This window comes from Lactuca virosa, chromosome 3, assembly GCF_052849685.1.
Source record: "Lactuca virosa cultivar CGN04683 chromosome 3, Lactuca_virosa_CGN04683_v6, whole genome shotgun sequence".
Lineage (NCBI taxonomy): Eukaryota > Viridiplantae > Streptophyta > Magnoliopsida > Asterales > Asteraceae > Lactuca > Lactuca virosa.
The window spans coordinates 323,153,346-324,306,778 of record NC_136428.1 but is presented as its reverse complement, the minus strand read 5'-3'; the positions used below and the strand labels follow the sequence as shown (position 1 = coordinate 324,306,778).

Below are 1,153,433 nucleotides of genomic sequence, written 5' to 3'. Positions count from 1 at the left end.
AGAATAAAACAAATTTAGTATGCTGAATTTAAGCTATATATTTCGTCATTTGCCGCTTAAGCATACCGGTGCAATGCGAGATCTAATGTTCATAAATGAATATAAAATTAAGTATATACATATATGAATATGATATGATATATGATGGATTTTGAGCACTACATCAATCATATGGTGTACATACAAACCCTAATAGCTTTGAATCTAGTTTGTCTAATGAACATGCAATTGATAATCCAAAGCCATAAACCCTAGATCTAATAATCTATAATTGAAATTAGGGTTTAGATCTTACCTTTGATTGTTATATAGCAATAACAATCAATCATTGGCTTCAGAAAGCTTAGTGCCTCAAGTGTTGCACCTATAATGGAGTCACAAACACCACTAAGCAACTTGGATGAAGAGGGAAGAGAGGGGAAGCACCAAAAACGGCTGGAAACCCTAAAGGAACCCTTAGCCACGTTTTTGGGGCATAAGGGTCCTTTATATACATGTAGGCTATTAGGGTTTTCAACTAGGAAACCCTAATCTGACTGCTTAAGCCCTAAGCAGCCCATAGACTCATTTAACATATCCCTTGGACGAATTCCTTATGGGCTTCCCATAGAATTCGTCCAACCTATATTATTTAGGTAATCCATAGCCCAATTGCAATTATCTTATAATTACAAATCCAGTCCCCTAAGTTTAATTAATCTCTTTTAGCCACAAAATTAATTCTTAATTAATTCTTGACTAATATTAATTAAACATTATGATTTCTCCTTTAATATATTATTCTCATAATATATTAATAAATCATAATTAATCCTTTCTCTCCTTAATTCATCCTACATATTGCTATGGTGAAGGCAACCCAAAAGGACCATGCTCATAATCGGGTCAAGTACATACCAAAATAGTTATGGATTAGACACTAATCCAACAGTCTCCCACTTGGATAAGTCTAATAACTATTTTGCATAACTTCATAACCTGATTAGCAATCGTAGCTTTCAAAAGCCGCTGTCAACTCTGATCTTATAAGATACGCGTATCCTTTAGATAAGGGATCATATATTCCTCCATTCTCAAGATATCGTATAGACATAAGACATGAATTTTAATCATTCTCTCTATACTGTTTCTCGACATCCGATTTATGACGACTGACAACAGACTACAATTGAACACATCAACTTAGTCCTGGCTTGGCCAAGCGCTTAGGGTGTCATCACTAAATCATCGAGGGGTCCACATATATCGCTTTTATCCCACTTTGGGTAAAAGGAATGGATAAACTTCGACTCAAATGCTCGCTTGCATTTACTGATCGAATCACACACAACAATAAGTTTTATAACACCAAGTTACTGGTGCGTTTTCTTAATATCAATGCGCAACCGACCAACAAATAACAACTCACACGTCTCGGTTTCAAGAATATACAATGTTATCGTCTCACAATTACTCATGATAAAAAACATGAAGTGATTCAAGTGAGCGTGGGTTTGATCCAATACTCTAATCTTATTAAAGCACTCATGAACTCTGTAGCAAACTTGTGCTATGTCTAAACACTTAGACAATCTACAGACAGATTCATGACAGTCTTCCTTCATACCTACTTCCAACGTATGACCGACTGTGGAGGTTCGAATAACCCAGTTATTCTGGAAGTCAAAACATGCAAACTGAAACACAACAATAATACTTAATCCTATATGGCCCCAAAACTTTTGAGCGTAAATGAAACATTTTATTTAAACACCATATTGATTACTCATTATTCATTGTTTAATGTTTCGGAAAATCAACTTTATTACTCGATTTATAACCACAATTGTCCCATGCTCCAAGCATGCACACTTTGGTTTCCTATGGTCCATATTTTGTGAAATAGATCAATTGAAAAACTTTTCCAATGAAACTCATTTCACAATCCCCAATCCTTATCATTAGTGTAAGAATACCAAATTCTTGCCACTTTTAGAATATGTCAGATTCTAACATTTTATGCAACGATCCTTTCGTAAAGTCATAGCACAAAAGTCACCAAGACTTGGCCAATGAAATCACAATGTACTCTATCAGAAATTGTCATGAAATGTGATGCCTCTTACTCAAAGTACATTCCTTTGAACATCCTTTTGCATAAAAAGTTTCTAATCTATATAGATTCTTAATTTCCAACTCCCATTTATGGAAACATTTCCATATTTGCTATATGACAACTCATTCTTAAAAGAATCTTATCTATTCATAATAATGTCAATATAGTCCATCCAATACTATACTTCCAACTACTCATAAGTGACCAATCCTTGGCGAACCTTAGATCATCCTTTGATAGTTGTTTAATTATTTTAGTCAAATCCACTTCTAGTCCTTTTTCCCTCTTAATGCCCTAGGCATTTGGAAAATTTAAGAATGGTCAAATATTATGGCATTTGCAATTGATCCTATACCCGAAGCGTATGGGACACGATGCATAATGTCTTACATGAAGATACGATACTTTATCAATCTTCTGCCATAATATTTTATGTGTCACGTTCTCACAATTCGAACTATGAAGAGGGATGCCGTAATCATAATCTAAATTTGAGAACACACTATGTATCCTTTGACTATATTTATTAAAATTTCTCAATCTAAGCTTTATATTTTGAAACGAAGTATAATATTCTCTCCCTTAATTATAGCAAAACAACTTTTTAACCCATGCAACTTTGCAAATTGAATCTTTGTTTTTCTATAATTAATATTGCTAACTTGCAATACTTACCAAAATAATCATGCTCCCACTAACACAATGATTATTTCCTTACAAGCATAACATTTATGCTCCCACTAGCTTTGACATGTATTTAGAAAACAACTGAACTACCAGAAAACAATGCTTATTGAATTCCCTAAGTTCATATTTCTAATACTTGATGCTTTGATAAGCCTTTATCTAAGCGTCTTAAACTCATACACCTTTGCCTTAGAAAGCTCACATGTGTGTCTAAACAAATTCATAACTTATGTTACTAAGTCCCAGATGTTCAGACCAATTGCCAAATCTCACAATTCGAACTATGAAGAGGGATGCCGTAATCATAATCAAATCTGAGAATACAATTTTCACAATTGCTATCTTCTTAAAATCTTTCTTAGTGAAAGCATTTCCTTACAATCATTTTCATGAAGGAGGGAAACCTTATGACACTTAGATTTTAAAGTGTATGTGTTCCTATCCTTGCAAATTTGTCAAAACTAAGGTTTGCGACAAATCCAAACTTATATGGACTGAACTTGTTCAATCTTGATTTCTTGCCTTATGGTAACACAAATGCCCACCATGTCTTCCAAGTTGTTTAGCAACTCACCCCTACATATCAATGTACTTTCCATTGATCAAGGTGCTTGCCTTTATGCATTCAAATGAGAACTCATAGAACTCACATACATAGTTAACTCAATCTAGAATGGCACAGAAACAAAATTATGTCAACACGAAAGGTTGCCAACCTCAAGTCGTGTGCTAGTGATTAACTATTGGTTTATTCTTGAATTTGTTCTTGAAACGTTTCAAGAAATTTAAGACTCCCACTGACTCCTTGACATATAAGGTTCTCTTGTCAAGAAACATTTCTTGACAAAACAAAGATTCAAGAGTTAGTGTAGCTTCTTATCAAGTTTAACACTTCACTCAATTGGTCCTAGTTGGTCTTTGTCTTGTCCAAAACATCACAACTTACCAATTTCAAATGTACAAGAATAAGAAACTTTCTTATTCTACATTTGATAAGTGTTACAAACCTACTTAAGACTTGTCACTCATGTCACAATCTTGACTCTAAGACTTGATATTGGAACGAAGTATGATTGACTTCTTGATTTAACCATTTCTACAATTCTCGATTCCTCTTCTTAGACATGCAATTGCACTAAGACTCACTAAGAGGATCAGTTGAGACATGGTTCTTAATCATTAAGACCTATCATAAAACACAATAAAAGTTACTCTCCCTTCTTCTTAGAATAGAGAAACTTTTATCTTTCTGTCTACTAGATTCTTCTTATTCGTTTTGCTATTGATTGAAACTCTTTCAATCAATTCAGAATTATACTCAATCTTATAAGTATAACCATATTTACTAAACTTTAGTAAATCATGACGAATATCTTTATTACTCTTGTGGTGGACTTGATCGACGCACAACCTAGTGTATTCGATCTCTTAGTCCTTCACTTAACACTTTGTCAAAGAATTAGTCTAATTTTCAAATATGAAGTTTCTCATTCATCACACAATGCAGGTTGCATGATTCCAAGTTTCTGTCCAATTGAAACTTGGGTGATGAGAAACTCTCCCTATTTGGTAAATTGTCGACATTTCCACAAATAACACAATTAAGAATCAAATCCATTATTGCTAATAGAAGAAACATTCAAACATCAATTTTTCATACATGCCATTGCAAGGATAAATAAATAATACCAAAAACAAATTTTATTTTATTGCGGAAAAACTTTGTCCTTACAATGCGATTCAACTGAAAAACTATGCTATTACATATTTCTTAGAAATCTACCCTAACTCTAAAGTAGCAGCTCAAAAAAAATCCGATCTTTGAATCTATGCGATCGAAATCCATTTTTTCGTGATCAGATTCAGCACGCTTCTTCCTTAAGTTTCCTTTCTTTTCTTCGATCCTGCAAAACATCAAAATGTAATCTTATCACATTATGTATTAAGAATCAAAAATAGGAATTTATAGAGTTAGTTAATGGATTTTACCTGAAGTAGAGCCATACGTCTTGACTCTCCCATCTCTTAGATCTCTCAGGTAGCTAGGGCAGCTTCGTCTCCAATGCCCCTTCTCTTGGCAATGAAAGCAAATGGACTACTTTGGTACATAGTAAGGGACAATCTCAGCCTTTTCTGGACTTCCAATGTAGCCAGTGTCCAATGAAGTATGGGAGTATGTTCGACCAATCAAGTTTGCTTGACCAGTGCGCCAAATCATCGCTGATTCAGCAGCAATAAGCAAATAGGTCAAATCAATGAGGGTCACGTCGTGAACCATCACATAGTACTCTCTTACGAACTCACTATACGAATCAGGAAGTGATTGAAGAACCCAGTCAACAGCCAACATCTCTGAGATATCGACACCCAACATCCTTAACCTATCAATGCGTGACTTCATCTCTAAGACGTGTGCACACACAGGTTTCCCATCTTCGTGCTTACTTGCCAATAGGGATTGAGTGAGCTTGAACTTTTCAAGCCTTCGAACTTGTGGGTCAGGGAGAACAATTGGAGGAGGTGGAGGAAGTGAAGTATGACTCTCATTTCCTTGATCGTATCTTGGAACGCCATATACATTTGGAAAGCTTGTTCCAATGGATTTAGGAAGACCATTATTAGATTCAGACATCTACAAAACGGGAGAAAATTCAAGTTAAGTTGATTAGAATCCTTGATGTAACACCCAAACGAAACATCAAGGCTAGGATCCAACACAATACTCTACAACCTAGAAGAGGGATGTCGTAATCTAGTTGCAGAATATTTGAAGGTAGGTAAATGACGATTTACCAATTTCCACCATGAAAAACGAAAAAGAAATTTAAGTTTTAAATGAATTGAAACTCCTAGATCTTTTGAGATTCATTGAACTTTTCAATGGCGTGTTTAATATCGATTATGCCCTTCAAGTTTGCGACTGGGATGCCGAGGATCACAAACAAGGTGTGAATAACCATACGAATCTACGTGGTGCACTTAATGCTACTATCACCTAATCAATGTGCCGGTTAGCCACACACGCTCCATTGATCTATGATAAACATCGAGCCACCCTTCACCACCAATGTCAATCCCAAATTTGTGTGCCGGTTAACCACACACGCTCCACTAACGTTTGACAAGGGTACGAAGTGTAATTCCATGGATTAGCATACAATTTCACATTTTGCCTAAAGTAACTAGAATTTGGGAATTTGTAAAAGCATGTAGTTACTTTGTACTTCATTATACTTATAATGGAAGGTTTCGTCCTATCCTACCCGTTCGGCTAACGACCCTCCACTAGTCAAGAGTGCGGTGGGTAAGAGTGGATACCCATTCAATCGCCATTTTATAGGCAATTTCCTTAAACACCCCTTATAGACCAGCTTCGTGAATGAGGCCTACTAACGGTAAGACTGACTGTTTACTCATATATATAATATTAGACTTTTAATGTTACATATATATAGTATAGGGTGTATTTCACACTTTTAAAATACTAGGTGGTCTAATTTAATTAATTATACTTTTAATTTAATTAAATGTAAACCAAAACTTTATGGATTTATTAACTCTCTTTTAATTATACACTTTAATTAATTAACAAAACCATAAGGGTGTAATTTGAATTTTTCAAAAATACGAGGGTTTTAGAATTTAACATTTCAAAATCAAACTTTTAATCAACTTTTAAATTCCAAAACTTGAGGGCAAGTTTTGAAACTTTTCAAAACATTTTGGATTAGAATTTAAATATTTCAAAATTAACTTTTAATCAAAAATTTAAATTCCAAAACTTGAGGGCATGTTTTGAAACTTTTCAAAACATTAGGGTTTAACTATTCAAATTTCAAAAACAAAACTTTTAAGTTCAAATTTAAACTATAAAAGCTAAAGGGGAAAATTGAAACTTTTTCACAAGATAATTCAAATCTAAATTACAAATAATCAATCTTTATCTAATAAAACAAAAGATTATCTAAATTTTGACAATTATCTTCTATTTTGGCAAGGATAATCTCCAAATATTGATAAAAATCAGATTTTATTAATAAAAAACGTTTTAGGTAATTATCCACAGCCAAAACAGGTCAAAATCCCGAAATCTGCTCCATCTGCGACTCTGACTCGTCGAGTCTAGCTTGGACTCGTCGAGTTCACTATGGACTAGTTGAGTTCAGCTATGGACTCGGCGAGTCCAGCCCCCAGAAACCAAAAATTTTCGATTTTAAGCATGAATAATCAACTATAGCATCAAATACATCAAACAAACAGCCCCAAGCTCTGATACCACTGATGGGTTTTGAGCACTACATCAATCCTATAGTGTACATGCAAACCCTAATAGCTTTGGATCTAGTTTGTCTAATGAACATGCAATTGATAATCCAAATCCATAAACCCTAGATCTAATAATCTATAATTGAAATTAGGGTTTAGATCTTACCTTTGATTGTTATATAGCAATAACAATCAATCCTTGGCTTCAGAAAGCTTAGTGCCTCAAGTGTTACACCTCTAATGGAGTCACAAACACCACTAAGCAACTTGGATGAAGAGGGAAGATAGGGGAGGCACCAAAAACGGTTGGAAACCCTAAAGGAACCCTTAGCCACGTTTTTGGGGCATAGGGGTCCTTTATATACATGTAGGCTATTAGGGTTTTCAACTAGGAAACCCTAATCTGACTGCTTAAGCCCTAAGCAGCCCATGGACTCCTTTAACATATCCCTTGGACGAATTCCTTATGGGCTTCCCATAGAATTCGTCCAACCTATATTATTTAGGTAATCCATAGCCCAATTGCAATTATCTTATAATTACAAATCCAGTCCCCTAAGTTTAATTAATCTCTTTTAGCCTTAAAATTAATTCTTGACTAATATTAATTAAACATTATGATTTCTCCTTTAATATATTATTCTCATAATATATTAAAAAATCATAATTAATCATTTCTCTCCTTAATCCATCCTACATATTGCTATGGTGAAGGCAACCCAAAAGGACCATGCTCATAATCGGGTCAAGTACATACCAAAATAGTTATGGACTTAGACACTAATCCAACAATATATTCATATATGATTATTCATATATGATTTATTCACATATAATTATTCATATATTGTCTATTTACAAGGGATAATTCCTATATGATTATGGTGGTGGAAGTGACAGTAGTGGTGTAGATGGCGGTGGTAGAGGATGAGGAGGTGGTCGTGGTGCGGTGGAAATTATGGATATGGGGGTAGGTTGTGGAGGAAACGAGATGCAGTAGTCCTACATATTCATATTTAAATATGACATTTCTCGTCGTGTAGGCATGCCAGAACGTTTAAGCAGCAACGAAAAAATGAAACGTCCTAAATTTCAAACCAAAATTTTGATTAAGAATAATTTAATCATTTAAAATCTTTTCATTGAAAAGATAAATTAACGTTTGATTGTTTGAAAACCCTAAGGATAAACAGAGTTCAATTGAAAAACAGCGGAAACCAAATATCATTAATGCGAGAGTACAATCATGATGCACCCTTCCAACAAACAACCTGAAAAACATTAAATCCACAATGTTAAGCATAAATCTTAGTGAGTTCCTAGTATACCATATATTTCACCATATATACAATGCATATAAGCAAAAATTTTGGCTCTAACGTCGATCGCATATCCTTCGTGTTAACAAGCATAACAATATACCATAATGTGGATCCATGATAGGGGTATATTTTAACCTATGTGAATGATATAGTCCACCCATAGTCTTACAATCACTTTCGTTGTCACAATCCCCATGCAGTCTTTCCTTATACGCCCTTGTAGTCTTTCAAACAATTCCTAGATCCATACTGAGGCCAAAGATAATACTGACAGGCGCCTTATGAATACATAGTCATACATAGTTGGGAATAAGATATAGAGATGAATAGATGATCCTACACAATACTACTATTACCTTATCCAGTCATGACACCTAACTGTATCATACAATAAAAAATCAAGACCTACTAGTGTAGCATACATGTACTCTAACAATACCTATATCCTAAAATAGAAAGGATATACAATGTTACATGAAGTATAGTGAGAAAACTCACATGAGCCAACAACGGAATCCTCAACAACCCTCAGCAACTAACAAAACTCACCTAATACCAACCGGAGACAAATCCCTAGTCTACATTCCAAAACCATCAATTTGACAAAATGTCAATGGTCACCTCACGATCACTAAAAAACAAAGGAGTCATGATCCAAACACAACACCACGTCATCGACCCTTTATGGTTGCGTCGCGATTGCTCTTACATAATCCAAGTACATTAAGTCCTTATTCCTTACAGATCGATCCTTGTCTCTTGATATCCAAATCTCTCCAACAACTTACAACTATATCCATTAAAAGGTCTTAAGCTAACAAAAATTACAATCCTAACTCAATCTAAGGCCCCAAATACTAAAATTTTCTTGCATAAGTAAAAAGGAAGTCCAATGTGTATTCAACACATCACAATGGGTCCAGGAAATCAACCAAAACCACCTTTGAACCTGGAGTTTTCCAAAATCCATAGAAATTAAGATAAAAGGGATTGAACCACTAAAATGCTAGATATAACAATGAACATTCATAAAAGCTTGAAACTTGATCACTTACAAAGCTTAAGGAGGATACAAGGGGGTAAAAAATCTTTGGAGTTTACTTCTCTTGACATAAAGTAGCATTCAACTTCTTCCAATCTAACGTCAAGGTATGAAAACACAAGGAGATAGGAAAAAGAGGCTAGGGTTTCATTATCTTAGGTTTTTAGAAGTAGTGGTTGGAGAGTGGGATGAAACCCTAGAAGTTAGCACCATTAAGTAGGGTGCACAGACCGAGACCTAGGTTTTGGGTTGTGGAGTCCACCGTGTCGTCACTTAAACATGTGGTCGTGTCGTGACATCCTTACTCTTGTATTGTGTCCTCAAGGTTTTTCCTGAAAAACTTATTCTCCAACTCCAACAGTCTTAAGTCAATTAACCCATAAAATGTGTGTTACAAAAAAAATATGTGGCCTAAATTCATTCTTGCGTTTTCAACCTTTTTTTTTCTCTCAACTTAACTTACCTCTCCAAATTATATATATATATATATATATATATATATATATATATATATATACATACTAGGTGTGAGATCTGTGTATTACACGAGTTGATTTAAAAAAAGATTAAACATTAAAGTGTAAACATAAAATATTTTTTAATGTATAACTTCAAAATAAGAAAAGAAAAAACGTATTTATTGCAATTTAATATCATATATATGATATTTAATACTTTACATATATAACTATATGACTTTAATTGACAAGTAGATAATATTTATTTCAAAAATACCATAAAATAACAAGTGTCAAAACTTATGAAAGATTGACATGTGGCAAAAAAACCTTTATTTATTAAGGAATATATATATATATATATATATATATATATATATATATATATATATATATATATATAGTAAAACCTTTATAAATTAATAATGCTTGGACTGAGTATTTTATTAATTTAGCAAGATATTATTATATCGATAAGTTAATAAATTCTTAATTTAAAGAGTTGGCTTATATTCGTTAGCAACTCTCAAATTAATGCATCGACCTTCAAAATTTCCATGTCCGTTTACTTTACCTATTTGAATAAAACAGAAAAAATGACCTTCAAATTCTCATGTACATTTACACATTAATGAACTTGTCAAAGTTCAATGTACATAGATCTAGATTGATCACTATATAATGTCTAATGATAAATTTTAAAATCACATCAACTATGGCTTCTAAACTAAAAGGTATTAAAAATCAACAATGACCAATCAACAACGAACACTATTATGCAAGTATCAAAAGGATGCACTCAACAAGATTTGGTAAAGTAGGTTGACAAAACTTTCGATTTGAAAATTAGTCAAAGAACAATATCAAACACTCTTAAGAAGCATTGCAAGCGACAACAAATTCTTCACAACTTTTTGTTGCAATATGAGAATAAAAGCCTCAACTCTTAAGTGCAATTGAGAGATTTAAATATGAACTCAATATAGATTTGAAGATCACAAAAAAACAAGTGACTATAGATTCATTTTTTACTAGACAATTCTAGAATTTTGGAATATTTTAGTAATTATTAAATTTATAGTTTCGCTGGGACCAATATATTTACACTGGGATTTCAAAAAAAATTATTATTTTATTATTTTATCGATTGGGGTCCAATTTTGTACTGGTTTCAAGTTGGAACCGGATAAATTATTATCGATGTTATTAATTTATTGAGTATTAAATTATAGAGGTTCTATTGTGTGTGTGTGTGTCTATATATATATATATATATATATATATATATATATATATATATATATATATATATATATATATATATATATATATATAACATCCCATTTTTGCATATATAGATTATATAATGAATAATCGTTCCATCATCTCCCACGATCAATTCTAAAACTTAACTATTGACTAAAAACTATAAGAGAAGCAATAAAAATAAAATAATGTCTTCAATCGAAGAGCTTCGAGTGTTACATCTTTGCGGAACTCCTTTATCTTCTTCTTGATCAATCATTTTCTTTGGCCTTTCACTTGTTAAATAGTTTCTTGGGTTACACACTTTTAAAAATTCTAAGTGGGTAAGTCTACGGCTTAGTGAGTTCGTGTTGCACATATATGTCCATCACTTAAAAAAATAAATAGTTTTATCATATATATTCAATAGATCATACAGCAAAACGTTTCACCTGATGACATAATTTAAGAGAACGATTACTTATTCAAAAAAAGAACAAGTTCGCTTCCCTTCCCCTTGAGACAACCCATCATCTATTGTACGTAGGTATTTTAAATATCCAACGAAGTTAGTATAATTCTCAATTCTCATCCCCACTGATCAAGCACATCCGCCATGTTCATGGCGAATAAATACCTCAACCGTTCCCACTAAACATGTCATACCAAAAAAAATCACACAATAAATAAACAAATCAAAATAATATTTACACGCAACCATAGTTATCATAAAACATACTTTGAATAAATAATTGAAAACCGCATATAAATTACATGATAACCATTTATGTACAAGCAACCATATCACAAGGAAAAACTCACATGTTATTTGAGATTTTTGTGAATTATAATCCATATTTTAGTTTATATATTGTTTTAGTATTTTGCACCAACTCAATTTACTCTATATTTAATACAAATATTCAGATTATAATTAGAAATAACATTACTTATAAACTAATTATTATTGTTAATCCGTTTAAAATTATATCGTTTCAGGAACTTTAATTATAATTATAAAAAATATATTTTTGTCATATTTTTAGTTAATTAGGTATTTCGATTGTAATTTTAATTTTACGTTTTACATTTTACATTATATTTATATTTTCTTAATTATCTATAAAAACAGTCTTTCGACGTAATATTAAGTTTAGTTTGATAACTCTATTTAATAATATTAAGTTTAGTTTGATAACTATTTATGTTTTTGAATTTAACATTGTATTGTATTTAAAGTAACAAATATTTATTAATACTTTGAAAGTATTAGCATAAAAATAACGGTTGATATAAAACCATATTTATATAAATAATTTAGGCATACTAGTTTGAAAAGTAATATTTTTAAAAGCTATCTAATGACTTTATTTTCATTATATGTTTTTATAATATAAGTTATTAAGTTGAGTTCTTTTCAGAGAATTAAAAAGAATAAGTTATACAAAATACGAATAATATTTTTTTGATGTTTCTTGAATTTATTGTCATACAAAACACTATAACAATATAATTTTTTTTACAAATTATAATATTTTTGTTACAGATTATAACACTTTTTGTAATTGTAACTTCCTAGACAAAGTAAATAAATTTATCTAAATATTTTAAATGAACAATTTTATACATAAAATATATTTAAAGTAAAAGTAAATGTATAACAAAATTGGAATTTTATGTAACTGCAATTTCCTTGACATAGTAGATAAATTTTACTTTTTCTAGTTTGAAATACATAATCTATATATATATATATATATATATATATATATATATATATATATATATATATATATATATATTCGTTTTGATATTACATGTTAATGTGTTGTTACATAATTTTATAATTTTCAATTGTTTGATAGTTCATAGAAATATGGATAATTTTATGGGCAAATTTTCTTATAATACCACAAAAAAAATAGGCAATTGCAACGATATTTAGCATTGCTAATAGTGCACAATGTTACAGTACTTTTTACTAGGTCATTTTATAATAGTTTATAAAATGAGTAATTTCTGTCACTAACATAATTTATTAAAATGTTATATTAACATTTTTAATATACGTTGAACACAGATTTATTGACGTCAATTAAAAATGAAATATTATATAATTATTAGAAAATATTTCTAACGATAAGGCGTGAAACTATATACTATTATTTTTGTTATTTATACTAGGTTAAACATATATTACAAAAAAAAAAAAACTGTAATAAAAAACGGATATTTAAAAAAAAATTGGACGAAAAAAACTTATAAAATCAAATAATAATAGTAAAAAAACTGTAAAATAAAAGAACAATGAGAAAAACACTAGTTTTGTAAATATTTTTGAAACTATACTAGATTGGTAAATATTTTTTCCGATAGCCTATTTTGGTTAAAAACTCCTCAAACAAGACTTAACCACCAGAGTACCAAAAAGGGATAATGACTTAAAAGGGTAATTTATTTCTTGATTTGTACAAATTTAGTCATTGAGTTTTTTTTTTGTTCATATTTTCCCATTGAACTTGTTGAACCGTTTAAAAAAATACCCTTATGACCTGCTATAGGAGGTATAGCCGGTTTCCGACATATCTGACAACTTCGGAGATGCTCCGTTCATCTTCTCCGGCGAAATATTATTTTTCCGGCTACAAGTGAAAACTCATTTTCTCCCTTTAAGTCATTCTTCATCTGCATCTTTTTTTGTAAGTTATTTCTTCAAATATCATTTTGAATCAGATAAACACAAAAACCCCAGATCAGATCAACACAAGAACCCCATATTAGTTGTTTCTTCAAACTCAAGAACACTAGGTCAGATGAACACACACACGATCTTCAACACAAACATAAAACCATACTTATTGTTCTGTGTGTGTTTTCCAGAAACACAAAGACCAAAAATCGAACTCAAGAACAACCTTAAGTCGAGTTGGTGTTTTCAAACCCAGAAATCGATTTCCAAGAACAAAGAAGAAATCGATTTGGTGTGTTTTGAGTTCCTTGAAGATGAACACACTCAAATCGAGCTTGAAGGTATGACGAGTTCTTGAACACACTCAAACCCAGAAATCGATTTTCAAGATCTGTGCTCAAAACCCTCGAGTTCGTGTTTAAACAGATCGAAGGTATGTGTATGTGTGTTCATCGTGTGTATGTGTATTCATTTTCATCTATGTTAGAATTTAAAAACTAGTAAATCGATTTCCACATCTGAAAGTGAACTCGAAATCTAGGGTTTCAGGTGGGTTTTTTTTAAAAAAAAATCGATTTCTGAAAAATAACTTACCTGAAGGGCTGAGTTTGTGAGCATAATCCGGAAAGAATTCGACTTTCAGGTGGGTTCTTCATATATAAACTCTAAATCTAGGCTTTTTCTGGTGAGTTTGTTCATGATGTTCTTCAAATCTTTGTCTGGTTCATTAAGGTTTGTTCATCGTGTTCTTGAGAGCTTCTTCAGATTCAAGTTTGTGTGTGTGTGTGTGTGTTAGATCAGAAATTGCAACCCCTGTTTTCAGAAATTAAAAATCATTACATTGATTTTGTGTTTTGCTAGATCTGTCATGGATGGACTTGTTTTACAAATATATATATATATATATATATATATATATATATATATATATATATATATATATATATGTATTAGATAAACACGAATCCAGAATTTCATGTGTGTGATTTCAGGAAAAAAAATGGGTTTTTACTTGTCGCCGGAAAAATAATGTTTCGCTGGAGAAGATGAACAGTGCATCGCCGGAGTTGTCAAAGACGCCGGAAACCGGCTATACCTCTAATAGTAGGTCATAAGGATGCTTTTTGAACAGTTCAACAAGTTCAATGGGAAAATGTGGACAAAAAAAACTCAATGACTAAATTTGTACAAATCCAGAAATAAGTTACCCTTTTGAGTCATTATCCCTACCAAAAAATTTTAGTTGTTGACTTTGCATATTATATTTATAAAGTTGAACCCACTCAACATTAGACTCGCCTAAAAACAAATTCGAGCTACCTCCTTTTTAATTCGAACATCCCTTTTCTATTATGCTAATTTTATATTTTTTACAGCTCCAATTTAACCCGAACATCCATTAAATAGTTATGTAAAAATCATCATAGGTCATCTCCAGAACTTACTAACATAAACCTACATTTAAATTTTTGAAGGAAACATCACAATACTATCAACTTTTTTTTTCAACTACTCATTATTCGTCATATATTTTTAAATCCCAAATCCTTGAATCATATTCTTCTCTTTATTTTTTCTCCATTATAAACCACAAACCAAAGGAAAAATCAAGCATTTTATCAAACTAAAAGATTACAAACCTCAAGGCTAACAAAAAATTATATCACTAAGTTTTGAAGAAATATATATGTTCTGTTCTGAGTATGTTTATAGATAAACATATGTACATTTATAAATATATAGATAAACATATGTACATTTATAAACATATATGTTGAAGCTATAATCATTTGAAGGAACAATACACAATGATGTTATAATCAAGTCAAGTAACAATATATGTTTATTCAATAATTCAAATCATGGATACAACAATCGAAGTAGTTTAAAAAAAACATTAACAAATTTTAGGTTTTTAAACTTGAATCTAAAATTGATTATCTTAACTGTATGTTCACCTTTGATGTGCTCAAGCGAAACCAAACTCAACCACCGCCAAAAGCCATATGTAGCTGTGTCCGTCTTTCTACATTCGTGTTTTCTATCAGAACAAAACCCAACCAGAAATATTACCACATCATGATTGTGGTGGTGAAAAAGAGATATTTGAGGCGGACATAATGCTGAAAGCACTAGAGCAATAGATGAAAAATATGTGGCTGAGTTGAATATCAAAATCTCTATTTTTTTCAAAATTTAAAAGATATATATATATATATATATATATATATATATATATATATATATATATATATATATATATATATATATATATAAGTAAAGGCTCATTTTAGATACTGGACTTTTTTTTATAACATAGAGACATAATCTTAGCCACTTATTTTGAAGATTAAAAATAAAAAAGAAATTCTAAAATGAAAAATAATGAAAATTTTTAAAAGAGTTATTAAATATTAATTTCGTCATTTTTTATATCCAAAAAAATTTACTTTTTTTTTAAATATATGTTAAATATTCTAAAAGATTTTTACATATAGTATTTCGATAAATATAATATATTCTAATATTTCTAGAATCTTATTATAATATTCTAACAATTCTAACAATTTTAGTAGAATATTAGAATATTATTATAATTTTACTTGAATATGTTAGTGTAATATTTAAAAGAATATTATAGTATTCTAACAATTAAAAAAAAATTGATATCATTTTTTTATTTTTTTAATAAAAAGTGACAAAAATAGTATTTTAATTTTTTTTCCTTAAAATTTTCCATTTAATTTGCATTTTAGAATTTTTTTTTTTGGATCTTCAAAATGAATAGATAAGATTGCATCATAATGATACACAAAATTTAATTATCTCATCTGAAATCAAACATATATATATATATATATATATATATATATATATATATATATATATATATATATATAGGAAACACACATGTTAGGAAATACATGTTCGCTCATATATTCCTAAGGACATCTAAAATTCTGAACTCTATGAACTCTATTGAGATAAATAGATTACCATAGCATCCATTAAAAACTTATGTAACACCTACCACTCATTAAACACCAATTTAATCCTAATTATAATTTTTGTTCCTTTTATTTAACCATTTAATGATCATTTAATTCTTTTATTCAATTGTACTCGATGTCACCGGTTATACTTTCAACTTTTATTTAATTCTAGTCATCGTTCTATTCAACTCTTATACTACTTCTTTTGTGGATACTCTAAGTATAACACTAATCTATGAAAAAAAAATTGTTTATTATTCAATTGTAGGACTTTATTTAAACCAATTGAATAAATCTCAACTCATACATTTTATACTCTACAAATAAACATTTATATCAGTAAATGAAATCTTTTTATTTTTTGAAAAAATTATGTTGAAATTTTTATTAAGTTTTTAAAATTTTTAAGTTCTCATTATATCTTGAAAAAAAATTCATAATTGGTCCGTATGGTTTATAAAATATCACATTTTAAGGTCTTTTATAGAAAATGTCACGCTACAGGACTTGTGGTTTGCAAAATTTCATGAACGGTGCTTCTGGTATTAAAAGTAATTTTCCGGTTGTTATTTTTCTATGAAAAGACTTTTTTGCCCTTGGACCAATTTTGAAATAAACAACAAACCTTAAGGACCGTTTGTGTACTCTTAAAAATTTATATTATATATATATATATATATATATATATATATATATATATATATATATATATATATATATATATATATATAGGTTTAGGTTCTATGAAAAACAAAAAACCCTAAAAATCATAAAAATGCATAAAAAAATACTTACAGATCATAAAGCTTTTTTTTTAAATTTTTTTATGAAAAAATCGCATGGTTTTAAATAAATTCGCTGATTCTTTTTTAGAAATTTTTTTTAAAAAAAAATTGATTTTTTTCCAGCGAATTTATTAAAAACCTGCGATTTTTTATAAAAAAATTAAAAAAAAAGTATTGTAATCTCTAAGTATTTTTTTTATGCATTTTGAATTCTAGGGTTTTTTTTAGGGTTTTTTTGTTTTCCAATCAACCTTCCCTATATATATATATATATATATATATATATATATATATATATATATATATATATATATATATATATATATATATATATATATATATACATACACACTTTATTTTTTTATGTTATTTTTTAACAATATGTTAACTTTTTTTTTTCTTTTTAAACTTTTATTTTCTATTTTTTTTTAAATTTAGCTATTTATTGTTTTTCTAATGTTTTTTTATTCAAGTAAATGAACTTAAGGTCAATAAACAATGTCAAAACCATTTTTTTTTATTTTTTCTTATTTGTGAATGTAACCGGTAATATTTCTTCTAAAATTATGTTGTTACGTTTCATGTTTTTTACTTGGATCCACAAACTAACTGGAGTTATTATGTTCATTTACTGAAAATAACAATTATGTTTATGTTTATATTGAATTATGTGTGTTAAAATTATCCAAAGTTATTATCGTTAGCAATTTTAAGTTTCAAGTTATCATTATCAGTAGTTCACAATTTGTTTTTTGTGTTTCTTTTTTTTTAACTTTAGTTATTTAGGTTTTTCTAATGTTTTTATTTATTTTCATTCAAGTAATGAAAAATAGAAAAAAAAAAACTCAAACACCAAAATTGTAATACACACTAATATATTCATAAATTTTACAAATTTAGTCTTTTTTTTGTAATTTTATAACCTTTTGTATTATTTTTTCTTTTTTTAGTTTTTTAACTTTTTTTTTTGTTTTATTTTTACTCAATTTGATATGTTTTTATTGACAATTTTCAAAAAGTGTTAAATGTATCTATCTCTCTCTCTTTCTCTCTCTCTCTCTCTATATATATATATATATATATATATATATATATATATATATATATATATATATATATATATATAAATTTGTAAAATTACACTAATGGTCCATGAGGTTTGTTGTATATCTTAGAATTGATATAAGCGAAACATAGTCTTTTTATAAAAAAACAAATAACTGAAAAGTTAGTTTTAATGTCAAAATAACCATTCATGAAATTTTACAAACCACATGGTGGAATGAGATATTCGATAGAAATCTTCAAAACGTGATATTTTGTAAACCACAGGGACCAATTATGAAATTTTGTATTATATATATATATATATATATATATATATATATATATATATATATATATATATATATATATATATATAGTTCACAATGTTACTGTATTTTTTTAATAGGTCATTTTATAATAGTTTATAAAATGAGTAATTGCGGTCACTAACATAATTTATTAAAATGTTATCTTAACATTTTTAATATACATTCAACACAAATGTATTGACATCAATTAAAAATGAAATATTATATAATTATTAGAAAATATTTCTAACGGAATTAGAAAACTTTACTTTTTATGGTGTTTATTTTTGTGATAGGTGGCGATATCAATTATAATAGTGCAATTTATTAAAACATTTTATTTTTAATTGACGATAAGGCGTGAAACTATATATTATTTTTGTTTTTTATACTATGTTAAACATATATTACAAAAAAAAACTGTAATAAAAAACGGATATTTAAAAAAAAGTTGGGCGAAAAAAACTTATATTTAAAATCAAATAAAAAGAATAAAAAAACTGAAAAATACAAGAAAAATGAGAAGAACGCTAGTTTTGTAAATATTTTTGAAACTATACTAGGTTGGTAAATATTTTTTTCCAATAACTCTATTTTGGTTAAAAACTCCTCAAACAAGACCCAACCACCACAGTACCAATAAATTTTAGGTGTTGAGTTTGCATATTATATTTTTAAAGTTGAACCCACTATGCATTAGACTCGCCCAAAAACAGATCCGAATTGCCTCCTTTTTAACCCAAACATCCCTTTTCTTTTCTGCCAATTTTATATTTTTTACAGCTCCAATTTAACCCGAACAACCATTAAATAGTTATGTAAAAATCATCATAGGTCATCTCCACAACTTACAAACATAAACCTACATTTAAATTTTTGAAGGAAACATCACAATACTATGAACTTTTTTTTTTTTTTCAAATACTTATTATTCGTTTTCTTTTAAATTAACCATTTCATAGGCCAAAACAGAGACATAGAATCAACCCTACCGTCAAACACATAATCTTAGGCTACTTATACTACTAATTAGAACTTAAGTTAAAGAAACATACCTTCATTTTCTAGAACTTCGAAAAAACTTCACAACCTTACTTAATCGATTTCTACCTTGATTCCTAATGTTTTGTAGCAATTCCAGTGAGCATTCTGCACCATTTTTTGGGCGCTTAATAATACCCAAGTTTGTAACTTTCCTAGCTCACTCAAAAGTCCGAATTTATGACTCTAGTCAAAGTGATGGGTTTTGGAATTAAAATTCCAGAATTTCTCTACTTACTCCTAATTAATTCCTAAATCATAATTAATAATATATTTAGACTATATATGAATATATTTATTTTAATTTGAGTTATCACTATATATATATATATATATATATATATATATATATATATATATATATATATATATATATATATATATATATATACTAGTGGTGTACCCGCGCGATGCGGCGGTGCAAGATAGTTTTTTTTGACAGATAGTTTTAATGCTGCGATTAGTTTCCTTTTAGCTTATGTAGTTCATTTCGGTCTTTTGGTGGACAACTTTGTGTCAGATAGTTCCATTTGACGGATAGTTTTTAGCTAGATATGTAGTCGCACAAAGCGACGGACGGCAAAGTCGGGTTGGCCACTATCTCAAAATATAATAAAAATTTGGTTAATGACAGCGCGTGCTACATGTTCAACCATATTATTATTATTCGTGGTAAATATCTCTATTAGATTATCTACATATTTTCTCTCTTTTGTCATGGGTGTAAGTTTAACACCGTTTCCTTATGCAATAACGGTGAATGGTTTAAAGATTTGCAAAATAGTTGTCATCAAAATATTGGGTGTTATACGTGATTGTGTCTCTAATTAGTTCTAGAAGTTCTAGAAAAAAGTTACAAAAATTTGAAACCAGTTTATTAATTGTTTACGAGAATTAAATACCTAAAAATGATATTTTTATTAGAAACTTCTAAACTTACAAAAATTTATGTCCACTCCACGCTTTGAGAGTGTTATACATGTTGTGATATTTTCAAAAGCAGCTCTTCAGCCAAAACAGTTTAATTTAACATTTAATGGGCTTGCCTAATTGTTCCAATTAGAAACATAAGAATTCGTAAGGCATGTTTTTAATTGTTTAGCTTTTCTCATTGAGTTCGATAAGAAACCATCCAGATATTTTGACCTTATTAGTTATACCCAAGGTTCTAAATACGTGAGACGTGACTTGACGACAAGGTCAAAGTTAAGACATGACAAGCCTTGGCGAGCCATGACATTTTTCAATGCATGACTATTTTATATAAATTAAAAGAGATAAATCATATAATTATTGAATTTTATCAAGTATATCAAGTTTTTCGAAGTGTTATATTAGTATTTAATATATAAAAGTTAACGAAAACTCAATTATTTTAGGCCTGATAAAAAAAAAACACGCCTTGAAAAAAACTCGCGCTATAATGCAATAAGACACGCCATGACACGTTATTTGGGCGTCACGCTCAACAGACCCGTCTTTTTACTAATGTCTAAATTGGTAAAGGCTTGAAACAAAAGAATACAATCACTGATGTCTAAATTGGTAAAGGCTTGAAACATATTCAACACCTTCCATATGCTTGTGTTTTTTACTTTGTCTCCATTGGATTACTGTTTTCGTGGTTCGTGCTTGACCGGGTCCCGCTTTCTGCATCAGTTAGGTATATTGCACGTCTTGCTTCTTTGTAATATTTTACTAAAAGGTTCACTATATTCGCCTGTTAATCATATCAGATTAATGAGAATGAGATTATATTATGGAATAAGTTAATTCACATAACAATAATAAAAATGATATAAATTAAGATTGTTGAACGGCACCGAGGTGGTACAAAAAAAATTAAGAAAACACTCCAGCCTTGTAAATGCTCTTAGGAATGATGAAACCAAAGCCATGGAATCTCGGATTCCAATTCCATGGAGTTGAATTCCATCCATTTACAAATTACATTTGTAAATGCTCTTAGAATGGTGAAAGTAAAACCAAAGCCATTGAACCTCCATTCATGGAGTTTGAAAGATTCATACATAATTGAACTCCATCAATTTGGAAACTAAAACCTTGGAATGGAATCTTGGATTCCAATTCCACCGCTATTATCCACGAACCAAACAAGCCCTTAAAGATAAGAGAGGAACCCATGACTACTACCAAAAAATAAGTAATGGTTAGAGTTATACTAACCGAGGGATCTCCAAGCCATTGGGTACAATATTCACAATATAAAGAGGATCAAGATTACCAACAGTATGCTCTAACAAAATACCAACCTGCAAACCAAAAAAACATAATAAAAACACATGTAAATTTCTTCAAAAAGATTATTGATTATGGTATTTAAAAAAAACAAATAATTACCATTTCAGGTTTATCAAGACAATGTCTAATAAGTTCTTCCCACAGGTCTTCATCATGCTGCATACTGACAAATTCTATAGCCTGTAAAATATTATGTTAGAAACAAAGCCATTTAAAAACATAAAGATAGAAACTTCTTTTTCTTTTTTTTTCTTGGGATTCTATGCCTCCTTGTTTGTCGATAATAATAGCAAGGGCTTGTTTTGCATTTCCCATCCTTCCAAGGACAAAAACTTGCTCTCTTAGTAAATCTTTCTTAAGACAAACTTCATAGGCCTAATTGGAGAAGATGATGTCAGCATAAAAAACATGAAAATTTCGATATTCAGAGTTATAGTTTTGCAAACCTTTTCAAGCATGTAATGTTGACTACTCCGAAAGAAAGGAAACAACATTTTTTTTATCATATTTCGTATAAAGCTCAACCTGTTTGCCAAAATATGTTTGACCATGAGTAAATAATAAATTTGGTCCCCGATTTTAGCACATTTTTCCGGTTTTAGTCTCAAAAGGAATCCATTTGCAATTTCGGTCCTTAAATTGATTTTCCATACCCTGTTCCAATTAAAATGACTAAAAATTGCCCTTTATCTGATATTTTTATAAACGTTTCTTGACCTACTTTTCATTACTGAAAGTGCATCATTTTAGTCTCAGCAAAACATTTCAAGCATAGATTAAAATAATCAAAGACATCGAATGAATAAGAATGCCTTATGTAAGTGAATATACATTTATTAGGAGCTTCTTATCTCACAAACTAACAGTATAGATTCAGCATTCAAATGAACCAGAATCCATAAGTAATACAATCTGATTGAGGCACCTACAACCACAAGTGATTGAGGCACCTACAACCACAGATCAATATTAGTTATCTGTTCATTTGTCCTGGTGAGTTTTGAGTGGCAAAAAATAGATTTTGAGTATAGAAAGAAGAAGAAAACCACCTGGAAGGAGTGAAGTTAGTTGCAACACTAAGTGAAATTTAAAAATTAAAATGGTATAAACGGTTGTTATTTAAATAGACAACCATAAGCAAAACAAACTATGAAACAAATTTCAAAATTTCTTGTTATGTTTTGGTTTGTTGCTTCTTAATCTTTTTATCTTTTAAGCGGAAACAGGTTCCCACCCAATTTTCAAGTTCATGAAAATGCAATTTCAAGCACGATTTACTTACTCTTGAGAGATTTTGAGTAACATAGAACTAAATGAACCATCTTAGAATGTTTGATTTTAGAACAAAACCTACACTTAAAAATAAAAAAACTTAGATCCTAAGATTATGAGTAACGAAAACACAACATTTTAATCGGAAAAAAAGAGTATAAGAGAATCAAGATTGTTGCATGGGAAATCATAAAAAGGTGCCTGATGGTGAATCTGATAACCGAAGCCAAAGAAGACTATGACCATGGCCATGATGAAATTGAAAATCTCGTCATAACTTGTACCTGCGATGCAAGTTAAAAACGAAATCAGAAAAGAAAAGAAAAAGGAGAAAAACGATGATGGTGGTGTCCGGATCTAGATCAGATCCACGAATCAACACAGTGGAGAAGAGTGGTGGTGTTTTTAAAATTAAGCACCATATTTTTTGTGTTCCAGGTCTGTTTCTTGCACTTACATTCATTCACGTTCCTGTAATCTTCATCCCATATTCAAAAAGACTCTGCAGCTAGGAAGTGTGTGCGTGTGTGTGTGTGTGTGAGAGAGAGAGAGAGAGAGAAAGAGTTCCTGTGTTTAGTGATGAAAACAGTGTAGGATTTTGTGAGTGATTCAAAATTTATGAACAGGAAAATGTTGCCCAAAATTTTCAGCTATTTCTCATCTGATCCAGTGCCTCACATCTAATGATATTAGATTTAGGGCTTTTAGAAATAAGATGTGATTGATGGTGATGATAGCTAGGTTTACTAAAGAGTGATGACCGGAACATACCTTGACAACGACAATGAGAAGTTGGCGCGGTGGCGGTACATGGTGGAGGACAGTGAAAATGGCGGTGACCGATGGCTTTCTTGAGAGTGTTTGCAAGAGGGGAGCGTGTGTTTCTATTTTCAAAATTTGAAATCAATATTGATGAGACAGCAGACGGTGCGCATACAGATCCGATCCGTGTGAAAGATGGTATATGTTAGTGTTAGTTTGGCTTTAGGAGGGGTACATAATTGCATAAAACTTGTACATTGAAGAAAGAAGGTTTGTGATTGGTTCTAAGCATTTCACTTGGATTGCCATCAGTTTAATCCACACCATACAAATTAGATCAAATGGTCCAAATTCCATTTCCTTGTTTTTTAAGACATTATCTTAATTTTTTTGGGCCCACAAATATGAATGTATTATAAAGTAGTATATATATATATATATATATATATATATATATATATATATATATATATATATATATATATATATGGGTCGGTTCAACATATAACCAAAAAATATTTCTAACCACATAATCATTTGCATCACTATTAGATTAAACCGAAGCCAAAATGGTATGATGGTAAAAAAAACCTTGATTTTATATATGTTCATAGATATAAACATATATTCATGTTTACGATAAGCTAACCACATCACCAAATATGGATTATAATTCACAAAAATCTCAAAAAATTGAAACACTTTGTAAGAAATTATCCGAACTAAAATCAATGAAATGCAATTGCAAAACAAAAAAAGTTATATAACCACATGAAGTAGACCCATGACATCATGTATACATGTTCGTTACATGTTCATTTAATTTATGAACATATGTTTATAAATAAACAATGTTGTTATACGAACATATTAAAATGTAGTATTGTATATGTGTTCATATATTTTTAAATCCGAAATCCTTGAATCATATTCTTATCTTTATTTTTTCTCCATTATAAACCACAAACCAAAGGAAAAATCAACCATTTCATCAAATTAAAAGATTACAAACGTCAAGGCTAACAAAAAATTATATCACTAAGTTTTGAAGAAATATATATGTTCAGTTCTGAGTATGTTCATAGATAAACATATGTACATTTATAAACATATATGTTGAAGCTATAATCATTTGAAGGAAGAATACACAATGATGTTATAATCAAGTCAAGTAACAATATGTGTTTATTCAATAATCCAAATCATGGATACGACAATCGAACTACTTCAAAAAAAAAACATTAACAAATTTTAGGTGTTTAAAATTGAATCTAAAATTGATTATATTAAGTGTATGTTCACCTTTGATGTGCTCAAGCGGAACCAAACTCAACCACCGCCAAAATCCATATATAGTCGTGTCCATTTTTCTACATTCGTGTGTTCATCAGAACAAAACTCAACCACAAACATTACCACATCATGATTGTGGTGGTGAAAAAGAGATATCTAAGGGGACGGTATGCTGAAAGCACTAGAGGGATAGATGAAAAATATGTGGCTGAGTTGAATCTCAAGATCTCAATTTTTTTCAAAATTTTAAAGCAATATATATATATATATATATATATATATATATATATATATATATATATATATATATATGAGTAAAGGTTAGATACTGAATTTTTTTATAAAACAGAGAAATAATCCTAGTCATTCATTTTGAAAATTAAAAAAATAAAAAAGAAATTCTAAAATGAAAAATAATGAAAATTTTTAAAAAAATTATTAAATATTAAATTTGTCTTTTTGTATATCCAAAAACATTTACCGTTTTTTGTAAATATATGTTAAAATTTTAAAAGATTTTTACATATAGTATTTCGATAAATATATAATATAGTCTAACATTTCTAGAATATTATTATAATATTCTAATAATTCTAACAATTTTAGTAGAATATTAGAATATTATAATAATTTTACTTGAATATGTTAGTGTAATATTTAAAAGAATATTAGAGTATTCTAACGATTCAAAAAAAATTCATATCATTTTTTCATTTTTTTAATAAAAGGTGACAAAATTAATATTTTAATTTTTTTCCTCAAAATTTTCCATTTAGTTTGCATTTTAGAATATATATTTTTTTGATATTCAAAATGAATAGATAGATTGCATCATAATGATTCACAAAATTTAATTATCTCAATTGAACTCAATCACACACACAAATATATATATATATATATATATATATATATATATATATATATATATATATATATATATATATATATATATATATGATAAATTCTAATATATGTTTTATGTTTTTTGAAAAACTAAAATATTAAAATTAAAAAACAAAAATGTTCATTAATTAGATTCAACAAGGAACCTAAAAATTAATATACGAGCCCAATTTTTATTGTTGAACATATAAATTACCAAAGTATATAAAGGTTGTAAAATGTTATTTGGACACATGTATAAAACATTATAGGAAACACACATTTTAGGAAATACATGTTCCCTCATATATTCCTAAGGACATCTAAAATTCACTGAACTCTATGGAAATAAATAAATTACCATATCATCAATTAAAAACTTATATCACACCCATCACTTATTAAACACCAATTTAATCCAAATTATAATTTTGTTCCTTTTATTGAACCATTTATTGATCATTTAATTCTTTTATTCAATTGTACTCCATTTCAACTCTTATTTAATTCTAATCATCATTATATTCAACTCTTATGCTACTTTGTTTGTGGATGCCCTAAGTATAACATTAATCTATAAAAAAATTGTTTATTTTTCAATTGTAGGACATTATTTTAACCAATTGAATAATCTCAACTCATACATTTTATACTCTACAAATAAACATTTATATTAGTAAATGAAATCTTTTTATTTTTTGAAAAATTATATTGTAAATTTTATTAAGTTTTTAAAGTTTTTAAGTTTTCATTATATCTTGAAAAAAATTTCATAATTGGTCCATATGGTTTATAAAATATCACATTCTAAGGTCTTCTATAGAAAATGTCACGCTACAGGATAGAAAATGTCATGTTACAGGACCTGTGACTTGCAAAATTTCATGAATGGTACCTCTGGAATTAAAGGTAATTTTCCAGTTGTTATTTTTCTTTGAAAAGACTTTTATTTGCCCTTGGACCAATTCTGAAATAAACAACAAACATTAAGGACCGTTTGTGTACTCTTAAAAATTTTAAATTATATATATATATATATATATATATATATATATATATATATATATATATATATATATATATATATATATATATATACACACACTTTATTTTTTTATTTTAGTTTTCAACAATTTGATAACTTTTTTTTACCTTTTTAAACTTTTAGTTTCTATTTTTCTAAATTTAGTTATTTATTGTTTTTCTAATGTTTTTTTTATTTTGATTCAAGTAAATGAACTTAAATTCGATAAACTATGTCAAAACCATTTTTTTAGTTTTCTTATTTGTGAATGTAACCGGTAATATTTCTTCTAATTTTATGTCGTTACGTTTCATGTCTTTTACTTGGATAATCCATCAAATAACCGGAGTTGTTATTTTCATTTACTGAAAATAACAATTATGTTTATGTTTATATTGAATTATGTGTTTTAAAATTATCCAAAGTTATTTTCGTTAGCAATTTTAAGTCTCCTGTTATCATTATCAGTATTTCAGCTTTTGTTTTTTGTATTTTTTTTTGTTTTTTTTAGTTATTTAGGTTTTTGTAATGTTTTTATTTATTTTCATTTAAGTAATGAAAAATAGAAAACCAAAAAAGCTCAAACACCAAAATTGTAATACACACTAATATATCCATAAATTTTACAAATTTAGTCCTTTTTTTTTGTAATTTTGTAACTTTTGTTTTTTGTTTTTTTTTAAAATTTTAAATTTTTTAACTTTTTTGTTTTTTCTTTATATATATACATATATATATATATATATATATATATATATATATATATATATATATATATATATATATATATAATATAAAATTTTTAAAATTACACGAATGGTCCTTGAGGTTTGTTGTATATTTTAGAATTGATATAGCGGCAACATAGTCTTTCCATAAAAAAACAAATAACCAAAAAGTTAGTTTTAATGTCAAAATAACCATTCATGAATTTTTACCAACCACATGGGCGGGTGGCATGACATTTTTGATAGGAGTACTCAAAACATGATATTTTGTAAACCACATGTACCAATTATGAAATTTTGTATTATATATATATATATATATATATATATATATATATATATATATATATATATATATATTACGGTTTCTTTGAGATTTTTGAAAAAATAGAGATTTTGAAATTTAATCTCAGCAACACATTTCTCATCTCAACATGCCGATGGGTATATACCAAATCAAAAATATTATACATGTTTATACATATATAACTAATTATAGATGATTATATATATATATATATATACATATATATATATATATATATATATATATATATATATATATATATTTCTGATTAAAAAGTGATTAATAATATGATTATGGTGGGTGGTGGTGGTAGAGATGACGACGGTAGAGGTTGAAGTAGTGGGGTCGGTTAGTGGCGGTGGCGGTGGAGGTTTTGGTGGTAAGGAAGGTGCTCAGAGAAAAAGAAATGGACAACGCTGAATAATCGTTTATGAATATAACCTTTCTATCGTGACAATACTTTAGTATTCTAGAACGTTAGAGCGACAAATGAGAATTTGTCTATGAGGTTGAATCTGAAGCTCCTTATTTTTTTTTTTCAGAATCTCAATAGAGCCACCCACACCGTACCACACTGCACCACATTATGCGGTTCTGAATGTCCATGGTGCGTTTTGTGGTTTATAATTACAAAATTGTGGCTCAAAGTGCACCGTATTTCATTATAAGATTGAATTCTCAAACTCTCTAGCTTAAAATACACCACTTCGAATGAAAATATCATCTGTCCCTTCCCTGCCTTATCTCCTTGAAAGTCTCATTTTGCACAATTCCCGCATCAAAATGGCCCAATATTCTCTCATGGAGTTTAGAATTCTCATAGTCCTTTAGTTCAACATGATTTGAATACTCAAGATTGAAAGGATGTCAATCTTCCACTCTTAGGGCGTGTTCGGCAAAACTAGCTGGTAGCGGGTAGCTTGTAGCAGGTAGCAGATAGCTTGTAGCTTGTAGCGTTTTGTTAAACGCTACATGAAGTAGCATTTGGATTTGGAACGTTTTGATTAAACTAAACGCTAGAAGCTTGTAGTGCCAAACGAGACTTTCTATTTTAAATGGATCGTTTTGTCAAATACTAAAAGCTAGAAGCTCTCAAACGTTCCAAAACGCTCTGTGCCGAACACGTCCTTAGTCTGGTATTCGTATGTCTATTCATATGTAAAAATGTTATGTGCTCGCATATATAAAGGATTGTAGCAAGGATAGCTACATTTTTTGAAATACACGGTTCCTTATATATTCTTAAGTATAACCTAAATGCATGCAAATACATTGTTTATTTTTCAATTGTGGGACTTTATTTAAAAATGTTATGTGCTCGCATATATAAAGGATTGTAGCAAGGATAGCTACATTTTTTGAAATACACGGTTCCTTATATATTCTTAAGTATAACCTAAATGCATGCAAATACATTGTTTATTTTTCAATTGTGGGACTTTATTTAAAAAGCCAAATATATTTGAATTCATACTTAAAATAGAAAGTCTTGACAAATATTTAAGTGACACTACCCTGTTGGGTAAGTTATCTTCATTACAACTCCTTAATATATGTATCGGTGTTGCTTCTGCATTGGACTATCTTCAAAACCATGTGTCTGAAAAACATAGAATAATACACCGCGATGTGAAAAGCGCGAATATTTTGTTGGATGAGAAATGGAATGCAAAATTGTCCGATTTTGGGTTGGCTAGAATAGGTTTAGCAAATCAACATAACACTTTTGTGATCACTAACCCTGCCGGCACATATGGGTATACAGACCCACAATATGAAAGAACAGGATTATTAACAAAAGAGTCAGACGTTTATTCGTTTGGTGTGGTTTTGTTTGAAGTTTTGTGTGGAAGGCTAGCGTGTGTTGGTAGTTACCAGGATGAACGACGATTCCTACATCATTTGGCTCGAACACACTATAGAAATGGAGAATTAGATAAGATTATTGATCACAACATAAAGAAAGATATGAAAAAAGGAACATTGAGCAAGATTTCAGCTATTGCATATCAATGCTTGCAGGAAACTAGGGAAGAACGACCTACAATTACTGAGGTTCTATCCCAACTTAAGGAAGCCTGGAAATCAATGTAAGTTTGCATAATGTTTTTATCAATTACTTCAATATGGACATCCATTTAAGGGAATAAGGATTTCTACATAAAAGAATATGAATTGCCAACACAACATTTGTTTTATGTTGATCATCATTAAGTTACACCACTTTACCGCATATGAATATGAAGAAAAAAAATTAGTAGCTTCATAAAAAGAATATTTGGTGATTTTATGGTTGTGTAGTTAAACAATGCTACATCATAAAACCAATGTTGATCTTCTACATAAAGATAAAAACTTTGTAAAACTATGATATTTCTATATGTAAATATATATTTTGTGCAATATATTAATTAATCGAGCTACAGTTTGAATTATTTAAAGATAAATGATATTTAGTATGCATTGAACTGATTAAATGCATATAAACTCGTAGCTAAAAAGAATATGGAGATAAGGCAAAAAAGGATTTTTCTGAGTCTTTATTAAACAATGGGGACATGTATGAAAAAAAAGTCAAATCTAAAACATGGATTTAATTGGTGTCCATTGAAACAATGCGCCAACATAAAACCACAATTGATCTTCTTTTTTTTGGAACCGGCAAATAGATATATTTAACTATATATTTCGTGCAAGTAATTAATTGAGGTATAGTTTGAATTATTTATATATAAATGATATTTATTACGCATTGAACTGATTAAATGCAGATAAGGTCGTAGCTAAGAAGAATAAGGAAGCTAATATTGACCAAAAAAAGATAAGGAAAAAAAATTAGAAAACACAATGCATTCTCCTTATGTACGTGGCACCTTTTTGCTGTGGAATACGACTACATTATAGATAAATATCAACATACTTGAATGATACGCGAAGTCCTTGGCAACACAATGCGCTCTCACAAGTTACACGACGTGATTTTCAAGAATTCTATAAATATGTTCCTTCTCAACCATAAAAAAATATCCACCGTATACCACCAAGTCAAAAGTCGTTTTATCATCCATAAACCTTTCTAGGGTGATGATCAAAAGCTAAGAGCATTAGGACTTCACTTCAGTTTACTTTATGATGGTGTTTATTAATTCGTTTGTGATGTTTTTCTGTTCTTATTTAATGTTTATGTGGTAAAATCCTTTTGCTTTCTCTGGATTAGATGAAAACTTAAAATTTGGTGTGATTTCCTTTAATTGGTTATTTATCTTTATTTAATTATCATGTTTTTTTGGTTAAATATTGATAAGTGTTTTTCTTGATATCTTTAATGCCTATTGCCCGAGTTAATAAAGTTTAGAGGACCAATCTTAATTTGTTAAGTTAAATCATAGTTATTAATGACCATTGACAATTATAAATGGAGATCCACCAAAAACCTAAGGTTAGGCTAATAAAGTAATTAACTTTAATGTGTACGCTTTAATTGGAAAGACATCTACACATTAAATTGATTACCATGATCATTGTGATTAATTATCCAAATCTCTAATGATATAAACTTAATAATAGTTGTTTTGATAGTCAATTGCATGATCATCGTGTTATTTGTCTAAATAATTATAAACTTATTTAATCGAACCAAGATAAATGACTAATATAGAAACTAATGTATAATTTCTAATATCCATTACACTGTCATGGAATCCACCACCATAATCGATAGGTGTAATCGAATTTATGTGAAAAATACTTTATTAGTTTTCATTGCATTTAATTGAGTATAAAAAGCTCTGGTGTGAATCATACTCGTTCCCCTAGTGTTTAACAATCTGGTCTTACCATATCTATGCTATTATTCGATTGGGTATACTTTCTCTGTTAATGTGTATGGTTATTGTTAACGATTTTACTCATTGTCCTGAGTACTCTTTCCGGCTCAAGGCATCTGCCACCACGTTTGCCTTGCCCGGATGGTAATGAATATCGAATTCATAATCTCTTAACAACTCAACCCATCTTTGTTGCCTCATGTTAAGCTCTTTCTTGTTGAGGATATGATGCAGACTCTTGTGATCAGTAAATACTATACACTTGGTACCGTACAAATAATGTCTCTAACTCTTTAGTGCGAACACTACGAACCCAAGTTCAAGATCATGGGTGGCGTAGTTGATTTCATGGGCTTTGATTTGCCTAGAAGCATAGGCGATGACCTTTCCTTTCTGAATGAGTATGCATCCCAACCCTTGTTTTGAAGCGTCATAATACACAACGAAGTCCTCCGTTCCATCCGGAAGGGATAGGGTCGGTGCACTGCACAATGCTTGCTTCAACGTCTGAAAGGCATTCTCTTGTTTATCCCCCAGTCAAAACTCATCCCTTTTTGGGTTAACGTTGAAAGGGGTTTAGCTATTTTGTAGAAGTTCTGGATGAATCTCTGATAGTAGCCAGCAAGACCCAAGAACTGGCGTATCTCTGTTGGCGTCCTTGGTGTTTCTGTGACAACTAGTAAATTTAGGGTCGAGTAAAGTCTAGATTGTAACCATATACATATGAATTTACAAGTAACCTTGTTGCAATAAAATTTTGAAAGCCATTAGGGCATGGTTATTATAAGCTAACATATATATACACACCCTAAGAAACCATGATGGGATAACATTGACAAATCAACACCAAACAAAACACCTAAGCCAAATTTATCTTTTAAAAAAAGTGTAGGACCGAAAACACCCTTAGTGGGTGGTACCAAAAATCGAAAACACCCCCAAGAACCACCATAAGGCCGAAAACCCCCTTCCTTGGCTAGATGGATTCGGTTGGGTGCATGAGTCAAGGAATTGACTTATGACTTGACCTACTAGCTTTACCTTCTTTTGCCCACCATATTTCCATACTACACCTACAATTACACAACGAGTCTCCATGTATGACACCAAAATAACCACCAAACATCCACATCACCTTTACATCTCTTTACCCACCAAACTTCCATACCCTACATGAAAATATACATCATACCTCCATGAAAGACACGTAAATACCCTCCAAACATCCATACTACACATACTAATGTCTCCCATACAACCAAGCATCAACTTCTCTCTTTTCTTTAAAAACTTCGGCCGAAGATCACCAAGGCATCACCAAAAATCTTTCCTCTCATCCTTCTCTCATTTTTCTCTCATCTCCCCTCTCCAAGAACGTGTAAACTCTCTCAAGGGTCAATTTTGCTTCAAGAGGTCACTAGAAGTTGGATTATCACACCACCAAGAAGCTCATCAACTTCATACAAGAAGCTAGACTCGAAATCCTCACCTCTTTCCTTCAAACCATCCACGAAATTTGCCCAAGGTGAGTTCATACCCCTTCATTTTCGAGTTTTTCCAAGTTTTTAGGGGGGGGGGAGGGGAATACAAGTAAACAAATCTTATTTGGATAATCTAAAGGCTTTGCAAACTAAAAATACAAGTTATGTCACTAAAACATATCTAAGCTTAAAAATCAGCTTTCTACAGAAAAGTTGTGGTATGTTCACCGACTGTTTTGCCCTACTTAAACTTCTTATATTTCAAAACTGTTCAATATGCAAATAGGTAAGGTCTATACCATTTTAAGGATTACTCGCACGCATTCATACGATTTTTCTACAATTTATGGTGATTTTTACAAAACTGCCTATCATTTCAGAACATTTTTAGACCAATCTATAAAAATGAACGTTTTCACTATGTTTAGGAACCATTTAAGGCCAGGGAAAAATATTATGGACAAAGTAGACTCATTTTCTAAGCTCTGAGAGTTTACGGATCCAAATTTTGACTTACGATGATTTTTCTATAATTTTTCTAAAAACATGGACACAAAAGTCAAAAACTAGAAATTGTCTTTATCATACTAAATGTTTTATACTTGTGTTTAGATGTAAGTTTATATGTTATAATATTTTAAAACATCTAGACATGATAACTTACATGTGTTTATATATTTGATTATATAAATGGACTTGACCAAACATTCATAATAAACTATAATTGGTATAGTTTATGGGTCACAAATACTACACTATCATTTCTGAAGAAACATATAATTATTTAAAGGTATAAATATTTCACTTACAAGAAAAAGGAGTCACAGTTCACGTAAATTTGTTAATGCTCTAGTGAGACATTCTCTTCAACGTACCTACCTAGCGTACACTCTAAGTCCTACTTTATAACCAGAGTCTCGTGGAGGGAGAGCGAGATAGTTGTGTATAGATCTATACGAGATTGACAACCCTAGACCTCAGATGTTCGCTACAGCTAGACGGGCCAGTCTAGGGTGACAAATATCTACCGAATCCGACCCTTAAAGAACATCGTACAGGCATAACAGTCATATCAAGCATGGTTATAGTAACTCAAATAGGGATTAACGATACAATCTTTGTTTAAGGGAAGCTTACATTTCATTATTTTTATAAAAATATAAAGCTACATACTACCTTTCAGTACATTATTGCTTACATTTCTGGTCTTAGGGTTTTAAGACTACAGTTCATATTTAAGAAAATATTGGATTTTCTGGAAACATACATTATCATTTTACAAGGAAAAGATACAAAATAGATACTTACACTTTTCGTCTTGGGCATAAGACTTATAGCTCGTTTTTATTTTGCCTTGTGACAGTTCCCAGTTCTCTATTGCCTTTATTTTGGAATACATAGTTGAAGATTCATCTTGTTCTTGTTCTTCTTCTTTAAAAACAAGCTGTAAGTATTATGCCCAAGACGAAAAGTGTAAGTATCTTTTTTGTATCTTTTCCTTGTAAAATGATAATGTATGTTTCCAGAAAATCCAATATTTTCTTAAATATGAACTGTAGTCTTAAAACCCTAAGACCAGAAATGTAAGCAATAATGTACTGAAAGGTAGTATGTAGCTTTATATTTTTATAAAAGTAATGAAGCGTAAGCTTCCCTAAAACCAAGATAGTATCGTTAATCCCTATTTGAGTTATTATAACCATGCTTGATATGACTGTTATGCCTGTACGACGTTCTTCAGGAATTGGATTCGGTAGATATTTGTCACCCTAGACTGGCCCGTCTAGCTGTAGCGAACATCTGAGGTGTAGGGTTGTCAATCCCGTATAGATCTATACAGAACTAGCTAATAAAAGCAACTAGATTTAGCTGGACATACTAGCAAAATAAATCAAATAAATCATAGTCTTAATCATGTTTACATGTACCAAATTATTAAGCTAATATGAACTCTTCCTTCTTCCTTGGTATTGAAAGCCAATTCCAGACCTCTTCTCCTTCTGAAAATCATCTCCAGGAACTCTCTCAATCAGCCAAAAGTCTCTACAATTGTAATGATCAAGGGTTTATATAATTATCATGAAATTCGCTCTCACGTCGTGAACAACTATGTCTCACGACGTGAATACAGTAGATATCCGTGTTGGACAAGGTCTCCGCTTCGCGATATTTATCTTCTGGAAGATCCGTACTCACGTCGTGAATCTTAAGGTCTCACGACGTGAATGTAGCAAATTACGTGGATTTCCTTCTCTTTTACCCTCCAAGCCTCTAAAGTTCCATGTTTTGTCATTTTTAGTCCTTTTCTCCGAAAATGCTTCTATTTGGCTGCAAAGAACAATTAAATCTTTTAAGTACCATTATTCGATGCAAATAACCAAAATATTAATAAAAATGTAAATAAATATTGCCTAAAAACATGTATAAATATGGCAATATCAGGCTGCCATTAGCATTAACGTGTTTTAGAGAGAGAAACAAGAGAGAACGTGTGTGCGTGTGTGAATCTTGTGTACTAGACGATTATTGAATATTATTGTGTGCATTGAAGATTCATCTTGTTCTTGTTCTTCTTCTTTTTCTATATTCTATCTTGCATCATCCACTTGATTGGGATTCCGTACCATCAAGTGGATTAGGTTGATACATCAAAGCTGAATTTGGGACTTAATGCAAAGTTTTCTAAGTGCGATTTCTGGTTGCGGAAGGTAGATTTCCTAGTGCATGTGGTCAGTAAGGATGGAATACATGTTGACCCGTCCAAAATAAAGTGGATGATGATGTATGTTTCCAAGACATAGTTGTTCACGACGTGAGACATAGTTGTTCACGACGTGAGAGCGAATTTCATGATAATTATATAAACCCTTGATCATTACGATTGTAGAGACTTTTGGCTGATTGAGAGAGTTCCTGGAGACGATTTTCAGAAGGAGAAGAGGTCTGGAATTGGCTTTCAACACCAAGGAAGAAGGAAGAGTTCATATTAGCTTAATAATTTGGTACATGTAAACATGATTAAGACTATAATTTATTTGAGTTATTTTGGTAGTATGTCCAGCTAAATCTAGCTGCTTCTGTTAGCTAGATGAAGCTGGAACTCATGGTTTTTAAACATTAGAGTTGAATTTGCTTGTTGGTTATGACTTGTGTTGATTGATTTTACCTAGCATGTTTGATTTGATATTTGATTGCTTAAACTTCTTATTCTGTGTAGATAGTGATTATTAATCTGCATGAATTAGAATACCTGGTAATTTAGTGAACATTATATTATTATAGCTAGGATCAAACCAATCCTAGATAAGTAGTTGATTTATTGAATTAGGCTGTGCTAGAGAACTCAAATTATGAATATAATTGTGTTTGTCAAATCAATCTTACATAGCTCCAATATTATTTAATAATTGATTATGTGTTAACTTATGTGTGAACATACATTGATCTACATGAATTGATTGAATATTAGTAAATTTGGAATTGAATTGCTAATACTTTATTAATTGGTAACCAACAGTAATTGTCATAACTAGTTTATAAACCATTGAGGGAAAGTGGATTCGAACTCATAGAAGTGTTCGCTAATTGATTGAATTTTATGTTAAGAGTTAAGTTCATCTAAACTTGAAAAATTAGATAAAACCCCCTCTTTGCTAGAAAATTAGGTTAATTTAATAGTAGGTAGATTAATTTGTCAAAGCCGTTCCCTGTGATCGACACCCTACTTACCCGACTATTCTATAATTTGACTAGGTACACTGCCTAGGTGCAATTTAGTTAGTTAAGTTAGTTAGGTTATTAATATAAAATTAGGTGTAGCTATTTGCACGCATCAAGTTTTTGACCCGGGGAACGGCTTATTTGTTAGTTGATTTATTTGCGTTAGGTTGATCGATCCTTTTTGTGGGGTAAAACCTGCAAAAAGTTACTTTTTCAGCTTAGGTTTTTGTTTCAGTACCAGACTCACGACGTGAGCCTTAAGCTCACGACGTGAGCCTTAAGCTCACGACGCGAGTTCAGTAGTTTTACGTTTTTCTTCGTTTTTCTTTTTTGTTAGTTTTTCTGCGACAACACGAGGTGGTGACCTTTACCACGTCGTGGTGGCCAGACAATAGGCAATTTTTATTTAGTTTTTGTTCAGTTTTACGTTTTTATTTTTGTTTATTCGCAGAAGTTAATGACCAGAGGTTCCAACACACCTTTGGTGCCACCACTTGAAGATCTAGAGTCGGCCCTTCACAAAAAGACTGATAAGAGCGCAGAAGTGAACCAAACACCAAAGAAGACACCTTTCCAAGAAATCAAATCGGTCTATTCAAAGAAGTCAGGAAAGAAAACGAGAGAGTCAAGCACATCTTTAAAGGACAAGAGCAAGGTTGAAAGTTTCGATCAAATACCTAATCCACAAGAGTCTGAGTACGAATCCGAACTAGAGTTTGGAATATATAAGAGTGCACCCGAAGACGAGCCAGAAAACGAGATGGCGAACATTGAAGAGATGTCCATGGGAGCCTACAAGAAGCGTATTAGAGACTATGTTGGTCCGGGTTTAGTACAACCCGCAATTCCTGCTACTGCCACATTCGAGCTGAAGGGGCACATCCTTACTGCACTTAAGGATATTCCATTTTATGGAAAGGATCATGAGGATGATTTTAAGCATATAGATGAGGTAAATGACATTGCATACTATTTCAATGTCCCTAATGTTCCTAGAGAGACAGCTTTGTTGAGGATGCTACCAGTCACTTTTAAAGGAGCTGCATAAGACTGGCTGAAGGCAATACCACCTGGTGCAATCACTACTTGGGCCCAAATGCGTGAGCAGTTTCTAGAACAATTCTGTCCACCATCCAAGATAGCTAAACTCAAAAAGGCGATAACCAATTTTGAACAACAACCAGGGGAGTCACTTTACGAGGCATGGGAGTGCTACAAAACTAAGAAATTGTCCTCAACATGACCTTAATATTCAACAAGAGATGTCTATATTCTATGATGGGGTCAATGTCATGACAAGGCAACTCCTTGATTCGCAAGGACCTCTTACGAAGAAAAATCTGAATCAGATTAAGGTCTTGCTTAAAGAGTTCGCGAAGCATTCTCGTGAGTACCACAACCCAAGACACGATGGAGGAAAAGGCTGTGAGGGTGCACATTCAGAAGAGATGGCTGCTATGATGGCAATGCTAAATAATATGGATCAGAGGTTGACCCAGATGGACCAATCAATTCATTCAATTAGAGTTGGTTGTGAGAGATGCAGTGGTCCACACTTGACTAAGGACTGCCACTTGGATGAATATGGGAACAAGAAGGCTCAAGTTTGCTACTCGAGTGGGGATAAGTATGATCAAGACTGGAGAAAATCAAAGAAGGAGTGACTGCCATACGATGAATACAAGAAGCAGAAGGAGGAAAAATACAGGCAGACTGGCCGAGGTTTCTACCAAAAAGAGCAACCACCAGCTGAGAAGAAAGTTGACTTAGAAAATATGTTAGCTCGTTTTATGGAAGCTTCAGAGAAAAGACATGATGATACTGATGCAGCACTGAAGGATCAAAGAATAATGATGAAGGAACAACAATCTATGATGAAAAATCATCAGGCAATGATGATTGACCAGCAAACTGTTGGGTTTTGAGCATTCTAACACTCCTATGGTGTACATGCAACCCTATAAACCTTGGATCTATGTTTTCTCTATTATACATGCAAATATTAACTATTCCAAGGTTTCATCCTAACTAGCATATTATGAAGCACCTATACTACAAAGTTCTAGTTAGATGACATACCTTTTGATGTAGCTTGATGTCTTCAAGCTTTAGGAGCTTAGCCCCAATAGTGTGGAAGCCTCAAATGGAATCACAAATCACCAAAACACCTTGGAAGAACTTGAGAGAATATGTATGCACACTAAAATCGGCCCACTCTTATTTTCACACACTTGTTCCAATTTTGTGAGCCAAGGACCCCTTTATATATTATGGAGGATTAGGGTTACATCCATGTAAACCCTAATACCCATGACCTTTCATTTACATAGGATCCATGGGTTAAAAGCTCCATGGACCATCCATGAAAGCTTAGCCCAACCTAAATGAACTTGGCCCATTCCATATATATAAGAGTCCATATTTAATTAGTTCTTTTTGATCACTTAATTAATTCTAAATTAATTCTTGATCAATACTAATTAAATAATATGATTCCATATTAATATATTAGAACTTATAATATATTAATATAAATCATAAATATACTATTCTCAAAAGACTATCCATATAAATTGTGCCGGTGAAGTGCAACCCAAATGGACCATGCCGGGTCGGGTCAAGTACATACCAAATATAGTTATGGACTTAGACATTAATCCAACACAAACATCATTAAGAAATCAGCAAACATCCATCCACAATCTCGAAGCTCAGCTTGGTCAACTAACGACTTTGGTGAATGAGAAACTATCTCCATAATTTCCTGAAAAGAAGGCTCAATCCCATGTCATGGTGATTGATACTGAAGAAGAGGCAATCTCTGAGTTCTTAGAAGCACTAGAAGTGGAGCCGAAGCAGTCCGATCCAAAGCCGAAGAAGCCAAAGCTCGAAAATAAAAGTGCTGCTGAAACACCGAACTCACGACGTGAGCCATCTATGCTCACGACGTGGGACCGGTCTGAACAGAAAATTTCTGAAACTGTTCCGGCTTATCGTCCGCCTTTACCATTTCCATCTCGAGCTAATCTTAGTCCACTGGAAAGGGAGCATCTGGAGTTTATTCAGCAAGTAAAGGGTATTCCAATTAATACTCCTTTTATCGAGTCATTATCGAAAATTCCCGAGTATGCGAAGTTTTTACAAGACTTGATAGATACTCGTCAGCAATTGAAGAAGACTTCCACAGTTATTTTTAGTGAGCAAAGCTCAAAAGTTGTATTGGGAGATATACCTCAGAAGATGGGAGATCCTGGACGCTTCACTCTTCCATGTGAGTTTGGAAATAATCTGAAGACTTATGCTTTAGCTGATTCTGGGGCTAGCATGTCACACCCCAAAACCGGAACGGCGGAAACGTTCGGGGGTGGAGGGCGCCATGTTTAGTATCACAAGACATGCATCATAGTAATCAAAGTTAAAAACAACCATTTCATTAGAAAGAAAGTGTTTACAAAGTATGTGGTTCACATAACATAGACTACAAAGTAAATAACAAAAAGATATGAAGTTGTACTGTCTACTGGTCTCCTGAGAATACAAGTTATTTGAAAGCGTAGATCAGCATTTAAGCTGGTGAGCTCATAAGATTTTAGTGATGTAAGTAAGTTGTAGAGAGTTGTAGTAAGTTGTAAGTTCTTTTAGAAAAGTTCGTCTGTTCCTCCAGAAAATCCTATATTTCCTGCTTTGATGAAAGATAAGTAAAAATGACTCTACAATCCTTTCTATGAGTACTAAATGGATACAAGTTATATAAAACCCAGAGTAAACAAACAATCGATTGTGTGTATCTGCCCTAAGCCCACAACATAACAAGGAACAGGAAGTAAGGCGGAAAGCACACATCCCATTGTTTGTTAGATCATCGTTGTATATAACCCTGGCGTATTCACTTGGTACTCATGGAGTTAACTGTAATAGTTCCTTTATATTTGTTGAAAAGATTCTTTAAGAAAACCCTTATTTCTTTTAGTAAAAATCGTAACCATAGTGGTTCCTTCTATAATCACTTAGTTTATACTAGCGTATAATCTAATATCCAATAGATAGTTAATTGTGTGAATCTGCCCTAAGCCCACAACCAAACAAGGAACATGAAATGAGGCGGAAAGCACACATCCAACTACCTATCAGATATTAATTATATATAACCCTGATGTATAAAATAAGGTATTATAGAGTTAACCACCTAAGGTCCTTTAAGTTTATACTGGTTTTATAAAATGGATTAAACCCTTTACTGGTAAGTTTCTAGTTTCGTATATCAAATGTTAATTAAAAAGTATGTTTTGTACTAGAAAACGGTGCATTGAATTAGTGTCCTATGACCTGGTCCATACCTGGTACTCCTTATGATTACTTGGTGTATACGAAATATATATAAAGCTAAGATCGAATAGATAGTAGACTGGGTGAATCTGCTCTAAGCCCACAACCAAACAAGGAACAGGAAATGAAGCGGAAAGCACACATCCTACTACCTGTCGGATCCGATTAATATATATCCTGGATGTATACACTAAGGAATCATAAAGTTAGCATTATAGGCCCCCTTTCTACTGAATGTACTAGACTCGACTGTTCTGTTTGTCGTTTGTAAAATGTAAGTTTTCCCTAGTTTATAACTATCTTAACTCGAAAATAGTTTGCATTAACTTTCAAGTGGAACTGTCACAATATGAAAGTAATGGAAAAATGTAAGTACACATTTGTCTTTTAAATTGACATCCTGATGTACTGATTACCTTAAAACATGTTTGTTTATTAAGGTCATAATGTGGTGGATAGTACCGATACTATACGCTCTCCCTGCAAGAGAATCTGGGGACCAAACCCGACTTCCGCAAACAAATTGCTAGGCCGTGTAAATTCACATTAATGTTATATGATCATGTATACCCAATTTACTATCACCTTTTGTTTAGAACAATGTCACAACTAGGAATTCTAATGCTTTGTAAACGTTAAACAAGGATAACATTGGAACTAAAACTTAAAAGCATGTATGATGCTTATTCAATGACAACAAAATTCCATCAAACACTCTATACAAACACTCAAATAGTCAACAAAAGGTTGGAAACCCTAGAAATCCCGGTCTAAGTCCAATATGGACTAGGATTTCCTTATTGGGCCTATTGGACCAATAATCTTCCAATTTGACTATTTTGGGCTTAGAACTCTCAAATGGGCTCTCATTGGACCCACTCTCATGAGACTTAACCTTTTTGGGCCTTATAAGTCTAAAATGGACTAGTTTACCTTTAATGGGCCTTTTTGGGCCATGACAAATCCAATTAGCCTTAATGGACTCAAATCCATTCTTTTATGCAAGATTTGGGCCGTGAACTACTCTAAAGGCCCAATGGGCCGAAAACCATCAAATTGGGCCTCATATCATGGGACTCAAGCACTAAAGGCCCAAGCCATTTCTTTCCCTTCTCTCTCTCGGCCCAAGTAAAAAAAAAAGAGAAAGATGTAAATGGTGGAGGGTTGACTTTGGGAGTTGCCACCTCCTTATTGCACACCATGTACCCATGCATGGACCAACATGCATCCATAATGGTCACCTCACCCTCTCTCTCTTCTCCTTCTTCTACTCTCGGCCGAGAGCATCAACACACACACACACACTTAATTCACTTCCAAATCCTCTCAAGAACACCTTCATTCCTCCTTCAAAATTTTCGAGAATTAGGGCATTTCAAGAAGGTTTTCATACAAGAATCACTCCAAGATACATACTTGTGGTAAGATCTTGTCAACATACTTTCTTTCTACAACTTAATCACTCTTCTTACCACCTTAAATTCTTGATCATACTCCCTAGAACTCTTCAAATTCGAAGGTCTCTTCAAGAAGATTGTTAGGGCCGAGAATTTCATCAATCTTTTCCATTTCTTCTACAAAACCGTGAGCAACTAAGCAAGGTGAGTTCATACCCCCTTGTTTTCGGTTTTTACTTGTTTTTTGGGAGGGAGAATACAAGTATTATGTGATGATCTATGTGTGTTTGCATGCTATATGTGATTTCTTTAGTTTTTGGTTGTGATAATATGTAATATTTGTTATATTTCGAGATCTATAGCAAATAGGGTGAAAGAATCACAAACAAAAACATAATAAACAACATACATCATGGATCTAAGGGTCCTTAAGTTTAAAAAGTGAAAAACAAAACCAAAAGAACCTTACAAGTGTCATTTTTGCAAAAAATAACAAAGATTGGGTATAAATTATAAATTGTCGGTTTTATGAGGGTTATAAGTTGTTTATTTGTATAAAAGCTGATTTTTATGAAAATAACACTTTTCAAAGGGTCAAAAACATAAATTTTAGCTTAATGGGCTTAAAAGTGGGCCTAATGGGTTTTGGGCCCAAGGTTGCGAAAAAATGAGATTTTGAGGGGCTGAATTGGAAAACTTAACAAACTATGGGTTTAAAATGTAAATAAACTTTTTCAGGGGTTAAAAATGAGTTTATTACCAAATTTGGACTACAAATGCAAAGTTTTTGATATTGGGGTCAAAATTGTAAAACTTACGGAATTTGGGCCAAAAATGTAAGCTTTTTATAAATAAAGGCTGGAAATGACAAATGCAAAAGTTTTGGGCAAAAATTTCTATTCAAATAAAGTTTGGGTGGAAAATGTCAATAAAAATGGTTTAAGGACAAAAAATGTCAATTTTCATAAAAAGGGACTAAAACTGTCATTTTGATAGAAAAAAGGTGTCACAATGGTTAATCTAAATGTTTTTGGTCCAATTAAAACGACTATAACTTTTGAGGTTAAAAATAGCAAAATTTATAACGCATAGTTTTAAAAATATACATATATATATATATAATAAAAACTTCGTTATAAATCAAACGTTAAAATATTTCGTTATTGCGAATAAAAATTTAACATACCATGAATACCAACAATACGAACTCAAACTCGATAAAACATACGCGATTCAAAAGTTGCGCTCAAATACCTTCTATACGTGCTATTGGGCATTTGTGGCCCAATATCATGTTTATTGGGCCCGATATATTCACACATGTTTATTGGGCCTCCTGTGACCCAACTTCATGCCTAAGGGACCCTCAATGGCTTCTACATGCTATTGGGCCTCAGTGGCCCATTGACATTGCTAGTAAGGTCCAAATAAATCATATGCGTAATGGGCTAACGCATCCTTCGTATACTCGACAACCTTAAATAACATACTTGATTAGTAGGGCCCCCGTAGTCCTCTTCTCTTCGTCTGTTAGGCTTACCTTCTATTCAAGTAAACAAAAATCAGGTCGTTAATCAAGGTTATTCAATTTCATTTGGATTAGTGAGTCATAACGGGCGACACCAATAAGTGTCGGTCGTAGTCTGTAGTTATAATCAAAGTCTCCTGGAGGGAGAGCGAGAGTTTGTGTATAGATCTATACGGGGGTGACTCCCCCACACCTAAGCTGTTCGCTACAGTTAGACTCGGCCAGTCTAGGGTGACAAAATCTTAAATCAATTCCGGCGTTCGCTAGAATGCCAAGACAGACGAACTAGTCATTATTATGCATGGTTATAACGACTCAAATAGAGATCCAATACCATCTAAGTAATCATGGGAAATCATATTCATTCATTGTGACGATACAATAACACAAAACGATCATACTATTTTATCGGAAAACATCGGATTTTCCGGGGAAACAACATTATTCACTTGTACTTTCAATAACTATAATGCAAGAATTTATCATGAGAAACATATCATTTTTACACGTTTTGAAATCATTCACGCATATACTATGGATCATCACACCTATTGTATAAACAATTGCCGTTTCAGAAAATATCGGATTTTATGGGTTTTACAAACTATACAAAATATTTTCATATCAAACCTGCTTATGAACTCACCAACATTATATATGTTGATGTTTTCAAAATAACTTGTATTCTCAGGTAACAGATAAGCTGAAGAACAATACCAAGTTTGTTAGAATGTTATGTTTTAAAAACTCTCAAACAATTTATGCTATGTAATATTTAGACAATGTACTTGATGTGAACAAGGCAATTGTAATGTATTAATGCATGGTGATGTTCATGTTATGTTTCATGTATATTCATTGTGATGATATTTCAATTTAAGTCACGCGAGCCCTCAGACGTTTCCACCGTCTGGTTCGGGGGTGTGACAGGTTGGTATCAGAGCTCTGTTTATAGTGAACTGGCATATCTAACCACACATTGATATGCAACTATAAACCCAACGAGGGACTAAATAACTCTGAACAAAAAAAACAGAACCAGAAGCAGGGAAACAACAACAACAATAACTGCAACTACAACGACAACAACAACAACACTAACAACAACGACAACAACACTGGGGCTAGCCACACCTGTTATGGATGTGGAAAGGCTGGGTATTTCCGTCGAAACTGCCCCAATGTCAACAACCAATGGAATGGAGGAGCAGGGAGAGTGCTGACCATGGGTCAAGGAGAAGCGGTTCAAGATCCCGCTGTTGTCACTGGTACGTTTCTCCTTAACCACTCATATGCATGCATCCTGTTTGATACCTGGCCAGAGCGAAGCTTTGTGAGTAATAAATTCAAACATTTGCTAAAACAACAACCCCAAAAGCTTAATGAAACCTTTACGGTGGAAATGGCTAATGGGAAAACAGAATCAACTGGGGAAATCTACGTAGGATGTACCCTAACCTTAAATCACCACGCCTTTCAAATAAACTTGATGCCTGTAACTATTAGGAGTTTTGATGTGATTATCGGCATGGACTGGTTGAGCCCCATCATGCCGAAATTATGTGTTGTGAGAAGGCCGTTCGCCTTCATCTCCCTAACCACGAAACCCTAATTATATATGGGGACAAACCCAGTACGAACCTCGTCTTATCTCGTGCATTAAGGCACATAAGTATCTACAAAAGAAGGACTTGGCGTTTCTGGCTCACATAGTGGATAAGTCCAAGGAAGAGGTCAATATTCGAGACATCCCAGTTGCTTGCGATTTCACGGATGTCTTTCCTCAAGATCTTCCGGGGATACCCCCAGAAAGACAAGTCGAGTTCCGAATTGACCTTGTGCCGGGAGCTACACCCATTGCCAAATCACCCTATAGGTTGGCTCCTGCGGAGATAAAAGAACTGTCAAGCCAACTTAGCGAACTCTTGAGCAAAGGATTCATCCGACCTAGCTTCTCACCCTGGGGAGCTCCGGTCCTCTTTTTTAAGAAAAAGGACGGATCCTTTAGGATGTGTATTGATTACAGAGAACTGAATAAGCTCACTATCAAAAATCGCTACCCACTTCCGCAAATCGACGATCTATTCGACCAGCTTCAAGGAGCAAGTTACTTCTCTAAGATAGATCTGCGATCCGGATACCACCAACTCAAGGTCCGGGAAGAGGATATCCCCAAAACCGCTTTCCGAACTCGCTATGGACATTATGAATTTGTTGTAATGCCCTTCGGTCTAACGAATGCCCCTGCCGCATTCATGGACCTGATGAATCGAGTCTGCCGACCATTCCTCGACAATTTTGTCATTGTTTTCATCGACGATATCCTAGTCTATTCTCGAAGCGAAGAGGAGCATAGCCGACATCTCCGGCAAATCTTGGAAACCCTACGAACCGAAAAGTTATACGCAAAACTCTCTAAGTGTGAGTTCTGGCTCCATAGCGTGAACGTTTTAGATCATGTTGTCAGTCAAGAAGGGATACATGTGGACCCTTCTAAGATCAAAGCCATTGAAGGATGGGCAGTCCCAACGACACCCACTGAAATTCGTCAATTTTTAGGTCTCGCAGGCTATTAAAGGAGATTCATTTAGAACTTCTCCAAAACAGCCAAGCCACTTACCATGCTTACACAAAAGGGCGTGCCATTTGAATGGACAGAAAAGCAGGAGGTTGCCTTCCGAACTCTGAAGTGAGCTCTCTGTAGTGCACCAGTACTATCATTACCAGAGGGAACAGAGGACTTTGTAGTTTACTGCGATGCTTCGAATCAGGGTTTAGGATGTGTACTCATGCAGCGTGGAAAGGTGATAGCTTATGCATCCCGACAACTAAAGACACATGAGGTGAATTATACCACCCATGATATCGAATTGGGAGTTGTGGTCTTCGCCTTGAAGATTTGGAGGCACTACCTTTATGGTACAAAGTGCACCATTTTCACCGACCACAAGCGTCTCCAACACATTTAAAATAAAAAAGAGTTAAACATGAAGCAGCGAAGATGGGTTGAGCTTATAAACGATTATGAGTGCGAAATCAAGTACCACCCAGGCAAGGCTAACGTGGTAGCTGATGCCTTGAGTCGGAAAGAATACTCAAATCGTCGTGTGAAGACTCTTTCAATAACCATTCAATCCCATCTGTCCTCACAAATCAAAGCAGCCCAGTTCGATGCCATGAAGATAGAAAACAGAACAAGTGAAGCGTTACGTGGAATGGAAAAGAACTTCGAAGTCAAGGAGGACGGAGCATATTATTTCATGAACCGAATTTGGATCCCTAAACTTGGGGGATTCAGAGAGGTAGTCATGAATGAAGCCCATAAGACACGATACTCCATCCATCCGGGTTCAGATAAGATGTACTTGGATATCAAGCAACAATATTGGTGGCCTAACATAAAGGCAGAAATTGCCACTTACGTTAGCAAGTGCCTCACTTGTGCTAAAGTGAAGGTAGAATATCAGAAGCCCTCGGGACTATTACAACAACCGGTAATACCCGAGTGGAAATGGGAAAGGATTACTATGGACTTTGTGACCAAATTACCCAAGACAACAGATGGATTGGATACCATATGGGTAATAGTCGACATGTTGACAAATCCGCTCATTTCCTGCCAATAAAGGAGTCATATAAGATGGAACGATTGACGAGAATCTACATCAAGGAAATCGTGAGACTCCATGGAGTACCAATATCTATCATCTCAGATCGAGATAGTAGATCCACTTCACGCTTTTGGCAATCGCTTCAGAAAGCTATGGGAACACAACTCGACATGAGAACTGCCTACCACCCACAAACCGATGGTCAAAGTGAGCGAACCATTCAAACGCTTGAAGATATGCTTCGCGCATATGTGATAGACTTTGGAAGGTCGTGGGATGCCCACTTGCATTTAATTGAGTTTTCGTACAACAACAGTTATCACTCAAGCATCAAAGTTGCTCCTTTTGAAGCATTATATGGGCGTAAATGTAGATCACTGTTGTCTTGGACTGAGGTAGGTGACACTCAGCTAGCAAGAGGACAGACACCAAACAATGCGTTAACAGGACCAGAAATCATACGTGAAATGACAGAGAAGATAATTCAAATCAGAGCTCGACTTCAAGCATCACGAGACCGACAGAAGAGCTACGCTGATAAACGACGAAAGCCCTTGGAATTTCGAGTCGGGGATCGGGTGTTGTTAAAAGTCTCTCCCTGGAAAGGGGTAAATCGTTTTGGGAAACGGGGAAAACTAAACCCACGGTACATTGGATCATTCGAGATTCTTGCCCGAATCGGTCCAGTGGCTTATAGACTACAACTACCTGCTGAACTCAGCAGTGTACACCCCGTGTTCCATGTTTCCAATTTGAAGAAGTGCTTATCCGACGAAACTCTCGTCATCCCATTGGAAGAAATCGAAATCAACGAGAATCTCCTGTTCATCGAGGAACCAGTTGAAATCATGGACAGGGAAGTGAAGCGTACTAAGCAAAGTTGCATTCCGATTGTGAAAGTTCGGTGGAACGCAAAACGTGGACCGGAATTCACATGGGAACGCGAAGACCAGATGAAGCAAAAGTACCCTCACCTATTCTCGCATTCTCAAATCTAACTTCAAAAAGAATTTCGGGACGAAATTCCCTCTAACGGGGGGATGATGTCACAACTAGGAATTCTAATGCTTTGTAAACATTAAACAAGGATAACATTGTAACTAAAACTTGAAAGCATGTATGATGCTTATTTAATGACAACAAAATTCCATCAAACACTCTATACAAACACTCAAATAGTCAACAAAAGGTTGGAAACCCTAAAAATCTCGGTTTAAGTCCAATATGGACTAGGATTTCCTTATTGGGCCTATTGGACCAATAAGCTTCCAATTTGACTATTTTGGGCTTAGAACTCTCAAATGGGCTCTCATTGGACCCACTCTCATGAGACTTAACCTTTTTGGGCCTTATAAGTCTAAAATGGACTAGTTTACCTTTAATGGGCCTTGTTGGGCCATGACAAATCCAATTAGCCTTAATGGACTCAAATCCATTCTTTTATGCAAGATTTGGACCGTAAACTACTCTAAAGGCCCAATGGGTCGAAAATCATCAAATTGGGCCTCATATCATGGGACTCAAGCACTAAAGGCCCAAGCCATTTCTTTCCATTCTCTCTCTCGGCCCAAGTAAAAAAAAAGAGAAAGATGTAAATGGGGGAGGGTTGACTTTGGGAGTTGCCACCTCCTTATTGCACACCATGTACCCATGCATGGACCAACATGCATCTATAATGGTCACCTCACCCTCTCTCTTTTCTCGTTCTTCTACTCTCGGCCGAGAGCATCAACACACACACACACACACACTTAATTCACTTCCAAATCCTCTCCAGAACACCTTCATTCCTCCTTCAAAATTTTCGAGATTTAGGGCATTTCAAGAAGGTTTTCATCCAAGAATCACTCCAAGATACATACTTGTGGTAAGATCTTGTCAACATACTTCCTTTCTACAACTAAATTACTCTTCTTACCACCTTAAATTCTTGATCATACTCCCTAGAACTCTTCAAATTCGAAGGTCTCTTCAAGAAGATTGTTAGGGCCGAGAATTTCATCAATCTTTTCCATTTCTTCTACAAAACCGTGAGCAACTAAGCAAGATGAGTTCATACCCCCTTGTTTTTGGTTTTTACTTGTTTTTTTTTTGGGGGGGGGGGGGAATACAAGTATTATGTGATACTCTATGTGTGTTTGCTTGCTATATGTGATTTCTTTAGTTTTTGGTTGTGATAATATGTAATATTTGTTATATTTCGAGATCTATAGCAAATAGGGTGAAAGAATCATAAACAAAAACATAATAAACAACATACATCATGGATCTAAGGGTCCTTAAGTTTAAAAAGTGAAAAACAAAACCAAAAGAACCTTACAAGTGTCATTTTTGCAAAAATAACAAAGATTGGGTATAAATTGTAAATTGTCGGTTTTATGAGGGTTATAAGTTGTTTATTTGTATAAAAGCTGATTTTTATGAAAATAACACTTTTCAAAGGGTCAAAAACATAAATTTTAGCTTAATGGGCTTAAAAGTGGGCCTAATGGGTTTTGGGCCCAAGGTTGCGAAAAAATGAGATTTTGAGGGGCTGAATTGGAAAACTTAACAAACTATGGGTCTAAAATGTAAATAAACTTTTTCAGGGGTTAAAAATGAGTTTATTACCAAATTTGGACTACAAATGCAAAGTTTTTTATTTTGGGGTCAAAATTGTAAAACTTACGGAATTTGGGCCAAAAATGTAGACTTTTTACAAATAAAGGCTGGAAATGACAAATGCAAAAGTTTTGGGCAAAAATTTCTATTCAAATAAAGTTTGGGTGGAAAATGTCAATAAAAATGGTTTAAGGACAAAAAATGTCAATTTTCATAAAAAGGGACTAAAACTGTCATTTTGATAGAAAAAAAGGTGTCACAATGGTTAATCTAAATGTTTTTGGTCCAATTAAAACGACTATAACTTTTGAGGTTAAAAATAGCAAAATTTATAACGCATAGTTTTAAAAATATACATATATATATATAATAAAAACTTCGTTATAAATCAAACGTTAAAATATTTCGTTATTGCGAATAAACATTTAACATACCACGAATACCAACAATACGAACTCAAACTCGATAAAACATACGCGATTCAAAAGTTGCGCTCAAATACCTTCTATACGTGCTATTGGGCATTTGTGGCCCAATATCATGTTTATTGGGCCCGATATATTCACACATGTTTATTGGGCCTCCTGTGACCCAACTTCATGCCTAAGGGACCCTCAATGGCTTCTACATGCTATTGGGCCTCAGTGGCCCATTGGCATTGCTAGTAAGGTCCAAATAAATCATATGCGTAATGGGCTAACGCGTCCTTCGTATACTCGACAACCTTAAATAACATACGTGATTAGTATGGCCCCCGTAGTCCTCTTCTCTTCGTCTGTTAGGCTTACCTTCTATTCAAGTAAACAAAAATCAGGTCGTTAATCAAGGTTATTCAATTTCATTTGGATTAGTGAGTCATAACGGGCGACACCAATAAGTGTCAGTCGTAGTCTGTAGTTATAATCAAAGTCTCCTGGAGGGAGAGCGAGAGTTTGTGTATAGATCTATACGGGGGTGACTCCCCCACACCTAAGCTGTTCGCTACAGTTAGACTCGGCCAGTCTAGGGTGACAAAATCTTAAATCAATTCCGGCGTTCGCTAGAATGCCAAGACAGACGAACTAGTCATTATTATGCATGGATATAACGACTCACATAGAGATCCAATACCATCTAAGTAATCATGGGAAATCATATTCATTCGTTGTAACGATACAATAACACAAAACGATCATACTATATTATCGGAAAACATCGGGTTTTCCGGGGAAACAACATTATTCACTTGTACTTTCAATAACTATATTGCAAGAATTTATCATGAGAAACATATCATTTTTACACGTTTTGAAATCATTCACACATATACTATGGATCATCACACCTATTGTATAAACAATTGTCATTTCAGAAAATATCGGATTTTATGGGTTTTACAAACTATACAAAATATTTTCATATCAAACCTGCTTATGAACTCACCAACATTATATATGTTGACTTTTTCAAAATAACTTGTATTCTCAGGTAACAGATAAGCTAAAGAACAATACCAAGTGTGTTAGGATGTTATGTTTTGAAAACTCTCAAACAATTTATGCTATGTAATATTTAGACAATGTACTTGATGTGAACAAGGTCAGTTGTAATGTATTAATTCATGGTGATGTTTATGTTATGTTTCATGTATATTCATTGTGATGATATTTCAATTTAAGTCACGCGAGCCCTCGGACGTTTCCGCCGTCTGGTTTGGGGGTGTGACAAACAATGAGTTAGTGATTATTGGTATAGTTAGATCCTGTATTGTTCTCCTGCTATAGCATTTAGTATGTTCGTTCTGTTATAGTATCTTTGTATCTTCTTTATGTTATCGCGTATTGTATCTTCCTCCCTGTTTCTCTTTATAGAATGATCTAGTATCTAGTATGAACTGAACCCCTAAACTATACCCCTTATAGTTTACTAGTATCTTTACTTGAACTGTTACTGAAAAGACTCATTTATCCACTAAGTTATGATTGTACTTTAAAAACGGAGTTTTATAAACTATAAAGTAACACAACTTAAAAAGAGTTTTTGAAATATTTTGATCACTTATAAAAGACATAAGTAATCTTTTGAAAGATGTTTATAACAAACATTTACACAATTATCATTGTGTTCAACTTGTATTCCCCCCCTTAAAAGCATTTAAAATAGTTTAAAAGATTGATTATAGGGGTATGAACTCACCTTATGTGGGTGATTCAAACGAATATGCGCGTAAGGATGAGAAGTTCCACGAATGAAGTCCCGAGACACAACGAGTCCTAAATGACATATAATGGCATATATTGGCATAAATATAGGGCTTAGAAGCAACCACATGCAAGGAAACACCTTTAGGGACTAGGAAACACTTGGACCAAGTGTTAGAATAACATGTGATTCATCTAAGGGATGTTTAAGGCAACTAAATGGTGTTTACGAACATGGGTTTACGGCCATGTAGTTTAGAGCCGTAAACTCATGATAAATGGTGCACAAGAGGGTGTTTGAATGGTAGGGAAGCTTGTGGGACTATTGCTCTACAAGAGGATGAGCAAAACTAACGTTTTAGGAGGTGTTGAGGTGTTTACGGCCACACTAAAAGTGTATGGCCGTAAACTCTCCAAATGGTGCCTTTTTGGGTCTTAAAGGAAAGGGTTCTCAAAGGTTCATGGGTTCCAAAGGATAGCTAGTGTCTAGAAGTGTTTACGGCTCAATACTTGACCAAAACTAGGGTTTACGGCCAAGGGAGATTCCATGGCCGTAAACTCTTGGTATTTATGCCTAGATGGTTGATTCAAGACTATGATCCAATGATTAACATGCCTAACTAGATGGTAGATGGAATACTCACACTTTTGAGGGCCTTTGAAGAGTTTACGGCTACCAAGAACAAGTGTGTGTTCTTGGTGAAAGTTGAAGATCTAGCCAAAAGTTGATTTCCATGGATGAAATCAAAGGGTGATTCATGAGTAAGAAGGATAATCAACAACTAGAGGGAATAATCACTTACATTTTGAAGATCGGGAATGAAAATCTCGATGATACTTGAGAGAGAAGTCAAGTGTTCTTGAGGTGAAAGTGTAAGAATGAAGGAAAAGTGAAGGGAATGAGACTTTAAGGGGGAGTTTACGGCCAACCTTGAGTTTACGGCCGTAAACTCAAGTGTTGTGGTCGTGAACTCCTTTTGGTGGTGTTTAAGGCTTGAATGTTGTACAATGACTCTAGCAGGTACTTCCTAACACTCATTCCTTGAATGTACTAGGCTTAGAACACTCAAACAAACTCTAAACAATGCTAAAAGACAACAGAAACGATTCAGACACACAGTTGGATTGAACGGCTGAACTTACAAGGAAAATATTTCCGGGTTGTCATAGCATCCCCCCATTAGATGGAATTTCGTCCCGAAATTAGCTTTCTAAGCAGTACCACCGGGGTTGCGCTCCTCTGATTGGCAGAATACCCACTCGTAGACCTGGCAATTTTGCCCCATTGTTCATGATAGGATTCATACTTGGTCCATCTATCATTACCTCGTGTATACAAGTCGTATATAATTAAGATTAGTTAGACGGTCGGATGTGCGACTCTGCCCCAGGTCCACAACCAAACAAGGAACAGGAGATAGGGCGGAAGCACACATACTAATTCTACGTAATCATAATCATATACCACCCTCGCGTATACACTGAATAATGATAGGTGGGCTTTATTCGTCCTTAGCCTCTGTGCTTGAACTTGGTCTGCTGGATGAGTGGTATTTCGTGAAGGTCTGCGGAACATACGGCGACAAGGCTTCGGAGGGAAAAGTACTCTTCGCATGAGTACTTCGGGGTTTAGAATATGAAGGACAAAACTGAGGTCTGGGTCGGACTGTCGTTACGAATGACGAAGGTTTCGTGAATTTGATGGTCGAGGCGATAGAAACATATGAACTTAGTATGGTGAGGACCACGCCCATTCATGATGAATGATAGCAACATACTCTTTACTGAACAAAGGTTTGGCCGATTTGAAAGAAACGCTTGTTACACGAGGATGTATCCCTAGTGTGTTCGAAAATGTACTCTTTGTAAACGTTCTAGTGCTTCCTGTGCTCTCCTTGATGTTAACACTCTTACGTATCGTACCGCGATGAGCGAGTATATACTATGAAAGTACTTTGATAACTAGTGTCGATACTTTATACTACGATCCTCCTTGGTACCACTATGATCGCCTGTCATATACACGTAATGAATAATTAAGATGAATAAGACAGTCGACTGAGTAACTCTGCCTCAAATCCACAACCCAACAAGGAACATGAATTAAGGCGGAATCACTCACTCTAAGTCTGCAAAATCTTAGCTATGCACAATCCTGATGTACATGCTAAACCATCATAGCTTCTCTGAACGGATCTTTTAGTTCTCTTGAATACTGTGACTTATTTCGATAAGTGATTTAGTATAATTACTTTTAAGTGTTTTCCCCATTTTTTAATCTTATATCTATATATAAATTAATATTTAAAGTAATTCATAGATCGAAGACGTACCGCTGCTCGCTGACGACTCCGGGGTTGATTCTCCTGCGGTGATCATCAGAATTCGTCCATCCGCTCCTGAGTTCTTTGTTATCGTGCAGTCCCTATGGTAGTGTCCAGTCTCACCACAGCCATAGCAGGCTTGGTTTTCTTTAGCTCCGGGGACTTGGGAGATCGGTTAAGCCGGTGCCCTGCAGAAACGGACTGTGTGTCCCTTTTTGTGGCAGTTCAGGCACTAAATTTCCCGGCAGACTCTGGTGTGGTGATAGTTGCACTGTCCACACTTCGGGAGGGTTCCAACATATCGACTGGCAGGTGCTGGAGTAGCAGGTGTTGTGGCGGCGTACATAGCACTCGTTTGTTGATCTTTCGAGGTTTTTTTTGTTGTTCGCTTCTTCTTCCTCTTATTCTCCGACTTCCGTTTATAGTCCTCTCCCTTTGATGGTTCGGGAACGGGGACTTCTACACTATGGCGGACTCCATGGTCAATGAGTCGTTGGGCCAGGCATTTGGCATTATCGAATGTGGCTGGGTTAGAAGACAACACATCTCCTTGGATCGGGGCAGTTAGACCCCAGATGTATCTTTCTATCTTTTTGCTCTCTGGGGTAACCATCCCGGAGCATAGTGCTGCTAGGTCGCTGAACCTGTCAGTGTAGGCCATTATGTCTGAACCGACCATCGTGAGCTCCCATAGTTCTTGTTCCAGCTTTTGAGCTTCGCCCAAAGGGCAGTATTCTTCCAGCATTAACTCATTTAGGTTCTCCCAACCTATTGAGTTAGCCACTGATAGGGTCAGTGACTTAACATGGCCGTTCCACCATGTCAGGGCTCTGTCGGAGAAGGTGCAGGCAACAAACTTTACTTTGCTCCCTTCTGGGCACGAACAGATTTTGAAGACCAAATCTGTTTTCTCAAACCATCGCATCAGAGCGATGACTCCACCATTTATATTAAAGGATTTGGGTTTGCAGTTCATGAAGTCCTTGTACGAACGCTCCCTGGGGTGTACGTGAGTAACTCTGGGGTTTGATAAGTGGGTACCGCTACCAGATCCGAAGGTACCACTTTCGCCGAAGTGAGCTAGAGCAGTTGCCACTGCGGAGGATATCGCTGCTTGGAGAGCAGCATGATCGAATTGTGGGGGAGGTGCTAGTGGTTGAGTTGGAGTTATCGGAGTAGTGCGTCTGTTTGATCTGCGAGGAGGCATCTTTGCTAAAAGAATACAAAGATGAGATGGGATAAGTCTATAGCAGTGGATATAAGCTGAAAGCTGAAAGACAAGGTTATCCTGGTTCTGAGGGTATCTGGTTCCGGAAACAATTCATAAAGGAAGTCTATACCAAATAAACTTTATGAATTAGAAATGGCTATCCTCGAATGAATATCTGTGACCTGAATAACTGTTACTAATTGCATGTAACGAAAATAATCCTAACACATAATGGGAGCAGTGTTTCCACGTACTCATTAAGTTAACCAAGATTATTATTTATTAGTGTAACACATAAGACGTTTTGGTTACTTCCGTTGCTCCTTCTTTGAAAGCTTCTCATGAACTTGCTCTTGTTCCTCCTTGACTCTTCTGTTGACCGCTATGAGGAAGTGGTTACATATATCTGGGTTTGTCCTGCGAGAATGGAAGTGTCTAAAGAATCTATGAGATTTAAGTGAAACATTATGAGGTGATGCTTACAGAGTCCTCCTATAATTGTACAATGTATACAAGTTGTATATAATTTAAGATTAAATAGACCTTAGAATAAGTGATCCTACTCCAAAACCACAACCAAACAAGGAACATGTAGTGAAGCGTAGATCACAAATTCTAAGTCTATAGAATCTCAATTATATAAAACCTTGGAAGTATACACTCCAAAATTATAGATCTATCCGTAAGGGTCTCTTAAGTTATCACATAAGTTATTTATATAGTGCCTAAAATACTCCTATAGTATTTTAATGTAATGAACTTGGTATGTTTTAAACTTGTTATTGTGTTATAGTATCATAAAATACTCCCATAGTATCTTATCCTTATGTTATGATCTAGAATTCCCTTGAATAGAATTAGGTGAGTTTTAAGACTGTTGCAACACCACATCACTCGCAAACACATGTCAGTCACATCTCGAATGAATATAGTTGATCAGGCTATATTGATCCTAGCTGTTATTACATAACTGTCCAAGTTTGACTGCAGTGTTTAACCTTTAAATACTTCTGTTCTGTTCTTCCGATGATACTTGTTCTAGTATGTATATATGTATAAGCACGTATGTATACTTTTATAAAGTATTGTTATATCCTTAAAATATAATATTATCCAGAGAACTTCGGCCCCATTGTATTTATAGTTGTATATCTTTTATCGGTTGATATACTTAGTTCACTATAAACAATGCTCTGATACCAATCTATCACACCCCAAAACCGGAACGGCGGAAACGTTTGGGGGTGGAGGACGTCATGTTTAGTATCACAAGAAATTCATCATAGTAATCAAAGTAACAAACAACCATTTCATTAGAAAGAAAGTGTTTACAAAGTATGTAGTTCACATAACATAGACTACAAAGTAAATAACAAAAAGACATGAAGTTGTACTGCTCCATCTTCTGAATCCCAGTGCGCGTACCTGTCTACTGGTCTCCTGAGAATACAAGTTATTTGAAAGTGTAGATCAGCATTTAAGCTGGTGAGTTCATAAGATTTTAGTGATGTAAGTAAGTTGTAGAGAGTTGTAGTAAGTTGTAAGTTCTTTTAGAAAAGTTTTCCTATTCCTCCAGAAAATCCCATACTTCCTGCTTTGATGAAAGATAAGTAAAAATGACTCTACAATCCTTTCTATGATACTAAATGGATACAAGTTATATAAAACCCAGAGTAAACAAACAATCGATTGTGTGTATCTGCCCTAAGCCCACAACAGAACAAGGAACAGGAAGTAAGGCGGAAAGCACACATCCCATTGTTTGTTAGATCATCGTTGTATATAACCCTAGCGTATTCACTTGGTACTCATGGAGTTAACTGTAATAGTTCCTTTATATTTGTTGAAAAGATTCTTTAAGAAAACCCTTATTTCTTTTAGTAAAAATCGTAACCATAGTGGTTCCTTCTATAATCACTTAGTTTATACTAGCTATATATAATCTAATATCGAATAGATAGTTAATTGTGTGAATCTGCCCTAAGCCCACAACCAAACAAGGAACATGAAATGAGGCGGAAAGCTCACATCCAACTACCTATCAGGTATTAATTATATATAACCCTGATGTATAAAATAAGGTATTATAGAGTTAACCACCTAAGGTCCTTTAAGTTTATACTGGTTTTATAAAATGGATTAAACCCTTTACTGGTAAGTTTCTAGTTTCGTATATCAAATGTTAATTAAAAAGTATGTTTTGTACTAGAAAACGGTGCATTGAATTAGTGTCCTATGACGTGGTCCATACCTGGTACTCCTTATGATTACTTGGTGTATACGAAATATATATAAAGCTAAGATCGAATAGATAGTAGACTGGGTGAATCTGCTCTAAGCCCACAACCAAACAAGGAACAGGAAATGAAGCGGAAAGCACACATCCTACTACCTGTCGGATCCGATTAATATATATTCTGGATGTATACACTAAGGAATCATAAAGTTAGCATTATAGGCCCCCTTTCTACTGAATGTACTAGACTCGACTGTTCTGTTTGTCGTTTGTAAAATGTAAGTTTTCCCTAGTTTATAACTATCTTAACTCGAAAATAGTTTGCATTAACTTTCAAGTGGAACTGTCACAATATGAAAGTAATGGAAAAATGTAAGTACACATTTGTCTTTTAAATTGACATCCTGATGTACTGATTACCTTAAAACATGTTTGTTTATTAAGGTCATAATGTGGTGGATAGTACCGATACTATACGCTCTCCCTGCAAGAGAATCTGGGGACCAAACACGACTTCCGCAAACAAATTGCTAGGCCGTGTAAATTCACATTAATGTTATATGATCATGTATACCCAATTTACTATCACCTTTTGTTTAGAACAATGTCACAACTAGGAATTCTAATGCTTTGTAAACGTTAAACAAGGATAACATTGGAACTAAAACTTAAAAGCATGTATGATGCTTATTCAATGACAACAAAATTCCATCAAACACTCTATACAAACACTCAAATAGTCAACAAAAGGTTGGAAACCCTAGAAATCCCGGTCTAAGTCCAATATGGACTAGGATTTCCCTATTGGGCCTATTGGACCAATAAGCTTCCAATTTGACTATTTTGGGCTTAGAACTCTCAAATGGGCTCTCATTGGACCCACTCTCATGAGACTTAACCTTTTTGGGCCTTATAAGTCTAAAATGGACTAGTTTACCTTTAATGGGCCTTTTTGGGCCATGACAAATCCAATTAGCCTTAATGGACTCAAATCCATTCTTTTATGCAAGATTTGGGCCGTGAACTACTCTAAAGGCCCAATGGGCCGAAAACCATCAAATTGGGCCTCATATCATGGGACTCAAGCACTAAAGGCCCAAGCCATTTCTTTCCCTTCTCTCTCTCGGCCCAAGTAAAAAAAAAGAGAAAGATGTAAATGGTGGAGGGTTGACTTTGGGAGTTGCCACCTCCTTATTGCATACCATGTACCCATGCATGGACCAACATGCATCTATAATGGTCACCTCACCCTCTCTCTCTTCTTATTCTTCTACTCTCGGCCGAGAGCATCAACACACACACACACACTTAATTCACTTCCAAATCCTCTCAAGAACACCTTCATTCCTCCTTCAAAATTTTCGAGAATTAGGGCATTTCAAGAAGGTTTTCATACAAGAATCACTCCAAGATACATACTTGTGGTAAGATCTTGTCAACATACTTTCTTTCTACAACTTAATCACTCTTCTTACCACCTTAAATTCTTGATCATACTCCCTAGAACTCTTCAAATTCGAAGGTCTCTTCAAGAAGATTGTTAGGGCCGAGAATTTCATCAATCTTTTCCATTTCTTCTACAAAACCGTGAGCAACTAAGCAAGGTGAGTTCATACCCCCTTGTTTTCGGTTTTTACTTGTTTTTTTTTTTGGGGGGGGGGGGGGGGGGAGAATACAAGTATTATGTGATGATCTATGTGTGTTTGCATGCTATATGTGATTTCTTTAGTTTTTGGTTGTGATAATATGTAATATTTGTTATATTTCGAGATCTATAGCAAATAGGGTGAAAGAATCATAAACAAAAACATAATAAACAACATACATCATGGATCTAAGGGTCCTTAAGTTTAAAAAGTGAAAAACAAAACCAAAAGAACCTTACAAGTGTCATTTTTGCAAAAAATAACAAAGATTGGGTATAAATTGTAAATTGTCGGTTTTATGAGGGTTATAAGTTGTTTATTTGTATAAAAGCTGATTTTTATGAAAATAACACTTTTCAAAGGGTCAAAAACATAAATTTTAGCTTAATGGGCTTAAAAGTGGGCCTAATGGGTTTTGGGCCAAGGTTGCGAAAAAATGAGATTTTGAGGGGCTGAATTGGAAAACTTAACAAACTATGGGTTTAAAATGTAAATAAACTTTTTCAGGGGTTAAAAATGAGTTTATTACCAAATTTGGACTACAAATGCAAAGTTTTTGATTTTGGGGTCAAAATTGTAAAACTTACGGAATTTGGGCCAAAAATGTAAGCTTTTTACAAATAAAGGCTGGAAATGACAAATGCAAAAGTTTTGGGCAAAAATTTCTATTCAAATAAAGTTTGGGTGGAATTTCTATTCAAATAAAGGCTATAGCATTTAGTATGTTCGTTCTGGTATAGTATCTTTGTATGTTCTTTATGTTATCGTGTATTGTATCTTCCTCCCTGTTTCTCTTTTTAGAATGATCTAGTATCTAGTATGAACTGAACCCATAAACTATACCCCTTATAGTCTACTAGTATCTTTACTTGAACTGTTACTGAAAAGACTTATTTATCCACTAAGTTATGATTGTACTTTAAAAACGGAGTTTTATAAACTATAAAGTAACACAACTTAAAAAGAGTTTTTGAAATGTTTTGATCACTTATAAAAGACATAAGTAATCTTTTGAAAGATGTTTATAACAAACATTCACACAATTATCATTGTGTTCAACTTGTATTCCCCCCCCTTAAAAGCATTTAAAACAATTTAAAAGATTGATTATAGGGGTATGAACTCACCTTATGTGGGTGATTCAAACGAATATGCGCGTAAGGATGAGAAGTTCCACGAATGAAGTCCCGAGACACAACGAGTCCTAAATGACATATAATGGCATATATTGGCATAAATATAGGGCTTAGAAGCAACCACATGCAAGGAAACACCTTTAGGGACCAGGAAACACTTGGACCAAGTGTTAGAATAACATGTGATTCATCTAAGGGATGTTTAAGGCAACTAAATGGTGTTTACGGACATGGGTTTACGGCTATGGAGTTTAGAGCCGTAAACTCATGATAAAAGGTGCACAAGAGGGTGTTTGAATGGTAGGGAAGCTTGTGGGACTATTGCTCTACAAGAGGATGAGCAAAACTAACGTTTTAGGAGGTGTTGAGGTGTTTACGACCACACTAAAAGTGTATGGCCGTAAACTCTCCAAATGGTGCCTTTTTGGGTCTTAAAGGAAAGGGTTCTCAAAGCTTCATGGGTTCCAAAGGATAGCTAGTGTCTAGAAGTGTTTACGGCTCAATACTTGACCAAAACTAGGGTTTACGGTCACGGGAGATTCCATGGCCGTAAACTCTTGGTATTTATGCCTAGATGGTTGATTTAAGACTATGATCCAATGATTAACATGCCTAACTAGATGGTAGATGGAATACTCACACTTTTGAGGGCCTTTGAGGAGTTTACGGCTACCAAGAACAAGTGTGTGTTCTTGGTGAAAGTTGAAGATCTAGCCAAAAGTTGATTTCCATGGATGAAATCAAAGGGTGATTCATGAGTAAGAAGGATAATCAACAACTAGAGGGAATAATTGTTGGATTAATGTCTAAGTCCATAACTATAATTGGTAAGACTTGACCCGACCCGGCATGGTCCATTTGGGTTGCATGGCATCATGCATTTGGATAGACTATAATGAGAGAAATAACACTTAAGGTTGGTTAATATATTATAAGTTCTAATATATTAATAAGGTTATTTAATTAGTATTGATCAAGAATTAATTTGGAATTAATTAAGTGATCAAAAGGAGACTAATTAAATATATGGGTTGATTGTGTAAATCATTCATTCTTATATATGTGGGCTTGTGATCCAAGATTCCTTATGTTGGACTAAGTCCATGGGGTGACCCATGGATACTCCATGGAGGTTAAAATCCATGGAGCATAAGGAATGGGTAAAGTTATGAGTTACATGGTGTAACCCTAATAGCCACCATATAAAAGAATCCCATGACTCAAGAAATCGTGCACTAATGTGTGAATATGAGGGCTAGACGATTTCAAGGAGTGTTCCATTTCTCTCAAGTCATTCCATGTGCATTTGGTGTTGTGTGAACCATTTGAGGTGTCACACTTGGGGCACTAGGCACTCAAGCTTCATGGAGACAAGCTACATCAAACAAATGTATGTATTCTATCCATTTGATTACCCAAGTATCAAGTATTGTATGCTAGATAGGGTAATACCTTGGAAAGTTCATAATTGCATGTATAATAGAGAAAACATAGATCCAAGGTATTTCGGGTTGCATGTACACTTAGGAGTGTTAGAATGCTCAAAACTCATCAGTGGTATCAGAGCCAAGGCTTGTTTTCTTGTTATACTTGCAAAATTAACTGAAAAATCGAATTTTGGAACCCCTGACAGCATATATTCGACTGTTTTGGCTAGAAATGGACTAGGAACATTACCCTTAGATGTTTTTGGACTTATAAACTTGTTTTTGATGTGGTAATGTTCATGCTAATCCAATTTCAAAGATAATTGTCAATAGATTCATGTTTTGTATTAGTTTAAAAGTTATGCTAATTACTTGAAAAAAATTTGATGTGAATTATCTTTGTTCATATGAGTTTCTTAGATTAATAGAAAAGTTAATTGATGATGTGTTTTCAATCCATTTTAATCTAAGTGTTGATTCTAAAATGTGTTTTTGTAACTTGTCCTCAAGTTATATGAAAAGTCACATTTAAGTTTCATAAAACTCATAAAAAGTTGGCAATGGTTACAAAAATGAAGAGTCTTGTCCTCATTAAATGGTTTTATGACTCCATAACTTGTCCTCAAGTTATGGAGGTTCAAGAGTCACTTCATTAAATGATAAAATGTGTAACCTTAATTAGTTCCATAAGTTACCAAAATAAAGAAAAGTTACATTCTTTTATTAGTTTAAAGTCTTTCATAACTTGTCCTCAAGTTATGGAACTTGAATAGTTTTTTTAATTAAAACTACTTTAAACACATAAGTTATCGAATTAATTAGTTTTGAATATTTTCAAAACTTGCCCTCAAGTTTTGGAATTTGTAAAGTTTTCCCCATGAATACTTTAATTCCAAGTTAGCCCTTAGAATTTTAAAAGTTAAAATTCAACCCTTATACTTTATAGTATTATAAGTTAATAATAAATATATGTATAAGAGCAAGTCAGTCTTACCGTTAGTAGGCCTCATTCACGAAGCCGGTCTATAAGGGGGGTATAAGGTTACTGCCTATAAAATGGCAGTTTAATGGGTGTCCACTCTCACCCACCGCTTCCTTGACTGGTGGAGGGTCGTTAGCCGAACGGCTAGGACAAGGACTATAATTCTCCCTTCATTAAAAGTATTAATGATAAATACTAAGTAACTAAACACTTATAAATTCCCAATCTTAGTTACTTAGGAAAATGTGAATAAGGTGCTAATCCATGAAATTACACTTTGCACTTTGTTTAAACCGTTAGTGGAGCGTGTGTGGTTAACCGACACACTAACCTGGATTTAACAAAGTAAGCGAAGGGTAACTTAATATTTATCATAGTATCGGTGGAGCTCGTGTGGTTAACCGGCACATCGATTGAGGGGTAAATATTAAGGGTACCAAGTATATTTGCATGGTTATTTCACACCTTGTTTTGTGATCCTCGGCATCCCAGTCACAAAACCTGAAGGGCACACTCGAGATTGAAACATGCCATTGAAAAGTTCAATGAATCTCAAAAGATCTAGGAGTTTCAAATCCAATTAAAAACCTAATTACATTATTTTGTTTTTCATGGTGGAAATTGGTAAATCGTCATTTACCTACCTTCAACTATTTTATAACTCGGATTACGGCATCCCTCTTCCAGTTATAAATAGGTTGTTGGATCCTAGCCTTAATATTTCATATTGGGTGTCATATTAAGGACTTTAGATCAACTATCTTGAATATCTCCCAAAAGATGTCTAGTTCAGACATCTATGATCTTCCCAAATCTCTTGGAACTTTACTTCCTCCACCTCCTCCAATTATTCTCCCTAACCCACAAGTTCAAGGTCACTCAAGCCCTAATGGCAAGAAAGGTCTATGTGTGATCACATCTTAGAGATGAAGTCACATATTGACAAGCCGGGAGAGTTGGGTGTCAAAGTCTTGAGAAAGTTGGATGTTCAATCACTTTCTAAGTCACATAGTGAGTTCCTTTGGGACTACTATGAAACAGACTATGACATGAACCTTAATGATCATATCTATTTGCTTGGTGCTGCTGAATCAGCAATGATTTGGAACGATAGTAAAGCAAATTTGATTAGAAGATCAACTACCCAAAAACTTTATGGACAGTGACAATGGTGACACTGGAAATCCAGAAAAAGCATTCTCTTCCCAATGGAAATGGATTGGCCATAGTCAACCCGGTTGACCAAATGGTAAAGAGAAAGGCTAAGTCTGAGATAGTCCCATTACCAAAGGGTCCATATGTTTATTTTGCCAAAGGAAGGGGCGTTGATTGCAAAGCTGCCAAATTTACCTAAGGATGTTAAAGTCAATAAGTTTGACTCTACATCAGGTAGAGCCCATTATCTAACTCTGTTAAGTTCTATTCTGAGATCCTCATTACATGATGTGACTGGGTCACATGTTGATGTTTTAAGAATCAAAGAACAGAGAGAAATCTTAAAGGAAGTATATGCTGATTCTGATCGCGAAGGTGGATTTCGATCGCATCAGAATTTTGAGCAGTTGCTTAAGAAGTTATGATATATTGCTAAGGAATAGATAATAACAATTTTCCATGTGGATTGTAAGGATAAGTTTTTCCGCAAAGTTTTAAAATAAAAGAAAATTGTTTAATTTTATTTATTTGAAATATCCTTACAATGGCATTTGTGGAAAATTGTTGCTTATATGATTCCACTGACAACAATATTGGAAAATGGATTTGATTCTTTCATTTGTGGTAGTGTCTAAATTTACCAAATCAGGAAAGTTCCTCATCGCCCAAGTTTCAATTGGACCAAAACTTGGAATCATGCAAGTTGAATAGTATGATGAATGAGAACTTTCAAGCATTGGAAAATCAAGACTAATTACTTGTTGACATGGATGTGTGAGTCAAGTGAAGGACTAAAGGGATCGAGTACACATTCTTGTGCACTGGTCATGTCCACCACAAACCTCGTTAAGACTATCTGATTTACTAAAGTTTAGTAAATATGGTTATACTAACAAGTTTAAGTATAATCCTGAAACATTGGAAAAGTCTCAATGTATAGCAAAACGAATGGGAAGAATCAAATTAGGCAGAAAGATAAAAGTTTCTCAAATCTGAAAAGATGGGAGAGTACTTTAGTATCATGTTTTGTGATCATCTTAATGATTTAAGAACCACATCACAATTGGTCTTCTAAGGTCATCTTAGTGCATTCTTATGACTAAGAAGAGGAGTCATGAATTGTTGAAATGGTTAGATCAGGAAGATGAGTCATACTTCGTTCCAAAACAATTCTTAGAGTCATACTCCAAGATTGTAACTTGAGTGACATATCTGAGGACAATCTGAGGTTTACCAAAGATTGGTTGCTCAGGGACAGTTGGAAGTATAGTGCTAATTTTGGAAGGACCATATTGACATATTCTGAAAAGAGGCATCTCTTATTCAGAAGTGATAGTCAAAATGAGAATATGGAGTTGTCTCCATAGGTGGAAGTTATCTGTGTAAGATTAGAAAACTTAATGCAAGAAGCATGTTCAGAGCAATGTACTTTGAATATGAGACTTAGTTTCCATGGAGTGGATCTCCATTGGAATACCTTATAATGATTGTTGACAAGTCTTTGTGACTTTGTACATATTCATTACAAGAGGTCAGTGCATATTAGTTTAAAATCTAAACAAATTTCGATAAATGATAGGAATTTGGAATTCTTACATTTTTTGATAAGGATTTGGGAGTGTGAAAAGAGAATCATTGAAAGTATGTTCAATCGATATAGTTCACAAAGTAAGGATCATAGACAAACATAGAGTGCATACTTGGTGTATGGCAAAGCTATTGTTTAAAAAAAAACATAGTGTACATGCTTGGAGCATGGGACAACTAGTGTTTTTAATTCAAGTATAAAGTTGATAAAACCGAAACAATGAATAATGAGTAATCAGTATGGTGATAAATAAAAGTGTTTATTTATATTCATAGGGTTTGATACCATATTTGATTCATTTATTCTTGTGTTTCTCTTTGCATGTTTTGACTTCCAGAATAACTAAGTCGCTCTTCCTGAATGATTAAGTTATTCAAACCATCCACAATCGCTCATATGTTGGAAGTAGATATGAATCAAGACTGTCATGGGTTAGCTTGTAGAGGTCCAAGTTGGCGGAAAAAGTTGTGCTACAACACTCATGAGTGCTCATAAGTTCTGAGTACTGGATTCAACCCGCGCTCATTTGAATCACTTCATGGATTTTATCACGAGTGATCATGAGACGATAATATCTTATATTCTTCAAACCTAGAGATATGAGTTGTTACTATGAGTTGGTTGTACATTGATTGCACGAAAACGCATTCGGTAACTCGATGTTATAAAACGTGCCTTTGTGTATGATTCAACAAGTAGTAGAACAAGCCATATGAGTCGAAGTTTATCCATTCCTTTTACCTTCGGGATAAAAGCGATATCTGTGGGCCCCTCGATGATTTAAAGATGATACATGTGAGTGCTTGGCCAAGCCAGGACTGATTTGATTTGTTCAATCAGTCAGTCATCATGAATCGGAAATCGGGAAACAACAAATGGACAGAGAGAATGATTGATAATCCATGTCTCAGTCCATATGATATCTAGAATGGAGGAATATATGATCCCTTATCTAATGGACAAGTCATTGACAAAGGTCAGAGTTCATTGACAAGGTCAGAGTTTGACAGAAGCTTTTGACAGCTACGATTGCTGATCGGTTCCTGAAGTCATACACAATAATAGTTTTAGACTTATCCAAGTGGGAGACTGTTGGATTAATGTCTAAGTCCATAACTATAATTGGTAAGACTTGACCCGACCCGGCATGGTCCATTTGGGTTGCATGGCATCATGCATTTGGATAGACTATAATGAGAGAAATAACACTTAAGGTTGGTTAATATATTATAAGTTCTAATATATTAATAAGGTTATTTAATTAGTATTGATCAAGAATTAATTTGGAATTAATTAAGTGATCAAAAGGAGACTAATTAAATATATGGGTTGATTGTGTAAATCATTCATTCTTATATATGTGGGCTTGTGATCCAAGATTCCTTATGTTGGACTAAGTCCATGGGGTGACCCATGGATACTCCATGGAGGTTAAAATCCATGGAGCATAAGGAATGGGTAAAGTTATGAGTTACATGGTGTAACCCTAATAGCCACCATATAAAAGAATCCCATGGCTCAAGAAATCGTGCACTAATGTGTGAATATGAGGGCTAGACGATTTCAAGGAGTGTTCCATTTTTCTCAAGTCATTCCATGTGCATTTGGTGTTGTGTGAACCATTTGAGGTGTCACACTTGGGGCACTAGGCACTCAAGCTTCATGGAGACAAGCTACATCAAACAAAGGTATGTATTCTATCCATTTGATTACCCAAGTATCAAGTATTGTATGCTAGATAGGGTAATACCTTGGAAAGTTCATAATTGCATGTATAATAGAGAAAACATAGATCCAAGGTATTTAGGGTTGCATGTACACTTAGGAGTGTTAGAATGCTCAAAACTCATCAATAATCACTTACATTTTGAAGATCGGGAATGAAAATCTCGATGATACTTGAGAGAGAAGTCAAGTGTTCTTGAGGTGAAAGTGTAAGAATGAAGGAAAACTGAAGGGAATGAGACTTTAAGGGGGAGTTTACGGCCAACCTTGAGTTTACGGCCGTAAACTCAAGTGTTGTGGCCGTGAACTCCTTTTGGTGGTGTTTAAGGCTTGAATGTTGTACAGTGACTCTAGCAGGTACTTCCTAACACTCATTACTTGAATGTACTAGGCTTAGAACACTCAAATAGGCTCTAAACAGTGCTAAAAGACAGCAGAAACGAGTCTAACACACGGTTGGATTGAATGGCTGAACTTACAAGGCAAAGATTTTCGGGTTGTCACATATCATAAATTTGATGCCTTATTCATTTTATCAGAAGCTGAATATTCAGAAGATGAAGGCTACAAAAATGACCATTCACATGGCCAATCGTTCAGTGACTCATCCTAGGGTTATTGTAGATGACATCCTAGTGAAAATTGAGAAGTTTGTTTTCCCAGTTGATTTTGTGGTTATGGATATGAAAGAGGATGTCAATGTCCCAATCATTTTTGGTCGCCCTCTACTTAACACTGCTAGAGCCTTGGTTGATGTTCGTGAATCCAAGCTCACTTTGAGGGTTGGAGAAGAAGAAGAAACTTTTAGAGTACAAGATGGATTCAAAGGAAGTGATGTTTAATGTGAGGTCTTTAACATTGATGAAGAAAATGAACTTGAAGAATTAGAGAAGCTCATGGAAGAAGAAATTCAGACAATTCAACAAGTTAAACGCACCAAACCAAGAGCATCTATTCCACTTGTTTTTGAAGTATTTGCTTATAAGACTCCAACATCTTTGGTGAGTGAAGAAAGTGATGATTTATCAAGTGATGAACACGAGGTTACTTCTAAGGAGACGAGTCCAGTGGTGAAAGAAGAAAAGATTCTTATGGAGCTTAAGAGAATGAAGAAAAATTGGAGACTAAAGGGATCAAAAGAAACCTTGATGTAGATGAGGTGAAAGCTAAAAAATTGAATTCGAAGAAGGCGTATATTAGACGAGTTCAACCTTACAAGAGACGATGGAAGGAGCAGAAGGTTCAGGTTGTGATGGAAAGCTCAACGTAAGGAGGCACGGAGTCCGACTCACGACTCCATAAAAAAGAAGCGCTTCTCGGGAGGCAACCCGAGCTCGGTTTGAATTTTCTTTTCTTTTCATTTTAGTTTTTGAATTTTTAGTTTTTAGGAAAATCAATCGTCTCATCATCTAAAATGGTAATTAATTAAGAATTATAGTTAAGGGTCCTCAATAAAATGGTAATTAATTAAGAGTTATAGTTACTAAAAAATTTGGATTTATTAAGAAATTATTATACCAGTCATTCTTCATGACGTGAGGGCGTATGCCTCACGACGTGAGTCCAAGAGGACTTACAGATCACTTTTCTGTTAGCCCAATCAGTATCTAAGTCCAATTGCTGATTAATTAAATGGCCCAGCTGCACAACCCAAGACTCCTCACGACGTGGGCCATAAACGCTCACGACGTGAACTTTGAAAAACACGAGACCACAGTTAAAGGACAGTTCTGGGACTGACGAACTCACGACGTGAATTCCTAGAAATTCACGACGTGAATTCTAGGGGTGATGAAACTCTATTCTGTTTAATTCTAATCTACTGGATCTTTCTTGTTTGGTTGTTGTTGTTTCTTGCTTTGCAGGAAATGGCTCCTAGGCCCGAGATTCCAGCAAGGGTGGCTAGTTTGCACCCATTTTATGTCTCCCCAACGACTTTATCGCGAAATCTTCTTACTCGTTGTAACAACCGGTTAGGATGGTTGTACCTCCGGGAAATCGCTGTAAAACCCACTGTTTATTGGTCAAGGTTGAGGGAGGTTGGCATTGTCGACCGGTTGTCCCCGTTTCTTACGAAATTATTTGTGGGGTACGGATACTCTTTTACATGCAAGGGGTGGAACAATTTGTTTGCTATCCAGGAACGGGTCTATAAGGAGTTATGAGTGGAGTTCTTCTCGACTGTGGAATTCCATGAGAATGTCCAAGATCCTACCTATCAACAGGCTTTAGTTTTCCGTCTAGGCGGAGAATACCGGGAATGTAGTTTGGTTGAGTTCTCATGGAGAATAGGGTTGTATGAGGCCCAAGAGGTTATGACTCCCGAGTTCGTGATGTTTTTTTGAGAGGCTGCCTGTGGTTACGAGGGTGGAGCATCGGGGATCGAGTTTTGGAGTAACATTGCATCTGGAGTGTTCAATTCCGGGGTGTCGCCGGAAAGCAGCATCAAATCACCAATTCACCGCCTTATCCACCGACTCATCACATTTTCTATCCACCACAAACGCCATGTGGATAAGGTTACCAAGATGAACTTGTTCTTTTTATGGTCCGTTTTACAGCCGGGAGTGTGTTGCAACATCCCGTACTTTTTGGCCCGCTACTTGGCGGAGTATGCCGCGAGTTCCCGCCCTGGGAGCCTTATTTGTGGAGGACACTTTATCACCCGTTTGGCCTGGTCCTACGGTGTGATAATTCCCGACATCACAAGGTCCTTGACTTGCATGGAAGGGAATGAAATTACTTTGGGATATTTGGAGACTATGAGGGTGGTGAGGAATTATGGGTCACATTGGGGGATTGTGCATTCCGATGATGATAGTGATGAGCAACCGAGTGACCAACCCAAGCAAAAGCCGCAACTAAGACCTCGCCGACGAAATGTGCGAGCACGTGGAGATACGGGAAGAGTTCAAAAGTTTGAAGGAGGAATGCCCACCGACCCATTCCAAAGTCGGGTGGGTACGTATTTGGACAACCTTCGTGGAGGTGTTACATATAATACCCAACTTATCGAGGCTATTTATTCCCACATGGGGGTGATTCGACCACCCACCGTGCCACCACATTTCCCGTATATCCCGACATGGGAAGAACTATGGATGCCACGAGGAGATGGAGCCGGTACAAGTGGAGTTCAAGAGGATGAAGATGATGATTGATTTTAGTTTTAGTTTGGTTTATTTTAGTTTGATTTCGTTTGTTTTGGTTTTATTTTGTTTTTGGAATTTGGATGGATTGTAAATCTATTTAAGTTATTATGTTACTTTTTGTTTCCTTTGGTTGTTAATTTTCAGATTTGCTAGAGGAGTCATGGGAAAGGAAAGTCGAGATGGGAGTTTTTACGTCTAGCCACGTGTCGTCTAGAGTCGAGAGTCGAGACCCATGAATAGAAATAAGTGTGGGGTGAGTCGAGAGAGGGTAGAGTTAGAGAAGAGCCATTAAAATAGAGTTTTGGAAGAGTCTTAATCCATTAAGACAATGGTGAAAGTTCCAAGTTGAAAGAAGAATTGGAAGATTTTTTGTTTCCTATCCGCCTAGTTTTCACGTCGTGACATAATTGTTGACGTCGTGAACTAGAAATCGATGGTTTTTCAGAACACGCTTTTTAGCGACTTCACGTCGTGGTATTTAGCTTCACGGCGTGAGTCTTGCATTTTCACAAAAATGAAGACCATTGATGCATTTTACTTCTTGGTTCACCACTTTTCTTCTTGGAATTATTATGAAGATTATTATGGCTCGATTCCTCTACCATACAATGTGGCGTATGCTTTCCGACATTGTTCTTCACGCCTTGGAGATTTGCACCACCTCTATTGAAGATTGAAGTTTCGATTCCATGTTTTGTTGGCACATTTGTATATCTCGAGCATTTCAAGATCCAAGTTCCTTATTTAGCAGAAGTCCATATTCAAGATGCACATTTCCACACGATTGGAGTTCGATCACGCCACTACTATTCCAGGGGAGTCTGTTCCTTTTTCTCCCTTTTATTGTTTTTAATTTATTTTATGCATACAATGAGGGCATTGTATGTAATAAGTGTGGGGTAGGGGGTCGAAAAAGTAATTGCTAGAAAATTTAGGTAAATTTTAAAATTTTAATAGGTTTGAAATAATAATCTAATAATTTAATCTAGTAATAATAATTTGAACTTAAGTTGCTAGTATTGTATGGGGTGATTTGATAAGAACTCAAATGTTTAGTTGAGCCAATATACGTTGTAATGCATTTGTGGCCCCCTTTATTCTAGTGAAATCATGGGACAAAAACACAACCTTGCTTAGTTTGAGGATCGCAATATGTTTAGCAGCCTGTACCTGAAATGTATCCAGGAAAGCTTATGTAGTCATTGCATTTAGACTAATGCCTTAACCAATAAAGGTTGAAGTGGAGCGCCCTTGCTTAAGCATGTAGGTTTTTGAGTGAAAAAAGTGAGATACATGTAAAAAAAGAGAGAGAAATTACCGAAAAGTTGACGAATTTTTGGAGCAACCAAAGTATAAAGTGTGAAGATCAAAGATCAAAAATTCTAAAGATTCAAAAAGATGAAGATACCAAAAACCACACAAAAAGGTGATGAATTCAAATAAATTGAAGATTAAATATCAGGGAAGTGAAGAATTCAAGAGCTCTATATTATGGTATCTAAAAGTTGTAATTTCTAGATTATGTATGCTTGGGTAGCTTTACAAAAATACCTTGAGGTTAGAAAGTTTTATGAGGATGGATTCGGAGGGATGCATAAAATGAGCGTTGTTCAAAAGAAGTGGGCGCGTGTTTATGAGGATTGTGAGTATTTACAATTAGGGGGGTCCTTAGGAAAATTTTAGACACAAATGCATGCGTTGAGGTCTTGGCATAATGGCTGAGCTTGAGTTGGATTGTTCTGTGCGATGTTGGTGATGAAGGTTTGAGTTTAAAAATAATTAGATTTGATTGAGGGCAAGCAAAGCATAAGTGTGGGGTATTTTGATATTGCCATATTTATGCATGTTTTTAGGCAATATTTATTTACATTTTTATTAATATTTTGGTTATTTGCCTCGAATAATGGTACTTAAAAGCTTTAATTGTTCTTTGCAGCCAAATAAAAGCATTTTCGGAGAAAAGGACTAAAAATGAAAAAACATGGAACTTTGGAGACTTGGAGGGTAAAAGAGAAGGAAATCCACGTAATTTGCTACATTCACGTCGTGAGATCTTAAGATTCACGACGTGAGTACGGATCTTCCAGAAGATAAACATCGCGAAACGGAGTCCTTGTCCAACACGGATATCTACTGTATTCACGTCGTGAGACATAGTTGTTCACGACGTGAGAGCGAATTTCATGATAATTATATAAACGCTTGATCATTACGATTGTAGAGACTTTTGGCTGATTGAGAGAGTTCCTGGTGACGATTTTCAGAAGGAGAAGAGGTCTGGAATTGGCTTTCAACACCAAGGAAGAAGGAAGAGTTCATATTAGCTTAATAATTTGGTACATGTAAACATGATTAAGACTATGATTTATTTGAATTATTTTGCTAGTATGTCCAGCTAAATCTAGCTGCTTCTGTTAGCTAGTTGAAGCTGGAACTCATGGTTTTAATACATTAGATTTGACTTTGCTTGTTGGTTACGACTTGTGTTGATTGATTTTATCTAGCATGTTTGATTTGATATTTGATTGCTTAAACTTCTTATTCTGTGTAGTTAGTGATTATTAATCTGCATGAATTAGAATACCTGGTAATTTAGTGAACATTATATTATTAGAGCTAGTGATTATTATTCTGTGTAGTTAGTGATTATTAAACTGTATTTTTATAAGAAGTATACTAACACTCACAAGTAAAGTATCACAGTCATAAGAGCACACTCATACTTACAAGTACAATATCTCAATCATAAGAACTTAAAAGTATTTGGATGTTGAGCACTATAGTCAAACCTGAGCAGTTATGTAATCATATCTGGAATTAATATAGCCTGATCAACTATATTGATTTGAGATATGACCAACATGTGTTTGGGAGTGATAGTAGTGTTGAGACATGTCTAAAACTTACCATACATATTCAGAAGAACTATAGAACAGAATACAAAGATTAAAATACTATGGAGAGTATTTTACTAATCTTATTTCTAATACAGAACCTATGGCTGCACCCAATTTACCGGGAGACCCCTACAATCCACAGAATGCAGGCTGGATCACAGACTCAGACGAAGAACCCTTTGAGGACAGCAAGTCAAGTGGTACGGATACAGAGCCACAAGTCTGCAACCCTGGGGAGCGTCCCTAGAGGCAAGAGGACGCATAACCAATACCTGAGTGGGGCCAATACATAAAACATTGGAGTCGACAAGACGGACAACGCCCTCCATACGGAATGGCATGAGGTTTCTATAACGTATCTAGAGGAGGAACTGCTGACAGAGCTCTTCCAGTTATAGTAAACTGAATAGCCCGACAGTTCGATCAATCAAGGATGTCAATCAATCGATTCCTAGAGGTAAATGCGGTTGCGCAGACAAACACTGCAAATATCCTTCATCTTGACGAGATGCAAGATGACACCCAGCACCATACTGAAGCCCTTCAAAGGCAACTTAATGCTGCTGAATCAGAGATCAGAGAACTGAGGGAGCACCAAGCTGCCCAAGAAAGGCGTTGGAAAGCGCAAGACGAAGCAGAACCTAGCAATCATCGTAGAAACCGTCGCAAGTAGTGTTCGCACTACTTCTACTTTCTACTTTCTATATCGAATGTGTATACTACTTTCTACGTTATGTACAAATCAAGTATCAATGAAACGATAAGCACTTTACTTCAACAAGAGTTATTACAGTTTTCATAATCATCTTATTCCAAAGTTTTGGATCGCAGAAATGTTCCAGTGTTATTTTTCATACTTTCAATACAACCGCGGAAATTTTATTTTTCCGGTAGGTTGGTTTAATGTCGACACTTACTCAGTATTGGGGTATATTATAATCCTGTTTTAAGGTCAAGCTTTTTGGACCTTATATACTTAATATACCGATACAATTGACATGTACATTCATACTTTTTGAAAAATAACCATTCAATTTCATATTATCCTGTTGCAAGTTGTACTTGCACTGGATTTCTATTTCCAATTCTTTGTAAGATTCATGTTGAATTAAGTGTTTAGTTCAGAGATATCAAATTCATATTCATTCTTGATATCTCACTATCTTTTTATCTATTTGAATTTTATAGGAAGAGATGCCTCCTCTTAGAAATCCAAGACGTGTCAACACCAATGAAGCACCGATGCCACCCCCACCACCACCTCCTCAATTCGACCCCGCTATGTTTCAAGCGCCGGTCACGGCGGCTGTAGCGGCTGCCATGTCTCACGTTCATACTCCTGGTGTTAGTGGGTCGGGAGTCGGTGCACACCCTTCTAACCATGGCGAAAGTCATGGGCATTCGAGAGAATGCACCTATAAGGATTTCTCTAATGCCAAACCCAGGACCTTTAATGGGACTGGGGGAGTTATGGCACTAAGGCAGTGGATAGAAAAGACGGAAGCAATCTTTGAAATTTGCTCCTGTCCTGAGGGTAGCAAAGTTAAATTTACTGCCTGTACTTTTTCTGATAGGGCTCTAACGTGGTGGAATGGCCACATTAAGTCACTTACTCTAGTTGTGGCTAACTCCATCAGCTGGGAGAGCCTAAAAGCCATGTTAATGCGGGAATACTGCCTGCGAGGGGAGATACAGAAACTGGAGCAAGAACTATGGGCTCTTACAATGGTTGGTTCTGATATATCAACCTATACCAATAGGTTCTGTGATCTGGCAATTCTTTGCCCGGATATGGTTCCTATCGAGAGCAAAAAGATTGAGAGATATATTTGGGGTATGTTGCCCCAAATTCAGTCAAGTGTTTTAGCTTCAAAGCCTATTACTTTTGACAGTGCCAAAGAACTGGCACAATCTCTCATCGACCACGGAGCCCGTCAAAACTCTGTGGTCTCTACTCCAGAACAATCCAAGGAGAACAACAACAACAGCATGAAGAGGGTTTGGAACAAGGGGAAGGGAAAATCTCCTCTGGAACCTGCAAAGAAGCAACAAGTAGTGGCAGTCCATGCTACTACTGTACATGCTACCATACCCGCTGCTATACCTGCTGCTGTCCCTAATAACCTTGCACCAGCTAAGCCCTATGCTGGTATCCTCCCTAAATGCAACAAGTGTAATTTTGATCACAATGGAAATTGCCGAGACATACAGTGCCGTAACTGCAACAGGAAAGGGCATACTACCCGATTCTGTAGAATGCCACCCCAACCACTTAACCAAGCACCTGCCGCTGGAGTAGGCCGAGCATGCTACCAATGCGGTGATGTGGGGCACTTCATGAAGGATTTCCCAAAAGCTGGAAATGCCAGTGGAATTGGGAGAATACTAGCCCTGGGTCATGAAGAAGCAGTGGCAGACCCTGCTGTGGTTACGGGTACGTTCCTTCTCAATAATACTTATGCATGCATTCTATTTGATTGTGGTGCTGAGAGGAGCTTCGTGAGCCATAATTTTACACACCTACTAAATCAAAACTCCCAACCACTAAACGAAACTTTTACAGTAGAAATGGCTAACGGGAAATCTGAATCCACCAATGATATATACATAGGATGTATCCTTACCTTGAATGACTTATCTTTTACAATAGACCTTATGCCGGTCTCTATCAAAAGTTTTGACATCATAATAGGTATGGATTGGTTGTGCCCCAACCATGCCGACATCCTATGTTATGAAAGAGCTTTTCGTTTGAACTTGCCAACTAACGAAACTCTTATTATCTATGGCGACAAACCCGGAACAAATCTTCAGATCATTTCTTGCATCAAAGCACATAAATATCTTCGCAAGGAGTACTGTGCTTTCTTAGCTCACGTGGTAGACAAAATGCAAGAAGTGAAAGATATCACGAGCAATCCAGAGGTCTGCAACTTTCCCGATATTTTTCCTGATGATCTTCCAGGAATACCCCCCGAACGGAAAGTTGAATTCCGAATCGACTTAATCCCTGGAGCTACCCCCGTAGCCAAATCCCCCTATCGTCTTGCACCTTCTGAAATGCAAGAATTGTCCAGCCAGCTTAACGAACTCCTTAACAAAGGTTTCATAAGACCAAGCTTCTCACCTTGGGGAGCACCGGTTTTGTTCGTAAAGAAGAAGGATGGATCATTCCGCATGTGCATAGACTACCGCGAGCTGAATAAACTTACCATCAAGAACCGATACCCTCTACCTCGCATTGATGATCTGTTCGACCAACTTCAAGGTGCGAGCTACTTCTCGAAGATAGACTTAAGATCCGGGTATCACCAATTACGTATTTTGGAGGAAGACGTTCCCAAGACCGCATTTAGAACTCGTTATGGTCATTACGAGTTTATTGTGATGCCATTCGGATTGACGAATGCACCTGCTGTGTTCATGGATCTAATGAACAGAGTGTGTCGTCCATTCCTGGACAAATTCGTCATAGTCTTCATCGACGACATCCTTGTCTATTCAAGAAGCAAAGAAGAACATGGCCAACATCTTCGTCAAATATTACAAACCCTTAGGACCGAAAAACTTTATGCGAAGTTTTCAAAGTGCGAGTTTTGGATTAGGAAGGTTGAATTCCTAGGTCACGTGGTCAGTTCAGAAGGAATACATGTGGACCCTTCCAAAATCAAAGCAATTGAAAACTGGCCAGCACCCACAACTCCTACAGAAATCCGACAATTCTTAGGTCTTGCTGGCTACTATCGCAGGTTCATTCAAAATTTCTCCCGAATCACTAAACCTCTTACCACCCTGACGCAAAAGGGTGTAACCTATAACTGGGGAGAGAAGCAAGAAACCGCATTCCAAACGCTCAAACAAGCCTTGTGCAGTGCACCGATCCTGTCCCTACCCGAAGGGACAGAGGACTTTGTAGTGTACGGTGATGCTTCAAATCATGGGCTTGGGTGTGTACTTATGCAAAGAGGAAAGGTTATCTCTTACGCCTCCAGACAACTTAAGACGCATGAAGTCAACTACACAACACACGACCTTGAGCTAGGAGCGGTAGTGTTTGCTCTGAAGATCTAGAGACATTACCTATATGGCACAAAATGCACAATATTCACGGACCATAAAAGTCTCCAGCATATCTTCAATCAAAAAGAGCTAAACATGAGACAACGACGATGGGTAGAGCTACTGAACGACTACGAATGTGAAATTCTTTATCACCCTGGTAAAGCAAACGTAGTAGCTGATGCCCTTAGCAGAAAAGAATACTCGAGTCACCGAGTAAAGTCGTTGACCATGACAATCCATTCACATCTGTCCACACAAATCAAAGAAGGTCAACTAGAAGCCTTGAAACCCGAAAACGTGGCAGGTGAAACCCTGAGAGGAATGGATAAAAACTTCGAAGTCAGGGATAATGGAGTCTATTATTTCATGAACCGGATCTGGACACCAAAGTTCGATGGTTAGAGAGACGTGGTTATGAACGAAGCGCACAAAACACGATACTCCATTCACCTAGGTTCAGACAAGATGTATCTAGACCTTAAGAAACTATATTGGTGGCCTAACATGAAGGCCGAAATCGCTACCTTTGTGTCCAAGTGCCTTACTTGTGCCAAAGTCAAGGTAGAATACCAGAAACCTTCAGGTTTATTACAACAACCTGAAATCCCTGAATGGAAGTGGGAGCGGATTACAATGGATTTCATAACCAAATTACCCAAGACTTCGGGTGGTTATGATACTATTTGGGTAATCGTCGACAGATTAACCAAATCCGCACACTTCTTACCAATAAAAGAAACCGACAAGATGGAGAAACTAACCCGAACTTACCTCAGGGATATTGTTAGACTGCATGGTGTACCAATATCTATTATTTCAGATCGAGATAGTAGATTCACCTCTTGTTTCTGGCAGTCTTTACAAAACTCTTTGGGAACTAGGCTGGACATGAGTACAACCTACCATCCATAAACTGACGGACAAAGTGAGAGGACGATTCAAACACTAGAAGACATGTTGCGAGCTTGCGTGATAGACTTTGGAAAAGCATGGGATATTCACTTACCCCTTGTTGAATTCTCTTATAACAATAGTTATCACACTAGCATTAAAGCTGCTCCATTCGAAGCCCTCTATGGCCGCAAGTGCAGATCCCCTCTGTGTTGGGCTGAAGTAGGTGACACGCAGCTAGCTAGAGGTCAAACTCCTGACAGTGCTCTCACTAGTCCGGAAATCATTCGAGAAACCACCGAGAAAATCATACAAATTCGGGAGCGACTTAAAGCTTCCAGAGATAGACAGAAAAGCTACGCTGACAAATGAAGAAAACCCTTGGAATTCCAGGTTGGTGACTGCGTCTTGTTAAAGGTCTCCCCCTGGAAGGGCATGATACGCTTTGGAAAGCGTGACAAATTGAGTCCAAGGTACATAGGACCCTTCGAAATTCTTGCTAGAATTGGTCCTGTAGCTTACAAACTTCGACTACCCCAAGAACTAAATAACATTCATCCTACCTTCCACGTTTCAAACTTGAAAAAGTGTTTATCTGATGAGACTCTTGTGATCCCACTCGAGGATATCGAGTTAAACGAGAACCTCAACTTTGTGGAAGAACCCGTAGAGATTCTAGACAGGGAAGTTAAGAAAACCAAACAAAGCCGTATCCCGATAGTGAAGGTTCGCTGGAATGCAAAACGGGGACCTGAATTCACTTGGGAGCGGGAGGATCAAATGAAACAGAAGTATCCACATCTTTTTCCCTAGTCTACCTGAAATACTAATTTCGGGACGAAATTCTCTCTAACGGGGGGATAATGTAACAAATCGTAATTTCAAACCTATGTAATAGTTTAGGTCAATGTACAGTTCTTTTTATAATAATAAAGAGAAATTTTAGCATAATGTGCATATTTACATTATTGAACCTCAAAAATAAATTATTTAGCAATCTCGATTGGGATGAACCAAGTGATAGAGATTGTAACAAGGTTTCCAAAAACATAAAGAACACTAAAATTGGAGTTATAACGAAGAAGTTATAACCAATCGAAAATCCGCGTCAAAACCGGCAAAACACTGTTCAGTGTAAAAACTAAATTTTCGATAAAAGGCTTTTTAGCCTTAGCAATCTAAATGAAAGTTGTAGTTTATGTTAAACCGAGAAATTTCAAAAAAAGAGCGGAAAAATCTGACTTCGTATGAGGAAGTTATGATTTTTCTAAGTTCCAGTATAGCAGTGTACAGCTAAAAACTCGAAATTTAGATCGAGCGATTTTTAGCCGACACAACCTAAACGAGAATTGAAGATCTCGTCGGTAGTAGTACAACGGTAAAAAGACAGACGAAAACAGACTTCGTATGAAGAAGTTATGAATTTTTAATGGATTCCCGTCCCGGTCTGTTTAAAATAATAATATTAAAATAAATTCAAAATTAGCCGACGAAGTCTAAACGAAAGTCATAGAGTATGATTTTACCTACGCGTGCATATAAAGAACGCCAAAAACGGAGCTCGTATGCGAAAGTTATGATTTTCGCAAGTTTGGCACAAAAATAAAGAAAAAAAATGGGAAAAACCGGGCAATTTCGCATGCCACGTCACCCTCGCACGTGGCAGCTGCTGAGTGGACCAAACCTATGCGTGGCACCTCCTGATTGGACCGCAGCCGAGGTCCACTTAGAAGCGAACAGCTTCGCATGAGATGCCCCAGAGACACCTCTCGCACACACCTCGGACACCCTCCTTCGCACGTGGCCTCTTCCCATTGGACCGAGGTTTGGTCCAATCCTAGCCAGCCAGCAGCGAGCCTCCGGTCCGAAGAAGCCTCCTCCCCTCGCCACCTGTCCGACGCGTGTCACCTTCACACAGCTTCGGGTCCGAACCTTCATACTATATATAGCATTCGAGGGCTTCCGAAATTTTACACTTTTTCACCCTAGTTTTCATTCTCTTTCACTTTTTCCACTTTCATAAACTTATACACAAATCCTAAAGCCCCGGTATCAAGTCTCGAACCCTAAGCAAGCCTCGAAGCCCCGAGATTCCCGAGAAGTAACCTCTCTCCTGTCGAAACTCTGCCCATTTTGAGCCGGTTTCTCGACAAATAAACTCCTTTTCGTGAAACGAAACTCTGTCCGGTTCACCACCTATCAAGTGAGTACATACCCCCGTATTTTCATAATTTCTACTGTTTTAAGGGGGGGGGGGAATACAAGCATAACACAAGAACTTTGTGTTATAAAATCATGATTCAAATCATGATAAAATAACATTAAATTATCCAAAAATACTCAAAACATCAAACTCTTTTATAATCTTATATTTTTCCCCGAAAATTCATATTTGTATATATATATATATATATATATATATATATATATATATATATATATATATATATATATATATATATATATATATATATATATAAATAAGATATAAAAGGCTTAGGACTGATAACTCATTCTGGGTCGTTTTCCTTGTTTGGATGTGGGCTTATACTTCCGGTTATTTGTCCGAGTGCCCTTTAAATTTTACTTGTATATGAAATTGTCGATGTATATAAATATAATAGTTATTTCATCAGTTTTACTACCTTTGTAACATGTTGAGCGAGGGATTACATGCAAACATGGTTAAATACACATTCAGAAAGTACATATAAATTATAATAGGTATAATTTATACATAGAACAATAATTCGTGATACAAGTATACTAGAATACACAGTCTTACCAGAAACTAGGGTTTTGATACAGAACAAATCAAGGTTTACACTTATCAAATACATGTTTGGAATACTAATTCAAGAACATACTGTCAATCATTATTTCAGGATGATTGGGTTTTCAAAACTAATATACATGTAACGTTTATATGCTTTTTATGAGACACTCTATTCAGGTTGTTTAATTCATTTTAGACAACATAGGAAAAGTCCTAACATTATAACCAGAATCTCCAGCCAGGGATCGAAACAAGTGTGTGTAGATCTATATCAGGATTGACAAACCCGCACCCAGGCTGCTAGCTACAGTTAGATGAGTGGCAATTGTTATCACCAGTTTAAACGCCCACAAAACATTTGTTTCAGGCCATCAGTCATAGTATGGTTATAATAACTCATTAAAAAGATATTAACAATACATTAGTGTATAAATAACTAAACGAAAGTACACCTTCAAAGTACCAGTTTACAGAATACAAAATACAAGGATTCAATACAGTTTTGAATAACAGCTAGTGGAGCCAGGCACACTCTCAGTTACAAGTTTTCATAAGTAATACAAATACAAAACATTCATACACACAGAACGGTTTTATGGGAATAAAACTACTTTTCATATACAACAGAAAATATAGGATTTTCTGGAACAAGTTACATATACAAGATACAGAGACATCCTTTAAACATAAACACTTATGCACTCACTCAACTTTATGTTGATACTATCTTTTCAAATTACTTGTATTCTCAGGGAAATAATACACAGGTACTCCCCGAGCTTTTGAGAAGATGGAGCTTTGTTGAGTCATATCTTCTTTTGTATAACTATAATTTGGTTCAATATACAATGATTGAACACATGTAAATACTTATACTTTTTAAATACAATGGTTGGTTGTACTTTGATTACTATGATGCATGTGTTGTGATACTACAATTGAAGTCCTCCACCCCCAGACGTTTCCGCCGTCTGGTTTGGGGGTGTGACATATTTGCACACGTCACACTATTTTAAAATTAAAAGTTTAAAATACACCCTTATACTATTATAATATTAAAACTTTATTAATTATATATATGTATACGACAAGCCAGTCTTACCGTTAGTAGGCCTCATTCACGAAGCCAATCTATAAGGGGGTATAAGGATACTGCCTATAAAATGGTGGTTTAATGGGTGTCCACTCTCACCCACCGCTTCCTTGATTGGTGGAGGGTCGTTAGCTGAACAGGTAGGACAGGACATTCTCATTAAAAGTATAATGAATATTATAAAGTAACTAAATTTTTTATAAGTTCTCAATCTTAGTAACTTTAGGAAAATGTGAATTTGATGCTAATCCATGAAATTGCACTTTGCACCTTGCCAAGTCATTAGTGGAGCGTGTGTGGTTAACCAGCACACTAACTTGGACTAACAAGGGTGGAAAAGGGTAGCTCAATGTTTGTCATAGATTAATGGAGCGTGTGTGGTTAACCGGCACATTGATTAGGTGATAAATGACATCGAGAGTACCAAGCTAATTTTCATGGTTATTCACACCTTGTTTGTGATCCTCGGTATCCCAGTCACAAACTTGAAGGGCATAATGGATATTAAACATGCCATTGAAAAGTTCAATGAATCTTAAAGAATCTAGGAATTTCCATTCATTTAAGACCTAAAGTTCATTTTCGTTTTTCATGGTGGAAATTGGTAAATCGTCATTTACCTACCTTCAAATATTTTGCAATTGGATTACGGAATCCCTCTTCGCAATTGTGAAATATTGTGTTGGGTCCTAGCCTTAATATTTCGTTTTGTAAAATATTGTGTTGGGTCCTAGACTTAATATTTCATTTGGGTGTTATATTAATGACTTAAATCAACAAAACATGAATTTCTCCCTTGTAGATGTCTAGTCCAGACTACTATGGTCTTCCCGAATCTTTTGGAAAAAGCTTTATTTATAAAGATGATATTCCACAAGACGATCAAGGTGAAAGATTAATCCCTTTTTCGTGCTGCAGTGGAAATTCACTTCGTCCACCTCCTCCAATAACTCTCCATAACCCACAAGTTCAAAGACTTGAAAAGTTCAAGGTCACTCAAACCCTATTGACTAGCAAACACCAAGATGGAAGGTCTGTGTGTGCACATGTCTTGGAGATTAAGTCACACATTGATAGGCTGGGAATGTTAGGAGTCGATGTCTCGAGGAAGTTGGCTGTTGACTGGGTTCTTCAGTCACTCCCTGAGTTGTATAGTGAGTTCATTAAGGACTACTATATGACAGATCACGACATGATGCTTATCGATCTTACCTATTTGCTTGTTGCTGCCGAATCAGCAATGATTTGGCGCACTGGTAAAGCGAATTTGATTGGAAGATCTACTCCCCAAACTTCCATGGATATTGACAATGGTAACATTGGAAGTCTAGAAAAGCTTTCTCTTCCCAATGGAAAGGGATCGGCCATAGTCAAGTCATTTGACCAAATGGTAAAGAGAAAGGCTAAGTCTGAGATAGTCCCGTGTATCATTCCCAAAGAGTCCATATGTTTCTATTGCTAAAAGAAGGGGCATTGGTTGCGAAACTGCCATATTTACCTGAAAGATGGTAAAGTCAAAAAGTTTGACTCTAATTCAGGTAAAGTCCACTGCCTAACTCTATTAAGTTCCTATTTGGAGATTCTTAATACATGATGTAATGTAATTACATTTTTATGTTTTGTAGAATCGAAGAAAAGAAAGGAAGCTTAAAGGAACAGTAAGTTGATTCTGATCGTGAAGAGATGGATTTCGATTGCATGGTTCGATGATCGGAATCTTGAGCTGCTGCTTAAGAGTTATGATAGATTGCTTAGGAATAGATAACAACATAGTTTTCATATGTATTTGCATTGTAAGGAAAACGTTTTTCCGCAATTTTATAAATAAAGAAAATTTTGATTTTTATCTTATTTTAAGTTTCCTTACAAAGGCATTTGTGAAAATTATTGCTTATATGTTTCCATTGATAGCAATATTGGAAAATGGATTTGATTCTTTTGTTTGTGGTAGTGTCAAGATTTATCAAATAAGGAAAGACTCTCTTCATCCAAGTTTCAGTTGGATAGAAACTTGGAATCATGCAACTTCTATTGTGTGATGAATGAGAACTTCATCTTTGGGAAATTAAGACTAATTCTTTGTTCACATGTATATGTGAGTCAAATGAAGGATTAGGGGATCGAGTACACTTGGTTATGCGCTGATCAGGTCCACCACAAAGAACGATAAGCCTATTCGTTATGATTTACTAAAGTTTAGTAAATATGGTTATACTTACAGTAAGTGTAATTCTGAACCATTGGAAAAGTTTCAATGTATAGCAGAACGAATAAGAAGAATCAAATTAGGCAGAAAGATAAAAGTTTCTCCAATCTAAAAAGAAGGGAGAGTACTTGATAATCGTGTTTTATGATTATCTTAGTGATTATGAAACCATATCAGAATTGATCCTCTAAGGACATCTTAGTGCATTCGTATGGCTAAGAAGAGGAGTCGTGAATTGTTGAAATGGTAAAATCAAGAAGATGAATCATACTTCGTTCTAAAATCGAGCCTTAGAGTCATTCTACAAGATCGAGCCTTTTGTGATATAATATTAAGAAATGTTTATAACACTTATCAAATGTAGAGTAAAATGTTTTCTGACTCTTGTACATTTGAAATTGGTAAGTTGTGATGCTTTGGATAAAACAAAGACCAACTAAGACCAATTGTGTGAAGTGTTTGTCTTGATAAGAAACCGTACTAACTCTTGAATATTTGTTTGTCAAGTAATGTTTCTTGACAGAGAGAGTCATATATGTCAGGAGGTCAGTGGGAGTCTTAAAGATCTTGAAACGTTTCAAGAACTAATCAAGAGTAAACCTATTGTTAATCACTAGCACACGACTTGAGGTTTGTAACCTATTGTGTTGACATATTCTTGTTTATGTGCCCATTCCAATTGAAATTGACTATGCATGTGAGTTCTATGAGTTCTCAATTGTTTGCATGACAACCTGGAAGCAATGGTAGGCCCTTGTGCTGCCAGATGGCAAGAAATTGAGATTGAACAAGTTCAGTCCTTATGAGTTTGGATTTGTCACTAACCTTGTCTTGTGATTATGGTTTTGACAAATTCACATGGATAGGAACACATACACCATAAAAATCTAAGTCTCATAAGGTTTCTCTCCAATTCATGAAAATGATTGTGAGGAAACGCTTTCACTAAGTAGATTTTAAGGAGATAGCATTTGTGATATTTGCATTCTCTAATTCGATTATGATTACGGCATCCCTTTTCATAGTTCGAATTATGAGAAATGGCAAAGGTCTAAACATTTGAGACTTATTGCTGTAAGTTCTAAAATTGTTTAGACACACATGTGAGCTATCTAAGGAAAGGTGTATGAGTTTGAGAAGCCTATATAAAGTCTTATCGAAGCATCTCGTATCATAAATCTGAACTTTGGTAAGAAATTCAATAAGTATTGATTTCTAGAAGTCTAGCTGATTTCTGGGTGCATGTCACAGCTAGTGGGAGCATAAGTTTTATGCTAATAAGAATGTAATTATTATGCTGGTGGGAGCACAATTATTACGTTAACTGTTACGACTTAGCAATGTTAATTATAGAAAACAAATGTTTCAAATCGTAAAGTTTCAAGGTTTGAAAAGTTGTTTTGCCATAATTAAGGGAGAGAAATCCATACTTCATTTCAAATCTAAAAGCTTAGATTGAGATTTTAATCGAATTTAGTCAAGAACATATATGAATGTTATGTTGAAATGATTCAACATAAGGAAATTCTATATGTGGAAATATTATAGCAAGAGACTGGTAAAGTATCATGTCTTTATGTGAAACATTATGTATCGTATCCCATATGCTTCGGGTATAGGATTGATTACATATGCTATAATATTAATCTGTTCTAATTTTCCAAATGCCTAGGGCATTAAGAGGGAAAATGGACTAGAACGAGAGATGACTAAAATGGTTAAGCAATTGTCGAGGACAATCTGAGGTTTACCAAAGATTGGTTGCTTATGGACAGTTGGGAGTATAGTATAAATTTTGGAAGGACCATATTGACATATTCTGAAAAGAGGCAACTCTTGTTCGGAAGTGATACTCAAAATGGGAATATGGAAGTGTTTCCATAAGTGGTAGTTATTCTTTAAATCTGTGTAAGATTAGAAAACTTAATGTAAGAAGGATGTTCAAAAGAATGTACTTTGAATATGAGACTTCGTTTCCATGGAATTGCTCTCCATTGGAATAGTTCGTAATGTCTGTTGACAAGTCTCTGTGACTTTTGTGCATAGTCATTACAAGAGGATCATTGCATGTAAGTTTAGAATCTAACAGATTATAGTAAATGGAAAGAATTTGGTATTCTTACATTTACGGTAAGGATTTGGAATTATGAAATTAGTTTCATTGAATATGTGTTCAATTGATTTATTTCACAAAGAAAGGACCATAGGTAAACATAGTGTGCATGCTTGGAGCATGGAATAACTATTGTTTTAATTCAAGTATTAAGTTGATTAATCGAAACATTATACAATAAATAATGTGTAATCAATATGGTTATTAAATAAAAGGTGTTTTATTTATATTAATAAGTTTTGAGACCATATTGGATTTAATTATTCTTGTGTTTCACTTTGCATGTTTTGAATTCCCGAATAACTAGGTTATTCAAAACATCCACAGTCGATCATACTTTGGAAGTAGGTATTGAAGCTAGACTGTCATGAATGGGTCTGTAGATTGTCTAAAGGCGTTTAGACATAGCACAAGTTTGCTGCAGTGTTCATGAGTACTCCTGCAATAAAATTTGAGTATTGGATTAAACCCACGCTCATCTGAATCACTTCATGGATTTTATCGCGAGTGATCATGAGACGATAATATCTAATATTCTTGAAACCAATACATGTGAGTTGTAATTTACTAGTCGGTTGCACATTGACCTATATAAATGCACTAGTAACTTGGTGTTTTAAAACATATTGTTTTGTGTGATTTGATGAGTAAGTACAAGCAAGCATTTGAGACGAAGTTTATCCATTCCTTTTACCCTTAGAGGGATAAAAGCGATATCTGTGGGCCTCTCGATGATTTATTGATGACAACCCTAAGCGCTTGGCCAAGCCTGGACTGATTTGATTTGTTCAATTAGTCAATCGTCTTAAATTGGAAATCGGGAAACAACAGATGGACAGAGATAATGATTATAATATGTGTCTCAGTCCATATGATTTCTTGTAGAATGGAGGAATATATGATCCCTTACCTAATGGACGTGTCATTGAATATGTCAGAGCTCAACATCGGCTTTTAAGAGCTACGATTGCTAGTCGGGTTGTGGAGTCGTACTTGAAATAATAGTTATTAGACTTATCCTAGTGGGAGTTTGTTGGATTAGGTGTCTAAGCCCATAACTATAATTGGTATGTACTTGACCTGAGAGTAGCATGGTCCATTTGGGTTGCCTTCACCAGAGCAATTTGATAGGATGGACTTTTGAGAAGAGGTTATTTATGATTTATTAATATATTATAAGTTCTAATATATTAATATGAAATCATGTTATTTAATTAGTATTGATCAAGAATTAATTTGGAATTAATTTAGTGATCAAAAGAGACTAATTAAATTAATGGGGACTGATTATGTAAATCAGTGATATATATATATATATATATATATATATATATATATATATATATATATATATATATATATATATATTGTTTGGGCTACTGATCCATGATGGGTTAAGTTTATGTAAGTATCCGTGAAGAGTTAGCCCACATGAAACATGGATCACAACCCAAGTGTATGGATTAGGGTTTACCCATGACCCTTGGATTCCTACACTATATATAACACCCTATAGCCTAAAATCGGTTGAACATGCATTCTTGGAGAAGCATAGCTGAATTTTAGTGCTCTATATTCTCTCTCAAAAGTCCTTCATTTGTTCATGGTGTTTGTGAACCATTTGAGGCATCACATTTGAGGTGCTAAGTTCTTAAAGGCCAAAACTACAAGCTACAACAAAGAGGTAATTCTATAAATCAATTCTATGTTGTTTATGTCAATTGTATGCTAATTGTAGGCTTCATGCTTTGGAAACAATATTGCATGTATAATTAGAGAAAACATAGATCCAAAGCATTTAGGGTTGTATGTGTACCATAGGATGTTGTAGTATACAAAAACCTAACATAACTCCCCCTAGGTTTGTAGCTTGCTTTTCTTTTTAATCTTCGCTTTGAGCTTGGCTTCAGCGTTTATCTTCGATTTCTTCACAACTTCAAGATGAGGAAATGAATTTCTGCATGAATGACTTCATCTTGAACAGTTGGACTTTCTTCAAAAAAATTGACTTTGAACGCACATTGGGAGTGGAGACTTCATCTAAAGATGCTTGAAAATCAGTACTTGCAGCTTTGAGAATCTTCAGAGAGACTAACAGAGAGACCGAATCTTTTGGATCACTTTAGCAGGTTCATAGATAGCAGCAAGTTGATTGAGGAGGCTTCAATGCAATCTGTCACATAATCTTCAAGTACAACTTCACCTTGCTTCTGGGGTTGAAAGATTAAATATTGAAAAATAATCTTCACTTCTTGTTCCTTTGAATGAGAATTCTTTAATGATCACAGATGTTCCATGAAAAATAAGAAATGACTAAAAAGTCCCTGTGGATCACAGAGTTATAAAAACCCTTCTCACCACAGTTGTTCAAGGACCCACCCTTGGCTCAGATGAAGACTCTCGCAGAATCTGTGTGAAAGTATAGCCTCCTTGAGTCTCTTCTTCCTTTGAGTTGCTTTTTAAGACAAACGAAACTTTGAGATAAAAACAAAACTAAAAATAAACTTAGCACGCAAAAGAAATAACTAAGAAATAAAAATAAAAGGTAAAATACTCAAAAACAATATTTTTGGATTTTTCATATTTTTCTGATAAAGAAATAAAAATAGACAAAAATATTTTTGTATTTTTTAATTTTATGATTTTTGTTTGATTTTTTTAATTTTAATTCCCCCCCCCCCCTAAATTTGTGCATAGAGGAAAACTATGAACAATTTAACAAAACAAAAATAATAACTAAATTTAAGACTTCTTGGGATCAAGGTTGTCAAGCAATTCAATATCGATTATCAGCACACACCTGCATGTTTAGATCTGGTCAATCACCGGTATTGTGATCCACTTAAATGCAAAGGATATTGAAAAGTTGGACATATTATAAGTGACAAGACATTGCACCTATATTCCTAAATGGACCATTTAGCTGACGACGACCAAGGATATTGTTGTCCAGTTAAACTCAGCAGCGAGATCTACAAACAACCTATTAAATGGCTCAATTTAGATACACTAGAACGTGTTCCCTACTTCCCGACATACCCTGGCAGTCAAGAACTTCGAAAGAACTCTTTACTTCAGGTGAGTAGACAATTATTAAGATAGAAGTCAGATTTAGAAATGCATATGATGTATACCCAGGTCGGTTCTCTTCCAATCACGTAGAGGGATAACATATGACCAACTAGAAAAGAGGGATTAAGAAGTAGAATGTTTCATATGCTGTGTTCCTGGTCGGATTTATTCCCATCACGCAGAGGAGACAACATATGGCTAACAGATAGAAAGAATTTCATAGAGAAGGAGATGCATAGAGATAGAGTTTCATATGTTGCATTCCAGGTCGGATCTCTTCCAATCACACAGAGGAGGCAACATATGACTGACAGATAGAAAGCAAGAAAATAATTTCCTACAGACCTACTTTATCAGAACCCCCCAGTCGCCCTATCAGTGCCGGAATTAAGGACATGAGTCCATACATCGAGGAAATGTTAAGCCATAATTCTAGATACATATGACTTTAATGTATCCCGCAGGTTCCCATGTTTATCTCACCGCTCAATGTACCCAAGCGTCGTATTGTCAGTCCAAATGAAACTATCTAAGTCCACACTGTCAAGTCCTTTTATTGTCAATCTATGTCTAGTCCTTTTGAATCCTTCGTGCCTACCAGCGCATTAAGCACAAAGTCTAGACAATTCAGTTTCAGTACCTTACACTTGTTTAAACTGCCCGTTATCACTCATACTTGGTATTACTTCCCAAATGATCACCTACAAACGAACAACCATAAGAACATATTTTTGGATTTTTGTTTTATAATTTTTTTTTGTATTTTGGTTTTTATATTTTTTTTATTTTTCCTCTAAATTTGTGCATATGATAGAAAAGAAAGGAAAAATGCGCAAAATTTAAACTGACTAAAACAAATCAGTTTTAGAAAGCCCACAAGCACATCAAATCAAGCTTTACTGAATGGTTTGGTAAACAGGTCCGCCACATTATTATCAGTGTGGATCCGCTCCAAACCGATAAGCTTACGCTCATAACAGTTGTTTCTGCCTGTCCCTGGTAGCATGCCCATTCCTTGTCTCTGATTGTTCCCACAAGCACACTTACAACAAGCAGTCTGTTTCGCTTGTTTTGGTGGCATGTATCTACCAACAGCAGGTTGATTAGAAACAACAGAATTAGAAGCAACATATTCAGAGTTCAAGGAGACATTGGTTTCACAATCAACAAAATCAATAGAAGTAGAATTAATTCTCTTCTCCTTGTCCTCATCTTCCACTACTTTACCTGCACATGAAGTAGAGGCATTAGCGTCGTTCATCTCAATATTCTCAGTTGGACCTGATTGTTCAGTCTTAACTGAAGCTGGTACAGGGGGCGGACCAAACTGATCAGGCATCTCTACATCATTGGTTTCAAGGGGTGGGTGTGACAACTGTCAAATTCAGGTCATTCTCGGACTTATGCATCTTTTCATAAACCATATATACACATCATGCCATGGCCTAGTAGTAGATATTAGGTCATAATATTGTAGAAATTTGGATCCAACTAAAATCTAGGACTAATATACTTGACTCTTACAATTCAAGTGAATTGTTCAAATACTGTAGAGAATGCCAATACCCGAATTAGAACAAAATACAAACATTGCTATAATTGAAAAAGGGTATGAAACCCTAAAATAAATTAAAATCTTCTAATTTCACTTCATTATATTTTTAAATAGCTAACAAGGTCCCAAAACCCTAAAAAGCCCTAAAAACCGAAATTTTATAAAATTTAACACCTAAACTCCATAAAATTTATTATGAACCTTATAAGATCAATTTAAGTTAAAAAAATAGTAAATACAATCAAGGAAAGAAAATTTAATTATTAACATTTAACCCTAATCTACAAGTTAAATGTCAAGATTTTATGAAAATAAAACTAGGTTAATGCATAGTTTATAAAAATATGGAAAAATTTATAAAAATAGGAGAGAATATAACTAGAAGAAATAAGTGAGAGGGGGACTCTCTAATACCCTAAAAAAAACTCGGCCTCCCCTCTCCCAATACACCCTTCCCCTTTCCAACACACCTAATCATTTTTCACCTCACTTGCACTCTAACTTTTTTCTCACTCTCTCTCATTTTCTATCACTTCCACCACTCAACACTCTCTTTCTCCCTCTCTAACTCACAAAATTTAGCAGCCAAGAAGTTCTTCCAACACCAAAAATCATCTTCTTCAAGTGTTTTTCAAGGTAATCACGAAAATCCTTCATCTTCCTTCACTTTCTTTCTTGTTTTAAAAGTTTTTCTTGCACTTCTCCTTCTTCTACACCATTCTTTATGAACATACATGACAATATCCATGAATTTCGAGTTTGATGATGATGGTGGTAGGGTTTCACCCAAAAACAACATGCATGTTGTTTAATGGTGAAACCCAAGGACCAAAACCTATGTTAAACCCTAAAATACGAATTTTTACAAGTTTTAAAGGTTCATATACCTTATGCATTCAAGTTTTTCCTTTGAAAACATCACTATTAACAAAATATGTCCATGCATGGTCTTCAAACCGTGATGCATGTGATGAACATCAAGTTAAAGAGCTTGATGATCAAAGTACATTGTTAATAGTGCATGTAAATGATTTTATTCATAAAAAAATCAAGATATCCTTTTCTGTTCGAAATAAAATTTCCTCAGAAATTTTAATTTATTAAAATTGTTACAATAAAACAAGGCCATAAATCATTTAAAATACTTTCTGAGGTCTATAAATCCTAGGTAAATTCGTGGATGACCCCTAAAGTAAATGATGACATCTCAGTGAGTTTCATCGATTTTGGTTACTGTTTGGTATGATTTTGAATTTTCTTTTTGTTTAATTGAAATAAATCATAAAACCACTTTAAGGAATTTGAAAAGGCTATCTAAGATTTTTCGCAGGTCCTAATTCATGTTTAATACTCAGAAAAATATTTTGAGATATGTTCATAATGCATACCTATTTTTTCCCGATTTTTGTATTTATAATGGACTAATAATGGGAAAAATAGTTCTACTCATAAAAAATTCATGAAAATTTAGCAGAATACCTTATAATATATTATAACTCTAAATAAAAATTTGGATAATTTTTCTATTAAGTATGCTATTTTTCTTCTATTTTCTAAGATTAAATACACTTAAATCCACAAAATCGAATTACATTATATAAAAATCACCATTGGTATTTTTCCCGGATTATGTACACTGTAAATGAAGTTTAAATTATTTTTGGTAATTTACTTTAACTTTTTGATAATTATTCACCAATTAATGATTATTCAAGAGAATAAAACAACAAAAAATAGCAAACCTAATTGAAAATATCTTTTAAATTTTTCACAGCTTCTATATGTATAACAACAGTGTTAAAAAAAGTTTGGGCAATTTTGGAGACTGTCTTCTATTTATTTCTATTTTTGTTAGAATAAATGCACAAAAATCTTAAAATCGGGTTAAACTATTTAGAAACCCACTTTTATATTTTTCCCAGCTTAAGTATGTTTAATGTCAGTACTATAAAAAGTTTGGGAATTTGTATCATCTGGATACTATTTTTCACGAATTTATATTGTTATGAAGGCTTAAAAATTTGAAAAAAATAGTTAATCACATCAAAAATTCAAGGGAAAATTTCTGGAAGAGTTGTATTGTATTTGGAATGAAAATGTAAAATTTGATGAATGTTGGAATTTGTTTGATAATATTTTTGGATATTTAGGAGTTTAAAACACCTTTAAATGTGTTAAAATACCCTCAATTAATGTTACACAAATCTGAAAAATAATATAAAAAATTGTCTTAATCACATGAGTTACAAAATTTCACAATTTCAGAAAAATTGTTACCAATTAATATAAAACCAATATTAGAACAAAATTTGGCATTTCTCTATATGTAGAATTTAGTATATTAGTGTTAGATTTCGACATAGAAACTCACTAGCGTGTGTTTGTTATCATAGAATCCCGGTTGTAAGACGTGTTGGTGTATCCCGAGGAATCACTTGTAACTTTAGAAGCATTGTGAGTATTCACACCTCCCCCTATTTTCGGTTCTAAATGTTTTGGGGTGGAAAAGCATGTCCTAAACTATTTATGTTCGTTGTATTTATTTTGACTCGTATCAAACTTGGTTGCTATATTTTGCATGTATGTGTATGTTAATTTATTTCATGAGGACTGTATCGCGGTTAAGTCCCTGTAATCATTTGACATAACTCATTAACTCATTTGAGCCCATGGTCATTATGGATAGTGCTATCAGGAGGTAGACAAGTCCTCACTCGCACGATTCGCTTGAGTGCATTTTACCATTTTATTTACTATGTTTGCGATACACAGAGTAGTCAATAGGGAACGATTCGGTCATTAGGCTTGGGTTGTGAACTCATGGATGGAATCTTTATGTACATACAAAACTTGTTTACTCGTTTTAGTAACGAACTTTATTTCTCATGAGAATATGAACTTGACATCTCATTTTGGCAATGTACTCTTTTTCTCATGACGATAACAAAGTTTGTTTATGCAAACTTACTTACTCATTTTAGCAATGTACTTTTATTTATGGAAACTTCCATCAAAACATTGATTATGATTTATGAAACCATTATTTTTGGAAACCTGTGAACTCACCAACTATTTCTATAGTTGACGCTCGTTTTACATGATTTTTCAGGAAATAATTAGTAAGTGGTCGAAAGATTCATCATCATAAGTATGCTGCGTCAAGTAGGAAAATGCTTTTGTGGTTTTAGTTTTTGAACAATTATGTTTATTTTGAGACTTGTCTTGGATGTGTTTTCTTTAAATATGCATTGTAAACTATAAATGTTTTTATGATGGTGATGTATCTTTAACTTTTGCTATGAAACCGTTATCGTTGTCATGATTTGTGTTTCCGCTTTAGCGGAGTGTGACAGCGGGGTATAGTTGTCATTGAAGGGAGGTGGAACACTGTGATACCCTAGACCCTTATTTTGATTATCTTTAAATTTTAATTGTTTTTCAATCATTGTTTCAACCTTTTTACTTAACACATCAAATTTCTTAAAATTAAATTCAACATTTTCAAACTTATTTTTCAATGTGTCAAGCTCAGCAGTTAGGCTGACAAGCTGTCTCTTAACATAGTTATAGTTCTCACATTTGTTACTATATTCTTCTTGAAGTTTTCTAAAGTCCTTGGTTTTGGCCTCTAGTTGTTCTTTTAAGGGTTTTTGGGCCTTCCTAAGAGTATATCCTTCATATCTAAGGTCCTCATTGTCTCTACGTAATATATCAATTTGATCACGATAAAGTTTAATTTTAGCTTCATAAGACTGAGAACATGAAGCTTCATTGACCTTGGTGATTGAGGAACTCATTGATTATCAAAAATTAGATCTAATTGCGTAGCCAAGAGAAGTGCCCTTTGTCTTGAAACCTCGAAAGTCAAACTTGGAAGTCAGACTTGAAAATTCAAAATTCAAAGATCAAATTTGAAGTCAAAAGTCAAGCTTGAAAGTAAAAAATCGAAAGTCAAAACTTTAGGCCAAAAACGAAAATTTTAACATCAGACCGAGAGTATTTGACCAAAAATGAGAGTATTTGACAAAAAATGAGCCTTTTTGACCAAACGTTAAGCTTTAAAACGGAAAACGAAGCTTAGGGATCGAAAATGTGGTTTTTGGGTTGAAAATAAGTCAAAAACTTGAAAATCCGAATTTTAAGCCGAAAACACGAGGCTTCTCATCCTAACCGAGAAGTCTCACACCGAAAACAACTTCTGACCGAGAATGCGAAGACCGAAATCGGAACCGAGAACATGTTGACCGAAAACCTGCGAGACCGAGAACCTTCGGAACCGAAAACCTTCGCACCACGCTCCACCGAGAACCCTCGTAGACGCTCAACCACAAACTGGAGACCGCAAACACGCTTTCGGCCGCAAACTCCTCGGAAACCCTAGACCGAGACCGAGATTAGCCGCCGGGGTCTCGCAAATTACGACCAAAAACATGATTTTTTTCAACTTTTTAACGCCAAACACGATCAAAAAGTCAAAATTATGAAGAACACGATGAACAAACAGCCAATACTTCGTCCAAAACAAATCAAAAACGCCAAAACCTTCAAGAAAATGTCCAAAAACGTTCAATATCTTGCCAAATTGATTGATACGATCCAAGCTCTGATACCACTTTGATGTCCCAAATTCAGCTTTGATGTATCAATCTAATCCACTTGATGGTACGGAATCCCAATCAAGTGGATGATGCAAGATAGAATATAGAAGAATAAGAAGAACACGATGAATGTTCAATGCACAGAATAATATTCAATAATCTTCTAGTACACATGATTCACACTCGCACACATGTTCTCTCTCTAAAACACTTTAATGAAAATGGCAGCCCCTTAGCATGTTCCCTCCTCTCTTCTCACTTATGTCACGCCTATATTAGTACAATATATATATATATATATATATATATATATATATATATATATATATTAGTACAATATATATATATATATATATATATATATATATATATATATATATATATATACCTGGACTAAAATACAAGGCCCAAACCCAATAGCCTGACCGAAATCACATGTGATTTCGGTCCAAACTACAACTAAACCCAATACTAATTTCGGCCCTAGACCGAAAACCATAAAAGCCTAGAAAAGAAAAGTATAAACCATAAATTTAGACCCAACAGCGTACAATTTCTCTTTTTGTAACAACTCCAGTATCGATCTCAAGTGCTGACCATGCTCCTCTTCATTTCGTAAGTATATCAATATATCATCGATGAATACAATCACAAACTTGTCCTGATACGGTCTACATATGAGGTTCATAAGGTCCATGAACACCGCTGGAGCATTAGTTAGTCCGAATGGCATTACTACAAACTCGTAATGACCATATCGATTTCTGAACGATGTCTTCGGAATATCTTCTTCCCGAACTCTAAGTTGGTGGTACCCCGATCTCAAATCGATCTTTGAGAAGTAGCTGGATCCTTGTAATTGGTCGAACAAGTCTTTAATTATAGGGAATGGGTACCGGTTTTTGATGGTTAGCTTTTTCAGTTCCTGGTAGTCAATACACGTTCTAAAGGATCCATATTTCTTCTTTACAAAAAGAACCGGTGCTCCCCAAGGTAAGAAGCTCGGTCTGATAAATCCTTTAGCTAACAACTCGTGCAGCTGAGTAGACAATTCTCGCATCTCTTCTGGAGCTAGTCTGTATGGAGACTTTGCTATAGGGGCTGCTCCTGGGGTTATATCGATTATGAATTTGACTTGTCGAACTGGTGGTAACCCTGGGAGGTCTTCTCGAAATACATCAGGAAAGTCACAGACTTCTGGTATGTCCATTATTTCCTTCACCTCTTTCTTCTGTTCTACTATGTGTGCTAGAAACACATAACACTTCTTGTGTAAGTGCTTCCGTGCCTTGATGCACGAGATGATTCAGAGGCCCTTGCTTTGTTTGTTACCGTATACCATGAGGGCTATGCTGTTTGGTAGATTAAGTCGAACGACTTTCTCATGACACATGATGCCGGTGCGCTGAGTGGTTAACCAATCCATGCCGACTATTACATCGAAGCTCCCAATAGTCATAGGCATGAGATTGATATGGAAGGCGTGGTCGTTTAGTGTTAGGGTGCAGTTTAGGTAAATTTCTTTGGTGTTTTCAGTTCTCCCGTTATCCATCTCTACCGTATTGACTTCCTTAAGTGTTTGTGGGTTCTGATTTAGTAGTTGTTTGAACTTATGACTAACAAAGCCTTTCTCGACACCATTGTTGAAAAGTACATATACATAGGAGTTATTGACAGGGAACGTACCAGTTACATCGGTAGGCTCTTGCATTGCTTCCCTTATTCCCATGGCCAATGCTCTGCCTTGTCCACCTCCACTTGAACTTTTTGCCTTTGGAGAATCCCTCTTGAAATGTCCCGTTTCCCCACATCCATAACAAGCATGAGTCATCTTGAAGTTAGTTGCCTGATTGTTACCTTGGGTCGGGGCCTTACAGGATTTGGCAGTGTGCCCCTTTTGTTTGCAATTGGAGCAATATATCTCCCTACAGGCGCCAGTATAGTGATAGGGACACTTGTCACATTTTGGGAGGTTCCCAGAGTAATGCTTCATTTGGTTGGTGGATGCAGGTGTGATAGCGGCGACAACTGCCGTTGTCCCTTGTTTCTTATGGGGACCCTCTTGGGGTCTTTCCTTCTTTTTATCCCAAAATTTCCTCTTGCTATCTCTCCCTTTGGGGGGGTCGGCTTTTTGAACCATGGTTCCCTAGCGGATGTCTTGGTCAGTCAATTGATGAGCGATATGCTTTTCACTGTTAAAGGTGGTTGGTCGAGAAGAAATGACCATCCCTTGGATTTGTAGGGTAAGACCCCAGATGTTGTTGGATTAGGTGTCTAAGCCCATAACTATAATTAGTATTTACTTGACCCGAGAGTAGCATGGTCCATTTGGGTTACATATCACTAGGACAAATTGATAGGATGGACTTTTGAGAAGAGGTTATTTACGATTTATTAATATATTATAAGTTCTAATATATTAATATGAAATCATATGATTTAATTAGTATTGATCAAGAATTAGTTTGGAATTAATTTAGTCATCAAACTCGACGAGTCCATATATGAACTCGACGAGTTCATGAAGAAAATCAACCAACTCGACGATCAGAATTTTGAGCTCTTGCTTAAGAGTTATGATAGATTGCTTAGGAATAGATAACAACATAGTTTTCATATGTACTTGCATTGTAAGGATAAGTTTTTTCCGTAATTGTTTTTAAATAAAAAGAAAAATCTTGATTTTATTTTATTTGAAGTATCTTTGCAATGGCATTTGTGAAAATTGTTGTTTATATGTTTCCATTGATAGCAATATTGGAAAATGGATTTGATTTTTTCATTTGTGGTAGTGTCATTATTTACTAAATAAGGGAAGATTCTCATCACCCAAGTTCCAGTTGGATAGAAACTTGGAATCATGCAACTTCTATTGTTTGATGAATGAGAACTTCGTCTTTGGGAAATTAAGACTAATTCCTTGTTCTCATGCACATGTGAGTCAAGTGAAGGACTAGGTGATCGGGTACACTTGGTTGTGCGCTGGTCAGGTCCACCACAAAGAACGATAAGACTATTCGTTATGATTTACTAAAGTTATACTTACAAGATTAAGTGTAATTCTGAATCATTGAAAAGGTCTCAATGTATGGCAGAACGAATAAGAAGAATGAAATTAGGTAGAAAGATAAAAGTTTCTCCAATCTGAAGAGATGGGAGAGTACTTGAGTATCTTGTTTTATGATTATCTTCGTGATTATGAAATCATATCACAATTGATCCTCTAAGGACATCTTAGTGCATTTGTATGGATAAGAAGAGGAATCGTGAATTGTTGAAATGGTTAAATCAAAAGATAAATCATACTTCGTTCCAAAGTCAAGTCTTAGAGTCATACTCCAAGATTGAGCCTTGAGTGACATAATCTTAAGAAAGGTTTATACGACTTATCAAATGTAGAGTAAAATGTTGCTTATTTTTGTACATTTGAAATTGGTAAGTTGTGATGTTTTGGATAAAACAAAGACAAACTAAGACCAATTGTGTGAAGTGCTTATCTTGATAAGAATCCACACTAATTCTTGAATATTTGTTTGTCAAGAAAAATGGTTCTTGACATAGAGAATCTTATATGTCAAGAGGTCAGTGAGAGTCTTAAATGGTCTTGAAAAGTTTCAAGAACTAATCAAGAGTAAACCTATTGGTTACCACTAGCACACGACCTGAGGTTTATAACCTATTGTGTTGACATATTCTTGTTTCTGTGCCTATTCCCATTAAAGTTGACTATGCTTTTGAGTTCTATGAGTTCTCAATTGTTTGCATAACTACCTGGAAGCAATGGTAGGCCATGTGCTGCCAGGTGGCAAGAAATTAAGTATTGATTTCTAGAAGTCCAACTAATTTCTGGATACATGTCAAAGTTAGTGGGAGCATAAGTGTTATGCTAATAAGGTAATAATTATGATGTTAGTGGGAGCATGATTATTATGTTAAGTGTTGCAACTTAGCAATGTATATTATAGAAAACAAAAGTTTCAATTTGCAAAGTTGTAGGGTTTGAAAAGTTGTTTTGCTGTAATTAAGGGAGAGGAAATTATACTTCATTCCAATTCTAAAAGCTTAGATTGAGATTTTAATCAAATTTATTCAATTAAATATATGAATTTTATGTTGGAATGTTTCAACATAAGAAAATTCTATATATGGAAATGTTAATTGCGTTCTCAAAATTCGATTATGATTACGGCATCCCTCTTCATAGTCTGAATTGTGAGAACATGGCAAATAAAAACATTATAGCAAAAGACTGGTCCAGTATCATGTCTTTATGTGAGACATCATGAATCGTGTCTCATATGCTTCAGATATAGGATCGATTATATGTGCTATAATATTCATCAGTTATAAATTTTCCAAATGCCTAGGGCATTAAGAGGGAAAAAGACCAGAACAGGATATGACTAAAATGATTAAGCAATTGTCGAGGACAATCTGAGGTTTACCAAAGCTTGGTTGCTCATGGACTGTTGGAGGTATAGTGTAAATTTTGGAAGGAACACATTGACATATTCTGAAAAGAGGCAACTCTTGTTCAGAAGTGATAGTCAAATGGGAATATGGAAATCTTCTCATAGGTGGAAGTTATTCTTTAAACCTGTTTAAGATTAGAAAACTTTATGCAAGAAGGATGTTCAAAGGAATGTACTTTGAATTTGAGACTTTGTTTCTATGGAATTACTCTCCATTGGAATACTTTGTAATATATGTTGCCAAGTCCTTGTGACTTTTGTGCATAGTAATTACAAGAGGATCATTGCATATAAGTTTAGAATCTAACAGATTATATAAATGGCAAGAATTTGGTATTCTTACATTTACGGTAAGGATTTGGAATTGTGAAATGAGCATCATTGAAATGTTGTCAATTGATCTATTTCACAAAGAAAGGACCATATGCAAACCTAGTGTGCATGCTTGGAGTATGGAATAACTATTGTTTTAATTCAAGTATTAAGTTGATTATTCTAAACATTATACGATGAATAATGAGTAATCAATATGGCGATTAAATAAAAGCTGTTTTATTTACACTCAAAAGTTTTGGGGCCATATATGATTAGTATTTTCTTGTGTTTCATTTTGCATGTTTTGACTTCCCGAATAACTAGGTTATTCAAACTGTCCACAGTCGATCATACTTTGGAAGTAGGTATTGAGGCAAGACTGTCATGAATGGGTCTGAAGTTTGTCTAGGTGTTTTAGACATAGCTGCAGTATTCCTGAGTGCTCCTGGAATAAGATTCGAGTATTGGATTAAACCCACGCTCATTTGAATCACTTCATGGATTTTATCACGAGTGATCATGAGACGATAATATTTTATATTCTTGAAACTAAGAGATATGAGTTTCACTTTGCAAGTCGGTTATACATTGATGATGTGAAAACGCACCAGTAACTTGGCGTTATAAAACACATCATTGTGTGTGATTTAATGAGTAAATCGAGCAAGAATATGAGTTAAAGTTTATCCATTACTTTTACCCTTACAGGGATAAAAGCGATATCTGTGGGCCCCTTGATGATTTAGTGATGACAACCCTAAGCGCTTGGCCGAGCCTGGACTGATTTGATTTGTTCAATTAGTTGGTCGTCATAAATCGGAAATCGGGAAACAACATATGGACAGAGTGAATGATTATAATCCATGTCTCAGTCCATATGATATCTAGAATGGAGGAATATATGATCCCTTATCTAATGGACGCGTCATTGACAAGGTCAAAGTTAGACAGCGGCTTTTAAGAGCTACGATTGCTAGTTGGGTTTTAGAGTCGTACTTTCAATAATAGTTATTAGACTTATCCAAGTGGGAGACTGTTGGATTAGGTGTCTAAGCCCATAACTATAATTGGTATGTACTTGACCCGAGAGTAGGATGGTCCATTTGGGTTGCATATCACTAGGACAATTTGATAGGATGGACTTTTGAGAAGAGGTTATTTATGATTTATTAATATATTATAAGTTCGAAAATATTAATATGAAATCATATGATTTAATTAGTATTGATCAAGAATTAGTTTGGAATTAATTTAGTGATCAAAACAGACTAATTAAATCTATGGGGACTAATTATGGTAATTAGTGAAACATATGGATTAATTGGGCTATTGATCCATGTTGGACTAAGAGCTAGCCCACATGAAACATGGATCATAAACCCATGGGTATGGGTTAGGGTTAACCCTTGACCTTTGGAATACCACATATAAATATGTTGCTTCATAGCCAAAATTGCCATTATGTGTTCTTGGAGTTCATATGGACGATTTTATGTGGCTAGTATTCTCTCTCAAATGTCATCCTTTGTCCTAGGTGTGTTGTGATTCCATTTGAGGCATTCATACTATTGGTGCTAAGTTCTTAAAGGCCAAATACAACAAGTTCTACAAGCTACGTAAAGAGGTAAACTCCTAACTAGTATTTTATATTGTTTATGTCAATTGCATGCTATTTATAGGCTTAATGCTTTGAAACATAATTGCATGGATAATTAGAGAGAACATAGATTCAAGGCATTTAGGGTTGTATGTACACCATAGGATGTTGTAGTATACAAAACCCAACAGATGTATCTCTCTATCTTTTTGTACTCAGGAGTAACAATTCTTGGGCATAAGACAGCCAGATCATTGAAGCGGATGGTGTAAGCCGCTATCTCGGAATCCTTCATGGTGAGATTCTAGAGTTTTTGTTATAAGCCTCGCATTTCAATCCTTGGACAATATTCCTCTATCATCATGACCTTTAATGTCACACCCCAAAACCGGAATAGCGGAAACGTTCTGGGGTGGAGGACGTCATGTCAAGTATGACAACATAATCAGTATAGTAATCAAAGTACAACAACCATTGCATTAATAGTATAAGTTTTTACGTAGGTTACATTTAGCAACAACATCAAAAGAGAATAACATAAGGTGCAGCTCGGTACAAGGCTGACTTCGCAAAAGCTCCCGGAGTGTACCTATCTACTGGCGACCTGAGAATACAAGTTATTTTGAAAGAGAGGATCAACATTTTAATGCTGGTGAGTTCATAAGTATTTTAATGACATTGATATAAATACATGTTTTTCCTCAAAATAATCTCATTAGATGATGGTGATAAAAGTTTACAGGGTATTTGAATTCCCTCCAGAAAATCCTATATTTTCTATTAAAAGCAGTCTTCTACCAAGACTCGACTGTTTCATGTTTTAAAAGAATGAGTTTCTTTACTAAAAGTAGTCTTCTACCAAGACTTGACTGTTTTATGTTTTAAGAGAATGAGTTTCTTTACTAAAAGCAGTCTTCTACCAAGACTTGACTGTTTTATGTTTAAAGAGAATGAGTTTCTTTACTAAAAGCAGTCTTCTACCAAGACTTGACTGTTTTATGTTTAAAGAGAATGAGTTTCTTTACTAAAAACAATCTTCTACTAAGACCCGACTGTTTTATGTTAAAAGAGCATTTTTCCCAAATGTTACTATCATTATCATAATAAAGTTTTACATTATCGTTTTATATCAAAACGTTCTAAGTTAATGTATTAGGGAAAATATCATAGTACCTTAGTTTTATATGTAGAACTACCGTGGTACTACTTACCTTAAGGCCATGAATTATAAGGTAAATGTGGAATTACTCGTAACCATACTGATTGACAGATGTAAACACGACGACCTGCTGGCGTCGAAGTAAATGTGACATTTCTCACCCCTTGGCTTGGTCGGCCGGGACTATAGCTAGCAGTCAGGATGTGGGATGGTCTGTCCCATATAGATCTATACACACAATGCCCGCTCTCCCTCCAGGAGACTCTGGTTACCAACTCGACAACGGTGAAATCCGCGTCATGAGGATGTATCTCGTGTTTTGATTGTTATATACGTTTCTTTTTACTAAAAGTACATGTTTTAGAATATTGATATAGCTAGTTTCTCCTCATAAAATTTATTGTTGATCTCTAAACTATACCTATTATAGTTTACTTGAGACGTTATCTAGGTACCTTTGCTACCCCAAAGGCGCTGAACTGGAGTAAGAGTTTTAATATCTAAACAGATATACATAATATATAACTAGGACTGCAACGACACTCGGACAAATAACCAGATACTCTAAGTCCACACCGAAACAAGGAACAGGAAATAAAGCGGGCTATCAGTCCTAAGTCCTTCAAACCCTACTTATATAACTATATCTATATAGACATGAATCTAACAAGAATATAAGTTTAAAAGACTTTGATAAAAGTTTAGTAATTTAAAAAGAGATTATAGTACTTTAAAAGAGATTTGAAAGTAATATATGAAAACCTTTAGCGGAATAAAACAGTTTAACATGCAAAAATCTATTTGATTGACAGTTATTAATCACATGTGATTGATATAATAACTTAATAGTTTAACTTGTATTCACCCCATAAAAGCATTTAAAATCATTTCAAAGGTTGATTAAGGGGTATAAACTCACCTGTAGTGAGTGGTTTGGATGGAAGTGCCGGACAGGATGCTAAGTGTCAAGTGAAGACTTGAACACACACACGGATACTATTTATCATGTAATGACACATATATGTATCTAATTAGTCATTTAATAACTAATTAATCAAGTAAGGACACCCTAAAACATGGATAACACTTTGATTCAAGTGCTAGGAGTATTACGGGGTTGCATCTAAAGAGAGTATGGCCTCACATTGGAGTTTACTGCCCATATGGTAACACCACATGAGTTTACGGTTTATGGTCATTTCCCCCATGAGTTTACGGCCGTAAACTCATGGTAATTAGTACAATTGTGTGTTTTAGGGTCTTACAAGTCAAGGTTAAGCATCCTATGATCAAGTCCAAGCCTTAGGAAGTAATAGTGGCACAATTTGCACCAACTTTTAGAGTTTACGGCCCATGGTCATAACCCCGTGAGTTTACGGCCGTAAACTCATGTGTGCTTGCTTCTTTTGCTCGTTTAAGGTGCTATACCCCTCAAAGAAGTGATCTAGACTTGGTTCCAATGCTTTAGAAGGGACTAGGGTGTTGGATTAATGTCTAAGTCCATAAGTATAATTGGTAAGACTTGACCCGACCCGGCATGGTCCATTTGGGTTGCATGGCATCATGCATTCGGATAGACTATAATGAGAGAAATAACACTTAAGGTTGGTTAATATATTATAAGTTCTAATATATTAATAAGGTTATTTAATTAGTATTGATCAAGAATTAATTTGGAATTAATTAAGTGATCAAAAGGAGACTAATTAAATATTTGGCTTGATTGTGTAAATCATTCATTCTTATATATGTGGGCTTGTGATCCAAGATTCCTTATGTTGGACTAAGTCCATGGGGTGACCCATGGATATGTTGGATTAATGTCTAAGTCCATAACTATAATTGGTAAGACTTGACCCGACCCGGCATGGTCCATTTGGGTTGCATGGCATCATGCATTTGGATAGACTATAATGAGAGAAATAACACTTAAGGTTGGTTAATATATTATAAGTTCTAATATATTAATAAGGTTATTTAATTAGTATTGATCAAGAATTAATTTGGAATTAATTAAGTGATCAAAAGGAGACTAATTAAATATATGGGTTGATTGTGTAAATCATTCATTCTTATATATGTGGGCTTGTGATCCAAGATTCCTTATGTTGGACTAAGTCCATGGGGTGACCCATGGATACTCCATGGAGGTTAAAATCCATGGAGCATAAGGAATGGGTAAAGTTATGAGTTACATGGTGTAACCCTAATAGCCACCATATAAAAGAATCCCATGGCTCAAGAAATCGTGCACTAATGTGTGAGTGTGAGGGCTAGACAATTTCAAGGAGTGTTCAAGTTTTTCTCACGTTATTCCAAGTGTATTTGGTGTTGTGTGAACCATTTGAGGTGTCACACTTGGGGCACTAGGCACTCAAGCTTCATGAAGACATTCTACATCAAAGAGATATGTATTCTATCTTGTTATATTTATTATTTTGTATGCTAGATTAGGATAATACCTTGGATGTTCATAATTGTATGTATAATAGAGAAAACATAGATCCAAGGTATTTAGGGTTGCATGTACACTTAGGAGTGTTAGAATGCTCATAACCCAACAGTGGTATCAGAGCCTAGGCTTCTTTTCTTGTTATACTTGCAAAAGTAGCTGAAAAATCGAGTTGGATGCATATATTCGATTGTTTTGGTTGGAATTGGACTAGGAACATTACCCTAAGATGTTTTTGGACTTATAAACTTGTTTTTGATGTGGTAATGTTCATGCTAATCCAATTTCTAAGATAATTGTCATAATTTCAAGATTTGTATTAGTTTGTATGTTCATGCTAATTTCTTGAAGATTGATGATTTGAATTATCTTGTTCTTATGAGGTTCTTAGATTAATAGAAAAGTTGTGTGAAATAGTTGTTTTCAATCCATTTTAATCTAAGAGTTGATTCCAAAGTGTGTTTTTGTAACTTGTCCTCAAGTTATATGAAAAGTCACATATAAGAATCATAAAACTCATAAAAGTTGGCAAAGGTTACAAAATGAAGAGTCTAGTTCTAATTAAATGGTTTTATGACTCCATAACTTGTCCTCAAGTTATGGAGGTTCAAGAGTCTCTTCATTAAATTAAAAAAAAAAGTGTAACCTTAATTAGTTCCATAAGTTACAATAAAAAAAAAGTTATTTTTTTTTATTAATTAGTTTAAAGTCTTCCATAACTTGTCCTCAAGATATGGAACTTGAAGAGTTTTTTTTTTTAATTAAAACTACTTTAAACTCATAAGTTATGGAATTAATTAGTTTTGAATAGTTTTAAAACTTGCCCTCAAGTTTTGGAATTTGAAAAGTTTTCACTTATGAATACTTTAATTCCAAGTTAGCCCTTAGAATTTTAAAAGTTAAAATTCAACCCTTATACTTTATAATATTATAAGTTAATAATATTTATATATATGTATAAGAGTAAAGTCAGTCTTACCGTTAATAGGTCTCATTCACGAAGCCGGTCTATAAGGGGGGTATAAGGTTACTGCCTATAAAATGGCAGTTTAATGGGTGTCCACTCTCACCCACCGCTTCCTTGACTGGTGGAGGGTCGTTAGCCGAACGGGTAGGACAAGGACTATAATTCTCCTTTCATTAAAAGTATTAATGATAACTACTAAGTAACTAAACTCTTATTAATACCCAATCTTAGTTACTTAGGAAAATGTGAATTTGGTGCTAACCCATGAAATTACACTTTGCACTTCGCTTAAGTCGTTAGTGGAGCGTGTGTGGTTAACCGGCACACTAACCTGGACTTAACAAGGTAGGCAAAGGGTAACTTAATATTTATCATAGTATCGGTGGAGCGTGTGTGGTTAACCGGCACACTGATTAAGGGGTAAATATTAAGGGTACCAAGTATATTTGCATGGTTATTCACACCTTGTTTTGTGATCCTCGGCATCCCAGTCACAAAACCTAAAGGGCACACTCGAGATTGAAACATGCCTTTGAACAGTTCAATGAATCTCAAAGATCTAGGACTTTCAAATCCAATTAAAACCTAATAAATTATTTCATTTTTCATGGTGGAAATTGGTGAATCGTCATTCACCTATCTTCAAATATTTTATAGCTTGGATTACGGCATCCCTCTTCTAAGTTATAAAATAGTTTGTTGGGTCCTAGCCTTAATATTTCATATTGGGTGTCATATTAAGGACTTTAAATCAACTATCTTGAATATCTCCCAAAAAGATGTCTGGTCTAGACATTTATGATCTTCCCAAATCTCTTGAAACAAGCTTTCCTAAATGAAGATGATGTCCCATGGATATCATACTTCTTTCACCTCCTCCAATTATTCTCCCTAACCCACAAGTTCCTAAAAAGTTTAAGGTCACTCAAGCCCTATTGGCAAGGCAAGGTCTAGGTGTGATCACATCTTGGAGATGTAGTCACATATTGACAAGCCGGGAGAGTTGGGTGTCAAAGTCTTGAGAAAGTTGGTGGCTCAACTACTTTCTAAGTCACATAGTGAGTTCTTTTGGGAATCCTATGAAACAGACTAAGACAAGACCCTTAATGATCTTATCTATTTGCTAATATCAACTTCCTAAAACGCTATGGACATTGACAATGATGACATTGGATATCCAGTAAAGCTCTCTCTTCCCAATGGAAAGGGATCGGCCATAGTCAACTCGGTTGACCCAATGGTAAAGAGAGAGGCGAAGTCTGAGATAGTCCCATTATCAAGGGTCCATAGGTAACTATTGCCAAAGGAAGGCGCATTGGTTACGAAGCTGCCTAAGGATGTTAAAGTCAATAAGTTTGGCTCTACTTCAGGTAAAGTCCATTGTCTAACTCTATTAAGTACATGCTGATTCTGATCGCGAAGATGGATTTCAATCGCATGGTTCGTTGATCAGAATTTTGGGCTATTACTTAAGAAGTTATGATATATTGCTAAGGAATAGATAACAACAATTTTCCATGTGGATTGTAAGGATATGTTTTTCCGCAAAGTTTTAAAATAAAAGAAAATTGTTTAATTTTATTTATTTGAAGTATCCTTACAATGGCATTTGTGGAAAATTGTTGCTTATATGATTCCACTGACAACAATATTGGAAAATGGATTTGATTCTTTCATTTGTGGTAGTGTCTAAATTTACCAAATCAGGAAAGTTCCTCATCACCCAAGTTTCAATTGGACCGAAACTTGGAATCATGCAAGTTGAATAGTATGATGAATGAGAACTTTCAAGCATTGGAAAAATCAAGACTAATTACTTGTTCACATGGATGTGTGAGTCAAGTGAAGGACTAAAGGGATCGAGTACACATTCTTGTGCACTGGTCATGTCCACCACAAAGCTCGTTAAGACTATTTGATTTACTAAAGTTTAGTAAATATGGTTATACTTACAAGTTTAAGTATAATTCTGAAACATTGGAAAAGTCTCAATGTATGGCAGAACGAATGGGAAGAATCAAATTAGGCAGAAAGATAAAAGTTTCTCAAATCTGAAAAGATGGGAGAGTACTTTAGTATCATGTTTGTGATCATCTTAATGATTTAGAAATCATATCACAATTAGTCCTCTAAAGGTCATCTTAGTGCATTCTTATGACTAAGAAGAGGAGTCATGAATTGTTGAAATGGTTAAATCAAAAAGATGAGTCATACTTCGTTCCAAAACAATTCTTAGAGTCATACTCCAAGATTGTAACTTGAGTGACATATCTTAAAGAGGGTTTGTTAACACTAGTCAAATGTAAGAGTAAAAGGTTATCTACTCTTGTACATTTGAAATTGGTAAGTTGTGATGTTTTGGATAAAACAGAGACCAACTTAGGCCAATTGTGTAAAGTGTTAGTCTTGATAAAGAATCTGCACTATCTCTTGAATATTTGACAAGGGAGTCTTATATGTCAAGAGGACAGTGGGAGTCTTAAAGCTCTTGAAAGTTTCAAGACTTAATCAAGAATAAAACCTAAAGTCCTTCACTAGCACACGACTTGAGGTTTATAACCTATCGTGTTGAAATTTTTGTGCCTATTCAAGTTGGCTTTGCATAGGAGTTCTGAGAGTTCTCAATTGGTTGCACAACTACTTGGAAGCAATGGCAGGCACCTGAGCTGCCAAATGGCAAGAATTTAAGATTGCACAAGTTTAATCAATATGAGTTTGGATTTGTCACTAACCTTGTCTTGTGATTATGGTTTTGACAAATTCACATGGATAAGAACACATACACTATTAAATCTAAGTGTCATAAGGTTTCTCTCCGATTCATGAAAATGATGGTGAGGAAACACTTTCACTAAGTAGATTTTAGCTAGATAGCAATTGTGATATTTGCATTCTCAAAGTCGTTAGTGGAGCGTGTGTGGTTTACCGGCACACTAACATGGACTTGTGAGAAGTGGCAAAGGTCTAAACAATTGAGACTATGATTACGGCATCCCTTTTCATAGTTCTAAAATTGTTTAGACACACATGTGAGCTATCTAAGAGAGGTGTATGATTTTGATAAAGTTTTATCAAAACAATCTAGTATCAGAAATCTGAACTTTGGGCAGAAAGTCAGCTGATTTCTAAGTACAAGTCAAAGCTAGTGGGAGCATAAGTGTTATGCTAATAATCATCATGTTAGTGGGAGCATGATAATTATGACAAAGGTTGCAAGTTAGCAATGTTAATTATAGAAAACAAAAGTTTCAATTCGTGAGGGTGCAGGGGTTGAAAAAGTTGTTTTGCTATAATTAAGGGAGAGGAAATTATACTTCATTTCAATTCTAAAAGCTTAGATTGAGATTTTAATCGTATTTAATCAAGGATATATATATATATATATATATATATATATATATATATATATATATATATATATATATATATATATATATATGAATTTCCTGTTGGAATAGCTCAACATAAGGAAATTCTATATATGGGTCCATTATTTGCGTTCTAAAATTCGATTATGATTACGGCATCCCTTTTCATAATCTGAATTTTGAGAACTTGGCAAATTGAAATGGAAATATTATAGCAAAAGACTGGTTTAGTCTTTATGTGAGACATCATGAATCGTGTCCCATATGCTTCGGATATAGGATTGATTACATGTGCTATATTCATCCTTTCTAAAATTTTCCAAATGCCTGGGGCATTATGAAGGGAAAAGGTCTAGAATTGGATATGACTAAAATGATTAAGCAATTGTCGAGGACAATCTAAGGTTTACCAAAGATTGGTTGCTCAAGGACAGTTGGAAGTATAATGTTAATTCTGGAAGGACCATATTGACATAATCTGTAAGGAGGCAACTCTTGTTCAGAAGTGATAGTCAAAATGGAATATGGAAATGTTTCAAAGTTAGAAATTATTCAATCTGTGTAAGATTAGGAAACTTAATGAAAGAAGGATGCTTCCAAGGAGCTGGTCTCCTTTGGAATGCTCTGTAATGATTGTTGTCAAGTCTTTCTGACTTCGTGCATAATCATTAAGAGGATCAATGCATATAAGTTTAGAATTTAACAGATTTCAGTAAATGGCATGAATTTGGAATTCTTGCATTTGCAGTAAGGATTTGGGACTGTGAAAAGAGGATCATTGGAGTGATGTTCAATTGATCTATTTTACAAAGTAAAGATCATAGACAAACATAGTATGCACACTTGGTGTGTGGCATGACTAGTGTTTAGAAAACATAGTGTACATGCTTGGAGCATGGGACAACTATTGTTTTAAATTCAAGTATAAAGTTGATAAAACCGAAACAATGAATAATGAGAAATCAGTATGGTGATAAATAAAAGTGTTTATTTATATTCATAGGGTTTGATACCATATTTGATTCATTTATTCTTGTGTTTCACTTTGCATGTTTTGACTTCCAGAATAACTAAGTCGCTCTTCCTGAATGATTAAGTTATTCAAACCATCCACAGTCGGTCATATGTTGGAAGTAGATATGAATCAAGACTGTCATGGGTTGGTTTGTAGAGGTCCAAGTTGGTGGACAAAGTGGTGCTACAACACTCATGAGTGCTCATTAGTTCTGAGTATTGGATTCAACCCGCGCTCATTTGAATCACTTCATGGATTTTATCACGAGTGATCATGAGACGATAATATCTTATATTCTTCAAACCTAGAGATATGAGTTGTTACTATGAGTTGGTTATACATTGATTGCACGAAAATGCATTGGTAAATCGATGTTATAAAACGTGCCTTTGTGTATGATTCAACAAGTAGTAGAACAAGCCATATGAGTCGAAGTTTATCCATTCCTTTTACCTTCGGGATAAAAGCGATATATGTGGGCCCCTCGATGATTTAAAGATGATACATGTGAGTGCTTGGCCAAGCCAGGACTGATTTGATTTGTTCAATCAATCAGTCATCATGAATCGGAAATCGAGAAACAACAAATGGACAGAGAGAATGATTGATAATCCATGTCTCAGTCCATATGATATCTAGAATGGAGGAATATATGATCCCTTATCTAATGGACAAGTCATTGACAAAGGTCAGAGTTCATCGACAAGGGCAGAGTTCGACAGAAGCTTTTGAGAGCTACGATTGCTGATCGGTTCCTGAAGTCATACGCAATAATAGTTTTAGACTTATCCAAGTGGGAGACTGTTGGATTAATGTCTAAGTCCATAACTATAATTGGTAAGACTTGACCCGACCCGGCATGGTCCATTTGGTTGCATGGCATCATGCATTTGGATAGACTATAATGAGAGAAATAACACTTAAGGTTGGTTAATATATTATAAGTTCTAATATATTAATAAGGTTATTTAATTAGTATTGATCAAGAATTAATTTGGAATTAATTAAGTGATCAAAAGGAGACTAATTAAATATATGGGTTGATTGTGTAAATCATTTATTCTTATATATGTGGGCTTGTGATCTAAGATTCCTTATGTTGGACTAAGTCCATGGGGTAACCCATGGATACTCCATGGAGGTTAAAATCCATGGAGCATAAGGAATGGGTAAAGTTATGAGTTACATGGTGTAACCCTAATAGCCACCATATAAAAGAATCCCATGGATCAAGAAATCGTGCACTAATGTGTGAGTGTGAGGGCTAGACGATTTCAAGGAGTGTTCAAGTTTCTCTCAAGTTATTCCAAGTGTATTTCGTGTTATGTGAACCATTTGAGGTGTCACACTTGGGGCACTAGGCACTCAAGCTTCATTAAGACATTCTACATCAAAGAGGTATGTATTCTATCTTGTTATATTTATTATTTTGTATGCTAGATTAGGATAATACCTTGGATGTTCATAATTGTATGTATAATAGAGAAAACATAGATCCAAGGTATTTAGGGTTGCATGTACACTTAGGAGTGTTAGAATGCTCATAACCCAACATATGGCTCATAATGGCCCCCTTATTAGGGTTTACGGTTTATGGACCAACTCCCATGGAGTATACGGTTTAGGGTTTACGGTCCTAGTGGGTTTACGGCCGTAAACCCATGGTAACTCCTACCATTTCGTGGTTTAAGGTCCTTAGCTCATGCATGCAAGGTTCTAGTCCAATATCCAAGCCCTAGAAGGTAATGGTGGCACATATGTACCACCTTATGGTGTTTACGGTCCAAGGAGATTGCCTTGGCCGTAAACCCATGTGTTCTTGGGTATTATTGATGTTTTTCGATGGTTTAACAAGCATTCTAAGTAAATAACTAGTTAGGAGGAGTGTACTTACTTATAGGAAGCTTGTAAGAGTGTTTAAGGTCCAAGAACACTAGTATGTGTTCTTGGTGTTCTTGGTGTTTTGAAGAACACTTGAATATCTATGAAAAAGACAAGATTTCATGGATGAAATCATGTATAACTACTAGATGAAGTGTTATAACAACAAATCAAGAGAAGAAACACTTACATTTTTGGAAGATTGGAAGAAATATGTTATGATACTTGAGAGAGAAATGTGGGTGTTCTTGAGCTTGGAAGGTGAAGAATGAGCCAAAAATGACTAAGTGTCATATTTATACTCTTTAGAGTTTACGGCCGTAAACTCCATGTTTGGGGCCGTAAACTCCAAACTCTTGGAGTTTTGAGACATAAATGATGCACAACAAACTCTAAGGTATACTTCCTATAATTACCTCTTGAAGTATTAGGCTTTAGAACACTCAAACTGACTCCAAACAGCTTAAAAGTTAGCAAAAACAAATCTGACTTCTAATGAGGTGAATGGTTGTACTAGATAGAAATTTCGAGTTGTCACATCATCCCCTCGTTAGAGGGAATTTCGTCCCGAAATTAGAGTTTAAGTAAATAAGTAGTTACAATTAACTAAGCAAAAGATGAGGATATTTCAGTTTCATCTGATCCTCTCGCTCCCAAGTGAATTCAGGTCCTCGCTTGGCGTTCCAGAAAACCTTCACTATCGGGATATGGATTTGCTTTGATCTCTTGACCTCTCGGTCCATGATCTCTACAGGTTCTTCCACAAAGTTGAGGCTCTCATTGATTTCGATCTCGTCGAGTGGAATTACAAGAGTCTCGTCGGACAAGCACTTTTTCAAGATTGAGACGTGGATAGATTAGGGTGGAATTTATGGAATCCCTAAAGTAGTTGAGGTCTGATGGATGCTGGACCAATTCTTATCAAGAATCTCTGATGGTCCTAAGTTCTTGGGAAGATAGAACGTTTCAGTGCCTAGAACATAATGTACTTCCATGGTGAGATCATCACTTGGCGTGATCGCCATTCTGAAGTTCCAAAAGTTTTCTCTTACTGGAGGTGTAGTCCTCCTGATTGGTTCTTAGGGGGCTCAAGCCGTCTTCAGATTCGTATTTCCTACTAGTTGGCTTTCAGAGGTTTTCTGGATCATTGAAGGTGCTGACTATATGCTGGCATCTATTGGTTGCATGGCATCTACCTCAGCCCAGTGCAGAAAGGACCTGCACTTCCGACTTACGAGGTGTTTCTAACGGAATATCTCAACGTCATGATGATAGAGGGTTTTACCAGATAATGCTTAGATAATTCCAATTTTTATCATCGTCTAATAGATGCTTTCACAGTATGGTCCCTAATCGGAAAGAATCATTCTCTCACTCGGTTCGCTGTTTCATGGATAACAGTCTCTGATCAGGGCTAGCTTCACCCTTAGAGATTTTCTGAAGTGACTGACTATCTTGGGAGGTGGTTCTACTATCTCTTAGAGATAATGTTCCTTGGAACACCTAGTAGTCTAACAAATCTCTAAGACCTGCTCCATTAGTTTCCCCATTGTGTCTGTTTCCTCTAGTTTCTAGGAAACGCGTGATCTTGTCTAGCCCGTCGACTAACACCTAGACTGGTGTCGAGTCCAAAATCTCTTTATGACCTGGGTTATAAAGCTTAACGCAACTTGCTGCCTACTTTACTCAAGTATTCTTGGTCGCGGAGGTAATCATATGGTTCTTAGCATCCTAGTATTTACCTTGGTGAATGCAGACTACCATCTATAGGGCGACGGTAACTTTCTCGCATGACGAGGCACTATCACAACTATTTCCGACCTAGGCACTTCTCGTCTGTATCTGGATGAACGAAGTGCTTGAGTAGTGCGAGCATCCCTTGCAACTACTCTTTCGATGTTACCGAGTTCTCTATCTAGATTAAATCTAGATGGCATAAGACTCTGCCACTCAGAACCTCAAATTTCCCCATCCATTCTTCTGAGAGTTTAACCTGTCACAACTTTCCAGGTTTCTTGGCTCACTACTGAGATGCTTAATTTGTGGGATTAGGCGTGAATGGATGGTCGTAGTCAATGTTTTTGACTCTTACGACTTGAGTTACTTTTCCTAACTGAGGGTGTCAGCTACCATGTTGGTCTGACCCGGGATGACAACAAATTTCGAATTTGTAGTCATTTTAGTAGCTCAACCCACAATTGTTTTATTGACTTCAGCTCCTTCCCTATGGATATACGATGAAGGGCTTTATTTTAAGGTTCATGGTAGACCTCATACTCGGCTCAATCACTATTACTCAGTGTATACAAGTCGTATATAATTGAGATTGACAGGATGTTCAGATGTGTGGCCCCACCCTAAACCCACAACCAAACAAGGGACAGAGAGTAGGGCGGAAGCACACATCTTAAATCTTATCGACCTAAATTATATACCACGCTAATGCATATACCCAGTAGTAGTAAGTTAATCCCATTAGTTCTTTCTCTTGATTCACGAACTAGATCGTGCGGTGCAAGTGGTCTTTCTGGGGGATCTACTGAGTAGGCCGCGGGCGGTTATTGTCTTTCGGAATATCTGCAGTGCCTTTCGCTTCTGGTTTTAATGTCTAAGGGGGTCTGGTTAACAGCGCGTGGTACCCCTCTCATGGGTACTTCTAAAGGTCGGACGAGAGAGACGACAAATGGTTCGCATTAGGTTTTCTTATTAGGTTCGAAAGAACCTTTATTTGACGCTTAGGGTAAGGTGAAAGTTCTTTTTACACAGTACTAGGAATTCTTGCATGGTCGAACTAAGTCGAACCATGGCTGACAGTAGTGTCGAAATTAACGAACATTGACACGATATGGAATGGAGATTGATAGGACCATGTGCTGAACAGAGCACACAAGTTCTTAGCGTTTCGGGTTCGTCCATGGTATTACTACCGCGAATACTTGGACCGACATGACTGACTCTTGACGCTAGGGGTCCTGATACTTTGGAAAGATGTACTTTTCATGAATAGATTTCTCAAGAGGCCTCTCTATAATCGCCTAGTATATACTAGTCATGTATAATTAAGATTAAAAGGATTGTTGACTGAGCGACTCCGCCCTAAATCCACAACCAAACAAGGAACAGGAGATAAGGCCGCATCACTCACTCGAGGTCTATCAATCCCATTTATAAATGGCCTTAACGTATATACTAAGCCATCATAGCTTTACCTGATGGGTTTTTAAGTTTTACAACAGTGCTGCGACTTTTGCCTTAACGAGGGAGTAATTACAATTAGAATTGATTATTTAAAGTTTTCGATTAGCTACTTAAGGTTGAGAAGGGTACCAAAATTCTACCGGGTTCCTTGATGTTCCTCTAGGCATTAGGGTTAAACTCCTCCTGCGTCCTTGTCATTTCTTTCAGTTGGGCAGTCCCTCTTGAGATGCCCAATTTCGCCACATAGGTGGCGTATTGGACTGGTCCCAACATTGGTGGTTGATGTAATGAACTCAACCGGAGTCCTGCAGTTGCGAGCAATATGCCCCTTCATGTTGCACCAAACGCAAAAGGGTTCTCGACAGACTCCATAATGATGGTAGTCACACTTGCTGCAGTGGGGGAAGTTTCCTAGGTATGGTCTTCTTGGTGTCGAGACTGGCGGGTTGACAGGGGTATTGACTACCTCAGCTTGCTGCCCTTCGGAAGGTCCTTGAGTCGACGTACTTCCCTCCTCATTCCCAAACTTTCTTTTCAGTGGATTAGGTTGGATTTCTTGGGTGGTTTTACACACCGGTGCTGGTTGCGGCTATCCATTGCTATGTTCGGGATTCCCGATAGTGCTCCTGTTAACATTTGTGTTGTTAGCATTTAAGTGAACCATGACAACTGCTACGGCTGCTGAAACTGCAGCTTGGAACATAGCTTCATCGATCTGAAGAGTCGGTGTCTTGCTAGCGGGTTGGTTACGTTTCTTCGGAGGCATGGTTTTTCCTACACGATGAGGAACACAAGTTGATGAGAAACAATGGTTACCCCTAGACGTATCTTTCTTTATTATAATAGGCATAAAATTTTCCCCGCGCTTTGAGTTATGGTTCTCTAAGTGTCGACCTACATCCCTATGATGCAGTCCTGGTAACAGGGTAGAAGTAAGTGTATCGGAAAGCCATAAAATGGGTGTCGTTCCAACTGAGTTATCTTTATACTGGAGAGGTTCACTCTCCGGCTTTGAAAAGATTTGAAAGAACTTCAGAACGAAGTTTACACAAGAAAAGACTCATTAAAGTTTAGGGCTAAACACTCTCAATCGAGATTTTGTGATCCGATCTATTTATCTTAGTCGCGACGGGAAAGACGATTTGCCTAACACAGAGTGTGAGTAGTGTAACCACTAACTCACTAAGTTGTATTAATTTAGGGGTTATTAGTGTGACTTTATAGGGATAGAACACTTCTCGGGTTTCATACATTGGCTCCTTCTGTTCTTCGTTTACTCTTGACTGGAATAAACGTTGGTTTTCTTTGGGTACTTATATAGGGTTCTCTTCTCCTGTGTACATATTGAATTTCCGCTCCACTTTACTTCCAATTCTGACTCTAATCGTCATCAATTCATAATGGATGACTGGAATCTCGGAAGTTTAGGCGAATTTCCCACCGATGCCCCTAAAAGGTATAGGCACATGGTGATTTCAATAGTCCCATCACTGTTCATTTATTTCCTAAGTGGAAATCTTCTCAATGAAACTCTTCTCGGTCTTCGTCGACTCCTCTGCCGATTACTGAAGTGGATAAGGTTTTCTAAAGGGGTTTATGCGAGAATGGGGGTGTCTAAAGAATCTTAAGAGATTATTAAAACATTTTACTGGGTGATCCATATCGAGTCCTGCTACAATTACATAGTGTACACAAATCATATATAACTTAGATCTAATAGGCCTTCGAATATGTGGTACTACCCTATCCAAACAAGGAAAAGGAAGTAGAGAGAGACCACGTATTCTTAGCCTATGAGATCCTCACTATATACAACCTTGGGGGCATACACTCTGAAATCATAGACTGATCCATAAGGGTCTTTTTAGTTTTCACGCAAGGTTATTTATGGTTCCTAAAATACTCCTATAGTATTTTAATTACATGTTTGATTTTAGAACTTTTGAACATGCTTTTGTTTTTATTGTTAGTCTTTTAGTATCATAAAATACTCCTATAGTATTTTAAACTTTATGTTCGGCTCTAGCATTCCTATATGGTAAGTTTCAGATTCATTGCAACACCACCATCACTCCCAAACACACGTTCGTCGCATCTTGAATAAATATAGTTGATCAGGCTATATTTATTCCAGCTACGATTACATAAATGCCCAGGTTTGACGGTAATGCTCAACATCCAAAGACTTTTATTCTTGTTCTTCTTGTGATACTTGTTCGGGCTTTTATATTCTGGATGTATTTATACTTCTGTAAAATATGGTTATATTTTAAAGTATAACTCTTGGTCAGAGTGTTTTTATCCCATTGTATTTATAGTTGTATATCTTTTATGATTTAATATACTGAGTTCACTATAAACAATGCTCTGATACCAATCTGTCACACCCCAAAACCAGAATGGCGGAAACGTTCTGGGGTGGAGGACGTCATGTCAAGTATCACAACACATGCAGTATAGTAATCAAAGTACAACAACCATTGCGTTAATAGTATAAGTTTTTACATAGGTTACATTTAGCAACAACATCAAAAGAGAATAACATAAGGTGCAGCTCGGTACAAGGCTGACTTCGCAAAAGCACCCGGAGTGTACCTATCTACTGGCGACCTGAGAATACAAGTTATTTAGAAAGAGAGGATCAGCATTTTAATGCTGGTGAGTTCATAAGTATTTTAATGACATTGATATAAATACATGTTTTTCCTCAAAATAATCTCATTAGATGATGGTGATAAAAGTTTACAGAGTATTTGAATTCCCTCCAGAAAATCCTATATTTTCTATTAAAAGCAGTCTTCTACCAAGACTCGACTGTTTCATGTTTTAAAAGAATGAGTTTCTTTACTAAAAGCAGTCTTCTACCAAGACTTGACTGTTTTATGTTTAAAGAGAATGAGTTTCTTTACTAAAAGCAGTCTTCTACTAAGACTTGACTGTTTTATGTTTAAAGAGAATGAGTTTCTTTACTAAAAGCAGTCTTCTACCAAGACTTGACTGTTTTATGTTTAAAGAGAATGAGTTTCTTTACTAAAAACAGTCTTCTACCACGACCCGACTGTTTTATGTTAAAAGAGCATTTTTCCCAAATGTTACTATCATTATCATAATAAAGTTTTAAATTATCGTTTTATATCAAAACGTTCTAAGTTAATGTACTAGGGAAAATATTATAGTACCTTAGTTTTATATGTAGAACTACCGTGGTACTACTTACCTTAAGGCCATGAATTATAAGGTAAATGTGGAATTACTCGTAACCATACTGATTGACGGATGTAAACACGACGACCTGCTGGCTTCGAAGTAAATGTGACATTTGTCACCCCTTGGCTTGGTCGGTCGGGACTGTAGCTAGCAGTTAGGATGTGGGATGGTCTGTCCCGTATAGATCTATACACACAATGCCCGCTCTCCCTCCAGGAGACTCTGGTTACCAACTCGACAACGGTGAAATTCGCGTCATGAGGATGTATCTCGTGTTTTGATTGCTATATACGTTTCTTTTTACTAAAAGTACATGTTTTAGAATATTGATATAGCTAGTTTCTCCTCATAAAAGTTATTGTTGATTTCTAAACTATACCTATTATAGTTTACTTGAGAGGTTATCTAGGTACCTTTGCTACCCCAAAGGCGTTGAACTGGGGTAAGAGTTTTAATATCTAAACAGATATAGATAATATATAACTAGGACTTCAACGACACTCGGACAAATAACCGGATACTCTAAGTCCACAACCAAACAAGGAACAGGAAATAAAGTGGGCTATCAGTCCTAAGTCCTTCAAACCCTACTTATATAACTATATCTATATAGACATGAATCTAACATGAATATAAGTTTAAAAGACTTTGATAAAAGTTTAGTAATTTAAAAAGATATTATAGTACTTTAAAAGAGATTTGAAAGTAATATATGAAAACCTTTAGCTGAATAAAATAGTTTAACATGCAAAAATCTATTTGATTGACAGTTATTAATCACATGTGATTGATATAATAACTTAATAGTTCAACTTGTATTCCCCCCATAAAAGCATTTAATATCATTTCAAAGGTTGATTAAGGGGTATGAACTCACCTCTAGTGAGTGGTTTGGATGGAAGTGTCGGACAGGATGCTAAGTGTCAAGTGAAGACTTGAACACACACACGGATATTTAACATGTAATGACACATATATGTATCTAATTAGTCATTTAACAACTAATTAATCAAGTAAGGACACCCTAAAACATGGATAACACTTTGCTTCAAGTGCTAGGAGTATTAAGGGGTTGCATCTAAAGAGTGTATGGCCTCACATTGGAGTTTACTGCCCATATGGTAACACCACATGAGTTTACGGTTTATGGTCATTTCCCCCATGAGTTTACGGCTGTAAACTCATGGAAATTAGTACCATTGTGTGTTTTAGGGTCTTACAAGTCAAGGTTAAGCATCCTATGATCAAGTCCAAGCCTTAGGAAGTAATAGTGGCACAATTTGCACCAACTTTTAGAGTTTACGGCCCATGGTCATAACCCCATGAGTTTACGGCCGTAAACTCATGTGTGCTTGCTTCTTTTGCTTGTTTAAGGTGCTATACCCCTCAAAGAAGTGATCTAGACTTGGTTCCAATGCTTTAGAAGGGACTAGGGCTCATAATGGCCCCCTTATTAGGGTTTACGGTTCATGGACCAACTCCCATGGAGTTTACGGTTTAGGGTTTACGGTGCTAGTGGGTTTACGACCGTAAACCCATGGTAACTCCTACCATTTCGTGGTTTAAGGTCCTTAGCTCATGCATGCAAGGTTCTAGTCCAATATCCAAGCCCTAGAAGGTAATTGTGGCACATATGTACCACCTTATGGTGTTTACGGTCCAAGGAGATTGCCTTGGCCGTAAATCCATGTGTTCTTGGGTATTTTTGATGTTTTTCGATGGTTTAACAAGCATTCTAAGTAAATAACTAGTTAGGAGGAGTGTACTTACTTATAGGAAGCTTGTAAGAGTGTTTAAGGTCCAAGAACACTAGTGTGTGTTCTTGGTGTTCTTGGTGTTTTGAAGAACACTTGAAGATCTATGAAAAAGACAAGATTTCATGGATGAAATCATGTATAACTACTAGATGAAGTGTTATAACAACAAATCAAGAGAAGAAACACTTACATTTTTGGAAGATTGGAAGAAATATGTTATGATACTTGAGAGAGAAATGTGGGTGTTCTTGAGCTTGGAAGGTGAAGAATGAGCCAAGAATGACTAAGTGTCATATTTATACTCTTTAGAGTTTGCTTTCGTAAACTCCATGTTTGGGGCCATAAACTCCAAACTCTTGGAGTTTTGAGACATAAATGATGCACAACAAACTCTAAAGTATACTTCCTATAATTACCTCTTGAAGTATTAGGCTTTAGAACACTCAAACTGACTCCAAACAGCTTAAAAGTTAGCAAAAACAAATCTGACTTCTAATGAGGTGAATGGTTGTACTAGATAGAAATTTAGAGTTGTCACATCTAACTCATCCCAACTCATGGAGTTCATAGTAGTGAGACCCATAGTCTTTACATGGCCATTCCACCATTACAGGACGGAGTCCATGAATGTGCAGGCAACGGATTTCACCTTGCACTCGTTCGTGCAGGAGCTGATCTCAAACACTGATTCAATCTTCTTGAACCAGTGTGTTAGATCGATCACTCCCTCATTTCCATAGAAGTTTTTGGGTTTATAGTTGGAAAAGTCCTTGTATGAGCAAACCTGGGAGTTTCCTCGGCTGTCACTGTGAGAGTTGTGGTTATTGTGTCCTGATCTTTCATTCCTTTCGGTATTAAAGTTTTCTACGGCAGTCGCTACCCTTTGTGCAATCATTTCCTTGATTGCAGCCGCGTCCATTGATGTTGGTATTTGTGTTCGTGTTTGTGGTGGTGTTGGGGTTGGGGTTGGTCCTGAACAGAATCTTGTGCTTCACGTGGGTGACATGAATCTGTTCCAAGTATAAAGGTTTGAAAAAATTTGTAAGTAACAAAAATTGTTACTAGTCGTATGCCATAAGTATGCCGTGTTATTGTTGTTGTATGATTCCCAAGGTCTTGACCAACATTGTCATAAATGTACTTAGGTTAGTATGTAGTAGTAGTAGTAAGTATCTTATACACAATGCACAATCGTCACATAAGCAATAAAATAGGAATATTCCATTGACTTGAATTTCAATATTCTTGGAAAGCATACATAGGTTTTGTTTCACTACTACTAGATGCAAGGAAGTACAATAAGCCTAATATGAGATGTGGGTAGTGTAATCACTTACTCACAAGGCTATACTAGTCTATCATATACCAAAATGATGCACAAGGTGCCTCTCCATCTCGCTCATCGCGCGAGTGGCCTCCTCCGCTCTCTGTTCTGCTGTGACTGCCCGAGCTTCAGCTGCATGGATTTGTCGTCTCATGGCGGCCATCTCCTCCTGTAAGGAGTGTTGGCGGTCCGTAATGTTCTCTTGCTCCGCTTGTACGTTCAGCATGACATCCGTATGGTGTTCTTTTTCCTCATGGATGTGTAAAATTTGCATCGTCGTCTTCCGGGCTTCGCTACCGATCTCCATTACCTTGTGATGGAGAGCCTAAACCCGAGTTTTCAAGCGGGCCACTCGTGGTACAATCAGAGGTAGTGATCGATATGCAGGGGTGCTAGGGCCCGGGGCATGGTGTAGTGGGTGCATGTCGAATGCAAACCGTCGGCCGTCCTCTCTAGCCCATGCATGTAGTTGGGTTGCCCATTGTGGGGGCACATCCTGGATAGAGGCAGATGTCAGCAACGAAGTTTGCCTTTGAATGGGCAAAACTCTCTTACGAGGAGTGTTTCTCCAAAAGGGGACCCCTATTGGGGTGTCGATATACCTGGAAAGAGGGCGGTGGAAGCGGCTTATGCCTGCCCCTAACGGGATAAGGCTCATTAATGATCTCTCCAACGTCTTCCTCCTCATCCGATCCCTCCTCTAAATCCTCCTCCTCGTAATCCACCTCTTGGTCCTCTTCGGGATCCTCTTCCAGATCCTCCTCATGAACCTCTTTTGGCTCCTCCTTGATCCATCCGTTGGCTGCCATGGCAGGGTAGTAGGGGTCTCCATGGTGAAATCTTGCCATGACGGAGAAGAACGGGTGTGTAAGGGCGCAATCTATGTGACTCTTAGTAACTAATTAGTGCAACTAAGTTGTTAGTGTGGATATTTGATGAGGTTGTGAAGTATTGATATGTATATTACTTAAGTTTTACATGGTCGTCCCCTATGTCTACGCCTAGTTACATGTTGGTCAACCTTTGGTCAAGTGTAGTTGATCAGGCTACACCTCCCCACGACTTGACAACATGTTATACTAAATCTAGTCATAGAGTTCAACCTAAACTCTGATGTTCTTGATTTGTTTCATTGTGATACTGACTTTGTTTTGTATGTGTATAGTTTCATATAATAATAATTATTATATTTTAAAGTATAATTGTAAGTTAGAGTTTTTAGTCAGAAGTATTAGTCCCCGTATCTATAGTTTTATTTCTTATATGGAAGAATATACTTAGTTCACTATAGACAATTGCTCTGATACCAATCTGTCACACCCCCAGACCGGATGGCGGAAACGTCCGAGGGTGTAACGATGATCACAATATCACAATAATTGAATATACTGAAACATAAGTACATAGACAACCATCATATCATATGGTTATATCAGTTACATGACCTAGATATTACTTAGTATCAAAATACATTACAAGGTTTGCATATTATCTAATAAAGTAGTTCTCGCAATGATATTTGGTGTCCTGTCTTCAAAAGTAGCTCCACTTATTTGAGCTTAGTTGTTTCCTGAGATTACATGTCGTTATAAAAGTCAACATAAACTTGGTGAGTTCATAAGAGTTCAGTTATAGAAAAATCTGATATTTTTCCTTGTGTAAAAATCATATCCTTGTAAAATGTTTTGTATTTGTACGCCTTTAGCGTAAAAGAAGAATGTATGTGTGTAGTATATATCCAAAAGCATTTATAAAATAAAAGTTCCCATAACTTCTAAACTTATAAAAGTGTGACTTGTCATGCGATTATTATCCAAAAATCGAGTGATAAGTAAATAACTGTACTAATAAATGTAGTATATAAGTAAATAACCATACTTATAAATGTTGTGCATAAGTAAATTAAACATACTTATAAATGTTGTGTATAAGTAAATAACCATATTATAAATGTTGTGTATAAGTAAATAATCATACTTATAAATGTTGTGTATAAGTAAATAATCATACTTATAAATGTTGTGTATAAGTAAATAACCATACTTATGAATGTTGTGTATAAGTAAATAACCATACTTATACTGTATCTTGCACTAGAATTTACTATTCAATGTTATATTGAGCCCTTATAATCAAGCTATCGACTGTAATGTTGCCCGCCACGATGCTTATTCGAACGTCATGAAATGTTAAGACAATTGTCACCCCAGACCTGCCGGTCTAGCTATAGCTAGCAGCTTAGGTGCGGGTTGTCAAACCCATATAGATCTATACACAATTCTCCCGCTCAGTTAAGATTTAACTATTATAATGTCCGAGACTTAGCGTAACGGTTGAAGAAATATCTCACATAACCCGTCGAAATTATGTAATTCTTGTTGCAACTAAAATAAGAGCTTTTCCATGTTCAATGTATAGTTCCAAATGCGTGCTTTTTACCCAGTGCGTAATAGCATTTCCCAATGGATAATGGTACTATCCAAGGGGTAATAATATTATCCAATGTGTAAAAATAAAGTTTTAATCTTTCAAAACTAGACTTTCTGTAAAAATGTTGGTTTGCGGTTATCCAGTGTGTAATAGTATTAACCAATGGATAAAAATAGTATCCACCATACAATATCTCCAATATGAGAAACTTGTGCATATGAAAGAATAAAACTTGTGTACTTTCTTTGAAAACATGAATATATGTATATATCTTCATAAAAAGAACATAAACATGCATGTAGTAGTATTACCCAAAGATTAAAAGTTTTATCGAACACATATTAGATTTAGGACCTTTGTGTAAAGTTATTGTCCAAAATGTATTTTGTTTGCATGGCATGTAACCTCCCCTGAAAGTATAAAATGAGTGAAAAGTAGTAGAAAAGGGGGTATGAGCTCACCTTTGTGCTTTCCCTAGAAGATGGCAAGAAATGGTAGGAAGATGAGGTAAGAATCGAGTGACACCTACTTGAAACTCCAAGATGTTGCCTAGGGTTTTTGTTTCAAGAGTGAAAATGAGACAACCAAAAGATGACGATAGAATGTAGTAGGATCTAGAAAATATGAAGAAAAACTTACAAAAATGTCTTGCAAAACACTTGCCAAAGAGTATTGAATTAGCTAGAGTGTTTCTTGGAGAGTTTAGAGAGAATGAGAGTGAGGTTGAAGGTGTAAAGAGAGAGGGGGAAGGGCCTCTTGGCCGAGTTTATAGGAGGAATAGGTGGTGTCTTTTGATTAAAATAATCAAGGTAAGTTTCCTTGATTATTAAAATGAAGTATGGTGTATTGAATATAAAAATCCATGGTAAGGCTTTTTCGTTAAAATAATGAAGCATGGTCTTGCGATTATTTAATTGAAGGCATGGCCTTTTTCATTTTTTTATAAGAAGATACATAATTTGTCCTCTTATAGTTTTTATAAAAATCTAGCCCCATTTTATAAAAGTTTGTCATTTTTATAAAAGTGTGGTGTGATTTGAGAAATTGGTAAGGTTTAATAAATTAATAAACATATTGTTATTTAATATTATTAATAATAATATTAAAACCTTATAATTTGTCTATTTCTCAATTCAAAAATGTGAGCGTTAAACACGATAACATTTCATTTTCTTGATGTATAACCTTTTTCCAGAATAACCACCAGGGTATCAACAAAATACTAGGTCATACGATGTTTAAAATGTGTTTATGGATTTGTGAACACGTAAACCTCGTGTTATTAACATTACCCAATTCTCGGTAATAATTGTGTGTTTTATCGAATTACTACATTACTGTAGTTTATTGATCGCAATAAAAGCGTTTACTCGATAATGGAATTCAAAATAGCGTGCGTAGCATTATAATATTTGATAATACATTAAGGATGTTACGGGAATCACATTTCACCTTTTTGACCTAATATACGCACAATTGACTTTTGTTGACCGTTGTTAACTTTTGTTGACCAAAATTTGACGGATGTCACATCATAGCCAACATGACACAGTTGGCTTAATGAAATGAGATTATTGTGAAGACGTTTCACATAAGAGACATTCTTGAAAACAACATAATTGCACTTGACAGATCCATATCCCTTTTTAGCTGCCTTGCCATTATCTCCATATATAACAGTCAGACCATCCTTGTTTATGAAATCTTCTAGAAGAGAGTTGAATCCTTTCATATGTCTTGAGAAACCGCAATCTAAATACCAAATATGTTCCTTACCCTAAAACTAAAATATACAATAAGCCCAAAAAGAATATACACACAATATACACTGACATATTTTGTGATGGGTCACTCAAGATAAGATATTATAACAATCATCAGGGTGACAATTCAACAAGTTTCCCTTTTTGATCTACTTATCATTATGAGTCATGATGTTGTCAGGACGAATGGTGTTCTTTTCAAAAGTTCACCCATTGACTTTGTGAGAGGTATCGTCCAATCGATAACAAACTTTGATTCCGTGAGTCTTTCCTTTAACAATGGATTTTGATTTTTTTTTCAACTGTTGAATCCAAAGAACTTTGGCAATTTGATTTAAGAGTTCTTGTTTTAGTTCTAGAACAAAGTATGTCATTGATGGTATGCTCAGATGATACCTTGTCATGAGTCTCATGATTCATTGAAGAGTCATCACAAGTAGAGGACTTTGATTGATCTTTAGGTTCAGAATTGCTAATGGAGAACTGAGGAAAAATGCTAAGAATTTCATTTATAGAATAAACTTCACCATTACTTATAGGAAATTTTAGCAATATCTTAGTGCAGGGAAGAACATACTCCCAATGAGAAGGTTGATGAGAGGGATCAAGAGTAGATAATTAAGAAACACATTTGGTGATACTGTCAGAATCAGTGGAGCAGTGAGTATCAATTGAAGTTTGATTTATAAAATAAGAACTCACAAATCTATTCTTAATTTCTTCTTTTAAATAGTCAGCTTTATAGAAGGTTTGTTTAGTCTTAATAACTTTGGTTAAAGAAACAGCACATTCTATATTACCTCCAAGAATTTTTCTCATACTTATATGGAATCTGAGTATTAATAATTATTGTGACATAAAAGTGAGAAGAAGCCCAATTTTTTAAAATAAGTTGAATGTGACTAGCATGATCAACAGTTTTTTCATTTTCAGTGTGAAGAAAATTATTGGTCAGCGAGATACATGTGTTTTCCTTTTTTAATACAGAAAGAGATTTTTTGAAAAAAGAGAGTTTTTCTTTTAGTTTCTTTAACTTAAAACTAAGAGAAGATCTTTCTTTATTTGAGACCAATAAGTTGAAACGTAAGTGAATAATCATGTCATCTTTTTCGATGTTTTCAACAAAAGAATAGTTAACGAGATTTTTTACCTGATACACTGAGGCGGCGTCCCATTATGTCCTTAGGTCTACATTAACTTGAGAAGGATCAGCGCCAAGAGTCCCAACACTGACAATTAAAGTCCCAACATGAGATTCAACGATCTGGACCGTAAGACACTTACCTTCATCATTTTAGGAATTTTCTTTTTCAAAAGCAGATGATAATGCAATCATCATCTCTTGAGCGGTTGAACAGTTTTGAACCAAGTGATAGACAGAGTAAGGGAGTGAGTTTCAAATAGAAATTTTTGCCTTTATAGCGAGATTCAACACCCTTTTCTCTTCCTTGTTATATCCAGGTACATAATTCCCTTTCAACTTTCTACCAGATCAGCATCATTGGATGATTGATGCATAGCAAGGACGTGACCTTTGTTGATGATTTCAAGTATATCAAATTCCACGAGCTTAAGATATTCTATGCCCTTTGATTTATAAGAAGAGTAGTTGTGTTCATCAAACAGTGAGATCTTGTTGTAGACAGTTGATTTTGGATTGAAAGAGGTCGACATGATTACTTGAGTGTATCATAAACCCTCTGTGATACCAACTGAAGGTTTGTTTTGATCAAATACACTTCAAGTATAAAGAGCAAAAGTAATCTAATCTAAGCAAACAAAGAACATAAAGTCAATAACACAGGGAGTTCTCCAAATTGTCTTTCACCAAGAAAGGGTTTGTCTTCACCAAGAAGATGGTTTGTCAAAAAGACAGTTACGAAGAGGAACTCAACATTAGGGTTTACCCTTATGTTGATTATATATTAATCAATACAAGCATGTCCCTTTATTAAAGGGATTATATATAATCTATACTAGGAATCGATCCTTATCACAAGGATATCTGATCTACTATCTATTATATACTTATCTATATCATTACCTAATATAATAAATATTACATAGAATAACGATACTAAGCACTGACGTTGATGGACTTGATATGTTGGTGTTGGTGCTGATGTAGACGCTCATGCTGACAGATAGCGTGTAGAGTGTTTGACTCATTAGATCATAAATTGTGACCTTACATTCCTTCTAGAAGAATCACTTACTCTTTCTAGCATTGCTACATAGATAAAGTTCAATCAAGACCATACTTGAATATCATACATGGATTACATCTCATTTTCATGACTCAAAGTCATTTATTAGATTTGAGATCTGACATAGCATCTTGGTATTTGATGGATTTTCTAGAAACCATCAATAAAAGTTGATCAATGAGAGATTCCGCATTTCTCAAGTCATAGATAGTTACTACCAATAATGCAAACATTTGGTGTTTGTGAATAGATATTATTCAAATTTAACAATCCTTGTTAAAACATGTACCAACTATTACTACATCATATAATGGTTCTTGGGTTGCTTCTAGTTCCATGTATCACCCACTTGCTTTGTCATTACAAGCTTGCTTTTTACTAACTCAGCTATTAGAGGAATAAAAGAAGTTATTCTTGGTGGGTTTGCGCATAATAATCCAAGGCACATTTAGAGTATCATATATAAGTATATATTTAGTAGATTTTGGGTTTAGAAACTTTAGTCCAACATAGGCTTCATATCCATAAAACATTTAAGTAAGATAGGGATGGCGCCTTTCCATACAAAATCTTATGATGAAAATATTATATCTACTAGTTTGTTCATGTTTGTACTTAAGGTACAAATGATAGCATTCTAGGTGTTATCCCAAGGTAATAAAAGGAGGACATCTATGGATTACAAGGTAAATTATATCAAGTAAGATTTTATTTATCCTTTATTATCGTTAAGGCTTTAGATAGTCTTTACCAGTTTATATCTCAACTTTATATTTGAAAACTTAAGAAAAGGTTTTACAATTATATTTTACCATTTAAAATAAAATTTATAACTACTATATTTGTTAATAAAGTTGATTTGTGTCACACCCCCAAACCGAGATGGCGGAAACATTCGGGGGTGGAGGACGTCATGTATAGTATCATAACAATGCACAATAGTAAAACAAGCAACAACATCCATTGCATTAATAATATAGTTAATACATGTGTGTTCTTTGTAAAGTAGTATGACACCAAAAATGTATATATCAAAATAAAAGACGAGTCTTGATCCTGCTCCGTCTTCTCAAAACCTGTGCAAATGTACCTGCCTACTGGTTCCCTGAGAATACAAGTTATTTCAAAAGAGAGTATTAACATTTAAGTTGGTGAGTTCATAAGTATTTAGTGTCAATTGTTTGCATTTGATTCATGAATTTTTTGTATTTGTCTAGTAAAATGGTTTGTATTACTTCCCAGAAAATCCTATATTTTCTGCCTATATGAAAAGTAGTCTTCTACCCAAGACCCGACTGTTTGTATGTTTGGTCTCTTGTAATAGTGTAAAATGTATGTTTGTCCTTGAAATAGTATAAAATGTATGTTTTCCATATCAGTAACTATCTTTACTTAGAAAAATAGTATGCATTTCTCATGTGAGAATATCACTGTATGTGTGTAATGGAAAATGAAGATGTGTAGTTGTATTAATTTAAAATACACCACTGATGAGTTTACCACCTTGTAACCGTTTTGGTTAATTAAGGTTTTAATGTGATTAAAGTTATAACCATATTTGATTGACTAGTATAATACATGACGTTCTTCAGGCGTCGAAAATGATATGACATTTGTCACCCGTAGACCTACAGGTCCCATTGTAGCTAGTAGCAAGGTGTGGGATTGTCAGTCCCGTATAGATTTATACACAAACTCACGCTCTCCCTCCAGGAGACTCTGGTTACAAAACATGACTTGGTAAGAATGTTGCCAAGTCCATGAAATAGTATTTCACATTCTAGTATCTTGTGCACGTATAGTATGTAAGTTCCTTCTTGTTCTTGTAAATGAATAGTATACTTTCTAATGAAATGTAATAGTATGTATGTATTGTTTCATGTATTGTTTATCTGTTCTAGAAAATAGTATGACTGAGCTCTAAGCTATACCTATTATAGCTTACTAGCAAGTTTGTTTGAATTGTAAGTGATTTGTAGAAAAGACTCAATTGCCCAACATATGCAATTGAGTTAAGTATATCCTTGAATGTGAGATTTAATATTCATGTATGTATTTACTATGTACAATTATAATTAACCTACAGTCGGACTAGTGAATCCTACCCTAAGCCCACCATCAAACAAGGAATAGGAGTCAAGGTATTTAACAATGGTCCTAAGTCAATTAAAGCATACTTATACTTAAATATGAGAATGAATACGATTTTGAAAATAAACAGTAATCTAAAATTGTTTTAAAAGAGTTTTTAAATGGTTTTAACAAGTATTTAACATAAGTAATCCTTTTTGTTTGTTGTTTTCACATGTAAATGGTTAACACAATTCAATTGTGTTCTACTTGTATTCTCCCCCTAAAAGCATTTAAAACGGTAATTTGTAGGGGTATGAACTCACCTTGTGTGAGTGATAAGTATGAAAGTTCGATATAGGATGATAAATTCCCTGAGTTAGATCCCGAGACAAAACAAGTCCTAAAATGCATATCACATAGTATATAGGTACACAATTAGCGAATGTAACCTCAAAGGTGTAAAGGAAACAACCTATGATGTAAGCAACACTTACAAAAGAAGTGTTAGAACTGAAACTGGAAGGCCGCAAGGAGTTCACGGCCCAAGCTCTTGGTGTTCTTGGTGAAAGGGAGGAGATTCTAGTGTTCACGGGCATCCTAGGAGTTTACGGCCCAAGAAGATCTTGATGATCTTGAGTTCACGACTTGATGTTCTTGAGGAAGGATGATGATTCAAGGGTTCACGACCCAAGAATATTGATGAATGAAGAACACTTAAAGATCCTAAGCAATATCGTAAGAAGATTCAAAGGAAAGAGGATGATAGTTGAGAGAGAATGTCATTTGCGGTTGAAGATCTTGAGAGGAGAAGGGTATGTTTGCGGCTGAAAGTGAAGAAGTAAGGAGAAGTTCACAGTCCAGCCTCAATATAGGGTCCAAACCTGATGGGACATACTCGTTGGAAACCACACCAAAGGATAAGACCGAAGGTTCATGGTCGTGAACCTCGTTTGCGGTCGTGAACCTCGCATACAAACATGAACCTCGCATGCAAGGGTTTACGGCTCGGATGAAGTCCTCGGTTCGGATGGAGTCTTCGGTTCGGATGGAGTCAATTGCGAAGGGTCTCGGTTCCATTGATTCACTTCTTAAACATAAAACACCTTTAGTACAAGGTTTATACACTCAACACGTATTTAATCTAACTCAATAGAATAGTTAAAGAAATAGGTTTGACTTATTAAAGACATGGTTGACTTTTGTTGACTTTTACAAGCCTGAAAATTATGGGTTGTCACATCATCCCCTGTTAAGGGGAATTTCGTCCCGAAATTAAGTCTAAGAGATACACATGGGCTAAGGGAAAAGAAACATATACTTATGTTTCATTTGATCCTCTCGCTCCTAAGTGAATTCAGGTCCTCGCTTTGCATACCAACGAACCTTCACTATCGGGATACGACTTTGTTTGGTTTGCATGACTTCCCTATCCATGATCTCGACCGGTTCCTCCACGAAGTTGAGGCTCTCATTAATCTCGATTTCATCGAGTGGGATAACAAGAGTCTCATTAGATAGACACTTCTTTAGGTTCACCACGTTGAAAATAGGGTGTACGTTGCTGATTTCTTTAAGTAGTCAGAGTTTATAAGCTACCGGACCGATTCTAGAGAGGATCACGAAAGGTCCAATGTACCTTGGATTTAGTTTACCACGCTTTCCAAAGCGTATCATGCCCTTCCAGGGTGAGACCTTCAATAGAACAAGGTCAGCAACCTGAAATTCCAAGGGTTTTTGTCTTTTATCAGCGTAGCTTTTCTGTCGATCTCTAGAGGCTTTCAATCGTTCTCGAATTTGTATAATCTTTTCTGTCATTTCTCTGATGATCTCCAGACCAGTGAGAGTGTTGTCAGGAACTTGTCCTTTAGCTAGCTGTGTATCACGCACTTCAGCCGAGCATAGAGGTGATCTGCACTTCCGGCCACAAAGAGTTTCGAAAGGGGAAACTTTGATACTACTGTTATAACTGTTATTGTAAGAGAAATCGACAAGGGGTAAATGAGTATCCCATGCCTTTCCAAAGTCTATCACACAAGCTCTCAACATGTCTTCCAATGATTGAATTGTTCTCTCACTCTGTCCATCTGTTTGTGGGTGGTAGGCTGTACTCATGTCCAGCCTGGTTCCCAAAGACTTTTGTATTGACTGCCAAAATCTTGAGGTGAACCTACTATCTCTATCGGAGATAATAGATATTGGTACACCGTGCAGTCGTACAATCTCTCTAATGTAAGTTCTGGTTAGCTTCTCCATCTTGTCGGTTTCTTTAATTGGTAGGAAGTGTGCGGACTTGGTTAACCTGTCAACGATCACCCAAATGGTATCGAGACCACCCGATGTCTTGGGCAACTTGGTTATGAAATCCATTGTAATCCGCTCCCACTTCCACTCAGGTATCTCCGGCTGTTGTAGTAAACCTAAGGGCTTTTGGTATTCCACCTTAACCTTGGCACAAGTAAGACACTTTCCCATGAAGGTAACAATCTCTGCTTTCATGTTAGGCCACCAATATAGCTTTTGGAGGTCCAGGTACATCTTGTCTGAACCCGGATGAACAGAGTATCGAGTCTTGTGTGCGTCGTTCATGACCACGTCCCTGAAACCACCGTACCTCGATGTCCGGATCCGGTCCATGAAATATAAGACTCCGTTACCCTTGACTTCTAGATTCTTGTCCATTCCTCTTAAGGTTTCACCTGCCACATTTTCAGGTTTCAAGGCTTCCTGTTGAGCCTCCTTAATTTGTGTGGACAGATGTGAGTGGATTTTCATAGTTAATGATTTGACTCTACGACCTAAGTACTCCTTCTTACTTAGGGCGTCAGCTACCACATTGGCTTTACCAGGATGATAACGAATTTTTCATTTGTAGTCATTTAGTAGCTCGACCCACTGTCTTTGTCTCATGTTGAGGTCCTTCAGATCGAATATATGTTGAAGGCTCTTGTGATCCGTAAAGATAGTGCTTTTCGTTCCATACAGGTAGTGCCTCCAGATCTTCAGAGCAAATATCACAACTCCTAACTCGAGATCGTGCGTAGTGTAGTTGACTTCGTGTGTCTTCAGCTGTCTCGAGGCATAGGCAATGACCTTTCCCCATTGCATAAGAACACAGCCAAGCCCTTCTGGATGGGACAATACCGGTGCGCTGCGTAAAGCTTGTTTTAGCGTTTGGAATGCATTTTCTTGTTTTCCTTCCCAGCTAAAAGTCACACCCTTCTGAGTCAGGGTGGTAAGTGGCTTAGCTATCTTCGAGAAGTTTTGAATGAACCTATGATAGTAGCCAGCGAGGCCTAGAAATTGACGAATCTCAATAGGCATTGTAGGTGCTGACTAGTTCTCAATTGCCTTAATTTTGGAAGGGTCCACGTGAATTCCCTCTTGGCTAACCACGTAACCTAGGAATTCGACTCTTCGAATCCAAAATTCGCATTTGGAGAACTCTCATACAGCTTCTCTGCTCGTAGTGTTGTCAGGATCTGACGCAAGTGCTGACTATGTTCCTCTTCACAGCGGGAATAGATAAGTATATCTTCGATGAATACTATCACGAACTTATCTAAGTAAGGACGGCACACCCGGTTCATTAGGTCCATGAACACCACTAGTGCATTGGTTAATCCGAAAGGCATCACCACAAACTCGTAGTGACCATAACGAGTCCGGAAGGCTGTTTTGGGAACATCTTCCTCTGGAACTCGTAACTGATGGTACCCAGATCTTAAATCAATATTTGAGAAGTAGCTCGCTCCTTGGAGTTGGTCGAACAAGTCGTAGATGATATCGGTTCTTAATGGTCAGTTTGTTTAGTTCTCGGTAGTCGATGCACATATGGAATCCATCTTTCTTCTTCACGAACAAGACCGGTGCTCCCCAGGGTGAGAAGCTTGGTCTGATAAATCCTTTGCTTAGCAGTTCGTTCAGTTGACTGGATAGTTCCTGCATCTCGGCTGGTGCTAGATGGTAAGGTGATTTGGCCACATGAGTAGCTCCAGGAATTAAGTCGATTCTGAACTCGACTTGACGTTGCGGCGACACACCTGGAGGATCTTCGGGAAAGACGTCGGGAAATTCACAGACTTCTGGGATGTTCTTCTTGTCTTTCATTTCTTTGTTCGTGTCTACAACGTGCGCTAAGAATTCATGGTATTCCTTTCGTAAGTACTTCTGAGCTCGGATGCACGAAATGATTCGAAGGTTTGTGCCTGGTTTGTCGTCGTAGATAACTAGGGTTTCACTACTCGGTAGATTAAGACGAACGACTTTTTCAAAACACAGAATGTCAGCATGATGGAGACTCAACCAATCCATGTCGACGATGACGTCGAAACTTTTAATTGAGACACGCATGATATCAATTTGAAATGAATAGCTATCTAGTGTGAGCTTGCATGCTATGTATATATCATTAGTGCTCTTAGTCTTCCTATTAGCCATTTCTATGATGAATGTTTCTTTTACTGCTCGCAGTGGTTGATTAAGTAAGTGTTTAAATTCTTTGTTCACGAAACTCCTCTCCGCTCCACTATTAAATAGTATGCATGCATATGAGTTATTGAGGAGAAACGTACACGTGACCACGGTAGGGTCTACCACGGCTTCTTCATGACCGATAGCAAGTAGTCTCCCCGCTCCACCAGCGTTCCTTGTCTTTGGGCAGTTCCTTTTGAAGTGCCCCGTTTTGCCACACCCATAACAGGCCTGACTTGCTCCAATGCCAGGGACGTGGGTGATTGGCCTTGCTGGTGCTTTACAAAAACGGACAGTATGCCCCTTCCTATCACAGTTTACATAGTGCATCTCCTGGCAGGGTCCGTTGTGGTGGAAGTTGCACTTATTGCACTTAGGCCGGTTCCCGACATATTGCTTCACTGGTGCAGGGGTAGTTGGGTTGGTTGCAGCGTGGACAACCACAATCTGCTGCTTCTTGGCGTGGTTCTGTGTTGATTGGCTTTTCTTTCTGTCCCAAAACTTTCTCTTGTTGTCGATCGCTTTGGTTTGTTTTGAGACAGGGGTTGTTACAGGGGCGCAAACTCCATGACCGATGAGTCTCTGGTCCAACCGCTTGGCACTGTAGAATGTTGAGGGGTTCGAAGACAATACGTTCCCCTGAAATGGAGGTACTAGTCCCCAAATGTACCTCTCAATCTTCTTGTTCTCTGTGGGGACCATCCCTCAACATAGAGCCACCAGATCACTGAATCTAGTCGTGTAGGCCACTATGTCAGAACCTTTCATAGTAAGGCTCCAAAGTTCCTGTTCGAGCTTCTGAACTTCACCCCTCGGGCTGTATTCCCCTATCATAAGATCCTTCAGTGCCTCCCAGCCCATCACGTTTGCCACTATGAGAGTAAGTGACTTGACATGGCCATTCCACCATGTGAGAGCCTAGTCGTAGAAGGAACAGGCAACAAATTTAACCTTGCTCCCTTTAGGACAGGAGCAGATCTCAAAGATTGACTCCGTCTTTTCGAACCATTGGGACAAAACAATGATCCCACCATTACCGTTAAAGGCTTTGGGCTTGTAGTTGGTGAAGTCTTTGTACGAACACTCCCTAGGGTGCCCATGACTATCTCCTTAGGTAGAGTGAATACCCATTCCACCTCCACTAGCACCACTAGTGTTGATCTGAGTTAAGGCTGCCGTTACAGCCGCGGGCACTGCAGCTTGAAAAACTACAGGATCGAATTGAGGTGGAGGTGGTGGTTGTTGATTTGAAGTTATTGGTGGATTGCGTCTGTTTGATTTACGAGGAGGCATCTTTTAACTATAAGTTTATTAAAAGAAGATGATGATAAGATGCCAATAGTAATAAAAATGTGTGTGTTCCTTTGAACTAACAACCACTAGTTCAACAAGTATTAGTTTGAATATTTGCAAGAGAGATCAACCATTAAATAGTGAAAGAAATTTGATAGAAAACCTTTCAAGAGGTTTAGATGATTGTCAAATCCATTGGTATTATAAATGTTTAGTGTTCGGGAAAATTTGACCTTGAAGTAGGTCTACAACATACCAACGTAGAGAAAACTTTTGACAACATAATGACCTAGCGGAACTGTACTTGCGAGGTCGAATCCTAAGCATGAGATAGTACTTACTAGTGTATACATATAAACCTAAGTTATATCTAAAAGAGTATGTAAAGCATTCTCTACTTGCGACGGGAACCGCTTGGTTGGTCTTTTGGTGTGATCGAAGTTTTCTGACATACACCTCTCAAACATTGCTTTGCGTGATCGAAGTTTTCTGACCTCAGCTTGGGATGCAGTTAGTTCCCTCTGCAGAGCCTCAGTATGATTCCTGGTTCTTCCATGGGCTCCTTCTAACTGGCGAATACGAACCTTATTGACTCCTGTGTTCGCATCAATCTCCATGGTTCGATTGATGGCTGCTCTTCCCTGTTCATCTTTGCGAGCAACTCGGTGAACCAAAATAGGGAGAACTATGTCTGCTGAGCCTCCCTCGCTGAGGTTGTAGAAGCTTCGGTCTCCATTATAAGGAGGGGGTTGACCCTGTTCGTGGCTCCATCTTCTCAAGTTTACTGTCCACAGAGGTGTTGGGCCTTGAAACTCCTAACGAAGGTTAGGGTTTGGAGCTTGAGCCATTAAGGGTAGATCATGAACCTATGGTTCTGAGTGAGAGTCCTCTTGAACTTCTTCATCAAATTCCTCTTCAGAACTCTCTTTAGGGTCCTCTGCTATTGGCAGTGCAGGGTTGTCTTCTTCTGGTTCTGCTTCAAGCCATCCACCGTAACCTTGATTGGGGAAATACGGATCTCCCGGCAAATGGAATCCAGCGATGATATCTACGCGAGAATAGGGGTGTAAGAGACATAAAATAGACGTATTACCTACTGATATTTATAGGGGGTGATCCTTATCAGTTACTTTTATAATTACGTAGTGCATACCAGTTATATATAACTTCAAATAAAGTAGGACTTTGAATAAGTGATCCAACTCTAAGACCACAACCAAACAAGGAACAGGAAGCAAAGCGGAAATCAAAGATTCTAAGCCTATAGAATCCTTATTATATATAAACTTAGCGTACCCACTCAATAATTATAGACCTACTAATAAGGGTCTTTAGTTTTCACATAAGTTAGTTATAGTACCACAAAATACTCCTATACTATTTTAAGTTTGTGTTATCTTCTATTGTTTCGTTATAGTAAGAGTTGGTAAGTTTTTAGACTTGTTGCAACACCACAACCATTCCTAGGCATATGTTAATCACTTCTCGGATAAACATAGTTGATCAGACTATATCAATCCCATACCTGATTATATATCCCCAAGCCTACTTATGCTGTTCTACAATCACAATACTTTTGTTCTGTTCTTGAATGATACTGTTCTTACTATGAATGCATGTATGTATACTTTAGTAAAATATTTGTTATATTTAAAAAGTATAACTCTTGGTCAAAGTGTTTTAATCCCATTGTATTTATAGTTGTATATCTTTTATGGGTTGATATACTCAGTTCACTATAAACAATGCTCTGATACCAATCTGTCACACCCACAAACCGAGATGGCGGAAACATTCGGGGGTGGAGGACTTCATGTACAGTATCATAAGAATGCACAATAGTAAAACAAGAAACAACATCCATTGCATTAATAATATAGTTAATACATGTGTGTTCTTTGTAAAGTAGTATGACAGCAAAAATGTAGGGTCCAAACCTGATGGGACATACTCGTTGGAAATCACACCGAAGGATAACACCGAAGGTTCACGACCGTCAACTTTGTTTGCGGTCGTGAACTTCGCATGCAGCCATGAACCTCACATGCAAGGGTTTATGCCTTGGATGAAGTCCTCGGTTCGGATGGAGTCTTCGGTTCGGATGGAGTCTTTGGTTTCGATGGAGTCGATTGCGAAGGCTCTCAGTTCCATTGATTCACTTCTTAAACATACAACACCTTTAGTACAAGGTTTATACACTCAACACGTATTTAATCTAACTCAATAGAAAAGTTAAGAAATAGGTTTGACTTATTAAAGACATGGTTGACTTTTACAAGGCTGAAATTACGGGTTGTCACAATTTGGTATCTTGTGCGAAATCTTAGACATTCATTAGAAGGTAAGTCATACACCATAGTGTATAGTTCCATAGTATTTATTTTCTCTAACACTTAGTGAAAATATCATTAAGAATCTTTTATATATTAATAAGATTTACATATGTCAAATAAACTATATTATTTTCCTTCAAATATCCCTTTCTTGAATTTGGAATATGTGAGTGTCATTTATATAATAAAAATAACTATGTCAAAGATGAGTTTGATTTAAAACAAGTTTAAGTCAAAAGTATTTTGCATATAGAACATGTTATTTATAAAACATTGATATTAACTTTATAATTCTTATTAAGAGATCTTGTCTCGTAAGAAAATTTTAATCATTTCTGAATATGAAGGTGATCATTATGAAAAATGATTTAAGTAAATAGTCAATCATTCATAAGCTAAACTCAGACATATATTGAGGCAAGCTAAATTAAAATATACATTGTTCCAAAACAAACATTGTTTTATTTTACAAGTACATTATATTTCAAGCATAATAAACTGAACTCCGAGAATGTAGTTCCAACTTGATCGTTGTCACACCCCCGAACCAGACGGCGGAAACGTCCGAGGGCTCACGTGACTTAAATTGAATATCATCACAATGATTATACATGAAACACAACATAAACTTCACCATGCATTAATACATAACGATTGACATTGTTCACATCCAGTACATTGTTTAAATATTACATATCCCTAACATCAATTGTTCGAGTGTTTTCAAAACATAACATCCTAACATACTTGATATTACCCTTCAGCTTACCTGTTACCTGAGAATACAAGTTATTTTGAAAACGTCAACATATGAAATGTTGGTGAGTTCATAAGCAGGGTTGTGATAAAAATGATTTGTGTAGTTTATAAAACCCAGAAAATCCGATATTTTCTGAAAAGACAATTGTTTACCAAAGTGTGAAGATCCATAAGTTGGTGCATGAATGATTTCAAAACGTGTATAATTGGGAAGTATGTGATGGTGCATGGAAGACCAAAATGTAATAAGGAGGTGGCTAACCCTCCTTATTTCACTAGTTTCTATTTTTTCTTTGTTATCCTCTTGGGCCGAGAAAGGGAGAAGAAAAGAATAGTTTGGGCCTTTGTGTTCTTGAGTCCATATTATGGGCCCATTTTGATGATTTGCGGCCCAATATTAATCAAAGTATGAGTTTTATGGCCCTTTAGGGCTAATTAAATTTATTATGGCCCAATAAGAGTATTTTATTTCATTCTAGGCCCATTATGGCCCAAAATGTTAAAATAAAAGAAATTGGGTCCAATTAGAGCCCATATAAGAGTTCTAAGCCCAAAATAGTCAAATTGGAAGCTTATTGGTCCATTAGGCCCAATAAGAAAATCCTAGTCCAAAATGGACTTGAACCGGGATTTTTAAGGTTTCCAACATTTGTTGACTACTTGAATCTTTGTGTAGAGTATTTGATGGAATTTTGTGATCATTGAACAAGCATCACACATGTTTTCCAAGTTTTAACTACAATGTTATCTTTGTTAAGGGTTTTACAAGGTATCAAAATTCCTGGTTGTGACAATTGTGCTCAGCTGGTTACTCTTGTGTAAATATCTGCAAGTCATTTACAAATATTAGATTAACATTTAAGTAATAAGTACCTAAGTGTGTTATGAAAAGTACGAGTTCTATCTAGTAGATACCTAAAGTACCAGTCTCTTCTAGAGTTTCTTTCCAAATAAGAGAAGCAGATCCTCTTCCAATGTCAAGTTTCTCCATAAAAGAAACAAGATCAGTCTATGTGGGCCTTATTAGCTTTCTTGGGCTTAAAGGTGTTCAGTCTATAACACATGAGCCTCCTAGATTACACTAGGTGACTTTTTTTGGGACTTGAACTACTTCTAGTTTGATGATAGAAACATCTTTAGCATCACAGTGATGCCTTTACTAGGTATAATGTCCAGGTTTATTGCTGAAAGCAAATACTTGAGGACTAGGACTTTAAAGTGTATACAATTTCATATCTCTCAGAAGATTGTCTCTTAAGACATGAACCCATTCATTGAAGTTGTATCTATTGAATGTTATTGTTTCATTAGTTCATTAAAGAAAATGAAAATTTTATAGTAATAAGAATGGATTATGTAACTGCAAAATTTTAACAAAATTCATTTAGTATTTTCAATATTTAAACTCCTTAATAATTAATAACCTTTTAGTTTCTAAAAACATTAATTATCAAAGTATAGGATCCAAGTTTCAAAACAAATAAATTGTTAGGTATCCTTTAGCCCATCAACTTGAATTCAACACGACAGATATCGATTATCAATTATATCTTAATATATAATTACTAGATTATGTGATCGCTAATAACAAATTAATTAGACATGTTTGATCCCATCTATGCCTCGGAACTCTCTTGCTTAGGTATCCTTCATCACAAAAGATTTTCGATCAAATAATCCAATTTGAAAAACTTGTGTAATCGGCCTATAACTTGGTTATAGAAATTACAAAGACACCTCGGCCATCAAAATATAACACTAAGCGGTTAGGTGTTATTTATTCCACTAGTGCATACAAGATATGTACGAGTGTTTTTCAAAATGGATTGCATAGATTTGAAGTTTGTAAAAGGGTATTTTATATGTTTTATAATTCTAGTTTTAAAAACATATGATATCATGATTATTACATTTATATAATAAACTATGGTACCAATTTTCGAAAGAAAATCACTTTTAAAGGTTCTGTATAAAAAGCTAGTTTTTATATAATTTGACACGATTCAATTTTAATAACCGGTATTAAGTTTGAGTGCATTTGAACCTTTTATATCGTTAATAAAACTCCTTTTTATTACTTATATATTTGGAGTTGTTGTAAGTTATAAAAATCACCATTTTAAAACTTATATTTGAGTATTTCAAAATTTGACGTTATTATCGTTTTTGAAAACTGAGTTTTATTTTGAAACAATAACTTGTTGCATGTTATGTCCAGATTATAAATTTTTAAAACCAAACTCCATGTGATGCTTATTTTGTCAAAAAAAATTATTTTAGCCTGTAAAAAACTAATTTATCAACCACACATAATAATTGCATAAAATAGACAACACAAACTTGCATAAAATTATATGTGCATAAACATAATAACCTAATGACATTTTTGTGAGGCAACACAAAAATGCCAAGTCCATTCCTAAAGGGACATTTAAGGGACCAAAAATTCTTCTTGTAATGTTGTTGTAGAAGCTCTCACTTGAGAAAACATCTATTGCTGGTAAAAGATTGGAAAAACTTCTTTAAAGCAATATTTCAGCAATATGCAACATTTTTCAAAAAAGGCTGCATAAATGGTTATAGCAGATCCAACAGCTTCAAGGGAAGTTGCCAACAACAAAACATTTTGCAACAGGTTGCTGAATATATTGCCTTTGTCCCCACACTCCTCAAAACCTCGAAAATATCCTTCTTTTCTTAAAAAAAATGGCTCCAACTTCATTTCTTGTTACATTTTTGTACAAATAAATTGTTTCGAACACCTAATCTATAATTTACATAAATAAACCAAGAAAAATTATCTATTTAATTTATTACATACCATATGAATAAATAAATTAACACAACCATTGCATACATATCAACATACATGTCACACCCCCAAACCAAGGATGGCGGAAACGTCCGGGGGTGGAGGACTTCATGTATAGTATCATAACAACAATTGTAATAGTAATTGAAGCAAACACAACCAACATATATATAATTGAAAAAGTTACATCATTGTATGAATTACATGTTTACGAATCAATTACAATATGTTGACAAAATATGAAATAGTAGACGCCTTAGCGCCCCATCCTCAAAAGCACTTGGTTACCTGTTTAATGATTTCCTGAGAATAAAAAGTTGTTTGAAAAAGTGTCAACACAAAGGTTGGTGAGTTCATAAGCTTTTGTTTGGTATTATTAAAAGCCTTTCGTTTGTAAAAGTAGTATTTGTGTTAGAAAATCCAATATTTTCCTTAATGTGTAAATGTAGTCTTAAAACCCAAAGACCGAAATGTACAAGTAATTTGTCATATTTATAGTAAAACAATGCAAGTTTAAATCGACATAAACTCGTTAAATTTTAATGAAGTTCCCCTAAATTCCAATGTTTATTAATACTTTATGTGAGTTTATTATAACCATACTATGACCAAGGTTGCCTAAAACGACGTTCTTCAGGCGTCGGAAATGTTATGACATTTGTCACCCCAGACCTATCGGTCTAACTGTTGCATGCAGTTTAGGTGTGGGTTTGTCAAACCCAATATAGATCTATACACAACTATCACGCTCTCCCTCAAGGAGACTCTGGTTACAATACATGACTTAATGGTAATTTGAAGTAAATGTCTCACAAAGTCATTAACGGAATTACGTGTTATGAAAACTTGGTACCGTATGGCCGTACCTTGCTTAATGAAAATATCCTTTGTATAAATGTACCCTTTTTAAATGTATGTGTTATGTAATGTATCATAAACTATACCTATTATAGTTTATCAACCAAGGGTAGTACGTAGTAATGTATGCAAACTATATTCAAAATAGTTTATTAAATGTTTGAATGTATCGGTTGTACTTTGATTATAATCACTTGTTATTCTTTATATTTTATATGTCCAAATCCATTTGTAAACTGATGTGTATCTAAATATTAAGATAAAATGTCATATATTGCAATAACATATAATCACATAAAGATATACTCCTTGCTCAACATGTTACAAGGTGAAATGAAATTGACAGCAACTTTTCGTTGAATACAGTTTCTGTTACTGTTCTTAGAAAATTTATAGAAAAATCATCAAAGCTCCAAATCCAAATCCGCAAATTCTGAGAGTTTGGAATATGAGTCTAGTTTGTTCGTAAATTTTATCATGATTTTTAGTGATCTCTAACAGAGGTGAAAATGTTCATAATCACAGACTGGTCCGGGTTTGCCTCTGAAATGACAGGCAGTTTTGTAAAAATTACCATAAATTGTAGAAAAATCATATGGAGATGTGCAAGTAGCCATTTTAAAGCTAAGAGTTCGAACTACTTGCACCTGGAACAATTTTGAAAACTAAAATATTTAAGTTGACCAAAACAGTCCGTGATCGAAGTTCATCTTTTCTGATGTAATCTGATAGAAAAAGTTTAATTGTGTTCTTGATGATTTTACTTGTATTCCCCCCTTAAAACTTAAGAAAAACATGTAAATGTAGGGGTATGAACTCACCCTATGTGGTTTCAGTAGATGAAGGTGAGAGAGAGGAAGTGTTCAACCCAAGGACACTAAGAAGATGTCTTGATGATTCGAGAATCTAACATCGAATAAGATGGAATTTGTGTAAGATATCAATGATTTGAGTAGAATGGAGTGTAATAATTATATGAATGATGAAGATACTTACTAATTGAAGAAAGAAATCCCTGAAGAAAGCCTTGAAGTTGAGAGAAAAGATGAGAGAATTTTGGAGAGTGTCATTTGGTTGCTAAGTGTAGAATGAAAGAACTTTATGGAGAATGAGGAGAGAGGATCAATCCTCCAGCTCTTAGAACGTGGGAAGAGCTGGAGATTGGGTGTAAAGGTCCACTAAGGAGACAAGGGGTAGTAGGAAAGAGTGGCTGATCATAGAGTGAGGTGGTGGTGGTTTGCTTTTGCCATAAATTAAGGAAAAGCAAATATTCCCTCAATAATTAGTTCAACCACTAATTCTTTTAATATATTTTTATAAAAACCCTGGAGATTTATATATTTTGGGGCCTTAGTTTATAAAACAAAGTTTTGGGTGAAAATCCCACATTAAAATAATGAAAAACGAAGTTAAAACGAAGTCGTAGTCGAAAAACCGGTAAAAAGGGGCCGTCTGCGAGACCCCTCGCATGGAGGCCGGATTCGGACCTTCGCATGCGAGGCTGCTGTCTGATGGCTTCGGATTCGGTCCTGATGAGAGGCTTCGAATCCGAGGCCTCGGATGAGAGGCTTCGGTCCTGAAGCTTCAGTTCCAGGTCCTTAAGGCTATTTTACCCGTTTTTACCCCGTTTCAAGCGATTTTTGACCGGTTAAGGGTCGATATGACCCAAATGATTACAAAAAGTTAAAGTAACTTTTGAGAGAGGTTTGGGAGAGATTTGGGAGAGATTTCAAATAGAAAGAGATAGAGTGAAAACGATTTAGAGAGGTTTCGTTTGTGATTAATTTGAGTGTCCGGCTTCACAACGCAAGGTTCGTAAACCCCGTTAAACCGTGTTTTAGTGTCGCACACAATCCCGATGATTGTGCAATAGTGTTTTATCGCTTTGGTTCGTTGTTTAGCACTGTTAAGGCTAAGGAAAATCAAACACATGAACTTTCCAAATGATGATTTCTCATTAAAATAGCGAATTGTATAGTGATTACATAACGTAAACCCTAACATACAAGGGTTATTGGAGTTGACCGGTTTGACTTGTTGACTTTGTTTGACTTTCACTTGACCGAAATTTGACGGTTGTCACATCATCCCCCCGTTAGAAGGAATTTCGTCCCGAAATTTTCATTTTGACTGGGATTTCAAGAGTTTGGGAAGAGATGTGGATACTTTTGATTCATCTGATCCTGGCGTTCCCAGGTGAATTCGAGTCCTCGTTTAGCGTTCCAACGGACCTTCACGATGGGAATACGACTTTGTTTCGTTCGTTTGATTTCCCGATCCATGATTTCGACTGGTTCCTCCACGAAGTGGAGATTTTCGTTAACTTCGATTTCATCGAGTGGTATTACGAGTGTCTCATCAGACAAACACTTCTTTAGGTTCGACACGTGAAATGTGGGATGTACTTTGTCGAGTTCCTGAGGTAATCGAAGTTTGTATGCTACTGGCCCAATCCTAGCAAGGATTTCGAATGGCCCGATGTACCTTGGATTTAGTTTCCCGCGTTTGCCGAATCGTATCATTCCTTTCCAAGGGGAAACTTTTAGTAGTACACGATCACCCACCTGGAATTCCAAGGGTTTGCGTCGTTTGTCTGCGTAACTCTTTTGCCGATCGCGAGACGCTTTCAGTCTTTCTCGAATTTGAACGATCTTTTCTGTGGTTTCCCTTATGATTTCAGGGCCAGTGAGGGTGCTATTAGAGACTTGCCCTCTAGCTAGATGTGTATCCCCCACCTCAGCCCAACACAGGGGTGATCTGCATTTGCGACCGTAAAGAGCTTCGAATGGAGCGACTTTGATGCTAGTATGATAGCTGTTATTGTAGGAGAATTCGATAAGCGGTAGATGGGTATCCCATGCTTTACCGAAGTCTATCACACAAGCTCTTAACATGTCTTCCAACGTTTGAATGGTTCGTTCGCTCTGTCCGTCGGTTTGTGGGTGGTAGGCCGTACTCATGTCAAGCCTAGTTCCCAATGATTTTTGTAGAGACTGCCAAAACCGTGAGGTAAATCTACTATCTCTATCGGAGATAATGGATATCGGCACACCATGGAGTCGTACAATCTCTTTGATGTACGTTCTAGTCAGCTTCTCCATCTTGTCGGTTTCTTTTATCGGTAGGAAGTGTGCTGATTTAGTCAATCTGTCTACGATTACCCATATGGTGTCAAGCCCGCCCGATGTCTTAGGCAGCTTGGTTATGAAGTCCATGGTTATTCGTTCCCACTTCCACTCAGGTATATCCGGCTGTTGTAATAGCCCGGATGGTTTCTGGTATTCGATTTTGACCTTGGCGCAAGTCAGACACTTGCTCACATAGGTAGCAATCTCAGCTTTCATGTTCGGCCACCAGTATAATTTCTTGAGGTCCAGATACATCTTATCTGACCCGGGATGGATGGAGTATCGAGTCTTGTGTGCTTCATTCATGACGACGTCTCGGAGTCCACCGAACTTAGGTGTCCAGATTCGATTCATGAGATAACGTACTCCATCATCCTTGACTTCTAAGTTTTTATCCATTCCCCTTAACGTGTCTCCTGCCACCTTTTCTGGTTTCAAAGCTTCTAGTTGAGCTTCCTTGATTTGTATGGTCGTGTGGGAATGGATCGTCATTGTTAAGGATTTTACTCGGCGGCCCGAGTACTCCTTCCTGCTTAGAGCATCAGCCACTACATTGGCCTTGCCCGGATGATAACGAATTTCGCACTCGTAGTCATTCAGCAACTCTACCCATCTCCTCTGTCGCATGTTGAGCTCTTTCTGATTGAGGATATGCTGAAGACTTTTGTGATCAGTGAAGATAGTGCATTTCGTGTCGTAGAGGTAGTGTCTCCAGATCTTCAAAGCGAATACCACTGCTCCTAATTCCAGGTTGTGCGTAGTATAATTAACCTCGTGCGTCTTAAGCTGTCTTGATGCATACGCGATAACCTTCCCTCTCTGCATGAGCACACATCTGAGGCCTTGTTCGAAGAATCACAGTACACTACGAAGTCTTCGGTTCCCTCTGGGAGAGACAAGATCGGTGCGCTGCATAGGGCTTGTTTTAACGTTTGGAAAGCAGTTTCTTGTTTATTTTCCCACTTGAATATCACACCTTTCTGCGTCAAGGTGGTGAGTGGTTTCGCAATCTTGGAGAAGTTTTGTATAAATCTTCGGTAGTAGCCAGCAAGCCCAAGGAATTGTCGAATTTCGGTTGGCGTCTTGGGTGCTGACCAATTCTCGATTGCCTTGATCTTGGAGGGATCCACATGTATGCCTTTCTCACTTACCACATGGCCAAGGAAATCCACTTCTCTAATCCAGAATTCACACTTAGAGAACTTAGCATAAAGCTTCTCCGCTCTTAGTGTCTCAAGCACTTGGCGTAGATGTAGGTGATGCTCTTCTTCGCTTTGCGAGTAGATCAAGATATCGTCGATGAATACGATTACCAACTTGTCTAGGTAGGGTCGACACACTCTATTCATTAGGTCCATGAATACCGCAGGTGCGTTTGTTAAACCGAAGGACATCACCACAAACTCGTAGTGCCCATAGCGAGCTCTGAATGCAGTTTTGGGAATATCTTCTTCTTGAACTCGTAGTTGATGATAACCTGACCTTAGGTCGATCTTTGAGAAGAAATTTGCTCCTTGGAGTTGGTCGAAAAGGTCGTCGATTCGGGGTAGAGGATATCGGTTCTTGATGGTGAGTTTGTTTAGTTCCCGATAGTCGATGCACATGCGAAAGGATCCGTCCTTCTTCTTTACAAAAAGGACTGGTGCTCCCCAAGGTGAGAAGCTTGGTCTGATGAACCCTTTGCTCAAAAGCTCGTTCAACTGACTGGACAACTCTTGCATTTCTGTTGGTGCGAGGCGGTATGGAGCTCTGGCTACGGGGGTGGCTACGGGGGTAGCTCCGGGTATTAAGTCAATTCTGAAATCGACTTGTCGTGTGAGTGGTACACCAGGAAGATCTTCTGGGAACACATCCGGGAAGTTACACACTTCGGGGATGTCTTTGATGTCTTTCACGTCTTGTTTCTTGTCTACTACGTGGGCCAAGAAGGCGTGGTACTCCTTCCGGAGATACTTTTGGGCTTTGATGCATGAGATGATTTGTAAATTCGCACTAGGTTTGTCACCATAGATGAGAAGGGTTTCGTCATTTGGTAGATTGAGGCGAACGGCCCTTTCGTAACATAGAATGTCGGCAAGGTGAGGAACTAACCAATCCATCCCGATGATTACGTCAAAGCTTTTTATGGTGACCGGCATCAGGTCAATTTTAAATGTATGGTTGTCTAGAGTGAGAGTACACTCTGAGTATATATCGCTAGTGCGTTCTACTTTCCCATTTGCCATTTCTACTACATAAGTATCCTTTAGTGATTGGGGATTTTGTTCAAGTAATTGTTTATATTGGTGGCTCACGAAACTCCTCTCCGCTCCACTATCGAATAGTACGCATGCATAAGAGTTATTGAGGAGAAACGTACCGGTAACCACCGCGGGATCCTCAACTGCTTCCCCATGTCCTATTGCCAGGATTCTTCCTACTCTACCAGCATTAGGGGCTTGTGCTTTGGGGCAGTTTCTTTTGAAGTGACCTGCGTCTCCACAGTTGTAGCAGGTTCGGGTTGCCCCCGTACTGGCGACTTGGTTGATTGGTCGAGCCGGCGCTTTACAGAAACGAGCAGTGTGCCCCTTCCTGTCGCAGTTGTTACAGTGCATCTCCCTACAAGCACCATTGTGGTGAAAATTGCACTTGTTGCACTTGGGTAGGGTTCCAGCATATGGCTTCGGTGGTGCAGTAGTGGCAGTATTAGTGGCAGCATGGACAACAACAGTTTGTTGCTTCTTAGCGGGGTCCTGTGCTGGTTGGCTCTTCTTTTGGTTCCAAAACTTCCTTTTGTTGTTTCCCCCTTTTGATTGATCAGTGGTGGTGGTTGTAGTATTATGACCGGCTCGGTGGTCAACAAGTTGTTGTGCCAGCTCCCTGGCACTGTCAAAAGTAGTTGGCCTTGAAGCCAGGACACTACTTTGCACTTGGGGAGACAGTCCCCAAAGGTATCGCTCCACCTTTTTCTCCTCCGGAGTAACCATTGTTGGGCAGAGGAGAGCCAATTCATTGAATCGGGTGGTGTAGGTTTCAAGGTCGGAGCCCGTCATCCTGAGGTTCCAAAGTTCTTGTTCCAGCTTTTGAATTTCACCTCTCGGGCAGTACTCCTTCATCATCAAGGTTTTTAGTTCTGCCCAGGATATGGAGCTAGCCACTTCGAGAGTAAGTGAATTAATCTGACAGTTCCACCAAGTAAGGGCCCGGCCGGTGAAAGTGAAGGCTGCGAACTTAACTTTGCTCGCTTCGGGGCAAGAGCACACTTGAAAGACTACTTCAGTCTTTTCAAACCATTGCATTAAAGTGATGACTCCCCCGCTCCCATTGAAGTTGTCGGGTTTGCCATTGGTGAAGTCTTTGTAGGAACACTCTCTTGTACGCCACATACTGTCTCCGTGGTTAGAGTTTGTAGCACCCGATCCAGAACCACCACCTCCGTTTGTCCCTATCTGCGATATTGCTGCCGCTACGGCTGCTGTTACTGCAGCCTGAAACATCGCAGGATCAAACTGTGGAGGCAGCGGCGGAGGAGGTGTTGCTGTGTTGTCGGAAGGTCTTGGTCTTCTCCTTGGCGGCATGGTTCTGTCATAAGTCGTAAACCAATGTACTTTTAGTAAAAGTATATTTATAGAAAGAGAAATCTTTTATACATAAAGTATATTATTACGTTGTTTTCCGGTATGTTTACGATACATACGATTTTATACTTTTAATTGACCCAATACATTGGGTTATGAGGTAAAATGAAAGTATAAAATATTTTATTTGAGTTTCCTTGTTTCCAAGTATATGACTGTTTGTAAAAGTTTCACATATACTAATTTAGTCGGGACATAATTAATATATTATATTTTAAAATGATCTTTATCGGTTACTTAATTAGTTGCAAAGTGCATACCAGTCATATGTGATTAAGATATAATAGTCCTTCGAATAGATGACCCTAACTCCAAGACCACAACCAAACAAGGACAGGAAGTGAAACAAAGATACATAAATTCTAAGTCTATAGCATCTTAGTTACATATGACCTTAGCGCATCCACTTAGCAGCTATTGATCTATAAATAAAGACCTATTTAATTCTCAGATAATTTATTATAGTAACACAAAATACTCCTATAGTATTTGTAAATGTTTAGTTTTGAGTTCTTAAAGTATCCTTTGTAGTGTGTTATTAGGTTTGTTAGATTTGTTGCCCATCCTGACCATCCCCAGCATATGCAAGTCAATTCCCGGACAGATATAGTTGATCAGGCTATATCCTTCCCAGATTTAATCCACATATACTAAGGCATACTCAAAATGTTCAACTCTTCTTCTTTTGCTTTATGTTTTCGCTAGTTATGATACCATGCGAGCATGTAATGTATGTATGTATACTTTAATCAAGAAAATCATTTATTTTCTAAGAGTATATTTATTTGAAAAATGCACAAATCAGAGACTATTAGTCCCAATTGTGTTTATAGTTTGTATATCATATGTGGTTTGATATACTTAATTCACTATAAACTGTGCTCTGATACCAATCTGTCACACCCCCAAACCAAGGATGGCGGAAACGTCCGGGGGTGGAGGACTTCATGTATAGTATCATAACAACAATTGTAATAGTAATTGAAGCAAACACAACCAACATATATATAATTGAAAAAGTTACATCATTGTATGAATTACATGTTTACGAATCAATTACAATATGTTGACAAAATATGAAATAGTAGACGCCTTAGCGCCCCATCCTCAAAAGCACTTGGTTACCTGTTTAATGATTTCCTGAGAATAAAAAGTTGTTTGAAAAAGTGTCAACACAAAGGTTGGTGAGTTCATAAGCTTTTGTTTGGTATTATTAAAAGCCTTTCGTTTGTAAAAGTAGTATTTGTGTTAGAAAATCTAATATTTTCCTTAATGTGTAAATGTAGTCTTAAAACCCAAAGACCGAAATGTACAAGTAATTTGTCATATTTATAGTAAAACAATGCAAGTTTAAATCGACATAAACTCGTTAAATTTTAATGAAGTTCCCCTAAATTCCAATGTTTATTAATACTTTATGTGAGTTTATTATAACCATACTATGACCAAGGTTGCCTAAAACGACGTTCTTCAGGCGTCGGAAATGTTATGACATTTGTCACCCCAGACCTATCGGTCTAACTGTTGCATGCAGTTTAGGTGTGGGTTTGTCAAACCCAATATAGATCTATACACAACTATCACGCTCTCCCTCAAGGAGACTCTGGTTACAATACAGGACTTAATGGTAATTTGAAGTAAATGTCTCACAAAGTCATTAACGGAATTACGTGTTATGAAAACTTGGTACCGTATGGCCGTACCTTGCTTAATGAAAATATCCTTTGTATAAATGTACCCTTTTTAAATGTATGTGTTATGTAATGTATCATAAACTATACCTATTATACTTTATCAACCAAGGGTAGTACGTAGTAATGTATGCAAACTATATTCAAAATAGTTTATTAAATGTTTGAATGTATCGGTTGTACTTTGATTATAATCACTTGTTATTCTTTATATTTTATATGTCCAAATCCATTTGTAAACTGATGTGTATCTAAATATTAAGATAAAATGTCATATATTGCAATAACATATAATCACATAAAGATATACACCTTGCTCAACATGTTACAAGGTGAAATGAAATTGACAGCAACTTTTCGTTGAATACAGTTTCTGTTACTGTTCTTAGAAAATTTATAGAAAAATCATCAAAGCTCTAAATCCAAATCCGAAAATTCTGAGAGTTTGGAATATGAGTCTAGTTTGTTCGTAAATTTTATCATGATTTTTAGTGATCTCTAACAGAGGTGAAAATGTTCATAATCACAGACTGGTCCGGGTTTGCCTCTGAAATGACAGGCAGTTTTGTAAAAATCACCATAACTTGTAGAAAAATCATATGGAGATGTGCAAGTAGCCATTTTAAAGCTAAGAGTTCGAACTACTTGCACCTGGAACAGTTTTGAAAACTAAAATATTTAAGTTCACCAAAACAGTCCGTGATCGAAGTTCATCTTTTCTGATGTAATCTGATAGAAAAAGTTTAATTGTGTTCTTGATGATTTTACTTGTATTCCCCCCTTAAAACTTAAGAAAAACATGTAAATGTAGGGGTATGAACTCACCCTATGTGGTTTCAGTAGATGAAAGTGAGAGAGAGGAAGTGTTCAAGCCAAGGACACTAAGAAGATGTCTTGATGATTCGAGAATCTAACATCGAATAAGATGGAATTTGTGTAAGATATCAATGATTTGAGTAGAATGGAGTCTAATAATTATATGAATGATGAAGATACTTACTAATTGAAGAAAGAAATCCCTGAAGAAAGCCTTTAAGTTGAGAGAAAAGATGAGAGAATTTTGGAGAGTGTCCTTTGGTTGCTAATTGTAGAATGAAAGAACTTTATGGAGAATGAGGAGAGAGGATCAATCCTCCAGCTCTTAGAACGTGGGAAGAGCTGGAGATTGGGTGTAAAGGTCCACTAAGGAGACAAGGGGTAGTGGGAAAGAGTGGCTGATCATAGAGTGAGGTGGTGGTGGTTTGCTTTTGCCATAAATTAAGGAAAAGCAAATATTCCCTCAATAATTAGTTTAACCACTAATTCTTTTAATATATTTTTATAAAAACCCTGGAGATTTATATATTTTCGGGCCTTAGTTTATAAAATAAAGTTTTGGGTGAAAATCCCACATTAAAATAATGAAAAACGGAGTTAAAACGAAGTCGTAGTCGAAAAACCGGTAAAAAGGGACCGTCTGCGAGACCCCTCGCATGGAGGCCGGATTCGGACCCTCGCATGCGAGGCTGCTGTCTGATGGCTTCGGATTCGGTCCTGATGAGAGGCTTTGGATCCGAGGCCTCAGATGAGAGGCTTCGGTCCTGAAGCTTCAGTTCCAGGTCCTTAAGGCTATTTTACCCGTTTTTACCCCGTTTCAAGCGATTTTTGACCCGGTTAAGGGTCGATATGACCCAAATGATTACAAAAAGTTAAAGTAACTTTTGAGAGAGGTTTGGGAGAGATTTCAAATAGAAAGAGATAGAGTGAAAACGATTTAGAGAGGTTTCGTTTGTGATTAATTTGAGTGTCCGGCTTCACAACGCAAGGTTCGTAAACCCCGTTAAACCGTGTTTTAGTGTCGTACACAATCCCGATGATTGTGCAATAGTGTTTTATCGCTTTGGTTCGTTGTTTAGCACTGTTAAGGCTAAGGAAAATCAAACACATGAACTTTCCAAATGATGATTTCTCATTAAAATAGCGAATTGTATAGTGATTACATAACGTAAACCCTAACATACAAGGGTTATTGGAGTTGACCGGTTTGACTTGTTGACTTTGTTTGACTTTGACTTGACCGAAATTTGACGGTTGTCACAATACACATTAATCAACCTTTGTTTCTCTAAGACAACTTTAAATGACAAAATATGCATGAAAACTTTTGTTACATAAAATAACAATTATAAACTTGTCATAGAAAATATGTATGAGCTTGTTTTTATAGAAAACCAAGTTATCCATATTTTCCAAAAACTAAGATTTCCAAATATCAAAAAAATCTAACCAAACTTGCAAGGTGGCTCTGATACCAATTGTTGAGTTTTTATTCAAAAACTAGTTTAAAAAACAAACTTCTAGCAACTGAAGACTTGATCATTTTTGAATAACATAAACAAGTTAAACACACCAAGGATCATCTTGCAAGTTGTAGAAATATTAAACACCAAACAAATAAGAAGATGAAGAAATTAACCTTTGTAGTTCTTTGCATCGTCTTGTGAGGCTTGGAAGTTGATGAAGAATGATGAACTTAAGAGACACCATCAATGACTCAACTTGATCTCGAAAGCAACTTCTTTTGTATAAAACTGTTAAGACTCTTAAGCTTTATGTTCTTATTAAAATAAGAACATAAAGAGAGTATAAAGAATAAAGTAATTTCCAAAGGATGAACAAAGTGGAAAGAACATGTATCATAAGATGCATGTTATGGTTTTGATCGCATGCAAAAGGAAGGCATGAAAGCCTTTATAAAGTGATACCCTTACATATTAGTTCTTAACCTCTTAAGCCCTCATTTCCCAAAAGCTAGCTTGTCTCCCCGAGCCTTTAAGGAAAGCCATGCTTTTGATTAATTTAATCAAAAGGCCGTGCTTTTCTTTTACTCTTATATTTTCGAAAATATGAAGCCAAAAGAAGACAAAAACCTTCTATATTTTATAAACCAGGTTTATAAAATATAAACTTTAACTTTTTCATAAAAGCCAAAAGAATTTATCTAGTCCAAAATGTTGTGCATGACGTATTTATTCATAACATATGGATTATATAATGTTACTTGCTAATGAAAAGTATTACTTCTTAGAAATAAAAAATTTCAATTTAATTATAAGAGTTTATTGAATATTTATTAAAACTAATTTCCAATAAATAATCAATTATATCAAGTTGTTAGTGTAACCCATTAGCATCATATGTTAAATAGAAATATCACCTTAATATGATTCTTAGACTTACTAGATCTTTCAATATATATATATATATATATATATATATATATATATATATATATATATATATATATATATATATATAGTGATAATTATGGAAGAAAACGTAAGGATATGCAATGTACCTAACTATATAATAACCTATGAAGTAAAAAAAGATAAAACGATAAGTATACTTAAGATTAAGTAAACACGTGTTAGTGAGCTGTTATTATTCATCCTATAACCTGATTAAGTTCGGCTAAACCTCGAACCTATAATCGTTAATCCTATGAGAGCCAAAAAGACACGTATAGATCTATATAGCGCACACACCCCCACCTGTGATTGCTAGCTACAATCCCGTCATGATAACTTTCTTAAGTGCAAAAGTAATATTTTTCGACGTCCGATGAAGTATCCTGTTGGGGTTGTTATTTCTCGGTCCATAGCATGGATTATAGGAGCTCATGGTAATTTTGTTCAGAAAATCTTAATTTAAACTACCTAGAGGGAAGCCTTCAAGTAGTTGTATGATTCGATATAAAAGCATTTAATAAAAATTTAAGAGTGTAGGATAGGTATTAAGTCCTAAAAAGAAAGATTTTTCCTAGAAAAGGGAATCCAAATTAAATAAAAGTATAAAGTAGAAAAGTATAAAAGCCTGCGAACTCGCCAACTTTATGTTGACATTTTGAAAATCCAAGTATTCTCAGGAAGATGAGCGTGGAGAGTAGCTATGGAAGTAAGGAAGTCATCAAGGAAGTTGCGGGAAGTGGATTATGTTTTTCTTATGCTTAGTTATGAATAGGATGTATGCTTGAATTCCAAACAATGTAACCCTCAAATAATTTATAATAAAAAGGTAACGTTTGTGTTATACTTTTGTGTATTGTTCGATATACCTATCACCATGATCCAATTTCCCGACATCACACAGTCAGACATTTCCGCCACTGGCCTGGGGTGTAAAAGTATACTTAGCATGATGAATAGAAGTCTCAAATGAACTTAAAGCATATTAATAAACCTAACTTTAATAATAAGTAATTGATTATTGTTCTTGCAGTAATCTACTATATTGCAAACATTCCTTGAGTCGAAGTTCCACAGTAAGACTACTGTATAGGGTATTGAATTAACATTATTACAATACAAACCTATTATATCATTCGTTAAACAGATTCTTGATATATATTTAATACCATTTATTTAATCCTAATAGAAATAAACAACTATTACATGTATTCCCCCTCCCCCCCTCTCTCCCGCTAAAAAATGGTAAAAGAGTTTAAATAGGGTCGTGATACTCACTTATAAGGTTAGTAGTCGAGAAAGCAAAGAGTTTACAAAAATTTGGAAAATAGCAGTTTCGTCCTACGGTGAATAATAATCTTGACCTGTGAATAGTACTTTGACTGGCGATGAATAGTAACTTGACCGGAGCTTGGTTGGAATGTGGCCAGAAAAGTCACTAGTGGCGGCGATGATCGGCGGCTGACGGCGGCTACCGGCGCTCATTTGCTCGACAGAAGTTGTTGGTCAACAGTAGGTGGTCGGAATGGGTTATGCTGGTGGTTGGATCGGAGAAAAAAGGTTGTAGCCGATCTCTTGTGGTGATGCGCAAAATTTTTGGCACGGTGGGTTGTGACAGCCGGCGGTGGTTCACGGTGGTTCCGATGAGAGAGAGAGAGAGAGAGAGACAGAGAGAGAGAGAGTGAGTGAGAGAGAGAGAGAGAATGATCGTCTTAGGGGGAAAGATAGGGAGAGAGAGGTGTGAGAAATGAGAGAGACCCTCCCTCATTTGATATAGCTAATGCAATCTCGATCCAGCGGCTCACAACGAATACGATCCAACGATTGAGATCAAACCTAGCTTTTTAGCTATTATGCTACGTAGGCGAAAAATGTTCGCGGAATTTCAAGAGGCGTCATTTTCTTCAACTAAATAAAATACTATACGTTTACTAAGAAAAACAGTTCGATTTCTGGTCGTGAAGAAATAGTGTAGCTATCATCAATAAGCTTTTGAAAGTGTTTTTCGGACGCTTTTCGTTTATAGTTACGAACTTTCATTTTGTAAAAGAGTTGACACGATGTGAAACGGAAAAGTTAGCTTAATAATCAAATACTACATCATAACCTGATTTGTAATATTTATCTAACTTTTCATTCAGAGACCCGAAACTGACCCTACCCAACGTTTGAACTTGATTGTTGAAGAAGGCGAACTTTAGCCATCCAACCCTATCCTCAAGAGCTCGGGGTATTTTCTAGCGTAAAAAGTTAGGAACGTGATAATTTCCTAAACTGAATGAGACTCAAGGGAAAGTTAACTTGGAATAAAAGTTCATTTCCTAAGACGTCTCATTTTTCATTTGTAGTCGGGTTTTGACACCTATCAGGCGGTAGACTATTACTGGGTTGTTTATATTCTTAAAATGATCATATATTTTGCATACGAACTCCATTTTCAATGTTCATTATGTCTTGATTCTCCTATTTTCATGGACTAGGTGATGAGCCTATTTATTCCCTTATAGTAATTTCTAATACATATATCTCTTTCAATCATATGTATTAACCCATTCCTTATGTATACTGAAACTCTTCATTTATTAGGGATTCATATCAATCAATCTGAGACTTGATTGATATTCTAGATCTATTTTGTAGCATAATACCCCATGTTGGGTTTGAAATATTGCGTTATTGGGCTTTTAGCTTAGGTCCATTTTGATCACGGTATTGGGCCTGTCCAGCCGTGTGTTATTAATTAGGGTTTACTTTATATAGTGCATGCATGCACCGCATTTAGGAGTTGTCGTTCTTGTTATCGTATTGTAACCCATCCACACCTCTACAGTAGCAATTCTTCATAGAGTTCTTCTGAGGTTTTGGCCTTTTAATCATTCGACATCAGTTTGATTCATTGTGTGTTCTTGTTTTATTTACTTTCTTGATTTACTTGTTAATAATCTAATCGATCTTAAAGAGTTTTTGTCTCATCAGTTGGTATCAGAGCAGGAGACTGTGTAATCCATACACATCTCTTATGTTTGAAGAAAGTTTTTAGGATTTCCGCTATTATCGAATCTGTTGGAGCCGTCATCTATTTATTGACGATACTCCTTGATCACGATTTTACCCTAACTCAATCTTTACAAGTCTGATTCTTGACAGGAAGGTGAATCAAGTCATTATGTCTCACGACGAGTCTCAAAACAATCCAATCAACATCTCTAATAGCATTGGTGAAACCACGAGGATTCCGATCCTATATAATCATGAATATGAAGTCTGGGCTCTTCACTTCGAAGACTATGTTCTCGGCTCAGAGGACAATGAATATCTGATCTGGGAAGCTATCACTTTGGGTCCGTTTGTTCATTCTGGAAAAAATAGAACCATAAAGACACAGAAGGAGTACAATCAACTTATGATTGATGTGAAGGAAATCCCTCAAGACGAGAAGGACAAACTAATCAGCAACATTAAGGCAATGAGGATGATCAGATTCGCTCTGCAATCTAACACATTTCGTTTGGTGAGTTCTTGCACTACTGCAAATGAAATCTGGGATAAGTTGAAGGAGCTATATTCCACCGATGAGGATCTCGAACATTCTATCCAAACCCTTCTACTGTCGGAGTTTGGAGACTTCAACAAAAAGCTGGATGAAAGTATCATTCAAACATTCGATCGTTATAACCATCTTCTCAGTAAGATGATTAAGCATGGGATCGGCAGAGAATTGATCGAGCAGAAGGTCACTTTTATGAATGGCCAAAGGACCGAATGGATGGCGGTGGCGTCGACTGTTAAAGCTCATGAACAGTTTAAGTCCTATTCGTTAGCAAAGCTCATGAGAATTCTCAAGTCACATGAAAGTGTTGTGACAAAAGAAGAGAAAGTTGTGTCCGGAATGGGATCCTTGGCTCTTATCTCAAAGGGTAAAAATGTTGTGGAAGAAGAAGAAGAGTTAGATCTTTTAGAATGTGATTTGACCAGTGACGAGTGTATGAACTAATGGTGTCTAACCCCAAGTGATTTTCTAGAAAGAAGTTTCCCACCTCCAAGAACCGAAACTGGCAGGGAAGTTACAGCTCAGAAAAGGCGAAAGAGGAGATTAAGAGTACTCCTCTGAAAGAAGAAGAAAAAAAGGAAAGTAAACTTGTTGGTGACTCGGGATATGACTGCAATTATTGTCATGGCAAAACCCATCTGGGAAAGGAATGTATGTTGAGGAGGTTAAATGAGAAGAAGAAGGGTGAAGACGACGAAGCTTACTACATGCGCAAGCTTGAAGAGGTCAAGACGAAGAAATCTAACGATAAATCTATGCCTGTGTTAATTGTACAGGAAAATGTTGAAGAGAATGAGTTTGGATGAGTGGAAGTTTGGTCCACTGACTCCGAAGATGAAGAAGTTCGCAAGCCCACACATGGCAGGGCATATGTTGCGAATGAAGAAAGTGGTGAGTTTGCTGGAAGGTGTCTAATGGTGACAGCTGGTGTGTCACAGATGAGAGGATATACCACAGATGGCGGGTATGATGAAGCGAAGGAGAGGGAAGACAAATTGTCACACCCCAAAACCGGAACGGCGGAAACGTTCTGGGGTGGAGGACGTCATGTACAGTATCACAACAATGCATAATAGTAAAGACAAGCAACAACATCCATTGCATTAATATAATAATTATAATACAAGCGTGTTCTGTGTAGTTTGTAAGACACCAAAAGTATGATCAAAATAAAAGATGAGTCTTGTATGTGCTCCATCTCCTCAAAAAGGTTCATCGGTACCTGTCTACTGATGACCTGAGAATACAAGTTATTTTGAAAGAGTTTATCAGCATAAAGCAGGTGAGTTCATAAGTAATTAGTGTCATTGCTTGTATAAAAATGTTTGTAACAATGTAATGTAGTAACTGATTTCAAATGTTTGTAAATAGTATACTCCCTAGAAAATCCTATATTTTCCAGTAAAATGTAGTCTTCTACCAAGACCCGACTGTTTGTATATTTGTTCTTTTGTAAATGTAAGAGTTTTCCCCAGTGAAACTACCAGTATGAAAATATAGTTTTAGACTTTTCTCATGTAAGGTGGTTAAAAAATAAATGTAATAGGGGAAATTAATGTTTTACCCCAGCAGTATCACTGCTGACTAATAGTGATGAAAATGCAGAGTCCAGGTAGTATTAAATGTACAATACACCTCGGGGAGTCCGTTTTACCTTTAATTCTTAATTGGTTAATTAAAGGTTTGAATGTGAACTCGTATGTAACCATGCTGATCGACGGCTGAATAACTGATGACCCTCCAGGTCATATATAGTGAGGTAACATTCTGTCACCCCTTGGCATTTCGGCTGGGACTGTAGCTAGCAGTCGGGATGTGGGAGTGTCTGTCCCGTATAGATCTATACACACAATGCCCGCTCTCCCTCCAGGAGACTCTGGTTACAAAGTGATACCACGATTAAGTGTCGTATCGAGAAGTAGTATGTCACATTCTGTTATAGTAATCAAATGTTTGTGTAGTAATTCATAGTGTAGTGATGTTTTCTCCTTACTAGTATATAGTATGTTCCTTTGTATAGTGTATAGTGTGCATTGTTTCTCAATGTAGTACTTATGTAGTAACTCGTAAATGTACTGACTCTTGTATGGGCTGTTGTAATAGTAATAGTGAGTAGTAATCCCTTAACTATATCTATTATAGTTAAATAGTAATGTTGTTTGTATGCCTTTGTTACACAAAGGTACTATATGAAAGTGAAAGCTTTTATATCCAACACATATATATTTGATATATAACTAAGATTTCAACGACATTCGGACAAATAACAGGATACCCTAAGTCCACAACCAAACAAGGAACAGGAAATAAGGTGAGCTATCACTCCTAAGTCCTTCAAGTCTTACTTATAGAAATATATTAGTGTAGATATGAGTTTGAAAACAATGCAAGTTTACAAGAGTTTGGAAACATTTTTAGTATTTAAAAGTTTAATAAAAGGGTTTTGAAACGCTTGAAAACCATAAATTGGATAGTAATTTGAAAGTAGTAGTAAATCTTTCTGTTTGTTCTAGTCATTAATCACATGTGATTAAAGCAATAACTAGAATATTTCAACTTGTATTCCCCCCCCCCCCCATAAAAGCATTTAAAATCATTTCAAAGGTTGATTAAGGGGGTATGAACTCACCTGTAGTGAGTGGTTTGGATGGAAGTACCGGATAGGATGCTAAGTGTCAAGTGGAGACTTGAACACACACACGGATCCTATTTAACATCCAATGACACATATATGTATCTAATTAGTCATTTAACAACTAATTAATCAAGTAAGGACACTCTAAAACATGGATAACACTTTGATTCAAGTGTTAGGAGTATCTAGGGGTTGCATCTAAAGAGAGTATGGCCTCACATTGGAGTTTACTTCCCATATGGTAACACCACCTGTGTTTACAGTTTATGGTCATTTCCCCCATGATTTTACGGCTGTAAACTCATGGTAATTAGCACCATTGTGTGCTAAAAGGTCTTACAAGTCATGATTTAGCATCTTATAGTCATGTCCAAGCCTTAGGAAGTCATGGTGGCACAATGGCACCACTTTATAGAGTTTACGGCCCATGGACCATTCCTCATGAGTTTACCGCCGTAAACTCTATGTGTTGTTGATATTTTTGATGTTTAAGGTCCTAAACACTTCAAGGAAGTGATATAGATTAGTATCCAAGGCTAAGGAAGGGACTAGGGCTCATATGGCCCCTTTATTAGGGTTTACGGTTCATGGACCAACTCCCATGGAGTTTACGGTTTTGGGTTTACGGTCTAAGTGGTTTTACGGCCGTAAACCCATGGTAACTCCTACCATTTCGTGGTTTAAGGTCTTTAGCTCATGCATGCAAGGTTCTAGTCCAATATCCAAGCCCTAGAAGGTAATGGTGGTACATATGCACCACCTTATGGTGTTTACGGTCCAAGGAGATTGCCTTGGCCATAAACCCATGTGTTCTTAGGTATTCTTGATGTTTTTCAATGGTTTAACAAGCATTCTAAGTAAATAACTAGTTAGGAGGAGTGTACTTACTTATAGGAAGCTTGTAAGAGTGTTTAAGGTGCAAGAACACTAGTGTGTGTTCTTGGTGTTCTTGGTGTTTTGTAGAACACTTGAAGATCTATGAAAAAGACAAGATTTCATGGATGAAATCATGTATAACTACTAGATGAAGTGTTATAACAACAAATCAAGAGAAGAAATACTTACATTTTTGGAATATTGGAAGAACTATGTTATGATACTTGAGAGAGAAAGTTGGGTGTTCTTGAACTTGAAAGTGAGAAGTGGGGAAAATGAGGAGTAAACTCATGCCTTAAGCATGAGTTCATGGTCAAAGGGGAGTTTACGGCCCAAACTCCTCATGTTTGGCCGTAAACACCTAATTAAGGTGTTATTTGTTTATTTGTTACACATCACTCCTAGAAGATACTTCCTTTTATTTGTTCGTTTGACGAATTTAAAATAAAAACACCCAAACGGACTTTAAACCGGCTAAAATCAATAGAGATGGATTTGACTATTAATTGAAGTGCTTGACTTTAGAGTTTGTACAAATGAAAATTTCGGGTTGTCACATCATCCCCCCGTTAGAGGGAATTTCGTCCCGAAATTAGAGTTCAAGCAACTAGGTTATTACAAATAACTAAGTAAAAAGATGAGGATATTTAAGTTTCATTTGATCCTCGCGCTCCCATGTGAATTCCGGTCCTCGCTTGGCGTTCCAGCGAACCTTCAAGATTGGAATGCGGCTTTGTTTCGTTCGCTTGACCTCTCGGTCCATAATCTCTATAGGTTCTTCCACAAAGTTGAGGCTCTCGTTGATCTCGATCTCGTCGAGTGGGATTACAAGAGTCTCGTCGGATAGACACTTTTTCAAGTTCGAGACGTGGAAGGTAGGATGTACGTTACTAAGCTCGCGGGGTAAGTTGAGTTTGTAAGCTACGAGGCCGATTCTAGCGAGAATCTCGAAAGGCCCTATGTATCTTGGGTTTAGCTTTCCACGCTTTCCGAAGCGTATCAAGCCCTTCCATGGTGAGACTTTCAAAAGGACTCGGTCTCCCACCTGGAATTGCAAAGGTTTCCTCCGTTTGTCCGCATAGCTTTTCTGTCGGTCTCTAGAGGCTTTCAATCGTTCATGAATCTGAACGATTTTTCTCTGTCGTTTCCCGAATGATCTCCGGACCCGTGAGAGTGCTGTCAGGAACTCGTCCTTTAGCTAACGGGGTGTCACCCACCTAGGCCCAGCACAGAGGGGACCTGCACTTCCGGCTGTAGAGGGCTTCAAATGGAGCAGCCTTGATGCTCGTGTGATAACTGTTGTTGTAGGAAAATTCGACAAGGGATAAATGAGTATCCCATGTCCTTCCAAAGTCGATCACACAGGCTCGCAACATATCTTCTAAGGTTTGGATAGTTCTCTCACTTTGTCCGTCGGTCTGTGGATGGTAGGCTGTACTCATGTCCAGCCTCGTTCCTAAGGAGCTTTGTAGTGACTGCCAGAACCTCGAAGTGAATCTACTATCTCTATCTGAGATAATAGATATAGGAACACCATGCAATCGTACGATCTCCCTAATGTATGTTCTTGTGAGTTTTTCCATCTTGTCCGTTTCCTTGATGGGCAGGAAGTGTGCGGATTTGGTCAATCTGTCGACGATGACCCAAATGGTATCAAGCCCACCCGTTGTCTTGGGTAGCTTGGTTATGAAGTCCATAGTGATCCGCTCCTACTTCCATTCAGGTATCTCTGGTTGCTGAAGTAAACCTGATGGTTTCTGGTATTCGACCTTAACCTTTGCGCAAATAAGGCATTTACTCACGAAGGTAGCAATTTCTGCTTTCATGTTAGGCCACCAGTACGACTTTTTAAGATCCAGATACATCTAATCTGAACCCGGGTGGAAGGAGTATCGAGTGTTGTGCGCTTCCTTCTTGACCAAGTCTCTGAAGCCACCGTGTCTCGGTGTCCAGATTCGGTCCATGAGATATAAGGCTCCGTCACCCTTGACTTCTAAGTTCTTATCTATTCCTCGTAGAGATTCACCCGCCACATTTTCAGATCTGAAGGCTTCGAGCTCAGCCTCTTTAATTTGTGCGGATAGATGCGAACGGATAGTCATTGTTAATGACTTGACTCTTCGACCAGAATATTCTTTCCGACTTAGGGCGTCTGCTACTACGTTGGCTTTACCCGGATGATAACGAATTTCGCATTTGTAGTCATTGAGTAGTTCGACCCACCGTCGTTGTCTCATATTGAGCTCCTTCTGGTTGAATATGTGTTGTAGGCTTTTGTGGTCTGTGAAGATAGTGCTCTTTGTACCATACAGGTAGTGTCTCCAGATTTTTAAGGCAAACACAACCGCTCCTAATTCGAGATCGTGTGTGGTGTAGTTGACCTCGTGTGTCTTCAGCTGTCTTGAGGCGTAGGCGATGACCTTACCTCGTTGCATCAGAACACAGCCGAGTCCCTGGTTGGATGCATCACAGTATACTACGAAGTCTTCTATCCCTTCGGGGAGGGATAATATCGCTGCGGTGCATAACACTCGCTTCAGTGTTTGGAACGCCTTCTCTTGTTTCTCTTCCCAGTCAAAGGCCACGCCTCTCTGGGTCAATGTAGTGAGGGGTTTCGCAGATCGAGAGAAGTTCTGTATGAATCTGCGGTAGTAGCCAGCGAGGCCTAGAAATTGACGAATTTCTATAGGCGTCTTCGGTGCTGGCCAGTTCTCGATGGCTTTAATTTTGGAAGGGTCCGTGTGGATTCCTTCTTCGCTAATCACGTGTCCTAAGAATTCGACTCTTCGGATCCAAAATTCGCATTTAGAGAACTTCGCATAGAGCTTCTCTGATCGTAAGGTTCCTAGGACTTGTCGTAAATGATCGCTATGTTCCTCCTTACTTCGAGAGTAGATAAGTATGTCATCAATAAAAACGATGATGAACTGATCCAAGTAAGGACGGCATACCCTATTCATTAAGTCCATGAATACTGCAGGTGCATTGGTCAATCCGAATGGCATCACTACGAACTCGTAGTGTCCGTAACGAGTTCAGAAGGCTGTCTTCGGAACATCCTCCTCAAGCACTCGTAACTGGTGATACCCGGATCTTAGATCAATCTTAGAAAAGTAGCTCGCCCCTTGCAGCTGGTGAAATAAATCGTCTATGCAAGGAAGAGGGTAACGATTTTTGACTGTAAGCTTGTTGAGCTCCCTATAATCGATGCACATACGGAACGATCCGTCTTTCTTCTTCACGAATAAGACTGGTGCTCCCCAGGGTGAGAAGCTTGGTCTTATAAAGCCCTTGATGAGCAGTTCGTTAATTTGACCGGACAGTTCTTGCATCTCAGCAGGTTCTAGACGATAGGGCGATTTGGCTACGGGAGTCGCTCCTGGAATTAAGTCGATTCGGAACTCGACTTGACGTTGCGGGGGTAATCCTGGGAGTTCTTCTGGAAAGACGTCAGGAAAATCGCGTACTACAGGGAGGTCTTTTAGGTCTTTTGTTTTCCGGTTCGTATCGACAACATGCGCCAGGAATGCACGATATTCCATATGCAAGTACTTTTGGGCTTGAATACTTGAGATGATACGAAGGCTTGTACTGGGTTTGTCTCCGTAGATCAACAAGGTTTCGTTATTCGGTAGGTTCAGGCGGACTGCCTTTTCGAAGCACAGAATATCGGAACGATGGAGACTCAACCAGTCCATGCCCATAATGGCATCGAAACTCTTGATCGATACGTGTATGAGGTCGATTGGGAATGAATAGTTATCTAGCATGAGGGTACAACCTTTGTAAATCTTGTTAGAACTCTCTGCCTTGTCGTTAGCCATTTCTACGAAGAAGGTTTCTTTTTGTGTTTGTGGTGATTGTTTAAGTAAGTGTTTAAATTTTTGGTTTACGAAGCTCCTTTCTGCCCCACTATCGAATAGGATACAAGCATAAGAGTTATCGAGAAGGAACGTACCCGTGACTACTGCGGGGTCTACCACACCTTCATTGTGGCCAATAGCAAGTAGTCTTCCTGCTCCTCCCACATTCCCAGCTTTCGGACAGTTTCTTTTGAAGTGCCCTGTCTCGCCGCACCCGTAGCAGGCTTGATTCACTCCTGCACCGGGAACCTGGGTGATGGGTTTGGGTGGTGTTCTGCAAAACCGGGCGGTATGGCCCTTCCAGTCGCAATTTGTGCAGTGCATTTCACGGCAGGGGCCGTTATGATGGAAGGAGCACTTGGTGCACTTGGGTAGGCTCCCTGCATATGGTTTGGCTGGTACAGGGGCAGCAGGAGTAGTAGCAGCATGGACAGCCACAATCTGTTGGTTCTTGGAAGAGGGTTGAGCTGATTTGCCCTTCTTCCGGTCCCAACGCTTCCTCTTGTTGTCAACTCTTTTGGTTGATGCGGGGGCAGTCGTTGTAGTTGTTGATGGAATAGAAGGAGTCTCATGATCGATGAGCCTTTGGGCCAATTCCTTGGCACTATCAAAGGTCGCAGGGTGTGATGCTAGAACGTTCCCTCGATATGGGGGTACCAGACCCCAGATGTATCTTTCAATTTTCTTGCTTTCGGTGGGGACCATGTTGGGACATAGAGTCACCAGGTCGCAGAACCTGATTGTATAAGCCACTATGTCGGAACCCTTCATTTTGAGGTTCCACAACTGTTCCTCGAGTTTCTGAATTTCGCCCCTCGGGCAGTACTCCCTTGTCATAAGGTCCTTCAGTGTATCCCAGCCCATGACGTTAGCTGTTACCAGTGAGAGTGATTTGACATGGCCATTCCACCACGTCAGGGCCCTTTCGGTGAAGGTGCAAGCAGCGAACTTTATCTTGCTTCCTTCAGGACATGAGCACATCTCGAAGATTGCTTCTGTTCTCTCGATCCATTGGGACAGTGCAATGATCCCTCCGGTTCCGTTGAAGTATGTTGGTTTGCAGCTGATGAAATCTTTATAGGTGCACTCCCGTGTACGTGGATGGATTTCACCATGGCTGGAGTTGGTGCCAGTCCCCGTTCCACTAACACCACCAGAGTTTACTTGGGCCATGGCGGCGGTCACAGCTGCGGTCACAGCTGCCTGAAATATCACCGCATAGAACTGCGGAGGGGGTGGTGGTGGTGGAGTTTGATTTGCAGGTCTGCCCCTGGTCGGACGAGGACGAGGCGGCATCTTTTACTGAAAGTTGATAGAGATGATGATAAGAGTAAGAATCAATTGTAAGTATGATGAGAGTGTTTCATGGACTAAATCACCATGGTGCAATTATCAGATAGAGGCATAACAATAGAGTAGGGAATCACAAAGGTAAAGACTTTCCCATATATTAGATAACTGCCAATATTACTGGTATTAATGATGTAAAATGAGTTCGGGGAAAATGACCTAACAGTAGGTCTTACATCAAACCATAAGGGAAAATGTTGGCAGCTTAGAAGTCTAGTTAGAGTACTTTAAAAGTTAGGAATATTTTACAGACAACTGCTCCTTAGAGCACAGAAAAGAAAGGCTATTCCTTAACCAAAAGAGAAAGATGAGTCGACATCTTCTACCGGCGACGGGTATCCCTCGGGCGAACCCTCAGATCTGCCAGTTGACGTACAACTTCCTGAAGATGTCGTTCATGCGCCCTTTGACGCACTCGGAGTTCCATGACTTCGGCTCGGGATGCAGCTAGTTGTTGGTGCAGAGTCTCATTGGTCCTCCTAGTCCTATCCATAGCTTCTTCGATTTGGCGAATGCGGGCCGTGTTAAGGCCAGAGTTGGCGTCAATTTCCACTACTCGGTCAATGGCTGCATGACCTTGCTCGACGTTCCGAGCAATCCTACGGACCATGATGGGTAGGACTCGGTCAGCGGAACCTCCCTCGCTTATATTGTAAAAGCTTCGGTCTCCATTGAAAGGTAAAGGCTGACCCTGCTCACCACTCCATCGATTCAAGGTTGTTGCCCACAAGGGAGTGGGAGCTTGAAATGCCGGACGGGGGTTGAGGTTTGGAATTGGAACTTCTTGTGGCAAGTTGTTGACCTCTGGTTCGGAGTCAGAGTCATCCGAAAAGCCTTCTGCGAGGTGATCATCCAAAGGGATTGGGTGATCATCTTCTGGCTCATCATCAAGCCATCCACCAATGCCTTGGTTGGGGAAATACGGATCGCCGGGAAGATGGAAGCCAGCCATGCTATCTACGCGAGAATAGGGGAAAAGAATAGTTAATAGACGTACTAATGAAGATCCTTTTTAGTTTGCACATAAGTAATTATAGTAACACAAAACACTCCTATAGTATTTTAGGTTTATGTTCTGTTCTAATGTTCTCGTTGTAGTAGAGTTGGTAAGTTTTTAGACTTGTTGTAACACCACGATCATTCTTAGGCACATGCTAGTCACTCCTTGGAAAATATAGTTGATGAGGCTATATCCCCCTAGGTTTGACTATATGTCTCTAAGCCTAATTGTGTTGTTCAACAATCATAATACTTTTGTTCTGTTCTAGTATGATACTGACCCTGGTATGAATAGATGTATATATATATATATATACATATATATATATATATATATATATATATATATATATATATACTTAGTTAAATGTTTTATTATTTTAGAGTATATATTCTTGGTCAGAGTGTTTTAATCCCGTTGCGCTTATAGTTTGTATATCTTTTATGGGTTGATACACTCGATTCACTATAAACAATGCTCTGATACCAATCTGTCACACCCCAAAACCGGAATAGAGGAAACGTTCTGGGGTGGAGGACGTCATATATAGTATCACAACAATGCATAATAGTAAAGACAAGCAATAACATCCATTGCATTAATATAATAATTATAATACAAGCGTGTTCTGTATAGTTTGTAAGACACCAAAAGTATGATCAAAATAAAAGATGAGTCTTGTATGTGCTCCATCTTCTCAAAAAGCTTCATCGGTACCTGTCTACTGATGACCTGAGAATACAAGTTATTTTGAAAGAGTTTATCAGCATAAAGCAGGTGAGTTCATAAGTAATTAGTGTCATTGCTTGTATAAAAATGTTTGTAACAATGTAATGTAGTAACTGATTTCAAATGTTTGTAAATAGTATACTCCCTAGAAAATCCTATATTTTCCAGTAAAATGTAGTCTTCTACCAAGACCCGACTGTTTGTATATTTGTTCTTTTGTAAATGCAAGAGTTTTCCCCAGTGAAACTACCAGTATGAAAATATAGTTTTAGACTTTTCTCATGTAAGGTGGTTACAAAATAAATGTAATAGGGGAAATTAATGTTTTACCCCAGCAGTATCACTGCTGACTAATAGTGATGAAAATGCAGAGTCCAGGTAGTATTAAATGTACAATACACCTCGGGGAGTCCGTTTTACCTTTAATTCTTAATTGGTTAATTAAAGGTTTGAATGTGAACTCGTATGTAACCATGCTCATCGACGGCTGAATAACTGATGACCCTCTAGGTCATATATAGTGAGGTAACATTCTGTCACCCCTTGGCCTTTCGGCTGGGACTGTAGCTAGCAGTCGGGATGTGCGAGTGTCTGTCCCGTATAGATCTATACACACAATGCCCGCTCTCCCTCCAGGAGACTCTGGTTACAAAGTGATACCACGATTAAGTGTCGTATCGAGAAGTAGTATGTCACATTCTGTTATAGTAATCAAATGTTTGTGTAGTAATTCATAGTGTAGTGATGTTTTCTCCTTACTAGTATATAGTATGTTCCTTTGTATAGTGTATAGTGTGTATTGTTTCTCAATGTAGTACTTATGTAGTAACTCGTAAATGTACTGACTCTTGTATGCGCTGTTGTAATAGTAATAGTGAGTAGTAATCCCTTAACTATATCTATTATAGTTAAATAGTAATGTTGTTTGTATGCCTTTGTTACACAAAGGTACTATATGAAAGTGAAAGCTTTTATATCCAACACATATATATTTGATATATAACTAAGATTTCAACGACATTCGGACAAATAACAGGATACCCTAAGTCCACAACCAAACAAGGAACAGGAAATAAGGTGAGCTATCAGTCCTATGTCCTTCAAGTCTTACTTATATAAATATATTAGTGTAGATATGAGTTTGAAAACAGTGCAAGTTTACAAGAGTTTGGAAACATTTTTAGTATTTAAAAGTTTAATAAAAGGGTTTTGAAACGCTTGAAAACCATAAATTGGATAGTAATTTGAAAGTAGTAGTAAATCTTTCTGTTTGTTCTAGTCATTAATCACATGTGATTAAAGCAATAACTAGAATATTTCAACTTGTATTCCCCCCCCCCCCCCATAAAAGCATTTAAAATCATTTCAAAGGTTGATTAAGGGGGTATGAACTCACCTGTAGTGAGTGGTTTGGATGGAAGTGTCGGATAGGATGCTAAGTGTCAAGTGGAGACTTGAACACACACACGGATCCTATCTAACATGTAATGACACATATATGTATCTAATTAGTCATTTAACAACTAATTAATCAAGTAATGACACTCTAAAACATGGATAACGCTTTGATTCAAGTGTTAGGAGTATCTAAGGGTTGCATCTAAAGAGAGTATGGCCTCACATTGGAGTTTACTTCCCATATGGTAACACCACCTGTGTTTACGGTTTATGGTCATTTCCCCGATGAGTTTACGGCCATAAACTCATGGTAATTAGCACCATTGTGTGCTAAAAGGTCTTACAAGTCATGATTTAGCATCTTATAGTCAAGTCCAAGCCTTAGGAAGTCATGGTGGCACAATGGCACCACTTTATAGAGTTTACGGCCCATGGACCATTCCTCATGAGTTTACGGCCGTAAACTCTATGTGTTCTTGATCTTGTTGATGTTTAAGGTCCTAAACACTTCAAGGAAGTGATCTAGATTAGTATCCAAGGCTAAGGAAGGGACTAGGGCTCAAATGGCCCCTTATTAGGGTTTACAGTTCATGGACCAACTCCCATGGAGTTTACGGTTTTGGGTTTACGGTCCAAGTGGGTTTACGGCCATAAACCCATGGTAACTCCTACCATTTCGTGGTTTAAGGTCTTTAGCTCATGCATGCAAGGTTCTAGTCCAATATCCAAGCCCTAGAAGGTAATGGTGGTACATATGCACCACCTTATGGTGTTTACGGTCCAAGGAGATTGCCTTGGCCGTAAACCCATGTGTTCTTGGGTATTCTTGATGTTTTTCAATGGTTTAACAAGAATTCTAAGTAAATAACTAGTTAGGAGGAGTGTACTTACTTATAGGAAGCGTGTAAGAGTGTTTAAGGTCCAAGAACACTAGTGTGTGTTCTTGGTGTTCTTGGTGTTTTGTAGAACACTTGAAGATCTATGAAAAAGAAAAGATTTCATGGATGAAGTCATGTATAACTACTAGATGAAGTGTTATAACAACAAATCAAGAGAAGAAACACATACATTTTTGGAAGATTGGAAGAACTATGTTATGATACTTGAGAGAGAAAGTTGGGTGTTGTTGAGCTTGGAAGTGAGAAGTGGGGAAAATGAGGAGTAAACTCATGCCTTAAGCATGAGTTCATGGTCAAAGGGGAGTTTACGGCCCAAACTCCTCATGTTTGGCCGTAAACACCTAATTAAGGTGTTATTTGTTTATTTCTTACACATCACTCCTAGAAGATACTTCCTTTTATTTGTTCGTTTGAGAAATTTAAAATAAAAACACCCAAACGGACTTTAAACCGGCTAAAATCAATAGAGATGGATTTGACTATTAATTGAAGTGCTTGAATTTAGAGTTTGTACAAATGAAAATTTCAGGTTGTCACACAAATGCTTCGCTGCTAAACCGGTGGGAGAACAGATCAACGAATGTGATCAGTTGATCAAGAAGGTAAATTCCATCCTTGAATCACTTAAAATACCCATATCTAACTTTGAAAAAGGAATTAAATGAATTAAAATTCAAGTTTTCTAGTTTAAGTGGTAGCCTAAAACAAACTCGCCTCGCAAATTCTAACCTAACTGATCAAATTAGCAGGGTGTCTTCCAAGAGTGAGGAGCAAAGGATGTGGATAGAGAAGAAGGAGTTAGAGCTAGTTAGGGCTAGAGATGAACTAATTTACTTGCAACGTGACAATTTGAAGTTTTTGAAACAAAGGAATAGTTTTTGCTTGATTGCTAAACGTTTATATTCCGATATTACTCAGTTGCATTTAGATTGTGAAATTGGTAAAAAGATTCACAAAATGATTTTGCCTTTCCTTCAATTAAAGGAAGACGAAATCGACGCTGACTGCTATAACTGTGAATCGATCGTCTCTTCAGAAGAAATCTTTGATGCCTACAGGATTGGTCTGGAGAAAATCGAGTCCTTTATTAAGTCCAAAGACAACAATGACATGCTTAGAAACTTATTGGACGAAAATGATAAGTTGAAAATTAAGACCGAAATTGTACAAAAATTTGATTCATTGAGTACCAAGTTAAGTTCAGAAAACAAGATTAACGTTGAAAATACTTCTAAATTTGACGAGGACAGTGATATGAGTGAAATATCTGTAGAGGACGAGGTTGACTCTTCGGAGTATGTTAAAAATGAAACTGAACCTGTAAAAGGTCTCATATCCGAAAACTCTATTGAGTTCGCTCGTATGTCCAAAGACAAGTGCAAAGTCCTGAAAGAAAAGGTTGTTGTATATCAAAAGGTGCAAACAGTACCAAATCAAGTGTACACCACCACTGGAGTCACCAAGGTTGATGATGATAATGTTGATGGCTGTGATGAATACTTTTGGTCTGCCCCGATAGATAATGCTGATGAAACAAAAGGTTTATCGGAACGAACCTCGTGGAGAGAGAAAGGTAGATATGTGGTTGAACCAATAAATAAGCCATCAAGTTTCGAGAAATCTAGTACAAGTGGTACTAAGGATGTTCAAACAGAAACTAAAAGCATAAGCGAACCTCAATCAGTGAGAACCGAACCTCACACCAGGAAGGTGAAACCGAAAGTGAACATTCACAAATCTTCCAAGCAACTTGTTGAACAGAAACGTCAGAGGAACAGAAGATATCAGAAGAATCTCAACGAGAGAAAACAGTTTTGGCAATCCCAAAACTCTAACTATGTTCACAAGGAAAAGTTGTCTCATCAGAAGGCAAAAGCAAGCTCACAGGGAAATCCCAATCAATGCTCGAACTGTCACTCATGCAGTCAACATAACCGAAGGAGCAGTTTCGCTCCTAAATCCCATTCTCCTCATTCTCAACCAAAGCAAACTCCTATGAAGGATGTTAAAGGAAAGGGAAAACGCGTCTCAGACTCTGAAGTACAAATGAAGAAGACGACTGCTAACCTTAGGAAACAAAGGAAAGATTTCGTTAAGAATCAAAACAAAAATAAACAATATGATTCAAACAAAACGAAACCAATAGTAAATAAAATTAAAGTTTTCACTATCAAAAAGAAAGACGAAACCACCTTAATAAAAAGAACATATATGGTTGATCTTTCAATTGCTATACCCTGTTCTGTAAAAGGCTCACCAGGACCCAAGAAACTTTGGATTCCTAAATCTGCTTAATTTTTTGCAGGTTATTCGTGACGAGCAGTTTGACGAAGAATGATATATTGATAGTGGCTGCTCGCGTCACATGACAGGGAGGAAGGAAGAGTTGAGGGAATTTCGAGCGCTCATAGATGGTGGATGTGTAAAGTACGGAACCAATTCTTATGGCAAAATAAAAGGCTATGGGATGATTGTTGAGAAGAAGAAAAACTTTAGAGAATACACTTGAACAAACGTTAGTACAAGTATTATGTTGCGGAATAAAGTTTAACTCGAGGATCATAAAGCTCAGCAATAATAATATGTTAGATGTTAAGATTGTTAGAATGTTAGATGCAGAAATGTAAGGAAATATAAATGACAACAAGTATTATATCAAGTAAACACTTAAGTTGATTCTTAACAAGAATTGCACTCAATCCTTGTTAGTGAATGTGATCAAACTTAGTGATAAAGTCACGAATGACTTGCTCCGAAGAGAGATTGCGATCAGTTAAGTTTATGGAAGATATATGAAAGTAAGAAGTAAGTGAGACGAGATGAGAAATTCAAGATGCATGTTTTTCATTCAGAAAGAGAGCTCTATTTATAGAGTCTCGAGGATTACAAGTTTAATATGTTCTTCAGTGGCCGTGCAAGGCACACTGGATAATACATAGTAAAGACATAAAGACAATAGACTAAGACTAAAATGATAACGTCGGCTGTGGATGCACTGCGGTAAAGAAGATGGCTTTGGATCAGGAGATGACTTTGGATCTTGTTGATTTTAATATGGTTACTTTTATTTTTCAACAATTTCCCCCTAAGTGACCACTTTAACTCTTCACTTATCAAGCTTAATGAATTTGATCAGCAACCACCAAAATTTTCTTACTTCACCTAGCCACTGGATCCTTCTAGAGATTTCTAATTTGACTTCATCCATGGTGAATTTTGATCGTTGAACAGAGGCTAGAGTGATTTCAAGTTGTTTGTGGGCGAGTTTGTGCATAGATGAAGCAGGGATGACGTACTTGAGGTCATAGTTGGCCTTTTTGTAGAAAACTCCCAACTCTGGGAAGTTGGTTGCTCCTAAAGACATATCCTGATATCCTTCAGTATAGCTTGGTGCAGGCTCAAAAGAAGGGAAGGCAAACTTCGGGGCAAGAATGAGGTAGATCTCAGCGTCGATCTTTCCGAAGTCACACACTAAGGCTCTGAGAAAATCAGCAGCCTTTTCAAAGGCAATAGCCATCTTCGGGTGTTTCTTAGCTTTGATCTGAAAGAACCTCACAATTAAAAATATCTCTTCAGGGTTCATACGTGGAAAATCCTCTTGTGAACATACATACTCCATTCCTCTTCGCACAAGAGTGTATTGAACAAAGTCAGTCTTCATGAACTTCCTAACTTTGTAACTCGACACAGCCTTGGGTCTATCGTTAGACCAAATATTCTCCAATGTAGTTACATGGTTGGCATGAAACTGATTTAAGTGTTCAAACTCCATGGCAAGTCGTTGATCATCTGGGAGACTAAGATCGAACTGCTGAAAGACTGGGAAGTATACTGAGTTGGGTGAAATTGGGATATCCCAATATCCATCCGAAGGAGGCTCAGCATACGTCATATATGGCTTGTATTCATCATCCAACAGTCTTCGCATGGGATTCACCCAAGAATTGATCAGCGATTCATCAATAGTTGTGTCGAATCCGTGCTCTCTCCATATTTGTTCTGCAAATTTGGCAGAACGCCAATCCACCTTTCGTTGGATTGTAGCCGGAGAGTCAGTTGAGTGCTCAGATGACATCTATGGCTCTAAGTTCGTGAAGTGAGGAGGAGTTTCTTTATGAGGAGGAGATTGGTGAGTTGTCTGAACTGGAGACTTTTGATGTGGTGAAGGAGTTTGATGAGGTGACTAAACCGGAGTTGGTTCTTTGGCTGTTTTTGGAGAAGCTTGAGGGGAGAGAGGCTTAGAATGATCCGCATCCGCAGTAGCATGAATTGATATGATGGTGTTGGAGAAGGAGTTGGTTGATGAAATGGACTTTGATCACTTCCCCCTTTTGAGGAATCAGCCCCAGGTTGATCCTCAAACCATTGCTTAAGACCATCAATTTTCGAAAAAGCTTCAGTGAATTGGTTTTTGATCAACTCATAAATCTATTGATTGGAGGGAATTTCCGAGTTGAAGAGCAGTTAATGTATTTATTTTGTAAGCTTCAAGATCTGAGTGAGATGAGGCAGATGAGAGGTAGAGCGTCGGAGAGAATTGATTGTTGATTGAAGGGCCGCGATGGCAGACTCATAGGCATTATGAGTCTCATTCACCAATTGTAAGGAGTGAGCTGACTGCGTACTAAGAGATTGCTTGATTTCTTCTTTGAGGGCTGAGACTTGAGAAATGAGACTCTCAGCTGCAGATAAAAATCGTTTGTGATCAACAGTTCTGCGATTATCCAAGTCGCGAATGCCCAATTCGATTCTGATAAGAATTCGTTATGCTGCAAGTTTTTCTCGGGGTTCAAGCCTTTCAACCCGGTCGATCAGAGATTGCAGTGTTGAGACATCTGGATTTTGAGAGGAGGAGTTAGTGGTAACTGCAGTTAGAATTGCATCAACCTTGGATTGCAAGGACAGGAATTCCTTGCGAGTAACAACCGCTTTCTTTTTCTTTTTCTCCTTGGGCTTGGAGGTGGAATGTTGGGAGCCACTGGATTCCTCATCTTCATCAAAAATCATAACAAATTAATCGGATCTCACCGGTTGGTTGATCTCATCAACATTGAAATCATCAAAACCGAAGGTGGGGCCTGAACTGACAGCAATTGCGTTTCCGTCATCTTGAGAGTTTTGAACAGGTTGTGTTTGAGTGGGCTTGGATGGACCTTCACCACCTGATCGTAAGGTAAGCAGAGTAGGATTTCCTGAGCTTCCTTGGTCTCCTTGACTCGTAGTCAAGTTTGGCCGTGGCTCAGTTCCAGCTAGGGCTGAAGAATTGCCCTGCAGTTGGGAAGGTGTATCAAGTGTTTTGGTTACAGACAAAAGGATAGAGCTCAACTCTTCAGGGGTAAAGAAATGAAGGCGGGAAGCCCTGGAGACCTTAGGGCAGGAACTAGTTAAATCCTCTTGGAATTGAACTGGGGGTGTGTCTCCATGAGATGATGAATCGTGCACACTTATTGTGCCCGAGTAGCTGGATAGGGTTGTAGAAAATAGGCATGCGGGAGCCCCAAGGACTACCGGAGTCTGTTGAGAGACTTCGGTATCGGTCCGGTCGCGCATTTGGCTAGGACTAGGGTTTGTTCTTTGCTTCTTGAGGGTAGATATTAGTAACAAGTCATCATCAAAGTCATCAGGAGATTGATGGGAGTGGGACTCATCATCCGAAGACACGACATGTCTAAGCTTTCTTTTCTTGGAGGGTTCAGCCTGCTTGGGTTCAGGACTCTTAGAGGATGTACCACTGGTCTTGGACTTTCTCCAGGAAGTTTTTCTTGAGGACATCTTCTTGAGTCTCTGGGAGAGAGACATAAAAGATTGAGTGGTAGTGGTGGTTGGGGCTGCGATACTTTCTGGATTGCTGGGTGCTGTCGAGGCTAAGATGTTCTGACTGGGTAGAGGCGGGGTAGAAAGGTATGGGTCAATACCTTCCGTAGCCTCTATATGATCTGTGACGTCTTTGGTCTCAACTCCAACCGTAGTCAGGATGTGAATGGGTAATCGTCTAAGGGGTCCAAAGATAGATTGATCTTTAGAGGGTGCGTACCTTTTGAGATCCTTTGTGATGAAGAGATTGAGATTGTTACTCATGCTGTGATTGGCATCATTGTGGAGGTCTGAGATGCAAATAGACCAAAACCTTGCAAATGTGAGCTCTGTTGGGTTCTCTCTTGGATGCTCCTTAGGGATGTACTGAAGGAAATCGTCCCAAATAATTTGACCGTAGTTGACTTCGTGATCAGTGAAAATGCTCCACACCAGCTCGAGTAACTTGAGGCGCATGTTATCTGTGCCTCCGGTTCTTCCTGATAGACTGCAGATGACAAAATGACAAATTAACTGCCAGACCGCAGGGAGCTGATTCTTCTTGAACTCACCGATACCCTTGAGTTTCTTCTGGTAACCCATCTGATAGAGAGAAGTGATGATGTCCGTCACACTGGGAGAAAAGAACTTTGTCGTTGGATGCACCAACAAATTGATTGCATTCAGAAATTTATCTTTGGTCAAGATGACCAAAGAATCATCAACTAAGTTCAGATGAACTTCTTGCAAGTTGTTGAGGGAGCGAAAGGCGTAGAATTCACATTTGAACAGAGTGGAAATTGGAACCACGTCGGTGAATGCATCAAACGGTCCAGACAGGGGATGATTGGCAATGAATTTGATCATGAGACGGATGGATTCATTGTAGGCAGTGTGATCTTCAAATATAGCCCTAAAATTGCTTGAAGCAATTGATGGGGTAGGGTTCTTCATTGTCGTGTCTGACGCAGTTGGGTGTGCAGAGGCAGAAGCCTTGGATTGTTTCTTTGGTGCACCAGATTTCACCATTGTTGATTTTGAAAAACTTGAGAACTTGCAGAAAAAGTGTGATTGCAAGGAGAAAAGAAGTGAGAGATATCGCTTTGAGAGTTCAGAAAGCGTAAAGCTTTCTTGGGAGGGAAAAGAGGATTATATACATCCGGATTTGAAAGATTTATTGTATTTACCCTATTGACTACTGTGAATCGCAAAAACCCTTGGTTTTAGCAATTTACAGGCATAGATAAAATAAATAAAAAAAATGTTTATTATTTTATTTAATTTTTTTTTTTGAAAAGACGGACATTAAATGAATGTCTGCCCACGATGATGATCGTGTGGAGAGGGTTAAGAAACTGTTGGATAAAGGAGAAATGGAAACGGATTAGACCGCTTGGGTGGGGAGAAGTGACAGAAGAATGCCAAAGGATTTCTTAAAAGATTTCTTGTATGGGAAAAGCAAATTATTTGTCACGTAACCTAAAATAGGTCTGACATGATGAAAAAGGTCTTTTGTTGAAAAAGAGCTGAAAAGAAGTGTGCTATAAAGAGAATGTTTGAAAATTTAATGAAGGAATTTTTATTTAATGAAAAAAATTAAATAGCACATAACAATCAGGGAGGGATATAAAGAAAGTATTAAATGTGATTGCTGGAGAATTCTTGAATGCGGATGGATCCGATAACTGCAGGGACATCTAGTGAGACTGCGATGGAAGATACTGAAAGTAACACTTGATAAAAGGTTAGAGATAAAAGAAGGTAAAGACCCAAAGAATATACATATCATATATGGTTACGGTACACTAGGTATTCCGCAAGGATATGTGATAAGTATATTATTCTAGGACCGAACCAGAGATCAAAGACGATCTGCGGTACCTAAAAATTCAAGAAGAATTGTGGGTCATGATTCATCATTCCTAACATTTCCAAAAAGTGATTCAATTTAGTTTCATCGAGTGCCTTAGTGAAAACATCAGCAATAGATTGGTATACCTGAGTTCAATGTGCTTGGTATTTGAGTGATGAATAGGATTGTGTGAAATTGCTATAGCACTCTCAGAGTCACAATAGATTGGTATCCGCATCATTCTGTATCCGTAGTACATAAGTTGGGTTTTCATCCAAAGAACTTGAGAACAACAGCTGGATGCAGCCACATACTCAGCTTCTGCGGTAGACAGAGAAACGCAATTTTGTTTCCTTGAAGACCAGCTAACCAGTCTTCCTCCGAGAAATTGACAGCCACCAGAGGTGCTTTTTCTATCTAATCGACATCCTGTGTGATCCGCATCGGTGAATTCTTGGAGGCTGAAGTCGTTTCCTGTTGGATACCAGAGGCCAAGTGCTTTGGTTCCCTTAAGATTTATAAAGATTTGCTTCACTGCGGTGAGATGAGATACTTTGGGATCGGCTTGGTATCGAGCACATAAGCCTATGGCAAAGATAATATCTGGTCTGCTTGCGGTCAGATACATTAATGAACCAATCATTCAACGATACGTTTTATGATCCACTGACTCTCCGGTAGGATCAGTAGAGATCTTGTACTCGAAGGCCATAGGAACTTTGGCTAAGGAACTATTCTTCATTGAATATTTCTTTAACAGCTCTGAGGTGTATTTCTCTTGATGAATGAAGATGCCTTGCGGAACCTGTTTGACTTGAAGACCTAGAAAGAAGTTAATCTCTCTACTCATGCTCATTTGAAACTTGCTGGTCATGAGTTTAGCAAAATCATCTACCATTTTCTAGTCAGTTGAACCAAAAATAATGTCATCCACATAGATTTGAACAAGCATCGGGTGATTACCATTTGCTTTGCGAAATAAAGTGGGATCAATAACACCTCTTTTGTATCCAGATGATACAAGAAACTTAGAGAGAGTCTCATACCATGCCGTGGAGCTTGTTTAAGACCATAGAATGCCTTTTCAAGCTTGTAACAATAATCTGGAAATTCAAGATTTTCAAACCCTGGAGGTTGTTGAAGATAAACTTCCTCCTTCAATTCACCATTGAGAAAGGCACTTTTTACGTCTATTTGGAGAACCTTTACGTTATTGTGTGCCGCATACGCCAAGAAGATGTGTATGGCTTCCATTATTGCTACAGGGGCATAAGTTTCGTCATAGTCAACCCCTTCAAGTTGACTATACCCCTTAGCTACAATCTAGCCTTATTTTGGAAGAACGCACCGGATTCATCGAGTTTGTTCTTGTACACCCATCTAGTACCGACAAGAGAGTGACCTTTTGGTTTTGGTACTAGCTTCCAAACTTTGTTTCTTTCAAACTCAGCAAGCTCTTCTTACATAGCCGAGATCCAGTCAGGTTCCAAGAGTGCATCTTTAATCGTTATAGGCTCGACTGCGGACATGAATGCTGCATAGTGGCAGTGGTCCGTAACATCACTTGATGACCGAGTTTGAACTCCTGCGGATGGATTGCCAATGATTTGGCCCAGTGGGTGGTCTCTTGTCCAAACAATTAATCGAGGCTGTTGAGAATCAGTAGCTGTGGTAGAAGGAATGCCAACAACATCAGAGGAACCTTCGGTAGGAGAAGACAGTTCCCCCTCAACTTGTGAGCAGCCAGTTGAGGTGACTTGGACTGTAGGGATTGGGTTAGGATGAGGTTCCCCCTGGAATACTGATGGAGGTTCCCCCTAGGATACGGATGGAGGAATAGTGATAACCCTTGAATTAGTTCTTGTGTCAATGTTTTCAATCTCATCGTCAGTGTCTGATGAGACATTTGATTGCGGAAGGACTCTATGAGCAGGATCCGGAGCTGCATATTCAATTACTGGAACCTCGGTGGTTGTTAATCGATCAGGGTAGAACTTTCCCCTTCAATTGGCGAGGTGGAAGAGTCGAGTGACACATCTCTAGAAAGAGTTGGTCCTGAGACGTCCGCAGGTTGCTGATGAGCTTCAGGAGACACGAGAACTTCGGATAGTTGAGCAGTCTCTACCGGATCAAAGAGATCATCATATTTAACTTCTACTATGTTCAGAGGACGTGCAGAGGTTGGAATATCACTTTCCATGATAGCTTTAGTTTCATTCGAAGGAGTAGCGTTGCAGACATAACAGTCATTGAATTTCACATCAAAGCTTTCAACTATTAGTCTTGTACGTCATATGAGAATTCTGTAAGCCACCTTGTTTGTTGAGTAGCCTAGAAAAATCCCTTCATCTGAATTTGGTGCAAATTTGTTGAGATTATCTGCATTGTTGATCACAAAACATCTACAACCGAATATGTGGAAAAATCGGACATTTGGTTTTCGATTGTTCAAGCCCTCATAAGGAGTTTTGTTGAGGCGCTTGCACACAATGCTTCGATTTTGCACAAAGCACGTAGTCGCTACTGCTTCGGCCCAGAAATAGAGAGGAAGGTTTGCAAAGTTTAGCATGGATCTGGCAGCTTCAACCAGAGTATGATTCCTTCGCTCTACTACTCCGTTTTGCTGTCGTGTGTAGGGAGCTGAGAAGTTGTGACTGATTCCTTTAGAGACCAAAAAACTATTTAAGAGATGATTGGTAATTCGGTTCAATTGTAACTTCGGATTCTGCGGACTGGTAGCTTGATTTGTAGTTCAATTTCTTTGATGAAGTTTATCAGGACCTGCGGTGTTTCAGATTTGAGTTTTATGAAGAAGACCCAAGTGAAACGAGTGAAGTCATCCACTATAACCATTATGTATTTCTTGTGGCGAAGACTAGCTACAATAGAAGGACCGCAGAGATCAATATGCAACAGTTCTAGAGGTTTAGAAATTGATGAATCAATTACCAGTGGGTGGCTCCCTTTTGATTGTTTACCACACTCACATGCAGGGCAAAGCGTATCATTGTTGTATCTGAGAATAGGAAGACCACGAACACGCTTATTGGTTACTAAGTTGTTGATGTATCTGAAATTCAAATGAGCAAGCTTGCGGTGCCATAACCAGCTGACTTCGGATACAGCTTTGGATAGAAAGCATAGCTGCGGTTTGCCAATGATGAGAGAAACATCCAAAGGAAACATGTTGCCTTCGGATTTGGACTTAATTAGGCAGGTGCTTCTATCGCTCGTCATGATGTAGCAATACTCACTATAGAATTCAACTCTATGAACAGCCTTGCACAATTGACAGACGCTGATCAAGTTATGCTTAAGGCCTTCAACATAAGCAACCTTTTAAATGGAGAAGTTGCTCGTAGTTAAAACACCATAACCTCGAATTGATCCATTTGCATTGTTTCCAAAAGTCACGTATCCACCATTACATATAGGCCTGAAATCAAGAAGGTACTCCAACCTTCCTGTCATGTGTAAGGAGTAGGCACTGTCTATAAGCCATTCATCTTCTTGTTCCTCCTTGCACAATGCCTACAAAATTAGTGGGTTAGTTTGGGCACCCAAACTTGTTTGGGGCCCGAGGACACAATTGACTTTTTCAGATTAGGTGCATGCACGTGTGATTTTGGGACAGGTTGAGTATCAACCTTGAGACCTAATCCTGGGTGTTTGTGAGATTTTGATTGGACATGACCCCTTTTGGTAGTACGATGTTTCGGAAGTTGGTCCAGATTTGGTTTGTGACGATGATAAAATCCAAAGGTGAGATTTTTGTCGTTCATCCAGACACTGCTCTTTGTCAGCAGTTCAAAGGGTGTAGGAGATGACTTTTGTCCAGTCCGAGAATGTAAGTTGACTGGTATTGTTTTGTTGTTTTGAAAAGCTTGTGCACGTGAATTTTTTGAGGATTTAACTCTTTTGTCAGTTTGATGTGAGTGAAAAGTCTTTGGGGTTGGCAAAATGCCTTTCTATTTTGGATTATCTAAGGAATAGATTATAAAACCATTACTTCGAATAGACTTCACATGTTTTTGAACTTTGTAAGAGTTTTTTGAAAAGGTTTGAAGGACCGTACATTCCTTTTTGCTTGGTTTCTTGTTTTTCGTGATATTATAAAGATAGTTTGCGAAAACAGACTTTTCTGGACTCTTAGGATTGGAAATTTTGGCTTGCCTTTTTGTTGATTATTTGAGATATTGAAACTGATTTAGCATATTTGGTTATTTAGGGAAGCCTTTTTAGGGTTAATCATTTTATGATTACATACGATGCCTTTAAATTAGAAGTTCTTAATCGAGCTCTTCTAAGGCATTGGTTTTATATTAGGCATAGATTTTATATTTATGATATATATTTATTGTTCCCTATAAATAATCATTAGGTTATCTTTTGGTGTAAGCTTTTTACCAGATTAGGGTTTTCTCTGTACGTTCATCTCATAATCAATACATGAAAAACCTTTATCAGATTTCTTGTATATTGTGGTGATTGATTCTTGATTAATCTTGATATTCCGCATTCGTCATCTCGGATTTATTCCTAACAACTGGTATTAGAGCGGGTTCTTGTAGATCTCAGCGATTATTGCAAGAATCGATCTTGTTTATGGCGAAATTTGATCTTGAATCTCACCTTGTTCTTCAAGTTTTGTAAGTTTTCTAAAAAGAAAAAGTTTATTACTTCGTTTGATTGCCAAATCTTGTTCAGATCTGTTATCTTCTACCCATTCTATCATATGATTTGTTCTTAATTTGTGTTCTGGAAGAGAATTAGAAGAAAATTTCGAGTTTATTTGAATTTTCGTGTTCAGATCTGTTTTATCTCTCTGAAACCCTCTCAGATCCGTTTTCTCTCTCTAGAACTCTTATCTGATCTACTTTCTCTCTCTTCAAGCTCTATCATTTGTTGAAGATCTAATGGATAAAACGAATTTATTGTTTAACTCCATTTTAGAACTTGGATTAAAGGTTACTAAACCAATCTATGGTGTTAACAAAGTGACCATGTTTCAAATCAGTGGTCGATCTATGTTGAATGATATTCCTAAGTTGTATAATCTTCTTGTTGATAAGAAAATATCTAAATACTCATTTATTAATTACCGTGAGTTAAGAGAGAATGAGAGAATAGTAGAACAATTTCGTATTATCTATGAACATTTAGATCGAGAAAATAAACAGATGTTGAAGATGAAAAGGGATGAAAAAGAAAAAGAAGAAGTTCGTGTTGTTCTTCAAGTTTCTGAAGAAAAAGTGAGTCCAGATGTTCTTGTTGAGGGGGAGTCAAGTGGTTCATGTTTTTCAGAAGAGTTACATTCCGAATTTGGTACTTCAGAAGATGAATCTCAAAGAAATTCATCCGAAATCGTGAAAGTGAATGAGTTTTGTTCAATTGGAACAACAACAGATGATTTATTATGTACTGATGATATCTTTGAAGGAATGATTCCTTACAGAAAGCCAATTCTTCAAGAAATTCAGATTTACCAAACTCCAAAAATTTTTGTGTCAAAGTCTTCTAATGTTCAGATTCAGAATGATGAAAAAGTTGTTCAGATCCGAAATTTATTTCTGAAGCCTAGAAATCAGAAAAGAAGAAAGAAGAAGAGGAAGAACAAAAGTAAAATAAAGAAAGTTTGGATGCCCAAGGTACAAGTTCTCAATGCTTGTGAAAAAGTTGAGAAAGTTGAAGTCAAGCATGTTCAAAGAAACTTCAATTCTCATTTTTCTTCAGATAAAATGGTTAGAAGTTGGAAGGAAAAGAAAAGAGAATTTGGTTGGTTCAATGAAGTTTTTGGAAATTTTTGTTTTCCAACTAAAAGGCGAGTATTATTTTCAAAAGATGATAGATTTTCTTCAAATAAGTGGGTGTGCAAGAAGCCAACTTCTATCTTGAATCTTAAATGGCTACCAAAAGTCCCATAAAAAGTTATGTCATTTATAAATAAATAAATAAATAAACCGAAAAAGGGACAAAGTCTATGGGAAATCTGGTGGATTTGAGTCAAAGATATGATATTGTGTTGAAGAAATCAAATTTATTGATTTTTTAAGTGTTGGAATTGACAAACGGCTGAAAAAGTTGATTGTTGGGTGAAAAGTGACATTTTCTGCAAAAAAAGAAGCTGCTACCTGACGCATTTAAGCAAAAAGGGCACAAGTAGTCAGTTCACAGCATTCAGGAGGATCAAATTGGTTTTTATTGGAAAATAGGGGTTAGTTTCGCTTGATTGCTAGTTCCAGTGTTTCATTCCTTGAAGTGGAAAAATCAAGAAGTGAACCTATCTTCCAAAAGCCAAAGTCAGGAAAACTCACAAGCTAAACCCAAGTTATGAAGCGAATGTGGTTAAGCGAACTTGGGTTAGTGTCCAAAATTTGGAACCGAATGGAACCGCACCATTCGGTTTATTTCGCTTTAGGTATGTAATTGAAGCGAACCTGAGATTGCTTTCGGTCCTTGATTAACTGATTCGGAGCGAGAGTCACAGAGAGTCACAGTCGGCGTTGCAGGTCCCAATCGATTGGCAAATGGGTGTCGAAACTTTTGTGTATCGGCATCATCTGTAAACGAAGGCTCGCTCATAATCAAATCTGTAATCGATTTGGATTTGGTTTGAAAATTGGACTCGGATTCATCTCAAGAACCTATTAATTTGGATTCCTAGTCGCTTGTGTGATGCTCGAAATAAACGAAATTGGAATCGGCACTGTAATTGCTAAATTCGGAGCGAACTGTTTACTCGTAAATGGAAGTTTATTTGTTCGATTCAGGAACGAACGATTTGGTAATCGCTATCGCAGTTGAACAAAATCGAAATTATCACTATCAGAAACAAGAATCGGGAGTTCATCTGTAAAAGAAGGTTCGTATAATTTTGGATCCAAAATCGGATCTTGCAGCTTCAAAATCGAAATCGGAAATCGATTCTTTTGTGTTAACAGCTTTCGGAATTGAGGAATATCAAAACCGGATTTGAAATTATACAACGAAACTGAAATTGGAATGGGAGTTCAAATATTCCTGGTTCAAAGGTTCGCTGTCCTAATTTGCAACTACAGGTTCGCGTCTTCTTACAATTAATTCAGAATCGGAAAAGCAAAAATCGAAATTGTTGTTTGGAATTTTGGCAATCGTATCTTAATTAGAAATCGTTATTATTGCAATTGATTCGGGATTCTGGAATTTCCAGTTCTATGGATTGGAGTTGTTCGGTGATCTGAGACTCGCTTTCACGATCGTCGTTTGGAGGTCACTAAAATGAGAATTGATTTCAATCGCATATGTTACAAACGAAATTGAAGTCGAAATTAGCACTTAAAATCGAATCTTGATGGGGTGATGGGCATTACATGGGTACCTGATTACGTACCATTGCTACCGAAATTTGGTTTGAAGGACTTTGACTTTCGGAAGTCAAATAAGCGTCGTTCATTAGATTGAACGAGGAAGATGCCTTATGTTTCTATTCTAGTCCCTGAATATTTGCAAACTTTAAAGTTTAAGCACCTTTGGAAGATATTATTTCTTTTCAGCGTTCAAATGAAACAAATGGGATATATTTTCATCTTTAGCCCCCTAACTTTCAGAACTTCACAGATGTTACCCCCATATCCAAATATTTCACAATTTTTTTTGGGATTTTACCATTTTTACCCCTTCTTACCAAACTATTTTCAATTCTAATCCTTTTCTTTGGTCTTATTCTTTTTTAAACCCTTCTAAATAATTGTTTCTTTTCTATTCTTTTGTCTAAATTTTAAAATCGAAAAATACAAAATTATTTTTTGTTATTTTTCCGGTTTTAATTTTTGTGAATTGGGGATATTCCAAAAGAATTTGTTTCATCACATCTGACAAGTTTTGAAGACTGTTACTGATTCTTCTTAACTTTCTGGATTCTCTCCATGGTATTTGTTGAAGATTCAAGGGGGAGTTCGTATTTGAAAGATTATTTTTATTTCTCTCGCTTTGAAGACCCCATGTACTGATGATTCTCACAATTTAGGGGAGAAATGCCAAGAAGATCGGAAATCGTGATCTTCATCAGTTTCAACATCTAGGGGGAGATTGTTGAGTATTTCAGATATTGAAACTGATTTGGCATATTTGGTTATTTAGGGAATCCTTTTTAGGGTTAATCATTTTATGATTCCCTACGATGCCTTTACAGTAGAAGTTCTTAATCGAGCTCTTCTAAGGCATTGGTTTTATATTAGGCATAGATTTTATATTTATGATATATATTTATTGTTCTCTTTAAATAATCATTAGGTTATCTTTTGGTGTAAGCTTTTTGCCAGATTAGGGTTTTCTCTGTACGTTCATCTCATAATCAATACATGAAAAACCTTTATCAGATTTCTTGCATATTGTGGTGATTGATTCTTGATTGTTCTTGATATTCCGCATTCGTCGTCTCGGATTTATTCCTAACACTTTTGTTTTTTGAAAAATTTTCCAACTTTTTATTACGATTTTGAAAGCCTTTTTTGCAAGAGATTTTGGAGAACCGCAATCACTAAGATTGAGCTGCGGTTTCTTAGAATCCTTAGCTTGTCTTTGAAAACAGGGGCTTGACTCATCTGAACTAGATGATTCAGAATTCTTGGAACATTGACCATACTCGAAATTCTTTATGGGTAACTCATGATAGATTGGCTGTATGATTACAGAACTCTTAACAGTGGTCTGAGGTAAGAATGATTGGACTACTGCAGAGTAAGATTGAGTAGTGGGACATTTGATGAGAGGCAGTTAGTCAGACTGCGGTTCAGGACTACAACGAGTGAAACTGCGGTCTGAAGGCAATGAAGGAAAGTTTATAAGATCCTTGGATTCATCCATGAAAATTTCTTCATCACAAACTGATGAAGTCTGAGATTCAGGATCAATCGTGTCAATGATTGGTATTTGATCACTTGAAGATTCAGGAAGAATTTCTTCAATGACACAATTGTTGCTCAGATTATGAAGTCGACCAAAATAGGCTTTGATGTCCTCTGAAAAGTTTTGTCATTGACTGGGAAATGAAACTCTCGGTTCGGAGGGACATAGGGACGGTCTTTGTTAAATCGGGGTGATGAGTCCTTTGCGGTATTGTACCCATTGGACCAACCCCAATTGTATGTATTATCGACAGTTCCATTATTAACAAGATTTTCAATGGCCTCACTTTCATTAAACAGCTTTTCAATTAACAAGTTCAAACGTACAATCTCTTTTTGAGCTAAATCCCTCTAATCTAAAGCTATTCCTAATTGAGTTTCGCACAACATTTTTGCATCCTTTTCTAACACTAAGTCTTTCTCTAACACGGCCACTTTGAGTCTTTTGTCTTCTAGACGTCCTCTCACGTGAAACATTTCCTGGGACGCTATGTTCTTCTCGTCTAGGGCCTTGTTATAGTCTGTAAGGACGGCATCAAAAGTGTCATTTAGGTTGTCTATGAATGGTTGACAATCATGCATGCTATAATTAAGAGTTTGGATCATGAGTTTTACCTGCTCAACGATGCGTAGAGTTCCATCCTTAGCCATGTAGCAATAGTTCCTTTCAGGATTGACTAAAGAATCATCGTTCGCAGTTGCCAACATGCAATTTTTTCCTTTGTTTCTGATGTTGACATCTTCATCCTCATCCCTTGAATACCATACTTGGTGGTCTCTCTTTACATGTGCCACATATGCCCTTCCCTTTTCCTTATCATCCATCTCCTGTTCCATCAGGAGATAAAAGGCTTTGTCCTTTACAACGTTGGCTTTACAGTCCTTTGCAAAATGATTTTCTTTGTTGCATTTGTGACAAATTACAACATCATCTTTAACTTCGGTAGAGGGACCGGAGTCATTTGTCTTGATGGACTGCGGTAACTCCTTGGCTTGATGGGCATTTTGGGATTGCGGAGATTGGTAAGGATGTTTGGGGTATCGACTGTGAATGTTTTGTGGGTTGAGATTTCTGTGGAAAGAAGGCTTGGATAACTGTTGATTTTTACGAAAGGAAGTCGGAGGTAAACGATTGAATTGTTGACTGACAATATCAATGGCTTGTTGGAATTCTTCTTCATCATCATACTCGGAGTCAGCTTCATAAGATTGTGGTGGGTTGTCATAAGAAGGAGAGTAGGATTGCGGTATGTTCTGAGGAGATTGGGCAACAAGAGCTAGCGGACCTCCAAGGTCTGCATAGTCCTTGAGTACAGTTGATTCTTGGGCTTGAAGTTCTCCATCCTTTGAGACCAGTGATGATATTCACTTGCGACCAGTATTGGGGCCCGGTTTGAACCACCAACACTGTTGGAGACATTGAGAGATAATACTTGTGCCATATTTCCTTGTTTTTTTAAGAAGTTTTTTTTTTAATTTTAAGTTTTTTTATAAGAAATGAGCTTTTAGTGGTATAGAAGGCTTTTGAAATCAGAGTTCTTGTTCAAAAAGCAACCACTTTGGCTCTGATACCAATTGTTGAGAAAAAGAAAAACTTTAGAGAATCACACTTGAACAAACGTTAGTACACGTATTATGTTGCGGAATAAAGTTTAACTCGAGGATCATAAAGCTCAACAATAATAATATGTTAGATGTTAAGATTGTTAGAATGTTAGATGCGGAAATGTAAGGAAATATAAATGACAACAAGTATTATATCAAGTAAACACTTCAGTTGATTCTTAACAAGAATTGCACTCAATCCTTGTTAGTGAATGTGATCAAACTTCGTGATAAAGTCACGAATGACTTGCTCCAAAGAGAGATTGCGATCAGTTAAGTTTATGGAAGATATATGAAAGTAGAAATAAGCGAGACGAGATAAGAAATTCAAGATGCGTGTTTTTCATTCAGAAAGAGAGCTCTATTTATAGAGTCTCGAGGATTACATGTTTAATCCGTTCTTCAGTGGCCATGCAAGGCACACTGGATAACACATAGTAAAGACATAAAGACAACATACTAAGACTAAAATGATAACGTCGGCTGTGGATGCACTGCGGTAGAGAAGATGGCTTCGGATCAGGAGATGACTTCGGATCTTGTTGAGTTAAAGAGGGTCACTTTTATGTTTCAACAATGATCACGAATGGTGATTTCTCGATCCGAAAAGTTGCATACGTGGAAGGATTACAACACAACCTAATTAGTGTTTCGCAATTGGTTGTGGGGACTGGCCTGAAAGTTTCATTTGATGATGAGGGATCAGAGATCATAGAGAAGAAATCGAAAACGATTCTACTGAAGTCACAACGAAAAGTAGAGATGTATCCGTTAAATCTGAATCCGATACGAGGGAAGCCTGTTGTTTTCCTATTAACAAAGGCTCATTCTGACCCGAACGTTCGGTCCATTTCGGTTCCGGATTTTTCGGGAACCGAATTGACCCAAACGTTCGGTCTATTTCGCTTCATTCATCCAAAGGCGAACTTTCGGTTGTATCTTCTATATCCTTTTGTATACTATGTATTCTTACTTATTTCACTTATTATCTGTTTTTCTTTATTTTCAGAAAATCCAAAAAGATTTTTCTTTCTGTACTTATTTTTTTTTTAAAAAAAAAACTAAAACACAAAATATTTTTCTTTTGTCATTTAACAAAATCCAAAATTCCAGAAATATTTTCTTTAGTATTCTTTATTTTTCTCTATTTTCACTAATAATGCTCGATCACTGCTAAACTCACTATTGAATCATGGGGAAAGGTATACACTCTTCAACTTTGAATTAGCTAAGTGTCCCTACAAGCATGTTGCAGCATGTTGTCCAAAGCCTCGACGACTCTAAGTGAAGCCTTACTGATTCGATAAATACAAATCGTTTCTTCCCAATCAGGCTGCCAAATTCACTTAAGTCATGAGCTACCTTACTCTTCTCACATTGAGTTAAGAGTTATATGCTTGGTCACTTTCGTATAGCAGAGGTACTTTCGGTTCTTCAACCACCTCACCACTTTTCTCCATTACTTTCGGTTCATGAATGTAACCCTTGAGACTCTCAACATTTACCACTGAGGTTTACGGTTACACAACATCTGTATTAATGATCTTAGTTTCATTTCACCACGTACTAAGTGAAACCCAAAACCCAATACCTTAATTGAATTGACGGTGAACAATCAAACGTTCTAGTTTTTCACCCATGCATTATCGACACCACTTTTGTGGTATGTACCAAGGAATCTCTTTTATTTTTATTTGTGAGATTTTTATGAATGTGTCTAAACACCAAGACATTTCTACCCAAAAGATCCAATTTTGTTTTTGTTTTGAGGTTTCCAAATTATCACCAAGTCACTGAAAATGATCAAACCTACTTGTTTTTAGGCTACACTGGCCTCACAAGTACTTCATCCAACTTTCGGTCTTATATCAAGTTCTGTAGTTCGGTTGAAGCGATAGCCACCCTTATAGCCTAATATTGAAAGATGCCTTTCAATGCTTCTTAATAAGCAGTTGATCGAAACGGGAAACCACACAGATACTTCTAAGTCTTTCTTGACTTTGAAGGAAGAGATTCGTGACCGGGATCCACAGTTTCGTGTCTATCTTGACATCACATATATCCCACAAATAACTTGCTTTATTTATTTTTCTTTGGCACACTCTTGCACAAAGATCTTTATGATTTTCCAAAAAGTCTTGTTCGTGGTACTAATGAAATTTTTCAGATTTACAGTTTCGCTTCTAATTCACAATGGTGTTCTTATATGTTATGAAGCGAGAGGAAGATCTGTTTATTTGAAAAGGAATTTGAAATGGTGGATAATATGAAGAGGTGGTGCTAGAATAATATGAAGAGGCGGTGCTAGAATAATATGAAGAGGCGTGAATGGATAAGATTTTGGAAAAGGCGCGTGAATTTGAAACGTTTCACTATCATCAAGCCGCCTGACACGGTATTTTAGGGGTGACAGTTGTCACATCACACCTTTTTAGGCGTCGTTTCAGAATCTCACACTATCATCATTAAAAGATTTTCTCTCTCATGAAAATCGTATAAAGGATTTTGTTTTCATTACATTTTACTCTTTACCACTTACAAATCCTCTCGAGCATTCAAAGACGATTTCTCTTTTCTTACTATTCATCTTCCTCCTGAAGTACTCCCCACTGGTGATTGCTCTTTCCAAGGTCAACATCATTCCAATGTCACTACTATCGCAGGTCTACTCTTCTGCAAAGTATGTTAAGGCTGAGGAGAGGATTATGTTCGAGATTTTTGACAAGAAAACCTCAATCTCGAAAGTTAGGTTTTGCTCTCTTTTAGGGCTAACCTATGCCGACTCCATGGTGAACCCATACACGATTTCTACTGCTCAGATCTTCGAGATGTTCTATAACATGGGTTACACTGATGTTCTCACCACTATTACCAAGGTGAAGAAGTCGTGCCTTCCTCCACAGTGGAATGGGTTATTTAACCTTCTTTTTAAAGGGTTTTCTGAACAGGTTGATGGCTCCGACGGTGCGAGTAAAGCTTTTATGACCATCATATATGGTCTTTACCATGGGATCAACATGGATTATGGGTCTCCTCTCTGGGCTCAGTTGGTACAAAGCTTAAACTCATCTTCTCGTCATAGCGAGATTTATTGTGGGTGCTTCTGGACAATTGTCACCCATAGGGCAATGGAGAAATTTAATGTTCCAGTTATGGCAGACTCTTTGATGTCTTCTGTTGCCTCTTTCCACACAATAAAGATCATAGTGGCTGATTCCTCCAGATTTCCATTTATCGGTTCCAACCCTGAATGTCACACCCCCAAACCAGACGGCGGAGACGTCCGGGGGTGGAGGACTTCATTTGTAGTATCACAACACATGCATCATAGTAATCAAAGTACAAACAACCATTGTATTTAAAAGTATAAGTATTTACATGTGTTCAATTATTGTATATTGAAACCAAAATAGTTATACAAAAGAAGAAGATATGACTCGTAATGGCTCCATCTTCTCAAAAATCTCGGGGAGTACATGTTATTATTTCCCTGAGAATACAAGTAATTTGAAAAGAGAGTATCAACAATAAGTTGAGTGAGTACATAAGTCTTTATGTTTGAAAGGGTGTCTTTGTATCTTGAATATGAAAACTGTTCCAGAAAATCCCATATTTTCTGTTGTATATGAAAAGTAGTTTTATTCCCATAAAACCGTTCTATTTTGTAAACCAATGTTCTGTATTTGTAAAACTTGAAACTGAGGGTGTGCCTGGCTTCACCAGCTGTTATTGAAAACTGTAGTATACCATTGTACTTTGTATTTTGTAAACTGTTACTTTGAAGATGTACTTACGTTTAGTTGTTTATACACAAACGTGTTGTTAATATCTTTTTAATGAGTTATTATAACCATACTAAGACATGATCGTCTGAAACAAACGCTTTGTGGGCGTTTAAACTGTTGATAACAATTGCCACTCATTGGCGTGTATGCCTGACTGTAGCTAGCAGCCTGAGTGCAGGGTTGTCAATCCCGATATAGATCTACACACAACTTGTTTCGATCCCCGGGCTAGAGATTCTGGTTATAATGTCAGGGATTTACCTTGGTTGTCTAAAAGGAATTAAACAACCTGAATTGAATGTCTCATAAAAAGCATATAAACGTTACATGTATATTAGTTATGAAAACCCAATGATTCTGAAATAAATGATTCACAGTATGTTCTTGAATTAGTATTCCGAACGTGTATTTGACAAGTGTAATCCCTTGATTTTTTCTGAACCAAAACCCTTGTTTCGTGTAAAACAGTGTATTCTAGTATATTTGAATCATGAATTATTGTTCTATGTATCATAAATTATACCTATTATAATTTATATGTACTTTATGAATTCGTAATTAACTATTTTTGCATGTAATACTTTGCTCAACATGTTACAAAGGGTAATTAAACTAATGAAATAACTTTTATATTTATATACATATACAATTTTATATATAAGTAAAATTTAAATGACCTTCGGACAAATAACCGGTACTATAAGTCCACATCCAAACAAGGAAAATGACCTAGAATGAGTTATTAGTCCTAAGCCTTTTAAATCTTATTTATATTAATATATATATATATATATATATATATATATATATATATATATATATACAAATATGAATTCTTGGGAAAAATATAAGTTTATAAAAGAGTTCAATATTTGGAGTATCTTTGATGCTTTAAAATCGTTTTATCGTGATTTGAAATCATTTATTTGTAACACATAGTTCTTGTGTTATACTTTTATTCCCCCCCCCCCTTAAAACAGTAGAAATTATGAAAATACGGGGGTATGAACTCACTTGATAGGTGATGAATCGGACAGGGTTTCGTTTCCCAGAATGGAGTTTATTTGCAAAGAACCGGCCCAAACCGGGCAGAGTTCTGACTGGAGAGAGGTTAACTTCTCGGGAATCTCAGGACTTCGAGGCTTGCTTAGGGTTTGAGACTTGATACCGGGGCTTTAGGGGTTGTATATAAGCTTATGGGAGTGGAAAATATGAAAGAGGGTGAAATTTAGGGTGAAAAATGTAAAATAATTCGGAACCATCGCATGCCTTATATAGGCCGAAGCCTCGGATCCGAGGCTATGCGAGGTTGTGCGTGGCTGCCGCGTGTCTGACAGGTAGCGAGGGAAGGAGCTTCGGTTCGGAGGCTCGCAGGTGGCAGGTTCGGACTGGACCGGACTTCGGTCCAATAGGAGAAGGGTACGTGCGAAGGGGGTGTCCGAGGAGTGTCTCCGGTGTGTCTCATGCGAGGTTGTCCGAAGATGAGTGGACCGCGGAGTTGGTCGAATCAGAAGGTGCCACGCAAGGCTTCGGTCCAATCAGCAGGCGACACGTGGAGGCTCGCATGCGAGGGTGACGTGGTCGGGTACTGTTCATGCGAAATTGCCCGGTTTTCAATATTTTCTCGGTTTTTGAGCCAAAAACTTGTAAAATTCATAACTTTTGCATACGAACTCCGTTTTTGACGTTCTTTATATACACACGTAGGTAAAATTATACTCTACGACTTTCGTTTAGACTTCGTTGGCTAATTTTGAATTTATTTTTAATATTATTATTTTTAACAGACCGGGACAGGAAAATCTGTTAAAAATTCATAACTTCTTCATCCGACGTCCGTATTTGTCTGTCTTTTTACCGTTGTACTACTAATGACGAGACCTTCAATTCTCGTTTAGGTTGTGTCGGCTAAAAACCACTCGATCTTTATTTCGAGTTTTTAGCTGTATACTACTATACTGAAACTTAGAAAAATCATAACTTCCTCATACGAAGTCAGATTTTGGCGTTCTTTTTATGAAAGTTCTCGGTTTAACATAAATTACAACTTTCATTTAGATTGTTAAGGCTAAAAGGCCATTTATTGAAAATTCAGTTTTCACAATGAACAGTGTTTTGCCGGTTTTGTCGCGGATCTTCGATTGGTCATAACTTCTTCGTTATAACTCGGATTTTAGTATTCTTTATATTTTTGGAAACCTTGTTACAATCTCTACCAATTGGTTCATCCCAATCGAGATTGTTTAATAATTTATTTTTGAGGGTCAATTATGTAAATATACACAATATGCTAAAATTTCTCTTTATTATTTTGAAAAGAAGTACAAATTGACCTACACTATTACATAGGTTTGAAATAACGGTTTGTTACACTGAATCTATGTACCAATGTGTTTCGGGTGCCAACACAATCATCACTGAGTATAAGAAACAAGCCTTTTCGGGTCCAAGGGTACTTACTCCCGAGATGCAATGCTCGATTGATGATGCTGACAAACGGAAAAAAGAGGAAAGAAAGTGGACAAAAAGAAGGAAGTTCAAGAGGGCCCATCCTCTAAACCAGTCACGCCTAAGAAGCGAAAGGGTCCAACCACCGAACCTTTGACTCCTAAGAAGAAAAGGCTTCGAAAGATGACACTCAAGCCGAAAGCTCTATCAACCAGTGACAGCGACTACGTTCCATCCGATCACGAAGCTGAGGTCGAACTTGCGCAAGAGCGCGAACAGTCTGAGGATTCGGTCCACGAAGACTCACCTGAGGTAACATTTACTAAAACCGTTCCATCTCCACCTCCTTCTCCTCATGACACTACTATTCCCATATCTATTGCTCCTTGTCCTCCTCCCGTTTCATCTCAAGCACCTACTTTTATACCATTCCCACCACCACTATTCATAGAAACAACCACCACTACCACTACAACAGAACAACCAGTTAATGTCAATGCATCTAATACGGAGGCAGAAGCTTCTGGTTTTGAGATACCTGTTACTTCCAAACCACTTTCCCCCCACTCACTCCGATGAGTCTGACACCGTTCTCGGTGGTAAAGGAGTTGAGTTTGATAACTTTTATTATAACCCCTTCTCGGTTCAATCCGACAGTGACGATGATGCTCCTGTAAAAGCTCTGAATGAGAAACTTGATTCCTTAGTTGCATCTTCATCCCAATCCTCCACCTCTGCCTACTCAGACGCTGCTGTAAAAGCTCTTGTAGAGACCCTGGTCAAGAAACATGAGTCCTCAATTGAGAAAGCCACCAAGATCGTTGATGTCTCCACCCAATCATGCAAGAAGGCGACCGAAAATGTCGAAAAACTAATCTCTGATGCTACTGTCTTTCTGGAGTCAATGTCAATATCGCCAATGACACTGTGAAGAAGCTCGCAACATCGCTCCAAGCTGAAAAGGAGCATTTCGAAAAAGTACGCCAAAGCCTCCAGTTCGACAACAACGAGCTCCAAACATCGTCTTGATAAAATCCAGGCTGACTTAGCCTAGGAAAACAAGATAATGGATAATTTGGCACTTCACACCTCTCAGCTCAAGACACATACTTTAAAGCTCAACCAGGCGAATAAAGAAATTGATGAATTAAAGTCTGAGAAGGTCGTCATGAAGACGTGTGTGGGTGATGTCAGGTCCCTCCTCACCAATCTGATTAATGCTCATGATTCGGTCCTAACTCTTAGTGTCCGTCAACACTTAGCTGAAAAACTTCGCCCCACACTTGAGATTCTACACCGTCTTGAAGGTGTTTCAGAGGCCGGTGCACCTCCAAAACAAGGGGGAGAAACAAGTAAAGATCCTCGAGAGCAAGATCCATAACAACCACCAACAAGCGAATCTCAAGATCCTCCCAAACTGAAAGTCGCTAACGAACCGAAGGGTAATGAAGCGTCAGGTTCAAGTGTGAAAGATAAAGGGAAGAAGATTATTGGGGAAAGCGAAGAAGAAGAAGAAGAAACTGAAGAAGAGGCCTTGAAGCGAAAGCACCGTGATTGAGTTCTTGATGAAAATCTTAGAATCGCACGGGAAGCCGAGGAGAGGGAAAGAAGGGAAAAAGAAGCCCACGACACATTGGAAAGCAGAAAAACTCTGTTTCAATTCCTTTGTCGACGTTGGATAAACTGATAAAAGAAGCAATTGAATCTCTGAGCACGCATTGGCTGAAGCCGGTAATTTCTTTCGACTTGGAGAACTCGAAAGATTCTCAATTTGATATGCCAATTACTAGGCGGGCGTTTGTTTTTCATTGTTTTGATCCAATTGCAGCCATTCCCTCACCAGACCCGAAGGTTGATAAAGAATTACTTGATTACTATCTTGCTTTCTCGCAACCTCAATACCTGACCTGGAGCGCACAGAATATTACTACGGTCAAGGTGTTGAAACCAGGCTCTGCAGGGAACTTTATCAACGTGAAGTTCAGGCTGACCCGAGGTTCTGATAACTCGGTTTATATGATTTCTCTTGCTGATCTACCGAACCTGAACCCTCACGATTGGATCCTGCTAACGAACATCCTGCTGACTGATGAACAGAAATACGGACCCATCCTTGATCATATCAAGAGAATGTTGGTCTCGTATATAAATGAAGTTGTCAAGCTGGATCAAGAGATCACCTCTGCCTTGAGGAAGAAGCCCATTGTCAAGCCAATCGGGAAGGCAAGCGACATCAACAAGATGCGAATGGGCAAGATCGACTCAAAGTTTCATATGGTGATGTTCACTCGAGCAGAAAACCAAAAATGCCTTTTGCTCTGGCTGACAAACACCTGTTCTCTACTTCATGTTTGGAGCATATCTTGGATATCATACACAGGTGCAAACATAACGATGATGCTGATAAGAAGAACTTCACGGACATGCTTCGGTGGTACATCAATTTCCGTCATATGCTTCTTGCTATGATACCGAAGTTGTTCAAGACTGTTAAGAAGGTTCAGCCTGCAAAGCAGAAATAGTTCTCTCGCCTCAATTGACGCAAAGGGGGGAGAATGTTGGGTTTGAAAATTTGCGTCATTGGGCTTTTAGCTTAGGTCCATTTTGATCATGGTACTGGGACTGTCCAGCCGTGTGTTATTAATTAGGGTTTACTTTATATAGTGCATGCATGCACTGCATTTAGGAGTTGTCGTTCTTGTTATCGTATTGTAACCCAACCACACCTATACAGTAGCAATTCATGATAGAGTTCTTCTGAGGTGTTGGCCTTTTAATCATTCGACATCAGTTTGATTCATTGTGTGTTCTTGCTTATTTACTTTCTTGATTTACTTGTTAAGAATCTAATCGATCTTAAAGGGTTTTTGTCTCATCACCCTATAAGCAACAAAACCACAACTTAGTTACTTATTAGGTCTATTACAACAGTGATTACGTTAAGATTTATCGTTTAAGGATGACCTAATTTCTATAGTTGTCACATTCTCCCCTGTTAAGGGAATTTCGTCCCGAAATTTTAACTTGTATTGCTCTCTATCGCAACATTAGTAAAAAGTTGAGGGTACTTGATTTTCATTTGATCTTCCCTTTCCCATGTGAACTATGGTCCTCACCTCGATTTCCATCGTACCTTTACTATAAGGATATGACTTTGTTTTAGTCGTTTGACTTATCCATCCATGATTTCTATAGGTTCTTCCACCGAAATGGAGTTTTGAGTCTACCTAGATTTCATCTATAAGAATGCTAAGTGTGTCATCAGACAAGCACTTCTTAAGATTTTATACATGAAATGTGTCATGTATATTCTTGAGTTCCTGAGGCAACTTAAGTCTATACGTTAGAGGATCAATTCAAGTAAGAATTTCAATGGGTCCTATATATCGTGGATTTAGCTTGCCTCACTTTCCAAACCTTTTCACTCCTTTCCAAGGAGATACCTTTAACATCACCTGATCTCCTACATGAAATTCCAAAGGCTTGTGTTGACAGACGACGTAAATTTTCTGACGGTCACGAGCTGCCTTTATTATATCACAAATCTAGAAAAACTTTTTTGTCTCATGTATGATCTTAGGATTAGTAAGTAGCGAGTCTATTTTCCCTATCAGAGATAATAGATATGGATATACTATGCAACTTAAACAATCTCCTTAAGATAAGTTCTGGTCAACTTCTCCATTTTATCGGTATCATTGATCGGTAGAAGTGAGCTAACTTGGTCAATCTATCGACCACTGCCCATATGGTGTCATAACCACTTGAAGTTTTGCGTAAATTCTTTATTAAACCCATAGCTATTTGTTCCCATTTTGACTCGGGAATTTCTGGATTTTGAAGAAGTCCCAAAGGTTTTTGATATTTAACCTTGACTTTAGCGCAAGTCGTACATTTACCTACATAAGTGGCAATTTCTTCTTTTATATTGGGCCACTAATATAATCTTTTCGTATCCAGATACATCTTGTCTGAACTAGGATGGATGGAGTATCTTGATATGTGAGACTCATCCATGACTAATTTCCTTAGATCACTAAACTTCAGCATCCATATCCAGTTCATAAAGTATCGGGTTCCATCATCCTTAAGCTTGAACTGCTTATCCATACCCCGTAAGAATTCATTCACAACATTCTATAATGCTTGAGCTTTCAGTTGTGCGTCTCAAATTTTTATGGTAAGGTTTGACTGAATTATCATCGTTAGAGCTTGACCCCTTCTAGATTTGTGAAGGTTTGTATTGACCGGATACACTTCAAGTATAATTAATAAAGAAAAAATTAACTAAAGTAAATAAAGAATTGAAAAAGTAAAGAACGCGAATTACTCACAAAGATGTCTTTCACTAAGAAATGGGTTGTTCTAACCATGAGAACGAATGTCACAAAGATGGTCACCAAGACGTTAATGTTAGGATTTCACCCAAACGTTAAATATATACTAAACTATACTAGTATATCCCTTCAATCAAGGGATTGTATCTGATCTATAATAAGAAATGATCCCTATCACCAAGATATCGGATTTGCTATCTATTCTATACATATTAGTATAACTGCCTAATATACAAAGAATAGATAATATCACTGTCTAGACGCTGATGTTGATGTTGATAAGGTCTTGAGGCACTGGTGCTGATGTTGCTGCTGATGCTTGCAATGAAGATCAGCGTCTGAGGTGTTTCACTCATTAGATCATATGGTGTGACCTTACAATCTCCCCTATCTGATGATGTCAAAACTAATCTTTTTCAGAATCATCAAAAGAACCATTGTAGAATTTATCAACTTCAATGAATGTTCCTATACCCAAATTTTGGAAATCAGCAGTAGCAGTAGCAAACAACCAGTGTATCATGAGTCTTAGCGGATATTAGTAGAAAACAACCAGTTTATCATCATTGTATCATGAGTCTCAGCGGATATAATCTCCCCTTAGATTTAGCTTTTATCTGGATCATGTATATAGCTCTTCCCCTTTTGACATCAGCATCATATATGCTACTGGAGGAAGTCATCAGTGTATCAGAGTTGCAACTGGTAATTCAAAGCGTATGGTGTCCCATGACAGTATGGTTTTGAAACTATCATTCACTGACCTGGTATTGCGATATTTCATCAGTGTGTAGTTTCATATGCTTACTCATTAATCATTTTTATTATAAGAAAAGGGCAAGAGTGGAATAATGCATGTGATAAGCTGTTGAGTTTTAGTTTAACCATCAATATATATTATCAAACTCTCATCAACATATGGTACATTATGCTAAATCATAAAGCTTTAAAGAAGAAGAAAAGGAGAGAATAGAGTGTTGCAGTCATGTTGAGGTGGAATCAGTGTGAATCATAAACAATTTTAGCTCATCAATAAGAAGTGGTTCAACTTCTATATCATAGAGTTGAGTTGCAGTCTAGAACATTAAAATTCGTCGTCAATTCGTTCAATGGTACCATGCCATACCTCAGAGTAGGAGGTCAAGGAAATGAATAACCCTTTGTTATTTAAGGACCAAACAAGTATCTCTTATGCTGATGACTATGAAATCAAGGTAAACCACTGGGTTATGGTTAATGTTTCAGCAGAACATGAGACTTGATGCATACGACAAACATGCTTCCACGGACAGGGTCACATAAGAGATGATTAACCAAAAAATAAATACCCAAGCCGTTCTTTAATTTTCTGATTTGGACCAGGAATCTCACTTTGAAAGTTTAGACATTGCTAGACAATCAGCATAAGGGGATGATTCGACGTCGTCTCAAAATATGGTCTCGCTCATGAGATACTTAGAGAGATTTAGGAACATATAGCAACATACTTCTAGGAAAATGATTTGTCAATAGTTACATACTTAGCTTATGAAATTCCATTGTCAAATCATTTAAAATGGTACAAGACAAAATAATAAATAATAAGAATACAAACAAAAGAGTTAGTCAAACAAAGAAATATTCTAAAAGTGATATTTGTGCAGCCTTTTCAGAGGCTCTTTATGTAGGCTTTTCAGAAGAATCATAAAGGCGAAAAACCTTTTGAGGAAAACCACCAAAGAAAGATCTTTTGAAATAAATACTCATTAATAAATTTCCTTTCTTCTGGATATATGTCTTTCAAATTCGGATACACAAGAAAACACAATCATGAACAAAACACATTAATATAAAATAAAACTCACTACAAACAAAGAATGATGAAGCCATTTATCATTGAGATGTTGTTGATAGATTCCAAGCTTCACGTTCATCAAGAGAAAGAGAGGAACATGAACTAGTCTTTGTAACCAATGAGTTAATTGACTCTAATCCATGAAACCAATGTGTTGACAAGATCAAAACGACGGCACTCGAGGTTTTATTGGATTATAAGTCAGTATATGAAAGTAAGGCTCATTGTATTGATGGAGGCGTCTTGCATCCATGACGGTGAGTGGAGGAGAGAAAAAGTATTGTTAAGAAGAAGAAGACTTGATGCGAATATTATTCCCAACATCTAGAGCATTTAGAACATTATGAATGACTCTAACTCTTTCTAACTCTGGAAGGAAGAGGTGAAGATAAATAGTGGAGAGTCCTGAAAGATAGATAATATATGGAAAAGATAATACTCATAAACATTAGAAGAAAAGCTTAAGGAAAGTAGGTAATGTTCTAAAAACATAATAAATGTAGCACTTGTTTTTTTGTGTTTTGAGAAATCAAGTAGAAGCAAAGTTATTTCAAAAGATTAAGTCATTGAAAGCATGCCAAGATCTACAATCAATTTATTTAGAGTCTTCCTATCCAATGATTACTGGATGGAATGTAGCACATCTAGCTCAACTTTTCCTTTTTAAACAATGTCTCTGATGAAGTGATGATGGATGTCAATGTGTTTGGTTTTGAATGTTGCACTGGATTCTGTATCATTTGAATGGCACTGGTGTTGTCACATAACATAGGATTCATTGAGAAGTGTAGACCATAATTTAAGAGCTGATTTTGTATCCATAGAATTTGAGGACAACACCTTCCACCGACTACATATTCAGCTTCAGCAGTAGAGCAACCCACTTATGTCTGCTTCTTGCTAGCCATCTCACCAATCTATCTCCACTAATTTGAGCCCCTCCTCAAACACATTTATGATCAATGCCGCATCTACTATGATTGGAGTCAATGTATCCCACCAGCTTGAACTCGGAATCGCAACACCATAACCCAAGAGTAGGTGTATGCTTTAAGTAATGAAAGATCCTCTTTACAGAAAAAAGATAATATTCCTTAGGACTGGCTTGATAACATGCACATAATATAGTAGCAAACAAAATGTTAGGAAAATTGGTAGTAAGATAGAGTAGTGAATCTATCATTCCTCGGTATAGGTTTGCATTCACATCAGCGCCAATTGGATTAGCTGCAATAGACGTTGATGGGGTCAAAGGAGTCTTTGTTGGCTTGCTATCATAAAAACCAAACTTCTTCAGCATGTCTACAATGTATTTAGCTTGAAAAACCAAAATTCCATCAATTAGTTGTTTAACCTACAAACCTAAAAAGAAAGTTTGTTCACCCATCATGCTCATCTCAAACTTCTTAGCAATGATCTCAGCGAATTCAGAATTTAGTTTCCCATTAGTGCATCAAAAAATGACATCATCGACATACACTTGAGCAATAATGACGTGAGCCATTGAATGCTTGATGAACAAAGTTTTGTTAATTTTTCCTCGTTTGTATCCACTTACAAGAAGATAACTCGCCAATGTGTCATACCATGCCCTAGGTGCTTGCTTCAAACCATAGACAGCTTTATCAAGACGATATACATGATTTGGAAAATTCTTCATTTTCAAACCTTGTAGGTTACTTTATAAAGACTTCTTATTGGAGATCCTCATGTAAGAAGGCATACTTCATATCCATTTGATAGACTTTGATCTTGTTGAATAAATCAAAAGCAAGAAGCAGACGAATTGCTTCAATTCTAGCAAAAGGGGCAAATGTTTCGTTATAGTCTAATCCTTCCAATTGACAGAATCCTTGACCCACAAGTCTTTCTTTGTTTCTAATGACGATCCCATCTTCATCAATCTTTTTTCTAAACACCCAATAAGTGTTAATGATAGATTTTCCTTGAGGCTTGGGAACAACAATCCACACACGATGTCGTTTAAATTCATTCAGCTCATCCTACAAAGTCGTGATCCAATCAGCTTCTTTCAAGGAATGAGGGATGATCTTTGGTTCAATCATTAAGACAAAATTTATAAACATGTAGAAGTTTCTGTTGAATCTGCTACGAGTGAGAATCCCATAATTTACATCTCTAATGATTTGAGATTTAGTATGATCTCGAAGAAATCTAGCATTAGAACATTCATTCGTATTATTTGAAACAAAATCTTCCTGGTTAGATATCTCAACTTCTTCAAAAGCTATAGGCTAATCTCAGAAGTTAGATTAAACATTGAAAATTTGATAAACATTGGGAACAACAAGCTCAGTGTCATTTGGCAAGAAATTAAGAATAGGGTCTGAAGGACTGAAAGTGAGTTCATTCAGAATGGATGAAGGATGATCAATCCGATCATGAATGAATGAGTCTTCATCAAAAGTGATATGCACAGTTTCCTTAATTGTTTGACTTGAAATATTGAATACGGTAAAAGCCTTGGACACACTAGAGTAACATAGAAACACTCCTTGAAAGATTCAAAATGTAAAAAGCACACCCAAACACATGAAAGTAATAAATTTCAGGTTTCCTCCCCTTAAGTAGCTCATATGCACTTTTCCCATGACGCTTAATAATGATGGAATGGTTTTAGGTATAACACGTTGCATTGAAAGCTTCAACCCAAAATAACAGAGGAAGACTAGCTTCAACGACGATAGTTCTTCCATCTTCAACGAGAGTTCTATTTCTTCTTTCAGCAATGCAATTTTGTTAGGGAGTTTTAACAGCAAAGAAGTTTTGAGAGATTCCCAAGTTTGAGCAAATGTAGTCTGGGGAGGAATTTCTACATTCAGTTCCATGATCACTACGTAATTGCCATAGTTTATGAACATAAAGAACTTCCCAGAGTGAAATGGTTTCATCATCAACATGACTCTTATTCCTTAATAAGACTACCCAGGTGAATCTTGAAAATTCATCCACAATAACAAGAGTATACTTTTTTTCCATCCCTTGACTTATTTGGGACTGGTCCAAAAAGGTCCATGTGGAAAAGATGAACAAGTTTGATAATGGAAGATCATGACTTTGGCTTGAATGAGGACTTAATTTTCTTTCCCTTTTCACATGTTGAGCATAGTTTATCTTTGACAAATTATATCTTAGGAATTTCTCTCATAAGCTTATTCCCAGAAATCTTTGATATGTACTTGAAGTTCAAGTGAGATAACCTTTTGTTCCATGGCCAATTTAGATGAGACTGGGGATGAGGGAAGAAGTAGCGATGGAGAAAGTTGTCAATAGAGAACATATCCAAGACATAAATGTTATTATGTTGATTTGTGGTCAAAACAGTGACATTCTTTTAATCATCAACTTTTCCTTCTTTCTTAGTAAAGTGAACTTCATAACTAACATCACAAAGTAGGCTGATGGAAATGAGGTTGTGCTGAGGACCTATCATGTAAGATATATTCTTGAATGTAACAAAATTACACTTGATAGTTTCATACCCTTTGTAGATCCCTTGCCATTATCTCCAAATGTAACAGTAGGACCATCCTTCTTTATGAAATCTTCTAGCATGGACTCGAATCTGGTCATATGTCTTGAGAAACCGCTATCTAAATACCAAATATGTTTTTACCCTGAAACTAAAATATACAATTAATATACATTGACCCATTTTGCACTGGGTTAATTAAGAAAAAATATTATAACAATCGTCAGCGAGACAATTTAAAGATTTTCCCTTTTTGATCCACTTATCATGTCGAGTCATGATGTTTTTAGGGTGAGTGGATCTCTTCTCAAAAGTGTACATCTCTGACTTTGTGAGAAGCATCACCATATCGATAACAAATTCTGATTCCAGGATTCTTTCCTTTAGATTTTGGTTCCTTTTTAAATGTTGAGTCTGAAGAACTATAATCATTAGATTTAAAAACTTTTGATTTAGTTCTTGACCAAGGAATGTCATCGATGGTATGATTAGATGACAGTTTGTTACGAAGCTAAGGAGATATTGAAGAGTCATCTGAACTAGTAGACATTGATTCATCTCCAGATTTAAAGTTGATAACAGAGCATTGAGGAAAAATACTAAGAATATTGTTTATAGGATAGACTTCACCATTAGATATTGGAAATTTTATCAAAGTTTTAGTAGAGGGCAGAAGATACTCATGATGAGGAGGTTGGGGGAAGGATCAAAAGCAGATAATTGAGATACTTGCGAATGAAAGATCGGATCTCTATTCTTCCAGCAATATTCTTTTGATGATAAAAAAGAAAGAAGAGAAAGAACTCGGAGTTGGCGCCTACATACCTGCTTGCTTACCAAGCCATCTTGGCAAGCTCCTCCAGTTCGATTATGATTCTTGAGTTGACTTATTATAAAAACAACTATGACCATGTTGCCTTCATACATTCCATCTTTTGGCAACTAAGAGGTAGGACCCTATTTGAGCCTGTTATAACAGGGGTTCTAACGCTCAAATAGGCCCTTATAATAGGTGCATCTATAGCATTGTTGTCCCAGCTCCGGAACACCAACCCATACAGGAATTACATTTGGTCTTATCATTAGATTCAGTAACGCAAAGAGTATCAATCAAAGTTACATTTACAAAATAAGTACTTACAAATCTACTTTTAAAGTCTTTCTATAGACAACCAGCGTTATAAAAGGTTCGTTTAGTCTCTACCTTTTTTTATTAAGGAGACAACATCTTTTATATCTCCTCCAAGAGTTTTTTTCACACTGATCAAGAATCTGATCATTAATAATTCTCATGACATTACAGTGAGAAGAGGCCCAAATTTTTAAAATAAGTTGAGTGCATCTAGCATGATCAACAACTTTTTCCTTTTCAGAGTGAATAAAATTGTTGGTTTTTGAGATACAAGTGTTTTTTATTTTCTAAAAGAGAAAGAGATTTTTAGAAAAAATAGAGTTTTTCTTTGAGATTTTTTAACTCAATTTTGAGAGAAGATCTTTCTTCTTTTGAAACATATGAATCGAAACGCAAGTGATCAGTTATGTCAGCTTTTTTAATGTTTTTGATGGAATAATAGTTAACAAGATTTTTCACCTGATAGGCTGATGTTGAGTACGAGTTAGACTTAAGGTCTATAGCAGCTAAAGAAAGATCAGTGTCAAGAGTGACAACATTGTCATTCGATTTATCAGCATGAGATTCAACAATTTGAGCCATGAGATACTTACCGTTTGAAACTTCGTCATCTGAGATATTCTCTTTATCAAAAGCATATAATAGTGTGATCATCATCCCTTCTGCAGTTGAGCCATTTTGAACTAGAAGATTGAGAAAATATGGGAATGAGTTTCCAATAGTCACTCTCACCTTTACATCGAGATTTAGTGCCCTTTTCTCTTCCTTGTTGTAACCTAGCACATATTTCTTTCTTAGCTTACTATTAGATGCACCATCATTGGATAATTGGTGCATAACGACGATAGGACCCTTGTTGATGATATCGAGCATGTCATAGTTCCTGATCTCGAGAGCGTACAAGGCTTTTGATTTCCAAACAATAAAGTTGACTTCATCAAAAGGAGGGATCTTGTTGCAAGTAGATAATTTGGGATTGTAAGTGCTCGACATAATTACTTGAGTTTATCAAAAACCTACTCTGATGCCAATTAAAGGTTTGTATCGATCGGGTACACTTCAAGTATAAACAATAGAGAACAAACAAACTAAACAAAATAAATAATAGAAAAAGTAAAGAACACGAATTAATCACACAAATGTCTTTCACCAAGAAAGGGGTTATTCTCACAAAGAGAACGAATGTCACAAAGACATTAACGTTAGGGTTTCACCCTAACGTTAAATATATACTAATCTATACTAGTATTTCTTTTCAATCAAGGGATTGTATCTAATCTGTAATAAGAACTTATCATTATGACCAAGATACCGGATCTGCTATCTATTCCTTACAAATCAGTGTAACTGCCTAATATAAAAAGATTACATAAGATCACTATCTAGATGCTGACGCTGATAAGGTCTTGAGGTGTTGGCGCTAATGCCGATGTTGGCATTGGCGCTGGCGGTCAGCATCTACGGTGTTTGACTCATTGGATCATAAGGTGTGACCTTATAGTTTAGTTCATTCCTTCTGGCTAAAAGCATATGCTTCTACATTTACCTTGACAATATGATTACGAATTTCACATGCGTACTCATTCAACAACTCTGTCTATGTTCATGCCTCGTGTTGAGCTCCTTCTGGTCGAGGATGCGCTGAAGATTCTTGTGATTTATGAATATGGTGCACTTTCTACCGTACATGTAATGCCTCCATATATTTAGTGAAAAAACTACTGCTCCCAACTCAAGATCATTAGTGGTGTAGTTATTTTCATGCACTTTGAGTTGCCTTGAAGCATAAGCAACATCTTTATTCGTTCGCATTTATGCACATCCCAATCCTTAATATGAAGCATCACAGTACATAGCAAAATCCATGTTCCTTCTGGGAGGGATAGGATCGTTACAGTACAAATCATTAGGTTTCGTTCTTGAGACATAGACTCCTGTTTCTCTACCTAGTCAAATATTGAATCTTTTTGGATTAATGATGTGAGAGGCTTGGCTATTTTAGAGAAATTCTCGATGAATCTCCAATAATAACTTGCGAGCCCTAAGAATTGGCGCACGTCCGTTAGAGTCTTTAGTGCTTCCAAATCCTTAATTGCCTTTATCTTAGAGTGATTTACGTGAATTCCTTTGTTACTGACTACATGCCCTAGGAAATATACCTCTCAAATCCAAATTTGTACTTAGAAATTTTGGCGTACAATGTTTCCTTTCTTAGCAATTCTAAGATCAGCTATAGATGTTGAACATGTTCTTCCCTGGTTTATGATTATATTAGTATGTCATCGACGAATACTATCACAAATTTATCCAAGTATGGTTGGCAAACACAGTTCATAAGATCCATGAATACTGGTGGTGCATTGGTTAATCCAAAAGGCATAACAAGGAACTCGTATAGACCATATCGAGTCTGAAATGCAGTCATTAGGATATCTTCCTCAATCACTTTGAGTTGATGGTATCATGATCTAAGATCAATCTTGGAATAATAATTGGGTCCATGGAGTTGATGGAATAGATCATCAACTCTTGGGAGTGGATATCGATTCATGATGGTTAATTTGTTCAACTCCCTAAAATCGATACACATCCTGAATGATTCATCCTTCTTCTTTTCTAATAACACTAGTGCTCCCCAGGGTGAGAAGCCTGGTCTAATAAATCCTTTATCATGAAGCTCTTGAATTTAATTGGATAGTTCTTACATCTCAGATGGAACCAATCTATATGGAGATTTTTCCACTGGTGCTATTCCAGGAATCAAGTCAATACGGAACTTAACTTTTCTCACTAGAGGTAACTGTGGTAAATCTTCTGGGAAAACATTTGGAAAATCACATACACATGGTATTTCTTTGATCTCCTTTGTCTCACTACGCTTATCTACAATGTGGGGTAGAAAGGCGTGGAATTTCTTGTATAGATATCTTCGTGCCTTCATACATGATATGATTCTAAGGCTTTTCCCTGACTTATCTCCGTATATGATTAGGTTTCACCATTAAAAAGGGTAGTCGTACAACTTTCTCATAACATAATATCTCAGCTCTATGGATGTATAACTAGTCCATACCGATAATTATGTCAAAGCTTCCAATTGTTATTGGAATTAAGTTAATGTGAAAGGCATGGATATTTAGAGTTAGTATACAACTATATAATACTTCTTGGGTACTTTCAGGTGAGCATTGGCCATCTCTACTACAAAGGTTTCATTAATTCTATTCATTTATGACTTAATAGTTCTCTATGATGGGTTTTGAGCATTCTAACACTTCCTAAGTGTACATGCAACCCTAATAACCTTGGATCTATGTTTGTCTAATTATCATGCAAAGTTGAATTCCAAGGTTATATTCCTATCTAGCATACATGGGGAACAAATTTTAACTTGCATGAAAGATAGAATAACTTACCTTGTTGGTGCTTATGATCCTTGAAACCTTGTGAGCCTAGAACCCCAAGTGTGATGCCTCAAATGCTTCACACAACACCAAATGCTTTTGGAATGACTTTAGAGAGAATACACACTTCTAAAATCGGCCTAGCCCTCTTGTTTCTTATGTGTAGCCGATTTTGGTGGAGAATGGGTTTCTTATATAGTGTTGACACATCTAGGGTTACACCATGTAAACCCTAATGTGTCATAACTCTTCATTTCCATGACCCATGGGTTTGTAACTCCCATGGAGCATCCATAGAGCATCCTATGGGTGGAACCCAACTTGATAATCCATGGAGCCTCTTAGCCCACTATATAAGATATGGAAGATTTACATAATCTACCCATATATTTAATTAGTTATCTTTTGATCACTTAATTAATTCTTGATCAAACTAATTAAATAATATTATTAATATATTAGAACTTATAATATATTAATAAACCATAAGTGTTATTTCTCTCATTTTAGTTTATCCAATTGCATGGTGCCATGCAACCCAAATGGACCATGCCGGGTCGGGTCAAGTACATACCATAAATAGTTATGGACTTAGACACCTTATCCAACAGTCTCCCACTTGGATAAGTCTAATAACTATAACTGCAATACTTCAGGAACCGATCGGCAATCGTAGCTCTTTCAAGGTCTCTCGGAACTGAGAAGATGATGATACGCCATTTAAGATAAGTGATCATATAATCCTCTGTGCTATATATCAGCCGGACAAATACATGGAACAATGTCTTACTTGTTGTCCAGCAGTTTGTTTCCCGATTTCCGATTTGTTTGACAAAGAACTTAATTGAACACATCAACTTAGTTCTGACCGGGCCCGGTACATAGGTCAAAACAAAATCATCGAGGGGCCCAGATATCAGCTTCTAATCCAAGAAGGAACAGATAAACTTCGACTCATATGTTTGTTCTACCACTCATTGAATTATACACAAAAGCACGTTTTATAACATCGAGTTACCAATGCGTTAACGTACAATCAATGCATAACCAACTCATAAGTAACAAATCATATCTCTAGGTTTGAAGACTTATATGATATTACCGTCTCACGATCACTCGAGATAAATTCCATGAAGTGATTCCAGTGAGCGTGGGTTGAGTCCAATGCTCAGAACTTATGAGCACTCATGAGTGGTGTAGCCATGTCCAACAACTTAGACCTCTGCAACCAATCATGACAGTCTTGATTCATACCTACTTCCAACATATGACCGACTGTGGAGGTTCGAATAATATGATATACCAAATATAATTATTCTGGAAGTCAAAACATGCAAAAGAAATATAGTAAACGATCGACAAGAGATAGCAACACTTTACTCATAAATAAAACACCTTTTATTCATCATCTAATGTCAATTACACTTTACACATTTCAAGGTTATCTAACTACTAAATCTAATATCATCCTTCAGCCCTATGCTCCGAGCATGCTGGAGATGCTTAACCCGAGTCAGTCCCTTCGTGAGGGGATCTGCTGGATTCTCATCCGATGATACCCTCTTTGCCACGAGGAGTCCTTCTTCTATTCGATTTCTGATGAAATGGTATTTTCTGTCGATGTGTCTGGATCTCCCGTGATCCCTTGGTTCCTTGGCTAAGGCAACTGCACTTTCACTATCACAGAAAATTTCCATTGGCTCTTTAATAGCTGGTACAACTCCAAGGTCTCCAATGAAGTTCTTCAGCCATATCGCCTCCTTTGCTGCCTCGCTAGCTGCTATATACTCTGATTCGCAAGTTGAATCAGCCACTGTCTCTTGCATGGAACTCTTCCAAGAAATTGCTCCTCCATTTAAGGTAAAGACCCAGCCTGACTGAGAGCGGAAATTATCCCTATCAGTCTGAAAGCTAGCATCACTATACCCTACAACTCTCAAGTCTTCACTCCCACCGAGGGTAAGGACCCAGTCCTTAGTCCTCCGTAGGTACTTGAGGATATTCTTTACCGCAGTCCAGTGTGCCTTGCCAGGGTTCCCCTGATACCTGCTAACCATGCTCAAAGCAAAGGCTACATCAGGTCGAGTACACGTCATAGCATACATGATCGATCCTACAGCCGAAGCATAAGGTATTCGACTCATTTCTGCTATCTCAGCCTCAGTACTAGGGCTTTGTGTCTTACTCAATCTGGCATTACTCTGGATGGGTAACTCTCCTTTCTTGGAGTCCTGCATGCCGAATCTCTTCAACACCTTATCCAAGTAAGTACTCTGACTAAGTCCAATTAGTCTTTTACTCCGGTCTCTCAAGATCCTTATCCCTAGAATATAGGCAGCTTCTCCTAGGTCCTTCATAGAGAAACACTTCCCAAGCCAGGACTTAACTTCGTGCAGAGTTGGGATGTCATTTCCTATGAGTAGTATGTCATCCACATACAATACCAAAAAGCTAACTATACTACCACTAGCCTTGACATATACACAAGATTCATCTTCACTCCTAGAAAAGCCAAATTCCTTTACTTTCTCATCAAAGCAAAGATTCCATCTGCGAGGTGCTTGCTTTAACCCATAAATAGATTTCTCAAGCTTACACACTCTATTAGGGTACTCTGTGTTGACAAAACCCTCTGGCTGACTCATGTAAACATCCTCAGCCAAGTTTCCATTAAGGAAAGCGGTTTTGACATCTATTTTCCATATTTCATAGTCATGAAATGCGGCTATGGCTAACAGAACCCTAATAGACTTAATCTTGGCCACTGGAGAAAAGGTCTCATCATAATCAACTCCCGGAGTTTGTGAGAAACCCTTTGCAATCAGTCGTGCCTTATAAGTGTGTACATTACTATCCATGTCGGTCTTCTTCTTGAAGATCCATTTGCACCCTACAGTCTTACGACCTGGTACATTCTCAACCAAGTTCCAAACTTGATTGTCATACATGGACTGTATCTCGCTGTCCATTGCCTCTTTCCACTTGGCTGACTCAGGGCCTGCCATGGCTTCAGCGTAACTGTTAGGTTCATCCAGACCTATCAGTGTCTCATCGCTGATAAGTGTATCACCTTCCGCAGTAATATGGAATCCATAGTAATGCTCAGGTGCATTCCTAACCCTTGTGGAACGCCTCAGAGGTACAGACTTGTCAATTGGCTCAACAGAAGTTTCCTCCTCAAGTTGAGTGCTAGGGTTTGAAGTTCCTTCACCACTTGACTCTTGAATTTCTTCAAGGTCAACTTGCCTCCCACTGTCTCCTTGGCTTATGAACTCTCTCTCTCGAAAGAAAGCCCTCCTAGCTACAAAGACTACATTCTCACTAGGTCTGTAGAAGAGGTAACCAAAGGATTTCTGTGGGTAGCCGATGAAAATACACCTCTCACTTCGAGGTTCGAGCTTATCATGAGTCTCGCGTCTCACGAAAGCCTCGCAACCCCAAATCTTAATGTCGTCTAGTTTGGGTACTTTACCAGTCCACATCTCATGAGGAGTTTTGGCAACTTTCTTTGTGGGAACTAGATTAAGGATATGGGCGGCAGTCTCTAAGGCATACCCCCAAAATGAGATTGGTAGCGAAGCTCGACTCATCATGGAACGAACCATATCCAACAAGGTTCGATTACGCCTCTCAGCTACACCATTCAACTGCGGTGTCCTGGGAGGTGTCAATTGTGAGACAATCCCACATTCCCTAAGATAGTCGAGGAACTCTGAACTAAGATACTCACCACCTCGATCGGATCGAAGCATCTTAATGTTCCTGCCCAATTGATTCTCGACTTCCTGTTTAAACTCTTTAAACCTCTCAAAAGTCTCTGACTTATGCTTGATTAAGTAGACATATCCATATCTACTGTAATCATCAGTAAAAGTCAAATAATAACGATTAGCATCCCTTGTGGCATGTTTGAAGGGCCCACACACATCCGTGTGTATAAGATCCAACAAACCTTCACCCCTCTCACAAGAACCTGTGAAGGGTGACTTTGTCATTTTTCCAAGTAAGCATGATTCGCAACTATCATCTGACTTTAGGTCAAATGACTCCAATACTCCATCCTTTTGGAGTTGGCCTATGCGTTTCTTGCTTATATGTCCAAGACGACAATGCCATAATGATGCTTTATCCAAGTTATTATCATTAACAGAATCAATACACAATACATTATTTCCTAAGTTATCAACCACAGATACAGTTTCATACACACCATCACAAGGTAATGCTTTAAAATAAAGAACATTATTAAAGAAAGCATTAATCGAACCAACTTCATTATCAAATGAAAAGGTGAAACCTTGTTTATACAATGCATGAAAGGAAATAATATTTCTTGCCATTTCTAGCGAATAACAACATTTATTCAAATCTAAACTAAACCCACTACTTAGCGATAAAGTATAAACTCCAATCTTGGTGACAGGTAAAGCTTTCCTATTCCCCATGATTAAGTTTATTCTTCCATGCTCCACATTCTCACTTCTTCTTAGTCCCTGCAAATCAGAACAGATATGAATACTACAATCGGTATCAAGGACCCAAGAGTTAGAATGGGGTGAGTTATTAGATAAGATAGTGTAAATACCTGCATGGTTGGGTTTAACTTTCCCATCCGTCACATCTTGCTGGTACTTTGGGCAGTTCCGCTTCCAATGTGACTTTTCATGGCAATAGAAGCATTCAGCCTCTTTAGGGTCAGAAGAAGGAGTGACAAAACCTTTCTTGGTTCCACTTGAAGAAGATCCATCAAGGGTCCTAGCCTTGGTACCCTTCGAAGAGCTCTTCCTCTTCTTCCCTCTACATTTCCCGATTGCCAAAACCGGGGCGGAGTTTGGAGTAGGAGTGTTAACAACCGACTTACCCTTAAGACCTGTTTCTGCGGTCTTGAGGAGTCCCTGAAGTTTGCTGAGTGTGACCTCTTCCTTATTCATGTGACATGTCATGCGGAATTGATCATAGCACGACGGTAAGGAGTGCAAAATGATATCTATTGCAAGCTCCTCAGGGAATTTCACATTAAGCTTCAGCAACCGATCCACATACCTTTGCATTTTCTGCATGTGGCTCGTGACGGATTCCCCGTCCTTCATCATGTTTGTTATGATAGAGCATATGATTTCATACCTCTCTTGTCGTGCACTTTGATGGTATCTTTCCATCAGATCTTGGTGCATTTCAAAAGGGTAGAAGTCCTCATAGGACTTTTGGAGCTCCGCTGTCATGGTGGCCAACATGATGCATGCCACTTTTGTAGCATCCCTTTCATGTGCCCGGAAGTCAGCGATCTCCTGGGGAGTTGCAGTGGTCTCATCAATCTCCTTAAGCTCCTTGTCAAGGACATATTCTTTGTCCTCGTAGCGGGTAATCATCCTGATGTTTCTGATCCATTCATTGAAGCTGGATCCATCAAAAGTGACTTTCCCACACAAGTTCATAAGGGTAAAGGAGCCATTAGGATTAGAGCCAGAAGCAGCATTGTTTGAAGACATCTGAAAGAAGAGAACAAGATTAGTTTAGATATTAAGAGAGTCCTTAATAAAACACCCAAATGTAATATTAAGGCTAGGATCCAATCACAATATATTATAGCTTAGAAGAGGTATGCCGTAATCCAAGCTATAACATATTTGAAAGGTAGGTGAATGACGATTCACCAATTTCCACCATGAAAAACGAAATATAAATATTAGGTTTTTAATTGGTTCTTAGAAATTCCTAGATTCTTTTGAGACTCAATGAACTTTTCAAAGGCATGTTTCAATCTCGAGTGTGCCCTCCAAGTTTTGTGACTGGGATACCGAGGATCACAAAACGAGGTGTGAAGTAACCATGCAAATCACTTGGTACCCTCAAGGTTTATCACTCAATCGATGTGCCGGTAAACCACACATGCTCCACCGATGCTATGGTAAACCTTAAGTCACCCTTTACCTACCTTGTTAAGTCGAAGTTAGTGTGCCGGTTAACCACACACGCTCCACCAACGACTTAAACAAAGTGTAAAGTGTAATTTCATGGATTAGCACCTTATTCACATTTTCCTAAAGTAACTAGGATTGGGAATTTAATAAAAGCATTTAGTTACTTTATAATATTCATCATACTTTTAATGAGAATTTATAAGTCCTTGTCTTACCCGTTCGGCTAACGACCCTCCACCGATCAAGGAAGCGGTGGGTGAGAGTGGACACCCATTAAGTTGCCATTTTATAGGCAACAACCTTATACCCCCCTTATAGACCGACTTCGTGAATGAGGCGTACTAGCGGTAAGACGACTTGACGTTATACATATATATATTAGTAACTTATAATATTATAAAGTATAAGGGTTGAATTTTTAACTTTTAAAATTCTAAGGGTTGGAACTAAAGTTTTAATCAAGACTTTACATGTTCCAAAACTTGAGGGCAAGTTTTGTAAACTTCCAAAACTTTTCATTTTTTATAACTTATGAATTAATTGAGTAATAAAAATGAAGACTCTTCATTTTTATAACTCTTGTGTTCTTTTAATGGCTTTAATAAAAGTGAGACTTTTGGTTTTCCATAACTTGAGGACAAGTTATGGACTCCATTAAAACACATTATGATCATGAATTAAACTAACATGAAGGTTACAAACAATTCCTATGATCATCTAATCTTCATAAGTTCAAGAACATGAATATGAACACTTTCAAGAATCAAAAATTACACTTAAAAAAAACTTGTAATTTTAATAACTGTCATTGTAAATGGATTAGCATAAACATTACACCATCTAAAACAAGCTTTAAAACATCAAAACAGTTTAGGGTAATGTTTCTAGTCCATTTCCAGCAACAAATGTGCAAACTTTCATACGAGCAGAAAACAGAAAAACGATTTTTTTTTCAAGCTGTTTGCACACAAAAAAAAAACAACAAACGAACCAGGCTCTGATACCACTGATGGGTTTTGAGCATTCTAACACTTCCTAAGTGTACATGCAACCCTAATAACCTTGGATCTATGTTTGTCTAATTATCATGCAAAGTTGAATTCCAAGGTTATATTCCTATCTAGCATACATGGGGAACAAATTTTAACTTGCATGAAAGATAGAATAACTTACCTTGTTGTTGCTTATGATCCTTGAAACCTTGTGAGCCTAGCACCCCAAGTGTGATGCCTCAAATGCTTCACACAACACCAAATGCTTTTGGAATGACTTTAGAGAGAATACACACTTCTAAAATCGGCCTAGCCCTCTTGTTTCTTATGTGTAGCCGATTTTGGTGGAGAATGGGTTTCTTATATAGTGTTGACACATCTAGGGTTACACCATGTAAACCCTAATGTGTCATGACTCTTCATTTCCATGACCCATGGGTTTGTAACTCCCATGGAGCATCCTATGGGTGGAACCCAACTTGATAATCCATGGAGCCTCTTAGCCCACTATATAAGATATGGAAGATTTACATAATCTACCCATATATTTAATTAGTTATCTTTTGATCACTTAATTAATTCTAAATTAATTCTTGATCAAACTAATTAAATAATATTATTAATATATTAGAACTTATAATATATTAATAAACCATAAGTGTTATTTCTCTCATTTTAGTTTATCCAATTGCATGGTGCCATGCAACCCAAATGGACCATGCCGGGTTGGGTCAAGTACATACCAGAAATAGTTATGGACTTAGACACCTTATCCAACACTCTAAACGTACGGGTTATGAAGCTCTTATCAGCAACTAAATCGAAAAATACTAGTGCATATATATTATTAATAGGAAACATACCAGTTACCACATTTTGATCATTGATTGGATCTCTAGTGCCTACCATAAATGCCCTTCCCCTTTCATTTCGTAGTTAGTGCCTTAACTTGGGACATTCTCTTTTGAAATGACCTGCTTCTCCATATTCATAGCAACCACAGTTTCCACCAGAATTGTTTCCAGGACTGGTTACCGGAGTCAGATTCCAGTAGTACTTAGCAGTGTGACCCTTTCGGTTGCAATTGTTGTAGTGCATCTCTCAACATGCACCTGTATGGTGAAAAGTGATTTTCTTACACTTTGTTTCGTTTCAAGTGTATTGCCTTTGTGGAGTGGGTGTCGGTGAAAGAATTACGCTCACGTTTCTTAGTATTTATCTTTTCCTTGAGGATTGTGATCCTCCCGAGTTTCCATCAGACCGTTGCTTATTGTCTTCGGATCTGGTTGTGTCTTCCTTCCTCACTAGCATGCCTTGACGAATACACTAGTTAATCAAGTTGAAAGCAAGACGCTTGACATTTTCAAAAGTAGTTAGCCTTGAAGAAGTGATATGTCCTTGAATTTTTGGGATTAAACCCCAAATATACCTCTCAATATATTTATTTTTAGGGGTAAAAAATGTAGAACACAGGGTGGCTAGTTCATTGAATCTTGTGTTATAGGCAGTAATCTCTACACCATTCATAGTGAGATTCCATAGTTCTTGTTCTAACATGAGTCTTTCTTCTCTAGGGCAATATTCCTCTATGAGCATTTGTTTCAGCTCATACTAGGGAATAGAATATGTTTCATCCATTCCCCTAGTCTTGGAATGATCATTCCATCATGACAGTACCACATCCATGAACGTGTAAGCGGAAAACATCTCCTTCCAGTCCTAGGCACAAGAGCTGATATGGAATACATTTTCCATTCTTTCTATCTAGTGGGCCATTCCCACTACCCCTGCATTTCCATAGAAGAAGCGAGGTTTTCATTTCATAAAGTCTTTGTACATACAAGGCCTTGGGTTCCCTCTATTGTTATCATGTGAACTGCTACCAACCTACCTCTATTTCCACCATCACCACCACCTCCACCCAGTGTAGTACTCCTTATAATTACGTGTGACAACCCGTAATTTCTATCTTGTAATTGTCAAACCTATCTATAATAGGTCAACCTATTTCCTTAACAATTCTATTAAGATATATTAAATAAGTATGGAATGTCTAAACCTTGTACTAAAAGTTGTGAGAACCTGTCACACCCTAAAACCAAGAACGGCGGAAACGTTTAGGGGTGGAGGACGTTATGTAAAGTATCATAACAGTTCAAAGTAGTAAACAAACAACAACATCATCCATTGCATTAAAAGTAAAGTTTTAATATATGAGTGTTCTTTCATAGTAATAAGACACCAAAATATGTAATCAAAATAAAAGACGAGTTGTCTGTGCTCCGTCTTCTCAAAACCTGGTCGTCGTACCTGTCTACTGGTGACCTGAGAATACAAGTTATTTTGAAAGCGTAGATCAGCATAAAGCTGGTGAATTCATAAGTATTTTAGTGTCATTGATTTGAAAAGCTGTTATGAAAGACTTGTAAATGTTTAATGAAACATTTAGTATAAGTGTGAAAACCCTAGAAAATCCCATATTTCCTACTAGTAAAAAAAAGTAGTCTTCTACCAAGACCCGAATGCTTTGAAGGTTTGCATTTCTGTATCAATGAAGGTTTTTCCCATGTGCAACTATTATTATAAATATATAGTCTACCTCATCGTTTATGTGAATGTGTCACAAAATAAAAGTAATAGGGAAAATTATATAATCATTGAAATCATATCCTTTTGCCTTAGGATAATCACGTCGTGGAAACTCGCCGAACAGTACAACCGAGAACATCCGTCGATGAACAGGTCCCGCTGTAGCTAGCAGCCAGGTGTAGGATGGTCAGTCCCGTATAGTATATATAGTATCTCTTTCTGTATAGTATATAGTATTTCTCTCTGTATAACAAGTAATAGTATCTCTTCATATAGTATTTAGTATATTTGTATAGACTCATGAATGAACTGACTCTTGTGTAATTCCTTGTACTAGGAATAATATTTTGTATCTCCTAAACTATACCTATAATAGTTTACTGGAATGTAGATTGAATGTCCAAGTAGTTTTATACACCCTTGCTACACAAGAGTGTTGGAACTGAAGAAAGAATGAAAGCTCTCATATCAATACATATATTTATGAAACATAAGTGTATAGATATGGTTTTTAACAATAAGTTGAAAGAGGTTTTGTAATACATTTAAGAGTTTTGAACAATAAGTAATAATGACTTGATGTCAGTTTATAAAACGATTCAAAAGTAGTTCATTTGATAACAAAGAATAAAATAACTGAAAACCATTGTATTTAACACATTTTGAAGTATGTGAAATCAGTTGGTTGAAAACACAGTTATAAATCACATATGATTGATTCTATAACTTCCTGTTTTCTACTTGTAATCCCCCCAGGAAAGCATTTAAAATCATTTAAAAGGATTGATTAAGGGGTATGAACTCACCTGTAGTGAGTGGTTTGGATGAACGGATGATGTAGGATGCTAAGTGTCAAGTGAAGACTTGTACACACACAATGATCCTAGTTAACATATAATAACACATATATGTATCCAATTAGTCATAAAACAACTAATTAACCAAATTTAAGACATCCTAAGACATGTAAAACACTTGGTTTAAGTGCTATAAGTCCTAAGGATTGCATCTAAGGGTGGTAGGACCTTGTAATTGAGTTTAGGGTTCAAGGGTAAACTCCTTTGGAGTTTACGGTTTTGTGACCAACTCTTATTGAGTTTACGGTCGTAAACCCATGAGTTTACGGCCGTAAACTCATGGTACTTTTACCATGTTGATTTTTGAAGCCTAAAAGGTCATAAGAAGCATTCCTACTTCATATCTAAGCCTTTGGAAGTGATTAGGGCCCCATTTCACTCCTTTGTGGAGTTTACGGTCCTTGGACCACTTCTCCTTGGGTTTACGGTCGTAAACCCAAATGGTTTATGGTCTTTTTGATGTTTCAAGTCCTAAGCACTTTAAGGATATGATCTAGACTAGTATCCAAGGCTTGGTAAGGGACTAGGGCACATTTTGGCCCCTTTATTAGGGTTTACGGTCCAAGAACATCTTGGACCGTAAACACCTTTGATCTTGTGTTTCTTGGGTGTTTTCTTGATGATTAGAAGTGTAACAAGTCTTATAATACACTAGGGTAAGAGTACTTACTAGGTAGAAGCTTGAAAAGGTGCTAAAAGTCCAAGAACACTAGTGTGTGTTCTTGGTGTTCTTGGTGAAACTTGAAGATCTACACTTTTTGAATGATTTCACGGATGGAATCATGTAAGATCACTAGATTAAGTAAGATATCAACTTTTTAGGGATAGAAATACTTACAAAGTTGAAGATCAAGAAGAAAAGTTGGATGATACTTGAGAGGATTTGAGTTTGGATCTTGAAAATGTGAAAATGTGGTAAATAATGACTAAGTGTCATATTTATACCCCCTTTTAGGGTTTACGGCCGTAAACACCTTTGTTTAGGCCGTAAACTCCAAACTCTTGGAGTTTTGGGACATTATTGTTGCACAATAAACCCTAGGGCATCCTCTCTCCTGTTATCTCCTGAAGTACTAACTTCTAAACACTCAAACTTACTCCAGAAAGCTTGAAAGTTAGCAGAAACTGTTCTGACTTCTATTGAAGTGAATGGTTGTACAGAATAGAAATTTCGGGTTGTCACACAACCGTCACTTTCTGGTCAAGTCAAAGTCAAATAAAGTCAACAAGTCAAACCGGTCAACTCAATTAACCCTTGTATATTAGGGTTTACATTATGCTTACGATTGTACAACTCACTATCTTAATGCAAAGTATCACTTTAAGTTCTCACGTGTACAGAATATTTAAACCCTAATCATGGCAAATGATGTAACTTTTGGATAAGGTGTCTAAGTCCATAACTATTTTTTGGTATGTACTTGACCCGGTTTGGTATGGTCCATTTGGGTTGCATAGCATCATGCATTTGGATAGACTAAAATGAGAGAAATAACACTTATGGTTTATTAATATATTATAAGTTCTAATATATTAATAAAATTATTTAATTAGTACTGATCAAGAATTAATTTAGAATTAATCAAGTGATCAAAAAGGTGACTAATTAAATATATGGGTTGATTGTGTAAATCATCCATACTTGTATAGTGGGCTAAATGCTCCATGGATTATCAAGTTGGGCTAAGACCCGTAGGATGCTCCATGGATGCTCCATGGAGGTGTAAACCCATGGATCATGGAAATGAAGAGTCATGTCACATTAGGGTTTACATGGTGTAACCCTAATTGTAACACACTATATAAGCAACATAAAGTTCACCAAAATCGGCCACTAGAAAGGAAAGAGAGGGCAAGCCGATTTTAGAAGTGTTCTACATTTCTCTCAAGTCATTCCAATAGCATTTGGTGTTGTGTGAGACATTTGAGGCATCACACTTGGGGTGCTAGGCTCACAAGGTTTTCAAGGAATCCAAACTACTACAAGGTACGTTTTCTAGCTTACTTTTATGTTTAAAAGTTCCCCTTGTATGCTAGATAGGATTATGAACCTTGGAAAATCAATTTTGCATGTATCTTAGTCAAACATAGATCCAAGGTTTCTAGGGTTGCATGAACACCTTAGGAGTGTTAGAATGCTCAAAACCCTTCAGTGGTATCAGAGCCTAGGCTTGTTTGTTTGATACTTGATGCAAAATAGCTAAAAAATCGAAATTCTTGCTGTCTGCATAGGGGACTCGCCGAGTCCATGGGGGGGACTCGACGAGTCCAAGCGTATCTTCAACCAACTCGGTGAGTCAGTTTTTGCACTCGACGAGTTGGCCAGGCAGAGTGCAGATTTTCGATTTTTGTTGCTGGAAATGGACTAGAAACATTACCCTAAACTGTTTTGGTGTTATAAATCTTGTTTTAGGTGGTGTAATGGTTGTTCTAATCCATTTAAAATGGCTAATATCAAAATTCCATGTTTATATGTGTTCATATGTTCTTGAAATCTTGATATGAATATTCATGTTCTTATGAGTTCTTGCAAGATCATAGGAATTATGTGCTATTGATTGGTAGTTAATTCATGATCATGATGTGTTTTAATGGAGTCCATAACTTGTCCTCAAGTTATGGATAACCAAAAGTCACCTTGTAATAAATCCATTAAAAGAACACATAAGTTACAAAAAATGAAGAATCTTCATTTTTAATAAACAATAACTCATAAGTTATGAATTGAAAAGTTTTGTAAAATTACAAAACTTGCCCTCAAGTTTTGGAACATGTAAAGTCATCTAGTAAACTTTAGTTCCAACCCCTAGAATTTTAAAAGTTAAAATTCAACCCTTATACTTTATAATATTATAAGTTAATAATATATATATATATATATATATACATATATATATATACATATATATATATATATATATATATATATATATATATATATATATATATATGTATAAGATCAAGTCGTTTTACCGTTAGTACGCCTCATTCACGAAGTCGGTCTATAAGGGGGGTATAAGGTTGTTGCCTATAAAATGGCATCTTAATGGGTGTCCACTCTCACCCACCGCTTCCTTGATCGGTGGAGGGTCGTTAGCCGAACGGGTAGGACAATGACTTAAAAATTCTCACTAAAAGTATAATGATTATTACAAAGTAACTAAATGTTTTTATAAATTCTCAATCTTAGTTACTTTAGGAAAATGTGAATAAGGTGCTAACCCATGAAAGTACACTTTGCACTTTGATTAAGTCGTTAGTGGAGCGTGTGTGGTTAACCGACACACTAACTTGGACTTAACAAGGTAGGCAAAGGGTGACTTAAGGTTTTTCATAGGTCGATGGAGCGCATGTGGCTAACCGGCACATCGATTGAATGAAAAACATTAAGGGTACCAAGTAATTTGCATGGTTACTTTACACCTTGTTTTGTGATCCTCGGCATCCCAGTCACAAAACATGAAGGGCACACTCGAGATTAAAACATGCCATTGAAAAGTTCAATGAATCTCAAAAGAATCTAGGAGTTTCTAAAAACCAATTAAAACCTAATAATTTATATTTCATTTTTCATGGTGGAAACTGGTGAATCGTCATTCACCTACCTTTCAAATATGTTATAGCTTAGATTACGACATCACACTTCTAAGTTATAATATATTGTGATTGGATCCTAGCCTTAATATTACATTTGGGTGTTTTATTAAGGACTATCTTTATATCTAATCTAAACTTGTTTTCTTCTTTTTCATATGTCTTCCAACAATGTTGCTTCTGGCTCAAACCCTACCGACTCCTTCTCTCTCATGAACCTTTGTGGGAGAGTCATCTTTGATGGATCCAACTTTATGGATTGGATCAGAAACATCAGGATGGTCACTCGGTATGAGGACAATGAATACGTCCTTGACAAGGAGCTTAAGGTACCCGAGTCGTCTTCTTCTCCTGAGGAGGTCGCTGAATATGAGGCACATGAAAGAGATGCTACAAAAGTGGCATGCATCATGTTGGCCACTATGAGAACTACTATCCTTTTGAGATGCACCAAGATTTGATGGACCGCTACCATCAGAGTGCTCGTCAAGAGCGATATGAAATCATCTCCTCCATGATAACAACCTGGATGAAGGATGGTGAACCCATCACGGGCCACATGTAGAAAATGAAAAGGTATGTGGACTGTTTGCTGAAGCTAAATGTGAACTTCCCTGAGGAGTTAGCAATAGATATCATTTTGCACTCCTTACCATCGTGTTATGATCAATTCCGCATGACATACCACATGAACAAGGAGGAAGTTACTCTCAGGAAGCTTCAAGGACTCCTAAAGACCGCTGAAACAGGTCTTAAAGGTAAGACGGTTGTTACCACTCCTACTCCTACTCCAAGCTCCGCCCCTATCGTGGCAATTGGGAAAAGTAGAGGGAAAAAGAGGAAGAACCCTTCGAAGGGTACCAAGGGTAAGACCCTTGATGGCTCCTCTTCAAGTGGAACCAAGAAAGGTTTTGTCACTCCTTCTTCTGACCCAAAAGATGTTGAATGCTTCTATTTCCATGAAAAGTCACATTGGAAGCAGAATTGCCCAAAGTACCAGCAAGATATTAAGGATGGGAAAGTGAAACCCACCCATGCATGTATTTACACAATATTGTATAATAACTCACTCTATTCTAACTCTTGGGTCCTTGATATAGGATGTCGAATTCACATATGTTCTGATTTGTAGGGACTAAGAAGAAGTGAGAATGTGGAACATGGAAAGATAAACTTGATCATGGGGAATAGGAAAGCTTCACCTGTCACCAAGATTGGAGTTTATTCTTTGTTGCTAAGCAGTGGGTTTACATTAGATTTCAATAAATGTTGTTACTCACCTGAAATGGCAAGAAATATTATTTCCTTTCATGCTTTGTACAAACAAGGGTTTACATTTTCTTTTGATAATGAAGTTGGTGGAATAAACGCTTTCTTTAATAATGTTCTTTATTTTAAAGCATTACCTTATGATGGTGTGTATGAAGCTGTCTCTGTTGTAGATAACCTAGGAAATAATGTGTTGTGTATTGATTCTTCTAATAATAATAACTTGGATAAAGCATCATTATGGCATTGTCGTCTTGGACATGTAAGCAAGAATGGAGTCTTGGAGTCATTTGACCTAAAGTCAGATGATAGTTGTGAATCATGCTTACTTGGAAAAATGACAAAGTCACCCTTTACTGGTTCTTGTGCAAGGGGTGAAGGTTTGTTGGATCTAGTGCACACAGATGTGTGTGGACCCTTCAAAACTGCCACAAGGGATGCTAATCGTTATTATGTGACTTTTACATATGATTATAGTAGATATGGATATGTCTACTTAATCAAGCATAAGTCAAAGACTTTTGAAAGGTTTAAAGAGTTTAAACAAGGAGTCGAGAATCAATTGGGCAGGAACAATAAGATGCTTCGATCCGATCGTGGTGGTGAGTATCTTAGAATAGAGTTCCTCGACTATCTTAAGGAATGTGGGATTGTCTCACAATTGGCACCTCCTAGGACACCACAGTTGAATGGTGTGGCTGAGAGGCGTAATCGAACCTTGTTGGATATGGTTCGTTCCATGATGAGTCGAGCTTCGCTACCAATCTCATTCTGGGGATATGCCTTAGAGACTGCCGCCCATATCCTTAATCTAGTCCCTACAAAGAAAGTTGCCAAAACTCCTCATGAGATGTGGACTGGAAAAGTTCCTAATCTAGACCACGTCAATATTTGGGGTTGCGAGGCTTTCTTGAGGCGTGAGACCCACGATAAGCTCGAACCTCGAAGTGAGAGGTGTATTTTCATCGGCTACCCACACAAATCCTTTGGTTACCTCTTCTATAGACCCAGTGAGAATGTGGTCTTTGTAGCAAGGAGGGGTGTCTTTCGAGAGAGAGAGAGTTCATAAGCCAAGGAAACGGTGGGAGGAAAATTGACCTCGAAGAAATTCAAGAGTCAAGTGGTGAAGGAACTTCAAACCCTAGCAGTCAACCTGAGGAGGAAACTCCTGTTGATCCAATTGACGAGTCTATACCTCTGAGGCATTCCACAAGGGTTAAGAATGCACCTGAGCACTACTTTGGTTTCCATATTACTGCGGAAGGTGAGACACTTATCAGTGATGAGACAATGGTAAGTCTGGATGAACCTAACAACTATGCGGAAGCCATGGCAGGCCCCAAGTCTGCTAAATGGAAAGAGGCAATGGACAGCAAGATACAGTCCATGTATGACAATCAAGTTTGGAACTTGGTTGACAATGTATCAGGTCTTAAGACAGTTGGGTGCAAATGGATCTTCAAGAAGAAGACCGACATGGATGGTAATGTACACATGTATAAGGCGCGACTGCTTGCAAAGGGCTTTTCTCAAACTCCGGGAGTTGATTATGATGAGACCTTTTCACCAGTAGCAAAGATTAAGTCCATTAGGGTCCTGTTAGCCATTGCTGCATTTCATGATTATGAAATATGGAAAATGGATGTCAAAACCGCCTTCCTTAATGGAAATTTGGCTGAAGATGTTTACATGTGTCAGCCAGAGGGTTTTTTCAGTACAGAATACCCTAATAGAGTGTGTAAGCTTGAGAAATCCGTCTATGGATTGAAACAAGCACCTCGCAGATGGAATCTTTGTTTCGATGAGAAAGTCAAAGAGTTTGGCTTTTCGAGGAGTGAAGATGAATCTTGTGTATATGTCAAGGCTAGTAGGAGTATAGTTAGCTTTTTGGTACTGTATGTGGATGACATACTACTTATAGGAAATGACATCCCAACCTTGCAGGAAGTGAAGTCCTGGCTTGGGAAATGTTTCGCTATGAAAGACCTAGGAGAAGCTGCCTATATTCTAGGGATAAGGATTCTGAGAGACCGGAGTAAAAGACTAATTGGACTTAGTCAGAGTACCTACTTGGATAAGGTGCTAAAGAGGTTCAGCATGCAAGATTCCAAGAAAGGAGAGTTACCCATCCAGAGTAACGCCAGATTGAGTAAGACTCAGAGCCCGAGTACCAAGACTGAGATAGCATAAATGAGTCGAGTACCTTATGCTTCCGCTATAGGCTCGATCATGTATGTTGTGACTTGTACTCGTCCTGATGTAGCCTTTGCTTTGAGCATGGTCAGCAGATATCAGGGGAATCCTGGCAAGGCTCACTGGACCGCAGTAAAGAATATCCTCAAGTACCTGCGGAGGATTAAGGACTGGGTCCTTACCCTCGGTGGGAGTGATGACTTGAGAGTTGTAGGGTATAGTGATGCTAGCTTCCAGACTGATAGGGATAATTTCTGCTCTCAGTCAAGCTTGGTCTTTACCTTAAACGGAGGAGCAATTACTTGGAAAAGTTCCAAGTAGGAGACAATGGCTGATTCAACTTGCAAATCAGAGTATATAGCGGCAAGCGAGGCAGCAAAGGAGGCAATATGGCTGAAGAACTTCATTGGAGACCTTGGAGTTGTACCAGCTATAAAGGGGCCTATGGAAATTTTCTGTGATAGTGAAAGTGCAGTTGCCTTAGCGAAAGAACCAAGGGATCATGGGAGATCCAGACACATCGACAGAAAATACCATTTCATCAGACGTCGAATAGAATAAGGACTCCTCGTGGCAAAGAGGGTATCATCGGATGAGAACCCAACAGATCCCCTCACGAAGGGACTGGGTAGGGTTAAGCATCTCCAGCATGCGAGGCACATAGGGCTGAAGGATGATATTAGTTTTAGTAGTTAGATAGCTCTGACATTTGTAAAGTGTAATTGACATTTGATGATGAATAAAAGTTGTGTTTATTTATGAGTAAAGAGTTGCTATATTTTTTCAATCGTTTACTATTATCCCTTTTGCATGTTTTGACTTCCATAATATTTATGTTATGTTTTACATATTATTCAAATTCTCTACAGTCGGTCATATGTTGGAAGTAGGTATGAATTTAGACTGTCATGGGTTGGCTTGTAGAGGTCTAAGATGTTGGACATAGCTACAACACTCATGAGTGCTCATAAGTTATGAGTATTGGATTCAACCCACGCTCACTGGTATCACTTCATGGAATTTATCTCGAGTAATTGTGAGACGGTAATATCATATAAGTCTACAAACCTAGAGATATGACTTGTTGCATGTGAGTTGGTTATACATTGATTGTACGAAAACGCATTGGTAACTCGATGTTATAAAACGTGCTTTTGTGTGTGATTCAACAAGTAGTAGAACAAGCATATGAGTCGAAGTTTATCTGTTCCTTCTTGGATTAGAAGCGATATCTGGTACCCTCGATGATTTTTTTTGACCTATGTACCGGGCCCGGTCAGAACTAAATTGATGTTTTCAATTAAGTTCTTTGTCAAACAAATCGGAAATCGAGAAACAAACAGCTGGATAATAAGTAAGACATTGTTCCATGTATTTGTCCGGCTGATATCTAGAACATATGATTATATGATCACTTATCTTAAATGGCGTATCATCATCATCTCAGTTTCGAGAGACCTTGAAAGAGCTACGATTGTTGATCGGTTCCTGAAGTCATACTTGCAGTTATAGTTATTAGATTTATCCAAGTGGGAGACTGTTGGATAAGGTGTCTAAGTCCATAACTATTTCTGGTATGTACTTGACCCGGTTTGGCATGGTCCATTTGGGTTGCATGGCATCATGCATTTGGATAGACTATAATGAGAGAAATAACACTTATGGTTTATTAATATATTATAAGTTCTAATATATTAATAATATTATTTAATTAGTACTGATCAAGAATTAATTTAGAATTAATCAAGTGATAAAAAAGGTGACTAATTAAATATATGGGTTGATTGTGTAAATCATCCATACTTGTATAGTGGGCTAAATGCTCCATGGATTATCAAGTTGGGCTAAGACCCGTAGGATGCTCCATGGAGGTGTAAACCCATGGATCATGGAAATGAAGAGTCATGTCACATTAGGGTTTACATGGTGTAACCCTAATTGTAACACACTATATAAGCAACATAAAGCTCACCAAAATCAGCCACTAGAAAGGAAAGAGAGGGCAAGCCGATTTTAGAAGTGTTCTACATTTCTCTCCATTCATCCCAATAGAATTTGGTGTTGTGTGAGACATTTGAGGCATCACACTTGGGGTGCTAGGCTCACAAGGTTTTCAAGGAATCCAAACTACTACAAGGTATGTTTTCTAGCTTACTTTTATGTTTAAAAGTTCCCCTTGTATGCTAGATAGGATTATGAACCTTGGAAAATCAATTTTGCATGTATCTTACTCAAACATAGATCCAAGGTTTCTAGGGTTGCATGAATACCTTAGGAGTGTTAGAATGCTCAAAACCCTTCAGTAAATACTCGATAAAATAATAATACATACCCTTCGGGGGCGTATAACACTCATAACAAGGATTACCGGGTCTTGCAAACCTTGCATTTCGAGGCCAAACACGCACAAAGGTCACAAATAAAGTCTCTCTAAACCTCTCTCACACTATCTCTCTCTCTCCCAAATCTCTCTCAGGATCTCTTTCAACTTTTTATAATCATTCAGGGCATCCCGACCCTTAATTTAGTCGAAAACCACTCAAAGCGGGAAGATTAATAGAAAAACAGCTTAAAGGAGGCGAAGCCTCTTAGGACCCGAAGCTAGCCCTAAGGAGCCGAAATCAGCTATTTAGGCACAAAGCCGAAGATTTCCAAAGAGCCGAAGCCGAAGGTTCCCTTTCGGACCGAAAAATCTAAAGACCGAACCACCTAGGACCGAACTGCTGAGGAACCGAACCACTGAGATCGAAACCGAAACACTAAGCAAACCGAGAACAGCCTTCGGCCCGAAACCTACGCCTTCGCCTTCGCTTCTCGCACACTCTCGCCTGCCTTCACTCTCGGTTCTTATTGACCAGTTCTCCTGCGATGCTACTCGGACCGAACCCTCCCTCTCGGTTCTTAAGGACCAGACCTCGCAGCTTCGCCCCTATTTCCCGGTTTTCGACCATCTTCGAGTTTTAAGCTCGTTTTTCATGATTTTAGCGTGGGATTTTCACCCAAACTCATATTTTGGCATATAAGACCCTATATATTCATATTTTAATCACTTTTTGGGGAAAAATCTTAGTCTAAGAATAATATCTATTGTGTAAGCTTTTGAGTTGGAGTGTTGACTTTTCCATAAAACTATGACACAAGCTACCTCCCATACCACCCTATGACAACCTCCAGTCACTATTCATCCCTACCTAGTCAACTATTTGTCCTCTCACACACTCCCCTCTAGCAAGATATATTGAAAAGGGCTGGAAAACCCTTACCTCTCCTTCCATATTACTCACTCTCTCACCAAAAATCAAACCCATTTCTATCTCACTTTCTCTCTCTAAAAGCACGATTTCAAGGCTGTTCTTGAGCATTATCCTTTGCATTTGGTAAGTATTTTCATCCTACATTTGAACATTCTTCACACCTCCACTCAAATCATGAATCTCTTACACAAATATCGTTATATTTGTTCTTAGGACCTTCAAATCTTCAAGCATTTTCCAAGTGTTCTTGACTTGGAAACCCCTTCTCTTCATCATCCATCCTAAGAAATCAGTCAAGGTGAGTTCATACCCCCACATTTTCACGTTTTCCTCAAGTTTTAGGGGGGGGGGGGGGAATACCAGTTAAAACACCAAAAACTTAACTAAAATCAAACATCAGCTTTCAACAGAAAAGTTGAGTCCTATTCACGGACTGTTTTGACCATCTTAAACTTAATATCTTTCAAACCTGTTTAATATGCAATTATCTCAGGTTTATACCTTTCAAATGAGTACTTGCACATCTCCATACGATGTTTCTACAATTTATGGTGATTTTTACAAAACTGCCTATCATTTCAGAAATGAATTCGGACCAGTCTGTGAATATGGACATTTTCACACAAGTTAGAGACTTCTAAAAATCATAATAAGAATTTTTAATAAACGAAACACATTTTCTAAACTCTCAGAGTTTACGGATTAAGTTTTCGACTGCGTATGATTTTTCTATGAGTTTTCTAAAACAGTGCAGAAAAGGTTAAAAACTAGTTAACAGCTTACAACTTTCATAACACTTTGTAACATGTTGAGCAAAGTGTTTAGCTTTGATGACTTCATATTTTACATGTGTTTTCTGTGGAATTACATATAAATAACAGAAATTACTCACTAATTTGTAAAGATCCTTTATCATTACAAACATACAAGGTGAAGCATAAGAAGGATAGTTATACTTTGCTAAATATACTACTTACACAGAAAAGGTTTAGCTCTCAATACAAATGGGTTTCAATTACCACATGATAAATTATAATAGGTATAGTTTATGGATTTCACATTTCAAACATACTACACAGAAAGGGATTTCAATTCCACCATAAGAAAGGTTTTACACGCAAACTAGACGTAAACTCGTTATCGTAAATTGTGAGACACATCTTCATTGTACTCTTACAGTACGGATTAAAATTCCAGATTAGTTATAACTAGAGTCTCTTGTAGGGAGAGCGTGATAATTGTGTATAGATCTATATTGGGATTGACAACCCACACCTATGCTGCTTACGACAGCCCGATCTGCCGATCGGGGGTGACAAATGTCATCTCATTTCTGACGCCTGAAGAACGTCGCAGCAGGCATCTCTGTTATAGTATCGTTATAGCAACTCACATAGGGAGATAACGACACTTATAGTTTACGGGAATTTCTACTTTAAAAAGGGGTTTTATCTATTTAAAACTACATACATCGTTAAAGTACGAAACACACATACACTCGGTCTTGGGATTTAAGACTACATAACGTTTATTAAGGAAAATAATGGATTTTTCTTGGATATACATTACATTTGAAAACAAAGGATTTAAAACTCTACATCCAAAAGTTTATGAACTCACCAACTTAATTGCTGACACTTTTTCGAAATTACTTGTATTCTCAGGAAATCAGTGAAACAGGAAATCAACAGCTTTTGAGGATGGGACGTTAAATCGTCAAACATTTCATTTTTGTCATCATAGTGTAATTGAATTTGAAACATGTATACTCATACTATGGTGTAACTTTTTCGATTATATTTATGATGGTTGTGTTTACTTTGAGCACTATTATACTCTTGGTGTGATACTATACATGAAGTCCGCCACCCCCGGACGTTTCCGCCATCCTTGGTTTGGGGGTGTGACAGATTGGTATCAGACCATTGTTTATAGAGAACATAGTATATCAAACCACATAAGATATACAAACTATAAACACAAAGGGACTAATATTCTCTGATTAAATGTTTTCCTTACAATTATACTTTTAAAAATAAAACGTTATTCTTATGAAAAAGTATAAGTACATACATGCATACCAGTATAGTGTCATGTCTAAGGAAAACGTGAAAGTTAGAAATAGAGGAGTTGTGCACTGTGATTATGCCTTGGGATATGCAATCAAGTCTGGGAGTAATATAGCCTAATCAACTATATTCGTCCGAGAAGGGACTAGTATATGCCGAGGGATAGTCATAGTGGACAGCAAGTCTATCAACCTACCAACTCCCATACAAGAATATCTCTAAGAATAAAAGAAAACATTTAAAATACTATAGGAGCATTTTTTATGCATTAAAACAAAATATTTCTAGATTCATTATGTGCCTCTTACACCCCTATTCTCGTACAGACGTTATGGCAGGATTTCATTTACCAGGGGACCCTACTTTCCGAACCAAGGAAACGGTGGTTGGATCCCAAGGAAGTATTCGAGGAGGAGCCCGAGGAAGACCCCGAAGAGGAAGAAGAAATTGACGAAGAAGAACTCGAAGAAGAATTGGAGGACGAAGAAGAAGAGGAGGAAGTCATCAACCCTCCTTATATCGCCAGGGTGCCTGCGAACCGTTTCGGCTACAACGGGCCTAAGCCCCGTTGGGCAACAGTGATGGATAGGTGGAGCCGTCAACAACGACAACGATCACCATTTGGCGATCAACGGGGTTACTACGACATCAGTCATGGGGGATCGGCTGACAGAGCCCTCCCCGTCGTGGTCCAGCAAATCACGAACCTGGGGAACCAGAATAGGGAAATGGCAGAGCAAATTCGGGATCTCAACGATGTTGCAGAAGCCACCGATGCACGCACTAGGGATTTGGAAAGAGACTTCTATCCCATGGACCAACCATCGAGGACCTTACCGCCGCTCGGGCGGAGGTAAGAGAGTACCAGGAAAGGCACGCAGCTCTCGAGGAGAGAGTGATCGCGGCCGAACGTCGGATTGCAGAGCTTCAGGGAGCCTCGACCTCGTCTCAAGGCCACAATGGACCAGCTGATACCACCCGCCTCGAGTAGTGCTTGCACTACTTACATTTTGTTATAAACTAAGTTTACGAGTATGTGTTGGGACTACTCTTTCCTGCAAGTAAGTTTGACCCCGCGTCTAAGTGGCTACACTAGTCGAAGGGTCTATGTGCTGCCAAAAGTTTCCGTTACATTGATATAATGTAGACCTTCCATAAGGTCAAATTTTTCCTAAGAACATGTACTAAATTGTATTAATGAAAATTGGCATGCATTTTATTTCATTGGGAGTTCACCTCCAAATTCATAACATAGTATTACAAACGATTTGCTTATGGTAACTCTGAGATTATTTAATATATACCTCGAGATTATATGTAATTAAGAAGCGATCGACTTAGAAATGGTGAATCCGCACTGGGTCATGTTCCTTGTTTGGTTGTGGACTTAGGGCAGACTCATTAAGTTCGACGGTCTATTGAACCTTAGTTACACACAACTGGTATACATCGAGTGGTCTTATGAGTGGATCAGGCATGGAACAAAGATTACAAGACTACATTTGAGTCATTTCTACTAAATTCATAAGTTTATTTACATAGACTCCTGTTATGAATTGTTTGCAAACATTGGAAAGACGCGAAATACTATACTTGAAAACTAATAACCTAGTTCTACGACACCCGACTTATAACCATTACTAAAAGACTTACATACATTTCGTCTTTAAACTCTATGGCAAAAAGATGTCACCCCGTAGATCCGCTAGATGCGTTGGCAGAACACAAAAAAATCCACCACCACCGCCTCCCTAGTATGATCCTGCTATTTTCCAGGCTGCGGTTACGGCCGCAGTGGCAGCTGCTATGTCCCAAATCAGCACTGACAGTGCCAGGAGGACGGGGAGCGGTACTAATAACTCCACTCAAGGAGATAGACACGGGCGTTCGAGAGAATGTTCATATAAGGACTTCACAAATGGCAAACCCGATCCTTTCAATGGAAGCGGGGGCATCATCACTTTGATGCAATGGTTCGAGAAGACCGAATCCGTCTTCGAGATCTGTGCATGTCCCGAAGCAAGCAAAGTCAAATTTGCAGCTTGCACTTTCACCGGCAGGGCCCTTACATGGTGGAACGGCCACGTAAAATCACTGACACTCGCCGTGGCTAATTCGATAAGCTAGGAAGACTTGAAAACTATGATGTTGAAGGAGTATTGCCCATGGGGTGAAGTGAAAGAATTAGAGCAAGAACTGTGGAGTCTCAAAATGGCGGGCTCTGACCTTGCAGCTTACACTGCCCGATTTAATGATCTGGCACTCCTCTGTCCAGCGATGGTCACTCCAGAAAGTAAGAAGGTGGAGCGATACCTCTAGGGATTGTCTCCCCATATTCAAAATAGCGTGTTAGCCTCACGACTAACTACCTTTGACAGTGCCAAGGAGATTGCACAACAACTCATTGATCATCGGGCCAGCAATAGCATTGTGACAACCGCCTCCGATCAAGCAAAAGGAGGAAACAACAAGAGGAAGTTCTGGAACAATAAAAAGAAACAATCGGCACAGGACCCCACCAAGAAGCAACAAACTGTTACCATCCATGCTGCCACCACTCCTTCCACTCCAGCACCACTGAGGCAATATCCTGGAAACCTTCCCAAGTACAGCAAGTGCAACTTTCACCACAACGGTCCTTGTCGAGAAATGCACTGCAACAGCTGTAACAAAAAGGGGCATACCGCCCGTTTCTGCAGGGCGTCTGCCCAATAAGCCAACCTGTTCGCCAACACCGGAGCAAGCCGAGCCTGTTACGGCTGCGGGGAAACCGGGCACTATAAGAAGGACTGCCCAAAAGCTAAAAATGCAAACACCGGCGGTGTCAGAAGGATCCTGGCCTTAGGGCAGGGGGAGCGAGGGAAGATCCCACGGTGGTTACCGGTACGTTTCTCCTCAATAACTCATATGCATGCATATTATTTGATAGTGGAGCGGAGAGGAGTTTCGTTAGCCACAAATTTAAACAATTGTTAAAACAAAATCCCCAATCACTAAAAGATACATACGTCGTAGAAATGGCAAATGGAAAAACAGAAAGCACTAACGGCATATACTCATGGTGTACCCTCACTCTAGACAATCACTCATTCAAAATTGATTTATTGCCGGTTTCAATAAAAAGCTTTGACATCATCATCGGCATGGATTGGTCTGACATTTTGTGTTACGAAAGGGTCGTTCGCCTTAATCTACCGAGCGGCGAAACCCTCGTCATCTACGGCGACAAGCCTAGTGCAAACCTACAAATCATCTCTTGCGCTAAAGCCCAAAGGTATCTCCGAAAGGAATACCACGCCTTCTTAGCCCACGTAGTGGATAAGAAACAAGAGGTGAAGAACGTCAAGGACATCCCGGAGGTCTGTAATTTCCCCGACGTATTCCCAGAAGACCTTCCCAGAGTTCCACCCGCACGACAAGTCGAATTTCGAATCGACCTAATTCCCGGAGTTATCCCCGTACCCAAAGCACCTTACCTCCTAGCGCCAGCCGAGATGCAAGAACTATCCAGCCAACTAAACGAACTGCTGAGCAAGGGGTTCATTCGACCCAGCTTCTCGCCTTGGGGAGCACCAGTTCTATTTGTAAACAAGAAGGATGGATTGTTCCGCATGTGCATCGACTACCGCGAGTTAAATAAGCTTACCATCAAAAACTGATACCCTCTACCCCGAATCGACGACCTATTTGACCAACTCCAAGGAGCATCTTACTTCTCAAAGATCGATCTGAGATCGGGATACCATCAACTATGGGTCCAGGAGGAGGATGTTCCCAAGACGGCATTCAGGACTCGGTACGGTCACTACGAGTTTGTAGTGATGCCCTTCGGGTTAACGAACGCACCCGCGGTGTTCATGGATCTTACTCAAACATAGATCCAAGGTTTCTAGGGTTGCATGAATACCTTAGGAGTGTTAGAATGCTCAAAACCCTTCAGTAAATACTCGATAAAATACTAATACATACCCTTCGGGGGCGGATAACACTCATAACAAGGATTACCGGGTCTTGCGAACCTTGCATTTCGAGGCCAAACACTCACAAAGGTCACAAATAAAGTCTCTCTAAACCTCTCTCACACTATCTCTCTCTCTCCCAAATCTCTCTCAGGATCTCTTTCAACTTTTTATAATCATTCAGGGCATCCCGACCCTTAATTTAGTCGAAAACCACTCAAAGCGGGAAGATTAATAGAAAAACAGCTTAAAGGAGGCGAAGCCTCTTAGGACCCGAAGCTAGCCCTAAGGAGCCGAAATCAGCTATTTAGGGCCAAAGCCGAAGATTTCCAAAGAGCTGAAGCCGAAGGTTCCGTTTCAGACCGAAACATCTAAATACCGAACCACCTAGGACCGAACTGCTGAGGAACCGAACCACTGAGACCGAAACCGAAACCCTAAGCAAACCAAGAACAGCCTTCGGCCTGAAACCTACGCCTTCGCCTTCGCTTCTCGCACACTCTCTCCTGCCTTCACTCTCGGTTCTTCTTGACCAGTTCGCCTGCGATGCTGCTCGGACCGAACCCTCCCTCTCGGTTCTTAAGGACCGGACCTCGCAGCTTCGCCCCTATTTCCCGGTTTTCGACCATCTTCGAGTTTTAAGCTCGTTTTTCATGATTTTAGCGTGGGATTTTCACCCAAACTCATATTTTGGCATATAAGACCCTATATATTCATATTTTAATCACTTTTGGGGGAAAATCTTAATCTAAGAATAATATCTATTGTGTAAGCTTTTGAGTTGGAGTGTTGACTTTTCCATAAAACTATGACACAAGCTACCTCCCATACCACCCTATGACAACCTCCAGTCACTATTCATCCCTACCTAGTCAGCTATTTGTCCTCTCACACACTCCCCTCCAGCAAGATATATTGAAAAGGGCTGGAAAACCCTTACCTCTCCTTCCATATTACTCACTCTCTCACCAAAAATCAAACCCATTTCTATCTCACTTTCTCTCTCTAAACGCAAGATTTCAAGGCTGTTCTTGAGAATTCTCCTTCACATTTGGTAAGTATTTTCATCCTACATTTGAACATTCTTCACACCTCCACTCAAATCATGAATCTCTTACACAAATATCGTTATATTTGTTCTTAGGACCATCAAATCTTCAAGCATTTTCCAAGTGTTCTTGACTTGGAAACCCCTTCTCTTCATCATCCATCCCAATAAATCAGTCAAGGTGAGTTCATACCCCCACATTTTCTTGTTTTCCTCAAGTTTTAGGGGGGGAATACAAGTTAAAACACCAAAAACTTAACTAAAATCACACATCAGCTTTCAACAGAAAAGTTGAGTCCTATTCACGGACTGTTTTGACCATCTTAAACTTAATATCTTTCAAAACTGTTTAATATGCAATTATTTCAGGTTTATACCTTTCAAATGAGTACTTGCACATCTCCATACCATGTTTCTACAATTTATGGTGATTTTTACAAAACTGCCTATCATTTCAGAAACGAATTCGGAGCAGTCTGTGAATATGGACATTTTCACACAAGTTAGAGACTTCTAAAAATCATAATAACAATTTTTAATAAACAAGACACATTTTCTAAACTCTCAGAGTTTACGGATTAAGTTTTCGACTTCGTATGATTTTTCTATGAGTTTTCTAAAACAGTGCAGAAAAGGTTAAAAACTAGTTAACAGCTTACAACTTTCATAACACTTTGTAACATGTTGAGCAAAGTGTTTTGCTTTGATGACTTCATATTTTACATGTGTTTTCTGTGGAATTACATATAAATAACAGAAATTACTCACTAATTTGTAAAGATCCTTTATCATTACAAACATACAAGGTGAAGCATAAGAAGGATAGTTATACTTTGCTAAATATACTACTTATACAGAAAAGGTTTAGCTCTCAATACAAATGGGTTTCATTTACCACATGATAAATTATAATAGGTATAGTTTATGGATTTCACATTTCAAACATACTACACAAAAAGGGATTTCAATTCCACCATACGAAATGTTTTACACGCATACTACACGTAAAATCGTTATCGTAAATTGTGAGACACATCTTCATTGTACTCTTAGAGTACGAATTAAAATTCCTGATTAGTTATAACCAGAGTCTCTTATAGGGAGAGCTTGATAATTGTATATAGATCTATATTGGGATTGACAACCCACACCCATGTTGCTTACGACAGCCCGATCGGCCGATCGGGGGTAACAAATGTCATTTCATTTTCGACGCCTGAAGAACGTCGCAGCAGGCATCTCTGTTAGAGTATGGTTACACTCACATAGGGAGATAACGACACTTATAGTTTATGGGAATTTCTACTTTAAAAAGGGGTTTTATCTATTTAAAACCGCATACATCGTTATAAGTACGAAACACAGATACGCTCGGTCTTGGGATTTAAGACTACATAACGTTTATTAAGGAAAATAATAGATTTTTCTTGGATATATATTACATTTCCAAACAAAGGATTTCAAACTATACATCCAAAAGCTTATGAACTCACCAACTTAATTGTTGACGCTTTTTCAAAATTACTTGTATTCTCAGGAAATCAACAGCTTTTGAGGATGGGATGTTAAATCGTCAAACATTTCATTTTTGTCATCATAGTGTAATTGAATTTGAAACATGTAAACTCATACTATGGTGTAACTTTTTCAATTATATTTATGATGGTTGTGTTTACTTTGAGCACTATTATACTCTTGTTGTGATACTATACATGAAGTCTGCCACCCCCGAACGTTTCCGCCATCCTTGGTTTGGGGGTGTGACAAAGGTGTTGTACGTTAAAGAAGCAAACATGTTGAAACCGAGGACTTCATCCGAGAAGTCTCGCATGGGCAGTGAACTCTCGGACCGCAAACACCTCGCAACCGTGATCACTTCAGACCATGCTCATTTTGGACCGCAAACCGAACCCTCCATTAGGGCCGCATACGAGGTTCACGGATGTGAACCTCCGGCCTTATCTTCTCAGTGTAGTTCCCAACCGAAGTGTCCCATCAATTTTGGTACTATATAGAGGTGGAGCCGTGAACACTTCCTCATTTATTCACTTCCAGCCGAAAACACTCCCCATTCTCTCTCAAGTATCATCAACCATGAATCTCATCCTCTCTCCTCTATCATTCTTTTGCCTTTGTTTCTTCTTAAGATATTGCTTAGGCTCTTAAGGTGTTCTTCATCCTCAACCTTCCTGGAGCCGTGAACTCAAGAACACCAACTGTTCTTGGGCCGTGATCACTCAGATTGGGCCGTGAACACACAACCTGGTCGTGAACATCAGGCAACCCTCCATCTTTACTTCTAACACCCTTATTTGTAAGTTAAACTTGTAAATTAGTTCGATTCCCTATCATTTTGATGATCATATTCATTAATAAGTATACATATATGTTATGTGAATTGTGTTTAGGACTTGTTTCGGTCTCGGGATCTATCTAGTGGAGACAATCATCCTATATCAAACGGATATCGAACTTTCATGGCAAATCACTCACTAGCAGGTGAGTTCATACCCCTACAAATACTGTTTTAAATGCTTTTAAATGCTTTTAGGGGGAGAATACAAGTAGAACACAATTGAATTGTGTTAACCAGTTACATGTGAAAACAATAAACACAAAGGATTTCTTATGTTAAACACTTGTTAAAACCATTTTTCAAACTCTTTAAAACTCTTTCAAAAACTATTTTAGATTGTTGTTTATTATCAAAATCGTATTCATTTATGTATTTAAGTATAAGTATGCTTTAATGGACTTAGGACTAATGTTAAATACCCTGACTCCTGTTCCTTGTTTGGTTGTGGGCTTAGGGTAGGATTCACTAGTCCGACTGTCGGTTAAAATATAATTGTACATACTAAATATATACATTAATACTAAATCTCATTTTCAAAAGGATATACTTAACTCCTTTGCACATGTTAGGCAAATGAGTTGTTTCTACAAAACACTTACCATTCAAACAAACTTACTAGTAAGCTATAATAGGTATAGCTTAGGGTTTCAGTCATACTATTTCTAGAACAGATGAACAATACATGAAATAATACATGCATACTATTACAATTCATTACAAGTATACTATTCATTTACAAGAACAAGACAGAACTTACATACTATACGTGCACAAGATACTACAATGTGAGCCACTATTTCATGGACTTGGCAATATTCTTGCCAAGTCATGTTTTGTAACCAGAGCCTCCTGGAGGGAGAGCGTGAGTTTGTGTATAGATATATACGAGATTGAGAATCCCACACCTTGCTGCTAGCTACAGTGGGACCTGCAGGTCTACGGGTGACAAATGTCATATCATTTTTGACGCCTGAAAAACGTTGTGTTTTATACTAGTCAATCAAGTATGGTTATAACTTAATCACATTTTAAGCTTAATTAACCAACTCGGTTACGAGGCACAAATTTACCGGTAGAGTATTTTAAGTTAATACTACTACACATCTTCATTTTCCATTACCTTATACAATGATATTCTCACAAGAGCAATGCAAACTATTTTTCTATTAAAGGTAGTTAATGATATGGAAAACATACATTTTATACTATTTTAAGTATAAGCATACATTGAACACTATTTCAAACACAGACATACGTTTTATACTATTTCAAGTACAAACACTACATTTTACACTATTACAAGAGAACAAGCATACAAACAGTCGATTCTTGGGTAGAAGACTACATTCCATTTAAAAGGGGAAAATATAGGATTTTCTAGGATGTATTCAAACAAATTTACTAAACAAATATAAACATTTTCATGAAACAAATGCAAACAAATGACACTAAATACTTATGAACTCACCAACATAAATGTTGATACTCTCTTTCAAAATAACTTGTATTCTCAGGGAACCAGTAGGCAGGTACATTTGCACAGGTTTTGAGAAGACGGAGTAGGATCAAGACTTGTCTTTTATTTTGATATATACATTTTTGGTGTCATACTACTTTACAAAGAGCACACATGTATTAACTATATTATTAATGCAATGGATGTTGTTGCTTGTTTTACTATTGTGAATTGATATGCTACTGTACATGACGTCCTCCATCCCCGAATGTTTCCGCCATCTCGGTTTGGAGGTGTGACAGATTGGTATCAGAGCATTGTTTATAGTGACCTAAGTATATCAGCCCATAAAAGATATACAACTATAAATACATTGGGATTAAAACACTCTGACCAAGAGTTATACTTTTAAATTATAACTAATATTTTACTAAAGTATACATACATGCATTCATAACACAAACTTAAAATACTTTAGGAGTATTTTGTGGTACTATAATTAACATATGTGAAAACTAAAGTCCCTTATTAGTAGGTCTATAAATACTGAGTGGGTACGATAAGGTTATATATAATAAGGATTCTATAGGCTTAGAATCTGTGGTTTTCGCTTTACTTCCTATTCCTTGTTTGGTTGTGGTCTTAGAGTTGGATCACTTATTCGAAGGTCTATTCTATCTGCAATTATGTATATCTGGTATGCACTACGTAGTTATACACCCCTATTCTCGCGTAGATAATCATCGATGGATTTCATCCACCTGGAGATCCGTACTTCCCTAATCAAGGGAATGGAGGTTGGCTAGAAGCCAAACCAGAGGAAGACAACCATGTGCTACTAATAGCAGAAGACCCTGAAGAAGAATTTGAGGAGGAAATGTATGAAGACTCTAACTTAGAATCCGAAGTCAATAATCTACCCTTAGTGGCTCAAGCTCCAAATCCTAACCCTCGACCAGGATTTCAAGACCCAACACCTCTGTGGGCAGTGAACTTAGGTAGGTGCAGTCACGAACAGGGTCAACCCCCTCCGTACAATGGAGACTGAAGCTTCTATAATCTGAGCGAGGGAGGCTCAGCAGACAGAGTTCTTCCTATCTTGGTTCGGCGGCTTGCTCGTAATGATGAGCAGGGAAGGGCAGCCATTCACCGACCCATGGAGATCGATGCGAACACCGGGGTCAATACGGTTTGTATTCGCCAGTTAGAATCAGCTCATAGAGGAACCATGAATCATAATAAGGCTCGGCAGAGAGAGCTAACTGCAACCCAAGCTGAAGTCAGAGAACTTCGAGCACGCCAGGCAATGTTTGAAAGGAGTATGCTAGAAATGGAGCGTCAATTGGCAGAATCAAAGGCTCATCCGAGCGGTTCCCGTCGCAAGTAGAGGGCGCTCTACTCACCCTTTCTTTTGGATATAAGAATAGCCTTCGTATATGCTCTAAGTAGTACTCTTTCATGTAAATATTCCTATCTAACAAGTACTGTTTCACTAGATCTCTATGTTGTCAAGTTTTCCCCTATGTTGGTATATTGTAGACCTACTCCAAGGTCAAATTTTTCAAACTCTATGTAACTTCTATACCAACTGTTATGACAAAGATCTTGTTTCTTTAAAGATCTTCGTTATCAAATTCATGTTATGGCTATGAAGACAGTTCATGTTGTTAACTGTTATAGCAACTCGTTAAAAAAATCCTTATTGAACTGATTTATTCTAGTTCAATGTTATTCAACTTGGTAACTCTGTTGTAGTCTTATCACTATTTCATCTTTAAACATATAGTTGAAAGATGCCTCCTCGTAAATCTAATAGACGTTCGCTTCCCAGCAACAATCCACCGATAACTCCAACTCCTCTGCCACCTCCACCGCAGTTCGATGCTGTAGTTTTTCAAGCTGCGGTAACGGCAACTGTAACCGTAGCCCTAACCCAAATCAATGCTAGTGGTACTAGTGGGGCTGGGGTTGGTACTAACTCCAATCAAGGTGATAGCCACTCGCGTCCAAGGGAGTGTACCTACAAAGAATTCACCAACTGCAAACCCAGAGCCTTTAATGGCACTAGTGGAATCATTGCCTTATCGCAATGGATTGAGAAAACCAAGTCGATCTTCGAGATCTGCTCCTGCCCAGAAGGAAGCAAAGTAAAATTTGTTTCCTGTACCTTCTCCGATAGAGCCCTCACATAGTGGAATGGCCATGTTAAGTCACTTACTCTGGTAGTGGCTAACGCGATGGGCTGGGATACACTGAAGGACCTCATGTCAGCGGAGTACTGCCCGAGGGGCAAAGTTCAGAAGCTGGAACAAGAACTTTGGAGCCTTAAGAAGAAAGGTTCTGACATAGTAGCCTATACGACTAGGTTCAGTGATTTAGTGGCTTTATGTACAGGTATGGTCCCCACGGAGAACAAGAAGATTGAGAGATACATATGGGGGCTGGTACTTCCATTTCAGGGGAATGTATTGTCTTCGAACCCCTCGACCTTTGACAGTGCCAAGCGGCTGGCACAGAGACTTACCGACCATGGAGTCCATCCACAAGCAACCATTACTGCTGCCCCAGAACCAACCAAAGCAACCGATAACAAGAGGAAGTTTTGGGACAGGAAGAAGAATCAATCGGCGCAGAACCCTACCACGAAACATCAGGTTGTGGCTGTTCGTACCGCAACGACTCCTGCTGCCCCTACACCAGCGAAGCAATATGCTTGGAACTTGCCTAAGTGCAGTAAGTGCAACTTCCACCACAACGGACTCTTCCAGGAGATGCACTGCGTAAAATGCGACAGGAAGGGACATACAGTCCGCTTCTGTAAAGCATCGGCAAGGCCAATCACCCAGGTCCCTGGCACGGGAGCAAGTCAGGCCTGCTACGTGTGCGGCGAAACGGGGCACTTCAAACGAAATTTCCCCAGGGCAAGGAATGCTGGAGGAGCAGGGAGACTACTTGTTATTGGTCATGAAGAAGCCGTAGCAGACCCTACGGTGGTCACAGGTACGTTTCTCCTCAATAACTCATATGCATGCATACTATTTGATAGTGGAGCGGAGAGGAGTTTCGTGAACCAAAAATTTAAACACTTACTTAATCAAGTACCACAAGCACTAGAAGAAATGTTCATAGTAGAAATGGCTAATGGGAAGACTGAGAGCGCTAGTTATATATACATAGGATGCAACCTCACTCTAGATAACTATTCATTTCAACTCGACCTCATGCCCATCTCGATTAAAAGTTTTGACGTCATCGTCGGCATGGATTGGTTAAGTCTCCATCATGTTGACATTCTGTGCTTTGAGAAAGCCGTTTGTCTAAATCTACCGAATAGTGAAACCTTAGTTATCTACGGCGACAAACCAGGCACGAACCTTCGAATCATTTCGTGCATCCGAGCTCAAAAGTACTTATGAAAGGAATATCATGCATTCTTAGCTCACGTGGTAGACGCAAACATAGAAGTTAAAGACATGAAGAACATTCTAGAAGTCCGCGACTTTCCCGACATTTTTCCAGAAGATCTTCCCGGAGTGCCACCGCAGTGTCAAGTCGAGTTCAGAATCGACCTAATTCCTGGAGCTACCCCTGTAGCCAAATCGCCTTATCGTCTAGCACCAGCCGAGATGCAGGAACTATCTAGTCAACTAAACGAGCTGCTAAGCAAAGGATTTATCAGACCAAGCTTCTCACCCTGGGGAGCACCGGTCTTGTTCGTGAAGAAGAAAGATGGATCTTTCCGTATGTGCATCGACTACTGAGAGCTAAACAAACTGACCGTTAAGAACCGATATCCTCTACCGCACATCGAAGACCTATTCGACCAACTCCAAGGAGCGAGCTACTTCTCAAAGATTGATTTAAGATCCGGGTACCATCAGTTATAAGTTGTAGAGGAAGATGTTCCCAAAACAGCCTTCCGGACTCGTTATGGGCACTACGAGTTTGTAGTGATGCCTTTCGGATTAACCAATGCGCCCGCGGTGTTCATGGATTTTATGAACCGGGTGTGTCGTCCGTACTTAGATAAGTTCATGATAGTATTCATTGACGATATACTTATCTACTCCCGCAGTGAAGAGGAGCATACTCAGCACTTGCGTCAGATCCTGACAACACTACGAACAGAGAAACTGTATGCGAGGTTTTCCAAGTGCGAATTTTGGATTCGAAGAGTCGAATCCGTAGGTCACATGGTCAGCCAAGAGGGAATCCACGTGGAACCTTCCAAAATTAAGGCAATTAAGAACTGGTCAGTACCCAAAACGCCTACAGAGATTCGTCAATTTCTAGGCCTCGCTGGCTACTATCGCAGATTCATTCAAAGCTTCTCAAGGATAGTTAATCCACTTACCACGTTAACTCAGAAGGGTGTAACTTTTAGCTGGGAAGGAAAACAAGAGAAGGCATTTCAAACGCTGAAACAAGCTCTATGCAGCGCACCGATACTGTCCCTCCCAGAAGGGATAGAAGATTTTGTGGTGTACTATGATGCATCCAATCAAGGGCTTGGTTGTGTTCTTATGCAACGGGGAAAGGTCATCACCTATGCCTCGAGACAGATTAATACACACGAAGTCAACTACACTACACATGACCTTGAGTTAGGAGCAGTGATTTTTGCTCTGAAGATCTGGAGACATTACCTGTACGGAATGAAAAGCACCATCTTCACGGATCACAAAAGCCTTCAACGTATATTCGATCAGAAGGAGCTCAATATGAGACAACAACGGTGGGTCGAGCTGCTAAATGACTATGAATGTGAAATTCGTTATCATCCCGGTAAAGCCAATGTAGTACCTTAAGTCGGAAGGAGTACTCAGGTCGTAGAGTCAAATCATTGACTATGACAATCTATTCACATCTGTCCACGAAAATTAAGGAGGCTCAGCAGGAAGCCTTGAAACTTGAAAATGTGGCAGGTGAAACCTTATGAGGAATGGACAAGAACCTTGAAGTCAAGGGAAACGGAGTCTTATATTTCATGGACCGGATCTGGACATCGAAGTACGGTCGTTTCAGAGACGTGGTCATGAACGAAGCGCACAAGACTCGATACTCCATTCATCCTGGGTCAGATAAGATGTATCTGGACCTCAAAAAGTTATATTGGTGGCCTAACATGAAAGCAGAGATTGCTACCTTTGTAGGCAAGTGTCTTACTTGCACCAAGGTTAAGGTCGAATACCAAAAGCCCTCAGGTTTACTACAACAACCGGAGATACCTGAGTAGAAGTGGGAGCGGATTTAAATGGACTTTATAACCAAGTTGCCCAAGACATCGGGTGGTCTCGATACCATTTGGGTGATCGTTGACAGGTTAACCAAGTCCGCACACTTCCTGCCAATCAAAGAAACTGACAAAATGGAGAAGCTAACCAGAACTTACATTAGAGAGATTGTACGACTGCACGGGGTACCCATACATATCATCTCCGATAGAGATAGTAGATTCACCTCGAGATTCTGGCAGTCACTACAAAAGTCTTTGGGAACCAGGCTAGAAATGAGTACAGCCTACCACCCACAGACAGATGGGCAGAGTGAGAGAACTATTCAAACTCTAGAATATATGTTGCGAGCCTATGTAATTGACTTTGTGAAGGAATGGGATACTCATTTACCCCTTGTCGAGTTCTCTTATAATAACAGTTATCACACTAGCATAAAGACTGCTCCATATGAGGCCCTCTATGGCCGCAAGTGCAGATCACCTCTATGCTGGGCTGATGTGGGTGACACTCAGTTAGCTAAGGAGAAAGTCCCTGACAACACTCTCACCGGACATGAGATCATCAGAGAAACTACAGAAAAGATCGTACAAATTCGCGAGCGACTGAAAGCCTCTAGAGATCGACAGTAAAGCTACGCTGACAAAAGACGAAAACCCTTGGAGTTCCAGGTCGGTGACTTTGTTCTATTAAAAGTCTCACCCTGGAAGGGAATGATACGCTTTGGAAAGCGTGGTAAACTAAATCCAAGGTACATTGGGACTTTTGAGATCCTCGCTAGAATCGGCCCTGTAGATTACAAACTCCGACCACCTCTAGAACTCAGCAACATACACCCTACTTTCCACGTTTCGAACCTAAATAAGTGTCTGTCTGATGAGACTCTTGTTATCCCACTCGATAAAATCAAGATCAATGAGAGCCTCAACTTTGTGGAAGAACCGGTGGAGATCATGGATAGGGAAGTCAAGCAAACCAAACAAAGTCGTATCTCGATAGTGAAGGTTCGCTGGAATGTAAAGCGAGGACCTGAATTCACTTGGGAGCGGGAGGATCAAATGAAACATAAGTATCCGCATCTTTTCCCATAGTCCATGTGTATCTCTTAGACTTAGGTCCTGTTTGATATACGTCTGACCGAGTTGGGTCAGACGTTTTTTGCTAACTCGGTCAAACAAACTTGTTTGTTAAGCATATTTATTGATGTCTGACTCAGTAAGACATATTTGAATGAAAAAGATACGAGATATCTCCTGACTGAGAAAGATTCCAAACGTGCCCTTGCCCTATGTTCAAGTTGCAACACCTCCATCTCGTTTTTTTCTCTTTTAACTATTGACGATTTGAGACTCTCCCACCACCGATCGACGCTGCACCTCTATCGATCAAAGATCTCTTCTAATCAGGTTTGATTTCTATCTTCTTAGTTTCGTTTTTCCTGTATATATCCGATTTTTTCCTGTTGTGTTCTGATTTCTTGTTGTTTCTCTTCCGATTTGTTGTTCATTCTGATTTCTTGTTGTTTCTCTTCCGATTTGTTGTTTCTCTTTCGATGTGGTGTTAATTCCAATTTTTTGCCTATGCCTGCCCTTGCCATGTGTTCTGATTTGCTATTCAATTTGATTTTTCTGCTTGAGAAGTTATAAGTCTGATGCAGATTGTTAAATCTGATGTTGTATTATTTGCGTTTTTTTCTCTATTCACATTGATATTCTTAAATTTGATGCAATTTTTTTACATAGAAATCTAGTGCAAAAATTTTTTTTGAAAGAGAAATACTATGCAGAATTTGCATTTTGAGATTTATGAAGCTAATTGATTTGTTATCTTGCTTATTGACTTCTTTGATTTGCTAGTTAGTTGATTGATTTGCTAGTCATGCTTTGATTTGTTGGATTCAAACTTAGAATATCATAGCATTTGAAAGGATGTTTTTGTTGTTGAATTCTTAGATACATATTTGTTAAATGTTGATTTTGCTAATAAATGTTGATTTTTGTTGTTGAATGTTGATTTTGAAGTTCAGTTTTTATGGAATGATTTCTAATTGATGTTAAGATCTTCTATGTCTATAAACAAACAATTTCTGATTGATGTTAAGATACATATTTTTTCTGTTGAATGTTGATTTTTCTCACAAAAAAACGATTTCTTTTTTATTGATGTTAAGATCTTCAATGTCTTTTTGAATTCAGTTGATTTTTGGTGGCTGATATGGAGATAAGGGTGGAATGGTGGAGGTAAAGTGTTTTATGGATGGATGAGGTTATGGTGGAGGTTCAAGCTGGGTGATAATATAGGTTAAAGTAGGGTGAAGAAGATGATAATGCAGTGATAGTGGCGTGAAGAAGATGAGGGTAAAATGGTCAATTTTCATAAGTCAGCATATTCAGTCAGATGTACAATCAAACACCATGGTTTCTTACTGAGTCAGAATTTCTTAACCAGACAGACCTTTTCTAGTCAGCACTTTCTCATCCAACAACTATCAAACGGGACCTTAATTTCGGGACGAAATTCCCTTTAACATGGGGATGATGTGACAACCCGTAATTTCTATCTTGTAATTGCCAAACCTATCTATAATAGATCAACCTATTTCCTTAACCATTCTATTAAGATAGATTAAATAAGTATGGAATGTCTAAACCTTGTACTAAAAGTGTTGTACGTTAAAGAAGCAAACATGTTGAAACCGGGGACTTCATCCGAGAAGTCTCGCATGGGCAGTGAACTCTCGGACCGCAAACACCTCGTAGCCGTGATCACTTCGGACCATGCTCATTTAGGACCGCAAACTGAAGCCTCAATTAGGGCCGCATAAGAGGTTCACGGCCGTGAACCTCCGACCTTATCTTCTCGGTGTAGTTCCCAACCGAAGTGTCCCATCAATTTGGGCACTATATAGAGGTGGAGTCGTGAACACTTCCTCATTTATTCACTTCCAGCCGAAAACACTCCCCTTTCTCTCTCAAGTATCGTCAACCGTGAACCTCATCCTCTCTCCTCTACCATTCTTTTGCCTTTGTTTCTTCTTAAGATATTGCTTAGGCTCTTAAGGTGTTCTTCATCCTCAACCTTCCTGGAGCCATGAACTCAAGAACACCAACTGTTCTTGGGCCGTGATCACCGAGATTAGGCTGTGAACTCAATAACATCAACTGTTCTTGGGTCGTGAACACACAACCTGGCCGTGAACATCAGGCAATCCTCCATCTTTACTTCTAACACCCTTATTTGTAAGTTAAACTTGCAAATTAGCTCGATTCCCTATCATTCTGATGATCATATTCATTAATAAGTATACAAGTAGAATACAAGTAGAACACAATTGAATTGTGTTAACCAGTTACATGTGAAAACAATAAACACAAAGGGATTTCTTATGTTAAACACTTGCTAAAACCATTTTTCAAACTCTTTAAAACTCTTTCAAAAAAAAATTTAGATTGTTGTTTATTATCAAAATCGTATTCATTTATGTATTTAATTATAAGTATGCTTTAATGGACTTAGGACTAATGTTAAATACCCTGACTCCTGTTCCTTGTTTGGTTGTGGGCTTAGGGTAGGATTCATTAGTCCGACTGTCGGTTAAAATATAATTGTACATACTAAATATATACATTAATACTAAATCTCATTTTCAAAAGCATATACTTAACTCATTTGCACATGTGAGGCAAATGAGTCTTTTCTACAAAACACTTACCATTCAAACAAACTTAGTAGTAAGCTATAATAGGTATAGCTTAGGGTTTCAGTCATACTATTTCTAGAACAGATGAACAATACATGAAACAATACATACATACTATTACAATTTATTACAAGTATACTATTTATTTACAAGAACAAGACAAAACTTACATACTATACGTGCACAAGATACTACAATGTGAGCCACTATTTCATGGACTTGACAATATTCTTGCCAAGCCATGTTTTATAACCAGAGTCTCCTGGAGGGAGAGCATGAGTTTGTGTATAGATCTATACGGGACTGACAATCCCACACCTTGCTGCTAGCTACAGTGGGACCTGCAGGTCTACGGGTGACAAATGTCATATCATTTTCGACGCCTGAAGAACGTCGTGTTTTATACTAGTCAATCAAGTTTGTTTATAACTTAATCACATTTTAAGCTTAATTAACCAACTCGGTTACGAGGCAGTAATTTATCGGTAGAGTATTTTAAGTTAATACTACTACACATCTTCATTTTCCATTACCTTATACAGTGATATTCTCACAAGAGCAATGCAAACTATTTTTCTATTAAATATAGTTAATGATATGGAAAACAAACTTTTTATACTATTTTAAGTATAAGCATACATTGAACATTATTTCAAACACAGACATGCGTTTTATACTATTTCAAGTATAAACATTACATTTTACACTATTACAAGAGAACAAACATACAAACAATCGGGTCTTGGGTAGAAGACTACATTTCATTTAAATGGAGAAAATATAGGATTTTCTTGGATGTATTCAAACAAATTTACTAAAAAAATACAAACATTTTCATGAAACAAATGCAAACAAACGACACTAAATACTTATGAACTCACCAACTTAAATGTTGATACTCTCTTTCAAAATAACTTGTATTCAAAGGGAACCAGTAGGCAGGTACATTTGTACAGGTTTTGAGAAGACAGAGCAGGATCAAGACTCGTCTTTTATTTTGATATATACATTTTTGGTGTCATACTACTTTACAAAGAACACACATGTATTAACTATATTATTAATGCAATGGATGTTGTTGCTTGTTTTACTATTATGCATTGTTATTATACTGTACATGACGTCCTCCACCCCCGAATGTTTCCGCCATCTCGGTTTTGGGGTGTGACATTACATGGTTCACTATATCTTTAATGGCTTGTTGTGCAATTAATTGCTGAACTACCGATGAATTGAACGCAAACATTGCTTTTGATTCTACTGGTGGGGTTGGTTCTCTGGCGGGTCTACCTCTAGTTCCTGGAATGGACCTTGTTTGTGGTTTGTTTGCTTTCGATTCTACTGGTGGGGTTGGTTCTCTGGCGGGTCTACCTCTAGTTCCTGGAATGGACCTTGTTTGTGGTTTGGTCTCTGGTCTGGTTCTTAGATTTGCTTGTGTCACTCTAATCCTTGGAGACATGATTAACTCCTAATTTACTCAATTATGGAGAGTATAAGTGGTATGAATCATTGAATGAGTTACTATACCTAAGTACAAATGATGAAGTTGTTAGAGCAACTATTGTGAACTTTCTGATGTTTTTCAAAAGAAAATTCCTTATTTTAATGATAGGACAGATTACTCTAATATTTTCAAATACTTAGAGTTGTTTGTTATTTATTATCTCCTAGATCCCAATGTAATTACCTTGGGTAATATGCCTTGCTCAGTAAAATCCAGGTAAAATGCCTTGAGTAATTTGCCCTACTCAATAAAATCCAAGGAGAATGCCTTGAGTAATTTTCCCTACTCAAATAAAACCCAAATAGAATGCCCTTTACCTACTCAATAAAATCCAAATAGAATGTCCAGAGTAAATTGTCCTACTCAATAAAATCCAAGTATAAAGCAATTTAGAAGAGTGTAAATTGCAAATAGAAATGATTTTTCAAAACATATTATATATATGTATATTTCATTGATTTCGAATAACATTTCATATTTCCGTAACCAAAAGACTTCCCAAAAATGTGGGGGGGGGGGGGTCCACGGATGGAAAAGTTTATAATTACAAATTTACATTTGACTATACCAAAAAGAAGTCGACAAGGATGTATACACTTGTCTGCTTTTCCAAAAATCCCTAACCCGTCACTAATGGGCAACCCTACTCCTAACTAATCTACCATGGACAGACACCACTACCCAATAGATCAATAATGTCATCCACCTGAGACTATACATCATGTGACATCGCATAATTTAGGGCTAAAATTATAACCGGCTAATTCATTGTGAATCTCTTGATAATCTAACTTATTGAGTTTAGTGCATCTAAAGTAAAATTAATAAATTTATTTCAATTATTACATGATGTCTGATGATACCGTACTTCCAAATGTGTAAACCGTTAACCAAATAAAACCGCTTAAATGGCAATGCTATTTAATGCGTTTGAAAAACTGAAAATTTGCATTATGCAGTTTTGAGTAAAACAAACATTAGAATATTATAGTACATGTTCCCCTGTTTTCGAAAATACAAAGAACGTCCAAAACGGAGTTCGTATGCAAAAGATACGACCATTTTAAAAATCCAAAACTGGTATAATACTGATTTTCTTTAAACCACTAAAACCGTTTCTATCCGTTGAAGGAATTGCACACCTCAAATGGAAATTTCGAAAGCATTTCTGGACTTAGGCTATAGCCTAATATTTAATTTCATATTTTTGGTAAAAATATTTATAAAAGCTAAGAAATCAGACGTTTTTAGATTTATAAATCGTGAAACGTTAAACTATTTAATTCGACATATTTTTATTATTGGTTATGTATTTCAAAGAGGATTTAAAAGTCCAATACGACTGATGTGAATTTTAATACGACTGATGTGAATTTTAATACGACTGATGTGAATTTTAAAGGTAAAAATAACACAATATTTCTAAAATCGTGTACAACTATATATAGATATCCGGGACATATTTTATGGTCAAATACAAGTTGTATTATTAAGTTTTTGCAAAATATACAATGGTGTGTCAATCATGCAAACACAAAGCATGTTATATAAATTTATTATATACGTATGGATTGAATCATCAACACACATCTGCATTCATTCCCAGTCACGAACACAAGAAACAAACACCCATGGATTCCCCTGTCAAATACAAAAACCCAAACAACCCTGAGTTATATCTCGTTCATTATCATAATTTTTTTTCAGGAAAACCCAATCACCCAAGTTTCCATGGAGTCAAATCAAAATAAGAAGAAGAAGATCACCTGTTAACCATGGATGCTTCCGCTAACTTCCTCTTCCTTCGATCAGTCAAGAATCGATACCCTTGTCCCCCTCAAACTTGTTGTTTTGTTGCTTTCTTTGTCCCTTCTATGTCAATGGCCAACAGCCCCATTTTCCTGTTTTTTCCTTTCCTGACACACAAAGAAAACAAACACTTCCCAATTTCAGTCTTTTGTTGCCATTCTCTCCCCCTAGTTGTTGGATTACCGGACTAGAAGAAGAAGAACAGGAGGCTGCCGGAGCAGACCTCCGTCCACGTACCTGCAATCGCCGGGAGCGATGCCTTCCTCTTCCTCTTCCCCATCAACAGACACCGCCGAACACTGAGCATCACAAACACTACCGGATTTCCTCCACGTACGTCCCTCGCTTCTCACTCGCGTTCGCCGACCCCAGAGCAGCGCCACTGCTCCTCCACATCCCCTTCTTCAGCCTCATCGAACCCTAGAGGCCTTCATCGATTGCGAGACGACCGTTCGTGCTCCCTTTTGGATCTGTCGATTATTCTTTCACAGTTTCCATCGATCCGTGATCTCCATGTTTGACTGTTTTCATTTGCGTCTCATACCCGATACCTGATCAAAACAAATGAACACGGGGCTTATAAGCCCTAACCTTTTTAAACGGATTTTGGGTATGGAGCTTCAAAAGAAATGGGTATGGGTTTGACCCAGTTAAAGGTCAAAGCAAACTTGAATTTAAATTACACAAAAGTTGCCATTATTTGAAAGATACTTTACAAAATCAGTCCAAACTTCAATCCTTGAATTCATTTATCCACAAACAACCCCTTATTTCATAAATTCTTTACAAAAGCAGTACTATTTCATTAAATTAAATTACAAAAAAGCCCTTACACTTTAGCGAAGTTACAAATCAATTCCCAATAGCTCAAATTTGTTACAAAATGGTCCCGGAAATATTTCAAAGTTCAAGAAACGTGACTTTGCAATTTCTCACGACAAGCTTCCCAAAGAAACTGAATTCGAACGATTGGAACTCATGCTTCTAGGGTGAGTGTTACGACCCCATTTCTACTTATTTTCCCGAGGGGGGATACATGCACTACTTGTAATATATTTTATAAATGGCTTTGTTTATACAAACAACATCATCATTTTTATGCAATATAAATGACACAAAAATATTAATTACTACTCTACTAGTTACGGTATGGGGAATCTGGTTTGAAGGGCCGCTTGGATTGTTGGATTTCAGAATGGCTTAATTGCTAAAATGGTCATGCCCTCCGGTGTTTCATGTCCGTCCCTCGTCTTTACATGGTAGTACAAGTACTAAGTAATATTTATCTTACAAAATACAAATGAAATATCATTGTTTTGTGTATAGACATTACAAGTTGGTGAAATATTTGTTTAAACGCTTAAACGTTAAGTAAAGAAAATCGTTTTAAAACAACAATATTTACATATGTTATGTTGATAAAATAATACAAGTAATAAAAATAATATATACAATCTGACTATATATGTGCTATAATTGTAGAGACAGTTATCAACTTGGTAGTTTCAATTTATATATTTATACAAGTTTTAGAACTTGTATCTTAGGGGCATACATGTTCTTGTGTACACTATACTACGTATTAACAAATGTTTAAAACAAGTATCGTACATTTTTATGTGTACGCTTATCAAATATACTTGTTGCTTATCCATATCTGCGGTTGTTAAGTTCAACCTTTGCAGATAACTTTATCCGTATATCCGTATGTCTGTTTATTCGTATCTGCATAACGTTTTGGCTTTCAAAGATTCATTACAAATACAGTTTTATGTATGGAAATTACTTATCGAACATAACGTTTTGGCTTTCAAAGATTCATTACAGACACAATTTTAAGTATGGAATTACTTATGGAACATGATGTTTTGGCTTTCAAAGATTCATTACAAACACAGTTTTACGTATGGGTTTACTTATACAAACTATACATTTTGGATTTTAAAGACTCATTGCAAACACTGTTTTAACTGTTGTTATACATACAAAGAAAATACTTTTTGGAATTTTTAAGAAGTATTACTGAGATTAGCAGAAAACTTGTAACGCTCACCAACCTTTGTGTTGACCCTTAAACTTACATGTATTCTCAGGAAATTATTAGACAAGCGTTCGGACAGAAGATTGGTCATGGAATACAGACGACATAGCTATCTAGTTTTTGATATTTGCTTACCTGTTTAAGGAAACTACTGTACTATTATTATTTGTAAGAACCCTGTATTCAAACTTAATGATGGAATGCAAATGTTGTTTTGTTTATCGTTGTACTTGTGCTATATATTCAGTTTATCTATGATCCATGAACCTAGTCCCACTCTCGGCATGTTCCGCCTTGGTCGGGGGTGTGACAGAATGGTATCAGAGCTAAATTGGCTATAGAGAACTCGTATCCTCGAAAGAGGAATACAACTATTGCAGACTAGCTTCCAATAAAAGTATTATTAATAATGACACTACTTCTCAACTACTTACGGCATTTTATGTTTGGACGTCGTCTATGCTCGGTAGTCGGGAAGAACAAAACAAAATTTAATACTACTACAAACCTCACTAATCATAATATATAACAGTTTATATATACTCTGACCCGCGATGAGAACACTTAATAAAAATTTCACATCTCTTCAACTAAAACTACCAACTCAACCCTTTAGGTCAAACACCTCAATTAAAGGTTAGTATCTGACATAATCCATACCATAAATAAACCTAGAATGTGCGCCTATGTTATTTATGGTCGGGTCGGTGCACAACTAACCTTCATGATGCATGCAAATAGCTACACCTAATTTTAAATTTATAACCTAACTAACTTAACTAACTAAATTGTACCTAGGCAGTGTACCTAGTCAAATTATAGAATAGTTAAGGTAAGTCGGGTGTCAATCACAGGGAACGGTTTTGACTAATTAATCTATCTACTATTAAATTAACCTAAATTTTTAGCAAAGTAATGGTTTTATCTAATTTTTCAAGTTTAGATGAACTTAATTCCTAAACACATATTCAATCAATAAACAAAACACTTATGTTAGTTCGAATTCACTTTCCCTCAATGGTTTATATATTTATTATGACAATTCATGTTGGTTACCAATTAAAATAGTATTAGCAATTCAATTCCGAATTTACTAATATTCAGTTAGTTCATGTAGATCTATGTGTGTTCACACATAATTTAACACAGAATCAATTATTTAATGGATTGGAGCTATGTAAGATAGAGTTAACAAACACAATTATATTCATAATATGAGTTCTCTAGCACAGCTAAATTCAATAGTTCAATTACTTATCTAAGATTGGTTCGATCTTAGCTCTAATAATCTAATGTTCACTAAATTACTAGGTATTCAAATTCATGCAGATTCATGTTCACTAACTACACAGAAGAAGAACTTAAAGCAATCTAATATTAAATCAAGCATGCAAGGTATAATCAATCAAACACAAGTCATAAACAACAAGTAAAGTCTAAACTAATATATAATCAAACCATGAGTTCCAGCTTCATCTAGCTAACAGAAGCAGCTAGATTTAGATGGATATTCTAACAAATAAGCTAACACAAATCATAATCAAAAGCATGTTTAAAAGTACCAAACTAAGAATCAAATTATGAACTTCTTCTTCCTTGGTGTTAAAACCAATTCCATACCTTCTTTCTCTCTGATTTTCGACTTCTGGAACCTCTCCAAGTCAGCTAACCTTTTCAAATCGTAAGCATCAAGTCCTATTTATATTTTCTGAATTATCCGCACTCATGTCGTGAGCAAGTATGTCTCACGTCGTGAATTCAGAAGTTATCCGTGTTTGACAAGGATTCTTCTACGCGATGCTTATCTTCTGGAATGTTCCAACTCATGTCGTGAGCCTTTAATACTCACGTCATGAGAGCATGTTTTTGCTGGATTTTTATTCTTTCAAGTCTCCATCCTCCAAAGTTCCATTCTTTGACGGTTTTAGTCTCTTTTCTTCAAATGTCTTCTATTTGGATGCAAAGTACAATTTAACCTTATAAGTATCATTATTACATGCAAATAACCAAAATATGTATAAAAATGCACTTAAATATTACCTAAAAACATGTATAAATATGGCAATATCAAAATACCCCACACTTATTTTTTGCTTGCCCTCAAGCAAATCTAATTATTTTTAAACTCAAACCCTCATCATTAGCATCACATAAGACAATCAATTTTGAACTCAGCCATTATACCAAGACCTCAATGCGCATATTTGTGTCTAAGTCTCCTAATAACTTCCCAATCCTAAATTCTCACAATCCTTATGAACCTTCACCCCTTAGTTTATACGACATTCATTTCTGCAACCCTCCGAATCAATCCTTAGAAATCTTTCTTAACCTCAAGGTATTTTTTTAAGCTACCCAAGCATACATAATCTAGAAATTACAACTTTTGATACCACAATGGAGCTCTTGGAATTCTTCACTTCTTTGATATTTGATCTTTGATTGCTTTGAATTCACCACCTTTTGTGTGATTTTTTGTATCTTCAACTTTTTGAATTTCTTCAAAATTTTTGCTCTTTTGATCTTCATACTTTATACTTTGATTGCTCCAAAAATTCTTCACAACTTTTTCACTTTTTAGTAATTTCTCTCTCTTTTTTTTACATGTATAACTCACTTTTTTTCACTCAAAACCTACATACTTAAGCAGGGGTGCTTAACTTCAACCCTTATTGGTTAAAGACATTAGTCTATATGCAATGACTACATAACCTCTCCTAGATGGATTTTAGGTTTAGGCTGCAAAACTTTTTATGACATATAAACTACCAGATTACCTTTCATATCTCATGGCTTTTCACCAGAACTTGGGAAGCCACAAATATACTATAACATATATTGGCTCAGCTAAACATTTGAGCTCTCATTAGATCATCCCACACAACACTAGCAACTTAAGTTCAAATTATTATTACTAGATTCAATTTTTAGATTATTATTTCAAATCTATTAAAATTTATTTCTAAATTTTTTAATTTTCTAAATTTTCTAGCAATTTACTTTTTCTACCCCTATCCCACACTTATTACATACAATGCCCTCATTGTATGCATAAAATAATTTAAAAGCAATAAAAGGGAGAAAAAGGAACAGACTCCCTTGGGATAGTAGTGGCATGAACGAACTCCAAACGTGTGGATAAATTATGCATCTTGAATACGGACTCTTCTAATGTGGAACTTGGATCTTGAACACGCGAGATATGCAAATGTGCTGACAAAATATGGAATCGAGCCTTCAATCTTCAACAAATGTGGTGAAAATCTCCAAAGCGTAAGGAACAATGTGGGAAAGCATACGCCACATTGCATGGTTGAGAAAAAATGAGCCATAACTGTCTTCATAATAATTCCAAGAAGAAAGGTGGTGACCCATGGAATAATATGTATCAATGATCTTCTTTTTTTTTTGAATAATACTGATTCACGATGTGACATAAGGAAATTCACGACGTGAGGTCGCGATTACGTGTACGCTGGAAACCATTAAGAACTTGACTCACGACGTGAATAATAAGAGTTCACGACGTGAGTACTGGGGAAACAAAAAACAGTTCTGCCAATTCTTCTTTCAATTTGGAACTTCAACCCAATGTATTAATACATTAAGACTCTTCTGAATTCATTATTTTTGACTCTTTCTTCTAACTCTATCTTCTCTCTTGAGTCACCCCACACTTATTTTAAATTGTGGGTCTCGACTCTCGACTTTAAACGACACACAGCTAAACATAGACGCACTTATATCTCGACATTCCTTTCTCGCGATTCCTAGCAAATCTGAAAATAACAACCAAAGAAGTAAAAAGAACATAATATCTTAAGAGTTTTACAATCCAAAACACACCAAAAACAAACAAACAAAATAAACTAAACTAAAAATAAACTAAAAATCAATCATCGTCCTCATCTTTGTGCGCTCTGCTTGTCCTGGCCCTGTCTCTTCCACGATTTTGATACTCACTCCACGTTGAGCAAATTGGGTATTAACTTCCCAAATGAGGGGGTTGCTCTACATTTAAATGTCGCACCAAATTCTCTATCGTCCCACCAATCCAATTGACACTTAACGACAATTGATCAAAATATACCGACATTTCGCCTCCAAAGTTGGCTCCTCCCATGGGTGCATTTTGTTGCACCAGTTGTCCTCTATCTCCTCTTCCTCTTACATTCCTTCTTCGAGGCCTTGGCTGGGGTTCGGGTTGCTCGCGCGGTTGTTCAACATCATCATCATCAGTGTGCATGATACCCCAATGTGACCCATAATTGGCAACGACCCTCATCGTCTCAAGGTAGCCTAAAGAAAACTCATTTCCCTCGATATAAGTTAGTGACCTTGTAATGGCGGGAATGATCACACCATAGGATTGGGCCAGTCGGGTGATAAAATGACCACCACATATTGGGCTCCCGGGCTGGGAACTCACTGCATATTCTGCCAACTAGCGGGCCAAGAAGTTGGGGATATTGTAACACACCCTCGACTGTAAAATTGTCTATAAGAAGAATAAATTCAGCTTCGTGACCTTGTCTCCATGTTTCTTGTGGTGGATGGAAAAGGTGATTAGCCGGTGAATCAAACGGTGGATAGGTGATTTAATATTACTCTCCGGTGACACGCCGGAGTTGAAAACATCTGAAGCAATGTTGCTCCAAAATTCATGCCCCGATACTCCTCTCTCATAACCACGGGCCACCTCCCGTAAAAACAAAGTGAACTCGGGGGACATGGCCTCGTGAGCCTCGTATAAACCCATCCTCCACGAAAACTCCACTAAGCTGCACTCCCTATATTCCCCGCCCAAACGAAAGACCAATGCTTGTGGGAAGTTAGGGTCTTGGTAATTTTCGTGAAACGCTACGGTGGAAAAGAACTCAACATACAACTCTTTGTAAACTTTTGTCTTGGATGGCGAATAAATTATTCCATCCCTTGCATGTAAACAAATACCCGTTCCCCATAAAGATTTTTGTAAGAAATGGGTTTAGCCTATCAACAAGTCCAACTTCCCTTAGCTTTTGCCAATTTACTGTCGGAGCAACCGCGGATTCTCTGTTGTGCAGCCAACCCCCGTCGGTTGTTGTATCGGGTGAGCACGTCCCTCGATAAATTTGTCGGAAACACGTAAAACGGGTGCAAATTAGCGACCCCGTCTTGGACATTATGGACTTCGCGTCTCGGTGCCATTTTTCTGCAAAAACAGATAAACAACAAAAACCAAACAAGACATCCAACATATTAGGCAATTAAGCAGAAACAGTACTGCTGGAGCCCAGGATTCGCGTCGTGAATCTTTCGGATTCACGTCGTGATTTCGTGCATCACAAAAGAAACGATCACGGCAGTTATAAAATCGGACCAAAATACATGTTGGGGTTTACTCCTATGTCGATTCTAGGCACAATCTAGCAACATGTAGTTGACATATCACATTTTTAGGGCAAAATTTCGTCGTCTAAACTAATTACAAACCCTAGCCCTTAATTCAACAAATAAGTCAAAATTAACCACTAGAAATAAGAAGTATTTACCTTTAATTGTTGTTTACGTAAGAACAAAAGATACTTGTAGTGGAATTTGACCGAATTCGGGATGAGGGGGGACCAAAGAACCGGTTTCACTTCGTGAATATGAAAGTGGTTTTTGATCAAAGTGGATTCTGATTCTTTAATCCAGTGGTCCCGTGTCCTTTTAAAATTCACGTCGTGAGCTTTATGGCTCACGTCGTGAGTGTTGATGGGCTAATTAGTTGGGCCATTTAAGTAATCACTAGTGGGCTGGTATAATTATTAGACTAAAATATTCCGCCCCCGTATGTCCTTCTGGACTCACGTCGTGAGCCATACGTGCTCATGTCCTGAGTTCTGTATGATCGAAAAAAATCAACTTCATTAACAATTCTTTTTAAACTAAAAACCCTAATTTAATTACCACTTAATTTAGGGACCCCACACTTAATTTTTTCACCATTCATAAAACTACTAGATGTTGAGATGATTAATTTTCCTAAAACTAAAAATGCAAAAACTAAATAAAGGCGAAAAGAAAATTCAAACCGAGCTCGGTTTGCCTCCCGTGAAACGCTTCTTTTTTATGGAGTCGTGAGCTGGACTCCGTGCCTCCTCACATTGAGTTTTCTGGAGAGTCCATCACCAATTGAATCTTTTGTTCCTTCCATCGTCTTTTATAAGCTTGGACTCGTCTAATATACGCCTTTTTCGAGTTCTCCTTTTTAGCTTTTACCTCATTCACATCGAGCTTTCTTTTGGTCCCTTAATTTTCCAATTTTTATTCATTCTTTTTAAGCTCCATGGGAACCTTCTTTTCTTCAACAGCTGAATTTGTTTCTTTAGAAGTAACCTTGTCCTCGTCACTTGATAATTCGTCACTTTCCTTACTTACCCAAGAAGTTGGTTTTATGTAGGCAATTACTTCAACTAAAAATGGAACGAATGCTCTCGGTTTCGTGTGTTTGACTTGTTGAATTGTCTTTAGTTCTTCTTCCATTAGCTTCTCCAATTCTCCAAGTTCATCTTTTTCATTAATATTGAAAACCTCACCTTGAACATCACTCCCTTGAAAACCATCTTGGACTCCAAAAGTTTCCTCTTCATCTCCAACTCTCAAAGTGAGCTTGGACTCGCAAATCTCAACCAAGGCTCTAGCAGTATTAAGTAGAGGGCGATAAATAATAATCGGAACATTGGCATCTTCTTTCATGTCCATAACTATAAAGTCAATTGGAAAAACAAATTTCCCAATTTTTACTAAGATGTCTTCCAAAATGCCCCTGGGTTGTGTCACTGAACGATTGGCCATGTGAATGGTCATTCTTATGGTCTTCAACTTCTGAATATTAAGCTTCTAATAAAATGAATAAGGCATCAAATTTATGCTAGCCCCAGAATCAGCTAAAGCATAAGTCTTCAGATTATTCCCAAACTCACATGGAAGAGTGAAGCGTCCAGGATCTCCCATCTTCTTTGGTAATTCTCCCAATACTACTTTTGAACTCTGTTCACTTAGAATCACCTTGGAATTCCTCTTCAATTGTTGACGAGTGTCTATCAAGTCTTGTAGGAACTTCGCATATTCAAGAACCTTAGATAACGACTCGATAAAAGGAGTATTAATTGGGATACCCTTCACTTGGTTTATAAACTCCAAATGCTCTCATTCCAATGGATGAAGATTAGCTCGAGACGGAAATGGTAAAGGAGGATGATAAGCCAGAACAGTTGCTGAATTTTTCTGTTCAGACTGGACCCACGTCGTGAGCTTTGAAGGCTTACGTCGTGAACTCGGTGTTTCAGCAAAAATTTTATTTTCGATTTTTGACTTTTTCGGCTTTGGTTCGGATGGTTTTGTCTCCACTTCTAATGCTTCTAGGAACTCTGAAATAGTCTCTTTTCCTGTTTCAATCACCATGACATGAGATTGAGTCTTCTTTTCGGGAAATTGTTGAGATAATTTTTCGTTCACCAAAGTCGTTAGTTGCCAAGTTGGGCTTCGAGATTGTGGATCGATGCTTGATGATTTCTTAATGAAGTTTGCTGCTCAATCTGTTGGATAAGGTGTCTAAGTCCATAACTATATCTGCTATGTACTTGACCCGACCCGGCATGGTCCATTTGGGTTGCATGGCATCATGCATTTGGATAAGCTAAATGAGAGAAATTACACTTGTGGTTTATTAATATATTATAAGTTCTAATATATTAATAGTATTATTTAATTAGTATTGATCAAAGATTAATTTGGAATTAATTAAGTGATCAAAAGATAACTAATTAAATATATGGGTTGATTATGTAAATCATCCATAACTTATATAGTGGGCTAAAAGGCTCCATGGATTATCAAGTTGGGTAAAACCCATAAGATGCTCCATGGGAGTTACAAACCCATGGGTCATGAAAATGAAGAGTCATGTCACATTAGGGTTTACATGGTGTAACCCTATATGTGACACACTATATAAAGAACATGTCATATACCAAAAATCGGACACACACGAGGAAGAAAGAGGGCTAGGCCGATTTATACAAGTGTTATACATTCTCTAAAGTTATTCCAAAGCATTTGGTGTTGTGTGAAGCATTTGAGGCATCACACTTGGGGTGTTAGGCTCTCAAGGTTTTCAAGGAATCAAATCAACTACAAGGTATGTAATTCTAGCCATCTTTTAGAATAAAAGTTCCCCATGTATGCTAGATAGGATTATGAACCTTGGAAATCATATTTTGCATGTATTTTAGACAAACATAGATCTAAAGTTTTTCTAAGGTTGCATGTACACTTAGGAGTGTTAGAATGCTCAAAACCCATCAGTGGTATCAGAGCCTAGGCTTGTTTGTGAATACTTGATGCAAAATAGTGTTAAAAATCGAATTTTTAGCTGTCTGCACAGGGGACTCGACGAGTCCATGGAGAGGACTCGACGAGTCCAAGTGAAAATGAAACCAACTCGGCGAGTCAGTTCGTGCACTCGACGAGTTGGCCAGGCAGAATGCAGAAATTCGATTTGTGCTGCTGGAAATGGACTAGAAACATTACCCTAAACTGTTTTGGTGTTATAAAACTTATTTTAGATGGTGTAATGGTTGTTCTAATCCATTTACAATGGCAAATATCAAAATTACATGATTATATGTGTTCATATATTCTTGACATTTTGATATGGATATTCATGTTCTTATGAGTTCTTGATAGATCATAGGAATTACTTGTTTAATGATTAATTCATGATCTTTATGTGTTTTAATGGAGTCCATAACTTGTCCTCAAGTTATGGATAACCAAAAGTCCTTTGTATTAATTCCATTATAAGAACACATAAGTTACAAAAAAAATGAAGAGTCTTCATTTTAACAACTCATAAGTTATGAATTGAAAGGTTTTTGTAAAGTTACAAAACTTTCCCTCAAGTTTTGGAACATGTAAAGTCACCTAGTAAACTTTAGTTCCAATCCTTAGAATTTTAAAAGTTAAAATTCAACCCTTATACTTTATAATATTATAAGTTGAATAATATATATATATATATATATATATATATATATATATATATATATATATATATATATATATATATATATATATGTATGTATGTATAGGATCAAGTCGTTTTACCATTAGTAGTCCTCATTCACGAAGCCGGTCTATAAGGGGGGTATAAGGTTGTTGCCTATAAAATGGCAGCTTAATGGGTGTCCACTCTCACCCACCGCTTCCTTGACTGGTGGAGGGTCGTTAGCTGAACGGGTAGGACAATGACTTAAAATTCTCATTAAAAGTATAATGATTATTATAAAGTAACTAAATGTTTTTATAAATTCCTAATCTTACTTACTTTAGGAAAATGTGAATAAGGTGCTAACCCATTAAATTACACTTTGCACTTTGATTAAGTCGTTAGTGGAGTGTGTGTGGTTAACTGGCACACTAACGTGGACTTAACAAGGTAGGCAAAGGGTGACTTAAGGTTTTTCATAGGTCGGTGGAGCACGTGTGGTTAACCGGCACATCGATTAAGTGAAAAACATTAAGGGTATCAAGTAATTTGCATGGTTACTTCACACCTTGTTTTGTGATCCTCGGTATCCCAGTCACAAAACATGAAGGGCATACTCGAGATTGAAACATGCCATTAAAAAGTTCAATGAATCTCAAAAGAATCTAGGAGTTTCTAAAAACCAAATAAAACCTAATAAACCATATTTCGTTTTCACGGTGGAAATTGGTGAATCGTCATTCACCTACCTTTCAAATATGTTATAGCTTGGATTACGACATCCCTCTTATAAGTTATAATATATTGTGATTGGATCCTAGCCTTAATATTACATTTGGGTGTTTTATTAAGGACTATCTCTATATCTAAACTAAACTTGTTTTCTTCTTTTCAGATGTCTTCCAACAATGCTGCTTCTGGCTCAAACCCTACCGGCTCCTTCTATCTCATGAACCTTTGTGGGAGAGTCATCTTTGATGGATCCAACTTTACAGATTGGATCAGAAACATCAGGATGGTCACACGGTATGAGAACAAAGAATATGTTCTCGACAAGGAGCTTAAGGTACCCGAGCAAACTGCTACTCCTGAGGAGCTTGCTGAATATGAGGCACATGAAAGAGATGCTACCAAAGTGGCATGCATCATGATGGCCACCATGACAACCGAGCTCCAAAATTCCTATGAGGACTACTATCCTTTTGAGATGCACCAGGATTTGATGGACCGCTACCATCAAAGTGCTCGTCAAGAGCGATATGAAATCATCTCCTCCATGATAACAACCCGAATGAAGGATGGTGAACCCATCACGGGCCACATGCAGAAAATGAAAAGGTATGTGGACCGTTTAATGAAGCTGAATGTGAACTTCCCCGAGGAGTTAGCAATAGATATCATTTTGCACTCCTTACCATCGTGTTATGATCAATTCCGCATGACATATCACATGAACAAGGAAGAAGTCACCCTCAGCAAACTTCAAGGACTCTTGAAGACCGCCGAAAGTGGTATAAAGGGTAAGTCGGTTGTTACCACTCCTACTCCTACTCCAAACTCCGCACCTGTCCTGGCAATCGGGAAAGGTAGAGGGAAGAAGAGGAAGAACCCTTTGAAGGGTACCAAGGGTAAGACCCTTGATGGCTCCTCTTCAAGCGGAACCAAGAAAGGTTTTGTGACTCCTTCTTCTGATCCCAAGGAGGCTGAATGCTTCTATTGCCATGAAAAGGCGCACTGGAAGCGAAACTGCCCAAAGTACCAGCAAGATTTGAAGGATGGGAAAGCAAAACCCAACCATGTAGGTATTTACACTATATTATCTAGTAACTCACCCTATTCTAACTCTTGGGTCCTTGATACCGGTTGGGGTATTCATATCAGTTCTAATTTGCAGGGACTAAGAAGAAGTGAGAATGTAGAGCATGGAAAGATAAACTTGATCATGGGGAATACGAAAGCTTCACCTGTCACCAATATTGGAGTTTATACTTTGTTGCTAAGTAGTGGGTTTACTTTAGATTTGAATAAATGTTGTTATTCGCCTGAAATGGCAAGAAATATTGTGTTGTGTATTGATTCTACTATGACAACTGTCAATTTTTGGCCAAGTCAAAGTCAACTAAAGTCAACGAGTCAAACCGGTAAACTCATCTAACCCTTGTACATTAGGTTTTCCATTATGTTTCTTATTGAACAACTCGCAATCTTAATACAAAGTATCACTTAGAGTTTTCACGTGTTCGGAAATTCTAAACCCTAATCAGGGCAAGTGATGAAACTACTTGATAAAACATTATTCCTTAACCCTCAGGGGCATATAACAATCATAACGAGACTTAACGGGATGTACAAATTATAGACTGCTTACACAAATATCCTCATATTTGTTGTTAGATCTTCAAATCTTCAAAGCATCTCCGAAGTGTTCTTGAGTTGAACACTTCTTTTCTCCATCATCCACCTACTAAAATCACTCAAGGTGACTATTTGCACATCACCATACAATTTGTCTATGATTTATGGTGATTTGTAGAAAACTGCCTATCATTTCAGAAATGAATTCGGACCAGTCTGTGAATATGAACATTTTAACACAAGTTAAAGACTTATAAAAATCATAATAAAAATTACGAATAAACTAGACACATTTTGTGAACTCTCAGAATTTACGGATTTAGTTTTCGACTTCGTATGATTTTTCTTTAATTTTTTAAAACAGTGTAGAAAGATTAAAAACTAGTTAACAGCTTACAACTTTCATAACACTTTGTAGTATGTTGAGCAAAGTGTATAACCATAAGTTCTAAATATTGAATGTATTTTCTTGTTAGTTTATCATCATAAACTGAAATTTAGTCATTCATGATAAGGTTTACTCATTCATTTCGAACACATATAATAAACTTCAACAAACATAGTTTATGGATTTTTACTTCATGAAAAAGGTTTTACTTTCAAAACAAATGGGTTTTTCATATCCTACGTGATAAAATATAATAGTATTAGTTTAAGGATTTCATATCACTAGTTTACTCAGAAAAGGTGATTTTACTTCCTCCACGGAAGAGGTTTTAATATCAAACTATGTGTAAACTAGTTAACTTAGGTTGTGAGGCAATTCTCTCCCCGTACGTTCGAGTACGGGATCCCAATTCTTGTAAGTTATAACCAGAGTCTCTTGTAGGGAGAGCGTGATAATTGTGTATAGATCTATATTGGGTTTGACACCCCACACCTTGCTGCTAGCTACAGCGGGACCTGCAGGTCTACGGGTGACAAGAGTCATAGTATCTTAACGTCTGAAAAACGTTGTGCAGGTTATTTTCTCGTCATGGTATGGTTATAGCGACTCACATAGGTAGTTAACAATCTTTCAAGTTTACATGGAAACTTCTACTTTGAAAAGGGGTTTTACTTCTAAACTAAACGAGTTTATGTCGATTTAAACTTGCAAGAATTACTTTAAAGTATGGTAAAATACTTGTTTATTCCCGGTCCTGGGATTTAGGACTACCTAACTTTTATAAGGAAAATATTGGATTTTCTTTGGAACATATTTCTATTAAAACTACATAAAGATAGAATTGTTAGACTTCAACTATAATTGTTAAGTGTATATGATAGAGTTATATAAGAATCTAGTCACAATCGACTTAGAATTGGTGGGCCCGCCTCATCTCCTGTTCCTTGTTTGGTTGTGGACCTAGGGCAGACCCATTATATTCAACGGTTTATTTAACTTAAATTTTATATAACTTATATACGTTGGGCGATTATAGAAGGAATCTATGGGTCCTTATAGGGTTCATTATCGTATAACATAGAAGCATTCATTTCACTTAATAAAGAAAATATTGGATTTTCTGGAAACATACTTTGTCGCTTTTACAAGGAAAATGGTTTCTTTCTCAAACAAAACTCTTATGAACTCACCAACTTAATTGTTGACACTTTTTCAAAACTACTTGTATTCTCAGGAAATCAGTGAAACAAGAAAACCAACAGCATTTTGAGGATGGGACGATAAATCGTCAAACATTTCATTTTGTCATCATAATGTAATTGATTTGAATCATGTAAACATATACTTTGGTGTAAATTTTTCAATTATATTTATGATGGTTGTATTTACTTTGAGCACTATCATACTCGTTGTTGTGATACTATACATGAAGTCCTCCACCCCCGGACGTTTCCGCCATCCTTGGTTTGGGGGTGTGACAGATTGGTATCAGAGCATTGTTTATAGTGAACTAAGTATATCGAACCACATAAGATATACAAACTATAAATGCTTTGGGACTAAGGTCTCTGATTTAACATTTTCAAATAACTATACTTTTTGAAATAAATAGTTTCTTGTTAAAAGTACATACATGCATACCGGTTTAGTGTCGTGTCTAAGGAAAACGCAAAAGTTAAAAATAGAGGAGTTGTGCAATCTGAATATGCCCTGGGATATGCAATCAAGGCTGGGAGGGATATAGCCTGATCAACTATATTCGTCCGAGAAATGACTAGCATGTGCCGGGGGATAGTCATGGTGGACAACAAGTCTATCAACTTACCAACACCCATACAATAAAATCGTTAAGAACCAAACATAATATTAAAATACTATAGGAGTATTTGGTGATACCATGATCAACTTATGTGAAAACTAAAGACCCCTATTAGTAGGTCTATAATGACTGAGCGCATACGCCAAGGTTATACATAATTAAAGATATTATAGACTCGGAATCTATGGCTATTGCTCTACTTCCTGTTCCTTGTTTGGTTGTGGACTTAGAGTAGAGTCATTTATTCGAAGGTCTATTCTATCTCAGATTATGTATAACTGGTATGCACTATGTGATTATAGACGTGACTGATAAGGATCAGCCCCTATAAGTAATTATAGGATTAGACGTCTATTAATTATCTCTTCCACCCCTATTCTCGCACGGATATCACGACAAGATCTTACATACCAGGAGGCCCCTACTTTCCAAACCCGGAGAGTTAGTGAGTGATGAGGAAAAGAGTCGGAGGTGGAGTCAGAGGTCGACAACTCTCCTCATATAGCATGGGCTCTCGCGAACCGTCTCGACTCCATCAAACTTGTGCCCCGTTGGGCAGCATTGATCGAGGGATGGAGTCGCCATCAGCAACAGCAATTCGCCATTTGGGGACGTATTATCATAAGCAGAGTTCATTTTTACTCACAAGACCTTGTAGATTAGGTCTATGAGTATGCGTTGGTGTTACTCCCCTCCATGTGTAGGCCCGACCCCACGAGTTAGTGATTACACTAGTCGAGATATTTATTTGCGGTCCAAACTTTTCTTGCAATGATGTGGTGTGGACCTGCATCAGGCTCAAAACCTTCCTCTAAAAACTAAATATGCTAAAATCATACAAATAAAAGGGGCATGCGTATTATCTCTTTGGGAGCAATGCTACTAAAATTCATAAGTTTATCATATATAGACTCTCGTTATGAACTGTTTTCAGAACACCATAAACAACCGGAACACGATACACTCAGAACTAAGACAAATAACTCCCGACGTATAAACCTGTATTCAAGACTCACTATCATCGCACCTTTTTAAGCCTCAAAGTTAAAAGGTGCCCTTTTCGTAGACCTATGAGTGTGCGATCATACCAGTACTAATACACCGGATCCCATCAAAACTCCTCAGCTAAGTGTGTTTAGACAAACATGATCCTATGATGGGTAAAGCTTAGCGCCTGTGCAAAACCTAAATCCACCCACTACCATAACTCCGTCTTAGGGACGTTAGCAGAAACACCGAGAATAGTTCAGTAAAGTGAGAAATTTATATATGTGTATATAAATAGTAAGGATATAACTAGAGATAATCATCCCTACTCACGATATCGTTTCTCCTCATGCAATAGGATTATGTCTTCATGAGAAGGTAACCAACCGACAAGCAAGGCAGCAATCCTGCAGATAGATCCTGCTACTTTTCAAGCTGCAGTCACGGCAGCCGTGACAGCCGTCATGACGCAACTCAATGATAACAACGCCAGTCGAGATGGAAGCGGTACCGACAATACAAATTGTTGTAACAATCAGGAACACCGGCGGGTTTCTGCCAATGAAGGCGCCTCAGGCCACCAATCTACGAACAAGAAACGAGAGTTGTGGAACGAAAAGGAGTGTAACCTACCTCAAAAATTTGCTAGAAGACAGCAGTCAGTGGCTGCCCCTGCCATTACAACAGCAGTCGCGACACATGCCTCGACACTAGCCACAAGGTCTGTCACCCAAGCGCCGGTCAGACCATATATGGGAGCACTCCCAAAGTGTAAAAAGTGTAACTTCCATCACAATGGGGTTTGCCGAGTGATGCACTGTAAAAACTGCAACAAGAACGGACATACTGTCTGCTTCTGCAGAAACCAAACCCAGCACCTCCCTTCAATCACCAACACCAAGGTAGGCCCAGTATGCTACCTATGCGGTGAAACGGGACACTTCAAGAGGGAATGTCCAACTGAGAAGAATGACGGGGGAGCAGGAGGAGTGTGACGAACAAACCAGCAGGAGAAACAAGGAAACTTTTTTTAGGACTTTTGTAATGTTTCTAACGACAAAATGTTTAAGTACCATATGTTTGTAATGAATTTGGTATGCTTGCTAAAATTACCGTCTTTCTAAAAGTAGTTAAAATACTCTCTCGTTCAAATCAAATCAAAGACACTCATATATGACCTTAGAATCAATACCTGTAAGCTGTGATGACTTTGTGCATACATCGGGGTTAATTATAATCAAAATACTAAAGACTTAAAGCAAATAATTCCATCTTGACTCCTGTTCCATGTCTAGTAGTGGGATTAGAGTAGAGCCACTCCCTCGACGATTTCACCAATACCAAATTTCAAGCAACTTGCATATACCGCTCGATCATAGAGTGACCTGTCAGGGATCATGATATAAAATATCAGTATTAGCTATCAGAACCCACTCACTACCAATGCTAGTTGTTGTAGTATGAATCATCCGCAGTAATAATAACATCGAACAAAACAGAACACACTGAAAAGAAACACAAGATACTCTATCACTCTAATGAGCATTTCTTGCAAATACAGCTTAACACATGTTTTACCTAAAAAGATATTGTTGTCGTCATTCGATTTCAATTGATATAGTCCTCACTTTCCCGACTAAACGGCTACGAAAAGACCTTTCACCTAATCTCGAAAAACCTTCGTCTCTCATAAACACAAATCCAACACGGACCTCCGGGTCATCTCTCGCTGTGAAACCCCAAAACACTCACCAGAGGAGTATTATACCTTCCGAAACCTTACCACAAGTATTTCCAGGAGACCCTTCACGCAGCAGATAAGGTTCAAGTACAGAAGCTTGGGACGAATACGGTTAGTCTATCACCACTACGTGTATACGCGAGGATAATGTATAATTAAGATTCTACGGACATTAGATGTGTGCTTCCGCCCTATTTCATGTTCCTTGTCTGGTTGTGGACTTGGGGCAGATTCACCCATCCAACTGTCTTGCCAACCTTAAGTACATACGACCTATATGCGTAAGTTAATGATAGATGGACCAGGTACGAGTCCTGCCATGAACTTCAGGACCAGGTTACCCAGGAGTGCAAGTGAACGCCCTATCATCCGAATAAGTCTAGTCGTGTAAACCGAACCCATATGTTCCCTACCGATCTAATCAAACGAGAAATACTAAAGCAGGCCCTATGCGGCGCTCCAAAGAGAAGTTATCACTTATGACTTAGCACAAATTCGAGAAAGGCTGAAAGCATCTCGAGAACACGGCAAAACACAAATAAGTCTTATCATCTATATAAAAACGCAGGGTCTTTACTAGTAAATCTGTGATGGCTAGTGTAAACATTATGGTCGTATATCAATAAGATTCTATGGACTTAGGATGTGTGATTCTGCCTCATTTCCTGTCCTTGTTTGGTTGTGGGCTTAAGGCGGGGTCACCCATCCGAATGCCTTGCAATCTTAATGATATACGACTAGTTTACATCAAGCGATTATAAAAGAACTGGTAGGACTCATAATGCAAATCTCGTCACAATTTGTTGAAACATTCGTAATACTGGAACTCGCTAACTACATTATAAGATACTCATAGTGGTAATACCAAGTATAAAGCAGAGAGCATAAAGGCACACGTAGAATACACTATCATTCCAAAACAATAACTCCTTTAAATCGACCCAACTCAAGTTACAATAAGAAATTCCAGGGTCATCATTTAACATCAGGCGGGTTGTTTCCCCACCATATCAATTTCTTATACTACGAAAAGTTCCCCCATCTTTCCCCCAAATTCTTGAAGTCCCAGTCGAAACACTAATTTCGGGACGAAATTCTTTCTAACGGGGGGATGATGTGACAACCGTCAATTTTTGGCCAAGTCAAAGTCAACTAAAGTCAACGAGTCAAACCGGTCAACTCATCTAACCCTTGCACATTAGGGTTTCCATTATGTTTCTTATTGAACAACTCGCAATCTTAATACAAAGTATCACTTAGAGTTTTCACGTGTTCGGAAATTCTAAACCCTAATCAGGGCAAGTGATGAAACTACTCGATAAAACATTATTCCTTAACCCTCAGGGGCATATAACTATCATAACGAGACTAAACGGGATGTATAAACCTAGCGTTGCGAAGCCAAACACTCAAAAAGGTCACAAAAGAAGTCTCTCCCAATCTCTTTCACTCTAACTCTCCCAAAACTCTCTAAGTAGGAGAAATCGCTCCAAGTGTGTGAAATCTCTCCCAAATATCTCTCTGTATGAGAAATCTCTCCAAGTGTGTGAAATCTCTCCCCAATATCTCCACGTATGTGAAATCTCTCCCAAATCTCTCCAAGTATGTGAAATCTCTCCTAAATCTCTCTCTGTATGAGAAATCTTTCCAAGAATGTGAAATCTCTCCCAAATCTCTCTCTGTATGAGAAATCTCTCCAAGAATGTGAAATCTCTCCCAAATCTCTCTCTGTATGAGAAATCTCTCCAAGAATGTGAAATCTCTCCCAAATCTCTCTCTGTATGTCAAATCTCTCCAAGTATGTCAAATCTCTCCCAAATCTCTCTCAAAATCTCTCTCAACTCCTTATAATCACTCGGGGCATTCCGACCCTTAATTTAGTCGAAAACCGCTCGAAAACGGAAGTCTACGCGAAAAACAGCCTTAAGGAGCCGAAACTCCTCTTAGGAACCGAAACTCCTCTTAGGAGCCGAACCTCTTAGGAGCCGAACCTCCTGAGAACCGAAACCCTCTCAACCGAAATGGACCGAGCGCTCTGTCTATTTCGGTCCCCTGATCATTCCGAACCGAGCCTGACCTTCTGCTCTTCTCTTCTCACTTTCGGTCCGAGAGGACTACACCTTCGCTCCGAGGACCTGACCTTCGGTCCGAGGACTTGACCTTCGGTTCCGAGATGCGAGCCACGACCGAACCCTCGCACCTTCGGTCCACTCTTCTACTCTCGGTTCCTTCCTTCTCCACTCTCGGTTCTCACTCCCTTAGAGCCGAACCTCGCAGGTTCGGTCCAGATTGCCGGTTTTTGACCCAAACTTCGTTTTAAGCCCGTTTTTCGAGATTTTAACGAGGGATTTTCACCCAAACTCGTATTTTAACATAATAAACCCCAAATATTCATATTTTAATTATATTTTGGGGAAAATCCTTGCCTAAGAATAAAATCTACTTGGTGAGATATTTAAGTGGAGGGTTGACTTATCCTTTGGACAAGGACACAAGCAACCTCCCCATACCTTCATAGTACAACCCCTTGTCCTTCCACCATACCTAGTCATTCCATAGTACTTTTCCCACCATTTTTCAGCCATACACTTGGTCAAGAGCTGGAAAACCCTCCTCTCTCCTCATATTTCTCTCATTTTCCACCAAAGAACAAACACCTTTCTCTCTCACTTCTCTCTCTCTCAAATTCGAGATTCAAGGGCTGATCATCAAGTTTTCTTCCACTTTTGGTAAGTGATATTATCCTCCTTATGATTATTCTACTATCCTTCATCCAAATTATAGGCTGCTTACACAAATATCCTCATATTTGTTGTTAGATCTTCAAATCTTCAAAGCATCTCCGAAGTGTTCTTGAGTTGAACAATTCTTTTCTCCATCATCCACCTACTAAAATCACTCAAGGTGAGTTCATACCCCTATCTTTTCATGTTTTTCTTAAGTTTTAAGGGGGGGGGGATACAAGTTAAAACACCAAGAACACAACTAAACTCATTCAACAGCTTTCATCAGAAAAGTTTAACTCCATTCACAGACTGTTTTGGACAACTTAACCATTTTAGTTTTCAAAACTGTATTAGGTGCAAATAGTTTAGGTTCATACCTTTAAAATGACTATTTGCATATCACCATACAATTTGTCTATGATTTATGGTGATTTGTAGAAAACTGCCTATCATTTCAGAAATGACTTCGGACCAGTCTGTGAATATGAACATTTTAACACAAGTTAAAGACTTATAAAAATCATAATAAAAATTACGAATAAACTAGACACATTTTGTGAACTCTCAGAATTTACGGATTTAGTTTTTGACTTCGTATGATTTTTCTTTAATTTTTCTAAAACAGTGTAGAAAGATTAAAAACTAGTTAACAGCTTACAACTTTCATAACACTTTGTAGTATGTTGAGCAAAGTGTATAACCATAAGTTCTAAATATTGAATGTATTTTCTTGTTAGTTTATCATCATAAACTGAAATTTAGTCATTCATGATAAGGTTTACTCATTCATTTCGAACACATATAATAAACTTCAACAAACATAGTTTATGGATTTTTACTTCATGAAAAAGGTTTTACTCTAAAAACAAATGGGTTTTTCATATCCTACGTGATAAAATATAATAGTATTAGTTTAAGGATTTCATATCACTAATTTATTCAGAAAAGGTGATTTTACTTCCTCCACGGAAGAGGTTTTAATATCAAACTATGTGTAAACTAGTTAACTTAGGTTGTGAGGCAATTCTCTCCCCGTACGTTCGAGTACGGGATCCCAATTCTTGTAAGTTATAACCAGAGTCTCTTGTAGGGAGAGCGTGATAATTGTGTATAGATCTATATTGGGTTTCACACCCCACACCTTGCTGCTAGCTACAGCGGTACCTGCAGGTCTATGGGTGACAAGAGTCATAGTATCTTAACGTCTGAAAAACGTTGTGCAGATTATTTTCTCGTCATGGTATGGTTATAGCGACTCACATAGGTAGTTAACAATCTTTCAAGTTTAAATGGAAACTTCTACTTTGAAAAGGGGTTTTACTTCTAAACTAAACGAGTTTATGTCGATTTAAACTTGCAAGAATTACTTTAAGTATGGTAAAATACTTGTTTATTCCCGGTCCTGGGATTTAGGACTACCTAACTTTTATAAGGAAAATATTGGATTTTCTTTGGAACATATTTCTATTAAAACTACATAAAGATAGAATTGTTAGACTTCAGCTATAATTGTTAAGTGTATATGATAGAGTTATATAAGAATCTAGTCACAATCGACTTAGAATTGGTGGGCCCGCCTCATCTCCTGTTCCTTGTTTGGTTGTGGACCTAGGGCAGACCCATTATATTCAACGGTTTATTTAACTTAAATTTTATATAACTTATATACGTTGGGCGATTATAAAAGGAATCTATGGGTCCTTCTAGGGTTCATTATCGTATAACATAGAAGCATTCATTTCACTTAATAAAGAAAATATTGGATTTTCTGGAAACATACTTTGTCGCTTTTACAAGGAAAACGGTTTCTTTCTCAAACAAAACTCTTATGAACTCACCAACTTAATTGTTGACACTTTTTCAAAACTACTTGTATTCTCAGGAAATCAGTGAAACAAGAAAACCAACAGCATTTTGAGGATGGGACGATAAATCGTCAAACAGTTCATTTTGTCATCTTAATGTAATTGATTTGAATCATGTAAACATATACTTTGGTGTAAAATTTTCAATTATATTTATGATGGTTGTATTTACTTTGAGCACTATCATACTCGTTGTTGTGATACTATACATGAAGTCCTCCACCCCCGGACGTTTCCGCCATCCTTGGTTTGGGGGTGTGACATCTACTAATGATAATAACTTGGATAAAGCATCATTATGGCATTGTCGTCTTGGACATGTAAGCAAGAAACGCATAGGCCAACTCCAAAAGGATGGAGTCTTGGAGCCATTTGACCTAAACTCAGAATATAGTTGTGAATCATGCTTACTAGGTAAAATGAAAAAATCACCCTTCACAGGTTCTTGTGCTAGGGGTGAAGGTTTGTTGGATCTAGTACACACAGATGTGTGTGGACCCTTCAAAACTGCCACAAGGGATGCTAATCGTTATTATGTGACTTTTACAGATGATTATAGTAGATATGGATATGTCTACTTAATCAAGCATAAGTCAGAGACTTTCGAAAGGTTTAAAGAGTTTAAACAGGAAGTAGAGAATCAATTGGGCAGGAACATTAAGATCCTTCGATCCGATCGTGGTGGTGAGTATCTTAGTATAGAGTTCCTCGACTATCTTAGGGAATGTGGGGTTGTCTCACAATTGACACCTCCCAGGACACCACAACTGAATGGTGTGGCTGAGAGGCATAATCGAACCTTGTTGGACATGGTTCGTTCCATGATGAGTCGAGCTTCGCTACCAATCTCATTCTGGGGGTATGCTTTAGAGACTGCCACCCATATCCTTAATCTGGTCCCTACAAAGAAGGTTGCCAAAACACCTCACGAGATGTGGACTGAAAAAATTCCTAATCTAGCCCACATTAAGACTTGGGGTTGGGAAGCTTTCATGAGACGCGACACTCACGATAAGCTTGAACCTCGAAGTGAGAGGTGTATTTTCATCGGCTACACACAAAAATTCTTTGGTTACCTCTTCTACAGACCTAGTGAGAATGTGGTCTTTGTAGCAAGGAGGGTTGTCTTTCGAGAAAGAGAGTTCATAAGCCAAGGAAGCAATGGGAGGCAAATTGACCTTGAAGAAATTCAAGAGTCAAGTGGTGAAGGAACCTCAAACCTTAGCAATCAACTTGAGGAGGAAACTCATGTTGATCCAATTGACGAGTCTGTACCTCTGAGGCATTTCACAAGGGTTAGGAATGCACCTGAGCATTACTATGGTTTCCATATTACTGCGGAAGGTGAGACACTTATCAGTGATGAGACACTGGTGAGTCTGGATGAACCTAACAGTTATGCGGAAGCCATGGCAGGCCCCGAGTATGCTAAATGGAAAGAGGCAATGGACAGCGAGATACAGTCCATGTATGACAACCAGGTTTGGGACTTGGTTGACAATGTACCGGGTCGTAAGACAGTTGGGTGCAAATGGATCTTCAAGAAGAAGACCGACATGGATTGTAATGTACACACGTATAAGGCGCGACTGTTTGCAAAGGGCCTTTCTCAAACTCCAGGAGTTGATTATGATGAAACCTTTTCACCAGTAGCCAAGATTAAGTCTATTAGGGTCTTGTTAGCCATTGTTGCATTTCATGATTATGAAATATGGCAAATGGATGTCAAAACCGCTTTCCTTAATGGAAAGTTGGCTGAGGATGTTTACATGAATCAACCAGAGGGTTTTGTCAGCTCAGAATACCCTAATAGAGTGTGTAAGCTTGACAAATCCATCCATGGATTGAAACAAGCACCTCGCAGATGGAATCTTTGCTTCGATGAGAAAGTCAAAGAGTTTGGCTTTTCGAGGAGTGAAGATGAATCTTGTGTATATGTCAAGGCTAGTGGGAGTATAGTCAGCTTTTTGGTACTGTATGTGGATGACATACTACTCATAGGAAATGACATCCCAACCTTGCAGGAAGTGAAGTCCTGGCTTGGGAAGTGTTTCGCTATGAAGGACCTTGGAGAAGCTGCCTGTATCCTAGGGATAAGGATTTTGAGAGACCGGAGTAAAAGACTAATTGGACTTAGTCAGAGTACTTACTTGGATAAGGTGCTGAAGAAGTTCAGCATGCAAGATTCCAAGAAAGGAGAGTTACCCATCCAGAGTAACATCAGATTGAGTAAGACTCAGAGCCCGAGTACCGAGGCTGAGATAGCAGAAATGAGTCGAGTACCTTATGCTTTTGCAGTAGGCTCGATCATGTATGCTATGACTTGTACTCATCCTGATGTGGCCTTTGCATTGAGCATGGTCAACAGATATCAGGGGAACCCTGGTAAGGCTCACTGGACTGCGGTAAAACAAAAAAAATTTCAAAAAAAAAAAAAAATTTTTGATTTTTTATTTTTTTTTCAGCGAAATTGTAAAAAATGCTGCGATTTTTTGATAAAAAAAATTCAAAAAAAAGTTTTGTGATGTCTTGGTATTTTTTTATGCATTTTTATAATTTTTAGGGTTTTTTTAGGGTTTTTTTGTTTTCCAAATAACCCAAATATATATATATATATATATATATATATATATATATATATATATATATATATATATATATATATATATATATATATATATATATATATATATATATATATATACACAGGGGCGGCTCAACAAGTTTGGGGGCTTTAAGCGTGCCAAAAGTTTGGGGCCCTTTGGCTATTACTATACTTATGATTATAAAATTTTTAGGGATCTAACTCGCCTATACTTATGATTATAAAAATTTTAGGGATCTAACTCGTTCCAACCCTGGTTCTATAATAAAAACAAATATAAAAGTGAAAGGTTGTTTTTTTTTCTTTCTTTTTAACTAAAGTATGTACACAAGTAAACACATAAATCAATGAACAAGCCACATAGAAATCAACCAATAAGACAATAACCAACATTCTTTAGCTTCAGGTTACATTACATACTCTGCTTAGGTGTGATACTTGATGTAAAAACAGAGCAACTCAAGTTGTGTGATTTTATAATTAAAAAGGGAAACATAAAAATCAAGCAGCAAGCCAGCAACGCAAAAACTGTGTGGAAACACCAACTCAAAAAACAAAAATCAAACAGAAACAAAGAAATTGAGCATAAGTCAATGAACAAAGAACAATGAAAAATATCAGATAATGGAGAATAATAATAACCCTAATCGGCTATTAACCCTAATAGATAGTCTGATAATGAAAAAATCAAGTGAAAACACTGACAACACATACCTTGAATCAATTCAATGAACAATGGAGAGGCAGAGAAATTCATGATTTTTGAACAATGGAGAGGCAGAGAAATTCATTAGAGAATCCAAGAATGGAGAAGGAAGAAGAACATTGAGGGTATTTCAACAATCAACAGTTCAGGCAGCCTTACAATGTTCAAGAATCGAGATTGGAGAAGCCTAAATCGACAATTAGTCCATTCAATCAAGTCAATCAGGCAATCAACGACAACAAGAACTGAGAAGAAAGGAAGAAAAACAAAAGCCAGAACGTAGAACTGAGAAGAAAGGAAGAAAAACAAAATCCAGAACGTCGCATTTGATTTTTGAGGAGGCGTGTGTGTATCGGTAATCAAAGAATAGAGTTGGAGAAAGAAGAAATATCGACATTGAGGGGCCCTTTAAAAAATGGGGCCCTAAGCCCTAACTTAACTTAATAACACATAGGGCCGGCCCTGTATATATATAATACTATTAGACAACATCAAAACATCACATGTTTACCAACTTAAATTGATATCAATACCATAACCGAAAACAATTACATAAAATTTTTATGGGCTGTTTAATACGTTTAAAAAATTATTGATATAAACAGTAAAATGACAATATTAATGGCTAAACAATTATATAAATCCAAGACTTTTAAATTTGTTATTTCGGTCAAATACAATTCAAATAATAATATAAACTCGATGTCAAAATGAGAATTACATTATGGAAAGGGAAATTGAGTAATCTACCCCTTATAAATGACCTTTTTGAAAAAAATGACAATTTTTTTGTTTGTAAAGTAACAACATTCTCCGGACACATTGTTGCGGAGAGGTCTACGAAATTCCGGAATACGATTCCCAACCATGGTTCCGGAATACCTTTGGCATTTTTTTTGCGTGTAACATGTGGATTTTCGTTTTGTTTTGCTTTTATAAATAAAAAAAATTAATGTATAAGTTTTGCTTTCATAAAATGTATAACTTTTGGTTTTATAACATATAAAAAGCAATTAAAATCAACAAACAACTAATAATTACATAAAATAGATAAAAAATGTGTCTGTAGGTCATATTACAAATACATTGTTCAAATTATCTTTGTCGATTTCCCGATTACCAACGCATCCAGGAACCAACACAAAAATACCCCACAATCCCCTCTGTTGCCAATCTGTTGAGGGACGTCTGGGGCCTTTTCAAGGGTCATCTTGAAGCTCTCAAGTGGGATTGAATCAGTTGGTACGGTACCCCAGTAGTTGACTGCCACTAGCAGTTTGTGGATGTGGGCTCTCATGCGTATAAACCAATCCCCATTATCCGAACAGTAGTCGCGCCTTCCAATGACTATCGTATATAGTCATTTGGAATGTCTTCAAATCCAAAGCACCCAAAAACCAATGAGCATGTGGTATATTGAGTGGGATGTAAAGCTACAAGAAAAGGTTAGAAGTAATTAATTTTTGGAGGAATTAGGGTTTATGTTGGAGATATGGATACCCCTTGGATCGTGTGAACACTTTCCGAACTGAAATTTCTACCATATGCGTAGGTTGCAAGAAATTCACTTTAGGATAATCCAAGAGGACCTTTACGAATCTAGGCACAAAAATTGTAAACCAAATTGCTAGAAGGATTCTATGTTCGTTTGAAGAAAAGTGAGCTAATGATTTTCGTGTGTCTTCTCAAAGAGAAGAGTCGTTTATTTATAATAAACAAGATTAGGGTTTGCCTCTTAGGGTTGGCCGACATGGGTTACTTTGGAAGCAAGTTAGGGAAATCCAGATTTTAATGAGGATTTAGGGTTTCCAAAACTAACGAATTTCGTTAGTTTTACCCCATCCAAGGGCTCTTCCCCTTGGACCCCGCTAGGAGCGCTGCCCCTAGACCCCGCCAAAAGGGCGTTGCCCCTTTGGAACCCCGAGACCCAAGGGCGTTGCCCCCGGACCCCTGACTTTTCGTCGAACCGACTTCTAATTCGATCTTATACATGCATGCACTCCGCACAAACTCGTACATATATTAGAGTACAAATTATGAATCCCCTTAGCTCACATGTTGGTTCCAATTACAAAAAATGACATGATGACACTAAAATCACCAACATTAATTAGTATATAAATACTTAAGTAATGCAATCCAAACAAAATTATACCATATCACACTCTGCTCAAGCTGGGTAAACAGATCCATCAGCCATGTCTCTCTAGTCAAATGTATCAGTGTTGAAAGCTGACGGCACAACCGTCCACCGAGCATCATCCGCTCTACGCTCTACCAACAATGAGATCCACATCATGATGTGCTGCCAATTAATTTTTTTGCAGTAAAGTAAGTATTGTTATTAGAAACGTATTATGTAATAAACAAATAATTATATTACTTACATCACATGACAACCATCCTCCATGACTATCCGCATATAACCGTGTCCAAAACTCAAGCGTAGCAAAACCAGTCAAATAATTGTGACCAAACAACAACGAGCCATATCGTACTTTATAAACAGTGTGTACGGTAGGATCTAAAATATTGTCCAACAGTGCTGGTTGTTGCCGTGTAACACCTTTCCTATTCATTTGTGTCCATATCGACTTATTGTTGGATATAGTGTCTAAGTCCATAACTATATTTGGTATGTACTTGACCCGACCCGACATGGTCCATTTGGGTTGCACTTCACCCGAACAACTTATGGATAATCGTTTGAGAATAGTATAAGTTATGATTTATTAATATATTATAAGTCCTAATATATTAATATAAAATCATATTATTTAATTAGTATTGATCTATAATTAATCTAGAATTAATTTAGAGATCAAAAGTATGACTAATTAAATATGGGCTCTTGTATTTATATAGTGTGGGCTAATGCTTATTTGGAATGGGCTAGGCTTGCATGGAAAGTCCATGGATACTCCATGGAGCTTTAACCCATGGATCTCATGGAAATGAAAAGACATGGGTATTAGGGTTTACATGAATGTAACCCTAATCCACCACACTATATAAAGGAGGCTTTGGTTCTTGAAATCACACTAGTTGTGGTGAGTAAAGTAAGAGGGCCGATTTCAAGAAAGGTGATTACTATTCTCTCAAAATTCCAAGTTTGTGGTGATTTGTGATTTCCATTTGAGGCATCCACACTATTGGTGCTAGGCTCTAAAACTCCAAGCAATCAACTACAACTACAAGGTAAGTAATTCTACTAGCTTTATTTGATTCAAGTTCCCCATGCCATGCTAGATAGGATAAGAACCTTGGAAAAATAATTATTTGCATGTATCTTAGTCAAACATAGATCCAAGGTTTCTAGGGTTGCATGTACACCATAGGAGTGTTAGAATGCTGAAAACCGATCAGTGGTATCAGAGCCTGGTTTGTTTATTTGATACTTGATGCAAAAAAAAACTTGAAAATCGAATTTTTGTTCAAAAGCTCGTATCAAAATTTCAAGTTTTGTATATGTTCTTACGAATCTTGAAATTTTTGATATGAACATTCATAAACATATGAGTTTAGAAGATCATAGAAATTATGTGCTAATAATTGATTAGATTAATTCTTGATCTTTATGTGTTTTAATGGAGTCCATAACTAGTTCTTAAGTTATGGATAACCAAAAGTCACATTTATAAATAACCACGAAAAGAACACATAGGTTACAAAAAATGAAGAGTCTTCATTTTGAATAACCATTAACTCATAAGTTATGAGAAATGAAAAGTTTTGAAAGTTTAGAAAACTTGCCCTCAAGTTTTGAAACATGCAAAGTCATATTAAAAACTTTAGTTCCAACCCCTAGAATTTTAAAAGTTAAAATTCAACCCTTATACTTTATAATATTATAAGTTTAATAATATTTATATATGTATAAGATCAAGTCGTCTTACCGCTAGTACGCCTCATTCACGAAGCCGGTCTATAAGGGGGGGTATAAGGTTGTTGCCTATAAAATGGCAACTTAATGGGTGTCCACTCTCACCCACCGCTTCCTTGATCGGTGGAGGGTCGTTAGCCGAACGGGTAGGACAAGGACTTATAAATTCTCATTAAAAGTATAATGATAATACTAAAGTAACTAAACTTTATTGAATTCTCAATCTTAGTTATTTTAGGAAAATGTGAATAAGGTGCTAATCCATGAAATTACACTTTACACTTTGTTTAAGTCGTTAGTGGAGAGTGTGTGGTTAACCGGCACACTAACTTGAACTTAACAAGGTAGGTAAAGCGTGACTTAATGTTTATCATAGTATCGATGGAGCGTGTGTGGTTAACCGACACATCGATTGAGGGGTAATACATTAAGGGTACCAAGTAATTTGCATGGTTACTTCACACCTTGTTTTGTGATCCTCGGCATCCCAGTCACAAAACTTGAAGGGCACACTCGAGATTGAAACATGCCATTGAAGAAAGTGCAATGAATCTCAAAGAATCTAGGAGTTTCTAAACCAATTAAAACCTAATTAAATATTTCGTTTTTCATGGTGGAAATTGGTGAATCGTCATTCACCTACCTTCAAATATCTTATAGCTTAGATTACGGCATCCCTCTTCTAAGTTATAAAATATTGTGTTGGGTCCTAGCCTTAATATTACATTTGGGTGTTTTGTTAAGGACTATCTCTATATCTAATCTAATCTATTCCGTCTTCTTTTCAGATGTCTTCCAATAACAATGCTTCTGGCTCAAACCCTACTAGCTCCTTCTCTCTCATGAATCTTTGTGGGAGAGTCATCTTTGATGGGTCCAACTTTACAGATTGGATCAGAAACATCAGGATGGTCACTCGGTATGAGAACAAAGAATATGTTCTCGACAAGGAGCTGAAGGTACCCGAGCCAACTGCTACTCCTGAAGAGCTTGCTGAATATGAGGTACATAAAAGAGATGCTACAAAAGTGGCATGCATCATGATGGCCACCATGACAGCCGAGCTCCAAAAGTCCTATGAGGACTATTATCCTTTTGAGATGCACCAGGACTTGATGGACCGCTACCATCAAAGTGCTCGTCAAGAGCGATATGAAATAATCTCCTCCATGATAACAAACCGAATGAAGGATGGTGAACCCATCACGGGCCACATGCAGAAAATGCAAAGGTATGTGGACCGTTTACTGAAGCTGAATGTGAACTTCCCTGAGGAGTTAGCAATAGACATCATTTTGCACTCCTTGCCATCGTGTTATGATCAATTCCGCATGACATATCACATGAACAAGGAAGAAGTCACCCTCAGCAAACTTCAAGGACTCTTGAAGACCGCCGAAAGTGGTCTAAAGGGTAAGTCGGTTGTTACTACTCCTACTCCTACTCCAACTGCGGCCAATGTCTTGGCAATCGGGCATGGCAAAGGGAAGAAGAGAAAGAAACCTTCTAAGGGTACCAAGGGTAAGACCCTTGAAGGCTCCTCTTCAAGCAAAACCAAGAAAGGTTTTGTCACTCCTTCTGCTAACCCTGTGAGGCTGAATGCTTCTATTGCCATGAAAAGTCGCACTGGAAGCGAAACTGCCCAAAGTACCAGCAAGATTTGAAGGATGGGAAAGAAAAAGCCAACCATGCAGGTATATACACTATATTGTCTAATAACTCTACGAAATAATGTATTGTGTATTAACTCTTCCACTAGCTTAGATAAAGCATCCTTATGGCATTGTCGTCTTGGACATGTAAACAAGAAACGCATAGGCCAACTCCAAAAGGATGGAGTCTTGGAGTCATTTGACCTAAAGTCAGATGATAGTTGTGAATCTTGTTTGCTTGGTAAAATGACAAAGTCACCTTTTACTAGCACTTGTGTTAGGGGTGAAGGTTTGTTGGACCTCATACACACGGATGTGTGTGGACCCTTTAGAACCGCCACAAGAGATGCTAATCGGTTCTATGTGACTTTTACTGATGATTTTAGTAGATATGGATATGTCTACCTAATCAAGCATAAGTCAGAAACCTTTGAGAAATTCAAAGAGTTTAAGCAAGAAGTGGAGAATCAGTTGGGCAGGAACATTAAGATGCTTCGATCCGATCGTGGTGGTGAGTATCTTAGTACTGAGTTCCTTGACTATCTTAAGGAATGTGGGATTGTCTCACAATTGACACCTCCTAGGACACCACAGTTGAATGGTGTAGCTGAGAGGCGCAATCGGACCTTGTTGGACATGGTTCGTTCCATGATGAGTCGAGCTTCGCTACCAATCTCATTTTGGGGGTATGCCTTAGAGACTGCCGCCCATATCCTTAATCTAGTACCTACAAAGAAGGTTGCCAAAACACCTTACGAGTTGTGGACTGGAAAAGTTCCCAATCTAGACCACATCAAGATTTGGGGTTGCGAGGCTTTCATGAGACGCGAGACTCACGATAAGCTCGAACCCCGAAGCGAAAGGTGTATTTTCATCGGCTACCCACAGAAATCCTTTGGTTACATCTTCTACAGACCCAATGATAATGTGGTCTTTGTAGCAAGAAGAGGATTCTTTCAAGAGAGAGAATTCATGAGCCAAGGAGACAGTGGGAGGAAAATTGACCTTGAGGAAATTCAAGAGTCAAGTGGTGAAGGAACCTCAAACCCTAGCCCTCAACCTGAGGAGGAAACTCCTGTTGAGCCGACTGAAGAATCTATACCTTTGAGGCGTTCCACCAGAGTTAGGAATGCACCTGAGCATTATTATGGTTTTCATATTACTGCAGAAGATGAGACACTTATCAGTGATAACACACTGGTAAATCTGGATGAGCGTAACAGCTACACGGAAGCCATGGCAGGCCCTGAGGCTGCTAAATGGAAAGAAGTTATGGATAGCGAGATACAGTCCATGTATGACAATCAAGTTTGGAACTTGGTTGACAATGTACCTGATCGTAAGATAGTTGGGTGCAAATGGATCTTCAAGAAGAAGACCGACATGGATGGTAATGTACACACTTATAAGGCACGACTGGTTGCAAAGGGTTATTCTCAAACTCCGGGAGTTGATTATGATGAGACCTTTTCACCAGTGGCCAAGATTAAGTCTATTAGGGTTCTGTTAGCCATTGCTGCATTTCATGATTATGAAATATGGCAAATGGATGTCAAAACCGCTTTCCTTAATGGAAAGTTGGCTGAAGATGTTTACATGGTTTAGCCAGAGGGTTTTGTCAGTACAGAGTACCCCAGTAGAGTGTGTAAGCTCGAGAAATCCATTTATGGATTAAAACAGGCACCTCGCAGATGGAATCTTTGCTTTGATGAGAAAGTCAAAGAATTTGGCTTTTCAAGGAGTGAAGATGAATCTTGTGTCTATATCAAGGCTAGTGGGAGTATAGTAAGCTTTTTGGTACTGTATGTGGATGACATACTACTCATAGGAAATGACATCCCAACCCTGCAGGAAGTAAAGTCCTGGCTTGGGAAGTGTTTCGCTATGAAGGACCTTAGAGAAGCTGCCTATATCCTAGGGATAAGGATTTTGAGAAACAGGAGTAAAAGACTAATTGGACTTAGTCAAAGCACCTATGTGGACAAAGTGTTGAAAAGGTTCAACATGCATAACTCCAAGAAAGGAGAGTTACCCATCCAGAGTAACGCCAGATTGAGTAAGACACAAAGCCCTAGTACTGAGGCTGAGATAGCAGAAATGAGTCGAATACCTTATGCTTCAGCTGTAGGATCGATCATGTATGCTATGACGTGTACTCGACCTGATGTAGCCTTTGCTTTGAGCATGGTTAGCAGGTATCAGGGGAACCCTGGCAAGGCACATTGGACTGCGGTAAAGAATATCCTCAAGTACCTACGGAGGACTAAGGACTGGGTCCTTACCCTCGGTGGCAGTGAGGACTTGAGAGTTGTAGGGTACAGTGATGCTAGCTTTTAGACTGACAGGGATAATTTCCGCTCTCAGTCGGGCTGGGTCTTTACTCTAAACGGAGGGGCAATTACTTGGAAAAGTTCCAACCAGGAGACAGTGGCTGATTCCACTTGTGAATCAGAGTATATAGCAGCAAGCGAGGCAGCAAAGGAGGCTATATGGCTAAAGAACTTCATCGGAGACCTTGGAGTTGTACCAGCTATAAATGAGCCAATGGAGATTTTCTGTGACAGCAATAGTGCGGTTGCCTTAGCCAAGGAACCAAGAGATCATTGGAGATCCAGACACATTGACAGAAAATATCACTTCATTAGACATCAAATAGAAGAAGGAATCCTCGTGGCAAAGAGGGTATCATTGGATGAGAACCCAGCACATCCCCTCACGAAGGGACTGACTCGGGCTAAGCATCTCCAGCATGCTCGGAGCATAGGGCTGAAGGATGATATTACTTTTAGTAGTTAGATAATCTTGAAATTTGTAAAATGTAATTGACATTTGATGATAAATAAAAGTTGTTATTTATGAGTAAAGTGTTGCTATCTCTTGTCAATCGTTTACTATTATTTCTTTTTGCATGTTTTGACTTCCAGAATAATTATGTTATGGTTTATATCATATTATTCAAACTCTCCACAGTCGGTCATATGTTGGAAGTAGATATGAATCAAGACTGTCATGGGTTGGCGTGTAGAGGTCTAAGATGTTAGACAAAGCGGGGCTACAGCACTCATGAGTGCTATAAGTTCTGAGTATTGGATTCAACCCATGCTCACTTGTATCACTTCATGGAATTTATCTCGAGTGATCGTGAGATGCTAATATCATATAAGTCTTCAAACCTAGAGATATGATTTATTGCCTATGAGTTGGTTATGCATTGATTGCACGAAAACGCATTGGTAACTCGATGTTATAAACCGTGATTTTGTGTGTAATTCAACAAGTAGTAGAGTAAACATATGAGTCGAAGTTTATCTGTTCCTTCTAGGATTAGAAGCGATATCTGGGCCCCTCGATGATTTTGTTTTGACCTATGTACCGGGCCCGGTCAGAACTAAATTGATGTGTTCAGTTAAGTTCTATGTCAAACAAATCGGAAATCGGGAAACAAATGCTGGACAATAAGCAAGACCATGTTCCATGTATTTGTCCGGCTGATATCTAGAACAGAGGATTATATGATCACTTATCTAAAATGGCGCTTCATAGTTCAACAGAGTTTAAAGAGCTACGATTGCTGATCGGTTCCTGAAGTCATACTTGCAACTATAGTTATTAGACTTATCCAAGTGGGAGACTGTTGGATATAGTGTCTAGGTCCATAACTAAATTTGGTATGTACTTGACCCGACCCGGCATGGTCCATTTGGGTTGCACTTCACCCGAACAATTTATGGATAATCGTTTGAGAATAGTATAAGTTATGATTTATTAATATATTATAAGTCCTAATATATTAATATAAAATCATATTATTTAATTAGTATTGATCTATAATTAATTTAGAATTAATTTAGAGATCAAAAGTATAACTAATTAAATATGGGCTCTTGTATTTATATAGTGTGGGCTAATGCTTATTTGGAATGGGCTAGGCTTGCATGGAAAGTCCATGGATACTCCATGGAGCTTTAACCCATGGATCTCATGGAAATGAAAAGACATGGGTATTAGGGTTTACATGGATGTAACCCTAATCCACCACACTATATAAAGGAGGCTTTGGTTCTTGAAATTGGACTAGTTGATGTGTGTAAACTAAGAGGGCCGATTTCAAGAAGTTTGTGACTATTCTCTCAAGTTTCCAAGTTTGTGGTGATTTGTGACTTCCATTTGAGGCATCCACATTATTGGTGCTAGGCTCTCAAACTCCAAGCAATCAACTACTACTACAAGGTAAGTAATTTTACTAGTTTTATTTGATTCAAGTATCCCATGCCATGCTAGTTAGGATAAGAACCTTGGAAAAATAACTAGTTGCACGTATCTTAGTCAAACATAGATCCAAGGTTTCTAGGGTTGCATGTACACCATAGGAGTGTTAGAATGCTGAAAACCCATCAGACTAAGGACTGGGTCCTTACCCTCGGTGGGAGTGATGACTTGAGAGTTGTAGGGTATAGTGATGCTAGCTTCCAGACTGATAGGGATAATTTCCGCTCTCAGTCGGGCTGGGTCTTTACCTTAAACGGAGGAGCAATTACTTGGAAAAGTTCCAAGGAGGAGACAGTAGCTGATTCAACTTGCGAATCAGAGTATATAGCGGCAAGCGAGGCAGCAAAGGAGGCAATATGGCTGAAGAACTTCATTGGAAACCTTGGAGTTGTACCAGCTATAAAGGAGCCTATGGAAATCTTATGTGATAGTGAAAGTGCGGTTTCCTTAGCGAAGGAACCAAGGGATCACGGGAGATCCAAACACATTGACAGAAAATACCATTTCATCAAAAATCGAATAGAAGAAGGACTCCTCGTGGCAAAGAGGGTATCATCGGATGAGAACCCGACAGATCCCCTCACGAAGGGACTGGGCAGGGTTAAGCATCTCCAGCATGCAAGGAGCATAGGGCTGAAGGATGATATTAGTTTTAGTAGTTAGATAACTTTGAAATTTGTAAAGTGTAATTGACATTTGATGATGAATAAAAGTTGTGTTTATTTATGAGTAAAGTGTTGCTATCTTTTGTCAATCGTTTACTATTATTTCTTTTGCATGTTTTGACTTCCAGAATATTTATGTTGTGTTTTACATATTATTCAAATTATCCACAGTCAGTCATATGTCGGAAGTAGATATGAATTAAGACTGTCATGAGTTGGTTGTAGAGGTCTAAGATGTTGGACATGGCCTCAACACTCATGAGTGCTCTTAAGTTCTGAGTATTGGATTCAACCCACGCTCGCTGGTATCACTTCATGGAATTTATCTCGAGTGATCGCGAGACGGTAATATCATATAAGTCTTCAAACCTAGAGATATGTTTTCTTGCCTATGAGTTGGTTATGCATTGATCGTACGAAACCGCATTGGTAACTCGATGTTATAAAACGTACCTTTGTGTGTAATTTAACAAGTAGTAGAACAAGCATATGAGTCGAAGTTTATCTGTTCCTTCTTGGATTAGAAGCGATATCTGGTCCCCTCGATGATTTTGTTTTGACCCATGTACCGGGCCCGGTCAGAACTAAATTGATGTGTTCAATCAAGTTCTATGTCAAACAAATCGGAAATCGGGAAACAAACTGCTGGATAATAAGTAAGACATTGTTCCATGTATTTGTATGGCTGATATCTAGAACAGAGGATTATATGATCACTTATCTTAAATGGCGTATCATCATCTTCTCAGTTCCGAGAGACCTTGAAAAGAGCTACGATTGCTGGTCGGTTCCTGAAGTCATACTTGCAGTTATAGTTGTTAGACTTATCCTAGTGGGAGACTGTTGGATAAGGTGTCTAAGTCCGTAACTATATCTGGTATGTACTTGACCCGACCCGGCATGGTCCATTTGGGTTGCATGGCATCATGCATTTGGATAAACTAAATGAGAGAAATAACACTTGTGGTTTATTAATATATTATAAGTTCTAATATATTAATAGTATTATTTAATTAGTATTGATCAAAGATTAATTTGGAATTAATTAAGTGATCAAAAGATAACTAATTAAATATATGGGTTGATTATGTAAATCATCCATAACTTATATAGTGGGCTAAAAGGCTCCATGGATTATCAAGTTGGGTAAAACCCATAAGATGCTCCATGGATGCTCCATGGGAGTTACAAACCCATGGGTCATGGAAATGAAGAGTCATGTCCCATTAGGGTTTACATGGTGTAACCCTAGATGTGACATACTATATAAAGAACATGTTATCTACCAAAATCGGACACACACGAGGAAGAAAGAGGGCTAGGCCGATTTATACAAGTGTTATACATTCTCTAAAGTTATTCCAAAGCATTTGGTGTTGTGTGAAACATTTGAGGCATCACACTTGGGGTGCTAGGCTCTCAAGGTTTTCAAGGAATCAAATCAACTACAAGGTATGTAATTCTAGCCATATTTTAGAATAAAAGTTCCCCATGTATGCTAGATAGTATTATGAACCTTGGAAATCATATTTTGCATGTATTTTAGACAAACATAGATCCAAGGTTTTTCTAGGGTTACATGTACACTTAGGAGTGTTAGAATGCTCAAAACCCATCATAATCATCATTGCCTGTTGTTCTTTCATCATAGCTTGTTGTTCTTTAATCATCATTCTTTGATCCTTCAGTGATGCATCAATATCATCATGTCTTTTCTCGGAAGCTTCCATAAAACAAGCTAACATGTTTTCCAAGTCAACCTTCTTCTCGGCTGGTGGTTGCTCTTTTCGATAGAAGCCTCGGCCAGTCTGCCTATATTTTTCTTCTTTTTGCTTCTTATATTCATCATACGGCAACCACTCCTTCTTTGGTTTTCTCTAGTCTTCATCATATTTATCCCCACTAGAATAGCAAAATTGAGCCTTTTTGTTCCCATATTCATCCAAGTGGCAGTCGTTAGTCAATTGTGGACCATTGCATCTTTCACAACCAACTCTAATTACATGAATTGATTGGTCCATCTTTGTCATTCTCCTGTCCATATTGGTGAGCATGGCTAGCACATCAGCTATGTCTTCAGAACTTCCTCCCCCAATGCCTTTAACGCCTTCATTCCTTGGATTGTGGTACTCACGAGAATGATTTGCGAAATCTTCAATTAAGACCTTAATCTGAGCCATATTTTTTTTACTAAGTGGTCCTTCAGAATCAAGGAGTTGCCTTGTCATGACATTGACCCCATCATAAAATATGGACACTTCTTGTTGTATGTTAAGGTCATGATGAGGGCAATTTCTTAATAACCCTTTATAGCATTCACATGCCTCATAAAGTGACTCCCCTGGTTGTTGCTCAAAATTGGCTATTACCTTCTTGATTTTAGCTATCTTCGATGATGGCAGAATTGTTCTAAAAATTGCTCTCGCATCACGGCCCAAGTAGTGATTACACCATGTTGAAGTGCTTTTAACCAATCTTTTGCAGCTCCCTTAAAAGTAACGGGAAGCATCTTTAACAAGACTGTGTCTCTAGTTACATTCGGGACATTGAAATAATCTGCAATGTCATTGACCTCATCTAGATGCTTAAAAGCATCCTCATGATCCTTTCCATAAAATGGTATATCTTTAAGTGCAGTAAGGATGTGTCCTTTTAGCTCGAATGTGGCAGTGGCAGGAATTGCAGGTTGTACTAGACCCGAACCAACATCGTCTCTAATTCGCTTTTTGTAAGCTCCCATGGACATAACCGCAATGTCCGCCATCTCGTTTTCTGGCTCGTCTTCGAGTTCACTCCTATATAGTCCGAATTCTGGGTCGGATTCGTATTCAGATTCTTGTGGATTAGATATTGATCAAAACTTTCAACCTTGCTCTTGTCCTTTGAAGATGTGCTTGACTCTCCCGTTTTCTTCCCCGTCTTCTTTCCAAAAATATATTTGAGATCTTTGAAAGGCGACTTCTTTGGTGTTTGGTTCACTCCTACGTTCTAATCCGTCTTTTTGTGAAGGGCCGACTCTGGATCTTCAAGTGGTGGCACCAAAGGTGTGTTGGAACCTATGGTCAGTAACTAATGCAATAAAATAAAAATAAAAACATAAAACTGAACAAAAACTAAATAAAAATAGCCTACTGACTGGTCACCAGGACGTGGTAAAGGTCACCACCTTGTGTTGTCGCAGAAAATTTAACAAAAAAGAAAAACGAAGAAAAACGTAAAATTACTGAACTCACGTCGTGAGCTTAGTTAGTACTGAAAGAAAAATCTAGGCTGAAAAATTAACTTTTTGCAGGTTCTACCCCACAAAAAGGATCGATTAACCTAAAGCAAATAAATCAACAATCAAATAAGCCGTTCCCCGACAATGGCGCCAAAAACTTCATGCGTGCAAATAGCTACACCTAATTTTAAATTTATAACCTAACTAACTTAACTAACTAAATTGCACCTAGGCAGTGTACCTAGTCAAATTATAGAATAGTTTAGGTAAGTCGGGTGTTAAACACAGGGAACGGTTTTAACTAATTAATCTATCTACTATTAAATTAACCTAAATTTTTAGCGAAGTAATGGTTTTATCTAATTTCGCAAGTTTAGATGAACTTAATTCCTTAACACAATTCAATCAATAAACAAAACACTTCTGTTATTTTGAATCCACTTTCCCTCAATGGTTTATATATTTATTATGACAATTCATGTTGGTTACCAACTAAAATAGTATTAGCAATTCAATTCCGAATTTAGTAATATTCAATTAATTCATGTAGATCTATGTATGTTCACACATAATTTAACACATAATCAATTATTTAATGGATTGGAGCTATGTAAGATTGTGTTAACAAACACAATTAAGTATCATTATTCCATGCAAATAACCAAAATATGTATAAAAATGTACTTAAATACTGCCTAAAATATGTATAAATATGGCAATGTCACTTGAGCAAGGAGTTTGACAAACTACAACGGTAGAGAGTTTTAGAGATTGAAGGATGTTCTCCAGATTCGCTGCAGCAACCTAGTACCTTAGAATCCATAAATACATTTTAAAACACTAATAGATTTTAAAATCATTAGCAATTAAGATCCCCTTCTATCATTTGGAAATCTAGAGGATTTCTGAACCAGTCACCTTTCCATTGTAATTTGAAAACCGGTAGGATTTCAGGAATCAATCTCACTATATGACTTGGAAATCTATGGGATTATAGGAATAACTTATACTAATACACTATCATGCAATACAATTATTACATGCTTGTTATGATTAAGTAGTATAAAGAACTTAAGTGTGTCTTTTCTAAACGTTAAGGACAATGCCTCTACGAAAGAAACCATGAGTTCGTCCACTGCCAACTTCCCCAAGCAACTAGAGGAAATCCCCACAAGTAACTCAAACCTCGATAGAAACTCCAAACCGTGAAGAAAATCTTAACGCAAAGAATGTGAACCCAATATTCCAAATGGACCCCACTAGGATGCAGAACGTGCTTGCACAAGGAATTGCTACATTTTGGCATCATACGAAGCAACCCGAAATGGAAACGCTAGGAATAGTAGACATGGCACTCCCACCACTCATGAAAACAACCCTAGACATTGCTCCTATAAGGATTTCATGGGATGCAAACCTCGATCCCACTACGGCATTGAAAGAGTTGTTGGTCTATCCCGTTGGATAGAAAAGACTAAAGCAGATTTTCACATCAGTGCTTGCCCCGATGACTGCCGAGTCAAGTACGCTACCTGCACATTGATGGACTCCACCTTGACTTGGTGGAATAACCATGCAAAGTCCCTGGGAATTGTTGAAGCTTATTCCATATGTTAGGAATAAATTCCTTAATGATCGCTAAGATTCTTAAACAAAGTAAAAGAAAGAACACGACAATGGATCAAGCTTAGCTTAATGATTATAAGATCACGCCTCAGAAGCGCTCGATAAAGAACTTCTATTGTATAGGTGTGATTAGGGTTACAAAGAATAAAATGAGAAGCATACAAAATAAGATTCATGCATGCACCCTAAATACTCTAACCCTAATAATAATAATCGGTTGGACAGGCCCAATACTGAAATACAAACTATACATAAAACAGCCCAATAAGACGCAACACAATACCCAACAATCTCCCCATTTACGTCGATTGAGGCGAGAGTGGCTTCACTACTGAGTCTTCTTGATCGTCTTGAAGAGCTTCGGGATCATAACAAGTAAAGTACTGCGGAAGGCGATATACCATCTGATCATATCATTGTAGATCTTCTTCGTAGCAACGTCATTGATCTTACACTTGTTGATAATCTCCAAAATGTGTTCCAGGCAGGATGTGGAGAACAAGTGCTTGTCAGGTAAAGAGAAAAGGCACTTTTGAAAGGTACCAGGAGCACCTGAACCCCGCTGGAACATCATTGTCCAGTGTTCAGTGTCAATCTTGCCCATTCGCATCTTATTAATATCGCTTGCTCTTCCGATGGGATTTACAGTGGGCTTTCGCTTCATAGCAGTGGCGATTTCTTGATCAAGTTCCGCTACTTCATAAATGTACGAAACCAACATTCGCTTTAAGTGAGCAAGAATGGGTTCGTATTTTTGTTCTTCAATAAGCAGGAAGTTGAGTAGCAAAATCCAATCGTGTGGGTTAAGGTTGGGCAGATCAGCAAGAGTAAACTCATGCATAACATTTTCTGAGCCCCTTGTAACCTTGAATTTCGCATTCACAAAACTTCCAGTAGCGATTGGCCCAGTGACTTTAACTGATGTAATCTTTTGAGAGCTCCATGTGAGGTATTGAGGCTTGGAATAAGTGAGATAGAAGTCAATTAAGGTTCTATCCACTTTCACGTCTGGTGAGGGAACATAGACAGTAGAATCAAAACAGTGGAAGACAAAAGCTCTTCGTGTTATAGGAATATCAAATTGGGAGTCCCTCGTGTTTTCCAGATCAAACAAAATGACCAGTTCCAACCAGTGAACACTCGGGAAGTCAATCGCTTCATGTACCATTATCTCCAACGTCCACAATGGAAAGAGTGCTTTTCTACTTTTTAAGGTGTCGTGAGCTTCCTTTTCTTTTCTTTCCCTCTCCTCAACTTCTCTTGAAATCCGAGCATTTTCGTTTAGCTCATGATCACGAGCCTTTCGTTTCAGTTGAGCCTCTGCGGTTTCTTCTTCATCGCTTTCCACCATCGGTTCTTTGCCTTTCGAACCCGAAGCTACATTAACCTCCGGTTCGTTTTGTTTTGGTGTATCCCCTGCCTTTGAAGTTTGAACATTCTCAATTTCTACCCCTTGTTTCAGAGGGACAGGGCCCTAGAAACACCTTCGATTCGGTTTAGCAAATCGATTGCAGGACGAAGTTTGTCAGGAAGGTGCTTGCGAACAGTGAGGGTAAGAATGGAGTCATGCTCATTAAGAACGGTTTGGAGCATTTCATTGACGTCCGCCACACAGGTTTTGATGACTGCCTTTTCAGACTTGAGCTCATCGTTCTCCTTGTTCGCGTATTTAAGCTTAATAGATTGAGCTTTGAGTTGAGTCGTGCGGAGAGCAAGTTCATCCATAATCTTGCTTTCAATAGCCAAATCATCTTGAAGCTTGTCAAGTCTGGAAGAGATAGTGGTGTGAAGTTCTGTGTTATCTATATGAAGGCCCGCGTGAACCTTCTCAAGACTTTCCTTTTCAGCTCGAAGTGAAGAGCTGAGCTTTTCAATTGCAGCAGTGGCCTCAGAAACATTCTTCTCAGCCGCTGAATGAAGGCTTTCCATAAAAATCCGAGAATCTGAGATTTGTTTTTCGACTTTTTCGGTCGCTTCCTTGCAAGATTGAGTTGAATACTCAACAGTTGCGGTCACTTTCTCCATGGATACTGAGTGCTCCTTGACAAGAGTATCAAATAGAGCTTTGATTTCTGCCTCAGAATAGGCTTGGCTTGAGGAGGCGGTGGAGGAAGCGAGGATAGAATCCAGCTTGGCATTAATTTCTTTGAGCTGTCGATGAGTGATAGGAGCATCATCATCACTGTCTTATTGAACCGAGAATGGACTGTAGTGGAAAGTATCAAAATCTAGTCCATCCTCACCGACAGGAGGGTCAGAGTCTGTCTGTGTTTGAGGAGATATAGGAGGTGTTGTGGAGGTAGAAACAAAACCAAAAGATTTTTCCCCCGTATCAGATGCATTGACAGTCACTTGAGGTTCGGTTGTAGTGGTGGTGGTGGTTTCAGTAAAGATAGGTGGTGGGATAGGAATCGAAGTTTGTGGTTGAGTAGAAACTAGTGGTGGAAATGGTGCAATGGTGATAGGAATTGTAGATGAGAGAGGTGGAGATGGAACATGATCATCGAAAGTTACGTCTGGGTCGTTTCGGTTCATATCTTCCTTAGCTTCGCTTTGAGGAGCAGCGTCAGATTCGCTTTTTGATGACGATGAAGAGGAAGGAATGAGAACCTTGTGAACTGGCTTCTTGACCCTCTTTCGTTTTGGTGAGGAAGGAGCAGGCTTGGTTGATTCTCCTCTTGTCTTTCGCTTCTTGGGAGACTTAGCAGGAGCAGATGGACCTTCCTTGTGTTGTTTTGGCCTCCCCCCTTCTTTACCTTACCAGCTTCGTCAAGAGTAAGTTATATTTCTAGAGTAATCACTCGTGGCCCTGAAGCTGGAAGCTTCTTGTACTTTGTTATTATTTTTCTTGCCCCAGTCACACACCTGTACATCGACTCAGGAATAGAACTGATGAAAGAGAATTTGGAGGTGTCGGTGACGATGATTTTCGTGGTATGAAATGTAGCAATCGAGGACATGAGGGAGTCTTCCATGACTGGGATGTTGTACCTCTCGATAGCACGCTGTACAACGAGGATCCAAAAGAAACCTCGTTGTGTCTAGTGGTGGAGATTGTGCTTTGCACCAGTTGAGTCCAGATTACAGAATCGTAGTCCAGATTGATCCCATGGTAGAGGCCATAAAGAATAGTCATGAATGACTTACTTGCATAGTCTGACCCAGAGACTCTTTCTGAAAAGGCTTTGATTAGAAGAGTGAACAGACCGTTCCATTGGGGTGTGAGGTTTGATTCCTTGAACTTGGCGATGGTAGTGATTGGATCAGTGTAGACTATTTGGTAGAACATCTCGATGATCTGAGCAGTGAAGATGGATTCTGGGTTCACCATTGAATCGTCATAGGTAAGCCCTAGAAGAGAGCAAAACCTACCCTTTAAGATTAAAGTCTTGTGCTCAAAGAGCTCGAACAAGATCCTTTTCTCCGTCTGAACGTAGGATACTGAAGAGTTGGCCTTGGACAGCAACGACATAGGAACACATTCCACCTTGGTTAGGGCATAAATCAGAGGTGAATACTTCAAACACTTGACGATTGGCAACATGTAGGCGTCGTACTTGAACGGAGCCAAATCGAGAATCAAGTTTTTGATTCTGCTTGATGGTCAGAAGAGAGGTCTGAGCAGATTGTTCTTGAACGGATGAAGAGTCAGCCATTGTTGCAGGTTTGGTGAAGAAGATGAACAGTTGAGAGATTTTTCGCCTTTAGGGTTCGTAATTGCTTTGAGAGTGATAAAGTTTTAAATGTGGATTAAAAACCCCTTTTTATACGATTGATGTGAGAGAGAGAAACCCAAACGACGATTGCGTGAAAAACTCTTAAATGACACCTGAAAAGACGTGATTTGACAACTGTACCTCCGAGAAAGGTGTCAGGCGGCGTGATGATGAGAAACATTTCAAATTTCACGCGTCTTTAGTTTGAAATCTTATCCACTTGACTGTGTCACCATTATTTTCCCTAACGCTTCATTTTCCATTTAAATAATTAAATAGGCATTCCTCCTTTCGCCTTTGAGAGCCAATTGCATCTGGCATATAGAAGCGAATCTGAGAAACTGAACAGCGCCATAAATACCACGAACTAGACTTTTGGAAAATCATTAAGATCTTCGTGCAAGAATGTGCCAAAGATAAGGAAATAAATCAAATTATATCTGCGGAATTTTGTGATGTCATATAGACACAAAACTGATGATCTCGGGCACGAATCTCTTCCTTCAAAGTCAAGAGAGACTAAGAAGTGTCTGTGTGGTATCCCGTTGAATTACGATCAATTGCTTGTTAAGAAACAATGAAAGGCATCTTTTGATTTAGATTTAATGGGTGGTTTAACCTTCAATCCAAACTACGAAAGTTGATATAATTCCAAAAGTAGGATGAAGTACTCGTGTGACCAGTGTAGTCAGTTGAACGAGTAGGTTTGGAATTATGGGAGTGACTTGGTAAAGTTAAGAAATCTCAAAAAAAAAAAAAAAAAAAAAAAAAAAAAAAAAAAAACTAGATCTTATGGGTAGAAAAGTCTTGGAGTAAGAACCAATCATAAAGATCTCACAAAAAGAAAAAGAGATTTCATGGTACAATCCCCAAAGATGGATTTTCGTTAATTCCATGGTGAAAAACTAGAACTTTGAAATGTTCACCGTCAATTAATAAACATGTATTGGATTTTGGGTTTCACTCAATTCGTGGTGATAACGAAATTGAAGATGATTAACACAGATGTTGTGTAACCGTAAACCTCAGTGGCAAATGTTGAGAGTCTCAAGGGTTACGTTCATGAACACGAAAGTGATGGAGAAAAATTTGGAGATGGTTAAAGAAACAAATGTACCTCTGCTAAACGAATCATGACCAAGCAGACAACCCTTAACTCAATATTAGAAGAGTAAGGTAGCTCATGACTTATGTGAATTTAATAGCCTGATTGGGAAGAAACGATTTGTGTATATTGAATCAGTAAGGCTTCAGCATAGAGTCTTTGAGGCTTTGGACAACATGCTGCAGCATGCTTCTAGGGAAACTTAGCTAGTACATTGATGTAGAAAATATACTTGCCCCATCATTCATTTTGAAGATCGAACGTGTAATGTTATTGAAGGAAACAAAACAAAAAAATAAAAGAAAATATTTTTGTATTTTAAAATATTCTGAAAATAAATAAAAACAAAAATAAAATATTTTTAAGTTTTGGTTTTTCTTTAAACAAAAACAAATCAAATATTTTTGGATTTTAATTATAAGAAAATTAGCGAAGAAAACATAATTTACAAAGTATACAAAAAGTTCCAAACCATGAGAGAAGAGTTTGCCACAATCCAGAAAATAACATTCGCTTTTACTTCCAGCAACGGAAGTTGAGGTGAATTGGTGCGAACGTTCGTTCCAGTTCGTGTCCCTAAATAAATCGGAAACGAATTGAAGCGAGCCTTCGTGTGAGTTCGCGTGCCAAAGATTAATGAAAAGAATTGAAGCGAACGTTCGTTCTGATTCATTTCCTGGAAAAGTCGGAAACGAATTGAAGCGAGCATTCGTGTCAATTCGCTTCATAAAACAATTGAAACGAATTGAAGCGAGCGTTCACGTCCATTCGCTTACAGAAAAATCAAGAAGCGAATTAGAGCGAGCGTTCGTTTGAATTCGCTTGACACAAAGATTGAAAATAAAAACGAACGTTTAGCCTAAACTTAAAATTGATAATTAAAGAGAAGTGGGTTTTGGAACTGATTCAGCTTCCATCATTCCTAGGCCTTGAAGTATTCTATTAAAGGTTGCTTCAGGCAAGGCTTTCGTGAATATGTCAGCCAACTAATCAGCGAATCGAATGAAGTGTATTTAGACGTTACAATCTTCCACATGATCCTTGATGAAGTGATACCTCAGTTCTATATGTTTCGTCTTTGAGTGTTGCACTGGGTTGTGACAAATATGAATTGAGCTTTCACGGTCACAGTAGAGTGGGATTCGCTTCATATTTAGGCCATAGTCTCATAATTGACTTTGAATTCATATGACCGGTGAAGTGCATGATGCAGCAGCTATGTACTCAGCTTCTGCTGTTGAAAACGAGACACATGTTTGCTTCTTGGACTGTCAACTGACAAGTTTGCCATCTAAAAATTAACATCCACCTGTTGTGCTCTTTCTATCCAACCCGCATCCTCCAAGATCAGCATCTGAAAATGCTTGTACGAAGAAGCCTGAATTCGTTGGATACCATATGCCAAGAGATGAAGTTCGCTTCAAGTATCTGAAGATATTCTTGACTTCCACCATATGAGGTTTGCGTGGATTTCCTTGGAACTTAGCATAATAACAAACGGAAAACATAATATCTGGTCTGCTAGTTGTTAGATACATCAGTGAGCCTATCATTTGATGATATAGAGTCATATCAGCAGCAGGCCTTTCCAGAGAAGGAGTTAGTTTCGTTCCGAATTCCATTGGAACCTTCACTTTAGAATCTTCTATCATGCCAAACTTGGCCAACAAGGTCTTCGTGTATGCTTCCTGATTTATAAAAATGCCTTCTGTTCCCTGTCTTATATTCAGTCCAAGGAAAATGTTAATTGGACCCATTGAGCTCATCTCAAATTTAGTTTCCATCAACTTACGGAATTCAGCTGTTAAGCTTGGATTTGTAGAACCGAAGATATTTGGTCGATCATTAAGTGGTCACCCTCTTCCTTACGAAAGAAGTTTGGGTCAACCGAACCTTGTTTAAATTTAGACATTTTGAGAAAATGAGTGAGAGTTTCATACCATGCTCTTGGAGCTTGCTTCAGACCATAAACTGCCTTATCCAAGATGTAGCAGTGATCAGGATACTTTTCATTCACGAAACCAGGTGGTTGTTCCACATATACGGTCTCTTCTAGTTCTCCGTTCAAGAAGGCACACTTAACGTCTATTTGAAATACTTCAAAGTTCTTGTGTGCTGCGTATGCCAGAAAAATACGAACAGATTCTAGTCTTGCCACAGGCGCGAAAGTTTCTTCATAGTCAATGCCTTCTTCTTGACAATATCCCTTGACAATGAGTCTCGCTTTGTTTCTTATCACATTGCCTTCTTTATCCATCTTGTTGCGAAAAACCCATTTTAAGCCAACCACAGATGCATCCGGTGGAGTGGGAATCAGTCTCCAGACTTTATTTCTTTTGAACTCATTGAGTTGGTCTTGCATAGCCTGCACCCAATCAGAGTGATCAATATCAGTATTAACAGTTTTTGATTCTATCTTGGACACAAACGAATTAAACATGCAGTATTCTACTTGAGAGAATAAAGCCTTCTGTATTGCTTTTAATTGAGAGCGTGTAAGAACTCCCTCAGATGATTCACCAATTACTTGTTCTTTCAGATGATCTCTCGTCCATTTCGTTAAAGGAGGGTAGTTTGGATCATAAGATGGATCCAATTCAGCATTCACATCTTCGAATTCTGATTGAACATCCGAATCATCATTCGCATCCTTATTCTCCCCCTCGCATGATGAGAGATTCTCAACATTTGGTGCTGCTTCCTCCCCCTCGATTGGTCTTTCGTGTGATACAATTGGAAATGAATCCTCCCCCTGGACAGACGAATCGGATTTGGGAGATGAAGATTGTCACAACCCAAAACCGGCACGGCGGAAAGGTTCAGGGGTGGAGGACGTCATGTACAGTATCACAACAAAGCATAGTAGTAAACAAGCAACAACATCATCCATTGCATTAATAATATAATTTAATACAAGCGTATTCTGTGAAGTTTATAAGACACCAAAAATGTAAATCAAAATAAGAGATGAGTCTTGAACGAGCTCCATCTTCTCAAAACCTGGTATCGGTACCTGTCTACTGATGACCTGAGAATACAAGTTATTTTGAAAGATTTTATCAGCTTTAAAGCTGGTGAGTTCATAAGCATTTTAGTGTCATTATTTGTATGAAATGTTTGTAAGTGTTTGATGTATAAGTTTGTAAATGTTTGTAGTAAATGTTTGTATCTCCTAGAAAATCCTATATTTTCTACTAAACGTAGCCTTTTACCAAGGCATCAAATGTTCTGTATGTTTGTCTCTTGTAAGAGTGTATATTTGCCCAAGTGTGACTATCATTAACCAAAAATATAGTTTCTACATTACCATTTATGTGAGAATATCACAATTTGAATGTAATGGGGAAATAATAATAGTACTCTAGTGTTGTATTATAGTAACTACTGTTGTACTATCTACCTTAAACCAATTGTTATATAAGGTATAATGTGAAATGGTTGCACCATACTTTCGAATAATAAGACGACGATGAAAGACGTCGGAAGAAATGACATTTGGCACCCGTAGACTTGCAAGTCCCACTGTAGCGAACAGCAAGGTGTAGGATAGTCAATCCAGTATAGATCTATACACAAATTCACGCTCTCCCTCCAAGAGACTCTGGATACAAATCAAGCCATGGAAGTGATGACATGCCCCGAATAATGGTTCACATTTATGTTATTGTATACTTGTATATGTAATGTATGTACTAGAGTATTATATGTTCTCTCTGTCTAGTATGTAGTATATTCTCTATGTTTCTCATATAGTATGTTCTGTTTCTCATATAGTATGTTCTGTTTCTCATATAGTATGTATTGACTCGTGTATGAACTGACTCTTTGTATGCTTCATTGTACTAGAAGTAGTGAGTAGTATCGTCCTAAACTATACCTATTATAGTTTACTAGTAGAATTGTTTGTATAACTGAATGTATTGAACTGAGATAAAAGCCTTTATGTCTATACATATATACATAATATATAACTAAGGATCAAACGACACTCGGACAAACAACATGGTACTCTAAGTCCACAACCAAACAAGGAACAGAAAGTAAAGTGTGTTATTAGTCCTAAGTCCTTCAAACCTTACTTATATAACTATATATGCATTAGACATTGTTTTGACAATATATAAGTGTAAAAGAGTTAAAGGAAAAGGTTGGTCATGTATGAACGAATTTGATAAAGAGTTTAACATGTAAAAGAGTTTGATAAACATTTTGAAGTAGTTTGATTGATAAAACAGCTAACAGCATAGCAAATCCATTGTTTGGTAGTTATTAATCACATGTGATTGATATAATAACTATAATGTTTCAACTTGTATTCCCCCCCCCCCCCCAATAAAAGCATTTAAAATCATTTAAAAGGTAGATTAAGGGGTATGAACTCACCTGTAGTGAGTGGTTTGGATGAAAGTGCTGGATAGAATGCTAAGTGTCAAGTGAAGACTTGAACACACACACGGATCCTATTTAACATATAACGATACATATATGTATCTAATTAGTGTTTCAACAACTAATTAAGCAAGTATAGACACCCTAGAACATGGAAAAAACTTTGATTCAAGTGCTAGAAGTACAAAAGGGTTGCATCTAAGGGTTGTAGGGTCTCACTTTGGAGTTCACGGCCCATGGTAATTACAACATGAGTTTACGGCCCATGGGTTTATGGCCCAATGAGTTTACGGCCGTAAACTCATGGTAACTTGTACCATTTTGTGTTTTAAGGTCTTACAAGTCAATATGAAGTGCTCTAAGTTCAAGTCTAAGCCTTAGGAAGGAGTGGTGGCACAAATGCACCACTTATGAGTGTTTACGGCCCAAGGAGATTGCCTTGGCCGTAAACACCATATGTTCTTGAGTTTTTGGTGATTTCAAGGGGTAAACTAAGTGATTCAAGCATTAAAACAAGCTAAGGCAAGTGTACTTACAAGATAGAAGCTTGATAGGGTGTTTAAGGTTCAAGAACACTAGTGTGTGTTCTTGGTGTTCTTGGTGAAATGAAGAACACTTGAAGATCTAACCAAAAGAAGAGATTTCATGGATGAAATCATGTGTATTCACTAGATATGGAAGGATATAAATTTAAAAATGGAAAGATTACTTACTAGATTGAAGATTGGAATGAAAGTTCTTGATGATACTTGAGAGTAAACCCGAGTTCTAGGCTTGAAAGTGTGATAATGAATGAAAATGGCAAAGATTTCATATATATGCATGGAGTTTACGGCCACCATGAGTTTACGGCCGTAAACCCATGATCTCATGGCCGTAAACTCCTCATTTAAGGGTTTAAAGCATGTTTGGTGGTTTGGAACTTTAGTTGACCCATTCTAGTATTTGATCCTTTGATGTACCAAGCTCAGAATGCTCAAACAGACTCAACACTATGCTAAAAGTTAGCAGAAGCAAGTTGGACTTTGATTGAAATGTAGGGTTTGTACAAGATAGAAATTTCGGGTTGTCACATCATCCCCCCGTTAGAGAGAATTTTGTCCCAAAATTAGAATTTAAGCAATCAAGTTACAAATAACTAAGCGAAAAGATGAGAATATTTCAATTTCATTTGATCCTCGCGCTCCCAAGTGAATTCAGGTCCTCACTTGGCGTTCCAGCGAACCTTCACTATCGGTACACGGCTTTGTTTCGTTTGCTTGACCTCTCGGTCCATGATCTCTACAGGTTCTTCCACGAAGTTGAGGCTCTCGATGATCTCGATCTCGTCGAGTGGGATTACAAGAGTCTCGTCGGATAGGCACTTTTTCAAGTTCGAGATGTGGAAAGTAGAATGTAAGTTACTGAGTTCGCGGGGTAGATTGAGTTTGTAAGCTACAGGGCCGATTCTAGCGAGAATCTCGAAAGGCCCTACGTATCTTGGATTTAGCTTTCCACGCTTTCCGAAGCATATCAAGCCCTTCCAGGGTGAGACTTTCAAAAGAACTCGGTCTCCCACCTGGAATTCCAAAGGTTTCCTTCGTTTATCTGCGTAGCTTTTCTGTCGGTCTCTAGAGGCTTTCAATCGTTCACGAATCTGAATGATCGTCTCTGTCGTTTCCCGAATGATCTCCGGACATGTGAGAGTGCTGTCAGGAACTCGTCCTTTAGCTAACTGGGTGTCACCCACCTCAGCCCAGCACAGAGGGGACATGCACTTTCGGCCATATAGGGCTTCAAATGGAGCAGCCTTTATGCTCGTGTGATAACTATTGTTGTAGGAAAACTCGACAAGGGGTAAATGAGTATCCCATGCCTTCCCAAAGTCGATCACACACGCTCGCAACATATCTTCCAAGGTTTGAATAGTTCTCTCACTTTGTCCGTCGGTTTGCGGATGGTAGGCTTGTTGGATTAGATGTCTAAGCCCATAACTATTATTGGTATGTACTTGACCCGAGAGTAGCATGGTCCATTTGGGTTGCATATCATCAGGACAATTTGTTAGGATGGACTTTTGAGAGAAGGTTATTTATGGTTTATTAATATATTATAAGTTATAATATATTAATATGAAATCATATGTTTTAATTAGTATCGATCAAGAATTAATTTGGAATTAATTTAGTGATCAAAAGAGACTAATTAAATCTATGGGGACTAATTATGATAATTAGTTATATTTATATGTGTTGGGCTTATGATCCATGTTGGACCAAGTTTATGTATGGATACATAAAGAGTTGGGCCACATGAACCATGGATCATAAAACTCATGGGTATGGATTATGGGTTATACCCATGACCCTTGGAATCCTACATATAAATAGGTTACTCCATAGCCAAAATCACCACTTCTTTTCTTAGAGAAATATTGAGGTGTTTTGGTGCATGGAATTCTCTCTCAAGAGCTACCTTTGTCCTAGGTGTGTTGTGATTTTATTTGAGGCATTTCATACTATTGGTGCTAAGCTCTTAAGGCCAAATACAACAAGACTTCAAGCCACATAAAAGGTATGTTTCTCTAACTAGTATATTATATGGTTTATGTCAAATGCATGCTAGTTATAGGTTTAATGCCTTGGAAACCATTTGCATGTATAATTATTGAAAACATAGATCCAAGGTATTTAGGGTTGTATGTGCACCATAGGATGTTGTATTATACCAAAATCAAACAGAGTGGTATCAGAGCCATGGGTTGTTTTCTATTATATTTGATGCAAATGTATTTTTTTTTCAAGTTGAAGGAAAAAAAAAAGAAAAAAAAAACATGAAGTTTGTCAAATTTTATGATAATTACTTGATTTTATGAAAAACTAATTATTTATCAAATTTAAGTCACTTTACTACAAGAGTTGAATTAGGTCAATTTATTAAAAGATAGAATGATATGATTATTTTATTTGTTTTAAAAGTTTGATCTAAATGGTTTTAAGGAGTTACAAATTTTGTCATAAAATTTTGGAACTCAAAAGTTTTTTTTTAAAGTTATGATCTTAAGAGTTTTGAAACTTCCATAAGTTATGGATGTGAAATGTCTCATTTATTAACTCTTTAGGTTATGAATTCCAAGAGTCTTCAAAGGATAATTGTCAAAGTTTCAAGATTTGTATTAGTTTATATGATTATCTAATTTCTTGAAAATTGTTGATGTGAATTATCTTTACTTATGAGTTTAATCTAGATCATAGAAAAATTATTTGATTATTGTGTTAATTGGAATATTTGATCTTAATGGTTTTTATGAACTCCATAACTTGTCCTCAAGTTATGGAAAGTGAAGAGTTTTTCTTTTTAAAGTGTCATTAAGTCTCATAGGTTATGAAAATAGAAGAGTCACTATTTTTAATGTCATCATTAAATGATTTAATGTCTTCCATAACTTGTCCTCAAGTTATGGAAGTTGAATTTTTTTTTCATTAAACCTTAATTAAACTCATAAGTTATGAAAAATCCAAGAGTTTTGAAAGGTTTCAAAACTTGTCCTCAAGTTTTGGAATTTTTAAAGTTACCCCCCATGTATACTTTAATTCCAAACTAGACCTTAGAATTTTAAAAGTTTAAAATTCAACCCTTATACTATTATTATAATTTTAATTATATAGATATCTATAAGATAAAGTCAATCTTACCATTAGTAGGTGTGACAACCGTCAAAATTCGAGTCGGTTCTAGATTTGACTAGACTTAGTTGCACATATAGGCACAACACATATTAGACTTAGTAACTAGAAGCTAAGTTATAACCTAGTAGAAACTTGGAAACAGATAGAAACAATGGATGGTGTGCTTAGATTTCACATTGATATGTGAATTCTACTACTACTTAAGTGTAGTGACTATCCATATTTGGGTCACTCTTTGACTCGAACACCATTTCATGAATCATATACACACATCATGCACTTGACCTAGAAGTAGAAATTAGGTCAAAGTCTCATAGAAACTTAAGTCAAAGTTGTAGACTAGGACTAGTATACTTGATTCCTCAATTTCGCTTGAATCTCGGAGTCACTACATAGAATGCCAATAAACCGATAAAAATAAATTACAAACATTATTTATAACTATAAAAGAGTTATAATACCATAAGATAATTTAAAGTCTCAAATATTCTATTTATTTTGATATTCAAAGTTTATTAAACTCCAAAACCCTAAAAGCCATAAAAACTCATATTTATAAACTTTAACCTTAAAAATTTCTATAAAAATAATTATGAAACTTATAATATTATCTTATAATAATAAAAATTATGAGAATGCATTTAAGAAAAATAAAATTTAAGTCATTAGTATTTAACCTTATTTTCTATGCAAAAAAAAAATCAAGGTTTTGTGAATGAAAATTAAAATAAGATGCATATTTTATTAAAACTTGATAATTTTATAAAATAAAGTTATAATTTATAAAATTTAAGAGAGGGAGACCCTCTCTCCACTCCAAAGTCGGACTCCCTCCTCCCAAGATGCCTCTCCTCTTCCCCAAAACTCAATCAATTCACCCACGTATTTACTCTACCACTCCATCTTCTCTCTCACTCTACCCCTCATTCTCTCTCACACTCTTCATCACCACCACTCCATTTCTCTCTTCATTTCTCTATACCCACGAAATTTTCCAGAGAATAAGTCCAAGAACACACCTCAAACTCGAAATCTTCATCATCTAGAGGTGTTCATTAAGGTAGAACACGATTTCCTTTCATTTTCCTCCATGTTTTCAAGGTTTTTCTTGCATTTCCTTCTTCTTCTACACCTTTCTCTTAGAAAATTTGTGTGAATATTCATTCACTTCAGTTTTGATGATGATGGTGGTAGATTTTCACCAAAAACATCTTGCATGTTACAAAATGGTGAAGATCCATGACCTAAACCTAAGTCAAAACCATGGAAATGCACTTTTCTATATGTTTTGGTGGAAAAACACCACATGCACCCTATGTTTTCTATCAAAAAAGATTTTTGAACATTTCAAACTCATGAATGATCTTCAAACCAACATGCATGTGATGATCTTCAAGCTTATATGCTAGATCATCAAAGTATGTTGTTAAAAGCTTTCAAATATGTTCATGAAGGATTTATTTCCAAATAAATATCTAAAACTCCTTTTCTGACCAAATCCGATTTTTCCCAGATTCCCATCAACAAAATAAGATGCTCTGTAAATTTCCAGAAAATAATTCATTTTTCTCGAATTATTATAATTATTGCAACAAAATAGGTCAATAAATCATATAAAATACTTTCTGAGGTCTATAAATCCTAGGAAAATTCGTGGATGACCCTTATGGTGAATAATGACCCCTCATAAAATTTCATCGATTTTTGTTACTGTTTGATGTGTCTGTTGATTTTCTTTTTGTGTGGTTCCAATAAATCACAAAACCACTTTAGATAGTGTGAAAATGCCATCTAACAATTTTCACACCTCTTAACAGAGGTGGAAGACTCAGAAAAATAATTTCACGATTTTTCATTATACATTTCTATTTTCCCCCAATTTTTGTAATTATAATGGCCTAAAAATAGAAAAAATAGTTCTGATCATCTAAAATTCATGACAAATTACCAGAACCTCTTTTTGTACATTAGGAGCCTACATAAAATTTTTGATAATTTTTCTCTTCTGTATACTATTTTTCTCCTATTTTCTAAGGTTAAATACACTTAAATACCCAAAATCGGATTTCAGTATATAAAAACCACATTTAGTATTTTTCCCAGATTATTTATTCTGAAAATGAAGTGTACAAAAATTTTGGTAATTTACTTTAACTGTTTAATAATTATTCTCCAATTAATGATTATTTAAGAGGATAAAACAAAGAAAAATAGAAAGACTAATTGAAAAATATCTTTTATATTTTTCACAGCTTCTAAATGTATAATAAAAGTGTTACAAAAATTTTGGGCAATTTTGGAAACTGTTTTCTATTTATTTTAATTTTTATTAGAATAAATGCTCAAAAATCATAAAATTGGGTTAAACAGTTTAGAAATCAATTTTTATATTTTTCCCAGCTTAATAATGTTTAATAACAGTAATACAAAAATTTTGGGTAATTTTGAAAACTGATTTCTATTTTTCATGAATTTGTATCTATTTAGAGAATTAAATATATGAAAAATGGTTATACATATTCATACTCCATGAAAATTTATCTAGAAGTCTTTTAGTACATTTAGAACCAAAATCTGAAGTTTGGTAATTTTTATTAACTGTTTAGTATTTTTCAAGATTTTATGGTTATTCAAGAAACTAAAATCGTGAAAAATAGTCAGACAAATCAAAAATTCAAGAAAATTTATCTTGAGGTCTTTCACTTCAATTAAAACTAAAATGCAAACTTTGGGAAATTTTAGAACTAAATTAATTTAGTTTTTGAATATTTAATCATTGGAACACCTCTTAAATTGTTAAATATTAGCATTTCAATAATGGGAAATTTCCACTTAAATTGTTATATAACAATTGATTCATTGAAATTTAATTTTCACAGAAAAATGTTTGTAACTTATCAATATTAAATTTTGACACAATATTGTCATAATTCTATTGTAGTAGTAAGTATACTAGTGTTAGATTTCGATTAGAGACTCACTAGCAAATATCATTATTGTAGGAATCGATAGTGGTACAAGTGGAACTTAGCTCAAGGCATCATTTGCATCATCTCAATGCATATTGTGAGTATTCACGCACTCCCCTATTTTCAGTTTTTATGTTTTGGGGTGGAAAAGCATGTCCCGAAAAACTATTATTTGAATGTTGTATTTAAACTGATTTGTATCAAACATGATTGCTATTTTATTGCTATGTCTCTCTATGTATGTCTATGCAACACGGAACATGAGAACTTATCGTACTAAGGCCCTTCCCTTATCTCTAACCATTAACTTTTTCAGCCAATGGTCATTATGGATAGCGCTATTAGGAATTGACAACTCCTCACTCGCCCTATTGCTGGAGTGCATGATACCATATTCATCTATGGAACGATAAGCATAGATCTTGATAGGGCTTCAGTCATAGGTTTGGTTGAGACTCATTGTTTGCTCATACACATACAAACTCGTTTCTCGTTATAGCAATAAACTTGTTTATTAATTATAGCAATGAACTTTGTTTCTCATTACAACAACGAACTTTTATTACTGAAAACTTATATACATGTTTTAGCAATGAAATTGTTTGCTCCTTGTAGCAACGAAATTGATTGCTCATTTTAGCAATGAAACTTGTTTACTCGTTTGAGTAACGAACTTTATCTTCCATGAGAATATGAATGTTGCATCTTATTTTGGCAACATACTTTATCTCTCATGATGACAAAGAACTTTGTTTTTACAAACTTATTTACGCATTTTAACAATATACTTTTATTTATTGGAAACTTTTATCAAAACTTTGATTTCAATTCATGGAACCAATATTATTTTGTATATCTGTGAGTACTCACCAACTATTTTTATAGTTGACGCTCGTTTTACATGCTTTTTCAGGAATCATCGAGTAAGTGGCACTTAGGGACACTTCACCTTTAGGAGCATTCGCATGTGTTGTATTTCAATTTACATTGTAATTTCTTTTAAAAGTTGTTCAAACCCATTGTGAATTTGTAATGATTTTTAATACTATGGTTGGTGTTGTCTTTTAACTTTTGCGATGAAACCCTTTGTACTGCCACGCCCTGTGTTTCCGCTTTAGCGGGGTGTGACAGGAAATGGTATCAGAGCCGAAGGTTATAGAGAATATCGGTTTTCCTTTGGAGAACCACAACTATAGCCAAAAAAAAATTTCTAAACGTTTTTAAAATACTGAACATACTACTGGTATAACTAATTCGAGTACACATTAATGGACTTTAATTAAGTATAGCCTGGCCAACTATGCTTAATTAAGGAAAGTTAATGTGAGGCTGGAAACGGTTATTGTAGAATTATGTTCAAAACAATTTTCAACTTAAACTTTTGAAAAACAATATTTCGGTGTGTGTACGGGCATTGCATATTATAGGCATTCATCTAGATACACTTAGAAACTAAGTGCACTTTTATAACAATGCCTTTATTTAGAAATATTATTGTCCCTTATCAAGTGCTAGGTTAACCACTTATGTTATATCACTAGCCACTCTAGGAGCAATGCACATAGTACTACGAATGGGTATTCCTCAGTAGCTATTGACTTTAGATGTAAGGTTAGTAGCTAGATATACACTAGTAATAATCATAAGTCGAAACCTATACCAATTATTCCTCAATACCTCTTCATCGTCTTCGTACTAGAGTTACAACTAGGAAAACGTTCCGATACCGACACGGGTGAATATTGGAGCATCGCGTAAGGAGGTAGATGAGTCGTTTCTAAGTAGCCACTTGGATATCATTGGAAAGCATTCCCAATTCGACTCACGAGGAGACACGGAGGTTTAACGCATACGTGTGACCTTATTACTACGCTACTATTTAGCTCTACGTTGTTTCCACCTTGAGCTTAAAACTTAACATAGGATGTCCCTTTGACCTCTATAAAAGGTCGTAAACTGTATTGACACCATAAAACGTTTTTCAAACAATTTTTCTTGTCTTTTATCTTGGGGGAAAAGACATCGGCACTCGCCTTGTACTCACCTTAGTATTTAGGTACGATCGGCTACACTAACATACTTATTCCTTATTTCTTAATCTTCCATCAAAAAGTTATTTCGTTTCATCGGTTTTATTTTATCATCGATAAAATACCTTATAACCACTTTATACAACTTACTAGACCTTTCCTAACAATTTACGTCATATACTCGCTAAAAATCTTTTGACAACTTGCTTTAATTTAACACTTTTCTTCAAAACTCAATTTAACCAATATTTGTTTTGACATTGCTATTTCAATTTCATTTCAATCCATTTCAATGGATAGATGTGCTTTTAAGGGCATATAAACCATTTTAAACCTTGCTTACCATTTTGACACGTTTTCGAAAAACTTAGAAACAATTTATTTTATAAAAGTGTTTAGACTCTATGCTATAAAACTTAAACATATGACATTGAAGTTCATATTACGTGTAAAAGCTTCACTGTGTCTTTCAAACCACTTTTGTTTTGGTTGACCACTTCCTCATTTAGGCATTATGCTTTACTTAAATGTGTTTTCTTGAAACCCAACATGATATTTTTACAACTTTCTAATCCAAATGTGTTTACAAGACATCACTGGTTCCTACATTTAAAAACACACCTTATTTGTTTATTTCATTTCAAATTAGTTTTATAATTTGTGTTTATAAAACTTACAACGTTGCAAAACTTAGTGTTCACTTTTAAACTTTCAGTGACGTACTTTTGACAATGCACAATTATTCATCTAAATATGTTAAGTCTTTACCTTATCCGTTTTAACCATTGTTGGACCCCAGTCAAAAGATCAAAACTGTCAAATTTTCAATTACGAGTTTTAGTGTTTCTTCTTTTTCACAAATGGAGTTTAACTTAATAGATAACTAGTGGATTTTTAGCAAAACTTAGAAAACACTTTAGAACTTCTACATTTCTATTTAGTTATCAATATACATCAAATATTGAAGTTTGAAATATATCTCAACGTGGTTTTAAATCTACCTATAGGTATTGTTCTTATAAATTTAACAATAACAATCATTGTCGCTGCTACCTTCCTTTTTCTTTCCCCCAAACTTTATTTCTCGCTCTCCTTCTGATTTTAGATCTCGCACACCATAATATTAACATAATACATTGTCTAACTTTGTTTCTGTCTATTTTGCTTCTCGTGGTATCATGTTCGTATACATAAAGACTAGAAGTCTACCCTTTCGTTTTGAGCGATTAATACGTGTATAGTCATGAGGCATACTTTAATTTTAGTCAACTTTGATATATTCAATTACGCCTTTTACCATATACATCTTGTTTTTATTTTGAAATCTACTATAAACAAATGATCCTTATTTACATTTACTCTTTCGTTCTAAATTCAAAAACTTGATATAAAATGCAATCTTCATTGTATTTTTCCTTATAAGTAATACACAAGATGAATACATTTATGCTTATAATTTTTCTATATCTGAAAAATATATGTGAAGGATATGTATCCTTATGTTTCTTCTTTTCTTTAAATACATCAAAAGTTTTGAATTTTACGATTATCTATTCTCTAAATGATTGTTTTGTAGAAACACTAAACTATGAATGCACTATTTTCAAAGATTGACATTTTTACACCTTTCTTAAAATAGTATTTTACTTTGCAATTTTCAGTGAGTTCCTAAAACTCTCAAACTTGTTTTCATAAGTATTCTGACTCCTCTTAAACTTGTATTTGTTTTGACTTAGACAATTAGTCAATTTTAAAAAAAGCGTAAGGTCAATATTTCTAAAAAAAAATCCCTTAATAACGACTTAAACATTTAACTTTAATTAATCTTTATATTATTTTACTACTTCGTTTGATCGCCACACATGTATTTTCATTATCTTGGAATTATTACACATTTTGATAACAGTGAGATTTCTATCACTTCTAAACACTTAAAATGCTATCTACACAATGTGATTTAAAATATCATAAACTTTCACCGCCTTCATTAGAAACAATGACTCTCTAATTATATATATTCTTCGAGTATAGTTCCATTATTGTAAGAGTACCGTAGTAGTAATTATAGCATCGGAGATCCTCAATCATTTCGTAACTTATTTTGTAGACGACACTTAAAAAGCCTTTACATTCGAGAGGTACCAAAACTTCGTTGCCTACCCTTAGTACGTATCTTTAGGAACTTACCCTTGATCATTTATTTTCATTCGTGCTACCCCTTCTTATTTCAAAATATATCTTTTCCAGATGTAGTAGCCAACCCGGAAGTGAACAAATTGTTCCTAATCTCTTCTTTATTAAGCGGCGAAGTTACACTTAGTGCAAATTTAGAATGCAACTTAAAGATCAATGCGGATTTAATGCTCATTACGGTTAGTGCATCATCGAAACTTATACCGCTCTCTTAATTCAGATAATATCTAACTAGATAATATTTTCAACTAGGTCGCCATGGTCGGATCATGATTTCCATGATCCTAATTTCTTGCAATCTAGACTGTAGAACTCGAATTAAGGAAACATTACTTTGATTATAGCTAAAGAATTGGGCTCTTCCCTTGAGGAATTAACCCAAAATAATCAAAGAGCTCTTCAAGTCACCATCCCCCCAATTATACAATTGTATTCGGCTGAGTTCTAATAGAATGTGTCACGAATTGAATTTCGGGACGAAATTCTTTCAACCGGGGGAGACTATGACAACCGTCAAAATTCGAGTCGGTTCTAGATTTGACTAGACTTAGTTGCACATATAGGCACAACACATATTAGACTTAGTAACTAGAAGCTAAGTTATAACCTAGTAGAAACTTGGAAACAGATAGAAACAATGGATGGTGTGCTTAGATTTCACATTGATATGTGAATTCTACTACTACTTAAGTGTAGTGACTATCCATATTTGGGTCACTCTTTGACTCAAACACTATTTCATGAATCATATACACACATCATGCACTTGACCTAGAAGTAGAAATTAGGTCAAAGTCTCATACAAACTTAAGTCAAAGTTGTAGACTAGGACTAGTATACTTGATTCCTCAATTTCGCTTGAATCTCGGAGTCACTACATAGAATGCCAATAAACCGATAAAAATAAATTACAAACATTATTTATAACTATAAAAGAGTTATAATACCATAAGATAATTTAAAGTCTCAAATATTCTATTTATTTTGATATTCAAAGTTTATTAAACTCCAAAACCCTAAAAGCCATAAAAACTCATATTTATAAACTTTAACCTTAAAAATTTCTATAAAAATAATTATGAAACTTATAATATTATCTTATAATAATAAAAATTATGAGAATGCATTTAAGAAAAATAAAATTTAAGTCATTAGTATTTAACCTTATTTTCTATGCAAAAAAAAAAATCAAGGTTTTGTGAATGAAAATTAAAATAAGATGCATATTTTATTAAAACTTGATAATTTTATAAAATAAAGTTATAATTTTATAAAATTTAAGAGAGGGAGACCCTCTCTCCACTCCAAAGTCGGACTCCCTCCTCCCAAGATGCCTCTCCTCTTCCCCAAAACTCAATCAATTCACTCACTTATTCACTCTACCACTCCATCTTCTCTCTCACTCTACCCCTCATTCTCTCTCACACTCTTCATCACCACCACTCCATTTCTCTCTTCATTTCTCTATACCCACGAAATTTTCCAGAGAATAAGTGCAAGAACACACCTCAAACTCGAAATCTTCATCATCTAGAGGTGTTCATTAAGGTAGAACACGATTTCCTTTCATTTTCCTCCATGTTTTCAAGGTTTTTCTTGCATTTCCTTCTTCTTCTACACCTTTCTCTTAGAAAATTTGTGTGAATATTCATTCACTTCAGTTTTGATGATGATGGTGGTAGATTTTCACCAAAAACATCTTGCATGTTACAAAATGGTGAAGATCCATGACCTAAACCTAAGTCAAAACCATGGAAATGCACTTTTCTATATGTTTTGGTGGAAAAACACCACATGCATCCTATGTTTTCTATCAAAAAAGATTTTTGAACATTTCAAACTCATGAATGATCTTCAAACCAACATGCATGTGATGATCTTCAAGCTTATATGCTAGATCATCAAAGTATGTTGTTAAAAGCTTTCAAATATGTTCATGAAGGATTTATTTCCAAATAAATATCTAAAACTCCTTTTCTGACCAAATCCGATTTTTCCCAGATTTCCATCAACAAAATAAGATGCTCTGTAAATTTCCAGAAAATAATTCATTTTTCTCGAATTATTATAATTATTACAACAAAATAGGTCAATAAATCATATAAAATACTTTCTGAGGTCTATAAATCCTAGGAAAATTCGTGGATGACCCTTATGGTGAATAATGACCCCTCATAAAATTTCATCGATTTTTGTTACTGTTTGATGTGTCTTTTGATTTTCTTTTTGTGTGGTTCCAATAAATCACAAAACCACTTTAGATAGTGTGAAAATGCCATCTAACAATTTTCGCACCTCTTACCAGAGGTGGAAGACTCAGAAAAATAATTTCACGATTTTTCATTATACATTTCTATTTTCCCCCAATTTTTGTAATTATAATGGCCTAAAAATAGAAAAAAATTGTTTTGATCATCTAAAATTCATGACAAATTACCAGAACCTCTTTTTGTACATTAGGAGCCTACATAAAATTTTTGATGATTTTTCTCTTCTGTATACTATTTTTCTCCTATTTTCTAAGGTTAAATACACTTAAATACACTTAAATACACTTAAATACCCAAAATCGGATTTCAGTATATAAAAACCACATTTAGTATTTTTCCCAGATTATTTATTCTGAAAATGAAGTGTACAAAAATTTTGGTAATTTACTTTAACTGTTTAATAATTATTCTCCAATTAATGATTATTTAAGAGGATAAAACAAAGAAAAATAGAAAGACTAATTGAAAAATATCTTTTATATTTTTCACAGCTTCTAAATGTATAATAAAAGTGTTACAAAAATTTTGGGCAATTTTGGAAACTGTTTTCTATTTATTTTAATTTTTATTAGAATAAATGCTCAAAAATCATAAAATTGGGTTAAACAGTTTAGAAATCAATTTTTATATTTTTCCCAGCTTAATAATGTTTAATAACAGTAATACAAAAAGTTTGGGTAATTTTGAAAACTGATTTCTATTTTTCATTAATTTGTATCTATTTAGAGAATTAAATATATGAAAAATGGTTATACATATTCATACTCCATGAAAATTTATCTAGAAGTCTTTTAGTACATTTAGAACCAAAATCTGAAGTTTGGTAATTTTTATTAACTGTTTAGTATTTTTCAAAATTTATGGTTATTCAAGAAACTAAAATCGTGAAAAATAGTCAGACAAATCAAAAATTCAAGAAAATTTATCTTGAGGTCTTTCACTTCAATTAAAACTAAAATGCAAACTTTGGGAAATTTTAGAACTAAATTAATTTAGTTTTTGAATATTTAATCATTGGAACACCTCTTAAATTGTTAAATATTAGCATTTCAATAATGGGAAATTTCCACTTAAATTGTTATATAACAATTGATTCATTGAAATTTAATTTTCACAGAAAAATGTTTGTAACTTATCAATATTAAATTTTGACACAATATTGTCATAATTCTATTGTAGTAGTAAGTATACTAGTGTTAGATTTCGATTAGAGACTCACTAGCAAATATCATTATTGTAGGAATCGATAGTGGTACAAGTGGAACTTAGCTCAAGGCATCATTTGCATCATCTCAATGCATATTGTGAGTATTCACGCACTCCCCTATTTTCAGTTTTTATGTTTTGGGGTGGAAAAGCATGTTCCGAAAAACTATTATTTGAATGTTGTATTTAAATTGATTTGTATCAAACATGATTGCTATTTTATTGCTATGTCTCTCTATGTATGTCTATGCAACACGGAACATGAGAACTTATCGTACTAAGGCCCTTCCCTTATCTCTAACCATTAACTTTTTGAGCCAATGGTCATTATGGATAGCGCTATTAGGAATTGACAACTCCTCACTTGCCCTATTGCTGGAGTGCATGATACCATATTCATCTATGGAACGATAAGCATAGATCTTGATAGGGCTTCAGTCATAGGTTTGGTTGAGACTCATTGTTTGCTCATACACATACAAACTCGTTTCTCGTTATAGCAATAAACTTGTTTATTAATTATAGCAATGAACTTTGTTTCTCATTACAACAACGAACTTTTATTACTGAAAACTTATATACATGTTTTAGCAATGAAATTGTTTGCTCCTTGTAGCAATGAAATTGATTGCTCATTTTAGCAATGAAACTTGTTTACTCGTTTGAGTAACGAACTTTATCTTCCATGAGAATATGAATGTTGCATCTTATTTTGGCAACATACTTTATCTCTCATGATGACAAAGAACTTTGTTTTTACAAACTTATTTACTCATTTTAACAAAACACTTTTATTTATTGGAAACTTTTATCAAAACTTTGATTTCAATTCATGGAACCAATATTATTTTGTATATCTGTGAGTACTCACCAACTATTTTTATAGTTAACGCTCGTTTTACATGCTTTTTCAGGAATCATCGAGTAAGTGGCACTTAGGGACACTTCACCTTTAGGAGCATTCGCATGTGTTGTATTTCAATTTACATTGTAATTTCTTTTAAAAGTTGTTCAAACCCATTGTGAATTTGTAATGATTTTTAATACTATGGTTGGTGTTGTCTTTTAACTTTTGCGATGAAACCATTTGTACTGCCACGCCCTGTGTTTCCGCTTTAGCGGGGTGTGACAGTAGGCCTCATTCACAAAGCCGGTCTATAAGGGGGGTATAAGGTTACTGCCTATAAAATGGCAGTTTAATGGGTGTCCACTCTCACCCACCGCTTCCTTGACTGGTGGAGGGTCGTTAGCCGAACGGGTAGGATAAAGACTATAACTATCCCTTCATTAAAAGTATAATGATAAATACTAAGTAACTAAACACTTATAAATTCCTAATCTTAGTTACTTAGGAAAATGTGAAATGGTGCTAACCCATGAAATTACACTTTGCACCTTTGTTAAGTCGTTAGTGGAGCGTGTGTGGTTAACCAGCACACTAACATGGGACTGACAATGTGTGGCGAAGGGTAACTTAAGTTTATCATAGATTGGTGGAGCGTGTGTGGTTAACCGGCACATCAATTAGGTGATAAAGTTGAGGGTACCAAGTCAATTTGCATAGTTATTCACACCTTGTTTGTGATCCTCGGCATCCCAGTCACAAACTTGAGAGGGCACAATCGAGATTCAAACATGCCATTGAAAGTTCAATGTATCTCAAAAGATCTAGGAGTTTGAAATCCAATTAAAACTTAATTATATTTCGTTTTCATGGTGGAAATTGGTAAATCGTCATTTACCTACCTTCAACTATTTTATAGCTTGGATTACGGCATCCCTCTTCCGGTTATAAATAGGTTGTTGGATCCTAGCCTTAATATTTCATATTGGGTGTTATATTAAGGACTTTAAATCAACTAAACTTGAATTTCTCCCATTATAGTTGTCTAGTTCAGACAACTATGGTCTTCCCAAATCTTTAGGAACAAGATTTCCTATTGAAGATGATATCCCACATGGCAATCAAGGTGAAAGATTAATCTCTTTGTTGTGCATTAATGGGACAGGAAATCATGCTTCACTTCCTCCACCTCCTCCAATTATTCTCCCTATCCCACAAGTTCAAATACTTGAAAAGTTCAAGGTCACTCAATCCCTATTGGCAAGCCGGGAGAGTCGGGTGTCGAAGTCTCGAGGTAGCTGGCTGTTGACTTGGTTCTTCAGTCACACCCTGCTGACAGATCAAGACATGACCCTTAATGATCTTACCTATTTGCTTGATGCTGCTAAATTAGCAATGATTTGGGGCACTGGTAAAACAAAATTTGATAGGAAGATCAACTTCCCAAACTTCTATGGACATTGACAATGGTAACATTAGAAGTCCAGAAAAGCTTTCTCATCCCAATGGAAAGGGATCGACCATGGTCAAGTCATTTGACCTAATGGTAAAGAGAAAGGATAAGTCTGAGATAGTCTCATGTGCCATTTCCAAAGAGTCCATATGTTTCTTTTGCCAAAAGAAGGGCATTGGCTGCGAAGCTGCCAGATTTACCTGAAAGATCTGGTAAAGTCAAAAGTTTGACTCTACTTCAGGTAAAGTCCATTGTGTAACTCTATTAAGTTCCTACTTGGAGATTCTTATTACATGATGTGACTGGGTCACATATTGATGTCTTAAGAGTCAAAGAAAGGAGAGGAAGCTTAAAGGAAGTATATGCTGATTCTGATCGTGAAGATGGATTTCGGTCGCATGGTTCGGTGATCAAAATTTTGGGCTGTTACTTAAAGAGTTATGATATATATTGCTTAGGAATATATAACAACAAGGTTTTCATATGGATTGTAAGGATAAGAAGTTTTTCCGCAAAGTTTTAAAATAAAAGAAAAATGTTTTATTTTTATTTATTTTAAGTATCCTTACAATGGCATTTGTGAAAAATTGTTGCTTATATGATTTCATTAAGAGCAATATTGGAAAATGGATTTGATTCTTTCATTTGTGGTAGTGTCTAAAATTGCCAAATAAGGAAACATTCTCATCACCCAAGTTTCAAATTAGACCGAAACTCGGAATCATGCAAGTTGTATAGTATGATGAATGAGAACTTTTAGCTTTGGAAAAATTAAGACTAATTCCTTATGTGAACAAGGAAAGGACTAAAGGATCGAGTACACATTCTTGTGCACTGGTCAAGTCCACCACAAAAGATCGATAAGACTATTCGTCATGATTTACTAAAGCTTAGTAAATATGGTTATACTTACAAGTTTAAGTATAATTCTGAAACATTGGAAAAGATTCAATGTATGTCAGAACGAATGAGAAGAATCAAATTAGGCAGAAAGATAAAAGTTTCTCAAATCTAAAAAGATGGGAGAGTACTTTAGTATCATGTTTTGTGATCATCTTAATGATTAAGAAACTATATCACAATTAGTCCTCTAAGGTCATCTTAGTGCATTCTAATGGCTAAGAAGAGGAGTCTTGAATTGTTGAAGTGGTTAAATCAAGGAGATGAGTCATACTTCGTTCCAAAACAAGTCTTAGAGTCATACTCCAAGATTGTAACTTGAGTGACACGCCTTAAAGAAGGTTTATAACACTAGTCAAATGTAAGAGTAGATTATGTTCTACTCTTGTATATTTGAAATTGGTAAGTTGTGATGTTTTGGATAAAACAGAGACCAATTAAGGCTAATTGTGTGAAATGTTTGTCTTGATAAAGAATCCGAACTATCTCTTGAATATTTGACAATAGAGTCTTATATGTCAAGAGGACAGTGGGAGTCCTATAGGTCTTGAAAGTCTCAAGATCTAATCAAGGATAAAAACCTGAAGTTCATCACTAGCACACGACTTGAGGTTTATAACCTATCGTGTTGACATTTCTGTGCCTATTCCAGTTAAAGTTGGCTTTGCATATGAGTTCTGAAAGTTCTCAGTTGGTTGCATAAAAACTTGGAAGCAATGGCAGGCCCCTGTACTGCCAGGTGGCAAGAATTTAAGATTGCACAAGTTCAGTCCATATGAGTTTGGATTTGTCATTAACCTTGTCTTGTGATTATGGTTTTGACAAATTCATATGGATAGAACTCATACACCATAAAATCTAAGTGTCAGAAGGTTTCTGTCCTATTTATGAAAATGATGGTGAGGAAATACTTTCACTAAGTAGATTTTAAGTAGACAACAATTGTGATATTTGCATTCTCAAAGTCGTTAGTGGAGCGTGTGTTGTTAACCGGCACACTAACATGGACTTGTGAGAAATGGCAAAGGTCTAAACAATTGAGACTATGATTACGACATCCCTTTTCATTGTTCTTAAATTATTTAGACACACATATGAGCTATCTAAGGAAAAGTGTATGATTTTGATAAAGTTCTATCAAAGCATCTCGTATTAGAAATCTGAACTTTGGTAAGAAAGTCAATAAAGTATTGATTTCTAGAAGTACAGCTGATTTCTGGATACATGTCAAAGCTAGTGGGAGCATAAGTGTTATGCTAATAATCATCATGTTAGTGGGAGCATGATTATTAAGTTTAGTATTGCAAGTTAGCAATGTTAATTATAGAAAACAAAAGTTTCAATTCCTGGAGTTGCAGTGGTTGAAAAGTTGTTTTGCTATAATTAAGGGAGAGAAATTTATACTTCATTTCAATTCTAAAAGCTTAGATTGAAGTTTTAATCACCTTTAGTCAAGGATACATATATGAATTTTGTGTTGGAATGGCTCAACATAAGGAAATTCTATATATGGGTCCATTATTTGCGTTCTAAAATTCGATTATGATTACAACATCCCTTTTCATAATCTGAATTATGAGAACTTGGCAAATAGAAATAGAAATATTGTAGCAAAAGACTGGTTTAGTATCATGTCTTTATGTGAGACATCATGAATCGTGTCCCATATGCTTCGGATATTGGATCGATTGCATGTGCTATAATACTCATCCTTTCTAAATTTTCCAAATGCTTAGGGCATTAAGAAGGGAAAATTCTAGAATTGGATATGACTAAAATGATTAAGCAATTTTCGAGGACAATCTAAGGTTTACCAAAGATTGGTTGCTTAAGGACAGTTGGAAGTATAATGTTAATTTTGGAAGGACCATATTGACTTATTTTGTAAGGAGGCAACTCTTATTCAGAAGTGATAGTCAAAATGGAATATGGAAATGTTTCAAAGTTGGAAATTATTCAATCTGTGTAAGATTAGAAAACTTAATGCAAGAAGGATGTTTCCATGGAGTTGATCTTCATTGGAATACTCTGTAATGTCTGTTGACAAGTCTTTGTGACTTTGTGCATAATCATTACAAGAGGATCAGTGCATATAAGTTTAAAATCTAACAGATTTAAGTAAATGGTAGGAATTTGGAATTCTTGCATTTACGATAAGGTTTTGGGACTGTGAAATGAGAATCATTGGAGTTATGTTCAATCGATCTATTTCACAAAGTAAAGATCATAAACAAACTTAGTGTGTATACTTGGTGTATGGCATAACTAATGTTTGCACAAACATAGTATGCATACTTGGTGTATGGCATGACTAGTGTTTAGAAAACATAGTGTACATGCTTGGAGCATGGGACAACTAGTATTTTAATTCAAGTATAAAGTTGATAATTTGAAACGGTATACAATGAATAATGTGTAATCATATGGTGATAAATAAAAGGTGTTTTATTTATATTCATAAGTTTTGAGACCATATTGGATTCGATTATTATTGTGTTTTACTTTGCATGTTTTGACTTCCAGATTAACTATGTCGTTCTTCTCGAATTACTAAGTTATTCAAACCATCCACAGTCGATAATACGTTGGAAGTAGGTATTAAGGCAAGACTGTCATGAATCGGGTTTGTAGATGTCCAAGGTAGTGGACATAGCAAGAGTTGCTGCAACATTCATGAGTGCTCGTAAGTTATGCGTATTGGATTCAACCCACGCTCATTTGAATCACTTCATGGATTTTATCACGAGTGAATCATGAGACGATAATATCTTATATTCTTCAAACCTAGAGATATGAGTTGTTACTATGAGTTGGTTATACATTGATTGCACGAAAACGCATTGGTAACTCGATGTTATAAAACGTGTCTTTGCGTATGATTCAACAAGTAGTAGAACAAGCCATATGAGTCAAAGTTTATCCATTCCTTTTACCCTTAAAGGGATAAAAGCGATATCTGTGGGCCCCTCGATGATTTAGTGATGACACCCTAAGTGCTTGGCCAAGCCTAGACTGATTTGATTTGTTCAATTAGTCGGTCGTCATAAATCGGAAATCGAGAAACAACAAATGGACAGAGAGAATGATTATAATCCATGTCTCAGTCCATATGATATCTAGAATGGAGGAATATATGATCCCTTATCTAATGGACGCGTCATTGGTTTGTTTAGAGTTCGACAGCGGCTTTAAGAGCTACGATTGCTAGTCGGGTTATGAAGTCGTACTTGCAATAATAGTTTTAGACTTGTCTAAGTGGGAGACTGTTGGATTAGATGTCTAAGCCCATAACTATTATTGGTATGTACTTGACCCGAGAGTAGCATGGTCCATTTGGGTTGCATATCATCAGGACAATTTGTTAGGATGGACTTTTGAGAGAAGGTTATTTATGGTTTATTAATATATTATAAGTTATAATATATTAATATGAAATCATATGTTTTAATTAGTATCGATCAAGAATTAATTTGGAATTAATTTAGTGATCAAAAGAGACTAATTAAATCTATGGGGACTAATTATGATAATTAGTTATATTTATATGTGTTGGGATTATGATCCATGTTGGACCAAGTTTATGTATGGATACATAAAGAGTTGGGCCACATGAACCATGGATCATAAAACCCATGGGTATGGATTATGGGTTATACCCATGACCCTTGGAATCCTACATATAAATAGGTTACTCCATAGCCAAAATCACCACTTCTTTTCTTAGAGAAATATGGAGGTGTTTTGGTGCATGGAATTCTCTCTCAAGAGCCACCTTTGTCCTAGGTGTGTTGTGATTCCATTTGAGGCATTTCATACTATTGGTGCTAAGCTCTTAAGGCCAAATACATCAAGACTTAAGCCACATAAAAGGTATGTTTCCCTAACAAGTATATTATATGGTTTATGTCAAATGCATGCTAGTTATAGGTTTAATGCCTTGGAAACCATTTGCATGTATAATTAGTGAAAACATAGATCCAAGGTATTTAGGGTTGTATGTGCACCATAGGATGTTGTATTATACCAAAATCCAACAAGGTTGTACTCATGTTCAGCGTAGTTCCTAGGGAACTTTGTAGCGACTGCCAGAACCGCGAAGTGAATCTACTATCTCTATCAGAGATAATGGATATGGGAACACCGTGCAGTCGTACTATCTCCCTAATGTAAGTTCTTGTTAGTTTCTCCATCTTGACAGTCTCTTTAATAGCCAGGAAGTGTGCGGACTTGGTTAACCTGTCAACGATCACTCATATGGTATCGAGACCACCCGTTGTCTTGGGCAACTTGGTTATGAAGTCCATCGTGATCCGCTCCCAGTTCCATTCAGGTATCTTCGGTTGCTGAAGTAAACGTGATGGTTTCTGGTATTCGACCTTAAACTTTGTGCAAGTAAGGCATTTACTCACGATGGTAGCAATCTCTGCTTTCATGTTAGGCCACCAATATAACTTTTTAAGATCCAGATACATCTTATCTGAACCTGGGTGGACGGAATATCGAGTGTTGTGCGCCTCGGTCATGACCAAGTCTCTAAAGCCACTGTGTTTCGGTGTCCACATCCGATCCATGAGATATAAGGCTCCGCCACTCTTGACTTCCCAGTTCTTATCCATCCCTCTCAGGGATTCACTCGCCACGTTTCGGGTTTCAAGGCTTCGAGTTGAGCCTCTTTGATTTGCGTGGACAGGTGCGAATGGATAGTCATAGTCAATGATTTGACTCTACGACCAGAGTATTCTTTCCGACTTAGGGCGTCAGCTACTACGTCGGCCTTGCCGGGATGATAACGAATTTCGCATTCGTAATCACTGAGTAGCTCGACCCACCGTCCTTGTCTCGTGTTGAGCTCCTTCTGGTCGAATATATGTTGAAGGCTTTTGTGGTCTGTAAAGATAGTGCTTTTCGTACCGTACAGATAGTGTCTCCAGATCTTCAGAGCAAACACAACTGCTCCTAACTCAAGATCATGTGTGGTGCAGTTGACCTCGTGTGTCTTCAGCTGTCTCGAGGCATAGGCAATGACCTTACCTCGTTGCATTAGAACACAACCGAGCCCTTGATTCGATGCATCGCAGTAGACCACGAAGTCTTCTATTCCTTCTGGGAGGGATAGTATCGGTGCGGTGCATAAGGCTCGTTTCAGCGTTTGGAACGCTTTCTCTTGCTTCTATTCCCAGTCAAAGGCCACGCCCTTCTGGGTCAAAGTCGTAAGAGGTTTCGCAATTCGAGAGAAGTTCTGAATGAACCTATGATAGTAGCCAGCAAGGCCTAGAATTTGACGAATTTATGTAGGCGTCTTCGGTGCTGACCAGTTCTCAATGGCTTTGATTTTGGAAGGGTCCACATGAATCCCCTCTTCACTAACAACGTGACCCAGGAATTAGACTCTTAGAATCCAAAACTCGCATTTAGAGAACTTCGCATAGAGCTTCTCTAATCGTAACGTTTCCAAGATCTATCGTAGATGCTTACTATGTTCTTCCTTACTATGAGAGTAGATAAGTATGTCATCTATGAAGACAATGACGAACTGATCCAAGCAAGGACGGCATGCCCTATTCATTAAGTCCATGAATACTGCAGGCGCATTGGTCAATCCGAAAGGCATCACTACAAACTCGTAGTGTCCGTAACGAGTTCGGAAGGCTGTCTTCGGGACATCCTCCTCTAGCACTCGTAACTGGTGATACCCGAACCTCAGATCTATCTTCGAAAAGTAATTCGCCTCTTGAAGTTGGTCGAACAAATCTTCTATACGAGGCAGAGGGTAACGATTCGTAACGGTAAGCTTGTTGAGCTCCCTGTAGTCGATGCACATACGAAACGATCCGTCTTTCTTCTTGACGAACAAGACCGATGCTCCCCAGGGTGAGAAGCTTGTTCTAATAAAGCCCTTGCTGAGCAGTTCGTTAAGTTGACCGGACAGTTCTTGCATCTCTGCAGTTGCTAGACGATAGGGCGATTTGGCTACGAGGGTATCCCCTGGAATTAAGTCGATTCTAAACTCTAATTGACGTTGTGGAGGTAATCCTGGGAGTTCTTCTGGAAAGATGTCGGGAAAATCGCGTACTACCGGGATGTTCTTAATGTCCTTCATCTCTTGGCTCACATCGACAACATGAGCAAGGAATGCGCGACATTCCTTTTGCAAATATTTCTGGGCTTGAATACTCGAGATGATACGAAGGTTCGTGCCGGGTTTGTCACCATAGACTACTAGAGTTTCGCCAGATGGCAGATTAAGGCGAACAGCCTTTTTATAACACATGATGTCGGCACGATGCAGACTCAACCAATCCATGCCGATAATGACGTCGAAACTTTTAATTGAGACCGGCATGAGGTCGATTGAAAATGAATGGCTATCTAGAGTTAGAGTACATCCTATGTATATACTGCTAGTGCTCTCAGTCTTTCCGTTAGCCATTTCTACAGTGAACGGTTCCTTAAGTGTTCGTGATTTTTTCTTAATTAATTGAACAAATTTCTGGTTCACGAAAGTCCTCTCCGCTCCACTATCAAACATAATGCATGAATATGAGTTATCGAGGAGAAACGTACCAGTGATCACTGTGGGGTCGGCAACCGCTTCCTCGTGGCCTATGGCCAAAACTCTTCCCACCCCACCGGCATTCCCTGCCTTCGGGCAGTTCCTCTTGAAGTGGCCCGCCTCGCCACAACCGTAGCAAGCTTGGCCCACACCAGCGCCGGGGACTTGGTTGATCGGCCTCGCCGGAGATTTGTAGAAACGGGCAGTGTGCCCCTTCCTGTTGCAGTTAGTACACTGCATTTCCCGGAAGGCTCCAGAGTGGTGGAAGTTGCATTTGTTGCACTTGGGCAATCTTCCAGCATACTGCTTTACCGGAGCAGTAGCGGCAGGTGCTATCGCAGCATGAACGTCCACGACCTACTGCTTTTTGGCAGCTTTCTGCTTCTTCTTGTCATCCCAGAACTTCCGCTTGGTGGCAGCGGCCTTGGAGGGTTCTGAGATGGCTAGGGTTGTAGTGGTTGAAGACGGGGTAAGGACCCCATCGTCAATGAGCCGTTGTGCCAACCGCTTGGCACTATCGAATGTAGTGGGGTTTGAAGCTAAAACATTCCCCTGAAATGGAGGCACCAGCCCCCAGATGTACCTCTCTATTTTCTTTCCCTCCGTGTGAACCATGTTGGGACACAGGGCCACCAGCTCGCTGAATCTGGCGGTATAGGAAACTATGTCGGAGCCTTTCATGGTTAGGCTCCATAGTTCCTGTTCTAATTTTTGGATTTCGCTCCTCGGGCAGTATTCTTCAATCATGAGCTCTCTCAGAGCTTCCCAGCCTATAGCATTTGCCACCACTGGAGTGAGTGACTTGACATGGCTATTCCACCATGTTAGGGCTTTTTCCTCGAAGGTGCAAGCAGCGAACTTGACCTTGCTCCCTTCTGGGCAGGAGCAGATTTCGAAAACCGATTCGGTCTTCTCGAACCATTGCGAGAGGGCAATGACTCCGCCAGTCCCTTTAAAGGACTTTGGCATGCAATTGGTGAAGTCCTTGTAGGAGCACTCTCTCGAGCGCATGAGGACCTCACCTCGAGTTTAATGGACAGGTGTTCCACCTCCACTGGTACCCTGGTTGTTGTGGTATTGTGCCATGGCTGTAGCAACAGCCGCAGCTACCGCAGCATTAAGAGCTGCCGTATCAAATTGTGAAGGAGGAGGTGTTGAAGTTACCGGAGGATTGCGTCTCGTTGATCGACGCGGAGGCATCTTTAACTAAAAAGTTTACAAAGATGAACACGATAGTAAGAATCAATTGTAAGCATAGTGAGAGTGATCCATGGACTAAATTGTCATAGCCCAACTGTCGAATCAGTGTATGTTTTGAAATAGCGACACCAATTTGGAATAGGGAATCACAAGAGTAGAGACTTTTCAATAGATTAGATAACTGCCGATATCACTGGTATTAATGATGTAAATGAGTTTGGGAAAAAAATGACCTAACAGTAGGTCTTACATCATACCATAAGGGAAAATGTTGACAGTTTAGAAGTCTAGTTAAAGTACTTGAAAGATAGAAATATTTTACAGACAAGTGCTACTTAGAGCATAGGTAAGAAAGGCTATTCCTTAAACCAAAAGGAAAGATAAGCTAGACATCTTCTACTGGCGACGGGTACTCCTCGAGCGGACCCTCATATCAGCTAGTTGACGAACTATGTCCTGAAGATGTCGTTCATGAGCTCTCTGACGCACTCGAAGTTCTATGACTTCGGCTCGGGATGCAGCTAACTGTTGCTGTAGAGCCTTATTGGATCTCCTAGTCCTTTCCATAGCCTCTTCGAGATGGAAAATGCAGACCGTGTTAACGCCAGAGTTGGCGTTTATTTCCATGACTCGGTCGATAGCTGTCCGACCTTGCTCGACATTCCGAGCAATCCTACGGACCATGATGGGCAGGACTCGGTCAGCTGAGCCTCCCTCGCTCAAATTATAAAAGCTTCGTTCTCCATTGAAGGGTAAGGGCTGACCCTGCTCATCACTCCAACGGTTCAAGTTTGTCGCCCACAAGGGTGTGGGACCTTGAAATGCTGGTCGGGGGTTGAGATTTGGGACTTGAACCCCTTGAGGTAGGTTGTTGACTTCTGGCTCAGAGTCAGAACTATCAGAAAAGTCTTCAGCGTGGTGATCGTCCAAAGGGATTGGATGATCATCTTCTGGCTCTTCTTCAAGCCATCCAACATTGCCTTCATTTGGGAAATATGGGTCGTCGTGGGGATGGAATCCAGCCATGTTATCTATGCGAGAAAAGGGATAAAGAGATAATTAATAGACGTACTAACTAGCTAATTATAAGATGATCTTTATCAGTTACTTCAATACTTGTTTAGTGCATACCAGTTATATGAAATCAAAACAGGATAGACCTTCGAATAAGTGACCCTAACTTGAAACCCACAACCAAATAAGGAACAGGGAGTAAAGCAAAGATTATAGATTCTAAGTCTATGACATCCTAGTTACATATAACCTTAGCGTATCCACATAGCAACTATTGACCTACTGATAAAAACCTTTTTAGTTCTCAGATAAAAAATTTTGTAACACAAAATACTCCTATAGTATTTTAGGTTTATGTTTTGTTCTAAGGTTTTCATTGTAGTAGTGTTGGTAAGTTTTTAGACTTGTTGCCACACCACAACCATTCTCGGGCATATGTTAATCACTTCTCGGACCAACATAGTTGATCAGGCTATGTCATTCCCAGAACTGACCATACATCCCCAAGCCTACTTGTGATGTTCAACAATCGTAATACTTTTGTTCTGTCCTAGTGACACTGATTTTAGTATGAATGCAGGTATGTATACTTGGTAAAATATTTTAATATTTAAAAGTATAAACTCTTTATCAGAGTATTTAATCCCGATGTGTTTATAGTTTGTATATCTTTTATGGGTTGATATACTCGATTCACTATAAACGACGCTCTGATACCAATCTGTCACACCCCAAAACCGGAACGGCGGAAACGTTCGGGGGTGGAGGACGTCATGTATAGTATCACAACAAAGCATAGTTGTAAACAAGCAACAACATCATCCATTGCATTAATAATATAATTTAATACAAGCGTGTTCTGTGAAGTTTATAAGACACCAAAAATGTAAATCAAAATAAGAGAAGAGTCTCGAACGAGCTCCATCTTCTCAAAACCTGGCATCGGTACCTGTCTACTGATGACCTGAGAATACAAGTTATTTTGAAAGAGTTTATCAGCTTTAAAGCAGGTGAGTTCATAAGCATTTTATTCTCATTATTTGTATGAAATATTTGTAAGTGTTTGATGTATAAGTTTGTAAATGTTTGTAGTAAATGTTTGTATCTCCTAGAAAATCCTATATTTTCTACTAAACGTAGCCTTCTACCAAGGCATCAAATGTTCTGTATGTTTGTATCTTGTAAGAGTGTATATTTTCCCAAGTGTGACTATCATTAACCAAAAATATAGTTTCTACATTACCATTTATGTGAGAATATCACAATTTGAATATAATGGGGAAATAATAATAGTACTGTAGTGTTGTATTATAGTAACTACTGATGTACTATCTACCTTAAACCAATTGTTATTTAAGGTATAATGTGAAATGGTTGCACCATACTTTCGACTAATAACACGACGATGAAAGACGTCGGAAGAAATGACATTTGGCACCCGTAGACTTGCAAGTCCCACTGTAGCGAACAGCAAGGTGTAGGATAGTCAATCCAGTATAGATCTATACACAAATTCACGCTCTCCCTCCAAGAGACTCTGGATACAAATCAAGCCATGGAAGTGATGCCATGCCCCGAATAATGGTTCACATTTATGTTATTGTATACTTGTATATGTAATGTATGTACTAGAGTATTATATGTTCTCTCTGTCTAGTATGTAGTATATTTTCTCTGTTTCTCATATGGTATGTTCTGTTTCTCATATAGTATGTTCTGTTTCTCATATAGTATGTTCTGTTTCTCATATAGTATGTACTGACTCATGTATGAACTGACTCTTTGTATGCTTCATTGTACTAGAAGTAGTGAGTAGTATCTTCCTAAACTATACCTATTATAGTTTACTAGTAGAATTGTTTGTATAACTGAATGTATTGAACTGAGATAAAAGCCTTTATGTCTATACATATATACATAATATATAACTAAGGATCAAACGACACTCGGAAAAACAACAGGGTACTCTAAGTCCACAACCAAACAAGGAACAGAAACTAAAGTGTGTTATCAGTCCTAAGTCCTTCAAACCTTACTTATATAACTATATATGCATTAGACATGGTTTTGACAATATATAAGTGTAAAAGAGTTAAAAGAAAAGGTTGGTCATGTAAGAACGAATTTGATAAAGAGTTTAACATGTAAAAGAGTTTGATAAACATTTTGAAGTAGTTTGATTGATAAAACAGCTAACAGCATAGCAAATCCATTGTTTGGTAGTTATTAATAACATGTGATTGATATAATAACTATAATGTTTCAACTTGTATTCCCTCCCCCCCCCCCCCCCCCATAAAAGCATTTAAAATCATTTAAAAGGTAGATTAAGTGGTATGAACTCACCTGTAGTGAGTGGTTTGGATGAAAGTGTTGGATAGGATGCTAAGTGTCAAGTGCAGACTTGAACACACACACGGATCCTATTTAACATAAAATGATACATATATGTATCTAATTAGTGTTTTAACAACTAATTAAGCAAGTATAGACACCCTAGAACATGGAAAACACTTTGATTCAAGTGCTAGAAGTACAAAAGGGTTGCATCTAAGGGTTGTAGGGTCTCACTTTGGAGTTTACGGCCCTTGGTAATTACCACATGAGTTTACGGCCCATGGGTTTATGGCCCAATGAGTTTACGACCGTAAACTCATGGTAACTTGTACCATTTTGTGTTTTAAGGTCTTACAAGTCAATATGAAGTGTTCTAAGTTCAAGTCTAAGCCTTAGGAAGGAGTGGTGGCACAAATGCACCACTTATGAGTGTTTACGGCCCAAGGAGATTGCTTTGGCCGTAAACACCATATGTTCTTGAGTTTTTGGTGATTTCAAGGGGTAAACTAAGTGATTCAAGCATTAAAACAAGCTAAGGCAAGTGTACTTACAAGATAGAAGCTTGATAGGGTGTTTAAGGTTCAAGAACACTAGTGTGTGTTCTTGGTGTTCTAGGTGAAATGAAGAACACTTGAAGATCTAACCAAAAGAAGAGATTTCATGGATGAAATCATGTGTATTCACTAGATATGGAAGGATATCAAGTTAAAAATGGAAAGATTACTTACTAGATTGAAGATTGGAATGAAAGTTCTTGATGATACTTGATAGTAAACCCGAGTTCTAGGCTTGAAAGTGTGATAATGAATGAAAATGGCCAAGATTTCATATATATGCATGGAGTTTACGGCCACCATGAGTTTACGGCCGTAAACCCATGGTCTCATGGCCGTAAACTCCTCATTTGAGGGTTTAAAGCATGTTTGGTGGTTTGGAACTTTAGTTGACCCATTCTAGTATTTGATCCTTTGATGTACCAAGCATAGAATGCTCAAACAGACTCAACAATGTGCTAAAAGTTAGCAGAAGCAAGTTGGACTTTGATTGAAATGTAGGGTTTGTACAAGATAGAAATTTCGGGTTGTCACAAAGATGAACCCTCCCCCTGCAATGGAGTGCTTTCTTTTTTAGGTTCGTTTGGACTTTGAGGTTCGCTTTCCATTTCTTTCGCAGCTCATCAATTATCTTCTTCAGTTCATCTTCTTTGTTGTCAGCTGCCTTTGCTTCAGAGGTGATAGCCTTCTCTAGCTCATCAAAGAGTACACATGTACTCATCGTACAGATTTGAAATTGGAACGGTGACTGGACTTGGTTTAGGAAAAATTTCTTCCAATTGACTTTCGTTTGGCTGAATCTTCTTTAAGTAATTGTCATCGAACGTGACATAATAGGTTTCTTAAATTTTCTTTGAGCGTTTGCTAAGAACCCTATATGCCTTACAAGTCAGCGAGAATCCCAGAAATATACCTTCATTAGCTTTCACATCAAACTTGTTTCGTTGTTCCTAGGAGTTGAAAATGAAACACCTAGAACCGAACTCATGGAAAAACTTGACGTAAGGTTTGCGATTATTAATAATCTCATAGGGAGTAACAGAGAATCGTTTATTGAGGATGGATCTGTTTGTCACACCCCCGAACCAGACGGCGGAAACGTCCGAGGGCTCGCGTAACTTAAATTGAAATATCATCACAATGTATATACATGAAACATAACATAAACATCACCATGCATTAATATATTACAACTGACATTGTTCACATCAAGTACATTGTCTAAATATTACATTTCCACAGCATAAATTGTTTGAGAGTTTTCAAAACATAACATCCTAATACACTTGGTATTGTTCTTCAGTTTATCTGTTACCTGAGAATACAAGTTATTTTGAAAACGTCAACATATAGAATGTTGGTGAGTTCATAAGCAGGTTTGATATGAAAATGTTTTGTGTAGTTTATAAAACCCAGAAAATCCGATATTTTCTGAAACGGCAATTGTTTATACAAAAAGTGTGAAGATCCATAGGTATATGCATGAATAATTTCAAAACGCGTATAAATGAGAAGTTTTGCATTATAGTTATTGAAAGTACAAGTGACTAATGTTGATTTCCCCCGAAAAACCCGATGTTTTCCGATAAATAGTATGATCGTTTTGTATTATTATATCATCACAACGACTAAATATGATTTCCCTTGATTACTTAGATGGTATTGGATTTTTATGTGAGTCGTTATAACCATGCATAATAATGACTAGTTCGTCTGTCTTGGCATTCTAGTCAACGCCGGAATTGATCTTAAGATTTTGTCACCCTAGACTGGCCGAGTCTAACTGTAGCGAACAGCTTAGGTGTGGGGGAGTCACCCCATATAGATCTATACACAAACTCTCGCTCTCCCTCCAGGAGACTTTGATTATAACTATAGACTACGACCGACACTTAAAGGTGTCGCCCGTTATTAATCACTTAATCCAAATGAATTTGATTACCCTTGATTAACGACCTAATTTTTTTTGTTTACTTAAATAGAAGGTAAGTCTAACAGACGAGGAGAAGAGGACTGCGAGGTCCCACTAATCGCGTATGTTATCTAAGGCTCTCGAGTATACGAAGGGCGCGTTGGCCTACTTCGCAATATGATTTATTTGGACCTAACTAGCAATGCTAGTGGGCCACTGAGGCCCAACAGCATGTAATTGCCATTGAGGGTCCCTTAAGCATGTAATTGGGTCACATGAGGCCCAATAAACATGTATTATTATTGTTAGGCCCAAAAGTCATGTTAATGGGTCACGAATGCCCAATAAGCATGATTAGAATCTTTCAAGCCCAACAATTTGAATATTTACTTGTTTTAGGTATAGTATAATTGTCGGAAGGTCTGATTGATCAATTGTTAAATCGCAAAGGCACGAAGTTTGTCGATTGTTTTATAACGATATTTAAATTAATGAAAATATATGTACATTTTCCATTCTAAATTCATAAGTTATAATTTTGGTATTTTTGACCCAATATCTTAATAATAAAATAATTGACTCAAAAATATTGGTTTGACCTATTCAGCCATTCTTTAATAAAAATGACACTTTTAGTCCCTTTTTATAAAAAAATGACATTTTAGGTCCTTAAACTATTTTTTTCTTGACATTTTAGCCCAAGACTTATTTAAATGACGTTTTCAGCCCAAAGTTTACTTTTTGGCAGTTTCAGCCCCTTTAGTAAAAGATTTTCATTAATAATCCTAACTTTTCGCAACTTTTACAAATTTGACCCAAAATCCAAAAATTTTACATTTTTAATCCTTTTTGACAAATAAGGTCATTTTAACCCCTGAAATAGGTTTATTTACTTTTCTACCCACTGTTTTTAGAAATTTACCATTTCAGCCCCTTAAAACCCATTTTTTTCGCAAATTTGGGCCTATGGGCCGAAAAGCCCAAAATTTTGGCCCAATAGGCTACAATTTACATTTTTAGTCCTTTGAAGAGCATAATGTTCATAAAAACTTCTATTTTAACTGTTTTGACCCTTTTGATCCTTATAAAAGCCGTGAATGACAACCTTCTTCCCAACTTTTCTTTATTTGACAAAAATAGCCCAAAATGAGTTTTATGTTGTAACATGCTTATTATAACCTTAGATGATAATTTTTCTTAACTTGTTAAGTGTAATACATCATAGATCACGTATTTTTCCTCCTTGAACTATAGATCTCGAAATATCTTTCATTTTTGGCACATATTTACCACATAAACACATGAAATCACACATAACATACAAATACACATAGATATACACATTTTACTTGTATTCTCCCCCATAAAACTTGTGAAAACCGAAAATAGAGGGGTATGAACTCACCTTTGCTTGTTGTTTTCGGTTTTGAAGAAAGAATGGAAGAGTTTGGTGTTGTTTTCGGCCCTAGAAAGCTTCTTGAGAAGACTTTGGCTTAGATAGGTTCTAAGAAGCATGATCATGAACTTTCATGAGTTAGAAGGAGATTTATAAAAGATTCAAGAAACTAAACGATGGATCTAAGTACAACTTACCAAGGATAATGATTTCTTATGGAAGAACCTCCTTGAAATGCCCTAGATCTCGAAATTTTGTTGGAGGAATGAAAGTGTTCTTGAGGGAATTTGGAAAGAGTTGGAAATGAATTATGTGTGTGTGTGTCGCCTCTCGGCCGAAGGTAAGAAGAGAGGGGAGAGAGAGAAGTGAAATGATGGTGCATGGATGTATGTTGGTCCATGCATGGGAATATGAAAGGTAATATGGAGGTGGCACTTCGTAATTAATTCTCCCATAATACTTCTTTTCTCTTTTTTTTTTTTTTTTGTTTGTTATTTGGGCCGAGAGGGAGAGAGAAGAGAAAGAATTTGGGCCTTTAGTGCTTGAGTCCCATAATGTGAAGCCCAAATTAATGGTTTTCGGCCCATTGGGCCCTTAAGAGGTTTTACGGCCCAATATGCATCAAAGAATAAGTTTTATGGCCCATTAGGGCTAATTAGATTTGTTATGGCCCAATAAGGCCCATTTAGGTAAACTAATCCATTTTAGATCCATTGTGACCCAAAATGCTAAGTTTCATGCAAATGGGTCCAATTAGGGCCCATTTAAGGGTTCTAAGCCCAAAATAGTCAAATTGGGAGCTTATTGGTCCATTAGGCCCAATAAGGAAATCCTAGTCCATAATGGACTTAAACCCGGATTTCTAGGGTTTCCAACCTTTTGTTGATTCTTTGAATGTTTGTATGAAGTGTTTGATGAAATTTTGTTGTCATTGAATAAGAACCATACATACTTTCAAGTTCTAGTTACAATGTTAACCTTGTTATGTGTTTACAAAGCATCTGAATTCCTAGTTGTGACATCATCCCCCCGTTAGAGGGAATTTCGTCCTGAAATTCTTTTTGAAGCTAGATTTGAGAATGCGACAATAGGTGAGGGTACTTCTGCTTCATCTGGTCTTCGCGTTCCCATAGTTTTCTGAAGCGATTGCCAAAAGCGTGAAGTAAACCTACTATCTCTATCTGAGATGATAGATATTGGTACTCCATGGAGTCTCACGATTTCCTTGATATAAATTCTTGTCAATCGTTCCATCTTGTATGACTCTTTTATTAGCAGGAAATGAGCGGATTTTGTCAACATGTCGACTATTTCCCATATGGTATCCAAACCATCTGTTGTCTTGGGTAGTTTGGTCACAAAGTCCATAGTAATCCTTTCCCATTTCCACTCGGGTATTACTGGTTGTTGTAATAATCCCGATGGCTTCTGATATTCTACCTTTACTTTAGCACAAGTGAGGCACTTGCTAACGTAAGTGGCAATTTATGCCTTCATGTTAGGCCACCAATAATGTTGCTTGATATCCAAGTACATTTTATCTGAACCCGGATGGATGGAGTATCGTGTCTTATGGGCTTCATTCATGACTACCTCTCTAAATCCTCCATGTTTAGGGATCCAAATTCGGTTCATGAAATAATGTGCTCTGTCCTCCTTGACTTCGAAGTTCTTTTCCATTCCGTGTAACGCTTCGCTTGTTTTGTTTTCTGCCTTCATGGCATCGAACTGGGTTGCTTTGATTTGCGAGGTCAGGTGGGATTGAATGGTTATTGAGAGAGTCTTCACACGATGATTCGAGTATTCTTTTCGACTCAAGGCATCAGCTACCACGTTAGCCTTGCCTGGGTGATACTTGATTTCACACTCATAATCGTTCAGCAGCTCAACCCATCTTCGTTGCCTCATGTTTAACTCCTTCTGATTTAAAATGTGTTGGAGACTCTTGTGGTCAGTGAAAATGGTGCACTTTGTACCATAAAGGTAGTGCCTCCAAATCTTCAAGGCAAAAACCACAGCTCCTAATTCGAGATCATGAGTGGTATAATTCACCTCATGTGTCTTTAGTTGTCGGGACGCATAAGCTATCACCTTCCCACGCTGCATGAGTACACAGCCTAAACCCTGATTCAATGTATCGCAGTAAACTACGAAGTCCTCTGTTCCCTCTGGTAGTGATAGTACCGGTGCACTACAGAGAGCTCGCTTCAGAGTTCGGAATGCAACTTCTTGCTTATCTGTCCATTCAAAGGGTACGCCCTTTTGTGTAAGCATGGTAAGTGGCTTGGCTGTTTTGCAGAAGTTTTGAATGAATCTCCTGTAATAGCCTGCGAGACCTAAAAACTGACGAAATTCAGTGGGTGTCGTCGGGACTGCCCATCCTTCAATGGCTTTGACCTTAGAAGGGTCCACATGTATCCCTTCTTGACTGACAACATGACCTAAAAAGTTCACGCTACGGAGCCAGAACTCACACTTAGAGAGTTTTGTGTATAACTTTTCGGTTCGTAGGGTTTCCAAGATTTTCCGGAGATGTCGGCCATGCTCCTCTTCGCTTCGAGAATAGACTAGGATATCGTCGATGAAAACGATGACAAAGTTTTCGAGGAATGGTCGGCAGATTCGATTCATCAGGTCCATGAATGCGGCAGGGGCATTCGTTAGACCGAAGGGCATTACAACAAATTCATAATGTATATAACGAGTTCGGAAAGAGGTTTTGGGGATATCCTCTTCCCGGACTTTGAGTTGGTGGTATCCGGATCACAGATCTATCTTAGAGAAGTAACTTGCTCCTTGGAGCTGGTCGAATAGATCGTCGATTCGCGGAAGTGGATAGCGATTTTTGATAGTGAGCTTATTTAGTTCCCTGTAGTCAATACACATCCTAAAGGATCCATCCTTTTTCTTAACAAAGAGAACCGGAGCTCCCCAAGGTGAGAAACTGGGTCGGATGAATCCTTTGTCCAAAAGTTCGCTGAGTTGGCTGGATAGTTCTTGTATCTACGCAGGAGCCAACCTATAGGGCGATTTGGCGATGGGTGTAGCTCCTGGCACAAGGTATATTCAGAACTCGACTTGTCTTTCTGGGGGTATTCCCGGGAGATCTTCAGGAAAAACATCTGGGAAATCGCAAGCCACTGGAATGTCTCGAATGTTGACCTCTTCCTGGGACTTATCCACAATGTGAGCCAGAAACGCCAAGTCTTTCTTTCGTAGATACTTCTGTGCCTTAATGTACGAGATAAGATGAAGGTTCGTACTGGGTTTGTCTCCGTATATAATTAGGGTTTCGTGATTTGGGAGGTGAAGGCGAACGGCCTTCTCGTGACATATAATTTCAGCATGGTGGGGGCTCAACCAGTCCATGCCGATAATCACATCAAAACTCCTAATAGTTACAAGCATCAAGTTTATTTGAAAGACGTGATGATTTAAGGTCAGGGTACATCCTACGTAGATTTCCCCAGTTGGTTTTGTTTTCCCATTAGCCATTTCCACCGTAAAGGTTTCATTAAGCTTCTGGGGTTGTTGTTTTAGCAAGTGTTTGAATTTATTACTCACAAAGCTTCGCTCTGCCCCGGTATCAAATAGGATGCATGCATATGTGTGGTTTAGGAGAAACGTACCAGTGACAACAGCAGGATCCTGAACCGCTTCTCCTTGACCCATGGTCAGCACTCTCCCTGCTCCTCCATTCCCAGGGTTGTTGACGTTGGGGCAGTTTCGACGGAAATGCCCAGTCTTTCCACATCCATAACAGGTGTGGCTTGCCCCCGCGTTGTTGCCGCTGTTGTTGGTGTTGTTGTTGTTGTAGTTGCGGTTGTTGTTGTTTCCCTTCTGCTGGTTCTGGGGAGGATAGGTCCTGCAGTATTTTGCCGTGTGACCCTTTCGATTGCAACTGGTACAATGCATCTCCCTGCATTCACCATTGTGATGGAGATTGCACTTGTTGCACTTTGGGAGATTCCCGAAGTACTGCTTAGGGGCACTTGGGGTAGATGAGACTGGAGCATGTGGTGTGGAGGGAACTTGGGTGGTTACTGCATGAACTGTCGTTGTTTGTTGTTTCTTTGACGACTCCGAGCCCTGTCGTCCCTTTCTCTTGTTATTCTTTCCTTTCTTGTTGTGGCTCTCCTTCTTGCCTTCAGTTTCCCCTGACTTCTCGACCTTCTTGTTGTTGTGGTCGTACAACTTCTTGGCCAACCTCTTGGCACTGTCAAAGGTTTCAGGATTTGAAGCTATCACATTTCCTTGAATTGGGGAGGTTAACCCCCAGATGAATCGTTCGATTTTCTTTCCCTCCGAGGTAATCATCCCAGGGCACAACAGAGACAGTTCGCTAAACCTTGATATGTAAGCATCGATGTCGGAGTTTCGGACGATGAGATTCCATAACTCTTGCTCCATTTTCTGAATTTTGCCATGCGGGCAGTACTCGGCCATCAGCATTTCTTTCAATTCCACACACGGCATGGCATTGGCTACGGGAAGAGTCATGGCCTCCACATGTCCATTCCACCAGGTGAGAGCTTGGTCAACAAATGTGCATGCTGCAAACTTCACTTTCACCTCTTCGGGGCATTCACATATCTCGAACACCGATTCCACCTTTTCAATCCATCTCTTTAGGGTTATCATTCCCCCTGTGCCATTAAAGGTTCGTGGCTTGGCGTTGGTGAAATCTTTGTAGGAGCAAGTCTTGGTAGGCCCCTGGTTCATTTCGTTGTTTGAGCTTCCAGCCCCTTGTCCATTGCCTCCACCATTGTTCCCATTGTGGATCTGTGCTAGTGCCGCTGTGACCGCCGCAGATACAGCTGCTTGAAATGTAGCTGAGTTGATTTCTGGTGGTGTTGGCTCAGGGTTTCCACGGGCGGGTCGCTGAGGCATCTTTCTGTCATGGAACGGAAAGATGTTGAGTGCCTATAATTTTCGTGAGCCTGTGATCCTATAAACTAGGTGTATAGCATATACTTAGGTAGTTTTTTTTTACATATTGACATACAATCATGGAAACATAACACATAACAGATAACAACATCACAATAGAACACATATATTTTCCACTAATAATATTCGTACTTTGATACATGAAAATTTGCTCGAAAGAGCATACATAAAGGGTACAAAGTTCGGCAGCGTAACGACTCTATGAGTAGTGTAATCACTTAAACATAGAGTCGGTGGTACATAGGAGAACATAGTACTAGTAGGGTAAAGCTGGTCCTAACACTCTAAGAAGCGCCCGACGGCGGCACCGAGGTCATATACCGAAGTGTTGTGCCAACAACTGGGCCATCTCAGTCATCTCTCCAATGACTTCATCTCTTTCTTGTTCAGCCTGCACCGCTCGTGCTTCCATGGAAAATAGTTGTTGCCGTAGAGCGGCAACCTCAGCGTCCGGAGAACGATTCTCTCTCGCGGGATTCCCTGGTAGGGCAGGGTGGTTCTCATGCGTCTCGCTGGTAGGTGGTGTGACGGAGGCCTCGTATGTGCCTCTTTCTTCCTCCATGTCGTCATCGGTCCCATCAAACTCGTAGTCTGTGTCCGTGTACTCGTCGGGCCCAACGCCGTGTGCTCCCCCCTGTTCTTCCTCGGGATCGTCCTCGATCATTCCGTGGGCCACTAAGACCTGATGAAACTGAATGCCCTGATGCTCCCCTTCCATGGTGACTGTGAGGACGTATATGAACAAACTATTATTACTCCTAAGGTTTATTATTTAGATATTTAAAAGGTTAGGTTGATGCGCTCTTCTTGGTAACAAAGGGGTATGTTTTAAGTTTACCAACCATCGCGATTTCCCCAGGGCATGTGATAGTTGTATTCCAGAGGAAATGTAGTTGATCAGGCTACATTCGCCCCTTAATATAATTATGAACAGTCCTGGCTTAACCGAGATGTTAGGATCATCTTATTTGATTTGGTATTATGTTCTTTTTCCTATGTCGCACAAGTAAAGGTGTTTTATCATTATATTTTATTTGTTTTGTTCAGAGTTGTTTAGTCCCTCTTTGGTTTATAGTTTCATATCAATCTGTGGTTAGATATGCCAGTTCACTATAAACAGTGCTCTGATACCAACCTGTCACACCCCCGAACCAGGCGGTGGAAACGTCTGAGGGCTCGCGTGACTTAAATTGAAATATCATCACAATGTATATACATGAAACATAACATAAACATCACCATGCATTAATATATTACAACTGACATTATTCACATCAAGTACATTGTCTAAATATTACATTTCCACAGCATAAATTTTTGAGAGTTTTCAAAACATAACATCCTAATACACTTGGTATTGTTCTTCAGTTTATCTGTTACCTGAGAATACAAGTTATTTTGAAAACGTCAACATATAGAATGTTGGTGAGTTCATAAGCAGGTTTGATATGAAAATGTTTTGTGTAGTTTATAAAACCCAGAAAATCCGATATTTTCTGAAACGGCAATTTTTTATACAAAAAGTGTGAAGATCCATAGGTATATGCATGAATGATTTCAAAACGCGTATAAATGAGAAGTTTTGCATTATAGTTATTGAAAGTACAAGTGACTAATGTTGATTTCCCCCGAAAAACCCGATGTTTTCCGATAAATAGTATGATCGTTTTGTATTATTATATCATCACAACGACTAAATATGATTTCCCTTGATTACTTAGATGGTATTGGATTTTTATGTGAGTCGTTATAACCATGCATGATAATGACTAGTTTGTCTGTCTTGGCATTCTAGTGAACGCCGGAATTGATCTTAAGATTTTGTCACCCTAGACTGGCCGAGTCTAACTGTAGCGAACAGCTTAGGTGTGGGGGAGTCACCCCCGTATAGATCTATACACAAACTCTCGCTCTCCCTCCAGGAGACTTTGATTATAACTACAGACTACGACCGTGTAATGACCAAAAATTCCAACCAATTTAAAACATTTTATTTCATTCAAAAACCATTAAGTTCATACATCTTGTTTTCAAAATAGTTTAGACATCAGAGTATCCCCCAGAACCATATCAGTTAAATCGTAAAACATGAGGAGCGGTACGATCACGCCTTCGCCTTGCCACGATCTCCTAAAGTACCTGAAACAATAAACCACAATTGTAAGCCCGAAATCTTAGTGAGTTCCCCCAAAGTACCCATACACACATAAACATACGCATACAACAAAGAACAACATACTATGGGTCCAATCAACCTTCCGGTTGGAATACCCCTAGCCCTCAACCATCGGGTTGGAATGCCTACATACTACGAGCCCAATCATCCTACCGGGATGGAATACTCTCGGCCCACAACCATCAGGTTGGAATGCCCATACACCTATACGTACAACAATAACTACTATGGGTCCAATCATCTCGCAAGATGGAATACCCCAGGCCCCTCAACCATCGGGTTGGAATGCCAACATACTATGAGTCCAATCATCCTACCGGGATGGAATACTCCTGGCCCACAACCATCGGGTTGGAATGCCCCACTTCCTATACATACCATAACTACTACTATGGGTCCAATCATCCCTCGGGATGGAATACCCCAGGCCCCTCAACCATCGGGTTGGAATGCCAACCTACTACGAGTCCAATCATCCCACCTAGATGGAATACTCCTGGCCCAAAACCATCGGGTTGGAATGCCCCTACACTAGCAAACATGCACACATAACAGGCAACCACATAACACTCTACAGAACCAACATACTAGGGCCCTATCATCCTATCGGGATGGAATACCTTCTGCTACTGCTCAACATACATATCCCGCAGGTAACCTCCTACCAGCGTACATAAGGCAAGACTAACTACAGGTCTATAAATATAACCACTACCCAACTACCAGGGTGTTGATCCAACAAAACTTGCCATCACTTAACTACCTTATCCTCCAGGATACTAAGCTAACAGAGCATAACATCATATCATTATCCTATCTACCAGGATACTAGCAAGCATATCATCACATAAGCATAACAAGCTCTAAACAACAATTCAAAGGGCCGGCCTTGGTGCCTTAGACCCTTGAGTACAGTGAGGATAACTCACCTGAAACGAAGAACCGAACCACGAAAGCACACTCCCGAAGCACTGCTCCAAACCCCAACACCTATTGCCATCAATGGACCATTGACATAAATAACCAATTACCATAACACCCATGAAGGTCAAAGTCAAAGTCCAGGCCAAAGTCAAACTTCATGACTGACTCTACTCGCCGAGTCAACCCGTTGACTCGTCGAGTCCTTATACTCTGAAAACTCTTAGAGCACGACTCAACTCGCCGAGTCACCCCAAGACTCGTCGAGTCCAACGATCTCCGAGTCCCATCCTGCTCAACTCACTGAGTCACCTCCCGACTCACTGCTTCGAGGTTTAACCAGAAGAGATTGGGGTTCTGCGACCAGACTCGCCGAGTCCAAGAACAGACTCGTCGAGTCCAAGGCAATCTTCGACAGACTCGTCGAGTTGTTCTTCCAACTCGCCGAGTCCATGCACATGTTCATACAACTCGTCGAGTACACCCATGTGACTCGCCGAGTCTCTCCAGTTCTCAATCCATACAGTGGCTTTTCGAACCATGCAGGGGCTCCAAACCATAGATCCACTCTTCTACAGTCTAACCCTCACATAAAGTGGAAAACTTTACGTTAACCCAAGGAGATATAGGCCCAAAACACTCTAGGGCTAGGGTTAAGGACTAGGGGGCTTCACCAACAACTCTTAGACAGGAGCTTTATGACATTTTGGACCATCACAAGCCTAGATCTGAGGTAGCAACCTCAGATCTAAGCCTCTAACTCGAAATAGCTCTCAATCATACCAAAAATGCCCCAAATCTCAAATGATAAAAGATCTAGATGCAAAAGAGCCCAATCAACAGATTATTACCTCCAATATAAGTTCCAACTGAAGTAGATCCCGGATCTACACCACTCCTTTGCAGCAAGCCTCTTGATCTTCAAGCCCCTTTCCAAGATTTCCTCCTCCAAAGCTCTATTCTCTCTATTAATGGAGGCTCACTCGATTTTAGGGTTTCTGGATCTCAAAAGGGTAGTAAAGAGGCTAAGGGTGGGTTATAATGTTCTTTATATAGGGCACAACCCCCAGGATTAGGGTTTTCTCTCTACAGCACCAACTCGTCGAGTCCAAGCCGCCGACTCGGCGAGTTGGCCACTTAAACCGCGACAGAATCCCGCTCCGACTCGGCGAGTAAGCAGACCTACTCGTCGAGTCCCTTCTTTTATTTACACTTTTGGCCATTCATTGAACTTCTGAAATTTCGGGATGTTACAGACCGACACTTAAAGGTGTCGCCCGTTATTACTCACTTAATCCAAATGAATTTGATTACCCTTGATTAACGACCTGATTTTTTTTGTTTACTTAAATAGAAGGTAAGCCTAACAGACGAGGAGAAGATGACTGCGAGGTCCCACTAATCGCGTATGTTATCTAAGGCTCTCGAGTATACGAAGGGCGCGTTGGCCTACTTCGCAATATGATTTATTTGGACCTTACTAGCAATGCTAGTGGGCCACTGAGGCCCAACAGCATGTAATTGCCATTGAGGGTCCCTTAAACATGTAATTGGGTCACAGGAGGCCCAATAAACATGTACTATTATTGTTAGGCCCAAAAGTCATGTTAATGGGTCACGAATGCCCAATAAGCATAATTAGAATCTTTCAAGCCCAACAATTTGAATATTTACTTGTTTTAGGTATAGTATAATTGTCGGAAGGTCTGATTGATCAATTGTTAAATCGCAAAGGCACGAAGTTTGTCGATTGTTTTATAACGATATTTAAATTAATGAAAATATATGTACATTTTCCATTCTAAATTCATAAGTTATAATTTTGGTATTTTTGACCCAATATCTTAATAATAAAATAATTGACTAAAAAATATTGGTTTGACCTATTCAGCCCTTCTTTAATAAAAATGACACTTTTAGTCCCTTTTTATAAAAAAATGACATTTTAGGTCCTTAAACTATTTTTTTCTTGACATTTTGGCACAAGACTTATTTAAATGACGTTTTCAGCCCAAAGTTTACTTTTTGGCAGTTTCAGCCCCTTTAGTAAAAGATTTTCATTAATAATCCCAACTTTTCACAACTTTTACAAATTTGACCCAAAATCCAAAAAATTTACATTTTTAATCCTTTTTGACAAATAAGGTCATTTTAACCCCTGAAATAGGTTTATTTACTTTTCTACCCACTGTTTTGAGAAATTTACCATTTCAGCCCCTTAAAACCCATTTTTTTCGCAAATTTGGGCCTATGGGCCGAAAAGCCCAAAATTTTGGCCCAATAGGCTACAATTTACATTTTTAGTCCTTTGAAGAGCATAATGTTCATAAAAACTTCTATTTTAACTGTTTTGACCCTTTTGATCCTTATAAAAGCCGTGAATGACAACCTTTTTCCCAACTTTTGATTATTTGACAAAATAGCCCAAAAATGAGTTTAATGTTGTAACATGCTTATTATAACCTTAGATGATAATTTTTCTTAACTTGTTAAGTGTAATACATCCTAGATCATGTATTTTTCCTCCTTGAACTATAGATCTCGAAATATCTTTCATTTTTGGCACATATTTACCACATAAACACATGAAATCACACATAACATACAAATACACATAGATCTACACATTTTACTTGTATTCTCCCCCATAAAACTTGTGAAAACCGAAAATAGAGGGGTATGAACTCACCTTTGCTTGTTGTTTTCGGTTTTGAAGAAAGAATGGAAGAGTTTGGTGTTATTTTCGGCCCTAGAAAGCTTCTTGAGAAGACTTTGGCTTAGATAGGTTCTAAGAAGCATGATCATGAACTTTCATGAGTTAGAAGGAGATTTATAAAAGATTCAAGAAACTAAACCATGGATCTAAGTATAACTTACCAAGGATAATGATTTCTTATGGAAGAACCTCCTTGAAATGCCCTAGATCTCGAAATTTTGATGGAGGAATGAAAGTGTTCTTGAGGGAATTTGGAAAGAGTTGGAAATGAATTATGTGTGTGTGTGTGTCTCCTCTCGGCCGAAGGTAAGAAGAGAGGGGAGAGAGAGAAGTGAAATGATGGTGCATGGATGTATGTTGGTCCATGCATGGGAATATGAAAGGTAATATGGAGGTGGCACTTCCTAATTAATTTTCCCATAATACTTCTTTTCTCTTTTCTTTTTTTTTTCTTTTTTTTATTATTTGGGCCGAGAGGGAGAGAGAAGAGAAAGAATTTGGGCCTTTAGTGCTTGAGTCCCATAATGTGAAGCCCAAATTATTGGTTTTCGGCCCATTGGGCCCTTAAGAGGTTTTACGGCCCAATATGCATCAAAGAATGAGTTTTATGGCCCATTAGGGCTAATTAGATTTGTTATGGACCAATAAGGCCCATTTAGGTAAACTAATCCATTTTAGATCCATTGTGGCCCAAAATGCTAAGTTTCATGCAAATGGGTCCAATTAGGGCCCATTTAAGGGTTCTAAGCCCAAAATAGTCAAATTGGGAGCTTATTGGTCCATTAGGCCCAATAAGGAAATCCTAGTCCATAATGGACTTAAACCCGGATTTCTAGGGTTTCCAACCTTTTGTTGATTCTTTGAATGTTTGTATGAAGTGTTTGATGAAATTTTGTTGTCATTGAATAAGCACCATACATACTTTCAAGTTCTAGTTACAATGTTAACCTTGTTATGTGTTTACAAAGCATCAGAATTCCTAGTTGTGACACTGTTTTGGGCGAAACAAGCAGTCGTGATGGCATCCGCCCAAAAGTACAGAGGTAGACAAGCGAAATTGAGCATGGTTCGGGCAGCTTCAGACAAAGAACGTTTTCGTCTTTTGACAACACCATTCTATTGTGGAGTGTAGGGAGCAGAAAAGTTGTGAGTGACCCCCTTTCCAGCTAGAAATTCCTCGAATTCTTGGTTTTTGAATTCCAGCCCATTGTCACTGCGAATGTTGCGAACCAGCTTTCGCAATTGAAGCTCTACTTGCTTTATAAAGTTCTTGAGTTTTGGTGTTGCTTCAGATTTCTATCTAAGAAAATACACCCAAATGAAACGAGAAAAGTCATCAACAATGACAAGAATATACTTACTACCACCGACACTTTTGATTGCAGAAGGTCCACAAAGGTTTATGTGTAGACGCTCTAAAGGTTCGATGATTTTCATATTTACAAGAGTTGGGTGACTTTTTCTACTTTGCTTTCCCATCTCACAGGTTGCACATAGATGATCCTTATCAAATTTCAAGAGAGGAAGCCCCCGCACATGATCACCAAGAACGAGCTTGTTGATATCATTGAAGTTGAGGTGCAAAATTCGTATATGCCATAGCCAGCTATCATCAGAGTGAGCTTTCGTCAGCAAGCATATAGCAGGCTTCCCTCGAATTGGATTTAGGTTTAAAGGATACATTTCACCTTTTCATTGCGACTTTAACAGAACTTCCTTCGTTTTCTTTTCTATGACCTCAGATCCTTCATTGTCAAAAGATACTTTCAAGCCAGTCCCCACAACTAATTGTGAAACACTAATTAAGTTGTGTTGCAGTCCTTCCACATAAGCCACTTTTCGAATTGAAAAATCTCCATTCGTTATCATCCCGTATCCTTTGATTGTTCCATAAGAGTTATTTCCGTACTTTACACTTCCACCATCTTTGAGGGCACGAAACTCTCTCAACTCATCCTTCCTCCTAGTCATGTAACGTGAGCAACCACTATCAATGTACCATTCATTGTCAAACTGCTCGTCACATATAACCTGCAAAAAATTAAGCAGATTTAGGAACCCAACGTTGCTTGGGTCCTGGTGAGCCTTTTACAGAACGAGGAAAATTTATTGCAAGATCAACCATATAAGTTCGCTTAACTAAGGTGGTTTCATCTTTTTTATTTATTGTGAAAACTTTGATTTTATCGCTTTTCGTTTTCGTTTCTTTTGAATCAGATTTTATTGGTTTCTTTCTGATTTGATTTTTGATAGATTCTCTCTTAGCTCTCTTGCGATTAATAGTCGATTTCTTATTTTCAGCTTCAGAATCTGAGACGAGCTTTCCCTTTCCCTTGATGTCCTTGGGTGAGCCTTTCTTGGCCTCAGGTGGGTAGGGTTTCGGAGTTGGCTTCTTTGAAAGAGCTTGTGAACGAGCTTTCTGTTGACTACAGGAGTGACAGTGTAAACATTGATCTGGATTCGCTTGTGAACGAGCTTTCGCCTTTTGATTGGAGGTCTTTTCCCTGCGAACGTAGTCAGAATTCTGGGATTTCCAAAACTGCTTTCTTTCATTGAGATTTCGTTGATACCTCCTATTCCTTTGATGTTTTTGCTCTGCAAGTTACATGGTGGATTTGTGAATATTCATTTTTGGCTTTGATTTTCTTACAGGAGTTTCTTCCTTCACTGATGAAGCTTCGCTTGAACTTTGACTTTCCTTTGTTCCACTTGAACTTCCTTTTTCAAATCCGGAACCATTGTTTAGTGGTTCTGCCACATATCGTCCTTTCACTCTCCATGAGGTTCGTTCAGATAGACCTTTCGCTTCGTCTGCATTATCTATCGGAGCAGACCAAAAGAACTCGTCGCATCCATCTTTGTTATCTTCGTTGACGATGGACGTTAATTCGACAGTTTGATTTTTGTCCAATCCCTTAGTGGTAAAGACTTGATTAGGGATAGTGTGAACTTTTGGAAAAACTGTATCTTTTTCTTTCAAAGATTCAGGGTTGTTTTGAGGTATACGAGCGAACTCAACCGAATTTTCAGAAATCAATGTTTTTGCAGATTCGGTTTCGATTCTGACAAACTCGAGATTTCGCTCATATCATTGTCCTCATCGAATTCAGATGTGCTTTCAACCTTTATTTTGTTTTCTGAACTCAATTTGGAACTCAATGAATCGAACTTCTGTACAGTTTCAGTTTTAATTTTCAATCTGTCATTTTCGTCAAGCAATTTTCTTAACATGTCCTTGTGGTCTTTGGACTTAATAAAGGATTCAATTCTGTCCAGACCGATTCTGTAAGCATCAGAAGTTTCGTCTGAAGAGACGATGGATTCACATTTGTAACAATCAGCATCAATCTCGTGTTCATTTAATTCAAGGAAAGGCAAGATCATTTTGTGAATCTTTTTACCAATTTCACAATCTAAATGCAACTGAGTAATATTAGAATAAAGTCGTTTAGCAATTAAACAAAAAATATTCCTTTGTTTTAAAAGCGTTAAATTGTCTCGCTATAAATAAATTAATTCATCTCTAGACCTAGACAACTCTGACTCTTTCTTCTCAATCCATATCCTTCGTTCCTCACTCTTAGAAGATATCATGCTGATTTGATCAGCTAGGTTAGAATTCGCCAGACAAGTTTGTTTTATGCTATTACTTATACTTGAAAAGGTGAATTTTAGGTCATTTAGTTCAGTTTCATAGTTAGATACATGTACTTTAAGAGATTCAAGAATTGAGTTTACCTTTTGGATCAACTGATCACACTCATTGATTTGCTCGCAAACTGGTTTAGCAGCAAAACACTTGTCATCTCCTCTCTCCTTCGTATCCCCATGTCCACTGTCTATTGTATAGCCCCTCATCAGTGACACGTGGTTTGTGATGGGTTTTACACAAAATAACATCCTATGTGCTCATGCAAACCCTAATGCTTGGATCTAGGCTTCTTTATTGTACATGCAATTCATCCAAGACTTTCAAACCCTAGATCTAGTGTATATATAATCGAAATTGACATAACAAAGCAGATCTAGATGTTTACCTTGTTGTTGATTGAAGATCTTGAAGCCTTGAGAACTTTAGCACCTCAAGTGTTGTGCCTCTAATGAATCAAAAACACTAATAGCAATTGGAAGAAGCAAGAGAGAGAGGGGAGAGGAGAATTTCGGCTCTAGGACTTCTAGGGTTCAAGTGACCGAAATTCCCATGCCCAAGGGTCCTTTATATAGGTCTAGGAATTAGGGTTTCAGTCATTATCCTTATCTGGTTACTTAGCCACCAAGTAGCCCGTAAGATAATTCTAGAATCCCTATCATGCATGAATTCTTAAGGCTTTATCCCTAGAATTCATCCACCCTATTTATTAGGGATTCCTTGCCCAACTTTGTAACTATCACATAATTACAGTTCAGCTCCCTAAGTTCAGTTAACTTCTTTTGATCACAAAACTAATTCTTAATTAATTCTAGACCAATGTTAATTAAACAAATATGATTTCCCTTTTAATATATTAGTCTTATAATATTTTAATAAACCATAATCACGTCTTTCCATATTATTCCTCCAGTCAAGTTGCTTTGGTGAAGGCAACCCAAAATGACCATGCACAACCGGGTTAAGTACATACCAAATATAGTTATGGACTTAGAAACTAATCCAACAGTCTCCCACTTGGATAAGTCTAATAACTATAAATGCAAATGCAACTTCTGGATCCGATTTGCAATCGCAGTTCTCAAAACTTTTGATCTTATCAATAACCTGTCCTTCAGATAAGGGATCGTATAATCCTCTGTTCTAGATATCGTGCGGACAATTACATGGAACATAGTCATACTTATTGTCCAGCAGTTTGTTTCTCAATCTCAGATTCGTCTGACATAGAACTTAATCGAACAAATCAATTCGGTCCTGACCGGGCCCGACATATAAGTCAAACCAAATCATCGAGGGGCCCTGATATCGCTTTTACCCTCTTAGGATGAAAGGAACAGATAAACTTCGACTTATATGCATTTACTATTCATTAATCAAGTCATACACAACAATGTGTTTTATAACATCAAGTTACTGATGCATTTACGTATTATCAATGCACAACCAATTAGCAAACAATAAACAATATATCTAGGTTTTAAGACCATATGATATTATCGTCTTGCGATCACTCGTGATAAATTCCATGAAGTGATTCCAGCAAGCGTGGGTTTATTCCAGTGCTCAAAACTTGTTCATAAGCACTCACGAACGTTGTAGCAAACTTTTACTATGTCTAATACACTTTAGACAATCTACACACCAATTCATAACAGTCTTTATTCATACCTACTTCCAACATATGAACGACTGTGGACCGTTAGAATAATTTTAATTATTCAGTAAGTCAAAACATGCAAAATGAAACAATAGGTAAATAATTAACATAAGACAGTAACTTTACTCATAAATAATACCCATTTATTTAATCATCAAATGTCAATTACATTTATCTATTACACGTTTCTAAACTATCTAATCTAAACTAATATCGTCCTTCAGCCCGATGCTCCTAGCGTGCTGCAAGTGCTTAACACTACTCAGTCCCTTCGTAAGCGGATCTGCTGGGTTATCCTCCAACGATACCCTCTTCACTACGAGGAGTCTTTCTTCCATCCGATGTCGAATAAAGTGATATTTTCTGTCGATATGTCGAGATCTACCATGATCCCTCGGTTCCTTGGTCAAGGCAACCGCTCATTCGTTATCACAGAAAATTTCCGTAGGCTCCTGTATGGCTGGCACAACTCCAAGGTCTCCAATGAAATTCTTCAGCCATATTGCCTCCTTGGACGCTTCGCTTGCTGCAATGTACTCTGATTCGCACGTTGAATCAGCTATGGTCTCCTGCTAGGAACTTTTCCAAGTCACTGCTCCTCCATTAAGGGTAAAGACTCAGCCCGACTGCGAACGGTAGTTGTCTCTGTCGGTTTGAAAACTGGCGTCATTGTACCCTTGCACCTTTAAGTCATCACTTCCACCGAGGACTAGAAACCATTTCTTGGTCCTCCGAAGGTACTTAAGAATGTTCTTGACTGCAGTCCAATGCGCTTTGCCAGGGTTCCCTTGATATCTGCTGACCATGCTCAAGGCGAAGGCAACATTAGGGTGAGTACAAGTCATAGCATACATGATCGAGCCAACTGCGGAAGCGTAAGGTACTCGGCTCATCTCTGTTATCTCGACTTCGGTACTCGGACTTTGAGTCTTACTTAACTTGGCATTACTTTGGATTGGTAACTCCCTTTTCTTGGAATTCTCCATACTAAAACGTTTTAGTACCTTGTCCAAGTAAGTATTCTGACTAAGTCCTATTAGTCTTTTACTCTTGCTTCTTACTATCCTTATTCCTAAAATATAGGCAGCCTCTCCGAGGTCCTTCATAGCGAAGCACTTCCCAAGCCAGGACTTTACTTCCTGCAGCGTCGGATGTCATTTCCTATGAGTAGTATGTCATCGACATACAATACGAGGAAGCTTACTATACTCCCACTGGCTTTGACATATACACATGATTCATCTTCGCTTTGCAGAAAACCAAACTCTTTGACTTTCTCATCAAAACAAAGATTCTATCTGCAAGACGCTTACTTAAGTCCATAAATGGACTTCTCAAGCTTACACACTCTATTGGGATGCTTCGCATTGACAAAACCCTCTGGCTGAGCCATGTAAACATCCTCAGCCAACTTCCCATTAAGGAAAGCGGTTTTGACATCCATTTGCCATATTTCATAATCATGAAATGCAGCAATGGCCAGCATCACCCTAATAGATTTTATCTTCGCAACTGGTGAGAAGGTCTCATCATACTCAACTCCGGGAGTTTGAGTAAAGCCCTTCGCAACCAATCGTGCCTTATAAGTGTGAACATTCCCATCCATGTCGGTCTTCTTCTTGAATGTCACAACTAGCATTCTAGCTAGGAAAATTTTGTACTCTTGTAAACATTATCTACTGTAAACTCGTAAACCCTAATTCATGCTGTGCTTGAAATTCAACCCACTTTCATGAAACTTAACTTTTTGGGTCATAATGGGCCTAAAATGGATTGGTTTACCTTAATGGGCCTTGTTGGGCCATAACAAATTCAATAAGCCCTAATGGGCCGTAAAACTCATTCTTTTATGCAATTTGTGCCGTAAACTACCCAATGGGTCCAATGGGCCGAAAAACCATTAATTTAGGCTCCATATTATGGACTCTAGCACAAAAGGCCCAAGCATTTCCTTCCCATCTCTCTCTCTCTCGGCCCACGTAGAAAACAAAAAAAAAGGAATTAAGGGGATTAAGGAGGGTTAGCCACCTCCTTATTACATGTTGGACTTCCATGCAAGTTCACATGTCTCCATGTAACCATCCTTTCATCTATCTCTCTCTTCTCCCTCTCTTCTCTTCTTGTTTCGGCCAAGAGCACCCAACACCCACACCAAATTCATTTTTCAAACACTCACTATTCTCTCAAGAACACCTTTCATTCCTTCATCAAAAATTCGAGATCTAGGGCTTTTCAAGGAGGTTCTTCCATAAGAAATCATTATCTTTGGTAAGTCTTTACACATCCAAGCTTTATAACTTCACTCTCTTGTTTGATCCTTCCTTTACACAAAGTTTTTGGTGTGTATACTCTTAGAAATTTTCTTGAGTTTGAGATCTACTCAAGGAAGTTTCTAGCACCAAACTCTTCCATTTTCTTTCTTCAAAACCGAAGCAACAAACCTAAGGTGAGTTCATACCCCTCTATTTTCGGTTTTCATATGTTTTATGGGGGAGAATGCAAGTAAAATGTGAAGATATATGTGTATTTGTATGACATGTTTGATTTCTTGTGTTTTTGTTATATATATGTGCTAAAAATGAAAGATATTTCGAGATATATAGTTCAAGAAGGAAAAATATGTGACCTAGTCCATATATCACTTAACATGTCAAGATAAACTAATATACAAGCTTTAAAATAACACACTACAATATAAAACTCATTATTGGACTATTTTTGTCAAATAAACAAAAGTTTGGGAAAAAGTTGTCATTTACGGTTTTTACAAGGTTCAAAATGCCAAAACAGTTAAAATGGAAATTTCTATGAACATTATGTTTTTCAAAGGACTAAAAATGAAATTTGTGGCTTATTGGGCTAAATTTTGGGCTTTTCGGCCCATAGGCCCAAAGTTGCGAAAAATATGGATTTAAGGGGCTGAAATGGTAAATTTCTCAAAACAGTGGGTAGAAAAGTAAATAAATCTATTTCTGGGGTTTAAAATGATCTTATTTGTTAAAAAGGATTGAAAATGCAAAGATTTTGGATTTTGGGTAAAAAGTGTAAAAATTGCGAAAAAGGTGGACAAAAATGCAAATCTTTTAACTAAAGGGTTGAAACTTTCTAAAAATTACTTTTGGGCTTAAAACATTATTTAAATAAGTGTTTGGGTCAAAGATGTCAAGAAAAATAGTTCAAGGACCTAATATGTCATTTCTTTTATAAAAAGGGCTAAAATTGCCAACTTTGTAAAATGAGGGGCTGAATAGGTCAAACTAATGTTTTTGGCCAATTATGTTGACAATAATAATAATTGGGTCAAAATATACAAAACTTTATAACTTATGGGTTTTAAATAGAAAAATAACTATTTTTATAAATCTATAAATCGTTATAAAACAAATTCGTGATTTATACGACATATCGATTAAACAACTCGCAACATTAATACAATACAAAACAAGTAAACGTTCAAATGGTTGGGCTTGAGAGATTCTAATCATGCTTAATGGGCCTTCGTGACTCGTTAACATGGCTTTTGGGCCCAACATAAATAATACATGTGATTGGGCCTCGTGTGACCCAATTACATGCTTAAGGGACCCTCAATGGTTTTTAGATGCTATTGGGCCTCAGTGGCCCATTAGCATTACTAGTAAGGTCCAAATAAATCATATGCGAAATGGGCCAACGCGCTTTTCGTATACTCGACAGCCTTAAATAACATACAAAATTAGTAGGGCCTAGTAGTCCTTTTCTCCTCGTCTGTTAGGCTTACCTTCTCTTCAAGTAAAATAAAATTAGATCATTAATCAAGGTTAATAAAATTCATGTGGATTGAGTGAGTAATAACGGGTGACACCAATAAGTGTCGGTCGTAGTCTGTAGTTGTAATCAAAGTCTCCTGGAGGGAGAGCGAGAGTTTGTGTATAGATCTATACGGGGGTGACTCCCCCACACCTAAGCTGTTCGCTACAGTTAGACTCGGCCAGTCTAGGGTGACAAAGTCTTAATATCAAATTTCGGTGTTCATTAGAATGCCAAGACAGACGAACTAGTCATTATCATGCATGGTTATAACGACTCACGTAGAAATCCGATATCATTAATCAAGGGAAATCATATTCATTCGATGTAACGATTCAATAATTCAAAACGATCATAACTTTTTATCGGAAAACATCGGGTGTTCCGGGGAAACCAATCTTGCTCATTTGTACTTTCAAAAACTATAATGGAAAAACTTCTCATTTATTCACGTTTTGAAATCATTCACGCATATACTTACAGGATCATCACAACATTTTCAAGAAAAGTTTTAATACAGAAAATATCGGATTTTCTGGGTTTTACCAATGACATAAACTACTTTACATCAAACACACTTATGAACTCACCAACATTATATATGTTGACCGTTTTCAAAATAACTTGTATTCTCAGGTAATCGTTAGACAAGGAGGCATCCAGTCTGTTGAAAGTTTCTTTTGTAGTTGCTAATCACCAAACACTTTATATTTTGGAATCATGTAATGTAAACCTTATACTTTATGTAAACAATGCCAGTTGTACTATGTAATGTTTGGTGATGAATGTGTTATGTTTCATGTATATTCATTGTGATGATATTTCAATTTAAGTCACGCGAGCCCTCGGATGTTTATGCCGTCTGGTTCGGGGGTGTGACAGGTTGGTATCAGAGCTCTGTTTATAGTGAACTAGCATATCTAACCACACATTGATATGCAACTATAAACCCAAAGAGGGACTAAATAACTCTGAACAAAACAAATAAAATATACTAATAAACACTCTTATTTGTGCGACTTCGAAAAATGAACATAATAACAAATCGAATAAAACGATTGGGAAAACCTGACATCTCGGTTAAGCTAGGACTGTTCACAGTTGTATTAGGGATGAATGTAGCCTGATCAACTACATTTCTTCGTAATACAACTATCACATGCCCTGGAACGATCGCGATGGTCAGTAAACCCAAGGCATACCCTATTGTTAATCAAGAAGAATGCATCAACCCAATTTTATAACAACTAAGAATATCTTAGGAATTAATAATGATTTATTGATATACCCTCTCGCAGACAGTATGGCCGGCTTCCATCATTCTGGAGATCTGTATTTCCCTAACCAGGGGAATAACGGATGGCTGGAAGAGGAACCTGAAGAAGACCCCGAAGAGGAGTCTGAAGAGGAACTTGAAGCAGAAGTCGAGGGCGAACCTGCTGAGCCAGTGATAGGTTTGGAAGAAGAAGAAGCCGAAGAAGACCCCGAAGGGGAGTCCGAGGAAGAACCCAGTGATGACGATGATGGTGATTCGGATGCAGAGTCCGAAGTCATCAACCCACCTTACCCGATTAGGGTGCCCGCTCATCGGATGGGCCCAAATGGCCCCACTCCTCCATGGGGCGTGGATATTTGGAGATGGAGCAGGCAGCAGGGGTAGCGACCCCCATATGGGATGGACAGGGAATTTTATGATTTGAGAGATGGGGGGCCAGCCGACCGGGCACTCCCTGTCATGGTGAGGCGGTTACGGAACACTGGCGACCTAGCCCAGGACACGGCCGAGCAACTGAATCAGATGCGAGCCGTAGTGGCCAGAGCGGAACAAGAAACTCAAGAAGTAATCCATAACTTTCATGTACGTCAAGCGATTTGGGAGGATCGACTACGAGCCACAGAACGACAGGTGACGCGTCTTCAGGTCGCATCCACATCATCAGCCTCATCCATGTCGAATACTCCGAAACAGTACACAGGGAATCTTCCCAAGTGTAACAAATGTAACTACCATCACCTCGGGGAATGCAGAGAGATGATGTGCACAAGATGCAACCGGAAGGGCCATACAGCAAAATATTGTAGGACCCAGTTTCCACAAAACCAGATGCCCAACAACAACAACAACAACAACAACAACAACAACAACAACGCAAAGGATGGAGCCAGTTATACCTGTTATGGGTGCGGGAAGACTGGACATTTCAGACGGAATTGTCCCAATGCAAACACCCAGGCGACAGGAGCAGCAGGAAGAGTGTTGACTATGGGGCAAGGAGAAGCGGTTCAGGATCCCGCTGTCGTCACCGATACGTTTCTCCTTAACCACTCATATGCATGCATCCTGTTTGATACCGGAGCAGAGCGAAGCTTTGTGAGAAATAAATTCAAACACTTGCTAAAACAACAACCCCAAAAGCTTAATGAAACCTTTACGGTGGAAATGGCTAATGGGAAAACAGAATCAGCCGGGGAAATCTATGTAGGATGTACCCTAACTTTAAATCAGCATACCTTTCAAATAAACTTGATGCCTGTAACTATTAGGAGTTTTGATGTGATTATCGGCATGGACTGGTTGAGCCCGCATCATGCCGAAATTTTGTGTCGCGAGAAGGCTGTTCGCCTTCATCTCCCTAATCACGAAACCCTAATTATATACGGAGACAAACCCAGTACGAACCTTCGTCTTATCTCGTGCATTAAGGCACAAACGTGTCTACAAAAGAAGGACTTGGCGTTTCTGGAACACATAGTGGATAAGTCCAAGGAAGAGGTTACTATTCGAGACATCCTAGTGGCTTGCGACTTCCCGGACGTCTTTCCCGAAGATCTTCCGGGGATACCCCCAGAAACACAAGTCGAGTTCCGAATTGACCGGGTACCGGGAGCTACGCCAATTGCCAAATCACCCTATAGTTTGGCTCCTGCGGAGATGCAAGAACTGTCAAGCCAACTCAGCGTGCTCTTGAGTAAAGGATTCATCCGACCTAGCTTCTCACCCTGGGGAGCTCCGGTCCTTTTTGTTAAGAAGAAGGACGGATCCTTTAGGATGCGTATCGATTATAGAGAGCTGAATAAGCTCACTATCAAAAATCGCTACCCACTTCCACGAATCGACGATCTATTCGACCAGCTCCAAGGAGCAAATTACTTCTCTAAGATAGATCTACGGTCCGGCTACCACCAACTCAAGGTCCGGGAAGAGGATATTCCCAAAACCTCTTTCCGAACCCGCTATGGACATTATGAATTCGTTGTAATGCCCTTCAGTCTAACGAATGCCCCTGCCGCATTCATGGACCTGATGAATCGAGTCTGCCGACCATTCCTCGACAACTTTGTCATCGTTTTCATCGACGATATTCTAGTCTATTCTCGAAGCGAAGAGGAGCATGGCCGACATCTCCGGCAAATCTTGGAAACCCTACGAACTGAAAAGTTATACGCAAAACTCTCTAAATGTGAGTTCTGGCTCCGTAGCGTAAACTTTTTAGGTCATGTTGTCAGCCAAGAAGGGATACATGTGGACACTTCTAAGATCAAAGCCATTGAAGGATGGGCAGTCCCAGTGACACCCACAGAAATTCGTCAATTTTTAGGTCTCGCAGGCTATTACAGGAGATTCATTCAGAACTTCTCCAAAACAGCCAAGCCACTTATCATGCTTACACAAAAGGGTGTGCCATTTGAATGGACAGAAAAGCAGGAGGTTGCCTTCCGAACTCTGAAGCGAGCTCTCTGTAGTGCACCCGTACTATCACTACCAGAGGGAACAGAGGACTTCGTAGTTTACTGCGATGCTTCGAATCAGGGTCTAGGCTGTGTACACATGCAGTATGGTAAGGTGATAGCTAATGCATCCCGACAACTAAAGACACATGAGGTGAATTATACCACCCATGATCTCGAATTGGGAGTTGTGGTCTTCGCCTTGAAAATTTGGAGGCACTACCTTTATGGTACCAAGTGCACCATTTTCACCGACCACAAGAGTCACCAGCACATTTTAAATCAAAAGGAGTTAAACATAAGGCAGCGAAGATGGGTTGAGCTGCTAAACGATTATAAGTGCGAAATCAAGTACCACCCAGGCAAGGCTAACGTGGTAGCTGATGCCTTGAGTCGGAAAGAATACTCCAATCGTCGTGTGAAGACTCTTTCAATAACCATCCAATCCCATCTGTCCTCACAAATCAAAGCAGCCCAGTTCGACGCCATGAAGACAGAAAACAGAACGAGCGACGCGTTACGTGGAATGGAAAAGAACTTCGAAGTCAAGGAGGATGGAACATATTATTTCATGAACCAAATTTGGGTCCCTGAACTTGGAGGATTCAGAGAAGTAGTCATGAATGAAGCTCATAAGACTCGATACTCCATCCATCCAGGGTCAGATAAAATGTACCTGGATGTCAAGCAATGTTATTGGTGGCCTAACATGAAGGCAGAGATTGCCACTTACGTTAGCAAATGCCTCATTTGTTCTAAAGTGAAGGTAGAGTATCAAAAGCCCTCGGTACTATTACAACAGCCGGTAATACCCGAGTGGAAATGGGAAAGGATTACTATGGACTTTGTGACCAAATTACCCAAGACAACAGATGGATTGGATACCATATGGGTGATAGTCGACAAATTGACAAAATCCGCCCATTTCCTGCCAATAAAGGAGACATACAAGATGGAGCGACTAACAAGAATCTACATCAAGGAAATTGTGAGACTCCATGGAGTACCAATATCTATCATCTCAGATCGAGATAGTAGGTTCACTTCACACTTTTGGTAATCGCTACAGAAGGCTATGGGGACACAACTCGACATGAGCACTGCTTACCACCCACAGACTGATGGTTAAAGTGAGCGAACCATTCAAACGCTTGAGGATATGCTTCGAGCATGTGTGATATACTTTGGAAGGTTGAGGGATACCCACTTACCTTTAATTGAGTTTTCATACAACAACAGTTATCACGCAAGCATCAAAGTTGCTCCTTTCGAAGCATTATATGGTCGTAAATGTAGATCACCATTGTGTTGGACAGAGGTAGGCGACACTCAACTGGCAAGAGGGCAGACACCAAGCAATGCATTAACAGGACCAGAAATCATACGCGAAACGACAGAGAAAATAGTTCAAATCAAAGCTCGACTTCAAGCATCACGCGACCGACAGAAGAGCTACGCCGATAAGCGGCAAAAGCCCTTGGAATTTCAAGTCGGGGATCGAGTGTTGTTAAAGGTCTCCCCCTGGAAAGGGGTGATCCGTTTTGGGAAACGGGGAAAACTAAACCCATGGTACATTGGACCCTTCGATATTCTTGCCCGAATCGGTCTGGTGGCTTATAGACTGCAACTACCTGCCGAACTCAGCAGTGTACACCCCGTGTTTCATGTTTCTAATTTGAAGAAGTGCTTATCCGACGAAACCTTGACATTCTGCTAGAAGAAATCGAAATCAACGAGAATCTCCTGTTCATCGAGGAACCCGTCGAGATCATGGACAGGGAGGTGAAGCATACTAAGCAAAGTCGCATTCCAATAGTGAAGGTTCGGTGGAACGCAAAGCGTAGACCAGAATTCACTTGGGAACGCGAAGACCAGATGAAGCAAAAGTACCCTCACTTATTCTCGCATTCTCAAATCTAGCTTCAAAAAGAATTTCGGGACGAAATTCCCTCTAACGGGGGGATGATGTCACAACTAGCATTCTAGCTAGGAAACTTTTGTACTCTTGTAAACATTATCTACTGTAAACTCGTAAACCCTAATTCATGTTGTGCTTGAAATTCAACCAACTTTCATGAAACTTAACTTGTTGGGCCATAATGGGCCTAAAATGGATTGGTTTACCTTAATGAGCCTTGTTGGTCCATAACAAATTCAATAAGCCCTAATGGGCCGTAAAACTCATTCTTTTTTGCAATTTGGGCCGTAAACTACCCAATGGGTCCAATGGGCCGAAAAACCATTAATTTGGGCTCCATATTATGGACTCTAGCACAAAAGGCCCAAGCCTTTCCTTCCCTTCTCTCTCTCTCGGCCCAAGTAGAAAACAAAAAAAAAGGGAATTAAGGGGATTAAGGAGGGTTATAAGACTCGTATTTAGGCTCGAGCTCGGCATTTGCTTGACTCTCTCTCTCGGCCCGAGTCTTATAAACGAGCCTCGTATTTAGGCTCGAGCTCGGCTCAAGCTCGTTTAATTCGATCTCCAGTCGAGCTTTTAACGAGTCGATCCCGAGTAGCTCACGAGTAGCTCGGCTCACTTACACCCCTACATTTAATCTACCAAAAAAAAGAAATAAATAAATAAAATACAAACAATTGATTTTACAACAAATATCTTTATAAATCCAATCTTGTACAACAAATCAATTAACAATCTACTAAATCTTGTAAAGATTAGATCTTATACAAATGAATTGATATACAAATGAATTGAAGATTCACATTCAAGGACCACTCTCATGTCGATAGTACCAGCCAAAGACACTCCACCTCTTTCTTTCTTCTTGGATTATAGATGTCAATGAATCAAACACTCAAACATTTCATCTGTTTGTCCTTCCTATCTATTGAACACTCAACCAAGATTATCTACTGAACACTCAACCAAGATTAACACTCAATCTCATTACTTCGTTAAAAAGAGTGGGATTGAATCATCAACACACATCTGCATTCATTCCCAGTCAAGAACACAAGAAACAAACACCCATGGATTCCCCTGTCAAATACCAAAACCCAAACAACCCTGAGTTATATCTCGTTCATTATCATAATTTTTTTTCAGGAAAACCAAATCACCCTAGTTTCCATGGAGTCAAATCAAAATAAGAAGAAGAAGAAGATCACCTGTTAGCCATGGATGCTTCCGTTAACTTCTTCTTCCTTCGATCAGTCAAAAATCGAGACCCTTGTCCCCCTCAAACTTGTTGTTTTGTTGCTTCCTTTCTCCCTTCTATGTCAATGGCCAACAGCCCATTTTCGTGTTTTTCCTTTCCTGACAAACAAAGAAAACAAACACTTCCCAATTTAAGTCTTTTTTTGCCATTCTCTCCCCCTAGTTGTTGGATTACCGGACCAGAAGAAGAAGAACAGGAGGCTGCCGGAGCAGACCTCCGTCCACGTACCTGCAATCGTCGGGAGCGATGCCTTACTGTGCCTCTTCCCCGTCAACGGACACCGCCGAACACTGAGCATCACAAACACCACCGGATTTCCTCCCCGTACGTCCCTCGCTTCTCACTCGCATTCGCCGATCCCAGAGCAGCGCCACTGCTCCTCCGCATCCCCTTCTTCAGCCTCATCGAACCCTAGAGGCCTTCATCGATTGCGAGACGAGCGTTCGTGCTCCCTTTTGGATCTGTCGATTATTCTTTCACAGTTGCCATCGATCCGTGATCTCCATGTTCAAATGTTTTCATTCGCGTCTCATAGCCGATACCCGATCAAAACAAATGAAGACAGGGCTTATGAGCCGTAACCTTTTTAAACGGATCATGGGTATGGAGCTTCAAAAGAAACAGGTATGGGTTTGACCCAGTCAAAAGTCAAAGCAAACTTGATATTAAATTACACAAAAGCTACCCTCATTTGAAAGATACTTTACAAAATCAGTCCAAACTTCAATCCTTGAATACATTTATCCACAAAAAGCCGCTCATTTGGTAAATTCTTTACCAAAGCGGTCCTATTTCATTAAATTAAATTACCAAAAAGCCCCTACACTGTAGCAAAGTTACAAATCAATTCCCAATACATGTACTACTTGTAATATATTTTCTAAAATGTTTTGTTTATACAAACAACATCATCATTTTTATGCAATATAAATGACACAAAAATATTAATTACTACTCTACTACTTACAGTACAGAGAATCTGGTTTGAAGGGCAGCTTGTGTTGTTGGATTTTAGAACGGCCTAATTACTAAAATGGTACTGCCCTCCGGTGTTTCATGTCCGGCCTTCGTCTGTACATGGTAGTACGGGTACTAAGTAATATTTATCTTACAAAATACAAATGAAATATCATTGTTTTGTGTAAACATATTACTAGTTGGTGAAATATTTGTTTAAACGCTTAAATGTTAAGAAAATCGTTTTAAAATAACAATATTTACATATGTCATGTTGTCAAAATAATACAACTAATAAAAACAACATAGACAATATGACTATAAATGTGCTATAACTATATAGACAGTTATCAACTTGGTAGTTTCAATATACCTTATACGTGCGCAAAAATATTGTGACAATCGTCAAATTCCGGTCAAGTCAAACGCAAATAAAGTCAGCAAGTCAAACCGGTCAACTCAATTAGCCCTTGTATACTAGGGTTTACGTTATGTAATTACTGTACAACTCGCTATTTTAATAAGAAATCATCATTTGGAAAATTCGTATTTTTAGATTTCTGTAACCCTAATCGGGGTAAGTGAGGTAACGAAACGATAAAACAATATTGCATACCCATCGGGGGTGTGTAAGATCCTTAAAGATGACTTAACGGGGTTTACGGACCTTGCGTTGCGAAGCCAAACACTCAAAAAGGTCACAAGTGAAGCCTCTCCCAATCTCTTTCACTCTATCTCTCTCTATTAAAAATCTCTCCCAAAATCTCTCCCAAATCTCTCTCAAAAGTTCCTTTAACTTTTCGTAATCATTCGGGTCATCCCGACCCTTAACCGGGTCAAAAACCACTTAAAACGTGGTAAAAATGGGTAAGATAGCCTTAAGGAACCGAAACCCTCTCTTAAGGGGCGAACCCTCTTAAGAACCGAAGTCCCCTATAGGGACCGAACCTGCTAAGGACCGAGACCTAAGGGACCGAACTGCTCAGAACCGAAACTAGCCTCTTAGAACCGAACCCGAAGCTGCCGAACCGAAACCACGAGGACCGAACCCGAAGGTCCCTTCGGGCCGAACCTCCTCTCGGTCTATTTCGCTCCTCGCCCAGGTTCGCTTCTGACACTTCGCCTTCGCTCCTAGCCTTACAAGCCACTTCGGTCCCCACCTCCTTAGGACCGAAACTTGCCACCTTCGGTTCCCCAATGCGAGAAGCCTCGCAGGTTCGCCATTTTCACCCGGTTTTCGACTAGTTTTGCGTTTTAAGCCCGATTTTAATTATTTTAACGCGGGATTTTCACCCAAAATCATATTTTAACATATAACACCCCATATTTCATAATTAATCACGTTTTTGGGGTATAATCATTATCCAAGAAGAGTGGGTGGGATATTATTGGTGGAGTGTTGACTTTGCTTTAGTGTATGACACAAGCAACCACCCCATGCCCACTCCATGACCAACCCTTGTCCTTCCTCCATACCTAGTCACTTCCATCGTCATTCCCATCATTTTCTTCCAGCCATACACTTGAACAAAAGGTAGAATCATTATCTCTCCTCTCTCATTTCTCTCATTTTCCACCAAAGAACAAACACCTTTCTCTCTCACTTCTCTCTCTCTCTCAAATTCGAGGTTCAAGGGCTGATCATCAAGTTTTCTTCCACTTTTGGTAGGTGATATTGTCCTCCTTATGATTATTTCACTTCCTTCTACCCAAATCATAGATTACTTACACAAATTCCATCACATTTGTGTTAGATCTTCGAACCTTCAAGGAATCTTCTAAGTGTTCTTGAGTTGAACACTTCTTTTCTTCAACATCCATCCACTAAGAACACACAAGGTGAGTTCATACCCCTATCTTTTCATGTTTTCTTAAGTTTTAAGGGGGGGAATACAAGTTAAAACACCAAGAACACAACTAAACTTTTCCAACAGCTTTCATCAGGAAAGTTTAACTCCATTCACGGACTGTTTTGGAAAACTTAAACATTTTAGTTTTCTAAACTGTACTAGGTGCAAATAGTTCAAGTTCATAGCTTTAAAATGACTACTTGCACATCCCCATACGATTTTTCTGCAATTTATGCTGATTTGTACAAAACTGCCTATCATTTCAAGAACAAATCCGGACCAGTCTGTGATTTTGGACTTTTTCACACAAGTTGGAGGTCACTAAAAATCATGAGAAAATTTATGAACAAACTAGACATATTTTCTAAACTCTCAGAATTTACGGATTTTGATTTAGACCTTTGATGATTTTTCTATAAATTTTTTAAGAACAGGAATAGAAATGTTATCACTAGAAAAATGCCATCAATTTCATTCACACCTTGTAACTTGTTAAGCAAGGTGAGTATCATTATGTGACTATATATTATTACATTATATGTCATTTTGTCTTGGTATGTAGACATACATCAGAAAACAAATGGGTTTTTACTATATTAAGGATGGTGAAATAATAAATTGTCATAAACAAAGTTTACATCCGTTACATACAAACATTTGGTAAGCCATGACAAGGATAGTACTAATTGAATACATGTGAATGATAATACATATTATTTACCTTATCTTGAAGGTATGAATCATATACCAAGGTTTGCCACTACTACAAGTAATTACAATAAACTATAATAAGTGTACACTACCAACAAATACGCTAACTATAGTAGGTATAGTTAGGTTGCATTACATTACAAACAATATGATAAACTATAATAGGTATAGTTTATGTTCTCTACCACCACCACTTTTGGATAAACTATAATATGCATAATTCATGTTCACTATCACTACCACTATTTGGTGAATTATGATATGTATAGTTTATGTTCACTACCACTACCACTATTCGATAAACTATAATATGCATAATTCATGTTCACTATCACTACCACTATTTGGTAAATTATGATATGTATAGTTTATGTCCACTACCACTACTTGATGAACTATGATAGGCATAGTCTCAGTCTTTGGTTTTTAAGACTACATTCTATCTAGAATTGTTAGTTTTCAGCCATAATTACTAAGTGTATATGCTAGAGTTATATAGAATTTAGTCGTGATCGACTTAGAATTGGTGGGTCCGCTTTATTTCCTGTTCCTTGTTTGGTTGTGGGCCTAGGGCAGACCCATTACATTTGACGGTTTATCTAACTTTAATTTTATATAACTTATATATACTTGGAGATTATAGAAGGAAACTATAGGGAATTCTAGGATGCACTATTTCATAACATAGAAACTTTCAATTCACTCTTTAAGGAAAATATCGGATTTTCTGGAATCAACTTTATCGCTTTTACAAAGGAAAACTGTTTCGTTTCAAAATAAAACTCTTATGAACTCACCAACTTAATTTTTGACACTTTTTCAAAACTACTTGCATTCTCAGGATTTCAGGGAACAGGTAATGCTCAGCTTTGAGGACAGGGACGCTAAGGCGTTAAGTTCAAAAACATATTTTGTTATCATGATGTAATTGATTTCGAAAACATGTAAACATATACTACGATGTAACTTTTTCAATTATATTGATGATGGTTGTGTTTGCTTTCTTCACTATTATATTCATTGTTATGATACTGCCCAAGAAGTCATCCGCCCCCGAACGTTTCCGTCGTTCTGGTTTGGGGGTGTGACAGATTGGTATCAGAGCATTGTTTATAGTGAACTAAGTATATCGAACCATATAAGATATACAAACTATAAATACAATGGGACAAAAACACTCTGACCAAGAGTTATATTTTTATATAACAAGTCTTTGCTAAAAGTATTCATACATGCACACACACTAGGGTCAGTATCGTGGTAGAACAGAACAAAAGTGGTGATTGTTGAATGACACAAGTAGGCTTGGGGATGTATAGTCAGGTCTGGGAATGACATAGCCTGATCAACTATGTCTATCTCAGAAGTGATTAGCATATGCCCAAGAATGATTGTGGTGTTGCAACAAGTCTAAAAACTTACCAAGAAACATTGAGAACCTAAGACAAACATTAAAATACTATAGGAGTATTTTGTGGTACTATAACCAACTTATGTGAAAACTAAAGACCCCTATTAATAGGTCTGTAATGACTGAGTGCATACGCTAAGGTTATATATAATTGAAGATATTATAGACTCAGAATCTATGACTATTGCTCTACTTCCTGTTCCTTGTTTGGTTGTAGATTTAGAGTAGAGTCATCTATTCGAAGGTCTATTCTATATCAGATTATATATAACTGGTATGCACTATGTGATTATAGAAGTGACTAATGAGGATCACCCCCTATAAGTAATTGTAGGATTAGACGTCTAATAACTATCTCTTCTACCCCCATTCTCGCACGAACAACATGGCGAGAGCTCAACTACCAGGAGACCCCTATTCGCCCAACCAGGAAAATGGTGGTTAGAACGAAGAAACTCCCGAAATGGATCCTGAAGAAATAATGGAGGAAGACCCCGGAGATAATTAGAAGGGGAACTAGAGGAAGAGAGACCAAAGGAAAACAAAGGAAAGAAGAAATGAGAGAAGACTCTGACGAGGAGCCGAGGCCTACAATACACCCTTCAGACTTTACATCCCGATGAGACTTCCATGGCCCAACACCTCGATGAGCCGTAGATTTAAATAGATGGAGTCTGAGACAAGGTCAAACACCCTCCCTGCAGTATGGAAAGAGGCTTCTACAACCTCAATAGAGGAGGATCAGTAGACAAGGCCCTCTTTGTCATAGTATACCGCATCGCTTACCAGAGGATACAAACACGAGCACCGGTCAACCGAATCAGGAAGGTTAGTGCTATCACCAAGATCACCGCAATTCGCCTTTGTCACCTGGATGGAGGCATGACAGGCCAGGAACCACATCAAGCTCTACAGATAGAAGTGACCACAACTTGAGCCAAGAATCAGAGAGTATCGGGAACGTTAAAAAGCGTTGGAGAAAACGCGTGGTAAAAGCAGCACATCAAATGACAGAAGCCAGGGCAGAGGTTAGGTCAATGCGGACTTTCATGCCTTCATTCTATGGCCCATGAAACATCACCCGCCGCTAGTAGTGTGTACACTACTGACATATCGATACAGACTCAAAACTACTGGCGTGTGCTTGAACACTACCCCGTCATATACATAAATTCGACCCGTAAAATTTAGGGATTACACTATTCAAAGGGGTTGTGCCACTTCCAAAAATTTTCCTTACATTAACGAAATGTAGACCTATTATCAGGTCAAAATTTTTCCCAAACTCTATGTACTAGATTATATCAATGAAATTAGCATGCATTTTATTTCATTGGGAATTTAGCAAATATTTCATAACTTGGTATTACAAACGATTTGCTTATGGTAACTCCAAGAATTCTTAATGTATACCTCAAGGTCAGGTGTAATTAAGAGACAATCGACTTAGAAATGGTGAGTCCGCCTTGGGTCCTGTTCCTTATTTGGTTGTGGGCCTAGGGCAGACTTATTAAGTTCGACGGCCTATTGGACCTTAATTATACACGACTGGTATATACCAAGTGATCTTAGGAGGGGATCAGGCACGAAACAAATCACAAGTTACATTTGAGTCACTACCACTAAATTCATTCATATGGGCTTTGTTATGAATTACATGCAAGATACTTTTAAGTTGGAACATAATACAGAAAAGTCTAGTTCGATAACATCCGACTTGTCACTACTATTAGAGACTTACCGTCTGTTCGTCTTTACAAACTTATGACAGAACTATGCCGCCAAAGAAAAAGTCCAGACCTTCCAGCAGCGCAGCACCACCACCACCTCCGCCACCACCTCCGTAGTTTGATCCCGCAATGTTCCAAGCAGTCGTAACCGCAGCCGTAGCTGCCGCAATGTCGCAAATTGGTACGAATGGTACCGGTGGTGCTGGATCTGGTGCCACAAACTCTAACCATGGGGACAGTACGGGGCGTACGAGGGAATGTTCCTATAAGGACTTCATCAATAGCAAACCCGATTCTTTTAATGGAAGTGGGGGCGTTATCACTCTGATGCGATGGTTCGAGAAGACGGAATCAGTCTTCGAGGTCTGTGCATGTCCCGAAGCAAGCAAGGTCAAATTTGCAGCTTGCACTTTCTCTGGCCGAGTCCTTACTTGGTGGAAAAGCCACGTTAAGTCACTAACACTTGCAGTGGCTAACTCGTTAAGCTGGGAAGACTTAAAGACGCTGATGCTGAAAGAGTACTGCCCAAGGGGTGAAGTACAAAAACTAGAGCAAGAACTGTGGAATCTCAAGATGGCAGGCTCTGACCTAGCAACTTACACCGACCGATTCTGTGATCTAGCACTCCTTTGTCCCGCGATGGTCACTCCTGAGGAAAAGAAGGTGGAACGATACCTCTGGGGATTGTCTCCCCAAATTCAAGATAGCGTGTTGGCTTCAAGACCAACTACCTTTGACAGTGCCATGGAGTTGGCACAACAACTCATCGACCATAGGGGCAGCCATGGCACTATGACAATCACCCCTGAGAAAGATGGCAAGCGAAACAATAAAAGGAAGTCTTGGGACAACGAGAAGAATCAATCAGCCCAAGACCCCACCAATAAGCAGCAGATCGTCGCTGTTCATGCTGCCACAACCTGTGCCACTCCCACACCCATAAATCGATACGCTGGAACCCTTCCGAAATGTAACAAGTGTAGCTTCCATCACACTGGGGCTTGCAGGGAATTGCATTGCATGAATTGCAACAGGAAGGGACACACTACCCATTTCTGTAAGGCACCGGTACGACCCATCAACCAGGTCCCCGGCGTTGGAGCAAGCCCAACTTGTTACGAGTGCGGTGAAACGGGACACTTTAAGAGAGACTGTCCAAGGATAAGGAATGCTGGTGACGGTGGAAGGGTACTTATGATCACCGCAGGAGAAACTTCCCCAGAACCACCCGTGAATAATGGTACGCGCTCCCAACCACCACATGTAAGATTTCAATTTTACTAAAACTAGGGTCAATTTAGGATTTATCAACCATAAATCTCGCGAACACGACGAACCTGAATAAGTCTTATCACGTATATAAAAACATAGGGTTTTTACTAGTGAATCTATGATGGCTAGTGTAAACGTTATGGCCATATATCATTAAGATTCTATGGACTTAGAATGTATAATTTCGCCTTACTTCCTGTTCCTTGTTTGGTTGTGGGCTTAAGGCGGAGTTACTCATTCGACTGCCCTTGCAATCTTAATGATATACGACCGGTTTACACCAAGCGATTATAAAAGAACTGGTAGGACTTATACTATAAATTTCATCATAAATTATTGAAGCACTCGTACTGCTAGTACTCACTAATTACAACATAAATCGTTCGTAGTAGTAATAACAAGAATAAAACGGAGAGCCTAAAGGCATACATAGAATACACTATCTTTCCAAAACAATCACTCCTCTCTAGCCGACTTAGCTCAAGTTACGACAAGAAATTCCAAGGTCGTCATTTAACATAGGGTGGATTGGACCTCACCATATCAATTTCTGGTACTACGAGGAGTACCCACATCTTTTCCCAAAAAAAAACCCCTCTTCAGGTCCCTGTCAAAATGCAAATTTCGGGACGAAATTACCTTCTAACGGGGGGATGATGTGACAATCGTCAAATTCCGGTCAAGTCAAAGGCAAATAAAGTCAGCAAGTCAAACCGGTCAACTCAATTAGCCCTTGTATACTAGGGTTTACGTTATGTAATTATTGTACAACTCGCTATTTTAATAAGAAATCATCATTTGGAAAATTCGTATTTTTAGATTTCTGTAACCCGAATCGGAGTAAGTGAGGTAACGAAACGATAAAACAATATTGCATACCCATCGGGGGTGTGTAAGATCCTTAAAGATGACTTAACGGGGTTTACGGACCTTGCGTTGCGAAGCCAAACACTCAAAAAGGTCACAAATGAAGCCTCTCCCAATCTCTTTCACTCTCTCTCTCTCTATTAAAAATCTCTCCCAAAATCTCTCTCAAATCTCTCTCAAAAGTTCCTTTAACTTTTCGTAATCATTCGGGTCATCCCGACCCTTAACCGAGTCAAAAACCACTTAAAACGGGGTAAAAATGGGTAAGATAGCCTTAAGGAACCGAAACCCTCTCTTAAGGGGTGAACCCTCTTAAGAACCGAAGTCCCCTATAGGGACCGAACCTGCTAAGGACCGAGACCTAAGGGACCGAACTGCTCAGAACCGAAACTAGCCTCTTAGAACCGAACCCGAAGCTGCCGAACCGAAACCACGAGGACCGAACCCGAAGGTCCCTTCGGACCGAACCTCCTCTCGGTCTATTTCGCTCCTCGCCCAGGTTCGCTTCTGACACTTCGCCTTCGCTCCTAGCCTCACAAGCCACTTCGGTCCCCACCTCCTTAGGACCGAAACTTGCCACCTTCGGTTCCCCAATGCGAGAAGCCTCGCAGGTTCGCCATTTTCACCCGGTTTTCGACTAGTTTTGCGTTTTAAGCCCGATTTTAATTATTTTAACGCGGGATTTTCACCCAAAATCATATTTTAACATATAACACCCCATATTTCATAATTAATCACGTTTTTGGGGTATAATCATTATCCAAGAAGAGTGGGTGGGATATTATTGGTGGAGTGTTGACTTTGCTTTACTGTATGACACAAGCAACCACCCCATGCCCACTCCATGACCAACCCTTGTCCTTCCTCCATACCTAGTCACTTCCATCGTCATTCCCATCATTTTCTTCCAGCCATACACTTGAACAAAAGGTAGAATCATTATCTCTCCTCTCTCATTTCTCTCATTTTCCACCAAAGAACAAACACCTTTCTCTCTCACTTCTCTCTCTCTCAAATTCGAGGTTCAAGGGATGATCATCAAGTTTTCTTCCACTTTTGGTAGGTGATATTATCCTCCTTATGATTATTTCACTTCCTTCTACCCAAATCATAGATTACTTACACAAATTCCATCACATTTGTGTTAGATCTTCGAACCTTCAAGGCATATTCTAAGTGTTCTTGAGTTGAACACTTCTTTTCTTCAACATCCATCCACTAAGAACACACAAGGTGAGTTCATACCCCTATATTTTCATGTTTTCTTAAGTTTTAAGGGGGGGAATACAAGTTAAAACACCAAGAACACAACTAAACTTTTCCAACAGCTTTCATCAGGAAAGTTTAACTCTATTCACGGACTCTTTTGGACAACTTAAACATTTTAGTTTTCTAAACTGTACTAGGTGAAAATAGTTCAAGTTCATAGCTTTAAAATGACTACTTGCACATCCCCATACGATTTTTCTGCAATTTATGGTGATTTGTACAAAACTGCCTATCATTTCAAGAACAAATCCGGACCAGTCTGTGATTTTGGACTTTTTCACACAAGTTGGAGGTCACTAAAAATCATGAGAAAATTTATGAACAAACTAGACATATTTTCTAAACTCTCAGAAATTACGGATTTTGATTTAGACCTTTGATGATTTTTCTATAAATTTTCTAAGAACAGGAATAGAAATGTTATCACTAGAAAAATGCCATCAATTTCATTCACACCTTGTAACTTGTTGAGCAAGGTGAGTATCATTATGTGACTATATATTATTACATTATATGTCATTTTGTCTTGGTATGTAGACATACATCAGAAAACAAATGAGTTTTTACTATATTAAGGATGGTGAAATAATAAATTGTCATAAACAAAGTTTACATCCGTTACATACAAACATTTGGTAAGCCATGACAAGGATAGTACTAATTGAATACATGTGAATGATAATACATATTATTTACCTTATCTTGAAGGTATGAATCATATACCAAGGTTTGCCACTACTACAAGTAATTACAATAAACTATAATAAGTGTACACTACCAACAAATACGCTAACTATAGTAGGTATAGTTAGGTTGCATTACATTACAAACAATATGATAAACTATAATAGGTATAGTTTATGTTCTCTACCACCACCACTTTTGGATAAACTATAATATGCATAATTCATGTTCACTATCACTACCACTATTTGGTGAATTATGATATGTATAGTTTATGTTCACTACCACTACCACTATTCGATAAACTATAATATGCATAATTCATGTTCACTATCACTACCACTATTTGGTGAATTATGATATGTATAGTTTATGTCCACTACCACTACTTGATGAACTATGATAGGCATAGTCTCGGTCTTTGGTTTTTAAGACTACATTCTATCTAGAATTGTTAGTTTTCAGCCATAATTACTAAGTGTATATGCTAGAGTTATATAGAATTTAGTCGTGATCGACTTAGAATTGGTGGGTCCGCTTTATTTCCTGTTCCTTGTTTGGTTGTGGGCCTAGGGCAGACCCATTACATTTGACGGTTTATCTAACTTTAATTTTATATAACTTATATATACTTGGAGATTATAGAAGGAAACTATAGGGAATTCTAGGATGCACTATTTCATAACATAGAAACTTTCAATTCACTCTTTAAGGAAAATATCGGATTTTCTGGAATCAACTTTATCGCTTTTACAAAGGAAAACTGTTTCGTTTCAAAATAAAACTCTTATGAACTCACCAACTTAATTTTTGACACTTTTTCAAAACTACTTGCATTCTCAGGATTTCAGGGAACAGGTAATGCTCAGCTTTGAGGACAGGGACGCTAAGGCGTTAAGTTCAAAAACATATTTTGTTATCATGATGTAATTGATTTCGAAAACATGTAAACATATACTACGATGTAACTTTTTCAATTATATTGATGATGGTTGTGTTTGCTTTCTTCACTATTATATTCATTGTTATGATACTGCCCAAGAAGTCATCCGCCCCCGAACGTTTCTGCCGTTCTGGTTTGGGGGTGTGACAAATATATAGGTTTATATATTTATACAAGTTCTAGAACTTGTATCTTAGGCGCATACATGTGTTTGTGTACACTATACTAAGTATTATCAACTGTTTAAAATAAGTATCACACATTTTTATGTGTACGCTTATCAAATATACTTGTTGTTTATCCGTATTTGCGGTTGTTAAGTTCAACCTTGGCTGATAACTTTATCTGTATATCCGTATGTTTGTTTATCCGTATCTGCGGTTGTTAAGCACAACCTTGGCAGATAACTTTATTCGTTATCCGTACAACCGTGGGTTTGGTTGCTTTCAAAACGGTTTTTAAGTATGGAAATTACTTATGGAACATAACGTTTTGGCTTTCAAAGATTCATTACAAACACAGTTTTAAGTATAGAAATTACTTATGGACATAACGATTTTGGCTTTCAAAGATTCATTACAAACACAATTTTAAGTATGGAATTATTTATGGAACATGATGTTTCGGCTTTCAAATATTCATTACAAACGCAGTTTTACACATGGGTTTACTTATACAAACTATACATTTTGGCTTTTAAAGACTCATTGCAAACACTGTTTTAACTGTTGTTATACATACAAAGAAAATACTTTTTGGACTTTTTAAAGCGTATTATTACGGTTAGCAAAAAACCTGTAACGCTCACCAACCTTTGTGTTGACCCTCAAACTTACATGTATTCTCAGGAAATCATTAGACAAGCGCTCAAGCAGAAGATTGGTCATGGAATACAGACGACCTAGTTATCTAGTTTTTTTATATATCTGCTTACCTGTTTAAGGCAACTACTGTACTATTATTATCTGTAAGAACCCTATATTCAAACTTAATGATGGAATAAAAATGTTGTTTTGTTTATCGTCGTACTTGTGCTATATATTCAGTTTATCTGTAATCCATGAACTTAGTCTCACTCCTGGCATAGTCCGCCTTGGCGGGGGGGTGTGACAGATCAAGACTCCACAATGTTGTTGTGTGGGCCATGCCCTCAGCATGATCAATCCTAAGATCCACATCATGTCTCAATTGATGCATCTCCCTCATATGGACTCCATGAAACACTCGTTCTTGGCGACCAATGCTAACACGACAATAAGTAGTAATGCATTTTTATTGTAATTTCCAAGTTCTGAAAACGAATATGAGATTAATCCTATGTATGGGCTATCAATTAGTTTATGGTATTAAAGAGCTTCATAGAAACATACACATGAGAGTTTTTACTATTTTGTTCCATCTTTGGATGCTATAAGTGGTGATTTTAAAAAATTTATATACAATCTGAACTGTTTATTTCTTACTATTAAACTACACAATATACCGATATACATTTAATTTATATTTTTCTTTTCCAAACACAAAACGGTAATATTACCTATACAAACATTTTAAGCATTTAAGTTTTAACCTACATGACACGTTTTTATTTGTATACTTTTTCTTTTAAATTAAATTTGTGGTCATCATATGTCACTTATAAATAAATTGAACAAAATCAAGATAAAAGAAATTACTTTTCTTTAAAGAGATGTAAAAATATTATATAATTAAAATTCTAGTCCTTACAAGTTAAACTATGTATTTTGATTTCTAAGATAATAAATAGGTTTTTTTGTCATTAAGTTTATTTATCCTTAAAAACTCATCCTTTTTTATAATAAATTATTTATTATATTAATAAAAAGGGAAAATAATTTGAGGTTAACGAACTCTTGATTTTGTTTACTTTTAGTCACATTCATTTTTATAGGATTATTGTGACTGTAGCCCAACAAACTTTAGTACATTGGTTTAAATGGTCCATTGTGACTATTTTTTGCATTTTAGGGGCATGTACTTGTGTTTTTAAGTTTTAAAAGGTCATTTTTGAAAATATAAAGGGGTCACCCGGTGACACCCATCCTACCTTGCACTTTGCCAATTCGACGTCATTGTCATTTAGATTAAAGAACTCCAGGTCATCAGTGCTATAACAGATAGAGACCCACAAAAATGAAAAATGTCTCAAATTTTTTACAAGATTCTACGCAAACCCTTCAATGGAACCACCGTTAAAGCTTTACTCAATCATCAAAATCCAATACAACCCATAATTCCTCATCTCGTTAATCACCCTGACCCTCACACCAAAGCTTTACTCAACCATCAAAATCCAATACAACCCATATTACCCAAGGGGTAATTGTTTTATCCAATGTGTAAATGTAAAGTTTTAACCTTTCATAACTAGACTTTTGTTAAAAATGTTGGTTTGCAATTATCCAACGTGTAATAATAATATCCAATAAATAAAGGTATTATCCATCATACAATAGATCTAATGCTAGAAACTTGTGCATATAAGGAAACGAGACTTGTGTGCTTTCGTTGAAAATAATTATATATGTATATATTTTCATAAATAGAACATAAACATGCATGATATAGTATTACCCAAAGATTAAAAGTTTTGTCCAGAGTATATTAGATCTAGGACATTTGTGTAAAGTTATTATCCAAAATGTATTTTGTTTGCATGGCATGTAACCTCCCCCGAAAGTGTAATATGAGTGAAAACTAGTAGAAAATGGGGTATGAACTCACATATTGTGCTTTCCCTAAAAGACGGCAAGAAATGCTGGAAAAGATGAGGTAGAATTCGATCTTTGGAAGACAACACCTCCTTGAACTTCAAAATTCTTGCCTAAGGTTTTTGATTCAAGATTATGAGTAAAATAACCAAAATATGATGATGGATGGGTGATAGAACTCGAAAATTAGGAAAAAGCACTTACCAAAAGACTTGCAAAAACACTTGGAAACAACTTGGAACTCTTGAAATCACTAGAGAGAGTGTAAGAAGTTTGAAGATGGAGAAAGGGTGAGGAGAAGGGCCTTTAGGCCAAAATTTATAAGGGAGAGGGAAAGATGGGGAAGAGGGTGGGTTGCATGGGGAAAGGAAGAGGTAAGTCCTTTCCATTAAAATAATAAGGTATGGTGTTGTGATTATTTTAATGAAAGTAAGGTTCTTGGATTAAAATTATCAAGGTAAGCCTCTTTGATTTCTTTAATATAAAGATGATATGATGATGTTGGATATCGGGAGATATGTTGGAAGAGACATAATTTGTCTCATTTAGTTTTTATATAAAAAAAACTAGCCCTTTTTATAAAAGTTTGGCATTTTTATAAAAATATGGTGGGATTTGAGAAATTGGTAAGGTTTAATAACTAATAAAAATATTTTTATTTAATATTATTAACAATAATATTAAAACCTTATGATTAATTTGTTTTTGTCAAATTCGTTGTATAAAATGTGAGCGTTAAACATGATAACATTTCGTTTTCTTGATGTGTGACCTTTTTCCAGAATAACCACCGAAGTATCCAAAAAATACTAGGTCATATCATGTTTAAAACGTGTTTATGGATTTGTGTACATGTAAACCTCGTGTTATGAACATTACCCAATTCCCGGTAATATTTGTGTGTTTTATCGAATTACTACATTATCGTAGTTTACTGATCGCAATAAAAGCGTTTATTCGACAATGGATTCAAAATAGCGTACGTAGTATTATAATATTCAATAATACATTAGGGATGTTATGAAAATCACATTTCGCCATACGCACAATTGAATTTTGTTGACTCTTGTTGACCAAAATTTGATGGATGTCACATCATCCCCCCGTTAAAAGGAATTCCGTCCCGAAATTAGTCTTAGATACCGGGTTCCTAGGGATTTGGTAAAAGTTAGGGATACTTCTATTTCATTTGATCCTCACGCTCCCAAGTATACTCAGGTCCACGCTTAGCGTTCTAGCGGACCATCACTATTGGAATGGGACTTTGTTTTGTTTGTTTGACCTCCCTATCCATGATTTTGACCGGTTTTTAGATGAAATTTAAGCTTTCATTAACCTCAATCTCGTTTAATGGAATGACAAGGGTTTCATCGGATAGACATTTCTTGGGGTTTGATACGTGAAAGGTGGGATGTACATTACTGAGTTCTTGAAGTAATCAGAGCTTATAGGCCACAGGGCCTATTCTTGTAAGGATCTCAAAAGATCCTATATAACGTGGATTAAATTTACTTCATTTGTCAAAACGTATCATCCCTCTCCATGGTGATACTTCTAACAGGACTCGGTCGTCAACCTGAAACTCTAAAGGCTTGCGCCTTGTGTCTGCATAGCTCTTTTGTCGATCTCGGGATGCTTTCATTCGTTCTCGTATCTGAACGATCTTCTCTGTTGTTTCCCGTATGATCTCGGGGTCAGTGAGTGTGTTATTGGTCGCTTGACCCTTAGCCAGTTGGGTGTCTCCAACTTTATCCCAGCATAATGGTGATTTGCAATTACGTCTGTATATTGCCTCAAACAGAGCGACTTTGATGTTGGCATGGTAGCTATTGTTAAAAGAGAACTCAATCAGTGGTAGGTGAGCGTCCCATGATTTGCCAAAGTCCATCACACAGGTACAAAGCATATCTTCCAATGTTTGAATGGTCTGCTCACTCAGACCATCTGTTTGTGGGTGGTAGGCTGTACTCATATCGAGTCAGGTACCCAAGGAATTTTGAAATGATTGCCAAAAACATGAAGTGAACCGGCTGTCCTTATCTGAGATTATGGACAATGGCACACCATGCAGCGTTACGATGTCTTTGAGATACGTTCTTGTCAGCTTGTCCATCTTATCTGTCTCTTTGATTGGAAGGAAGTGTGCGGATTTGGTTAGTCCGTCTACGATCACCTAAATGGTATCGTGTCCACCTGTAGTCTTGGGAAACTTTGTTATGAAGTCCATAGTAATCCGCTCCCACTTCCATTCAGGTATTTATGGTTGTTGTAATTGTTAGATTAGGTGTCTAAGCCCATAACTATAATTGGTATGTATTTGACCCGAGAGTAGCATGGTCCACTTGGGTTGCATATCACCTGGACAATTTGATAGGATGGACTTTTGAGAAGAGGTTATTTATGATTTATTAATATATTATAAGTTCTAATATATTAATACGAAATCATTAGATTTAATTAGTATTGATCAAGAATTAATTTGGAATTAATTTAGTGATCAAAAGAGACTAATTAAATCCATGAGGACTAATTATGGTAATTAGTGAAACATATGGATTGGGCTATTGATCCATGTTGGACTAAGTTTATGTAAGGATACATAAAGAGTTGGGCCACACGAACCATGGATCATAAACCCATGGGTATGGATTAGGGTTTACCCATGACCCTTGGAATCCTACATATAAATATGTTGTTCCATAGCCAAAATCGTTACTAAGTGTTCTAAGAGTTCATGAGTCGATTTTGGTGCAAGAAATACTCTCTCAAAAAGTCTCTTTTGTCCAAGGTGTGCTGTGAACCATTTGAGGTGTTACACTTGGGGCACTAAGTTCTTAAAGGCCAAAACCACAAGCTATAACTCATTTCTATGATGTTTATGTCAATTGTATGCTAGTTGTAGGCTTAAAGCTTTGGAAACAATATTGCATGAATAATTAGAGAAAAAATAGATCCAAAGCTTTTAGGGTTGTATGTGCACCATAGGATGTTGTAGTATATAAAACCCAACAGTGGTATCAGAGACATGGGTTGTTTTCTATTGTATATGATGCATAGAGTGTTATTTTTCAAAGCTGAAAAACTGCCTGACAGCACCTACTCGACGAGTCCAAGCATGAACTCGACGAGTAGGATGCGTTTTTCCTTGGACTCGACGAGTCCAGTAGTGGGCTCGACGAGTTTGATGAACAAATAGTAGTTTTTCGAATTTTTTGACCAGAAATTGGATTATTATCATTACCACTAACTGTTTTGAATCATAAACCTGTTTTTTTATATGGTAATAATCATGCTCATCCAATTAAAAGATAATTGTCATAGTTTTAAGAATTTGTATTAGTTTATATGATAGGCTAATTTTCTTGCAAATAGTTGATGTGAATTATCTTGACTTATGAGTTTAGTAAGATCATGAACAAGTTATTTGATGTTTTGATTAGCTAAAAATGATGATCTTAATGTTTTAATGAACTCCATAACTTGTCCTCAAGTTATGGAAAAGTGAGAATTCTTTCTTTTAAAACTCATAGGTTTTGGAAAAATGAAAAGTCTCATTTTTTAATGGTTTTAAAGTCTTCCATAACTTGTCCTCAAGTTATGGAACATGAAAAGTTTTTCATAAAAACCATATTAAACTCATAAGTTATGGAAATGAAAAGTTTTTGAAAAGTTCAAAACTTGCCCTCAAGTTTTGGAATTTGTAAAGTCTCTCCTATGATTACTTTAATTCCAAACCCTAGAATTTTAAAAGTTAAAATTCAAACCTTATGGACTTTATTAAATTAATTAAAGTGTTTAATTAAAAGAGAGTTAATAATTCCATAATGACATGGTTTAAGTTTAATTAAATTAAGAGTATAGTTTAATTAATAGATTAAACCACCGAGTATTTTAAATGTGTAAAATACACCCTTGTACTATTATAATATTAAAAGTTAATACTTATATATATTTATAAGAATAAGTCAGTCTTACCGTTAGTAGGCCTCATTCACGAAGTCAGTCTATCAGGGGGTATAAGGTTACTGCCTATAAAATGGCAGTTTAATGGGTGTCCATTCTCACCCACCGTTTCCTTGACTGGTGGAGGGTCGTTAGCCGAACGGGTAGGATAGGACATTCTTATTAAAAGTATAATGAATATTTATAGTAACTAAACTTTATTAAATTCCCAATCTTAGTTACTTTAGGAAAAATGTGAATTTAGTGCTAACCCATGAAATTACACTTTGCACCTTGTCAAGTCATTAGTGGAGCATGTGTGGTTAACCGGCACACAAATCTCGGACTGACAGTGCGTGGAAAAGCGTAGCTTCATATTAATCATAGATCAATGGAGCGTGTATGGTTAACCGGAACATTGATTAGGTGAGCTGTAACATTAAGTGTACCAAGCTAATTTGCATGGTTATTCACACCTTGTTTGTGATCCTCGGCATCTCAATCACAAACTTGAAGGAAATAATCAAGATTAAACATGCCATTGAAAAGATCTAGGAATTTCAATCCATTTAAAACCTAATATTCATTTTTGTTTTTCATGGTGGAAATTGGTAAATCGTCATTTACCTACCTTCAAATATTTTGCAATTGAATTATGACATCCCTCTTCCGAATTGTAAAATATTGTATTGGGTCCTAGACTTGATATATTCATTTTGGGTGTTATATTAAGGACTTAAATCAACTAAAATTGAATTTCTCCCTCATAGATGTCTTGTTTAGACAACTATGGTCTTCCTTATCCTTTTGGAAAAAGCTTTCCTAATGAAGATGATATCCCACATGGCGATCAAGGTGAACGATTAATCCCTTTGTCGTGCATTAATAGGACTGGAAATCATACTTCACTTCCTCCACCTCCTCCAAATTATTCTCCCTAACCCACATGTTCAAAGACTTGAAAAGTTCAAGGTTGCTCAATCCCTATTGGCAAGCAAAGTCTATATGTGCTCACGTCTTGGAGATCGAGTTACATATTGACAGGCCGGGAGAGTTAGGTGTCGAAGTCTCGAGGAAGCTGGCTGTTGACTTGGTTCTTCAGTCACTACATGACCCTTATCGATCTTACCTATATGCTTGTTGCTGTTGAATCAGCAATGATTTGGAGTACTGGTAAAGCAAAACTGATTGGAAGATCTACTTCCCATGTTTCCCTGGACAACAGTGACATTCCAGAAATGATTTCTTCTCCTAGGGAGAGAAATTGGCTAAAGTCAAAGAGTCTGAACTTAAGAGAAAGGCCAGCTCTGGATTGTCTCATGTGACAATGTGAAACAAACCATTTGTTTCTAACTTCCATTTAAAGGGACATTGGAAGTGAAGCTGCCCTGACTACCTGAGAAATCTAAGAGATGGTAAAAGTCAAAATGTTTGACTCTAGTTCAGGTAAGTCCACTGTCTAACTCTATTAAGTTCCTATTTGGATATTCTTGATACATGATGTAATGATATTACATTTTGATGTTTAGTAGAATCATAGGAAGCTTAAAGGAAGAGTAAGCTAATTCTGATAGCGAAGAAATGGATTTCGATCGCATGGTTCGATGATCAGAATTTTGAGTTGCTACTTAAGAGTTATGATAGATTGCTTAGGAATAGATAACAACATAGTTTTCATATGTATTTGCATTGTAAGGATAAGTTTTTCTGCAATTTTTAATAAAAAGAAAAATTTTGATTTTATTTTATTTTAAGTATCCTTACAGTGGAATTTGTGAAAACTGTCGTTTATATGTTTCCATTGATAGAAATATTGGAAAATGAATTTGATTCCTTCGTTTTTGGTAGTATCATAATTTACCAAATAAGGAAAGATTCTCATCACCCAAGTTTCATTTGGATAGAAACTTGGAATCATGCAACTTGTATTGTGTGATGAATGAGAACTTCGTCATTGGGAAATCAGGACTAATTCCTTGTTCACATGTATATGTGAGTCAAGTGAAGGACTAGGGGATCGGGTACACTTGGTTGTGCGCCGATCAGGTCCACCACAAAGAACGATAAGACTATTCGTTATGATTTATTAAATTTTAGTAAATATGGTTATACTTACAAGATTAAGTGTAATTCTGAATCATTGAAAAAGTTTCAATGTATGGCAGAACGAATAAGAAGAATCAAATTAGGCAGAAAGATAAAAGTTTCTCTAATCTGAAGAGATGAGAGAGTACTTGAGTATCTTGTTTTATGATTATCTTAGTGATTATGAAACCATATCACAATTGATCCTCTAAGTACATCTTAGTACACTTGTATGGCTAAGGAGAGGAATCATGAATTGTTGAAATGGTTAAATCATAAGATAAATCATACTTCGTTCCAAAATCAGGTCTTAGAGTCATTCTCCAAGATGGTAACTTGAGTGACATATCTTAAGGATGATTTATAACACTTATCAAATGTAGAGTAAAATGTTTCTTACTCTTGTACATTTGAAATTGGTAAGTTGTGATGTCTTGGGTAAAACAAAGACCAACTAAGACCGATTGTGTGAAGTGTTTGTCTTGATAAGAAACCCAACTAACTCTTGAATATTTGTTTGTTAAGTAATGTTCCTTGACATAGAGAATCTAATATGTCAAGAGGTCAGTGGGAGTCTTAAAGTCAAAGTTCAGAACTGCTTGCGACGCTCAATATGGATGGAAGTGGTTTATTGATGGATTTTTCGGTCTGATCGCTATCGTTACTAGGGAAGGAGTGGTTGTTAGTGGATGGTCGCGTTGACTAGAATTGGTGAGGGAATTTCGAATTGTATTGGTTGGAGATGTTTAGAATGCATAAATCCCTCGGCAGGTGGGCATGCTAGGTTTGAATGCAGGATTTGTAGGCGTCGTTCGGGGATACGAGGCAATGAGGAGTTGGTTTGACAGTGGCTGTAAGATAGGTAATTGTCAAGTTCATACCTCTGAAGTATGGTCAGTTGCAGGTTCTTATGGGAAGTACTCTAGTACAAGTAGGTCATTGGATTGGTTGGGTACCCGTTTTGATAGTTGAGATTTTGTTCTTCGTCATCTGATAAAGTCGCTCAAGACTTATAGTGGATTTAGTGGAAAGTGCTCGGGAATATTGAGCTTGTTGAGATTTCAGGGGAGTATTCATTCAATTCTGGTAGGTATGTTCGCTAGGATTGGCTAGTAATGGAACCCTAGTACTTGTGGGTTTAAGTTGTCGATAACTTCGAGTAGTCAGGTTGCGAGGTAGATTGGAAATCTATCAATTTTGTGGTTGGAAGAGCGTAGTTGAATCCAATTTTGGCAGTTATCCCCCACTTGGATTCAACTTATTGGACTAAGGGATTGCACAAGGAATGATATTTCAGGTTACCTTACACATTAGTTCTGCTGCATGGCGGGTGTGTAATTAGTTCAGGTGAAGAGTTTGTGTTAGAGCCTCTTTGCCTGTTCTTGTCTGATGAACGCTTTGAGGTTTGAAGCATAACCCAAACACCTAATTAGGGTATAGTCGGATGAGGTTTCAAATCATGATGATTATGGTTGGTATGGTAAATGGACGGTAAGACCATGGGTTGCGTCCATGGCAGTATGGAAGTGTTGTAAGATTGTGGGGTGGCCATAGCATACACTAGGTTAGCAGGTGGTATGGAAGTGTTGTAAGACTACGGGGTGGCCATAGCATTCACTAGGTTAGCAGGCAGTATGGAAGTGTAGTAAGACTGCGGGGTGGCCGTAGCATTCACTAGGATGACAGGTAGTAATAGAGGTTTTGTGAGACTGTGGGAAGGCCACAACATTCGTGGAATTAAGGAAGGTTATGGGCCGTATGGGGTCGGTCATGATGTAAGCCTACATCTGGGCGTGTAACATCATTTAGAGCAAAGTAAGTTATGTTGCATCAGTGTGATGGTTGGTTATGATATCCCTGGTTAGAACAGGAGGGCTGTTGAAGCCTTATATACAGGTAGCTTTTCTAGACAGACTCTTGGATAAAGTCTCTTGCACAGTCATTTGAAAGTATGTCGGTTTCAACATCTGGTCTGGAATCCGACGCTTCAGATAATTGGTAGATCAGCTTGTAGCTCAAAAGATCTTGGATAGATCGAAAATGCGAATGTTGGTCAGCAGGATAATTTAGGGTCATAAGGATTTCGTTCGGATTAGATTGTGAAGTGGAGCCATATTTCCTATGATTTAGAATGGTTTTGAATGTTGGGAAGTCGGATAAGGTATTTGATTCCTAGTTTTGAGCTGAATAGTAACGGTTGTCCTTTATTGGTTAAGGGCAACAAAAGCAAGGATTTGTCCGTCGTTAATATGGGAGTTTTGCTACGAATGGGTTCCATTATTGGAAGGACATCGTATGTTAGGGTCGACTTTTATCAGGGATCTGGTATGTGGTCGAGTGGATATGTTTTCGAGTATCTGTAAATTTGTTCAGGACATATAAGTTTGTTCGGTTTGGGTTATGAAATTGAGTCTTTATGGGAACAGTTTTGATTGGTTCTGTCTGTCTGGAAGTCAGACAACGTTCATGGTTTCCAATTTCAGGTATACCGGTTGGATACTCGTTGGCTTAGGGAAAAGTTGAGGTTCATTCTTCATTAGGGCTTGTGATATCTGTTAATTTGGGTTCTACAACAGTAAGGGTGGGCGTTCATCAGATCGAGGTGACTTCCCCAATTATTTTGGGATTCAGTGAGTTAAATCAAGATCATTTAGTTCTGTAAAGGAGATAGGAATGATTTTAAGGACGAAATCTAATTTAAGTGGGGGAGAGTTGAAACACCATGTTTGAGATCATTTTGTGATTCAGGGTTGTGGGCCATAAGGAGGCCACGTTTAGACCTTTTGGAAGGAGGCAATTATGGTTATGAGATTTAAACCTTGAAATTGTGTTTTGGAGTCAAAGGGTAAAACGGGAAAAAAAAGTCTTACAACGGGTTCTTGCATGAAATATGGACTTTTGTCACACCCCCAAACCAAGGATGGCGGAAACGTCTGGGGGTGGAGGACTTCATGTATAATATCACAACAACGAGTATAATAGTGCTCAAAGTAAATACAACCATCATAAATATAATTGAAAACGTTACACCATAGTATGTGTTTACATGTTTCAAAATCAATTACATTATGATGACAAAATTAACTGTTTGACGGTTTAACGCCCCATCCTCAAAATGCTGTTGATTTCCTGTTTCACTGATTTCCTGAGAATACAAGTAGTTTTGAAAAGTGTCAACAATTAAGTTGGTGAGTTCATAAGTGTTTTATTTGAGGAAGAAGTCGTTTTCCTTGTAAAAGCGACAGAGTATGATTCCAAAAAATCCAATATTTTCTTTGTTTAGTGTGAAATGAAAGCTCCTATGTTATGCAACAATGTACCGTAGAAATACCCGTAGATTCCTTCCATAATCACCCAGTGTATATAAGTTATATAAAATTTAAGTTAAATAAACCGTCAAATATAATAGGCCTGCCCTAGGTCCACAACCAAACAAGGAACAGGAAGTAAGGCGGGCCCACCAATTCTAAGTCGATTGTGGCTAGATTCTTATATAACCCTAACATATACACTTAGCAATTATAGCTGAAGTCTAACAATTCTAGATGAAACGTAGTTTTAATAGAAATGTGTTTCCCAAAGAAAATCCAATATTTTCCTTATAAAAGTCATGTGTAGTCTTAAATACCAAGACCGAAAGTGTACAGTAATATCCGTACTTATTGCTATAAAAAGTGATTTTAAATCGACATAAAACCCTTTTTGATTTATGAAAATCCCCGTAAACTTTATGTGTTGTTAACTCCCTATGTGAGTCGCTATAACCATACTATGACTGAATGAACCTGCCACGACGTTTCTCAGGCGCCGAAAAGTTAAATGACACTTGTCACCCCAGACCTGCCGGTCTAGCTGTTGCATGCAGCTCAGGTGTGGGTTTGTCAGACCCAATATAGATCTATACACAACTATCACGTTCTCCCTATAAGAGACTCTGGTTATAACTACCAGAAATTTTAACCCGTACTCTAGGAGTACTAAAAAGAATGTCTCACAATTTACGTTAACAAGTTTACGTGTAGTGTGTGTGAGTGTAAAACCTTTTTCTGTGGGAATAAAACCTTCCGAAATGTGTTCGTCGTGTTAATGGAAACATAAACTATACCTATTATAGTTTATCAAATAGTGGTAGTGGTAGTTGAACATAAACTTTACTTATTATAGTTTATCAAAACGTTTAAATGTAATGGTTATAACTTTGTTTATTATAGTTAACTACTATATTTGTAAAGGTAAAAACCCTTTTGTTTACTGATATATACCTTTTACTAAGGTGAAATAACATGTAATATAACAACATGTATTTACATAAAAGTACACACCTTGCTCAGCAAGTTACAAGGTGTAAATGAATTTGTTAACTATTTTTCAAGTTTTAGCTTTTATGTTCCTGTTCTTAGAAAATTTGTAGAAAAATCATGAAAAATCAAAATCAAAATCCGTAAAATTTGAGAGTTTACAAAATGTGTCTAGTTTGTTCATAAATATTATTATGATTTTTAGTGACCTCTAACTTGTGTGAAAATGTCCATATTCACAGACTGGTCCGGATTTGTCCTTGAAATGACAGACAGTTTTGTAAAAATCACCATAAATTGTAGAAAAATCGTATGGAGATGTGCAAGTAGGAATTTTAAAGGTATGAACCTGAAATATTTGAACATAAAACAGTTTTGAAAAATAAAATGTTTAAGTTGCCCAAAACAGTCTGTGAATGGAGTTAAACTTTTCTGATGAAAGCTGATGGATGAGTTTAGTTGTGTTCTTGGTGTTTTAACTTGTATTCCCCCCCTTAAAACTTAAGAAAAACATGAAAAGATAGGGGTATGAACTCACCTTGAGTGATCTCAGTGGGTTGATGATGAAGAAAAGAAGTGTTCAACTCAAGAACACCTTGAAGATGCTTGAAGATTCGAAGATCTAACAACAAATATGATGATATTTGTGTAAGGAACTCTTGATTTGAGTGGAAGAATGTAAGATAATTAAATGTAGAATGAAGTTACTTACCAAGGGTGGATGAGAAGTTCAAAATTTCTGGGAGAATATCGAAATCTTGGAGAGAATACAAGAGGAAGTAAAAGTGTATCTTGGGAGGAGGAGAGTGGGGTTTTATAGATGGAAGAGTGAGGGATTAGAGAGTGGCTGATGGAAGAGATTTGATGGAGGTATGGGAAGATCTCGACTTGACTAGAGCAAGGTGGGAATAGTGACATGGAGTGGGTATGGGAGGTTGCTTGTGTCCTTGCCCAAAGGATAAGTCAACACTCCACCTAAATATCCCACCCACTATATTTTATTTTTAAATAAAGATTTCCCTAAAAATGTGTTTAAATTATGAATATATAGTGTTTTATATGTCAAAATATGAGTTTGGGTGAAAATCCCGCATTAAAATCACGAAAAAAACGAGCTTAAAATGGAGTTGGGGTCAAAAACCGGACAAAGAGGCGTATCCTGCGAGGATCTGAGGTCAGCAGTGCAGGTTCGGTCCTAGGAGGCCGCGGACCGAAGGTGTTTTTAAGTGCTTTTGAGTGTTCTTGGTGCACCTTGGAGAAGAAGGAACTCATTGAAAAAGTGTTGGTTGCATTGAAGCTTGTAGATCTAGACTTTGTTCACCTTGATCTTTCTTCTAGAGGTATAAAGTTTGAATCTTGATGATGAAATTGTTAGATCTAGCTAGTTTTTGATGTTATGAGCTTTTGGTCACTTTAAGTGCATAAAGTTTAGATCTTGAAAGTTTGTGATCTTGTTATGGATAAAGTTGGAAACTTTATCCATCTAAACATCATTTTGATTCAGATCTGAAGGTTGGTGACTTGTACTTAATGGATTAAGTTGAAAAAGATGCACTGTTGTGTCCCTTTGAGACTTAAAGACTAGATCTTGTTTGTTGGGATCATTCAAATGGATAAAGTTGGAAACTTTATCCAATATGGATCTATTATCAACCATAAAAATGTGATCTTGGCATTTCTATCCATTCCATACAAGAGTTGTGATGTCTTATTGGGTTAACAATTTAGGGTTTTGGTCATTAAGCGCTTTATAGCCATGAAAAGTCATAAAGTTGGAAACTTTATGACTTAGGACATCATTTTGGGCTTGGATATGAGTTTTGGATGTAAGGTATTAATGTAATAAGCTCTTAATGGAGTTTTGGGATATAGATGCTTATGTTGGGTGTAGTTCGTGGTACGTTGCACGTACGCAGTCAACGCCCCAGTTTTGGTCAACATCAGAGTATGTTGGGCGTACTCTCTTGGTACGCATGACGTACTCTGCTAGGAAGAAATATTGACTGTTAGACCCTGACCGCTGACTTTGACTTTGACCAGGGTTGACCAAGTCTGACCTGAGGGCATTTTGGGTAATTTGATTTATAGTTTGAGTTTTGGGTTCTTCTTAATTGGATTGGTGACCGGTAGAGATAAATTTTAGAGCAATGATTGGTGCAGCTATTCTTTCAGGTTGTGAGGCGAGTTTTCTCACTATATCCATGTGTCGAAGGCACCAATGTCGGCCCATTTCTTGTTATATTGAATGCTAGTTATCTCTGTGGTTCTTGCATGAAAGACCGAGATCAGGCTCCTGGCATTTATATGAAATACTAGGATCTGGCCCCTGAAAATTGTATGAAAGACCAGGATCTAATCCCTGGCAGTTATATGAAAGACCTGGCCCCTGACACTTGTATGTAAGACCAGGATTTAGCCCTTGACACTGCAACGAAAGACCATGGGGGTAGCCCATGACACTTGTATGTTTTGGTATGTGGTATTTTGGGGAATTCACTAAGCTTTATGCTTACGGCTTCACATTTATGGTTTTAGGTACTTTTAGTTCGAAAGGGAATGGTCTTGCATGACTGCACAACATCCCCTAGAGTTTTCCGCATTGGCAATTAATGATATTACTCTAATGTTTAAATAATATATTCACTTTGATCGGTTTTGGAACAAATCGTTTGTATGATTTATTGTATTAAAAATGAAAATTTTACATTGGATTTTCAGGATGTTACAATTATTTTTTTCTAGTATATTCAATTCTATATTTTACTATATGACTTCATTTTAACATTAATTTAGGTTTTGTTTGATATCAGTTCGACAGGGTTGGGTCAGACATTTTTGGCTAACTTGGTCGGTTAAAGTTGTTTTGTAAATTCTCCGGGGTATCTTGAGAATGTAAATGTGTCAACTGTAGAGTCTTCGGCTGTGGTTTCCCAAGGCATAAAATTAGTTAATGAAGACAATGAAGACAATAATGATGTAACAAATAAAGTTAATGCGACAATTGAAATTCCTCCCGGTTTGAAGAATGATGTACTAAATGGGGACACAGTAAATAGAATTGCAAAAGATATGGACAATCTTGGTATGGTGTTGAAGAAGTTAAAGTTGGCAATTGTTTATCAGAAGGCATGACCTAGGTAATGATGATTTAGATAAATATAAAATTACCTAATTACCCCCAAGTTTCGGCATCTTAACTGACTCTAGATCTCATTTTTTACATTTTACATTTTTTTATTATAGTCTTCCGTTTTCATTAATTTTTCTTATTAAAACATTCTACTTTTCCGAAATACAATTTCAATTTTTTGGACTAAATACAAGAAATAGTATTGTACTTTCATTCATTTGTGTATTGTACCATTTTACTTTCCCTTTTTCCTATTATAGCATCCTACTTTAATTGGTTTTTATTGTTATGACATTCTATTTCTCCAAAATACGATTGTTGTAATAAGGAAAATTGAAGGTCGGATTCTACAATAATGCGATCAATAAAAATACATTGTTATTTCATACATTTAATTTTTGAATTGTTATATAATAATTTACTAAAATCTTGATGAAAATTTTCTTTTTCTTTCAGGTTCAACTTTCAAATAACCAACGGATTGCTTATACAATATAACTCTTCTGCGAGTCAATTTTGATATCAAAAGTTTTTGCACATCGTTATATATTATCATCTTACATTTTCTTGATGAATAAAAATTTAAAGAGACTGTTGTCAAGTAACTTTCATCTTGAATTTTAGTTTTTTCTGTTTAAATGATTTTACAAATTTTTTTATAGGGTTTGTTAAAAGTTTTGAGTGAGAATATGGATTTTTATATGACATGGACTATTTTGTAGTTGGGATGAAGTTGTAAAAAAAAAAAAAAAACACCGACCCCATTGCGTAGCATTGGTTTTTTCCTATTTTAAATAATTACCATCAAAATAACAGTTTAATATTTTTGTAAAACAATTAGCATTCAATAATGCCACGGTGTGTTCTTTTATGTGTGTGTCTGTTATTGCAATGACTATGTTTTTGTTATTATGTATATCATTTTATTTTTGTATTCCACATGCTATAACCTCTACATTGGAATGGAGATCTTCTAATAACAAGTTTCCAAAGAAAGAAATAACACCGCGTCCCAAGATTATGACGTGGAAAAATTATAACACTGGCATCATTGAATTATGTAGTGAATATACATTAAATGCAAGTTATTGCAATTTATTATCTACAAATGAATATCTTGTCAAAAGGATTTTATTTACTCTACATTTAAGGTACTCGAATTAATTTAATTGCAACTACATAATGATTTGACCTTGTAAGATAAATTTATAAAGTAAAGTCAATGCCATTAACACTTAATTATACTACTCCACTATATACTAACAAAATGAAAATACATTATGTATTTTAGATATTTGCTATAAAGATTTTGGATATTAGTAGATTTAATCTTCATAATTTTGTAATTTACCATATGAAGTTCTGTGATTTTTTTTTTTTTTTTTTTTTGTGAGAGAATTAGTTAATATATTTAAGATCCTTGTTCAATTTTGTAATTTACCAAATGTTTGACCTTGTTTGTTGAAAATAAATTATAATAATTGTCCCATAAATTTTAAAAAAGGTACTTATTCAATTTTTTTTTTATTGAAGTAGTCTATGTGTTTAAACATATTTTAAAATCAGTTTATATTTAATAGAAAACTTACAGATTACGCTCATATTATCGTAGTTACGCAAGTTTGGTCCTTCCCACTAAACAAGAGTTACTTACTAGTTGCTTCCAAAAATAGTAGTTTTTAGGGGGAAAATTATTAAAAAAGCTTTTAAAAAAGTTATTTTTAAAATTTATTACATGAGAGTTTTTATTTTAACTTTTATAGGACCTTTTGTATAAATTATATATAAACAATTGGTTAAAAGTTTATAAGACGTACCAAATCGTTAAAAAAAACTCATATCAAGAGCTTGTTAAATAATGGTTAGCAACGTTCATTGAAAAAAATAGCTTTGAAAAAATCTCCTCTAGTAGATTTTTTTTAACCGATATGTATGATAGTGCCATAAAACTAGTAGAAATGGTATCATATATTACCATACTTTTTTTTAATGAAATAAAATATAATTATATAAAATTAATAAAATGAAACTATTTCATTACATAAAAGAATACATACAAAAAAAGACAAATAAAAAAACATAATTGAAACATAGTAAAATAGTATGTCACGCTTAATCATCTTAGGTCATAATGCCATCATAATCATCGTTCAAACCGTTTACAAATATGTTCGATTCTTTATATGTATCGTTGTCAAAATCGTCGACAACGGGATTTACTCGAGCCTTGAAGACATGTTCCACCAAATTAGCGCGAAGGTTATGGTGTGCAACTCAATTGTATACTTCACCTATGTTCACCATGTATTCCGGCATACCAATACTCACTAATTCAAATGTTGATAAATTCTCATTTTTATTGTAGAGGTGAATCACCATATCCTCATCTTCTATAATCAAAAAATATAATATGATGCATGCGTACATTAGGCTACTTATTCTTTTTTCTCTCGAATGATTGTGTCGGTACTGATAATATCTGCCAACGTCTCTTTAGAGCACAAAATGCTAGCTTAATATCCTTCATAACTGATTCTTGGGCTGACTAAAACTTTATTCATTTTTCATCGTTTGGACATGAGAATGATTTCATAAATGTAGCTAAATCAGGATATATCCCATCAGTAAGGTCATCTTTGCTTGAAAAATATCCTAATAGAATGTGTAAACTTGAAAAATACCATTTATGGATTGAAACAAACATCTCACAGCTGGAATCTTTGTTTCCATGAGAAAGTCAAAGAATTTGGTTTCTCTAGGAGTGAGGATGAGTCATGTGTGTATGTCAAGGCTAGTCGGAGTATAGCAACTTTCCTAATATTGTATGTTGATGACATAATCCTTATGGTTAACAACAACCCGACCTTGCAAGAAGTGAAATCTTGGCTCATGAAGTGTTTCGCCATGAAGGATCTAGGAGAAGCAACCTATATTCTTGGGATGAGAATTTTAAGGGATAGAAAGAAAATACTAATTGGTCTTAGTCAAAGTACATACTTGGATAAGGTACTAAAACGTTTTAGTATGGAAAATTCCAAGAAACGAGAGCTACCTATTCAGAGTAATGTCAAGTTAAGTAAGACTCAAAGCCCCAGTACTAATGAATAGATAGCTGACATGAGTCGATTCCTATATGTTTCTGTTGTAGGATCAGTCATGTATGCTATGACATGTACTCTCCCTGATGTGTCTTTTTCTTTGAGCATGGTGAGTTGCTTTCAGGGAAATCTAGGAAAAGCTCATTGGTTAGCAGTGAAGAACATTCTCAAGTATCTGTGAAGGATAAAGGACATGGTTCTAGTCCTTGGAGGTAGTGATATGTTGAGAGTGACTGGGTATAGTGACGCCAGCTTCCAGACAGATCGAGACAACTTTTGTTCTCAGTTGGGATGGTTGTTTGTCTTAAATTGAGAAGCAGTAACCTTTAAAAGTTCTAAGCAGGATACGGTGGCTACTGCTACTTGTGAATCAGAGTACATTGCAACGAGTGAGGCATCAAAGTAAGCGGCTTGGATGAAGAACTTCATCGGAGATCTTGGAGTGGTCCCGACCATTCATAATCCAATGGAACTTTACTGTGATAATGATGGCGCGATTGCTTTGACCAAAGAACACAAGGATCATGGTAGATAAAAGCATATTGATAGAAAGTACCATTACATTAGACATAGAGTTGAAGAAGGTCATATAATAGTTAAGAGAGTATCGTCAGAAGACAACTCTGCAGATCCATTCACGAAGGCTCTGACTAGGGTTAAGCATAGTCAACATGCTAGGAGTATTGGATTAGGAGATGATATTAGTTTTAGTACTTAGATGATTAGTTTGAAACTTGTAACAAAATAAGTGTATTTGATTTTGGTGATTAAATAATAGAGATTATTTATGAGTTTGTCTACTGCCTTTGTCAATTATTCACTCTTGTGTTTCAATTTGCATGTTTTATTTCCTGAATGATTTGATTATTCAAAACTCCATAGCCGCTCATACTTTAGGAAGTTAGTAGTGAATGAAGATTGTCATGAACTGATTGTAGATTGTCTATGGAGATTAGACATTGCAATGGTTTCTACAACAGTCATGAGTACTTAGAAAATGGAGATTTGAGTATTAGATAAACCCATGCTCAGAGAACTACTTCATGGATTCTATCACGAGTAATTCTGAGAAGATATTCATGATAATATCTTATCATCTTAAAACAGAGATATATGAGTTGTAACTTACGAGTCAATTGTACATTGGTGTTGCGAAAACACATCAAACATAGTGTCATGTATGATTGGGTGAGTAAAGGATACAAGAATATAAGTCAAAGTTTATTCGTTCCTTTTTCCCTTATGGGAAAAGCAATATCTTTGGGCCCCTCGGTGCTTTGGTGTTGACTGCATAGTGTTGGGCCTAGACAGGACTAAATTGATGTGTTCAATTAGAAGTCTTATGAGGTCATCACAAATTTGGAGATCCAAAAACATAATTTTAGACAAGAGATTGATTCTAATCCATGTCTCGTGTCCATACGATATATTGTAGAATGAATGAATAGTTGATCACTTATCTTAGGACTAATGACTGATCAGATTGGAGTCTGGAGTTCCTTTGGGAAGCACCCTTTGCTGTTAGTTTAGAAATTATACTGGCAATTGTAGTTATAGACTTATCCAAGTGTGACAAGTGACAAACTTTGCTTTTGCTCCGATTTTATATAGTCGTTCGAATTTATAATGTCTGATTTATAAAATGTTGTTCGAAATTTATAATAATAATAACAATAATAATATTAATATTAAAATATAAAAAGTATTTAAAAATCGATTTTATATAGTCGTTCGAATTTATAATGTCGTTCGCATGTAAAATTTTTTTGCGAAATTTATAATAATAATAATAATAATAATAATAACAATAATAATAATAATAATAATAATAACAACAACAACAACAACAACAATAATAATAATAATAATAATAATAATAATAATAATAATAATAATAATAATAATAAAATATAATAATAATAATAATAATATAAATTAAAAAAGAATTAAAAACAACAAAAAAACAAAATAAGAAAAAAAAAACAACAAAAGACAAAAAATCACATGAGGGGTGGAATTGGAAAATGAGGAGGGTACTTATAGAAAACCCCCATGTAAATCTAAAGGTATATTTAAAGCATGTATAGACTAGCTGCTAAAAGTTAATTCACATTATGTTTACTGGTTTTTTTTTTTGGAAACAACTAAAGATATTATTAAGGGTCATCATTTAGCAAGAAACTAGATGAAGCCCAACAACAAAAAGAAAGCAGTGAAATATGTAGAGTTTGACAAGTTACAATAAAAAAGGAGAAATACCCCAATCACACCACCTAATAGTGTCCATCGAGCCCCTATGTTTTATCCAAGAGTACACCGGTGATTGAATGTCATCCGCTACTTTGGTGGGGTTTGATTTCACCTGTTTAAAGTTTCGATCGTTACGAGCTTTCCAAAGGCACCAAATCATTCCGTAACTGTTGAAGTGTTTAATCGAGAATATGAATGAAATCAAAGTTAAGTAAGTAATCAGAACACGAGATTAAAATAAGATCTGGTTTTAGCTCATTTATACTTTCAACGTACAAAGAGAGTGTTTAGACAGAATTACAAGCAAAAGTTCTATCTATCTCAAAGTACAACTCCTATTTATAGGAGAATTGAAAGTACACAAAAAATACTAAGGACTCGACATTTAGACTTCGAAACTAAAATGCCTTAGTAAATAGATTACATAACTTCGAAACTGACTCAAATAACTTCGACACATTACAACATTTTTTACTCAACATTCTCCCCCTTTGTAATCAATGTTGAACTTTAGTTTGAGTATTTGAGCAGCAAAGTACATCATCCTTCGAATTTCGGAGTACCAACTCATGACCTTCTTCAATTCAGCTTTATCTCCCTCATTATTCTGTTTACAGTTGTTCATACGAACAATAAAGTTCGTACACTGAGCTGTAGTATACCTCTCAACTTCATATGCTTGAAATAAGAACCTTTTTGCTTTTCCCTTCTTGTCTTTTCCTGAAAATACTAATCCCATTGGCTTCAAACAAATTTCGCCATCAGCAAACTTCTTAAGCTCTGCTTGAGACTTCACAACTTCCTATTCCACTTTTACTACTTTTCCCAATGCAGTAGATAGCTCTATATCAGTCAAGGCTAGACAATCATAGTAATTGTCTATAAAAATTTTGATGTGACCAAGCCCGAGTCTTAAAATTTCCTTGCTTGTTCCTTGAAGTTTTGAAGCATCCATATCTTTAAGAATTAATGCAACTTGAATAAGATCACTCAAGTTCATCAATGGGAAGTCAGCCACTGAAAAATCACATGCCACGTTGTTTGCCCTCACCACATGATATCGAAAATTTTGGATCATGTTTTCGAATAGAACATCCTCTGTCACGCTTATCACTCGAACTATCTTGATAAGGGACCATACCTCCTCCTGATCTTTTCCAACCACAGCATGAAACCTTAGTTTCATATGCAAAAAGTCATCTTCATTTTTGAATTTCTCAATAATCTTGTATTGAGCAGTGATGAACATCATTTCGTTAACAGGGAAATCAAGCTGATTCATATCAGTGTTTTCGATAGAATAGCTTTTCATGGGCTTTTTCTCAAAGGCGTACATTTGGTTGTATGACACTCTAGCTTCGATATTTTCATAGCTGTGAAGCTTCTTTGGATCGCCTTTATCCATATTTGGTGGATCATTTTCACGAAGTCTGATGATGCTTTGTATTTGCCTATGCTTCTCCATTTCTGCTTCGATTTCAGCCTTCTTCTCATCTTTCAATTTTTCCACAACAATCTCCTTTCCTTTTCCTCTATCAGCTTCAGTTGGCTTAGGTTTCGAAGAACTTGAACTCCCTCCAACACCTTCTGAACCAATAACAATTCCCTTTTGAATAGGTCTTGTTGTTATTTTCGTTGCCATCACTTTAGAAACTTTTGAAATAATGGGAGTTGGAATTTGAGTTGAAAACACCTTTCCAACCATTTTTACTTTCTTCTATCCTTCTTTGTTCACATTTGCATCCTTTCCAACCTTCTCCTTTTCTCCCCCTTGCACCCCAGTGACAACAGGTGGGGCATTGGTTGGTAAGAGATTTGCAAAGTTTGATAAAGGAGCCACTGCTTTCTTTATTGCTTCGTCAAGAGATTGAAACTTCTGAGTTAAAAACTCAAGAGTTAAAGCAGATGTTGTATGTCGCACCCCAAAACCAAGAACGGCGGAAACGTTCTGGGGCGGAGGACGTCATGTAAAGTATCACAACAATGCAAAGTAGTAAACAAGCAACAACATCATCCATTGCATTAATAGTATAATTTTAAATACAAGTGTGTTCTTTCATAGAATAAAACAATATAACGAATATTCAAAATAAAAGACGAGTCTTGACTGCTCCGTCTTCACAAAACCTGATCGTCGTACCTGTCTATTGGTGACCTGAGAATACAAGTTATTTTGAAAGCATAGATCAGCATAAAGCTGGTGAATTCATAAGTTTTTAATGTCATTATTTATATAAGTACCAATGAAAAGGTTTGTAAGTAATTGTAAACGTTTGACTTCCTAGAAAATCCCATATTTCCTACTAGTATAAAAAGGAGTCATCTACTGAGACCCGAATGAAAGTACGTAAGTAGTCTTCTAACGAGACCCGCTGTAAGTAGGTAGTCTTCTCACGAGACTCGCTATAAGTAAGTAGTCTTCTCATGAGACCCGCTGTAAGTAAGTAGTCTTCTCACGAGACCCGCTGTAAGTAAGTAATAATGTGGTTGATAGTCCCCATTCTAAAAGTTCTCCATATAAGAGATTCTGGGAACTAAAGGTGACTTCCGCAACGAATTGCTAGGTCTAATAATCCACATTAATGTTACGAAATCCTATATATACCCAACACTATACCTATAATAGCTTACTAGGAATTATATATATATATATATATATATATATATATATATATATATATATATATATATATATATATATATGAATATATGAACGTATACCTTTGCTACCCAAAGGTAATGAACTTACTGATTAGAACCATTATATCTACATATGTATAATATAATATATAAGTAATATTTAGACGACCTTCGGACAACTAACCGATACCTTAAGTACACATCCAAACAAGGAAAAGGAAATAAAGCGAGTTAGCAGTTCTAAGTCCTTTAAACATTATTTATATAACTATACATATCTAGACATGCTTTTAACAATTGTACTAAGAATAGTAAATAGTATCTCCTAACTAAACCTATTATAGTTACTAGTAATGTATGTGAATAACCGAAAGTATGCCTTTGCTACCCAAAGGTACTGAATTGACTGGTAGAACTTTTATGTCTATGTATGTATACATAATATATCTAACTAATATTTAGACGACATTCAGACAAATAACCGATACTCTAAGGCCACATCCAAACAAGGAAAAGGAATTAAAGCAAGCTAGCAGTCCTAAGTCCTTTAAACATTACTTATATAACTATACATATATAGGCATGCAATTGACAATTTAAAAGTATAAAAGAAGTATTGGTAAAACCTTTGAAAAGTTTAATAAATAAGAATCGATGACTTGATGTCAGTTTATAAAATGATTTGAAAGAAGTTTGTTTGATAAGAACATTTTAAAGTATAAGAAATCATTTTGAAGTCGTATACTGAGTAAAACAGCTAAAATCGTAGTAAATCTATAGTTTGATAGTTATTAATCACATGTGATTGATGTAATAACTATCATGATTCAACTTGTATCCCCCCCCCCCATAAAAGTATTTAAAAACATTCAAAAACATTTAAAAGGTTAACTAAGGGGGTATGAACTCACCTGTAGTGGGTGGTTGTGGATGAACCGAATGATGTAGGATCCTAAGTGTCAAGTGAAGACTTGTACACACACAATGATCCTAGTTAACATATAATCACATATATGTATCCAATTAGTCATAAAACAACTAATTAACCAAGTTTAAGACATCCTAAGACATGTAAAACACTTGATTTAAGTGCTATAAGTCATAAGGATTGCATCTAAGGGTGGTAGGACCTTGCTATTGAGTTTGGGGTTCAAGGGTAAACTCCCTTGGAGTTTACGGTTTTGTGACCATAACTCCTTGAGTTTACGGTCGTAAACCCATGAGTTTACTGTTGGGTTTTATTATACTACAACATCCTATGGTGCACATACAACCCTAAATATCTTGGATCTATGTTTTCTCTATTATACATGCAAATGGTTTCCAAGGCATTAAACCTATAACTAGCATGCATTTGACATAAACCATATAATATACTAGTTAGGGAAACATACCTTTTATGTGGCTTGAAGTCTTGATGTATTTGGCCTTAAGAGCTTAGCACCAATAGTATGAAATGCCTCAAATGGAATCACAACACACCTAGGACAAAGGTGGCTCTTGAGAGAGAATTCCATGCACCAAAACACCTCCATATTTCTCTAAGAAAAGAAGTGGTGATTTTGGCTATGGAGTAACCTATTTATATGTAGGATTCCAAGGGTCATGGGTATAACCCATAATCCATACCCATGGGTTTTTTGATCCATGGTTCATGTGGCCCAACTCTTTATGTATCCATACATAAACTTAGTCCAACATGGATCATAAGCCCAACACATATAAATATAACTAATTATCATAATTAGTCCCCATAGATTTAATTAGTCTCTTTTGATCACTAAATTAATTCCAAATTAATTCTTGATCGATACTAATTAAAACATATGATTTCATATTAATATATTATAACTTATAATATATTAATAAACCATAAATAACCTTCTCTCAAAAGTCCATCCTAACAAATTGTCCTGATGATATGCAACCCAAATGGACCATGCTACTCTCGGGTCAAGTACATACCAATAATAGTTATGGGCTTAGACATCTAATGCAACAGTCTCCCACTTGGATAAGTCTAAAACTATTATTACAAGTACGACTTCATAACCCGACTAGCAATCGTAGCTCTTAAAGCCGCTGTCGAACTCTGAACAAATCAATGACGCGTCCATTAGATAAGGGATCATATATTCCTCCATTCTAGATATCATATGGACTGAGACATGGATTATAATCATTCTCTTTGTCCATTTGTTGTTTCCCGATTTTCGATTTATGATGACTGACTGATTGAACAAATCAAATCAGTCCTGGCTTGGCCAAACACTCACATGTGTCATCACTAAATCATCGAGGGGCCCACAGATATCGCTTTTATCCCGAAGGTAAAAGGAATGGATAAACTTCGACTCATATGGCTTGTTTTACTACTTGTTGAATCATACACAAAGGCACGTTTTATAACATCGAGTTACCAAATGCGTTTTCTTGCAATCAATGTATAACCAACTCATAGTAACAACTCATATCTCTAGGTTTGAAGAATATAAGATATTATCGTCTCATGATCACTCGTGATAAAATCCATGAAGTGATTCAAATGAGCGCGGGTTGAATCCAATACTCAGAAATTATGAGCACTCATGAGTGTTGTAGCACCACTTTGTCCACCAACTTGGACCTCTACAAACCAACCCATGACAGTCTTGATTCATATCTACTTCCAAGATATGACCGACTGTGGATGGTTTGAATAACTTAATCATTCAGGAAGAGCGACTTAGTTATTCTGGAAGTCAAAACATGCAAAGTGAAACACAAGAATAAATGAATCAAATATGGTATCAAACCCTATGAATATAAATAAACACTTTTATTTATCACCATACTGATTACTCATTATTCATTGTTTCGGTTTTATCAACTTTATATTTGAATTAAAAACACTAGTTGTCCCATGCTCCAAGCATGTACACTATGTTTTTCTTAAACAATAGCTTTGCCATACACCAAGTATGCACTCTATGTTTGTCTATGATCCTTACTTTGTGAAATAAACCAATTGAACATAATTTCAATGATTCTAATTTCACACTCCCAAATCCTTATCGAAAAATGTGAGAATTTCAAATTCCTATCATTTATCGAAATCTGTTTAGATTTTAAACTTATATGCACTGACCCTCCTGTAATGAATATGTACAAAGTCACAAAGACTTGTCAACAATCATTATAAGGTATTCCAATGGAGATCAACTCCATGGAAACTAAGTCTCATATTCAAAGGACATTGCTTTGGACATGCTTCTTGCATTAAGTTTTCTAATCTTACACAGATAACTTCCACCTATGGAGACAACTCCATATTCTCATTTTGACTATCACTTCTGAATAAGAGATGCCTATTTTCAGAATATGTCAATATGGTCCTTCCAAAATTAGCACTATACTTCCAACTGTCCCTGAGCAACCAATCTTTGGTAAACCTCAGATTGTCCTCGACAATTGCTTAATCATTTTAGTCATATCCAATTCTAGACCTTTTCCCTTCTTAATGCCTCTGGGCATTTGGAAAAATTTAGAAATGACAAATATTATAGCACATGCAATCGATCCTGTACCCAAAGCAAATGGTACACGATTCATGATGTCTCACATAAAGACATGATTCTAGACCAGTCTTTTGCTACAATATTTTTATTTGCCATGTTTTCAAAATTTGACTAAGAAGAGGGATGCCGTAATCATAATCAAATTTTGAGAACGCAATATATAGAATTTCCCTAAGTTGAACCAATCCAACATGAAATTCATATATATATTCTTGACTAAAGATGATTAAGGTCTCAATCTAAGCCTTTAGAACTGAAATGAAGTATATCCTCTCCCTTAATTATAGCAAAACAACTTTTTCAATCCCTGCAGCCTCACGAATTGAAACTTTTGTTTTCTATAATTAACATTGCTAACTTGCAACACTAACAATAATTATCATGCTCCCACTAACATGATGATTATTAGCATAACACTTATGCTCCCACTAGCTTTCACATGTACTCAGAAATCAGCTGGACTTCTAGAAATCAATACTTTATTGACTTTCTTACCAAAGTTCAGATTTCTGATACGAGATGCTTTGATAAAACTTTATCAAAATCATACACCTTTCCTTAGATAGCATGCATGTGTGTCTAAACAATTTCAGAACTATGAAAAGGGATGCCGTAATCATAGTCTCAATTGTTTAGACCTTTTGCCATCTGCTTCAAATCTACTTGGTGGAAGTGTTTCCTCACCATCATTTTCATGAATCAGAGAGAAACCTTATGACCCTTAGATTTTATGGTGCATGTGTTCTTATCCATGTGAATCGTCAAAACCATAGTCACAAGACAAGGATAATGACAAATCCAAACTCATATGGACTGAACTTATGCAATCTTAACTTCTTGCCACCTGGCAGTACAGGGCCTGCCATTTCTTCCAAGTTGTTATGCAACCAATTGAGAACTTTCAGAACTCCTATGCAAAGCCAACTTTAACTGGAATGGGCACATAATATGTCAACACGATAGGTTATAAACCTCAAGTCGTGTGCTAGTGAAGAACCTCAGGTTTTATTCTTGATTAGTTCTTGAAATTCTTTTTAGGATCTTTAAGACTCCCACTATCCTCTTGACATATAAGACTATCTTGCCAAATATTCAAGAGATAGTGCGGATTCTTTATCAAGACAAACACTTCACACAATTGGCCTTAGTTGGTCTTTGTTTTATCCAAAACATCACAACTTACCAATTTCAAATGTACAAGAGTAGGACACTTTTACTGTTACATTTGACAAGTGTTTTAAACCTTTCTTTAAGATATGTCACTCAAGTTACAATCTTGGAGTATGACTCTAAGAATTGTTTTGGAACGAAGTATGACTCATCTTCCTGATCTAACCATTTCAACAATTCACGACTCCTCTTCTTAGTCATAAGAATGCACTAAGATGACCTTTAGAGGACTAATTGTGATATGATTTCTAAATCATTAAGATGATCACAAACATGATACTAAAGTACTCTCCCATCTTTTCAGATTTGAGAAACTTTTATCTTTCTGCCTAATTTGATTCTTCCCATTCGTTCTGCCATACATTGAGACTTTTCCAATGTTTCAGAATTATACTTAAACTTGTAAGTATAACCATATTTACTAAACTTTAGTAAATCAAATAGTCTTAACGAGCTTTGTGGTGGACATGACCAGTGCACAAGAATGTGTACTCGATCCCTTTAGTCCTTCACTTGACTCACACATCCATGTGAACAAGTAATTAGTCTTGATTTTCCAATGCTTGAAAGTTCTTATTCATCATACTATTCAACTTGCATGATTCCAAGTTTCGGTCCAATTGAAACTTGGGTGATGAGGAACTTTCCTGATTTGGTAAATTTAGACACTACCACAAATGAAAGAATCAAATCCATTTTCCAATATTGCTGTCAGTGGAATCATATAAGCAACAATTTTCCACAAATGTCATTGTAAGGATACTTCAAATAAATAAAATTAAACAATTTTCTTTTATTTTAAAACTTTGCGGAAAAACTTATCTTTACAATCCACATGGAAAATTGTTGTTATCTATTCCTTAGCAATATATCATAACTTCTTAAGCAACTGCTCAAAATTCTGATGCGATCGAAATCCACCTTCGCGATCAGAATCAGCATATACTTCCTTTAAGATTTCTCTCTATTCTTTGATTCTTAAAACATCAACATGTGACCCAGTCACATCATGTAATGAGGATCTCAGAATAGAACTTAACAGAGTTAGATAATGGGCTCTACCTGATGTAGAGTCAAACTTATTGACTTTAACATCCTTAGGTAAATTTGGCAGCTTTGCAATCAACGCCCCTTCCTTTGGCAAAATAAACATATGGACCCTTTGGTAATGGGACTATCTCAGACTTAGCCTTTCTCTTTACCATTTGGTCAACCGGGTTGACTATGGCCAATCCCTTTCCATTGGGAAGAGAATGCTTTTTCTGGATTTCCAGTGTCACCATTGTCACTGTCCATAAAGTTTTTGGGAAGTTGATCTTCTAATCAAATTTGCTTTACTATCGTTCCAAATCATTGCTGATTCAGCAGCACCAAGCAAATAGATATTATCATTAAGGTTCATGTCATAGTCTGTTTCATAGTAGTCCCAAAGGAACTCACTATGTGACTTAGAAAGTGATTGAACATCCAACTTTCTCAAGACTTTGACACCCAACTCTCCCGGCTTGTCAATATGTGACTTCATCTCTAAGATGTGATCACACATAGACCTTGCTTGCCATTAGGGCTTGAGTGACCTTGAACTTGTGGGTTAGGGAGAATAATTGGAGGAGGTGGAGGAAGAGAAGTATGACTTCCATGAGCCAAACTCGGGAAGTCATATTCATTAGGAAAGCTTGGTTTGGGAAGATCATTGTTGTCTAAACCAGACATCAACAATGGGAGAAATTCACGTAAAGTTGATTTAAGTCCTTAATATAACACCCAATATGATATATTAAGGCTAGGACCCAACAAACTATTTTATAACTTGGAAGAGGGATGCCGTAATCCAAGCTATAAAATATTTGAAGGTAGGTGAATGACGATTCACCAATTTCCACCAAGATAAACGAAATGTATTATTAGGTTTTAATTGGTTTTGAAACTCCTAGATTCTTTTGAGATTCATTGAACTTTTCAATGGCATGTTTCAATCTCGAGTGTGCCCTTCAGGTTTTGTGACTGGGATGCCGAGGATCACAAAACAAGGTGTGAAGTAACCATGCAAATATACTTGGTACCCTTAATATTTACCCCTCAATCGATGTGCCGGTTAACCACACACGCTCCAACGATACTATGATAAACATTAAGTTACCCTTTGCCTACCTTGTTAAGTCCAGGTTAGTGTGTCGGTTAACCACACACGCTCCACTAACAGCTTAAACAAAGTGCAAAGTGTATTTTCATGGATTAGCACCTTATTCACATTTTTCTAAGTAACTAAGATTGGGAATTTATAAGTGTTTAGTTACTTAGTATTTATCATTATACTTATAATGAAGGGAGAATTATAGTCCTTGTCCTACCTGTTCGGCTAACGACCCTCCACCGGTCAAGGAAGCGTTGAGTGAGAGTGGACACCCATTAAACTGCCATTTTATAGGCAGTAACCTTATACCCCCCTTATAGAACGACTTCGTGAATGAGGCCTACTAATGGTAAGACGACTTTATCTTATACATATCTATATAATTAAAATTATAATAATAGTATAAGGGTCGAATTTTAAACTTTTAAAATTCTAAGGTCTAGTTTGGAATTAAAGTATACATGTGGGGTAACTTTACAAATTCCAAAACTTGAGGACAAGTTTTGAAACCTTTCAAAACTCTTGGATTTTTCATAACTTATGAGTTTAATTAAGGTTTAATGAAAAAAAAAATTCAAGTTCCATAACTTGAGGACAAGTTATGGAAGACATTAAATCATTTAATGATGACATTAAAAATAGTGACTCTTCTATTTTCATAACCTATGAGACTTAATAACACTTTAAAAAGAAAAACTCTTCACTTTCCATAACTTGAGGACAAGTTATGGAGTTCATAAAAACCATTAAGATCAAATATTCCAATTAACACAATAATCAAATAATTTTTCTATGATCTAGATTAGACGACATTCAGACAAATAACCGATACTCTAAGGCCACATCCAAACAAGGAAAAGGAATTAAAGCAAGCTAGCAGTCCTAAGTCCTTTAAACATTACTTATATAACTATACATATATAGGCATGCAATTGACAATTTAAAAGTATAAAAGAAGTATTGGTAAAACCTTTGAAAAGTTTAATAAATAAGAATCGATGACTTGATGTCAGTTTATAAAATGATTTGAAAGCAGTTTGTTTGATAAGAACATTTTAAAGTATAAGAAATCATTTTGAAGTCGTATACTGAGTAAAACAGCTAAAAGCGTAGTAAATCTATAGTTTGATAGTTATTAATCACATGTGATTGATGTAATAACTATCATGATTCAACTTGTATCCCCCCCCCCATAAAAGTATTTAAAAACATTCAAAAACATTTAAAAGGTTAACTAAGGGGGTATGAACTCACCTGTAGTGGGTGGTTGTGGATGAACCGAATGATGTAGGATCCTAAGTGTCAAGTGAAGACTTGTACACACACAATGATCCTAGTTAACATATAATCACATATATGTATCCAATTAGTCATAAAACAACTAATTAACTAAGTTTAAGACATCCTAAGACATGTAAAACACTTGATTTAAGTGTTATAAGTCATAAGGATTGCATCTAAGGGTGGTAGGACCTTGCTATTGAGTTTGGGGTTCAAGGGTAAACTCCCTTGGAGTTTACGGTTTTGTGACCATAACTCCTTGAGTTTACGGTCGTAAACCCATGAGTTTACTGTTGGGTTTTATTATACTACAACATCCTATGGTGCACATACAACCCTAAATACCTTGGATCTATGTTTTCTCTATTATACATGCAAATGGTTTCCAAGGCATTAAACCTATAACTAGCATGCATTTGACATAAACCATATAATATACTAGTTAGGGAAACATACCTTTTATGTGGCTTGAAGTCTTGATGTATTTGGCCTTAAGCGCTTAGCACCAATAGTATGAAATGCCTCAAATGGAATCACAACACACCTAGGACAAAGGTGGCTCTTGAGAGAGAATTCCATGCACCAAAACACCTCCATATTTCTCTAAGAAAAGAAGTGGTGATTTTGGCTATGGAGTAACCTATTTATATGTAGGATTCCAAGGGTCATGGGTATAACCCATAATCCATACCCATGGGTTTTATGATCCATGGTTCATGTGGCCCAACTCTTTATGTATCCATACATAAACTTGGTCCAACATGGATCATAAGCCCAACACATATAAATATAACTAAGTATCATAATTAGTCCCCATAGATTTAATTAGTCTATTTTGATCACTAAATTAATTCCAAATTAATTCTTGATCGATACTAATTAAAACATATGATTTCATATTAATATATTATAACTTATAATATATTAATAAACCATAAATAACCTTCTCTCAAAAGTCCATACATGGTTCATCAATCACCGTCTCGGGTATACGAGTCGTATATAATTAAGATTGAAAAGGTAGTCGAATAAATGATTCTTCTCTAAGCTCACATCCAAACAAGGAAAAGAAGTTAAAGTGGAATCATCAATTCTAAACCTGTAGAATCTTGATTATGTACCACCCTAGCGTATACTTTCCTCCGTGATAGGTTCACCGTATGGGCCTTTGGATTGAACTTGACGTACTGTACGAGTAGTTCTCCAGAGAGGTTTGCTGAAGTTACTTCGGGAAGGCTATGAATCATAAGGTACTCTGCGCATGAGCACCTCGGAGTTCTGGAACGACAGCTTCGCTAGAGTGTCGATTACAAGAAAAGGATTTTCGCTTGAAGCTGGCACTGTGAGGATCAAATCGAACCAAGTCAAATGACGACGTCGAACTACTCGAAATTACAGGCGTTAGACTGGATCAAAAGGTGTTACAAAACAATACGATGCAATCTATGAAAGAGTTTTCGGTACTTTAGTTTCAGTTATGCAATAACAGCTGTGAACAAAGTATACTGCAAAAAGCCAGTACAAGCAGCACGAGAGTCCCTAACACTGATAGGATCTCGCAAAAGATAAGACTCTAATTGCACTAGTTTTTTTTAAGTTTAGGAGTCTAACATAAACGCTACTGAACGTAATAGATTTTTAACGTGGGTCCGGAGTAGTCTCTTCTGCGGCGGTGATCGTTAGCATCCTTCCGTCTGTGCCAGCATTAGCTGTCCCCGGGCAGTTTCTTTTGTAGTGACCCACCTCGCCACAACGGTAGCAAGCCTGGCCCACACCAGCGTTGGGTACTTGGTTGATCGGTCTTACTGGATTCTTGCAGTAACGGATGGTGTGTCCCTTTTTGTTGCAATTTAAGCACTGCATTTCCCGACAAGGTCCATGATGGTGATAGTTGCATTTGTTGCACTTTGGGAGATTACCAGCATAAGGCTTTACTGGTAATGGGTTAGCAGAGACTATTGTAGGTACTGTAGCAGCATTGACTGTAACTAGCTGTTGTTTCCTTGAGGATTCTTGTGAGGACTCGTCTTTCCTCTTGTTCCAACCTTGCTTCCTGTTGTTGTTTCCTTTTTGTTGATCTTGTACAACAATTATTGAGTTCTGATAGTTTCCGTGGTCAATAATAGATTGTGCTAGTTCTTTGGCACTATCAAAAGTATCAGGCCTTGATGCTAACGCACTTGACTGAATTTGGGGAGACAGTCCCCAAATATACCTCTCTATTTTCTTACTCTCAGGAGCAACCATATCCGGGCACAGAATTGCCAGATCACAGAATTTACTCGTATAGGCTGATATATCAGTACCAATTCCTGCTCGAGTTTTTGAATTTCTCCCCGTGGACAGTACTCTCTCATCAGCATGATTTTTAAGTTCTCTCAGCTTATCGAATTTGCCACTATTAGAGTCAGTGCCTTAACGTGGCCATTCCACCATGTTAAAGCTCTTTCTGAAAAGGTACAAGTAGCAAACTTGACCTTGTTGTTCTCTAGGCAGGCGCAGATCTCAAAGACTGCTTCTGTCTTTTCTATCCATTGTCTTAATATCATAACCCCTCCAGTTCCATTAAAATTCAGGGGTTTAGCATTTGTAAAATCTTTATAAGTGCACTCTCGTGGGTGCCCATGACTCTCGCCATGGTTCTAAGGAAATACCCCAATTCCCGAACCAGTAGTGGCAGAAGTATTGATATGTGTCATAGCAGCCGCTACAGCCGCCGTGACTGCTGCTTGGAACATAGCATCATCGAACTGAGGAGGTGGTGAGGGGGGGGGGTGGGATCGGTGCTTCAATACCATTGTTACGGATTGTGTGATCTAAAATTTCTTGTTTTGAAAAAATGATTTTGTGAGAACCATTGTTGATTTTGTGATCTAAAATTTCTTGATGATTGATATGTATGAAACTTCTTTGTATGATCATTTTGATTAGGATTCTGAGACAGAGATATGGTTGATTGAGATTTAGATTTTGAAGAATTGTCTTGTGATAATGATTGAGACAAAGACTTTTGTGATTGAGCGGGATTTTTCTGAATATCTGAATTTGTTAAAGACTTTGTCTTAACAGATTTAGACATTATCTTTTCAGTCTTTTTCTTTGTCAAATCATTTGGTTTCTTAAGATTTTCCACAACTTGCCAAAAAAATTTCTTTCTTCTTGTCTTTTTGAAATGCCATTTTCTTTCGAAAATTTGTCAACTAGATCCTTAAAATCTTGCGAATTGATTTTAACAGTTTGATTTGTTTCAACAACATCTTGTTTTGAAACATCTTTTGAAATTTCTTGTTTTTCAACCCAGTTTCGTTGTGGTTTTGTCTTTGAAAAATGTAGGAATTCTTTGTGAGATTATTTTCGACAGTGCTTTGATTTGAAAAGAATCCTTCATTTGATGTTTTCTTGTTATCTTCTTCAACCATCTTGTTAAATTCGGGTTTAATGTTATCAACATTCCCAACAGTGACAAACACTTGATTGGGAAAGATGATATCATCTGTGCACTTGAAATTTGGATACACAGCCGTATTTGTTTCAAGATAATGAGCACCTTTTTCAGTCATCACTTTGTCGAAATTTTCTATATCTCCATACACTTGATCTACAACAAATCCTGGAATATCTGTTTCTTTCGAAACATTCTTTTCTGGCTTTGAATTGTTCGAAAATTCGTTCTCGTCCTCATCATCACTACTATCAGTTTGATTATCTCTGACACTTACATGATCGAAATCACAAACTTTCAAAGTAGAGGGTTTGTCAGTGTCAATCTTAACCATCAAATCATTATATATTTCTTTGCCTTTAAACTTAGATGTGACATTAATGACAGATAATTGAGAACAATCGATACTTTCCTCTTCCTCAATTTCACTGATTTCGCTAAAACTATCAAAATTATCTTCAATATCAGCGAAATTAGAGTGAGAGTCAGATTTCGAAATCTCAGTTCTTTTCAAAAATTTTATTTTTTCACTTTTGGTCAATGTGTCATTCACAATTTCAACAAGTTCATTAGCATCAATATATTCATCTATTTTAACAATGCCATAAGCAAATCGATTATCAGGAACTCTGTCAAATTTTGCTATGGTTTTCTCACAATCATAAGATATGCTATCAACCTTTTCTCTTTCGAAAGCTAGAAAAGGTAATAACTTCCTATGTTGTTCTTTGATTATATCAGATGAGTGATGCAATGCAGTTAATTTCGCATATAGACGTTTAGCATAATTACAATAGATGTTCCTTTGTGCTAATAACATCCTTACATCATTGTCCAAATTTTCCCTATCGCAACTAAGATTTTTCAATTGAAGTTCTAGATACTCTACTCTGTCTCTTTTCGAATCCAATAGCTTTTGAGTCTCTAGCAACTGTGTACTATATTTCTTAGCCTCATTACTAGCAGACACAACAAGAGTATCGAAATAAGCAACAGTATCATCAAAACAGTTATCTCAGAATCATAAGCTTGTAAAGGAATATTAAAAGATTGAAGAATAGAACATACCTTGGTAGTCATCGGTGATTTATCTCCACTTTTGGTTACAAAGCATCGACCAGTCACCACTTCTTCATCTTTCTCGTCGAACCTTGAATACATTGCACCATGCGTAGGATTACGCATCTCCTCATCATCTGATCCAGATGACCAGATTTGATAGGTTCCATCATCTTCATTTTCACCTCTTGCAACCAAAGACATACCCTTTGCTTTTGCTCAAACTTCCTCCAGACGTTCGACATAATATGCTTCATCTTTCACCTTGTTTTTCTTTTCATCCTTCTTTCGAAGCATACAGTCATTAGCCATGTGATTTGCACCGTGGCAATAATGACAATCGATTCCAGAGTCACCTTTGAGCTTCTTTTCGACTTTTGTCTCATCAACCTTCACATCATTCTTCTCAACCTTTTTCTTCTCATCACTCACAGCCTTATTAACAAAATTTCCTTTGCTCTCACTTGGTTTCGACTTTGGATTAAATGGTTTCTTGAAAAATTTCTTTACTCTGTTGTTAGAGTAAAAAGCAACAGCCTCATCATCCGAATTCATCAAAAATCCTTCTTCATCAGAATTCTCTTTCTTAAGTGTCTCCTTCTCAGCAACTTTCGAAACTAAAGCTAACGGGCCTCCCAGATTCACTTTAGTCTCCTCAGTAATTTCATTAACTTCTCCTTCATGAGTTTTCATCAAGTTGTACAAATTATTCAAAGTTGAAGTATCGAAACTCTGCTGAGTTTTCACCATCAAACTAACATTCCTCCATTCCTTGCGAAGTCCCATGATGAATGTGAGATTGAATTCCATGATTGACCTTGTGATTCCATAATGATTGCATTTGTAGATGAGTTCATTCAACCTATCATAGTAACCTTCAATGGATTCACCATCTTTCTGTTTGAACTCTTTTAATTCAACCAAACAATGCTTCACTGAATTAATCTTTGTCTTCTCACTTCCTTGAAACTTCTCTTTAAGAGTATTCCAAATTTCTTTATCAGATTTACAACCACGAACATAGTTATAAACAACAGGAGGGAATGCACCTCGTATCTCTCTCATGCATCTTTTCTCGTTGTTCTTCAGCCTCGTAGATTGATCACTAACGGTTTGAGTCGAACCTGATGAACCAATGTTTAGAACATTTGAAGGAGGAAGAACATTTCCAGTGATGCAATTCCAAAGCTCTTCATCCAATCCATTCAGATAATCCTCCATTCGATCATCCCACTGATCATAATACTCTGGAATTAGCATAGGAATGTTCGTTGAAGATCCTAGCAGATGAGAAAGAGGTCATCGTATTCATGTTGAAATTCGCCATGAAAGTACGGACGTGATTTTCAGAAAAAACTTGATGGATTTAACAAATGAATGAATGAATTGATCAGGAATTTCAAATCGATCACTCGACTAAGCAATTCAATTGCAGAATCGAATCACAACTGAAGATCAAAGATGATTTTCAGAACCAAAAAGTGCGGAAAATTTTGAATCAAAATCGCGACTCAAAAACTAATGATTCAGAATGAAAATCAGATCATTGCAGTATGATTCCTGCTCTGATACCAATTGTTGAAGTGTTTAATCGAGAATATGAATGAAATCAGAGTAAACTAAGTAATCAAAACACGAGATGTAAATAAGATCTAGTTTTAGCTCATTTATACTTTCAACGTACAAAGAGAGTGTTTAGACAGAATTACAAGCAAAAGTTCTATCTATCTCAGAGTACAACTCCTATTTATAGGAGAACTGAAAGTACACAAAAAATACTAAGGACTCGACATTTAGACTTCGAAACTAAAATGCCTTAGTAAATAGATTAAATAACTTGCGAAACTGACTCAACAAACTTTGACACATTACAACATTTTTTACTCAACAATAACAGATCATCGTAAGAATCCTTTGTTTTTTCGAGCAGTGACCCCATTTAGAGATGAACTCCAATAGTTCCATAAGAGTATTTATGTGGCATGCCCAATTTCACGGCCAGAAAAGAATGATTTGTTTATGCTTTGTTTTAAAATCAAAGTGATCTTTTAGAGAATACTGTTTCGGAATTTGTTCCCCAAAACAAGATTTGATAAGAATTTATCAAATCATTTCTTAAAGAAATGTATTTTTCATTATAAAACCTTATGATGTCATGTTCGATACAGATCAAAAGCATAAACATAACATTATAAGCCTTACAACATCTATTTACATATACTGGCCTATAATCCAAAATCCCGCGTCATGTCAACCAACTTATGCTCTTGTGCCATTACCTGTAATACAAAGAAAACTGAGTGGGTCAGGCTTGGGAGCCTGGTGAGCACATAGGGTTTTCAACCCACAATAATATAATTATTATTTATAATCATTAATCAATCAATCAAATTCCCCATCCCCATTATCTCCTTTATTTCTTAAGGATTTACCCTAAGAATCATCTATCATTCATTCATTCATTCCTAAGGATTGACCTAAGGAATAGGCACAAAGTTCATTGCTGCCAAGGTTCTTAAATTACAACTGGTGAACACATAATTCAAATCATCTGGTAAACACTCAGTCCAAAAATACTTAATGAACACCTAGTTCAAAAACACCTAGTGAACACTCATTTCAAAATACCTAATGAACACAATCACTTAATGAACACCTAGTTCAAAAACACCTAGCAAACACTTAGTTCAAAAATACCTAATCCATACTTCCGGATTTGAAACTAACCTCTTTACCTGATCCATACCCCTGAATCTGGTATGTTTGATCCATACTCCCGGATCAATAATTGTGCCCATTCCATACTCTCGGACTAGGGACAATTAACTATGTCTTAATCTATACTCTCGGATTAATAACAAATAACTATGTCTATACTCTCCTAGATGACTAGATCAATTTAAACATCAAGACATCTCATCAATTTTTATTTCATCACACATCATCTAATTCATCTACCCATGTTTTTCCCAACATATTTGTAGATATAAAATACATATACATTTTAAATCTTTTAAAACCTGTATAAAACATTCATTCAACATCCATCTCAAGTAAACAAACAATATATATATACACATAACACGTATTTTATAATAAATACTTCATATCTATGTGTAATGTGAAAGTAACTACACACTCACCTAATAAGACGATGATCGGACAGCACTACGACTCTTCAAGTAATATTCTTCAATGAAACCGAGATATATTCAAAAAACCAGGTTTCTCGCGGGCAGAGTTTCGGCTCGAAAACTTTTTTTTTCTCGGGATCTTCGAGGCTTCGGGACTTGCTTCGGATGTCGGGATGATACCGGGTCTTCGGGGTGTTTTAAGATGGCTAGACAGGGTATAGAGAGTGAGAGAGAATGTGAATTAGAAACCAAAACCGGCTGGCCTCGCTTTCTATTTATAGGCTGCATTTTTGCTTTTCACATCGTGAACCAGGCTTGTTCACGTCGTGAACTTGGTCATGATCAGTTCGTAGACTCGACGTCTGACACCTAGCCCTGGAAGGTGTCAATCACTGAGTTCACGTCGTGAACTCTATGTTCACGTCGTGAATTCTGACAGACCTCGAAATTTGTGATCCAAACTTTAGAAATTCATATCTTTCGCATACGAGCTCCGTTTTTAACGCTCTTTATATCCACGTGTAGGTGAGATTATGCTCTACAACTCTCGTTTAGACTCCATCGGCTAATTTTTAATTTATTTTTAATATTATATTTTTAGTAGGCCGGGACAGGAAAAGTCCGTTATAAATTCATAACTTCTTCATCTGACGTCCGTTTTCGTCTGTCTTTTTACCGTTGCACTACTATTAACGAGATCTTCGATTCTCGTTTAAATTGTTTCGAGTAAAAATCACTCGATCTCATATTCGAACTTTGGGCTGCATACTACTAAGTCGAAACTTAGAAAAATCATAACTTCCTCATACGAAGTCAGATTTGGGCGTTCTTTTTATGCACGCTCTCGGTTTAACGTATTCTACGACTTTCGTTTAGATCTCTAAAGATAAATATCGCTCTATCGTAAATTCACTATTTACGTCACGATGTGTCGTGCCGGTTCTGTCGCGAAACTTCGACAGGTCATAACTTCTTCGTTATAACTCGGATTTCGGCATTCTTTATATATCCGGAATCCTTGTCACGACCACTACAACTTAGTTAAGATTATTCATTCTAAATAATCTTCTATCAAAAAGTCATTTTTGACGCTTATCGTCTCTAAATTGACTAGCCCTGATCTGTGGGCGTTACAATTATCTCCCCCTTAGGATGAATACGTCCCAAAATCATCAACGAAATAGGGCTTGTATAATGATTCCATACGTTATCTTTTCATCCTAGGTAATAATCGTAACTTCTATGTTTCTTCGAATGAGTATCTAACTCTTGGACTTCTTGACCGCAGGTGATGCTCAATCCTGCATCTGTTCTTCGTACTATGTTGGACTTTCAATCGTAACCTTCGAGTTACAAAATAAATCCTTATTAAGGACTCCTTCTTCTTAGAATAAGTACTTTCCATCATTTATTGTAACAGACCGATGGGTCATGTTCTAATGGCCTCTCATCGTATGATGCAACGCTTAGACTTAAGTCTCTTAGAGTCAAATTCCAGAATGGAATATACCTTCCTTCATTTTCTAATGTGATATAATCACATTTTAGCATGTAGCACTTCTAGCTACAAGCTTCTTACATTAACAGTGATCGCGATACTTCTATTGATCGCTTCGATCATCTTTCATTTCAATCTTCTGGCTTAAGTTGGATGCTACATCGAACTTGGTTCTCCGAACCACGTAACAAACTCATCGTAGTCGGACTCAATTTGATATGACCACTAGGGTCGGAATAACAATCATCTTCTTAGTCATTACCGAAACGATGGTAACGACATAATTGAACAAAACGAAATCAATTACTAGCTTCTTGGTAACCTTGTGACTTTCACTGATCCAAGTGTGAGTCTTGTTCTTCCGGTAGTATAGGCCTCTACTACCATTCACACCTACTCATACTCGTCCCAAGTATTATCTCGTAGTTTTGCATGTCACCATACAAGAAAATCACACAATCATCCAACACATCAGATAACAAAACCAGGGTTTATATTATTTCTTGAAACTATTACACAGAGGTTCAAGTTCACCCTACACTATGCCTCTAATAGGCTACACCACAAGTTACTATTCACATTGCTACTTCATAACTTGATCTTCGGATATAAAATCCTTATTCCTGATTCCTTGCATTGTCATCTGCTTCGTCAAGGATCATTTGAAATGCCTTTGGCTTTGGTGGTACATTTAGCCTTGCTGGTCTATTCTTCTTTGGGAAATTCTTCGAAATATGCCCTTTTTCGTTACATTCATAACACACTTTCTTGCTAGATGCACACTCATTGGCGTAGTGCCCAGACTTTCCACACTTGAAACATATTACCTCCTCGCCACATTTTCCAAAATGTTTCTTCTTGCACTTATCGCACCATCTTGCTTCATTTCCTCCTCCTCCAGACTTCGAGAACTTGCTTTTCTTGTTGGATCTCGAAGATCCCTCAAATTTCCTCTTCTCGCCAACTTCAGCCCTCTCCAGACCCTTTTCTCTTATCTGGGTCTCGACATTCTTAGCAGCCCAGATGGTGGCTTTCAGAGTGGTCGCTTGCTTGACTATTGGACCAAAGTCCGCTGGTAATCCATGGGAAAACTTGTTAACCTTGGAGAGTTCAGTTGGAACTAGGTAAGGAACTAACTTTATCTTCTCCGTAAAACTCGTAGCGTACTCGATGACGCTTAATCTTCCCTTCTTCAGATTCTGGAACTCATTGTTGATTTCCAGAAGATCCTGCTCAGAGCAGTATTGCATCTTCAGTTGCACCACAAAATCCTCCCAAGACATCTTGCTAGCTTCTCCCTTGGGCATCGAACTAGCTAGTAGCTTCCACCAGCTCAACACTCTAGACTTTAACAGAGGAATCACGAGAGCGGTTTTCTGTCTGTTGCTGCATTCGCAACTCTCAAACATTGTCTCCATTTCGGAGATCCAGTCCATAACTTGTACCGGCATTGGGTTTCCAGAAAGACACGGTGGTTTGGATGCCATGAAATCTTTGTACTTGCATCCACGTCCGTCATTACCTACATCCTGGTTGTTTCGTCTAACTATCAATGGGTTGGCTTGACCAACAGTCCCACTGTAATTCCCTTTTTCTGACTGCCCTTCATTCAATTCAGGCTGTTCAACAGGCATTGTAGGTTCCTCTCGGTTCTGTTGAAGCAAACGTCTAGTTTACTCCATTTGATGATCCAACATCATCTGGATCATCGCTTGTACTCCAGCCATTGTCATTGGCTCAGGTGCAGCAGCTACAACAGGTGCTTGCTCCATTACAGGTGGTTAATTCCTATTTTCGTTCGCATTTCCATCTCCACTTCTGGTTCTTGCCATTTTTGATCTATACACTGAATAAGGTGAATTTAGATCCTTATTCACAATAGATATTTAAATCATCCACATCACTCCTAAACGTTTACACGCTTTTTCTAATACCGTAGTCGCACGGTTAGAATCCTAAACACATAAGGTTTCTAGATCCGGTTGGCAACAAACCGTAGATCCGAACAAATAATATTATATATGGAAAACATATAGCATTTATCACATAAAAGCATTTTAGGCATCTTTCCTAAAATATACTAGTGCTCGTGTCTAAAATATAGCAGAAACTCATCTCACAATCTTCACTTAACATTCTAAGTTTAAGTTTAGAAATCCTACAAATTTCTAGTTCGCTTAAACTAATGCTCTGATACCAACTGTGACATTCCCAATTTCACGGCCAGAAAAAACTGATTTGTTTATGCTTTGTTTTAAAATCAGAGTGATCTTTTAGAGAATACTGTTGCGGAATTTGTTCCCAAAAACAAGATTTGATAAGAATTTATCAAAGCATTTCTTAAAGAAATATATTTCTCATTATAAAACCTTAGGATGTCATGTTCGATACAGATCAAAAGCATAAACATAACATTATAAGCCTTACAACATCTATTTACATATACTGGCCTATAATCCAAAATCCCTCGTCATGTCAACCAACTTATGCTCTTGTGCCACTACCTGTAATACAAAGAAAACTGAGTGGGTCATGCTTGGGAGCTTGGTGAGCACATAGGGTTTTCAACCCACAATAATATAATTATTATTTATAATCATCAATCAATCAATCAAATTCCCCATCCCCATTATCTCCTTTATTTCTTAAGGATTTACCCTAAGAATCAGCTATTCTTCATTCATTCATTTCTTAGGATTGACCTAAGGAATAGGCACAGAGTTCATTGCTGCCAAGGTTCTTAAATTACAACTGGTGAACACATAGTTCAAATCATCTGGTAAACACTCAGCCCAAAAATACTTAATGAACACCTAGTTCAAAAACACATAGTGAACACTCAGTTCAAAATACCTAATGAACATAATAACTTAATGAACACCTAGTTCAAAAACACCTAGCGAACACTTAGTTCAAAAATACCTAATCCATACTTCCGGATTTGAAACTAACCTCTTTACCTGATCCATACTCCCGAATCTGATATGTCTGATCCATACTCCCGGATCAATAACTGTGCCCATTCCATACTCTCGGACTAGGGACAATTAACTATGTCTTAATCCATACTCCCGGATTAATAACAAATAACTATGTCTATACTCTCCTAGATGACTAGATCAATTTAAACATCGAGACCTCTCATCAATTTTTATTTCATCACGCATCATCTAATTCATCTACCCATGTTTTTCCCAACATATTTGTAGATATAAAATACATATACAGTTTAAATCATTTAAAACCTATATAAAACATTCATTCAACATCCATCTCAAGTAAACAAACAATATATATATATATATATATATATATATATATATATATATATATATATATATATATATACACACATAACACGTATTTTATAACAAATACTTCATATCTATGTGTAATGCGAAAGTAACTACACACTCACCTGATAAGACGATGATCGGACAACACTACGGCTCTTCAAGTAATATTCTTCGATGAAACCGAGATATCTTCAAAAAACCGGGCTTCTCGCGGGCAGAGTTTCGGCTCGAAAACTTTTTTTTTCTCGGGATCTTCGAGGCTTCGGGACTTGCTTCGGATGTCGGGATGATACCGGGTCTTCAGGGTGTTTTAAGATGGCTAGAGAGGGTATAGAGAGTGAGAGAGAGTGTGAATTAGCAACCAAAACCGGCTGGCCTCGCTTTCTATTTATAGGCTGCATTTTCGCTATTCACGTCGTGAACCAGGCTTGTTCACGTCGTGAACTTGGTCATGATCAGTTCGTAGACTCGACGACTGACTCCTAGACCTGGAAGGTGTCAATCACTAAGTTCACGTCGTGAATTCTGACAGACCTCGAAGTTTGTGATCCGAACTTCAGAAATTCATATCTTTCGCATACGAGCTCCGTTTTTGACGCTCTTTATATCCACGCGTAGGTGAGATTATGCTCTACAACTCTCATTTAGACTCCATCGGATAATTTTGACTTTATTTTTAATATTATATTTTTAGTAGGCAGGGACAGTAAAAGTTCGTTATAAATTCATAATTTTTTCATTTTACGTCCGTTTTCGTCTGTCTTTTTACCGTTGCACTACTATTAACGAGATCTTCGATTCTCGTTTAGATTGTTTCGGCTAAAAATCACTCGATCTCATATTCGAACTTTGGGCTGCATATTGCTAAGTCGAAACTCAGAAAAATCATAACTTCCTCATACGAAGTCAGATTTTGGCGTTCTTTTTACGCACGCTCTCGGTTTAACGTATTCTACGACTTTCGTTTAGATCGCTAAAGCCAAATATCGCTCTATCATAAATTCACTATTTACATCGCGTTGTGTCGTGCGGGTTTTGTCGCGAAACTTCGACATGTCATAAGTTCTTTGTTATAACTCGGATTTCGGCATTCTTTATATATACGGAATCCTTGTCACGACTACTACAACTTAGTTAAGATTATTCATTCTAAATAATCTTCTATCAAAAAGTCATTTTTGACGTTTATCGTCTCTAAATTGACTAGCTCTGATCTGTGGATGTTACAGTTTATGGGTCCAAGGTTAATGCAACACCATTTCAAGATCCAGTTTCGCACAGTAGTGGCGAAATTGCATTGAATGAAAATGTGATCAACACAATCATTATGTTGACAGTACCCACAATTTGTAAGTGCATCAGCAACCGAAGGAATTTTTCCCCATTTTACCCTCCATATGAAACATATAATATTAATAGGGACAAAACATTAGACATTGGATATATTCCTTGTAAATCAATAGGGACAAACTTTGATTTTCTTCCGATTTTATATAGTCATTCGAATTTATAATGTCCAATTTATACAATGTTGTTCGAAATTTATAATAATAATAAAATTAATAATATTAATATTAAAATATAAAAAAATATTTAAAAGCCGATTTTATATAGTCGTTCGAATTTATAATGTCGTCCGAATATTAAAAATTTGTGCGAAATTTATAACAATAATAATAATAATATTAAAATAGAATAATAATAATAATAATAATAATAATAATAATAATAAATTTAATAATTTGTTTTAAAAAAGAAAAAAAATATGACAAATCAAATGTCAAAATTTTGATTTAATTGGCTTTAGGGGGTAAATATGGATAAAAATGGTACTTATAACACAACCTTTACATCGTCGTCGAAAATGAATCCTAAACTCTGGACTAAGGGTCATCGTATCAACCGCTCTAATTCCTTAGACAGACTCTTTGGTAAACATAGCGTGATACAATGCACTTGCATTGTAGCCATTGTCATTTTCCTATATATCAAACACTACACACTTGTCACTGTGATAAGTGATTCCAAACATTGTTAAAATTAGCCGCCTTTTGGTTTCTTCGTTGATTCCAAACATTGTTAAAATTAGCCGCCTTTTGGTTTCTTCGTTTCCATACTAAAACATTTCGAACTTGTCAAGTTTCATCATTTTCCCATTGTTGTTAGCATGGCCGGTCATGAGAAATTAAATATTCTTAAAGACTCGGGACGAACAAGAAAAAAAGGATCCTTATCTTTATTATAATTTTCTTTTAAATAAAAATATATAATAAAAAAATTGAGCTTTGTGTAGCTGTCCACTTTGTCTCCCTTCAACGACCCCATGGTTGTTAGGTCCATTTATGCACCATTTCAGCATGTTTAGTACATATCTACGCATTTCATTTTAGTGATCAACCATGTTTTTTTACTTGTTCTCAATACAAATTTTGGTGCATTCCATTTTCACACTTTTGGTGTCATTTAAGGTTGATCTGAAGATTGGAGCTTGTCAATAATAGTGAAAAAGCGCTTTGAAAAATGTTGCGAAGTTTTTGGACCAGAAACAAAGATTTTGAATTTCATCACAGAAGGTCAGAACATGTCAAATTAGTCTTGAAGAATGACACATGTCGTGTCTGTGTCTGACACGGGCTATGTCAATCCAGTTGAAGCTGACCCGGAGCATATCGCATGAAGAATTAGGCTCTTTTCAACATCTTACTTTAGTTTTCACAATTTTCACTTGCGTAACTCTCTTTTGACAGTTTTCATTGATTCTTTATGTCAGGACTTTTAAGTCATTTGTGACATCTATCACATTATAGACGACCTACAGATATTTTTTCTTGAAGGTGTTAGGCCAGTAATCATTTGGATATTATTTGGAAATATTATTTCTATTTATTGTAAGTTGAATTAGCACATTAAATTATATTTCAAAACTTTGATTTTCAGGTTTTAGTTATAACCGGCTAAAGTCTTCTCATTCTGGTTATGTAGTACGATCCTGTTTATGCTTTTAATCATATGAGTTGATGTTTGTTCGTATTTCTATCTATTAACTCTAGTTTCGTTTTAATCTAATGTTTGATTTGACTGTGATTCAATTTGGCTAGTTGAATTAGGGTTAGGTCATCCTTGTTATTCAATTTTATATATTATATAATTCTTTTGTGAATTAATATCAAAGTAGCACACATTGAATTGGTTTTTTGATGGGATTAACTTCAATGTAAACAATGATTGCATGTTCTTACTCTTTCGAGCTTGTGATAAGTATTGGAGTTGACTGGGAACACTCACAAAAAATAATGTGACTTTCAATCTAATTTTAAGAGTTTGTTTAGATTATGTTAGTAAAGCTTGATTTAACTCAAAGAGCTTGTTTTGGTTAAATAATTTAGAGCATGAAAACTAGTAGAGCTTGTTAGTGTTTTCAGAAACCAACTTGGATAGAATATGAATTAACTTAATTTCATGATTGAGTTGCATAACATTGAGTCAAATACATAATCAAAACTGTTTAATTATTGAATTACAAACTTTTTATTGTATGTGATTATTTACTATCTCTATAACAACCCCCCCTTCTTGTCTTAAGTGTAATACATCTTGTGCAAATACTCATGTGTCTTTGTCGACCGATCCTACTTGCCTTGTATTATTTTTCTAGTGCAACACAGTAGTGAATTTGGAGTCTAGTTATACCCTTTTATTTGTTGAGTTTGACAACTTAACACCTCTGAGTTTTTTTATGATAATCGAGTTAAATATACAAGGCAATGTGTAGATTACCAACATATTGGTAAATTATAGTCCTAGAAAACATGTACTGCCGTATTGAAACATTAAACATGTTGATATTAACCATAATTGTTTATTATCGTCTTGTGTCATGTGAACATGTTTATTTTCATGTCGAGTTTGTGTGAGGTTATCTGTATTAGGATTTAGACCTTCTAATGTGTTGTGTTGTGAAAAGGAAAAGAGTGAAAAACTAGAAATAGTGGGAGTTGGTGAGTCGGAGGGGCAAAAATCATAGTAAGTTTAGAGGAAAAAACAAAAGAGTAGAGTTGGAGAGGTGAAGTTGGATGGAGAGCTCGCAAGGAGAAGGGTGTGGATGAGTGGTACCGTAGAGTGTGAGAGAGAGGGGAAAAAGGACAAACTATACCAAAATGAACCGAAATGGAATTAACTATTGAATAACCAAACATATTTTGGCTAGCCATCGTATTGTGGATGGAAGATGAAGGAAGAACACCATTTTTTTTTCAAAAGACGAAAACAGAGTTTTTTCCCACTAGCCTAACAAATGACTCCATCCCACTTTGTTTAATTGTAAAGACAAGCCTAATAATTTTATAGATATGAATTCATAAAAGAGATATAACTTACTTTTCTGGTTGTGCTTCATGCTTATGTACCTATTTTGTATTCTAGTGGTAATTGTAGTCTACTACAACACGAGAAATGAAAGTAGGCCATCATGATAAGACCTTCTTTATGCTCTTTCTTTTTGTTCACTCATGCCAACAAATGAATTTACTACTTATGTCATTCACATTTCGTTTGCCTAGTGGACTATAGACTGACTTTCATGTGCACTGTATAGGAAGGGGACTTAGAATAATTGATTCAATGTGCGAATTGTTTTCCTTTACCGGTAGCAAGTCAAGTGATAGAAATGACAAGCTTGTAACCGATATGAAATCGGAAGACAGTAAGTTAGAGGAGCTCATTTACCACATATTGGACAAATGCACCCCTATTTCAAGTGATTGTTTATGTTCTTGTTTTCTTTAGTCTCTTTACCTACAATCATGAATTCTTGAACCCAATATTAGGAAAGAGCTTCTACCTTATAGAACTATAGAACTACAAATTGACTTTAATCTAGGTGGCTAAGTGGCTTTAATATTACAAAACGACTCACAAAAGTTTTTCTCTTATATGTAGTTATGGTTTTGGGTATGTCTAAATTTACATAAATAACTAAAAAAAACTTGCAGATAAATAGACCAGTCATCTTGGAGTTGAAAATTTTAACCATAACTTTACCCATTTAAAATTTAAGTTGTGTTGCGACAATATATTTAATTAAAAGAGTACAAATATTTTAAACAAATCAGTTTATTTATTGTTGAGTTCATGTTGGGTTCAGGGCCGATCCATTGTTTCTAACTACCCGGGGCGAGTTAAGAATTTTATGCCCTTATATATACCGTACGATAGACAAAAGGTATACATAAAAGAATTATAAAATTGAAAATGCAGTAAATTATCAAACAAATAGTACAATCAAAAACCTATAAAAATCACCTAAAAATGATGTCTTCATGTATTTTTTGAAGGAAGATCATCTCTTACTTTACATTAATCAAATTTTGTAAAAAATCACTTTCAATACTTAAATTGCTAATTCATTCAATCTTTCTTGATTCATGGTATTTCGTAGTATGATTTCAAGAGCTTCAACTTTGTAATAAGACTTCTGGTGCCTCTAGAAGTCCAGATATAAGATTCAAAATTAAAGGAAAGTATGGCTCCTGCTTCACATGATGTAAACAAGAACACAAAACTTTAAAAAGGAAACCACATGTTTCTGAAACAAACCTACATAAACAGATATCAAATTAAACTTACCCAAATCTGATATCTAGAAACAGGTATTGAGCACAAATATATGAGAAATTGGAGGTCAAATACAGGAGAAATCAGATACAAAATCAAATGTCTTTTAATCAAATATAAAAGAAATCATACAGGGAGAAATCAAATGGATAAGAAATAAATCAGATTTCAAAATTAAACTTACCTGTTACCCAAATATGATTTCTAGAATAGCATTTATCGAGCACAAATAGATGAGAAATTGGAGGTGAGATATTGGAGAAATCAGATACACAAATCCAATTAGTCTTTTAGACTTTGACTATTTTTTATTGTAATCAAATATAGAAGAAATCAGATAGAGAGAAATCAAATGAATAAGAAATAATGCAGATTTAGAGATTGAGGTTACCTGTTACTCAAGTTTGATTTTTGGAACAGAATATATCAAGCATAAATAGAAGAGAAATCGAAGGTCAAACATTGGAGAAATCAGATACACAAATCCAATAAGTCGGTGAGACTTTCACTCTTTTTACTGTAATCAAATATAGAACAAATCAGAAAAAGAGAAATCAAATAGATAAGAAATAAAACAATTTTCGAAATTGAACAACCTAATTACCCAAATCTGATTTCTGAAATAGAAGATAGAGAAAAATAGAGGAGAAATCGAAGGCCTGTCTGCTTTCTAAAAGAACTTATATACTGAGGAAACCAACAAGATACATTTACACCCACCCAAATCACTCAGAATTGCTATATCATAGAGACTCAATAACTAGTATCGACTGATAATTACGAAATTAAGATTTAAGAACTTTGTATAATCGATTTATTAACTAGAAGTGAAAAACCTTCTTTATTTTTATTATCAGAGACGTATTCTATCTTCTAAGCATTGGTTTCTCCATTGACAGCAACATATGGATTTCTTGCGCCACTGAACGTTTCGTCTCTCGATGAGCATTTGATAATCAATCGATTGTTTGGCGCCTCTCTTAGGCCCCGTTTGATACGCATCTTTCCAGGTCCAAACAGATCTTTCTGGCTGAATGGACCGAAAAGACTGTTTGATTTGCACAAAAAAATAGGTTTTTTCCGGTAAGATATGTCTTTCCTAGAAAGCCCCAAAATCATATCTTTTTGGCCGAATGGGCTGGAAAGACAATTATGCACCAAACCCCGCATCTTTCTTTCTTTCTTGGATTATTAATTTTTTTAAATAACTTTTTTTAAATTTAGTTTTTATTGAATTATTACTTTTTTAATGTATTATTTTATATTAAGAAATATTATTTTAATATATAATATTTATGTATTAATAAATATTATTTTATTGGATTATTAATTTCTTTTAAATAATTTCTTTTTGGATTAATTCTTTTTATTGGATTATTATATATTCATAAATATTATTTATAATATATAATATTTATATATTAATAAATACTATCTTATTGGATTATTAATTTCTTTTAGTTAATTTTTTTAATTCATTTTTATTGGATTATTTCTTTTTTTTTTTTGGACAACACCACAACCATCCTAATTTATTTTAAAAATTCTCATCCATCCCACTACTATCAAACATAAACTAGGTCATTTTTCATCATTCAGCATAGTCAATCAGATGTACAATCAAACAACATGGTTTCTTTCTCAGTCAGAAAACTTTCCCAGACAACACTTTACCATACAGCACATTCCCAGACAGAAACTATCAAACGGGACCTTAGCCACGTTTGATACGTATATTTCCAGGTCCAAACAGATCTTTTTGGCTGAATGGACCGGGAAGACTGTTTGATTTGCACAAAAAAATAGGTTTTTCCCGGTAAGATATGTCTTCCCAGAAAGCCCCAACATCATATCTTTCTGGCCGAATGGGCTGGAAAGACAATTATGCACCAAACCCCGTATCTTTCTTTCTTTCTTGGATTATTAATTTTTTTAAATAACTTTTTCTAAATTTATTTTTTATTGAATTATTACTTTTTTAATGTATCATTTTATATTAAGAAATATTATTTTAATATATAATATTTATGTATTAATAAATATAATTTTATTGGATTATTAATTTCTTTTAAATAATTCATTTTTGGATTAATTCTTTTTATTGGATTATTATATATTCATAAATATTATTTATGATATATAATATTTATATATTAATAAATACTACCTTATTGGATTATTAATTTCTTTTAGTTAATATTTTTAATTCATTTTTATTGGATTAATTCTTTTTTTTTTTTGGACAACACCACCACCATCCTAATTTATTTTAAAAAATCTCATTCATCCCACCACTATCGGACATAAACCGGGTCATTTTTCATCATTCAGCACAATCAATCAGATGTACAATCAAACAACATGTTTCTTTTCCCGTCATAATACTTTCCCAGACATCACTTTACCATACAACACTTTCCCAGACAGAAACTATCAAACGGGACCTTAGTCTCTTTCCCTCGCTTTCTTTCTCGCGTTGTAAACAGATACAACATGGGCTAAATTTTTTGGGCCATTCTTATGTATAATATATGCACATAGCTGGACTATTTGATGCCCTTAAAATTTTGCTGCCCTAGGCCTAAGCCCAAATCGTCCATGTATTGGGCCGAGCCTGGTTGGGTTAACGTCTTAGTTTTTGTCACTTGTAATTAATTGTGTGTAATTTGGAAGGCTTGTTTATATATATATATATATATATATATATATATATATATATATATATATATATATATATATATATATATATAGGCTTAAGTTATTCTACTCAAAGTAATTATTGTGTTATTGTATGCATAAATGTGGGCCAATCAATTTTACTTATTTTAAGAAAGTGATTATTACATATTATTGAATTAAATATAATTGAAAAATACCATCTAATTTAACTTGAAGGGTATTTTAGTCAATTAATATAGATTTAATAAAGGAAATTTGCATGTTTTAAGGAAAATTGCATATTTTATAGATTCTATTAATTTTAAAAATCTGATTGTATGGATGATAATTCTTCTAATTCAGAAATTCTGACGGAATATGTTTATCAATATATTGAAGAATAACAAATATGATTGAACCATACAACAATACACATTCTGACATAATATATATTTTGATTTAATGAACTTCTTTAAGAATAACAAAATTTTAGATAAAAGTTAAAAAAAAATTCATTACATTCTTAGAAAAGAAAAAAATTTATATACTATTCTATGAGAATGTTACACTTATTAATAACAAAGAAATACAATATATAAATTATTCTACTAGAATATACTATTACATATATTTCTTTCCGTTATATTGTATATTATTCTGCTAGAATATCCATTCTAGTAGAATGTTGTAAGGTTCATATGTACCTTATTTTGCTTCGATATCTCTCATTGTTTCAATTATCTAAATATAAAGAATAATAGACATTAAGAGGCATTAAAAAACAAAACTAACAAGATAAAAAGAAAAATGACTACAAAATTGACATAGCAGTAACTTGCAGCTACAACATTTGAGAAACATCAATAACATCAATTGAACCATTTTGAGTTCCCAAAGCGACTGCCATCATTTGAGATAAAATTATAAACTAAAAAGGAAAACAATCAGTTTGAAAGATAGTGAAATCAAAAGTAAAATAATAAATTATACGATAAACTGTGCAGGAAGAAAAGCTCGGTTCTAGTCACAGATTTACCCTTTGCATTCTTTCACTTTTTGAACCTTCACCACCTTTAAAATCATGCTCTTTTTGCTGCCCCTGTGAGAAATATGGAATATGTCAAGATTATGTCCATGAATAGATTTGCAATTGTAGGTAAAAAGAGAATAACTGCAGTGATAAGTACTTGTTTGTGTGATAAAATAGTTCTAAACAGCTTCATCATACCCTACATACAAGAAAAAAAAGAGAGAAAAGATCCAATCAGTTTATGATGATTTAGGCATACACACAATGATTAACAATCTTAAACATAACTGGAATTCAGTCACAGTAAAGTGGAATAGATTCAACGACAAGTAAGATCTTACAGTAATTTCCTTTTCTAATTCAATTGAATGGTTGCTTGAAAGGGGCATTTACATTTTCCACATCTATCAAATCCTACCAGACCCCAACGACTAATAAACTGTAACACCTTTCAACCTACAACACTATACGAGTTATATTCATAAGCATAAATGGAAACAAAATCACAAGATGAAGTAAACAAACCTGGGGAAATCGAGGCAGAGAAATGGGTTTTTGGAGCCGAGATCTTTGTGATCACCGATCTTGCCACCAGAAATCGGAGAAATTAAACCTGGAAAGAAGAATAGAAACCAATTCTTCCGGGTAGATTCCTGAGTACATCTGCACCGTGGTGTTTAATCACTCTCTTGGAGGGGTTCAGAGCCAACGACGAAGCTATCGCCGAAGCTTTAGATAGTAAGTTCTTTGAAATTGCAACAGTTCACATATTCTTGAAGTTTTTGAGCGACAGGGTATGATCAGAACAGCAAGTGGGGAAGAAACAACTTACAAACAGGTTATGTAAACATCTTCAAATCTTCTTCGGAATCTAAATTGCAATCGAATCAAATACCTTTTTGATGTTTGGGATTTTTCAAATGATGGCGATCAATAATAGGAGTCAGGGGATGGATTCTTGCCGTCACAAACTTGTGATAGGGTTTTCACAGACATAGGGGGCGTTAGAGGTGGGCGACATTGGTGGATGAAGGCGACGAGTGGTGGACGACCGTTAGTGATGACGGTAATTATGGTTGTGTTGTGCCCTTCAAGGTGGTTTTAAAAAGCGGACGATGGATGGAGAAACCTAGGTAGCTGAAGTCAATAGTTACCATAATTATAGGATATTATTTGTGGAAACTAATTATCAAATTACCTATTTACCCTTATTTATTTATTTAATTATTTATTTTTATTTTAAATTTTGATTGACCCACATTTATGCATACAATAACACAATAATTACTTTAAACACCTGAACCTAGCTCTCCATCCCACCACTATCGGACGTAAACCGGGTCATTTTTCATCATTCGGCACAGTCAATCAGATGTACAATCAAACAACATGTTTCTTTCCCAGTCAGAAAACTTTCCCAAACAGCACTTTACCATACAACACTTTCCCAGACAGAAACTATCAAACGAGATCTTAGTCTCTTTCCCTCGCTTTCTTTCTCGCGTCGTAAACAGATACAACATGGGCTAATTTTTTTTGGCCATTCTTATGTATAATATATGCACATAGCAGGACTATTTGATGTCCTTAAAATTTTGCTGCCCTGGGCCTAAGCCCAAATCGTCCATGTATTGGGCCGGGCCTGGGTGGGTTAACGTCATAGTTTTTGTCACTTGTAATTAATTGTGTGTAATTTGGAAGACTTGTTTTTATATTGTATTTCATTAAAAAATTTAGATTCTTTTGTTTTAAGTTGATTTTGTAGTTAAGATTTTAGGATATTTTGAATAAATTTACGAGGAAAATGAAATATATATATATATATATATATATATATATATATATATATATATATATATATATATATATATATTTTCACATATTTTACAGCTAAAATGTTTAGTTAAAATAAGACAACATATAATTGCAAGGACTAAACTGTCAATAAAATGGTGTGTAGTGCTGTACCCTTAAATTATACTATAAGAAAATAACTATTTTTGTAATTTAGTCTATGTTATTTTTATTTTTGATATATAATTATCTTTTACTTTTATATTTCATTTTCATAATATCCAGCATTTATGACGCAATTAATTGATGAAAATCATATATGGTTATATTTCCTCTGCATACCCAACGAACCTCCTCCCTCTTTCTATATAACTGGCCAATTTCCCCATTATTTAAATCAACAAACACCACCGCAAATCAAACAAAAACGAAGAGAAGATGAATAAGGTTCAGATTTTCATCGCGGTGGTTCTTGCTTCCTCCGCCATAGCCATGGCAGAGCAACCCCTAGACCAAGAAATCGATGAACTGTTTAAATGGCCATCTCTTACCCATCACTATGATTCCTTGTCTTTCTTCAAAAAGTTCCAGTGTGGTGCTTCCATCCACAAGGTTTACTCATGTCTCCGATTATCTTTCCTGAAGTTTAACACCCAGAACTTCCAACTCCTCCATGTTGCCACCGACTGTTGCGCCTCCATACGTGATTTTCGTGAGAGATGCAGTGACGGCAAGATCGGGCAATTTGAGAGTTTTTTATTTCCTCCGCTGCTTTTCAAACAATGTATCGCCGGTGATGCGGCGGCACCAGGGCCAGCACCGGCTGCAGCCGCTGGACCAGCTGCTGACATTGAAGTGTAATTGTTCTACTATTTTTGTTATTAAAATATATATGGGAGCATTAAATGTGTACCTTTAAAATAGATAGTTGGAGAGTCAACATAGTGGAGAGTCAACAAAATCTATAAATGGGAACCAAATTATAAATTGATTTTATTTTTTGTTTTAGGTGGACAAAATATTATAATTACTATTTATACAAAAAAGTTGGAAAAGTATTAAGCCGCACATGCCCCTCTAGCTCTTAGAGTATCCATAATGGTAAGTTCAATGGGAGAGTTGAATGAGGTGACAAGTCTATATGTCATTCAATGGATGAAACTCTATCATTGGGAGATACCACCTTGGCATTATATATATTTGGAGTTCAATGGTCATTGAACTCTTCAATGGGAAAAAGAAAAGTTTTTAATTCTTAAATATTTACTATAAATTACATTTTGTAACATTCTATTGAACTTTGTAGAGTTCAATGCATTGTAGGAAAAAAAATGATAGATTTATATGGATTGTAGAAAAATGATGTGGCAATCCATTGAATTCTATGGAGTTCAATGTATTGTGGATGCCCGGACATCATAAAGTTATATATAAAAATCATACAAATGAAATATCTTCATCGGATTTAATTTATCTGCTATAAATCGTACATTCATACAATTGAAACTATTATAAATCTTTCATACAATTGAAATGGTTAATATAATTTATGTGACGTATGGTTTGGTTACTACAAACTGTTTGCTTCTACTCCAAGAATTTCAATTTCCGAGAAAGTTGGGAAGCCTTCCACTACAGGTCATTCATCTAATACTTTGGATAAAAACTTGAGCCAACCAAACTCCTATGCAAACGTTGTTAGGGGTAATCCAAAAGCTAATCAGATTCATGATAATGAGGAGATGATCCATATTTCATCAGGTGATTTTATTATCGAAAGAAGTAAACGTGCTTGTTTAGTCAAAGCAAAAGATTATCTTACTTTACCCAATTTACGGATGTTATGTTTTGATGAAGGATTTGATGATTTAGAGATTCGCTATGTTGGTGGTCTTTGGGTCATGATAGAATTTAAACATAAAGAAGCTTGTAAGAACTTCATGAATAGTGATGCCATGGATCATTGGTACTTTGAAAATTAAAAGATGATTCTTTGATGACGTTGTTGATAAGACTTACTTTTGGATTTCAAATAGATGTAAAAAAGTTAAGTTAGGATGGTTTACTTGGCTTCATAATCCCTCTTCTATTATCATGTAATTGTTTGTTCTAGCTTCTTGCTTGTTTAATAAAATTTCACCGTTCAAAAAAAATATAATGTACCTAAGTTGTTATGATGATGAGTAGGCATAATCTCCTTTACGCCTCCAGAAGACCAGAACGACTCTCTTTGTCGGTATGGGATTCATAGAATTAACAAGTAGGTTTTGTTTTGTTTTGTTATTTTTATTATTTTTATTTTATTATTATTATTATTATTTTTGTTGTTGTTAACTTGTTATGGTGGCTTCACGGGAAGAAGGAATGTGTATGAAATATAACTATTGGCTTTGAATCAAAGGCAGGGCCGGCCTGGCATGGCAAAGCTGGGCCACAGCTCAAGCCTCCCAAATGCCTAAGAGCCCCTCTCTTTATAAGCTGTTATATTAGGCATCACTACTAAAAGCCGCATGTTTTTTCTAAGTGCTTAATCAATTTGGAATATGCGAAAAAGAATTGCCAATCATTTTGTACAAGTACTTGAAAGTAATACTTTTAATCTGGAATTTTGAAAGGTGCTAGATTTGATATCAATCTCAAAATGTAGCCTTTTTTTTTGGAGAGGTGGGAGTAAATCATAACTCCAGTTGATATTATATTTAGTTTAAACAAACGAGTCCATAGTGTTAAGTGAACATTTTTCATTGGGATGGCAGAAGTATAACTTATGATTTAATGGAAGATGAATTCAGAAAAAGGGTGCTTGAAGAATTTGCCAAAGAAAATGTAACCGACCTTTAAACAAATTGTGTCCAAAGAAAAAAGGTTCTTCTGTTTGGGATTGGATAAATTAACGATGATGTTTGATGTTATTATAATTTGTTTATGTACTTAATACATTTTCATTACAATAGAAAAGATATATTTCATAAGATATTTTGCAAAATTTACAAGTAAAATAGATTTTGTGTTACAAGGGAATATTTGCCATTATCAGTTACTATTATTCCATTCATTCCTTGATTACTTTTGATTCCAACATAATTCATTCCATTACAACATAATAGCCAAACAAAACAATGTCCATTGCTTTAATTCACCCATGCCAAATATTACTCGGTATAGTTAATTCATTCCTTATTTCATTCCATCCAACCCAAACACATCCTAAGTTTTAGTGAATTTCTACCTGTCACGATTTTCTACATTTTTATGACTATAGTTATTTATATGCTGAAGGGCTGCATTTTTATTTAGCACTGGGCCTCAAATCGGCTTGGACCACCTTGATCGAAGGCAGAAAATGATAAGTTACAACTTTATCTAATATTATATATATGTTTTTGTGTTGTGATACTAATAGGATAATACAATATTCGTGTGGATACAAAGTGATTAAATAGTTACTAGATTCACACAAGATTCACGCCATACATATGACAATGTTTTTAAATCCAAAGTACATGTTCATTTCATGTGTTATCTTCTTGTCTTTTAGATTTTAATAATTCTTTTCCTACCAACTCTAATGAACATGCGTGCTCTTGTTTATCCTTCTATTGCAAGAAACAGAAATGTACTTTCATTGATTTGTTTGTTATAACATGTTAATTACTTCTATTTTCTTATATAGTTATATTACAACATTAAAATTTGAAGAATCAACCTAATTAATGCAACATAAGTGAATAACAAGCTCAATTTAAAACATGCTAAAGTGTTAAACAATTTCAAGTCTTCATCACCATAAAAAGTTTAATTAATAAGTTTGAAAACCAATTTTCATTTTACGAGTCATTAGACCTCCATCGTCCTGCCTAGGACAATTTTTGCAACATTGTAGATCAGTAGAAAAAGAAACAATATTAAATCTACAAATAAAATTTGTACATAAGATAATAGCTAGATATGTGACTTATAATCATTAATTCATATCCGAATAAAGATGATTGTATTCATGTGTAATTATCTAATCTCTTTTTATCCACTGCATTGATTCTCATGCTTGAAGTGATTTTATATGTGGTATTGACTCTCATTTTCTATTTTATTTGTTATGATGCGATCATTTTTCAAACATCCACTCCATGTCTAGTACTCAATGTTACACCCCCGGCCGTCGGCTGAAACGGCAAAGTGGGCGACGTAAATCAGTAATCACAGTTATTGAACATACATTGAACAATACAAATATAACATTCTATTATTATCGAAATAGAAATTACATTGACAATGACTATTGCTAAACCGAGACACACGCCTAACGATTTGACATTTACAAATGTATAATAAAAATAACGGAGAGTCTTCTGAGCGAACACTTCCGAGTTGCTAAATAACCTGCGAATACATGCATTAAGATACGTCAACAAAATTGTTGGTGAGTTCTACAGGTTTTGACACAAAGTATTTTTATACCCAAAATTGTTTTATAAAATTTACCTAGTTGACCGGTTTTTATAAATACGTACTTTTCTATCAAAATTATACAATAATTGAGTTATAAAATTATATTTAGACTCATTTAGAAATATTGTTTGCTCAAGTTCAAAAATACACAATTTGTTAAATATATAAGCAAATCAAACTTATAACAAAATTTTGCGGTTCCCATGACCAAAATGTTTTTTATATAAGGATTTTGAATACCAATTTATATAAAAATAAGGTCATATCACACTTTGTGAAAACATAAAATAACCAAATTTACTCTTGAAACCTTGTACAACCATTTGTAGAGTTTATATGTAAAACTCATAAGTTTCGAATTTATAAACTTTGTAAATTCGTGTTGTGGTATTAATTAAGTATTATCTTACTTAATTTGAAAACTGACACTTAACCCGTGGGGCAAACTCCTCCCACATAAATATTGTGTTCTCATGTAAAATCAAAGGGTTTATATAAATAACTTATTAATTGTAAGTTAATAAACCTTTACCAATCTCATGTTGTTAATTAAGTGTTATCTGACTTAATTACTGGTATTGACACTTATCGTTTAAGTCCCAAATCTACTTGTGTATCAATCAGATCCGTTTGATGGTGCAGAATCCCAATCAAACGGATGATGCCAGATCAAATGAAGAAAAAGGAGAAAAAGAAGATGATGAATCTTGTATGAATTGATATGAATTAAGATCCAGCTACAAGATTCACACACACACTAACACACACTAAAGCTCCTCTCTTCTCTCTCACTTTCTCTTTCTAGAACACCTTGGGTTTAACACACTTAAGCTCTCCACCTCTTTTTTTATACAATTATGCACTCCTCACCCTATATATAGTAGACATGGGCCGTGAATGGGTTTACGGTCGTAAACCTGTTCACGGCCGTAAACACAACCGTAAACACGTATACGGCCGTAAACACCAAGCTGTTTACGGTCCAAGACACAAAAATACATTTTCCTAGAAAAGTAAAGTATAAACCATAATTTAGATCCAACAATCTCTCCCTTGGTTTATAGCTTTCTTTTCTAATTGACCCAACAAACCCCCCCTAAAAAGTAGCTGACTTTTCTTGTCAATCTTCATCGGGAGCTTGGCTTCAGCATTATTTTTCAAATTTCTTCACAACTTCAAGATGAACATATGAATCTTCAATAAATGACTTCATCTCGAGCAGTTGGGATTTTCTTGAAAATTTGACGTTGAACGCTCGTCGGGTGAGAAGGCTTCTTGAAAAGATTCCTGAAAGATAGCACTTTCAGCTTGAGAATCTTCAGAGAGAATATCATAGAGAAACAATCTTCTGGATCACTTCAGCAGGTATAAGATAGCAGCAAAGTGATTGAGGAGGCTTCAATGCAATATGCCACATAATCTTCAAGTATAGCTTCACCTTGCTTCTGGGGTTGAAGGATTGAATGATGAAATAATAATCTTCATTTCTTGCTCCTTCGAATGAGAATTCTTCGATGCTCACGGATGAAACTTTGGCTCATAAATCTCGATACAGTCTCCACGAGTCTCGTCTACATCTGAATTCACTTTTCAAGACAAAGCAAAAACTAAAAGAAAACTTAGCACATAATATTTTTGGATTTTTCATATTTTTCTGGAAAAATAAAAACAGAAACAAAAAGTATTTTTGGATTTTTGATTTTTGAATTTTTTTTAATTCTCCCCCTAAATTTGTGCATAGAGGAAAACTATGAACAAATTTAACAAAAACAAAAATATTTGGGATCAAAGTTGTCAAGCAATCCAATATCGTTTATCAGCACACGCCTGCATGTCTAGATCTGGTCAATCACCGGTATTGTGGTCCACTTAAACACAAAGGATGTTGACAATTTGGACAGATTATAAGTGACAATTCATTGTGATATATATTCCTAAATGGACATTTAGCTTACGACCACCAAGGATATTGTTGTCCACTTAAATTAAGCATCAAGATCTACAGACAACCTATTAAATGGTTCAATTTTAGATGTACTAGAACATGTTTCCCACTTCCCGATATACCCCTGTAATCAAGAACTTCCAAAGATCTCCTTACTTTAGGTGAGTATTCAATCATTAAGAAAGAATTCAGATATAGAAGTGCATATGTTGTATCCCAGGTCGGATGTCTTCCAATCATACAGAGGGAACAACATATGACTAACATAGATAGGGGTTAGAGAGATAAAATGTTGCATATGCTGTGTCCCAGGTCGGATCTTCCGATCACGCAGAGGGGACAACATATGGCTAACAGATAGAAAAAATTTCATAGATAAGGAGGTGCGTAGAATTAGAGTTGCATATGTTGCAATCCAGGTCGGATCTCTTCCAATCACGCAGAGGAAGCAACATATGACTGACAGATAGAAAGCAAGAAAATAATTTCCTACAGACCTACTTTATCATAACCCCCCAGTCGCCCTATCAGAACCAGAATTAAGGATATAAGTCCGTACATCAAGGAAATGTTCAGCCACAGTTCTAGATAATTAACTTTTAGTGTATCTCGCAGGTTCGCATGTTTATCTCACTGCTCAATCTACCCGAGCATCGTATGTTTAGTCCAAATGAAACTATTTAAGTCTATAATGTCTAGTCCTTTTATGGTCAACCAATGTCTAGTCCTTTTGAATCCTTTGTGCCAACCAACACATTGAATACAGATTCTAGACAATTCGGCTTTAGTGCATTACACGCATCATAAATTTCCCTTTTGCACTATACTTCATATCACTTCCCAAAACAACCTACTAAAGAAAGACATATAAGGAAATTAAAGAAAATTGTCTTTGAAATGAATCAATGTAAGATAAACTCAGGAGTATCGAGAAGAAAACTCAAACTGTAAGTCACCGATTGAATTTGCATCCAGAAGGTCTGAGAACAGCACGCATAATCTCAGAACAGATCCGGAAATTCTTCACATCGTTAAGCACTAACCCCATGAGTGATCCCTTCCTTTCTTCCTTTCCCGCAAAGGACACATACTCTCAAGCAAAGTTCTGAATGTTGTACAGTTGAGAGATGCCTCCTATCATGTGCCAGGAGCAGCCACTACCAACAAACCGAAGACTGATGATATGCCTCCATAGCTGCTCCAGCACAGAGCGAGATCAGTTGGTCTTTGGAACCCAGTCCATTTTGAAACTGGGTTGACCTTTGTCATCTTTGCAAGGTACTTTCTCCCATGACATGTCCTGCTTATCACAAACAGAAGATGTAGAAATATTAGAAGCATTAGGAGATTTGGGAGATTGAACCTTTGGTACCCATCTGTAGTTGGGTTTAACACTTTAACCCATTTCTTTTTCGATCCGATGGGTGCCTCGGCACTTGATTTTGAACTTAAAGTCGATCTTCGAGATGACTTTGACCTAACCGGTCTTGGCTTCACTAGAGCATCTCTTGGATTGTACTTCTTGACCGGCGTACCCCTCTTGACCTTGGGAGTTAGATTCTTGGCCTTCTTGGCATTCCAGTCGCCAATGTCTGATCGTAACCTTGAGGGGTTTCTTTTGGAAAATCTCCCTCTTGGTGTGTTCTGCCACCTTTGTGCATAGTAAGGAACGTATGCGCGATTTGGACAGTTTCGGGCAATGTGTCCAGGTGTTCCACAATAAAAACATGTCTTCTTCTTCACTGGGAAGTTGTTTCTTCCTGCCCCTGGTGGCGTATCTTTGCCTTGTCGCTGGTTGTTTCCACATGCACACTTGTAACAGGCACTCTGTTTCACTGGAATTGGTGGCCTGTATTTCTCAACCGCAGGTTTGTCAGAAGTAACTGAGTTAGAAGCAACATATTTAGAGTTCAAGGGGTCGTTTGTTTGTTCAGTAGTTTTCTCCTTGTTCTCATCCTCTACTGCTTTACCTGCACAGGAAGTAGAATCATTAGTATCTTTCATCTCAACACCCTCAGTTGCCTGTTCAGCAGCTGGTTTACCGTATACCATAAATGGTTCTCGGTCAATCTCTTCCTGAGTCAAGGGATTAACATAATACGAATGTTTAAATGGAGGAGGGACACTCTCATATCCTAAACCCTTGGTTTGATTATCTTTAAAACTCAATTGTTTTTCAACTAAGGACTCGACTGTCTTACTTGACGCAGTATAATTTTTGAAACTAACATCTGTTTTTCCACACTTATTTTCAAAGTGTCAAGTTCTTCAGTTACAGCAGCAAGTTTGCTTTTAATATGATCATAGTTTACACACTTGTTGCTGTAATCTTCTTGTAATTTCCTAAAGTCCTTAGTTTTGGCTTCTAATTTTTCTTTTAAAGGTTTTTGTTCTTTCCTAATAGTATACCTTTCATATTTTAGATCCTCATTTTCTCTCTTAATCAACTCGATTTGATCACGCAAAAATTTGACAGTTTTAATGCAAGATTGAGACTAACCATTTTCACTAACCGGAATGTTTGAGGAACTCATTGTTTACCAAAAATGTCCTTTGACTAAAAACTCAAAAGTTAACCTTAAAAGTCAAATTTAAAAAATCAAACTTAAAAGTCAAACTTAAAAAGTCAAACTTAAAAGTCAAAACCGAAAAGCTAAATTTGAAATTTTAAAAGTTAAACGAAAAAGTCAAAGTCAAAATTTTAAGTAAAAAGTCAAAAATTAAAATCTAAAATTTTTGGTTGAAAATGTAATTTAAAATTAAAAGAAAATTGATTTTGGGCTAAAAATGTCAAATTGGCGAAATTAGGTACGCAGATACGATATTTGAATTAAGAAGCAAAGGAATTTATCATCCAGCTAGCTAGAGGAGTTGGTTAAGGCGTTGGGTGAGTTGGGAGGAGACCCGGGTTCGATCCCCGGCACCCCCAAGTCTGTTTCCAATTTTTTTATGTGACGCTGCTGTGCGAGGATGCTGCTTGCGAAGACTGCTGCGAAGCTTGCTGAACGAGCGAGGTGCGAGGCCGCAAACTCTGACCGTACATGTACGAGACCGAGCCGCAAACTGCTGAGCCGTAAACTCTGGGGCCGTTCACGTGACTTCGGACCGTAAACTCGCGAGCCCTCGGACCGTAAACCCTCTGACCGCAAACTCCGGAAACCCTAGCTGTTGACCGTACACGCCGCCACCCCCTCGCTGGTTACGACCAAAAACAGCGTTTTTCACCCTTTTTTGCTCCAAAACTCGATCAAAAACTCGTTTTTATGAAAAACACGAAGAACAAACCCCCCTTATTTTGCCAAGATCAATCCAAAAACGCAGAAATCCTTCAAAAATAAGATCAAATAAGCTCCAGATCTGACAAAATTGATTAATACAAACCAAGCTCTGATATCACTTGTAAGTGTAACATCCGGATTCCCAGGTATCTTATTTTAAGTATTTACCTTGAGTTTTAGGGAGGGACTCGGCGAGTAGGCGCTCAGACTCGCCGAGTAGGATCGCGAATTCTTGTCTGAATTAATGAGGGACTCGATAAGTCGATGCGTGGACTCGGCGAGTCCGCGTTGTAAAGTGAAACCCTAAATCTCAGGGCCTGAGCCCTATTTAAAGGCCTTTATGGCCTCCATTTGCGGCTACCAGTCCAGAGAGAGATACCCTAGCGATTGTGAGCGAGTTGTGAGAGAGTTTGAGCATTTTTGATCATTTTTGGTGTGATTTTGCAAAGGAGAAAGTGTTTCCAGCAAGGGGAGGTCAAGGGGGTTACATTTCAGTGGGTTTTCAGCTTGGATCTTCAAGTTTGAGGTAGCTATTCGTAACTATCCTACTGTTTTGCTTAAGGGCATTGAATCTAGGGTTTTCTATATCCTTTTATGGCCTGTTTAGTTGTGTATAGTGTCCCATTGAATGCTAAACTCAAGATCTGGACCTTTTGAGGTCCAGGGAGCCTGAACCATGCTGCTTTTTATGGTTCTATGGAGGAAATGGACATAGGTTGCCATGTTAGAGGGGATTTCACCATAATAAGCCTTGGAAGCATTGCATGTGTAGCAAGTTTCGACCTTTACGTGGTTATTGGCCTTGGGGAGGTCAGATCTATAGTTTAGAAAAACAGATATGACCTCAAAAGGTCATTTGAGAGATGTTATGGGAGCAACTCGCCGAGTCCATAAGTGGACTCGACGAGTCGAGTCGGGTTGCCCCGTGATTCGCGACCTGCGATAACCCGTTGAGTGTAGGGTTGAATCAGTGAGTCGAGTGAGGACCAAGGGCGAAGAGGACACACATGTACTCGTCGAGTCACACGAGTGCACTCGACGAGTCCGGTCAATGTTGACCGTTGACTTTTGTTGACTTTTAGGGTTTAGTCAGTGTTTGGACTTATGAGCCATTAGAGGGGTAGAATGGTCTTTTACCCTTCTTAGAGAACTTATAGAGAGGGGTTAACCTAGCCTTTAGAAGTTGTATTAATTAGAGTAAATATTTATGTGATTAGGCGGAGGCTAGTACAGTATTTCAGAGTTCGAGGTTTACCGAGTTACCCGAGGTGAGTCTTCTCACTATACTCTACCTAGAGTGGTAACTAGAGTTATGTGACAGAGTATATTGTATGCTATGTATGTGATGTGTTGCACTGCATTATTTCTATGTGATTTATGCTGTGTGTATTCCAGAGTTTACAGAGTTAGGACCGGAAGGTCCACAGAGTTAGGACCAGAGGGTCCACAGAGTTAGGACCACAGGGTCCACAGAGTTAGGCCCAGTAGGCCCACAGAGTTATAGCCTCGAGTGGCTATTATGTGTTATATGTGGTATTTTGGGGAACTCACTAAGCATTTATGCTTACAGTGTTATGTGTCATGTGTTTCAGGTACCAGTGAGGATCGCGGGAAGGCGCCGGCATGATCAGTAGACACTATTGGAGTTTTATACATTGTGATCTTGGGATGTGTTTTTATAGATTTGATATGTGATACATTGAGATTTGAGAATATTTATGAATGAAATTATATCTTTAAAAGTGAAAAATTGTTTGAAAAATTAGGGTGTTACAAGTTGGTATCAGAGCCTTGGTTTGAGGGATTCAGATGCACCTTCGAGCGCATTTGAACTCAAACTAAGGATTTGAGGAATTTTTCCAAATAAAACAAAAATTTTCTAAAAGAGTAAAAGGATTTTGAAAAGAGCAGAGCAGAGCAGTGTGTACGATCAGCCAGCGCCAGAACGGTGATTTCCCAAAATACCCTTACATTATGTGTTATGAGATATTATGTGGTATGTTATGCATGCCAGAGTAGGCTAGGTATTCATGGTTAGGACTAGAGTGGGCCTGATTTGTGATGCCTTAGCCTAGGAGTTATTGCTACTATGAGATACTTCGAGACTAAGTAGGTAGCAGCGAGGAGCTTGTGAGTGGTCTACCGGAGAGTAGCCTGAGTTTAGTGAGATATAGAGTACTTGTGATCTTGGATCCTAGGAGGAGGACTTGGGGTGAATACCGATGCGCTGTGGAAGGTAGTATAAGGGCCCGTACTACTGGAAACACCGGATCGGTGAGCAGTCCAAGTAAGAATCCTTAGGGTACTAAAGAGCAAGTAGGGTTGGGTATCAAGTGCGAGTATACTCGAGCGAGTCTCTGATTTCTTTTGTGTTGTATTTCAGAGACATCATGGTTGGGACGCGCCACCACCCAGGAGGCAGTGGTACCAGTGGTACCAGTGACGAGGAGATCCGTAGGTTGATTCATGAGGATGTGGCTGCTGCCATCCGATCTGAGATACCAGAGATGTTTGGGTCTATCAAGACCACCCTGATCGAGACTTTTGATGAGCGTTACGCCGCTCTTACTGATGCTGCTGTTGCTGGAGCCACCGCAGCCGTCGCTGCTGCGAGACCGCAGGGGGGGTGACTCGTTGCTGTACCGAGAGTTCAGCAACACGAAGCCACCAGAGTTTGATGGGACGCAGGATCCGATCGCTGCGATGAGATGGATTTCTGATATTGAGGGATGCTTCTATACGTGTTCTTGTCCGGAGCATCTGAGAGTTCGGTTCGCGCTGAACCAGCTTCGCTTGGGAGCGAAGGACTGGTGGAAGTTTGTGACAGTGCACTACTCTTCTGCAGAGCTTGCCACGGTGACCTGGGAGAGGTTCACCGCTATGTTTCGTGATGAGTACGTTCCCCCGGTAGAAAGGGAACGTTTGGCCCAGGAGTTATTGACCCTCAAGCAGGGTACCGAGTCTGTTACAGTGATCACCAGGATGTTCCATGAGAGGGCGATGTTCTGCCCTGAGCACGTGTCTTCCGAACAGGCACGCATGAGTCGGTATTTGAGCATTTTGAGGTGAGACATCCGCGAGTTCGTGACGAACTCGTCGTACCGGACATTTGCCGAGCTTCAGGCAAATGCCCGAAAGAGGGAGATTGAGATCGAGACTCAGGCAGGGGAGGAGGCGGAATCTAAAGGGAGGGATCAGCGATCGGCACAGTCCCAGCCGGCAGCCAAGCGGGCCAAGCTCGCCGATTCGAGATCAGGGAACCAGAAGAGCCGCACTTGTGGCAAGTGTGGCAAGGGTCATGAGGGGGTTTGCAGAGCAGGGTCTTGCTACAAGTGTGGGAAGGAGGGGCACATGGCCAAGGATTGCCCCAAGGGGTTTGCAGTCTGTTTTCACTTCAACCAGACAGGACACCGGAAGGCCGAGTGTCCGCAGTTGCGGGGGTCAGCCCAGGGAGCATCACATGGATCTGCCCTTGCTACCGTTCGAGCTGCAGAGAGTCGGCCAGCAAAGGCCGAGGCGCCAAAGGCTCGCGAGAGAGCCTTCCAGTTGACAGCGGAGGAGGTCCGCACAGCGCCAGATGTTGTGGCGGGTATGTGTTCTTTCATCTATTTATTTTGAGATTATGGTGTTATGCTTATGTTATGATATGCGTAGGTACGTTTCTTGTGAGTTCTGTACCTGCCTTGGTGTTATTTGACTCGGGTGCGAGTCGGTCTTTTGTGTCGTTAGCCTTTAGTCAGTACATCAGTATCTGTCGAGAGGCGTTGAGTCGACCTTTGCGAGTTTCCATAGCTGACGAGAGAGCGGTGTATGCCACTGATGTGATCCGAGGATGTGTACTCGAGATCTTCGGCGTTGAGTTTCCGATTGATTTGATCCCGATTGCGATGGGAGATGTCTGTGTCATCGTGGGCATGGACTGGTTGAGCAGGGTTGGAGCGGTTATCGACTGCGAGCGACAGTTGGTGACCATACGAGACCCTAGTGGGGGAGTTCTTACGGTGTATGGCGAGGGTACCCGTTCTGAGTCAGCATTTTGTTCGGCCGCTAGAGCGAGGCAGAGCCTACAGCAGGGCTGTAGTGGGTTTGTGGCTTATTTGGTGGATACGAGAGTATATGCAGAGAGACCAAGGTCGGCAGATGAGGTCCCGATAGTGTGTGAGTTCCCGGATGTTTTCCCCAAGGAATTGACGGGCGTGCCTCCTGAGAGGCAGGTAGAGTTCCGCATCGATTTGGTTCCGGGGCAGCGCCTATCGCCAAGGCGCCCTATCGCCTTGCGCCACCAGAGATGCAGGAGTTATCCTCGCAGCTTTAGGAGCTGCTGGGGAAGGGGTTTATTCGACCGAGTAGCTCGCCGTGGGGAGCGCCGATCCTTTTTGTCAAGAGAAAGGATGGTTCACACCGGATGTGCATTGATTACCGGGAGCTGAACAAATTAACGGTCAAGAACCGTTATCCATTGCCGAGGATCGACGATCTGTTTGACCAATTGCAGGGTGCGTCTTGGTTTTCCAAGATAGACTTGAGGTCTGGATATCACCAGATGAGGGTGCGTGATGAGGATATCCAGAAGACGACATTCAGGACTCGTTATGGGCATTACGAGTTCGTGGTGATGCCTTTTGGGCTCACCAATGCACCAAGAGCGTTCATGGATCTCATGAACAGGGTGTGCAGACCGATGTTGGATCGTTCGGTGATAGTGTTCATTGATGATATACTGGTGTACTCGAGATCCAGAGAGCAACATGAGGAGCATTTGAGAGAGATTCTTGGAGTTCTGAGATCGGAGAGGCTTTACGCCAAATTCTACAAGTGTGATTTCTGGTTACGAGAGGTCCAGTTCCTGGGACATCTCGTTAACCAGAAGGGGATATTGGTCGATCCGGCCAAGATTGAGGCGGTGATGAATTGGGGGGTGCCGAGATCCCCCACCGAGATCAGGAGTTTTCTGGGGTTGGCCGACTATTATAGGAGATTTATTAAAGATTTCTCCAAGATTGCTGTTCCTCTCACCAGATTGACCCGGAAGGGCGTGGCTTTCAGTTGAGGCCCGGAGCAGCATGCCTCATTCGAGACACTTCGCCAGAGATTATGCGAAGCCCCAGTGTTAGCCCTTCCGGAGGGGATGGAGGATTTTATGGTGTATTGTGACGCGTCGATATCAGGGTTGGGTGCAGTACTTATGCAGAGGGGGCATGTGATAGCGTATGCGTCGAGGCAGCTGAAGCCTCATGAGACGAGGTATCCCACCCACGATCTGGAGTTGGGGGCAATGGTGTTCGCCCTCAAGATCTGGCGTCACTATTTATATGGGGTTCGGTGTACCATATACACGGACCACAAGAGCTTGAAGTATTTAATGGATCAGCCCAATCTAAATATGCGCCAGAGGAGATGGTTGGACGCGGTAAAGGATTTCGATTGTGAGATCCTATACCACCCGGGCAAAGCTAATGTTGTAGCTGATGCCCTGAGTCGCAGGGCGGAGAGTGCCCCGATACGAGATGTTTGTTTGAGATTGACAGTGATGACTCCGGTGTTGGACACCATTCGGGAGGCCCAGGCAGAGGCCGTAAGACCGAAGAACCGCAAGAGAGAGCGGGTGATTGGACAGGTACCTGAGTTCGTTACCGATAGCCGTGGGCTTATGACCTTTCAGGGTCGGATTTGGGTGCCGTATGCAGGCGGGACGCGCACCACTTTGATGGAGGAGGCGTACCGATCGAGGTTCTCGATCCATCCCGGGGCCACTAAGATGTATTTGGATCTGAAGAAAGATTACTGGTGGCCCTGTATGAAGAGGGATGTAGCATGGTTTGTTGAGAGGTGCTTGACCTGTCGCAAGGTTAAGGCTGAGCACCAGCGCCCGCACCGCAAGTTGCAGCCACTTGAGGTTCCCCAGTGGAAGTGGGAACAGATTTCCATGGATTTTATCACCAAATTGCCAAGGACCACGAGGGGTGTCGATGCGATTTGGGTGATTGTCGACCGGCTGACAAAGAGCGCTCACTTCCTTGCAATCAGTGAGAGCTCTTCTGCAGAGAGATTGGCAGAGTTGTATGTGAGGGAGGTGGTATCGCGGCATGGAGTACCGATCTCGATTGTGTCAGACCCAGATGTACGTTTCACTTCCAGGTTCTGGAAGAAGTTCCATGAGGAGTTGGGTACGAGGCTGCATTTCAGCACCGCTTACCACCCACAGACGGACGGGCAGAGTGAGCGGACGATTCAGACGCTCGAGGACATGCTCCGAGCATGTGTGTTGGACTTCGGGGGAAGTTGGGACACGTATCTGCCGTTGGCTGAGTTTTCTTATAACAACAGCCACCATTCGAGTATTGGTATGCCTCCCTTCGAGTTGTTATACGGGAGGAGATGTCGGACTCCCATTTGCTGGGGAGAGGTAGGGCAGTGCGTGATGGGAAGCACGGAGATAGTGCTTCAGACGACCGAGCAGATACATTAGGTTAGGCAGAGGTTGTTGACGGCTCAGAGTCGCCAGAAGAGTTACGCGGATAGGCGACGATCCGAGCTTGAGTTCCAGGTGGGAGACTTCGTACTCCTGAAAGTGTCCCCTTGGAAAGGGGTGATTCGATTCAGGAAGTGGAGCAAGCTGGGGCCCCGGTATATTGGCCCGTTCAGGGTGACCGCGAGGGTGGGAAAGGTAGCATATCATCTAGAGCTACCTGAGGAGTTAAACCAGATTCATGATACCTTCCACGTGTCTCAGTTGAGGAAGTGTATAGCCGACGAGTCGGCGGTGGTGCCACTGGAGGATATTCAAGTGAATGCGAACTTGAATTATGCTGAAAGGCCAATCACGATCCGGGATCGGAAGATCAAGGTTCTGAGGAACAAGGAGGTGCCCCTGGTGCAGGTCCAGTGGCAACATCGGAGGGGGTCCGAGCTGACTTGGGAGCCGGAGTAGCATCCAGAGTTGTTTGCTGAGCCAGACTTCGAGGGCGAAGTTTGATTCTAGTGGGGAAGAATTGTAACATACGGATTCCCAGGTATCTTATTTTAAGTATTTACCTTGAGTTTTAGGGAGGGACTCGGCGAGTAGGCGCTCAGACTCGCCGAGTAGGATCGCGAATTCTTGTCTGAATTAATGAGGGACTCGACGAGTCGATGCGTGGACTCGGCGAGTCCGCGCTGTAAAGTGAAACCCTAAATCTCAGGGCCTGAGCCCTATTTAAAGGCCTTTATGGCCTCCATTTGCGGCTACCAGTCCAGAGAGAGATACCCTAGCGATTGTGAGCGAGTTGTGAGAGAGTTTGAGCATTTTTGATCATTTTTGGTGTGATTTTGCAAAGGAGAAAGTGTTTCCAGCAAGGGGAGGTCAAGGGGGTTACATTTCAGTGGGTTTTCATCTTGGGTCTTCAAGTTTGAGGTAGCTATTCGATCCTATCCTACTGTTTTGCTTAAGGGCATTGAATCTAAGGTTTTCTATACCCTTTTATGGCCTGTTTAGTTGTGTATAGTGCCCCATTGAGTGCTAAACTCTAGATCTGGACCTTTTGAGGTCCAGGGAGCCTGAACCATGCTGCTTTTTATGGTTCTATGGAGGAAATGGACATAGGTTGCCATGTTAGAGGGGATTTCACCATAATAAGCCTTGGAGGCATTGCATGTGTAGCAAGTTTCGACCTTTACGTGGTTATTGGCCTTGGGGAGGTCAGATCTATAGTTTAGAAAAACAGATCTGACCTCAGAAGGTCATTTGAGAGATGTTATGGGAGCAACTCGCCGAGTCCATAAGTGGACTCGACGAGTCGAGTCGGGTTGCCCCGCGATTCGCGACCTGCGATAACCCGTTGAGTGTAGGGTTGACTCAGTGAGTCGAGTGAGGACCAGGGGCGAAGAGGACACGCATGTACTCGTCGAGTCACACGAGTGCACTCGACGAGTCCGGTCAATGTTGACCGTTGACTTTTGTTGACTTTTAGGGTTTAGTCAGTGTTTGGACTTATGAGCCATTAGAGGGGTAGAATGGTCTTTTACCCTTCTTAGAGAACTTATAGAGAGGGGTTAACCTAGCCTTTAGAAGTTGTATTAATTAGAGTAAATATTTATGTGATTAGGCGGAGGCTAGTGCAGTATTTCAGAGTTCGAGGTTTACCGAGTTACCCGAGGTGAGTCTTCTCACTATACTCTACCTAGAGTGGTAATTAGAGTTATGTGACAGAGTATCTTGTATGATATGTATGTGATGTGTTGCACTGCATTATTTCTATGTGATTTATGCTGTGTGTATTCCAGAGTTTACAGAGTTAGGACCGGAAGGTCCACAGAGTTAGGACCAGAGGGTCCACAGAGTTAGGACCACAGGGTCCACAGAGTTAGGGCCAGTAGGCCCACAGAGTTATAGCCTCGAGTGGCTATTATGTGTTATATGTGGTATTTTGGGGAACTCACTAAGTATTTATGCTTACAGTGTTATGTGTTATGTGTTTCAGGTACCAGTGAGGATCGCGGGAAGGCGCCGGCATGATCAGTACACACTATTGGAGTTTTATACATTGTGATATTGGGATGTGTTTTTATGGATTTGATATGTGATACATTGAGATTTGAGAATATTTATGAATGAAATTATATCTTTAAAAGTGAAAAATTGTTTGAAAAATTAGGGTGTTACAGTAAGTCCCAAATCTGTTTGTGTATCAATCAGATCCGTTTGATGGTGCGGAATCCCAATCAAACGGATGATGCCAGATCAAATGAAGAAAAAGGAGAAAAAGAAGATGATGAATCTTGTATGAATTGATATGAATTAAGATCCAGATACAAGATTCACACACACACTAACACACACTAAAGCTCCCCTCTTCTTTCTCACTTTGTCTCTCTAGAACACCTTGGGTTTCACACACTTAAGCTCTCCACCTCTTTTTTTATACAATTATGCACTCCTCACCCTATATATAGTAGAAATGGGCCGTGAATGGGTTTACAGCCGTAAACCTATTCACGGCCGTAAACACAATCGTAAACACGTATACGGCCGTAAAAACCAAGCTGTTTACGGTCCAAGACACAAAAATACATTTTCCTAGAAAAGTAAAGTATAAACCAATATTGTAGACCCAACATGTTTTGAGTCACAAACTATCTCACTAAATACAATCTCTTTCGTCTAGTATGAGTGAACAAAGACCCCATATAAACCTAATGCAAATTTTATACGATAACAAAGAAAATTTGGGATCTAAGATGAGCCTTTAACCGACACTATAAACGTTCATGCCCCGTAAGAGAACAATACATTAGAGGTCTCTAGATCATTACTAACATTTTGAATAGTCATGTAGTAACAAAGAAAGAAACACTTGACACATGTTTAGTCTCGTTAGACGAAGTTGTAGCTAGCAACCACATACGGGGAATATTGACCCGCATAAATCTTTACCATACAGATCTACACCAAAGTTCTTTATTATTAATCTATGTCAAGTGCGCAGACCTGTCAATTCGTGTATTCGTCTCATGAAAACATGTCAGCCACGAATTTGACACGATACAATTACACGATGAGAAATAAGCTTTATCTCAATTTTCAAGATGTATTCGTGTCGTGTCGTTTCTCTCACAGATTCGTGTATTCGTGTCTAGAATTGCCAGGTCTATGTGTGCGTAGATTTGCAATATGCGACCCCTCATGGATTAACGTTTATAACTCACATGATTTTGATAAGTATCAAAAAACACCCCAACATAAAACTACCTCCTTCAACCCTTTCGGGAATTTTCATACACACGAGCTCTAGCCCCCAAACACCATGACAATTTCATCACACGAGATCTAGCACCCAAACACCATGACCCATCGCTTAAGAAATGATCATAACTTATAAGGCTTTTAGAAACAACATAGCTCACACAGAGCGTCCCATGGATGCGATGAAACCTAACAATATGTCTAAGAGTCATAATCCTAAACTCTCCGATATAAGACTTTAGAATACTAATAATTTTGATTTAAGTCTTTTAGCATTTGAGATTCGTAAGACTTAATATATTTTCAAATCTTATTGTCTGTCATGACGAAATTCGGGCAGCCTAACGACTATTTTTATAACATTTTTCAGTTTTCAACTAATGTGAAAACCAACGATTTTCATAATATTCGATAAGTTGCATAATTCATATGATGTATAATTTATTAGGTAATAATTCATAAAATTCGAGAATCAATTATGTTATCATATATGATGAATTTCGTATCACAACTAAAATGATTTATATTTTTATAATAATTATAAAAATAAAAAAATCGTTTAATTAGAAGAAATCATTTCCACATGATGATCGAGAGTATAATAATAATAATAATTGATTTTTGGTATATTTTTAATTAATTATTATGTATTTGTCAAATCTTCGTTGATCAACCATTTAAGCAATGTACATTCCTTTTGTACATAATTATGTCGAATAGCATATTTGGTCATATGTGTAATGTCTTTTCCTGCTTTCTCAACATTTTCGTGCATATATATACGCCGAGTATTACCATTTATGATTCGCCAAATAACTTATATCTATATAGTATTCTACTTAAAATGTTGTGATTTCTATTAATATTAATTAATATATCACAAGGTGTACTTATATAACTTATAGCATTCGACTATAACTTATATAATTTATTGATGATTTAAATATGTTAGATTGTTATTTAATAAACTTTTGACCAATAATAAAGTATGATGTTATTTTGAGTATAAAACTTAGAAATCATCAAAACTTTAATAGACACTCATATATTCCCCCCCCCCCCCAAATATTAAAACTGTTAAAAAAAGGGGCCGTAGAAACTCACATTCGATGCGTGATCTCGATCTAGGTTCATTTTGTGATGGTTGTAGTGAGAAACCGTATCTTGACACCCACGGACTTTGAAACACTTTCGAAACCGTTTTGTATTGATATAAACAACAAGGGCTGCTTTGTAGTGATTTAAATCAAAAGGAAACATTTTTTATTTTTTAAAAACAAATAAAGGGTTGCGGAGTAACTTAACTAAGAAAATGGCTATTTTTATCAAATAATCAAATGAGGGTGCTTGAGATTGCTTTTAAAATAACTTTTGGGACTTTTAGCTTTTTGAAAAAGTTTAAAGATTAAAAGATGTTTAGGAATTAAAAAATAACTTTTCAAAATAACTTTTTGTCAAAAAGAAAAAGAGGGCTTTTCAAAAGTCATGAAATTGTATCTTTTTGTAACTTTTGGCCCTTTAAAAGGTGAAAAGCATTCAAAAGTCAAGAAATTTCATCCAAACATTTTTTAAAACCAACTTTTAACTTTTACTCCTTAAAAGAACTTTTAAGAAAATAACTTTTATAAAAAGTACTTTTGGCTTTGAAAAGAAATCCCAAACACCCCTAGATACGATAAGGAAAGAACGAAAGCAAACAAAAATAATGCGAGGGCAGGAGGGGAAATCCTTACAGCGATCGAAGGAGGGTGGTTCGATGGTGCTTAATCGATCGCGACGAAGGGATAGGGGGTTCATCGAGATCGGCGACCCTTTGTGGGTTTACATCTTCATCATCGGCGACAGCTGTGGTGGTCGCTTTCATATGGGGTGGCGAGGGAGGATGCTCCGGCGACTTCTCTTGGCTGCTCTCCTCCTATCACTGGCCACCTACACAAAGGGGAAAGTTTCGAATGGTCCAATCGATGGGAAGGAAGAACGAACAGAGGCAGTAAGGGAGATGCACCTCCGGTGCCTAACTGGTTTGAAGAGGGAGAAAAAAAATAAACAGAAGGCTGATGCTCTTCTGTTTGCTGTGACTGCACAGGAACTACACCTTTGATGGAGGTGTTTTTGATTGAAATTTGAACCAGAAAGGAAAGGGAGAGGCTGTTGCCTCCATTTCTCACCGGGAACATCCACCTCTGGTGGTGTTTCTCTTGGCAGAAAATGAAGAAGAAGTGGGTTGGTCCAATAGGCAAAGCAACAACAACAATAGGGTGTGTTTGGCTTGCTTCGATCAACAGCAAAGGGGCTGCTGCATCTTCGATTTCACAGAAAAAAGAAGATAACATCTTGTGAGGTGTTGCTTGGCAATTCACGAAGCAGAAAACAAAAGAAAAGGGAGAGGGTTTGACTGAGTTTTGAGGCTGTTATAAACTAACATGGTTGGATATTTACTCTCTCCTATGCGTGTACTGTGATTGAAAAATGTCATGCCCTTTTTTTAATCATGCATGTACTATTTTAGCTAGAAGTGTAAATAATGACAAGCCTCTAGTGTGTTAATGTTTCTTTGGCAGGTTAGAGAGAAGGAGAGATATTAGAGAAAAAGTGTAATAATGTAGTTTCATTTTGCAACAGTTTATCTGAATTATTGAAGTTAAATGACCTTTGGGTGATATTTTGGGGTAATAAGCATGTGGAATTTATTTTGTGATTGTAACGCCCCGGTTTTTCTCGGTACGTTTAGTTATTTTAATTTAATTATTCTTGTAACCTTGGGTTAATTTATTTAACCAATGTCTGATTTTCTTATGTTATTGGACTCTTTTGATCATCTTGTAAACTCCTTTTATTGAAGTCCATGGGCTATGGGCCTATTTGCAAGTCCATCTAGTAAATAGTACTTAATGTGTTAATTGAGTCATTTGGAACACACACAAGAAAAACACTCTAAACCCTCCATCTCTCTCTCAAATCGTCCTCTCTCTCTCTCTCTCTTTGGGATCAAGAGCAGCCAAGGGGCTGTTGTTTGGAGCTTAATTCTTGTTCATTTCCAGCCTTGATTCGTATTGGTATGAACCTCCTTATCATTTCTTACAACTTGATTCATAACCTTGTTCTAGTTTTATGATTTCATCTTCACTTCTTCTCCTTCCTATTTGATTTGTAATTGTATGTTCTACATAATCTCAAGATCCTATCTTCACCCCATATATGGTGGATGATGGATCTAGGGGATTACATGTGGGAAAAGATCATGGAAACCCTAAAAGGGAGAATGGTGATTTTATGTGCTTTATGTTCATTTTCATGTTGATTATTATTACAATCTTGTGGCAAAATGAAATCCTAATGATACCTAACCCTTTTTAGTACCACCATGATCATGGGGACTAAATTGGGATGATGAACACATCTTAAAATGTGTTTCAAAGGGAGAAGGATGGATAAGCCAAAAAGGAATCACGGGTGGCTACGATTCTGTTTTCCATCAGATCTGCAGTCATTTTGTAAAATTCATATCTTGAGCTCTAGAACTCAAAAGGACCCCAAACCAGTTCCAAAAGTTCACAAATTGAGTTGGCTAACTTTCTTAAGCAGGCCAACCTCACTGATAAGGACTTTATCTATGGGAAAGAATGGCATCTTTGCTGTTAGGTCTGATCCGGGTCTGTTCTGATATGTCATTTTGTTTTCATCATTTCTAATGCTTGGAAAAGGATCCAGAGTGATTCAAAGTTTCTATATGTTCCTTATATTATGAATTTAAGATCTTGAGCAGATGGGGTGTTATTTCCAATTATAAATTGGTTAAAATGGATCCACACTCCAGATCAGTGGGCAGTCACCAGCTTTTGCTAGTGCTGTGATTGTCCACAATGTGAATTTTATATCTGGAGTTTGGGAGATGCTTTTCATTAAATGCAAACTCTGTGACTTTCATTTGTATGTCCTTTACTTCTCTTAATTTTGGTTTGGACGAATTCTACTCACAAGTTGGGTAGAATTGGCCAACATCACTTGACTGTATTGTTGGAGACAGAAGTGATACACCATTTTGTAAAATTCATATTTAATTCATCTTTTGGAGTTAGAATGAGTTCTTTATAGTTGTGGAATCCTGAGAAATCATAGTTTCCTATAAAATTTAGTTAAAGCTATGTTTCTGTTTTAGATTTTGGAGTAAATCCGTTTTGAACAGCAGGTCTGTTTTAGAGACCTTGCTGTGATTACTCTTTTCTCAACTCATAGCTTCATTACTTCTCCTTTCTAACCTTTAGTCCTTCTTAGGTGAGGTTTTGAAGTTTTCTCAAGCTTGGTAGCATTATTTGATTGTTAGATATCCTTACTACTCACTCAAGGTGAGTTCTCTCACACCGTTGTATTGATGTTTGTGTTTGCTAGTTAGCTCGTGTGTGATTATTTGAATTTATTATAAAGGCATGCTATATAACCATTGTTTTAATTCGTACATGTGCACTGTATGTAACTAAATGGATATGGGGACACCACCAAAGGATACGGATTTACCGGTGCGGTGGGTAGGTAAGATCAACAACGTAATACTCATCGTGAGGTGCGGTGATTAGGGCCAAATGATACGGGATCTTCCCGGTGCGGTTCAAACCTACAAGTCCTTCTTGTATTATAGTCATTGATTCGTTCTTTGTCCTTATTATACAACTATAATTGGAAAATGGATTAGGGTTAGTAAATATGAATGTTAGTACAATGTTTGTGTTTGAATTCACTAAGCTTTGTACTTACGCTTTCCCTTATAACTTTTCAGGTGTTAAGATTAAAGAGGCTAAGGCTTGACATGGAGCACCGGGACATCGCTACTAGTTATTTTTGTTGGGACCTTATTATTATTATTACTTCCGCACTTATTTTATATGATTATTAAGTTGATGGATTATGTTATGACTATTTCAGTTGTTTTAATTTAATTTAAGATGGGTTTAAAAGTTTAAAATTTTTGCAAAAAAAATTTGGGTGTCACAAGTTGGTATCAGAGCCACAGTTTAAGGGAACTAGGCATTCTTGTGGATGTTCTAGACTCAAGTTTGAGGCTCTATAAGAGTTTATTTTCTTTTTAAAATATTTTTCAAACCTTCTGAAGACTAGTAGTGGAAGATGTCGCGGTGTGCCAGTCAGCCAGCCAAGTAAGCCTTATTTCTTATGTTAAATGTTTATGTTAAATGTTTATGTTAAATTGTTGACCATGAAGTGGATTCTACTAGTCTTAAAATGTTAGATTACACACTTATTTAGTGTTAACATGTGAGAGAGTTGTAAAATTAACGGCTAGAGCGAACTGGAAATTTTGAAACTAGACGCGAATGCGAAATTGGAACTTGTGTGGAAGGTAGTAGAAGGGCCCCTACTATTTGAAACATCGGTGCCGGTTTCGGGTCGGGGCAAGGTTGAAAAATTTTCGGCAAGCTGAGTGTTTTGTCTTCCTAGAAATATCTGGGCTGAATTGTTTCTAAGACTTTCCTTCTTCTGCGGATACCAATGGCTCCGCCTGCTCGACTTAATCAGCTCCAAATGGAGCAAGTTAGGGATATTGTCGCTGAGGAATTCAATAACGCTTTCAACGAACTAATCCCGGGTGTGACCAATGACATAATCAACCAAGTCGGTGCTCTTCTGGATGAGCGCCTCGCAGCTATTCCCGGGGGAGCGTTACCGGCTCCGCCCGTTCGGGATTCGGCATACTACTTCGAGAAGTTCAGCAAGTGTAGCCCTCCTCTTTGGAACGGTGAATCCGACCCAGTTGCTGCTAAGCACTGGGTGTCAGATGTTGAGGGCGCCTTCATGACTGTTGGGTGTCCGGACCAGTACAAAGTTGTCATCGCCATGAATCAGCTGCGGAAAAGGGGAAAGACATGGTGGAACACCATCACCGCTCTATTAAGCGAAGAAGAAGTGAGGGCCATGTCTTGGGCCCAATTTGTGGAGAGGTTCGAGGCACAATATGTGCCTAAGGTGGAGCAGCAGCGGATGCAGCAAGAGTTCATGGCCTTACAGCAGACTACCGAGTCCGTTAGCGACCTGAACGCCAAGTTCTTGGAGATGCTATCTTTTTGCCCCTCGTTTGCTGGGAACGAGGCCTCGTTGGTCAGCCGGTACATGGCCATCCTACGTACTGAGATTCGGGAATTCGTTAGCATGCAGGAGTTCTCGACCTTATCCCCGATCATGAATGCAGCGAGGAGGAGGGAAATCGAGTTGCAGACCCAGTCCAAGAGGAAGGCCAATGACACCTCTTCCAAGACATCTAGAGATGCCCAGAAAAAGCGAAAGCAGGGTAGTAAGTCAAGGTATGAGTATAGGACGTCTTCAGGGTGAGAAAAATTCGTTGATATGCTACAACTGCAAAAAGCCAGGGCATCATTGGAAGAATTGTAGGGATCCCCCTACGAGTGCAGCACCTCATATTACTTCTGCAGTTCCCGTCTGCTATCACTGCAACGAGACGGGACACAAGAAGCCCGAATGCCCGAAGTTGAAGACTGGTAAAGGAGACGGGGGTACAAATCCTGCAATTGCATCGTCCTCTAAGGGACCCACTATGGTGACACGAGGTCGTGCTCACCAGATGACTGCGGAGGAGCCGGTGATTACAGCGACAGTGGCAGGCACTTATTTGCTAGATTCCGAGCCTGATGTTGTTATGTTTGATAGCGGTGCTACCCATTCTTTTATATCTCGCATGTTTATTAATCGTTTGGGGCGTAGTATCGGAAAATTGGCTCACCCAATGGTTGTCGAAGTTGCCGACAACCGCACTATTTATGTCACCGATGTTTATCGGGGTTGCACTCTCGAGTTTTTTGGAGTTGAATTCCCCATTGATCTTATCCCTATTGCGATGCGAGAGCTCTGCGTTATCGTAGGCATGGATTGGCTTGATGCGTGTGATGTGGAAATCCACTGTCGTAAGAAGCAAGTTCGTGTTCAAAACCCTAGAGGTGGAGAACTTATCATTCAGGGGGACATTCCCCGCGTGGCCATCGCTTCTTGCTCTTCTGCTATAGCACTAGACGACGTTCCTATCGTTTCCGACTTTAGTGATGTCTTTCCGGAGGAACTCCCTGGTTTGCCACCTATTCAGCAAATGGAGTTTCGTATTGATTTGGTGTTGGGTGCGACTCCGGTAGCTAAATCTCCTTACTGCTTGGCACCACCTAAGATGAAAGAGCTCCAAGATCAACTTCAGGAACTAAGTGATAAAGGGTTTATACGGCCAAGCTACTCGCCATGGGGTGCTCCTATTCTCTTTGTGAAGAAGAAAGATGGATCCCAACGAATGTGTATTAATTATAGGGAGCTAAACAAGCGCACGATAAAGAATAGGTACCCATTTCCACGTATTGACGATCTTTTCGATCAGCTTCAGGGAGCGTCTTGGTTCTCCAAGATTGATTTACGTTGCGGTTACCATCAGATGCGGGTTCGTGAAGAAGACATTGATAAAACAGCATTCTGTACTCGTTATGGGCATTTTGAGTTCGTGGTGATGCCTTTTGGGCTCACCAATGCACCCACAGCGTTTATGGATCTCATGAACCGGGTGTGTAGCCTGATGCTTGACCGTTCGGTCATAGTGTTCATAGATGATATCTTGGTCTATTCTAAGAGCAAAGAGGAGCATGAGCAACACCTTCGGGAGATTCTGGAAACTCTGGCAAGAGAAAGGCTTTATGCTAAATTCTCAAAATGTGAATTTTGGTTGGAAGAAGTTCAGTTCTTGGGGCATGTGGTAAACAAACACGATATTAAGGTCGATCAAGCCAAGGTTGATGCGGTTAAACAATGGGAGATTCCAAAAACACCTTCTGAAATTCGCAGTTTCTTGGGTTTAGCCGGTTATTACTGTAGGTTCATTGAAAATTTCTCTAAAATCGCCTTGCCACTCACCAGATTGACCAAGAAATCAGTGAAATTCGTTTGGGGCCCGAAGCAACAATTTGCGTTTGATGAGCTGAGGAAGCGATTGTGTGATGCTCCGATTTTGGCCTTACCTGATAGGGTTGAGGATATGGTGGTTTACTGTGATGCATCGCTTCAGGGTCTTGGTGCCGTGTTAATGCAACGGGACAGGGTGATAGCCTATGCCTCCCGACAGCTGAAACCCCACGAACGAAACTACCCCACTCATGATTTGGAGCTTGGGGCTGTTGTTTTCGATCTTAAGATTTGGAGACACTATCTTTATGGAGTGAAGTGTATCATATACACTGACCATAAGAGTCTGAAATACTTGTTCGAGTAGCGGGATTTGAACATGAGGCAGATCAGATGGTTGGATGTGGTAAAAGATTATGATTGTGAAATTCACTACCACCCCGGTAAATCTAATGTTGTAGCTGATGCTCTCAGTCGTAAACAATCTGCCGAACCGATTCGATCTAAGTGTCTCCGGATGACGATGGTGTCCTCTTTGTTAGATATGATTCGTGGCGCCCGTTTGTTGGGGTGAGGTTGGGCAGAGGGTACTTGGGAGTACCGATATCGTGCTTCGGACTACAGAGAAAATCCACGTGATTCGGGATAATTTGGTTACAGCGAGGAGTCGTCAGAAAAGTTATGCCGACAAAAGATGCTCCGATCTTGAGTTCTAGGTGGGAGATTATGTGTTGCTCAAAGTCTCCCCCTGGAAAGGTGTGATTCGATTTCGAAAACGGGGAAAGCTCGGACCCCGATTCATTGGACCCTACAAGGTCATAGCCCGTGTGGGAAAGGTGGCTTACCGTTTAGAGCTGCCTGAAGAGCTTAGTCTAATTCATAATACGTTTCACGTGTATCAGTTACGAAAATGCCTTGTTGATGAGACCACTGTGATACCACTGGAGGACATACAGGTTGACGAGCGTCTCAATTATGTTGAGAAACCAATCGCTATTTTAGAACGAAAGACGAAAGCTCTCCGCAACAAGACTATAAACCTGGTTAAGGTGTAGTGGCAACATAGGAAGGGTTCGGAATGGACTTGGGAACCGGAAGGCGAGATGAGGGCTCACTATCTGGATCTGTTTTTAGGTGTTGACTTCGAGGACGAAGTCCGTTCTTAGTGGGGGAGAGTTGTAACGCCCCGGTTTTTCTCGGTACGTTTAGTTATTTTAATTTAATTATTCTTGTAACCTTGGGTTAATTTATTTAACCAATGTCTGATTTTCTTATGTTATTGGACTCTTTTGATCATCTTGTAAACTCTTTTTATTGAAGTCCATGGGCTATGGGCCTATTTGCAAGTCCATCTAGTAAATAGTACTTAATGTGTTAATTGAGTCATTTGGAACACACACAAGAAAAACACTCTAAACCCTCCATCTCTCTCTCAAATCGTCCTCTCTCTCTTTGGGATCAAGAGCAGCCAAGGGGCTGTTGTTTGGATCTTAATTCTTGTTCATTTCCAGCCTTGATTCGTATTGGTATGAACCTCCTTATCATTTCTTACAACTTGATTCATAACCTTGTTCTAGTTTTATGATTTCATCTTCACTTCTTCTCCTTCCTATTTGATTTGTAATTGTATGTTCTACATCATCTCAAGATCCTATCTTCACCCCATATATGGTGGATGATGGATCTAGGGGATTACATGTGGGAAAAGATCATGGAAACCCTAAAAGGGAGAATGGTGATTTTATGTGCTTTATGTTCATTTTCATGTTGATTATTATTACAATCTTGTGGCAAAATGAAATCCTAATGATACCTAACCCTTTTTAGTACCACCATTATCATGGGGACTAAATTGGGATGATGAACACATCTTAAAATGTGTTTCAAAAGGAGAAGGATGGATAAGCCAAAAAGGAATCACGGGTGGCTACGATTCTGTTTTCCATCAGATCTGTAGTCATTTTGTAAAATTCATATCTTGAGCTCTAGAACTCAAACGGACCCCAAACCAGTTCCAAAAGTTCACAAATTGAGTTGGCTAACTTTCTTAAGCAGGCCAACCTCACTGATAAGGACTTTATCTATGGGAAAGAATGGCATCTTTGCTGTTAGGTCTGATCCGGGTCTGTTCTGATATGTCATTTTGTTTTCATCATTTCTAAGGCTTGGAAAAGGATCCAGAGTGATTCAAAGTTTCTATATGTTCCTTATATTATGAATTTAAGATCTGGAGCAGATGGGGTGTTATTTCCAATTATAAATTGGTTAAAATGGATCCACACTCCATATCAGTGGGCAGTCACCAGCTTTTGCTAGTGCTGTGATTGTCCACAATGTGAATTTTATATCTGGAGTTTGGGAGATGCTTTTCATTAAATGCCAACTCTGAGACTTTAATGTGTATGTCCTTTACTTCTCTTAATTTTGGTTTGGACGAATTCTACTCACAAGTTGGGTAGAATTGGCCAACATCACTTGACTGTATTGTTGGAGACAGAAGTGATACACCATTTTGTAAAATTCATATTTAATTCATCTTTTGGAGTTAGAATGAGTTCTTTATAGTTGTGGAATCCTGAGCAATCATAGTTTCCTATAAAATTTAGTTAAAGCTATGTTTCTGTTTTAGATTTTGGAGTAAATCCGTTTTGAACAGCAGGTCTGTTTTAGAGACCTTTCTGTGATTACTCTTTTCTCAACTCATAGCTTCATTACTTCTCCTTTCTAACCTTTAGCCCTTCTTAGGTGAGGTTTTGAAGTTTTCTCAAGCTTGGTAGCATTATTTGATTGTTAGATATCCTTACTACTCACTCAAGGTGAGTTCTCTCACACCGTTGTATTGATGTTTGTGTTTGCTAGTTAGCTCGTGTGTGATTATTTGAATTTATTATAAAGGCATGCTATATAACCATTGTTTTAATTCGTACATGTGCACTGTATGTAACTAAATGGATATGGGGACACCACCAAAGGATACGGATTTACCGGTGCGGTGGGTAGGTAAGATCACCAACGTAATACTCATCGTGAGGTGCGGTGATTAGGGCCAAATGATACGGGATCTTCCCGGTGCGGTTCAAACCTACAAGTCCTTCTTGTATTATAGGCATTGATTCGTTCTTTGTCCTTATTATACAACTATAATTGGAAAATGGATTAGGGTTAGTAAATATGAATGTTAGTACAATGTCTGTGTTTGAATTCACTAAGCTTTGTGCGTACGCTTTCCCTTATAACTTTTCAGGTGTTAAGATTAAAGAGGCTAAGGCTTGACATGGAGCACCGGGACATCGCTACTAGTTATTTTTGTTGGGACCTTATTATTATTATTACTTCCGCACTTATTTTATATGATTATTAAGTTGATGGATTATGTTATGACTATTTCAGTTGTTTTAATTTAATTTAAGATGGGTTTAAAAGTTTAAAATTTTTGCAAACAAAATTTGGGTGTCACAAGTTGGTATCAGAGCCACAGTTTGAGGGAACTGAAAGTGCTTGCTGACAGTCTCAGTTGTTGTAACGCCTATGTTTCTAGGCTAGGCATTAATGATGATGTAATAGTCTAGGTTAACCTTTGTAATTCATTTTGAAATAATAAGAATGTATTATTTGAGTATTATGTGTTTATTGCTTAATTGTGTGATTTAAATGGATTAAGGATAAAAATAAACGATAAAGTAAAATATTAGATAAGTCTGATATCTATGAAGGAAGTTGTAGTGGTCGTGGCAAGGTTTCCGAATATATAAAGAATGCCGAAATCCGAGTTATAACGAAGAAGTTATGACCTGTCGAAGTTTCGCGACAGAACCGGTACGACACTGCGTGACGTAAATAGTGAATTTATGATGGAGCGATATTTAGCCTTAGTTATCTAATGAAAGTCATAGAATACGTTAAACCGAGAGCGTGCATAAAAAGAACGTCTAAATCTGACTTCGTATGAGGAAGTTATGATTTTTCGAAGTTTCGACTTAGCGGGTTGCAGCCCAAAGTTCGAATATGAGATCGAGTGGTTTCTAGCCGAAATAATCTAAATGAGAATCGAAGATCTCGTCGATAGTAGTCCAACGGTAAAAAGACAGACGAAAACGGACGTCAGATGAAGGAGTTGTGAATTTCTACCGGAATTTTCTTGTCCCGGCCTACTAAAAATAATATAATAAAAAATAAATTCAAAATTAGCCAACGGAGTCTTAACGAGAGTTGTAGAGAATAATCTCACCTACGCGTGGATATAAAGAACGTCAAAAATGGAGCTCGTATGCGAAAGATATGAATTTCTGAAGTTCGGGGCGCGAACCCCGACACTATCTCAGAGTTCACGATGTGAACACGGTGTTCACGACGTGAACTCAATATTAATGTCTTCTGGAGCCTGACAGACGCAAGTTGCGATGACGCACCTGATGACTACTGAACTCACTACGTGACTTTTGAGATTCACGACGTGAATCCAGAAAAATGGCCTTATAAATAGAAACCGAAGGGCAGCCGGCCTTTGTTGCTAAGTCCTTCACTCTCTCACTCCTGATACCCTCTCTCGCCCTCTTAAAGCACCCCCGAAGCCCCGGTATCATCCCGACACCCGAATCAAGTCCCGACGCTCCGAAGATCACGAGAAGAAAAGAGTTTTCGAGCCGAAACTCTACCCGCGAGAAGCCCGGTGTGTGAAGATATCTCGGATTCATCGAAGAATTACTACTTGAAGAGCCGTAGTGCTGTCCGAGCATCGTCTTATCAAGTGAGTGCATAGTCTCTTTCATAAACACGATTTTAATACAAGTATTGTTTGAATGTATTAAGTATATGTTTTGAGAGAGTGTATAATCCCTTTCTTCTAACATATAGGTATGAAATATCTTCTATAGAATACGTGCTATGTGTATACATATTATCTGTGTATTTAGAGTGAGTATTGAATGAATATTTTATACAGGTTTAAGCTGTATATGAATGTATAAGTATAGTGTTATCTACTAAAATGTTGGGTAAAACATGGGTAGATAGTTGACGTGTGATAAAATGATGAGAGGCCTCAATGTTGTTGCTGATTCATTCATCTAGTGGAGTTTAGATGACGACCACAAACTTTTCTAGACAGTCTAGTGGAACGCTGGCAGGCTCGCCACCTGTAGGTGTTAATGAACTTGAGTGTTCATTTGTTGTACTCCATCCTCCACATGGTTGCCTTATTTGATATATATTGTTAAGGAAACCCCGAAGCATGTGTTGTCACCCATTGAAAATCCTTAGGCTAAGTCCCTTGTGATAGTTGTTTTAGGGATGTAAAATGAGGATAACGAGAATGTGTAATTGGGTTATTATTGGTTGATGAAATTAATATAATTATTTATTGTGGGTTGAAAACCCTATATGCTCACCAGGCTCCTAAGCCTGACCTACTCAGTTTTCTTTGTATTACAGGTAGTTGCGCGAGAGCATAAGTTGGACGACTTATCAAGATATTTTGATTATAGGCCTGTAGTGTATATAACTGTTGTAAGGCTTATAATGTGCCGTTTATGTTTTTTTCTGTATCGGAACATGACATCCCGAGTTTTGTTATATAATGAAAATACAGTTCTTTAAGAAATGCTTTGGTAAATCTTATTTTATCATATTTCGTTTTGGGAACAAACTCCGCAACTCTTTTAATCAAAGGATTACTCTGAAATTATTTTAAAAAGCATAAATTAAACCGGTCTTTTCTGGCCGTGAATTTGGGGATGTCACAGTTGGTATCAGAGCATCAGTTTAAGCGAACTAGGAATTTGTAGGATTTCTAGACTTAAACTTTGGATGCTAAGTAAAGTTTGTGAGATGATTGTCTGTTGTATTTTAGACACGAGCACTAGTATATTTTAGGAAAGATGCCTAAAATGTTTTTATGTGCTAAATGTTATATGTTTTCCATATATGATGTTATTTGTTCGGATCTACGGTTTGTTGCTAACCGGATCTGGAAACCTTATGTGTTTAGGATTCTAAGCGTAGGATTACGGTATTAGAACTAGCATGTAAACGTTTCAGAGTGATTTAGATAATTTAAATATCTATCATGAATGAGGATCTAAATTCACCTTATTCGGTGTATACATGAACAATGGCAAGAACAAGAAGCGGAGTTGGAAACGTGAACGAGAACAGGAATCAACCACATGTAATTGAGCAAATACCTATTGTAGCAGCAACACCTGAGACAATGACAATGGTTGGTGTACAAGCGATGATTCAAACAATGTTGGATCATCAAATGGATGAAACTAGACGTCTGCTTCAACAGAATCGTGAAAAACTTTCAATGCCGATTGTACAGCCCGATTTGAGTGAAGGGCAGTCGGAAGGAGGAAACTTCAGTGGAATTGTTGGTCAAGCCAACCCACCGATAGTTAGACAAAATAACCAAGAGGGAGGAAATGGTGGACTTGGATGCAAGTACAAAGATTTTTTGACTTGGAAACCATCGACCTTCACTGGAAAGGAATATCTGATCGAAGTTATGTATTGGATCTTGGAGATGGAGCTAGCCTTCATGACGTGTGGTTGCAGAGGCAAGTTGCAAACCACGTTCATAGTACGTCAGTTCGGAGGTGGCGCTGTTCGTTGGTGGAACACTCTGGGGAAGACCCTAAGCCCTAATGAGCCACTGCAACTGACTTGGGCAGACTTCTTGGTGCAATTAAGCGCAAGTTCTGCTCGGCCCAAAATCTGCTAGAGTTGGAGAACAAATTTTTGACATTGAAGAAAGACAGCATGTCAGTTGATGAATACACCAATGCATTTACAGACAAAATGGAGTTTGCTTTGCGCATCGTCCCAGGCGAGCTGACAAAAGTTGACCGGTACGGAAAAGGACTCCCATGGGAGTACGTTGTGCCAGTACGTCAGACACCTACTCTGGAGGCAACTATTTGGGCTGCCAAGTTTGTTGAGGATATGATCAAGGGGAGAACCGCCAGCAAGGTTGAAGTTGGCGAAAAGAGAAAGTTTGAAGGAACTTCAGGTTCCAACAAGAAAAGAAAATTTTCGAAGTCTAATTCGAAGAAGATTGGGGGAGGAGGAAAAGGCGAAGGGAAATGGTGTGAAAAGTGCAAGAAAAAGCACTCTGGGAAGTGTAGTGAGGAGGTGACCTACTACAAATGTTGAAAAACTGGGCATTATGCCAACGAGTGTCCGTCCAACAAGAGGATATGCTTTGGATGTAACGAGGAAGGACACATTTTGAATAACTGTCCGAAAAAGAAGGAGGCAGTAAAACCCAATATTCCACCAAAGACGAAGGCGAGACCCTTTCAGATGACACTTGAAGCTGCGAAGGAAGAAGTTGATGTCGCTTCAGGTACCTTTCTCGTAAACGAATTGCCTGCCCAAATTTTATTTGATTTTGGAGCCAACTACTCCTTTATTTTGCATGAATTTGGTAGAAAAATAGCTTTGCCTGTCGATAGGCTAGATAATGCTTTATTAGTCGAAGTTGCTAGTGGCAAATTTGTACCTGTTAGCCATCTTATGAAAACCATCTTCATCGACTTGAATGGGAATAAGTTCCACGAGGAATTATTGCCTATCGAACTAAACGGTTTCGACATCATGCTGGGAATGGATTGGCCTAGTGCCAATGATGCCGAAATATTGTGCAGGAAGAAGATAGTAAAAGTAAACCCGCCAGGGAAGGAGTCATTTATGGTGTATGGGGACAAGCACAGGGTAAATTCTGGAATCATTTCTCTAATGAAAGCCAGAAAGTGTTTGATCAAAGGATGTACATCATATTTGGCATTCGTGATTGATGCAAAGAAGGAGAAAAAGGAGATGCAGAGCATTCCTGTGGTGTGTGATTATCCGAAAGTATTTCTCGAAGATCTTCCTGGATTACCGCCTGATCGACAAGTAGAATTTCGTATCGACTTGTTTCCAGGAACCACACCAATAGCAAAAGCACCGTACCGATTAGCACCAATAGAGATGAAGGAGCTGATGATGCAACTTCAGGAGTTATTGGACAAAGGTTTCATTAGACCTAGTTCATCACCCTGGGGAGCTCCAGTGTTATTCGTAAATAAAAAGGACGGGAGTATGAGGATGTGCATTGATTACAGAGAGCTTAATAAGGCAACGATAAAGAATAGATATCCATTGCCAAGGATTGATGACCTGTTCGATCAACTACAAGGTTGAAGTTATTTTTCAAAGATCGACCTAAGGTCAGGATATCATCAGCTGAAGGTTAGACAGTAGGATATCGAGAAGACTACATTCAGAACACGATATGGATACTATGAGTTTTTGGTTATGTCGTTTGGACTAACCAATGCTCCAACTGCATTCATGGATGTAATGAACATGGTTTGTAAACTGTTCCTTGATAAATCTATGATACTGTTCATAGATGACATTCTGATTTACTCGAAAAGCCAAGAGGAGCATGACAGACACTTGCGAGAAGTGTTGGAAGTCTTGAGGAAGGAGAACTTGTATGCCAAGTTCTCCAAATGTGATTTTTGGATTCTAGAAGTCCAATTTTTGGGTCACGTGGTCAACCAAGAAGGGATAATGGTTGATCCAGCGAAGATTGAAGCTGTGATGAAGTGGGAACAACCAAAAAGTCCCACGGAGATTCGAAGCTTTCTGGGATTAGCCGAATATTACCGAAGGTTTATCCAAGACTTTTATTCGATCGCTACTCCACTAACAGCTTTGACCCACAAATGAGCTACTTATGCTTGGAGTGATAAGCACAAAGAAGCATTCGAGTTGCTAAAGAAGAAGCTATGTGAATCATCGATTCTTTCTCTACCCGATGGAGTTGAAGACTTCGCTGTCTATATTGATGCGTCTGGGGTTGAGTTGGGTTGTGTTTTGACCCAAAGAGAAAAGGTGATAGCATATGCGTCTCGACAGCTGAAAGAGCATGAAAAGAACTACCCCACTCATGATCTGGAGTTGGCAGCGGTAGTATTTGCTCTAAATATATGAAGGCATTACCTCTATGGCACGAAGTGCAAACTTTTCACTGATCATAAGAGTCTCCAATATCTCTTTAATCAGAAAGAATTGAATATGAGGCAAAGACGCTGGCTAGAGTTACTTAAGGACTACGACTGCGAGATACTTTACCACCTCGGTAAAGCCAATGTTGTTGTTGATGCTCTCAGTCGGAAAGTCAATCTTAAAAGAAAAAGGCCAAGAGCGTTGAGAATAGAAGTTGTCTCAACAATTGTGGAGAGTATAAAGAAAGCTCAAGAAGAAGCTTCTGAGAAGAATGACCGAAAGGAAGAACGTTTGGGCAAAATGTTAGTTTTCGGTATAAACAGTCACGGACTGAAGGTATTCCAAGATTGAATTTGGGTGCCTAAGTCAGGAGGAATAAGAGATCTTCTGATGGAAGAAGCTCACAAAACCATGTACTCGATTCATCCCGGTAGCACTAAAATGTATAGGGACCTAAAACCCTACTAATGGTGGCCGACGATGAAGCTTGATATCGCAAAGTATGTAGCCGAGTGTGTGACATGTGCTAGAGTTAAGGCACAACATCAGAAACCATATGTGAGTTTAGAACCTTTACCTGTACCGATGGGTAAGTGGGAAGACATTGCCATGGATTTTGTCACTAAACTGCCCAGAACAAAGAATGGTCACGACATGATTTGGGTGGTCGTTGATCGCTTCACTAAGAGTGTGCACTTCATAGCAACCAATGAGAAATGGTCTATGGATAAGCTTGCAAATTCTTACGTGAAGGAAATTGTGAGGCTTCACGACATTCCTTTAACGATTGTATCGGATCGTGACAGCCGTTTCACCTCAAGGTTTTGGAAAAGTCTACAAGAGGAATTGGGTACGAAGTTGTGTTTGAGTACAGCTTACCATCCACAGACTGATGTTCAGAGCGAACGGACGATACAAACACTTGAAGATATGCCGAGAGCATGTACCCTGGAATTCCAAGGCAACTGGGATGAACATTTGCCTTTGGTAGAATTTTCCTCAATAATAGTTTCCACTCGAGCATTAAGATGACACCTTATCAAGCTTTATACGGACAGAAGTGTCGTACGCCATCTTGTTGGCTTGAGGCTAGGGAAAAGCAGTTTATGGGACCCGAGATAGTCCATCAGATTGCTGAAAAGCTGAAAATAATTAGGGAGAGAATGTTAGCGGCTCAGGATCGTCAAAAGAGCTATGATGACAAGAAAAGACGACCGATGACTTTTGAAGTTGGAGATTCGGTTTTGCTTAAAGTCTCACCGTGGAAGGGACTTATAAGAATTGGTAAAAAAGGAAATTTAAGTCCAAGGTTTATTGGACCGTTTAAAGTTCTTCAAAGGATTGGGAGCCAAGCTTACAAGCTCGAATTACCCGAAGAACTGAATGGAATTCATAACACTTTCCATGTGTGTTATCTGAGCAAGTTCACGGGAGAAGTTCCCGACATGATTCCACTTTCGGAATTAAGAATTGATGAAAATAAGAGGTTAATTGAAGAACCAGAGGCAATCGTTGACCGTCAGACTAAGAAGTTGCGACGCAAGATGGTCGAATTAGTGCTTGTCTGTTGGAAACATAGGAATGGGCCAAATCTCACCTGGGAGACGGAGAGTGACATGATGAGTAGCTATCCACATTTGTTTGTTGATGTGTGATTCTGGGGATGGAATCATCCTAAGGGAGAGAGAATTGTAACGCCCGTGTTTCTAGGCTAGACAGTAATGATGATGTAGTAGTCTAAGTTAACCTTTGTAATTCGTTTTGAAATAATAAGAATGTATTATTTGAGTATTATGTGTTTATTGCTTAATTGTGTGATTTAAATGGATTAAGGATAAAAATAAGCGATAAAGTAAAATATTAGATAAGTCTGATATCTATGAAGGAAGTTGTAGTGGTCGTGGCAAGGTTTCCGAATATATAAAGAATGCCGAAATCCGAGTTATAACGAAGAAGTTATGACCTGTCGAAGTTTCGCGACAGAACCGGTACGACACTGCGTGACGTAAATAGTGAATTTACGATAGAGCAATACTTAGCCTTAGTGATCTAAACAAAAGTCGTAGAATACGTTAAACCGAGAGCGTGCATAAAAATAACGTCTAAATCTGACTTCGTATGAGGAAGTTATGATTTTTCGAAGTTTCGACTTAGCGGTATGCAGCCCAAAGTTCGAATATGAGATCGAGTGGTTTCTAGCTGAAATAATCTAAACAAGAATCGAAGATCTCGTCGATATTAGTCCAACGGTAAAAAGACAGACGAAAACGGACGTCAGATGAAGGAGTTGTGAATTTCTAACAGAGTTTTCTTGTCCCGGCCTACTAAAAATAATATAATAAAAAATAAAATCAAAATTAGCCAATGGAGTCTTAACGAGAGTTGTAGAGCATAATCTCACCTACGCGTGGATATAAAGAACATCGAAAACGGAGCTCGTATGCGAAAGATATGAATTTCTGAATTTCGGGGTGCGAACCCCGACACTGTGTCAGAGTTCACGACGTGAACACAGTGTTCACGACGTGAACTCAGTATTAATGTCTTCTGGAGCCTGAGAGACCCAAGTTGCGATGACGCACCTGATGACTACTGAACTCACGACGTGAATTTTGAGATTCACGACGTGAATCCAGAAAAATGGCCTTATAAATAGAAACCGAAGGGCAGCCGACCATAGTTGCTAAGTTCTTCACTCTCTCACTCCCGATACCCTCTCTAGCCCTCTTAAAGCACCCCCGAAGCCCCGATATCATCCCGACACCCGAATCAAGTCCCGACGCTCCGAAGATCCCGAGAAGAAAGGAGTTTCCGAGCCGAAGCTCTGCCCGCGAGAAGCCCGGTGTGTGAAGATATCCCGGATTCATCGAAAAATTACTACTTGAAGAGCCGTAGTGCTGTCCGAGCATCGTCTTATCAAGTGAGTGCATAATCTCTTTCATAAACACGATTTTAATACAAGTATTGTTTGAATGTATTAAGTATACGTTTTGAGAGAGTGTATAATCCATTTCTTCTAACACATAGGTATGAAATATCTTCTATATAATACGTGCTATGTGTATATATATTATCTGTGTATTTAGAGTGAGTATTGAATGAATATTTTATACAAGTTTAAGCTGTATATGAATGTATAACTATATGTTATCTACTAAAATGTTGGGTAAAACATGGGTAGATAGTTGACATGTGATAAAATGATGAGAGGCCTCGATGTTGTTGCTGATTCAGTCATCTAGTGGAGTCTAGATGACGACCACGGACTTTTCTAGACAGTCTAGTGGAACGCTGGCAGGCTCGCCACCTGTAGGTGTTAATGAACTTGAGTGTTCATTTGCTGTACTCCATCCTCCACATGGTTGCCTTATTTGATATATATTGTTGAGGAAACCCCGAAGCATGTGTTGTCACCCCAATGAAAATCCTTAGGCTAGGTCCCTTGTGATAGTTGTTTTAGGGACGTAAAGTGAGGATAACGGGAATGGGTAATTGGGTTATTGTTGGTTAATGAAATTAATATAATTATTTATTGTGGGTTGAAAACCCTATATGCTCACCAGGCTCCCAAGCCTGACCCACTCAGTTTTCTTTGTATTACAGGTAGTGGCGCGAGAGCATAAGTTGGACGACTTATCAAGATATTTTGATTATAGGCTTGTAGTGTATATAACTGTTGTAAGACTTATAATGTGCCGTTGATGCTTTTGTCTGTATCGGAACATGACATCCCCAGTTTTGTTATATAATGAAAATACATTTTTTAAGAAATGCTTTGGTAAATCTTATTTTATCATATTTCGTTTTGGGAACAAATTCCGCAACTCTTTTAATCAAAGGATTACTCTGAAATTATTTTAAAAAGCATAAATTAAACCGGTCTTTTCTGGACATGAATTTGGGGATGTCACAGTTGTGGTGATTCCAGAAATATAGACGAAATTAAATTCCAATATACTGAACTCCGGGAAAATCCGTTTAAAGTTCCGCGATTAATTCGTTTAAGATTCGACAGATTTTACAAATCTGATTTTAGTCGAGATTAAAAATGTCATAAAATTGTAATAAAATAATAGAATATAGTCTGAGTTGAAAAACGTACTATGAAATAATTAATGAGGCTCATAGGCTCATAGCTAATTCAAATGAAGCAGTTCACAATTCGTTTCAGGATAATCAGATAAATACTAATTTTTATAACTTTAAAGAGGCGTAACTTTCTCATACGACCTCCGTTTTGGACATTCTTTATATCCACGGAATCAAGAGAACGTGATCTAATCAAACTTTTTATCTTTAATTCTCAAATGTACTTAATGCAAAAATTTATTTTTAACGTCACCAATAAGTTTAGTTTTTTTTTGGGTGATTTTCGATTCTATTCTCAACGATAAATGGTTTGAGCAGTTTGAGATGTTTTAAAGATAATTATGAATATAATATCTTTAATATACAATATAAACATAAATGATACACACAATTGGACCTTAACACATAGTGGTTGGTGGTGGTTTGACCGCCGAACTCTGACCAATTTTTACCAGTCGTTACATTATCCCCCCATTGAAAGAAATTTCGTCCCGAAATTCAACTTGTTGATAAAACATTATGAAACAATTGGTAGCGTTTTTGTTTTGCTTAATGCACACATGATCATTCTATTGTCGTTTTAAGTCGCATAACTCAAGATTGAGTACTCAGTGAAATAGATGGGTCTATTCTATTCCCATAAAAAGAAAGGAATAGGGAATAAGATCGAATCAAGTCTTTTAAGGTTATCGAATCTTATATAAAAATCTTATCGCGTGTACCTTACCAATTATGAAACATTCGCACAATTTCCTAGCTCACTTCATTGAAACATAGATAAAAAGTGTGTCATCAGACCGACACTCCTTGAGATTTGGCATATGAAAAAGCGTCGTGCATGTCGTTTAGTTTTCGAGATAACTTGATATAAATATCAGGACCAAATTTTGTTCAGAATTTCGAAGGTCCTTTGAATCGCGTTTTAACTTAACTCGTTCTCTAGACCGAATCATTCCTCTAAAGGAAAGCATTTAAAGCCACACAGTCTCAGACTTGGAAGTCGAAAGACTTACATCTTTTGTTTACATAACTCCATTGTCGTTCGTGTACAGTGTGTAATCGTTCTCAGATTATGCAGGCTTTTCTTTAATCTCTTGAGTGATTCATGGATCAGAATGCAACGTATCACATGCATGCTCTTTGTTCAGCTTCATATCTCCAACCATTACTCAACTTATCGAGGATCAACACTTTCATCCTACAAAGCCTCAAGTGGTGAGGTCTATATGCTGGTGTGACAGCTATCATTGTAGGAAAACTCGATTAACGAAAATGAGTATTCCATGCAATATCCAAAGTCTATCATACATGTTCAGAGCATATTACTCATGTCGAGATGGTCTTTCGTTCTGATGTAACTCCCCGACTCCCAGGTATAAAATATAAAAGCTAAAATTCATATTCTTAGACCTACTCGACGAGTTGGTTGCCCCCAACACGTCGTGTAGCAGTGGATCAGGCCGCGTATTTTATAAGGTCTACTCGACGAGTCGGAGGACCCCGACTCGATGAGTAGGAGCTGGAAAATGAAACCCTAAATTTTAGGGATTGCACCCTATTTAAAGGACCTTAAGTCATTTTCTCCAGCCCCTTACTACCCTTTGGACGGCCAGAAGAACCCTAATAAGTCTAAGCTTTGTTATTGAGTTTGTTGTGAGGCTTAAAGAGTGTTTTGGTGGATTTTGTGAAGAAGATTTGAAGTTCAAGGATCTTGGAGCAAAGGGAAGCTTGTGGATCTGACTCTACTTCATCTTGGCATCATTTTGAAGGTAACAAGTCATTACCTTGGCTTATCTTTAACTAGATCTCTTCATGCTTAAGTTTAGTGCCATCCTTAGTATATTTGGGAGTCATTTCGATCTGGACTCCTCTTGGTCCCTATAGCCATAAAGTTATGAGATTTGGCAAGCTTGGGCCCTTCCCTTTGAGTTAAACCTTTCCCTTAGTCTAGTTTTGGCATTTAGGACCATGCATGTACGTAAAGTTTGCAACTTTACGTGGAAACCATGCCCTAGGAGGTTGGATCTGCAATATCGAGCTTTGGAGTGGCTTAAAAACAACTGTATAAGAAATGGATTGCATGAACTCGATGATTCGCATATCCGACTCGGCGAGTCGATGAAGGTTGCACGTGTCTGATTCTGCATGAACTCGACGAGTCAGTAAGAGGACTCAACAAGTCAGTTAGGGTTTTCCCCCACATTTGGACACGCATGGACTCGACGAGTTGGTTGGAAACTCGGCGAGTCGGTTAGGGTTTTATGACTTCATGAGTTCTTAAGGAACTCGACGAGTTGCTAGCTGCACTCCACAAGTCGGGTCAACATGGACCGTTGACTTTGACCCTTGACTTTGAATTTGACCAAGGGGTGACCAGTTGGACTTCTGGGGGTATTTTGGTAATTTGGGAATTTATGGTAGTGGATCTGGTGGATGTAGGTGTTGCACTTGGAGCAAAATTTGGTGGAGTTTGACTTTATCACTTCGGGCTATTTGTGAGGTGAATTCTTCTCACTATATCAACAGGGTCTACGGCACCAAGGCCGGCCCTTTATGATTTGCATCCTGGTTTTAGGATGGTTGCTATGTTGGTGATATGTTAGATCGGTATCCTAGTAATAGGATGGTTGCTATGTTAGAGATTGGTTATATTGGTATCCTGGTTATAGGATGGTTCCTATGTTAGATCGGTATCCTGGTTATAGGATGGTTGTTATGTTATTGATCAGTTAGATCGGTATCCTGGTTATAAGATGGTTGCCATGTTAGTGATCTGTTAAATTTGTATGATTGTCTGTAATTGCATGCTAGCATATGATATTTATGTGCACATGTTCGTTGGTTTGGTGGATTGGGTTGAGGCAGGTCCTGCTTTGTGTTGTAGGCCAAGATACCCAGGGCGAACCGGATAGACTGCAAACCTGGTTAGGGCATACTTCTCAGGCCGAAGGCCCGATGAGCTGTCCAGATAGGCTAAAGGCCCTGAGAGGTGGTCCAGAAGTATCGATGGCTCGGAGAGCGGTCCAGATAGACTGATGGCCTGTGAGGCGGTCCAGTCAGACTGATGGCTCATTATGCATGTTGTGTTTGTTTATATGATATGGTTATATCTGTATGGCGTTGGTATTTTGGGGGAACTCACTAAGCTTCGGGCTTACAGTTGTTGATTTTGTTTTAAGTACTTCTGATGTTCACGGGGAGGTGAAGGCGTGATCATGCACCTCCTTATGTTTTATGATTTGATTATGGGATATTCTTACACTATACTATTTTGAAAGTGAGTTTTGTAATAATCATTAGTTTTGAAATGTTTTAAAAAGTTTAAATTGGCTTGAATTTTTATGGATGTTACAAGTTGGTATCAGAGCCTTGGTTTGGGTGAATTGGAGGAAACAATCGCGTGTCTCCAATCTAAAACTGAGGACAAGATTTTTAAAATGATTTTCAAATGGTTTTCAAAATAGTAAAGGAGGATGCAAGTGTACGATCAGTCAGAGCTCGCGAATAGACCCCAAAATACCTTACTGATTATTTAATTTTATGTGATATGTTAGAACAACATGCTAGTACTAGGCTAGGGATCTTCAGGAATTGCATGATAGAATTGTCTGATTATATGATGCATGATAGCCTAGGGTTTTTCCTTATATGAAATTGACATCATTACTGTAGTTGCTTAGTGTATGCATCACGGCTGTACATAATTAAGATCTTATAGTCTGAGAATATATGTTTTAGCTTTATTTCCTGTTCCATTTCTGGTTGTGGGCTTAGAGTAGGACCGAGTATTCAAATGTCTTTAGGGTCTAACGTTATGTATGGCCAGCATACACCAGTGTTGCAGAGTTGGTGGAAGTTTCATGGATGGGTTGTTTGGGAGAGTTCCCCAGTTATGATATATTTAGCCTTCCTCTAGGAGTGAGGATTGACTGCATGTCATGCTTACGTATAGTTTTAGGGCGTTGTGATGATACTTGAGACAAATATGGGTAGGTGTGGAAGGTAGTATGGGCCCATACTACTGAAAGCATAGGACCCATACGCATAGCAAGGAAGTCACAACCCCTAGGGTTTTGTTGGGAGTTGGTTCCCAGATTGTTATATGGAATATCTGATGTCTTCCTAGTGTATTTTTCAGCATGGTGGTTACTCGACGATTTGTGAGTGGATCCGAGTCAGGATCAGGAGGCGGCGGACAGGAGGCACCCATAGTGCCTAAGACTATCGGCCATATGGGGCCAGATGAGATGGACGCCAGGATCCGGGAGATCCTGCATGATGAGGTGGCTGCTATGTTTTGGGATCAGTTACCGGAGATGTTTCGGTCTATCAAGACCGCCATGGTGGAGTATTTCGATGAACGCTATGCAGCCCTCACTCAGGCGGCTGCCGCAACAGCTGTAGCAGTTGTAACAGCGGCAGGGGGAGGAGCCAGTCGGGCTTTTTAGTATCGTGACTTCAAAAACACGAAGCCCCCTACTTTTGATGGGACTCAGGATCCCATCAAAGCCATGACGTGGCTTTCTAACGTGGAGGGGTGTTTCTTCACGTGTTTATGTCCCACTGACCAGAAGGTCATATGTGCCTTGAACCTGCTGAGGTCTGGGGCAAAGAACTGGTGGAGGTTGATGACTAGATCGTATTCTGATAATCAGAGAGTTGAGGTTACTTGGGATCAATTCAGGGATATGTTCCGCGCTCCCTACATTCCACGAGTCGAGCGGGAACGGTTAGGTCAGGAGTTTCTGGATTAGAGACAAGATGGTGAGACGGTGACGGAGATCACCCGTATGTTCACGGAGAGGGTGATGTTCTGCCCGGAGTTTGCTTCTGAGCAGGCTCAAATGACACGTTATCTGAGCATGCTTAAGACTGAAATCCGTCAGTTTGTTGCTACACAACGATGTGATACTTTGCTGGAGTTACAAGAGACCGCTAGGCGGCGTGAGTTGGAGATTGAGTTGCAGTTGAGGGAGTAGCGGCAGGCCCCAGCACAGTCACTGTCGAGACCAAAGCGGTCTAAAACCGCTGATTCTAGGTCCGGGGGACAACACGGCCGCATTTGTGGCAAGTGCAGGAAGGGTCACTCGGGGGTTTGCAGATCGGGTAGCATGTGCCGCAAATACGGAAAGGAGGGGCACTTTGGCAGGATTTTCGCCAGCCTGGCCCGGTTCAGGATATGAGGATATGCGACCACTGTCATCAGGTTGGTCACATGAAGACCAACTGTTCGCAGCTCGCTGCCAGGCTGGCGCAGGCTCCAATGCTGGCTACACTGAGGATTACTGACGGGAGTCAGGGTAGAGCAGCGCCCCCGAGGGCTCAGGGACACGCCTTCCAGCTTACAGCAGAGGAGGCTAGGGCAGCACCAGACATGGTTGCTGGTATGTTTCTATCCCTTAGTTTACTGATGATATCTGTTTTATGCTTATATGTTTGTACCTGTGATTAGGTACGTTTTTATTGAACTCCTTACCTGCTTTGGTATTATTTGACTCGGGGGCGAGTCGGTCGTTTGTCTCTTAGAAATTTAGTAGGGAGTTCGGTTTGCTAGTAGGAGAGCTAGAGTGTCCGTTGCGAGTCTCTATCGCCACCGAACACGGGATTTCCGCTTCTTCGGTCTATCGGGGTTGTGTATTGGAGATCTTCAGGTATATTTTCCGATAGACCTGATTCTGATTCCTATAGGGGACGTATGTGTGATTGTGGGTATGGACTGGCTTAGTCGCTTCGGTGCCATGATTGACTGCGAGGGTCAGCGGGTGCCGTGATGGACTGGCTTAGTCGCTTCGGTGCCATGATTGACTGTGTGATTGTGGGGGAGAACTGATTATCTATGGCAAGGGCACCAGATTGGGATCAGGGTTTTGCTCGGCTGTCGGGGCTCGGCAGTACATTCAACATGGGCGTGCGGGTTATCTAGCATATGTGGTGGATACGCGGGTCAGGGATCAGACCTCAGTTTTAGAGGTTCCAGTAGTCAGGGAGTTTGCTGACGTGTTCCCGGAGGAGTTACCAGGAGTGCCTCTGGAGAGTCAGGTCAAGTTCAGGATCGACCTTGTGCCAGGTGCGGCCCCTATCGCCAAGGCGCTGTACCGGTTGGCACCACCACAGATGCAGGAGCTGTCATCACAGCTGCAGGAATTGATGGGCAAGTAGTTCATTCGTCCAAGCAGTTCTCCGTGGGGAGCGCCGATTCTCTTCGTCAGGAAGAAGGATGGTTCATACCGGATGTGCATTGACTACCGGGAGTTGAACAAGTTGACAGTGAAGAACCGTTATCCACTCCCGAGGATAGATGACCTTTTTGATCAGTTGTTGGGAGCATCTTGGTTCTCCAAGATAGATCTGAGGTCCGGGTACCATCAGGTCAGGGTTAGGGAGGAGGACGTGGAGAAGGCCACGCTCAGGACTCGTTATGGACATTACGAGTTCATAGTGATGCCGTTTGGGCTCACCAACATACCAGCAATATTCATGGACCTCATGAAGCTGGTATGCTTGATCGCTCAGTCATCGTGTTCATAGATGATATTTTGGTGTACTCTAAGACCCGAGAGCAACATGATGAGCATCTACGGGAGTTATTGGGAGTTCTGAGACGAGAACGACTTTATACCAAGTTCTCAAAGTGAGAGTCTTGGTTATGAGAGGTTCAGTTCCTTGGTAATCTCGTTAACCAGGAGGGGATTTTGGTCGATCCGGCCAAAATCGAGGCGGTTATGCAGTGGGAGGTTCCGAAATCTCCCTCGGATATTAGGAGCTTCTTGGGATTGGCGGGGTACTACCGGAGATTCGTACATGATTTCTTTATTATTGCAGTACCCCTCACTCGTCTGACGAGGAAGGGGGTGGATTTACGGTGGGGCCCCGAGCAACAGAGGGCGTTTGAGACCCTCAGACAACGACTATGTGAGGCTCTAGTCTTGACTCTCCCGGAGGGAGTTGAGGATTTTGTAGTTTTCTATGATGCATCCATCACGGGACTGGGAGCGGTCCTCATGCAGAGAGGACGAGTGATAGCCTACGCATCGCGACAGTTGAAGTCGCATGAGACGAGATACCCTACTCATGATCTGGAGTTGGGAGCGGTGGTGTTCGCTCTCAAGATTTAGAGACAATACCTCTATGGGGTCCGCTGTACCATCTACACGGACCACAAGAGTCTAAGGCACATCATGGATCAGCCAAATCTGAACATGAGACAACGCAGGTGGCTTGACATGGTCAAGGATTATGACTGCGAGATCCTTTACCATCCTGGTAAAGCGAAGGTGGTTGCAGACGCTCTGAGCCGCAAGTCAGTTGGATCTTCTACCCCAGTGACATGTATGAGGATATCCGTGGATTCTCCACTTGTGAGCTTGATCAGGGACGCTCAGGCAGAGGGTATGCGTCAGGAGAACTGGAAGCTTGAGAGGATTAGGGGTGAGAACACCCGGTTTGTGTAGGATAGCAGGGGATTGTTGACCCGTTGCGGTTGGGTCTGGGTTCCAATGTTTGGTGGGGTCAGACAGACTATATTAGAGGATGCTCATAAGTCTCGCTTCTCTATTCACCCAGGGGCCACCAAGATGTATCGGGATTTGCGTTTGAGTTACTGGTGGCCTTGCATGAAACGAGAAATCGTTTGGTACGTGGAGAGGTGCTTGATATGCAGGATGGTCACGGCCGAGCACCAGAGCCCGCATGGTAAGGTGCAGCCTCTAGAGATTCCCATGTGGAAATGGGAGCAGATCACGATGGACTTCATCACCAAATTTCCGAGAACGACAAAGGGGTTCGACGCTATATGGGTCATCGTGGATCGATTGACCAAGAGCGCCCACTTTTTAGCGATACGGGAGAATTCATCGGCCGAGAAGTTGGCCGACGTGTATATCCGCGAGATCGTTGCTCGCCATGGGGTGCCGGTTTCTATCGTTTACGACCCCGATGTTCGGTTTACCTCCCGTTTCTGGCAGAAGTTCCACGAGGAACTGGGCATGCGGCTGCACTTCAGTACAACCTATCATCCACAGACGGACGAATAGAGTGAGCGGACCATACAGACTCTCGAGGATATGCTGAGAGCCTGCGTCATTGACTTCGGTGGGAGCTGGGACTCCTACCTACCCCTTACAGAGTTCTCCTATAACAACAACTTTCACTCCAGCATCGGTGCTCCACCTTATGTGCTGTTGTATGGATGGAGATGCCACACCTCAGTCTATTGGGGCGAGGTTGGTCACAGGGTGATGGGTCGGACCGAGGTAGTCCTGCAGACTACCGAGATAATTCAGCAGATTAGACAGTGGCTGCAGACCGCACAGAGTCGGCAGAGGAGCTATGCCGACAAGCGCCGATCTGAGTTGGAGTTTCAGGTCGGTGACATGGTACTCCTGAAGGTCTCACCCTGGAAGGGTGTGATTCGCTTCCGGAAGAGGGGGAAGTTGGGTCCCTGATACATTGGACCATTCAGGATCACTGCCAGGGTTGGCAAGGTGGAGTATAGACTAGATCTCCCTGAGGAGCTTAGTCAGATCCACAACACTTTCCATGTCTCACAGTTACGGAAGTGCATTCAAGATGAGGAGGCAGTAGTATCCCTAGATGATATTCACGTCGATGAACGCCTGAGTTACGTGGAGAGGCCAGTATATGTTCTTGAGAGGAAGGTGAAGTGTGACATCCCCTAATTTCTCGGCCAGAAAAGATCGATTTAATTTATGTTTTTTTTTTTAAAATCAGAGTAATCTTTTAAAGAAATATTGCGGAATAGGTCCCCAATATAAAACATGATAATGTTTATCAAAACCTTTCTTTAAGAAATATATAATTTCCTTTTATATTAAAACCTCGAGATGTCATGTTCCGATACAGATCAAAAGCATAAACAAGACATTATAAGCCTTACAACAGTTATTTATAACTACTGGCCTATAATCCATAAATCACTCATCATCATCATCCGACTATGCTCGGGGTCCACTACCTGTAATCATAAAAAGCTGAGTGGGTCAGGCTTGGAAGCCTGGTGAGCATATAGGGTTTTCAACCCACAATAATATATTTATTATATTTAATCATCAAACAATCAACCCAATTACCCATCCCCATTATCTCCATTTATCTTAAGGATCTACCCTAAGAATCATCTATCCTTCATTCTTAAGGATTGACCTGAGGTATAGGCACGAAGTCACATCGTCGCCAAGGTTTACTCAATAGGCGCTAACTCCATAGTCACCAAGGTTTATCTAATAGGCGCTAACTCCATAGTCACCAAGGTTTATCTAATAGGCGCTAACTCCATAGTCACCAAGGTTTATCTAATAGGCGCTACGTCTCATAGTCGCCAGGGTTTATCTAATAGGAACTACGTCTCATAGCTGCCAACATACAAAATTCGTAGCTACCAACGTACATCTATACTGTACTAAATTCATAGCTACCAACGTACATCTATACTGTACTTTTATCCCTCCTACTTTATCTACCCATATTTTACCCAACCTATTTGAAGATAAAATATATATACATTTTAAATCATTTTAAATCATTTTCAACATGTATAAAACATTCATTCAACATACATCTCAAATAAACAAACAACATATATACACACAGCACGTATTTTATATAAAATACTTCATATTTATGTGTAAGATGAAAGTGACTACACACTCACCTGATTTAATGAAAATCGGGCAGCAATTCGTTTCCTAAAACTATCGTTTCTAATAAAACCGGGAGTTTTATTGAGAAACCGGGCTCTACGAAAGGTCGGGCTTCAAAACCGAAAAGATAAATTTTCCGGGTCTTCAGGAACTTCGGAACGTATTTCGGGCTTTAGAAATGATACCGGGGCTTCGGGGGAAGTCAAAATGATAAAAAGGATGAAAAATGGGTGAAAAGTGGCAAATTTCGGATTCTACCCGGGAAGTCTCGCATGGCTGCTATTTATAGGGGAGGAGGACCGAAGGCTCGGATCCGAACCGAGGAGGGGATGACACGCGTCTGCGAGGCTCGGACCAGGTGGCAGCTTCGGCGAGGCTCGGATGCGAGGAGGCTACGTGCCGGCTTCGGATTGGGCCAGCACCTCGGACACGGGGCATCAGCAGCGATGCGCGTCGGACGGGGATAGGCTTCGGCTTCGGTCCAATCACAAGGCAACACGCGTCAGACGTTCGAACGCACAGCGCATCGGATGACTAAGGTGCTTCGGACATGCGGCCTACTCGGATAGAGGGTGACGTGGCTTTTCCGGGTGAAGCTTATCCATGCGAAATTTCTCGAATTTTGTGCCAAAATCTTCTAAAATTCGTAACTTTCGCATACGAGCTCCGTTTTTGACGTTCTTTATATGCACACGTAGGTAAAATTACGCTCTACAACTTTCGTTTAGACTTCGTCGTCTAATTTTGACTTTTATTTTAATATTATTATTTTTAACAGACCGGGACATGAAATCCGTTAAAAATTCATAACTTCTTCATCCGACGTCCGTTTTCGTCAGACTTTTTACCGTTGTGCTACTATTTACGAGACCTTCGATTCTTGTTTAGGTCGTGTCGGCTAAAAATCACTCGATCTAAAATTCGAGTTTTTAGCTGTCTGCTACTAAGCTGAAACTTCGAAAAATCATAACTTCCTCATACGAAGTCAGATTTGGGCGTTCTTTTCATACCTACTCTCGGTTTAACGAACACTACGAGTTTCGTTTAGATCACTAAGGCTAAAAATTAATTTATCAAAAACTCACTTTTTACGACATTCGGCACCGTGCCGGTTTATCGTGAAACTTCGACAGGTCATAACTTCTTCATTATAACTCGGATTTCAGCGTTCTTTATATTTTCGGAAACCTCGAGACATATACTACAACTTGGTTAAGATTAATCCTTCTAATTAATCTTCCATCAAAAAGTCATTTTTGATGCTTATCGTCTCTAAATTGAGTAGCCCGGATCTACGGGCGTTACATGAAGGTTCTATGGAACATGGAAGTACCTTTGGTAAAGGTACAGTGGGAGCGCAGGAGGGGATCAGAGTGGACATGGGAGCCAGAGGATGAGATGCAGGAGCACTATTTAGAATTGTTCGCCGCAACAAACTTTGAGGATGACAGTGATCACTCCACTGCTGGAGCAGATTAGAGAGGCGCATGTCGAGGGCCTGAAGGAAGAGCGCCAGAAGTGCAAGAGGATTGTAGGCCGGGTGGCCTTATTTGATTATGATAGCCTAGGGTTACTGACCCTGCATGGGAGGGTCTGGGTACCGTACTGGGGCTGAGTACGATAGGTTTTGATGGATGAGGCCCATAAGTCGAGGTTCTCCATCCATCCTGGGGTAACGAAGATGTATCGGGATCTTCGCCCTGATTACTGGTGGCCCTGCATGAAGCGGGATATAGCTTGGTACGTAGAGAGATGCTTGACCTATAGGAAGGTTAAGGCAGAGCACCAGAGACCTCACGCCAAGATGCAGCCGTTAGACATCCCCGTGTGGAAGTGGGTGGACATTATTATGGATTTCATCACTAAGCTCCCCAGGACCATACGTGGGGTTGATTCGATATGGGTCATCGTGGATCGGTTGACCAAGAGCGCTCACTTTATCCCGATCCAGGAGAGCATATCGGCCAAGAAATTGGTCGAGATTTATGTGCAAGAGATAGTGGCGTGACATGGAGTTCGTGTCTCGGTGGTGTCATATCGAGATGTCCGTTTTATTTCCAGATTTTGGAAGCGGTTTCACGACGAGATGGGTACTCGTCTTCACTTCAGCACCGCTTTCCACCCCCAGACCAACGGACAGAGCGAGAAGACGATTCAGACTCTCGAGGACATGCTTTGTGCATGTGTTTTGGATTTCGGTGGCAGTTGGGATACATATCTTCTGTTAGCGGAATTTTCGTATAACAACAGTTACCACGCTAGTATAGACCGGCCTCCTTTAGAGATGAGGAAGCACTACCCGGAGTTGTTTCCGGATGCAGCAGACTTTAAGGACGAAGTCTAATTCAAGTGGGGGTCATTTGTAACGACCGTCATTTGAGCTTATTTGGTGAAAAAGAGCTTGGAAGAAGAGAATAGAAGTTGGAGAAGAAGAACTTGAGTATCTTGAGCTCAAGGATCTGGGATTATCTCATCTTTTGGCACTCATTTGAGGTAAAAAGCTTCCAACTTCCTCATGTGTGCTTAGATATAGGGTAGAGATGTTTTGGACCTTTTTAGTCCGAAGAATGGATCTTTCTGACTCAAACTCGTTTCTAGGTCTAGGGTTGCCACCCTTAGTGACATATGAGTCCCTTAAGCAGTAAAGTTTCAATCTTTAAGGTCCATTTGTGACCATGCATGAGATCTAGCCATTTCCATGGAAGTTTGTTGCTATATTCCAAGTTTGGGTTCATTTTGTGGGTTGCAAGCCACCAAGTAATCAACTTTATGGATTAAGACGTTAAAGAGGTCTTGGATATGTGGTTATAGCCTCTGGAGTAGGGTATTAAGTGCTTAATGGGAAAAGTGGCTTAATAGGGTATACGTTGGGAGTACCAGCCAGTGTGCAGCGTACAAGCCACACAGCAGGTACGCGCTGCGTACAGAGGAGTACGCCTTGCATACTCAACGGAGTTGGGCTTTCCATCTTTTGGGCCTTAGATTGGGCTAACCTTTGGACTTAGCAGCTATTGGGCCTTAGTGTGCCATCAGAAATCAGATTCTTGGACTAAGGATATGTTTGGGCTTAGGGAAGGCCCATTTGAGAAGTAGGGCCCAATTTAGAAAATTGGGCCATTAGTGGGCCTTTAGTGGGCCATTAGTGGACTTAGAAAGATTAGATGGAAATTGGGCCTTAGATATGGTCCAATTTAGAGCAGGCGTAAAATGGTCATTTTACCCTTAGAAGGATTCTCAATTTTCTGACTAAGCATTTCTGTATAGAGTTAGTTGGGGAGTCATGGGAGCAGCCAGCAAAGATTCCTCATGCACGAGTTCAGCATCCAGTTTGAGAGGTGAGTTCTCTTCCAGTAGGAACGGGTCTAAGTCAACAATGTTGGCTCGTTTAGTTGATTAGTAGTTCCGGACTACAGTCCGATGCCGGGGCGGTCCCGAGAAGAGTATTGTATGCTTGATGTCTTTGTGATTCATGCATGTTATGTGTTATGTGTTCCGGGGCAAGCCCCATGTATGTTAGTGTATCTGTTATGTGTTATGTGTTCCGGGGTAAGCCCGATGTCGAGACAAGCCCAATGCATGTTAGCCTATATGTGTATGTGTATGTGTTCAGGACTTCGGTTCGATGCCGGGGTAAGCCCGATGTATGTTATATGCTTATGTTATATGTTATGATATATATTATGCTGTGTATATGTCGGGGTAAGCCCGATGCCGGGGTGAGCCCGATGCCAGACATGGTCTGATGCCGGGGTGAGCCCGATGCCGGACAGGAGTCAGATGTCGGGTAAGATGATGTCGGGTTCGTCCTGATGCAGCTGGGCGGTATCCCAAAGTTTATGTTACATGTTATATGTTATGTGTATGGTATGTGGTAGTTTGGGGAGACTCACTAAGCTTCGTGCTTACAGTTTTCAGTTTGGGTTTCAGGTACTTTAGCTAGCAAAGGGAAGGGCTCGGGGCGACCGCATGGCACACACCACAGTTTTCTAGCATGGGAGATTGATTCTGATATGATTTTGATACAATATTCGATATGATGTTTTTGAGATATTCGATAATTATGGTTTTTTCTGTATGATGATGGTTGAATTATGGTTTTATTAATGAATTTAAAAAGAAATTTTTGGACCGTATTTTGGGATGTTTCAGCTTGGTTCAGTTCGAGGAGTCGGTTCACAGTAGCGGCGAGTGTAGGATCTTTCTTCTGTCGATTGAGGTGAGTTTCCTCTCTGGGTTTAGCGGGTCTAAGGCACCAATGTTGGGTCCTTTTATTTATGTTAGGATGTTAGGATTCTGCGTGACCCTTGCATGTGATATGCGATGCTATGTATACCGGGCGGGGCTTGATGCCGGTCAAGGCCCGATGACTATATCGTAGCCTATTGTTTATGATCTTTATATGTGTTAGTATGATTATGTGATATATGTCTATGTGTATAGTGGACGGGGCCCGATGTCAGGCGGGGCCTAAGAATAACAGATCTGTATACCGAGTGGGGCTCGATGTCGAGTAAGGCCTGAAGCCGAGTGGGACTCGATACTGGGCGGGTCCCGATGGAGGGCGGGGGCCCAGTATGTGATTTATTATATATGGTATGGGGTAGTTTGGGGAACTCACTAAGTTTTGTGCTTACGGTATTCAATTTATGTTTTAGGTACTTCAAGTTCCAAAGGGAAGGGCTCGGGATTATTATAGAGCACAAACCATCTAGTTTCGTTTTTTTTTGTTTTACTCTGATTCGAGATGATGTTTGATACACTTATTTTCGTTGGGATTGTATTGATGTTGTTTTTGGAATACCGATTTTATTAAATTAAAAATGAAAATTTTGGGTCGTATTTTGGGATGTTTCAAGTTGCCATTAGAGCCTTAGTTTGAGGGTTCGGACATACTCTTGGGTGTGTCTGAAATCAAACTGAGGATTTGGTAATGTTTTTCAAAAAGGAATATTTTCTTAGAAAAGAGTTTTCCTTAGACAAGAAAGGGTGTGGTGCATGTAATCATCCGAGCTCAAGTAAGTTTTCCCAAATTACCCATACATGTTATCTAATATGATTTGATCTGTGAATCTATGAATCAGATGGTAGTTAGGGCTAAGGATCAGCTCAGTTTTGCATGATAAAATCCTTGGAGAGATGCCTTTGTATGCCTGTTGTATGAGCTTGTAGACTTGCATGCTAGTACTGATTAGTCAGTGATATGGTCGCCTGATTAGGTGATGCTTGGTTCTGGTTACTTGATGCTTGAATGCTGCTTGCTTTGTGCTTTTAGGAGTTCTTACTAACTTCAGCTAACTAGTAAGCGAATATGCTAAGTTACATATTATGGGAACTTAATAATTTTAGAAGGTTAAGTTTTAACTCTATTGCGCAGCTCTTTTTTGATTCCAACCGTTGTAGTGTGAGACCCTTCATTCGAAGAATTATCTGGTTTTAGTGGTATGTAATTGTATTCGTGAGCTAGTTAGAGGGAGTTAGCGGGAGTTCCTTCTGCAGTTGATGTTGGAGAATGATATGGAGTTTGCCCTAGGATAACCTAGGATGAGATCTAGTATTGGGAGCCTTATCTGTGTGGGTAAAATTGTATAGATATAAAGTGACTTGGTTGAGTCAAGACAATTCTTAAGGAAAGTATGGATAGATATGGAAGGTAGTATGGGCTCGTACTACTGGAAGTAGAGGAGCCGTACTCTATTTTAAGGAGAGCTACGAGGAAACAAGGAAGCTTGTGGAGTTTGTGATCCTCCGATATATATTTTGATGCATATTCTGATGTTTTACCTGGTCTATTTTTAGTCTGGTGACATTGCGAGGCATACCTGTTGGCAGTTTTGGTGCTGGAGAGGGCTCAGGCTCAGGATCTTGAGCCAGGCAGCTAGATGATCAGACTAGGGAGTTCATCTCGTCTGAGATTACTCGTTGCATTCTTGAGCAGACTCCTGTGATCTTTGGCACGGTCAAGGAGGTCATTCTGGAGGTTCTGGATGAGCGGTTGAGCTCGTTTCGTTCTGAGATGATGGCACTAGTGAGAGCATGTTCTTTGACATTCAGGGAGTTCCTGGCTTGTGGGGCTGCGGACTACCATAGGGAGAAGGACCCGATAGCGAGTCGGAGGTGGTTAACATACGTTGCTAACACCTTCCGCACCAACAGTTGCGCTGATGAGGCAAAGGTTAGGCTTGCCTCCTGTCTTTTGAAGGACAGGGCACAAGATTGGTGGGAGGAGGTAGGAGGTGCGGTGGGTTATGATGTTGTTGATACGATGACTTGGGATGATTTCTCAACCAGGTTCCAAGCTGAGTTTGCACCGGTGACTGAGATGCAGCAGTTGGTGCGAGAGTTTCAGGATCTCCGCCAGACTACAGAGACGGTTGCTGAGCTCATTGCGATGTTTCGGGAGAGGGCACTTCTGGTTCCGCAGTATGTGGCAGATGAGAAGTTGAAGAAGGCCCGACATCATGAGATGTTGAGGAGTGACATTCGACAGTTTATGAGCCGATCCAGCTACAAGAGGTTGGAGGATATGATTGCGCGAGCTAAGGAGAGGGAGATTGATTTGGAGATGGAGAAGAAGAGGAAGCCAAATTCTGTGCCGAATGTTGAGGGTTCGGGCAAGAGGTCCAAGGTATCTGAGTCTAGATCGAGAGGCCACCAGGGCCGGAGCCGCTGTGGCAAGTGCGACACGTCGCACGAGGGACCGTACATGGTTCGTGGTTCTGGCTGCTTCAAGTGCGGCGGAACGGGTCATTATAGCAGAGATTGTACTGCTACCACCACCCCGGGATCTGATCTGATTTGCTTTCATTACAATCAAAGGGGCCATAAGAAGGCCCATTGTCCAAGTTTGGCTGCAGCAGGACCGGTGTCAGCACCAACTCCTGCAACTCTTCGGATTACTGATGGTTGTTGGAGCATGAAAATGCTCTACAATGTTGAGTGTTTATTAGGTTAGAATATTCCCTTGTATGAAAAGCATATTCCTTCCACTAGTATATAAAGTGGAGGTGATGGTCATTTTATTAGTAAGAGTGCTCTATGTAGACTTTGTAGATTAGAGAGAGTGTGGTGGGACCTCTCCCACCATGGGAGAGTTATCTCTCCCAACCATGAGTGTTCTTGTAATATTTTGTATATCTCTATCTATTCACTACAGTTTTACTCACATATTATGTTCTTCATGTTCATACACAATTATCTTCTTGGTAATATCTTCTGCACCGATCCAATCGATAAAATGGGCACCTACAAGTGGGATCAGAGCGAGACCTTGGAGATCTCACGATTATTTCAAGGGAACGATCCCGATTGGTTTATTATCTTGAAGATTTCCGTCATACTGTGAGTTATTTACTGTTTTGTGTGTGATGTTGCTAGAAAAATAAAAATTTTGCTGCTACTGTTCATAAATTTTTGCTGCTGTTAAAATATGTGGTTATGAAAAGAAAAATATGTTTGCTGAAGAAGATGAAGTTCTCTTTAAAAATGTGGTATTTGATCTCTTTATCCCATGCAAAAAGATGTTTAGAAAAAGACAAAAATATGATTTTGGGGTAAGAGATTGAACAAAAGGTCATATGTCCGGAGTATCTAAGATAAAAATGAGTTGTGGATAAGTTTGTCCCAGATTTCAAACTCATTTACTGTTGGTACAAGTCTGGATTACGCTGGTAAATTTCGTGGATGAGAAACAAGTAATTGTTGATTAAACTGATCGCATGCGTGTATGCAGTTTTTGTGTGTTCTTGGGAAACAATAGGATGCATCATTCTCTTCATCAGCGTGTGGGGTATACGCATCATCTAAATGCTTTACACTTCATGCATAATCTGGTCCCACCTTATTTGGTGATGTTCACGTACAACATGCTAGCCTTATTTGTATTTTGTGAATCAAATGAAACAACATATCCACATTAAGTGCTACTGACAAAAGCAAAACCCCACCAATTGAAGAAAAGTCAAACAAGGCACATGATACACTCTTTTGTCCAACAGTCGCATTTGAGTTTAGCTGCCGCCAAACACATCCCTCTGCCACACGCCTCATCACTTGTCCACTCATTCCTCTGCAGCGGGGTCCCACATTAAAGGTTTTCACTTTTTTTTGTCGCATGTTCCATTTGATTCCGTCCCACATATTCCGAGACCATCCCACCCATTTGTTCAGTTAATTGAGTTTTCTTATGTCCGGACCTAAACAACAATTCCGGACTCAAAAAAAATTCCGAGACCCAATGCATTCCGGACCTTATTTCCACTTCGCATCCACTTGCTTTTTTAGTTCCGGACTCAAATTTTTGTTCCGGATATTTTTCAAAAACCAACTTCGGAACCCACCCACTTTACTCAAACTTTACCTATTCCGGATCTTTATTTAAAAATCCATTTCGTACCTTTTTTATTCCTCACCCATTCCAGATTTTTTACTTTAAAAACCCATTCCCGAATTTTTATTTTAAAACCCATTTCAGAATTTTTTATTCCGGACCTTTTTCTTTCACTTAGGAACCCAACCATTCCTGATTAATAATAATAATAATAATAATTCCGGACCTTTTACTTCGGAACTAGCCATTTCCGGACTCAAAAAAAATTCCGGAATAAAAATAAAATAAAATCCGGACCTTAACCTCTTTTTTCATTTCTAACCTTATTTTTTTTTTCTCACTCCTGAATTTCCTCTCCTAACCAATTTTCCACTCCTAACCTTTTTCTATTCCTAACCTTTTTCACTCCTTACCCATTTCTAAACATTCCGAAACTTAGCCCATTTTCAGGAGTGAATCCATTTTTGCTATGGATCCACCTGTTAACTCATTTTCCTTTTTATTCCGAAACTCATCCACCCTTTTTATTTTATTTCATTTTTTATTATAACCAATTTATTCTTTTTTTTAAACCAATTAATTTTTGTTTAAAACCCATTATTTTTTTAATACAAATTATTTTTTTTAAAAACCAATTATTTTAATTTTATACCAATTATTTTTATTAAAACCAATTTTTTTTTTTTAAACCAATTTTTTTACACCAATTTAGCTCCATGGTTCAAGGCTTCATTCTTCTTGCTGATTATGAGTGACGACACAGTTGGTTCAGAGATTATTATTTTTGTGACTCACTTCTACCGAGCTACTCGTATTTTTACTCACTTTGGACTATTTATATATGGTCTCAGACCATTATTTGGGAGTTCGGGTTTGCATTTCGGTTTTCGGCATTACTTCGGTTCAGCATTATGATTTTTCAACATCGGATTTCATGATATATTCTACAGTGTTTGTTCAGTTCGGCAATACATCACCATGTCTACCCATGACCGAAAAATAATATCCTCATTCTTACGGGTAGATGCTCACATCAAGGGGGAGTGTGCGATGCTCCATCATATCCGACATATTTTCTTTCCCAGTTTTATGATTATTTTTGATCTTTATTGCATGGTCGATCAAAAATAGAGGGAGAATCATGAGCATCCATTATGGTTTATTATTGGAGTTTCGACGTTAGAGACATTTGAAGACGAATATTCATTTAGTAGTGTGATGTGGCACTGATTTTTGGTCTTCACAGATCGAATTTTTGGCATTAGTTGATGTTATTCGGATTATGATTATTTATCTTCAGACTCTACACTTTGGGATGTCTCATTTTTGTTTGCATCCGGTTCAGATCTTATGATTGCTCGAGTTTGGATTTGCAATATTTTGAAGACGATGATTATTTTAGCGATGCGGCGTGACACTTATTTTTGATCTTACGATCAAATTTTTGGCATTGCTAGACCATGTCTTCAGATTCATATTATTTATTATTCGGACTTCACTTTTGGATGCTTCACATTTTCAGCATGTTATTCTTCAAGAGATTATTTGGTGCATTATCATTCGCTTTCGGAATATTGAAGACATGGTGTGATTCGAGATTGTGCTCTTCGGTTCTACAGTCGAGGGGGAGACTGTGAACATGATTGGTTTTTGGGGACTGATCACATTCAAAGATTGGGATTTCATACTTTTATTCAGAGATTGGGGTTTCTTTGTTTCTTCTTTGATGCTAGAGATTCCATTGCCAGATTCCGAGATCACGACTGCTCCAGCTTTTCCGAGACACTTCAGCACCAGACTTACCGTACCTGCCTGTCGGATGTTCTGCCTTTTATCACTGCATTACCCTGACCATTTCCGAGCATTTAGGGGGAGATTGTTGGAGCATGAAAATGCTCTACAATGTTGAGTGTTTATTAGGTTAGAATATTCCCTTGTATGAAAAGCATATTCCCTCCACTAGTATATAAAGTGGAGGTGATGGTCATTTTATTAGTAAGAGTGCTCTATGTAGACTTTGTAGATTAGAGAGAGTGTGGTGGGATCTCTCCCATCATGGGAGAGTTATCTCTCCCAACCATGAGTGTTCTTGTAATATTTTGTATATCTGTATCTATTCACTACAGTTTTACTCACATATTATGTTCTTCATGTTCATACACGATTATCTTCTTGGTAATATCTTCCGCACCGATCCAATCGATAAAATGGGCACCTACAATGGCCACCGGGGCCGGGCAGACGAGCCTGTGGTGAAAAGCAGGGCTTTCCAGTTGACGAGCGAGGAGGAGCGTGCAGCTCCCGACGTGGCGATGGGTATGTATCTTCTCCTTATCTCTTTATTTATATTGAATTTTTTTCTTATCTTTATGTGTTTTATTTTAGGATCGTTCCTTGTTTACGATATTTCTGCATTGGTATTGTTTGATTCGGAGGCTACCCGATCCGTTGTATTGCTAGCGCTTAGCAAGAGATTTGTTGAAGCTCCGGGGGAGCTGGATTATCCTCTTGATGTTGAGATTGCTGATGATAGGTCTGTTCGGGTTGCAAGAGTTCGTCGGGGTTGTACTCTTAAGTTGTTCAGTGAGCAGTATTTGGTGGATTTTATTCCCATTCCGTTGCGTGGGAACAAGGTTATCATGGGCATGGATTTGTTGAGCCCTAATGGGGCAGTGATCGATTGTGAGCAGCAGTTGGTATGGGTTCAGACCTTGAGTGGGGGAGAGTTAGTGGTTCATGGGGTGAGATCTCAGCGCGGGCCAATTTTGTGTTCTGCGGCGACGGCCAGACGCTATTTTCAGCAGGGTTGTTCCGGTTATATTGCGTACATCATGGATACCCCGGATAAGGGTATGGAAATTGTGGATGATGTGTCGATTGTCTGGGACTACCCGAATGTATTTCCGGAGGATTTGCCTGGAGTGCCTCCGGAGAGGCAGGTCGAGTTTAGGATTGATCTGGTTCCTCGTTTGACTCTGATAGCTAAACCATTGTATCAGTTGGCTCCTCCCGAGATGCAGGAGTTGTCTACACAGTTGCAGGAGCTGTTAGACAATTTATTTATTTGACCAAGAAGTTCTCCTTGGGGAGCACCGATCTTGTTTGTGAAGAAGAAGGATGGGTCTCACCGTATGTGCATCGACTATTGGGAGCTAAATAAGGTAACAGTGAAGAAGCGTTATCCACTCCTGAGGATTGATGATCTTTTTGACCAGCTTCAGGGTTCATCTTGGTTCTCCAAGATTGAGTTGCGATTGGGTTATCATCAGATGCAGGTTAGGGATGAGGATGTGTAGAAGACAAATTTCCGGACTCATTATGGTCATTACGAGTTCATGGTGATGCATTTTGGGCTCACCAATGCTCCAGCCGCGTTCATGGATCTCATGAACCGCATGTGCAGACCGATGCTGGATCGGTATGTGATTGTGTTCATTGATGATATCTTAGTTTATTCCAAGACTCAGGAGCAGAACGAGGAGCACTTGAGGGAAGTGTTGGAGACTTTGACGAGGGAAAGACTTTTCACAAAGCTCTCCAAGTGTGAGTTCTGGTTGCGCGAGGTGCAGTTTGTGCCCGTACCTTATCAACCAGAATGGTATTCTGGTCGATCCAGCCAAGGTTGAGGCTGTGATGCAGTATGAGGTTCTGAGGTCTCCATATGAGCTTCAGAGTTTTCTTGGTTTAGCGGGTTATTATCGGAGATTAATCCATGATTTCTCCAAGATACCTGTTTCATTAACCCGATTGAAAAAGAAGACGGTTACATTTCGCTAGGGGACTGAGCAGCAGGCAACTTTCGAGACTTTGAGATAGCGGTTGTGCGAGGCGCCGATTCTGACCCTGCCGGAGCGTGTTGATGATTTTGTGGTTTACTATGATGATTCGATCAAAGGATTAGGGGCATTGTTGATGCAGAGGGGTCGCGTGATCGCTTACGCTTCGAGGCAGCTGAAGCCCTCAAGATTTGGAGTTGGGGGCCGTGGTTTTCGCCCTCAAGATTTAGCGTCATTACCTCTATGGGGTCCGTTGTACTATATACACGGATCACAAGAGCCTGAGATACTTGATGGATCAGCCAAATCTGAATATGAGGCAGCGTCGATGGTTGTATGTGATGAAATATTATGACTGCGAGATCATTTATCACCCAGGGAAGGCCAGTGTGGTGGACGATGCTGTAACACTCGGTTTCGGATTTGCCTTGTTGCTTGGGGTTGCGGCCCAATCATCAGATGTCATTAGGTCTAGGGCTTCGGGAAAGGAAGGATTTAACCCATTTTGGATGTAGTTGTTATGGTAAATGATCCAAGTATTCGATTGTGTCTTCGGAAGCCAAGGGTATGACGGTAATTTGATATCTCGGTCTTTTATGGTTTCTGGGTTTTATTTGGTCCCTAATGGAAATAAATGGCAAGGCAATCCCATGCATGCAAGGTGGCATGCGCAAGAGTACGCCCAGAATAGAGAGGAAATGTGAACGCGGGCTTAGGAGACGTATGCCCAGCGTATAGGAAGTACGCCTAGCCTACGCTCATGGTCCCCAAACCCTAAACTTTTGGGGTTGAGCACTATATAAAGAATATTATGTCTTAAAGACCAGCCTCCCTCTCACCCAAAAGCAGCTACCACAAAACCCTAATTCATATTTTGTGTGTTCTTGTGCTTGGATGGCCTTTTGAGAGTATTCTTAGTGTTTTGATCCATTCTCCAAGGAAGTGAAGGTTGAAACGAGGTGGTAGTTCAAAAGAGAAGGTGTAGATCTGGAATTGTTGCTCCATTTCAGATCTTCTTGAGGTATAGAGTCTTGAACTTGCCTCTAGAATGCTTAGATCTCTTGTGTTGGGTTTTTGGACCTTTTTGGTCCCAAGGATGAAACTTTGTTGTTCAAATCTGTTTCCTAGGCTTAAGGTTGCAACCCTTGGTGCTATTTGAATCCCTAAGACAAAAAGTTGCCATCTTGAAGGTCTTGATGTGTTCATGCATAAGTTAAGGTCATTTTCATGGAAGTAGAATGCCATTTGTTGGAGTTTGGGCTTATTTAGGGGCATGCAAGATATCAAGTAATCGTCTTTATGGATTAAGACCCTTCAACGGACTCAGATCTGTGGTTGGAACTTCAGATCTTAAAGGATTAAGCTCTTATGGGATTTTGGCTTAACAGGAGAGTATGTTGGGTGTATAAGCTCGTACGTACAACATGCAAGCCAAAGAGCTTGTCCGCTTAACGCACAGCCGAGTAGGCCCTGCGTACTTAGTCAGGTGGAGTTTTGACTATTAGGCTTCGGTGTGGGCCAGCTGTTCGGCTTGTTTGTCTTGGGCCTTGTTGGGCCATCAAGTTTTGGACTGTTAAAGCTGTTGAGAAGGCCCCGGAAGGATTTGGCCCAATTTGGAAAATTGGGCCATGGTTTGGGCCATGAATGGTTTTTAGCATTTTGGGCTTAAGTGTTTGGATTATTATTGGGCCATCAAAATATAGAGTGTGTTGGATTGAAAATAAGGATTGGGCCTCATTGCAAGACCCATGTAGAGGTTTAGGCCTAATTTTGAAAATTGGGCCATTAGTTGATTAACTAACCCTTAGGCCTTTCAGATTATAGTTTGTGCCATAGTAATGGGTTAGAACCCAATTGCTAATTGGGTGTCATTTGGTATTGTTAGCTCGGGAGGTTGTTAGGGTAGCAACTAGGGATTTCTTCAGGAAGCTTTTTCATTCGAAGTGAGTCTCCTCACTGTTTGTATGGGTCGAAGGCACCAATTCCGACCCATTTGGTTTATGTATTTTAGGAAGACCAGGGGGTTAGCCCTTTGTACTATGTATGAAAGACCAGGAGGTGGCTCCTGGTACACAGTATGCTATTAGCTAAGTAGAGTAGATTGTATGCTAGTTGTCTTTGTGATACTTGCATGGAAGACCCGGAGGTGGCTCCTAGCACTTGTCTGTAAGACCCAGGGGGTGGCTCCCGGTTTGACAGGAAAGACCGCGAAGCGGCCCATGGCATAACGGTAAGACTATGTGCGGCACATAACATCTTATATGATTATGGTTGATATGTATGGCTCATTGTTATATATGGAATGTATGTATATGATTGATATGTATGGTATGTGGTATTTAGGGAACTCACTAAGCTTCGTGATTACGGTTTTCAGTTTTGGTTTCAGGTACCTCCAGTTTTCAAATAAAGGAGATCGGGACGATCGCAACGCATACACCCATGTTTTTCTGCAATGTGTGATCTTTGGGATTAGAATCTGATATTAGTTTTAATTGAAATGTTTTAGTGTCTGGAACAAAGTTATTAAGTGTTTTTCCTATATTAAAAATGAAAATTTTAACTTGGATTTTTGGGTTGTTACAAGTTGGTATCAGAGCCTTGGTTTGAGGGATTCGGGCACACTCTCGGGTGTGTCTGATCTCAAACTGAGGAATTGGTATGAAAATTTTCAAAAGGAAATAATTTATATAAAAATGGTTTTTAAAAAAGAAAAAAAGGGGTGATGCGTGAAATCGTCCGAGCTCAACTAAGTGGTTCCCAAAGTACCAATAAACGTTTATTATGTGATATGATATGACTATGAGAATTGCATGCTAGATTACGACTAAGGATATGCTCAGTATTTCATGATAGGAGAGATGCGTTTATATGCCTGATTGTATGAGCTTCAGTATTGCATGCTAGTATAGACTCCTGATAAGAGGATAAAATGGCTTGATTGGTTAGTTTTTCCATTGTCTGAATGTTGCTTGCTTTGTGCTTTCTGGGACTCTTAGCAATGTCATCTACATATTAAGTGGATATGCTAAGTCACATGTGACACATGATGGATAATCGTAGAGTGATGGACTTGGCCCTATTGCGAAACTCTCGTCTGAGTCCAACCGTTCTAGGATTGAGTCTTTTACTCGAAGGATTATCTGATCTCTGTTGCATGTGACTATATTCATGAGGTAGCTAGTTGATATTACTGGGAATCCTTCAGCAGCTGAGGATTGGGTAGGTTCGGGAACCTAGAAAAGCCTAGGATATGCTTCAGTGGGCTAGTAGTGTGGTTTAATGAGTTTTGGGTGCATCAGTTTGAGCAAGTGACTTACAGGATTCGGGAGGATTGCTTAGGAAAGTATGGATAGGTATGAAAGGTAGTATTGGGTCCATACTACTGAAAGCACAGGAGCCATACTCGAATCGGTGAGAGTCTTGGAGAATCTAAGAAGCTTATGGGAGAAGGACCCTTGGTTATGTTTTGACCTATGGTATGTCGTATTTCAGTTTGGAGATGAGCTCTCAGGGAGATGGTCCAGGTTCAGTTTCTGGCTCATGTGCGGGTGCTGAGCCGATTAGCGAGCAATTGCAGGAGTTCATTTCATCAGAGATTTCTCGCTGTGTTTCGGAGATAGTGGATGAGCGCTTGGGCGTGTTCCGTGCGGAGGTTATGGCTATCATTAGAGCTCGCACACTGTCTTCCCGGGAGTTCTGTGCCTGTGGAGCTCCTACGTTCCATGGGGTGAGGGACCCTATTGTCAGTAGGAGGTGGTTATCAGATATGGCTAACACGTTCAGGATGAGTTTTTGCCCCGATGAGGTGAAGGTCAGATATGCTTCCTGCCTGTTGAAGGATCGGGCACGTGATTGGTGGGAAGAGATCGATAGTGAGTTGGGTGATGATGCGGTCGATTCTATGTCATGGGATGACTTCTCGACCAGGTTCCGAGCTGAGTTTGCACCAGCGATCGAGGTACAACAGTTGGCGTGAGAGTTTCTGGATCTCCGCCAAACTACGGAGACTGTGGCAGAGATCACTACCAAGTTCCGGGAAAGGGTTTTGTTGGTACCGCAATATGTAGCAGATGAGGAGATGAAGAAAGTGAGGTATCATGATATGCTACGGGATGATATCAGGAAATTCGTGAGTATTTTGGGGTGTGAGACCTTGAATGATATTATTTCTAGAGCCCGTGAGCGGGAGATTGATCTGGAGCACATAGGGAAGAGGGGGTCAGATCAGTTGCAAACATTGGAGGGTTCCGGGAAGAGACCCAAGACCTCAGATCAGCGATTGACAGACCAGCAGGGCCGATGTCAGTGCAGCACGTGCAGGAAACTGCATGAGGGAGTTTGTCGTTCCAGGGGTTTGGGCTGCTAGTATGGCAGGGTTGGTCACGTCAGCAGGGATTGTCCTCAAGGGGCAAGCCCATTATGTTTTCACTACGATCAGGTGGGCCATAAAAAGGCCGACTGTCCGACGTGGCAGGAGGAGCAGTGAGTGTGCGTGCTCCGACTACTTTGAGGATCACCAATGGACAAGAGGGTAGGGCAGGAGCCCTAGCGGAGAGGATTCGGACTATGCAGTGACTTGCAGGAGAAATCAGATTTACAGCAGACAACGTTGCGGGTATGTGTTTGTTCCTCTCTTCGGTTCTATCCGTATTTTGTGGTTGCTTTCTTGCATTGGTTTTGGGTAAGTGTATCTATGGGTTTATCTCTCTGCTTGTGATTGGATTATATCTTCAAGAAGTTTCATATGCCAATTGCATACCGTGAATTACTAAGTGGTTAGTGAAAGGTCATTTCCCTTTTAGCTGGTTTGGAGTGTTCAGTGTTATCCCGGGTTAGAGTCGAGATCAGTTCAGGGGCATTATGTGAAGGTCTGCGGTCAGGGTTCAGCAGGGTGGTTATCCACCCTCTTCAGGTTTCGGTAGCTTCAGTCATTCTGCTCAGATTGACTCATGGGGTCGCCAATGGAAGTGATCTATTGTCGAGGTTTTGGTCGGAGCATCAGTTATTTGGAATTCAAGATTTGAGTGTGGTACCATTTCAAGGCATTTGGAGTTATTAGTTTCGCTGGGGTTCGGAAAGTGTTCATTTAGTCTTTAGAGGTGGTGTAGTCTTTCGGGTTTGGCTAGTGATGGAGTACTAGCACTGATAAGCGCGGGTTATCGGCTGTTGATTATCAGAGAGTAAGAAGGATTAGGAATCCTTCAATTCTCAGGTGTTGGGAAGATTTAGTCGGATCTAAGTGGGGGAGAATCGTTCGGGTATCTAGGTAAAAAGCAAGTGTGAAATTGGGATGAGCTCGTATCCCCATCGGGGAAGGGAAAGCGGCCCAAGTGGCTATCTGAATGGGGAATAGTGTGGGTGGGAAGCTCAGAAAAACCTTCCGACTTTAGGACCACATCTGATTGGTGTGCGATAGCAGAAAATGGGGAACCAAGTTGGGGATTCCAGTCAGGACATGAGTTCAGCTTGGGATGTTAGATCGTGTGTTTGATCGACTTTGGATGAGTTAGGATTGGTAATCGGTGGTAAGACCATGGTCAGCGGTTGAGACAGCGTGGGAAGTTTTGTAAGACTGCGGGATAGCCGTAGCATTCAGTAGAGGTTCACACAGCGTGGAAAGTGTTGTGAGACTGCGGGATAGCCGTAGCATTCACCAACGGCCAGACAACATGGAAGGTGTTGTAAGACTGCGGGATAGCCGTAGCATACACTAGCGGCCAGATAGCATGGGAAATGTGGTAAGACTGCGGGGTGTCCTGTAGCATTCATTAGTCAGCAAATGGTGTAGAAGTGTTGTAAGACTAAGGGGTGGCCCATAACATTCATTAGTCAGCATATAGTGTAGAAGTGTTGTAAGACTGTGGGTTGTCCTGTAGCATTCACTGGTTAGCAGGTAGTGTAGAAGTGTTGTAAGCCTGCGGTGTGACCCGTAGCATTCACTAGTTGGCAGATAGAGTAGAAACGTTGTAAGACTGTGGGGGTGGCCCGTAGCTTTCATTAGTTAGCCGTTAGTATAGTGGTATAGTAAGACTACGGGGTGGCCCGTAGCACTCACTAGTGGTCGGTTAGTATGCGAGTGTTGTAAGACTGCGGGGTGGCCCGTAGCATTCACCGGTCTTTATTCGGTAGTGAGAATGTGAAAGATCTGTGATTCATTCACAAATTCCTTCAGATGGTTTAGACCAGGGCGGGACAGCCCACACGAATGTGAGTAGGCCACAGTATGACCAGATTCGGGAAACGGTAGGTCGTTGGAGACCAGGCATGATGTAAGACAATAGTGGTTCTGGTAGCATTCACTTTTCGTAGTAGATTCGGGGGCGACGGGTAGTCGGACTGTTATGACCGGGAGGATCAGAAGGAATAATGGAGCCATGAGTGGCAATATGGTTAGGGCAGATTTCGATAGCTGAAGTTCTTTTCAGAAGTCGGGGGAAGTGACTGTGACGTTGCTCTTTGGCTCAGCAACCGGGTAGAAATCCGATATTCCGGATAGCAGTAGTGATTTCGGTTTTGCATAGAGTAGCTTGTGGACAGGAAGATGCTAAGTCACTTGCAGTTGGATTAAATAATCTCAGAGTAATTGATAGACCCTGTTGCACAGCTCTCGTCTGAGTTTAACCATTGTGGGGATGAATCTTCTATTCGAAGGATTATCTGAGCCTTCTGTCAAGTATAAGTATTTTGCAGTTGGTTATGGTTAGTGGATTTGTTTCCGTAGGTTATATCAAGGTAATCAGGGTTGGAATTATTATGGTTGGTCAGTTATTCGATAAGGTTTTGGCATTGTAATATTTCAGCGTAGGCGGTTTGTCGGGGAGACATACCATTATAGATTTCGGATCTCAGAAAGGTAGAAGTGGTTTCACGGGAGCTTAAGGTTTGTTTTCTTCAGGATGGAATTTCGGTTTGGGTTTGGGTTACCCCAGGAAGGATGTCTTATGCGCTGAATCTTCGGTTGCGTTTCTCAGATTGGTTGCTTTGATATGAGTGTTAGTAAGGAGCGATTTAGAGGACAAAATCTAATTTAAGTGGGCGAGAGTTGTAACACTCGGTTTCAGATTTGCCTTGTTGCTTGGAGCTGCGGCCCAATCATCTGATGCCATGAGGTTTAGGGCTTCGGGAAAGGAAGGATTTAGCCCATTTTGGATGTAGTTGTTATGGTAAATGATCCAAGTATTCGATTGTGTCTTCGGAAGCCAAGGGTATGACAGTAATTTTATATCTCGGTCTTTCATGGGTTCTGGGTTTTATTTGGGAGGTTTTAAGGCTTAACTGAGTTGTTAGGGGCATAGGGCTTATCGTCACCTTTTCGTGGATATAAGGTTTGTTGGAAACGAACCTCGTATGAGGAAGTTATGGCACTTTGAAATTATTAGCAATTATGGTCCCTAATGGAAATAAATGGTAAGGCAATCCCATGCATGCAAGTTGGAATGCGCGAGAGTACGCCCAACGTAGAGAGGAAAGGTGAATATGGGCTTAAGAGACGTACACCCAGCGTACAGGAAATACGCCTAGCATACGTTCAGGGTCCACAAACCCTAAACTTCTGGGGTTGAGCACTATATAAAGAACATTATGTCTTAAAGACCAGCCTCCTTCTCACCCTAAACCAGCTACCACGAAACCGTAATTCATATTTTGTGTGTTCTTGTGCATGGAAGGCCTTTTGAGAGTATTCTTAGTGTTTTGATCCATTCTCCAAGGAAGTGAAGGTTGAAATAAATGGTAAGGCAATCCCATGCATGCAAGGTGGAATGCGCGAGAGTACGCCCAACGTAGAGAGGAAAGGTGAATATGGGCTTAGAAATATGTAGACTCCAGGCGGTACGCCTCGAAAAGTCCAAAGTAGAAATATGTAGACTCCAGGCGGTACGCCTCAAAAAGTCCAACGTAGAAATATGTAGACTCCAGGCGATACGCCTCGAAAAGTCCATTTTTGCCTTAAATCCTTATTTAGTTAATTTAAGGTTTGAATGTGAACTCGTATGTAACCATGCTGATCGACGGCTGAATAACTGATGACCCTCCAGGTCACACGTAGTATGGTGACATTTTGTCACCCCTAGGCCTGGTCGGCTCGGACTGTAGCTAGCAGTCGGGATGTGGGAGTGTCTGTCCCGTATAGATCTATACACATAATGCCCGCTCTCCCTCCAGGAGACTCTGGTTACATGGTGATAGCACAATGAAGTGTCGTATCGAGAAGTAGTATGTCACATTCTGTTTTAGTATTTAATGTATGTATAGTGTATAGTATGTTCACTTGCATAGTGTATAGTATGTTCACTTGTATAGTGTATAGTATGTTCACTTGTATAGTGTATAGTATGTTCTGTTACTCAATGTAGTACGTTTGTAATGACTCATAAATGTATTGACTCTTGTATGGGTCGTTGTAATAGTAGTGGTGAGTAGTAATCCCTTAACTATACCTATAATAGTTAAATAGTAAGGTTGTTTGGATGCCTTTGTTACACAAAGGTACTGAACTGAAGTGAAAACCTTTATATCTAACACATATATATATATGATATATAACTAAGAATTCAACGACCTTCGGACAGATAACAAGATACCCTAAGTCCACAACCAAACAAGGAACAGGAAGTAAGGTGAGCTATCAGTCCTAAGTCCTTCAAGTCTTACTTATATAAATATACTGGTGTAGATATTGATTTGAAAGTATTACAAATATATATGAGTTTGAAAACAGTTTTAGCATCAAAAGAGTTTAGTAAAAAGGTTTGAAAGCTTGAAAATCCATAATTTGATAGCAATTTGAAAGTAGTAGTAAATCTTTCTGTTTATTTTAGTTATTAATCACATGTGATTAAAGCAATAACTAGAAGTGTTCAACTTGTGTTCCCCCCCCCCCATATAAGCATTTAAAATCATTTAAAAGGTTAATTCAGGGGTATGAACTCACCTGCAGTGAGTGGATTGGATGGAAGTGCCGGGTAGGATGCTAGGTGTCAAGTGAGGACTTGAACACACACACGGATCCTATGTAACATGTAGTGATACATAAATGTATCTAATTAGTCATTTAACAACTAATTAATCAAGTAAAGACCTCCTAATACATGGAAACCCTTTGTTTTAAGTGCTAGGAGTGCTAAAGGGTTGCATCTAAGGAGAGTATGGCCTCACATTGGAGTTTACTCCTCATTTGGTAGCCCAGGATGTGTTTACGGTTTCTGGACCATTTCCCCCATGAGTTTACGGCCGTAAAATCATGGTACTTGGTGCATTTGTGTGTTTCAAGGTCTTATACTTCACAAGAAAGTGTTCTAAGTTTAAATCAAAGGCTTAGGAAGTGGTTAGGGCTCGAAATGCACCTCCTTTGGAGTTTTACGGTCCTTGGACCACCTTGGAGAGTCTACGGTCGTAAACCCTTGAGTTTACGGTCGTAAACCCATGAGTTTACGGCCGTAAACTCATGTTTCCCCCAATCATTTCGTGTTTTGGTGTTTCTAGCTCATGCATGCAAGGTTCTAGTCTTTTATCCAAGCTATAGAAGGTGTTAGGGGCACCTTAACACCACTTGGTGGTGTTTACGGTTCAAGGATCTCCCTTGACCGTAAACACTAGTGTTCTTGAGGGTTTTGATGTTCTTCCATAGGATTAACAGGTATCCTAAGCAAATAACTAGATAGGAGAGGTGTACTTACTTATAGGAAGCTTGTAAGAGTGATTAGGACCCAAGAACACTAGTGTGTGTTCTTGGTGTTCTTGGTGTTTTGAAGAACACTTGAAGATCTAAGTAAAAATGAAGAATCCATGGATGAAATGATGTATAATCACTAGATAGAGTGTTGTATGAACGAATCTAGGAAGGAAACACTTACATTTTTGGCGGATTTAAAGAAGTGTGTGATGATACTTGAGAGAAAAGTGGTGGGTGTTCTTGAGGTGGGAAGTGTAAAATGAGGAATAGTGGGTAAACTCATGCTATATGCATGAGTTCTTGGTAAAATGGAGTTTACGGCCCAAACTCCTCATGTTTGGCCGTAAACACCTAGTTAAGGTGTTAAATGTTTATTTGTTATACAACACTTCTAAACGACACTTCCTTTTATTTATTCGTTTGACGAATTTAAAAATAAAACACCCAAACGGACTTAAATCTGGCCAAAAATGTACTGAAATGTATTTGACTATTATTTGTAGTGTTTGACTGTCGAGTTTATATAAATGAAAATTTCGGGTTGTCACATCATCCCCCCGTTAGAGGGAATTTCATCCCGAAATTAGAGTTCAAGCAACTAAGTTATTACAAATAACTAAGTAAAAAGATGAGGATATTTAAGTTTCATTTGATCCTCGCGCTCCCAAGTGAACTCCGGTCCTCGCTTGGCGTTCCAGCGAACCTTCACAATTGGGATGTGGCTTTGTTTCGTTCATTTGACCTCGCGGTCCATGATTTCTACAGGTTCTTCCACGAAGTTGAGGCTCTCGTTAATCTTGATCTCGTCGAGTGAGATTACAAGAGTCTCGTCGGATAGGCACTTTTTCAAGTTCGAGACGTGGAAGGTAGGGTGTACATTATTGAGTTCGCGGGGTAGATTGAGTTTGTAAGCTACGGGGCCGATTCTAGCGAGAATCTCGAAAGGCCCTATGTATCTTGGATTTAGCTTTCCACGCTTTCCGAAGCGTATCAAGCCCTTCCATGGTGAGACCTTCAAAAGGACCCGGTCTCCAACCTGGAATTCCAAAGGTTTCCTCCGTTTGTCTGCGTAGCTTTTCTGTCGGTCTCTAGAGGCTTTCAGCCGTTCACGAATCTGAATGATCTTCTCTATCGTTTCCCGAATGATCTCCGGACCCATGAGAGTGCTGTCAGGAACTCGTCCTTTAGCTAATTGAGTGTCACCCACATCAGCCCAGCACAGAGGCGATCTGCACTTCCGGCCGTAGAGGGCTTCAAATGGAGCACCCTTGATGCTCGTGTGATAACTGTTGTTGTAGGAGAATTCGACGAGAGGTAAGTGGGTATCCCACGCCTTCCCAAAGTCGATCACACAGGCTCCCAGCATATCCTCCAAGGTTTGGATAGTCCTCTCACTTTGTCCGTCGGTCTGTGGATGGTAGGCCGTACTCATGTCCAGCCTCGTTCCTAAGGAGCTTTGTAGGGACTGCCAGAATCTCGAAGTGAATCTACTATCTATGTCGGAGATAATGGATATAGGAACACCATGCAGTCGTACGATCTCCCTAATGTATGTTCTCGTGAGCTTCTCCATTTTGTCGGTTTCTTTGATGGGTAGGAAGTGTGCGGACTTGGTCAATCTGTAGATGATGACCCAAATGGTATCAAGTCCACCCGTTGTATTGGGTAGCTTGGTTATGAAGTCCATAGTGATCCGCTCCCACTTCCATTCAGGTATCTCCGGTTGCTGAAGTAAACCTGATGGTTTCTGGTATTCGATCTTGACCTTAGCGCAAGTAAGGCATTTACTTACGAAGGTAGCAATTTCTGCTTTCATGTTAGGCCACCAGTATGACTTTTTGAGATCCAGATACATCTTATCTGAACCTAGGTGGACAGAATATCGAGTGTTGTGTGCTTCCTTCATGACCAGGTCTCTGAAGCCACCGTGTTTCGGTGTCTAGATCCGGTCCATGAGATATAAGGCTCCGTCACCCTTGGCTTCCAGGTTCTTATCCATTCCTCGCAGGGATTCTCCCGTTACATTTTCAGGTTTCAAGGCTTCGAGCTGAGCCTCTTTAATTTGTGCGGGTAGATGCGAATAGATAGTCATTGTTAATGACTTGACTCTTCGACCAGAATATTCTTTCCAACTTAGGGCGTCTGCTACTACATTGGCTTTACCCGGATGATAACAAATTTCGTATTCGTAGTCATTGAGTAGTTCGACCCACCGTCGTTGTCTCATATTGACCACCTTCTGGTTGAATATGTGCTGTAGGCTCTTGTGGTCTATAAAGATGGTGCTCTTTGTACCATATAGGTAGTGTCTCCAGATCTTTAGAGCGAACACAACCGCTCCTAATTCGAGATCGTGGGTGGTGTAGTTGACCTCATGTGTTTTCAGCTGTCTTGAGGCATAGGCTATGACCTTTCCTCGTTGCATCAGAACACAACCGAGCCCTTGATTAGACGCATCGCAATAGACCATGAAGTCTTCTGTTCCTTCGGGGAGGGACAGTATCGGTGCGGTGCACAAGGCTCGTTTTAGCGTTTGGAACGCTTTCTCCTGCTTCTCTTCCCAGTCTAATCCCACGCCCTTCTGGGTCAATGTTGTAAGGGGTTTCACGATCCGAGAGAAGTTCTGTATGAATCTGCGGTAGTAGCCAGCAAGGCCTAGAAATTGACGAATTTCCGTAGGCGTCTTCGGTGCTGACCGGTTCTCAATGGAATTAATTTTGGATGGGTCCACGTGGATGCCCTCTTCGCTAACCACGTGTCCTAAGAATTCGACTCTTCGGATCCAAAACTCGCACTTAGAGAACTTCGCATAAAGTTTCTCTGATCGTAAGGTTTCTAGGACTTGTCGCAGATGATGGCTATGCTCTTCCTCACTTCGAGAGTAGATAAGTATATCGTCAATGAAGATGATGACGAACTGATCCAAGTAAGGACGGCATACTCTATTCATCAAGTCCATGAATACTGCGGGCGCATTGGTCAGTCCGAATGGCATCACTACGAACTCGTAGTGTCCGTAACGAGTCCGGAAGGCTGTCTTTGGGACATCCTCCTCCAGCACTCGTAACTGGTGATACCCGGACCTCAGATCAATCTTGGAAAAGTAGCTCGCCCCTTCCAGCTAGTCAAATAAATCGTCGATGCGAGGAAGAGGGTAACGATTTTTGACTGTAAGTTTGTTGAGTTCCCTGTAATCGATGCACATACGGAACGATCCGTCTTTCTTCTTCACGAACAAGACCGGTGCTCCCCAGGGTGAGGAGCTTGGTCTTATGAAGCCCTTGCGGAGCAGTTCGTTAAGTTAACCGGAGAGTTCCTGCATCTCAGCAGGGGCTAGACGATAGGGCGATTCGGCTACTGGGGTCGCTCCTGGAATTAAGTCGATTCGGAACTCGACTTGACATTGCGGGGGTAATCCTCGGAGTTCTTCCTGAAAGACGTCGGGGATGTCGCGTACTACGGGGAGGTCTTTTAGGTCCTTTGTTTTCTGGCTCGTATCGACAACGTGCGCCAGGAATGCACGATATTCCTTACGCAAGTACTTTTGGGCTTGAATACTTGAGATGATACGAAGGCTCGTACTGGGTTTGTCTCCGTAGATCAACAAGGTTTCGCTATTCGGTAGATTCAGGCGGACTGCTTTTTCGAAGCACAGAATGTCGGCACGATAGAGACTCAGCCAGTCCATGCCTATGATGACGTCGAAACTCTGGATAGCTACTTGTATGAGGTCGAATGGGAATGAATGATTATCTAGCGTGAGGGAACAACCTATGTAAATCTCGTTAGAACTCTCTGTCTTGCCGTTAGCCATTTCTACGATGAAGGTTTCTTTTAGTGTTTGCGGTGATTGTTTAAGTTGGTGTTTGAATTTTTGGTTTACGAAGCTTCTTTCTGCCCCACTATCGAATAGGATACAAGCATAAGAGTTATTGAGAAGGAACGTACCCGTGACTACCGTGGGGTCTGCCACGGCCTCATTGTGGCCAATAGCAAGTAGTCTTCCTGCTCCTCCCGCGTTCCCAGCTTTCGGACAGTTTCTTTTGAAATGTCCTGTCTCGCCGCACCCGTAGCAGGCCCGGCTTACTCCTGCACTAGGGACCTGGGAGATAGGTTTGGGTTGTGCTCTGCAAAACTGGGCGATATGGCCCTTCCGGTCACAGTTAGTGCAGTGCATCTCACTGATGGGTTTTGAGCATTCTAACACTCCTATGGTGTACATGCAACCCTAGAAACCTTGGATCTATGTTTGACTATGATACATGCAAATAATTATTTTTCCATGGTTCTTATCCTATCTAGCATGGCATGGGGAACTTGAATCAAATAAAGCTAGTAGAATTACTTACCTTGTAGTTGTAGTTGATTGCTTGGAGTTATAGAGCCTAGCACCAATAGTGTGGATGCCTCAAATGGAAATCACAAATCACCACAAACTTGGAACTTTGAGAGAATAGTAATCAACTTCTTGAAATCGGCCCTCTTACTTTACTCACCACAACTCGTGTGATTTCAAGAACCAAAGCCTCCTTTATATAGTGTGGTGGATTAGGGTTACATCCATGTAAACCCTAATACCCATGTCTTTTCATTTCCATGAGATCCATGGGTTAAAGCTCCATGGAGTATCCATGGACTTTCCATGCACGCCTAGCCCATTCCAAATAAGCATTAGCCCACACTATATAAATACAAGAGCCCATATTTAATTAGTCATACTTTTGATCTCTAAATTAATTCTAGATTAATTATAGATCAATACTAATTAAATGATATGATTTTATATTAATATATTAGGACTTATAATATATTAATAAATCATAACTTATACTATTCTCAAACGATTATCCATAAATTTTTCGGGTGAAGTGCAACCCAAATGGACCATGCCGGGTCAGGTCAAGTACATACCAAATATAGTTATGGACTTAGACACTATATCCAACATTCTCCCACTTGGATAAGTCTAATAACTATAGTTGCAAGTATGACTTCAGGAACCGTTCAGCAATCGTAGCTCTTTAAACTCTGTTGAACTATGAAGCACCATTTTAGATAAGTGATCATATAATCCTCTGTTCTAGGTATCAGCCGGACAAATACATGGAACATGGTCTTGCTTATTGTCCATCATTTGTTTCCCGATTTCCGATTTGTTTGACATAGAACTTAACTGAACACATCAATTTAGTTCTGACCGGGCCCGGTACATAGGTCAAAACAAAATCATCGAGGGGCCCAGATATCGCTTCTAATCCTAGAAGGAACAAATAAACTTCGACTCATATGTTTTCTCTACTACTTGTTGAATTACACACAAAAGCATGGTTTATAACATCGAGTTACCAATGCGTTTTCGTGCAATCAATGCATAACCAACTCATAGGCAACAAACCATATCTCTAGGTTTGAAGACTTATATGATATTACCGTCTCACGATCACTCGAGATAAATTCCATGAAGTGATACAAGTGAGCGTGGGTTGAATCCAATACTCAGAACTTATGAGCACTCATGAGTGTTGTAGCCCCACTTTGTCTAACATCTTAGACTTCTACAAGCCAACCCATGACAGTCTTGATTCATATCTACTTCCAACATATGACCGACTGTGGAGAGTTTGAATAATATGATATAAACCATAACATAATTATTCTGGAAGTCAAAACATGCAAAAAGAAATAATAGTAAACGACTGACAAGAGATAGCAACACTTTACTCATAAATAACAGCTTTGATTTATCATCAAATGTCAATTACATTTTACAAATTTCAAGATTATCTAACTACTAAAACTAATATCATCCTTCAGCCCTATGCTCCGAGCATGCTGGAGATGCTTAGCCCGAGTCAGTCCCTTCGTGAGGGGATCTGCTGGGTTCTCATCCGATGATACCCTCTTTGCCACGAGGATTCCTTCTTCTATTCGATGTCTGATGAAGTGATATTTTCTGTCAATGTGTCTGGATCTCCCATGATCTGTTGGTTCCTTCTCTAAGGCAACCGACCTATTGCTGTCACAGAAAATCTCCATTGGCTCCTTTATAGCTGGTATAACTCCAAGGTCTCCGATGAAGTTCGTTAGCCATATAGTCTCCTTTGCTGCCTCGCTTGCTGCTATATACTCTGATTCACAAGTGGAATCAGCCACTGTCTCCTGCTTGGAACTTTTCCAAGTATTTGCCCCTCCGTTTAGAGTAAAGACCCAGCCCGACTGAGAGCGGAAATTATCCCTATCAGTCTGAAAGCTAGCATCACTGTACCCTACAACTCTCAAGTCCTCACTGCCACCGAGGGTAAGGACCCAGTCCTTAGTCCTCCGTAGGTACTTGAGGATATTCTTTACCGCAGTCTAGTGTGCCTTGCCAGGGTTCCCCTGATACCTGCTAACCATGCTCAAAGCAAAGGCTACATCAGGTCGAGTACACGTCATAGCATACATGATCGATCCTACAGCTGAAGCATAAGGTATTCGACTCATTTTTGCTATCTCAGCCTCAGTACTAGGGCTTTGTGTCTTACTCAATCTGGCGTTACTCTGGATGGGTAACTCTCCTTTCTTGGAGTTATGCATGTTGAACCTTTTTCAACACTTTGTCCACATAGGTGCTTTGACTAAGTCCAATTAGTCTTTTACTCCTGTTTCTCAAAATCCTTATCCCTAGGATATAGGCAGCTTCGCCAAGGTCCTTCATAGCGAAACACTTCCCAAGCCAGGACTTTACTTCCTGCAAGGTTGGGATGTCATTTCCTATGAGTAGTATGTCATCCACATACAATACCAAAAAGCTGACTATACTCCCACTAGCCTTGATATAGACACAAGATTCATCTTCACTCCTTGAAAAGCCAAATTCTTTGACTTTCTCATCGAAGCAAAGATTCCATCTGCGAGGTGCCTGTTTTAATCCATAAATGGATTTCTCGAGCTTACACACTCTATTGGGGTACTGTGTACTGACAAAACCCTCTGGCTGAACCATGTAAACATCTTCAGCCAACTTTCCATTAAGGAAAGCGGTTTTGACATCCATTTGCCATATTTCATAATCATGAAATGCAGCAATGGCTAACAGAACCCTAATAGACTTAATCTTGGCCACTGGTGAAAAGGTCTCATCATAATCAACTCCCGGAGTTTGAGAATAACCCTTTGCAACCAGTCATGCCTTATAAGTGTGTACATTACCATCCATGTCGGTCTTCTTCAGTCGTGCCTTATAAGTGTGTACATTACCATCCATGTCGGTCTTCTTCTTGAAGATCCATTTGCACCCAACTATCTTACGATCAGGTACATTGTTAACCAAGTTCCAAACTTGATTGTCATGCATGGACTGTATCTCGCTATCCATAGCCTCTTTCCATTTAGCAGCCTCAGGGCCTGCCATGGCTTCCGTGTAGCTGTTAGGCTCATCCAGATTTACCAGTGTGTTATCACTGATAAGTGTCTCACCTTCTGCAGTAATATGAAAACCATAATAATGCTCAGGTGCATTCCTAACTCTGGTGGAACGCCTCAGAGGTATAGATTCTTCAGTTGGCTCAATAGGAGTTTCCTCCTCAAGTTGAGGGCTAGGGTTTGAGGTTCCTTCACCACTTGACTCTTAAATTTCCTCAAGGTCAATTTGCCTCCCACTGTCTCCTTGGCTCATGAATTCTCTCTCTCGAAAGAATTCTCTTCTTTCTACAAAGACCACATTATCACTGGGTCTGTAGAAGATGTAACCAAAGGATTTATGTGGGTAGCCGATGAAAATACACCTTTCACTTCGGGGTTCGAGCTTATCGTGAGTCTCGCGTCTCACGAAAGCCTCGCAACCCCAAATCTTGATGTGGTCTAGATTGGGAACTTTTCCAGTCCACACCTCGTGAGGTGTTTTGGCAACCTTCTTTGTAGGGACTAGATTAAGGATATGGGCGGCAGTCTCTAAGGCATATCCCCAAAATGAGATTGGTAGCGAAGCCCGACTCATCATGGAACGAACCATGTCCAACAAGGTCCGATTGCGCCTCTCAGCTACACCATTCAACTGTGGTATCCTAGGAGGTGTCAATTGTGAGACAATCCCACATTCCTTAAGATAGTCAAGGAACTCAGTACTAAGATACTCACCACCACGATCGAATCGAAGCATCTTAATGTTCCTGCCCAACTGATTCTCCACTTCTTGCTTAAACTCTTTGAATTTCTCAAAGGTTTCTGACTTATGCTTGATTAGGTAGACATATCCATATCTACTAAAATCATCAGTAAAAGTCACATAGAACCGATTAGCATCTCTTGTGGCGGTTCTGAAGGGTCCACACACATCCGTGTGTATGAGGTCCAACAAACCATTAGCCCTAGCACAAGTGCCAGTAAAAGGTGACTTTGTCATTTTACCAAGCAAACAAGATTCACAACTATCATCTGACTTTAGGTCAAATGACTCCAAGACTCCATCCTTTTAGAGTTGACCTATACGTTTCTTGCTTACATGTCCAAGACGACAATGCCATAAGGATGCTTTATCTAAGCTAGTGGAAGAGTTAATACACAATACATTATTTCCTAGACTATCTACAACATATACAGTTTCATACACGCCATCACAAGGTAATGCTTTAAAATAAAGAACATTATTAAAGAAAGCATCAATACTACCATTATTATTATCAAAATAAAAGGTAAAACCTTGTTTATACAATGCATGAAAGGAAATAACATTTCTTGCCATTTCTGGCGAATAATAACATTTATTCAAATCTAATGTAAACCCACTATTTAGCACTAAGGAATAAACTCCTATCTTGGTGACAGGTGAAGCTTTCCTGTTTCCCATGATCAAGTTTATCTTTCCCTGCTCCACATTCTCACTTCTTTTTAGTCTCTGCAAATCACAACATATGTGAATACCACAACATGTATCAAGGACCCAAGACTTAGAATGAGGTGAGTTATTATACAATATAGTGTATATACCTGCATGGTCGGGTTTTACTTTCCCATCCTTCAAATCTTGCTGGTACTTTGGGCAGTTTCGCTTCCAGTGCGACTTTTCATGGCAATAGAAGCATTCAGCCTCATTAGGGTTAGCAGAAGGAGTGAAAAAACCTTTCTTGGTTTTGCTTGAAGAGGAGCCTTCAAGGGTCTTACCCTTGGTACCCTTAGAAGGGTTCTTTCTCTTCTTCCCTTTGCCATGCCCTATTGCCAAGACATTGGCCGCAGTTGGAGTAGGAGTAGGAGTAGTAACAACCGACTTACCCTTTAGACCACTTTCGGCGGTCTTCAAGAGTCCTTGAAGTTTGCTGAGGGTGACTTCTTCCTTGTTCATGTGATATGTCATGCGGAATTGATCATAACACGATGGCAAGGAGTGCAAAATGATGTCTATTGCTAACTCCTCAGGGAAGTTCACATTCAGCTTCAGTAATCGGTCCACATACCTTTGCATTTTCTGCATGTGGCCCGTGATGGGTTCACCATCCTTCATTCGGGTTGTTATCATGGAGGAGATTATTTCATATCGCTCTTGACGAGCACTTTGATGGTAGCGGTCCATCAAGTCCTGGTGCATCTCAAAAGGATAATAGTCCTCATAGGACTTTTGGAGCTCGGCTGTCATGGTGGCCATCATGATGCATGCCACTTTTGTAGCATCTCTTTCATGTACCTCATATTCAGCAAGCTCTTCAGGAGTAGCAGTTGGCTCAGGTACCTTCAGCTCCTTGTCGAGAACATATTCTTTGTTCTCATACCGAGTGACCATCCTGATGTTTCTGATCCAATCTGTAAAGTTGGACCCATCAAAGATGACTCTCCCACAAAGATTCATGAGAGAGAAGGAGCTAGTAGGGTTTGAGCCAGAAGCATTGTTATTGGAAGACATTTGAAAAGAAGAGGGAATAGATTAGATTAGATATAGAGATAGAACTTAACAAAACACCCAAATGTAATATTAAGGCTAGGACCCAACACAATATTTTATAACTTAGAAGAGGGATGCCGTAATCTAAGCTATAAGATATTTGAAGGTAGGTGAATGACGATTCACCAATTTCCACCATGAAAAACGAAATATTTAATTAGGTTTTAATTGGTTTAGAAACACCTACATTCTTTGAGATTCATTGAACTTTCTTCAATGGCATGTTTCAATCTCGAGTGTGCCCTTCAAGTTTTGTGACTGGGATGCCGAGGATCACAAAACAAGGTGTGAAGTAACCATGCAAATTACTTGGTACCCTTAATGTATTACCCCTCAATCGATGTGCCGGTTAACCACACACGCTCCATCGATACTATGATAAACATTAAGTCACCCTTTACCTACCTTGTTAAGTTCAAGTTAGTGTGCCGGTTAACCACACATGCTCCACTAACGACTTAAACAAAGTGTAAAGTGTAATTTCATGGATTAGCACCTTATTCACATTTTCCTAAAATAACTAAGATTGGGAATTCAATAAAGTTTAGTTACTTTAGTATTATCATTATACTTTTAATGAGAATATATAAGTCCTTGTCCTACCCGTTCGGCTAATGACCCTCCACTGATGAAGGAAGCGGTGGGTGAGAGTGGACACCCATTAAGTTGCCATTTTATAGGCAACAACCTTATACCCCCCTTATAGACCGGCTTCGTGAATGAGGCGTACTAGCGGTAAGACGACTTGATCTTATACATATATAAATATTATTAAACTTATAATATTATAAAGTATAAGGGTTGAATTTTAACTTTTAAAATTCTAGGGGTTGGAACTAAAGTTTTTTAATATGACTTTACATGTTCCAAAACTTGAGGGCAAGTTTTGTAAACTTTCAAAACTTTTCATTTCTCATAACTTATGAGTTAATGGTTATTAAAAATGAAGACTCTTCATTTTTTGTAACCTATGTGTTCTTTTAATGGTTATTTATAAATGTGACTTTTGGTTATCCATAACTTAAGAACTAGTTATGGACTCCATTAAAACACATAAAGATCAAGAATTAATCTAATCAATTATTAGCACAACATTTCTATGATCTTCTGAACTCATATGTTTATGAATGTTCATATCAAAAATTTCAATAATCGTAAAAACATATACAAAACTTGAAATTTTGATACGAGCTTTTGAACAAAACTTCGATTTTCAAGGATTTTTTTTTTGCATCAAGTATCAAATAAACAAACCAGGCTCTGATACCACTGATGGGTTTTGAGCATTCTAACACTCCTATGGTGTACATGCAACCCTAGAAACCTTGGATCTATGTTTGACTATGATACATGCAAATAATTATTTTTCCAAGGTTCTTATCCTATCTAGCATGGCATGGGGAACTTGAATCAAATAAAGCTAGTAGAATTACTTACCTTGTAGTTGTAGTTGATTGCTTGGAGTTTTAGAGCCTAGCACCAATAGTGTGTATGCCTCAAATGGAAATCACAAATCACCACAAACTTGGAACTTTGAGAGAATAGTAATCACCTTCTTGAAATCGGCCCTCTTACTTTACTCACCACAACTCGTGTGATTTCAAGAACCAAAGCCTCCTTTATATAGTGTGGTGGATTAGGGTGTCCACGTTTCCTTTTATTGTCGGTCGCGTGGGATGGTGTTGTGGTAGTGGTTGTAGTTGTTGATGGGGTAGAAGGAACTTCATGATCAATCAGCCTTTGGGCCAATTCCTTGGCACTATCAAAGGTCGCAGGGTTTGAAGCCAGAACGTTCCCACGATACGGGGGCACCAAACCCCAGATGTATCTCTCGATCTTTTTGTTTTCGGTGGGGACCATATTAGGACATAGAGCCACGAGGTTGCAGAACTTGGCTGTATAAGCCATTATGTCGGAACCCTGCATTTTGAGGTTCCAGAGTTCCTCCTCGAGTTTCTGAATTTCGCCCCTCGGACAGTACTCCCTTATCATAAGGTCCTTCAGTGTGTCCCAGCCCATGGCGTTGGCTGTTACCAGTGAGAGTGATTTGACATGGCCATTCCACCACGTCAGGGCCCTTTGTGTGAAGGTGCAAGCAGCAAACTTTATCTTGCTTCCCTCAGGGCACGAGCACATCTCGAAGATTGCTTCAGTTCTCTCAATCCATTGGGACAGTGCAAGGATCCCTCCGGTTCCGTTGAAGTATGTAGGTTTGCAGCTGATGAAATCCTTATAAGTACACTCCCGTGCACGTGGATGGATTTCACCATGGCTAGAGTTAGTCCCAGTACCCGTTCCACTAACACCGCCAGAGTTTACTTGGGCCATGGCGGCGGTCACAGCTGCCTAGAACATTACTGCATCGAATTGCTGTGGAGGGGGTGGTGGTGGTGGAGTTTGAGTTGATAGAGATGATGATAATAGTAAGAATCGATTGTGAGTATGATGAGAATGGGTTCCATAGACTAAATCGCCATAGTCCAAATATCAGATAGAGTCATATCAATAGAGTAGGGAAATGCAAAAGCACAGACTTTCCCATAGATTAGACAACTGCCAATATTACGGGTATTAATGATGTAATAATGAATTCAGGAAAAGTGACCTAACAGTAGGTCTTACATCAAATCATAAAGGAAAACGTTGGCAGTTTAGTAGTCTAGTTAGGGTACTTTCAAGGTTAGGAATGTTTACAGATAAGTGAAACAGAGATACTGAAGAGGAAGGCTATTCTTTTGAGAAGGGAAAGGATGAGCAGATAATCCTCTACTGGCGACAGGCACCCTTTGGGTTAACCCTTAAGTCAGCCTTAGTATTTATGCAAGAATGGAGAAAGAATAGTTAATAGACGTACTAACCTAAGATACTTATAAGATGATCGTTATTAGTTGACTTAATACTTGCATAGTGCATACCAATTACATGCAACCAAAGCAGGATAGACCTTCGAATAGGTGACCCTAACTCTAAGTCCACAACCAAACAAGGAACAGGAAGTAAAGCAAACATCACGGATTCTGAGTCTATAGTGCCTTAGTCGCATGTAACCTTAGAGTATCCACTTAGCAACTATTGCCCTACTAGTAACGACCTTTTTAGTTCTCACATATGTAATCTATAGTAATGCAGAATACCCCTATGGTATTTTGTTCTAATGTTCTCGTTGTGGTAGTGTTGGTAAGTTTTTAGACTTGTTGCAACATTACAATCATTCTTAGGCACATGCTAGTCATTCCTCAGAAAATATAGTTGATCAGGCTATATCCCCTTAGGTTTGACTATATGTCTCTAAACCTAATTGTGATGTTCAACAATCATAATACTTTTGTTTTGTTCTAGTATGATATTGACTCTGGTATGAATAGATGTATATATATACTTAGTTAAATATTTTATTATTTAAAAGTATATATTCTTGGTCAGAGTGTTTTAATCCCAATGTGTTTATAGTTCGTATATCTTTTATGGGTTGATATACTTGATTCACTATAAACAGTGCTCTGATACCAATCTGTCACACCCCAAAACGCAGAACGGCGGAAACGTTCTGGGGTGGAGGACGTCATGTACAGTATCATAACAATGCATAATAGTAAAAACAAGCAACAACATCCATTGCATTAATATAATAATTGTAATACAAGCGTGTTCTATACAGTTTGTAAGACACCAAAAGTATAATAAAAATAAAAGATGAGTCTTGTATGTGCTCCATCTTCTCAAAAGCTTCATCTGTACCTGTCTACTGATGACCTGAGAATACAAGTTATTTTGAAAGCGAGTATCAGCATAAAGCTGGTGAGTTCATAAGTATTTAGTGTCATTGCTTGTATAAAAATGTTAGTAATAATGTAGTGTAATAATTGATTTCAAATGTTTTTGGAAATAGTATACTCCCTAGAAAAACCTATGTTTTCCAGTAAAAAAAGTAGTCTTCTACCAAGACCCGATTGGTTGTATGTTTGTTCTTTCATAAATGTAAGGTTTTTCCCCAGTGAAAGCTATTAGTATAAAATATAGTTTCCTGAAATGAGTATGTGACAAAGTCACAAAGTAATGAAAATACAGACTCCAGGTGGTACTGAATGAACAATGCGCCTCGAAAAAGTCCAAAGTAGAAATATGTAGACTCCAGGCGGTACGCCTCGAAAAGTCCAAAGTAGAAATATGTAGACTCCAGGTGGTACGCCTCGAAAAGTCCAAAGTAGAAATATGTAGACTCCAGGCGATACACCTCGAAAAGTCCATTTTTGCCTTAAATCCTTATTTAGTTAATTTAAGGTTTGAATGTGAACTCGTATGTAACCATGCTGATCGACGGCTGAATAACTGATGACCCTCCAGGTCACACGTAGTATGGTGACATTTTGTCACCCCTGGGCCTGGTCGGCTCGGACTGTAGCTAGCAGTCGGGATGTGGGAGTGTCTGTCCCGTATAGATCTATACATATAATGCCCGCTCTCCCTCCAGGAGACTCTGGTTACACGGTGATAACACAATGAAGTGTCGTATCGATAAGTAGTATGTCACATTCTGTTTTAGTATTTAATGTATGTGTAGTGTATAGTATGTTCACTTGCATAATGTATAGTATGTTCACTTGTATAGTGTATAGTATGTTCACTTGTATAGTGTATAGTATGTTCTGTTACTCAATGTAGTACTTTTGTAATGACTCATAAATGTATTGACTCTTGTATAGGTCGTTGTAATAGTAGCGGTGAGTAGTAATCCCTTAACTATACCTATAATAGTTAAATAGTAACGTTGTTTGGATGCCTTTGTTACACAAAGGTACTGAACTGAAGTGAAAACCTTTATATCTAACATATATATATATATATATATATATATATATATATATATATATATATATATATATATGATATATAACTAAGAATTCAACGACCTTCGGACAGATAACAGGATACCCTAAGTCCACAACCAAACAAGGAACAGGAAGTAAGGTGAGCTATCAGTCCTAAGTCCTTCAAGTCTTACTTATCTAAATATACTGGTGTAGATATTGATTTGAAAGTATTACAAATATATATGAGTTTGAAAACAGTTTTAGCATCAAAAGAGTTTAGTAAAAAGGTTTGAAAGCTTGAAAATCCATAATTTGATAGCAATTTGAAAGTAGTAGTAAATCTTTCTGTTTATTCTAGTTATTAATCACATGTGATTAAAGCAATAACTAGAAGTGTTCAACTTGTATTCCCCCCCCCCATAAAACCATTTAAAATTATTTAAAAGGTTAATCCAGGGGTATGAACTCACCTGCAGTGAGTGGATTGGATGGAAGTGTCGGGTAGGATGTTAGGTGTCAAGTGAGGATTTGAACACACACGGATCCTATGTAACATGCAGTGATACATAAATGTATCTAATTAGTCATTTAACAACTAATTAATCAAGTAAAGACCTCCTAATACATGGAAACCCTTTGTTTTAAGTGCTAGGAGTGCTAAAGGGTTGCATCTAAGGAGAGTATGGCCTCACAATGGAGTTTACTCTTCATTTGGTAGCCCTAGATGTGTTTACGGTTTCTGGACCTTTTCCCCCACGAGTTTACGGCCGTAAACTCATGGTACTTGGTGCATTTGTGTGTTTGAAGGTCTTATACTTCACAAGAAAGTGTTCTAAGTTTAAATCAAAGGCTTAGGAAGTGGTTTGTAGCGCCTGGTTCTTGGTACGTATTCTTTTGTTAATTCTTTAAAATATTTTGCATTTTGGCCTTGGACTCGGCGAGTTGAAGGACCAACTCGCCGAGTAGAAGCGGGATGAGACGCGGAGTTTAAGCTGTGGACTCGACGAGTCGGGTCCCAGACTCGGCGAGTAGGCCCTGTCTGGACAAAAACCCTAACCCGAGGGTTTGTACCCTATTTAAACACCTTAACTCGGCCTCCTTCGTCCCATTTGCTCCCAGAAGACCCCCATAGCAAACCCTAGCCGTTATTGAAGCAATCTAAGGCATTTGGAGTGATTTTGGCGCTTTTGTGACCCAAGGAAGGAAGGAAAAGCTTGAAGGATCAAGAGGAGGCTAGAGGGATCCGATTTTGAGCATCATTTGCACTCTATAGAAGGTATAAAGTCTATACCTTGTTTGTTCTTTTGATAGATCCCATTTTGTGGAGTTTTAGGGCTTTTCTAAGCCATTTTGGTCACCAACCATGATTGCAAGCATGGTTTAGGGTTGATGTTTCGGATCTAGGTCCTTAGAGGGGTTACAAGGCAGAAAGGAGTGGCTTTTGCACTCAAAGAAGGCCCCATGCATTGTAAGAGCTTGTTTTAGGACCTTTTGAGCTCAAAGTCCCATGGAAGCACGTAAAGGTTGTTACTTTACGTGCTAGATCGATTGTAGGGGCATAGGTCTATCATTTGATCAAGGGTTGTACATCAGAAAACGAAGATTTAGTGGGAGGATGTGACCAACTCGACGAGTCCATTCTTGGACTCGGCGAGTCCAAGGTTTCTGTCACATATCAATTGAGGGTCAAAAGGACCCAGTTGAGTGTGGAATGGTTTTAGGGAGTCCCGGGGAGTGACCCAACATTCTGGACTAAGCCATTGTTCCGGAAATTCATGGGACTCGGCGAGTGCATGAGCGGACTCGGCGAGTCTAAGGCAATCTTCTAAGGATGAAGATGAACTCGACGAGTTGTTCATACAACTCGACGAGGCAAAGACAGCACCTGTGTATCAATTGAAAATGAACTCGACGAGTTGTTCATACAACTCGGCGAGTCGGATGAAGATTCAGTCGATGTTCTATTAGAAGGAAAACTCGTCGAGTCATCGCCTAACTCGACGAGTAGAGACGGGTATAAGGACAAAAGGAAGGATAGGGACTCGGCGAGTTGGCAAGCCAACTCGGCGAGTCAGGTCAACTGGAAGTTGACTTTGACTTTGACTTGGTCAGGGGTAAAATGGTCATTTTACCCTAAGAACAGTTAGTCGTGTATGACTAAGTGTTTTGTAGGAATTATAGCCGGAGGATTTCCGGAGCAGCAGCGGCAGCAGTCAGAGGATTCCCGCACAGATCAGCAGCTACTACGAGGTGAGTTACCTTCCAGTAGCGGTGGGTCTACGACCACAATGCCGGCCCACCAGTAGGAATCGTATGATAGCTGTTTGTGTTTGTGATATCCATCTGTGTTGCTACTACCTGATATGTTATATGCTAGCGTGATATGATATGTGATAGTGATAGAGTTCGGTTGTTAGGACCGAAGGGTAGGTTAGGCACCCCAGATATGCCTAACAGTATGTTATGATATGTTTAGCTGCTAGCACGATATGTTACATGAGCTAGAGGTAGTAGGAGGGGGAATAGTCCCCGAGATTCGGTTGTTAGGACCGAAGGGTAGGTCGGACACCCCAGATATGTCTGACAGTAGATTATGCTATGATATATGCGATAGTAGTAGTAGGGGGTGAAATAGTCCCCGAGGTTCGGTTGTTAGGACCGAAGGGTAGTCAGCACCCCAGAATGGCTCGACATGGGTAGGTCAGCACCCCAGAATGGCTTGACACGGGTAGGAAGGCACCCCAGAATGGCCGCATGGGTAGGTCGGCACCCCAGAATGGCCGTACGGGTAGGTCGGCACCCCAGAATGGCCGTACCGGGTAGGTCGGGCACCCTAGAAATGCCTGGCAGTATGTATGCTATATGATTGTATGGTATGTGGACGATGGGGGAACTCACTAAGCTTTGTGCTTACAGTTTACAGTTTTGTTTCAGGTACCTCTTCAGCGAAGGGGAAGGAGCTGGCGCGGTAGCGGCACATCATACACACACGCATTGGTTTTTCCGTATTATGAGATGTTCTGGGATTGTACTCTGACATTATTATTACTTTATGATTTGGTTTTCAGACACGAGATATGTTTTTATGAAATGATATGATCGGATGATGTTTCAATACAAATGTTTTACAAATCAGTTAATCAAAAAGGAAATTTTTGGATATGAAAAATTGGGTCGTTACAAGTTGGTATCAGAGCCCTGATTTGAGGGATTCGGACACACCTTCGGGGGTGTCTGGACTCAAATCGAGGGATTAAAAGATTTTATAAGAAAATGGCTTTCTAAAGAATAAGACAGAAGAGTTTTTGAGAAAGAACAAGTGTGTGATGTGCGCGACCGGCCGAGCTCAAGTAAGTATTCCCCAAAGTACCCATACAATGTTATACTATGTTTATCAGATTCAGTAGATCAGCATGCTAGAATAGGACTAAGGATCTAGGAATGATGCCTTATGTGCCTGCTTTATGTGCTTCAACTTATGTGAATTGCATGCTAGTATTGAGTAGACAGCAGTAGGATAGCCTGTTTGGGTTATACCTGATAGTATGAGCTTAGCATTATATGCTAGTGTAGTTTCTCACTACGAGGACAGATTTGCTTGAGTAGTTTTCCTGCGTCCGAATGCCGCTTGCTTTGTGCTTTGTGGGACTCTGAGTGATGGGAGTTAGCCATTAGGTGAATACATCACGTCACATGTGATCAGGGTTGAATAATCTCGGAGTGCTGGATTTGGCCCTATTGCGCAGCTCTTGTCTGAGTCTAACCGTTGTAGGGACGAGTCTGTTACTCGAAGGATTATCTGAGCCTCATCACATGTGGTGGTCTTCAGATAATGGCTAATTGGCATTACAAGGGGGCCTTCAGCAGCTGAGGACCGGTTTGGGTGGAGTCAGAGATTTTCCCTAGGGTAAGCCTAGAATGGGAATAGCAGAGAATCAGCAGTGGTGAAAGGGACTTGGTGGAGTCAAGGCAGACCTTGAGGAAGGTACAGATAGATGTGGAAGGTAGTATGGGCCCGTACTACTGAAAGCAGAGGATCCATACCCGAATTAAGGAAGGCTGAGACAAGACCAGGAAACTTGTAGTCGATGTGATCCCTCTAGAGGTATCGGTATCACTAACGGTGGGTATTATATTTTACAGAATGGTGGTAGTACGACAGAGGCCAGCAGTTGGCAGTTCAGGAGAGGGATCAGGTTCCGAGCCAGTAGATGAGAGACTACGCGAGTTCATCGCATCAGAGATCACCAGAGGCATCCTTGAGTCGACCCCCATCATTTTCGGGTCGATCAAGGAAGGGATAGTTGAGCTGATGGAGGATCACCTCAGGGCGTTCAGGAGTGACATGGCATCTGGCCAGTCAGGATCTCGCACACTGTCCTTTAAGGACTTCAGGAGCAGTGGTGCGACGGATTTCCATGGGGCGAAGGACCCCATTGTGGCCAGACGATGGATCGCACACATTGAGTCTGCGCAGCTGACCAGCTTCTGCCCCGAGGGGTCGAAGGTGAGGTATGCAGAAGGATGCTTGAGATACAGGGCCTGAGATTGGTGGGATTCGGTTGGTGACTCTCTGGGAGCCTCGGCGGTTGAGGCTATGACGTGGCCGGACTTTGTGACCCGGTTCAGAGAGGAGTTTGCACCTGCAGTAGAGCTCCAGCAGTTGGCGAGGGAGTTCTTAGATATGAGACAGACTACGGAGACCGTGACGGTGATCACCGCCAAGTTCCGGGAGAGGGCATTATTAGTGCCCCAGTATGCGGGAGATGAGGACATGAGCAGGACCCGCTATCATGACATGCTACGAGCCGACATTCGGGAGCATGTTAGTTTTTCAGCTCGCCCTACCCTGGAGTCCATGATTGCCAGGGCAAGGGAGAGGGAGATCGATCTGGAGCATGTCCGGAAGAGGAAGACTGAGCAGTGTCAGACGATTGGGGCTTTGGGGAAGAAGCCCAAGGGATCAGATGGTAGGCCGAAAGGCCAGTCAGGACCGGGCCGCTGCAGGAAATGCGGCAAGCCACATGAGGGGGCGTGTAGGTTGGGATCGTCGGGCTGCTACAAGTGCGGCAAGACGGGGCACTTCAGTAGGGACTGTACTGCCCCTGCACCGGTTATTCAGACGTCTGAGTTGCTATGTTTCCACTGCAACCAGAGGGGCCACAAGAAGGCCAACTGCCCCCAGTTGACAGCAACATCAGCGCCAGTGAAGGCGCCAGCTCCAGCGACCATGCGGATCACCGATGGCCGGCAGGGCAAGGCAGAGGCTCCAGTGGTGAGGAGCCGGGCATTCCAGTTGACTACCGAGGAGGCACGCGCTGCACCCGATGTGGTGACGGGTATGACCTCTTGTTTATGCTTTTATGATGTGCTGCTGTGATTTTGATATGTTATGTATGTGCTCTGTTTAGGATCGTTCCATGTGAACGGTATCCCAGTTCAGGTATTGTTCGATTCGGGTGCTACCCGATCATTCGTCTCTCTTGTGCTTAGCAAGAAGTTTCCTGAGTCTTCGGGCATGTTGGATTGCCCTCTAGAGGTCGAGATTGCGGACGACCGGTCGGTGCGAGCATTTGAGGTCTTCCGAGATTGTGTTTTGAGATTGTTCGAGGAGCGTTATCTAGTAGACCTGGTTCCTATTCCTTTGAGAGGGAACAAGGTGATTATAGGCATGGATTGGCTGAGCCCCAATGGGGGCAGTGATTGACTGTGCGCATCAGTTGGTGCGGATCAGGACCCCAAGTGGGGGAGAGCTGGTGATTCAGGGCGAGAGGCCACAACGAGGACCAACTTTATGTTCAGCAGCAAGAGCTAGGCGTTACCTCCAGCAGGGTTGCGCAGGTTATGTCGCTTATGTTATGGATACCCGAGAGGCGGGTAGGGCGACGGTGGGCGATGTGCCCGTAGTACGAGAGTTCGCGGACGTATTCCCCGAGGAGCTGCCTGGGATACCTCCGGAGCGCCAGGTGGAGTTCAGGATCGACCTAGTCCCTGGTGCGGCTCCGATAGCCAAGGCACCGTATCGGTTGGCTCCTCCTGAGATGCAGGAATTGTCTACACAGCTGCAGGAGCTGTTAGACAAGGGTTTTATTAGACCAAGCAGTTCACCCTGGGGAGCCCCTGATTCTGTTTGTGAAGAAAAAGGACGGGTCGCATCGGATGTGTATAGACTATAGGGAGCTGAATAAGGTAACGGTCAAGAACCGTTACCCACTCCCGAGGATTGACGACCTCTTTGACCAGCTACAGGGAGCATCTTGGTTCTCCAAGATTGATTTACGTTCAGGGTATCATCAGATGAGGGTCAGAGAGGAGGATGTGCAGAAGACGGCGTTTCGGACGCGTTATGGCCACTATGAGTTCGTGGTGATGCCTTTCGGGCTCACCAATGCTCCTGCCGCGTTCATGGACCTCATGAACCGCGTGTGTAGACCGATGTTAGACCGGTCTGTGATAGTGTTTATCGACGATATCTTGGTTTACTCCAAGACGTGAGAGCAGCATGAGGAGCATATGCGAGAGGTTCTGGAGACTTTGAGGAGGGAGAGCTTGTATGCCAAGTTCTCCAAGTGCAAGTTCTGGTTGCGCGAGGTGCAGTTTCTTGGGCACCTTGTCAACCAGAACGGGATTTCGGTAGATTCGGCCAAAGTTGATGCCGTGATGAGATGGGAGGTTCCGAGGTCTCCATCTGGGATTCAGAGTTTCCTGGGATTAGCTGGTTACTATCGGAGGTGCATCCAGGATTTCTCCAAGATAGCCTTACCCCTGACCAGGCTAACGAGGAAGGCCGTGGTTTTTCGTTGGGGGCCTGAGCAGCAGGCTGCGTTCGAGACACTGAGACAGAGATTGTGCGAGGCGCCAATCTTAGCCCTGCCAGAGGGCATGGAGGATTTTATTGTGTACTGCGATGCATCCATCTCAGGTTTGGGCGCAGTATTGAAGCAGAGGGGGCATGTCATCGCCTACGCGTCGAGGCAGCTGAAGCCTCACGAGTCGAACTACCCGACGCATGATTTGGAGCTAGGGGCTGTTGTATTCGCCCTCAAGATTTGGCGTCATTACCTCTATGGGGTTCGTTGTACCATCTACACGAACCACAAGAGCTTGAGGTACCTCATGGATCAGCCGAATCTAAACATGAGGCAGCGTCAGCGGTTGGACGTGGTGAAGGATTACGATTACGAGATCCTTTACCACCCGGGGAAGGCCAATGTCGTGGCCGATGCGCTTAGCCGCAAGGCAGCGCCGATCAGGGATATCTGTCTGAGGATGACAGTGGTGACTCCGCTTTTGGAGCGGATCCGGGAGGCTCAGCAGGAGGCTATGAAGGAGGAACATCGGAAAAGCGAGCGGATTGTGGGACAGGTTTCCTCCTTCGACTATGACAGCCGAGGGCTATTGACTCTTCACCATAGGGTGTGGGTCCCTTATCATGGAGGTGTGCACCGGATCCTGATGGATGAGACACATAAATCCAGATTTTCTATCCATCCCGGAGCGACGAAGATGTATAGGGATCTTCGTCCCGATTATTGGTGGCCCTGCATGAAGCGGGACGTAGCATGGTACGTGGAGCGGTGCTTGACCTGCAGGAAGGTCAAGGCCGAGCACCTCTATGGGGTTCGTTGTACCATCTACACGGACCACAAGAGCTTGAGGTACCTCATGGATCAGCCGAATCTAAACATGAGGCAGCGTCAGTGGTTGGACGTGGTGAAGGATTACGATTACGAGATCCTTTACCACCCGGGGAAGGCCAATGTCGTGGCCGATGCGCTTAGCCGCAAGGCAGCGCCGATCAGGGATATCTGTCTGAGGATGACAGTGGTGACTCCGCTTTTGGAGCGGATCCGGGAGGCTCAGCAGGAGGCTATGAAGGAGGAACATCGGAAAAGCGAGCGGATTGTGGGACAGGTTTCCTCCTTCGACTATGACAGCCGAGGGCTATTGACTCTTCACCATAGGGTGTGGGTCCCTTATCATGGAGGTGTGCACCAGATCCTGATGGATGAGACACATAAATCCAGATTTTCTATCCATCCCGGAGCGACGAAGATGTATAGGGATCTTCGTCCCGATTATTGGTGGCCCTGCATGAAGCGGGACGTAGCATGGTACGTGGAGCGGTGCTTGACCTGCAGGAAGGTCAAGGCCGAGCACCAGAGACCGCACGACAAGATGCAGCCGTTGGATATCCCGCTGTGGAAATGGGAGGACATCACGATGGATTTTATGACCAAGCTTCCCAGGACCGCGCGGGGAGTGGATTCAATCTGGGTCATCGTCGATCGATTGACCAAGAGCGCCCACTTTATCCCAATTCAGGAGAGCATCTCGGCCGAGAAATTGGCCGATATCTATATCAGGGAGGTGGTGGCGCGGCACGGAGTGCCAGTTTCGGTGATTTCAGACAGGGATGTGCGGTTCACTTCCAGGTTTTGGAAGAAGTTTCATGACGAGCTGGGTACTCGCCTCCATTTTAGCACCGCCTTCCACCCGCAGACGGATGGTCAGAGCGAGCGGACCATCCAGACATTAGAGGATAAGATGCGGGCATGTGTTTTAGACTTCGGAGGTAGCTGGGATACCTACCTTCCGTTGGCAGAGTTCTCGTATAATAATAGCTATCATGCGAGTATTGACCGTCCTCCCTTCGAGATGTTATACGGGCGGAAGTGTAGAACCCCGATATGTTGGGGTGAGGTTGGCCAGAGGGTCATGGGGAGCACCGAAGTGGTGCTCAAGACGACAGAGAGGATTCAGAAAGTTCGGAGCAGACTTCAGACCGCTCAGAGTCGGCAGAAAAGTTATGCCGACAAGCGCCGATCGGACCTGGAGTTTCAGGTCGGGGATATGGTTCTCCTGAAGGTGTCGCCATGGAAGGGCGTCATCAGATTCAAGAAACGGGGCAAGTTGGGCCCCAGGTACATTGGACCGTTCAGGGTTGTAGCCCGGGTGGACAAGGTGGCGTATAGGCTGGATTTGCCAGCCGAACTCAGTCAGGTACACATCACTTTCCATGTTTCTCAGCTGCGAAAGTACCTGGTGGACGCCTCAGCAGTGGTACCCTTGGAGGACATTCAGGTTGATGACAGCCTGAACTACATTGAGCGACCGGTGGCAATCCTCGACCGGAAGTCGAAGGATTTGAGGAACAAAAGAGTGGAACTTGTGAAGGTACAATGGCAGCACCGGAAGGGGTCGGAGTAGACTTGGGAGCCGGTGGACGAGATGGTAGAGCATTACCCCGAGCTGTTTCAGGATCGAGCAGCAGACTTCGAGGACGAAGTCTAAAATAAGTGGGGGAGATTTGTAGCACCTGGTTCTTGGTACGTATTCTTTTGTTAATTCTTTAAAATATTTTGCATTTTGGCCTTGGACTCGACGAGTTGAAGGACCAACTCGCCGAGTAGAAGCGGGATGAGACACGGAGTTTAAGCTGTGGACTCGACGAGTCGGGTCCCGGACTCGGCGAGTAGGCCCTGTCTGGACAAAAACCCTAACCCGAGGGTTTGCACCCTATTTAAACACCTTAACTCGGCCTCCTTCGTCCCATTTGCTCCCAGAAGACCCCCATAGCAAACCCTAGCCGTTATTGAAGCAATCTAAGGCATTTGGAGTGATTTTGGCGCTTTTGTGACCCAAGGAAGGAAGGAAAAGCTTGAAGGATCAAGAGGAGGCTAGAGGGATCCGATTTTGAGCATCATTTGCACTCTACAGAAGGTATAAAGTCTATACCTTGTTTGTTCTTTTGATAGATCCCATTTTGTGGAGTTTTAGGGATTTTCTAATCCATTTTGGTCACTAACCATGATTGCAAGCATGGTTTGGGGTTGATGTTTCGGATCTAGGTCCTTAGAGGGGTTACAAGGCAGAAAGGAGTGGCTTTTGCACTCAAAGAAGGCCCCATGCATTGTAAGAGCTTGTTTTAGGACCTTTTGAGCTCAAAGTCCCATGGAAGCACGTAAAGGTTGTAACTTTACGTGCTAGATCGATTGTAGGGGCATAGATCTATCTTTTGATCAAGGGTTGTACATCAGAAATCGAAGATTTAGTGGGAGGATGTGACCAACTCGACGAGTCCATTCTTGGACTCGACGAGTCCATTCTTGGACTCGACGAGTCCAAGGTTTCTGTCCCATATCAGTTGAGGGTCAAAAGGACCCAGTTGAGTGTGGAAAGGTTTTAGGGAGTCCCGGGGAGTGACCCAACATTCTGGACTAAGCCATTGTTCTGGAAATTCATGGGACTCGGCGAGTGCATGAGCGGACTCGGCGAGTCCATGGCAATATTCTAAGGATAAAGATGAACTCGACGAGTTGTTCATACAACTCAACGAGTCAAAGACAGAACCTGTGTATCAGTTGAAGATGAACTCGACGAGTTGTTCATACAACTCGGCGAGTCGGATGAAGATTCAGTCGATGTTCTATTAGAAGGAAAACTCGTCGAGTCATCGCCTAACTCGACGAGTAGAGACGGGTATAAGGACAAAAGGAAGGATAGGGACTCGGCGAGTTGGCAAGCCAACTCGGCGAGTCAGGTAAACTGGAAGTTGACTTTGACTTTGACTTGGTCAAGGGTAAAATGGTCATTTTACCCTAAGAACAGTTAGCCGTGTATGACTAAGTGTTTTGTGGGAATTATAGCCAGAGGATTTCCGGAGCAGCAGCGGCAGCAGTCAGAGGATTCCCGCACATATCAGCAGCTACTACGAGGTGAGTTACCTTCCAGTAGCGGTGGGTCTACGGCCACAATGTCGGCCCACCAGTAGGAATCGTATGATAGATGTTTGTGTTTGTGATATCCATCTGTGTTGCTACTACCTGATATGTTATATGCTAGCGTGATATGATATGTGATAGTGATAGAGTTCGGTTGTTAGGATCGAAGGGTATGTTAGGCACCCCAGATATGCCTAACAGTATGTTATGATATGTTTAGCTGCTAGCACGATATGTTACATGAGCTAGAGGTAGTAGGAGGGGGAATAGTCCCCGAGATTCGGTTGTTAGGACCGAAGGGTAGGTCGGACACCCCAGATATGTCTGACAGTAGATTATGCTATGATATATGCGATAGTAGTAGTAGGGGGTGAAATAGTCCCCGAGGTTCGGTTGTTAGGACCGAAGGGTAGTCAGCACCCCAGAATGGCTCGACATGGGTAGGTCAGCACCCCAGAATTGCTTGACACGGGTAGGACGGCACCCCAGAATGGCCGCATGGGTAGGTCGGCACCCCAGAATGGCCGTACGGGTAGGTCGGCACCCCAGAATCGCCGTACGGGTAGGTCGGCACCCCAGAATGGTCGTACCGGGTAGGTCGGGCACCCCAGAAATGCCTGGCAGTATGTATGCTATATGATTGTATGGTATGTGGACGATGGGGGAACTCACTAAGCTTTGTGCTTACAGTTTACAGTTTTGTTTCAGGTACCTCTTCAGCGAGGGGAAGGAGCTGGCGCGGTAGCGGCACATCATACACACACGCATTGGTTTTTCCGCATTATGAGATGTTCTGGGATTGTACTCTGACATTATTATTACTTTATGATTTGGTTTTCAGACACGAGATATGTTTTTATGAAATGATATGATCAGATGATGTTTCAATACAAATGTTTTACAAATCAGTTAATCAAAAAGGAAATTTTCGGACGTGAAAAATTGGGTCGTTACATGGTTAGGGCTCGAGATGGACCTCCTTTGGAGTTTACGGTCCTTGGACCACCTTGGAGAGTTTACGGTCGTAAACCCTTGACTTTACGGTCGTAAACCCATGAGTTTACGGCCGTAAACTCATGTTTCCCCCAACCATTTCGTGTTTTGGTGTTTCTAGCTCATGCATGCAAGGTTCTAGTCTTTTATCCAAGCTATATAAGGTGTTAGGGGCACCTTAACACCACTTGGTGGTGTTTACGGTTCAAGTATCTCCCTTGACCGTAAACACAAGTGTTTTTGAGGGTTTTGATGTTCTTCCAAAGGATTAACAGGTATCCTAAGCAAATAACTAGATAGGAGAGGTGTACTTACTTATAGGAAGCTTGTAAGAGTGATTAGGACCCAAGAACACTAGTGTGTGTTCTTGGTGTTTTGAAGAACACTTGAAGATCTAAGTAAAAATGAAGAATCCATGGATGAAATGATGTATAATCACTAGATAGAGTGTTGTATGAACGAATCTAGGAAGGAAACACTTACATTTTTGGCGGATTTAAAGAAGTGTGTGATGATACTTGAGAGAAAAGTGGTGGGTGTTCTTGAGGTGGGAAGTGTAAAATGAGGAATAGTGGGTAAACTCATGCTATATGCATGAGTTCTTGGTAAATGGTATTTACGGCCCAAACTCTTCATGTTTGGCCGTAAACACCTAGTTAAGGTGTTAAATGTTTATTTGTTATACAACACTTCTAAACGACACTTCCTTTTATTTATTCGTTTGACGAATTTAAAAATAAAAACACCCAAACGGACTTAAATCCGGCCAAAAATGTACTGAAATGTATTTGACTATTATTTGTAGTGTTTGACTGTAGAGTTTATACAAATGAAAATTTTGGGTTGTCACACTAGGAGCTATGAATTGCCACTCTTGGTGTTTCTGAGGTTCAAAGTCTATAAAGTTCGCACCTTTAGGGTTGAGAATCGCCCATGCATGAGGTTGTATCCATTTAGTGCAAGTAGAGTGCTATATCTTCAAGTTGGGTCCTTTTGGGACATGCATAGTCACCAAGTCAGTGACTTTATGGTTTTATACGCTTATTAGGGGTTAGATATGTGGTTTGGACTTTTAGTCATAAGCCTTAAGTGCTTAAATCGAGTTTTGGATTAATGGTCGTGTACGCTGAGCGTAACTATGTGTACATCGAGCGTACGCGTATGCGTCCCCGATCCAAACCAAGCGACCCAGTACGCGGGGCGTACCGGGTTTACGCCGAACGTAGTCTCGTGCAGTGGATTTTGGGCTTGATCTTTGTTTGACTTTTGGACTATGGGCTTTGACTGAGTTTTGGTGATATTGGGCTTTTGTTGGGCTGAGGACTTTCATTAAGGTTCATAATTAATTGTTGGGCCTAGGATTGTGTATTGGGTCTTAGTGGGCCCAGTGGGATTAAGCCATTAGTGGGCCTGATTAGTTGGGCCAATATTTGGCCAAGTGATTGGGTTTAGTCGTGGATATTAATTAAATTTAGTTTGGGTTTGCTTAGTTCAGTTCAAGGAGCCGGTTCGCAGCAGGAGCGAGTGTATGATCTTTCTTCTGTCGATTGAGGTGAGTTTCCTCACTGGGTTTAGCGGGTCTAAGGCACCAATGCTGGCCCCTGTTATTTATGTTAGGATGTTAGGAGTCTGTATGACCCTTGCATGTAATATGCGCTGCTATGTATACCGGGCGAGGCCTAATGACTGTATCGTATGTTATTGTTTATGATATTTGTATATGTTAGTATGATTATGTGATATATGTCTATGTGTATAGTGGGCGGGTCCCGATGTCAGGCAGGGCCTAAGAATAACAAATCTATATACCGAGCGGGGCTCGATGTCGGGCGGGGCTTGATACCGGGCGAGGCCCGATAGAGGGCGGGGGCCCAATATGTGATTTATTATGTATGGTATAGGGTAATTTGGGGAACTAACTAAGTTTTGTGATTAAGGTTTTCAGTTTATTTTTCAGGCACTTCCAGTTCCAAAGGGAAGGGCTCGGGATGATTACAGAGCACACACCACCTAGTTCCGATTTTTGTGTTTTAGTCTGATTCGAGATGATGTTTGATACACTTATTTTCATTGGGATTGTATTGATGTTGTTTTTGGAATACTGATTTTATTAAATTAAAAATGAAATTTTTGGGTCGTATTTTTGGGATGTTTCAATATTTGGTCATATGTGTAATGTCTTTTCCTGCTTTCTCAACATTTTCGTGCATATATATACGACGAGTATTACCATTTATGATTCATGAAATAACTTTTTTCTATATAGTAATCTACTTAAAATCTTGTGATTTCTTTTAATATTAATTAATATATCACAACAAGGTGTACTTATATAATTTATAGCATTCTACTATAACTTATATAATTTATTGATGATTTATATATTTTAGATTGTTATTTCATAAACTTTTGAACAATAATAAATTATGATGTTATTTTGTGTATAAAACTTGGAAATCATCAAAACTTTAATATACTCTCATGTATTCTCCCGCAAATATTAAAACTGTAAAAGAGGGGCCGTAGAAACTCACATTCGATGCGTGATCTCGATCTAGATTCGTTTTGTGCAGATTGTCGTGAGAAACCATATCTTGACACCCGTGGACTTTGAAACACTTTCGAAACCATTTTGTATTGATATAAACAACAAGGGGCTGCTTTGTAGTGATTTAAATCAAAAGGAAACATTTTTGATCTTTTAAAAACAAATGAAGGGTTTCTTAGTAACTTAACTAACAAAAGGGTTATTTTTATCAAATAATCAAATAAGAGGACCGATTTGGTAATAATTTAATAAATGAATGGATGATTTGACTTAACATATGTAAATAAGGGCTGATTTGGTCACATTACACTGAAAAAGGCTGATTTGGTAATACTTAAATTATTGGGTTTTGTATTTGACCACTTGATAATACTAAGGGGATGATATATCCTAATCCATAGGTGGATTTAAGGAGTAGTTAAGGAGTAGGTTAGATTTTCCGTTTCAAAAAAAAAAATCAAATGAACAAAAAGGGATTGGGGTTTATTTTGGTGCCCTCATTTCCAGTAGATCCGACAAGGAAAGAACGGAAGCAGACAAAAATAATGCAAGGGCAGGAGGAGAAATCAAAACAACGATCGAGGGAGGGTGGTTCGATGGTGCTTAGTCGATCGCGAGGAAGGGATAGGGGGTCCGTCGAGATCGGAGACCCTTTGTGGGTTTACATCTTCATCACCGGCGGTAGTTGTGGTGGTCGCTGTCGTCTGCGGTGGCGAGGGAGGCTGCTTGGGTGGCTTCTCTTGGCTGCTCTCCTCCTGTCGCCGGCCGCCGAACACGAAGGGTAAGGGTTTAAATGGTCCAATGAAATTCGAACCAGAAAGAAAAGGGAGTGGTTGTTGCCTCCATTTCTAACCGGGAACAGCCACCTCTGTTGGTGTTTCTCTTGGCAGAAAATGAAGAAGAAATGGGTTGGTCCAATAGGCAAAGCAACAACAACAATAAGGTGTGCTTGCTTGCTTCGATCAGCAGCAAAGGGGCTACTGCCTCTTCGATTTCACAGAAAAAAAAAAGATAACATCTTGTGGGTGTTGCTTGGGAATTCATGAAGCAAAAAACAAAAGAAAAGGAGAGTGTTTGACTGAGTTTTGAGGATGCTATGAATGATAAACTCATATGGTTGGACATTTACTCTCTCCCATGAGCGTACTGTGATTGAGAAATGTCATGCCTTTTTTTTTTAATAATACATGTACTATTTTAGCTAGAAGTGTAAGAAATGCCAAGACTCTAGTGTAATAATGTTTCTTTGAAAGGTTAGAGAGAAGGAGAGATGTTAGAGATAAAGTGTAATAATGTAGTTTTCTTTTGGAGCAATTTAATCTGAATTATTGAAGTCAAATGACTTTTCGGTGATATTTTGGGGTAATAAGCATGTGTAATTTATTTTATGATGTAATTCCGTTTCTTGATTCTCGTGTCAATAAATCCCGACATCAATAAATCTTTCTGAAAGTTCCTGCTGACAGTGTCGGTTGTGGAGATTCCAGAAATACAGACATAATTAAATTTTTATATACTGAACTCTAGGAAAATCCGTTTAAAGTTTTGTGATTAATTCGTTTCAGAGTCGACAAATTTTACAAATCTGATTTTGGTCGAGATTAAAAATGTCATAAAAATGCAATAAAATAATAGAATATAATCTAAGTTCAAAAACATGCTTAAAAATAATTTACGAGGCTCGTAGCAAATTTAAACGAAGCAGTGCACAATTCGTTTCAGGATAATCAGATAAATACTAATTTTTATAACTTTAAAGATGCGTAACTTTCTCATACAACATCTGTTTTGGACGTTTTTTATATCCACAGAAACAGGAGAACGTGATCAAATCAAACTTCTTATCCCTAATTCTCAAATATACTTAATGAAAAATTTTATTATTAACGTCACCAATAAGTTAAATTTTTTTTTGGTGATTTTCGATTCTATTCTCAATGATAAATGGTTTGAGTAGTTTGAGACGTTTTAAATGCAATTAAGAATATAATATTTTTAATATACATTATAAACATAAATTTTACACACAATTGGTCCTTAACACATAGCGGTTCGCGGTGGTTTGACCGCCAAACTCTGATCAATTTTTACCTGTTGTTACATTCAACTTCTAGTGACTAATATCACACATTTTCTCCCAAAACAAGATAATGGGGAAACTACCTTGTATGGAAGCATCAACTAACTATTATTTTGAGGATTATTGAGTTAATAAAAGTTCCCAGAACAAAAATTACATGCCTTTCATGTAAGGATCCTTTACTGCACACTTTAGATATATGTTTCCATCCAATCAAAGACCGCGAAACATAGAAGTCTAACCTGTGGTGTTGTGTTGTCTAGCTGTTTGTCTAAACCTAAATTTTACTTTAGATTTTATTTTCCATGTCTCGCTTGTTTATATAAAGTCTCGACAAAGATTGCAATTCCGAATCAACTAAAGATGAATTCATCTTGTTTATCTTGAAAACTAGTGTACTCTGGCGATGAGCAAAAACAAATACGTGTCAGCAATTCATGTACTTTTATGTACACATCCTTATTTTCTCCTAAAAATGTCCATATTGAAATAATTGATAAAAATGATATTCAAACATACTTGCATTTTCAAGGCTTCCTCAAGTTGGAATGTCACCTCAGCAATTGTAGGTCGTTCTTCCCGAGTTTCTTGTAAGCATTGATAAGCGATAGTTGAAAACTTGCATAATGATCCTGGGTTGATAGCTTTCTTTATTCTATGATCAATAATCATATCCAGCTCTCCATTTTTATAGCATGTTCGAGCCAAATGATGTAGGAATCGCCGCTCATCATGGTAACTGAAAACACATGCTAGCCTTCCACACAAAACTTCAAACAAAACCACGCCGAGCGAATAAGTGTCCGACTCTTTTGTTAAAAACCCTGTTCTTTCATATTGTGGGTCAGTGTAACCATATGTGCCGGCAAGGTTAGTGATCACAAAGGTGTTAGGTTGATTTGCTAAACCTATTTTAGCCAACCCAAAATCGGAAAGTTTTGCATTCCAATTCTCATCCAACAAAACATTCGCGCTTTTCACATCACGATGTATAATTCTATGTTTTTCGGCCACATGGTTATGAAGATAGTCCAATGCAGAAGCAACACCTATACATATTTTGAGGAGTTGTTTCCATGATAGTCCACCCGACATGGCAGTGTCACATAAATATTTTTCAAGGCTTCCATGGCTTGCATATTCATAAACAAGGATCATCTCCTTGTTATCATCACAAAAGCCTATAAGTCTTATAATGTTTTTGTGTTGATACACTGAAAGCATTGCAACCTCTGTTCGAAACTCCTTGTTGCCTTGAAATCCGTTGACATCTAGCCGCTTTACAGCAACTAGTTGGTTTATATGATCTCCCCATGTGAGGATTCCCTTGTAGACCCTTCCATAACCACCCTTCCCAATGAAATTTTTGTTATTGAATTCTTGGGTACAATCTTTTATCACATGGAAGGGTAGTTTGAGGCCGTTTGGCTGCTTCATTGGAGTATAATCTAGAATGATTAATATTGAACAACTATATACAAGACAACACGATAGCAATAATCTATGTTAATGTTTGATCAATGAGTAAGCAAAGACTATTATAAGACCTTATTAAGTGGGTGGTTCTTATGTGAATTAACATGTGTAAAAATTAGGCACAAAAATGAGGCATAGTTGAGATTCACATTGTGGTTGTCAACAAACAAAAATATTAAAAAAAAATTGTATTTTATTTACCGATACGGATGTCTATTTGTAGAACATAAACATGACTTTTGATATATTTTATTGTTTAAAAATAAAGTCCTAAAGTTGAAAAACAATCAACGTTTTAGAATGATTAAGGTTATACTTAGGAATATTTGACGAAACATGTACTTCCTAAAATGTGTTAAGTCGTATCAGATTTACCTTTTGAATTTATCATGAGAAAGTTTTTCGTGAGACTTTCTAACTTTGCATTATTGGTAGTTTAGGTCAACTTACGAATATTTATATCATTAATCCATGTAACATAATATATGATCAAGCCATTCGGCAGAAATAATAAAATATGTCTCGTTCATCCGTATACGACACCCAATTTGATTGTATGAAGCATGCAAATTGTGTTCTTATTTTTATTTTTGCATTATTACTCTCAGCGTGAAATCTTTTATCAGTTATCAAAGTGTTTAATCTTTAACAAAATGTATTGCAAACAACATTACAACCTATAAATTTTGATTATTGATATTTGTGATCCAACAATCAAAATTGGTTTATTTTTATTTTTATTTATTTATTTTTTCCTTAATGAATATATCCTACGTAAGGTTTTAAATAACATTAGCCATGAGTTTAGTGACAATGTCAAACCTCAAGTTTTTACGATTTGTGACAAATTTCGTCATTTATAAGGTGTAACTTAAGGCGATATATATATATATATATATATATATATATATATATATATATATATATATATATATATATATATATATATATATATTCTACTATTATTCAATTTTATGTATATAAGATGTCATTTTGTTAAAGTTTGGTGGTAACTACAAGCTTTGGAGCGCGTCATGACAAAGTCATAGCCACCTTTTTAGGACCCTAATCCTACAAATAATATATTTTTAACTGTGATAAGCTTTTATTTCATTTTTTTTGAATAACATGAGAACTTGTATTAGCATTTATCATTTTTATTCTCTAAAATAATAGTATCCATATTGATGTACAAAATTATGTAACTACGTTCACAATGTTGTTTTAAACTGGAAATCATCAACTCAAAACACTTTTAATTTGAGAAACTAAAGAAATGATAGACTTTTGTAATCGAGGGAATCCTTCGATGAGGATCACCAATTGTCTGACAGCGTGAAAAAAAGATGATGTAAGGAAAGATTGTTGACCTGATTGGGGCGCATATCTGGAAGAGACTCAGTGTGCTTCGTGAGGTCAGCAGTGAAACCAATCCGTTTGTTACGATTCTTTATAAAACCATTTATCTTCCTCCATCTTAGTAAGATGTCTTCGGAATTCTTGTTCAAATTATTCTCCATCCAGCTCAAAAGCCCAGTATCACTCCAGAAAACAAAACTACTTTCGCGTAATAAAAATCAAATCCTAGAATAATTATTAATGATCCCTGAAACAATAGTGAACATGTATATGTATATATAAAATAAAAGGAGAAAACGAAAAATGACAGCGGGAAATTACCGAGAAAGTACAAAAATGAAGGCCACTTGACTTAAAACGTAGTCTGTAGAACAGGTTTTTTTGGATTTCCTATTTAACCTGGTGAATTAGTGAAAGAATAATGCACCAAATTAAATAGTAGTAGATAACAAGGAATAGAGGGATATTGGGTACAAGAAATAGATTTCATTATCAATTTGAGAAAATATAGACTTGATATAGAATCTGTTACAATGGGGGAGGCACCTGATGCTTGCTAATTGATTCGTTTTTCACCTGGTGGCTATCCCACTCACAACAGCTCAAAAATTTATTCTTTTAGTAAATATCCATTCCTTAGCGATAAGTTTTTGACTTGTTATCTGTTATTCAATAAAAAAAAATTAGATACCATAAATGAGAGTTCTAAATAACTTAAGGTGTAACTTCGTGGCAATGTTAATGCTCAAGTTTTTTTGAGTTGTGGCGAGTCATGTCGTTTGTAAAGCGTGACTTAAAACGGAAATTTTATATATAATTAATAAATTTATATATATTTTCTATTATTATTCATTTTTATATACATGTGTGACTTAATACAATATTTTGTCAAAGTTTGACGGTAAATACAAGTCTTGAAACAATAACGCGCCATAAACAAGACAAACTTTTTAGAACATTGCCATAAATATTTATCTATGACTTTTAGTCAATCGATTTTCACATGTCTTTTTTATCTTAACACAGTGTAATCAAAAACCAAAACCAAGATAGCAATGATATTAATATAAATATAAGAAAGCAAAAACTAAAAGGAACTTAAAATAATTAAGTAAATTAAATTATACAATAAACAACAAATATTGCTCGAAACAAATGAAATAAAGCAAAACTTCAATTCACTAAACAAAATATCGGTTTATGTACCCTTTCAATCGTATAAAATCAAAGACACCATTACCCATTCACATAAAAGGGTATACAAAAAAATTATGATAGTAAATATAGAATAAACCTAAAAATACTTGCAACAATGTTTAAAGTCAATTGACAAAACTCGGTTGACCCATACTTTCGTTGCTTTTCTTAATTTTATTTATGTACCATACAAATTTCCGCGCATTGAACATATCAAAATTATAAAATTAAAATTTAACCAATGTATCTTATTGAAAATGAATTGTTTATTGAACTTAACTATAAAATAATAACGTTTATACTAAGTTAATATATAAATTGTAATATTTGAACAATATTATAAAATAAGCATCCATTAAAATCATATAATTTAATGACCTGTATCTACATCTTGCGCTCCAATAAAACTAATTATAATTCTCAATTTAATGTTACTTTTAACTTTTGTTATGATTAATTAATTTAAAATTATTTAGTTGAGCATTATTTTAATTTGGATCATTATGATAATTAAAATGTGAACAGTTATTTGTAAGACAAGATAATGTAACTTATAATTATATGTTAATATATTAATTATCAGACCTATTAATTAGTTTAAAACCAATTACTATTATTAAAAATTTATAGAAGAGTAAAGTCTAAGTCAAAAGTTTTATATTTGGTTTCACTTGTATTGCATTAATGAAGATGAACTCAATTAAAATTAACTAGATGATAGGCTCGTGTGAACATGAGATATTCATATTCGAACATGAGATATTGATATTCGAAATAGTTATACTATATATATACACATAAAAATAAGATTAAAATCAAGATATCACTAAACATACAAATATGAACATTATATAATAAGACAAGTGTCATAAAATTCCCGAATAGGACTCGATTAATCTCTAAATATTCCCTAGGCGCTACTGACGCCTAGCGATTAATACATGCCTACAAAATGAGCGAAGCGGTTGCAAACGATACAATTTTAACACTTTCAAGAAGTTCTATCTCAATAGGAACTATCTGATGAATGATTAGTGTTGTATTAATCATATTAACGTATTTTGTTGTGATATTATTGGTATTTACGAACTTTTTTTTAATGATATTAGCGATATTTAGTTTTCTAAAATTCAATGAATTAGTAATTTAGGGTCCCCACTTAATCCCTCGATTAATCCTTTAACCCTAGTCCATCGAATAGCTAATGTTTAGCGTTTTTTACAACCTTAAATAGGACCAATGATCTGTACATTACACACACACACACACATATATATATATATATATATATATATATATATATATATATATATATATATATATATATATATAAGCACAATCTATGTACCGTATTTGATGATCATGGAGTATACCTAAACATCATGAACCTAGTCTTATGATATTTATAAATCTTGAAGTACTTCCTTATAGATAACCTTAGTCATTGTGTTTGATAGGTTACATCCTTTATCCAAGATTACCACCTTTATACCCTCTTTGCTTTTCCTGTAGACAAAACCACATTCATTTGTTCGTGGGTGAACATGGGTCTTCGCAAAAATAACAAAAGTCAACAAAGTGATTGGCCTTGGCTTTTATTAATTGTCAATTAAAAACAAAACACAAACATGAATTGTTTGCAGGTGAATTTGAATGATATATTCATGTCAGATGGTGCTAAACGAATCCTATATTTAAGCACTAAATCTCCTACATTAATTATAGAAATGTTTTTTTGCTTCAATCACATCTATTGCTAGGCTGATAACATGCATGTGTGTTCGATTACAGAGCCCAAGAAACTGATCTAAATTGCATAATAACATTACCTAAGAACCTACTGTTAACCTTAGTTTATGATTCATTATTCTTGACAATTTGATGGAGTTTAGAACATCAGGTGAGTGCAACGCTTTGGTTACAAAATTAAATTTTTCTAAATTACACAATTTTTCGAACTTAAATATGTTTGCGAATCACCAGACATTTGATTAAGCATATACATTTGATTAAGCATATACTCATTTACCTGACATACTTCATCATTTATAGGGGCCAAAATAACATGTTGATGAAATAGGTGCTACTTTTAGTACTTTGTATTCTAATAAGAAAGAAAGATGCACAACATCAATAATTACCTAGATAGGATCACAAACATATTTAATCAACATGTGATCGGGAATTTCAACATATGCTTTCCCATCAGTATTCTCGCCAACAACACCATCACCAATCTTCAATATCCACTTTGTGAATTCTTGAATTTCATCAAACTTTTTTTATCACAACCTTTCCGTAACCGCATATCCATAGTAAACTTTAATACCTTACAATGGTAGCAAAGTTGTGAAGAATTAAGAGATACATGAAAAATATCATTCCTACCTCCCTTCAGCATGACAACGTATCTTCATGGAATCCCCTCCAAAACAATAACTTTCCCACTGAATGGTGGACCATTAATGTCGTCGTTTTGCAATCCCAAAATTTAGGCAAGATTCCGGCCTAAAGCTTTAAAAAAATGTCTATATACCATTGGAGCCTCATCCGAAATAACTAAATTTATCTTGTTAAGAAACTGACACAACTCAGTATCCATAGAAATGATAGACATAGAGTCTTCATCAACAATAATCAAAATTGCAATTGAATGAGCAGTGCACCCTCCTGTAATAAATAACGAAGCTATTCCAATTGATACAACAGTAAGAACAATATGTCTTTTGGAATGTATACTTGAAGATAAGTGTTAGATAATGTCTATTTCCACAACATATACTTTTCATACTCTCTTTCAAAAAAAAAAACAAAAAAATTTCATTCTTCCTAATAGGTCACACGTAAAGTCTAAATAAAAGACGCAAGATAAGGTATCTACTTGTTAACATCAAGTTGAGCGTTACTTTTTAAACTATAAATTATATAAGGAAGTATTATGGTCATATTTATTTGTTGAAGATGCTAATTGTAACAAATAAAACTAGAGGACAATTTGTGTAAGATTTGAATGTACAATTAATTTTTAGTTACTTACTATGTGTATTTTACTACTAGTAGTTTAAATTTGTAAATGGACTTAATCACAACTAGACTGCTACACAACTAGGAAATTGTACCTATTTGTTTGACAATATAATATAAATGGTAAGAATGGGTTGTTGAAAAATTTGTGAACGGGTATGATTATAATAAAAATACTTACTATTAATTAAACTAGAAAAATACTATAAAAGTGGGGGTTTCTAATTTTAGAGTTCTGAAACTTCAATTATCAACTTAAAACAATTTGCAACTAACAATTAATTAAACTAATACATACAAAACAAATAACCATTTAAATCAAGTTATAAAGAGTACATATGTTTAGTTTCGACTCAATTTTCACCTATGGTTGATTTCGTTGATATTAGAATGAACTTATTAGTTGGTTACCGAATTCTAATACGACTAGTTATCTTCATCGGACTCTTCCTAGTACTGATAATCAATGAACAGCTAACACAATGATTATGTAATTAGTAAACACATAATTAATTTAACATATTCGGGATATGAAAGATATGACCTAATGATTTCTCATCAATGGTTATGACAATCAAACAAGTAAATTATGGATATCTAATACTGTTTAACATAATCAAAGTTGACGAATAATATCACCTAACCCTAGGATTGGATTGATCTCTAGTCTTAACAGTTTATAATCATAAAACAATTAAGATATAAGTTAATGTAATCAGATTGTTCAACTAAACTACACATATTTAACAATATGTAATAAGAATCATAACTTTAACATGTCAGGTAAGTGATCAATTAACACAATTAATACCCAAACTAATAAAATCCAAAATCATTGAAACCAAGACATAGCTTTGAGGATTATCTCTACTAAACGAAAGTAAAGGGTTATTAGCCTATAACTAGAGTAGAAAAACAGATAAACATGTAGTAAACTTCACTAAACATAATTAGATAAATCAAACCGAATGATTAACGTGTCGATTCCTACGCTTGCCCTCAAAGTCTGCTATCTTAAGTCTCATCCGGTGTAATGTACCTATAAGGATTCCTCACCGCGGCGTAGCAAGCATGTTGCTGATATGTGGTGACTTCTTTTGTTGAACTTCTTCTTTGATGCTCATTTCCAGCATTCTAGCTTCCAGCTCGACATTTTAGCTCCTTTTTATCTCGAGAATGTCTTCGCTGCTACAAAACAAAACATAAACATATTAAGTATCAATAATCGCAATTAATGAGTAAAATGAAACTAAAAACACTTAGATATCGAATGTATGACTAAATATGATGATATCAAAATACCCTACACTTGTCTTTTGATTGTCCCCAAGCAAAACCGATTTTTATTTTGATTCCATTTCAATACCATATATCAAAACCTTGCTCACTAATATCACATAGAATAACCTAAATTTAATTCACTAATTATATCTTGCATCAATGCATATATTTGTGTCTAAATCCTAACAACTTCTGTAACACCCGGAATCTAGCAGGCCAATTAAAGGAAGATAATCTCCATTTCTAAAGGGCAACTCGTCGAGTTTGGGCAAGAAACTCGATGTGTTGGAAATGATGGGCCTCGTGCTTTGGAAGACCAACTCGACGAGTTGGAGGGGACCAACTCGACGAGTTGGACTGGGTTTGGGAAACACTAAAATCGGGACTTTGCACCCTATTTAAACACCTTAAACCTTTCCTCTTGGCCTCATTTACAGCCTCCAAGTCCCAAACCCTAAATCTCGAAACCCTAATGCTTTGTGTGAGTTTGTGAACCATCCTTGAGAGTTTTGTGTCTTTGAAGCTTGTGGAAGAAGAAGAAGCTTGGGGATTCAAGAAGAAGCTAGTAGATCCAAAGACACCACTTCATTCTCATCACTTTCTGTAAGCAAGTCTCAAACTTGCTTAGGGAATTCTTAGATCTCCTTATTACCACTTTATTGAGTTTTTGGTCCAAGAAGCATGATCCTTTGGAAATGGACGTCCCAAGGGAGTATAGCTTCAGATCTAGAACCATCGAGGGATTTCATGGCATAAAGGTGCAAACTTTATGGCCATTAAAGCCCCACACAAGCTTTAGGATGCCATTTTAGCCTTTTAAGCTCCAAAAGGCCATGCATGGAAGGAAAGTTAGAAGCTTTACGTATTTTTGAAGTACCTAGGGTCTAGATCTCAGTGTATATGCCTTAGTTTGGAGTATTGATGGCTTGTGAACCAAGATCTAGGTCCTAAAGAGTTAGGGTTTGAGCTAAATCCATTAAGGAAGGGTATTAAAGGGTAAAGTTGGAAACTTTACCCTTAAAAGGACATTTTCGATATAAATATGAAGTATGGAGCTTAGACCTGAAGGATAGGAGCTTAATCCATTAAGAAGGGCTTAACAAACTGAAGAACTCGGCGAGTTCATGAGAGAACTCGACGAGTTGTTCTTGAAATGTCCCGACTCTGAAAAGGAAAAACTCGACGAGTTGAGGGAGTACTCGACGAGTTGATGCGAAAAGTCACGATTTAGATATTCATGAGAAGTAGGCGAGTTGAAGAGCAAACTCGACGAGTTGGGTCAACTCGGAGCATTGACTTTGACTTTGACTTTGACTTTGACTTGGATGTTGACTTTGACTTGACTTTGACAAGGGTTGACCCCTGTAGGGTTATGAAGTATAGAATGGGTTCTAAAAGGGTAGTTTCATGTAAGGGTTTAGGCCCAACTGGAAACTAGGCCATATATTCGGCTTTTATGGATTTTATGGTTTTGGACCTTATTGGTTTTGGGCTTGGGCCTTAGTTTTGGGTCTTGTTGGGACAGGGGTAAAATGGTCATTTTACACCAAGATTGGATTATGGTTCATGGTTATAACCTAGTTGCTAATTGGACATTGTGTTGGAAATTGTTAGTTTGGGAAGCCGTCAGGTCAGCAGCCAGGGAGTTCGGGCAGCGAGCTTCAGCATTCGAGGTGAGTTACCTTCCAGTAGAATTGGGTCTAAGGCACCAATGTCGGCCCACTAGTAGGTGATATATTAGAGATGATTGTCTTTGTGATAATTGTCTGGTATGCCACTATCTGTTATGCTTTATATGATAGTATGCTATGAGGGGGTGAGGGCACGCGGCTGCGAGGTTCGGACCAGGTGGCAGCAGGGCGAGGCTCGGACGGACAGGTGCTCGCTTCGCATTGGTCGGATGACGCGGCTTCTTGCTTCGGATCGGGTCGGCTGCCTCGGTCGAATCAGGAGCCAACACGCGGGTCGGATCACGTGGGTGCATGCGAGGATCACGTGACGACTTCGGACATCTGTGCGACACGCGTCGCTTCTCGGACGTGCCACACAGCAGCTTCGGACACGTGGCCAGCTCCGAGCGAGGGTGACATGGCAATCACTATTCATGTGAAATTTCTCGAAAAATGTGCCCAATCTTGTAAAATCCATAACTTTCTCATACGGACTCCGTTTTTGACGTTCTTTATATGCACACGTAGAGAAAATTATGCTCTACAACTTTTGTTTAGACTTCGTCGGAAAATTTTGAATTTATTTTTATATTATTATTTTTAACAGACCGGGACTGGTAAATCCGTTAAAAATTCATAACTTCTTCATCCGACGACCGTTTTCGTCAGACTTTTTACCATTGTACTAATAATGGCGATACCTTCGATTCTAGTTTAGGTTGTGTCGACTAAAAATCACTCGATCTAAAATTCGAGTTTTTAGCTGTCTACTGCTAAGTTGAAACTTGTAAAAATCATAACTTCCTCATACGAAGTCAGATTTTGGCGTTCTTTTTATCGAACTTCTCGGTTTAACGAATACTACGAATTTCTTTTAGATCATTAAGGCTAAAAAGTAGTTTATCAAAAGCTCACTTTTTACGTCATTCGGCACCGTGCCGGTTTTATCGCGGATCTTCGATTGGTCATAACTTCTTCGTTATAACTCGGATTTCGAAGAGGTTTTCGCCTATATGTTTCTAACGAGATTATCTACAACTTTCAATAATAAAATTTTACTTCTTTCAAATTTTATATTTTCGCTAAATTTTACTATTTAGCTTTTAATTGGAATCTCATAAGACTTCCAATAATTTATGAGTGATTCTAAACATAGTTTTACCTTATTTCTAGTAAAAACTATCTGTTAGAACTCAATACTCAATATCACATAATATTTCATAATATTATTTATATAAAACACGATCTCAAAACGTGTATGTTACAACCCAAGAGTAGCATGGTCCATTTGGGTTGCATATCACCAGGACAATTTGATAGGATGGACTTTTGAGAAGACATTATTTATGATTTGTTAATATATTATAAGTCCTAATAAATTAATATGAAATCATATGATTTAATTAGTATTGATCAAGAATTAATTTGGAATTATATTTGAGATCAAAAGAGACTAATTAAATATATGGGGATTGATTTGGTAAATCAATGAAGCACACAAAGAGTGGGCCAATTGTTATATAGGATGGGCTAAACCAATATGGTATTCCATAGATAGTCCATGGAGGTTTGACCCATAGACCCTAGGTAATATGAAAGGTCATGGGCATTAGGGTTTACATGGATGTAACCCTAATCTTGCCACACTATATAAGAAGCCCCTTGGCATCCAAAAAGGGACACTGGTGATCTTTGGAGTCCATGAGCCGATTTGAGCACAAGATATTATCTCTCAAAAGTCATCCTTTATCCTAGGTGTGTTGTGAACCATTTGAGGTGCAACACTTGGGGCACTAAGTTCTTAAAGGCCAAAACTCCAAGCTACAACAAAGAGGTAACTCTATAACTCAACTCCATGTTGTTTATATCAATTGTATGCTAGTTGTAGGCTTAATGGTTTGGAAACCATATTGCATGTATAATTAGAGAAAACATAGATCCAAAGCATTTAGGGTTGTATGTGCACCATAGGATGTTGTAGTATAATAAAACTCTTTAGTAGAAGGATACGAGTGTTGGACGTATAGGTGTTTGGTCACTGGATGTTTCAAGAGAATTGTATTTTCGCATGGGTCGTGTTCGGTTAGAGTTCAACGATACTGCGAGAATGGAAGTGGGAACGAGGATAGGTCAGCCAGGGTAATGGTTAAGGTTTCTAGTCACCAGCATGCGAACGCAAGGAGTTGGTATAGTATCATGGAAGGAGGATTAAGGTATCAGACTGGACCAGATCTCAAGAGTACTCTTCAAGGTTTCATAGGATGGGCAATCTTAAGGTTCGACTGATAATCGATCACTAGCATTGGTAAGCGCAGCCTATTAACAGTGGGATTATAGAATGTAAGAAGGATTGGGAATCCTTCAATTCTCAAGTGTCGTGAAGACTTAGTCGAATCTAAGTGGGGGAGAATCGATCAAGTATTCAGGAGCAGAAATAGGTGTGAAACTAGGATGAGTTTCGCATCCCCGTCAGGGAGGAAGACGGTCGAGTAGCCGTCTAGGGTGAGGGTTGCGTGAGTTGGGAGTTCGGAAAACATTCCAACATTTCGTCCACACTTTTCCTTGGCATCGGGTAACAGGTTTCGGGAACAGGTTAGGGTTTCAGTTAGGACCGGAGTTCAGTTGAGTGTTAGGTCGAGTCCTATTCGACTTAGGATAAGTATAGATGGTGTAACGCCTGGTTCCTGGTATGCATTTAAATCATTAATTTACTTACTTTGAAAGGGTAACTCGACGAGTTGGTGGCCCTAACTCGCCGAGTAGAGGGAAGGATGTACGCGGGGTTTAAGCTATCTACTCGACGAGTCAAGAGCCCTCGACTCGGTGAGTATATCGGCCAGAGTGAAACCCTAATTTCGGGGTTTTGCACCATATTTAAGCTCTTTAACCCCCACCCCTTGGCGTCATTTCCAACCTCCATGTCCCAAACCCTAATCCACGAAACCCTAGAGCTTTATTTGAGAGTGTGAGCCATTTTGAGTGATCTTTGTGTACTTTTGAAGCTTGTGGAAGAAGAATAAGATAGAGGGCTCAAGAGGTAAAGAGTAGATCCAGAAACCACACACCATTTGCTACATTTTCTGGTAATCAAGTTTCTATCTTGGCTATTAGTTCATTAGATATCTTTATGTCCATTTTTATGAGGGTTTTTGGTCTAAGAATGATAGCCTTTGGAGAATGGTCGACCCAAGTGGGTATTCTTCCAGATCTAGGACCTAGAGGGGCTAATATGACATAAAGGTGCAAACTTTATGCCATTGGAGCCCCCATGCAAGCCATAGAGTGTCATATTGGCCTTTTTAGCCCCAAAAGGCCATGCATGTGGAAAAAGGTGGGAACTTTACATGTCCAAGTAATGTTAGGGGTTTAGATCTGAAGTGGTAAGCTCTAGTTTGGTGTATGGATGGCTTAAGGACCAAGTTCTAGGTCCCAAGGAATTAGGGTTTGAGATAAACCCTTTAAGAAGAGGTATTAATGGGTAAAGTTAGAAACTTTACCCTTAAAAGGACATTTCCAGGGTTATTGTGAAGTATGAAGCTTAGATCTGAAGTGTAGGGGCTTAATCCATTAAGATAACCCAAACAGCAGGGGAAATCGGTGAGTCCAGAAAGGGACTCGACGAGTTGAAGTTGGGTTGTCTCGATTCTAGACCAGGTAGAACTCGACGAATCTGTGAAGGGACTCGATGAGTTGACTCGGTTGATCACGAGACTGAATAGTAGAGGAACTCGTCGAGTTAGGAGGCAACTCGACGAGTTGAGTCGACTTGGAGTTGACCTTGAATTTGACTTTGACTAGGATGTTGACTTTGACCAGGGGTAAAATGGTCATTTTACCCTAAGAAGGATTATCAGATTTTGATTAAGTGTTATTGTGAAATTGATAGTCGGTGAGTCCTTGGAGCAGCCGTCAGAGATTCCTCACACGAGATTTCACCGCTAGCATACGAGGTGAGTTTCCTTCAGTAGGAACGGGTCTACGGCACCAAGGCCGACCCATATATGTGATACGTTAGTAGCTGGGTGTGGGCGGGGCCCAAATCTCATAGTAGCCGAGTGTGGGAAGGGCCTGAATCTTGTAGCATTATTTGAGCATAGATATGTGAGTGCTTGATAGGAATATATATCCTTGTTGTCTGTGTGATACTTGTATGCATGTTAGACAACGGGGTGTGGGCGGGGCTAGAATCTCATAGACAGCGGAGTGTGGGCGGGGCCCGAATCTCCTAGAGAGCGGAGTGTGGGTAGGGCCCGAATATCCTAGATAGCGGAGTGTGGGCGAGGACCGAATCTCCATGAGAGTGGGTGGGGCCCATATCTCCTAGTTGCATGTTATGTATATGGTATGTGGTAGTTTGGGGAGACTCACTAAGCTTCGTGCTTAAAGTTTTCAGTTTTGGTTTCAGGTACTTTCGGTAGCAAAGGGAAGAGCTCGGGATGACTGTAGTGCACACACCATTTGTTCAGCCTGGGGTGTTTATACTCTGATATTTTGATATACATTGATATGATGATTGAGATATTATGACATGTGTTTTGGATAACTATGGTTTTATTAATAATTAAAAATGAAATTTTTGGACCGTATTTTTGGGATGTTTCAAGTTGGTATCAGAGCCTTGGTTTGAGGGATTCGGGAACACTCTCGGGTGTGTCTGAACTCAAACTAAGGACTTGGTAAGAAATTTTTCAAAAGAAAATCATTTTTACAAAAAGAATTTTGAAAAGAGAAAAGATTTTTGAAAAGAGAAAAAGGGTGTGGTGCATGCAATCACCCGAGCTTAAGTAAGTTCTCCCAAATTACACATACAAGTTTATGTTATGATATGTTTATGAGAATTGCATGCTAGATTAGGACTAAGGATCTAGGAATGATGCCTTATGTGCCTATTATATGTGTATCAACTTTATGAGAATTGCATGCTAGATTAGGACTAAGGATCTAGGAAGGATGGCTTAGGTTCCTATTATATGTATCTCAGCTTTATGAACCGCATGCTAGTACAGATTAGTCAGTGATGGATTGAACGAGATATGCTTGATTATGTTTAATCGATGCTCGAATGTTGCTTGCTTTTTGCTTTTAGGAGTTCTAGTTATCTTTTAATAACTAGTAAATGAATATGTTAAGTTACATATTGCGAGGACTGAATAATTTCAGAAGGTTAGGTCTAGCTCTATTACGCAGCTCTTGTTTGAGTCCAACCATTGTATGGTAGGATCTCTCATTTAAAAGAATTATCTAGTCTTAGTGATATGTAATAGTATTCACGAGCTAGTTAGGGGGAGATAGCAGGGACTTCTTATGCATCTGATAACGGAGAGTGGGTTGGTGATTACCCTAGGTCAAGCCTAGGATGAGAATAACATGAGATCAGCAGTAGTAGTAGAAGGGACTTGGTGGAGTCGAGGCAGTTCTTGAGGAAAGTACGGATAGATGTGGAAGGTAGTATGGGCCCGAACTACTGGAAGCAGAGGATCCGTAATCAAAGCAAGGAAGGTCGAGATAAATCCAGGAAACTTGTAGTATGTTAGATCCCTCAAGTTATGATGTGTATACTGATGTTTGTTATGGTGTATTTTCAGTATGGTGACACTACGCACTAGACTAGGCGGCAGTTCAGGAACCGATGAGGGATCAGGCTCGGGCTCTGGAGCCTGGGCAGCTGGATGAGCAGACGAGGGAGTTCGTCTCGTCTGAGATCACACGCAACATTCTAGACCAGACTCCTGTGATCTTTGGATCGGTCAAGGAGGGCATCCTGGAGATACTTGATGAGAGGTTGGGTGCATTCCGCGCCAAGATGGCGGCCATGATAGTGGTACACTCACTGACATTCAGGGAGTTCAGGGCTTGTGGAGCTCCCGATTACCATGGGGCTTGGGATGCCATTGCGAGTACCAGATGGTTGGCTGATGTCGCCAACGCATTCCACACCAGCAGATGTGCCAAGGGGGACAAGGTTAGACTTGCGTCCTGTCTTATGAAGGACAGGGCACATGACTGGTGGGAGGAGGTTGGTAGAGCCATTGCAGATGATGCAGTTTTGGATGCGATGACCTGGAGTGATTTTTCAACCAGGTTTAGGGCCGAGTTTGCACCTGTGATTGAGGTACAACAGTTAGCTAAGGAGTTCCAGGATCTTAAGCAGACAACAGAGACTGTGGCTGAGATCACCGCTAAGTTTAAGGAGAGGACCCTTCTCGTTCCGCTGTATGTGGCAGACGAGGAGATGAAGAAGGCCTGATATCATGAGATGTTGCAGAGTAATATCCGCCAGTTTGTGAGCCGCTCCAGCTGCAAGACGTTGGAGGATATGATTACTAGGGCTCGTGAGAGAGAGAATTATATAGAGATGGAGAGGAAGAGGAAGCCAGAGTCGGCGTCTGGCGGGGAGGGCTCGGGCAAAAAGCCCAAGGTAGATTCCGGAGGGAAGGGCCAGCAGGACCGAGGCCGCTTCGGGAAGTGTGGCAGGGGGCACGATGGGTCGTGTAGGGCAGGTAGTTCGGGCTCCTTCATGTGCGGAGGAACTGGGCATGTCAATAAGGATTGTACTGCTACCAGCACTATCACATCATCTGACCTGATTTACTTTCAGTGTAATCAGAGGAGCCACAAGAGGTCCCAGTGTCCGAGTCTAGCAGAAGTAGGGAAGGTGGTGGCACCCGCCCTTGCTACATTGAGGATTACAGACGGCCGTCAAGGCCGGGCAGAGGCGCCAGTGGTGAAGAGCAGAGCCTTCCAGTTGACAGCAGAGGAGGCACGTGTAGCCCCTGATGTTGTTATGGGTATGTATCTTCTCCTTATCTCTTTATTGTAATGATTATTGCTTATGTTTATGTGTTTGTTACAGGATCGTTCTTAGTGAACGATATATCAGCCTTGGTACTGTTTGATTCGGGTGCCACCCGATCTTTTGTGTCGCTCGCACTCAACAATCGATTCGTAGGAGCTCCCGGGGAGCTGGATTGCCCACTTGATGTGGAGATAGCAGATGACAGGACCGTTAGGGTTGCGAGGGTTCATAGAGGTTGTACACTACAGTTATTCGATGAGCAGTTTTCAGTGGATCTGGTTCTTATTCCTCTGCGAGGGAATAAAGTTATAGTGGGTATGGATTGGTTGAGCCCCAATGGGGCACTGATTGATTGCGAGCAGCAGCTAGTGAGGATTCAGACTCCTAGCCGGGGAGTGTTAGTGATACAGGGCGAGAGGCCACAAGGTGGATTGAGTCTATGCTCAGCAGCGAGAGCAAGGCGCTACCTTCAGTAGGGTTGCGCAGGTTATGTCGCCTATGTCATGGATACCTAGGATAAGGGTAAGGCGAAAGTCGATGATGTACCAGTAGTGCGAGAGTACCCAGACGTATTCCCGGAGGATTTACCTGGGATACCTCCGGAGAGACAGGTTGAGTTCAGGATTGACCTAGTCCCTGGTGAGGCTCCGATAGCCAAGGCACCATATCGGTTGGATCCTCCCGAGATGCAGGAGTTGTCTACGCAGCTGCAAGACCTACTAGACAAGGGATTTATCAGACCGAGTAGTTCTCCATGGGAAGCCCCGATCCTGTTTTTGAAGAAGAAGGATGGGTCGCATTGGATGTGCATAGACTACCGGGAGCTGAATAAGGTAACGGTGAAGAACCGGTATCCCCTCCCAAGGATTGATCATTTTTTTGACCAGCTACAGGGTGCATCTTGGTTCTCCAAGATTGATCTGCGATCGGGTTATCACAAGATGCGAGTCAGGGATGAGGATGTGCAGAAGACAACTTTTAGGACTCGCTATGGTCACTATGAGCTCGTGGTGATGCCGTTTGGGCTCACCAATGCTCCAGCCGCGTTCATGGACCTCATGAACCGCGTGTACAGACCGATGCTGGATCGGTCTGTGATAGTCTTCATTGATGATATATTGGTCTATTCCAAGACACAGGAGCAGCATGAGGAGCACCTGAGGGAGGTGCTAGAGACACCGAGGAGGGAGAGACTGTTTGAAAAGTTCTCCAAGTGTGAGTTCTGGTTGCACGAGGTGTAGCTTCTTGAGCACCTTGTCAACCAGAAGGGTATTCTGGTCGATCCAGCCAAGATAGAGGCTGTGATGTAGTGGGAGATTCCGAGGTCTCCAACTGAGATTCAGATTTTCCTTGGTTTAGCAGGTTATTACCGGAGATTTATTCAGGACTTCTCCAAGATCGTTGTTCTTTTAACCCGGCTGACCAAGAAGTCAGTGACCTTCCGTTGGGGGCCTGAGCAGCAGGCAGCCTTCGAGACTCTCAGACAGCGGTTGTGCGAGGCGCCGATCCTGACTTTTCTGGAGGGCGTCGATGACTTCGTGGTTTATTGTGATGCTTCGACTATGGGTATGGGTGCAGTTTTGATGCAGCGGGGTCATGTGATAGCTTACGCTTCGATACAGCTGAAGCCTCACGAGGCTAACTATCCGACGCATGATTTAGAGCTGGGGCTGTGTTTTTCTCCCTCAATATTTGGCGGCATTACCTCTACGGGGTCCGTTGTACCATTTACATAGACCACAAGAGTTTGAGGTACCTCATGGATCAGCCGAATCTGAACATGAGGCAGCGTCGGTGGTTAGATGTGGTGAAGGACTATGACTGTAAGATCCTTTACCACTCGGGCAAGGCCAATGTGGTGGCCGACGCCATGAGCCGCAAGGCAGTAGCGGCTCCGATTCGAGACATCTGTCTGAGGATGACAGTGATTACTCCATTTTTGGAGCAGATCATAGAGGCACAGGTTGAGGGCCTGAAGGAGGAGCGCCATAAGTACAAGCGGATCGTAGGCCGAGTGGTCTCGTTTAATTATGACAGCCAGGGGTTGTTGACCCTATATGGGAGGGTCTGGGTTCCGTACTGGGGTGGAGTACGGTAGGTTCTGATGGATGAGGCCCATAAGTCGAGGTTCTTCATCCATCCTGGGGCGACGAAGATGTACCGGGATCTTCGCCCTGATTACTGGTGTCCCTGCATGAAGCGGGATATTGCTTGGTACGTGGAGTGGTGCTTGACCTGCAGGAAGGTCAAGGCCGAATATCAGCGCCCCCACGGCAAGATGCAGCCGTTGGAAATTCACTTGTGGAAATGGGAAGATATCACCATGAATTTCATTACCAAGCTTTCGAGGACCGCACGTAGAGTAGATTTGATATGGGTCATAGTGGATCGGTTGACCAAGAGTGCTCATTTTATTCTGATCCAGGAGAATATATAGGCCGAGATATACGTGCGCGAGATAGTGGTGCGACATGGAGTGCCTGTGTCGGTGGTGTCAGACCGAGATGTCCGTTTCACTTCCAGATTTTGGAAGCGGTTTCACGAGGAGATGGGTACTCGTCTCCATTTCAGCACCGCTTTCCACCCTCAGACGGACGGACAGAGTGAGAGGAAGATACAGACTCTCGAGGACATGCTACGCGCATGTGTTTTGGATTTTGGTGGTAGTTGGGATACGTATCTTCCATTAGCGGAATTTTCATATAACAACAGTTACCACGCCAGCATAGACCGACCTCCCTTCGAGATGCTCTACGGGAGGGAGTATAGGAACCCAATCTATTGGGGCGAGGTCGGTCAGAGAGTCATGGGAGTACTGAGGTAGTACTCAAGACTATAGAGCAGATCCAGCAGGTCCGAAGCAGGCTCCAGACTGCTCAGAGTCAGCAGAAGAGCTACACTGACAAGCGGCGTTCAAACTTGGAGTTTCAGGTGGGCGATATGGTCCTACTGAAGGTGTCACCTTGGAATGGCGTCATTCGGTTCCGGAAACGGGGCAAGCTGGGCCCCAGGTACATTGCTCCTTTCAGGGTTATAGCCCGGGTGGACAAGGTGGCGTATCGGTTGGATCTACCAGCAGAGCTCAGTCAGATCCACAACACTTTCCATGTTTCCCAGTTGCGGAAGTGCCTAGTGGATGATTCAACGATTGTGCCCTTGGAGGATATTCAGTTTGACGACAGCCTGAAATACATTGATAGGCTAGTGGCGATTCTGGATCGCAAGACGAAAACCTTGAGGAGTAAGGTTGTTCAGTTAGTAAAGGTGTAGTGGCAGCACCGCAAGGGTTCAGAGTGGACTTGGGAGCCCGAGGAGGAGATGAGGGAGCACTACCCGAAGTTGTTTTCAGACGCAACAGACTTCAAGGATGAAGTCTAAGACAAGTGGGGAAAATTGTAACGCTTGGTCCCTGGTATCCATTTAACTCATTAATTTACTTACTTTGAAAAGGTAACTCGACGAGTTAGTTGCCCTAACTCGTCGAGTAGAGGGAAGAATGTATGCGGGGATTAAGCTACCTACTTGACGAGTCCAGAGCCCTCGACTCGGCGAGTAGATCGGCCAGAGTGAAAGCCTAATTTTGGGTTTTTGCACCTTATTTAAGCTCCTTAACCCCCACCCATTGTCCTCATTTCCAGCGTCCATGTCCCAAACCTTAATCCGCAAAACCCTAGAGCTTTATTGAGAGTGTGAGCCATTTTGAGTGATCTTTGTGTACTTTTGAAGCTTGTGGAAGAAGCAGAAGATAGAGGGCTCAACAGGGAAAGAGTAGATCTAGAAACTACACACCATTTGCTACATTTTCTGGTAATCAAGTTTCTATCTTGGCTATTAGTTCATTAGATCTCTTTATGTCCATTTTTATGAGGGTTTTTGGTCCAACAATGATAGCCTTTGGAGAATAGTCAACCCAAGTGGGTATTCTTCCCGATCTAGGACCTAGAGGGGCTGATATGACATAAAGGTGCAAACTTTATGCCTTTGGAGCCCCCATGCAAGCCATAGAGTGTCATATTGGTCTTTTTAGCCCCAAAAGGCCTTACATGTGGAAAAAGATGGGAACTTTACGTGTCCAAGTAATGTTAGGGGTTTAGATCTGAAGTGGTAAGCTCTAGTTTGGTGTATGGATAGCTTAAGGGCCAAGTTCTAGGTCCCAAGTAATTAGGATCTGAGCTAAACCCTTTAAGAAGAGGTATTAATGGGTAAAGTTTGAAACTTTACCCTTAAAATGACATTTCCAGGGTTATTGTGAAGTATGAAGCTTAGATCTGAAGTGTAGGGGCTTAATCTATTAAGTGTTATTGTGAAATTGATAGTCGGGGAGTCGTTGAAGCAGCCGTCAGAGATTCCTCACACGAGATTTCACCGCTAGCATACGAGGTGAGTTTCCTTCAGTAGGAACAGGTCTACATCACCAAGGCTGGCCCGTATATTTGATACGTTAGTAGTTGGATGTGGGCGGGGCCCGAATCTCATAGTAGCCGAGTGTGGGCGGTGCCCGAATCTCGTAGCATTATTTGAGTATAGATATGTGACTGCTTGATAGGAATAGATACACTTGTTGTCTGTGTGATACTTTTATGCTTGGTAGACAGTGGGGTGTGGGCGGGGCCCGAATCTCCTAGACAACAGAGTGTGGGCGGGGTCCGAATCTCCTAGACAGCAGAGTGTGGGCGGGGCCCGAATCTCCTAGATAGCGGAGTGTAGGCGGGGCCCGAATCTCCATGAGAGTGAGCGGGGCTCGTATATCCTAGTTGCATGTTATGTGTATGGTATGTGTTAGTTTGGGGAGACTCACTAAGCTTCGTGCTTACAGTTTTCAGTTTTGGTTTTAGGTACTTCTGGTATCAAAGGGAAGAGCTCGGGATGACTGTAGTGCACACACCATTTATTCAGCTTGGGGTGTTTATACTCTGATATATTTATATACATTGATATGATGATTGAAATATTATGACATGTGTTTTGGATAATTATGATTTTATTAATAATTAAAAATGAAAATTTTTGGACCGTATTTTTGGGATGTTTCAGATGGATTGGTGGTAGGACCAAGGTTAGCCGATAGTGCTAGAGTGTTGTAAGTCTTCAGGTGTAGCTGTAGCATTCACGAGGTTGGCAGATAGTGCTAGAGTGTTGTAAGTCTGTGGGTGTAGCTGTAGCATTCACAAGGTTGGCAGATAGTGCTAGAGTGTTGTAAGTCTTCGGGTGTAGCCGTAGCATTCACTAGGTTGGCAGATAGTGCTAGAGTGTTGTAAGTCTGCGGGTGTAGTCATAGCATGCACGAGGTTGGCAGATAGTGCTATAGTGTTGTAAGACTGCGGGTGTAGTCGTAGCATTCACTAGGTTGGTAGATAGCATGGGAGTGTTGTTAGATCACGGAAGGAACAGTAGTACCCACCAGTTCGGGTGCAGGAGTGAAGGCATGGAAAATCCACGAATTGGGTAACAGAATTACCCAGATTGGTTAGATCTGGTTGAGCCAGTGATAAGACTGTGGGAACACCACGACAGTCATGGGATCAAGGAAGCAATGGACCGCATAAAGTCGTTTGTGATATAATGCTATCTGTGGTGACGTCAGGATTCGACGTATGGACGGATCGGTTGGATCAGGAGGTCTTTATAGCCACAGTGGCAAGATAACTAGTGGCAACTATTAACGAGGATTTCGTTCGAAAGTCGTGTAGGGCGACTGTGTGGGAGTTTTTCGGCTCAGCAACCGGGCCGGAACCCGGTATTTCGGATGACTGGCAGATGAACTGAGATCAGGGAGGTCTCGGTGGATTTTGGAAGACAGTCAGGAGGCAGTTCAGTGTTTCAGGAAGATCAGAGTTACAGGCAGTTCGGTGCTTCAGGCAGTTTTAGTGTCTCGAGCAGTAATGGTGGTTTAGGATTCCATATACAGACGTAGTAACTGATTGATTGGAAAGTGATAAGTCACTTGCAGTGGGATTAAATAATCTCATAGTAGTTGGTTTGAACCTGTTGCGCAACTCTCGTATGAGTCTAAGCGTTGCAAGAATGAATCTGCTACTCGAAGGATTATCCGAGCCTTATGTCAAGTATAAATATTCCGTAGCTGTTTATGGACAGTGACTTTATTTCCCTTTTTGACAGCAGTGTTATTGGTGACAGTTCGGTGTGAGGGGTCTGACAGGAAGCCAGACCACTGAGACCTTAGGTTTCAGATTTCAGAAGAAGATGGATTGGTGTTATTTGAGAGATCAAGGAGTCGTTCTTCATCTAGCTTGAAGAATTACCCTGAGGACGGTTTTAGTAGATCGGGATAGGCCGATGTATGATCGGAGTTGGAAGGGTTACGATTGTCTTGCTATCAGTTGAGAGATTGATAGAGAGTTTTTTCAACACGGTCGAGCTGTCGAGAAACCAGGTTATGGTAGGTATCAGGTCTTAGAAGGTAGAATTGGCTTGAAAGGGTTGAAGGTTCAGGTGATATTGTTAGGATAGAAGTTTCGGTTGCCTTGGGAAGCCCATTGATCTCGCGGTGTGATGGTTGTACCCTCAGGATGACGGGAGTCAGTATTCGTAGGAAACAACAGTTGATTCAAGGAAAATAGTGGGAGTCGTGGACTTAGCATGTGAGTTGTTTTCGGGGTAGGTAATTGCAGTGGACTTCGAGGACGGAGTCTAGTTTAAGTGGGGGAGAGTTGTAACACCCGGAATCTAGCAGGCCAATTAAAGGAAGATAATCTCCATTTCTAAAAGGCAACTCGTGGAGTTTGGGCAAGAAACTCGACGTGTTGGAAATGATGGGCCGCAGTTTTGGAAGACCAACTCGATGAGTTGGATGGGACCAACTCGACGAGTTGGATTGGGTTTGGGAAACCCTAAAATCGGGACTTTGCACCCTATTTAAGCACCTTAAACCTTTCCTCTTGGCCTCATTTACATCCTCCAAGTCCCAAACCCTAAATCTCGAAACCCTAATGTTTTGTGTGAGTTTGTGAACCATCCTTGAGAGAGTTTTGTGTGTTTGAAGCTTGTGAAAGAAGTAGAAACTTGAGAATTCAAGAAGAAGCTAGTAGGTCCAGAGACACCACTTCATTCTCATCATTTTCTGGTAAGCAAGTCTCAAACTTGCTTAGGGAATTCTTAGATCTCCTTATTACCACTTTATTGAGTTTTTGGTCCAAGAAGCATGATCCTTTGGAAATGGACGTCCCAAGGGAGTATAGCTTCAGATCTAGAACCATGGAAGCCCCACACAAGCATTAGGATGTCATTTTGGCCTTTTAAGCTTCAAAAGTCCATGCATGGAAGGAAAGTTAGAAGCTTTACGTATTTCTGAAGTACCTAGGGTCCAGATCTCAGTGTATATGCCTTAGTTTGGAGTATTGATGGCTTGTGGACCAAGATCTAAGTCCTAAAGGGTTAGGGTTTGAGCTAAATCCATTAAGGAAGGGTATTAACGGGTAAATTTGGAAACTTTACCCTTAAAAAGACATTTTCAGTATAAATATGAAGTATGGAGCTTAGACCTGAAGGATAGGAGCTTAATCCACTAAGAAGGGCTGAACAAACTGAAGAACTCGGCGAGTTCATGAGAGAACTCGACGAGTTGTGCTTGAAATGTCCCAACTCTGAAAAGGAAAAACTCGACGAGTTTAGGGAGTACTCGAAGAGTTGATGCGGAAAGTCACGATTTAGAGATTCATGAGAACTCGGCGACTTGAAGAGCAAACTCGACGACTTGAGTCAACTCGGAGCATTAACTTTGACTTTCACTTGGATGTTGACTTTGCCTTTGACTTTGACTTTTACTTGGATGTTGACTTTGACTTTGACTTAACTTTGACCAAGGTTGACCCTTGTAGGGTTATGAAGTACATAATGGGTTCTAAAAGGGTACTTTCATGTAAGAGTTTAGGCCCAACTGGAAATTGGGCCATATATTGGGCTTTTATGGATTTTATGGTTTTAGACCTTATTGGTTTTGGGCTTGGGCCTTAGTTATGGGTCTTGTTGGGCCAGGGGTAAAATGGTCATTTTACCCCAAGATTGGATTATGGTTCATGGTTTAGAACCTAGTTGCTAATTGGACATTGTGTTGGAAATTGTTAGTTTAGGAAGTCGTCAGGGCAGCAGCCAGGGAGTTCGGGCAGCGAGCTTCAGCATTCGAGGTGAGTTACCTTCCAGTAGAAGTGGGTCTAAGGCACCAATTTCGGCCCACTAGTAGATGATTATAGTAGAGATGATTGTCTTTGTGATAATTGTCTGACATGCCACTATCTGTTATGCTTTATATGCTAGTATGCTATGATATTATGTGATAGTGGTAGGAAGGGTGAAATAGTCCCCACACCGGTTGAAAGGTCCGAAGGGGTAGGACAGCACCCAGATATGCTAGGCAGTATGTGATTATGCGTTTATAGGCTAGGATGTTATGTAGTAGGGGTAGGGGTGAAATAGTCCCCGTATCCGGTTGAAAGAGACCGAAGGGGTAGGCCAGAACCCAGATATGCTAGGCAGTATCCGGTTTAAAGAGACCGAAGGGGTAGGCCAGCACCCAGATATGTTAGACAGTATCCAGTTGAAAGAGAACGAAGGGGTAGGCCAGCACCTAGATATGCTAGGCGGTTATCGGTTGAAAGAGACCGAAAGGGTAGGTCGGGCACCTAGAATTGCCTGACAGTATGTTATTGTATGGTATGTGGTATGATGGGGGAACTCACTAAGCTTCGTGCTTACGGTTTACAGTTTTGGTTTCAGGTACTTCTTTTTCAAAAGGAACGGAGCCGGAAGGATCGCAATGCATCACACTATGATTTCCGCATTATAAGATATTTGGGAGTTGTACTCTGATAATACTTTACTATGACATGTTTTAGTTATTTGAAATACTGGTTTTTGATTATGAAATGAGTTAACACTATGGATGTTTCAGACCACTGGTTATATACTTACTTAATTAAAAATGAATATTTTTGGCTATGAATTTTGGGGTGTTACAACTTCCCAAGTCCTAAATACTCATATTCCTCATAAACGCTCCCCATTTATTTTGAACAATATTTATTTCTGCATTCCTTCAATTTGTACCCTTTTTATTACCCCTTGCTTCAAAAGTTATTGCCAAAATTCCAAGCGACACGACTAAAAAGAAAATATTGTATAATAAATATCCTCAAAATATAACTATTTATTGACTCTATTTTTTGGTACTCTTTTCTTTTTTCACTTATTTTTTCTTTTTCATAATTTTTTTACTCTATTTTTTTTTTTGTATTTTCTCAATTTTCCAATTTTTCCTTTTTTTTATATTTTGGCTTTCACACATAAGCAAACAAATAATCATATCTTTTTTTCCACTAATAATATAGTGTAACAACCCGAATTTTATAGAAAAATTGAACTTTTATTACATATAAAAATGAACCATAATTGTTTTCAAGATAATCCCATTACATAGCCACAGTGTTTCAAAAGATCAGAGTATCAAAAACTAGATGCATAATTATTGGAGAATGCATGCCGCGACATCAAGCCGGACCCTTTCCCTTAGAACCGTAAGTACCTGAAACATCCACAAAACTATAAGCACAAGCTTAGTTAGTTTCCCAAAACACGCAAACATAAAATCACATAATATCATGCACACATACATATAAGATTGTCATGGACTCCCTCCATGGTCTTCATTAGAATGCCATGGGCTACCCCCATGTTCTTATATCCCAGAGCCATGGGCTCCTCCCATGGTCTTGCCAAATGCCATGGGCTCCTCCCATGGTCTACACATAAGTCCACATATGGATCAAATAGCAAACATATTCATACTCCTATACAAATCATCTCATAACCATTAATGTGCCGGCCTTGGTGCCTTCGACCCATGAGTGTAGTGAGAAGACTCACCTTGACTACTGAACGATAGCTGACTAGGTCCCGACTCCGAATATCAGCTCTACTCAACCCCTAAACAGAAACAATTCCTTAAATGCAACTCAAAATGCCCCAAAACCCTCATAAGTCAAACTTGGTGAAAGATTAAAGTCAAAGTCAACAGTCCAAGTTGACCCAACTCGTCGAGTTTCTCCATTAACTGCACAGTTCGGGAAAAATCTTATCAACTCGCCGAGTTCACTAATGAACTCGCCGAATTAGCCAGAAATCCAACAACTTAATGCATTAAGGTATTTCCATCAAATCTAGGAACTCCAAATCTCAGATCTCCTCTAAAATGTTATCTATAAGGGTAAAGTTTCCAACTTTACCCTTAGGAACCACCACAATGAGCCAAACCCAAACCCTAGACTCATTAGAGTGAGGCTTGACCCATTATGCCCTTAAACTCCAAAGGCATAGACCCAAAATGCAGATCTGGCACCCAAAGGCTGGGAAATCACGTAAAGTTTCCAAATTTACGTCCATGCATGCTAGAAAGAAACTATAGGGTTCAAGATGGGCTAATAAAGGACTTATTGCATGAATGGGACCTAGAACTTAGAAAATCTTGCAACTTTATGCCAAATGAGGCCATAAAAGGGTCAGATCTAACATAACAACCCCTGGAACATTCAACTTCTTGGACAACCCAACCATGAGCCCAAAATCAAGATAAAACCCCAAACAAAGAGATCTAGATGATAACAAAGGAAGGTATAAACTTGATACCTCCAAGAAAGATAAAACCTCAAACAAAGAGATCTAGATGATAGCAAAGCAAGGTATAAACTTGATACCTCCAAGATACTTAGATACCATATAAACTTTTCTATAATTTTTAGGCTATTGAAAACTACAATTATATAATTTGGAATTCTTTTTAAGATCAAGTCATTTCTTAACATTCTGAACACATTTTTCACATGTTTTTTATATTAACACACCCTAATCAAAAACCAAAACCAAGACAACAATTATATTAATATAAATATAAAAGGCAAACACTAAAAGATACTTCAAATAAATAAATTAATTAAAATTATACAATTAGCATGAAATATTCCTCAAAACAAATGATATAAAGCAAAACTTCAAATCACAAAAAAAATATTTACAGCAACGTATAAAATCAATTGACAAAACTCAACCAAACCATATTTTTGTATGTTTTCATAATGGATGTTACTATATACCCTCACTCACATAAAAAATTTAAAACACAAACTCACGCTCACATAGATATGATACTCCAAGCAATTGCGGGTACATGTAGAATAAACATTTTTAATTTTATTAAAGTACCATAAAAATTTTAACGCATTGTACATATTAAAATTATAAAAATAAAATGTTGTCCAATATATGTTGTTGAAAATGAGTTTTTCATTAAAATTAAATATAAAATAATAACTCTTACACTAAGTTGATATATAAAATTGTAATTATTATGAACAATATGAGAAGATAAATATCTACTAAAATCATATAATTCAGTAGCCTATATCCGCATCTTATGCTCGATAAAACTAAATATAATTCTCGATTTAATGCTACATTTAACTTTTGTTATGAATAATTAATTTAAAATTACTTAATTGATCACTTTATAATTTAGATCATGATTATTAAAACGACAATAATTATTTGTAAGACAACATAAGATAATTTATAACTTTAAGTCAATATTAATTATTATTGTTCTTAATTAATTTTAAACCAGTTACTATTCTTAAAAAGTTATAGAAGTATAAATTTTAAATCAAAAGTTTTAAATTTGGTTGAAAATGAATTATATTATAGTAAACTAGATGATAGGCTCGTGTGAACATGAGCTCGAGGATATTGATATTCAAAATAGTTCCACTAAACACATAATCATACCAATTAGATTAAAATCAAGAAATTACTAAATATACAAATATGAACATTATACATTAGAATCATTGCGAAGGTCTATATATTAAATAAGCCAAACAAAAATATCTAAGAACACAATCTATGTACCATATATGGTGATCATGCAATATACCTAAACATCATCAACCTGATCTTGATGACCAATGTCACATTTTTATATATTAAAGTATTTCCTTGTATACAATAGTCATTGTGTTTGATTGGATCTTTTCTTCATCCATGACAACCACATCTATACTCTATTTTCTCATTATTGTAGACAAATCAACATTCATATATATATATATATATATATATATATATATATATATATATATATATATATATATATATATATATATATATATATATATATATATAATGTAACGTCCCAAAATTTCAAGATAAAAATTTCATTTTTAATTCAACCATAAAACACCATTTAGTATTACCAATCATTCAAAAGTGTATTAATGTAAAAATAGTTATCAGAGTACAATCCCAAGATCGTAAAGTTGCGGAAACATGGGTGGATGCGGTGCAGTCATGCATGGCCCTTCCTTTTTGTACCGGAAGTACCTAAAACCATAAACAATAAACCGTAAGCGTAAAACTTAATGAGTTTCCCAAAATACCACATATCATACATACAATAGAGAATGCTATGTGCCAACCATAGTCTTGTCATTATCCCACGAGCCGTTTCATGGTCTTTCCTTTCCAGGCCGAGGGCCAATACCATGGGTCTTACAGACAAATGCCAAGAGCCACCTCGTGGGCTTCCATGCAATTATCACAAAAAAAAAACTAGCATACTATATATATATATATATATATATATATATATATATATATATATATATATATATATATATATATATATATATATAACTATCTACTTGTCATCCAGGGTCCGATCCCTGGTCTTGCATACAGTTTTCCAGGAGCCACCTCCGGGTCTTTCATACAAATGCCAAGGGTCACCCTGTTGGGTTCGAATATTAGTTGTGAAGTGTCGAAGTCAATTTTAGCTTGATAGGATTCGAAATCTGTATATTAGATTTGAATATATGTATTTCGTAAGGGTAGATTAGATTCAAAGCTTTCATGTTTACGCCCTTATGTACTTTTTGTTTACTTCTGTCATTCCTATAAATAGGGATATGTGCTAGAGATAGAGTAACTTTTGAGCCTTCAGTGTTCTTACTCTAAAAACCCTCTTGTATCTTTCAAAAGTTGAATTGAGCCAAACATATTATATTTACATCTTTTGTTCTGAATAAAATTCATACTCTGATTTCATTTCGATTACTCGATTCATACGAAATACATTTGGTATCAGAGCAGGATTCTAGCAATTGATTTTTGATTTTCTCTTTGTTTCAAAAGTTTTTGAGTCGCAGTTCTAGATTCAAAAATATTCCGCACTTTTTATCTAGAAAATATTTTCTAATCAATTGTTTTTATTCGATTCTGCTGTTTGTTTGATAAATCGAGTGTTCAGTGTTTGTTTTCTGAAAGATTTATTCCTTAGATTCCTCTTTCTGAAGCTTTTCATCATTTGTGTCCGTACAACAATGGCGAACTTCAACATGAACTCGATGACTAGCTTTTCTCATCTTCTCGGATCTTCAACCAAAATTTTCCAATGCTGATCCCTGAATACTATGAACAATGGGCTGATAGGATGGAAGACGTTCTGAATGGGATTGATGAAGATCTCTGGAAATGCATTACTGAAGTAAGTCGTCCTGCAAATTTGCTAGAACAAGTCAGAACTGTTGGTACAAATGCAGATGTTGGTCAACAAACATATAAACAAAGGACAAATAACAAGAGATTCTTAAGAGAACTACTTGGTGCTCTTGCACCAGTGGTTTACAACTATGTTCATGGTTGTAAAACAGCAAAGGAGATCTGGGATACCTTGAAAGAGAAGTATCAAGGAAGCGAGAAGACTAGAAAAATTTATGTTAACCAATGTCTACTTCAATTAGGCGAATTCAAACATAAGGAGACGGAGACTATTGAAATGTACTATGATCGTCTGAATGAATTAATCTTCAAGTGCAACCGTTATGGAGTTATTCATTCGACTATGGAGTACAATCTTACTTTCCTGATGGGACTTCGAAAGGAATAGAGGAACATTAGTTTGATGATCAAGACGCAACAAATCTTCGACAACTATTCACTTGGAGATCTTTATAATGTTCTAAAAGCCCATGAGAGTGAGATTAACGAGATTGCTGAAGAAGAAAAACTGAGTTTGGGTGGTCCTCTGGTACTGGTTTCGAAAGTCTCTAGAAAAGAAACTGAATTTGAATCTGTTGATGTTGATGGTTCTGATAACGAAGGTTTTATCATGAACTCGGATGACGAAGATGTAGCATATTATTGGAATAATAAAGTCAAGAAGTTTTACAAAAAGCCATTCAATCCAAAGTTTAAAGGAAGTGATTTGAAGGGAAACTCATATGGGAAGAATACGAGAGAAGAAACGAAGGTGGAGAAGAAAGAAAACAAGTATGAGGTTGAGAAACCAGAAAAGAAGTTAAAGGGTAATTTTGGTTTCGATTGTCATTATTGCAATGGTGTGAACCATATGGCAATTGATTATATGTTGAGGAAGAGTGAAGAGAATAAAGAAAGAGTGAAAGACGAAGCCTACTATGTTGAAAGGCTAGAAGAAGTGAGAGTTAGGACGAAAGGAATGTCTCTAATTGCAAAAGGAACTGACGAAAGGGATGGAACTTACCAAATCTGGTCATCTGGATCAGATGACGAAGAAATACGAAACCCAACGCATGGTGCCATGTATGTGAAGTACGAAGAAGGATGAGAGGATGAGCTGAATGTGACAGGAAGATGCTTCGTTTCTACTGCAACACACAAGTCTCCAGTGACGTCTAAGGTACGTTCTCTTCTCGCATCCTTTAATATTCCTTCTAGTTCATATGATTCTATTATTTTTTATTTTGATGAGACTATTACATATGTTAATGACTTGCTTGTTTCTGTTAGTAGTGATGCTGAAAAATTAAAATCTTTACTGCTAGATTCACTAGAAAATATTGGAGTCGAACCGAAGTAGAATAGATCATTTAGAATTGCAATTAAAGAATGTTTCTTGTGATAGGGATGATTTAAGAGCGGATAATTGTATTTTGCTGAAACAAAGAAACATTTATTGTAATTCTGCCAAGAGACTTTATGCTAAGTTGACTGATTTACATCATTCATCAGATTTAAGCAAAGAACGACATAGGAAACTTTTACCTTTCTTGACATTCGAAAGGGTAAAGATAGATTCGACTTCCTATGACTGTGTGAAAAAGATTTCTGAGTTTGAAAAAGTCCCAAATGACTCATATGCATATGATATTGTTAAAATAGATGAATGTTTGGATCCTAAAGATTTAGTTCATATTGTGAATGAGACCTTGACCAAAAACGAACAAATCAAAATTTTGAAAAAGACTGAGAATTCGATATCTGACTCTCAACACAATTTTTCTGATATCGAAGATGATTCAGACAATATCAGTGAAATTGAGGCAGAAGAAGTTGTTGATTTTTCTTAGTTATCTGTCATTAATTCCACTTTGATAAGAAAGGGTAAAGAAATTTGTAATGATTCTTTGGTTAAAGTTAACACTGACCAACCCTTGTTGGTGCATGTAAATGCTCTACAAATAATGAGTGTTTATTAGGTTGTATTTTCTCTTTATTGTATTTATGGTGTAAATACTCTCCCTCCTATATAAAGGGAGAGGTGGTCACTTTTTATGTAATGCACTTCTCAGCATGTAATCTCTAGAGAGAGAGAAAAGTGGTGGGTTCTCCCACCCAGGGAGAGTTTCTCTCCCACCATGTTCTTCAAACAATATTATTATTATTCTCTCTTGTTCTTAGCCTTGTTCCATGAACTCATAATATGTTCTTCGTGTTCATACTTACAAAAACACGATTAATCTCGAGATATCTTACTTCCGCATCCACCGTTCGTATAAAAATGGGTCTCTACAATTGGTATCAGGGTCGTACCTTGAAGATCTCACGACTAGTTCAAGGGAATGACTCCCGTTCGGTGATTATCTTGTGATTTTTCCGTGTTTCTGCAAGAAAAAAAATTTCGGGTTTCAAACCGGAATTTTTTTTATGAAGTTCGTTCTTAGTTCTATTTTCTGGGTGATTCTTACTTAATAAAATAAATTGTTGCTGTTGCTGCTCGTTCTATTTGTTGCTGGAAAAAGATGTTCTTAAAAGATTATTATTGTTGCTGTTGAAGAAATTAAGAAAAATGGGAGAAGAAATTATTTTTGTGGTCTCCAAATTGTTGAAGAATTTGCTCCAGGAGTTCTTTTTCTTGGATGAGAAGACACAAAAATTATGGGCTTATTATTCTTGAAGATAGTGGAGGAAAGCAACTTTTTCTAGAAGATTTTTTCTTTATTATGATCATCATAAAAGGTATGATATTCATACATTCTATCTTTTATTTGTTGCTGTGAATCTTCAAATTAGTGCATATGGACGTGTTTAAGTGTTTGCATAAAGCATCTTGTCCTTGTTACTCTTTTGGGTAAAGAGTACTCCACTCACTTTTGCCTTCCCAAGCAAAAACCATGTGACATTGTCCTTTCCCATCACCTTTTGTCCCCTAAAAACCCCCTGCACACTCTTCTTTTTGTCTTCCCAAGACCCACCTTTGACTTAGAATGCTTTATAAAAAGATTCCCTCATTAAAATATGAATAAATGGCCTTTGCGGTACCATTTTTCATGGAATAATAGCATTTTTCGTCATATATTCAGCCCTTCTTGGAGCCCAGAACCGCAGCCAAAAACTGCCTACCGGAGTCTCCTAAGAAGTCTCTCAGCATCCCTTCTCAGCCACTGATCTGAAGCCATACCCGCAGCCTCTTGGTCCGCAGCCAAGAGACCACAGCCCCTTCCCTGCTGACCGAAGTCCATCCTTGAATGCTGATAGAAGATCTCGGACCGCATCCTCGGACCGAAGCTCGGATCTGCAGGCTCTCGCCACTTCTCGCCGGACCGCAACTGCTATCCATAATTCGGACCACAAGCACTCGCACCGCAGCTGGCCTCCTTGCACCGCAGTCAGCACCATCCACACCTAGTCTAGACCCGCAACCAGACCACCTCACCGCACCCACCTCCACCCGCAACCCCCATTCCCTCCCAGCAGACTTCAGATCTCCATCCTTCTCCACCCTCCTTCAGCCCTTCCCCCCTCCCTCCTCCCTCCTTCTTCCTCCTTATTCCCTCCTTCCTCCTATTTTTTTTTTAGAACAAATTTTTTTATTACACCAATTATTTTTTTTAACACCAATTTTTGCCACAACCGAACCTTGGATTGTCACATTGGTTCATTTCATGCCGGTTATTATTGAAAGAATACTCCTACCGCAGTCGGACTTCATATTATTTTTTGTGATGTTTGCACCTCAACGACGATTGATCAACAAAGTTGTTTCGCATTCTTCACTTTATGGGATTTTATGACTTGTCGCTCTTGATTTTTGGTTGACGAATCATGTATCTTGAGCATGTGGACTTTATTCTCTATTGAAGACCACTTCAAGTGTTCCGGCACCGCAATTTGGATATTTAGATATATTTTTGGCACAACAGATTATTCTCAGCACAGCTTCAACAACTATGTCACCCGCTTCCTCATGACCGCAAGAGTATCTCTTTTACTCTTTCTCGTTTCTTATCGAGACCCTTCATACATCTAGGGAGAGCTTCTCTATTAGCTCTTGGTATCCGACACTCTCCATCCGATGATTTGTTGATTTTTGATATTCCGTCATTGGTTATCAAAAATAGGGAGAGAATATCATCCGGATTTGGTTATTATGATTGTTTGAGTTTGGATTTTGAAGACTTATGAAGACGATTATTTATTTAGTGATGCGATGTGGCACTTATTTTTGGTCTTTACGCATTACTCGATGTTTTCCGATTCAGATTATTTATTATTTGGGCTCTACCACAGGATGATTTTGTGTTCGCATCCGGTTCAGATCTTATGGTTTCACGAGTTTGGACATGGCACTTATTTTTGGTCCTTGGATCAAATTTTCGGCATTGCTAGACCATGTTTTTGGACTCACATTATTTTTATCCGGACTTCATTTTATGGATGCTCACATTTTTAGCAGGTTATTCTTTGAAGAATTTCGGTGTATTATGATTCGAGAACTCGAGATGTTTTTCAGACTCTTTGAAGCCGAAGTGTTTCTTTTATTGGATCTTCTAATTGCTCATGGTGGCCTCCTTCTTCGGGTGATTATGATTGGTTTGAAGATTTGGATCTTATTTTTTCTGCTTCATTGGTTGTGCTTTGAAGCCGAAGACCTTCATTGTTAGAGATTCATGGCCAGTTTCAGACTTCATAGACACTTCATAGTTTCAGAGACATTTGAGCACTTGATTTCATTTTATTACCATACTTGCTAGTCGGATTACTGTATTATAGCCTTGTATCACTTATTGGATCTCTCATCATTTGTAAGCATTTAGGGAGAGAATGTTGGTGCATGTAAATGCTCTACAAATAATGAGTGTTTATTAGGTTGTATTTTCCCTTTATTGTATTTATGGTGTAAATACTCTCCCTCCTATATAAAGGGAGAGGTGGTCACTTTTTATGTAATGCACTTCTCAGCATGTAATCTCTAGAGAGAGAGAAAAGTGGTGGGTTCTCTCACCCAGGGAGAGTTTCTCTCCCACCAGGTTCTTCATGCAATATTATTATTATTCTCTCTTGTTCTTAGCCTTGTTCCATGAACTCATAATATGTTCTTCGTGTTCATACTTACAAAAACATGATTAATCTTGAGATATCTTACTTCCGCATCCACCGTTCGTATAAAAATGGGTCTCTACAACCCTCAACATCGAAAGTTCATGGCTATGATAATGTGATTGTCGAAGATAGCCAAACTGATAATGATAATGATGACGAAGACGTTCCAATCGAAACAACTATTCATAGGGTTGTTGTTGATCAAGTCTATGAAGAAACTGAGAAATTTGAGAAAGTAATGAAGGAAAAAGGCCCTCATTATCTCGAATCGAACTATGTTGTTTATCCAAATTTCAAATGCACAGATGATTTGGTGTTTCCCAATCAAGTGTTTGTTACCACAGGAAATGGAAGTGAATCTTGAAATCAACAAAATTGTTGTTAAGGATAACAAAGGAGCTTCGAAAGAAGGGTTTTTCTTAAACCAAAGCACGATTGAAAATAATCTTAATAAGAACTCATCCATTTTTCAAAGGCAAAAACCAAAATGAAATTGGGAGGTTAAGAAAGAAAAAGCAAATGTGGTTGAATCATCAAAAGAACCAGTTTCACAAAATCAAAACACAAAAGCAAAAATTTTATATGAACAAATTCAAAAGATTTCAAAAGATGAAGGAATTTCAATGTCGAAAGCAAGAAAAAGGTTTATTGGCAAATTGTCGAGTCTCGTAAACAACAAAAAGGTTTGATAACAAAAACAAAAAAACGCTGAACAAATTAAGACTTCTTCCCAAAATAAGTCTTTTGTTCAGAACAAACCTGCTAAAAAACAAAATGATTTTTCTAAAAGTCATTCCAAAGTTCCAAAGCCAATTCACAAACCGAATGTTCAAAAACCAAGCAATGAGAATTTTGTTCAAAACCAACTATAAAGGAATTTTGTTCCTAATCGTCAAAATGAAAGGTTTTCACAAAACTATTTTCATAAGAATAGTTTACATCAAAATGAACGAAGAACTTTTCATCAATTTCACAATCAAAGAAGTTTTTTGAAAGGACAACAAGTTTATCATCGAACATCTGTTGGTTATAACAAAGTTTTCCAAAACTGCTTTCAACCTCGAGTCAACCCATCATTTCCAAAAAGAGATTTTACAAAGTTGGATGTTCAAAACAAAAGACATGAACCATTTAAACCAAAACCACCTCCATTTCCTAATCCTATTTCGAAGCAACAAGTCAAAGCTTCATTCGCAAAATGGAAGTCTGACACAAAGAACATCAATCATTGGCTCATAGGAAAAGGAAAACTTTATCAAACTGGAAAGGTTTCTCAAGAAGAAATCAAATCTGCATATGAAAGCTACTTGAATGAATCACAAATTGGCAGTTCTTCGTCACTAGAATTCAATCCTCCTGTTCGAAAATGAAAGGAAGTTAGCCAAGCAAAAATTAAGGCAAAACGAACTGGTAATGAAAAAGGGAAAGTCAGTGTTGACCCTAAACCAATGAATGATTTCATTTCGATACCTAAGTCTATCGAAGTTGATTTAATTGATAGTTTGAAATTGGGTTTTAGGTTCTTCATTTCATAATGCTTTTAAATCTAATAAACAAGGACCCAAAACGCCTTGGGGACCTAAATTCTTTAATTGATTGCAGGTGTTAAGTGACCAACAATACAATGAACACTGGTACATCGACAGTAGTTGCTCTCGTCACATGACAGGTCGAAAGGAAAATCTACGCGATTATCGAAGTTTGGAAAATGCTGGAGTGGTAAAATTTGGAAATAATCAGAAGTGTAAGGTTAAAGGTTATGGTAAAGTTACATATGGGAAGTTCACAGTTAATTGAGTGGCATATGTCGAAGGTCTTAAACACAACTTGGTTAGTGTTTCGCAACTTGTTGTGGGCACTAGTAATCAAGTAGTCTTCGATGAGGAAGGAAGTGTCATTTCGAATAAGGAAACCAAAGAGGTGTTGCTCAAATCTAAGAGGAAATGAGATATGTTTACTCTCGACATCAAGCTGATTGTTGGTGTTCCCTCTATATGTCTACTTTTGATGGTGTCATCTGATTTGAGCTGGCCGTGGTATCGAGGTTTATCTCATTTGAACTTCAAAAATCTCAACATATTGGTGGTAAATGATCTTGTTCGAGGCTTACTTGTTTTAAAGTTTGATAACGATTCGTTATGTGCAGCATGTGAACAAGGGAAGCAACATCGTCAAGGTCATCCAATAGTCATCGATTCGAAGATCATTGAACCATTGGAACTTCTTCACATTGATCATTGTGGACCTTCGACTGTTGAAACTCTCAATAAGAAGAGGTACATCTTGGTCATTATTTATGATTTTTCAAGGTTTACTTGGGTTTTCTTTCTTCGTCAGAAGTCTGAAACTACACAAGTGATGATCGATTTCATCAAGCACATTAAACTCAGTTTGAGGAAAACAGTCAGAAAAATCAAAAGTGATAATGGCTCAGAATTCAATAATCATGTTCTTGATTCGTTTTTAACTTATTGTGGGATTGCATATAATTTCTCATCTCCTTACACACCACAACAAAATGGTGTTGTCGAAAGGAGAAACAGGTCTTTATGCGAAGCAACAAGGATGATGCTCACCTATGCGAATCTTCCAAAGTATCTCTGGGCAGAAGCAGTTTCGACATCATGTTTCACTCAAAACTGATCATTTATTCATCGTCATTTTAATATCACCCCATATGAAATCATTAACAATCGAAAACCAAAGGTGAAATTTTTCCATGTTTTTGGTTGCAGGTGTTTCATTATGAATCTCAATGATAACCTTTCGGAATTTCAGTCCAAAGCTAATGTGGGGATCTTCTTGGGATATTCAACTAACTCAGTTGCATATAGGGTGTTGAATAAAAGAACAAGGAAGATTGAAGAAACTTTCAATCTAACGTTTGATGATTAGTATGTTAAGCGTGTTGAAAATACTTTTGCATAACAGCCAATCCTTACGGAAGCGAATGATGAGTCACATATTAAAAATTCTTTGGATTTTGATTATGAATTAATTTTTGGTGTTCCTGATAGGGCGGTAGATGTTGAACTTAATGCTCAAGGTAATCATATTCCTGAAGCATCAAAGCATTTTGGTGATTCAACAATCACTCAGGACAATGCTGATTTACATTCTACAACAAACTCTCCGATAAATGTTGAAATTCAACCGACGTTGCAAGGTGATCAAGTGGAGGGGGAGCACTTGAATTCGAATGGTGATGTTAAGAGGGAGCATCGAAATTCGAATGTTGATGTCGACGGGGAGAATAGAAATTTGAATGCTGATGTCGAGGGGGAGTATGGAAGTTCGAATGCAGATGTAGAGGGGGCAACATTCTAATGTCAATCCAATTATCTAGGGGGGGGCAAACAGGATTTATTCCTTCTAATTCGAATGATCAAACTGATGTTTTTCATGATATGACTGATTATGTGTCTAATATAGATGAAGGTTTAGAAACGGATGAAATGTTCGTAGACGCACCTTTGGATTTCAATCTCGCATATCCACCAATGGTGAGATGGACACGAAATCATCCAAAAGAACAAGTTCTTGATGATCAAATTGATGTTTTTCATGATATGACTGATTATGTGTCTAATATAGGTGAAGGTTTAGAAACGGATGAAATGTTCGTAGACGCACCTTTGGATTTCAATCTTGCATATCCACAAATGGTGAGATGGACACGAAATCATCCAAAAGAACAAGTTCTTGGTGATCCTCAAGCTAGAGTGTTGACGAGAGCTCAGCTTCGTGATAAAAATGAGGTATTAAATGTGCATCAAGAATTTTGTATGTTTAATGTTTTCATTTCGAGAATTGAACCAAAGCCAGTAAAGGTTTCTTTGGAAGATCTTGATTAAATTGTTTCCATGCAATCTGAACTTGCTGTATTCAAAAGAAACAAGGTTTGGAGACTTGTTCCAAAACCTGATGATGTCTCCGTTATAGGCTTAAAATGGATTTATAAAAATAAAAATGATAAAGAAGGTAATGTGATTCGAAACAAAGCAAGGTTGGTTGTTAAGGGATATTCGCAACGAAAAGGTATTGACTATGATGAAACCTTTGCCCATGTCGCGAGACTCGAGGTTGTTCGACTATTTCTTGCTTATGCAACACACAAAGACTTTGATGTTTATCAGATAGATGTCAAGTGCACTTTTCTCAATGGAGTGTTAGAAGAGACAGTCTATGTTGAGCAACCACCAGGTTTCGTAAATGATAAATTTTCTGATCATTGCTATATTCTCGATAAAGTTGTTTATGGTTTAAAACAAGCACCACGAGTGTGGTATGCTACTCTTACCACTTTCTTAAAACTCTCAAAATTTAAACAAGGATCTGTTGATCCCACTCTATTTCGAAAGAAAGTGGGGGATCATTAGATGCTCGTTCAAATTTATGTAGATGATATTATTTTTGGTTCGGCTGACCCTTTATTGTCTCGTGAATTTGAGAATATGATGAAAAGTCAATTCGAGATGAGCATGATGGGTAAGATTAATAATTTTCTGGGGTTAAATATTCGTCAAAGCAGAGATGGAATTTTCATAAATCAAGAGAAGTATTCTCGAAATCTGCTTGAGAAGTTTGGCATGACGAATAGTTCAAAATTATGAATACCAAGGGCTGTCGGCACACGTTTAGGGCCTTCGTTAGATAAGCCTACTGTCGATATTACTTTATACAGGAGCATGATTTGTTCGTTACTATACTTAACTGCTAGTCGACCTGACATTATGTTTTCTGTTGGTAATTGTGCCAAGTATCATTCGAATCCCAGGGAACCCAATCTAACGGCTTTAAAGAATATTTTTCGCTATCTCAAAGGGACAATTGGCACACCCCCGACTGAGGCGACGGAACACGTCGAACTGTGCGACTAAGTTCATGGATCACAGGCAAGTTGAATATATAGCACAAGTACAACAATAAACAAAATAGCATTCATGATCCATCTTGATATTTGAATACAAGGTTTTTACAAATAATAATAATACATGAATTGCCTTAACTGATATGCATATAATAAAACAGCAAGTAGAGTAGATCACCTGTAATCCAATCCGTCTTGAATGTCTGTTTAGTGATTTCCTGAGAATACATGTAGTTTTGAGGGTCAACATTAGGTTGGTGAGTGTTATAGGTTTTCTGCTAATAGAAGTAATACTTTGAAAAAGTCTAAAAAGTATTATCTTTGTATGTATAAAAATAGTTAGTACTGTGTTTGCAAAGAGTCTTTGAACGCCAAAATGTATCTTTCTATAAGTAAATATGTACTTAAATTTGTGTTTGTAATGAGTCTTTCAAAACCCAAAATGTATATTTGTATAAGTAAATCTGTACTTAAAGGTGTGTTTGTAATGAGTCTTTGTGTAACACTTGGTTTCCGGTATGAACTTATTTTTTTTCCAATTGTTTAAGTTTTCTTTTTGAACTCGGCGTGTTGGAGCCTCAACATGGCGTGTCGATATGTATTTGGTCGCGGGGTTTAATGAAGCAACACACCGAGTTGGCAGCTGGGAATGAAACCCTAATTTTTAGGGTGTTGCACCCTATTTAAAGGCCTTAAGTCCCTTAGCTGGAAAGCCTCGAGTGTTCATTTTTGGTGCATTTTGAAGGAGCTAAGGAACTAGGAGTTGCTTGGCTTGAAGAAGAGGTCTTGGATCCAGAATCACTATTTCATTTGCCAAGTTTTTGAGGTATAAAGTTCTCACCTTGCTTATTAGTTGCTTAGATCTCTTCTTGGGTTAGATTGTATGCTTTTAGCCATGGTTGGGTGGATGATAGGGGATTAGGACGTCCCAAATGTTTGTTCTTTCAGATCTAAGATCTACATGAACTCTTTTAGCATAAAGGTGCCAAATTTATGGTGTTAAGGGCTTCATGCATTCATTAAGTTCTTCTTTTGGCCGCTTTAAAGCTTTGGAGCCTCTCCTAGTCATGCATGAGCATAAAGTTGGAGACTTTATGTGGCCATTCAGCTTTAAGGGACCAGATCTGCATTTTGGGGCTATGTCTTTGATGATTAAGTGCTTAATGATTAAACTCTTACCCTTTTAAGCCTTTGGACCCATTTTGGTGGTTCCTAGGGGTTAAGTTGGAAACTTTACCCTTCTAGATGCCATTTTAGTTGAGATCTGAGTCTTGAAGCTCTTAGATTCGATAATGTCAGCTTAATGTATTAACATGTTTGGTTTCTGGCGAACTCGGCGTGTTTATTGATAAACACGGCGAGTTGGCTTGGTTTTTCCCGACTTTGCAGTTAATGAAGAAACACGGCGAGTTGAAGGACAACTCACCAAGTTGGGGCAAATTTGGCCGTTGACCTTGACTTTTGACTTTTTCTTTGACCAAGTTTGACCTATAAGGGGTAATGGGGCATTTTGAGTTGTATCTAAGGAATTGTTTCTGTTTAGGGGTTGGGAAGAGCTGATATCCGGAGCCGGAATCTATTCATCTATCGTTCAGCATTCGAGGTGAGTTTCCTCATTGGGTTATAGCGGGTCTAAGGCACCAGTTCCGGCCTGTATTGATTATGCTAGGATGCTATGAATCTGTGTGACCTTTGTATGTATTGTGTGCTGTTATGTATACTGGGCGGGGTCGAGGCCAGGCAAGGCCTAAAGACTGGAACATATGCTAGAGTTTATGATCATTATGAGTATTAGCATGGTTATGTGATAGTGATTGCATGTGTATAGCGGGCGAGGCCCAATGACAGGCGAGGCCTGAGAATAACCGATCTGTATACCGAGCGAGGCTCGATGCTGGGCGGGGCATGATGACGGGCGAGACCCGAGGCCGGGCGGGGGCCCAATATATGTTTTTTTATGTGTGGTATGGGGTATGTTGGGGAACTCACTAAGCTTTGTGCTTACGGTTTTCAATTTATATTTCAGGTACTTCCAGTTGCAAAGGGAAGAGGTCAGGTTGACTGCATCGCACACACCATAAGAATTCCGTATATGATGTTTTACTCTGATCTTATTTGATATTCGATACATTGGTTTTGTTGAGATGTATGGATGACATTGGAAAATACTATTTTACTTAATATAAAAACAAAATTTTTGGGACCATGTTTTTGGTTGTTACACTTTGAAAACCAAAATGTATCTTTTATATAAGAAAATCATACTTAAAATAGTTTTGAAAGCAACCAAGCCCATGGTTGTAATGAGAGAGAGAGACATTCTAGTTAATGTTTTTAGAGTGTCCTATAACCGAGCTATGTGACTGCCCCCTACAACGCTTCATTGGACGTTGTAGTAATAATTATAGACACCTATCACCCGCTTCGATTGATCGGTCGAGGGTTGTAGCTAGCAACCGTAGGTGGGGATGTCAACCTTGTAAAGATCTATATATATGTATCTCTCTCCGAAGATTAACGATTATAGTAGTTCGGGTATGCTAAGTGTTTAGACTCAGCTAATGAATAATGTAGCGTCTCACTAAAAAGCCCTTAACTAAAAAGTTTTTGAATAACTCTCAGCCCTAACTTAATTGTGATTAAGTCACTAGGCATAATGAATATCATTGTATAAAGTTTATAAAAGCCGAGTATGTTTGACATATATGTAAAAGTGTAATGTGCTCGCTTTTGTAAAAATGAATGTTTCAAATTAATGAACATATGTACATGTATAAACTTCATGCATATAAACATATAAATATACATGAATAGTAATAGCTTGAATCATTGACATACTACAAAGTGTTATAACGTGTTTGTCATAATATACAATGTCACATAAAAATAATATATTTTTGTATCACGTAACATTTGTTGTGTGGACTAGTTATTTCACGATAAAAATTCATAATATGTGTACGAAAAGTTTATATTAGTTATTTGTAACAATATGTTAAATTTTTAAATAACATTTTTATAAACTAGATTTATTTCTATGATTGAAAAATAATAGTTCAATACATATCGATTGAAGGCAAACGGGCAACAAGCTGCGCCGCTAGCCCTGTATGGCAAAACCAATTCTTTTGAAAACAACATTTGTGGATCTAGGAGATATGACATTAGAATGCATGACCCGTTGGACTCTATTGAGGAGCTCCACCGCCTCTAGTGCGAGAAAACCAAATGTATCGAATGCAAAAGGTACAAACACATGTTGATTTTCTATACATGCATTCTCGTGCTTTACCACTTTGCACGCATCGGCTTTCAAAGCGGCATGCCCTGCTGTGAAACCCCCGCTCCCCAAACCAACGAGGAGAGACCCCAGTAAGATCCATGCACGCATGCTTCCCTCCTATCCATCCAAAGACCAAAATGTCAGCCGGTCTAAGTGTGGAACTTCCATCCTGCGGGTCCGTCAAAAAGTTCACTGGCGCTTCTTTCTTCACAGAAATACCAGCACGCCGACAAGCATCGAACGTCACGAGAAGGTTGGAAGCAAGCGCCTCCGACGAGATCCTCCTGGCTCGTCCTTCCTTGTCGGTTGTCGTTGGGATGAAGAGAAGGGGGTAATAGCATATCAAGGGGGGGGGGGGTGTTTGGGGTGAAGCCGCTTGAAAATCGAAGGCAATAATGGTGGGTTTCAGTCCGGTGGTTGACCGATTCGAAGGAAGGAAAGGGGCATCGAGGCTTTGATCGATAGGAACAGAAGATAGAGCTAGGGATGAGACCAGAAGAGGGTCCGACGATAGCTGGGGAGGTTTCTTTACAGTCGATCCAAGAAGAAGAAAGAGGGAAGGATATATAGACGGAGATGATGCTGGTGGTGGTTTGCGAATCTGAAGGTGGTGAAAGTGACAGAGGACAATCGATTTTACGATGTGCCTTCTCTCAACTGTTTCTATGCTCGTCTCTGGTGGGAAGCAACAATCGGAAAGGAAAGGGAGGACATGTGGATTGAAGAGGAATGACGAAGCAGCAACAACAAAGTGTTTGACTGGTTCGTTTGAAAGTAAACAAGGAGCAGAAATGGTCCGGTGGTTTACTCATCGATCATCAACAGGTAAAAAAAGACTTCTTTTTCTCTTTTTTTATTTGATTTGAACATAAATTGTTGGTTGTTTGGGTTGGTTGTTTGGGTTGGTTCGTTTGATTGGGAAATTGATGAAGGGTAAGAGGATTGTTTCATTCGGTGTTTGGGTTTTGACAGGGGAAAGAACGAGGGGGAGGAGGAGGGATATACAATTGCTTATTCATATTTTTCCTTGGCTGAAGATCCATAGACGGGAAGAAGGATATCATCCTTTTGAATAGATTTCAATGTACTTTAATTTGAATTTGAAGATCAATGAAGATCAAATCGTATCAATTTTTTTTATCTTTGTACATTGTTTGAGTTGAGTACAGAATTGTCTTTGTGTTTGAGTGTTGGATTGTTTAAGTGTTCTCCAAGGTTGAAGAAAGAGTGCAGGGGTGGGATATGTGTGTAGACGAAGTAGAAGCTGGAAATGAGTGTGTGAGGTGTTGATTGTGACCTTATGCAAGACTTGAATGAGAGTCTATTTCGTCCTTTACAAGACTATTGGAAAGATTTTAGTATGATTTCTATATACATAAATAAAATACACTAATATATGAAGGTATGTATTGGTATTTTCATTTTGCAACCAGTTTTTATATATGATTTGGAATTTATAAAATAACAATATTACAATTATAGAGACTTTCAACATTATATAAAATCATATATAAAATAAGTTGTAACTCCATAATTTATATTTATTTACGTTATTCAGTGTTCGTTTGATAAATTTTATGTATATTTTATAGTATTTTGGTAATTATATTCTTATATTTCGCTCTATATACCCGTATATTATTGCACCCTAATATAGAATTCATACGGTTATATATATATATATATATATATATATATATATATATATATATATATATATATATACCCGCATGATGCGGCGACGACATTTAGTTTCATTTCGATTAATAGTTTCCAAGTGACAAATAATTTTTTCTGTTAATAGCTTCCTTAGGTGTTATTTTCATTTTGGAAACATATCATATTCCAGTAAACACTGTTAATAGCTTCTTAGGTGTTACTTTCATTTTGAAAACATATCATATTCCAATAAACACCTAATACATCAAGGATTAGTTTCCTTAGAGATTTCTAATTTGAAATATAGAAATAACTTGATTGTTTATCATATTTAATGTCGTTCAAGTTGAAGGACTATCCAATATTAGATACAGTTGATTTTCTTTGAAATTTATTTCAATAATTCATATACATACGATCTCACTTGTTTTTTTTTTCAAAACTGTGAATACGTGTCATAATTAGGGATGAGCAACGGGCAGGAGCTAGATCGGACCGGCTCGAAGACCGAAAATTATGAATTACCTTACCCAAAAACCGGATCGTTTTTGGGTGTATCGGGTCCGGGTCTAGTTTCGGTTCGGTTCGGTTCGGTCCGGGTCCGGGTATTAAACCGGGTTTCGGGTTTTGGACCGAATTAGACTTTGGCAGTGTTGGCAACGATTTTGGTCCGTTCCGGGCACCAAACTGGGTTTCACATCTTTGTTGTTTACGGTTTCGAGTTTTGTTTGTCATGTTACTCTTGTCTCTAATATAATATTTCAAATTATAATTTTATTACGTAACATCTATCATTTGTATATTTGTTGTTTGCACAGTTCGACTAATATATATATATATATATATATATATATATATATATATATATATATATATATATATATATATATATATATAGAAGAAGATGAATGCAAATGTAATAATTAGCATTATATCAATATGATTTGTTTTAAATCAATGTCTAGTAAAATTATATGTTACTCAATGTATTGTAATGAAATAAATATAATAAGTTTTATGTTGTATTCTTCAAAACAAATGTGAATATATTTTGATGAAAGGAATAAAATATTATTATAATCAATTAATCATACTCATTTGAAAAAATCATAGGGTATTCAAAACATTAAAGGACGATAACATTAGTGAATTAGATCCTTAAAATTCATTTATTTCTATTTAGATTAAAAATGCAAATACACGTTTTTGGGTTAAAAATAAAAAACACATTGCAATTTCATAGAATTGAACACAATTTAAGTTCTCGTGTTAAATATTTACTTAAATGTATTCCAAAATAATTAAGAAACACGTTTATACGTGGATTACGAAGCGTCTAAATTTCTTTCTCTCCCACATTACACTCAAACAGCTTTGGACTATTATCGAGTATATTTCTTGGTATGTAAACCACATATCAAATAACATGATGTCTAACTTTCTTTCAAAAAAAAAGCATGCTGTCTAACCTATTTTTTATGGTTTAACTACTACTCTTGCACTCTTCATAATAAATTGGTATTCGAAATTGTATATTACTATTAAAATAATAAAACTAAAAGTTATATTATATTATCTACAATCAATAATAAGTTGATATAAGTGATAACGTTAATTCATATACCTTTTATGATCACATTTTATTTTATGTTTGGTTATAGCGTATTCAAAACATTTTACGAAACCAAAGGTCTGCATCTATATGTTAAAATTTTATTTGGATAGATTCATACTTTATAAGAAACAAATTTATTCATATTAAAAATACTTATAAATATGTGTTACACTTTTATATAAACAAAATAAAAATATTTACCTAAAAGACTTTGCCAAACCGGTTGCAAGTCAATTTAACGATATCCTTTGAGTTTATAAGAAAAACAAAAATACTTTTTGTTGGTGGTAAATGATAATATCGTTTTCATAAAAAATTATATATAATATAATTGATAAAAAGTAAAAAATAAATTTAAATATATTATTATTGGTGGTTAAAATTTATTGTTTTTTTACATCTTAAAAAATAATAATGTAGTATTTTATAATAAAAATAAATATATGAAAATGATGAAACTTATTGAGTTGTCAATGCCTAACCTAATGCCCTAGAATGTCTCTTCATATAGATATGTTGCTTTTGTATCGCTACTAAAGAACATTTACTGTTAAAAGCTTCTATTGAAAGCCTTACACCTACTTGTGTGTAATTATTTTATATTTTTAGATTCTACATTGAAACAATGTTTTCTATAAAAAATTAATTTTCATATACCGTCTTTATCAATTATTTGTTTACAGGTAAAGTGTTCATGTTATCATAGATTTGGCTTACTATATATGTTTATTTAAATCAAATGTATATAAGCTTCACATTAGAAAAAAGGGTAATTACTTATTATACAGATAAAATATTAAATAGAATTATATTTGATACATATTCTAATATTTATAAGTACCGGCATTTATGATTTGATGACGTTACTTTTATGTTTGATAAAAAATGCTATACACTTTCTGTTTTTATTTAATTCGGCAATTTATCAAAACATAAGGTGAATAAGCTATTTTCAAATCTGGAAGCTGAGAAGATATGAATAATCTATCTTCAAATCTGGAAGCTGAGAAGGTCTAAATAATCAAATCACACTCAACAACTTGCAAAATCTAACATCTGAAAAACAAAAAATAAACTAAATATACTATTTCAGTTCATAATGCACATTTTCATATCTAAGAGCTCTCAAACAAAAAACTATACTAAATAAACTATTTCTTCCTCTTAAAGTCTCCAAACCTGGTGATTAACTACAATGACTATTCAACATCTAGATTTGGCGGTGTACCAGATGTCGAGAGTGATTGAAGTAATGTTGGTGGCAAAGGGAACAAGAAACGCAGATCTACAAAGATCTAACTCAAATCCAGAATTCCACCCCTTTTCTTCATCATAAACTGGGATCGATATGGAGGGAGTTGAAGTGAAACGGCCTACTGATGTATAGAACAACACATTTGAGGATGGGGTTTAGATTTATGGTGGTTTACGTTTATACAGAAGGTGGTGGTGTTGATGATGATGAAGGAAATGGGGATGGTGGTGACGTTGTTGGTAATGTGAGGGTTTTATGGAGCTGGTGCTGGTGGCGAGGTTGCTTGCGGTGGTAGTGAGGACTATTTAAGAGGATAAACAATATGAATGATATTCTTTAAAAAAAGTCATTGAGAATTGAGTAGAGGTGGTCATAGTGGTCAGGGTTACAGAGGAAGTGTGTGAGGAGGTAACATCTTAAATTTGAAGCTAGGGTTTTCAACGATGGATTATATTTATAGAGTAAATATTTAGTTTTGATTGGCTTAAACTTCTTCACAAGGATCACCACTATATAATTAATCCACACCATTCAAATTAAATCTATGGTTTACATTTCACCTCCTTATTTTTAAGACTTTGGTCTTAAAAACTTTTGGTCTCCTATTATTTATGCATTATAAAGTAGTATATATATATATATATATATATATATATATATATATATATATATATATATATATATATATATATATTAGGAAACTTATTAGGGCCGTGATTAAGAACCGATCAATAAGATAATTTTAAGTTAGTTTGATCAAGATATTGATGCTTAAACCAACAGTTGTGCATTTATGCAGAAAAAACTAATTTAAAATAATAAGTTATACAAGAAATAGCAATATACTTTCATGTATATTTTTATTATATCATATTACTTTAACTTGGTCCCGCTACAACATGATAGTTCTAAAGTTCTACCAAATTACAACATTGTAATAAGAAAAGATTGTAAGTACAATGCTAAAGTGGGAGGGTATTTAAAACTATAACACATTAATAAGAAGCAAAAATGGAAATTACTTGCAAAAAAACTGGAAGTAAGATGCATTAGAAAACAAATAAATTTCTACCTATATTTAACCAAAGAACCAACAGCTTTGAGACCGGATCAACTTTAGCTTCACCAAAATGGTAAAAAAATAGGTACCTTTTTCGCTTTGAAATGAATATGAAATTGTTTCATTAGCTGGAATAGCAGTTACACCACCTAAATTATTGTACATTACCATACTCCCTACAACAAATAAATTAAAAAACCTTATTATCTTTCCTTTATTTATTTTTCTTTCTTTCATCAAAATATTACAAATCTCACCCATTTCCGTACTTCATTTACTGGGGATGAATACATAATAGAATATTTAATCCCCAACATGAAATAAAGAATTAATAAACATCAGTATCAAGTAAAACCGTATCTCCTATAATGTTTTGCCCTTTGTTTCTGGACTAAAATGCCTGAAAACACAATCTCTGCAGCATACATAACCGTATACACAGTAAACGTTCCTGTCAAAACAAAAAACAACTATAATCCACCATATATTTCTAAATTCATGCAATTTTCATTATTAAATGTGTCTGATCACTTGACATGAATGGACAAGCTTTTAGTGCTAAGAAGAGCATTCTTGTCTTTTCATAGGCGAGAGATTAAGAGCATGCCCCAATTCCATTTTTTGGATGGGACAACCAATTTTCTTTCTGATGAGAGAGAGAGAGAGAGAGAGAGAGAGAGAACCTTCACCACTCCAATCTAAAAGCAAATGTGTGGTATGAAGTATGAACACCCACTCGATAAACCAATTGGATAATGTTGCAATACACCCCACAAGTCCCTTAATATTCTCAGGAAGGATTTGGAACATGAAGAAAAAGCAATGAATGGGATTATCGAAATAACATAAAAATAAGAATTAAAATCTTTAGTTTTGATGTCATGCAAATTATTGTTATTGTATGTCATAGAAAAAGTTGCATATTATGTTATTAATGTTACCAACTGCACTATGCAAATAGTGACAATTTAATCAGAATTTGTAATATTATGAAGTTGATCGAATGTAAATTTACCTCGGACATTATAATCCATGGGATCAGCCCCATTCCAAGAGAAAATGTGACTATCATGCCCTAATCAATAAGTTGGCCGGTCAACCAAAATAAGAACTTAATGGAGAACATATATTATGTTGCAATAAAAAGGAAAGGTTATGTGCAAGAAATAGCAAAATACTTTTATGTATTTGTTTATTATAGCATCCTACTTTCAGTTCTTCCTGTTACAAGATATTTGAAAATTTTACCAATTATAGCAATACCATCGTAACAAAAAGAAGTTTTTGTAGTATGAAAGATTTTTCAACATATAATGTCCTAATAAAAAAAAAATAGTAGTACAATGCTATAATTGGGTAAATCTTCAAAATACGCGTTAATACCTGTTTCTCATAGGAGCAATAAAACCAAGAGCATCAGAAGTCATGAACATATCGATAGGAAGGCCAATACCAACCAACACGCATGCACCTACAGGGGAGAAATTCAGCCTAACTCTGCAATCTAGTAAAAGACCAGCATCAGGTTCAAGCTACAAATAAATAATTTCATCAACTAAAAGGTACAATCATTAGATTAAAAATCGGTAATGCATATTTAAAAAACTTATTCAGCATATGCTAAAGATGATGTTGGAGTAGTATTGGTTGTCCCCTCTACAAATTTGTTTAGCCAGGAACAATAAGTCCAATATTCTTCTTAGCCAAGCTCACCAAAGAAACTTTAAGATAAAAACAAATTAAAAAATTGGTGATTGCATTTATATTGATGAAATTAGTTAAAAAGTATCGAAAGGTATAATACATTACACCTAACTTGTCCATGTGGAATAACAACACACATTGAGCTAGACTATATGCTGGAAATAGCAATTTACTTTGATTAATTTCTTTATTATAGGATCTTATTTTCATTTTTTCCTATTACGACATTCTACTATGAAAATCCACACAAATATAGAACAGTTATCTAAATACAAAGCAATTTTTACTACTATAATCGTGCAGTTTCTTCAAAGTATGATGCCTTAATAAGAAAACTAATTAAAAGTATTGTAATAGAGATCGACCTCTTGCATCACCGACAATATTATGCTTGTTTTTATGAGTTTTTTTGCTTTAAAAACACGTAACAAAGCAGATTCTCTAAAGGTAGCAACAGTTACCCCGTTAATCATTTTTAAATCAGCAAACGATTTTGGACAGCGAACTCTAGACAAAAGAATTCTAAGATAATACCTTTCGCCTTCGGTTGGATGGGCAATCACAATACGACCAATTGAGTCGCCTATTTTCCGGGGTGACCACATATTTTTATCCCCCTTCCAAACAAAATGATCAGGAAACTGATTGTATGTGAGCTTAAGCTTTTTTGCTAAAACTCCTGTATCATTTTCAACAAAAAATTCAGTCAACATAGTTTTTCTTTTACTAGAGTTACTCAGAATATTAACCAAAGTTGATTTACGTTTGAATGTCAAAGGCTGATAGTTTTCTAAATGCAAGGGCAAATGAATAACAGCTGGTTTCATTTCACCCAAAGGAAATTTAAAAATTCTCCATGCACCTTCAGGAGGAGAAACCCATCAACCTGATTGATACTCATTAATCTCATTTATAAGGACAGAGTTTGTAACTGGAGAATTATTAAAGCTTATCTTGTCAGAACCTTTACAAATATACTTATATATATACTTCACAGCCTTTAGTGATGAACAAATTTCTATATTAATGTGACAGTTAAATTTACAAAGCAAATAGGCATTATACGGAACAACCCATGTATTATTAAGAATAGCACCTTTGACTTTCACTTCAGACCCATCGTTACGTCTACGATATATAGGATATGCATCGTCTGTCTGAATAGTCTGAGAAGAAAAGTCTTTTAGGTAAAGATTTTTACAAGAACCCTTCTTTTTCATACATACGTTAAAAGGATTTAAAGAGCCACATGGACCATGAATCATATGTTGCACAACCATCCTAAACAAATGAGGATTTACACTATGTGATGGTATTTATGCAGAAACAATTTTGTCAAAGTCTTCAGGTGTATGCATTTTACAGTTACTTTCTAAGATAAGCAAAAAATGTGCATGTGGAAGTCCTCTTTTCTGGAATTCTATAACGTAAGTGCACTTAATATAAAACCAAAAATAACAAAGTATTTCTATAGAAACTAAAAACAAATATCCAATACATCAAAAGATACATATTTCAAAATCAGAAGTCGCTACAAATTTAACGTAAAACATTATTCGATACATAATATTCTATCATTGATTAATAAAAGTTTTGACCTGTTCACTCAATGTGTTAATGACATTCATTGCTTGTGCAAGTTGTTGTTCAAACTTTGCTTGAACATCCACATTTTTCTGCTGAAACTCCACATTCTTTTTCTGAGCATCCTCATATTTTTGCTGAACATCCTCATATTTTTGTTGAATATCCTCATATTGTTCGCGTTGTGTCTCAACTAATTTCTTCAAATTCTCAATCTCGACTTTTGTGTCGGCATTATTATCCTCGTATTGTTCGCGATGCATTTCAGAAGATCCTTTACTAGAACGAATGCGCTTTCCATATGAGCCAAATCCATATAATCTCTTTTTTCGATCATGTCCCCCAACAACATCATAAAATAGTTTGTCCTCATCAATTTCCTCTCCTATTGCTTCCAACCGATCACATCGTTCCATAAAATCATCCTATAATTTTATAATTGTGTTGAGATAAAACTTATACAAAAAAAAATCAAAATAAAATTTACATGAAATTATTAAAAATAAAACTTACATAAATTTTTTTAGCTTTGTCAACTAAAAAAGTCACTCCATCGTGATTCTTAGTGTGTGTATACAAGAATAGTTCATGGTGTGCTGGATCATGTCCCAAAGCTTCTTCTACATATATACAAAAAAAATCAATATTAAAGTAGATTGCTATTTTTACATTTAGGCTTAGATATTTAAAAATGAAAAAATAGCAGCTTACTTTTAGGCTAAACCCATTTAAAAATCAAAATGGAACTAGATTCCTATGATACAAAAGTAAATGAAAGTAGATTGCTATTTTTTGCATTTAGGCTCCACTCTTTAAAAATGAAAAATAAAATAATATAGTTTTTAGGATTAGTCCTCTTAAAAATCAAAATGAAACTAGAAAAACTATAACATACAACTAAATGAAAGTACATTGCTATTTTATGTATTTATGCTTAGTCCTTTTAAAAATAAAAATGGAACTAGAATTAGGGATGAGCATCGGAACCGGGTACCCGCTTTTGGAACCGGAACCGCCTCGGAACTGTCGGTTTTGGAACGTTAAGCGGTTCCGGTTCCGGTTCCTAAAATTATGGAACCGCCTTAAGCGGTTCCGGTTCCGGTTCTTGTTTTTTTGGAACCGCTACCCGCTGGGTACCCGCCGGAACCGGTTTATATATATATATATATATATATATATATATATATATATATATATATATATATATATATACACACACATTATTTCATATAAATATTTGTGTTACTTAGACCGGTTTAGAATATATTGGTCCGATTTTGTCCTTCTTTGGTCCGAATTGATTTGATTTGGATCAAACTAAATTGTGGTTTTATCGACAAAAGTTAACAAAATTAAGGTAACCGGGTTACCCGCTCCCGGAACCGGAACCGCCGGTTCCGAGACTGGTTCCAAACATTTGAGAACTGCCTAGAGCGGTTCTGGTTCCGGTTCTAACTTTCTAGGAACCGTCGGTTCCGGTTCCGGTTCCGGTTCTCGCCAAATGAGGCGGGTACCCGCCTATGCTCATCCCTAACTAGAATGCTATAAAATATAAAACTAAAAGAAAGTCGATTGCTATTTTATGCATTTAGGCTTAGTCCTTATAAAAATCAAAATAGAACTAGATAATGGTATTTCTAAATGAAAGTAGATTGCTATAATATAAAATTAAATGAGTACTTACTAAATCAGAAGCAATCTTGGAATGAGAAGCCGATCCCCCGGTATGCGTAGAAAGGGCTTGTCCATCAGCTACACCTCTACGCCTATTTTTTTTGCTTTGTTCTGATTTCTTCTTAAACTATTCAGTATTCCATCTTGCAGTCCAGGATGTCCACACTTCTGATGTTATATTAACAGGTTTTTTTTTTATAGTCGACTTTTTCTATTTTGAGCTTATATTGTAGATATATTGTCTATATCTTTCCTTTGCCTTATTTTCCCAACAAGCTTGGACTAACGGAGTTTTTGCATCATCCCAATGACACTTTTTCTACAATACAAAATATATAGATGAGTTTTTTAGTTAATGAGTACCTAATAATTGCATAAACGAGATACATACATGAAACTCGTCCCAATAAAGGAGTTTTGTCTCGTCACTTAAAGTTGCCCAGCTATACCCGTTTAAATCAGCTCTTTCACCAAAGGATTCATAGATAACGGAAGAACATGGGCCCGAAGGAAATAACCTGCAAAAGAAAAAATCAACCGCATTGTAAAATTCATGAAGCTCAATGTTGATAAAAATGTAAGAATTTTAACTTACTCCTTATCTCGCACTCCAATATATAGACGCCCATCCAGTCCTGTAGATCCAAGTAAATACCCTTGATGTTGAACGCCAACATTTTCCTCAACCGATTCACTACAATTTGTTATGGATCTAGGTACAGATGATGTAGTAGATGCAGGTGTAGATGATTGGATAGATGTAGGTACAGATGATTAGGTAGATGATGTAGGTAACGATGACTGGTTGGATGATGTAGGTATGGATGATGCATGTGTTGATGATGTGGCACCAACATGTGAAACAAATGTTGGGGCAGATACAGTACCAACAGATGATAATGTGGTACGAGATGATGATGACAACAATGCTGGTGTAGATAATGGGGCAGATATATTACCAACAGATTTTGCATCATCGGTGCGTTTGTTTATGAAACGTACACTTGTATGTTGCTTTCGTTTCAATGTCTCTTAATAAGAATTGTGACATCTTCCCTGAAATTTTAAAAACTTAGGAAGTTATAAATCTGTTAGATCACAAATATTATAGAAATATCTTACTAAAAATTTAAGCATACTACTTTTTACTTTAAAATACCAATGTACTTTTGTTTGCTTATTTATTTTAGCATCCTACTTTTTACTTTGAAAAATACAAAAACTAAAAGTATAATGCAAATACTTTAATGAAAGTAGATTGCTATTTTTTGCATTTAAAAATGAAAAAAATAACAACTTACAATGTAATAGTAAGTATAAAAGATAAAGCACAAAGCTTAAACATGATGGTTTTGTTATCACCTGGATTGGATTGGATTGGATTGGATTGGAGTGGAGTGGAACCTGGAACAAAGAAAAAGTTGAAACAGTTCATGCCTTTAATTAATATTGCATACATAGTCTCTTTCAAAAAAATATATATTGCATACATAAAGACTATTTGAATATGATAAATGACCGTTTTACCCTTCACCAACTTAGCACATTATAACATAGTTCAAAGGAATGTTAGGAAGGGAAAGAGGGGTGTCTAGATAGTATACATAAAGACTTTTTGAAGTTAAATGAAAATAACTAGAACAAGTTGTGAAGCAGTCCTTCCATACAAATAACTAGAACATATATTTTTATTGTAAACTTATTTTTATCTGTTTATATAGAAGATTCATTGAACAAATGAAATAATACATAAAACAGTGAAAGGCATATAATTTATTAAAAGAAAACTATTTTTGTTCTATTGAATCCAACCAATCAAACAAAACCTAATACAATAACATCTTAATAAAATCTGAATTATTAAGATGTGTACTTTTGTTTCTAGGTAAACATCTTAACTAGATACATATACTACTAGGACACCTGACCACAAAAACTGTCCCCACTAATATGGTACTACCACTAATTAACATAAAATCCTGTACTAATATCAAAAGTACTAAAATACCCCTTGGCTATAACCCAATAAAGTTGGGGCTTATCAGATATCATACTATATTCTGAATTGTAATATGTCTGTCCAGATATCATACTATACTAAAAGATTAATCTCATCAGTCATCATGGTAATTATTGCAAAGAATGTAGATTATGCACTTGATTTTACCCATGTCAATCCATATCAAGTCAACAGGACAAAAATTGCTATTTTTTGCCCATCCAAAAAGTAGGTAGAATAAGATAGGACAGTGTCGTGACTCACTCTCAATCTATTGTTTGTGTAAAAGACATGAATGCCCTTTCAGAGTCATCCTCTTTATTAACTTATATAGACAAAGCTTGTCTGGTCCAGACCTTTCCTATGTAACAGAGGAACCCTTGCTGCACTACAACTACAACTTAACCTTATGTCATCTTAGTTGACTCACTTAAGTTTTAAACTTCATGAAAGATGGTAGATTATTAAATTGATGTACATAACCCTCCTAAAAGTTATCATGTGTGTTTACTGCACTAATAAACTAACAACTCATACTTTTGTTCCTTTTTCATACAAAATTAACCTACCTTCACTAACTAACAGCTTAACACACAGACTTGTCAGTAAACATCATGCATACCTTCATCATCGATTGATTAAACACACATGATACATCCAGAACTTGCACCAATTCCAATTAAGAAGAAAGGAAACCAACAGAAGCTATTGAAGACACTACATCCAATAGAAAAAGAAAAACCCTGATCTCGACCTCTAAAGACGAAAGTTGTATAATAAATCTGATGCCTGATTATTAATTGATTCTACCTAGACTATTCAGACAAGGAGCTTAAGACATTTCATTTATACTCATTAGCAATGGATCATAAAAACTAGAGATATCAGTCGACAGCAGCCAGTGGCTGATTTTGATGCCGATAAAAACGAGAGATATCAGTCGACACTCAAGTTTGTTTAGGAATGTATTGTTACATGAAATCTATTAAATCATGTCAGATTGGCAATCACTGCATCAAAATCCATAATTCGCATCAAATGCAATAAACTCGATCAATCAAATTCATCAATAAAAAATTTACCAGTTGACGATCGAGATCAATATCCTTCAAGTCATTGGATGATAAAGAGAAAATGGAGCAAAAAGAAGAGAGAAGAATGTTACCAGTTGACGATCCAGAAAAATCTACTAGTTGACGGAGCAGGAATCGAACGGCAACGCAAATGAGAGTGAGAGGAGCTCCGATCGATAATGGCGTAAGTGATCTGAGGAATGAGGAATGTGATCGGCGATTGACAAATCAGAATGCTGTGAGTAGCAACGACCGGCGTGATGATGGCTAAGCAACAGCGGCGACAGGTTGAGAGAGGGAGAGATGCGATCTTTTGAACGTGATACCTCTAATTTGGGGTTGGGGAGGAAGTAGATTTGTGTAGATTTACTAATTTGCCCTTAAGGCCATGAGGTATGGGGGGATTTACTACGCGTCAAAACAAAATATTCACATCACAGACAAATTTGGTGTACAGCTTTGTTATTTTTCTTTTCAATTTAGAGGTAATTTTATATAACACCCCTTTAAGTTATATATTATTTACATATATCACCTTTTCCATTTATATATTATTTACATATAACCTCTTTCGATTTCTATATTTCCAAGATCAGATTTTAAATTGCTTTTGTTTCAATAGCTTCCTACTAGTGACAATTTAATATATAATATTCAGCTGTTCAAACAATATAACATACTAATATATAATAACACCTAGAATATTAATAACACGTCATCATTTTTCATCCATTCTTTAAAACAATCAATATGTGTGAATTTAACACAATCAATACCATCATATAGCAAACATTTATAGTTTAGTTAACTAAAAGTAGATATTTACAGGCGAACGGAGTTGAATTCAATTCCATTCTCCTTACAAACTCTTCTAACCAAACACGTTCAAATTCCAATTCCTTTGACCGATTCCATTCCTTTGATACATTTCAAAACCTATAAATATCTACTTTTAGTTAATGATAGCAAACATTTATAGTTTAGTTACTACAAACACTACTTTCATGTTGTGTTGAATCAAAAGGGCATTTAGGTCTTTTGTCCCACCTTTCTGCCTGGGACAAAAAATTGCTAGTTTTGTCCTATTGAAACGAGTCTCGGTCAAAAGATATGAATTTTGGGACAAAAGATTATGGATAACAAGGGCATTTACGTCTTTTGTTCCACCTTTTTATAGTTGGACAATATTAATCAAGCAACAACACTGGTGAAAATGATCATTATTCATTCGGTCATTTTACCAATACAATATAACTTTGGGATAAACACTTGAATGACTACAATAACCTTCATGTACAATTTGGGGGCACATTATGGAAGTCGTGCAATAATTGCAGAAATGGTACCTGGTTAATCTGAAGACAACATATATGGTCCATGCGTTTCATAAAAAAAAAAGAATTTGTCCATGCCTTTTAGAGAATTTACAGATATGACCCATGTGCTTATAAAAGTTACATAAATGGTCCCTGCATAATAGTGACTTTACAGATATTGTCCCTCCGATAATTATATGTAACCCATAGTAGCAACATTATTATTGGTAAAAACAATGCAAGTATGTTGCTCTTTTGGTTAAGAAATAAAGTTATAACAGTAAATTTCAAAAACAATTATGTAGAAATTGATAAAAGTACAATAAATTCAAAGGGGTAAAATGAGTAATTACCTTAAGATGCTAATCACAATCAAAAAGATTATCTTCTTCGTCGTTGTCTTCTTCTACTCTAAAAAAAGTGTAATATAGCACCATACTTTCAATTTTTTTTTTCTATTAAACATCCTAATTTTAAGTTCTTTTCTTATAATACATCATACTTTGAAAAATTGTCGGTTATGCCCTTTGCTCTAAATATTGAACATCCATACAAGTCACTTGTTGCTGCCCTTAAGAGATTAGCAATTACAGACAAAGAAAGAGAAAACCTAGAGGTGCAGAGGTTATAACTTATAACATGCTTTCTTGATTATATGCTTATTCACCAACTTTCATTACTAATAATTACTAATAATCATATTAACATGATTTATACTTTTAGAGTGTGAAAAATATTTATTTATTGTTTTTTTTAATAGTTGAAACTGAGAAATTCAGAGAAGAAGTTGCAAAGGTTCGTGCTGAACTAAAACCTTAGGACAAAGAACTAATTGAGCACCAAGGAAAGCTTGAAGTGACATCCACAGAAAAGAAACTTTTGTCTGAGAAGGTGAGGGGCATTTTTGGGATTTCATATCTTTAAATTATGATATCCGTTATAACGGTTTAATGACATAGTATTACAAGTAACAAATATTACATTTGAATCATTAAAAAGTTTTAAAATCTGAAATAGATTTGAAACATGAAGATTAAATTTATCTGTATGAATTATGATTAATTAATTATTTCTTAAATTTGTGAATATTTTAGCATGAAGTTGGACGTGTGGCATATTTGGATGCTCAAAAACAATTGGATGATATACAAAAGAAAGTTGAAACAAAGACTTCAAGCATAAAAGATATGCAAACCAAGTTAGAAAAAAAACAAACTTGATTCATCAAAAGCCCATAAAATAGAGCAAGTACGTTCATTTCCTTGTCTCTTTTTCATATTTCCAACTCTACCCTTGTTGTCAAATTACTAAATAGTTATCATTTTGTGGTTTTTCAAGAATGTATAAAAGAACAAGAGGCTCTAATGACTCTTGAACAAACAGCAAGACAAAGAGCTAGTTTACAAATTTTATATATTTATTTCAGGTGTCATCCAAAAAATGATATTTATGGGAACATGGTCAAACATAACAAATTAGAGAATCTGAGAAGTAAAAAGATAGTCAAACATAACAAATTAATGACATTTAGCATATCAGATTGCAACAGTTGCAGGGGGGTCTCATTAAGGAGACTTAAATGAATCAAAGGCAGCAAAAAAAATCATTCACACACCTGAGTAACAATGAAAATATTTATTACTAACAATGATGATGCAAGTCTTGGGTTTCTAAGAAGCGATAATGCAAGAAGATATGTGAGACACCTTCCTCAGTTCGCTTATATGAACGAATTGATGAATTCGATTTGGAGTTGACTTTTTGGAGTCAAATATGGTTCGACTGATTTTGGCTGTTCGCAACAGGGACGTTAAATGCCTTGGGGACGATCGGGTTTCGCATTGAATGCTTATACTTGGGTCAATATTGAGTTCGCATCTACGATCAGCTATTGGGGTTGTTGATGCTTTGCTTTGCTACTGCAGTGTGGTTTGTTCATTCGCATCTAGTAACAAATTTGGGGAAGAAAGAAAAATGTTCGCATATGGTCCTTACAGTTTCAGTGTTTTGGCAGTTACTACCCACTTTCGCAATAGGAGTAAAGTTTTGTGAAGTATGCAGAATTTTCTATTCGAATCCCTATAGTTTATGCGAAGTGGCAAATTACAGAATATTTATAATGTAAAAATTATATTATAATTAAATTTTCAAAACAATCAAAAATAATATTTTATTTTTGTTGTTGAGTTTTCAAAAATAATTATGTATTTTTAATATATTTTTTTTCAATAATATTCTATATTTTGCTACGGAAACATATTCCGTAACTACTTAACTACGGAATTTTCCGTAGCCAAATACCTATGGATTTTGATTTCGTAGCTATTTTGCAAATTCACCTTTTTGTAACAAATTCCATAATAGATTAGCTACAAAATTTTATTTTGTAGCAAATTTTCCTAGCAAAATAGCTACGGATCCTAATTCCATAGCTAACTAGCTACAAATTTTTATTTTGTAGCCAACTAGCTACATACATGGATTTTGTAACAAGTTTCATAGAGAACTAGCTACAACCAAAAAACTTGTAGCATTATTTGTAGTAAACTAGCTACGGATTTTAATTCCGTAGCAACTATTCAAGATTTAGCTACGGAATGCAATTCCGTAGCCATTTCCGTAGCAAATTAGTTACAACCAACGATTTTGTAACATATTCCGTAGTAAAATAACTATGAATTTAGATTTCGTAACAACTTTACGTAGCTATTTAAGATTTAGCTACATAATGCAATTCCGTAACCATTTATGTAGCAAAATAGCTACGGCAAGTGGTTCCGTAGCATATTCCGTAGTAAAATAGCAACGGATTTTGATTCCATAGTAACTTTCGGTAGCTATTTAGGATTTTTCTTGTAGTGGTGTAAGCACAAATTTTGCCGAAAATGTTATTCTTGAAAAGTTCATGTTTAAGTTGTTCTACTTTAGCATGAAAAACTCTAACAATCAAATCAGCTCTATTTTGGCCTTCTTCATATGGTTTAAGAGTTTCTTTTATTTCAAGCCAATTAGGATTGCATGTCATAGTTAAAAAAATATCAGGCTTACCGAACTTTTGTACCAAGGCCATTAAATCTACATATTTTTGTCTAATGTTTCTAGGGCCACCAATAAAATTAGAAGGTAATACTATTCTTCTACCAATAGCAGAACCCTCTTATTCCCCTTTTGCCATTGCATCCACAACTCCTTGCAAGAATTCTTGTCTTAGTTCTTCCTGCTGTGTCCTAAAAAAATCTAGTCTTTGTGTTTCTAATTTAACATAGCTGTCAACTATATATTGTTGTAGTAATCTACCAAAATAGAGTAAAAAAGTTGTGTCATCATGCTTTATCTGAAGCTTATAAGCATAATACTCTCTAACAGATACAACCCTGGGGTTATCTGCGTTTCTTCCAAGCACTGTATAAAAAGAGAAAAGAAGTAAAGCACAATAAAGTTTGCCCAAAAAAATATAAAAATAGAAAAAGTAAGTATGTTACCAGTTTCTTCCATCTTTAATAAGTCATCCGCACACACTATACTACCAGGAGCAATAAGTTATTCTGCAGCTGAATGCAAACCCTGCTTTCTAACTGGGGTTGTTTTATTTTTTTTTTAAATACCTTGATGCCAGCCTAGTTCTCCTAAAGGAAACATTAAAGGATACTGCAGAGGATCATAACAGCCATAAAAATACTTTATATTTCTAGAGTCAGCTTCATGGGTTGTAACTCGGATATCTCTTGGACCACACTCCCCATTATCTTCACCGTCTACCCAAATTGCAGCAACCTGTGACACATCGGGTTTATTATAGACTCTTTGGTCTTGAACAGCAACAGTTTTAAGAACAATCTTATAAGTATCCAAGTCTCCAATATTCTTCAAACTGCGGAAAAAATAAGCGTATGGATTATGTTGAAGATATTTTATACACTTCTGAACCATAGTTTCACATATCAGTGGACAAACCATTAACCTATTTTGGATCTCATGTTCAGTATCATGAATATATAATTGCAGATTTTTATGCCGGTCATTTTCAGAGTATAAACCATTTATAAAATGATACATCTGACCTTGAACTCTAAAAGTATAAATCCCGCTGTCTCTCTTATTGAAATTAGGATTAGATGTAGCACCTAAGGATGTAAAAGCGAAATGGTTATTATATGTTCTAATATATGTTCTAAAAACCTTTGCTTCGTGACAGTCTGAAGTTAGAAGTTCAATCATGACTGTTGGAAGATGATTACTATACAAGACAACACTGCCATGTAAACAGCAAAAACCCGATGTTTCTGAATAGAACTTTAAAGCTCCACAATGATGACAGTCAGGAACGTAAGGTAAGATATCAGCAACAACAAGAACGAACTTTAATAGAGCTCTACCTGTTGCATGACCAGCAATATTATGCTTATTTTTACGATTTTTGTTGCTTTGAAATGGATTTCCTTATGTAATTTTTTTTTCCGTTCAACTCTTTGTTGTTTCCATCTTAAAATAGCACGTTTCCTATATGTTTTCCTATCCTCAAAATCCAAAGAAGGCTGAACATCCTTCATGATAAATTTATCAACCTTTTCAATGAGAAAGAACAGATGAATATAGATGTGCAATAAGAAACTAAACAGTCATCATCTGTAACCAATAATAACATATTTGAAGACGTTTCAGATGAAAAGAAGGCAACACCTGATCATAAGGTAAGCCTGAAGACGATAATCTACAAGAAAAAAAAAGGAAAATTTTAAGGAGAATATAAGCAACAAAACAAATATTACTAACCAAAAAAATAGCATAACCCATTAGAATAAGATATTTGTATAGACCTTTAGCAAATCAGATACCATTCTTTGTAAAAACAATAACGAAAACCATTTGAAATCGGGGTAAAAGAAGAAACATAACAATACTTCTTACCTTAGGTCCCCCTAATCAGCATGCGTAAAATACTGCACAACTAATTTGAACCCTTATAAACCCTCAGAATAAGTACGCAGATCTAAGAAGAATATGAAAGGAAGCTCTCGTAATGTGAAAAGTAAAAAAAACCAACAAATAAATAAATATCTGAAACAATGAATACCAATTGATTTAATTGGGCAAAAAGATAAACCGGTTACTTTAATTGGACCATACCCTATACAACATACAGCAGCAACACGTACTCACGTAGCATGACTAAAGGCGGTGTAAGTACAAATATCCAAAATTACTTGTGGGGGAAGAAAATTGTTTGGGATAAGCACCAGGTAAAATAAAAATAAAGCCAAAATTTATTACGTAAGAATAAAACAAAAGTAAGGATGATAAATAAAATAAATTGGTTAAAGAGAAAATTGAAAACAAAAAGGACCACAAAAAGAGGCATCAATCGGACCAAACATTGGAAAAAAATAAACTATATTGACATATATGTTAAAACTTGCAGCCACAGTTTTCTTTATTGGAGGAACTAAGCAAAGAAAATAGGTAAAATAAAAATAAAGCCCAAATTTATTAGGTACCAAAAATTGGAAAAAAGATTAAAGTATATAGACATATATATGTTAAAAGTTGCCGCCACAGTTTTTTTATTGGAGGAAGTAAGCAGCTGGATGACGTGCACCAAAATAGTAATCTTGAACACACACATATATATATATATATATATATATATATATATATATATATATATATATATATATATATATAGAGGTAAGTTCAATTGAGAAAATAAAAAATGTTGAGAATTGAGGAATCATTTTCAGCCACTCATTTATTTTTGCCGCAAAAGCATCCGTCGTACCAGCGGAAATGGGAAAACAATAGACATGTGTTTTACAACAAAACATGTTTCCTTAAACTATGTTAATCATTACCTTAATATATGCAAAAACATAATTTTTTTCGTTTTTTTTTAATTTTTAAGAAGCTATTTTTATCGAAAAATGATTTTAAATATACCAAAATTTATGATTTTTTATTCTCTACAAATAGACATCCATATTGATATAGTTTTAAGATAAAATAAAAAATTTATTTTTATTATAGTTTCAGCTATCGTTATTCATAAGTGAATAAAATTGCATCAGGTTTTTTCTACAGTACATTCGTTATTCACTTATGAATAAAAAATATGAGTAATTTTTTTTTACAATTTAAGTATCATTCATATATGAATATAGCATATAATAAACATAGTATATTCATATTTAAATATTAGACGATGCATTCACTTGTGCATATTACATAGTATATTAACTTGTGAATATTCGATGATATATTCAATTATGAATATTAGATGATATTTTCATATGTGAATATTACATAGTATTACATGATATATTTCACATGTGAATATTACATAGTATATTCACTTGTAAATATTAGATGATATATTCATTTGTGAATATTACACAGTATATTCACATATGAATATTACAAGGTGTTTTCACAAATATATATAATTTTTATATGTTATTTACATATGAATAACATACAGACTTGCATATTTGTTTTGTGTTTTAATAATCATATACTGATTCAGGTGAGAAAACATATGCATATGTGAATATAACGTGGTAATTTAGTTTATCCATTTCATCAAACACTTGGAGTGCATACAAGTTAACTTTTTTATAAGAATGTTAAAAACATGATACTTTGACTATTTAAATCTTACAAAATAGTATATTGATACAGAATTATATGAAATTTTTCAAAAAAACAACGATTTGATCTTTTTCTAACCTTAATTTTGAAGTTTTATTTGATGATCGATGTTGAATGAATGATATGAAGTGGATTTTTTGTTGATTATCGATGATGTTGATCTAATGACACTGGGAGTATAATTAATCGTAGATGTTGAAGATCTGGTCGTATTCAAGCAAAATTGAAGGTTGGATTAAAAGAAATAAAAACGAATTTTTGTTGTCAACCGTTGAATGGTGTTGATAAACGTTTTATTGACGAAGATCGATGATTGATTAACACTGGATGACGTTGATGATTGTTTAATTGAAGAAATCTGGATGATTGTTGAAGGTTGGAGAAGAAATTTGGATGATGAACGATAAATGAGTTTGAACTGTAATCTAATTCTCTACAGTTACGTATTTGAGATTGAAGGTTGTTATCATATTTACAAGTTTGCCACCGTGTCTTTTTATGCTTAGATTAAATGATTGGCTGAGAATGATTCCCTCATTCTCAACCTTTTTTTTCTCAATTGAACCTTCCTCTCTCTCTCTCTCTCTCTCTCTCTCTCTATATATATATATATATATATATATATATATATATATATATATATATATATATATATACTAGACGAATCCCCGCGTGTTGCGCGAGAATAGAATTATATAGTTAAATAATAACTTTTACCAAATTATTATTTAATATTTCTACTTTGAAACAAAATGTTAGTAGTAAAGCAAATATATAGTAAACATATTAGGTTTATTAAATATTATAGTTTAACTTTAAATCATTGTGATATATACAATTATTTGATAATTTTATAAACCGTTTAAAATTGTGTAAATTATATATCAAATGAATGATAATATAACGGGTAACAAAACGTATGCAACTTTTAGTAACAAAAAAATAGAAAAACAACTATTATAACATTTGTATTAAAAAAGATATATATATATATATATATATATATATATATATATATATATATATATATATATATATATACAACGAATAATAAAAAATAAGAAAAATAAACACTATAACTTTTAATAACATAAAAACACTAAAACATCTATTATAACATTTATATTAACTCATCATATTTAAATAACAAATCTCTTCAAATACATTAATGTTTTTAATGAGCAAAACTTTACAACCTTATAAAAGAAATGAAAATAAAAAGTTATTAGTGATTACTAATTAATAATCATAAGTTAAAAACTCTTGAGTTGTAACTAATAAATATACATAAATTAGAAAACTCTTGAGTTGTAGTGTGAGTTTCAAATGAATGTGGTACTTCGAAATGTATTATTATTATTATTATTATTATTATTATTATTATTATTATTATTATATTCGTCTAAATAATTGGTTTTGATGCATCATTTTAATCCCTTCAATTATTAAACATAAAGATATTTAATTATAAATTTATAACATACATAGGTGCATATACATGTTAAACAAATCACATATAATATATATATTTTCGTAAATGTCATATTTAATTCTTGTCGTAGTAATATGGATAAATTACTTTCATATGAAGAACATATCATGATAAGTCTATCATAATTACATATCAAATGTTCAAAATTATGTTATCTTTTAAATATTGTATTTTAAATATGTTCTTTGTAGGATAACCCAACAAAAAAATAATAGAAAATAAACATAATCAAAATAGAAAAACTACAATCAAATAAATAAGAGCATTGGGTGGTTGAATATATAAATAAAGATGTTACATAAACATACATTTAAATCAAAAGAAAAAACTAACATTCGTCAACTTTGCTCAAACAAAAAAACATATATCCATTTTATGAATCTTCTTTCTTCATTTAACACCATTCAACCATAGAAACTTGATGACAATTCTTCACTAACCTGCAATCAAAATATTTTTCATGAAAAAGAAGAATCAGAAAGATATTCCAAGCAAAACATTGATGTTTGGAGAGTCACATTCAAGATTGAGTAATACACACAAATCACATATAAAGATTAAATGAGAAACTGAATATAAAGAAAGAATAGAAAAGCTTCATTTGTTTTGGTTGAAAGAAAAAATCATATTACAATTACCATCGATGCGACATAACCCATTTCTTCAAATCATCATATTTGGATCGTGAATGCTTCAACTATATGAAAACTTTTGAATCACAATATCTTCAAATCCTTCTTACATGTAAGATTTTATATAACACAAAAGACACAAAAGATTGGCCTTTTTATAGTAAACTTTTCACTAAATGCTAATTAAACATAATATAAGTTATAAAACTTTTGAGTGTTAAATCATAATTAAGAAAACTTTTGAGTTGCATTAGTTCAAAAAGGGGGTTTCAAATTAATGTGGTTTGAGGAAGTTCAAAAAGGGGGTTTCAAATGCATGAGATTCAAGAAAAAATGCTAGCTTTATAAGTATGTATGATATATATATATATATATATATATATATATATATATATATATATATATATATATATATTTATCGTGATATATACCTCGATTCTCGTGCCCTCTTATCGATTCATATAAATTTCCTAAAAGTGTCTACTTAATGTTCAAATCGTGGTGATTCCAAAAATGCAGACAGAATTAAATTACGGTATCTTATAATAGTTGAAATAACTCATTTATTTTACATTAGGTGCACTAAAACTCAATGAGTAAATTTACCAAGAGACTTACCATGAACTTGACCGTTCACCGTGTTTGACCTAAATTTCGTGATGTCACAACAATTTCGTTGGGTTTATGGTACCCTTCGAAAACAAGGTTCTTTATGCAAGCATTTTTCGATGCAGATCTTGGTGGATGTCAACTTTACCGAAAAAGCACTAGTGGTGGATGCCAACTTTTGGATGGGAAGTTAGTTAGGTGGCAATCAAAGAAACAAACTTATGTTTCAATTTCCACAATATAAGCGGAATATGTTGCTGCTGCAGCTTGCACTTCTCAAGTCATTTGGATACAAAGCAAACTTCGTGATTATGCAATAAATATGAAAAAGATACCTTGGTATTGCTGGGTTTTAATCACTATAACACTCCTATGATGCACATGCAACTCTAAATGCTTTGGAACTATGTTTTCTCTAATTATACATGCATTTTTAAATTTCCAAAGCATATAACTTAACTAGCATACAATTCAAAGTAACAACTAGTTAGATAACTTACCTCTTGTGTAGTTCTTGACCTTGGAAGCTTGAGCACCTCAAGTGTTATGCCTCTAATGTGTCACAAACACCAATATGCAAAGGAGGCTTAAGATAATAAGACTTGTAGCTTCAAAATCGGTTTTATGCTCTTGTGTATGAGTGTTAGCCGATTTCATCACTAAGGGAACTTTTTTATAGTGTTTCTCAAAGCTAGGGTTTCATCCACGAAACCCTAATGCACCATGAACTTCCATATCCCTTAGGCTCCATGGGTTAAAGCTCCATGGACTATCCATGAACCACTTAGCCCACCCTAATGGATCTTTGGCCCACACTATAAGAATGGATGATTTACATAATCAACCCCTTAGATTTAATTAGTCACTTTTGATCACAAAATTAATTCCAAATTAATTGTTGACCAATACTAATTAAATAATATGATTTCTCAATTAATATATTATACTTATAATATATTAATAAATCACCAATAATCTTATTCTCAAAAGTCCATCCTATCAAATTGCATTGGTGAAGGCAAACCCAAAAGGACCATGCTACAATCGGGTCAAGTACATACCAGATATAGTTATGGGCCTAGACACCAAATCCAACAGTCTCCCACTTGGATAAGTCTAATAACTATAACTGCCAATGTAACTTCAAGATCTGATTAGCAATCGTAGCTTCCAAAAGCCGTTGTCGAACTCTGACTCAGTCAGTGACTGTCCTTAGATAAGTGATCATATACTCCTCTGTTCTACAAGATATCAGCGGACAAATACATGGAACATAGTCATACTTATTGTCCTGCAAGTAGTTTCCCTATTTCCGATTAGTTTGACATAGAATATAATTGAACACATCAATTTCGTTCTGACCGGGCCCGGTACATAGGTCAAAACAAATCATCGAGGGGCCCAGATATCGATTTTGATCATTCTTAGGATAAAAGGAACATATAAACTTCGACTCTATATGCTTGAACTAACTACTCGTTGAATCATGCACAACGATACGTTTTATGACATCAAGTTACTGATGCATTTATGCATCATCAATGCACAACCAATTTGTAGTCAACAACTCATATATCTTGGTTTGAAGATTATATGATATTATCATCTCACAATCACTTGTGATAAATTCCATGAAGTGATTCTGATGAGTGCGGGTTGATCCAATGCTCAAATTCTTATTTCACAAGCACTCATGAATGGTGCAGCAGACTTTTGCCATGTCTAACTCCTTAGACATCTACAGCCAACTCATGACAGTCTAGCCTCATACCTACTTCTAGTGTATGATCGACTATGGATAGTTTGAATAATTATATTATTCAGGAAGTCAAAACATGCAAAATGAAACAATAGTAAATAATTGACACAAGACAATAACTTTACTTATAAATAAAACTCCTTTTATTCAATCATCAAAATGTCAATTACAATTTAGCTATTACAAGTTTCTAATTTATCTAATTACTAAAACTAATATCGTCTTTTAGCCCAATGCCTCTTGCATGCTGCAAGTGCTTAACCCTATTCAGTCCCTTTGTAAGGGGATCTGTTGGGTTGTCTTGTGACGATATCCTCTTCACCACGAGGTGTCCTTCTTCTACTTGATGTCTTATGAAGTGGTACTTTCTGTCGATATGCCTTGATCTACCATGATCTCTCGGTTCCTTGGTTAAGGCAACCGCCCCTTCATTATCGCAGAAAACGTTTATGGGCTCCTTTATGGATGACATAATTCCAAGGTCTCCGATGAAGTTCTTCAACCATATCGCCTCTTTTGATGCTTCGATTACTGCAATGTACTCTGATTCGCACGTTGAATAAGCCACAGTCTCCTGCTTGGAACTTGTCCAAGTTATTGCTCCTCCATTTAGGGTAAACACCCAGCCCGACTGAGAACGCATATTGTCTCTGTCAGTCTGAAACCCGGCGTCACAATACCCTAAAATTCTCAAGTCATCACTCCCACCGAGGGTAAGGATCCAATCCTTAGTCCTCCGCAGGTACTTAAGAATGTTCTTAGCTGCAGTCCAGTGAGCTCTACCAGGATTCCCTTGATATCTACTGACCATGCTCAAGGCAAAGGCCACATCAGGGCGAGTACAAGTCATAGCATACATGATTGAGCCAACTGCGGAAGCATATGGTATCCGGCTCATATATGCTATCTCAGCTTCTATACTTGGACTCTGAGTCTTACTCAGCTTGGTATTGCACTGGATAGGCAAGTCACCTTTCTTGGAGTTCTCCATGCTGAAACGCTTCAGGACCTTGTCCAAGTAGGTACTTTGACTAAGACCTATTAGTCTCTTACGCCTGTCTCTCAAAATCCTTATCCCTAGGATATAGGTAGCTTCTCCAAGGTCCTTCATAGCAAAACACTTCCCAAGCAAGGACATAACCTCCTACAAGGGTGGGATGTCATTTCCTAAGAGTAGTATGTCATCCACATACAACACGAGAAAGCTAACTATACACCCACTAGCCTTGACATACACACATGACTCATCCTCGCTTCTCAAAAAATCCAAACCCTTTAACTTTCTCATTGAAACAAAGATTCCAACTGCGAGATGCTTGTTTCAATCCATATATGGATTTCTCAAGCTTACACACTCTATTAGGGTATTTTGCATTGACAAAAACCTCTGGCTGACTCATGTAAACATCTTCAGCCAACTTTCCATTAAGGAAAGCAGTTTTGACATCCATCTGCCATATTTCATAGTCATGAAAGGCGGCTATGGCCAACATAACCCTTATAGATTTAATTTTCTCTATTGGTGAGATGGTCTCATCATAGTCAACTCCCTGAGTTTGAGTAAAGCCCTTTGCAACCAGTCCCGCCTTATATGTGTGTACTTTTCCATCCATGTCGGTCTTCTTCTTGAAGATCCATTTGCACCCGAATGTCTTTTGACCTGGTTCATTGTCAACCAAGTTCCAAACCTGATTGTCATACATGGACTGAATCTCGCTATCCATAGCCTCTTTCCATTTAGCATACTTAGGGCCTGCCATGGCTTCCTTGTAGTTGTTAGGCTCATCCAAATTTACCAATGTGCTATCACTGATAAATGTATCACCTTCTATAGTAATATGGAAACCATAATAAAACTCAAGTGCAGTCCTAACTCTGGTGGAATGCCTCAGAGGTACATATTCGTCAATAGGTTCAACAGGAGTTTCCTCCTCGGGTTGATTGCTAGTGTTTGAGGTTCCTTCGTCGCTTGAAACTTGAAGTTCTTCAAGGTCAATTTTCCTCCCACTGTCCCCTTTGTTGGATTAGTGTCTAAGTCCATAACTATATTTGGTATGTACTTGACCCGATTGGCATGGTCCATTTAGGTTGCATGACATCATGCATTTGGATAGACTAAAATGAGAGAAATAACACTTAAGGTTTATTAATATATTATAAGTTCTAATATATTAATAAGATTATTTAATAAGTATTGATCAAGAATTAATTTGGAATTAATTAAGTGATCAAAAGGAGACTAATTAATAATATGGGTTCATTGTGTAAATCATCCATACTTGTATAGTGGGCTAATGCTCCATGGATTATCAAGTTGGGCTAAAACCCATAGGATGCTCCATGGTGTTTTTGTACCCATGGATCATGGAAATGAAAGGCCATGACAATTAGGGTTTACATGGTGTAACCCTAATTGTGACACACTATATAAGCATATTATTCTTCCCAAAAATCGTCCACTATGAAGGAATGGTGAGGGCTAGCCGATTTCATGAAGTGTCTGATTTCTCTCAAGTTATTCGATGTGTATTTGGTGTTGTGTGAACCATTTGAGGTGTCACACTAGAGGCACTAGGCTCTTGAGCTCCATGGAATCAAGCTACAACAAGAGGTATGTAATTCTACTAGATTTTATATTACATGTACCTTATATTATGCTAGTTAGAACAATACCTTGGAAAATTGATATTTGCATGTATAATAGAGAAAACATAGATCCAAGGTATTTAGGGTTGCATGTACACTTAGGAGTGTTAGAATGCTCAAAACCCATCAGTGGTATCAGAGCACATGCTTGTTTTCTTGTTATACTTGCAAAATTGGCTGAAAAATCGAAGTTTGTTGATGTCTGCTCAGCAGACTCGCCGAGTCCATGAAGGGACTCGACGAGTCCAAGGCTAAACTCATCCAACTCGCCGAGTTGGTTCATGCACTCTACGAGTTGGTTCATGCACTCTACGAGTTGGACCCCCAGACAGCATATCTTCGACTATTTTGGCTGGAATTGGACTAGGAACATTACCCTAAGCTGTTTTTCAACTTATAAACCTCTTTTTGATGTGGTAATGTTCATGCTAATCCAATTTCAAAGATAATTGTCAATAGATTCATGTTTTGTATTAGTTTAATGGTTAGGCTAATTACATGAAAAAGTTTAATTGAATTATCTTGTTCTTATGAGTTGCTTAAATTAATAGAAAAGTTATGTGAAATTGTTGTTTTCAATCGAAATTAATCTAAGAGTTGGTTCTAAAATGTGTTTTTGTAACTTTTCCTCAAGTTATATGAAAAGTCACATTTAAGATTCATAAAACTCATAACTATTTCCATAGGTTATGAATAAAGAAAAGTCATATTCTTTTAATAGTTTAAAGTCTTCCATAACTTGTCCTCAAGTTATGGAACTTGAAGAGTTTTTTGAATTAAAACTACTTTAAACACATAAGTTATGGAATTGAATAGTTTTGAATAGTTTCAAAACTTTCCCTAAAGTTTTGGAATTTGTAAAGTTTTCCCTTATGACTACTTTAATTCCAAGTTAAGCCCTTAGAATTTTAAAAGTTAAAATTCAACCCTTATACTTTATAGTATTATAAGTTAATAATATATATATGTATAAGAGCAAGTCAGTCTTATCGTTAGTAGGCCTCATTCACGAAGCCGGTCTATAAGGGGGGTATAAGGTTACTGCCTATAAAATGGCAGTTTAATGGGTGTCCACTCTCACCCATCGCTTCCTTGACTGGTGGAGGGTCGTTAGCCGAACGGGTAGGACAAGGACTAGAATTCTCCCTTTATTAAAAGTATTAATGATAAATACTAAGTAACTAAACTTTTATAAATTCCCAATCTTAGTTAGTTAGGAAAATGTGAAGTTGGTGCTAACCCATGAAATTACACTTTGCACTTTGCTTAAGTCGTTAGTGGAGCGCGTGTGGGTAACCGGAACACTAACCTGGATTTAACAAGATAGGCAAAGGGTAACTTAATGTTTATCATAGTATCGGTGGAGCGCGTGTGGTTAACCGGCACATTGATTGAGGGGTAAATATTAAGGGTACCAAGTATATTTGCATGGTTATTCACACCTTGTTTTGTGATCCTCGGCATCCCAGTCACAAAATTTGAGAGGGCACAATCGAGATTGAAACATGCCATTGAACAGTTCAATGAATCTCAAAAGATCTAGGAGTTTCAAATCCAAGTAAAACCTAATTAAATTATTTCGTTTTCATGGTGGAAATTGATGAATCGTCATTCGCCTACCTTCAAATATTTTATAGCTTGGATTACGGCATCCGTCTTCCATGTTATAAAAGTATTGTGTTGGGTCCTAGCCTTAACATTTCATATTGGGTGTTATATTAAGGACTTTATATCAACTATCTTGAATATCTCCCAAAAGATGTCTAGTTCAGACATCTATGATCTTCCCAAATCTCTTGGAACTTCACTTCCTCCACCTCCTCCAATTATTCTCCCCAACCCACAAGTTCTAGGTCACTCAAGCCCTATTGGCAAGCAAGGTATATGTGTGATTGCATCTTGGAGATGAAGTCACATTTTGACAAGCCGGGAGAGTTGGGTGTTAAAGTCTTAAGAAAGTCGGATGTTCAATCAGTTTCTAAGTTACATAGTGAGTTTCCTTGGGACTACTATGAAACAGACTATGACATGACCCTTAATGATCTTATCTATTTGCTAGGTGCTGCTGAATCAGCAATGATTTGGAGCACTGGTAAAGCAAATTTGATTAGAAGGTCAACTTCCCAAACTTCCATGGACATTGACAATGGTAACATTGAAAATCCAGAAAAGCTTTCTCTTCCCAATGGAAAGGGATCAGCCATAGTCAACTCAGTTGACCAAATGGTAAAGAGAAAGGCTAAGTTTGAGACAGTCTCGTGTACCATTCCTAAAAGGTCCACATGCTTATATTTCCCAAGGAAGGGGCATTGGTTGCAAATATGCCCTATTTACCTGAAAGATCATAAGGTTGGTCAAAAAGTTTGACTCTACTTCAGGTAAGTCCACTATCTAACTATATTAAGTTCCTATTTAGAGATTCTTATTACATGATGTGACTGGGTCACATGTTGAGGTTTTAAGAATCAAAGAAAGGAGAGGAAGCTTAAAGAAGAGTGAGCTGATTCTGATCGTGAAGATGGATTTCGATCGCATGGTTCGGTGATCAGAATTTTTGAGCTACTGCTTAAGAGTTGTGATAGATTGCTTAGGAATAAATAACAACATAGTTTTCATATGCATCTGCATTGTAAGGATAAGTTTTTCCGCAAGTTTTAAAATAAAAGAAAAGTTTTGATTTTATTTATTTTAAGTATCCTTACAATGGCACTTGTGGAAAATTGTTGTTTATATGATTCCATTGATAGCAACATTGGAAAATGAATTTGATTCTATCGTTTGTGGTAGTGTCATAATTTACCAAATAACGAAAGATTCTCATCGACCAAGTTTCAGTTGGATAGAAACTTGGAATCATGCAAGTTGTATAGTATGGTGAATGAGAATTTTTATCTTTGGAAAATTAAGACTAATACCTTGTTCACATGTATACGTGAGTCAAGTGAAGGACTAAGGGATCGAGTACACATTCGTGTGCACTGGTCAAGTCCACCACAAAAGATTGATAAGACTATTCGTCATGATTTACTAAAGTTTAGTAAATATGATTATACTTACAAGTTTAAGTATAATTCTGAAACATTGGAAAAAGTTTCGATGTATGGCAGAACGAATGAGAAGAATCAAATTAGGCAGAAAGATAAAAGTTTCTCAAAACTGAAAAGATGGGAGAGTACTTTAGTATCATGTTTTGTGATCATCTTAATGATTAAAGAACCATATCACAATTGGTCTTCTAAGGACATCTTAGTGCATTCTTATGGCTAAGAAGAGGAGTCATGAATTGTTGAAATGGTTAAATCAAGAAGATGAGTCATACTTCGTTCCAAAACAAGTCTTAGAGTCATACTCCAAGATTGTAACTTGAGTGACACATCTTAAAGAAGGTTTATAGCACTTGTCAAATGTAAGAGTAAAATGTTTTCTACTCTTGTACATTTGAAATTGGTAAGTTGTGATGTTTTGGATAAAACAAAGACCAACTAAGGCCAATTGTGTGAAGTGTTTGTCTTGATAAAGAATCTGCACTATCTCTTGAATATTTGGCAAGATAGTCTTATATGTCAAGAGGATAGTGGGAGTTTTAAAGATCCTGAAAGAATTTCAAGATCTAATCAAGAATAAAAACCTGTAGTTTGACACTAGCACACGATGTTAGGTTTATAACCAATCGTGTTGACATATTTCTATTTCTATGCCCATTCCAGTTAAAGTTGGCTTTGCATATGAGTTTTGAGATTCTCAATTGGTTGCATAACAACTTGGAAGCAATGGCAGGCCCTTGTGCTGCCAGGTGGCAAGAAATTAAGATTGAGTTCAGTCCATATGAGTTTGGATTTGTCATTATCCTTGTCCTGTGATTATGGTTTTGACAAATTCACATGGATAAGAACACATACACCATAAAATCTAAGTGTCATAAGGTTTGTCTCTGATTCATGGAAAAGATGGTGAGGAAACACTTTCACTAAGTAGATTTTAAGTAGATAACAGTTGTGATATTTGCATTCTCAAAGTCGTTAGTGGAGCGTGTGTGGTTAATCGACACACTAACATGGACCTGTGAGAAATGACAAAGGTCTAAACAATTGAGACTATGATTGCGACATCCCTTTTCATAGTTATAAAAATTGTTTAGACACACATATGAGCTATCTAAGGAAAGGTGTGTGATTTTGATAAAGTCTTATCAAAACATCTCGTATCAGAAATCTGAACTTTGGTAAGAAAGTCAATAAAGTATTGATTTCTAAAAGTTCAGCTGATTTCTGAGTACATGTCAAAGCTAGTGGGAGCATAAGTGTTATGCTAATAATCATCATGTTAGTGGGATCATGATAATTATTATTAGTATTGCAAGATAGCAATGTTAATTATAGAAAACAAAAGTTTCAATTCGTGAAGTTGCAGGGGTTGAAAAGTTGTTTTGCTATAATTAAGGGAGAGGAAATTATACTTCATTTCAATTCTAAAAGCTTAGATTGAGGTTTTAATCATCTTTAGTCAAGGATATATATGAATTTTGTGTTGGAATGGCTCAACATAAGGAAATTATATATATGGGTCCATTATTTGCGTTCTACAATTCGATTATGATTACGACATCCCTTTTCATATTCTGAATTATGAGAACTTGTCAAATAGAAATATTGTAGCAAAAGGATTGGTCTAGTATCATGCCGTTATATGAGACATCATGAATCGTGTCCCATATGCTTCGGATATAGGATCGATTGCATGTGCTATAATATTCATCCTTTATAAAATTTTCTAAATGCCTGGGGCATTAAGAAGGGAAAAGGTCTAGAATTGGATATGACTAAAATGATTAAGCAATTGTCGAGGACAATCTAAGGTTTACCAAAGATTGGTTGCTCAGGGACAATCAGTTGGAAGTATAATGTTAATTTTGGAAGGACCATATTGACATATTCTGAAAAGAGGCAACTCTTGTTCAGAAGTGATATTCAAAATGGGAATATGGAAATGTTTCCATAGGTGGAAGTTATTCAATTTGTGTAAGATTAGAAAAACTTAATGCAAGAAGGATGTTTCCATGGAGTTGATCTCCATTGGAATACTTTGTAATGTCTGTTGACAAGTCTTTGTGACTTTGTGCATAATTATTACAAGAGGATCAATGCATATATGTTTAGAATCTAACAGATTTAGGTAAATGGCAGGATTTGGAATTCTTGCATTTGCGGTAAGGAATTGGGATTGTGAAATGAGAATCATTGGAATTATGTTCAATCGATCTATTTCACAGAGTAAAGATCATAGACAAACTTAGTGTGCATACTTGGTGTATGGCATAACTAATGTTTAGACAAACATAGTGTGCATACTTGGTGTATGGCATGACTAGTGTTTAGAAAACATAGTGTACATGCTTGGAGCATGGGACAACTATTGTTTTTAATTCAAGTATAAAGTTGATTGTTTGAAACAGTATGCAATGAATGATGGGTAATCAATATGGTGATAAATAAAAGGTGTTTTATTTATATTCATAAGTTCTGAGACCATATTGGATTCGATTATTCTTGTGGTTCACTTTGCATGTTTTGACTTCCAGAATAACTAGGTAGTTCTTCCTGAATGACTAAGTTATTAAAACTATCCACAGTCAGTCATCTGTTGGAAGTAGATATGAATCAAGACTGTCATAAAGTTGGATTGTAGATGTCCAAGGTATGGGACATAGCAAGTGGTGCTACAACATTCATGAGTACTCATAAGTTCTGAGTATTGGATTCAACCCACGCTCATTGGAATCACTTCATGGATTTTATCACGAGTGATCATGAGACGAAAATATCTTATATTCTTCAAACCTAGAGATATGACTTGCTGCCTATTAGTTGGTTATACATTGATTGCACGAAAACGCATTTGGTAACTCGGTGTTATAAAACGTGCCTTTGTGTATGATTCAACAAGTAGTAGAACAAGCATATGAGTCGAAGTTTATCCAATCATTTTACCCTTAAAGGGATAAAAGCGATATCTGTGGGCCCCTCGATGATTTAGTGATGACACCCCGAAGTGCTTGGCCAAGCCAGGACTGATTTGATTTGTTCAATTAGTCGGTCGTCATAAATCGGAAATCAGGAAACAACAAATGGACAGAGAGAATGATTTTAATCCATGTCTCAGTCCATATGATATCTAGAATGGAGGATATATGATCCCTTATCTGATGGAAGCGTCATTGATTTGTTCAGAGTTCGACGACAACAACTTTTAAGAGCTACGATTGCTAGTCGGGTTTTGAAGTCATACACAATAATAGTTTTAGACTTATCCAAGTGGGAGACTGTTGGATTAGTGTCTAAGTCCATAACTATATTTGGTATGTACTTGACCCGATTGACATGGTCCATTTGGGTTGCATGGCATCATGCATTTGGATAGACTAAAATGAGAGAAATAATACTTAAGGTTTATTAATATATTATAAGTTCTAATATATTAATAAGATTATTTAATAAGTATTGATCAATAATTAATTTGGAATTAATTAAGTGATGAAAAGGAGACTAATTAAATATATGGGGTGATTGTGTAAATCATCCATACTTGTATAGTGGGCTAATGCTCCATGGATTATCAAGTTGGGCTAAAACCCATAGGATGCTCCATGGTGTTTTTGTACCCATGGATCATGGAAATGAAAGGCCATGACCATTAGGGTTTACATGGTGTAACCCTAATTGTGACACACTATATAAGCATCTTATTCTTCCCAAAAATTGGCCACTGTGAAGGAATGGTGAGGGCTAGCCGATTTCATGAAGTGTCTCATTTCTCTCAAGTTATTCTAAGTGTATTTGGTGTTGTGTGAACCATTTGAGGTGTCACACTTGAGGCACTAGGCTCTTGAGCTCCATGGAATCAAGCTACAACAAGAGGTATGTAATTCTACAAGATTTTATATTACATGTACCTTATATTATGCTAGTTAGAACAATACCTTGGAAAATTGATATTTGCATGTATAATAGAGAAAACATAGATCTAAGGTATTTAGGGTTGCATGTACACTTAGGAGTGTTAGAATGCTCAAAACCCATCACCCTTGGCATATAAGCTCTCTCTCACGAAAGATCCCTCTTCTCGCGACGAAGACAACATTGTCCCTTGGTCGATAGAAGAGATATCCAAAGGGTTTCTGTGGGTAGCCGATGAAAATACATCGTTCACTCCGAGGTTCGAGCTTGTCGTGAGTCTCGCGCCTCACAAAAGCCTCGCAACCCCAAACTTTGATGTGGTCTAAAGTCGGAACCTTCCCAGTCCACATCTCGTGAGGTGTTTTGGCAACCTTTTTGGTAGGGAGCAGATTACGAATATGGGCGGCAGTCTCTAAGGCATACCCCCAAAATGAGATTGGTAACGAAGCTCGACTCATCATAGAACGAACAATGTCCAACAAGGTTCGATTGCGCCTCTCAACCACACCATTCAGCTGTGGTGTCCTAGGAGGTGTCAATTGTGAAACAATTCCACATTCCTTAAGATAGTCGTGGAAATCGATACTAAGATACTCTCCTCCTCGATCGGATCAGAGTACCTTTATCTTCCTGCCCAATTGATTCTCCATTTCGGCCTTAAACACTTTGAACTTTTTAAAGGTTTCTGACTTATACTTGATTAAGTAGATATAGCCATACCTACTATAATCATCAGTAAAAGTCACATAGAAGCGGCTAGCATCTCTTGTGACAGATCTAAAGGGCCCACACACATCAGTGTGTATGAGATCCAACAAACCGTCACCCATTTCACAAGTACCAATAAAGGGTGACTTAGTAATATTTCCATGTAAACAAGATTCACAAGTTTCATCCGATTTCAAGTCGAATGATTCCAAGACTCCAACCTTTTGGAGTTGGCCTATGCGCTTCTTGGTGACATGTCCAAGACGACAATGCCATAAGCATACTTTATCCAAATCAATGGATGAATCAATGTGTAACACATTATTTCCTAGGTTATCTACAACATTCACAATTTCATACACACCATTGCAAGGTAAAGCTTCAAAATAAAAGACACCATTATAATAAGCCTAAATATCACCATTATTATTATTAAAAGCAAAGGTAAAACCTTGTTTATACAAACTGTGAAAGGAAATAATGTTTCTCGCCATATCGGCCGAGAAACAACAATTATTCAAATCTAAATTTAAACCATTACTAAGCAATACAAAATAAACTCCAATCTTGGTCACATGCAACACTTTGCTATTTCCCATGATTAAGTTTATCTTCCCGTGCTCCACATCCCTACTTCCTTTTAGTCCCTACAAATCAGAACAAATGTGAATACCATAACCTGTATCAAGGACCCAAGAATTAACATGTGATGTATCATTAGAATGAATAGTGTAAATACCTGCAAAGGAGGGCCTGATTTTCCCATCCTTAATATCCTGCAAGTACTTTGGGCAGCTTTGCTTCCAGTGCCCCTTTTCATGGAAATGGAAGCACTCTGCTTCCTTTGGATTGGTAGAGGGCACAACAGAACCAACTTTGGTTCCGCTAGAAGAAGATCTATCCCGAGATTTTCCCTTGGAAGGAGCCTTCCTCTTTTTACCCTTTCCATGTCCAATTGCCAAGACAGGGGCAGTAGCAGTAGGAGTAGGAGTAGTAGCAACATATATGCCTTTCATGTTGCTTTCAACAGTTCTGAGGAGTCCCTGAAGCTTGCTAAGAGTGACCTCCTCCTTGTTCATATGATAGGTGTCACACGCCCAAACCGGAACGACGGAAGCGTTCGGGGGCGGAGGACGTCATGTTTAGTATCACAACACATGTATCATAGTAATCATAGTAACAAACAACCATTGTATTAATATTAAAGTGTTTACAAGTAGTGATTCACAAAAGATTGAATCCAAAAGTAAATAACAAAACAAGACATGAAGCTACAATGCTCCATCTTCTGAATCCCAGCGCGTGTACCTGTCTACTAGTTTCCTGAGAATACAAGTTATTTTGAAAGAGTAGATCAGCATTTAAGCTGGTGAGTTCATAAGTATTTAGTGATGTATAGTAAGTTGAAAGTTCTTTTAAAAAAGTTTGCATGTTCCTCCAGAAGATCCTATATCTTCTGATATGATGAAAGATAAGTAAAAATGACTCTACAATCCTTTCTATGAGTACTAAATGGATACAAGTTATATAAAACCCAGAGTAAACAAACAATCGATTGTGTGAATCTGCCCTAAGCCCACAACCAAACAAGGAGCAGGAAATGAGGCGGAAGTCACACATCCCATTGTTTGTTAGGTCTTCGTTTTATATAACCCTGGTGTATTCACTTGGTACTCACGGAGTTAACTGTAATAGTTCCTTTATATTTGATGAAAACATTCTTTAAGAAAAACCCTTATTTTCTTTAGTAAAAATGGTAACCACAATAGTTCCTTCTATAATCACTTAGTTTATACTAGCTATATATAATCTAATATCGAACGGATAGTTAATTGTGTGAATCTGCCCTAAGCCCACAACCAAACAAGGAACAGGAAGTAAGGCAGAAATCACACATCCAACTACCTATTGGATATTAATTATATATAACCCTGATGTACAAACTAAGGTATTATAGAATTAACCACTTAAGGTCCTTTACGTTATACTGGTTTAATAAAATGGATTAAACCCTTTACTGGTAAGTTTCTAGTTTAGTTTACTCAATATTCTATCTGGAAAATATGTTTTTGTACTAGAAAATGGTTTACTGAATTTGTATACTATGATCTGACCCATACCTGGTACTCCTTATGATTAGTTGGTGTATACATAATATATATATAGCTAAGGTAGATTAGATAGTAGACTGGGTGAATCTGCTCTATGCCCACAATCAAACAAGGAACAGGAAATGAAGCTGAAAGCACACATCCTGCTATCTGTCGGACCCGATTAATATATATCCCTGATGTATAAACTAAGGAATCATAAAGTTAGCATTATAGGCCCCTTTCTACTGAATGTACTAAGACTCGACTGTTCTGTTTGTCTTTTGTAATGATGTAAGTTTTCCCATGTTTAAGACTGTCTTTACTGGAAAATAGTTTGCATTACCTTTTATGTGAGAATATCAGAATATGAATGTAATGGGAAAATGAAAGTATACAGTAGTATTTTAAAGTGACTACTGAAGTACTGACTACCTTAAAACCAATTCGTTTAATTAAGGTCAAAAATGTGATGTGGTTGTAACCATACCAATAACGCTCTCCCTCCAGGAGACTCTGGTTACAAAACGCGACTTAACAAACATATTGCTAAGCCGTAAAGTAGTCTCACATTAATGTTATCTTGTTTTTGTTTTAGTATGTTCCTCCCTATTTCTCTTTATAGTATGTTCCTCCCTGTTTCTCTTTATAGTATGTACTGAACCCCTTAAACTATACCTATAGTATGTTTACTTGAACTATTACTGACTTGAATAAAAGACTCATTTATCTACTAAGTTATGATTGTACTTTAAAAACAGTGTTTTCTAAACAATAAAGTAACATAATTTAAAAGAGTTTTTGAAATGGTTTTGATCACTTATAAGGTATAAGAAATCCTTTGAATATGATGGTTATCAGAAAAAACATTTACACAATTATCATTGTGTTCAACTTGTATTCCCCCCCCCTTTAAAAGCATTTGAAAACATTTAAAAGATTGATTATAGGGGTATGAAGTCACCTTATGTGGGTGATTCAACTGCAGATTCGTGTAAGGATGAGAAGTTCCACGAATGAATTCCCGAGATACAAACGAGTCCTAAATGACATATAATGGCATATATAGGCATGAAATTAGTGTTTAACACAACTAACATGCAAGGAAACACCCTTAGGGACTAGGAAACACTTGAACTAAGTGTTACAATCACATGTGATTGACTAAACGGGGTTTACGACTACACAATGGAGTGTACGGCCAAGGGGTGTACGGTCATGGAGTGTACGGCCGTACACTCATGGAAAAACATGCAAAAAAGGGGTGTTTGATCCATGGGGAAACTAGTGTGACAAATGCACAACAAGAGGATGAACAAATCTTTCATTTTGGAAGGACTTGAGGTGTGTACGACCACACCAAGTGTGTACGGCCGTACACACTCCAAAATGGATGCATTTTTGGGTCTTGACTCATAGGGATTCAAGGGTTCATGAGTTCTAATGGATAACAAGTACCTAGAAAGAGTTTAAGGCCTTAGATTATGATCCTAACAAGGGTATACGACCATAGATAGAGTGTACGGCCGTACACTCTTGATGTTGTTGAGTTTGATGATGTTTCATGGATGAAATCATGGATCTTAACTAGATAAAGCAATGTATCAACTAATCAATGGGAGGAATACTTACCTTTTTGAAGATCAAGGTGAAAAGCTTGATGATAGTTGAGAGAGAATTGGCTTTCTTGATTTGGAAGTGTGAAAAGTGTGAAAAAATGAAGGAATGGCTTATATATGGGCATGGGTTCACGGCCACCTTGAGTGTACGGCCGTACACCCATGTGTGTGGCCGTACACTCCTCTTGATGGAGTGTTTGGCTCGAGTGCAACATGAAGAACCTAAGTTAACTCATCCCTAAACCCAAAACTTGAATGTACTAGGCTTAGAACACTCAAACAGACCCTAAACAATGCTAAAAGATAGCAGAAACGAGTCTGACTCTCGATTGATTGGCTGGACTTACAAGGCAAAAAAATTTGGGTTGTCACATCATCCCCCCGTTAGATGGAATTTCGTCCCGAAATTGGCTTTCTTAGCAATACTACTGGGGTTGTGCTCCTCTGATTGGCAGAATACCCACTCGAAGACCTGGGTAACTTTGCCCTAATGTCCATGATAGGATTCATACTTATTCCATCTATCATTACCTCGTGTATACAAGTCGTATATAATTAAGATTAGTAAGACGGTCGGATGTGCGACTCTGCCCCAGGTTCACAACCAAACAAGGAACATGAGATAGGGCGGAAACACACATACTAAATCTGCATAATCATAATTATATACCACTCTCGCGTATACACTTATTAGTGATAGGTGGGCTGTATTCGTCCTTAGCCTCTGTGCTTGAACTTGATCTGCTGGACGAGTGGTAGTTCGGGAAGGTCTGCTGAATATACGGCAGCAAGGTTTCGGAGGGCAATGTACTCCTCGCATGAGTACTTCGGGGTTTAGAATACGAGGTAGACGATTCCGAGGTCTAGGTCGGGCTGTCGTTATGAATGACGAGGGTTTCGTGAATTTGACGGTCTAGGCGATGGAAACATATGAACTTAGTATGGTGAGGACCACGCCAATTCATGACGAATGATGACAACGGACTCTTTTACAAAAACAAAAGTTAGGCCGATTTGAAAAGAAGCATTTGTTATACGATGGTGTATCCCGAGTGTGCTCGACAATGTACTATGTGTAAACGTTCTAGTGCTTTCTGTTTTCTCCTTGATATTACCACTGCCACAAATCGTACCGCGATGAGTGAGTACTAATAGCGCAGTGTTTTAATAACTAGTGTCGATACTCTATATTATGATCCTCCTCGGTGTAACATCCCAAATATTTCATTTTTAATTAAGTAATTCGCAACATAGTTTACTAAAACATTTCTCATGCCATGTCATTTGTAAAAAGAAACATAACAATGTGTCTGAAAATCATATTGTCAAAAGTAAAATAAATCACAGTACATTCCCAGAAAACTCCATGCGGAAACCATGTGTGTGTGTGATGCGCTGCTACACCGCCGGATCCTTCCCCTTAGACGAAGAGGTACTTGAAACCAAAACTAAAACTGTAAGCACAAAGCTTAGTGAGTTCCCCCATCATATCACATACCATACAATCACATAGCATACATACTGCCGGGCAATTCTGGGGCGCCCGTCCTACCCATTTCAAGCCATTCTGGGGTGCTGACCTACCCATGTCAAGCCATTCTGGGGTGTTGACCTACCCATGTCGAGCCATTCTGCGGTGCTGACCTACCCATGTCAGGCTATTCTGGGGTGCCGACCTACCCTTTGGTCTTTCAACCGAACACGGGGACTATTTCACCCCCTACTGCTAACACATAATATCATATATCAATCATGCTGTCAGACATATCTGGGGTGTCCGACCTACTCATTGGTCTAACGACCGATTCGGGGACTAGTCCCCTTCTACTGATACTATCTCACATAACATAGCAAACTAGCATAGTCACATATCAAGCAAACTAGCATACTCTCATATCAAGCAATAGCAGACCAGGCAATTATCACAAAGACAATCATCTCAGCTAAACAACTACTAGTGGGCCGGCCTTGGTGCCTTAGACCCACTTCTACTGGAAGGTAACTCACCTCGATGTCGTGTAGTGTCTGAACTGTCCTTGGCGTGAAGGTCGGCTCTCCTCGACCCCTCAATCCCTACACGACAACCCTCAAGTCATCAAACAGAACAAACAAACCTAACCAGGGTCAATACTAAAACCAAGCAAGGTCAAAATTGGTCAAAGTCAACACCCAGTTGACCTGACTCGCCGAGTTGGTCTACCAACTCGTCGAGTCCATACTATACTAACCCGATCCAACCCCGACTCCACTCGTCGAGTCTAGCAAGAACTCGACGGGTTCTCCTTCATTCAAAACATCGAGACCATCTTCATCCGACTCGCCGAGTTCATCTCCCTCATAAGAATGTGTTCAGTCTATGACTCGCCGAGTTGTATGAACAACTCGTCGAGTCCATCTTCAAAGATTGGAAGATTGCCTTGGACTCGCCGAGTCTGTTCATCCACTCGTCGAGTCCCATGATTCCCAGACTCCCTTTTTGCGTCTAAACAACTAAGGGACTTCCTTCCCTAACAACTGGTGTCACACCCCCAAACCTAGGATGGCGGAAACGTCCTGGGGTGGAGGACTTCATGTATAGTATCACAACAATGAATATAATAATGCTCAAAGTATAGACAACCAACATAAATATAATTGAAAAAGTTACATCATAGTATTTGTTTACATGTTTCTGAATCAATTACATTATGTTGACAAAAATACAATGTTTGACGCCTTAGCGTTCCATCCTCAAAAGCGGCCGATTACCTGTTTACTGATTTCCTGAGAATACAAGTAGTTTTGAAAAAGTGTCAACAATTAAGTTGGTGAGTTCATAAGCTTTTGAAGGTGATGATAAAATCCTTTTCTTTGTAAAAGAAATGTTTGTTCAAGAAAAATCCAATATTTCTCTTATAAAATGCATTGTAGTCTTAAAAGTCAAAACCGATTTGTACAAGTATTTTTCCATACTTAAAGTAATTCATGCAAGTTTAAATCGACATAAAATCGTTTAATTTAGAAGTAAATTTCGTAAATCTTATGTTTTGTTAATACCCCATGTGAGTTATTATAACCATACTAAGACTCAGACGGCCTCATAATACGACGTTCTTCAGGCGTCACAAGTTAAATGACACTTGTCACCTCAGACCTGCCGGTCTAGCTGTTGCATGCAACTCAGTTGCGGGTTTGTCAGACCCAATATAGATCTATACATAACTATCACGCTCTCCCTACAAGAGACTCTGGTTACAATTTACAGGACTTTTGACTTTGTTATTATGAAGGTAGCACGAAGCGAATGTCTCACAAATTTATTCATTAACAGATTTACGTGAACCGAACTGAAAACCCCTTGGTAATGAGTTTGACTGGTTAATGAAACATAAACTATACCTATTATAGTTTAACATAATTGTTTGTAATGTGTACGAAACATAAACTATACTTACCATAGTTTATCATAAGTGTTTGTAATGTAAAAGAACCTTTTTCTGTGATGTAGATTTATAGCAAAAACATAACTAGGTTTATTACGCCTCATTTTGTAATAATAAGGATTCTTACAACTTAATGTCTATTTTTCTGTTATATAATTTTATCATAACAGAAAACACATGCAAAATATGAAGTCATCAAGGTTTAACACTTTGCTCAACATGTTACAAGTGTTATGAAAGTTGTAAATTGTAAATTCGTTTTTACCATTTTTGCACTGAGTTAGAAAATCACAGAAAATTCATACGAAACCGAAAACTAGATCCGTAAACTCTAAGAGTTTAGAAAATGTGTCTAGTTTGTTCATAATTTTTATTATGATTTTTAGAAGTTGCTAACTGGTGTGAAAACGTTCATATTCACTGACTGGTTCGAATTCGTAGCTACAGTGATAGGCAGTTTTGTAAAAATCACCATAATTAGTAGAAAAGTCGTATGAATGTGTGCAAGTAGTCATTTTAAAGGTATAAACCTGAACTATTTGCACCTAATACAGTTTTGAAAAACTAAAATGTTTAAGTTGACCAAAACAGTCCGTGAATGGAGTTAAACTTTTCTGATGAAAGCTGTTGAATGAGTTTAGTTGTGTTCTTGGTGTTTTAACTTGTATTCCCCTCTTTAAAACTTAAGAAAAACATGAAAAGATAGGGGTATGAACTCACCTTGTATGATTTCATAGGATGGATGATGAAGAAAGGAGGTGTTCAACTCAAGAACACTTACAAGGTGCTTGAAGATTCGAAGATCTAACACACATATGATGATGTTTGTGTAAGATATCCATGATTTAAGTAGAGAGAAGGAGAAATAATGATGCAAGGAGTGATATTACTTACTAGGAGTAGATGAAGAGCTTGTGATCAGCCTTGAAATTTCGAGATTAGAGAGGGATAGTGAGAGAGAGTGAGTTTTTGCTTCTTGGAGGAGCGTGAGTGAAATGGGAGGAGAGATGAGGGTCTTTCTATCCTTATGTCAAGGCACTTGGCTGAAAAGAGTGGGAAAAATGACAATGAAATGACCAGGTATGGTGGAATAGTAACTGGGGATGGTCTTGGAGTGGGTATGGGAGGTAACTTGTGTCCTTGGCCAAAGGATAAGTCAACACTCCACTCCATATCTTACCCACTATATTTTTATTTTTAGATAATGATTACCCTCAAAATGTGATTAGATTATGGAATTATGGGGTCTTATATGTTAAAATATAAGTTTGGGTGAAAATCCCGCGTTAAAATCACGAAAAACGGGCTCAATACGCTAAAAATATTGAAAACCGGGTAAAAGTTGCCAATTTCCGAAGTTCAGGGTCGGAGGTTCGGTCTTAGCCATTAGAACCGAAAGTAGATGGGAACCGAGAGTAGGGTTCGGTCTTGAGCAGTTTCGCCTCTTGGAACCGAAGGTAGCATTCTCGGACCGAAGGTGTATTCTCGGACCGAAGGTGGCATTCTCGGACTGAAGGTGGAGTTTCGGTCTCTTAGTAGGTTTGGTTCAGGAAGGTGGTTTCGGTTCTCAAGAGGTTTCAGTTCCTTAAGGGAGGTTCGGTTCCTAAGAAGGTTCGGCTCCTTAAGAGAGGTTCGGTTCCTTAAGAGGGTTCGGCTCCTTAAGAGGGTTCGGCTCCTTAAGGCTGTTTTTCGCGTAAACTTCCGTTTTCGAGCGGTTTTCGACTAATTTAAGGGTCGGGATGCCCCGAGTGATTATAAGAAGTTGAGAGAGATTTTGAGAGAGATTTGGAAGAGATTTGACATACTTGGAGAGATTTGGCATACTTAGAGAGATTTGGGAGAGATTTCACATACTTGGAGAGATTTAGGAGAGATTTCACATACTTGGAGAGATTTGGCATACTTAGAGAGATTTGGGAGAGATTTCACATACTTGGAGAGATTTGGGAGAGATTTGACATACTTGGAGAGATTTAGCATACTTAGAGAGATTTGGGAGAGATTTGACATACTTGGAGAGATTTGGCATACTTAGAGAGATTTGGGAGAGATTTCACATACTTGGAGAGATTTGGGAGAGATTTGACATACTTGGAGAGATTTGGGAGAGACTTCTTTTGTGACCTTTTTGAGTGTTTGGCTTTGTAACGCAAGGTCCGTAAACCCCGTTAAGCCATGTTTAAGAGCCTTAAACACCCCCGAAGGGTATGTAATAGTGTTTTATCGCTTTGCTACATCACTTACCCCGATTAGGGCTCAAGAATCGTACACATAAGAACTTTCCAAGTGATGACTTCTTATTAAAATAGCGAGTTGTACAATAATTACATAACGTAAACCCTAGTATACAAGAGTTAGTAGAGTTGACCGGTCTGACTTGTTGACTTTATTTGACTTTGACTTGACCAGAATTTGACGGTTGTCACAACTGGTCCATCCACAGAAAGGATTTGGTGGTCATTACACACCGACTCGCTGAGTCCCAAGAACGACTCGTCGAGCCCATCCGTGACCATTACTATACAGTCGATTTAGATGGGTCTTAACTCATCAAAACCATAGATCTGGTCCCCTAATGTCCATTTTACACGTAAAGTTTCCAACTTGGTGCACATGCAAGGGGTCTTTGGCTCAAAAGGCCATTAAAAGTGATCCACAAGATGCATGGGGCTCTCATGGCCATAAAGTTGGCACCTTTATGCCATGAGACCCTTCCAATGACTCAGATCTGAAGTCAAGACCTCATATAACACTCCACAAATCCGAATATGGCTTGGAAAGCCCTAAATGTGCCCAAAACCCAAATCCAAAGATGAATAAACACATAGAAGACCAAGACAGGGGCATTTTACCTTGATTGAGCTGAAAATGGAACTAGATCCCTGAATCTCTAAGCCCCAACTCGAACTTATAAGTTTCTTTCTTCTTCTCCAAGCTACACCACCAACCAAATGTACCAAAATGGCCTTAGAACACACAAAAACGGCTAGGGTTTCGTTTCACAGCTTTCTAGGAGTGATAAGGGCGATGGAGGCTGAGATAAGGTGTTTAAATAGGGTGTAAACCCTCAAATTTAGGGTTTCACTCAAACAACACCTACTCGTCCAGTCAGTATCCCGACTCGTCGAGTAGGTCACTTAAACTTCCTGCGGATCCCGTCTCTACTCGACGAGTTGGGCCACCCACTCGTCGAGTCCCAGAGAAAATGCATATAATTCTTGAATAAAATACATACTAGGAATCAGGTGTTAGAAATCTCCCCCACTTATCTTAGACTTCGTCCTCGAAGTCTGCCGCTGAATCCGGAAAAAGCTCGGGGTAATGCTCCCTCATCTCGTCCTCCGGCTCCCAGGTCCATTCCGAGCCCTTACGGTGCTGCCACTACACCTTTACCAGCTCCACCCTCTTGTTCCTCAGATCCCTTGACTTCCTGTCAAGGATTGCCACTGGCCGCTCGATGTAATTCAGGTTGTCATCAACCTGAATATCCTCTAAAGGCGCCACTGCCGAATCGTCCACCAGACACATCCGCATCTAGGAGACGTGGAAAGTGCTATGGATCTGACTGAGTTCGGCTGGTAGATCCAGTCTATATCCCACCTTTCCCACCCGGGCTACAACCCTGAAGGGTCCAATATACCTGGGGCCCAGCTTGCCCCGCTTCCTGAATCGAATGACGCCTTTCCAAGGTGACACCTTCAGGAGCACCATATCCCCGACCTGGAACTCCAGGTTCGATTGACGCTTGTCGGCATAACTTTTCTGCCGACTCTGAGCAGTCTGAAGCCTGCTCCGAACCTGCTGGACCCTCTCTGTAGACTTGAGTACCACTTCGGTACTTCCCATGAATCTCTGTCCGACCTCTCCCCAACATATCGGGGTCTTGCACTTCCTCCCATACAACATCTCGAAAGGAGGACGGTCGATGCTCGCGTGATAACTGTTATCATAAGAGAACTCCGCCAACGGAAGGTAAGTATCCCAACTACCCCCGAAATCTAAAACACATGCCCGCAGCATATCCTCTAGTGTCTGGATGGTCCGATCGCTCTGGCCATCCGTCTGCGGGTGAAAGGCGGTGCTAAAATGCAGACTAGTACCCAGCTCGTCATGAAACGTCTTCCAAAACCTGGAAGTGAACCACACATCCCTGTCGGAAATCTCTGAAACTGGCACCCCGTGCCGCGCCACTACCTCTCTGATGTAGATGTCGGCCAACTTTTCAGCCGAAATACTCTCCTGAATCGGAATAAAATGGGCGCTCTTGGTCAACCGATCAACGATGACCCAAATCGAATCCACTCCACGTGCGGTCCTAGGAAGCTTCGTAATAAAGTCCATCGTAATATCCTCCCACTTCCACAACAGGATATCTAACGAATGGACCTTGCCGTGAGGTCTCTGGTGCTCAGCCTTGACCTTCCTGCAGGTCAGACACCTCTCCACAACCCAGGCTATGTCCCTCTTCATTCAGGGCCACCAATAATCGAGACGAAGATCCCTGTACATCTTCGTCGCCCCGGGATGGATAGAGAACCTGGATTTGTGCGCCTCTGCCATCAATACCTGGTGCACACCCCCATGATAAGGGACCCACACCCTACGGTGAAGAGTCAACAATCCCCGGCTATCATAGTCGAAGGAGGAAACCTGACCTACAATTCGCTCGCTCTTTCGATGTTCCTATTTCATGGCCTCCTGCTGGGCCTCCCGAATCTACTCCAACAGCGGAGTCACAACTGTCATCCTCAGTCAGATGTCCCTGATCGATGCTGCCTTACGGCTAAGCGCATCGGCCACGACATTGGCCTTTCCCGGGTGGTAGAGGATCTCACAATCATAGTCCTTCACCACATCAAGCCACCGACGCTGCCTCATATTCAGATTTGGCTGGTCCATGAGATACCTCAGGCTCTTGTGGTCCGTGTAAATGGTACAACGAACCCCATAGAGGTAATGATGCCAAATATTGAGGGCGAAAACAACGACCCCCAACTCCAAATCATGCGTCAGATAATTGGCCTCATGAGGCTTCAACTGCCTTGAAGCGTAAGCGATAACATGCCCTCTCTACATCAATACCGCGCCCAAACCTGAGATGGACGCATCACAAAATACAATAAAATCCTCCATGCCCTCTGGCAGGGCTAAGATTGGCGCCTCGCACAATCTCTGTCTCAGTGTCTCGAATGCGACCTGCTGCTCAGGCCCCCAGCGAAAGACCACGGCTTTCCTCGTCAGCCTGGTCAGGGGCACGACTATCTTGGAGAAGTCCTGAATGAATCTACGATAGTAGCCTGCCAATCCCAGAAAGCTCCGAATCTCAGATGGAGACCTCAGAACTTCCCACCTCATCACGGCCTCAACCTTGGCCGGGTCCACTGATATCCCGTTCTGGTTGACAAGGTGCCCGAGTCAGTATCCCGACTCGTCGAGTAGGTCACTTAAACTTCCCGTAGATCCCGTCTCTACTCGACGAGTTGGGCCACCCACTCGTTGAGTCCCAAAGAAAATGCATATAATTCTTGAATAAAATACATACCAGGAATCAGGTGTTACACTCGGTACCACTATGATCGCCTGCCATATACAAGTTATGTATAATTAAGATGAATAAGACGGTAGACTGAGTAACTCTGCCCTAGATCCACAACCAAACAAGGAACAAGAATTAAGGCGGAATCACTCACTCTAAGTCTGCAAAATCTTAGCTATGAACAACCCTGATGTACAAACTAAGCCATCATAGCTTCCCTGAACGGATCTTTAGTCCTCTTGTGAATGCTGTGACTTGTTCATATGAGTGAGCTATTATAATTACTTTTAACTGTTTTCCCTAAGTTTTAATATTATATAAATATAACTTAAATTTTTAAAGCAATTTATAGTTCGAAGACATACCGCTGGTCGCTGGGGACTCCGGGGTTGCTCCTCCTGCGATGATCATTAGAATTCGTCCATCCGTTCCTGAGTTCCTCGTTATTGGCCAGTACCTATTGTAATGTCCTATCTCACCATAGCCATAGCAGGTCTGGTTTGCTTCAACTCTGGGAACTTGGGAGATCGATTGTGCCGGTGCCCTGCAGAACCGGGCAGTGTTCCCCTTCCTGTGGCAATTTATGCATTGCATTTCCTGACATACTCTGGTGTGGTGATAGTTACACTTTCCACACTTCGGGAGAGTTCCAGCATATCGACTGGCAGGTGCTGGAGTAGCAGGTGTTGTGGCGGCATATACAGTACCCATTTGTTGCTCCTACGGGGTTTCCTGTGTTGTTCGCTCTTTCCTCTTTCTCCCCGACTTTCGTTTATAGTCCCCTCCTTTTGATGGCTCGGAAGCACGGACCACCACGCCATGGCGGACTCCATGGTCAATGAGTCGCTGGGCCAGGCGTTTGGCGCTATCGAATGTAGTTGGGTTAGAAGACAGTACATCTCCTTGGATCGGGGTAGATAAACCCCATATGTATCTTTCTATCTTCTTGCTCTCTGGGGTAGCCATCCCGGGGCATAGTGCTGCCAGGTCGCTAAACCTGTCAGTGTAGGCCACTATGTCTGAGCTGACCATGGTATGCTCCCATAGCTCTTGTTCCAGCTTTTGAACTTCGCCCCTAGGGCAGTATTCTTCCAACATCCTCCCTTTTAGGTTCTCCCAAGCTATTGAGTTAGACACTGATAGGGTCAGTGACTTAACATGGCTATTCCACCATGTTAGGGCTCTGTCGGAGAAGGTGCACGCAGCAAACTTAACTTTGCTCCCTTCTAGGCACGAACAGATTGCGAAGACTGAATCTGTTTTCTCGAACCATCGCATCAGAGCAATGACTCCCCCATTTCTATTAAAGGATTTGGGTTTGCAGTTCATGAAGTCTTTATACGAATACTCCTGTGGGTGTCCGTGGGTAACTTCGGGGTTGGTTAAGTGGGTACCGCTACCAGATCTGTAGGTACCACTTTCGCTGATGTGAGATAGAGCAGCTGCCACTGCGACTGATATCGCTGCTTGGAGAGCAGCAGGATCGAATTGTGGAGTTTGAGTTGGGGTTATCGGAGTAGTGCGCCTGTTTGATCTACGAGGAGGCATCTTGCTAAAAAGAATACATAGATGAGATGGAAATAAGTCTATAGTAGTGGATATGAGCCGAAAGATGAAAGACTAAGTTATCCTAGTTCTGAGCGTATCTGTTTCTGACTTTCATAGGGTTCTAGAAACAATTCATAAAGAGAGTCTATTCAAAAATAAACTTTATGAATCAGAAGTGGCTATCCTCGAATGAATCTCTGAAAATAGAATAACTGATACCAGTTGCATGAAAAAGAAGAAAACATTCCTAACACATAGTGTGAGTAGTGTATTCACTAGGTCACTAAGTCATTCATGGGTATCATTTATTAGTGTGACGCATAAGACGTTTTGTTTCTTCGGCCGATCCTTCTCTGAAAACTTCTCATGAACCTGCTCTTGTTCCTACTTGACTCTCCTGCTGACCGCTATGAGGAAGTGGTTACATCTATCTGGGTTTGTTGTGCGAGAATGGAAGTGTCTAAAGAATGTATGAGATTAAGTGATACATTATGGGGTGATCCTTAATGGGTCCTCCTATAATTGCGCAATGTATACAAGTTGTATATAATTTAAGATTAAATAGACCTTCGAATAAGTGATCCTACTCCAAAACCACAACCAAACAAGGAACAGGTAGTGAAACATAGATCACAAATTCTAAGTCTATAAAATATCAATTATATAGAACCTTGGACGTATACACTCCAGAATCATAGACCTACCAGAAGGGTCTTTAAATTATCACATAAGTTATTTATATAGTGCCTAAAATACTCCTATAGTATTTTAATGTAATGAACTTGGTATGTTTTAAACTTGTTGTTGTCTTGTAGAATCATAAAATACTCCTATAGTATTCTAACTTTATGTACTGATCTAGAAATCCCTTGAATAGAGTTAGGTATGTTTTAAGACTGTTGCAACACCACATCACTCCCAAACACATGTCGGTCACATATCGAATGAATATAGTTTATCAGGCTATATTGATCCTAGATATGATTACATAACTGTCCAGGTTTGACCGCAACGTTCAACCTTTAAATACTTCTGTTATGTTCTTCTTGTGATACTTATTCTAGTATGTATATATGTATAAGCATGTATGTATACTTTTATAAGGTATTGTTATATTTTTAAAATATATTATTATCCAGAGCACTTCGGCCCCATTGTATTTATAGTTGTATATCTTTTATAGGTGGATATACTTAGTTCACAATAAACAATGCTCTAATACCAATCTGTCACACCCCCAAACCGGAATGGCGGAAACGTTCAGGGGCTGATGACGTCATGTTCAGGGGCTAAAGAAAACCGTTATTTTCTTTAGTAAAAATGGTAACCACAATAGTTCCTTCTATAATCACTTAGTTTATACTAGCTATATATAATCTAATATCGAACGGATAGTTAATTGTGTGAATCTGCCCTAAGCCCACAACCAAACAAGGAACAGGAAGTAAGGCGGAAATCACACATCCAACTACATATCGGATATTAATTATATATAACCCTGATGTATAAACTAAGGTATTATAGAATTAACCACTTAAGTTCCTTTAAGTTATACTGGTTTATAAAAATGGATTAAACCCTTTACTGGTAAGTTTCTAGTTTATTTTACTCAATGTTCTATCTGGAAAGTATGTTTTTGTACTAGAAAACGGTTTACTGAATTTGTATACTATGACCTGACCCATACATGGTACTCCTTATGATTACTTGGTGTATACGGAATATATATATAGCTAAGGTCGATTAGATAGTAGACTGGGTGAATCTGCTCTAAGCCCACAATCAAACAAGGAACAAGAAATGAAGCTGAAAGCACACATCCTGCTATCTGTCGGATCCGATTAATATATATCCCTGATGTATAAACTAATGAATCATAAAGTTAGCATTATAGGCCCCTTTCTACTGAATGTACTAGGACTCGACTGTTCTGTTTGTCTTTTGTAATGATGTAAGTTTTCCCAAGTTTAAGACTATCTTTACTGGAAAATAGTTTGCATTCCCTTTTATGTGAGAATATCACAATATGAATGTAATGGGAAAATGAAAGTATACACTAGTATTTTAAAGTGACTATTGAAGTACTGACTACCTTAAAACCAATTCGTTTAATTAAGGTAAAAAATGTGATGTGGTTGTAACCATACTAATAACGCTCTCCCTCCAGGAGACTCTGGTTACAAAACGCGACTTAACAAACATATTGCTAAGCCGTGAAGTAGTCTCACATTAATGTTATCTTCTTCTTGTTTTAGTATGTTCCTCCCTGTTTCTCTTTATAGTATGTTCCTCCCTGTTTCTCTTTATAGTATGTTCCTCCCTGTTTCTCTTTATAGTATGTACTGAACCCCTTAAACTATACCTATTATAGTTTATTAGTATGTTTACTTGAACTGTTACTGACTTGAATAAAAGACTCATTTATCTACTAAGTTGTGATTGTACTTTAAAAACGGTGTTTTATAAACAATAAAGTAACATAATTTAAAAGAGCTTTTGAAATGGTTTTGATCACTTATAAGTTATAAGAAATCCTTTGAATATGATGGTTATCACAAAAAACATTTACACAATTATCATTGTGTTCAACTTGTATTCCCCCCCTTAAAAGCATTTAAAAACATTTAAAAGATTGATTATAGGGGTATGAAGTCACCTTTGTGGGTGATTCAATTGCAGATTCGTGTAAGGATGAGAAGTTCCATGAATGAATTCCCGAGACACAAACGAGTCCTAAATGACATATAATGGCATATATAGGCATGAAATTAGTGTTTAACACAACTAACATGCAAGGAAACACCCTTAGGGACTAGGAAACACTTAAACTAAGTGTTACAATCACATGTGATTGACTAAAAGGGGTTTACGGCTACACAATGGAGTGTACGGCCAAGGGGTGTACGGTCATTGAGTGTACGGCCGTACACTCATGAAAAAACATGCAAAAAGGGGTGTTTGATCCATGGGGAAACTAGTGTGACAAATGCACAACAAGAGGATGAACAAAGCTTTCATTTTGGAAGGACTTGAGGTGTGTACGACCACACGAAGTGTGTACGGACGTACACACTCCAAAATGGATGCATTATTGGGTCTTGACTCATAGCGATTCAAGGGTTCATGAGTTCTAATGGATAACAAGTACCTAGCAAGAGTTTAAGGCCTTAGATTATGATCCTAACAAGGGTATACGGCCGTAGATAGAGTGTACGTCCGTACACTCTTGATGTTGTTGAGTTTGATGATGTTTCATGGATGAAATCATGGATCTTCACTAGATAAAGCAATGTATCAACTAATCAATGGGAGGAATACTTACGTTTTTTAAGATCAAGGTGAAAAGCTTGATGATAGTTGAGAGAGAATTGGCTTTCTTGACTTGGAAGTGTGAAAAGTGTGAAAAAATGAAGGAATGGCTTATATATGGGCATGGGTTCACGGCCACCTTGAGTGTACGGCCGTACATCCATGTGTGTGGCCGTACACTCCTCTTGATGGAGTGTTTGGCTCGAGTGTAACATGAAGAACCTAAGTTAACTCATCCCTAAACCCAAAACTTGAATGTACTAGGCTTAGAACACTCAAACAGACCCTAAACAATGCTAAAATATAGCAGAAACGAGTCTGACTCTCGATTGATTGGCTGGACTTACAAGGAAATTTTTTTTGGGTTGTCACAATAGGTCATACGAAACTGATCATAAAAAGGAGGCATGGGATGAAGAATAATATCAATAGCTAATTCTTCATCAAAGTTGACATTCAATTTTAGCAAGCGGTCCACATATCTTTGCATTTTCTACAAGTGGCCCGTGATGGACTCTCCATCCTTCATTTTAGTGGTGATCATGGAGGCTATGATCTCATACCTCTCCTGCCGAGCCGATTGATGGTATCTTTCCATCAAATCTTGGTGCATTTCATAGGGCCAGAAGTCCTCATAGGACTTTTGTAGCTCAACAGACATGGTAACTATCATTATACAGGACACTTTTGTCGCGTCCCTCTCATGAACCCGGTACTCCTCAATTTGTTCGGTAGTAGCAGTTTGCTCATAAATTTTCTTCAGCTCCTTGTCTAGGAAATTTTCTTTGTCCTCATATCGAAGGGCCATGTGAATGTTTCTGATCCAATCATTGAATTTGGATCCATTAAAGGTGGTTCTCCCTACTAAGTTCATTAGGGAGAAAGAGCCTGAAGGGTTTGAGCCTGAAACATTGTTTGGGATAGACATCTGTAAAAGAAAAGGAACAAAGTTTAGATTAGATGAGAATCCTTAATAAGTCACCCAATTGAAATATTAAGGCTAGGATCCAACACAATATTCTACAATTGTGAAGAGGGATCACTTAATCCAATTGTAAAATATTTGAAGGTAGGTAGATGACGATTTACCAATTTCCACCATCAAAAACGAAATTACTTATTAGGTTTTAATTGGATTTGAAATTCCTAGATTCTTTTGAGATTCATTGAACTTTCAATGGCATGTTTCAATATCGATTGTGCCCTCTCAAGTTTGTGACTCGGATGCCGAGGATAACAAACAAGGTGTGAATAACCATGCAAATATACTTGGTACTCTTAATGTTACAAATCACCTAACCAATGTGCCGGTTAACCACACACGCTCCATTGATCTATGATTAACATTAAGCTACCCTTTGCCACTCTTTATTAGTCCCAAATTAGTGTGTCGGTTAACCACACACGCTCTACTAACGACTTAATAAAGTGCAAAGTGTAATTTCATGGATTAGCACCTATTCATATTTTTCCTAAAGTAACTAAGATTGGGAATTTAATAATAGGTTTAGTTACTTTATAATTTCATTATACTTTTAACGAGAATTAATGTCTTGTCCTACCCATTCGATTAATGACCCTACACCAGTCAAGAAAGCGATGGGTGAGAATGGACACCCATTAAACTGCCATTTTATAGGCATAAACCTTATACCCCCTTATAGACCGACTTCATGAATGAGGCCTACTAACGGTATGACTGACTTTTCTTATACATATATATATATATATATATATATATATATATATATATATATATATATATAAGTATTAACATTTAATATTATAATAGTATAAGGGTAGAATTTTAATCTTTTAAAACTCTAGGGTTTTGGAATTAAATGTCTTATTAATGTGACTTTACAAATTCCAAAACTTGAGGGCAAGTTTTGAAACTTTTCAAGACCTTTCATATTCATAACCTATGAACCATTATGAGTTTTAATATCCATGAATGTGACTTTTCATATAACTTGAGGACAAGTTACAATAACACATTTAATGAACAATTAGATCAAATTTTTGGATCAAACACAATCATCACATAATTTTTACTATTGATCTAAGCAAACTCATAACAAGACAAATTATATAAAATACTACATATAATTACTTTATTATCTAAACATTTGACAATTGCCTTTTAAATGGATGAAGACAATCATTACCAATTCAGAAAATACAATTTTTATGATTACAAAACAGTTTGTGGTAATGACATTATCCATTTCTGGCCAAGAACTCGAAGTTTCTGCACACAGGAGCACCAACTCGTCGAGTACATGAACTGGACTCGCCGAGTTGATGCCTTACTGAGTGGACTCGTCGAGCCTGTTCATGTACTCGGCGAGTTCATCTGTCAGAATGCAGAAAAGTTGATTTTCCAGCTTTGAAAACAAATGTGCATCAAGTATAACAGAACGCAATCCTAGGCTCTGATACCACTGTTGGGTTTTAAGCACCATAACACTCCTATGGTGCACATGCAACCCTAAATGCTTTGGAACTATGTTTTCTCTAATTATACATGTAGTTTTAAATTTCCAAAGCATATAACTTAACTAGCATACAATTCAAAGTAACAACTCGTTAGATAACTTACCTCTTGTGTAGTTCTTGACCTTGGAAGCTTGAGCACCTCAAGTGTTGTGCCTCTAATGTGTCACAAACACCAATATGAAAAGGAGGCTTAAGAGAATAAGACTTGTAGCTTCAAAATCAGTTCTATGCTCTTGTGTATGTGTTAGCCGATTTCATCACTAAGGGAACTCTTTTATAGTGTTTCTCAAAGCTAGGGTTTCATCCATGGAACCCTAATGCACCATGACCTTCCATATCCCTTAGGCTCCATGGGTTAAAGCTCCATGGACTATCCATGAACCATTTATCCCACCCTAATGGATCTTTGGCTCACACTATAAGAATGGATGATTTACATAATCAACCCCTTAGATTTAATTAGTCACTTTTGAACACAAAATTAATTCCAAATTAATTCTCGACCAATACTAATTAAATAATATGATTTCTCGATTAATATATTATACTTATAATATATTAATAAATCACCAATAATCTTATTCTCAAAAGTTCATCCTATCAAACTGCACTGGTGAAAGCAACCCCAAAAGGACCATGCTACAATCGGGTCAAGTACATACCAGATATGGTTATGGTCTTAGAAACCAAATCCAACAGGTATTGCGATTCACAAAGTGCAATACGTATCTGCCAAAATCTAGTGCAACATTCAAAGATCAAGCATATAACACTTTGATATCATTTCATCAAGGATCATGTCGAGGATGGAAATATCGAGGTTTATTGAAGGGTCCATGTTATGGTTTGGGCTAGGCTTTTGGATGTATAGGTCATTTCTATTTTGAGTCTTGTAATAGAAGTGTTTTGGTGTGTTTACGGCCAAGTCCTGTTTACGGCCAGGTCTATTTCCCTATATATATGTTCAGTCTGTGTCTGTTAGTGGTTGTTGATGATCCATACAGTTTACGACCATTGTCAGAGTTGTACTAGACGTTTTCTGAATACAAACGTGTGCAAGCTTTGATTCATTCTTCTTCTACTCATTTCTAATCTTATTTGATTGTTGAATTGCTTGATCACTGGTTAAGATCCTGTTTCTAGGACCTTACAATTGGTATCAGAGCAAGTCCGGTGTCAAAACATCTTTCAATCACGTTTTCGGTCAAAGGATTTCAGTTTCATCATTCTTCGAGACTGCATTTGGTGTTTTCGTGACATTAGGGGATCAGATCTGCTTACAATTCGCATTTTCATCAAGTTCTGGGCATTTACGGTCAGGTGTTTACGACCGTAAACTCCCATTCACGACCGTAAACAGGCAATCTTCATTGACCGTAAACAGGCAATCTTCATTGACCGTAAACTATCCTCAACCGTAAACTCTCCTTGACTGTAAACTATCCTCAACCGTAAAATCGCATAGACCGTAAACTATCCTCAACCGTAAACTCCTTCCAACCGTAAAGTCAACCGTGAATTGACCGTAAACTCTTGTTTACGGCCGTAATCGTGTGACGTCAAACTACATTTTTGGCATTTTAGTTTATTTTTCAAGTCATTTTCAATTAAAAAAAATTTAAAAAATGGATTCTCAAGGTCAAGTACTTCGTCATGAATTGGATTCCATCATGGGAACAACCACTCGCATTCCCCGATTGTTATCTGCAGAAGGGTTCCCAGAATGGAAATACAGAATCGAGAAATACATCAAAATGAAAGATTTCAAGGTTTGGGGAAGCATTCTCAAAGGACCAGTCATAATCACTACGAATCTTCCAACTGGAAAAGTAATTGACAAGTTATACGCTGATTACACTGATGAGGATTTCGAAAAGGTTGAAGAACAAGAAAGAGCACTGGCTACTTTGACTATGGATTTATCACCCGATATTGCTCAAGGATTAAGAGAATATACTTCAGCCAAAGCACTGTGGGAAGCTTTGATTGAGGTCTACGAGGGAAATGAAGATATGAAGGAAAGTCGTCAGGATATGTTAAGACAAAAATTCAACATGTTCAATTATATCGTTGGAGAAACCCTGAAAGCTCAGTTGCATCGATTTACTGCTCTTACTACTGAGATGAGCACAGCTGGGATTTACTTGACTAAATCTGAGATAAACAAAAAGTTGCTGAATTCACTTCTGAAGTCGTGGGATATGAATGTAGCTGTTATCAAGAAGACAAAAGATCTCAATCGTCTTAGTCTTAATGAAACAATGGCAATCATCAAAGCCTGTGATCTTGATGACAAGCAACGAGAGATTAATCATGTGAATGCCTACTCGACTGCAAATCTTGGGATTTCTTCGAACAATGCCTTTTCATCCTTTACCTCCTCTCCAAGTCAAGCTTTTGATGTTCAACAACCTCAGAATCAAACCTTTATTACCCCATCCGTTGCACCATTTGTTGCCTCAGCATCTGTTTCTCATCCACAAAGTCAGTCTTTTGTTGTCCCTCAAGCTGTTTCCTCCTCAAATGCACCATTTGCGTTGCTACAACTGTCACGAGCCGGGTCATTTTGCTCGTGAGTGTCCCAAACCAGACAGAAGAGTAAGTAATGATCGAACAATGGTTCCAGTGGGAAATGGTAGCGGAAATGCTGCTGTCAACAGTGAGACTTCTAATTTAGCAGTGGTTGCTCAGTCCTTTGACTGGGAGGACCAGATTCAGGCACTGAATATTTCAGGACCTAAAAATGCTCACTTGGCTCAAATCAATGATACTCCTGTGGAAGAAGCTGAAGTTGATCCTGAAGAAGAGATGATGGATTTGCAGTTTGCTTTCATGGTATCTTCTACTACAGATGCTGAAAAGAATGAGGTAAGTCGGTCTTCTTGTTCTCAAGCATGTATTGATAAAGTTAAAAATCTTCTTGAGCATATAGAATTGTTACATAGAGAGAACGAGGACTTGAGATATGAAGGGTATCAACTTAGAAAAGGACAGAAACCCCTGAAGGCTGAATTAGAAGCAAAAACCAAAGAATTTAGAAAACTTTAGGAAGAGTATAGTACTAAGAGTGCACATTATAAATATGTAACTGAACAACTTGCTGAGGTAACTGCTGAGCTTGACACATTGAAAAACAAATTTGAAAATGCAGATTTTACTTTTAGAAAATTTGATGTGTCAAGTGAAGTAGTCTCATCCATGATAGAAACTAATTTGCAATTCAAAAATAATCAGTCAAAGGGTTTAGGATATGATAAAGTGCCTCCTCCTTTTAATCATACCTATACTAATGTCCCTTTGTCAAAAGAGGAAAAGGATAGAGAGCCATTTCTTAAATATGGATTTGTTTCAGAAGGTAGTATTAATGTCGAAAATACTAATGTTTCTACTTCCCATGCAGATCAATCTTTAAGTCACTCAAAGCAAGAAGCTGAAGGATGTGTTTCTCAAAATAAAAATGTTTTTGAACCTGGTGTTTTTTTTTCAAAAAATGACTCTTTTGTTTCTAATGTTAAAATCAATGATACTTCTTGTGATGCTTCTGCATCGGGTCATGTTGACTCCAATTTTTTTGACATATTTGATGATTTGTTTGATAATTCTGATGTTTCTGAATTTGATGTTCCTGTTTCAAGCACATCCACTTCACCAATCACATAACCGAATTCATCCTCACCTATCACACCATCTGATTCTTGCACATGTTCTTGTGGAAAAAGTAAGGGTGTCAGTAAAGAAAGTAAATCAGACAAAGGCAGTACCAGTTACAATAACAATATGCAAATTTGTTTTAACTGTGGTACTGCCGGTCACATCGCTAGGAATTGTCCCAATAGGGCATTTGTGCATTTTTCGTCTCAAAGAGAAGAGAACGAGTCTCAAGGAAGGTCTTTAACTAGAAAGTCCTCGAGATCTCGTCCTCGAGATGATGATTGGAAGACTAATCAAAACAAGAAAAGGGCAGTTTTTCAAAAGAACAAACAGGTTTTCAATAACAAAGTCACAACCAGTTTGCCAAAATCGAGCTCGGCTAAGCCAAGGTCGGTTTCTTCAAAAAGGGAATCTGGATCTTCAACCTCTTCTGGTAGAAATCCCAAATCCCCAAAGCAAACTGAAAAGAAAATTGTTTCAAAATCACCCGTGAGTGTGAAGAAACCTAAATGCCAGTGGGTGCCCAAATTATCTTCCAACCAATCATCATCATCCTATGAAAATGTTTTACATTATAATTCAAAATCAAAAGGATTAAAAGATAAAATCAGTGAATGTTAAGGGTCAACCCAGAGTTGTAATGACCTGGGTCCCCAAATCTAAATGATCCCGCTCATTTTGCAGGGACAGTTGCGGAGGAATGTCGTCAGACGATGGTATGTCGATAGGGGCTGCTCCCGGCATATGACAGGAGACATCTCCCAATTGACCGACATTCAGACTTTTAATGGGGGATTCGTTTCCTTTGCGGGTGGTGAAGGCAGAAAAATCACGTAGAGAGGAACTGTAACAAACGGAGTGCTGAGTTTCGAGAACGTCAACTATGCTCCCGAGTTAAAGCATAACTTGTTAAGCGTCTCTCAGATTTGCGACAAGGGTTATTCAACGCATTTTACTGTTAAAGAGTGTCTGATCTTAAAGCCAGTCATTGTCATCCCGGATGAGTGGATTCTTGTTAAATCAAAGCGGGATGGAAATGCTTACATCATCGACATGAATAGCAACATTAATGAGCAAGTCACATGCCTCTTTTCAAAAGTCTCAGAACAAAATGCTATGCTGTGGCACCGATGACTCGGTCATGCAAACGCTAAGAATATGAATCGTCTTTGTAAAAACGAAATGGTGCGTGGCCTGCCTGTCAGAGACTTCATAACATTTGAAAAGTCTGTGAAATGTGCCCAAGGAAAGCATCACAGGAAACCACACCTGCCAAAGCAAATCAATTCAATAAGCCAGGTGCTCCAATTGTTGCACATGGATTTATTTGGTCCGGTTAATGTCCTAAGCATCAATAGAAATTCATACTGTGTAGTTGTTATTGATGACTTCTCGCGTTTCACGTGGGTTTTCTTCTTAAACAACAAAGCTGGGGTATCTGATCAGATCAAGAAATTCATCGTAATGATTGAGAACCAAACAAATAACCGGGTGAAGGCGCTTCGAACTGATAATGGAACAGAATTCAAGAATGTCGTTCTTGATCACTTTTGCGCAGAAAAGGGAATTGTGCATCAATACAGTTCAGTTCGCACGCCTCAGCAAAACGGTGTTGCTGAACGGAGAAATCGAACGCTGCAACACGCTGCAAGGACGATGCTGTGTGATTTAAAGTTACCAATTTTCTTTTGGGCTGAGGCGATCAACACTGCTTGCTATGTTCAGAATCGTGTTTTGATAAAAAAAAGCCCAGATGAAGACTCAATACGAAATTCTATACGGTCACAAGCCATCTGTCAGCCATTTCCGCGTATTTGGCTGCCCTTGTACCCTTCTTCACCTGGAGTCCAACCCGAAGTTTAATGCCAAAGCTGATGACTACTATTTCATGGGGTATGCTGCTCGCACTGCGTACAGGGTCTACAACAAAAGAACAAAGCAAATTGTAGAATCCTTTGATGTGCGCTGGCTGGAGGACAATGAAACAGATGCTAGAGTGGGTCCTGATTGGCTGTTTGATTACACATCTTTGTTCAAATCGTTCAATATGTGTTTCGATAGTTTATCTGGTTCTACTTCTGGTACGAAGATTGTACCTGAAGATGAAGACGAAGACGTTGTTTACAGACCGCCGATAGTTTCTTCTGCGATTCCTTCGGTGGAGTCATCTGCGATTCCTTCGGTGGAGTCATCTGTGCCAATTACATGCTCCTGATGCTAATGCCACTCCTCTTAGTCCTAATGAAAGAGAGTTCATGTCACAAGATGCTTCCGCTGTTACTCAAACTTTTATGGAACTTCTCTTTCCTGAGCAAATTGCAAATGAGTTTGTGGCAGATCCTACTAATGAGATAGGTTCGACTGACGTGGATCCTTCGGCAAATGATGGAGTTATCAACATTCACAATCTTCCTGTTTCACTTAATCACATCAGCCAGGAGATACCTTCACGCATTCAACGCAATCATCCGATCGATAATGTCATTGGTCAGCTGGGTGATGGTGTTAAAACAAGAAGCCAGAGTGGAGATGTTAATACATGTCTCTATTCTTGCATTATCTCTCAAATAGAGCCAAAGAACGTTGAAATTGATTTGAATGAGCCTAGCTGGGTAGATGCTATGCACGAAGAGTTAAATCAATTTGAAAAGCTCAGAGTTTGGACGTTGGTTGAACTTCCTAAAGGCAAAAAGTCTCTTGACACTCGCTGGGTATACCTCAATAAGCAAGATGATTTCGGAGTCATAGTGCGTAATAAAGCGAGATTTGTTGTTCGTGGGTTTAGACAGATTGAGGGTCTTGACTACACTGAGGTTTCTTCTCTGGTGGCTCGCTTGGAGGCTATCCGTATCTTCCTTGCATATGCTTCCTACATGAACTTCACTATTTATCAGATGGATGTCAAGACAGCCTTCTTGTATGGCAAAGTGAAGGAAGAAATCTACGTTGATCAACCCCCTGGGTTTGTTAACTATAAGCTTCCCAATCATGTCTACAAGTTGGACAAGGCGTTGTATGGGTTACATCAAGCTCCTCGAGCGTGGTATGCAACTCTCACAAAGCACTTGCTCGAACATGGATATTCTCGCGACACTATCGATCAAACTTTGTTCATCAAGCATGTGGGTAATGATCAGATTCTAGTCCAGATCTACGTTGACGACATTATCTTTGGGTCTACAAGTCCACAACTTTGCAAGGAGTTCGAAGGAGTGATGAAAAATCGGTTCGAGATGAGCTCGTTAGGCGAAATGACCATGGTTTTGGGGCTTCAGGTCCAACAAAGATCAACCGGAATCCTGATCTATCAAGCAAAGTATGTGGTCGATATACTTGAGAAGTTCGGGTTTCAAGACACAAAACCTGCCTTGACGCCAATGGCCGAAAGACCCCTGCTGACTCCAGATACTGATGGCGAATCCGTAGATCAAAATCATAACAGATCAATGATCGGTTCGTTGATATATCTAACTGCAAGCCGACCAGACATCATGTTTGTAGTTTGTCAATGCGCACGTTATCAGGCTAATCCTAAACTTTCACATCTTATTGCTGTCAAATGAATCTTTCGGTACCTCAAAGGCACCCCAAAATTGGGTGTTTGGTATCCGAAAAATTCTGAATTTTATTTATATGCATTTGCTGACAGTAATTATGGAGGCTGTGAGCTTGATAGGAAATCTACGTCTGGGGGGTGTCAATTCCTTGGTGACCGTCTAGTGTCTTGGCAGTGCAAGAAACAGCACACCGTCTCAACCTCAACAGCAGAAGCGGAATATGTTGCAGCCTCTGCCTATTTCTCTCAAGTTATATGGATCCAACATCAGTTGTTGGATTACAGTTTGAATTACTTAGAAACCCCTATATTCTGTGATAATGAGGCTGCGATTCAGATTGCTAAAAATCCAGTCCAGCATTCGAAAACCAAGCACATTAACATCAAAATTCATTTCATCAGAGATTGTTATGAGCGTTCGCTCATTCGGATGGAACAGGTTCCCACTGCTAATAATGTGGCGGATCTGTTCACAAAGCCGTTTAACAAAGCTCGATTCGATGTGCTTGTGAGATTTTTGAAAATGCTACGTTTTGAGAACTAATTTTTTCTTTAGGTTAGTTTAAATTTGCGCATTTTAATTTCATTTTCACCCATGCACAAATTTAAGGGGAGAAATAAACAAAAACCGAAAGAAAAATTAGAAAATTAAGAAAATCCAAAAATAGTGTTATTTATGTTTTATTGTTTTCAGAAAATAATCCAAAAACATTAAAAATCAGAAAATCAAAAATATGTTGCTAACATATTTTTTTTTGTAGGTGATGTATTGGGAAGTGATATAATCATGTGATAACAGATAATCTGAATCCGTGTAAGGTGCCAAAGTCGAATTGTCTAAGTTCTGTGTACGATGCGCCGGTAGGCTCGAAAGTTTTAAAATGGACTTGACTAGGATCAGATGAACTTAAGAAATCTAGAGACCTAACAAATCTTGACGTAGATAGTTCTATTTGGCCTGACAATACGATGCCTGGGTACGTTGAGAAGAGAGATATACATGAAAATTTGCGGATACATTAAATGATCTGTATCTAGAATTGTGGATTAACTTTTCCTCGATGTGCGGACTCTGTCGTTAATTCCTGTATTGACGGGGCAACTGGGGAATTCCGATAAATTAAGTCTGTAGAAAGTCATTTTCTTTCTTTCTTTCTGTTAGTCATATGTTGTCTCCTCTGCGTGATTGAAATACATCCGACCTGGACTACAACATATGCAATTCTATTTCTCTGCATCTTCTATCTATGCAATTCTTTCTACCTGTTAGCCATATGCTGTGTCCTTTGCGTGATTAACAATCCGACCTGGTACACAGCATATGCAACCTTCTACTTCTCAATCCCTCTAAACTCTAGTTAGTCATATGTTTCACTCTCTGTGTGATTGGAAGAGATCCAACCTGAGTGTATAACATATGCATTCTAAATCTAACTTCTTCCTTAATAATTGTCTGCTCATCTGATGTAAGGAGTATTATGGAAGAACTTGATTACTGGGGTATATCAGGAAATGGGAAGCGCGTTCTAATACAATTAAAATTGAACATTTTATAGATTGTCTGTAGATCTCGCTGCTCAATTTAGGTGGACAACAATATTCTTGGTCGTCGTCAGCTGAATGGTCTTTTAGGAAAATTATCTAAGTTCATAGGATCTAATGTCTTGTCATTTATAGTATATCGTAAATTTGTCACAACTTTTCGTGTTTAAGTGGACCACAATACAAGCGATCGACCAGACATAGACATGAAGGTAGAAATACCGATAAGCAGAGTAAGGCTGTCTAATAACATTGATCCCAGTGTCTCAAAAATATTTTTAGTATTAGTTAAGGTGAAATAAGTTTTATTTCTCTTTAAATTTTATTTTGATAAAATGTTTGATAAATTTTTTTTAAGATTAATTTTAGAAATTATTTTTATTTTTTATTCTACTTTAATTATTTTTATTTTTTATTCTATTTTTGTCCTCAAAATGTTTTATTTTTATTAAGGTTTTCGGGTATTGGACTTTATCATTGTGGATTGCGGCCCATTAATTTTTTGGACCAAGTATATAAAGAAGAATCAGCCGTGAATCCTAGTTTACTTCTCATTTTCAACCTCCTGGGCGCAAACTCTCCAGATTCTCTCTCTCTCTCTCTCTAAATTTTTTTGTGAAAAATAGTGAAATTCATCCGATAGCTTTAGAGGTATGCTGATTCCGACCAGGAATATGCTACTTTTGCTTCAAATCGACATGTTTTCAAGGTTTAATCGAGGAAAAATCAACTGTCGGCGTTTACGGCCAGGCCGTTTACGGCCGTAAACTTCCTTTTTGGTCAATAAAATTGATTTTTCTTTGTGTGTTTCACTGAAAAGCTAATTTGAACTGCAAACATGAGTAAAACATCAATTTTAAATGTTTAAATATATTGTTTTCTCATTTGGCTTGTTTTAGTGCAGATTGAAATGGCAGAGCTCAAGTTTGCTGACAGTCACAACCTTGCTATCCTCTTGGCTGATCCTCCGGTTGCTCACGGAGAATTCAAGTCGATGATGCATGGACTGCGAGAGTGTTGCCTGTGTACTGCCCTGACCGTTAATCCAGACATCTATCAAGGCTTGATCAAGGAATTCTGGAGGTCAGCAAAGGTGAAGAAAGGAAATGATGGAGTTCTTTCTGTTGAGGCTTCAGTCAAAAACTGCAAAATCGTCATCACTGAACAGTTCATCAAAAGTGCTCTCAAAATTGACGACCAATCAACCTTCTCATCTGAGATCGAGATTTCCCAAGTTGAAGAATTTCTTGTCAAAATGGGATATGAAGGTGTCTTCCCTCCAACTATAAAGAAGTTGCTGCCACCGTTCTGGAGATTTTTAGCTCATGTCTTCGTGAGCTGCATTTCCGGAAGAAAGTCTGGCGCAGATGAAATTTCTCTAAGAAACACTGGTGCCATCATCGCTCTGGCTGCAGGACTGAATTACAACTTCTCAAAGTTTATTCTCGAAGAACTGATTTCAAACATGAAAGGAAAAACTAGGGACAAGTTCTTGTTGTACCCTAGGTTCATTCAAGTGTTCATTGATGAACAATTTCCCGATATGGCTAAAGATAGAGAAGTCTTCGACATGAAGTCTCTTGGGCCGAACACCGTCGAGTTAATGAAGCAAAACAGAAAGGGAAAAATTACTTTTCAAGGAAAGTTTCCCTTGGTGAAGTTTGGCTTGTTTGCCGATTCTTGTGAGGCATCTGAGTCTCATGTTTCATCCGACTGTGTGACCTCTGAAGATGATATCTTTTCTGAAGATGATGTTATTCCGGTTTCCGATCTTGAAGATGTTGAAGCTACTCCTGTTGCGATGGTAGCTGAAGAGCATGATTTACACTCTGTAAATGTTGAGAGTGATTTCAACAAGGGACAATCAGAGGATGCAAAAGAGAACGAAGAAAATGATTCCTTTGAGGATTTGGATCTTTCGGGCTTTAACAAGGATGATATTCCCTTGAATCTTGGAGGCAATGCAAACTTCTTGTCAAATGACGATCTTGACTCTTTCTTTGACACTATCCATGATGTTGCTCATCCAGCAACGAAGATAAGGGAGTCAGAAGACGTTCTTGAGACTACGCCTCCTTCTCCAAAACAAATGGCTGAAACTTCAACTCCTATGGAGACATCTTCAGAGATTCCTCCCTCTGAGAATGTTCCTCCTACTATTGAGCCAACAGTGAGTGAACCACTGACAACTCAGACTTCCTCGCATTCATTGAAGAGGAGAAGACTTGATCCAAGACCGGGTGTTTTAGTTCCTGAACTATCTCAAGGTCTGTCGACTCCACCAATTACTACTTCTGTTGCTACTTCACCTACTCAATCCCATTAAGGACCGAGCACCTTTTATGAAGCTGGTGGTTCATCAGTTCCTTCGGGATCATCTCCTATTAGGCCTCATCATGATGTTGCCTCTGAGAGGCTTGCTCTACATTTGGCCCACGAACAAAGCTTAGTGCCTTCCTCCCGAGCTAAGGGAATTTTTATTGAGGAATGCCACTCAAAAGAGGATGATCCCACCATAACTGGACTTCAAAAGGAAATCAGTGTGCTTAATCAGAAGAATATTGAGCTTGATATCCAGGTAGCTGATCTTGAAGCTGAAAAGGCCCAACTTAAAATTCAGGTTGCAGATCTTGAAGCGGATAAAACTCTAAAAACTCAGCAAATTTCGGATCTGCAAACCCATGTGGGATCCTTGACTGCAAGTTATTTTGATCTTAAGAAGAAGCTGGCAGAAGAAGTTGACGACAAATTCAAGTCTTCAGTTCAACATGTCAACGCTGGCCAGTCTTCTGATCAACAAGTTCAAGACCCCCCTGTTGACCCGCCCACTCAAAGAAGAACTACGATTGTCGATCGCTTCGATAGGGAACCAGCTCAAGCACCAAGCGTTGTTGCACTCAAGTGTGCCAAGTTAGCAGCTTCTGACAAGAAAAAGCAACTTCTTTTCAAGAAATCCTCTGATCATAATGCTCCTGGAGGTAAACCCACTATCACTGTGACAACCCGAAATTTTTTTGCTTTTAAAATCATAGTCAGTCAACTCAACTGAGTGTCAGACTTATTGGAAATGAGTCCTAGTCTGGTTAAAGGTCAATCTAAGGAGTTTTAAGCCAAGTACACTTAAGGAAGGAGTGTTAGAATGTACCTGCTAGAGACACTGTACAACGCTAAAGCCCTAAACTCCAACATTTGGAGTTTACGGCCGTAAACCCAACCTTGGCCGTAAACCCAAGAGTATATATGTGGTCCTTGATCATTTTCAGCCATTTCTCACATTTCCACCTCAAGAACACTCCAATTCTCTCTCAACTATCATCCCGATCTTCACTCGAGATCTTCAAAAACATAAGTGTTCTTTCCTAGATTTTTTGTTACACTTCATCTCCTAGTCACACTCTTTGATTTCATCCATGAAAAAAAACATCCATTTTGACTAGATCTTCAAATCTTCAAGTTTCACCAAGAACACCAAGAACACCAAGAACACACACTAGTGTTCTTGGCCAAAATCGGCCATTTCAAGCCTCTACATCGTAAGTACCCTTCCCTATACTTGATCTCCAGTTAAGGTTCGTGCTTAGGACCTTGAAAACATCAAGAATGAAGGACCAAAAGGAATTTACGGTCAAGCCATCTCCCTTGACCGTAAACCCCTATAAGTGTGTCATTTGAGCCTTAAACTCTTCCTAAGACTTGGACTTGAGGCTAGAACACTGCCAGGTGCTTTGAAAGACCTTAAACCACACTCACTTCATCATGCCCATGAGTTTACGGCCGTAAACTCCTTTGGGCCGTAAACTCATCAAAAGCCTGCAATGAAATGGTCTTCCTCACCATTGTGTAGAGCAAAAATCCCTCAAGCTTCCCTAGCATTCAAACCCACAATTATGCAACTTTGACCATGAGTTTACGGCCGTAAACTCCCTTGGCCGTAAACTCAGGACCGTAAACACCAAACCATGGCCTTAAACACTCATTAGTTGAATCACATGTGATTCCAACACTTGGTCAAAGTGTTCCCTAGTCCCGTGAGGCGTTTCCTTGCATTTGGTTGCTTTCAAGCACTATATTTATGTCTGTATATGCCAATGTATGTCATTTAGGACTTGTTGTGTCTCGGGACTTCACTCGTGGAACTTCTCATCCTTACGCGTATATTCGTTGAATCACCCACATCAGGTGAGTTCATACCTCGTAATGAATCTTTTAACTGTTTTCAATGTTTTAAGGGGGGGAATACAAGTTGAACACAATGCTAATTGTGTAATTGTTTGTTATATACATTTTCAAAAGGATTACTTATGTCATTTATAAGTTGTCAAAACATTTCACAGACTCTTTTCAAGTTATGTACTTTATAGTTTAACAAAACTCCGTTTTTAAAGTACTAACATAACTTAGTGATAAAATGAGTCTTTTCCACAACAGTTCAAGTACATTACTAGAAAACTATAATAGGTATAGTTTAGAGTCAGTTCATACATGAGTCAAAGCATACTATGATGAGAAACAAACAGAGCATACATACATACTAGTACAGAGAGAACACTACTTCACTATAAGTTACTATTCAAACACTGTTATACGATAAATTAATGTGACAAACCATTTAAGGATACAACGACACTGTGTTGTATCAATGTGTAACCAGAGTCTCCTGGAGGGAGAGCGGACATCTTGTGTATAGATCTATACGGGACAGACACTCCCACACCCTGACTGCTAGCTACAGTCCCAGCCGATAAGGCCAAGGGGTGACAAATGTCACCTCACTACATATGACACCGGAGGGTCATCTTTTATTCAGTCGTCGATCATCATGGTTACATATGAGTTCACATTAAAACCTTTAATTAACCATTTTAGGATTAAAGGCTACTTTAGACTCTCCGAGGCGTATTGTTCATTTAATACCACCTGGAGTCTGTATTCTATTACGTTATGACCAGCAGTGTAACTGCTAAGGTAAAACATTATTTTCCCCATTTCATTTACTTTGTGATCTTTTCACACATCCAGTAATGGATATACTATATTTAGTTAGTGAGAGTATCACTTGGGAAAATACACACTCAGGCAAAGAACAAACATACATAACCTTAGATGCCTTGGTAGAAGGCTACGTTTAGTAGAGAGGACCATAATGCTAACCTTATGATTCCTTAATGTATACATCAAAGGATACATATATATCAATCGGATCCGACAGATAATAGGATGTGTGCCTTCCGCCTCATTCCCTGTTCCTTGTTTGGTTGTGGGCTTGGGGCAGATTTACCCAGCCTATTATCTATTCGATTCTAGATATATATGTTCGGTATACATTGAGTCATCATAAGGGTACCAGGTATGGGTCACGTCATACTACACAAAGTCGATGCATGGTTTTCTAGTACAAAACATACATTTCAAAACAGAACTATTGGTATACAAAACTAGAAACTTACCAGCAAAGGGTTTAATCCATTTTATTAAACCAGTATACAATTAAAGGAACTTAGGTGTTTAACTCTATAATATTTTAGTTTATACAACATGGTTATATATCAGTGATACCCAATAGGTAGTTGAATGTGTGCTTTCCGCCTTACTTCCTGTTCCTTGTTTGGTTGTAGGCTTAGGGCAGATTCACCCAATTAACTCTCTATCCGATATTAGATCATATATAGCCAATATAAACTGAGTAATATTAGGAGTAATCACTATGGTCACCATTTTACTATAAGAAATAAGAGTTTTCTTAAAGAATCTTTTCATTCAAATACAAAGGAACTATTACAGTTAACTCTGTGAGTACCAAAGGAATACACCAGGGTTATATACAATAAGGATCTAACCACCAATGGGATGTGTGTCATCTGCCGCATTTCCTGTTCCTTGTTTGGTTGTGGGCTTAAGGCGGATACACACAATCGATTGGTTGTTTACTATGAGTTTTATGTAACTTGTATCCATTTAGTACACATAGATGGGATTGTAGAGTCGTTTTTACGTATCTTTCTTCAAGGCAGGAAATATAGGATTTCGTGGAGGAACAGGCGAGCTTTTCTAAACAGAACTTACAACTTACTACATTTTCAACAGCAGTTTACCACAACATTTTACAACTTACATCACTAAAATCTTATGAACTCACCAGCTTAATTACTGATCAACTCTTTCAAATAACTTGTATTCTCAGGAGACTAGTAGACAGGTACTCGTGCCGGGAATTCAGAAGATGGAGCAGTATAGCTTCAAGTCTTGTTTGTTATTTGCTTATGTATTCTATGTTTTGTGAACACACATATTGTAAACACTTTCTTTCTAAATGAAATGGTTGTTCATTACTTGCTTACTATATGCATATCTTGTGATACTAAACATGACGTCCTCCACCCCAGAACGTTTCCGCCGTTCCGGTTTTGGGGTGTGACAGATTGGTATCAGAGCATTGTTTATAGTGAACTAAGTATATCAACCGATAAAAGATATACAACTATAAATACAATGGGGCTTAAGTGCTCTGGATAATGGTATACTTTAAGAGTATAACGATAAGTTATAAAAATATACCTACTTGCTTATACATGTACATACTAGACCAAGTATCACAAGAAGAACATAACTAAAAGTATTTAAAGGTTGAACACTGTCGTCAAACCTGAACAGTTATGTAATCATTGCTAGGATCAATATAGCCTGATCAACTATATTCATTCGAGATATGACCGACATGTGTTTGGGAGTGATGTGGTGTTGCAACAGTCTTAAAAACTTACTGAATACTAAGTCAAAGGAATACTAGAACAAGTACATTTGAGTTAGAATACTATAGGAGTATTCTATGATACTATAACGCGATAACAAGTTTGAAACATACTAAGTACATTACATTAAAATACTATAGGAGTATTTTAGGCGCTATATAAACAACTTATGTGATAACTTAAAAGACCCCTACGGATAGGTCTATAATCTTGCAATGTATACTCCCAAGGTTATATATAATTGAGAATTTATAGACTTAGAATTTGTGATCTACGCTCTACTACCTGTTCCTTGTTTGGTTGTGGTTTTGGAGTAGGATCACTTATTCGAAGGTCTATTTAATCTTAAGTTATATACAACTTGTATACATTGTGTAATTATAGGAGGACTCTGTAAGGCTCACCCCATAAAGTTACCTTAAATCTCATAGATTCTTTAGTCACTTCCATTCTCGCACGACAAACCCAGATAGATGTAACCACTTCCTCATAGTAGACAACAGAAGAGTCAGGAGGAAATGAGAGCAAGATCATGAGAAGTTTTCAAAGAAGGATCAACCGAAGTAACCAAAACGTCTTACACGTCATACTAATAAATAATAATCTTGATTAACTTAATGAGTTAGTGGAAACACCGCTCACATTATGTGTTAGGATTATTTTCTTACATGCAGCTGGTAACAGTTATTCAAGCAACAGATATTCATTCGAGGATAGCCATTTCAAATTCATAGAGTTTATTTAAGTATAGACTCTTTTATGAATTGTTTCTAGTACCCTGTGGAAGTCAGGACCCGATACACTCAGAACTGGGATAACCTGGTCTTTTTAGCTTTCGGCTTGTGTCCATTGTTTTAGACTTATTCCATCTCATCCTTGCATTCTTTTAGCAAAGATGCCTCCTCGCAAATCGAACAGACGCACTATTCCGATAACTCCAACTCAACCGCCACTACCCCCGCCACAGTTCGACCTAGCTGCTTTTCAGGCAGCGGTAACAGCAGCAACGATAGCCGCTCTAACTCAAATTCGCGCGAGTGGTATCAGTGGATCTGGTGGCGGCGCTCACCAAAAGAACCACGAAGATACCCACGAATACCCGCGGGAATGTTCATATAAAGACTTCATGAAATGCAAACCCAGTTCCTTCGACGGAAATGGTGGAGTCATCGCTCTGATGCAATGGTTCGAGAGAACAGAGTCGATTTTCGAGATCTGTTCGCGCCCTGAAGGGAGCAAGGTGAAGTTTGCTGCCTGCACCTTCTTTGGCAGAGCCTTAACATGGTGGAATGGCCATGTTAAGTCACTGACTTTATCAGTGGCTAACTCTATGGGCTGGGAAAACGTGAAGGAAATGATGATGAGAGAGTACTGCCCAAGGGGCGAAGTACAAAAGCTGGAACAAGAGCTATAGGCGCTCAAAATGGTTGGCTCAGACATAGTGGCTTACGCTGACAGGTTTAGCAACTTGGCAGCACTATGCCCCGGGATGGTTACCCCGGAGAGCAAGAAAATAGAACGATACATTTGGGGTCTGACTGCCCCGACCCAAGGAAATGTGTTGTCTTCTAAACCAGCCACGTTCGATAGTGCCAAACGCCTGGCTCAACTACTCATCGACCATGAAGTCCATTATGGCGTAGAAGTCCCGGTTCCCGAGCCATCAAGGGAAGAGGACTATGGACAAAAGTCAGAGAACAAGGGGAAGAAGAAGCGAACAACACAGGACACCCTGCAGGAGGAACGAACGAGTATTATATACATCGCCACAAAACCTGCTACTCCAGCACCTTCCAGTCGATATGCTGGAACCCTTCCGATGTGACATCCGCCTAAAATGGATTCGGGTCAACCTAACCCAATTGGAAATTTAATAAACCCTACTCAAGATTACTTGACGCTAATAGGATCAAAACCCATACACTACGATATAAATTGACGTTAATAGCAACATAGTATAGTACAACGTTATAACTATAATCAAATTAAATTATGATACCATATTAAAATCAAATCAAAGTATAATGCTCTAATTAAATTAAAAGAATCAAACTTGAATGCTATAATTAAACTTCAAATCAAAGTAGATTGTTATAATCAAATGATAACCTATCTTTTATAAAACTCCATTTTTATAAACTTTACATTAAATTTTATAAAACTCTATTTTTATAAACTTTACTTTAAATTTTATAAAACTCTTATATTAATTATGTAAAAGATGCTTGTGTTAGTGGGAAATTATGAAGACCACCAAAAGCAAAAAGATTATTCTGATGGTCTCCCACTCACACCTCCCATCTACTTTCCTTCCTTTTTCTCCCAACACATTATTTTCTTCACCACTTAAACCTTCTCTATTCTTTCTCTCACACTCAATCTCGAAATTCATCCAAGAAATACTCATATTCCAGCCAAGAACAATCTATTATACTCAAATCTTCATCCCTCTTGAAGCATTCATCAAGGTATGTTGTTAAAAGTTTCAAATTCATACAAGAAACAAATTAAATCCACCAAACTATCTAAAACTCATTTTATGCATAAACCTGATTTTTCTCAGAATCCCATCAATAAAATAAGAAGTTCTGGAAATTTTCAGAAATTAACTTATTTTTATTGAATTACTATAATTATTGCAATAAAGTAGGGCAATAATTCACATAAAATACGTTTTGCATTCAATAAATTCTGAGAAAATTCTGGGATGACCAATATATTGATTAAACATAATTTATGAAGTTTCATGCATTTATATTACTGTTTACTATTATTTATGATTTTATTGATTAATTAATAATGAAATATATAAAAAATACTTCCCATAGTCACAAATATCCGAAACTTATACAATGGGCTCTATATCATGTTATAAAACTATGGTTAATTTTACAGAATTTTTGGGAATCATTTATTATTTTTCCCGGATTTTGTTGTTGTTTAATCATTAAAGTATTAAATAAATACTAAAACAGTTCAGAAAAATATAAAATTTTTACAGTAATTAATATTATATGAAATAATGATTTTCTAATAATTTCATAATTTTTCAATACTGTTTACTATTTAAAACCATTTTCCTAAGTATTTAAGCATGTAAAAAATGCATTTTAATGATTATTTCATATAAATAATTGTTAAAATCTGTAAATAATTATAATTGGGCAAGTTATTATTTTAATAAGAAATTATTAAAATCTGGCCTAAATTGAAAATATAAATTAACTATGCAAAGTAATTAATTCAATTTAAAATTCATTTAACAAATGAATACCTTAATATTCTAATCAAAATGAGTTATTGTTAATTCATCTAATATAAGAATATGTGTCTAATTATTTGTATTAATACTCCATTCTCGTTTAGCAGTTCCTAAACCAAAACTATTAATTATATTAGGTTTTACGCCATTTTGACCCAAACCGTCTATCATACGACACACGCATTTCGTTTTGGGACTAATGTGAGTAATCTACCCCATATTTTATAATTTTCAATACTTTTGGGGTGTATCATGTGGTTCTAATATGTTCCAACTTCATTTTATTGTTTTATCACAATTGAGACATTGTTGGGACATTTATACGTGAGTCATTAATTGTATAACTACTGTTTGTTTACGCTACATGTACTTGTAGTGCATTACCATTTTTAGTCTAATCTCCATGACTATGCCCATATTCTTGAGGTACGTTATGGACAATAATAGCGCTATTGGGTTGACCACCCCGCCTTGGGACGCTAAGGTGACTGATCGCACGTGGTTGAGTGTGTTTGATGATTAGATGCTCCATCCTATATATATATATATATATATATATATATATATATATATATATACATATACATATGTATATATAGGGTGAGGACTTATTGTTGTTGTTATCATTTGTTAATCAATTTTTGATTTATAAACCGTTATCTCAAATACAATTGTTTGCCGACTTCAAAAGAAAACAAATTTTAAATTATAAATGTTTCAACTTCACAATTTTCTCTACTAAAATTAGATTACTCACCAACTCTCGTAGTTGACCTGTTTTTACCCATGATGCAGATTTGAAGAATGAAGTTGATGAAAAATAGGTTGTGCCTTAGAAATCCACAAGACTATTTAAATTTGATGTAATAAATGTTGTTCGTATTTGGATTTGTATTTGTATGTTGTGGATCTTGTTTGCATACTTAGTACTTAATTGAATCTAATCATATTATAACATAGTTGTCATGAGACTTTGAACAATATATCACGCCTTGATCGATTCCGATAAGGATCGGGGTGTGACAGATTGGTATCAGAGCCCTTGACTATAGGGAATTAGGTTAATTGCCTTGACCTAGTCTATAGCCTCTAGGGTCCTCTCGTATGCTAGTTTATAAAATGCACACACAACTGCATGCAATTCACACTTAGAAAATCCTAGGAATACCTTTGTGTGTTAATTGCTCCCTTAAGTGCATACGTATTACTCCTGACGCTTATATGTGTGCATACACCGGTGAATATTCTCCTATTTCTCTAAAAATCACACACATATTCAAGTGGTTTTAAAAAAAAAATGTACATACATATATATTCCTTAGAGCTCATAGGAAATTCAAAGTCATCCACTCTAGTTGGGTAGGATCATAGTAATGGACGCGTAGTAACTAGAAGGGGGAGGTGCCGGTAGCCTGAAAGTCCTGACTAGGCAAGCATTCGTATACATCCCAATCAACCGAGGGACCAGTTTGCTTATCTGGGGACCAAAGGCGAGAGTTCCCAAACCTATAAGCCAAAGCGCGTCATTCACATTACTTTTGAGCCATCAAAATACCCGACCTTATCAAACGTATCCGAAAGGATACACTCCAAAATGGCCAACTCATTGGACTATTAAGTTCCCTAATGGGCCTAGTAGTGGGAAAGACATGTGAAAACTTAGTTTTGTGGGGGCCCACGCAAGTACTACATGTTTCACATTTAGTAACCATGGAAAGCCCAAAAGGTGCCCAACACTCCTAACCATGGCCCAACAAGTGTTTTACAATTATTTTACCCAACAATGTCTAAAAACTTTATTTCCATAATCAATTTACAAATAACTCACAAGTCCATATGCGTGTTTCTCGTAGATGGCATTACGACCCCCATACGCTGCTCGCAACAACCGAAGGCTAGCTGCCCTTATCGCCAAGGAGGTAGCAAACGTCATCCCAACAATTGCAACCCAACTTCATTCTCTTTAGCCACAAGCTCCAGCAACCACTCCTCGTTGCTCGTTCAAGCACTTTCGTAACTGCAATCCGCCTTACTTCAAAGGCATCGATGGTGCCACCGCACTCCTCACATGGATTGAAGAAATGGAGAGTACTTTCATCCATAGCGAGTGTCCTGTGGACCTGATGGTCCGTCATGCTACAGGGTGCCTCTAAGGTCATGCTCTCACATGGTGGAACCTAGAAAAACGGGCAAAGGGAGAGGTTGTTGTCTTGGGAATGACCTGGTCAAAACTAAAGGAACACATGATGGAGAAGTTCTGCCCTGACAGCGAAGTGCAAACTCTCGAGGATGAATTCTGGAATCTGAAACAGGTGGGAGGCGACAACGCGACCTACACCAATAGATTCCATGATCTCTCGAGACTCCTACCTCACATGGTTCAACCTATGAAAACTGCAATACGTCACTACATCAAAGGGTTACCACGCCAGATCCGTGATTCGGTGACCAGCAGCAGGCCATCTACCCTAGAATCCACCATTGAAATAGCAGGTCAACTCAACGAGGACAATATGAACGATGGTGTCCTCCCACGCAAGGGTTCAAAGATGTCAACTGAAAAGCCGACCCCTGAGACCCCCCTAATTGTCAAGTCCGAGTCCTCCCACCGACATGACAAAAAGAAGCGGAAAAGTCATAACCACAACCATGCTGTTATTACCCCTGGTACTCCTATCACCCAAGTCACCCCACAAGCCCAACCGAATAAAAAGCCGTATACCGGACCTCACCCCCTCTGTAACCACTGTAACTATCACCATATGACCACCAGCCCGTGTCGCCTCTGTACGAATTGTGGTCGCTATGGCCACTTGGCGGACACATGTCGTGCACCAAAAAACACAGCGACCACTCTATCTACCCTCAAATCAGCAAACACAAACCCGATATCCAACTGGAACATGCTTCAACTGTGGTGACCCCACCCATTTCAGAAACGCGTGTCCTAGGCTAGTCAATATCATCAACACCCAAGCCCAGGCAAATCCAACAATGCAGGTTCCAACTCCCAAAGGCCGAGCCTTTGTCATTACTGCAACCCAAGCAAAGACCGATAACAAGGTCGTAAATGGTACGTTTCTCATAAATGACTGCTACGCGTCAGTACTTTTTGATTCAGGTGCCGATAAAAGTTTTGTGTCTTTGGAATTTGAGCCCACACTTCACACATCTCGCACGATTCTTGATGAGTACTTTACCGTAGAAGTCGCCGATGGAAAATACGTTTCACTCAATGCAGTCATCCAAGATTGCACTTTCGATTTTTGCGGTCATAAACTTTCTGTCAATTTAGTTCCTATGGAACTTGGTAGCTTCGACATCATAGTAGGAATGGACTGGCTATGCCAAAACCATGCTGAAATAGTATGTTACGATAAGTTCATTCGTATTCCTCTCGCCGACGGTCAAAGTCTTCGTATTTATGGCGAGACTCATTCGAAAAAGCTTAGTCTTATGTCATGTACTCAAGCTCGATCATATCTACCAAAAGAATATATGGCTTTCTTAGCCCATGTGGTGGAAACAAAGGTTAAACAAAAGAAGATCGAAGATATTCCGATAGTACGAGACTTTCCCGACATCTTTCCTGATGATGTATCTGGACTCCCTCCAGTACGTGAGCTAGAGTTCCGCATCGATCTTGTTCCTGAGGCTACTCCCATAGCCAAGTCTCCATATCGGTTGGCTCCAGCCGAGATGCAAGAATTGGCAAGTCAGCTCCAAGAATTAACCGATAAGGGATTTATCCGCCCTAGTACTTCACCCTGGGGAGCCCCGGTTCTCTTCATCAAAAAGAAAGATGGTTCGTTTCGTATGTGTATCGATTATCGGGAGTTAAATAAATTAACCATCAAGAACCGATATCCGTTACCTCGGATCGACGACCTTTTTGATCAGCTTCAAGGAGCTTCATGCTTCTCCAAAATTGACCTTCGCTCGGGTTATCACCAACTTCGAGTACGGGAAGAAGACATCCCCAAAACCGCTTTCCGAACCCGCTATGGTCATTACGAGTTCACTGTTATGCCTTTCGGCCTAACAAATGCCCCTGCCGTATTCATGGACTTGATGAATCGGGTATTTAAACCTTATCTCGACCGTTTTGTTATCGTCTTTATTGATGACATCCTCATTTACTCCAAGACAAAGGCAGAGCATGAAAGACACCTTCGCCTAACTCTCCAAACGTTGCAAGGAAATCGGCTCTACGCCAAATTTTCTAAATGCGAGTTTTGGTTAAATGAGGTACAATTCCTTGGTCATATTGTAAGTGACAAGGGTATTTTAGTCGATCCCGCAAAAGTTGAAGCAGTCCAGAATTGGAAAGCCCCACGTACCCCCAAGGAAATTCGGTCCTTCCTCGGTTTAGCCGATTATTACCGGCGTTTCATTTCAAATTTCTCAAAGATTGCTTTACCGCTTACTTCTCTCACTTGCAAGGGTACACCATTTGATTGGGGACCCAAGCAGGAATACACTTTCCAAACCCTTAAACAAAGTTTGTGTAACGCTCCGATTCTTACACTCCCTGAAGGATCCGAAGATTTCGTGGTATTCTGCGATGCCTCCAATCTCGGTCTAGGTTGTGTTTTGATGCAAAAGGGAAAGGTTATAGCTTACGCATCACAACAACTCAAAATCCACGAAAGAAATTATACGACTCATGATTTGGAGCTCGGTGCCGTGGTTTTCGCTCTTAAAATTTGGAGGCATTACCTTTACGGCACTAAATGCGTAATTTTCACCGACCACAAGAGCTTGCAACATATTCTTAATCAAAAGGAACTCAATATGAGGCAAAGACGATGAGTCGAGCTCCTAAATGATTACGAGTGTGAAATATGCTATCATCCGGGCAAGGCAAACGTCGTAGCCGACGCGTTAAGCCGAAAAGAACATGCCCATGCATTTCATCTAATATGTTCTCCTATCTTTTCCAATCTCAGCGACCGAATTCGAGGAGCCCAACATTCGGCAATTACCGAAAATGACATGCCCACGGGAATTGATGGGGAGTTGGAAACTAAATCTGATGGTATTTTCTATTATCAAGATCGCATCTGGATCCCAGATCGTGACAATCTTCGTATATTCCTGATGGAAGAAATCCATAAAACCCGATATTCCATTCATCCGGGCACTGACAAGATGTATCATGGCCTGAGAACCAATTATTGGTGGTCGGGAATGCAAAAGGATATTGCCTTATTCGTGGCCAAATGTCTTACATGTTCCAGGGTCAAAGTAGAACATCAACGACCCTCTGGACTATTGGTCCAACCAGAAATCCCCAGGTGGAAATGGGAAGCGATCGTCATGGATTTCGTAACCAAACTTCCCCGTACCACAAAAGGACACGACAACATTTGGATAATCATTGACCGTTTGACCAAATCCGCTCATTTCCTTCCCATCCGTGAAAATTTCAAAGTCGAAAAACTTGCTCGGATTTACATCAACGAGATAGTTAGTCGGCATGGCATTCCTCTCAGCATCATTTCAGATCGTGATGGGAGATTTCTCTCTCGGTTTTGGCAATCACTTCAAACAGCCATGGGAACCCGCCTCGATCTCAGTACCGCCTATCATCCTCAGACCGATGGTCAATCTGAGAGGACAATTCAAACACTCGAAGATATGTTGAGGGCGTGTGTCTTGGATTTCGGAGGAAACTGGGACTCTCATTTACCGTTGGTGGAATTCTCCTATAATAACAGTTATCATTCTAGCATCAAGATGCCACCATTTGAGGCATTGTATGGCCGTAAATGCCGATCTCCTATTTGCTGGCATGAAATTGGTGAGTCCCACGTGATTCGCGCAACAGTGGATTCTCCAATCGTTGGTCCTGAGCTTATCCAGGAAACAACCGACAAAATCACTCAGATTCGCGATAACCTTCTCGCTGCTCGTAGCCGACAAAAGAGTTATGCTGACAAGCAACGCAAACCGCTTGAATTTACCCTGGGTGACATGGTCATGTTAAAAGTGTCCCCATGGAAAGGTGTGGTTCGATTTGGACGCAAGGGTAAATTGGCACCACGCTACGTAGGCCCGTTTAAGATCATAAAAAGGATCGGACCAGTAGCCTACGAGTTGGATCTACCAACAGAGCTCAAGAAAGTTCACCCAGTATTTCATATAGCCAACCTCAAGAAGTGTTTAGCAGACGAGAACCTTCATGTTCCTCTCGAGGATATCCAAATCGACGAGACAATGCAATTTATCGAGAAACCCTTGGAAATTGCCAACCGAAAGGAAAAGCAACTCAAAAGAAGTCGCATTCCCCTGGTCAAGGTCAGGTGGCAGTCGGCACGTGGACCTGAGTATACATGGGAGCGTGAGGATCATATGCGTACCAAATACCCACAACTTTTCTCTTAAGGTACTCTCTTCTTAAATTTCGGGACGAAATTTCCTAAAGTAGGGGAGACTGTGACATCCGCCTAAAATGGATTCGGGTCAACCCAACCCAATTGGAAATTTAATAAACCCTACTCAAGATTACTTGACGCTAATAGGATCAAAACCCATACACTACGATATAAATTGACGTTAATAGCAACATAGTATAGTACAATGTTATAACTATAATCAAATTAAATTATGATACCATATTAAAATCAAATCAAAGTATAATGCTCTAATTAAATTAAAAGAATCAAACTTGAATGCTATAATTAAACTTCAAATCAAAGTAGATTGTTATAATCAAATGATAACCTATCTTTTATAAAACTCCATTTTTATAAACTTTACATTAAATTTTATAAAACTCTATTTTTATAAACTTTACTTTAAATTTTATAAAACTCTTATATTAATTATGTAAAAGATGCTTGTGTTAGTGGGAAATTATGAAGACCACCAAAAGCAAAAAGATTATTCCCATGGTCTCCCACTCACACCTCCCATCCACTTTCCTTCCTTTTTCTCCCAACACATTATTCTCTTCACCACTTAAACCTTCTCTATTCTTTCTCTCACTCTCAATCTCGAAATTCATCCAAGAAATACTCATATTCCAGCCAAGAACAATCTATTATACTCAAATCTTCATCCCTCTTGAAGCATTCATCAAGGTATGTTGTTAAAAGTTTCAAATTCATACAAGAAACAAATTAAATCCACCAAACTATCTAAAACTCATTTTATGCATAAACCTGATTTTTCTCAGAATCCCATCAATAAAATAAGAAGTTCTGGAAATTTTCAGAAAATAACTTATTTTTATTGAATTACTATAATTATTGCAATAAAGTAGGGCAATAATTCACATAAAATACGTTTTGCATTCAATAAATTCTGAGAAAATTCTGGGATGACCAATATATTGATTAAACATAATTTATGAAGTTTCATGCATTTATATTACTGTTTACTATTATTTATGATTTTATTGATTAATTAATAATGAAATATATAAAAAATACTTCCCATAGTCACAAATATCCGAAACTTATACAATGGGCTCTATATCATGTTATAAAACTATGGCTAATTTTACAGAATTTTTGGGAATCATTTATTATTTTTCCCGGATTTTGTTGTTGTTTAATCATTAAAGTATTAAATAAATACTAAAACAGTTCAGAAAAATATAAAATTTTTACAGTAATTAATATTATATGAAATAATGATTTTCTAATAATTTCATAATTTTTCAATACTGTTTACTATTTAAAACCATTTTCCTAAGTATTTAAGCATGTAAAAAATGCATTTTAATGATTATTTCATATAAATAATTGTTAAAATCTGTAAATAATTATAATCGGGCAAGTTATTATTTTAATAAGAAATTATTAAAATCTGGCCTAAATTGAAAATATAAATTAATTATGCAAAGTAATTAATTCAATTTAAAATTCATTTAACAAATGAATACCTTAATATTCTAATCAAAATGAGTTATTGTTAATTCATCTAATATAAGAATATGTGTCTAATTATTTGTATTAATACTCCATTCTCGTTTAGCAGTTCCTAAACCAAAACTATTAACTATATTAGGTTCTACGCCATTTTGACCCAAACCGTCTATCGTACGACACACGCATTTCGTTTTGGGACTAATGTGAGTAATCTACCCCATATTTTATAATTTTCAATACTTTTGGGGTGTATCATGTGGTTCTAATATGTTCCAACTTTATTTTATTGTTTTATCACAATTGAGACATTGTTTGGACATTTATACGTGAGTCATTAATTGTATAACTACTGTTTGTTTACGCTACATGTACTTGTAGTGCATTACCATTTTTAGTCTAATCTCCATGACTATGCCCGTATTCTTGAGGTACGTTATGGACAATAATATCGCTATTGGGTTGACCACCCCGCCTTGGGACGCTAAGGTGATTGATCGCACGTGGTTGAGTGTGTTTGATGATTAGATGCTCCATCCTATATATATATATATATATATATATATATATATATATATATATATATATATATATATATATATATATATATATATATATATACATATATATATATAGGGTGAGGACTTATTGTTGTTGTTATCATTGGTTAATCAATTTTTGATTTATAAACCGTTATCTCAAATACAATTGTTTGCCGACTTCAAAAGAAAACAAATTTTAAATTATAAATGTTTCAACTTCACAATTTTCTCTACTAAAATTAGATTACTCACCAACTCTCGTAGTTGACCTGTTTTACATGATGCAGATTTGAAGAATGAAGTTGATGAAAAATAGGTTGTGCCTTAGAAATCCACAAGACTATTTAAATTTGATGTAATAAATGTTGTTCGTATTTGGATTTGTATTTGTATGTTGTAGATCTTGTTTGCATACTTAGTACTTAATTGAATCTTATCATATTATAACATAGTTGTCATGAGACTTTGAACAATATATCACGCCTTGATCGATTCCGACAAGGATCGGGGTGTGACATCCGAAGTGTGGGAAGTGCAACTATCACCACACCGGAGTATGCCGGAAAATGCAGTGTCTGGACATTACCAGGAGGACTGCCCGATAACAAAGAACTCAGGCGCGGATGGACGCATTCTGATGATCACCGCAGGGGAATCGACCTCGGAGTCGCCTTCGAGCAGCGGTACATTTTCGACCTAGTAATTGCTTTGAAACTTAATTTATATTTATATAAGATTAACATGTACATAGAGAAACATACTATATCAAGTACAGAGGAAAACATACTAAGTACCAGGGAAAAGCACAAAGTACCAGGGAAAAGCACATTTAGTACCAGGGAAAAGCACATAAAGTACCAGGGAAAAGCACATAATAATATATCTTTCCGGGCTTCCTATTGACACTGGTACGATTACACGTATTAGGACTAGCAGGCACGAGGTGATAAATTTAATAATATATCTTTCACAGTATGTACGCGCACATCGCGGTACGATACGTAGAAGTATTAACATCAAGGGGAAAACAGAAAACACTAGAACATTTACTAAGAGTACATTTTCGAACACACTTGAAGTACATTTTCGAACGCACTAAGAGTACATTTTCGAGCGCGCTAGGCATACATCATCGTATAACATACATTCCCTTCTAATCGGCCGAACTTTGTTCAGTAAAGAGTCCGATGCTATCAATCGTCATGAATTGGCGTGGTCCTCACCATACTAAGTTCATATGTTTCCATCGCCCAATCGGCAAGTTCTCGAAACTTTTGTCATTCATATCGATGGCCCGACATAAACCTCAGTTTTATCTTTCGTATTCTAAAACCCGAAGTACTCATGCGAAGAGTACTTTGTCCTCCGAAAACTCATCGTCGAATGTCCGCAAACCGTCACGGAATACCACTCGTCGAACAGACCCAGTTTGAGCAGAGAGGCTATGGACGAATACAGGCCACCTATCACTATTCAGTGTATACACGAGGGTGGTATATAATCATGATTACGCAGATTTAGTATGTGTGTTTCCGCCCAATCTCCTGTTCCTTGTTTGGTTGTGGACCTGGGGCAGAGTCGCACATCCGACCGTCTTGCAAATCTGTCACACCCCGAAACCGATGGCGGAAACGTTCCGGGGCGGAGGACGTCATGCGTAGTATCACAACAGTTGTATCATAGTAAGCGAAGTAAACACAACCATTACATTATAATATGAATAATTACATTGTTCAAAAACATGATTTGTACATAGCAAAAGTAAAAGACGTGACTTTAGAATGTTCCGTCTTCTCCAAAAGTTGGCAAGAGTACCTGTCTATTGATGCCCTGAGAATACAAGCAGTTTTAAAAATATCAGCATAAAGCTGGTGAGTTCATAAGCATTTAATTCTGGTGAAAGAAATGTTTCTTTGATTCTTTGAAAAGTTGTTTCCCAAGAAAATCCTATATTTTCTTATGAAAGAGGTTTGATTATCCATTAGTTATACGATAAACGGCCTGTTTATGAAAGGTTAAGTTATCCCAGGAAAATCCTATATTTTCCTTAAAAGTTGATGGTTGATTTTCGATTCTGATACGATGTGTACAAGTATCTACCATACTTGTATCAATAGATGTAGTTTCCTTGAAAAACCCTGGTTACTCCCTGTGAGATGTATTAGCCTTATTACATAAATAAAACTAATAAAATAGGTAGTGAACTAGATCCTAAGAACATTACTAATGCCCTCTAGTAATCAAATCGGTTATTACTTTGAGGTTAGTTCACTCGTTTCATTATTACAAAAGTAAATTCTCGTTACCTAAGTTGTGAGTGCCATAACCGTACTTAGACTGGATAAGGCACGAAACAGGGGCCAATATCTTTTATGACTTTGTCACCCCTGAACCTAACGGTTCCGCTGTAGCTAGCAGCGAGGGTGCGGGATAGTCAGTCCCATATAGATCTATACACAATAGCCACGCTCTCCCTCCAAGAGATTCTGGTTATAAGTCGTAGTCCTCCACTCACGAATCCGATGGAGTGTTACCAAGGACATGTCTCAAACTTAGCCTAACAAATTTACAAGTAATAGTACCAAAATCCTGTTTATGATTTACATGAATCCTTTATAAGATAATACATATTATAACATGATTCACAAGTTTCTTGCTTTAGATTTGAAAACTGTTTCTACGAGTTGATTTCTTAATCGATTGGTAAGACGGTTTTCTGAGTTAAAAGCATACTGAACATAAAATCATTCTATGCAAAATGAGATAATTTGAGCACAAGTTTCCTTGTACTTTTGCTTGTATCCCCCCTGAAAACATTTAAAACTCGGAAAAAGCGTAGGGGTATGGACTCACTGTTTATCGTAGGATCCGAAAGCACAATTGGTTACGAGTGTTGAGTGTCAACCGGTGTTTCGTACGCAAGTGGATCCTATTACCATGTGATAACACATATGTGTGTTAGAATTAGGGCATTTCATGACTAAACATGACGGGAAATGACCCTAAAGACTTGGAAATGCTTGTCGGGACCCTATATGATCAAATAAGGGAGGTATACGGCCATTTGAGTGAGTGTGCGGCCAGGCTGTGTGTGCAGTTGCACAAAGGAGTTTGCGGCCAGGGTGTGCGGCCAGGCTGTGTGTGCGGTTCCACACAGGAGTGTGCGGCCGTACAGAGGGTGTGTGCGGTTTCACACAGGAGTGTGCGGCCGTACAGAGGGTGTGTGCGGCCGTACGTAGGAGTGTGCGGCCGTACACTCCTCATTTGTTCCCGAAATGTCGATTTTGAGGTGTTCTTGTGCTAATACCAAGTCCTACTAGTGAATGAAGGCCAAACTCTTCACTTTGGAGAGCTTTAAGGTGTGTGCCGCCACCTTATGAAGGTGTGCGGCCGTACAACTTCAAAGGATGAAGAACACGAAGAACACTATGAGTTTTAGGCTTAGATTCAGGTGTCTTACCACTATAACAAGTTGAATGATGGAGTAGTTCACGTTTTTGAGGCCTTTTGAGTGTTCTTGGATGAAGTTTTTAGAGAGAGAAAGTTGTGAGAGAAAGTAGAGTGCAACCAAAGGAAAGAAATGAGTGAAGGGGGTCTCCTTATATATATAAGGGGGAGTGTGCGGCTGGAGGGTGGGTGTGCGGCCACACACCCATGTGTGCGGCCGTACACACCTCTCAGGAGGGTGTAAGGCCCGGTTTTGTCTCTATACGACTTGTTGACTCATTTCTAATCTCATTCCCGACTGTACTCAAGCTTATAACACTTAAACTAACTCTTAAACGGTGTTAAAAGTTGATAAAATCGAGTTTAATATTGATATACGGATCAATTGCACAGGATAAAAGTTTCGGGTTGTCACATCATCCCCCCATTAGAGGGAATTTCGTCCCGAAATTCGAATATAGAATACAAATCATGGATTAGAAAAGAGATGTGGATACTTCTGTTTCATCTGATCTTCGCGTTCCCAAGTGAATTCAGGTCCCCGCTTGGCATTCCAGCGAACCTTCACTATCAGGATGCGACTTTGTTTCGTTCGTTTGATCTCTCTATCCATGATTTCGACTGGTTGTTCTACGAAGTTCAGATTCTCGTTGATTTCAATCCCGTCGAGAGGAATCGTAAAGGTTTCGTCGGATACGCATTTCTTAAGATTCGAAACGTGAAATACAGGATGAATGTTGCTGAGTTCTTGCGGTAAATGAAGTTTGTAGGCTACGGGACCGATCCTTGCGAGGATCTCGAAGGGTCCTATCTATCTCGGGTTTAGCTTTCCACGCTTTCTGAAGCGTATCATGCCTTTCCAGGGCGAGACCTTCAACAGAACACGGTCTCCAACCTCGAACTCCAAGGGTTTTCGTCGTTTATCGGCGTAGCTCTTTTGTCTATCTCGCGAGGCTTTAAGTCGTTCTCGGATTTGTACGATCTTTTCTGTGGTTTCACGGATGATTTCTGGACCAGTGAGAGTGCTGCCAGGGACTTGTTCCTTGGCTAGTTGTGTGTCGCCTACCTCAGCCCATCACAGAGGGGATTTGCACTTGCGACCATAGAGCGCTTCGAAAGGCGCAACCTTAATGCTGGTATGATAACTGTTGTTGTAGGAAAACTCAACCAAGGGCAAATGGATGTCCCATGACTTACCGAAATCGATGACACATGCTCTCAATATGTCTTCCAAAGTGTGAATGGTTCTCTCACTCTGTCCATCAGTCTGAGGGTGGTAAGTTGTGCTCATATCCAGCTTAGTTCTAGGAGCCTTCTGTAGTGACTGCCAGAACCTCGAAGTGAACCTGCTATCTCGATCAAAGATAATGGATACAGGTACACCGTGCAGTCGAACTATCTCTTAGATGTAGATTCATGTGAGTCTCTCCATTTTGAAATTTTCCTTGATTGGTAGGAAGTGAGCGGATTTAGTTAGTCGGTCAACTATTACCCAGATGGCGTCGTGCCCACTCGGAGACTTGGGTAATTTGGTGATGAAATCCATAGTGATCCTCTCCCACTTCCATTCGGGTATTTGTAGTTGTTGGAGTAGACCTGAGGGTTTCTGATATTTGACCTTCACCTTGGCGCAAGTCAGGCATTTGCCCACGAAGGTAGCGATCTCTGCTTTCATGTTCGGCTACTGTGACATCCCCTAATTTCTCGGCCAGAAAAGACCGATTTAATTTATGCTTTTTTAAAATAAAATCAGAGACATCTTTTCAAAAGATGTTGCGGAATAGGTCCCCAAAATAAAACATGATAAAAGTTTATCAAAACCCTTCTTTAAGAAGGTATATATTTTCCATATATATATCAAAACCTCGGGATGTCATGTTCCGATACAGATCAAAAGCATAAACAAGACATTATAAGCCTTACTACGGTTATTTACAACTACTGGCCTATAATCAAAAATCTCTCATCGTCCTCCGACTATGATCGGGGTCCACTACCTGTAATCATAAAAAGCTTAGTGGGTCAGGCTTGGGAGCCTGGTGAGCATATAGGGTTTTCAACCCACAATAATAATAATATATTAAGTTCACCAATCAACAATAACCCTGATTACCCATTCCCGTTGTCCTCACTTTACGTCCCTAAACACCTAACACAAGGTACTTAACCTAAGGAATATCATCGGGTTGGACACTATTGCTAAGGGGACTCCTTAGCCATACATGTCCTAAAGGCAACCATGAGGGGGATTGGAGTACACCAATGAACATTTAGTTCATCAACACCTACAAGTTGCGAACTTGCTAGTGTACCACTGGACTGTCTAGAAAGGTCCGTGATCGTCATCTATACTCCGCTAGACGACTATAACAACACCAACAACAACACCGACACCGAGGCCTCTCATCATTTTAACACCCACCGACTATTTTGTCTACCCATGTTCTACCCAACATATTTGTAGATAAAATACATATAGAGTTTAAAACTTGTATAAAACATCAATTCAACAGTCACCTCCAATAAACAATTAACATATTTACACATAACACGTATTTTAAGGTAAATACTTCATATCTATGTGTAAATTGAAACTAACTACACACTCACTTGATTTAATGAAAATCGGGCAGCAATTCGTTTCCTAAAACGATCGTTTCTAATAAAACCAGGAGTTTTATTGAGAAACCGGGCTCTACAAAAGTCGGGCTTCGAAACCGAAAAGATAAATTTTCCGGGCTTCACGGGCACTTCGTGGCGTATTCCGGGGCTTATAATCGATACCGGGGCTTCGGGGAATGTTAAGATGAAGAAAATATGAAGAAAGGGGTGAAAAATGGTGAAATCCCAAAAGTACCCGAGAAGGCTCGCAGGACCCTTCTATTTATAGGGGTCCGAAGTCCTGATCCGACGGCTGAGAAGGAACCACGCGTCGCAGATCCGAAGCTCGCAGGGGGATGGCTCGCACGAGGTCTGCGCGTGCGAAGGCTTGCTGTCCTCTCCTGATTGGACCGAGGTCTACTGGTTCGAAGTAGAGGCATCGTGGCACTCATGCAAGGGTTCGGTCTCGTGCAAGAAGGTACGTGTCGCATCGCTACTGGACCACTTCGGATAAGGTCAGGTGCTCGGATGACTCAGGAGCTCGGACACGTGGCTCGCCTGACTCACCATTTCGGACACGTGGCACGTTCTAAGCGAGGGTGACGTGGCAAATCGTGACTATGCGAATTTTCTCGGTTTTTGTGCAAAAACTTCTAAAATCCATAACTTTCGCATACGAGCTCCGTTTTTGACGACGCGTAGGTAAAATTACGCTCTACAACTCCCGTTTAGACTTTGTCGGCTAATTTTGACTTTAATTTTTATATTATTATTTTTAATAGACCGGGACAGGAAATCCGTTAAAAATTCATAACTTCTTCATCCGACGTCCATTTTCGTCAGACTTTTTACCGTTGTGCTACTATTTACGAGACCTTCGATTCTCGTTTAGGTTGTGTCGGCTAAAAATCACTCGATCTAAAATTCGAGTTTCTAGCTGTCTACTGCTAAGCTGAAACTTCGAAAAATCATAACTTCCTCATACGAAGTCAGATTTGGGCGTTCTTTTTATCGAACTTCTCGGTTTAACGAATACTACGAGTTTCGTTTAGATCACTAAGGCTAAAAAGTGGTCTATCGAAAACTCACTTTTTACGACATTCAGCACCGAGCCGGTTTTGTCGTGAAACTTCGACAGGTCATAACTTCTTCGTTATAACTCGGATTTCGGCATTCTTTATATATCCGTAATCCTTGTCACGACCACTACAACTTTCTTAATAGATATCGACTTTATCTAAAATTTAATTTTGACGCTCATTTTTATTCTTAATTAATTAACTCCTAGTAATTAAGCATAAAACACATAAAACACATAGAATTCACATAATTCGTTTTTCATTTCTTCAAAATGAGTTACAAAGGTTAACGTAGACTATCACATTAATATTAATGCCTAGGCTAGAAACACGAGTGTTACAATTCTCTCCCCCTTAGGATGATTCCGTCCCCGGAATCACATATCACCAAACAACTGCGGGTAGCGACTCATCATGTCACTCTCCCTTTCTCAGGTGAGATTTGGTCCATTCGTATGTTTCCAGCGCAGAAGCACTAAATCAACCATCTTGCGTCGCAACTTCATAGTCTTACAGTCAACTATTGCCTCAGGTTCTTCAATCAACCTTTTGTTTTCATCCACCTTTAACTCAGAAATCGGAATTATGTCGGGCACATCTCCCGTGAACTTCCTCAAATAACACACATGAAATGTGTTATGAATACCCTCCAGTTCTTCCGGTAATTCTAGCTTGTAAGCTTGATTCCCGATCTTCTGAAGAACTTTAAATGGTCCAATAAACCTTGGACTCAACTTTCCTCTTTTACCAAATCTTATAAGTCCCTTCCACGGCGAGACTTTAAGTAAAACTAAATCTCCAACATCGAAGGATATCAGTTGTCTTTTCTTGTCAGCATAGCTCTTTTGTCGATCTTGAGCAGCTAACATCCTCTCCCTTATCACTTTCAACTTTTCAGCAGTCTGATGGACTATTTCAGGTCCCATAAACTGCTTTTGCCCAGCTTCCAGCCAACATGATGGCGTTCGACACTTTTCCCCATACAAAGCGTGATAAGGTGCCATCTTAATGCTTAAGTGGAAACTATTATTATAGGAAAATTCTACTAGAGGTAAGTGTTCATCCCAGTTACCTTGGAATTCTAGGGTACATGCTCTCAGCATATCCTCCAATGTTTGAATCGTTCGTTAGCTCTGACCATCGGTTTGTGGATGGTAAGCTGTACTCAAACACAACTTGGTACCCAATTCCTCTTGTAGACTCCTCCAAAACCTTGAGGTAAAACGGCTGTCACGATCTGATACAATCGTTAACGGAACACCGTGTAGCCTCACAATTTCCTTCACATAAGAATTCGCAAGTTTATCCATAGACCATTTCTCGTTAGCGGCTATGAAATGCGCACTCTTAGTGAAGCGATCAACGACCACCCAAATCATGTCGTGACCGTTCCTTGTTCTGGGCAGTTTAGTCACAAAATCCATGGTAATGTCCTCCCATTTACCCATGGGTACTGGTAAAGGTTCTAAACTCTCATACGGTTTCTGATGTTGTGCCTTAACCCTAGCACAAGTTACACACTCATCCACATACTTAGCAACATCGAGCTTCATCGTCGGCCACCAGTAATAGGGTTTTAGGTCCCTATACATTTTCGTACTGCCGGGATGAATCGAGTACATGGTTTTGTGAGCTTCTTCCATCAGAAGACCTCTTACTCCTCCCGTCTTAGGTACCCAAATCCTATCTTTGAATACCTTCAATCCTTGACCGTTTGTATCAAACACCAACGTTTTTCCCAAACGTTCCTCCTTCCGGTGATTTTTCTCCAAAGCTTCCTCCTGAGCTTTGTTTATACTTTCCACAATTGTAGAGACAACTTCAATCTTCATCGCTCTTGGCCTTCTCTTTTCAAGATTTACCTTCCGACTGAGAGCATCAGCAATAACATTTGCTTTACCAGGGTGGTAAAGTATCTCACAGTCGTAGTCCTTGAGTAGTTCCAGCCAGCGCCGCTGCCTCATGTTCAATTCCTTCTGATTAAAGAGATATTGAAGACTCTTATGATCAGTGAAAAGTTTACACTTAGTACCATAAAGATAATGCCTCCATATCTTTAAGGCGAATACTACCGCTGCCAACTCCAGATCATGAGTGGGGTAGTTCTTTCATGTTCTTTCAACTGCCTCGATGCATACGCTATCACTTTATCCCTTTGGGTCAGAACACATCCTAACCCAACTCTAGAGGCATCACTATAGACTGCGAAGTCATCAACTCCTTCAGGTAACGAAAAAATCAGTGCTTCACACAATCTCTTCTTTAACTTCTCAAAGGCTTCCTTATGCTTCTCATTCCAAGCATAAGTAGCTCCTTTGTGGGTCAAAGCTGTTAATGGAGTAGCGATCGAAGAAAAGCCTTGGATAAATCGACGATAATATCCGGCTAATCCTAAAAAGCTTCGAATCTCCGTGGGACTTTTTGGTTGTTCCCACTTCATTACAGCTTCAATCTTTGCTGGGTCAACCATTATCCCTTCTTGGTTAACCACATGACCCAAAAATTGGACTTCTTGAATCCAAAATTCACATTTGGAGAACTTTGCATACAGCTTCTCCTCTTTCAGAACATCTAGCACTTCACGCAGATGCTTTTCATGCTTCTGCTTGCTTTTTGAATAGATCAAGATATCGTCTATGAATACTATCACGAATTTATCAAGGTATGGTTTAAAAACCCTATTCATCAAATCCATGAAAGCTTCTGGGGCATTGGTTAATCCGAACGACATAACCAAAAATTCATAGTGTCCATATCTTGTTCTGAACGCAGTCTTCTCGATATCCTACTCCCTCACCTTTAGTTGATGGTACCCCGACCTAAGATCGATCTTCGAAAAATAGCTCGATCCTTGCAACTGATCGAACAAGTCATCGATCCTCGGCAACGAGTACTTGTTCTTTATCGTCGCTTTATTCAGCTCTCTGTAATCGATGCACATTCTCATGCTCCCGTCTTTCTTCTTTACAAATAACACAGGGGCTCCCCAGGGTGATGAACTAGGTCGAATGAAACCTTTGTCCAATAACTCCTGAAGTTGTGTCATAAGTTCTTTCATTTCGGTTGGTGCTAATCGATATGGTGCTTTTGCTATCGGCGTCGTTCCTGGTAACAAGTCGATACGAAATTCTACTTGTCGATCAGGGGGCAATCCGGGAAGATTTTCGGGAAAGACTTCCGGATAATCACACACCACCGGAATATCCTGCACCTCCTTCTTTTCCTTCGTAGCATCGATCACAAACGCTAGATATGATGTACACCCCTTGGCCAAACACTTTCTGGCTTTCATTAGGGAAATGATTCCAGAATTTACTCTGCGTTTGTCTCCGTACACCATAAACGACTCTTTCCCTGGCGGGTTTACTTTAACTATCTTCTTCCTACACATTATTTCGGCATCATTGGCGCTAAGCTAATCCATTCCTAAAACTATGTCGAAACCATTTAACTCGATAGGCAATAATTCCTCGTGGAACTTATTCCCATCCAAGTCAATGATGATGTTTTTCATACGATGGCTAACAGGTACAAACTTACCACTAGCAATCTCGACTAATAAGGCATTAACTAGTCTATCTACAGGCAAAACTAGTTTTCTACCAAATTCATGCGATATAAAGGAGTAATTGGCTCCAGAATCAAACAAAATTTGGGCAGGCAATTCATTTACGAGAAAGGTACCTGAAGCGACATCGGCTTCTTCTTTCGCAGCTTCGAGTGTCATCTGAAAGGCTCTCGCCTTCGGCTTTGGCGGCAGATTGGGTTTCGCTGCATCTTTCTTCTTCGGGCAATCTGTAAGGGTCAAAATGTTGTAATAGTCGAAGTTTGTATTTAGAGTATTCGAACATTTTTATAATGTATTTTACTAGGGCATAATATTCGAAGCTTCATGTTTAGTCCTTAGTATATTTTTTGTACGCTTTTCTCTTCTATAAATAGGAGTGGTTACTACTGTCTTAGCAACGAAGTCTTTACAGAATATTCATTGTACTCTGTAAAATTTGCAAAAGCGTAATAGAGCCAAACAGATCATATTTACATCGGTGATCAAATCTTTCAATTTTACTTTGAATTTACTCTCTAATTCGTTCAATACTTGATTCATTGTCTCATCAATTGGTATCAGAGCAGGAATCATATCTCTGATCTGATTTTCACTTTGTTCAAAAGGTTTTTGAGTCAACTTTTTGATTCAAAAGTTTCCACACTTTTTGAAAGTGAAAAATTGTTTAGATCTAAGTATGTGATTCGATTCTGCATTTAATTCATTGAATCGAGTGTTCTAAGAGTGATTGTGATTTGAATCATACAGTTAGTTGTCAAATTATCAAAGTTTATTCAAAAATTCTCAAGGATCTATTCCGTACAACAATGGCGTCATTCAATCTGAATTCCATGACTTCATTTTCTCATCTTCTAGGATCATCCACCAAAATTCCTATGCTCATCCCTGAGTATTACGATCAGTGGGCTGATCGTATGCAGGATTATCTCAATGGATTGGATGAAGATGTGGAATTGCATTTCTGGCAATCTCAATCCACCATCGAATGTTCAACCAATTGGTTCTTCCTCTGGAAACTCTGAAGTTGAAAATCAATTTGATCGTCTGAAAAAGCTGGAGAAAAGGTGTGTAAGAGAGCTAAGAGGAGCTTTGCCTCCAGATGTTTACAACTACGTGAGGAGTTGTACAACTGCAAAGGAGATCTGGAACAATCTCAAAGAAAAATTTCAGGGAAGTGAGAAGACGAAAGTTAATTCTGTGAAGCAACGTTTAGTGGAGCTGAAGGACTTCATACAGAAAGATGGTGAAACAATTGAAGTTTATTACGATCGTCTTAATGAATTGATATATCGATGCAATCGATATGGTATCACTAGATCAGCCATGGAATTCAATCTGATATTTGTTATGGGACTTCGAAAGGAATGGCGTAGTGTGAGCATGATGGTGAAGAATCAACAGAGCTTTGATACGTCAACATTGAATGACTTGTACAACCAACTTAAGACTCATGAAAGCGAAGTGAACGAAATAGCTGAAGAATCGAAGGCTATGTTGGGAGGTCCACTAGCTTTGGTTTCAAAGATCTCTGAAAAAGATGCTGAGAAAGATGTTTCGGATGAAGATGAAGGGTTCATCATGAACTCAGATGATGAGGCAGTTGCCTTTTATTCAAACAATCGTGTGAAAAAGTTCTTCAAAAAGCCTTTCAATCTGAAGGCAAAGTCGTCTGAGACAAAAGGGAACTTTCTGAGTAAAAGTGCTGGGGAAGAGAAAAAGAAAGATGAAATGAAATATTCGAAGCCTGTTGAGGGAAAGTCTGAGAAGAAACTGAAGGGAGATGCTGGGATTGATTGTCATTATTGCAATGGTGCTAATCACCTTGCTAATGACTGTATGCTTCGAAAGAAGGATGGAAGAAAGAATAAGATCAAGGATGAGGCGTACTATGCTGAAAAGTTGGAGGAGGTTCGTGCGAAAGCTAAGAATTTGTCTCTGGTTGCAAAGGGTGCGAATGAGGATGAAAATGGTACTTATCAAATCTGGTCATCTGGATCAGATGATGAGGAAATGCGAAATCCAACCCATGGAGCTATGTTTGCAAAAATGGAGGAAGAATCAGAGGAGGAAACATACGAAGTGCATGGAAGATGCTTCGTATCAAAAGCTGCTGACAAATCACCAATGACCACAAAGGTACGAAACATTCTTGAATCTTTTAATATTCCAGTACATGCTTATAATTCTGAATTAGTATCTTTTGATGAAACTGTTACTTATTTTGATTCGATTGTGGTATCTGCTAGCAATGAGGCTAAGAAGCTGTCAATGCAATTGCTAGAGACACAGAAGAAATTAGATTCGAAAATCACTAAGATAGATTGTCTAGAACTTCAAATAACGAATATCATGGTTGATAGGGACAATTTATCTAGTGATAATAAACTGTTGTTAGCACAAAGAAACATTTACTGTAATGCTGCTAAAAGATTATATGGGAAAATAACTGAACTTCATCATTCATGCAAAATCAGTAAAGAACAACATAGAAAATTGCTGCCATTTTTAGCTTATGAAAGAGCTAAGGTAGATAATATTTCGTATGACTGTGAAAAAGAAATAGCTGATTTTGACAAAGTTCCGAATGACAAGTATAGATATGGAATTGTCAAAGTTGATGAATGTCTTGATTCGAATGATTTAGTTAACATTGTAAATGATACTTTGACTAAATCTGAACAAATTCACATTTTGAAAAAGACTGAGAATTCATCATCTGATTCTCAATCTAATTTTGCTGATATTGAAGTTAATTCTGACAATATTAGTGAAATTAGTGAACTTGAAGATGTTGATTGTTCTCAATTGTCTATTGTTAATGTTGCTTCGAATTCTAAAGGGAAAGAAAAAGTTAAGGATTTGATAGTTGAGAAAGAAACTGATATTCCCACAACTTCGAAAGTTAGTGAAATGAACTTTGTGGATCTCAAAGATTACCAAACTGATGATAGTGATGATGAAGATGTAGAGAAAGTTTCGAAAGAAAAGAAATCTTCAAAGAAAGAAGTAATTCCACGAATAGTTGTTGACCAAGTGTATGGTGATACACAAAAGTTCGAAAAAGTGATGAATGAAAAAGGTGAACATTATCTTGAAACAAACACGGTGGTTTTTCCAAATTTCAAATGCACAGATGATGTCATTTTTCCAAATCAAGTTTTCGTAACTACAGGAAATGTTGAGAATATCAAACCAGAGTTCAAGAAGATGGTTGAGGAGGATAATTCAAAAACAACTGAGGAAGGTTTTTTCGCAAATCAAAATACAGTTGAAAACAACTTAACAAAGAATACATATATATTTCAACGACAAAAACCACAAAAACAATGGGTTGAAAAATCAAAAATTGAAAAAGAGAAAGTAATTCGTGTTGAAAAGGAAAATGAAAAAGTTGTCAAATTAAACTCTAAGGAATTTAAAGATCAAATTGACAAATTTTCGAAGGAAAACAACATTTCAAAAAGACAAGCACGAAAGAAAATATTTTGGCAAAATATTGAGTCTCAAAAGATGTCTGAATCACAATCCATCAAAAAGGTTTTCAAAGTTAAAAATGATTATTTTTCAAAAACTCAACAATCATCTCAATCAAATCAAACAAGGTCTGAAGTACATAAGCAAACAAAGTTTTCGAAAGTTTATGAAACTAACAAAACAAGAGATTTATCAGAAAGATCCAATTCAAATCAAAAAGTTTTTCAACGTCAACATTTTAAATCAAAAATTGATACATCCTATGCTTACTCCTATGTTACCAAACCCAAAGTTGATTTTGTACCTCAAAAGCCAAATTTTCCTAATTACACAAAGAAAGAAACTATGAGGATGTCACGGGAAAAAGGAATGACTTCAAGGAAGAACATTGATCATTGGCTTGACGGAAGAGGAAAAATGTATCAGTCAAATAAATATTCAAAAGAGCAAATTCATGAAGCATACGAAAAGTATGTCAATACTTCTTCGAATGGCAGCTCATCATCTAAGGATTCGAATATCTCAGTCAAAACATGGAAACCTGTCACAAAAGCGAAGGCTGTTCAATCACAAACTCAAGATGCGAAGGGAAAAGTCAGTGAACATTCGAAACTATCAAACACTTATGTTTCAGTTCCTTTAGATGATGAAGTGAACTTAATTAATAGTCTCAAAACCAAAGTTTGTGATTGGGTTAAAAGTTCTTCATTTCATTCGAAATTGAAATCTAATTTCCAAGGACCCAAAAAGCCTTGGGTACCTAAAATTTTTCATTGATTGCAGGTATTGTGTGACGAGCAATATGATAACAAATGGTACATTGATAGTGGTTGCTCTCGTCACATGACTGGAAAGAAGGAGAATTTAAGAGATTTTCGAAGTCTCAAAAATGCTGGAGTAGTAAAGTTTGGGAACAATCAAAAGTGTCAAGTCATGGGATATGGAAAAATCACAAATGGACAATTCACAGTGAATCGTGTTGCATATGTTGAAGGTCTTCAACATAACTTGATTAGTGTTTCTCAACTTGTTGTGGGCACTGGCAATCAAGTTCTTTTCAACCAAGAAGGAAGTGTTATTTCGAATGTTAACACAAACGAAATATTACTGAAATCTAAAAGGAAAGGTGACATGTTCACTTTGGACATCAATCCAATTGTAGGCAAACCAGCAGTATGTCTTCTTTCGAAAGCTACATCTGATTTAAGCTGGTTATGGCATCGAAGACTTTCACATCTCAACTTTCGAAACATAAATAAACTTGTGGTACAAGATCTGGTAAGAGGTTTACCTATACTTAAATTTGATAATGATTCTTTATGTGCAGCTTGTGAAGTTGGAAAGCAACATAAACAAGGTCATCCAATCACAATTGATTCAAAAATTGTTGCACCTCTTGAGTTGATACATATTGATTTGTGTGGTCCTTCGACTGTTTCAACTCTCAACAATAAACGGTACATTTTAGTTATTGTTGACGATTTTTCTAGATTTACGTGGGTTTATTTTCTCAGGCTCAAATCTGAAGTAGCACAAATTATGATTGACTTTATCAAAAAGATAGAAACCATGTTGAAGAAGACTGTTAGAAAAATCAAGAGTGATCATGGAACTGAATTTAAGAACAAAATTCTTGATTCATTTTTGGTGGACAAAGGAATTTCGCATAATTTTTCATCACCATATACACCACAACAAAATGGTGTTGTAGAACGAAGGAATCGCTCATTATGCGAAGCAGCAAGAACCATGTTGGCATATGCAAATTTACCTCAATATCTATGGGCTGAAGCTGTTTCAACTGCATGTTTTACTCAAAACAGATCATTCATTCATCGTCGATTTAATATTACACCATACGAAATTCTGAATAATCGTAAACCTAATGTGAAGTTTTTTCATGTTTTCGGATGTAGGTGTTTTATTATGAATCTCAAGGATCATCTTTCGAAGTTTCAAGCAAAAGCTGATGAAGGAATTTTTCTTGGATATTCGCACAATTCAGTGGCATATTGAGTGTTAAATAAGCGAACACGAAAAGTGGAAGAAACGTTCAATCTCACATTCGATGATTATTATGTTAAATCTAATGAGCATAGATTTACGAATCATCCAATTTTACAAGAAACACAAGTTGAAACTAAATCTATACAAATGGATGATATTGATTATGATTTGATTTTTGGAATTTCAGATCATGCAGTTGATGCTGAAGTTCATGCTCCTGATAATCACATATCAGAATTTTCAAAACTTCCTGATGATTCACCATCGACTCCTCAAGAAGGTGAAACTATGAGTGATAGTCCACTGGAGGGGGAGCAATTGGATTCGAATACTTTAGATGATGAAGAGCATTCTTTCGAGGGGGAGAAAGAACAATTGAATGCTGAGATTGAGGGGGAGCATGTTGTTGAGGGGGAGCATAATGTTGATGATGCTTGTTCGAATGCAAGCTCAGACAATGATGAAATATACAAAGATGCCCCTTTGGAATTTGATCCAGCATATCCACCCATGGAAAAATGGACAAGAGACCATTCGAAGGATCAAATTATTGGGAATCCACAAGAGGGGGTTCTGACAAGAGCTCAAATTCGTGCAAAGAATGAGGTATTGAATACTCATCAAAAATTTTGCATGTTTAATGTTTTTATCTCTAAAATTGAACCAAAAACAATTAAGAATGCAATGGAACACTCAGATTGGGTTGTTGCAATGCAATCGGAGTTGTCTGAATTTGAACGAAACAAGGTTTGGAGATTAATTCCTAAACCTGAAAATGTTTCGATTGTCGGGTTAAAATGGATTTTTAAAAATAAAACCGACAAAGATGGAAACATTATTCGAAATAAAGCCAGACTTGTTGTAAAAGGATATTCACAACAAGAAGGAATCGACTATGAAGAAACTTTTGCCCCTGTCGCAAGACTCGAGGCGGTTCGTATATTTTTGGCTTATGCAGCTCACAAAGATTTTGATGTTTATCAAATGGACATGAAATGTGCATTTCTTAATGGAGAGCTTGAAGAAACAATTTATGTGGAACAACCCCCAGGTTTTATTAACGAAGAATATCCTAATCATGTTTATATTTTAGATAAGGCAGTTTATGGTCTGAAACAAGCACCAAGAGCATGGTATGCAACACTTACATCATTTTTAAAACAATCTAAATTTAAACAAGGATCAGTTGATCCCACATTATTTCGAAAGAAAGTGGGGAATCATCTCATGCTTGTTCAAATTTATGTTGATGATATTATTTTTGGCTCGACTGACCCTGCTTTGTCTAGAGAATTCGAAGAATTGATGAAAAGCAAATTTGAAATGAGCATGATGGGAAAAATCAATAATTTCCTTGGATTGAATATTCGTCAAAACAGAGAAGGGATTTTCATTAATCAGGAAAAATATACGAAAAATCTGTTAGAAAAGTTTGGATTGACGAATAGCACAAAGCTTCGTGTACCAATGGCAACAGGCATAAAGCTAACACCATCGTTGGACAAACCTGCTGTTGATATAACGTTGTATAGGAGCATGATTGGTTCATTACTTTATCTAGCAGGAAGTAGACCTGATATAATGTTTTCTGTGTGTAATTGTGCTAGGTATCAGTCTAATCCACGCGAACCACATCTTACTGCAGTGAAGAATATTTTTCGTTACCTTAAAGGTACAATTTCGTTAGGATTGTGGTATCCTTCAAAAACTGGATTCTTCGTTCAAGCATACTCAGATGCAGACTTGGGTGGTTGTAATCTTGATCGAAAAAGCACAAGTGGAGGATGTCAATTTCTTGATGGCAAATTAGTCAGCTGGCAGTCGAAAAAGCAAACGTGTGTGTCAATTTCCACAGCTGAAGCAGAATATGTGGCTGCTGCTGCTTGCACTTCGCAAATAATATGGATCCAAAGTCAATTGCGTGATTATGCAATTAATATGAAAAAAATTCCATTATATTGTGATTCTCAAAGTGCAATAAGAATTTGTCATAATCCTGTGCAGCATTCAAAGACTAAACACATAGCTCTTCGTTATCATTTCATTAAAGATCATGTGGAGGATGGAAACATTGAAGTACATTTCGTGAAAACAACTGATCAGTTAGCTGATATATTCACGAAAGCTTTGGATGAAAAATCTCTAATGCGAATAATAGAAGGTCTTGGAATGATCGATGGCAATTTTGTTCCATGCGAAAAAGAAGAATGATAGGCGAAAAAGAATGAATCAGAGGCGCTGAATAAAAGATAACACAAAGTCATTCAGCAATCAGAGGTTACTGTTCATGGTCAACACTTCGACCGCTTCGAATTCGCATGATTGTCACTTATTTTCAGCGTTGGGTTAATGGTTACTGTTCATAGTCAACGCTTCGAACGCTTCGAATTCGCATGATTGTCACTTATTCTCAGCGTTGAGTTAATGGTTACTGTTCATAGTCAACGCTTCGAACGCTTCGAATTTGTACATTTGTCACTCTTCAAGGAATACCAAATATTTGTCTGTTAAAAAAAAAAAAGAAAAAAAAAAAAGAAAAAATTCTTTTGTTTTGTCCTTAAATTTTCGAAAAATCAAATTGTTGCAGATTATGATGATGATTCAGAGGGGACAATGCTGGCAGTTTTAGGATCAGGTAAAATTTTTCGTATGAATTAATATGTTTTTCATTATTCGAATTAGTTAGGTTGTCCCTAGAAGCATGCTGCTGCATGTCGTCCAAAGCCTCCATGACTCAATGTGTGTGTACGAAAGCCTTAATGAAATGTTTCGTACGAAAATTTCTTCCCAATCAGGCTTATATTCACATTAGTCTCTGAGCTACCTTACTCTTCTCATAATGAGTTAAGAGTTTCCTGTTTGGTTCAAAACATAACAGAGGTACTTTTCGTGTCTTACACCAATCTTTTTCATCCAAAACATTCTTACACGATCACACACAAAGACGTATATCCGAGAGGTCTCTGATCAAACCCATCGAGACTTAGATATATAAAAACTCTGTGTTTATGATCTGACATCATGAGTCCGTGATGGAAGTGAAACCCAAAAATCTTACAAACTAAGGAATTGACGGGGAACATTGTTCCAGATATATACGAAACTTTTGTTTCTGTACCAATGTTCGAAACTCCAAATCATATTCATTTCGAATGAGTGGTCTTGATCAAGCATTCGATACCCACGATGTTTGTTACCCAACAAGATCCAGTATACAAATTTTTTATGAATATGATTTCCGTGTGAGTTTCATTCGAATGTCCTAGTCATGTTAAAATTTTTCAAAGCCGACTTGTCACTGACTACACTGGTCATACAAGTAATTTCTGTTACACTTTATCACCTTATGTTTAGGTTGACATGTAACGAAATTTTGAACCTACCCACGAAGCATTCTTAAAAGAAGCCCTTTGATACTTATCAAAAAGTATTCGATTGTAATTCACGGGAACATACACAAGCTGTTGCTCATCTCTCTTGATGATTAACGAAGCAACCTTTGCCCGGGGTTTAACTGCCTTCGTGTCAAATTAAATTTTTGACATCACAAAATTTTCTAAACTTTTTGTTTCTTGTCTAAACTTTCTTTGGCACACTACACACACGAAATCCTTGAGGTTCTGAGTAATACCAACTCAGGCTGATGATTTCGAACATCTGGCAAATGACTTCGCTTTTTATCCCAAAAGTGAAAGAGCCTTGCCTCCATTCGAAGGGTTCTAACGGTTACAATTCTATTAAGGGGATAATGGCAGGCTGTGTATACGTGACGTATGGTATTTTGCCCGGTTTTCCAAGTGATGTGACAGACACTTTTTGACGCATGGCTACCTTTCCGCTGTACAGGTCCGATTTTCAAGGTGCCACGTCGGATCTCATTAAATGCATCCCGCTTCAAATTCAAATCATTTAGGGTTACATATAAAAGGGGGTTCAAGAGTACTTTATACGTTTATGTGATCAACACTCAAAACTTTCCATATTCTCTGTTCTTCATCTTTTTCAAACCCTAACAATGGCGACTACTGCTCATGTCGATCCTTCTACTGAAGATACTTCTTCTACACCTGTTATGAAGATTCAATCTACCAATTATTATGTGGATGGTGAACTTTCTCAATGTCCAGACGAATTCAAGATGCTTATTGTTTCTTTAAAACACTCTGTTTTATCCAAAGCAATGTTCAATTCCTTTTCTGTTCCGGTATCCTGGCTCTCTCAAGCAGGATCTACTGCCACATACAACAAAGCCTCTGATTCGATTACTTTTCACCTAATCAATGACAAAAAGGTTAGGCTTTCCAAGAAACTGTTTTGTCAGATTCTTGACATTCCAAATACACCTCCTTTTGTTGAATTTCAATTCTCCCAAATAATTCATTTGTTTAATGAAATGGGATATCAGCCCCCATTGTCAAAGATAAGTGACTTTAAGAAGTCTGGTCTTCCAAAAGTATGGAATTTTTTGTTTGGGATATTTTTGCGTTGTTTAACCGGAAGAACAGTTGGATTAGATAAAGGAAGGATGGAGGTTTATGCCATGGTGGCTGGTTTATACTATGAACTTCCAGCAGACTACTCTACACAGCTATGGAAGGAATTCCAAAAAGGAGTAGAACATGCGAATGTTGTTCATGGCATTTCGTGTGCTAGATACTGGAGTCTAATTCTGCAACATTTTTACAACAAGAAAGGCATCTTGGTTTCAAATGAAGAAGAGAAGGTTACTTTTCAATCTTATCACTTTCCGAAGGAAGTTGTTGACAATGATGATGCATTTCCAAACGTTGCTCGGATTCCAGACGCAATGCTTAAAAGGGTGGATCCTACGAATCCTGTTTTGATTGCATATCTGAAAACATTTGATTCTTCTATTCCTACGGGAATTTTGTTGCCACGCGAAGAAAAGAAGACCAAAAAGTCAAAGAAAGCTGATCCTGCTTCACCTGAAAAGAAAACGAAGGGTTCAACATCCTCTAAATCTTCAAAGAAGAAAATAGAAAATGTTGCAGTGACAGTTGAAGCAACACAAGTGATTGAGCCAATAGTGGAAGAGACTCAAGAGAACGTGATTATTCCTTCGAAAACAGGGATGTTTCGAAGAATCAAGATGAAATCCACCCACAAACGAAAGTCACCATCACAGAAGTTGATTCGCAAGCCTCAAATTACTCACCAAGGAGTTTTAATTCGTGAGGTACCTGTTCCTGTTTCTCCCGGATCCAAGAAAAGAGCAGCAGAAGATATGGCAAAACACTTGTCACAACGGAAAAAGCAGAAGACGAAGAAGACTCGAAAGATTGTTTTATCTACTGAGTCTATAGAAGAGGATGAACGAATACCAGAAACTCCAGAGTTTACTTCTATCATTACAAGTTCAATTCCTGAGAAGACTGTTATCATACCACCCGAAGTTTCGATTGCCAAGTCAATTTTTGAGGAGGTTCGAACTTCAGGCATCCCTGCACACGTATCTGATACGGATGCAAATGTCAACATGGGTGAAGGTGGTTCGAAAGATGCAGATCAATGTCCAATTATTTCTACTCCTTTCGAATCATTGGTTTTTGTTACACCAACATCTACTATTCCTCTCACAACAACCACTGTTTCACCAACCTTTGAACATATCATCAATCAACCAATTACTTTCATTTTTTCCTCTCAATCCACTGATACACCCAAACCATCTTCACCCACTGAAACTGATAATGAAGGGTTTGGTGGAACATTCGAAGACCTAGAGTTTCATGATGAAGAAGAAGAATTTCCTGATCATATGTTAATGAATTTGAAGCAATACAAAATTCTTAATCAAAAGTTGAACTCCATCATTCAATCTCAAGCTGATCTTGGCGGAGGTTCATCTATTTCAAGTTTGGAGGTTGATTCTATGCTCAAGATGTTTGAATCAAGAGTAATCAACAAAGTTTTTGGAATGATAAAAGCCTCAGAGTCTGTTATTTTAGAAAAGATTGATTATACAGATCAGAATTCTGAGCTTCGTGTTAAAACTCTCAGATCTGATTTTATGGGAGAAGTTAAGGATCTGCGAAGCATAACAAAAGAACGACATGTTCTTTTTGTTCAGGAAGTCAAGAAAGTGAGGGAGGATGTTAACTCCCAAATTCACGAACTTCGTGAAGACATGAAAAAGGAAATTTTATCTGTTCAACATGATTATGCGTCCTTGAATCAGAAGGTCGATATCATTTGTGATGCTGTCACTCGATTTGTCAAGCTATACGAAGGTTTGAGTCCTCAACTAACTCAAATCTCCAAGTCTGAAAGTGAAAATTTTGAAGGTGTGATCAAGTTGTTAAAGGAGTTGAAGGAGATTTCAACAAAACCGGTTTCGTCACCGTTGATTACTCCAGAATTTTTGTCCCAGAAGTTTGTGCAGTTCGAAGCCATACTTAACAAGCAACTTGCTCCACTATTTCGCATATCTAGTCTTCTTCCCACAACTACTGCCCCTCCTGTTTTCACAGGGGTGCAAGGGGGAGAAAGGAAGTCAACAGAAGAAGAAGCGAAAGTGGTGGGCAAGGTATTTCCATCTAGCATCCCTTCAACAAAACCAGTAATTGTGTCTGCTCAACCAGTGACTTCAACAATCATAACAACATTACCAACTACAAGAACAATTTCGAAAGGAATTGTAATTGGTAAACCTTTGGAATCTGGTGGAAGTGGTTCGAAGCTAAAAGACGTAACTGAAAAATCTGCTTCGAAAGATAAAGGAAAATCAATTCTGGTTGAAAAATCTAAAGAAGAAAAGAAGGCTGAAGCTGAAGCTGAACTCGAGAAAATAAGGCTTATTCAAAGCATCATGACTCAGAGGGCTGATGATCCGAAGGGCATGAATAAAGGTGATCCAGCAAAACATTACAACTATGAAACAATCGAAGCCTTGGTTGCCTTTAATCACATGTACTCATTTGATAAGAAGCCAAAACAGAGTTATGTGGTTACAAACACCGATGCATGCCAGTTGGATTTCCCTATAAATGAGATGATGTTCATCATGCCTCAGTTCAAAGCTGAAGGGAATTTTAAAGAAAAAGATGAAGGGACTCATATGAAAATTCGTTTTCATGCAGTACTTGGCAAAGCCCCTGAGGATGTATGGTCACTGATCAAGATCAAGAAGGTGATAAGCATGAAAAAGGATGTGGTCTTTGAAAACATTGTTCAAAATGTTAAATATGTTGAGGTCAGGGCAAATGGAAAAACATGCGAATTCACTATTGCAGATTTTCCTCTGATGAACTTGTATGACCTTATACAAGTGGCATTGATTCTCAAAGAGAAATCCTTTTCTTTTCTGCAAAACACAGATCCAGAGGAATTCAAACTTGGAGTTGCTCACATCAAAATCTTCATTGAGAATTATTATGAGTGCCTAGCACTGACTGATATGGAGTTGGCTACTGCAAAGGGAATGGAAGTAAAAGTTCCAATGGCTCCTTCGTTGACTCAGTCTGAGTTAAAGAAATATAATGATGGAGAAATATGTTTAAAGCCATTTGGAATAGTTTTTGCTGGAAAGGATAAAGCTGGAAAAGCAAAGCGGTTTTTGTTCCAAGCTAGCGAAGTGGAGAGATATTCTACATCTCAATATACGAACTTGATTGTTCGTATGAACCACTGCAAAAAGAATAATGAAGGAGACAAGAAGGAATTGAAGAAAATTATTTCTTGGTATACTGAGGTTCGAAGAGTTTTGCTGTACTCCATTACTCTACTTAAAAACTGAAGACTTCGACTTTGATTACAAAGGGGGAGATTGTAAGGGTCAAAATGTTGTAATAGTCGAAGTTTGTATTTAGAGTCTTCGAACATTTTTATAATGTATTTTACTAGGGCATAATATTCGAAGCTTCATGTTTAGTCCTTAGTATATTTTTTGTACGCTTTTCTCTTCTATAAATAGGAGTGGTTACTAGTGTCTTAGCAACGAAGTCTTTACAGAATATTCATTGTACTCTGTAAAATTTGCAAAAGCGTAATAGAGCCAAACAGATCATATTTACATCGGTGGTCAAATCTTTCAATTTTACTTTGAATTTACTCTCTAATTCGTTCAATACTTGATTCATTGTCTCATCACAATCCCTCAAAATATGCTCTTCTTCATGGCACCCATGACAGACGTTATTAGTGAAGGTGCAATTATTGGCATAATGCCCTGGCTTTCCACACTTGTAACAAGTGAGTTCCACGCTGTACTTCCCAGCATGTTTCTTCTTGCACCTATCACACCATTTGGCTTCGGCTCCTCCTCCGAATTTTCTCGAACCAAACTTCGAGAATTTGTTCTTTTTGTTGGAACCTGACGTTCCTTCAAACTTTCTCTTTTCGCCAACTTCAACCTTGCTGGCGGCTCTCCCCTTGATCATATCTTCAACAGACTTGGCAGCCCGAATAGCTGCCTCCAAAGTAAGTGCCTGACGTACTAGCACCGCATACTCCCATGGAAGTCCCTTTGCGTACCTGTCAATTTTTGCCAGCTCATCTGGGACAATACGCAAAGCAAACTCCCTTTTGTCTGTGAAGTTATTCGTATACTCGTCAACGGTCATATTCTCCTTCTTCAACGTTAGAAATTGGTTTTCTAACTCAAGTATGTTTTGGGCCGAGCAGTACTTGCGCTTAAAGTGCACCAAGAACTCTGCCCAAGTCATTTGCAGTGGCTCATTAGGGCTTAGGGTTTTCCCCAATGTGTTCCACCAACGAGCAGCACTACCCCTGAACTGACGTACTGCGAAGGTAGTTTGTAACTTGCCTTGGCAATCACAAGTCATGAAAGCCAACTCCATTTCCGAGATCCAGTCCATAACTCCGACAGGATCTTCTTTTCCAGTGAAGGTCGATGGCTTGCAAGTCATAAAGTCCTTATACTTGCACCCATTTCTCTCCACTCTGCCCTCGTGGTTATTCCTCCCAACCACAAGCGGTTCACTATGACCAACCGATCTGCTGTTGTTCCCTTCTTCAGATCGATCGTCATTTAGTTCACGTTGTTCAACAGGAACTGAAGGTTCATCCCTGTTGCCATTACAATCTATATACCGAATAAGGCGAATTTAGGTCTTTATCCTTGTTAGATATTTTAATTCCCTTATCACTCCGAAACGTTTACATGTTAGTTCTAATCTCGTAATCATACGCTTAGAATCCTACACACATAAGGTTTCCAGATCCGGTCGGCAACAGACCATAGATCCGAACAAATAATAGCATATATGGCAACATATAGCATTTAGCACATAAAGGCATTTTAGGTACCTTTCCTAAAATAAACTAGTGCTCATGTCTAAAATATGGTAGACACTCACCTCACAATCATCATTTAGCATTCTAAGTTTAAGTCTAGAAATCATAGGATATTTCTTAGTTCGCTTAAACTAATGCTCTGATACCAACTGTGACATCCCCTAATTTCTCGGCCAGAAAAGACCGATTTAATTTATGCTTTTTTAAAATAAAATCAGAGAAATCTTTTCAAAAGAGGTTGCGGAATAGGTCCCCAAAATAAAACATGATAAAAGTTTATCAAAACCCTTCTTTAAGAAGGTATATATTTTCCATATATATAACAAAACCTCGGGATGTCATGTTCCGATACAGATCAAAAGCATAAACAAGACATTATAAGCCTTACTACGGTTATTTACAACTACTGGCCTATAATAAAAAATCTCTCATCGTCCTCCGACTATGCTTGGGGTCCACTACCTGTAATCATAAAAAGCTGAGTGGGTCAGGCTTGGGAGCCTGGTGAGCATATAGGGTTTTCAACCCACAATAATAATAACATATTAACTTCACCAATCAACAATAACCATGATTACCCATTCCCGTTGGCCTCACTTTACGTCCCTAAACACCTAACACAAGGGACTTAACCTAAGGAATATCATCGGGTTGGACACTACTGCTAAGGGGACTCCTCAGCCATACATGTCCTAAAGGCAACCATGAGGGGGATTGGAGTACACCAATGAACATTTAGTTCATCAACACCTACAAGTTGCGAACTTGCTAGTGTACCACTGGACTGTCTAGAAAGGTCCGTGATCGTCATCTATACTCCGCTAGATGACTATAACAACACCAAAAACAACACCGACACCGAGGCCTCTCATCATTTTAACACCCACCGACTATTTTGTCTACCCATGTTCTACCCAACATATTTGTAGATAAAATACATATACAGTTTAAAACTTGTATAAAACATCAATTCAACAGTCACCTCAAATAAACAATTAACATATTTACACATAACACGTATTTTAAGGTAAATACTTCATATCTATGTGTAAATTGAAAGTAACTACACACTCACTTGATTTAATGAAAATCGGGCAGCAATTCGTTTCCTAAAACGATCGTTTCTAATAAAACTAGGAGTTTTATTGAGAAACCGGGCTCTGCAAAAGTCGGGCTTCGAAACCGAAAAGATAAATTTTCCGGGCTTCACGGGCACTTCGTGGCGTATTCCGGGGCTTATAATCGATACCGGGGCTTCGGGGAATGTTAAGATGAAGAAAATATGAAGAAAGGGGTGAAAAATGGTGAAATCCCAAAAGTACCGGAGAAGGCTCGTAGGACCCTTCTATTTATAGGGGTCCGAAGTCCTGATCCGACGGCTGAGAAGGAACCACGCGTCGCAGATCCGAAGATCGCAGGGGGATGGCTCGCACGAGGTCTGCGCGTGCGAAGGCTTGCTGTCCTCTCCTGATTGGACCGAGGTCTACTGGTCCGAAGTAGAGGCATCGTGGCACTCATGCGAGGGTTCGGTCTCGTGCAAGAAGGTACGTGTCGCATCGCTACTGGACCACTTCGGATAAGGTCAGGTGCTCGGATGATTCAGCAGCTCGGACACGTGGCTCACCTGACTCACCATTTCGGACACGTGGCACGTTCTAAGCGAGGGTGACGTGGCAAATCGTGACTATGCGAATTTTCTCGGTTTTTGTGCAAAAACTTCTAAAATCCATAACTTTCGGATACGAGCTCCGTTTTTGACGTCCTTTATATGCACGCGTAGGTAAAATTACGCTCTACAACTTCCGTTTAGACTTCGTTTTCGTCAGAATTTTTACTGTTGTGCTACTATTTACGAGACCTTCGATTCTCGTTTAGGTTGTGTCGGCTAAAAATCACTCGATCTAAAATTCGAGTTTTTAGCTGTCTACTGCTAAGCTGAAACTTCGAAAAATCATAACTTCCTCATACGAAGTCAGATTTGGGCGTTCTTTTTATCGAACTTCTCGGTTTAACGAATACTACGAGTTTTGTTTAGATCACTAAGGGTAAAAAGTAGTTCATCGAAAACTCACTTTTTACGACATTCAGCACCGAGCCGGTTTTGTCGTGAAACTTCGACAGGTCATAACTTCTTCGTTATAACTCGGATTTCGGCATTCTTTATATATCTGTAATCCTTGTCACGACCACTACAACTTTCTTAATAGATATCAGATTTATCTAAAATTTAATTTTGACGCTCATTTTTATTCTTAATTAATTAACTCCTAGTAATTAAGCATAAAAGACATAAAACACATAGAATTCACATAATTCCTTTTTCATTTCTTCAAAATGAGTTACAAAGGTTAACCTAGACTATCACATTAATATTAATGCCTAGGCTAGAAACACGAGTGTTACAGCTACCAATACAATCTCTTGAGATCGAGGTACATCTTGTCCGAACCTGGGTGAACGGAGTATCTGGTCTTGTGAGCTTCGTTCATTACAACTTGTCTGTAACCACCGAACTTTAGGGTCCAGATCCGGTCCATGAAATAATAGACTCCGTCTCCCTTGACCTCTAGGTTCTTTTCCATTCCTCTCAAGGCTTTACCCGGCATGTTCTCTGGTCTTAAGGCTTCCAACTGAGCCTCCTTGATTTGCGCGGATAAATGGGAATGGATAGTCATGGTCAGTGCCTTCACTCTACGACCTGAGTACTACTTCCGGCTGAGGGCATCTACTACCACATTGGCCTTGCCGGGATGGTAGCAGATTTTGCACTCGTAATCGCTGAGTAGCTCAACCCATCGCCATTGTCTCATGTTCAGCTCCTTCTGGTCGAAGATATGCTGCAGACTTTTATGGTCAGTGAAGATAGTGCACTTGGTTCCGTAGAGATAATGTCTCCATATCTTCAATGCGAAGACCACTGCTCCCAATTCCAGGTCGTGTGTTGTGTAGTTGACTTCGTGTGCTTTCAGCTGTCTTGAGGCATAAGCAATGACTTTTCCCCGTTGCATGAGCACACAGCCTAGGCCCTGATTGGATGCATCACAGTAGACAACGAAGTCCTCCGTCCCTTCGGGCAGAGACAAGATAGGTGCGCTGCATAGGGCCCGCTTCACCGTTTGGAACGCAGTGTCTTGCTTTTCACTCCAACAAAAGGGTACGCCTTTCTAAGTTAGAGTGGTTAACGGTTTGGCAATTCTGGAGAAATTTTGGATAAATCTACGATAGTAGCCGGCGAGACCCAAGAATTGACGGATTTCCGTGGGCGTCTTCGGTGCTGACCAGTTCTCTATCGCTTTGATTTTGGAGGGGTCCACGTGTATGCCTTCCTTGCTTACCACGTGACCTAGGTAGGTTACTTTTCGAATCCAGAATTTACACTTGGAGAATTTCGCGTAAAGCTTCTCCGCCCTTAGAGTTTTCAGCACCAATCTCAAGTGTTGTTTATGATCTTCCTCGCTTCTGGAGTAGACAAGTATATCGTCGATGAATACAATGACGAACTTATCCAGGAAAGGACGGCACACCCGGTTCATCAGGTCCATGAACACTACCGGTGCGTTGGTTAGACCGAAGGGCATAACTACGAACTCGTAGTGACCATATCAAGTCCGAAATGCTGTTTTAGGAACATCACCCTCATGGACTCGTAGCTGATGGTACCCTGATCTTAAATCTATTTTCGAGAAGTAGCTGGCTCCTTGAAGTTGGTCGAAGAGATCATCGATTCGAGGAAGAGGGTAACGGTTTTTGACAGTGAGCTTGTTCAGCTCCCTATAATCGATACACATTCGAAAGGATCCATCCTTCTTTTTCACGAACAAGATCGGGGCTCCCCAGGGTGAGGAACTCGATCTGATGAATCCTTTGCTGAGCAGCTCATTGAGTTGACTAGATAGCTCCTGCATTTCTGCTGATGCTAGGCGATATGGAGATTTAGCTACGGGAGTAGCTCCGAGGACTAAGTCGATGTGAAACTCGACTTGGCGTTCGGGAGGGATTCCTGGGAGATCTTCGGGAAAAACATCGGGAAAGTTGCAGACTTCGGGGATGCGCTCGAGGTCTGTAACTTCCTGCTTCTCGTTAATGACGTGGGCTAGGAATGCATAACACTCCTTTCGCAGGAGTTTCTGGGCTTTGATGCACGAAATGATGCGAAGGTTTGTGCTAAGTTTATCGCCATAAATTGCGAGAGTTTCATCAGAGGAGAGGTTAAGACGGATGGCTTTTTCGAAACAAAGGATATCAGCACGATTGGGGCTCAACCAATCCAAGCCGATGATGACATCAAAGCTTTTTATAGAGACTGGCATAAGATCGATGGGGAATGAATGGTCGTTCAGAGTAAGAGTACAACCCACGAATATGTCATTAGTGCTCTCCTTTTCACGATTAGCCATTTCGACGGTAAACGTTTCGGTTAATGGTTGGGAGTTATGTTTAAGAAAATGTTTGAATGCATGACTAACAAAACGTCTTTCAGCACCAGAATCGAAAAGAATGCATGCATAAGAGTTATCGAGGAGGAACGTACCCGTCACAACGGTAGGGTCAGCCACGACTTCCTCTTTCCCCATAGTTAGTACTCTACCGGTGTTGCTGCTTTCGGGCAGTTCCTCTTGTAATGCCCGACTTCCCCACAGCCGTAACAGGCTTGAACAACACCTGCTCCAGAGGCCTGATCGGTTGGTTGGACTGGGTTTTTGCAGCCTCGAGCCAGGTGGCCCTTTTCACCACAATTATTGCAGAGCATCTCACGACATGGACCAGGGATGCGGTGATGATAACTGCACTTATTGCACCAAGGGAGGGTACCAGTATACCTACTGGTAGGTGCTTGAGTTGCAGGAGTAGCGACAGGGGTAGTAGCAGCGTGAACTGCTACCGTGTGTTGCTTCTTTGAGGGCTCCTACGAAGATTGACCCTTTTTCTGCTTCCAAAAGCACTTAGCGCTGTCGAAGGTGCTTGGCCTAGCAGCCAAGACATTTCCTTTAGTCGGCTGGGTCAGCCCCCAAATGTATCTTTCAACCTTTTTGCTTTCCGGGGTGACCATCCCCGGGCAGAGATGCGCTAGGTCTTCAAACCTAGATGTGTAGGCGGAAATGTCAGAACCCTTCAGTTTTAGGTTCCAGAGTTCGTGCTCCAGTTTCTGCATTTCGCCCCGTGGGAAGTACTCAACAAGCATAAGTTCTTTCAAGCTCTCCCAACCCATAGCATTTGCTATTGGTAGGGTTAGGGACTTGACCCGGCCATTCCACCAGGTCAATGCTTTGTTGGCGAAAGTGCAAGCGGCGAATTTCACCTTGTTAGCTTCAGAACAAGAGCAGATTTCGAAGATGGACTCAATCTTTTCGAACCATCGAGTCAGGGAAATAACACCTCCAGTGCTGTCGAAGGATGTGGGTTTCGCGTTCATAAAGTCCTTATAAGAACACTCCTTCTGGTGTCCTTGACCACTTTCTTGATTTTGGGGATGAGTACCACTTCCTTGCCCATTAGATCCGCCAGAATTAACTTGTGTCATCGCAGCAGCCACAACAGCAGTAACAGCTGCTTAGAACATAACGGGATCGAACTGAGGGGGCGGTGGTGGTGGTGGAGCGTCGTCATTCCTTCTGATAGGTCTTTTTCGGGGAGGCATCATGTTCTAAAAAGAATCAGGAAGAAGAGGGTGGTAAGTCCTCTGAATCGAACCAAGAGATATGAAGCAAGAATATATCTCATCCTGATAATAAAGTGTTCTACCAAGCGATAAGCAATGGAAAGTTACTAAGCAAGTAAGTTATCGCTAAGAAACGAATAGGTAGCAACACTAGGAATGAATTTCTACTATGTATTCGGCTTTGACTAAAATACTCCAATAGCATTTTAAGTTGTATGGATATCGGGTAAGTTTTAGGCCTGTTGCAACACCAAAGTCACTCCCAAGCACATGTTGGTCATGTCTCGAATGAATATAGTTGATCAGGCTATATTGACCCTAGACATGATTACATAACTGCCCAGGTTTAACCGCAGTGTTCAACATCCAAAATACTTTTGTTTTGTTCTACTCAAGACACGGATTCTGGTACTCGGGTATACTTGTATATTCTTTGTAAAAATACTTATATTTTAAAAGTATACTTTTAGTTCAGAGCACTTCAGCCCCTTAGTGTTTATAGTTGTATACCATGTAAGGTTCGATATACTTAGTTCACTATAAACAATAGCTCTGATACCAATCTGTCACACCCCGAAACCGATGGCGGAAACGTTCCGGGGCGGAGGACGTCATGCGTAGTATCACAACAGTTGTATCATAGTAAGCAAAGTAAACACAACCATTACATTATAATATGAATAATTACATTGTTCAAAAACATGATTTGTACATAGAAAAAGTAAAAGACGTGACTTCAGAATGTTCCGTCTTCTCCAAAAGTTGGCAAGAGTACCTGTCTATTGATGCCCTGAGAATACAAGCAGTTTTAAAAATATCAACATAAAGCTGGTGAGTTCATAAGCGTTTAATTCTGGTGAAAGAAATGTTTCTTTAATTCTTTGAAAAGTTGTTTCCCAAGAAAATCCTATATTTTCTTATGAAAGAGGTTTGATTATCGATTAGTTATATGATAAACGGCCTGTTTATGAAAGGTTAAGTTATCCCAGGAAAATCCTATATTTTCCTTAAAAGTTGATGGTTGATTTTCGATTCTGATACGATGTGTACAAGTATCTACCATACTTGTATCAATAGATGTAGTTTCCTTGAAAAACCCTGGTTACTCACTGTGAGATGTATTAGCCTTATTACATAAATAAAACTAATAAAATAGGTAGTGAACTAGATCCTAAGAGCATTACTAATGCCCTCTAGTAATCAAATCGGTTATTACTTTGAGGTTAGTTCACTCGTTTCATTATTACAAAAGTAAATTCTCGTTACCTAAGTTGTGAGTGCCATAACCGTACTTAGACTGGATAAGGCACGAAACGGGGGCCAATATCCTTTATGACTTTGTCACCCCTGAACCTAACGGTTCCGCTGTAGCTAGCAGCGAGGGTGCGGGATAGTCAGTCCCATATAGATCTATATACAATAGCCACACTCTCCCTCCAAGAGATTCTGGTTATAAGTCGTAGTCCTCCACTCACAAATCCGATGGAGTGTTACCAAGGACATGTCTCAAACTTAGCCTAACAAATTTACAAGTAATAGTACGAAAATCCTGTTTATGATTTACATGAATCCTTTATAAGATAATACATATTATAACATGATTCACAAGTTTCTTGCTTTAGATTTGAAAACTGTTTCTACGAGTTGATTTCTTAATCGATTGGTAAAACGGTTTTCTGAGTTAAAAGCATACTGAACATAAAATCATTCTATGCAACATGAGATAATTTGAGCACAAGTTTCCTTGTACTTTTGCTTGTATCCCCCCTGAAAACATTAAAAACTCGGAAAAATCGTAGGGGTATGAACTCACTGTTTATCGTAGGATCCGAAAGCATAATTGGTTACGAGTGTTGAGTGTCAACCGATGTTTCGTATGCAAGTGGATCCTATTACCATGTGATAACACATATGTGTGTTAGAATTGGGGCATTTCATGACTAAACATGACGGGAAATCACCCTAAAGACTTGGAAATGCTTGTCGGGACCCTATATGATCAAATAAGGGAGGTGTACGACCATTTGAGTGAGTGTGCGGCCAGGGTGTGTGGCCAGGCTGTGTGTGCGGTTGCACACAGGAGTGTACGGCCAGGGTGTGCGGCCACGTTGTGTGTGCGGTTGCAGACAGGAGTGTGCGGCCGTACAGAGGGTGTGTGCGGTTGCACACAGGAGTGTGCGACCGTACAGAGGGTATGTGCAGCCGTACACAGGAGTGTGCGGTCGTACACTCCTCATTTGTGCCCCAAATGTCGATTTTGAGGTGTTCTTGTGCTAATACCAAGTCCTACTAGTGAATGAAGGCCAAACTCTTCACTTTAGAGAGCTTTAAGGTGTGTGCGGCCACCTTATGAAGGTGTGCGGCCGTACACCTTCAAAGGATGAAGAACACGAAGAACACTATGAGTTTTAGGCTTAGATTCAAGTGTCTTACCACTATAACATGTTGAATGATGGAGTAGTTCACGTTTTTGAGGACTTTTGAGTGTTCTTGGATGAAGTTTTTAGAGAGAGAAAGTTGTGAGAGAAAGTAGAGTGCAGCCAAAGGAAAGAAATGAGTGAAGGGGGTATCCTTATATATATAAGGGGGAGTGTGCAGCTGGAGGGTGGGTGTGCGGCCGCACACCCATGTGTGCGGCCGTACACACCTCTCAGGAGGGTGTAAGGCCCGGTTTTGTCTCTATACGAGTTGTTGACTCATTTCTAATCTCATTCCCGACTGTACTCAAGCTTAGAACACTTAAACTAACTCTTAAACGGTGTTAAAAGATGATAAAATCGAGTTTAGTATTGATATACGGATCAATTGCACAGGATAAAAGTTTCGGGTTGTCACAAAATCCTAATTATATACGACTTGTATACACGAGGTGATGATAGAAGGACCAAGTAGAAATCCTATCATGAACACCAGGGCAAAATTTCCAGGTCTACGAGTAGGTATTCTGCAAATCAGAAGAGCGTAACCCCAGTAGTACTGTAAGAAAGCCAATTTCGGGACGAAATTCCCTCTAACGGGGGGATGATGTGACAACCCGAAAAATTTTTGCTTTTAAAATCACAGTCAGTCAACTCAACTGAGTGTGAGACTTATTGGAAATGAGCCCTAGTCTGGTTAAAGGTCATTCTAACGAGTTTTAAGCCAAGTACACTTAAGGAAGGAGTGTTAGAATGTACCTGCTAGAGACACTGTACAACGCTAAAGCCCTAAACTCCAACATGTGGAGTTTACGGCCGTAAACATGGAGTTTACGGCCGTAAACCCAACCCTGGCCGTAAACCCAAGAGTATATATGTGGTCCTTGATCATTTTCAACCATTTCTCACATTTCCACCTCAAGAACACTCCAATTCTCTCTCAACTATCATCCCGATCTTCACTCGAGATCTTAAAAAATGTAAGTGTTCTTTCCTAGATTTGTTGTTACACTTCATCTCCTAGTCACACTCTTTGATTTCATCCATGAAAAAACACATCCATTTTGACTAGATCTTCAAATCTTCAAGTTTCACCAAGAACACCAAGAACACACACTAGTGTTCTTGGCCAAAATCGGCCATTTCAAGCCTCTACATCGTAAGTACCCTCCCCTATACTTGATCTCCAGTTAAGGTTCATGCTTAGGACCTTGAAAACATCAAGAATGAAGTACCAAAAGGAATTTACGGTCAAGCCATCTCCCTTGACCGCAAACTCCTATAAGTGTGTCATTTGAGCCTTAAACTCTTCCTAAGACTTGGACTTGAGGCTAGAACACTCCCAGGTGCTTTGAAAGACCTTAAAACACACTCACTTCATCATGCCCACGAGTTTACGGCCGTAAACTCCTTTGGGCCGTAAACTCATCAAAAGCCTCCAATGAAATGGTCTTCCTCACCATTGTGTAGAGCAAAAATCCCTCAAGCTTCCCTAGCATTCAAACCCACAATTATGCAACTTTGACCATGAGTTTACGGCCGCAAACTCCCTTGGCCGTAAACTCAGGACCGTAAACACCAAACCATGGCCTTAAACACTCATTAGTTGAATCACATGTGATTCCAACACTTGGTCAAAGTGTTCCCTTGTCCCGTGAGGTGTTTCCTTGCATTTGGTTACTTTCAAGCACTATATTTATGTCCGTATATGCCAATGTATGTCATTTAGGACTTGTTGTGTCTCGGGACTTCACTCGTGGAACTTCTCATCCTTACGCGTATATTCGTTGAATCACCCACATCATGTGAGTTCATACCCCATAATGAATCTTTTAACCGTTTTCAATGTTTTAAGGGGGGGAATACAAGTTGAACACAATGCTAATTGTGTAATTGTTTGTTATATACATTTTCAAAAGGATTACATATGTCATTTATAAGTTGTCAAAACATTTCACACACTCTTTTCAAGTTATGTACTTTATAGTTTAACAAAACTCCATTTTTAAAGTACTAACATAACTTAGTGATAAAATGAGTCTTTTCCACAACAGTTCAAGTACATTACTAGTAAACTATAATAGGTATAGTTTAGAGTCAGTTCATATATGAGTCAAAGCATACTATGATGAGAAAAAAACAGAGAATACATACATACTAGTACAGAGAGAACACTACTTCACTATAACTTACTATTCAAACACTGTTATACGATAAATTAATGTGACAAACCATTTAAGGATACAACGACACTGTGTTGTATCAATGTGTAACCAGAGTCTCCTGGAGGGAGAGCGGGTATCTTGTGTATAGATCTATACGGGACAGACACTCCCACACCCTGACTGCTAGCTACAGTCCCAGCCGATAAGGCCAAGGGGTGACAAATGTCACCTCACTACATATGACACCGGATGGTCATCTTTTATTCAGTCGTCGATCAGCATGGTTACATACGAGTTCACATTAAAACCTTTAATTAACCATTTTAGGATTAAAGGCTACTTTATACTCTCCGAGGCGTATTGTTCATTTAATACCACCTGGAGTCTATATTCTATTACGTTATAACCAGCAGTGTAACTGCTGAGGTAAAACATTATTTTCCCTATTTCATTTACTTTGTGATCTTTTCACACATCCAGTAATGGATATACTATATTTAGTTAGTGAGAGTATCACTTGGGAAAATACACACTCAGGCAAAGAACAAACATACATAACACTAGATGCCTTGGTAGAAGGCTACGTTTAGTAGAGAGGACCATAATGCTAACCTTATGATTCCTTAATGTATACATCAAAGGATACATATATATCAATCGGATCCGACAGATAATAGGATGTGTGCCTTCCGCCTCATTCCCTCTTCCTTGTTTGGTTGTGGGCTTGGGGCAGATTTACCCAGCCTATTATCTATTCGATTCTAGATATATATGTCCGGTATACATTGAGTCATCATAAGGGTACCAGGTATGGGTCAAGTCATACTACACAAAGTCGATGCATGGTTTTCTAGTACAAAACATACATTCCAAAACATAACTATTGGTATACAAATAGAAACTTACCAGCTAAGGGTTTAATCCATTTTATTAAACCAGTATACAATTAAAGGACCTTAGGTGTTTAACTCTATAATATTTTAGTTTATACAGCATGGTTATATATCAGTGATACCCAATAGGTAGTTGAATGTGTGCTTTCCGCCTTACTTCCTGTTCCTTGTTTGGTTGTGGGCTTAGGGCAGATTCACCCAATTAACTCTCTATCGGATATTAGATCATATATAGCCAGTATAAACTGAGTAATATTAGGAGTAATCACTATGGTCACCATTTTACTATAAGAAATAAGAGTTTTCTTAAAGAATCTTTTCATTCAAATACAAAGGAACTATTACAGTTAACTCTGTGAGTACCAAAGGAATACACCAGGGTTATATACAATAAGGATCTAACCACCAATGGGATGTGTGTCATCTGCCTCGTTTCCTGTTCCTTGTTTGGTTGTGGGCTTAGGGCGGATACACACAATCGATTGGTTGTTTACTCTGAGTTTTATGTAACCTATATCCATTTAGTACACATAGAAGGGATTGTACAGTCGTTTTTACGTATCTTTCTTCAAGGCAGGAAATATAGGATTTTCTGGAGGAACATGCGAGCTTTTCTAAACAGAACTTACAACTTACTACATTTTCAACAGCAGTTTACCACAACATTTTACAACTTACATCACTAAAATCTTATGAACTCACCAGCTTAATTGCTGATCAACTCTTTCAAATAACTTGTATTCTCAGGAGACTAGTAGACAGGTACTCGTGCCAGGAATTCAGAAGATGGAGCAGTATAGCTTCAAGTCTTGTTTGTTATTTGCTTATGTATTCTATGTTTTGTGAACACACACATTGTAAACACTTTCTTTCTAAATGAAATGGTTGTTCATTACTTGCTTACTATATGACATATCTTGTGATACTAAACATGACGTCCTCCACCCCAGAACGTTTTTGCCGTTCCGGTTTTGGGGTGTGACAATCGCCGTTCCGGTACGGTGATAGAACATGAATTGTCTCATGGGGCTTTCATGACGGGCTAAACATGTGGTTAGTGGGACGTAAAAGCAAAAACGTGGAGTATTACAAAGACTTCCATGATTTCAATTCCTGGACTAGGGTTGACCATTCAGAATTAGCAAATGCTCCATTCGCCAATCCTTCTGGAGATCCAAAGGCAACTCATTTCAAGCTGTTCTTGGAGGACCAAGTAAATAAGGGATTTTCTGGCATGAAGACTGCTGGGTCTTTCATTAAGAAATTTCCTAATGTACCGGATCCCAAAACAAATGAGCCCTTTCAGACTGTCATGTGGCCGCCAACCAATCAAGTGAGACAAATTCTAGTGCTGCAGACCTTCAGTGATGGATCTCTCGCAAACATGCATTACTGGGTCTATGATGAAACTACTGCGTCTGCTGTCATCAAGTTCCAAGATGGATGCTTTCATCTATATGACAAACAAGACCTACTTCAATTTGGGAAGTGGGATATTCATCATCTGGCCCTACATCAGATCAAGGTAGCTGAAGATATTTTCGAGCCTGTTGCTAAAGAGTACACAACAATGGTTGCCGAGATTATTTCAAAGGAGATGTGGCAAGGGGCAATGGCTTTATTTCAGATTAGAGTGGAGATGTTAATACATGTCTCTATTCTTGCTTTATTTCTCAAATAGAGCCAAATAAAGTTGAAATGGCTTTGAATGAGCCCAGCTGGGTAGATGCTATGCACGAAGAGTTAAATCAATTTGAAAAACTTGGGGTTTGGAAGGTGGTTGATCTTCCTAAAGGCAAAAAGTATCTTGACACTCGCTGGGTATACCGCAATAAGCAAGATGATTCCGGAGTCATAGTGCCAATAAGGCGAGATTGGTGGTTCGTGGGTTTAGACAGATTGAGGGTCTTGACTACACTGAGGTTTATGCTCTGGTGGCTCGCTTTGAGGCTATCTGTATCTTCCTTGCATATACTTCCTACATGAACTTCACTGTTTATCAGATGGATGTCAAGACAACCTTCTTGTATGGCAAAGTGAAGGAAGAAATCTACGTTGATCAACCCCCTGGGTTTGTTAACTCGAAGCTTCCCAATCATGTCTACAAGTTGGACAAGGCGTTGTATGGGTTACATCAAGCTCCTCGAGCGTGGTATTCAACTCTCACAAAGCACTTGCTCGAACATGAATATTCTCGCGGCACTATCGATCAAACTTTGTTCATCAAGCATGTGGGTAATGATCAGATTCTAGTCCAGATCTACGTTGACGACATTATCTTTGGGTCTACAAGTCCACAGCTTTGCAAAGAGTTCAAAGGAGTGATGAAAAAGCGGTTCGAGATGAGCTCGTTAGGCGAAATGACCATGTTTCTGGGGCTTCAGGTCCAACAAAGATCAACCGGAATCCTGATCCATCAAGCAAAGTATGTGGTCGTTATACTTGAGAAGTTCGGGTTTCAAGACGCAAAAACTGCCTTGACGCCAATGGCCGAAAGACCCCTGCTGACTCCAGATACTGATGGCGAATATGTAGATCAAACTCATTACAGATGAATGATCGGTTCGTTGATGTATCTAACTGGAAGCCGACCAGACATCATGTTTGCAGTTTGTCAATGTGCATGTTATCCTGCTAATCCTAAACTTTCAGATCTTATTGCTGTCAAAAGAATCTTTCGGTACCTCAAAGGCACCCCAAAATTGGGTATTTGGTATCCGAAAAATTCTGAATTTGATTTATATGCATTTGCTGACAATAATTATGGAGGCTGTGAGCTTGACAGGAAATCTACGTCTGGGGGGTGTCAATTCCTTGGTGACCGGCTAGTGTCTTGGCAGTGCAAGAAACATCACACCGTCTCAACCTCAATAGCAGAAGCGGAATATGTTGCAGCCTCAGCCTGTTGCTCTCAAGTTATATGGATCCAACATCAGCTGTTGGATTACGGTTTGAATTACTTAGAAACCCCTATATTCTGTGATAATGAGGCTGCGATTCAGATTGTTAAAAATCCAGTCCAGCATTCGAAAACCAAGCACATTGACATCAAACTTCATTTCATCAGAGATTGTTATGAGTGTTCGCTCATTCGGCTGGAATAGGTTCCCACTGCTAATAATGTGGCGGATCTGTTCACAAAGCCGTTTAACAAAGCTCGATTCGATGTGCTTGTGAGCTTTTTGAAAATGCTACGTTTTGAGGACTAATTTTTGCTTTAGGTTATTTTAAATTTGCGCATTTTAATTTCATTCTCACCCATGCACAAATTTAGGGGGAGAAATAAACAAAAACCCAAACAAAAATTAGAAAATTAAGAAAATCCAAAAAGAGTGTTATTTCTGTTTTATTGTTTTCAGAAAATAATCCAAAAACATTAAAAATCAGAAAATCAAAAATATGTTGCTAACCGATTTTTTTTGTAGGTGATCTATTGGGAAGTGATATAATAATGTGATAACAGACAATCTGAATCCGTGTAAGGTGCCAAAGTCGAATTGTCTAAATTTTGTGTTCGATGCGCCGGTAGGCTCGAATGTTTTAAAATGGACTTGACTAGGATCAGATGAACTTAAGGAATCTAGAGACCTGACAATTCTTGACCTAGATAGTTCCATTTGGCCTGACAATACGTTGCCTGGGTTGGTTGAGCAGAGAGATATACATGAAAATCTGCGGATACATTAAATGATCTGTATCTAGAACTATAGATTAACTTTTCCTCGATCTGTATCTAGAACTATAGATTAACTTTTCCTCGATTAGGTCTATAGAAAGTTATTTTCTTTCTTTCTTTCTGTTAGTCATATGTTGTCTCCTCTGCGTGATTGAAATACATCCGACCTGGACTACAACATATGCAATTCTATTTCTCTGCATCTTCTATCTATCCAATTCTTTCTACCTGTTCGCCATATGTTGTCTCCTTTGCGTGATTAACAATCCGACCTGGTACACAACATATGCAACCTTCTACTTCTCAATCCCTCTAAACTCTAGTTAGTCATATGTTTCACTCTCTGCGTGATTGGAAGAGATCTGACCTGAGTGTATAACATATGCATTCTAAATCTAACTTCTTCCTTAATAATTGTCTGCTCATCTGATGTAAGGAGTATTCTGGAAGAACTTGATTTATGGGGTATATCAGGAAATGGGAAACTCGTTCTAAATACAATTAAAATTGAACATTTTATAGATTGTCTGTAGATCTTGCTGCTCAATTTAGGTGGACAACGATATTCTTGGTCGTCGTCTGCTGAATGGTCTTTTAGGAAAATTATCTATGTTCATAGGATCTAATGTCTTGTCATTTATAGTATATCCTAAATTTGTCACAACTTTTCGTGTTAAATGGACCACAATACCGGCGATCGACCAGACATAGACATGAAGGTAGAAATACCGATAAGCGGAGTAAGGCTGTCGAATAACATTGATCCTAGTGTCTCAAAAATATTTTTAGTATTAGTTAATGTGAAATAAGTTTTATTTCTCTTTAAATTTTGAGAGAATTTTATTTTATTTTTATTTTTACTTTTATCTTTTTTATTTTTTATTTTGATAAAATGTTTGATAAATTTTTTTTAAGATTAGTTTTAGAAAATATTTTTATTTTTTATTCTACTTTAATTTTTTTCTTTTTTATTCTATTTTTGTGCTCAAAATGTTTTATTTTTATTAAGGTTTTCAGGTATTGGACTTTATCATTGTGGATTGCGGCCCATTAATTTTTTGGACCAAGTGTATAAAGAAGAATCAGCCGTGAATCCTAGTTTACTTCTCATTTTCAACCTCCTGGCCGCAAACTCTCCAGATTCTCTCTCTCTCTCTCTCTCTCTAATTTTTTTTTGTGAAAAATAGTGAAATTGATCCGATAGCTTCAAAGGTATGCTAATTCCGACCATGAATATGCTATTTTTGCATCAAATCGACATGTTTTCAAGGTTTAATCGAGGAAAAATCAACTGTCGACGTTTACGGCCAGGCCGTTTACGGTTATCTTTTTTATTTTTTATTTTTTATTTTTTATTTTGATAAAATGTTTGATAAATTTTTTTAAGATTAGTTTTAGTAATTATTTTTATTTTTTGTTCTACTTTAATTTTTTTTCTTTTTTATTCTGTTTTTGTCCTCAAAATGTTTTATTATTATTAAGGTTTTCGGGTATTGGACTTTATCATTGTGGATTGCGGCCCATTAATTTTTTGGACCAAGTATATAAAGAAGAATCCGAATCCAATCTGGCCTTCCTCAATAAAAATTCCCTTAGCTCGGGAGGAAGGCAATGAGCTTTGTTCGTGGGCCAAATGTAGAGCAAGCCTCTCAGAGGCAACATCATGATGAGGCCTAATAGGAGATGATCCCGAAGGAACTGATGAACCACCAGCTTCATAAAAGGTGCTCGGTCCTTCATGGGATGGAGTAGGTGAAATAGCAACAGAAGTAGTAATTGGTGGAGTCGACAGACCTTGAGATAGTTCAGGAACTAAAACACCCGGTCTTGGATCAAGTCTTCTCCTCTTCAATGAAGGCGAGGAAGTCTGAGTTGTTAGTGGTTCACTCACTGTTGACTCAATAGTAGGAGGAACATTCTCAGAGGGAGGAATCTCTGAAGATGTCTCCATAGGAGTTGAAGTTTCAGCCATTTTTTTTGGAGAAGGAGGCGTAGTCTCAAGAACATCTTCTGACTCCCTTATCTACGTTGCTGGATGAGCAACATCATGGATAGTGTCAAAGAAAGAGTCAAGATCGTCATTTGACAAGAAGTTTGCATTGCCTCCAAGATTCAAGGGAATATCATCCTTGTCAAAGCCCGAAAGATCCAAATCCTCAAAGGAATCATTTTCTTCATTCTCTGTTGCATCCTCTGATTTTCCCTTGTTGAAATCACTCTCAACATTTACCGAGTGTAAATCATGCTCTTCAGCTACCATCGCAACAGGAGTAGCTTCAACATCTTTGTGATCGGAAACCGGAATAACATCGTCTTCAGAAAAGATATCATCTTTAGAGGTTACACAGTCAGATGAAACATGAGACTCAGATGCCTCACAAGAATCGGCAAACAAGCCAAACTTCACCAAGGGAAACTTTCCTTGAAATGTAATTTTTCCCTTTCTGTTTTGCTTCATTAACTCGACGGTGTTCGGCCCAAGAGACTTCATGTCGAGGACTTCTCCATCTTTAGCCATATCGGGAAATTGTTCATCAATGAACCTAGGGTACAACAAGAACTTGTCCCTAGTTTTTCCTTTGATGTTTGAAATCAGTTCTTCGAGAATAAACTTTGAGAAGTTGTAATTCTGTCCCGCAGCCAGAGCGATGATGGCACCAGTGTTTCTTAGAGAAATCTCATCTGCGCCAGACTTTCTTCCGGAAATGCAGCTCACGAAGACATGAGCTAAAAATCTCCAGAACGGTGGCAGCAACTTCTTTATAGTTGGAGGGAAGACACCTTCATATCCCATTTTGACAAGAAATTCTTCAACTTGGGAAATCTCGATCTCAGATGAGAAGGTTGATTGGGCGTCAATTTTGAGAGTACTTCTGATGAACTGTTCAGTGATGACGATTTTGCAGTTTTTGACTGAAGCCTCAACAGAAACAAGTCCTTCATTTCCTTTCTTCACCTTTGCTGACCTCCAGAATTCCTTGATCAAGCCTTGATAGATGTTTGGATTAACGGTCAGGGAAGTAGACAGGAAACACTCTCCCAGTCCATGCATCATCGACTTGAATTCTCCGTGAGCAGCCGGAGGATCAGCCAAGAGGATAGCCAGGTTGTGACTGTCAACAAACTTGAGCTCTGCCATTTCAATCTGCACTAAAACAAGCCAAATTAGAAAACAATATATTTAAAAATTTAAAATTGATGTTCTACTCATGTTTGCAGTTCAAATTAGCTTTTTAGTGAAACCCACGAAGAAAAATCAATTTTATTGACAAAAAAGGAAGTTCACGGCCGTAAACAGCCTGGCCGTAAACGGCTTGGCCATAAATGGCTTGGCCGTAAACGCCGACAGTTGATTTTTCCTCGATTAAACCTTGAAAACATGTCGATTTGATGCAAAAATAGCATATTCCTGGTCGGAATCAGCATACCTTTGAAGCTATCGGATTAATTTCACTATTTTTCACAAAAAAAAATTTAGAGAGAGAGAGAGAGAGAGAGAATCTGGAGAGTTCGCGGCCAGGAGGTTGAAAATGAGAAGTAAACTAGGATTCATGGCTGATTCTTCTTTATATACTTGGTCCAAAAAATTAATGGGCCGCAATCCACAATGATAAAGTCCAATACCCGAAAACCTTAATAAAAATAAAACATTTTGAGGACAAAAATAGAATAAAAAAGAAAGAAAATTAAAGTAGAATAAAAAATAAATATAATTTCTAAAACTAATCTTAAAAAATTTTATCAAACATTTTATCAAAATAAAAATAAAAAATAAAAAATAAAAAAGATAGAAGTAAAAATAAAAATAAAATAAAATTCTCTCAACATTTAAAGAGAAATAAAACTTATTTCACCTTAACTAATACTAAAAATATTTTTGAGACACTGGGATCAATGTTATTAGACAGCCTTACTCCGCTTATCGGTATTTCTACCTTCATGTCTATGTCTGGTCGATCGCCGATATTGTGGTCCACTTAAACACAAAAAGTTGTGACAAAGTTAGGATATACTATAAATGACAAGACATTAGATCCTATGAACTTGGATAATTTTCCTAAAAGACCATTCAGCTGACGACGACCAAGAATATTGTTGTCCACCTAAATTGAGCAGCGAGATCTACAGACAATCTATAAAATGTTCAATTTTAAATGTATTTAGAACGCGTTTCCCATTTCCGGTTATACCCCAGTAATCAAGTTCTTCCAGAATACTCCTTACATCAGATGAGCAGACAATTATTAAGTAAGAAGTTAGTTTTAGAATGCATATGTTATATCTTCCAATCGTGCAAAGAGTGAAACATATGAATAACTAGAGTTTAGAGGGATTGAGAAGTAGAAGGTTGCATACGCTGTGTACCAGGTCGGATTGTTAATCACGCAAAGGAGACACCATATGGCTAACATGTAGAAAGAATTACATAGATAGAAGATGCAGAGAAATAGAATTACATATGTTGTAGTCCAGGTCGGATGTATTTCAATTAAGCAGAGGAGACAACATATGACTAACAGAAAGAAAGAAAGAAAATAACTTTCTACAGACCTAATTTATCGGAATTCCCCAGTTGCCCCGTTAATGCCGGAAATAAGGACAGAGTCTGCACATCGAGGAAAAGTTAATCCACAATTCTAGATAAAAATCATCTAATGTATCCGCAGATTTTCATGTATATCTCTCTGCTCAACCTCCCCAGGCATCGTATTGTCAGGCCAAATGGAACTATCTAGGTCAAGATTTGTCAGGTCTCTAGATTCCTTAAGTTCATCTGATCCTAGTCAAGTCCATTTTAAAACTTTCGAGCCTACCAGCGCATCGAACACAAAATTTAGACAATTCGACTTTGGCACCTTACACGGATTCAGATTGTCTGTTATCACATGATTATATCACTTCCCAATACATCACCTACAAAAAAAAAAACTGTTAGCAACATATTTTTAATGTTTTTGGATTATTTTCTGAAAACAATAAAACATAAATAACACTATTTTTGGATTTTCTTAATTTTCTAATTTTTGTTTTGGTTTTTGTTTATTTCTCCCCCTAAATTTGTGCATGGGTGAGAATGAAATTAAAATTCGCAAATTTAAACTAACCTAAAGCAAAAATTTGTCCTCAAAACGTAGCATTTTCAAAAAGCTCACAAGCACATCGAATCGAGCTTTGTTAAACGGCTTTGTGAACAGATCCGCCACATTATTAGCAGTGGGAACCTGTTCCAGCCGAATGAACGAACACTCATAACAATCTCTGATGTCAATGTGCTTGGTTTTCGAATGTTGGACTGGATTTTTAGCAATCTGAATCGCAGCCTCATTATCACAGAATATAGGGGTTTCTAAGTAATTCAAACCGTAATCCAACAGCTGATGTTGGGTCCATATAACTTGAGAGCAACATGCTGAGGCTGCAACATATTCCGCTTCTGCTGTTGAGGTTGAGACGGTGTGCTGTTTCTTGCACTGCCAAGACACTAGCCGGTCACCAAGGAATTGACACCCCCCAGACGTAGATTTCCTTTCAAGCTCACAGCCTCCATAATTACTGTCAGCAAATGCATATAAATCAAATTCAGAATTTTTCGGATACCAAAGACCCAATTTTGGGGTGCCTTTGAGGTACCGAAAGATTCTTTTGACAGCAATAAGATGTGAAAGTTTAGGATTAGCCTGATAACGTGCGCATTGACAAACTGCAAACATGATGTCTGGTCGGCTTGCAGTTTGATACATCAACAAACCGATCATTGATCTGTAATGAGTTTGATCTACGGATTCGCCATCAGTATCTGGAGTCAGCAGGGGTCTTTCGGCCATTGGCGTCAAGGTAGGTTTTGCATCTTGAAACCCGAACTTCTCAAGTATATCGACCACATACTTTGCTTGATGGATCAGGATTCCGGTTAATCTTTGTTGGACCTGAAGCCCCAAAAACATGGTCATTTCGCCTAACAAGCTCATCTCGAACCGCTTTTTCATCACTCCTTCGAACTCTTTGCAAAGCTGTGGACTTGTAGACCCGAAGATAATGTCTTCAACGTAGATCTGGACTAGAATCTGATCATTACCCACATGCTTGATGAACAAAGTTTGATCGATAGTGCCGCGAGAATATCCATGTTCGAGCAAGTGCTTTGTGAGAGTTGTATACCACGCTCGAGGAGCTTGATGTAACCCATACAACGCCTTGTCCAACTTGTAGATATGATTGGGAAGCTTCGAGTTAACAAACCCAGGGGGTTGATCAATGTAGATTTCTTCCTTCACTTTGCCATACAAGAAGGCTGTCTTGGCATCCATCTGATAAACAGTGAAGTTCATGTAGGAAGCATATGCAAGGAAGATACGGATAGCCTCCAAGCGAGCCACCGGAGCATAAACCTCAGTGTAGTCAAGACCCTCAATCTGTCTAAACCCACGAACCACCAATCTCGCTTTATTACGCACTATGACTCCGGAATCATCTTGCTTATTGCGGTATACCCAGTGAGTGTCAAGAGACTTTTTGCCTTTAGGAAGATCAACCAGCTTCCAAACCCCAAGTTTTTCAAATTGATTTAACTCTTCATGCATAGCATCTACCCAGCTGGGCTCATTCAAAGCCATTTCAACGTTCTTTAGCTGATATCTTTACCAAACCTTTGGATGAAAAGTCTTTTCTCAGGATCTTGTGTAGATTAGGAATGATTGATGCAACTGCTGTTCCAAGTCGAACTTTGTCGTAAAATATCAAGGTATCGATACTTCTTTGAACGAATCAGACATTACTGTTCACTATTCAGCGTTTGACATGCTTCGTCTTTGACATTCCTATTAATGGTTTAGAACAGACTTCGTTGGTTGAGCAACATTGAAGTTTCGAAATTCATGTCTCAATGTCGATTATCTTCATTTCGTTTGTCTGGTAATATTTTCTTGTTTTTCATATTGTGTTTATAAAACAAAAATTCCAAAATATTTTATTTATTTTGTTTTTATTTTCAAAAAACAAAAATTTCAAAAATATTTTCTTATTTTTGTATTTTTCATTTCAAAAACAAAAATCAAAAAATATATTTTTTGTTATTTTGTGTGTTTATTCATTGTTTGTGTTGTGTTAAATCGACAAACTATAGTCGATTTTGCTTAGTGACAATGGAGAAGGTATCATTTCGAATCTGTGCACTAGTTAAGTGTCCCTTGAAGCATGCTGTTGTATGTCGACCAAAGCCTCATAGACTCAATGTGTTTCGAAGCCTTGATGGATACCTCACTATGATTGGTCCTTCCCAATTAGGCTATATTCACATTAGTCGAAGAGCTACCTTTTCTCTTCTCATGTTGAGTTAAGAGAAATCTGCATAGTCCTATCATTTGTAGAGGTACACTTCGTTTCTTAACCAATCTTTTTCGTCAACTTAATTCTTCATGGTTCACACACTTCACTTGCGTATCCTCGACATCTCTGGTAAAAACCAATCAGAATGTAGATACTGCACAAGTTTGTGTTTATGATCTTGATTCATGAGTCTGTGATGATAGTGAAACCGAAAATTAGTAACTTTCGAAGGAATTGATGGTGAACCTTATGTTCAAGATTTTAACGAAACATTTGTTTCAGTACCACACTTTTATATTCAAAATCATATTCTTTCGTTATGCGTGGTCTTGATAAAATGTTCTACACACAAGACATTTTTGCCCTACAAGATCCAAATTTTCAATTTTTGGAATATGATTTTCGTTTGAATATCTGTTTGAAATCTTGTTACTTTACAATATTATCTCACCTTTGCTTGTCACTGACTACACTGGTCACACAAGACATTTTGATCATTGCATTCACACTTATGTTAAGTTGTGATCATGAACAAAATTGAATCTACCTTTCGAAGCTTAATTAAAAGATGCCCTTCGATATTCTTTACAAATATTCGATTGTATTTTACGGGATACCACACAAGCTGTTCCACATCTCTCTTGATGTAGAATGAAGTGATATTTTCCCGAGGTCTTATTTTTTTATGTCAATTCTTTAATTGACATCACCAAACCACATTGTTCTGATGTTTGTTCTCATCTCATTCTTTGGCACATATTTGCACGAGAAATCCATGAGGTATTGAGTGATACCAACTCAAACCTAGATGTCGAAAGTCTGGCTGTGATTTTGTTTCTCATCCCAAAAGCGAATGAGTCCTGCCTCAAAACGAAGGGCCAGTGACAGTTATTATCCTCTTGGGGCAAGCGAAACGAGTGATTGATGTGACGGTTTGGTTACTTCATGGTTTTCCAGGAAACATACTCATTAGTTTTCAGACGTGGAGACTTCTATAGCTACAGGTCCGTTTTTGAAGGATACAAGTGGCAAGTTTTCATTGTTAACCGCTTGAAATTCAAACTTGTGTACAATGTATAAAAGGATTTTGGGGTTATCACATTCAAACTTTACGCGTCCATGCTAATGACTTTCCCCAAATTTTCTTTCCTTATATTCATCTTTTCTGTCAAACCTTCAAACCTTAACAATGGCGGCCACAAATGTTCAAGTTGATCCTTCTCAAACCACTGATGATGCTTCATATCAACCTCTGTTGAAGATCCAAGGTTCCAATTATAGGGTTCAACCAAATGTTTCGAAATTCCCTAAAGAACTGCAAATGTTGATTGTTTCTCTCAATCATTCAGTTCTTTCTACTGTGATGACAACTTCATTCTCTGTTCTGATGACATGTATATCTTTGGCAGGTTCTACAAACGTGTTCAACAAAACTTCAAAAGGTGTCACATTCCAGTTAACTAATGACAAGAAGTACAAGCTCATGAAGAAACAATTCGCTCAAATTCTGAATATTCCAAATGTTGGACCTTTCTATGAAGTTACTAATGAACAAGTGATTCACATGTTCAATGAGATGGGTCATCAAACCCTACTTACCAAACTCAGTCAGTTTAAGAAGTCATCTTTACCGTGTATATGCAACTTTCTGTTTGGGATATTTCTTCAATGCTTGACAGGTCAAAGTGTGGGTTTGGATAAAGGAAGACTTGAAATTATGTTGTGGTTGCTGGCATATATTATGATCTGACAGTTAATTATGCTACTCAACTGTGGAAGGAGTTTGGTGTTAGTATATCACACACAAATGTTGTTAATGATGTTTTGTGTGCTAGATATTGGAGACTGATTCGGTAATATGTGTGTGAGAAGGAAGGGATTATTGTACCTACTGATGTTCCCAAAGCTGAGTTTGGAAATTATCAATACCCGAAGACTGTTGAAGATGACTCGGAGGTTTTTACCAATTTTGCAAGGATTCCAGATGCTATGCTTCACAAGGTTGATCCAACAAACCCTGTTCTTGTGGCTTATCTTCAAACCATCAATCCTACTGTTGAAACAGGTGTATTGTTCCCAAAAGGAATTGTGGGAACTTCAAAATGTGGCCAAAGTTCCAAGAAGTCTTCAAAGGTTGAAAAACTTAAATCTGTTCCCGAGACAGTCGAGAAAGAGGTTACGAAGCCTGTTACAGAGCCTGTTCAAGAACCCATTGTGCAGAATGTTCATCAGGAGGTAGTGCCATCGAAAATTGGTGTTTGAAAAGGACGAAGAACTCAGCCCATAGACCTCATCATTCACCAGACAGGAGGCCAATTGTTGAAGTTGTTCCTGAAAAGATGATTTCTTCACCAAAGGGGTTTTTGTTTCAAAGTTCAAAAAGATACACAAACCACAGTTGAATCGAAAAGGGGTGTTGATTCGCGAAGTTACGGCTCCATTTTCACATGCCTCTAAGAAACGAAAAGTTGAAGCAATGATGAATAAGATAAAGAAGAAGGCAAAGGAATCAGAAGATCCTCTCGATGAGGTTGTGGTCGAGACTGAGTTCGAAGATGATGATTCTCCTGTTCTACATGATGATATTGGTTTTGATTCACCTCAAAGGGACTCTCCAGTCAATTCGACTTTCGAGGCGACTGGTAGTCCTGGTGGCACTGTGCAAGCATCTAATATGGACACAGCCACTAATTTGGGCGATTCTTCAAATCCTTCCATCCCTGAGCAGACAACTGTCATACCACCCAAAGTGTCGAATGCTGAATTTGTTTTGGAGGAGGTTCGAACTTGAGGCATCCCTATGAACATATCTCATATTGACACATATGTCAACATGGGTGATGGGGTGTCGACATTCGAAACCAATGGTAATCCTTCTGTTGAAAATTCAATTGCTTATGTTTCTATTCTTTAATCATATTCCATCGAAACCACACTCACAGACACTTCTACTTCCTTACCACCATATATTACACCTACACCTAATTCACCTACACCCCCTCTGTTACCAGCTTCCACTACTTCACCCACTTATCAACACATTCTCAATCAACCTATCACTTTGCTTTTTCCTTCACAATCAACCGAAACTGCAAAGTCTACTCCTGAGGCTGATCACGATGAGGATGAAGTCATGTTTTCATTTTGTAGGGGTCGAAATTGGTTGTGAGGTGTCGAAGCATTCCTTGTCATGTCTTAGTGTCGAAGACTGTTTTGTTGTTTTTGCATAAAGGGAATTGTTTGTATCGAAGGTTTATTGTTTAGATCCTTATGTATTTTTTTGTCATCCCTATAAAAATAGGATAGGTACTAGAGTTAGAAAAATCTTTTGGAGTTTTCAACTTGTTTTCTATTTTCTCTGTATCTTTTAAAAGCGTAATCGAGCCAACCAAATCATATTTACATTCTGTTTTTTAGATTTCAATCTATACTCTGATTCATTTCATATACTCGATGAATAACAACTGCATTTGGTATCAGAGTAGGATTCATATAGTTGCGATATGATTTTCTCAAGTTTTCTCAAGGTTTTGAGTCTAATTCTAGATTCAGAATATTCCGCACTTTTGATTTTGAAAATCAATATAGATCCTCTGTATTGAATTGATTCTGCCTTCGGTTTATTTAATCGAGTGTTTTGTGTCTGTTTTCTGGAAGTTTTGTCCATCAAATCTCAATTTTTGAAGCTTTTCACAAATTTCATCCGTACAGTAATGGCTAACTTCAATATGAACACGATGACTTCTTATTCTCATCTTCTCGGTTCACCAACAAAAATTCCTATGTTGATTCCAGAATACTATGATCAATGGGTTGATCAAATGGAAGACTATCTGAACGGAATCGATGAAGATCTCTGGAAATGCATCACTGGTGAAGTCCGTTCTCCGACTATGTTACAAAATATTGGAACTTCTGCTGGTAATCAAGATATTCCTCAACAAGCTGAGAAACTGAAGAAAAAACGAGAAGAGATATATGTGTGAACTCCATGGTGCTCTTCCTCTAGTCGTTTACAACTATGTGCGTAGCCGCAAGACATCAAAGGAAATTTCCGACACACTAAAGGAAAAGTACCGAGGGAGTGAAAAGACTAAGATAAGCTCTGTTAAGCAATGTCTGCTTGAATTGGGAGAATTCAAGCAGAAAGAAGGTGAATCAATTGAGCTCTATTACGATCGTCTGAATGAACTAATCTACAAGTGCAATAGATATGGAGTCATCAGGTCAACAATGGAGTTCAACCTGACTTCCATCATGGGACTTTGTAAGGAATGTCACAATGTCAGCTTGATGATAAAAACTCAACAAAGTTTCGACTACTTTACTTTAAGTGATCTTTACAATGTGTTGAAGGCACATTGAAATGAAGTAAATGAGATTGCTGAGGAAACGAGGAACAGTTTGGGTGGTCCTCTGGCGCTGATGTTGAAGGTGGGGAGTAAAGAAGTTAAGAAAGAAACAACTAAAAATGAGGGCTCGGAAGATGAAGGTTTTATCGTCAATTCTGAAGACGAAGCAGTGGCTTTTTACTCGAACAACCGAGTGAATAAATTCTTTAAAAAGCCATTTAATTCGAAGTCAAGAACAAGTGAGATGAAAGGAAATTCTTCTGGGAAGAATGTGAATGATGAGAAGAGAAATGAGAAAAAGGAAGTAAAGAATGAGGAAGCGAAGATAGAGAAGAAGCTCAAGGGAGATTCAGGGTTCGACTTCCATTATTGTAATGGTGCGAACCATATGGCGAGTGACTACATGCTCAAGAAGAGAGATGAGAAGAAGAGTAGAGTCAAGCACGAAGCCTACTATGTGGAGAGGATTGAAGAGGTGAGAACGAAAATTAAAGGAATGTCTTTGGTTATGAAGGGAATTGATGATGAGGAAGGGACGTATCAAATCTGGTCATCAGGATCAGATGATGAGGAGATGCGAAACCCGACTCATGGAGCGATGTTCGCAAGGTTTGAAGAAGAGGATAACGAAAATATTACAGGGAGATGCTTTGTTTCGACCACTGCACATAAGTCTCCTATGACTTCACAAATACGTTCTCTTTTCGAATACTTTAATATTCCTAATAGTGCATATAATTTGATTTTATCTGAGTTTGATGAAGCTATTACATATGTTAATGATCTGTTTTTTCTGATAGTAGTGATGCTGAAAGGTCTAAGAAATTATTGCTAGATACTCAGAGGTGTTTGGAGTCCAAGAAGTGTAAAATAGATCATTTAGATTTACATTTAACAAATGTCATGTGTGATAGAGACAGTCTTTGAACTGATAATAGTATTTTGCGTAAACAAAGAAATATATACTGTAATTCGGCTAACCGTTTGTATGGGAAATTGACTGCATTGCATCATTCGTCAGACATTAGCAAAGAACAACATAGGAAGCTATTACCCTTTTTAGCTTTTGAAAGGGAGAAAATTGATTCGGCATCCTATGACTGTGAAAAGAAAATATTTGAATTTGATAAGGTCCCAAATGACACATATGCATATGGAATTGTTAAGATTGATGATTGTTTAAATGCAAATGATCTTGTTAATATTGTGAATGAGACCTTAACCAAAAATGAACAAATAAAAATTTTAAAAAGAAATGAGAATTCGACATCTGACTCTCAAAACAATTTTGCTAATATTGAAGTTGATTATGATAATATGAGTGAAATTGAAGAGGAGGAAGTTGTTGACTGTTCAAGGTTATCTGTCATTAATGTCACTTCTATAGTTAAGGGTAAAGAAATCTGTAATGACTCTTCGGTTAAAATTCACACTGACCAACCCTCAACTTCGAAAGTTCATGATCTTGACCATGTGAATGTCAAAGATAGTCAAACAGATAGTGATGATGAGAAAGATGATGCTCCCATCGAAAAGACTATACACAGGGTTGTAGTAGATCAGGTTTATAAGGAAACTGAGAAGTTCGACAAAATAATGATGGAAAAAGGTTCTCATTATCTCGAATCGAATTATGTCGTTTATCCCAACTTCAAATGTACAGATGAAGTTATCTTTCAAAATCAGGTGTTTGTTGCTTTAGGAAATGGTGCTAAAGTAAAACCTGAAATCAACAAAATTGTTGAGGAGGATAACAAGAGAGTTTCGAAATAAGGATCTTTCTCAAACCAAAGCACAATCGAGAATAACCTCAACAAGAAAATGTCCACTTTCCAACGACAAAAACCACAAAGAAATTGGGTGGTTAAATCATAAAAACCAAAGGTTGAACACGAAACAAAGGACAAAGTTTCTCAAAAATCAAATCAAAATGTTTAAAATTTTAAAGAACAAATTGAAAGGATTTCAAAAGAAAATGGGATTTCGATGACCAAAGCTCGAAAGAAAGTTTATTGGCAAAATTTAGAGTCCAAACAGGAACCACATGTTTCATCACCAAAAACGTGTGAAAAAGAAAAGACTGAACATGTTCAGACCAAGTCTCAAAATAAATCTTTCGTTGAAAACAAACCCATTTCAGAACCTGTAATACAACAAAAAGATTTTTCAAAGAGAAACTCAAATGACTCAAAATCAACACTCAAAGAATTTTGTTTCTAATCATCAGAACTATAAGTTTTCACAAAATTGTTTTCAAAGAAATGAGTTCCAATCCAATGTACAAAGGAATTGTACTCAATTTTCAAGTCAAAAACGATTTTCGAATGCACCACAAGTTTTTCATCAATCAAATGAGGTTATCAAAATCGTTTTCAACCACAAGCAAAGCCAGTGTTTTTAAAACAAAATTTTGAAAAGTTGAATGAAAATGGAAAGAGAAAATGGGTATTCAAATCCAAACAACCTCAATTTCCCAATCCTGATTCGAAGCAAAAAGTCAACGCTTCGTTTGTCAAAGGAAAATATGATGTGAAAAATATAAATCATTGGCTTGAAGGAAAAAGGAAAGTGTTTCGGTCAGGGAAGTTCTCACAAGAGGAAATTAAGCATGATTATGAAAGCTACTTAAATGAATCGCAAATTGGGAGTTCGTCATCTAAGGAATCAACTCCATCGGTTTGAAAGTGGCGAGCTGTTTTGAAACCAAAAGTTGAGGTCAAACGAACCACTGAAGAAAAGGGGAAAGTCAGTGTTGATCCTAAACCAACGAATGATTTCATTTCAACACCCTTGTCTAACGAAGAGGACTTATTTGATAGTTTGAAATCAAAAGTTTGTAATTGGGTTTTTGGATCTTCGTTCCACAATGCATTTACTTCTAATAACCAAGGACCCAAAAGCCTTGGGGACCAAAAATTTTCTACTGATTGCAGGTTTTAAGTGACGAGCAATATGATGACAAATGGTACATTTATAGTGGTTGATCTCGTCACATGACTGGTAGGAAGGAAAACTTGCGAGATTATTGAAGTCTAGATAATGCCGGTGTGGTGAGATTCGGAAACAATGACAAATGTCAAGTAAAAGGTTATGGCAAAGTAACGAATGGCAAGTTCACAGTTAACAGGGTTACATACGTCGAAGGTCTTCAACACAATTTGATAAGTGTTCCACAACTTGTTGTGGGCACTGGTAATCAAGTTGTCTTCGATGAAGAAGGAAGTGTCATTTCGAACAAAGAAACTAAAGAAGTTCTTCTCAAGTCAAAAAGAAAAGGCGATATGTTTACCCATGACATCAAACCTATTGTAGGTGTTCCGTCGGTTTGCTTACTCTCAAAAGCAACATCAGACATAAGTTGGCTATGGCATCGACGTCTTTCTCACTTGAATTTCAAGAATCTGAATAAGTTGGTGGTAAATGACCTTGTTCGCGGTTTACCAGTATGAAAATTTGATAATGATACTTTATGTGTAGCTTGCGAACAAGGGAAGCAACATAGACAAGGTCATCCGATTGACATTGACTCGAAGATCATTGAACCTTTGGAACTTCTTCATATTGACCTTTGTGGCCCTTCGATTTTTGAAACTCTTAACAAGAAGAGGTACATCTTGGTTATTGTTGATGATTTTTCCAAGTTTACTTGGGTGTATTTTCTACGAATAAAAGCTCAAGTAATGATCGACTTCATCAAACAAATTGAATTGAGTCTGAAGAAAAAGGTTTGTAAGATCAAGAGTGATAATGGCTCAGAGTTCAAGAATAAGATTATTGATTCGTTTTTAACTGATAAATGAATTTCACATAATTTTTCCTCTCCTTACACACCTCAATAAAATGGTGTTGTCGAAAGGAGGAACCGGTCTCTCTGCAAAGCAGCAAGAACAATTCTTACATATGCAAATCTTCCATAATATTTGTTGGTTGAACCAGTTTTGACGACTTGTTTTACTGAAAATCAATCTTTCATTCATTGTCATTTTAATATAACGCCTTATGAAATCATTAACAATAGGAAACCAAATGTCAAAATTTTCCATGTTTTTGGATGCAGGTGCTACATTATGAATCTTAAGGATAACCTTTCGAAATTTCAGTCAAAAGCTGATGAAGGGATATTCCTGGGATATTCTCACAATTCTGTTACATATAGGGTGTTAAAAAAGCGAACAAGGAAAATTAAAGAAACATTTAATCTTACCTTTGATGATTACTTTGTTAAAAGAGTCGAAAAGTGCTTTGAAGAAAAGCCAATTATTAATGAATTGAATGATGAATCTCAAAGTTTGAATTCTTTGGATTCTGATTATGATTTAATCTTTGGTGTTCCTGACAGGGATATTGATGCAGAAATTCATGCTGATGATAATCAAGTACCTGAAGCTTCGTAGCATTCTGATGATTCGACTATCACACATGATGATGCCGATTTGACCTCTTCAACGAATTCTCTAACGTACAACGAAAGTCTGCCAATTTTTCCAAATGATCAAGTGGAGGGGGAGCACTTGAGTTCGATTAATGATGACGAGGGGGAGCATACTTTCGAGGGGGAGCATAATCAAATGAATGTCGATGTCGAGGGGGAGCATAATCACATTGATCCAATTGTTGAGGGGGAGCAAAATGGATCTTTGCTAAATTCTTCGAATATTCAAAATGATGTATTTCTTGATATGATTGATAATATGTCTAATGTAGGTGACGGTTCTGAAACGGAAGAAATGTTCGAAGATGCAGCATAGGATTTTGATCCTGCATATCCACCGATGGATAGATGGACACGAAGTCATCCACACGAACAAATTCTTGGTGATCCTCAAGCTGGAGTATTGACTAGAGCTCAACTACGTGCGAAGAATAAGGTACTCAATGCCAATCAAGAATTTTGTATGTTTAATGTGTTTATTTCGAAAAGTGAACCAAAGTCAGTAAAGGCTGCTATGGAAGATCCATATTGGATTGTATCCATTCAATCTAAGTTGGCTAAATTTAAACGAAATAAAGTATGGAGTCTTGTTCCGAAACCAAAAGAGGTATCAGTAATAGGCTTAAAATGGATCTTTAAAAATAAAATTGATAAAGAAGTGAACATAGTGCAAAATAAGGCTAGGCTTGTTGTAAAAGGATATTCGCAACAAGAAGGTATTGATTATGAAGAAACCTTTGCCCCTGTTGCAAGACTCGATGTTGTTCGAATATTTTTAGCCTATGCAGCACACAAGGACTTCGATGTAAATCAAATGGATGTGAAGTGTGCTTTTCTCAATGGAGTGCTGGAAGAAACGGTATATGTTGAGCAACAACCAGATTTTGTAAATTCTCAATACCTTGATCATTGCTATGTTTTAGATAATGTTGTTTATGGACTTAAAAAAGCACCAAGAGCATGGTATGCCACTCTCACTAGTTTCTTAAATTCATCAAAATTTAAACAAGGATCTGTTGATCCTACTCTCTTTCGAAAGAGATTTGGGGATTATCTCATGCTTGTTCAAATTTATGTTGATGATATTATTTTTGGCTCTACTGATCCTAATTTGTCAAATGAGTTTGAAAATACGATAAAGGGTCAGTTTGAGATGAGCATGATGGGGAAGATCAATAATTTTATGGGATTGGATATTCGTCAAAGAAGAGAAGGAACTTTTTATCAATCAGTAGTAAGAAGTTTGGTATGACGAATAGATCAAAGCTGAGAGTACCAATGGCAGTTGGCACACGACTTGGTCCTTCGTTGGATAAGTCGGCTGTTGATCTCATACTGTATAGGAGCATGATCGGTTCGTTACTATACCTAACAGGTAGTCGACCATACATTATGTTTGCTGTGTGCAATTGTGCTAGGTATCAGTCGAATCCCAGAGAACCCCATCTTACTACTGTTAAGAACATCTTTCATTGTCTCCAAGGAAAACTTTCGTTAGGCTTGTGGTATCCTTCGAAAACATGGTTTTTCATAAAAGCATTTTCGGATGCAGACCTTAGTGGATGTCAACTAGATCGCAAAAGCACAAGTGGCGGATGTCAACCTTTGAATGGGAAGCTTGTTAGCTGGAAACCAAAGAAACAAACATGTGTTTAGATTTCCATAGTAGAAGTAGAATACGTTGTTGCTGCAGCTTACACTTCTCAAATCATATGGATTTAAAGTCAACTGCGTGATTATGAAATCAACATGAAGAAAATTTCATTGTATTGTGACTCACAAAGTGCTATTCGTATCTGCATTAATCCAGTGCAACATTCGAAGACTAAACACATTGCACTTTGTTATGACTTTATCAATGATCATGGTGAAGATGGCAACATTGAAGTTCACTTTGTAAAGACCACATATCAACTTTCTGATATATTCACCAAACCTTTGGATGAGAAAACTTTTCTAAGGATTTTGTCGGGTTTAGGCATGATTGATGCAAGTGTTGTTCCAAGCCTGCCTTCATCTTAAAATCAAGCTGTGTTGACTTCCCGCTGACTGATTCAGAAGTTACTGTTCACTGTTCAGCGTTCGACATGCTTTGTTTTTGACATTCCTCTGAACGATTCAGAAAACTCTTCGCTAGTCAAGAAACAAAAATTGTGTTGATGAATTATATCTTTATGTCAGTACTTTACACTTCGCTTGTCTAAAACATTTTTCGTTTAAAAAACAAAAACACCAAAAAGATTTTCTTATTTTTGTTATTTCAATTCAAACATCAAAATATCAAAAAGATTTTCTTATTTTTGTTATTTTCTTTTCAAAAACAAAAAAGCCAAAAATATTTTACATTTTTTTTGTTAGTTAACTTGTTTGTGCAGCTTATTAGCAAAGTCCTCTAGTGGAACATGCTTTGCATCTTTAGGGAAAGGTATAATTTCAATCCTTTGCACTAGTTAAGTGTCCCTAGAAGCATGCGGCAGCATGTTGTCCCAAGCCTCGACGACTCAATGTGTTTCGAAGCCTTAATGGAATTCTTATCATAAGAACTCCTTTCCAAATAGGCTATATTCGCATTAGTCAATGAGCTACCTTACTCTTCTCATATTGAGTTAAGAGTTTCCTACTTGTTCCACAATAGAAAAGGTACATTTCGTTTCTTATACCAATATTTTTCATGATAAAATTCTTTCACGATCACACACAATGACATATTACCAAGCGATCGATGGTTCAAACCAACCAGGATTTAGGCATGTACACAGTCTGTGTTTATGATCCGGATTCATGAGACCGTGATGATGGTGAAACCCACAGTTTCGAACTCTTTAAGGAACTAACTGTGAACTTTATGTTCAAGATTTTAACGAAACACATGTTTCATTATCTCTTTTCGATATTGTAAATCTTATTCTTTCGTTTGGAGTGATCTTGCTAAAATTTTCGACACCCACGACATTTTTGCCCAACAAGGTCCACTACTCATTTATTTTTTTTAATATGATTTCAGTCAGGATATCAGTTTGATCCTTTGTTACTTGATATATTTTCCAAAGCATACTTGTCACTGACTACACTGGTCAAACAAGTAATTTCGTTTACAATTTCTCACACTTATGTTAAGTTGTGATATGTAACGAAATTCAGTCTACCCATGAAGCCTTATAAAATAAGCCCTTCAATACTCCTCTGTGATTATTCGATTGTAATTCATGGGAAACCACACAATTTGTTCGACATCTCTCTTGATGTAGAATAAAGTGATCTTTGTCTGGGATCTTACTGCATTTATGCGAATTTTTAATTGACATCACATATCTAATTTTTTTTTAATCTTGATCTCATCCCATTTTTTGGCACACTTAAGCACACACCAAAATCCTTGAGGTTCTAAGTAATACCAACTCAGGCAGATGATATCGAAAGGTCTGGCATATGACTTCTCTTTGCAACCCAAAAGCGAAAGAGCCCAACCTCCATGTCGACAGTTCTCTTACGGTTCTTATCCTATTGGGGCACGCGAAATGACTGATTGATGTGAGAGTTTGGTTGCTTCACGATTTTCAAGGAAAAGTGCTCATCACTTTTCAGACGTGGCTACTTATATGGATATAGGTCCGATTTACAAGGAAATACGTGGAACGGTTTTAATGGTAAACCGCTTCAAATTCAAATGTGGGGTTTACGTATAAAAGGGTTTTGGGTAATCTCATTCCAACTTTACGCGATCAAAATCAAGAATTTCCCAATTCTCTTTCCATATATGCTCTATTCTCTCCAAAACTTTCAAACCCTAACAATGGCGGCCACAAATGTGAAATTGATCCTTCTCAAACCACTGATGACAACACATCTCAACCATTACGGAAGATTCAGGGTACTAATTTCCAAGTTCAGCCTCATATTGGTTAGTATCGTGAGGAACTGCAGATGCTTATTGTCGCTTTGAATCACTCGCTTTCATCTACTGCAATGTCGGCCTCTTTTTCTGTTCCATTGACATGGCTGTCGCTCGCTGGTTCCACTGTTGTGTTCAATAAGACGACCAAAGTGGTTTCTTTTCAATGACAATTGGGAAGAAGTACAAGTTAACAAAGAAGCAGTTTGCTCAAATATTGAACATACCCAACGAAGAACCTTTTTATGAGGTTTCAAATGAACTGGTGGTTCACATGTTCAACGAAATGGGTCATCAACCACTGCTTACCAAGATAAGTGACATTAAGAAATCATCTCTTCCTTGTATATGGAACTTTCTTTTTAGGATATTTCTTCGATGCCTAACTGGTCGAACTGTTGGATTCGATAAGGTCAAACTAAATATTTATGCTATGGTCGCAAGATTATACTATGATTTAAAGGTTGATTATGTAACTCAGTTGTGGCAAGAGTTTATGAATAGTATTTCTAATACTAGTGTTGTTACTGGAGTTTCTTGTGCTCGATATTGGAGCATGATATTGAAGTATGTTTATGAAAAATAAGGGATCATGTTTCCTGTTGATGATCCTAAGGCTAAGTTTGGCATTTACCAACATCCTAAGGTTGTCGAGGATGATTCTGAAAATTTTCCCAATGTTGCGAGGATTCCTGATGCAATGCTTCGCAAAGTCGATCCTACTGATTCCGTTCTTCTTGCTTATCTTCAAACTATCAATACCTCAGTTGAAACTGGGTTGTTATTGGCGAAAGGTGTTGTTGGTACTTCTAAACGCACTAAGGGTTCCAATAATATTACCAAGGCTAGTCCATCGAAGCCTGATCCTTCTCCTAAAAAGATGGTTAAGTCTACTTCTATGCCTACTGAGAATGAAACAAAAAAACCTGTTCAAGAGAAGGTTGTTCAAGAATCAGATAAGGAGGTTATGCCTTCGAAGTATGGGGTTCTCAACCTTATAAATAAAATGGATCATAGGCCTCGACACTCTCCTATGCAGCCTATTATCGAAGAAGAAACTGCTGAAAAGTCCTTGTCCTCACCAAAAGGGGTTTCTGGTTTAAAACGAATTCACAAACTTCAACTCTCACACAAAGGAATCAAGATTCATGAGATTCCTGCTCCAGTTTCTCCAGCATCCAAAAATCGAAGGGCAAGAGATATGGTCAAGAGTATGCAAAAGAAGAAAAAGCATGTTCAAGATCCGTTGGACGAAGTGGTTGTTGAGACTGACTTTGAAGACAGTGCCAACTCTCAGTCTCCAATTCGTCAAGATGATATGGTCAAGACTGACTTTCCATAACCGTCGAGGGACTCTCCACTCAAGTTGATTTTCAAGGAGACTGGAGGTCCTGGTGGTAATGTGGAAGCATCTCATTTGGACACAACCACCAACCAAGATGATTCTTTGCAGGTATCCGCCCCTGAACAGACTACAATCATACCACCCAGAGTTTTGACTGTCGAATCAGTTTCTGAGGAGGTTTGAACTTCAGGCATCCATGCGAACATATCTGATATGGACACAAATGTCAACAAGGGTGATGGGGTGTTGACTAACGAAGCCCAAGGTACTTCTACTATTCTTATTTCATCCATTTTCGACACATCTACCATTGATACCACTACTTCTTTACCACCATTTCATACTCCCATTTCTACAAAAATATCTCAATACACTTCATCACCAACTTTTCAAAACATCCTGGAACAACCCATTACTTCATTATTTCCTTCTCAATCCATTATAGGCCCTAAATATGTCTATGATGATACCACTGAAGGAGATGATGAAATGGTCTCTTTTGCTGACATTCAGTTTGATCCAGAAGAAGAGAATATACCAGATCATATGCTCATGTCTTGTAAGCAATTCAAAATTCTCAACATGAAGCTCAATTCATTATTACAACTTCAAGCTGATGCTGGGAGTAGAAATCATTTCTCTGGGATTGAAGTAGATGTGACGCTTAAGGCACAAGAGCTTCGTTTGCAACATACAATGGATTAAATGAACAAGAACAGTGAGTTGAGAATAAAGTCTCAGTCTGATTCTTTCACTCATGTGGTCAAGGTGTAACGTCTATTTCCTGGTATACAATTAAACTTTTAATTTATTTATGATTACAGAGAAACTCGACAAGTTAGAAGCCCCAAACTCGTCGAGTAAAAATGATTTGGACCGCGGGTTTTGAGAAACCTACTCGACGAGTTGGGAGGCCTCAACTCACGAGTAGGATAGCAGAAATGAAACCCTAATCCTGGGGTTTTGCACCCTATTTAAACACCTTAACCCCAAGTTGTTGGCCTCATCTCCAGCCTCCACTGTCCAAAACCCTAATCTTGAATCCCTATGCCATTTTTGGTGATTGTAAGCTAATCTTATGCGTTCTTGATGAGTTTGAAGAAGAGGAAGCTTGAAAGAGGAGCAATAACATGTGGAATGAGAGTAGATCCAGAAGTTGGGCCTCATTTATGATTCATCTGAGGTATAAGGTTCAACCTTGTCCATGGCATGCTTAGATCTAGTTTTAGGATGACTTCTTTAATGTTTTGGTCCAAGTATATTGGAAGTGGGGATTTGGACGTCCCAAGTGAAGAACACTTCAAACCTATGGCCTTGAGGGGTTTTCATGGCATAAAGGTGCCAACTTTATGACCATGGAAGTCCCATGCAACTTTTAGACCATCATTTTGGTCTTTTGGAGCTCTAATAGCCATGCATGAGAATAAAGTTTAAGACTTTACATGATCATTTAGTCCCTAGAGTCTAGATCTATGACCTCATGGTCTATCTTGTAGTTTTAGTTGGCTTTGGATCAAGAACTTGACCTTTTTGGGTTAGGGTTAGAGCTTATTTCTTCTAAAGTGGGTTTTGATGGGTAAAGTTGGAAACTTTACCCTCCTAGATGTGTTTTCGGCCCAAATCTGGAATATGGGACTTGGATTTGAAGAATAATGGCTGAATGGATTAAGAAGGGTTTGCAGACTGAAGAACTCGATGAGTTCACAGAGGAACTCGGCGAGTTGAATTGAAGTATCCCGATTCTGTTAATAGGGAAGAACTCGATGAGCTCATGGAAGAACTCGACGTGTTGGATCGCGAAATCCCGATTTTGCGGTTCTCAGAAACTCGACGCGTTGAAGGGGTAACTCGACGAGTTGAGTCAACTCGGAGCGTTGACTTTGACTTTGACTTTAACCATGACCATAGTTGACCCTAAGGGGGTTATGAGTATGAACTGCTATCCAAGAGGTTGTTCAGTTTAGGGGTTTGAGTAGAGCTGATTCAGGAGCAGAGACGTTTCAGCTAGCACCCGACATTGAGGTGAGTTTTCCTCCTGTAGGAACGGGTCGAAGGCACCAATGTCGGACTGTATATGTATGTTAGTATGTTCCGGACTAAGGTCCGATGCTGGGCGGTGCCCGATGTATGTTTATATGTTTTTCGGATTTCGATCCGATGTCGGGCGATGCCCGAGGAATGTTTGTATGCTTGATGTCTTTGTGATTGTTGCATGTGTCTGTGTTTGTATGTTTCTGGATTTCGGTCCCATGTCGGGCGGTGCCCGATGAATGTTTATATGCTTTCCGTATCTCGATTCGATGTCGGGCAATGCCCAAGGAATGTTTACATGCTTATGATTATGTGTTTGTTATATGTGTATTGGTGATATGGTTATATGCTTTCCGGACTACGGTTCGATGTCGGGCGGCGCCCGATGTCGGACATTGTTCGATGCCGGGCGGGGCCCGATGCCGTACATGGTTTTATGTCGGGCTGGGCTCGATGAATGGGCGGGGCCCACAATATGTTTATATGTGATTATGTGTATTGTATGTGGTAGTTTAGGGAGACTCACTAAGCTTCATGCTTACAGTTTTCAGTTTTGGTTTCAGGTACTTCCGGTAGCAAAGAGAAGAGCTCAGGATGACTACATTGCAAACACCATTATGTTTTAGGCTGGGATGTTTACTCTGATATATTTGACATATGTTTTGATATGAATTGTTTTGAGATACTATGACTTATGTTTTTATGAATGATTTTTGGTAACTATGGTTTTATTCATAATTAAAAATGAAATTTTTGGTCGTGATTTTTAGGATGTTACACAAGGACTTGGAAGAAGTTGCAAAAGAAAGACATATTTTGTTTGTTCAAGATGTCAAAAAGGTTCATGAGGATGTGAACCTGAAGATTGAGGAACTTCGTTCTGAAATGCAAAAGGAAGTTGCAGCTCTTGATCACAATTATTCATCTCTTCACACCAAGGTGGATATAATTGTTGATGCTATAACAAATGTGGTTAAGTGGTATAATTCCTTACTTCCAAAGTTTGATTCGAAAGACGAGTTTGATGCTCATGAAGTCGCAAAGTTGAAAGAACTATTGAATACTATCAAGGTGTCTGTTTTGAATCTTGGTTAATCTTCATCCTCATTGCTTACTCTAGATTTTTTAACTCAGAAGTTTCATATGTTGGAGTCTACTCTACAAGCTGAATTAGCTCCACTCATGAAGTTGATTAATCTGATGCTAACTGATGCCCCACCTGTTCGCATAGGGGTGCAAGGGGGAGAAGGAGGTGTGAGTGTTGGCATGGGATCGAAAGCTAATATGGGGGGAAGCGGTTCATCAAAAGATGGGAGTGATGTGAAGGTCGTTGGAAGAGTAATGTGTACTCAAATTCCTACTTCGTTGACCAAGAATTCATCTTCAACTTTTTCCACTACGGTTACAACGTGGCCTGTAACGAAAGGAGTTGTCATTGGGGAATCAAGTTCATCGAAGCAACTGTCGAAGAGAAGAAGGTTGCATTAGAAAAAGAAATGGAAAGGCAAAGACAAATTCAAAGCATTATTCGTCAAAGGCAAAGTGACCCTCCTAGTCTGGAAAATGGTGATCATACGAAACATTACTGCTATGAAACTATTGAAGCTACAGTGTTATATGGGGAAATGCATGATTTCCAAAAGATTCCCAAGAAGAGTTATGCTACTGAAAACTCTAATTTCAATTAGTTAGACTTTCCTGTTAACGAAATGATGTTCAAGTGTAGTCAATATTAGATTGTTGACAAATTTCAAGATAAAGAAGAATTCATGAGGTTGAAACTTCGATTCCATGCTGTCCTTGCAAAGAAAGAAGAGGAAGTTTGGTCTCTGGTGAAAATAGTAAGAGTTCTCAACATTTCTAAGGATGTCTTATTCGAAGGAGTGTTGCACAATTTTCGTTTTATGCAGTCCGAGCAAACAATGTTGCATTCGACTTCTCGGTTGCAGACTTCCCATTAATGAATCTACACGATCTTATCAGTGTGGCAAGGATATTGAAGGGAGTTGATGTTTCGAAGCTCCAAATGACAAGCGAAGAAGACTTCTTAATTGGGCGTGCACACATAAAGCTATTCATTGACAATTACTTTGATTGTCTTGTAATGACTAATGTCGAATTGGCTTTAGCAGTGGGAAAACATGTTTCTGTGCCTATGTTAATGTTAAAAGGGACAGGAAGTTTGAAAAACTATGAAGATGGTGAGGCCACTGGGAATAGTTTTTATTGGGAAAAACAAGAAAGGAAGAAACACCAAGTATCTTTCCAAGTTTGTGATGTGGAAAAGTATACGAGTTCTCAATGTACGAATTTGCTTGTTCGAATGAATAGCTGCAAGAAAAAAAATGATGGTGATAAAGTAGAAATTCAAAGGACTATCAATTGGTATGATGAGATAAGGAGAGTAATACATCAAGCGGTCCAGATGCTGATGACTTAGGTTCGACACTGCTCACAAAGGGGGGGGGGAATGTAGCGGTCGAAATTGGTTTTGAGGTGTCGAAGCATTCCTGGTCATGTCATAGTGTCGAAGACTGTTTTGTTGATTTTGGCATAACGACATTGTTTTTATCGAAGTTGTATTGTTTAGATCCTTATGTATTTTTTGTACGTTTTTGACATCCCTATAAATATGGGATAAGTACTAGGGTTAGAAAAATATTTTGGAGTCTTCGACTTGTACTCTATTTTTCTCTGTATCTTTCAAATGCGTAATCGAGCCAACCAGATCATATTTACATTCTGTGTTCATATTTCAATCTATAATGTGATTCATTTCATATACTCAATGAATAACAACTACATATTTGCTAACATACAGTTTGACTATGAGGAAGCGAATATTCCAGATCACATGCTTATGTCTGGTAAGCAGTTCAAGATCCTCAATCGAAAGCTGAATTCTTTATTACAGCTTCAGGCTGGTGTTGGAAGTTGAAACACTGTATTTAGGATTGAAGTTGATGTTTTATTACAAGCTCAAGAACATTGCTTAAAAACAGTTATGGATCAGATTGTTAATAAGGCATGAAGAGCGTTTGAAGCGACAGGTTGATGCTCTTCAACAAGAGGTTAAGGATTTGAGGGCTGTAGCTAAAGAAAGACATATTCTCTTTGTCGAAGCAGTTAAGAAAGTGAAGGAGGACGTGAATCTCAAGATTGAGGATATTCACAACGAGATGTCAAAAGAGGTTCTTAAACTTGATCAGAATTATCCCAATCTTTATACTAAGGTTGATATAATTGCTGATGCTGTTAAGAAGGTTGTAGAGTTCTACAATTCTGTTACCATCAAGGTTGATACAAAGTCAAAGTTTGATTCTAAAGTTGTTGCAATGTTGGAAGAGTTATTGGGGAGTTTGAAGGAATATTTGTCAGAGCTTGAGGTTTCTCCTACATCTTCAATTTCTTAGGAGTCCCTTTCGAAGCTATTTTCTTCCTTCGAAAATAGTATTAAGGCTGAATTTGCTCCTTTATTACGATTGGTGAATTTGATCCAACGTATGCCCTACCTGTGTCTCATGTGGTGCAAGGGGGAGAAAGGGGTGTTGGCATGGGCTCTTCGAAAGTGGCTGGTACTGGTTCGTCAAAAGATGATGATAGTGGAAAAGTTGTTGGGAAAGTAATTAGTACACAAATTTCAACTTCGCTTCCTACTTCGTTGTCAACAACCTCAACTACCATGACTTCAAGACCTTAACCGAGGGTATTGTCAATGGTTCATATGGTGGAGGTTCAAGTTCAAAACCACCAATTTCGAAAGAAGACAAATGTGATAAAGGAAAGGGTGTTCAACCTTCTAAAGAAGAAAAGAAGAAATCTCAAGAGGCTGAAATTGAAAGACAAAGGCAGATAAACAACATCATTCATCAAAGGCAAAATGATCCTCCAGGGCTTGAGAAGGGTGATCCAACAAAGAAATTTTGTTACGAAACTATTAACTATATAGTTTTAAATGGTATAATGCATGATTTTGAGAAAGTTCCTAAGAAGAGCTATGATACTGAAAAATATTGATTACAATCAGTTGGATTTTCCAATCAATGAAATGATGTTTATATCAGCTCAGTATCAAGTTGTGGATAAATTCGAAGACAAGGAGGAATACAAAATTTGAAGTTAAGATTGCACGCAGTACTTAGCAAAAGAGAAGAAAATGTCTGGTCACTGGTGAAGATTGTGAAAGTTCTCAATATTTCGAAATATGTTTTGTTTGAATGAGTGTTGCAGAATTATCGATTTCGTGTGGTCAGAGCTAATAATGTTGCTTGTGATTTCTCTGTCACACCCCCAAACCAGAATGGCGGAAATGTTCGGGGGCGGAGGACGTCATGTAAGTATCACAACACATGCATTATAGTAATCAAAGTACAAACAACTGTTGCATTAATAAGTATAAGTTTTACATAAGTGCTTAAACATTACATATTCAAATATTAAAGTAGATACAGTAGAAGACAAGAGTCACAGATCGGTACTAGGCAGTCTTCTCAAAAGCTTCGGGAGTATACCTATCTATTGGATTCCAGAGAATACAAGTTATTTTGAAAGACCAGATCATCATTTAAGCTGGTGAGTTCATAATTATTTTAGTTATATGAAGTATACTCTAAGTTCTTGGAAAAGTTAACCGGTTCCTCCAGAAAATCCAATATTTTCTGACGTGACAATATGATAATCATAATAGTTCCCTCTATAATTACTTAGTTTATACTAATCATATATAACTTAATATCGAATTGACAGTTAAATGTGTAAATCTGCCCCGAGCCCACATCCAAACAAGGAACAGGAAATAAGGCAGAAATCACACATTTCACTATTAGTCGGATATTAATTATGTATAACTCTGGTGTATAAACTAAGGAATTATAAAGGTAACCATTCAAGGTCCTTTACGTTATACTAGTTTAAGAGAACGAATGATGATGTTCCAGAAAATTTTATATTTTCTTCTTTACATCTGATAAGTAGTTTTAATTTCATAAAACTATTCCATATAATTAATATTATACTTATATTAAGGTTTAACATAATTTTAACTATCCATAAAATTATGAAAAGAATGTTTTAAATCCCCATAAAACCGTTCCGATAAGTAGTTTTAAATCCCCAAAAAACTGTTCCATTTTGATTATGGAAAGTGAATACTACAGTAGTATTTCTTAAAAAGAACAAACTACTGGTGAACAACTACCCTAATATTAACCTAGTTAATTAGGGTTTAAAATGTGATAAAGTTGTTTATATCTCGTATACTTATCTAGAAAAATAGATTTCTCATTTGTTTCCAGTAAGATTTATTATTACCCCGTGATTGCTAACCCTGGTATGTTGTATTTGTACCCCTGTGATTGCAAACCCGGTATGATGTATTATTACCCCGTGATTGCTAACCCTGGTGCGTTGTATTTGTACCCTTGTTAGTGCAAACCCAGTATGATGTATTATTACCCCGTGATTGCTAACCCTGGTACGTTGTATTTGTACCGCTGTTAGTGCAAACCCAGTAGGATGTATTATTACCCCGTGATTGCTAACCCTGGTACGTTGTATTTGTACCGCAGTTAGTGCAAACCCGATAGGATGTATTATTACTTCTTTAATATATTATCCATATACTAAAAGTATTATACGTATCCTGGTGTAAATAAATGAATCATTAGTACTTTCCTTTCCTAATATACTTGGAATGTAAAGTATACAATCGTGAATCATACTTGTATATTTAGTTTTGAATCATAAATTATACCTATTATAATTTATACGTTCTATCTGATTGGCATGATCTCTCCTGAATATATCCCTCTGCTCAGCATGATACAAAGGTAATGATACCGACTGAAATAACCTTTTATATTCCCATATGTATAATGTATATAATTAAGAAAGAAACGACGTTCGAACAAATAACCTCACCTTAAACCCACATCCAAAAAAGGAAAAGGAGATAAGGTAACTCATTAGTCCTAAGCCCTTTAAGTCTTATTTATATACTTATACACATATGAACATGATTTTGACAATTATAATATGAAATAGTTTATAAAACCTTTTTCAAAGAGTTTAATAGTATTAAAAGAGTTTTAACAGTGTTTCAAAAAGAGTTTACATGACTATAAAGATATAACATGACTTTAAGTCATTTTGGAAGTATAAGGTAATCCTTAAAAGCATAAGAAAATCCTTTGTGTAATTGATATCACATACAGTTATTAACACAATTTAACAAATGTATTCAACTTGTATTCCCCCCCCCCCCTAAAAAGCTTTAAAAATCATTTCAAAAGGTAGATTAAAGGGGTATGAACTCACCTTATGTGGGTGATTCAATTGAAGATTCGTGTAAGGATGAGATGTTCCACGAATGAATTCCCGAGACACAAATCAGTCCTAAATGACATATAATGGCATATATAGGCATGTAATTAGTGTTTAACACAACTAACATGCAAGGAAACTATCTTATGGACTAGGAAACACTTGTAAGGAAGTGTTACAATCACATGTGATTGCATTAAAGGGGTTCACGGCCACACAAGGGTGTGTACGACGAACATGTGTACGGCCAATGTGGTGTACGGACATGGAGTGTATGGCCATTGAGTGTACGGCCGTACACTCATGGAAGAAACATGCAAAAGTGGTGTTTTATGGCCCTATCTAGCATCCATTAAGTGTTCAAGATCCTATGTTGGGACATAAGATGAGTTTGAGGCCAAAACGTGCACCAAATAAGGGTTTATGGCCATAAGAAGGGTGTACGGCCGTACACCCTTGGTGTTCTTGCATTTTATGAAGATTCAAGGCTAGCAGTCAAGTGTTTAACATGTCTAACTAGATGATAGAGGGAATACTCACACTTTTGAGGGTCTTTAGGTGAAAAGCTTGATGATAGTTGAGAGAGAATTGGCTTTCTTGACTTGGGAGTGTGAAAAGTGAGGGAAAAGAAGAAGGAAGGACTTATATATGGGCATGAGTTCACGGCCACATTGAGTGTACGACCGTACACCCATGTGTGCGGCCGTACACTCCTCTTGAAAGAGTGTTTGGCTCGAATGCAATACAAAGAAGTTAAGTTAACTCATCCCTAAACCCAAACCATGAATGTACTAGGCTTAGAACACTCAAACAGACCCTAAACAATGCTAAAAGATAGCAGAAACGAGTCTGACTGTGATTGAATTGAATGACTGTACAAGATAGAAATTTCTGGTTGTCACATCTGTTGCTGATTTTCCCTTAATGAACATGAATGACCTCATCAATGTTGTGAAGATTCTAAGGACTGTGGATGTTTCAAAGCATCAAGTCAATATCAAGGAAGACTTCTTGATTTCATTTGTTCATATCAATTTGTTTATAGACAATTATTATGGTTGTCTACCCTTGACAGATGTGGAGCTTGCATTAGCAATGGTCGTCAAGTGAAAGTACCTCAATCGATGTTAAAGGGTCAAGTGAGTTTAAAGAATTTAGATGATGGCGAGATTATCTTGAAGCCTTTGGGAGTTGTTTTTTTGGGAAGAACAAGAATAACAAGATAACAAAATTTCTTTTCCAAGGAAGTGATGTTGAGAAGTATACGAATTCATAGTATACTAATCTTCTGGTTCGTATGAGCAATTGCAAGAAGAATAATCCATGAGATATTACTGAAGTTCGAAAGGTTATTTCATGGTATACTGAGGTTTGCAGAATACTTCATCAAGCTACAAAGTTATTAATGAATTAAGTTCAACACTGCTCATAAAGGGGGAGAATGTTGGGTTCGAATATTAGTTATGAGGTGTCGAAGTCAATTGTAGCTTGATAGGATTCGAAGTCTGTATATTTGATACGAATATATGTATTTCATAAGGGTAGCTTAGATTCGAAGCTTTCATGTTTACACCCTTATGTACTTTTTGTTTACTTATATCATTCCTATAAATAGGGATATGTGCTAGAGATACAGTAACTTTTGAGCCTTCAGTGTTCTTACTCTAAAAACCCTCTTGTATCTTTCAGAAGTTTAATTGAGCCAAACAGATTATATTTACATCTCGTGTTTTGAATACAATTATACGCTGATTTCATTTCGATTATTCGATTCATACGAACTACACACCCCTGGTCTTCCTATATAACATAAGCGAACGGGTTAGCATTGGTGCCTTCTGATGGGTTTTGAGCATAACAACATCCTATGTGATCATGCAACCCTAACTACTTTGGATCTAAGTTTTTCACTAACTGAACGTGAAAAAGAATACCAAAGCAATAAAACTTAGATCTAGCATAGAATTTTCGAAAATCATATAAAAAAAAGGTTTAGATGATTACCTTGCTTGTTATATAGCAATACCAAGGATTCCTTGATTAACCTTGACTCTTGAAAGCTTAGTGCCTCAAATGTTGCACCTCTAATGGCTCACAAACAGTTGTAGCAACATTCAGATAGTATTTTCAGGTCGAAACCCTAATTTCTTGCTTAGGCCTTAAGCAGTCCATGGACCTCCTATTCTAGAAGCCTTGGATGAATTCTATAGGGCCTCCCTATAGATTTCATCCACTCCATTCCAAAGGAGTCCAATAGCCCAGTTTTTGCAACTATCAATGATTTGCAAAACAGTCCTTGTTCTTTTAATCAGTTCCTTTAATCCGAGAATTAATTCCAAATTAATTTTCTGATCAAATACTAATTAAATAATATGATTTTTAATTAATATATTAATCTCATAATATATTAATAAATCATTTATTAACCTCTCTATCCATAAGTCATCCTGTCAAGTTGCTAAAGTGAAGGCAACCCAAAAGCACCATACTACTACTAAATCAAGTACATACCAAATATAGTTATGGGCTTAGACACCCAATCCAATAGTCTCCCGCTTGGATAAGTCTAATAACTATAATTGCAAGTACGACTTCAGAATCTGATTAGCAATCATAACTCTGAAAAGCCGCTATCGAACTCTGACCTAGTCAGTTGTGTGTCCTTAAGATAAGGGATCATATAATCCTCCGTTCTGTAAGATATCATGTGGACAAAGACATGGAACATAATCATTCTCATTGTCCAACAGTTTGTTTCCCGATTTCTGATTTGTATGATGAAGAACTTAATTGAACACATTAATTCAGTCCTGACTGGGCCCGGCATATAAGTCAACACAAAATCATCGAGGTGCCCAAGATATCGCTTTTATCCCTTGGGATAAAAGGAATAGATAAACTTTGACTTATACGCTTGTACTATTTACTAATCAAATCGTACACAACAATACGTTTTATAACATCAAGTTACTGATGCTTTTACACATTATCAATGCACAACCAACTTGTAAACAACAACTCATATATCTCGGTTTAAAGATTATACGATATTATCGTCTCACAATTACTTGTGATAAATTCCATGAAGTAATTCAAATGAGCATGGGTTTAATCCAATACTCAAATCCCCATTTTAGGAGTACTCATGAACGTTGTGGCAAACAATTTCTATGTCTAAGCACTTGGACAATCTACAAGACAATTCATGACAATCTTAATTCAATACTTACTTCCAAAGTATGATCGATTGTGGATAATTTGAACAATCCAATTATTTGGTAAGTAAAACATGCAAAGTAGAAATACAAAATAACCAATTAACAAAAGATAGTAAACAATACATATAAATAAATCTCCATTAATTAATCATCAAATGTCAATTACATTTATATTGTTACAAGTTTCTAAATATCTATCTAATCACTAAAACTAATATCGTCCTTCAGCCCAATGCTCCTCGCATGTTGAATGTGCTTAATCCTACTCAGACCCTTTTTGAGGGGATCTGCATATTCTATGCTGACAATACCCTATTGACGACGATGAGTCCTTCTTCTACCCGATGTCTGATGAAGTGGTATTTTCTGCCGATGTGTTGAGATCTCCCATGATCTCTTGGTTCCTTGGTCAAGGCAACCACTCCTTCATTATCGCAGAAAATCTCCACAAGCTCCTTTATGGCTGGAACTACTCCAAGATCTCTGATGAAGTTTTTCAACCATATAGCCTCCTTTAACGCTTCGCTCACAGCTATGTACTCTGACTCACATGTTGAATCAGCCACGGTCTCTTGCTTGGAACTTTTCCAAGCTATAGCTCTTCCATTGAGTGTAAACACCCAACCAGACTGAGAATGAAAGTTGTATCGGTCTGTCTGAAAACTGGCGTCACTCTAACTAGTAACTATCAAGTCATCACTGCCAGCAAGTACAAGGACCCAGTCCTTAGTCCTTCGCAGATACATAAGAATATTTTAACTGCTATCCACTAAGCTTTACCCGGGCTCCCTTGATATTGGCTGACCATGCTAAAAGCAAAAGCCACATTAGGGGGAGTACATGTCATAGCGTACATGATGGATCCAACGGCGGAAGCATATGATACTCAACTCATTTCTGCTATCTCTTCATCGGTACTCGGACTCCGAGTCTTACTCAACTTCGTATTGCTCTGGATAGGCAATTCTCCTTTCTTGGAATTCTCCATGCTAAAAAGATTTAGCACTTTATCCAAGTAAGTACTTAAACTAAGTCCAATTAGTGTTCTACTCCTATTTCTCAAGATCCTTATTCCCATAATATAAGCAGCCTCTCCTAGGTTCTTCATAGTGAAACACTTTCCAAGCCAGGACTTAACCTACTGCAGAGTTGGAACGTCGTTTCGTATAAGTAGTATGTCATCAACATACAATAGTAGAAAGCTAACTATACTCCCACTAGCTTTGACATATACACATGACTCATCCTCACTCCTAGAGAAGCCAAATTCTTTGACCTTCTCAGATTCCATCTGTGAGAAGCTTGCTTCAATCCATCGATTGATTTCTCAAGCTTACACACTCTATTAGGGTATTTAGCATCCACAAAACCCTTTGGTTGACACATGTAAACATCTTCAGCCAGCTTGCCATTAAGGAAAGCGGTTTTGACATCGATCTGCCAAATTTCATAATCATGAAACACAGCTATGGCTAACATAACCCTAATAAATTTGATCTTGGCCACTGATGAGAAGGTCTCGTCATAGTTAACCCCTTGGGTTTGAGTAAAGCCCTTTGCAACCAGTCCTTCCTTGAACGTGTGCACCTTTCCATCCATGTCGGTCTTCTTCTTGAAGATCCATTTGCACCCAACTGTCTTACGACCTGGCACATTGTCACCCAATTTCCAAACTTGATTGTCATACATGGACTGAATCTCGCTGCCCATTGCCTCTTGCCATTTAGCAGACTCAGGGCCCGCCATGGCTTCCTTGTAGCTAGAAGGCTCATCCAAATTTACAAGTGTACTATCTCTGATAAACGTATCACCATCTGTAGTAATATGGAAACCATAAAACTCAGGTGCCATTCTAAATCGATTGGAACGTCTAAGAGGTAATGACTCGTCAATAGGTTCAACAAGAATTTCTTCCTCATGTTGATCGCTAGTGTTAGAGGTTCCTTCATCGCTTGATTCTTGAATTTCTTCAAGATCAATTGTTCTCAGACTGTCCCCTTTGAATATGAGTTCCCTCTCGTGGAAAACTCCCCTTCGTGCTACAAAGACCACGTTCTGACTAGGTCTGTAGAACAAGTATCCAAAGGATTTCTGTGGGTAGTCGATGAAAATACATCGCTCACTTCGAGGTTCAAGCTTGTTGTGAGTCTCTCGTCTAACGAAAGCTTCACAACTCCAAACCTTGATATGTGCCAATGAGGGAACCTTCCATTTCCACATCACGTGATGTGTTTTGGAAACCTTCTTTGTTGGGACTTGATTAAGGATATGGGCGGCAGTCTCTAAGGCATACCCCCAGAATGAGATTGTTAGCGAAGCTCGACTCATCATGGAACGAACCATGTCAAACAAGGTTCAATTGCGCCTCTCAGCCACAACATTAAGTTGTGGTGTCCTAGGAGGTGTCAATTGTGAAACAATTCCACATTCCTTAAGATATTCGTGGAACTCGATACTAAGATACTCACCACCCCTATCGGATCTGAGCATCTTGATCTTCCTGTCTAATTGATTTTCGACTTCATGTTTAAACTCTTTGAAGTTTTCAAAGGTTTCTGACTTATTCTTGATTAAGTAGATATATCCATATCTGCTATAATCATCTGTAAAAGTCACATAAAATTGATTTGCATCCCTTGAGGTGGATCTGAAGGGCCCACACATATATGTGTGTATGAGATACAACAATCCTTCACCTTTTTCACAAGAACCAGTGAAACGTGATTTAGTCATCTTTCCAAGTAAACAAGATTCACATGTATCATCTGACCTATGGTTAAATGATTCCAACACTCCATCCTTTTGGAGTTGGGGAATGTGCTTGTTGTTGACATGTCCTAGACGACAATTCCACAAGCATACTTTGTCTAAATCATTAGACGCATCGATTTCTAACACAATATTTCCTAAATTGTCTACAACCATCACAGTTTCATATACACCATCACAAGGAAATGCTTCAAAATAAAATACACCATTATAATAAGCATTAATAGAACCAATTTCATTATTAAATGAAAATATAAGACCTTGTATGTACAAACCATGAAAAGAAATAATATTCCTCGTCATTTTTGACAAGTAGCAACAATTGTTCAAGTCTAAACATAACCCACTATTAAGCAATAAAGAATAAACGTTGATCTTGGTAACATGTGACGATCTCCTATTGCCTATTACCAAGTTCATCTTCCCGTGCTCCACATCCCTACTTCTTCTTAGTCCCTTAAAGTCAGAGCGAATCTGAAAATCACATCCTGTATCAAAGACCCAAGAATTAGAATGCAATGAGTTTTTAGACATAATAGTGTAGATACCTGCCGAGGTAGGCTTGATCTTGCCATCCTAAATGTCCTGTAGGTACTTCGGGGAACTTCTCTTCCAATGCCCCTTGTCTTGGAAGTAGAAGCACGTTGCTTCCTTTAGATCTGAAGAGGGAGGGGCAGAACCGGATTTTCCTTTGGATCCACTAGAGGACCCTTCATGAGACTTTCCCTTCCAGTTTGACTTAGAGGGAGCTTTCCTCTTTTTCCCTTTTCCTTGTCCAATAGCCAGGACTGGAGAAGCAGAAGCCGGTGTGGATTCAACAGCTTTTCCTTTCAACCCACTTTCACCAGTTCTCAGTAAGCATTGAAGTTTGCTCAAGGTGACTTCCTCTGTTCTAAGATAATAAGTCATTTTGAACTGATCACAACAAGGAGGCAATGAGTGCAAGACTATGTCAATAGCCAGCTCCTCATCAAAGTTCACATTCAGTTTGAGCAAACGATCCACATATCTCTGCATGCGTTGCAGGTGGGTCGTGATGGACTCTCCATCCTTCATCTTGGCAGTTATGAATGACCTGACTATCTCATACCTTTCTCGACATGCTCTTTGATGGTACTTCTCCATCAAGTCATGACACATCTCATAAGGCCAATAGTCTTCATAAAACTGTTTTAGCTCAGGAGTCATAGTTGCCACCATAATGCACGACACCTTAGTGGCATCCTTGCATTGGGCCCTATAGTCAGCTATTTCTGCAGGAGTTGCTTTAGTTTCTTCTATCTCGTTCAGCCGTTTGTCGAGAACGTATTCCTTGTCCTCGAATCGCATGGTCATTCTGATGTTGTGAATCCAATCATTAAAATTGGATCCATCGAATGTCACCTTGGCACAAATGCTCAAGAGTGAGAAGGAGTTGGAGGAGTTGTTGTTGTTGGAGCCAGAAGTGTTGTTTGAGGTAGATATCCAAAAAAAAAAGAAAGTCAAGTTTTGATTAGATATGAAGAATTCTTAATATAACACCCAAATGAAATATTAAGGCTAGGACCCAGAACAATAATTCACAATTCAGAAAAAGGATGCCGTAATCCAATTGTAAATTATTTGAAGGTAGGTAAATGACGATTTACCAATTCCACCAAGAAAATGAAATTTTAAATGAATTAGGTTTTCAATGAAATGAAATTCCTAGATCCTTTGAGATTCAATGAACTATTCAATGGCATGTTTAAATGAATTAGGTTTTCAATGAAGGTAGGTAAATGACGATTTACCAATTTCCACTCTTTGTTAGTCCAGGTTACTGTGTCGGTTAACCACACACGCTCCACTAACGACTTCACAAAGTGCAATATTGAATTTCATGGATTAGCATCAAATTCACATTTTCCTAAAGTAACTAAGATTGGGAATTTATAAAGACATTTAGTTGCTTTATATTTATCATTATACTTATTAATGAGAGATTAATGCCCTATCCTACCCGTTTGGCTAACGACCCTCCACTAGTCAAGAGTGTGGTGGGTAAGAATGGATACCCAATGGCGGTCATTTTATAGGTCGCTTCCTTAAACACCCCTTATAGACCAGCTTCGTGAATGAGGCCTACTAGCGGTAAGACTAACTTTTCTTATACATATATATATATATATATATATATATATATATATATATATATATATATATATACATATATATATATATATATATATATATATATATATTAGACTTTTAATATTATATAAGTATAAGAATGTATTTTAAACTTTTAAAATACTAGGGTTCTAGAGTTTTAAGATTTCAAAATTAAACTTTTAATTAAATTTTAAATTCCAAAACTAAATGGTGAAATTTTAAAATTTTCAAAATTACTAGATCAAATTTTAAATAATTAAATTAATAAAGTAATTTTATCATTATCTTAAAATTTGACCAAATCAATCTTATTTGATAAGGAAATCAAATTACCATTCAAAAAATTCAATTTAAGGTATTAAACACGAATTATGGTAATTATCCTAATCCAAACTAGATCTGAAAAACAAAAAATCAGGCATCTGACGAGCCAACTCGTCGAGTTCTTGTAGTGAACTCGTCGAGTTCTTCAAATAGATTGTGAATATGTTTTGCTTCTGCTTTGGATAGTCCACAAATGCAACAAATTCAATAGAAAAACATCATAGGCTCTGATACCGCTGATGGGGTTTGAGCATAACAACATCCTATGTGATCATGCAACTCTAACTGCTTTGGATCTAAGTTTTTCACTAATTGAACATGAAAAAGAATACCAAAGAAATAAACCCTAGATCTAGCATACAATTTTCGAAAATCATATAACAAAAGGGTTTAGATGATTACCTTGCTTGTTATAAAGCAATAACAAGGATTCCTTGATTGATCTTGACTCTTGAAAGCTTAGTGCCTCAAATGTTGCACCTCTAATGGGTCACAAACACTTGTAGCAATAGGATGAGGGGAGAGAGGAGTGAATATAACAGAAATTCGGCTATGGTTATAAGCAACATGCAATGGCCGATTTCCTTAGGTATTGGGGTCTGTAAATGGTTGAGGCTGCTAGGGTTTTCAGGTGGAAACCCTAATTTCATGCTGAGGCCTTAAGCAGTCCATGGACCTCCTATTCTAGAAGCCTTGGACGAATTCTATAGGGCCTCTCTATAGATTTCGTCCACTCCATTCTAAAGGAGTCCAGTAGCCCAGTTTTTGCAACTATCAATGATTTGCAAAACAGCCCCCGTTCTTTTAATCGGTTCCTTTAATCCCAAAATTAATTCCAAATTAATTTCTGATCAAATACTAATTAAATAATATGATTTCTAATTAATACATTATTCTCATAGTATATTAATAAATCATTTATTAACTTCTCTCTCCATAAGTCATCCTGTCAAGCTGCTAAAGTGAAAGCAAACTAAAAGGACCATGCTACTACCAAATCAAGTACATACCAAATATAGTTATGGGCTTAGACACCTAATCCAACACCTTCAACCCATAGTATAGTGAGGAGACTCCCTCAAGCTGCTGAATATCTCAGATAAAAGCTCGGACTGCCGATCCGGAAAATCCTCGCGCTAACATCATCAATAATACAAAATTAATAATTGGTCCACAACCCATAGCTGGAATCCAAGTCCAGTTGTCCAACACTCAGGGTAAAAGTCCATTTTACCATTTCCTCACTTATCCCAAAATCCGAGGCCCAAACAAAAGCAACAAAAACCTAATATGGCCTAACTTCCTGATTGGGCCCAAAACCCATCATGGGCCTAATCTAAGAAGGCCCAAATTCTTAAAAGATACCCAACGCTCCAAGTGGGCCCAAGCACAAGAAAGCCCATAGACAGAAAACTAGGGCCCAACACAGCCCAAAACCACATCTCACGTCGTGACCAGTCCTTGGTCACGTCGTGACCAGCCCTTGGTCACGTCGTGAGAGTTCACTCGATCAGATCCCACTCATACCGACTCAACCTAGCTAAATCAGTTAAGAAATAACACCTGGGCTGGCCTCACGACGTGAGCAGCCTATCCTCACGTCGTGAGCCCCAACAAGCTCATCAGGAACAGGACCAAACGCTCCTCACGTCGTGAGACCTTGTGTCTCACATCGTGAGAACTGTCTTAGGCTAAAAATCCAACTTTTAAGTCCTTAATCCATTAATCCTTCCACCCTAATTCTTTCAGAAGATAAATAGGACTCCAAAGGTCAAAAAACTTATTACTTGATGGACATGCATGCCCCATACATGTCCAAAACCCATCTTAGGTCAAAATGACAAGAAATGACCCCAAAATCATGCAAGATTCATAAATGATAACTAAAATTCAGATCCATAAGATATGATGTTCAAGGAACCCTTAAAGGCCATAAACTTGCCAACTTTATTTATTTCCTCCAATCAAACTTCTATAATCGTGAAGGAAAAGGGACAAGAACCTATATCTAGTAACTTAAACTCATAAAGGTTGAATCTTGGACACTTACAATGGTCCAGAATATGCACAAGATGATGATAATGAAGCCTTCCTGCTGGACCAACACTCTAGAATAGCTTCTTCTTCTTCTTCTTCTTCTTCTTCTAGCCACTAAAACACATAGGTGGATCCAAAACCACCAAGAGGGATGAGGGTTAGCATTTTCTGAGTTTGAGGGAGGTGGAGGCTGAGAAATAAACCCTAAAACCAATTTAAGGGAGCTTAAATATGTGGGAAACATTAAAAGTTCATGGGCTTGGGCTGCAGCGCTCCTCACATCGTGAGCTCCTATTACTCACGTCGTGAGCTCAGTCCCGAACATAAATCTTCATGCATCTTGTCTCATGTCGTGAGCCCTTGTGTCTCACGTCGTGAGGCTCCTTTTTCTCCAAAACTCAACCTTTTGACTCCTTGCAGCCGCAATTGGATTCTTCCAGGAAAACGGGTGTTACAACTCTCCCCCAATAAAATTAGATTTCATCCTCAAAATCACTCCTTACTATCTTTCAACCACCCTAGACAACTTGAACAACCCATCTATGACCCCGATCCAGACTGATGAAACAATTCAAGCATACAACAACATTCCAAAATTGTAACCGAACCCAACCTTAGCAGGGCTCTCAAATTCTTATGACAAACAGATCCTTACCCCACTAATGCTAACCACTGGAGAATATCCCATACTAATCTGCCTGAAGTCTAAAATCCGAATAGCCTTTCTGACTCCCCGAAAAACAGCCAACTATGAATCACTGCTACTTCAACTCCACTTCGAATTCTATTCGATCATAACACTTCTAACCCTTGATTATCTTGTTTCCACTGAAAACAGAATCCCTGACCATTTCTTGCTGCCAAAAACTGTTCACTTGATAGAAGGCTTAGATTATCCTTTGAGTAAAAGACTCATACCTACAACGGTTAGACACAGACGAGAGCTGCGCAGTAGGGTCAAATCAATTACTCTGAGATTATTTAACTTATGCACCAAGTGACTTAACATATTCACTTAATAACAAGTGACTCCAAACACGAGTCCCAATTTGTAGTGTCATCTCAAGCTCATCTTGTTGCCCCACAATTACATTCCAGATGCAACCAAGACCTCCCTGGTCTCATACTCACCTACCAATTAACCAATCTACCGGATTTCCAACCGGGTGCTAAGACTAATAGCCTCACACAATCGTGCCTCGCGACTTCCAAACGAGGGTCTTATCGGGCATGAGCTGTCCTAGCTTGCTTTCCATCATGACTCCAACAACCCTTCCGATCTAACCGAACATAATCAACCATCAAAACTGATGCAACCAAATCCATTTGATAAAAGTGAATGCCACATGTACAACTTTAGTCTTATATCACAGTCGGCCTCATACGACCCACAACCTCACTTAATTCCATGAATGGTGTGGCCTTCCTACAGCCTCACAACATGTTCTGCCCTAGTCTAAGCCCACCTAGAGGAGACTACGAGCCAAATCATGGATATACCATGCTATCACACCTACTCAAGAACTGTTGAATGCTACGACCACCCCACAGTCTACCACTATTTCCATTCTTAGTGAATGCTACGAACACCCCGCAGTATTACAACACTTCCTTTTCCACCTGCCATCCTAGTGAATGCTACGGCCACCCCATAATTTTACAACACTTCAGTACTGCCATGGTCACAACCCATGGCCCTATCGTTCATCGACCGATCCAATCAAAATCACCCTGAGTCGAACGAGCATCAGACTATATCCCAACCAGTTGTTCGGGTCATGCTTCGAACCCTAAAGCTTTACTTAGACAAGAACAGGAAGAGAGGCTCTAACACAACCCTCGACCTGGATCCATTCACATACTCGCCTTGCGTCACTACTGATGTGAAATAAAACTTGAATGTCCTTTCTTGTGCAATCCCTTAGACCAACGATTCTCCCTCACTTGGATTCGGCTGAGCCCTTCCAATCCTCAAGATTTGATGGATTTCCAATCCATCTCACAACCTTACTATTCAAATTGTCGACAACCTGATCTTGCAAGAACTAGCATCCCAATACTAGCCAATCTTAGCGATCACTGACACCTTCCAAAACTAGATGAATACTTTCTGAAATCTCAGCGAGGTCAATAATCCAAAGCTCTTACCACTGAATCCACTGCAAGTCCTCGGTGACTTATTGAATGACGAAGAAAAACATCACAAATATCGAAGCGGGTACCCAACTGATTCCACGAGCTACTTAAACTTAGAGCACTACCCCTGCGAACCTGCATCTGATCATGATACGAAGGTATGAACATGGTAAATACTGATCTCACGCCTACGATCAACCCATACATTATTGCTTTGAAACAATGAGGAACCCCTATATACGCTGCATCCGACCCAACATGTCCACCTTGCGACTTTCTTGAATCATTGCTGAAACTACCAAAGATTGAATCGACTGCTGATCTTTTCTCACATCATGCTTGATCCGACGATACCCAATGCATCCTACATCACAATCCAAATCTAGCTCACCCACAGATCTGTTGGGTTTTGAGCATTCTAACACTCCTATGGTGTACATGCAACCCTATAAACCTTGGATCTATGTTTTCTCTATTATACATGCAAATATTAACTATTCCAAGGTTTCATCCTAACTAGCATATTATGAAGCACCTATACTACAAAGTTCTAGTTAGATGACATACCTTTTGATGTAGCTTGATGTCTTCAAGCTTTAAGAGCTTAGCCCCAATAGTGTGGAAGCCTCAAATGGAATCACAAATCACCAAAACACCTTGGAAGAACTTGAGAGAATATGTACGCACACTAAAATCAACCCACTCTTATTTTCACACACTTGTGCCAATTTTGTGAGCCAAGGACCCCTTTATATATTATTGAGGATTAGGGTTACATCCATGTAAACCCTAATATCCATGACCTTTCATTTACACAGGATCCATGGGTTAAAAGCTCCATGGACCATCCATGAAAGCTTAGCCCAACCTAAATTAACTTGGCCCATTCCATATATATAAGAGTCCATATTTAATTAGTTCTTTTTGATCAGTTAATTAATTCTAAATTAATTCTTGATCAATTCTAATTAAATAATATGATTCCATATTAATATATTAGAACTTATAATATATTAATATAAATCATAAATATACTATTCTCAAAAGACTATCCATATAAATTGTGTCGGTGAAGTGCAACCCAAATGGACCATGTCGGGTCGGGTCAAGTACATACCAAATATAGTTATGGACTTAGACATTAATCCAACAGTCTCCCACTTAGATAAGTCTAAAACTATTATTGAGTATGACTTTAAAACCTAATTGGTAATCGTAGCTCTTAAAGCCGCTGTCGAACTCTGACATTGTCAATGAGTTGTCCATTAGATAAGGGATCATATATTCCTCCATTCTAGATATCATATGGACTGAGACATGGATTATAATCATTCTCTCTGTCCATTTGTTGTTTCCCGATTTTCGATTTATGATGACTGACTAATTGAACAAATCAAATCAGTCCTGGCTTGGCCAAGCACTCACATGTGTCATCGCTAAATCATCGAGGGGCCCACATATATCGCTTTTATCCCGAAGGTAAAAGGAATGGATAAACTTCGACTCATATGGCTTGTTCTACTACTTGTTGAATCATACACAAAGTCACGTTTTATAACATCGAGTTACCAAATGCGTTTTCGTGCAATCAATGTATAACCAACTCATAGTAACAACTCATATCTCTAGGTTTGAAGAATATAAGATATTATCGTCTCATGATCACTCGTGATAAAATCCATGAAGTGATTCAAATGCGCGCGGGTTGAATCCAATACTCAGAACTTATGAGCACTCATGAGTGTTGTAGCACCACTTTTTCCACCAACTTGGACCTCTACAAACCAACCCATGACAGTCTTGATTCATATCTACTTCCAACATATGACCGACTGTGGATGGTTTGAATAACTTAATCATTCAGGAAGAGCGACTTAGTTATTCTAGAAGTCAAAACATGCAAAGTGAAACACAAGAATAAATGAATCAAATATGGTATCAAACCCTATGAATATAAATAAACACTTTTATTTATCACCATACTGATTACTCATTATTCATTGTTTCGTTTTTATCAACTTTATACTTGAATTAAAAACACTAGTTGTCCCATGCTCCAAGCATGTACACTATGTTTTTCTTAAACAATAGCTTTGCCATACACCAAGTATGCTCTGTATGTTTGTCTATGATCCTTACTTTGTGAAATAAACCAATTAAACATAATTTCAATGATTCTAATTTCACACTCCCAAATCCTTATCGAAAAATGTGAGAATTTCAAATTCCTATCATTTATCGAAATCTGTTTAGATTTTAAACTTATATGCACTGACCCTCCTGTAATGAATACGTACAAAGTCACAAAGACTTGTCAACAGTGATTATAAGGTATTCCAATGGAGATCAACTCCATGGAAACTAAGTCTCATATTCAAAGTACATTGCTTTGGACATGCTTCTTGCATTAAGTTTTCTAATCTTACACAGATAACTTCCACCTATGGAGACAACTCCATATTCTCATTTTGACTATCACTTCTGAATAAGAGATGCCTCTTTTCAGAATATGTCAATATGGTCCTTCCAAAATTAGCACTATACTTCCAACTGTCCCTGAGCAACCAATCTTTGGTAAACCTCAGATTGTCCTCGACAATTGCTTAATCATTTTAGTCATGTCCAATTCTAGACCTTTTCCCTTCTTAATGCCTCTAGGCTTTTGGAAAAATTTAGAAATGACAAATATTATAGCACATGCAATCGATCCTGTACCCAAAGCAAATGGTACACGATTCATGATGTCTCACATAAAGACATGATTCTAGACTAGTCTTTTGATACAATATTTTTATTTGCCATGTTTTCAAATTTTGACTATGAAGAGGGATGCCGTAATCATAATCGAATTTTGAGAACGCAATATATAGAATTTCCTTAAGTTGAACCAATCCAACATGAAATTCATATATATATTCTTGAGAACGCAATATATAGAATTTCCTTAAGTTGAACCAATCCAACATGAAATTCATATATATATTCTTGACTAAAGATGATTAAGGTCTCAATCTAAGCCTTTAGAACTGAAATGAAGTATATCCTCTCCCTTAATTATAGCAAAACAACTTTTTCAATCCCTGCAGCCTCCCGAATTGAAACTTTTGTTTTCTATAATTAACATAGCTAACTTGCAACAATAACAATAATTATCATGCTCCCACTTAGATGATGATTATTAGCATAACACTTATGCTCCCACTAGCTTTGACATGTACTCAAAAATCAGCTGGACTTCTAGAAATCAATACTTTATTGACTTTCTTACCAAAGTTCAGATTTCTGATACGAGATGCTTTGATAAAACTTTATCAAAATCATACACCTTTCCTTAGATAGCATACATGTGTGTCTAAACAATTTCAGAACTATGAAAATGGATGCCGTAATCATAGTCTCAATTGTTTAGACCTTTTGCCATCTGCTTCAAATCTACTTGGTGGAAGTGTTTCCTCACCGTCATTTTCATGAATCGGAGAGAAACCTTATGACCCTTAAATTTTATGGTGTATGTGTTCTTATCCATGTGAATCGTCAAAATCATAGTCACAAGACAAGGATAATGACAAATCCAAACTCATATGGACTGAACTTATGCAATCTTAACTTCTTGCCACCTGGCAGTACAGGGCCTGCCATTGCTTCCAAGTTGTTATGCAACCAATTGAGAACTTTTAGAACTCCTATGCAAAGCTAACTTTAACTGGAATGGGCACAGAATATGTCAACATGATAGGTTATAAACCTCAAGTCGTGTGCTGGTGAAGAACCTCATGTTTTATTCTTGATTAGTTCTTGAAATTCTTTTTAGGATCTTTAAGACTCCCACTATCCTCTTGACATATAAGACTATCTTGCCAAATATTCAAGAGATAGTGCGGATTCTTTATCAAGACAAACACTTCACACAATTGGACTTAGTTGGTCTTTGTTTTATCCAAAACATCACAACTTACCAATTTCAAATGTACAAGAGTAGGACACTTTTACTCTTACATTTGACAAGTGTTTTAAACCTTTCTTTAAGATATGTCACTCAAGTTACAATCTTGGAGTATGACTCTAAGAATTGTTTTGGAACGAAGTATGACTCATCTTCCTGATCTAACCATTTCAACAATTCATGACTCCTCTTCTTAGTCATAAGAATGCACTAAGATGACCTTTAGAGGACTAATTGTGATATGATTTCTAAATCATTAAGATGATCACAAACATGATACTAAAGTACTCTCCCATCTTTTTAGATTTGAGAAACTTTTATCTTTCTGCCTAATTTGATTCTTCCCATTCGTTCTGCCATACATTGAGACTTTTCCAATGTTTCAGAATTATACTTAAACTTGTAAGTATAACCATATTTACTAAACTTTAGTAAATCAAATAGTCTTAACGAGCTTTGTGGTGGACATGACCAGTGCACAAGAATGTGTACTCGATCCCTTTAGTCCTTCACTTGACTCACACATCCATGTGAACAAGTAATTAGTCTTGATTTTCCAATGCTTGAAAGTTCTCATTCATCATACTATTCAACTTGCATGATTCCAAGTTTCGGTCCAATTGAAACTTGGGTGATGAGGAACTTTCCTGATTTGGTAAATTTAGACACTACCACAAATGAAAGAATCAAATCCATTTTCCAATATTGCTGTCAGTGGAATCATATAAGCAACAATTTTCCACAAATGCCATTGTAAGGATACTTCAAATAAATAAAATTAAACAATTTTCTTTTATTTTAAAACTTTGCGGAAAAACTTATCCTTACAATCCACATGAAAATTGTTGTTATCTATTCCTTAGCAATATATCATAACTTCTTAAGCAACTGCTCAAAATTCTGATGCGATCGAAATCCACCTTCGCGATCAGAATCAGCATATACTTCCTTTAAGATTTCTCTCTATTCTTTGATTCTTAAAACATCAAAATGTGACCTAGTCACATCATGTAATGAGGATCTCAGAATAGAACTTAACAGAGTTAGATAATGGGCTCTACTTGATGTAGACTCAAACTTATTGACTTTAACATCCTTAGGTAAATTTGGCAGCTTTGCAATCAACGCCCCTTCCTTTGGCAAAATAAACATATGGACCCTTTGGTAATGGGACTATCTCAGACTTAGCCTTTCTCTTTACCATTTGGTCAACCGGGTTGACTATGGCCAATACCTTTCCATTGGGAAGAGAATGCTTTTTCTGGATTTCCAGTGTCACCATTGTCACTGTCGATAAAGTTTTTGGGAAGTTGATATTCTAATCAAATTTGCTTTACTATCGTTCCAAATCATTGTTGATTCAGCAGTACCAAGCAAATAGATATGATCATTAAGGTTCATGTCATAGTCTGTTTCATAGTAGTCCTAAAGGAACTCACTATGTGACTTAGAAAGTGATTGAACATCCAACTTTCTCAAGACTTTGACACCCAACTCTCCCGGCTTATCAATATGTGACTTCATCTCTAAGATGTGATCACACATAGACCTTGCTTGCCATTAGGGCTTGAGTGACCTTGAACTTGTGGGTTAGGGAGAATAATTAGAGGAGGTGGAGGAAGAGAAGTATGACTTCCATGAGCCAAACTCGGGAAGTCATATTCATTAGGAAAGCTTGGTTTGGGAAGATCATTGTTGTCTAAACCAGAAATCAACAATGGGAGAAATTCATGTAAAGTTGATTTAAGTCCTTAATATAACACCCAATATGATATATTAAGGCTAGGACCCAACAAACTATTTTATAACTTGGAAGAGGGATGCCGTAATCCAAGCTATAAAATATTTGAAGGTAGGTGAATGGCGATTCACCAATTTCCACCAAGATAAAACGAAATGTATTATTAGGTTTTAATTGGTTTTGAAACTCCTAGATTCTTTTGAGATTCATTGAACTTTTCAATGGCATGTTTCAATCTCGAGTGTGCCCTTCAGGTTTTGTGACTGGGATGCCGAGGATCACAAAACAAGGTGTGAAGTAACCATGCAAATATACTTGGTACCCTTAATATTTACCCCTCAATCGATGTGTCGGTTAACCACACACGCTCCAACGATACTATGATAAACATTAAGTTACCCTTTGCCTACCTTGTTAAGTCCAGGTTAGTGTGCCGGTTAACCATACACGCTCCACTAACAGCTTAAACAATGTGCAAAGTGTAATTTCATGGATTAGCACCTTATTCACATTTTCCTAAGTAACTAAGATTGGGAATTTATAAGTGTTTAGTTACTTAGTATTTATCATTATACTTATAATGAAGGGAGAATTATAGTCCTTGTCCTACCTGTTCGGCTAACGACCCTCCACCGGTCAAGGAAGCGGTGAGTGAGAGTGGACACCCATTAAACTGCCATTTTATAGGCAGTAACCTTATACCCCCCTTATAGACCGGCTTCGTGAATGAGGCCTACTAATGGTAAGACGACTTGCTCTTATACATATAATATATTAAACTTTTATTATTATAATAGTATAAGGGTGTATTTTAGACATTTAAAATACTTGGTGGTTTAATCTATTAATTAAACTAGACTTTTAATTTAATTAAACTCAAACCATATATTTATGGATTTAATAATACTCTTTTAATTAAACGTTTTAATTAACTATTAATAAAGTCCATAAGAGTTAATTTGAACTATTCAACAAAACATCATAATTCCAATTATTAAACTCAAAATTAAAACAATTTAATTAATTGTTTAAGTTATGAACCCAAGAATTTTAGAATTCAATTCTTTTTTTCATAAAAAACTTTTCTCAAATTCCAAAACTTGAGGACAAGTTTTGTAATTCTTGAAAACCTTTGGATTTCATAACTTATGGAATTAATGGTGTTTTATGATGAAACTTTCCATGTTCCATAACTTAAGAACAAGTTATGGAATTCTTTAAAACATTAACACCAAATTTTGTAACTCCATAAAAATTTGAATCAAAATTTTATTTTTTTTCAAAAAAATTTTTCATATCCATAGCTTATGGAAGTATCAAAAACCCTTAAGATCACAACTTTAAAAAAAACTTTTGAGCTCCAAAATTTTATGACAAAATATGTAACTCCTTAAAACATTTAGATCAAACTTTTAAAACAAATAAAATAATCATATCATTTTATCTTTTACTAAATTTGACCTAATTCAACTCATATAACAAATGATTCAAATTTTACAAATAATTCGTTTTTCAAAAAACAAGTAATTATCTTAAAATTTGACAAACGTCATGTTTTTTTTTTCCTTTTTTTTCAACTTGAAAATAAAACATTTGCATCAATATAACAGAAAACAACCCATGGCTCTGATACCACTGTTGGGTTTTGAGCATTCTAACACTCCTATGGTGTACATGCAACCCTATAAACCTTGGATCTATGTTTTCTCTATTATACATGCAAATATTAACTATTCCAAGGTTTCATCCTAACTAGCATATTATGAAGCACCTATACTACAAAGTTCTATTTAGATGACATACCTTTTGATGTAGCTTGATGTCTTCAAGCTTTAAGAGCTTAGCCCCAATAGTGTGGAAGCCTCAAATGGAATCACAAATCACCAAAACACCTTGGAAGAACTTGAGAGAGTATGTACGCACACTAAAATCGGCCCACTCTTATTTTCACACACTTGTGCCAATTTTGTGAGCGAAGGACCCCTTTATATATTATGGAGGATTAGGGTTACATCCATGTAAACCCTAATACCCATGACCTTTCATTTACATAGGATCCATGGGTTAAAAGCTCCATGGACCATCCATGAAAGCTTAGCCCAACCTAAATGAACTTGCCCCATTCCATATATATAAGAGTCCATATTTAGTTAGTTCTTTTTGATCACTTAATTAATTCTAAATTAATTCTTGATCAATACTAATTAAATAATATGATTCCATATTAATATATTAGAACTTATAATATATTAATATAAATCATAAATATACTATTCTCAAAAGACTATCCATATAAATTGTGCCGGTGAAGTGCAACCCAAATGGACCATGCCGGGTCGGGTCAAGTACATACCAAATATAGTTATGGACTTAGACATTAATCCAACAAGATCCCCTAAACACGACTCTCAGTATGCAAATGCCATATGAAGATTCTTAAGATAAAATAACTGGACCATCATGATGAAAAACTATAATCCCAGGCGGAGACTTAGATAGACCCCACATAGGATCTCATGCATAACATACAATCATGAATATAATTAATAAGAACATGAAGGAAAAGAATGAATACATACCTGCAACATCAACAGATGAAACTCGGATCCCCTCGACCTATGACTGCAATGCTTAACTCCTCACCATAGGAACATCCACCATACCCTCGCATCCATCAGTAATCCTCAAGTTGGATGGAGAAGGTTCCCTCACTGCTCCTCTCATCAACTTCGGACAGTCGGCCTTCTTGTGGCCCACTTGGTTGCAGTGCAAACATAATGGGCTCGTCCGATGGGGACAATTTCTGCTGACATTACCAACCCTACCACACTTGTAGCAACCCATACCCCAAGACCGACAAACCCAATCATGCTGCTTTCCATACGTGTTGCACTGACTTCAGCCCTGTTGGACCCTCAACCGTTGGTATGAAGCCTTAGGTCTCTTCACAGGACCCTCAACTGCTTGCACCTGCTCTGGTTTCCTTTTCCCCAGGTGCTCCAAATCAATCTCCCAGTCTCGGGCTCTAGCAATCATATCATTCTGGGCCTTGCACCCTGACATACTCACAAACTCCCTGATGTCATCCCTCAGCATATCATGATACCTTACCTTCTTCATCTCCTCGTCCGCTGTATATACGGAACCAACAAAGACCTTCTCCTGGAACTTGGCAATGATCTCTGGCACAGTCTTAGTAGTATGGAGAAGGTCCTGAAACTCCCTATCCAACTGTTTCACCTCAATAGCCGGTGCAAACTTGGCCCTAAACCGGGTGACAAACTCATCGCAAGTCATCGTCTCCAGGGCTTCACCTCGCAATGTGGAGTATACCTCCCCTCAATAATTTTGGGCTATGTCTTTCAGAAGACAGGAAGGAAAATTGACCTTCGACCCCTCGGGGCAGAAACTCGTCGGGGAAAGTGTTAACCATGTCCGCTAACCATCTCCTACTTGAAATAGGGTCCTTCTCCCCAAAGAATGTGGGAGCTCCATAAAGACGAAAGTCACGAAAAGGAAAGAGTGAGAGATCCTACAATAGCCATAATCTCAGTAGGGAGCATGCCCAGATGCTCATAAAAAATCTCCAAAATCCCTTCGTTGACCGTACCAAAGATCACAGGAGTGTGCTCCAAAATACCGCGAGTGATCTCCGATGAGATAAACTCCTACATCCGCTCATCAATCGGCTCAGCACCTTCACCTGAGCCTGAACCAGACCCTGAACCTCCTTCCCGAGTGTTCATCACCATTCTGAAAATAATCATGCAAATGATCATAATATAACCATGAATCCTCATCCAACAGGCTTCCTAGACTCTCCGTGACTCTCCTCGATTCGAGTATGGATCCTATGCTCTCAGTCTTACGTGCCCAATACTACCTTCCACACCCATCCATACTTTCCTCAAGAATCATCCTGAATCCTTTAAGTCACCTTCCCAAACTGATTCTCCAAATACTAACTACACATCAAAACCAACCCACTAAAAGCACTTTCTAAGCTCTCCTAGGTTCCCGACCTCACCCTGCCATCAACGACTAAAAAACTCCCACTAATGTCAGTTGACTACCTCATGAATACAGTCACATGCAATAAAGCTCAGATAATCCTTCAAGTAAAAGACTCAACCTTAGAACGGTTGGACTCAGACAAGAGTTGCGTAATAGGATCAAATCCATCACTCTAAGATTATATAACCTATGCAACATGTGATTTGACATATTCAATTAGTAGCTAACCCACATCACTAAGAGTCCCATAAAGCACAAAGCAAGCATCATTCGATCAATAGAAAATCTAACCAACATACCAACTAATGAAGCCATTCTATCCAATTATCTGAAAACCATACTAGCATGCAATTTTTAAAGGCTCAAACAATCAGGCATATAAAGAAACCTCTCCTAGCATGAAATCCTGAGTAGATCCTTAGCCCTAATCTAACATGCAATCCTCATAACATATAACATAATAAACATGTATGGGCATTCTGGGAATCACTTACTTGAGCTCGGCCGATTCCACGCATCACACCCCTTTATTTTATTATAAAATCCTTTAATAAAACATTTATTTTACGAGAATTTCACCAAACCCTCAGTTTAAGTTCAAACACACCCGAGAGTATACCCGAATCCCTCAAACCCAGGCTCTAATACCAACTTGTAACGTCCCAAAATTTCAAGATAAAAATTTCATTTTTAATTCAACCATAAAACACCAGTTTAGTATTACCAAGCATTCAAAAGTGTATTAATGTAAAAAAAATTATCAGAGTACAATCCCAATATTATAAAGTCAAAGAACATGGGTGGATGCGTTGCAGTCATGTCGGACCCTTCCCTTTTGTATCGGAAGTACCTGAAACCATAAATAATAAACCGTAAGCACAAAGCTTAGTTAGTTCCCCAAAATACCACATACCATACATACAATAGAGAATGCTATGTGCCCACCATAGTCTTTCTATTATGCCACAAGTCGTGTCATGGTCTTTCCGTGCTAGGTCGGGGGCCAAAACCCTGGGTCTTACAAACAAGTGCCAAGATCTACCTCTTAGTCTTCCATACAAGTATCACAAAGACAACTAGCATACTACCTATATACACAACTATCTACTTATCTGCCAGGTTCTGATCCCTGGTCTTGCATACAATTCGCCAAGAGCCAGCTCCGGGTCTATCATACAAATGCCAAGGGCCACCCATGATCTTCCTATATAACATAAGCCAATGGACCAGATTGGTGCCATCGACCCATAGTATAGTGAGGAGACTCACCTCAAGTTGCTGAATATCTCAGATAAAAGTTCGGACTGTCGATCCGGAAAACCCCGATGCTAACATCATCAATATTACCAAATTAATAATTGGTCCACAACACATAGCTGGAATCCAAGTCTGATTGTCTAACACTCAGGGTAAAAGTCCATTTTACCCTTTCCTCACTTGGCCCAAAATCCGAGGCCCAAACCAAAAGCATCAAAAACCCAGTATGGCCCAACTTCCTAATTGGGTCCAAAACCCATCATGGGCCTAATCCAAGAAGGCCTAAATTCCAAAAAGATACCCAAAGCTCCAAGTGGGCCCAAGCACAAGAAGGTCTACAGACAGAAAACTAGGGCCCAACAAGGCCCAAAATCCCAAAAGCACATCTCAAGTCATGACCAGTCCTTGGTCACGTAGTGAGACTTCACTCAATCATATTCTACTCATACCGACTCAACCTAGCCAGCTCAGTTAAGAAATAACACCTGAGTTGGCCTCACGACGTGAGCATCCTATCCTATCGTCGTGAGCCCCAACAACCTCATCAGAAATACGACCAAACGCTCCTCACGTCGTGAGACCTTATGTCTCACGTCATGAGAACAATCTGAGGTTAAAAATCTAACTTTTAAGTCCTTAATTCATTAAGCCTTTTACCCCAATTATTTCAGAAGCTAAAGAGGACTCCAAAGGTCAATAAAAATGATTACTTGATGGACATGCATGCCCCACGCATGTCCAAAACCCATCTTAGGTCAAAATGGCAAGAAATGACGCCAAATTCATGCAAGATTCATAAATCACAACTAAACTTCAGATCCAAAAGATATGATGCTCAAAGGACCCTTAAAGGCCATAAAGTTGCCAACTTTATGGATTTCCTCCATGCAAACTTCCATAATCATGAAGGAAAAGGGACAAGAACCTAGATCTAGTAACATAAACTCATAAAGGTTGAATATTGGACACTTACAATGGTCCAGAATATATGCACAAGATGCTAATGATGAAGCTGATGGGTTTTGAGCATTCTAACACTCCTATGGTGTACATGCAACCCTATAAACCTTGGATCTATGTTTTTTCTATTATACATGCAAATATCCAATATTCCAGTGTCTCATCCTAACTAGCATAATATGAAGCAATTACACTACAAAAGACTAGTTAGATAACATACCTTTTGATGGTGCTTGAAGTCTTGATCTTTAAGAGCTTAGCCCCAATGGTGTGGAAGCCTCAAGTGGAATCACAAATCACCAAAAACACCTTGGAAAAACTTGAGAGAATAGAATGCACACTAGAAATCGGCCCACTCTTGTATCCTCACACACTAGTGTCATTTCATGTGCCAAAGACCTCTTTATATAGTATGGATGATTAGGGTTACATTCATGTAAACCCTAATACCCATGACCTTTCATTTCCATAGGATCCATGGGTTAAACACTCCATGGACTATCCATGAAAGCTTAGCCCAACCTAAATGAACTTCGCCCATTCCATATTTATATATAAAAGAGTCTATATTTAATTAGTTCCTTTTTTATCACTAAATTAATTCTTGATCAATACTAATTAAATAATATGATTCCATATTTGTCACACCCCCAAACCAAGGATGGCGGAAACGTCCGGGGGTGGAGGACTTCATGTATAGTATCACAACAACGAGTATAATAGTGCTCAAAGTAAATACAACCATCATAAATATAATTGAAAAGGGTACACCATAGTATATGTTTACATGTTTCAAAATCAATTACATTATGATGACAAAATGAATTGTTTGACGATTTAACGTCCCATCCTCAAAACGCTGTGGTTTTCCTGTTTCACTGATTTCCTGAGAATACAAGTAGTTTTGAAAAGTGTCAACAATTAAGTTGGTGAGTTCATAAGAGTTTTGTTTGAGGAAGAAACCGTTTTCCTTGTAAAAGCGACAAAGTATGTTTCCTGAAAATCCAATATTTTCTTTGTTAAGTGTGAAATGAATGCACCTATGTTATGCGATAATGAATCCTAGAAGGACCCGTAGATTCCCTCTATAATCACCCAGTGTATATAAGTTATATAATATTTAAGTTGAATAAACCGTCGAATATAATGGGTCTGCCCTAGGTCCACAACCAAACAAGGAACAGGAAGTAAGGCGGGCCCACCATTTCTAAGTCGATTGTGACTAGATTCTTATATAACTCTAGCATATACACTTAGCAATTATAGCTGAAGTCTAACAATTCTAGATGAAATGTAGTATTAATAGAAATATGTTTCCAAAGAAAATCCAATATTTTCCTTATAAAAGTCATGTAGTCCTAAATCCAAGGACCGAGAATATGTGTGTGTTTTATACTTATAACGGGTTTGTAGTTTTAAAAATAGATAAAACCCCTTTTCAAAGTAGAATTTTCCCTGTAAACTTGAAAGATTGTTAACTCCCTATGTGAGTCGCTATAACCATACTATGACGAGAAATAACCTGCACAACGTTTTTCAGACGTTAAGATCCTATGACTATTGTCACCTGCAGACCTGCCGGTCCGGCTGTAGCTAGCAGCGAGGTGTGGGATGTCAATCCCAATATAGATCTATACATAATTATCACGCTCTTCCTACAAGAGACTCTGGTTATAACTTACAGGAATTGGAATCCCATACTCGAACGTACGGGGAGAGAATTGCCTCACAACTTAAGTTAACTAGTTTACACATAGTTTGATATTAAAACCTCTTCCGTGGAGGAAGTAAATCACCTTTTATGAATAAATTAGTGATATGAAATCCTTAAACTATTACTATTATAGTTTATCATGTAGTATATGAAAAACCCATTTGTTTTGAGAGTAAACCTTTTTCATGTAGTAAAAATCCATAAACTATGCTTATTGTAGTTTATTATATGTGTTTTAATTGAATGAAGAAACCTTATCATGAATGACTAAATTTCAGTTTATGATGATATACTAACAAAAAAAGACATTCAATATTTAGAACTTATTTTTATGCACTTTGCTCAACATACTACAAAGTGTTATGAAAGTTGTAAGCTGTTAACTAGTTTTTGACCTTTCTACACTGTTTTAGAAAATTTATAGAAAAATCATACGAAGTCGAAAACTGAATCCGTAAATTCTGAGAGATCAAAAAATGTGTCTAGTTTATTCATAATTTTTATTATGATGTTTAGAAGTTTTTAACTTGTGTTAAAATGTTCATATTCACAGACTCGTCCGAATTCGTTTCTGAAATGATAGGCAGTTTTGTAAAAATCACCATAAATCGTAGAAAAATCGTATGGAGATGTGCAAGTAGTCATTTTAAAGGTATGAACCTGAACTATTTTCTGATGAAAGCTGTTGTTTGAGTTTAGTTAAGTTTTTGGTGTTTTAACTTGTATTCCCCCCCTAAAACTTGAAGAAAACATGAAAATGTAGGTGTATGAACTCACCTTGAGTAATTTCAGTAGATGGATGCGGAAGAAAAGAAGTGTTCAACTCAAGAACACTTGGGAGATGCTTGAAGATTTGAAGATCTAACAATAATTATGACGATATTTGTGTAAGCAATCCATGATTTGGATGAAGGATAGTAGAATATCTAAGTGTAGGAGGAAGATACTTACCAAATGTGAAGGAAAAACTCAAGACCAGCCTTTGAATCTCGAATTTTAGAGAGAGAAAGTGAAAGAGATGTGTTTGTTCTCCTTGAGAAAGAGTGAATAAAGTGGGAGGAGAGATAAGGGTTTTTCTATCCTTGTGACAAGGTACTTGGCTGGAAAGAGTGGGGAAAAAGGACAATGAAAGGACCAGGTATGGTGGAATAGTAATTGGGGATGGTCTTGGAGTGGGTATGGGAGGTAACTTGTGTCTTTGCCCAAAGGGTAAGTCAACACTCCACCCATAAATCTTACCTATTAGATTTTATTCTTAGGCAAGGATTTTCCCCAAAATATAATTAAAATATGGATATTTAGGGTTTATTATGTTAAAATACGAGTTTGGGTGAAAATCCCGCGTTAAAATCACGAAAAACGAGCTTAAAACGAAGTTTGGGTCAAAAACCGGCAATATGGACCGAACCTGCGAGATTCAGCTCTAAGAGAGTGAGAACCGAGAGAAGGGAAGGAAGGAACCGAGAGGAAGAGGAGGGGACCGAAGGTGTGAGGGGGAGGGACCGAAGGTCCGAGCTCTCGGTTCGGTCTGCTGAGCTTCGGTCCGAGAGGGTGTAGTTCGCTTCTGATATCTTCGCTTCTGACAAGTTCGGTTCTTAAGAGGGTTCGGCTCCTTAAGAGGGTTCGGCTCCTTAAGAGGTTTCGGCTCCTTAAGGCTGTTTTTCGCGTAGACTTCCGTTTTCGAGCTGTTTTCGTCTAATTCGAGGGTCGGGATGCCCCGAGTGATTATAAAAAGTTGAGAGAGATTTTGAGAGAGATTTGGGAGAGATTTCTCATACAGAGAGAGATTTGGGAGAGATTTCACACACTTGGAGAGATTTCTCATACAGAGAGAGATTTGGGAGAGATTTCACATACTTGGAGAGATTTGGGAGAGATTTCACACGCTTGGAGATATTTCTCATACAGAGAGAGATTTGGGAGAGATTTCACACACTTGGTGAGATTTCTCATACAGAGAGAGATTTGGGAGAGATTTCACACACTTGGAGAGATTTCTCATACAGAGAGAGATTTGGGAGAGATTTCACATACTTGGAGAGATTTGGGAGAGATTTCACACGCTTGGAGAGATTTCTCATACAGAGAGAGATTTGGGAGAGATTTCACATACTTGGAGAGATTTCACACGCTTGGAGAGATTTCTCATACAGAGAGAGATTTGGGAGAGATCTCGTTTGCGACCTTTTTGAGTGTTTGGCTTCGTAACGCAAGGTTTGTACATCCCGTTAAGTATCGTTATGATTGTTATATGCCCCCGAGGGTTAAGGAATAATGTTTTATCGAGTAGTTTCATCACTTGCCCTAATTAGGGTTTAGAATTTCCGAACACGTGAAAACTCTAAGTGATACTTTGTATTAAGATTTGCGAGTTGTACAATAAGAAGCATAACGGAAACCCTAATATACAAGGGTTAGATAAGTTGACCGGTTTGACTTGTTGACTTTAGTTGACTTTGACTTGACCAAAAATTGACGGTTGTCACAATATTAATATATTAGAACTTATAATATATTAATATAAATCATAAACATACTATTCTCAAAAGACTATCCATATAAATTATTCCGGTGAAGTGCAACCCAAATGGACCATGCCAAGTCGAGTCAAGTACATACCAATTATAGTTATGGGCTTAGACACTAATCCAATAGTCTCCCACTTGGATAAGTCTAAAACTATTATTGCGTATGACTCCAAAACCCGACTAGCAATCGTAGCTCTTAAAGCCGCTGTCCAACACTGACATTAGTAAATGACTTGTCCATTAGATAAGGGATCATATATTCCTTCATTCAAGATATCATATGGACTGAGACATGGATTATAATCATTCTCTCTGTCCATTTGTTGTTTCCCGATTTCTGATTTATGACGACCGACTAATTGAACAAATCAAATCAGTTCAGGCTTGGACAAGCACTTAGGGGTGTCATCACTAAATCATCGAAGGGTACACAAATATAGCTTTTATCCCATCAAGGGTAAAAGGAATGGATAAACTTCGACTCATATGCTTGTCCTACTACTTGTTGAATCATACACAAAGGCACGTTTTATAACATTGAGTTACCAATGCGTTTTCGTACAATCAATGTATAACCAACTCATAGGCAACAACAAATATCTCTATGTTTGAAGAATATAAGATATTATCGTCTCATGATCACTCGTGATAAAATCCATGAGGTGAGTCAAATGAGCATGGGTTTAATCTAATACTCAGAATTTGTGAGCACTCATGAATGTTGTAGCAACTCTTGCTATGTCCAGTACGTTAGACATCTACAAACCAACTTCATGACAGTCTTGCTTTGAACATCCTTCTTGCATTAAGTTTTCTAATCTTACACAGATTGAATAGTTTCCACCCATGGAGACATTTCCATAGTCGCATTTTGACTATCACTTCTGAACAAGAGTTGCCTCCTTTCATAATATGTCAATATGGTCCTTCCAAAATTCACACTATACTTCCAACTGTCCCAGAGCAACCAATCTTTGGTAAACCTTAGATTGTCCTCGACAATTGCTTAATCATTTTAGTCATATCCAATTCTAGACCTTTTCCCCTCTTAATGCCCCTAGGCACTTTGGAAAATTTGGAAAGGATAAATATTATAACACATGGAATCGATCCTATACCCGAAGCATATGGGACACGATTCATGATGTCCCACATAAATACATGATTCTAGACCAGTCTTTTGCTACAATATTTTTTTTATTTGCCATGTTTTCATAATTCGACGATGAAGAGGGATGTCGTAATCATAATCGAATTTTGAAAACGCACTATATATATAGATTTTCCTCAAGTTGAGCCATTCCAACATAAAATTCATATATATATCCTTGACTAAAGATGATTAAAATCTCACGATTTAAGCTTTTAGATTTGAAATGAAGTATAATTTCCTCTCCCTTAATTATAGCAAAACAACTTTTCCCAATTGAAACTTTTGTTTTCTATAATTAACAGTGCTAACTTGAAACACTTATTATAATTATCATAATGATTATTAGCATAACACTTATGCTCCCACTAGCTTTGACATGTACTCAGAAATCAGTTGGACTTCTAGAAATCAATACTTTATTGACTTTCTTACCAAAGTTCAGATTTCTGATACGAGATGCTTTGATAAAACTTTATCAAAGTCGTACACCTTTCCTTAGATAGCACACATGTGTGTCCAAACAATTTTAGAACTATGAAAAGGGATGTCGTAATCATAGTCTCAATTGTTTAGACCTTTGCCATTTCTCACAAGTCCATGTTAGTGTGTCGGTTAACCACACACGCTCCACTAACGACTTTGAGAATGCAACTATCATAATTGCTATCTACTTAAAACCTCTTAGTGAAAGCGTTTCCTCACCATTATTTTCATGAATCGGATAGAAACCTTATGACACTTAGATTTTATGGTGTATGTGTTCCTTTCCATGTGAATTTGTCAAAACCATAATCACAAGACACGGTTAGTGACAAATTCATATGGACTGAACTTGTTGTTGGATTAATGTCTAAGTCCATAACTATAATTGGTAAGACTTGACCCGACCCGGCATGGTCCATTTGGGTTGCATGACATCATGCATTTAGATAGACTATAATGAGAGAAATAACACTTAAGGTTGGTTAATATATTATAAGTTCTAATATATTAATAAGGTTATTTAATTAGTATTGATCAAGAATTAATTTGGAATTAATTAAGTGATCAAAAGGAGACTAATTAAATATATGGGTTGATTGTGTAAATCATTCATTCTTATATATGTGGGCTTGTGATCCAAGATTCCTTATGTTGGACTAAGTCCATGGGGTGACCCATGGATACTCCATGGAGGTTAAAATCCATGGAGCATAAGGAATGGGTAAAGTTATGAGTTACATGGTGTAACCCTAATAGCCACCATATAAAAGAATCCCATGGCTCAAGAAATCGTGCACTAATGTGTGAGTGTGAGGGCTAGACGATTTCAAGGAGTGTTCAAGTTTCTCTCAAGTTATTCCAAGTGTATTTGGTGTTGTGTGAACCATTTGAGGTGTCACACTTGGGGCACTAGGCACTCAAGCTTCATGAAGACATTCTACATCAAAGAGGTATGTATTCTATCTTGTTATATTTATTATTTTGTATGCTAGATTAGGATAATACCTTGGATGTTCATAATTGTATGTATAATAGAGAAAACATAGATCCAAGGTATTTAGGGTTGCATGTACACTTAGGAGTGTTAGAATGCTCAAAACCCAACAGTGGTATTAGAGCCTAGGCTTGTTTTCTTGTTATACTTGCAAAAGTAGCTGAAAAATCGAGCTGGATGCATATATTCGATTGTTTTGGCTGGAATTGGACTAGGAACATTACCCTAAGATGTTTTTGGACTAATAAACTTGTTTTTGATGTGGTAATGTTCATGCTAATCCAATTTCTAAGATAATTGTCATAATTTCAAGATTTGTATTAGTTTGTATGTTCATGCTAATTTCTTGAAGATTGATGATTTGAATTATCTTGTTCTTATGAGGTTCTTAGATTAATAGAAAAGTTGTGTGAAATTGTTGTTTTCAATCCATTTTAATCTAAGAGTTTATTCCAAAGTGTGGTTTTGTAACTTGTCCTCAAGTTATATGAAAAGTCACATTTAAGAATCATAAAACTCATAAAAGTTGGCAAAGGTTACAAAATGAAGAGTCTAGTTCTAATTAAATGGTTTTATGACTCCATAACTTGTCCTCAAGTTATGGAGGTTCAAGAGTCTCTTCATTAAATTAAAAAAAAAATGTAACCTTAATTAGTTCCATAAGTTACAATAAAAAAGTTATTTTTTTTTATTAATTAGTTTAAAGTCTTCCATAACTTGTCCTCAAGTTATGGAACTTGAAGAGTTTTTTTTTTTTTTTTAATTAAAACTACTTTAAACTCATAAGTTATGGAATTAATTAGTTTTGAATAGTTTCAAAACTTGCCCTGAAGTTTTGGAATTTGAAAAGTTTTCACTTATGAATACTTTAATTCCAAGTTAGCCCTTAGAATTTTAAAAGTTAAAATTCAACCCTTATACTTTATAATATTATAAGTTAATAATATTTATATATATATATATATATATATATATATATATATATGTATAAGAGTAAAGTCAGTCTTACCGTTAGTAGGCCTCATTCACGAAGCCGGTCTATAAGGGGGGTATAAGGTTACTGCCTATAAAATGGCAGTTTAATGGGTGTCCACTCTCACCCACCGCTTCCTTGACTGGTGGAGGGTCGTTAGCCGAACGGGTAGGACAAGGACTATAATTCTCCTTTCATTAAAAGTATTAATGATAAATACTAAGTAACTAAACTCATATTAATAACCAATCTTAGTTACTTAGGAAAATGTGAATTTAGTGCTAACCCATGAAATTACACTTTGCACTTTGCTTAAGTCGTTAGTGGAGCGTGTGTGGTTAATCGGCACACTAACCTAGACTTAACAAGGTAGGCAAAGGGTAACTTAATATTTATAATAGTATCGGTGGAGCGTGTGTGGTTAACCGGCACACTGATTAAGGGGTAAATATTAAGGGTACCAAGTATATTTGCATGGTTATTCACACCTTGTTTTGTGATCCTCGGAATCCCAATCACAAAACCTGAAGGGCACACTCGAGATTGAAACATGCCTTTGAACAGTTCAATGAATCTCAAAGATCTAGGACTTTCAAATCCAATTAAAACCTAATAAATTATTTCATTTTTCATGGTGGAAATTGGTGAATCGTCATTCACCTACCTTCAAATATTTTATAGCTTGGATTACTGCATCCCTCTTCTAAGTTATAAAATAGTTTGTTGGGTCCTAGCCTTAATATTTCATACTGGGTGTCATATTAAGGACTTTAAATCAACTATCTTGAATATCTCCCAAAAAGATGTCTGGTCTAGACATTTATGATCTTCCCAAATCTCTTGAAACAAGCTTTCCTAAATGAAGATGATGTCCCATGGATATCATACTTCTTTCACCTCCTCCAATTATTCTCCCTAACCCACAAGTTCGTAAAAAGTTTAAGGTCACTCAAGCCCTATTGGCAAGGCAAGGTCTAGGTGTGATCACATCTTGGAGATGTAGTCACATATTGACAAGCCGGGAGAGTTGGGTGTCAAAGTCTTGAGAAAGTTGGTGGCTCAACTACTTTCTAAGTCACATAGTGAGTTCTTTTGGGAATCCTATGAAACAGACTAAGACAAGACCCTTAATGATCTTATCTATTTGCTAAGATCAACTTCCTAAAACGCTATGGACATTGACAATGATGACATTGGATATCCAGTAAAGCTCTCTCTTCCCAATGGAAAGGGATCAGCCATAGTCAACTCGGTTGACCCAATGGTAAAGAGAGAGGCGAAGTCTGAGATAGTCCCATTATCAAGGGTCCATAGGTAACTATTGCCAAAGGAAGGGGCATTGGTTACGAAGCTGCCAAATTTACCTAAGGATGTTAAAGTCAATAAGTTTGGCTCTACTTCAGGTAAAGTCCATTGTCTAACTCTATTAATTACATGTTGATTCTGATCATGAAGATGGATTTCAATCGCATGGTTCGGTGATCAGAATTTTGGGCTATTACTTAAGAGTTATGATATTTATATTGCTTAGGAATAGATAACAACAAGGTTTTCATATGGATTGTAAGGATAAGTTTTTCCGCAAAGTTTTAAAATAAAAGTAAAAGGTTTTGATTTTATTTATTTTAAGTATCCTTACAATGACATTTGTGAAAAGTTGTTGCTTATAAGATTCCATTGATAGCAATATTGGAAAAATGGATTTGATTCTTTCGGTTGTGGTAGTGTCTAATATTACCAAATAAGGAAAGATTCTCATCACCCAAGGTTCAATTGGACCGAAACTTGGTATCATGCAAGTTGTATAGTATGATGAATGAGAACTTTCAGCTTGGAAAATTAAGACTAATTCCTTATGTGAATAAGGAAAGTACTAAGGGATCGAGTACACATTCTTGTGCACTGGTCAAGTCCACCACAAAAGATCAAGAAGACTATTCGTCATGATTTACTTAAGTTCAGTAAATATGGTTATACTTATAAGTTTAAGTATAAGTCTGTAGCATTGGAGAAGTTTCAATGTGAGACAGAACGAATAAGAAGAATCAAAGTATGGCAGAAAGATAAAAGTTTCTCAAATCTGAAAAGATGGGAGAGTACTTTAGTATCATGTTTATGATCATCTTAATGATTAAGATACCATATCACAATTGGTCCTCTAAAGTCATCTTAGTGCATTCTTATGACTAAGAAGATGAGTCATGAATTGTTGAAATGGTTAAATCAAAAAGATGAGTCATACTTCGTTCCAAAACAATTCTTAGAGTCATACTCCAAGATTGTAACTTGAGTGACATATCTTAAAGAGGGTTTGTTAACACTAGTCAAATGTAAGAGTAAAAGGTTATCTACTCTTGTACATTTGAAATTGGTAAGTTGTGATGTTTTGGATAAAACAGAGACCAACTTAGGCCAATTGTGTAAAGTGTTAGTCTTGATAAAGAATCCGCACTATCTCTTGAATATTTGACAAGGGAGTCTTATATGTCAAGAGGACAGTGGGAGTCTTAAAGCTCTTGAAAGTTTCAAGACTTAATCAAGAATAAAACCTAAAGTCCTTCACTAGCACACGACTTGAGGTTTATAACCTATCGTGTTGAAATTTTTGTGCCTATTCAAGTTGGCTTTGCATAGGAGTTCTGACAGTTCTCAATTGGTTGCACAACTACTTGGAAGCAATGGCAGGCACCTGAGCTACCAAATGGCAAGAATTTAAGATTGCACAAGTTTAATCAATATGAGTTTGGATTTGTCACTAACCTTGTCTTGTGATTATGGTTTTGACAAATTCACATGGATAAGAACATATACACTATTAAATCTAAGTGTCATAAGGTTTCTCTCCGATTCATGAAAATGATGGTGAGGAAACACTTTCACTAAGTAGATTTTAGCTAGATAGCAATTGTGATATTTGCATTCTCAAAGTCGTTAGTGGAGCGTGTGTGGTTTACCAACACACTAACATGGACTTGTGAGAAGTGGCAAAGGTCTAAACAATTGAGACTATGATTACGGCATCCCTTTTCATAGTTCTAAAATTGTTTAGACACACATGTGAGCTATCTAAGAGAGGTGTATGATTTCGATAAAGTTTTATCAAAACAATCTAGTATCAGAAATCTGAACTTTGGTAAGAAAGTCAGCTGATTTCTGAGTACATGTCAAAGCTAGTGGGAGCATAAGTGTTATGCTAATAATCATCATGTTAGTGGGAGCATGATAATTATGACAAAGGTTGCAAGTTAGCAATGTTAATTATAGAAAACAAAAGTTTCAATTCGTGAGGTTGCAGGGGTTGAAAAAGTTGTTTTGCTATAATTAAGGGAGAGGAAATTATACTTCATTTCAATTCTAAAAGCTTAGATTGAGATTTTAATCGTATTTAATCAAGGATATATATATGAATTTCATGTTGGAATGGCTCAACATAAGGAAATTCTATATATGGGTCCATTATTTGCGTTCTAAAATTCGATTATGATTACGGCATCCCTTTTCATAATCTGAATTTTGAGAACTTGGCAAATTGAAATGGAAATATTATAGCAAAAGACTGGTTTAGTCTTTATGTGAGACATCATGAATCGTGTCCCATATGCTTCGGATATAGGATCGATTACATGTGCTATATTCATCCTTTCTAAAATTTTCCAAATGCCTGGGGCATTATGAAGGGAAAACGTCTAGAATTGGATATGACTAAAATGATTAAGCAATTGTCGAGGACAATCTAAGGTTTACCAAAGATTGGTTGCTTAAGGACAGTTGGAAGTATAATGTTAATTCTGGAAGGACCATATTGACATAATCTGTAAGGAGGCAACTCCTGTTCAGAAGTGATAGTCAAAATGGAATATGGAAATGTTTCAAAGTTAGAAATTATTCAATCCGTGTAAGATTAGGAAACTTAATGAAAGAAGGATGTTTCCAAGGAGCTGGTCTCCTTTGGAATGCTCTGTAATGATTGTTGTCAAGTCTTTCTGACTTTGTGCATAATCATTAAGAGGATCAATGCATATAAGTTTAGAATCTAACAGATTTCAGTAAATGGCATGAATTTGGAATTCTTGCATTTGTAGTAAGGATTTGGGACTGTGAAAAGAGGATCATTGCAGTGATGTTCAATTGATCTATTTTACAAAGTAAAGATCATAGACAAACATAGTATGCATACTTGGTGTATGGCATGACTAGTGTTTAGAAAACATAGTGTACATGCTTGGAGCATGGGACAACTATTGTTTTAAATTCAAGTATAAAGTTGATAAAACCGAAACAATGAATAATGAGTAATCAGTATGGTGATAAATAAAGGTGTTTATTTATATTCATAGGGTTTGCTACCATATTTGATTCATTTATTCTTGTGTTTCACTTTGCATGTTTTGACTTCCAAAATAACTAAGTCGCTCTTCCTGAATGATTAAGTTATTCAAACCATCCACAGTCGGTCGTATGTTGGAAGTAGATATGAATCAAGACTGTCATGGGTTGGTTTGTAGAGGTCCAAGTTAGTGGACAAAGTGGTGCTACAACACTCATGAGTGCTCATAAGTTCTGAGTATTGGATTCAACCCGTGCTCATTTGAATCACTTCATGGATTTTATCACGAGTGATCATGAGACGATAATATCTTATATTCTTCAAACCTAGAGATATGAGTTGTTACTATGAGTTGGTTATACATTGATTGCACGAAAACGCATTGGTAACTCGATGTTATAAAACGTGCCTTTGTGTATGATTCAACAAGTAGTAGAACAAGCCATATGAGTCGAAGTTTATCCATTCCTTTTACCTTCGGGATAAAAGCGATATCTGTGGGCCCCTCGATGATTTAAAGATGATACATGTGAGTGCTTGGCCAAGCCAGGACTGATTTGATTTGTTCAATTAGTCAGTCATCATGAATCGGAAATTGGGAAACAACAAATGGACAGAGAGAATGATTGATAATCCATGTCTCAGTCCATATGATATCTAGAATGGAGGAATATATGATCCCTTATCTAATGGACAAGTCATTGACAAAGGTCAGAATTCATCGACAAGGTCAGAGTTCGACAGAAGCTTTTGAGAGCTACGATTGCTGATCGGTTCCTGAAGTCATACGCAATAATAGTTTTAGACTTATCCAAGTGGGAGACTGTTGGATTAATGTCTAAGTCCATAACTATAATTGGTAAGACTTGACCTGACCCGGCATGGTCCATTTGGGTTGCATGGCATCATGCATTTGGATAGACTATAATGAGAGAACTAACACTTAAGGTTGGTTAATATATTATAAGTTCTAATATATTAATAAGGTTATTTAATTAGTATTGATCAAGAATTAATTTGGAATTAATTAAGTGATCAAAAGGAGACTAATTAAATATATGGGTTGATTGTGTAAATCATTCATTCTTATATATGTGGGCTTGTGATCCAAGATTCCTTATGTTGGACTAAGTCCATGGGGTGACCCATGGATACTCCATGGAGGTTAAAATCCATGGAGCATAAGGAATGGGTAAAGTTATGAGTTACATGGTGTAACCCTAATAGCCACCATATAAAAGAATCCCATGGCTCAAGAAATCGTGCACTAATGTGTGAGTGTGAGGGCTAGACGATTTCAAGGAGTGTTCAAGTTTCTCTCAAGTTATTCCAAGTGTATTTGGTGTTGTGTGAACCATTTGAGGTGTCACACTTGGGGCACTAGGCACTCAAGCTTCATGAAGACATTCTACATCAAAGAGGTATGTATTCTATCTTGTGATATTTATTATTTTGTATGCTAGATTAGGATAATACCTTGGATATTCATAATTGTATGTATAATAGAGAAAACATAGATCCAAGGTATTTAGGGTTGCATGTACACTTAGGAGTGTTAGAATGCTCAAAACCCAACACTTGTGCAGTCTTAACTTCTTGCCACCTGGCAGCACAAGGGTCTGTCATTGCTTCCAAGTTGTTATGTAATCAACTGAGAACTCTCGGAACTCATATGCAAAGCCAAATTTAACTAGAATGGGCACGTAAATAGGAATATGTTAACACGAAAGGTTATAAACCTCAAGTCGTGAGCTAGTGATAAACTACAAGTTTTATTCTTGATTAGACTCTTTCAAGATCTTTTAGACTCCCACTGTCCTCTTGACATATAAGACTCTCTTGCCAAGACCCATTGTTTGACAAACAAATATTCAAGAGATAGTGCAGATTCTTATCAAGAGAAACACTTCACACAATTGGCCTAAGTTGGTCTCTGTTTTATCCAAAACATCACAACTTACCAATTTCAAATGTACAAGAGTAGGACACATTTTACTCTTACATTTGATAAGTGTTAATAAACCTTCTTGAAGATGTATCACTCAAATTACAATCTTGGAGTATGACTCTAAGACTAAGTATGATTCATCTTTTGATTCAACAATTCACGATTCCTCTTCTTAGTCAAACAAATGCACTAAGATTTCCTTAGAGAATCAATTGTGATATGGTTTCATAATCATTAAGATGATCATATAACATGATACTAAAGTACTCTCCCATCTTTTCAGATTTGAGAAACTTTTATCTTTCTGCCAAATTTGATTCTTCTCATTCGTTCTGCCATACATCGAAACTTTTCCAATATTTCAGAATTACATTTAAACTTGTAAGTATAACCATATTTACTGAACTTCAGTAAATCATGACGAATAATCTTATCGATATTTGTGGTGGACTTGACCAGTGCATAAGAATGTGTACTCGATCCCTTAGTCCTTCACTTGACTCACATATACATGTGAACAAGGAACTAGTCTTAATTTTCCAAAGATGAAAATTCTCATTCACTATACAATACAACTTGCATAATTCCAAGTTTCTATCCAACTAAAACTTGGTTGATGAGAATCTTTCCTTATTTGGTAAATTATGACACTACCACAAACGAAAGAATCAAATCCATTTTCCAATGTTGCTATCAATGGAATCATATAAACAACAATTTTTTTCACAAATGCCACTGTACGGATATTTAAAATAAATAAAGACGAAACTTTTCTTTTATTTAAAACTTGCGGAAAAACTTATCCTTAGAATGCAAATGCATATGAAAACTATGTTGTTATCTATTCCTAAGCAATCTATCACAACTTTTAAGTAGCAGATCAAAAATTCTGATCATCGAACCATCCGATCGAAATCCATCTTCACAATCAGAATCAGCTTACTCTTCTTTAAGCTTCCTCTCTTTTCTTTGATTCTTAAAACTTTAACATGTGACCCAGTCACATCATGTAATAAGAATCTCTAAATAGGAACTTCATAGAGTTAGATAGTGGACTTTACCCGAAGTAGAGTTAAACTTTGACTTTTACCATCCTAATGAACTTTCAGGTAAATAGGGCAGCTTCGCAACTAATGCCCCTTCTTTTGGCAATAGAAACTTATGGACTCTTTAGTCATGGTACACGGGACTATCTCAGACTCAACCTTTCTCTTAACCATTTGGTCAACCCAGTTGACTATGGCTGATCCCTCTCCATTGAGAAGAGAAAGCTTTTCTGGATTTCCAATGTCACCATTGTCAATTTCCATAGAAGTTTGGGAAGTCGATCATCCAATCAAATTTGCTTTACCAGTGCTTCAAATCATTGCTGATTCAGTAGTATCAAGTAAATAGGTAAGATCATTAAGGTTCATGTCATGGTCTGTCATGTAGTAGTCCTATAGGAACTCACTATGTGACTTAGAAAGTGATTGAAGAACCTAATCAACAACCAACTTCCTTTAGACCTTGACGCCCAACTCTCCCGGCTTGTCAATATGTGACTTTATCTCCAAGATGGGAGCACACATAGACTTTGCTTGCCAATAGGGCTTGAGTGACCTTGAACTTTTCAAAAACTTGTGGGTTAGGGAGAATAATTGGAGGAGGTGAAGGAAGAGAAGTATGATTTCCATGAACCAACCATGGGACATCATCTTCATTAGGAAAGCATGTTCCTAGGGATTTGGGAAGATCATAGTTGTCTGAACTAGACATCTACAATGGGAGATATTCAAGTTAGTTGATTTAAGTCCTTAATATAACACCCAATATGAAATATTAAGGATAGGACCCAACACAATACTTTTATAACTTGGAAAAAGGATGTCGTAATCCTAGCTACAAAATATTTGAAGGTAGGTGAATGACGATTCACCAATTTCCACCATGAAAAACGAAATAAATTATTAGGTTTTTAATTGGCTTTGAAACTCCTAGATCTTTTGAGATTCATTCAACTTTTCAATGGCATGTTTAAATCTCGATTGTGCCCTCTCAAGTTTTGTGACTGGGATGCCGAGGATCACAAAAAAATGTGTGAATAACCATGCAAATATACTTGGTACCCTTAATATTTATCACTTAATCGATGTGCCGGTTAACCACACGCGCTCCACCGATCCTATGATAAACATTAAGTTACCCTTTGCCTACCTTGTTAAATCCAAGTTAGTGTGCCGGTTAACCACACGCGCTCCACTAACGACTTAAGCAAGGTGCAAAGTGTAATTTCATGGGTTGGCACCAAATTCACATTTTCCTAAAGTAACTAAGATTGGGAATTTATAAAAGGTTTAATTACTTTATATTTATCATTATACTTATAATGAAGGGAGAATTATAGTCCTTGTCCTACCCGTTTGGCTAACGACCCTCCACCAGTCAAGGAAGTGGTGGGTGAGAGTGGACACCCATTAAGCTGCCATTTTATAGGCAACAACCTTATACCCCCCTTATGGACCGACTTCGTGAATGAGGCCTACTAACGGTAAGACTGACTTGATCTTATACATATATATATATATTATTAACTTAGAATACTATAAACTATAAGGGTTGAAATTTAACTTTTAAAATTCTAGGGTTTGGAATTAAAGTGTGTATGAGACTTTACAAATTCCAAAACTTGAGGGCATGTTTTGAACTATTCAAAAACTTTTGGATTTTCATAACTTATGAGTTTAATTAAGGTTTTAAAAACTTTAATGAAGAGACTCTTGAACATCCATAACTTGAGGACAAGTTATGGAGTTCATAAAACAAAAAGACTCTTCAATTTTGTAACCTATGCATTTTAATGGATTTTTAAAAGAAATGACTTTTGGTAATCCATAACTTGAGGACAAATTATGGACTCCATTAAAAACACATTTAGATCAAGAATTAACTAACAAATATTCTCATCAAATAATTCCTATGACCGACCAAAACTCATAAGTGTATGAACAATCATATCAACAATTTCAAGAATTACATAAACACACATAAAACTTGAAATTTTGATAACAACCTTGAAATTGGTTTACCATAATCATTAGCACATAAAAAAGGTTTATAAGTTCAAAAGCAGCTTAGGGTAATTATTCTAGTCCAATTTCAGCCAAAAACATCGAAAATATGCAAACTGGAAGACCAGCTCGTCGAGTTGTCTAAGGAACTTGCCGAGTTCATGGTTTAACTCATGAAATCGTCGAGTTTTTGGCCAGAAATCGTCGAGTTTTCAGTCTGGGCAGATTCTTGGTTTTGAAAAATAAGTTGCATCAAGTATAAATGAAAACAAGCCTAGGCTCTGATACCACTCATGGGTTTTGAGCATTCTAACACTCCTACGGTGTACATGCAACCCTATAAACCTTGGATCTATGTTTTGTCTATTATACATGAAAATATTCAATATTCCAAGGTTTAATCCTAACTAGCATAATATGAAGCAACTATACTACAAAAGCCTAGTTAGATAACATACCTTTTGATGGTGCTTGAAGTCTTGATCTTTAAGAGCTTAGCCCCAATGGTGTGGAAGCCTCAAGTGGAATCACAAATCACCAAAAACACCTTGGAAAAACTTGAGAGAATAGAATGCACACTAGAAATCGGCCCACTCTTGTATCCTCACACACTAGTGTCATTTCATGTGCCAAAGACCTCTTTATATAGTATGGATGATTAGGGTTACATTCATGTAAACCCTACTACCCATGACCTTTCATTTCCATAGGATCCATGAAAGCTTAGCCCAACCTAAATGAACTTGGCCCATTCCATAGTTACATATATAAGAGTCCATATTTAATTAGTTCCTTTTTTATCACTAAATTATTTCTAAATTAATTGTTGATCAATACTAATTAAATAATATGATTCCATATTAATATATTAGAACTTATAATATATTAATATAAATCATAAACATACTATTCTCAAAAGACTATCCATATAAATTGTTCCGGTGAAGTGCAACCCAAATGGACCATGCCAAGTCGGGTCAAGTACATACCAATTATAGTTATGGGCTTAGACACTAATCCAACAGAAGCCTCCTTGCTGGACCAACACTCTAGAACACATTCTTCTTCTTCTTCTAGCCACTAAAACACCAAGATGGATCCAAAGCAACCAAGAGGGATGAGGGTTAGGGTTTTCTCAGTTGGAGGGAGGTGGGGCTGAGAAATGAACCCTAAAACCGAGTTAAGGGAGCTTAAATACGTGAGAAACCCTAAAAGTTTGTGGGTGTTGGGTTCGAAATAAGTTTTAAGGTGTCGAAGTCGAATTCAATGCTCCGTTAATTCATACTCTAATTTCATTTCATACATTCGATTTATAGCAACTACATTTGGTATCAGAGCGGGTGTTCTTGATTTTATCAAGAATTGATCCATGATGGCATTTCAGATTTGGTGATTCTTCATGTTCTTTTTGATCTTTGTGTTTAGAGAGTGTTTTGTGTTCTAGAAATTGAATTTTTCCTTGATTTGATCCATAATTCGATTTTCTCTCTCTAGAATACTTGTTTGTGTCACTTTCTCTCTCTAGAAAACCCATTCAAAATCACTTTTTCACTCCAAAAAATTTTCAAGTTTCTGTGATCATGGTGCTTTTGGATCATGATTCTTGGATTGTGATCATTGAAGATGTGAAATCCAAAGTCAACGCAAGTCAATTCTATGGATTGGTGTTGAAAGATGGGTTGATTTCATGGGAAACTTTGATTTCTTATGGAGGTTTGAAGGATGATCATGGGAGATTGATTTTTCAACCACTTTCGAAGATTGAATGCATGGCTGAAAATGCTCAGATCATGTCATCTCTTGGTTATAAGAAATCGACAAGTAAAGAAAGAGAATTGTTTGATAAGCCATTCACTTCTCTTATTGAAAACCCAAATGATCTTCTTGCTCTTAAGTTTGTTGATGTTCTAGACAATGGAGTTCAATGCGATGTTCTTGATGTTCTTGAAGTTCATGACAAGAAGATTCAAGTTGATTCTCATGAAAATGCAAAAGTTTTTGCTCAATTGGAGTTCAAACCGATGATATTTTGTGTTCTTGTGATTCGTTTGAAGGAATGATTCCTTATCGAAAGCCATCAATCCAAGAAATTCACAAGTATCAAACTCCAAAAGATTTGATTCAAGCTTGCAAAGTTGAAGTTGTGAAGAATGAAGTGGTTCGTGAAATTAAATCTTGAAGATGCAAAAAATGAGAAAGAAAAAGAAGAAGAAGATTAAACGGAAGAACAAGCGGGTTTACTCACAAAAATCATCAAATGTTGTTGTGAATCCGAAATCCATGAAGCAAATTTGGGTTCCAAAGCAACAATCTCCAAGTGTTGCATTGAATTTGAAGTCAAAACCCAAAAGTGATGATGGTTCTTATGATGATGTTCTTGGATCGTTGAAGAACACGAAGAACGAGTTGTACAACACGCATCGTGGGTGGTACAATGTTCAAATTGGAGATTTTCTCGTTCCAAGAAAAGAACCAAGATCTTCTAAGTTTGATTCGTTCGTTGCAAATGGAACTCAGATCATCAAAAAGTTATCACAAATTCTCAAATGGATTCCAAAACGTCCATGAATTCGATTCGTACTTTGTGTTTTTCAATTTTAATCGATTTGTCTCATTGGATTAAATCCGTTTCAAACCCCTTTGATTGATCCAATATTTTTTATAGATCAAACATCAAAATCAAAATCACTTTCTCAAATTCAAAATTCACTGTTCAACAATTAATTCATTTTTTTAATATGAGCCCAAATTCGATCACTGTTCATGTCCAGTATTTGATTCCAAAATTTCATAATCGCATACTGTTCATTTAACGAGTCCAATCCGATTTCTATTTATTTTTGTTTTGCCCAATGTCCAAATGAATCAGTTCATTCGTTAAAGTCAAAATCAGAGAATAGAAGTCAAAATTAGAATTTCAACATACGTTCTTGATGAATCGAAATCGAAAATTCCTTGATTAAAGTCGAATTCATCCTAGAATATTGCTACTGCACATTCGCAAATGTGAACAATTTGAGGGTCAAATGCTTTTGGCTTTGTTTCGTTCGTATCTGTTTCTTTCGCATCCTAGTGTTGTAATCGAGTTTGTGATTAATTGATTTTGAGTCAAAAGTTGTTGAAGTCTAATAAGTTGATCTTGATTTGGTGTTAATGGTTGATTTCGATTTTGGTTGGAGTCATATTTGGTTGGAGCTGACTGATGTTTGATAGTCAAACAGTCTTCATTCGTCGATGTTGCTGGTTATAATCAGATTGGAAATCGAAGTTTGATTTTGATTAATGACTTGATTTCGAAGGCTAAGAATTAGTTGATTTCGACAGTTTGGGTATCGATTGATGCTTGGGTATGATGACAACGAAGGCTGTGATGTTGTACTTGGAGTCGAACTCAAGTTTGATAAGTGTTCGTTAACGAGATTGAGTGAAAGTTGAAACTGGTTGAGATACTGATTTCATTTTCGAAACTAAGGAATCAATTTCAAAATTGAAGATTTAATTCCGAGTGTTCAAACTGTGAAAGCGACTCGATGGGTTCTAATTCAAAATTGAAGAACGAAGTCAAAATTCAATGATGCTTGGGAACAAACTGCTATAGATGGTTCGATTGATGATGGTTATAAGATCGATTTTGAATGTTTGTTAATTTTGTTGTCGACAGTCATTGAAAGCTAAGGACGAACAGGTTTTGGGTTAACACCAAAAAACCAATGATGGTTCGTTGGTCGATGAGTCTGTATTCGTTTTTGATGATCGATGGTTGAAAGCTAACAGGGAATGTACATTTGGAGTTGAAATTGACTTCGAATGTTGATAAGTTTGATGTCTAATGGTAATTTTTGAAGTTGATGATTGAAGCCATGGGTTTTGAGGAGCGATTGACGATGGTTGCAAGCTTTAAGAATCGAAGGGTCGATATAGTTGACGACTTGGTTGGAATCTAAATTCGTTTTTGTGTTGATTCGGGTTGATTTTGGTAGTCAAAATGAGTTCGATTGGGAATTGGAAGGACTGGTATCGATAGTTGATTTTAACGATTCGCTTTTGGCATAAGACTGAGTTTGTAGTCTATAGTCAACGATATTTGATGAAAAGCGACGAATTGGAATCGACATGGCTGATGCTTCATTGGGTCGACGAATACTGAAGTCGATGGTAATGAAAAACAAAGGATGAATCGTGAATGGTTTTATGTTTATGGATATACTAGGCGAATCCCCGCACGTTGCGCGAGAATAGAATTATATAGTTAAAATAATAACTTTTATCAAATTATTATTTAATATTTCTACTTTGAAACAAAATGTTAGTAGTAAAGCAAACATATAGTTAACATATTAGTTTTATTAAACATTATAGTTTAATTTTTAAGTCATTGTTATATATACAATTATTTGATAATTTTATAAACCGTTTAAAATTGTGTAAATTATATATCAAATGAATGATAATATAACGGGTAACAAAACGTATGAACGAAAATATAAACTGCAACTTTTAGTAACATAAAAATAGAAAAACATTTATTATAACATTTGTATTAAAAAAGATATATATACAACGAATAATAAAAAATATGAAAAATAAACACTATAACTTTTAATAACATAAAAACACTAAAACATCTATTATAACATTTATATTAACTCTTCATATTTAAATCACAAATCTCTTCAAATACATTAATGTTTTTAATGAGCAAAATTTTACAACCTTATAAAAGAAAGGAAAATAAAAAGTTATTAGTGATTACTAATTAATAATCATAAGTTAAAAACTCTTGAGTTGTAACTAATAAATATACATAAATTAGAAAACTCTTGAGTTGTAGTGTGAGTTTCAAATGAATGCGGTACTTGGAAATGTATATTTATTATTATTATTATTATTATTATTATTATTATTATTATTATTATTATTATTATTATTATTATTATATTCGTCTAAATAATTGGTTTTGATGCATCATTTTAATCCCTTCAATTATTAAACATAAAGATATTTAATTATAAATTTATAACATACATAGGTGCATATACATGTTAAACAAATCACATATAATATATATATTTTCATAAATGTCATATGTAATTCTTGTCGTAGTAATATGGATAAATTACTTTCATATGAAGAACATACCATGATAAGTCTATCATAATTAGATATCAAATGTTCAAAATTATGTTATCTTTTAAATATTGTCTTTTAAATATGTTTTGTAGGATAACCCAACAAAAAAATAATAGAAAATAAACATAATCAAAATAGAAAAAATACAATCAAATAAATAAGAGCATTGGGTGGTTGAATATATAAATAAAGATGTTACATAAACATACATTTAAATCAAAAGAAAAAACTAACATTCGTCAACTTTGCTCAAACAAAAAAACCTATATCCATTTTATGAATCTTCTTTCTTCATTTAACATCATTCAACCATAGAAACTTGATGACAATTCTTCACTAACCTGCAATCCAAATATTTTTCTTGAAAAAGAAGAATGAGAAAGATATTCCAAGCAAAACATTGATGTTTCGAGTTTCACATTCAATATTGAGTAATACACACAAATCACATATGCAGATTAAATAAGAAACTAAATATAAAGAAAGAATAGAAAAGCTTCATTTGTTTTGGTTGAAAGAAAAAATCATATTACAATTACCATCGATGCGACATAACCCATTTCTTCAAATAATCATATTTGGATCGTGAATGCTTCAATTAGATGAAAACTTTTGAATCACAATATATTCAACAAAATGACGACTTTTTGTAAGAAAAATGTACTAATATAACTACATATATAATAAGAGAATGCAAAAAAATAATTGGAAATTTATAAATACTATAAATGGTTTTAATTAAGGAATATAAAAAGTCATGTAGGCTTCAAATCAAAATGGTTTGAGAAAACAAAATATTTCTAAACATATGATTTTGAATGGTATGGTTTGAGAAAACAAAATATCTCTAAACATATGATTTTGAATGGTCTTATTTATATTACTGGAAAAAATATAAGACGATCAAATTATGAGTAAAAAATGATACATTCATCCACAACCTTGACTTGTAGAGCTCTTTTAGGGACTTCATCACTGCAAATACGTTCTAAAAGAATTGTGCCTATTGAAAATTTTTCTTTTCATTTTCTTATGACATCCTTCTTACATGTAAGATTTTATATATCACAAAAGACACAAAAGATTGGCCTTTTTATAGTAAACTTTTCACTAAATGCTAATTAAACATAATATAAGTTATAAAACTTTTAGTGTTAAATCATAATTAAGAAAACTTTTGAGTTGCATTAGTTAAAAAAGGGGGTTTCAAATGAATGTGGTTTGAGGAAGTTAAAAAATGGGGTTTCAAATGCATGAGATTCAAGAAAAAATGCTAGCTTTATAAGTATGTATGAAGCTTGATAACGAAGGCTGTATTTTGGGAATTTGATTTTGGGATGTCCTGTAATAGTGAAGCAGTGATTAAGAGCCTGAATGATGAAGAAGTTATTCACATTCCGTTTGAAATTAAATAGAATAAGTAAATAAATAATTAACCCTAAACCCCGAGATGTATATTATATTTTATTGTAGCCCTAAATCTGTAACAATTTAGCCGGATGTTGGTTTCGGGGAGTTAAATGTCATAGTTTAGATTGTGGGGGTTAAAGTGTAAGTTCCGGATTGGTTTTGTAAAGAATTCTGAAGGTTGAGGGTTATTTGGTAAATTATGGATTTATGTTGAAAGGAATTGAGATGGAGGGGCTGGAAGTGTAATTATGTGTGAAGTTTGCAAATGGACGGGCATAAACCCGTCACCTCCTCTAAATCAAACCCTAACCCTATCTTCCTCTAGCTGCAGCCGCCACCCTATCAACCCTCCAACCTCCAGCCGCCGCTATCAACTTCGACCACTACCTAGCATCACTGAGCGTCCACCGGCGGCCTTTGTTGCCAGCGATAATGAAGATCGATGGGAAAATGGGAAGACGCTACACCAGTTGGAGATCAGAGGAGAAGTCGACGTTGTGTTTGTCGCCGCTGTCGTTCTCGGCCACATTTTCTTCTCCTTTCCTCGGTTGCTACGCCCCAACTCGCGTTCCGTTGGGCACCAGAACTCCGAGCGCCTAACTTTTTGCTGCGCTCTGGTTGCCGTTTGCCACCCATGTTGGGTGCCCATTTCAGCAGTCCTTGTGTAGGTGTGTTGCTTCTGCTAGTTGAATGCATATGTGTGTTTTTTTTCTGTTGGCCGGAAAACGTGGGAGCCACCATGGCAGCCAACCATTGTAGCTGTCATCTTGCTGTCGCCTTCTACCGCCATCAGCCACCATGGAAAGTGGTTGTGTGTGTGTATTATGGTGCAAATATTGCATATGTTTATGGTATGCTACTGTATGAACAACCTTTTGCCGGAAAACCAAGGAAAATCCCCCACCACCACCGTAAGGTGGTGGCTACCGCCGTGAACCGCCGTAGACCACCACCGCCCGAGGTGGCAGTGGGTGGTGCCTGATTTGGTGAAACCTTAATCAGCCTAAAACTTAACTTTTGTTCCTAATTGGCATGTGTTTGGGTTAGAAACCCTAATTAGGGTTTAGAAAACCCTAATCTTGGAGAGTTTTGCTTTGGACCTGACGGGACCTGCATTTTGGACCGTGAGATTGGAATAATGAGTTATGCCCGACCATATTGTATAATTGACCTTCTAGAGCGATGGACTTAATGGATAAAGTCATTAATGGGCTGAGTGTTTTTACTTAACCCAATGTCATTCAATACTTCCACCTCGCCGGTTGAGGGGGAAAGTTCAATTCTTTTGGAAGTTACAACCATCGAGGTTATAGTATTTAAAGATGCTGCTCCAACTCCTATGTTAGGACATGTTTTGTTGGATTGAACTAGGCATTTATGTTTTGTTGAATCTATTACTCATTGTTTGGGGTCTTTATGGGTTTTCGGTTGGGTGGACCGAAAACGTCCCGTTTTCGGTCCATGTGGTGTTTTCGGCCGCAAACTATTTTGCTGTTACTGTTCCCTATAAATAGTGTTCTAGCTTGTCAGTTGTCAGTAGCTGTTTGCGGTCTTAAGTGTGTGTTTTGCATCCATTGTACCTGGCGTTTTCGGTTGATATAAAACGTGTGCATTTGGATTGATCTTGCTTCTACTCCTTCTTGTTCTTATCATTTTGGCTTGTTCATTGTGTTGATCAGTAGTTGGTACTTAGTTTTGGGGACTTATAATTGGTATCAGAGCCTATCTAGTGTCAACATTGATCAAGTTTGTTTTGGCTGATTTTGAATCCGTTTGGAGCTTCTTATTGCAAATTATTCGTTGTTTCTGCTGTTGTTGTTGGGTTTTTGCTATTGATCGTGAATTTAAGGCCAAAAGGATCGACAAATTGTTTGAAATTGTTATTTTCATCAAATTCTGGGCGTTTGCGGTTGAGCGTAATTGGTTCGTTTTCTATTGCGTTTTCGGTGGAGCGTGATTGAAATCGTTATTTTCATCAAGATTTTGGCGTTTTCGGCTGTAAATCATTTTCGACTGCAAATCGTTTTCGACTACAGATTGGTTTTCGGCTATAAACCCTTCTTCGGTTGTGATTTTCTTTGATTTTTGAACAAGTTTGATTTTATTAAGAAAAAATAAAAAAAATGGAACCTCAACACAGTGCGATTCATCAAGAATTAGATTCAATTATGGGAACCACCACAAGAATACCACATCTCTTATTTGCAAAAGGATTTCCTGAATGGAAATACAGGATCAAAAATTACATAAAAATGAAAGATTTTAAGATCTGGAGAAGCATTCTTAGGGTCCTGTTAGAATCACAACTACCCTGGAAAATGGAACTATAATTGACAAAGAAGTAGAAGACTACACTGATGTGGATTTTAAAAAAATTAAGGAGCAAGAAAGGCACTTGCAACTCTGACAATGACTCTATCACCTGATATTGCTCAAGGATTCATGGAGTATGATTCAGCAAAAGCACTTTGAGAAGCATTGATAGAAGTTTACGAAGGAAATGACGACATGAAACAAAGCAGACAAGACATGCTTCGTCAAAAAATCAACATGTTCAACCATGTTTTGGGAGAGAATCTTGAAGCCCAGTTGCATAGATTTATCACTCTTACAACTGAGATGAGAATTGTTGGAATCTCTGTATCTCGCTCGGAGATAAACAAGAAAACTATTGAACTCTCTTCTCAAATCATGGGACATGAATGTGTATGTGATTAAAAAGACCAAGGATCTTCACCGACTTACTCTTGCTGAAACCATGGCTATCATCAAAGCTTGTGATTTAAATGATAAGCAACGCGAGATAAACCATGTGAATTCCTACTCGACAGCTAATCTTGGAATTTCATTGAACAACGCTTTTTCATCCTTCACTGTGCCACAACCACTGCAGTCATCAAATTCCCAACTGGTGTCTTTCGTCTTGTTGAAGCGAAGGATCTCTTGTAGTTTGGTGAACATGACATCTATACTTTGGCAGAACATCAAATCGTGGTTAAGAATGATATTCTGGAGTCTGCTGTAAAAGAAATTATTGGTATGGTTGCAGAGATAATCAACAAAAAGATGTCGTCAGGGGCTATGGGGAGATCTGATGTGCTGATCATTGAAAAGGATTGAATTCATGCTAGCCTCAAACCAAGGGGGAGACTGTTAGGACATGTTTTGTTGGTTTGAGCTAGGCATTTATGTATTGTAGAATCTATTACTCATTGTTTGGGGTCTTTATGGGTTTTCGGTTGGGTGGACCGAAAACGTCCCGTTTTTGGTCCATGTGGTGTTTTCGGCCGCAAACTGTTTTGTTGTTACTGTTCCCTATAAATAGTGTTCTAGCTTGTCAGTTGTCAGTAGCTGTTTGCGGTCTTAAGTGTGTGTTTTGCATCCATTGTACCTGACGTTTTCGGTTGATATAAAACGTGTGCATTTGGATTGACCTTGCCTCCACTCCTTCTTGTTCTTATCATTTTGGCTTGTTCATTGTGCTGATCACTAGTTGGTTCTTAGTTTTGGGGACTTACATCCTACCCGCAGACCAACCAATCCATCAACAGTGTTTGAAGAATCTGAGGATGAAGAAGTTGAAAATATTGATACAAGAATGGATCCAACGATTATTATCACTCGTCAGTTCATGGGGAACCGACTTCACTGGTTCAGGGGGATCTGTCATTGGTTCAGGGGGAACTCATATCTTCAATCCACTGGGAACTTCCATTACCTACCGCAGAACCAATACCAACAGTCCAAGACTCATCTGCAGGTTGTTCACACATCAAGGGGGAACTAACTTCTTCAAGAAGGCCCGAAGAGTCCTCTGAGGTAGAGGATATTTCCTCAACCGCAACCGCAGACCATCAACAATCTCGTCTACACATTTGGATGAAAGATCACCCACCAGGTCAAATCATCAGCAACCCGTCTTCTGGTATTCAAACTCGTTCTTCAACTGATTTAAATAAGCATTGTCACTATGTAGCATTCATGTCATCGGTCGAGCCCAAAACCACAAAAGAAGCACTTGTGGAGCCCGATTAGATCATTGCAATGCAAGACGAACTTGCTGAGTTTGAACGTAATAAAGTTTAAAAATTGGTACCGAAGCCAAAAGGACATACTATTGTCGGTAAAAGATGGGTTTAAAAAACCAAATTAGTTGAATCTGGTGTGGTGGTACGAAACAAAGCATGCTTAATTGCAAAGGGGTATAGTCAACTTGAAGGTGTTGATTACAATGAGACATATGCACCAGTTTCTAGGATGGAAGCCATACGTAATTTCTTAGTGTATGCAGCTCATAAAAACATCAAGGTCCATTAGATGGATGTGAAAATTGATTTCCTTAATGGCGAACTGAAAGAGGAAGTATATCTACAACAACCTCCAGGGTTTGAAAGCTCAGAATTTCCAAATCATTGTTACAAACTGGAGAAAGCAGTCTATAGTTTAAAGCAGGCACCTAGAGCATGGTATGAAATTCTCTCAGAGTTTCTTGTCTCTTCATGGTACAAAATAGGTGTCGTTGATCCTACTTTATTTAGACGAGCAAATGACAAATATTTAATGCTTATTCAAATCTATGTGGATGATATCATCTTCGGTTCAACGGATCAGGGAATGGTGGATGAATTTGTAAAGCTCATGACAAGCAAGTTCCAAATGAGCATGAATAGAGAGATTAATTTTTGTCTATGTCTTCAAGTTAAACAAGTCCCTCAAGGGATTTTCATCCATCAAGAGAAATACACCACTGAACTGTTGAAGAAGTTTTCAATGGATAATTGCTCCTCAGCAAAGGTCCCTATGGCCTTTGGGTATAAAATCTTAGTTGTCCCTAATGGAGAGTCAGTTGATCACAAGATTTATCAAGGAATGATTGCCTCAATGATGTACCTCACTGCTTGTCGAACGGACATTGTGTTTGCTACTATGTGCTAGATATTAGTCTGATCCCAAAGTATCTCACTTGACTGCAGTCAAGCAGATCTTCAGGTATCTGAAAGGGAGTAAAGCGTTGGGTATTTGGTACCCTACGGGTAACGACTTCAGTCTTCAGGCGTTTACAGACGCTGATCATGCCGAATGCAGACTCCATCGGAAGAGCAGTTCAGGTGGATGTCAGTTTTTGGGTGGTAGATTAGTTAGTTGGTCTTCAATGAAACAAAACTCTATTTCATTGTCTACCGCAGAGGCAGAATATGTGGCCGCAACCAGTTGTTGCTCCCAAGTCCTTTGGTTGAAGACACAACTTTTGGACTAATGGTACAGGATGTTGCGGGTGCCCATATATTGTGATTCAGAGAGTGCAATAGCGATTTCTCATAATCCTATTCATCACTCGAAGACGAAACACATAGAGCTATGGTACCACTTCATCAAAGACCACATCCTCAAAGGTAACATCGAACTTATTTTTGTGCCAACTCATGAGGAAATAGCTGATATTTTCACCAAGGCACTCGACTCCAAAAAAGTAAATGGATTTTTGGAAATGTTAGGGATGATGAACCCTGACCCGCAGTTCTTCCTGAAAGGATAGGTACCGCAGACCTTATTAGGTCTCCGGGTGTGAATAAACTACTTCTTTTCTTTTCAAAACCAAACTCTTGAAGCACTTTATCCACTCCAGTCTATTTTTAGAATAACTGATATAATATACACTTCATAGTTACTCCTCGGTATACTTTTTATACTGAAGTCACTTATAATCTATATACTCTACGAGTCTCCTTATTTCTTTTATTTCTAAGCTTCATGATCTACTTTGTCTTTTAGCTACTACATTCGCATTAAATGCCTTAAATGTCAATGTGTGCTACTTAATGAAATTAAAAACATTCTTCAAACATTCATTTTGTCGCACATAATACTTCAGTCTCTTTTCAAATGACTTTCCTCAGTCAGACCTATTTTTGGATAAAAAGAAAGAAAACCGATTTGCCTTCTGTAAAATCTTTTTGCAAATCCTTTCCAATCACATCAAGAAACCGTTGGGGTCCAATCCATTCCGCTTCCCCATATGTTACAACAGATAAACCATTTATCACCCCACGTTTAACTGGTGTGTCATCATGGGCATGCAAAACATTTAATTCTCTTCTTTTCCTGGAAAATATTTATTTTTGATTTATTTTAATTCGATCTGATAATGGTAAAAACCCAAAGGTTTTTAACTTTAACAGTTGAAATTAAATTAATATCAATAGTCTTTGAAATCCGGAGGTATAAAAACCCCCTTTTTCTTCCCAAGAAAGCTTTTACACTTTCTGAACTCACAGACGATCTTCATTTCTTCGATCACCTTCTTGCAAAAATATTTTCGAGCAAGTTCTTCAAACTTTTTCCTGCAACAATGGTGAAATCAGGTATCTCGAAGAAACAATCCAAAGCCTTTGGTTCAGCATGACCAACTGAGTCAGAATCCACGATCAAAGACCTAACTCCATCAATAGCAGCCATCAATTACAGAGGAGTCTTTGAAGATCATCCATCGTACATTGAAGCCATCAAACTGATGATCAAGTTTCTTCCAACCCACCCTCTGTCTGGAGCTTTCGATTCCTTTACTGAACCTGTACCATAAGAAGTTATGTTCAAATGTGCATTCTCTGCATACAGACCTCATGACAAACCTCAAGAAGTTCATCTCAATCTCATCGATGATTCTTTGGTGGTTTTGAAAAAAGAAAAGTTCCTTGCCGCAATCAACCTTAGGGTTCTTCCTTCAACAAAGTTCTACTCTCCAAGCATAACATATGTGTTTTCTGCACTTTATCAAATGGGGTACCAGGAAAAACTCAAAGACATAAGAGAATTCATGAAAAGAAAATTGCATGTTGTTTGGCAATTTGTTTGTCATCTCTCAGGCAGAACAGGAGGGTAGATAACATGGGAAAACAATTATTGGACATAGTTTGGAGTATCTACACTGGTAATGTAGTGAAATTTAGGCAAATCATCTGGGATGATTTTCGGCAATACATTTCCAAGGATGCCCCGAAGGAAGGCATGACAGAACTCACGTTTGCAAGGTTCTAGTCATTATGTCCTGTTGATCTACACAAATATGCTAAACTTAGCATGAGAAATGACACCAAATTGTTCTCAGCTCGCGATCTTAAAAGGTACTATCCTTCTAAGGATCAATCTATTTTTGGTCCCATTCGTCGTTTTCCAATGTATATTATGGAGTCCATTGGACTTACTACCGTAGAAGTGGCTGATCATATTATGGCTACTAGTGATATTACCCCATATCACTCTTCCACGCCAAGACCCAGTCAGCTTACCGCAGTCCAGGACCCGCAGCCAAAACTAAAAAGGGTCAAATCTCTTGCAAGGAAAACCTCAATGAACGTTGTTACTAAGGGAGCTGGTCCCTCAAAGAAAAGAAAGGCTAAGACCACAGAGTATAATCTTAAAGCTCAACCTTCCCTTTCCAACGCTCATGATTCCCCTATTAATGTTGCCGATGACAACCAAGATGAGCATTCGGTATCCACAGACATATTTAAAAGGAAGAAGTTGAAGCTCCCCCCAAGTCACAGCCAAATGCACACCAAGGCAAATGCCGGAGTATCTCAAAAGACTCTCGCAGCCATTCAAGTCACCACAGACTCACCTGCAAGAACACCAACTCACCACTCGGATACAAACAGTAGATTCGTTTCATATCATAATGGAGACAGACCCCCATCTGGAGCCCACGTGGATCCAGATGTGAATACTTGCGCTAAGGTCTCCAAGGCTTCACGATTGCACGTTTTTGAACCCGATGAGTTGCGCTCCATTTTTCTTCATGTCATACAAACAAATCAAACACATGTTGCACCGCAGTGAACTTCTTTCGAACCCCTAGCCGAAACAAAGCCGAGGCCAAACTTGATTTTAGATCATGGGGACTAAGGAAGCTCTGGAAATCCTGTATCGCCTTCATTACTTTCAAGCGATTTAGGCATGGTGAGAACAAATTTGCAGGGATCCATGAACACGAGGGACACCTCGGCGCGTAAAGGATTTGACGGGTATGCATCTGATGACTCTTGGACTCAATACCGTCCACCAATAGAGTCTGGGCGAAAAAAATTTGAAGCTTTTAAAAGAGCTTTTCAGGCAATGAAGGCTCAAAAGGTACATCAACAACAACAAGAGGAAGAATCTCTCTAACTTGAGGCTATATACTGGGCCACGATGATCAATAATGAAAATACGGTGCATGACATTTTGGCAATTCAGCAATGGATGTCCAAGATGGAAAATACCATTCAACAAGTTCAAGACATGGAGGATGTTGTTGGTCCTTCAAAGCCTCCTCCAAACACTGAAACTCACGATTCAAATGAAGATGGTACCGCAATCGAGATCAGCTCTACTCCAATGTTTGGTCTCGATGTTGATAATCTTGAAGATGTTCAGCAGCGTCCTCCTTCCGACGATTTCATTATGGTTATCGATGATGATGAATCAAGTGGATCTCATCATTCCTCTTCAGAGCCCAAGCAAAAGAAGAAAAAGAATATAGCCGTATCCAAAGAATAATTCCTCGACCATCAAGCCAAAGTCGATAAAATCTTAGCTGCAGTCTCTTCCACGACCCCGCAGAGCACTGAGACTCCAGCACCACAGTCACTCATTGATCGTGTTGAAGTTTTAGAAACTAGAGAACGAATGGATGCAGAAAGGGTTATTCTATGGACAGAAATGGGCATCCGTCAACTCGACAATGAAAGGACTGCAGATCACAGGGAATTCATGTCAAATGCTGAAGACTTCATCAAGGAAGTGAAAGAATTGAAAACCGATCTCTAACAAACCCTTCAAACTCAAGCAAGAAACTCCAAGAAGCTTGTCGATGAAACTCACACCACATATGAATCAGGGTTGGCGGTACTCCAAGAAAAAAAATCAAGGGATCGAGAAGATCACTCACTGCCAAACAAAATGTTGATGAAATTCTGGCTCCGTCTCACAAAGGATATTTATCAACATCTTTTCAATCATGTGATCCCCAACAACCAACAAGCGTGTGCTCAAATTAACACTCATTTTGATGCCACCTTTCAGAAGATTGATGAATTGAAAAACTGGTTTGAGGAGAAAATGGAGCCTGCTTCCTCAAAAGGGGGAAGTGAAAAAGGAAATCAAAATCAATCATATTATCACTCTATCACTCCTCCTCGGGATCCACCTTCTCCAGTACACCGCATAGAACAAACTCCTCCTTAGTGATGGGTTTTGAGCATTCTAACACTCCTAAGTGTACATGCAACCCTAAATACCTTGGATCTATGTTTTCTCTATTATACATACAATTATGAACTTTCCAAGGTATTACCCTATCTAGCATACAATACTTGATACTTGGGTAATCAAATGGATAGAATACATACCTTTGTTTGATGTAGCTTGTCTCCATGAAGCTTGAGTGCCTAGTGCCCCAAGTGTGACACCTCAAATGGTTCACACAACACCAAATGCACATGGAATGACTTGAGAGAAATGGAACACTCCTTGAAATCGTCTAGCCCTCATATTCACACATTAGTTCACGATTTCTTGAGCCATGAGATTCTTTTATATGGTGGCTATTAGGGTTACACCATGTAACTCATAACTTTACCCATTCCTTATGCTCCATGGATTTTAACCTCCATGGAGTATCCATGGGTCACCCCATGGACTTAGTCCAACATAAGGAATCTTGGATCACAAGCCCACATATATAAGAATGAATGATTTACACAATCAACTATATTTAATTAGTCTCCTTTTGATCACTTAATTAATTCCAAATTAATTATTGATCAATACTAATTAAATAACCTTATTAATATATTAAAACTTATAATATATTAACCAACCTTAAGTGATATTTCTCTCATTATAGTCTATCCAAATGCATGATGCCATGCAACCCAAATGGACCATGCCGGGTCGGGTCAAGTCTTACCAATTATAGTTATGGACTTAGACATTAATCCACCAGTCTCCCACTTGGATAAGTCTAAAACTATTATTGCGTATGACTTCAGGAACCGATCAGCAATCGTAGCTCTCAAAAGCTTCTGTCGAACTCTGACCTTGTCGATGAACTCTGACCTTTGTCAATGACTTGTCCATTAGATAAGGGATCATATATTCCTCGATTCTAGATATCATATGGACTGAGACATGGATTATCAATCATTCTCTCTGTCCATTTGTTGTTTCCCGATTTCCAATTCATGATGACTGACTGATTGAACAAATCAAATCAGTCCTGGCTTGGCCAAGCACTCACATGTTGTTGGATTAGTGTCTAAGTCCATAACTATTTTGGTATGTACTTGACCCGATGGTGCATGGTCCTTTTGGGTTGCCTTCACCAAAGCAACTTGATAGGATGAATTATGGAGAGAAAGGATTAATTATGATTTATTAATATATTATGAGAATAATATATTAAAGGAGAAATCATATTGTTTAATTAATATTAGTCAAGAATTAATTGATAATTAATTTTGTGGCTAAAAGAGATTAATTAAACTTAAGGGACTGGAACTGTAATTATAAGATAATTGCATTTAGGCTATGGATCACCTTGGAATAATATGTTGGATGAATTCTATGGGGAAACCCATTAGAAATCGCCCAAGGGATATTCTAAAAGGGTCCATGGGCTGCTTAGGGCTTAAGCAATCAGATTAGGGTTTCCTAGTTGAAAACCCTAATAGCCTACATGTATATATAGTACCCTTAAGCCCCAAAAACGTGGCTAAGAGTTCCACTAGGGTTTCTGGACGTTTTGGGCAGCCTCCTCTCTCTTCATTCTTCATCCTCTTGCTCTTGGTGTTTGTGAGCCATTAGAGGAGTGACACTTGTGACTCTAAGCTTTCTAAAGCCATTACAAGGAGGATTTGAGATTGTTATTGCTACATAACAATTAAGGTATGATCTAAACCCTAATTCATATGTTAATATTGATTATCACATGCTAGATCTAGGGTTTATAGTCTTGGATGAATGCATGTACAATAGAGAAACCTAGATCCAAGCATTAGGGTTTGTATGAGCACATAGGATGTTCTTATGGCCTAAACCCATCAGTGGTATCAGAGCCTTGATTGGTTTCTATTGTATTGATGCCTTGGTTATTTGTTCAAACTTCAAAATCGATTTTTTGGCTCCCTGACTGATGAACTCGGCGAGTTCCAATGTGGACTCGGCGAGTTGCTCCAACTCGGCGAGTCCATAGAGGAACTCGGCGAGTTCGAGCGTCAGTAAGAGCAGATTTCGGGATTTCTTGCTATTTTGATTGAGGATACTTGCCTTAATTGTTTTGGGTCTTTAGTATTCGAATTTTATCTTATATTTGAGAATATCCTTGATTAAACAAAAGCTAATTACCAATTGATTAGATAATGACTTCCTTATATGATTAAAGATTAATTATTTGTATTAATTGGGTAACTTATCTTGCAAGAAATTGAAATTAGGTCAAATTTAGATAATTATTAAATTAATTGTTTAATTTAAATTATTTGCTATTTGATCCTTGTGTTTTTGAAATGTTTCAAATACTTGCCCTCAAGTTTTGGAATTTAAATTTTGATTAAAAGGTTTGATTTGAAATATTTAAATTCTAAACCCTAATGTTTTGAAATGTTTCAAAACTTGCCCTCAAGTTTTGGAATTTAAAAGTTGATTAAAAGTTTAATTTAGAAATGTTAGATTCTAAAACCCTAGTATTGTTTTTGAAATGTTCAAATCACACCCTTATGGTTTTATTAAATTAATTAAGTGTATAATTAAAAGAGAGTTAAGAAATCCATAGTGATATGGTTTACATTTGATTAAATTAAAAGTATGTTTTATTAAATTAGACCACCTAGTATTTTAAAAGTGTAAAATACACCCTATACTATATATAACATTAAAAGTCTAGTATTATATATATGTATGAGTAAACAGTCAGTCTTACCGTTAGTAGGCCTCATTCACGAAGCTAGTCTATAAGGGGTGTTTAAGGAAATTGCCTATAAAATGGCGATTGAATGGGTATCCACTCTTACCCACCGCACTCTTGACTAGTGGAGGGTCGTTAGCCGAACGGGTAGGATAGGACATAAACCTTCCATTATAAGTATAATGAAGTACAAAAGTAACTAAATGCTTTTACAAAATTCCCAATCTTAGTAACTTTAGGCAAAAGTGAATTGATGCAATTCCATGAAATTACACTTTGTGCCCTTGCGAAGATGTTAGTGGAGCGTGTGTGGTTAACCGGCACACTAAATGGTTCTAAGCAAAGGTAGCAAAGGGTGACTCATTGTTTGTCATAGTTCGGTGGAGCGTGTGTGGTTAACCGGCACATCGAATAGGTGACTGTAACATTGGGGGCACCATGTAAGTTTGCATGGTTATTCACACCCTGTTTTGTGATCCTCGTCATCCCAGTCACAAATCGAGGGTCATATCGAGATTTAAACATGCCATTGAAATGTTCAATGAATCTCAAAAGATCTAGGAATTTTCAATAGATTTAAAACTTAAATTTCTTTTTCGTTTTTCATGGTGGAAATTAGTGAATCGTCATTCACTTACCTTCAAATGTTCTGCAATTTGGGTTACGACATCCCTCTCCCAAGTTGTAGAGTATTGTGTTGGGTCCTAGCCTTAATATCTCATTTGGGTGATTTATTAAGGACTCAATCAATCAACTAACTTGAATTTTTCTCCCGTTTTGTAGATGTCAAAGTATGACAACTATGGTCTTCCCAAATCCCGTGGAACAAGCTTTTCACATGAAGATGATATTCCACGATTCGATAGAGGAACACGAGATCATGCTTCACTTCCTCCACCTCCTCCTATTGTTCTCCCTAACCCACAAGTTCAAAAGGTTGAAAAGTTCAAACTCACTCAAGCCCTTTTGGCAAGTAAACATGAAGAAGGAAAGTCAGTGTGTGCACACGTCCTAGAGATGAAGTCGCACATTGATAAGTTAAGAATGTTGGGGTCCGTTGTCTGTAAGGAGCTGGCTGTTGACTGGGTTCTTCAGTCACTTCCTGACTCATATAGTGAGTTTGTAAGAGAGTACTATATGATGAACCACGACGTAACCCTCATCGATCTCACCTATATGCTTATTGCTGCTGAATCAGCAATGATTTGGCGCACTGGAAAAGCAAAGTTGATTGGTGGATCTGCCTTCCAGACCTCTATGGATATAGACAATGGCAACGAAAGGCATGCCATGATCGAAAAGTTTGATCATAAGAGAAAGGCAAAGTCAGAAGTAGTTCCGTGTGTTGTTCCAAAAGAGTCAATTTGCTTTTATTGCCAAGAGAAGGGGCATTGGAGACGAAGCTGTCCTATTTACCTAAAAGATCTAAGAGATGGGAGAGTCAAAACGTATGGCTCTACTTTAGGTAAAATCCATTAACTAACTCTTTTAAGTTCCTATTCTAGATTCTTAATACATAATGTGATAAGATTACATTTCGATGTCTTGTAGGATCGAAGAAAATAGAGGAATCTTAAGGGAAGAAGTGAGCGGAATCTAATCGTGAAGAAATGGATTTCGATCGCATTACTTGAAGATTAGAATCTTAAGCTACTACTTGGAGTTAGAATAGATTGCTTAGGAATATTTAACAACATAGTTTTTTAGTTGAATTGCATTGTAAGGACAAATTTTTCCGCAATAATATAAATTTTGATTTTATATTATTTATTTATCCTTGCAATGGCGTGTATGAAAAATTGATGTAAGTTTCTATTATTAGCAATAATGGATTTGATTCTTAATTATGTTATTTGTGGAAAGGTCAAGAATTTACCAAATAGGAAAAGTTTCTCATCGCCCAAGTTTCAATTGGACAGAAACTTGGAATCATACAACTTGGTTGCATGATGAATGAGAAATTTCATATTTGGAAATTAGACTAATTCATTGACAAAGTGTCAAGTGAAGGACTAGGAGATCGAGTACACAAGGTTGTGTGTTGATCAAGTCCACCACAAGAGTAACAAAGATATTCGTCATCATTTACTAAGGTTAAGTAAATATGATTATACTTATGAGATTAAGTGTAATTCTCAATTGATTGAAAGAGTTTCAATAAATAGCTGAACGAATAAGAAGAATCAAGTAGGCAGAAAGATAAAAGTTTATCTATTCTAAGAAGAAGGGAGAGTACCTTTTTATTATGTTTTATGATAGGTCTTAATTATTAAGAACCATATCTCAATTGATCCTCTAAGTGAGTCTTAGTGCAATTGTATGTCTGAGAAGAGGAATCAAGAATTGAAGAAATGGTTAAATCAAGAAGTCAATCATACCTCGTTCCAAAACCAAGTCTTAGAGTTAAGATTGTGAATTGAGTGACAAGTCTTAAGAAGGTTTATAACATTAATCAAATGTGAAATTTGAAAAGGTTTTGTTATTCTTGCACAATTGGAAAGTTGTGATGTCTTGGATAAGACAAAGACCAACTAGGGCCAATTTAGTGAAGTGTTTTGTCGTGATAAAAACTACACTAACTCTTGAATATTTGTTTGGCGAGAAATGTTTATTGACAAAAGAATCTTATATGTCAAGGAGTCAGTGGGAGTCTTAATGGTCTTGAAAAGTTTCAAGAACTAATCGAGAATAAACCTTATCGATCATCACTAGCACACGACTTGAGGTTTACAACCTATCGTGTTGATATTGTTTTGTTTCTGTGCCATTCCAATTAAGTTAATTATGCATGTGAGTTCTATGAGTTCTCATCTGAACGCATAAAAGGCAAGCACCTTGATCAATGAAAAGTACGTTGACATGAAAGGGTGAGCTACTTAACTACTTGGAAGACATGGTGGGCACTCGTGTTACCATAAGGCAAGAAATCAAGATTGAGAAAGTTCAGTCCATATGAGTTTGGATTTGTCGCAAACTTTGGTTTTGACAAATTCGCATGGATAGGAACACAGACACCATTAAAATCTAAGTGTCATAAGATTCCCTCCTTCATGAAAATGACTGTGAGGAAATGCTTTCACTAAGAGAGATTTTAAGAAGATAGTGATTGTGAAATTGTATTCTCGAATTCTGTTATGGTTACGGCATCCCTTTCCATAATTCGATTGTGAGATTTGGCAATTAGTCTGGATTGTTTAGACACACATATGAGCTATCTAAGGCAAAGGTGTATAAGTTTAAGAAGCTTAGATAAAGGATTATCAAAGCATTAGGTATTAGAAATATGAACTTCAGAAATTCAATAAGTATTGTTTTCTGGAAGTTCAGTTGTTTTCTAAAACATGTCAAAGCTAGTGGGAGCATAAGTGTTATGCTTATATGATAATAATCATCATGATAGTGGGAGCATAAATGTTGTGCTTGTATGATTATTAAGGCAAGTATTGCAAGTTAGCAATATTAATTATAGAAAACAAGAGTCATACTTTGCAAAGTCGTAAGGGTTAAATAGTTGTTTTGCTATAATTAAGGGAGAGAATATTGTACTTCGTTTCAAAATCTAAAGCTTAGATTGAGAAATTTTAAAGGATACATAGTGTGTTCTTAAATTTCGATTATGATTACGGCATCCCTCTTCATAGTTCGAATTGTAAGAACGAGACACATAAAATATTATGGCAGAAGATGGATAAAGCATCATATCTTTATGTAAGACATTATGCATCGTGTTCCATACACTTCGGGTATAGGATCGATTGCAAGTGCTATAATATTTGACCATTCTAAAATTTTCAAAATGTCTAGCGCATTTAGAGGGAAAAAGGACTAGAATCGGTTTTGACTAAAATAATTAAACAACTATCAAAGGACGATCCAAAGCTCGCTGAGGATTGGTCGCTTGTGAGTAGTTGGAAGTATGGTATTGGATGACATTATTATGAATAGATAAGATTCTATTAAGAATGAATTGTCATATGCCAAATATGGAAATGTTTCCATATTGGGAGTTAGATATTAAGAATCTATGTCTAGATTAGAAACTTTTATGCAGGAAGGATGTTCAAAGGAATGTACTTTGAGTGAGAGACATCATATCTATAGAATTGTTTCTGATAGAGATTGGCCGAGTCTTGATGATTTTGAGCTGTGACTTTACGAAAGAATCATTGCATAAAATGTTAGAATCTAGCATAAGTAACAAGAATTTGATATTCTTATACTTGTGATAAGGATTGGGAGTTGTGAAATGAATATGATTGGAAATGTGTTCATTTGATCTATTTCACAAAGAAAGGACCATAGGTAAACATTGTGTGCATGCTGAGAGCATGGGACAAGTGTAGTAATAATTCAAGTAAGAAGTTGATTACCCGAAATAACAAATAATGAGTAATCAATATGGTGATTAAATAAAATGTTTTATTTATACCCAGAGTTTGGGGCCATATGGGATTAGTATTATTCTTGTGTTTCACTTTGCATGTTTTGACTTCCTGAATAATTAAATTATTTCAAAATAATCAAATTATTCGAATGGTCCACAGTCGTTCATATGTTGGAAGTAGGTATGAATGAAGACTGTCATGAATTGGTTTGTAGATTGTCTAAAGTGTATTAGACATAAGCAAATGTTTGCTGCAACGTTCATGAGTGCTTATGAATATGATTTGAGCATTGGATTAAACCCACGCTCACTTGGATCACTTCATGGATTTTATCACGAGTGATTGGTGAGACGATAATATCTTATATTCTTGAAACCGAGATGTGTGAGTTGTATCTTGTGAGTCGGTTACACATTGATAATATGTAAACGCACCAGTAACTTGGTGTCATAAAACATATTGTTGTGTGTGATTCGGTAAGTGAGTGCAAGCAAGCATTGAATCAAAGTTTATCCATTCCTTTTATCCAAAGTAGGATGAAAGCGATATCTGTGGGCCCCTCGATGATTTAGCGATGACAAATAAGCGCTTGGCCATGCCGGGACTAATTTGATGTGTTCAATTGTAGTCTGTTGTCAGTCGTCATAAAGGAAACAACACATAGACAGAGAGAATGATTTAAATCCATGTCTCAGTCTATACAATATCTAGAATGGAGGAATATATGATCCCTTATCTAAAGGACACGCTTCTAATAGGATCAGAGTTGACAGCGGTTTTTGAAAGCTACGATTGCAGATCAGGATCTGAAGTCATACACAGAATAGTTATTAGACTTATTCAAGTGGGAGACTGTTGGATTAGTGTCTAAGTCCATAACTATTTTGGTATGTACTTGACCCGATGGTGCATGGTCCTTTTGGGTTGCCTTCACCAAAGCAACTTGATAGGATGAATTATGGAGAGAAAGGATTAATTATGATTTATTAATATATTATGAGAATAATATATTAAAGGAGAAATCATATTGTTTAATTAATATTAGTCAAGAATTAATTGATAATTAATTTTGTGGCTAAAAGAGATTAATTAAACTTAAGGGACTGGAACTGTAATTATAAGATATTTGCATTTGGGCTATGGATCACCTTGGAATAATAGGTTGGACGAATTCTATGGGGAAACCCATTAGAAATCGCCCAAGGGATATTCTAAAAGGGTCCATGGGCTGCTTAGGGCTTAACCAGTCAGATTAGGGTTTCCTAGTTGAAAACCCTAATAGCCTACATGTATATATAGTACCCTTACGCCCCAAAAACGTGGCTAAGAGTTCCACTAGGGTTTCTGGACGTTTTGGGCAGCCTCCTCTCTCTTCATTCTTCATCCTCTTGCTCTTGGTGTTTGTGAGCCATTAGAGGAGTGACACTTGTGACTCTAAGCCTTCTAAAGCCATTACAAGGAGGATTTGAGATTGTTATTGCTACATAACAATTAAGGTATGATATAAACCCTAATTCATATGTTAATATTGATTATCACATGCTAGATCTAGGGTTTATAGTCTTGGATGAATGCATGTACCATAGAGAAACCTAGATCCAAGCATTAGGGTTTATATGAGCACATAGGATGTTCTTATGGCCTAAACCCATCACATGTATCATCTTTAAATCATCGAGGGGCCCACATATATCGCTTTTATCCCGAAGATAAAAGGAATGGATAAACTTCGACTCATATGGCTTGTTCTACTACTTGTTGAATCATACACAAAGGCACGTTTTATAACATCGAGTTACCAATGCGTTTTCGTGCAATCAATGTATAACCAACTCATAGTAACAACTCATATCTCTAGGTTTGAAGAATATAAGATATTATCGTCTCATGATCACTCGTAATAAAATCCAAGAAGTGTTTCAAATGAGTGTGGGTTGAATCCAATACTCAGAACTTATGAGCACTCATGAGTGTTGTAGCACTACTTTGTCCACCAACTTGGACCTCTACAAACCAACCCATGACAGTCTTGATTCATATCTACTTCCAACATATGACCGACTGTGGATGGTTTGAATAACTTAATCATTCAGGAAGAGCGACTTAATTATTCTGGAAGTCAAAACATGCAAAGTGAAACACAAGAATAAATGAATCAAATATGGTATCAAACCCTATGAATATAAATAAACACTTTTATTTATCACCATACTGATTACTCATTATTCATTGTTTCGGTTTTATCAACTTTATACTTGAATTAAAAACACTAGTTGTCCCATGCTCCAAGCATGTACACTATGTTTTTCTTAAACAATAGCTTTGCCATACACCAAGTATGCACTCTATGTTTGTCTATGATCCTTACTTTGTGAAATAAACCAATTGAACAAAATTTCAATGATTCTAATTTCACACTCCCAAATCCTTATCGAAAAATGTGAGAATTTCAAATTCCTATCATTTATCGAAATCTGTTTAGATTTTAAACTTATATGCACTGACCCTCCTGTAATGAATATGTACAAAGTCACAAAGACTTGTCAACAGTCATTATAAGGTATTCCAATGGAGATCAACTCCATGGAAACTAAGTCTCATATTCAAAGTACATTGCTTTGGACATGCTTCTTGCATTAAGTTTTCTAATCTTACACAGATAACTTCCACCTATGGAGACAACTCCATATTCTCATTTTGACTATCACTTCTGAATAAGAGATGCCTCTTTTCAGAATATGTCAATATGGTCCTTCCGAAATTAGCACTATACTTCCAACTGTCCCTGAGCAACCAATATTTGGTAAACCTCAGATTGTCCTCGACAATTGCTTAATCATTTTAGTCATATCCAATTCTAGACCTTTTCCCTTCTTAATGACAAATATTATAGCGCATGCAATCGATCCTGTACCCAAAGCAAATGGTACACGATTCATGATGTCTCACATAAAGACATGATTCTAGACGAGTCTTTTGCTACAATATTTTTATTTGCCATGTTTTCAAAATTTGACTATGAAGAGGGATGCCGTAATCATAATCGAATTTTGAGAACGCAATATATAGAATTTTCTTAAGTTGAACCAATCCAAAATGAAATTCATATATATATTCTTGACTAAAGATGATTAAGGTCTCAATCTAAGCCTTTAGAATTGAAATGAAGTATATCCTCTCCCTTAATTATAGCAAAACAACTTTTTCAATCCCTGCAGCCTCACGAACTGAAACTTTTGTTTTCTATAATTAACATTGCTAACTTGCAACACTAACAATAATTATCATGCTCCCACTAACATGATGATTATTAGCATAACACTTATGCTCCCACTAGCTTTGACATGTACTCAGAAATCAGCTGGACTTCTAGAAATCAATACTTTATTGACTTTCTTACCAAAGTTCAGATTTCTGATACGAGATGCTTTGATAAAACTTTATCAAAATCATACACCTTTCCTTAGATAGCATGCATGTGTGTCTAAACAATTTCAGAACTATGAAAAGGGATGCCGTAATCATAGTCTCACTTGTTTAGACCTTTTGCCATCTGCTTCAAATCTACTTGGTGGAAATGTTTCCTCACCATCATTTTCATGAATCAGAGAGAAACCTTATGACCCTTAGATTTTATGGTGTATGTGTTCTTATCCATGTGAATTTGCCATAACCTTAATCACAAGAATATGTCAACACAATAGGTTACAAACCTCAAGTTGTGTGCTAGTGTTAAACTATAGGTTTTTTTATTCTTGATTAGATCTTGAAATACTTTTCAGGATCTTTAAGACTCCCACTGTCCTCTTGACATATAAGACTATCTTGTCAAATATTCAAGAGATAGTGCGGATTCTTTATCAAGACAAACGCTTCATACAATTGGCCTAAGTTGGTTTTTGTTTTATCCAAAACATCACAACTTGCCAATTTCAAATGTACAAGAGTAGGACACTTTTACTCTTACATTTGACAACTGTTTTAAACCTTTCTTTAGGATATGTCACTCAACTTACAGTCTTGGAGTATGACCCTAAGACTTGTTTTGGAACGAAGTATGACTCATCTTCTTGATTTGACCACTTCAACAATTCATAGCTCCTCTTCTTAGCTATCAGAATGCACTTAGAGGATGAACTGTGATAAGGTCTCTTAATCATTAAGAGGATCATATAACATGATACTAAAGTACTCTCCCATCTTTTCAGATTTGAGAAACTTTTATCCTTCTGCCTAATTTGAATCTTCTCATTCGTTCTGCTATACATCAAAAATTTTCCAATGTATCAGAATTACACTTAAGCCTGTAAGTATAACCATATTTACTAAACTTTAGTAAATCATGATGAATAGTCTTAACGATTATTTGTGGTGGGCTTGATCAGTGCACAAGAATGTGTACTCGATCCCTTAGTCCTTTACTTGAATCACACATCCATGTGAACAAGTAATTAGTCTTGATTTTCCAATGCTTGAAAGTTCTCATTCATCATACTATTCAACTTGCATGATTCCAAGTTTCGGTCCAATTGAATCTTGGGCAATGAGGAACTTTCCTGATTTGGTAAATTTAGACACTGCCACAAATGAAAGAATCAAATCCATTTTCCAATATTGCTGTCAGTGGAATCATATAAGCAACAATTTTCCACAAATGCCATTGTAAGGATACTTCAAATAAATAAAATTAAACAATTTTATTTTATCTTAAAACTTTGCGGAAAAACTTATCCTTACAATCCACATGGAAAATTGTTGTTATCTATTCCTTGCTCAAAATTCTGATGCGATCGAAATCTACCTTCGCGATCAGAATCAACATATACTTCCTTTAAGATTTCTCTCTATTCTTTGATTCTTAAAACATCAACATGTGACCCAGTCACATCATGTAATGAGGATCTCAGAATAGAACTTAACAGAGTTAGATAATGGGCTCTACCTGATGTAGAGTCAAACTTATTGACTTTAACATCCTTAGGTAAATTTGGAAGCTTTGCAATCAACGCACCTTCCTTTGGCAAAATAAACATATGGACCCTTTGGTAATGGGACTATCTCAGACTTAGCCTTTCTCTTTACCATTTGGTCAACCGGGTTGACTATGGCCAATCCCTTTCCATTGGGAAGAGAATGCTTTTTCTGCATTTCCAGTGTCACCATTGTCACTGTCCATAAAGTTTTTGGGAAGTTGATCTTCTAATCAAATTTGCTTTACTATCGTTCCAAATCATTGCTGATTCAGCAGCACCAAGCAAATAGATATGATCATTAAGGTTCATGTCATAGTCTGTTTCATAGTAGTCCCAAAGGAACTCACTATGTGACTTAGAAAGTGATTGAACATCCAACTTTCTCAAGACTTTGACACCCAACTCTCCCAGCTTGTCAATATGTGACTTCATCTCTAAGATGTGATCACACATAGACCTTGCTTGCCATTAGGGCTTGAGTGACCTTGAACTTGTGGGTTAGGGAGAATAATTGGAGGAGGTGGAGGAAGTAAAGTTCCAAGAGATTTGGGAAGATCATAGATGTCTGAACTAGACATCTTTTGGGAGATATTCAAGATAGTTTATCTAAAGTCCTTAATATAACACCCAATATGAAATATTAAGGCTAGGATCCAACAACCTATTTATAATTGGAAGAGGGATGCGTAATCCGAGTTATAAAATAGTTGAAGGTAGGTAAATGACGATTTACCAATTTCCACCATGAAAAACGAAATAATGTAATTAGGTTTTTAATTGGATTTGAAACTCCTAGATCTTTTGAGATTCATTGAACTTTTCAATGGCATGTTTCAATCTCGAGTGTGCCCTTCAGGTTTTCTGACTGGGATGCCGAGGATCACAAAACAAGGTGTGAAGTAACCATGCAAATATACTTGGTACCCTTAATATTTACCCCTCAATCGATGTGCCAGTTAACCACACGAGCTCCACCGATACTATGATAAATATTAAGTTACCCTTTGCCTACTTTGTTAAATCCAGGTTAGTGTGCCGGTTAACCACACATGCTCCACTAACGGTTTAAACAAAGTGCAAAGTGTAATTTCATGGATTAGCACCTTATTCACATTTTCCTAAGTAACTAAGATTGAGAATTTATAAGTGTTTAGTTACTTAGTATTTATCATTAATACTTTTAATGAAGGGAGAATTATAGTCCTTGTCCTACCCGTTCGGCTAACGACCCTCCACCAGTCAAGGAAGCGGTGGGTCAGAGTGGACACCCATTAAACTGCCATTTTATAGGCAGTAACCTTATACCCCCTTATAGACCGACTTCGTGAATGAGGCCTACTAACGGTAAGACTGACTTGCTCTTATACATATATTTATTATTAACTTATAATACTATAAAGTATAAGGGTTGAATTTTAACTTTTAAAATTCTAAGGGCTAACTTGGAATTAAAGTATTCATGGGGAAAACATTACAAATTCCAAAACTTGAGGGCAAGTTTTGAAAATATTCAAAACTAATTAATTCCATAACTTATGTGTTTAAAGTAGTTTTAATTAAAAAAAAACTCTTCAAGTTCCATAACTTGAGGACAAGTTATGGAAGACTTTAAACTAATAAAAGAATGTAACTTTTCTTTATTTGTGTAACGTATGGAACTAATTAAGGTTACACATTTTATCATTTAATGAAGTGACTCTTGAACCTCCATAACTTGAGGACAAGTTATGGAGTCATAAAACCATTTAATGAGGACAAGACTCTTCATTTTTGTAACCATTGCCAACTTTTTATGAGTTTTATGAAACTTAAATGTGACTTTTCATATAACTTGAGGACAAGTTACAAAAACACATTTTAGAATCAACTCTTAGAATAAAATGGATTGAAAACACATAATCAATTAACTTTTCTATTAATCTAATAAACTCATATGAACAAAGATAATTCACATCAAATTTTTTTTCAAGTAATTAGCATAACTTTTAAACTAATACAATTCGATTTTTCAGCTAATTTTGCAAGTATAACAAGAAAACAAGCCTTGGCTCTGATACCACTGATGGGTTTGAGCATTCTAACACTCCTAAGTGTACATGCAACCCTAAATACCTTGGATCTATGTTTTCTCTATTATACATGCAATTATGAACTTTCCAAGGTATTACCCTATCTAGCATACAATACTTGATACTTGGGTAATCAAATGGATAGAATACATACCTTTGTTTGATGTAGCTTGTCTCCATGAAGCTTGAGTGCCTAGTGCCCCAAGTGTGACACCTCAAATGGTTCACACAACACCAAATGCACATGGAATGACTTGAGAGAAATGGAACACTCCTTGAAATCGTCTAGCCCTCATATTCACACATTAGTTCACGATTTCTTGAGCCATGGGATTCTTTTATATGGTGGCTATTAGGGTTACACCATGTAACTCATAACTTTACCCATTCCTTATGCTCCATGGATTTTAACCTCCATGGAGTATCCATGGGTCACCCCATGGACTTAGTCCAACATAAGGAATCTTGGATCACAAGCCCACATATATAAGAATGAATGATTTACACAATCAACCCATATATTTAATTAGTCTCCTTTTGATCACTTAATTAATTCCAAATTAATTCTTGATCAATACTAATTAAATAACCTTATTAATATATTAAAACTTATAATATATTAACCAACCTTAAGTGTTATTTCTCTCATTATAGTCTATCCAAATGCATGATGCCATGCAACCCAAATGGACCATGCCGGGTCGGGTCAAGACTTACCAATTATAGTTATGGACTTAGACATTAATCCAACACTTAGAACCAACCTCCAACCACAGAGGTCAACAAAGAACCAACTCCACGGTCATCTCCTAAAATTCCAACTCCTCAGGGCTCACCTCAACAAACTCCTTCTCATCTAAAGAACGTAGAAGAAGAAATGTTATCTGACCATACTGATGACTCTCTTGCTACAGCACAAAAGAAAAGTGACTGGAGGGCTGCCAAGTTTGCAGAACAGATCTGGAAAGAACAAGGGTTTGACACTACGTTTGACGAAACCCAGATCAACTCATGGGTAAACCCAACCCGTAGACTTTTGGATGTTGATTACATTCCTCATCTCACATATGCAAAACCACCATCAGATGGCTATTAGGATATTCCATTTTCTCCAAACTCCAAATATTTCCCATCCTTTCAATCTCTTGATCTCAACATTCCTGATGACAGAAGACTCCCCATGGAGTTTGAACACTTGAACCTCTTTCAAGCTAAACACGGTTCTAAGTTTGACAATATATGGTCCAACGATAGACCAGACAGGGTGAAGAATTACAAGTTAGAAAATTCATGAAAAGTGGATTTTTCAAATACACCCTTACCCGAAGAGGAGAAGAGTATGGCAGATCCCAAGCTGATATTGTGTGCATGAACCCTGAAGAGATATTTTTGATAGCTCGGGTGTTTCTGCATAAGGCTGAAAATTTTCCCAAGATGAAGATTGCGTTCAAAAGGGTTTGTGAATTCTTGAAGGCCTTGGTATGTGACTTTGGCAAAATTGATGCTGAAAATTATCCTGTTCTTGCCAACAAGTATGATTTTCCTCCTTTCGAGCATGTGCCAAACTTCACTGAATGATTCGAAGATATGTCCCTTGGTGCAACAAGCTACCCTAAGCTAGGGGTCGTGTACAAGAAAGCTCAAGATGGTCCCAAGTACTTCATTCTTGTAACCGTAATCCATGGACTAACAAATAGGCAACTGGATGTCACCATGGCCTCGGTGCAAAGATCAAAGCACATGACTGATGAGGCTAAGTTCGAGATTACAAGAAGAATCCTGTGGTTATTTGAAGTTAGAAAGTCTTAGTGGATTATCATCAAGTTCCTGAAAATGAACAAGTGAAGAATATAGCTGAGAGGTTACTTTGGGGGAAATTGCTGAAACAAAAAGTGACCCTCTTCAGCTAAAAGTGTAACACCGTAAATTTTCAAGACAATTTTTCTTTTGAAAAACATATGATTCTCAATACACATTTTCATAAAGCATCATTTGTTTAGTTTACAAAACACAATCCCTTGTTAATTACTTAATAATCCAGGATCTTCGAAACATAATTCTTTCACTGGTGTGTACAATCAAGTCGGTGCCGTCGCGAGATAATGAGAACACCTGAAACACATAACACATAACACGGTAAGCATGAAGCTTAGTGAGTTCCCTAAAATACCACATAGAACACATATTAGCCACTCGAGACTATAACTCTGTGGGCCCACTGGCCCTAACTCTGTGGACCCTCTGGTCCTAACTCTGTGGCCCTTTCCGTCCTAACTCTGTAAACTCTGGAATACACACAACATAAATCACATAGAAATAATGCAGTGCAACACATCACATGCATAACATACAAGATACTCTGTCACATAACTCTACTTACCACTCAAGGTAAAGTATAGTGAGAAGACTTACCTGACAAGCAGCAAGTAAATACCCTCGCACCAGAAACTCGAACTAGCCTCCGCCTAGCACAAAAGATGAATATCTCTAATCAATACTCTTTACACGACCCTAATAAATGAGGGCTATTCTTCTCTCTCTAACTCTTGAATTGGGTAAAAAACCATTTTACCCCTCCATGGTCTCCATTACTCATGTTAACCAAACCCCAGAGTCAATAGAAGTCAAACTCGAGTCAACAGTCCATGTCTGACCCGACTCGTCGAGTGCACTCATGCAACTCGTCGAGTCCACTCACATCCTCAGAAGTCTCGTGAAGGTCCAACTCAGCTCGTCGAGTTGACCCCCAACTCGTTGAGCTATCGCATGCTCAAGCTCATCGGGACAAACCCTCACTGACTCGTCGAGTCAACTCATGGACTCGACGAGTCCCCTCTGTCTGATTCCTCATTCACACGTCCAAAGTCAGATCTCTCATTCTAAACCCTAGATCTAGCGCTTTAAGACACCAGAGACACATAAAGTCCCGACCTTTACGTTCATGCATGGCATAAATGCCTCAAAATGCCAAAACAAGCCCTTCTTAAGGTGTTAAGCGCAACAACCCTCATTTGGAAGAATAAAGTTAGGACCTTTGGACTCTAGGGACCTCACAAGGTCCAGATCGTAGGACTAGGCTTCTAGCTAATCCATTTTACTCAAAGTCCCAAACCAAAGGTGGTAAAAGCCCTAGAACTTCAAACACATGAGATCTAACCAAAATAATGAGAAAGGTGCAGACTTTTACCTTCCTCAGAAGCTCTGGATGATCTATCACTGGATCCAACTTTGCCCCTCTTGATCCTTGCTTGATCTCCTTCTCTTCTTCTCAAATGATGCACTAAAAATCCCAAGCTAGCTTCTCTCTCACTTTCTAGCTCAAATGACCTTTAGGGTTTGCTTCCAGGGAAAGGGTGGCCGCAAATGAGGCTATAAGTGCCTTTAAATAGGTCCCAAACCCCGGAAATTAGGGTTTCTCTAATCAGCGCCTACTCGGCGAGTCCCTCCTCTGACTCGTCGAGTCCACTCATTAAGTCCACGGGAGAAACCCAGCTCGACTCGGCGAGTTGGACCCTCAACTCATCGAGTCTCTTCTTTAATCACAAGATCAAACTACACGATAATATCCCTGAAAATCCGGATGTTACAATTCTTCCCCACTTGAATTAGATTTCGCCCTCGAAATCACTCCTTAACCACTCACATAATGAAATCATCAACCCAAAAGGCACCACCGAAAGGATCTCATATACACCGATATCTTTCTCTATGGATACCTGAAACCACACAAAACTCCCAAGACCAGAACTGAACCAACTCTTCCGTCGCTGATATACTCCTTCCCACTATCCGGAAGCTCTAGTGGCCTGACCCACCGCCAGACCGCCTAATCAAGCGATCACCATGATATTTTCTCCTCCAATATTAAACCCTGATAACTCACTGATCCTCTGATTCTCACAAGACCAAATCCAACAATCGGCTACCGCTCACTCATATCAACATGCTAATGATCCAAATCACGCCCCAAGAAACGGAAGGGTCCACCCAACCAGGGATCATACACTAAACTGCAATCAGAACCCATCCGAACAAAGAATCCACAACACTCTGCCCTTCAGACACAAGAGAATAACCAGGCTCGCTCAAAAGTGTCCTCAGACATCACAATCACAAGTCCCAGCTTCATTCCTCATACCCCTTTTTAATACTGAGCACTAGGTCAACTTCTGACTCCACAGTTGAACCTCCAAAGGTCACCCATAACATATCCCAAAATGTCTTACTGACTTCCTTCTCCTAACAACTATCTCAGCCCAGTGACACCCAAGTCACGAAGTTCTCTTTACTCCAACAGATTCCACAATCCTACAAAATTGTTTCACCCTCGACCCCCGTCGAACACTACTCCCTAGATACGAGTGCCTCGCGGTACCTCCCGCACCAACGAACTGAACGACTCTGGTCCAAAACATCTGATGAAAAACAATATCCCTCAAAATGGAACCCATCTCAGAATCCGGAGTCTCATTTCACCTACTCAATGCACCACTAGAGTCAAACTCAATATCGAGAGTCTGGTCCAATCCAGAATTGGAACCACTCGTCCCAATGAAGCACCCAACTCAAGACTCATGATTCGCAACCCGTGCTGTGACAACCCGAAATTTCTATTCTGTACAACCATTCACTTCAATAGGAGTCAAAACTGTTTCTACTAATTTTCAAGCTTTTTGGAATAAGTTTGAGTATTTTAAGATTAGTACTTCAGGAGATAACAGGAGAGAGGATGCCCTAGGGTTTATTGTGCAACAATAATGTCCCAAAACTCCAAGAGTTTGGAGTTTACGGCCTAAACAAAGGTGTTTACGGTCGTAAACCCTAAAAGAGGGTATAAATATGACACTTAGTTATTATTTATCACTTTTCACAATTTCAAGATCCAAAACTCAATTCTCTCTCAAGTATCATCGACTTTTCTTCTTGATCTTCAACATTGTAAGTGTTTCTAGCCCTAAAAAGTTGATATCTTACTTAATCTAGTGATTTAACATGATTCCATCCGTGAAATCATTCCAAAAGTGTAGATCTTCAAGTTTCACCAAGAACACCAAGAACACACACTAGTGTTCTTGGACTTTTAGCACCTTTTCAAGCTTCTACCTAGTAAGTACTTCTATCCTAGAGTATTATAGAGCTTGTTACACTTCTAAACATCAAGAAAACACCCAAGAAACCAAGGATCAAAGGTGTTTACGGTCCAAGATGTTCTTGGACCGTAAACCCCAAAAAGGGTACCAAAGTGTGCCCTAGTCCCTTCTAAGCCTTGGAAACTAGCCTAGATCCCTTCCGTGATGTGCTTAGTACTTGAAAACATCAAAAGACCATAAACCATTTGGGTTTACAGCCGTAAACCCAAAGGGAAATGGTCCAAGGACCGTAAACTCCTAAAAGGAGTGAAATGGTGCCCTAATCTCTTCCTAAGTCTTAAACATGAAGTAGGAATGCTTCTTGTGATCTTTAAGGCTTCAAAACACAAAATGGTCAAAGAAACATGAGTTTACGGCCGTAAACTCATGGGTTTACGACCGTAAACTCAATGAGTTATGGTCACAAAACCGTAAACTCCAATAAAGGGTCCCCTTGAACCCTAACCTCAATAGCAATGTCCTACAACACTTAGATGCAATCCTTAGCACTTATAACACTTATATAAGGTGTTTTCCATGTCCTACGATGTCTTAACTTTGTTAATTAGTTGTTTTATGACTAATTGGATACATATATGTGTTATTATATGTTAACTAGGATCCTTGTGTGTGTTCAAGTCTTCACTTGACACTTAGCATCCTATACATTCCGTTCATCCAAACCACTCACTACATGTGAGTTCATACCCCTTAATTAACCTTTTAAAATTTTTTTAAATGATTTTATGGGGGGGAATACAAGTTGAACAATTATAGTTATTATATCAATCACATGTGATTAATAACTACCAAACAAGTGGATTTCTTACTTTTCAAACTGTGTTACCAAACTGTTTTACTTCAAACTGTCTTACAAACTCTTTTACATACCAAATGCTTTTATCAAACTCTTTTACATGTTAAATACTTTTACTTAAACTCTTGTAACTTATATTCTGTGTATCTATATAGATATAGTTATATAAGTAGGATTGAAAGGACTTAGGACTGATAGCTCACCTTACTTCCTGTTCCTTGTTTGGTTGTGGACTTAGGGTATTCAGGTTATTTGTCCGAAGGTCATTTGAATCCTAGTTATATATCATGTATATGTGTGTAGATATAAAAGGTTACTTCTTTCATTCAGTTCAATGCCTTTGGGTAGCAAAGGTATACAAACATGTTCATATATACAAACAACATTACTAGTAAACTATAATAGGTATAGTTTAGGAAGATACTATTACTAGAACAATGAAACATACAATGAGTCAGTTTATTCATGAGTAATACATAGTGATGAGAAATAAACATAATACATAGTGATGAGAAACAGACATAATACATAGTGATGAGAAACAAACATAATACATAGTGATGAGAAAAAAACATAGTACATAGTGACGACAAACAAACATAATACACAGTGATGAGAAACAAAACATACAGGCTAGACAGAGAAAGAACACACAATACAGCTAGCACATACATATACATATACATATACATTACTTACAGTTATGTGAGCCACTTAACGGGGGCATGGCACTACCTGTCATGACCCGTTTTGTATCCAGAATCTCCTTAAATGGGGAGCATATGAGTTTGTGTATAGATCTATACTGGATTGACTATCCTACACCTTGCTGCTCGCTACAGTGGGACTTGCAAGTCTACGGGTGCCAAACGTCATTTCTTACGACGTCTTACATCGTCGTTTTTCTGTAGAGTCGGTAGCAGGATACAGGCCGATCACATGGTACTTTAAATAACAATTGGTCTAAAGTAATTAGTACAGCAGTAGTTACTTAATACAACACTACAGTACTATTTCATTTTCCCTTTACATTTACTTTGTGATATTCACACAATAAACAATAATGTAAAAACTATATTTTTGGTTAATGATAGTCAGATTTGGGAAAATACACACTCTTTCAAGAGACACACAAACAGATACTAGATGCCTTGGTAGAAGGCTACTTTTAGTAGGAAACATAGGGTTTTCTAGGAGAGTTCAAACAATTACAAACTTTTACAAAACTTATACATTACAAGACTTACAAACACTTTCATAACAATTACAGACACTAATATACTTATGATCTCACCAGCTTTAAAGCTGATAAACTCTTTCAAAATAACATGTATTCTCAGGTCGCCAGTAGACAGGTACCGGAGCCAGGTTTTTGAGAAGATGGAGCTCGTTCAAGACTCATCTTTTATTTTGATGTATATTTTTGGTGTCTATAAAACTTGACAGAACACACCTGTATTAATTTATATTATTAATGCAATGGATGATGTTGTTGCTTGTTTACTACTTTGCATTGTTGTGATACTGTACATGACGTCCTCCACCCCCGAACGTTTCCGCCGTTCCGATTTTGGGGTGTGACAGATTGGTATCAGAGCATTGTTTATAGTGAATCGAGTGTATCAACCCATAAAAGATATACGAACTATAAACATAGTGGGATTAAAATACTCTGATAAAGAGTTTATACTTTTAAATAATAAAATATTTAACCAAGTATACATACCTGCATTCATACTAAAATCAGTGTCACTAGGAGAGAACAAAAGTATTACGATTGTTGGGTAGCACAAGTAAACTTAGAGACATATGGTCAACCCTAGGAAGATGTAGCCTGATCAACTACATTATCCGAGGAGTGATTAGCATGTGCCTAAGTATGGTTGTGAGGTTGCAACAAGTCTAAAAATTTACCAACACTACTACAATGAGAACAGTAGAACAGAACATAAACTTAAAATACTATAGGAGTATTTTGTGTTACTTTAATTACTTATCTGAGAACTAAAGGCCTTTATTAGTATATCAATAGTTGCTGAGTGGATACGCTAACGTTATACGTATCTAGGATATCATAGACTTAGAATATGTTATCTTTGCTTTACTTCATGTTCCTTGTTTGGTTGTGGGCTTAGAGTTGGGGTCACTTATTCGAAGGTCTATCCTGTCTTGGTTACATCTGACTGGTATGCACTACGCAAATGTTGAGGTAACTGATAAAGATCATCTTATAATTATCTAATTAGTTCGTCTATTTAGTTATTTCTTTATCCCTTTTCTCGCGTAGATTTCATGGCTAGATTCCATATCCCCGGAGACCCGTACTACCCCAACCACGGCAATGCAGGATGGCTGGGAGAGGAGCTAGAAGATGATCACCCAATCCCATTGGATGATCACGAAGCTGAAGGGTTTTATGAGGATTCTGACTCAGAGCCAGAAGTCAACAACCTACCCCCAGCTGCGCAGGACCCAAACCTGAATCCTCGTCCAGCATTTCAAGGACCCACTCCTCTGTGGGCCACAAACTTGAATAGATGGAGTCAGGACCAGGGTCAACCCATTCCCTATAATGGAGACAGAAGCTTCTACAACCTCACCGAGGGAGGTTCAGCTGACAGGGTCCTACCCATCATGGTTCGTAGGATTGCTCGGAACACCGAGCAAGGTCGAGCAGCTATTGACCGAGTAGTGGAGATTGACGCCAACTCTGGCATTAACACAGTCCACATTCGCCAACTAGAGTCTGCTCATGAAAGGACTCAGGTCCGCAATGCAGTTCTGCAAAGGGAACTTGCTGAGACCCAAGCTGAAGTCAGGGAACTTCGAGCTTAGCAGGCAAGGTCTGAAAGGCGTATGAGGGACATAGAACGTCTACTGTCGGATTCAAGAACTCACTCTAGTAGTTCTCGTCGCCGTTAGAGTCTCATCGACTTCTCTTTTGGATGTAACCTAGTTAGTGTAAAAACTCTAGTCTAATTTCCTATCTTTGTAAATCTTAGACCCGTTAGGTCTTGATTAGGTGCTAGTCTGTCAAAATTTTCCCATCTTGGTTGATGTAAGGCCTACTTCTAGGTCATTTTCCCGAACTCATTACATCTGTAATTCCAGTATTATTGACAGATATCTAATCTCATGGAAATTATATCCAAATGCTTTCGTTTACAATCAATCGTGTTATTCATTTGTGCTGTTGGACTATGGAGAGTTAGTCCATGAGTCATTCTTATCTATTTCCTATTAAATTCTTATCAATATCTACATCTTTCTAAAACTTATAGTTGAAAGATGCCTCCACGCCGATCAACAAGACGCGATCCCCCGATAACTGTAACACCACCTACTCTTCAACTCGACACAGCAGCCCTGAATGATGTTGTGGCTGCAGCTGTGGCTACAGCCATGGCTCAATATCATTCTTCGGGTTCCACTGGGGAAGGAACTCCTGTCCTATTTACTCATGGTGAAATTCCCATGCGCTTGAGGGAGTGCTCCTACAAGGACTTCACAAACTGCAAGCCCAAGTCCTTTAGAGGGACTGGCGGAGTCATTGCCCTTTCGCAATGGTTCGAGAAAACCAAATCGGTTTTCGAAATCTGCTCCTGTCCAGAGGGGAGTAAGTTCAAGTTCGCTGCTTGCACCTTTGAAGACAAAGCCCTGACATGGTGGAATAGCCATGTCAAGTCACTATCCCTAATAGTGGCAAATGCTATGGGCTGGGAAGCCCTGAGAGAGCTAATGGTTGAAGAGTACTGCCCGAGGGGCGAAATCCAAAAACTGGAGGAAGAAATGTGGAGCCTAACCATGAAGGACTCCAACATAGTCTCCTACACCGCCAGGTTCTGTGAACTGGTGGCCCTCTGTCCCAACATGGTTCATACAGAGGGGAAGAAGATTGAAAGATACATATGGGGGCTGGTGCCTCCATTCCAGGGAAATGTTTTGGCTTCAAACCCCACTACATTCGATAGTGCCAAGCGATTGGCACAACGACTTATAGACCACGGGGTTCGTACCCCGGCCGCAACAACAACCCTGGCCATCTCGGAACCCGCTAGAACCGCTGATTCCAAGCAGAAGTTTTGGGATGACAAGAGAAAGACGAGAGCTGCCAAAAAGCAGCAGGTCGAGGCAGTTCATGCTGCGATAGCACCTGCCGCTGCTGCTCCAATAAAGCAATACGCTGGAAGTTTGCCCAAGTGCAACAAGTGCAACTTCCACCACGTCGGTGCCTGCCGGGAAACATAGTGTTTGAACTGCAACAGGAAGGGGCACACTGCCCGTTTCTGCAAAGCTCCGACGAGGCCAATCACCCAACTCCCCGACGCTGGTATGAGCCAAACTTGCTACGGTTGTGGCGAGGTGGGCCACTACAAAAGGAACTGCCCGAAGGCAGGGAATGCCGGTGGAGTGGGAAGAGTTCTGGCCATAGGCCACGAGGAAGCGGTTGCCGACCCCACAGTGGTCACTGGTACGTTTCTCCTCGATAACTCTTATGCATGCATACTGTTTGATAGTGGAGCGGAGAGGAGTTTCGTGAACCAAAACTTTGCTCATTTACTTAAGCAAAAATCACGAGCACTTAAAGAACCGTTCACTGTAGAAATGGCTAATGGAAAGACAGAGAGCACTAGCAGTATATACATAGGGTGTACCCTAACTTTAGATGGCTATTTTTTTCAATCGATCTCATGCCGGTCTCAATTAAAAGTTTCAACGTCATTATCGGCATGGATTGGTTGAGTCTTCATCGTGCCGACATTATGTGTTACGAAAAGGTTGTACGCATTAATCTGTCGTCTGGCGAAACTCTAGTAGTATATGGTGACAAACCCGACACGAACCTTCGTATCATCTCGAGCATTCAAGCTCAGAAATTCTTGCGAAAGGAATGTCGCGCATTCCTTGCTCATGTGGTCGATGTGAGCCAAGAAACGAAAGACATTCAGAACATTCCAGTAGTACGCGACTTTCCTGATATCTTTACAGAAGAACTCCCAGGATTACTTCCGCAACGTCAAGTCGAGTTTTGAATCAACTTAGTTCCAGGGGCTACCCCCGTAGCCAAATCGCCCTATCGTCTAGCACCTGTAGAGATGCAAGAACTGTCCTGTCAACTTAACGAACTGCTCAACAAGGGCTTTATAAGACCAAGCTTCTCACCCTGGGGAGCTCCAGTCTTGTTCGTCAAGAAGAAAGACGGATCGTTTCGTATGTGCATCGACTACAGGGAGCTCAACAAACTGACCGTCAAAAATCGTTATCCTTGGCCTCGTACTGGCGATTTATTTGACCAACTTCAAGGGGCGAATTTCTATTAAAAGATCGACTTAAGATCCGGATATCACCAACTGCGAGTGCTAGGGGAGGATGTTCCGAAGACAGCCTTCCAAACTCGTTATGGGCACTACGAATTCGTAGTGATGTCGTTCGGATTAACAAACGCGCCCACAATATTCATGGACTTAATGAATAGGGTGTGTCGTCCTTACTTGGATCAGTTCGTCATCGTCTTCATCGATGACATACTTATCTACTCTCGTAGTAAGGAAGAACATAGTCAACATCTTCGTCAAGTCTTACAAACGCTGTGCGCGGAGAAGCTTTATGCGAAGTTCTCGAAATGCGAATTTTGGATCTGAAGAGTCGAATTCTTAGGGCACGTGGTTAGCGAAGAGGGAATACACGTGGACCCTTCCAAAATCAAAGCCATTGACAGCTGGTCAGCACCGAAGACGCCTACAAAAATTCGTCAATTTCTAGGCCTCGCTGGCTACTATCGCAGGTTCATTCAAAACTTCTCCCGCATTGCGAAGCCTCTTACGACACTGACCCAGAAGGGCGTGGCCTTTGACTGAGAAGAGAAGCAGGAGAGAGCGTTCCAAACGCTCAAAAGAGCCTTGTGCACCGCACCAATACTATCCCTCCCTGAAGGGATAGAAGACTTCGTTGTCTACTGCGATGCGTCAAATCAAGGACTCAGATGTGTTCTGATGCAGCGAGGTAAGGTCATCGCCTATGCCTCGAGACAGCTGAAGACACATCAGGTCAACTACACTACCCACGATCTTGAACTAGGAGCAGTTGTGTTTGCCCTGAAGATCTGGAGACACTACCTGTATGGAACAAAAAGCACTATCTTTACAGACCACAAAAGCCTGCAACACATATTCGACCAGAAGGAGCTCAACATGAGACAACGACGGTGGGTCGAGCTACTCAGTGATTACGAATGCGAAATTCGTTATCATCCGGGTAAAGCCAACGTAGTAGCTGACGCCCTAAGTCGGAAAGAATATTCTGGTCGTAGAGTCAAATCATTGACTATGACTATCCATTCGCACTTGTCCACATAAATTAAGGAGGCTCAGCTCGACGCTTTGAAACCTGAAAATGTGGTGGGTGAATCCTTGAGAGGGATGGATAAGAACTTGGAGGTTAAGGGTGGCAGAGCTTATTATTTCATGGATCGGATCTGGACCCCGAAACTTGGTGGTTTCAGAGACTTGGTCATGAACGAGGCGCACAACACTCGTTATTCCGTCCACCCAGGTTCAGATAAGATGTATCTGGATCTTAAAAAGCTATACTGGTGGCCTAACATGAAAGCAGAGATTGCTACCGTCGTGAGTAAATGCCTTACTTCCGCCAAGGTCAAGGTCGAATACCAGAAACCCTCTGGTCTACTACAACAGCCAGAGATATCGGAATGGAAGTGGGAGCGGATCACTATGGATTTCATAACCAAGTTGCCCAAGACAACGGGTGGACTTGATACCATATGGGTCATCGTCGACAGATTTACCAAGTCCGCACACTTCCTGCCTATCAAGGAAACAGACAAGATGGAGAAGCTTACAAGAACTTACATTAGGGAGATTGTACGACTGCACGGTGTTCCCATATCCATTATCTCAGATAGAGATAGTAGATTCACTTCGAGGTTCTGGCAGTCGTTACAAAGTTCCCTAGGAACTAGGCTGGACATGAGTACAGCCTACCATTCACAGACAGACGGGCAAAGTGAGAGGACTATCCAAACCTTGGAAGATATGTTGCGAGCCTGTGTGATCGACTTTGGGAAAGCATGGGATACTCATTTACCTCTTATCGAATTTTCCTAGAACAACAGTTATCACACGAGCATAAAGGCTGCTCCATTCGAGGCCCTCTATGGCCGAAAGTGCAGATCCCCTATGTGCTGGGCTGAGGTGGGTGATACCCAGTTACCTAAAGGACGAGTTCCTGAAAGCACTCTCATGGGTCCGGAGATCATTCGGGAAACGACAGAGAAGATCGTTCAAATTCGTGAACAACTGAAAGCCTCTAGAGACCGACAGAAAAGCTACGGTGATAAACGAAGGAAACCGTTGGAATTCTAGGTGGGGGATTTAATGTGGTGTTCTATTGAACCACGTGTTCTATTGAAGGTCTCACCCTGGAAGGGATTGATACGCTTCGGAATGCGTGGAAAGCTAAATCCAAGATACATAGTGCCTTTCGAGATTCTCGCAAGAATCAGCCCTGTAGCTTACAAACTTAACTTACCACGCGAACTCAGTAATGTGCATTCTACTTTCCACGTCTCGAACTTGAAAAAGTGTCTGTCCGGCGAGAATCTTGTAATCCCACTCGACGAGATCGAGATCAACGAGAGCCTCAACTTCGTGGAAGAACCTGTAGAGATCATGGACCAAGAGGTCAAGCAAACGAAACAAAGCCGTATCCTGATAGTGAAGGTTCGCTGGAACGCCAAGCGAGGACCTGAATTCACTTGGGAACGAGAGGATCAGATGAAACTGAAATATCCTCGTCTTTTTACTTAGTTATTTGTAACTACTTATTTGCTTAAATTCTAATTTCGGGACGAAATTCCTTCTAACGGGGGGATGATGTGACAACCCGAAATTTCTATTCTATACAACCATTCACTTCAATAGGAGTCAAAACTGTTTCTGCTAATTTTCAAGCTTTTTGGAATAAGTTTGAGTATTTTAAGATTAGTACTTCAGGAGATAACAGGAGAGAGGATGCCCTAGGGTTTATTGTGCAACAACAATGTCCTAAAACTCCAAAAGTTTGGAGTTTATGGCCTAAACAAAGGTGTTTACGGCCGTAAACCCTAAAAGAGGGTATAAATATGACACTTAGTCATTATTTATCACTTTTCACAATTTCAAGATCCAAAACTCAATTCTCTCTCAAGTATCATCGACTTTTCTTCTTGATCTTCAACATTGTAAGTGTTTCTAGCCCTAAAAAGTTGATATCTTACTTAATCTAGTGATCTAACATGATTCCATCCGTGAAATCATTCCAAAAGTGTAGATCTTCAAGTTTCACCAAGAACACCAAGAACACACACTAGTGTTCTTGGACTTTTAGCACCTTTTCAAGCTTCTACCTAGTAAGTACTTCTATCCTAGAGTATTATAGAGCTTGTTACACTTCTAAACATCAAGAAAACACCCAAGAAACCAAGGATCAAAGGTGTTAACGGTCCAAGATGTTCTTGGACCGTAAACCCCAAAAAGGGTGCCAAAGTGTGCCCTAGTCCCTTCTAAGCCTTGGAAACTAGCCTAGATCCCTTCCGTGATGTGCTTAGTACTTGAAAACATCAAAAGACCATAAACCATTTGGGTTTACGACCGTAAACCCAAAGGGAAATGGTCCAAGGACCGTAAACTCCTAGAAGGAGTGAAATGGTGTCCTAATCTCTTCCTAAGGCTTAAACATGAAGTAGGAATGCTTCTTGTGATCTTTAAGGCTTCAAAACACAAAATGGTCAAAGAAACATGAGTTTACGGCCGTAAACTCATGGGTTTACGACCGTAAACTCAATGAGTTATGGTCACAAAACCGTAAACTCCAATAAAGGGTCCCCTTGAACCCTAACCTCAATAGCAATGTCCTACAACACTTAGATGCAATCCTTAGCACTTATAACACTTATATAAGGTGTTTTCCATGTCCTAGGATGTCTTAACTTTGTTAATTAGTTGTTTTATGACTAATTGGATACATATATGTGTTATTATATGTTAACTAGGATCCTTGTGTGTGTTCAAGTCTTCACTTGACACTTAGCATCCTATACATTCCGTTCATCCAAACCACTCACTACAGGTGAGTTCATACCCCTTAATTAACCTTTTAAATGTTTTTAAATGCTTTTATGGGGGGGAATACAATTTGAACAATTATAGTTATTATATCAATCACATGTGATTAATAACTACCAAACAAGTGGATTTCTTACTTTTGAAACTGTGTTACCAAACTGTTTTACTTCAAACTGTCTTACAAACTCTTTTACATAGCAAATGCTTTTATCAAACTCTTTTACATGTTAAATAATTTTACTTAAACTCTTTTAACTTATATTATGTGTATCTATATAGATATAGTTATATAAGTAGGATTGAAAGGACCTAGGACTGATAGCTCACCTTACTTCCTGTTCCTTGTTTGGTTGTGGACTTAGGGTATTCAGGTTATTTGTCCGAAGGTCGTTTGAATCCTAGTTATATATCATGTATATGTGTGTAGATATAAAAGGTTACTTCTTTCATTCAGTTCAATGCCTTTGGGTAGCAAAGGTATACAAACATGTTCATATACACAAACAACATTACTAGTAAACTATAATAGGTATAGTTTAGGAAGATACTATTACTAGAACAATGAAACATACAATGAGTCAGTTCATTCATGAGTAATACATAGTGATGAGAAACAAACATAATACATAGTGATGAGAAACAAACATAATACATAGTGATGAGAAACAAACATAATACACAGTGATGAGAAACAAAACATACAGGCTAGACAGAGAAAGAACACACAATACAGCTAGCACATACATATACATTACTTACAGTTATGTGAGCCACTTAACGGGGGCATGGCACTACCTGTCATGACCTGTTTTGTATCCAGAATCTCCTTAAATGGGGAGCGTATGAGTTTGTGTATAGATCTATACAGGATTGACTATCCTACACCTTGCTGCTCGCTATAGTGGGACTTGCAAGTCTACGGGTGCCAAACGTCATTTCTTACGACGTCTTACATCGTCGTTTTTCTATAGAGTCGGTAGCAGGATACAGGCCGATCACATGGTACTTTAAATAACAATTGGTTTAAAGTAATTAGTACAACAGTAGTTACTTAATACAACACTACAGTACTATTTCATTTTCCCTTTACATTTACTTTGTGATATTCACACAATAAACAATAATGTAAAAACTATATTTTTGGTTAATAATAGTCAGATTTGGGAAAATACACTCTTTCAAGAGACACACACACAGATACTAGATGCCTTGGTAGAAGGCTACTTTTAGTAGGAAACATAGGGTTTTCTAGGAGAGTTCAAACAATTACAAACTTTTACAAAACTTATACATTACAAGACTTACAAACACTTTCATAACAATTACAGACACTAATATACTTATGATCTCACCAGCTTTAAAGCTGATAAACTCTTTCAAAATAACTTGTATTCTCAGGTCGCCAGTAGACAGGTACCGGAGCCAGGTTTTTGAGAAGATGGAGCTCGTTCAAGACTCATCTTTTATTTTGATGTATATTTTTGGTGTCTATAAAACTTGACAGAACACACCTGTATTAAATTATATTATTAATGCAATGGATGATGTTGTTGCTTGTTTACTACTTTGCATTGTTGTGATACTGTACATGACGTCCTCCACCCCCGAACGTTTCCGCCGTTCCAGTTTTGGGGTGTGACACACGCGTATTCCACTTTTCCAATTCCCTTATGTTGCGACAACCACCTCTCATTTCAGAATATAACGATTTCTGACAAAATGGAGACCCCGGTCTCGCTCCCTTTTTCGTCCGTCAGGCTCCCAAAAACTCAATTATTAGGGCTAACCAAGCCCTAAACTCTTCTGCGTCATGCTCTGATTAAGGAGTACTTCATCATAACAACCTCTTGCTGACTAGTGAGTACTACGGTTGCCCGTAGCATCATAACTCCTTCTCTCTCACTAGTGAGTACTACGACTCCCCGTAGCATCACAACACCCCCTCTCTGACTAGTGAGTACTACGGCTCCCCGTAGCATCACAACACCCTCTCTCTGACTAGTGAGTACTATGGCTAACCATAGCATCACAACTCCCTCTCTCTCACTATTGAGTACTACGGCTCCCCGTAGCATCACAACTCCCTCTCTCTTACTAGTGGGTACTACGGTTCCCCGTAGCATCACATCTCCCTCTCTCTCACTAGTGAGTGCTACGGCTCCTCGTAGCATCACAACTCCCTCTCTCTCACTAGTGAGTACTACGGCTCCCCGTAGCATCACAACTCCCTTTCTATGACTCGTAACCCCACAATCTCATTCTTACGTCAATACCACACTACATCCACTAACTCATGCTCCGCGGACTAACATAGATAGGTACACACACACTTGTCCCTATTTATGCATCACAAATTCTGACAGCAACCACCATGACAAAACATCCTTCCCTGGTGGAATCCACATTCTTAGCTAATCCCTCTAGATGACAATATCCGAAGGGCTCCCACTGGAACCGTAGGTACTTGATACTCCACTTGCCGTCTCAAACTCAAGACCCAAAAAAATTCTGAATTCAGGGCATTATACTCGGATACCTCGGAACACCATCACAGAACATCACGATGTCCTTTCTCAACCACTGATCTCCTACTTATGGCATCATACACAGATACCTCAATATATTCTCTCAGAATCTCATAACTATCCTTCCTTCACACAACGCGCAACTTCGGAATATTCCAACTCTCAATTGAAACATGGAGGAATCGACAATGACTCGGAACATGTTGACAACAATCCGAAACTCCCTCCTATAATGCTCAAAACTCAAGCAAGAATAATTGTAACGTCCCGGAATTAGTTGCCAAAATCAATTTCTACCCTTCCCCAACTGAACAACGGCCCAAACATTGAATCAGAATCCTTCTACCGCCAACTAACCCTACGAGCCAACCACCTCGAAGAATTCCTATCCATCACAAGGTCTCCGACCGATGACCACTTGCCGTGGAGACATTCATCCTTTACCAAACGTATACCACATGCATTATCTCGTCTGTACCTTGCTTCAATCACCAATAGCCCTGATCACATGAATCCGCACCGCAGGTCTCTATATCCAGATCTCTAACCGATCTCGAACAGACCTCTGATCCTCTCAACAAATTACCTGGTCCTCTCCTACTTAGGGTTCGAACCATCACCAATTGATTCGCCAACAATCTAACCCACATACTGTTTTTACCAATAACATCGCACCTACTCTCGGAAGGTGATACGTAATGCTCGATGATCTCCCCGATGGAGGTCAAGCAATTCCAAATACCTCGAATCTCCGATGAAATCCTCAGAAACTTCTCATCATGACTACCTATAGTCCTTCAGAATCTCGTACCATCCCACTACCGGACATCTCAACTGTCCAGTCGTAGCTCTGACTCTCAGTGTGAAATAACAAACTATCATATTCCTCATCCTCGACTCTTCAACCAACGTTTCATCACGTGGGTTGTAATAAGGGTGGAGTCCTCATTACCAAACTCGATACTCATCATAGACAATAAGAGCCACCGCCCCAATATCCTCTTCTTGATCGTCTGCCGCTGCAGCTAATACAAGCCCTATTATGCTCAAATAGGGTGTCTCCTTGTCCTTAATCATCTCAATCCCCGCTGACAACCTGCTCATGCTCTAACATTACCTCTCGGCAGACATACTGCCCAAATACTCTGATGAAAGATCGTAACCAAAGCTACCCCACAGGGCTCACCCTTAATCTTGGAAACCGAAAATCTCAACACCTCTCCTGTTCCCCACGGGAACAGAAATAACACCGCTCAGGTCACAGAAAATGACATCTCCACCTTCGGCTAATTACTCAACTCATGCCGTAATCCTCCATAACCGCCATCTCTACTCATTCTTGAGTCTTGCGACTCCAATTGGCATCTCCCAACAATCCCTCGGAGCTAACTCGATTTCCCTTATAAGGGATGCTTCACTAAAACTCGTTCATCATGGCCCTCTAGCCCCATACTCTTTCACCTCTGATCTCGGTCTAACCAATCACCATGGAATAACTGGTAGAACCAATAACACTAACTGCCACGGGTCATGGTACTCGAACCATGTGGCCACCTCTCGATCTGCTATGAATCATGGTACCCGAACCATGTTATCTCTTCTCAATCCGCTACGAATCATGGTACTCAAACCATGACATCACCTCTCGATCAGCTACAAATCATGATACTCGAACCATGGAATCACCTCTCGATCTGCTACAAATCATGGTACACGAACCATGAAATCACCTCTCGATCTGCTACAAATCATGGTACACGAACCATGAAATCACCTCTCGATCTGCTACAAATCATGGGACACGAACCATGAAATCAGCTCTCGATCTGCTACAAATCATGGTACACGAACCATGAAATCACCTCTCGATCTGCTACTTAAAACCTCCGGAATGTTCCCTGTATCGAGTATGGGTCCTCTGCTTTCAGTAGTACGGGCCCATACTACCTACCACATCTACCCATACTTTCCACACGGACCCTCCCCGAGTTCCTAAGTAGCTGCTCGACCTTCTCAATCACCAACCCCGTCATGCGTGTTCGCTCCTCTGCGAAATATCCTACTCTGTCAGCGTACTCATCTGACTAGGGTCACCCTTTCCTAGGCTCTTCCTAGGTTCTCACACTTCTCCGCCATCAGCTGCTGAAGAACTCCTTATGATGCCAGCCATCAAGCCATCCACCTCCTTATGATGCCAGCCATCCACAAAGCACGAAGCAAGCAGCATTCGGGCATCGAATAATCTCTACCAACACGCAAAACCACTCTAGGTCATTGCCCACTTGCTCTTGTCATACTCAAAGGATACCACCGAACCCAAGCAACTATACCCCACACGGGCATCTGACTACTCCCTCAGTAGACTCCTTAAGTGCTTATCTAGGTATCTCTCCTAGATTACTCCTCTATTCAATTCCCCTCTCTACAAGGATTCCCGCTGGATACTCTTACTCAGCACATACTCGAAAGCGCAACACAGATAATAGCAACTCCGAGGCTAAGGCATCACAAATCAGGCCACTCTATTCCTAAAATATGAAATACCTAGCCTATCTCTAGCATGCAAAATATCTCATAGTATCTCATAACACATAAGGTAAGGGTATTTTGGGAAATCACCGTTCGGGCTCTGGCTGATTGTACACACTGCTCTGTCTCGTCTTCTCTTATAAACTCTTGCTCATTTTAGAAAAATCATTTATTTAGAAAATTTTTCTCAATTCCTCAGTTTGAGTCCAGATATACCCGAAGGTGCATCCGAATCCCTCAAACCAAGGCTCTGATACCAACTTGTAACACCGTAAATTTTCAAGACAATTTTTCTTTTGAAAAACATATGATTCTCAATACACATTTTCATAAAGCATCATTTGTTTAGTTTACAAAACACAATCCCTTGTTAATTACGTAATAATCCAGGATCTTCGAAACATAATTCTTTCACTGGTGTGTACAATCAAGCCGGTGCCGTCCCGAGATAATGAGAACACCTGAAACACATAACACATAACACGGTAAGCACAAAGCTTAGTGAGTTCCCCAAAATACCACATATAACACATATTAGCCACTCGAGGCTATAACTCTGTGGGCCCACTGGCCCTAACTCTGTGGACCCTCTGGTCCTAACTATGTGGACCTTTCGGTCCTAACCCTGTAAACTCTGGAATACACACAACATAAATCACATAGAAATAATGCAGTGCAACACATCACATACATAGCATACAAGATACTCTGTCACATAACTCTACTTACCACTCAAGGTAAAGTATAGTGAGAAGACTCACCTGACAAGCAGCAAGTAAATACCCTCGCATCCGAAACTCGAACTAGCCTCCGCCTAGCACAAAAGATGAATATCTCTAATCAATACTCTTTACACGACCCTAATAAATGAGGGATATTCTTCTCTCTCTAACTCTTGAATTGGGTAAAAAACCATTTTACCCCTCCATGGTCTCCATTACTCATGTTGACCAAACCCCAGAGTCAACAGAAGTCAAACTCGAGTCAACAGTCCATGTCTGACCCGACTCGTCGAGTGCACTCATGCAACTCGTCGAGCCCACTCACATCCTCAGAAGTCTCGTGAAGGTCCAGCTCAGCTCGTCGAGTTGACCCCCAACTCATTGAGCTATCGCATGCTCAAGCTCATCGGGACAAACCCTCATTGACTCGTCGAGTCAACTCATGGACTCGACGAGTCCCCTCGGTCTGATTCCTCATTCACACGTCCAAAGTCAGATCTCTCATTCCAAACCCTAGATCTAGCCCTTTAAGACACCAGAGACACATAAAGTCCCGAGCTTTACGTTCATGCATGGCATAAATGCCTCAAAATGCCAAAACAAGCCCTTCTTAAGGTGTTACGCACAACAACCCTCATTTGGATGAATAAAGTTGGGACCTTGGACTCTAGGGACCTCACAAGGTCCAGATCTGAGGACTAGACTTCTAGCTAATCCATTTTACTCAAAGTCCCAAACCAAAGGTGGTAAATGCCCTAGAACTCCAAACACATGAGATCTAACCAAAATAATGAGAAAGGTGCAGACTTTTACCTTCCTCAGAAGCTCTGGACGATCTATCACTGGATCCAACTTTCCCCCTCTTAATCCTTGCTTGATCTCCTTCTCTTCTTCTCAAATGATGCACTAAAAATCCCAAGATAGCTTCTCTCTCACTTTCTAGCTCAAATGACCTTTAGGGTTTGCTTCCAGGGAAAGGGTGGCCGCAAATGAGGCTATAAGTGCATTTAAATAGGTCCCAAACCCCGAAAATTAGGGTTTCTCTAATCAGCGCCTACTTGGCGAGTCCCTCCTCTGAATCGTCGAGTCCACTCATTAAGTCCACGGGAGAAACCCAGATCGACTCGGCGAGTTGGACCCTCAACTCGTCGAGTCTCTTCTTTAATCACAAGATCAAACTACACGATAATATCCCTGAATATCCGGATGTTACAAAAAGGAACCGCAAACTTTTGCACTTGGTGATACCGTAGAGAAGTGACTACTGGAGATTGTTCTTATCCATTGTGAACCGCAGAGTTGAAGATGAACCGCAGAGTGAAGTTATCCATGAAGATAGCTTAAGTTACTTTAACTGAAATTGCTTGTATTCCGTTTATTATCCGGTGAACCGTTCATGGTCAACGTAGTCAGTTACTTTTAGATTATTTTACTCTTTTGATGTAACTTTTGGGACTCTATAAATAGAGCTTCCTACTTCATGTAATCCATACCAATTACCAATGTATAAATCACTCGATCACTGAATGTTTGTCAATATCAGATTTTTCATCTCTATATCTTAAGTTATCTTAACGGATACTTAACCGAGTTCCTCTTCACTTGTGTTGTTCATCTTATACTAACTTGTGTTTGCATGCAAACTTTGTTACGATTCAACCTTGTGTCTACTTGTTTATTGCTTATTGATAAAACTTGCTGCTATTTATTTTCCATACATTTCCGCAATCTAACTATTATTATTGTTTAGCTAACAAGATCCACTGAGATTAACTTTAATTCCGCAACTTATTATATTGTACTAATGTTTGTTCAAGTTTTCTCTCAACAGGTTCCAATTGGAGACGCCCAACGTAGTTTTGGTAAGCCCAGTGTACCAGGTTGAATCTATGCGATCATCCATGTCTAGTACGCCCAACGTACACCATGTACGCCCAATGTACTAGACTAAACCCCAAACCTTCCTAACTTCTAACAGTCATAACTTATTCGTTCCAACTCCGTTTTCGACGATCTTTATATCCACAAAAAGGTATTGAAGAGCCCCACAATATTATATAGATATCTTGAACTAAAAACTTCCCAAAAAAATCCATATTTCATGCAAGAACCTGGCCTATGAATTTCCCCTCTCTAGCTTTCAGCCTAAAACACAATTCAAAGGTTGAGATCTCGCAACCATCATTTCCTCCTTCTAAAAGGTCTAAACATGAAATCCTTAAGCCCCAAAGCCTTTACACAATCGACTTATGGCCCATAGCCCAGAAATAAGAAATGCCAGGAAATAGGATGCTACACAAAAATCACACCAATACTTCCAAAACTCACAACTGGTGGCTAGGGTTTTAAAAGAACATTATGAGTTGATAGAGGCTAGTAATGGGAAGGGTTCCAAGAAGTTAGAGCCCTTAAGTAGGGCTCAAAACCTTAGGATTAGGGTTTTAATCAGAAACAATTACATCATGCATAACCTAAGTTATGAAATGTGTAGCTTATTAAAAATGTGATATGATTTCAACATCTACTCCATGTTTAGTTCTCCTACAACCAGCATAGGGCAAGACTCCCAATTTTCAATTAAACTTCAAATAGCCACAACTTCTTCATTTCAACTCTATTTTCGGTGTTCTTTATATGCACGGATAGGTATTGACGACCCCACACTTCTATCTGTTTACTTTTGGCTTATCACATGTTGAACTAAAGCCATAATACATGGAAGAAACCTAACGTATAACTTTTCCCATTTTATCCTTTGGTTCCAGCACACGAATCAAGGGCTTAGATCTCATAACCAATACTATCGACCCTCAATAAGGTCCAAACTTACTTCCTCAAAGCCTAAGGCCTTTACATGATCAAATTACGGTCCACGAGCCCTGAACTAAGGAATGTATCGACATAGGGTGTTACAACTCTCCCCCACTTAAATTATATTTCTTTCTCGAAATCCTTCCTTACTACTTCCTCTTCCACACCAGTCGATCTTGGCCGAACTTACTGAATTCCGACTAAGACAGAGAAGTCATCTCACACCGACAACCGCCTACCAACACTCCTATTGAAGCCCAATCTTTAGAAAAAATCATATACCATAATGAAGAACAAACCTTAAGATTCTGCTCTCATCCCACATTACAAGATCAAACTACTCTGGCCAGAAACTAAAAACCTTATACTATGTCTGACTTCCAAACAGACATAACCATTCCTTACCACTCCCAAGATGACTCCAACCTACAACCCAAAGTGAACAAAACCCTTCCCACTCCAAATATTTCACTTTCTACTAGAAAACATAATCCTTGACCATTCGTCGATGTCGACAACCTCATACCCAAATACGAAGGCGACTCTCATCAAGAGTCTCAACCATTGGTGCCATACCATCATACATTCACATCCTCTTAATAAAACACTCGCAATTTCGATCTATCTATGACCTCCTAATTCCACGCTGACCTTGTAATAAACTGAGATGTGGAATCCTTACCTATTTGCAGAGATTGAAAATCTCATGTACCGTAGCACAACAAGACTCCGCATATGAGTCTAACTGATAAAGGCTACCCTAGTCTATCTGTCACACGGATCCAACCCGCTGGTTACTGAGTTTCCTTATACCATACTTGCTCTAACGCCCCAACCACGCCAGTCGTTATCGGGTCCTACTCTCATGAATCATATTCTTACTTATCAACGATACAGTGTGACACCATCTAATCCACTTAGACATCAAGATCACTTAACACTCTGATTTTTTCAAAATTCCATCAGTGGCCTGGGGACTCAACACCAATACTACATGCCCTGAGCATAACCTCAAATGACTGAACGGTCAACTTACCCAAGATAACGTAACCAATCGGGCCTTGCTCACGGGTCTCACCCAAGCTAGCACAGTCAAACAGGTCTCGCCGACAATCGGGAGCTATGCTAGTCTAACCACTGATACATCTCTAACAGTCCACTTGCTTGAACACGAAGCCGCTAAATAACAATAACGAGCCCAAATCAACCCGAACGAAGGTTGCGATCCGCTCACGGTCTTACAACCATTCCTGCTACAGTGAAACTCATCCTAGAAAATACTACATCCATCTCATAGTATTTCCATACATCCACCATAGCCATGGGCCCAACACATGGTCTTGCCAACTATTCACAACATTGAGCCACGATTCACAAGAGCCAAAATCATAATTTGCTGAACTCCGAACAGCGATCAGTTCGTGCTTCGAACGGAAAAGCCTTTATCAGAGAAGAATATATAGAGAGTTTCTAACAAAACCCTGAACCTAAAATTAATCACGAACCCATAATACGCCACTCTCGATAGTTCACATCCTCGGATAAGATAACCTGAACCCTCAGCATTTGCCTCCCTGATTATAAATGACCAATGAACATGACTCCTTGCATAAACCTCGAATCATATAACAACTAGAAGTGGCTTTCTACTTGCCTAGGGCATGAAACTCCTTCTTGACTAACACTTGGAAATATTCCCATTAATCCAAGCGGTTTTCCCCCACTTGGATTCAGCTGCACTATGTTATCCTCATAACCATTGGATCCAAACCACTTCACAACCTCTCCACTCCACCACTAACATCTTGAGCTTACGAACTAAGGTTACATAACTAAACAAAATAGGGTACCCACCGCAAACCAGATCTCACACTTTGCAACCCTTGGCAAAAGATTGTCGCATCCCAAAGCACTTTCAGTTGCTACTGGGCAAAACTTAAGCAAACATGCATCAAGCATACACTGAAGTATGAATCTGACAAAAACTATCCTTACACCCACGATCCGACCAATTCTTTATTACCTCAGAACCAAGAACAATCCCTATGAATCCCGCATTAAAATTCCATATGCTCACACCATAACTTCCTAAGACTAAATTCACTGAAACAATCTAATCAGTCTGGCCGACAATCCTTCAAGCATAACACTCAGTCTTCCTCCACTTAAGGCTTACTCTGCCGTTGGTCGATGTCCCCTACATCGAAGATTAACACTCAGTCTTCCTCCACTTAAGGCTTACTCTGCCATTGCTTGATGTCCCCTACATCGAAGCTTAAGATTGGTTCATCTAAATATCCTCTAAGCACAATTCTCGGTATGCAAAACGACATATGATAATCTCACAAATAATAATAACCAGACAACCAATAGGAAACTACTATCCTTAGGTGGAGACTTAACTGTAACTACATCCGATGTAACTTGGGTCTCCTTGGCCTACAAGTAAAATGCTCGACTCCTTACCACTGGAGCCTCCTCACCGCCCTCACGACCATCTTTGATCATCATCATATCTAGAGTTGGTGCCCTCATTTCTCCACTTTCCAACCATAGATAATTGGCCTTCTTGTGGCCCACCTGACTGCAGTGAAACAAATCAGACTTGACCCTGAGTTCCCCCATACTAGCCTGGCCGCAACCGAAGCAACCTTCCTTTTCTCACGAAAGCTCCCCTCGTGAGTTCCCCCATACTTTACACAAAGGCCCCAACCCTGATGGCCACCCGATCGCGAATCCAGAATCTTAGGCTTTTTCGCCTAGCCGACTGCGGTCTGAACCTGCTCCGACATACGTTTCAATCGAAGCTACAACTCAATCTCCGGCTTCCGGGCTCTAGCATTCATATCATCCGAAGTCTTGTGACTTAACAGGCTCACAAATTGCTGAAAATCATCCTGCAAAATAACATGGTACCTCGCTTTTTCATCTCCTCATTCGCAGCATATTGTGGAACTAACAAAGCCCCATCCTTGAACTTGGCAGAGATATCTACTACGATGTTTTTCATATGGCAAAGGTCCTGAAACTCCCTCGCCAACTGTTGTACCTCAATAGCCACTGAAAACTCCGCCCTAAACCTCGTCAGCAAATCATCCAATGACATGGCCACCACGGCCTCTGCTCCTAAGGAGTGGCAAACCTTCTTCCACCAGTTGCATGCTCCATCCCTCATAAAGCAAGTTGAAAATCCTACCTTCGATCCCTTAAGCCAGTAAATCATCCGCTGAGCATTTTCCATTTCACCAATCTACCGCCTACTAGAAATAGGGTCCTTCTTCCCAAGGAAATTTGGGGCTTCACAAGTCTTGAACTCCCGAAAAGAGAGAGTTTGCACTCCAATCTGACCATCCTCAATCTTCGCACAAAAAGCCAAAAGCCGCTCATCTAACAACTCCATGATCCCCTCCTTGATGGTACCATACATCACAGGAGTCACATCTAAAATACCATGGACTCGCGAATCCTCTTATCGTTCGGATCAGCACCAAAGCCTGAACCTGAACCAGAACAAGAACCTCCTCCACGAGTGTTTGTCACCATACTGAAAAGGAACCATACAATGATCTGAACATACCCCAAGAATCTTCATTCTATAGGCTTCTCAGAATCTTCGTGACTTTTCTTGATTCGAGTATGGATCTTAGGGTTGTTCACTATTCGGATAAAACCGAATTATCCAATTGGACAATTTGGATTGGACTATTTGGTTCGGATATTCGGATTTTTGGATTGGATTTCAACAAAACCGAATTATTATATTGGATTTCGGATTGGTTTTGGTTTATAAAATCATAACCGAATAGTCCAAAAAAACCGAATAAACAATTATTATATCTATAGTTATTTATTAATTTTGTAATTTATTTTTTCAAATAGGTTAAAAACATTTCACCTGATAAAAAAACATTAATATGCATTTTCTCTCAAAAGTTTTATGTCTATAAAATATTTAACTATAATACATCTTCTTATTAGTTGTTTATAAATTTCAAATCACAAGTAAATAATTTGTTTTTGCTTCTTGTGTAAAGTTGGGTAATATTATAATTATATGTCGTTTTAAAATGTTTCGGTTTTTGTAAACCGAATTATAAAAACCGATCCAACTGAATTGTAATTGGTTCGGATCGGATCGGAATTGAATTTAGTTTGGACTATTCGGATCCATTTTTTGAAAACCGAAATAATTTTCGATTCACTTGATTGGATTGGATCAAACCGATATATCCAAACGAACACCCCTAATGGATGTTGTGCTTGCAATAGTACGGGTCCAATACTACGTTCCACACATATCCATACTTTCCTCAAGAATCATCCTGAATCCTCTAAGTCAACTTCTCAAACCGGTATTTCCAAAACTCGCTAAAAAACGTACCATTCCCACTAAATCACTTCATAGGCTATCCTAGGATTCCCACCTCACTTGTTATCAGTTGCTGAAAAACTCCTACTAATGTCAGCTAACTACTTAATAAGTACAATTACATGCAATAAATCCTAGATAATCCTTCGACTAAACGATTCAACCCTACAACGGTTGGACTCAGACGAGAGTTATGTAATAAGTCCAAATCAATCACTCTAAGATTATTTATCCTTTGTAGCATATAACTTAACATATTCATGTAATAATTAACTCACATTGATATGTGTCCTACAAAGCACGAAGCAAGCATCATTCGAGCAGTAGAACTATAGACGCCACAAAGCATCAATAGGCATCCTTCCTAGTAGGTATCTCACCTAATAGGTATTTGATCATGCAACCCTAATCATATCCCTACGCTAGCTTCTAGCATGCAAAATATATAACATCACAACCCTTATCACTTGCACGGTGATGACGTCCCAGGTGTATAGCTAGTGTACATGCACATTCCTCCAACTGGAAGTCTCTAGAAGCAACTACATGGAAAGATGTGATTGGTTTGTATCTATTCAGGCCTTTCAGTTGATGGGCCTGTCCTATTAGGGTTTTATGTCTAATCCTTGTCTATATATATATATATATATATATATATATATATATATATATGGATCATTGTGGTAGTCATTTATGTATCTTTTGTATCTAGAATTATAGTGAGTAGGTCGAATGTCTGCTCAATTGTACGTTTAATCTAATTTTGAGAGCTCTTGATCAAAGATACTCCCTCCTGGCCATAAATGTAATTTGCATTAATCGAACCATGTAAATATGATGTTTGTGTGTATGTGTGTGTGTGTGGTTTCGTGTGTTATCTGCTTTACTTCCTCACAAGTGGTATTAGATATTGAGAAGTGGTGTTGGATCTGGTTCTGGAGAAGTGATGTTTGATTCCTAACAACTACATATCGATGATATTAAAAAAGGGTTTCAATGGCTATTTTTTGGTGTAACAGGAGTAAAAAGATGGTGGTAAAACTATACCATCTAACATCCTTTTATATACCAACTCTAAAACTTAAATAAAGACAACATAAGTAAAAAATGTTGTAATTCTCTTAGTGATAGTTTCTATAAGGGTATTTGTGAAAGACGATAATCAGTCATGTTATAAAATATTATATAATAATTATGTATTTGAGAATTTTTTTCTCAAATGGTGGAAAAGATCAACAATTAAAGTGTACATTTTGGGTAAATAGAGGTTAATATTAGTGTCAATTGATTTTTCTTTTAATTATTATATAGAAAACTGCTTGATGCTTAAAAAAATTAAAACCTTGGGAAAGCATAGCGCTTAAAATACCTATGTTTACTGTTATCTAAGCTTTAATCCTTTATGTACAGTTTTCTCCCCTTCCCCGCGATCCTGGTACCTACCGCCCTATTTTTGTAGGAACTTAACAGATCAAGAAATTTGTGATTTGGTATGAAAACAAATGCACGCTTTATTCAAACAGAAGCTGGCCTTTTATAGGCATTACATACAACTATTACAACTTAAAGAAAAACAGTAAAAAGCCATTAAAGGGAAATAAACAAAAACTGAAACTGAAACACAAAAACACGAAACTGAAAATAGGAAATAAAGACCAACACCTAACATTTAATTATGATTTTATTCTTCAACACACCCCCTTAATTCAATGCTTTAGGGATGAGTAATTGATCTCTAAACTCTTCAAACTTCCTTTTTGGAAGAGACTTGCTAAATAAGTCTACCAGTTGCTCTTTAGTTCTACACGACCTTAACTCCACTTTTCCTTGAGCAACAAGATCTCGAATAAAGTGATGTTTAACCTCAATGTGCTTAGTTCTACCATGTAGAATTGGAGTCCTTGTCATGGAAATCACTGACATGTTGTTAGAAAATATAGGTTTTGCTTGATGTTGTATCTGATTCAAATCACTTAGCACCCTTCTTAGCCACACAACTTGACAGGATGTTGTTGTAACAACGACATACTCTGCCTCGGTTGAAGATAAAGCAACAGTCACTTGTTTCTTTGATGCCCAAGAGATTGCTCCTAATCCAAAAACAAAACAGTTTCCATATTTACTCTTCATGTCTCCGTTTTCTCCTGCCCACTCACTATCAGAATATCCAACTAACTCAACTTTTTCTTTCCTTAAATACTAAATTCGATAAGATGATGTACCAGCAATATATCTAAGAATCCTCTTTTCAGCTCCAAAGTGTTGCTTACTTGGACAGTGCATGAACCTTGATATAATACCAACAACATATGCCAAATCTGGCCTTGTGTGAGTGAGATATATTAATCATCCCGCAACACTTATGAACTTCCTTGCATCTTCCAACCCTGTGCCATCATCACTTCTTAACATCTCACTAATATTCATAGGTGTTTCTACTTTTTTGCATCCTGTCATGTTAAATTGTTGCAAAATATTTGATGCATACTTTTGTTGGGATATGAATATACCATTCCCTTTTTGTTGAACTTCAAGACTAAGAAAGAAACTTAATTCCCCTAAGTCTGGCATTTCAAACTCATTCATCATGGAATCCTTGAATTCGAAAATAAGTTGTATTGACGAACCTACATAGATCATGTCATCTACATACAAACTTACCGACACGATATCTTTATCTCTTTTCCATTTGAAATATAACGTTGGCTCATTAGGGCTTCTTTCAAACCCTTTTCGATGAAAAAATTCATCTATTTTATTGTATCGAGCTCGAGGGGCCTGTTTTAAACCATAGAGAACTTTCTCAAGCATGTATACTATTGGATTAGATCTCTAAGCCCATAACTATTATTGGTATGTACTCGACCCGAGAGTAGCATGGTCCATTTGGGTTGCATATCATCAGGACAATTTGTTAGGATGGACTCTTGAGAGAAGGTTATATATGATTTGTTAATATATTATAAGTTATAATATATTAATATGAAATCATTAATTAGTGTTGATCAAGAATTAATTTCGAATTAATTTTGTGAACAAAAGAGACTAATTAAATCTATGGGGACTAATTATGGTAATTAGTTATATTTATATGTGTTGGGCTTATGATCCATGTTGGACCAAGTTTATGTATGGATATGTAAAGAGTTGGGCCACATGAACCATGGATCATAACACCCATGAGTATAGATTTGGGTTATACCCATGACCCTTGGAATCCTACATATAAATATGTCCATTCATAGCCAAAAATGCCTAGACTTGTACTTGTAGTTCTTGGAGCTCATGGAGTTGATTTTGGGTGTGGAAGGAATTCTCTCTCAAGAGCCACCTTTGTTCATGATGTGTTGTGACTTCATTTGAGGCTTCCACACTATTGGGGCTAAACTCTTAAGGCCAAATACATCAAGACTTCAAGCTACATAAAAGGTATGTTACCCTAACTAGTATCTTGTATGGTATATGTCAATTGCATGCTAGTTATAGGCTTAATACCTTGGAAACATCATTGCATGTATAATTAGTGAAAACATAGATCCAAGGTATTTAGGGTTGTATGTGCACCATAGGATGTTGTAGTATACAAAACCCAACAGTGGTATCAGAGACATGGTTTGTTTTCAAATTATACTTGATGCTACTTGCTGAAAAAATCGAATTTTTTTCCTGTCGGGACAGGGGACTCGACGAGTCCATGTGTAAATTCATCCAAGTCGTCGAGTTGGTTCTTGTACTCGGCGAGTTGGAGCCGTTGACAACATATATTCGAGTTTTTTGGCCTATTTTGGATTAGAATCATTACCACAAAATGTTTTTGTTCATAAAATTTGATTTTTTTGTTATGGTAATGATGATTCTCATCCAATTAAAAGATAATTGTCATAATTTCAAGATTTGTATTAGTTTATAAGTTTATGCTAATTTCTTGAAGATTGATGATATGAATTATCTTGGTCTTATGAGTTAGTTTAGATTAATAGAAAAATTATGTGATAATTAGTTTTCGATTCAAAATTGATCTAAAAGTTATTCATAATATGAGTTTTTGTAACTTGTCCTCAAGTTATATGAAAAGTCTCATTGATGAATTTAAAAACTCATAAAATTTCCATAAGTTATGAAAATGAAGAGTCTCATTATTAAATATTTTTAAAGTCTTCCATAACTTGTCCTCAAGTTATGGAACTTGAAGAGTTTTTTCACTGAACTACTTTAAACTCATAAGTTATGGAAATCAAATGTTTTTGAATTGTTCAAACTTTGCCCTCAAGTTTTGGAATTTGTAAAGTTTCCCCCCATGAATACTTTAATTCCAAATTAAACCCTTAGAATTTTAAAAGTTTAAAATTCAACCCTTATACTATTATAATATTATAGGTTTAATATTTATATATATGTATAAGAGTAAGTTAGTATTACCGTTAGTAGGCCTCATTCATGAAACCGGTCTATAAGGGGTATAATGTTACTGCCTATAAAATGGCAGTTTAATGGGTGTCCACTCTCATCCACCGATTCCTTGATTGGTGGAGGGTCGTTAGCCGAACGGGTAGGACAGGACATTAATTCTCCCTTCAATAAAAGTATAATGATAAATATAAAGTAACTAAACTTTATTAAATTCCCAATCATAGTTACTTTAGGAAAATGTGAATTATGTGCTAACCCATGAAATTGCACTTTGGACCTTGTTAAGTCGTTAGTGGAGCGTGTGTGGTTAACCGACACAATAATCTGGGACTGACAATGTGTGGCAAAGGGTAGCTTGATGTTAATCATATATCAATGGAGCGTGTGTGGTTAACCGGCACATTGATTAGGTGGTTGTGACATTAAATGTACCAAGTTAATTTGCATGGTTATTCACTCCTTGTTTGTGATCCTCGGCATCCCAGTCATAAACTTGAAGGACACAATCGAGATTTAAACATGCCATTGAATAGTTCAATGAATCTCAAAAGATCTAGGAATTTCAATCCATTTAAGACCTAAAATTCCTTTTCGTTTTTCATGGTGGAAATTGGTAAATCGTCGTTTACCTACCTTCAAATATTTTGTAGCTTGGATTACGGCATCCCTCTTCCAAGTTATAAAATATTGTGTTAAGTCCGAACCTTAATATTTCATATTGGGTGTTATATTAAGGACTTAAATCAACTAAACTTGAATTTCTCCCTCATAGATGTCTAGTTATGACAACTATGGTCTTCCTAATCCTTTTGGATAAAGTTATCCTAATGAAGATAATATCTCAAATGGCAATCAAATTGAAAGATTAATCCCTTGTTGTGCAGTAATGGCCTGGAAATCATACTTCACTTCCTCCACCTCCTCCAATTGTTCTCCCTAACCCACAAGTTCTTGATAAGTTCAAGGTCACTCAATCCCTACTGGCAAGCAGTGTCTATATGTACTCTCATCTTGGAGATGAAGTCTCATATTGACAAGCTGGGAGAGTTGGGTGTCGAAGTCTCAAGGAAGTTGACTGTTGACTGGTTTCTTCAATCACTTTCTGAGTCATATAGTGAGTTATTTAAAGGACTACTATGTGACAGACCACGACATGACCCTTAATGATCCTACCTATTTTCTTGTTGCTGCTGAATCAACAATGATTTGGAGCACTGGTAAGGCAAATTTGATTGGAAGATCTACTTCCCATACTTCTGTGGACATTGACAATGGAAACATTGGAAGTCCAGAAAAGTATTCTCTTCCCAATGGAAAGGGATCGACCATAGTCAATTCGGTTGACCAAATGGTAAAGAGAAAGGCTAAGTCTGAGATAGTCCCATATACCATTACTAAAGAGTCCATATGTTTTTATTGGCAAAAGAGGGGGCATTAGTTGTGAAGCTGCCCTATTTACCTGAAAGTTCACTACGATGGTAAAAGTCAAAAATTTGACTATGCTTGAGGTAAAGTCCACTATCTAACTCTATTAAGTTCCTATTTTGGAGATTCTTATTACATGATGTGACTAGGTCGCATTTTGATGTTTTGTAGAATCGGAAAAAGTGAGGAAACTTAAAGGAAGAGTAAGCTGATTCTAATCGTGAATAAATGGATATCGATCGCATTGTTCGATGATTAGAATTTTGAGCTGATGCTTAAGAGTTATGATAGATTGCTTAGGAATAAATAACAACATAGTTTTCATATGTATTTTCATTGTAAGGATAAGTCTTTCTGCAATTTTAAAATAAAAGGAAAATTTTGATTTTATTTATTTTAAGTATCCTTACAATGACATTTGTGAAAATTGTTGTTTATATGATTCCATTGATAGCAATATTGGAAAATGGATTTGATTCTTTCGTTTGTGATAGTGTCATAATTTACCAAATAAGGAAAGACTCTCATCACCCATGTTTCAGTTGGATAGAAACTTGGAATCATGCAACTTGTATTGTATGATGAATGAGAATTTTCATCTTTGGGAAATTAAGACTAATTCCTTGTTCACATGTATATGTGAGTCAAGTGAAGGACTAAGAGATCGGGTACACTTGGTTGTGCGCTGATCAGGTCCACCACAAAGAACGATAAGGATGTTCGTCATGATTTACTAAAGTTTAGTAAATATGGTTATGCTTACAAGCTTAAGTGTAATTCTGAAACATTGGAAACGTGTCAATGTATGACAGGACGAATGAGTAGAATCAAATCAGGCAGAAAGATAAAAGTTTCTCCAATCTGAAAAGATGGGAGAGTGCTTCAGTATCATGTGTTATGATTACCTTAAGGATTATGAAAAACCATATCACAATTGATCTTCTAAGGACATCTTAGTGCATTTATTTGACAAAGAAGAGGAATAATGAATTGTTGAAATGGTTAAATCAAAAGATGAATCATACTTCGTTCCAATATCGAGTCTTAGAGTAATACTCCAAGATTGTAACTCGAGTGACATAATCTTAAGAAAGGTTTAAAACACTTATCAAATGTAGAGTAAAATGCTTTCTACTGTTGTACATTTGAAATTGGTGTGTTGTGATGTTTTGGATAAAACAAAGACCAACTAAGGCGAATTATGCGAAGTGTTTGTCTTGATAAGAATCCGCGCTAACTATTGAATATTTCCTTTGTCAAGGAATGGTTCTTGACATGAGAAACATATATGTCAAGAGGTCAGTGGGAGTTTCAAAGATCTTGAAAAAAATTTCAAGAACTAATCAAGAATAAAACCTGTTGTTTATCACTAGCACACGACTTGAGGTTTGTAACCTATCGTGTTGACATATTATTGTTTCTATGCCCATTCCAGTTAAAGTTCACTATGCATATGAGTTCTATGAGTTCTTAATTGTTTGCATAACAACCATGGAAGCAATGGTAGGCCCTTATGCTGTCGGGTGACAAGAAAACTAAGATTAAACAAGTTCAGTCCATATGAGTTTGGATTTTTCACTAACCTTTTCTTATGATTATGGTTATGACAAATTTACATGGATAGGAACACATACTGTTGGGTTATGAGCATTCTAACACTCCTAAGTGTACATGCAACCCTAAATACCTTGGATCTATGTTTTCTCTATTATATATACAATTATGAACATCTAAGGTATTATCCTAATCTAGCATACAAAATAATAAATATAACAAGATAGAATACATACCTCTTTGATGTAGAATGTCTTCATGAAGCTTGAGTGCCTAGTGCCCCAAGTGTGACACCTCAAATGGTTCACACAACACCAAATACACTTGGAATAACTTGAGAGAAACTTGAACACTCCTTGAAATCGTCTAGCCCTCACACTCACACATTAGTGCATGATTTCTTGAGCCATGGGATTCTTTTATATGGTGGCTATTAGGGTTACACCATGTAACTCATAACTTTACCCATTCCTTATGCTCCATGGATTTTAACCTCCATGGAGTATCCATGGGTCACCCCATGGACTTAGTCCAACATAAGGAATCTTGGATCACAAGCCCACATATATAAGAATGAATGATTTACACAATCAACCCATATATTTAATTAGTCTCCTTTTGATCACTTAATTAATTCCAAATTAATTCTTGATCAATACTAATTAAATAACCTTATTAATATATTAGAACTTATAATATATTAACCAACCTTAAGTGTTATTTCTCTCATTATAGTCTATTCAAATGCATGATGCCATGCAACCCAAATGGACCATGCCGGGTCGGGTCAAGTCTTACCAATTATAGTTATGGACTTAGACATTAATCCAACAGTCTCCCACTTGGATAAGTCTAAAACTATTATTGCGTATGACTTCAGGAACCGATCAGCAAACGTAGCTCTCAAAAGCTTCTGTCGAACTCTGACCTTGTCGATGAACTGTGACCGTTGTCAATGACTTGTCCATTATATAAGGGATCATATATTCCTCCATTCTAGATATCATATGGACTGAGACATGGATTATCAATCATTCTCTCTGTCCATTTGTTGTTTCCTGATTTCCGATTCATGATGACTGACTGATTGAACAAATCAAATCAGTCCTGGCTTGGCCAAGCATTCACATGTATCATCTTTAAATCATCGAGGGGCCCACAGATATCGCTTTTATCCCGAAGGTAAAAGGAATGGATAAACTTCGACTCATATGGCTTGTTCTGCTACTTGTTGAATCATACACAAAGGCACGTTTTATAACATCGAGTTACCAATGCGTTTTCATGCAATCAATGTATAACCAACTCATAGTAACAACTCATATCTCTAGGTTTGAAGAATATAAGATATTATCGTCTCATGATCACTCGTGATAAAATCCATGAAGTGATTCAAATGAGCGCGGGTTGAATCCAATACTCAGAACTTATGAGCACTAATGAGTGTTGTAGCACCACTTTGTCCACTAACTTGGACCTCTACAAACCAACCCATGACAGTCTTGATTCATATCTACTTCCAACATACGACCGACTGTGGATGGTTTGAATAACTTAATCATTCAGGAAGAGCGACTTAGTTATTTTGGAAGTCAAAACATGCAAAGTGAAACACAAGAATAAATGAATCAAATATGGTAGCAAACCCTATGAATATAAATAAACACCTTTATTTATCACCATACTGATTACTAATTATTCATTGTTTCGGTTTTATCAACTTTATACTTGAATTTAAAACAATAGTTGTCCCATGCTCCAAGCATGTACACTATGTTTTCTAAACACTAGTCATGCCATACACCAAGTATGCATACTATGTTTGTCTATGATCTTTACTTTGTAAAATAGATCAATTGAACATCACTGCAATGATCCTCTTTTCACAGTCCCAAATCCTTACTGCAAATGCAAGAATTCCAAATTCATGCCATTTACTGAAATCTGTTAGATTCTAAACTTATATGCATTGATCCTCTTAATGATTATGCACGAAGTCAGAAAGACTTGACAACAATCATTACAGAGCATTCCAAAGTAGACCAGCTCCTTGGAAACATCCTTCTTTCATTAAGTTTCCTAATCTTACACAGATTGAATAATTTCTAACTTTGAAACATTTCCATATTCCATTTTGACTATCACTTCTGAACAAGAGTTGCCTCCTTACAGATTATGTCAATATGGTCCTTCCAGAATTAACATTATACTTCCAACTGTCCTTGAGCAACCAATCTTTGGTAAACCTTAGATTGTCCTCGACAATTGCTTAATCATTTTCGTCATATCCAATTCTAGACCTTTTCCCTTCATAATGCCCCAGGCATTTGGAAAATTTTAGAAAGGATGAATATAGCACATGTAATCGATCCTATATCCGAAGCATATGGGACACGATTCATGATGTCTCACATAAAGACTAAACCAGTCTTTTGCTATAATATTTCCATTTCAATTTGCCAAGTTCTCAAAATTCAGATTATCAAAAGGGATGCCGTAATCATAATCGAATTTTAGAACGCAAATAATGGACCCATATATAGAATTTCCTTATGTTGAGCCATTCCAACATGAAATTCATATATATATCCTTGATTAAATACGATTAAAATCTCAATCTAAGCTTTTAGAATTGAAATGAAGTATAATTTCCTCTCCCTTAATTATAGCAAAACAACTTTTTCAACCCCTGCACCCTCACAAATTGAAACTTTTGTTTTCTATAATTAACATTGCTAACTTGCAACCTTTGTCATAATTATCATGCTCCCACTAACATGATGATTATTAGCATAACACTTATGCTCCTACTAGCTTTGACATGTACTCAAAAATCAACTGACTTTCTTACCAAAGTTCAGATTTCTAATACTAGATTGTTTTGATAAAACTTTATCAAAATCATACACCTCTCTTAGATAGCTCACATGTGTGTCTAAACAATTTTAGAACTATGAAAAGGGATGCCGTAATCATAGTCTCAATTGTTTAGACCTTTGCCACTTCTCACAAGTCCATGTTAGTGTGCCGGTAAACCACACACGCTCCACTAACGACTTTGAGAATGCAAATATCACAATTGCTATCTAGCTAAAATCTACTTAGTGAAAGTGTTTCCTCACCATCATTTTCATGAATCGGAGAGAAACCTTATGACACTTAGATTTAATAGTGTATGTGTTCTTATCCATGTGAATTTGTCAAAACCATAATCACAAGACAAGGTTAGTGACAAATCCAAACTCATATTGATTAAACTTGTGCAATCTTAAATTCTTGCCATTTGGCAGCTCAGGTGCCTGCCATTGCTTCCAAGTAGTTGTGCAACCAATTGAGAACTCTCAGAACTCCTATGCAAAGCCAACTTGAATAGGCACAAAAATTTCAACAGGATAGGTTATAAACCTCAAGTCGTGTGCTAGTGAAGGACTTTAGGTTTTATTCTTGATTAAGTCTTGAAACTTTCAAGAGCTTTAAGACTCCTACTATCCTCTTGACATATAAGACTCCCTTGTCAAATATTCAAGAGATAGTGCGGATTCTTTATCAAGACTAACACTTTACACAATTGGCCTAAGTTGGTCTCTGTTTTATCCAAAACATCACAACTTACCAATTTCAAATGTACAAGCGTAGATAACCTTTTACTCTTACATTTGACTAGTGTTAACAAACCCTCTTTAAGATATGTCACTCAAGTTACAATCTTGGAGTATGACTCTAAGAATTGTTTTGGAACGAAGTATGACTCATCTTTTTGATTTAACCATTTCAACAATTCATGACTCCTCTTCCTAGTCATAAGAATGCACTTAGATGACTTTAGAGGACCAATTGTGATATTGTATCTTAATCATTAAGATGATCATAAACATGATACTAAAGTACTCTCCCATCTTTTCAGATTTGAGAAACTTTTATCTTTCTGCCATACTTTGATTCTTCTTATTCGTTCTGTCTCACATTGAAACTTCTCCAATGCTACAGAATTATACTTAAACTTATAAGTATAACCATATTTACCGAACTTAAGTAAATCATGATGAATAGTCTTCTTGATCTTTTGTGGTGGACTTGACCAGTGCACAAGAATGTGTACTCGATCCCTTAGTCCTTTCCTTATTCACATAAGGAATTAGTCTTAATTTTCCAAGCTGAAAGTTCTCATTCATCATACTATACAACTTGCATGATTCCAAGTTTCGGTCCAATTGAACCTTGGGTGATGAGAATCTTTCCTTATTTGGTAATATTAGACACTACCATAACCGAAAGAATCAAATCCATTTTTCCAATATTGCTATCAATGGAATCTTATAAGCAACAACTTTTCACAAATGCCATTGTAAGGATACTTAAAATAAATAAAATCAAAACCTTTTTCTTTTATTTTAAAACTTTGCGGAAAAACTTATCCTTACAATCCATATGAAAACCTTGTTGTTATCTATTCCTAAGCAATATAAATATCATAACTCTTAAGTAATAGCCCAAAATTCTGATCACCGAACCATGCGATTGAAATCCATCTTCGCGATCAGAATCAACATATTATTGTTTCTATGCCCATTCCAGTTAAAGTTCACCATGCATATGAGTTCTATGAGTTCTTAATTGTTTGCATAACAACCATGGAAGCAATGGTAGGCCCTTATGCTGTCGGGTGACAAGAAAACTAAGATTAAACAAGTTCAGTCCATATGAGTTTGGATTTTTCACTAACCTTTTCTTATGATTATGGTTATGACAAATTTACATGGATAGGAACACATACTGTTGGGTTATGAGCATTCTAACACTCCTAAGTGTACATGCAACCCTAAATACCTTGGATCTATGTTTTCTCTATTATATATACAATTATGAACATCCAAGGTATTATCCTAATCTAGCATACAAAATAATAAATATAACAAGATAGAATACATACCTCTTTGATGTAGAATGTCTTCATGAAGCTTGAGTGCCTAGTGCCCCAAGTGTGACACCTCAAATGGTTCACACAACACCAAATACACTTGGAATAACTTGAGAGAAACTTGAACACTCCTTGAAATCGTCTAGCCCTCACACTCACACATTAGTGCATGATTTCTTGAGCCATGGGATACTTTTATATGGTGGCTATTAGGGTTACACCATGTAACTCATAACTTTACCCATTCCTTATGCTCCATGGATTTTAACCTCCATGGAGTATCCATGGGTCACCCCATGGACTTAGTCCAACATAAGGAATCTTGGATCACAAGCCCACATATATAAGAATGAATGATTTACACAATCAACCCATATATTTAATTAGTCTCCTTTTGATCACTTACTTAATTCCAAATTAATTCTTGATCAATACTAATTAAATAACCTTATTAATATATTAGAACTTATAATATATTAACCAACCTTAAGTGTTATTTCTCTCATTATAGTCTATTCAAATGCATGATGCCATGCAACCCAAATGGACCATGCCGGGTCGGGTCAAGTCTTACCAATTATAGTTATGGACTTAGACATTAATCCAACACATTTGGCACACTAACAGTGACTAGTGAGAATGGCAAAAGGTCTAAACATTATGATTATGGCATCCCTCTTCGTAATAGTTTAGACACACATGTGAGCTATCTAAGGAAAGGTGTATGAAATCGGGAAGCTTAGATAAAGTTTTATCAAAGCATCTCGTATCATAAATCTAAACTTTGGTAAGAAATTCAATAAGTATTGATTTCTAGAAGTCCAAGTGATTTCGGGATACATGTCAAAGCTAGTGGGAGCATAAGTGTTATGCTAATAATGGTTACTATGCTATTGGGAGCATAATGATTATGGTAAGTGTTGCGAGTTAGCAATGTTAATTATAGAAAACAAAAGTTTCAAGTTCCAACGTTGCAGGGTTTGGAAAGTTGTTTTGCTATAATTAAGGGAGAGGAAATTATACTTCATTCCAATTCTAAAAGCTTAGATTGTGAGACTTTAATCAAATTTAGTCATGATTAAATTATTTGCGTTCTAAAATTCGTTTATGATTACGACATCCCTTTTCATAATCTGAATCATGAGAACATGGCAAATAGAATTATAAGAAATAGAAATATTATAGCAAAAGACTGGTCTAGTATCATGTCTTTATGTGAGACATCATGAATCGTGTCCCATATGCTTTGGATATAGGATCAATTACATGTGCTATAATATTCATCCGTTCTAGATTTTCCAAATGCCTAGGGCATTAAGAGGGAAAAGGAATAGAACTGGATATTACTAAAATGATTAAGCAATTGTCGAGGACAATCTGAGGTTTACCAAAATTGGTTGCTCATGGACAGTTGGAAGTATAGTATAAATTTTTGGAAGGACCATATTGACATATTCTGAAAAGAGGCAACTCTTGTTCAGAAGTGATAGTCAAAATGGGGATATGGAAATGTTTCCATAAGTGGAAGTTGTTCTTCAAATATGTGTAAGATTAGAAAACTTAATGCAAGAAGGATGTTTAAAGGAATGTACTTTGAATGTGAGACTTCGTTTCCATGGAATTGCTCTCCATTGGAATACTTTGCAATGTCTGTTGCGAAGTCTTTGTGACTTTTATGCATAGTCATTACAAAAGGATCAATGCATATAAGTTTAGAATCTAACAAATTTCAGTAAATGGCAAAGAATCTTGTATTCTTACATTTGCGATAAGCATTTGGAATTGTGAAATGAGTATCATTTGAAATGTTGTCAATTGATCTATTCCACAAACAAAGGACAATAGTTAAACATAGTGTGCATGCTTGGAGCATGGAACAACTATTGTTTGATTCAAGTATAAAGTTGATTATTCAAAACATTATACAATGAATAATGAGTAATCATTATTGTGATTAAATAAAAGGTGTTTTATTTACTCTCACAAGTATTGGGGCCATATAGGATTAGTATTATTCTTGTGTTTCACTTTGCATGTTTTGACTTCCCGAATAACTAGGTTATTCAAACCGTCCACAATTGATCATACTTTGGAAGTAGGTATTGAGGCAAGACTGTCATGAATGGGTCTGTAGTTTGTCTAGGTGGCCTAAACATAGCTGCAGTATTCATGAGTGCTCCTGGAATAAGATTCGAGTATTGGATTAAACCCACGCTCATTTGAATCACTTCATGGATTTTATCACGAGTGATCATGAGACGATAATATCTTATATTCTTCAAACAGAGACGTGTGAGTTGTAGTTGCGAGTCAGTTGCACATTGACATATGTAAACGCACCAGTAACCCGGATCTTATAAAACATATCGTTGTGTGTAATTTGATGAGTGAGTACAAGCGAGCATTTGGGTCAAAGTTTATCCATTTCTTTTACCCCATGTGGATAAAAGCGATATCTGTGGGCCCCTCGATGATTTGGTGATGACAACCGTAAGTGCTCAGCCGGGCCTGGACTAATTTGATTTGTTCAATTAGTCAGACGTCATAAATCAGAAATCAAGAAACAACAGATGGATAGAGAGAATATAATCCATGTCTCAGTCCATATGATATCTAGAATGGAGGAATATACGATCGCTTATCTAATGGACACGTCATTGACTAGGTCAGAGTTCGACAGCGACTTTTAAGAGTTACGATTGCTAGTCGGGATTTTGGATTCGTACTTCCAATAATAGTTTTAGAATTATCCAAGTAGGAGACTGTTGAATTAGATGTCTAAGACCATAACTATTATTGGTATGTACTCGACCCGAGAGTAGCATGGTCCATTTGGGTTGCATATCATCAGGACAATTTTTTAGGATGGACTCTTGAGAGAAGGTTATATATGATTTGTTAATATATTATAAGTTATAATATATTAATATGAAATCATATGTTTTAATTAGTGTTGATCAAGAATTAATTTGGAATTAATTTTGTGATCAAAAGAGACTAATTAAATCTATGGGGACTAATTATGGTAATTAGTTATATTTATATGTGTTGGGATTATGATCCATGTTGGACCAAGTTTATGTATGGATACATAAAGAGTTGGGCCACATGAACCATGGATCATAACAACCATGGGTATGGATTTGGATTATACCCATGACCCTTGGAATCCTACATATAAATATGTCAATTTATAGCCAAAAGTGCCTAGACTTGTACTTGTAGTTCTTGGAGCTCAAGGAGTTGATTTTGGGTGTGGAAGGAATTCTCTCTCAATATCCACCTTTGTTCATGATGTGTTGTGACTTCATTTGAGGCTTCCACACTATTGGGGCTAAGCTCTTACCGCCAAATACATCATGACTTCAAGCTACATAAAAGGTATGTTACCCTAACTAGTATCTTGTATGGTATATTTCAATTGCATGCTAGTTATAGGCTTAATACCTTGGAAACATCATTGCATGTATAATTAGTGAAAACATAGATCCAAGGTATTTAGGGTTGTATGTGCACCATAGGATGTTGTAGTATACAAAACCCTACATATACTCCATGCTCTTCTCCAATAACTTCAAAAAATTCTGGTTGTTGGACATAAAATTCCTCTTCTAACTCCCCATTTAAAAGCATGGACTTCACGTCAAACTGGAAAATTTTCCATTGCATTTGTGCAGCCAATGCAAGAATAACTCTCACCGTTTCGAATCTTACAACCGATGAAAATGCTTCTTCGAAATCAATCCCACACTCATGAACATATCCGTGTGCCACCAACCTAGCCTTATGCTTTTGTATCGTTCCATCGGAGTGAAATTTTGTTGTAAAAATCCACTTAAGGATGATTGCTTTTTTTCTTTTGGAAGATCAACTAGTTTCCAAGTTCCATTTCTCTCGATGGCATTGATTTCTTCTTGCATAGCTCTTCTCCAAACTTCTTCATTTATTGCAGATTCAGCATTTGGTGGATCACCAGCAAATAAGGCAAAATCACAACCATTTCCTTCTATTTCAAAATCCTTCTTTGGAATGTGACCACACTTACTTCTTCTTAGTTGTTATTGTTCACTATCTGTGTCTTCTTGTCAAGATTCTGAGGTGTTGTTTCCCCTTGAAGTACTTCCTTGAGATTGTGACAAGTGACTTTGATCACCAATATGTTGGGTTTCCTGTATGTCTTGATCTTGTAATTCTGAAAGCACTGTTGATTTGCTATTTTCTTTGTTCCAGACTTCATGCTCACTAAATGGAACACATCGACTGATAATAATACATTTTTTCTCTGGATCAAAGAGTCTATATGCCTTGGAAATAGTAGAATACATCACAAAAATATATTTCTTTGTTTTTTATTCAATTTGCCTCTTCCATGAGGAACCAAAGCATTACAAACACATTCAAATATACGTAAGTGATTAATAGCAGGTTTAGATTCGTACCAAGATTCATAAGGAGTAACGTTCCATACCGCCTTTGTGGGAGATATGTGGATCAGATACACTATAGTTGCCACTGCTTAAGCCCAAAACTCGTATTCCAACTTCTTGGTTTGTAGCATACATCTTTCCATCTCACTAATGGTTCGATTCTTAGGTTCCGCTATACCGTTTTGTTTAGGTGTATAGGGAGCCGTAAGCTCACTGCTATGTATGTCCTTCATACTTTTACTTTCCGATTGCATTGATTCTCTATAAGAGTTGTAAATTTTTGAAGAACTTAAAAGCTTCTGACTTGCATGTGAGAAAATAAATCCAACACGTTGTAGAGTAGTCATCAACGAAGAGAAATAAATGTTTACTACCTACATGAGACTCTTTCTTCATAGGTCCCCATATATCAACATGAACCAATTCTATCTTTTCCTCTGACCTCTTTGCCTTTACCACTAGAAATGACCTTCTTGTCTGCTTCCCTAAAGTACAACCTTCACATGTATGACTTAGTTCCTTGATAACCGGTAGCCCATTTACCATTTTCTTGTTGGAAAGTAACTGAAGCCCTTGAATATATAAATGACCATATCGTTGATGTCATATATCAATACTTTCTTGTCTGCTGCTCATCAGCCCATATATACTTGTGTTAGAGAAATCTATAGGAAACATATTATTTTATGTTATTATGGATTTTAACAACACTTCACCTGTCTTTTTATACCACACATTCATGATCCTTAAAGATAACAGTAAAAACTAACCTTATAAGTTGTCCAACACTTAACAGGTTGATTGCCAAATTTGGAGCATAATGAACATTTTGGATGAATTTCTCGTTTCCTTGTATTTCAACAACTACAATACCTTTACCTTCAAATTGGACTTGGTTATCATCTCCCAAAAGCACTTGCAATTTCACCTTTTCAACCAAAATTTTAAACTTCTCCTTGTATCTTGTCACATGATTTGAACATGCACTATCAATATACCAAAGATCCTTAGGCACATTTCGAGGACTTACATATGTCATGAAGAGGTAGTTATCTTCCTATTATTCTACATATTGATCATGCTTATCATTACTCCAACAATCGTCTTCCTTGTGACCATACTTATTATAGTGAGTACATTGGACATTATTCATTCTTCCATGTTCTCTTTTCTTTAAAACCAACTCTTCCTCGACCACGACATTGTGAGAATCGTGCTTGTTCCCCCTGAACTTGAAAGGCTTGCTCGACTTCTTTATCACTATTTCTGTTTATTCTAGCCTCATGTGTTTGTAGGGAACCCATGAGTTCATCAACATAGTAGGTGGCAAGATCTTTGGATTCCTCTATGGATGCGATAACATGATCAAACTTTGAAGACAAACTCCTTAGAATATTTGCAACAACAACCTCATCATCCGCTTTATCACCGTATGCTCCCATTTGGCTAACTATGCATGAAATTCAAGCAAGATATGCCTGTACTGTTTCATTTCCCTTCATGCTTGCTGATTCAAACACTTCCTTAGAAATTGCAGTTTTACCGTCATCACTTTGGCAGAACCTTGGTACTCGCTCTTGAGTGAGTCCCATGCTTCCTTGGCTGAAGTTGCTGCAACAATCCTTGAGAAATTACTTTCATCCACAACTTTTTGTATGAAGAAGAGGGCTGTTACGTCTTTCTTCACATCCTCCTTCTTTCCTGTCTCTTTCGAAATTGATCCTGTAGCTCCTGTTTCGACTAGATTAAACAATTCTTGGGATTTTAAGGGAGTATTAATTTTGATGCTCCAAAATTCATAGGATTCACCCTTGAAGATTGGGATTTGTGGCTGTGAAATAATGACTCCTGAACCATTTGATGTCATCTCCTTACTGGAAGAAAATTGTAACAGCCCGAAAATTTAGATAAAATTTTTATTTAATATTTAGAAATTACAATCATGTTTTGTTTTCCAAAGTTCCACTACACCAAATCATATCCAAAAGATCAGAGTATCCAAAATAATAAATGCGGAAATACTGGAGAGTGAATGTTGCGCCATGAAGCCGGGCCCTTCCCCTTAGAACCAGAAGTACCTGAAACACCCAACAAACTATAAGCAAACGCTTAGTGAGTTCCCAAAATACACACAAAACATACAACCACATAATACCATGCAACACATACATAGAATTTGCATTGACTCCCTCCATGGTATTCACCTGAAATGCCATGGGCTACCCCCATGGTCTAACATCCAAATGTCATGGGCTCCGCCATGGTCTGATAATCAAGTTTCATGGGCTCCCCTATGGTATTCACATAAGTCACTACATACCAACTAACAAAACCATTGCATATCAATTATTAAGACCAAATATCGAGTAATGGGCCGGCATTGGTGCCTTCGACCCATTGGTATAATGAGAAGACTCACCTCAGTCTGCTAAAAACAATATGTGCTCGACTACCAATCCAAAATCTTACACTGTATAAATAAACAAATAACCTTAATTAGGATTATGACACAATCCTAGTCAAGGGCCCAAAATCCTATGTCCAAGTCCATTCGTTATGGCCCAAAACACTTTCCTTCAATAATGGGCCTAGCGTCAAAGTCCAAAACTATAATAGGCCACAAGGCCCAAAAGGCCCAATCATGCCAATAATGACCCACTAATAAATTCGGGGGCCACTACACCAGCAAGTCCAGGCCCAAAATCAATTAGGTCCCAAAAGGATCAAAGATACGTCGGAGGCCCAAGACCCACTGGAAGCGTACGCCCAACGTACCTCTTCAGTACGCTTAGCGTACTAAGCTCATGGGCTGTACGTGCAGCATACAACCTAGTACGCCCATTGTACAAGCTGCATTGCGTCAAACTCCATTAATTACTTAATGCATAAAGACACCTCGTCCAAATCCTAGATCTTGGATGTTTTTAAGGTCCTAAGGCATAAATTTGGCAACTTTATGCCCTTACTTGCCATATATGAACCCAACAACCCATTCTTTCTCATTAAGACCTTTTCAAAGGTCTCAACTCGTGCATGGAGTCATAGAAGTAATCAAGTTAACATTTTTATGTTATAACCAACCCAAAGAACCTCCGATCTAACCTTCCTAACCTCTAGGGTTGCCCAAACTCATAAGAGAGGGTTTAGGGACTCAAAAATGAACTTCTAAAAAACGCTAACTCAACAAGAAAAAAGGTTAAGCAAGGTGTAAGCATTTTACCATCAAAAGCTCTCCAAGATACTCTAGATGCAAGATCCTTAAGCTCTTCCCAAGTTCAAAGCTTAGACACCACCTCTATCTTCTTGCAAATCCTCTAAAATGGACACAAAAATCACCTCTAGGATCAAAACTCACACTCTCTTGCAAATATTGGGTTTAAGGACGAAAAGAGGCTATGGTGGATGTTTAGGGTTTGATCCAAATGATATAAGTTTGTTTACATAGGGTCCATGCCATCAAATTAGGGTTTTCGTCGTTGGCCTTGTGCATCCTGCGTACATGTGCGTACGCCCCGTGTATGAGCCTCAGCCCCCGTGTGCATGCACAAGCGTACCCTTAGTGTACGTATATGTACGCCCAGCGTTCGGAAGGTCCATATTTTCCAAAAATGAAATACTTCGAGGGCATAAACGGAAGGTCATCGAAGTCTGCTGACGCAAATAGATCCGGGTAATGCTCTCTCATCACGTCCTCCGGCTCTCATCGACCTGAATATCGTCCAACAAAATAAGTGCAACCTCATCTGCTACACCGTTCTGAAATCGGATGACACCTTTCCAAGGTGACACCTTCAGAAAAACAAAATCCCCCACCTGAAACTCAAGATATGAACATAGTCGATCAACATAGCTTTTCTGACGACTCTGCGCGACTTGCAGCCTGTCGCGCACCTGCTGAATGACCTCAATGGTCCTTAGCATCACTTCGGTGCTTCCCATGACTCGTTGGCCAACCTTACCCCAACTAACTGGAGTCCTACACCTCCATCCATACAACATCTCGAACGGGGTTCGGTCAATACTAGCATGATAAATGTTGTTGTATGAGAACTCTGCTAGTGGGAGGGAAGTATCCTAACTCCCTCCAAAGTCTAGAACGCATGCCCGAAGCATATCCTCGAGCATCTGGATCGTCCGCTCGCTCTGCCCATTAGTCTGGGGGTGGTAAGTTGTGTTGAAGAGCAAATAAGTATCTAACTCCTCATGAAACTTCCTCTAGAACCTGGAGGTGAATCGAACATCGCGATCCGAGACCACAGATATCGGCACTCCGTGCCTGACTACCACTTCCCGCAAATAGATATTTGCTAGTTTCTCGGCGGATATACTCTTAGCAATCAGAATAAAATGGGCACTCTTGGTCAGCCTTTCCACAATAACTCAAATAGCATCAACACCCCGCGCCGTCCTGGGTAACTTCATGATCAAATCCATAGTGATCTCCTCCCATTTCCACATGGGGATGGGTAATGGCTAGACCTTGCTGTGAGGCCTCTGATGCTCGACTCTGACCTTCCTGCAGGTCAAACACCGCTCAACAAACCAAGCAAACTCCCGCTTCATGCGGGGCCACCAGTAGCTCAATCTCATGTCTCGGTACATCTTCGTGGCCCCCGGATGGATTAAAAACTTGGACTTATGCGCCTCCTCCAAAATCTTTTGCCTCACTCCTCCAAATGCTAGAACCCAAACCCTACCATACTGAGTCAATAATCCCCGGTTGTCTCTGACAAACAATGGAATATGCCCCCTAATCCGCCCAGTCTTCCAATTATCCTTTTTCAATCCTTCTATTCGTGCCCCCTTGATCATATCCATCAATGGTGAGGTAACCGTCATCCTCAAGATAACAACTCAGATCGAAGCACTCTCTGCCTTACGACTCAAAGCATCGGCCACCACATTGGCCTTCCCGGGATGATACAAAATCTCATAGTCATAATCTTTCACCACGTCTAACCACCTCCTCTTCCGCATATTCAAGTTCGGTTGATCCATCAAATACTTCGAACTCTTATGATCGGTGAAAATCATGCATCAGACCCCATATAAGTAATGCCTCGAAATCCTGAGGGAAAATACCACCGCCCCCAATTCCAAGTCATGAGTGGGGTAATTTGCCTCATGAGGATTCAGCTGCCTCGAAGCGTAAGCAATCACGTGTCCCCTCTGCATAAGGACAACCCCCACACCTGAAATAGAAGCGTCACAATATACCAGAAAATCATCCAATCCCTCGGGTAACGCCTGAATCAGGGCCTCGTACAATTTATGTCTTAAAGTCTCGAAGGCCAATTGCTGATCTGGACCCCACTGAAAGGTCACATTTTTCTTGGTCAGACGAGTCAAAAGCACTAAAATCTTGGAGAAGTCCTGAATGAATCTCCGATACTACCCCGCAAGGCCCAAGAAACTCCAAATCTCAGATGCGTTCTTCGGAACCTCCCAACGCATCACCGCCTCAATCTTGGCCGGTTCCACCAAGATACCCTCTTGGTTGATGATGTGCCCCAGAAACTGCACCTCACGCAACCAAAACTCACATTTGGAGAATTTGGCATAAAGCCTCCCCCCCTCAAGGTCTCCAAAACCTCCCTCAAATGATGCTCGTGCTGCTCCCTGGTCTTGGAGTAGACCAGTATGTCATCAATAAAAACAATCAAAGACTGATCCAGCATCGGTCTGCACACCCGGTTCATGAGATCTATGAACGCTGCTGGAGCATTGGTGAACCCGAATGGAATCACCACGAACTTGTAATGACCATAAAGAGTTATGAAATTGGTCTTCTAAATATCCTCATCCCTGATCCTCATCTGATGATATCCTGACCGAAGATCGATCTTGGAAAACCGAGATGCACCCTGAAGTTGATCAAATAAGTTGTCGATCCTCGGAAGTGGGTAACGGTTCATCACCGTCAACTTGTTGAATTCCTGATAATCAATACACATCCGGTGAGACCTATCCTTCTCTTTCATGAAAAGGATTGGTGCTCCCTACAGGGAACTGCTCGGACGAGTAAAACTCCTGTCTAGCAGCTCCTGTAGCTGCGTAGACAAATCTCGCATCTCAGGCGGAGCTAGACGATACGACACCTTGGCTATCGGAGCAACACCGGGCATCAAATCAATCCAGAACTCGACATGCCTCTTGGGAGGCACTCCCAGTAACTTCTTAGGAAAAACATCGGGAAACTCCCGAACAATAGGCAACCTACTCACCTCTGTCCCGGTGTCTGCTTTCGAATCTGAAACATAAGCCAGAAACCCGACACAACCCTGCTGATGAAGCCTCCTAGCCCTCGCAGCTGAATAGAGAGTTGGCCCATGCGTGGCTCTCTCACCATGAATGACCAATTCTCCTCCACTTGGGGTTAGAACCCTCACTAACTGCCGCTCACAATCAATCACGGCCCCATTGGGCCCCAACAAATCCATCCCAATCACCACCTTCAATCCTCTCAACAGGATCGCTACCAAGTCAATAGGAAACCTCTCGTCGAACGTGTTCTCAGTATACTCCTTCGAAATACCCTCGCAGCGCTCATAGTGCAGTCATCCGCAATCTCCATCTAAAGCCCCGTTCCTAGTACGCATTTAATTTATTAAAATATTCATTTTGTAAGAGCTACTCGATGAGTTGGTAGCCCTAACTCGTCAAGTAGGTTCCAGCTTGGTTACGGGATTTAAATGGTCTATTCGATGAGTTCGAGCCTGGACTCGACAAGTAGGTCCATCAAGAGGAAACCCTAATTTTCAGGGTTTGCACCCTATTTAAACATCATATCTAGCCTCCACCCCAGCCTCCATCACCTCCAAACCCTATTATCGAAACCCTAATCTGCCATAAGTGATCTTGAGCTAGTTCTTGCCATTTTTTGAGTGTTTTTGTGCATTGTGAAGCTTGTGGGAGAAGAAGAAGATAGAAGGCTCAAAGGGGAAGAAGTAGATCCAGGAGCTACACTTCATTTACTACATTTTCTGGTAATCAAGATTCCAACTTCATCATTCTTCTCTTAGATCTAGTTATCTCCATATTATGAAAGTTTTGGGTCCAGAACATTGGTCCTTGGGGTTGGGACGTCCCAAGTGACTTATATCTCAGATCTAGGATCTAGAAAGGGTTCCATGGAATAAAGGTGCAAACTTTATGACCATGGAAGCCCCATTTAATCATATAAGCAAGTTTATGGTCTTTTTAGCCCTAGAAGACCATGCATGGAAGGAAAGTTTGGAGCTTTATGTGTCCAACAAATGCTAAAACCTTAGATCTGGGTTTGTATGCGTGGATTTTAGATTATATGGCCTTTTGGACAAGATTCATGTTTTATAGGAATTAGGGTTTTGTCTAAACCCTATTAGAAGAGCTATGAACGGGTAAAGTTGGAAACTTTAACCTTAGGAAGGCCTTTCCAGTGGCCAAATGAGCTAAGGACCTTGGATCTAGGAGATAGGGGCTTAATCTATTAAGATGGCCAAACAGAGAAAAGGACTCGTCGAGTCTATAAGGGAACTCGGCGAGTCGTATCGTGTTGTCCCGATTTCAGTTAGTAGAGCTCGGCGAGTCTGTAGAAAGACTCGACGAGTAGATGAGCCAAGTCGCGACTAAGCAGCCCGATAGAACTCGACGAGTCGGTGGAATGACTCGGCGAGTTCGATCACGTTTTCAGGATTTCTGAGTTATAGAACTCGGCGAGTTGAGAGGTTGACTCGGCGAGTTGGTCAACCCAGAATGTTGACTTTGACCAGAGCATTGACCTTGACCAGGGGTAAAATGGTCATTTTACCCTATGAAGAGTTATCAGTTTTTGATTAAGTGTTATTATGGATTTATAGCCGGAGAGTCGCCGGGACAGCAGACAGGGATTCCTCACTCGAGTTCAGCATTCAATTTGAGAGGTGTGTTCTCTTCCAGTAGGAACGGGTATAAGGCCACAATGCCGTCCCGTTTAGATGATAGTAGTTCCGGACTACGGTATGATGCTGGGGCATTCCGGAGAAGAGTATATATATGCTTGATGTCTTCGTGATTCATGCATGTTGTGTGTTACGTATTCCGGGGCAAGCCCGATGCCGGGGTAAGCTCGAGGCAGAAATAGCTTATATGTTATGTGTGCCAGACTTCGGTCCGATCCCGGGGCAAGCCCGAGGAAGTTTGTTATGTTTATATGCTATATGTTTATGTATTACGTGCTTGTTGCTATGATATGTATGCCGGAATTCAGTCCGATGCCGGGTGGGGCCCGATGCAGGGGCTAGGCCCAAGTATGCCGGACCTCGGTCCGATGACGGGCGGGGCCCGATGCCGGACTTGTCCGATGTCGGGCGGGGCCCGATGCAGTGGGCCAGACCCAGTATGTGATTATTGTTGGATTAGTGTCTAAGTCCATAACTATAATTGGTATGTACTTGACCCGAGAGTAGCATGGACCATTTGGGTTGCATGGCACCGGAACAATCTGAAGGATGTATAAATGAGACGAGGTTATTTATGGTTTATTAATATATTATAAGTTCTAATATATTAACATGAAATCATATTATTTAATTAGTATTGATCAACAATTAATTTGGAATTAATTTTGTGATCAAAAGAGACTAATTAACTATATGGGGATTGGTTATGTAAATCATTCATTCTTATAATATGGGCTTATGATCCATAGTTCTTCATGTTGGGCTAAACCCATATGGTGATCCATGGATACTCCATGGAGGTTTTAACCCATGGAGCATGAGGGATATGGAAAGTCAGTAGGGTTTACATGGTGTAACCCTATTTTGCCACACTATATAAGAACCCCTCTAGCTCATGAAATTGGCACTAATGGTTACCTAGACCTAAGAGAGTGGAAACACAAGAGGGCAAGCCGATTTTATGAGTGCAAGTGACATCTTCTCAAGTTCCTCCATTAGTTGGTGGTGTTGTGTGATTCCATTTGAGGTGCAACACTTGGGGCAGTAAGTTCTTAAAGGTTCAAGGTTTCAACTACACTAAAAGGTATGTCATCTAACTTGTATTTCATGTTGTTTATACTCCATTGTATGCTAGTTAGGATGATGCTTTGCAATATTTAATGTATGCATGTATAATAGATAAAACATAGATCCAAAGCATCTAGGGTTGCATGTACACCATAGGAGTGTTAGAATGCTCAAAACCCAACAGTGGTATCAGAGCCTAGGGTTATTTTCAATTATACTTGATGCTAGTTGCTTGAAAATGCTTCAAAAATCGATTTTCTGCTGTTTTGGACAGTGGACTCGCCGAGTCCAAGCACAAAACAGGCCAACTCGCCGAGTTTGTTCATACACTCGACGAGTTGGAGCCCCTGAGTGTAGATTTTCGAGTTTTTAAGCTGGAATTGGACTAGGATCATTACCCTAAGCTATTTTTGAACTTATAAACTTGTTTTGGATGTGGTAATGATCATGCTAATCCAATTTATAAGATAATTATCAAAGATTCATGTTTTGTATTAGTATGTTTAGGCTAATTACATGAAATTTGTTTGATATGAATTATCTTGTTCATATGAGTTTAATCTAGATCATGGACATTATTTGACATGCTTGTTAGTTTATTTGATGATCTTTATGGCCTTTAATATACTCCATAACTTGTCCTCAAGTTATGGAAAATGAAAAGTTTCTCTTTTAAAAGACTTCATTAAACTTATTGGTTATAAACTTGAAGAGTCTTTTTCCATAAATGTTTTTATGAACTCCATAAATTGTCCTCAAGTTATGGATTTTCAAGAGTCTTTTCATTAAAGCCTATATTAAACTCATATGTTATGGATTCCAAATTTTTTTGAAAAGTTCAAAAGTTTCCCTCAAGTTTTGGAATTTGTAAATGTAGAGTCTTCTTTTGACACATTTAATTTCAAACCCTAGAATTTTAAAGTTTAAAATTCTACTATTATACTATTATAATATTATAGGTTTAATATTTATATATATGTATAAGAACAAAGTCAGTCTTACCGTTAGTAGGCCTCATTCACGAAGCCGGTCTATAAGGGGGTATAAGGTTACTTCCTATAAAATGGCAGATTAATGGGTGTCCACTCTCACCCACCGCTTCCTTGACTGGTGGAGGGTCGTTATCCGAACGGGTAGGATAGAACTCTAATTCTCCCTTCATTAAAAGTATAATGATAAATATAAAGCAACTAAACACCTATAAATTCCCAAATCTTAGTTACTTAGGAAAACGTGAATATGGCGCTAACCCATGAAATTGCACTTTACACCTTGTTAAGTCGTTAGTGGAGCATGTGTGGTTAACCGGCACACTAATCTGGGACTGACAGTGCATGGCAAAGGGTAGCTTGATGTTAATCATAGATCAATGGTGTGTGTGGTTAACCGTCACATTGATTAGGTGGGTGTAACATTGGATGTACCAAGCTAATTTGCAGGTTATCCACACCTTGTTTGTGATCCTCGGCACCCCAGTCACAAAATTAAAGGGCAAAATCGAGATTTAAACATGCCATTGAAAGTTTCAATGAATCTCTAAGGATCTAGGAGTTTCAATTCACTTATAACCTAAAATTCTTTTTCCGTTTTTCGTGATGGAAATTGGTAAATCGTCATTTACCTACCTTCAAAAAATTTTCATTCGGATTACGGCATCTCTCTTCCGAATTGTAAAATATTGTGTTGGGTCCTAGCCTTAATATTTCATGGTGGGTGTTATATTAAGGACTAAAATCAACTAAACTTGAATTTCTCCCTCATAAATGTCTAAGTTCAGACAACTATGGTCTTCCTTATCCTTTTGGAAAAATGCCTTTCTAGTGAAGATGATGTTCCACATGGCGATCGAGGTGAAAGATTAATCCCTTTGTCATTTATTAATGGGACTGGAAATCATACTTCACTTCCTCCACCTCCTCCAATAATTCTCCCTAACCCACAAGTTTAAAGACTTGAAAATTTTAAGGTCACTCAAATCCTATCGGCTAGCAAACACCAAGATGGAAGGTCTGTGTGTGCACATGTCTTGGATATGAAGTCACACATTGACAAGCCGGAAGAGTTGGGTGTCATTGTTTAAAGGAAGTTGGCTGTTGACTGGGTTCTTCGATCACTTCCTAAGTCATATAGCGGGTTCTTTAAGGACTACTATATGGGAGATCATGACACGACCCTTATTCATCTAACATATTTGCTTGTTGCTGCTGAATCAGGAATGATTTGGCGCACCGGAAAAGCAAAGTTGACTGGAAGATCTACTTCCCAAACTTCCATGGACATTGACAATGGAAACATTGGAAGTCTATAAAAGTCTTCTCTTCCCAATGGAAAGGGATCGGCCATAGTCAACTCGGTTGACCAAATGGTAAAGAGAAAGGCTAAGTCTGAGATTGTCCCGTGTACCATTCCAAGTGAGCCTGTTTGTTTCTATTGCCAAGGAAAGGGACATTGGTTGCGAAGCTGCCCTGACTACCTGAAAGATCTGAGAAAAGGTAGAGTCAAAAAGTTTGACTCTGCTTTAGGTAAGTCTACTGTCTAACTCTATTAAGTTCCTAATTGTTGATTCTTAATACATAATGTGACAAGGTTGCATTTTGATGTTTTGTAGGATCATGCAAAGGGAAGGAAGCTTAAAGGAAGAGTATGTTGAATCTGATCGCAAAGATGGATTTCAATCGCATGGTTCAAAGATCGGATTTTTGAGCTGCTGCTTAGGAGTTATGATAGATTGCTAGGAAATATGTAATAACATAGTTTTCATTTGTAATTGCATTGTAAGGAAAAGTTTTTTTCCACATTTTATAAATAAATAAAATTATGTTTTATTTTATTATATCTCCTTGCAATGACATTTGTGAAAATTGATGTTTCTATGTTTCTATGTTAGCAATATGAATTTGATTCTTTCGTTTGTGGTAGTGTCGAGTATTTGCCAAATAAGGAAAGAATCTCATAACCCAAGTTTCAATTGGACAGAAACTTGAAATCATGCAAGTTCTATTGTATTATGAATGAGAATTTTCATCTTTGGTAAATTAGGACTAATTCCTTGTTCACATGTATATGTGAGTCAAGTGAAGGACTAGGAGATCGGGTACACTGGGTGTGCACTGGTCAAGATCCACCCCAAAGATCAATAACACTATTCGTCATGATTTGCTAAAGTTTAGTAAACATGGTTATGCTTACAAGTTTAACTATAATTCTGAAACATTGGAAAAGGTTCAATGTATGGAAGAACGAATGAGAAGAATCAAATTAGGCAGAAAGATAAAAGTTTCTCCAATCTGAAAAGATGGGAGGGTACTTTATGTAGCAACCCGTAAATTTCAAATCTTGTAAAAGTCAACCAAAGTCAAACTTGGGTAAACTAAGGTCCAACTTATTGTTTCGATTTTCTTTTTAAGGTTGGTTTGATAACCTTTAATTTTTTAAAACTTTTTATTTGAAGTATGGCTAAATTAGAAGTGTATGGAGTGTAAGGCTTATAACCGAGAACCTTGCCCCAACCGCAAACATCGCATGGATCGCAAACGAGGTTCGCAGCCGCAAACCACTTCGGGCCGTGAACCCACTTCGGGCCGTGAACCCCCTTCGGACCGTGAACCCCCTTCGGACCGTGAACCCTACCCTATATATATATATATATATATATATATATATATATATATATATATATATATATATATATGTATATATATATATATATATATATATATATATATATATATATATATATATATATATATATATATCTGTTGGACTGATTTATTCCTCATTTCTTCACCTCTGGCTGAAAACACACCCTTTTTCTCTCTAGAGCTTCAACCGAAAACCCTCAATTCCCTCTCAAATATCATCCATCTTCCATTGATCTTCTTAGAAGCCTGCTTCGGATCTTCAAGTGTTCCTCTTTCATCAAGATCTTTGGGCCGTGAACTCAAGAACACCAAGCTGTTCTTGGGCCGTGAACACCCAACTGGTCGTGAATAGCTTGTAGCCTTCCATCTTTACATCTAACACCCATATTTCTAAGTTAAACTTGCAAATTAGTTCAATTCCCTATCACTCTTATGATTATATTCATTAATAAGTATACATATATATTATATGAATCGTGCTTAGGACTCATTTTGTTAACGAGACTTCACTTGTGGAGCTAACGTCCTATACCAAATCTTCAATCGAATCCCCAACATAAGGTGAGTTCATACCCCCATATTTTTCCAAGATTTTTAAATGTTTTTAGGGGGGGAGAATACAAGTAAAACACAACAAAATCTTGTGTTTAAAAAATGTAATTTTACTTAATTCGTTTTCTTATCGTCAATATTTATTTAAACGCGAAACTTAGTTAAAACGTGGAAATAAACTTATGAACTATAATAGGTGTAGTTTATGGATCATATGAACTATTTTACAAAGTCCAGGTTAAAACATGGAAATAAACTTATAAACTATGGTAAATATAGTTTATGGAACAAAGGGATCTTTTTACAAAATTACCAGTTATTTAGAAAAAGGTTTTCGCATTATTACTTGTAAAGTCGTTAATCTAGTTTGTGAGACATGTCTTCGTGTACTTATTTAAGTACCAGTGGAAGTCTACCTTTATAAACCAGTGTCTCCTGAAGGGAGAGCGTGAGTTTGTGTATAGATCTATATGGGACCGACAATCCCTCACCTCTACTGTTAGCCACAGTTGGACCGGCAGGTCTGCGAGTGACAAACGTCATAAACGATATCGATGTCTGATTCACGTCATATGAATCAGTATGGTTATAAAACTCACAACGAGAAAATAACGATATATTTACGTAGTAATATACTTTTCCTAAAACTTTCCCAAGGGATATTAACTATATGATACTCAGTATATACAATAAGGTTAGATAAAATTCAAATCCGATAGACAGTGGAATGTGTGACTTCCGCCTCATTTCCTGTTCCTTGTTTGGTTGTGGGCTTAGATCAGATTCACCCATTCAATTGTCTATTCGATCTCGGTTATATACAACTCGTATGTATTAAGTGATCATAGTAGGGTAGTATCGTCGCATCAGGTTTTCAGGGCAAACAAGTCTTCAACCAGTTTAATTTATCAACAAAACTAGATATCATTAAAGTAAGTATATTACTTATACTTGTGCTTTTCGATCTTGGAACGATTAAGACTACCAGTCGGTTTTACAGAAAATATTGGATTTTGTATGGTAAACATCGTTATTTTAAACGTAAACAGTTTTCGATAGAACTTTCTAAAAACAATAACAAATATTACCGAAAACAATGTTTTACAATTAAGTAAATGGAACTAAGAACTTATTTACAAAACGTTTAATACTTATTATCAAACTAGTATAACATAAAGGACCTTTAACGGTTAATTCTATAATCCTTAGTTTATACATCAGAATTATATATAAATAATATCTGATAGGCAGTGGAATGTGTGATTTCAGCCTCATTTCCTGTTCCTTGTTTGGTTGTGGGCTTAGGGCAGATTCACACATTCAACTGTCCCTTTGATATTAGGTTATATATAGTTAGTATAAACTAAGTGATTATAGAATGAACTGTTGTGGTTACCATTCTACTAGAGAATCATTAATGTTAATTTTGTGATTACTTGATGAATACATTAGGATTATATATAATAAATATCCGGTAGACAGTGGAATGTGTGACTTCCGCCTCATTTCCTGTTCCTTGTTTGGTTGTGGGCTTAGGGCAGATTCACACATTCAACTGTCTAATTGATCTGTATTATATATAATTTTTATTCACTAAATGATCACAGAAGGAATAACTACAGTAATATTACTTATTAAGAAAATATAGGATTTTCTGGAGGAACATGCGAACTTTTCCAAAGAACAAAGAGTATACTTTTTATAACAAAAATACTTATGAACTCCCCAACTTTAATGTTGACACTTTTTCAAACCACTTGTATTCTCAGGAACATTAGTAGACATGTACCTCTTAGATGTTGCGAAGACGGAGCTTTACGTGTTAACTTTTGTTGTACTTTTAATGTATTTCAAGTAATGTTTTGAACACAATGTAGATATTATATTATCAATAAGATGGTTGTTGTTACTTTCATTACTATGATGCATGTGTTGTGGTACTTAAAATTAAGTCATTCACCCCCGGACGTTTCTGCCGTTCCGGTTTGGGGGTGTAACAGATTCGTATTAGAGCATTGTTTATAGTGAACTAAGTATATCAACCTATAAAAGATATACAACTATAAATACAATGGGACTAAAACACTCTGACTAAGAATTATACTTTAAAATATAACAATATTTTATAAAAGTATATATAAATACTAGAACAAGTATCACAAGAAGAACAAAATAAAAGTATTTGGATGTTGGACACTACAGTCAAACCTGGACAGTTATGTAATCATATCTGGAATAAATATAGTCTGATCAACTATATTTATTTTAGATACGACCGACATGTGTTTGCGAGTGATAGTGGTGTTGCAGCAAGTCTAAAACTTACCAACCCTATATACAAAGAAATGTTAGAACAAAACAAAAAGATAAAATACTATAAGAGTATTTTAAGTACAATAACTAACTTCTGTGAAAACTAAAAGACCTTTACTGGTAAGGTTATAATTACTAAGTGTATACATAAGATTATATATAATTGAGATTGTATAGACTTAGAATTTGTGATTTTCACTCTACTTCCTTTTCCTTGTTTGGATGTGGTTTTAGAGTAGGGTCACTTATTCGAAGGTCTATTTGATCTGGATTATATATAATCTGTATACACTAAGTAATTATAGAAAGGCCCGGTAAAGATCATTCTAGTAAAAATTTATTTTAATAAAAATATTTTCTTAATATCGTAAATTCTTTAGACATTCCCATTCTCGCACAAACAACATAGGTAGATGTAACCACACCATTACAACAGTCAACAGAGGAGTTGAGGTAGAACCAAAAGAGGGTTCATGAGGAGAATTCTGAGAAAGAATCAGACAAAGAGAAAGGCACTAGAGAGATCGTTAACAAAACCTTACCCTATCAGAAACAAACTAGAGAGCATCTTATACGTCATACTAATAACTAAGAAACTAATATAACCTAGTGAGTCAGTGATTACACTACCCACAATATGTGTTAAATTACCGTATTCGTCACAACTAGTAACAGTAAAATCAAGAGAGATATTTCCTTCCAAAACCTATGAAACCCGATCAACATAAGATTTCAATATCTATATCCTACTTTGTTAAACTCAACATCTGAACAAAATCTATTAGTACTCTTTACCATGAATACATCATAGGGATGTAGTTCAAAACATTGAGAACCGCACAACAAAACGAAAAAAATTATATGTATATATAAATAGATAAAGTGTAACTAGAAACAACCAAAATTACTTATCGACTCGCTTCACATTATGCAACAGAAATCATTCATTCACATGGAAATAACCAGCTAACCAACGAAACGCCATTTCTTCATATATATTATGCTACTTTTCAAGCTACGGTTACGGCCGCCGTGACAGCCGTCATGGCATATTTCAATGCAAATAATGCTAGTGAAAATGGAAATGGCGTAGACAATTCAAACCGTAATAACAACCTAGGAAACCAACGAATATCTACCTACAAGAATATCCCAACCCACAAACATGAAAACATGAAACGAAAGTTCCAGAACGAAAAAGGATGTAGTTCAACACAAAGACCTACCAAAAATCAACAAGCTGAAACAGTTCATACTCCCACCAACCCTACTACCCCAACACCGACAACACCATATTTAGGAAACCTCCCATACTGCAGCTAGTGCAACTACCATCATTATGGAGTCTGCCGAGAGTTACAATTCAAAAGGTGCAACATGAAAGGGCACACTGCCCGCTTCTGTAGGACTCTAGTAGAACACCTCACTTCAACCACCAATGTTGGAGTAAGTCCATTATGCCATTTATGTGGTGAAATGGAACATTTCAAAAGACATTGTCCAACAGAGAAGAATGACGGAGGAACGGGAGGAGTTTAACGATAGGACATAAAGGAGCAATGAGGAACTTTCTAGGATTTTGGTACGTTTTCTAAACAACAATAATTAAACATCGAATTTTCACGGAAAATATTTAACAATTAAAAATTTAAAAATCATAAGTTAACACATCGTTCATATATAAACTAAAAATCCTTACATGTAAGCTATGATGGCTTAGTGTATACATTAGAGTCATTTATAATTAATATTTGTAGGCATAGAGCTATTGTTTCCGCTTTATTTCATTTTCCTTGTCTGGTTGTGGATTTAGAGCAGACTCACTCAGTCGACTGTCTTTCCAATATTAATTATACATGACTTGTATACACCAAGCAGTTATAGAAAGACCTAGTAGGGATTATATTAAGAAAGTTAATTATTTTCAATTATCTAAACACTTGTACTGCTAGTACTAAGAAGGATAAAACAAGGATAAAACAAACATTGTTTCCTAATCGACTTAACAACCGTTACGATAAGAAGTTCTCATGCCGTTCTTAGAAATGAATTGCTTTGGTCCTCACCATACAAATTTCCTATGCCACGTAATGACCCTTCGCCTTAAACGACCGACTAATGAAACTTCCATCACTTATAACAATAAACTAGATACGAACCTCAGAATCGTCTTTCGCTTCAAAACCTCAGAAGTACCAATGCGAGGGGTACCATGTCTTCCTAGCTTATTCCGTAGACAAGAAACTTAAAGTGAAAAACACCAAGGGTATTTTGAAAGTCTGTGACTTCCCGAAGTATTCCCAACAGACCTTTTTGGAAATACCACATATGCAGCAAGTCAGGTTCAATCACAGAGGCTAGGGAAAAATACGGTTAACCTAAAACTGTCAAGTGTATACGTGAGAATGGTATACCATTAAAATTCTATAGACCTAGGATGTGTGCATCCGCCCTATCTCCTGTTCCTTGTCTGGTTGTGGACCTGGGGTAGAGTCGCACATCCGACCGTCTTATTAATTTTAATTATATACGACTTGTATACACGAGGTAATGATAGATGGACCAGGTATAAATCCTACTATGAACTTCAGGACAAAAGCTGCCCAGAACTACGAGTGGATATCTTACCAGTTGGATAAACGTAGTCAAGTACGTAAAACCCACACACTATCTACCGATCAAAACAGCAGACATAAAAGTGAAGATCCGCTGGAACACCAGCAAGGATCAGAAATTCACTTAAGAACGAGAAGTTCAAAGGGAATCGAAGTACCCACTTCTTTCCCTAGTTCATGAGTAGCCACTCAGAATTCAAATTTCGGGACAAAATTCCCTTTAACGGGGGGATAATGTAGCAACCCGTAAATTTCAAACCTTGTAAAAGTCAACCAAAGTCAAACTTGGGTCAACTAAGGTCCAACTTATTCTTTGGATTTTATTTTTAAGGTTGGTTTGATAACCTTTAATTGTTTAAAACTTTTTATTTGAAGTATGGCTAAATTAGAAGTGTGTGGAGTGTAAGGCTTAAAACCGAGAACCTTGCCCAAACCGCAAACCTCGCATGGACCGCAAACGAGGTTCGTAGCCGCAAACCACTTTGGGCCGTGAACTCGCCTCGGACGTGAACTCCCTTCGGACTGTGAACCCTACCCTATATATACATATATATATATATATATATATATATATATATATATATATATATATATATATATATATATATATATTTATATATATGATTTATTCCTCATTTCTTCACCTCTGGCCGAAAACACACCCTTTTTCTCTCTAGATCTTCAACCGAAAACCCTCAATTCCCTCTCAAATATCCTCCATCTTCGTTTGATCTTCTTAGAAGCTTTCTTAGGATCTTCAAGTGTTCCTCTTTCATCAAGATCTTTGGGCCGTGAACTCCAGAACACCAAGTTGTTCTTGGGCCGTGAACACCTAGCTGGCCGTGAACAACTTGCAGCCTTCCATGTTTGCATCTAACACCCTTATTTGTTAGTTAAACTTGCAAATTAGTTCGATTACCTATCATTCTTATGATTATATTCATTAATAAGTATACATATATATTATATGAATCGTGTTTAGGACTCGTTTTGTTAACGAGACTTCACTTGTGGAGCTAAAGTCCTATACCAAATCTTCAATCGAATCCCCAACATAAGGTGAGTTCATATCCCCATATTTTTCCAAGCTTTTTAAATGTTTTTATGGGGGGGGGGGGAACACAAGTAAAACACAAGAAATCTTGTGTTTAAAAAATATAATTTTACTTAATTCGTTTTCTTACCGTCAATATGTATTTAAACGCGAAACTTAGTTAAGACGTGGAAATAAACTTATAAACTATAATAGGTATAGTATATGGATCATATGAACTGTTTTACAAAGTCCAGGTTAAAACATGGAAATAAACTTATAAACTATGGTAAATATAGTTAATGGAACAAAAGGATCTTTTTACAAAATTACCAGTTATTTATAAAAACGGTTTTCGCATTATTAATTGTAAAGTCGTTAATCTAGTTTGTGAGACGTGTCTTCGTGTACTTATTTAACTACCAGTGGAAGTCTACCTTTATGAACCAGAGTTTCCTGGAGGGAGAGCATGAGTTTGTTTATAGATCTATACGGGGCCGACAATCCCTCACTTCTACCGTTAGCTACAGTTGGACCGACAGGTCTGCGGGTGACAAACGTCATAAACGATATCGACGTCCGACTCACGTCATATCAATCAGTATGGTTATAAAACTCACAAGGAGAAAATAACGATATATTTACGTAGTAATATACTTTTCCTAAAACTTTCCCAAGGAATATTAACTATATGATACTCAGTATATACAATAAGGTTAGATAAAATTGAAATCTGATAGACAATGGAATGTGTGACTTCCGCCTCATTTCCTGTTCCTTGTTTGGTTGTGGGCTTAAGGCAGATTCACCCATTCAAATGTCTATTCGATCTCGGTTATATACATCTCGTATGTATTAAGTGATCATAAGAGGGTAGTATCGTCACATCAGGTTTTCAGGGCAAACAAGTCTTCAACCAGTTTAATTTATCAACAAAACTAGACATCATTAAAGTAAGTATATTAATTATACTTGTGCTTTTCGATCTTGGAACGATTAAGACTACCCGTCGGTTTTATAGAAAATATAGGATTTTCTATGGTGAACATCGTTATTTTAAAGGTAAACAGTTTTAGATAGAAATTTTGAAAACAATAACAATTATTACTGAAAACAACGTTTTACAACTGAGTAAATGGAACTAGGAACTTATTTACAAAAGATTTAATACTTATTATCAAACTAGTATAACATAAAGGTCCTTTAATGGTTAATTTTATACTTATTTAGTTTATACATCAGAATTATACATAAATAATGTCCGATAGGCAGTGGAATGTGTGATTTCCGCCTCATTTCCTGTTCCTTGTTTGGTTGTGGGCTTAGGGCAGATTCACACATTCAACTGTTCGATCAATATTAGGTTATATATAGTTAGTATAAACTAAGTGATCATAGAATGAACTATTTTGGTTACCATTCTACTAGAGAATCATTAATGTTAATTTTGTGATTACTTGATGAATACATTAGGATTATATATAATGAAGAACCGGTAAACAGTGGAATGTGTGACTTCCGCCTCATTTCCTGTTACTTGTTTGGTTGTAAGCTTATGGTAGATTGACACATTCAACTGTCTAATTGATCTGTATTATATATAATTTGTATTCACTAAATGATCACAAAAGGAATAACTACAGTCATATTACTTATTAAGAAAATATAGGATTTTCTGGAGGAACAGGCAAACTTTTCCAAAGAACAAAGAGTATACTTTTTATAAAAAAAATACTTATGAACTCACCAACTTTAATGTTGACACTTTTTCAAACCACTTGTATTCTCAGGAATGTTAGTAGACAGGTACCTCTCAGATGTTGCGAAGACGGAGCTTTACGTCTTAACTTTTGTTGTACTTTTAATGTATTTCAAGTAATGTTTTGAACACAATGTAAATTGTTAGAACAAAGTTATATTAGGATCGATAGATTCTATGCAGGCAAACAATTAAGAACGTAATTATGAACACAAGAATAGCTTTAAAGATGTCGTATGATTAATGCTTTAACACCTCAGAAGAGCTCGATTAAGAACTTCGACTGTAGAGGTGCTTAGGGTTACAAAACTATAATGATGATCAAGAATCTTAACTAATGCATACATGCATGCACTATATATAGTCTAACCCTACTAGATAATCACGGATGGACAGGCCCAATCCGGATACAAAACACAAGCCCATGACGCAACACAATAAGACTCAACAATCTCCCTCTTTGCGTCAATGGAGCCGAAAGCTCACTTCGGTTGAGCTGCAGAAGACTTCTTGATTGTCTTGAACACCTTCGGTATGATGGCCTATAGATGATGACGAAAAGTAATGTACCACCGAAGCATGTCCGTAAAGTACTTCTTGTCTGCTTCTGAGTTCTGCTTGCACCGATGGATAATGTTGATAATGTGCTCCAAGCAGTCAGTTGAGAATAAATGTTTATCAACAAGAGCGAATAGAAATCTATTGGCTTCGTCTCTTGTAAACATTACAGTAAGATTTGTAGAATCGATTTGGCGCATCCTCATTTTGTTCACATCTCCTGGTTTCGGTGTTGGCTTGACAGTCGGTTTCTTGTTCATCACTTTCGCTATCTCCTGATCCATAGCAGCAACCTCATGGATATAGGAGGCCAACATCCTCTTTAAATGATCCAGTATCGGCTCATATTCTTTCAGATTGGTGAGCAGAATGTTAAACAATAGGATCTAGTCATGAGGATTTAAATACGGAAGGTCTGCCAGGGAAATAATCGACACCGAGTTTGCTGATCCTCGTCTGATTTTAAAATTAACATTTATGACCTTCCCAGCAGTCGAAGGCTTGAGTACCTTGACAGTAACAATCTTCTCTGCGCTCCATGTCAAGTACGGCGGTTGACCATACTTCAGATAAAAGTCGATAAGCTCACGATCAACTTTTGGATGAGGGAAAGGAACTTCAGCAGTCGAATCGAAACAATGAAATGTGAATGCCTTTCGTGTTATTGGCATGTCGAACTGTGAGTCCTTAGAATTGTCACAATCAAACGAAGCAACAGGTTCCAACCAGTAAACGCTTGGAAACTCTATTGCCTCATTGATAAGTGTCTCTTTTGTCCAGAGGGGAAACAATGCCTTCTTGCAGTTTAAGGCTTCTTCTTCTTCCTTGTTCCTCCTTTCCCTTTCCTCAGCCTCCCTTGCAACCCTCAAGGTTTCATCCAACTCTCTGTCCCTCTTCTTTCGTTTAAGGGCCTCAGCAATAGTCTCTTCTTCTTCATCATCACTGTCATCATCAATCCCCTTCTTCTTAGTTTGAGAACCAGAACCCGAAGCTTCATTACCCTTCGGTTCGGTTGTAACTTTGACTTTCGGTTGAGCATATTCGGTTTCGGTTTTTACAGTAACCTTCGGTTGAGCACCTTCTCCCCCTTGTTTTGGAGGTATGAATCTCTCTGAAACACCCTTCATCTCGTGTAACATTGTAAGGGCAGGAAGAAGTTTTGATGTTAGATGATTTCTGATAGTGAGAGTAAGGATAGGATCATGAGCACCAAGGATGTTGGTCAGCATATCCTTGACATCCCCAGCACAGCTACGAAAGACAGCTCTCTCCGTCTTCAACAAAGAAATTTCCTTTTCAGCTTGAGCGAGCTTCACCTTCTGAAATTCAGTTGTTGAGGCTTGGCGGGCAAGATCTTCCGTTAGAGCACTCTCTTTTGCTAAATCTGCGTGAAGATATACAAGCCAAGAATTCACAGAACTGATAAGTGAAGTGTTCTCTACTTGTATTGAAGAACGAACAGCCTCAAACTTTGTTTGCACTTCTTGAAGGGACTTGGATAAGGAATCCACAGAGGCATTCACCTTAGCTGCATTGGTATTAGCATGCCCTTTGAGTGACTCAAGAAAGATCTGAGTACTATGAACAATTTCTGCAACGTCAGTAGTGGCCTTCTTGCAAGAAGAAGTCGACACATTAACAACCTTTGTGGATTTGTCAATTGACTCAGTATATTGCTCAAGAGCAGTATCCATGAAAGCTTTGAGCACAACACCACTGTATGACTTGTTGTCATCAAGCAATTTATCAAGCTTCTCATCAATGCTTTGCAGTTGTTGTCTCGTGACTGGAGCTTCATCATCATCATCTGTAGGAAGCCTATAGGGACTGTAGTAGGTTGAATCAAACTCATCATTAGCACCATCGAGAGTTGCACCGGAATCGGTTGAAGGTAAGGGTGAAAGTGGTTTAGAAGTAACAGGAGGTTCTGTTTCAGTATTCGCCCCCGCATCAGATACGTTGACGTTTACTGTCGGTTCTGGGATTGGAGTGGAAGTTGATTGGGAAGTAATAGGAGGTGGTAAGGGAGTTGTAGAAATAGGGATAGAAGTAAGTGGTGGTGGTGGTGGTAGAGAAGTTGTTGTTTGAGATGAGGTAGGTGATGGAATAGGAGCAACCGAAACTGGAACTGTCTGTTTCGGTGATGGAGGTGGTGTTGGAAGTTTGTCATGAAGAGGTTCGGTTGGGGTTGGGGATCGGGGAGGGGTGTTACCTCTCGGTGATTCATGATGAATTTCCTCTTCTTCATCCTCCTCATCATTTTATGAACTGGAAGGAGAGGGACTTTTGGATTTCTTTGCCATTTTCTTAATCTTCTTTGGCTTAGAAGGATCCCCTTTCTCAGACTTTCGCTTCCTTGACTTAGCAGACTTAGACTTATCATCCTCGGTTGTCCCTTTCTTGGTAGTAGCCCTTTTCCTCGGTTTCCAGGCTTATCTACAGCATCCAAGGCAGCCTGCTGTTCAGGAGATAAGACTCTCGGTTCCTTGGGAGGAATCTTGCGATATTCAGCCATGACCTTACTCTCGGTTGAGACACACCTGTACATTGTCTCAGGTATAGAGCCATTGTGAGGGAACTTTGTAGGATCAGAAATGATGATTTTCTTGGTGTGAAACGTAGCCACAGACGCGACTAGGGCAACCTTCATTACCGGAATCTGCAAAGTATTAATCGCCCTTCGTGTAATGAGAGTCCAGAATCGACCACACGAAATTTCAGAATGCCTCGTTGAAGTGTTGAGGCTTTGCACCACTTGTGACTAGATAATTGACCCATATTCGAGATTTATCACATTGTAAAGACCGTATAGAAGGGTCAGGAAACCCTTACTGGTACCATCAGAGCCACCACTCCTCTCCGCCAAACTCTTGATGAGAAGAGTAAGCATGCCATTCCATTGGGGCGGTAAGCATCACTTATAACCTTCGTAACCGTGGTAAGCACATCAGTGTAGCCCATCTCGTAGAACATCGAGAACAATTGAGTAGTGGTGATGAAGTCAGGTGAGATCACAGACGAAACCACAGCAAGTTGCAATGATGAACAAAATCTCGCTTTTGAAATCGAAGCCTTGTGAGAGAAGATTTGGAAATAAATCCTCTCCTTGTTCTTGTCATATGAAGCGGTAGTGTAGACTTGCGATAGGAGGGACATTGGAACGGATTCTACCTGTGTTAGGGCTAAAACTAGAGGTGAATACTTCAAACACTCAACCACGTGTAGCATATACGAATCATACAGAAAAGGGTTGAGTTCAATGTGTTGGATTAGGTGTCTAAGCCCATAACTATTATTGGTATGTATTCGACCCGAGAGTAGCATGGTCCATTTGGGTTCCATATCATCAGGACCATTTGTTAGGATGGACTGTTGAGAGAAGGTTATTTATGGTTTATTAATATATTATATGTAATAATATATTAATATGAAATCATATGTTCTAATTAGTAGTGATCAAGAATTAATTTGGAATTAATTTGGAATTAATTTAGTGGTCGAAAGAGACTAATTAAATCTATGGGGACTAATTATGATAATTAGTTATATTTATATGTGTTGGGCTTATGATCCATGTTGGACCAAGTTTATGTATGGATACATAAAGAGTTGGGCCACATGAACCATGGATCATAAAACCCATGGGTATGGATTTGGGTTATATCCATGACCCTAGAAATCCCACATATAAATAGATACTTCATTGCCCAAAATCGCCACTTGGATCTTTTTAGAGTTCATGGTGTCTTTTGTATGCATGGAATTCTCTCTCAAGTTCATCCTTTGTCCATGGTGTATTGTGATTCCATTTGAGGCTTCCACACTATTGGGGCTAAGCTCTTTAAGGCCAAATACACCAAGAATTCAAGCTCCATCAAAAGGTATGTCATGCTAACTAGTATATTATAATTTTATGTTAAATGCATGCTAGTTGTAAGATTAATACCTTGGAAACCATTTGCATGTATAATTAGTGAAAACATAGATCCAAGGTATTTAGGGTTGTATGTGCACCATAGGATATTGTAGTATACCAAAACCCAACAGTGGTATCAGAGCCATGGGTTGTTTTCAATTATACTTGATGCAAGTTGCTGAAAAAAAAACTGAAAAAAATCGATTTTTTGCTGTCGGGACAGCAGACTCGACGAGTCCAGTGATGGACTCGACGAGTCCATGAACAAATTCATCCAACTCGTCGAGTTGGTTCATGCACTCGACGAGTTGGACCCCCTGACAGCTTATCTTCGAGTTTTTTGGCCTGTTTTGGATTAGAATCATTACCGTAAAGTGTTTTTGTTCATAAAATTTGCTTTTTGATACTATGGTAATGTTTATTCTCATCCAAATAAAGGATAATAATCAAAGTTTCAAGTTTTATACATGTTTATATGATGCTTGAAAAATGTTGATTATGAATGTTCATGTTTATGAGTTTGTTTAGATTAATAGGAAAAATTATGAGATAGTTGTTTTCAATCCAAATTAATCTTGAAGTTGTTCATAATATGTGTTTTTGTAACTTGTCCTCAAGTTACATGAAAAGTCACATTTATGAATTTTAAAACCCATAAAAATTCCATAAGTTATGAAAAAATGAAGAGTCACATTTTTAATGCTTTTAAAGTCTTCCATAACTTGTCTACAAGTTATGGAACTTGAAGGGTTTTTTCCATTAAACCACTTTAAAATTCATAAGTTATGGAAACCATAAGTTTTTTGAATTGTTCAAAACTTGTCATCAGGTTTTGGAATTTGTAAAGTCAAACCCCATTTACACTTTAATTTCAAACCCAAGAATTTTAAAAGTTAAAGTTCAAACTTTATGGACTTCATTAAATTAATTAAAGTGTCTAATTAAAAGAGTTAATAATTCCATAAAGACATGGTTTAAGTTTAATTAAATTAAGAGTATAGTTTAATTAATAGATTAAACCACCAAGTATTTTAAATGTTTAAAATACACCCTTATACTATTATAATATTAATAGTTAATACTTATATATATATATATATATATATATATATATATATATATATATATATATATATATATATATATATGTATAAGAACAAAGTCAGTCTTACCGTTAGTAGGCCTCATTCACGAAGCCAGTCTATAGGGGGGGTATAAGGTTACTGCCTATAAAATGGCAGTTTAATGGGTGTCCACTCTCACCCACCGCTTCCTTGACCGGTGGAGGGTCATTAGCCGAACGGGTAGGACAAGGACTATAATTCTCCCTTCATTAAAAGTACTAATGATAAATACTAAGTAACTAAACCTTTTATAAATACCCAATCTTAGTTACTTAGGAAAAAGTGAATAAGGTGCTAATCCATGAAATTACACTTTGCACTTTGTTTAAGTCGGTTAGTGGAGCGTGTGTGGTTAACCGGCACACTAACTCGTATTTAACAAGGTAGGCAAAGGGTAACCTAATGTTTATCATAGTATCGATGGAGCGTGTGTGGTTAACCGGCACATCGATTGAGGGGTAAACACTTAAGGGTACCAAGTATTTTGCATGGTTACTTCACACCTTGTTTTGTGATCCTCGGCATCCCAGTCACAAAACCTGAAGGGCACACTCGAGATTGAAACATGCCATTGAACAGTTCAATGAATCTCAAAGATCAAGGAGTTTCAAAAACCAATTAAAACCTAATAATATATATTTCGTTTTCATGGTGGAAATTGGTGAATCGTCATTCGCCTACCTTCAAATATTTTATAGCTTGGATTACGGCATCCCTCTTCCAAGTTATAAAAGTATTGTGTTGGGTCCTAGCCTTAATATTTCATATTGGGTGTTATATTAAGGACTTTAAATCAGCTATCTTGAGTATCTCCCAAAAGATGTCTGGTTTAGACATTTATGATCTTCCCAAATCTCTTGAAACAAGCTTTCCTAAATGAAGATGATGTCCCATGGAAATCATACTTCTTTCACCTCCTCCAACTATTCTCCCTAACCCACAAGTTCCTGAAAAGTTTAAGGTCACTCAAGCCCTATTGGCAAGCAAAGGTCTATGTGTGATCACATCTTGGAGATGTAGTCACATATTGACAAGCCGGGAGAGTTGGGTGTGAAAGTCTTGAGAAAGTTGGTGGCTCAACTACTTTCTAAGTCACATAGTGAGTTCTTTTGGAACACCTATGAAACAGACTATGACAAGACCCTTAATGATCTTATCTATTTGCTAAGATCAACTTCCTAAAAACTTTATGGACATTGACAATGATGACACTGGGAATCCAAAAAAGCATTCTCTTCCCAATGGAAATGGATCGGCCATAGTCAACTCGGTTGACCAAATGGTAAAGAGAAAAGCTAAGTCTGAGATAGTCCCATTACCAAAGGGTCCATATGTTTATATTGCCAAAGAAAGGGGCATTGGTTGCGAAGCTGCCAAATTTACCTAAGGATGTTAAAGTCAATAAGTTTGACTCTACTTCAGGTAAAGTCCACTATCTAACTCTGCTAAGTTTCTATTCTGAGATTCTTGATACATGATGTGACTGGGTCACATGTTGATGTTTTAAGAATCAAAGAAAAGTGAAGAAACTTAAAGAAAGAATATGCTGAATCTGATCGCGTAGATGGATTTATATCGCATAGTTTGAAGATCGGATTCTTGAGCTACTTCTTAGGAGTTATGATATTTTGCTTAGGAATAGATAACAACAAGTTTTCATATGGATTGTAAGGATAAGTTTTTCCGCAAAGTTTTAAAATAAAAGGTAAATCTTTTGATTTTATTTATTTTAAAATATCCTTACAATGGCATTTGTGAAAATCTGTGTTGCTTATAAGATTCCATTAAGAGCAAGAGTGGAAATATGAATTTGATTCTTTCATTTGTGGTAGTGTCTAAATTTACCAAATAAGGAAAGATTCTCATCACCCAAGTTTCAGTTGGATAGAAACTTGGAATCATGCAAGTTGTATAGCATGATGAATGAGAACTTTCGAGCATTGGAAAAATTAAGACTAACTACTTGTTCACATGGGTGTGTGAGTCAAGTGAAGGACTAAGGGATCGGGTACACATTATTGTGCACTGGTCAGAGTCCACCACAAAAGATCGATAAGACTATTCGTCATAATTTACTATAGCTCAGTAAATATGGTTATACTTACAAGCTTAAGTGTAATTATGAGACATTGGAAAAGGTTCCAATGTATGGCAGAGCGAATAAGAAGAATCAATTTAGGCAGAAAGATAAAAGTTTCTGAAATCTGAAAAGATGGGAGAGTACTTTAGTATCATGTTTTAAGACCATCTTAATGATTTTGAGACCTTATCATAATTCATCATCTAAGTGCATTCTGATAGTTAAGAAGAGGAGTTATGAATTATTGAAGTGGTTAAATCAAGAAGATGATTCATACTTCGTTCCAAAAACAATTCTTAGAGTTATACTCTAAGATTGTAACTTGAGTGACATGTCTTAAAAAAGGTTTAAAACACTTATCAAATGTAAGCGTAAAAGTTTTCTACTCTTGTACATTTGAAATTGGTAAGTTGTGATGTTTTGGATAAAACAAAGACCAACTAAGGCCAATTGTGTGAAGTGTTTGTCTTGATTAGAATCCACACTATCTCTTGAATATCTGACAAGAAAGTCTTATATGTCAAGAGGACAGTGGGAGTCTTAAAGGTCTTAAAAGTCTCAAGAACTAATCAAGAATAAAACCTGAAGTTCTTCACTAGCACATGACTTGAGGTTTATAAACTATCGTGTTGACATATTCTGTGCCCATTCCAGTTAAAGTTGGCTTTGCATATGAGTTCTTAGAGTTCTCAATTGGTTGCACAACAACTTGGAAGCAATGGCAGGCCCTTGAGCTGCCAGGTGGCAAGAAATTAAGATTGAGTTCAGTCCATATGAGTTTGGATTTGTCATTATCCTTGTCTTGTGACTATGGTTTTGACAATTCACATGGATAAGAACACATACACCATTAAATCTAAGGGTCATAAGGTTTCTCTCTGATTCATGAAAATGATGGTGAGGAAACACTTCCACCAAGTAGATTTGAAGTAGATAGCAATTGTGATATTTGCATTCTCAAAGTTGTTAGTGGAGCTGTGTGGTTAACCGGCACACTAACATGGACTTGTGAGAAGTGGCAAAGGTCTAAACAATTGAGACTATGATTACGGCATCCCTTTTCATAGTTCTGAAATTATTTAGACACACCTGTGAGCTATCTAAGATAAGGTGTATGATATTGATAAAGTTTTATCAAAGCAATCTAGTATCAGAAATTTGAACTTTGGTAAGAAAGTCAATAAAGTATTGTTTTTTCTAGAAGTTCAACTGATTTCTGAGTACATGTCAAAGCTAGTGGGAGCATAAGTGTTATGCTAATAATCATCATGTTAGTGGGAGCATGATAATTATGATAAAGGTTGCAAGTTAGCAATGTTAATTATAGAAAACAAAAGGTATCAATTGGGAAAAAGTTGTTTTGCTATAATTAAGGGAGAGGAAATTATACTTCATCTCAAATCTAAAAGCTTAGATTGAGGTTTTAATCGTATTTAGTCAAGTATATATATGAATGTTATGTTGGAATGGCTCAACATAAGAAAATTCTAATATAGGGTCCATTATTTGCGTTCTAAAATTCGATTATGATTACGACATCCCTTTTCATAATCTGAATTATGAGAACTTGGCAAATTGAAATGGAAATATTATAGCAAAAGACTGGTTTAGTCTTTATGTGATACATCATGAATCGTGTCCCATATGCTTCGGATATAGGATCGATTGCATGTGCTATATTCATCCTTTCTAAAATTTTCCAAATGTCTGGGGCATTAAGAAGGGAAAAGGTCTAGAATTGGATATGACTAAAAGGATTAAACAATTGTCGAGGACAATCTAAGGTTTACCAAAGATTGGTTGCTCAAGGACAGTTGGAAGTATAATGATAATTCTGGAAGGACCATATTGACATAATCTGTAAGGAGGAAACTCTTGTTCAGAAGTGATAGTCAAAATGGAATATGGAAATGTTTCAAAGTTAGAAATTATTCAATCTGTGTAAGATTAGGAAACTTAATGCAAGAAGGATGTTTCCAAGGAGTTGATCTCCTTTGGAATGCTCTGTAATGTTTGTTGTCAAGTCTATCTGACTTTATGCATAATCATTACAAGAGGATCAATGCATATAAGTTTAGAATCTAACAGATTTCAGTAAATGGCATGAATTTGGAATTCTTGCATTTGCAGTAAGGATTTGGGACTATTAAAAGAGGATCATTGGAGTTATGTTCAATTGATCTATTTCACAAAGTAAAGATCATAGACATACACAGTATGCATACTTGGTGTATGGCATGACTAGTGTTTAGAAAACATAGTGTACATGCTTGGAGCATGGGACAACTATTGTTTTAAATTCAAGAATAAAGTTAATAGCTGAAACAGTATACAATGAATAATGTGTAATCATATGGTGATAAATAAAAGGTGTTTTATTTATGTTCATAGGTTTTGATACCATATTCGATTCAATTATTATTGTGTTTCATTTTGCATGTTTTGACTTCCAGAATAAACTAGGTCATTTTTCTGGATGACTAAGTTATTCAAACCATCCACAGTCGGTCATATGTTGGAAGTAGATATGAATTAAGACTGTCATGGGTTGGCTTGTAGAGGTCTAAGATGTTGGACAAAGGGCTACAACACTCATGGGTGCTCATAAGTTCTGAGTATTGGATTCAACCCGCGCTCATTGGAATCACTTCATGGATTATATCACGAGTGATCATGAGACGATAATATCTTATATTCTTCAAACCTAGAGATATGAGTTGTTACTATGAGTTGGTTATACATTGATTGCACGAAAACGCATTGGTAACTCGATGTTATAAAACGTGCCTTTGTGTATGATTCAACAAGTAGTAGAACAAGCCATATGAGTCGAAGTTTATCCATTCCTTTTACCTTCAGGATAAAAGCGATATCTGTGGCCCCCTCGATGATTTAGTGATGACAAACGTAAGTGCTCGACCGGGCCTGGACTGATTTGATTTGTTCAATTAGTCAGTCGTCATAAATCGGAAATCGGGAAACAACAAATGGACAGAGAGAATGATTATAATCCATGTCACAGTCCATATGATATCTAGAATGGAGGAATATATGATCCCTTATCTAATGGACATGTCATTTGATTTGTTCAGAGTTTGACAGCGGCTTTAAGAGCTACGATTGCTAGTCGGGATCTTGGAGTCATACTTGAATAATAGTTTTAGACTTATCCAAGTGGGAGACTGTTGGATTAGGTGTCTAAGCCCATAACTATTATTGGTATGTATTCGACCCGAGAGTAGCATGGTCCATTTGGGTTGCATATTATCAGGATAATTTGTTAGGATGGACTTTTGAGAGAAGGTTATTTATGGTTTATTAATATATTATAAGTAATAATATATTAATATGAAATCATATGTTTTAATTAGTAGTGCTCAAGAATTAATTTAGTGGTCGAAAGAGACTAATTAAATCTATGGGGACTAATTATGATAATTAGTTATATTTATATGTGTTGGGCTTATGATCCATGTTGGACCAAGTTTATGTATGGATACATAAAGAGTTGGGCCACATGAACCATGGATCATAAAACCCATGGGTATGGATTTGGGTTATATCCATGACCCTAGAAATCCCACATATAAATAGATACTTCATTGCCAAAATCACCACTTGGATCTTTTTAGAGTTCATGGTGTCTTTTGTGTGCATGGAATTCTCTCTCAAGTTCATCCTTTGTCCATGGTGTGTTGTGATTCCATTTGAGGCTTCCACACTATTGGGGCTAAGCTCTTTAAGGCCAAATACACCAAGAATTCAAGCTCCATCAAAAGGTATGTCATGCTAACTAGTATATTATAATTTTTATGTTAAATGCATGCTAGTTGTAAGATTAATACCTTGGAAACCATTTGCATGTATAATTAGTGAAAACATAGATCCAAGGTATTTAGGGTTGTATGTGCACCATAGGATGTTGTAGTATACCAAAACCCAACACAATGATCATGTTCTGGTTTGGCTTGATCGAGAGCAATGTGGATGAAGCAGTTTGATCGTGAGCCGATGAAGAAGTCGCCATTGTTCAGTTAAGAAAGAAGATGAACAGTTTCAAATCGCCTTGTGGTTTAAGAGAATTTGTTGCTGGTAGAAGACAAATAAGATTAGAAACCCTTTATATACTGTTGCCAGGAGAGAGAAAAATCATCATGATAATGATGCGATCACTAAAACGTCGCCTAAAAAAGCGCGATGTGACAGGTTGGGTTCTCCTAGGTATACGTCAGCACGCGTGGGTATAGGGACTGTTCAAATTCACGCGCCCAAAAGCTTATCCTCAATTCGTCGTTAGAAATTCCGCTTCGCTCCAAAATTTAGGATAACCCCTGTTGCTCCAAAAGGTTAACAAAAATCGAACCAACAGCAACCAGAATGTGGGAAAATAAAATAAAAATTTTCGTGCAATAGGGTGACAAAAGATAAAGAAATAAAGCAAAATGTGTATTGGATGTGAGTGATGTCTATTAAAAGACATAAAGCAGATGATTTCGGGCAAGAATCGCTTCCTTCAAAGTCAAGAGAGACTTGCAGTGCTTGTGTGGTTTCCCGAGAAAATACGATCGAGTGTTTGTAAAGAAACACCGAAAGATTTCTTTTAATTTATAGGCTAAGGGTAGCTTATCTTCAACCGAACATCGATTCTTAACAAAAGACCGAACGTCAGAAGAAGTACTTGTGAGATCGATGTGATCTGTTGAACAAGTAGGTTGGGTATAATTTATAGTGAATAAAGAAGTGATAGAAATCTCAAAAATAAAAACAAACTGGATCTTTTTGGGAAGAAAAGCCTTGGTGTTACACAATTTAATAAAAGACCACTTAAAAATAAAATGAGCATTCATTTGGTAACAAGTAAGATCTTGAATATAATGATTCACCGTCAATTCATTGTAGGTGTTGGATCTTGGGTTTCACTCAGCACGTGGTGTACGTATCTAAGATCACAAACACAAATTTTGTGCAACCGTAAACCTCAGTGGTAAGGACCGAGAGTCTCAAGGGTTACATTGGTGAACCGGAAGTTGATGGAGAATGTAAGGAGGATGGTTAAAGAACCGAAAGTACCTTCTGCTATAAAGACATGACAAAGCAGAAAAACTCTTAACTCATTTGAGAAGAGTAAGGTGGCTCTTGACTTGAGTAGATTTTAACAGCCTGATTGGGAAGAAACGATAGGTATAGATAGAAACATTAAGGCCTTGCTCTTAGTCGTAGAGGCTTTGGTCAACATGCAGCAGCATGCTTCTAGGGACCCTTAACAAGTTCAGATTAAAAGAATCATACCTACCTAAGCTCCAAATTCTGTTGTACTGGTATACTTGGGACCTAATTAGAAGAACAAGCAAACAAACACACCACACAAACAAAACAAACAAACCAAACAAAATAAAAAAAACGATTAGAAAAATATTTTTGGAGTTTTGAAATTTTCTGAAAAATAATAAAAACAGAAAGATAAAATATTTTTGGATCTGAATAATAATAAAATAAAGTAGCACAAAACACTCTTAAAAAAAATTAAAAGAATAAACAAAATGTACAACCGAAACCTTATCTTAAAAGAATGAAGCGAAATAAGCCGAGCGTTCGGTTCATTTCGGTTCCTTAAAATTCCAGAGCCAAAATAGACCGAGCGTTCGGTTTATTTCGGTTCCCGAAAATTATGGAGCCGAAATAGACCGAGCGTTCGGTTCATTTCGGTTCCCGAAAAATCTGGAACCGAAATAGACCGAGCGTTCGCTCTATTTCGCTTGTCTAATTTTTAGTAAGAGATTTGAGGATTCGGTACCGACTCTGCTTCCATCATTCCCAAGCCTTGTAAAATTTTATTGAAACTCGCTTCAGGTAAGGCTTTAGTAAATATGTCAGCCAGTTGATCAAAGGATCGAACGAAATGTACTTCCACATTCCCATCTTCTACATGGTCCTTGATGAAATGATATCTAAGTGCAATATGCTTTGTCTTTGAGTGTTGCACTGGATTGTGACATATTGTTATTGCACTTTCTGAGTCACAATATAGAGGAATCTTCTTCATACTCAGCCCATAATCTCTTAGTTGACTTTGAATCCATATTACTTGAGAAGTACAAGATGCTGCAGCTATATACTCAGCTTCGGCTGTTGAAAGTGACACACCTGTTTGCTTCTTGGACTACCAGCTAACAAGTTTTCCGTCAAGGAATTGGCATCCACCTGTTGTGGTCTTTCGGTCCAAACCACATCCTCCAAGATGAGCATCAGAAAAAGCTTGAATAAAGAATCCAGATTAGCTTGAAACCTGGCACAATAACAAACAGAAAACATAATGTCCGGTCTACTAGCTGTTAGATACATAAGGGACCCTATCATTTATCGATATAGTGTTATGTCAACATCAGGTTTTTCCAGAGAAGGTGTTAACTTAGTGCCAAATGTCATAGGAACCTTCACTTTCGAATCTCATGTCATGCAAAATTTTGTCAGCAAGTTCTTTGTGTAGGCCTCCTGATTGATAAATATACCTTCTAGTCCCTGTCTAATATTCAAACCAAGGAAAAAATTAATCGGACCCATTGCGCTCATTTCAAATTTAGTCTCCATCAACTTCCTGAATTCAGTCGTTAAGCTAGGATTCGTGGAGCCGAAGATGATGTCATCGACATAAATCTGAACTATCATTAGATGTTCGCCTTCTTTCTTTCGGAAGAAGGTTGGGTCAACCGAACCTTGCTTAAATTTCGACATTTTCAGAAAGCGAGTTAAAGTTTCATACCAGGCCCTCAGTGCTTGCTTTAAACCATATACAGCTTTATCCAGCACATAGCAATGATCAGGGAATTTCTCGTTCATAAACCCAGGTGGTTGCTCAACATACACTGTTTCTTCTAGTTCTCCACTCAAGAAAGCGCACTTTACGTCCATTTGGAAAACTTCGAAGTTTTTATGAGCAGCATATGCCAGAAAAATTCTAACAGATTCCAACCTTGCTACAGGAGCGAAGGTTTCCTCATAATCTATCCCTTCCTCTTGGCAATATCCTTTTACTACCAACCGAGCCTAGTTTCTAATAATGTTCCCCTCTTTGTCCAATTTATTCTTGATTACCCATTTCAAGCCAACCACTGAAGCATCCTTTGGTGTGGGAATCAGCCTCCAAACTCGATTGCATTCGAACTCATGGAGCTCATCTTGCATTGCTTGAACCCAATCAGAATGATCAAGTGCAGCATTAACTGTTTTCGGTTCGACTTTGGAGATAAACGAATTAAACATGCAGAATTCAACTTTAGAGAATAATGCAGTTTGTTTCGCTTTCAATTGAGAACGAGTGAGAACTTTCTCAGATGATTCACCAATGATTTGTGCTTTGGGATGATCCTTGGTCCATTTTACTAACGGAGGATAATTTGGGTCATAGGCTGGATCCAACTCTGCATTTACTTCCTCTTCAAGTTCTGATCGATCACCTTCGTCAGTTGTATTCTCTTTCTCCCCCTCGACTGGCGAAGTGAAACCTGTGTCAGGATCAGAGTTTTCATCCTCTGTGGGAGTCAGATTCTCCCCCTCGATTGGACTATTATTGGGTGGGTTTGGAGTTGTATGCTCCCCCTCGCCTGGACCCTTATGAGTTGGGGATGGAATTGGAATCTCCCCCTCGAAAGACATTTCGGTTGTCTTTGGTGCTGATGAACTCTCCCCCTTGAACATTAAGCTGTTGTTTGGAGAGTCATTGGAGGGTTGACCACCTGTCGGTTTAGGAGGTTCACTTTCCATTTCTTTGGCATCTTTATATATGATCTTTTTGAGATTGTCGATTTTGTTGTCTGCTGCTTTCGCCTCTGAGTGTGCAGCTTTCTCTGGTTCATCAAATAGACGAATGTACTCTTCAAACAAGTTGGATATTGGAACCGAGACTTGTCATGATTCAGGAAATATTTCCCCCAAGGCACTTTCGCTCCTTTGAACTTTCTTCATGTAATTATCGTCAAAGGTTACGTAATATGTTTCTTCAATTCGTTTGGAGCGTTTGTTCAAAACTCTGTATGCCTTTGAAGTGAGTGAATATCCAAGAAAAATCCCCTCATCTGCTTTGACGTCAGACTTGTTTCGGTTCTCTTAGGAATTAAAGATGAAACACCTTGAACCGAATACGTGGAAAAATTTGACGTTGGGCTTTCGATTGTTCAGAATCTCATATGGAGTGATTGAGAATCTTTTATTGAGCAAGGATCGGTTCTGAGTGTAGCACGCGGTTGCAACAGCATCAGCCCAGAAGTATAGCGGTAGAGAAGCGAAGCTTAGCATGGTCCTGGCTGCCTCACATAACGAACGGTTTCGTCTTTCAACAATTCCGTTCTGCTGTGGTGTATAGGGGGGCGAAAAGTTGTGAGATATCCCCTTGTCAGCCAGAAAATCCTCAAAATTTTTATTCTTGAATTCCAGCCCATTGTCGCTTCTGATATTCCTCACTGTCTTTTGCAACTGCACTTCCACTCGCTTGATGAACGTCTTCAACTTGGGAGTTGCATATGATTTCTGTTTAAGAAAGAAAACCCATGTGAAGCGTGAAAAATCATCTACTATGACAAGAATGAACTTACTACCACCGAAGCTTTCGATTGTCGAAGGTCCACATAAGTCAATGTGCATAAGTTCAAGAGCTTCAACAATCTTTGTATTGAGCCGAGTAGGATGGCTCTTTCTGCTTTGTTTGCCCATCTCACACGCTGCACACAGATATTCCTTATGAAACTTGAGAAGAGGAAGACCTCGAACATGGTCACCAAGCACCAACTTATTAATGTCTTTGAAGTTTAGGTGCGAGAGGCGTCGATGCCACAACCAGCTTTCATCAGTGTTCGCCTTTGATAGCAGGCATATCGCAAGTTTTCCTTTAATTGGGTTGAGATTTAAAGGATACATCTCTCCCTTGCGTTCAGACTTGAACAGAACCTTTTTAGATTGCTTCTCAATTATTTCTGAGCCCTCATCTTCAAATGAAACCTTCAAACCTATTTCCATAACTAATTAAGACACACTGATGAGGTTATGCTGCAATCCTTCCACATACGCTACTTTTCGAATCATACCATATCCTTTGATTGTTCCAAATGAGTTATTGCCATATTCACACATCCACCATCCTTTAGGGACCGAAACTCCCTCAGCTCTTCCTTCCTTCCTATCATGTGATGCGAGCAGCCACCGTCTATATACCATTCATCATCGAACTGCTCGTCACTAATCACCTGCAAATTCAAGCAGATTTAGGAACCCAAAGTTTCTTGGGTCCTGGTGAGTCTTTCACAGAAAAAGGAATTGCAGTAGAAATATCAACCAAATAAGTTCTTTTTATTAGAGTTGATTGATCTTTTCTTTTGATGGTGTACACCTTGATTTTGGTTTTATCTTGTTTAATTTTTGGTGTTTTTGATGGTGTGTTGTTAGATGGTTTTGGTGTTTTCTTCTGAATCCTAGGGTTAGCTGACTTTTTCTTATCATTGAAATTAGAATCAGTATCAAGCTTTCCCTTTCCTTTGATGTCCTTCACTGAATTTGATTTGCTTTGGGAGTTAGAAGGACCGAAACTAGACTTGGGACCAAAACTTGACTTTCGGTTCTGAATTCCAGTGTTTGAACCGAAAGTAGACGTTCGGTTGTTAGCCTTGACGTTTGGACCGAAACTAGACATTCGGTTCTGCGCGCTAGTTTTGGAGCCAAAAGTAGATGTTCGGTTCTGAGATGTGGAATAGTAGGAATTTGGACTGAAATTTTCATTTCCTTTTATCTTTTCCTTTCCTTTGTCAATTGATTCTTTCTTAGGAGGAACGTAGTTGAGATTTTGAGATTGCCAATAACGTTTTCGCTCATTCAGATTTTTCATGTATCTTTGATTTCTTTGGCGTTTCTGTTTAGCTAACTCCTTCTGAGATTTGTGGATATTGAAGCTAGCCTTTGGCTTCTCCTTTTGAGTTTCGGTTGTCTTAGTTGGAACAATCGGTTCTTTCATTGGTTCTTCAGGGATTTCTTTTGTTCCACTTGTGCTTGGTTTGTCGAAACTCGAGGGTTTGTTGATGGGTTCAGCAACGTATCTTCCTTTAACCCTCCATGAAGTTTGCTCAGATAAGCAATTGGTTTCGTCTGCATTGTCAATAGGGGCTGACCAGAAGTAATCGTCGCACCCTTCAACATTGTCTTTGTCGACCAAGATTTTTAACTCGGCCGTTTGTTTTGCAGTGACCCCTGTAACTGCATAGACCTGATTCGGCACAGTTTGAACCTTTTGATAAACCATAGCTTTTTCTTTGAGTTTCTGTGGCTTGTCTTTTCACATGCGAGTGAATTCAACCGAATTTTCAGATATGAGGGGTTTCTCATTCTCGGTTTCGCTCTTCATAAACTCAGAGCAATCAACTACGTCTTCTACAGAGATTTCGCTCATCTCACTTTCCTCATCAAATTCAGACGTATTTTCTAAGTTCATTTTATTTTCTGAAATTAATTTGGCGTTAGACGAGTCAAATGATCGAATAGTTTCAGACTTTATTTTTAACCTATCATTTTCATATAAAAGAATTTTGAGCATACATTTATGTTCCTTAGAGTCAATGAAGGTCTCTATCTTGTCCAGTCCGATTTTGTAATGAATGGATGTCTCTTCTGAGGACACTATTGATTCACACTCAGCAATGACCTCATCCTCCTTAAATTCAAGTAAGGGTAAGATTATCTTATGAATCTTTTTCGCTATCTCACAACTTAAATGCAATTGAGCAATATTAGTATATAAGCGCTTAGCAATTAAACAAAAAACCTTCCTTTGTTTTAAAAACTTTAAATTGTCTCGTTGTAAATAAATACTTTCATCCCCAGCCCTATTTAACTCCGCCTCCTTCAGCTCAATCCACATCCTTCTCTCCTCACTTTTTGAAGACACCCTGCTGAGTTGGTCAGTTAGGCTAGAATTCGCTAAGCGAATTTGCATGAGACTTCCACTTAAGTTAGAAAATTTAAATTTTAATTCGTTTAATTCTTCTTCATAATTTGTTACTGGAACTTTTAGTGATTCAAGGATGGATTGTACCTTTTTGATCAGCCGATCACAGTCGTCGATCTTCTCGCTCACGGGCTTGGCTGCAAAGCACTTGTCCTCAATTAGGTTCGGTTCCTTACTGGCACTTTTGGTTGATCCACCTGCTGTGACCATCAAACATCTTCCAGCCGAACCTGCTTCCTTTGCTACATAAGCTCTTCCATGAGTTGGCTTTCTCACCTCTTCATCCTCAGAATCGGTTGACCAAACTTCAATTCCACCGAACTCATCTTCATCTGCATTCTCCTGCACAATCAAGGCATTCATAGAACTGTAAGATGACTTCTTTTTCTTGATCTCTTCCAACTTGCGCATGTAGTACGCCTCATCGTCTTCACCATCTCTTTTCTCAGCCATTTTCCTTAGCATGCAATCTTTGGCAAAGTGGTTATTGTCGTGACAGTAATTGCAGTCAAACCCTGAGTCTCCTGCAAGCTTGCTCCCCTTCTTGTCTTCATTCTTTTCAGAAGAATTCTTCGCTTCATTCTTCACCTTCTCAGAACTGTAACTTCCCTGCCAGTTTCGGCTCTTATTGACAGGAAATTTTCTTCGTTCAAACTTCTTTGGATTAGTGACCATCATCGCATATTCTTTGCTTGTAAGGTCACACTCAGACATATCCGACTCATCTTCTTCTTCTGCAGTACTTTTTCCTTTTGAGACAAGGGCCAACGATCCTACACCCGAAACTACCTTCGCCTCCTTGGTTACCACATTCTCATGGGACTTGAGTATTCCCACAAGTTTCGCTAGTGAGTAAGATTTAAATTGTTCATGTGCTTTTACTGTTGAAACCACAGCCATCCATTCTGGTCTCAGACCGTTCATGAAGGTTACCTTCTGCTCGATCAGCTTTCTTTCTATTCCATGTTTGATCATCTTACTTAGGAGATGATTGAACCGATCGAAAGTTTGTATCGGTTTTTCTTCTGGTTTCTGTTCGAAAACTCCAAATTCTAAGAGCAGCAAGGTTTGAATAGAGTGTTCTAGACATTCATCGGTTGACTAAAGTTCTTTCAACCTATCCCAGATTTCTTTGGCCGTCGTGCATGAACCGACTAACCGAAAAGTGTCAGATTGCAAGGCGAATCTGATCATTCTCATGGCCTTCACATTACACAGCAACTTGTCCTTCTCATCTTGTGGCATCTTGTCTACGTCCGCCACCAGCTTGTTATACTCTTTTTAGGTCTTAACAGTCGTGTTCGTTCCAGAATGAACAAACGGCCCAAGTGTGATGGCTTCCAAATGAGATAACCATTGTCTTCAGATCCGACCACATAATCTTCAAAGTGATGCGCCCATACTTCATAGTCTTGAGTGTATCCAATGTTGCTAGAGATGTTGATAGGATTTGTTTGAGAATCTTCGTGAGACATGGTGAGCCGCTAGAATCATACCTATAAACTTGAGATTAGGGTTTTATCAGAAACAAAGTTACCGTCGATAGGAAGAAGACGGCTTCTATTTATACGATATAAGCGGAAACCCTAACGAATTCTTAACACAGAAGGAATGTGTATTGATCACACAGTCTCCTGCTCTGATACCAATTGTTAGAACAAAGTTCTATTAGGATCGATAGATTCTATGCAGGCAAACAATTAAGAACGTAATTATGAACACAAGAATAGCTTTAAAGATGTCGTATGATTAATGCTTTAACACCTCAGAAGAGCTCGATTAAGAACTTCGACTGTAGAGGTGCTTAGGGTTACAAAACTATAATGATGATCAAGAACCTTAACTAATGCATACATGCATGCACTATATATAGTCTAACCCTACTAGATAATTACGGATGGACAGGCCCAATCCGGATACAAAACACAAGCCCATGACGCAACACAATAAGACTCAACATAAATATTATATTATCAATAAGATGGTTGTTTTTACTTTGATTACTATGATGCATGTGTTATGATAGTTAACATGATGTCATCCACCCCCAGAATTTTCCGCTGTTCCGTTTTGGGGGTGTGACACTTTAGTATCGTGTTTTATGATCATCTTAATGTTTATGGAAAAACCATATCACAATTGATCCTTTGAAGACATCTTAGTGCATTTGTATGGCTAAGAAGAGGAATCGTGAATTGTTTAAATAGTTTAATCAAGAAGATGAGTCATACTTTGTTCCCAAAACAAGTCTTAGAGTCATACTCCAAGATTGTAACCGTGAGTGACATAATCTTAAGAATGGTTTAAAACACTTATCAAATGTAGAGTAAAAGTTTTCTACTCTTGTACATTTAAAATTGGTAAGTCGTGATGTTTTAGATAAAACAAAGACCAACTAAGGCCAATTGTGTGAAGTGTTTCTCTTGATAAGAATCCACACTAACTCTTGAATATTTGTTTTGTCAAGGAATGATTCATGACAAGAGAATATTATATGTCAAGAGGGCAGTGGGAGTCTTAAAGATCTTGGAAAAGCTTCAAGAATTAATCAAGAATAAAACCTATTGTTTATCACTAGCACACGACTTGAGGTTTATAACCTATCGTTTTGACATATTCTTGTTTATGTTCCCATTCCAGTTAAAGTTGTTTATGCATGTGAGTTCTGAGAGTTCTCAATTGGTTGCATAACAACCTGGAAGCAATCTTTGGCCCTTGTGCTGCCAGGTGGCAAGAAATTGAGATTGAACAAGTTCATTCCATATGTGTTTGCATTTTTCACTAACCATGTCTTGTGATTATGGTCATGACAAGTTCACATGGATAGGAATACATACACCAGAAAATCTAAGAGTCATAAGGTTTCTCTCCGATTCATGAAAATGATTGTGAGGAAACACTTTCACTAAGTAGATTTTAAGGAGATAGAAATTGTGATATTTGCATTCTCAAATTCGATTATGATTACGACATCCCTCTTCATAATTCGAATTGTGAGAAATGGAAAAGGTCTAAACATTTTAGACTTACGGCTGTAAGTTCTAAAATTGTTTAGAAACACATGGAAACTATCTAAGGAAAGGTGTATGAGTTTGAGAAGCCTAGATAAAGCCTTATCGAAGCATCTCGTATCAGAAATCTGAACTTTGGTAAGAAAGTCAATAAGTATTGATTTCTAGAAGTCCAGCTGATCTCTGAATACATGTCAAAGCTAGTGGGAGCATAAGTGTTATGCTAGTAAGATAATAATTATTATGCTAGTGGGAGCATAATTATTATGGAAAGTGTTGCAAGTTAGCAATGTTAATTATAGAAAACAAAGGTTTCAATTCACCAAGTTGCAGGGTTTGAAAAGTTGTTTTGCTATAATTAAGGTAGAGGAATTTATACTTCATTTCAATTCTAAAAGCTTAGATTGAGATTTTAATCAAATTTAATCAAATATATATGAATGTTATGTTCGAATGGTTCAACATAAGGAAATTCTATATATGGAAATGTTAATTGCATTCTCAAAATTTGATCATGATTACGGCATCCTTCTTCATAGTCGAAATTATGAGAACTTGGCAAATAGAAATGTTATAGCAAAAGACTGATCAAATATCATGTCTTTATGTTAGACATTATGAATCGTGTCCCATATGCTTCGGGTATAGGATCGATTCATATGCTATAATATTCTCGTGTTATAATTTTCCGAATGCCTAGGGCATTTGGAGGGAAAAAGGAATAGAACTGGATATGACTAAAGTGGTTAAACAACTGTTAAGGACAATCTAAGGTTCGCCAAGGATTGGTCGCTTAAAGACAGTTGGAAGTATAGTAATGGAAGGACCATATTGACATTATTGTGAATAGACAGGAGTATATCAATAATGAATTGTCGTATGGCAAATATGGAATGTTTCCATATTGGGAGTTGAAGAATAGATGAGAAAGTTAGAAAATTTTATGCAAGAAGGATGTTCAAAGGAATGTACTTTAAATTTGAGACTTCATTTCCATGGAATTGTCTTGTAACAATCTCCAAAGGAATATTTTGTAATATCATTGGTCAAGTCTCTCTGACTTTTGGCACCTAGACATTACAGAAGAATCATTGCATGATAGTTTAGAATCTAACACTTTCTAACAGTGACAAGAATTTGGAATTCTTATACTTGCAATAAGGATTTGGGTTTGTAAAATGAGCATCATTGGAAAATTTTCAATTGATCTGTTTCACAAAGTAAGGACCATATACAAACATAGTGTGCATGCTTGGTGCATGGCATAACTATGTTTGTCTATTGTTTAGACAAACATGGTGTGCATGCTTGGATCATGGCATAACTATTGTTTTAATTCAAATATTAAGTTGATTATTCGAAACATTATATAATGAATAATGAGTAATGAATATAACTCAAAAAAAATTTGGGCTATATAGGATTAGTATTATTCTTGTGTTTCACTTTGCATGTTTTGACTTCCCGAATAACTAGGTTATTCAAACCATCCACAGTCGATCATACGTTGGAAGTAGGTAAATGGGTCTGTAGTTTGTCTAGGACATAGCTGCAGTGTTCATGAGTGCTCCTGGAATAAGATTCGAGTATTGGATTCAACCCACACTCATCTAAATCAGTTCATGGATTTTATCACGAGTGATTGTGAGACGATAATATCTTATATTCTTGAAACAAATACGTGTGAGTTGTAGTTGCAATTCAGTTGCACATTGACATATGTAAATGCACCAGTAACTTGGTATTATAAAACATATCGTTATGTGTGATTTGATGAGTAAGTCCAAGTGAGCATTTGGGTCGAAGTTTATCCGGTCCTTTTACCACATGTAGATAAAAGCGATATATGTGGGCCCCTCAATGATTTAGTGATGACATCAGGCTTGGACTAATTTGATTTGTTTAATTAGTCGGTCGTCATAAATTGGAAATCAAGAAACAACAGATGGACAGAGAGAATGATTATAATCCATGTCTCAGTCCATATGATATCTAGAATGGATGAATATATGATCCCTTATCTAATGGACACGTCATTAACTAGGTCAGAGTTCCACAACGGATTTTAAGAGCTACTATTGCTAGTCGGGTTGTGGAGTTGTACTTGCAATAATAGTTATTAGACTTATACAAGTGGGAGACTGTCGGATTAGTGTCTAAGTCCATAACTATAATTGGTATTTACTTTACCCGAGAGTAGCATGGTCCATTTGGGTTGCATTGCACCGGAACAATCTGAAGGATGGATAATTGAGAAGAGGTTATTTATGGTTTATTAATATATTATAAGTTCTAATATATTAACATGAAATCATATTATTTAATTAGTATTGATCTAGAATTAATTTGGAATTAATTTTGTGATCAAAAGAGACTAATTAAATATATGGGGATTGATTATGTAAATCATTCATTCTTATAATGTGGGCTTATGATGCATAGTTATTCATGTTGGGCTAAACCCATATGGTGACCCATGGATACTCCATGGAGGTTTTAACCCATGGAGCATGACGGATATGGAAAGCCATTAGGGTTTACATGGTGTAACCCTAGTTTGCCACACTATATAAGAACCCCTCTAGCTTATGAAATTGGCACTAGTGGTTACCTAGACCTAAGAGAGTGGAAGCACAAGACGGCAAGCCGATTTTATGAGTGCAAGTGACATCTTCTCAAGTTCCTCCGTTTGTTGGTGGTGTTGTGTGATTCCATTTGAGGTGCAACACTTGGGGCAGTAAGTTCTTAAAGGTCCAAGGTTTCAACTACACTAAAAGGTATGTCATCTAACTTGTATTTTATGTTGTTTATACTCCATTGTATGCTAGTTAGGATGATGCTTTGGAATATTGGACGTATGCATGTATAATAGACGAAACATAGATCCACAGCATCTAGGGTTGCATGTACACCATAGGAGTGTTAGAATGCTCAAAAACCAACAATTATATGTATGGTATGTGGTAGCTTGGGGAGACTTACTAAGCTTTGTGCTTACAATGTTCAGTTTTGGTTTCAGGTACTTCCACTAGCAAAGGGAAGGGCTCAGGACGATCGTATGGCACAAACCACAGTTTCAGTCTGGGATTGTTTTAGACTCTGATGATTACTTATATGATTTGATACAGTATTTGAGATGATGTTTTTGATATACATGGTTCTTGTTTTATTATGATGATGGATGTTTTATGGTTTAACTAATGATTTTTAAAACGAAATTTTTGGACCGTATTTTTGGGATGTTTCAAGTTGGTATCAGAGCCTTGGTTTGAGGGATTCGGGCACACTCTCAGGTGTGTCAGAACTCAAACTAAGGAATTGGTATGAAAAACTTTAAAAGAAAATCATTTTCATAAAAAGAACTTTGAGAAAAATAAAAGAATTTTTAAAAAAGAAAAGAACTTTGAAAAATATAAAAACGGGTGGTGCATGCAATCAGCCGAGCTCAAGTAAGTACTCCTAAATTACCAATACAAGTTTATGTTATGTTGTGATTATCAGCTTTATGAGAACAACATTCTAGATTAGGACTAAGGATCTAGAAAGGATGCCTTATGTGCCTAGTATATGTGTATCAGCTTTATGAGAATTGCATGCTAGTTTAGGACTAAGGATCTAGGAAGGATGCCTTATGTGCCTAGTATATGTGTATCGGCTTTTTGAGAATTGCATGCTAGTTTAGGACTAAGGATCTAGGAAGGATGCCTTATGTGCCTGTTATATGTATCTCAGCTTTATGAACTGCATGCTAGTACAGATTAGTCAGGGATAGCCTGAAAGAGATATGCTTGATTATGTTTACTCGATGCTTGAATGTTGCTTGCTTTGTGCTTTTAGGAGTTCTAGTTACCTTTTACTAACTAGAAAGTGAATATGTTACGTTACATATTGTCAGGACTAAATAACTTCAGAAGGTTAGGTCTAGCTCTATTGTGTAGCTCTTGTTTGAGTCCAACCGTTGTAGGGTAAGATCTCTCATTCAAAGAATTATCTAGTCTTAGTGATATGTAATAGTATTCACGAGCTAGTTAGGGGAAGGTAGTAGGGACTTCTTATGAAGCTGATAACGGAGAGTAGGTTGGTGATTACCCTATGGCAAGCCTAGGAAGAGTTTAGTATGAGATCAACAATAGTAGTAGTAGAAGGGACTTGGTGGAGTCGAGGCAGTTCTTGACGAAAGTACGGATAGATGTGGAAGGTAGTATGGGCCCGCACTACTAAAAGCAGAGGATCCGTACTCGAATCAGGAAACGCTAGGATGAATCCAGGAAACTTGTAGCATGTTAGATCCCTCAAGATTTGATTAGTATACTGATGTTTGTTATGGTGTATTTTTAGTAAGGCGGTTCTACGACCTAGGCCGACTGGCACTTCAGGTGAGGGATCAGGCTCGGGCTCAGGATCTGAGCAGATGGATGAGCAGAAGAGGGAGTTTATTTCGTCTGAGGTTACACACAGCATTCTAGAGCAGACTCCTGTGATCTTTGGATCGGTCAAGGAGGGTATCTTAGAGTTTTGGATGAGAAGCTGAGCTTTTCGCACTGAGATAGCGGCCATGATGGGTTCGCGCACACTTACCTTTCGAGAGTTCAGAGCATGTGGAGTTCCCGACTATCATGGGGCTCGGGATCCCATTGCGAGTACTAGATGGTTGGCGGATATCGCCAACGCATTCGGCACCAGCAGATGTGCCGAGGGGGACAAGGTCCGACTTGCGTCCTCTCTTCTGAAGGACAGGGCACGTGATTGGTGGGAGGAGGTCCGATGAGCCATTGGAGATGATACAGTGTTGGATATCATGACCTGGACTGACTTTTCAGCTAGGTTCAGAGCCGAGTTTGCACCTGTGATATAGGTGCAGCAGGTAGCTAGGGAGTTCCAGGATTTACGACAGACGGCTGAGATGGTGGCGGAGATTACCGCCAAGTTCAGGGAGAGGGCCCTTCTCGTTCCGCAGTACGTGGCGGACGAGGAGATGAAAAAGGCCCGATAGCATGAGATGCTGAGGAGTGATATCAGACAGTTTGTGAGCTGATGCAGCTGCAAGACGCTGGAGGATATGATAGCGAGGGATAGTGAGAGAGAGATTGATTTAGAGATGGAGAGGAAGAGGAAGCCAGAAGTGGCGTCTGGCATGTAGGGTTCGGGAAAGAAGCACAAGGTGTCTGACCACATGTGTAGGAGCCAGCAGATCCGCAGCCGATGTGGCAAATGCGGCAAGTTGCATGATGGGGTGTGCAGGTCAGGGAGTTTCGGCTGCTTCAAGTGCGGCCGAACTGGGCATATGAGCACGGATTGTACATCTACAACCACCACCACGACAACAGGTGATATGATTTTCTTTCATTGCAATCAAAGGGGACACAAGAAGTCCTAGTGTCCGAGCCTAGCATCAGCAGGACAGGTGGTGGCACCCGCTCCTACCACTTTGAGGATTATAGACGGCCGTCCGGGCCGGGCAGATGCGCCTGCGGCGAAGAGAAGAGCCTTCCTGTTGATAGCAGAGGAGGCACGTGCAGCCCCTGATGTGGTTATGGGTATGTATCTTATCCATAATCTCTTTATTATTTCTGATTATTACTCACGTTTGTGTGTTTGTGTATAGGATCGTTCTTAGTGAACGACATATTAGCTGTGGTATTTTTGACTCGGGGGCTACCCGGGGGAGCTAGATTGCCCACTTGATGTAGAGATAGCCGATGATAGGACCGTCAGGGTTGCGAGGGTTCATAGAGGATGTACGCTACAATTATTGGTTGATCTCCAATGTGGTATTGATTTATTGTAAGCAGCAGATAGTAAGGGTTCATACTCCTAGCGGGGGAGAGCTAATGATTCAGAGCGATAGGCCACAGTACGGACCGATCTTATGTTCAGCAGTGAGGGCGAGGCGCCACTTCCAGCAGGGTTGCAGAGGATATGTCGCATACGTCATGGATACCCGGGATAAGGGTAAGGCAACCGTTGATGATGTACCGGTAGTGCGAGAGTACCCAGACGTATTCCTGGAGGATTTACCTGGGTTACCTCCGGAGAGACAAGTTGAGTTTAGGATTGACCTGGTCCCTGGTGCGGCTCCGATAGCCAAGGCACCATATCGTTTGGCTCCTCTCGAGATGAAGGAGTTGTCTACGCAGCTGTAGGAGCTGCTAGACAAGGGTTTTATTAGGCCAATCAATTGTAAGCAGCAGATAGTAAGGGTTCATACTCCTAGCGGGGGAGAGCTAATGATTCAGAGCGATAGGCCACAGTGCGGACCGATCTTATGTTCAGCAGTGAGGGCGAGGCGCCACTTCCAGCAGGGTTGCAGAGGATATGTCGCATACGTCATGGATACCCGGGATAAGGGTAAGGCAACCGTTGATGATGTACCGGTAGTGCGAGAGTACCCAGACGTATTCCTGGAGGATTTACCTGGGTTACCTCCGGAGAGACAAGTTGAGTTTAGGATTGACCTGGTCCCTGGTGCGGCTCCGATAGCCAAGGCACCATATCGTTTGGCTCCTCTCGAGATGAAGGAGTTGTCTACGCAGCTGTAGGAGCTGCTAGACAAGGGTTTTATTAGGCCAATCAATTCACCATGGGGAGCCCCGAACCTGTTTGTGAAGAAGAAGGACGGGTCACATCGTATGTGCGTAGACTACTGGGAGCTGAACAAGGTAATGATGAAGAACCGTTACCCACTTCCGAGGATAGAAGATTTGTTTGACCAGCTTCAGGGAGTATCTTGGTTCTCCAAGATTGATCTACCGTCAAGATATCACCAGATGCGAGTCAGGGATGATGATGTGCAGAAGACAGCTTTTAGGACTCACTATGGTCATTATGAGTTTGTGGTGATGCCGTTTGGGCTCACCAATGCTCCAGCCGCGTTCATGGACCTCATGAACCGAGTGTGCAGACCGATGCTGGATCGGTCTGTAATAGTTTTCATTGATGACATCTTGGTTTACTCCAAGACTCAGGAGCAGCATGAGGAGCACGTGAGGGAGGTGCTAAAGACACTGAGGAGGGAGAGACTGTATGCGAAGTTCTCCAAGTGTGAGTTCTGGTTGTGCGAGGTGCAGTTCCTTGGGCATCTCCTCAACCAAAAGGGTATTTTGGCGATCCGGCCAACATAGAGGCCGTGATGCAGTGGGAGATTCCGAGGTCTCCAACTGAGATTCGGAGTTTCCTGGGTCTGGTAGGGTATTACAGGAGATTTATTCAGGACTTCTCCAAGATTCCAGTTCCGTTGACCCAACTGACCAAGAAGTCGGTAGTTTTTCACTGGGGACCTGAGCAGTAGGCAGCCTTTGAGACACTCAGGTAGCGATTGTGCGAGGCACCGATTCTCATTCTGTCAGAGGGTGTAGATGACTTTGTAATCTACTGTGATGCTTCGATCACAGGCATGGGAGCAGTGTTGATGCAACGAGGTCATGTGATAGCTTATGCCTCGAGACAATTGAAACCTCACGAGGCTAACTATCCCACGCACGAATCTGAACATGAGGCAGCATCGGTGGTTTGATGTCGTGAAGGACTATGATTGTGAGATCCTTTACCACCCGGGCAAGGCCAACGTAGTGGCCGATGCCTTGAGCCGCAAGGCGGTAGCGGCCCCGATCCGAGACATCTGTCTGAGGATGACAGTGATTACTCCACTATTGGAGCAGATTAGAGAGTCGCAGGTTGAGGGCCTGAAGGAGGAGGGTCAGAAGTGCCAGAGAATTGTGGGCCGGGTGGCCTCGTTTGATTATGATAGCCAAGGGTTGCTGACCCTGCAGTGGAGGGTCTGGGTACCGTACTGTGACACCCCCAAACCGGAACGACGGAAACGTCTGGGGGTGGATGACTTCATATTAAGTATCATAACACATGCATCATAGTAATCAAAGTAACAACAACCATCGTATTGATAATATAATATTTACATTGTGTTCAAAACATTACTTGAATAACACTAAAAGTACAACAAAAATTAAGACGTAAAGCTCCGTCTTCGCAACACCTGAGAGGTACCTGTGTACTAACGTTCCTGAGAATACAAGTGGTTTGAAAAAAGTGTCAACATTAAAGTTGGTGAGTTCATAAGTATCTTTGTTATAAATAGTATACTATTTGTTCTTTGGAAAAGTTCGCCTGTTCCTCCAGCAAATCCTATATATTTTCTTTATATATAATGGTAACCACAATAGTTCCTTCTACAATCACTTAGACTATACTAACTATATATACCCTAATATCGAACGGACAGTTGAATGTGTGAATTTGCCCTAAGCCCACAACCAAACAAGGAACAGGAAGTAAGGCGGAAGTCACACTTTCCACTGCCTATCAGATATTATTTATATATAATTCTGATGTATAAACTAAGGAATTATAGAACTAATCATTAAAAGTCCTTTATGTTATACTAGTTTGACAATAATTATTAAACCTTTTGTAAATAAGTTCCTAGTTCCACTTACTCTATTGTAAAACATTGTTTTCAGTAAAAATTGTTATTGTTTTCAAAAAGTTGTATCAAAAACTGTTTACCTTTAAAATAACGATGTTTACCATAGAAAATCCTATATTTTCTATAAAACCAACTTGTAGTCTTAATTGTTCCAAGACCGAAAAGCACAAGTATAATTAACATACTTACTTTAATGATATCTAGTTTTGTTTATAAGTTAAACTGGCTGAAGACTTGTTTCCCTGAAAACCTAATGCGACGATACTGCCCTCCTATGATCACTTAATACATACGAGTTGTATATAACCGAGATCGAACAGACAGTTGAATGGGTGAATCAGCCCTAAGCCCACAACCAGACAAGGAACAGGAAATGAGGCGGAAGTCACACATTCCACTGCCTACCGGATTTCAATTTTATCTAACCATATTGTATATACTGAGTAATCATATAATTAATATCCCTTGAGACTGTTTAGGAAAAGTATATTACTACGTAAATATGTTGTTGTTTTCTCCTTGTGAGTTTTATGAACATACTGATTGATATGACATGAATCGGATGTCGATATCTTTTATGACGTTTGTCACCCGCAACCTGCCGGTCCAACTGTAGCTAACAGTAGGGGTACAGGATTGTCGGTCCCATATAGATCTATACACAAACTCATGCTCTCCCTCCAGGAGACTCTGGTTCATAAGGGTAGACTTCCATTGGTACTTAGGTAAGTACACGAAGACGTGTCTCACAAACTAGATCAACGACTTTACAAGTAATAATGTGAAAACCTTTTTATAATTTAACAAGTAATTTTGTAAAAAGATCCCTTTGTTCCATAAACTATACTTATTATAGTTTAAGTTTATTTCCATGTTTTAACCTGTACATTCTAAATTATATTTTAAAACACAAAATTTCTTGTGTTTTACTTCTATTCCCCCCATAAAACATTAAAAAGCTTGGAAAATATGGGGGTATGAACTCACCTTATTTGAGTGATTCGATAGAAGGTTCGATATAGGATGTTATTCCACAAGTTAGATCCCGAGGGAAAACGAATGCTATAAGCATTTCATGTAATATATATGTATACTTTTAGTGAATATAATCACAAATATGATAAGTAAATGGACTAATTTGTAAGTTTAACTTACAAATAAGAGTGTTAGAAGAAAAATGGATGGCTGATTGGAGTTTACGGCCAGAAGAGGTTGAAGTTCTTGGGTTTTCGGCCACCTTCAAGTATGTGTTCTTGGTGTTCTTGGTGAAACCAAGAATATTCAAGGGTTTTCGGCCCAAATTATGGAGATTGGAAGTGTTTGTAAGTTGATTACAAGATCAAGGTATGATTCTTGCAAGATTCTAAGTTGAATTCAATAGAATTTCGCTTGAAATTCAAGAAAGGAAAACGTTTCTCATGTTCTTGAGGAAAGAGGAGTTTTTTCGGTTAATGATACTTGAGAGAGAATCTTGAGTTTTCGGCTAAAGAAGTGTAAAATGAAAGGAAAAAATAGTCAAACATGTATATATACATAAGAGATTGCAGCGGTAAACATTTCCCGAGGAGATAAAATCCTTGGGTTTGCCGCTGAGAGGGGAGTTCACGGCTGCGATGAGTTCACGGCTGCGAATAGTTTGTGGCCCTCTTCGGTTTGCGGCTCCCTTCATTTTCGGCTCCTTTTGTTTGCGGTCCGAAGAGAAGAAAAGAAAAAGAAGAAGTAACGAGGGTTTGCGGCTACGAAGGTCTTCGGTTTTTAGATGTTTCTACTTCTTAATTTTTACAACACTTTTATCAAGTGTTTTAAGTGTATCAAATATAATTATTTTAACTTTTTTAAAATAACAAATCAATAAGTTTGACTTGAGTTGATTTTTGTTGACCTTTACACGATAGAAAATAATGGAATGTTACATTATCCCCTCGTTAAAGGGAATTTCATCCCAAAATTTGAATTCTGAGTGGTTACTAGGAATTGGGAAAGAAGTGAGTACTTTGATTCCCTCTGAACTTCTCTTTCTCTACTGAATTCGGATCCTCGCTTGACTATCCAACGGATCTTCACTGTTGGATCTGATGTTCTGATCGGTAGAGAGTGTTTGGGTTTTACTTACTTGACTACGTTTATCCAATTGGTAAGATGTTCACTAGTAGCTCTAGGAAGCTTTTGTCCTGAAGTTCATAGTAGGATTTATACCTGATCCATCTATCATTACCTCGTGTATATAAGTTGTATATAATTAAGATTAATAAGACGGTCGGATGTGCGACTCTGCCCCAAGTCCCCAACCAGATAAGGAACAAGAGATAGGGCGGAAGCACACATCCTAGGTCTATAGAATTTTAATTATACACCAATCTCACGTATATACTTAACAGTGATAAATTAACCGTATTTGTCCCTAGCCTCTGTGCTTGAACTTGACTTGCTGCATTTGTGGTATTTCCAAAAAGGTCTGATGGGAATACTTCAGGAAGTCACGGACTTTCAGAATATCCTTGGTGTTTTTCACTTTAAGTTTCTTGTCTACGGAATAAGCTAGGAAGACGTGGTACCCCTCACATGGGTACTTCTAAGGTTTTGTAGCGAGAGACGATACTGAGATTCGTATCTAGTTTGTTGTTATGAGTGACGGAAGTTTCGTTAGTCGGCCGTTTAAGGCAAAGGGTCATTACGTGGCATAGGAAACTGGTATGGTGAGGACCAAACCAATCCATTTCTAAAAACGACATCAGAACTTCTTATCGTAACGGTTGTTAAGTCGATTGGGAAAAAGTGCTTGTTTTATCCTTGTTAGTACTATCAATACAAGTGTTCTGAAAATTTGAAAATAATTAACTTTCTTAAGCTAATCTCTACTAGGTACCTCTATAATCGCTTGGTGTATACAAGTCACGTATAATTAAGATTGGAAAGACAGTCGACTAAGTGACTCTGCTCTAAATCCACAATCAGACAAGGTACCTGAAATAAAGCGGAATCACTCACTCTATGCCTACAAATCTTAATTATAAATTACCCTAATGTATACACTAATCCATCATAGCTTACATGCAAGGGTTCTTAGGTTATATATGAACGATGTGTTAACTTATGATTTTTAATTTTATTTGTCAAATATTTTTTGTGAAAATTCGATGTTTAATTATTGTTGTTTAGAAAACGTACCAAAATCCTAGAAGGTTCCTAGTTGCTCCTTTATGTCCTATCATTAAACTCCTCCATCATTCTTCTCTGTTGGACAATCTCTTTTGAAATGTCCCATTTCACCACATAAATGGCATATTGGACTTACTCCAACATTGGTGGTTGAAGTGAGGTGTTCCACTAGAGTCCTACAGAAGCGGTAGTATGCCCTTTCATGTTGCACCTTTTGCAATGCAACTCCCGGCAGACTCCATGATGATGGTAGTTTCACTTGCTGCAGCGTGGGAGGTTTCCTAAATACGGTGTTGTCGGTGTTAGGGTAGTAGGGTTGGTGGGAGTATGGACTGTTCCAGCTTGTCGCTTTTTGGTAGGTCTTTATGTTGAACTACTTCCTTTTTCGTTTCGGAACTTTCGTTTCATGTTTTCAGGTTTGTGGGTTGGGATATCCTTGTAGGTAGATACTCATTGGTTTCCTAGGTTGTTGTTACGGTTTGAATTGTCTACACCATTTCCATTTTCACTAGCGTTATTTGCATTGAAATATGACCTGACGGCTGTCACCGCGGCCGTAACCGTAGCTTGAAAAGTAGTAGAGTCTATCCGTAGAAATGGCGTTTCGTCGATTGGCTGGTTATTTCCATGTGAAGGTATAATTTTGTTACATGATATGAAACGAGTCGATAAGTAATTATGGTTGGTTCTAGTTATACTTTATCTATTTATATATACATATAAATTTCTCGTTTTGTTGTGCGGTTCTCAATGTTTTGACCTTCATCCTTTTGATGTATTCATGGTAGAGAGTACTAATAGGTTTTGTTCAGATGTTAAGTTTAACAAAGTAGTATATAGATATTGAAATCTTAAGTTGATCGGGTTTCATAGGTTTTGGAAGGAAGTATCTCTCTTGATTTTACTGTTACTAGTTGTGACGAAAGGTACAGTAATTTAACACATATTGTGAGTAGTGCAGTCACTGACTCACCAGGTTATATTAGTTTCTTAGTTATTAGTATGACGTATAAAGTGCTCTCTAGTTTGTTTCTGTTAGGGTAAGGTTTGTTAATGATCTCTCTAGTGGCTTTCTCGTTGTCTGATTCTTTCTCGGAATCCTCCTCGTGAACCCTCTTTTGGTTCTACCTCAACTCCTCTATTGACTGTTGTAATGGAGTGGTTACATCTACCTATGTTGTTCCTGCAAGAATGGGAATGTCTAAAGAATCTACGAGATTAATAAAATATTTTTATTAAAAATAAAATTTTACGAGAATGATCCTTACCGGGTCTTTCTATAATCACTTAGTGTATACAGATTATATATAATCCAGATCAAATAGACCTTCGAATAAGTGATCTTACTCTAAAACCACAACCAAACAAGGAACAGGAAGTAGAGTGAAAATCACCAATTCTAAGTCTATAAAATCTCAATTATATGTAACCTTAATGTATACACTCGGTAGTTATTACCTTACCAGTAAAGGTCTTTTAGTTTTCACATAAGTTAGTTATAGCACTTAAAATACTCCAATAGTATTTTAACTTTATGTTTTGTTCAAGCATTTCTTTATATATAGGGTTGGTAAGTTTTAGACTTGCTGCAACACCACTATCACTCCTAAACACATGTTGGTCATATCTCAAATAAATATAGTTGATCATGTTATATTTATCCCAGATATGATTACATAACTGTCTAGGTTTGACTGTAGTGTCCAACATCCAAATTCTTTTATTTTGTTCTTCTTGTGATACTTGTTCTAGTATTTATATATATATACTTTTATAAAATATTGTTATATTTTATAGTATAGTTCTCGGTCAGAGTGTTTTAGTCCCATTGTATTTATAGTTGTATATCTTTTATAGGTTGATATACTTAGTTCACTATAAACAATTCTCTGATACCAATCTGTCACAGCCCCAAACAGGAACGGCAGTAACGTCCGAGGGTGGATGACTTCAGATTAAGTATCATAACACATGCATGATAGTAATCAAAGTAACTACAACCATCGTACGGATAATATAATGTTTACATTGTGTTCAAAACATTACTTGAATAACATTAAAAGTACAACAAAAATTAAGACGTAAAGCTCCGTCTTTGGCAACACCTGAGAGGTACCTGTCTACTAACGTTCCTGAGAATACAAGTGGTTTGAAAAAGTGTCAACATTAGAGTTGGTGAGTTCATAAGTATCTTTGTTATGAAAAGTATACTCTCTGTTTTTTGGAAAAGTTCGCATGTTCCTCCAGCAAATCCTATATATTTTCTTTATATATAATGGTAACCACAATAGTTCCTTCTACAATCACTTAGTCTATACTAACTATATATAACCTAATATCAAACGGACAGTTGAATGTGTGAATCTGGCCTAAGCCCACAACCAATCAAGGAACAGGAAGTAAGGCGGAAGTCACACATTCCACTGCCTATCAGATATTATTTATATATAATTCTGATGTATAAACTAAGGAATTATAGAATTAATCATTAAAGGTCCTTTATGTTATACTAGTTTGATCATAAGTATTAAACCTTTTGTAAATAAGTTCCTAGTTCCACTTACTCTATTGTAAAACATTGTTTTCAGTAATAATTGTTATTGTTTTCAGAAAGTTCTATCGAAAACTGTTTACCTTTAAAATAACGATGTTTACCATAGAAAACCATATATTTTCTATAAAACCCCTGATGCGACGATACTACCCTCCTATGATCACTTAATATATACGAGTCGTATATAACCGAGATCGAATAGACAGTTGAATGGGTGAATCTGCCCTATGCCCACAACCACACAAGGAACAGGAAATGAGGCGGAAATCACACATTCCACTGTCTACCAGACTTCAATTTTATCTAACCATATTGTATATACTGAGTAATCATATAATTAATATCCCTTGAGACTTTAGGAAAAGTATATATTACTACGTAATTATGTCGTTGTTTTCTCCTTGAGAGTTTTACGACCATACTGATTGATATGACGTGAATCGGACGTCGATATCGTTTAACGTTTCTCACCCGCAGACCTGCCAGTCTAACTGTAGTTAACAGTAGGCGTAAAGGATTGACGGTCCCATATAGATCTATACACAAACTCACGCTTTCCCTCCAGGAGACTCTGGTTCATAAGGGTAGACTTCCACTGGTACTTACACAAGTACACGAAGACGTGTCTCACAAACTAGATCAACGACTTTACAAGTAATAATGCGAAAACCTTTTTATAATTTAACAAGTAATTTTGTAAAAAGATCCCTTTGTTCCATAGACTATAATTATTATAGTTTATAAGTTTATTTTCATGTTTTAACCTGGACTTTGTAAATTATATTTTAAAACACAAAATTTCTTGTGTTTTACTTGTATTCCCCCCTTAAAAAATTAAAAATATTTGAAAATATGGGGGTATGAACTCACCTTACATGAGTGATTCGATAGAAGGTTTGATATAGGATGTTATTCCACAAGTTAGATCCCGAGGCAAAACGAATTCTATAAGCATTTCATGTAATATATATATATATATATATATATATATATATATATATATATATATATATATATATACATATATGGAGTTTACGACCAGAAGAGGTTGAAGTTCTTGGGTTTTCGGCCACCTTCAAGTATGTGTTCTTGGTGTCCTTGGTGAAACCAAGAAGATTCAAGGGTTTTCAGCCCAAATTATGGAGATTGGAAGTGTTTGTAAGTTGATTACAAGATCAAGGTACGATTCTTGCAAGATTCTAAGTTGAATTCAAGAGAATTTCGCATGAACATCAAGAAAGGAAGAAGTTTCTCATGTTCTTGAGGAGAGAGGAGGTTTTTCGGTTGATGATACTTGAGAGAGATTCTTGAGTTTTCGGCTAAGAATTTTAAAATGAAAGGAAAAATCAGTCAAACACGTATATATACATAAGAGATTGCAGCTGTAAACACTTCCCGAGGAGATAAGATCCTCGGGTTTGCGGCTGTGTGGGGAGTTCACGGCTGCGAACAGTTTGCGGCCCTCTTCATTTTGCAGCTCCCTTCATTTGTGGCTCCCTTCATTTGCGATCCGAAGAGAAGAAAAGAAAAAGAAGAAGTAACGAGCATTTGCGGCTACGAAGGTCTTCGGTTTTTAGATGTTTCTACTTCTTAATTTTTACTACACTTTTATCAAGTGTTTTAAGTGTATTAAATATAATTATTTTAACTTTTTTAAAATAGCAAATCAATAAGTTTGACTTGAGTTGACTTTTGTTGACCTTTACATGATAGAAAATAACAGAATGTTACACGTACTGGGGCGGAGTACGACAGGTATTGATGGATGAGGCCCACAAGTCCAGGTTCTCCATCCATCCGGGGGCGACGAAGATGTACAGAGATCTTCGACCCGATTATTGGTGGCCCTACTTGAAGTGGGACGTAGCTTGGTACGTAGAGCGATGCCTAACCTGCAGGAAGGTCAAGGCAGAGCACCAGAGACCGCACGACAAGATGCAGCCGTTAGACATTCCCGTGTGGAAATGGGAGGATATCACTATGGATTTCAACACTAAGCTTCCTATGACCGCACGTGGGGTTGATTCGATCTGGATCATCGTGGATCGGTTAACCAAGAGCGCCCATTTCATACCGATCCAGGAGAGCATCTCGGCCGAGAAGTTAGCCGAGATTTATGTTCGAGAGGTAGTAGCCGAGATTTATGTTCGAGAGGTAGGAGAGCACGTCGTGGTGGTGTCAGACCAAGATGTTCGTTTTACTTCCAGATTTTTGAAGCGGTTTCACGAGGATATGGGTACTCGTCTCCAATTCAGCAACGCTTTCCATCCCCAGACGGACGGGCAAAGTGAGAGGACGATTCAGACTGTAGAGGACATGCTACGCGCATGCGTGTTAGACTTCGGTGGCAGTTCGGATACATATCTTCCGTTAGCGAAATTTTCGTATAACAACAATTACCATGCCAGCATAGACCGACCTCCCTTTGAGATGTTTATGGGAGGAAGTGTAGGACCCCAATCTGTTGGGGTGAGGTCGGTCAGAGAGTTATAGGGAGTATGGAGGTAGTACTCAAGACCACCGAGCAGATCTAGCAGGTCCGGAGCAGGCTCCAGACCGCTCAGAGTCGGCCAAAGAGCTACGCCAACAATCGACGTTCAGACTTGGAGTTCCAGGTGGGCTATAAGGTCCTCTTGAAGGTGTCACCCTGGAAGGGTGTTATCAGGTTCCGGAAGCGGGGCAAGCTGGGCCCCAGGTTCGTAGGTCAGTTTAGGGTGTTGGTCCGGGTGGGTCGGGTTGCTTACCGGTTAGATCTTCCAGTAGAGCTCATCCAGATCCACAGCACTTTCCATGTTTCTCAGTTGCGGAAGTTCTTAGTGGATGATTCAGCAGTGGTACCCCTTGAGGATATTCAGGTTGATGACAGCCTGAACTACATCGAGAGACCAGTGGCGATTTTAGATCGCAAGACGAAGGAGCTGAGGAACAAGAGGGTGTAGTTAGTTAAGGTGTAGTGGCAGCACCACAAGGGTTTATAGTGGACATGGGAGCCTGAGGAGGAGATAAGGGAGCACTACCTGGAGTTGTTTTCAGACGCAGCAGACTTTGAGGACGAAGTCTAAGAAAAGTGGGGGAGAATTGTAACGCCCCGTTCCTAGTACGCATTTAATTTATTAAAATATTCATTTTGTAAGAGCTACTTGACGAGTGGTAGCCCTAACTCGTCGAGTAGGTGCCAGCTTGGTCGCGGGATTTAAATGGTCTACTCGACAAGTCTGAGCCTGGACTCGGCGAGTAGGTCCATCAGGAGGAAACCCTAAGTTTTAGGGTTTGAACCCTATTTAAACATCATATATGGCCTCCACTCCAGCCTCCATCACCTCCAAACCCTATTATCAAAACCCTAATCCGCCATAAGTGATCTTGAGCTAGTTTTTGCCATTTTTTAGTGTTTTTGTGCATTGTGAAGCTTGTGTGAGAAGAAGAAGATACAAGGCTCAAAGGGGAAGAAGTAGATCCAAGAGCTACACTTCGTTTACAACATTTTATGGTAATCAAGTTTCCAACTTGATCATTCTTCTCTTAGATCTAGTTATCTCCATATTATGAAAGTTTTGGGTCAAGAACATTGGTCCTTGGGGTTGGGACGTCCCAAGTGACTTATATCTCAGATCTACGATCTAGAAAGGGTTCCATGGCATAAAGGTGCAAACTTTATGACCATGGAAGCCCCATGCAAGCATATAAGCAAGTTTATGGTCTTTTTAGCCCTAGAAGACCATGCATGGAAGGAAAGTTTGGTGCTTTATGTGTCCAACACATGCTAAAACCTTAGATCTGGGTTTGTATGCGTGGATTTGAGATTATATGGCCTTTTGGACAAGATTCATGTTTTATAGGAATTAGGGTTTTGTCTAAACCCTTTTAGAAGAGATATGAACGGGTAAAGTTGGAAACTTTACCCTTAGGAAGGCCTTTCTAGTGGCCAAACGAGCTAAGGACCTTGGATCTAGGAGATAGGGGCTTAATCTGTTAAGATGGCCAAACAGACAGATGGACTCGTCGAGTCCATAAGGGAACTCGACGAGTCGTATCGTGTTGTCCCAATTTCAGTTAGTAGAACTCGACGAGTCTGTAGAAAGACTCGACGAGTGGATGAGCCAAGTCTCGACTAAGTAGCCCGATAGAACTCGACGAGTCGGTGGAACGATTCGGCGAGTTGGATCGCGTATTCAGGATTTCTGAGTTATAGAACTCGGCGAGTTGAGAGGTTGACTCGACGAGTTAGTCAACCCAGAATGTTGACTTTGACCAGAGCATTGATCTTGACCAGGGGTAAAATGGTCATTTTACCCTATGAAGAGTTATCAGTTTTTGATTAAGTGTTATTATGGATTTATAGCCGGAGAGTCGCTGGGACAACAGACAGGGATTCCTCACTCGAGTTCAGCATTCAGTTTGAGAGGTGAGTTCTCTTCCAGTAGGAACGGGTCTAAGGCCACAATGTCGGCCCGTTTAGATGATAGTAGTTCCGGACTACCGTCTGATGTCGGGGCGGTCCCGAGAAGAGTATATGTATGCTTGATGTCTTTGTGATTCATGCATGCTGTGTGTTACGTATTCCGAGGCAAGCCCGATGTCGGGGTAAGCCCGCGGCAGAAATAGCTTATATGTTATGTGTGCCGGACTTCTGTACAATGTCGGGGCCAGCCCGAGGAAGTTTGTTATGTTTATATGTTATATGCTTATGTATTATTTGCTTGTTGCTATGATATGTATGCCGGACTTCGGTCCGATGTCGGGCGTGGCCCGATACAGGGGCTAGGCCCAAGTATGCCGGACCTCGGTCCGATGCCAGGCGGGGCCCGATGCAGTGGGCCAGGCCCAGTATATGATTATATGTATGGTATGTGGTAGCTTGGGGAGACTCACTAAGCTTTGTTCTTACAGTTTTCAGTTTTGGTTTCAGGTACTTCCACTAGAAAAGGGAAGGGCTCAGGATGATCGCATGGCAAACACCACAGTTTCAGCCTGGGATTGTTTTAGACTCTGATGATTACTTATATGATTTGATACAGTATTTGACATAATGTTTTTTAGATGCATGGTTCATGTTTTATTATGATGATGGATGTTTTATGGTTTAAATAATGAATTTTAAAACGAAATTTTTGGACCGTATTTTTGGGATGTTTCAAGTTAGTATCAGAGCCTTGGTTTGAGGGATTTGGGCACACTCTCGGGTGTGTCTGAACTCAAACTAAGGAATTGGTAAGAAAATTTTTAAAATAAAATCATTTTCATAAAAAGAACTTTGAGAAAAAGAAAAGAATTTTTAAAAAAGAAAAGAACTTTGAAAAAGATAAAAAGGGTGTGGTGCATGCAATCAGCCGAGCTCAAGTAAGTACTCCCAAATTCCCAATACAAGTTTATGTTATGTTATGATTATCAGCTTTATGAGAACAGCATGCTAGATTAGGACTAAGGATCTAGGAAGGATGCCTTATGTGCCTAGTATATGTGTATCAGCTTTATGAGAATTGCATGCTAGTTTAGGACTAAGGAATATTTCTATGTTTATGTTATGTGCTTATTATGTGTATTGTTGATATGTTGATATGTATACCAAGCTTTTCTCAATGCCGGACGGGGCCTGATGCCGAGTGGGGCCCGAAGTCGGGCGGGGCCCAAAATCGGGTAGGGCCCGATGCCGGACTTCGGTCAGATGCCGGGCAGGACCCGAAGTAGCTGGAAAGGTCTAACGTTATGTTATGTGATTATGTGATTATGTGTATGGTATGTGGTAGTTTGGGGAGACTCACTAAGCTTCGTCTTACAGTTTTCAGTTTTGGTTTCAGGTACTTCTGGTAGCAGCTCGGGATGATTGCAGTGCACACACCATTTGTTCAGCGTGGGATGTTTTTACTCTAATATGTTTGACAGATATTTATGATATTTTAAGATACATGATTTGTGGTTTTTATATGATGTTTGGATAACTATGGTTTTATTAATGATTTAAAATGAAATTTTCAGATCGTATTTTGGGATGTTTCAAGTTGGTATCAGACCCTTTGTTTGAGGGATTCGGGCACACTCTCGTGTGTGTCTGAACTCAAACTAAAGACTTGGTATGAAAATTTTCAAAAGAAAATCATCTTATAAAAAAGAATTTTGAAAAGTGAAAAGAATTTTGTAAATAGAAAAGGGTGTGGTGCATGCAATCAACCGAGCTGAAGTAAGTACTGTAAAGTTACCCATACAAGTTTATGTTATGATATGTTTATGAGAACTGTATGCTAGATTTGGGCTAAGGTTCTAGGAATGATGGGTTGTATGCATGTTATATGAGTATGAGAACCGTATGCTAGTTTAGGGCTAAGGATCTAGGAAGGATGCCTTATATGATTATTGTATGAGCTTATTGAACTGTATGCTAGTACTGATTAGTCAGTGATATGATGGCCTGATTAGGATATGCTTGATTATTTTTACTCAATGCTCGAATGTTTCTTGCTTTGTGCTTTTAGGAGTTCTATTTATCTTTAACTAACTAGTAAACGAATATGTTAAGTTACATATTGCGAGGACTAAATAATTTCAGAAGGTTAGGTCTAGCTCTATTTCGCAGCTCTTGTTTGATTCCTGTTAGGATTAAAACCCTAGTTGTGATTTGATGAACAATATGCGGAAAATAAGAACAAACACAAATATGAAGATATGTCGAATGATCACTCGATTTATTCAATTATGAGGAACAGATTACACTTTAAGGAATAAGAATCTAACTCTACAAGAAACCTCACAACGTGGCGGCCACATTTTTCCTCACTCTTAACCGTAATTATGAATAATACATGACTATTTATAGGGAAAAGACAAGTCTTGGGCTTTTAACCTACACTTCATCAAGGGGGCCCATTGCCATCATCCACGGAGTACTTTGAAACCCTACAATCTCCCCCTCAAAGTATGGAATGCATGACAATGCTTTAACTTCCAAAACAAGCATCTAGTAAATAAGAAAAGATCTTGCAACGAGGAATATTTGAAGCAGTCCACGAATATTGATTCTTCAATAGTCTTCAACCACGGGTTCTAGGATATATATAAAAACCAAGCACTGAGGTAATGTTTTTAAACTTCATTTTCTGATGTAATAAGATCTTCAATAAAGCCAAACCTGCCATAAAAACCCATTTCAGAACAAAGAAACCAAATCACGTCTTGCCTTTGAAGAGCTCCCCCTCCAAGTCACAATCATCTTCAAATAAGCTAATGATATAAGCCACCAAAAATTATCATGTAACAACCTAAATTTTAAGATTCGTAACGCCACTTGATCGAGAAAATACTAGAAGTCGGAGATATAACAAGTCCTTAGAAGAGCTCGATGAAGAACTGCTACTGTAAAGGATACTTCTCTGCAAAAGCTTTAAAAGAGCTCGATGAAGAACTGCTAATGTAAAAGCTACCTTCATAATTCTACCACAAGCTTTATCAAAAATCTTCAAATTTGAAAAATCACAAATCCAATTTCGAATGGTCATACCAAATTCTCCCCCGGTTTATAATCAAAAACATGATTATAAAGCCTTCAAATGGTCATGAGAATGATCTTGAATGGATAAAAAATTACTGTGCTCCCCCGCGACAAAATGATATACACAATGAAGTATAAAATCCGAGAAAGTCGAAAAAGTTTGACTTTATTGTGAAAAACGACATTCCGAACCGCCAAGACTTGATGGAATCCTTAATTTTCTGTTCACAAAAAAAAATATGTGCGTTAAGAAATCCAAAACTGTTCACCAGCCCTTATGTCACAACTAGCATTCTAGCTAGGAAATTCTGTACTCTTGTAAACATTATCTAATGTAAACTCGTAACCTTAATTCATGTTATGCTTGAAGTTCAACCTATGGAAACACATTCAAACCTAGATTCATCAAGTAAAGTTGAAAACCCTAGAAATCCTGGTTTAAGTCCTATATGGACTAGGGTTTCCTTATTGGGCCTAATGGGCCAATAAGCTTCCAATTTGACTATTTTGGGCTTAGAACTCTTAAGTGGGCTCTCATTAGACCCACTCTCATAAGACTTAACCTTTTTGGGCCTTATAAGCCTAAAATGGAGTAGTTTATCTTTAATGGGCCTTATTGGGCCACAACTAATCCAATTAGCTTTAATGGACTCAAATCCATTCTCTTATACAAAAATTGGGCCGTGAGGTACCCTAAGGGCCCAATGGGCCGTAAGTTTTCCTTATGGGACTCATGAACTCGAGCCAAGGCAAGAATGGGCCAAAGTGATTCCTTCCTCCTTCCTTAGACCATTTCGGCCCAAGTAAAACAAAAAAAAAATATAAAAGAATGGATAAATGAGGGTTGACATTTGTAGTGTCACCTCATAAATATACATAGGGTATCCATGCACCATTCTCATGTTTCCATGCATGTCAACTCATCTCACTCTCTCCCCTCTCCCCTCTTCTTGTTTCGGCCGAAGACACACAACACACACACATACTACACAAAAATTCTCTCCATTTCTCTCTAAGGCCATCTCCTTCCTTCCTTCAAGGAATTCTCGAAAATTTGGCTTGGATTCAAGAGTCTTCATCAGGTGTTGTCAATCTTTGGTAAGTCTTTACACATCCAAGCTTCATAACTTCACTCTCTTGTTAGATCATTCCTTTACACAAAGTTTTTGGGGTTTATACTCTTAGAAATCTTCTTGAGTTCGAGATCTACTCAAGGAAGTTACTAGGACCAAACTCTTCCATTTCTTTCTTCAAAACCGAACCCACAAACCGAAGGTGAGTTCATACCCCTCTATTTTCGGTTTTCATATGATTTATGGGGGAGAATACAAGTAAAATGTGAAGATCTATGTGTATTTGTATGTTATGTGTGATTTCTTGTGTTTTTGTGGTAAATATGTGCTAAAAATGAAAGATATTTCGAGATCTATAGTTTAAGAAGGAAAAATATGTGATCTAGGTCATATTTCACTTAACATGTCAAGATAAACTACTATACAATCTTTAAAATAAACACACTACAACATAAAATTTGTTATTGGACCATTTTTGATAAATAAACAAAAGATGGGGAAAAAGATGTCATTCATGGTTTCTACAAGGATCAAAAGGTCAAAACAGCTAAAATAAGAGTTTTTATAAATATTAGGCTTTTTAAAAGGACTAAAAATGTAAATTTTAGCCTAATGGGCTAAAATTTGGGCTTTTCGACTATTTAGGCCCAAAAATGCGAAAAATCAAATTTAAGGGGCTGAAATGGAAAGTTTTCTCAAAACAGGGGCTATAAACGTATATAAACCTATTTCAGGGGTTAAAATGGCCTTATTTATCAAAAGGGACTAAAAATGCAAAGATTTTGGATTTTGGGTAAAAATTGTAAAATTTGCAAAAAGTGTGGATTTAAATGCAAATCTTTTAACTAAGGGGCTGAAACTGTCCTAAATAAAATTTTGGGCTTAAAACATCATTTAATTAAGTGTTTAGGTCAAAAATGTCAAGGAAAATAGTTCAAGGACCTAATATGTCATTTTTCATAAAAAGGGCTAAAAATTGCCAACTTTACCAAAATAAGGGGCTGAATTGGTCAAACTAATATTTTTAGTCAACTATGTTAATAATAAAATAATTGGGTCAAAATATACAAAACTTTATAACTTATGGGTTTTAAATAGAAAAATAATTATTTTTATAAATCTATGAATCGTTATAAAACAAATTGGTGATTATTACGACATATCGATTAAACAACTTCGCAACACTAATACTATACAAAACAAGTAAACATTCTAATTGTTGGGCTTGAAAGATTCTAATCATGCTTATTGGGCCTTCGTAACCCATTAACATGACTTTTGGGCCCAACATAAATAATACATGTTATTGGGCCTCCTGTGACCCAATTACATGCTTAACACCCTGCTGCTGAGTATCACTTAACGAAAGAAGAGAACGGAAGTGAGAGGATTTGGAAGGAAAACAGAGAAGTTTGGGTGCTCCCTAGTTTTTTTTTTTTTTTGAAGAGAAGAGAAGAAGAGAACAGATTTGAGAGGATTTGTATCGTTCCAAACTTTCCTCCCAAAATGGGCGGAATTGGAGAGAAAGAAAACGCCATGAAGATAAAAGGTTGGATTATGACGAAAATACCCTTTAACCTAATAATAAAAGGATATGTTCCTTGTCTTCTATTCTACCTTCTTGATCGTCTTCTTCTCTGTTACAAACACAGGTACGCAATTTCTTCTTATTCTGTTCTTTTTTTTTGTTATTCTTCTGTCTTCTATTCTACCTGATTGATCGGCTTCTGCATTATGTTTGTTACAAACTGAATTTGTGTTACGCCTTCTGCCTTCTGTTACGACTTCTGCCTATTTTTTTTTGTTAGCCTGTGTTGTTACTCTGTTGTTACAGAATTTGTACAGAACAGATACCCTTCTTCATGTTGAGAGTTCAACATTAATTCACCCTTTACCAACTTTTCTGTGGAACGTGCACAATTACTCATTATTGTTAATTAAACAGAAACATAAGAATGAAGCATGTGTTTTTTTGTAGCTAATTACATGTTATTTTTATCAGAATGACTGTTTTGCCCCTGGATTACATTCAATAAATCAGAATGACTGTTTTGCCCCTGGATTACTTTCAACTTTTATAACAAAAAAAAGTTTATTAATTATATTTAACAAATCAACTCTTTATAATTACATGTTATTTTTATCAGAATGACTGTTGCATAAATGGGAAAACATGTATGTAACAAAGCTAGGGGAAAACTAGTTCTGGTCAACACAGGGGTAAAATGGACTTTCTATATTTAAAGTAGTTTAAGCAGGAAAGTCGTTTGGGGGGATTGAATATAATTTCTCCTTTATTCATGTTCTTTCTTGATCCACACTGTATCAAAATCCACATATGAGCCAGCTGATTGTTTTAACTTTTAAAGACCCTTTGTCATATGAGCACAATAACAAAATCACTAACTAAACGTCTGTATAGTGTATATAGCTGATTGTTTTAACTTTTAAAGACCCTTTGTCATATATATTACATGTAGAAAGATCAAAGAGTAGGTTATAGTACTGATATGGTAGTAACAAAATGTCTTCTCAAAAGTCAACAAAAGTCAAAGCTAGAGTATAACTAATACAAAGCAAAGATAGACCTGACAGTCTCTTCTTTGGTTTCCATTTTCCATTCTCAACAGAGTTTCCTTGCTTCAGCTTTTCCATTTTTTCAGCCAACATATTTTGGTCTGACAGATCAGAATCAAAATTCTCCTCCACCTGCATAAGGGTGAAAAAGGAACTTTCAATCTGCTGTTCATACGAAAGGGTACAATTGTCTTTTTTTTATTTTCTTTTCTTTTCCTTTCAACTCGGGAGCACCTAAAATGAATACTTTCTTTTCATTTCTTTCGAACTCGGGAGCACGGAATACTTTATCCTTTCCGTTCCCTTTCTTTTCTTTTCTCTCCTTGTTCTTCCTTTCTTTTCTTTTCATTCCTTTAATGAACTCGGGAGCAGGGTGTAAGGGACCCTCAATGGATTTTACATGCTATTGGGCCTCAGTGGCCTATTAGCATTGCTAGTAAGGTCCAAATAAATCTTATGCGAAATGGGCCAACACGCCTTTCGTATACTCGACAGCCTTAAATAACATACGTAATTAGTAGGTCCTAGTAGTCCTCTTCTCCTCGTCTATTAGGCTTACCTTCTCTTCAAGTAAACTAAAATCAGGTCATTAATCAAGGTTAATCAAATTCATTTGGATTAAGTGAGTAATAACGGGTGACACCAATAAGTGTCGGTCGTAGTCTGTAGTTGTAATCAAAGTCTCCTGGAGGGAGAGCGAGAGTTTGTGTATAGATCTATACGGGGGTGACTCCCCCACACCTAAGCTGTTCGCTACAGTTAGACTCGGCCAGTCTAGGGTGACAAAATCTTAAGATCAATTCCGGTGTTCATTAGAATGCCAAGTCAGACAAACTAGTCATTATCATGCATGGTTATAACGACACACATAGAGATCCAATACCATCTAAGTAAACAGGGGAAATCATATTCATTCGCTGTGACGATACAATAATACAAAACAATCATAATATTTTATCGGAAAACATCGGGTTTTCCGGGGAAACCAATCTTACTCACTTGTACTTTCAAAAACTATAATGCAAAACTTCTCATTTATACGCGTTTTGAAATCATTCACGCATGTACTTACAGGATCATCACAATATTTTCATGAAAAGTCTTATTACAGAAAATATCAGATTTTCTGGGTTTTACGAACGACATAAACTATTTTACATCAAACATACTTATGAACTCACCAACATTATATATGTTGACCGTTTTCAAAATATCTTGTATTCTCAGGTAATCGTTAGAACGATGAAGCATCCAGTGTGTTGAAAGTTTCTTTTGTAGTTGCTAATCACCAAACACTTTATATTTTGGGATCATGTAATGTAAACCATGTACTTGATGTATACAATGCCAGTTGTACTATGTAATGTTTGGTGATGAATGTGTTATGTTTCATGTATATTCATTGTGATGATACTTCAATTTAAGTCACGCGAGCCCTCGGACGTTTCCGCCGTCTGGTTCGGGGGTGTGACAGGTTGGTATTAGAGCTCTGTTTATAGTGAACTGGCATATCTAACAACACATTGATATGCAACTATAAACCCAGCAAGGGACTAAATAACTCTGAACAAAACAAATAAAATGTGCTAATAAACGCTCTGATTTGTGCGACTTAGAAAAATGAACATAATAACAAATCAAATAAGATGATTAGGGAGAACCTGATATCCCGGTTAAACCAGGGCTGTTCACAGTTGTATTGGGAATGAATGTAGCCTGATCAATTACATTTCTTCGTAATACAACTAACACATGCCCTGGGACGATCGCGATGGTCAGTAAACCTAAGGCATACCCTATTGTTAAACAAGAAGAGCGCATCAACCTAACTTTTATTATATATAAATAATAAATCATAGGAGTAATAATAGCTTATTCATATACCTTCTCGCAGACAGTATGGCCGGCTTCCATCATCCTGGGGATCCGTATTTCCCTAACCAGGGAAATAACGGATGGCTGGAAGAGGAACCTGAAGAAGACCCCGAGGAGGAGTCTGAAGAGGAACCTGAAGCGGAAATCGACGGCGGACCTGCTGAGCCAGTGGTAGACTTGGAGGAAGAAGAGGCCGAAGAGGACCCCTAAGGGGAGTCTGAGGAAGAACCCGTTGATGACGGCGATGGCGATTCGGACACGGAGTCCGAAGTGATCAACCCACCTTACCTGATTAGGGTGCCCGCTCATCGGATGGGCCAAAATGGCTCCACGCCTCCATGGGGCGTGGATATTTGGAGATGGAGCAGGCAGCAGGGGCAGTGACCCCCATACGGGATGGCTAGGGAATTTTATGATTTGAGAGACGGAGGGCCAGTCGACCGGGCACTTCCTGTCATGGTGAGGCGGTTACGGAACACGGGCGACCTAGTCCAGGACACGGCCGAGCAACTGAATCAGATGTGCGCCGCAGTGGCAAGAGCGGAACGAGAAACTCAAGAAGTACTCCATAACTTTCAGCAAGATGCCGCAGAGACCAAATCGCAGAAATAATCAACCACCGACACCACCGGAAGTCGACTCAGTTGCGTTTCAAGCAGCTGTATCTGTTGCAGTCACAGCAGCCATGGCGCAAATCCACCAAGGGAACCATGGCGGAGGAAACGGACAGGGGGCTGGAACTTCAAACAACGGAATAAATCAAGGACCTACCAAGACATGCTCTTACAAAGATTTTACCAATGCCAAGCCACGAACCTTTAATGGAACGGGAGGTGTCATAGCCCTAAAGAGGTGGATTGAGAAAATTCAATCCGTCTTTCAAATTTGTGGATGTCCAGATGGGTGCAAGGTCAAGTTCGCAGCATGTACCTTTGTTGATCAAGCTCTCTCATGGTGGAACGGTCACATCGAAGCCATGAACCTTCCAGTGGCAAACGCGATGCCCTGGGAAGAACTGAAGGAAATGATGTTGGCAGAGTACTGCCTTAGAGGCGAGATACAAAAGATGGAACAAGAATTATGGAACTTGACAGTTCAGAACTCCAATATCGACGCATACATATCCAGGTTTAGCGAGATATCCCTTCTGTGTCCGGGTATGATCACCTCAGAAGGGAAAAAGATTGCAAGGTTCATCTGGGGGTTGACTGCACCTATCCAAGGGAATGTAATTGCGGCAAACCCTGAGACGTTTGATAGCGCCAAAAGATTGGCCAAGAAACTGTATGATCATGGCAGCAAGAAGAGTGTTAAGATTGTGGAAGCGGATGTTAAGAAGGAAGAGGAGAATAAGAAAGGGAAGAACAACAAGAGAAGAGGTAAACAAAACTCAAAATCATCTAAGAAGCAACAGACAGTGACTGTCCATGCAGAAACCCAAGCTACCACAGCACCACATGCTCCAGCCTCATCCACACCGAATGCTCCGAAACAGTACACAGGGAATCTTCCCAAGTGTATAAAATGTAACTACCATCACCACGGGGAATGCAGAGAGATGATGTGCACAAGATGCAACTGGAAGGGCCATACAGCAACGTATTGTAGGACCCAGCTTCCACAAAGCCAGATGCTCAACAACAACAACAACACCACAAAGGATGGAGCCAGTTATACCTGTTATGGGTGCGGGAAGACCGGACATTTCAGGTGGAATTGTCCCAATGCAAACAACCAGGCGACGGGAGAAGTATGAAGAGTGCTGACTATGGGTCAAGGAGAAGCGGTTCAGGATCCCGTTGTTGTCACCGGTACGTTTCTCCTTAACCACTCATATGCATGCATCCTGTTTGATACCGGAGCAGAGCGAAGCTTTGTGAGTAATAAATTCAAACACTTGCTAAAACAACAACCCCAAAAGCTTAATGAAACCTTTACGGTGGAAATGGCTAATGGGAAAACATAATCAACTGGGGAAATCTATGTAGGATGTACCCTAACCTTAAATCAACATGCCTTTCAAATAAACTTGATGCCTGTAACTATTAGGAGTTTTGATGTGATTGACGGCATGGACTGGTTGAGCCCCCATCATGCCGAAATTATGTGTTGCGAGAAGGCCATTCGCCTTCATCTCCCTAACCACGAAACCCTAATTATATATGGGGACAAACCCAGTACGAACCTTCGTCTTATCTCGTGCATTAAGGCACAGAAGTATCTACAAAAGAAGGACTTGGCGTTTCTGGCTAACATAGTGGATAAGTCCAAGGAAGAGGTCAATATTCGAGACATCCCAGTGGCTTGCGACTTCCCGGATGTCTTTCCTGAAGATCTTCCAAGGATACCCCCAGAAAGACAAGTCGAGTTCCGAATTGACCTGGTGCCGGGAGCCACGCCCATTGCCAAATCACCCTATAGGTTGGCTCTTGCGGAGATGCAAGAACTGTCAAGCCAACTTGGCGAACTCTTGAGCAAAGGATTCATCCGACCTAGCTTCTCACCCTGGGGAGCTCCGGTCCTCTTTGTTAAGAAAAAGGAAGGATCCTTTAGAATGTGTATTGATTACAGAGAACTAAACAAACTCACTATCAAAAATCGCTACCCACTTCCGCGAATCGACGATCTATTCTACCAGCTCCAAGGAGCAAGTTACTTCTCTAAGATAGATCTGCGATCCGGATACCACTAACTCAAAGTCCGGGAAGAGGATATCCCTAAAACCGATTTCCGAACTCGCTATGGACATTATGAATTTCTTGTAATGCCCTTCGGTCTAACGAATGCCCTTCGGTCTAACGAATGCCCCCGCCGTATTCATGGACCTGATGAATCGAATTTGCCGACCATTACTCGACAATTTTGTCATTGTTTTCATCGACGATATCCTAGTCTATTCTCGAAGCGAAGAGGAGCATGGCCGACATCTCTGGCAAATCTTGGAAACCCTACGAACTGAAAAGTTATACGCAAAACTCTCTAAGTGTGAGTTGTGGCTCCGTAGAGTGAACTTTTTGGGTCATGTTGTCAGTCAAGAAGGGATACATGTAGACCCTTCTAAGGTCAAAGCCATAGAAGGATGGGCGGTCCCAATGACACCAACAGAAATTCGACAATTTTTAGGTCTCGCAGGCTATTACAGGAGATTCATTCAGAACTTCTCCAAAACAGCCAAGCCACTTACCATGCTTACACAAAAGGGCGTGCCATTTGAATGGACAGAAAAGCAGGAGGTTGCCTTCCGAACTCTGAAGCGAGCTCTTTGTAGTGCACCAGTACTATCACTACCAGAGGGAACAGAGGACTTCGTACTTTACTGCGATGCTTCGAATCAGGGTTTAGGCTGTATACACATGTAGCGTGGAAAGGTGATAGCTTATGCATCCCGACAACTAAAGACACATGAGGTGAATTATACCACCCATGATCTCGAATTGGGAGCTGTGGTCTTCGCCTTGAAAATTTGGAGGCACTACCTTTATGGTACCAAGTGCACCATTTTCACCGACCACAAGAGTCTCCATCACATTTTAAATCAAAAGGAGTTAAACATGAGGTAGTGAAGATGGGTTGAGCTGCTAAACGATTATGAGTGAGAAATTAAGTACCACCCAGGCAAGGCTAACGTGGTAGCTGATGCCTTAAGTCGGAAAGAATACTCAAATCGTCGTGTGAAGACTCTTTCGATAACCGTTCAATCCCATCTGTCCTCTCAAATCAAAGCAGCCCAGTTCGATGCCATCAAGATAGAAAACAGAACAATTGAAGCGTTAAGTGGAATGGAAAAGAACTTTGAAGTCAAGAAGGACGGAGCATATTACTTCATGAACCGAATTTGGATCCCTAAACTTGGGGGATTCAGAGAAGTAGTCATGAATGAAGCCCATAAGACACGATACTCCATCCATCCGGGTTCAGATAAAATGTACTTGGATATCAAGGAGTAGTATTGGTGGCCTAACATGAAGGCAGAAATTGCCACTTACGTTAGCAAGTGCCTCACCTGTGCTAAGGTGAAGGTAGAATATCAGAAGCCCTCGGTACTATTACAACAACCAGTAATACCCGAGTGGAAATGGGAAAGGATTACTATGGACTTTGTGACCAAATTACCCAAGACAACAAATGGATTGGATACCATATGGGTAATAGTCGACATGTTGACAAAATCTGCTCATTTCCTTCCAATAAAAGAGTCATACAAGATGGAACGATTGACGAGAATCTACATCAAGGAAATTATGAGACTCCATGGAGTACCAATATCTATCATCTCAGATCGAGATAGTAGATTTACTTCACGCTTTTGGCAATCGCTTCAGAAAGCTATGGGAACAGAACTCGACATGAGCACTGCCTACCACCCACAAACCGATGGTCAAAGTGATCGAACCATTCAAATGCTTGAAGATATGCTTCGCGAATGCGTGATAGACTTTGGAAGGTCGTGGGATACCTACTTGCCCTTAATTGAGTTTTCGTACAACAACAGTTGTCACTCAAGCATCAAAGTTGCTCCTTTTGAAGCCTTATATGGACGTAAATGTAGATCACCGTTGTGTTGGGATGAGGTAGGTGACACTCAGCTAGCAAGAGAACAGACACCATGCAATGCATTAACAGGACCGGAAATCATACGCGAAACGACAAAGAAGATAGCTCAAATCAAAGCTCGACTTCAAGCATCACGAGATCGACAGAAGATCTACGCTGATAAACGGCGAAATCCCTTGGAATTCCGAGTCGGGGATCGGGTGTTGTTAAAAGTCTCTCCCTGGAAAGGGGTGATGCATTTTGGGAAATGGGGAAAAGTAAACCCACGATACATTGGACCATTCGAGATTCTTGCCTGAATCGGTCCAGTGGCTTATGGACTGCAGCTACCTACCGAACTTAGCAGTGTATACCCCGTGTTCCATGTTTCAAATTTGAAAAAGTGCTTATCTGACGAGACTCTCGTCATCCCGTTGGAAGAAATCGAAATCAACGAGAATCTCCTGTTCATGGAAGAACTCATTTGTAAGGTCCTTGATAGAAGGATCTATACCAATGATCAATCAAGCAAATGAAAATAAAGAAGAAAATGAGTAGAAGATTGAATGAACTTGAGCTTGCATATGATTAACACATGAAACCGTCTGATACAACTCAATGGACCAAAAACCACACAGTGAACAAATGTAGATCGACAACTACTACTAACAACCTGACAAGACCATATATACCCAACTGGACCGAAAACAGGTTTCGGTCAGGCAGAACGAAAGCCTGTTTTCGGTTACTTCCCAACCGAAAGCTTGCCTAGACCGAAAACGTCAAACACATACAATAGACTCAAAATTACAAACTCAAATGCCCTAACTCATCTATACATTGTTGCCTAGCCCAAACCATATATATTGGCCCTTTAATCTCCCCCTTGGTTTGCGGCTAGCATGAATCAGTCTTTATCAATAATGAGCACATCTTCCCCAGACGAACCACCAGCTTCATGGATAGAGCTGGGACTCTCTTGAATGGGCACAGATGAGGAAGAAGCAAATGTTGTAGATGGAGGAGTCTCTGTGGTTTGAGTTTGATCAGGAAAAATTACTCCCACCCTTGGATCAATTTTGCGTCTCTTTATCGGGGTTTGGGAGGTCAGGACTGTCTGGGAATCACTTGTAACTGGCTCGGATGTAGGAACCATATTATCAAGAGGAGGAATCCCTAATGATGTGTCCATTTGAGTTGGAGAATCAGCCACTTGAACTGTAACCGGAGGCTCAACTTCTCGATCGTCAGCTTTCTCCCTTATCTCCAGTGTTGAATTGGCATCATCATCGATATCTTTGAATAAGTCATCGAGGTCTTCATTTGACAATGGGTGCTCAGGTCCAGTAAAATGCACCGAAACATTATCTTTGTCGTAACCGGACAGATCAAGATTCTCATACTCATCCTCTTCTTCTCCTTCGGTCTCAGTAAATTCTTCTGTAGTACCCTTATATATCCGGTTCATACCCGGATCAAAACCGGTGGGCTACACCTCCTTTTAAAATATAAGGCACAATACCCAAAACAATTTTAAAAATAAAACTCTTGGAGGATTAATTTCAAAATAAAATAAAATAAAATTTTCTAAATTTTACCAATCCTAAAAATTTTAATGAATAAAAATAAAAAATAAAAATAATAAAATAAAAAACATTTTCTAAAATTGATCAATCCTAAAAAATGAAAATAAAATAAAAATAAAAATACCAAAATTTTTTTAATTCAAACTAATTTTAATCCTCTATCTTGAAATTGATTAATTTTTTGTGATATGGGATCAAAGTTGTTAGACAATCATTTTCCATTTATCAGTACCTCTCCTTTCATGAATAGATCTGGTCAATTGCCGGTATTGTGGTGCACTTAAGCACGAAAAATTGTGACAATTTTTTATAAATTCTATCAGTGACAGGACAGATTGATCCTAAGTTACTAGATAAAAATACCTAAGGACCATTTTTCTGACGAGGACCAACGATATTGTTGTCCACCTAAATTGAGCAGCGAGATCTACAGACAATCTAGAATTGTTCAATTTTAGATGTACTAGAACATGTTTCCCGCTTCCTGACATACCCCAATAATCAATAACTTCCGAGATACTCCTTACTTTAGGTGAGCAGACGATTATTCATAGAAAGGATAGATTTAGATTGCATATGCTGTACACTCAGGTCGGATCTTTCAATCACGCAGAGAGTGAAACATATGACTGACTAGAATTACAGAGGGATTGAGAAGTAGAAGGTTGCATATGTTGTGTACCAGGTTGGATTGTTAATCACGCAAAGGAGACAGCATATGGCTAACAGATAGGAAGAATTGCATAAATAGAAGATGCAGAGAAATAGACTTGCATATGCTACAGTCCAGGTCGGGTCTTTCGATCACACAGAGGAGGCAACATATGACTAACAGTAAGAGAGAAAGAAAATAATTTCCTACAGACCTACTTTATCAGAATTCCCCAGTCGCCCCGTCAATATCGGAATTAAGGATAAAATCCATACATCGAGGAAAAGTTAAACCACAGTTCTAGATACGAATTCTTTAATGTGACTGGTGGATTCTCATGTATATCTCCCTGCTCAACCTATTCGAGCATCGTATTGTCAGGCTAAATGGAACTATCTAGGTCAGAATTTATCAAGTCTCTAGATTCCTTAAGTTCATCTGCACCTAGTCAAGTCCATTAAATTTTTCGTGCCTACCAGCGCATCGAACACAGAGCCTAGACAATTTAGCTTTGGTACTTTACACAGACTCAGATTTCCTGTTATCACAAGCTGATATCACTTCCCATAACATCATTTCTCAGCGATATTTTTGATTTTTCTGTTTTTCTAATGTTTTTGGATTTTCTGATTTTCTATTCTTTTTGGATTTTTAATTTTCTAATTTTTGTTTGGTTTTTGATTATTTCTCCCCCTAAATTTGTGCATGGGTGAGAATGAGATATAAATGCGCAAATTTAAACTAACCTAAACAAAAATTAATCCTCAAAACGATTCATTTTCAAAAAGTTTACCAGCACATCGAATCGAGCTTTGTTAAACGGCTTGGAAAACAGATCCGCCACATTATTAGTAGTGGGAACTTGTTCTAGCTGAATGAGCGAGCGCTCATAACAATCTCTGATAAAATGAACTTTGATGTCGATGTGCTTGGTTTTTGAGTGTTGGACCGGATTTTTAGTAATTTGGATCGCAGCCTCATTATCACAGAATATAGGGGTTTCTTGAAAGTTCAAACCGTAATCCAACAGCTGATGTTGGATCCATATGACTTGAGAACAACAGGCAGACGCAGCTATGTATTCTGCTTTTGCTGTTGAGGTCGAGACAGTATTCTGCTTCTTGCATTGCCAAGACACCAGCCTATCTCCGAGAAATTGACATCCGCCTGAAGTCGATTTCCTGTCAAGCTCGCAGCCTCCGTAATTGCTGTCTGCAAAAGCATAAAGATCAAATTCGGAATTTTTCGGATACCAAAGACCCAGTTTTGGGCTGCCTTTGAGATACCGAAAAATCCTTTTAACAGCAATAAGATGAGACAGTTTAGGATTAGCCTGGTAGCACGCGCATTGACAGACCGCAAACATAATGTCTGGGCGACTTGCAGTCAGATACATCAGCGATCCGATCATCGATCTGTAGTATGTTTGATCTACGGATTCGCCTTCAAGATCAGGAGTCAGCAGTGGTCTCTCTGCCATGGGTGTCAAATCATGTTTGGCGTCTCTGAACCCGAACTTCTCGAGCATATCATCCACATATTTGGCTTGATGAATCAGGATTCCGGCTGAAGATTGTTTGACCTGAAGCCCCAAAAACGTGGTCATCTCCCCCAACGAACTCATTTCGAACCGCTTTTTCATAACGTCCTCGAACTCCTTGCATAGTTGTGGACACGTCGACCCGAAAATGATATCGTCCACATATATTTGGACAAGAATTTGATCTGGACCGACATGCTTGATGAATAGGGTCTGATCGATAGTGCCGCGGGAATAGCCATGATCGAGCAAGTGTTGTGTGAGGGTAGCATACCAGGCTCTACGAGCTTGATGCAGCCCGTACAAAGCCTTGTCTAACTTGTAGACATGGTTAAGGAGTTTTGAGTTAACAAACCGAGCAGGTTGGTCAACATAAATCTCCTCCTTCACCTTGTCGTACAAGAAATCCGTCTTGACATCCATTTGATATACGGTGAAGTTCATGTAGAAAGCATAGGTGAGGAAGATACGAATAGCCTCCAAGCGTGCCACCGGAGCATAGACTTCTGTATAATCAAGACCCTCTATTTCTCTGAACCAACGGACTACCAATCTCACCTTATTACGTACAATTACACCCGAATCGTGTTGCTTGTTCCGAAACACCCATCTAGTGTCGAGAGATTTCTTGCCTTTAGGCAGCTCCACCAACTTCCAAACCCCGAGCTTTTCGAATTGATTGGGCTCGTCATGCATGGCATCCACCCAGTTGGGCTCATTCAAAGCCATTTCTACGTTCTTGGGCTCTATTTGAGAGATAAAGCAAGAATAGAGACATGTTTTGACGTCTCCACTCTGCTTCTAGTTCGAACTCCGTCACCCAGCTGGCCAATGACGTTTTCTATTGGATGATCGCGTTGTATGCGAGAGGGGATTTCGTGACTGATGTCATTGATTGAAACGGGAAGATTATGGATATTAATAGCTCCTTCATGTGCTGAATAATCCACTGTAGATGAAGCAGTTTCATTTGTTGGATTTGCTACAAACTCATCAGCGATTCGTTCGGGAAAGAGAAGTTCCATCAGATTTTGAGTGACAGCGGAAGCATCTTGGTTCATGAACTCTCTTTCAACTTGAGTTAGAGGAGTAGCATCAGTATCTGGAGCAGATTGTTGTGTTGAGGACTCAGGAGAAGCGATTGGAACAGATGACTCCATCGGAGGATCAGTAGCAGAAACCAATGGTGGTCTGTAGACAACCTCTTCATCTTCGTCTTCAATGATATTCTTCGAGCCAGAAGTAGACCCAGCTTGGTTATCAGTCGACACACTAAAAGATTTGAATAGTGATGTGTAGTCAAATAGCCAATCAGGACCCACCCTAGCGTCCGTCTCATTCTCTTCAAGCCAGCGAACATCGAAAGACTCCACGATTTGCTTCGTCTTCTTGTTGTATACCCTGTAAGCAGTACGAGCAGCGTATCCGACAAAGTAGCAATCATCATCTTTTGCATTGAACTTTGGGTTGGATTCCAAGTGGAGAAGGGTGCAAGGGCAACCAAATACTCTGAAATGGCTGACAGATGGCTTGTGTCCATATAGAATCTCGTACGGTGTTTTTATCTGGGCTTTGTTGATCAGGACACGATTTTGAACGTAACAAGCTATGTTGATCGCCTCCGCCCAAAAGAAAACTGGAAGTTTAGAATCACAAAGCATCGTCCTTGCGGCGTCTTGTAATGTTCGATTCCTCCGCTCAGCAACACCATTTTGTTGTGGTGTCCGAACAGAACTATACTGATGCACAATACCCTTCTCAGCGCAGAAATGATCAAGAACAACATTCTTAAATTCTGTTCCATTGTCTGTACGAAGCGCTTTCACTCGTTTGTTGGTTTGGTTCTCGATCATTATAATGAACTTCTTGATGAGGTCAGCGATCCCAGCTTTGTTGGACAGAAAGAAGACCCACGTGAAACGAGAGAAATCGTCTATCACAACGAGACAATATGAATTTCGGTTGATGCTGAGGACGTTGACTGGACCAAACAAATCCATATGCAACAATTGGAGCACCTGACTGATGGAGTTGACCTGCTTTGGCAGATGTGGTTTCCGATGGTGTTTGCCTTGAGCACAGGAAACACATTTTTCAAAAGTAATAAAATCTCTGACAGATAGACCGCGGACCATTTCGTTCTTGGCAAGACGGTTCAGATTCTTTGATTTGCATGGCCGAGTCGACGATGCCACAGCATTGCGTTTTGTTCTGAGACTTTAGAAAAGAGAGAAGTGACTTCATCGGGTACATTGTTGTTCATGTCGATAATATAGGCATTCCCATCCCGCTTTGATTTTACGAGAATCCACTCCTCCGGGATGACAATGCCTGGCTTTAAGATTAGACATTCTTTATCGATGAAGTGTGTCGAGTAACCCTTATCGCAGATTTGAGAAACACTCAACAGACTGTGCTTCAACCTAGGAGCATAGTTGACATTCTCAAAACTGAGCACTCCATTGGTCACCATTCCTTTCTGCGTTATCTTTCCGCCTTCTCCGCCCGCAAAGGAGACATATCCCCCATTAAATGTCTGAATGTCGCGCAGTTGGGAGATATCTCCAGTCATGTGCCACGGTCTGACGACATTCCTCCGCAACTGTCCTTGGACGATAAGCGGAATCATTTAGATTTGGGGACCCAGGTCATTCGTCCGCAACTGGGTTGACATAACACGGTCTGACGACATTCCTCCGCAACTGGGTTGACCCTTTACTTTCACAAATTTCTCATTTGATTTCTCTTTTTCAACAGATACAGAGGAGGATGATGACTGATCAAATTTTAATTTTGGCATCCATTGATATTTAGGTTTTGAAACAACTTTCTTTTCAGTTTGCTTTGATCAGATGGATTTTCTACTCGAAGAGTTTGAAGATCCAGACCTACTCTTTGACGAAATCGGCTTTGGCTTAGCTTGGGTCGATTTTGGCAAACTGTTTGTGATTTTATTGAAAACCTGTTTGTTCTTTTGAGAACCTGCCATTTTCTTGTTTTGATTTGTTTTCCAGTCATCATCTCGAGAGCGAGTTCTGGAGGATTTTCTATTTAAAGATCGTCCTCTAGACTCATTCTCTCCCCTTTTTGACATGTGATGCACAAACATCCGGTTTAGACAATTTCTGGCAATATGACCAGCAGTACCACAGTTGAAACAAATTTGTTTATTATCATTGGAAATGGTACTGCTCTTGTCAGATTTCTTGCGTTTATTAACATTTCTAGCATTTTCACATTTGCAAGAACAAGCACAAGATTGTGAAGCAAACGTAGAAGATTTAGAAGCACTTGAATCAGACATAGCATCTTTATCAGAAACAACACAATTTTTAAAATTATCAGTCTGAAACAACACACCACGAGAAACAAAAACATTAGTGTTTGAGTTTAACACAGATTCATCACAAAATTCAACACCAAATTTAGACACAGAATTATTCGACTCAGACTTTTCAGCTTCTTGCTCCCCCTGAACTACTGACATATCTGCACTTGAGGTAGAAATGTTAGTATCCAAAATTTTATCACTAGGCCCAGTTGCTTATTCAGCAGCTGGTTTCCCATAAACCATGAAAGGTTCTCTGTCAATTTCTTCTTGAGTCAAGGGATTAACATAATACGAATGGTTAAATGGAGGAGGAACACTCTCAAAACCTAATCCTATTTTTTTCTGGTTTCCACATGTAATGTCCTTCCACTGCATCTGTTCCTCTATCATTTTTGCAACTACTTCACTTGACCCATCGAATTTGTTAAAAATAAATTCAGCATTTTCAAAACGATTTTTCAATGAGTCAAGTTCAGCGGTCACAGCAGCAAATTTTCTTTTGAGATGATCATAGTTCTCGCATTTGTTGCTATAATCCTCTTGCAGTTTCTTAAAGTCCTTTGTTTTATTCTCTAATTGTGTTTTTAAAGGCTTTTGATTTTTCCTAAGTTTGTAACCCTCATACTTAAGGTCCTCGTTCTCTCTCTTGATTAATTCAATTTGCTCACGTAAGAATTTAACAGTTTTCATGCAAGATTGAGAACAACCAGATTCACTGATCTCGGGTTTGGCTGGCTCAGGAGTAGTTTGCACCATGAACGCAAACTGAAGATTCATCATCTCTTCTTCAGGGTCTTTCTCTGCTTCTTCCTCCACACAATCCTTGATTTGAGCAAGATGCGCATTTTCAGGTCCTGAAATATTCAGAGCCTGAATCTGGTCTTCCCAATCAAAGGATTGAGCCACCATAGCCAAGTTAGCAGTCTGATTGTTTGAAGATGATCCTCTGTTCACATTGTTCACCAGCACCATGGTTCACTCAGAATTCTCTCTTCGGTCTGGCTTTGGACACTCCCTTGCAAAATGTCCAGGCTCATGGCAGTTGTAACATCGCAGCTTCCCTTTGTTGAACCCCACTTTCTTGTCAGAGTTCACGCTCCAGTTATTTTTCCCAGTTTTCTTGGAGAACTGCTTTGCTCTAAAAATCGCCATGGCCATTTTCCAGGTGATGTCCATCTCCTCCACATCCTCTGGATGGATCTGGTCTAGGTCAGCAAAAGACAGTTGTGGAGAAAGCTCTCCGGCCACAAAAGCGTTGTAGCAGTTTACCAAACCAGTGGCGAGGGCCAGATTTTCTTCCTTCTCTTTTAAAGATGACGCTTGAGAACTGATTCCATGAGAATGAATAGGTGCATTTGAGGATGAACCAATAATAGAACCAACTTGTTGAAGAGAAGTTTGAGGTTGAGGAACTTGAATGTGTTGCATTGAAGGTATAACGTATGAGGTGGGCTGATGAGTCACATAGGGTTGAACTTAAGGAACATGAACTTGAGGAGCTTGAGGAGTGGAAAAGCTTGAGAAAGCAGTGTTGCTGTTAGTTTGGATCCCAAGATTTGATGAGGAGTATGAATTAACATGATTAATCTCCTTTTGCTTATCATCGAGATCGCAAGCTTTAATGATCGCCATTGTTTCCGCCAAACTCAACCTGTTCAAATCTTTGGTCTTTTTAATCATTTAGACATTCATATCCCAGGATTTTGGCAGAAAGTTCAGCAACTTCTTGTTGATCTCCGATCTTGTAACCATAACACCAGCAGAACTCATTTCTGTGGTAAGTGTGATAAATCTCTACAACTGATTTTCAAGTGTTTCTCCCAAGACATGGTTAAACATATTGAATTTTTGTCACAACATATCTTGGCGACTCTGTTTCATGTCTTCATTGCCTTCATAGACTTCAATCAGTGCTTCCCATAAGGCCTTTGCTGATGTATACTCACGGAAACCTTGAGCAATTTCCGCAAATAATGCCATGGTAAGTGTAGCAAGAGCCTTTTCCTGCTCCTCGACTCTCTCAAAATCATCGTCCGTGTAATTTTCAACCTGCTTGTCAGTTATGGTTCCATCTCCCAATGTGGCTGTGATGCGGATTGGACCTCTTAGAATGCTTCGCCATATCTTGAAATCTTTCATTTTAATGTACTTTTCAATCCGATATTTCCATTCTGGAAATCCTTCCGCGGATAACAGTCGGGGAATTCGAGAAGTAGTTCCCATAATGGCATCTAATTCGTGATGAGCTGAAACGCTTTGAGATTCCATTTTTGTTTTTGATTTTTGTTGTTTTGATTTTTTTTTTAATAAAAATGAACTTGAAAAACAAACAAACGGATCAAGAAAATAGGGTTTTCGGTTGAGTGGTCTTGACCGAAAACGAGGAATTTCGGTTGAAAGGAGAAACAAGATAAAAGGGGTTTTCGGTTGACAAGGTTTTTGGTTTAAGGGAGTTTTCGGTTTATGAAGAATCAAGGGATTTCGGTTTCTAAAGATTCAAGGAATGTTGGATTTTCGGTTGAAGTACACAACAAATTTTGGTTGAAGAACAGTTTTCGGTTTCTGAAGATTCAAAGAAAAATGATTTTCGGTTGAAGAACTTGAAGTTTTCCGGATGAAGAACAGATTTCCGTTTCTGAAGAACTTGAAAAACAGTTTTCGTTTTCTGAAGATTGAACCGAAAATTAACAGTTTTCAATGAAAAACTTAGATTTTCGATCCTAAATTGATTTCCACACACTGAAACCTCAAACACAGCCTTCAAACAAGATAGATCTGGACAGAAAACGATTGAATATATGTTTTTGGTTTATGAAGATCCAACCGAAAACACTGAGAATTCAACCGAAAAGCTGAATTCCAAGCTGATTTCAATTCCACACGATGCAGATTGTGATCTGATCTTCAAAACTCGAGCAAACAGTAAGCTTCTAGATACCGAGAACGTGAAGAACAAAGCTGTGAAAACCGAGAACTGAATAACAAGCTTGATTGACACCGGTCTTGCTCTGATACCAATTATAAGGTCCTTGATGGAAGGATCTATACCAATGATCAATCAAGCAAATGAAAATAAAGAAGAAAATGAGTAGAATATTGAATGAACTTGAGCTTGCATACGATTAACACATGAAACCGTCTGATACAACTCAATGGACCGAAAACCACACAGTGAACAACTGTAGATCAACAACTACTACTGACAACCTGACAAGACTATATATACCCAACTGGACCGAAAACAGGTTTCGGTCAGGCAGACCGAAAGCCTGTTTTCGGTCACTTCCCAACCGAAAGCTTGCCTAGACCGAAAACGTCAAACACACACAATAGACTCCAAATTACAAACTCAAATGCCCTAACTCATCTATACATCGTTGCCTAGCCCAAACCATATATATTGCCCCTTCAACCCGTCGAGATCATGGACAAGGAGGTGAAGCGTACTAAGCAAAGTCGCATTCCAATAGTGAAGGTTCGGTGGAACGCGAAACGTTGACCGGAATTCACATGGGAACGCGAAGACCAGATGAAGCAAAAGTACCCTCACCTATTCTCGCATTCTCAAATCTAGCTTCAAAAAGAATTTCGGGACGAAATTCCCTCTAACGGGGGGATGATGTCACCACTAGCATTCTAGCTATGAAATTCTATACTCTTGTAAACATTATCTACTGTAAACTCGTAACCCTAATTCATGTTATGCTTGAAGTTCAACCTATGGAAACACATTCAAACCTAGATTCATCAAGTAAAGTTGAAAACCCTATAAATCCCGGTTTAAGTCCTATATGGACTAGGGTTTCCTTATTGGGCCTAATGGGCCAATAAGCTTCCAATTTGACTATTTTGGGCTTAAAACTCTTAAATGGGCTCTCATTGGACCCACTCTCATAAGACTTAACCTTTTTGGGCCTTATAAGCCTATAATGGACTAGTTTATCTTTAATGGGCCTTATTGGGCCATAACTAATCCAATTAGCTTTAATGGACTCAAATCCATTCTCTTATACAAAAATTGGTCTGTGAGCTACCCTAAGGGCCCAATGGGCCGTAAGTTTTCCTTATGGGCCTCATGAACTCGAGCCAAGGCAATAATGGGCCAAAGTGATTCCTTCCTCCTTCCTTATCCCATTTCGGCCCAAGTAAAACAAAAAATATATATATAAAAGAATGGATAAATGAGGGTTGACAATTGTAGTGCCACCTCATAAATATACATAGGGTATGCATGCACCATTCTCATTTTTCCATGCATGTCAACTCATATCACTCTCTCCCCTCTCCCCTCTTCTTGTCTCGGCCGAAGACACACAACACACACACTACACAAAAATTCTCTCCATTTCTCTCTAAGGCCATCTCCTTCCTTCCATCAAGGAATTCTCGAAAATTTGGCTTGGATTCAAGAGTCTTCATCAAGTGTTGTCAATCTTTGGTAAGTTTTTAAACATCCAAGCTTCATAACTTCACTCTCTTGTTAGATCATTCCTTTACACAAAGTTTTTGGTGTTTATACTCTTAGAAATTTTCTTGAGTTCGAGATCTACTCAAGGAAGTTGCTAGGACCAAACTCTTCCATTTCTTTCTTCAAAACCGAACCCACAAACCTAAGGTGAGTTCATACCCCACTATTTTCGGCTTTCATATGATTTATGGGGGAGAATACAAGTAAAATGTGAAGATCTATGTGTATTTGTATCTTATGTGTGATTTCTTGTGTTTTTGTGGTAAATATGTGCTAAAAATGAAAGATATTTCGAGATCTATATTTCAAGAAGGAAAAATATGTGATCTAGGTCATATTTCACTTAACATGTCAAGATAAACTACTATACAAACTTTAAAATAAACACACTACAACATAAAATTTGTTATTGGACCATTTTTGATAAATAAACAAAAGATGGGGAAATAGATGTCATTCACGGTTTCTACAAGGATCAAAAGGTCAAAACAGCTAAAATAAGAGTTTTTATAAATATTAGGCTTTTTAAAGGACTAAAAATGTAAATTTTAGCCTAATGGGCTAAAATTTGGGCTTTTCGACTATTTAGGCCCAAAAATGCGAAAAATCAAATTTAAGGGGCTGAAATGGAAAGTTTTCTCAAAACAGGGGCTATAAACGTATATAAACCTTTTTCAGGGGTTAAAATGGCCTTATTTATCAAAAGGGACTAAAAATGCTTATTGGGCCTTCGTGACCCATTAACATGACTTTTGGGCCCAACATAAATAATACATGTTATTGGGCCTCCTGTGACCCAATTACATGCTTAAGGGACCCTCAATGGCTTTTACATGCTATTGGGCATCAGTGGCCCATTAGCATTGCTAGTAAGGTCCAAATAAATCTTATGCGAAATGGGCCAACGCGCCTTTCGTATACCCGACAGCCTTAAATAACATACGTAATTAGTAGGGCCTAGTCCTCTTCTCCTCGTCTGTTAGGCTTACCTTCTCTTCAAGTAAACTAAAATTAGGTCATTAATCAAGGTTAATCAAATTCATTTGGCTTAAGTGAGTAATAACGGGCGACACCAATAAGTGTCGGTCGTAGTCTGTAGTTGTAATCAAAGTCTCCTGGAGGGAGAGCGAGAGTTTATGTATAGATCTATACGGGGGTGACTCCCCCACACCTAAGCTGTTCGCTACAGTTAGACTCGGCCAGTCTAGGGTGACAAAATCTTAAGATCAATTCCGGTGTTCATTAGAATGCCAACACAGACGAACTAGTCATTATCATGCATGGTTATAACGACTCACATAGAGATCCAATACCATCTAAGTAATCAGGGGAAATCATATTCATTCGCTGTGACGGTACAATAATACAAAACAATCATAATATTTTATCGGAAAACATCGAGTTTTCCGGGGAAACCAATCTTACTCACTTGTACTTTCAAAAACTATAATGCAAAACTTCTCATTTATACACGTTTTGAAATCATTCACGCATATACTTACAGGATCATCACAACATTTTCATGAAACGTCTTATTACAGAAAATATCGGATTTTCTGGGTTTTACGAACGACATAAACTATTTTACATCAAACATACTTATGAACTCACCAACATTATATATGTTGACCGTTTTCAAAATAACTTGTATTCTCAGGTAATCGTTAGAACGAGGAAGCATCCAGTGTGTTGAAAGTTCCTTTTGTAGTTGCTAATCGCCAAACACTTTATATTTTGGGATCATGTAATGTAAACCATGTACAATGACAGTTGTACTATGTAATGTTTGGTGATGAATGTGTTATGTTTCATGTATATTCATTGTGATGATATTTCAATTTAAGTCACGCGAGCTCTCGGACGTTTCCGTCGTCTGGTTTTGGGGGTGTGACACCTTAAATTTGTAAACTTTTTGAAAAATGGGCTGAAATTGACACTTTGCTGAAATTCTGGGACTGAAAATGTAACTCTATATCAATTTCCCTTTTAATTGTAACAATTTCTAGAACTGGTCCATAATCGTCAAACAATGAAAACAATAGGGACCAAAAGTCTCAAAACGTTGAATCAGTATGGACCAAAATTATAACTTGAGTCATCTTCATCCCCATTTAACGTCTGATAAAAAGAACACAGCGACTGGAACGAATGAGAGAGCTCCAAAATCAATAGCCGTGAATCATACTTTCGTTCCGAGCACACAGTTCGTTTTCATACATTCGTGCCTGTGGGACTCCGAATCTGAGTTTAGTGCCACCATTCGTTCCAAGATCGTTGATTCTACACCCAAGGCGAATCTCCACAAAACGAATCCAATCACAGGTGTGAATCCGAGCACAAGGTTCGTGTTCTGTCCTCCCTTCTTTCGTTCCAAGAAAAAACATATGAACCCATGTTCATTCCAGGTTTGTTCCGAGTCCGTCGATTATACCCCAAAGCGAACATTCGCAGGAAGGACATTCAAGGCAATTTTGAATTTTTGTTTTGACCGTCGTTCACCCCAGATGAGATTAATCCGTTCGCAGGTAAGAACATTCGTTCAATATTCACCCGAATCACAGTCTATTTTTGACATTTCGGTTGACAAGCAATTGCGAATAAGCACATAATCACTCCGATTTCTTTCGTTCTCAGTGAGTCCGCTCGCACCAAAGAGTTCACACTACCAATTTTGACCTTGAGGTTTGACCTACAAAAGCGAACAGAAACACAACCACATCGACTGAGTTCCAATCCAGTATGAACCACACATCTGATTTTGACTTAAGCCCCGATTGCAAGACCCATTACACTGCGAACCAGAAGAACGTGAAGCATCAGATTGCAAGATGGAATTAACTACGCTCTGATAGCCTATATTCTGACCGTCTTCAAAGCAACGCACCACTGTGAAGGCTTGTTCCAAAAACTAGATTAACAAATAAAATTGCCAGTTCATCGCATCAACTGCCTTCGATTATTTAATCCAATTTTGACTTTTCTTTCTTTGACCAACTGTTCGACAATGGTATATCACAAGACTCCAATTTTCCACTCAACAATCATGAAACAAAATCGATAGTCAATAAACAAATGGATTGACTAGTTTGAACACAAAATCAAATGAGATCAAAATTGATTTTGACAAAAGTATCATTCACAAATAAAGACTCAAGAATAGAAGATCAAAGAAGAGTCAACTTACAGTATACGATATTGAAGAACCCTTATACCAATGAAAAGGGATCAAAAAATAGTGGGCCTAAGAACAGTGGAATGGACTTGAATAAATATGATTAAAAAAAATTGGGCTAAATCGATAGAACTGATCTGGGAAACAATAGAAAAACCTTGGATTGAACAATTAATCAGATCTAATCAGAAAATATGAACAAAATATAAATCGGAATAAATTACCAAGATGAACAGTAGAATGAACAGGAACTTTGATTCCAAACCGCCAAACACCAATAATCTTCAATAACCTGTGCAAAAAATCATCAAATCAAGAACCGATACTTCAAAAATCAATAGATCTTCAAAGACCCGCTTTGATACCACTTGTTAGGATTAAAACCCTAATTGTGATTTGATGAACAAGATGCGGAATATAAGAACAAACACAAATATGAAGATATGTCGAATGATCACTCGATTTATTCAATTATGAGGAACACATTACACTTTAAGGAATAAGAATCTAACTCTACAATAAACCTCACAACGTGGCGGCTACATTTTGCCTCACTCTTAACCCTAATTATGAATAATACATGACTATTTACAAGTCTTGGGCTTTTAACCTACACTTCATCAAGGGGCCCATTGCCATCATTCATGGAGTACTTTGAAACCCTACAAGTCCAACCGTTGTAAAGTAGGACCTCTCATTCAAAGAATTATCTAGTATTAGTGATATGTAATGGTATTCGCGAGCTAGTTAGGGGGAGATAACAGGGACTTCTTATGCAGCTGATGGCGTAGAGTAGGTTGGTGGTTACCCTAGGGCAAACCTAGGATGAGATTAGTATGAGATCAGCAGTAGTAGTAGAAGGGACTTGATCGAGTCAAGGCAGTACTTGAGGAAAGTACGGATAGATGTGGAAGGTAATATGGGCCCGTACTACTGAAAGAAGAGGATCCGTACTCGAATCAAGGAAGACTGAGATGAATCCAAGGAACTTGTAGTGTGTGAGATCCCTCGAGTTATGAGGAGTATTCTGATGTTTGTTATGGTGTATTTTCAGAATGGTGACGCTACGCACTAGACCAGTTGGCACTTCGAGAGCCGGTGAGGGATCAGTCTCGGGCTCTGGATTCGGTCAGCTTGATGAGCAGAAGAGAGAGTTCATCTCGTATGAGATCACGCGTAGCATTTTGGATCAGACTCCTGTGATCTTTTGCACGGTCAAGGAGGGTCTTGTGGAGATTTTAGACGAGAGGTTGAGTGCTTTCCGCACTGAGGTGGTGGCCATGTTAGGGGCGTACACTATGACTTTCAGGGCGTTCTAGGCTTGCGAAGCTCCAGACTATCATGGGGCTCGGGACCCCATTGCTAGCAGCAGATAGTTGGCTGATGTTGCCAACGCCTTCCGTACGAGCCGATGTCCCGAGGGGGAGAAAGTCCAACTTGCTTCCTGTCTTCTGGAGGACAGAGCACGTGATTGGTGGGAGGAGATTGGGCATGCTAGTGGTGATGACGCAACTCTTGATGCTATAACTTGGAGTGACTTTTCGGCCAGGTTCTGGGCCGAGTTTGCACCTGTGATTGAGGTGCAACAGCTTGCTAGGGAGTTCCATGATCTCCAGCAGACGACTGAGACGGTGACGAAGATCACCGCCATGTTTAAGGAGAGGTCTGTTCTCGTTCCGCAGTACATGGCGGACGAGGAGATGAAGAAGGCCTGATATCATGAGATATTGCGGAGTGACATCCGCCAGTTTGTAAGCAGATCCAGCTGCAAGATGCTGGAGGATATGATAGCTAGGGATCGGGAGAGTGAGCTGGATTTGGAGAGGGAGAAGAAGAGGAAACCGGAAGGGGTTCAGTCAGGGAGTGCGGTCAAGAAGTCCAAGGTATCAGATCACCGATCGAGCGGCCAGTAGGGCCGCAGCCGCTATGGCAAGTACGGAAAGTTGCACGAGGGGGCGTGCAGGGCGGGTAGTCCGGGTTGCTTCAAGGGCAGCCGAACTGGACATATGAGCAAGGACTGTACTGCTACCACCACCACCACCACAGTATCATATCTGATTTGCTTCCATTGCAATCAAAGGGGACACAAGCGGTCCCAGTGCCCGAGTTTATTAGCAGTAGGACAGGTGGTGGCACCCGCACCTGCTACATTGAGGATTACCGACGGCCGCCAGGGTCGGTCAGAGGCGCTAGTGGCAAAGAGCAGAGCCTTCCAGTTGAAAGTAGAGGAGGCACGTGCAGCTCCCAATGTGGTGACGAGTATGTATCTTCTACTTATCTATTTATTTATGTTGATTATTGCCGATGTTTACATGTTTTATTATAAGATCATTCCTTGTGAACGGTATATCTTCTTTGGTATTGTTTGATTCAGGGGCTACCCGATCTTTTGTGTCACTTGCGCTAAGCAAGCGATTCGTAGGAGCTCCAGGGGAGCTGGACTATCCACTAGATGTAGAGATAGCAGACGATAGGACCGTTCAGATTGCGAGGGTTCATCGGGGATGTACACTGCAGTTATTTGATGAGCAGTTTTCTGTGGACTTAGTTCCTATTCCGCTACGAGGGAATAAGGTTATTGTGCGTATGGACTGGTTGAGTCATAAAGGAGCAGTGATCGTCTGCGAGTAGAAGCTAGTGAGGGTTCAGACTCCTAGTGGGGGAGGCTTAGTGATTTAGGGCGAGAGGCCGCAGGGCGGACCGACTATATGTTCAGCAGCGAGAGAGCGAGGCGCTACCTTCAGCAGGGTTTTGCAGGTTATGTCGCCTATGTTATGGAAACCCGAGATAAGGGTAAGGCGGTCGTAGACGATGTACCAATCGTGTGGGAGTACCCGGACATGTTCCCAAAGGATCTTCCTGGGATACCTTTAGAGAGGCAGGTAGAGTTCAGGATTGACCTAGTCCCTGGTGGGGCTCCGATAGCCAAGGCACCATATTCTGTTGGCTCCTCCCGAGATGCAGGAGTTGCCTACACAGCTGCTGGAGCTATTAGATAATGGATTTATCAGGCCGAGCAGTTCCCCATGGGGAGACCTGATCCTGTTTGTGAAGAAGAAGGACTGGTCACATCGGATGTGTATAGATTACCGGGATCTGAATAAGGTAACGGTGAAGAACAGTTATCCCCTCCCTAGGATTGATAACTTGGTTTACCAGCTTCAGGGTGCATCTTGGTTCTCCAAGATTGATCTACGATCGGGTTATCACCAGATGCGATTCACGGACGACGACGTGCCGAACACAACTTTTCGGACTCGCTATGGTCACTATGAGTTCGTGGTGATGCCATTTGAGCTCACCAATGCTCCTACCATGTTCATGGACCTCATAAATAGCGTGTGCAGACCGATGTTCGACCGGTATGTGATAGTATTCATTGATGACATCTTGGTTTATTCCAAGACTCAGGAGCATCATGGGGAGCACCTGAGGGAGGTGCTGGAGACATTGAGGATGGAGAAACTTTTCGCAAAGTTCTCCAACTGTGAGTTCTGGTTGTGCGAGGTGCAATTTCTGGGGCACCTTGTCAACCAGAAGGGTATTCTGGTCGATCCGGCCAAGATAGAGGTCATGATGCAGTGGGAGGTTTCGAGGTCTCCAACTGAGATTCGGAGTTTTCTTGGTCTGGCGGGTTACTATCGGAGATTCATCCAGGATTTCTCCAAGATTGTTGTTCCCTTGACCCGACTGACCAAGAAGTCGGTGACATTCTGATGGGGGCCTGAGCAGCAGGTAGCCTTCGAGACACTCAGACAGCGGTTATGCAAGGCACTGATTCTGACCTTTTCGGAGGGCGTCGACGATTCGTGGTTTACTGTGACGCTTCGATCACGGGTATGGGTGTATGCTAAGGCAGTTGAAGCCTCACGAGGCTAACTATCCGACACACGAATTGGAGTTGCGGGCTGTGGTTTTTGCCTTCAAGATTTGGCGGCATTACCTCTATGGGGTTCGTTGTACCATTTACACGGACCAATAGAGTTTGAGGTACCTAATGGATCAGCCGAATCTGAACATGAGGCAGCGTCGGTGGTTAGATGTGGTGAAGGATTTGATGGGTTTTGAGCATTCTAACACTTCCTAAGTGTACATGCAACCCTAATAACCTTGGATCTATGTTTGTCTAATTATCATGCAAAGTTGAATTCCAAGGTTATATTCATATCTAGAATACATGGGGAACATTTTTAACTTGAATGAAAGATAGAATAACTTACCTTGTTGTTGAGGTTGGATTAATGTCTAAGTCCATAACTATAATTGGTAAGACTTGACCCGACCCGGCATGGTCCATTTGGGTTGCATGGCATCATGCATTTGGATAGACTATAATGAGAGAAATAACACTTAAGGTTGGTTAATATATTATAAGTTCTAATATATTAATAAGGTTATTTAATTAGTATTGATCAAGAATTAATTTGGAACTAATTAAGTGATCAAAAGGAGACTAATTAAATATATGGGTTGATTGTGTAAATCATTCATTCTTATATATGTGGGCTTGTGATCCAAGATTCCTTATGTTGGACTAAGTCCATGGGGTGACCCATGGATACTCCATGGAGGTTAAAATCCATGGAGCATAAGGAATGGGTAAAGTTATGAGTTACATGGTGTAACCCTAATAGCCACCATATAAAAGAATCCCATGGCTAAAGAAATCGTGCACTAATGTGTGAGTGTGAGGGCTAGACGATTTCAAGGAGTGTTCAAGTTTCTCTCAAGTTATTCAAAGTGTATTCGGTGTTGTGTGAACCATTTGAGGTGTCACACTTGGGGCACTAGGCACTCAAGCTTCATGAAGACATTCTACATCAAAGAGGTATGTATTCTATCTTGTTATATTTATTATTTTGTATGCTAGATTAGGATAATACATTGGATGTTCATAATTGTATGTATAATAGAGAAAACATAGATCCAAGGTATTTAGGGTTGCATGTACACTTAGGAGTGTTAGAATACTCATAACCCAACAGTGGTGTCAGAGCCTAGGCTTGTTTTCTTGTTATACTTGCAAAAGTAGCTGAAAAATCGAGTTGGATGCATATATTCGATTGTTTTGGCTGGAATTGGACTAGGAACATTACCCTAAGATGTTTTTGGGCTTATAAACTTGTTTTTTATGTGGTAATGTTCATGCTAATCCAATTTCTAAGATAATTGTCATAATTTCAAGATTTGTATTAGTTTGTATGTTCATGCTAATTTTTTGAAGATTGATGATTTGAATTATCTTGTTCTTATGAGGTTCTTAGATTAATAGAAAAGTTGTGTGAAATAGTTGTTTTCAATCCATTTTAATCTAAGAGTTGATTCCAAAGTGTGTTTTTGTAACTTGTCCTCAAGTTATATGAAAATCACATTTAAGAATCATAAAACTCATAAAAGTTGGCAAAGGTTACAAAATGAAGAGTCTAGTTCTAATTAAATGGTTTTATGACTCCATAACTTGTCCTCAAGTTATGGAGGTTCAAGAGTCTCTTCATTAAATTAAAAAAAAAAGTGTAACCTTAATTAGTTCCATAAGTTACAATAAAAAAAAGTTATTTTTTTTTATTAATTAGTTTAAAGTCTTCCATAACTTGTCCTCAAGTTATGGAACTTGAAGAGTTTTTTTTTTAATTAAAACTACTTTAAACTCATAAGTTATGGAATTAATTAGTTTTGAATAGTTTCAAAACTTGCCCTCAAGTTTTGGAATTTGAAAAGTTTTCCTTATGAATACTTTAATTCCAAGTTAGCCCTTAGAATTTTAAAAGTTAAAATTCAACCCTTATACTTTATAATATTATAAGTTAATAATATTTATATATATGTATAAGAGTAAAGTCAGTCTTACCGTTAGTAGGCCTCATTCACGAAGCCGATCTATAAGGGGGGTATAAGGTTACTGCCTATAAAATGGCAGTTTAATGGGTGTCTACTCTCACCCACCGCTTCCTTGACTGGTGGAGGGTCGTTAGCCGAACGGGTAGGACAAGGACTATAATTCTCCTTTCATTAAAAGTATTAATGATAAATACTAAGTAACTAAACTCTTATTAATACCCAATCTTAGTTACTTAGGAAAATGTGAATTTGGTGCTAACCCATGAAATTACACTTTGCACTTTGCTTAAGTCGTTAGTGGAGCGTGTGTGGTTAACCGGCACACTAACCTGGACTTAACAAGGTAGGCAAAGGGTAACTTAATATTTCTCATAGTATCGGTGGAGCGTGTGTGGTTAACCGGCACACTGATTAAGGGGTAAATATTAAGGGTACCAAGTATATTTGCATGGTTATTCACACCTTGTTTTGTGATCCTCGGCATCAAAGTCACAAAAACCTGAAGGGCACACTCGAGATTAAAACATGCCTTTGAACAGTTCAATGAATCTCAAAGATCTAGGACTTTCAAATCCAATTAAAACCTAATAAATTATTTCGTTTTTCATGGTGGAAATTGGTGAATCGTCATTCACCTACCTTCAAATATTTTATAGCTTGGATTACGGCATCCCTCTTCTAAGTTATAAAATAGTTTGTTGGGTCCTAGCGTTAATATTTCATATTGGGTATCATATTAAGGACTTTAAATCAACTATCTTGAATATCTCCCAAAAAGATGTCTGGTCTAGACATTTATGATCTTCCCATATCTCTTGAAACAAGCTTTCCTAAATGAAGATGATGTCCCATGGATATCATACTTCTTTCACCTCCTCCAATTATTCTCCCTAACCCACAAGTTCCTAAAACGTTTAAGGTCACTCAAGCCCTATTGGCAAGGCAAGGTCTAGGTGTGATCACATCTTGGAGATGTAGTCACATATTGACAAGTCGGGAGAGTTGGGTGTCAAAGTCTTGAGAAAGTTGGTGGCTCAACTACTTTCTAAGTCACATAGTGAGTTCTTTTGGGAATCCTATGAAACAGACTAAGACAAGACCCTTAATGATCTTATCTATTTGCTAAGATCAACTTCCTAAAACGCTATGGACATTGACAATGAAGACATTGGATATCCAGTAAAGCTCTCTCTTCCCAATGGAAAGGGATCGGCCATAGTCAACTCGGTTGACCCAATGGTAAAGAGAGAGGCGAAGTCTGAGATAGTCCCATTATCAAGGGTCCATAGGTAACTATTGCCAAAGGAAGGGGCATTGGTTACGAAGCTGCCAAATTTACCTAAGGATGTTAAAGTCCATAAGTTTTGCCCTACTTCAGGTAAAGTCCATTGTCTAACTCTATTAAGTACATGCTGATTCTGATCGCGAAGATGGATTTCAATCGCATGGTTTGGTGATCAGAATTTTGGGCTATTACTTAAGAGTTATGATATTTATATTGCTTAGGAATAGATAACAACAAGGTTTTCATATGGATTGTAAGGATAAGTTTTTCTGCAAAGTTTTAAAATAAAAGAAAAAGGTTTTGATTTTATTTATTTTAAGTATCCTTACAATGGCATTTGTGAAAAGTTGTTGCTTATAAGATTCCATTGATAGCAATATTGGAAAAATGGATTTGATTCTTTCGGTTGTGGTAGTGTCTAATATTACCAAATAAGGAAAGATTCTCATCACCCAAGGTTCAATTGGACCGAAACTTGGAATCATGCAAGTTGTATAGTATGATGAATGAGAACTTTCAGCTTGGAAAATTAAGACTAATTCCTTATGTGAATAAGGAAAGGACTAAGGGATCGAGTACATATTCTTGTGCACTGGTCAAGTCCACCACAAAAGATCAAGAAGACTATTCGTCATGATTTACTTAAGTTCAGTAAATATGGTTATACTTATAAGTTTAAGTATAAGTCTGTAGCATTGGAGAAGTTTCAATGTGAGACAGAACGAATAAGAAGAATCAAAGTATGGCAGAAAGATAAAAGTTTCTCAAATCTGAAAAGATGGGAGAGTACTTTAGTATCATGTTTATGATCATCTTAATGATTAAGATACCATATCACAATTGGTCCTCTAAAGTCATCTTAGTGCATTCTTATGACTAAGAAGAGGAGTCATGAATTGTTGAAATGGTTAAATCAAAAAGATGAGTCATACTTCGTTCCAAAACAATTCTTAGAGTCATACTCCAAGATTGTAACTTGAGTGACATATCTTAAAGAGGGTTTGTTAACACTAGTCAAATGTAAGAGTAAAAGGTTATCTACTCTTGTACATTTGAAATTGGTAAGTTGTGATGTTTTGGATAAAACAGAGACCAACTTAGGCCAATTGTGTAAAGTGTTAGTCTTTATAAAGAATCCGCACTATCTCTTGAATATTTGACAAGGGAGTCTTATATGTCAAGAGGACAGTGGGAGTCTTAAAGCTCTTGAAAGTTTCAAGACTTAATCAAGAATAAAACCTAAAGTCCTTCACTAGCACACGACTTGAGGTTTATAACCTAGCGTGTTGAAATTTTTGTGCCTATTCAAGTTGGCTTTGCATAGGAGTTCTGAGAGTTCTCAATTGGTTGCACAACTACTTGGAAGCAATGGCAGGCACCTGAGCTGCCAAATGGCAAGAATTTAAGATTGCACAAGTTTAATCAATATGAGTTTGGATTTGTCACTAACCTTGTCTTGTGATTATGGTTTTGACAAATTCACATGGATAAGAACACATACACTATTAAATCTAAGTGTCATAAGGTTTCTCTCCAATTCATGAAAATGATGGTGAGGAAACACTTTCACTAAGTAGATTTTAGCTAGATAGCAATTGTGATATTTGCATTCTCAAAGTCGTTAGTGGAGCGTGTGTGGTTTACCGGCACACTAACATGGACTTGTGAGAAGCGGCAAAGGTCTAAACAATTGAGACTATGATTACGGCATCCCTTTTCATAGTTCTAAAATTGTTTAGACACACATGTGAGCTATCTAAGAGAGGTGTATGATTTTGATAAAGTTTTATCAAAACAATCTAGTATCAGAAATCTAAACTTTGGTAAGAAAGTCAGCTGATTTCTGAGTACATGTCAAAGCTAGTGGGAGCATAAGTGTTATGCTAATAATCATCATGTTAGTGGGAGCATGATAATTATGACAAAGGTTGCAAGTTAGCAATGTTAATTATAGAAAACAAAAGCTTCAATTCGTGAGGTTGCAGGGGTTGAAAAAGTTGTTTTGCTATAATTAAGGGAGAGGAAATTATACTTCATTTCAATTCTAAAAGCTTAGATTGAGATTTTAATCGTATTTAATCAAGGATATATATATATATATATATATATATGAATTTCATGTTGGAATGGCTCAACATATGGAAATTCTATATATGGGTCCATTATTTGCGTTCTAAAATTCGATTATGATTACGGCATCCCTTTTCATAATCTAAATTTTGAGAACTTGGCAAATTGAAATGGAAATATTATAGCAAAAGACTGGTTTAGTCTTTATGTGAGACATCATGAATCGTGTCCCATATGCTTTGGATATAGGATCGATTACATGTGCTATATTCATCCTTTCTAAAATTTTCCAAATGCCTGGGGCATTATGAAGGGAAAAGGTCTAGAATTGGATATGACTAAAATGATTAAGCAATTGTCGAGGACAATCTAAGGTTTACCAAAGATTGGTTGCTAAAGGACAGTTGGAAGTATAATGTTAATTCTGGAAGGACCATATGGACATAATCTGTAAGGAGGCAACTCTTGTTCAGAAGTGATAGTCAAAATAGAATATGGAAATGTTTCAAAGTTAGAAATTATTCAATCTATGTAAGATTAAGAAACTTAATGAAAGAAGGATGTTTCCAAGGAGCTGATCTCCTTTGGAATGCTCTGTAATGATTGTTGTCAAGTCTTTCTGACTTCGTGCATAATCATTAAGAGGATCAATGCATATAAGTTTAGAATCTAACAGATTTCAGTAAATGGCATGAATTTGGAATTCTTGCATTTGCAGTAAGGATTTGGGACTGTGAAAAGAGGATCATTGGAGTGATGTTCAATTGATCTATTTTACAAAGTAAAGATCATAGACAAACATAGGATTCATACTTGGTGTATGGCATGACTAGTGTTTAGAAAACATAGTGTACATGCTTGGAGCATGGGACAACTATTGTTTTAAATTCAAGTATAAAGTTGATAAAACCGAAACAATGAATAATGAGTAATCAGTATGGTGATAAATTAAAGTGTTTATTTATATTTATAGGGTTTGATACCATATTTGATTCATTTATTCTTGTGTTTCACTTTGCATGTTTTGACTTCCAGAATAACTAAGTCGCTCTTCCTGAATGATTAAGTTATTCAAACCATCCACAGTCGGTCATATGTTGGAAGTAGATATGAATCAAGACTGTCATGGGTTGGTTTGTAGAGGTCCAAGTTGGTGGACAAAAGTGGTGCTACAACACTCATGAGTGCTCATAAGTTCTGAGTATTGGATTCAACCCGCGCTCATTTGAATCACTTCATGGATTTGATCACGAGTGATCATGAGATGATAATATCTTATATTCTTCAAACCTAGAGATATGAGTTGTTACTATGAGTTGGTTGTACATTGATTGAACGAAAACGCATTCGGTAACTCGATGTTATAAAACGTGCCTTTGTGTATGATTCAACAAGTAGTAGAACAAGCCATATGAGTCGAAGTTTATCCATTCCTTTTACCTTCGGAATAAAAGCGATATATGTGGGCCCCTCGATGATTTAAAGATGATACATGTGAGTGCTTGGCCAAGCCAGGACTGATTTGATTTGTTCAATCAGTCAGTCATCATGAATCGGAAATCGGGAAACAACAAATGGACAGAGAGAATGATTGATATTCCATGTCTCAGTCCATATGATATCTAGAATGGAGGAATATATGATCCCTTATCTAATGGACAAGTCATTGACAAAGGTCAGAGTTCATCGACAAGGTCAGAGTTCGACAGAAGCTTTTGAGAGCTACGATTGCTGATCGGTTCCTGAAGTCATACGCAATAATAGTTTTAGACTTATCCAAGTGGGAGACTGTTGGATTAATGTCTAAGTCCATAACTATAATTGGTAAGACTTGACCCGACCCGGCATGGTCCATTTGGGTTGCATGGCATCATGCATTTGGATAGACTATAATGAGAGAAATAACACTAAAGGTTGGTTAATATATTATAAGTTCTAACATATTAATAAGGTTATTTAATTAGTATTAATCAAGAATTAATTTGGAACTAATTAAGTGATCAAAAGGAGACTAATTAAATATATGGGTTGATTGTGTAAATCATTCATTCTTATATATGTGGGCTTGTGATCCAAGATTCCTTATGTTGGACTAAGTCCATGGGGTGACCCATGGATACTCCATGGAGGTTAAAATCCATGGAGCATAAGGAATGGGTAAAGTTATGAGTTACATGGTGTAACCCTAATAGCCACCATATAAAAGAATCCCATGGCTAAAGAAATCGTGCACTAATGTGTGAGTGTGAGGGCTAGACGATTTCAAGGAGTGTTCAAGTTTCTCTCAAGTTATTCAAAGTGTATTTGGTGTTGTGTGAACCATTTGAGGTGTCACACTTGGGGCACTAGGCACTCAAGCTTCATGAAGACATTCTACATCAAAGAGGTATGTATTCTATCTTGTTATATTTATTATTTTGTATGCTAGATTAGGATAATACCTTGGATGTTCATAATTGTATGTATAATAGTGAAAACATAGATCCAAGGTATTTAGGGTTGCATGTACACTTAGGAGTGTTAGAATGCTCATAACCCAACAGTTGATTATGATCCTTGAAACCTTGTCAGCCTAGCACCCCAAGTGTGATGCCTCAAATGCTTCACACAACACCAAATGCAAAGGAGTAAACTTTGAGAGAATCTTACACTTGCAAAATCGGCTCTACCCCTCTTGTTTCTTAGTGTCACCGATTTTGGGGAGAACACCTTTGTTTATATAGTGTGTTGCATTAGGTAAACCCTAATGTAACATGACTCCTCATTTCATGATCCATGGGTTAACTCCATGGAGCATCCATGGAGCATCCTATGGGTGGAACCCAACTTGATAATCCATGGAGCCTCTTAGCCCACTATATAAGATATGGAAGATTTACATAATCTACCCATATATTTAATTAGTTATCTTTTGATCACTTAATTAATTCTTGATCAAACTAATTAAATAATATTATTAATATATTAGAACTTATAATATATTAATAAACCATAAGTGTTATTTCTCTCATTTTAGTTTATCCAATTGCATGGTGCCATGCAACCCAAATGGACCATGTCGGGTAGGGTCAAGTACATACCAAAAATAGTTATGGACTTAGACACCTTATCCAAAAGTCTCCCACTTGGATAAGTCTAATAACTATAACTGCAATACTTCAGGAACCGATCGGCAATCGTAGCTCTTTCAAGGTCTCTTGGAACTGAGAAGATGATGATACGCCATTTAAGATAAGTGATCATATAATCCTCTGTTCTAGATATCAGCCGGACAAATACATGGAACAATGTCTTACTTATTGTCCAACAGTTTGTTTCCCGATTTCCGATTTGTTTGACAAAGAACTTAATTGAACACATCAACTTAGTTCTGACTGGGCCCGGTACATAGGTCAAAACAAAATCATCGAAGGGCCCAGATATCAGCTTCTAATCCAAGAAGGAACAGATAAACTTCGACTCATATGTTTGTTCTACTACTCATTGAATTATACACAAGATCACGTTTTATAACATCGAGTTACCAATGCATTTTCGTATAATCAATGCATAACCAACTCATAAGTAACAAATCATATATCTAGGTTTGAAGACTTATATGATATTACCGTCTCACGATCACTTGAGATAAATTCCATGAAGTGATTCCAGTGAGCATGGGTTGAGTCCAATGCTCAGAACTTATGAGCACTCATGAGTGTTGTAGCCATGTCCAACAACTTAGACCTCTGCAACCAATCATGACAGTCTTGATTCATACCTACTTCCGACATATGACCGACTGTGGAGGTTCGAATAATATGATATACCAAACATAATTATTCTGGAAGTCAAAACATGCAAAAGAAATATAGTAAATGATCGACAAGAGATAGCAACACTTTACTCATAAATAAACCACCTTTTATTCATCATCTAATGTCAATTACACTTTACAAATTTCAAGGTTATCTAACTACTAAATCTAATATCATCCTTCAGCCCTATGCTCCGAGCATGCTGGAGATGCTTAACCCGAGTCAGTCCCTTCGTGAGGGGATCTGCTGGATTCTCATCCGATGATACCCTCTTTGCCACGAGGAGACCTTCTTCTATTCGATGTCTGACGAAATGGTATTTTCTGTCGATGTGTCTGGATCTCCCGTGATCCCTTGGTTCCTTTGCTAAGGCAACTGCACTTTCACTATCACAAAAAATTTCCATTGGCTCTTTAATAGCTGGTACAACTCCAAGGTCTCCAATGAAGTTCTTCAGCCATATCGCCTCCTTTGCTGCCTCGCTAGCTGCTATATACTCTGATTCGCAAGTTGAATCAGCCACTGTCTCTTGCTTGGAACTCTTCCAAGAAATTGCTCCTCCGTTTAAGGTAAAGACCCAGCCTGACTGAGAGCGGAAATTATCCCTATCAGTCTGAAAGCTAGCATCACTATACCCTACAACTCTCAAGTCTTCACTCCCACCGAGGGTAAGGACCCAGTCCTTAGTCCTCCGTAGGTACTTGAGGATATTCTTTACCGCAGTCCAGTGTGCCTTGCCAGGGTTCCCCTGATACCTGCTAACCATGCTCAAAGCAAAGGCTACATCAGGTCGAGTACACGTCATAGCATACATGATCGATCCTACAGCCGAAGCATAAGGTATTCGACTCATTTATGCTATCTCAGCCTCAGTACTAGGGCTTTGTGTCTTACTCAATCTGGCGTTACTCTGGATGGGTAACTCTCCTTTCTTGGAGTCCTGCATGCCGAATCTCTTCAGCACCTTATCCAAGTAGGTACTCTGACTAAGTCCAATTAGTCTTTTACTCCGGTCTCTCAAGATCCTTATCCCCAGAATATAGGCAGCTTCTCCTAGGTCCTTCATAGAGAAACACTTCCCAAGCCAGGACTTAACTTCCTGCAGAGTTGGGATGTCATTTCCTATGAGTAGTATGTCATCCACATACAATACCAAAAAGCTAACTATACTCCCACTAGCCTTGACATATACACAAGATTCATCTTCACACCTAGAGAAGCCAAATTATTTAACTTTCTTATCAAAGCAAAGATTCCATCTGCGAGGTACTTGCTTTAACCCATAAATGGATTTCTCAAGCTTACACACTCTATTAGGGTACTCTGTATTGACAAAACCCTCTGGCTGACTCATGTAAACATCCTCAGCCAACTTTCCATTAAGGAAAGCGGTTTTGACATCCATTTGCCATATTTCATAGTCATGAAATGCAGCTATGGCTAACAGAACCCTAATAGACTTAATCTTGACCACTGGAGAAAAGGTCTCATCATAATCAACTCCCGGAGTTTGTGAGAAACCCTTTGCAACCAGTCGTGCCTTATAAGTGTGTACATTACCATCCATGTCGGTCTTCTTCTTGAAGATCCATTTGCACCCTACAGTCTTACGACCTGGTACATTCTCAACCAAGTTCCAAACTTGGTTGTCATACATGGACTGTATCTCGCTGTCCATTGCCTCTTTCCACTTGGCTGACTCAGGGCCTGCCATGGCTTCCGCGTAACTGTTAGGTTCATCCAGACCTATCAGTGTCTCATCACTGATAAGTGTATCACCTTCCGCAGTAATATGGAATCCATAGTAATGCTCAGGTGCATTCCTAACCCTTGTGGAATGCCTCAGAGGTACAGACTTGTCAATTGGCTCAACAGGAGTTTCCTCCTCAAGTTGAGTACTAGGGTTTGAAGTTCCTTCACCACTTGACTCTTGAATTTCTTCAAGGTCAACTTGCCTGCCACTGTCTCCTTGGCTTATGAACTCTCTCTCTCGAAAGAAATCCCTCCTAGCTACAAAGACCACATTCTCACTAGGTCTGTAGAAGAGGTAACCAAAGGATTTCTGTGGGTAGCCGATGAAAATACACCTCTTACTTCGAGGTTCGAGCTTATCATGAGTCTCGCGTCTCATGAAAGCCTCGCAACCCCAAATCTTAATGTGGTCTAGTTTGGGTACTTTACCAGTCCACATCTCATGAGGAGTTTTGGCAACTTTCTTTGTGGGGACTAGATTAAGGATATGGGCGGCAGTCTCTAAGGCATACCCCAAAATGAGATTGGTAGCGAAGCTTGACTCATCATGGAACGAACCATATCCAACAAGGTTCGATTACGCCTCTCAGCTACACCATTCAACTGCGGTGTCCTGGGAGGTGTCAATTGTGAGACAATCCCACATTCCTTAAGATAGTCGAGGAACTCTGAACTAAGATACTCACCTCCTCGATCGGATCGAAGCATCTTAATGTTCCTGCCCAATTGATTCTCGACTTCCTGGTTAAACTCTTTAAACCTCTCAAAAGTCTCTGACTTATGCTTGATTAAGTAGAGATATCCATATCTACTGTAATCATCAGTAAAAGTCAAATAATAATGATTAGCATCCCTTGTGGTATGTTTGAAGGGCCCACACACATCCGTGTGTATAAGATCCAACAAACCTTCACCCCTCTCACAAGAACCTGTGAAGGGTGACTTTGTCATTTTTCCAAGTAAGCATGATTCGCAACTATCATCTGACTTTAGGTCAAATGACTCCAAGACCCCATCCTTTTGGAGTTGGCCTATGCGTTTCTTGCTTATATGTCTAAGACAACAATGCCATAATGATGCTTTATCCAAGTTATTATCATTAACAGAATCAATACACAATACATTATTTCCTAAGTTATCAACCACAGATACAGTTTCATACACACCATCACAAGGTAATGCTTTAAAATAAAGAACATTATTAAAGAAAGCATTAATCAAACCAACTTCATTATCAAATGAAAAGGTGAAACCTTGTTTATATAATGCATCAAAGGAAATAATATTTCTTGCCATTTCTGGAGAATAACAACATTTATTCAAATCTAAACTAAACCCACTACTTAGCGATAAAGTATAAACTCCAATCTTGGTGACAGGTAAAGCTTTCCTATTCCCCATGATTAAGTTTATTCTTCCATGCTCCACATTCTCACTTCTTCTTAGTCCCTGCAAATCAGAACAGATATGAATACCACAATCGGTATCAAGGACCCAAGAGTTAGAATGGGGTGAGTTATTAGATAAGATAGTGTAAATACTTGCATGGTTGGGTTTAACTTTCCCATCCTTCACATCTTGCTGTTACTTTGGGCAGTTCCGCTTCCAATGTGACTTTTCATGGCAATAGAAGCATTCAGCCTCTTTTGGGTCAGAAGAAGGAGTGACGAAACCTTTCTTGGTTCCACTTGAAGAAGAGCCATCAAGGGTCCTAGCCTTGGTACCCTTCGAAGAGCTCCTCCTCTTCTTCCCTCGACCTTTCCCGATTGCCAAAATCGGGGCGGAGTTTGGAGTAAGAGTGTTAACAACCGACTTACCCTTAAGACCTGTTTCTGCGGTCTTGAGGAGTCCCTGAAGTTTGCTGAGTGTGACCTCTTCCTTATTCATGTGATATGTCATGTGGAATTGATCATAGCACAATGGTAAGGAGTGAAAAATGATATCTATTGCAAGCTCCTCAGGGAAGTTCACATTAAGCTTCAGCAACCGATCCACATACCTTTGCATTTTCTGCATGTGGCTCGTGACGGATTCCCCGTCCTTCATCATGGTTGTTATGATAGAGCATATGATTTCATACCTCTCTTATCGTGCACTTTGATGGTATCTTTCCATCAGATCTTGGTGCATTTCAAAAGGGTAGAAGTCCTCATAGGACTTTTGGAGGTCCACTGTCATGGTGGCCAACATGATGCATGCCACTTTTGTAGCATCCCTTTCATGTGCCCGGAAGTCAGCGATCTCCTGGGGAGTTGGAGTGGTCTCATCAATCTCCTTAAGCTCCTTGTCAAGGACATATTCTTTGTCCTCGTAGTGGGTAATCATCCTGATGTTTCTGATCCATTCATTGAAGTTGGATCCATCAAAAGTGACTTTCCCACACAAGTTCATAAGGGTAAAGGAGCCATTAGGATTAGAGCCAGAAGCAGCATTGTTTGAAGACATCTGAAAGAAGAGAACAAGATTAGTTTAGATATTAAGAGAGTCCTTAATAAAACACCCAAATGTAATCTTGAGGCTAGGATCCAATCACAATATATTATAACTTAGAAGAGGTATGCCGTAATCCAAGCTATAACATATTTGAAAGGTAGGTGAATGACGATTCACCAATTTCCACCATGAAAAACGAAATATAGATATTAGGTTTTTAATTGGTTCTTAGAAATTCCTAGATTCTTTTGAGATTCAATGAACTTTTCAAAGGCATGTTTCAATCTCGAGTGTGCCCTCCAAGTTTTGTGACTGAGATACCGAGGATCACAAAACGAGGTGTGAAGTAACCATGCAAATCACTTGGTACACTTAATGTTTATTACTCAATCGATGTGCCGGTTAACCACACGAGCTCCACCGACCTATAATAAACTTTAAGTCACCCTTTACCTTCCTTGTTAAGTCCAAGTTAGTGTGCCGGTTAACCACACAAGCTCCACTAACGACTTAAACAAAGTGTAAAGTGTAATTTCATGGATTAGCACCTTATTCGCATTTTCCTAAAGTAACTAAGATTGGGAATTTAATAAAAGCATTTAGTTACTTTATAATATTCATCATAGTTTTAATGAGAATTTATAAGTCCTTGTCCTACCCGTTCGGCTAACGACCCTCCACCGATCAAGGAAGCGGTGGGTGAGAGTGGACACCCATTAAGTTGCCATTTTATAGGCAACAACCTTATACCCCCCTTATAGACCGGCTTCGTGAATGAGGTGTACTAGCGGTAAGACGACTTGATCTTATACATATATATATTAGTAACTTATAATATTATAAAGTATAAGGGTTGAATTTTAACTTTTAAAATTCTAAGGGTTGGAACTAAAGTTTTAATCAAGACTTTACTTGTTCCAAAACTTGAGGGCAAGTTTTGTAAACTTCCAAAACTTTTCATTTCTTATAACTTATGAATTAATTGAGTAATAAAAATGAAGACTCTTCATTTTTATAACTCTTGTGTTCTTTTAATGGCTTTAATAAAAGTGAGACTTTTGGTTTTCCATAACTTGAGGACAAGGTATGGACTCCATTAAAACACATTATGATCATGAATTAAACTACCATGAAGGTTACAAATAATTCCTATGATCATCTAATCTTCATAAGTTCAAGAACATGAATATGAACACTTTCAAGAATCAAAAATTACACTTAAAAAACTTGTAATTTTGATAATTGCCATTGTAAATGGATTAGCATAAATATTACACCATCTAAGACAAGTTTTAAAACACCAAAACAGTTTAGGGTAATGTTTCTAGTCCATTTCCAGCAACAAATGTCGAAATTCTGAAAACTGCAGCCTCTACTCGTCGAGTGCAAGAACAGACTCGACGAGTAACTTGCATTTGTTCATGGACTCTTCGAGTCCCCCCATGGACTCGGCGAGTTCATACGAGCAGAAAACAGAAAAATGATTTTTTCAAGCAGTTTGCACAAAAAAACAACAAACAAGCCTAGGCTCTGATACCACTGATGGGTTTTGAGCATTCTAACACTTCCTAAGTGTACATGCAACCCTAATAACCTTGGATCTATGTTTGTCTAATTATCATGCAAAGTTGAATTCCAAGGTTATATTCCTATCTAGCATACATGGGGAACATTTTTAACTTGAATGAAAGATAGAATAACTTACCTTGTTGTTGATTATGATCCTTGAAACCTTGTGAGCCTAGCACCCCAAGTGTGATGCCTCAAATGCTTCACACAACACCAAATGCAAAGGAGTAAACTTTGAGAGAATCTTACACTTGCAAAATCGGCTCTAGCCCTCTTGTTTCTTAGTGTCACCGATTTTGGGGAGAACACCTTTGTTTATATAGTGTGTTGCATTAGGTAACCCTAATGTAACATGACTCTTCATTTCATGATCCATGGGTTAACTCCATGGAGCATCCTATGGGTGGAACCCAACTTGATAATCCATGGAGCCTCTTAGCCCACTATATAAGATATGGAAGATTTACATAATCTACCCATATATTTAATTAGTTATCTTTTGATCACTTAATTAATTCTTGATCAAACTAATTAAATAATATTATTAATATATTAGAACTTATAATATATTAATAAACCATAAGTGTTATTTCTCTCATTTTAGTTTATCCAATTGCATGGTGCCATGCAACCCAAATGGACCATGTCGGCTCGGGTCAAGTACATACCAGAAATAGTTATGGACTTAGACACCTTATCCAACAAGATTATGATTGTGAGATCCTTTATCACCCAGGGAAGGCCAATGCGGTGGCCGACGCTCTTAGCCGCAAGGTAGTGGCGGCACCGATACGAGACATCTGTCTGAGGATGACAGTGATTACCCCGTTGCTGGAGCAGATCTGGGAGGCGCGGGTCGAGGGTATGAAAGAAGAGCACCAGAAGTGTGAGAAGATCGTAGGTCAGGTGGCCTCCTTTGATTACGACAGTCGTGGATTGTTGACCATGCACAGGCAGGTCTGGGTTCCTTACTATGGCGGGGTACACTAAGTTCTGATACATGAGGCTCACAAGTCCAGATTCTGCATTCATCTCGGGGCGACGAAGATGTATCGGGATCTTCGCCCTGATTATTGGTGGCCCTGCATGAAGCGGGACATCACATGGTATGTGGAGCGGTGCTTGACTTGCAGGAAAGTCAAGGCCGAACATTAGCGACCTCACGGCAAGATACAGCCGTTGGAGATTCCTGTGTGGAAATGGGAAGATATCACTATGGATTTCATCATGAAGCTTCCCATGACCGCACATGGAGTGGACTCGATATGGGTCATCGTGGATCGGTTGACCAAGAATGATCATTTCATCCCGATCTAGGAGAGTATATCGGCTGAGAAGCTAGCCAAGATTCGCGAGGTGGTGGCACGTCATGGGGTTCCTGTTTCGGTTGTGTCCGACCGAGACGTCCGTTTTACTTCCAGATTTTGCAACCGGTTTCACGACGAGATGGGTACTCGTCTCCATTTCAGCACCACTTTCCACCCTCAGACTTACAGGCAGAGTGAGAGGACGATTCAGACTCTTGAGGACATGCTACGTGCGTGCGTATTTGATTTTGGAGGCAGTTGGGATACGTATCTTCCGTTAGCGGAATTTTCGTATAACAAAAGCTACCACGCTAGCATAGATCGGCCTCCCTTCGAGATGCTCTACGGGAGGAAGTGTAGGAACCCAATCTGTTGGGGCGAGGTCGGTCAGAGAGTCATGGGGAGTACTGAGGTAGTACTTAAGACCACAGAGAAGATTCAGCAGGTCCGGAGCAGGCTTCAGACTGCTCAGAGTCTGCAAAAAAGCTATGTCGATAAACGCCGTTCAGACTTAGTGTTTCAGGTGGGCGACATGGTCTTCCTGAAGGTGTCACCTTGGAAAGGTATCATTTGGTTCAGGAAGCGGGGCAAGCTGGGCCCCAGATACATCGGTCCGTTCAGGGTTTTGGCTCGGGTGGGCCGGGTTGCTTACCGTTTGGATCTTCCAGCAGAGCTCAGCCAGATCCGTAGCAATGTCCATGTTTCTCAGTTGCGGAAGTGTTTAGTGGATGACTCAGTAGTTGTGCCTTTAGAGGATATACAGGTTGATGACAGCCTGAACTATATCGAGAGACCGGTAGCCATTCTCGACAGGAAGAAAAAGGAGCTGAGCAGCAAGAGGGTAGAGATGGTGAAGGTGCAGTGGAGGAACCGTAAGGGCTCAGAGTGGACTTGGGAGCCCGTAGAGGAGATGAGGGAGCACTACCCAGAGTTATTTCCAGGCACAGCGGACTTCGAGGACGAATTTTGATTCAAGTGGGGAAGAATTGTAACATCCATCACTTGAGGTAGTAATTATTCTTTTTAAAGTATTTGTAATCTATTTATTGGGCTTGGAATGAGTAATGGATGATTGAGTGGACTTAGTGAGTGGGCTGTATAGTTGGACTGCCCAAAAGATGTACGTTGGGCTTAAGCTTGGCGTACGCGAGGCGTAGAGAAGCATCGGATTCGGGGGCGCATGCACGTACACGCAGCGTACGTGAGCAGACTCCAAACCCTAATTTTTAGAGTTTAAGCCATATAAATAGAACATTATGACTCAAACCCTAGCCTCCTTACCAGCCACTCAACCTCAGAAACCCTAGATACCTTCTCATACTCCATTCTTGTGTGTGTTTTGCCTTTTGAAGCTTGTTTTGGAGATTTTGAGCTTGGAAGAAGAAAGGAGGAGTTGGAGAAGAAGATCTTGAGTATCTTGAGCTCAAGGATCTGAGATTATCTCACCATTTGGCACTCATTGGAGGTATAAAGCTTCCAACTTTCCTCATGAATACTTAGATCTAGGTTGATGGAGTTTTGGACCTTTTTAGGTCCAAAGAATGGATTTTTATGGTGCAGCTTTGTATATAGGCTTAGGATTGCCACCCTTAGTGCTAAATGTGTCCCATTAGCAGTAAATTTTCGACCTTTGAGGTCTTTTTGTGACCATGCATGAGATCTACCCATTTCCAAGGAAGTTAGTAGTTATATTCCATGTTTGGGTCCATTTGGTGGGTTGCAAGCCACCAAGTAACCGACTTTATGACTTAAGACATGCTAAGGGACTCAGATCTGTAATTTTCACTTAATGTCTTAATAGAATAAGCACTTTTGAAGTTTATGGCTTAACAGAGTAGTACGTTGGGCGTACAAGCTAGTACGCGTAGCGTACAAGCCATGCATCAGTTAGCGTACAGAGGAGTACGCCCCGCGTACTCTCAAGTTTGGGCTTGCGACGTTTGGGCCTCGATTTGGGCCAATCGTTGGACTTAGCAGTTGTTGGGCCTTAATGGGCCATCAGAAGTCAGAAAATGGACCAAGGACATGTTTGCGCTTGGGGAAGGCCCACTTGAGGAGTTGGGCCCAGTTTAGAAAATTTGGACATTAGTGTGTCTTTAGTGGGCCATTAGAGGGCTTGGAGAAATTAGATAGGACTGGACCTTGGTTATGGCCCAAATTATACCAAGGGGTAAAATGGTCATTTTACCCTAAGTAGGATTATGGATTTTGACTAAGTGTTGTTATGATTATGATAGTCGGGCAGTCGTTGGAGCAGCCACTAGGAATGAGTCTAAGGAACCAATGTCGGCCCGTTTATGTATGTTAGTAAGTGTCGGACTTCGATCCGATGCCGGGAAGTGCCCGATGTAGGTTTATGTGTTTATATGCTTCCGGACTTCGGTCTGATGCCGGGGAAAAGCCCGACGAATGTTTGTATGCTTAATGTCTTCGTGATTCTTGCATGTGCTTGTTTATATGTTTCGGACGTCGTTTCGATGTTGGGGAAAGCCCGAGGAATGTTTATATGCTATGTTATATGTTTCCGGATTTCGGTCCGATATCGGCCAGGGCCCGAGGAATGTTTATATGTTTATGTTATGTGCTTTTTATGTGTATTATTGATATGTTGATATGTATACCGAGTTTTGCTTGATGTCGGGCAGGGCCCGATGCCAGGCGAGGCCCGATGTCGGACTTCAGTCCGATGCCTGGCGGGGCCCGATGCCGGACTTCGGTCCGATGTCGGGCGGGGCCCCAAGTAGCGGGAAAGGCCCAATGTTATGTTATGTGATTATGTGATTATGTGTATGGTATGTGGTAGTTTGGGGACTCTCACTAAGCTTCGTGCTTACAATTTTCAGTTTTGGTTTCAGTTACTTCCGGTAGCAAGGGGAAGAGCTCGGGATGATTGCAGTGCACACACCATTTGTTTAGCCTGGGATGTTTTTACTCTGATACATTTGACAGATATTTATGATATTTTGAGATACACGATTCGTGGTTTTTATATGATGTTTGGATAACTATGGTTTTATTAATGATTTAAAATGAAATTTTTGGACCGTATTTTGGGATGTTTCAGAACATCAGCCTCGGCCTCTGCTGGGAGGATTGGAGGTCTTAGGCCTCTTAGCCTGACCCACTGTCGTCTGAACCTGCTCCGGCTTCCGCTTCGTCCAAAGCTCCAACTCAATTTCCCGTTCTCGGGCCTTCTCAACCATATTATTTAGGGTTTTTCACCCTGAAAAGTTCACAAACTATCCGATATCATCCCTCAGCATGGTATGATATCTCGTCTTCTTCATCTCCTCATCCGCAGTGTACTACGGTACCAATAGTGCTCTCTCTCTAAACCAGGAAGTGATCTCTGCCACAGTCTTCGTGGTCTGGTGAAGGTCCTGGAACTCCCTCACCAACCGCTGCACCTCAATGGCTGGTGCAAATTCCCGATCAAACCTCCGCACAAACTCCTCCGAAGTCATCTCAGCTATACCCGTTGGTGTTACCTCGCGGGTAACCTCTTCCCACCAGTCTCGCGCCCGATCCCTCAACATACAGGACACAAACCCCACCTTTGCCGCCTCGGGGAAAATCTTGTGCGCTGGGCATTCTCCATGTCAGCAACCAAGCGGTGACTAGCGATGAGGTCCTTAACCCCAAAGAACTCAGGCGCACCACACGGCTTGAACTCCCAAATGAGGGAGTTTAAGTCCTAATCTGACCCGCAGCAATCTCAGCTCGAAAACACATGAGCCGCTCCTCCATAATAAGCATGATACCCTCCTTGACGGTACCAAATATCACAGGGGGTAGCGTCAAGGATGCCGCGAGTAACCTGCGACGCGATAAGCTCGCGCAGCCTCTCATTAATTGGCTCTGTACCAGATCCTGAACCTAATCCTGATCCTGATCCCGAACCTGAACCTCCTCGTGTAATCATCACCATCCTCAACTGAAAAATACAACATAAAGAGCAATTGATAAGGAAGTTCGAAGGGATTCCTCCTCACCGGACTCCTCAGAGCTTCCAGGTCTATCCTTGTTTTGGGTACATGTCATGTGCTTTTAGTAGTACGGGCCCAATACTACCTTCCATACCTACCAATACCTTCCCCAAGTCCATACATACTAACTCTAATTTACCCAATAACAGATAAACATGACCCATAGAACTCAGCACAAACTCAGATCCTAGACTATTGTAGGATTTCTCAATCCTCACCGAATCAGAAACCTAATTCACTCATCACATGTTGCCCTATGCATGCAAGTTATACATAAATAGAATCACATAGTCTGTCAAATAAAGCTTCTACCCTAAGACCACAACCAAACAAGGAACAAGAAATAAGGCAGAATCTGTCATTCTAGGGCTATGCAATCCTAAACATATACATCTTTGAAAGCATACACTTAGCAAATAACAGATCCAACATCAATTCCAAGAAATATATATTTCTAGAATGGTTAATACATTGGGAAACACTTACTTAATCTCGAACGATTTCGCGCATTGCACTCTCCTTTTTACTTAAGAAAACCATTTTCATAAAGACTTAACTTTTATTTCTTTTGAAAAAGGTTTACCATTTCCTCAGTTTGAGTTCTTACACACCCGAGATTGTGCCCAAATCCCTCAAACCAAGGCTCTGATACCAACTTGTAACAACCCGAAAATTTAGATAAAAGTTTTCATTTAATATTTAGAAATTACAATCATGTTTTGTTTTCTAAAATTCCATTATACCAAATCATATCCAAAATATCAGAGTATCCGAAACAATAAATGCGGAAATACTGGAGAGTGAATGATACTTCATCAAGTCGGGCCCTTCCCCTTAGAACAAGAAGTACCTGAAACACCCAACAAACTGTAAGCAACGCTTTGTGAGTTCCCAAAATACACACAAAACATACAACCACATAATACCATGCAACACATATATAGAATTGCCATGGACACCCTCCATGGTCTTTACCTGGAATGTCATGGGCTACCCCCATGGTCTAACATCCAAGTGTCATGGGCTCCCCCCATGGACTTTACCTAGAATGCCATGGGCTCCCCCCATGGTGTGATAACCAAGTTCCATGGGCTCCCTCCATGGTCTTTACATAAGTCACTACATACCAACTAACAAAATTGTTGCATATCAACTATTAAGACCACATATCTAGTAATGGGTCGACATTGGTGCCTTCGACCCATTGGTATAATGAGAAGACTCACCTCAGTCTGCTGAAAACAATAGTTGCTCAACTACCAATCCAAAATCTGACACTGTATAAATATACAAATAACCCTAATTAGGATTATGACACAATCCTAGTCAAGGGCCCAAAATCCTAAGTCTAAGTCCCTTCATTATGGCCTAAAAGTCTTTCCTTCAATAATGGGCCTAGCATCAAAGTCCAAAACTATAATGGGCCACAAGGCCTAAAAGGCCCAATCATACCAAATGACCCAATAATAAATTCGGGGCCCACTACACCAGCAAGTCCAGGCCCAAAATCAATTAGGGCCAAAAGGCTCAAAGATTCGTCAGAGGCCCAAGACCCACTGGAAGCTTACGCCCAGCGTACCTCTTCAGTACACTTAGCGTATTAAGCTCACGGGTTGTACGTGCAGTGTACAACCCAGTACGCTCAGCGTATAAGCTGCATTGCATCAAACTCCATTAAGTGCTTAATGCACAAAGACACCTCATCCAAATCCCAAATATTTGTTGTTTTTAAGGTCCTAAGGCATAAAGTTGGCAACTTTATGCCCTTACTTGCCATATATGAACCCAACAACCCATTCTATCTAATTAAGACATTTCCAAAGGTATTAACTCATGCATGGAGTCATAGAAGTCATCAAGTTAACATTTTTATGCTATAACCAAGCCAAAGAACCTCAGATCTAACCTTCCTAACCTCTGGAGTTGCCCAAACTCACAAAAGAGGGTTTATGGACTCAAAAATGGACTTCTAGAAAACCCTAACTCAACAAGCAAAAGGGATAAGCAAGGTGTAAGCTTTTTACCTTCAAAATCTCTCCAAGATACTCTAGATGCAGGATCCTCAAGCTCTTCCTACGTTCGAAGCTTAGACACCACCTCCCTCTTCTTGCAAATCCTCTAAAATGGCCACCAAAATCACCTTTGGGCTCAAAACTCATACTCTCTTGTAAATATGGGGTTTAAGAACGAAAAGAGGCTATGGAGGCTGTTTAGGGTTTGGTCCAAATGATATAAGTGTGTTTAAATAGGGTCCGTGCCATGAAATTAGGGTTTTGGTCCTTGGCCTTGTACGCACCGCGTACGAGCCTCAGCCCCCTAATGCATGCACAAGCGTACGCATATGTACGCCCAGCGTACGGAAGGTCCATATTTGCAAAAAATGAAATTCTTCTTGGGCATAAACGGAATACCTGGATTTTTTGAGTGTTATAAAGATTTCTGGTGGCGAAAGAAATTAAGAAAGTATTTGCAATCTGGGTAACCTGATACCACAATGTAGGAAATTAACAGATCAAGAAAGTTGTGATTTGGTGTGAAAACAGATGGACACTTTATTCAAACACAAGCTGGCCTTTTATAGGCTTTACATACAGTTGTTACAACTTAAAGAAAAACAGTAAAAAGCCATTAAACGGCAATAAACAAAAACTGAAACTGAAACAAAAAAACAGGAAACTGAAAATAGGAAATAAAGACCAACACCTAGCATTTAATTAGGATTTTATTCTTCAACAATTTTTTCCTCTTCTTCAACCTCTCATAGTCAAACTCCATCATTCACCAAAGGGCTTTTAGCCCAGCGGTATTAGGTGTTGTCCTCCCTCCTTGAGGTTGAGAGTTTAATTCTCGTCTGAGACATAGGTGGATTTAAGAGTACTTTAGGAATATATTGTATTTGTCGTTCAAAAAAAAACCCCATCATTCAATCCCAAAATTGTATCTTCTCTCCCATATCTCCCTGCATCTCAAAACCCTTCTTGGTTCCATATGATTTAATGGAGAAAGTAAAGGAAGATACCACAACGCTCACGAGGTATTAGATAAATTGTCTTCAACAAGGGTGACATGAATATGAATGATGATGAGCAGGGATAATCTCCTTTACGCCTCCAAAACTTCTCTCCTCGGGACTAGATTCATAAAATAAAAATAAAAAAAGAAGGGTTTTCTTTTTTCTTTTTTCTTTTTTTTTGTTTTTTTTTATGAAGGGCTCACGGAAAAAGGAATAAGAAGAACTTCATCTGTAAATATTTTTATTATCATTATCTATTTTATCTTGTCATTAAACATTGCATAATTTAAAAACAACTTATCAAATAGTGAAGAAAGAATGAGTACGAAATGCACAAACTGTTGGCTTTGAATCAAAGGCAGAAAATGATATGTGAGAATGTTATCCAACACTTATCTATGTTTTCTCTCTTTTTTGTTATGATATTAATCGTCTAAATGTTTAATACAATATTGTTATGGCTACGAAGTGAATAAAATAGTTACAGGATTCACACAAGATTCACAAGATACATATGTAAATTTTAATAAATCTAAAATATATGTTCATTTCATGTTTTATCTTCTTGTCTTTTAGATTTTAACATTCTTTTATTACCAATGCTAATGATTAATGAACACATGTGCCCTTATTTATCCTTCTATTACAAGAAATAGCAATGTACTTTCATTGATTTGTTTATTATAGCATCTTAATTACTTCTATTTTCTTATATTACAACATTAAAATATGAAGAATCTAGCCAATTAATGCAACATAAGTAAATAACAACCTCAAAGCAAAACATGTTGAAGTGTTAAACTACTTTAAGTCTTCACTCCTCATCACCATAAAGTGTTTAATAATTTATATATATATATATATATATATATATATATGTATAGGGTTAGGTTATTTTGTTTCTAGTAACTATTGTGTGCCAGAATGCACAGATCTAGACCATTGGATGGAATATAATCAAAAGTCATGATCTGAGAGTCTATGATAGTAGAATAGGATAACATGTACCATATAATCACACAAATTTGAGCATAAGGGCATTTTAGTCAATTAACCTATATTAAAAAATGAAATTTTTGGATTTTTAGGGATAATTAATTTCTTTTGTTTTTAAAAATCGGAATATTTTAAATTAATTTAAAATTAAAACTCCGATTTTATTCTGTCAGAATGATAGAATTTTAACCATAAACTAGTAAATATATTTTTCGATTTTATTCTGTCAGAATGACAGAATGACAGAATGTCAACCATAAACTAGTAAATACATTCTGAAAGACTACACAAAATCGATTCTTGAAATAATAATATACCAAATAATTACATTGTATGATTGTGATTCATTGAATAATAACAAACATTCTGAAAGAATAACAAGTATAATTCTTAAAAAAATAACAACATTCTTAAAACAGTGAGTGTGATCATTCTTTAAGTCATTCTTCAAGTCTTTCCCATCAGGTCTTCAAGCCATTCTTCAAGCCATTTCTACCAGAAATTCATTGCCAAGTAATTTGTAGTGATAAACTTGTAACAACTGCACATTAAACATACAAATAATTAACTACAATTCTATCAGAATATAACAATAATATTCTTATAGAATGAACTTAAATCATAGTCTTTTCTTCTATATGCATAAACATTCTAAAGCATGTATAAATGTATTCTATCAAAATTACTGGCAACACATGTTTTATGTAATATTTATATTCTCATAGAATGAACACGTGCTTGCATTCTGATATGAAAAAAAAATTAAAGAATAAAATTCGATTTCATTCTTAGAGAACAATATCATTGTAAAAGAATAAAATTTAAGCTTCTGTGCCTTTTTTGGTTGTCTAGGTATGATCAATTTGCAGGATTACATGTGAAGAATATTACCCTTCTTCATTCTGAAAGAATAATAGCCTTTGTCAAACTAAAGCCCTCTTTATTATAAAACAATATTGCCCTCATTCTGAAAGAATTTACAGGTCAACAAAATGATTTTAATGAGTGTTTTAGTGGCTTTACCTGTCTAGTACGACCTGCTTCACTCTTTCATTATAATGATAATTCGGTAATGCCCTTTTGTGACAACCCGAAACTTTTCCCGTTATCCTTATCCAGTTTCCGTTAATAAAATTTGGGTTTTTATTAAATTCCGTCAAATTTCTTAGTTTGGGAAGGACCTTCAGTTTTAAATAAATAATATGTATTTTATACGATTCGGAATAAACTGGGAATCACGCGAAAAACTTGAACTTCATCGAAAATCACCGAGTTCACGGTCAGGACGAGTTTACGACCGTAAACTCGTGTAGACCGTAAACACGTTTATGGTCAGGTGGACCCCTTTTTGACCGAGAACTCTACCCTATATATAGAGTATTTGGCCTTCATTTCACACTTTAAACACTTCAAAGGCTTTCTCTCTCTACTCCCTCTCTACCTTCATCGAGAATCCTCAAGAACACAGTTGTGTTTTGGACCGAAAACACCTTCTTTGCCTTCAAAAACCATAAGTATCATCTTCCCCTTTATGAATCGAGTTAAAATCATTCATTTTGGACTTAAGATCATCACTCTTTGCTTGAAAAAAAGAGTTTAAGGTCCTATGAATCTTCATAGACCGTAAACCCTTATAAAGGGTGTTCTTATAGCCTTTACCCTTCCTAAGGCTAAGCATGGTCCCTAGAATCCGATGCCTTTGAATGAAGCCCTTGAAAACCATCATTTGTGCCAGATTGATGAGTTTACGGTCTAGTGTATCTCCTTAGACCGTACACCCTTCAATGACCGTATATTCATGGGCCGTAAACCCATGGAACCGTAAACCCATGGACCGTAAACCTTATGACCGTATGGTCATTAGACCATGAACTCCATGACCGTAAGGTCATTGGACCGTAAACACTAAAACCGTAAACACGAAGACCGTGAACACTTGGACCGTAAACTCCAATGGTCATACCTCTTTGACCGTAAACTCTATAAGGTGGCCATATACCCTAGTTATGCAATCATATGTGATTGTATCCCATAAATCTTAGAGTTTCCTAGCCATTAAGGGTGTTACCCTTCTTATTTAGTCGTCTATACACTAAATTCATACACATACATGTCTATATGTGTCTATTAGGATCGTTGTGTGCTGAAGGTTACGACTGACACTCTGCACTCCTCTTCCAACCACACGTCAGAATCACTCACTACAGGTGAGTTCATACCCCTACGCTTTTTCCGAGTTTTTCATGTTTTTACGGGGGGAATACAAGCAAAAGTACAAGGAAACATGTGCTCAAAATATATTATTTTGTTTAAGATAATTATATTTCTAGTATGCTTTTAACATGGAAAACAGTTTTTACCAAACGATTAAGAAATCAACTCGTAGAAACAGTTTTCAAAACTAGAGCAATGAACTTATGAATCACGTAGTAAAATGTATCATTTTATAAAGAATTCATGTTAATCATAAAAGGATTTTTGTTTATATTATTACTTGTAAATTTGTTAGTCTAAGTTGGAGACACGTCCTTGGTAACACTCCCACAGAATCAGAGTGTAGGACTAGCACTTATGACCAGAGTCTCTTGTAGGGAGAGCGTGACTGTTGTGTACAGATCTATACGGGACTGATAATCCCGCACCTTGCTGCTAGCTACAGTCGGACCGACAGGTCTACGGGTGACAAAGTCATTAAGGATATCGGCCGTTGTGGGCCATATCCAGTCAGTTATGGTCATGAAACTCACAATGTAGATAACAGAGATTTACTTTTGTAATAATGAATCAAGTGAACTAACCTCAAAGTAATAACCGATTTAATTACTGGAGGGTATTAATAATAATATCTTCAGGACTTAGTTCATCACGGTTTTCTTTTATTTAGTTTTTAAAGCTAATGTACCTCTCTGGGTGTAACCAAGGTTTTTAAAAGAAAACTCTTTTATTAGTACGAGTATGGTAGATACTTGCATACCTCAGCTTAAAACGAATAATCAACCATCAACCTTTAGGGAAAATATAGGATTTTCCCGGGATAAACCGGCTATTCAAAACGGATTTGTTTATCATGTAATCAACGGATATTCATATTCATTCCACGACACCTTGGATTGTACGTATCTTAGTACGAATCTGGAAGTCATGGAAGGAATGGGTTTTCAAACATGCTGTTTATAAGAAAATATAGGATTTTCTTGAGAAACACTCTTCAAAAGAATCAAAGAACATTTTCCACCAAAACTAATTGCTTATGAACTCACCAGCTTTATGCTGATATTCTTTCAAACTGCTTGTATTCTCAGGAAATCAGTAGACAGGTACTCCTTGGATTTAGAGAATTCGGAGCAATAATATTCATGTTTTTATACTTTTGATATGAACGAAATTATGTATTAAGACAAATGTAAACCTTTTTCATATATGTATTCAATGTTTGGTTGTGTTTACTATGCTTGCTATGATACAATTGTTGTGATACTACACATGACGTCAACCACCCCCGAACGTATCCGCCGTTCCGGTTTGGGGGTGTGACAGATTGGTATCAGAGCCATTGTTTATAGTGAACTAAGTATGTCGAACCTTACATGGTATACAACTATAAACACTAAGGGGCCTAAGTGCTCTAAACTAAAAGTATACTTTCAAAAATATAAGTATTTTTATAAAGAGTATACAAGTATACCTAGGTACCGGAGTCAGTATCATAAGTAGAACAAAACAAAAGTATTTGGATGTTGGGACACTGCGGTTAAACCTGGGCAGTTATGTAATCTTGTCTAGGGTGAATATAGCCTGATCAACTATATATTCAGTCAAGACATGATCAACATGTGCTTGGGAGTGATTGTGGTGTTACAGCAGGCCTAAAACTTACCAAAAACATTCAACATAAAATACTATAGGAGTATTTTAGCTAGAGCCAAATTCCGTATATAGATTCATTCCAAGTGTTGCTACCTCTTCTTTCTTAAGCGATAACTTTCTCGCATTAGTAACATTTCTGTGTTTATCACATGGTAGAACATTTTCTTTTATTATCAGGATGAGATATATCTTGTTTCATATATCTAGAGGACTTACCATCCTCTTCTTCTCGGTTATTTCTAGAACAAGATGCCTCCCCGACGAAGACCCATCAAAAGGAACGACAACACACCACCACCACCACCCCCTCAGTTCGACCCAGTCATGTTCCAGGCAACATTTATAGCCGCCGTGACTGCAGCAATGGCACAAGTGAACTCTGGAGGGGCTGGAGGTGGAACCGACCTCCAACGACAAGACGGAAGTCAGGGACATCAAAAGGAGTGTTCCTACAAGGACTTCATGACCGCGAAACCCAAGTCCTTCGACGTAAATGGAGGTGTTATCGCCCTGACTCGATGGTTCGAGAAGATCGAATCCATCTTCGAAATTTGCGCCTGTTCCGAAGCCAACAAGGTGAAGTTCGCCGCCTGCACCTTCACCGACAGAGCTTTGACCTGGTGGAATGGTCAAGTCAAAACCCTAACCCTGTCAGTGGCTAATGCCATGGGTTGGGAAAGACTGAAGGAACTCATGCTTGCGGAATACTGCCCAAGGGGTGAGGTGCAAAAGTTGGAGCACGAACTTTGGAACTTGAAGATGAAGGGTTCTGACATCGCCGCCTACACCGCTAGATTCTATGATCTGGCTCTCCTCTGTCCGGGAATGGTCACCCCGGAAAGCAAGAAAATCGAGAGGTACATTTGGGGACTGACACAACCAACCAAAGGAAATGTCTTAGCTGCTAGACCAACTACATTTGAAAGCGCCAAGGATCTAGCGCAGACTCTGATCGATCATGGAGTCGATCTGGATGAGGCATCAGCGGTCGCCGAGCTACAAAAGGAGAGTGGTAAGAAGAAGAAGAAATTTTGGAACAAACACAAGGGCCAGTCTTCTCAGGAGCCCTCCAAGAAACAACAAATAGTGGCAGTCCACGCTGTGCTGCAGTCCCCGTTACTCCAACGAACCCCAATCGCTATGCTGGAAAACTACCTCTGTGCAACAAATGCAACTACCATCATCAGAGACAGTGCCGGGAGATGTCGTGCACCAGCTGTGGCAAGAAGGGACACACAGCTCGATTCTGCAAGGGATCAGTCCAACCAACCAATCAGGCTCCTGGAGCGGGTGCTGGTCAAGCCTGTTATGGCTGTGGAGAGGTTGGGCACTTCAAGAGAGATTGCCCCAAGGAAACAACAGGTGGCAATACAGGAAGAGTGCTGGCGATGGGCCAGGAGGAAGCGGTCGCTGATCCTACCGTTGTTACGGGTACGTTCCTCCTTGACAACTCTTATGCATGCATTCTCTTCGATTCTGGTACGGAGAGGAGTTTTGTTAGTCATGCATTCAAGCATTTAATCAAATGTAAATCCCAACCTTTAACCGAAACCTTCACCGTTGAGATGGCTAACGGAAAGAAAGAGAGCACGAACGATATATTCATAGGCTGTACTCTTACCCTAGGCAATCATTCCTTTCCCATCGATCTTATGCATGTATCTATTAATAGTTTTGATGTCATTATCGGTATGGATTGGTTGAGCCCCAATCGTGCTGATATTCTTTGCTTCGAAAAAGCTATCCGTCTCAATCTTTCCTCTAGGGAAACCTTCATGATTTATGGCGATAAACTCAGTTCAAACCTCCGCATCATTTCGTGCATCAAAGCCCAGAAACTTCTGTGAAAGGAGTGTCATGCATTCCTAGCCCATGTCATTAATGAGAAGCAGAAAGTTAAATACCTCGAGAGCATCCCCGAAGTCTGCAACTTTCCTGATGTCTTTCCCGAAGAGCTTCCGGGAATTCCTCCCGAACGTCAAGTCGAGTTTCGTATCGACTTAACCCTCGGAGCTACTCCTGTAGCTAAATCCCCATACCGCTTAGCGCCAACAGAAATGCAGGAGTTATCCAGTCAGCTCAATGAGCTGCTCAGCAAAGGATTCATCAAACCGAGTTCCTCACCCTGGGGAGCCCGGATCTTGTTCGTGAAAAAGAAGGATGGATCCTTTCGGATGTGTATTGATTATCGAGAATTGAACAAGCTCACTGTCAAAAACCGTTATCCCTTACCCAGAATCGACGATCTCTTCTACCAACTTCAGGGAGCCAGTTACTTTTCAAAGATAGATCTAAGATCAGGGTACCATCAGTTGCGGGTTCACGCGAATGATGTGCCCAAAACAACATTCCGAACTCGCTATGGACACTACGAGTTTGTAGTAATGCCCTTTGGTCTGACCAACGCACCGGCAGTATTCATGGACGTGATGAATCGGGTGTGCCGCCCTTTCCTAGACAAGTTCGTGATCGTGTTCATTGACGACATACTTGTTTATTTGCGGAGCGAGGAGGATCATAAACAACACTTGAGGCAGGTACTCGAAACACTAAGGGCGGAGAAACTATATGCAAAATTTTCAAAGTGTGAGTTCTGGATCAGGAAGGTAACTTTCCTTGGTCACGTGGTTAGCAAGGAAGGCATACATGTGGACCCTTCCAAAATCAAAGCGATTGAGAATTGGTCTGCACCAAAGACACCCACAGAAATCCGGCAATTCTTGGGTCTCGCAGGCTATTATCGTAGGTTCATCCGGAACTTCTCCAGAATCGCTAAGCCTTTAACTACCCGGACACAGAAAGGTGTAACCTTTAGTTGGGGAGTCAAGCAAGACACTGCGTTTCAAACATTGAAGCAGGCCCTATGCAGCGGACCTATCTTGTCCCTGCCCGAAGGGACGGAAGACTTCGTTGTCTACTGTGATGCATCCAATCAGGGCCTAGGCTGTGTGCTCATGCAACGAGGAAAGGTTAGTGCCCATGCCTCGAGGCAGTTGAGAACACACGAAGTCAATTACACAACTCACGATCTAGAATTGGGAGCAATGGTCTTTGCATTAAAGATCTGGAGACACTATCTCTACGGAACCAAGTGCACCATTTTCACCGACCATAAGAGCTTGTAACATATCTTTGATCAGAAGGAGTTAAACATGAGACAGCGGCGATGGTTAGAGCTACTCAGTGACTACGAGTGCGAAATTCGCTACCATCCCGGCAAGGCCAATGTGGTAGCAGATGCCCTCAGCCGCAAGGAGTATTCAGGTCATAGAGTGAAGGCATTGACTATGACCATCCATTCCCGATTACCCACACAATTTCGAGAGGCTCAGCTGGAAGCCTTAAAACCAGAGAACACGTCGGATGAAGCCTTGAGGGGAATGGAAAAGAACTCAGATGTCAAGGGAGACGGAGTTTACTATTTCATGGACCGTATCTGGACCCCGAAGTATGGTGGTTACAGAGAAGTTGTCATGAACGAAGCTCACAAGACGAGATACTCCGTTCACCCAGGTTCAGATAAAATATATCTGGATCTCAAACAACTCTATTGGTGGCCGAACATGAAAGCAGAAATTGCTACCTTCGTGGGCAAGTGCCTGACTTGTGCCAAGGTAAAAGTAGAATATCAAAGGCCCTCAGGTTTGCTCCAGCAGCCGGAAATACCTGAGTGGAAGTGGGAATGATCACCATGGATTTTATCACCAAGTTACCCAGATCTCCGAGTGGGCACGACGCCATCTGGGTGATTGTCGATCGGTTGACTAAATCCGCCCACTTCCTGCCAATCAAAGAAAATTTCAAGATGGAGAGACTCACGCGGATCTACATTCGAGAAATAGTTCGCCTTCATGGGGTACCTGTATCCATTATCTTCGACCGAGATAGCAGGTTCACCTCGAGATTTTGGCAATCGCTACAGAAGGCTCTAGGAACTAAGTTGGATATGAGCACGGCTTATCATCCTCGGACAGATGGACAGAGTGAGAGAACAATTCAGACATTGGAAGATATGTTGAGAGCCTGCGTCATCGACTTCGGCACGTCATGGGACACTCATCTTCCTTTGGTTGAATTTTCCTACAACAAAAGCTACCATACCAGCATCAAGGATGCGCCATTTGAAGCCCTCTATGGCCGTAAGTGCAGATCCCCTCTGTGCTGGGCTGAAGTGGGTGAAACGTAGCTAGCCAAGGATCAAATCCCTGACAGCACTCTCACTGGTCCTGAGATCATACGAGAGACGACTGAAAAGATCGTATAAATCTGAGAACGACTGAAAGCCTCACGAGATAGACAAAAGAGCTACGCCGATAAACGACGAAAACCCTTGGAGTTCCAGGTTGGAGACCGTGTCCTGCTAAACGTCTCACCCTGGAAGGGCATGATACGCTTTGGAAAGCGTGGAAAGCTAAATCCAAGATACATAGGACCCTTTGATATCCTCGCTAGGATCGGCCCTGTAGCTTACAAACTTCGCCTACCTCAAGAGCTTAGCAACATTCATCTCGTTTTCCACGTCTCGAACCTTAAAAAGTGTTTATCCGACGAGACCCTTATAATCCCTCTCGATGAAATTGAAATCAACAAGAACCTAAACTTTGTGGAAGAACCGGTCGAAATCATGGATAGAGAAATCAAACGAACGAAACAAAGTCGCATCCCGATAGTGAAGGTTCGCTGGAATGCCAAGCGGGGACCTGAAATCACTGGGAGCGCGAAGATCAGATGAAACAGAAGTATCTGCATCTCTTTCTAAATTCTTGATTTGCATTCTATGTTCGAATTTCGGGACGAAATTCCCTCTAACGGGGGGATGATGTGACAACCCGAAACTTTTCCCGTTATCCTTATCCAGTTTTCGTTAATAAAATTTGGGTTTTTATTAAATTCCGTCAAATTTCTTAGTTTGGGAAGGACCTTCAGTTTTAAATAAATAATATGTATTTTATACGATTCAGAATAAACCGGGAATCACGCGAAAAACTTGAACTTCCTCGAAAATCACCGAGTTCACGGTCAGGACGAGTTTACGACCGTAAACTCGTGTAGACCGTAAACACGTTTACGGTCAGGTGGACCCCTTTTTGACCGAGAACTCTACCCTATATATAGTATTTGGCCTTCATTTCACACTTCAAACACTTCAAAGGCTTTCTCTCTCTACTCCCTCTCTACCTTCATCGAAAATCCTCAAGAACACGGTTGTGTTTTGGACCGAAAACACCTTCTTTTCCTTCAAAAACCGTAAGTATCATCTTCCCCTTCATGAATCGAGTTAAAATCATTCATTTTGGACTTAATATCATCACTCTTTGCTTGAACAAAAGAGTTTCCGGTCCTATGAATCTTCATAGACCGTAAACCCTTATAAAGGGTGTTCTTATAGCCTTTACCCTTCCTAAGGCTAAGCATGGTCCCTAGAATCCGATGCCTTTGAATGAAGCCCTAGAAAACCATCATTTGTGCAAGATTGATGAGTTTACGGTCTAGTGTATCTCCTTAGACCGTACACCCTTCAATGACCGTATATTTCATGGGCCGTAAACCCATGGAACCGTAAACCCATGGACCGTAAACCTTATGACCGTAAGGTCATTAGACCGTGAACTCCATGACCGTAAGGTCATTGGACCGTAAACACTAAAACCGTAAACACGAAGACCGTGAACACTTGGACCGTGAACTCCAATGGTCATACCTCTTTGACCGTAAACTCTATAGGGTGGCCATATACCCTAGTTATGCAATCATATGTGATTGTATCCCATAAATCTTAGAGTTTCCTAGCCATTAAGGGTGTTACCCTTCTTATTTAGTCGTCTATACACTAAATTTATACACATACATGTCTATATGTGTCTATTAGGATCGTTGTGTGCTCAAGGTTACACCTGACACTCTGACTCCTCTTCCAACCACACGTCAGAACCACTCACAACAGGTGAGTTCATACCCCTACGCTTTTACCGAGTTTTTCATGTTTTCAGGGGGGAATACAAGCAAAAGTACAAGGAAACTTGTGCTCAAAATATATTATTTTGTTTAAGATAATTATATTTCTAGTATGCTTTTAACATGGAAAACAGTTTTTACCAAACGATTAAGAAATCAACTCGTAGAAACAGTTTTCAAAACTAGAGCAATGAACTTATGAATCACGTAGTAAAATGTATCATTTTATAAAGATTTCATGTTAATCATAAAAGGATTTTTGTTTATATTATTACTTGTAAATTTGTTAGTCTAAGTTGGAGACACGTCCTTGGTAACACTCCCACGGAATCAGAGTGTAGGACTAGCACTTGTGACCAGAGTCTCTTGTAGGGAGAGCGTGACTGTTGTGTATAGATCTATACAAGACTGACAATCCCGCACCTTGCTGCTAGCTACAGTCAGACCGGCAGGTCTACAGGTGACAAAGTCATTAAGGATATCGGCCGTTGCGGGCCATATCCAGTCAGTTATGGTCATGAAACTCACAATGTAGATAACAGAGATTTACTTTTGTAATAATGAATCAAGTGAACTAACCTCAAATTAATAACCGATTTAATTACTGGAGGGTATTAATAATAATATCTTCAGGACTTAGTTCATCACGGTTTTCTTTTATTTAGTTTTTAAAGCTAATGTACCTCTCTGGGTGTAACCAAGGTTTTTAAAAGAAAACTGCTTTTATTAATACGAGTATGGTAGATACTTGCATACCTCAGTTTAAAACGAATAATCAACCATCAACCTTTAGGGAAAATATAGGATTTTCCCGGGATAAACCGGCTATTCAAAACGGATTTGTTTATCATGTAATCAACGGATATTCATATTCATTCCACGACACCTTGGATTTTACGTATCTTGGTACGAATCTGGAAGTCATGGAAGGAATGGGTTTTCAAACATGCTTTTTATAAGAAAATATAGGATTTTCTTGAGGAACACTCTTCAAAAGAATCAAAGAACATTTTCCACCAAAACTAATTGCTTATAAACTCACCAGCTTTATGCTGATATTCTTTCAAACTGCTTGTATTAGAAATCGGTAGACAGGTACTCCTTGGATTTAGAGAAGCCGGAGCAATAATAGTCTTGTTTTTATACTTTTGATATGAACGAAATTATGTATTAAGACAAATGTAAACCTTTTTCATATATGTATTCAATGTTTGGTTGTGTTTACTATGCTTGCTATGATACAATTGTTGTGATACTACACATGACGTCAACCACCACCGAACATTTCCGTCATTCCGGTTTGGGGGTGTGACAAATTGATTGTCACCAACAACCCCTGACTTGACTCTACAACAAAATCAATCAAATAAAAACTCAAACTCAATCACAGATGATAGCTTGAGAACTAATTTGAATGAAAACCCATAAATTGAGCTACATTAAATAAATTATGAAGAAATAAACAAAGAAGGATAATAGGTAGGAAATGTCGACTTGGGAAAGGTTTTCCCCGGCACACCACATTCACATTTCCAGTTTCCATCATGTGGATAGATCTTAAGTCAATAGTTGAAACCGGATTAATTGTCATCAGGTTTAACCCAGTATTGTTTGTTAAGTAATTCATCGAACATGTGGTGGACCAACAAAAACTCCTACCTAGCCACATCAAGATCTCAAATCCCATACATCTTATACAATCGATAGATGAATAGCTTCTAATTCCTTCAATTTCTTCAAATTGAAGCTGTTACGAGAACCAATATAAGGGGGAAATTGAAAAAAAAAGGAGATGAAATTGAGTTATTGATGGAGACAGAAAACGACCATAGAACCATAAAAACCAAAATTGTTGGTGTAAGACGTGTGCCATTAAAGCATCTTGTTCTACATTACGACAGAGGGACGCAAGGTGTCCTGGACCTTCGTCTCCAGCATACAGTGAGGAAGGCGTGAGAGCATCAATGGTGATTGGAGCCAAGGGATTAGTCGTTAAGAGTGAGGAAAGAGATAACAGGAAACACAAGACGTGTACCAGGCAGGAAACGAAGGTGAAGGGTAGACATCAGCAGCGATCCTCGGGGGGGTGGGGGTGTCTCTTGGCGGCTTAAGCGAAGGTAACAACCTCCTCATTTTGATTTCATCCTCCATGTAGGTGAAAAAGAAGAACCGTATGAAATATAAGAGAGGATATAAGATAGAGAGAGACTAGGTCAAATATATTTACTTTATTTCCTTAATTGCAAGATTTCAATTAAATGATTTCCTTAATTAAAAGTACAAAAGGTCCAAAATACCCTTTAATGATTTATTTAATTATTTATTATTTCTTGAATTCTCATTGGTGCATTTAGGCACACAATAGTTGCTAGAAACATTTGAACCTAGCTCTTTCTCTCTCTCTCTCTCTCTCTCTCTCTCTCTCTCTCTCTCTCTCTCTCTCTCTCTCTCTCTCTATATATATATATATATATATATATATATATATATATATATATATATATATATATATATATATATATATATATATATATATATTTGAAAATAGTAGGTTGCTACCAACTTTTTTGACCGATACTTAGCCTGCTCGCAACTTTATGCCCAATTTTCATTTTGCAACTCATTAGACCTCCGGCTTAGCACCTCGGTGCCACCTAGGTGATAGGCTACAATAATTTTTACAACATTGGAGGGCAGTAGAAAATATACAAGATTGCCTCTAAAGACAAATTTTTGTTATGCCTTCAATCCCACAAATAGATAACTCCCAACAAACACTAAGATGACAAGAATTCACGAAGATAACTTAACCAGAATATGATTGGTTGATTGAAATACTAAAATTACAAGATATGAAATAGCACTTCGAGAAGCCATTACTCTCCAACGGAATTTTCTCACAATTTTCAGCTGCCTCTCAACATGCACACGCCACTACCTAAATAGAGATTGCTCTGGGGCTAATCCCTATTCTGCCCTTGGTCCCCCCATATGGTCTCAAATTATGTCCAGGTCATTTTCCATTCCACTACTTGTCGGCTTTGCCTTATTCCTTCTCCTTTTATAGGTGAACAATATGGGTGGGTACATTACAATTTTGCACATAAAAGAGAGTAGATATGTGACTTATAGTCATTAATTCATATCCAGATACAGGTGGTTGCATTAATTTTTTTTTTTACAATTCTAATTGTAATGATAAGACCATTTTTCAACGATACAGTCCATAGACAACCATAAAACCGAAGCTTTACTTTAGATTTTATTCGTCCATGTCTCCCTTGATTATAAAGACTCACCAAAGATTCATTTTTGTGACTCAACCGAGGATGGTTTCATCTTCTTATCTTGAAAACTTGTGTAAACTAATGCTGATCAACGTACAAAACAAAAATGTTGTGTCAGCAACCCATATACTTTATGTAGACATCCTTATTTTTCCCCTAAAAAGATGTCCATATTGAATTAATTGATAAAAAAATATTCAAACATACTTTGATTTTATAGGCTTCCTTAAGTTGGAATGCAACCTCCGCAATTGTAGGTCGTTCTTCCCTAGTTTCTTGTAAGCATTGATATGCAATAGATGAAAACTTGCTTAATGTTCCTGAATTGATATCTTTCTTTATTCTTTGATCAATAATCTTATCCAACTCTCCATTTTTGTAGCAGTTTCGAGCCAAATTATGTAGGAATCGCCGCTCATCATGGTAACTGGAAACACACGCCAGCCTTCCACACAAAACTTCAAACAAAACCACACCAAACGAATAAATATCCGACTCTTTTGTTAAAAGCCCTGTTCTTACGTATTGTGGATCAGTATAACCATATGTGCCAGCAGGGTTAGTGATAACAAAGGTGGTATGTTGATTTGCTAAACCTATCCTTGCCAACCCAAAATCGGAAAGTTTTGCATTCCAATTCTCATCCAACAAAACATTTGCGCTTTTCACATCACGATGTATTATTCTGTGTTTCTCTGCCACATGGTTATGAAGGTAGTCCAACGCATAAGCAACACCAATACATATTTTATGGAGTTGTGGCCATGATAGCCCACCCGACATGGTAGTGTTACTTAAATATTTGTCAAGGCTTCCGTGGCTTGCATATTGGTAAACAAGGATCATCTCCTTGTTATCATCACAAAACCCTATAAGTTTTATAATGTTTTTGTGTTGATACTCTGAAAGCAATGTAACCTCTGTGCGGAACTCCTTGTTACCTTGAAATCCGGTGACATCTAGCCGCTTTACAGCAACTAATTGGTTTACATAATCTGCCCAGGTGAGGGTTCCCTTATAGACCCTTCCGTAACCACCCTTTGCGATGAAATTTCTTTCGTTGAAGTCTTGGGTACAATCTTTTATCACATGGAAGGGTATTTTGAGATCTTTCGGCTGTTTCATTGGAATATAATCTAAAATTATTAATATTCAACAAGTCTTAAACAACATATATATATATATATATATATATATATATATATATATATATATATATATATATATATATATATATATATATATATATATATATATATACCGGGTTAAGTTATCATGAGAACAGGTATTTGCAAGAGAACTTGAGAACCAATATTTAGTTAGACCCACAATTTTCATACATGTTAGAAAACAGTTTCTACATGGAAGAAGCCATCAACTATACCGAAAACAGTTTTTAGGTAGAGACACTGTTTTTAGAGTACAGTTAACACAAAGAAATAGCAATGTTTTTTTTTTTTTTTGATTTTTTAATTAAATAAACCTTCGTTTATTTCTTCATATTAGAACCTTCCATATTAAAGAATCCAACCAATTATAGCAATGTCAATAGCATATAAAGCAACTCTTTTGGTATTAATGGATATATATGTTGAAGAAGATTGTCTTGATGAGAAAAAACTGTAAGTACAATGTTCAAATTTATTAGATTTTTTAAAAGTACAACTCCTTACTAAGTCAAAGAATGAAACCTACTTCTTGCATTTAGTCAAACTGGTATTTTTATGATGTCAATAAATGAAACCTACATCGAGCTTGTCCATCCAGTTTAAATATTTTTGTACTTGGTCTAGGACCTTTTACTCACAACCTGACTTGGTGAAAATTGAAAGTTGGTTATATATAGCAATATAGAGGTCCTTTATCTACATAAAATAATTTGCTTTGTGGTATGCCTAATTTTACTCAAAACACATGATAATGATAAGGATATGAATCTTATATTTTTCTTTTTTTAATATATGTGCATAGGCTACTAAATTAGATATACATTAATTAATATGACAATCTATGGTAAAAACTATTATAATATAGGTAGTTATTTATGTTTAATATGATTTTGTATTTTCACATATATACTTTGTTTATTTTTGTATTTAGTTTTAACATGGAAAGCATCAAGTTCAAACACTTTGATTTTTTGTTAAACAGCCAAGACACACATTCATCTAATCATTCTCATAATTATACACCTTTTTGTCCACCATATGAGTTGCACCCTCAACCACTTGAGGAGAGACATCTTCACATGACAACTCGATATTGCTAACACAAAGGCCTTTTTGTCCAAATAGGATCCCAAGTCTTTGTGGAAATGTCCCAAATAGTTAAAGAAAGTGCGTAAAATAAGATTATTGACCTGATTGGTACGAGGCATAGCAGCAACTTTGTTGAGTTTGGGGAGGTTAGGAAAGTAACGTGGTCGTTGATAAGGTTCCTCTACAACAACAAAATTATTCCCATGTCTCTTTAACGCCCTTTCAACATCAAGCTTTTGCTGCACCCACACATTCGCATGCAAATTATAACTCCACATCCCTCAAAAATAAAAACCCTTAATAATAAATAATGATTCTTGAAACAATAGTAAACATGTATGCATATACTAGTTAAGTACTTAAGTACCTGCACGATGTAGTGGGACACAAAACTTTATTGTTTAGAAGTAAATTGATGTGATATCTATTAATTGAGAGTTTAAGGCATAACTAATGCATTTAAGGTCTAGTGATTGATAAGAGTGATGCGTGATTAATGTAGTTTAGGTGTTACAATCTTTGGTTTCTTTAATCATATTTTGTAAATTCATGGATTGCAAAGAAAAAATACATACACTCACACAGGTTGACTAAAGGAAATATTAAATAATAGGGAGTACATATTAAGTATTTGTGGATGAGAGAGAACATTAGATAGTTGGGGTACACAGGAATGTAACAAATTTAGCCATATTGGATGTCTCGTAGGAATAGGACTAGATACATGTTAAATGGTTGAAATCGATTACTATGACTTAATAAATGTACCGAAATACTTTGTTTCCCCATTGAGTGAAACTAAAATATAAGTGACTTAGATAGAAAAATAGTGGACGCCATGTTATTAGGGCGGAAGGTTGAAATCGGTTATCCACTTTTGGAACGAGACCTAATGCAAAATCAGCAATTCTTGAACCGGTGCAGAAGGGATCGGTTCTAGTTCTTGACATTTTGGAACTGTTACTCGCTCGATACCCACTTTGTATATATCTCAACACCAAACTCTATTTTCAGATATTTGTAAAAACAAATGTTATTTGTTTAGACTTTTATTATGTGGTGATGATTAATACAAAATAGTGAAAAAAAAAATTCTTCTAAATTGCAACATTAAGCTAACATTTCAAAAATATAAATAATTATAAAATATGTTATCAATAAAATCCCCATAATCGTATGTAGATGGTGATATATCCTTTAAATAAATTCAAACTTTCATTCTGTTTTATAGTAGCCGTTGCAACCTTGTATGTGTATTCAAATTAAAACTTGCACCGAAGGAAATCATAAATAAAATAAACGAAATGTAGCACTTTTTCTTAAAGTTTTGAGATGCTTTACCACATTGACATACCCATTTTAAAGTTAATATATCCAACCATTTTGAGGATTTGGAATGAAGAAAAAATTAGTAAGCACATCTAAAACACAAGTTTTGACATACTTTGTTTATTTTTGCATTTAGATTTAGCATAAAAAGCATCAAGTCACATTGATCTTTTTTTCTTTTCTTTTACACCGGATAAGACACATTCATCTAATCATGCTCCTAATTATACACATTTCGACTCGACTTAAACCCCCAGCCACTTAAGTGGGACACATTTCTAACAGACCTGGATAGTGCTAAGCCAAAAGCTTTTTTATCCGAACCTGCTTTAGCTATCCAAACTTATTGATAAACTAAAGACATAATAGATGAGTGATTAATTTTTTTTATAGGGGGTATGCTTCGATGAAGATCCCAAGCGTTTGTGAAAATGTTCTAAATAGTGAAAGAAAGGGTGTCAGATAAGATTATTGACCTGATTGGTATGCGGCTTAGCAGCAACAAAATTTTTACCATGTCTCTTTAACGCCTCTCTAACATCTTGCTTTTGCTGCACTTTCCACAAATTTTGCATGCAAATTATAACTCAATATCCCTTAAAAAACCCTGAATAATCAATAATGATTCACGAAACAATAGTAAACATGTATACATATACTTGTTGTGTATTTGCACAATCTAGTAAGACACAAAACTTTATTGATTAAAATTCATTCGATGTGGTATCTAGTAATTGAGAAGTCTAAGGCGTAACTAATGCATTTGAGGTCTAGTATTGGTAAGAGCGATGTGTAATTAATGTAGTTTCGGTGTTTCAAACCCTTGTACACCCATATTCACAAAATGTTTGGAATGTGTAAAACACTAACACAAAAATGAGTTGTTTTTACATTTTTGTTTATGTATAAATTTGGTTTGTTTAATCATATTGTGTAAATTCATGAATTACATGGACACATATTTTTCAATAGTGAATAGGGGACAATAGCGATGAACTACATATATGCTACATAGCGATAGCGATGAAATAGTGTTCGCTATTTCATGTTTAGCGACAAGTTAATAGAAAATAAAATATGCAAATACCATAACTATGTTAGCAATTATAATCTAAAAATAAGTAAACTATAGTCATTATTATCTAAAATAAATAAACTTTAGTCATAATAATAAAAAGTATGATCCACTGGGAGAATTAAAAATTCTTTCTTATTTGAATGCATGAAATTTGATAATACCTTAGTATTTGAATGAATGAAATTAGATAATACTTTAATAATTAATACTTGAATAGAAGAATCAGAACATATCATATGCCACTTGCCAAAACGGATCATATGCCACTTGCCAAACTCTGATAATAGTTGTTAGGAAATAAAGAGGATAACTCACGAAACTACACACACAAAGACACATTATTTATGTGGAGCGATCAAGGTTACCTACATCCAAGGGCAAAAGGGAGTATTCTTATTCAAGAGTTCTCAAATAGAGATTACAAGTACAACTTAATAAAGATCCGACCTACTCACTAAGTATTCAACATACAAAGATATCAATAAATGACTTAGTAGACATCCCTATTTATAGACTAGGGATCATACCAAAAACCCTCATGGGCCAAGCCCATTAATCCATAATTCCATGAAAGGTGTCAACCAATCACAATATTTCATACAACTTCTTCAAGAACCTTCAACCTTGAAAGACAATACATGAGCTCCAGCCATTCCCATGGAGTGCAACATGACGCCACAAGGGTGCATCATGCTTCATGGGGCATCCACCTTGAGCACATTCAACTTTCGAGCAACTTGGGACTTCCTTCAACACCTTAGCGTACCTCACAGCTAGAGGGGTACCTCATCCAAGCCAATGACGCAACACGTGCCACCAATGACGCCTTATGTGCCATGATGGCCACTAAGCCCGTTGGTGGAGCATCATCCTTCCAGCAGTACATAAATAGCATATCAACACTGAGAAACTCATCAAGGTCACCAAGATGGTGCATCATGACCACAAGGTGGCACACCTTGACCAACAATGGAGCACATTGTGCCATTGGTGGTGCACATTGTCACTTGGCGGCGCATCATGTACACGGTGCTTCTTCTGATACTCTAGTGATATGTCAGATGCTCTATCCTAACGTCAAATGCTCCAGTTAGTGTTCCGATGGCCATTTGCTTCCAAATACTCAATTTAATATCTAGATGCTACATTGAATTTCTATATGCTCCATTCAATTTCTAAATACCCCACTAAATATCTAAATGCTCCTTTTAATTTCTAGATGCTCATTAAATTCTAGATGCTCCATTCAATTCTAGATGCCCCTATTAAATTATAGATGTTCCATTCAATTTCAAGATGCCCCACTAAATATCTAGATGATCCATTTAATTTCTACATACTCAATTGAATTGTCAAATGCTCCAACTCTCATTTGAGGTCTTCAACTCTCAAATCACATTTAACAATCTCCATCTCTACTTGAGCATTTTCTGAATAACTCCAGAAACCTAAAACTTCCTTTCTCATCCCGCTATGTTGCCCCGAAAGGACTTAACACCTGCGAAATTCAACCAAGTTTAAACAAAGCTTGAACTTCACTTTAGGAAACGACCTTGTAAATGTTAAATCTGTATTCCCAATAATCATTATGGGGTGATATTTCTAATAATATATGATCCTATAGGGTCACACATTTATCAAGTTGACACATTTTGTATATTTATTATTAATATGATTATTAATAAATAATATCAATTCTTGTATTTTTATTAGGGAATAATTATTGTTTTGTGAAAATAATAATTATAAGAGAGTATAACTAGTTATTATTTCATATGGTATGAATTAATAAGGCATGCACAACATTTTGGACCAGTTAGATTCTTTTGTCTTTTACCTAAAGACAAAGTTTATATTTTATAAACTTAGAGTTCATAAAATTTAAAGAATCCATCCGCTTTTGAGAGGTATGGCCGAAATTAATAAACAAATATGGAGGTTGCTTTTCAACCTCCATGATTTGTCTCCCATGCTTCTAAAGGCTAGAAATACTTTATAGTATTTTAATCTTGGACTTTACTTTACATGGAGTATTTAAGGGAGTGCCTTGCATGAGTTTTGAAAAAGTTTTTTACTGTTCTTCTTTTTCTCTTTTTCTCTCTAAAACCATGGGCATGAAAGGGCTTGGAGCTCTCATTCTTTTGAAGATTATTCAAGTCTTTTGGTGGTTCAAAGTGCTTCTACTTTAGTGCTTATTTGAGTTAAGCACTTAAAGGCTTAAGAAGTACTTTATACAAGAAGGAATTAGCATTCCAAGTGCCTTAATCTTGATGGTGGATACTTGTAGAGAATACCATGTTATTTGATCTTTACATCTTCATCAACACCCAAAAACCAAGTGGGTTCAAAGGCTTCAAAAGTTATCTCTAAAACATCATATGGTTGTTTTTTATTTCATTCTAACCTCTATAAATAGATCCATGACGGTTTGGTTTTGTTATGAACTAAAAATAAACTTGTTAATTTTTAAAGTCTTCCGTTGCTAGTTTTATGAAAAACAAACTTATATTTCGTATCAAAACCCAACAGTGGTATCAGAGCCATCTTTTATATTTTAGAATGATTTTTTATGTTTGATAATCTTTGTTTTTGGAAAACAAGTGTAACACCAGTCAAATTTATTGTCAAAAATAATTTGTTCAATAATCTAAATTGGGATGAACAAAGTGGTAGAGATTGTAACAAGGTTTCCAAAAATATAAAGAACACTAAAATCCGAGTTATAACGAAGAAGTTATGACCAATCGAAGATCCGCGACAAGACCGGCAAAACATTGTTCAGTGTAAAAAGTGAGTTCTCAATAAAAGGATTTTTAGCCTTAACAATCTAAATGAAAGTTGTAGAATATGTTAAACCGAGAACTTTCATAAAAAGAACGTCAAAATCTGACTTTGTATGAGGAAGTTATGATTTTTCTAAGTTTCAGTATAGCAGTATACAGCTAAAAACTCGAAATAAAGATCGAGTGATTTTTAGCCAACACAACCTAAATGAGAAAGGAAGGTCTCGTCGATAGTAGTACAACAGTAAAAAGACAGACAAAAACGGACGTCGGATAAAGAAGTTATGATTTTTTAACGGATTTTCCTGTCTCGTTCTGTTAAAAATAATAATATTAAAAATAAATTCAAAATTAGCCTACGAAGTCTAAACGAAAGTCGTAGAGTATATTCTCGCCTAAGCGTGCATATAAAGAACGTTAAAAACGGAGCTCGTATGCAAAAGTTATGAATTTCGGAAGTTTGTGGCTTAAAAACCGAGAAATAATTGGGAACCGAGAAATTTCGCATGGCCACAATCCGGACACGTCACGTCGCATGCGAGACCTCCCCGTGTCGCCACATGTTCGCTGCTGATTCGACCGAAGGCACGGTCCAATGATGAACCGACGCACCTCGCATCCGTGGAGCATCAGAAGCGAGCCATGTCTCGCCTGTGAAGCTTCCGACACCTGGCCTCCCCCTTGCATGCGAAGCTGCCACCTGCCTCCCCTTCGCCACCTGTCCGAACACGCGTCGCACCCTCCTTGCTTCGGATCTGAGGCTTAGGACTCTATATAGCATGCGAGACTCTCCGATTCTTAACTCATTTTCACCCCAAATTTCATGCTTTTTCACATTTTTCACCCCTTTAAACTTCCTTACAACCCCCCAAAACCCCGATATCATATATAACACTCGAAGCAAGCCCCAAAATTCTCGAGAAGCTAACCTATTTCCAGTTGAAGTGCTAGAAGCAAGCCCCGAAATTCTCGAGAAGCTAACCTCTTTCCAGTCGAAGTGCTGCCCGCGTAAAGCCCGGTTTTAATAAAAAAACTTGTGGTTTCTTCGAGAAAGATCATTTATAGAAACGAAACGCTGCCCAAATCACCACTTATCAAAGTGAGTTCATACCCCTATAATCTACCTTTTTAATGGTTTTAAATGATTTTTAGGGGGGAATACAAATTGAACACAATCTGAATTGTGTTAATAATTGTATGTGATAACAATCACACAAAGGATTTCCTTATGCTTTTAAGGATTACCAAATACTTCCAAAAGGACTTAAAGTCATGTTAAATCTTTAAAGTCATGTAAACTCTTTTAATACTATTAAATTATTTGAAAAAGGTTTTATAAACTATTTCAAATTATAATTATCAATAACATGTTCATATATGTATAAGTATATAAATAAAACTTAAAGGGTTTAGGACTAATGAGTTGCCTTAACTCCTTTTCCTTATTTGGATGTGGATTTGAGGTGAGGTTAATTGTCTGAAGGTCGTTTCCTTCTTAATTATATACATTATACATATGGGAATATAAAAGGTTACTTCATTCGGTATCATTACCTTTGTATCATGTTGAGCAAAGGGGTACATTCAGAAGAGATCATGCTAATCAGATAGAACGTATAAATTATAATAGGTATAATTTATGATTCAAAACTAAATATACAAGTATGATTCTTGATTGTATACTTTTTATTCCAAGTATATTAGGAAAGGAAAGTACTAACAATTCATTTATCTATACCAGGATACGTATAATACTTTTAGTATATGGATAATATATTAAAGAAGTAATAATACATCATACTGGGTTTGCATTAACAGGGGTACAAATACAACGTACCAGGGTTAGCAATCACGGGGTAATAATACATCATACCGGGTTTGCATTAACAGGGGTACAAATACAACGTACCAGGGTTAGCAATCACGGGGTAATAATACAAACTAAATTAGAAACAAACGATGAATCTATTTTTCTAAATAAGTATACGAGGTCTAAACTACTTTATTAAGAAAAGGATATAATTCGATCTTTACTCAAACTAAAATGTGATGGTACGTCTTCAGGACATAGCAATACTTGCTACGTTATATCCTTGTAACCAGAATCTCCTGGAGGGAGAGCGGGCATTGTGTGTATAGATCTATACGGGACCGACAATCCCACATCCCGACTGCTAGCTACAGTCCGACAGACCAGCCACGGGGTGACAAATGTCACATATTCAGTTTCGACACCAGAAGATCGTCGTGTACATTCTAGTCCAGCATGGTTACAACTTTATCACATTTTAAACCCTAATTAACTAGGTTAATATTAGGGTAGTTATTCATCGGTAGTTTATTTTTAAAAAATACTACTGTATTAATCTCCTTCCATAAATAAAACTGAACGGTTTTTATGGGATTTAAAACTACTATTTAGAAACGGTTTTATGGGGATTTAAAAACTACTATTCAGAAACGGTTTTATGGGGATTTAAAACTAGTTATCATAACGGTTTTATGGGGATTTAAAACTACTTATCAGATGGAACTTAGTCATTCACTCTCTTTAAACTAGTATAACATAAAGGACCTTTAGTGGCTAATTCTATAATTCCTTAGTTTATACATCAGAGTTATATAAAAGTAATATCCGATTGACAGTGAAATGTGTGACTTCCGCCTTACTTCCTGTTCCTTGTTTGGTTGTGGGCTTAGGGCAGATTCACCCTTTTAACTGTCCATTCGATATTAGGTTATATATAACTGGTATAAACTAAGTAATTGCAGAGGGAACTATTGAGGTTATCATTTTATCACATCAGGAAATATAGGATTTTCTGGAGGAACCAACGAACTTTTCCAAGAACTTTAGAGTATACTTTATTGAACTAAAATACTTATGAACTCACCAGCTTAAATGCTGATCTTCTCTTTCAAAATAACTTGTATTCTCAGGAATCCAGTAGACAGGTACACTCCCGAAACTTTTGAGAAGACTACCTAGTACCGTACTGCGACTCTTGTCTTCTACTGTATCTACTTTGATGTTTGAATATGTAATGTTTAAATACTTATGTAAAACTTATACATATTAATGCAATGGTTGTTTGTACTTTGATTACTATATTACATGTGTTGTGATACTTACATGACGTCCTCCGACCCCGAACGTTTCCGCCGTTCTGGTTTGGGGGTGTGACAGATGCATGGATTTCTTTTGGTTAAGAAAAATTCATATTTGTTTTCTTTGGCAACTTCTTGGTTAAAATTGTTTATTTTTATATATAACCATTTTTCATGCATTTTGGTTATATAAAAGTTTCCTTAGAAAAAACAAAAAGTTGTTTGTTATAATATTTGATATGTTGTTGTGTATACACAAGCCATTTGGGCCTTTGTGTTGTGTTTGGTTGATATTTATTTATTCATAAGATGTAATAGATAAATAGGTATTTTTTTCATTTGTTGACTTGTTGTAATAAATTAGTTAGACTAGTTGTATTTCTTTTTAAATGTAACAAGATGAAGAAATGACCTCCTTGAAGATGACTTAACCATTTAAGACCATAATCTCAGCCACAAGCTTCTACTTTTGGTTTTGGGCTTATAGTGTTAATGGTTTAAGTGTGGCAACTTTCACAACATGAAGATTTGAAGTCCTTTTGCAAGCAAGAGTTGACTTGGCAAGTGGGAGCTTGAATACCTTTTGAAGTGTCATGTAAGTCCTTTAGGAAAGACCGAATAATAATTGGTGTGATGGTTCACAAAAATTATTACTAGACATGGTTTGGTTTATATACATTATAGTGCATGCATGTGATGTTTATTTTATGTTAAATGTATGTTATGTTTTATGTATAAAAATGGTTTTTACATGCCAAATAACTTTTTTTCATAAGATAATATTACTTGCAGTTTGAGTAAAAATATTTAAAAGATAAGATAAGATGTTTATAAATAAATATTTATAAACACGTTTTACCAGTTACGAGTTACCGGTTAAAACTCAATTTTTCTTGAAAATAGTTTTATTGTAAAAACTTATAAATACCCAACTTTAAAATAATTGAAATGGTTTAAAAGATGTTTAAACATTATATAAACTCCATGTCTTTATAATAAATAAGGAGTTTTTATTAAAAAGACTAAAATCGGTTTATAGCGTTATAACGGCAAATAATAAAACTAGTGATTACTTTTTGCGTCGAAACTTAATATATGATATTGATGTTTTAAACATAACGCAACATGTTGATATTATGTTTTATGCATGCTAAATGAGATTTAAAACATAAGTATCATCACCCAAGTTTTGGTTTATCAAAATATGATTTTTATCATAAGATGCATAAAATTGAATTTATAAAATAAAATGAGTTTATTCTACAAATTCATTAAGTCATAAGTTTTTTTATTGTTAAAAGGAAGTTTAAAATAGTGATTTTATAACTCATCCAAAACTCAAAGTCTTAAGTATAAAATAAAGTTTTATTAAGACTATTACCGGTTCTTAAAGTCGATCTATGACTAAACTTTAAAATACCGGATTTTAGTTTATAATTGATCGCGGTTATTGGCAAATAAAATGAAGTTTTATTTGGCACCAAAAGAACATCATAACAAGTGATATAAATTTTACAAAAGGGTACATGAATTGTTGGATGCATGCAATATTCATGAGACCATGTTTTTATTAACTATAATTGTAAAATATATATAAAACCTTTTCTAAAAAATGCAAGTCATTGTTGTTCTTTTGAAGAACACTCGTTATCATTTGAGGGTTTTACTGTCACGGGGTCACCTGGTCATTAGGATTGGATTTTGATGTTCGGGGTAATTTTGTAGTTTCTGGTTTCTAAAGGGTCACCTTGTTACTGGTTAGTTACAATGCTACAAGGTTTCAAATATGATGACTTGATCGGAATCTTATGTGATAAAGGCCACCTAAGAATGAGAGGTCTGAGGCATAGATAGGATAAACATGCCAAGCTAAGCAATAGTTGTTTAGGATCCCATAATTTAGGAGTTACATATCGTATGCAATTGGTAATCGCTACCTACCGAGTTTGATTAAGTTTATGGGATAAATGTCACCTAACCATGTACTTGTTTTGTTACTTGGATCCTAGAATTTAATAAATTAATGTTTTAAGAAACAATAAAATGTATTAATTTTTAAACACTAAATATTGAAAATACTAAATGAAACTTTGTTAAATTCTTTTGATAACTGTTAATAATTTTACACCCTGCAAAACTTCTCTCTTGTTGAGTTTCAAGAGACAGTAACATTTGATGGTTATAATTTCTATAACTGGCATAATATCTTGAGGTTCTACCTTTAAGATAATTAGAAATTATATATACTGAAAGATCCAATACCTAAATAACCTCTGCAACCAATTAGTCTGATCATGATACTTTGATGGAAGTACTATTGTGATGATATTGATGTGTCTCACATCATACTCGACAAATTAACCTTAACTTGCAGAAAGTCTTGGATAATTATGAAACATATCAGATGTCTCATCAAGTAAAGCAAATATTCAATCAGAACACTATAAATAGCTTCAAGTGTGTTCAAGCATTGAATAAAAGGAAGTCTAAGAGATTGTGCGTTCATATAGACTTATAGTTCAGTTAAGGGAAATACAGCATAAACCCAGAAATCAAGAAATGACCAAATGATTAGTGTTGTTTTTATTGTGGAAGAAACTGGACACTAAAGGAGGAATTGCTCCTCACATCTCATCGAGCTGAAAAAGTCTGACTTGGACAAGACTTCAGATATCTATATGATAGAAGTATTTATCTTTCCATCATTCACTTGAGTATGTAATACTTCATGTGACACTAATAATTGATATTATGTGTTGATGATTGGAAGAAATAATCAACTAATTACAAACGAATGGAATTTCGTGTTGAAGATATAAAAAGTGTTGTTATAGTATTTTATTTAAACAATAGATGTATTATACATATCCTTATAGGGACATGTAACAGTTGTAATTTATGAATAAATTTAGATTTACTTATCGTTTAATGGATGTTCACATTCATGTTCTGAAACGATGTATTCTGTATTAAAGAATATTTTCTCATAATGTTATTTATGAAGTAAATATATAATCTTTCATTAAATTAATAGTTTTGATCATAACACCTATATAATCAAATGATATTTGATTGGAACTTATCTATGTCATAATCATCATGACAATATAAATAAGAACTACATATACCAACTTCAAAAGGATGGAAATTTTGAAGGCAAATGAGCTTGATTCATTTGATATATCACTAGTGTCTTTATCTATTAGTATCTACTTAGTAGTAGAAACTCGGAGAGACGGAGATGGGTCGACAACAACATATCCAAGAATAGCCTAGTTTCAATGGGTCCACGCCGATTCGTGAGCCAATACATGACAGAGGGGAGAAGTGAAGCAGCTTTCTTAGACGGAGAAGGTTCTTAGGTGCTGTTTGATTTTATGAAGCAAAAATTCATGAAGTCTGCGGACCACCTCTGCAACCCTCTGCAGTAGAAGAGGTGGACCAAATGGCTGCAGACTGTAATAAGAAGCGTATTTGTTTTTTTAACAACTGCATACTGCTGCAGATATTAAAAATTTTAAATAAACTAATTTTACAAACCTAAAAAAGTTATTTAATACGTAAAATTTAATAATGTATAACATTTCGGCAAGAATTAATGATATTTCAGTAAAAAATAATGATAATTCAACAAAAAAAAATAAAGATAATTAATAAAAAATAATAATATTTCATCAAGAAATTATCATTATTGAATATAAAAAAACGAAAAAAAAAATCAACAATAATAAACAAAAAAAAAACGAAAAAAAAAAGGTGAAATAAAATTTCAACAACATATAATCAAAATTTCAGCAAGAAAAAAAAGACGGAGAAGAGGTTGGAAGAGGCAGTACAAGTGCTACGCCAAACAGAGCACGCATAGATGTTTTTGACTCCGAAGACTTCTAAAAAACAAACAGCTGTGACATGAAAAGTGTTGCGCGTGTGCTGCACCGTGCAGAAATAAGAGGTCTGAAGAGTTTTTTTCCAAAAAACAAACAGCACCTTAGTCTAATCGCAATCTGAACCCGTCTGTTACCACAACCCGACCTGAGAAACTACCAACAACGGAAGAACTAGCAACAGCGGGAGAAACCGTTTCTAACCTGAACCCTCGAATATGTCGAAGATCTCGAAATGATCTTCCAGTTCCGGGGAGAATTCGCAAAACTCTATTTCCATCAAGAATGTATCGGACTGTAAATCCTGGAATGACAGTTCGACCCCGTCCTTGGCCTCGAGGAGATCTGTTTCGGGAACGTAGAATGTAAGAGAAATTCAAATGTTAACAAAAGGTTTGACAAAGAATTATACATAAGTGATGTATGTAATCTTTTCAATCCATGAATAGATTTGGTGATAGATGTTTATTCAATTTCACTGACGATTGTTTTATTTGTTATTGTTGAAACCTTTGATTTTCTCAAATTGTTTTATAATGAAGATTGAAATACAACTTAATGAGATCATCATTATGCTTTCGTTATGATAAAGAAAATGTGTTTTGTAAACCACGCCTTCTTGGAACATCTTAGGAATTGTGGAATCAATTCACAACTCATTCCGACAAAAACACTCACTCATCATTAGTATGTTTCTTGTGGCACAGGATCACCTGGTCACTAAAATCTATCTCTTGATATTCGAGGTAGCCTTCATATTCTCTAGTGGGATAGGGTCACCTGGCCAGTAGTTTAATGTCTATAGTACAAGTTTTTAAAAAGGATAAAACATAGACCTTGCATTCTGTTGTATGATGTTTTAAAAGAACTATTTACTTTATAAAATTTTTGGAATTATGCTCACTGCAACAAATATATATTGAATATATATTTCCAACCAAACAAGTGGATTAGATACTTATATTAGACTGAGGATGAAATGGTTTATTTTTATCTAAAAGGTATAGAGTTATAGAGCTTATGTTAAACAATAAGCTTAACCACTATAGCATCTACTAACTGCATTTATGTAGATTATCCTAAATGATTGTTTAGGATGAAGTTTCTACTAATCCCACTAATTGTCATTCCATAAGACAAGTGATTAGAAAGTTCTTTTTCTAAGTGAGAGCTATGTGGAACTTTAAGAGCTTAAGAACCATAAACTAAATGCATCATAGTTTGGAACTAACAAGTTTTCAACTGTTGTTGAATCTGATCAATGGTTGATTAGAAACTAATAAAACACATAGATATGCATTCATGTATGATTATCAAGTATGGGCTTGATTAATCTTGCTCGATATATTGCGAATATAAAGAGCAAGTGAGTTTTTAAAGGAGAAAAAATACATGAATGAAAATCTTTCCAAGATTTAAGCTAACATCTCAAAGTAAGAATCTTCTTTCTTATAAGTTAATTACATTGTGTGATTTAATTATGAATCTAGATGACTCTTGAGTTTTCTACAAAGCTAGTGGGAGCGCAGTAACATTCCTAATGTTATATGTAGTCGACATATTAATTCATGGAATAAGGATCAATATAGATAGATCATGGCAACTTAAAGGATTAAGTAAAATTGCATTAATTGTCAAGGATTTTAAAGAGCTTAAGATAAAGGACTCTGAGAGAGTTATCTTGTCAAAAACCACATGACATGATTTTGAGCAAAATCCTAGTGCAAATGTTTTGAACTAGATAACATGATTGTATTCCATATGCTGCTGCAATTGGAGAAATCATACATGTCATGATTACGCATAAAGGCCAAATACATCGTATGCTTAGAGCATGTTCATACAAGTATAATCCGAGAACAAGTCATTGTGTGACTTATAGGAACATTCTAAAGTACTTGCGAGAACTAAAGAAACATTCCTAATCTGCGGAGTAATTAAAAGAAACCATGTTTAAAGTTGTTACACATATGCTAATTTTTCAAATAGATTGAGATGACTCTCAGTCACAATCGGGCGTGTCCTCATTATGAATGAAGAGATAGTTACATGGATAGTGGTTCCATGTAGATTTTAATTATAGTTACACATCAGAGTTAGAGTACCTCGTGGTTTTGAGAACCACGCACAAAGATGCTCAATGTATAGGTCATTATGACTATGAGTAATCCCATTACGCAAGTATTGGTATCTAAGTCATATTCAAGCATCTAATTCATTCTCAATAATTTTTCTTTATATATGAGTTATATATAAAACTGAAAAATGATTGTATTCGCAAAGTTTACACAAATCAAGTTTGTCAAATCTACTTGACAAAGCTCCATCATTAGCTAAAGCATGAAAGTCAACCTGGTGCTATAGGGCCTTGTCGATATAAGTAGATGTATTTGATTGAAATTTAGTATTTGGATATTGGAACAATAAAGACAACATATATTGTAATGTGTTGAGATATTGGATATGAGTCATTCATTGAATAATTGTTGTGTTCTATATTAGCATGTTTAAATCCCTGAATAAGTAGGTTATTCTAAATTTCCATAGTCCTTCATAGTTGTCGGAGCATCTTTGAGCTAAGACTAATATGAGTGGATTGGCAAGAACTACTACAAACTTCATAGATACTTGATTAAGAGAACAAGTATTGGACTTGACCTGCATCAAAACCACTTTATGGATCGTAGTCAAGAGTGATGTTTTGATCAAGGTTGTATCTTTGTATTCCTAGACCTAATATACTATTGGATAAGGTGTCTAAGTCCATAACTATATTTGGTATGTACTTGACCCGATTTAGCATGGTCCATTTGGGTTGCACTTCACCGGAACAAATTGGATTTTGAGAAGAGGATAATTATGATTTATCAATATATTATAAGTTCTAATATATTAATATGAAACCATATTATTTAATTAGTATTGATCAAGAATTAATTTGGACTTAATTTTGTGATCAATAGGGACTAATTAAATATATACGGATTGATTGTGTAAATCATTCATTCTTATAAAGTGGGCTAATGATCCATAATTCCTTATGTTGGTCTAAACCCATGTGGTGACCCATGGATTCTCCATGGAGGTTAAAACCCATGGATCATGAGGAATGTGGAAAGTCATGCACATTAGGGTTTACATGGTGTAACCCTAATGTAACCACACTATATAAGAAGCCCTTTGGTTCAAGAAATTGGCGCCTAGAGTTTTTGCAAGAGTGTGGCCGATTTTGTAAGCTAGAGAGTCCTCTTCCAAGTTTCCAAGTGTTAGTGGTGATTTTTGATTCCACTTGAGGCATTCACATTATTGGTGCTAGGCTCTTGAATCTCCAAGCAACAAGCTACAACAAAAGGTATGTTATCTGACTTGTTTTATTACCCAAGTATCAAAGTTTTTGTATGCTAGTTAGGATAATACCTTGGAAAATAAAGTTTGCATGTATAATAGAGAAAACATAGACCCAAGGTATTAGGGTTGCATGTACACCTTAGGAGTGTTTGAATGCTCAAAACCCAATATTGGTATCAAAGCCTAGGCTTGCTTTCCATTATACTTGATGCTACTTGTTTTTCCAAAGTTGAAATTCTGCCATTTTTGCATCTGACTGCTTACCACGACGTGGCAGCTTTTACCACGACGTGGTGATGCTCTTGTGAGCAGAATTTTGAGTTTTAAAACTGGAATTGGGCTAGGATCATTACCCTAAACTGTTTTTGAACTTATAAACTTGTTTTTGATGTGGTAATGATCATGCTTATCCAATTGAAAAGATAATTGTCAAAATTTCATGTTTTGTATTAGTTTATATGATTAGTCTAATTACATGAAATTTGTTTGATTTGAATTATCTTGTTCATATGAGCTTAATCAAGAACTTGAACATGCTTGTTAGTTTAATTGATGATCTTGATGATTTTAATGGACTCCATAACTTGTCCTCAAGTTATGGAATTCCAAAAGTTTTCCATTTAAATGAAACATTAAAAGCCATAGGTTATAGAAAAATGAAGAGTCTCATTTTAAAAGACCATTACACTCATATGTTATGAAGTTGAAAAGTTTTGAAGAGTTTCAAAACTTGCCCTCAAGTTTTGGAATTTGTAAAGTCACACATTAATACTTTAATTTCAAACCGTAGAATTTTAAAAGTTTAAAATTCAACCCTTATACTTTATAGCATTATAAGTTAATATATATATATATATATATATATATATATATATATATATATATATATATATATATATATATATAGTGGTCCAACGCTACACCTAACGCGATAGATCCCACTATGAACACTAGTGACAACTATGCACGGACAAACATACTAAACATGTTGACTAAAAACTATTAAATAATATGGAGTACACATTAAGTATTTGTAGATGTACGGGAAAATTAGATAGCTGGGGAGATGTAAATGTGACAAATATAACCGGTTGAAATTGATTACAATGACTTAATAAATATGCGAAAAATATTTTGCTGTTCTACTGCGTGCAATTAAAATATAAGTGACTCAAATAACACTGCATGCAATTAAAATATAAGTGACTCAAATAACAAATTAGTGGACACCATGTCATTAGGGATGAGCATTGAAATCAGCTAGCTACTTTTGGAACCAAACACAACGCAAAATCAACAATTCTTAACCCGAAACCAATGGGACCGGTTCATGTTCTTGACATTTTGGAACTCCTACGCATTCGATACCTACCTTTAATATATCCCAACTCCAAAATCAATCTTTCTTATATTTATAAAAACAAATTCTATTTTTGTAGACTTTTATTATGTAATGACATTTTGTATACTACGAGACTTAAACCATAACAATTTAAGGAGGGACACACATGGATATTGCTAAGCTGAAATGCTTTTTGTCAAAACGTATTAATAAACTAAAGACATCATAGATTTAAGTAGGGGTAAAAACATCCGAATCCGCGTACCTGATCCGAAAATCCGAAATAACAAATATCCGAAACTTCGGACATCCAATTTTTTGGATTAAGATACGGATAACATTCTTTAAAAATTTGGATATTCAGATTATCCGAGATCCAAAATATAATAATCAAATATATTTGATAAATTATTTTGGGTAAATTACAAGAATGGTACATGTGGTTTAGGGTAATCTGTACGTTTAGTCCCTAAGACTTTTTTTTTAACTCGGAAGGTCACTCAAACATTATTTTGTTGCGTTTGTAGTCTCTATCAGACATAAAAAGACTATTTTTCCCTTAATATATATTTTTGATTTTCTCATATTTATTTATTGTTTTTAAATTAAAAAAAAAAAACAATCGCCACCACTAATTAAACCTAACATCCTACCCACATGTTATGTGTTCAAAGATCCAACCACCACACCAAAATCATAACTGTTCAACAACCACCATGAATCACCGCCGTCAACCACCACCAGTCACCGCCTCCAAATCACATTCAAAGCTGAAATTAGACTTAAACCTAAAACCAAAATGCATATATGAAAAATCTGAAATCAAACCTCAAACCTCAAAGATGAAATCAAAACCACATTTGCAATCAAACATCAAAAACACATCTGAAATCAAACCTCATATTCAAAACCTTAAGAAACGTAAAAAAATAAATAAATAAAAATAAACCCAGATTCTAAACCCACATGTGAATCCTCTACTGAAAATCAAATCCACATGTTTATACCTAAATGAATTCGTGATTAGAAATCTAGAAACATCAGGTGAAGATTTACTTCTGATAACCTCAAATTAAACTTCAGAAACATCAGGTGAAGAAATCGAATCAAAATCCAGTCGTCCTATGTTGATCTTCTGCGAAGAAATCGAACCGGGGTTTCTGAAATTGACAACGGTTTCTGGATCACAACGATTTCTGAACAGTGTTTAAATAATTAGGGGAATGCAGGGATGGTGGTATGGTGGCTCCAATTCACATCATCGGCGGTGGTCCTGCTCCAATTCATGATTTTTTGTAAAGGTTGTTGTGCTCCAGTGTTGATGTATTGTTGTTGGTAAATGAACGACGTTTTTGTCCAGTGTTGCAGAATTTCTCTCGCCACGGTGCTGTGTTGAGTAGCAGTGATGCTGTGTTGAGTAGCAGTGATGCAGGGGATTGAGTAGGTGTTGATCGATCTACCCTTTTCTTTTATTCCTTCTTCTCGTTTGCATCTTGTAGCCACCACAATCGCGAGTTACCACCCCTTTCTCTAAATCGAACGGAGAAGAGAGAAGAGATGGATAGAGGAAGAAGCCTTACATGGTCGTTGGCGGGGTGGGTTGCTCGCCAGAAAGTACCAACGGTTATCGGAGAAGAGATGAGTTTTGGGAATGTGAGAATGTAAATGGGGATTGGGGGGGGGGGGTCTTTTGTTTTTTTTTTTAATTAAAAATGATAAATAAATAATCAAAAATCAACAAAAAAAAAATTATTAAGGGTAAAATAGTCATTTTGTGTTTGGTAGAGACGAAACGCGTAACAAAAATACAATTGATGGACCTTCCAAGTTAAAAAAAAATATTAGGAACCAAACATGCAGATTGCTCCAAATCACAGGGACCATTCGTATAATTTACCCAATTATTTTTTAGACATTTTTTTATTACTTCTTTGCATTTGTAAAGCTTATAGCGATTTACTGTTATTATCAATATTATTATTCAATTAGTAGCATAATTTCAATTTTAAAATCAGTACTTTTGGACGGATAACGGATTTATAGTCTAGAGTATACTAATGTGTACAGTGTATTCTGTATTACTCTTCACCTACTCAAATCTTATAAAGTAATACTAGATAATTGACAAGATTATGTTTAAATCTTATAAAGTCATATTAGATAATTGACAGAATTATGTTTATTTGTTAATAGTCCAGCCTTAATTGTTTTAATAGTTTAAGACAGTAAACAATAAATGAATTTGTTTTGTGTAATTTATCTTCGTAATAGTATTATAATCTGTGATATTCGAGTTACATCATAAAAACTTTGATTGAAGATTCAAATGTTACTATCTACAATTTAATTTGATAAAACTTGTCGTGAATTCAAAGTTGTGAAAGAGATGGTGTGAAACAATATTATTGACCTGATTGGTGGGAGACCGTCGATAATCGTCCTCTGCAACAACAAAATTATTCCTATGACTCCGTAACGCCGCTCCACCATCATCCCTTGGTTTTAGATTCCAGAAATCCTTTAACGAATTAAAAGGAAACATCCCTCAAAAATAAAACCCAGAATAATGAATAATGATTCCTGAAACAATAGTAAACATGTATACATAACGTATACCGGAGTCAACAACTGAAAAAGTAAAGGGTAAATTACGGAGAGAGTGCCAAATTGAAGAAACTATTAATACGATGAAGGTGAAGGGAATTTACACTCAAAACGTAGTTGTAGAACACGAGGTTTCAGCGTTTGAATTTGTAAATTTTAGTCATGAAAGTCGACGAACAATTTATAAATAAAAAAGACGATTGTTTGCCTATTGATAAAACCCAAAACGACCAATAAATTTCCTATTTAACCTGGTGAAGTAATGAAAGAATAAGTAACAGAATTAAATAGTGTTAGAGAACAAGGAATACAGAGATATTGGGGGAGGCACCTGATACTTGCTGGGTGATTCGTTTTTCATTTGATAGGTATCCGACTCACAAGTCACAACGGGTCAAAAATGAACAATTTATTCCTTTAATAATAATCAAATACTAAATGATGGGTATTTGGCTTCTTATATAAAATTATTATGTTTAAACCCATGAAAACTATGGTTGAAAAAACAAACCAGTATTTGATAATTCGGAGTCGTAATGACTAATCATTGATTTGTTAAAAAATAACTATTAATTTACAATGATAGAAGTTTTTTCTTGTAAGTTTGTAATAACTAGTTAACATATATATATATATATATATATATATATATATATATATATATATATATATATATATATATGTTAACTAGTTATTACAAACTTACAAGAAAAACTTCTATCATTGTAAATTAATAGTTATTTTTTAACAAATCAATGATTAGTCATTACTATATATATATATATATAGGCTTAGGTTATTCTATTCAAACTAAGTATTGTGTTATTATATGCATAATTGTGGACCAATCATTTTACTTAATTTTGGAAAGTGAATAATACATATTATTAAATTAAATATAATTAAAAAATACCAGCTAATTTCATTCTAAGGGTATTTTAGTCAATTAACATAAATTTAAAAAAGGAAAATTACATATTTTAAGGAAAATAGATTCTATTAATTTTAAAAATAGGATTGTATGGATGATAATTCTCCTAATTCGAAAATTCTGACGGAATATGTTTATCAATATATTGAAAAATAACAAATATGGTTGAACCATACAAGAATTACACATTCTAACATAATATATATTTTGATTTAACGAACTTCTTGTAGAATAACAAATTCTTGAACAATCAATTGAATAATAAAAACAAAAAATACATTATTTCTTATAGAATACGAGTAACAATTATTAAGAATTACATTTATTGTTAAAGAATAAAACTACAAAAACTTTCAAAACGCGTAAGAAAACATCAAAATGTAACAACGGCACTAATACATTCTAAAAGAACAATGTTGATTAGAATCACTTTCAATTTTGTGGTCCGTTCTTCAAGCATCAACTTCTGTGATTCCAACAGAATTGGAATTCGTCATTCCATTCCAGCAGAATTGATAACTATTTGGAATTTGTGATTCCAGCAGAATTGGAATTTGTGATTCCAGCATATCACGAGGAAAAATTTGTGATTCCAAACAGAATTGGAATGTGTGATTCCAACAGAATTGGAACTTATAGTCTTGTACAACCCCATTGGAAAATCAAACTGATCAGTTGGGTAGTGAATCAAGCCCTAAAATAAGCAAAAGCAACAAATATCATTAACAAAATTAAACAAAATAAACAATCAAATTTCAATGAAACATAACATTGTCTTTCAATTCACTAAACCAACCTAAAATTGAAACAAAACTCTTCCTCGTCCCTCTCAATTCTTTGAAACCTGCAAATGAAACAAATAAAAAAAGAATTTTATAGCAGATATATTAAAATCCAAAAAAGCAAAACACAATCTGTTGAAAGGGGGAGAGTTAGGGTTGAAGCAATTCACTAGGGGCGCCCTAAAGAGTCACAAAGAGTCACAAAGCAAATGCCTAACATAATTACCAACCAAAATCTAAGATTAAAGAAGAGATCTTCCAAGTAAATTGACTAAATTAGTAACACAGAGCATTACATTGGAATTAGCAATACACCTTTTGATAGCAAAAGCAAATGCCAGAAATGTGTCTGATACTAACAATTCTAAGCGGATCTAATCGAAGGTGCTAAAACAAAAACCAAAATAGCAGAAAAGAATTAAACGACTAAAAGAAATAAATGAAATCGAACCTTGGGTTTGATCAGGGAAGAGGAACAGATGAACAAAAGAAACACGAATGAAGTAGACAAACTCCTCCAATGGCTCATCTGTCGAGCGGAGGGAAGAGGAATTCAGAGGCGAATCGGATGGCTCTATGAGGGAATTCCATCGTGGAGAAGAGGGAGAAGGGGTCGTCAAGGCCGTCGATTCTTCCTAGGCCTCATGATTTTGTCATCGACAACCACCGATCGGGAATCACAGCAGCGGTGGTTGATGATTCAGGGGGCATTTGGCTGATTTAGTCAACGGAAAGGATGAAGAATAATGGAAACAACGACGGGAAGGATCGGAAAAGCACCTATAGTGCCTGGAATTTTTTTAAGAAGGAGAAGGCAAAGGCAGTGGTGGCGATGGGTTGTTTCCTGCTGCCCCTCTTGACTGGTCTGGTAGCAAAACAAGCAGGGGAGGGAACTCAATATGGATTTTGTAGTCCATTCTAATTTTGCAGATCGGGAACGAGATTTAAATTGGAGAGATTAGGTCAATACCATGATTATAGGGATTAATTTTGGAAGTTACTAAACAAATTACTAAATTACCCTTATTTATTTATTTAATTATTTAATTTTAATTGGCCCACATTTATGTACACAATAACACAATACTTACTTTAAACAAATGAACCTAGCTCTCTCTCTCTCTCTCTCTCTCTATATATATATATATATATATATATATATATATATATATATATCCGATCTACATTTTGTATGTGTAGATATTTGATAAAATCACGATTTTTTACGATGTAATATAAATTTGAATAATATATAATTCAAATTAAAGACTATAAAATCATTAATGTTCTTTAACTCGTGATTAATGAAAAAAATAATATAAAGACTATAAAATTCATAATGACAAATCATAAATTTGCAAATAGTTATTTTTATATAATATTAAATATTTTGTTTGTAAGTATATCATCGTTATGTATAATTAATATGTTAAATGTTTCAAAATATCAGTAATGTTCTTTAACTCGTGATTAATGATAAAATCATCATGATCATGGGGTATAATAAAATACAAAATTTAATAGAGTGGAAAAAAATAAAGCCAATCATACATGGTAATACCATTATATTATTTAAAATAGAAAATGTCTCTCACATACAAATATGGCAATATATTTTCAATAATTTTTATACCGTTTTCTTTACAGTAAATTTCCCTAAAATAATCAATTCGAAAGTACATTGCAATAAAAGTAAACAATTTTAAATACGGAAAATGTTTCTGAAAGATAAAGGTCAACTAACATGCTAATTTGAGAAATGAATAAAAAAACAATGATATATGTTAGATTTTCGCCACTAAATGTAAAATATAGCAATTTACTTTGAAGTGTGTGTCTGTTATAGCACCAAACTTTCATTTTAATTACTGATTTAACAGATGCATTCAAAAAAAGTTTTCACAAAAGGTTAATATATGAAATTATATATGTGGTCTCTATGAATTAAAAAATACCAGAAAATATTCAAGAGATACAACTTAAAAATCAGCACACATCAAAAGAACGAAAAAAAAGGAAAAACAAAATGATATAATTGAAAAAAATAATAAAAAAGTAAAAATTAACGTCAAAGGTCCTTATTATACATAATTACATAAATGGTTTATGTAATTTAAAATTATTAGAAACAGACCCTCATATACAAATTACAAATTGCATAAAAGGTCCTTATTATATGCATAACAATAATTAATAATAGATTTGTGAACGGTTAGTTTTTTAGAAACTAAGTAGATACGTTATTTGTGTCAACCGGCGACAACGAATGTGTAATTGTAAATTTAAATTAATTGAAAATAACCTAAAAGGGTAATATAATCTTTATTTTTACACGTTTAGTCACTTTTTTTGTGTGTAACATAGCCATTGAAATTATTGTCTTTGTACAGATTCATTCCTTATGACCGATTATTATAGGTTAAGTTCTTAATTTGTACACATTTAGTCCTTATTGTTTTTTTTTTTTTTTTTTTTTTTTTTTTTTTTTTTTTTGCAAAATAAGTCCTAGTTGTTTTTGTACACATTTAGTCTTTAGGTTTTGCAGACGTGTCATCCTACGTGAGACAATCATTAATGAGGTGTTCTCATACTTGGCTTGTCTGGGCAATGGAATCATGTGTTATAACATTGTACTTTTGATATTAGTAACTATTGTAATACAATACCAACTATACTTAATACCAATACAAACTTTATTCAACAACAATATCAACTACATTACATTAGGTGAAGAAAATGAAAGATATTTATACATCGGAGTCGTTATAGAATGATATTTCTAAATGATATATGATTCTAAATGCTCACATTAACAACACCTTGATGCAACTATATTATTTATAAGTGTTTGATTCTTGATAAATAAATATAACTATTGAAAATTATTTATGTCATGAAAATATTAATTTTAAATGTTAAGTATCAAAATATATCAAAGTCATGTACATTTTTTGGACTAGAAATACTTTTTCCTTTTAGCTAAAAAGATAAGGATTTATATTTTTAAAGACTTGAACTTTTGTTTTTATAAAAATCTTGTCCATTTATTTATAAAAACAAATGTAAGAATGGCTAGATAATGGAGATATGGTCTCTCGCTTATTTTATTCTACGAGAAATGCTTTTGAAGAATCACATTGAAATAATATTAAGAGGTATGGTTTATCTTAAAGTGTTAAGACCTAATGGGTAATGTTTTTGTTTTATGTGTAACATCCTAAAAATTGAGCATAAAATTTGCATTTTTAATAACAAATGAACCATTCATTTCATTGTTTCTAGAAGACCATCACAGTATAAAATGTATATCCTCCAAACAACAATAACAAGTCAGAGTAATCCTACAGAAAATCATCGTTGCATGCGATGCGATCAGCTCGAGCTCTTCCCCTTGGAACTAGATGTACCTGAAACATAACATGAAATTGTAAGCACAAAGCTTAATGGGTTTCCTAAAATACCACATACCATATATCAAGGTTGCTGAAATCGGGATTAATTGTTTGGCGTTCTCCAACCGACTAGGATTAGGGGTGCTTGATGGAAATTAGGGATTAATCGGGTTTGGTGGGATTAATCGGTCAACAAAAGTAAAAAAAAAGTCAAAAAAATTCAAAAAATCAACTCTTTTTTTACTCCAAATTTTCTAAAATTTCAAAATTTCAAATATTATACCAAAATGTTTATATTTTCATATTTTCAAAATTTTAAATTAGAAATTTTCTTATTTTTCTAATTTTGAAGTACTTTTTTTTTCTTAAGATATATTAATCTTTAACTAATTTTAATATTTTATTAGTAGTCTATGGTTCCCGATTATTCTCCACCAAGACCGATTAATCCCTTAACCCCAGTCGACCGTCGAACAATTTTTACAACCTTGTCATGCATACATATCAGCATAAAACTATAACGAGTCAATTTCACTCCTGATTCCCTTCCGACTCTCTCCGAATCTTTCAACTAGTATGGGTCAATTTCACCCCTATAGGTAAGCATACAATCATATAAGCAAGAGTCACAAAGACAACAAGAACCTATAGGAATATCAACAAATGTTACAAAGACAACTATCATCCTACAAACATAATCCAGTGGGCCAGCATTGGTGCCTTCGACACACAAGTATCACTCTAAGAGCTCAAGAACCTCACAAGGTGGATAGGGTTTCGACATGATGGTTTAGAACAGTGAAGGCTGGTAATGAGGGAGGCCTCATGGACTTAAGATCCTTTAAAAAGGGTCCAAACACTAAAAATTAAGGTTTAGGATCTGCATGAGCACGCCCTGCGTACTCAAAAGAACCCTGCCAACTTTAATGAAGTACGCTGAGCGTACTCATGGAGTACACCCCACGTAAGGACCAAAAATGTAAACTTTTTAAAAAATTAAGCCGTAAGTGAAAATACGCGGAACACGTGTGTTACTGTTCTACCCCACAAGAATCAGACTTCGTCCTCGAAGTCTGCCTCCACAAATAACTCTGGATAATACCTCGTCATTTCCTCCTCAGGTTCCCAATTCTACTATGAGCCTCTACGGTGATGCCATTGCAACTTCACCAGGTTCACAACCTTGTTTCATAGGGCCTTAGTCTTCCCATTGAAGATCACAACTGGTCTCTCTATGTAGTTTACGCACCCGTCCACCTGAATATCCTCTAATGACACCACTACGGAATCATTGGCCAAAGACATCTGTAGCTGAGAGATGTGAAAAATGTTGTGAATATGATTATGCTCCTCGGGTAGCTCCAAATGATATTCTACCCTACCCACCCGGTAAATAACCCTGAAAGGACCAATATATCTGGGACCTAGCTTGCCCCGCTTCTTGAACCGAATAACACCTTTCCAAGGTAATACCTTCAGGAGTACCATGTCCCTGACCAGAAATTCCAAATACGGTCGATTTTTATCAACATAACTCTTCTGCCGGCTTTATGAAGTCTACGATATCCTGCACACCTCCTGGATCAACTTGTTAGTCTAGAGCACCACATCCGTGCTACCTATTACTTGCTGACTGACCTTGCCCCAACAAATCGAGGTCTGACACATCCTCCTGGTAGAGCATCTCAAAAGGAGGTCGATCAATACTAGCGTGGTAGCTGTTGTTGTAAGAAAAATCAGCCAATGGGAGATACGTATCCTAGCTACCGCCAAAATCTAGTACACATGCCCGAAGCATATCCTCCAAGGACTGAATAGTCCGTCCACTCTGCTCATCAGTCTGCGGACCCCCGACTGGAACCTAAACTCTCTGATCAAGGGTCAAAAATCCCCAACTATCATAGCCAAAAGAGGTTACCTGACCCACTATACGCTCACTTTTCTGGTGCCCCTCTATCATAACATCTACATGAGCCTCATGGATCTGCTCCAAGAGTGGGGTAATTACTGTCATTCTCAAACATACGTCCCTGATAAGAGTATCATCCGTATTGCGCCTAAGAGCACCATCCACCACGTTGGCCTTCCCATAGTGATAAGAGATCTCACAATCATAATCATTCACCATATTAAGACATCCGTGCTGCCTCATATTCAAATTTGTTTGATCCATAAAATACCTCAAACTCTTGTGGTCCATACATATGATACAATGAACCCCATACAAGTAGTGACATTAAATCTTGAGGGCAAAGACAACCGCCCCCAGCTCCAAATCATGGGTGGGATAATTCTCCTCATGAGGCTTCATCTTCCTCGAAGCATAAGCTATCATACGACCTCTCTCCATCAATACCACTCCCAAACACGTAATCAGAGCCTCACATAATATACCCTTCTAATTGATAAGGTGCCCCACGAACCGCACCTTACGTAACCATAACTCACACTTAGAGAATTTGACATAAAAACTCTCCCTCCTCAGAGTCTCCAGAAGCTCTCGTAGATAATCCTCATGTTGCTCCTTGGTATTACAATAAACAAAGATATCATAAATGAAAACAATCACAGACCGATCCAACATCAGCCTATAAACACTTTTCATGAGATCTATGAATGTTGTTGGTGCATTGGTGAGCCCGGAAGGCATCACCAAGAACTTGTAATGACCATAACGTGTCCTAAGAGTAGTCTTGTGATTATATTCATCTCTAACCCTCATCTAATGATAGCTTGAATGCAAATCAATCTTGGAGAACTAGACGTACCCTATAACTGGTCGAACAAACCATTAATCCTCGAAAGTAGATAATGGTTCTTCACCATTAAATTTTTCAACTCCCGGTAATCAATGCGCATTCTGGGGTATCCATCTTTCTTCTTCACAAAAAATATCAGTGCTTCCTAGGGTGAACTACTGGGTCTAATAAACCCTTTCTCTAACAGCTCATGCAGCTGTGTAGACAACTTCTGCATCTATGGTGATGCTAACTAATAAGGTGCTTTGGCTATCGGAGTCGCACTTAGAACCAAATCAATACGGATCTCTACCTGCCTTTCCGGAGGCACTCCATGAAAATCCCCCGGGAACACATCTGGGTAATCTCGAATGACTGTCACATGATTAATCGTCCACTTCCTTTCCTCTCTCGTATACAAAACATAATCCATAAAACCAGAATAACACTGCTGTAGATACCTCCTACCTCTCACGCAATGATTTGTCCATGTTGAGCACTCTCACTATGAATAACTAGTTCTCCCCACATGGGGTTCGAACCCGAACTAATTGGTGCCCACAATCAATCATCGCCCCATTAGGGCTCAACCAATCCATACCTATGATAACCTTTCTCTCACGTAGAGAAATAGGAACAAAATCAATCGGATACTGCTCACCAAATAACTCCAGAACACAACCCCTATGAACCCTCAATACTCGCATGGGAAGATCTGTTGAGAGAAAAACTTGAGAAACACACTTGAAGAAACTTTAGTACAAGTTTATATTATGGAATTAAAGTTTAATTCAAAGGATCATAAAGCTCAACAATAATAATAAGTTAGAGTTAGATAGTTATATAATTAGGTGCGGAAATGAAAGGAAATATAAATGACAACAAGTATTATATCAAGTATACACTTAAGCTGATTCTTAACAAGGATTGCAATCAAACCAAGTTAGTAAATGAGATCAGACTTAGAGTGATTAAGTCAAGACTGACTTGCTCCGAAGGAGAAAATAGGATCTTAATGTTGCTGTTTTGGTTATGAAGAACTTAAAGAGTAAGAGAGAGATGAGAGAAAGAGTAAGATATAAGATTCAATAGATGAGTTTTGATAGATGTGTTTCGTTCAGAAAGAGAGAGCTCTATTTATAGAGTCTCGAAGATTACAAAGTTAAATCTGTCTAAGGTGGCCATGCAAGGCACACTAGGTAAAGAAATGTAAAGACATAAGATAACAGATAAAACTAAAACTAAGATTGATGACGTCGACTGCGGATGCGGTTCTTGATTATTGTTGAGATACTGACTGCGAATCTGGAGATGGCTTCGGATTTGTCAAGTTTAAGAGGGTCACTTTTATGCTTCAACAATTTCCCCCTAAGTGATCTCTTCAACATTCCTTTCATTTGTCAAGCTTCAGGAATTTGACGAGAATCCACCAGACCTTCCTGACTTCTCTGAGCCAAACAATTCTCCTGGAGATTTCAAACTTTACTTCAGCAGTTTTGTGTTTTGACCTGTTGACTGCACTTTGAGTGATCTCTAGTTGCTTCCGGGTCATGTGGTTCATGACAGTCATTGGAATGAAATATTTTGTATCATCATCCTTGCGTTTGAAAATGACTCCAAGATATGGGAAGTTAGTTGCTCCAAGGGATCTTTGTTGAAAACCTTTGGTTAGCACCGGAGCTGGTTCAAGAGGAGGGAGGTTGAGCTTCTGAGTAAGTACTGGGTGGATGTCTGCGTCAATCTTTGCAAAATCACAAACAATTTCTTTCAGAAACGTACACGCCCTTTCATACGCAATCTTCATCTTTGGATGCTTCTCACACTTGTTTTGAAAAACCATATCAATCAGAAAGATTTCCTCCGGGTTCAGGCAAGGAAAATCAGATTAGGTTCGGATATAGTCTGAATTTCTTCTTGTGAGAGTATACTGGATGAATGCTTTCATAAACTTTCTGGGCTTGTAGTTCTTGACTACGGTGGGTCTGTTGTTTGACCAGATGTTTTCAATTACAGATCCATGCTTGGCATGGAATCTGTTAAGTCTTTCAAATTCCAGTGGCAACCTCTGATCATCGGGGAGGCTGCGGTCAAAGGACTCGAAGACGGTGAAGAATTTTGCGTTGGGAGAGATGGGAATGTCCCAATAACCGTCAGATGGTGGTTCCACATAGGTGAGATAAGGTATGTAGTCGTCATCAAGTAATCTTCGGGTAGGATTGATCCAGTAATTGATGAGGGATTCATCAAAGTTGATATCAAAGCCATGCTCCTTCCACATCAATTCTGCAAACTTAGCTGATTTCCAGTCAATTTTCTTTTGCTTGGTTGCGGGTGAGTCGTCGGAGTTTGGGGGAGATAGTTGCGGAGAAGATTGTTGTGGAGATTGATGAGGGGATTGAATTGGACTTTTCTGAGGAGAGGGCACATGAGTTTTCTTTTGTGGAGATGGTTGCGGGGACGGTTGCGGGGTAGGAACCTTTTGTTGAATGATGAGTTCAAATATGATTGGATGCTGACCAAATTAGATGGGAGTTTGTAAGTGTTGATGCGGATGTGAGTGTTGATGAGAAATACGATCTGAATTGCGGTCCTCACTTCCCCCTCTTGAGGAAGGAACACCTGGTTCCTCCTCAATCCATTGTTTAAGACCATCTATCTTTGCACAGACGTCATTAAATTGGGCTTTGAGTGCATCAGCAAGCTGCTGATTGTTGGGGATTGCGGTGTTAAATAGCAGTTTGTGAATCTCCTTGGTAAGTTGTAAAATCTTCTGGCCATGAAAATTTGAAGACAAAGAGCGACGAAGGCTGTTGATGGTTGATTGAAGTACCGAGATTGTAGACTCATAAGCATTGTGAGTTTCCTCGAAAAACTTCTTTGACTGAGTAGATTGATCTGCAATGGCTGTCTGAAGTTCAGCTTTGATTGCGGACACTTCAGTGATGAGGCGGTCCGCAGTGGCAAGGAATTGTTGGTGATCAACTTTGCGTTTTGTGTCCAGGGCTCGAATACCCATTTCGACTTTGAGAGAGATTCTCTCAGCAGCGAGTCTTTCTCTGGCTTCAAGACGCTTGATTCTATCAATGAGAGATTACAGACCAGGTGCATCTTCGGGTTGCGGTTGGCTAGATTTTACTGCAGCCAGAATCTGATCGACCTTGTCTTGGAGACTTAGAAATTCCTTTCTTGATACGGCCACTTTCTTCTTCTTTAGCCATGGTTTGAATCTCCTTCTCCGTTTGTTGAAGCTTCTTTGTTTGCTGATCTTTTCGATCCTGAAATGCCCTGCGAAAAGCTTCGTACTTTTTGATACCAGACTCGGTAGTGAGACGATCCCGAGTGAAGGTATCATCAGAGTTATATCCATCAAATCCTTGATTTCGCACCGAGGTGTCCCTCGGGTTCACGGATCCTTGCAGATTGGCGCTCACTGTGCCTAAACCACCTGTATGTAAGGTAAGCAGGGTAGGATTTCCTGAGCTTCTTTGGTCTCCTTGACCCATAGTCAAGTTTGGCCTCGGCTCAGTTCTGGTATGGGCTGAAGAATTGCCCTGTGGTTGGGAAGGTGTATCAAGTGTTTGGATTACAGAGTCAAGTATGGAGCGTAACTCCTGTTCCTCAAAGAAATGAAGTCGGGAAGCCCTAGAGACCTTAGGGAGAGTGGAACCAATTAAATACTCTTGGGATTTAGTTGGGGGTCAGTCTCCACGTTTTGACGAAGCAGATACACTTACTGTGTCTGAGTGGCTGGGGAGGGTTGAGGCTAATGGGTCTGCGGGGACCCCAAGGACTACCAGAGTCTTTTGAGAGACTGCGGTATCAGTCCGGTTATGCATTTGGCTATAACTTGGGTTGGTTTTGCGTTTCTTGAGAATGAGAATGGGGACAGAGTCATCATCAGACTCATCTTCAAGATTGACTGCAGGGGTCGAAATTGGATCAGAATCTTCATCAGAAGATACAACATGCATAAGTTTGTGTTTTTTGGATGGTTCTTCTTTCTTGGATGGTTCACTTTTCTTGGACTTTCCACGGGAGGTTTTTCTTAAAGAAAGCTTCTTAAGCCGTCTTGCTAAAGGAATATTAGACAATGTAGTGGAAGATGGGGCTGCAGTATGTTCCGGATCACGGGGTGCTGTAGAGTCTAGTATAGTCTGACTGGGTAGAGGCGGGGTAGAAGGGTATGGGACAATACCTTCTGTAGCCTCAATGTGATCTGTAACTTCTTTAGTCTCAAGTCCAATAGTAGTCAAAATGTGTATAGGTAAGCGTCTTAGAGGTCCAAAGATAGATTGATCTTTAGAAGGAGGGTACCTTTTTAGATCACGTGTGACAAAGAAGTTGATGTCGTTGCCCATGCTGATCTTTGCGTCGCGGTGGAGGTCTGAAATGCATAAGGACCAAAATCTTGCAAAAGTGAGCTCTGTGGGATTTGCTCTCGGATTCTCCTTAGGGATGTACTGAAGAAAGTCATTCCATAAGATCTGGCCGTAGTTGACGTCGTGGCCAGTGAAAATGCTCCACACTAGCTCCAATAGCTTGAGGCCCATGTTATCAGTGCCTCCGGTTCTTCCTGACAGACTGCAGATCACGAAGTGACAGACGAACTGCCAGACCACAGGGAGTTGATTTTTCTTGAACTGTCCTATCGCCTTGAGCTTCTTCTGGTATCCCATTTTGTAAAATGAGGTGATGATGTCCGTCACACTTGGAGAGAAGAACTGTGTAGAAGGATGTACCAATAGATTGATTGCAGTCAGAAACTTGTCTTTGGTCAAGATGACCAGGGAATCATCCATTAAGTTCATATGAACTTCTTGCAGGTTGTTGAGGGGACAGTATGCCAAGAATGCACACTTGAAAAGAGTTGAAATTGGAACAGTACCGGTGAATTAATCAAATGGTCCAAACAAAGGGTGATTAGAGATGAATTTGATCATGAGTCGAATGGATTCATTGCAAGTTGAGTGATCGTCAAAGATAGCCCTAAAATTTCTTGAAGCAATTGAAGGCGATTGGTTTCTTGTAGCAGAATCAAAAACAACAGGTTGAGCGGAACCATAAGCTTTGGATTGCTTCTTCGAAATGCCAGACTTCACCATTGTGGGAAAAAGTTTGAAGAACTTGCAGAAAAACTTGAGTGCAAGAGGGTGAAGAAGATGAAGATCGTCTAAGAAGGTTCAGAAAGCGTAAAGCTTTCTTGGGTGATAAAAAAAGGTTTGTATAGGGGCGGATCTCAAAAGTTTATTATTTTTACCCTATATGAGGCGGTTAAAGATAAAAACCCTTGAGTTTTTATTTTTAAGGAAAAGTGAATAACAGCCACAAATAAGATTAAAGAAAAGAAAAAAATTTAATGTTTTGATTTCCAAAAATGTAGCATTTAATGAAGTGTCAGGCCCAATATCACACGTCTGAAGATCGTGTGGTGAGGGGCAAAAGTATGTTGAATAAAGGTGGAATTTGTAACTGATTTGACATCTTGGGGAAAGGGGGATTAGACAGTTTAAGGAAAAAGATTTCTTAAAGATTTCTTTTATTGGGAAACTGTTTTATTTGGTATCAAACCCAAAATAGGTCCGACAAAAGGATTATTTGAAAAAGAAGAACTGAAACGGTGATGTGCTACACAACGAATGTTTTTTGAGAATGTTTTTTTTATTTAATGAAGGATCATTAAATAGCACACAAAGTTCTTTGGAATTTATGAAGTAGTTGAAGGTTCATTCAATGTGACTGCGGATTGATCAGTCATTGCGGGTTGGATCTTCATTGCGGATAGATTCGTCGTTGCGGTGGATGGTTATGAGACTGTGGTAGAGGGAACTGAGAGATGGTCTGAGAGAAACACTTGAACAAAATCAGAAATAACAAACAATAAGGACCTTAGAAATATAGGTATGATATATGGTTGCGGTACACAAGGTATACTGAAACCATGTATGACATATATATTTTGTAGGACCGCAACTGGGACCAGATATGGTCCGGGTTCATCATTCCTAACATTTGTAAGAAACTGTTGAGTTTTGTAGAGTCAAGTGCCTTTGTGAATACATCAGCAATCTCTTCATGAGTGTTAACAAAATTAGTTCACTGTTACCTTTTAGAATGTGGTCTTTGATAAAATGATACCGTAGTTCAATATGCTTCGTCTTAGAGTGATGAATAGGATTGTGGGAAATCGCTATAGCACTCTCTTAGTCACAGTAAATCAATATCCGCAGCATCCTGTATCCGTAGTCCATAAGTTGCGTTTTCATCCACAAGACTTGTGAACAACAACTGGCTACGGCCACATATTCAGCTTCTGCGGTAGACAATGAGAGACAATTTTGTTTCCTTGATGACCAGCTGACGAGTGTTCCACCGAGAAATTGACAGCCACCAGAAGTGCTTTTTCTATCCAATCTACATCTAGCATGATCTACATCGGTGAAAGCTTGTAGACTGAAGTTATTCCCTGCGGGATACTAGAGGCCTAGAGCCTTGCTGCCCCTTAAGTATCTGAAAATTTGCTTAACTACGGTCATGTGAGATACTTTCGGATCGGCTTGGTATCTTGCGCATACACCTGTTGCAAAGACAATGTCTGGTCGGCTTGCGGTGAGGTACATTAACGAGCCAATCATTCCTCTATAAGTTTTATGGTGTACTGATTCTCCGGAAGGATCTGCAAAAATCTTATATCCGATGGCCATAGGAACCTTGGCAGAGAAACAGTTGTCCATTGAGTATTTTTTCATCAGTTCAGAGGTGTATTTCTCTTGATGGATGAATATCCCTTGAGGAACCTGTTTTACTTGAAGTCCTATAAAGAAATTAATCTCTCTATTCATGCTCATTTGGAACTTGTTGGTCATGAGCTTTGCAAATTCATCCACCATCCCCTGATCCGTTGATCCGAAAATGATATCATCAACATATATTTGTACAAGCATAAGGTGATTACCATTTTCCTTTCTAAATAAAGTGGGGTTAATCACTCCTCTTTTGTAACCGGATGAGACAATAAATCCTGAGAGAGTCTCATACCACAATCTTAGTGCTTGCTTTAGACCATAAACTGCTTTCTCAAGCTTGTAACAGTGATCTGGGAATTCAAGACATTCGAAACCTGGAGTTTGTTGAAGATAAACCTCCTCTTTCAATTCACCATTCAGGTAGGCACTCTTTACATCCATTTGATGTACATTGATATTCTTGTGAGCAACATACGCTAAGAAGATGCGTATGGCCTCTATCCTGGCTATGGGGGCGTATGTTTCATCATAATCAACACCTTCAAGTTGACTATACCCCTTAGCGACTAGTCTCGCTTTGTTTCTGACGACCACACCGGATTCATCCAATTTATTCTTGTACACCCATCTTATACCAACAACAGTGTGACCTTTTGGCTTTGGAACGAGTTGCCATACTTTGTTTCTTTTAAACTCTTCCAGTTCCTCTTGCATTGCAGCTATCCAGTCGGGCTCCATTAATGCTTCTTTTATGGTTCGAGGTTCGACCGAGGACATAAATGCTGCATAGTGACAATGGTCAGATAAATCTCTTGAGGACCGAGTTTGAATACCTGCAGACGGGTTGCCGATGATTTGACCCGGTGGGTGGTCCTTTGTCCATACATGTAGACGGGGTTGCAAATTGTCAGCGGCTGCGGTGGATGGAACGTCTTCAATATCAGAAGACTCTGCGGTTGGAGATGGAAGTTCCCCCTGGACTTGAGAGCAGCCCGCAAAATTGTCTTAGACTAAGGGAGCTTGTTAAGCATTTTCTTGAGCAATTGAGTGAGGTTCCCCCTGGATTGCGGATGAGAGTTCCCCTTGAACCTGAGATGGTTCCCCCTGGATTGTTGAGAGAGTAATAATCCTTTGGTTCTTGTGTCAATGTTTTCTATATCTTCATCGTCTGAGTCTGAGGAAATAGCTGATGGGAGAGTGACTCTGCGAGTAGGGACTGGAGCTGCTTCCTCAGGTACTGGAACCTTGATGGTTGTTACCTGATCCGGAGTGGAGCTTTCCCCCTCACCCGGCGAGGTGGAAGTATTGAGCGATACATCATCGGATAGAGTAGGACCATAAACTTCGGCATGCTGCTGTTGAGCTTCCGGAGACACTAGAACTTCGAATAATTGAGCAGTCTCTACGGGGTCAAAGAGATCATCATAGTTTATTTCAACTATGTTTAAGGGACCCGGGGCGGCTAGGATATCACTTTCCAGGATTGCTTTTGTTTCATTTGAAGAAGCAGTGTTACAGACGTAATAGTCATCGAATTTGACGTCGAAGCTTTCAACTATTAGTCTAGTACGTCTGATGAGGACCCTATAGGCTACCTTGTTTGTTGAGTAGCCAAGGAAAATGCCTTCATCTGAATTTGGTGCAAATTTGTTAAGATGATCCTTGTTATTGATCACAAAACATCTACATCCAAATATGTGAAAGAATCTTACATTTGGTTTGCGGTTGTTAAGGCGCTCATACGGAGTTTTGTTGAGATGCTTGCAGACAATGCTTCGGTTTTGAACAAAGCATGCTGTGGCCACTGCTTCAACCCAGAAGTAGAGAGGAAGGTTTGAGAAGTCGAGCATAGATCTGGCTGCTTCTACCAGAGTTCGGTTTCTTCGCTCTACTACTCCATTCTGCTGCGGTGTGTAAGGAGATGAGAAATTGTGACTAATACCTTTTGAAACTAAGAAACTGTTCAGGAGATGATTACTGAACTCGGTTCCATTATCACTTCGGATGCGGCACACAAGTAATTTGATTTAAAGTTCAATCTCTTTGATAAAATTGATCAGCACCTGTGGTGTTTCTGATTTGAGTCTAAGGAAGAAGACCCAAGTGAAACGAGTGAAGTCATCAACTATAACCAATATGTATTTTTTGTGTTGGAGACTGGCTATGGTAGATGGACTGCAGAGATCAATATGTAAAAGTTCCAGTGGTTCAGAAATTGAAGAATCAATCACCATAGGATAGCTCACTTTTGACTGTTTTCCACATTCACAGGCTGAGCAGACGGTATCGTTGTTGAATTTGAGAATGGGGAGACCTCGGACGAGTTCTCCAGTGACTAGGTTGTTGATATGTCGTAAGTTGAGGTGAGCTAGCTTGAGGTTCCATAGCCAGCTGACTTCGGATACTGCTTTGGACAGAAAGCACAACTGTGGTTTCCCAATGATCAGAGAGACATCCAAAGGATACATGGTCAATTCGGACTTGGATTTGATCAAGCAGGTGGTTCTATCACTTGTCATTATGTAGCAGTAGTCATTATCAAATTCAACCCGACGGCTTGCTTTACATAGTTGGCCTACACTGATGAGATTGTGTTTGAGACCTTCTATGTAAGCAACCTTTTGAATAGAGAAGTTCCATGTAGTAAGAACACCATAACCTCAGATTATTCCATTCGTATTGTTGCCGAATGTAACATTTCCACCGTTGCATATTGGCCTGAAATCCTGAAGGTATTCTAACCTTCCGGTCATGTGCAAGGAGCAGACACTATCTATTAACCACTCCTCTTCTTGATCCTCCTTGCACATTGCCTGAAAATTATACGGTTAGTTTGGGCACCCAAACAAGTTTGGAGCCCGAGGCGACTGGTGGTTTTTACACCTTTCTTAAAATAGTATTTTACTTTGAAATTTTCAGTGAGTTCCTAAACTCCCAAACTTGTTTTCATAAGTATTCTGACTCCTCGTAAACTTGAATTTGTCATAACTTAGACAATTGGACAATTTCTCAAAATTTTAATACAAATATTTCTATACAAATTCCTTTAATGACGACTTAAAATCTTTAACCTTAATTAATCTTTATATTATTTTACTACTTCGTTGGATCGCTACACATGTATCTTCATTATCTTGGAATTATTACACATTTTGATAATAGTGAGATTAATTATCATTTCTACACACACATTTTGATAACAGTGAGATTTTTATCACTTCTAAACACTTAAAATGCTATCTACACAATGTGATTTAAAATATCATAAACTTTCATCGCCTCCATTTGCAACAATGACTCTCTAAATATATTTATTCTTAGAATAGGGTTTTATTATTGTAAGAGTAACTTTAGTAGTAATTATAGCCTCGGAGATCCTCAATCATTTCGTAATTTATTTTGTTGACGACACTTAAATAGCCTTTACATTTGAGATGTACCAAAACTTCGTTGCCTACCCTTAGTACGTATTTTTAGGAACTTACCCTCGATCGCTTCACTTACCCCTTCTTATTTCGGAATATATCTTTTCCAGATATAGTAGCCAACCCGGAAGTGAACAAATTGTTCCTAATCTCTTCTTATTTAGGCGGCGAATTTACACTTAGTGCTAATTTAGAATGCGACTTGAGGATCGATGCGGATTTAACGGCCAATGCAGTTGGTGCTTCAGAAAAACTTATAACGTTCTTTTAATTTAGATAATATCTAACTAGATAATCTTTTCAACTAGGTCGCCATGGTCGAATCATGATTACCATGATCCTAATTTCTCGCCATCTAAACTATAGAACTCGAATTAAGGAAACATTACTTTGATTTTAGCTAAACAATTGGGCTCTTCCCTTGGGGAATTAACCCAAAATAATCAAAGAGTTCTCCAAGTCACCACCTCTCCAACTATACAATTGTATTCGACTGAGTTCTAATAGAATTTGTCACGAATTGAATTTTGGGACGAAATTCTTTCAACCGGGGGAGACTGTGACAACCGTCAAAATTCAAGTCGGTTCTAGATTTGACTAAACTTAGTTGCACATATAGGCACGACACATACTAGAATTAGTAACTAGAAGCTAAGTTATAATCTACTAGAAACTTGGAAACAATTAGAAACGATGGACAATGTAATTAGGTTTCACATTGTTATGTGAATTCTACAACTACATAACTGTAGTGAATATCCATATTCGGGTCACTCTTTGACTCAGACACCTTTTCATGAATCATATACACACATCATGCACTTGACCTAGTGGTAGAAATTAGGTCCGAGTTTCGTTGGAACTTAAGTCAAAGTTCAAAGCTAGGACTAGTATTCTTGATTCCTTAATTTCGCTTGAATCTCGGAATCACTACATAGAAAACCAATAAACCGATAAAACAAGTTACAAACATTATTTATAACTATAAAAGAGTTATAATACCATAAGATAATTTGAAGTCTCAAAGATTCAATTTATTTTGATATCCAAAGATGTATTAAACTCCAAAACCCTAAATGCCATAAAAACACATATTTATAAACTTTAACCTTAAAAATTCTATAACAATAATTATGAAACTTACAATATTATCATATAATAATTAAAATTATGAAAATATGATCAAGAAAATAAAAGTTTGGGTCATTAACATTTAAGCTTATTTTAAGAAATAAAAATTAAGAGTTTGTAAACAAATGTTGATTTAATGTGCATATTTTATAAAAATTTGAAACTTTATAAAATTTTTGAAGGGATTTAATAAAAAAAATAAATGAAAGAGAGAGGGGGGTCTTTTTCCTCTTAAAATTTCGTCCTCCCTCTCCCATTATATCTCTTCCCCAAAACTTAAATAATTTCCCTTATCCTACACTCCTACACTCAACCATCTTCTTCACTTCTCTCTCTCTCTCTCTCACTCTTCAAATCCCCAACACCATTTTCTCTATCCCTCACCCTAAACCACGAATTTTGGCAGAAAATTTCATCCATTTCTACTCAAAAACATCAACATTTGAAGCTGTTCTTAAGGTAAAAACGAAAATCCTTCATTTCGCCTTCAATCTTCCTTCAAAATCTTAAATTTTCTTGCATATCTTCTTCTTCTACACCATTCTATGGATGGATTGTTCACATGCATGTTCATAACCACAATTTTTATGATTATGGTGATATTATTTCACCCAAAAACCAACATGCATGTGATGATCTTCACGCTTAGAGGCTTGATCATCAAAGTTTGTTGTTAAAAAGCATTCAAATAGGTTCATAAAGGATTTATTCCCAAATAAATATCTAAAACTTATTTTCTGATCAAAATCCGATTTTTCCCAGAATTCCACCAACAAAATGAGATGTTCCCAAATAAATATCTAAAACTTACTTTCTAACACTACTACAAAAAAGGTTATAGGACCCGGTTAAATCAATTAAAAGACCCGGTTTTGAACCGGGTCCTAAAGCCAGCGAGACCTATGTGAAAAAAGAAATAGAACCCGGTTTTAAAACCGGCTCCTATCTGACACAAAAGAACCCGGTTATTCATAAAACCGGGACATATAAGAGGAATATAACGGATAATGTTTGATCATATATGAAGATTAGGACACGGTTCAACCATACAAAACCGGGTCGTATATGTCAAAAAGAGCCCGGTTCCAATTCCAAAACCGGGTCATATAAGGATTAAATATAGACCGGTTCCATTCAAATAACCGACTCTTTTTTAGCCTTGCAAAACTATAATGACGGTACCAAAAAGCATGGTTATAAAAAATAAATTGGTGACAACTTTATTCAAATAACCATAATATAATGAAAACAAATGATAAAAAGCACAAACTGATACTTGCATCCAAAGCACACATTCAAAACAAAACAAAAATTGTTCATTGATGAACAAATTATATTAATATAAACATGCTAAGTAACCAATCATTTTAGTCATCAACAAAAACATGCTTAAGTGCTGCTAAAAACTCCTTGATTTGGTCATTTCATACTACATAAAACTTACATAAATAAATTCAAAAAAGAAATTGTTTTCCCATGGAGAGGTATTGTCCAATAATCAAGTGTTGTAGCTATCCTTCAACCTCACTTAAAAACAAAACACAACAACTATCCTTCATCCTCACTGAAAAACAAAACACAACAAATAATTAGTTTTTTGTCTAGCATTATAAAAGAGTTGACTTTAGCAAATAATCATTAAACTAAAAGTAGGATGTTATAAAGATTAACAACTAACCTTATATGCACTTTTAGACAACATCATTCATAAAATTATTTAGAAATTCTCTGGCCCATGTAGCAACAGTTGTAACCAACGCGTTTTCCTCAAATGCAGTTTTGTCATTCCAAAGGGTACCAAACTATATGAAAATAAAATTAAAACAACTAAATAACGAAAAAATTTGTTTCTTGCTTTAGAAGAAGATATTTTTTTAAGAAGTACTTACTCTACTCGGAAATCCATGTTGTCTGTTCAACACAAAATCAAAGATCCAATTCATTATATAATGCCCACTCAGCTCACGTTCCAATACACCGGCTTGGTTGCACTAAAATTAAAATAGAAGGTAAACATAAATCACAAACGAAACTACATCTAACTAGTGGATAAGTAATAAGATAAATTACCTCAGTGAGCTTCCATACAATTGGAATTGATGTGTTCTTTTCATACCTCTCAAAAGCCCTAAAAATAAACAAGCAGCAGAGTTGTATTCAAACTTATAGAAAGAATGTTATTTTTATGTCATTAAGAAATTTCTTACTTTTCCAAATGTTTGAGCAGATAGTAGTTGTCAACAAGATTTTTCATAGGCTTCATCAGAGAATCCAAAATGTATACAATATGATTTGAAAGGGCAAATCACCAAGAGGACCCAATGCGTACTAGTAATGGTTTGAAATTTTAGTATAAAAAAAACAAATAACTATTAATATAGATAGCAACTTATGATACTTTTGCAGGTATGGTGCGATAAGAAACGATTTTCCATGATGAAGTTGCATCGCATCAACGAGATAATTGACGACATCAATCGGAGTTTCCTGACATGCTTTCCCAAGAATCTTATATGGGTTTAGGAAAGCACATTTTCCCATACGTTTCCAAAGCATTAAGTGTAGAAGGCTACAAACAATATTACAAAAAAATTACAATCAAGTAATATCTTATAAGCAGCCTCAAAAGAAAATATCATGGAAAAAAAAGTAATAGTAAAATTTGAATGCACTTACATCTACCAAGTTGTTATGATGGACAAATCAGTTGTTTGTTTTTTCAACAAACGATAATATTCTTCGTATGTAACTGAAAAATCAAACGCCCCAGCTTCGAGATGTCCAGCATCGGCTACTACATGAACCACTAGGTTGGTCTTCAAAAGGTCACGAAGTGATTCTATGGGCCTTGGTTTGTTGATCTTTTGGTTAGGCATGTTTTTTTTCCATAACAGCCTTTGTGGTTGATGATCGCGCACTTGTGGTATGAATTTGTTGTTGTGATGGCGCCTTGCTTTGTTGTTCCTATTAATAACTCATTTTAATTAGCGAGAACGTCGTATATGCCATTCTTAAACATCAAAATATTTTATTTGTCGGTCTAAATGTAATATTTTGATGTTTAATAGGAGCATATAGGGAATTCTCTCATTTTCAGAAAATGTATATATGGTAGATAATAACTTAAAGGATAATGAAGATGTACCTTACTAAGAACAATTGCGATCCGCGGCCATTGAATTACAGTGCCAACTGCATCTTCTAGGATACCAACTTCATTTGTCATCACAGGAACATGAACACCTTTATATCTTTCATCAATGTTGTCTATCATAACCTTCAAGTGATTTTCGCGTAGAGGAAGTGAGTGAATTAACCCATCATTATAAGGAAAGACCATCCCTCTGGCATATTTTTGGTTCATATCACCATAAGGTAACACCAAATCACAATGAGTAATAGTCTGCAATCATATAACATGTAGTGTATTTCATGTGTCAGCATGTTAGAAAATTTGATATAATACATAATTTGACAGCAAAGTTCTGAGTAAAATGATATCAAGAAATTCAAAAAACATAAACCTAACACATTAAAACATAAAAATATGCTAAATACAAAAGTTTGGAGCTATTTTAATATATTTTCTATCACACATGGACCATTATTGTACATTTGTATAACATAGTGACCAGTTTTGTATTTCTATACACTTTTGGTTCATATCACCATAAGATAACACCAAATCACAATAAGTAATAGTTTGCAATCATATAGCATGTAGTGTATTTCATGTGTCAATATGTTAGAAAATTCGATGTAAAACATAATTTGACAGCAAAGTTCAAAGTCATATGATATCAAGAAATTCTAAAAACATAAACCTAACACATTAAAACAAAAAAATATGCTAAATTCTGCATTTTTATACATTAGAGGTACCTTTTTTTGTAATTTTTTCTGCATAGTGCCGTCTTTTGTAAATTCAGGGATTTGTAATTGTTTCTTACAGGTATCATTTCTGTAAAAAAAACTTACAGGGACCATTTCTGTAGAAAAAACTTACAGGGACCATTTCTGTAATTGCTGTAACATAAGGACCATTCTGTAATTTTTACACAAGTTCTATTTATCTAGTTTTATTGTTTTCTCTATACAACAGATACATAACACATACATGGGAATATTTGTAGCTTTTTTGAAACAGTTGAACATTATAGAAGACTATGATCAGTCATCAACTCTTACTCAATTATGTATCTATTTACATACTTTGTTTTGCCCGAAACAATAAACAAGTGAATTTTATTACTCTTTTCCCAACTTGTACCACATAATTATAATAAATGTAATCAACTAGAATTAGTGATAAAAATAAATAAACTGACTCATTGAGTTGTGGATTTTATTAGTTGTTAAAGGTTGATGCTATAATAAAGAATTACCTTTATCGTACCTAAAGCATCAGATGTCGACGTCGAGCCAGAACTATTGTTTTGAACACCGAAGCACACATTATTCGGGACTTGGTTCCTAGACCCTTGCATCGCAAACAATGTTCTTAACTCTGCCAATTGGGTCACAACTTCGTCTAACTGGACCTGCATCTTACTAACAACTTCTTTGTCCACGGCTTTCCTCTTTTTTTTTTCAATTCCTTGCATCCGCTTTCTTAAGCCGATATCATGCCCCACCGCCCTAGTGCGACCAGGGTGCTCCGGCCCTATAGCCATAGTCAACAAATCCTCTCCGGGACCCGGCAACAAATCACCGTTGGATATTTCTTTTTGGACATCTATCTATTAATGCAAACAACATAATAGTCAATACATTTACTTAGACAAAAAAGATTAATAAAATTTAAAAAACAAAATTAAGAACAAACTTACAAGCTTTTTTACTATGGGTTCCATGTTAGGTGGTATTATTTTTGACCCTGACTCATTTTTAGATCTTCTCCCCAACACATAATATAATGAACGCTCGCTTTTTATCTCATACAACTGTGGCGGCAGCTCACCCGATGCCTTCTCTTGTTCCCACTTAGGTTTGTTGCCCCGATAACCATGTGGGCCTACTCGGGCTGGATTTGTATTACACATTGAACTCATCATTGCTTTCTCACTTATATCCTGCCAATGAAATCAACAACCACAATTATGAAACTGCAACATAATGATTAATATTATCAAGAGACATTATATCCTACAAACCTGGAATTCCTTTGATGATATCCTTTCCTTAAATTTTTGCAATGAGTCTTCTCCAGATATGAGTAGGTTTCAAGTGGGTTTCTCTCATTGGTCAAGAAATTCTTTTTAAGCCTCTTCTTGTATGATCGGTTGCAAGTCATAAGCACATATGCTCTGCGTTTTTCATCATGGATATTCCAACGTTTCTATTTTTGTTTTTTTTAAATAACTATTAGTAACATATATTAATCAAATGAAAGCACATGTAATGTATATTAGATAACAAACCTTGATGGTCAACCATAAGTTCTCCTTTTCATTTGCTGGCACTTTCTTCCAAGTCGGATATTCGATAGAAATTAACTTTCTCGTAACAACCCCGCAGTCATTGGCGAACTTATTTTGCTTATGGCCACAATGCTGACCAAGACTATTAAATTCAACTTCTTGTGGCTCTGTTATATCCATTAGACGTGTGGCTGTTCTTTTTTTCCTCGGTTGTGGTTGTGGTTGTGGTATCAGTTGTTGTTGTGGTTGATCATTCATCATCTTTATTGTAGATGATTTGCAAATGGCTCAACCACCTACCTGAACAAATTACAAAAACAATTCAACATGATATCACAATGCTTACTTGGTGGTTTGATTGATACAAAAGGCCTATATACTTATGATGATGAGGAATGGTTTTGAGTTTAAAAAATGAAACATCTTAGATCCCATCATTGTTATTATTTTGCAAAACTGTCAAAAATCAGCAAATAATAGCAACTAACTGAAGTGTTTTCATGAATATATACATACATACATCCACAAATTTCTAAAATAAACCTTCAGGTTTCCTGTTTTGAGTTTCATGTTCTGTTCTCAGGTATTCTCGTTTAAATCAACATCAGTACATGATTCATGCATATATAGATCCATGAATTTACAAAACCTCAAGTAAACCTCTGTAGTAAAATTTTCAGAAATCAAGTATCAACATGTAAATCTTACAAATTGCAAGAGTAGAAGATGTTTAGCAGTGGCAAAAAGAGGACCAATAGAGATGTAGAGCCGTGTATACGAGTAATGCTGCCCTAGCAATGATTTGGTGACCTCCTGATATGAGGTAGGGGACAGGGAAAATCGAGGAAAAGATAAGGATTTTAGGCACCGAAATTGTAGTCAGGACGATGAGGAGGAATCGTTTGTTAAGGCATTACCTGATGAAACGGTGTGGTAGCTAGTCAAATCGCCGGTTGGTTGCTGCGGTGAGAATAACGGGAGTGAAAACGTGTTTGGGGTTTTGATTTTACCCAAAATTTGTGGCGGGTTATGCAATTTCCATGGCGGGATATCTAAAAGCTTTACCAAAATTTATGTCAGGCCAAATCTAAAAAGTAAATGGCTGATTTCTTTTTGTACGATGTATAATTTCATTACCTTAAAAAAAGCTTGTCCTTTATATCTTAACTGATTCATTCACTTACCATATTGCCCACGTTAATTAGAATAATAAGATTAATATTCTAAACAGTAAAGTATATAGAAATCTTTGAATTTATATTTATAAAACTATGATTCCTCGTATATATGTTACGATATAAGCGAAATATAGTTGGTAGTAAATTATTAAATTAGTATTAAATAGATAATAGAATAAAATAAAAAAGAAGGTGACTGTTAATTAATTCCTGTAATAGTGAGCTATAGTGAGCTAGGTTTTTGAATAATTCACCGAAGTACTTTGTTTACCACATTTTTATAATTTAAAATTATTGCATGCCTTGTATTTATGTCTTTATAAATGTATTAGAAATCACATGCTATATATTTATTCATGGCCTTTTTTTGAATATCTAGTTTAAAGTTGCTAATATATATATATATATATATATATATATATATATATATATATATATATATATATATATATATATATATATATATATATATATATATTTGATTATTTGGGCTCTTGACATTTTTGCCCCTGGTTCCCTTAATATGTGTTGGCTGCTTATCGGTCTCCGGTTGCTTTTGTTTTAGTTGGTCTGACTTGGTGGTTTTGACACAGGCACTTATCGGTCTCCGGTTGTTTTTGTTTTGGTTGGTCTGACTTGGCAGTTTTGACACATGCACTTATCGATCTCCGGTTGTTTTTGTTTTGGTTGGTCTGACTTGGTGGTTTTGACATCACAACTAGAAATTCTAATGCTTTGTAAACATTAAACAAGGATAACATTGTAACTAAAACTTGAAAGCATGTATGATGCTTATTCAATGACAACAAAATTCCATCAAACACTCTATACAAACACTCAAATAGTCAACAAAAGGTTGGAAACCCTAAAAATCCGGGTTTAAGTCCAATATGGACTAGGATTTCCTTATTGGGCCTAAGGGGCCAATAAGCTTCCAATTTGACTATTTTGGGCTTAGAACTATTAAATGGGCTCTAATTGGACCCACTCTCATGAGACTTAACCTTTTGGGCCATCATGGGCCTAAAATGAAATGGTTTACCTCTATTGGACCTTATTGGGCCATAACAAACCTAGTTAGCCCTAATGGGCCATAAATCAATTCTTTTGTACAAAATTGGGCCGTGAGCTACCCTAAGGGCCCAATGGGCTGAAAGCTTTCTCATAGACCTCTTATTTTCGATCAAAGCCAAGATTGAGCCCAAAAATCATTTTTCCTTCACCTCATTTGGCCATTCTCGGCCCAAGTAAAAAAAAAGGAAAAGAAATGAATAAATGGCCATGACACCTCATTGTTGTTTAGGGGTTAATTATGGGATTACCCAACAAACAACTAGACAGGTCTCATGTTCCCATGCACTCATCTCTCTCTTCTCTTTCTTCTTATTACTCATGGCCGAAGATCACAACACACACACACACACATTTCATCAACTTCTTTCAAACACACTCTCTCTATAAAAGCTTCATCTTCTCCATAAATTTTCGAGATCTTGGAACATTTCAAGGAGGTTCTTCCACAAGAATCATCATCCTAGGTAAGTTGATGTTTGGATCCATAATCTAGTCTCTTTATTTCATCAAGAATCTCTTCTAAACTCACACAAACTCATGATCATAGTCCTAGAAAACTCTAAGTTCGAAATCCATCCAAGAAGGCTTGCTAGGATCAAACTCTTCCATTTCTTTCTTCAGCATCCAAATGAAAATTAAAAACATCCATGGAAACATGTTCAAACTAAAACATTAATAGAAACAAAAATAATTAAAATTCAAACGATACTAAAACATATTAAATAATGTCACGTCTCATCGTCAATAATATCTTTGTCTTATCTATGTCTGAGACCTCACCCAAAACCTCTTCATTTTGCCCCAGATATGGGTTATGATACCCATATTCCTTCATTGTGATCTGACCGTAAGTAAGTGGTGTCATCAACATCATCATTTGAAGATGGAATGCCGATAGAAAATGGGGGTAGTTCATCAAATTGATTGTACTCTTCCTCGTCCACAACATCATCAACACCAAGTATATGTCTTTTGCTATGCATGACGATGTGCTTTCCCGATTCCTTTGGGTCCTCAACATAGAATACCTGGGTAGCTTGTTTAGCTAGAATGAATGGTTCTGATACATAACCGTTTGTGGAAAGGTCAACAATTGTAAAACCATCATTGTCAACTTTAACACCTCGTTGGTTGTCAACCCATTTGCATTTTAACATAGGTATAATGATGGAATCATATTTCAATTCCCATATTTCCTGAATGACACCATAATATGATTCTTTGGCGATCCTCACCCTTGTATCATGACTATCTCCATATACTTCACTCGAGGCTATTACTGTTACACCACTATTTTGGAGTGTACTTTTTCTATCTTGTTGATTAGTGTAAAATGTATAACCATTAATGTCGTATCCTTGGTACGTTGCCACAAGATCTTCAGGACCATTCCCCAGATGTACTACAGCTTGATCCACACTATCGATGCCATAACTTGCTCTCACTTTGTCTTTTAACCATTGTGAGAACGTTTTGTTATGCTCCTTAACCAACCATCTATTGCTCCTACCATGATTTGACATCTCTAGTGTTCTTTTGTGCTCATTTATATATGGAGCAATGATTGTCATATGTTGTAGGACTGTAAATGTGCAAGTTGTAAATCTTCTCGATTTGGAATGATCTTTTTCAATCCAATTGTCCCACTCCCTACAAGTCTACCTTCGTGTCGAGATTTTGGAACGCCAATACTATCAACACCTTGTAGATAGTCAGTACAATATTCAATTACCTCCTCTGTTGCGTATCCCTCAACAATACTACCCTCTGGTCGATGCCTATTCCTTACATACCCTTTTAAGACGCCCATATATCTCTCAAATGGATACATGTATCGTAAGAATACTGGCCCACAATACTTTATCTCTCTAACAATATGAGATGTCAGATGAACCATGACATCAAAAAACGAAGGTGGGAAATACATCTCAAGTTGGCATAACGTCAAGATAATATCACTTTCCCATGAATCTAATACCTCGGGATCAATAACTTTCAAATGAATCATGTTGAAAAACAAGCATAGCTTTGTGATTGTGTGTCGAATGCGGTCTGGTAGTATTCAACGAATTGCAATGGGAATCATATGTGTCATTAAAACATGACAATCATGGGACTTCATACCAAATAGTTTTAGTTCTTTCATTGACACTAACTTCTTAATGTTAGCAGAATAGCCTGATGGAACCTTTACACCATGTAAGCACTTACAAAATTTTGTTTTCTCATCCTTTGACATGGTATAACAAGCAACTGGCAGATACGTACGCTTTCCAGGATTCCTAATAGGAGCAAGCTCGTGGTGAATTCCCATTTCAACCATGTCTTCTCGAACATTAATCCCGTCTTTTGACTTTCCCTTGATGTTCAACAATAAGGCTATCAAGCTTTCACAAACATTTTTTTCAATATGCATAACATCAAGACAATGGCGAACTTGCAAGTGCTTCCAATATGGTAACTCCCAAAATATAGATCTTTTCTTCCAAATAATTTTGGGAGGAGTTGTACCTGTACGTTTACGTTTACATTTTCCTTTACCATTACCTTTGAATTTTCCGAATGTAACGTTTAGATTTTCAACACGAGAAAATACAGTCTCTCCTCGTAATGGTTTCCTTGCTGTCCTCTCCTCAGTTTTACCATTGAACACTTTTTTTTTCTTGTGATATGGGTGATTTTTTGGAAGATATCTTCGATGATCCATATATACATTTTTCTTGCAATTTGACAACCATAACGACTGTGTGTCATCTTCACAAATTGGACATGCATTTGCTCCTTTTGTACTGTATCCAGACAAATTCCCATATGCTGGAAAATCATTTATGGTGCAATAAATCATGGCCCGAAGTTGGAAAAATTTCCCACTATATGCATCATACACTTCGACACCCGGACTCCACAATTTTTTCATGTCCTCAATTAATGGAGCTAAATAAACATCGATATCATTTCCCGGCTGTTTTGGACCTTGAATTAGTAATGACATCATGATGTATCTTCTTTTCATGCATAACCAAGGTGGGAGATTGTAGATACAAAGAAGAACCGGCCATGTACTATGATGACTGCTTAGGCTTCCAAATGGATTAATTCCATCAGAACTAAGTCCGAACCGAATATTTCTAATCTCTCGACCAAATTCTTTAAAACTGGAATTAATATTTCTCCATTGAGGGGAATCAGCCACATGTCTTATTTTTCGTCTATTTTACAATCGGCATGCCATCGTATTAATTTTGCATCTTTGGCGTTTGCAAATAACCGCTTTAATCTAGGCACAATAGGCAAATACCACAATACTTTAGCAGGTGGACCTTTCTTTTTCACATCAATGGTTTCTTCTGTATGATTATTTTGCTTATACCGTGATGTACTGCATGTGATACACTTATCTAGATCTGCATACTAGTTTCTATATAACATACAGTCTTTTGGACATGTATGTATTCTTTCGATTTCCATTCGCATTGGACACATTAGTTTTTTCGCTTGATATGTTGAAATAGGTAACTCGTTATCTTCAGGAAGCATATCATTCAAAAGCTTTAGAAGATTTGTGAAACTTATATCACTCCAACCATTGTTTGCTTTTAGGTTAAATAGTTTCAAAATAGCAGATAGTTTGGTATACTTCATACACCCGGTATACAACGGTTTTTCTGAGTCGTCAAATAATTGTTGAAAATTTTCGTAATCCTTTTCAGCGACATTGTCCTCCCAATCATGTAACATTCCAGATAAGTCATCGTACTTGTCATTGTTTGAATCATTGTTATCATCATTAAACTCTGAAACAACCTCATTACGATTAACCAATGTCTCCCCATGTCGTGACCAACATATATAATCTCTCATAAACCCACGAATTATTAAATGTTCTTGTACTTTGGTAGAATCAGTGTACATACGACAGTTTTGACAATCTACACAAGGACACCATATGTAGCTTTCTCCTTTATTCACCCGATTTTCCTCTGCGACTTTAAGAAACCCATCCAAACATGCCAAATATTCATCGCATGAACGTTTAATTCTATACATCCAGTAACTACGATCCATCTGTTATTACATAAAAGATATATGAATAACATGCATGTAGGATACCATATGCATTTAAAGGCATATGTAATGTACATAATACAAGGTTAATCATACAAAATTATAATCAAGTGCTTGAAAGTAATAAAAATACCTTGTTTTTCTTCGTTATATAAGATGAAGAATATATTTATTACGATTCAATAAGTATTCCTATGATTCAAATGTAATGATGTAGATTTAAAAAAACAACATACTTAATTATAAAGTATAAGGAGTTATTATGTAAACCAATATATTTTTCTATATCTTTATAAAATTTTAAAACATTTTGTCATAAATTTTTAACGTTGGCATCAATTAAAAATATACCACATTGTACACATAAAAATATACCATTTTCCATGCATAAGAATATAAAGTTTTATAGAATTAAACAAATAAACAAATAATCATTATTGATGATATTTTGTAATATAATTGTTTTTATATATTTATAGACGTGCTTAACGTTTGATGTTTTGTTATTATTATTTTTTTAATTTCAAACAAATAAAAAAATTTAAATATTTTAAAACAACTTGATAAAATAATATAATATTTTAACATAATTAATATTATCATTGTAATTGTGATATATTAAATAACAATTAAAAATAAGACGTTAATTAAGAAAGAAGTCGTAAAACATTATATAAGTCAATATAAATATTAACTTTAGCGTTGTTTATTATATATATTAAGGGATATATGGGATAATCTAAGCCTAATAAATATTATGAAATTATAAACAATTAATTAATATTTAATAAAAAAAGAGAAAAACTATAAAAATTTACAAATTAATTATACGTAATGTGTCAATATTTTAGGGGTTTCATAGGGGTTGACTAACTAAGAGGCTTTTGCACAAATCTCTTAAAAACCCATTGCGGGACTTTTACAGGAAGCGAGACTTTTTCTGCCAAATATTTCATCTATCTTTAATCCTTTATAAAGACCCATTCTATACATGATAATGAAAAAAAGGGAGATAACGGAAGAAAGATTCATCACCTCTGTTCATCTACTCTCCCAGTACTCGTCTTGTCTTATAAACTCTGTCCTAAGTGTGAATATTAGGAATGCAGAAGGATCTTGAATCTTACATTGATTTGAGGTAATAATTCTTCGGTGTATGTCGTATTCAACTAAAATCAAGTTTATTGAAACCAGATTTAGGTTTTATGGTATTTTTTTGAGATTTTCATTCTTTAATACTTTTTGGATTTTCAATTCTACTTACATGTAAAGAAATTTTATTTTATGATTAGAGAGTTACCTTTGAATGTGTTGTTGATTGTTTGTGCCAGAGATGAAAGGGATTGTGTCGATGATAAGTTCAATTCCAAGGGATATTGCGAAGGCTACAACGAGACTAGAGATAACTTCGATTGTTGAGGAAACCGAATCTTTGCAATCTTATATGCCCTTAACAACTTCAGACTCTGTTAAAATTTTTATGTAAGTTTTCAAATTTAAAACATTAACAGACTCAGATGTGAAAATTTGAGTATAATAGGGTTAGAAATACATAGTTAAGACTTATTGAAGAAGAGTATGTGTGCTTTAGCCTACGGTTTTCTTCTACTTCATACAAGATTTATCTATTTTCTGCACATATAAGTAAACAGTAAACTTATGTTATCATAATATTGAATGGAGTTGCAAAGAAGTGGAATCAATTAGAAGTATGCACTTAACTAGGACTAGAGATACTTACAAATCAGCTTCTATCTTTTTTTCACTTGATTTTCTGTGTATGCTAATTGATGAACAAATACAACTCTGTTCATGTGGCGTCTGTGCTTTTTACGTGTGTGTAAATGGAAGAATAAATAGCAACTAAGTAGATAATCATTGGAATCAGTGGTAATTATCTTTCAATCCATGTTTTATCAATATCTTTTTAGCTTTAAATTTAAACTTTTATTCATGATTAGTTAAGTATTTGAGTAATGTATATCTTATCTGTTTATTTATATATTATTTTTTTCACAGTGCATGAATTTCAACGTGATAAGGATATTAAATAGTGAAATACGCAGGCATCATCATCTCCGGTGTTCTTTGGAGCTGCTGGCATAATTTCTTGATCTTCCCTGGTTCTATTTGTGCTCCTTTTTAATTTCTTTCTAGATGTTGGTGGGGTTTTTTTGGTTTACTGACCATTTTTCCCCTGCTTGGCATTTTTCAGGGCAGAGAGAATAAGGCTCGGTTCTAATTTTAAAAAACGGGTCATATAATTGTAAGATTATAAAACAGTTTTTTGATCAAAATAAAATTTCATAGTAATGTGAATTCTTTAAATTGTTGAAAGCCATATATATTTGTAGAAAATAATAATGTTCGTTTTTTGTATTTAGGAAATAAATTAAGGTTAGAGCAGATAAAAGAGATTGGAGAAGAAAGGCTACTTTCCGAGGTCTGGGCTACACACGTGACTACAGACTTGAAGTACTTGAACTGGTGCTTTGCTCTTCTTTGTATCAATAAACTTGTTGGTTCTCTTTTACACTTGACCTGGAGCTGTTCAAAGCTTCATCATTCTCTTTTAAGTGATGTGGTAGGACCCATAGTTTTTGCTTTAAAAAATCTATAAATAGGTAGTTTATTTTTTTTAATTTTATTTTTACACATAGAGGCTTTCAGTTTCCCCTTTAATTTGACTATGCAATTGTGAAATGTCCCATTGTTTATCAGATTGGATAAAAGTATACATGTTTGTGGAGAGTGTGTAATTATGGTTTTAACCTTGATGGTTGATGTTACAGGGTGGTGGGAACCAGGATTTTGAAGTAGGATGTGAGGTACGAGTACAATGTACAAGCTTTAACAGCAAGGGTATTCCTGTAATGTCAATTGTGCAGGATGATTAGAGTGATGACATGTAGATTGCTTGATTTTGTATAGATAATTAAATTATGCTATCTATAACGGGTTTTGTAGAATAGTGTATGGAGATAAATGCAAGAGACCAGATTGTTGATCTCTTTACGAATAGTGTATGGTGGGATAGATCTTTGCAATTTGGACCTTTTTATCCTTGTGGGGTGTTTTTCTTATTGTTTTTAGTTCTCTGTATGTTTTGCTTTTGTTTGTTTGATTCTTCTTGAATTGGCATAACTTCGTTAATTGGATCAAAATTTAAAGCCTGGTTATTCAGTTAGGCCCATGTCTCACTCTCTTACTTCATTTTCTGGCTCAGTAAGTTATTTTCCTGTCATTGTTCAAATTGAAGCTGCTTTTTTGCAATTTGTTTCCACATCTTTAGTTTTGTATAACTTTTTTTTATGTTTGTTTTTCTTTCGTTTTTGTACCCCTTTTTTTCCATTTTTTTAAATTGTTTTGTTAATGCATATTTATTTCCTTTTTCTTTTGTAGTAATGGGTTAAATTTCAATTTTGACGAACCTCATGGATGTTTTTCCTAAAACCAATCAAAAGTACCATGGATTAATATAGAAAAAAGCATAGAAACATGTTATAATAACAATGTACTTTCATTTATTTCAATTATTTGTCAAGTTTAATTTTACAAAATGAATGTAAGATGCTCTACAACAAAATGAAAGTAAATTGCTTTTCTTGCATTTAGCCCAATAGGGGCCAATTGCAAGAAATAACAATATTCTTTCATTATGTTGTCTAATATAGCATCGTACTTTCAATCTTTCTTTTCTTATTCTTAGTTTTTGTTCTTATTAAATGATTGTACTTTGAAAGTACAATCATATTGTTGATAAAATTGTAATGGTAATAAAAACTCAAAGTAAATTATGTCGTTATTCTTTGCAGTTCCCTTAATTTAGTTGTTAGATTGTTGACTAGGCACCATTAATGGGAAGAATAACAAATACACCTTGGCTGTCGAGAATTTGTGGCCCTTTAACATCAAAACAAAGACAATCATTACGGAATGGAAGCTAATTATTTTACTATGATTCGTATTCTAAATAGGTATGCAAATAAAAGATTCAAAATAAATTTCCTATTTTATTGTTAAGCATTGAAGCTACCCTGCCTCCACATTTGATAGACCTGGCCAAATTGTCCAAGCTTATCATTGAGTTATAATATTCATAATCTGTCATCATGATCTGACCGTATGTAAGTTGTGTCATCAACATCATCTTCTTGAACACTAACCCCATCTTTTGACTTTCCCTTGGTGTTCAACATTAAGGCTATCAAGCTTCCACAAACATTTTTTTTCAATATGCATAACATCAAGACAACGGTGAGCCTGCAAGTATTCATCGTCTGAACGTTTAGTTCGATGCATCGAGTTATTAAGATCCATCTGTAATTACATAAAAAATATTATGATTCAATAAGTTTCAAATATTCATGTGATATCCATTGTCTCAACACTGTCTTGGATTTTCAATTCTACTGAAATAAAAAGAAATTTTATGTTCTCATCTGGAAGTTACCTTTGAATTTGTTGTTGATTGTGAGTGCCAAAGATGAAAGGAAAGAATTAATGAAATCTATAATTTCAGGGGATATTTGGAAGGCTACAGTGACACTATAGATAACTTTGCTTGTTCTTTGCAATGGTCTATACCGTTCACAACTTCTCACTCTGTTCAACTTTTATGTAAGTTTTAAAAAATTAAACATTAAACAACTTGAATGTGAAAATCTGAGGCTGTACACAGACCTCAGCGGTTAAAAAAACAAGAAATTTTGAATTAAACATATGATTAAATTAACAACATATACTACAAATCTACAATAAGAGTAGAGATACATACTCAGAATTAATGAAGAAGAATATGTGTGCTGTATCATACGATTTTCATCTCTTCATACAAGATTTATCGATTCTCTGCACATATAATTTCACTTAATTTTCTGCGTATGCTAATTGACGAATAAATAATACTTTTTTCATATGGTCTCTATTTTTTTGTGTGCGTGAATGGAAGAAAAAATAGCAATTAAGTGATAATTATTGGAGTATGTGGTAATTATCTTTCAATCCATGTTTTTATAAATATCTTTTTAGCTTTAAATTTAAACGTTTATTCATGATCAGTTAAGTATTTGATTAATGTATATCTTATCTGTTTATTTATTTATTATTTTTTTCACAGTGCATGAATTTTCAAGGTGATAAGGATATCTTATCTGGTTCTATTTGTGCTCCTTTTTAATTTCTTTCTAGATGTTGGAGGGGTTTTTTTGGTTTACTGACCATTTTGCCCCTGTTTGGCGTTTTCCAGGGAAGAGAGAATAAGGCCCGGTTATTTTAAAAAAACGGGTCATATGATAATTACATAATTCGTGCTTTATATTCAGATAGAACCCGGTTGTGTTCTAAAAACCGAGTCACAAAACCCTACAGCTAAAAGGCCCGGTTGTTTGAACAGGAACTGAGTTCTTTAAGTATACTATAGAGCCCGGTTTTTTGCTTCAAGCCGGGTCATATGGTACTCTCGTGTATAAGACGCGGTTTTTGCATAATATAACCCGATTTTTTCTGAAACCGGGTCCTATTAAACGAGTCTTATTTGCCTTTTTGTAGTAGTGTAAGGTCTATAAATCCTAGGTAAATTCGTGGATGACCCCTAACGTGAATGATGACATCTCAGTGAGTTTCATCGATTTTTGTTAATGTTTTCTATGGTCTTGAATTTTCTTTTTGTTTAATTCAAATAAATCATAAAACCATTTTAAGGAATGTGAAAATGGTATCTAATAATTTTCGCAGCTCCTACCCTACGTTTAAGACTCAAAAATATATTTTCAGAATTTTTCATAATGCATTCCTATTTTTCCTCGATTTTTGTATTTATAATGAACTAATAAAGGGAAAAATAGTTCTACTCATCAAAAATTCATGAACATTTACCAGAAGATCTGACAATATATTAGAACTCTAAATAAAAATTTTGATGATTTTGCTATTCAATATACTATTTTTCTCCTATTTTCTAAGATTAAATACACGTAAATCCACAAAATCGGATTCCAATAGATAAAAACCACCTTTGGTATTTTTCCCAGATTATTTCCACTATAAATGGAGTTTACAAAAATGTTGGTAATTTAATTTAACTATTTGGTAATTATTCACCATTTAATGATTATTCAAGAGCATAAAACAAAGAAAAATAGCAAAACTAATTAAAAAATATCTTTTATATTTTTCACAGCTTCTATATGTATAATAACAGTGTTACAAAAAGTTTGCGAAATTTTGTAAACTGTTTTCTATTTATTTCAATTTTTATTAGAATAAATGCACAAAAATCCTAAAAATGGGTTAAACAGTTTATAAATCCACTTTTACATTTTTCCCAACTTAAGTATGTTTAATGGCAGTAATATAAGAAGTTTGAGAGTTTTTATCATCTGGATACCATTTTTCAAGAATTTATATTGTTATGAAGGCTTAAAAATTTGGAAAAAATAGTTAATCACATCAAAAATTCAAGGGAAAATTTCTGGAAGACCTCTACTGTATTTGGAATGAAAATGCAAAGTTTGAAATTTTTTGGAAACTGTTTGATAATATTTTGGATTTTTAGGAGCTTAAAACACCTTTAAATGTGTTGAAATACCCTTAATTAATATTACAAAAATCTGGAAAATTAATATCCAAAATTGTCTTAATCACATGAGTTATAAAATTTCACAATTTCAGAAAAATGCTTGAAACTTATCAATATTAAATTTTGACACAATATTGGCACAATTCTATTGTAGTAGTAAGTATATTAGCACTAGATTTCGACTAGAGACTCACTAGCGTATACCATTATTGTAGGATTTGGTAGTGGTATAAGTGGAACGTAGTTGAAGGAACCATTTGTATCATCTCAATGCATTGTGAGTATTCACCATTCCCCTATTTTTGGTTTTCACGTTTTGGGGTGGAAAAGCATGTCATAAACTATTTATGTTCTTTGTATTTATTTGACTCGTATAAACTTGGTTGCTATATTTTGCATATTGTGAGTATTCACTCCTCCCCCTCTTTTCGGTTTTTATGTTTTGGGGTGGAAAAGCATGTTAAAAAAAATAACTGTTTATTGTTCGTTGTATTTACTTTGACTTGTATCAAACTTGGTTGCTATATGTTGCTGTGTATGTGTATGCTATTGTTAATTCATGAGGCCTTATCGCGTTTAAGTCCCTGAAATCAGTTCACACAACTCATTAACTCATTTCAGCCTATGGTCATTAATGATAGCGCTATTAGGAGGTAGACAACTCCTCACTCGCACGATTCGCTTGAGTGCATTTTACCATATTTCCCTATGTTAGCGATAGACATAGAAGAGGGCGCCCTTGGTCATTAGGCTTGGGTTGTGAACTCATGATATAATCATTATGCACATACGAACCTTGTATCTCGTTTTAGCAACAAACTTTATTTCCCATGAGAGTATGAACGTTGCATCTCATTTGGGCAACATACTTTATCTCTCATGATGACAACGAACTTTGTTTATGCAAACTTGTTTACTCATTTTTTTGCAATATATTTTTATTTATGGAAACTTTATTTCCCATGAAAATATGAACGTTGCATCTCATTTGGGCAACATACTTCAATCCTCATGATGACAACAAACTTTGTTTATGCAAACTTATTTACTCATATTTGCAATATATTTCTATTTATGGAAACTTTATTTCCCATGAGAATATGAACGTTGCATCTAATTTGGGCAACATACTTCATTTCTCATGATGACAACAAATTTTGTTTATGAAAACTTATTACTCATTTTTGCAATATATTTCTATTTATGGAAACTTTATTACTCGGTTTAGCAACAAACTTCTATTCATGAAAACTTATTTACTTATTTTAGCAATGCACATTTTTTTTGGAAACGACAAACGAATTAAGTGGAGCCTACTCGCAATATTTCAACGAGCACCCCGGGTTCGAGCTCCTTTACAGGGCAAACCCAGCCCCCATAGGGATTTCTAGGGAAAAATTCCCCACATGTCGCACCACAAGAGGTAGTTTAAGGGAATAGAACTCCCGACCTCACGCCCTACATGAATTTCAAACTATATTATGATATAAACTTGTAATTACTCATCGACTATTTTTATAGTTGACGCTCGTTTTACATGCTTTTTCAGGAATCATCTAGTAAGAGGCACGTAGAGACACCATACTTGTAGGAGCATTTGCATGTGTTGTCTTTCAAATACATTGTAATTTATTTTAAAAGGTTGTTCAAACTAATTGTAAATTGTAATGCTTTTAATACTATGGTTGGTGTTATCTTTATATTTTACTATGAAACCCTTGTACTGCCACGCCCCGTGTTTCCGCTTTAGCGGGGTGTGACTTGACCAGTCCGAGACTAAGACCTGACAGTGGGCTCTTGGAATTTGAAAAAGTATGATTTGACAAAGTGTGAGTACGTGCAAATCTCCCAGGTTGTGTATTTATGAAAAGTTGAGGTGACTTAAAGTGTGTTGGAGTTGGCAAAATCCCCTTCCATTTTGGATCATCTGAGGAATAGATCTGAAAACCATTGCTTTGAAAAGTCTTTACTATCTTTTGGATTGTGTCAGAGGAGTTTGAAAAGGTTTTAGGAATTATACATCCCTTTTTGTTTGTTTTCTTGACTGCAGAGTTTTTAGATATGTAATTTAAGAAAACAAGTTTTTCTGGACTCTTGGGTTTTGAAATTTTGGTTTGCCTTTTGTTTTTTGAAAAGATTTCCTGCTTTTTACCACGAGATTGAAGTTCCTCTTTGAAGTCCATTTTTGCCTGAGTTTTTGGAGAACCGCGGTCATTGAGATTCAACTACGGTTTCTTAGAATCCTTAGGTTGCTTTGGAAAACGAGGACTTGATTCATCTGAGCTAGAACGTTCAGGATTCTGGGAAATTTGACCATACTCAAAGTTTTCTATAGGTAACTCATGATGGATTGGCTGAATGGTAACGAAACTGTTAACTACGGTCTGCGGTAAGGAAGATTGGACTACCGCAGAGTAAGTTTGAGGTGAATTCTTTGTAGGACATTTGATGAGAGGCAGTTGGTCAGACTGCGGTTCAGGACTGCAGTGAGATATGCTGCGGTTCGAAGGCAGAGACGGGAAGTTCACAAGAACTTTGGGTTTGTCCATAAGAATTTCTTCATCAACAACTGATGAAGTCTGAGAATCGGGATAAATTATGCTAGAGATAGGAATTTGATCACTTGAGTGACCTGAAAATTCAGGAAGAATTTCCTCAATAACACAATTATTACTCAGAGTATGAAGTTGACCAAAATGAGCTCTGATGTCATCTGGAAAGGTTTTGTCATTGACTGGGAAATGGAACTATCGGTCCGGAGGGACATAAAGACGGTCTTTGTTAAATCGGGGTGAAGAATCCTTTGCGGTAGGGTACCCATTGGACCAACCCCAATTGTATGTATTGTCAGTTGTCCCATTATTCACAAGATTCTCAATGGCGTCACTTTCATTAAACAATTTTTCAATTAATAAGTTCAACCGTACAATTTCCTTTTGTGCTAAATCCCTCTGATCTAAAGCTATTCCTAATTGGGTTTCACATAACATTTTTGCATCCTTCTCTAATCCTAAGTCTTTTTCTAGCATGGCAACTTTGAGTTTTTTGTCTTCTAGACGTCCTCGAACATGGAACATTTCCTGGGACGCTATGTTCTTTTCGTCTAGGGCTTTGTTATAGTCTGAAAGGACGGAAACACATGTGTCATTAAGTTTATCAAGGAATTCTTGACAATCATGCATGCTATAATTAAGAGTTTGAATCATAAGTTTTACCTGTTCGACTATGCTTAGAGTTCTGTCCTTGGCCATGTAGCAGTAGTTCTTCTCAGGCTTGATTGATCCATCTTCATCCGCAGTTGCCAACATGCAAATCTTAACCTTTCCCTTTATGTTGACGTCTTCATCCTCATCACCCGAAGACCATACTTGATGATATCTTTTCACCTGGGCCACATACGCCCTTCCCTTTTCTTTATCATCCATCTCTTGTGCCATTCGGAGATAAAAGGCTATGTCCTTCACAACATTTGCTTTACAGTCCTTAGCAAAATGATTCTCTTTGTTGCATTTGTGACAAATGACAACATCTTCTTTAACTTCAGTCGAGGGACCGGAGTCAGTTGGTTTAGTAGGTTGCAGTATCTCCTTGGCTTGATGAGGGTTTATAGGTTGCGGTGATTGGTGGGGTTTTTGGGGTAGCGAGAGTGATTATTCTGAAAGTTGCGGTTAAAGGGAGGTTTAGTATATTGCTGATTTTTGCGAAAGGATGAGGGTGGTAGCCTGTTGAACTGTTGGCTAACAAGAGAAATAGCGTTTTGGAATTCCTCTTTATCATCGTATTCTGAATCTGCTTCATATGACTGCAGTGAGTTGTCATACGAGGGTGAGTAAAGTGAGGATTGAGGTGCTTGAGATATGAGAGCGAGTGGGCCTCCGAAGTCTGCACATTGTTTGAGCACGGTTGACTCTTGTACTTGCAGTTCACCATACAACTTGTAGAGTGATAGAGAATGAATCTTTCTATCTCCTTGGACAATCATTTTAGCCGTTGTCTAGTGTCTACCCAAACCGTTGAGAAACTACAGGTTTGTCTCATGGTTACTTTGGACGGTGCCAGCATTTGATTGCTTCGTAACAATCAAATTGAACCTTTTGAAGGAGTATTCTAGACTTTCACCAACAAGAGCTTTGAAGTTGTTGAATTCATTGAGTGCGGTTGTTAGCTTTTTATCTTGAGCCTGTTCTGAGCCTTCATACAGGTTCTTAAGAACATCCCAGATTTCTTTAGCTGATTTGCAATTGATGATGATATTGAAGTTGTCAGGAGCAACTCCGCACGATATCTCATAAAAAGCAACTGCATCATTTTCCATCTTATCAAGACCATCTTTGGTGGGACGATTCATGGCTGGTTGACCTCCTCCCAGTCTAGCTTGAGCGTCGTCGGTTTGAATTGGAGTGAGAACAGGGACATGAGGTGCTTCTTCTACAGATCTCCATACATCTTTCCCAAGTCTTCTAAGATATCTTTCCATCCTTTGTGACCAGTGATGATACTCGTTTGCCACTAGTATTGGGGCTCTATTCGAACCACCAACACTGTTGGAAACATTGAGTGAGAATGCTTGTGCCATATTTCCTTGTTTTGAAAAGTTTTTTTTTTTTAATTTTTTTGAAATGAGCTTGAGTGGTATAGAAGGCCTTTTGAAATCAGAGTTCTTGTTCAAAATGCAACCACTTTTGATCAAATACCAATTGTTGAGAAAAAAACTTGAGAAACACACTTGAAGAAACGTTAGTACAAGTTTATATTGCGGAATTAAAGTTTAGCTCAAAGGATCATAAAGCTCAACAATAATAATAAGTTAGAGTTACATAGTTAGGTAATTAGGTGCGGAAATGTAAGGAAATATAAATGACAACAAGTATTATATCAAGTATACACTTAAGATGATTCTTAACAAGGATTGAAATCAAACCAAGTTAGTAAATGAGGTCAGACTGGGAGTGATTAAGTCAAGACTGACTTGCTCCGAAGGAGAAAATAGGATCTTAATGTTACTGTTTTGGTTATGAAGAAATTAAAGAGTAAGAGAGAGATGAGAGAAAGAGTAAGATATAAGATTATAGATGAGTTGTGATAGATGTTTTTCATTTAAAAAATGAGAGATATATTTATAGATTCTCGAAGATTACAAAGTTAAATTTGTCTAAGGTGGCCATGCAAGGCACACTGGGTAAAGAAATGTAAAGACATAAGATAACAGATAAAACTGAAACTAAGATTGATGACGTCGACATCGGATGCGGTTCTTGATTGCGGTTGAGATGCTGACTGCGGATCTGGAGATGGCTTCGGATTTGTCAAGTTTAAGATGGTCACTTTTATGCTTCAACAGATTCCCCCTGAGTGACCTCGTCAACTTTCCTTTCATTTGTCAAGCTTCAGGAATTTGATGAGAATCCACCAGAACTTATTGACTTCTCTGAGCCAAACAATTCTCCTGGAGATTTCAAACTTTACTTCAGCAGTTTTGTGTTTTGACCCGTTGACTGCAGTTTGAGTGATCTCTAGTTGCTTTCGGGTCATGCGGTTCATGGAAGTCATTGGAATGAAATATTTTGTATCATCATCCTTGCGTTTGAAAATGACTCCAAGATCTGTGAAGTTAGTTGCTCCAAGGGATCTTTCTTGAAACCTTTGGTTAGCATCGGAGCTGGTTCAAGAGGAGGGAGGTTGAGCTTCTGAGCAAGTATTGGGTGGATGTCCACGTCAATCTTTGAAAAATCACAAACAGTTTCTTTTAGAAACGTACACGCCCTTTCGTACGCAATCTTCATCTTTGGATTCTTTTCACACTTGTTTTGAAAAACCTTAGCAATCAGAAAGATTTCCTCCGGGTTCATGCAAGGAAAATCAGCTTGGGTTCGGATATAGTCTGAATTTCTTCTTGTGAGAGTATACTGGATGAATTCTGCTTTCATAAACTTTTTGGGCTTGTAGTTCTTGACTGCGGTGGGTCTGTCGTTTGACCAGATGTTTTCAATTACAGATCCATGCTTGATATGGAATCTGTTAAGTCTTTCAAATTCAAGTGGCAACCTCTGATCATCGGGGAGGCTGCGGTCAAACGACTCGAAGACGATGAAGAATTTTGCGTTGGGAGAGATGGGAATGTCCCAATAACTGTCAGATGGGAGTTCCCCTTGAACCTGAGATGGTTCCCCCTGGATTCTTGAGAGAGTGATAATCCTTGGATCGAATCTTTTGTCAATGTTTTCTATATCTTCATCGTCTGAGTCTGAGAAAATAGTTGATGGGAGAGTGACTCTGCGAGTAGGGACCGGAGCTGGTTCCTCAGGTACTGGAACCTCGATGGTTGTTACCTGATCCGGAGTGGAGCTTTCCCCCTCAACCGGCGAGGTGGAAGTATTGAGTAATACATCATCGGATAGAGTAGGACCAGAAACTTCGGCATGCTGCTGTTGAGCTTTCGGAGACACTAGAACTTCGAATAATTGAGTAGTCTCTAAGGGGTCAAAGAGATCATCATAGTTTATTTCAACTATGTTTAAGGGACCCGAGGAGGCTGGGATATCACTTTCCAGGATTGCTTTTGTTTCATTTGAAGGAGCAGTGTTGCGGACGTAATAGTTATCGAATTTGACGTCGAAGCTTTCAACAATTAGTCTAGTGCGTCTGATGAGGACCCTATAGGCTACCTTGTTTTTTGAGTAGCCAAGGAAAAAGCTTTCATCTGACTTCGGTGAAAATTTGTTAAGATGATCCTTGTTATTGATCACAAAACATCTACATCCAAAGATGTGAAAGAATCTGACATTTGGTTTGTGGTTGTTAAGGCCCTCATACGGAGTTTTGTTGAGACGCTTGCAGACAATGCTTCAGTTTTGAACAAAGCATGTTGTGGTCACTGCTTCGGCCCAGAAGTAGAGAGGAAGGTTTGAGAAGTTGAGCATAGATCTGGCTGCTTCTACCAGAGTTCGGTTTCTTCGCTCTACTACTCCATTTTGATGCGGTGTGTAAGGATCTGAGAAATTATGACTAGATACATTTTGAAAACAAGAAACTGTTCAGGAGATGATTAGTGAACTCGGTTCCATTATCACTTCGGATGCGGCGCACATGTAATTTGATTTAAAGTTCAATCTATTTGATAAAATTGATCAGCACCTGCAGTGTTTCTGAATTGAGTCTAAGGAAGAAGAGCCAAGTGAAACGAGTGAAGTCATCAACTATAACCAGTTTGTATTTTTTGTGGTGGAGACTGGCTAAAGTAGATGGACCGCAGAGATCAATATGTAGGAGTTCTAGTGGTTTAGAAATTGAAGAATCAATCACCATAGGACGACTCGCTTTTGACTGTTTGCCACATTCACAGGCTGAGCATAGGGTATCATTGTTGAATTTGAGAATGGGGAGACCTCGGACGAGTTCTCTAGTGACTAGGTTGTTGATATATCGGAAGTTGAGATGAGCTAGCTTGCGGTGCCATAGCCAGCTGACTTTGGATACTACTTTGGACAGAAAGCACAACTGCGGTTTCCCAATGATCAGAGAGACGTCCAAAAGAAACATGGTCCCTTTGGACTTGGATTTGATCAAGCAGGTGCTTCTATCACTTGTCATTATGTAGCAGTAGTCATTATCAAATTCAACCTGATGGCCTGTTTTACATAGTTGTGATGGGTTTTGAGCATTCTAACACTTCCTAAGTGTACATGCAACCCTAATAACTTACCCCATTCAGTTGTGGTGTCCTGGGAGGTGTCAATTGTGAGACAATCCCACACTCCTTAAGATAGTCGAGGAACTCAGTACTAAGATACTCACCACCTCGATCGGATCGAAGCATCTTAATGTTCCTGCCCAATTGATTTTCTACTTCCTGTTTAAACTCTTTAAACCTTTCAAAAGTTTATGACTTATGTTTGATTAAGTAGACATAACCATATCTACCAAAATCATCAATAAAAGTCACATAATAGCGATTAGCATCCCTTGTGGCGGTTTTGAATGGTCCACATACATCAGTATGTATAAGGTCCAACAAACCCTCACCCCTTGCACAAGTACCAGTGAAGGGTGAGTTTGTCATTTTTCCAAGTAGACAAGACTCACAACTATCATCCGACTTGAGGTCGAACGACTCCAAGACTCCATCCTTTTGGAGTTGGCCTATGCGTTTCTTGCTTACATGTCCAAGACGACAATGCCACAAAGATGCTTTATCCAAGCTAGTAGAAGAATCAATACATAATACATTATTTCCTAAATTATCTACAACCGATACAGCTTCATACACACCATCACAAGGTAATGCTTTAAAATAAAGAACATTATTAAAGAAAGCATTAATACTACCAACTTCATTATCAAAAGAAAAGGTAAAACCTTGTTTGTACAAAGCATGAAAGGAAATAATATTCCTCGCCATTTCAGACGAGTACACACATTTATTCAAATCTAACTTTAACCCACTATCTAGCAACAAAGTATAAACTCCAATCTTGGTAACAGGTGCAACCTTCTTGTTCCCCATGATTAAGTTTATCTTTCCGTGCTCCACTTCCTCACTTCTTCTTATGCCCTACAAGTCACAACAGATGTGAATACCATAACCTGTATCAAGAACCCAAGAATTAGAATATGGTGAGTTATTAGACAATATAGTGTAAATACCTGCATGGGATGGTTTCACTTTCCCATCCTTGACATCCTGCAAGTACTTTGGGCAGTTTCACTTCCAGTGCCCCTTATTTTGACAGTAGAAGCATTCAGCATCCTTAGGGATGGCAGAAGGAGTGATAGAACCACCTTTGGTTCCAGATGAGGAGCCTTCAAGGGACTTTCCCTTGGTACCCTTCGAAGGGTGCTTCCTCTTCTTCCCTTTGCCTTGCCCGATAGCCAAAACAGGGGTAGTAGTAGGAGTAGGAGTAGCAACCGACTTACTCTTAAGACCACTTTCGGAAGTCTTCAGAAGTCCTTGAAGCTTACTGAGTGTGACTTCCTCCTTGTTCATGTGGTATGTCATACGAAATTGATCATAACACGATGGCAAGGAGTGCAAAATGATATCAATTGCCAACTCCTTATGGAAGTTCACATTCAGTTTCATTAGACGGTCCACATACCTTTGCATTTTCTGCATGTGGCTCGTGATTGGTTCGCTATCCTTCATACGGGTAGTGATCATGGAGGAGATTATTTCATACCGCTCTTGACGAGCACTCTGATGGTACCTTTCCATCAGATCCTGATGCATCTCAAAAGGGTAAGAGTCCTCATAGGACTTTTGGAGTTCAGCTGTCATGGTGGCCATCATGATGCATGCCACCTTGGTGGCTACTCTTTCATGTGCCTGATACTCAGCGACCTCCTCAGGAGTAGCAGTGGACTCATCAAGCTCCTTTAGCTCCTTATCGAGGACATATTCCTTGTCCTCGTAACGAGCAACCATCCTGATGTTCCGGATCCAATCCATGAAGTTGGAACCATCAAAGATGACCCTCCCACAAAGGTTCATGAGGGAAAAGGAGCCAGTAGGGTTAGAGCCCGAAGCTTTGTTGTTGGAAGACATCTGAAAAGAAGAAAACAAGTTTAGATTAGATATATCGAATCCTTAATAATACACCCAAATGTAATATTAAGGCTAGGATCCAACACAATATATTATAACTTAGAAGAGGGATGCTGTAATCTAAGCTATAATATATTTGAAGGTAGGTGAATGGCGATTCACCAATTTCCACCATGAAAACGAAATGAATTATTAGGTTTAATTGGTTTTTGAAATTCCTAGATTCTTTTGAGATTCATTGAACTTTTCAATGACACGTTTCAATCTCGATTGTGCCCTTCAAGTTTTGTGACTAGGATGCCGAGGATCACAAAACAAGGTGTGAATAACCATGCAAATTCACTTGGTACCCTTAATATTATCACCTAATCAATGTGCCGGTTAACCACACACGCTCCACCGATCTATGATAAACATTAAGTCACCCTTCGTGATCCTTACTAGTCCAAGTTAGTGTGCCGGTTAACCACACACGCTCCACCAACGACTTGGTAAGGTACAAAGTGTGAACTTCATGGGTTAGCACCATATTCACATTTTCCTAAAGTAACTAAGATTGGGAATTTATAAAATGTTTAGTTACTTTATAATATTCATCATACTTTTAATGAGAATTTATAAGTCCTTGTCCTACCCGTTCGGCTAACGACCCTCCACCAGTCAAGCAAGCGGTGGGTGAGAGTGGACACCCATTAAGTTGCCATTTTATAGGCAACAACCTTATACCCACCTTATAGACTGGCTTCGTGAATGAGGCGTACTAGCGGTAAGACGACTTTGATCTTATACATATATATATAATAATTAACCATTAATGTTATAAATAGTATAAGGGTTGAATTTTAACTTTTAAAACTCTAAGGGTTTGGAATTAAAGTATATTAAAGTGTGTGTAACTTTACAAATTCCAAAACTTGAGGACAAGTTTTGAAACTATTCAAAACTTTTCATTTCATAACTTATGAATTAAAGGTTCATAAAAATGAAGACTCTTCATTTCCATGTAACTTATGTGTTTTAAGTGTGTGTTTAAAAGAAGTGACCTTTGGATATCCATAACTTGAGGACAAATTATGGACTCCATTAAAACACATAAATGATCAAGAATTAATCCTAAACAATTTAGCAAATAATTCCTATCATCTTCTAAATTCATAAGAACATGAACTTGATCATCAAAGTTTCAAGAATTATATGAACACATACAAAGCATGAAATTTTGATATAAGCTATTGTAAATGGATTAGAACAACCATTACACCAACTAAAACAAGTTTTAAAACACCAAAACAGTTTAGGCTAATGTTTCTAGTCCATTTCCAGCAACAAAAGTCGAAAATCTGCATTCTGAGGCTCCTACTCGCCGAGTGCACGAACCTACTCGCTGAGTAGGATGAGTTTACTCATGAACTCGGCGAGTCCCCCCATGGACTCGGCGAGTTCATCAGGCAGACATCAAAAAATTCGACTTTTTTCACTATTTTGCATCAAGTATCAAACAAACAAGCCTAGGCTCTGATATCACTGTTGGGTTTTGAGCATTCTAACACTTCCTAAGTGTACATGCAACCCTATTAAACCTTGGATCTATGTTTGTCTAAGATACATGTAAAATATTATTTTCCAAGGTTTATAACCTATCTAGCATGGCATGGGGTACTTTTAACCATAAAAGAACTAGATGAATTACATACCTTTTGTTGATTGTTGATTCCTTGGAGTTTGAGAGCCAAGCACCAATAATGTGAATGCCTCAAATGGAAATCACAAATCACCACAAACTTGGAAAATGTATGAGAGAGTATACTAACTCTTGATTTTGGCCACCACACTTACACACACCTTAGTGTCTTTTTCATGCAACATAAGCTTGTTTATATAGTGTACATGGTTAGGGTGAAACCCTAATAACCCATGTCTTTTCCTCTTCCAAGGATCCATGGGTAAAAGCTCCATGGATCATCCATGGACTTCCATATAAGCTTAGCCCATTCCCAAATGAGTGTTAGCCCACACCATATAAATATAATAGCCCATGATTTAATTAGTCTCCCTTTTAATCACTAAATTAATTCATAATTAATTCAAGATTAAAACTAATTAGGTAACATGACTTTATATTAATATATTATAACTTATAATATATTAATAAATCGTAAGTGTACAACTCTCATAAAATTATCCATAACTAGTTTGGGTGAAGTGCAACCCAAATGGACCATGCCGGGTCGGGTCAAGTATATACCAAATAAGTTATGGACTTAGACATCTTATCCAACAAGATTTACATAATCTACCCATATATTTAATTAGTTATCTTTTGATCACTTGATTAATTCTAAATTAATTCTTGATCAAACTAATTAAATAATATTATTAATATATTAGAACTTATAATATATTAATAAACCATAAGTGTTATTTCTCTCATTTTAGTTTATCCAATTGCATGGTGCCATGCAACCCAAATGGACCATGCCGGGTCGGGTCAAGTACATACCAGAAATAGTTATGGACTTATACACCTTATCCAACAGTCTCCCACTTGGATAAGTCTAATAACTATAACTGCAATACTTCAGGAACCAATCGGCAATCGTAGCTCTTTTCAAGGTTTCTCGGAACTGAGAAGATGATGATACGCCATTTCACATAAGTGATCATATAATCCTCTGTTCTAGATATCAGCCGGACAAATACATGGAACAGTGTCTTACTTTGTGTCCAGCAGTTTGTTTACCGATTTCCGATTTGTTTGACATAGAACTCAATTGAACACATCAACTTAGTTCTGACCGGGCCCGGTACATAGGTCAAAACAAAATCATCGAGGGGCCCAGATATCAGCTTCTAATCCAAGAAGGAATAGATAAACTTCGACCCATATGTTTGTTCTACTACTCATTGAATTATACACAAGAGCACGTTTTATAACATCGAGTTACCAATGCGTTTTCGTACAATCAATGCATAACCAACTCATAAGTAACAAATCATATATCTAGGTTTGAAGACTTATATGATATTACCGTCTCACGATCACTCGAGATAAATTCCATGAAGTGATTCCAGTGAGCGTGGGTTGAGTCCAATGCTCAGAACTTATGAGCACTCATGAGTGTTATAGCCATGTCCAACAACTTAGACCTCTGTAACCAATCATGACAGTCTTGATTCATACCTACTTCCCACATATGACCGACTGTGGAGGTTCGAATAATATGATATACCAAACATAATTATTCTGGAAGTCAAAACATGCAAAAGAAATATAGTAAACGATCGACAAGAGATAGCAACACTTTACTCATAAATAAAACACCTTTTATTCATCATCTAATGTCAATTACACTTTACAAATTTTAAGGTTATCTAACTACTAAATCTAATATCATCCTTCAGCCCTATGCTCCGATTTGTTTCCCGATTTCCGATTTGTTTGACAAAGAACTTAATTGAACACATCAACTTAGTTCTGACTGGGCCCGGTACATAGGTCAAAAAAAAATCATCGAAGGGCCCAGATATCAGCTTCTAATCCAAGAAGGAACAGATAAACTTCGACTCATATGTTTGTTCTACTACTCATTGAATTATACACAAGATCACGTTTTATAACATCGAGTTACCAATGCATTTTCGTATAATCAATGCATAACCAACTCATAAGTAACAAATCATATATCTAGGTTTGAAGACTTATATGATATTACCGTCTCACGATCACTTGAGATAAATTCCATGAAGTGATTCCAGTGAGCATGGGTTGAGTCCAATGCTCAGAACTTATGAGCACTCATGAGTGTTGTAGCCATGTCCAACAACTTAGACCTCTGCAACCAATCATGACAGTCTTGATTCATACCTACTTCCGACATATGACCGACTGTGGAGGTTCGAATAATATGATATACCAAACATAATTATTCTGGAAGTCAAAACATGCAAAAGAAATATAGTAAATGATCGACAAGAGATAGCAACACTTTACTCATAAATAAACCACCTTTTATTCATCATCTAATGTCAATTACACTTTACAAATTTCAAGGTTATCTAACTACTAAATCTAATATCATCCTTCAGCCCTATGCTCCGAGCATGCTGGAGATGCTTAACCCGAGTCAGTCCCTTCGTGAGGGGATCTGCTGGATTCTCATCCGATGATACCCTCTTTGCCACGAGGAGACCTTCTTCTATTCGATGTCTGACGAAATGGTATTTTCTGTCGATGTGTCTGGATCTCCCGTGATCCCTTGGTTCCTTTGCTAAGGCAACTGCACTTTCACTATCACAAAAAATTTCCATTGGCTCTTTAATAGCTGGTACAACTCCAAGGTCTCCAATGAAGTTCTTCAGCCATATCGCCTCCTTTGCTGCCTCGCTAGCTGCTATATACTCTGATTCGCAAGTTGAATCAGCCACTGTCTCTTGCTTGGAACTCTTCCAAGAAATTGCTCCTCCATTTAAGGTAAAGACCCAGCCTGACTGTGAGCAGAAATTATCCCTATCAGTCTGAAAGCTAGCATCACTATACCCTACAACTCTCAAGTCTTCACTCCCACCGAGGGTAAGGACCCAGTCCTTAGTCCTCCATAGGTACTTGAGGATATTCTTTACCGTAGTCCAGTGTGCCTTGCCAGGGTTCCCCTGATACCTGCTAACCATGCTCAAAGCAAAGGCTACATCAGGTCGAGTACACGTCATAGCATACATGATCGATCCTACAGCCGAAGCATAAGGTATTCGACTCATTTCTGCTATCTCAGCCTCAGTACTAGGGCTTTGTGTCTTACTCAATCTGGCATTACTCTGGATGGGTAACTCTCCTTTCTTGGAGTCCTGCATGCCGAATCTCTTCAACACCTTATCCAAGTAAGTACTCTGACTAAGTCCAATTAGTCTTTTACTCCGGTCTCTCAAGATCCTTATCCCTAGAATATAGGCAGCTTCTCCTAGGTCCTTCATAGAGAAACACTTCCCAAGCCAGGACTTAACTTCCTGCAGAGTTGGGATGTCATTTCCTATGAGTAGTATGTCATCCACATACAATACCAAAAAGCTAACTATACTCCCACTAGCCTTGACATATACACAAGATTCATCTTCACTCCTAGAAAAGCCAAATTCTTTGACTTTCTCATCAAAGCAAAGATTCCATCTGCGAGGTGCTTGCTTTAACCCATAAATGGATTTCCCAAGCTTACACACTTTATTAGAGTACTCTGTATTGACAAAACCCTCTGGCTGACTCATGTAAACATCCTCAGCCAACACTCCATTAAGGAAAGCGGTTTTGACATCCATTTGCCATATTTCATAGTCATGAAATGCAGCTATGGCTAACAGAACCCTAATAGACTTAATCTTGGCCACTGGAGAAAAGGTCTCATCATAATCAACTCCCGGAGTTTGTGAGAAACCCTTTGCAACTAGTCGTGCCTTATAAGTGTGTACATTACCATCCATGTCGGTCTTCTTCTTGAAGATCCATTTGCACCCTATAGTCTTACAACCTGGTACATTCTCAACCAAGTTCCAAACTTGATTGTCATACATGGACTGTATCTCGCTGTCCATTGCCTCTTTCCACTTGGCTGACTAAGGGCCTGCCATGGCTTCCGCGTAACTGTTAGGTTCATCCAGACCTATCAGTGTCTCATCACTGATAAGTGTATCACCTTCCGTAGTAATATGGAATCCATAGTAATGCTCAGGTGCATTCCTAACCCTTGTGGAACGCCTCAGAGGTACAGACTTGTCAATTGGCTCAACAGAAGTTTCCTCCTCAAGTTGAGTGCTAGGGTTTGAAGTTCCTTCACCATTTGACTCTTGAATTTCTTCCAGGTCAACTTGCCTCCCACTGTCTCCTTGGCTTATGAACTCTCTCTCTCTCTCTCTCTCTCTCGAAAGAAAGCCCTCCTAGCTACAAAGACCACATTCTCACTAGGTCTGTAGAAGAGGTAACCAAAGGATTTATGTGGGTAGCCGATGAAAATACACCTCTCACTTCGAGGTTCGAGCTTATCATGAGTCTCGCGTCTCACGAAAGCCTCGCAACCCCAAATCTTAATGTGGTATAGTTTGGGTACTCTACCAGTCCACATCTCATGAGGAGTTTTGGCAACTTTCTTTGTGGGAACTAGATTAAGGATATGGGCGGCAGTCTCTAAGGCATACCCCCAAAATGAGATTGGTAGTGAAGATCGACTCATCATGGAACGAACCATATCCAACAAGGTTCGATTACGCCTCTCAGCTACACCATTCAACTGTGGTGTCCTGGGAGGTGTCAATTGGGAGACAATCCCACATTCCCTAAGATAGTCGAGGAACTCTGAACTAAGATACTCACCACCTCGATCGGATCGAAGCATCTTAATGTTCCTGCCCAATTGATTCTCGACTTCCTGTTTAAACTCTTTAAACCTCTCAAAAGTCTCTGACTTATGCTTGATTAAGTAGACATATCCATATCTACTGTAATCATCAGTAAAAGTCAAATAATAACGATTAGCATCCCTTGTGGCATGTTTGAAGGGCCCACACACATCCGTGTGTATAAGATCCAACAAACCTTCACCCCTCTCACAAGAACCTGTGAAGGGTGACTTTGTCATTTTTCCAAGTAAGCATGATTCGCAACTATCATCTGAATTTAGGTCAAATGACTCCAATACTCCATCCTTTTGGAGTTGGCCTATGCGTTTCTTGCTTACATGTCTAAGACGATAATGCCATAATGATGCTTTATCCAAGTTATTATCATTAACAGAATCAATACACAGTACATTATTTCCTAAGTTATCAACCACAGATACAGTTTCATACACACCATCACAAGGTAATGCTTTAAAATAAAGAACATTATTAAAGAAAGCATTAATCGAACCAACTTCATTATCAAATGAAAAGGTGAAACCTTGTTTATACAATGCATGAAAGGAAATAATAGTTCTTGCCATTTCTGGCGAATAACAACATTTATTCAAATCTAAACTAAACCCACTACGTAGCGATAAAGTATAAACTCCAATCTTGGTGACAGGTAAAGCTTTCCTATTCCCCATGATTAAGTTTATTCTTCCATGCTCCACATTCTCACTTCTTCTTAGTCCCTGCAAATCAGAACAGATATGAATACCACAACCGGTATCAAGGACCCAAGAGTTAGAATGGGGTGAGTTATTAGATAAGATAGTGTAAATACCTGCATGGTTGGGTTTAACTTTCCCATCCTTCACATCTTGCTGGTACTTTGGGCAGTTCCGCTTCCAATGTGACTTTTCATGGCAATATAAGCATTCAGCCTCTTTAGGGTTAGAAGAAGGAGTGACAAAACCTTTCTTGGTTCCACTTGAAGAAGAGCCATCAAGGGTCCTAGCCTTGGTACCCTTCGAAGAGCTCTTCCTCTTCTTCCCTCTACCTTTCCCGATTGCCAAAACCGGGGCGGAGTTTGGAGTAGGAGTCTTAACAACCGACTTACCCTTAAGACCTGTTTCTGCGGTCTTGAGGAGTCCCTGAAGTTTGCTGAGTGTGACCTCTTCCTTATTCATGTGATATGTCATGTGGAATTGATCATAGCACGATGGTAAGGAGTGCAAAATGATATCTATTGCAAGCTCCTCAGGGAAGTTCACATTAAGCTTCAGCAACCGATCCACATACAATTGCATTTTCTGCATGTGGCTCATGACGGATTCCCCGTCCTTCATCATGGTTGTTATGATAGAGCATATGATTTCATACCTCTCTTGTCGTGCACTTTGATGGTATCTTTCCATCAGATCTTGGTGCATTTCAAAAGGGTAGAAGTCCTCATAGGACTTTTGGAGTTCCGCTGTCATGGTGGCCAACATGATGCATGCCACTTTTGTAGCATCCCTTTCATGTGCCCGGAAGTCAGCGATCTTCTGGGGAGTTGCAGTGGTCTCATCAATCTCCTTAAGCTCCTTGTCAAGGACATATTCTTTGTCCTCGTAGCGGGTAATCATCCTGATGTTTCTGATCCATTCATTGAAGTTGGATCCATCAAAAGTGACTTTCCCATACAAGTTCATAAGGGTAAAGGAGCCATTAGGATTAGAGCCAGAAGCAGCATTGTTTGAAGACATCTGAAAGAAGAGAACAAGATTAGTTTAGATATTAAGAGAGTCCTTAATAAAACACCCAAATGTAATATTAAGGCTAGGATCCAATCACAATATATTATAACTTAGAAGAGGTATGCCGTAATCCAAGCTGTAACATATTTGAAAGGTAGGTGAATGACGATTCACCAATTTCCACCATGAAAAATGAAATATAAATATTAGGTTTTTAATTGGTTCTTAGAAATTCCTAGATTCTTTTGAGATTCAATGAAGTTTTCAAATGCATGTTTCAATCTCGAGTGTGCCCTCCAAGTTTTGTGATTGGGATACCGAGGATCACAAAACGAGGTGTGAAGTCACCATGCAAATCACTTGGTACACTCAATGTTTATTACTCAATCGATGTGCCGGTTAACCACACGAGCTCCACCTACCTATAATAAACTTTAAGTCACCCTTTACCTACCTTGTTAAGTCCAATTTAGTGTGCCGGTTAACCACACGAGCTCCACTAACGACTTAAACAAAGTGTAAAGTGTAATTTCATGGATTAGCACCTTATTCACATTTTCCTAAAGTAACTAAGATTGGGAATTTAATAAAAGCATTTAGGTACTTTATAATATTCATCATACTTTTAATGAGAATTTATAAGTCCTTGTCCTACCCGTTCGGCTAACGACCCTCCACCGATCAAGGAAGCGGTGGGTGAGAGTGGACACACATTAAGTTGCCATTTTATAGGCAACAACCTTATACCCCCCTTATAGACCGGCTTCGTGAATGAGGCATACTAGCGGTAAGACGACTTGTTGTTATACATATATATATTAGTAACTTATAATATTATAAAGTATAAGGGTTGAATTTTAACTTTTAAAATTCTAAGGGTTGGAACTAAAGTTTTAATCAAGACTTTACATGTTCCAAAACTTGAGGGCAAGTTTTGTAAACTTCCAAAACTTTTCATTTCTTATAACTTATGAATTAATTGAGTAATAAAAATGAAGACTCTTCATTTTTATAACTCTTGTGTTCTTTTAATGGCTTTAATAAAAGTGAGACTTTTGGTTTTCCATAACTTGAGGACAAGTTATGGACTCCATTAAAACACATTATGATCATGAATTAAACTACCATGAAGGTTACAAACAATTCCTATGATCATCTAATCTTCATAAGTTTAAGAACATGAATATGAACATTTTCAAGAATCAAAAAATTACATTTAAAAAAAACTTGTAATTTTAATAATTGCCATTGTAAATGGATTAGCATAAACATTACACCATCTAAAACAAGCTTTAAAACATCAAAACAGTTTAGGGTAATGTTTCTAGTCCATTTCCAGCAACAAATGTGCAAACTTTCATACGAGCAGAAAACAGAAAAACGATTTTTTTTCAAGCTGTTTGCACAAAAAAAAAACAACAAACAAACCTAGGCTCTGATACCACTGATGGGTTTTGAGCATTCTAACACTTCCTAAGTGTACATGCAACCCTAATAACCTTGGATCTATGTTTGTCTAATAATCATGCAAAGTTGAATTCCAAAGTTATATTCCTATCTAGCATACATGGGGAACATTTTTAACTTGAATGAAAGATAGAATAACTTACCTTGTTGTTGATTATGATCCTTGAAACCTTGTGAGCCTAGCACCCCAAGTGTGATGCCTCAAATGCTTCACACAACACCAAATGCAAAGGAGTAAACTTTGAGAGAATCTTACACTTGCAAAATCGGCTCTAGCCCTCTTGTTTCTTATGTGTCGCCTATTTTGGTGGAGAATGGGTTTCTTATATAGTGTTGACACATCTAGGGTTACAGCATGTAAACCCTAATGTGTCATGACTCTTCATTTCCATGACCCATGGGTTTGTAACTCCCATGGAGCATCCATGGAGCATCATATGGGTGGAACCCAACTTGATAATCCATGGAGCCTCTTAGCCCACTATATAAGATATGGAAGATTTACATAATCTACCTATATATTTAATTAGTTATCTTTTGATCACTTAATTAATTCTAAATTAATTCTTGATCAAACTAATTAAATAATATTATTAATATATTAGAACTTATAATATATTAATAAACCATAAGTGTTATTTCTCTCATTTTAGTTTATCCAATTGCATGGTGCCATGCAACCCAAATGGACCATGTCGGGTCGGGTCAAGTACATACCAGAAATAGTTATGGACTTATACACCTTATCCAACAAGTTGGCCTACACTGATGAGATTGTGTTTGAGACCTTCTACGTAAGCAACCTTTTGAATAGAGAAGTCCCCTGTAGTAAGAACACCATAACCTTGGATTATTCCATTCACATTGTTGCCGAATGTAACATTTCCACGATTGCATATTGGCCTGAAATCCTGAAGGTATTCTAACCTTCCGGTCATGTGCAAGGAGCAGACACTATCTATTAACCACTCCTCTTCTTCCCCTTGGAACTAGATGTACCTAAAACATAACATGAAATTGTAAGCACAAAGCTTAATGAGTTTCCTAAAATACCACATACCATACATCAAGCTTGCTGAAATCGGGATTAACTGTTTGGCGTTCTCCAACTGACTAGGATTAGGGGTGCTTGACGGAAATTAGGGATTAATCGGGTTTGGCGGGATTAATCAATCAACAAAAGTAAAAAAAAAAGTCAAAAAATCAACTTTTTTTTACTCAAAAATTTCTAAAATTTCAAAATTTCAAATATTATACCAAAATGTTTATATTTTTATATTTTCAAAATTTTAAATTACAAATTTTCTATTGTTCTAATTTTGAAGTACTTTTTTTTCTTAAGATATATTAATCTTTAACTAATTTTAATATTTTATTAGTAGTGTATGGTTCCCGATTATTCCCCGCCAAGACCGATTAATCCCTTAACACAGTCGACCGTCGAGAAATTTTTACAACCTTGTCATATATACATATCAGCATAAAACTATAACGGGTCAATTTCACTCGTGATTCCCTTCCGACTCTCTCAGAATCTTTGAACTATTATGGGTCAATTTCACCCCTATAGGTAAGCATACAATCATATAAGCAAGAGTCACAAAGACAACAAGCACCTATAGGAATATCAACAAATGTTACAAAAACAACTATCATCCTACGAACATAATCCAGTGGGCCAACATTGGTTCCTTCGACCCACAAGTATTACTCTAAGAGCTCAAGAACCTCACAAGGTGGTTAGGGTTTCGACATGATGGTTTAGAACGGTGAAGGCTGGTAATGAAGGAGGCCTCATGGAGTTAAGATCATTTAAATAGGGTCCAAACACTAAAAATTAATGTTTAGGATCTGCATGAGCACGCCCTGCGTACTCAAAAGAACCCTGCCAACTTTAATGAAGTACGCTGAGCGTACTCATGGAGTACTCCCCACGTAAGGACAAAAAATGCACACTTTTTAATAAATTAAGCCATAAGTGAAAATACCTGGAACACGAGTGTTACTGTTCTACCCCACAAGAATCAGACTTTGTCCTTTAAGTCTGCCTCCACAAATAACTCTGGATAATACCTCGTCATCTCCTCCTCAGGTTCCCAATTCTACTATGAGCCTTTACGGTGCTGCCATTGCAACTTCACCAGGTTCACAACCTTGTTTCTTAGGGCCTTAGTCTTCCCATTGAAGATGACAACTGGTCTCTTTATGTAGTTTAGGCACCTATCCACCTGAATATCATGTAATGGAACCACTACGTAATCATTGGCCAAAGACATCATGTGAAAAGTGTTGTGAATATGACTAAGCTCCTCGGGTAGCTCCGAATGATATTCTACCCTACCCACCCGGGAAATAACCCTGAAAGGACCAATATATCTGGGACCTAGCTTGCCCCGCTTCTTGAACCGAATAACACCTTTCCAATGTGATACCTTCAGGAGTACCATGTCCCTGACCAGAAATTCCAAATCCGATCGGTTTTTATCAAAATAACTCTTCTGTCGGGTTTATGAAGTCTAAGATATCCTGTGCACCTCCTGGATCAACTTGGTAGTCCAGAGCACCACCTCCGTGCTACGTATGACTTGCTGACTGCCCTTGCCTCAACAAATCGAGGTCTGACACATCCTCCTGGTAGATCATCTCAAAAGGAGGTCGATCAATACTAGCATGGTAGCTGTTGTTGTAAGAAAAATCAACCAATGGGAAATACGTATCCTAGCTACCGCCAAAATTTAGTACACATTTCCGAAGCATATCCCCCAAGGACTAAATAGTCCGCTCACTCTGCTCATCAGTCTGCGGATGAAAAGCCCTACTAAAAAGAAGATGAGTACCCAACTCGTCATGAAATCTCTTCAGAACGTGGAAGTGAATCGAACATCCCAATCCGAAAACTATTAAGACTGGAACCCCATGACATACCACAACCTCCCGAATATAAATATCCACCAACTTCTCCACAGAGATGCTCTCCTGAATAGGAATGAAATGTGCACTCTTGGTCAATTGATCTACGATGACCCAAATCGAATCCACCCCTTGTGCGGTGCGTGGTAGCTTCGTGAAAAAATCCACCGTAATATCTCCTTATTTCTAAAGGGTAACACCCAACGAATCCATTTTTCTATAAGGTTGCTGATGCTCGGCCTTGACTTTCCTACAAGTCAAGAACCTCTCCACATACTAGTCCACATCCTACTTTATGCATGGCCACCAATAATCCAATTGGATGTCTCTATACATCTTTGTCGCACCCGGATGAATAGAAAACTTTGACTTATGTGCCTCCTCCATCATTCTGTTGCAAACCCCCAAAATGTGGAACCTAAACTCTCTGATGAAGGGTCAACAATCCCCAACTATCATAGCCAAAAGAGGTTACCTGACCCACTATGCGCTCACTTTTCTGGTTCTCCTCTGTCATAACATCTACATGAGCCTCATGGATCTGCTCCAAGAGTGGGGTAATTACTGTCATTCTCAAACATACATCCCTGATAGGAGTACCATCCGTATTGCGCCTAAGAGCACCATCCACCACATTGGCCTTCCCATAGTGATAAAGGATCTCACAATCATAATCCTTCACCATATTAAGACACCCGTGCTGCCTCATATTCAAATTTGTTTGATCCATCAAATACCTCAAACTTTTGTGGTACATACATATGATACAACAAACCCCATACAAGTAGTGACACCAAATCTTGAGGGCAAAGACAACCGCCCCCAACTCCAAATCATGGGTGGGATAATTCTCCTCATGAGGCTTCAACTTCCTCGAAGCATAAACTATCATACGACCTCTCTCCATCAATACCACACCCAAACACGTAATCGGAGCCTCACGTGAGCCATAGATGGTCACGACGTGACAAACCGAAGAAGGATTGTGTATATGGACTGTTCTCACGATGTGAACCAAGGATGCTCACGACGTGAGAGCTGCTGCAGCCTAAGCCCACAAACGTTTAGTGTTTCCTATGTATGTAAGCCCCCTTAACTCGGTTTTAGGGTTCATTTCTCAGCCTCCACCTCCTTCCAACTTAGAAAACCCTAACCCTAATCCCTTTTTGGTGGTTTTGGATGAATTTTTGTGTTTTGGTGGCTAGAAGAAGAAGAAACTGATGATCTAGAGTGTTGGTCCAGCAAGGAAGCTTCTTCATCATCATCTTGTACACATTATGGACCTTTATAAGTGTTCAAGATTCAACCTTTATGAGTTTATGTTACTAGATCTAGGTTCCTGTCCTTTTTTCCTTCATAATTGTGGAAGTTTTCATGGAAGAGGTCCATAAAGTTGGAAACTTTATGGCCTCTAAGGGTCCCTTGAGAATCATATCTTATGGATCTGAAGCGTAGTTGTGATTTATGAATCTTGCATTAGTTTCAGACCATTTCTAGCTATTTGATCTAAGTTGGTGTTAGGACATGCATGGGGCATGCATGTCCATCAAGTAATCATTTTTATTGTCTTTAGGACATTCTCATGACGTGAGCATGAAGAACCCGAGTTGCCGAGTTTTCTGAGTGAGGAGCGAGTCCGCGGGAGCGGGTCAGATGGGTTCTAACGACGTGACCAAGGCCAGGTCACGACGTGAGGCTTGGTATTTGGATTACTGCCCGTTGACTTTGACTTCAGTTGACTTGTTGACCTGGGTTGACCCCTTAATCAAATAAAGATAAATATTAAATTATATCTATAATTATGTGTATATTAAATGATATCCATAATTATAATTCCTTTTTACGGAAACTAATTAAATTCGTTATTAATGTTAGCATTAATATTCTTTCAAAATATATTTGTATCTCAGTTTTCATTTATAGGTTTGTATTTTGTTTTAGAACACACTCACTCGAAATATAACAAAGTTGCATTAAATATGGTGAACGAGAGTGTATTTTCGAAGAATGAGAGTTTATTGTAGTAGAATGAGAGTGTATTCTAGTAGAATAGGTGTGTATTATAGTAGAATACACTCTCGGTCTCCATGTACAAGGCAACTTTGTTTTATTTTAAGTTAGTGGGTCCTAAAACAAAACTCGAACCCATACATGAAAACCTAGATGTGAGTTCATTGTAAAAGAATATTATTGATGACATTAATGGAAAATTTAATTAGTTTCCATATAAAAGAATTTTAATTTTGAATATCATTTAATAAACATACAATTATGGAAATCATTTAATATCTATCTTTATTTGATTAAATAATAATTTAATTTTACCAGATTTTTATTGGTCCATTCTAGCACACAATAGATGTAAGAAACACTTGAACCTAGCCCTATATATATATATATATATATATATATATATATATATATATATATATATATATATATAATAAGCATAACCATCAAAGCAATAAACAAACTAAGGGAAAGATACATATCAATAATCACATCTGGTGTTGTATGAGCCTCCTCGGCTGTCAGCTGGAATGCTCGAATCCTCACAACCAGCACCTCCGCCTTTCCCTAGTGGTCGTTGGTGATCCAGAATGTAGGTGGAGGGGGGATGTAATCAATCCTCCTGGAAAATTGGACAATTGGCCTTCTTGTGGCCCTTCTGATTGCAATGGAAAAAAAATCAGAGGAGATACCTGGGTGGTGGGGCAATCCCTACTAAACAGAACAGTTTGGCCGCACTTGTAGTAGCCAGATCCATCCACCCTGCAAACTCCATCTTGCACCTTGCCGTACTTTCCACAGCTGCCCTAGACATACTGGCCTCTCAAACAAGAATCAACAACCTTAGGCTTACTACCTGAGCCCCTTGATACCTGCACCTGAACTGGCTTCCTCTTCCTCACTATCTCGAGATCAATCTCCCGCTCGCAATCCTGATCTATCATGTCCTCCAATGTCCTACAACTGGACATGCTCACAAACTCCTGCATCTCATCCTTTAACATATCATGATTCATGGCCTTCTTCATCTCCTCGTGCGCCATATACTGTGGAACTGGCAAGGCCTACTCACGAAACATGGTGGTGATCTCCTCCACCGACTCAATTGTGTGAAGATGGTCCTGAAACACCCTCATTAACTATTGGACTTCAATCATTAATACAAACTAAACCTAAGATATCGTCACAAAATCATCCCAAGTCATCGCCTCAATGGCCGCCCCTCCTAAGGCATGACATACCTCCTCCCACCATTCATGTGACAACCCGAAATTTCCATTCTGTACAACCACTCAATTCAATAGAAGTCAGAACAGTTTCTACTAACTTTCAAGCTTTTTGGAATAAGTTTGAGTGTTTTAAAGTTAGTACTTCAGGAGATAACAGGAGAGAGGATGCCCTAGGGTTTATTGTGCAACAATAATGTCCCAAAACTTCAAGAGTTTGGAGTTTACGGCCTAAACAAAGGTGTTTACGGCTGTAAACCCTAAAGGGGGTATAAATATGACACTTAGTCATTATTTACCACTTTTACACATTTTCAAGATCCAAACTCAATTCTCTCTCAAGTATCATCAAACTTTTCTTCTTGATCTTCAACTTGGTAAGTGTTTCTATCCCTAAAAAGTTGATATCTTGCTTAACCTAGTGATCTTACATGATTCCATCCGTGAAATCATTCCAAAAGTGTAGATCTTCAAGTTTCACCAAGAACACCAAGAACACACACTAGTGTTCTTGGACTTTTAGCACGTTTTCAAGCTTCTACCTAGTAAGTACTTCTACCCTAGAGTATTATAAGACTTTTTACACTTCTAATCATCAAGAAAACACCCAAGAAACACAAGATCAAAGGTGTTTACGGTCCAAGATGTTCTTGGACCTTAAACCCTAAAAAGGGTGCCAAAGTGTGCCCTAGTCCCTTACCAAGCCTTGGAAACTAGCCTAGACCCTTCCTTGATGTGCTTAGTACTTGAAAACATCAAAAGACCATAAACCATTTGGGTTTACGGCCGTAAACCCAAAGACAAATGGTCCAAGGACCGTAAACTCCACAAAGGAGTGAAATGGTGCCCTAAACACTTCCTAAGGCTTAAACATGAAGTAGGAATGCTTCTTATGATCTTTAAAGCTTCAAAACTCAAAATGGTCAAAGTGACATGAGTTCACAGCCGTAAACTCATGGATTTACGACCGTAAACTCATTGAGTGATGGTCACAAAACCGTAAACTCCAAGGGAGTTTACCCTTGAACCCTAAACCCAATAGCAATGTCCTACAACACTTAGATGCAATCTTTAGCAACACTTAAATATGGTGTTTTGCATGTCCTAGGATGTCTTAACTTTGTTAATTAGTTGTTTAAAGACTAATTGGATACATATATGTGTTATTATATGTTAACTAGGATCATTGTGTGTGTACAAGTCTTCACTTGACACCTAGCAATCCTATATTATTAGTTCTTCCAAACCACTCACTATAGGTGAGTTCATACCCCTTAATTAATCTTTTAATTGTTTTTAAATGCTTTTATGGGGGGGAATACAAGTTGAAGTATTATAGTTATTATATCAATCACATGTGATTAATAACTACCAAACAAGTGGATTTCTTACTTTTCAAACTGTGTTATCAAACAAACTACTTCAAACTGTTTTATATATCATGTTAAGGTTATTTGTCCGAAGGTCGTTTGAATCCTAGTTATATATCATGTATATGTGTATAGATATAAAAGGTTACTTCATTCAGTTCAATACCTTCGGGTAGCAAAGGTACACAAACATGTTCATACATTCAAACAACATTACTAGTAAACTATAATAGGTATAGTTTAGGGAGATATTAATACTATTACTAGAACAGGGAAACATACAATGAGTCAGTTCATACATGAGTCAATAACAAACAAAAATAGATACTAAGATGATAAACAAACAATAGATACTATGATGAGAAACAAACAATAGATACTATGATGAGAAACAAACAATAGATACTATGATGAGAAACAAACAATAGAATACTATGATGAGAAACAAACAATACATGCTAGACAGGGAGAGAACACACAATACAGCTAGCACATACATATAATAGAACATTATTACATTTATGTGAGCCACGTAACGGGGCATGACACTACCTGTCATGACCGTTTTGTATCCAGAATCTCCTTAAGTGGGGAGCGTATGAGTTTGTGTATAGATTTATACTGGATTGACTATCCTACACCTTGCTGTTCGCTACAGTTGGACTTGCAAGTCTACGGGTGCCAAACTTCATTTCTTACTACGTCTTACATCGTCGTTTTTCTATAGAGTCGGTAGCAGGATACAGGCCGATCACATGGTACTTTAAATACCAATTAGTTTAAGATAGTTAGTACAGCAGTAGTTACTTAATACAACACTACAGTACTATTTCATTTTCCCATTACATTTACTTTGTGATCTTCACACAATAAACAATAATGTAAAAACTATATTTTTGGTTAATGATAGTAGGATTTGGGAAAATACACACTCTTACAAGAGACACACACACAGATACTAGATGCCTTGGTAGAAGGCTACTTTTAGTAGGAAACATATGGTTTTCTAGGAGAGTTCAAACAATTCCAAACTTTTACAAACTTATACACCTACAGACTTACAAACACTTTCATACAAACACAAACATTAATATACTTATGATCTCACCAGCTTGAAAGCTGATAAACTCTTTCAAAATAACTTGTATTCTCAAGTCACCAGTAGACAGGTACCGGTGCCAGGTTTTGAGAAGATGGAGCTCGTTCAAGACTCATCTTTTATTTTGATGTATATTTTTGGTGTCTATATAACTTGACAGAACACACTTGTATGAAATTATATTATTAATGCAATGGATGATGTTGTTGCTTGTTTACTACTTTGCATTGTTGTGATACTGAACATGACGTCCTCCACCCCCGAACGTTTCCGCCGTTCCGGTTTTGGGGTGTGACAGATTGGTATCAGAGCATTGTTTATAGTGAATCGAGTGTATCAACCCATAAAAGATATACGAACTATAAACACAGTGGGATTAAAGTACTCTGATAAAGAGTTTATACTTTTAAATAATAAAATATTTAACCAAGTATACATACCTGTATTCATACTAAAATCAGTGTCACAAGGACAGAACAAAAGTATTACGATTGTTGGGCAGCATAAGTAGACATAGAGACATATGGTCAACCCTGGGAAGATGTAGCCTGATCAACTACATTATCCGAGGAGTGATTAGCATGTGCCTAAGTGTGGTTGTGAGGTTGCAACAAGTCTAAAAGCTTACCAACACTACTACAATGAGAACAGTAGAACAGAACATAAACTTAAAATACTATAGGAGTATTTTGTGTTACTTTAATTACTTATCTGAGAACTAAAGGTCTTTATTAGTATATTAATAGTTGCTGAGTGGATACGCTAAGGTTATATGTATCTAGGATATCATAGACTTAGAATCTGTGATCTTTACTTTACTTCCTGTTCCTTGTTTGGTTGTGGGCTTTGAGTTAGGGTCACTTATTCGAAGGTCTATCCTGTCTTGGTTACATATGACTGGTATGCACTACGCAAATGTTGAAGTAACTGATAAAGATCATCTTATAATTATCTAATTAGTGCGTCTATTTAGTTATTTCTTTACCTCTTTTCTCGCATAGATATCATGGCTGGATTCCATCTTCCCGGAGACCCGTACTACCCCAACCACGGCAATGCAGGATGGCTGGGAGAAGAGCCAGAAGATGATCACCCAATCCCATTGGATGATCACGAAGCTGAAGGCTTTTCTGAGGATTCTGACTCAGAGCCAGAAGTCAACAACCTACTCCCAAATGCTCAAGACCCAAACCTGAATCCTCGTCCAACATTTCAAGGACCCACACCTCTGTGGGCCACAAACTTGAATAGATGGAGTCAGGAACAGGGTCAACCCATTCCCTACAATGGAGACAGAAGCTTCTACAACCTCACCGAGGGAGGTTCGGCTGACAGGGTCCTACCCATCATGGTTCGTAGGATTGCTCGGAACACCGAGCAAGGTCGAGCAGCTATTGAGCGAGTAGTGGAGATTGACGCCAACTCTAGCGTTAACACAGTCCGCATTCGCCAGCTAGAGTCTGCTCATGAAAGGAATCAGGTCCGCAATGCAGTTCTATAGAGGGAACTTGCTGAAACCCAAGCTGAAGTCAGGGAACTTCGAGCTCAGCAGGCAAGGTCTGAAAGGCGTATGAGGGACATAGAACGTCTACTGTCGGATTCAAGAACTCACTCTAGTAGTTCTCGTCGCCGTTAGAGTCTCATCGACTTCTCTTTTGGATGTAACCTAGTTAGTATAAAAACTCTAGTCTAATTTCCTATCTTTGTAAATCTTAGACCCGTTAGGTCTTGATTAGGTAGTAGTCTGTCAAAATTCTCCCATCTTGGTTGATGTAAGGCCTACTTCTAGGTCATTTTTCCCGAACTCATTACATCTGTAATTCCAGTATTATTGACAGATCTCTAATCTCATGGAAATTATATCCAAATGCTTTCGTTTACAATCAATCGTGTTATTCATTTGTGCTGTTGGACTATGGAGAGTTAGTCCATGAGTCATGCTTATCTATTTCCTATTAAATTCTTATCAATATCTTCGTCTTTGTAAACTTATAGTTGAAAGATGCCTCTACGTCGATCGACAAGACGCGATCCTCCCGTACCAACACCACCTACTCCTCAATTCGACACGGCAGCCCTGAATGCTGTTGTAGCTGCAGCTGTGGCTACAACCATGGCTCAATATCATTCATATGGTTCCACTGGAGGAGGAACCCCTGTTCACTCTACTCATGGTGAAATCCCTGTGCGCTTGAGAGAGTGCTCCTATAAGGACTTCACTAACTGCAAGCCATTGTCCTTTAAAGGGACTGGCGGAGTCATTGCCCTATCGCAATGGTTCGAAAAGACAGAGTCGGTCTTCGAGATCTGCTCCTGTCCAGAAGGGAGCAAGGTCAAGTTTGCTACTTGCACCTTTGAGACAAAATCCCTAACATGGTGGAATAGCCATGTCAAGTTACTATCCCTTATAGTGGCAAATGCTATGGGCTGGGAAGCCCTAGAGAACTAATGGTTGAAGAGTACTGCCCGAGGGGCGAAATCCAAAAAATGGAGGAAGAACTGTGGAGCCTAACCATGAAGGGCTCCAACATAGTCTCCTACACCGCCAGGTTCTATGAACAGGTGGCCCTCTGTCCCAACATGGTTCATACAGAGGGGAAGAAGATTGAAAGATACATATGGGGGCTGGTGCCTCTATTCCAGGGAAATGTTTTGGCTTCAAACCCCACTACATTCGATAGTGCCAAGCGATTGGCACAGCGGCTTATAGACCATGGGGTTCGTACCCCGGTCGCAACAACAACCCTGGCCATCTCGGAACCCGCCAGAACCGCTGATTCCAAGCGGAAGTCTTGGGATGACAAGAGAAAGATGAAGGCTGCCAAAAAGTAGCAGGGCGTGGCAGTTCATGCTGCCATAGCACCTGCCGCCGCTGCTCCGGTAAAGGAGTACGCTGGAAGTTTGCCTAAGTGCAACAAATGCAACTTCCACCACGTCGGTTCCTGCCGGGAAATGCAGTGTTTGAACTGCAACAGGAAGGGGCACACTGCCCGTTTCTGCAAAGCTCCGGCTAGGCCAATCAACCAAGTCCCCGGCACAGGAGTGGGCCAAGCTTGCTACGGTTGTGGCGAGGTAGGCCACAACAAAAGGAACTGCCCGAAGGCAGGGAATGCAGGTGGAGTGGCAAGAGTTCTAGCCATAGGCCACGAGGAAGCGGTTGCCGACCCCACAGTGGTGACTGGTATGTTTCTCCTCGATAACTCTTATGCATGCATACTGTTTGATAGTGGAGCAGAGAGGAGTTTCGTCAACCAAAAATTTGCTCATTTACTTAAGCAAAAATCACGAGCACTTAAAGAACCGTTCACTGTAGAAATGGCTAATGGAAAGACAGAGAGCACTAGCAGTATATACATAGGGTGTACCCTAACTTTAGATGGCCATTCTTTTTCAATCGATCTCATGTCGGTCTCAATTAAAAGTTTCGACGTCATTATCGGCATGGATTGGTTGAGTCTTCATCGTGCTGACATCATGTGTTACGAAAAGGCTGTACGCCTTAATCTGCCGTTTGGCGAAACTCTAGTAGTTTATGGCGACAAACCCGACACGAACCTTCGTATCATCTCGAGCATTCAAGCTCAGAAATTCTTGCGAAAGGAATGTGACACATTCCTTGCTCATGTGGTCGATGTGAGCCAAGAATCGAAATCTATTAAGAACATTCCAGTAGTACGCGACTTTCCCGACATCTTTCCAGAAGAACACCCAAGATTACCTCCGCAACGTCAAGTCGAGTTCCGAATCGACTTAGTTCCAGGGGCTACCCCTGTAGCCAAATTGCCCTATCGTCTAGCACCTGCAGAGATGCAAGAACTGTCCTGTCAACTTAACGAACTGCTCAGCAAGGGCTTTATAAGACCAAGCTTCTCACCCTGGGGAGCCCCAGTCTTGTTCGTCAAGAAGAAAGACAGATCGTTTCATATGTGCATCGACTACAGGGAGCTCAACAAGCTGACTGTCAAAAATCGTTATCCTTTGCCTCGTATTGACGATTTATTTGACCAACTTCAAGGGGCGAACTTCTTTTCAAAAATCGACTTAAGATCCGGATATCACCAACTACGAGTGCTAGGGGAGGATGTTCCGAAGACAGCCTTCCGAACTCGTTATGGGCACTACGAATTCGTAGTGATGCCGTTCGGATTAACTGTCACACCCGGCTAAAGCGGAAACGCAAGGTATGACAGCGACAAAGGTTTCATTGCAAAAGATAAAGATACATCACCATAGCAATATTTAAAAATTTACAACCCATAGCTTAAACAAAACAAAGTACAAGTTTTCCAAAATGACATTGTTCAAAATATAACTTCATAAAATAACTTCCACACGATGCAGCATGCTCTATGATGATGAATCTCTATATCCACTTACTAATTATTTCCTGAAAAAGCATGTAAAACGAGCGTCAACTATGAAAATAGTTGGTGAGTTCACAGGTTTATAAAATCAAGATTTGGTATAAGACTTTTCATAAATACAAGTACATTGCTTTAATGAGAACAAAGTTCATTGCTATAATGAGAAACAAAGTTGATTGCTAAAATTGATAAACGAGTTTATTGCCATAATAGATAACAAGTTTATTGCTATAATGTGCAACGAGTTTGTATGTGTATGAGCAAACAATGAGTCTCAACCAAACCTATGACTGAAGCCCAATCAAGATCTATGCTTATCGTTCCATAGATGAATATGGTATCATGCACTCCAGCAATAGGGCGAGTGAGGAGTTGTCAATTCCTAATAGCGCTATCCATAATGACCATTGGCTCAAAGAGTTAATGGTTAGAAATAAGGGAAGGGCCTTAGTACGATAAGTTCTCATGTTCCGTGATGCATAGACATACATAGAGAGACATAGCAATAAAATAGCAATTATGTTTGATACAAATCAATTTAAATACAACATTCAAATAATAGTTTTTCGGGACATGCTTTTCCACCCCAAAACATAAAAACTGAAAATAGGGGAGTGCGTGAATACTCACAATATGCAAAATATAGCAACCAAGTTTATACGAGTCAAATAAATACAACGAATATAAATAGTTTAGGACATGCTTTTCCACCCCAAAACATTTAAAAAACGAAAATAGGGGATTGGTGAATACTCACAACGTTTCGAGTAGGTACAAGTGGTACTTCGGAATGCACCAACGTCTTACTACCGGGATCCTACGACATCAAACACACACTAGTGAGTTTCCATGTCGAAATCTAATGCTAATATACTAAATTCTATATATAGTGAAATGCCAATTTATGTTTTAGTATTTGATTTTATATTAATTGGTTACACTTTTTCTGAAATAATGAAATTCTACAAATCGTGCGATTAATTACAACATTGGAATATAAATTTTCGAAATTTTTAAGTCCTTATTACAACATAAATTCACGAAAATAGCATTCAAAGGATAAAAATTCTCAAACTTTTTATTTAACTGTTATTACACAATACTAAGCTGGGAAAATTATAAAAATGGATTTCCAAGCTGTTTAATTATATTTTATGATTTTTGAGCATTTATTCCAATAAAATTTGAAATAAATAGAAAACAATTTCCAAAATTAACCAAACTTTTTATTTAACTGTTATTATACATAAATAGGCTGGGAAAAATATAAAAGATATTTTTCAGTGGGTATTTCTATTTTTTCTTGTTTTATTCCTTTAAATAATCATTAATTGAAGAAATAATATTAAACAGTTAAAATAAATTACCAAAATTTTTTGTAACATCATTTACAGTATAAATAACCTGAGAAAAATACCAAAAGTGGTTTTTATATTGTATAATCCGGTTTTGGGTATTTATGTGTATTTAAGTGTAATTAACTTTAGAAATTAAGAGAAAAATAGTTTACAGTGGAGAAAAATCCTTAAAATTTTTATGTAACCTCCTACTGTAAAACATGATGTTCTGGTAAATTTTCATGAATTTTGGATAATCAGAACTACTTTTCCTATTTTTAAACCATTATAATTACCAAAAATTGGGAAAAATAGCAAGGCATGATGAAAAATGTTGAAATTATTTTATGTGGTTTATGCCCTTGGTTTTTAGCAATAATTTGTGATTTATTATATCCTAACAAAAAGAAAATTGGAAATCATACCAAACAGCAACAAAAATTGGTGAAATTTAGTGAGGGGGTCATTATCCATCATAAGGGTCATTCATGAATTTGTTCCGGATTTATTGACCTCTGGAAGTATTTTATGTGATTTATGCCCTTGGTTTTTAGCAATAATTTTAATAAATCAAAGAAATAATAAAAGCTTTTGGTATTTTACAGATTATCACATGCATGTGAGGGCTTCCAAAAGGAAAAATGTTCGAAATTTATTCAGAAGGGAAATAGGGGTATTGAACCCAAACAAGTTAAGAAATGTTGCATGCAATGGTGAATGAGATATAAATGTGGCTGAAGTTTATGAATTTATGTAGCCCATTCGGTGGGGTTTTAAGCCACAAAATTTCAACCATCATTCACTGCATATGTTAAGTTTCTAAAGTATTTTTCCCCAGATTTATGGTTGGGTTTAAGGCCATTGATAATGCAAGGCAAAAATGGTGATCATAGAAAAAGAGCTGTTTGCGCAACCATTTTGTAAAAATTGCCAAAAATCGGATATTAAATATTTTACAGTAAGACCAGTTGGGTTTGAAAGTTAACTCATAGAGCTATCCAATGCAAAAAGAATATCATGATTTGGTTAAGGAATGACCGAGATTTGGTCGTTCAAAGCTGAATAAAGTAATCTGGCAGATTGCATGTTTGCTTTGAGTGCATCCTTAGGACATTTTGACAAGAACATCATGCATGCCTTTGATAAGGTCCGATTTCTAGCACATGCATGGAGTGAATGAGCATCCAAGATGTACTAGAAATGGTTTAAATGCTTTTGACCATGCAAGAACACAAAAGAAATGGAGAAGAAGATGTAATACTTGTTTTTGAAGTCACATGAACATATGTGCATCATTTTCACTCCTTGCATGGGTTTGATCCCGGATTTTCACCATTTCAAACACATGCATTGTGTTATGGTGAGAATCTACAAACCACAAGGGAAAAATAAAGATTTCTAGCCATGGAAAGGCATAGAATCCGAAAAGAAGAGAAAACTAAGAAGAAGAGGTAGTAGAATCATGAAATTATGGAAGAAGATGTTGTTGTTTACCTTGGTTTTGATCTTGAGGGAAGTAAGAACACATTCAAAGTCTTCAAAATCTCGAAATTTGGCAGAGGAATGGGAGAAATTTCGTGAGTTAGAGAGAGAGAGGAAGAGAGTTTGTGTGTTAGGAGGGTGGAGTGTGAGAGAGTGAAGAGAGAAGAGGTAGAGTGAAGGTTTAAGTCTAATGATTGAGTTTTGGGAAGAGAGAGTGCATGGGGAGGGGAGAATGGCTGGCTCTATCATGCATTAGGCCTCCTCTCTCCTAATTTCAAATTTTATAAAATTCCCTCCAATAATTTTATAAAAACGCTAATTTTTATAAAAATATTTATTAAGCAATTCTTGATTTATTTGTAAAAATGTTGTTTTTAACTAATAAATTATGATTATTGCATGATAATTTAATTTCTATTTCAATGATTATAATCCATAATTTGATTAATAAAAATTTGATATTAGAAAGTTTATAGCCAAATTTTATAAAGTTTTTAAGCTTTATGATTTATAAATTTGGATTTTTAGCTCTCTTAGGGTTTTTGGAATATTGTTTGATATTCATCATCATAATGAAGTATAATTAGAATATTTTAATTTATTTTTAGGGTTTTATACCCTTTTTCAATTATAACAAAGCTTGAAAGTTTCATTCAAACTATAGCATTGGCATTTCCTATTGTAGTTAAGCAACTTACTAGAATCGTAAGTGTCAAGTATATTAGTCCTAGGTCTTAGATGGATCCTAGTTTATGTAAGATTTTGACCTAATTTATACTACTAGGCCATGGCATGATGTGCATGAATGGTTATTATAAAGATGCATGAGTCCGAGAATGACCTGAATTGACAGTTGTCACAGTATCCCCCACTTAAAAAGAATTTCGTCCGGAAATTCATTCTATGTCATCGCTTGTCATCGCATGGGAAAAGTTGTGGATACTTTTCCTTCATGAAGTCCTCACGCTCCCAGGTGTACTCCGATCCGCGTTTTGAGTTCCATCGAACTTTCACAATCGGGATCTTACTCCGCTTAAGTTGTTTTACCTCCCTGCCAAGGATTTCTATCGGTTCCTCAACGAAGTTTAGCTTATCATTGATCTTAATTTCCTCCAGGGGTACTATCAATGTTTCGTGGGCTAGACATTTCTTAAGATTGGAGACGTGGAATGTGTCATGAATGGCGCTTAACTCTTGGGGCAACTGGAGTTTATAAGCTACCGGACCAATCCTTTCAATGACTTCAAAGGGTCCAACATATCTCGGGCTTAGTTTTCCTTTCTTACCAAAACGCACAAGCCCTTTCCAAGGCGACACTTTTAAAAGTACCTTGTCTCCTACTTGGAATTCTAATGCTTTTCGACGATTATCCGCATAACTTTTCTGACGATCTCTAGCAGCTTTAAGCCTATCCTTGATGATAGCAATCTTGTCAGATGTTTCCTGGATAAGTTCGACTTTAGTCAACTGTCTGTCTCCGATTTCTGTCCAGCATAAGGGCAAACGACACTTGCGTCCATACAATGCTTCATATGGAGCACCTTGGATACTCGTGTGGTAACTGTTATTGTAGGAAAACTCAATTAGAGGCAAATGAGTATCCCAATTTCCTTTGAACTCAATGACACACGCCCGTAGCATGTCTTCCAATGTTTGTATTGTTCTCTCTGTTTGCCCATCTGTCTGAGGGTGGTAAGCTGTGCTCAAATCTATCTTGGTTCCTAGTGCCTTCTGTAACATCCACCAAAATCGAGATGTAAAACCACTATCTCTATCAGAAATGATAGATAGGGGGTAGACCGGGCAATTCCTCCGGAAACACCTCGGGATAGTTTTGAACCACTGGAATCTCCTTGAGTTGCTTAGCTTCAGGTTCTCTTTCTAGCACGTGGGCCATGAATGCAATACAATTCTTTTTCAGGTACTTGTGAACCTTCACGCTTGATACTATGTTTAAACTTCTTCCTGGCTTCTCACCGTGTATGATAAGGGTTTCTCCATTAGGGAGAGGCACTCTAATGACTTTCTCGTAACAACCAATTTCTGCTTTATTTTTGGATAACCAATCCATCCCTACTATCAAATCAAAACTACCTAGCTCTATAGGAATTAGGTCAATGCTAAAGAGTTTATCAGCTAAATTCAGAGTACAACCAGGAATTATATCATTAGCCCTAATTTCATACCCATCAGCAAGTTCAATAGCATAAGCATTCCTCATCTTTCTCGATTTCAAGCCAATTAACGGTCTAAATGCTAAAGAAACAAAACTCCTATCTGCTCCCACATCGAATATTACTGATGCAGAATGATTGTTCAGGAGAAACGTACCTGTTATCACTTCAGGGTTCTGACAAGCTTCTTCTGCACCAATCACAAAGGCTACACCTCTTGGCCGCCCACCTTGATTTCCTTGGAAATTTTTCCTAGCTTGGCCTTGTCCATTGTTACCAGGTCCATTGTTCAGTTTGGGACATGCTCTACGGAGATGATCAGTACTCCCGCACTCGTAACATGTCCTTTTTCCCTCCTTATTCACCTTACAATACTTCGAGTAATGGCCTGTTTGCTAACAGTTTTGGCACACTGGGCAAGCTCCCTTGTGATGGAAGTTACACTTATTGCACTTCGGGTGCGGTCCCGTGTACTGCTTTCGCTCCTGCACTTCCATGACTTTCTGTTCCTGAGTTTTCACTGGTTCTTGCTCCTGGGCTCTTACCATAAAGTTTCTTGAGACTTTTTGCTTCCTCCCTGACTTGCCTCCATACTTCTTCTCTCCCTGATCTGCTGGCTTCCTCTCGCTACTAGAGCTTTCCTTTGTTGATGCTCCCATCCTTATCACATCATTGGTTAGTCGATTTGCTAGGCTTACTGCACTTTGAATAGTAGTTGGGTTTGCTGAGGTAACCATTCCCCGAATCTCTGGTGCCAGACCCCAGATGTAACGATCTATCCGTTTCTCCTCAGGAGTAACCATGTGAGGTACCAGTTTTGCTACTTCATGAAATCGGACTGAGTACTTCTCTATTTGTGTTCCAACCATAGAATGGTTCCAGAACTCAGATTCAAGCTTCTGAATTTCATCCTTGGGACAATACTCCTCTATCAGCAGCTTCTTTAGGTCTTCCCAAGTTAGCTGATATGCCGCTGTACGGCCTCGGGTTTGCACTAGAGTATTCCACCAGGTCAATGCCCTATCTTGGAATAGGCAAGATGCATACTCAACTTTGTTGCGCTCGAGGCATTTGCTAATGTGAAGGACCGACTCCATGCTGTCAATCCATTTCAGCAACCCGACCGCACCTTCCTTTCCATGGAACTCCTTAGGTTTACAGGCCATAAAGGACTTGTAGTTGCTTTCTCTTTCATTGTTTCCCCGATTTCCTCCACTACTTCCTTGGTTAGCATTAAGTCCTGCAGTTACTTGAGTAACAATGTTTGGGATTGCTTCCATGAGTTGTTGTGCTACAATTTGAGCAACATCGGGTGTTTCGTTCTGTGGGCTCCCGCGATTAGGCCTTCCTGACATGGTTCTAAGACACAAGAGAAGAAATACGTATAAATACATAAAATAATGTATAATATTTAGTTCACTACTATTTTGAAAACCGTAAGTGTTGTCAAATTAATGGTTTGCATTAATACTAGGCATATAGATTTTAGAAAGGAAAGAAAAGAAAAATCTTTTTATTCAACTATTGACTAAATAAGTTCTAGGGTTTGACCTCATAGTAAAAGTTTTCAAACATAAAATAAACTTCTTCATTACCATTTGAAATAGTCTTAAAACCAAAACAATACATCAATCCCAAAATAAAGTTTTAATGTCTTTCCCCAAAAGATACCCAACATGGGTTTTCATTTCATGACACAATAAAATACTAAAATCAGAACCAAGTACGAATCGCTATCCCAACAAGAAACATCCACACCACAATCAGTAACAGCCCTCCAAACACATAACATGCGGTCATCGCACGACCTGCCACTCGTCTAGCAGCACTAGCAGTGTCAGCAGTCTCCATCGAATGTTGAAACAGGATTTCCATCCTTGTCAACACTTCATCCAAAACTTCCCGATGCTCAGCTATCACAGCAAGACTGTGATGTAGGCCCGCTGCCATCGAATGCATCCTCCGGGACTCCTCCGGGGTCATACCTGACCGCCTGACAGGTATCCGTATAACTCGCTGAGGTGGGGGTGCTCTCGGTCCTGCCATGCTGGGTCCTACCCGACTGGTTCCTGCCGTGCCAAGTCCTGCTGTACTGGTTGCTATCCTTCCCGGGATAGGGACACTCTTCCTTGCTGTCCTCCGAATACGAAGCCCATAAAGTGGTGGTTGTGGCAACACCGATGCAGGCGATGCCTCACGTTGCTGACTCGGGGCGTTGTCGTTGCTGATCTCCACCGAGTTTCCTGTATCTTCTGTGTCTTCCGAGGGGTCTTCCTCCACCGAGGCGGGGGGATCACGTCGAGGAATAACAGTGACGTAGCCGGACTCATCAGCTGAGGCGGTAGCGTGAGAAGATGACGATGTTGACATAGTGGACTGAGACATAATTTCAATGAGATATGAAATGAATAACAATGTATACCTATAATATGCAATGCTTACACACACCAAAATTTAACCTTTTTGAAATTTTAAAATAAAGTTTTCTCAAATATTTTTTTTGAACATATTCCCCTTATAATTAACTCAAGCTTTGTATAAATCTTTCCTTAATTAAACATAGGTGATCAGGCTATGTTTAATCGAGGTCCAATAATACAACTCCCGACCTAATTATACTCGTAATATGTTTGATGTAAAAAGAATTTCTTTGTAAGTTTTAGTTATAGGTTGTGTTTTCTTAAAGAAAAACCGATGTTCTCTATAACTTTAGCTCTGATACCATTTCTGTCACACCCCGCTAAAGCGGAAACGCAAGGTATGACAGCGACAAAGGTTTCATTGCAAAAGATAAAGATACATCACCATAGCAATATTTAAAAGTTTACAACCCATAGCTTAAACAAAACAAAGTACAAGTTTTCCAAAATGACATTGTTCAAAATATAACTTCATAAAATAACTTCCACACGATGCAACATGCTCTATGATGATGAATCTCTATATCCACTTACTAATTATTTCCTGAAAAAGCATGTAAAACGAGCGTCAACTATGAAAATAGTTGGTGAGTTCACAGGTTTATAAAATCAAGATTTGGTATAAGACTTTTCATAAATACAAGTACATTGCTTTAATGAGAACAAAGTTCATTGCTATAATGAGAAACAAAGTTGATTGCTAAAATTGATAAACGAGTTTATTGCCATAATAGATAACAAGTTTATTTCTATAATGTGTAACGAGTTTGTATGTGTATGAGCAAACAATGAGTCTCAACCAAACCTATGACTGAAGCCCTATCAAGATCTATGCTTATCGTTCCATAGATGAATATGGTATTATGCACTCCAGCAATAGGGCGAGTGAGGAGTTGTCAATTCCTAATATTGCTATCCATAATGACCATTGGCTCAAAGAGTTAATGATTAGAGATAAGGGAAGGGCCTTAGTACAATAAGTTCTCATGTTCCGTGATGCATAGACATACATAGAGAGACATAGCAATAAAATAGCAATCATGTTTGATACAAATCAATTTAAATACAACATTCAAATAATAGTTTTTCGGGACATGCTTTTCCACCCCAAAACATAAAAACTGAAAATAGGGGAGTGCGTGAATACTCACAATATGCAAAATATAGCAACCAAGTTTATACGAGTCAAATAAATACAACGAATATAAATAGTTTAGGACATGCTTTTCCACCCCAAAACATTTAAAAAACGAAAATAGGGGATTGGTGAATACTCACAACGTTTCGAGTAGGTACAAGTGGTACTTCGGAATGCACCAACGTCTTACTACCGGGATCCTACGACATCAAACACACACTAGTGAGTTTCCATGTCGAAATCTAATGCTAATATACTAAATTCTATATATAGTGAAATGCCAATTTATGTTTTAGTATTTGATTTTATATTAATTGGTTACACTTTTTCTGAAATAATGAAATTCTACAAATCGTGCGATTAATTACAACATTGGAATATAAATTTTCCAAATTTTTAAGTCCTTATTACAACATAAATTCACGGAAATAGCATTCAAAGGATAAAAATTCTCAAACTTTTTATTTAACTGTTATTACACAATACTAAGCTGGGAAAATTATAAAAATGGATTTCCAAGCTGTTTAATTATATTTTATGATTTTTAAGCATTTATTCGAATAAAATTTGAAATAAATAGAAAACAGTTTCCAAAATTACCCAACCTTTTTATTTAACTGTTATTATACATAAATAGGCTGGCAAAAATATAAAAGATATTTTTCAGTGGGTATTTCTATTTTTCCTTGTTTTATTCCTTTAAATAATCATTAATTGAAGAAATAATATTAAACAGTTAAAATAAATTACCAAAAATTTTTGTAACATCATTTACAGTATAAATAACCTGAGAAAAATACCAAAAGTGGTTTTTATATTGTATAATCCGGTTTTGGGTATTTATGTGTATTTAAGTGTAATTAACTTTAGAAATTAAGAGAAAAATAGTTTACAGTGGAGAAAAATCCTTAAAATTTTTATGTAACCTCCTACTGTAAAACATGATGTTCTGGTAAATTTTCATGAATTTTGGATAATCAGAACTATTTTTCCTATTTTTAAACCATTATAATTACCAAAAATTGGGAAAAATAGCAAGGCATGATGAAAAATGTTGAAATTATTTTTCTGAGTCATCCATCACAGGTAAGGTATGCGAAAATTGTTAGATAAAATTTTCACACTCTCCAAAGTGGTTTTGTGATTTATTATATCCTAACAAAAAGAAAATTGGAAATCATACCAAACAGCATCAAAAATTGGTGAAATTTAGTGAGGGGGTCATTATCCATCATAAGGGTCATTCATGAATTTGTTCCAGATTTATTGACCTCTGGAAGTATTTTATGTGATTTATGCCCTTGGTTTTTAGCAATAATTTTAATAAATCAAAGAAATAATAAAAGCTTTTGGTATTTTACAGATTATCACATGCATGTGAGGGCTTCCAAAAGGAAACATGTTCGAAATTTATTCAGAAGGGAAATAGGGGTATTGAACCCAAACAAGTTAAGAAATGTTGCATGCAATGGTGAATGAGATATAAATATGGCTGAAGTTTATGAATTTATGTAGCCCATTCGGTGGGGTTTTAAGCCACAAAATTTCAACCATCATTCACTGCATATGTTAAGTTTCTAAAGTATTTTTCCCCAGATTTATGGTTGGGTTTAAGGCCATTGATAATGCAAGGCAAAAATGGTGATCATAGAAAAAGAGCTGTTTGCGCAACCATTTTGTAAAAATTGCCAAAAATCGGATATTAAATATTTTACAGTAAGACCAGTTGGGTTTGAAAGTTAACTCATAGAGCTATCCAATGCAAAAAGAATATCATGATTTGGTTAAGGAATGACCGAGATTTGGTCGTTCAAAGCTGAATAAAGTAATCTGGCAGATTGCATGTTTGCTTTGAGTGCATCCTTAGGACATTTTGACAAGAACATCATGCATGCCTTTGATAAGGTCCGATTTCTAGCACATGCATGGAGTGAATGAGCATCCAAGATGTACTAGAAATGGTTTAAATGCTTTTGACCATGCAAGAACACAAAAGAAATGGAGAAGAAGATGTAATACTTGTTTTTGAAGTCACATGAACATATGTGCATCATTTTCACTCCTTGCATGGGTTTGATCCCGGATTTTCACCATTTCAAACACATGCATTGTGTTATGGTGAGAATCAACAAACCACAAGGGAAAAATAAAGATTTCTAGCCATGGAAAGGCATAGAATCCGAAAAGAAGAGAAAACTAAGAATAAGAGGTAGTAGAATCATGAAATTATGGAAGAAGATGTTGTTGTTTACCTTGGTTTTGATCTTGAGGGAAGTAAGAACACATTCAAAGTCTTCAAAATCTCGAAATTTGGCAGAGGAATGGGAGAAATTTTGTGAGTTAGAGAGAGAGAGGAAGAGAGTTTGTGTGTTAGGAGGGTGGAGTGTGAGAGAGTGAAGAGAGAAGAGGTAGAGTGAAGGTTTAAGTCTAATGATTGAGTTTTGGGAAGAGAGAGTGCATGGGGAGGGGAGAATGGCTGGCTCTATCATGCATTAGGCCTCCTCTCTCCTAATTTCAAATTTTATAAAATTCCCTCCAATAATTTTATAAAAACGCTAATTTTTATAAAAATATTTATTAAGCAATTCTTGATTTATTTGTAAAAATGTTGTTTTTAACTAATAAATTATGATTATTGCATGATAATTTAATTTCTATTTCAATGATTATAATCCATAATTTGATTAATAAAAATTTGATATTAGAAAGTTTATAGCCAAATTTTATAAAGTTTTTAAGCTTTATGATTTATAAATTTGGATTTTTAGCTCTCTTAGGGTTTTTGGAATATTGTTTGATATTCATCATCATAATGAAGTATAATTAGAATATTTTAATTTATTTTTAGGGTTTTATACCCTTTTTCAATTATAACAAAGCTTGAAAGTTTCATTCAAATTATAGCATTGGCATTTCCTATTCTAGTTAAGCAACTTACTAGAATCGTAAGTGTCAAGTATATTAGTCCTAGGTCTTAGATGGATCCTAGTTTATGTAAGATTTTGACCTAATTTATACTACTAGGCCATGGCATGACGAGTTCCTGACAGCACTTTCACAGGTCCGGAGATCATTCGGGAAACGACAGAGAAGATCGTTCAGATTCGTGAACGATTGAAAGCCTCTAAAGACCGACAGAAAAGCTACGCTGATAAACGAAGGAAACCGTTGGAATTCCAGGTGGGCGACCATGTTCTATTGAAGGTCTCACCCTGGAAGGGCTTGATACGCTTCAGAAAGCGTGGAAAGCTAAATCCAAGGTATATAGGGCCTTTCGAGATTCTCGCAAGAATCGGCCCTGTAGCTTACAAACTTAACTTACCACGCGAACTCAGTAACGTACATTCTACTTTCCACGTCTCGAACTTGAAAAAGCGTCTGTCCGACGAGACTCTTGTAATCCCACTCGACGAGATCGAGATCAACGAGAGCCTCAACTTCGTGGAAGAACCAGTAGAGATCATTAACCGGGAGGTCAAGCAAACGAAACAAAGCCGTATCTCGATAGTGAAGGTTCACTGGAACGCCAAGCGAGGACCTGAATTCACTTGGGAGCGAGAGGATCAGATGAAACTAAAATATCCTCTTCTTTTTACTTAGTTATTTGTAACTACTTATTTGCTTAAATTCTAATTTCGGGACGAAATTCCTTCTAACAGGGGGATGATGTGACAACCCGAAATTTCCATTCTGTACAACCATTCAATTCAATTGAAGTCAGAACAGTTTCTACTAACTTTCAAGCTTTTTGGAATAAGTTTGAGTGTTTTAAAGTTAGTACTTCAGGAGATAACAGGAGAGAGGATGCCCTAGGGTTTATTGTGCAACAATAATGTCCCAAAACTCCAAGAGTTTGGAGTTTACGGCCTAAACAAAGGTGTTTACGGCTGTAAACCCTAAAGGGGGTATAAATATGACACTTAGTCATTATTTACCACTTTTACACATTTTCAAGATCCAAACTCAATTCTCTCTCAAGTATCATCAAACTTTTCTTCTTGATCTTCAACTTGGTAAGTGTTTCTATCCCTAAAAAGTTGATATCTTGCTTAACCTAGTGATCTTACATGATTCCATCCGTGAAATCATTCCAAAAGTGTAGATCTTCAAGTTTCACCAAGAACACCAAGAACACACACTAGTGTTCTTGGACTTTTAGCACGTTTTCAAGCTTCTACCTAGTAAGTACTTCTACCCTAGAGTATTATAAGACTTTTTACACTTCTAATCATCAAGAAAACACCCAAGAAACACAAGATCAAAGGTGTTTACGGTCCAAGATGTTCTTGGACCGTAAACCCTAAAAAGGGTGCCAAAGTGTGCCCTAGTCCCTTACCAAGCCTTGGAAACTAGCCTAGACCCTTCCTTGATGTGCTTAGTACTTGAAAACATCAAAAGACCATAAACCATTTGGGTTTACGGCCGTAAACCCAAAGACAAATGGTCCAAGGACCGTAAACTCCACAAAGGAGTGAAATGGTGCCCTAAACACTTCCTAAGGCTTAAACATGAAGTAGGAATGCTTCTTATGATCTTTAAAGCTTCAAAACTCAAAATGGTCAAAGTAACATGAGTTTACAGCCGTAAACTCATGGATTTACGACCGTAAACTCATTGAGTGATGGTCACAAAACCGTAAACTCCAAGGGAGTTTACCCTTGAACCCTAAACCCAATAGCAATGTCCTACAACACTTAGATGCAATCTTTAGCACTTATAACACTTAAATATGGTGTTTTGCATGTCCTAGGATGTCTTAACTTTGTTAATTAGTTGTTTAAAGACTAATTGGATACATATATGTGTTATTATATGTTAACTAGGATCATTGTGTGTGTACAAGTCTTCACTTGACACCTAGCAATCCTATGTCATCAGTTCTTCCAAACCACTCACTACAGGTGAGTTCATACCCCTTAATTAATCTTTTAATTGTTTTTAAATGCTTTTATGGGGGGGGGGGAATACAAGTTGAACTATTATAGTTAATATATCAATCACATGTGCTTAATAACTACCAAACAAGTCGATTTCTTACTTTTCAAACTGTGTTATCAAACTGTTTTACAAACTCTTTTTCAAATCAAATACTTTATTTAAACTCTTTTAACTTATATTCTGTGTATCTATGCAGATATAGTTATATAAGTAGGATTGAAAGCACTTAGGACTGATAGCTCACCTTACTTCCTGTTCCTTGTTTGGTTGTGGACTTAGGGTATTAAGGTTATTTGTCCGAAGGTCGTTTGAATCCTAGTTATATATCATGTATATGTGTATATATATAAAAGGTTACTTCATTTAGTTCAATACCTTTGGGTAGCAAAGGTACACAAACATGTTCATACATTCAAACAACATTACTAGTAAACTATAATAGGTATAGTTTAGGGAGATACTAATATTATTACTAGAACAGGGAAACATACAATGAGTCAGTTCATACATGAGTCAATAACAAACAAACAATAGATACTAAGATGAGAAACAAACAATAGATACTATGATGAGAAACAAACAATAGATACTATGATGAGAAACAAACAATAGATACTATGATGAGAAACAAACAATAGAATACTATGATGAGAAACAAACAATACATGCTAGACAGGGAGAGAACACACAATACAGCTAGCACACACATACACTAGAACATTATTACATTTATGTGAGCCACGTAACGGGGCATGACACTTCCTGTCATGACCGTTTTGTATCCAAAATCTCCTTAAGTGAGGAGCGTATGAGTTTGTGTATAGATCTATACTGGATTGACTATCCTACACCTTGCTGCTCTCTACAGTGGGACTTGCAAGTCTACGGGTGCCAAACGTCATTTCTTACGACGTCTTACATCGTCGTTTTTCTATAGAGTCGGTAGCAGGATACATGCCGATCACATGGTACTTTAAGTAACAATTAGTTTAAGGTAGTTAGTACAGCAGTAGTTACTTAATACAACACTACAGTACTATTTCATTTTCCCATTACATTTACTTTGTGATCTTCACACAATAAACAATAATGTAAAAACTATATTTTTGGTTAATGATAGTAGGATTTGGGAAAATACACACTCTTACAATAGACACACACACAGATACTAGATGCCTTGGTAGAAGGCTACTTTTAGTAAGAAACATAGGGTTTTCTAGGAGAGTTCAAACAATTCCAAACTTTTACAAACTTATACAGCTACAGACTTACAAACACTTTCATACAAACACAGACATTAATATACTTATGATCTCACCAGCTTTAAAACTGATAAACTCTTTCAAAATAACTTGTATTCTCAGGTCACCAGTAGACAGGTACCGGTGCCAGGTTTTGAGAAGATGGAGCTCATTCAAGACTCATCTTTTATTTTGATGTATATTTTTGGTGTGTATATAACTTGGCAGAACACACTTGTATGAAATTATATTATTAATGCAATGGATGATGTTGTTGCTTGTTTACTACTTTACATTGTTGTGATACTGAACATGACGTCCTCCACCCCCGAACGTTTCCGCCGTTCCGGTTTTGGGGTGTGACCATTCACGGGATCTATCTTTCAGAAGAGATGATGCAAGTCTGACCTTCGCCTCCTTGGGACATGCGCTATTCCGGAAAGTGTTCGTGATGTACGCCAACCATCACCTGTTAACAATGAGGTCCTTCTTCCTAAAGAACTCAGGAACCCCACATGCACAAAACTCCCGAAAAGTCAGGGAGCATGCACCCACCATATCTAAAATCTCTATATGAAACGTTCCCTGACGCTCATCTAGTAACTTCGTAATGCCCTCCTTGATCAAACCAAAGATCACAGGAGTCTACTCCAGAAAGCTATGGGTGATCTCCAAATAAATGAACTCTCGTATTTAATCATCCAAGGGTCCGACTCTTGAGCTGGAAGCCAGTCCATCACCAGAACATGAACCTATGCTTTCAGTAGTACAGGCCCAATACTACCTTCCACACCTATCCGTACATTCCTCAAGTGTCGCCCCGATTCCCCTATGTAATTCCCTTACTACTAAACATTCTCATTTTCCTTTAACAATGTATCTGACGAACTACATACTTCCTAGGCTGTCTTAGGATTTCCCTTCCTACCACTCTCCGTCATCAGCAATAGAAGAGATCCCTACTAATACCCGTTAAGTACCTTACGAATAAAATTACATGCAACAAACATTAGATAATTCTTTGACTGCAAGGTCTCACACTACAACGGTTAGACTCAAACAAAAGCAGTGCAATCGAGTTAAACCTAACCTTCTGAAATTATCCAAATTTTGAAACATGTAACTTAGCATATTCACTTGATAGTTAACTTGTATTAATAGTTGTTCCTAAAAGCACAAAACAAGCAACATTCGAGCATTAAGTTCTAACTAGATCACTATCTAACAAGCCGTCCTATCATATCATCTATAATCGTTACTATCATGCAGTTATAAAGGCTCATAAACTAGCCATACAAAGGGATCTCTCCTAACATACAATTCTAAGGAGATCCTTAGCCTTAATCTAGCATGTTATTCACATACTAAATCTAATAAACATGTATGGGTATTTTGGGAATACTTACTTGAGCTCGGTCGATTTCACGCATCACACCCCGTTTTTATAAATCCTTTATGGAAAAATATTTTCTTTTTACCAATCCATCAGTTTGAGTTCAAAAACACATGAGAGTGTGCCTGAATCCCTCAAACCAAGGCTCTGATACCGACTTGTAACATCCTAAAAATAGAGGATAAAATTTTCAATTTTAATAATAAAATTGAAAATTAATTTCATTGTTTCCAAAAGACCATCATAGTATAAAATTTATATCTTCAAAACAATAATAAAAAATCAGAGTAATCTTGAAGAAAATCATCGGTGGATGCGATGTGATCAGCCCGAGCTCTTCCCCTTGGAACCAAATGTACCTGAAACATAACATCAAACCAGAAGCCAAAGCATAGTGAGTTCCCCAAAATACCACATACCATACATACATATCAACCTAAAACTATAACGGGTCTATTTCAACCCTAAGTCCCTTCCGATTCTCTGAGTCCCTTTCGAATCCTTGAGTCGCTTTCGACTCTTTAAGTACCTTCTGACTCTCTGAGTCCCTTCCGACTCCACCAACATATTTCAATCTGTACGGGTCTATTTCACCCCTATAACTACGCATGCAATCATATAAGCAAGAGTCACAAAGACAACAAGCACCTACATGCATATCAAAAAATGTCACAAAGACATCTATCATCCTATAAACATAATCCAGTAGACCGACATTGGTACCTTCGGCCCACAAGTACAGTGAGGAGACTCGCCTCAATCTGTTGATAGTTAAATCATACACTCAAGCTGTTGCTACCACAGTTCCTCACACTAAACATTTCCAAAATCAACCTTCATTAAGAATCAAGGTGATAACACTTAATCAATGGTCCAAATCATGTTCTATCTTACCAAGGGTAAAATACCATATTACCCTTCCTATACTTGACCCAACTATTCATGGTCCAAAACCCATAATGACCCAATGCCCAAAAATAGCCCAAAAGGACTTCTGGGAGTACACCATGCGTACCTCCACATTACGCCCTTCGTATAGTGTTTCAACAGAAATGGAAATGGGTAAAAGCTTGTTAAGCTGTGCTTACCCTAGGGTTACGCCCAACGTACTACCTTGATGCTAAATATCTATTTTAAGCACTTAATACCTAAATCCTAAATGTCCAATTCACAGATCAAACTCTTGGGAAGGTCTTAACCGATATAGTTGACAACTTTAAGCTTTTTCATGACATAATAGAGCCAAAAACAAAACCCTAACTTCTTAACTTCATAAAATGGTCAAAACCCTCGTGCATGGTTAAAATATACCCAAAAAGTTTCGATTTTTATGTAATAAGGACCTCAAAAACATCAAAAAATGCTAACCGAAGCTCTGGTGTAGGATTTACTCACAAGAGCCAAAACAACAAGACCAAAACATGCACAAACATAACCCAAATCTAGATCTAATCCAAGGTTGAATAAAGTTTAGAGCTTTATAACTCTAGAAGATGCTAGATGGAAAACAAAGTGTGGCTCTACATGTTCCAAGCTTCCCAACACCTCTCCAATGGACTCTTTCTTCGTCATTATACACAAAAACACACAAGTATCACCCTAAGGGATCAAGAACCTTAAAATGTAGCTAGGATTTCGAAATGATGCTTTGGGACAGTAGAGGCTAGTGATAAGGGAGGCCTCAAGGACTTAAGATTCTTTAAATAGGGTCCAAACCTTAAAAATTAGGGTTTAGGGTCTCCATGAGTACGCCCTACATACCACTTCAATATGCCCTACGTACTAAAAAGCACCCTGCAAACTTTAACGCAGTACGCTGAGCGTACTCATGGAGTACGCCCTGTGGAAGGACCAAAAATACAAACTTTTTAATAAATTAAGCCATAAATGAAAATACCTAGAACACAAATGTTACATTATGAAGGTTTTCATTCTTTTCATTTTCGCTATCCAAAACCATATAATTTTGGCCCTATCCTCTCCATATTCTATGTTGTTTTATCTCTTAAGAAGTTAAGATCAAAGTAAGAGAAAGTTGATACATGCATATCTCCTTTGGCCTTTAGCATAATGCTAGTCTACCTGAGTCTATTGGCCTTCAGCATGAGGCTGGGCTGTCTTAACTCCCAAAATAATATATCAACACACACACACCCATACATGTGTGTGTGTGTATATATATATATATATATATATATATATATATATATATATATATATATATATATATATATATATATATATAATAGGCATCAATCCAACACTACATGCAATTAACATAACTAGCCTAATTGCATACTATAGGGCAACTATATCCTAACATACAAGGGATATATATACTGGAGCATATGATATAGTGAGAAAACTAACTTGGACAATTACTCAGACGATTGATAGCTATCTGGGTGATTCTATAGGTGATCTACCTGGCATGTAACACACCTAACAACTATTAACTTATAATATTGTAACTTAATAATCTCTATGACAATATGGTAATGAGAGCTAGATCTTTCACTAATCACATTGAATACTGAGAGTTATATCAAATAAGGATCAGCCACGTAGGACCATTTCGACATATAACCTTTTTGAAATCCAACAACCAAGCCAATGTGACTAATCTAGACATCTCTCTTACAATTAGATGAATAACTAGTATAACTAGAGTTTCTGTTACATCTTATTTATACATTCATAACAATGACTTTGAATATAAATATAAGTTACACTTAAAGTGTAGCTAAACTTACAGGGATCCTAGCAAAAACCAGGAAGATTGCAGGAAGAACCTCGATACCACACATCTATATAAGTCGGGCTTACTGAAGCCTCCTAACCTTGCTAGGATGAATTTTCCTCTAAACTCCGGAAAGCTCCCGAAAGTCAATGTCAGATGATAGAATTTGGAGTGAAGATGTTGTGGGAAATGAAAGAAACCGGAGATATATATATATATATATATATATATATATATATATATATATATATATATATATATATATATTTATAGCATGGAGGTGCACTACACACTATAGAGGCGTACCACACCACTTGTAGGGGTGCTGATGTCGTTTCTGTTAGAGTGTGACACATGGTGGGTTTAGGTGGAGTGGTGGTACGTGACGCGCACCTTGTCGACGCGCGCCCACATGCAGAGCTCCATTTTTGAAGTTTTGACATTGATGCATAGCTATCAATGAGATCTATGACTTTCATTTAGACTCTGTCGACTATCTTTATATCAACATAATTGTATCTATGAAATGTTGAACTCTCGTTAAGATTGTTTTGGCTAGCAATTAACCGATTTCCAATTCGGTTTCTATGTCATACACTACTATGCTGAAGCTTCTAAAAATCATAACTTCCTCCTACAAAGTCAGATTTAGGCGTTCTTCATATACACTGGTTCACTTTTTTGATTACTACGACTTTCATCAAGACTATTATCCTAAACAGTACTCTATAAAAACGTTTATTTATGTAGCTGGTCATTAATACTTTAAGGAGAAAAATGGGAGGTTATAACTTTCCCCAACTTATAGAGATTTCGTCCCCGGAATCGTATTCCTAAAGCACCTTAGGATAATGCCTTCACACTATCGTACTGGGTTTGATGAGATCAAATTAATATCTAGCCAGTGTTGCCGCATCAAATTCATCCATCTTTACTTATTTTACCGTAGAACTTTGTTTTCTATCTTGGAGGTACTACTGAACTCCTCATGAAGTTTTCCAAAACCGGGAACTCGTCGTTTTGTATTTTCAGAATCTTATGTTCTACGACGGAAAATCGCCTTCATACGTGAAATGTCAACACAGTCGACTTGTTATTAAGTGATTAATTATGGAAATTTATCTACGACAACCTAACGTAATCCACTTTTCATAACATGCCTCTAAAAAGGCTTATGACATATATACACAATTCTAGGTTGCAAGTGGTTTCTCTACCTAGTTCAGGTGTTCCAACATCTTGAATTTTTTTACCACTATTACTATAACGGGTTTACCGATTTGAAAATACTTAAACCAATATTCTAATATTGTTGACAAACTCATTATAAGGCTTGCTTATGTTCCAACCTACTAGATTATAATGAACACTAGGTCACTTATAACCTTCGTGCAAGGCTCTAACTACTTTACGTATATCAAGGTACCACTATTGATCAAAAAATTTATCCTTATACTTACTCACAATACGTCGTGCCACTATCCAACTACTCGGATTTTAGTGCAAGATCTCTCTTGTCATTATCCCCCTTCGGGCCTGAAGACTCACGATCAACCCTTTGATGGTACTAAGACTCACAAGCATTATCCGACTATCCTAAAGGAACCTAATCATCATCCTTCCTTGATATATACTTATCAAAACAGATCTTTGATTTTTAATCGTTCGAGGCTACAACTAATTAGAGGTCGTTAATCTACATTGTATGGATGCTAAAGTCTAATTATCATCTTATGTCAACCTATGAACGTTGGAATTTGATCTTAGTTTTCTACCAATTCTTACGTTTATTGACTAAAGGAATAACTAAAGAAAACATGTAGCTCACATCGAAGACCAATGATGTACACGAAGTTGTACTCGACGATCTATCTAACGTAATTCTTAACTAAAGGAACGTGTCTAGGAATTTATACTAATAATTTACGATCCTTTTCTCTTCTCTATCACCAACCAAAAACTTGAATCCTAAAACCTTGAACGACTTCTATGATAATGTTTTAGCATCTTATTACAATTCTAACTCTCATAGGAAATCCTTAGATCTTTTGCTTGTAGGTCGATCTTTTATTAACATCTGGAAAATGCGTCTTCACAATAAAACATCCAACAACTATTGCTGCTTATACAAGTTTTAACACTCAGTCATTCCTAAATATTAAGTTTTGCCAATCTATATTAGGGACTCTTAGTTAATCTCTACTGCTACTGATAGCATTGAGATTATCAGGTCGAACCTAGATCAACAACTTGATTCGCTAATCCTATCATGTATACTATTGATGAACATGTTGTTGGATTTGGTGTCTAAGTTCATAACTATTTATGCAATGTACTTGACCCGATTACCATGGTCCATTTCGGTTGCATGGCATCATGCATTTGGATAGACTAAAATCAGAGAAATAACACTTAAGGTTTATTAAAATATTATAAGTTCTAATATATTAATAGTATTATTTAGTTAGTATTGATGAAGAATTAATTTGGAATTAATTAAGTGATCAAAAGAAGACTAATTAAATATATGGGTTGATTGTGTAAATCATCCATACTTATATAGTGGGCTAATGATTCATGGATTATCAAGTTGGGCTAAAACCCATAGGATGCTCCATGGATGCTCCATGGTGGTTATAGAACCCATGGGTTATGGAAATGAAAAGTCATGACATTTAGGGTTTACATTGTGTAACCCTAATTGTAACACACTATATAAGCTACATGTTATTCACCAAAATTGGATACTAAGCATACAAGTGAGGGCTAGCTGATTTCTAAGTGTTCATCATTGCTCTCTAAGTTATTCCAAGTGCATTTGGTGTTGTGTGAGACATTTGAGGTATCATACTTGAGGTTCTAGGCTCACAAGGTTTTCAAGGAATTCAAACTAATACAAGGTATGTATTTCCTACTAACTTTTATGTATCAAAAGTTCCCCATGTATGCTGGATAGGTTATGAACCTTGGAAAACAATTTTGCATGTATCATAGATAAAACATAGATCCAAGGTTTCTAGGGTTGCATGTACACCATAGGAGTGTTAGAATGCTCAAAAACCTTCAGTGGTATCAGAGCCTAGGCTTGTTTGTTTGATACTTGATGCAAAATTGGAAAAAAACTCAGTTTTTCTGCACTCTGAAGCATGAACTCGCTGAGACCATGGGGGGACTCGATGAGTCCATGACCAAATTCATCCTACTCGACGAATAGGCTGTTGCACTCGACGAGTAGGAGCCCCTGAATGCAGATTTTTCGAGTTTGGCTGCTGGAAATGGACTAGAAACACTACCTTAAACTGTTTTGGAGTTTTAAAACTTGTTTTAGATAGTGTAATGGCTGTTGTAATCAATTTACAATGGCTAATATCAAAATTTCATGTTTATATGTGTTCATATGTTCTTAAAAATTTGATAGGAATATTCATGTTCTTATGAGTTCTTGATAGATCATAGGAATTACTTGTTAAAATTGTTTAATGTTTAATTCATGATCATTATGTGTTATAATGGAATCCATAATTTGTCCTCAAGTTATGGATTACCAAAAGTCTCTCTTTTAAAGTCCATTATTAAACACATAGGTTACATAAAATGAAAAGTCACTCATTTTATTACATCATTAACTCATAAGTTATGAAAGATGAAAAGTTTTGAAAGTTACAAAACTTGCCCTCATGTTTTGGAACATGTAAAGTCACTTTAAAAACTTTAGTTCCAACCCCTAGATTTTTAAAAGTTAAAATTCAACCATTTTACTTTATAATATTATAAGTCTAATAATTATTATACATGTATAAGAACAAGTCGTTTTACCGTTAGTAGGCCTCATTCACGAAGCCGGTCTATAAGGGGGGTATAAGGTTGTTGCCTATAAAATGGCAGCTTAATGGGTGTCCACTCTCACCCACCGTTTCCTTGACTGGTGGAGGGTCGTTAGCCGAACGGGTAGGACAAAGACTTTAAATTCTCATTAAAAGTATGATGAATATAAAGTAATTAAATGTTTTTATAAATTCCCAATCTTAGTTACTGTAGGAAAATGTGAATAAGGTGCTAACCCATGAAAGTACACTTTGCACTTTGATTAAGTCGTTAGTGGAGCGTATGTGGTTAACCGGCACACTAACCTGGACTTAAAAAGGTAGGAAAAAGGGTAACTTAATATTTATCATAGTATCGGTGGAGCGCGTGTGGTTAACCGACACAACGATTGATGGGTAAATATTAAGGGTACCAAGTAATTTGCATGGTTACTTCACACCTTGTTTTGTGATCCTCGGCATCCCAGTCACAAAACTTGAAGGGCACACTCGAGATTGAAACATGCCATTGAAAAGTTCAATGAATCTCAAAGAATCTAGGAGTTTCAAAAGCAATTAAAACCTAATAATTTATTTCGTTTTTCATTGTGGAAATTGGTAAATCGTCATTCACCTACCTTCAAATATTTTATAGCTTCGATTACGACATCCCTCTTCTATGTTATAAAATATTGTGCTGGGTCCTAGCCTTAATATTACATTTGGGTGTCTTATTAAGGACTATCTTTATATCTAATCTAAACTTGTCTTTCTTCTTTTCAGATGTCTTCCAACAATGCTGCTTCTGTCTCAAACCCTACTGGCTCCTTCTCTCTCATGAACCTTTGTGGGAGAGTCATCTTTGATGGTTCCACCTTTATGGATTGGATCCGGAACATCAGGATGGTCACTCGGTATGAGGACAAGGAATATGTCCTCGACAAGGAGCTTAAAGAACTCGAGCCGAATGCTACTCCTGAGGAGATGGCTGAGTATCAGGCCCATGAGAGAGATGCTACCAAAGTGGCGTGCATCATGTTGGCCACTATGAAAACCGAGCTCCAAAAGTCCTATGAGGACTGTGACAACCCGAAATTTTTTTGGTTTTAAGACCCAGTCAATCAACTCAACTGAGTGTGAAACTCATTAGTACTGAGTTCTAGCCCGGTTAAAGGTCATCCTAAGGAGTTTTGAGCCTAATACACTTAAGGACTAAGTGTCAGAAAGCACCTGCTAGAGACTCGGTACAACACTAAAGCCCTAAACTCCAACATGTGGAGTTTACAACCGTAAACATGGAGTTTACGGCCGTAAACCCAAGGTAGGCCATGAACCCCACCTTATAACCTCATTTCCTTCACTTTTCCTCATTCTTTCACTTTCACCTCAAGAACACATGATTTTTCTCTCAAGTATCATCCCGATCTTCATACTTGATCTTCAAAAATCGTAAGTGTTCTTTATCTAGATTATTGATAATCCTTCTTAACTAGCTTCATCCTCATGATTCATCCATGGAAATCATGTTTTCTTAGATCTTCAAGTTTCACCAAGAACACCAAGAACACACACTAGTGTTCTTGGCCAATATCAATCATTTCAAGCTTCTAGATCGTAAGTACTCTCCCCTATACTTCTTATCTAGTTAGTATCCATGCTTAGAGACTTGAAACATCCACTTTCCCGTGAACATCTTGTGTTTACGGTCCAAGATCTTCCAGGACCGTAAACTCAATGTTGAAGCATGTATTGGCCTTAAACCCTATAAGATGCAAGGCAAGTGACCTAGAACCCTTCCTTGATGATTGAAGGACCTTAAACTTCACACAAACACATAAATGATTATGAGTTTACGGCCGTAAACTCCTTTGGGCCGTAAACTCATCAAAGGCTTTCAATGGATTGGTCTTTCTCATACAAGTGTAGAACAAAAGTGCCTAAAGTTTCCCTAGCTTTCATACCAACACTTAGCCATGTTTGACCATGATTTTACGGCCGTAAACTCATGAGGAATGGTCCATGGGCCGTAAACTCTAAAAGGTGGTGCAATGGTGCCACAATTACTTCCTAAGGCTTGGACTTGATCATAATATGCTTACCCTTGACTTGTTAGACCTTAAAACACCAAATGGTAGAAGTTACCATGGGTTTACGGCCGTAAACCCATTAGGACCGTAAACCCATGACCGTAAACTCATGTTAGTTACCATTGGTCCAAGTGTTTCCTAGTCCCGGAAGGTGTTTCCTTTCATATAGTTGTTTATAAACACTATATTCATGTCAATATGTGTCCTTATATGTCATTTAGGACTTATTGTGTCTCGGGACTTCATTCGTGGAACTTCTCATCCTTACACACATACCCGTTTGAATCACCCACATCAGGTGAGTTCATACCCCGTAATGAATCTTTTAACTGTTTAACTGTTTTAGGGGGGGGGGGGGATACAAGTTGAACACAATGATAATTGTGTAAATGTTTGTTACTAAACATCTTTCAAAATGTTACTTATGTCATTTATAAGTTGTGAAAACATTTCAAAAATTCTTTTAAAGTTATGTTACTTTATAGTTATACAAAACTCCGTTTTTAAAGTACAAGCATAAGTTAGTAGATAAATGAGTTTTTTCAGTAACAGTCCAAGTAGAACATTAGTAAACTATAATAGGTATAGTTTAGGAGAATGCTATTCATTACTTCTAGTACAATGAAGCACACAAAGAGTCAGTTCATACATGAGTCAAACAAACAGTGAAGAGAAACAAACAATACCATACAGAACATATAGTGAAGAGAATCAAACAATACCATTCAGAACATATAGTGAAGAGAATCAAACAATACCATACAGAGAGAACACACAATTACGAGAAACAAACAGAATATACAGTACAAAACAAACAAGTTAGGTTGCTATGGCATGAGAACACATACAGGATCTAATTATACCAATGAATCACAAACTCATTGTTTTAAACAAAAGGTGATAGTTATATTGGGTATACATGATCATATACCTTAATGTGAATTACACGGCTTGCAAGAATTTGCATAGGTCGCGTTTGGTTCCCTTAATCTCTTGACAGGGAGAGCATTTAGTAGGGGTTCTAGCCTTCACATTATAACCGTAATAAACCAAATATGTTTTTAGGTTATTAGTACATCCGCATGTCATTATAAACGACAACTATGTACTTACATTTCCCATTACTTTCATAAAGTGACAGTACCACTTGAAAGTCAAACTCAAACTATTTTCGAGTTAAGATAATTATAAACTAAGGAAAATATACATTTTTACAATCGACAAACTGAACAGTCGAGTCTAGCACATAACAGAAGATGCCTTGGTAGAAGGCTACGTTTAAAAGAAAGGACCATAATGCTAGTCTTATGATTCCTTAATGTATACATCACAGGATATATATACCAATAGAGTCCGACAGGTAATAGGATGTGTGCTCTCCGCTTCATTTCCTGTTCCTTGTTTGGTTGTGGGCTTGGAACGAATTCACCCAATCTATTTTCTACCTGATTATATATATATGTATGCTTAGTATACATTAAGTCATCATAAGGGTACCAGGTATGGGTCAGGTTATAGGACACAGAGTCAAAGCACAGTTTTTCTAGTACGAAAACATACTTTCCAAAATCAGTACTTTTGGTATTCAAAACTAGAAACTTCCCAGTAAAGGGTTTAATCCATTTTATTAAACCAGTACAATTTAAAGGACCTTAGGTGAGTAACTCTATAATACCTTAGTTATACACCTTGTTTATATATAAAACTAATACCCAACAGGTAGTTGGATGGGTGCTTTCCGCCTTACTTCCTGTTCCTTGTTTGGTTGTGGGCTTAGGGCAGATTCACTCAATTAACTTTCTATCTGATATTAGATTATATATATGAGTATAAACTAAGCTATTATAAAAGTAGTCATTGTGGTCACCATTTTACTATAAGAAATATAGGTTTTCTTAAAGAACTTTTCATTAGATATAAAGGAACCATTACAATTAACTCCATGAGTAACAAGTGTTTACACTAGGGTTATATACGACGATGATCTAACAACCAATGGGATGTGTGCTATCCGCCTTAATTTCTGTTCCTCGTTTGGTTGTGAGCTTAGGGAAGATGCGCACAATCGATTGTTTGTTTACTCTGAGTCTTATATAACTCGTATCTGCTTAGTACCCATAGAAAGGGTTGTAGTGTCATTTTACTTAAACTTCCATCAAAGTAGGAAATATAGGATTTTCTAGAGGAACAGGCGAACTTTCCAAAACAGAACTTACAACTTACAACATTTTACAACTACATGTTACAACTACATTTTCAACACCATTTTACATTTTTCAACAACACTTCACAACTTACTTACATCACTAAACTCTTATGAACTCACCAACTTAATTGCTGATCAACTCTTTTAAATAACTTGTATTCTCAGGAGACTATTAGACATGTGCTCGTGCTGGGGATTCAGAAGATGAAGTATTATTGCTTCAAGTCTTGTTTTGTTATTTGTCTATGAATTCTATGTTTTGTGAACATACACATTGTAAACACTTTCTTTCGAAATGAAATGGTTGTTCATTACTTGCTTACCATATACATATCTCGTGATACTAAACATGACGTCCTCCACCCCTGAACGATTCCGCCATTCTGGTTTTGGGGTGTGACAAGGACTACTATCCTTTCGAGATGCACCAGGATTTGATGGACCGCTACCATCAAGGTGCTCGTCAAGAGCGATATGAAATCATCTCCTCCATGATAACAACGAGGATGAAGGATGGTGAACCCATCACGGGCCACATGCAGAAAATGCAAAGGTATGTGGACCGTTTGCTGAAACTTAATGTGAACTTCCCAGAGGAGTTGGAAATAGATATCATTTTTCACTCCTTACCTTCGTGTTATGATCAATTCCGCATGACATACCACATGAACAAGGAGGAAGTTACACTCAGCAAACTTCAAGGACTTCTGAAGACCGTGGAAAGTGGTCTTAAAGGTAAGTCGGTTGTTACTACTCCTACTCCTACCACGGCCCCTGTCTTGGTAATCGAGCAAGGCAAAGGAAAGAAGAGGAAGAGCCCTTCGAAGGGTACGAAGGGAAAGTCCCTTGATGGCTCCTCTTCAAGTGGAACCAAGAAAGGTTTCGTCACTCCTTCTGCTAACCCTAAAGAGGCTGAATGCTTCTATTGTCATGAAAAGTCGCACTGGAAGCGAAACTGCCCAAAGTACCAGCAAGATGTTAAGGATGGGAAAGTAAAACCCAACCATGCAGGTATTTACACTATATTGTCTAATAACTCACCCTATTCTAACTCTTGGGTCCTTGATACTGGTTGTGATATTCATATTTTTTCAGATTTGCAGAGACTAAGAAGAAGTGAGAATGTGGAGCATGGGAAGATAAACTTGATCATGGGGAATGGGAAAGCTTCACCTGTCACCAAGATTGGAGTTTATTCTTTGTTGCTGAGTAGCGGGTTTACATTAGATTTGAATAAATGTTGTTACTCGCCTGAAATGGCAAGAAATCTTATTTCCTTTCATGCTTTGTACAAACAAGGTTTTACCTTTTCATTTGATAATGATAGTGGTGGTATTTATGCTTTCTTTAATAATGTTCTTTATTTTAAAGCATTACCTTGTGATGGTGTGTATGAAGCTGTGTCGGTTTTAGAGAATCTAGGAAATAAAGTGTCGTGTATTGATTCTTCTAATAATAACTTGGATAAAGCATCATTATGGCATTGTCGTCTTGGATATGTAAGCAAGACACGCATAGGCCAACTCCAAAAGGATGGAGTCTTGGAGTCATTTGATCTAAAGTCACATGATAGTTGGGAATCATGCTTACTTGGAAAAATGACAAAGTCACCCTTCACTGTTACATGTGCTAGGGGTGAAGGTTTGTTGGATCTTGTACACACTGATGTGTATGGACCTTTCAAAACTGCCATAAGGGATGCTAATCGTTATTATGTGACTTTTATTGATGATTATAGTAGATATGGTTATGTCTACTTAATCAAGCATAAGTCAGAGACTTTTGAAAGGTTTAAAGAGTTTAAATAGGAAGTAGAGAATCAATTGGGCAGGAACATTAAGATGCTTCGATCCGATCGAGGTGGTGAGTATCTTAGTACATAGTTCCTTGACTATCTTAAGGAATGTGGGATTATCTCACAATTGACACTTCCCAGGACACCGCAGTTGAATGGTGTGGCTGAGATGCGCAATCGAACCTTGTTGGATATGGTTCGTTCCATGATGATTCGAGCTTCGCTACCAATCTCATTGTGGGGGTATGCCTTAGAGACTGCCGCCCATATCCTTAATCTAGTCCCTACAAAGAAGGTTGCCAAAACACCTCATGAGATGTGGACCGGAAAGGTTCCCAATCTAAACCACATCAAGATTTGGGGTTGCGAGGCTTTTGTGAGGCGTGAGTCTCACGATAAGCTCGAACCTCGAAGTGAGAGGTGTATTTTCATCGGCAACCCACAGAGATCCTTTTTTTACCTCTTCTACAAACCCAATGATAATGTGGTCTTTGTAGCAAGGAGAGGAGTCTTCCGCGAGAGAGAATTTATAAGCCAAGAAAATAGTGGGAGGCAAATTAACCTTGAAGAAATTTAAGAGTCAAGTGGTGAAGGAACCTCAAACCCTAGCAATCAACCTGAGGAGGAAACTCCTGTTGATCCGACAGAAGAGTCTGTACCTCTAAGGCATTCTACAAGAGTTAGGATCGCACCTGAGCATTACTATGGTTTCCATATTACTGCGGAAGGTGATACACTTATCAGTGATAATACACTGGTAAGTCTGGATGAACCTAACAGCTACACGGAAGCCATGACAATCCCTGAGGCTGCTAATTGGAAAGAGGCTTTGGACAGCGAGATACAGTCCATGTATGACAATCATGTTTGGAATTTGGTTGACAATGTACTAGGTCGCAAGACAATCGGGTGCAAATGGATCTTCAAGAAGAAGACCAACATGGATGGTAATGTACACACTTATACGACACGACTGGTTGCACAGGGCTTTTCTCAAACTCCGGGAGTTGATTATGAGGAGACCTTTTCACTAGTAGCAAAGATTAAGTCTATTAGGGTTATCCTAGCCATTGCTGCATTTCATTACTATGAAATATGGCAAATAGATGTCAAAACCACTTTCGTTAATGGAAAGTTGGTTGAGGATGTTTACATGAGTAAGCCAGAGGGTTTTGTCAGTGCAGAGTACCCTAATAGAGTGTGTAAGCTTGAGAAATCCATCAATGGATTGAAACAAGCACCTCGCAGATGAAATCTTTGACTCGATGGAAAAGTCAAAGAGTTTGTCTTTTCGAGGAGTGAAGATGAGTGCTGTATATATGTCAAGGCTAGTGGGAGTATAGTTAGCTTTTTGGTGTTGTATGTGGATGTCATACTACTCATAGGAAACGACATCCCAACTCTGCAGGAAGTGAAGTCCTGGCTTGGGAAGTGTTTCGCTATGAAGGACCTTGGAGAAGCTGCCTATATCCTAGGGATAAGGATTTTGAAAGACAGGAGTAAAAGACTAATTGGACTTAGTCAGAGTACCTACTTGGAGAAGGTGTTGAATAGATTCAGCATGCAGACTTCCAAGAAAGGAGAGTTACCGATCCAGAGTAACGCCATACTGAGTAAGACTCAGAGCCCGAGTATAGAGGTTGAGATAGCAGAGATGAGTCGAGTACCTTATGCATCCGTTGTAGGCTCGATCATGTATGTTATGACTTGTACTCATCCTGATGTGGCCTTTGCATTGAGCATGGTCAGCAGATATCAGGGGAACCCTGGAAAGGCTCACTGGACTGCGGTAAAGAACATTCTCAAGTACCTGCGGAGGACTAAGAACTGGGTTCTTACCCTCGGTGGGAGTTATGACTTGAGAGTATAAGGGTATAGTGATGCTAGCTTTCAGACTGATAGGGATAATTTCTGCTCTCAGTCAGGCTGGCTCTTTACGTTAAACGGAGGAGCAATTTCATGGAAAAGTTGCAAACAGGAGACAGTGGCTGATTCAACTTGCGAATCAGAGTATATAGCGGCAAGTGAGGCGGCAAAGGAGGATATATGGCTAAAGAACTTCATTGGAGACGTTGGGGTTGTACCAGCTATAAAGGAGCCTATTGAGATTTTCTGTGATAGTGAAAGCGTAGTTGCCTTAGCCAAGGAACCAAGGGATCACGGGAGATCTAGACACATCGACAAAAAATATCATTTCATTAGACATCAAATAGAAGAAGGACTCCTCGTGGCAAAGAGGGTATCATCGGATGAGAACCCGACAGATCCCCTCACGAAGGGACTGTGCAGGGCTAAGCATCTCTAGCATGCGAGGTGCATAGGGCTAAAGGATGACATTAGTTTTAGTAGTTAGATAGCTTTGAAATGTGTAAAGTGTAATTGACATTTGATGATGAATAAAAGTTGTATTTATTTATGAGTAAAGTGTTGCTATCTTTTTTCAATCGTTTACTATCATTTCATTATGCATGTTTTGACTGCAAGAATAATTATGTTTGTTATATCATATTATTCAAATTCTCCACAGTCGGTCATATGTTGGAAGTAAGTATGAATCAAGACTGTCATGAGTTGGTTGTAGAGGTCTAAGATGTTGGACATGGTTACAACACTCATGAGTGCTCATAAGTTCTAAGTATTGGATTCAACGCACGCTCACTGGTATCACTTCATGGACTTTATCCCAAGTGATCGTGAGATGGTAATATCATATAAGTCTTCAAACCTAGAGATATGACTTGTTGCCTATGAGTTGGTTATGCATTGATTGTACGAAAATGCATTGGTAACTCGATGTTATAAAACGTGCCTTTGTGTATGATTCAACAAGTAGTAGAACAAGCATATGAGTCGAAGTTTATCTGTTCCTTCCTGGATTAGAAGCGATATCTGGGCCCCTCGATGATTTTGTGTTGACCCATGTACCGGGCGCGGTCAGAATTAAGTTGATGTGTTCAATTAAGTTCTATGTCAAACAAATCGGAAATCGGGAAACAAACTGCTGGACAATAAGTAAGACATTGTTCCATGTATTTGTCCGGCTGATATCTAGAACAGAGGATTATATGATCACTTATCTTAAATGGCGTATCATCATCATCTCAGTTCTAAGAGACCTTGAAAGACCTACGATTGCTGATCGGTTCCTGAAGTCATTCTTGTAGTTATAGTTATTAGACTTATCCAAGTCGGACTCTGTTGGATTAGGTGTCTAAGTTCATAACTATTTCTGGAATGTACTTGAGCCGATTAGCATGGTCCATTTGGGTTGCATGGCATCATGCATTTAGATAGACTAAAATGAGAGAAATAACACTTAAGGTTTATTAATATATTATAAGTTCTAATATATAAATAGTATTATTTACTTAGTATTGATCAAGAATTAATTTGGAATTAATTAAGTGATCAAAAGAAGACTAATTAAATATATGGGTTGATTGTGTAAATCATCCATACTTATATAGTGGGCTAATGCTTCATGGATTATCAAGTTGGACTAAAACCCATAGGATGCTCCATGGTGATTATAGAACCCATGGGTCATGGAAATGAAAAGTCATGATAATTAGGGTTTACATGGTGAAACCTAATTGTAACACACTATGTAAGCTACAGGCTATTCACCAAAATCAGATACTAAGCATACAAGTGAGGGCTAGCCAATTTCTATGTGTTCATCATTTCTCTCTAAGTTATTCCAAGTGCATTTGGTGTTGTGTGAGACATTTGAGGCATCACACTTGAGGTGCTAGGCTCACAAGGTTTTCAAGGAATTCAAACTAATACAAGGTATGTATTTCCTACTAACTTTTATGTATCAAAAGTTACCCATGTATGCTAGATAGGTTATGAACCTTGGAAAACAATTTTGCATTAATCATAGATAAAACATAGATCCAAGGTTTCTAGGGTTGCATGTACACCATATGAGTGTTAGAATGCTCAAAACCCTTCAGTGGTATCCGAGCCTAGGCTTGTTTGTTTGATACTTGATGCAAAATTGGAAAAAAACTCAGTTTTTCTGCACTCTGAAGCATGAACTCGCCAAGTCCATGGGGGGACTCGACGAGTCCATGACCAAATTCATCCTACTCTACGAGTAGACTTTTGCACTCGACGAGTAGGAGCCAATGAATGCATATTTTCGAGTTTGGCTGCTGGAAATGGACTAGGAACATTACCTTAAACTGTTTTGGAGTTTTAAAACTTGTTTTTGATGGTGTAATGGCTGTTCTAATCCATTTACAATGGCTAATATCAAATTTTCATGTTTATATGTGTTCATATGTTCTTGAAATTTTGATAGGAATATTCATGTTCTTATGAGTTCTTGATAGATCATAGGAATTACTTGTTAAAATTGTTTAATGTTTAATTCATGATCATTATGTGTTATAATGGAATCCATAATTTGTCCTCAAGTTATGGATTACCAAAAGTCTCTCTTTTAAAGTCCAGTATTAAACACATAGGTTACATAAAATGAAAAGTCACTCATTTTATTACATCATTAACTCATAAGTTATGAAAGATGAAAAGTTTTGAAAGTTACAAAACTTGCCCTCAAGTTTTGGAACATGTAAAGTCACTTTAAAAACTTTAGTTCCAACCCCTAGATTTTTAAAAGTTAAAATTCAACCATTATACTTTATAATATTATAAGTTTAATAATTATTATATATGTATAAGAACAAGTCGTTTTACCGTTAGTTGGCCTCATTCACGAAGCCGGTCTATAAGGGGGGTATAAGGTTGTTGCATATAAAATGACAACTTAATGGGTGTCCACTCTCACCCACCGCTTCCTTGACTGGTGGAGGGTCGTTAGCCGAACGGGTAGGACAAGGACTTTAAATTCTCATTAAAAGTATGATGAATATAAAGTAATTAAATTTTTTTATAAATTCCCAATCTTAGTTACTGTAGGAAAATGTGAATAAGGTGCTAACCCATGAAATTACACTTTTCACTTTGATTAAGTCGTTAGTGGAGCGTGTGTGGTTAACCGACATACTAACCTGGACTTAACAAGGTAGGCAAAATGGTAACTTAATTTTTATCATAGTATCGGTGGAGCACGTGTGGTTAACCGAAACATTGATTGAGGGGTAAATATTAAGGGTACCAAGTAGTTTTCATGGTTACTTCACACCTTGTTTTGTGATCCTCGGCATCCCAGTCACAAAACCTAAAGGGCACACTCGAGATTGAAACATGCCATTGAAAAGTTCTTGACTTGATACTCCTCGTCTTCGATCTTCCACTCTTCAAGAAATCACTCAAGGTGAGTTCATACCCCTACATTTTCCACTTTTCTTTAGTTTTCAGGGGGGGAATACAAGTTAAAACACCAAAACATATTTAAAACTTAACTTGACAGCTTACAACATAAAAGTTGTGACCTGTTCACGAACTGTTTTGACCAACTTAAACTTAATATTTTTCAAAACTGTTTAATATGTAAATAGTTTAGGTTTATATCTTTAAAATGAATACTTGAACATCTCCATACGATGTCTCTACAATTTATGGTGATTTTTACAAAACTGCCTATCACCGCAACAACAAAATCGGACCAGGTTGTGAAGATGAACATTTTCACATTGCTTTGACACCACCAAAAATTATAGGAAAGTTTATGAACACAGTAGACTCGTTTTCCAAAGTCTCAGAGTTTACGGATTCAGTTTTTTACTTACGATGATTTTTCTATAAATACTCTAAACCAGCGACAGTTAAGGGTAAAACTGTAAAAACAAGTTTAAGAGTTATTCACACCTTGTAACATGCTGAGCAAGGTGTGTAAGATTTACACTTAGAAATTTTAATGTCATTTTTATTGATATAAAAAGTCATGCATAACAAGGTTTCATTAAATCATAAAACATTTTCGATAGACTATAATAGGTATAGTCTGAACATCTTATTTAACAAGGAAACGGTAAAACAATCGATTTACAAAACGGGTATTTCATTACAAACTACGTGAACTTGTTAATGAATAAAATTGTGAGACATTCACCTTCGGGGTACTCTTAAGTACCACAGAAAATTCCTGTAGTTATAATCATAATCTCTTGGAGGGAGAGCGTGATATTTGTGTATAGATCTATATTGGGTCTGACAAACCCGCACCTAACTTGCTTGCAACAGCTAGACCGACAGGTCTGGGGTGACAAGTGTCATAACATTCCGACGCCTGAAGAACATCGAGTACGAGGCCTTTGAGTTTTAGCATGGTTATAACAACTCACATGGGGAATTAACAAAACACACATTTCACGGGGATTTAAGGATTTCACAAAAAGGAGTTTTATTTAAATATAAAACCACACATAAGTATGCCAATTTACTTACATATACTAAGTCTTGGTTCGGTTAAGACTACAACAAACCTTTTAGAAAATATTGGATTTTCTGGAAACAAGCTTTAGGGAACAACATTCATTTTTCATTCATAAATTGCTTATGAACTCACCAACTTTAATACTGATACTCTTTCAAAAACAACTTGTATTCTCAGGTATTCAGTAATACAGGTAACCACAAGATTTTTGAAGGCAAGACGCTAAGGCGCAGATTTTTTTGCAATATTTTGACATCATATGTAATTTATTTGGAAACATGTATTTTTGCAACGATGTAACCTTTTAAATTATATTTATGATGGTTGTGTTGACTTTCTTCACTATGGTTATGATACTGAGCATGACGTCCTCCGCCCCCGAATGTTTCCGCCGTTCCGGTTTGGGGTGTGACAGATTGGTATCAGAGCTTTGTTTATAGTGAACTAAGTATATCGAACCACGTAAGATATACAAACTATAAATACAACGGAAAAAAAAATTCTCTGAAGTAACTTTTCAAAAGTACTTAAAAAATAAAAATTTGTATTTTTATAAAAGTATACGTACAATCGCACTCATTAATTCAGTATCATAATGGCAATAACATAAAAGTATTAAGGCAAGTTGGACACCATGATCCAGCTTCGGGGTATGTAGTCAAATCTTGGATGAATATAGCCTGATCAACTATATTTAGCCAAGGTATGACCAACGCATGCCGAAGAAGAATCATGATGAGCAACAAGCCTTCAACTTACCAAAAACCTCGAGAATCAAACATAAAAATACTATAGGAGTATTTCAACAAAAATTGTAATAATCACATTATAACTAACTTCTTACTCCCAAAATTTCTCGCGATATCCTTCTTATCCCTATTCTCGTACAGGCGCAATGGCAGGATTTCACTTGCTGGGTGATCCCTATTTCTCCAACGAAGGGAATGCCGGTTGGATTGTGTAAGACCCAGAGGAAGAATCCGAAGAGGAACCCATGGAAGAAGAAGAACCCATGGAGGATGAAGAACCCATGGAGGAGGAAGAATCAGTAGACGGTGAAGAGGAAGAAGACTCAGATGGAACCGACTCAGAACCCGAACTCTACGATCCACACCCTGCTCCTATCCCTCCGCAACACTTCCAAGGCCCGACGCCCCAATGGGCCGAAACTATACATAGATGGAGCCGAGAGCAAGGTCAACGTCCTCCCTATGGCATGGAACGAGGTTTTTACGACCTTAGCAGAGGAGGGTCAGCTGATGGAGCCCTTCCTATCATGGTTCACCGTGTCGCACGCCACACGGAGCAAACAAGGATAAACACCCGCCACCTCATGGAAATTGGTGCCGCCAGCCATGTCAACTCCGTTCGCCTTCGCCGGTTGGATGATGACCACGATCGGACTCGAGACCGCACCGAGGTTCTTCGACGGGAAATGGCCGCGACCCAAGCCGAAGTACAAGAGCTCCGAGAACACCGAGCCACTTTAGAAGGACATCTGGTAGAAGTAGAGCGCCAAGCGGCATAATCCAGAGCTGAAATGAGGGAAACAAGGAACTTTGTGTTTTCACTTCGTGATCCTCAGAGCTTTAACCGCCGCAAGTAGTGTTTGCACTGCTCACTTCAGTTTAATCTAGTTTTTTTCGGATAAATATTACTATTACTTTCTAGTATTTTATGTTCGATCTTGCGATTTAAGTGTTTACACTTCGGGATCTGTTAGGCGGTCAAAATCTTTCCATACATTGATGTAACATAGACCCCTCGTAGGGTCAAATTTTCCCAAATATTGTATACTAAGTTATATCAATGAAATTGACGCGCTATTTGTTTTATTGGGAACATTACATCAAGTTCATGACAGGGATTGTTTTCAGACTAAATTTACTGGTGTCCGATTTATGATTGTTTGATGTATAAATCAAATTTATATATAATTAAGACCATGTCGACCTAGAAATGGTAGTTCCGCCTTGGATCCTGTTCCTTGTTTGGTTGTGGGCCCAGGGCTGACCCATTAGATTCGAAAGTTTATTTAATCTTAATTTTATGTAAATATTATACATCAAACGATTGTCGGATGGGCCCGGTATGGACTCTATCACAGACATTTCATGTGAATCAAAACTATCAAAATTTATAAGGTCTATATTTCAGTATCTATAGACCTCTAGTATGAATGGATTCTTACAATATCTTTACAAGTTGGAATCGTGATGCATATTAAGAACTACTAATATTTAGTTCTAACTCTCGACTTATGAGTGTTATAAAAGACTTATGGTCTTTTCATTCTTGATATGGTAGAAAATGCCACCTCGTAGAAATCCTAGATGTGCCAGCGCCGTAGGAACTGTAGTGCCACCACCGCCACCACCCCCTCAATTCGACCTAGTAATGTTCCAGGCTGCTGTAACAGCCGCAGTAGCAGCCGCAATGTCCCAAATCAGCACCAATAATACGGGTGGTGCGGGTAATGGTGCCACATATTCTAACCACGGGGACAGCCAGGGACGCTCGAGAGAGTGTACCTACAAAGACTTTACAAGTGCCAAACCCAAAACCTTCAATGGATCCAAACCACAATGCTAGCAGATGGCGGGCCTCCGCTTTTATTTTCATTCATTTTTCCGGAGGTTTCAAGTGCCAAACCCAAAACCTTCAATGTAACAACCACCCCCCGAGCAAGGGAATGGGGGAAGCAACAAAAGGAAGTTATGGAACAAGAAGAAGGGTCAACCTGCTCAAGACCCTTCTAAAAAGCAACAACTGGTTAATGTGCACGCTGCCACAACCACTGCCACCCCAACTCCGATAAGGCAATACGTCGGGAACCTACCCAAGTGCAACAAATGTAACTTTGACCACAACGGCGCATGTCGTGAAATGCATTGCACCAACTGCAACAAAAAGGGGCACACCGCCCGATTTTGTAAAGCTCCAGTCTAACAAAACGCACAAGCTGCCAACGCTGGAGCAAGTTGAACCTGCTATGGTTGTGGAGAAGCAGGACACTACAAGCAAAACTGCCCTAAGGCAAGGAACTCCAACTCTGGTGAAGTGGGCAGAGTTCTGACAATAGGTCATGAGGAAGCAGTTGCAGATCCAACTGTGGTCACCGGTACGCTTCTCCTCAACAATACATACGCATGCATACTTTTGATAGTGGCGTGGAGAAAAGCTTCGTGAGCCATCAATTTAAACGCTTGCTTAAACAAAAACCACAAACACTAATAGACACATTTACCATAGAAATGGCTAACGGAAAAAACAGAGAACACTAACGACATTTACACGGGGTGTACCCTCACCTTAAACAATCACTCTTTCCAAATCGACCTTATGCCGGTCACCATAAAAAGTTTTGATGTCATCATTGGCATTGATTGGTTGTGCCTTCACCATGCTGAAATCCTATGTCACGAAAAGGCCGTTCGCCTTAATCTGCCAAGTGGCGAAACCCTCATCGTCTACGGCGACAAGCCTAGCTCAAACTTTCAGATCATCTCTTGTGTCAAGGCTCAAAAGTATATCCGCAAGGAGTACCACGCCTTCCTAGCCCACGTCGTAGACAAGAAACAAGAAGTGAAAAACATCAAAGACATTCTGGAGGTCTGTAATTTCCCCGACATATTCCCGGAAGACCTTCCAGGAGTGCCCCCTGCTCGACAAGTCGAATTCCGAATTGATCTAATTCCTGGAGCTACCCTTGTAGCCAAATCGCCATACCGTCTAGCCCCAGCCGAAATGAAGGAATTGTCCAGTCAATTGAATGAACTGCTAAGCAAAGGTTTCATTAGGCCAAGCTTCTCACCTTGGGGAGCACCGGTCCTGTTCGTCAAGAAAAAGGATGGATCGTTCCGTATGTGCATTGACTACCGTTAAAATTAAACAAACTCACCATTAAAAACCGATACCCTTTGCCTCGAATCGATGACCTCTTCGACCAGCTACAAGGAGCAAGTTCCTTCTCAAAGATTGACCTTAGATTAGGGTACCATCAACTACGAGTTCAAGAGGAGGATATTCCCAAGACAGCCTTCAGAACGCGCTATGGTCACTACGAATTTGTAGTGATGCCTTTCGGCTTAGCAAATGCACCCGTGGCGTTTATGGACCTGGTGAATCGGGTGTGTCGACCTTACTTAGACAAGTTCGTGATTGTTTTCATCGATGATATACTAGTCTACTCCCGAAGTAAGGACGAACACATCCATCATTTACGTCAAGTCCTGGAGACACTGAGGGCGGAGAAATTGTGCGCAAAATTCTCAAAGTGCAAGTTCTGGATTCGAGAAGTGAATTTCCTCGGACATGTAGTTTGCAAGGAAGGAATACATGTGGACCCTTCAAAGATCAAGGCTATCAAAAGTTGGGCAGCACCGCGAACACCCATAGAAATCCGACAATTTTTAGGACTCGCCGGTTACTATCGAAGATTCATTCAAAACTTCTCCAAAATCGCAAAACCACTCACCACCTTGACTCAAAAAGGAGTGACTTTCGTCTGGGGGGATAAACAAGAGGCTGCGTTCCAAACACTGAAACGAACTCTGTGCAGTACTCCGATCGTGTCCCTACCGGATGGAACCGAGGACTTTGTGGTTTATTGCGATGCATAACACCAAGGTCTAGGATGTGTGTTAATGCAACGAGGAAAAGTCATTGCCTACGCCTCAAGACAGCTGAAGACGCACGAGGTAAACTACACGACGCACGATCTCGAGCTAGGAGCAGTAGTTTTCGCCCTAAAACTCTCGAGGCATTACCTCTATGGCACCAAGTGCACTATCTTCACCGATCACAAAATCGTTTAGCATATCCTCAATCAAAAAGAACTCAACATGAGGTAAAGATGATGGGTGGAATTACTAAATGATTACGAATGTGAGATTCGTTGTCACCTCGGGAAAGCCAACGTGGTTGCAGATGCTTTGAGAAGAAAGGAATACTCGGGCCGCCGAGTAAAGGCGTTAACCATGACCATCCATTCACACCTGTCCACACAAATCAGAGAGGCACATGAAGAAGCCTTAAAACCAGAGAACGTGGCAGGTGAAGCATTGAGAGGAATGGACAAAAATCTTGAAGTCAGGGAGGACGGGGTTCGTTGTCTCATGAACCGGATCTGGACACCAAAATTTGGTGGATTCAGGGACGTTGTCATGAACGAAGCTCATAAAACTCGTTACTCCGTACATCCCGGTTCAGACAAAATGTACTTAGACCTCAAGAAGCTGTATAGGTGGGCGAGCATGAAAGCTGAAATAGCTACATGTGTGGGCAAGTGCCTGACTTGCGTCAAGGTTAAGGTGGAGTATCAAAAGCCCTCGGGACTACTTCAACAGCCAGAGATACCCGAGTGGAAGTGGGAGCGGATTACAATGGATTTCATTACCAAGTTACCTAAGACAACGGTTGGACTTGACACCATTTGGGTAATCGTCGTCAGATTAACCAAATCCGCACACTTCCTACCAATAAAAGAAATAGACAAAATGGAGAAACTGACAAGGATCTACATTAAAGAAGTTATGCGACGTCACGAAGTACCGATATCCATTATCTCTGATAGAGATAGTCGGTTCACGTCACGGTTCTGGCAGTCACTATAGAAATCTATGGGAACTAGACTGGACATGAGTACAGCCTACCACCCACAGACCGACGGGCAGAGTGAAATGACCATTCAAACGTTAGAGGACATGCTAAGAGCTTGTGTGATAGACTTTGGTAAAGCTTGGGATGCTCATTTACCCCTTATCGAATTCTCATACAATAATAGTTATCTCACTAGCATCAAATTTGCTCCGTTCGAAGCCCTCTATGGCCGTAAGTGAAGATCACCCCTGTGCTGGGCTGAGGTGGGCGATATGCAACTAGCAAGCGGGCAAGTTCCAAACAGCGCACTCACTGGCCCGGAGCTCATAAGGGAAACAACAGAAAAGATCGTCCTAATTCGAGAACAAATGAAGGCTTCGCAAGACCGACAAAAGAGCTATGCGGATAAGAGACGAAAGCCTTTGGAGTTCCAAGTTGGGGATCGAGTACTACTGAAAGTATCACCTTGGAAGGGATTAATACGTTTTAGAAAACGTGGGAAACTAAATCCAAGGTATATCGGACCATTCGAAATCCTCGCCAGGAATGGCCCGGTGGCATACAAGCTACGATTACCACAGGAACTCAACCACGTTCATCCTACCTTTCATGTGTCAAACTAAAAGAAATGTTTGTCTGATGAGACCCTTGTCATTCCTGTGGAAGAACTTAAGATCAATGAGAACCTTCACTTCGTAGAGAAACCTGGTGAAATCATGGATCGAGAGGTCAAATCGACGAAACAAAGCCGCATTCCTATCGTAAAGGTCCGCTGGAACACCAAGCGAGGACCCGAATTTACTTGGGAACGTGAGGACCAAATGAAGCAAAAGTATCCACATTTATTCCCCAACCCTTGAAGTCCCACTCAAAATGCAAATTTCGGGACGAAATTCCTTCTCACGGGGGGATAATGTGACAACCCTCAATTACAAGTCAAAGTCAAAGTCAAAGTCAACAAGTCAAACCGGTCAAAATTAACTAATACTTCCATGTTAAAAGTTATTCTATGTATAAAAAATGTGCATTGTATGTCAAGAATTCAAGCGTCTCGGAGAATTTATGTGTTTAACAATATAAAACCCTAAGAAGGGAGTTAAATGCATCAAAACACGACTATGGACCCTTTTGGGGACTCAAAATAATCATAAACAAAGCATAAAGGGGTTCACGAACCTTGCATTGCGAGGCAATACAATAATATTGACTAAAAATAAATCTCTCCCAAATCTCTCTCAAAATCTCTCTCGACTTTTTATAATCATTTGGGGCATCCCGACCCTTAACGGAGCCAAAAACCACTTGAATCGGGGAGTTAGATTGAAAAACAGCTAAATAGGGTCGAAACCCCTAGGAACCGAACCCATAGGGACCGAACCCTAGGGAACCGAAAATAGGGGAACCGAACCCTCTCAGGACCGAAGGTTCCCTTTCAGAACCGAACCTAGCCTCCTCGGACCGAACCTCCCCGAGGACCGAAGTCAGCAGGACCGAAACTCAATACAACCGAAATGAACCGAGCCTTCGGTCCATTTCGCTTCCATCTACCATCGGACCCGAGACTAACCTTCGCTCCTATCACCTTCGGACCCGAGATCCACCTTCGGTTGCTTCTTCTCACTCTCGGTCCTTAACTCCAAGAACCGAACCCTCGCAGGTTCGCTCCTCTTGTCCGGTTTTCGACTACTTTCGCCTGTTAAGCCCGTTTTTGACGTTTTTGATGGGGATTTTCACCAAATTCATATTTTTATTATTTTAAACTCCCTAAACTCATATTTTATTCATATCTCAAGGATTTATTAATAATAAATCATCATTTTCATTAAAAGAAATATCTAAGGATATTCTACCCCACAAGTGGGTCAAGTGTGCCCACTTGCCTCCATGTGTCACCTCCTTATTAGCCAACCCTATCCACATGACACAAACCAAGGCAAACATCCTCTCAACCTTGCAAATTGCTCCAGCAACTCTCTATATAAAGAAATCCCTGGAGGATTTCTTGGTTTGCCTTGATCATTTCCTTCACCATCAAACACTTACACTCTTCTTAACCACCAAGAGAGCCTCTTTTTCTCTCTACTTCCAGCCACTTTTTGAAGGTGTTATTGAGCTCTTACTTCAATTTTTGGTAAGTATTTCATCTAAACTCAAGAGTATTCCATTTTTTCATAGCATCCTTGAATCATCTACCCACATTTTAACACCAAAAATCGTTCTTAGGATCATCCAAGCTTTCACGTGTTCATCAAGTGTTCTTGACTTGATACTCCTCGTCTTCGATCTTCCACTCTTCAAGAAATCACTCAAGGCGAGTTCATACCCCTACATTTTCCAGTTTTCTTTAGTTTTCAGGGGGGGGGGGGAATACAAGTTAAAACACCAAAACAAATTTAAAACTTAACTTGACAGCTTACAATAGAAAAGTTATGACTTGTTCACGAACTGTTTTGACCAACTAAAACTTAATATTTTTCAAAACTGTTTAATATGCCAATATTTCAGGTTTATACCTTTAAAATTACTACTTGCATATCTCCATACGATGTTTCTACAATTTATGGTGATTTTTACAAAACTGCCTATCACTGCAGCAACAAAATCAGACCAGGTTGTGAAGATGAACATTTTCACACTGGTTTGAGACCACCAAAACTTATAGGAAAATGTATGAACATAGTATACTCTTCTTCCAAACTCTCACGGTTTACGGATTCAGTTTTCGATTTACGATGATTTTTCTATAAATACTCTAAAACAACGACAATTAAGGGTAAAACTGTCAAAACAAGTTTAAGACTTGTTCACACCTTGTAACATGCTGAGCAAGGTGTGTAAGATTTACAATTCGAAATTTCAATGTCATTTTTATTGAAATACAAAGTCATGCATAACAAGGTTTCATTAAATCATAAAACATTTTCGGTTGACTATAATAGGTATAGTCTTAACATCTTATTTAACAAGGAAACGGTAAAACAATCGATTTACAAAATAGGTATTTCATTACAAACTACGTGAACTTGTTAATGAATAAAATTGTGAGACATTCACCTTCGGGGTACTCTTAAGTACCACAGAAAAGTCCTGTAGTTATAATCAGAATCCCTTGGAGGGAGAGCGTGATATTTGTGTATAGATCTATATTGGGTCTGACAAACCCGCACCTAAGCTGCTTGCACCAGCTAGACCGACAGGTCTGGGGTGACAAGTGTCATAACATTCTGACGCCTGAAGAACGTCGAGTACGAAGCCTTCGAGTTTTAGCATGGTTATAACATCTCACATGGGGAATTAACAAAACACACAGTTCACGGGGATTTAAGGATTTCACAAAAGGAGTTTTATTTAAATATAAAACCACACATAAGTATGCCAATTTACTTACATATACTAAGTCTTGGTTCAGTTAAGACTACAACAAACCTTTTAGAAAATATTGGATTTTCTGGAAACAAGCTTTAGGGAACAACATTCATTTTTCATTCATAAATTGCTTATGAACTCACCAACTTTAATACTGATACTCTTTCAAAAACAACTTGTATTCTCAGGTATTCAGTAATACAGGTAACCACAAGATTTTTGAAGGCAAGATGCTAAGGCGCAGATTTTTTTGCAATATTTTGACATCATATGTAATTTATTTGGAAACATGTATTTTTGCAACGATGTAACCTTTTAAATTATATTTATGATGGTTGTGTTGACTTTCTTCACTATGGTTATGATACTGAGCATGACGTCCTCCGCCCCCGAATGTTTCCGCCGTTCCGGTTTGGGGGTGTGACAACAGAAACATAACATCACACTACCAAACATTTCTGCCCGTGTCACTCAGTCTTTTATGATAGATAGCAAAATTGTTAGTACATGAAAGTGCCCTTTAGTCAATCCGATCTGATGTGTCTTTCCGAGATGGTGTGTACTCCGAGACGAATAGTAGTTTCTGAAATACTATTATTTCGGAATTTAGTTAATGTGTTATGACAGAAGTGAAAGTACTAGTTTGTTTTATTATGTTTGTAGTGTCATACAACCGACAAGTTCAACAGCAATGGTTGTGTCATGGTGTTAATCTTCAGTCCATGCAGACTCTATCTAGAATTTTTCTTTAGTAACTCCTTGGTTATAAAATGAGTGTCAATCTTTGTAATAGATGTGGAAATTTAGAAAACTTCACTTCTATAAAATCAAAGAACTGTTCAGTCAATCATTTCTCTATAACATTCTTCTTGTTGTAATTCGCTTTTAACTATTCATCCTTTATATTAGTTATCTTGAGCACTTTGTTGTGTTATTTACTTTAAGGCTTGACTGGTTTATCCAGACATGATTGGATCTTTTATAAGAAATAATTAACATTAGACTAATTCAAGGTTTGAGTTCTCAAACCTTGTCCGCGCAAATCCGTGCTCTCTTAGAAAAAAACTATCTTCACGACTATATGACTCCTTTCCAATGAATTTAGAACTTCAAGTATTGGAGCCAAAACTATCCCTTATTCTTTTTTCAAAAATGCAAGTGCTGGGGTCTGAATCATTACCATTGCTCACCGTGTGCAATCTTCCCTAATGTGACCAAGATGGGGACAATGACGGCATATCTCCACCTCTAACGTGTAGTTTTGACGTTTATGCCCCTTTTGTCCGCACCTTCTACACTTGATCCTGGGATGCGCCGACCTTTAGATGCTTTTAGCGTTTGGCATAGTACCACCATGCTTATTGGCTATTATTGGAAAAGTTGAGTCTTGCTCCTATTTTCTCTTTCCTAGTTGTGTTCCTAGACCAAGCTCTACTTCCTGAGTGGTGCTAATAACTTCCATAACAGTTCGAATGGTTGTGATCTGTTCCTTGGACCTAATGACCAACCTGTCAGTGATCCATCCCACAACACCAGGTAATTCTTCTAATGAGGTCTGTGATACTTCAGCAACAATCTAATCAAGTAGTTATGCCTTGCCTGACCTAATCTTAGGGTTCTCTACTTCGTTGTGCATGGCTGACATTCTGTTAATATAAAGAGAACTTGTCACCACATATTATGATAACTTTTGCTACAAGAGGTTCCTAAAGAACTAGCACCTGATACATCTATCATCTATCTTATTATTCTCATACTAATAATTTAATTCTTCCTCCTTTGTTCCTGGGAGGTCAACAAATAACCACGTTACAACAACTGAATGACTGGTTATATTCTAATTACCTTCAATTGCATGATGCAAAGGATTTTATAAAGAACTAGACTCTTGTTTCTATGAGTCAAACACTTAGCATAGAAGGGACCTTCCTTCATTTTGTAGTGTGGTACAACCACATCAAGGTAGGTAGAATCTCTAGCTACTAGTTTCTTTGACTCATCAAGGCTTGCAATTCTTCTGTCAATCACCTTGATCGCCTCCTTAAGATCTTACGACTAAAGTCGGTAATATATCAGATGATATTCTCAGAACTTACTCACACATATATACTTTATTAGGACTTGACCCTTTATGGTCACTTATGCCCGAACATAAAGTCACGATATACCATGGTAATGACAAAAATAAATGAAAATAAATTTATAGTGTTAGCCACACTATCTACCTAATTACTAGTGCCTTAGCAACTTTGTGACACTTACGGATCCAAGTGCGATTCATGTGCTTTGGGTAGTATAGGCCACTACTACCTTTCACACCTACTCATAATTATCCCAAGAATTGTCTCATAGTTTCCCAAGTCACTTCAATTCACTACACATAATGATCACTATACATATGTATGTATGTGTCCCACGAGCACATAAAACAGATATTTCCTAGACACCACTAGGAATTTGCATCTTTATCGATGACCTACCTTATGAATATATGCCCTATCAAGCGTATATTAAACTTCCTAGACTCTCCTTATAAGATTCCTATCTACTTCACCCTAAAATTAGCCGAGGAAGAACTTCTACCATTATTAACTAATTATCTGAAGAATATGATTACATTCCTCTAAAATCAAATAGTCTTTTGACTGAAAGATCTGACACTACAATGGTTAGACTCAAATGATAGCTGCACAATAGCACCAGATCAGTGAATCTAAAACAATTTAATGTTGAGGGCATGTAAGCTAATGTACTTGTCGATTAACTAATTAATATTAATATAGGTTCTAAGCAGCAAACAACAAGAAAATCGCAAGGCTATAATGGATCTTAAGTATGAGGAAGTTTTATCCTGAATTCCTCAAAATATCCCTAGCATACATGTTGGCTTGCATTTCTAATCTTTCACATATCAACAATCATTACAATATGAATATTTTGGGAATCACTTTCATTTCTGAGCTTCGACTAACTATACGAATTCCATTCTTTTTTATGAATAAATTTCATTTTATTAAAAAGATATGTTCAAATACTTAGACACTTGGTTTGTGTCCGGAATCACACAAATGTTCACCGAATTCTCTAAATCAAGGTCTCTGATACGAGCTTGTGACTTCCCCATTTTCAACCCAAATTTTTTATTTTTATTTATTCAAATATATTAGATTATAGTTACATTTATGTGGAAACATGTTGCGAATGCGCATGTGTACAATGGAACCTTGCCCTTCTCACAAATCAATGAAGTACCTGAAAACATTTCGAATCAACTGAGTAAGCATGAAGCATAGTGAGTTCCCCAAAATATCATATCCCATAATAAATATACAATGCCTATACATAATGGCCTTCAACATAAAGCTGGTATGCCTCTTGGCCTTCAACATAAAGTTGGTCCACCCTTTTTGGCCTTTAGCATAATGCTAGTCCGTCCGAGTGTATTGGCATTTAGCTCTAGGCTAAGTTGCCTCAACTCCCCACATAATATATCAACATATATATATATATATATATATATATATATATATATATATATATATATATATATATATCTAATAGTACGTGAAAATAACCGAACTAGCCTAATTACGTACCATATGGAAAATATATCCTAAGGTATACAAGTTATATATTAGAGCTTATTATATAGTTAGAACAGTCACCTGGACGATTAATCAAACGATTAGCAGCTATTTGGGTGATTCTATTGGCGATCCAACTGGCGGGTAACGCACATAAGAAGTATTAACCTATAATAGTATAACTTATTAAAATTTATGACAATATGGTAATGAAACATAGATCTTTCACTAATCTCAATGAATACCAAAAGTTCTATCAAATAAGGATCAGCCATGCAGGATAGTTAGGAGGGAGGACCATTTCAGTATATAGCCTTTCTGAAATCCAACAACCAAGCCAACATGACTATTCTAGAAACCTTTCCCATAAGTAGATCGAACAATGTTATAACTGGAACTAGTGATAAATCTTAGCTATGAATATAAATATAAGTTACACTCAAAGCATAGCTTAACTTACAGGGATCCTAGTGAAAATCGGGAAGATCGCAGGTAGAACCTCGATACCACACACCTCTATTAGTCGTGCTTCCTGAAGCCTCCTAAACTCACTAGCAGGAAGTTTCCTTTGAACCTGAAAAAGCTCCCAAAAGTCGGATCTTAGTGAGAGATGAGAGGGTTTGGAGTGAAGAGGTTGTGGGAAATGAAAAAACTAAAGATATCTATTTATAGCAGGGAGGCGCTCCGCACAGTATAGAGGTGTGTCGTGCTTCTTGTCGAGGTGCTGATGTGGCTTCAGTCAGAGGGTGACATGTTTCAGTTTTTGGGTGGAGTGTCAGTGCACGCCGCACACCTTGTCGGTGCGTGCCTACGCACACATATTTTCAGTTTCTTCAAAAATTCATATCTTCTTCATAACTATCAACAAGATCTAAAACATTCACTTTGAATCTGTCAGTTAATTCCACATTTATTTTTAAAGCTATATTTTTCACATCATTAGACTGTAAAAGTGTGTATACAAATCATTACATGGCCATACAAATTTTGTTTTCGACTGTGTTTATATCGACAAAATTTTGTCTGTGAGATATTCAAATCTCGTTTAGGTTGTCTTAGCTAACATTCGACCGATTTCCATTTTGGTTCTTATGCCTTATACTGCTATGCTGAAGTTTCTGAAAACAATAACTTCATCCTATGAAGTTAAGTTTAGGAGTTCCCTATATGCACAAGTTCACCTTATCGATTACTATCACTTTCATCAACACTACTTGTCCTAAATTGTCTTTTATATAAAAACGTTTATTTACATAGCTGGTTATTTATATTGTAAGGTGGAAAATGGGGTGTTACATCTTAGTTAGCCCATGTTCTTTCTAATTGAGCCTATTTGTATTGTTGGTATATATAATATACGTAAACCCTTAGGCTATTTTATAAGAAACTAACTTTTGTAACATGGTATCCTGGACAACCTATTCTCAAGAATTTAATTTCGAACATGCCAATTTCTTGTAATAAAAAGGATTCTACTTTAGTTTATCATGCATGTCTACTTACCAAACATACTCGCTTGAAGATGAACTACATCAATTTTCTATTCTAACTCAAGTCCTTTTCAATATAAGATATTCTTTGTGGCAAGAAAGACTTAGTCATCTCGGCAACCTATTCTCAAGAATTTAATTTCAAACATGTCAATTTCTTGTAATAAAAAGGATTCTACTTTACTTTGTCATGCGTTTCAACTTGGCAAACATACTCTCTTGTCATTTAATTTGTCTGAAACTCATGCATTGTTTCCATTTCAAGTTGTTCATTCTGATGTGTGCACTTCACCTTTGCAAAATCATAGTGGAATTAAATATCATGACATCCCTGGATGCCAACGGAAATGCTGAGGTGCAAGACGTAAATCGAGTATCATAATTACTAAACATACATTGAATAGTATAAAATACAAACTCCTATTATTACTGAAATAGAAATTATATTGACATGGTCTATTACTAAATTGCAACCCATACCTAACATTTTGGCGGTTATAAAAATATAGTACAATAACGTAAAGTCTTTTATGCGAACTCTTTCGGCTTACTAATGATCCTGAGAATACATGCATTAAGATACATTAACAATAATATTGGTGAGTTCTACAAGTGTTGACATGATGTACTTTTATAACCAAAAGTATTTTCATAATATCTTATCTCATTGACCATTTTTTATTTATTTTTATTTTTTTATTTTATAAAAGTGTAATTTTTTTGACAAAAGTGTAAAAGTGAATCTTTCATTATCTTGTAATCCTATACATGTACAAGTGATGTTTATATTAATAACTTATTGATTACATGTTTATACAAAAATAAAGTCATGTCATAATGTTTAATAAGTATTGATTTACTTTTCTATTTAACCGCCACTGATCCTTTTTAGCGAAGTGTTCCTACTACTAATAATATTATTCCAGACTACGTGAGTACACTAGTTAAATTAATCCTACCACGTACCGTCTCATTTAACTCATAAGAGTGTTCCACACTAGTTCAATTGTTCCTACTACATACAGTCTCATTTCAACTTGTATTGATTATGATGAAACCTTTGGCCCTTTCGCGAGACTCGAGGTTGTTCGAATATTTATTGCATATGCAGCACACAAGGACTTCGATATATATCAAATGGATATCAAGTGCGCTTTTCTAAATGGAGCACCGGAAGAAACCGTTTATGTTGAACAACCACCAGGTTTTGTAAATGATAAATACCTTGATCATTGTTATATTCTCGATAAAGCTGTTTATAGCTTAAAACAAGCACCTCGAGCCTGGTATGCAACTCTTACCAATTTCTTGAAGCTCTATAAATTTAAACAAGGATCAACTGATCCCACTCTATTTCGAAAGAAAGCAGGGGATCACCTGATGCTAGTTCAAATTTATGTAGATGATATTCTTTTTGGCTCGACTAACCTTTCGTTGTCAAGGAAATTTGAGAATATGATGAAAATCCAGTTCGAAATGAGTATGATGGGTTAGATAAATAATTTTATGGGATTAAATATTCGTTAAGGCGGGGATGGAATTTTCATAAATCAGGAGAAGAACTCTCGTAACCTGCTTCAGAAATTTGGCATGACAAATAGTTCGAAATTAAAAGTACCAATGGCAGTCGGCACGCGCTTAGGACATTAGTGAAAGAGCTACCTTTCTCTTCTCATCGTGAGTAACGAGATTACTACTAAGTCATATCATTCGTAGTGATACACAGTGTTTTCTTAACCAATCTTTTTCACCAAAAATTTTCTTCATGAATCACACACCTCACTTGCATATCCTCGACATCTCTAGTAGAAACCAACCAGAATGTAGATATTGCATAAGTATGTGTTAATGATCCTGATCCATTTTTCCTTGATGATGGTGAAACCCAACATTCCCAACTTTTAAAGTAATTGACGGCGAACTTTTTGTTGAAGATTTTAATGAAACATTTTGTTTCTGTACCAACATTCTATATTCAAAATCGTATTCCTTCGTTGTGAGTGTTCTTGACAAAATGCTCTTTAACCAAGATATATTTGCCCAACAGGATCCAATACTTAATTTTTTTTCATCGAATATGATATCCGTCTGAATATCTTTTCATACCTTCGTCACTTTAAAATATTTTCTTAACCTCACTTTTTGTCACACCCCCAAACCAAGGATGGCGGAAACGTCCGGGGGTGGAGGACTTCATGTATAGTATCATAACAACAATTGTAATAGTAATTCAAACAAACCCAACCAACATATATATAATTGAAAAAGTTACATCATTGTATGAATTACATGTTTACGAATCAATTACATTATGTTGACAAAATATGAAATAGTAGACGCCTTAGCGTCCCATCCTCAAATGCACTTGGTTAACTGTTTAATGATTTCCTGAGAATACAAGTTGTTTGAAAAAGTGTCAACACAAGGGTTGGTGAGTTCATAAGCTTTTGTTTGGTATTATTAAAAGCTTTTCGTTTGTAAAAGTAGTATTTGTGTTAGAAAATCCAATATTTTCCTTAATGTGTAAATGTAGTCTTAAAACCCAAAGACCGAAATGTACAAGTAATTTGTAATATTTATAGTAAAACAATGCAAGTTTAAATCGACATAAAATCGTTAAATTTTAATGAAGTTCCCGTAAATTCCAATGTTTATTAATACTTTATGTGAGTTTATTATAACCATACTATGACCAAGGTTGCCTAAAACGACGTTCTTCAGGCGTCGGAAATGTTATGACATTTGTCACCCCAGACCTATCGGTCTAACTGTTGCATGCAGTTTAGGTGTGGATTTGTCAAACCCAATATAGATCTATACACAAGTATCACGCTCTCCCTCGAGGAGACTCTGGTTATAATACAGGACTTATTTGTAAATTGAATCGAATGTCTCACAGAAGTCATTAACAAATTTACGTGTAGTGTAATGAAAACTTGGTACCGTATGGTCGTACCTTGCTTAATGAAAATCTTCTTTGTATAAATGTACCCTTTTTAAATGTATGTGTTATGTAATGTATCATAAACTATACCTATTATAGTTTATCAACCAAGGGTAGTACGTAGTAATGTATGCAAACTATATTCAAAATAGTTTATTAAATGTTTGAATATATCGGTTGTACTTTGATTATAATCACTTGTTATTCTTTATATTCAATATGTCCAAATCCATTTGTAAACTGATGTGTGTCTATATATTAAGACAAAATGACATATATTGCAATAACATATAATCACAAAAAGATATACACCTTGCTCAACATGTTACAAGGTGAAATGAAATTGACAGCAGCTTTTTGTTGAATATAGTTTCTGTTGCTGTTCTTAGAAAATTTATAGAAAAATCATCAAAGCTCCAAATCCAAATCCGCAAATTCTGAGAGTTTGGAATATGAGTCTAGTTTGTTCGTAAATTTTATCATGATTTTTAGTAATTTCTAACAGAGGTGAAAATGTTCATAATCACAGACTGGTCCGGGTTTGCCTCTGAAATGATAGGCAGTTTTGTAAAAATCACCATAAATTGTAGAAACATCATATGGAGATGTGCAAGTAGCCATTTTAAAGCTAAGAGTTTGAACTACTTGCACCTGGAACAGTTTTGAAAACTAAAATATTTAAGTTGACCAAAACAGTCCGTGATCGAAGTTCATCTTTTCTGATGTAATCTGTTAGAAAAAGTTTAATTGTGTTCTTGATGATTTTACTTGTATTACCCCCTTAAAACTTAAGAAAAACATGTAAATGTAGGGGTATGAACTCACCTTATGTGGTTTCAGTAGATGAAAGTGAGAGAGAGGAAGTGTTCAACCCAAGAACACTAAGAAGATGTCTTGATGATTCGAGAATCTAACACCGAATAAGATGGAATTTGTGTAAGATATCAATGATTTGAGTAGAATGGAGTTTAATAATTATGTGAATGATGAAGATACTTACTAATTGAAGAAAGAAATCCCTGGAGAAAGCCTTGAAGTTCTTGAAGTTGAGAGAAAAGATGAGAGAATTTTGGAGAGTGTTCTTGGTTGCTAAGTGTAGAATGAAAGGGCTTTTAAGGAGAATGAGGAGAGAGGACCAATCCTCCAGCTCTTAGAACGTGGGAAGAGCTGGAGATAGGGTGTAAAGGTCCCCCAAGGAGACAAGGGGTGGTTGGAAAGAATGGCTGATCATAGAGTGAGGTGGTGGTGGCTTGCTTTTGTCATAAAATAAGGAAAAGCAAATATTCCCTCAATAATTAGTCCAACCACCAATTCTTTTAATACATTTTTATAAAAACCCTGGAGATTTATATATTTTGGGGCCTTAGTTTATAAAATAAAGTTTTGGGTGAAAATCCCACGTTAAAATAATGAAAAACGGAGTTAAAACGAAGTCGTAGTCGAAAAACCGGTAAAAAAGGGCCGTCTGCGAGACCTCTCGCATGGGCTGTCTGAGAGACTTCTCATGCGAGGCTTCTGTCCTGAGAGGCTTCTAATGAGAGGCTTCGGTCATGAGAGGCTTCTCATGAGAGGCTTCGGTCCTGAGAGGCTTCTAATGAGAGGCTTCGGTCCTGAGAGGCTTCTCATGAGAGGCTTCGGTCCTGAGAGGCTTCGGTCCTGAGAGGCTTCTCATGAGAGTTTTCGCTTCTAATAGGAGGGTTTTGGTTCCTTAAGGTTATTTTACCCGTTTTTACCCCGTTTCAAGTGGTTTTTGACCCGGTTAAGGGTCGGGATGGCCCGAATGATTACAAAAAGTTAAAGTAACTTTTGAGAGAGATTTGGGAGAGATTTCAAATAGAAAGAGATAGAGTGAAAACGATTTAGAGAGGTTTCGTTTGTGATTAATTTGAGTGTCCGGCTTCACAACGCAAGGTTCGTAAACCCCGTTAAACCGTGTTTTAGTGTCGTACACACTCCCGATGAGTGTGCAATAATTTTGTTTTTATCGTTTTGGTTCAATGTTTACTGCATTTGAGACTTAGGAAATTCAACACACGAACTTTCCAAATAATGTTTCTCTCATTAAAATATAGCATTGTACAGTAATTACATAGTGTAAACCCTAATATACAAGGGTTAATTGAGTCTATTGGTTTTAACTTGTTGACTTTGTTTGACTTTGACTTGACTCAATTTTGACGGTTGTCACATCATCCCCCCGTTAGAAGGAATTTCGTCCCGAAATTTGCATTTGACTGGGACATCAAGAGTTTGGGAAAAGATGTGGGTATTTTTGTTTCATTTGATCTTCGCGTTCCCAGGTGAACTCAGGCCCTCTTTTAGCGTTCCAACGGACCTTCACGATGGGAATACGACTTTGTTTCATTCGTTTGATTTCCCGATCCATGATTTTGACTGGTTCCTCCACGAAGTGGAGATTTTTGTTAACTTCGATTTCGTCGAGTGGTATCACGAGGGTCTCGTCAGATAGATTTTGTCAATCATATTCTCGGGGTTAAAAAAAATAAAGTTTTAATAGTTACCTATAGCGACGACTTGTCATCACCACAGGTTTAATCTATTACGATGACTTGTTGTCGCTATAGGTTTTTAACAAGAGCCAACGACATACCTATAGCGACACACAAGTCATAATTTGCATGTGTGAAGACTTGGAGTACTTTCTAACTGGTTCATGTGTGAAGACTTGGAGTACTTTCTAATGAAAACTGTGCTACTGGGGAAATTGGAAACTGGTACGTAGCTTCAAAGTCAAGAATATGCAGTAGGCATGTGATGCATTAAATGCATGAGGCACACAAGTCATAATTTGCAGCAACATATCCGTATATATGTGTGAATTGAAGAAGAAGGTTACGGCTCAAAGAATATATATATATTCATTTTCTCTTCATTTGTTAGATACACAATAACCATAACATCATAGACTATATATATTCCATTTCATTTGTAATTTTCACTAGTTTATATTCCGCGAGTGTTACCGAAATCCTTTATCAAATTTTCAGAAGTCCTTAACTTGTTTTGTTGCATTCCCAACAATTTGCTATTAATTACTTCTCCCACTTTACTTATATAAATCATCACATTATTACCGCGACTTTTAACTTCTCCCTCACAAATGGATCCACCTGCAGATCATCAAAACCCCATAGATGACCTCGATTGGTTTCAGTACTTTGATCATCAAGATCTTTTCAGGTATATATAAACGTCACTCATTACACCATCTTACGCACAGAAAAGTGATTTTGTCGACATTGATCAAAACATGGTTTGGATTTGTAGTGATCAAAAAGAGTCTTTCATCGTGTTGGATTTGATTATCTTGAGTTTTTTGGATTTTTGCAGTGGTGACATGCTCAAGCATCATGATTACGAGTTGTCGGAAAAATTGCATGAAGTGCTCGATCAGAACGTTTCCACAGTACTTAACAAAGATCAAAACATCATTTCTAGAAATGAGTTTCACGATCTTGATCCCCTTGAAGATATAAGCTTATGGGATTGTTGGGAGGATGGTAATTTACCATTGGTTAGTTTCAGTGAAGACTGTAAATCCGGTGGTGAGGCTACATGTAGTTCTAGTGCTGCCACCACTGATCACGGTGGCCGGAAGGTGGCAAAGAGGTTGAGACCATTGGAGTTTGAAGAGATAGAGAAGTACTTTGAGATGCCGATAATCATAGCAGCAAAGGAACTAGGGATAAGTTTAACAGTGTTGAAGAAAAGATGCAGAGAGCTAAACATAAACAGATGGCCTCATAGAAAACTTAAGAGCCTTCAATCCCTCATTGAAAATGCCAAGGTAAATTATGATAATAACCTTCTATACATTACTCATGCACTTGGTAACCAAAGTAGTTTTGGTATTTTCTAAAATTTTAATTGTTAGTTTCTTTATAACTAAACATAGGTCCTAGGCATATGCCACATCAAATCAATTGATTTACTACGATTTCCTGATTTATATTTATATAAACTTAACTCATTGTAAATTTTGTGAACTCACATGAAAAATATATTGCATCTACCTTTTTAAAAAAAAAATTAGGAGTTGGGATTAAAGGAGGAGATAGAGACGTTAGAAGGGCACAAGAAGATGATGGAGAAATTGCCAGGTATGGAATTGACAGAAAGAACAAAGAAGCTTAGGCAAGCTTGCTTCAAAGCTATTTATAAGAAGAGAGGACTTAACAATCCTTAGCCATTTTGTTATAATTAGTGGATTTTAATCTACATTGTATGTGTTTTTCTCTTGATAGTTTGATACCCTTTTTAGTTTCATTTTATATATTTGTCTATTGATTTTTAATGCAGAAAATTTACCACCACTGATCACGGTGGCAAAGAGATTGAGACCATTGGAGTTTGAAGAGATAGAGAAGTACTTTGAGATGCCGATAATCATAGCAGCAAAGGAACTAGGGATAAGTTTAACAGTGTTGAAGAAAAGATGCAGAGAGCTAAACATAAACAGATGGCCTCATAGAAAACTTAAGAGCCTTCAATCCCTCATTGAAAATGCCAAGGTAAATTATGATAATAACCTTCTATACATTACTCATGCACTTGGTAACCAAAGTAGTTTTGGTATTTTCTAAAATTTTAATTGTTAGTTTCTTTATAACTAAACATAGGTCCTAGGCATATGCCACATCAAATCAATTGATTTACTACGATTTCCTGATTTATATTTATATAAACTTAACTCATTGTAAATTTTGTGAACTCACATGAAAAATATATTGCATCTACCTTTTTAAAAAAAAAATTAGGATTTGGGATTAAAGGAGGAGATAGAGACGTTAGAAGGGCACAAGAAGATGATGGAGAAATTGCCAGGTATGGAATTGACAGAAAGAACAAAGAAGCTTAGGCAAGCTTGCTTCAAAGCTATTTATAAGAAGAGAGGACTTAACAATCCTTAGCCATTTTGTTATAATTAGTGGATTTTAATCTACATTGTATGTGTTTTTCTCTTGATAGTTTGATACCCTTTTTAGTTTCATTTTATGTATTTGTCTATTGATTTTAATGCAGAAAATTTTGTATGATTTGGGTATTATAGTTTGTATTATGTATTTAGCCATATTCTAGATTGCCGACACGACTACGCCGACGACTCTATACCAGAGGTCTATATAAATAGACTTATGAATTTAGTAGGAATAACTTGATTATAATCTTGTGATTTGTTCCATGTCTGATCCACCCCTAAGATTCACTTGACATGCCCCTAGTTATGTGTAATTAAAATTTTATTAGACTGTTGATCCTAATGAGTCTACCCTAAGTCCACAACCAAACAAGGGACAGGTCCTAAGGCGGACTCACCATTTCTAGGTCAATCATTCCTTAATTACACATAACTTCGAGGTACACCTAAAGAATCTTAGAGTTACCAGTTGTAAATTGTTTGTAATACCAAGTAGTGAGATTCAATGAAATAAAATGCATGCCTATTTCATTGATAAACCTTTTAGTAAATATCCTTACCATTTATATACACATGTATAATTTCGCACTTTAGTGAACTATTCTTGGTGTTTCTGTTAACGTCTTGGAGACGGAGTTATGGTAGTGGGTAGAAGTAGGTTTTGTACGGGAGTTAAAATTTACACATCATGTTGCTCGTGCGAGAATAGGGGTAGAAGAGATAATTAATAGACGCCTAATCCTATAATTACTTATAGGGGTGATCCTTATTAATTACGTCTATAATCACGTAGTGCATATTAGTTATACATAATTTGAGATAGAATAGACTTTCGAATAAATGACTCTACTCTAAGTCCACAACCAAACAAGGAACAGGAAGTAGAGCAATAGTCATAGATTCTGAGTCTATAATATCTTTAATTATGTATAACCTTGGCGTATGCACTCAGTTATCATAGGCCTACTAATAGAGGTCTTTAGTTTTCACATAAGTTGGTTATAGTATCACCAAATACTCCTATAGTATTTTTAGGTGTTTAGATTCGATTCTTAAAGTATTCCCTGTAGGGTGTAGTTAGGTTGTTAGATTTGTTGCCCATTATGACTATCCCCCAGTATATGCAAGTCACTCCTCAGACAGATATAGTTGATCAGGCTATATCCTTCCCAGACTTGATTTACATATACCAAGGCATACACATAATGTACAACTCCTCTTCTTTTACTTTATGTTCTTCTAGTTATGACACTATGTGAGCATGTATGCATGTATTTATACTTTTAATAAGAAACCATTCATTTTCTAAAAGTATATTTATTTGAAAAATGCACAAATCAGAGACTATTAGTCCCAACTGTGTTTATAGTTTGTATATCTTATGTGGTTTGATATACTTAATTCACTATAAACTGTGCTCTGATACCAATCTGTCACACCCCCAAACCAAGGATGGCGGAAACGTCCGGGGGTGGAGGACTTCATGTATAGTATCATAACAACAATTGTAATAGTAATTCAAGCAAACCCAACCAACATATATATAATTGAAAAAGTTACATCATTGTATGAATTACATGTTTACGAATCAATTACATTATGTTGACAAAATATGAAATAGTAGACGCCTTAGCGTCCCATCCTCAAATGCACTTGGTTACCTGTTTAATGATTTCCTAAGAATACAAGTTGTTTGAAAAAGTGTCAACACAAGGGTTGGTGAGTTCATAAGCTTTTGTTTGGTATTATTAAAAGCTTTTCGTTTGTAAAAGTAGTATTTGTGTTAGAAAATCCAATATTTTCCTTAATGTGTAAATGTAGTCTTAAAACCCAAAGACCGAAATATACAAGTAATTTGTCATATTTATAGTAAAACAATGCAAGTTTAAATCGACATAAACTCGTTAAATTTTAATGAAGTTCCCGTAAATTCCAATGTTTATTAATACTTTATGTGAGTTTATTATAACCATACTATGACCAAGGTTGCCTAAAACGACGTTCTTCAGGCGTCGGAAATGTTATGACATTTGTCACCCCAGACCTATCGGTCTAACTGTTGCATGCAGTTTAGGTGTAGGTTTGTCAAACCCAATATAGATCTATACACAAGTATCACGCTCTCCCTCGAGGAGACTCTGGTTATAATACAGGACTTATTTGTAAATTGAATCGAATGTCTCACAGAAGTCATTAACGAATTTACGTGTAGTGTAATGAAAACTTGGTACCGTATGGCCGTACCTTGCTTAATGAAAATCTTCTTTGTATAAATGTACCCTTTTTAAATGTATGTGTTATGTAATGTATCATAAACTATACCTATTATAGTTTATCAACCAAGGGTAGTACGTAGTAATGTATGCAAACTATATTCAAAATAGTTTATTAAATGTTTGAATATATCGGTTGTACTTTGATTATAATCACTTGTTATTCTTTATATTCAATATGTCCAAATCCATTTGTAAACTGATGTGTGTCTATATATTAAGACAAAGTGACATATATTGCAATAACATATAATCACAAAAAGATATACACCTTGCTCAACATGTTACAAGGTGAAATGAAATTGACAGCAGCTTTTTGTTGAATACAGTTTCTGTTGCTGTTCTTAGAAAATTTATAGAAAAATCATCAAAGCTCCAAATCCAAATCCGCAAATTCTGAGAGTTTGGAATATGAGTCTAGTTTGTTCGTAAATTTTATCATGATTTTTAGTGATTTCTAACAGAGGTGAAAATGTTCATAATCACAGACTGGTCTGGGTTTGCCTCTGAAATGATAGGCAGTTTTGTAAAAATCACCATAAATTGTAGAAACATCATATGGAGATGTGCAAGTAGCCATTTTAAAGCTAAGAGTTTGAAATACTTGCACCTGGAACAGTTTTGAAAACTAAAATATTTAAGTTGACCAAAACAGTCCGTGATCGAAGTTCATCTTTTCTGATGTAATCTGTTAGAAAAAGTTTAATTGTGTTCTTGATGATTTTACTTGTATTCCCCCCTTAAAACTTAAGAAAAACATGTAAATGTAGGGGTATGAACTCACCTTATGTGGTTTCAGTAGATGAAAGTGAGAGAGAGGAAGTGTTCAACCCAAGAACACTAAGAAGATGTCTTGATGATTCGAGAATCTAACACCGAATAAGATGGAATTTGTGTAAGATATCAATGATTTGAGTAGAATGGAGTTTAATAATTATGTGAATGATGAAGATACTTACTAATTGAAGAAAGAAATCCCTGGAGAAAGCCTTGAAGTTCTTGAAGTTGAGAGAAAAGATGAGAGAATTTTGGAGAGTGTTCTTGGTTGCTAAGTGTAGAATGAAAGGGCTTTTAAGGAGAATGAGGAGAGAGGACCAATCCTCCAGCTCTTAGAACGTGGGAAGAGCTGGAGATAGGGTGTAAAGGTCCCCCAAGGAGACAAGGGGTGGTTGGAAAGAATGGCTGATCATAGAGTGAGGTGGTGGTGGCTTGCTTTTGTCATAAAATAAGGAAAAGCAAATATTCCCTCAATAATTAGTCCAACCACCAATTCTTTTAATACATTTTTATAAAAACCCTGGAGATTTATATATTTTGGGGCCTTAGTTTATAAAATAAAGTTTTGGGTGAAAATCCCACGTTAAAATAATGAAAAACAGAGTTAAAACGAAGTCGTAGTCGAAAAACCGGTAAAAAGGGGTCGTCTGCGAGACCTCTCGCATGGGCTGTCTGAGAGACTTCTCATGCGAGGCTTCTGTCCTGCGAGGCTTCTAATGAGAGGCCTCGGTCCTGAGAGGCTTCTCATGAGAGGCTTCGGTCCTGAGAGGCTTCTAATGAGAGGCTTCGGTCCTGAGAGGCTTCTTATGAGAGGCTTCGGTCCTGAGAGGCTTCTCATGAGAGTTTTCGCTTCTAATAGGAGGGTTTTGGTTCCTTAAGGTTATTTTACCCATTTTTACCCCGTTTCAAGTGGTTTTTGACCCGGTTAAGGGTCGGGATGGCCCGAATGATTACAAAAAGTTAAAGTAACTTTTGAGAGAGATTTGGGAGAGATTTGGGAGAGATTTCAAATAGAAAGAGATAGAGTGAAAACGATTTAGAGAGGTTTCGTTTGTGATTAATTTGAGTGTCCGACTTCACAACGCAAGGTTCGTAAACCCCGTTAAACCGTGTTTTAGTGTCGTACACACTCCCGATGAGTGTGCAATAATTTTGTTTTTATCGTTTTGGTTCAATGTTTACTGCATTTGAGACTTAGGAAATTCAACACACGAACTTTCCAAATAATGTTTCTCTCATTAAAATATTGCATTGTACAGTAATTACATAGTGTAAACCCTAATATACAAGGGTTAATTGAGTCGATTGGTTTTGACTTGTTGACTTTGTTTGACTTTGACTTGACTCAATTTTGATGGTTGTCACACTTTTCCCTGACTACACTGGTCATACAAGTAATTTTGATCATTTTACTCATACTTATGTTAAGTTGTGTTTATGAAAAAAAATTGAGCCTACCTTCGAACCCTATGTCAGAAGAAGCCCTTCGATACTCCTTCACGAGTATTCGATTTTACTTCACGAGATACGACACAAGCAGTTTGATATCTCTCTTAATGTCGAATGAAGTGATCTTTGCCCGAGATCCATCTGCTTTACATCGAATGCATATTAGATGTCACTATATGCATATTTTTTTTATCTTGGTTCCTGCTATTTCTTTGAGACACATTTGCACTGAAATCCTTGAGGTCTTAAGTAATACCAACACAAACCTAGATTTTGCAAAGTGTGGCTATGATTTTGTTTCTCAACCCAAATGCAAAGGAGCCCTACCTCGAAGCGAATGTCCAGGTGCTATCTTGATGACAAAATTTACAATGTCATAACGAAGGTTAAGTGACATTTATTATCCTCTTGGGGAAACCGAAACATTCAGCGGATGTGACAGTTTAGTTACTTCACAGTTTTCAAGGAAAAAGTGATCATCACTTTTTCAGACATGGTGACTTTTCCTGAAACTGACCCACTTTTCAAGGCAACACGTGGCATATTTTATTTGTTGACGATTTAAATTCAAATTTATACGTTGAGTATAAAAGGTTATTGGTGGTCTAAATTGAAGACTTTATGCAAACTGATTCAATTTTCCCCAATTATTCTCTCACAATATTCATCTCTCCAAAAAGCTCACAAAACCCTAATCATGGCGGCACCAACTGGTCAGATTGATTCATCAAACACTACTAAAGAAGCATCATCTCAACCGCTAATGAAGATTAAAGTTCTAATTTTCGTGCTCAGCCTGACGTTTCGAAATATCCAAAACAATTGAAAATGATGATTCTTGCTCTTAATCATTATGTTCTTTCTACAGTTATCTCTTCTTCATTCTCTGTTCCATGACGTGGTTATCTTTGGCTGGTTCCACTTCTGTGTTTAACAAAACATCTAAGGTGGTGATGTTTCAACTCACGAATGATAAATTGTACAAACTTACAATGAATCAATTCGTTTAAATCTTGAAACTCCCAAATACAGGTCCATTTTACGAAGCTACCACTAAATAGGTTGTTCATATGTTCAATGAGATCAGTCATCAACCCCCACTCACAAGACTCAGTCATTTTCGAAAGAATTCATTACCTTGTATCTGGAATTTTTTGTTTGAGATTTTCCTTCGATTTTTAACTGGTTGAAGCTCTAGTCTTGATAAAGCGAAATTTGAGGTCTATGCCATGATTTCAGGTCTCTACTGTCACACCCCCAAACCGGAACGTCGGAAACGTTCGGGGGTGGATGACTTCATGTGAAGTATCACAACACATGCATCATAGTAATCAAAGTAACAACAACCATCGTATTGATAATTTAATATTTACATTGTGTTCAAAACATTGCTTGAAATACATTAAAAGTACAACAAAAGTTAAGACGTAAAGCTCCGTATTCGCAACACCTGGGAGGATACCTGTCTACTAATGATCCTGAGAATACAAGTAGTTTGAAAAAGTGTAAACATTAAAGTTGGTGAGTTCATAAGTATTTTTGTTATAAAAAGTATACTCTTGGTTCTTTAGAAAAAGTTCACCGGTTCCTTCAGAAAATCCTATTTTTTCTTGATAAGTAAAATGACTATAGTTAATCCTTCTGTATTCATTTAGTGAATACAAATTATATATAATATAGATCGATTAGACAGTTGAATGTGTGAATCTGCCCTAAGCCCGCAACCAAACAAGGAACATGAAATGAGGCGGAACTCACACATTCCAATGTCTACCAAATCTTCATAATATATAATCCTAATGTATTCATCAAGTAATTACAGAATTAACATTAATGATTCTCTGGTAGAATGGTAACCACAATAGTTCCTTCTATAATCACTTAGTTTATACTAACTATATATAACCTAATATCGAACAGACAGATGAATGTGTGAATCTGCCCTAAGCCCAAAACCAAACAAGGAACAGTGAGGCCGAAGTCACACATTCCACTACCTATCGGATATTATTTATATATAACTCTGATGAAACTTTCATCACTCATAACAATAAACTAGATACGAACCTCAGAAACGTCTTTTGCTTCAAAACTTCAGAAGTACCCATGCGAGGGGTACCACGTCTTTCTAGTATATTTCGTAGACAAGAAACTTAAAGTGAAAAAAACCAAAGGTATTCTAAAAATCCGTGATTGCCCGAAGTATTCCCAACAGATCTTTTTAGAAATACCACATATGCAGCAAGTCAAGTTCAAGCATAGAGGCTAGGGATAAATATTGTTAACCTATCACTGTTAGGTGTATATGTAAGGTTGGTATATAATTAAGATTCTATAGACCTAGGATATGTGCTTCCGCCCTATCTCCCGTTCCTCGTTTGGTTGTGGACCTGGGGCAGAGTCCCACATCCGACCGTCTTACTAATCTTAATTATATACGACTTGTATACACGAGGTAATGATAGATGGACCAGGTATGAATCCTATCATGAACTTCAGGGAAAAGTTGCCCAGGTCTACGAGTGGATATTCTAGCATTCAGAGGAGCACGACCCCAAAATTCCTGCTAAGAAAGCAAATTTCGGGACGAAATTCCATCTAACCAGGGGATTATGTCACAACCCGAAATTTCTTTATTGTAAGGTAAAACACATCAACCAAAGGTCAAACTTATAGGTTTCTAGACCGAGTATACGTAAGGGTTGTGTGTTAGAAAGTGAACCACGTAAGAACCGAGAACCAAGAACTACATTCGAGCCTTAAACGTCAACGAGTGAGGTTCACGGCCGTAAACTAGGTTCACGGCCATGAACCCTCCCTTGGTCGTGAACTATACCTTATATATATGAGGTTGTTCTATTTTATCCTCATTTCTTCAACTTTTGGCCGAAAACCCTTTCTTTTCTCTCTCAAGTATCATATACCAAGACCACCATTTTCACTCTTTTCATCCCTTTTCCTTTTGCATCTCTTTAGTATACCACTTAGGACCTTCAAACACTCGCCAATCATCAAGATCTTCAAGTGTTCTTCCCTGATTTTGGGCCGTGAACCCTTCTTAGGGTCGTGAACCCTTCATAGGGTCGTGAACCCATCAAGTCTGGCCGTGATCAACATTCAGCCTTCCATTTTTCGATTGTAACACTTCTTTGTAAGTGTTCCCTACTTCATAGGCTGTTTCCTTTGCACCTTAGATGTTAAATACAGTAACTGTATACATATATATGTCACAATATGATATTTAGGACTCGTTTGTGCTTCGGGACTCCACTCGTGAAACTTATCATCCTATATCGAATCATCAATTTAATCACTTTAATAAGGTGAGTTCATACCCCTATAATCAACCTTTGTAAAATGGTTTTAAATGCTTTTTTTTTGGGGGGGGGGGGGGAATACAAGTAAAACACACGAAATCTTGTGTTTAAAAATGGAATTTTACTTACTTCGTTATCTTGCCGTCAATATGAATGAAAATATCAAACTTGTTAAAACATGGAAATAAACTTATCAACTATGATAAATATAGTTTATGGAACAAATGGATCTTTTTACAAAACTACCAGTTGTTTATAAAAAGGTTTTCGCATTATTACTTGTAAAGTCGTTAATCTAGTTTGTGAGACGCGTCTTCGGTACTTACTTAAGTACTAGTGGAAGTCCATCTTTATGATCCAGAGTCTCCTGGAGGGAGAGCATGACACTTGTATATAGATCTATATAGGACTGACAATCCCTCACTGCTACTGTTAGCTACAGTTGGACCGGCAGGTCTGCGGGTGACAAATGTCATAAACGATATCGACACCCCATTACCCGTCGTATCAGTCAGTATGGTCATATAACTCACAAGGAGAAATAATGATATATTTACATAGTAATATACTTTTCCTAATCTTTCCCGAGGGATATTAACTATATGATACTTAGTATATACAATAAGGTTAGATCAAATTGAAATATGATAGACAGTGGAATGTGTGACTTCTGCCTCATTTCATGTTCCTTGTTTGGTTGTGGGCTTAGGGCAGATTCACCCATTCAACTGTCTGTTCGATCTCGGTTATATACAACTCGTACGTGTTAAGTGATCATAAGAGTGTAGTATCGCCGTATCAGATTTTCCGAGTAAACAAGTCTATAGCCAGTTTAACTTATCAAAAAAAACTAGATATCATTAAAGTAAGTATATTAATTATACTTGTGCTTTTCGATCTTGGAACGATTAAGACTACCAGTCAGATTTATAGAAAAGTATAGGATTTTCTGTGGTAAACATCGTTATTTTAAAGGTAAAAAGTTTTCGATAGAACTTTCTGAAAATGATAGCAATTATTACTGAAAACATTGTTTCACAGTACAATAAGTGAAACTAGAAACTTATTTACAAAAGGTTTAATACTTATTATTAAACTAATATAACATAAAGGACCTTAAATGATTAATTCTATAATTCTTTAGTTTATACATCAGAGTTATATATAAATAATATCCGATAGGCAGTGGAATGTGTGACTTCCGCCTCATTTCCTGTTCCTTGTTTGGTTGTGGGCTTAGGGCAGGTTCACACATTCAACTGTCTGTTCGATATTAGGTTATATATAGTTACTATAAACTAAGTGATTACAGATGGAACTATTGTGGTTACCATTCTACCAGAGAATCATTAATGTTAATTCTATAATTAATTGATGAATACATTAGGATTATTTATTATGAAGATCGAATGTGTGACTTCCACCTCATTTCCCGTTCCTTGTTTGGTTGTGGGCTTAGGGCAGATTCACACATTCAACTGTCTAATCGATCTGTATTATATATAATTTGTATTCACTAAATGATTACAGAAGGACTAACTACAGTCATTTTACTTATCAAGAAATATAGGATTTTCTGAAGGAACCGGTGAACTTTTTCAAAAGAACCAAGAGTATACTTTTTATAAAAAAAATACTTATGAACTCACGAACTTTAATGTTGACTCTTTTTCAAACCACTTGTATTCTCATTGATCATTAGTAGATAGGTATCCTCATCGGTGTTGCGAAGACGGAGCTTTACGTCTTAACTTTTGTTGTACTTTTTATGTATTTCAAGTAATGTTTTGAACACAATGAAAATATTAAATTATCAATACGATGGTTGTTGTTACTTTGATTAATATGATGCATGTGTTGTGATACTTAACATGAAGTCATCCACCCCCGAACATTTCCGCCGTTCCGGTTTGGGGGTGTGACAGATTGGTATCAGAGCATTGCTTATAGTGAACTAAGTATATCAACCTATAAAAGATATACAACTATAAATACAATGGGGCCGAAGTGCTCTGACTAAAAGTATACTTCTAAGATATAATAGTGTTTTTATAAAAGTATATGTATATATACTAGAACAAATATCACAAGTAGAACAAAACAAAAGTGTTTGGATGTTGGACACTACAGTCAAACCTGGACAGTTATGTAATCATATCTGGAATAAATATAGCATGATCAAGTATATTAATTTGAGATACGACCAACATATGTTTCGGAGTAATGGTGGTGTTGCAGCAAGTCTAAAACTTACCAACCCTATATATGAAGAATACTAGAACAAAACATAAAGTTAAAATACTACAGGAGTATTTTAAGTACAATAACCAACTTATGTGAATACTAAAAGACCTTTACCGGTAAGGTTATAATTACTGAGTATATACATAAGGTTATATATAATTGAGATTTTATAGACTTAGAATTTGTGATTTTCACTCTACTTCCTTTTCCTTGTTTGGATGTGGTTTTAGAGTAGGATCACTTATTCGAAGGTCTATTTAATTTGGATTATATATAATCTGTATACACTAAGTGATTATAGAAAGACCGAGTAAGGATCATTCTCGTAAAAGTTTATTTTAATAAAAAAAATTATTAATCTCGAAGATTCTTTAGACACTTCCATTCTCGTACAACCGATAAACCTAGACCTCGCAAACAGCCAATAGAGGAGTTGAGGCAGAACCAAAATAGGGTTCACGAGGAGGATTCCGAGAAAGATACAGTTGAGGAGTAAAGAAACTATAGAAACCACCAAGTGCCTTAACCTTATTAAGGGCACTGATGAGAAGTTCACAAGAACTTCCGGGATTCAAACTCTCCATTATGAAGTAATGAGGGATCAGTGCCAAAACCTGAAGTATGATGGCACGGGAATTCAATATACCTACGAAAGAGAACGACACCATATAGATACCAGGAGAGAACAAATCTTTACCGTTAGCAGTAGAACAGAGAACAGAGGGAAGCCACGCATGAAACATGTGAAGTGTTTGAGTACCTTTTGCGTCACTCTAATAGCTAATAAATTGATACAACCTCCTGAGTTGGTGATTATACTACTCACGTTAGGTATTAAGCTTATCGACTTTTTCCGTCACAACTAATAACTAAATCAGATCACGAGATCTCATTTGAGAGTGATTATTTATAAAAATTCATGAGTTTGTTTTATATAGACTCAGTTATGAATTGTTTTCAAACCGTTTTGATAGTTGGAACATGATATCCACCAATCTAAGATAACTTAGTTTGGACGACACTCGGTTTATAACCATTCTAAAAACTTACTTCTGCTCTTTACCAGGACTGCATCATAGGGATGTAGGTCGAAACATTAAGAACCATACAACAAAACGAAAGAATTATATGTATATATAAATATATAAAGTATAACTAACAACAACCATAAGTACTTACGATTTCATTTCACATCATATAACAGAGTCATGTCTTCACATGGAAATAATCGTCCAACCGACGAAACCCTGATCCTACATATAGACTCGGCTACATTCCAAGCCGCCGTAACAACTTCTGATCCTACATCGAGTTTTCACGGAAAATATTTAACAATTAAAGTTCAAAATCGTAAGTTAACACTGTTGGATTAGATGTCTAAGCCCATAACTATTATTGGTATGTACTCGACCCGAGAGTAACATGGTCCATTTGGATTGCACTTAACCGGAACAATTTATATGGATAGTCTTTTGAGAATAGTATGTTTATGAGTTATATTAATAAATTATAGTTTCTAATATATTAATATGGAATCATATTATTTAATTAGTATTGATCAAGAATTAATTTAGAATTAATTTAGTGATAAAAAAGGAACTAATTAAATATGGACTCTTTTATATATAGCATGGGCCAAGTTCATTTAGGTTGGGCTAAGCTTGCATGGATAGTCTATGGAGTTTTTAACCCATGGATCCTATGGAAATGAAAGGTCATGGGTTTTTAGGGTTTACATGGATGTAACCCTAATCCTCCATACTATATAAAGAGGTCTTTGGCACATGAAATGGCACTAGTGTGAGGATACAAGAGTGGGCCGATTTCTAGTGTGCATTCTGTTCTCTCAAGTTTTCCAAGGTGTTTTTGGTGATTTTTTATTCCACTTGAGGCTTCCACACTATTGGGGCTAAGCTCTTAAAGATCAAGACTTCAAGCTCCATCAAAAGGTATGTTATCTAACTAGGCTTTTGTAGTATAGTTGCTTCATATTATGCTAGTTAGGATGAAACCATGGAATATTGAATATTTGCATGTATAATAGAGAAAACAGAGATCCAAGGTTCATAGGGTTTCATGTACACCATAGGAGTGTTAGAATGCTCAAAACCCTTCAAACACATCATTCATATAAGAATTAAGAACCCTTGCGGGTAAGTTATGATAGCTTAGTGTATACATTAGGGTCATTTATAATTAAGATTTGTAGGCATAGAGTGAGTGATTCCGCCTTATCTCTTGTTCATTGTTTGGTTGTGGATTTAGGACATGGTCACTTAGTCGACTATCTTTCAAATCTTAATTATACATGACTTGTATACACAAAGCGATTATAGATGGACCTAGTAGGGATAAAACAAGGATAAAACAAATACTTTTTCCTAATCAACTTAACAACCGTTACGATAAGAAGTTCTGATGTCGTTCTTAGAAATGAATTGGTTTGGTCCGCACCATACCAATTTCCTATGCCACGTAATGACCCTCAGAAACGTCTTTTGCTTCAAAACTTCATCAGAAACGTCTAGGATGGTTTCACGACCCCATGAAGGCTGAATGTTGATCACGGCCAGGCTTGATGGTTTCACGACCCCATGAAGGGTTCACGGCCCATGGATGGTTCACGGCCCTAAGAAGGGTTCACAGCCCAAAATCAGGGAAGAACACTTGAAGATCTTGATGATTGGCGAGTGTTTGAAGGTCCTAAGTGGTATACTAAGGAGATGCAAAAGGAAAAGGGATGAAAAGAGTGAAAATGGTGTTCTTGGTATATGATACTTGAGAGAGAAAAGGGAGGGTTTTCGGCGAAGAGATGAAGAAATGAGGATAAAATGGAACAACCTCATATATATAAGGTATAGTTCACGACCAAGGGAGGGTTTATGGCAGTGAACCTAGTTTGCGGTCGTGAGCCTCACTCGTTGAGGTTTAAGGCTCGAATGTAGTTCTTCGTTCTTGGTTCTTATGTGGTTCACTTCCTAACAGACAACCCTTACGTATACTAGGTCTAGAAACCTATAAGTTTGACCTTCGGTTGATGTGTTTGACATTACAAGATAGAAATTTCGGGTTGTTACATCTACTACGATCTTAATGTTGATTATGTGACTGAATTATGGTAAGAATTCGGAACAAGTATTTCTCATACTAATGATACGAATGGAGTTTCATGTGTAAGGTTTTGGATTTTCATTCTCAGGGAAATATATGAGAAAGAAGGAATTTCGGTACCATCCGATGTTACAAAGGCGGAGTTTTCAACCTATCAGCATGCAAAGGTTGTTTCTGGTGATCCTTTGTTATTTCCCACAGTGGCTCGAATCCTAGATGCCATGTTACGAAAGGTCGATCCTGCTCATCTTGTTCTAGTTCAATATTTGACAACGATTAACCCAGATGTTCAAGTAGGGATTTTTTTTTTTCCAAAAGGGGCACACAGTACTTCGATGGTTGTTAAAGTTTCTAAGAAATCGAAGAAGCCTGAACAACCTAAATCAGTCTCACTACAAATCAAGAAGGAGGTTACGAAACTCGTTGTTGATCAATTTGAAAAGGTCATTTCGATGGTGGTTATTCCGACCAAGATGGGTATTCTAAAGAGAACCAAGAAACCACCTCATTATCCTCGACACTCTCCTGAACCACCCGTTATTGAAGATGTTTATGATGAACCTCTTTCTTCACCAAAAGAGGGTTCTATTTGAAGGGTTTTGAGCATTCTAACACTCCTAAGGTGTACATGCAACCCTAAATACCTTGGATCTATGTTTTCTCTATTATACATGCAAATATCAATTTTCCAATCTATTGTTCTAACTAGCATAATATAAGGTACATGTAATATAAAATCTAGTAGAATTACATACCTATTGTTGTAGCTTGATTCCATGGAGCTCAAGATCCTAGTGCCTCAAGTGTGAAACCTCCAATGGTTCACACAACACCAAATACACTTAGAATAACTTAAGTGAAATGAGACACTTCATGAAATCGGCTAGCCCTCACCATTCCTTCATAGTGGCCAATTTTTGGAAATAATAAGATGCTTATATAGTGTGTCACAATTAGGGTTACACCATGTAAACCCTAATTGTCATGGCCTTTCATTTCCATGATCCGTGGGTACAAAAACACCATGGAGCATCCTATGGGTTTTAGCCCAACTTGATAATCCATGGAGCATTAGCCCACTATACAAGTATGGATGATTTACACAATCAACCCATATATTTAATTAGTCTCCTTTTGATCACTTAATTAATTCCAAATTAAATCTTGATCAATACTAATTAAATAATCTTATTAATATATTAGAACTTATAATATATTAATAAACCTTAAGTGTTATTTCTCTCATTTTAGTCTATCCAAACGCATGATGCCATGCAACCCAAATAGACCATGCCAATCGAGTCAAGTACATACCAAATATAGTTATGGACTTAGACACTAATCCAATAGTCTCCCACTTGGATAAGTCTAAAACTATTATTGCGTATGACTTCAAAACCCGACTAGCAATCGTAGCTCTTAAAAGCTGCTGCCATCGAACTCTGAACAAATCAATGACGCGTCCATCAGATAAGGGGTCATATATTCCTCCATTCTAGATATCATATGGACTGAGACATGGATTAAAATCATTCTCTCTATCAATTTGTTGTTTTCCGATTTCCGATTTATGATGACCGACTAATTGAACAAATCAAATCAGTCCTGGCTTGGCCAAGCACTTCGAGGTGTCATCACTAAATCATCGAGAGGCCCATAGATATCGCTTTTATCCCTTTAAGGGTAAAAGGAAAGGATAAACTTCGATTCATATGCTTGTTCTACTACTTGTTGAATCATACACAAAGGCACGTTTTATAACACCGAGTTACCAAATGCGTTTTCGTGCAATCAATGTATAACCAACTCATAGGCAACAAGTCATATCTCTAAGTTTGAAGACTTATATGATCTTACCATCTCGCGATCACTTGAGATAAATTCCATGAAGTGATACCAGCGAGCGTGGCTTGAATCCAATACTCAGAACTTATGAGCACTCATGAGTGTTGTAGCCATGTCCAACATATTAGACCTCTACAACCAACTTCATGACAGTCTTGATTCATATCTGCTTCCAACATATGACCGACTGTGGATAGTTTGAATAACTCAGTTATTCAGGAAGAACAACCTAGTTATTCTGGAAGTCAAAACATGCAAAGTGAAACACAAGAATAATCGAATCCAATATGGTCTCAGAACTTATGAATATAAATAAAACACATTTTATCTATCACCATGTTAATTACACATTATTCATTGCATACTGTTTCAAACTATCAACTTTATACTTGAATTAAAACAATAGTTGTCCCATGCTCCAAGCATGTACACTATGTTTTCTAAACACTAGTCATGCCATACACCAACTATGAACACTTTGTTTGTCTAAACATTAGTTATGCCATACACCAAGTATGCATACTAAGTTTGTCTATGATCTTTACTTTGTGAAATAGATCGATTGAATGTAATTCCAATGATTCTTATTTCACAGTCCCAAATCCTTACCGAAAATGCAAGAATTCCAAATTCATGCCATTTACCGAAATATTGTTAGATTTTAAACTTATATGCATTGGTCCTATTGTAATGATTATGCACAAAGTCACAAAGACTTGTCAACAGACATTACAGAGTATTCCAATGGAGATCAAGTCCATGGAAACATCCTTCTTGCATTAAGTTTTTCTAATCTTACACAAATTGAATAACTTCCACCTATGGAAACATTTCCATATTCCCATTTTGACTATCACTTCTGAACAAGAGTTGCCTCTTTTCAAAATACGTCAATATGGTCCTTTCCAAAAATTAACACTATACTTCCAACTGTCCCTGAGCAACCAATCTTTGGTAAACCTTATATTGTTTTCGACAATTGCTTAATCAAATTAGTCATATCTAGTTCTAGTACTTTTTCCCTCTTAATGCTCTAGGCATTTGGAAAAATTTAGAACAGATGAATATTGTACTATATGTAATCGACCCTATATCCGAAGCATATGGGACACGATTCATGATGTCTCACATAAAGACATGATACTAGACCAGTCTTTTCGCTACAATGTTTCTATTTGCTATGTTCTCATAATTCGGAATATGAAAAGGGATTCCGTAATCATAATCGAATTTTAGAACGCAAATGATGGACCCATATATAGAATTTTCTTATGTTGAGCCATTCCAACACAAAATTCATATATATCCTTGATTAAATATGATTAAAACCTCAATCTAAGCTTTTAGAATTGAAATGAAGTATAATTTCCTCTCCCTTAATTATAGCAAAACAACTTTTCAACCCCTGCAACTTCACGAATTGAAACTTTTGTTTTCTATAATTAACATTGCTATCTTGCAATATTAATAATAATTATCATGCTCCCACTAACATGATGATTATTAGCTTAATACTTATGCTCCCACTAGCTTTGACATGTACTCAGAAATTCGCTGAACTTCTAGAAATCAAAACTTTATTGACTTTCTTACCAAAGTTCACACACCTTTCCTTAGGTAGCTCATATGTGTGTCTCAAACCATTTTTTAGAACTATTAAAAGGGATGCCGTAATCATAGTCTCAATTGTTTAGACCTTTGCCATTTCTCACAAGTCCATGTTAGTGTGCCGGTTAACCACACACGCTCCACTAATGACTTTGAGAATGCAAATATCACAATTGCTATCTACCTAAAATCTACTTAGTGAAAGCGTTTCCTCACCATCATTTTCATGAATCAGAGAGAAAGCTTATGCCACTTAGATTTTATGGTGTATGTGTTCCTTTCCATGTGAATTTGTCAAAACCATAATTACAAGACAAGGTTAGTGACAAATCAAAACTTATATGGACCGAACTTGTGCAGTCTTAACTTCATGCCACCTGGCAGCACAAGGGCCTGCCATTGCTTCCAAGTTGTTATGCAACCAACTGAGAACTATCAGAACTCATATGTAAAGCCAACTTTAACTAGAATGGGCACATAATTAGGAATATGTCAACACGAAAGGTTATAAACCTCACGTCGTGTGCTAGTGATAAACTACATATTTTTATTCTTGATTAGACTCTTTCAAGATCTTTTAGACTCCCACTGTCCTCTTGACATATAAGACTCTCTTGCCAAATATTCAAGAGATAGTGCAGATTCTTATCAAGAAAAGCACTTCACACAATTGGCCTTAGCTGGTCTTTGTTTTATCCAAAACATCACAACTTACCAATTTCAAATCTACAAGAGTAAAGCACATTTTACTCTTATATTTTACAAGTGTTAATAAACCTTCTTTAAGATGTGTCACTCAAGTTACAATCTTGGAGTCTGACTCTAAGAATTTTTTTGGAACGAAGTATGAGTCATCTTCTTGATCTAACCATTTCAACAATTCACGATTCCTCTTATTAGCCATAAGAATGCACTAAGATGTCGTTAGAAGACCAATTGTGATATGGTTCTTTAATCATTAAGATGATCACAAAACATGATACTAAAGTACTCTCCCATATTTTCAAATTTGAGAAACTTTTATCTTTCTGCCTAATTTGATTCTTCTCATTCGTTCTGCCATACATTGAAACTTTTTCAATGTTTCAGAATTATACTTAAACTTGTAAGTATAATCATATTTACTAAAGTTTAGTAAATCATGACGAATAGTCTTATCGAGCTTTTCTGGTGGACTTGACCAGTGCACACAAATGTGTACTCGACCCCTTAGTCCTTCACTTGACTCACATATACATGTGAACAAGGTATTAGTCTTAATTTTCCAAAGATGAAAATTCTCATTCACCATACTATACAACTTGCATGATTCCAAGTTTCTATCCAACTGAAACTTGGTTGATGAGAAACTTTCCTTATTTGGTAAATTATGACACTACCACAAACGACATAATCAAATTAATTTTCCAATCTTGCTATCAATGGAATCATATAAACAACACTTTTTCACAAGTGCCATTGTAAGGATACTTAAAATAAATAAAATCAAAACTTTTCTTTTATTTTAAAACTTGCGGAAAAACTTATGCTTACAATGCAGATGAATATGAAAACTATGTTGTTATTTATTCCTAAGCAATCTATCACAACTCTTAAGCAGTATCTCAAAAAATTCTGATCACGGAACCATGCGATCGAAATCCATCTTCGCGATAAGAATCAGCTCACTCTTTATTTAGCTTCCTCTCCTTTCTTTGATTCTTAAAACTTCAACATGTGACCCAGTCACATCATGTAATAAGAATCACCAAATAGGAACTTAATAGAGTTAGATAGTGGACTTACCTGAAGTACAATCAATCTTTTTGACTAGACCTTCTCTCAGATCTTTCAGGTAGTTAGGTCAGCTTCGCAACCAATGCCGCTTCCTTTGGCAATAGAAACATATGGACCCTTTTGGAATGGTACACATAACTATCTCAGACTTAACCATTCCCTTTACCATTTGGAAGAGAAAGATTTTCTAGATTTTCAATGTTGCAATTGTTAATGTCCATGGAAGTTTGGCAAGTTGATCTTCTAATCAAATTTGCTTTACCAGTGCTCCAAATCATTGCTGATTCAGCAGCACAAAGCAAATAGATAAGATCATTAAGGGTCATGTCATAGTCTTTTACATAGTAGTCCATAAACAACTCACTATGTGTCTTAGGAAGTGATTAGTCAACATCCGACTTCCTGAAGACTTTGACACCCAACTCTCCCGGCTTGTCAATATGTGACTTCATCTCCAAGATGTGAGCACACATAGACCTTGTTTGCCAATAGGGCTTGAGTGACCTTGAACTTGTGGGTTAAGGAGAATAATTGGAGGAGGTGGAGGGAGTGAAGAATGATTTTCGGGACATCATCTTCATTAGGAAAATTTCTTCCAAGAGTTTTTGGGAAGATCATAGATGTCTGAACCAGACATCTTTTGGGAGATATTCAAGATAGTTGATTTAAAGTCCTTAATATAACACCCAATATGAAATATTAAGGCTAGGACCCAACACAATACTTTTATAACTTGGAAGAGGGATGACGTAATCCAAGTTATAAAATATTTAAAGGTAGGAGAAAGACGATTCACCAATTTCCACCATGAAAACGAAATAATTTAATTAGGTTTTACTTGGATTTGAAACTCCTAGATCTTTTGAGATTCATTGAACTGTTCAATGGCAAGTTTCAATCTCGATTGTGCCCTCTCAAATTTTGTGACTGGGATGTCGAGGATCACAAAACAAAGTGTGAATAACCATGCAAATATACTTGGTACCCTTAATATTTACCCCTCAATCGATGTGCCAGTTAACCACACGCGCTCCACCAATACTATGATAAACATTACGTTACCCTTTGCCTACCTTGTTAAATCCAGGTTAGTGTGTCGGTTACCCACACGCGCTCCACTAACGACTTAAGCAAAGTGGAAAGTGTAATTTCATGGGTTAGCACCAAATTCACATTTTCCTAAGTAACTAAGATTGGGAATTTATAAAAGTTTAGTTACTTAGTATTTATCATTAATACTTTTAATGAAGGGAGAATTCTACTCCTTGTCCTACCCGTTCGGCTAACGACCCTCCATCAGTCAAAGAAGCAGTGGGTGAGAGTGGACACCCATTAAACTGCCATTTTATAGGCAGTAACCTTATACCCCCCTTATAGACCGGCTTCATGAATGAGGCCAACTATCGGTAAGCCTGACTTTCTCTTATACATATATATATATATATATATATATATATATATATATATATATATATATATATATACATATACATATATATATATTATTAACTTATAATACTATAAAGTATAAGGGTTGAATTTTAACTTTTAAAATTCTAAGGGCTTAACTTGGAATTAAAGTAGTCATAAGGGAAAACTTTACAAATTCCAAAATTTGAGAGCAAGGTTTGAAACTATTCAAAACTATTCAATTCCATAACTTATTTGTTTAAAGTAGTTTTAATTCAAAAAACTCTTCAAGTTCCATAACTTGAGGACAAGTTATGGAAGACTTTAAACTATTAAAAGAATATGACTTTTCTTTATTCATAACCTATGGAAATATTTATGAGTTTTATGAATCTTAAATGTGACTTTTCATATAACTTGAGGACAAGTTACAAAAACACATTTTTAGAACCAATTCTTAGATTAATTAGGATTGAAAACAACAATTTCACATAACTTTTCTATTAATCTAAGCAACTCATAAGAACAAGATAATTCAATCAAACTTTTTCATGTAATTAGCCTAACCATTAAACTAATACAAATCATGAATCTATTGACAATTATCTTTGAAATTGGATTAGAATGAACATTAACACATCAAAAAACAAGTTTTATGAACAAAAACACTTTGAAAATTCGTAAAATTCGAAAACCCCAGCTTAACTGCTGAGGTGTGAAAATTCGTGATGCTCCTGTTCCAATCTCACCAGCCTCAAAGAAACGAAAAGCTCACGAGGTGGTTAAGAAGATTAAGAATAAGAAGAAGCAGGTGGATGATCCTCTTGATGAGGTTGTTGTGCAAAGAGATTTTGAAAGTGGAAGTGACAGGTCTCCAATTCGTCAAGATATTTGATTAAGCTTCGAGACACCACAAAGAGATTCTCCAGTTAAATCGACCTTCGAGGAGACTGGAGATGATCGTAGCACTGTACACGTATCTAATACGGATACAACCACTAATTTGGGTGCATCTCCAACCACTACCATCCATGAGAAGGCCATGGTCATACCACCCGAAGTTTCGATGACTAAGTTTGTTTCATAGGGGGTCCGAACTTCAGGAATCACTGTGAACATATCTGATATGGACACAAATGTCACTATGGGTGAAGGGGTGTAGCAAAGCGAAGCTTAAGGTACATCTTCTGTTGACACTAGTTCTATTCATACTACACTTGTTCTATCTTCAACCATCGAAACTACCCTCATCGATACTTCAACTTCTTTACCACCATTCTCTTCACCTATTCTATATTCATTACCTGTATCTACCATTTCACCCACTTTCTCAAACATAATGAATCAACCAACTACATCACTTTTTTCTTCCAAATCCACTGAGGGGTACAAGTCAGTTCCAAAAGATGATCAAGATGATGAAGATGTGATAGTCTCATTTGCGGAAATTCAGTTTGATCTAGAAGAAGATAACATTCCAGATCATATGCTTATGTCCGGGAAACAATTTAAAATTCTTAATCATAAGATGAATTCCTTGTTACAAATTCAGGCTGATACAGGGGAGTCGTAATTCAGTCTCTGGGATTGAGGTTGACTTGATGATTTAATCACAAGAGCATCTTTTAAAGATGGCCATGGATCAAATTGAGCAGAAAGGAACGTTTAAAGCTTCATGTTGAAAAATTTCAGTATGAGGTGACCAAACTTTGAGATGTTGCCAAAGAACGTCATCTAATTTTTTTTGAGGTGGAGAAGCTCTAAATGAACTATTTGAGTCTTCATAGCAAGGTGGATGTTTTTGCTGAGGCGGTGAAGAAGCTTGTGGAGTATAATACTTTGTTCTCAACCAAATTCGAAGCCATGACCGAAACAGATTCGAAAGTGTTTGAAAAGCTCGAAGAATTATTGGGAAGCTTAAAAGAGTCCTTGTCGAAGCTTGATCTGTCTCAAGAAACTGTTGTCTCTCCAGATTTGATTTCGAAGATGATTTCCTCTATTGAATCGAATCTCAAGGCTGAACTTGCTCCTTTACTTAAGTTGGTTACGCTAATGCCAACGAGTGCCCCAACTGTAAAACAAGTGGTGCAAGGGGGAGATAAGGGAATAGGTTCTTCGAAGGATTCTGATCAAGTCAAAGTGGTTGGGAAGGTGATATCAACTCAACTCTTGACATCATTTTCTGTTTCTCTATCAACCACTTCTACAAAGCCACTACCTTCTAAAGTTGAAAAAGGTGATAATGGGAAAACAATCAAGAAGGTGATTTTGGAGGAAGAAAAGAAGAAAAATGTGGAAAAGGAAATGGAGAGACAAAGGAAAATAAATAGCATTCTGAGATAAAAGAAAAGAGATCCACCTGGATTAAACAAAGGTGATCCAAGAAAACACTAGTGCTACGAGACAATCGAGCAAGTAGTCTCTTCAGGGAAGATGCATGATTTTAGAAAGATTCTGAAGAGAAGCTATGAGGTCGAAAATACTGATTTTAATCAGATTGATTTTCCGATTAACCACATGATGTTCATCTATGCTCATTATCCGTTGATTGATAAGTTCGAAGACGAAGATGAGTACAAGAGATTGAAGTTAAGATTTCATGCTGTTCTGGGAAAACCTGAAAAAGAAGTTTAGTCTCGTGTGAAGATTGTTAGGGTGTTAAAAATTGGTAGAGAAATCTTGTTCGAGGGTTTGTTACAGAATTTTTAATATCATGTGGTCATGGCAAACAATTTGGCTTGTGATTTTTCTGTGGCTGATTTCCCTCTGATGAACCTGAACGATCTAATCACCGTAATGAAGTTTCTTAGCTATGTCGATGTGTCGAAGCTTTTGGATAGCAACAAGAATGATTTTTGATCAGATTCTCACATATGAAAGTTTTCATAGACAATTACTATGATTGCATAGTTGTGACAGACATCGAGCTCGCAATGCAGTAAACAAAACTTCGAAGGTTTCACAGTCGATGTTGAAAGGACAAGGAAGTCTAAAGAACTATGATGATGGGGAGATAGTTCACAAACCTTTTGGTGTTGTCTTTGTTCGAAAGAATAAGAATAATCAGATAACAAAATTTTTGGTCCAAGTGTGTGACGTGGAAAGGTACATGAACTCTCAGTATACAAGTCTTATGGTTCGTCTTAGGAATTGAAAGAAGAATTCTGTTGAAAATAAAGCTGAAGTTCGAAAGACTATCATCTGGTATACTGAGATTTATAGAGTACTTCACTAGGCCATGAAGTTGATGATGACATAGATTCGAAACTTCTCACTAAGGAGGATATGGTAGAGTTCAAATTATGTAATGAGGTGTCAAAGTACAGCTAGGCCTGATTAGTTTCGAAGTTCGTATGTTGTACTTCAAATGTATGTATTACATAAGGCATAGTTAGAAGGTTGAAGCTTACATGTCTAGTCCTTATTTTTTTTTGTATGCGTATGTTACTCCGTATAAAAGGGGTAGATATAGGGGCCGAGGGTAACTTTGGTGAACTCTTGTAAGAAAGAGCACTTTACTCTCTTTTTGTACTCCATGTATTCTTTCAGGCATAATCAAGAGCCAAACAGATTCTATTTACATATTTGTGTTTTGTCATATTCAGTTCTTGATTTCTTTGATATTACTCGATTCAAATGAACAACACCTAACCTTTATATTATAAAGTTGAACACATTTATTGTTCGTTAGTTCTATAAAAACTATAAAGTGCTTTTCTAAAGAAATTTAGGCCGCATAATGGTTGTATTTTAACCAAAAGCAGGTTTTACCCATTGAAAAACCAACAATAACAAATTAACATACAAGTTCAAAATATAACCCGTTTATATCATTGTAAGTGGATAATGACATTTAACAACAATTTTAACACTTATAACCATAAATCATAAAGTGCTACTTTTTTAGTTATAGTTATGAAAAAGTACATATCTTTTCGTTATTTAAACATCAAATATATAGATCAAGTATTTGTGGTTCAAAAAATATATATAAATCGTTTAAAATTGTTCATTTTACTAACATAAATATATATAACTAAATGTAACATCCGAAAAATACTATGAATTTTTTTCTTAAATTAAGCAAAAACAACCATTCGTTCATTTCAATTACTCAAATCGTATGATAGGAAAAGTATCAAAAATCATCAGAGTACAAAACAAGATAAAAAGATACAGAACACGAATAGATGCAGTGCGATCATGTCGGGCCCTTCCCTTTTGAACTAGAGGTAACTTAAAACATTAAAATACAAAACCGTAAGCATAAGCTTAGTGAGTTCCCCAAAATACCACATACCACATAGATATAAACGGGCCTCGCCCAAATTACATACATGCCCTTCCCATAACACAATAGGCCCCACCCACAGGGATATATATGAAACATGCATACACATGCAATAGTCACAAAGACAACACACACGTACATGTATCTCAGAAAGTACCACAAAGACCACTATCATCCTACAACATAATCAAGTGGGCCAACATTGGTCCCTTTGACCCACGATTACAATGAAGTGACTCACCTCAATCAATCAACGAATAGGTCAAACACACGAGTTGCGGGTACTGATGTCTCTCCTACTCAACATAACCAAAACCAAACCCTAGTTAGCTTTAACGGTAATTATCCTAACTTAACCAGTCCCTAATACCATGAAAAATCATTATTTAGGCAAAAGACCATTTTTCCCTTCCAAGTCCTAAACCCTTACAGTTTACAAAAAGTCAAACTGGTCAAGAAGCCAATAGTCAACGTTATTAACCTACGCGTTGTGTAATCAAGCTCTACACTGGGTGTAGAGTCTTACTCTAGAAAATGGGTGGTAAACAGGCAGCACAATGTGTAACCTAAATTATGCCATGGATAATCATGTTGTTTGATAACTTTCACTTTAATGTGTAAACATCTTAATACCAGACGTCTAATTCACAGATCTGGACCTAATGGAAGTCTAGACTGATAAAGTCATAAACTGTATGCCTTTGCATGGCTCAAGAGGTTATAAAACCTAGCCCTAAGTCCAAACACCATTCAAAAGCTTAAGATAACTTGCATGGATGGATGGGAATGCCCAAGTTCCCATTATTATGACTTCTCAAACTCCATAAACCCAAAGTCTTGGTTTTATTAAAAATCATCTTTGTCGGGGCTGTGGCCTCTTTCCCAAAAAAGCATAGAATACATGAACCAACTCAAGATCAGAAAAAATGAAACACAAAGGTTCAAGATTTATACCTCCTATAGATGAATGATGAAGCATAAAGTTTGGATCTTCAATATGACAACCCGAAACTTTTTCCGTTATCCTTACTCAATTCCGTTAATCAAATTTGGGTTTTTATTTATTTCCATTCACATTAATACTATTTTTGGTCTAACGGAATATTCTAAACTCAGTTCGATCGAGTTTCGTATTCGAAAACGAGGTTTTCTAAGTCAAAGCATAGCATTCGGGCCAAATAACTCTTCGAGAGGAGTTTACGGCAGCAAACTTGGTTTACGACCGTAAACTCTGTTTACGACCGTAAGCACTGTTCACGGCCGTAAACCCTCCACCCCACCCCTTGACCGTAAACTCACCCCTATATAAGGGATGAGTGGCCTTTATTTCTCTCTTTACACACTCCAGAAGCTTTCTCTCTCTACTCTCTCTCTACAACTTCGAATTCTCTCCAAGATCTTCAAGAAGTAAGTGTTTTTGCACCTTGAATGTTGTTTCATATCCATTTCTAGTGGCAAATCCATGTTCTTAGCTCATAAATCTCATATTTTTCTAGATTTTCTCTCTCACCAAGAACACACACTAGTTCTTGGTGGATAAAAACCTCATTTCAAGCTTCTACTACGTAAGTACACTACCCCTAGGTTGTTGGATACAAGAATCTCTTGTTAAACACCTAGAAATCGTGACCAGAAGGGTGTTTACGGTCAAGGCAATCTTCCTTGACCGTAAACTCTATTTATAGGGTGCAAAGTTGCCACAACACCCTCCTAAGATTAGAAACGAGGCTTAGAACACTTCCAGAAGGCTAGAAAGGGCCTTGAAATATCGAAATCACACTTTTCGCCAAGTGTTTCCGGCTGTAAACACC

General features: G+C 37.6%; 2 protein-coding genes, 3 long non-coding RNA genes and 2 other non-coding genes across 12 annotated transcripts; 1 reads left to right on the top strand and 6 right to left on the bottom strand.

Annotated features, from left to right (window-relative positions):
* Window positions 1-38,683: 38,683 nt before the first annotated feature.
* Window positions 38,684-38,785, bottom strand: LOC145167974 (small nucleolar RNA R71). The gene has a single exon (XR_013741571.1). It is a non-coding gene; the product is annotated as a small nucleolar RNA R71 (small nucleolar RNA).
* Window positions 38,786-254,681: 215,896 nt separating this feature from the next.
* On the bottom strand, window positions 254,682-255,635 carry LOC145163066 (uncharacterized). Its single transcript, XR_013739543.1, has 3 exons — window positions 255,309-255,635; window positions 255,029-255,178; window positions 254,682-254,903 (listed from the first exon to the last, which is right to left on the bottom strand). It is a non-coding gene; the product is annotated as an uncharacterized LOC145163066 (long non-coding RNA).
* A 38,428-nt stretch (window positions 255,636-294,063) lies between these two features.
* Window positions 294,064-294,170, top strand: LOC145168262 (small nucleolar RNA R71). Its single transcript, XR_013741829.1, has one exon. It is a non-coding gene; the product is annotated as a small nucleolar RNA R71 (small nucleolar RNA).
* A 70,341-nt stretch (window positions 294,171-364,511) lies between these two features.
* LOC145163065 (uncharacterized) lies at window positions 364,512-365,653 on the bottom strand. The gene is made up of 3 exons (XR_013739542.1): window positions 365,339-365,653; window positions 365,061-365,208; window positions 364,512-364,932 (listed from the first exon to the last, which is right to left on the bottom strand). It is a non-coding gene; the product is annotated as an uncharacterized LOC145163065 (long non-coding RNA).
* Window positions 365,654-535,427: 169,774 nt separating this feature from the next.
* Window positions 535,428-538,829, bottom strand: LOC145167377 (receptor-like protein kinase HERK 1). Of its 4 annotated transcripts, none has more exons than XM_079086571.1 (4): window positions 538,686-538,829; window positions 538,376-538,611; window positions 536,049-537,000; window positions 535,428-535,929 (listed from the first exon to the last, which is right to left on the bottom strand). In XM_079086571.1, the coding sequence occupies exons 3-4, from the start codon at window positions 536,964-536,966 to the stop codon at window positions 535,819-535,821; spliced, it is 1,029 nt and encodes a 342-aa protein (XP_078942697.1). In that variant the 5' UTR covers window positions 536,967-537,000; window positions 538,376-538,611; window positions 538,686-538,829; the 3' UTR covers window positions 535,428-535,818. The 4 variants fall into 4 exon arrangements, with proteins under 4 accessions (XP_078942697.1, XP_078942694.1, XP_078942695.1 ...); XM_079086568.1 differs by having other exon boundaries at window positions 536,049-536,957; XM_079086569.1 differs by having other exon boundaries at window positions 536,049-536,957; window positions 538,376-538,589.
* Window positions 538,830-587,863: 49,034 nt separating this feature from the next.
* LOC145163064 (uncharacterized) lies at window positions 587,864-591,060 on the bottom strand. Its single transcript, XR_013739541.1, has 6 exons — window positions 591,041-591,060; window positions 590,274-590,734; window positions 590,070-590,196; window positions 589,689-589,997; window positions 588,518-588,624; window positions 587,864-588,429 (listed from the first exon to the last, which is right to left on the bottom strand). It is a non-coding gene; the product is annotated as an uncharacterized LOC145163064 (long non-coding RNA).
* Window positions 591,061-978,642: 387,582 nt separating this feature from the next.
* Window positions 978,643-1,001,357, bottom strand: LOC145167376 (putative receptor-like protein kinase At5g39000). Of its 3 annotated transcripts, XM_079086565.1 has the most exons (7): window positions 1,001,275-1,001,354; window positions 1,001,048-1,001,194; window positions 1,000,750-1,000,919; window positions 983,273-983,347; window positions 981,569-981,706; window positions 979,417-980,325; window positions 978,643-979,293 (listed from the first exon to the last, which is right to left on the bottom strand). In XM_079086565.1, exons 3-7 carry the CDS (start codon window positions 1,000,879-1,000,881, stop codon window positions 979,288-979,290), a joined length of 1,260 nt encoding a protein of 419 aa, XP_078942691.1. In that variant the 5' UTR covers window positions 1,000,882-1,000,919; window positions 1,001,048-1,001,194; window positions 1,001,275-1,001,354; the 3' UTR covers window positions 978,643-979,287. The 3 variants fall into 3 exon arrangements, with proteins under 3 accessions (XP_078942691.1, XP_078942693.1, XP_078942692.1); XM_079086567.1 differs by lacking the exon at window positions 1,001,048-1,001,194 and having other exon boundaries at window positions 1,001,275-1,001,357; XM_079086566.1 differs by lacking the exon at window positions 1,001,275-1,001,354 and having other exon boundaries at window positions 1,001,048-1,001,247.
* Between the last annotated feature and the right edge of the window lie 152,076 nt (window positions 1,001,358-1,153,433).

Excerpts from the sequence above, each read along its gene's own strand:
- LOC145167376 (XM_079086567.1), bottom strand. The coding sequence starts at position 1,000,881 with ATGTTTCCTTTTAATTCGTTAAAGGATTTCTGGAATCTAAAACCAAGG. Across the intron at positions 983,348-1,000,749 it reads GACGGTCTCCCACCAATCAG|CAAAAGCAAGATGTTAGAGA; the intron begins GTCAATAATATT and ends TGGAAAGTGCAG. Across the intron at positions 981,707-983,272 it reads CTAAGCCGCATACCAATCAG|CAAAAGCTTGATGTTGAAAG; the intron begins GTCAATAATCTT and ends GTGTGGGTGCAG.
- LOC145167377 (XM_079086568.1), bottom strand. The coding sequence starts at position 538,525 with ATGGAGAATAATTTGAACAAGAATTCCGAAGACATCTTACTAAGATGG. Across the intron at positions 536,958-538,375 it reads CAGATATGCGCCCCAATCAG|CCAAACGGCCTCAAACTACC; the intron begins GTCAACAATCTT and ends CCAATGAAGCAG. Across the intron at positions 535,930-536,048 it reads AGGAAGCCTTGAAAATGCAA|AGTACACTAGTTTTCAAGAT; the intron begins GTATGTTTGAAT and ends GCTCATCGCCAG.